This window comes from Ambystoma mexicanum, chromosome 6p, assembly GCF_040938575.1.
Source record: "Ambystoma mexicanum isolate Mex_15411 chromosome 6p, UKY_AmexF1_1, whole genome shotgun sequence".
In the NCBI taxonomy this organism is placed as follows: domain Eukaryota; kingdom Metazoa; phylum Chordata; class Amphibia; order Caudata; family Ambystomatidae; genus Ambystoma; species Ambystoma mexicanum.
In genome coordinates this window covers 845,831,280-846,984,712 of record NC_090935.1, presented here as the reverse complement: position 1 = coordinate 846,984,712, position 1,153,433 = coordinate 845,831,280, and positions in this window count along the sequence as shown.

Here is a 1,153,433-nt window from a genome sequence, read left to right as displayed (position 1 = left end):
GGCTGCCCCTGCACTGCTGGGGGGTGGGGGTGGTGGTAGACATGAGTGGGGGCCTGGTGGAGGCTTCCCCTGCACTGCTGGGGGGTGGTGGTAGACATGGGTGGGGGCCTGGTGGAGGCTGCCCCTGGTGGCTGGGGGGTATGGGTGGTGGGAGACATGAGTGAGGGCCTGGTGGAGGCTGCCCGTGGTGGCTGGGGGGTGGGGGTGCAGGGAGACATGAGCTGGACATGAGTGGGGGCCTGGTGGAGGGTGCCCCTAGTGGCTGGGGGTGGGGGTGCAAGGAGACATGAGTGGGGGCCTGGTGGAGGCTGCCCCTGGTGGCTGGGGGGTGGGGGTGCAGGGAGACATGAGTGGGGGCCTGGTGGATGCTGCCCCTGCACTGCTGGGGGGTGGGGGGTGGTAGACATGAGTGGGGGTATGGTGGAGGCTGCCCCTGGTGGCTGGGGGGTGGGAGTGATAGGGGACATGAGTGGGGGCCTGGTGGAGGCTGCCCCTGCATTGCTGGGGGGTGGGGGTGGTGGGAGACATGAGTGGGGGCCTGGTGGAGGCTGCCCCTGAAGGCAGGGGGGGTGGTGGTAGACATGAGTGGGGGCCTGGTGGAGGCTGCCCCTGCACTGCTGGGGGGTGGGGGTGGTGGGAGACATGAGTGAGGGCCTGGTGGAGGCTGCCCCTGCACTGCTGTGGGGTGGGGGTGATAGAGGACATGAGTGGGGGCCTGGTGGAGGCTGCCCCTGCACTGCTGGGGGGTGGGGGTGATAGGGGACATGAGTGGGGACCTGGTGGAGGATGCCCCTGCACAGCTGGGGGGTGGGGGTGGTGGTAGACATGAGTGGGGGCCTGGTGGAGGCTGCCCCTGCACTGCTGGCGGGTGGGGGTGGTGGGAGACATAAGTGGGGGCCTGGTGGAGGCTGCCCCTGCACTGCTGGGGGGTGGGGGTGGTGGTTCAAATGAGTGGGGGCCTGGTGGAGGCTGCCCCTGCACTGCTGGGGGGTGGGGGTGATAGGGGACATTAGTGGGGGCCTGGTGGAGGCTGCCCCTGCACTGCTGGGGGGTGGGGGTGGTGGTAGACATGAGTGGGGGCCTGGTGGAGGCTGCCCCTGTTGGCTGGGGGTGGGGGTGATAGGGGAAATGAGTGGGGGCCTGGTGGAGGCTGCCCCTGCACTGCTGGGGGGTGGGGATGGTGGGAGACATGGGTGGGGGCCTGGTGGAGGCTGCCCCTGCACTGATGGGGGGTGGGGGTGGTGGGAGACATGGGTGGGGGCCTGGTGGAGGCTGCCCCTGCACTGCTGGGTGGTGGGGGTGGTGGTAGACATGGGTGGGGGCCTGGTGGAGGCTGCCCCTGGTGGCTGGGGGTGGGGGTGATAGGGGACATGAATGGGGGCCTGGTGGAGGCTGCCCCTGGTGGCTGGGGTGTGAGGATGATAGGGGACATGAGTGGGGGGGCCTGGTGGAGGCTGCCCCTGCACTGCTGGGGAGTGGGGGTGGTGGTAGACATGAGTGGGGGCCTGGTGGAGGCTGCCCCTGCCCTGCTGGGGGGTGGGGGTGGTGGGAGACATGGGTGGGGCCTGGTGGAGGCTTCCCCTGGTGGCTTGGGGGTGGGGGTGGTGGGAGACATGAGTGGGGGCCTGGTGGAGGCTGCCCCTGCACTACTGGGGGGTGTTGGGGTGGGAGACATGAGTGGGGGCCTGGTGGAGGCTGCCCCTGCACTGCTGGGGGGTGTGGGTGGTGGTAGACATGAGTGGGGGGCTGTTGGAGGCTGCCCCTGCACTGCTGGGGGGTGGGGTTGGTAGTAGACATGGGTGGGGGCCTGGTGGAGGCTGCCCCTGGTGGCTGGAGGGTGGGGGTGGTGGGAGACATGAGTGGGGGCCTGGTGGAGGCTTCCCCTGGTGGCTGGGGGGTGGGGGTGCAGGGAGACATGAGTTGTCGGCATGAGCACACGGGCGAGTACCGGATTGAGTACCGCTTAGCCGCCTTGTCTGCTGCTCGTGCTCCTGTGCTCCTGTGTTTCCGTGCTGGACTTGTGTTGGACTTTGGCTCTGGACGCTTTCCTGGGGAGTTTACTTTGGCGTTCTTGGCACCAGAACTGTGTGCTTGAGCTCCTTCGGCTCCACCCCTTACCGCGGCGATTGGCTGCGTGGTGAATCTGCCTAATCTACAAATATCTTGCGCACGCGCACAGCGCGCACACACACGGGCGAGTACCGGATTGAGTACTGCTTAGCCGCGTTGTCTGCTGCTCGTGCTCCTGTGCTCCTGTGTTCCCGTGCTGGACTTGTGTTGGACTTTGGCGCTGGACGCTTTCCTGGGGAGGTGATGCAAGGACTTTGTCATTTGAAAAAACTTTATTGACACTGTTGCAAACACAGTAAAAGTGATACAGTGTTGTTTGTTTGTTTTCTAGTTTACTTTGGCGTTCTTGGCGCCAGAACTGTGTGCTTGAGCTCCTTCGGCTCCACCCCTTACCGCGGCGATTGGCTGCGTGGTGAATCTGCCTAATCTACAAATATCTTGCACACGTGCACAGCGTGCGCACACACGGGCGAGTACCGGATTGAGTACCGCTTAGCCGCTTTGCCGTATTGACGGTGGAGGTGGCTTAATCTATATCTTCTTTCACGTGTAAGTGTTTACTAAGTCCTCCATAGAGTATTACGTATACAAACACCTTGAGTGCTCTATTGTGCTGTAACTTAGCTATTTAACGCCCTTTTGTTGAAATTGAAATTGAAATGCTTAAACGTGGCCGCTTTTATTCTCTGAAAACCGATATGCCATCTATGACAAATGTTTGTAATAGTGTTGATGGTAATCATAATAATTTGCAACAAAAAAAGACTTCTTTTAAGTCTATTGTTCTGACTCCATGCCCATTGACACCAAGGGGCCCCAGTTTAACAGTATTGCAACCATTGTGCTTGTCAAAGCCTAAACAAGGAGGGCAGTCGATAGAAAAATCTCATCAGCTATTTATCTTACCTAAGCCAAGCAACCACCCTGTTTTACCTACACAGCGTCCTTCCTACAGAATTGTTGCTGGCCTAAGGGTGCCTTGTGAACTCTCTGACAACACAATGCTAAATTCGCCTTGTCAGATGTCTCCAGTAGTCGATGCCCAAAGCACTCATTCATCTATTTCCACTGATTACACTCCCGAAGCAAATGACGATCAAGAGGTGTCCCTTCATGCGCGTCAGTGCGAATCTCCTATAACGATTTGCAACTCCCAAAACTCACAAGCAAAATCTGAATCCCCAATATCAGTTAATTCCTTGTCTGCAATCTCATATGTCCACCCAACACCACGCCGCCCCAGGGTTGATCCACCAGGCGACTTTGTTGAAAGTCAGTCATTGCTGTTACAAACCACACTGACGGCAATTAACACCACCTTAATGGCTTTGTTTAAACTCTTCGAAGTATTGGATGGAAAAATAACAAAACAAGAATCCAAGTTGGATGACTTATTGTTATGGACACAGAATATGAAACTGGTATCCCAGCCTGAATCTCATCTAACGGTCGGCATGCTGAGCGGTACATCAATTGGCAATCGGCTAGTGCCGGACTCTGTCTCTTCAATACCCCCTCTAGATTTAGTCTCAGCCCTTTCAGCCGCCCCTTTACATTCGATGGTGCCCATCATTTCTCATATTATTACATCTAGTCCGACAAAATCATCTGTCGCCCCAGCCACTGAGAACAAATCATGGGTGAGTGTACAAGACTCAATTATATCGGATTCAATGTCTGATAATGCCCTGCCCATTGTGAATAACATTGCTTTAACATCTGAGAGTAACTCTGTTATGACTAACTTACAGGCCGATTCATGGAATAAATGTGCGCCGAAAATCCCGGCGCAGAGGGGCCAATACGTGCGCTGCGCCTAAAATTAGCGCAAAGCGCAGGGAAACCAGCGCACGTCGATTCATGGAAGTCCCTGCGCAAGAAAAGCAGAGGACGTGCGCGGAAAAAGCGCGCGGCGCAGGCCGGCGCACAGGTCAACCAACGTCGTGCGCCACGGCCACTGCGCCATCACTCCGAGCGCAGCGCACAGCTCTAAAGTAGGCGGGACACAGGGCGGGACACTCGGAATGGGGAATAAAATGGGGCACAACACTCGGAATGGGGAAGAATGTGGGCGGCACGGGGAAAGTTCAGGAGGCAAGTGCGCGGAACGCCCACACGCTCGCATACAACACGTATTCATGGAATAGAATAGGGCAAAAAAGCGCATGCTCAAAGCAGCGCACAGGCACAAACAGGCACAAACACGACCGCCACAAGAAAGCAGGCGGTAGCGTCTCTGCGCCTGCAAGAAATGTGCGCTAAAAGGTGCGCCAACAAATAGCACCTATATACAGACATGATCAATGTCCAATACTGTGGCCCTCCAGGACAAATGACGTACAAAGGGGTACCCACAAACACAGACACGCGCAGAGAGAAAAAATAAACGTGTGCGTGCATACCGGGGTGCGCGGTAAGTTGCACACGCGATATGGCCGGGTACGTGGATTTCAGGGGTGCGCGGGAAGTTCCACACGCGATATGGCCGGCTACGTGGATTACAGGGGTGCGCGGCAAGTTGCACACGCGAAATGGCCGGCTACGTGGATTCCAGGGGTGCGCGGGAAGTTGCACACGCGATATGGCCGGGTACGTGGATTCCAGGGGTGCGCGGGAAGTTCCACACGCGAAATGGCCGGCTACGTGGATTCCAGGGGTGCGCGGGAAGTTGCACACGCGATATGGCCGGGTACGTGGATTTCAGGGGTGCGCGGGAAGTTCCACACGCGAAATGGCCGGCTACGTGGATTCCAGGGGTGCGCGGGAAGTTCCACACGCGATATGGCCGGGTACGTGGATTTCAGGGGTGCGCGGGAAGTTCCACATGCGAAATGGCCGGCTACGTGGATTCCAGGGGTGCGCGGGAAGTTCCACACGCGATATGGCCGGCTACGTGGATTCCAGGGGTGCGCGGGAAGTTCCACACGCGATATGGCCGGGTACGTGGATTTCAGGGGTGCGCGGGAAGTTCCACACGCGAAATGGCCGGCTACGTGGATTCCAGGGGTGCGCGGGAAGTTCCACACGCGATATGGCCGGGTACGTGGATTTCAGGGGTGCGCGGGAAGTTCCACACGCGATATGGCCGGCTACGTGGATTTCAGGGGTGCGCGGGAAGTTCCACACGCGATATGGCAGGGTACGTGGATTGCAGGGGTGCGCGGGAAGTTCCACACGCGAAATGGCCGGCTACGTGGATTTCAGGGGTGCGCGGGAAGTTCCACACGCGATATGGCCGGGTACGTGGATTTCAGGGGTGCGCGGGAAGTTCCACACGCGAAATGGCCGGCTACGTGGATTTCAGGGATGCGCGGGAAGTTCCACACGCGATATGGCCGGGTACGTGGATTGCAGGGGTGCGCGGGAAGTTCCACACGCGACATGGCCGGCTACGTGGATTTCAGGGGTGCGCGGGAAGTTCCACACGCGATATGGCCGGGTACGTGGATTGCAGGGGTGCGCGGGAAGTTGCACACGCGATATGGCCGGGTACGTGGATTTCAGGAGTGCGCGGGAAGTTCCACACGCGAATTGGCTGTGTGCTCCCAGGCATTACCTGTACACCCTCCACGGCCCCTGCAGGCAGCACACACCACAGGGAACTACCCTGCACACCTGCTCATGTCTCCCACCACCCCCACCCCCCATCCACCAGGGACACCCTCCACCAGGCCCCCACCCATGTCCAACCCATGTCTCCCACCACCCCCACCCCCCATCCACCAGGGACACCCTCCACCAGGCCCCCACCCATGTCTCCCACCACCCCCACCCCCAGCACTGTGGGGAACCTGCCAGCAGGCCCCCACCCATGTCCAACCCATGTCTCCCACCACCCCCAACCCCCCATCCACCAGGGACACCCTCCACCAGGCCCCCACCCATGTCCAACCCATGTCTCCCACCACCCCCACCCCCCATCCACCAGGGGCACCCTCCACCAGGCCCCCACCCATGTCTCCCACCACCCCCACCCCCAGCACTGTGGGGAACCTGCCAGCAGGCCCCCACCCATGTCCAACCCATGTCTCCCACCACCCCCAACCCCCCATCCACCAGGGACACCCTCCACCAGGCCCCCACCCATGTCCAACCCATGTCTCCCACCACCCCCACCCCCCATCCACCAGGGGCACCCTCCACCAGGCCCCCACCCATGTCTCCCACCACCCCCACCCCCAGCACTGTGGGGAACCTGCCAGCAGGCCCCCACCCATGTCCAACCCATGTCTCCCACCACCCCCAACCCCCCATCCACCAGGGACACCCTCCACCAGGCCCCCACCCATGTCCAACCCATGTCTCCCACCACCCCCAACCCCCCATCCACCAGGGACACCCTCCACCAGGCCCCCACCCATGTCTCCCACCACCCCCACCCCCAGCACTGTGGGGAACCTGCCAGCAGGCCCCCACCCATGTGCAACCCATGTCTCCCACCACCCCCAACCCCCCATCCACCAGGGACACCCTCCACCAGGCCCCCACCCATGTCCAACCCATGTCTCCCACCACCCCCACCCCCCATCCACCAGGGGCACCCTTCACCAGGCCCCCACCCATGTCTCCCACCACCCCCACCCCCAGCACTGTGGGGAACCTGCCAGCAGGCCCCCACCCATGTCCAACCCATGTCTCCCACCACCCCCACCCCCCATCCACCAGGGGCACCCTCCACCAGGCCCCCACCCATGTCTCCCACCACCCCCACCCCCAGCACTGTGGGGAACCTGCCAGCAGGCCCCCACCCATGTCCAACCCATGTCTCCCACCACCCCCACCCCCCATCCACCAGGGGCACCCTCCACCAGGCCCCCACCCATGTCTCCCACCACCCCCACCCCCAGCACTGTGGGGAACCTGCCAGCAGGCCCCCACCCATGTCCAACCCATGTCTCCCACCACCCCCACCCCCCATCCACCAGGGGCACCCTCCACCAGGCCCCCACCCATGTCTCCCACCACCCCCACCCACAGCACTGAGGGGAACCTGCCAGCAGGCCCCCACCCATGTCCAACCCATGTCTCCCACCACCCCCAACCCCCCATCCACCAGGGACACCCTCCAACAGGCCCCCACCCATGTCTCCCACCACCCCCACCCCCAGCACTGTGGGGAACCTGCCAGCAGGCCCCCACCCATGTCCAACCCATGTCTCCCACCACCCCCACCCCCCATCCACCAGGGGCACCCTCCACCAGGCCCCCACCCATGTCTCCCACCACCCCCACCCCCAGCACTGTGGGGAACCTGCCAGCAGGCCCCCACCCATGTCCAACCCATGTCTCCCACCACCCCCACCCCCCATCCACCAGGGGCACCCTCCACCAGGCCCCCACCCATGTCTCCCACCACCCCCACCCCCAGCACTGTGGGGAACCTGCCAGCAGGCCCCCACCCATGTCCAACCCATGTCTCCCACCACCCCCAACCCCCCATCCACCAGGGACACCCTCCACCAGGCCCCCACCCATGTCTCCCACCACCCCCACCCCCAGCACTGTGGGGAACCTGCCAGCAGGCCCCCACCCATGTCCAACCCATGTCTCCCACCACCCCCAACCCCCCATCCACCAGGGACACCCTCCACCAGGCCCCCACCCATGTCCAACCCATGTCTCCCACCACCCCCACCCCCCATCCACCAGGGGCACCCTCCACCAGGCCCCCACCCATGTCTCCCACCACCCCCACCCCCAGCACTGTGGGGAACCTGCCAGCAGGCCCCCACCCATGTCCAACCCATGTCTCCCACCACCCCCACCCCCCATCCACCAGGGGCACCCTCCACCAGGCCCCCACCCATGTCTCCCACCACCCCCACCCCCAGCACTGTGGGGAACCTGCCAGCAGGCCCCCACCCATGTCCAACCCATGTCTCCCACCACCCCCAACCCCCCATCCACCAGGGACACCCTCCACCAGGCCCCCACCCATGTCTCCCACCACCCCCACCCCCAGCACTGTGAGGAACCTGCCAGCAGGCCCCCACCCATGTCCAACCCATGTCTCCCACCACCCCCAACCCCCCATCCACCAGGGACACCCTCCACCAGGCCCCCACCCATGTCTCCCACCACCCCCACCCCCAGCACTGTGGGGAACCTGCCAGCAGGCCCCCACCCATGTCCAACCCATGTCTCCCACCACCCCCAACCCCCCATCCACCAGGGACACCCTCCACCAGGCCCCCACCCATGTCCAACCCATGTCTCCCACTACCCCCACCCCCCATCCACCAGGGGCACCCTCCACCAGGCCCCCACCCATGTCTCCCACCACCCCCACCCCCAGCACTGTGCGGAACCTGCCAGCAGGCCCCCACCCATGTCCAACCCATGTCTCCCACCACCCCCACCCCCCATCCACCAGGGGCACCCTCCACCAGGCCCCCACCCATGTCTCCCACCACCCCCACCCCCAGCACTGTGGGGAACCTGCCAGCAGGCCCCCACCCATGTCCCCCTGGCCCCAGGTCCTGACGATACACAATAATGGCAGTAATGGCCAGCATACCCAGCACAAACACCCAGGCAAGGATTGCATGCACCCACATAGTGAATGCAATCACATGACACAACCCCAAAGGCAAGTATGCAAAAGAACACATGTCCGTCACACACACATACACAATGGGTGCAAGTGAATGTCAAAACCCATATCATGACATGTAAGAAACCAAAGAAAAAATGACACAAGTGTAAGATAATAAAAAAATGTATTAAAAAAAAAATAATAAGTAAACTAATACAACTATCTGGCAAAGTAAATAAAAGGTCCATGTCCGAGAACAAAAATGATAAATCAAAAAACAAAGGATAGAAAAATCAATAGATTTTGTCCAAAGCAAACACATGTAGCATGAAATCAAAGAAAAACCATTACGACATGGTGTAAACAATATGAAATTCAAAAAATGTATCTCCCAAAAAATAACAATATATACAGGAATGTTCAAGGGTCCATGAGCCCAACACCACTAATGAAACCTAATACTAACTAATTAAAAAAATATGTACAAAAAAGTGGCCATTGTCCAAGCGGTCCAAATTAATAAAAAGAAATAAAGGAAACCTAGCACTAACTAACTAAAAAACTATATACAAAGGCAGCGGGCTAGTCCTGCGGCTCACTTGGTGATGCTGGCCAGGGCATCCTCGAACTCCATGTCAATGTCCTGGAGGCGGGACTCAGTCCTGGCCCCGAGGTCTTGCAGGGACAACCCCATGTGCTCACCAAATTCCCTGCGAGCCTCCTCGAGGCACTCAGCCCGCCTCAATGCCTGACGCATGGAGATCTCCGCCCTGGCCATGGCGAGCCGCTCCTCTTCCGCCCGCTGCCGCTCCGCACCTATCCGCTGGCCAAACTCCTCCCACACGGAACACACCGCCATGCCAGGGTTGCCCTGCCCTCCGGCCGATGCCTGCCCCTCTGATCTTGATGGCCCTGAGCCATGATGCCTCCCACGTCGAGCCCGCTGCTGCCTCCGACGCCACTGCCTCTGCCAGCACGACGGCATCCAGGCTGATGGTAACCACCGACGCCGTCGTGCACGTGCCCTGCCCGATGATGCCGGCACATCTTCCATCTGCTGGGGTCCACTTGCTGTGTTGTCCACCCCTGCTGGACCTCCGACTCCCAACTGCGGCAGGGATGGGATCCCCACCGAGCTGGCTGCATTGGTCGGGGCAGGTCCACAGGGGGCCATGGTGGCATCTGGGCCGGAAGACGGCAAGGAGAACGACCGGTGGATAGCCTGCACAGAGGAGGAGAGGGCCGTCAGATTGGCCAACACATGCAGGAACCCCCCGAACATGGCCGATCCCAATTGGGCCACGTCGGCACGGTGCACTTCGTGATGACGTGCGTGCTCCTACCGGGAAGCACGCACGGCATCACGAATCACAGCCGTGCGCATCGCGACCCCAATCAGGACCTGCTCCACGCGGCCAGGGGTTCCCACGGCCGCAGGTGGAGGGGAGTCAGTTGACATGGACATCCCCTCTACCTGCGGACGGGCCTGGGACGGGGCATCCCTGCTGGTGCATGGTGGTGCACTCACAGGGTCAGGGACAGCGACATGCACAGGCACCTCCACGGTGACCTGTGCTGCCTCCTGCCCCTGGCCCTGGACTGCACCACTTGCACCAGCAGGGATGCTCCCACCAGGCCCCATGTGTGCACCAGTGTCGGCCTCCTCCTCCTCTGTGCAAACCACCAACCTGGATGGCTCCTCACCGTCTCCCGCTGTAGCAGGCCCCTGTGGGGGCTCACCCACCCCTTCCGCTGCAGCCGTGGGGGCATCCCCGCCGCCTTGCTCCACAGCGCCGTCTCCGCCCTCTTCTTCACTAGCCGCTGCGTAGAGGGAGACAAAGGACACAAGCATCAGGCTACTGTACAATGGTCCCCTAGACAGGAAGCAATAGCAGATGAGCACCCCTGTCAAAGTACACTTCCATCATGTCCCTCCACAACACATGGGTCAGTCCAGGCAAAACACACACAGTAACAGGCATGGTGCATGCCATGCACATTTCCATGCATGACCAATTGACGCTTGAAACATTCAATGATATGTAACTCACATGCATCATAGCTCATGCATATCACATGCACACACTTCACCTCAGTAACATCCATCTGGCCCCAATCACACCGAACACAGGCGAAACAAGGGTAAGTTGGGTGCGTCACTGAATCTGTGCATTGTCACACACATGTGTCATGCATCCATGGCATGCACAAGTCACAGACATGCAGGTCAGGCACACAGACATGGCTACCATATATGTACCTGGCATCAGCACCCATCCTTCACCCCAATCCATGTCCAGGTACAGAGACTGGCATGCTCTCATGTCCCAAATCTGCATAGTGCTCCCCATGCCGCATTTCAACACATGCAACAACCATGTGGGTCACACATCACTGGTCGCACATGCATTACCATGATGTCCCAGCACACATACATGCATACATGGCCCATGGCACACATACAGGCAAGTATCATAGAACCAGCACACCGCAACATGCCCTGTCTCACACAGTAATGCTTGGACACTTACCGCTCAACTCCAGACGGGTCTCCCTCTCAAGGATCTGGGCGTGGAGGGCTGGGCGTACGCGTTCCAGGACCCTCTTCTGGATGGAACTCATGTGGCCCCGGCCCCCCTCCACGAGGCGCCGGGCCTTCACAAGGGTCCTGGACCTCAAGTCCTCCCAGCGCTTCTTGATCTTCAAGACGTTGCGGGTTGCCACCCCCTCCGCGTTGATGGCAACCACACAGTCGGCCCAGATCCTCTCCCGTCCTTCCTTGCTGGCGCGGGACGATCCAAAGAGGGCATCATACTGCCCCAGGACATGCTCCACCAGGACACCAACTTCGGTGGCAGTGAAGCTGGTGCCCCTCTGCCCCTCTGGCCTGGGGTTGCCACTGGTGCCAGATGTGGAAGTGCCCGACATGGCAACCCCAGAGGCAGGTGTGGGTGGGCAACTGGGTCCTGGGGCTGGGCTGTGGAGCGATGTAATCCCAGTTGGGAGTCTTCAGTTCCAGCAGGGGTGGACACAGCAACTGGACCCCTGCAGATGGCTGATGTGCAGGCACCAAATGGCAGGGCACGGTGGCAGCAGGCAGGCAGGCAGGCAGGCAGCAGCAGATAGCACGTGGGAGGCTGCTCAGGGCACTGGGGGGGCAGTAACTCGGCCTTCGGGGCAGGAGCGTGGTGTTCCGTGTGTTTTCGGGTGGCCAGCTTGATACGGAGTGATTTGGCACGTGAAATTCCTGCACGTCAGCGTGAAATCCGAGGAAAGGCCCTTAGCGCGTAAGTGCGTCAGCACGCATACGCGATTCTATTGGACCAGAGTCCCTCATCGCGTAAGCGCGTCTGACGTGATCCGCACGGGCGTTCCCCACTCAGCACGTGAAGACGGAGCACACGTGGAAATACTGCACGTCAGAGTGTCATCGCGTGTAATTGGCCAAAAGTGCGCGTACACGCCATTGGCCTAAGTACGTGTATTTCAGGGGTGCGCGGCCACTTACACACGCAAGTACGTCAGCGCACCTGTATGCCTGCTGCGTGGGAATTTCCACACGCGATTGGAGTGGGAACTCGATTCCAGGGGTGCGAGGCTCACACGCTCGCCTACAACACGCGCAAGGCATTAATTTGCGCACTTTTCAATAAACAAGCCAGATGCCAGGATGAACATACCGTTCCTAGCAGCAGTGGCAGTGGGCTACCAAAGGAGGAGGAGGAGGAGAGTCAGGGCCAGAATATTCACACCCAGAACCAGCCTATTCGGGATGCCTGATGACCAGGTGTATGGGAGGTACAGGTTTCCAGCACACATCAGACTGGACCTGGTCAGTGAGTGGGAGGATGACCTCACATCACCCACCCTGTGCTCCCAAGCACTCAGCCCCCTGCAGAAGGTCCTGAATGTACTGCACTTCTTGGCCACTGGATCCTTTCAGCGGACAAGTGCCATAGTGGGTGGTGTGTCACAGGCCACGCAGTCACGCTGCCTACACCAGGTCTTGAACATCATCACTGCACGGCCATCAGTCCGCAGGCACATATATCTCCCCAGGACTCATGCAGAAAGGCGGACGTGCATCCAGGAATTCTATGGTGTGGCTCAATTCCCCAAAGTGCTTGGTGCAATTGACTGCACACATGTGGCTCTACGTCCACCCAGGGCAACAGAGCACATCTATAGAAACCGCAAGCACTGGCATTCCATCAACGTGCAAGTTGTATGCAATGCCAAGGGAATAATCACATCAGTATATGCCAACTATCCAGGGTCCACCCACGACAGCTTCATCTACAGAATGTCTACCCTATGCCGGGACCTAGAGGCTGGCCAGCATGGAGATACATGGCTGCTTGGTGAGCATGAATGCCACTGCACATGCATGCATGTCAGATACTGGGTCATGACACAACACCACTAATGATACCCATCACCACCTCCGCAGGGGACAGTGCCTACCCTATCAGCCCCCACATGATGACCCCAATCCGGAACCCCACCACGCCACCCCAGGTAAGGTACAACACAGCCCACATTGCAACACGGGGCATAGTGGAGCGCACATTCGGAGTGCTCAAGTCACGCTTTCGCTCCCTTGACCGTTCTGGCGGGCAGCTGTTATATGCTCCCCGAATAGTGTGCAGGATCATAGTGGCAGCATGTGTCCTGCACAACGTTGCAACACGCCGGGGCCTGCCCGTGGACATGGTGGTGCCCCCACATCCACAACCACATGCACGGCCGCTGCGCATGGGAGGGGAAAGGGCACGGGGGGAGGCAGCCCGTACGCAACTGGTGGCCAACTTCTTCACCTAGGAATCACAGTGCTGGCTAGTGCACACTGCTCTGGCACATACCATCTGACAATCAATGATGACACTACCTGACAATGTCTGAAAATTACTTGACAATAAACTGTCAGATACACATCAGCCTGAGATTGTTAACATGGAAGTGTCAATATGTGTGCACCCCTAGCTACACATACACCAGCAATGCATCACAACGCAAAGACACAACTCCATCAATCAAATATGCATTGCCACAAGCAATTCACTACATGACAACATTGCCATGTCACCCATTCCCTTCACAGTCCCGCCACTGAGGACACCATGTCATGGTATGTGACAGCAAACAAACTGGCCATCACAACATGACACCAGTGTCACAAATAGCAGTGCCCCAAATGGAACATAGCCGCACTTGAGCAGCTAACCGCCCTGGAGCCACTACTACACACCTGTGTAAGAGTAATTTCAATCAAATTACACACCAACCCACCCTGAAGCCCACCCAAACAAGACACAATGCATGTAATCAATGGTAGTCTCATTACCTGATTCTGCTGGTATGTCCTCACCGTCCAGATGTACAGTGATGGCGCCATGCAAAAGTGTCAGTGCACATCTACCGACATGTAGTCTGACTCCAGAGAGTATGCCCTTGTGAAGATCTGTGTGAAATACCTGCAAAACATGAGCAACATATGTAAGTAGAGGCACATATCAAACCATCATGCATAGTTAGGTGCAACAACAATGAACACTATGAATGTCTACACAGTATTGACTATGGACTGGCCAACAGCTCATGGGAGTCCAATGTCACCGTGTAATTTGCTGTCACTTGGGCACACCCTTTGCAAGCCCATGGAAACGGAAGCAGGAGGGGTGTGGATGTCTGCTACCCAAGCATCGAAACCAAACTCAGGACAAGCCTGCATGTGCCCAGCCACAATACAGTGTATGCCCAGGTACCCACACAAGGCAACACTCTTGCAAAATAAAAATAAAATTGAGAAAAAATGGCCATGAAAGGGCCGGCGGGGGGGGGGGGGCACCTATGAGGTCCGAGGACAGGATGCACGCCACAATCCACCTGTGTGGATCATGGGAAACTAAAACACCCCATAGGCTCGTGGCCCACACGGCTACTCTGTTGTGGGAGATGAGTCGCTATGGCTCTGGCCAGACCCTGCAGCTGACTCTGGAGGTGGGGGAGCTGCCTCAGAAGATGGTGTGACAATGGGAGGCAGCCCACGCAAAGCACGAGTTTGCTCCTCCATGGCTGCAAGCAGGCGGGTCTGGTAGTTCTGGTTCTGGGTTATAATCATGCGGAGGTCCCCATGCAGTAACTCCCGGGATGACCTGACCTCCGCACGAGTTGCCTGCATCTCGGCCGAGAGCGTCCGTGTCAGACGCTCCAGCTGCTCCTCTGTCCTTCTATGGGATGAAGCCTCAAGCTCTAACAGGGTCGACCTGAGGTGACGGAGTTCTTCCCTCAGGCCTTCCCTGTGGCGCTGGGACTCCATGGAAAGTGATTCCCGCAGAGTCGCCAGTGCCGCCCGCCTGTCCATGTTGGACGCCAACATATCCTCCCTGTGTGCCTGGCAGATGGACTCTGTAGCCTGCTCCAGTCGCTCCATCAGCCTTTCTGGGGGGACAATGGAAGTGGCCACCCTATCCATGGCCTGTGCAATCATCTCGGATGATGCTGCCTGTTGGGTGGCCATACCGTAGATGGATTGCTCCCAAACGGTATTGCCAGGTGGCATACGGCCACCACGTTGACGGGCACCACACCTGCCTGGGGCAAGGCGGACTGCGCCTTGCTGTGCCGGCAAGGCCTCAGGCTGCAGGACTGCATTCCCTCTCTGATCTGCAGCCCCAGGAACAGGATCAGAGATTGGGTGGTGTGGCCCTGCATCCGTAACCACCGGAGGCTGATCTGCCGACACTGACATCCCCATTGAGGGCAATGGCCCGGCTGCAGGTGGGTCGGACAGAGGAGATTCTCTCCCAAGAACACTCACCTGCAACTGCACATAGGTGTCATCCTCCGAGTCTACACCTGAATACTGCTCGGGGGAGGAACCCCCAGAGACACCCCTCGACAGCACGACCTGCAGCACTTGTGGGTTTTCACCCACAAACACACCACGTCCCTCACTTGTGGTAGGTCGGCCCGGGTTGCCCTCCTGGGACGGCTCAACCACCACATCCCCAGCATCAACAAGTGCTTCGTCCCCTGCAAAGACATGAAAGAGAAAAATGGAAACAGGCATTAGCACCATGGCATGCAACAAGGGCTGATGAACAACAGAGGCAGTAGTTCTACGACACATGTCCCACATGACTGGGAGACCTCCTATGCATTCACCATCACTGGGTCTGTAGGGGAGGCTCAGGGCATACAATGTACAGATTGGAGAGCAACGCCTGCTCACCATGCTGCCTAGCACTGCCATCACACATTGGCCGGTGATTGCCATGTCAAAGGCACATGCCATCACACACATGGCATGTGACATAGCCACCAAGTGAAGAGGGAGAGGAGGGCTACTTTTTTGGATTTCAACCACTCTGGTCCTGACATTGCATCGTCACATCAATAAGTAAACATGTTGTACATGGATCTGCTAGTCCAAATTGGCCACGATGCACAGTGCCTTGTCTACATCAACAAAATGCAGTAAACAATGTGATTCCACCTCCCCATCACCTGTAAAGGATTCATATTGCATTCGTGAAGCACCGGTCCAGAAATGTATGAAGGTACAGCGGAGCACTGAGGGGTGGTGGGGCAGAAGGGGATGCCAGTCAACAATCCTACTGGTGCTGGTCTCATTCATGTCACGCAAGTGCAGGGGTGGGTGGCACAATGAAGTGCAAGGGGAAGTGGCGGCTGGAAGTGCTGTACAAGGTAAGTAGGACTTGACGTCAAGGGCAGATGGTGTTAGGCGCAGACAAGTGCTGGGGGGGTGGCCTATAGGGGTACAGAGACAATCATGCAGTGCTGTGGGCTGGGAGGGGACAGGGGAGGTACACACTGCATCTGGCTCGGCAAGGTCCTTGCAGATTTCTATGTGTCCTGCAGAGTTGTCACATGCCGCAGATATGTGCCCTTGGATTGGGGATCTCATCTTGGTGAAAAGGGTGAGGCGCTATTGCCTTTGGAGCATGTGGCAGGCCAGTTTGCCAGAGGATGGCCATGATGCAGGACATTCCCTCTCTGCCACCCGGCACCTGTGGTTTGGGTTCACAAGATCCGAGTCATGCCAGGACTCTGCATTGGCATGGGGCTTCAGACAGGTGGTCATGACCGTGGCAAAGACATCCAGTGTACCTGACATGGAGTGGAGCATGGAGTGGGCCCTGTCAGGATGGGAGTGAGCCTAAGGGGGAGCTGGATGGGGGGGAGATTTTGGCAGCATGAGCCTCGACTGACACACACTTCATGGGTCGGAATACCAAGAAGGTGTGTGACAGTGGTGAGGGTGGCTTTGCCTGTGGGGTGGTGAGGGTGAGCTGGGAGGAGAGGAGAATGTGATCACTCCAGGAGAGAGGAGTGCAGAGATGGACGGAGAGGGGAAAGTCAGATGAGATCAGAGCATCAAGAGTGTGCCCTGCAGAATGAGTAGGGACAGACGGGAGTCTAGAGGGTGAGAGGGAGTTGCTGAGGTCACAGAAAGGTCACGTGGGGGCGTCAACAAGCATGCAGGTGGATGCGTACAGCACCAAGGATGAGGATTTCTGTGTCTGGGGACATGAGTGAGGAGGAGAGGTGAGGACACTCAGAAAGGAAGTAGTACATTTGACCAGTTTTCCCAGACACAGTACGCACTGTTTGAGAATGTCAAGGTGTGGTGGAGAGAGACCTCACACAAGCCATTCCAGAGTGGAGTAGGTCTAAGTAGGAGTGACAGTGGCAGGAATACCCTCAGGGAAGCCAAGGGCACACCCCCCCTGCACAGTAGTGGCGGGCCAAGGAGAGGGTCAAGGATGCAGACAGAGCTGGCCGTCAGACATGTTTCCATGAGACCAAGGATGTCAAGGTGCATAACCTCATGTAAGTGACAGATATCGGAGGAATGCCTGATGCAGCCGCAGTGAAAGGAGTGTAATTGTGGAGGAGGTTGACAGCCTTGTAGGACTTACGGGGAGTGCTAGAGATCAGAGGTGCAGCATGTGTAGGAGTTGGAGTGGGAGGCGGAGAAGGTTCATGGGAGGGTGCAGGGAGGCAGTGCAGGATTGATGAGGAGAGAGGAGGGGGGACAGCAGGAGAGGTAAGGAAGTTGATGAGATGTGGGTAGCATTTCTCAAGGAGATTGAGGTTGGCCTAAGGGCCTTGGACTGAGACGCTCCCATTACCATGCACATCAATAGTGGCCTCTGAGGATTGGAAGGAGGCCAGGAGTACACCCCAACGGGTCCCACCATTGATGGTGGAAGAGGAGCAAGGAGAGAGGACAGGGACCATGTGAAGGGTCTATGGGACAGGCAAAGGCATGTATGAGCAGATGTCAGTGAGAGTTAGCTTTGAGTAGGCTCAGATGCACTGGTCAGCAATAGGGTGGGTCGCATTGGAGGGCAGGGTGCCGTCATTTGACTTTTGGCAAGCAGGTGTCGTGAGTAGGGCACGATGGTCTGAACTGTAGAAGTCATGGAAGATAGACCATGAAGAGCAGCATGGAGTGTGAGGGAATGGGGCTCGAAACCAGACGGTACCAAAGCCCACAGGTAGGAGGTGGATGTCAAGGCAACATCCACAGTATGACAGCATGTTGGTTGGCATTTATATACAGAGGACGCATTAGCATGTGGTATCATTGCATGTCAGGCATGTGAAGATGAAACTTGAATGGCTGGGGGTAAGTATAGGAATGGTATGTAAGACATCAGATGAATAGACAGGGGAGTATGAGCAACAATGTAGTGACAAAATGACAATTCAAGGGCAACTTCCATGGTGTCGGGCCATATGTGCACTGTTGCCAGTAGGGATAGTGCTGTGGGCAGATGGTGTTGCACTGAACATACTGGATGAGGCACATGGGTGCCACTATCAACTCTGCCACACACCCCCTTGACAGGCACCCAACATGAATGCTTCACACACACACCATGCACATGGATAATACACACATGCATGTGCACTCACCGGATGATGCCTCGTAATCAGGGAGATCTCCCACACCTTGGAGTTGTCCCTCGGTGACGTAGGATCCAGCTACGGACTCGTGTGGTGTGAGTTCTATTTCCTGTGCTGGGGACTCACCTCCAGTCACCAAGGTTGCGGCATGACTTGAGGCCAGCTTATCCTTTGCCCTGCGCTTAAGGTCATTCCAGCGCTTCTGGCAATCACTAGCTGTGCGCCTCACTACTCCAAGGGCACTTATTCTGTCAGCAATGGTCTGCCAGTGTGCCTGGCGTCTGGCATGTGTGGTCTTGGACCCTGCAACGATGACCATTTCCCTATCATGATCTGACACATACTGAACAAGTGCATTCAGTTCGGCGTCTGTGAAGCTTGGCTTCCTTGATGGGCCGGACTGTGCAGCCGTGCCTGGGGCATCAGCCTGTGCCGGACGTGCACTCTTCCTCTTGCGCTTGGAAGGGGGTGGGGATCCAGAGTGTCCTACGCCGCTGTGGACACTAGGGGCAGGAGCCGTGGTGGACTCAGTACTGGGTGTGTGGGATTGCCCACTCAGCATGGGAGTAGGTGCAGGCATTGGGGGTAGTGGGATGGGGTCAGGCCTGATCTGAGGTGCATGAACTAGGACCGACACAGTCTTGGCAGGGTGTATGAGAGGTGGGGTGGATGGAGCCACACCCTGGCTACGGGGGCCAGCAGATGACCTATCTGGCATAGATGCGCGTGCCCTGATGACACCAATGTGCACCGGTGCACGTGCAGTGGACCTGCTGACCTGGATGTCAGCGATGGGATCACCCTCGGACAGGTCTGGTGCCACAATGGCCTGGTCCGACAAGGGCTGATCAGGGTTGGTATCAGCCACATGACTCTCAACTGGGGGGGGGGGGGCATGGGTGTCCCTGACTGGTCCTCCAGACTGGGGGGGACAGGGGCACCCTGCAAGTCACAACCACGTCCCCTAGTGGATCCTCCACGGCCACCACGTGTGGCTCGGCCACCTTTGCCACCCTTACGGCTTGCACGCCTCCCAACCATGGCACTGATGGTATTGTGCGTATGGGAGTCGGTGTGCACAATTGTCCTGGGCAATTGGGTGTCAAAGGGGTTGGGTACCAGATGGTATTCGTACCCTAGTGCAGTGGCAAGGCTATATGACACCCCTGGGGAAAGATGACGGGTCACGCAACGCACAGGCACCCCAAAAAAGTTAAGGAACGTGCACAATACCCCTCCTAGACCACGTGTGCTGATGGAAAACCCTGCACTACGCTGTGGCATCCAGTAACACAATGAACGTATGCGTGTCACACGCAGCCTAGAATGACCTCTGAAGGGGTAGGCTACACACGGGGCAAGCACAGAAGTTAGATACGTGCGTGACTCACCGTCTGCCAGGTAAAAGAGCGTGAAAAATGAGCGCGTTTGGTTGGCAACACCCCCGCCAAAAGAAGATGTGTACGCTGTCTGAGGAGACAGGACAACAGTAGAAGGGGACACTGTTTGAGGGAACAGGCCCAGGTAAACCAGTAGAAGAGGAAAAAGAAAAAAAGCTGTCAGAGGTAACAGGGAGTACGAACTGGAAACGCCGTGAAGTAAATCGCGTGTGAAACGACAAGAAGTACAGAATTCACCCACTCGCTCTCCACGAAAAGCACGTACAAGGAAATGGTGTTCAACACTACCTTATATACAGGCCCACACGTACAGCGTCACTTACGGCGTGTACGTGCTTGGCCCATGTTCACCAATCACACGCTTTGTCACTTCTGCGTGTGGATCCTTTTTCACCAATCACACGCTTTGACACTCCTGCGTGTAGCTCACTTTTCACCAATCACACGCTTTGTCACTCCTGCGTGTGGATCCTTTTTCACCAATCACACGCTTTGACACTCCTGCGTGTAGCTCACTTTTCACCAATCACACGCTTTGTCACTCCTGCGTGTAGATCCATTTTCACCAATCACACGCTTTGACACTGCACGTGCAGGTAACTATAGACGCACATATGCTGGTGACGGGTTTTCGCGCGATTCGCTGAGTGTGGGGTTTTCACGTGCAAAATCACTCGCTATCAGGCTGTCCACGCGTTCAAACATGAAAGACCACGCTCCTGGCCAGGAGGCCGAATTAAAGTCCCCCAGAGCCCTGAGCACGCTCCCACCTGCCATCTGCTGCTGCCTGACTGCCTGCTGGCCACGTGCCCCACAGTGCTGGTGGGTGGGGGTGGTGGGAGACATGGGTGGGGGCCTGGTGGAGGGTGCCCCTGGTGGATGGGGGTGGGGGTGGTGGGAGACATGGGTGGGGGCCTGATGGCAGGTGCCCCTGCACTGCTGGGGGGTGGGGGTGGTGGGAGACATGGGTGGGGGCCTGGTAGAGGGTGCCCCTGGTGGATGGGGGTGCAGGGGGACATGATCAGGTGTGCAGGGTAGTCCACTGTTTTGTGGGCTGCCTGCAGGGGCCGTGGAGGGTGTACAGGATACACCTGTGAGGGCCCACCCAGCCTATTCGCATGTGATAATTCCCACGCACCCCTGTGATACACGTACCCTGGCCAATCGCGTGTTGAACTTCCCGCTACCCCTGTAATACACGCACCCTGGCTGTTCGCGTGTGATAATTCCCGCGTACCCCTGTGATACACGTTCCCTGGCCTATCGCGTGTTCTACTTCACGCGTACCCCTGTAATACACGTTCCCTGGCCAATCGCGTGTTGAACTTCCCGCTACCCCTGTAATACACGCACCCTGGCTGTTCGCATGTGATAATTCCCGCGTACCCCTGTAATACACGTTCCCTGGCCTATCGCGTGTTCTACTTCACGCGTACCCCTGTAATACACGCACCCTGGCTGTTCGCGTGTGATGATTCCCGCGTACCCCTGTAATTCACGTTCCCTGCCTAGTCGCGTGTAGTACTTCCCGCGTACTCCTGATTTGAAGATTGCCCGCTTTGCTTTCCTTGTTTGCCTGCCCTGTGAAGTGGTCCAGGGTTAGCGCAGCCCTTAGCGATGATTTAGCGATTTTGATGGCTTTTCCTTGCGCGAGGGCGTTCTTGGGGGCGTTACTGGCGCTGCTGCAGGCTCGCTGCGATTCTCTGCGCCACGGCTGGTTTGGGAGCTTGAAATCCATGAATACGCTGTGCGCGGAAATCTGTTTTAGCGCACGTGCCTGGCGCAGACTATCGCAGGCGCACGCTGTGCGCCAGCCGCGTGCGCTACTTGTGCGCTGGATTCTATGAATTACCCTGTTAGTGTCTATTGGGAATAATATTCCTTTAACATCTGAAAGTACCGCTGCTGTATCACCTAAACCTAGGCAGATTGTCAAGGCACCTACCAAAAAAAAAAAAAAACAAAAACAAGAAAATGTCCGTGGCTCGAATGCCAAAAGCGTCCATACACGCCTTTTTTAAAAAGATCACTGCGCCTTGTCCCATGCCTTATGATCCCGTAACCATACGCCCAGTCACCTCAGCTAGTGTCACAATTAACTCTGTTGCGCAGGTTTTGCCTGCACCCCCTGTGGTACATGACCCGTTGGATGCCTTGGTTGAAGTACTTGAAACTGCCCATACCAATAACAACTATGATCCGTCTTCGCCAAGGACATTGGTCATACCCTCGGATAAACATTCATTAACACCCAAAAATCATGAAAATGATTTACAAAAGGTTGATTTTCTGAGGGAAATGCGTAGGGCGCTGGATTCTTACTCAGACGAACGTGGTTTGGCACATAAGTATTCACTAACGAAATTAGCTTCTGACACTCATGCAAAAACGGTTTCGTGGTCATCCCCGGTTGTTCAACCAATAACTCCATTGAATCCAACAAACAATGGGGTCTCGAATGTATCTAATCGAGCTCCTTGTTTGACCCCAGGAAATCCACAATACAATTTGGAAAGAAGTAACAACTCGTCCAATAATCAGGAACCGAGAAATAGTAATCGTAAACTGACCCGTCACTCGACTTCGCCTGCCTCAGCTTGTCACACGTTAATTTTGAAATGCCGCGAAGGTCCCTATCCTAAATTCAACTTAAACAGACAAAGGGCCTCATTACGACCCTTGCGGAAATGGAAAAATGATGGCGGAAATGCAATACCGCCATCGAACACCGCTCGTTGCGATCATGACCCGTCACCGTAAAGTACGATGCCATTAGCGACACCGCAGTGAACGGCAACGCTAACTGCACCAAGTACGCGCACGCGCGCCTTGCAAAACCGGAATCACCGCCATGGCGCAACGGTACGCGAATTCTGACCCTAGCGGACATGTACTGAACGCCATCAAGCACGTCGTAAAGTACCATTCCGCCATGGCGAGAAATACGGCAACGTGAACCAACCGTAAATGGCCCACTGAGTGCCTGTACTCCACTCCCTGGCCTCATTGCACAACTCCTGGCAGGCGCAATGTACTCACACTATGCAACCAGTGAAATCCACAATTCACCCATGCATGCCAACGTAGAAAAGCATGCAGGGGCTCAAAGCGCCCCGTGAGTGGGCATCCATGTACGGCATGTCACCATAGCCGTACTGACGCAGCACAGGCATGTGAAGGTACAATACATCAAAATGAAAATCAAGAACACATGACACAAAACAACAGTAGTCCCCCATCGCTTGCCACCATCGCAAGGCAACATCCAAAACAGCATCCTGAGGGGGATTGCACCAGCCCTGTACTCATGCCAGTAAACAAACCAACCATCAGCAGAAGCATGTACCACACAAGTTGGCAGAGTGACTGAGCAGCCAGGCTCATCCCAAGAGGGGCCGATGGGAGCTGCAGGGCACAGATGGCATCAATACAGAAGCTATTCCAATGGACATGACCCCAGTCCCCCTCCAACAAACGCACGCAAACACAGTCACCTGTGACCAGCCACATTCTGAACAACCCATCATTCCACCAATCGACCTGGCTGACAGGCACCAGTCGGCCAAAAGCCAATCCCCCGCCCCTGAACAGCACATCATGTAAACAGACACAATGGCAGCCCCTATCCGTGACCATACTGTGCTACGTAGGCAAACGCGGCCAGTACTGTACCACACAACTCAACTCAGAAGGCGGAACACAATGCAGATCATCTCGCAATACATACCGCCACAAAGCGAAAATCGCCACATCACCTGCAAAGAACAACGCAACACGACAAATATCGGAATACAATTTAAATGCACATCCAAATGACAAAGGCCCCACAGCAATTTGCAAAATAACACCAAAACAACCATCATCACCGAGGGCTGCATCTGCAATAATTGACCGGCTTCCACTTGTGTGACGCCCTGTACCATCATGGCACACAGGGCCTACATCAACGTTCCAAAAGGCAATATGGAAGCGGCAAGAACCGCAGGTCCGTCCCATGAGGCAGGCACTAGTCGAGCTGAAAGGCCGAAATGTTGCACCTAGCCACCAGTACAGCGTAAGGGCATGTGGCCCATTGGCGATCGTCCCATAAGATCGAAATGGTGCTCCACTGATTCACCCGAAGCTGCAGGAGTCGAGAGTAAAAACCATCTGGAGGAGTGGCGTAGAGATGGCATCTGCAATAGGGCAGGAGATACCTGTCACCCAAAAGAAACACAAATTAACCGATTGCATTACGGGACTCATGATGCATTACAATCTTCATTCAACACACCAAATCCACACCCATATGCATGCTAGCCCACTCCAAAGGAATATACACACCCCTAAATCAGTATCGAATCATAACGAAACCAATCGAGCTAAATACACCATTGGCAACGTCGGTTACTGTGCATGCGTCCGTCAAGATGGAACCCATGACATGGGATTAGTAACGTGCCTAGACACAAGTGTATGAAGGCGCGTCGAGACAGGGAGGATCCGACAAGGGCAGATAGACGTATGTCCCACTATGGCAGCCTTGCATCACATAACGCAGGGGAAGGGGAGTGAATCAAAAAACCCATGTACATGGCAGACCCTAAACGGAATCATCAGTCCATGCATCCATTCATCATTCCCTCATCCCGCAATGAAAACGCATGAATATTCACTCACATAATATGTGAAACTTCCATCGCGTCTGTGCGTAATGCAGTCCGCAAAAACCACTGTGCCCCTGGCCGGATCTGTAGTGTTGTGAAGCAAGATGGATTTGGGAACGTCCTGCCTTATCGTCCACTACGCTATTGCGCATCCCACTCAATTCATATCATTCATTGCCTGCTCGTTATGGGCCATGTCCCAAGGACATTCTACAATAGAACGTTACATTCCCAGCCAGACCTGTGGGCGTATCCTCGCCGCTACTTCAAAGCCCAAAATGCTGGCCTTCGAATTCCTCACTTGCAACATTACGTCGAAAAGGCTTCTGTGAACGCTTGCATTCACAATTACATCAATGTAGTGCGGCTGTGTGTCATGATGCTAACTGGCTGCAATCACAAATGGGACGCCACGCCCGTCGGTGAAGTACGTTACTGTGCTGCATGAGGGTCGGCCATCGATCGAGCCCTACATACCACTGACTCTTCACAGGTATGTAAGCGGCTGCAATCATAGCATGTGTAACAATGGGAGCATACCATGAAGATCAGTCAAAGTACATCACACTGCCATCGGGATTAGATACATGATTCCAATCCCAAGATGCCATGCGGCCAAATGCAGCCTTACGTGCGGGACGTGCTCGGCCAGAAGGGATAGCATCTGCCACAGAATCATTCAATCAGCACAGGTGGAGGCCATACAGGCCGACAGCACATATATAGCAGACCCAAACCCCTCCCACAACCACTCCCACTCCAAAATGCTACCGGCAGGACTAGCGATGTTGGGCCTGGGGGACCAGATAGCACTGCAAGTGCTACAACTACAAGAAGACGACGAACAACAACAGGTACAACAACCGGGCGCACAGGGGAGACGGAGGAGAAGGAGGAGGAGGAGGGCAAGGCAGGGTCAGCAAGGCCCACAAGCACTGCCACTACCACCACGCAGGCGGCCCGCAATCCCACGCCTCCGAGCCGATCCGTTCAACCTCACTGCTGAGCAGATCCACACCCTCTACCGTTTGGACCGGGACACCATAATCGCCATTGTGGACATGACACATGCTGACCTCGTGAGCATGATAGATAGCCCAACCGCCATCCCACCCCTACTGAAGGTGGTGTCTGCACTCCACTTCCTGGCCACAGGCACCTACCAGCACACAGTGGGACAGTTGCATGGCATTTCACAGCCACTGTTCTCACGGACACTCTTCCAAGTGCACGATGCCCTCCTGAAGCACGCCGACGACCACATCACACTACCACGCACGTACCAGGAGATTACCAACGCAAAAGTGGGATTCCATGCACTTGGCGGCATCCCGGGTTGCATTGGTGCCATCGACTGCACCCATGTTGAATTGGTTGTCCCACATGCCATGGAGGTCCAGTACCGCAACCGGAAACAATTTCATTCAATCAATGTGCAAATGGTGTGTGACTCCAACAAGATATTTACGCATTGTTGTGCCAGATTTCCAGGATCTACCCATGATTCTATGGTCCTGAGGAACACAAGAATACCACGCTACATGGAGCGACACGCAGGGCACAGATCCTGGCTACTCGGTGAGTCTCATTCCATGCATGACATCGTGGCCCATTTGATGCGTCAATGACCTTGCAGGGGGGGGGGGGCTACTTAGCACTATCATTCCACTGACACCCTTTATTCGTCTCATACAGGTGATGCCGGGTATCCACTGAAGAGATGGCTCCTTACACCAATCCGGAACCCACAGAACGAGCATGAGGAGGACTACAACCATGCCCACTCACGTACCCGTGTGGTCATTGAACAGGCATTCGGCCTACTGAAGGCTCGTTTCCGCAGCCTCAGCAGGTCTGGCGGGGCACTCATGTACAGCCATGAGAAGGTTTCTAAGATGGTCATGGCATGTGTCATGCTGCACAACATGTGCATACGTAGGAATGTGCCCATGCCCCCTGACGCTGTACTGCATGCACCTGAAGATGATGATGATGATGAGGGTGGGGATGTGGAGGCACCTCAAGGAGTCCATGAGGCACAGGATGCACGTGCAATCCGACAGAGCATCATAGATGCATGCTTCTAGCAACCACGCATGGTGCCTATTACACGGAAAGGGGACCTGTGGCACTGTGTGTGTGTAGTACAGGCACATTGTGGACTGTACGCCTATGAAGGCCTCGTACGCAAATATCAATGTCCACACATGTCATTGGATGATTATGAGATGCTGTATTGTTAATGTGATTTGATTTATACACCCTATGGACCCGCCACCCAGTGAAGCCCAACACACCCCCTCCACCCTACTACCTCCCCCCCCAACACCAGTGTCCAAATATGCATGCTGTCCGTGGTTGGACGCTATTGCAAGCCCCCTCTACGGGTATCAGGGGCACCCCTGCCCGTGGAGCGCAGGTTCCTGCCAGATCTGCGTTGGGGGCTGCCCTGGACGGAACTTGCCACGGATGATGTCTCTGCCTGCTCGCGTCCATGCATGTCTCTGAGGGTTTGTGAGAGCTCCGAGAGCACACGGCGCACAGCAGCAAGTTCAGCACAAACGTCTTTGGACGTCGCATGCAGTTCCCCCCTCAGGCTCTCGGTGCTTTTCTCCATTTGTGCTCTCAGGCTCTCGGTGCTTTTCTCCATTTGTGCTCTCAGGCTCTCGGTGCTTCTCTCCATTTCTCCCCTGAGGCTCTCACTACTTTTCTCTATTTGTGCCCTGAGTGTCTCGGTGGATGTTTCCATGGCTGCCCTGGAACCCCCGCATTCATTTGCATGGTCCTTGAGTAGCGTGGACACTTCCTGCTGTTGCTCGATCAGCAGGTCGAGGGACTGTTGCCTCTGCTGGGCCATGGACATTTGCGGTGGTGTGACAGGGGGGCTGCTCAACACATGTTGCCTTGGCACAGGACTTGTGGGGGTTGGCCAGTCGTCGTCTTCAGGGTGCCCCTGCGTGGTTTCGTCATGGTGTAGGGGATGGAACATGCAGGGGGATTGGGAGAGGTCATGGATGGTACCTACGTCGCCAGCACTGTTTTCCGTGTCGGAGCATGCTGGCATGACAGCTGTGTCACCTATGGTGCTGCTACCACCAGAGGCAGTGCCATCAGATACGTTCTTTGGGGGGACCTGTGGTGCTGGGGTTGTGGACTTGCTGGCTGCTGGGGTGCCTGTTGCAGTCCCCTCCAGTGTGCTGCCACTTGATTCCTGCTGCTGCCGTGTCTTGATCCTTGCACCTGAGGTGGAGGCTCTTGGGACGTTGGTCCTGGCCCTCTTTGCAGGCGTGCTGGTAGGGGTGTCCTGCAGCTCGTCGTTGGTATCGGACCCTGTGGTGGAGTAAAGAGGGGCGAGCGTTAGTTATGGGTCTGTCGGATTTGGAATGGCAACGTATCAAATGCATTGGGGTGGTACATGAGGCTGATTTGGGACTGGGCCTTGGAGGTGGTCTCATTTTCGTGTGGATTGAGGATGCATTCATTTGGCTGCCTGCAGTTAGGGGGTGCATGCTGCACATGTAGGGGTTGTTTATGGCTTCTTGATTGATTTGTTTGTTCATTCTGACTTTTAGAGGGCGCTGTCAGGGCAAAGTATGTATTGCACTATGGGGTCACATGGTACTGCACATGTTCGTGGTTTGTGGATTTCGCATTGTTTCTCTTGGCCAACCTACCTGATTCTCCGGATGTCGGCACTCCTTTCTCCATCCCTCCGACTCCCTCTATGCTCTCCATTCCTATGGTGGAGGCGCAGATTTCCTCCCAGGGGGTCAACTTGATGGGCGACTCTGAACCCCCCCCGGTAGCTGTGGCGATGTTCCTGTTCGCAGAAAGTATGCTGCGTACGCGGATCCGCAGGTCGTCCCACCGCTTGCGACATTGCTGTGGCGTGCGGGGTGTTGTCCCCACCGCACTTACGCGCTGTGCCACCAGGGCCCATATGGCCTTCTTGTTGGCAAGGGCCGTCCTGGTCATTTGACTGGAGAAGACGACGGCGGCATTTTCCTGGAGGGTCTCGGTGAGCACGGTCAGTTCCTCTCGGGAGAAGTGTACCTGCCGCTTGCGGTCACACGCTTTCTTGGCTACCTTTCCCATATTTATTTTTTTAACTGGGGTTGCTAACGGGTTGGGATGTGTGTCAGGGTCGGATTTTTAATGGTTGTGTTGGGATTCGGATTTTATAGTTGTGCGGCGTGCTGTTTCCCGTTCCGGCCACATGCTTTTACTTCCGTTTCCGTATATTTACGGTGGCCGTAATTTGCGGTGCCCGCTCGTTACGGTGACCGCTCATTACGGTGACCGCTAAGATGGGTGGCGGTATTGCACCTGGTGCAGCGTACGGCGGCGGTAAGGGCCGTTTTGGGGTCATTTCCGCCATCGCAGCCTTTCGGATTCCGCCATGGCGTAATGCTCGTGCCCGATGGGTCGTGATTAGCCGCACTTTGCTCCTTCGTGCAATGGCGGAAACGCTATTTACGCTGTTGCGGTCCGGTCAGTCACTTTCCGCCAGGGTCGTAATGAGGCCCAAAGTGTCTTGAATATTTTTGGCGATGTATACGAACTAGAGGATCTAACATCTCTTGATATCGCCCAAGTTGAATATCTCACTGATGATTCAACAGCGATTGTGAGATTATGGATTCCTTCAGGTCTAGTCCTAAATACAATATGGCTGGCAAAAATGTCCCTATTTAATATGGGATTTTTGCTAGCTCAAGACCCAGATCGCATTACAAAATGTAACGATGCTCCCTGTGCTCAGCGATTCAAAACTTATTTGAGTTCTTGTGATGACATGCAGGTGGCGAGATATTAACCATTAATTACTTCACAGCCTTATGCCATTAAGATAGCTTCCTGGAACACTCGTGGTCATGCCCATTTACTAACTTCCTTAAAAACATTAGCAGGTTATGCGATAATTGCTCTCCAAGAGATTTGGTATTTGGAACCACCTACTTGGGACAATTTTGATGTCATTCTTTTACCTGCAAAGATGGGATCTCGTGGTCGGCCTTTGTCAGGTTTATTGGTGGCTGTAAATAAAAAATTGGGATTTCAAATCGAAGCCTGGAGCCATGTGAACATTTATATGCAATTGGTGAAAATTAACTGTAAAAATCACACAATAGCCCTCATTAATATCTACCGTAATCCGGCAGGGATATCTGAATCAATTTTTTTTGCGGGGTTAACAGGGTTTATAGACCTCATATCAGCTACTGCTGGCATTACGGAAACCTTTATTATGGGCGACTTAAACATGGATTGTTTATCCTCTCCTCTTAAAATCAAGACGAAGGCCGTTACCAGCTGGTCAAGGATTATGTCTGATTGTAATATGCGAATGGTGAATGGCTCGGTAGCTAATGATATTCCACCGAATCCTACATGGCAGAGAGACACCAGCCATAGCATCATTGACTATATGTATGTTGCATATGCCATGTTTTCCGAGATTCTCTCGTTTGAGATAATCCAGCAGTTGTCAAGTGATCATCACTTGCTCTCGTTACAATATGCCTGGCTATCTAATAGCACATCTAGACAATGGTTGAACCAACCTTTAATGGTTAATAACACCAAGACCCGTTTAAAATGGTCTTATGGAAACTTAATGAAGTTCACCCATGCAATACATAAATCAGATAACTCGTACAATTTGATCGAATGCATTGATTTTCTTGAACCTTTTTGGAACACTATTGTTCCAAATGCTTACGTTAAAAATCATAGCCACACATTTGACCTTGTAATTAAAATCCGCAAGGCGGAATACCGTAAGGAAAAGAGATCAATTCTCAGGTCAAATACGATAAACACCAATTCTGCTTTAAAAACAGCTAAATGCAAATACCAGAATTGGATTCGTGGACGCCGAGCCCGTATCTACCAACAAGATGGCGAAGCCATGTTTTCTGCAATCTGGTCTAAAAACTCTGCAGAGATATGGCGCCACCTTAATCAGAAATCAAATCAAACCCAAGCGTATGTACAAACAGGAACTGTTAAAGAGGATGTCTGGATATCTCATTTTACAGATTTATATAGAGCCCCAGGCTTCGATCCAAAGGATTATCAGCTTCGATCCTCCACATCCTGGACCATCCATTGCTCTCCCACCCTACTCGAAGAGCTGATTCAGAAGCTAAGTTCATCTCGTGCTGCTGGCCCCGATGGCCTCCACAACGCCATCTTGAAAGAAAATTCAAGACTTTGGGCCCTAAATCTTAATGCAATCTTCTCCCAAGTAATGATCCATCGTAGATTGCCAACTTCTTGGTTATGCTCAGTAGTAGTCCCCATCTATAAGAAGGGTGACCGCGCTGACCCTCGAAATTATCGCCCAATCGCTTTGTTAGATGCCCCAGGCAAACTCGTTGCAAAGCTAGTATTGGCAGAATTTAATCAATGGACTGAAAGTAGTGGTAAGCGTGATTGGCATCAAACAGGGTTTGTAGCAGGGATGGGGACCGGTATTAATCTATTAACCCTCCATGCAATTAAAGCCCTTAGCCAATCACAAAAACAATCAGTTTACTTTGCGTTCATTGACCTACATACCGCTTTTGATTCTGTTTCCCGCCCCTTACTAGTGACAAAACTCGTAAGAGATAGTTGTCCACCAGACCTTCTTGATATTTTCCATGCGTTTCATGGTGCAACGTCAATTCGGGTTAGACTTACCCTGGAGGGCCTGCTGTCAGCTCCAATCAAGACAGCTAGAGGCCTAAAACAAGGATGCTTATTAGCCGTCGCAATCTTCAATTACTTTATCCATGATTTAAGCACTATCTTTTTGCAGACATTTTCTGATGCCCCCATCTTAAAAGGTCAAAAAATAACAAATCTGAACTATGCTGATGACATAGTTCTCATTTCGAAAACTCCGAAGGGCCTCCAGAATCTGATTGATACTTTCAGCAAGTATTTACATGAGAACCAACTAATAGTTAATACCAAAAAAACACAGATTGTAGTTTACCATGCAAATCGTCTTCATAGATATAAGTTAAAGTGGTCAATAAATAATATACCACTAGAGATTGTCCCAACTTATACCTATCTAGGTGTTGACTTTGATGGTTCCATAAAATCTTGTAGTCAGGTCGAGCGCCTAGAGGCAAAGTTGTTTTCGGCCATTTCCCAAACCAAAATAATATTACATAAATTTGGTAAATTTACCATTAAACCGGCTATAACTTTTTGGACCATGAAAGCGATACCTTCTATCTTATACGGCGCGGAAATGCTATTGAACTGTAAAAATTTAAATTTAATTTTTGACACACTTGAAGGCAAATTTTGGTGGGCAGTGCTTGCTTTGCCTAACTGTGTTCCTGGTTCTTGGCTGCGCTATGAACTTGGTCTTATTTCAATGCAGGCAGTTTATACATGGCGCTGCTGTATGCTCTTGCGTAAATGTGTCATGGCATCTCCCAAAACAAACACCCTTTGGATAATTGCTGATTATATGTTATCATCAGACAAGTCCTTTCTAAAACAATGGACAGATTTTTGTTTGGAATCCCTAGCGAGTGCAAACATATCAATTGATTTATTGACTTCTAATCCAGAGAAGTCAAGAAATCTGTTATTCCAACTCGACTGGCTTAAGACCCTCAAAAAATGCCAAAAGTACCGTCAACCATGTAGGTTTCGGTTCTGGCCTAAACCAGTTAAAAGTCCAGAGGCTTATCTTCTGAAATCTCCATCGGCATCATTTAGAGCAGGTCTTTTAAGGGCTTGGTTTGATTTATGGCCGACTTATCTAGTTCAAGCAAGACGTAATTTGAGACCGCGAGCACTTACAATATGTAGATTCTGTAAGGATGCAACTACAACCGAGTCTCTTGAACACTTGGTCTGTCACTGTGTCCAACTTGTAACCCTTAGAGCACGGTACTTTTCAAAGGTGATTAGTACCTTAGTAACTATCGACCACGATATGCGTTGGTCGTTTTTATTGTGTTTTAACAATTATTCTGTTCAGATAGCTTTATTTAATTTCCTATCTGCGGTAAATTGGGATATTGATAAATGAGAAGAAGTTGTAATCTCAAGCAGCGTACACTTGACGCATTGGCAATTAACTGCTATTGAATTTCTGGATAAAATCTAGTTTTATGAATTGTCTAGCTGTGGTTGGACTATAGTCTAAAGCTTACGGTTAATCTGGTTGTGGACTGTTATCTGTTTACTGCTTTATTGCTATTGTTATAGCTATAACTTGTTTTATATATTGTGCTTCGGTCTTTTGGCTTTTTTGAGTTTGTACATCGCCTATGAATGTAAAAATGAATTGTTGTATATTTTTTAAACTGTTTAATTTTGTATATTGAAAAGTTGTTTATAACAGCTAAATCAATTAAAAAAAAAAAAGACATGAGTTGGACGTGAGTGGGGGCCTTGTGGAGGGTGCCCCTGGTGGCTGGGGGGTGGGGGTGCAGGGAGACATGAGTGGGGGCCTGGTGGAGGTTGCCCCTGCACTGCTGGGGGTGGGGGTGGTGGTAGACATGGGTGGGGGCCTGGTGGAGGCTGCCCCTGGTGGCTGGGGGGTGGGGGTGGTGGGAGACATGAGTGGGGGCCTGGTGGAGGCTGCCCCTGCACTGCTGGGGGGTGGGGTTGGTAATAGACATGGGTGGAGGCCTAGTGGAGGCTGCCCCTGGTGGCCGGGGGTGGGGGTGATAGGGGACATGAATGGGGGCCTGGTGGAGGCTGCCCCTGGTGGCTGGGGTGTGAGGGTGATAGGGGACATGAGTGGGGGGCCTGGTGGAGGCTGCCCCTGCACTGCTGGGGGGTGGGGGTGATAGGGTACATGAGTGGGGGCCTGGTGGAGGATGCCCCTGCACTGCTGGGGGGTGGGGGTGATAGGGGACTTGAGTGGGGGCCTGGTGGAGGCTGCCCCTGCACTGCTGGAGAGTGGGGGTGGTGGTAGACATGAGTGGGGGCCTGGTGGAGGCTGCCCCTGCACTGCTGGGGGGTGGGGGTGGTGGGAGACATGGGTGGGGGCCTGGTGGAGGCTGCCCCTGGTGGCTTGGGGGTGGGGGTGGTGGGAGACATGGGTGGGGGCCTGGTGGAGGCTGCACCTGCACTGCTGGGGGGTGGGGGGTGGGAGACATGAGTGGGGGCATGGTGGAGGCTGCCCCTGCACTGCTGGGGGGTGGGGGTGATAGGGGACATGAGTGGGGGCCTGGTGGAGGCTGCCCCTGCACTGCTGGGGGTGGGGGTGGTGGTAGACATGGGTGGGGGCCTGGTGGAGGCTGCCCCTGGTGGCTGGGGGGTGGGGGTGGTGGGAGACATGAGTGGGGGCCTGGTGGAGGCTGCCCCTGCACTGCTGGGGGGTGGGGTTGGTAATAGACATGGGTGGAGGCCTAGTGGAGGCTGCCCTTGGTGGCCGGGGGTGGGGGTGATAGGGGACATGAATGGGGGCCTGGTGGAGGCTGCCCCTGGTGGCTGGGGTGTGAGGGTGATAGGGGACATGAGTGGGGGGCCCGGTGGAGGCTGCCCCTGCACTGCTGGGGGGTGGGGGTGATAGGGTACATGAGTGGGGGCCTGGTGGAGGATGCCCCTGCACTGCTGGGGGGTGGGGGTGATAGGGGACTTGAGTGGGGGCCTGGTGGAGGCTGCCCCTGCACTGCTGGAGAGTGGGGGTGGTGGTAGACATGAGTGGGGGCCTGGTGGAGGCTGCCCCTGCACTGCTGGGGGGTGGGGGTGGTGGGAGACATGGGTGGGGGCCTGGTGGAGGCTGCCCCTGGTGGCTTGGGGGTGGGGGTGGTGGGAGACATGGGTGGGGGCCTGGTGGAGGCTGCACCTGCACTGCTGGGGGGTGGGGGGTGGGAGACATGAGTGGGGGCATGGTGGAGGCTGCCCCTGCACTGCTGGGGGTGTGGGTGGTGGTAGACATGAGTGGGGGGCTGGTGGAGGCTGCCCCTGCACTGCTGGGGGGTGGGGGTGGTAGTAGACATGGGTGGGGGCCTGGTGGAGGCTGCCCCAGGTGGCTGGGGGGTGGGGGTGGTGGGAGACATGAGTGGGGGCCTGTTGGAGGCTGCCCCTGGTGGCTGGGGGGTGGGGGTGCAGGGAGACATGAGTTGGACATGAGCGGGGGCCTGGTGGAGGGTGCCCCTGGTGGCTGGGTGTGGGGGTGCAGGGAGACATGAGTGGGGGCCTGGTGGAGGCTGCCCCTGCACTGCTGGGGGTGGGGTGGTGGTAGACATGGGTGGGGGCCTGGTGGAGGCTGCCCCTGGTGGCTGGGGTGTGGGGGTGGTGGGAGACATGAGTGGGGGCCTGGTGGAGGCTGCCCCTGCACTGCTGGGGGGTGGGGGTGGTAATAGACATGGGTGGAGGCCTAGTGGATGCTGCCCCTGGTGGCTGGGGGGTGGGGGTGGTGGGAGACATGACTGGGGGCCTGGTGGAGACTTCCCCTGCACTGCTGGGGGGTGGGGGTGGTGGGAGACATGAGTGGGGGCCTGGTGGAGGCTGCCCCTGCACTGCTGGGGGGTGGGGGTGATAGGGGACATGAGTGGGGGCCTGGTGGAGGCTGCCCCTGCACTGCTGGGGGGTGGGGGTGGTGGTAGACATGAGTGGGGGCCTGGTGGAGGCTGCCCCTGGTGGCTGGGGGGTGGGGGTGATAGGGGACCTGAGTGGGGGCCTGGTGGAGGATGCCCCTGCACTGCTGGGGCATGAGGGTGGTGGTAGACATGAGTGGGGGCCTGGTGGACGCTGCCCCTGGTGGCTGGGGGTGGGGGTGGTGGGAGACATGCGTGGGGGCCTGGTGGAGGCTGCCCCTGCACTGCTGGGGGGTGGGGGTGGTGGTAGACATGGGTGGGGACCTGGTGGAGGCTGCCCCTGGTGGCTGGGGGCTGGGGGTGATGGGAGACATGGGTGGGGGCCTGGTGGAGGATACCTCTGGTGGCTGGGGGTGCAGAGGGACATGCGTTGGTGGGCAGTAGTGCAAGGTGACATGTGGGTTGGCTGGGGAGCATGGCCATGGTGGATGGGGTGCCTGCAGGACATGTGCAGGGTAGGCCACTGTGGTGTGGGCCACCTGCAGGGGCCGTGGAGGGTGTAGAGCGAACACCTGGGAGGACCCACACGTGCAATTCTTGTGTGGTGCTCCCCGCGCACCCCTGGAATAAACGTACCCTGATGGAATCGCGTGTGATACTTCCCGCGCACCCCTGAGATACACGTACCCTGCTGCTTTTGCGTGTGATACTTCCCGCGCACCCCTGAAATACACGTACCCTGCTGTTTTTGCGTGTGATACTTCCCGCGCACCCCTTGAATAAACGTACCCTGATGGAATCGCGTGTGATAATTCCCGCGCACCCCTGAAATACACGTACCCTGCTGCTTTTGCATGTGATACTTCCCGCGCACCCCTGAAATACACGTACCCTGCTGCTTTTGCGTGTGTTACTTCCCACGCACCCCTGATACACACGTACACAGGACAATCGCGTGTGGAACTTCCCGCAAATCACTGAAATACACGTTCCCCGCTTGGCGTTTGCTGTTTGCCAGCCCTGTGAACTGGTCCAGGGTTAGCGCAGCCCTTTGCGATTATTTGGGGATTTTGAAGGCTTTTCCTTGCGCAAGGGCGTTCTTGGGGGCGTAACTGGCACTGCTGCAGGGTCGCTGCGCCACGCTGCGCCACGGCTGGTTTTGGATGCGAAACTCCATGAATACGCTGTGCGCAGAAATCGATTTTAGCGCACGCGACTGGCACAGACATTCGCACGGGCACGCTGTGCGCCACCCGCGTGTGCCACTTTTGTGCGAATTTCTATGAATTACCCTGACAGTCTTTAAAGAAGGCATAAGCTGCGTAGCACTATCACGCTTACATACACTTGACAGTCTATTTCTAATCAACTTTGATGCAAGTAAAGTAAACGCTGATATTCCTTGCATTTTAGGATACAATAGACTTCGCTCACTATACACCCCCCATCTAAACACATATTCTGTACCACAAAAAGTAAAATGTTTAAAAGAGAACTAAATCAAACAGAAATGCAACAGGATGTCACTGCAAATCCTCCAAAGAGAGTAAAAGAAACTAAAACTTCATCAAGTACCACAAACATAGAAGAACCCATTAGGGAAAGTAAACCAGGCACCTCATCAAAGAAGGAAGACAAACTAAAAAAAAAAACAATCAGATACAGAAGTACCTGGTCCATTTAAACTCTCAAATATAGTTGGAGTAAGTTGCTACGCAAATGTAGCAATGAATAGTCTATTTCTATTGCCACCAATTGTTGACAACATTTACTTACACAGTACAGACCAATTGTGTTTGCAAATGTTAGTACTTCACAGAAATGCAACAAACAATCCTGATAACACATATAGGGCCTCATTACGACCCTGGCGGTAAGGGGTTAACGCCAGCGTTAGCTGCGCCGACCCCTTACCGCCAATTACGAGGTCCCCTAGCGCCATGGTGCTTTTAACACCTGCTTTTAGCAGGTGTTAAAATCCATGGCGCTAAGGGACCATGGAGTTAATTACGCCACCGTAATTTACGGTGGCGTAATTAACGCCTTCCCCACTCCCATTATGCCCTATGGGGCAAAAATGGGAATGGGGAAGGGTAAATGGGGATTGGGGACTTACCGCCCCGCCTAGGTCGGAATGGGGCGGTAAGTCTGCCAACCACCATGGCGTAAACGTAGTTTACGCCATGGTGGTAAAGTCACGGCCCAGGCGGTAACTTACCGCCTGGGTCGTAATGAGGCCCATAGTGTTTATGGAATAAGACAACAATTGGACTACTGTGCTGGAATGGTTAAATTCACTGTAAACTCACAGGAAGATCCACAAGAATTTCTAATGTACTTACTACAAGTACTGGAAAATAAAAACATACCTATAAATGAAATCTTCCAGATTTCATACATGTGGAAACATACATGCACTCTCTGCAACATTGTGACACAAGAATATATCCCCAATGAACGCTTCATTACATGGCCACAGTAGTGGCCATGTATTTATGGTTAAGTTGCTGTTTCCATAGGAAGAGCACTTTTTGGGTGGCTTATAACTTCGCTCTCCCTGGACGGATCCTCACCAAACTTTGCAGAAAAAGTATTTGGGTCACTCTGAATTTCTTTGCAAAGATTGGTGAGGATTCGTCCAGGGGGGGCAAAGTTATAGGGGGGTCCCAAAACTTTTTTTTTCCCATAGACTGAATGGGAAAAACATTTTGCTTGCGCCTACAGCCCAAACCACTGGACGGATTTCCACCAAATTTGGACCAGGAGCAGCGGCTTAGTCCCGAAAGCGTGCTTTTGCAAATTTGGTGAAAATCCGTCCAGTAGTTTTTAAAAAAATGACCAAAAAGTAGGTAAAAAAAAAATTAGTGATATCTGTGTTCGGTTCGCGGACACACTTCCCTGTTCGCTCCGTGGACAGTGTCCTGATTGGCCAATCGTCTTGCGTGATGTTCACGGACATGCAACAAGTTTGCTGATTGGACGGCGTGGAGCGTGGAGCGTGAAGCGCGTCAGATTTTTCGGTAGCGCCCGCCATCTTGGATTCGCGGACCTCTGCGGACAGAGTGGTGAAACTTTGTTCAAAATGTGTATTTTGTAGAGTGTGTTGGTGTGTAGGAGTGTTTGGGGAGGGTGGGAGTGTATGAGATAGGATGAAAGTTGTGTTTTTTATGTGTTAGACATTCTTTTTGTGTTCGATTTGTTTGCGGACATCACGGGTGTTCTTAAATGTTCTAAATAAACTGACTGGGGGGTGTTCTAAGGACTCAATATGTGTCCATTTTGTTCGCAAGCAAAGTGAAACTGTTCTAAGAACTCTCGCGGTGTCCGGGGAATGTTCGTAGGGGGTGTCCTGAGGACGCTGTCCGTATTGTTCTCTGTCAAGTTGAATGTGTTCTAAGAACACCCACGGTGTCCTGAAATGTTCTCAAATAAACCAAATGGGGGTGTTCTGAAGACATTTTTGAGAACACTCCCGGTGTCCTGAAATGTTCGTAGGGGGTGTCCTGAGGACGCTGTCCGTATTGTTCTCTGTCAAGTTGAATGTGTCCTAAGAACACCCGCGGTGTCCTGAAATGTTCGCAAATAAACAAAATGGGGGTGTTCTGAAGACGCTTCTAAGAACACTCGTGGTGTCCGGGGAGTGTTCGTAGGGGGTGTCCTGAGGACGTTGTCCGTATTGTTCTCTGTCAAGTTGAATGTGTTCTGTGAACACCCGCGGTGTCCTGAAATGTTCGCAAATAAACAAAATGGGGGTGTTCTGAAGATGCTTCTAAGATCACTCGTGGTGTCCGGGGAGTGTTCGTAGGGGGTGTCCTGAGGACGCTGTCCGTATTGTTCTCTGTCAAGTTGAATGTGTCCTAAGAACACTCGCGGTGTCCTGAAATGTTCGCAAATAAACAAGATGGTGGTGTTCTGAAGACGCTTCTAAGAACACTCGCGGTGTCCGGAGAGTGTTCGTTGGGGGTGTCCTGAGGACGCTTTCCGTATTGTTCTCTGTCAAGTTGAATGTGTCCTAAGAACACTCGCGGTGTCCTGAAATGTTTGCAAATAAACAAGATGGTGGTGTTCTGAAGAAGCTTCTAAGAACACTCCCGGTGTCCTGGAATGTTCGTAGGGGGTGTCCTGAGGACGCTGTCCGTATTGTTCTCTGTCAAGTTGAATGTGTCCTAAGAACACTCGCGGTGTCCTGAAATGTTCGCAAATAAACAAGATTGTGGTGTTCTGAAGACGCTTCTAAGAACACTCACGGTGTCCTGGAATGTTCGTAAGGGGTGTCCTGAGGACGCTGTCCGTATTGTTCTCTGTCAAGTTGAATGTGTTCTAAGAACACTCGCGGTGTCCTGAAATGTTTGCAAATAAACAAAATGGGGGTGTTCTGAAGACGCTTCTAAGAACACTCGTGGTGTCCGGGGTGTGTTCGTAGGGGGTGTCCTGAGGACGCTGTCCGTATTGTTCTCTGTCAAGTTGAAGGTGTCCTAAGAACACTTGGGGTGTCCTGAAATGTTCGCAAATAAACAAGATGGTGGTGTTCTGAAGACGCTTCTAAGAACACTCGCGGTGTCCGGGGAGTGTTCATAGGGGGTGTCCTGAGGACGCTGTCCGTATTGTTCTCTGTCAAGTTGAATGTTTCCTAAGAACACTCGCGGTGTCCTGAAATGTTCGCAAATAAACAAGATGGTGGTGTTCTGAAGAAGCTTCTAAGAACACTCCCGGTGGCCTGGAATGTTCGTAGGGGGTGTCCTGAGGACGCTGTCCGTATTGTTCTCTGTCAAGTTGAATGTGTCCTAAGAACACTCGCGGTGTCCTGAAATGTTCGCAAATAAACAAGATGGTGGTTTTCTGAAGACGCTTCTAAGAACACTCGCGGTGTCCGGGGAGTATTCGTAGGGGGTGTCCTGAGGACGCTGTCCGTATTGTTCTCTGTCAAGTTGAATGTGTTCTAAGAACACCCGCGGTGTCCTGAAATGTTCGCAAATAAACAAAATGGGGGTATTCTGAAGACGTTTTTGAGAACACTCCCGGTGTCCTGGAATGTTCGTAGGGAGTGTCCTTAAGAATCTGTCCGTATTGTTCGTTGTTAAGTTGAAATTGTTCTAAGAACTATCGCGTTGTTCTGAAATGTTCGTAGGGGGTGTCCTGAAAACGGTGTCCGTATTGTTCTCTGGCAAGTTCAAAGTGTTCTAAGAACACTCACATTGTTCACAGACATTCAAAGTTTCCCATAGATCATAGTTGAAATGTTTGACTCTATGGATGTGATATGCTGCGGTGGTTGTTGCCAGGGCATAGAGTCTTGGGTGCATGGCCATTTGGCCATGCACCCAAGACTCTATGCCCTGGCAACAACCACCGCAGCATATCACATTCATATTTGCTTATAACTTTGGGTGAAAAACAAATGTATAAGGAACAAAGGTATTAGATACTATGGATGTGATATGCTGCTATGGTTGTCCTTATTATTGTATACTTACTGTTTGGTCTAGTAATGGGAGTCCATGTTTTTCTTCTTCATTTCTGTGATTAAAGAAAATAGCATGTTAGTTTTAGTATTTTGTAATGACTTATTACATTGTATAAGCAATATACTTTTATTTTTTTTCGACCCTCATATTTAGAAGAGTACAAATCAGAGTACTGTGCAATGCTCAGTTTCTGTATTTGTTGCTAAAATCATTGGGTCTGTGGGAGAAAAAAAAATCCATGTTGGATTTAAAAAAAAAACCTTTTTCTGTTATGCTACAGTTTATTTGTTTGTTTGTTTTCAGTGTTCACTTGTTGTTTCTGGCTAATGCTTTATACTTTGCTTTGTTGTATTTTTTTTTGCAGCAGTAACAGATTCTTGATTTGTTTTGATATTATACCATTTTGGAGCAGTTAGATACCAATTGGCGTATTTTAACTGTCTATTTTTTTGATATATTTTAGTGGTTTTGATTTATCTATTTGGATATTGTTAAATTTTGGGACAGTTAGATACCAATTGGCGTATTCTAACTGTGTATTTTTTGGTCTAATTTAGTGGTATTCATTTATCTGATTAGTTGTTGTAGAATCTTTGATCTGTTAGATAGCTTTTGGAGTATTCTAACAGTTTATATTATTTTAACACAAATTTATAATTTTGGGACAGTTAGATACCAATTGCCGTATTCTAACTGTGTATTTTCTGGTCTAATTTAGTGGTATTCATTTATCTGATTAGTTGTTGTAGAATCTTTGAGCAGTTAGATAGCTTTTGGAGTATTCTAACAGTTTATATTTTTTAACACACATTTACTTAAAGGTTTAAATACAGTTTATTGATCAAATTTTGGTTTTAAGAACATCAAATAAGCGTTTGTAAGATGTGCTGGTAATCTCTGCTTTAGAGTAATGGTACTATCATTACATTCAAACCATCCACATTTCTTTTTATATATGCCGTGTAGTGCCCTGAATTGGTTGTGGCTCCTGCGTGGTAGATTATACCTTGTTGTGAAGGTTTTCTTACCAAGTGATATTTGACTATGTGTGAATCCAGTCAGCTTGCAGTTGTTTTTGGTATCATCTGCATTGTAACGTAGAAGCATTAGTATTACGTATTTACTATGTGTTTGTATTACTAACGTGGAGCGATTATCTGAATTGCAGGTAGAGCATAATCTACCATGGTTTGCATTTTGTACAAGTTGCTGAAATGGAATGGATTCACAATTTGGTATTGATATATATATATGAAGCGTTCATTGGGAATTTCTTCTTGTGTCACATTGTTGCACAGAGTGCATGTATGTTTCCACATGTATGAAATCTGGAAGATTTCCTTTATAGGTATGTTTTTGTTTTCCAGTACTTGTAGTAAGTACATTAAAAATTCTTGTGGATCTTCCTGTGAGTTTATAGTGAATTTCACCATTCCAGCACAGTAGTCCGATTCTTGTCTTATTCCATAAACACTATATGTGTTGTCAGGATTGTTTTTTGCGTTTCTATGAAGTACTAACATTTGCATACACAATGGGTCTCTAAAGTGTAAGTAAATGTTGTCAACAAATGGTGGTAATTGAAATAGAATATTCATTGCTACATTTGCATAGCAACTTACACCAACTATATTTGAGAATTTAAATGGTCCAAGTAGTTCTGTATCTAACTGCTTTTTTTGGAGTTTGTCTTCCTTCTTTAAAGAAGTACCTGGTTTACTTTCTCTAATTGATTCTTTTTTGTTTGTGATACTTGATGAAGTATTAGTTTCTTTTACTCTCTTTGGAGGATTTGCAGTGACGTCCTGTTGCATTTTTGTTGGATTTAGTTTTCTTTTACAACGTTTTAGTTTTTGTGGAACAGAATATGTGTTTAGATGGGGAGTGTATAGTGAGCAAAGTCTATTATATTCTAAAATGCAAGGAATATCAGCGTTTACTTTACTTGCATCAAAGTTGATTAGAAATAGACCGTCAAGTGTACGTAAGCGTGTTAGTGCTACGTAGCTCATGCCTTCTTTAAAGACTGTGTTACCAATATCTATCATTGCTTTGCCTAGGGTAAGACCTTGTGATTTATGAATCGTGACTGCCTATGCAAGAGTTAGAGAAAATTGTTCTCTGCGTACATACATATCTTTGAAGAGAAGGAATCTAGCTGTTGACCGTCTTATCCGTTTTACTTCTGAAAGTTTGTCAAAGAGTATATTGACAAACTGAATTTTGTTGTCACGTGGGTATGTTTGAAAGCCAACAACTGTACCCAGTTCTCCATTAACTAGTCCTTGGTCCACGTCAAGGTTACGCTTAAGCATTACTCTGCAATTTAAGGATAATTTTAACATCTTTTCTAAGCCTGCTGTGTTTGAGATTGATTTTTCTAAATTATTTAGTCTTGTTGTGGCTTGGTCACACATGGGTAGTGTGATACCATGTACATCTAGTTTGTCTGTGGCGCTAATTTCCATTATTGGTTGCATTTCTTTACTTAACATTATTTCATTGAATTTGAGACAGCTTGCAAGAGTTGGAATTAAGGCCATACAATTGACATTTTTGTGGGCTAATTGCTCGATAACATCTGTAGCACATGCATTATCGCCATAAAGTGCATTAAAGTGCCGGGTTTTCAATGTTGCTTCTGCTTCTTTAGAAAGTATACCAACTCTCAAACTTTTTAAAATGTTGGCATAAGTTAGATCTGCAGATTGGCGCATGTTTTCTGTTAATTCTCTGTATTGGAAATGTTGCCAAAGGTTGACATTTCCAATGCTGCCAACAGTTTTACGGCAGAGTTTGTGCCCTAATGTTTTAAAAATAGGTTCACCTTTTACTGGTGTTAATTGAAGCAGATCTTCAAAAACAATAATGTATTTTCCTGCAAAGAGCTCTTCATAGTCTGATTTGAGTACTTCTTGTAATCTGAGGTGAATCAAAGCTAACATCAGGTTGGAGACCATGCTCACTTCATCTATTAGTAGCATTTTGATTTGTTTCAATACTCTGCGTAATTCCATTGCAGCTTCTGCAGAAAGTTTGTAATAGTCTAATTTGTTCTGGTGTTCTACTGGTAATAGTAGTAATCGGTGTAATGTAACACCACCTATGTTGTAGGCAGGTAAACCTGTGGGGGCAGTGACAACAGCTGGCAGTTTGTTGTTTGTCAATTGTTGAAGGAACTTACTAATGATTTCGATTAGGAATGTTTTGCCAGAACCAGCTTCACCACTGACGTACAGTAGTATAGGTTTATAATTATGGCAGGAACATTCTTTATTTTCATGTTTTACACCATGTGCAATTTGTTTTGTTACTTCTTGAAAAATGCTACTTTGCTCATTGTTTAGTTTTGATTGTAGTACAGTTAAGTCTTCCTTATCTTCATACTGACACATGGTGTTTTCTACTTCTATCATAGCTAATTCTGCCTCATTTGTTATTAATGGTTCTCCCAGTGGTTCTTGGCTTCCTGATACAGAAGGTTGACTACTGTCAGGAGTATCCTTATCTAGTTGGGCTTGGAGTTCGTCTTCATGTTGCTGTTCATTGTGCAACATTGTTTTGTACTGTGTAAAGTTTACATCAGTTATAGTGCTTTCATTTGCTTTGAAAGCATCCTCATATGAGTCATAGTTATCTAGTAATTGTTCTTCTTTTCTCCATGGTTTGAAGAGTTGTAGCAGGGACATGTAATATACTTCTTTATGTTGAGGAGTCTTCAATGACAATTTGATATGATTAATTACATTTGGTTTAGTGAGTTTAACTAAGCCGCCTTCACAGTCTGTCACTCTATATTTACCTTTTTTTTCATCAGGTTTCATATTATTTTTGTATGTGTAGTTTTGGGCTATTTGGTATAGACACATGTTTTCCAAAGTATTACTTCTGTTTGGGTAGTATGTGTCCAATAAATTGTTTTTTAAAATGTCTTGGCTGTTGGGATCATGTTTGGCTATTGTTTCTATATCTTCATATGATTTTAGAACTCTTTTTCTAGATTTAGCTGGACCAAGACTTAGCCATACTATATTTTCAGATTTACCATACAATGAAGTACCAGTTAAACAATCAGCTGCTTCATAAGATCCACATTCTCTATGGGTGAGCATTTTTATGCCCAAGCTGTATAATTTCTGAGATACTGTTTTATCTGATGACAGGTAATTCCAGAGGTCTTGGAGCTCTGTCTTTTTTGCTTTAGTTAAGTATGCTGTGACATATCGTGCAACTTCAGTAGAATTGTCTGCAATGTATTGCACATCTATGTTTTCATTCAATAAGTGGGCAATGATTGCATTATAATCATTGATATATTTTTCTTCTTCATTTCTTTTTATGTAATATGTATTTTTAGGTGACTTACCTTTACAACTATGTCTAACTGAAGACATGAGGTTGTTTACTTGACCTGTATTTGTAACTGGTCTAGGGAAACCAAATCAGCATTTGTTGTAGTATTTGCCTTTGTTTTTGTATTTGCGACAACAATATTTTCCACATTTGTGTCTTTGAAATTGTAAAATTTGTGCATGAAGATCACTATTTGTGGCTTCTGATGGAATTTCACAAGTGACATATTTTTCAATAAACTGTAAAACAGTGGCATCACTGTCTTGACCAAATTCAGGAGCATCTTTAATCCATAAAAGCATGTGGATATGTGGTGCTCCTCTGGCTTGGTATTCTTTTCTCCAAAAGAAGTGTTGCACTTCTCCAAGGGGAGGAACAGTTTTATTACAAATAAAATGTAACATAGCAATGAAGCGATGGTGAAAATATCTTGAAACATTAACAGGATCCAAAGAACAAAGTTCTCCATGTGTTAGAATATCTATGTTTGTTTTGTTTTTATTTGATATGCGTAGGAAATCATGTAAATCTTCCCATGCATATTCTGCACAACTTAATGTAACAAACCAATTTGGTGGGCCAAGGTTTCTGATCATACAACGTACATGACGTCGAAACCAGTACTCTTTAGTACCACGCATATTTGCTAATAGATTTGTAATATTTGATTGTAAAACCTCATCCTTTTGTTGCACTTTCTCTAATAATTGTGTAGCTGTCATATTTTGAAAGTGTGATGCTGATTTTAATATGTGTGCAACTCCGTAACATAAAGTTGCTAGTTCACTTTCAAAGAGTAGGTGGAATATGTATTCCACATTTTGTCTAAATCTGGGATCTTCAGAATACATCCGTAATGAGCTTTATTCTGAAGCTGATATTTGAATAGGTCTATCATCATACCTTCCTCCTTTGCCAGTAGGAAAGAGTAGAGGAAAAGCACGTGCTTCTATACTTTTTTCCCATATACTGATTGGCGATCCTTTTGTTTGACGCATTTGGTAAGTTTCCAGTACATCTTGTACGGTATCATTACAGTGCAAAGGATGAATTGTATAATGGTCTAAAGTATTTGATATTGTAGCAGGAATTAGTAGCTCAAATTGACTAGCTTCTTGTGTTTCTTGAATTATTTCAGTTGTATCTGTCAAGTTTTCTTCAATATTAATTTCTTTGTAATATTCATTATTCTCTTTAAGATATTGGAAGGCTTGTCTAACTTTACATAAATCTACCAGCTGTTGCCATATTTTTTTGTCTTTTGTAGGTACTCCATTTACTAATATAAGTAACGATTGCTGCATTGGACGTTGCACTCCTAGAGTATGCACATTTTCTTTTAGATTTAATGGTAAATAAACTACTTTTCCACGAATGCCTTTTACCAATTCAGAGGGAGGTAATTTTGCTGTTTTGGTTGAAGGCGTATTACTGCTTGAAATGGGTGTACTGTTTGAATTATGATGCTCTCATATAAATTAAGTTGTTGTAGAGGTTTTGGTACTGGGTATAATTCCAAATTATTTGTGATAGAACGTGAAGGAGTTTGGTTGTTGTCAAGTTTTGTAGTGCAATAACTGCAAAGTATTAAGGGCTCAGTTATTTCATATTTGTTTTCTGCTACAAGGTAGAGAGCTAATTCAAACCATTTAGAATCTTCATTGTCTTCTATTTTGTAGGATAGGTCCACAGTTTTTGTGTTACTTTTATAAAAAATTCTATGGCAACATACACATACATGGTTTGGTACTTCAGCTGATGTACTTTTAAATTTTAGTATTTCTTTTTTGTATGTGTTTAGCAAAAGGTTGCCATGTGTAGAATTGTTGCTTAATTGGTTTAAAGCTATTTCATTCTGTAAATGGCTTTCACTTCCAAAATATTTTTTCTGGATATAGTGAATTTCTTCAAGTAGGTCTTTTGCTGTACCATGTAGAAGGATGTTATTTAACTTTGCTAGTGCTAAAGCAGGACTTTTAGCATAGTACAGTTTATAGACTAGATTTCTTATAGTTGAATGATGTGTTGATATCCTTTTGATATCATGGAAAGTGGTTTTACAAGTAGGTCCTGTAATGCAGGCCAATGAATGTCCTTGTAGTCCTGTGTACTTGCGTACTGGACAGGTATCTATATTTTGCAGTAATTTAATTTTGATTTTGTCTTTGCTTTTTACATATTTATTGAGGAATTGGCGTAAAGATTTGAAACATTGTTTGGGAATGTTACACATTGACGTGCATGGCCATTTGTACACTAGACATTCTGATTCAGTTGAATGGAGGGGTAATTCTAAGTTTTCAGGGCATATTTTTGTAAGGAGTGCTTCTTGTTCCATTATGGTATTATTCACTTTTTCATAATCTCGACCACTGCTATTTATGGCAATTGTATTTGTTTGCTTTTGTTTGTACGCTTCTTCATTAAAATATGGTTCTGTGCTTGTAGTGTGATTCCATTCACCTCCGCTGATACTTAAGAAGTTCTTTCTGTTGATATTTCGCTTATTGAGAAGTTTTTTTGTAATTTAGTTATTAGTTTTGTTAGTGGTTTCATTTTGTTTAACAGTAAAATAAATACATTTCTTTTGAGAAGAATTGCACTGTCCATCAATGCTTCTAAGATTAATTTCCTACGGTAGGTTTTAATCTTTGAACCTGATTTCTCTCTTGTTTTTATAAGATTTTGAAGGACTTTGTGATGGTATATTTTGGCTAAAATAATTTTCTTGGTATGCTTACTTTGCACTATATTAAAATTTGAAGAAGTAGTTTTATCTGTACTGATAGCTGATTTTCTGTTAATTGTTTTTTGGTTTGTTTTACATTTTGATAGAGGAAGCGAAGTTGTTGTACTTGAAACTTCTTGTGTTTCACTAAATGATTGTATTAGCTGTTTTGTTTCAACTTTTTTTTACAAATTCTGCTAGAGATGGATGCTTATGTTGGACACCTTTATTTTCATTTGCTCTACTTTTGTGTTGCTTTCTACGGACTTGACTTTTGGTAGGCATTCTTTAGGGTCTGTTGAAAAAAATAAAGAAGATATGGGTTGGGGTGTTCTGGAATGTATGTGTGCTGTGTGCATGAGCGTTTGAGTAAGATGATAAATTTGTATGTAATGGTGTGTCATTGTGCATTGGGAACTAAAACTAGTAGGGATAGGTATTCTTGAATTTATGTGTTACTAAACTGGGGTTCAGATGACAAAAAAAAGTAAGCTAGTGGTGTGGAAAAGTACAAATAGTAAATCTAATGTATACAATTAAAACAGTTGTTTGTTCTATAATATGAAAATTCTAGTGGTTCAGTTGGGTAATTTATGTGTCCAAATATAGAAATTTGTGGGCCATTCTGGCTGTAAATCGCTGTTTAAGACATGGACATTTTTGGACAAAATGGTACAAAATCTCTATTTTTAGAAACCAAAATAGCTCGTATTAATGTTATAGTATATTTGATTAATAATACAAATATTATGGTGATATTTTACTTACTTTTTTTAAAAATTAACAGGTAACTTCTTAGTTTTTCTTTCTTCTTCGAATTCGGCTGCTTCTTTCAGGAAACTGGTCTTCACTGCAATTGTAAAAGCTTCAAATTAGTAACTTTGTTTGTATATAGCACTGTTTTTAATTTAGATATTGATTTTTTTTAATTGAAATCCTCAGTGCCTTCTTTAAAACCATTAAACTAATGTATTTACATAAGATACATTGCATCAGTTCAGTACATATGATATGTTCTTAATGAACAAATTGTATTGAATGACTAACTGCAGCAAAAAAAAATATCTTTACTATGTCTTGTGAAATTTATAATATATTAGTGAATACCACTATTTCTGTAAGTAAACTGTTCTAGGTATTAGCGCCTCAATGTCATGTCTAATTTAAAGTAATTAAGTAAATAAATAACAAAAAATATGAAATTGTATAAGTATTTTTATAAAGGTTTAAACATAGATTGCGTTTGCATGCAATTTTGTTTGAATATATGTAGTCTATATATTTTATTTAAAAAATGTTAGTTTAACATGATTTGAGTGTGTGTGTATAAAGAAAGTAAATAGTATAAAGGTTTATAAGTGATAGTTGATTTTAGGAAATTGAAAAAAGTACAGTAAATTCATTTTACAGATTTTACAAGGTAAAAGTCTGTTTCAAAATGTGTTCATCTACTATACAGAAAATATGCACACCTGAAGTTTGTGTTCATTCATATGGATATGCATGGAGCTGCAAGTAGAAATCTTGAAGACTTGTACAGTATTTCTGGTAGATGCTGCTTGCCAATGATATGACACTTGTACTCGGAGACATTCAGAGTACATTTGCAGTGCTGATCTATGTTGATGCAGTTAGATGTAGAGGTCTTGAATGTGATTGGTGCATGGTCATGTGATTTTTGAAGTACATCCAATGAGGGAATGGCAGAGAGAGTGTAGTGGAAATGGTAGAAGGGCTGTTCATGTTACGATATGTCCGGGGACATGGCGGTAGTTCGCGGACATCAGGAGTTACATCCGGGGATTTTTGGGTTCAGAAGTCATGCAAATGAGAATAAGCACTGAAAGGGATTGGCCAGGAAAGTTTGGTGGGCATGTTGTGCCAGGAGAGATTTTCTCAGATACTCTTTTTGCTGAGAGAACAAAAGATAGCTATGGCTGTGTGTTTCAGAAAACAGATTGTTTGGATTTTAGGAGATTCATGGACACATTGGTTGAAGGTGCATGCAGAAAGCTGTGGAGTAGCTGTAGATCTTGGATTCCCACATGTGGAAGTACACTGGCATGGAGTACATGGAATGAAGTGGTTGGACTTGCTACCTCACTGTGCTACTTTGGAGACAGAACAACATCCAGACATAATTGTAATTCATTGTGGAGGGAACAGTTTAGGACATGTGACTGGAATTTGTTTGCAATTTGCTATGAAAGAAGGACTTAGGAAGGTTATGGACATGTTTCCTAATTCTCAAGTGATATTTTCACGGATTGCGCAGAGACAAATGTGGCTTCGTTCTTCTTCATTTGGTCCACAAATGGAAAAAGCAAGGCACAATGTTAATAAGGCTGTTTGTGCCTTTCTAAGAGATTTTGGCATGTCTTCTTTTCACAATGAAAATATTATATTTTGTAGTACATACATTTTTCGCTGAGATGGAGTCCATTTACATATGCTGGCAATCAGATTTTTCTTAGAAATGTACACAATGCATTGCGACCTTTTTTGGAATTACAACAACGATTTTGAAGTAGATTTTAAGTATTTACAATTTTTGACTTACAAACACCACCCAAAGGCTCTTTTCAGAGCCACCACTTCTTTCCAGAGAAAATTACAATGTTTGTGATGGAGTAGCAACCCAATTTTTTAAATGTTCGTGAACTGTCCGCGGAATTGTAAAAAATACAAAGAGCCCTGCTTCGTTTATTTTCACTTCTATTTTTTAACTGGGAAAGGCGGCTCTGAAAAGAGCCTTATTTTTTTTTGATTTTTGTAATTTTGTATTTTTTTTGGTTTTTCAGACACGACACACTAGGAGAGGAGGGTAAAGGGGGGGACACCAACCACAGGGATAAGAAAGGGCGAGCTGAGAGAGGAAGATGTAGAGTGGGTTTTATTTGGGTAGTGAGCAGGTCTTCTCGTGCTCTGAGATAATAGTCTCAAAAGCACTCCGAAGTCGCTCCCCCCTGCAGAGTACTGTGTCACAGTACATACATACAACTGTGACCCTCGAAAGGTAAGGGTCATCAGCATTCTGTATGGCCTGTGAGGCAGCTTGATGAAGACGCTGTCCCACAGAGGTGGTCCTTGTGGTGACAGGATCAGAAACAGAGGATGAAGTAGAGGAAATCAACCTGCTACGTTCTTCGCAAGGTACAACCCTGCGAATAGCCCCCGAGTGAAATGACCTCAGGTGTCGCTTCATAGTAGTGGTCCCAAAGCTGCACTTACGATGCTTCCCACGACTGAGTATCATTTTGCACTCATTGCAGGTAACACGGTTCGCACGAGCCTTAGGAACATTACCATGCATGGTAAATAACCGCCACACCCAAGACTCATGCCTAGTGTGGGTAGTAGGGTTTTCCTCTACCTCATTCTCATCATCCTCTTCTTCCTCCTCCGCATCCTCACTCCTGTTCCCCTCTTCAGGCCCTTGGGGAGGTGGTGGTGGTGGAGGGGGTGGGCGTGGTGCTGAAGCAGGTGCAGCGCCAAGTGGCAGTTCAGCAGCCAAGGATGACATCTCAATGATGGTGTAGTCTGCAGGTGGCAGCAAAAATCACTGTGTTCTGAAGAATAGCCAGAAACACAATGGGAATAAGCTCTTGGGCGTGGTCTTTTATAGGGGTGCTTGTGCGCGGTTCGCGGACATGCGCACTGTCCGCGGACAGATCGAACACAAAAAAAGGATCGGAAAGTTTCAAAAGGTATATAGAAACTCAAGATTGCTCTGTGGGACTTGTGCCATGGTGAGATTTTATTGAAAAATATTATGGATTAACTGAAAATGTACTTTTAAATTGTTCGGGGACACGAACAGTGTCCGCATTTCAGGACACACGATGAGCGTGGGCGCGGTCGTATCATCCGTTCCTGAACTAGTCCGCGAAGGAAGCGCCTGTCCGCAGGACACCACGTGCACGGAGATTGGTTAGCGTATGCGCATTGATGTCCTACGGACACTGTTCGGGTTCTGAAGTAATTAAAAGTGCGTCACACGTGAAACGAACATTTCAGGACATCGCCTGTGTTCTTAGAACAGTTTAAACTTGGTAGCGAACAATAAGGACAGATATAGTGTTCTTCAGGACGCGTGTAATTTCGTTTATGTACGAACATTTCAGGACACCAATTGTGTTCTTAGAACAGTTTCAATTGGGTAGCGAACACTACAAACAGGTATAGTGTTCTTCAGGACACCTCCATTTTCGTTTACGTACGAACATTTCAGGACACCAATAGCGTTCTTAGAACAGTTTGAACTTGCTAGCGAACAGTACCGGACAGGTATAGTGTTCTTTAGGACACTTTAATTTTTGTTTGTTTAGAAACAATTCAGGACACCGCGTGTGTTCTTAGTATAGTTTCATGTTGCTAGCGAACACTACGAACAGTTGTACTGTGGTTCAGGGCACATCATTTTCCTTTATTTACGAACATTTCAGGACACCAATTGTGTTCTTAGGACAGTTTTAAGTTGATAGCGAACATTACGGACAGATATAGTGTTCTTTAGAACATTTTAATTTTTGTTTCTTTATGAACATTTCAGGACACCATGTGTGTTCTTAGAAGAGTTTCAACTTGCTAGCGAACAGTACGAACAGGTGTGGTGTTCTTCAGGACACCTCCATTTTGTTTATGTACGAACATTTCAGAACACTCGCACTGTCCGCGTACACTTTTATTGTTTTTAAAAATATAAAAATTAAACTTTATTTAACATATATTAATAATTTATGACAGAGAAGGTGAGTCAGAAACAGAAACAAAAACAGGAGAATTTGGGGTTTCAACATGATTGGTATTAGATGAAGAAGGGATGGAAGTCTCATCAAAACGTTTTGGATTATGGAGAGGGTTTGGGGATAATTGACTGGGATATGGTGAGGAGGGACAAGTACATGTGGGGCAATGGTACGAGGTTTTTGGTTTGAAATGATTTTCTTCAAAAGTTTTAAATTATTAAAATTAACCAACAATACATCCATTTTTTCTTCTATATTGTGAAGACTGTTATCCATAACAGGGTTTTCTGAAGTTTTTTCTATTTTGGTATGCTCTGTACAAAAAAATAATATATATGTTAAATGTATATAAAAAAAAATAAATAAATGGTTTATATTATAAAGTGTTTGCCATTAGTTTCACTATCTTGTGACATTTCTTCATGTGGGAAATTGTCCTCTAGTCATTCCAGAGTATTAGACATTTCTGTGAGAAAAAAAAAAAAGATAATATATTTTTTAATCTAATACAGAAAGTTTATAAATATATGAGTAAAATGAAGTACACTTACTAGTTCTGGTAAGATAAGTCTTATGTATTCAGTGGGTCTGGTCTTGTTCTCAGTTCTGTTGTGTCTGTGAGGTAATTATGTTGGAAGCCAATTTATCTTCTTGTGGTATATTCCATTTCAGAACATATTGTATTTAAATGAATGGTTAGTGTGTTACATATATGGGTTACATTTCTTATGTATTACTATATATAATGTGTTTGTGTGCTGCTTTTTGAATTTGTTAAATGTTCCTATATTATGATATAACAATCAAACATACCCCCACACCCCACCCCCACAGTTTTTATGTAGTGGTACTGTTCTCTGAACATGTCCGCGAACATTAAATAAGTTCGTGGACATCAAGTTCATAAGAAGAGATCTAGTCAGTCCCATATGACATGTATATAAAGTCAAAGGCATTATTGTTAAGTTGTGCTACTAAAAAACTATGAAATTCAGTGAAAAAACTTTGTTAAAGGGACGTCATGGTTGAATTGCGCTATTAAAAACCTATGAAATTCAGTGAAAAAAACTTTGTTAAAGGGACGTTATGGTTAAGTTGCGCTACTAAAAACCTATGAAATTCAGTGAAAAAACTTTGTTAAAGGGACGTTATGGTTCCAAGTAAAACCGAAAAACCCTTGAAATTCGCCAGTTACGGTAAGCTGAGCAACCATAACTCGCGCCACCACCGTGCACTGCTAAGACTAACATCCAGGACATCAAAGATGACATCACAAATGTCATTGATGACATCACATGTGTATGTACTTCTCATGAAATATGTGTAGAAGGGATTCTTATTATGTTGCGAAAAAAGTGTCAACAATCATTGCAAGAAATATACCCTAATAAGTGCATTGAACGATGCATTGATATAAATAGCATCCTATTACGGGGTTCTATCTAGTATACTAAGCTACTCATACAGAAACATAACATTGTGTGCAGCGTACAAGATGAAGGTATGATATTCGTAATGTTAATATGTTGAATAATGAAATGCTAATTGTTTTCTTAATAGATTTTTGTGTACTGTGAAATATGTAATAAGTAGCTAATAAAACCCATGTATTACATAATTGCATTACTATAGACAAAACACAAAGACACAAGAACACATACCAATATGGGTATATACATGGAAAGTGAAGTTAGCAAAAAAGCACAAGTAGTAGCAGAAACAATTCATAACTTAACTGATTAGTTTCATGCAAATAAATGATTGCTCTGTTTCAAAGCTGCTATTTACCCTATGTATATGTATCACTTGATGTGATTGGACCCTAAGGAAAGTAGTGTGAGTACAATGTATACAAATATGACCATATACAGGGAAGGTACAGCTATAAAAAAAAAAACAACAGAACTATCAGAAAGTGCTCATAAGTCTAGTGATTATCTTTATGCACAAAAAGGATTGCTGTCTTTCAAGCTTGTGTTTTCCCATATGTATATGTTTCATATGATGTGACTGTACTCTAAGGGAATTACTGTAAGAACCTACTAGAAGGATATGTCTACAAATAAAATAAAATTCTTAGTTTCTGACTGTTACTGAAGAAAACCATGTGGCCTAGATATGTCAGCAAAAGAAAAAATAGTGAGCCAGACATGTGATGTCATCAGTGATGTCATCAATGACATTTGTGATGTCATCTTTGATGTCCTGGGTGTTAGTCTTAGCAGTGCACGGTGGTGGCGCGAGTTATGGTTGCTTAGCTTACCATAACTGGCTAATTTCAAGGGTTTTTCGGTTTTACTTGGAACCATAACGTCCCTTTAACAAAGTTTTTTCACTGACTATATATATATATCAATACCTAATTGTGAATCCATTCCATTTCAGCAACTTGTACAAAATGCAAACCATGGTAGATTATGTACTACCTGCAATTCAGATAATCGCTCCACGTTAGTAATACAAACACATAGTAAATACGTAATACTAATGCTTCTACGTTACAAGGAAGATGGTACCAAAAACAACTGCAAGCTGACTGGATTCACACATGGTCAAATATCACTTGGTAAGAAAACCTTCACAACAATAGGTATAATCTACCACGCAGGAGCCACAACCAATTCAGGGCACTACACTGCATATATAAAAAATTATTGTGGATGGTTTGAATGTAATGATAGTACCATTACTCTAAAGCAGAGATTACCAGAAAATCTTACAGATGCTTATTTAATGTTCTTAAAACCAAAATTTGATAACTAAACTGTACTTAAACCTTAAGTAAACATATAGGGGCCGATTCATGGAACAAACGTGCACCGAAAATCTTCGCGCAAGCATGCGCAAGCGGAAAAAAACAGGCGCATGCGCACGCGTGCGATTCATGGAAGTCCCTGCACGTGTTCACCGCGGGATGTGCGCCAAACCCGTGCATGGCGCACAAGTCACTGCAACATCGCGAAAGGCATGCGCGACGCGCACAGTGAAAGCGCACAACCTCAGCGCACACACCAGAAAGTGGGCGGGACATGGGGCGTAAAGCGCGGAATGGGGAACAACATGCGAAAATAAGGGCGTAACTGGGGATGTACTGCAGGGAAGCAGACGGAACGCCCACATGCACTCGAACCACACGTATTCATGGAATCGAATAGGGCAAAGACACGCACAGCCAAAGACACGCACAAGCTGAAACACGGCCGCCACACGAAGGCAGGTGGTAGAGTCCCAGCGCATCAAAAAAGTGGCGCGCGGGAAGTCAAATACGCGATTGAGCGGGGTACGTGGATTTCAGGGGTGCGCGAGAAATTCTACACGCGATTGGCCTGGTTACGTGTATTACAGGGGTGCGCGAGAAAATCTACACGCGATTGGGCTGGGTACGTGGATTTCAGGGGTGCGCGAGAAATTCTACACGCGATTGGTCTGGGTACGTGGATTTCAGGGGTGCGCGAGAAAATCTACACGCGATTGGGCTGGGTACGTGGATTTCAGGGGTGCGCGAGAAAATCTACACGCGATTGGCCTGGGTACGTGGATTTCAGGGGTGCGCGAGAAAATCTACACACGATTGGCCTGGGTACGTGTATTACAGGGGTGCGCGAGAAAATCTGCACGCGATTGGCCTGGGTACGTGTATTCCGGGGGTGCGCGAGAAATTCTACACACGATTGGCCTGGGTACGTGTATTACAGGGGTGCGCGAGAAATCCTACACGCGATTGGGCCTGTGCGAGTGGGGCAGCGTATTACATGGGTGCGCGGGAAGTTGAAGAGGTGAATTGCCAGTGTGGGTCCTTCCAAGTCTCCCCTCTACGCCCTCCACGACCTCTGCAGGCAGCCCACACCACAGGGGACTACCCTGCACCCCTGGTCATGTCCCGCAGGCAGCCCATCCACCATGGGCATGCCCCCCAGCCAAGGCACATGTCCCCTTGCACCCCCACCCCCCAGCACCGTGGGGCACCTGCCAGCAGGCCCCCAACCATGTCCCACTCATGTCCCCTTGCACCCCCACCCCCCAGCACTGTGGGGCACCTGCCAGCAGGCCCCCAACCATGTCCCCTTGCACCCCCACCCCCCAGCAGGCCCCCACTCATGTCCCCCTGCACCCCCACCCCCCAGCACTGTGGGGCACCTGCCAGCAGACCCCCAACCATGTCCCCTTGCACCCCCACCCCCCAGCAGTCCCCCACTCATGTCCCCCTGCACCCCCACCCCCCAGCACTGTGGGGCACCTGCCAGCAGGCCCCCAACCATGTCCCACTCATGTCCCCTTGCACCCCCACCCCCCAGCAGGCCCCCACTCATGTCCCCTTGCACCCCCACCCCCCAGCACTGTGGGGCACCTGCCAGCAGGCCCCCAACCATGTCCCCTTGCACCCCCACCCCCCAGCAGGCCCCCACTCATGTCCCCCTGCACCCCCACCCCCCAGCACTGTGGGGCACCTGCCAGCAGGCCCCCAACCATGTCCCACTCATGTCCCCTTGCACCCCCACCCCCCAGCAGGCCCCCACTCATGTCCCCCTGCACCCCCACCCCCCAGCACTGTGGGGCACCTGCCAGCAGGCCCCCAAACATGTCCCACTCATGTCCCCTTGCACCCCCACCCCCCAGCATGCCCCCACTCATGTCCCCCTGCACCCCCACCCCCCAGCACTGTGGGGCACCTGCCAGCAGGCCCCCAACCATGTCCCCTTGAACCCCCACCCCCCCAGCAGGCCCCCACTCATGTCCCCTTGAACCCCCACCGCCCAGCACTGTGGGGCACCTGCCAGCAGGCCCCCAACCATGTCCCACTCATGTCCCCTTGCACCCCCACCCCCCAGCAGGCCCCCACTCATGTCCCCCTGCACCCCCACCCCCCAGCACTGTGGGGCACCTGCCAGCAGGCCCCCAACCATGTCCCCTTGCACCCCCACCCCCCAGCAGGCCCCCACTCATGTCTCCCACCACCCCCACCCCTCCAGTCACCAGGGGCAACCTCCACAAGGCCCCCACCCATGTCTCCCACCACCCCCACCCCCCAGCAGGCCCCAACTCATGTCCCCCTGCACCCCCACCCCCCAGCAGTCCCCCACTCATGTCCCCTTGCACCCCCACCCCCCAGCACTGTGGGGCACCTGCCAGCAGGCCCCAACCATGTCCCCTTGCACCCCCACCCCCCAGCAGGCCCCCACTCATGTCCCCCTCACCCCCACCCCCCAGCACTGTGGGGCACCTGCCAGCAGGCCCCCAACCATGTCCCCTTGCACCCCCACCCCCCAGTAGGCGCCCACTCATGTCCCCCTGCACCCCCACCCCCCAGCACTGTGGGGCACCTGCCAGCAGGCCCCCAACCATGTCCCACTCATGTCCCCTTGCACCCCCACCCCCCAGCAGGCCCCCACTCATGTCCCCTTGCACCCCCACCCCCCTGCAGGCCCCCACTCATGTCCCCCTGCCCCCAGGTCCTGACGAAACGCAATCATGGCAGTAATGGGCAGCATACCCAGCACAAACACCCAGCCAAGGATTGCATCCACCCACATAGTAGATGCAATTACATGATACAACCCCAATGGCAAGTATGTAAATGAACACATGTCCGTCACACACACATACACAATGGGTGCAAGTGAATGTCAAAACCCATATCACGACATGCATGAAACCAATGAGAAAATACCACAAATGTAAGTAATAAATATATGTATTAAAGATGAAAATGAAGTAAAGAAATAAAACACACAACAATGGGGATGACAAAACAAATGGTCCATGTCCGAGAACTAATAGAAAAAATCAAAAAACAAAGGAATCCAAAAACTAATGTAGTCCAAAGAAAAATAATGGGGGGAAAAAATAAGGAAAAAACATTGCCTCCTGGTGAACACAAATATAAATCCAAGAAATGTTTTCCAAACATCAAACTATGTACAAGAATATCCCAGGGTCCATGAGCCCAACACCATAAATGAAACCTACTACTACTAACTAATAAAAAAATTATATACAGAAAAGTGGCCATTGTCCGAGCGGTCCAAAAAAAACTTAAAAAATAAAGGAAACCTAACACTAACTAACTAAAGAACTATATACAATGGCAGCGGGCAAGTCCTGCGGCTCACTCTGTGATGTTGCCGGCCAGGGCATCATCGAACTCCATGTCGATGTCCCGGAGGCGGGACTCTGTCCTGGCCCCGAGGTCTCGCAGGGACAACCCCGTGTCCACCTCAAACTCCCTGCGAGCTTCCTCGAGGCACTCAGCCCGCCTCAACGCCCGACGCATGGAGAACTCCGCCCTGACCATGGTGAGCCGCTCCTCTTCCGCCCGCTGCCGCTCCGCACCTATCCGCTGGACCAACTGCTCCCACACGGAAGACACTGCCATCCCAGGGTTCTCCTGCCCTCCGGCCGATGCCTGCCCCTCTGATCTTGATGGCCCCGAGCCATGATGCCTCCGACGCCACTGCCTCTGCCAGCACGACGGCATCCAGGCTGATGGAATCCACCGATGCCGTCGTGCACGTGCCCTGCCAGATGATGCCGGCACATCCTCCATCTGCAGCGGAACAGTTGCTGGTGTGTCCACCCCTGCTGGACCTTCGACTCCCGATTGTGGCAGGGATGGGGTCCCCACCGAGCTGGCTGCGTTGGTCGGGGCAGGTCCACAGGGGGCCCTGGTGGCATCTGGGCCGGAAGACGGCATGGAGCACGACTGGCGCATAGCCTCCACAGAGGAGGAGAGGGTCGCCAGAAGGCCACACACATGTAGGAAACCCCCGACCATGGCGGCTCCCAAATGGTTCACGTACGCACGGTGCTCTTCGTGATGATGTTCATGCTCCTCCCAGGAAGCATGCACCTCATCACGAATGCCAGCCGTGCACAACGCGACACCAATCAGGACCCTCTCCACACGGCCAGGGGTCCCCTCGTCCGCAGGTAGAGGAGTGTCAGATGACATGGACATCTCCCCTACCTGCGGACGGGCCTGGGATGGGACATCCCTGCTGGTGCATGGTGGTGCAGTCACAGTGTCAGGGACTGTGACATGCACAGGCACCTCCACGGCGACCTGTGCTGCCTCCTGCCCCTGGCCCTGGACTGCACCACTTGCACCAGCGGGGATGCCCCCACCAGGCCCAATGTGTGGCTCAGTAGCGACCCTCTCCTCCTCTGTGGAGGCTATGCGCCAGTCGTGCTCCATGCCGTCTTCTGGCCCAGATGCCACCAGGGCCCCCTGTGGACCTGCCCCATCCAACGCAGCCAGCTCGGTGGGGACCCCATCCCTGCCACAGTCGGGAGTCGAAGGTCCAGCAGGGGTGGACACACCAGCAACTGTCCCCCTGCAGATGGAGGATGTGCCGGCATCATCTGGCAGGGCATGTGCACGACGGCATCGGTGGATTCCATCAGCCTGGATGCCGTTGTGCTGGCAGAGGCAGTGGCGTCAGAGGCAGCAGCAGGCTCGACGTGGGAGGCATCATGGCTCGGGGCCATCAAGATCAGAGGGGCAGGCATCGGCCGGAGGGCAGGAGAACCCTGGGATGGCAGTGTCTTCCGTGTGGGAGCAGTTGGTCCAGCGGATAGGTGCGGAGCAGCAGCGGGCGGAAGAGGAGCGGCCCACCATGGTCAGGACGGAGTTCTCCATGCGTCGGGCGTTGAGGCGGGCTGAGTGCCTCGAGGAAGCTCGCAGGGAGTTTGAGGTGGACACGGGGTTGTCCCTGTGAGACCTCGGGGCCAGGACAGAGTCCCGCCTCCGGGACATCGACATGGAGTTCGATGATGCCCTGGCCGGCAACATCACAGAGTGAGCCGCAGGACTTGCCCGCTGCCATTGTATATAGTTCTTTAGTTAGTTAGTGTTAGGTTTCCTTTATTCTTTAAGTTTTTTTGGAACGCTCGGACAATGGCCACTTTTCTGTATATATTTTTTTTATTAGTTAGTAGTAGTAGGTTTCATTTATGGTGTTGGGCTCATGGACCCTGGGATATTCTTGTACATAGTTTGATGTTTGGAAAAAAACATTTGTTGGATTTATATTTGTGTTCACCATGAGGCAATGGTTTTTCCTTATTTTTTCCCCCCATTATTTTTCTTTGGACTACATTAGTTTTTGGATTCCTTTGTTTTTTGATTTTTTCTATTAGTTTTCGGACATGGACCATTTGTTTTGTCATCCCCATTGTTGTGTGTTTTATTTCTTTACTTCATTTTCATCTTGAATACATATATTTATTACTTACATTTGTGCTATTTTCTCATTGGTTTCATGCATGTCATGATATGGGTTTTGACATTCACTTGCACCCATTGTGTATGTGTGTGTGACGGACATGTGTTCATTTACATACTTGCCATTGGGGTTGTATCATGTAATTGCATCTACTTTGTGGGTGGATGCAATCCATGGCTGGGTGTTTGTGCTGGGTATGCTGCCCATTACTGCCATGATTGCGTTTCGTCAGGACCTGGGGGCAGGGGGACATGAGTGGGGGCCTGCAGGGGGGTGGGGGTGTAAGGGGACATGAGTGGGGGCCTGCTGGGGGGTGGGGGTCCAAGGGGACATGAGTGGGACATGGTCGGGGGCCTGCTGGCAGGTGCCCCACAGTGCTGGGGGGTGGGGGTGCAGGGGGACATGAGTGGGGGCCTGCTGGGGGGTGGGGGTGCAAGGGGACATGAGTGGGACATGGTTGGGGGCCTGCTGGCAGGTGCCCCACAGTGCTGGGGGGTGGGGGTGCAAGGGGACATGAGTGGGGGCCTGCTGGGGGGTGGGGGTGCAAGGGGACATGAGTGGGACATGGTTGGGGGCCTGCTGGCAGGTGCCCCACAGTGCTGGGGGTTGGGGGTCGAGGGGGACATGAGTGGGGGCCTGCTGGGGGGTGGGGGTGCAAGGGGACATGGTTGGGGGCCTGCTGGCAGGTGCCCCACAGTGCTGGGGGGTGGGGGTGCAGGGGGACATGAGTGGGGGCCTGCTGGGGGATGGGGGTGCAAGGGGACATGGTTGGGGGCCTGCTGGCAGGTGCCCCACAGTGCTGGGGGGTGGGGGTGCAGGGGGACATGAGTGGGGGCCTGCTGGGGGGTGGGGGTGCAAGGGGACATGGTTGGGGGCCTACTGGCAGGTGACCCACAGTGCTGGGGGTGGGGGTGAAAGGGGACATGAGTGGGGGCCTGCTGGGGGGTGGGGGTGCAATGGGACATGAGTGGGACATGGTTGGGGGCCTGCTGGCAGGTGCCCCACAGTGCCGGGGGGTGGGGGTGCAAGGGGACATGAGTGGGACATGGTTGGGGGCCTGCTGGCAGGTGCCCCACAGTGCTGGGGAGTGGGGGTGCAGGGGGACATGAGTGGGGGCCTGCTGGGGGGTGGGGGTGCAAGGGGACATGGTTGGGGGCCTGCTGGCAGGTGCCCCACAGTGCTGGGGGGTGGGGGTGCAAGGGGACATGAGTGGGGGCCTGCTGGGGGGTGGGGGTGCAAGGGGACATGAGTGGGACATGGTTGGAGGCCTGCTGGCAGGTGCCCCACAGTGCTGGGGGGTGGGGGTGCAGGGGGACATGAGTGGGGGCCTGCTGGGGGGTGGGGGTGCAAGGGGACATGGTTGGGGGCCTGCTGGCAGGTGCCCCACAGTGCTGGGGGGTGGGGGTGCAGGGGGACATGAGTGGGGGCCTGCTGGGGGGTGGGGGTGCAAGGGGACATGAGTGGGACATGGTTGGGGGCCTGCTGGCAGGTGCCCCACAGTGCTGGGGGGTGGGGGCGCAGGGGGGCATGAGTGGGGGCCTGCTGGGGGGTGGGGGTGCAAGGGGACATGGTTGGGGGCCTGCTAGCAGGTGCCCCACAGTGCTGGGGGGTGGGGGTGCAGGGGGACATGAGTGGGGGCCTGCTGGGGGGTGGGGGTGCAAGGGGACATGAGTGGGACATGGTTGGGGGCCTGCTGGCAGGTGCCCCACAGTGCTGGGGGGTGGGGGTGCAAGGGGACATGAGTGGGGGCCTGCTGGTGGGTGGGGGTGCAAGGGGACATGAGTGGGACATGGTTGGGGGCCTGCTGGCAGGTGCCCCACAGTGTTGGGGGGTGGGGGTGAAAGGGAACATGAGTGGGGGCCTGCTGGGGGGTGGGGGTGCAAGGGGACATGAGTGGGACATGGTTGGGGGCCTGCTGGCAGGTGCCCCACAGTGCTGGGGGGTGGGGGTGCAAGGGGACATGAGTGGGGGCCTGCTGGGGGGTGGGGGTGCAAGGGGACATGAGTGAGACATGTTTGGGGGCCTGCTGGCAGGTGCCCCACAATGCTGGGGGGTGGGGGTGCAAGGGGACATGAGTGGGGGCCTGCTGGGGGGTGGGGGTGCAAGGGGACATGAGTGGGACATGGTTGGGGGCCTGCTGGCAGGTGCCCCACAGTGCTGGGGGGTGGGGGTGCAGGGGGACATGAGTGGGGGCCTGCTGGGGGGTGCGGGTGCAAGGGGACATGGTTGGGGGCCTGCTGGCAGGTGCCCCACAGTGCTGGGGGGTGGGGGTGCAGGGGGACATGAGTGGGGGCCTGCTGGGGAGTGGGGGTGCAAGGAGACATGGTTGGGGGCCTGCTGGCAGGTGCCCCACAGTGCTGGGGGGTGGGGGTGCAAGGGGACATGAGTGGGACATGGTTGGGGGCCTGCTGGCAGGTGCCCCACGGTGCTGGGGTGTGGGGGTGCAAGGGGACATCTGGCTTGGCTGGGGGGCATGCCCATGGTGGATTCGCTGCCTGCGGGACATGACCAGGGGTGCAGGGTAGTCCCATGTGGTGTGGGCTGCCTGCAGAGGTCGTGGAGGGGGTAGAGGGGAGACCTGGGAGGACCCACACTGGCAATTCACCTCTTCAACTTCCCGCACACCCACGTAATACACTGCCCCACTCGCACAGGCCCAATCACGTGTAGGATTTCTCGCGTACCCCTGTAATACACGTACCCAGGCCAATCGCGTGTAGAAATTCTCGCGCACCCCCGGAATACACGTACCCAGGCCAATCGCGTGTAGATTTTCTCGCGCACCCCTGTAATACACGTACCCAGGCCAATCGCGTGTAGATTTTCTCGCGCACCCCTGAAATCCACGTACCCAGGTCAATCGCTTGTAGATTTTCTCACGCACCCCTGAAATCCACGTACCCAGGCCAATCGCATGTAGAATTTCTTGCGCACCCCTGTAATACACGTACCCAGGCCTATCGCGTGTGGGAACACCCGCACACCCCTGAAATACACGCTCCCCGCTCTGCGTTTGCTGCTGCCCTTTGCGCTGGATTGGGGATTTTGATGGCTTTTCCCTGCGCGAGGGGCGTTCTTCTGCGCCACGGCTGGTTGTGGATGTTGGAATCCATGAATACGCTGTGCGCCTGAATGTGTTTCGGCGCACGCGGCTGGCGCAGACTACCGCACGCGCACACTGTGTGCCAGCCGCATGCGCCACTTGTGCGCCGAATTCTATGAATTGGCCCCCTAGTAAAAAAATATAAACTGTTAGAATATTCCAAAAGCTATCTAACTGCCCAAAGATTCTACAACAACTAATCAGATAAATGAATACCACTAAATTAGAGCAAAAAATAGACAGTTAGAATATGCCAATTGGTATCTAACTGTCCAAATATTTAACAATATCCAAACAGATAAATCAATACCACTAAAATATATAAAACAAATAGACAGTTAGAATACGCCTACTGGTATCTAATTGCTCCAAAATTTTACAATATCCAAACAAATAAATAATATGTCACTGCTCCAAAAAACTGCAACAAGCCAATGTATAAAGCATTATCCAGAAACAACAAGTGAACACTAAAAACAAACAAACAAAGCATAACAGAAACATATTTTTTTTTTAATCCAACATGGATTTTTTTTTCTCCCACAGACCCAATGATTTTAGCAAAAAAACACAGAAACTGAGCAAATTGCACAGTACTCTGGTTTATAATCTACTAAATATGAGGGTCCAAAAAAATAAATAAGTTGATTATACAATGTAATAAGTAATTTGTAATACAGTACACAATACTAATACTAACATGCTATTTTCTTTTATCACAGAAATGAACAAGAAATACATGTACTCCAGTTACTAAACCAAACAGTAAGTATATTATAATAAGTACAACCATCGCAGCATATCACACCCATAGTGGCTTATAACTTTGTTCCTTATAAATTTGTTTTTGACTCAAAGTTATAAGCAACTATGAGTGTGATATGTTGTGGTGGTTGTGGCCAGGGCATAGAGTCTTGGGTGCATGGCTAGATGGCCATGCACCCAAGACTCTATGCCCTGGCCACAACCACCGCAGCATATCACACCCATAGAGTCAAACATTTCAACTATGGCCTATGGAAACTTTTAATGTCCGCAGACATTATGAGTGTTCTTAGAACACTTTAAACTTGCCAGCGAACAATACGGACAGCGTCCTCAGAAAACCCCCATTGTGTTTATTTGCGAACATTTCAGGACACCGCGAGTGTTCTTAGAAAACATTCAACTTGCAAGAGAACAATACGGACAGCGTCCTCAGGACACCTCCATTTTTTTATTTGCGAACATTCCAGGACACCACGAGTGTTATTAGAACACATTCAACTTGCCAGAGAACAATACGGACAGCGTCTTCAGGACAGCCTCTACGAACATTTCAGGACACCGCAATTATTCTTAGAACACTTTAAACTTGACAACGAACAATATAGATAGCGTCCTCAGGACACCCCCATTTTGTTTATTTACGAACATTTCAGGACACCACGAGTGTTCTTAGAACACATTCAACTTGCCAGAGAACAATTTGGACAGCGTCCTCAGGACACAGCCATTTTGTTTATTTACGAACATTTCAGAACACCGCAAGTGTTCTTAGAACACATTCAACTTGCCAGCGAACAATACGGACAGCGTCTTCAGAAAACCCCCTATGAACATTTCAGGACACCGCAAGTGTTCTTAGAACACTTTCAACTTGACAGCGAACAATACGGACAGCGTCCTCAGAACACCCCCATTTTGTTTATTTGCGAACATTTCAGGACACCGCCAGTGTTCTTAGAACACATTCAACTTACCAGAGAACAATATGGAGAGCGTCCTCAGGACACCCCTATTTTGTTTATTTACGAACATTTCAGAACACAGCGAGTGTTCTTAGAACCCATTCAACTTCCCATCGAACAATACAGACAGCGTCCTCAGGAAACCCCCATTTTGTTTATTTACAAACATTTCAGGACACCACGAGTGTTCTTAGAACACATTCAAATTATCATCGAACAATACAGACAGCGTCCTCAGGACACCCCCATTTTGTTTATTTACAAACATTTCAGGACACCACGAGTGTTCTTAGAACACATTCAACTTCCCATCACACAATACATACAGCGTCCTCAGGACACCCCCATTTTGTTTATTTACGAACATTTCAGGACACCACGAGTGTTCTTCGAACACATTCAACTTGCCAGAGAACAATGCGGACAGCGTCTTCATGACACCGCCTACGAACATTTCAGGACACCGCGAGTGTTCTTAGAACACTTTAAACTTGACAACGAACAATATGGACAGGGTCCTCAGGACACCCTCATTTTGTTTATTTACAAACATTTCAGGACACCGCAAGCGTTCTTAGAACAGTTTCAGCTTGCTTGCGAACAAAACGGACACATATTGCGTCCTCAGAACACCCCCCATTTAGTTTATTTAGAACATTTCAGAACAGCCGTGTTGTCAGCAGAAAAATCGAACACAACAAGAGCCTCTACCACATAAAAAACACAACATTTAACCTATCTCATACTCTACCACCCTCCCCAAACACTCTTACACATCAACACACTCTACTAAATACATATTTTAAACCAAGTTTCACCGCGCTGTCCGCGGACGTCGGCGAATCCAAGATGGTGGGCGCCACCGAAAATCTGACATGCTTCACGCTCCAGGCCATCCAATCAGCGAACACGTCGCATGTCTGCGGACATCACGCAAGCCGATTGGCTAATAAGGACACTGTCCACGGAGCGAACAGGGAAGTGTGTCCGCGGACCGAACACAGATATCACTCATTTTTTATGACCTATCTTTTGTTCATTTTTTAAAAAACTACTGGACGGATTTTCACCAAATCTGCAAAAGCACGCTTTTGGGACCAAGCCGCTACTCCTGGTCCAAATTTGGTGAGAATCCGTCCAGCGGTTTGGACTGAAGGTGCAAGCACATTTTTTTTCCCCATTCAGTCTATGCGAAAAAAAAGTTTTGGGACCCCCTATAACTCTGCCCCCCTGGACGAATCCTCACCAACTTTCCAAAAAAATTCAGAGTGGGCCGTATACTTTTTTTGCAAAGTTTGGTGTGGATTCGTCCAGGGGGAGCGAAGGTATAAGCCACCCAAAAAGTGCTCTGCCTATGAAAACAGCAACTTAACCATAACTACACAACCACTACCGTGGCTGTGTAATATGCTTATGGACAAGCGAAAGATCAATGTTTCTACTACGCATTATAGCAGTGCTGGACATTAGCAAGAAGGCCTCCTTTCTAGTCTGTCACAGTTAGAAAGGAAATTGGATTAGAAATTGTATCTCAGCAGACATAGTTGGATACGCCAAGAAGCCAAGGTCTTATCAAACTGGAGTGAACTGACATTGGATACAAAATTGCGTGAAAGAACAGAACTCCAGTTCAGAAGGTATAAAGATAACAAGGAAGACATCAGAGGTCTATTAAAAAATAGTATTAAATGCACTAAAGGCTTGATTTCATGGTCTATAGTCACATGGAAGCATGAAGTTGGACGAACAAGATGGTCACACCTACGCACAAGGGCAGAGCGCATGCTTTCACTCCCTGAATTTCTCAGAGCTAAGCACACTTCCAAGGCCAAGCTTCAAAGCCTAATTGATAGGAGACCACTGAGTTGATGATGGATTGATATGCTAATTACATTTGCACCACTGTCATGTTAGCCTGGCAAACCGAGACTTGACATGTGTCAAGTCTAGTAGCAACTTCATAATCAGGGTTGGACTGGCCCATAGGGACGTCTGGTAATTTACCAGTAGACCTCTGCACATTGGGTCTCTTTTGTGTAATATTTCTACATTTTCTCATGGGAAAATGGGTTGGGCTTGTTGTAAAATTGTGATATGGGGCTACTTTGAAAATGATATTACTGGGCCACATTGCTTTCCAGTTAACCCTTGTCCATGATGCATGGGCATACGAAATACCTGCCTCTCACAATCCATGTGGGTGTGTGATCCAGATAAAAAACTTGCATGCGATTGATGTGTGAAGTATGTGGTGCATTGCTGGTGAGGTGCAGTTGTCGGTCACCTTATGTGGCCAGACTGTCAGGAAAGCGGAGAAGAGGTGGACAGAGCATAAGTCCAAAATTAGGACATGTAATGAAACATTGCCACTCTATAGGCATTTATGGGAACAACATCATACTTTGGCTCAAATGGTATGTGCAGTATTGGAAGTAGTGCACTCCTTGCCAAGAGCTGGTGACCTACATAAGAGATTTTCTCAGAGAGAACTGTTCTGTATATACCAGCTAGATCATTTGGAACCAATGATTGAGGAGTTTTACCTTGGCCCGCTTCTATAATTTCCAAAAAGAATTGATGTCTTTGGTGACTTCTGAACAAAATGTTGCTCTATGGCAAATAAGACTTTATTTTTAACTTTCTCAGTATTTGGTACAGAGTGAGTGATGTTAATGCCATATAGGCATTTTTTTTAGTAGACTAATTATGGCTTTCGGTGTCATTATTGATTTCAGACTTTTTAGCTGTTTTTTTCTTTTCTTGAGTATCTTAATTTCTCTCTCTTGTAGTAATGATGTCAACTGGCTCACTAGTAATCATGTCACAAGTTAAATGTTGAGGTAATTTGTCACACAGGTCTTATTAAATAAAATGGTGTTGATTCTTTTTCTTTTCACAAGGAGAACAAAATACATGTGTAACTTATTGAGCAGAAATTTTTGAATTATACCACCAGATGAATATATGTGTACTACACTTTTATAGATGCTGACATCTGTCAGTTCCATAATTGGAGTTTTATTTTCTTTTTTAAAGTTTGATCAATTATGCTATGCGATGAGAGTTCAACTCGCAATTAGAATACTATTGTAGTACCCAGGCTGTGCTATTGAACATTCATTATGTAATTTGCCTAATGGAGAACATTCTTAGCTGCATATATACAGCGATACTTAAAATGGAACTTGTAATGGGGTGCGCAATGATGTTATCACACTCCACACTACCTGTTTACATACACCGGCCATCTTGAATTGACATGTCTACAATGGCACCTTAGTGTGCATGTGGCACATCTCCATGCGGCATGGTGTAGATTGTAAGTATTTGGCTCTTAGTGAAATGTTTTAGTAGGATGATGACTAAGCTATACTATTGACCTTCAAGACGTTTATGTGACAATTGGTTTCCTCTTTTATTCTTGTAGAACACTTGTATAAACTATTTGAATTGGCCCAGTTTTGGAATCCCAAGGTATGGGCACATTTATCTTGATTACAGAACTCGGTAAGAGTACTGCAGTGACCTAGAATGTTGGCGATTTAGTTCACTGATTAAACAATGATGGTTATTAGGCAGAAACCTGTGCAGTTCCCTCTGGGACCACTTCAAAAAGTTTAAGACTACAGGAGTTAGCAGTAAAACCCAATTGGTAGCAGTCTACACCACCCAGATTTACCTGGTAGCTGTGGCTGAGCAGTCAGACTTCTCTCAAGACGAGTTAGGCAGTATTTAGAGTATACAAGATAGGGCAATTTACACAGTAGAACAAGCAGACACGGATCATAGCTTGGGTGTAAAGATATATAATTATTTATTTAAAGACACATCTATGAAAAACACACTGGCACTAATATGGCAAACATGTTCAATCACAGTTACTATAAGTATATATCAATCCCTTAACAATATTTCGACAAGTCTAGGTTCAAAGACACCACTTATTTGCAGACAGAGGTGAGTGCTTAACCTAGATGGCACTCAAGTATTCGTTAGAAAGGGAGAGAAAAAGGCAGGGTATGAAACCAAATCAGTACCAACACTTTTACGAAGCAAATGCAAGGCAAGCAAGGCAGGGTCTACTGTAGATCACAAAGTTCAGTGGCCAGGCCCACTCGGAGAGAGGCAAGGCGGTATGTCCCAAAAATACCACAGTGGAAATGCACTTCAAGTCTTTGTAGCAAAATGTCACAGAAAGGTTGGACCAGTTTTAGAACAAAAGTTAAGATGGTCTGGAGGCGACACAGTGGAAAGGTAAGGATTTAAGACAACTCACGCTAACCGGTTCAATGGAAGCCAGGCAGACACAGTACCTTGAAAGTGAAGAGACAGCTCCGGCGGGGGCAGTTGTTCCTGGTGGTGGATGCAAGGCGGGGCTTTGCCAGAAGAAGATATGATCTCGTGGTAGAGAAAAGTTGAAGATCGTTGCACCACCAGGGAAGAGACCAGCCTCGGAGTGCTCAGTCACAAGGCACCACCTTTTGGTCGCGGTGCAGTGGTTAGTGGTTATCCGGTTGCCGGGGTGCTCAGCACGGGCAATTTGACCACTAGACGTCCTGGAAGCGAAGATAAAGCAAGTGACTGGTTGTTCCCACCAGTCAACGGGAAGAAGACTCTCCAGCAGGGAGATCTCCTCTGTCGTTGGGAAGTGGTGAGTCGGTTCAGCAGGGCTCCACTGGTGGTGTCGTCGTTGCAGGTCGGCTCAGTTTTACCCTCATCGGATTCTTAGGTCCTGTGGCGACTTCTAAAGTTCCAGTCCCCAAAGCCCTGCTTTTATGCAGAAAACCCCCATTCATTCAGCGTAGCTGTCAATCAAACATGCAAAGTGGTGAGCAGGGTGGCTCACCACTTGGGCCAATCACACCAGAGTGCGACTTGAGTTGGCAAGGCAACTCAGTCCAGGGTGCCTAAACCCCCTCCCACACTCCCTGTGGTACCCAGACAGAATGGCACCAGTCTGGAGGGCTTATGTGCAGAAGCCTGTGTAAGAGGATTCAATTCAACACTACAGCTAAGTCAACGCCTAGTCTATAATACTGAATGAAAACCCTTATTGATATATCTTTATGTCCAGTTCATGCGTTCTGGATGACTACCCCTATATAACACCCCTCTCTCAGAATCCCCCTGACCCCACTGAGCCAAGAAGTAGTTCTGTTTTGCAAGTTAAAAGGTTTATTTGAGAAGTAAAGCAATATATATCTATATCACGCTTTATAATAAATTAATAATTGGATATCACACTTAATCTGGTATGATAAAGATTAACAACGGAGAATCTGGCACTAGCACACTTCTTGATAATCACTAAGGAGTTGACATGAAATGGATAAGATAGCAACAATACTTTTATGGTTTCAAATGGATGCAATGTGGAATGAAATGCAGTACAGAAAATAACTTGATAGGATCTCAGCAAAAACAATGTAATCACTTTCTTGTACAATTCACCCCCCTTTTATGCAATGCAAGGAAATGGAAGGAAGGCACACAGTTCTCAGAAATGCAATTAAATGTGATTCAGTTCACCCAGCAACTTAGACTACAGAAGTTGAAAACACAGGCCCAAATGCTTTTAAATGTGCTGGAAATGAATAAAAAATATGCTAAAATGCTTTTAATTCCCTCTAGAGGTTCAGCGTGAGTGGTATCTAGTTAATATTAGTCCAGGCTCACACTAGCAATGATGCAGGGATGGTTTTTATGAGGCAAACGAATTTCTTTCAGACGAAAGCAAAAGCAGCTATCTTTTTGCAAGTGGAGAAATTTGCAAATCGCGGTAAAATAGCAATAGCAATATTGTTTTCGGGTCCTAGGAAAGCCTAGGATCTCAGCTTCCAGATGAAAGTTACTGCAAGTCTCTAGCACAAACGGTCACGGAGATATGAGCGATTAAATAAAGGTCGTTTTTCAGATTTGAAATTTTAAAGTTCAAAAAGACAAGTGCAGCTTGCAACTAGAAAATGACATGTGACAGCTTTGCAAATGACAGGTGACAGTTAGGAGACAGTTCTACTTAGATTAAACTAGATTGAATTATAATATTTTAACTAGGAGATTGGTTCTGCACAGTTTTCTAGGTACTCACACTATATTCTTGAGTGAAATGGGCCTCGCCATGGATCTGGTCAGGTTTTAGACGGGACTCTGGTCTCTGCACTTCACAGTGATCTGGGTCTGCTCTCTCTCTGGATTCTGAAGATTGAGGGATTTAAAGTCTGGATCTTTCTGCACAGCTTTCTCTGGAGATTGATGGAGGTAAAGTATGGATTTTCCCGGCAGAGCTTCCAGCTGCAAATGGATTTGAAAATCCCTATCTGTCCTGTCTCTCTGCTTTTATGTGTTTTGAAAATGGGTGTGTGTGAGCAGCATCACTAGCCAGCCCCTCTCCACTTGTCATTGGCCACTTCATCCGCTTCCACTTGATTGGGGGAATGAAATGAAGTGTCATCATGATGAGGTCTGTTTATGATACAGAGAACCCACCCCTGTCAACTTTACACACAATCTATATTTTCTCAAAAAAACATATTTGCACAGGTACACATTTGTTTAAAATTACATGCACCCTTCACATATCACAGGAGGTATACCCTGTCCAAATCTGCTCTTCCTGGGGGCTTGCATTCAAAAATGGCACATATTTCACTTTTTAACTGGTTTCGCAATTTTGGACATTAACCCAAATTTACACACATGTGCGCAAGGAGTATGGACATTAGTTGATGAAGTGTCAGATTTTTCACATGCACACATTTTGAGTAATATCCTCTTTTCCGCTAAAACCCTCCTGAACATGCCACCGGTTCTAAAAACCTCTTAAAATGTGGGCAGAAAAATCACAAGAATTATGGTGTCATTTATACAATTTTCACATGTCCGCTCTATGAGTTATTCATCTTTTTAGGGTTATGTTCTGGCCCCAAAGGGGTGTGGTTTTCCTCCAGCACAAGGTTGAATTTCTGGTTTTTCCAGTTCTGCCAAGCCAGCTTGCTCTCACAGGCAGTGCCCCTCCCCTATGCTTCCAGGAGAAATCTCCATTTACGACTCCCGCCATAAAACATTTGCCTGAGTCAAGACAGGGCTTTGTTCAATTTCCTGCAGAGCCCAGGTAATTCAATCAGGGAAGTGTCATATCCCTTTTGGTGTGAGCAGCAAAAGGGCAGCTAGGCCTGGGAACACAGCTGTGACTCAAGTTTCACTCCTGATGGGGGTAGTTGCCAGGCAAATTGGAATCTCTTTAAGCCAGTTTTTAGCTACATGTCATTTCTGTTCCCCAGTTTCTGCATTCCAATAAAACTAAACATTTTCACATATGCAGCTAGAAGGCTGATTCTAAGTTTAAAACTATGACATTTAAACAATTGCAACCTATGTGACACTCAAAAGTAGGTCACTCAGTCAATTTAAACATTTAGATTTTTTAGTGTCTTTCAGTCCAAATTTACTTAAACTGCTGAAATCCACAGCTCAGCCAGTCTTGTTATAAACCTTCAAGTCACTTCAGAATATAAATTTACATTGGATCGACCTCTCAGTAAGTCTTTCTTTGGCATGTTTTGGGTTCATTTATTCAGTTTTCTACAAAAAAGTAAAATCTGGTGGTTTTAAAACGCTGGCTTTTGGATAGTGGTGAGTACTGGTACTGCACCCCTTTTTGGGATTTAAGAAAATGAATTCTCCACAGTTATGGGTTTGCTTTTGGCAATCAGCATTGCCATTCCCAATGGTTTCAGACTACTGTGTGGGTAGTCCAATGGTGGATTTAGGCAGTGTCCTTCTGTGCCCATAACATCGGCAAAAATGAGTGGCAGCCTATTCTTCATGCATTTCCCTGTGCATTTTCTGGGAAGCTCTGGCCATCATGATGTTTTCCATGTCAGTACTGCACAGTTTTGAGGTAGGGCTCGGATGCATGGGTAAATACATCCCACACCTGCCAAATGTGGAACAAAGGGCTCAACCTTTGGTTTGGAGTTACAGAGGCGAACACATACGCCATTTAAAAACCGAATTCTGGCAGAAAATACCAACCGGTGAATTCATTTTAATGTAATAAACCGGCGGTATGACCGAGGCTACATAGAAAAGGTATTAGCCTCGAACAATGGGAAAATCCCATAGGGATATATTCGCGGTCGAATATAAAAAGTAGTATCCACTACCACCAGCCAAAACTCGACGAGGGGGGACGGGACAGTGCCCCCTCAAACAACAGACCCAGGGGTAATTGAATTACGTCCACAATAGGATGGTTTGTACTGGTTCTGTTAGTAAATTTAGGTCTAGTAAAGCCATTGGTGACTTTACATGCCCTGGGAGACAGTAGTCAGTCCCAGGGTATGGAGTCTATGGTGGGGGTCACCTAGGACACCCCAGTGTTACGGCACGGAGGGTGCTGTGTAACACAGATAGCAAAACACATGAGACCCTATGGAGTAAAAGACCCATAGCCCATAGAACACATTAACATTCAAAGAAATACCACAAATCATGTCCAAGAGTGGGAGAAAAAGAGTCTCACTCTTGGCAGGATGAAAAAAACAAACTCCAGAAATCCAGCAAAGCTGCTGGGGGACTCACTAGGTTAGGAAATTCAGCCTAAACAGAGACTTCTCCCTAACACTGGTCACATGTGACAATTGGTCTGCATTTTATGTTGTAGGGTTCACTCAAAGCCCAGTTGTATTGGTCTGATTCCTTGTTCATCAAGTTATGGGGAACTTAATTTTGATCATACATTTGAAGTTCTATACTAGAGAATCTGCATTTATGGTTATTATTAGTATTTTGGTTTGCAGAACATCTTTAATCTCTCTCTTACCAGTTTTGGCTGATATTGGTAAATATAACAGAGTACCTTCTCTTGGTGGGATGCCATGTGACAACTGTCAACACTTGTAATGGACATCGGATACACAAATTATATTCTCAAACATGACATGAGGTAAATGATTAAAGTTCCCAAACTCAATTGTTAATTGGAAATCATTAATAATAGAAGCAATACTGATAGTTCTTATTCTTATTAACTCAGCAGATTGATTACTGTTTGCATCTGAAATGCGTTGAGCTTGTTTTTTCTGCAATTAAATCATTGATTTTAGAAGAAGAATCAAAGGATCTGTTTTTGTAAGCATAACCGCAAATGTTCAAATGATATATTTCCATAAAACACTGTCAGGGTAATTCATGGAATTAATGTGTGCTGAAAAGGGGAGCGCAAGCGTGAAAATCGCAGCGCACGCGTGCTAAAGCTGCGCACACCGCCGTTTGTCGATTCATGAAATGGGCTGCGCGTGGCTTACCTGTGATGTGCGCTGAATCCGCATGTGGCGCACACTTCATTGTGACATTCCGAAGGCTGCGCGCGAGACGGCCAGTGAAGGCGCACACAGGGCAGCGCACACACCTAAAAAGGGGCGGAAAAAACGGAATGGGGAACAACACGTGAAAATGTGGGCGTTACGGGGAAGTACCGCTGCTAAATCCTCGCAACGCCCACACGCGCGCTAACAACACATATTCATGGAATTGAACAGGGTAAACCCGCGTGCCACAGAAGACACGCTAATCTGGAAACACATATGCCAGCAGGAAGCAGGCGTAAGCGGCCCCGCGCAGCCTAAACGTGCATGCAAACAACAAAGTATCTCATACGCTATGATGAATACACCGTTCCTCGCAGCAGTGGTCGTGGGACACCGCAGGAGGAGGAGGATAGCATGGCCCCGCATTTTTTTACCCAGGACCAGCCTTTTTGGGATGCCTGATGACCAGGTGTATGGGAGGTACCGGTTTCCACCCCAAATCATCCTAGAACTGGTTGCTGAGTGGGATGATGACCTCACATCACCCACTCTGTGCTCCCAAGCACTGAGTCCCTTGGAAAAGGTGCTCAATGTACTGCATTTCTTGGCTACTGGGTCATTTCAGCGGACAAGTGCCATAGTTGGGGCCCTCTCACAGGCCACACAGTCACCCTGCCTACACCAAGTGTTGGCGATCATGGCTGCACGCCCCTCAGTCTGCAGGCACATATACATGCCCAGAACACCTGCATAAAGGCAGGCCATGGTCCAGGACTTTTACGGGGTGGCACACTTCCCCAAAGTGCTAGGTGCATTGATTGCACCCATGTGTCTCTACGTCCTCCCAAGGCCGCTGAGCACAACTATCGTACCCTCAAGCACTGGCATCCCATCAACGTGCAGGTTGTATGTGATGCCAAGGGAATCATCACCTCAATATATGCCAACTATCCGGGGTCCAGCCATGATAGTTTTATATTCAGAATGTCACCCCTAAACTGAGACCTGGAAGCTGGGAGGCATGGCGACACATGGCTCATTGGTGAGTACAAATGCCTCTGCACATGCATGCATGTCAGACACTGAGAAATGGGAAAACCCAACTAATTACAACCATTATCACCTCCCCAGTGGACAGTGCCTACCCTCTGAGCACCTACATGATGACGCCAATACGGAACCCCACACCACCCCAGGTAAGATACAACACAGCCCATATTGCAACCCGGGGCATAGTGGAGCGCACATTCGGAGTGCTCAAGTCACGTTTTCGCTCCCTTGACCGCTCTGGTGGGCAGCTGCTATATGCGCCCCCAGTAGTGTGCAGGATCATAGTGGCAGCATGTGTCCTGCACAACGTTGCAACCCGACGGGGGATGCCGGTGGACATGGTGGTACCCCCACATCCCCAACCACATGCATGGCCGCTGCGCATGGGAGGGGAAAGGGCATGTGGTGAGGCAGCCCGTACCCAGCTTGTGGCAAATTTCTTCACCTAAAATCTCACCCCTGCGGAGTGCACACAGGCCTGGCACATACCAGCTGACAATTGATGATGATGACAAAAGGGACAGTCAACTGTCACAACCATACCACCCTGAGATTGTTTTCCTGGAAGTGCTACATTGTGTGCATCCCTAGCTACTTAAACAGACCCAAAGCTGTGTCAGCAAAAGCCACACATTCATGCAGCATGAAGGACGACCCCCTTGTAAAATATTACACCCAAATAGTGACATATCACCCAACCTCTCCCTAACCCCATCTCAGCTACCCAACACACCATGGCATGGCATGCAATGTGAAAGCAACCAAATGAATGCACAACACATGACACAAGTGTCACAAAGTGTACTGTCCCAAATGGAAACAGGCCAGGGGCAATTCCCTCTCACCAATGAAAATGAAACAGCACACATGAACAAATACTTACCAGCAAGACAAAACATTAATACAGGACCCAACAGTGGCAACGAATGACAGTAAAAAATGAAAGTAGTGCAAGTGTCACAACCCGACAAAGGCAGCACATCGACCCTTTCAATCTCCAGTGTGTTGCTGGTAGGTAAATGTGGCAGTATACTGCATACAACATGAACTGCATCTACAATGGAGACAGGCTAGTTAAGACATGAAGAAGCTACATGCAAATATGTATAATGTCATATATGGAATACAATATACAAATTAACAATGCAGTGGAGAAATCATCACGAATCCCCACTAGGTGTGTATGCACAGTTTGGACTATAGACTGCCCACACAACTTATGGAAGCCCAATGCCTCTGTGTAAGTTACTGTCACTTGGTCACAACCTTGCAAGCCCATGGAAAGGGGAAGGAGGAGTGGCATATGTGTCAGGAGCCCAAGTTTCAAAATCAAACACAGGACAAGCCTGCATGTGCCCAGCTGGAACACACAGTGGATGCATACGGGAGCCACACAATGCAACACACTGTAATATGAATGTACAATCTGAAATAAAACAGCTATCAACAAAAAAGTAAATGTAAATTAAACAAATGAAATGAAAAATTAAAATAAATGAATTATGAAAAGAAAATGAAAAGAATAAACTGAAAAAATCAAAAGAAAAAATGAACATTTAAAAATCAAATTCTAATTTAAAAGGAAAAATCAGAATCAAATATGAAAACAAAATCAAAAATTAAAACGATTTAAAAAAATAAAAAGAAACATTAAAAATAAAAATCAAAAATGGCCATGTGTCGACCAGGGAGGGGCACCCAGGAGGGAGGAGGGTACAGGGTGTACCTATATGCCCACATGCGTGGATGTTGAGAAAAAAAATAAAACGCACTGCTACCCTGTAGTGGGAGAACTGCCGTCGCTGTCATCACCGCAAGCATGCAGGTCTGAAAGGTTTGGTTCTTCAGGATGATGGTCCGGAGATCCCCATGCAGCACCTCATGGGTAGCACAGACTTCTGCCTGCAAGGCCTCACGTGATGCCCGGATCTCCTCACGGGTTGCCTGGAGCTCAGCTGAGATTGTGCATGTTAGCTGCTCCAGCTGCTGTTCTGACCTTGACCTCTGGGACACCTCAAGTGCACCCAGAGTATCTCTGAGGGACCTGTGTTCTAACCTCAGGACATTCCTATGGGCCTGTGACTCTGCAGATATGGCTGCAGATGAGTCTCCAGTTCAGCCCTTCGGTCCCTGTTGGACGCCAACATGTCCTCCCTGTGTGAGCGGCACGTGGACTCCATTGCCTGTTGCTGGAGTTCCACCTGCCTTAAAAGGGGATAATGGAAGTGGCCACCCTATCCATGACCTGAGCCATCATCTCACATGATGCCCCCTGTTGTGCTGCAATAGTATACATGGAGTTCTCCCACACAGTATTGCCTGGGGGTGCATGGCCACTGTGTTAGTGGGCTCCACACCTGTTTGGACCAAGGTGATGTGCACCTTGCTGTGCTGGCACTGCCTGAGGCTGCAGGACTGCATTCCTCCTTTGATATGCTGGCCCAGGAACAGGAGCAAATATAGTGGAGTGTGACCCTGCATCCGTAACCGCCACAGGCAGACATTCCAACACTGAATGCCCCATTGAGGGGCTTACCCCCAGTGCAGGTGGGTTGGACAGAACAGCATCCCTGCCAGAAACACTCACCTGCAACGGGACATTTGTCTCAATGTCTGATTCAGTACCTGATCCATAGAGGTCATGGGAGGTATACCCAGAGACACCCGTGGACAGGATGGTCTGTAGAACTAATGGATTTTCCTGCACCACCACCCCAAATCCTCCGCTGGTGCCTGGTTGGTGCTCTGAGTACTCCTGTCCCCATGCTATCTCCTCATCCTCAACAGCATCTAGTGCCTCATCTCCTACACATAAATAAAACTAAAGTAATGAAGACAGGCATGAACAGCATAGCTGACACACATAGGCATCACAATCTACACATCAAATAAATTAATGAGACTAACTATGGCATGCATGCACTGGCAATGAAGTGGAAGGGATCCCTAAAACCAGATACTTCTTCTACTACTTCTTCTAATTATCGACAACGTGGGCGGACCCACGCAGACGCTTTCCCATCCAAAAAAAAAACAGATACTGAGGACGCCAAAATTGACAAGCAACACATGCGCTGCATGGTGCATAGCAGCTGCATCACACATTAACCTCCGAGTGGCATGGACAATCCACAAACATGACACATGCCAGCACACAGATGGCACATAGCATATCCATGGCAGAATTGACAAGGACACCCAGATGGTAGTAAATCAGTACAGTCCCCCATCCATGTGAGACACACATCATGAAATAGAACATGCAAAAGAGTGTGACAAAACACACATGTGTCACACGCTGCAACTACACCAGTGTTTACTAATACAGTGAATTTAGGCACATGGATACATCAATGGTAGGTCACTTGGACATGACACAAGTCAATTGTCATGTTGAACAATCAAACAGGGCTCTAACGTCATAGTGTGCAGTGCATGTGTAGGTGCACAAATGTCAATCAGCATGATTGATTAAATAATGTCCATAAAAAGTCAACAAACGCATTGTGGAGTGAAATCTATGTCTGAAGTATGGTGAATTGGTGCCAGAATGGCACAAAAATGTGTGTTTATCATGCAAATGATTCCATCAATCAGGCAGAATGAAAAGAAAAACAGTATTAACAATGTTGTGGCATGATGCCAGTTGAAGGGCAAGTGCAGTCATCAGGTGCAAAGTGTTTTCTGTGGTCAGTAGGGATACTGTGAAACCCAAACCCAAGTGCAGGGGATGGTTTGGAGGCACCACGTGGGTGACCTATAGCAGTCATGACTACACAGCCTGACCTGGCACTCAATCAGAGCACATCACCCAAGCAACATAAACATGGTTTGCACACACACGCATAGCCACTCACCGGACATTTCCTCAAGGTCTTATAGGTCTCCCACACCTTGGATGTGATCCTCTGCGATGAACCCTCCAGTGATTGCCTCATGTTCTGTTAGTTCATTCTCCTCTGTTGGAGACCCACTGCTAGTCACCAGACTAGAAGCATAATTGAAAGCCAGCTTGTTTTGTGTTCGACATTTGACGTCTTCTACTGCTTTGAGCAATGATCAGCTGTGCGCTTCACAAATCCAAGGGAATTAATCTGGTCCGTGATGCACTGCCAGTGGGCCCTACGTTGAGCAGTCGTAGTCTTGCACCCTGCAGTCACCAGCATCTCGCGGCCATGGGCTGACACATAGCTCTTTAGTGTGTCTAGTTCCACATCATTGAAACTCTGCTTCCTTGACGTGCCGGAGGGGCGAGCCGTGTCTGGGGTCCAAGCCTGTTCTGCAAGAGCACGCTTCTTCCTCTTGAGAGGTGGTGCGGAGCCTGAGTGGCTTACGCCGGTCTGGTCGGTAGGGGCTGAAGTGCAGGTGGACTGGGCACTGGAAGCAGGCAATGGCACGATGACCAAAGGTCGCACTGCAGGCATTGGCTGCTGGGTGCTGTTGCCAGGACCAAGCAGCACAACTGCCTTGGTGTGATGGTCTGGGACCAACACTCTCCCAGCTGGATGACTCAGAGCCAGTGTGGATTGAGCTGCAGCTGCCCCTTCAGCCTCCTCACCCTGGCTACTTGGGGCAGCAGATGACATTGCTGCCCCAGATCCACGTGGCCTGGTGACAGCAACTTTCGCCACACATGGCTTTGACTTCGTGACACGGAAGTCGGCCTGTGAGTCATCCCATGCCAGTGCCATGACCAATCTGGGCTGGGTTAACAGGGCCTGAGCTGGGATGGTGTCAGCTGCATCTCCCCGACCCATTGGGGGGGCATAGGTGTCCCTGATTGGTCCTCCACACACTGGCCTCTTGGGCCACCCTGCTCTTCCTGGCCACATCCCCTACCGCGGACACCTCTTGGAGGTCTGCCAACTTTGCCTCCCTTAGCACTAGGTCGCCTCCTAACCATGGCACTGATGTTGTTGTGCGAATGGGAGGAGCAGTAAACAATTGTCCTGGCCAATTGGGGTGAATGGGGAAGGGTACTAGATGGAATACATACCCCTGTGCTCTAGGAAGGCTGCCTGGGACCCCTGGGGGAAGATGACGAGTCACGCAACGCTCAGGCACCACGATAAAAAGAAATACATGCACGCGACCCCTCGGTAGCCCACGTGCGTGGAATTAAGGACCCACAGTACGCTGTGGCACCCAGAAACACCAAAAAAATGTATGCTTGTTAAATGCAGGCTACAATGACCTCTGAATGGGTACGCAACACACAGGGGCAATCACAGTGGAAAAATATGTGTGCAACTCACCATCTGCCTGGAAAAATACTGTGAAAAAGACACACGTGGACACTTTGGCAACACCCCCACCAAAAGAAGAATTGAACGTTGCCTCAGTAAATAAGGAGTACGCACTGCAACCGTTGTGAAGTAATCGCATGTGAACCAAAAAGAATTACAAAAATCACCCACTCGCTCTCCATAAAAAGCACGTACAAGAAAATGGTGTCCTAAGTGGACCTTTAAACTCTGCCCACAGAAACGCCCATGCGGGCCATGTTACTTACACGCTTACGCGCTAAGGGCCTTTCCTCGAATTACACGCAGTGACACCCAGACGTGCTGTTTTTGCACATGCTGATTAGCTATGCACCCGTGCCGAGGGAAATTCCTGCGCACATCACATCACTTATGCGCTTACGCGCTAAAGGCCTTTCCTCCAATTGCTGACATGCTGTTTTTTCACATGCCAAATGACTCCATATCAAGCTGGCCACGCGACAACACACGGAAGACCATGCTCCGGCCCAAAAGGCCATTTTCCTGCCCCCCAGAGCCCTGAGCTGACTCCCACCAGCCATCTGCTGCTGCCTGCCTGCCAGCTGCCCACGTGCCCTGCTATTTGGTGCCTGCATGCCAGCCATCTGCAGGGGTTCAGTTGCTGTGACTACCCCTGCTGGAACAGAAGACTCCCGACTGCAGTTCCATCGTTCCACAGCACCAGGACCCAGTTGCCCACCCACACCTGCCTCGGAGGTTGCCATGTCGGGGCAAACATCATCGGAGACCACTGGCAACCCCCAGCCAGAGAGGCAGAGGGCTGCCAGCTTCACAGCAGGAGAGGTTGGCATCCTGGTGGAGCAAGTCCTGGTGCATTATGATGCCCTCTTTGGAAGAACATGTGCCGACATGGATGGACGGGAGAGGATCTGGAAGGACATCATGGTTGCCATCAATAGGGAGGGGGTGGCAACTCGCGACCTACCACAATTCTGTAAGCGCTGGGAGGAATTCAGGTCCAGGACCCTCAAGAAGGCCTGTTGCCTCTTGGAAGCAGCGGATGCAGTGAGGCGCCGGGTCCACCGAACCACCAACGACATGAGGGTCCTGGAACGCATTAACCCAGCACTTCACCGCCAGGTCCTCGAGAGTGAGTTCTGTCCGCATTCGAGCAGTTAGTGTTCATTCATACTTATTGGAAGCAGTGCATGTTGAGGTGTGCCAGGAGTGTGCAGCTTGGACATATGTCTGAAAAGGCTCATGTATGGATGTGTATGCGCAGGGACATGACCGTGCTGCATGTGAGTCCAGTCATGTGTGATGCACATCAATGGTGTATGTGTTCCAAAGCATGATGCACAACAGCATGTGGAGATGCACACATGTTAGCATTTCTTTGTAAGTACTATGGCATGGTTGGGGTGTGACACATGGATGCTGAGTCCATCTTCATGTACGTGCACGGCATGCATGTGCGTGTGTGTGTTTGACATGTGTGCCACTGTGAAACGCCATGGATGCATGTGACACAGACATGTAGGAATCTGATTGGCAGATGTGACATAGTTGCCGATGATTGCCCTTTGACAGGTGGCAGAGATGTACAGATGCATGTCTGTCTGGTGGCGTGTGTGCATGTGTTTGGCACTCCCCATGTTGCTTGTGACGTCATGCCAAGCTTCGGATATTCATGCTGTTGTGTGTGTATGGATGCTGCTGCCTGCTGCACGATTCCTGTTAATTTGTGCATTTGTGTGGGTTCAAATGATATGAGTGTTGGGGAGTGTGATGCCAACTGTGAAGTTTGCCACTGCCACTCATGTGCAACTGTCATGTGTGTATCCAACCATTTTACAGTGCCCTGATGCCTGTGTTCTGTCTCTCCCTGTCTGCAGCGTCGACTGATGAAGAGGGCGGAGATGGTGCTGTGGAGCACAGCGGCAGGGATCCCACCGCCAGCCGGAGAAGCAAGGACCAGCTCACCTCCCACGTAGTCATATTTTCCGGGAGTGAGAAGTGTGGGGCCGCGTCCACGGCCGCAGCTGTCGAGGGGAGGTCCAAGAGGCGGAGTTTGGAGGTGGACTCCTCAGCAGCAGTAGGGGCAGCTGAGCCCCCACAGGGGCCTATGGAGGAAGCTGGCACAGAGTCATCCATGTTGGTGGGGGTTTGGTTGAGGAGGAGGCCATGGAAGGGCCACACATGAGGCCTGGAGGGGAGATTCCACTAGTGCTAGTGGTTCAGTCCAGGAGCAGGGACAGGAGGCATCACAGGCTGCCGCTGAGGTGCATGTGTGTAATCCTGTCCACGTTCCTGTGACTGCATCATCCGACACCAGCAGGGATGCCTCCGTCCAGACCCATTTTCAGGGAGGGGATGCTCATACAACAACTGGCCTTCTTCTCTTTGCGGATGTTGCAATCCATGACCGGATTGAGCCTATCCTAGCTGGGGTGGCGTTGCGCCAATGTCTGATTTGGGATGACGTGCAGGGTTCTCGTCTGGACAATGCACGTCATTTCGAATCCATCTTTGGGCACGTCGACCTACTAGGACAGGTCGTCGGCACTGGGCTCATCCATGTGCTGGATGGAACTTCTTGCGACCCCCTCTTCAACTGAGCCCACTATAGGCCAGTCGTCCTCTGTGCCATCTTCCTGCCCAATTATCACCTGAGCCAGCGGCCAGGCTGGTGGAGGACACATCCCTGCCACAGTAGGGAGTTGGAGGTCCAGCAGGGGTGGCCACCCCACCAACTGGACCCCAGCAAGAGGAGGATGTGCAGGCATCAACAGGCAGGGCACATGCACGGCAGCAGCAGGCTCAGCATGGGAGCGATCATGGGTCAGGGTCATCAACATCACAGGGGCAGGTATCGGCAGTCCGGCAGGAGGACCCAGGATTGGGAGTGTCTGCCATGTGGCAGCGGTTGGGCCAGCAGATAGATGCGGAGCGGCGGCGGGCAGAGGAGGCACGGCTCACAATTGTCAGGGCGGGGAACTCCACGCGCCGGGCATTGAGGCGGGCTTAGAGGCCTTGAGGCAACTCGCAAGGAGTTGGGGAGGTGATGGCTGCATCCCTGTGAGACCTCAAGGCATGGGAAGAGGCCCACCTCCGGAACATCGACATGGAGTTCGATGATGCCCTGGCTCGGAACATCAAAAGTGAGCCGTCGGACTAGCCCGCCGCCTTTTTATATAGTTATTTAGGCTTAGGTTTCATTTGGTTTTTATTTTCATTTGGAGTTCACAGACTTTGGTCTACTTTTTGTATATAGTTGTATATGTTATAGGTTTTTTGGTAGGTTTCCTTTTGTTTTGGGATCATGGACCCTTCTGACTTTCAGTGTAAATAGTACCAGACTTGTACATACTTTCGTTGTTTCATCATTCCATGGAGCATTGGTGTTTTGTGCTTTTGTTTTTTCATTGACTTTATATGGACTTTGGCGATGGACCACTTTTCAGTTTTCATGTCGTCGATTTTTGTTTTTCATTGGATTTTACTTTATTTTTGGCATTACTTTCATTAGTTCATCATTTGAATGTGTGATTTTCATTATGTCATATTTTATGTTGTTTAATACATTTCATATATCTTCATTATTGGTGTTGTGTGCTCCCATCGGTTTTGTGCATGTCTCTATGAGCCTTGCCTCAGTCTTGTGTTGCCACTGTGTTTCTCTGTTGTGCATTTATTCATGGCCATGCTTGTTCTTTTAAGACTCTCATGGCATGGGTAATTTGGGAGTGGTCGCAGTGTATGCAAAACAAGGAGGGCATCTAGGAACCTCTCTACAAGCACAAACACAGTCCAATGACCTGTTCTTGGGTGAGTAACCCCTGGGAGAGACTCTACCAAGTCTTTAGCTCACTGTCCCTTTCACAGAGAAGACATTTCCCTGCATATCAGTCTTTGTCCTGCCCAGGGGCAGTCCATGAGTCCGGGCCTGCTGGCAGGTTGCCATCACTGGGGGTGGGGTGGGGGACATGAGTCGGGGCCTGCTGGCAGGTTGCTGTCAATGGGAGTGGGGTGGGGGACATGTGTCGGGGCCTGCTGGCAGGTGCCCGTCACTGGGGGTGGGGTGGGGGGACATGTGTCGGGGCTCCCAAGTGAATGGCGCCATTTGAGCTGCCTGCAGGTGATGGTCTGGGGAGATGGGCTGCCTGCGGGGCATGCCCAGAGGTGATGGGCTGCCTGTGGGTCATGGTCTGGGGTGATGGGCTTCCTGTGGGTCATGGTGATGGTGGATGGGCTGCCTGCCAGGCATGGGGTGGGTGGATAAGCTGCCTGCGGGTCATGGTCATGGTGGATGGGCTGCCTGCAGCTCATGGACTGGGGTCATGGGCAGCCTGCGGGGCATGCCCAGGGGTGTAGGGTGGTCCCCTGTGGTGTGGGCTGCCTGCAGGGCATGGGGAGGGGGGAGGGACACACCCAGGAGGGCCAACAACACCAAATCGCTTGTATTACTCCCCACGCACCCCCTGAATACACGTACCCTGCTCGAGCCAAGCAATTCATGTGTGAAACTCCACACGCACACCTGAAATAGGTGTACCCCGCATGCGCCAGGCCTATCGCGTGTAAAAGTCCCCACGCACCCCTGGAATACACGTACCCCACTCGCGCCAGGCCAATCATGTGTAAAAGTCCCCGCACTCCCCGAAATACATATACCCCGCTCATGCCATGCCCATTGTGTGTAAAAGTCCCTGCGCACCCCTGCAATACACGTACCCCGCTCGCGCCAGGTCTATTGCATGTAAAACGCCACACGCACCCCTGAATACGCGCAGGCAGCCCATCCACCCTCTCCATGCCCCACATGCGGCCCATCTACCATGACCATGACCTGCAAGCAGCCCATCCACCCTCCCCATGCCCCGCAGGCAGCCCATCCACCATGACCCGCAGGCAGTCCATCCACCCTCCCCATGCCTGGCAGGCAGCCCATCCACCATGACCATAACCCGCAAGCAGCCCATAACCCCAGACCATGAGCCGCAGGCAGCCCATCCACCTTGACCATGACCGCAGGCACCCATCCACCCTCCCCATGCCCCGCAGGCAGCCCATCCACCATGACCAATGCCCGCAGGCAGCCCATCAACCCAGACCATTAGCGGCAGGCAACCCATCACCCCAGACCATGCCGACCTGAAGTCAGCCCATCACCCCAGACCATGACCCACAGGCAGCCCATCACCCCAGACCATGACCCACAGGCAGCCAACACCACAGTGGGGACATTTTCCACACAATCTGCCTGGCACAGGCAGAGTATGCATATTCAAGGGGGTGCACAAGTTCATTTCCACACGTTTTGGCAGCCTCGAGCAGGGTACACATATGGAAGGGGGTGCACGGGGACGTTTTCACGCATTTTGAGTGCCGCAAGCAGGATACCCGTATTCAAGGGGGTGAACTAGTACATTTTCACGCGTTATGGCTGCAGTGAGTGGGGTATGCGTAATTTCTAACAAGATTACAGTGTAGCAGCCCTGTAAGCTGGTGCAGGGTTAGCACGTCCCTTTGCGCCATATTGGGGATTTCAATAGCTTTTCCTTGCGCAAGGGGTGTTTTTGGGGGCGTAACTGGCGCTGTGGGATGTTCGCTGCTCCACGGCTCCAAATGGCTTGGAAAATCCATGAATACGTGGTGCGCCAGAATGCTGTTTAGCGCACACGGCTGGCGCACGCTGGCACATGCTCCCTCTCTGCGCTGCTCGCGTGCGCTGCTTCTGCGCTTAACTCTGTGAATTACCCCCTGTGAATATATTTACTGAATTAATGAATTGGGCTATTTATGCCAGATATTGAGTGCATGGGATGCAGGTACCCTATCACTTGGATCCAGTCTTTTTTTGTATTGAGTTCCCGTCTATGTGTCAGGACTGCTGGTTTCTGCTTCGTGGCTGAAGTGATAATATAATTGTACTATTAAGGTACACTTAACATCTTGAGAGGTTTCTTTAAACTCGGAATGCAGTGGTGAATTTTCCCTTTGTGGCCTAAATGTCTTTCTCATGTGTAATGTTTCTGCTTTGTTGCCATTGTTATGATCAAGGACTGTTGGTGGTGAGGGGTGTGTAACCTTGCATCATTTATTTATACTTGTGTATCCTGTGAGAGAATACATTGCTTTCTGGGAGATTTGGTATGAATCTTCATGATGGGGCAAGGGACATGTTGAGGTATCAGAGACATGCATGGAGAGGGGGTGGGTGGGCAGCTGTTAATTTTTCCCATTGCAGGAAAGTGTAAATGGCAGTGATGAGTGGTGGTGAGCAGGACCAGCTGCAATGGTGCAGAGGGACCTACCTTCAAGATGGCAGTCAGATGAGACATTTTGTCTGCACTTGATGAATGCGACTCAGGGAAACACATGTGATGGAGCCATCGCGACAAGGGCTCACTTTACAATATCATGTATTTTGGACATGTGACGTCAACAATTCCCTTCCAACTTGACAAGAGTGTGGATATGGTTTGTGCATTTTTTTTATTCTATCAATGAGGTTAAAGTGTGCATTTAATGTTATGGGGCAGACACAGAGCTGTTAGGCAAAGGGGGCAGTGAGGTACCAGTGGACGCTACAGCATCTTGTGATGCGGTATAGGACTTAGTCTGCTGTGGTTTTTTGTGCGGTGGGTTGTGTGTAGTACGAGAGGGTGAGGTAATAAGAACAGGCTTTTCTGTAGTATTAGTTTGTCTACTGAGTGGGCTTTTTCTCATATGGTTATGGTTGGTTATTGAGCTAACCAGTGGTTCAAATATTTTGGGCAAACTAGAGCAGAGCCTGATGTTTCTAGAAGAAATATTACAAGGAATACTCGGATTGGGTGTAATCCGGGCGAGGGTCAAATTACTTGACAGTTGTCTATAGGCCAGGTTATTGGTTTGAGATGATATGGGCAAATTGCGCAAGGTCGAAGTCATGTTAATTGTCAATTTACAGTCTGTTGCTGGTAAGGTAGATAATTTCATCAGGCTAGCCAATGGGCCTAAAGCTAGAAGAGTTCCTAGTGAGGCTAGATTTAGCACAGTAGTGTACAAAGTGTCTCAGGGATATGGGTAACGTGATGTTGCACTACAGCTACATATAGAGATTAGAATAGGCTAGTGGAGGTAGATTTCGAGCGCATGAAATGTCATAGGTAAGTTAGGATCAATTCAGAGACACTGATAATGTGCATGCATGCAAGTGGTAGGCTGAATCCAGTCAATGTAGAACTCTATAGATGCACATGGAATAAAGTGGGCAAATTCAGGTTGATGAGACACTGGAGATCCGCATGGAAGTAATAGGCTGATTTAGATCAGTATAAGACATTAGAAATGCATATGAAGTGCTTTAGGCTCATTCAAATCAGTATAGAACACCAGAAATACACGTAGAATGCAGTAGGTTCAATCCAGTCAATATTAAGCATTAAGCATTAATTACGTGGTGCAAAGTGGGTGCTGGCAAAACAACGTAAAACACTGGGGGAACACGTGGAATACAGTGGGCAAATTCGGGTCAGTAAGACACTAGACATCCTCATGGAGTACAGTAGGCTGATTCAAGTCAATATAAAAACACTAGAGATACGCAAGAAGTAAGGTGGGCTAGTTTAAGTCAGTACGGGCACTAGGAGTACACTTGGAATGCAATCAGCTAATTCAGGACAGTATAAAACAATAGAAATGCAAATGAAGTACTATAGACCAGTTTAGATCAGTGTGGAATGCTAGAAATCCGTTTGGAATGTAGTAGGCTGAATCAAGACAATATAGCATTAGAAATGCGCATGAAGTACAGTCGACTCATGCAAATCAATGTGAAGTACTCGGGGAACCCATGGAATGCCGTGGACTACCTAGGGTAGAATTGCAGGCATAAAGGACGGGTCAGATAGCATAGCTAGGTATGTGGGATAGCTTTCCACAGTTTGATAATCGTGCAAAACACTGCACCGCGGTGGGAGGCATGTGGCGATGGGCACTCAATTAGGGTAAAGTTGGCAATGCTCATGCAGGCATATTTATCTGCTAGGCATTTTTGTGATGGCAGTCGACGTGTCCGGCATGCGGCGTTGAGGTTGGATAGAGATAATAGTATCCGAAGTAAAGCATTTTATCTTATATGGTTATACTGCACTCCAGACTTGCACCCCCTTCCCTGGGTATTAAGTGTTCCTGAATCCTCATAGGCTTTAAAGGATCAGAGCCTTCCTACCTTGCTATATGTTTCCCTTTTAATACTTGGGTTGCTACAAAGTGACTGTTTGTGGATGGTGTTTTCTAAAAGACCAATGAATAAATATATGCATGCATTTATACAAATATACAATGACCAATTGTACACCACTTCCTGCGAACATTGGAGGAAATAAAAACTGGAAAAAGGGTTCCGGGACGTTTCTTTGTAGATATGTTGTCCCTATAGCTGTACTGCAGAACACCCATGGAAGGTATACTTTGAAAATGTGCCTGCCCGCTTCTGCAAGAGCAGTACAGGCAGGTTTTGAAGGTAGGGGAAGAGAGGATTCCATCAGGCTAGCATGAAACAAAGAGCAGGATGCCACATGCACCAGCATCATTTACCTTACAAATAAGAGCTATCAAATGAAGCGAAGAAGTGTGTGACCACAATGCTTCCACAAGACAGCACATTTTACAAGAAGTGAAGATTGCATTGAGCATTCTGCCAACATTAGCATGTATGTGATGTTGTGTCCTTTAACACCATTTTAAACATTTACAAAACAAAGTTTAAAAGTGAGTGTAACAATTGTGAAAATCACCCTGAATAATTTTTATAAAAAATGTGAATGTTGCTTGCAAATTTCTCTGCAATGCCATTTACAATGGATTCCTACGCAATACACCTCCATTTAGAAGGTGCTAAATGGAGACAAATTAGAGAGGCATCACCCTTCTTTAATTTTGCACAATATTAAAATGTGTGTGATTTTTGGGAATTCTAAAAATAAATAAATATTATATTTTCACCAACCGGCCTGGTTCATGGTCCATTGTGACCCGGTAGGTATTTGTCAAAGGGGGTGTGAGACAGGTTGGGTATCAGCTCAATTTGAATTAATTGAAGTCAAAGAAAAAGCATTCCTATTGAGCACCACATCACAGGATAAGACCAAGTGTCCTGGTCCGGTGTGTGATGCCCGATTGGTTTGCTTATCAGGTGTAACTTGTTAACTCCTTGCTTTACTGCTCTGGTAAATTTTCGGAATACAGAGTTTTGGCCACAGAAGATTCTAGATTTTTACATCAGACTTTGGGCCCAAATATATATGAGTGGTGGGTTGAGAGGAATAACTAATGTAGGGGTGATAAGGGGTGGAGATGCAGGGGGTCTCCCTCGAATATGTTTGAGGCAAAATCAGTCAATAAAAAAAAATGTGATTACAACTTGTCAATCAGATCACATTGAACCTAATTCCAAAGTGCTTAAAAAGGGGATCAGGTTGCCATCACTGGGGGTGGGGTGGGGGACATGAGTCGGGGCCTGCTGGCAGGTTGCTGTCAATGGGAGTGGGGTGGGGGACATGTGTCGGGGCCTGCTGGCAGGTGCCCGTCACTGGGGGTGGGGTGGGGGGACATGTGTCGGGGCTCCCAAGTGAATGGCGCCATTTGAGCTGCCTGCAGGTGATGGTCTGGGGAGATGGGCTGCCTGCGGGGCATGCCCAGAGGTGATGGGCTGCCTGTGGGTCATGGTCTGGGGTGATGGGCTTCCTGTGGGTCATGGTGATGGTGGATGGGCTGCCTGCCAGGCATGGGGTGGGTGGATAAGCTGCCTGCGGGTCATGGTCATGGTGGATGGGCTGCCTGCAGCTCATGGACTGGGGTCATGGGCAGCCTGCGGGGCATGCCCAGGGGTGTAGGGTGGTCCCCTGTGGTGTGGGCTGCCTGCAGGGCATGGGGAGGGGGGAGGGACACACCCAGGAGGGCCAACAACACCAAATCGCTTGTATTACTCCCCACGCACCCCCTGAATACACGTACCCTGCTCGAGCCAAGCAATTCATGTGTGAAACTCCACACGCACACCTGAAATAGGTGTACCCCGCATGCGCCAGGCCTATCGCGTGTAAAAGTCCCCACGCACCCCTGGAATACACGTACCCCACTCGCGCCAGGCCAATCATGTGTAAAAGTCCCCGCACTCCCCGAAATACATATACCCCGCTCATGCCATGCCCATTGTGTGTAAAAGTCCCTGCGCACCCCTGCAATACACGTACCCCGCTCGCGCCAGGTCTATTGCATGTAAAACGCCACACGCACCCCTGAATACGCGCAGGCAGCCCATCCACCCTCTCCATGCCCCACATGCGGCCCATCTACCATGACCATGACCTGCAAGCAGCCCATCCACCCTCCCCATGCCCCGCAGGCAGCCCATCCACCATGACCCGCAGGCAGTCCATCCACCCTCCCCATGCCTGGCAGGCAGCCCATCCACCATGACCATAACCCGCAAGCAGCCCATAACCCCAGACCATGAGCCGCAGGCAGCCCATCCACCTTGACCATGACCGCAGGCACCCATCCACCCTCCCCATGCCCCGCAGGCAGCCCATCCACCATGACCAATGCCCGCAGGCAGCCCATCAACCCAGACCATTAGCGGCAGGCAACCCATCACCCCAGACCATGCCGACCTGAAGTCAGCCCATCACCCCAGACCATGACCCACAGGCAGCCCATCACCCCAGACCATGACCCACAGGCAGCCAACACCACAGTGGGGACATTTTCCACACAATCTGCCTGGCACAGGCAGAGTATGCATATTCAAGGGGGTGCACAAGTTCATTTCCACACGTTTTGGCAGCCTCGAGCAGGGTACACATATGGAAGGGGGTGCACGGGGACGTTTTCACGCATTTTGAGTGCCGCAAGCAGGATACCCGTATTCAAGGGGGTGAACTAGTACATTTTCACGCGTTATGGCTGCAGTGAGTGGGGTATGCGTAATTTCTAACAAGATTACAGTGTAGCAGCCCTGTAAGCTGGTGCAGGGTTAGCACGTCCCTTTGCGCCATATTGGGGATTTCAATAGCTTTTCCTTGCGCAAGGGGTGTTTTTGGGGGCGTAACTGGCGCTGTGGGATGTTCGCTGCTCCACGGCTCCAAATGGCTTGGAAAATCCATGAATACGTGGTGCGCCAGAATGCTGTTTAGCGCACACGGCTGGCGCACGCTGGCACATGCTCCCTCTCTGCGCTGCTCGCGTGCGCTGCTTCTGCGCTTAACTCTGTGAATTACCCCCTGTGAATATATTTACTGAATTAATGAATTGGGCTATTTATGCCAGATATTGAGTGCATGGGATGCAGGTACCCTATCACTTGGATCCAGTCTTTTTTTGTATTGAGTTCCCGTCTATGTGTCAGGACTGCTGGTTTCTGCTTCGTGGCTGAAGTGATAATATAATTGTACTATTAAGGTACACTTAACATCTTGAGAGGTTTCTTTAAACTCGGAATGCAGTGGTGAATTTTCCCTTTGTGGCCTAAATGTCTTTCTCATGTGTAATGTTTCTGCTTTGTTGCCATTGTTATGATCAAGGACTGTTGGTGGTGAGGGGTGTGTAACCTTGCATCATTTATTTATACTTGTGTATCCTGTGAGAGAATACATTGCTTTCTGGGAGATTTGGTATGAATCTTCATGATGGGGCAAGGGACATGTTGAGGTATCAGAGACATGCATGGAGAGGGGGTGGGTGGGCAGCTGTTAATTTTTCCCATTGCAGGAAAGTGTAAATGGCAGTGATGAGTGGTGGTGAGCAGGACCAGCTGCAATGGTGCAGAGGGACCTACCTTCAAGATGGCAGTCAGATGAGACATTTTGTCTGCACTTGATGAATGCGACTCAGGGAAACACATGTGATGGAGCCATCGCGACAAGGGCTCACTTTACAATATCATGTATTTTGGACATGTGACGTCAACAATTCCCTTCCAACTTGACAAGAGTGTGGATATGGTTTGTGCATTTTTTTTATTCTATCAATGAGGTTAAAGTGTGCATTTAATGTTATGGGGCAGACACAGAGCTGTTAGGCAAAGGGGGCAGTGAGGTACCAGTGGACGCTACAGCATCTTGTGATGCGGTATAGGACTTAGTCTGCTGTGGTTTTTTGTGCGGTGGGTTGTGTGTAGTACGAGAGGGTGAGGTAATAAGAACAGGCTTTTCTGTAGTATTAGTTTGTCTACTGAGTGGGCTTTTTCTCATATGGTTATGGTTGGTTATTGAGCTAACCAGTGGTTCAAATATTTTGGGCAAACTAGAGCAGAGCCTGATGTTTCTAGAAGAAATATTACAAGGAATACTCGGATTGGGTGTAATCCGGGCGAGGGTCAAATTACTTGACAGTTGTCTATAGGCCAGGTTATTGGTTTGAGATGATATGGGCAAATTGCGCAAGGTCGAAGTCATGTTAATTGTCAATTTACAGTCTGTTGCTGGTAAGGTAGATAATTTCATCAGGCTAGCCAATGGGCCTAAAGCTAGAAGAGTTCCTAGTGAGGCTAGATTTAGCACAGTAGTGTACAAAGTGTCTCAGGGATATGGGTAACGTGATGTTGCACTACAGCTACATATAGAGATTAGAATAGGCTAGTGGAGGTAGATTTCGAGCGCATGAAATGTCATAGGTAAGTTAGGATCAATTCAGAGACACTGATAATGTGCATGCATGCAAGTGGTAGGCTGAATCCAGTCAATGTAGAACTCTATAGATGCACATGGAATAAAGTGGGCAAATTCAGGTTGATGAGACACTGGAGATCCGCATGGAAGTAATAGGCTGATTTAGATCAGTATAAGACATTAGAAATGCATATGAAGTGCTTTAGGCTCATTCAAATCAGTATAGAACACCAGAAATACACGTAGAATGCAGTAGGTTCAATCCAGTCAATATTAAGCATTAAGCATTAATTACGTGGTGCAAAGTGGGTGCTGGCAAAACAACGTAAAACACTGGGGGAACACGTGGAATACAGTGGGCAAATTCGGGTCAGTAAGACACTAGACATCCTCATGGAGTACAGTAGGCTGATTCAAGTCAATATAAAAACACTAGAGATACGCAAGAAGTAAGGTGGGCTAGTTTAAGTCAGTAAGGGCACAAGGAGTACACTTGGAATGCAATCAGCTAATTCAGGACAGTATAAAACAATAGAAATGCAAATGAAGTACTATAGACCAGTTTAGATCAGTGTGGAATGCTAGAAATCCGTTTGGAATGTAGTAGGCTGAATCAAGACAATATAGCATTAGAAATGCGCATGAAGTACAGTCGACTCATGCAAATCAATGTGAAGTACTCGGGGAACCCATGGAATGCCGTGGACTACCTAGGGTAGAATTGCAGGCATAAAGGACGGGTCAGATAGCATAGCTAGGTATGTGGGATAGCTTTCCACAGTTTGATAATCGTGCAAAACACTGCACCGCGGTGCAAGGCGTGTGGCGATGGGCACTCAATTAGGGTAAAGTTGGCAATGCTCATGCAGGCATATTTATCTGCTAGGCATTTTTGTGATGGCAGTCGACGTGTCCGGCATGCGGCGTTGAGGTTGGATAGAGATAATAGTATCCGAAGTAAAGCATTTTATCTTATATGGTTATACTGCACTCCAGACTTGCACCCCCTTCCCTGGGTATTAAGTGTTCCTGAATCCTCATAGGCTTTAAAGGATCAGAGCCTTCCTACCTTGCTATATGTTTCCCTTTTAATACTTGGGTTGCTACAAAGTGACTGTTTGTGGATGGTGTTTTCTAAAAGACCAATGAATAAATATATGCATGCATTTATACAAATATACAATGACCAATTGTACACCACTTCCTGCGAACATTGGAGGAAATAAAAACTGGAAAAAGGGTTCCGGGACGTTTCTTTGTAGATATGTTGTCCCTATAGCTGTACTGCAGAACACCCATGGAAGGTATACTTTGAAAATGTGCCTGCCCGCTTCTGCAAGAGCAGTACAGGCAGGTTTTGAAGGTAGGGGAAGAGAGGATTCCATCAGGCTAGCATGAAACAAAGAGCAGGATGCCACATGCACCAGCATCATTTACCTTACAAATAAGAGCTATCAAATGAAGCGAAGAAGTGTGTGACCACAATGCTTCCACAAGACAGCACATTTTACAAGAAGTGAAGATTGCATGGGCATTCTGCCAACATTAGCATGTATGTGATGTTGTGTCCTTTAACACCATTTTAAACATTTACAAAACAAAGTTTAAAAGTGAGTGTAACAATTGTGAAAATCACCCTGAATAATTTTTATAAAAAATGTGAATGTTGCTTGCAAATTTCTCTGCAATGCCATTTACAATGGATTCCTACGCAATACACCTCCATTTAGAAGGTGCTAAATGGAGACAAATTAGAGAGGCATCCATTGTGTTTTACCTGCATGAAAATTGCATGCAGGGGTAAAATGAATGGCACTTTGCAGACAGTGGGGTGGAGCACTGCAGAACAAGTTTATTTCGTTTCCTACGCCTGATCCCCTTTTTAAGCACTTTGGAATTAGGTTCAATGTGATCTGATTGACAAGTTGTAATCACATTTTTTTTTATTGACTGATTTTGCCTCAAACATATTCGAGGGAGACCCCCTGCATCTCCACCCCTTATCACCCCTACATTAGTTATTCCTCTCAACCCACCACTCATATATATTTGGGCCCAAAGTCTGATGTAAAAATCTAGAATCTTCTGTGGCCAAAACTCTGTATTCCGAAAATTTACCAGAGCAGTAAAGCAAGGAGTTAACAAGTTACACCTGATAAGCAAACCAATCGGGCATCACACACCGGACCAGGACACTTGGTCTTATCCTGTGATGTGGTGCTCAATAGGAATGCTTTTTCTTTGACTTCAATTAATTCAAATTGAGCTGATACCCAACCTGTCTCACACCCCCTTTGACAAATACCTACCGGGTCACAATGGACCATGAACCAGGCCGGTTGGTGAAAATATAATATTTATTTATTTTTAGAATTCCCAAAAATCACACACATTTTAATATTGTGCAAAATTAAAGAAGGGTGAGGCGCGCACTCCCGGTCCTGGTCAGTTTAAACCTGTTGCACAAATTAAAAATAGCTGGGTCACATCCCAAAATGGATAAGTATTCACAGGGTTAGATCCCTTCTGTTGCAAAACAGGTACTCAGTGTTCACAGGGTTGAATCCCATCAGCTTTCTTATCTCCAATAATCATCAGGGTGGCTGTGTTTTCTATAGCAGGTGTAACTAATTAGACACCTGAATAGAAAAAAACGTTTCACTACAGCTACCACAATCCTTAGAGTGTAATTAGTTACACCTGCTGTAGAAAACACAGCCTCCCTGATGATTATTTGAGATAAGAAAGTGCTTGAAGGAGAACAACTACAGGCCACAGAACTGCAGCTGATGGGATTCAACCCTGTGAACATGGAGTACCTGTTTTGCAGCAGAAGGGATCTAACCCTGTGAATATTTGTCCATTTTGGGATGTGACCCAGCTATTTATTTAATTTTTGCAACAGGTTTAAACTGACCAGGACCGGGATTGCGCGCCTCACCCTTGTTTTATTTTGCACATAATGCTATGGGAGTCCCGGTCTCCAGAGGCAGCGCCACGGGTTGACTGTGCCCCACTTTGGAGAATCATAAAGATGGTTCTCTTCCCTTCCCCAAATTTGGGAAGGACTTGTGCTATTGGAGGGGTGTCGGTTGCTGCTCACCTGAACAGAAAAAAACTTTTCACTACAGCTACCACAATCCTTAGAGTCTAATTAGTTACACCTGCTATAGAAAATTCAGCCTCCCTGATGATTATTTGAGATAAGAAATCGCTTGGAGGAGAACAAATACAGACCACAGAACTGCAGCTGATGGGATTCAACCCTGTGAACACGGAGTACCTGTTTTGCAGCAGAAGGGATCTAACCCTGTGAATACTTGTCCATTTTGGGATGTGACCCAGCTATTTATTTAATTTTTGCAACAGGTTTAAACTGACAAGGACCGGGAGTGCGCGCCTCACCCTTCTTTAATTTTGCATATTTTAATATTGGGCAGCAATCACTATTGGGGTGATAATTACAATAGAAATGGAAGCAATGCACTTGGTTAACCTTCTAGTAGAACATATCCAAAGCAGAATTGAATGGGATCACTTTTTTTAATTAGGATAGATACCACCCAAGTTAAGGTTTCCCCCTGCAATGTTCCCTCAACCCACAAATAATCAAATTCCGAGACAGGATGGACAGAAACAGTAGATAGTCAGGGATAAGAAGCAGCAAACAGAATCAAACTCTGACCCTCCCTCACAAAATAAGAGGAAATACCATTTGCAATGGCATCAAATGACACTCGGAAATTGACAAAAAAAAACTTATTGTGAGGTTAAATCTCTGAGGCAAATATGATTTCTCACAAAGGCAGTAATGCATAAACACTAGCAATCACAAGGCAATGGACCAACAAAAGGCACACAATTCTAAAGCAATTGGAAAGTTAGAACATGTTGCAGCCACATTCACACCTTGGAAAGTTGCATTTTCTCAATTCCTTTTTAAAATGACATACCCAAATGTTATGAAAAACGGGTGAAATAATCTGATTTCGAATGCGTTGGGTGACAGATGTATATCATAGGGACAATATGGAAGTGACAGACTGCCTCTAGTTATACAACTGGATGAGATATGCAAGATAGAAAAAGATTAGATTTAGGTAAAATGAAGCCATGAAAGATGAAAGAAAATCAGCTGCGAAAAGTACAAGTTTGACTTAACAAGACTATATTGATAAAGAGGGACACAGTAAGATCCAAGTTTCATTCACGACTACACCCTGTCAACCCAGTGTTCAGCTTTATGTGGAAATTACCTTAATTATTCCAAATATGACTGAAGGCTTATGATCTATGCAGGACAAAAAGGAATGGAAAGTGGCGCTAACGCTTGGAGGTAGATGACAAGATGCACAGGGACTTCTAACAGTTTTAACAAGTTAGCAGGGAATGGATAGGATTGCTTAGAAAGTGGAATAAAGATAAAAGGGTCAAGATGGGGAGACTATGTATTTTTCTGGGATGGGGATTATACTCACAGTCCACTTTTGCGTCTGGGATTTCAGACAGTCAACAGATTCTGGTCACAAAAGATTCTGGTCACCGGATAGCGGACTCTCCTGGCAAAATACAGATGGGCAAGGTCTGGTAACTGGATACTAAAGGTCAGCGGGCATGCAGGTAGTGGCAAGAAGCCAGTCTTCTTTCAGGATGCTTCCCAAAAGGGGTATCACAGCTTTTCCTCTTTTAATGGGATTTTTGTGGGATTTTCTGAATATAGGCCTTTGCTGGAGTAGAGTTAGCTAGGCTTTGGCCTGGCAGTGAAATCTGGAATCAGCTATGCTTTGGCTTTGCAGTGGGCTCTGGAGTCTGGCAGGATGAATGTAAGATCAGGAACGCAACACGGGATATTCAAGAGACAGCCAGGAGTCCTGTCAGGGACACTTATTTATAATGCATAGTGACATCATAGACTATATGGTAGGGCAGGCTTAGCTGAGCACGCCTCAACAACTGGATAGGACAATCATTGTCGGTTAGCTCCTCCAGGAGGTAACTCAGTTCACGAGGTTGCATTTTATGAGATGAAAAGACTTCCCACAGACCTTTTTGCCCAAAATCAACCTGAACATGATTTACACATCTGCACAGTTGTGGCATTTTAACCAATTACATAGGAAGATTACATATTTTGTGTTGGACATAGCCGCCCAATCGTCCAGTTTGTGAGACATTGTTTCGCCCTTTTAATTCTTTTTTGGCATTTTGAGTATGAAATAGTCAGCCTAAAATTCTATAACTTTATACATGGGTGTGGATTATCACAAGTGATGTACGTATTAATGGCATCATGGCTACTTTCCTTATAATACCCAATTATCTGCCATTTCTGTTCCCCATGTGTAAGTGAAGTCTATGATGTCTTAAATGAAAGTCTATAAAATCACATTTAAACTTTAAATTTTCAAATTGTTGCAAAGTCCTGTGGCAAAGATAAAAGTCTTACAAGTTTTATTCATAAAATAGTCTTTGGAAACAAATGTTCAGTATTGTTCCCCATATATGGGCCCAGCTTCCAAGCTACCCACCTAAGTTCAAGGTTGTCATGAAGTTTTTCTTTGAAGCTTCTTGTAGAAGTCACAGGGAGGTGTGATTTTTCATTTCGCATGTTCGTGTTCCAGATCTCCATTGTAAGAGGCTGGAGCACAGACCAAAGTCTGTGAAGGTAGCAATTGTCACTTGTGTGTCTAGGATCTACTGTGAGGGTCCTTTTGTTGCTAGCATCCTCCCAGCAGAAACCTGTTTTGGGCTGATGTTCCCCCCCCATGTAGCCACTGCCATATAATTCCTTATTCATTTATTTATTTCTGAATTAAAAAAAAACAAGCCTGTTGAATAAAACATCCCTCATATATCTTTCACAGCAAAAAACTTTTCATAGGCTTATCCCACATACACTTTTAAAACATTTTTTTTTCAAATTTGTTTTTTCTATCTGGATTCCCACATTGTTCTGTATCCATAATGAGTTCCTTTTAAACAAAAGTCTGTGCGGGGCAAAGGTCTCCTGAAATTGTACAGAAAGCTAGAATTTCTTTTCAAGCAGTGATTTTTGACATTTTGTAGCAAAGGTTTAAGCGTTTTTCTGTGCAGCTGAAGTAACATTTTGTTGATTTGTCAGATTTGGCTGGCACAGCCTGCCATTCAGGAACAATGCTCTTTTCTGATGGAGCACAATGTGAATATTGCTGGGCATGGCAGGGTCTTTTTTGATAAAGGTAGTGTGATGAAGAACAGGGAAAAATAACATTAGAGCGGCATCATTTTAAAGGTGAAATATTCCCTTGTTCAATAGGAACTTTGGGCTTGCAGCAAAACAGCACTGCTTTTTCACTCTATTTCTTTACGACAAACAGGAACACATCCTAGTAGCCTTTCTCGGGGTGCTTCCAGTTCCATCTTGCCCAATGGTGCTATGTCTAAACAGTGCAGCCCTGCTTTTGTCACTGCAAAACGCAGTTTTGGTGTGAGGCAGTGGCGCTCAAAGGAGCCAGCGCAGCCATTTTGCTGTTTCTGCTGAAAGGCAGATTTGTTGATGTGGGGGGAAGTACTACTGAGTGGATAAATATATTGCACACACCTTGATCTAAAACGTTGGTTTACCACACCACCCAATGTAAAATGACCCCCAGTGTTTTCATTTTAACCACTACAACGTGCTTGCCTTGGGAACAGGGCAATGCTTTCTGTGACATGGGTGCATTTATCTGATTGTGGCAACTCACACCATCATGCCCCAGAGGTTGATAAAATGTTTACCACAAGTGGGTAATAATAATGACACTGATTATTAGATTGCTTTGAAGATTCAGGAATCTGTCATTAAGCGCTATACAAATTTGTACATTTATATTACATTGCTTCAACATTGCAGATGTTCACTTGGTGACGGAATGACACTAACAACCAACTCACAGACTTACACCAAAATGACAGCTGCTAACCCATGAATTGGGCTCAACCTCTGCAAGTTACCCTGGGACATGCTACCTAATACTACTACTCCGACAAATCTAGGTATTGCTGCAAGCAAATTGGGGTTGTAGATATCTGGATTTTGATCCGAGTTAAATGGGTATGTCCCGTTTCCATTCATGGTGAATATTGAAGCAGCGCAAGTGTTTACAGGTGAGCACTTGTGAGTCTTCCACGAAAAATATAATTTAGCCAGACGTGTACATTTAAGCCTGAACACACTTGAATAAAAGAAAACTCTGGCTTTGTTAATTTGATCGCTTTTCAGGTCGTTTTCTCTTGCCAGTGCCTGTCATCGATACACTTTTATTTTGTGAGTAGGAGTGAAACATGACTTTAGCATTGTAATGCCTCATCATTTAACTATTCACCCCACTGCCACAATGTTTTCCTTGAATAATTAAGACGGTTGTATACAATCCTTCATAATCAGCTGTGAGTCGACCAATTGCAACAGGTTAAACATTTTCTCTGGGCAGAGAGTCTACTTGGTCCTGGAAAAAGCTGTATTGTATGCATTTATTTATGTATAGATCTTCTTAATTGTGTAGCTCTTTTATAAAGTGTTTCTCCACTCCCAGAGATATCTGAGGACTCTACATAGCATATGAGCTTGGAAGCAGTCCAGGGCCCTGAATGACTTCATCGTTTTCCAGTGGGAAAACCCTATTGAAAAACTATTTGTAAATGAAGCCCTATGTTTGCAAAGCATTACTACAGCACACAGCGGAGATAAGCACAAGTGCGATGGAGAGTTGAGAAGGATGAAATAAGGATAACAATACAGCAGTACATGTGATACTCTCTGATATTGTGGTACTTTAGGCAGAACACAGATGAGGTTGAAAAACAAGAGGAACATTTTTATATTGTTTTGGAAAGGCGCTATAGATAGTTGAGATTTCTAAATTGATATGTAAAGATCTCTATATAGCCAGAGATTTCCTGACGTGGACCTTTTAAGCTTTTTCCTTGTCTAGTTTCAAGAAATTGGGTGCTCATACTGCTGGGATTGCTCACGCCTCCCGATATTGCTACAATCTTAGAAAGGGACTTTCTCTAAGTGAAGAACTTTTAATATTAACCAGAAAATGTTTCTACTGATTTATTTAGGCATCTACTGGTATCTGGAATTATGTCAGTGTTCTCTTGTGATCCCCTGGCAAGTCTCACAGGCGTGTCAAAGAAAGCATTGATGGGGCTGGGTGGGAAATGAACGAGGACTCTGAGAGACTGATGCGCACAGACTTCCTGAACTCAAGCCAGTCAATGGGCCTCTTTATGTGATTGGTGGTAGTCATGGCGCTATTTGCACCATGACTGCCACCAATAACGGGTCCGGCACCGGTGTAGCTCAATGGGGACTTACCGGTCTGGTCCGACCCTTGTGGGACCGCTAAGTCCCCATTGAACATACCATTCCCCATTCCCATTTGAGCCCCCATAGGCTCAATGGGAATGGGGAGGGTGCTAATAACGGGCTTGCGATGTGCAATCCCGTTATTAGCGCCCGGGTCACTTAGCGGGACCCTTAAGGGAAGTGGGGTCTGACCACACGTTCCTTATGGTCCCCGCCAAGGGACCTCGGAATAGGGCGGTAGGGAATTACCGGCACCGGTATCCTTACCGGTGCCCAGTATCCGTTACCACCCTACTCGTAATGAGGCCCAATGTCTAAAGATTCTAATGCAGAGTGGAGGTCCTGGGGCAGCGAAAGCGGTATGATTTCCTTTCATGGTATGAAGATAGAAGTGTATTCTTTTATAATTTGACTGGTATGTGATAACACTGAAAGGTAAATGACATGGAGGTCACCTAATTATTTTGCTTGTGAACAAGCTATCTTATGAGAGTCCATTTAGTCAGGCTGGTTTCATTTTTGTGCTTGTTTGGGGTTCGGTATCAGGAGGTTTGTTGACAGCACAAGCTGAATATTTTGCAGTCTGAGTTGAATTTTTAAGATACATGAAATGAATGGTGAAGAATAGTTCAACTAATCTACACACTGGTAACTGTCATCGCAAAAACTATTCAACAGGACAATTTGCTTTGTCATTCATAGATTAAGTAATACTAGGGGAGCCTGCCGACATTGGAACAGCAGACGTGGCTATGCTGTGTCCCAAAGTTGCTTCACCAATCCTAAACAATTTCTGTTTATTAGTCTAAAATTATTTCGGTCTAGTGCTCTGTAAACACCTTCCTCCAAGAACCAGTCTGAGGAAAGTAGCTAAGAGACTAGAAGGATCACCAGGCAGCCTTCTACTTTCTGTAGTTTATGATGAATTGGCATGTGCCTTGATAGTCAACATTTTGCGTGATAGGCAAAAGGAAATAGTACTATGTGTATATGTAAATGTGACATACATGTATTATGCACCTTTAGGTCACACTTACACACACGTAAAATATTAGGCTAAGGCCATGAAAGGCACTAGCACAGATTGTCAGCAATGGTCAAAGAAATACAATGCATTTTTGGTAATAACCAAGTTGTAGGAGCTTTCCTGGCTTTGACAGATATCTAGAAGTGCATTTCTAACACTCATTGGACACGTAGGCCACAAAGGAATGAGGGTGATATGATCAAACTGCGCATTACCTTACACATTTTATTCATGCCTAACCGAATGTATATAGCATGATTCCATAACTTGTTTTAATCCATCATCACACTCTTGACTTAATGCAATGGAGCGCGCACACATTTGCAATTGTTTTGAGAACTAGCAAAAATTACCCCTACTCTGCACTTGATAACACTCTCATCAATTGCTGAAAATCAATGATCCTGTAAGTCGCTGTTCCGAGTTGCTTATCGCTTGATCTGCTTTGCACTCTGAAGAAAACTGCATTGAGAATGGGCGTGTGTGGCTGGCTGACCTACCCGAGAGCAGACGTGGAGGGGAGGTGAGAGTTGGTGTGCTGAAGCATACTGCAACCTTCTGTGTGCTTTCCCCACCTGGTCTCCACCCTGGCGCGGTGCAGTGTGTTGCGATGCAAATATCTCAGAAATGATGCCTTGAAACATGGCTTCAAAGGTCCAACATGACCTTATGTTGTGATCGCTGCATCAAGGCGCTTACAATGAGCTCTGTCTGGTCCTTTTACAACCACATTGATGTTTCATCAATTTCCTGCAACTGTCTCATGTGTGAAGGGGCTGAAATCCAAGGAAAGAGGTGGGTTGTCCAAATGTCATGTCGCCAGTAATAACCGGGGGTCCTAACACGTAACTATGCAACACTTGGTGTAGATGTAGTGGTAAGGTGTGGAATTGTATAAGGAAAACACGAGCAGATTAAATCCCTTTTCTAAACAGCTTCTCAAAAGTTACATATTTCACAAAATGTCTGATGTATAAAAGAACACCCTAACATACAGTGACACACATTGTGGCACAGTGCCATGGCTGAAATAGTGCATGTGTTATGCTTTTGCTTTCTTGCAAAGCAGCATGTAGGTTCCGGATGTCAGAGAAGTAATCAGGGTCCACTGTGCAAATTTCTCCAGGGGCAGGCAAGCAACAGAATTGATTGTCCTGATATACAAATTCAACGTATTAAAAACAAGCTTCAGGCACAGAATAATAACCTTGTCTACGTGTGCTCTGGAATATGCCTTCTTTATTTGTTTTTAGGCAGCATTCGATTGAGCATCTGTGGATTGCTTTTAGACAGCTTTGGAGTCTGTCATTAAACATTGCATCTAGTCAGGCACAGCTGGGTTCACATCACATATCGGATCATGTGGTGATTTCACGTCCATGCCTCACTAGGGTGCTTACGTTCCTGGAAGAACAGGGGGAAAATGTAACCGCGAAGCCAAGAAAAGGACGTGGTTGATTGCGTTTCTGACTTTATGAACACCCTTTTCATTCTAACGAGCAACGATTTTAATTTGGACTAATACGTAGTTCTTTAGACCCCGCTAGTGCAGTCAAAAACTATTGCCAGTTGTGTGACAGGAAAACAATGCATTTTCCCTCCATACTTCACCAATTTCTTATTTTAATTAGTAATGTCATTTCTATGCGGATGATTCTCAAAAATATGTTTCTGTTTCCCTAGGTTTACTGGCTCACTCCACTCCTCCCTTACATCCTGTTTCTTAGCCACCCAGAAGTTGATGCTTGCTCATGATTTGCACCTTAACTCATAAAAAAATGAAATTCTGTCTGCCTCTGCTCCATCTTCTGTGTCTCTCTCATCATTGGTCTTTAGCCTTCTTCTCACATTCCACTTTCAGCATCTGACCTTTTGCTGGCATGTTCTCTTCATATCTCACATACGGCATAGTCCACCCATTTTTTTTTCATTACATCTCCAAAATCAAATAGTTTCTTACTTTCCAAAATATTACCACTACTGTCATTTTTCGCAATGCACCATATTGTTTATCTCTGCGGCCATCTATATCTTCATCTTTGGAGTCTCTCTGCTTCTATTCCATTATTGTTTTATTTTTATTGTTAAATGATTTGTGTTTAAATGTGTTCATACTCTGGCTTCTGTTAGCTTTTCTTCTTTGATGTCTCTATATTCTCCTTCATGCCATTGTCACTGTACATCTCCGTTTCTACTTACTGTTCCTTATTGCCTCCATCCTCATTTCTGTTCCAATTCTTTCATTTTATTGGCTCCAAAACATGGACACTCTCTACCTTTAAAAGTGTGTGCCGCAAATTTTCTGACGATTGCTCATTCTTTACCTAAAGAACACTTCGTCTTTCTTTTACCCTGCACCATTGCAATCCTCATTGTCTCCAAGTGCTCGAATGGATCTGAAAGAGAAAAAAGGGGGGAGGTGGATCCAAAGGGGTGAGAGGGAAAATATAATGAGTAGTGCTCAACTGTTGTTGCTGGTAGAGTCATTAGGAACTGGTGTTATTGTGGTTGAGTTCTCTAGGTTGTATTTACCCTGATGTCTATGTTTCCTGAAGGGAGACTTAAGATGGCAGTGGAACTGTGCATAGTGTATGGGTTTTCGCAGTCGGTTGGAGAGGTGTAGAAAGTTGTGATTGGGCAAGGTCTTTTTTCTAGCTGTGTTAAGTGTCCGTGAATTTATGAGTGTGTGTGTTGATTGAGATGTTTGGGACGTGAGCTTGTTAGTAGCTTGGATTCTTTGAACAGATTTGCTGGGCTCGGTTTCATGGTGTGTTTTACTTTTTCTTGTACATTTGTTTCTGGTCTCATCTTTGTTGCATTCTCTAGTTTAGTTTAGTTTAGTTTCTTTATTTGTAGCACACAACCAAACCCTCAGGTAACTGGGTGGCAAACACTTGAGCGATTGTTACAGACAATTTACAACAACAACAAAAACAAAAATAAGTGCAGGTCGACCATGGTTACATGGGGGTCAAAAGTTAAGAGATTCAGTTACAATACCAGGCTGCAAGTGGTACAGCCAGACATACAAAGATATTAAGCAGGCATGGTATTTTGAGGGCAAAATAGCCAATCATTAACATTTCTTACCGAAGAGCCAGCTCTTTACTTTGGCTCTAAAGGTCCAGAACGACGGTTCCATTCTGAAGCTGAGGGGTAAGGCATTCCACTGTTTGGCGGCTAACACAGGGACGCTCACTCCACCAGCTCTTTTTAGGTGGAATCTGGGGATGGTAAGGCAGTGTGAATACAAGGCTATAGTCGGTCTAGCTGTTTGGTGTTTGTTGAATTTTGTTGAGTTTGTTGCAGTGGTGACATGGGAGGACACATTGAAATATGCTAACCTGCGAAAGCTAGCTTTGCTTGTTAATGTTCTCTTGTTGGTTTCATAGGTGTTTTGTGTTTTTCCTTAATGGTTGTTTTCATCCCTCTCTTAATATTGATGTGTCACTCATTGATAAAGTGTCAGGTTGTGTTTTGTTGTTCCTTAGAGGGTGCTTGGATCATTGTGTTCATTTTGATGTGTAATATGTTCAGACAGAAGGTAACATGTCATGCAATGGTGGCAGTGTTGTGGCAGTCTGCTGAAGTTTATTCACTGTCCTAGGATTGCCAATAGGTCTCTATCCGGTGTATTAAATATCCTGGTGTTTAACTGTTTCTGAACAGTCAGGTGGTCTTCAGTTTTCTGGGTTACCTTTGGAATAGAGTTGGACAGTTATTGTATGAGGACGGAGAAGGCAATACCTCTCCAGCTTTGTCATAGAGCCTTGATTCTATAACATGTCTCTGCTTACAATGCATGAAATGTTGTTAGTAAAGTAATATGAGGGAGGGTGTTGTAAGCCTGAAGATATATATATATATATATATTGTCATGCTTACAAAATTCTGCCTCATGTGACTTCATTAAAAACAATCCATGCATTGTTGTATTTCCACCTTCCTCATACCATTACTCAAATCACATTTTTGCATTATCCCCACATCCCTCTCCCTCATACCACTACAGCAGAGGTCTATAACATCTTCCTCTACAAATGTTTTACTCCATAGCTCTCATTATCTATACATTCTTCATCCATATCCTACTGCACAATTATGATCTATATTAGTACTCCAAAACCCCTCTTTCTCACCTCAGGACCCAAAATAACCAGATTGTAAAGTAGAAAATATATGTAATACATTAAGTATAATAGTTTGTTATAAGTAATATAACTGTATTATTTTTTATAAAATACCAAAGAATTCACCATTAGTAGTTTGTTCTTGTTCATTTATAACTTCTTTGGGGAATTAGAATTCTGACCATTGAAGAGCGCTGGATGTTTTTATTTCAAAATACAATATTTATACAGGGTATGTAGTGTTCTTCAATATTTGGTACAATCTATGATATTGTGTGATAATTTTGAAACACAAATTTCATTTTTTTTAAATGTTATAATGGATGGAAAACACGATTGTAGTGAGTGTTTGCATTGTTGATCTACAAATATTTTTTCTACTAAAACTAAAAAGGAATATGTGACCCACTGTGATTTTGGCTAATGTTGATGCCACCAGTCCCCATGCACATCTGCAGACTATCGATACTCTTCACAGACATAATAGATAATATGTGGCAGGAATGAATGATTTTTAATTGCAAAGTTTGTAAAGAAAAAGTATGAAGTTGATGGTAAATTAAGTTGCTCTAGTAAAAACCTATGCAATTCAGTGAAAAACCTTTTTAATGGAATGGTATGGTTAAGTTGCACTAATAAAAACAGATGAAATTCAGTGTAAAAACCTTGTTAAAGGGTCACTGTGTTAAGGTCCCTAATGCACCCCATCATGAAAATATATCACCCCAAATTTGCCTATTGTTTTTTCCCAAAGTGATTCTCCCTCCATATCTTTAAGCATATAAATGTACATATCATGTACATATGTCTCAAATGTAATTACTTTTTTAATGACAATTTAAAATCCATGCACTATATGGATGTTCATGTCCACAACACCACATTATAGTGAGGTCACATGGATGTCTGACGTTCGTGAACTGGCCACCACATCTGCAGTGCCATTGACATCATAAAATGGTGTGGTCTCAATAGAGTGCCTGAGTGATGTCACAACCTACGATTACATTTGTGATCAACCTACCTGTTTGTAACTAGTGGACACAGTTTTAATTAGTTCGCAAATGCCAATGTTTGGCCGTTTTGGTCGCAGCGCAAGGGTGTGCTATAGTTCGTGAACATTGTGACATGATTATGGACAGCTGAGAATGACATCACATAACCAAGCCCATGCGGCATGATGATGTGTCTGCGGTTGAGGTCTGTGCTTCGTGGACATCTTGCAATTCAATTTTCGTCAACACTACCAACTCTCAAGTTGGAATTCTGCCTTTCCACAACTACTACAGGCATTCTTAGCTGTTCTCTAAACGTTTTAATTCTTTTAACAGCTTTTTTTGGACTCCGAAGTCCGGGGACAGGAGGAAAGACCACAGATGGTTCCTCCAAAGGGACCCACCGATTTCTTTTAAGTAGTCTCAATCTGGAAGAACTACAGAGAGGAGTAACTTTTGGAGCAAGAGAACAATTATAGAATTGGTATCTGTCATGGCCATCCCTCCTCCTCATGGGCCACGACGACCACCGCCACCTGAAGAACCTGGGCAAGGGAACAGGAGTACTGCAGCAGATGAGCTGCAGAAGTATCAGGAGGATGCCGATGGAGTTGAGGTGGTACTCACTACGTCAGGTGGTCAGGAGAGTTTGAGCTGTGGAGGTTTTCACCATCGTTAGTGGAGTGCTGAAGGCTCAGGCTGCACTCAGGCACATCCAGAAGGGGCAGTACTTCTTCGGCACCACCTCCATGAGACGCCACAGCAGGACTTTCTGCCCGACTGCCCTTAGGAAGACAGTTCCCTTCACAGGGCATAGAGGTACCTCCACTACTGCTGCCTCATCTTCCCCTCCTGCCACCAATCATTCCACCTCAGTGGGGCAGGCGTACAAGAGGTAGTCAACCCATACCTTTTATGGACAACTGTCTTGTGTGCGTACTGTGACACACTCATTTGTAGGGGGGAGCAATTCCACAGTGCCTGTCAAGGCTGGTGTCAAGGCACACAAAAAGAATTGCCCACTACCTTTGTTTTTCTAACTAGTGTGTTACCTCTTCCCTTGTCCCTTACAGTGGTTGGTGCCCCTCCCCTCCACCACCCTCCATCTTTCTCTGCAAAAACAAAAAATACAAAAATGCAGAAAAACAGAAAGAAAAAAAAGGTTCTATGGGGCACCACCTTTCTAATTATGCACAAAGTAGTTGAAGTCCATAAGAATCTCCATCATTTTCACTGGCATTAAAATGTATGCCAGTGCAAATACTGGAGCATTTGTGTAGCACAGAAGATACAAAAAAAGTCACAGAAATAAGGTTCTGTTCCACCCATCTTCTCTGCCTTAGAAACAATGAAAAATAGAGAGTGATATGATTGGAAGGCGTTTAAGCCATACTCAAAGCTTTTACACCTCACATTGACATTACACCACCAAAGACCATACCTTCCTGTGCTTTCTCTATTTTTCTCTTTTCACCATTGAAGTCCGTGGACGGACAACATCTCTACAGACTGGATGATTAAAAAAATGGGTTTAAACTTCACTTACCTGCTTCCTTTCATACTATAAAGTAAGCTCTTAAAGGAGCTTGTTTTGTTCCTGTAAGACTCTCATCTTAATATGTATATGTACAATGTGGACTAATCAATTTTTCATTGTATAATCTTCTTCTTTCTGTTTCATTTCTTTAACAAAAACTGTTTCACTGCATTCCGAATATTAGAAAGAAAAAGGTAATTTCCAGCGCTTGTTAGATGTATTGCATCTTTTCTGCAAATGTTCACTCCATCATGCCAAGTGTTATCATTTTCAAAAGATGCCATTCCTTCATCTCGCAAGTAAGCACATACAGCTTTATTGACATTACAACTTGCTTTTTTTTTTATTTGTGAAGAAAACAACTTTGATCTTTTCCACACTTGTATTTGACTAATTTGTGAATAAAGAAACATTGTTTGGGGAAAAAGTTCCAATATGCTTGTGAAAGTATATTTCATGGCAAAATGCAATGTTATACCATTTACATACCCTAAACTATTACATCCACAATGTACTACAATAATTTCTGGATGTTTCAAATGAACCATATCTTCAAACATGGGTAATAGTTCAGTCCATTTCAGTACACAAACTCCATGCCACACCACCTCCAATTCTTTCTAAGCCAAGATTATGTGAGATGCCAAGATGCTCTCATATATCTGCAACCAAATAATCCACACATCTCCTATATTCCAAACAAACTTATTTTGAGCTCCGTGGTTTCAACAATTAAAACAAGAAATAAAGCACTTACTACCCTGTCCTATGTTACAGCTAAACTCTTTCTCCATCGAAGTGTGCTCCAAGTGGCTGTTGGGCTGTCCGGAATTGCTGTTGGATTTGCTACCGTCAAGCGAAGTTCCAGCTAGGGTGACAGTGCTTTTTCTCCAAACGCCGTGCGCAAGAGGAAGTTTTCGGATGGCGAAACGCTGTATTGGACATTGCAACAAGTAATGAACTTTTGATATTCCTCACTGAAAAGTTTTTCCTTTTTTAGTTTGGAAATTGTTGCCGCGGCTTTGCCCCGGCATCTATAACAGGACTCTTATGTGCGTGCCTTTGTTACGTTCTAAAGGATAACTGTTCCTTCATTCTATTTTTTTCTGTTTTGCAGTCACTCTCGGATTAGCTCCGCCCCCTGCTCTCGCCGCACCGCCCCCTGCAACTCCCAACTTCCTATTTAGCCCTCACGCACTCACATCGCGCGTGCGCATCGAAGTGGGCTCCAAGTGGCTGTTGGGCTGTTAGGCGGAGAGGCGGTGAAAACGGGCCATGTGAGGTATTTTCACTCCTCTAATTCATTGACCTAAGTGGTACGTAGGGTTAAATGGTTTCTGCGCAGTGGGCGCCCTTTAAAATCGTCTCCCTCTAAAACCCCGAAAAAAAGTCAAAAAATAAAAAAATGTTACTGGTTAAAGACTCTGTGAGGAGTGACACTTCTGGGCCAAGTGGAAGCACTGGTCTAGCGGCGCACTGGGGCCTTATAACCGATCAGGACCTAATAAAACATGAGGTGGCGTTCTCCTATGCGGGTGCCCAGGCACTCGCTTCTGCAACAAATGGGTCTCCCCCCTCTGGCGCTAAATCGCCCCCAAGTAAGCCCTTACCTAAACCACCTCGCAAAAGCTTCCTTAGCATGTGTATGGATATTGTAGCTCCTCCTCCGGAGCACTCTATTGAGGACATCCCCTCCTCACCCTCTGATAACTCTATATTAGCCCCGGTTGTATTCGCTGCCCTTGAAAAACGGGTGCGTTTATCGGTTGGTCCTTCTAAGCCAGTTACTTTCCCGAGTTGCAAAAGAGCTGATGTGCATATTCACTGCAAAGACACAACACTTATGGAAGACTTAAACATCTCGTCCAACACCTCCTTCCAATGAAGCCCAGCCTACCAATTTTTAGCTCCTGGCCATCTTATCCCACCCGACCTCCATGTGGCACCACAAAATCTGTAATAGACCCCCTGGACTCGCCTCCTAAAAAAAGTCTCGAATCATCCATTGGGTTTCGATATCTTGGAACCCAGAGGGGACATGCAATCTCTTGAAGCATCCTACCCAGTACTAACAAGAATACTCAATTTACTACATCGTGGCCATGAGTACAGGCATTATGAATGAAGAGATTGCAAAACAGCATTGAAAGAAATTCTACTAAAAATGAATAAATTGGAGGGTTTTATATTTGTGGACAGTCTTAGACGGGTACCAGAGGGGCAGCAACCATCAAAAATGGAAGCACCCTCGTACAGCTCCATGACTACCCAAACAGATTTTCTAGTTGCCCCTTTGAATGAACCTAAAATTACGAATGTTCCCACTGTTACCTATGCATTCCCTCAATCATATGCACAAACTCTGCTTGCCCCAAGACCTGATACCACCTGCCATAGCCTCACGCATGCTCTATGTAAGGAAGTTGCCTTACATGCCGAGAAGTTGGAACAGGTGTTATTTTTTCTACAACCAGGCCGGGGGGAAGAGAAAGTGGGGATCTCTTCAACCTGCACGGAGGGGGGTCAGGCATTTTATCCTAACAGCCCCTCAGCACTAACTACACTACTTGAAAACAATGGCCAAATTTACCCTGCTCCGGATAGTATGCCATCTGCTGCTGATGAGAATGACCATGAGTCTGCTAAGAAGCCTGCATTCTCGCAGGACTCAAAGGGAGTAGGTGAGAAGCAAAAGCAGCAGGAGTCACCTCCAGTACATTCCGGGGTGGACTCTGAAGTGATGGGGGAAATGGCCAAACAGTCCACTACAATCATAGGATGGGAAATAATATCGTTCAAGAACGGCATAAAGCGACTTAATCGCTCAGCATTGATGCAAGCTTTTAATCGCATTCCCTGCCTCCGCACTCTGCACACAAATGATATTGAATGGATTACCTTGCCGCCAATTCAGAACCATCGTATGGTGTGCAAGGTGCAATCGGCCATTATCACCAATCTCCTCCTGCAATATACGGAAGAGTTGCGTTTTATTGGCTTGATGCTGTATCCCATCGACTCAATCGATGATGCCATCTCATTTAACGAAACGCCTTTGGCACCTCCTCCGGTGCAATTGCCAAATTTAGCCCCTGGTGGTTCACAGAGTGGGGTAAACTCAGAGGTCATTGCACAACTAGGTGGCTTATCCAATACCAGTAAGCACTGGTCATGGTTAGCCGCTTTGCACAACGCTCTAAATCCAGCTATGAATAATACTCCCCTCTAATCAGCCATATTCCTTATCTATCTTGTCTTGGAATTCTTGCGGTTTTAGCAATTTTAAGTCTTGGTTTAGCAACCCACATATAGGAATGGAATGTGACATTATGTTATGCCAAGAAACTATGTGTGACCATGAACTTTTGTTGCCCGGATACACTGTCCTTCAAACAAAAGCGCAACGAGGTACAAGTGGCAGGCCCTACGGGGGTCTTGCAATATGTTTAAACACCAATCTAAATGCACTTGTACTAGATGTTTATAATGCAATTGCAATGATGACTGCACTTATTATGCTCAAAGGTTCACAGCTAACTCCTCTCCTTTTGGTATGCCTATATCATAATCCTGCAATACTCAATCTAACAGTTGCTTTCCAAGAGCTGGACACTTTGTTTAACGAAGTTTTTTCAGTACATCCTACATGTGATATTGTACTAGGAGGGGATTTCAATGCGTTTTGTATGAAAACTAATTCTAACCTTGTTAAATGTGGGGGTTCTCAGCAAGCAGGACACAGAGGTCGCTTGTGGCAAGAGTATTTGGAATCCTGGGAACTTGACATCCTCCCTTTTGGCACTAGTGATGGTTGTTATACTTGGAGGAGAGGGAACAGCTCGACTTGTATTGACTACTTCGCCATATCGCGAGGTTTGCAGTCATCCCCCAATAATATCAAAATATATGATTCTGATTATAGTGACCATTACATGATTCATCTGAACCTTCAGTTAGACGTTGTACATCTATTTAAGGACCATCAACAAGGGTTCCTAGAAGGGGATCAACCTGGCCTGTCAATTCGATGGGCCACTAACCTTTGTGATAGAGTAAATGATATGATCTCTGCACGCCTCTATATCACAGCTCTTATCAGCATCGAAATTGTCCAAATCTAAAGCTTGCCGTTCTATCTAGCATAATAACTGAGGTAATAAAATCCTTGTGGTCATACACTCCGCACCCTCACGTACAATCTACCCCTCAAAATTCCAATTTTATTTTTGAAGCTAAAAGATCAAAGAATGCGGCTCTTTGTGTAATTCTTAAAAAATCACTTATGTGGGGGGACTTCCTGATAGAAAAAAAGGGTTTTGAACACCTATCAAAACAAATGCAGAGATCATAAGAATTTCATTCAAAATCAGGAAAATCAGAAAATGTTTAGCACACTTTGCCATAGGGATAGACGATCCACTTGGGCTTTGCTCGGGGCGGGAACTTTGGCACTCCCCACTAACCAGTCTTCGTCGATCTCTGCACAGCCCTGGAAGATTTATTTAGAAAAATAATTCGCCCTACCAGTAGCATTAGTGAAAATCGAGTATAAATGGACCTGTTTAGCCACTGCTTCTTTTTCACTATGGGAAATGTCAAGTATTGAAACCACGATAACTTCCTTAAAATATTCAAAAGCAGCAAGCCCGGATGGGATTCCTCCTTGTGTTCTTAAACGGCATCCAGTTATGTGGGCTAAGATCTTTAAGAATCTTTTTGATAACATTCTAGTAACCGCCGACACCCCCCCTTCATGGCTAAATTCCATCATTGTCCCAATATATAAAAAAGGAGTAAGGTCTGAGCCTAGCAATTTTCGACCAATAGCGCTAATTGATACTGCTGCTAAAGTGTTTGCTAGCTTGCTCTTGGGGGAATTACATGCGGTCATTGGACAGCTTAAGATTTTGTCCAAGTATCAAATTGGATTCCACGCAAGGATGGGTACTCCCCTTAATGCAACAATTATGGCACATCTGCTAGCCAAACACAAAAAAAGGGGCTCCGGCCCACTCTATATGGCATCAATAGACCTTACCTCCGCCTTTGACTGTGTCATACGAGCACTCCTGTGGAAAAAAATGGCTGCTATGAATGTCCCTGAGTACATCATACAACTAATATCTAAGCTCCATACAAATAACACTTATTTGGTAAGCGTGAACAATGAAGGCGCAACCACGCATCCAATAAAGATTGAGCTTGGTGTAAAACAAGGATGCAACCTAGCAGCCACACTTTTCAATCTTTATCTATGCGGCATTAACGACATCTGGAACAATCAGATTTCTTATCCGTCAAGGCTTGGCCACTTAAAAATACAATGGCGAGCCTTTGCTGATGATATAGTAATCTTTGATCGTACGGCCAAAGGTCTGCAAATTAAATTAGAACTATTTGCATCTTACTGCCTTACCCATAATTTAAAATGCAATGTGGAAAAATCTAATATAGTAGTATTTAGGAATTTTAAGGGGGAAAACATCACCCGGAATTGGAGAATTGAAAACATCCCCATAACCATAGTGCCTGCAATTCGTTATCTTGGCTACACTATATCTGACTCCCACTCCTTGGCAATTTGGAAAGAGGTATTACAAAAGAAAGCGGCTCCCCTTTCCACTCAAATGCGGATAGTTTATGTAAAGTTTTGCAAATTCTCATTGCGGCCACTACTGCAATTTTACATCTTGAAAGTGGAATCTGTCATCCTTTTTGCTCTGGATATGTGCCTGGCGAACATCAATAGCTATCTTGACCAATTACAAGGTTGTATTTGGAAGGGGGCTTTGCGGTTGGCCAAATCCACTCCAAATATTGTAATAAGGCAAGAACTTGGTCTCACTGCACTATCCGCCCGCCGTAACTGGCATCTGTTGGCTAACTTTTCTAGAATGCTATACCCACCGGACAATTGTCTGTATGAAGACTTGGGTCAATTAATGGTCACGTCTGAATGATCTTCCATCACGAATTACCACTCACAAATGGTCCACCTACTGGACGAAATTGCACTTGTACCAGCAGATTTAGAATTTAGGCCAAATTACGTGAAATATCGTATTATGGAGAATGACTGGTGTAAAACAATAACTGGAATGGCGGAACTTAAGGGATACAAGGAAGCAGCTCGTTTTTGTTCTCCAAGACGTCCCCACAAACCGTAATTCAATTTCCATGTAATAAAGCCAGGGAAACTTATTTTCATTCAAAACGAACCTATCCCTTACTCTAGAAAGGATTGGTAGTTGCAGCCCTCAGTGGAAAGTAGATGCGGAGCTGGGATGCAGATTCTGCAATGATGGATAAAGAAACTCTGAAACACCTAGTTATATTCTGTCCCCATTTTGAGACAACACGTGCATTAACAATTGCAACAGAGTGTGTAATATCCGAGGCAACCAGGGAATGGCTTTGGTTAGCCTGTATGTGGGGGACTCGAACGAGCTTCATATTATCCTTGTGGAGACTCTTAATAATTATAAAAAACGAACTTGAGATAGGTTCAGGGGTAGGTTAGCTGCTGATGCAACCAATACTTTACTTATATATCTTTTGTTTCAGTAAATCTCACTGGTCTGCTGATAGAATTCTGGATGTTAGGATGTTGTAAGTACTGTCTCCCTCCGTTACACGCCTAAATAGAACTTAGGTTCTCACTATGATATCTGGCATCTCTATTTGAATTGGGAAATTACACTCTAATCCAGAAATGAAGTTTCAACACTAGTGTTTATTACCACTTGGACCTGCTTAAATACATGTAAATAGGAAGATGTTAAAAATTCATCCACAGGATGTATACCAAATGAATGAACTTGGCTGTTAACCACATTTACAAAAACTATATATACTAGGCAAAGAGAACAGTCTAGCAGGAAGGAAATTGTCCATCTGGTAATTGTCTATTTGAAAATTTTAACTGATAACATGAAGAATTTATGTTTTATAAAAGTTGTAAAAGTTTGGTGATCGAATTAATAAACAACGGTTTGAATAAAAAAAATAAAAAAACTCCTCCTCAAAGAGAAAGGCCTGATTGGCTGAACCTCCTGACATCCAGGGACATTGTGGGTGTCAGGGACCTCGGCAGTTCTCTTTCCATGCAGTACATGAAGAAAACAGCTGGATGGCATGTGCAATCCATCCGTGAATAGTTGCAGACATCCGTGGATGTCAAGGCATAGGGCAGCCCTTCTTCACTTTTTACCTTTATCTCTGTAACACTCCCTGATTGGCTACATTCAAAAAGACACACACCCATTCACCAATCACATCACACAACTCTACATCTAATGCTGTCACCTTAGTGCAACAATTCAGATGACTCCTTCAACTCTGAAAGTGCATTTGTGTTGTGATTCAGAACCTCATACATCAAAAACTACAGAGCAAACATTTACAGATTTCTAAATCCAGATTCAACAGGATCTACATTCCACAATCTACATCTAAGAAGACACATTACAGGTATTCTTTCATTTACAAATGTAACTTTGTATACCCCCTTTTTTATGATATAACCTGAACAACAACTGATGTCCTTTGCTGCATGCTTCAAAATATACTTTACTGCAGCACTTCTAAAAGTAACTAATTAGTGCTTTAAAAACTATTTTCCATGCATAGTGAATCACATATGCTTCTACTTATAACAATCCACATTCCAATATGTAGCTCCTGATCCCGAACTGTGTTTTCTCTCTTCATTGTACAACATGTACTTCTGTATGTTATTAACTATGCAATTCATTAATGAAAAGTACCTCCATTAATAAACTTCAGTACATCAAATATTGGCGCCTTCCTTAAAAAGAAATACCTGCCTTATGTGAAAAATGTGCCAGATCTTTATATTGCATAGCCTTGCCTCTAACTTCAGTTCAACTGCAAGGGGTTTGCAATGATACAAAATATCCTTCACTGTAACACCCACCCCAATAGCTCATTACTACTTTTAAAAAATACTTCTCCTTTCATAGTGAATGCCATATCCCACTTCTTATACCAAAGAGAAATTCCATAACTAAAACTACCTTAATTACCAACCTAAAGTACAACAAATATTGCTGCCTTCTGTCATTAAGCATTAGCAATTGCAACAGTCTGGCCATTTGTTTACGCATTAAAAAGGTACCTGTCAAACACTGCTATAGTGGTATTAACTGGCACTTGATGGTAGCAGGTGTGACATGTTGAAAGTATGTGGTAATCTGATAGCAGTGCCCAGCAAATAGCAAATATGTATACATAGGCCAACGCCAATGCCTTTATAAATGCTAGTTTTGAACAACACTTCAGTGAATGAGACACATAGTTCATATAAATGGACTACTGTCTAAAGGCAGACCTGGTTTACAGCATCAATTAACTCATAAACTGTCCAGAACCTGCTCTAAAAAACACTAGCAGTCACTTGACAGGAAACACTGATGGTAATGCTTGAATAAAGCAATCAGAAATAGTTCCTAGAAGGAAGTGTTTTGGGAAGTGAGGGGAAGGATCTGTGTGCCAATTGCTATAATGATTAGCATGGTCATACACAGACAAAAGGTGGGCAAATAACCAAACATCACATAACAGCTCAGTATTCCTCCTCAAATACCATATGTCCCTATGTATAGTTTCCGCTTATTGGTGGTGAAAGGACAGCAGCCCAAAAACCACCTATAAAACCACCCATAAAAGTAATCCAAAAGGTCACATTATCACTGCACAAAAGGAAACAAACTGACACAAAGCTTGTCTTATCTCAAGGAATGACATCTTTTATACCAGATCACATTTCATTCCCACAACATTCACCTTCAGCAGCTGGAGCTGATTAGCACTTATCTGTGTACCATGGATTACTCTGACCTTGGTGTCTCTCCTGTGGAAAGAAAAAGCGGATTTGTTTTTGTAGCTGAACTAACAGAACCACAATCTGCATTCTATTCTATTCATTGTGTGCTAGGTCTTAACATCCAAAATGGTGACACTCGTCCCATGTTAACACACTGACCTTGCCTCTACCATAATACCTTGCTGACTCAATTTTCAATCTAATTCAGGCTTTCCCACACATCACATTACACTATGTTACTACAAATACAAAACCTAATCACCGGACCAATATGCTGCCCTAGCTGTGACTTCTGCAATCATAACAACAATGCATTTTTTTTTGCTCTTTCTGTTTTGCTATACATGAGTATCAAACATGTGCAAACCTAACTAAAACAATGTGTGTGCATCTGCAGCACCACTTTAAGTCTGCTCCCATGATGGTTCAATCTAACAGGTTTTTCTCAACCAGAATTATTTGGACAGAATGTGATGCTGTACGTGTATTCCAACATTTCCCCTTTAGTTAATACCCCATTAACTAACCCTGCTTCCTCCTTTTTCCTATATTCATCATCCTTAGCTGCACATGCTTTGCAAAAATAACCCTGCCCCTTTTTGCATACACTTCTGGGGTACTATTCATGAAACAGCACCACCATCTCCTGCTAAATCGACCCATCACTCAATATCATTCCCTGGGTCCAGTGGGGCCGTGGTCAAAGTTCACAGGGGTTCTAATCCCCACTCTATTTTGACCATCCTTGGCCACACAACCGCAACACATCTATCAGTCTGGGTGCACTTGTGTTTTGTGAGAGGAGGAGCTCTCCCCACCATTATCAATACCATCATCATAACACTCTTCCGCAACGTCTTTGTACAGCACCTCAGGATCATTTGACATGAACAAAAAAGCACGAGCAGAAAAAAAACAATGGGATCCAGCATTTCTACTTCTATTTCTAAGCATGATGCGGACCAAGAAAACATGGAATCGAACCAATCATCTGTGTTCACTCCAGCTTCCTTTTCCATAGTTATACTCAGATTGTGAAGGGACCCTATCGCATGAGATAAAGATCCATTGTCTGCATCATTTGGCCAAATATACGTGCAGCAGGACAGTCCATTTCTCTTGCATACACCCCCTTCCATAGCCGAGAGCAGATCCAGAACATATCTGTACTGTGGTCATGACCTGGATTGCCCTTAACTCACTCTTTGTTTAGTTAAGGATCTGATCTGTCTGGTTCGCCATCTGAAGCATCTCTCATCTGGTTATCTGGAGCCACTTAGAGTTAGGCAAATTGAAGCAAAACAAACCTCAGTTTTGGTAAATATGCAGTAATTGATCCAGAGTTGCCTTAAGTTTCTCAGAGGAGTCTTTTGATAAATAGTTTGATCTCTTCCAATGATAATTTCTTGATGAGCAGTGGGCATGCCCGTCGGATGGGGGCTTAGTTGACTATGAGGCCAGCACATTTATTATTGACAGATCGGTAACTACTAAAAATAGAGAGTGTATGGTGAAGAGCGAGCACGCACCCCTTTATTATGGTGGGAGGTGTAAATATGCATATCGTACACACATCCAGTGCACATCGATCAACGCTGTGGTACCTTCAGTAAGGACAGGGATGAACATTGTTTTATTGCACCAGCTGTTTGTTCCTATGGGTATAGTGCCATTTCCTCAAAAGCAAAAGGAATACTCTGCTGGCCTCCGTATTTTGCCTGGTGTTTTGCTTAACTCGATCCATCTCAATTTTGGCATGTAGTTAACCCATGTTCTGCCGCAGTTCTGATTCATGCGTTCCACCATGTCTTCAGGAATCCCCAGTTAACCTCCTGCTGCACAGCTCTTCACTACCGCCACCCATATATTTTTGGAAAACAAGGATAGCTCCATCTTCAACGATGGTCATACCATGCACCAGGCTTGTTCTTTCTTCTTAGCCCATTCTTCATCCTCTCTGTCCATGATTACTGCTTCAACAGTGTGCCTTTAGAAAAGGATTTGTACTCTGAACAGGGCTAAGTGTACTAAACACTGGGCTATAAGAGGCATCATTTCTTGGGGTTGAACAGCTTGGTTGCACCCGTTGTATAAGGAATGAAAGAGCATACATAGATGCTCTTGTTTGACCTCTCCCTCCCAACTTTGCACATGTGATTACACCACGTGTTTTCTGATCCAGGGTGGTGCACATCATCCATGGTGTCAAAGGTGACCCCTTTATATTTGTTTACTCTATCTCTTCTTCAGTTTGCCTTCTAATTCATGTTATCCCCAAATCTGTATAATTTTCTAATATATCTAGAAACCACCCTTTCTATGTCCCCAATCACAAAATAAACTATACAACCCACAAAAAAACAACATATACAGCATAACATATATATTGCATAATGTCTGTATTGTTAAGCCTGCAGATGGAGAGAGAAAAAAGGCATCTTCTCAAACAAATACCAATTCTCTGTCATGGTAAAGGGATTAATATGCTCAAATAGCAAAGAAATGTGCTGCAAAATATACTTTAATCTTAGTCAGCAAGTGGGTCAATCTGGTGAAAAAGTGTAGCAATACCAGGTGCCTTCTGAATGTCAGATAGGTGAACCCAATACTGCAACTCCATCAACCGAACAGCAAAGGGGGTAGTACAGTAAAGGGGCCGTGATGTTTCTGTTCAAATCAGCAGCACCCACAATTCCGAACATAAATTCTATCCTCTGGAAACAACTGTTGTGGTGGTGGCGGGTTCATATGTCAGTGATGCGGCAGCAGTATCTTCTTTTTTTGGAGCAATCTGGTGCGACAAAACCTGCATACAATTTGTTAACTCATGCAAATACCCCTGGAACCTCACCCCCAAAACTCTGGCTGTCCTCTGAGCATCTGATGTGTTGCTTGTAGGTGTAAGAGGTGTTCGCTATCTCATGCGGGGACAAGTGGTGGTCTTTACTGGGCTGTAATCTCAAGATTAACAAATCAGAGCAAGGCATTGCACTCATTTCCAACCTAAAGTTACATATATCTTAGAAAGTTTTTTCTCCAAAAGTCTGATCATCTTTTCTACATTCCGGTTGACCTGAAAATGAAAAAATTATAACATTGTGTGCTTTATCCCCAATAGGAACACTATTTCGTTAAATAGATAATTAAAAAATGAATTCCGTTATCAGATTTTAGGACCTCACACACTCCCCAATTTGGAAATAACTTGCATTTTAAAAATGCTGTGGCTGGGGGCGCTGTTGCGCGTACACAAGATGGCTACCTAAGGTGAGAGCTCCTCTCCGGCTAGAATCCTTTTGAAGTAAAAAATCATGTTCGGTAGCCACCCGGGAGATCTACTCGATGTGCATCAGACCATACCATAAGGGTGTATCTCTTGTCCAAACCCCAGGGAAAAACGTCAAAAACTGGACTAGAAATTTGCTTGGCTAGATCCAGCGAGGGCAGCGAAAATGACAGGCTGTAGGGGAGATCCATGTGGCAACCACTCGAGCCTGCTGATTCGGAAATGCTTGTGGGCCTCGAAGTGGGCGGAGACTGTGCTGCCACCGGATAGAGGCGCGCAGTCTTTACCGCTGGATTTCCTGCAGCAGCAGTGTGCCTTGGCGATACCCAAAGCGGTATCCTTATGAAAGGAGTATCCCCCTGTGGAACCCTGAGGCAGAGACATTGATTGCTGTAGCCATGAACCGGGTTACGGCTGCGGCGCAGACAATGCCCTCGGACGGCCCACCAAATTGCGGGGTGTGCGCCCTGGACCTGGGGGCAGAATGGGGCGTGGTGCTCCTCCTGCGCAGGCATCTCCTACATGAGTGGTGTCCGGCCCCCGCCGGTAGAGGACCGATTGGCTGGGACCTGCTGGACTTGTTCTCCTCTGTGGAGCATTGGTCGGGAGCCGGCCTGGTGGAAAAAGACTAGCTCCAGCTCCCAGGGGCTGTGGATCGGGACCCTCAGGCTAGGCATCCGGCAACCTATCGGAGGCTGAAGACCCTGACTTTGGACTGCAGTGCTGATCTGGGGGGACGTTACCCGCACCCGATCTGGGCCGGCAACAGATGTCTGTGGGGAGCGTACTGTTTGCCATACGTAGCAGTCCCTCTGCAAATGCGAGTGCCTGGCCAACAGTGAGTGAAGAGGCGCCACTTGAGGTTGCGGTTCATCTGGGTGTCTCCATTATGGGTTGCGTGCCCTGCGTCCGCAGCACTGCACATGAAGTTAACTTCGCCACGACCCTACACCATACTATGAAAAAAATCACGGCGCCGGATGAGGCTGTAATAACTATTCTCTGCGCTGTTTCTTGCGGGACCATGATCCCTGGGGGCATTCCGGGAAGTAAAGGTGTGCGACAGCATCATACGGCAGAGCCTTCTCGGTGTGCCGTACCACAGGCCAAGCCCCTGGGCTTCAATGAAAAGCCCGAAGATATACAGAAGAAGCATCTGATCCTTGCTGAGGATACGTGAGAGGGCACAGGACATTTGAGGCTATTAAAGACTGTCCAAACAAGTGGTTGTACGCCTGCTGACAGAGTAATGACACAGAAGTTGGTTATCCTGTGGAGTGTGCCACATATAGGCGAGTCCACCCTGGTCCGAGCTGCAGAACCCTCACTGAGTATCCGGTAAGCAGAATGCTGCAGGGGCCTGGGGCAACTGAGACACCCCTCTGACACTAAGCACTGGCATTACATCAGGCAGCCTGCCCACACAGCCATAATAGAGCGGAGAACTGGGAGATCTTTCATTTGCATGTAATCATAGTAAATAAGCATAACGCTGTGGACCCAAAGCATGCTGTGAGACCAACTAAGTCAGGGTAATAATGGCGATACAAACTCATTGTTGAGATACGTGAGAGAGCACAACCCATCCTAACAGTCTATTGAAGCGCAGACAGAGGGTTCATCACTTTTCTACAAAATAAAGACGCCTGCGTATGACTCAGTGAATAAGCCCATTGCTAATGTGAAAATCCCACGCAAGATATCCTGAATCACCTGTCGATAACCACTATCTAGTCTGGTTCTCATCTGGGATTGCATAAGATCACTCGACCCCCATTGTACATCTCTCCTATGTGCCCTCCCTGCTGTGAACCAGAACTGCTAAGTAGCTAAGCTCTATCCAAGTGCTTTACCAAATTACTGCTGCAGGTACCAGGGTCACTACGGAAGTCAGTTAAGTTGTGGGCTGCCACAGAAACATAACAGACACATACAACAACTTGCGCTTTTGATGCGAGTACTTGAGTGCAGACCACGTGTGTAGCAAATTAATGCCTAATCTTTGATTACTTGGCGATACCCAGGGGAGCCGCTCCAAGACGAAAAAGACTAGACCTATTGACTCCTTTACAAGCAGCCAAGCTCTGGGCACAATGCCTCCACCACTTGCTGAACCCCCGACAATCACATCCGAGAATGCCAGATATGAACAGCTCCTAACCATGGTACAAAGTGGATTTGTGTCAGTTAATGTGAAATGAGATGATATTGTTGCCACCATTGGTTCATCAAAAGCCAGCTTGTAGAAAGAATGTGCACATGTAACGGAGGCTGAATCAAGGAGAAGTAACAATGAAGACTCCATGGGCCAATTGAGAGATTACCCTGTTGAAAAGCGAGATGGGCAAACTACGAGGAAAGTGCGATGATTTGGAATCCCGATCCCGCAGGAAATATATTTGCATTGTGGGAATGATGGAATCCTTCTGCAAGGGCCCTATGGAGACACATGTAGAATCGTTACTGAAATCCTTGTTTGGAGATCATGCCTTCTCTGAACATTTCCTAGTTGAGAGGGCCCACCGCACACTAGCACTGACGCCTAAACCCAGGGCCCCATCCTGAACTATAATCGGCAGGTTATTAAACTACAGAGACAGGGACAGAGATCTCCGCTTTGCGAGAGAAAAGGGCCCCCACCGACATGAAAGCAACAATATTAACATCTACCCAGGGGAAATCATACGACCAGGTCAAATAACAACTCCGCTTACGACAGGTCCCGTATGCACTAATCTTCCCAGTGAAACTGCACATACAACATGAAGGTTGTGCTCACTTTTTTGAACACCCTAGGGAACCGATGGACTACATAGAAGCCTCAATTCCGCTACCGTCACAAGAACTGAGAAATGATCAAAACAGGCCCCCATACTCCTCAGGAGATAGAAGAGATCCGGCTGAATGATCATGTTTACTCCAATATCTTTTTGTCATAATTGTATCAGAGAAAGAAAGAGGTGTCCAGGGTGGCACTAACAACCACTTGTTTTGCACACCGGTTGAGTGATGGTCTACCGTGGCAGTTGTGAGCCGCGATATCAGCACCCCTGGAAGGATCCAGAAGTTGTTCAATGGGGTTCATCATCAGGTTGGGGTTGATGGTGCGGGTGGGGGTAGGGGGAACTGCATGGGAAGTTCTGATCTCTGCATTAGGCGGAGTAATGTTAGGGCAGGAGGTTTCACCCACAGCACCATGCCAGGACATGTTTGGAATGACCCCTGGACCGTTGGGACTGCTATGGTTTAAAAATCAGAGAGTTACACTGCTACAAGATCTGTCCAATCAGCGGAACTGTGCCTTAGCACTCGAGGTGACACCTCTATGGAATGGCACATACAACACATGGTCATAAGGGGATAACTATTACATTGCTCTCTTGGAATGTACGGGGGCTTAAGAACCCGATTAAGGCCAGGAAGTTTGCGGCATATGTTGCGAGACATAATCCCCAAGTACTACTGCTTCAAGAAACACACGCACTTAAAAGGATGGTTTCCAGTTTTCTCCCACGATGGGACCCCCTCAGATATGGGACGGAATATTCAGCTAAATCCAGAGGTGTCCTTACTCTTGTATACCCCTCTGTGGGCTTTTTTTACCTGGACAGTATGATAGATGCCCAGGGCATATATGTACTCATGTGGGGGGAGATAACTGGTCCGGCCGTGGTCATAGTGAATATATATGGGCCCAATATAGATGACCCCGAATTCTACTGCATGATACTGAGTATATTGGACACAAAGGATGACGCTCTGATATTGTAGGGTGGGGATTTCAATACAATCCTAGATACATCGCTCGACCGATCCTCTACAACCCCCCGGGGTCCCACAAAAGCTGCATCCACCCTATGACATATTATGTCTCAGGTATTCATTACAGACGCCTGGCGTGCACTTCATCCACTGGGGAAACAATATACATATTACTCATCAGTGCATGAGTCGGAATCGTGCATAGATTATTGGCTTGTGAGTTCATCCCTGGCGGATTCGGTTGTTGAATGCAACTTATATCCACGTACCCTCTCAGACCTTTCTCCGATATCCCTCACCCTGGCCTTGCAAGAAGGCGCCCCACTGACTAGGCGCTGGAGGATGCCCTCGGCCATACTCAAAGATCTTCACACATACTCCACATTGTGGGAGACATTTAAGGTATGGGTATGATGCATCATTACAGGTAAGTCCACTGCTCTACTAGCTGCTGTCAGAAGGGAATTGGGAGTAGCTGAAACTGAACAGGCAGGGGCGGAGGCAGAATACAGTGCCACGCATAATAAAGAGGTTCTCTCCAAAATCCATGATGCGTTAGGTGAATTTAACAAACTAGCCTATAGGGAAATCCTGTACATAGCCACCCCCCGCCAGGGCCCGCAGGTATGGTGAGAGCAATAAAGCAGGGAAATCTCTAGCTAACATGCTTAAAGCAGAACGCCACTGAAATCCAATTGTCAGTATACATACTCCTGTGGATGACATGGTCAATCAATCAATTTACAAAACTTTATACTTTAACTGAGACACTAAGTCCATGGGATAATTGACTATCTGCAGGGTATTGAGCTCCCAACTCTTCTCCTCAAAACCATGCTTGCACTGGACTCATCCATAACACTAGCCAAAGTCATAGCTGCCATAAAGGCATTAACATTGGGTAAGGCCGCCGGTTCAGATGGCCTGGGGGCAGAGCTATATAAAGAATATCACGACAAACTGGTCCCTAGATTATTAAAAGTATGGGAGGAGTCAATGACACAGGGCTCACTCCCGCCATCCCTGGAAGAGGATGTAATCACTGTGCTGCTTAAGCCGCAACGCCCTCCACAAGACCTGTCCTCTAATAGATCCCTCTCCCTTATTAACACTGATGCCAAGATTTTTGCTAAAATACTCGCAACCAGACTCCTACCACATGTGCCCTCACTGGTTCACCAGACCAGGTGGGCTTCATTCCCACACGGTCCATGGCCTTAAACCTAAGACATCTCTTTGGTGTGATGGCCCAGATTAAACCCAAAGCTGACACAGTGATTTCAACCCTATACACCTAGACGCCTTTTGATTCTGTTTAATGGTCCTACTTATTTTCAGTGCTTAAACATTTTGGATTAGGTCAATACTTCCTCAACTGTGTCCGGCTCTTGTACACAACCCCGAAACCCAGGTCCTCACCAACTATACCATCTCATCCCTCTTTCCATTAGGTAGGGGCACCAGGCAGGGATGTTCGTTTTCCCCCATATTGTTTGCCCTCATGATCGAACCCATGGCAGAATTCATCTGGCAATGCCATACACATGGAGGTATCAGAATGACTGGACCCCTTCACTTAAACTCCCTATACGCTCATGACACCTTGCTGTATGTTCGGGACCCCTAAGCTAACCTGGAGCCAATTATGGCAGATATTCATACATTCGCTGAATATTCTGGGTACAGAATTAACATCTCCAAGTCTGAACTGTTTCCTTTAACCCCAGCTACCCAAGATCTATCCGACATGGTCGGATTCAAATGGTCCCCTGACCGGGTCCGCTATCTAGGCGTGGTGGTGTCCAGGGACAAACACACGTTATACATGGATAATCATGAGGCACTTTTACAATCATTTACTGTTAAGCTGCAGCTATGGACCAGACTTCCCATCTCCTTATATGGCCGAGTGGCTCTTCTTGAGATGATACTCCTCCCCAAATGACTTTATTGTTTTGGCAACATACCCCTGTGGCCCGGCAATCTTTTTTTTGGAAACTTCAAACATTAGTCACCACGTTCATATGGGGCGGGAAGACAGCCAGGATGAAATGGACCAAATTAATCGAGCCATTCTCGACCGGAGGCATTTCTGCCCCAGACTTTGAGCTATACTACTTAGTAGCCCAAGAACAGTTTGCCAAGCACTGGTTTGACCCAAATGACAAGGCAGCACATATCCCCATAGATAGATGTCCACTCGGTTATATTCAGCTTGAAACACAAGGACTGTAACGCTCACCTGATTCTCGCAGAGGCGCCGGTCTTGACTGGGCGAATACCGTATCTTCAAAGGTGATGTGTAACACACGGTTGGCTCTTTGGGCTGGACCTCTGTGCACTGTATGTCTGACTCGAAGAGTAAGATGTCTGCAGATAGAAAATATGGGATTAATGAACTGGGGTTATTGGGTGTCTCCCTCTTCTTCCCTTTCTCTTCTCCTGTAGAACCCCAAAGGTTAACGCTCTCACCTTAGGTAAGTGAATGCTGAGCTCTCCATCTGCCTCGGGGCAGGGTGCCGTAACCAGTTTCTTCACTGGATAAGGGTGCAGGCCTCTTGACCTCAGAGGACTGCTGTCCGTCGTTTATTGCACGAACGGTAAGTTCCGAGTATTTCAAATGTCTTTAAAAGTCTTTTGTAATGATGTCTCTTGTTTTGCAGGGTTCCGGCGATGGCGGATGACGGGCTGAAGTGAGTTGAGGATGGAACCCGTGTGAGGAATAGAAGCGCCTGGAAGCACGTAAGTAAGCGCTTGTTGCCTGCTTCACGATGCACACTAACTGTCCTTTTATCTTGCAGGTACAAGTTCGGAGCTGCTGAAGGGTGCCGGAATACCCACTGGGTTCGGCGTGGGAAGGAGTAATGGCACGTGAGTAATAAAGTTACCCAATGTCTTTAAACGCACCTTCTTTTGTCTTTCAGATGCGGGATGCAGCGCCGAAGGCCTCCGGAGCGTGCAAAGAGTTGGTAAGCTTTTGTCTTTCAGATGCCGGAATGCAGTGCGAAGACCTCCGGAGCACGCGAAGAGTAGGTAAGCCTTTGTCTTTCAGATGCCGGAAAGCAGCACGAGGCGTTGGTGACAGCCGATGGACCAGGTAAGAGAAGCGCTGTCACTGAAGACCGTAGTGCTAACCTGTTCTTTCTTGTCTTTATAGGTGTTGCTGAAGACTGGATTCAGGATGGTAAGCCTTTTTCCCTTAGGCCCAGGATCAGATGCAGAAGACACAATGAGCGTTCTGCTGCAGAGGATGCAGAATAACGCAAAGCAAGATTCATCCATCGGGTGTGGTTTAAATAGCCTCCTGTAGTGCTTAGGTGTCTCCTTCCACAGCCTCGCCTAGGTAAGAAAAGAGTTCCTGCTTTCCAGAAGAGTTCCAGTGTTCTGAACCTAGGGAGTGGCTCCTGCCCCACCCAACAGGAAAAGTAGTCCCAAACAGAAGAGGATTAGAGGCGCAACTGGCAGGTAAGTAAGCAGCATGGTCTGCTGCAGGTAAGTCCACCCAAGCATTATGAGCCCGGCGCTTCCAGCGCTGGGACTGGGCATATTTATGAGCCTGGTGCCACTGGCGCCAGGACAGGGTCCAAAAGGTCCCAATTGGGACTGGTTGGCACTCGGAACCTGGGTTATGGGTCTGCTTCCAAGGGAGTTGGGTAAGTCCTGACCTTTTGGAAGCAGAGATCATGACAAGGACTCCTGCAAGTTTGACCCAGTGAGTGCTACCGTACATGCATGGTTCAAAATATATAAATAGATCGGACTTGTGAACCCCTTATGACCAGGAAATCCCCTTATGGAATGTCCCCAATATTGCCCCCACATTTGATAAATCACTTCAGAAGCTTTGGAATCTGGCTAAACACTTTAAAATGCGTGATATGTTCCCAGAGGGCAGGTATATCGAACTGAAGGACTTTGTGGACGCAATGGGGAGTGGGCAGCATAAGCGATTCCACTTTCAACATTTGAATTGCCACATTTGCAGCTAAATGGTCAACATTCCCTGCAGAACCCCCTATACACGAATGTACAAGGGCTATAACAGCGACAGACAGGCAGAAGAAAGGGTTATCTATTCTGTACACTCTAATTCAAACACACTTACCTTCCCTCAACACCATGAAGGAAACCTGGAACCATGACTTGGGGTACACAATCAGCGACGAAAAATGGCCCAGATGCTGTCAGCTCACTAGGTCAGTTTCCCTGAATTCAGGTTTGAGATTAATCCAATTTAAAATACTTAATCCGTTACACTATTCCCCTCTTAAACTGGCTAAATTTGTGGAGAACTGCACAGGGAGATGTCTGAAATGCGATGCTGTTAACGCAAATGCATATCATATGTACTGGTCTTGCCCCCTGGTGGCAAAATTCTGGGATGAGGTAGCAGAAATCCTGGAGGAGATCACTTCTATCTCTGATTCCCCTTCACCACTAAAATATCTGTTTGGTGATATAGGTAAAACGGCAGAAACTACCAGACAACTATTTCATGTAGCATATATAGTTGCTAAATGCTGCATATTAAAGTGCTGGAATTCAATTAATACACCCCGTAAGGAATATTTCCTTAGAGAACTTACTATGGTAAATGAGCGCAAAGAGCAATTTGTGTTAACTGTGTCTGCAACATGCAGCCCTAAAGATATTTGGGCCCCCTTTAGAAACTACTTCTGTAATATGTTGTCGGATAACAACTTTACTCCCCCGTCTGCTCCATGAAAAGTAAACATTGTTTGTTGTGCTATGAATATCAGCTTGTTGTAAGGATGGAATTATGCTGCTGATTTTGTGATGCTTTGTTCTGATGTAACTCTCTTTAAAATAAACTTTTTTTAAAAAAATGCTGTAATTTTGCATCCGGGTGTGCTCTTGACCAGCCTCGGCCAAATGGGAGAAAAGACACCACAACAATTAGGTAATGATATTACTACACCTGTTTATCATATCCATGTAGCCTATGTGATGCTCGCGGAATGGACCAGTGGGACGGGACAATGTGCCACAAAGTGTCTTGAGCTTCTGGCCTGTTTTGTACATATCACATGTTGTGCAATTTGCCGCAAATGTGTTGATAAATTCCTATAAATTGGGACAAACCAGTCCTCCTGAATGTCAGCAGCAATATGATGTTTAGAAACATGCACCGAGTAGTTCACTGCTCAAAAACAACCATTAGCAACTCCTGTGATATTACCACCTTACCTGTCACATTTCGCCTCCAAATCAAATTGGTCCGTGACTGTGAGTAACCCAGTGTAATCTAAAATGTAATTACAGTGTAATCAGTCTCCGGAGGATAGCTCAGGTTTAATCCCCGGGTCGACGCTTCGAAAAACTCTGGGTATTAAGCGCGTTATAAATAACATACAATATATCATATCATATATAAAGGTCCTTCTCATTGTGAGGTTCTTAGCCCTGTCATTCAATTATTTATGTAATCTGCATTACATTGTATCGGATTGTTAATTGTAACTGTTGGGTTGCCACCTCACGGTATATATTGACATATGGATCCCTGTTATACGCTGCATCTTTGGCATCCTTATCTGCTGCATTGATGCCAAGAGAAACAGGGTCTGTATTCTGGGTGTCGGTGGTGTATTGAACAACTGCTCCTAACGTTGGGCGGGACAAAGCATACATCAATTTCTCTAATAAGGCCGCTTGTGGTACAGGTGAGCTATCAGACCTCTGTAATCTCCTCCTTTTCCATCTTGACAACCCTGAATGTACAGTCGAGGCGATGCGGAATCCGAGTAATTGGTCAATTGATAATTCAATTAATGCAATCAGTTCTGCTGCCTGAGCCGAATAGTGTCTGGTTTAACTTTTTGTACTAGTACTTCATATTTTCCAGCTATAAAGTGCACCACTGCTGCACGTTTGTGTCTCTGGCCCATCTCCTGATCAATCATCAATGACCCACCAATGAAGAGAACTTTCCCCTCCACAAGTGCATCCTCTCTAGCTTTTAATAAATCATCTACAGGGCCTTCATAAGTGACACAATCATACATTTCCTCTCCTTCCACAACAAGTATAGCAATACACGTAGATGGGTTTACTGTGGGATATCTCACAAAGCTTTTAATAAATCATCTTCAGGGCCTTCATAAGTGACACAATCATACACTTCCTCTCCTTCCACAACAAGTATAGCAATACACGTAGATGGGTTTACTGTGGGATATCTCACAATGTGAATGGATGGGCTTGAGAGAATTACTTTGTATGCTGAGGTCCTTTGTGTAGTTTAAGTAGATTTCGATCTTTCAAGAATTGCAAACACTGCTTGCTCTACTTATAATGTGACTGAACACCCCATAGAGATTGTCGCAGATCTTTTGATGGGAAAAGATTGCAGCGGCCAGTGCCAGCTCACAAGGGCATTGACCCTGCATCACTGACTCTAATATGCCACTGTCATATGATAAGGATTTGTGTCCCAGTGATGCATACTGAGCCAATACTGCAGTCAATTGTGCATTGCAATGTGAGAATAGATACATTTATTTTGCATGATCAAGGGTTGCTAATGATGGTGCGTTGCTTATGGCATCTTCGAGCTCCTGGAAACATGTTATCATTCCTGTTGTCCATGTGAGTGACATGTCCCTTTTTGTGCCTCCTTGAGTCCCTGCAGTAGGGCTTTTGTGTAAGTATAATAGTCAAACATCCATCCTATACAATGGATACACATTCCAAGAACTGTTGCATTTCGTTCATGGTCACAGGCTATGCTGTGTTCTGTACTGCAGCTGCCCGTTCTGGTGTTGCTGGTTTCCCTGCAGAGGATACAATCTGTCCCAAGTAGACTCCCTCTTTTTGACAGTACTGCATTTTGTCCTTGTCCACTTTGTATCCTTTGTCTGCAAACAATTGCAACAGTTTAATCAAATCTTACCTACACACTTCTTCTGTTGCCCTGCACATAAAGAGGTAATTTACATACTGGATGATCGTACTCGGTACATGTAGGCTGCCCAAATCCATGTGTAATACTCTGTTAAAAATACTGGGAAATTCACAATACCACTGAGGGAGTCTAGTATGTTTGAACCTTTGTGGTGAGATATTGTGAATCTGGATGGAATATAATAGAAAAGATCAATATGTTTTAAATCAATGACAGTAAAGTGTGTGGCCTTAGTTGGTATACTGCAAAGGATCGTGACGGGGTTCGGTAAAACAGCGATTCAGCCACAAAAATGTTATTTAAGATACATACATCCTGTATCATCCTCCAATTTACTCTTTTGCTTTTATTGACTGGATATATGGCATGTTACACTGGGATCCTGAGGGTACTGTAATTCTTTGCTGCAATAACACAACAATTGTCTCATGTATTCTCTATCTGCCTCTCTATATAATTGACATTCTCACACTCTCGGTAACATTGCTTCTTGTTTCAACTTGATATGGCCTGCCCTATGCTCTTCAAGAATCGTGCAGCATGGGGGGTTGCCTGTCCATAAAGTGCTTGGGATTGGTAACAAATCTTTCTGTAATTATGCAGGCATGCATTTAGCAAAATAAGTATAGGACAAGGGACATTCCTATGCAGAATCATTATTTGACATGTGATACAAACCTGCAGGATCATTTCACCATCATTGTCAACATCCTGAAACAACTGCCCATCTGATGCCCTGCTCTTGTTGCATTGCATGCCAAAACAAAACTTCTGATGTCACCCTCCATGACTTGTTTCATCTACCTGGCTCCCAGCTCAACAACACATACACTCCATACATTAACACATCTGGGTGCAATGGTATTGCTCTAGTGGCACCTTAACTATATAATGTTCATGTTATCATGCCAAAGCTCTTTGTGGGCTGTCCTATTCAGGGAGGGTGTTTGATCCTGGGCAGAGGACAGGGTTACCTGCCCACCATACTCACCCCCTGGTGGTGTGTCCCTCTGCCGTGTGGTAAGGTATTTTCCTCCTGTACCTGTGGTGCTGACTGTTGTGCTTGTTTTTATGTGTACATGGGTGTGCTATTTAGTAAAAGTGGGTGTCCCTGCTGCTGTTGCATCTGTTGTGATAATGGTGTATGACTGGTACGGGGGCTGGTGTCCCTGCTGGGGCACCTGTGTGAGTGCTGTGCCATATGGGGCACTCAGAGGCATCATCCCATACTGCTGTGGATATGTGACCAGAGCCATCAGCCGACTGAGATATACACGGGTTTATACCCAGCTGCTTGCCTATTCCTACACTCTCGCGCAAAATGGCCCATTTTTACACGTGAACAACACAGCCAAGGTCCACCAAATCTCAGCCCCATCTCGCCAAATACTCCTCCTCTACCTCTTCAAAAAACATCTTAAGTCCCCTCTTCCTCTTGAATGATGTTCCTGACACCCTCCTAAGTACCTGTTGTTGTATGGATAATATTCATATCCTCCCACCCTTTCCGGCACCCCCCTCATGTCCACCAGTGGCATTTATTGTTCTACCGGCCCCACAGGTGGACCCATGATCACTGCTCCTTCTATACTCAACTTTGATCATTCTGTCTGGACTCATTTCGCTTCAGCTTTCTGTGTGTTATCCAATACTTCCTTTCTCTTCTCCTGTTGTTGATTGCAATGATGCACAAAAGTTGCCTGAATCTCTGAACATCCCTTAGCCTCAATCCCTACTACCTTATCCAAATCTTTCTGCACCTCCTATGGGAGTCCTTGCTTCAGTATGTGATAAAATATTTCTATAGACTTATCCCATGATACCCCTATATCAGCATTCCACATACCCTGAATCTGTAATGTGTATTGTGCTGGGTCCTCATGATCCTTCATAACATGTGCCATAATTTAATTTATATAAGGTCTATCAAAATATACATTTCTTAAGGTGAACAGTACTCTAGTCTGATAATTATTAAAATGTGCCCCATCATGATGGCAATAACCCACACACCTCCTCACACAACACACTAATGACCAGTTCACATCACAAAACAAAGATGATGATAGGTGATTTAGGATGATGAAAATCACCTTAAATCACCTTAAGGCCCCTTATACCAAGTGGGGGTGGAGGGCTCTTCTCTGTGCCCTTGAACTCGCTGGACCATGCCCCACTATGTATAACAGTCCCCAATTATCACATGTGCCAAATACATTTCTTTTAACATTTACAGAAAAAAGATTACCATAGAAACCTATACAAGACTCTGCCATTTCTACAAAGTATATTAATGTGCCATGTAAGTCACACCAATTGTAATAACACACCTATACTGTGTATTATCCTAAACTGTCCTTTCATACTATATTCTATTCCATTACACACTTCCTCCTTGCATTCAAACAATCACTCTCTTTTCCATTACAGAACAACATTCCTCCTTAGCACCACTGCCTTATTAAATAACAACACCACTTTGCAACCCATAACACTACAAATAATTTATCACACAATCCCCAGCACATATACATACCTCTTCCACAAACCATTTCCCAATTGGAATATATCATTTACCCAACACTACACAGGGGGTCATTACGATCTTGGCGGTAAGGGGTTAATGGTGCCGCTAACCCCTTACCGCCGCATTACGAGGCCCTTTAGCGACTCCCGCTAAGGGCGGCTGGTTTTACCAGGCGCCCTTAGTGGGAGCCGCTAAAAGACCAGCATGCTAACAACGGGCCCGTTATTAACGGGTCCCTTGTTAGCATGGTCCCCATTCCCATTGAGCCCTATGGGGGCTCGAATGGGAATGGGGATGGGTTCCCTGAATGAGGATATACCGGGTCCTCCAAGGTTGGAATGGCCCAGTACTCCCCATTTAGGGAACCCAGACCTGGTATGCGGTAATGGGGTAGCCATGGCGCTAATAGTGCCATGGCTACCTCCAACCTCGTAATGACCCCCACAGTATTAGAACCTTTCTCTCTCATGTACCTTCACTAACAACTATCTATTCGTTGCAATATTTCCTCTTCCTCATAACATTACTGAAATTACATTATTTTTTATTATCTTCATATCACTCTAGCTCATACCGCTACACCAGACATCTATAAACTATTCCTCTACAAGTATTTTGTTCAATACCTCTCATTCTCTGCACATTACTTTCCACATCCTACTATGCAATTATAATCTATATTATTACTCCAACAGCCACTCCCTCATCCCATTACCCAGCATTAACCTATATCTTCATGTTGAAAACACTCTACCTCATGTGACCTCACTAAGAACAATGCATTAATTCCCATAGTTCCCCCTTACTCATACCAATACTCACATCACAATATGTACTCTTATCCCCATCCCTCGTTCTCATATCACAACCCATGTCTACAAAATCTTACTCAACAAATGCTTTAGTCCATTCCTCCCATCATTTACACAGTCCTCTTCCACATCATACTCCATGTCATACTACCCAACTATATTCTATATTTGTACTCAAACACCACTCTTCCTCATCTGAGTACCTAACATGTACCTATGTGTTTATATTTATAACTCTCTCTCTCATATCACTTAACTAACACCAATGCATTCCTTGCTCCATTTCCCCTTCCTCAAAATGCATTATTCTGTATCATCCTCACACCCTTCTTCCTCATACCACTATACCAGATGTCTACAACCTCTTCTTGTACAAAGGTTGTTCTAAATACTTCCTTTTATCTACACATTCCTCTTACACATTGAAGTAACCAACTATAATCTAGATTATTGCTCCAACACCCATCTTCCTCGTCTCAATACCCAACATTTGCCTATATGTTTATACTTGCGACGCTCTCCCTCATATGATTTAAGTAACACCAACACATTCCTTGCTCCATTTTCCAACTTCATCATACCATTACTGAAATCCTGTTATTTAGCATGATCCTCACATCTCTCTTCCTTATACCACTACACACGAGGTCTACAACCTTTACAAGTATTTCACTCCATAGCTTGCACTATCTATGCATTCCTCTTCCACATCCTACTACATAACTCTACTCTTCCTCATCACAGTAACCAATACTAAAGCACATTATTATCCATGCACCACTCTTCCTCATCCCTGTACAATAACACCACAGAACCCTCGTATACAATTAAAATACACACTTTATCTGTTCTAACATTTAGAAAACAATGCCTACTAAAACTCAGCTCTGTAGAAAACAAAGAAGAAATCAAGTAGATAAAAAGAGTAATTGTGCTCTTGTAAAGTATGAGAGTCACCACTAACAAAACTAATCTCCGGCTTGAAAAAAGAAAAAAAAAACAATATATAGTAAAAAAGTTACAACTGAAAATGAACCTCAAACTGTATCAAGCAATGTCGATGTAGCCACAGTAAAACATTAAAAGAAAACAATTTAACAACGTGTCTGGGAAATTGTTTTAAAAGTACGTTATTTCCCCTACTCTTTCCTACAGGAAAAGGAGGAAGACATGATGAAAGACCCATACAAATCAGTGCATCACAATATCATTCTATACAAATGTATTATGAAGATCTACAATACCGGCAAAATGTTGAATACAATGTCAATTTCTTGTTTGAAAGCAAACCAGAAACTCTATGTTATGTAGTTGCAAACACACATAAAAAAGCACCTATTTTCTAAACAGGTAAGCTACTAAACTCCTACAAAAGAAACAGATGAAGTGTGGCAGTCAAGTTTTACACATTTCTTGGCAAATATGCGTTGTATAATGGAATATTGGTCCTGATGTCATTCTGATTTACTTTGTATGTTAAGGAACCTAGGTCCCCTGACATGGTTTGTGTCTGTAAGGGGTACAGAATATGCATGGGAGGACTTGCATGACCTTCGACCCACTGCAAAACAAAATAAAGAAGGAATAGACATAAACGGTTCAGGAGAACGCTTTTCTCTCGATCCTGTCAATGTCTCAAGATCATTTCACCATTGTTTCCTGATCATGTTACACTTCATCTGTGATAAAAACTTTCCCTCACTCAGAGAAGTATAACAATTCTTTTGGAGGAAAGAATATCAATCCAGAGGAGCGCCACCCATCCACATGCTTTTGTGGATTAAAAATGCTCCCAAATTTGGCCACAACAGTGATGATACTGTTTTCAAATTTACTGAAAACTACATTATCTGTGACATACCTTCAAAAGTCACACATAATTACCTATGGAACCCAATGTTATGTTTCCAAAGGCTTAAGTATGGCAGATACAGCCATCATTGATACAAAACACAGGGAATTACTTCACCAAATGTTTCTTTGGATTCCCTAGAGCGGTTTGTGCCAAAGGTCATGCAAATAGTATCCTGTCTTTAGTTATGCACAGTGTAAAAGACAAATCTCCAAAAGGTACACACAACATTAGAGGTGATGAAGCATTCAAGTACATCAATTATTACAATCCTATCATTTCCCTCTTGTGGAATGGTAACATAGACGTTCAATACATTGCAGACAATTTAACTGCCATTGCAATGTATGTCACAGCCTATCTCACCAAAGCTGAGTTAAAAGGCCTTTGGGATGACATATCATCTGACAAAACCCTTTCACAAAAATTGTACATCTTTGGTATCTAAATGATGTCACATAGAGAATGTGTGTCCTACAACGCTGCAGCTCTTTTAACAGAGACATCCTTATATGGGAAATCCGAGAACATTCTCTGGGTCAATCTTGGTCCAGATTCATCGTGAAAAAGAGTACTTAAATCCTATCAAGAAATCAAATCTAGAGTCACAGACGATCCTAACAGCCAAGACATTTAAAACAAATATCTGATTGACACATACTATCCAAGCAGAAGTGCTGCTTTGGAAAACATCTGCCTCTATGATGTATCCAAAAACTATACCTGCAAAAATAATGTTATTCCAAATGAGACAACATGCAAATACTCAGTATTAAATTGTGAAGAAAGCCTAGTAAGGCTTTCAAAATCCAGTCTAATTTACCATGGAAAGTTATCATTTACAGCTACACAACTTAGAAAACTGTATTAAATGGTCTTACTGCAAGTATTCAAACCTTGGAGAAAAGAGGAAGAATTGTTAGGTGACCATGACAAATTTGAAACTGCATTCAAGCCAAATTAAAACAAAATAATTAATGACAATTTTGAACAGTGGAAAAAAATGTTGGACAATTAACACCAACAACACGAAGAAATAGAAACAACACTAGATCAAGACTCTTCTGAAGGAAGTCAACCATCATTAACAGGAAGCCAAAAACCACTTGGATAACCACTCATTCAAAATTAAGCAGACATTGCAATGAATGAGATACAATGCACCATGTATCAGTCCAAACGATCTATGGATGATTTGTCAGTGCTCAAATCACAGTAAATTGATGAACATAGAAGTCACTGAAAACTCGAACCTGGACTAAAACATGCAAATAATACCCATAGTTGTAAACATTGCAAACCTCTTCTCTTATATGTAAGTGGTGAAGCTTGTTCTGGGAAAGCCCTTTTAATTAAAACAATCAGAAAATGTGTAGAAGACAAAACGAATAACATTTCAATTTTTTCAACAGCCCCCAGAGGTCTAGCTGCTTACAGCATATGAGGTGTAACTTTACACCAATTAGTCCTCCTCCCAGTAGAAAACCAAACAAATTAGTATATTACAAATTGTCAGCAGAAGCTGTTAACGAAGTAAGCAGAATTCTATGACAAACAAATGTCCTCCAAGTAGATGAAGTAAGCATGTTTTCCAACCTAATGCTTGCATTAATTCATCGAAAGAATGCAGAAAGTCATAAAATCGTGATACGAAAACTCTTTGGAGGAAAACATGTTATTGTTTTTGGAGACCTCCTACTGTTAATATAAATTGTCAGCAGAAGCTGTTAACAAAGTAAGCAGAATTCTATGACAAATAAATGTCCTCCAAGTAGATGAAGTAAGCATGTTTTACAACCTAATGCTTGCATTAATTTGTTGAAGAATGCAGCAAGTCCTAAAACGTTGATACGAAAAACTCTTTGGAGGAAAACATGTTAATGTTTTTGGTGACCTCCGACTGTTAACACCAGTCAAAGGGCATCCCATATTCAAAACATTAGGCTATGAAGCATGACATAAAACACTCAGCAGCATAGGAAAAGTCAATCTGTGGTGTAATTTTCATTATATGGAACTTGCACACAACATGTGTCAGTCTGAAGATCTAACATATGCTCAGATCTTAACAAATATTGAACTGGTGTGCTTACCAATGACATAAGATTATCGTTGAACAGTAGACTAATGCATGAGCTGTGTGAACAAAAACACATCTCCACCAGGTGTAATGGATCAATTAAATTAAACAAAAGCAAAAATGAAAGTGCTTAATGCAAACACTTGCAGACTATAAACAATTCAATGAAACAATGCTAAGAAATCAGATGCAAAAGATAATCCAATTCAGCAGCACAACCAAACTAGAAGTGCATGGCATTACACTTTGTATGTGTCAACAAGCAACAGCACTACTAAGTAACCTAGACAAATGTATCTCAAACACATCTCTAGATTGGAATAACTATTAGTTCTGTGACTAAACCAAAACACAACCTTTACATCAAACAAGGTTTAGTCAATGGAGCAATTGCTACAGTGGTTAGCTTCCAAACATAAGCAAATGAAAACATTATCCAATGGTTCAACATCAGTTTTGACAAAGTTAGAGAAGCGAAAATAACTCCCCTGTACAACAGCACGTTTTCCTCTTTTCAAAGATATGTGCGTACGCATAGAACAATTCTCTGTGTCTCTTGTATATGATATTACCATTCAGAAGTTGTAAAGTCTCTCGATCATGCACTTGTTGACATTGGCATCAAAGTCTTCAAAGAAGGTATGAATTACGTTGCACTTTCATGTCTTTGTACACTCTCTGATCTAGTCTTAATTAACTTTGATGCTAACAAAGCCAACACTGACATTCCCTGCATCCTAGGATACACCAGACTGCATGCACTGTACACTCCACATATGGATATTCACCCTGTACCTAAAAAACAAACTTTAAACTAGTACAAACAGAAACTATAGCAGATCTCCCCACAATCCCAGCAACAAAAAAAACAACAAAAAACAAACTAAACATTTTCTGGCCCTTTTAAATTCTGCAACACAACTGGAGTAAATTGCTATGCAAAAATAGCAATCAATTTACTATGCAAATTGCCACCAATTGTGGACAATGTGTACTTAAACGGCTCAGGGCAGCTGTGTTTACACATGCTCATCCTACACAAAAATGCCCCTAAAAACCTACCACTATCTATAGTGTCTCGTGAATAAGACAGGAATTGGACTACTGTGCAGGAACTGTTAAATGAACCATAAACACACAGGAAGATCCTCATGTATTTTTAATGTACTTACTAAAAGTGCTAGAGACAAAACACATTCATATAAATTAAGTCTAACACATTTCATACACGTGGAAACATATATGCAGTCTCTGTAACCATTTTTTCACAAGAGCACATCCTAATGAACAATTTGTGTATGTATATATACCAGAATGCAATTCGATTCCATTTCAACAACTTCTCCAAAATGCATATCATTGCATATTATGCCAATTTTTCAATTCAGGCAACCTATCCAACACACAAATAGATACAAATACCCAATATGTAATATTAATGCTTTTAAGATACAATGCAGAAGGCACTAAAAATAACTTTAAACTCACTAACTTTACAAACACTCAAGTATCTCTTGATAAGAAGACCTTCACAACAGTAGGCATAATGTGCCACACTGGTGCCACAATCACTTCAGACCACTGTGTTGCAGGCCATGAAAAGGGTCAACCTCACTATCAAGGAGACCAAGTGCCAGATAGCCATGGGGAAGGTCAATTACCTTGGTCATGTGGTAGGAAGGGGTCAAATCCAACCTCTCCCAAGCAATGTACAAGCTGTACAGGAATGGGAGATCCCACATACTCAAACCTAGCTGAGAGCTTCTTTGGGCCTCACAGGGCACTACAGGAACTACATGTCAGACTATGGCACCATAGCTGCCCCTCTGACATTTCTGACATCCCCATGCAGCGAAAGAAGGTTAATTTGAGTGAAGACTGTCAAAGGGAATTTGATGGCTTGAAGGAAGGTCTCTGTAAGGCACCTGTGTTGTGTGACCCTGAATACAGTCGACCCTTTATTGTACAAACTGATGCCAGTGGCACAGGAATTGGTGCTGTCTTGTCCCAGTTGGACGACAAAGGGAGAGAACATCCCATAATCTTCTTTAGTAGGCAACTGAAAGGTAGAGAACTTAGGTGGGCCAATGTTGAAAAGGAATGCTTTAGCATAGTTTGGAGACTTAGGCGTTTATACCATGGCTTACTGTGTCAGCCTTTAAGATGCAAACTAACCATACGCCTTTAAAGTGGCTTATGCAGATGAAGGGTGTTCTTGTCCTATCACTTCCCTGTAATTGTTTTCTATATGTTTTCTGCACAGGAGGCCAGTTTGAACCCAATTGCAGTGCAGCTCTTCATTTGTCTATTCTTGGTGAACAAAGACCCATGGGATACCCGTATTACACCAATGGGTAGGGGTGCACCTTACTACCTTTAGTGTTTGTTTTTGAACACCTGTGTGTGGCCCACGAAGCATGGGCATGGGCTGATGGCAGCTACATGCTGATTCAGAAGTGGTTTTGAGTCTCCCCCATTTTGGAATACCCAGGCCCTGCCATAAGAATCGATGGATTCTGAAACAAAGGCAAAATGCCCCCCCTGGCGTTCTGCCTTTCCCTTCTTATTTCTCAAAGTCCCGAGAAACCCTGGCTCTGTTGCCTTCCCCTGATTGGATGTTGGGTGGAAGGACCATATATGGCTCTGGGGCTCCCCCTACTACATTGGGACTGCTTGTTTTGGTACATGAACGGGGAAGGACCTGAATGAATGGAGAGGAGTCGAATCACATTCTGTGATGTGGGTGTCTGGTTTTGCTTGTGTCGCAATGCTTGTGGTCTGACTAAGCAAGCCCTAACTGATACAGGAACTAATGTGGTGTGAGATCTGAAAGGTTGGTAGTGGCCTCCAATACAAATTCACTATTTTGGGGGTCTGGATTTGGGTGAATGGCCTGAATGCATGTGAACCTGATTGGATGCTGACTGATGAATACACTGCTGTGTGATTGGCTGAATGAGGCTAGCTCTGCCTGGGTGAATGGGGGACATTAGTATATAGCAAGGGACCCCTCACTTACCTCTGTGTCTGAAGCTGACATCAGAAGCCAGAAGAAGAAACCTGGGGTATTCCTGAAGCTTGTATCCTGAATCCAGCTGGAGGAAGAAGACTGCAGCTGCAACTCTTCAACAAATCCAAAAGCTGCTTTGCTGAATCAAAGACTGAATGAGAGAGGAGCTCAACAGGTGACCTCTTCCTGTAGCTATGAGGGAACTTTGTGCAACTTCTGCTCTTCACCTGAAGTGTCCTAGAACCCAGTCCTGAGTGCCTGCGGTCCTGAGGATATAACATTGTGGGTCCTGAAGAGGAGTTTCTGGACAGTGTGAGCCAAAGAAGTCCACCAGCATCATCCAGGGTCCGGAGGCTGTTTGTGACCGCTGGGAGGCCAGGTTTCTGTGTATCAACCAGAAGAGGGGGTACCCTGGCATGGTGCTGCCTGATGGATGGATCTTGTAAAGTTACAACCAACCAAAGGAATATTCAAAAGACACTGCAACCTCTACATCTATCACCTTTCTACGGCCGAGGAACTCCAGTGTCGCCTGCCGTAGAGAAGTGCTGACTGGTGGTTTTCATGCCATTTCGAACTGAAGATCGAGTCCCGAGGATCCAAACTTGGTGGTGGCCAAAAGAGAAGTTCAGTGCTGGAGTCCAAGTCACCAGAAACCATCCTATTATCTGTGCTGCTGGTGTTGGACCAAAGAACGAACAGCAGCCAACCGTGAAATAACAAATCCCAATACCTAATTTTGTCACTGCACCCATCACCACAGAAGGTCATTGATGAAAACCAATGGACTCATCCTCACTTCCCAAGTCTTGTTGCGGTCCACAGTGAGTTTCCTCTTCGTTGGACATCCACAGCCGGCGTAGAAACCCGATGAAAGAGGCCACTGTGACAGACATTAACTGCTGCCTTTCTGACACTTATTGGTTCCCTTCTCCTGCTTGACACTGATGTCCCAGTGACTCTTTCCTACAGAAGGGGTCCATCTTTGTGGGGCATCATTGAGTAAAACCAAGAAACACCACCACTTCGCCTCCCATGGTACCCACGCTACTGTGACGACGAACAGTGTCTTCCAACCTCAGGGTTCACCCAAGGGGGTTCCAGGTTCATTGTGGATACTGTTCTCCTGTACCTTCCCAGGTTGTTTGGGGTGGTGGGATCTGTAGAAAATAAAAACAGACAATTACTTAACATATATAAACTGTGCATTGTTTTAAAAGCAAAGTGAAACTTATATTTTTCTTCGCCCAGGTGGTGGGATCCTCACACAGTATTGCATTTTCTATTCTCAACCTTGCCTGCATTTCTACTGTAATGTCTAAGAGGTTAAACTGTGCCTAATAATGTAATACATTTTAATAACTGTCAGCATTTGGTACATTGTAACTGAATCTAAGGGTATCACTTAGTACTGTATAGATTGAGTACACTATTTGATTACCTTTCTGTGTGCAAAATGAGTCTTATTCTTATTATTTGTATGTATCCACATACCTTTTATATTAGTTAATAAAACAACTAGGGTATCACCTAACATAATGTGAGGACATTCCTTTGTGGGGGTTTGGGTAGTCACTGTACCATAGTACAGGATACCCCCGCCAGTCTTTCCAGTCAGGTCCAATTCCAGGCATCTTCTTTATTCATTCTATTTAACCTTGACATTGTGACCAATAGAAATTCTGCTTCAATTAAGGACCAGCCCCACCAAGATTCCTGTGGACAGATGCACCTCAAACTCAATGACTCAGCCCGACAGAAAGATTCTACATCCCTGGTAGTGTTGCCTTGATCTATCCGACTGTACCTTGCAGTGGTGCCCGATTCTATGAGTTTTCTTTATTCATGCAGGTTGATGGTGAAATTGTGCTTCCTCGTAGTTCAGCCTCAGCCCATTTATCTCTAACTACTAGTGAAGCTAGAACATCGTACTGCACTCTCAAACTGGTGCTTCTGCTTCAGATTCTTTTTGATCTTCCTACCAGTAGAGCCACGCGTGCATGTTTCACTATGCCTTTCATTTCTTCTGTACTGTTTCTCTTCTTTTTCTTTCCTCTTGCTCAATCACCTACTGGAGGGTAGGATGGTGCTCGGGAATGTGCATCAACACAGCATTTTCCTTTTCCATTTCGTCCATCTTCCCTGATGTACACATCTGACATAATACAGGCAGTGTGTGTCTGCATGCCTCATCCTTCTACTCTCTTTTGGTCTCTTTTACCATGCTCAAGTACCACAACACTCTAGACTCAACCAATAAGTCACACTGCTAGGGGTGGTAAAGACACGGTCGGTCTGATCGTTGATGATGCCACTGGGTCAGGCTCTGCTGGACCCGATGCTATGCATCGAGAAGGCATTTGTGCATGTTGAGAGTCAGGGAAAACTTGCGCCACTTTCTGCATGATTGTGTGACTGGCAGTGAGGTCGAGTGTCATATGACACTTCATTGTCACTGTCATTACATTATACTTGAGGGTGCTGAACTTCCATGATATGTGATCATCATACATATCCATGCACCAGCTGTGGCAGTGCTTACTCATAGACTAGGTTGCCAAGCCTCTCCTCCTTTCTACATTTGAAGTAGAGGTTGCAGCTTACACTGGCTGCCTGCCCACTGTCAGTCACACCCTCTGGCAAACGGAAGTGCCACCACACTCAAGAGCAGCCTTGAGTTCTCTGATTGGCTAGTTAAAATTCTTCTCCCAATTGGAACGCAGTACTGGAACACCACCTGAGGACCCACGGCAAAGTCCAATAGGAAAACTTGCAGTGGGGTGAACCCGCCCAGAGAAACTTGACTTCCCAGCAAGACACTTTTTGTGAAGTTTTAGTATGCTTGGTCCTGATGCACTCTACCTACATTAGAGTCAGACATACACCGGGCTCATGCCTGTCCCATATGTTCAACAGCTTCCCCATCGCTAATCAACATCAGTAGTGGGTCATAGATGAAAGATGTCTACTCTGTGATTCAAAGAGTGCACTTGGTGAAGCATATATGATTATTACAGAAAAAAAAACATTTTAGAGCATGACAGTCCCATTCTCAATAACCACATAGAATTCTGTAATGTATTTTAAAGAAAAATAATGGGACGCATGTCCGTTCAATTAAGAAATACTTGCGTGACACCAGCACAGGTCATCCGAATGGTGGAACAATATGTGGCAAAAAGGGTGATAAGATGAACACAAATAGTGATGTTTGCTTTTGTTTTAGTTCAGAGCTAGTCATGTCAGGCACTGACAAAGAGCACTGCCAGAAACATGTGACAGATATTATAATACATTAGGCATGCATTGGAGATTCAACAAGTGAGAATTTAAGCAAACAAAGGACAAGTTCCAAAAGTTTGGAGTGTTTCAGGAGTAGTACTGTTTGTAACATAGACAAGTGCTACAACATTGGTGGGTCTCTTCTCTGTGATGTATGCCTGCCTAATTCAAAGCCAGCACACAGTGCTCTGCTTTGCACTGGCTTTCCTCGTTTCTAAAAACAAACAAAGAAAACATTGCCTGACTCCTGCCCTGCCACCCAGACTCTGGAAAGCTTCAGTAGTACAATTAAGAGATGGGAGAGCTCGCAGAGGATCCCTAGGGCCTGAGGTGGGTGGCTAATGGGGAACTTCAAACTGTTCTGGAATGGTGGATGCATTGCTACCATCACCAGCCAGCTCCATCTAACAGCCTCTAAGCTGATCTGCATTTTCCACAGTTGGCTATAGACTAGTGGCGGGAGTGGTGAGGGATGGACTGAGGAGAATGCATGACTACCAACAGCTCCATTGGAAGATATCGGTAGCCTCGTTCCGCCACAGTCATAATGGGCGCACCACCCTGGATTAAAGCTACCTTCTAATCAGTAAAACTCTTCTTGCTGTTGAATTTTATTTAGTTCAAGACATTTTGCTTGCCACTATTGGCTGCCGCCAGTGGGTGTATTATAGTTTGCGTATTGCAACAAGCTAAAAGTTACTTAAAATGTGAAATGCAGCTAGCTGCTTCCTCAAATCAAAGGTCATCGGATTTCTGAAATTCCTAACCTCTAATCCTGAAAATGCAAGCTAGTTGTCCACTCAAATTCACCCCCTCTTGCTAAATAGAGCGCGATTGTATTTCGAGTTGGAAAAGGAAAGGCGTGCAGGGTTTGTCTCCTTTCCAGTTCCTAGCAGTCCATCTGCATGTGTGCACCTGAAGCTCTGGTTATCCACCTCTCTTTCTAGCTGAAGAATGACGGCGCTTTCATCTTCCTTTCCATGTGCGTTTGCATTGTGATATTCAAAGTGGCAGGGGCTTCATGCACACGTTGCAATTATGAAAGACACTTATTGGGAACATGACAAGAGCGCGGGCTTGCTACAGCCGCTTCCAATCGCATTTCTAACGTGAGCCACATCTGCGCATGGCAGGCACAATCACTTAGCTTTGGAATATTCTGGCATTGATCAGAGCAAATGAAGTTTGACAACCAGGCTCAGAATGGTATTTAAAATGTTTCTGTGTACACATAAATGTGATTGCCAAAACACGAAAATGACTAGGGCATACTTGCTACTAAAATACAGATTTAATATTGGGTAACATGCAAGAGGAAACATTGATCAAATTCAGGGATGGAACACGCATCGCTGATTGCAACATTGCACTCAAACACGCCATGGAAAGGATCTAGACAGATGACTCGCCATGCAAAGGTTCTTGGGAAAAATTGCCAAATTATTTGCCAGATTTCACGTGCAGATGTAACAGGACGTTGCCTTTGACTTGGTTAACACAGCTTGTTTGCGTTTGTGCAAGTGGAATGTGTGCTGTACAGTTGCAAACTAAGCTGCAGGCAAATTCAAATGGTGTCTACGAGTTTCTGGCGGTGAGGGTGGCCAGTGCATACATGAGGTTATCCACAAAGAGAATGCTCTCCTGACCCTGAACTCCTCATGTTCGGTTTAAGAAGGTGCAACACAAGTGCTGGACCAATCAGACAGTCAGGACTCTTGCACAGTGGTGTAATCAGGACGTCATGGCAGGGTGGGCCTGCTCCCAATAAAAGTGGACCCAAGTCAGAGGTCCCACGAGAAAAAGGGAATTGTATCAATGTTGTTGGAGTATTGTTCACTTGCAAGTTCCCAGGGACCACGCCAAAGTGTGAGCTTGTATGAGCTGTGTATAATTATAGAGCCAGAGGAATTGATATTAGAGGTTACTAAATGCCACTATGACAATGGGCCTCATTTCGAGTTGGGCGCAAAGGGATACCGGGCACCGGTAAGGACACTGGTGCCGGTAATCCCTTTGCGCCCTATTCCGAGTTCCCTTAGTGGGTCCCTTCCTTAACGCCTGGTTTTACCAGGAGTTAAGGACGGGACCCGTTAAGGGACTTTAGAGCTAATAACGGTACCGCAAAGCGCCTTCCCCCTTCCCATTGAGCCCTACGGGGGCTCAAATGGGAATGGGGAATGGCTTTTTCAATGGGGACTTAACGGTCCTGCAAAGGTCGGAATAGACCGGTAAGTCCCCATTGAACCAGGGAGGACTCGGTACCTGTATTGGAGGTAGTCATGGCACTAATAGCGCCATGATTACCTCCATACTCAGAATGAGGGCCAATGTCTCTGCTTTAAATTAAAGGGTGTATGTACCTGGACCCTTTGGATAAATCTACTTGATTGTCAGTAGTAGGATGTTAACAAACACGAAATAGGGTGCCTATGGGTTAAATGCAGGGTTTGTCTGAGCAATGGTATTATAACACAATCAAGGAGCAATACCCCAAAATTAAATTGGCAATAGCAACCATGATCATGCTATTCCAAACACGGCCCTTGTGAGAGAACCAATATGGAACTCAACAAGGGGTGCCCCAACTTGCAGCTTGCATCACAACAGAGGACAGAAGGCTAGAGTGAAGTTCTGACTGCCTATATACCCTCTAATGCTAGAATGTGCTGGTGTGCCGCTTCTATAAAAGCGGACAGAATAAGGAATGGAAATTGACCAACATCCTAACATGCAGCTGACAATGGGAATGTTTATGAAGCTGATACATCCTCCTGCTGAAAAAGGGCATCAATCACACGGTGTAAGAAGCACGATGTGTGACGTCACAAGCAGTATACAAAAACACACATTAGGTCAGTCTGCTCATGGTGACGATTCCATTTTTAATAATCTGCAGACCCAAGCTAATGTGTACTCGTGTGTTTAAAGGATAATCTTAAATTATCAATTCAGTAAGAAAGATTAGCAATGACCAAAGGTTTTTTCTGAACATTCAACTTGTTCATGCAAGAATGAAATTACTGTCATACAGATGTTAAAGAAGACTAATAAGAGCAAGCTCACACTCAAGGCAACCCCTCAAAAAAGAAATGCTCAGGCGTTGTTGAAGCAAGAACCTGTGGTTACTGTCGGTTCTTAGTCTACTGGTTTCAGTGGCATTTAAACTAATGTGCCCACTTTCTACAGGACAGCCTTCATATCAATATATATGCGTAGAGAATGGTGAGGACGGATCTCGTAGTGTTCTGACCCTCCTTGCTGTTACTGCCATCAAACATGTGAACTGGTAGGTGACCCTTTAATGAATAAAACAATGAGAGGGTCACTCCTGTGTTGCAAGCCTAAGTTAATTAAAAAGTTGAAACCGTGCTTAGTATAGCATGTTTCATATTACACACTGTCTGAATAATATATCATACTTTCACACTCAGCTCGACATACCGAGTACCAATTTCCTGATTTGTAGATGTAAACTTATTCATCTTAAAGACAAACCAAGATTTTGGGTCCAAAGACCTGTCAGGATCAGTGTTCTATCTGACTATGACGCATGTTGATTGGCCCCACTCATGGTGTTATATTGCACCATTTTTATTATCCACAAGGCATGCATATGTGCTATTCAAATGTACACCACAAGATGTTTAAAAATGTACAGAGATTATCCCATGTACTGTGGGAAAGAAGACCTTGGAGGCGCTTCAGCATAACAGTTTGATCCTGGACAAATTTGCAAGATTGATCAAAATTGGATGGTGATTGACTCGCCTACCTATCTCTGTAGGAGACACGTGTGTTCCCAGGTACAGGTAGAGACTGAAAGTTCTTGTAGACTTCATGATGTGTCGTTAATTCGTCTGCTGAAATGCTGATCACAGCAGGCAAAAGCCAGCAAGACACCACTGATCTGAGGGATATAACACTCGTTAGATTGGGGATATCCTTAACACGCCAATAGTGAACAAGTATTATAAAATACAAGGATTTGCCTACCTGGACTAAGTGAGCCGTATCGCATAGAAACGTTTGTTAACCAGCTGTCGAAATTGGACTACTGCAACGCACTATATATAGGGGCCAATAAACATACGTTGCAAAAGATTCAAACACTACAGAACAATGCTCTTAGAGCTGCCTTAGGAATTCCAAGTAGGGAGCATATTTCAGAGGCTAGAAGACAATCCAACTGGCTCTCCACAGCGGACAAAATCAAACTCAAGACAGCTTCTCTAACTTTCAAAAGTATCAACCATCTAGCTCCCAAATACCTAGCTGCTAGGTATTTGGGAGCTAGATGGTTGAGTTGTCAAGGAAAGTGCAGATGTGTACATAGTGAATTTGAGGATATCAATAGTTTAGTGCAATTTTTCTGGCATAGGTGATGAGTAGATGGAAGACCAACTAGTATTGCACATGGCAGATTTAAGTATAAAAGAGAAACTGTGCAAAGTACTCCATGTTGTTGGAGGTGTTAGAAATAGAAAAAAAGTATAGAATTGAGTAGGAAATGCTCACAGTATATGGAAATGAAGGAAACAGTAAATGAGAAAGTTAAAGAAGTCCATGCCGGACACCAATTCGAAGAGGAGAGAACAATGGTTGCAACAGAACCAAAGAAGAGGGAGTACCACAGTGCACAAGGGAGCACATGGGGGGATTCAGAGGCTCTTGTTTTAGGTGTGAAATAATAGGGCACATGATCTTGAATGTCCGATAAAGAAGGGAGTGTGCCACAAATGTAAAAAGAAGGGACACGTTGCAAACAAATGTGTCGTATAAGTGAACCAGTGAGAAGGGAAAATGGATCATTAAAGCTGTGCGTAAACGTGGTGAACTCGGAAGATAGAATAGACTTTTCAAGAGTAATCGTACATATTAAAGCAATCAACATACATGGAGTAGCAGAAGAAGAACAAGTCGAGCAATGACCCTAAACGCTTTTATCTCAGAATGTGTATGAATCAAGTCTAAGACGGAGTGTAGAAGATTTAAAGGAGAATCACATTGATGCCTCTGCATATGGGAGCGTTGCTGATCCCCATACTAGGCTATGCATGGTATAACATAGGAGTGGGCAATCAAAATATAAAGGGAAACCTTTATATTGCACAGAAGGGTAATTATTTGCTAGGGTGGAGGCACCAGGGCTGTATAAAAATGTAACTCAAAGATGGGCAGGAGAAAAAGGTGCAGTTTGTAGGGAGAGAATATGGAAAGCAAATAGTTGACACATTGCCAGAGGTTTTGAAAGACAACATAGGTTTCAGTCACAAAATCAAACTCAAATGGGGAGCTGCCCCAGTAATACACACAGTGAGACATGTTCCTTTGAGTGTGAGAGGGGAGTTGGATCAGGAGTTAAAAATGTTGTGTGGTGAGGGCACTATCAAACCCATTGAGGCAAGTGAGCGATTATCGCCTAATGTAGTGACTGAAATGTCGGATTGGCAGGATCTGCATATATGTTGACTTACGCAGTGTTAATACGGAGATATGGGTGATATGGGTGGACCAGTATCTGCTTCCAAATATTAGTAATATATTGACCACTATGGGCAAGGTAAAGTGGTTTTCAACCATTCATTATCGTCTGCATGCCACCAAGTGGATTTACATACTGATTTGAAGACATGTAACATGATATATAACACTGTTGGGTGCATATCAATTTAGGCACATGCCGTTTGAGTTGGCATACTCAAGTGTGGTTTTTCACAGGATGATGGAACACTTATTTAAGGAAAGCAGAGGCATGCACTGTTTCCAGGATGACCTCCTGTTGTGTGCATGGGAGGAGGAGGAACACGATAGGTTGTTAATGCAAGTGCTAGAAACTTTACAGGAGGCAGGCCTAACAGAAAAGAAGGAAAAATGCAAGTTCAGGGTAGATGATATTAGGTAATTAGGTACCTGGGGCATGTAGTAACTGGTGAAGGGTCTAGTGGCGAAAGTGATAGATATATGGGAAGTGAACATTCAGGAGTTGTTAGGAGTGGTTGTACTGGAGGAAGAGTGAAAGAAAGTGATGGAGGAGGGTGATGAATTAAATTTTGTATTAGAGTGCACGCAGTGAGGGTGGCCTTGGAAACCGATGTGTGATGTGGCATACAATTTGGTTAAAGATGAGCCGGCACTGTATGAGTCGGGTCTAGCAAGGAGAGAGAAATATATTCTGCCTTTTGCAGTAAAACAGAACATTGTGATGAATGTCATATTGGACATTTGTGCCGAAGTTTGACGAAGAGAAGATTGAGAAAGAAGTACTCATAACCAGGAATGGATGACATGGAAGAGAGGGCAGTGAAGAACTGTCATACATGTGCAGATACCAACAAGACTAAGAGGGTGGATCACGTACAGGTCAAGCAAGTGGGGTACCTCTGGAGGGCTGGGAAAAGGTGGGAATTGACATATTAGGGCCCAAAAGAAAATGTGTTTCATGAGTGCTGGTATCTGATGTTAATAGTAGACTACACATCGAGGTGGTTCGAAATCATGTTTGCTGACTCAGTGACTAGTAGAGTCGTGATAGGCATGCTGTTAGAAGTGTGTGCTAGGGAGGGGTTTCCAAAGTATATCGCAAGCGGCAATGAAGTGCAGATTGTTTACACAGAAATGAAGGGATTTTTGGGTACACATGGGATAAGGGTACACATAAGGACCTCACTGTATCACTGAGAGGGAAACAGGTTGGTGGAGAGGATACACTGATTGATCAAAGACAATTTACAGCTAGCGTTGGCCACAGGTTTATCGTGGGAGTGAGTGTTGGGTGAAATGAAAACTGCATACAGGGATACGCCTCATCTGGCTATTGGATACATGCCTTTTGTTATGATGTTGAGGAGAGATATGGAATGGGATGTAGGTCCCCATGGATCGGAGGGGGAAGAGAGATTAGTTTGGATGAGGATGTAGTCATTGAGAGGGTATGCTGCAAGCAGTTATCAAATGAGATACAAAAGAAGATTTAGTGAGAATCAGAAACCTCTCAGAGCTCCCTTCCTTCTCTTGTCAAACCTGAACAAGTCGGGTATTTTAAAGGGCGCAACATCTCTTCCAATGCCAGACTCCTTCTAAATGCTATCCACCTATCTAATAAAAATAAAAAAGATAAACAGGGTGCAGAGGTTATAGCACTAGATGCAGAAAAAGCCTTTGACCGAGTCAGCTGGGACTTCATGTTTCAATCCCTCCGCTGGCACGGTTGCAGTGACAAGTTCATTTCTCTAGTCAGTTTACTTTACTCCTCCCCAAAATCTTCAATATGTATTAATGGTCTTACCTCCCCATTTTTTTCCCTCAGCAGAGGTACTAGACAAGGTTGCCCCCTCTCACCTATTCTATACATCCTCTCCTTGGAACCGTTACTAGAATTAATCAGATCCAATAAAAATATTCCAGGTATAGCAAGTGGCACATCCCACATTAAAATAGCTGCTTATGCTGATGGCATCCTTATTCTCATCAAAAACCCCAAAACACACCTCCCATATTTACTCGAAGTACTATTCCAATTTAGCTCGGTTTCAGGGTACAAACTTAACAAAGATAAGTCAGAAATTATGCCCCTCAATCCCTACTGCTTTAAACATGACATAGGCCCCTTTGGGTTTAAATGGTGCAGTTCCTCTATTAAATACCTAGGCCTTAGATTTGCTCCTACCATCCAAGACACCATTAAACAGAACACACAATCATTACTAGATAGGCTTAAGGAATTAACATCCAGATGGTCCCCCTTATATCTGTCTTATTGGGGCCGAATAGATACGATCAAGATGATGTTATCACCAATAATTTTATATTATCTACAACTCTTATGTGTTCTGATATCTCCTTCCTTTTATAAATCAATTTACTCTATCCTACTAAATTTCCTATGGGGGGAGGAATAGCCTTAATCAAATTGAAGGCACCATATGACAAAGGAGGGGTCAGGTTTCCTGATTTCAAAGCATACCACACTGCCTTTCTTTTGAAGCAAGCTAGATATTGGTTTGCCTGCCCCATAACATCAGACATTGCCACATGGTGTACCATAGAGAAGCAGTTAATGTATTCTGTAGAAATCACCGACCTCATTTATATATTTAAGCACTCCTCGCTGGCTATATCAGAACCCATTAGAGCCACAATATCAGCCCTCCGACTTTTTTTATTCACACAGACAGACTCCCCAAAAAAATGCCTTTCTCCTTATCTATGGCATAACAATAAGATACTGATTAAGAATAAAACCCTAAACAGAAAATCCTGGAAGAAAAAGGGTATTAGATTTATACAACAAATCATAAATAAATCATCTATCCTTTCCTTTCAGCAGCTTAAAAATCAATTCTCAATCCCCAACACAGATTACAACTTCTATAATGAATTAGTTAATTCTTGCTTTGACGCTCTCCACAGCTCCTCCACTGATATTCTGACTCCTGATGCCTCAAGATTGCTACATCTTATAATGCCCACTGACACAAAGGCTTCAACATTCTACAACATTCTCATATCATCCCTGAAGTTGTGCTCGATACGCCACAAATGGGAAGATGACTTTGGATACATTTTAAACAATCACACATGGTCTAAGCTCTTCTCTAGAATCAAATATATCTCAACATCAGCAAATAACTCCCAACATTTTTTCTTCTTTATACACAGAGCTTTCATCACACCAGCCAAACTATTTCTATCCAATATCAATAGCAATAATAATTGTTGGACATGTGGAGTCACCCCTGCATCGTATGAGCACATGTTCTTCTCATGTCCCTATACCCTCAAGTTTTGGCAACAAGTATGGAAATACCTTAACTCTATTTTTTTCACTGACATACCACTTTTGTTTATGAATATTGTTTTAGGCCTGGCTATTACCACCCACTTGCCTTCTGGTGCATCCAAGCTTTATGATCTTTTTTATTTGTTTGGCTAAGAAGTGTATAACTGCCAATTGGAAAGATTCTCGTTCCTTGTGTATAAGAAGCTGGTGGAACAATACATGTCTCACGCAAAAGATGGAAATGTGCATGGCAAACAATCTTAATTCTATACCCAAGTTTAATGCTAAGTGGTCGTTTTTCATTTGCTATCTGAATCACTTTAATGTAACCACGCACGGAATGTGACATCCTCAAATATCTCATACTCCTTTGATGCTCCCAAGATCTTTACATGTGAATATTGATCCGGTCACTTAACTGAATATTTACTGTAATATATGCCAATGTGCCTCTCTTCATCAATACCTATGTCCCCTCTTTTTCCCCCCTCCCCTCACATTTCGTGTTTGTCAAATGTCAGTCTTGTGTTTGTCTTCCCCCCACTTAAGACATCATAATGCAGAAATCGTTCTACACTAAGTTATGCACAACACTGTGCTATAATTGTTTTGCGTATGTTTTCAATTATATTGACAATTTGTTCCTCAAATGCTCAACTCCTAATTATACACAGTGTACTCAATTAACTGCTCTTTCGGAACACTTTCTTTTTACCATTGTTTAATCTATACTAATGTAAATGTTTCACTGCATTATGTTTATGAAGTTATGACTTTATGATTGTATACTACATACCTTAATAAAAAAAAATATTAAAATAAAAAAAAGAAACCTCTCAGAGTGAGTAAAGGAGAATCTGTGTACTCTGAACCAGGAGAAGTAGTGCAGAGTGGTATGCACGATATAGTGTAGGATGATGGATGAAGGTGGAACAAATGACGGTGGCCAGATGCAGGTTGAATACGGGAGATGAGAGAGACAGAAATGATGTTGAGGAGAATGTGGTTTGCTGGGAAGAAAGAAATGTGAGAGTGAGTGGCGAGAGGAGTGATGGGTGCAGTAGACATGAAGATGGCTGGGCAGACGAGAGTGTGAGTGGAAACATTGTTGGGAGAAACCAGCACAGTACACAGATCAGAACGTTTCACAGGAGATGGGAAGATTATGACATGGCATGAGAGATGCCGATCACAAGATGATAGGACAAAGTGATGTGACCCAGAGTATGTCTTGAAATATACCAAGCAAAAACACAGTTGGGAATTTGCTTAGAGTTACTGAATTACACAGGTTGTATTCGCTATTAGAGTAATTGCATTATACAAGTCATGTTTAATGATTAGTGTCTTATTATACACGTTATGTTAAGATGTTACCGACATTCAGGTTACATGTTATATTAAAAGTTATCGTATTGCAAATGATATTTTACGAGTGAGCAGAATGTAAAGGGCATATGGCGTGATATGGAAAGTGGTGGGCAGCAGGTTCCATATTACTTGGAAGAGATTCTGTAAGGGAGTAACGATTGGAAAGAGGGGCTGAGAAGTTATGTCAGTACAGGACTCGTACTGTTGTACTTATAATAATAAATGAGCACCGACCCTCATCCATGGTGTGTTCATGTAGGCACAACACTACTCTTTGGGAAATTAAGATGAGTTATGAAAAAGGCCACCTCCGTCAACACATTCCCAACTCATTCGCGTGTCAATGGTAAACCAAGGCTATTGTTTACTGTGCAGCGATAACGAACCTGCCAAAAAAAATAATAGAGTCGGTTTAATATTTATTTTGCAGGCCAGGCCCCATCACGAGATCCCAGTGCTGGAGGAGGGGGATGTTGAGGTCCACCACCTGTCCAACTCACACTCAGAAGAGACCGCTTGCTTCGGTGTTGGAGTGGCTAGGGATTGTCCGGTCTAAAATTAAATATGCAGATACATTAATTCAGGTCCTAAACTCATAAAGCTCCTGGTAAGCTAGCTGGCTGACGGTGGGCTTGCTTGTAAATCATCCATGCATGCAGAGCTTCTCAGAATCACTTGAAATATCCTGTTACTTTGGAATCATGGAAATATATGGTGGCTGGCATCAGCTGCACTGCTCACCTGCTTGTATGCACAGACATATGCATGACTGTGTGGGGTGTGTATGAGTGTGCACACATGCTTACACCTGTGTTTGGTCATTTTCTTTTACATGCTGTTTTCAGGTCTCTCTTTTCTAACTTAGTATATTTTTCTGACCAAGGTTTTTTGGGTAGTGAAAATGACAAATCAACATTGCTAATTTGGGCATTGTGTGCGCTTGTTTTTTTGATGATCCTTTCGGTTGTATGACTTTTACAGACCACAATACCTATAGAGAAAGTGGCACAACAGTGTGGGAGTTCGTGGAGAGAAAAGGTTTCTTGTGCATAAAACCCAATCATTTGCACACAAATCTCCACATGTACATTTAAATAATGTTATGTTATGCTAGGTTAGGTTAAATTATGATATGCAATGTTATGTATGCGAGTTGTAACACGCACCACTTTTCATTACACACTCTCCAGGTGCTCATGTGGATCTGAAATCGAAAAAGTAGGTGGTTAGGGGAGTAGAGGGAAAAGACGAGGTGGTATGTTTAACATTTGTTGCATGTAGGCACCCCTGAGGTGTTTTGTTTTCCGATTGGAGACTGGGGCAATCTGGGGAGGATCTGTGTGTGTTTTTCCAGTGGATGTCTATGCCATTAGCCATTTGTGTTGGCATGTCAGTGAGCATGTCTTTGATGAGTCTGGGTAAACTTGAGGTTGTTAGCTGGTTATGTTTTTTGTACATTGTTTGCGAATGGAGTTACTTTGACATGCCTGCATTTGCACTGGTCTTTGTACTGGGGAACTGTTACAGAGGGTTCAGGGTGGTACATTTCTGGTTTTGGGTCAAGTTTCAAAGAATATCAAAAACGTAGTTCTAATGAGCTGGCAAGATGATAGGCATTCATGGACTATTTGATTTTCGTTACATAATAGGGTGTTTCTCTTTTCCGCATTTCGGAGGGGGGAGGGTTCTTCTTGGGATGGTGTCATGTTGTGTTGTGATAATGCATTATGACTTTGTGCTCTGATCTTTGATTCACTCTTTGGCGTGTCTCGTCTTTATCCTAGAATTTGTAGGTGTTGTTATTCTGAGATTTACAGTGGTTGCCTTGACTTGCTTCTTGTTGTTTGCTCATTTCATGTGTGTTTCATGGATCCTCTGGTTGAGGTGATAATGCTGCAAGAGCGGTGCCCGTTTGTTTGCTGGTACTATATGATTGGGTTGCTGTGATTTTCTTTTCTGCTGTGTTTGTTCTTTGTTGATTATTATTTTTATGTTTTATTTTGGTGCACCTTTTGTTGAGCTGGTGAGTTTTCGTTGATTGGTGGCTTTTGAGGAGACCTATGTGCGGAGGAGTTTACAGAGCCAGTAGTGAACCAGAGCCCCCAACTCAGGTACTCATTCAACTAAGGGGCATAGCTATGTAGGGGGATGGTCACAGCAATAGCTGTTCCCACAATTTGGCCCAGAGGATGGGTATTGTGTTGGCCCAGGTGTCCGAGTTTCAGCAAAATCCCAAACTTCTGTAAAATCCTAGGTCTCATCCAGGTACCAGGTTAGTCATAACGTGACAGAGCTGGCCGCCAGAAAAGATCCTACTAGAGGAAATGAGGATGGCCATTGCAGAGCAAATGCAGAGGAATGAGAGGCAGAAACAGAAGGACTCTGTACAGCTATGCAAACTTCACCTGGAGGAACAGAGGGTGAATGAAAAACAAACCTTTATTAGGAAATTGATTCTTTCCAGAGGTGGCTACAAAGCAAAGCTCAGGTGCCACATCCCCAAGGTGTTTGTCCATCTAAATGCGGTGGGGAACATGCAGGTTTGATTGGTTTGAGGCACTGGAACTTGCTTTCTGCCTCCAGGAGATGAAAACTGAATTTTGGGGAGCAGCCTTTATGAACTGCCTATGGACGGCTGGTACTGATGTCATTATTCAGTTGGCTCCTGAAGAGAGGCCCATTTACAAGGAAATGAAAGCCTCCATTTTCAGGAAGTTCTGCAAAACCTTGGAACAATAGCTTATGAGATTTAGATAGCTCTTAAAGAATATGGAATCCAACTTTTTGGCCATTTACACATGACTCCTTGAAGTATGAATGATGGATCACAGATAACACAATTGCCACATTTGAAGGGATGTATAATTTGGCCGCATGTAAAAATGTCCTGAAATATTGTGTAATGGAATTGCACTAGCAACTAGTGGACACGAATATCACAGACCCTAAGGAACTTGAAAAGGTTGCAGGAAGGTATGTGAGTCCCTAAAAAAGCACAGGTGAACACAAATAACAGATGAAAAGGAATTCAATAAATGTAAATCAAAGGAGGGTAAAGAACACAGTTGTTCACCCTCCTGCCAAGAAATTTGCCCAAAAGCACATTTGAAAATCCCCTTCACATGGCTCATATGCTGCCACAGTAAAGAGGGGTAATGGTTACTCTAACAAAGGGACAGCCACACCCACAACACCCAAAGGTTGCTTCTGTGTGTAAACATTGAACATAGGAAAGGAGATCCAGCCTGCAAGGGTTGATCCATGCAGGCCATACATAGTGCTGGTCTCATTTAAGAGACCATAATCAGTGTGAGAATCTTAGATGATTAATTCCCAGTAGGCCAGAAAGTCTCTGAATGTTCCCTTAGGATTCTTAGCGGGAAAGGTACAGGGTCCCCTTGCAAGGACACTGTACTCACAAATGCTCAAATCTTTTAAGAGTACATCATCATTAATTGTAACAAAGCTCCTGCACTGCATGATATAGCTGCAAATACTACCTCTATCTGGCAAAGGTGGGTGCAGGAAGACCATATATTTCATGGTTGCAGAGAGACTGCCCTTCTGTGATTGGCCTTAGCAGGGAGAGAAACAGGTGCAGTGCATGTACAGGCTGAATGGTCTACTGCACAGTGAACCCAGGAATTCTGAGGCATGGGCCAAACAGGGCTTCATTGTGCCCCAATGCCACAGGAGGTTCCGAATGGACTTGGGTCACAACATTTCTTTGACAGCTCACTTAGGAGAGACCAAAGTATCTGACAGGTTGTCTCAATATTTTTGCTGGCCATTGAGGGGAATTTTAAAAAAAAAGTTATTCTGGTCCTGCCACACTTTCCAAGCATCCAGTTAATATGACTACCAGTAGTTGGGTGGACATTTGAAAGCATTGGCATGAAGATTGTGTATCCATTATATTGCCAAAACACCTCAAGGAACTGGAACATTTGGGTTGTGGTAGATCATGCCACCCGGTACCCTAACCAGTAACTGTGAGAAGCAGCAGTACCTGTGGTGGTGAAGTTTTTGATAGGAGTTTTCCATCATGTGGGGTTCCGTAAAGAAGTCATGTCTGCTGGGACTCCTCCAATTTCATATCTGCATATAAGAAGGCAATGTTGGACATATGTGGTGTAGCCTCCTTTCTCAAAGGGTTCCAATCACAAACCAGTGGGCGTGTTGAAAGATTCAGAAAGACTTTCAATAGCATGATAGGTGGCTTAGAAGAGCCCTGAGGTGAACAAGGAATATTCCCCTCCATGCTTTTTGTCTGCTTACCAGGAGCTTCCTCAATACAGGGTGGGGTTCAGTGCTGTTGATCTACTGCTTGACCATCCATTTAGGTAAAGAAAAGGGAAGAGATTAATCTGTGGTGTTCAGAGAGGTTGACGGTGTGGTGTATTTGACTGCACAAAGTCAAATTGTTGCAGGGACCATTCAACCCACTACAATTTCCAGATAGCAAGTGGAAGCCCAGGTTGGTTTCCTTTGTGCCTTCCTTAATGCACTCATTTGAAGTGTTTTGGCATCCACAAGGCCAGTAATTTCCCCCTGGCAGGAAAAACATGTGCATTCGAAACATCTTGCCATGCAGTGTTAATGAATTGCCGATGTCCTGCAGCACATTCATATGGTACTTTGATTGATCCTCCCTTGATGGTGCTCTGTCTCCACCCCCCTGAGTCAATTAATGATAGCCTGGTGTTCTGCATCACTAGAGATGTGGAATCTGGCAGACTGGCCCATTCCAGATGGCATATGGACTGGCATGGGATGTGTGGACTGCAGTGCATAAGTGTGTGGTGATTGTCATCAGATGGGTAGTGATCATCTGAGGTCCACACACCTGTATATCTTTGTACTCCATTAGTGTCATCCATGCCTGCATGCAAAGGTGTTGTTTGTAGTGTGGCTGTTTATCACATACAGGGGTTGTTCATTTTGGCGAGTGGTGAGCCACAACACATTCGGAATCTCTTTCATGCCCACACCTCCTCTTACTAGTTTATGGTAAGACTAGTCAACATGCACTGGCTGGAGAGGTTGTGCTAGCTGTCCTTGTGGGGCAGGTAACAGTGGATCGAATTGCTGTCCTGACTGGGCAGGTTGTGTCTGCTGAGCAGATGGCACTGCCTTCGAAGGGGGCTGCACTGCCTTCGAAGGGGGCTTACCCTTCCCTTTCTTTCCTTTGTGCTTGGCATTAGAAAATATGTTCCAGGGTGCCGTTGACAGTTGTTTGAGTGTCAGACAGTCCCTCTTCATCACTGGGCATGTGACCTGTGGATAAACCTGTGCAAGTTGTATGCATTGTTTATTCTACATACTACTTCACCGCGGGCACTAGGTCATTTGCAAAGCATGACTCTGTACTTTGGTCCTATGTGTATGGTGACGGTATGTGGTGTGCACATCATATACTTCTTTGTAAGGGCATCATTTGTTGATTGCTGGCTGGTGAAGTGTGTGAGTGCCTGGTTTGAGTTTGGTGCTGGTGGATCCTGGACCAGGGTTTGTTGGATAAGGTGATGGGTGTATACTATTATATTTGCCTACACAGAACTGTCAAGTTTCCCCTGGCCATGAGTTAGAAGGCCATCCAACCATGCTCTTTTATTTTGATTTGAGCATTCATTAGCATTTTTGTTCCCAATTGAAATGTTGGGCATTTGAGGCCAAGGAAACACAGTATTGGTGATCCTCAAAGCAATGGCAAGGGGAAACCGAAGGACTCTGTATACAGGTTTCCTGAAACATGATCATAAGGCTGACTACATGCTCTTCGCATTGACAGAGTGACCCTTCTCTTCACAATGCATTTAGATTCACCCTGCAATATAGTAGGCCTTAAATCCCAAGTATTGTACAAGAAATAATCTTGAACTCGCCACCTGCAACATATAGCGCTGCCCCAACATCTATGTCTCCAATACCAGTAATGCCCCTTATGTCCACCACAGTGACAGCCTTTGCCTCCCAAGGGTGCATTAATGGATCAGGAACTGAGCCTTCTCAGGGCCGGTCTTTGCTTCATGCGACGCAGGCTGCTGCCTGATGTGCCATCCTCCAGGGGGCACCACAGACAGCAATTGTGAATGGGAGTGTGAACGAGGTGTGAATGGGAGGCTACGGTCAAAACAAACTCGCAGGAGTTACATCTGTAAAAATGTGAATCCTGCAAGTTAATTTTGACAATTCGAAAATACATGGCCTGATGCAAAGACTGGCATTGCCCACACACACACACACACACACACACACTCAGGCAAACGTGCGCTACACACACTTTGAAACTCAGGTGCCTATGCTGAACCTTCAGACACCCAGGGATGTCAGGTGCCTATGCTGAACCTTCAGACACCCAGGGATGCCTGTGGCATAGGAGTAAAACACAGTGGGGAAACTCGGGATGGAGCACCAGACCACAAGTGTGTCTGGGGAGCCGGACTGCTTCCCCCTCAGGTTGAACATGTCTAGTCACTCATCTTGTGGCACTTAACTCAGATCTCTGTTCCTTCCTGAATGTGTCCTATTATGCATATATGACAGGAATTGAAAACCCCAAGAACCAGAATTTAAACTGATAGGACTTAAGAAAATAACCACTTGCTGAATGCCTCACTACTGTGGGCACCATGGGGTGTTCTCAGAAATAAGGGACAGTCCTCTTAAAAATATAGGGCACACACATGCTTTAGTTTACCCAGAAACCCACACGTGGTAACACATCTATTACAGGAGCATTTAAAAAAGCACATGACTGGGCATAGCAGAGTGTGAAGGGCAGTCACTAAACTTGCTGGAAGCATGAGTTTTTGATGAACACTTGCATAGCTGTCAAGTGGTACCTTATCATGCCCGATAACAAAAACCTGTTCTTGCTTTTGACTTTGCATGCTGGAATTTGTAGGCCCATACTTAGCAGGGTGAAAAATTAAACTACAAATCCAATCATGCAACAAGAAAAGCCAGGAATGGCTCTTAGTGGCTCACATGGCAGCTATGCACTTGGACATCAAGTAGTGGCAGGGAGTTTGGAAATGGAAGCAGGGGTCTAAAGTGCACTGACTGAACAGCAGGATAGGAAGATGATCATTAACTGCAGCACGAGGCATATCGGACTGAAACTCATGTTTGGGCGACCAGTTAGTGATGCAGTGCTTGGAAGCATGTGTGTATATATGCATTAAAATAACTTGCTCTATAGCACAGAAATCCTCCTTTGTCGTGTTTGAAAATGCCGGCATAGTTGGTGGTATAGAACCTCTTTGCGGAAGTCTGCTAAGTAGGCTTGCAGTTGGTACCCACTTAACAGAGAAAATGACATAGTAAGGGACTGTGGGCATTGCCCCACCAAACACCTGCGATGATGCTTGTATCAGAGTGTTGCCAAGCAATACGATTTACCCATACCATTTACCTTTGTCCATCTTACTAACCTTACGTTTCATTGGTGCAGGAGCCATATTTTTATAATGAACGGTAGCATTGAAGTCATACTAGCATACCTCTTTTATAACCAATGTTCAAGAGAATGACTAGCACATTTATGTTGGTAAATAATGCATTGCATTGGTGGGAAAATTCGCAAGGGAAGATTATGCAGGTGTATTTAGTTTATTATTTCTAACCCCCACTGAGAATCACGCCCCCAAAATACTGTAGTGAGAGGATCTGTGCTGATCTACACCCAATTTTTGTTGCCGTAATTTTCTTTTTGGGCAGGAGGGGCGCCAACGATGCTTCCTGCTTGGGGTGCAATCTGGTGTAAGACCAGCCCTGCCAGTAGCCATGCACTCCTGCATGTATGTTGATATGATGGAGTTTACCCACCTCTTCAGCTCAAAGCACCTCTTTTGACCTCCCGTACCAGGCAGCAGGTGACCCACAAACCCAGGCACCTACATGACAATTTCTTGGTCAGTAAACCTTGCTTCACTCAATTATCCATCACCTCCCTTCCCTCAATTGGGATCTCTAGTTTCCTGAGACCTGGTCATTTTACTCTGTGTGACATTTTCAACAGATTGTAATCCTTTGATGGCTCTCTAGCCATATGAAATCTGCCGGATGTCTGTTACTTCCGCTTCCACTATAATTATTTCCACATGTGGTCCATCAGTTCTAGTAACGTTGGTTGCAGTGTATTTTTCTGCATCCCGTAATCACTGTTGCAGCATGCATGGCAGTAAACAAGTAACAGTGCAGGGTCATCTGAAATTACTATATGTGATAACAGGACTGTCAGTTACCTGTGTTTTACTACCAAACGTATAAAGTTTAAGTCAGTCAAGAGTGGCGGTCCACTCATGCTACTCCTATGACATTCGTACACTTTATAGAACCACCTTGAATTATACACCATTCCACCGCATAAAAGTATATCAACATGCAGGAAACAGAGCTCTGCTTAGGTTTCCTCCATCACTGATATTCACAATCACAGAGATTGCTTCACCCTAACAACCCATTCATGGAGGTCCATGAAGTTACATTACACGATCACATTAAGATGAGCCAAGCTCATTACCGACAATTCCAGCCAAGCCCAGATCCAGCAATTCCATGACCAGATGAAACGTGATGAATTTGTGCCCGACTATCCACTCTAAATAGGTCAATTCACTCATCAGCAGGAACACAAGAATGCATTATTGCAGCATTGACTCGAACAGTTCGTTCTAAAAGGAAAATACATGTTAATTCCTTCTATTTTCTAAATCATGGATTCGATGTTTTGGGGGCAGTATGCTGATTGGGGATTCTAGCAACTAGTTGGTGCCAGTGGGAGGGATTTAAGATAGGGATTTTATTGAACTGCAAGGTCTCCATCCAAGCCTGTGAATGGGGCATGGCTAATCATTCCCATTACCATGATGGACACCATTGAAGCCCCCTCTGCCGCAGAGAGCACACACTTTCCAAACGGACCAATATTGACGCAATACAGGTTTATATTACCCGGGTATTGAATACTTTAGATGATCCTCATCAAATTGAGCCTAGGTGACACACATTTCAAGTTACAACTTTCATCACAGAGGTGATTTCAATAATTGCAGGTAAAGTACAAATAATGTAAAGTTATACTACATTAGATAATGTATACTGTGAGATGTTTTGTCTCATAGAGGCATGTAGGCAATGATGCAGACAAAAAAAAAACACTCCAAAATGTCCTGAGAGACAGTATGAAGTTTATCGAACAAACAGATCGGTCTTCAATGCCTTTGGTAATTTAAGATGATCTTCATTTCGGCTTATGGAAAATGACTAGCACTCCACATAAATGGTGCTAGTTGAGAAAGTGATCACCCACTCAACTTTGACAAGAAGAGATAGTGTTGCATGAAGAAAGACCTGGATGTATAGATGCACATACACACGTATTTCTTTCTATGGGGAGGAGCAGGAAATGTAAACATGAAAGTGAGGCGTAATGCATTTAAGCCTCCCTTTTCCTCTCTGCCCCACTTTCCTGCAGTGCCAAAAAGGAAGAGGTGCATCGAGCCGAGTTATGATATCCGCCATGCATTCCTTCTCCGTCTTGCCAGTGCATGGCATTTTCATGCAGGTGTAAAACATAAGACTTCCAGTGGTATCCGCCTTGGTTTTGCTCTCGCTAAAGTCCCTCCGGGTTCCATAGCAATCCATTAGTAAACACTGTTAGCAAAGAGCAACTTGTAGGCAGCGTTTACCTTTTCTCTAGACAGGCATGATAATGAAAGAGTAAAAGTGAGTTACCCTAGCTTACCCTCTCCTTTTACCTTCGGCCTTGTGAATGATGAAAAGTGCATTCCAGGGACCCAACAGCATGCAAGGGAAACGTTGGTGGACCCGTGCAATGAATTATCATCTGTTATACAATGAGGCTGACAGATTTGCCACGCAGCAATAAAACCATACCTTCATTTTCTTTTAGTTTTCTTTTTTTAACTGGATGCCAGTGAAGGTGATGAAGCCTAGGTTATGTTTTCCCTACTGGGTTATTTAAGTAGACTTCGAGAGATCTGGCTTCCAGCCAATTGATTTAGGAATTCTGTTTCTCATTTCATGCTTTGGTTATAAAGCATTTTTCTGAGAAAAGGCAACTCACAAATATTCTAAAATAAATTAATGGGCAGAATGTTTCCCAGGCTAAATGTGTGAGAGGCATGTTCAGCTTTGTAATGACAGATGGATTTGGGAGGTCCTGATCCAAAATTCTCTACCTTACATTTTCCATCCTAGACCGTCGTCGGCTGCTTTTTCACAATCTTTTTAAATTAAGAACTTTTTCAATACATATATTTTTGAAAAATGTGAATGCAACATTAAAAGATATGCATGCTCTTCGAATTAAACATTATGTTCTGTCTCAGCGGCAGACTTCTGTAGGTTGAGGCCTATCCTGTTTGCCCAATTTAGAGCAATTGCAGTGAACCTGTTCTTTTGAATTATTAGCACAGCTAATTCACCACACCTTCCTTCTCCACTGAACAGTTTTCTCATTTCCCTTCTTTCCCTGGTGGGTGCTTGAGAATCCAGTATTTAATAAGATTCAGTTATTTTTAATAATGAGCATATTAAAAACAGCATGACACAGGAAATCAATTTATAGTCCCAGTGCAAAAAGAGATCCAGAATACGAGATGGGGACAAATGCAAGATGAAATGTGCAAAAGCCCTCTCTTTTTATTAATGTGGTTCATCATTCGGAAATAATTATGGTATAAAGTAACCTTGTAAATCACACTACAAGGTGCTCCACTACAACATGGCGCCAAGAAGACAGATATTTGTAGCCAATCAGAGCATTGCTAACAAGTTCAAATGTCATATACTATTAGCGTATGGTGGTCAGCAAGGAGAACTATTAAGAGAAGGGAGTTGCATTGTTACCTTGTGATTTGATTATAAATTGACCATACAAATATTGGTATATTCCGCACTTGAACAATAAGTCAGTAATAAGTCAGTGCATGATGAAGACCACAAATTAGACGTCATTGCTTGTTCAAGGACAGTGTGGTACCTTGCCTGTATAGTACTGAGGTACATTACTGACCTATTTGTAAGTTGTCTGTAGATAGATAAAATGAGGCACCTTTTGGGGTTGTGCTCTTGATTGAATAAGGAGTGTTTGTTTTGACTGACAAAGATTGCGCGCAGAAAACAGTAAAGAGGTTGTAGAGTGAGGTGGCCTACTTGGCTGTTTTTTTTTTTCAAACGTACCTGATTGTGGTAAATGTATACCAATGTCTTGATTACAAATATCATCTCAATTACCTGTAGTAATCTTCCTGATCATAGCCTTACCTTGCTTACTGTTTGTATGGATCTTTTCTAGTCAACTCCCAAGTGTTTTTCTGCACATGGCCTGCATGTTCCTATGGCCTTGCTCGGCTTGTGGCAAGTTGATCACCACTTTCATTTTAAAGCAAGTCTGGAAAGTCAGATGGCAATAGATTCTCCACATTGGCCACAGTGGGTGCCATCTTTCATAATATATGTCTCACCAGTTAGTCTGCACAGCATTGTATGGTTTCTGCCAGTCTGTCCACTTTTCATCTCCTTCCTAACGAGTCTGTTCTTCCCGGAAGACAAGCAATGAAAGAATTAGTCCTAGCTTTACACTTTTCTGATTAAACTGCCTCCAGAAAAGTTAAAAAGAGCACAGGCCAGGCTAATAGTAATTCCTGTGTGATTTCTGAATCTTTTTTATAATTTCACTGACAATAACACATATGTCACTGTGGCGATCCAAAAAGTAAATGGTGAAGTTTCATAGAAATTGAACCTCTTGATGTTGCTGATGTTGAGTGATTTTACAAAGCTCTACTCAATGTAGGAAAAATGTTTTAGGTCTTTTGAGTGACTGCACTACAATTATATGATGTGAGTATGGCCTAAATTTCCCACAGTCAGCTTAGTAATAACCTCTGAGATATCTCACCAAGAGATTATGTCCTTTGAAAAGATCAATCAGCCTCATCATTAGTTTGACATTATTACCATGTCTAGTATCACCACATTGTATTTTAATTTCTGCAATGAGTGGTAATGATAAGTCACTGCCTCATTATGCATATGTGTTACTGCCCATGCCAAAGTCCCACAGGACTTCGTTGAGTGGTGGCATTATCACATGCAGTAATACTTCTACCACCATTAACACCACTGTGATCAAATTCATCAATGAATATACAAATACAGTGTCTACCGCCAAAAAAGCATGTACAATGTATTCCATTCTAAAATCCATTACAATATGTCCATTCATATAACATCAGATAAGAACTTTTTATGCCCTGTTCATAATGAATTCTTTCGAACCAGTTTCAGCAGAACTCCTGACTACTTTTCGTCTTAAGCTCGGTAAACATAGCATCACCTCTTTTCACTAGAAAGACAATTATGTTTCACTGCTTTTCCTTTTTTTTTTCTTTTCATTCCAGACATTGATTACTAGTGCTTAGTGCATGGATGCATGTGTTTTTGGTTGTGCAATGTAAGACATTTCATTAAATCTGTTATGAATATTTTTGCCAATTGTTATTTTTCTGTGAAATGTTTTATGATGAGCTGTGCATTTATGTTGTTTTTAGGGGTTTTGCTTTATTTATTGAATGCTGAACTAGTGTGGATATGTTGTTGACCAATGCAAGAACTTAAATGATGCATTGAAAAGGTCCCTTGATTTATTTAGCAGGGAACGTTTTGCCAAGGACAGAACATCCTGTGACGTAAAGGTACAGGCAGCAGCTGGTTGGTTGCTTGTCCAATGTGCAGCAGGCAAGATGATACAGAAGTTCAACAGCATCACCTGTGTAAGTGCATGCCCACTCATGCAGAATGCATTCAATGAAAATAAGATGGCAACAATGAATCGAAAATTGAAAGTCCTAAACAAAAAAGTTTCACACATCACAATGGGAAGGCTGACATTCAGAAAGCAAGTGTGATAAACATGAGTCAGGCAATGTATAAAATCATTCACCAAGTGTTATCTCACATACTTAGCATAAGTAAGTCTCACATCATGTGAAGATGCATAATTGTTTCACGTTTCATCCTCGGGTCCATGAAATAGGTGTGCAAAGCCGAAAAATATGTGCATCCATATATCTTGCATTAAAAACCCGAGCCTCTTCCTGAAAACGTGTCCAACATCAAACGATGCAGATAAAACATGCACAGTAATCTCGGCTAAACAAGGAGAGAGGACATAAGGATGCCATAAAACACCACCACAAAAAAATAGAACATCTCTGCGTGTTTGGTAAAAATATTGATATGTATTTATTTATTTATTGGTCACTCATTAGGTGCATATACAATTAGCAAAACTGTTTTAAAGTGCCCACAGGGCAAACAGGGAGGGGACAGGGGAAGGGAGACAATGAATTACAGCAAGGATAAATAATTGCATTAATAGTACATGCAAATAATGAGAATAAAGGGAAGGGGAGAGAAACCTACTATGCCTTGTGAGTGTTCAGAACATGCAAGTACAGAGGGATGATAGCCTCCATATATGACTATGCTCTCCATTCAGAGGAAATATCTGCACTGTTTTTAAACAAACAGATTTGGTGTAGGTGTAACATGCTCCGGTTCACTGGTGCCAAATGTACCTTGGATAACTCTCCACACAAGGAGACCAATGCAGTTGTCAAGGTATGGTGGAGGCCCTGGTGACATATGTGGTCACCAGTATCGCGGCTTTGAGAAGTGAATGCCGGCATCTGCGTGCTGATATATGTACATTATGGATTTGAAAATTGGCTTTGTTTATAGGAATATTTCTCTTTAAATGCTGCTGAGAGGAGGCCACCTTTTTGGTGAAAATCTGGAAGCCATGGTGAAAAAGTAATTTGAGGATAGAAAATATTCCACATCTCTGTAATGGGCTTTGTGTACTTCTAATAAGACATGAGCCTCATTACGAGTTTAGAGGTAGCCTTGCCGGCTACCCCCAAACTCGCATCCGGCTCTGGCACCAGCAAAAGGGGAATCCTTGGGCCATTCTGACCTCGGCGGACCGGGTAATTCCCCTTGCGCGGGTGCCGGAGGCGGTACGTCCCCATTCCCATTTGAGCTCCCATAGGGCTCAATGGGAATGGGGAGGATGGTAGCAGTGGTACCGTTTATAACGGTGCCGTTGCCACCGTCATGTTGCTCTCGGGTGTCAGTATGGTCACATGGTCATTAGCAATGCACATTTCAAGATCGAAACAAAAGAAATGTTTACATCATTGATATTTCTCGTAGCATTTCTAACAAAGCTCGGCCTGCAGGATATATATATAATCAAAACACAATGCCCAAGAACCATTGGCGGTGTTGTTGGTTCTGCAGTGTTGAAACCGGCAGTATTTTATTTCTCTGAAAGGTACTGGATGTACATGAGCCATTGACCTAGCTGAGAAGCATCCATGTTAGAAATGGCATGGGGAACGGCAGTCATGTTTAGGAAGGCAGTGCAGAAAGAGCTGATAGGGCAGTGCATGCATTCGACAAGTCTCTGTCGAAGAACTGGTATGCCAAGCCCCAGGCACAGCATCATCATTAAGACAGGCATTTACTGCCCGAGAACCAAAACAGAGAATCATGTGTGCTCTATTTGATGAATCAGAACATGTCACTCTTGTTAAAGCATCTGCTAGAAGCGGTGGTCCACATCACACGAATAGGCTGAGCAGAAATGTATTGTTCCTGAATGCTGCTGTAAAGCCATGCCACCCAAGGTAATAGGATGCACCTTACGAAGTTCACTTTTACATTGTTAATGTATCCAACCGAATTCCATCATGGTAACTGTACATACCGGCTTCATTGTGTATACAACTTTAAACAGCCAGTGGTTTCCCTGAATGGGGGGCCACAGCTTTGGAATGGGGATACTTTTTTGGTCTTCGGACTCATTTATCAGCAGCTGTTTAAAGCTTATCTATATATTTGCTTCCTGGTTTTTCTATGTGGATTAATTCGTAAAAGGCTGAAGGATCATACAGCAGGATAATCATGATCGTTTCAACATGCTTCCCTTTGGCTAAATATCTGCTATAAGGGTGTTCCGGAATATGCCAATAATAATACAAGGATAACTACAAGACCACAAACATGTGCATTCATCCCTTTTTAGATGACTGGACGATTTTACCATCTCCTTCGCAGCAGCTCAGTCAGCAAAACACTATGATTGTCAAAGAAGTTTGCCCTCCCAATGAACATTAAAAAAATAAATCATAGCTGATACCGCATTAGCAACTGGAATTAATTTTAAAATTGCTCAAAACAGACCTAGGGGGAGTTTTTCTACTTGATGCCAGTGCATTGACACTCAGGGGAAGACTTACTTCCTGGTCTTTCAACCGGTATTCCGTACGGAAAGTCTAAGGCCATGCATACTATTGCTTGCAGGCAGACAAAGAATTTGGTGGCAGACGGTCCCTGTTAGGACCTAGGAGGAGGATTCTGAAGGATGTGTCCAGAAGCCAGTTCTACTAAAGATCTTCCGGCAAAACCCACTGTGAAGTCTGTGCTAAGTGCTCCCATGCTGTTGCTGGCGGGCCGAGGAGTAATACAATGGCAACTGGTCCCTGCTGGGACGCAGGAAGGGGAGTCAGTAGGTCGTACCCGGAAGACAGCACTATGAAAGATTTTCTGATGAAGCCCACTCTAATGGCATCCATAATGTTGCTGGCTGTTGGTTGCTGGGTAAGGGGCATCAAGAGGTAAGAGTCTGTTTCCCTCTTTGGAATATACTAGACTTTTAAAGATCTTTTTAAAGCTACACCTTTTTATGCCCATGAATAGCCTCTTGATTGTTGCCGACCCAATTGTGGACCAGCACAAGATCACTACTTGGATCTATAGAAGGCTGCATTGATTTGTATTTCGTTTGAACACTGACCATAAATGTATTACCTTTTTCATTGCAGACATTTTTCTGCTGCTTGTCAAAAACTGCTCTTCAGTATGTAAGGAAGGCCCGCCCAGCATTGTCTAACTTAATAGGCAGCCAGACCAGACGAAATGTACCAATGCATCCCAGCCGAATGTTAGCCCTGCTTCCAGGCCAATTCTTACCTCTGCATCCAGGCCAATCGTTAGCTCAGCATCCTTGCCAATTGTTAGCTCTGAAGACAGACCAAATGTAAGCAATGCATCCTTGCCAATAGTTTGCAATGCATCCCTGCCAAATGTTAGCACTGCAGCCAGACCAATTGTAAGCAATGCATTTTAGCCAATTGTTAACAATGCATCCTTGCCAATTATTAGCTCTGCAGCCAGACCAAATTTAAACAATGCACCCCTTCAAAATGCTTGCCCTGCACCCAGGCTAAATGTAATAAATGCATCCAGGCCAAATGTTAGCTCTACATCCCTGCCACCTGTCATTTGTCAGCAATGCATCCCAGCCAAATGCCAGCTCTGCATCCTCGCCAAAGGCCAGCCCTGTACCACTGCCAGAAGCCTACATCTCAAGTCACATCCTCCCCAGCAGGATCAACACTCCCTTCTCCCCACAAAGTCCACCCTCGACCCTCATCCACGTTCTCAGTCTAGCTCTAATCAATGCTAGCTCGCTGACCGAACATGCCTTAGATAACCATGACCTCCTAACCAGGAATGACCTAGACGCCCTGGCCATTACTGAAACCTGGTTGCATGCCGCATCAGGACCTCCGGTATCCCTCACCCTCCCGCCAGGCTATACCATCTACAGAAGAGAGAGACCTAATTCAAGAGGAGGTGGAGTGGCCCTTATTGCAAAAGACCACCTTACCATCAGACAAGTTCCCTCTGCGCTAAAAAACTGCAACATCCTCTCTCTCAAATCGACCACCTCTGCCTCCAAAATGATCGCCATCCACCACATCTATCACCCACCAGATCCCTCTCTCTCTTTCGAGGAAGACTCTTACTAAACAATAATCTCAAACCCATGTCCCAAATACTCGTTCTGGGGGACCTCAAAATGGGCCTTATTAAACCCACAGAATCCCCAGCCATTTCACTAACCTCCACCCTCACCGATCTTGGCTTTGACCAACACATCTGTGATCCCTCTCACAACAAAGGCCAAGTGCTAGACTGGCGGACTAACCTCAACTGTCATACTTCCATCAAATCTAATACACCATGCCCATGGTCAGACCATAATGTGATCACATTTTCACTCCCAACTAACCCATGACCCAAACCCTCCTTCAGTTTAACACCCTCCACTCTTGCCCAAAGCTCTCAAAAACTCAACAAAGATAAACCTCCCCCCTTCCTCAATGCCCTCAATCCAATCCTTCTGGAGACCTCTAACCCAGAGATCCTATTACAGCATTATTCCTCCACGCTCACTCATGCCACCAACACCATTGCCCGTCTTGTTGCCAAAAAAGCCAAACCAGCTAGCCACACTAATACCTGGTACACACCAGAGCTCTCATCCCTCAGAGCTGAAAAGAGACTCGCCAAATCTGGCTGGGATAAAAATCCACCTAAACCCACCAAGCAAGCCTTCTATACGCTTTCCAACAAATATTAAAAAAGCTATTCTACATGCCAAGGCCTCCTCTTTCAATACAAGAATCACCAATACCAACTCTTACTCAAAGGAAATTTTCGCCATTCTCAAAGAACTCGAAACACCTGCCCAACAGGTCTCTGCGATGCTCAAGGATGCTACCTGGTGTAACCCCTTCCAGAATGCCCTTCTGTCCAAAATCGACATACTGGAAGAGAAAATGATGGCTAAAAAATCCTGTGTTATGCAACAGCCCTTGCCCAGCTTTTCAGCCATTGCAAACAGCTCTGACATCACATTGTTCAGTTTTAACAAGGTCACTAGCCCTCAAAATGCAAAGGTGACATCTGCCCAGCACCATTGATCAAAGATTGCTCCACTGAACTAGCCCGATTAAAAACGGCCTTTATTAACACATGCTTCAAACCGTGTGTAGTACCCACTTCCCCCAAGGAGGCCTGGGTCCTTCTATTATTGAAGAAACCCACGCTCGACCCCACAATAGTAACCAACTAGCAGCCTATCACCAGCATTCCGTTCCTTCTTAAATTTCTCGATAGAGCATCCTACCTTCAAATAAAAAACGCCACCTAGAAACCAACCAAATCCTAGGCATCTGACAATCAGGCTTCCGCCCCGGCCACAGTACTGAGTCTGCTATCCTGGACCTTAAAATTCAGCTGGATACTATTAGAAACAAACGTAAAATAGCCATGCTCCTCCTCCTCAACTTGTCCGCGGCCTTCAATCTAGTCAACCACAGCATTCTAGGTCACCACCTCAGCTCCTATGTTGCCTTCTCCCAGGAAGCTGCCACCTGGATAGCCTGCTTAATTGAAGGGAGATAATGCCTGTGCATCATTCTCCCCCATCAGGTGTGGAGTTCCTCAAGGCTCATGCGTCCCTCCCACACTTTATGACATCTTTACTAAGCTGCTCTTTGACTACCTTGAGTTGCTCGGCATAGCTTATACAAACTATGCCGACGACACACAGATTCTCCTCCCGCTCTCAGGATCCTACCTCAAAGATTACACCACCCTCAGCTCCATTTACGCCACTATCCAATCGTGGATGGCGATCCATGGTCTCTGCCTTAACAATGAGAAAACCGAACTTCTCATAGTTGGTCTGACAGTAGCATTAAAAACACTTGATCACTTATATTCCAACTTGAACATTGATAGAGCTGTGATCCCTTTCTCCTCCTCAGCAAAACTCCTGATGTCTATCTGGAAGCCAATCTCTCCCTATCTCGCCAAATAAGTGCCATCGCCTCAGCAGCAGCCTACTCAACAAAACCTCCCTATGCTGCCAGGCCCTTCTTCTCTAGGGACAACTGCATCACAATTGCCCGGCCAGTGGTGGGCACCAGGCTTAACTACTGCAAGTCCTACACGCAGGCACTTCAACGCAGAATATAAAAAAAACTCCACATCATCCAGAATAATGCCCTATGCGTGGCCCTCAACATCCCCAGATCAGAGCACATCTCAGCCGCCCACTGGCTACCCATTAACAAAATAATCCTTTTCAAGACCCTCTGGATCACCCATAAATGCATCTCCAAAACAGCCCCACCCTATCTGGTTGACAAAATCGCCAAAGTTGTATCTAGCAGGCCCACAAGAGCCCCTGTACTCTCATAGACTGATCCCACCCAAGTACAACCGAGTCAAAGATGAAGGGCCCAGCTTCCCAGTTCTTGTAGCCAAGCACTGGAACTCTCTACCACTGGCCCTAAGAATTGAGGAATTCTATTGAGTCTTCTGAAAACCCCTCAAAACCTGGTTGTTCACCTAAACGAGATGTACTACATAATTGCCACGTTTGTATACATGTTTTTCTGTAACTGCAATGCGCAATTGTAACCATGCTCACACCCTATCCTGGGTTCATGTATTGGGTAAAGCACCCAGATGCTTACTAGTTTGCGTGCGCTATACAAATGGAAAAATAAATGAATAAATAAATAAATAATACATGTTTCAGTTGGAGATTGCATGTTTGTTGACCTGTTTAGCCAATCAGCTAGAAGAGATGGGGGAGTGGCAGTATGGCGGCCCCTTTTGTTGTTAGGTGTTCCCTACATCAGCTGATAGATTAAGATGAATATTTATTGTGCAACCGTTCATGCCCATTTCCTCGAAGGCCTATTTTTTCGAGGTCTTTTTTTCATGGCTCATTTGTTCTCTTTTTATTTTTACACATTTAACCACAAATATAGTTAGGGGTTAGGTTTAGGTATTTATTAAGGTGGGGGATGTGGTGAGGGTTTGAAGGGGTTCTCCTAACGCATTTTGTTTGCAGCCAAACATGAAAAAAATAAGAATAATCGAGGAAACATTGTAGATATTATTGCAATGACTGATTAAGCCCCTAGTAGGCTTTAAATTGCTGGAGAGGGGGATAAGAAAAGTAGGTTCAAACATGCCAACAGCTCTATAGTTAAACATTTGAGAACATGTTGTGGATCAGACTTGGATGAGGTTTAGGGTGGGTTGTACCCCTTTACAATATTCACGCATATGGATGGCATGGCCATTCGTTTGATCTTACTTAATTCTGTTTGACTGGTTCTGTATATTGATTGATGTATACACTTGTGGAAAATTGACTGAAATACTTTTTTGTTTTTGTTTATAGTAACACCCATTTGATAGTAAGATGTCTAAAAGGAAAGCCAATGCAATGCTATCTCCCCATTATTCTGCAAAACTATCAGCTGTATTTACTAAACCAATTGTTGAGGCATAAGTGTTAATGCAATTGAGATTATAGTATACTCGTTTGATCATAAAGTGAAGGACATGTCTGGGAAGAAAGGGCTTCGTGTTTCAAACTGTGTGCTCATGGACAGTGTGGATTCAGATTGATGAGGTTTATGATAGAATGGTGAATAGATGAGAATATGTTACAAGCAGCTCTTCGGCATCCCTGAGAAGAAGGGAAAATGACACAAGTAAACTCTTGCATGGAACAAAAACAAGTAACAACGTAGGTGATAGAAGCAAACTGCAAGTAGAGACACCATCATTCCCCACTCCCACAGGTTTGGGTGATATTAGAACACCTTATGAAATACTCAGGCGTTCAAACCAGGAAGCTGGTAGAAGTTTTAGTATTCCTGTAAATTTGCACAAAGTAACAATCCGAGAAAATGTTAGGGGAAACGGTCACATATAAAGGTCCCATGCTGGTTGGGAGCAGCTCCCATTTGGGGAAAGAGAGGAAAAGGATAGAAGATGGAGATAGTAATAGAATGGTAAGAAATCTGGTTAGAACTGCTAGCAATGCTGGTAGATATATTGAGAGGAATGTTATTCACATTGGAAAAGGTGCCCAAGCTGATTAAAGGATCCAGAGATTGAACAAGTATATCCATTGGATAAGGCACAAACGAGGATGTTGTTGTGTGATAATATAAACAATTGTGAGTTGTTTCCGGCATCAAGCACCTAATGACCATACTGAGGATTCCACCTGCATGGAAATTAAGAATTTATTCCTTCCAGCTGGCTTGCGGATTACTGAACACAGACCATGTCCACGCTGTGGTATTAATATTGAACCAAGGTCCACTCTTTTGTTGAATTCAGGAGCAACAGAGAAGGTTACTGTTACCCCGAAAATGAAAGAGCCAATGAAGTGTAAACATTTAAAGGAAGAAAATAACATTTATTAATAAAGTATTGGTCAAGATTTGCCCATAGAAGCTAATGAAAAAGATTATGGCATGAAGGATGTTGGTTGACACATGCTTCAAACCGTGTGTAGTTGGTTGACAGTCTATATAACTCAAAAATATTTGGAGCACAGTTCTACAAATTGTTGATGCCCCTGAAATTTATTCAGAATTCCTTATTATGTCATAGAACATATGCCATTATCTGCCCACCAGAAACCTGGACAATTAGGTGGAATATTCACATGGTTATGTGTCTATCACATTCTCGCTTCTAAATGGATGGGGGGGGTGGCTAAGCACCGTTTCAGGATGACTTCCTGATGAGCGAGGGCCCGCTCTAAAATGTGCTTTCATCTCGCTTTTGTGTTATGGCGTGTGGAAAATACATTTAAATTATACTGCATATCTGCCTCTGTATCCCTGGTGGTCCGTAGGGCACTCTCTAATCAGTGTCATGCTTGTAGAGGTAAGACGCATGTGAGGAAGGGCTGGGCCGGCAAAGCCGGGAAGTCCCGTGACGCACTCTCTGATGGACTCGCTAATACAACGGGTCACATATTTCATACACAACACGGACCCGGCACCGTTTATTTACCCTGAAAGACTGTTCCTTCACTGAAATTTAAAGCCGCCAGAACATTTAAATGCTAATTTTTGAAAAATGTATCAAGAACATGTTTCTATTAACACTAAATATCTTTCTCATGTAATTTAAAGACACAGCTAATTTTTCATGCCAACTTCTTGAAAGTCAAGATGTCTCCCTCCTATTTCTCATCATAGCTACATTTATTAAGGACTGCCTCCTCATGTGATAGCATAAAACATTAATACAAAATAAATCATAAATGCTATAATTAAGTAAGCAGCTGCTTGCTTTCAAGGCGTTACAGTCAAGTACCTAGCCCTCTGATGGTTAACTTTAATATAACAATTTGAGACTCTTTGATCTTTTCCTGTTACTTGGTTACTAAGATTACTTTAATAATCATTTGCACCCTTAACGTCTGGCGTAGAAGTATAGTATGCTGTAGCTCCATTATAAGAGAGTAACACAAGCCTGAGAGGTTGTTATAAGATAAAGAAGTGCCTATGCTTAAAAGTCTGCAATCTACCATTTATCTTTTGGTTGCTACTTTCTATATAATAACTGAAAGCTTCAAGAATTTAAGAATACTGCGTACCATTATATCAAATCACTCGGGAAACACATACTGCAATCTCAGGAATAAAGGAATCTACCCTCGTGTAAGCAATACACCCACAAGTAATGCTTTCTTCTCGATTCACGGACAAGTTGCTTTTTGCTCCAACGAATAGTGAAGCACTATACCAGCCATTTTCATCATGACGTCTAAGAAAAATCAAGTCAAAGAGACATCCATCTCCACTCAAAACAAGAGAACAAAGAGTGAATCGCCAACGCCTAAAGAAGATGCATCGGATTCTACCATGCAAGCCATACTCACGGAAATCAAAGCCTTGAAGCTTTTTATGGAGGCAACGAATACAAAACTACAACAAATAGATGATAGGTGATCTGCCTTTGAGGCAAGAATCTCGGAAGTTGACCAAAGGGTAAGCAACTCCAAAGACATTACAGAAAGAGTCCAAGAACTCGAGAGCGCTGTTAAATCTCTACAGAAGCGCACCAAAACCCTTGAAAATCGTAGAGGAATAACTTGCGAATTGTTGGCCTTCAGGAAGGTGCTGAGGGAGAGGACCCAATCTCTTTCGTCAATACTCTTCTAGTGAAGCTTTTGAAAATTCCATCATCAATTAAGATGAATATCCAAAGGGCTCATCGAATTGGGCCCTCTAGCTCTATTTATTCCTCTAGAGGCTCCAATAGCACCCCATCCAGAACACTGATTTTTGCCTTATTAGACTATACTCATGTGATCATAATAATGGAGAAAGTTAAACTATTGAAAGATCTTACATGGAATGGTAGAACATTTGTCATTGCTCAGGATATATCAAATGCTACTGCAGCCTGAAAGAAGGAACTCCTTGCTTTTAGACCTGCTCTTAAACAACTTAATGCAAGATACTGCATTATACATCCAGCTATCCTTACAGTGACCCTCAATGGGCACAAATCTTCATTTCAAGACCCTCTTGCCTTAAGGAACTTTATCCAAAATCAGAGGAAAGAAGATATGTGCACGTCCTGACCACCTGCCTAAAGTTTTGACACTCAAGTTGCTATATTTATCACTGATCTTTGCCATTAATCTTACTTTTTGGAGTGGGGTGCTAGGTTAGCCGTCTTCCCAGAGGCTCAGGATATCCTGTCCTCACTCTCCTCCTATTGCCTCCCTCCCTCTATTCCCTGCTCTTCCTCTGGCCCTTCTGCAGCCACCGCCCTCCCACCTTCTCTGCCTTTCCCCTTTCCTCTGCAGGCGAGGTTTCTAGACAAGTCCAATCTATGAAAGTCTCGTCGAAACAGGTTCACCCCTGTTCCTCCAAAACTATCAAGGACCACATTGACTCCCTGGCTCCTGCCCCGGCTGATTTCTGCAATCACTCCTTCACCACTGGAGTCTTCCCATCCCCCCTGAAGCACTCCCTTGTGCACCCTCTTCTTAAGAAACCCTCTGCCGACCCCTCCTGCCCAGCTAACTGTCACCCAATCTCCATCACTCCCTTTCTGGGCAAGCTCCTGGAGAAACTAGCCATCTCCCAGCTTAATCTCCACACTGAATATGTTGGTTGTCTTCATGACCATCAGTCTGGCTTCAGAGCTGCCAGTAGCGCGGAAACTGCTCTCCCTGAACATCCGTGAAGACCTGCTCTCCAACCTTGACTCTAACACCCCATGCATGCTCATCTTCTTCTGCCTTTGACACTGTCAACCAAGCCATCCTGCTCAACCGTCTCCATGATAACCTGGGTATCACTGGTCAGGCTCTGGCGTGGCTGACTTCTTGCCTCTCCGAACGACGCTCCCAGGTCCAACTTGGCACCTTCCTCTCCGTTATCTTTTTCTCTACCTGTGGTGTCCCACAGGGATCTAACCTCTCTCCCTGGCTGTTCAACCAACAACTGGCACTACTTGCCCACCGCATCGCCACTCTCTGCCCCAATTTTCAGTGCTATGCGGATGATACCCAGCTCATTTTCAGAATACCCTCGGCCTCCTCCTCTCCTTCCCTCATCTCTGACTGTCTGTCTGCTATCCAGGAGTGGTGTGCCGCCAATGACCTCTGCCTTAATGCCAGTACTCATCGACACACCCACTCCCTCCTTCTCTGCAGTTCTCTGGCCGGCATCTCTTGACCCTCTCCCTGCTCCCACCTGCAAGGCTAAAAACCTTGGGGTCATCTTCGACTCCACACTCTCCTTCTCTCGTCATATCTCTGATGTCTCTAAGAAGTCACACTACCAGCTGCACCTCCTCAGAGGTATTCTTCCTTTCCTCTCCTTCCCTCAGAAGCTCACTGTCTCCAGACCCCTGGTTCCCTCTAGGCTGGACTATTGTAACAGCCTCTATCTAAACCTGCCTGCCTCTACTCTCCGCCCTCTACAACTTATCCAGAACAGGACTGCGAGACGTGTCCTTGGCCTCAAGCCCAGGGATCGTATCTCTCCAGAACTGAAATCTCTGCACTGGCTCCCAGTGGCTGCGAGGATTACGTTCAAAACCCTCTGCATTGTCCACAAGGCATTCTGGGGCCTGGGGCCGCAATACCTTCAACTCTCTCTTCCTAAGTATCTTCCTTCTCAAGCTCTTCGCTCACCCATCTCCAACTCTCTCAGGGTCAGTCGCTTCTCCAAGCAACGTGTTGGTGGTAGATCTCTCTTTTCGGCAGGGGCCTCCCTCTGGAACAGGCTTCATGCCTTCCTAAAACTTGAAGAGAACCATCTCTGGTTCCAGAGGCACCTCAAAAGCTTCCTCTTTGCTTCTGCTTTCTCTCCTCCTGTCCCCTGCTGAATTCCTGGCTGAAACTGCACTGGTTACCTGGCCACCCTTTCAGATCTTGTGCCCAGGCCCTGGCAGTTGCACACCTGCACTACTTCCCTGGCAACCCCTGCTCCTGGGGACTGTTTTCTGTATCCCTACAGTCCCCCTACTAGCACTTATGTCCTCACTTACCTTGCACTTGCCACCAGCTGGACGTTTTTATTTATCTTATTTATTCTACTATCCAATGTACTGCACTTTCCACTCTGCCTTCCCCCACACACTTTTCCCTTTCCCCCTTCCCATGCACTTGTGTGATCTGAATGACACCTCACCACCTTCTGCGAAACGCTGAAAACTACCCTCTTCAAATAAGGCCAGACACATCAGCACGAATACTTTTCATGTATGTTGTAATATATGACCAAATGCAATATCTGTAACAACAGTATGATGTCTTGTAGTATTCATAATGTGTCAACAATCGCTACCATGCCTGCACCGTGTAAGTAAACTATTGCAAGTAACAGCGCCTCAATGCCCCTGGGCTGCTTGCGTGCTATATAAATATAAATAAATAAATAAATAAATAAATAGATAGTTAGATCGCTGTCTGTCTTCCCTTTGTTCCCCATCCCTTGCCTCGTCGCGCCTTGAAACACCTCTATATAGGCGCGTTATAAATGCCACATCATATCATATATTCCTCCTCCATTTTTCTCTTTTTGCTCAGCATGAATTGGAGTGGCCGCTTCCTGTTTGCCACAACCGTTGTTCAAGTTTTCCTTTTCTCAAGTTTGATATTTTTCATGCTGATTTTGTTAGTCTCCCTTTTCCCCATTCTTCGCCTGTCACTGCTGAGTGCTTATATAATATTCACCTTTCCTCAAATGACAATCTATATATTTTGGCTTATTACAATTCTTAATTTGTCTTGTACACGATGCATTGCGTTTAGATACACAAGTCTTGTTTAATATTATTACAGTCCTTTGAATACAATGTAACAACGTGGAATGTTAAAGGTTGGTCAACCGTGTCCGGTAAAGAGGAAGAATCTTCTCTCTCACCTTAACAGAACCAGACCCTCCATTGCATGCATTCAAGAGTCTCACCTTGCCAAACACAAGCGTCATTGGGTTGGTCAAGTCTTCTCAAGTGCAGCCAATGGGAAGAAAAATGGTGTCATAATTTTAATTAATAAGAGGTTTAATTGTCAAACACTAGCAAATGAATCAGATATTGTGGGCAGACGGGTAATGAACAAATTCCTTGTGGAATCCACTGAATTTACCGTTCTTAAATGTCTATGGACCTACCTCTTCAAATCCTTCCTTTTGGTCACATCTCAAAAAACATGCCTTCCTCTGCAACCCTAATAATTTGATCGTATGTGGGGATTGCAACGAGATTGTAAATCCATATTTGGATAGAAAATCCAATGTTTGTTACAAATCCACAAAATCCCATACACCATTTACCAACTTTACATCTGAACTAGGCCTTATAGATTTATGGTATATCACTCACCCTACTCCACATTCACTTTCTTTTCTAATCCTCGCAAAACCCTATCTAGATTAGATTACAAATTCATCTCCAAATCCCTTACAAACTGTCTTATAGATGCCAAGATTGATTACATAGCGATATCGGCTCATGCTCCTGTTCATCTACAATTATCCTCACCACAAAAGTCATGAACTGCTAGTAGATGGAGATTTAACTCAGCTCTGTTTAAAGATGAAACCTTTAGATCCTTTATTTTACAAGAACATAATTATTACTTCTCAGAAAATTCAAGTCAAGAAACCTCAGTCTCTAACAACTGCGATTGTTATAAAGCGGTCCTTCGGGGCACATTATTTCTTTTATGGCCAAAAAAAAGAAAGAGCTTATATTACTGTCAGAAAATATTCTGAAAGAGTGTAACACTTTCTTGGACTCCACGGGAGCGTAATACCCTTCAGCTTGTAGACCTGATACCTGGAAGCTTTTAGGATTCTTTTTCTGTTAGGACAGACAGATAACAACAATAGATATGCTGTAAAAGCTATTAACTGTGATAACTATTGGAAGAGCAGTGTATAAACACCTACAAAGTACGCCGTCCCTTCTAACTCTAGTGCTAAATTCCCTTCTCACCTGTGTTTTGTAATTGTGGAGCTCTCCATCCTACTTTCAACAGGGGCGTGTTGAGATGGTGAAAGAATTGCTAAACTTGGTATACTGAAAAACTCATTTCTTTGAAGGAATGAGTCTTTAGGTAGGTAGGCAGATGAAGACACTATAGTCCTTAAGAGTTTTAAATGATTCCTATGTTGGAGAGATCTCTCATGCCAATTTCTTTTTGTCTTTTCCCCTTTTTGCAGGTTCTACAGATTAGGAGCGCTAACTTCAAATGATATGTGCTTTCAAAGATGAGTTTTTTTATGAAGAAGAAACTATGAATGCGGGATGGCTGCGACGTTACTCAGGATGAGAAAACGTAAAAACATAAGTTTGCCAATTCAGAGTCACTGCAACCTTCAACAGTGGAGCACGGTAACAACTGTGAGGTGATAACTTGAGGAGAAACTTCAGGTACGTAAGCACATTAAAAATGTCTTCTCTTTTAGTCTGTAAAGTTAGTTTTTATCATTAAATACCTTTTGTCTTTTCTGCAGGATTTTGGAACACTGAGAGAAGACCTTTGGAAGATGCTGCGAGTGAAAACATATGATGGAAAATGCTGCGGCTGTGAGTAAACTCCTGACTGGAGATGCTGTGGCTGTAAGTAAAACTTCTGCCATGTAAGTCTTATCTGTGATCTGTGATGCTCTGATATTTCTCTTATCTTTGGTTTCTTTTAGGTTCTGTGAGGAAACACACCGGTAGCATTACACCGCTGTAAGCGGAGCAGACACGAAGCATGCGTTCCAGCAGAGGTGGGGCTTAAGTAGCCCCCAATAACAAATGAATACTCCTGTGCTGCTACTTGTCAATGGATCCTTCGGGCACCCATTTTAGGAGTATAGAATTACAATTGAGACCCATGGAAGTCTATGGGATTGGATGCTGTGAATGGTGTAAATGCCATATGTGCCAGGCTAACACCCACCTTTGACGTGCTGATTGCTGTAATGTGTTCTGTCTAGCCTGAGTGTCTGAGTGAATACTAGGTTTTCTGACTGGCATCATGACCGTTCTCCCCTCCCACCACCCCTCCCAAGGATGGACCCTTCGGCCCTTGCTTGGTTGGGTAATTCTGATGAAACTTCTGAAGCAATTTGGGAGCATGAACATTTGAAATAGGTTCCCAAGTTCTGTCTTGTGGACCAAACCCTTTCCAATCCACTTAATTAGAACAATTTCCTTTTGACAATCTTGGAATCTAGGATTTCTTTCACTACGAATTCAGGTTCCCCATCTACATTCATGGGTTTGGGTGATTTTTGTAGGCTGTTCTCAGGATTCATTGGTTTCAATAGGGGAATATGAAATACGGGATGAATTTGCATGTGTGATGGTAGATTTAACCTTACTGCTACAGGATTGATGATAGCTTCCACAGAAAATGGGCCCAGAAACCTAGGCTGAAATGTACGTGTGCCCTTAAGAGCGATGTGTTTAGAAGCTAACCACACCTTGGGCCTCATTACACGGATGGCGGAGAACCATGGCGCTATTAGCGCCATGGTTCATGCCGGTAAAATACCGGCACCGCCTTGGCGGAAAGGGGAATTACCGCCCCATTCCAAGGTTGGCGGGGCGGTAATTCCCCCTTCCACCATTGCCCTTCCCCATTCCCATTTTTGCCCCAATGGGAATGGGGAAGGCGCTAATTACGGTACCGCAGCTCCCTGGGTCCCTTTGCGGGTTGGTTTTTAACGCCTGCAAAAAGCAGGCGTTAAATCCCCCAACCCGCAAAGGGACCTCGTAGTAAGGCAGTAAGGATTTACCGGTACCAGTATTTAACCGGTACTGGTAAATCCTTACCGCCATCCGTGTAATGAGGCCCCTTGTCTCCCACCTTATAATCTGGAGGTTTTCTTCAAAGTGGTCACGCTAAGTAGAATCTGTGATTTTAGGTCTTCCTCTGAAAATCCAGTGACTCTTAGCATCTTTTCTTCTGGAATTATGCTCACTGGATCTGGTATACTTTGGACTTCCTTCTTTTCTCTGATACATGACAAGGCATCTGCTTTACTATTACATACTCCTGGTCGGTAAGTTATGACAAAATCATATTCCACAAAAAACAATGCCAACGGAGTTGTCGGGATGACTGGGCCTTTGCATTGCGTAAATATTGCAGGTTTATGTGGTCATTGAGACCGTGACGATATGTTGGCCACCCAGTAAATGGTGTCTACATTCTTGAAAGCGTTCTTTATTGCTAATAATTCTTTATCCGTAATTTAGCTCTGCTGTTGAAAAGTTCTTTGACCAGAAGGCCACTGGATGCAATTGGCCGGTTTCCAAATCTTTTTGAGATAATACAGCTCCCATTGCAGCACTGGATGCATCAGTTTCTACCACAAATGGTAACTCAGGTTGTGGGTGTCTCAAAATGGGAGAAGTGGTAAAGTGGTTCTTTAAGGTCTGGAAAGCCTCTTCTGCTTCCAGGGTCCAAGAGAATGGTTGCCGCTAGAGTAGTTTTTTTCCTGGAACCCAGGAATGGGCAATTACCAGTGTATTACAAAGCCGGCGGACTGTGGTAATTGCCCATTCCGGGCACCAGAAAAAATTCTTCCCCATTCCCACTTGAGCCCCATAGGTCTAAATGGGAATGGGGAAGCCGGATGCACCGGCAACATCCGTGAATGGTGCCGGTGCATCCGACGTGTTGTTCTCACGGGTGCCTGCGTGCCCGCCATGTCAGATCTGGCGGGCAGAAAGGCACCTGCAAGCACAACTCGTGGTATGCCGGTCCGGGAACTACAGTACGGGAAAGCTTACCGGCAGACTCGGAATGAGGCCCAATGTCTTGTGCTTTCGTAATAACAAAGTTATTGGATGGACTAGTTGGGAAAATACTAACACAAAGCATCTATAAAAATTGGCAAATCCCAGAAAACTTTGGACTCCTTTCACCAATGTAGGAGAAGGCCAATTTAAAACTGCCTCAACTGCTCTGTTGTCCATTTGAATTCCCAATAGTGACAGGATGGATCCCAAAAATTCCACTGAGGTCACTTGAAATGAGCATTTCTCCAACTTGACAAATAACTTGTGTTGCCGTAGCTTCGTAAGCACTGCCCTCACATAAGTTATGTGCTCCTGGGCCGAGCCTGAATAGATTAGAATGTCATTGAGATACACTACGGCACAAACATCTAGTAGTTCACGTAGAACATCATTCATAAAGTTCTGAAAAGCTCCTGGAATGTTGCATAAGCCGAAAGGCATAACTTGATACTCGCATAAACCATATTTTGTGCAGAAGGCACTTTTCCATGCATCCCCTTCTTTGATTCTCACTAAATTGGAAGCTCCTCAAAGGTCCAGTTTGGTAAAAACTTTTGCATCTTTGACTTGGTCAATTAAAACTGGTATGAGTGGAAGGGGGTATCTGTTCTTAACTGTGATCTGGTTTACAGCACGATAATCTATGCAAGTACGAAGATCCCCTTCCTTCTTGGGCACGAAGAACAGAGGAGAGGCCATAGGGGTCTTAGATGGCCAAATAAAACCATTGGCTAGGTAGTTATCCAAATATGTTTTCAAATGTATATTCTCTTGTTCGATTAAGACATAGATTCTACTACATGGGGTTTTAGAAGCAGGGATTAAATCAATTTGACAGTCATATGGCCAACATGGAGGTAATATGTTGGCCTGTTCCTCTTCAAAAACTTCTTTAAAATCTTGATTTTCAGGTGGTAGAATTCCTATTAATCCTAAAGTGGGATTTTCTCTTGAGATCGCTTGAAATTCTTTTACAAAGTTTCTGCCTTGAACATTGCAGGAGTGTTTGCATTCCTCAGTAATTACTAAGGTTCTGGCACGCCAGTCAACCTGTGGATTATGTTTCTCTAACCATGGAATACCTAAGATTATTTTAAACTGTGTAGCACTTAATAGGTCAAACAAGATCTTTTCTCAATGTCCATCCTGGCAAAGCAAGGTACAGACTTCAGTACACTTTGTCACTGGTCCGGATATTAGCTGAGTACCATCTACTGCAGTGACATTCTCTACCACAGACTTTGGATGCATACCAAAACCCATCTTGCCTGCTAGTTTGTAATCCAGGTAGTTTCCAATCGCGCCACTGTCCACATACGCTTCAAGAGCATAAACCTTGGAAGGTTGAAGGTCACTACTTAGGATAGCTGGAACAACGAAATCAGAGATCTGAATTTCATTCTTCTGGCTCGACAAGTCTATCTCTACACTTGTCAGGCATTGGTGTTTTCTGAAAAGTGTATCTTTTGTTAAATTCCTGTCAGCATTGTCAACGGCTCCCACTGGTTTCCATGGAGGTTTCACTGGTCTATTACGAAGATGATAACCAGATGAACCACAAAAGAGGCACAAATTATGCTGTCTTCTTTTACTCTTTCTTCTTTTGAAATTGGACCTCGAACACCTCCCAACTGCATTGATTCTGAATGACATTAAGTCACTTGACAAATTTCACTGTCTTTTGAACGGACATAGAAGGACCTATTTTCTGATCTGGCATGATCAGTTTGTCATTCCTGCAACCAGTGATTCAATTGTATACTAAGGTCCATGAATTCAGCACAACCTGTAGGAGGGTTCACTACCTGGGCCAATATGTATTTGAGTTCTATTTGTAATCCTCGATAAAAGAGTGTTATTCTCTTCTCCTCAGGCCAATTAGTCTCTGCTAGTAATCAATTAAAAGAAGCTATGTAAGTCAACAATTCTTGATTACTTTGGCGTAAAGAGAGCAGCTCATTATCCAGGGTCATTATCCAAGCCAAAGCCGGAGGTCTAAATTTCCCCTACATTGCAGCCAAGACCTGGAACGCTCTTCCTGCAGACATTAGAACGGAAAACTCACTCCCGATGTTTCGCAGGAAACTGAAAACCTCTTTCCTCACAAACTAATAGGAAACTCTCAGGATTCTATGTAAATATACTGCATTGTAAATTGGGACAAACGTCCATGGTTAATATAAATACTGTACTTGTATGTAAATATTGTATCCTATTTAACTAAGATATTGTCTGTAACAAGCGCCATGATGCCCCAGGGCTGATTTGCGCTCTACAAATCTGAATACAATAAAATAAATAAAAAAATACAAGGCCTGTCCCTGTGTATGATGGGCAAAGAGTTTCTCTAATTCCTGCCGAAAACCAGAGAAGTTTCTTAATAAGGGGTCATCTCGATTGACTAAGGGAATAGACCAGTAGCATGTCCACCGGAATATGATAACATAAATACCACCTTAGCCTGATCTGAAGGAAAGACCCCAGGTCGACGCAGGAAATGTAAATTACATTGATTCATTGAAACTGCATTATGCTTCGGACCTCCTATAAACCTTTATGGGACTGCTAATGGAATGTTACCCGGTAAAACCACCTGCAAAGGAGGACTGGGAGATGAAACCTGACCCTGTGGGAGACCACCAGGAAGTGGTGCTTGACCTGCTTGAGACTGTAGTAACTGGTGACCTAATTTATCAGTGTGTTCCCTATTAACCACAACTCTCTCCTAAGAGAATTGGTTTCTGACCTTCCTGCATGGACCTCTGCCCTTAACTTCCCCAAAATTTGGGACAAATTGTCTATTTCTGTCTTTTCCATTATGCTCAGTTGGAGTATTTTAAGTATTGGCTTTGCGTTCTGTAACACTTACATGCACTCCTTGGGAGCGTAATACCCTTCATTCTGTAGACCTGATACCTGGAAGCCTTTAAGATTGTTTTTCTGTTAGGACAGACAGATAACAACAATAGATATGCTGTAAAAACTATTAACTGTGATAACTATTGGATGAGGTGTGTATAAACACCTACAAATGACCCCCTCTCTTCTAACTCCTGCTTTCAAAAGGGGCGCGTTGAGGTGGTGAAACAATTGCTAAACTTGGTACACTGAAGAACTCAATAATTCTTTGAAGGAATGATTCTTTAGGTAGGCAAGCAGATGAAGATATTAAAGTCCTTAAGGGTTTTAAATGATTCCTACGTTGGAGAGATCTCTCATGCTAAATTCTTTTGTCTTTCCCCTTTTTGCAGGTTCTAGGTATTAGGAGCGCTGACTGCAAATGATGCACGCTTTAAAAGATGAGTTTTCTTTATGAAGAAGAAACTATGAATGCAGGATGGCTGCAACTTTTCTCAGGATGAGAAAACATAAAAACGTAAGTTCGCCAATTCAGAGTAACTGCAACCGTCAACAGTGGAGCGCAGTAAAAACTGTGAGGTGATAACTTGAGGAAACTTCAGGTACATAAGCACATTAAAAACGTCTTCTCTTTTAGTCTGTAAAGTTTGTTTTTATCATTAAATACTGTTTGTGTTTTCTGCAGGATTTCAGAACGCTGAGGGAAGACCTTCGGAAGATGCTGCGGCTGCGAGTGAAAGCTTCTGATGGAAAATGCTTCGGCTGTGAGTAAACTCCTGACTGGAGATGCTGCAGCTGTGAGTAAAACTTCTGACTGAGGAGATGCTGTGAACGAACAAATATTATTCAACTATAATGACAGTGGCGGAGGAAAACATCTGTTAGGTAAGTTTTATAAGTGATCTGTGATGCTCTTTAATTGTCACAAGAACTGATATTTCTCTTATATTTGGTTTCTTTTAGGTTCTGTGAGGAAAAACGCTGGTAGCTTACACTGCTGTCAGTGGAGCAGATACGAAGTGCACCTTCCAGCGGAGATGGGGCTTAAGTAGCCCCCAATGACAAATGAATACTCCTGTGCTGATGCTTGTCAATGGTTCTCCGGGAGGCCATTTTAGGAGTATAGAATTACTATTGAAACCCATGGAATGGAAATCTGTGGGATTGGATGCTGTGAATGGTGTAAATGCCATATGTGCCAGGCTAACACCCACCTTTGACCCGCTGATTGCTGCAATGTGTGCTGCCTAGCCTGAGTGTCTGAGTGAAGACTAGGTTTTCTGACTGGGATCATGACAAAGAGCTTAAAGCTATTGAATCTCAATTTCCATGCACTAACTCAGTCTCAATATTAAATTGTAACACTAGACACAGATTTCAATATAATAAAATAGTTACCCAATACTCATGTGATAATCTTCTCAAATGCAAAGCAAAGATCTTCCAACTCTCTATTAGATAAGGCAAATCCTTAGCATCCTACCTATACCGTAAAAAAGATAAAACTAGAATTGCAGTTGTGAAGGATAGCATAGGCAGAAGAACGTTTTCAGATAAAGACATTTTAAAAGATTTCTCAGATTTCTATAAAAATTATATTCTTTGGAAATATCCCCCAATAATGAGCTCATACAAAACTTTCTTGAAGCCTCTCCTCATTCTTCATATCCATCAGTTAATCTCCAATCCTGAACGCCCCTATCTCCATTAGTGAAATCCATAAAACTATTAAAAGCCTTAAGAAGGTTGAAGACCCTGGGCCAGGTGGATTCTCTAGTCATTTTTATGCACATTTCAGTAATATCTTGGCACCCAACCTCAATGAGCTGTTCTCACATTTTATTCTAAATTGTGAGCTGCAAGGAGCGTTTTTAGAGCCAATGTTTATAGTATTCCCCAAGCCCGGAAAAGATCCTGAACTCCCCCAAAGCTACAAACCCACCCCCCTCATTAACACAGATTGCAAAATATTTGTGAAAATATTAGCCAATAGACTTTTATTAGTAATGCACAGACTAGTAAAACAAGATCAAGTTGGCTATATTAAAGGCAGACTTTCTTCCTCCAAGATAAGGTCCCTCCAGGTCCCGCCAAGCAAGTGGTGGACTATGGGCCTCATCACGAGTCTGGCGGTAACCCTTAAATGCGGCGGTAGCGCTATTACTGCCGCATTTAAGGGTCCGCCAGATCATGGCTTTGGTGGATTTCCCTCCAGCTCTGAGCTGGGGGAAATCCGCTGCAAAATTGCCGATTTTCAGGGCGATTACCGCCGGTGGGAAATCCGCCGGCGGTAATAGCGCAAATTTTCCCCATTGGGCCCAATGGGAATGAGGAATTCCCAAATGAGCCCAATGGGGAATGGGCAATAACCCTTCCGCCAAACCCGTGATCGGGCGCTAATAGCGAAGGGGGGTTTGGCGATAGGGCTATTAGCACCAGCACTAATTTCACCGGCGTTACCGGCCAACTCGTGATGAGGCCCTATGTGTTAGGCCTCAGACGGAAGATGACTAAGAATAAGTACTGACATGACCTTAAAGCCTCGCAAGTGGATTAGACTCCGGGACAGGAAATACTTGTGATGGAGCCTAGCAAGCCTAGAGCTTTGGCAGACAAGTGGACTGGACCCTTTAGGATCATCTCCAAGATGGGCGAAGTCAATTATCTGGTTGACATGGGAGCCCCTGGGGTAGTCCCTCAGGTATTCCATGTTAACAGGCACAAGCCTTTCCACCGGTGAGCAGAAGTCTATTGTCTCTTGCTAGCTACAAAGCAAGAAGAGGATGAGAGTGAGCCCCTTCCTGATTTGCTGTATAGCAACCCTCAGGGTGGCTCCGTGGAGGGAGTACATCTCTCTCCGAATCTGGTGACAGAGCAGCAGAGGGCCTGCATGGCTTTGCTCCTGCCGTATGCCTCTCTGTTTTCACTGACTCCAGGCCTTACACCGTGGTGTAGGCACAAAATTGACACTGGGGACAGTGTTCCTGTCAAAAGCAGGTGCTACCGTATGTCAGATACAGTTAAGAACCACATCAAGGCTCAGGTCGCCAAGATGTTGGATCTGGGTGTTATTAAACCCTCAACCAGTCCCTGGTCCAGTCCCATGGTCCTTGTCCCCAAGGCAAGTTCCCAGGCAGGTACCAAGGATTGGAGGTTCGGTGTGGACTACCGAGGAGTCAATGCCATCACCAAAACTGACGCGCACCCATTGCCCCGGGCTGATGAGCTCATGGACACCATAGGTGCTGCCAAATTTGTGAGCACCTTTGATCTTACCTCAGGCTGTTGGCAAATAGCTCTGACGGACCATGCCAAGGATAAGACGGTGTTCTCAACACCAGAGGGACTCTACCAGTTTAGGGTCATGCCTTTTGGGTTAAATAATGCCCCTGCTACCTTCCAGAGATTGGTAAATCATGCGCTCAGGGGGCTGGAGGCCTTTTGTGTGGCCTACTTAGATGACATTGCCGTCTACAGTTCTGGCAAGAGCATTTGACACATCTGGATAAGGTGTTGCAGGCCTTGAAATGGGCTAACCTCACTATCAATGCCACCAAGTGCCAGATAGCTCAGGGGAAAGTCACATATCTTGGTCATGAGGTAGGAGGGGGTCAAATCCAACCTCTCCCCAATAAAGTACCAGATGTACAGGACCGGGAGACTCCCTCTACTCGAACCCATTTTGGGCCTCACTGGGTATTATCGCAATTTCATGGCAGACTATGGAACCATAGCTGCACCCCTGACAGCTCTGATTTCACCCAAACAGCCTAGGAAGGTTATTAGACTGAAGCCTGTCAGACAGCCTTTGATGGCTTGAAAGAAAGTCTGTGCAGGGCACCTGTGTTGTGTGCACCAGAATACAGCAAGCCCTTTTTTGTTCAAACTGATGCCTGCGACACTGCAATTGGAGCTGTCTTGTCCTAGTTAGATGACAAAGGAAGGGGACATCCTATCATATTCATCAGTAGACAACTCAAAGGTAGAGAACTTAGGTGGGCTACTGTTGAAAAGGAATGTTTTAGCATAGTTTGGAGCCTTAGGGTTTTTAGGCCCTACCTTACAGGATCTACCTTCAAGGTCGAAACAGATCATAAGCCCCTGAAGTGGCTTATGCAGATGAAGGGTGAGAACCCGAAACTGCTCAGGTGGCCCATTAGCCTTCAAGGGCTAGACTTCACCATAGAACATAGACCAGGGAAGAGTCAAGAATATACAGATGGCCTTTCCAGAAGGTATGTTGACCGTTAGGACAAAGGGATTAGAGAGAGCTGAGTTTTGGTGGGCTGGCATGGATAAGGATATTGAGGAGCAAGTGTCAGGATGTTCGGAATGTGTTGAAGGTAATAAGGCTCTCAAGGTACAGAAGGTGCCCATGGTAGTGAGGAGCAGTCCCAAGGTGCCCTGGGATGAGGTTGCCGTGGATCTTCTGGGCCTGTTTAACATTGTAGGAGGAAAGGATAGTTATTTGCTGGTGGTGATTGATCTATTATCAAAATGGCCTGAGGTTTGTGTCCTTAGTGGTGGCATTATCAGATTTCTGGAGCAATTGTTTTGGAGGGAAGGATTTCCAAAAAGGTGTTTATCTGATAATGGCTTGCAGTTAATCTCTGTTAATCTCTAAGGAATTTATGGATTTCTTGTGTAAGTATGGTGTGCAGCAGGTCACCTGATTCAAAAAAGAGGGATATCAGGTATAAGAGAGGAGGGAGTAAACCTGATACAAATACCTTACCTATACACAACAAACTCCCTGTCTCATATGGTTTGGTGAGGGAACTCGCTAGACTTTAGGGTATATGTTATTTCTGGTCACTAAACATCAGAAACAGTTGTATAAACGTGCATGGAAAATTCAACCATAGTGCACTTCAACTGGTAACAATCACTAACATCTTTAATGTACAATTATAAAAGACAATTTAATAAAACATCAAAAATCATTATAAAATATCCCAAAGTGACACGTGCATTCACAAATATGGTGTGGTAGGCACCTCATGGGTGTCTAGCTGTGCAAAATGCAAAGTTAATACAATAATAAAACACCTATTTACAACACACACAAAAATGGACACAATTTAATACACCACTAGCTTCTGGTAGTTCAGAATCCTAGTTGCCAAGTTTGTCAACCACACAAATAAGAAAAGGAAAAGAAAACAAAGTATAGAGTTCTAGATTATGAAGCGACTCTATGGTTGGTGCATCTATTATCTGATGCCTTGTTAGCAACAAGTGCAGTTATTAATTCCACTCAGGACACTTAATGTTAGTGTTGAGATAAACCCTACATGTTTTGTTCCTATACATATTGATGTTGGTTCAGGAACTTCTTCAGGGGCATAACATTTCCAAAGTATCGACCCAAATGGTCACACAATTCAGTGGTTCCAGATACACCCAACTAAGGGTTTGGGGGTATAAGGTGTTTAGATAGCAAGTGACATTGCTCGTGTGTATCCCCAGTGGAACAGTTGCAGTGTAACTAGTTCCAGAAGCTCTTCTCCGATTTTTAGAATTCGAGCGTCTAGTCCAAACCATATCTAAGTCTCTGTGAAGTGTCCTTGGTGGCTGATAAGGGTCACTACATTACAGTCACCTCTATCCTTTGATTAAATGTAGCGTCATGTTCAATGATTGAGAAACATGATAGATGAAACGTGGTTCACCATTGGAGTACGGTCATCGGGAAACGCCAAGGAGTTGCAGTTGGTAGTGTGACTTCTTAGAGACGTCAGCGATGTGAAGAGAGAAGGAGAGAGTGGAGTCAAAGATGACCCCATGGTTTTTAGCCTCGCAGATAGGAGCAGGAAGAGGGCCAAGAGAGGCTGGCCAGAGAGTGACAGAAAAGGAGGGAGCGGGTGGGCCGATGCGGAGAATCTCTGTCTTACTGGCATTAAGGCAGAGATTATTGGCACCACACCACTCCTGGATAGCAGACAGGCGGTCGGAGATGAGAGACGAGGTGGCAGAAGGAAGCCTAAAAATTAGCTAAGTGTCATCCGCAGTGGCCCCAAGTGGTCCTTTCATGGTTTAGAGAAAGAGCAAGGTTTGAGTGCTTTCCGGAACGACATGTGGTCTTGGATGTGTGGCATGTGCGCAGGCAATGAGTTTCAAATGGTTGGTATCAGGGTTGAGTAAGCAAACCCTCCAATCCTGGTTAAGTTGGAGGCAGGAACCACTAGCAGTAGTTAGATGAGGCATTGGCTTGAATGTTAGTCCCAACACGCTTCTGCTGGTACATAAATGGAGAAATCGATAAAGTCATGTCCATTTCCAAAAATGTACAAACACATGACACTGAGAAGTGTCCATTGCTCTTATTTGCAGATGATGACGTGTTTTTGTCTCTGAACCCGCTGAGGGTTAAAACAAAAATTCTCATTTTTTTAAAATTTCTGCAGCAACATGGATCTTTTAATCATGGATACATGAATCACATGTCTGTAGGGATTCCTCTTCCAATGGGAAGAAACAGCTTAAACGTTTTTTTTTTTATTTTTTATTTTTTAACAATTAAAGATACTGCAAAAGAGCAGGTTAAATCATATTATTATTTAGGAATTAGATGTATGGACTATCAGAAATTGAATTACCAACTTGCAAACTTGGTGCTTTCCAGATATATCACGGCATCATTTAGATTTGCTGACCCCTACCTCTTGTTCTGAAATGAAAGGTTGTTTTACCTCACACAATGAAGAACTGCGCCACACAAAAGGTTGTGTTATACACATTTCAATTGTTTTCTGATGGTATATTCCCATTGTTCAAAAACATATGAATGATAGATTTGCCCTATTGGATAACACGTGTTTCGACACCACTAGTGTCTTTGTCAAATCAGGGCCAATTTTAAACTAGAAAAGTCAGAATCACAGCAAGGTCAAGGTATCACCCATGCATATTGGATAGTCCATTAGTCATTAATGGACCCAATAAAAATTCAGAATCACAACGAAAGTTTGCAAAAATAAATGAAATAAAATAGAATAAAGTAAATGACAGAGAAAACAGGAGGGGGTTATGATGGGAGGAAGAAGGGTTTTGCAGAAACACAGAAAGAAGAAATCAGCATAGGATCAGTTAGGAAATGTTTAAACACAATCTGAGAAAATATAGATTCCTAATAATAAAAAAAAAAAAACAAAGTACATGTCGTTATGGCTATCTCTCATGCGTTAGTTCACATAATGTAATATAAGGTGAATAAAGTGTCATATCCCATGGTGACATTGTTTATTCCCTGATCATTGACTATTATTACTACAGCATATTGTCCAAAGTGTGGGTATAATGATAGTCAAACACAGTACAGGGTAATGTAGAAATAGTGTGTATTTGTCTTACATAACGATGATTGCGTCTGGGTTCAGATTCAGAAAAGTTTTGTATATACATATGGGATAAATCCCTCCTTGAACAAAAGTGTGTTTGTTTGTCAAATATATCAGAAAATTACCACATGATCTTATCCTATGCCAGCCGAATCTGGTAAGCTGGTTTTATAACATATTGGGCCTTATTACGAGAATGGAGGTAATGAAAAAAGGAAGGTGGAATGGTAATAACAGCATCGTTAACGGGTCCGGGGCATTACGACCCGACAACCCGCCAATACCGGCACCGCCCGTACCGTCCCCCCTCATACCGGCATGGGCGCATACACGCGCCCCTTCGGGGAGTAAATACTGGCATGCCGGCATGCCGGTACTAGGAGGACATCACAACCCACGCGGGTATGAAAATACCAGCATCCCGAAGGCGGTAATCAGGGCCTGCACGATGGCAGCCTTACAGGCATTGCGGACCACACATAAACAGCAATCAAGCCAACTGCCACTGGTGCACACAATCACCACAGGTGGACTCAATGGAGTCTGGCCCAGTATAAAAGGAGTACACCCACACACCACAACCCTTCCTACACCAAAATTATACCACTTGCTGTTGCAATCATGGCGCTGGAGGACATACCTATACTGCTACAACTACAGCAACAACAGCAACTACAACTACAGCAGCAGCAACAGGCAGCACAGAGGAGACCCAGGAGGAGAAGGAGGGCGAGACAGGCCCAGCAATTACCAACAGTGCAGCCAGTAGTACCTCGTAGGAAGCCACCAATCCCTTGCATCAGACCCAGTCCATTCAATCTAACCCTTGACCAGATCCATACCCTGTACAGGTTGGACACCATAGTGGACATGACAGGCAACAACATTGCTAGCCTCATAGAAATACGTACTGCCATCCCCCCGCTACTAAAAGTGGTGTCTGTGCTCCACGTCCTGGCCATAGGCATCTACTAGCACACAGTGGGGCAGCTGCATGGCATTTTGCAGCCACTATTTTCATGCATGCTGAACCAAGTGCTGGATGCCCTCCTGAAGCACGCTAGCACCCACATATCCCTACTACGGACTGCCCAGGACCACGCTACCCTGTCACATGGAGCGACATGCTGGACCACGTGCCTGGCTGTTTGGTGAGTTGGCTAACTGGACCATGACAGTGCTTTGGGGTAGTGATGTGTTGGGATGCATACTCCACCTGGGTGGGAAAGGAGGGGATGCATACTCCACCTGGGTGGGAAAGGGGAGATGCATACGCCACCTGGGTGGGAAAGGGGGGATGCATACTCCACCTGGGTGGGAAAGGGGGGGATGCATACATACTCCACCTGGGTGGGAAGGGGGGGTGCATACTCCACCTGGGTGGGAATTGACGGCGAGTGGAGAATGCACGCAGAGCTAAAAACTCCTGACCTGAACCTCCCAACCCCAACATGACACATCACTGGCACACATTTGACCAATTACGCATATCAATGACAACATGTAAGATGCACAACCTGGCACCATGAGTATGTCAAGCAATGCATGACTGAACAGGATTACAACAGTGACAATGTGGCGAGTGTGACCATGCACAGTGTAGTATACACAGCAGAAATGGGAGGCAAAACAAAGTCCGACAACCACAGTACATCCGCATCAGCAACAATATTCGTGCATACCTACAGGGACATGTGCAGGTCGACAGCAAATAGCTGCGGCCATGACTGTGTATCCTGAAGGTGGCAGCTCAGAGTGACTCACCTAGACCTATCTGTATTCGCTTGCAGGTGATGGAGGATATCCCTTGAAGCGGTGGCTACTTACCTCTGTGCGGAACCCGCGAAACAGCCATGAGGAGGAGTACAATCGCGTACATACCCGTACCCGTGTAGTGAATGAGCAGACCTTTGGCCTGTTGAAGGCGCGGTTCTGCGGCCTAAGCAGGTCTGGTGGAGCACACCTCTATGCGCCTGAGAAGGTGGCAAAGATCACCATGGCCTGTGTCATGCTGCACAACATGTGCGTCCAGAGAAATGTACGACTGCCACCTGACATTGACATGCATGCTCCGGGTGAGGATAATGAGGATGAAGATGGAGGGTAAGCAGCACCCCTACCAGTACGTGATGCACAGGATGGCCGTGCAGTACGCCAATCACTGATTGATGAATACTTCTGACCAACAGGGACGTTGATAGATATGTGTCAGTGACACATTGTACACTGTGTCCATGTGGACATTCACACAGGGAATGTGTGGAGTTGGGCACTGTACATGTCATTAATTAAATGGATACATACAAAATGAACAATGTCCAGCCATTGAATGTATTTTTAACACAACAGGTGTATTGATAATAAGTGGAGAAAGGGCAACCCCCCAACCCCCAGTGAACTCCCTAAACCCCCCAGTTAACTCCCAAAACCCCCCAGTGAACTCCCAAAACCCCCCAGTAAACTCCCCCTAAAACACCCGTTCAACAGCAACACCATCCGAGCCACTTCCATAGTTCCCCTACACTATTTCTTGGACTTCTTGCTGTCCGGGCGCAGCATTTCATAGTGCCTCACACTACTTCTTGTTAGACACACAGGGCTGGAGGGTGCAGAGGAAGTGGGGGCAGAGGAAGCGGGTGTGGTGGATGGGGTTGAAGCTGTGGGGATTTCCACGGCTGGTGCAGGTTGTGCCTGCTGCATGTGCAGCAGGATGGAAGTGAGGACTTGCGTGATGGCCCCAAGACTATCTCTCTTCAACGATGCTGAGGCATTGACGGTGGCAGTGTTTGCCGCTATGGCGGCTGTGGTTGCTGCTATGGCCTGGGCTATCCCATGCCTATGTCCTCCCCATCGGCCACATATTGTCTGAGCAGGTCCAACATGGATTCATGTCTGGCCTCCACCCTCGCGAGCCGTGCTTCGTTGTTGTTGGTGGGAGGAGCAGTGGTCGAGGGTGCTGTGACCGGGCCTGCAATGGCAGTGCTATCCTCGTGGAGGCTGCTAAGGTCAGAGTTATGCAGCAGGGGATTCGCACTGCTGCAGGTGGGTGAGGGCTGAATGTGGGGTGGGGGTGGTCACGGTGCTTGGGGAGCGTGTACATGGCACATGGATCAGTACATCCCGGTTCACATCCTCCTCCACTGGGGTAGCTGTGTTGCTCAGTGGGTCAACAGCCTCGCCTTCCACTGATGTAGGCAGCTCAGTGTCCACAGTGTCAGGCGCCCTAGGTATTGGTGTGGGCTGCGAGGCTGCCCCGGAGCTGGTTTTGTCAGTAGCCGATGACTTTGGCCAGGACGTGGATGCCCTTTTGGTTGGATCCTCACTGGCATCTTCTCCATCAGTGCCTGGGGGTAGAAGAGATGCAGGGCATCCATGATGGTGTTACATGCTAGATGCATAATATGGTGCTGTGGGGTATTACATTTATCATGCATTCATATCTTACAGGTGTGTCACACAGGGTAGTATGAAGGGGCATTTTGGCGTTTGATGCATGGCAGGTCGCATGCCATTGTGTTGGGGTTTGTGTGATGTATTACATGGGCACGGTCCATGTGTGTTGACTGTGTGTTGGTAATGGGATTGGTACTCAGCATGCATTTCAGTGTGGCTGGGTTTGGCCCTTCATCTGCACAAGGATATGTTCATGTGTGTGTTGGGACATGCATTGCCTTGCCTAGGCTCTCTTCCACATCACTTGTGCTACGTGATGGTTTCCCTACAGGGATCTGCAGGGTCACTCACCTCCATCTGCAGATGTTGCGGCACCCGTCTCCATCTCCCCAAATCCCCCAGCTTGTCAGTTTGCCAGGTGAGTGGGGACTCCCACCTGTGGCCATGGCCTCCCTCCTGTTGCTGGCCAAGATATTACGAACCCTGAGGCGGAGGTCATCCCACCTCTTTTTGCAGTCCTTCACTGTCCATGGGGTGGTGCCGACTGCCGTCACCTTGCGGGCTACCTCCTCACAGATTTCTTTTTTGTGCTGCTGCACCTCCCTCTTCAGGTTCTGCAGGTTGATTTCATCTGCATGTGCTGCAAGCGTGTTTGCCTGCATATTAAGTTCTGTGTCTGAGGAACGCTTTTTGCGCAGGCGGGAGGTTGTTTTATGGGTAGCCTTTGACATGGTGAAGGGATTGCCACTGGTCTCTCCTGAATGCAACTGGTGGTTTGGGAGGATGGCAATGGATTGTGTTTTTAAAGATGGCCACCACAGCATTTCCCATTCCGACGCAATGCTGTTACTTCCGGGTCCAGTATTACGAGCCCGAATTAGCATGCTCTTATTACCGGGTCGGTATTAAGGGGTTCCTCCTAGACGGAGACGGTATCGGCGGTTCCCCTGATGGCGCTATCGGGGGGTTGGAAGGCCTTTAGCGGCATGCCAGTATGGCCATTACCAGCATGGGGGTTCACGCATGCTCACACACTCGTAATCACCCGCTATTAGAGGGGTCATACGGGCACGGACCTGCTAGCACCTCCATGCCGGTAATGACCCTGTTTTTACCGCGCTCCTCATAATGAGGCCCATTGTCTAATTAAGGCGATATCATATCTTAGTAATTGGAATAAAGAGTCCGAGGATGATATAGTGACACATGTTGTTTCATGCTTCAAACTTAAATATAGTTTTGGTTTATGTCGTTTTGCAGCACGGATGTCAATTCAGATGCCTTTACAGGGGATACTCAATCCTTATAGTCCATATATCGCTAAGGGCTCACCTGAAAATATTGTGCTCTGTCTCCTCACGTCAGCTCCAAAACTATTTTGCGAGTCCGTGTTGGCAGGGCGTTGCTATAGTAACATAACATCCTTTTGCTCTTTCTATTACCCTGTATCGTGTTATACATGCATGAGCACCATGTTTTGGACTCCTAGATAGCATGTACTATTAGAATACAACTAATATGCTCAATATGAATTTAAAGATGTTCCAATTACCATTATCTGCTGGAGCACCCCCAAAAGGGTTGATGGTTGTTCCCAATACATAGAATTATCGATAAATATGTGGAGCAAAGTATTAAAAAAAATGTTGTTAAATATATTTTTATATTTTTATATTATTTGAATGGACGAGTCAGCTACTCACTACATCATTCTGGCATGTGTCTCTATTATATCCAGTGTAAAACGGATGAGTCTGAATGTATCAATATTGCATTGGTGAATGTTATAGACACATGTAGGTTGAAGTGTGCACCCTCTGGGGATAAAGGAGGATCATATGATGTATAAGTTTAGAAAAGATTCCACTACTATATATAACGTGTTATGTACATATGTATATTGTTAAAATCAAGCGACATGGAAATATCCAATGGTAAATCAAAAACCTTTTGTGGTACCAAGTGATTGGAGAAACTTGAATGGCACGTTAGACGTTATAAAGTTTCATTAAATTTCATAAAGTTTCATTAAATATTCATATGCGCCGAGCACTAGACATTCAGCAGATTACATTTGGTTCAAAGTTACATAGAGTACAAACATATATACAAAGTGTCTTAAGTAGAACACAATAGACATAGAAATGGACTACAGTACGTCCATGTTTGACCAGTATTAAAGTCACAGGCATATACATAGTGGTAGTCCCATTAGAGGAAGTGTATCATTTATTTATCTTTATTTAACCCAAAGTCAATTGTGTGGAATTTGCAAAATTAGTATCTTTTTTGTGTTGCATTTCAGCATATACATTGCTTATGTAATGCTATTTGTGTCTATATGGTTGCAAGCTATATTGTTGGAGCATAAATGCACATTTGAACTAGTGTTCATGTTTCTTCATTGTGAGTGCATATTTGCCTCATGTCTATTGCATGCGTGTCGCAGTTAACAATGAGTTTGCTTGTTCTCACCATCTTTGCCTAGATCAGGTCCATTTATTTCTGTATCTGTCTGGGATAAGGCTGACATGGTTGGCTTAGTGCATATCATTTCTCACACATGTGATATTGGGAATGGGGAGAAGCCATAGCTATGAATGACATATTCATCTGCCTGTCAGCATTCCCCCCTCTGGATGAGTCCTTGACCTCCCCCAATAGTATATTTTGTAAGTCCATTGCTTGGTCACCCCATTTCTTGCACATCTTATATGCTCATCCACACTCCAGGTCATATATCAGCAGTCCCAATCTGGCCTGCAGAATACCCAGCTTCCCACATAGTTGCGTGGGTCTGGTGGATACAATATTTTGGAGGTGTAATAGGGCTTTCTCTTTCTTGAATATGGATTTGTAGTCTGGGTATACTTATGGGCCGGAGCATTTATGTCTATTACAATTTCCATTCCATCTGCTCCTTTGGCAGCCTTTTTACACTCATTTAGTGCATTTCCTGGGACATAGAAGGCCAGTAGCATGAATACTACTATAGCAATTTGTATCTTAAATGCATTGGCCAACCAGGAGGTTATCCAGGAGAACAAAGAATACCATTGGTCATTTTCAGGTTCATCTGACTCCTCCACCAGCTTTGTTAAGGTGGCTATGGCCTCTGTGAGGGTCCCATTTTCCCCATTGTGGGCAGTTATTTACATGCAGCAAGAAGGTCCAATTTATGTCCACATGCCACCCTCCATGGACATAATTAAATCAAGGATATAACTGTTTTGGAGGGTCATAAGCCTAATGGCTTCCAATTCCTCCTTTATGGCATTAAAGCCTTTCACGGTTAAATTAATTGTTGTAACAACTCCCACCTTGTTATGTGCGCCATTTTGCATTTGTGGATGCTTGCAAACTGGGAGTAAATGTCAAAGTAAAGAACACTTCCGTTCTGCTGCACAATGTATGCTCATCTGGTCTGACATCATAAGCGTCTATTGATTTTACCGATAAATATTTTTCCCCTTTACTGCGTTCCAGGGCAAGGGACCTTTTCCTCCTCAAATGAGCATTCATCTGGGGAAAATCAACAAATTGTAAATCACTCTGGGGCACGGCCAGAGCTGGTGTACTCAATTATACTATGGAACATAAACCTCCCCAATCCGGGTGTCGTTGCATGTATGCTTTGGCACCACAAACCAAATTGTGGTCCATCAGCACTGCTGTTTATGTTTTCATGCCTGGTACATCAAAAATGTGTTTTCACCTGGTGCTCTTTCCAACATTTACTGTACCATTTTTTCAGAAACATATGGTGGTGTTTTTCAGGGGTATTATTTGACTGGCCCCCTCTCGTTATTAACGCATTATTAACTTTATGATTTTGGGCCAAAGGTCAAGAGTAATTTGCATTCTGCACTACTTCTTCCCACTGCCCCGAGACTTCTTATGCTTTACATACCACTAGTCTTTCAGTCCAACCCTCAGGCATGAGCACAGTTCCCATTTATTTGCAATTGGGCTCTTTCCCAACATCCGGGCATTTCCTTCCTAATTGTGTACGGGAGCATCTTATTTTCTTCTATTATTCATTATTTATTTATTATTCAGATGATGTATATCTTAACACTTTGTGCCATTTTTTAGCCTTTAGCAATAATATTCATCTATTGTATGCATTTGTTTTCCCATGCAGACTGGCGCTGCAATTGCCCCCTAGTTATACACAGTGCGAGAGGGGTTAGACAATGGGCTTTGTGTGTGGGCACTTCTGTGGCTATAACAACTAGGGGCACGCTCATGGCATAGGGGATAAGAGAGTATGCATAACTCACATCAGAAGTCTCTCTTCCCCACTCAGGTCATGTGCTGATAACATAATTTATAATTGACTTAGACAGAATTGGTTACATATATGAGTTCATGTCCCAAACACTTTATATAAGCCTTTTGATTTGCTTAGTAACCAAAAGAAATTCTGGTGTGGTCATTTAATTTGTCATGGTGATAGGAGTCACATTGCTGTGTATGGTTTGGATTTATTATACAGGACTCTTTTAATGCAAAAATAATGACAAAATAAAGACTGAAAAATGTTACACATTTTGCTAAAAAAATTCCCAATATATATACTTTTTTGTAAATAATCGTGTGCATTATTTTGTCGCTGAGCATGGAGCAAATACCTAACAAAAGTCCCATTTTCTTCCTTTAAAACGTCTCTTTATGAGTCTACAAAATGTCAATGTTTAATGGAAAAATTGGATTAATATAATGATACAAATTAAAATTGTTCACTACATTCCTTCTATTGTTATTTAGTAACAAACAAACACTGTCCTTCCCCTTCTTGTGGCTGTTGGTTGGCTCGAGTGACAGACCTCACCTCATCTCTTCTTCACCTTCGGATTCAGGGAGTTGCGGCAGAGTGCAACCAGGCATGTCTTCCTTGCACCTTCGCTGCCATTGGAGTCACCTCCTGTACCAAAAAAGGAAAACCCGGCTTGTGCTAATGCCTCACGAAATCTTTGACAAGTACTTGATCCCCCGACCTACAACAATGGGGGATTTAGAGCAGTTGCACGATCAATTGGCTTGTTGTCTTCCTAAGTCTTCTTTCACCTCCCTGACATGCACAGAGCTGTTGAGACATAAAAGCAATACTAGCCATCATTGCAGCCAGACAATCATGTGTTTTATTTCCAAGTCCATTCGACACATTATGGGGATCAGTTTGCACTCAATTGAGAGGTGCAAGAGGTACATGCATGCAGCGTCTCATCACCATTTCATGAGGAGTCAGATGATTTTCTGAGTTAGGGCTGATTGCATAATGCAAATAGGGCTATGCGTAGGTAACGGAGTCATCCTTTTATCAGGCTCACTTGAAGCTTGGCAATTCGTTCTTTGGGAGGCCATTGAGGTGATCACAAATACCATTTACTTGCAGGTGGTAAGCAGAAGAAAATGTGTGCTTAATACCCAACAGGATTGTTATGTGCTGAAAGACTTCATTTACAAAATGGGGTCCAGTGTCGGACAGGAGCACTTCACACACTTGTGAAGAGCTCACATACAAGGAACTTCCCTGCACATGTATCATCAGTATGTGTGCATGGACATGCCTCGATCCATCAAGAGAAAGAGCACACAACTACTGCATATATCTGAAGCCATTACAAACTTGGAGCATATCTACATAGTCAACATCTAAATGCTGGAAAGGTCCATTAGGTTGGGGTATTGCCACCCTCTCACTATTTGCAGTATATGCTGTGCTCTATACTGTTGGCAGGTCAGGCGGTTCAAAATAAAGATGGCAAAATGCTCTGCCAAATTGGGCACAAAGCATTTTTCTGAGTTTAAGGCTGCAAGACACTCTCATTGTGTGTGCGATAGGTAGTGCAGTCGATCTAATGCTACTTCAAGTAGTCCCAGGGGCATAACTGGTTTCCCGGTGATGTCCTGCTGCCACATTGCATCTGTGGGGGACAATGAGTACCCCTTCTCTTCTACAACTCTCGCTTGTCTCGTGGGGCTCATCCCTGCAACTCAATAATTTGGATTATGGGCAGTACATTAAAGCCTTCTTTCATTACCATGGTTTGTGTTGGTGTGTGTTTATTTGGTGCAGTATTGAATTCAGATATTTCAGGAAAATATGCTGCTCTCTTCACTTCTAAGTCAGCAGCCTCATTGTCACAGCAAACCAAATGTGTTCCTTTAATGTGGCCTACCCATTTCACCACAGTGATGGCAGATGTGAGCTGTAGTGCAGTTATGAGCCTGTCCAATAGTGGTTCATGTTGCACTGATGTGCCGTCTGCGTGTATGAAGCCAACGTGACAGTCCTGCGTGTGCTGTAGAAATCACATAGGTAGAGTCAGAATACACTGTTACCGCCTCTTCTTCATGAGTTTCAAGTGCTAAAATGAGTGCTACTAATTCTGCTGTTTGCGCTGAAAAATTCAAAGGCAATCTTGCACTTGCCACTGTCTCAAAGTTGCCCTTAAGTTTTAATTTTACCACTCTGGTCCCTGTGTGCCTTTTACCTGTGGTTTGATCTATTGATGAACCATCAATGAAGAGGATATCCCTCACTTCTAGGGCATTTTATTTAAACTGCAGTAATTCATCATGGTACTAAGTATACTTTGTGCAACTGTGTACACAGTCTCCCTCTTCTACTGGCTCTGTTATGAATCTTGCTGGATTTACTCCTCTGCACCTGACAATCTTGATCGCTGGATTTGATATCATTAACTCATAACCAGAGGCTCACTGTGTGGTTAATGTATTTTTATGCTTTTCAAAGATGGCAAACAAGGCATGCTCAACATATGATATTACTGCACAGCTCATTGTATTGCTGACAGACTTCTCAATTGATTGTTCACCGGGATAATTACCTATTATTACTGGATCTAAGATCCCACTTTAAAATGCCAGTGGTAAGTGTCCAGGGTAGATTTCTGTGTGAGCACTGCTGTCATTCTCTGAATGGGAGAATAAGAACGAATCTGCACTATAATCAGGGATCCCTAACACTGGTGCTGTGCTTATTGCTATTTTTAACTCATCAAAGCCCTCTATCATTTCATCTGTCCAGGCTATGTCACTGTTATTCTTTAAGGCTTCTTTGAGTCCTTTTAAGAGGGGTATGATATATCTACTGTAGTTGAAGAACCATGCCCTGTAGTAATTGCAAAGGCTGAAATATTGTTGCATCTCCCTCACTGTTTTTGGTCTGGGAGTTTTCATGATCACTTCTGCACTCTCCTCGGTCTTTCTTCTTGAGATATTAACTGGCTTATGTACAGCACTTCTCACTGACAATATTGTAATTTCTCCTTTTCCACTTTGTACACCTTCTCTGCCAATACTTTCATCAACTGTATTGAGTGTTTGCTGCACTGTTGCTCTGTATCACTGCACACCAAAATTTGTTCAACATATTTTATCTGTATGCTGTCAAGGTGTACATTTTCTAGGTCCATCTGGAGCACTTGAATAAAGATTGATGGGGGACTCACAGTATGTCTGGGGAACGCTAGTATGTTTCTACTTAGTCCTGCAATAGGAAAACATAGTTAAGTCTTGAGACTACTCATGAAGGGGATCATAAAGAAGGCATTCTTTAAAACAATCACAGTGAAATGTTGTGCCCTGGACGGGATATCACACAATATAGTGTCAGGGTTTGAGACCAATGGGAACTCTGCATCAAAAATATTGTTTAGGGGGTGTATATTCTGAATACACCTCCATGGTCCCCCATCAACTCTTTCACTGGGAACACTGCTTTGTTACATGGGGACTCTGATGGCACTAGTGTTCCTTGTTGCACTAGAGTGGAAATGGTATCATGAACACATTCATCTTCTTTTCTCGACACTGGGTACTGTCACCCATGTCAAAATAGCTCCTGTTTTCAATTTAATTTTGACTGCTTCTATTCCATTTAATAGGCCAATATTATATGGACTACTGGTCCAGAACAAGCTTGGTGCAATCTTCCTGGAGAAAAGACAGTGGGCCTCATCACGACCCAGGCGGTAAGGGGTTAACGGCAGCGTTAACAGCGCCGACCCTTACCGCCTGAGTACGAGGTCCCTTAGCGCCATGGCGCTTTTAACACCTGCTTTTAGCAGGTGTTAAAATCCATGGCGCTAAGGGACCATGGAGTTAATTACGCCACCATATTTTACGGTGGTGTAATTAACGCCTTCCCCACTCCCATTATACCCTATGGGGCAAAAATGGGAATGGGGAAGGGTAAATGGGGATTGGGGACTTACCGCCCCGCCAAGGTCGGAATGGGGCGGTAAGTCCGCCAACCACCATGGCGTAAACGTAGTTTATGCCATGGTGGTAAAGTCACGGCCCAGGCGGTAACTTACCGCCTGGGTCGTAATGAGGCCCAGTATATTTTTGTACCAATGACATTCTCTGTGGTTCTTCTCTGTTCTCAATTATTAGCTGGTAGGCAAGGGTTATGTTAAACACTACCTCATCATCTGAGTCATCATCTGTAAACAAGTCTTCATCTGTCAAATCAGTCAATCTGTGTCCCTCATCAAGAGCTATCACAGTTCTCAAATCTATTCCCTCATCATCAATACCATGATGAATTACCCTGTCCTCTCTCACTATTGCTGCTTCTAGCTCTAGTGTGATCTTCCTCATCCATAGGTACTTCTGGTTTGAACAAAAAGTCTGTGGGTAGTCCCATCATTCTGTCTCTTATTCTTGGGAGCCATGCTAACAGTATGTGTGTTCCGTAACAAAAGACTTCCGGGTCTAATGGCACACCATTTCGCGTTTTCTGGCCATAAAATGCTGATATCAATTTGTTTGCATTTCTATTATGAAACCCTTGAGTTGAACTAAATATCCCTTGGTCAGTGAAGGATATCATCATGTTCACTTTGCTCATCAAATCTTGCACAAGTATGTGGACTTCTGTCTTACAGGAGTACAATAATGGCATGGAAAGATCATGTTCTCCTATGGTGATAGGTAAGTTGTCAGTAAAAAGAACTATACTTGTTGCCCCATAAAATCCCTGTGCATTCATGGCAATGCCTTGCGTTGTGTACTTCCCCTTCCTAGCACAGGACCTGGTCACCCCCATATTAACAAGGAAGAAAAATGTTTTGTCACATAAGGTTACCCCGCCCCTCAGTTCCTCTTGTGGATCTGGTGTAACTGATAGGATGGAACACATCAAGTATTTCGGTGGGATGTCCTATTGTGGATATAAGTTCTTCCCTGTGCCAGTGAACGGATTCCCTTCCACCATGGTCACACTCTCTATTATTGGTGTAGGTGTCTGGCGCACTGCGTTTGCATTCCATTAAGTCATTGTAGACTGTTGTACAGGTGCTTGTAGTTGCATCAGTATTTGCTGTGTATGCATGGGGGCATGTTGTGTTTGTATTCGTGCTTGTTGCATTTGCATTGACCTTTCCTGTTGTTCAAGTTGCATTTGTGGTGCTTGCATTGGATACTACTTGTGATATTCGACATAATATTCAGGTGGTTCTGCTCTATATGTTGGAGGATATGCTGTCCCCCTCTTGGGTTTTGCCAATTCTGCTGCATCCCTCCTCTGCTTCTGCACGTGCAGTAAATGTGCCATGTTTTCCTGCACATCCTGCACTTTTGGTGCTGTCTTCCCCCATTGAATGCCCCCACCCCTTGTGGGACCTGAAATCCAAACCATCTTCCTCTGGGTGCGCTTCCTCTTCCTCATGGAAAATAATTAAATTATCCCCTCCCTGAAAAGTTTCCTCCAGCCATTGGCTGCACTTCCCGTGCTTCTTGTGTAATCACCCCCTCACCACTGATGAATACTGCTCCTTCTACTGAAAACTTTGATAGTTTTTTCTGTACTAATTGTGCTTCCTCCAACTTTTTCTCCTCAAGCTATTTCCTGGCTTTATCAACTGACAATGGTGAACTATGGTCAACTGTATCTCTGAGCATGGCTTTGCTTCCATTCCCACTATATTTTGTAATTATCTCTGCACTGACTCAGGCAGCCCCTGACACAATATGTGACAAAACAATCATATGTTTTTATTCCTCATGGTTCAAGCCGCCATTTTTTCTTGAAACTCCTGAATATAAGCAACCGGGTCACACATTTTGCATGTCATATTTGCGCTCATTTCTGACGAATCAGTATATTGTACCCTAAGTGCTCTCCATACATTGACCTTTCCTGTTGTTCAAGTTACATTTGTGCAATTGTGGTGCTCCATCATGGATGGTGTTTTGGGCCATCACTCCAAAATAACCTGCTAGCTTCTAAATACCGCCTGCCCTCTATCCTATTATGGAAGCAAGCACGCTTTTTAAGTCACCCACTGCTAACGTCATTCCCGCTGTTATCCTTTCTAGTTCATAAATCCATTTGCCTGCTGCTGATGTCAATGTTGGTAGCTTACAAATGAACGTATTCTTGTCCATCTGTGGCCATGGAATATATTGCGGCCATCCTTAGCACTTTCCTAGTAATGACAATTGTGTAATTTCTATAATCTGTTCACCTGCAGCAAGTCCCCATGTCTTGGGTATCACATCTATCAAATCATTTTTCATTTGTCCCAGCAAAACTCACAACCTATTCACATAAGCTGTTCTGTCTTCTAGGCTCCATGACCTTACTTTCAGAAGCCCAGCACTTCTAACCGGTTCTAATATTCTCTTTAGTCTTTCCTAACCTAACCACATTTCCCCATCCCCTGTTCTTAAACCTAGAGAAGGTGCTCAAGCATTTTCTACCTCCTTCTCTTCTCCATCCTCCTTTCTTTCCTCATAAAACATAATCTCACGACTTTCATCACTTCTATCATTTTATCTATCCTCAAAGTCTAGTGTCTTCACAGGGTTTGTTCCATTTAATCCACTCATCACGTCTTCAAATGCACTCCCGTCCCATCTCTGTGGGAGATCCTCCTCTACTTTTGTTTACTCTGTGGACACCACTGCTCCTACACAAATTACCAATACTCCTACGCATGACTTCTCCCTCCTCATCATCTGCCCAGGAAGACCTTTTGGGTATTTTATCCAATTCCTTATGAAGTCTTTCTAAATTCCTTTCTCTTTTATCTTTGCTCCTGCTCTTTGTCTGTCACTTTCTCTTGGAGCATAGACCCCTTAGCAATCTCATCAACTTATTTTACTTGCCTTTCATGGCTCTTTTCCATCTTTCATTCTATCTCTTGGCCCCTATCTTCCTCCATTTTCCTGTCACTTTCTCTCTCTCTATCTCTCTCTGCATGTCCAGTTGTCTCTCCTTTTCATTTTCCTTTCCCTACTTTCTCTTTGTTCTCACGCCCTTTCATGTTCTTCTTCATGTCCCTTCTCTGTTCTTCTTTTCATTTTCTCTCCTTCTCTGTCTACCTCTCACTTCTTTTCCTTCTCCTTCTCCTTCTCCTCTTCATACTTTCTTTCCCACTCTCTTTCTTTCTTCTTCTACTCTTTTCTCTTTTGATCCTCTTGTTGTCCTTCTACACACTCGTTCAGGGCAATCGCCATCTCTTCCCTTTTGCCCTGTCTGTCTCTCTGTCTCCGGACGTCCCCTTCAACCTCTGTCAATTTTGTCTGCAGTTTGAAACGTTTGCTGTATTCATCATGCATGGGGCCTGAATGGTGGTTTTTTTTTACTACATTTAAAACGTCCTAGCTGCTGTAAATGGGGGGGTGCATATGTGGCGTTAGTGTATCCGGTTGCTGCTTTTAATTCCTGCACTGGGTATAGTCCCTGTATTTTGGAAGATGGATCAATGACATGGGGAGGAGAAGGAAGAGCCAGGGGCAATGTGCCCTCCCCTTCTTCTGCCTCATCCCTGTGCATCCTCCTCAGTTCTGGAATAGTTAATAGATTTTGTAACTTTTTCCCTTTGTGCGCAGCATGCAAATGTGTTGTCATGTGTTGCAGCACCGATCTCAAAAGAGTGCCCTCATGCAGCCAAGGCAGAAACATTCTGCCTGCAGTGTCCCTAACCTACAACATTTGGTACTTCAGTATTGTGTCCTTTTACCAAGGTAATGATTTACACAAATTCATAAGGGGAGTGTCTCCAAAAATGGCACATCACACTTTAGACTGCCGATACTTATCAGATTTCTGTTCTAGTTCTGATCACACCCTAGCAACCCTCCTTCACACTCTCCCTCCAACAATATGTCCCTTTCTTTTCACCACTTTTACATCACCTCTCAACACCTTCTTCATTGGAACAACTACTTGTGCCAGAACCACCTATGCTGCCCACACTCCGGCCACACCCTTTTGGTCCAAACCACATCCTACACAATATGCACCACTATACACAATCCTTCACTTTTGACAAAACTGAACCACTTTACACCCTACCGAGAGAGGGGCCACAGCTATGAATGACGTATTTAGGGATATTGAGAGAATGATAAATACATAATTCATAGCTATGACACCTCCCCAGCGTAAATACCACATGGGTGAGAAATGCTAGACACGAAGGCGACCATATCAGCCTTATCCCAGACAGATACAGGAAGAAATTGTCTGATCGAGCCAAATATGGCAAGAACAAGCAAACACATTGTTAACTGATACACGCACATTCAATAGACATGAAGCAAATATACACTCACCATGAAGAAACATGCATTTATACACAAAGACTATGGGCCTCATTATAACTCGCCCGGTATGGAAACAAAGGTGGCGGTAAACCCGCCGCCACCGTTGTTTCCATGCCCGGCAATCACAATTCCTGCAGGCGGAGGCGTCAAACCCGCAAGGTCTGACCTGGCAGAGTTAACACCGCCCGCCTGCAGGGGGACGAGGAAACACCGGCACCATCAACAGATGGTGCCGGTGTTTGCATGATCCCCACTGAGTCCTATGGGACTCAATGGGAATGGGGATTAACACCATTCCGCCTCCGGAATTCCCGGGACACCGGGGTTGTAATGCCCCGGTAATTCCGGGAGTCACGGAGGCGGAATGGTAATACAAGTCCGGCGGTAACCAGGCGGTTTTACCGCCTCGGTTACCGCCGAACTCGTAATGAGGCCCTATCGCTTACAACCATTTAGACACAATGAACATAACATAAGCAATGTATATGCTGAAATGTAACACACATAATATACATTTATATAGCTTGCTAACATAGAAATGCTACAGTAAAAGACAGCCATCTTTATTGAAATGTAAGTTGCAGCATGCATTAAAAGTCATGAGACTCAGAACTACTGAATTCACTGAAATACAGATTTAGGCAGGGTGCAGGCAGTAGCTACGAGGCCCCTCGCCAAGGTTAGAGAGACATTGGTGAGTATGCTAACGGTTCAGGAAGGAACACAAGATGATAATTCACAAGGGTAGACCTAGTTCTCTTAGATTAATTAAAGAACAAGAAGCCTTTGAGTGCCAAGTGCCGACTAATTATAAGTTAAAACATCATACGGAATGGATCGACCAAGTCCCTACAGGTTGGAAATGTAATAACACTTGTGGTCATACTAGTTAAAATCTCAATAAATGCAGGGTGAACTAATTCAGAACATGGCCCTCTCACATGTGACCCATAATTCAAGTACATTGTCTATTCATTAAGGCCAGACACAAATAAACACCTGCCTCAATTTCCCACATTTTCTCAGAATCAAGGAGTCCAGTGAGGGCAAACTACAAAGAAAATATTCTGGCTCATGGCCTAAGGACACGGGATAGTGGGCCTCATTACAATACCGGCGGTAGCCATGCCGGTGTACCCAGCATGGCTGCAGCTGGTATCATTTTTTTTCTGGCACCCGTGAATGGACAATTACTGGGTCATTACGGCCCCGCTGGACCCAGTAATTGCCCATTTGCGGGCGCCAGAAAAAAATGCTCCCCATTCCCATTTGAGCCCCATAGGGCTCAATGGGAATGGAGAGGTCAGATGCACCAGCACCATTCACAACATGCTCTGCTCGTGGTTGCCAGTACACCCTCCAGGTCACACCTTGCCGGTCCGGTAACATTGGCAACGGTGAGCTTACTGGTACCATTGTTACCAGACTGGCAAACTAATAATGAGGCCCAGAGTCTTATTAAACTGGAAGAACTCAGGACACTCCCCCATTCCCATTTTTGGCTTATATGCTGATGACCTGCAATTGCCAAGGTTGGTAAGTCCGGTGCCAACACACGGAGATTCGTAATGCTGTGCCGCCCAGTACATGTTGCATTGACCAATCAACTACTTTACATATGACGTATTCTATATCATCAATTTAGAGGTGGTCTCAGGTGGAGCCACCAAATAAGAATATAGCCAATGAAAAGACTAACCCATACACCTTCCATAAGTATACAACTGTCTTATCCAATCCCTGTACCTCATAGGTTTTTGTAATCAAGAATGTGGTGTGAAGTCAATGATGACATATTTTCTGTTTCTAAATCATTGTTGTGCCTGAGAAGACACACTATTTTGTTTATATGTTGTCCCTGCTTTATGTGGATTGTTAATAAAGCAGGGTTTTGCCATTCACCATGACTATTTCTGTTATTGAGTCTCGGATTTTCTGGCCTACCATGTCTGCTTAGACTGGGGTTCCCCGACCATTATTACGCATCTTTGACAGATTTAACCTCACTTCTGAAATGAAAAAGAAGCAGAAGTTAATTTAATGTTAATATGTCCACTAAATATTAAATATAGGAACTTGTCCCTTAAACACAGATTTCATGAGTGTGATATGCAGCGTATAACTGAGGCAATGACTATATATGGATTGGCAGGTAATGAAGCAATGGTATGTGCAATATCCAAACATATGCATATCACTAGGCTCTTTTGGAAGACCATTTTATCTTGACAATTGGTTGCTAAAATGTTTTCTTTTGGATAATTTTGAGATCGAAATTCAGGGAGTACAGAATTCCTATGTCTCTAGACATTTGAATGTCTCTCCTACATTTCTTTTGAGAGAGGGGACTGTAGAAAAAGGATTAGCTCATAGTCTACAAATAGAAGAGATGATGATCACATATTAGTGTGGGATGGACAAAGGAGAAATCTATCTTACAATGTATGACAGATTGAAGGAAATTATCTCATTCACAACAAACAGTCACATTTATCAAATTGTACAGCTGATGACAGTCAGGAAAGCATTATGAAATATTTAGCTTTATTTACGGACAATACAGTGTTGGAAGGAGCATACAGCACTGTCGCAAAATCATACTGCAGATTAGAGCCATTCTCCACTGTTTCACATATCTATATCTTTCGAAAGAGTTTTTGTGTGTCCATGATCAACCTTTTTGCTTACAGTCCAACGCCCAGATTCAGTGGTATCATGCGAGGTTCTAGGATTGGATAGTCTGGGCAGTGGATACACTGTCGTCGAATTGGTGAAAGGAACCTCTCTCCATGATTCCCCAAATCCCACTAATACAGAGAGCTTCGAGGAATTGCAGGAAGGAATGAGTGATGTATATACTGATAACTCGTTACTGGTCTTGTCACCCTGATTTCCCTGTCCTTATCAATTGGTCAATAAGAACCCTCTCATTCTGTTGGGGAGTCTCTCTCCAATGTCCTGTCCAAAATTGCCATTCATGGCGCTCCACCATCTGAGATTAGTGGTGTGGAAATTGAGAAGCAGGCCCTAAGAAAGTTCAGACTTACTGAGCAAGTTCGAGACTCTGGCCTCATTATGACTCCGGCGGTAGCCGTGCCGGTAAATCGGTGCTGCCGGAGTCATTTTTTCCAGCGCCCGGGAATGGGCAATTACCGGGGCATTACAGCCCCGGCAGAACCGGTAATTGCCCATTCCCGGGCACTGTAAAATATTACTCCCCATTCCCATTGGAGTCAATGGGAATGGGGAGGTTGGATGCACCAGCACCATTTGTGAATGGTGCCGGTGCATCCAACATAGTCTGCTCGTGGGTGCCGGTCCACCCGCCATGTCAGACCTGGTGGGCGAAAAGGCATCCGCTCACAGACCTCGTAGTTTGCCAGTCCAGTAACAACGGTAACGGCAAGCTTACCGGTACCGTTGTTACTGAACTGGCAAACTTATAATGAGGCCCTCTGTCAGGCAACCTTCTCACCTTTCCACTAGACAGTTTTACAACCATTAATAGGTGTCAGTTGTGTCGGTTTATAAGTATTCACTCTCTATCATCTCCGAACAGTCATTATCAATTTCCTCATCGAAGGATTCAATAAGTGTCTAGCGATCTACACATTAAAAGACACATGGGATGCATTTTGAGCCTTTAGTAAGTGCCCAGTGGGAAGCCTTCGTATAAATATATGTTTCCCATGCTGCTAAAATCCTTTATTTAATTGAACTCATTATACAATGTTGATTGCTAACCGGGGCTATTCCCTTATTCAGTCATCAATGACCTGTACCTTGCTTCAATTAGACTCTTGATAAGGCTGAGATTGAACGGCACTTTGGGATAGACGCCAATTTGTGTTGGTGACTTTTTATGGTTTGTGCATACATTTTTTTTTAAACGTTTTCAATGCACGCCTGGCTAGTCAACTGATAACACTTATCGTGTTTGCTTTACCCTTGACACCAGGTAAAACATTCCATGCCACATTAAGAAACTATATGCAGACTGGCACTGCTAGAGAAGCAGTCTGCACAAGTGAAGTAATTGCAGACATGACTAATGTAGACCTGTCGACCCAAGTAATAACCAATTGTATGTGCTTATCATTGATGCCAAGTAAAACATGCCATGTCACATTAAGAAACTATATGCAGACTGGCATATAGTGTCATATAGCGGCAGTCTTATATATGATATGATATGATATGATATGGTATTTGTAACGCGCCTATACACAAGTGTTTCAAGGCGCGACGAGGCAGGGAGGGAGGGAAACAAGGGGAAAACAGACAAACGATCCTACTAGGCCAGGTGTCATTCAGATCGCGCAAGTGCAGAGGTAAGGGGAAAGGAGGAAGTGCAGGGGGGAGGAGGTGGGGGGGGGAAGTGCAGTACAAGGTAAGTAGCGTAGAAAATAATAATAAATAATAAATAGAAAGGGCCAGCTGGTGGCAAGTGCGAGGTAAGTGCAGAGCAAGTGCTGGGAAAGGGGCTGTAGGGATACAGTGACAGTCCCACAGTGCAGGGGGAGCCGGGGAGGCAGTGCAAGTGGAGAGTGGCTGGGCCCTGGACCGAGGTTGCTGAGAGTGGCCCAGATGCAGGTTTAGTGCTGAATTCAGTGGGGAGTTAAGCAGGATTAGCAGGGGAGAGGGAGAGAGAAGGCAGAAGCGAAGAGGAAGGTTTTGAGGTGCTTCCGGAACCGGAGATGGTTCTCCTCAAGTTTCAGGGAGGCAGGAAGGCTGTTCCAGAGGGAGGCCCCAGCTGCGGAGAGAGATCTACCCCCAGCTCGTTGCTTCGAGAAGCGGCTGACCATGAGGGAGTTGGAGACGGATGAGCGAAGGGCTCGTGAAGGAAGATATTTAGGAAGAGAGAGTTGGAGGTATTTAGGTCCCAGGCCCCAGAAGGCCTTGTGGACAATGCAGAGGGTTTTGAACTTAATCCTCGCAGCCACTGGGAGCCAGTGAAGAGATTTCAGTCCTGGAGAGATACGGTCCCTGGGCTTGAGGCCAAGGACAAGTCTCGCAGTTCTGTTCTGGATAAGTTGCAGAGGGCGGAGAGTGGAGGCAGGCAGATTAAGATAGAGGCTGTTACAGTAGTCCAGCCTTGAGAGAACCAGGGCTCGAGAGACAGTGAGCTTCTGGGGGAAGGAGAGGAAGGGAAGAATACCTCTGAGGAGGTGCAGCTGGTAGTGTGACTTCTTAGAGACGTCAGATATATGAGGAGAGAAGGAGAGTGTGGAGTCGAAGATGACCCCGAGGTTTTTAGCCTTGCAGGTAGGGGCAGGAAGGGGGCCAAGGGAGGCCGGCCAGAGAGCTGCAGGGAAGGAGGGAGTGGGTGTGCCGATGAGTAGAATCTCAGTCTTACTGGCGTTGAGGCAGAGGTCATTGGCGGCGCACCATTCATGGATAGCAGACAGACAGTCGGAGATGAGGGAAGGAGAGGAGGAGGCTGAGGGTAGCCTGAAAATGAGCTGGGTATCGTCTGCATAGCACTGGAAGTGGGGGCAGAGAGCGGCGATGCGGTGGGCAAGGAGTGCCAGATACTGGTTGAAAAGCCAGGGAGAGAGGTTGGATCCCTGGGGGACACCACAGGTGGAGAAAAAGATGTCAGAGAGGAAGGAGCCCATTTGGACCTGGGAGGGTCGATCGGAGAGGAAAGAAGTCAGCCAGGCCAGAGCCTGACCAGTGATACCCAAGTTATCACGGAGACAGTTGAGCAGGATGGCATGGTTGACAGTGTCAAAGGCAGAGGAGAGATCGAGCAGAATGAGAACACAGGGAGTGTTGGTATCGAGGTTCAGGAGCAGGTCCTCACGGATGTTCAGGAGAGCAGTTTCCGTGCTTCTGGCAGCTCTGAAGCCAGATTGATGGTCATGAAGATTACCAACAGAGTCAGCATGGAGGTTAAGCTGGGAGATGGCCAGTTTCTCCAGGAGCTTACCCAGGAAGGGAGTAATGGAGATTGGGCGATAATTGGCCGGGCAGGAGGGGTCGGCAGAGGGTTTCTTGAGGAGGGGGTGCACAAGGGAGTGCTTGAGGGGGGATGGGAAGACTCCAGAGGCGAATGAGTGGTTGCAGAAGTCAGCCAGGACAGGAGCCAGGGAGTCGATGTGGTCCTTGATGGTTTTGGAGGAACAGGGGTGAACCTGTTTAGACGAGGCTTTCATAGATCGGACTTGTCTGGAGACCTCATCAGCAGAAAAAGGTGGGAAAGCAGAGAAGGAGGGTGGAGGGGTGGCTGCAAGAGAGCAAGAGGAAGAGCTGGGAAGAGAGGGAGGGAGGAGAGAGGAGGAGAGCGAGGACAGGATGTCCTGAGTTTTTGAGATGAAGTGCGAGGCCAGTGCAGTGCAGAGGGCCTGGGAGGGGACAGGAGAGGTAGAGACTGCAGCAGGGTTGGCCAGCTCTTATTGTGGCATGGCATGTTTTACTTGACATCAAGGGTAAAACAAACATGATATGTTTTATTATGTGACTAGCCTGGACGGACTATGGTGTCAGTGTGCATTTACCTTCTTACTATGGCATGGCATTTACTTTTTGCTTGCCATCAAGGGTAATGCAAACATGATGAGTGTTATTATGTGGATAGTCTGGCGTATTTAGGTGGCTCCCGTCTGGCCATTTATTCTTTGTCTTTCACTGCATGTATGTGCTTGGCATCAACAGTAAAAGCAAACATATGTGTAATGATGTTGTACATATACCTATATTCGTATAGCCAGTCTGGATAAACATTCTTTTTGTAGCATGGCTTTTTTCTATTGACTGGGAGTCCTTATATGGCAATAATGGCATATATTGGTATAGCCTGCATGGACATATATGGGCACAGCCAGCTTATAAATGTTTTATATACTGGCATATATTGTTGGAGAAGACAACATCAAAATGTGTTGGAAAACGGTCTGGTGCACTGATGGTTACTTGCATTGACTGCTTTTCTTTTTCATGTGCTATTATATAAAACCAGTTGCACACTGTGTGTGTTTTATCCAATTATTCCCAGAAAGTATTGGACAATGTAACATTTAAGGACATTATTTTAAAAGGTTTTGTGGGGGAGATCCCCACAAACCACTCTTGTTTGGTTCTGGCTCCCTTGGCACATTTGTTCGTTCCTACATAGTAGGCATATACATTTACTCCCCTGCAGTTCAAAAAATCATCAGCCACCACTGTAATAAGGGATCTGTAAGCTATGCAGGGTGTGACATATTTTGGTGATTTTGGAGGAGGTTAAATCATTGGCAAAGAGGAAGGAGGAAATTGAGCTAAATGTAGGCAAGCAAGCGATGCCTGTAGGGGGTCATGGACACTTTGAGAGAATGTGAGCCGATGGAGGGTGTTAGATAAAAATAGTAGGAAGATCTGCTCGAGTCAAGAGCAGGGGTGAAGTAAATCATTCATGTATGTAGTTGAAAAAACAGAATGTGAGCTTTTCTCCAGCATCAAATGTGGATATGCATGTTAGACTTAAGCTGTTGGATGTGAGGCTGAGGTGTTCAGGCATTGCAGCAGTGATAATCAAAACGGGTGTTAAATTTAGTAATGGTGAGTTTGATAGAAAGAGAAAAGGGGAGAGGGAGAGCTTGACAATAGATCCTGATTTGGCTATGATACAGGTTTATGAAGTCAGGTTTGCATGTTCCTTTAGTGATATCTGGGTGAGCTAAGAGGGAGAGTGAAAGGAGAACAGTTATGAAGAAGTAGATAGTGGCCAGAAGGAGAAGTGTTGATATAGCAGATGGCTGAAGCACGGATTATTGGAAGATTGGAAGTTGAGGTTTAGCAAATTGAAATGGTTTTGGGTCCGAAGAATGAAGAATAATTAAGTTGACCAGAAAGTGGTTAGAGAGATTGAATCCAGCTGTAATTGATGTCTTTTGTCAAGTTGGACAGGTTGAAGTCACACCTGTTGATGGCCGCTATGTTAGCTGGGAAAGATTGTTTTCTTAGGTCAAGGTCTGTAAAGAGAATTCTGACATTGCCAGGTAAGCACCGGATGAATAGGATAGTGGGATAGTCGGAGCAATAATTTGGACAAAGACATATTGAAAGGAGGAGGTTGCAAAATCAAAAATGGAAAGGGATGATGATGAGGATGATGATGTGTCCTTATTTATCATCAGACAAATGCCACCACTGTTTTTTTATGTTGAGTGGAGTAGGAACATTTGTCAACGTCAGTATGGAAGGCAGGCAATGTGACAGAAGAGGGAGGAATGATTAATATTTTGGTGACACCCATCACAGAGCTTTTAGGATGATTACCAAAAGTGGTCTCTGAGGAAGGAGGTTGTATTGTAGAGCAGTTGGACATTCCAGATAACCAGAATTAGTTCATTTGTAGACCCTGAGATGGAATGGTAATGGAGGAAGGCAAGTGGGGTAGATGAGGTGCCAGTGAATAGGGCTGTTGTAAGAGGAATTAACAGAGTGGCGTTCAAGAGGTGTATGATGGGTAGGGATGGGGAGAGACGGTGCTGTGAAGAGGAATGGTGTGACAGTTAAGGGAAGTATGCAGAGGCCACATAAGAGAGGCAGATGGAGGATTGACAGGACAATTAAGATGGGTAGATGTACAGTGACCAGATTGGCAGTAAGGGGTTATGAAGCAGAGAAGCAGACTTGAGGGTGCAAAGGGGGTGGTGATTTTTGTGCCAGATAGAAGAAGGTACAGCAGGAGCAGGGTTTGCTACCCCAATTGTTTTCAGGGCCAAACAGGGACATACAGGGGACACGTATATTATCAATTCCCTATCCAGTGGACACCTATTGACTGAGGGTCAGAGTATGATTGATGACAGGTGACCACTGTGGCCAATAAGTGATCTTTTCTGCCCCAAAGATGCTATCCAATTGGAATGGGTCAGTCCTGTTGTATTAGGGTGGGCACTCAAGTTCAGGCAAGAGTGTTGTTTTACAGTTGCAGGGCTTTCTGTAATTCTGGTAGGAAATGACACGCAACTGCCAAGGTTGGTGAATAGGTGTTCTGGTTCCACAATAATGTCTGTAAGGGAGGAAAACATTGATGTTTAATGCCCTCTCAACTCCAAACATAGTCTTCATTTTTCAAATGCCGGGTATGCAAGACTTCTGGGAGAGAATGGGAATCTGCTCTGGGCACTGAAGAGTACCCATTCTGTGTCTTCTCTGTCTTCTCTCTGCTGTGGACAATCAGGGAGATACATGTCCCAGGTATGGCAGCTGAGGTGGAAAGGGCTATTGCCTGTTGCTCCTCCTAATGTTGGAATATTTAACTTATTGGTCATCACCCATTCAGGGAAACTTGTAAACCAACTGGTAATCAAAATGTCCACAGTTATTAACTTATTTCTTTTTTTAAGTAGAGCAACCGTATAGCACTGATTTATCAACTTAACCTGGTCCCAGCTATAGACCAATAAACACTACAAGATTCTGCGGGATCTCATCACATTTTGGACTACCTCGAACTGGACATGTCCCTGGTCCTAGATCTAAGTCAATAGTGGTATCAATGATCAGTCTCATCAGAAGTACAAAAGATTGTGGTGTTGGTGATGCACTTATTTTGTTATATATAGGCCAACTTCAACACTGTTGACCATTCCACTCTTCTGAAAAGACTGTTTTCAATTGAGCTTAGTGATGATGTAACAAACTGAATGTAATATTTCCTCTCTGATTGCAAACACTTTGTGTGACTCTTCCACCTTTCTGTCATTTTACAGTGTTATGTACTGCAGCATCTCTCTTTGTACACTCTCCTATTTACTATCTAAGTACACCCTCAGGCCCTTTTATTAAGGAGACATGATATGCTGTTCTTTCCATACACTGATGACACTCAAGTCCCCCTCCATCTTAATGAAGACTTATCTACACCACCACCGGTTGTACAGGTGCATGACACAAGTCTGCAGTTGGATAGAGAATGTTTTCTCAAAATCAACCATCACCAAAAAGTAATCTTGCTCTTTTGCTCTAATGTAGGCCTTTGGAATGATACTCTCTGGACTGCTTCTTTTTCCTCAAAATCCTTCCTTGGTGTTTAGACGTCTTGGGGTTTTAGTTGTTGACCACCATATTCTGTGAACCCAAATTAGAGCAGATACTCAGGCCATTTTCTTCCATCTTCACCTCTTGAGGCAGATCTTTTCTGTCAGATAGCACAGCAAGCTGAGTACTTGCCCCCAATATCTGTACATAGCCTGCTGTAACAGGTTCGAATCCTGGCAAGGTCTGCTCAGCCTTTTAAGCTTCTGAGGTTCATACATTGAGTACCACTGTGTGGGATCTGTAATTTCAGTGCTCTGAGACCCATGGGTGTGTAGCACTACATAAGATAGATATTATTATTGTTATTATTATTATTATTATTATTATTATTATTATTATTTCACTTACCCCCATCGCATTGCACTGACCGATTCATTCATTTATTTCAGGCTGTACTATTGCAAAGCAATATATTTGGGGTGCCTTAAAGCTGAAAACAGGCATCTCAGGTTGGTTCAAAAAGCTGCAGCCAGGTTGGTGATGGATCATACGAGAAAACCATGTATTTCTCCTGTTATGAGAAGTCTACACTGGCCTCCAAGAGACAACATAATACTCCATAAGTTGATCTGTATTGCACTTAAGGCTTGTAGTTGCTGTGGCTCTCAGTTCATAATAGATGAGAATCATCCCTGTTATACCCAGAAAACTTCACACCATGATGGCAGAAATATGCTACCAGAACCCCCATACAGAAAATAAAATCACACAGAAGAACATTTGCTGTCCAGGTGCATGCCACTGGAATCCACACCCTGCCCAACTGTGCTGTCATATTCATTTGAACTTCAAGAAACACCTAAAAACGTACCTGTTCACCTCAAAACTCAATTTTCTGCAACTTGACCACTGTCTTTCCGATGACACCTTAACGGCATGATGCCCATTCTGAGGTATGCATGTGTAATTTACATACGTTTTATACATACTTATGAATTCATAGACGAAACAAATGCATGGACATGACTAAGCAGTCTATCTACACGTGTATTGCTTACCCGAAATAAACAGACCATAAAATCAGAAATTGCAGCATTTATTCAAAACTGACACCCCAGCAACATTATCAGGTGAGAGTTAGTTTCTCTGAATAGTGTTTTTGTACAATATGTTGACTCACTTTAATGACAGACAAGTACATGAAATCTAGTGCTTCATGACCTAGACAAAAGAAGATGTCAAAACAACATTGGTAAATCATGGTAGTCTTATATTTGGATAACGTCAATGTAAATAACACATGCAAATTCATATCTTTTTGTGAACGAAATCTATTGTGATGACTGCACCATAATTTGGTGGTTGTAGGAATACGATCCATTTAAAGTTGGATTGTATAATACATTTGGTTAACGAAGAAAAATTGGAAAATGGCTTTTAAATGACATTTACGTCTAAGCAAAGCTAAACAAAAGATTCAATCCACTGGTTCTTAGGACCCAAATTGCTCCAAAGAAGGCACTCCCAACTTTCTAAACACTTGGAAAAGGGGGTCATTTGAAAATGTATTATGAGACTAAGATCTTCGCAGGGCAAAGATGAACTCATTTTTAAACTTTGAGGTCTGCTTCATGAGCAGATTGAGCCCGGCATATTCAAAACTCGTGGAAGAGAACATATACATTATTTTAGCGTCAGAGGTACCCCAGCTCTAAAGGATATAACATTTCAATAGATGAAAGGGGCAAAGGTTAACTTACATTTTCCAATACTACGGTAGAGAATTGAACAGGAGTTCAGCATCAGCTGGCGAATATTTTAAGACCCTCGGGATACTGATCTCCGCTCTCTCCTAGATGTAAAACCGAAAAAGCTTGGACAAATTAGAACTTGCAATCCAAACCCCCTTCTGAACACTGTTTCTAGGTAATGGGTTAGTCTTTACACAGACCCTTATCCAGATTCCAAGAGGAATCCACTTTCCCCTCCTGAAATGCCAGAACTTCTTGGCAACAAATTGGCATATGTATTTCTGTTTAATAGTCTCAGTTGTTTGCATGCATGAATGTATGGTGTGAACACCCTTTCCTTTAGGGGTCCACTTTAAATAAACGGCTGACCCCTCACACATCAAAGACAGGCTCAATCAGTTTAATAATAACGAGCAAGGTCTGTGGTTGGCTATATTTCTGACAAATAACAACACATTTCACCTCACAAAGCAAATAGTCTGGATTTGAGAGTTGGTCATTCAGTGGTCCTGTCCAACTTCGATTCTCCTCCTGCTTGTAACATCCTAGCTTGCTATTTGTATGTGAATATCGATCTCCATGTGTGTATTATACATTGTGCTAAATAAAACAATTGTATTTGTGAAGCTAACTTGTTAATAGGACACTATCTCTGGAATGTATAGTGCACTGACGTCTTACTTCATTGAAACACGTTTCAGATATTTTTAAATGTTCATTGCCTTATATGCACGTGTAATTCTGTGGACGTGTACTCCGTGGTAATTATGAGGATATAATTATTGATTTTCTAGGACCATAATGACAATGTTATAATCATGTTTTTGTGCAAAATATAACTGTAAAATCTGTCGTTTTCTATGCAATTTAAAGCAGACATGCAATCACTTATTTTAAAAATCTGTGTTTGGCATGTGGGTCCAGTGAGGTCATAGGTCCTCCATCACAATTATTCCTATACATTCATTCATATTTGAATTTTGATTTTTTTTTTAATTTTGAGATATTTATGAACACGCACACAACAAACTAAATTGTATCCTGGTGCAGATGGAACGAAACAGTAAAACAGCGGGCCAAGAGGACCAACTGGATCATATTGAATACAACACAAACTAAAGAGTAATCCAAGATCTTAAGTTTATTTAAAAAGAGAGGCTGTGAGACCTGCTCTAAAACTCATCAAGGAGTTAGCTTGTCTTAGGTGTAACGGGAGACTATTCCACAATCTGGGTCCGGTCAATGAGAAGCACCGGTCTCCTCTAGAGCTGCACTTCATCCTAGGAATTGCAAGGAGGAGTTGATCCTCCGACCTAAGGGTGCGGGTGGGTTGGTACCGTTTTAATTTGTTTATCAGATATACTGGTGCTATCTCATGCAGGCATCTATAGACCAGGCAACCAGTCTTAAATTTAATCCGATCTTCCACCGTCAACCAATGTAGTGATCGGCGGAGACCAGTTATGTGAGTGTTTTTGGCTACGTCAAAAAACAATCTCACTCCAGCATTTTGTGCTTTCTGAAGATGATGGATTTGATTATTCAGTGCTCCAACCAGAAGTCTGTTGCAATAGTCAAGATTTGAATTGACCAACGCCCCCACCACCGCCGCCCGATCTGCTCTAGGCACATAGGGTAGAGCTTGGCATGAAAGGTGAACATTATAGAATACGGACTGGACCTTGGCTGAGACCTGGGCAATACATCCCAGGTCACTCTGCCAAATATAGCCCAAATTATTTACCTTGGTGGAATAATTGAGGCTGGCTCCTAGAAACTGAGGAGGAGGGGCACATTTTCCTCCATCAAGAAGATGTTTTGGTCCAAACAAAATCACCTCCATTTTCTTTGGGTTCAATTGCAGCCAGTTTTCTGCCATCCATGTACCTATCTCCTCTAGACATCTGGTAACCAGGGCAAGAGCATCCTCTACATCATCGAGCCTGATGTGCAGCTGAGTATCATCAGCGCAGGAGTGAAACCTGAGATGGTATTTTTCCAGGATATCCATCAAGCACGAAGCTAGATATTGAACAAAAGCGGGGAGAGAAAGAAACTGAGCTTGAAAGAAGAACAAAGAAAACTGCAGTAACTTGCAAGGCAGAAATAAATGAATATGAAGGGATTTAAGGCAATGTTCATCACCACTTGTGTATAGGTGTGTTATAAATGCCATATCATATCACCACAGCTTGATCCAAACGCCAACAGGAAGCACATAATAGCGGTTCATAACAATAATAATTGATCAGATCACCAATGAAACCAGCAAATACTTAGCAGTAGTGGCAGGTTCATTTCTCAAGTGTAAACGCGTACATTCTTTTCCACAGAGCTGTGGGCAGGGTCGGACTGGGACAAGAAATAGGCCCGGACACCCCAAAAAAAGTGGCCCACCCCCTCCACAAAAAAGTGGCCCATCCTTCGCCTAAAAAAAAGTGGCCCTCAAACCATCATCCGTGAATCGCGTCAATTCACGACTTTACAGAAAATGGTACTCATGGCGAGTTCATGTGTCTGTTACATTACAACACATTACCACTGTAACACATTTTCATGCTGCCTGCCTCTTGTCCCAGTTCTGCCCCACTCATGACGCTCTTGCTGAAAACTGCTATCCCTGCTCGAATTCCACCCCATGGCTGCCATTGTACTGCCCATATGAAATTCTATCGCAGGGAGAATGTGATGAATTATTAAATTTGAGTGTAATAACATGTTGGCATACAACGACTTGGATTCACCTAGTAGTGGTGAACATTGATGTGTGCAGGGTGGTTGGGATCGACCTAAAATAAGCAGTGGCAAAGCCAAGAGTTTTGGCATGGAATAGGCATTTGGCAGGCATTGCCATAATGGTACTACCTGGGCATTTGATGTCAGTGCCTGGCAAATGCCTCACCAATACACAAGCCAGCACTGTTGGCGTTGGCATTGCTTGTTTTTAGCAGGACTTCAGAGCAAGGAACAATTGCAAGGACAAACATTTTACTTATACATCAAGTAGCTAAAGGCACACCTGGTTAAGATATTTTATTTTACAACAGTGGCGCTTTTACAGCAGAAATTGAGTCATTAACTCTCAGCAGACTACTTAGATAACACTAGCCGGCCAACGTTTGATGTTACTGCATAAAAGAGCTAGCTTAGATCCCACGATTGAGTTTTTTTTTGCAGACAGGGATGGGTCGTTGGTGGGAATGTACATTAGCATGGTTTCTGCAATTAATTGGTGAGTACAGGCCATTATGTGCTGTACCAGAAAATGCAGATCATACAACGCTTTACGCATGCAGCTTTCCCACCCCCACCCCAGGCACTAATGGGGCACTATTACTCTCCTGGAATGCAACACCCTTGCCACTGAAAGAGAAACTCAGACAGCAGCAGTCGGGGTGGATAGTACAAAAAAGAGAATTAACAATTCACCTTTGGTTTTGCATCTTCTCTGCTGGCAGGGATCTAAAGCAATGCGCTGGAAATTTGGTGGCTTAAATGTCTAACATCAGCGACAGCCCTGCAGTAATGAAACAAGTGCTTGGCGTCAAGACACATTCATAATGGTGTATTTGTTTGTCACAGTGCTATGAAGCAAAACCAGTTGGAGCTGCGTGCTATGCAAATGCCAACTAACATATCAATGGTACACAGAAGTAGAGCAACAACTCACCAGGTCCCTATTAATAAAGGTAGTTAGCATTTGCTGTGCATTATTAAACCAGCAAGCGTACATTTCTTTGCTGCAAACATTTGCATTGCAAGCAACTGTGTAATGTTCTTGTAATATGTGCATCGAAGTGCAGAATAAAGAATACTAAATACACAGTCCTGCAATGTGAAGCATGATAACTGTTGGGCATGCAAATGCATGTCAAATGATGCTTCTATAACACACGGATCACATGGATAGAATTAGCGAATCTCTTAAATGGTGTGAACATGGTTTCTGTCACATGGCGCACATGACAGTGTCTATTGAGGACAGGCTATTTCCATACACATCAATTGGGCCTAGTTTACTGTGCCTTCTCCTAACCACCATCACTCACAGAGAAGAGCAGTGGCAACGTTCCTTTTTCTACTCTGTGTGGGGCAGCGAGAGACATTCCAATAAGCAGGCACTTGGGCAGGACAAACTTTGGAGGGGTGGCCCACTTTCTTAAATACTACAGCAAAAAAAAGGTGTTCTTCCTGCAGCTGGCCAAGGGTAGATGCGCTCAAAACCAGGTGGCATGTTGCATCCTCACATATAGTGCTCAAGGCAAGACATACCATTGTTAGGCAGGATAGCAATAAGGGATCAATAGAACATTGCAGTTTCGGGCTACCATGGTGGCCCAGCAGGTTGAGCGACTAGTGCTGAGAGGTTATATGTTGGGAAATTGGTTAATTTTATGACTTTTGTTATTAAAACAAGGGGTATATTTTAAAAAAATGCGTTGTCACAGTCCAGGGGATGGTTTGGGGAGGCACCGGCCGCTTGCTTATATTCTGGGTGGCGGTGAGGGCCGGGGGGTTCTCATCAGCATAACAGAGGCACCTTTTTTATGGGATGAAGCAGTGAGTTGACAAGCAGCATATGAAACATCCGAGAGTATGAAGTTGACACCATCGGAGTGGATCACCCTGATGTGCCTTGCCTTGCACTGCACAATCACATAGCCTATAGGGTGGCTTAAAGGCAATGTGACTGCTACTGGCAACTTGGCAAGGGGCATGAGCTTGCAAGATCGGGGCACGCACGGCACAGAGGGCTTATGGTGGTATGTGCTGACTCGGTAGCGCAGGTTGGGCGCCTCACTCGCACTGCCCGAGCAAAGGGCAGTGCTGCTCTGCACCACACACCAACCCTACAGTTAAAAGCATGGGTCCCGTCCAATTACTTTTGCTCCATATATGCATAGCACACTTCCTTCATGGCCTGAAAATATATACAAATGCAGGTTCTAACAATGAAATGCTCTACGTTAATAACTGCCACTGGATGCTGACGAGGGGGACTCTCGGGTCAGAGTAGATGTCTGGATGGCTCACGTTCTGCAACATTAAGGTGGCCACTTGCCTTTTCTTAACTCCCAGCCCATCCATCGGTACTTTCCTACCAGGAGGTGTGAGGACAGACTCAGATGGTGGGAGCTGTACATTCTTATGTGATGAGCAGCAGAGATCCCTGGACCCTGGGCCGGTCAAGAATAATCGGGGCATCTCTGGGGGAGGGATGGAAGGAGGCGGGAGGCTAGCGCAACGTGTTTAAGAGGGTGTGATGATGATAATGTGTGCAGTGCAGCATTGCACATTTATTTTATGATAAACTCAAGGAAATGTTGGTAGATCAGGCCGCCTGCCTATTCACGCGGGATCTAATAAGGAAAGACATATTAACAGGAACGGCAGGATTGTGTGGCATGGCAGCCTGACTAATTGAATAATTTTCCTTGGACGTTCACTTAATTGTGCAGTAAAGGAGCTTAAATGTCCCCAACCCATGGAAAGAAACTGTGAGGGTCAGGTGCAGAGCAGATCGCATGCAGAGGACAGATGTGGGTTACAATTACAAACAAAGGGCTTGCTCCTGGCTGGCAATGCATTGCTTCAGGGGGCAGACGCACATGGGGTCAGAGATCACGGGGGCACGATTATCTTACCCAGTAGTGCCAGTCCAGACTGCCTCATGGGGTCTCTCTCCTTCTCCACTGCTGTTGCTGGCTCCCTGTGTGCCTGGGGGGCGGGCCGACCTGAGCAGAGGCTGTACTGCACCTCGGACTCAGAGGTGGAGGAGCAAGTGCTGAGCCGGGCGGCAGTCGGGCGGGCCGGTAGAGACTGTGCCTGGCTGTGGCTGCCAGACATACTGCGGTCTGTGTAGTGCCCTGTGTGCCCACTACCAGTGGTGCTGCCTTGTCCTACTGCTGCACACTGCCCAAGGGCCAAGGCCTGCTGCTGCTGTGCTGGACGGCGGGTGTCACAGTCGTGACTCGTGTCGTGTGGGTGGCTGCCGCTGGCTAAAATCATGCCAGGGCCAGGAAGAGGCCCAACTTTATCCTCTTGCTCTGTCTGAGAGAGAGAGTCACGTGGTAGTCCACTTGGCGTTGCGTTGGCGGCACAGAGTCTACTCAGCCGTCAGCCGCATCCCTAGCCCCCAGGCACAAGTTGCTTTTAGCCAGTAGGTGGTAAATATTTTGCACTTGGAGCGGGGCAGCCAAGCGGCCCGAGGCGAGTACGGCAGCCCCGGTGTCAAGTGGCTGCAGCCTGAGGCTGCCTGCCACGCCTTAGTCACGGCCGCCGGCATCCCGGCCCTCTTGCCATTGATGCATTCATATGCATGCATTCATAATATGAATGATGCATGCTAATCAAATCATCAAAGCAAGGTAACAACGTGTGAGTGTTGTTACCATGCTTTGATGATGAATAATTATGCTGCACACAGCTCAGCAGACAGCAGCCTCAGCCCCGCCGCAGCCCGCCCGCTCGCCTCCTGCAGAGTGTGTGCCAGTTGCTTTCTGCAAATTGTAATGGCCTGGGAGATATGTCTGTGATTTTACTTCAGGGTCCGGGGCGGGACCGGATAGACGCCATGGCCCACGGCAGTACTAGTGACGGCCGCACACTGCATCTTTCACACATGAGCAAGCGACAAGTCAACATCAACAATGTAATTAAAAAAAAAAAAATGGTCCAGCTTAGGCCTCGCCACGCGGCCCACAAGAGATATGAGTTGAGTTTTGACGTGATTTATTATTATTTTATTTTTTTGTAAAAATGTTTACTGGGAAAAAAAACGGCCCTGGGGTGGCCTCATGAAAACCGACCCCCCAGGGCCTCAAAGGTCATCGGCCAGTGGCCGATGGGCCGATGCCACCAGTCCAACCCTGGCTGTGGGGTACATTTAACGCCCATGACAGAAATCCCCTTCAAAGCCAAAAACTGCATTGGAATAACGGCATCAAAAACTGCAGTGCTTACTTTCCCTGGCACATGTGTGGCAAGCATTGAACACGGCCACCCAAGTAAGGGCTCTGCAATTGTTTTATTTTAAATGAAATCATCAGAAAATTGCCTACATTCAGAACGGCATCACATTTTCTGTTCTGTACTCTGAAGACTAAAGCTGTGCCAGACATCCAAAACGGCTTCGCAAATTGTTCTTTATTTCATGAAAACATCACAAAGTTGTGCCCTTTATGGAAACACACCCTTGCATGCTTTATTTCTGCTGATTACCAAGAAGTGAGGCAATATATTTCAGGAATAGCTGCTGCAATGATAAACTACTTGAGGAGCAAAGAATTCTGTTTTCCACTTAACACAGCTTTTGTTTTCTTTTACTGTGAACCATTGTGCTCAATATTGCACTAAATGAAAGACATAACATGGAGTTTCTTTTTCTCATGTCAATATCATAGAAAGCCTGGGCAGTATCCTTTTGAGTCCATAAATCAACTGTATCAGCCCAGTGACTGAAACTATAGTGGCATATGCCATCAACAAACTTAAATCATCAAATTGTAAAGGGGACAGTTTCCCAGCCCACCTAGTAAAACTCTGTGCTCCCCTACTCACTCCTGTGATCACCAATTTTGTAAATGCCTCATTTAAATCTAATACAATTCCAGCAAGCATAAAAGAAGTGTGGTAAATCCCACTATTAAAGAAACCCTCTTTGGACCCTACAGTCCCCACTAACTACCAACCAATAACCACGGTACTTATTTTACTCAAGATTATTGATAACATATTTTATAATCAAATCCAAACACACCTCGAACAAAACCACCTCCTAGGAGCCAGGCAATCAGGGTTTAAGCCAAACCATAGCACTGAAACAGCCCTCCTGAATCTAAAACTCCAGATAGACACCATCAGGGAGGCAGGTAAACTCAGCATACTATTGTTGTTAGATTTCTCTGGAGCATTTGACCTAGTGACCACAACAAACTTTGTGCCACACTAGCCAAGGACTTTTGCTATTCTAAGGATGCCAACCTTTGGATGAAATCCTTCGTAGCTGAACGAACCTCTAGAGTAAGCATTGGTAAAGAGTCAGCCAACCCTATACCAGTACCCTTAGGGTCTTGCCTCTCTCCCACACGATACAATGTCTATACAAACTTCTCTTCTCCGCATTGGACGCTATGGGTGTCATCTACACAAACTTCACCGACGACACGCAAATCCTTATACCTCTCTCAGGGGATTACGCCTAGGATACCACAACCATCATTAGAATGTACGCTATAATGAAAAGAACTGGGTGGCTTTGAATAGCCTGTGCCTCAACAATGAGAAGACAGAGATTCTCATTGTGGGATTCCAAGCCGAAATCAGGGCTCTCCACCCAGACTACTCTGCTAACTTAATCAACATTGATGGCACACTGATTCCTGTATCGAATCAGGTCAAAACTTTCGGTGTATATCTTGATGCCAACCTGACTATGACTAGACATGTAGGCTCTCTTTCGTCATCCACATCCTACACTTCCAAACTAATTGCCCTGAGCTGCCAGTTCCTCACACCCACCAATTGTATCACTCTAGCCAGAACCTTACTATTTTCCAAACTGGACTATTTTAATATACTCCTATTAGGAACCTCCAATGCCAACCTAGCAAAATTACAATTAATGCAAAATAAAACATTCCGAGCAGCCCTAGGTATTTAAATATCTGACCATATCTACAACATCAGAAGGAAGACACATTGGCTACCCAGCAAGGCCAGAATCATTTTCAAAGTGCTGTGCACCACACATAAATGCCTCTCCAACAAAACACCCATTTACTTGAATAATGCATTAAGTAAAAATAAAACTCAAATAAATCACTCAGGTATAACAATAAGTTGCTCCTTGCTGTACCCAGGTTCAAAGGTTCCAGAGCAGGTGGCAGCAGCTTCCTAGTCATGGCCCCAAAACATTGGAATGAGTTCCCAATCAATATAAAACATGAAGATTCCTTCCAGTGTTTTAAAAAAGCACCAAAAACCTGGCTATTCAACCAATGTTAGTCTAACTAGATATGACTTTATTTCCGCCCAGCAGACCCAGCTCATTGCCTCCTTAGGGAAATCCTTTCCATCAGAATTGTATATTTGCCTAGAGCGATCTGTCTTATAGTAAACTGCATATAGTGAAAGAAACCATGTAACTGTTTTTAACCTATGTAGCCCTGTAGCAGTGTCTCACTGGAAATTATTTTGAACAATGACTGTAATGTGTCAATCCATGTATGCTTGTACCAGTGGCTTATTCCAAATTATCGTAACAATGCTTGAATTTTGCTTGAATTTTTCTTCTAACATGTCTGTATCAATGCTGTGATACCCTAGGGTTTGGGCGTTTAACAAATAAATAAAATAAAAATAAAATAAAATCAATTTTATGCAAAACCCCCCAGAAGATTAAGCGAAATTAAAACATGGTCTACAGAAACTGCATTTGTAAACTTGAAATGCAAGGAAATGAACACACTTTTGAATTTGCTATTCTAAAAACCAGGAAAATGCAGTTTAAAAGTGAAATGACAAATGACAGCTTGTGCTCACACAGATATGTGAATGTGATTGAATATGTGGGTGGGGGTTTTGCTACATAATGTATAATATATTTATCTTCCAACACATGGTTTCCTTCAGAAAAAAAAAATGAACTCAGAAACCAGCAGAACTGGTTTTTGGCCCAGGCACTGACTTTAAAGATGCCCTGCCTCCCATAGAAAAAGTTACATCCATAAGTAAACAGGACCACAAGGACACCTAAGAAGGCCCAAGAGTGTATACATTCACTGCCCCGCTAGACTTTCCAGCATCCCTGCAGAAAGGAACAAAGAACTCAGTAGGGTTGGTGCATGAATGAGAGGTGTGATTTCCTCCAGCACCCACCCTGAAGGGGGAACTGTAAGAACTTCAAAGAGCATCATAAAAACCTTTTGTTGCAAGCCAAACCTGGCAGAGACAGCTATCTGTGGGGGTTTGCAGGACAGCCCACACGGTAACAAATGTACCCATTGACTTTAAAGAACTTTGCTACATTAAGACATTTTTTCCAGCACCCTCAATAATTAGTAACATCATATTATGCCAGTATTTCATGGGATTTTGAAACAAACATAAAGAGACCAAGTGCATGTTTCTGGCTCTTGGTGAACTGAAATGGCCATGAGAAACACATTTTGAGGTGAATTATAAATGGGATAAAACTGAAACTAAGTGGGAAGATCTGAAATATTATTGGGAACATGTGTAGCCATTGGCAGATTTTTAAATATTATGCTTTTCATGAAAATGGCACAATTGTGACAAAGGGTGATGTAACATCGTGCAGAGTTGTCGATCGGACTGTCCAATTGCCTGTGACTTATGGAATCTGTATATCTGCTTCTCATGGCGGTGGTTGGTAGAAATTTGAAGTTTTGCTCCATAACTCATTTTAGGTCAAAAGTAGCTTTGTGAGACAAAGAAAGGTCCTAAATGCACACACATAAATTATGTAATTTCCCCCTGAACCAATCAGCCCAGGGGGAGGTGCGAGGACCAATAGGCTTGCCTATCCTAGGATAGGAGTAATTCCAGAGTACTTTCCCCCAGATTGTGAACTTCTATGATGTCACTTTGGCTATACAAGGGGGAGACAGGGGAAAGGGAACAATCCACTGAGAATCCAGTGAAACTCACTTTCAAGATCTAGGAAAGCAGATACCTCCATCCAGATCCAGGCACACCCAAAAATCCAGGGAGAAAGGAGGGGAGGCAGCTGATCCCATTCAAGAGAGCCCTGTGACCAGACCTTGCCTAGCTGTCCAGCATCCCATCGAGCTGTCCATAGTGACCATACCTTGCCTAGCTGTCCAGTATCCCATCCAGGAGAGTCCAGTGACCAGATATCTTAGCCGAGCTGTCCAGAGACCTTGCTGGCTTTCTAGAATTTCAAACTCAAGCTTACATTGTATGTATCACATCACCCAGTCATTAAACTGCATATCCCGCTCTTTTGACCCTTGAACCCCATTGAAATCCCATTCAAAATCCCATATTGCCATTATAATCTATTCACCTTTGCATAGACAAATCTGTATTATCCTGTGTATGTTAGTGCATTTCTGTGATAAGTATTTCCATTGTTTGTATAAATTCTAAGCATTGTTTGCAATTAAATAAATTAATTCCGCTATAAAGATATTCACGGTGAGCTGGTTGCCATTCGAAATCAACCACCTCTCATCAAGTGCCTTTCTTTAATAATCATAGCCATTAAAATATAGTCTCCACAGAAATAGTCTTTGTTTAACAAAAAACAAATTTGCCCATATATTGTGCTTCCTACCAATTCCGATTTGCCTTCATCCAATAGAAAAACACAAATTATAATACCCATTAAGAGTAATCCCTTTCTCAAGGATCTTACCTGTATATGCCTCTGTTTCCCTCCATGAAACTGATTTCTGATTTTGACAGCTAAACCCTTCATTTGGCTGCTGTCAGCACCAATCCTGTGTGAAACTAAATTCTGATTTTGCGTGCATTTGTTTTCTTTTTTGGATTTGTTTTCATTCCTGAATTGATTTTCTTACTTGTGTTCACGTTGCCTTGGTGTCCTGCTAGTAGTATGCACGCTTCCTTATCTCTCAAATGTAGCAACAAGAATTTCTGTCATAGCTAACCCACCGCGGTTGTGAGCAGCCGTGCGAGTAACAAGTAATCTGATTATGCTGTTTTGCTCCTAAAACAGGTTTTCATTTTCTTCTTTGGCCTCCCATCTTGGGATCGTGGGATGAGTTTCTCAACCCAATTTTTCCCTCTTTATCCTGACTCCTTGCCACTGCTTGCCATCCATAAAAATTTAAGTTAGCAGAGGTTTGGGGGTGAGTGTTGCAGGGGGAGTGCTTAACCTTTGCACCATCTGTTGCTTGTAGAAACAATTTCTTTCCTGTTTGCTCTTAAAAGTTTCTGTATATCGTGAAAAGAATTTGAATTAACTCTATTTTGAGAATTCTCGGATTTACATTGTTACCCATTGGTGATTGCTTCCCAATTATTTGATTTTGCTTGATTTTCATTGAATTATAAAACTGTATAAATATATTGTTACACACCGGCCTGGTTCCTAGCCCATTGTGACATGGGCTGTTTGTTGAGGTGGGTGCGAGACAGGTTAGGGGCCTACTCAAATAAGAACCCAGGGTTGAAATAAAAATCAAAAGTGTTTTTATTTATTGTGGGCCACATTCATTGTCAGTGGAAGAAGTCCCTGGCTGGAGTGTGCCGTGTTATAAAAATGTTACACATTGGGGGCTTGTGCCGTGATTGAGATTAGAGTTTCCACCTGTGACAGTCTAACACAGCAGGCTAACTCATTGAAGGTAGTGATACTTTTAGTGGCTAGAAAACTGTGTTACACTGTAAAGGCATGGCCCCAAAACCTTTAACCTCGGTATCAGACCTGTGTCTAAAAATAAAGCAAATTAAAGTTAACAATAAACTAGGGAAGAACACGATAGAGATTTTTGTTCTTGCATAAATAACTAAACAAAAGAAGAACACTCGTCAAAAGGAGCACCGTGGAAATTAACCTAGCCAGACAGCACTTTCTGTTCAAACTATTCATTAGAGGGGAATGGGCAGAGCAGGGGCAGGAGGCCTGGCTAGCTAGGATGATGCAACAGGTCACCTCCATAAGCATAGATGTGTGGTAGGACAGTGGCCTGTTACATCAAGCCTTGACTGAGTTTTATATGACTCAGAATGTAAAAGAGGAGCAGATGAAGATGGTCCAACTCGCTGCATACATGTACTTACACATGATAGTTATGGAAGAAAAATACAGAGAAAGTATAACTTTTTTGCAAAACCAGTCTGAGCTCTTAAGTCAAACCCAGAGTGAATTAAGGCAGGTAGAAGAAAAAGTGCGAGAAAGCCAAAATTCTGAGGTGGAATTTGGAAACCTCATCAAGCAGCTCAAGGAGGAGTTGGCTGTACAACAACAACATAATTCAGAGCAAGAGGCCCAATTAGCTACATTAAAAGAGGAGTGCCAAGAAAAGGTTGACTTTCTGGAAGAGAGTCAACTAAAATGGAACCAACAAGAGGTATACAATAGAACGTGTCTAGGAGATATGATTTCTTTGCAAAATAAGATTAAGCAGTTAAAAGATGAGAATAATAAGTTAATCATTAAAGAACTCCATTGCCAAACACAATTTGACCAAGAACGCCAGAAGTGCTATAAAACAACAGAGGAATAACTTGACTGAACAGATGGGCACCCTAAATACGGAAAAAGATGCCCTATGCAAACAAGTGTGCAAATTAAAAGCAGACCTGGAGAGAAGTGAGTTAGGCCTTCAGGAACTAACTAACCTAAAAGCAAAGTATGACAATGTAATGGGGCATGTGAGAAAAGTAGAAGGTGATCTAGAACAGACCAACCAGGCCAAAGATGTGCAGAGACAGGAGATGCATCTCCTGCAACAAAAATGGTCTAAGTGTTCCCAGACAATACAAGAAGCACAAAAAGAAAATGAAGCTCTTTGTGATGAGAACAGGGGGCTCCAGAGCCAGGTAGCTGCAGAAGGGAAGGTAATAGAGGTCAGTCAAGCCCTGATAGAAGAGTACAAGGCTCAGGCCTTTGCATACTATCAAGAGGTAGGGGCTGAGAACGAGAAACTTGGGAAGTTAGCAAAAGAGTGTGCTAGATTAAATCAAAACTTGAGGAGCCCCAAACAGTCAGAGAGTGGCAGGGCAACCCCTAATCACAGTGTGATGCCCTCTGAACCAAGGGCCTCAAGTCAATTTAGCAGCCTGTATGTGCAAGGCCCTACTCACTTCATGTCCACAGGTTCACATGAACCAGAAACCATAAGGCAGCCAGACCCAAATAGGCATAGCATGACTGAGCCGGCAGGTCAGCGTCCATCCGAGATTGATGGATGGGCATCCCTGTTCAGGTTCAAAAATATTATGGCTCATGGATCTGACCAGGAAAGCTCCAATGACTAGAACATCAGGGAGCTAGACTTGCAAAAACATCAGCTACAAAGGTACTGCATAGTTTGATTTGCAGAGAAAAATGAGTCTCAGTTGAGGCCCCAAAAGAGTATTCTGAAAACATCCATCCAATCAGGGACGTGGGGGTAGTTCTCCACCAACCTCGGAAGCAGGGATGAGTCAGATAACTACTCCCCTGTGCGAAAGAGGGAGTCAAAGGGAAGTGACCCAGAGAGCCCTACGTACAACAGGGGAGAAGAGACTATACCCCATCATTCTGGGAGAGACCCCAAACTTGAAGAATTAGGGAGCACCTAGAGGATAGGAATGGGACCTCAAATAGCAGCAATTCTGTGTCTGAGGGCAAATGGAGTGAGGTGCAGTGGAAAAAGAAGGCTGCCAAGCAAAAGTGAACTCTGGTGAAAGACCCTATTAAACAGATTAAAGCTATTAGAAGTTTAATAACCTTGTACCATAAGAATGCCAAATATTCAGTCTGGCAGCATCTGGAGCTATATGCCAGATGATTACCTCTTTTGACATTTAAAATGACCAGAACTCCATAGAATTTGCCAAATGGACGATCTCCCCAGATTACTCCAGCTTCTTTGCTGGGCTGGAGGAGCAAAACAATTCAAGGTGGTCCACCTACAAGGTGGCCATCTTGAAGCACTTCTCCACGCACAGAAACCCCCAGGAGGCCCGCAAGGCAGCCTACAATCTGCAGTGTGGAGAGGATCAGGCCCTGAGAGAATTTGTTCTGGAATTAAAACGCCCATTTGCCCAAACATCTAGGCGAGTGCGCACAAATAGTAGGGAATTTATGAATACCTATTTTCATGCACTCCCAAAATTACATCATGATGCAGTTGGTCAGGGACTTCCATGATGAAAGGACCGTAGATGGGTAATAGAGCAAGCTATCTTGATCTACGCCATCCAAAAGCATGTAGAAAATCAGAATCCCACTAAAAAAAAACAAACAGACCAACACACTGCTGCTGCCAATGTGGCAGAAGTGAAGGTTGCTCCCATTTTGAACCTAGAAATGGGAGGGCCTAAAAATACTCCTTCCCAGAACCAACCAAACCAGAGAAGGCCATCTGACCAATCACAAACCGGTGTTAGTCAGGTAGTGTACCCCACAAATGTGCCCCCTAACTCTGCCAATTACATCAGCCGCGATACAAGGGCAACGGACCCATCTTTGGGTACATGTGGATTCCTCTGGCCCAGGGCAGGGGTCCAATCAGGTGAGTATGGCCCCAGGTAACCTCCCTCCAAATTTCCCCCAGCATGGCAGTAATCCAAATTCTAGTTTAAGTTTCTTCCCTAGGCACCCTCAAAACCCCAACATGCGGGACAACCCTCCTTACTCTCCCTGCTCTCAGGAGTCCTGTTAGGAAGAATTTTAAGTTTAGTGCTAAATTCCTCCATCCTTAGAGACCTCCAGCTCTGATGTGTCTTTTTGGTTATGGAGTCTAACCAACTCCATAAGCATCATCTTTTACAATTGTGTGCAGTGGCACAGGGAAGTCTTTTAGATTTCCAAAGGTTTAGATACCTTCTCTGGGATAAACTACTGTTTCCCAGAGCAGTAAAGTGAGATTGACTTTACTTAGCATTGCACTTGCTAGACCCAGCACAGCCTATTTTACAATAGAGTGCTGAAGGGGCTACTTAGTATCCCCTGTGCCTAAATGCTCATGTAACATTTTTTATGTTACCCTTTCCTCAATTGACTGGTTGGTGGCAGTGGTTTCATTTTGAACTACCTTGGTTTGCATTTATTGTGACCATTCGCGGCTCCGGTAAAGTAACCGTGGGTGCCATATTTTTCAAAATGTCCGTCCGGTCTTTGTTTTTCACCATGTCTTTGTGCAAAGGTCCTTCTAGAGATTTTCTCTGCGCAGCAAACCAGGTTTGGTATCTTTGTTGGTGGAGTGAAACCCGCTTCTGGCTCCAGAGTGTCTGGGGGTAGGTAGGAAGTAAGGGAGGTGCCCGAAACTCCCTGTGTTTAGTCTCCTCGGAGACTCGAAAGCACTCTGTGGCGATTGGCTGGCTGACTGTCTGGCACGGACAGCCAACCTGCTGGGTGAGTGACAGCTAGGCTGGAATGAATGGAAGAGAACTGAATAAAAGGCAAGTCTCTTGGCTTGGAAGGCAGAGTCGACCACTGGACAAAGGAACTGAAGAAGAGCTTGAAGAGGACGCCTGATGCAACTCCTGGACCATCGGTTTGCCTGGAGAAGCCCTGCTGCAATGACTACTTGCTAAGTTCCCATTGACAGAGAAGTCCCTGCAAGGACGACTTCTCCCTTTGAGTTGGTGGGACCAATCAACTCCAAAGTAAGCCACTTGGACACCGATCTCGGAGCTGGTTGAATTTCCTCAGAGTTGCTGCAGGAAACGAATAGCCAGGGAGCGGGACACCAGATTGTGTGTGTTACTTTTAAGCTGAACTAAAGCTTTTGGAAGATCCTTTGGACTCCTACAAAGCAGGACTGACCAAGCCTGAGCCCCCTCAGCAGAGTGCAGGACCCCAGAAGTGAGGACAGTTCACTTTGATAGCCAGGAACCGCGCTTATTGCTATTTGCTGTACTGCAAGGAGCTGAAACGCAAAACAACCACTGAAAGTAAAGTTTGCTGGTTGCCAGCTTTGACAGTGCCAGTACAGTGCAGGAGTCCCCCGATGTCCTCCCTCTTGTTCCCACGACTGAGGCCCAGGAACAGTGAGCTCTGCAGAGCTGCACAGGACCAGAAGTCATCAGCTGCAACTTTTCTTCTTTACCAAGGTACTCTAAAACAACTCTAAGAGAACTTAACGCTTACTGTGGAAGTGCTTGTAACTTCTGCAACTCACAAGTCTAATCAGCTTGTGGCCCTATATTTGATTCTTCTTTTTACCAAAGACCTTAGAACTTGTGCAAAGACTTTTCCATTTACTTACCTGAAGTGTGAATCCTATACAAAGACTTTGGCCTATTGACCTTGGCTTAGCCTATTGAATTGAATGACTCTTCTAAGTGCTATATGAAAATATTTGACCTGCTTATGAAAATTTGTAACTTCTAATTGTTCTAATAATCTTTCCCTTTTACCAACGTTTAAAGAGTATTCTGAATGCCAACAGTAAGGTTAATGTCCCCAGCACCCTTGTTACAGAAGTCACCTATGGGTGTTGGTTGTGTCGGTCGGCCATCCCAAAGGGCCTTGCCTGATTCAGAAACTAAAAGTGTACAGTACTGAAGTATTTTTGTGTGTTACTATCCTATTGCTCCCTTCTGAAGAAGGCTTTATAACTGACTGATAAATAAATTATTAATTGTTTATGCAAAAAACCTTGAGCGTAAGAGTTTATTTGAAAACCTGTAATTTTGAATCTTTGTGTAACTCCACTACAGCTCACATTTTCCTTCTTGAGATAACCCTGGCTGCTCAACATGCTACCAAAACCAAACTGTGTAGTACAAACTTATACCAAAGATTGGGTTGCCTATACCTGTGGTCATAGTTGTTTGTAGTGTTCCCAGAGGGTACTGCATTCAAAATGTGCGTAACAAGTCCTGACCACAAATCAGGGAGAGGGGAGGCCAAGGATGGTGGGCTAACAGGGAAACCGTCAATACCAAGGTTACTCCGGGTGAAGAGACAGTTACCCTACCCAAGAACAACATAGATTTGACACAAGACCCCCATACCAGCCAGAGCGGGTGTCACAACTGGAACGCCACGTCCAGAACCTAACTCAAGATCTGAGTCTCATGTTGAGGGCTCAGCAGAACCCTCAGAAACATGGCTGCTCAGAACAGCTCGAATCCAGGGTCTGTCACTCCAGAACAATGACGGGGGGAGAACCCCATAACCAACCGGTTTCAGAGGAGGAGGCACAGGCAGAAGGGGTATGCAAAGCCTTAGAAATGTCTTCCTTCCTTAACCGTGAAAAGCCCCTAGACACCCCGGAACCAGTGCTTAAAACTCATACCCCTGAAATACTGCAACCCACTGTACAGAGGGTGGGTAGGAGAAACAAATAGACAAAGAAGATCCAGTTTCTGGAGGAAGTCAGTGTCCTCCAGTTTGAAGGGGAAGAATCCTTGCAGGATCCTTGCAGGATTCTGGGAAGAAAGTCTACTCCTTCCAGGATGGGGGGTTCCTGCTAAAGAAAAATGGGTCCCAAAATACAATAACTCAGACTGGGTAGGTATGGGGACTGACTCAGAATCACCCATGCCAGAACCCCAGAAATGTCATCCTGAAAACTTAGCAATGACTGAGGGATCCTCCCCATAAACCGATTTGAGTGATGGTCTCCAGGAAGAAGGGGACAGCACAGAATCATGGGAAAAAGGGGATTCCAAAATCCTGCCTATTTCAGAATGCCAAGTTATATTTTCAGATTCCCCATCTCGGACACAGAAAACTGTCCAAGATTCCCACATGTCGGAGTCCAAAATAAAGAAATGAACAGCCCAGCTTGCCCACAATGCCCATTTACCTTTCCTGGGGAGAAAGAAGGTAGGTTTTATGACCCCATCCGGGTGCAAGGGCAATGTGTAATTTTAGCACTGGTGGACACCACATACCAAGCCACTCTTTTGTCCAAAAGGGCCTTTGAGCAGCTTAATTCAGGAAGGGGGAGAGACACCATATCCCCCTAGCTCCTCTTCCTGGACAACTCCAGAACTTCGATGGGAATAAAATTCCTGTCGACGGGACTGCAGATCTGGAGATTTAAAATTGGGAGACACAAGGTGAAACACCCGGTTATAGTCATGACTCCATAGCGGACCCCCTTCGGAGGTTGTCTCCCCTGATAGACTGTTTGAACAAGGTCCTCTGGACTCAGGCTAACCAGCCAATAAAATGGAAACAGAGCACCAACTATGTCAGTCTAAATGGCACATGGTTAATCAGCGATCTGACCAGGTTGAGTTCAATTTTCAGAACAATCAAGTACCTGACATTACTGTATTGACTGTAGGACAACAAACTGGTGATGGGAACTCCTCTCCATTCCTGAAAATCAACCTTCCTTCTAGTTTCAAGTAGCGTTCCGCATTAGAAGGGAATACCTTGACATTTTATACCGATCCACAATTTGAAAATCCAAGTCCCATGATAAAAAGTGATGAAAAACCAGCTCAAAGCTTGGCTGATATTCAGAAGAAGGGTGTACAGCTGTTCCTCCCCATTCAGTTAAATGAGGGGAGGGAGCCTGTTCTCGCCAGTGTATGCCCGAATAATGGGAAAAGCTTCATCAGCGAAGCGTTGTTCAGGAAACTCTCAAAGATCCGACCATACCCACATTTAAATTGTTTGATAAGTGGGAAATGGGCCTGGCTAAAAATGTCCATAGGTGATAAAAGCATAGAGCATAATTGTTGGGTCGTGCAAGATGTCCCCTCTGCATTCTACTTAGGTAGTGACATTCTCAATCGGTTTGCAATTAATTTGGAGCTCATAAATTAAAAACCCTTGTCCCGACTTGGGGTAACCCTATGGGATGTGATGATTCTAAAAAGGCATTTCGGTCAGCTCAATTGCTACCGTATGCAGTTGAAATTCAAATTGGAGAGGTCACCATCCAAGGACAAGCCTGACAATTCACACTTTACATAAAAATTAAGAGAGGACAGAAACTCCAAAACCCAGACGCATATGTACACCTAAATCATCAATTCCAACAGCAGGGGTTGGGGTTGAACCCAACTCCATTAGTTGATTTAGAACACAACACCATTCCAATATTGGTGGACATCAGTGACCCTAGGAGTATCACTCTGGGCGCACACACATTTATTGGAATGATGATTGATGACCAGCATTTTTCCATGGATTTAGGGAATTAAATCATAGGACCAATCCCTAGTGACTGCTAGGACTGTGATGATGACATACCGCCAGAAAAGATCTTTACTCGGCAAGGGGGGAATTTCTTGGTGTACTCTTCCTGCCCCTGCCCCGGGGGGGAAGAAGTGACCTGTGACATCAGGAAGGATGAGGTGATATTCCATGTCCACAATGACTGCCTCTCCAACCTGAAACCTTCTGTCCAGGTCAACATCCTCACCAGATATCTCTCCACGCAGCTGGAGGAGACTGCTTGATCGCAAAACACAAGGTCTTCCCACACTACATACAGATGGTTGAAGAATGGGTCAACCTCGCTGAAGCCTGTGAAACCGAGGAACAAAAGAAAAAGTTGAAGCAGGTGTTTTTAGATTTTCAAGATATCTTTGCTGTGGACTCGTACGACTGTGGTCGCACCGAGATACATTCTACGTCAATTGCCATGGACCCTGGAATGTCTCCTGTATTCTTGAAGCAGTGCAGATTGCCTCTCGCGTCTATGGAGTCCCTTACAGAAATCATTAAGAACCTAGAGTCCTGTGGGATAATTCGTCCATTCCACAGTACCTTTAATAATCCGGTACTGGGGATTCTAAAACCAAATGGCCAATGGAAACTATGCGCAGACTTTAAGGAGCTGAACAAACGGGTCCGCATGTCCCGATGTCCTCTTCCCTACATCGATCAGGGATTGGCTCAGATCCAGGGGTCAAAGGTGTACATCCCCATTGACCTAATAAATGGATATTGGACAGTACCCGTAAGTAGGGAAGACCAGTAAGTGCTGGCCTTCAACGGGGGACAGCTGTACACACGGACCCAGACTCCCTTTAGATATATCAACTCAGGCAATTAATTTAACATCTTTCTGCATAAGGCCATGACCGATTTGGGTGAAAAGGGTAACCTGGCCTATGTGGTTAATGTCCTAATTAAAAGCTCAACTGTGGAGGAACACATAGTGGAAATCTGCTATGTTCTGACACTGTTGAAGGTTGCCAGAGCAAAACTGTCCTTCCAGAAGGCACACTGGTGTAGAACCTGTGTCAATTTCTTGGGACATTAAATCACCCCTGTTAGGCGGAAACCTGTGCAGTTCCCTCTGGGACCACTGCAAAAGATTTAGGACTACAGGTGTTTGGCAGTAAACCCACTTGGTAGCAGTCTGTACCACACAGATTCACTTGGTAGCTGTGGCTGAGCAGTCAGACTTCCCTCAAGAAGAGTTAGGCAGTATGTGGAGTATACAAAATAGGGCAATTTACACAGTAGAACAAGCAAACACGGAACAAGGCTTCGGTGTAAAGATATATAGTTATTTATTTATAAACACACATCTATGAAAACACACTGCCACTAATACGGTAAACACTTCAAGCACAATTACTATAAGAAAAATCAATCCCTCTAACAATAGTTCGACAAGTCTAGGTTCAAACGCACCACTTATTTGCAGACAGAGGTGAATGCTTTAACCTAGATGGCACTCTAGTATTCGTTAGGACGGGAGAGAAAAGGCAGGGTATGAAATCAACTCGGTACCAACACTTTTACGAACAAATGCAAGGCAAGTAAGGCAGGGTCTACTGCAAATCGCAAAGTTCAGAGGCCAGGCCCACTCGGAGAGAGGCAAGGCGATGTGTCCAAAAAAAACTTCGAGTCTTTGTCGCAAATTGTTATAGAAAGATTGGACCAATTCAGAACAGAAAGATAAGAAAGCTTGGAGGTGACCCAATGGAGAGGCGAGGATTCAGACACCTCACACTAACCGACACAAGGGAAGCCAAGCGGACACGGTCCATAATAGGATGGTGTGTACTAGTTCTGTTAGTAAATTTAGGTCTAGTAAAGCCAATGGTGACTTTACATGCCCGGAGAGACAGTAGTCAGTCCCCGGGTATGGAGTCTATGATGGAGGTCCGCTAGGACACCCCAGTGCTACGGCACGGAGGGTGCGGTGTAACACACATAGAAAAACATATGAGACCCTATGGGGTAAAATACCCCATAGCCCATAGAACACATTGACATCCAAAGGAATTACACACATTCATGTCCAAGAGTGGGAGAAAAAGAGTCTCACTCTTGGCAGGATGGAAAAAAAACAAACTCCAGAAATCCAGCCAAGCTGCTGGGGGACTCACTAGGTTAGGAAATTCCGCCTAAACAGAGAATTCTCCCTAACAAACCCTGAGGGTCGCTGTCCCCAGGCAAAGAAAGTGGAAGCACTACTAAAACTAAAAGACCCCACAACTAAGGAGCCTTCTCGGACTGACTAATTACAGTAGGAAGTTTAGTGAAGATTGCTTAGAGGTTATGAGACCCCTGATCCATTTGTTAAAGGGGGGGTCTGGTGGGAGTGGGATCCAGAACAAGCAAAGCGCCTTGTCTAGCTTACCCCGTCAAAAACAAGGAGTTGTTCTTGGATACGGGGTTCTTGAATAAATGCTTAACAGCAGACAAGGTCGATAAAGTAATCTCCTATGCAAGTAAGACTTTATCCTCTATGGAGGAAAATTCATCGATTGTGAGAAGGCACCCCTGGCAACGGTGTAGGCAATGAAAAATTACCACCTGTTCATCCAGGGGGAGCACATCATCATCGAGACTCCTACCAGACTTTGCAATACCTCCAAAGAGACAGAATCCGGGCAGGAAATGTGAGTAATTCCAGAATGAATTCCTGTATTCTGTCCATGCAAAGCTTTCCTGTGGAGGTCATATATGGCCAAAATAAGAAGAGTCTCCTTGCACAAGGTTTGGCTGACTTGCATGATTGTGCCTGAGAAAACTGTCTCAAGGACGAAAGTCTCAAAACCCAAGACAACATGGAAGCATACCTGAATTCCCCACACAAAGTCTATGAAGAAGATACGTGCAAGGGGATGCCCACAGTTTATGTGCACAGGTGCTGCTACCATGTTGACAACAATGGGGAAAAGGAACTGGTGGACGGCGTTGGAAATTCCTGGTTGAATGATGCCGCAGAGCCCTCCGCTGGGTACAAGATTGGTCCCTGCAGTAGTCAGGTGGCGGAGTTGATGGCAGCTCACCAGGCCATCCTCATTGCCATGCAACACTGACTCCACAGACTGGTCATAATCACTGATTCAGATTATGTCCCGAATGAGTTTGTGGAGCACCTGATTAATTGGAAAACCATGGGCATGCTGTTTGTAAACAATAAACCAGTCAAGCATGGCAAACTAATAGAAAACATTGATGATCTGGTCACCTCTAATGGGATGACCATCTATTGGAAAAAGATTATGGGTCATTCCAGAATAGAGGCACCAGACAAATCTAGAAATTACCTGGCTGATCAGTTGGCCAAAACTGGAGCCATCCAGGGGATCTCCTTGATATCGAGTCCCTGTTGGGGGATATCAAGTTCACTGCCATCACCAGGTCCCAAACAATTGCCCACAGTGAACTTTCACCTGCCCAGTGCAGTAAGGAGAACCCAGATGCTGATTTGATCATGGCACAAACAGGGGATCCGATTAATGGGAAATTTTACCAACACATTGAGGACCCTGTGAACTTTCCTCTGACGGAAACCGATTACATTGGGAAAGAGGATCTCCGGGTGTTGATTAAGTTTCTCAAAATGTTCAGAATCAAAGACGGTTGGTTGGTAAGGAGATCCATCTCTGAATGTGACCAGTGGGTGGTACCGACCTCATTCCAAAGCCTGATGCTAAGTCACGTCCATGGTGCGGCCATAGCCGGGTTTCATACTACTTTAGAAATCTCGCAGTAGGTCACATACTGGCCACACATGGGGTAGGACCTGGAACAATATTTGAAGGGGTGTCTTGTGTGTGCACAATTTCAGCCAATTTCACTCACACACCGAGTTCCCCTCCAGAACAGAGGGATGACAGTGCCTTGGTCAGATTTACAAGTAGATTTCATCGGGCCCATGATTCGCTCCTCTAGGGGGAAGAAGTACATGTTAACAGTAACATACTTGTTTACCAAATGGGTGGAATGTCTCCCGGCCCCAAATTGCAAGGCAGAAACAGCAGCTGCCCTGATGATCAACCACATCTTCAGTGTTTCGGCTTTCCCCAAAGGATTGAGTCAGACCAAGGAAGACACTTCACCAGCCAAGTGATGACAAAGATGTGGGAGATACTTAGGGTGAAGAGAAAACTCCATATTGCACACCGTCGATCTTTTAGTGGGGGATTTGAGAGGTACAATAAAACCATTGTGAACATTCATAAGAAGTTTGTGGCAGACTCTGGGCCTAGTTGGGACACCTGATTACCGCTTGTCCTGATGGCCATCAGATCTACACCATCTTCTTCTCCATTTGAGCTCATTACTGGATGAAAAATGGTGCTACCCTAGCATCTGCTCTATAGAACACAAGAGCAGACACTGATTAACGCCTCGAAAACAAATGGATATGTTGAGAATCTGAAAAAACACCTTCAGCATGCTTTTGCTTACGCTCTGCGGAATATGGAGAATTCGGCACAGGGGATGAAAACCCACTACGACTTAAAGACAACTAAAAAAGAATATCAAGAAGGTGACAGCGTCTACTTGTACAATTTTCAGAGGAACCAGACCAAGGAGAGGAAATTCCTCCCCTCCTGGCGCTGCCTCTTACTTAAATTCTAAAAAAGATACATTTTTAATTTCCCACATTAAAGACTCATCACTGTTAATCACCATCCCAACAACATATTTAATTGCTTCAGAGACTTCTATACCAAACTATACACTCCCAAGAATTCTATTCCCCATAACAACATCACATCCTTTTTTGATAATATTAGCAGATCCTCTTACCCCCAATTGTATTTATCTCATTTAGAAAATGTAATTACTCTTCCAGAATTTTTCAAAGCAATTAAAGGATTAGGTAAAGGCAAAGCTCCTGGTCCTGATGGCCTTTCCACGGAATTCTTTGATAGCTTATCTCGATCCCTCATTCCCAAGCTTTAAAATCTATTTCCTTACTTTATTTCCCAAAAAGCCTCCTCTGGTTCCTTCTCAGAAGCCTTACTTATTCTCTTCCCCAAAACCTATAAGGATCTGTCTTTACCAGGAAATTATCAGCCTATCTCTCTTATTAATGTTGAAAGCAACATTTTTGCAAAAATCTTAGGCAACAGAATTGAATCTTCTCTTCCTTCTCTTGTCAAACCTGATCAAGTTGGCTATGTTAAAGGATGCAAGATATCTTCCAATGCCAGACTACTCCTGAATGCTATCCACCTATATAAAAAAAATAACAAAGATAAGCAGGGCTCAGCAGTCATAGCACTAGATGCAGAAAAAGCCTTTGATAGAGTCAATTGGGACTTCATGTTTCAGTCCCTCCGCTGGCACGGTTGTAGCGACAAGTTCATCTCTCTAGTCTGGTTACTTTACTCTTCCCCAAAATCTTCAATCTGTATTAACGGTCTTACATCCCCATTTTTTTCCCTGAGCAGAGGCAGCAGACAGGGTTGCCCCTTTTCACCTATTTTATACATCCTCTCCTTAGAGCCGTTATTAGAACTAATCAGATCTAACAAAAAATATTCCAGGTATAGCAAGCGGTTCATCCTATATTAAAACAGCTGCATATGCTGATGACATCCTTATTCTCATTAAAAACCCTAAAATACACCTCACACATTTACTCAGCGTACTATCTCAATTCACCTCGGTATCAGGTTACCAACTTAATAAAGATAAATCAGAAATCATGCCCCTCAATCCCTTCTGCTTTAAACATGACATTGACCCCTTTGGTTTTAAATGGTGCAGTTCCTCTATTAAATATCTAGGCCTAAGATTTGCTCCTACTATCCAGGACATCATTAAGCTTAATACACAATGTTTATTAGATAGACTAAAGAAATTAACATCCAGATGGTCCCCCTTATATCTTTATTGGTGGGGATGACTAGATACGATCAAGATGATGCTATCACCAATAATTTTATACTATCTGCAACTCCTATGTGTTCCGATATCTCCCTCCATTTACAAATCTATTCACTCTATATTTCTAAATTTCCTTTGCGGGGAGGGCAAAAGCAAAAGAATAGCTCTAACTCAATTGAAGGTGCCCTCTGCTAAAGGAGGTGTTATGTTTCCTGATTTCAAAGCATACCATACTGACTTTCTCTTGAAACAAGCTAGAAGTTGGTTTGCCTGTCCCATAATGTCAGATATTCCCACATGGTGTACCATAGGGTAGCAGTTAATGTTTCTCTAGAAATCACTGACCTCATTTAGGTATTTAAGCATTCCTCATCAACCATATCAGACCCTATTAGAGCCACAGTATCAGCCCTCCAATTCTTTTTATTCCCACACACAAACTCTCCAAAGTAATGCATTTCACCTTTCTTATGGCATAACAGCAAGATAATGATAAATAATAGAACCCTAAACAGAAAATCCTGGATGAAAAAGGGTATTAGATTTATACAACAAATCATAAATAAGTCTTCATCCTTTCTTTTCAACAGCTCACAAATCAATTATCAATTCCCAATACAGAATACAATTTCTACAATAAATTAGTTAATTCTTGCTTTGATGCACTCCGTAGCTCCTCCAATGATATTCTAACCCCTGATGCCTCTAGAGTGATACACCTTACAATGCCTTCAGACACTAAGGTTTCAAAATTCTACGACATTCTTATATCATCCCTAAAGATATGCACAATACGCCACAAATGGGAAGACCACTTTGGCCACATTTTAAATGATCATATATGGTCTTTGCTTTTCTCTAGAATTAAGCATATCTCTGCCTCAGCAAATATCTCCCAACATTTTTTCTTCTTTATACACATTACACCAGCTAAACTATTTTTATCTAATATGAATAACAATGATAATTGTTGGACATGCAGAGACACCTCTGCATCACATGAGCATATGTTCTTTTTGTGTCCCTATACTTTCAGGTTTTGGCAACAAGTGTGGAAATACTTTAATTCTATTTTTTTCACAAATATCCCACTGTCCTTCATGAACATTGTTTTGGGAAGCTTTGCAATAACAACCCACGTACCATCTGGAGCTTCCAAACTCTATGATCTCTTTATCTGTTTGGCTATGAAGAGTATAACTGCCAATTGGAAAGACTCTCGTTTCTTGTGCATAAGAAGTTGGTGGAATAACATTTGTCTTACGCAAAGGATGGAACTATGTATGGCAAATAATCTTAACTCTATACGTAAGTTAAATGCTAAATGGTCATTTTTCATTCGCCTTTTGGATCAATTTAATGTAACCACACATGGAATGTGACTTCTTTTAATATCTCACACTCCTTTGATGCTCACGGGACTTTTATGTATACATTTCAATCCTTATACCTTATTGAATATTTTTTTTTATTATATGCTAAAGTGCCTCACTTCTATATTTACCTCCCCTGATTCCCCCTCCCCTTATATTTCGTGTTTGTCCTTTATTAGTCTTGTTTGTCCTCCCCCTACTTAATACACTGTAATGCAGAAATCGTTCTACACTAAGTTGTGTACAACACATGGCTATATTCCTTTCATTTATTTTTTAAGTATAATGGTAATTTGTTCTACAAATGCTTAAACTCAAATTGCATATAGTGCACTCTATTACTCGCTCTTCTGAATCACTTTTATCTTACTATCGTTTATCTTTAGTTCATGTAATGGTTTACTGCATTATATTTTGGATGCAATGAATTTACTATTGTATACTATATACTTTAATAAACATTATTAAAATGAAAAAAAAAAGATTTGGTGGATATATCTGCTCACAATACATGTGGTATAATTGCCACTATATCCAATTACCAGAACTGTCCCTGTAGTGTTTGTTGCCCTCTATCTTTGATACTGGGTAGATCTATTTTGAGTTTGTAACCTTCTTCTAATGTTTTCTAAAAGCGGGAGGTTCTCTGTGAAGTATGGCTCATGGATGTGTAGTCTTCATTACCCTTTGATCTCTTTTCTCTTTCCACTCCTAGGATTTGAGGGTTACCTGCGCTCTGAGAATGAGACCCCACCACCAAAATAAATAAATGCATAAATATTAGTCTGGCAACCAGAATGAAGAGGAGACACACTTCACATTAAGTGTCGGAGGCAGGACGCAAGGAATCATGTTAGTGAATATTTGTGAATTGTTAAAAGAGACCTGTCCAATAAAGATCCCAATGCTATGTGAAGGAGAACATGGGTATTTGAGCATGCATGACCAGGAGAGGTCCAGGGCATGTTCTCATACTTGGGGCAGAAGACTCACAAGAGTAACATGGAGGTCAGAAGTCAGCACCCTTTCTGGTGCAGGCGAAGTGACATTGTGCCATCCCTATAGTGTGCTGCCCTGAGCGAGCCACGTCATTAACTTAGTCATTGCAGACCTAAAGTTCAAAACTGATGACACTTAAAGCAGGTCTATAGATATGAGCTTGCCCCTTCTTCCCTTAGGACAGAGGCATTACCACAAGAGAGGTATACGTTATCCAACCAGCTGTAATTTCCTCCACATCTACTGATATGATATGATATGATATGATATGATATGGCATTTATAATGCGCCTATATACAAGTGTTTCAAGGCGCGACAATTCAAGAGAGGGGGCACAGCGAGAAGACAGACAACAATCTTATTAGGCCAGGTGACATTGAGATTGCGGAAGTGCAGGGGGAGGAGGTAAAGGGAAAGTGCAGGGGCAAGGGGAGGGGCAGTGCAGTACATAGGATCAACAGTAGTAAATAAATAAAATAGATAAAAATAATAGGTAAAAAGTACAGCCAGCTAGTGGCAGTGCAGGGGTAAGTGCAGACATAAAGTGTCAAGAGCTGGTGGGGACTGGAGGGATACAGAAACAGCCCCCAAGTGCAGGGGTTGCCCAGGAGGCAGTGCAGGTGTGCAGCTGGCGGGGGGAGGAGACCTGGGCCCGAGATCAGAGGGTAGTAGGTGACCGGTGCAATTTCAGTCAGGGGTTCAGCAGGGGAGAGGAGGAGAGAACGCAGAAGCAAAGAAGAAGGTCTTGATGTGCTTCCAGAGATGGTTCTCCTCAAGTTTCAGGGAGGCAGGGAAGCTGTTCCAGAAGGAGGCCCCAGCCAAAGAAAGAGTTCTACCACCAATTTGTTACTTGGAGAAGCACCTGACGCTGAGGGAGTTGGAGGCGGATAAGCAAAGAGCTCGAGAATGAAGATATTTAGCAAGATAGAGTTGAAGGTATTGAGGCCCCAGGCACACCAAGCCAATCAGGAGGGGCAATTGGATGTGAATTTCAAATACATCTCCAAAGAGTAGCTGATGTCAGAATAAACCTGTTAGCGGCTCTTTTCCTGATAGACCCACTACACAAGACATCTACAGTCATTATAAACCATTTACACAAACTAGCCTACCCACCCTGTATTGGCTACATTCTACACAAAAGGGAACAATCCATGTGACAAAACCAAATCCTTTCAAGGGGAAATACTGGAGACAGAAAAGGCCTCAGAGTGCAATGCCCTAACTTTTAGCACAGCTCCTCTCAGAGGCCATTACCATGTTTTCATTGATTACTGTAGTGTAGCTTAGTGTAGAATGGGATCCCCAACACGCTTATCAACAGAAAGATGGAAAAGCAGGCAACCAGAATGTGTTTGAACCTTTTAAAGCAAGCCAATGCTCAAACCATTTGCAACGGAAATCCAGAATGACATTTAATAGACTATGGGCCTCATTACACGGAAGGCGGTAAGCCATGGCGCTATTAGCGCCATGGCTGCCGCTGGTACCTTACCGGGTCCGCCTTGGTGGATGGCGGAATTAGCGCCATATTCCAAGGTGTGTGGGGGGCTAATTCCGCCATCCACCATTGCCCCTTCACCATTGCCAGTCAGCCCCATAGGGCTCCATGTTAATGGTGAAGGTGCTAATTACGGTACCGCAAATTGCGGTACTGTAATTAGCACCAAGGTCCCTTTGCGGGTCCCGTACTTAACGCCTGTAAAAACCAGGCGTTAAGGGAGGACCCGCAAAGGGACCTCGTAGTAAGGCGGTAAGGGTTTACCGGTACCGGTGCCCTTACCGGTACCGGTAAACCCTTACCGCCTTCCGTGTAATGAAGCCCTATGTGCTATGATCTAATTTTACTGGCAAAACGGGATGTTTGATTCCCTAGGTGTGCAGTTATGGTTTGGAGGCTGGGATGTGACATTCCATATCAGGTCTTTACATTGTCTCTTACATTTCCTAATTTGACCCAATCATTTAGGCCTGAGGGTGTGGTTATGTTGATATGGTGGTAATCTCTCAAGTCTAGATGCTGTTCTCTGGGCTCCGTAATTTTTTGGAAGGGGCATGTGTTCGTAACTTCTGATACACTTTCACTATTTAAGCGGTAGTACATTTTGCCAGGCTATGATTTCCTCATTTGGGTCTTTATCTTTTTGAAGAGGCTATTTTATGTTTTAATATTTCTGTAATTTTGGCTTTATTTGCATCACGTAGACTCTTATGGCGGCACTATAACAAATTACGGTATTCATTTCTTCATTGTTTGTCATTTTACATTGCATGCCTTTATATTATTGCTTCGGTTACTCATTCCTTTCATGGTAAGGGACGCTTTGTACTTTAAGCTGTATACATAATCACCCCTTCACTCAATGTATATCATTTTCATTGCTCTTTTATTAATAACTGTAAATCCTTGTATCATTACTCTGTTTATTTTCCATGCTTGCCGGAATATGATTTCATAGGAGCTTGCAAACAGGAACTAAGTTAAATCCTCTCTTTTATGTACATATATTTGTGTTTTTAAATGCAACTTTGTTAACCCATGTTCTTTCTTCACCACCATATCTTTGCATGTGCTTACTTATCTCTTGGTCTCCTCTATATGTTATTGATTTTCTAATGTTTAAGGCACACTAGGAATCCTTATCTCGTAGTTATTCATAACAGTCTTCTATTTTACCATGATATATAATTATAAATACTACTTATTTATATTCTAGACTGTCACTTTGTGACATATGTGTGAATTGTCTATTGGCTGGCCATAGTGCCAATATTTTTACCATGAGTGCCGGATGTTTGGTTCCTTTTAATACGTTTTCGATTGGGAGGGCATTCTTTTTTAGGAGAGCTATATGGGGTTTTCTTTTCGGAATTAGTCTTCCTCTTGCATATATGCATGCATGCATGGATGCATGCATGCATGCAGGCCTCACATTGACATCTGCTGCTTGTAAAATAAACTCATCTCTTATTGCACTAGAGTTGACCCATTCAGTGTTTTCTAAAGAAGATTGGGGTTTTGACCAGTTAGTGGACCCAAATATTGCCCTGAAATTCAAGAAAAGATTCCAGCTTATTATTTTTAATAACACTGACGCCATTTTCTATGGATTGAGCAGCTAAACCATAACCAATTCTTAACACAAGAGTTAACATAGGATCTAGAGAATTGATGCAGTGATTGCTATTGCAGTATGCTATTTTATGTTGCTGGGATTTATACCGTGCGCTGCTGCAATTGTCATGGTCTCCAGCTGCTCTGAGGATTGGAAAGACAGGTGTGTGATTTAGGTAAGTGGGAAATGGGGAAAATACAAGACCACTGTGCTGTTACATTGACATGTGTCAAGTGAAAGTACCATGACCGTTCCATGCAGGTCTGTTTCTCTGTGTTCTACTTCTAGCGCACGGGTATGCAACCTTCAGCACCCCAGATACTTTGGACTCCATATCCTATGATTTATTTCTTTATTTATTTTTTACATTTATAGCACTGCACACATGCCTTCAGCATCTAGGCATTAGTAGTAAATCATAAAAAGGCATTGACGTTACCAAACGAGAGGGGAATAAATTGAATAGAAGTGGATTGAATTGAGTCATTTCTAATGCGCGCCTGACAAACTCAGTTGTATCTGGGCGCAGCTGGATCCGTGAGGGGACCAACTAAGGGATCAACCATCTCATACCAGAATCCTACCAACTTTCACACCCACTGATGCCCCGACTAACCAGATATGTTGGCAAGTTTCCAAAGCTTAACCGAATAAGTGTGTTTTCAGAGCTTTCCGGAAAGCGTTAGTGTTTTTAATGCTCAAATTTTGAATGGGAGTTTGTTCCATAACTTCTGCCCATAAACCCCAAATCTTTGATAGCCCCTGAAAACATATTTAGAAGGAGGGACCAGCAACTGCAGCTTATCACAGGAACGTAGCTGACGTGATGGTATATACAATTATTTTTTTTCTACAGGATAGCTTGGACCGGAATGATTAATACATTTAAATACCATACAAAGAATTTTAAAGTCAATCCTCTCCTTCACTGCAAGCCAATGCAGGCGCCGACGCAGTCCTGAAATTGGAGAGGATTTAGCAACCTCACACATAAACCTAACAGCCGCAATTTGTGCTATCTGCCATCTCTGGACTTGAGTAGCTGGGATACCTGACAACAGAGCATTGCAATAGTGAAGGCTGTGGCTTCTTCCGCAGCATATTCTACTAAACTCCTCAAACTCTCTAGAAAATTCTTCACCCCAAACAACTGCCCCATTCTAGTCAGAGTAACCATCGGCAGCAAACTTGACTACTGTAATGCCATCCTTGCAGGGACCTGCTAAAAAAAACTACAACTAACACAGAACAATGCCCTTAAAGCAGTGTGGGTCTCAAATGGGCGCATATAACAAATGAAATACATACATAAGTAAATAAAATAGTTCAGACGTGAGTTTATAAGGGTTCCAACCACTGATGCGTGATCCTTTAATGGTATAAAAGGAAGAACCTGTCTTAACAGGCGCAAGGTGCCAAAGACTGACTGAACTTTCGCACTCACCTGCGCTTTACTCCCCTGATCTTCCTCGCATTTACAACCCAAGTTTTTTATTTTAGGTGCTAGAGCCAAATGAGAGCCCAAAAAGCAAGGGGATGGCGGGTGCCTATCATTCTGAAGCCAATGTTTTGGGACAAATAGAGCCACTTCGGTTTTCCAGGCATTCAGCAGGAGCCGATCACGCTTGAACTTCCTTTAAGCAGCCTATAGCTATCTCAAAAGTCTCCTTGATCTTACCAACCTTTAGGAACACCTGAGTATCATCTGCATATGAGTGAAATTTCACTTTGGGTTTTTTCAAGATGGAAATAAATGTAATAAGTAATGAAACAAAAGTTAATTCATAATATTAAAGTGTACATGGAGCTGCAGACTAAATCTGGAGGATGATGGTGGTGTTACAGCAAAGGAACAGCTCGATTATGCTGTTATCATGAGGGTAACTCAAACATGTAATCATATTGGTTTCCTCCAATTCTCATCCATAAACTGTCTCTGTCCATGGACAATGAGATAAAACAAATGTATCTCAATGTAACTGATAACATAAATATGATGCAGTGTGGTACATCTTCCACATATTCAGGATTGGCATTTCATGACTTCTGATAGTTCTGCCATTTGCTGTTGTGTATTGCATTTTACATGTCCAGTCAGGAAATCATGATATTCCTCATATCCGCACTCAATGCTGAACATTTCTGAATGTTAGTGTTTGTAGGCATGTTTAGAGCTTTTATAGTAGTGACTGTGTATGAATGGCTTACTTAAGTGATCATGCTGATTTTTGTGGCAGAAACAGTGAGCATAGGTATGATAAGGTGAGCACGGATAGGCAGAAGTGATCTAGAGTAGTGTGGAGTAGAGTAGGCTAAACAAGCATTCGGACGACTCCTCATGTCCGGCCAACTACCACCCTATCTCACTACACCCTTCCTTGGAAACTCTTGGAGAAGTTGGTCTTCCCCCAACTGTCCCATCAAACTGAGCTTGCTGGTTGTTTACATGACCATCAATCAGGATTCCAAGCATCCAGAGGCACGGAAACTCTTCTCATGAACACCTGTGAAGAACTGTTTGCAAACCTTGACTCTAACTCATCTGCTGTTCTCATTCTCCTTGATCTCTCCTCCGCCTTTGACATGGTCAACCATTCTATTCTCACAAAGCGGGTCCATGATACGTTCTGTATCTCAGACCAGGCACTGGCTTAGTTGACGTCCTTCCACACTGATCTCCCTTCTGAGGTGCTCCTGTGCTGCTTCTCCTCCACCACCACTCTCTATACATGTGGTGTTCCCCAGGGCTCCATCCCTGCCTTTTCAGCATCTACCTTGCACCTCTTGCACATTTGATCTCTGCCTTCTCTCCTCATTTCCAGTGTTATGCAGCTGACACACAACCCTGCTTCTAGCTCCCTTCTTCCTCCTCTTCTTCCTTCTCTATCATCCCTGACTGACTGTCTGCCATTCAGTCTTGGTATGCCTACAATGATCTCTGACTTAATGCCAGTAAGACTGAGATTCTTCCAATCGGGGCACCTGTTCCCTGTTTCCATCCTGCACTTTGGCCACCTTCTGTGGGCTCATCTCCCTCTCCTTTCACAGAAGCCAGAGATCTTGGTGTCATCTGTGCCTACTCTCTCACCTTCATCCCTCACATCTTGAACCCTGCCAAGAAGGCCCAATTCCAACTTGACCTCCTTAGAGGCATTCTCCCTTTCCTCACCTTCCCCTAAAAGCACAATGGGCCTCACTATAAGGTTGGCGGAATGGGTTTACCGGCACCGGTAAAGGTGCCGGTGCCGGTAAAACCGTTCTGCCCTATTACGAGGTCTCCTCGCGGGACCCGCAATGGGTGCCTGGAAAAACCCTGCGAGGGGACCAGGGAGCTAACAACGGGCCCGTCATTAACGGGCCCGTTGTTAGCTCCATCCCCATTCCCATTGAGCCCTATGGGGGCTCGAATGGGAATGGGATGGACCGGGTCTGGGTTCCTCGGACGGGGAATTACTGGGTCTGCCAAGGTTGCGATGGCCCGGTAATTCCTCATTCGAGGAACCCGGGCCCGGATTGCGGTATGGAGGCAATCATGCCGCTAAAAGCGGCATGGTTACCTTCAACCTTCTAATGAGGCCCAATGTCTCTAGAGCTCTGGTCCTCTCCAGGCTGGATTACTGTAACAGCCTCTTCCTCAACCTTCCTCTTTCCTCACTCCACCCTCTCCATCTAATCCAGAATAGGGCTATGAGACTTATCCTTGGCCTCAAGACCAGGGACTATTTCTCTCCAGACCTAAAATCTCTCCACTCACTCCCGATTGCTGCAATCAAATTCAAGACACTTTGAATCATCCAGAAGGCTGTCTGGGGGCTGGGACCACACTATCTGCAGCTTTCTCTTACAGCTTTCTCTTGCAAAATACTCTCCTTCCCGATCCCTTTGATCTTCTCGCTCCATCTCTCTTTTGGTCAAACGTTTCTCCAAGCAGATAGCTGGGGGCAGATCGCTCTCCTCAGCTGGCTCCCTCCTATGGAACAGTCCATATTTTCTCTCATTCCAAACTCAAGACCTTGCTCTTACCCTCCTCCTTCCCTCTCCCCCTTCCATGCCAACCACCCTCCCCTGTTGCTGAAACCGGTGGTCTGATCCCTCAAGAATCCAATTGGATCCTGGCCCCTCAGCCCTATCAACACCTGCATCCCCATCTGCACTGCCCTCTGGGCTGACACCCACCAGTCGGGTGGTTTGCCTTCGCCTTACACTTAACATGGGCGGTAGACCTGACCCTCTTCGCCGGAAATGTTTCCATCCATTCCAATGGGCACCTCTGGCACTTCCCTCCACCCTTCCCACCAAGGGGACCTTAATAGCACTTACCCTTACCCCACACCCTTTTTCTTTCTCTTCAATGCACGTGAACGCTCTGACTATTGTTTGTTTCTTTTATTCAGTGTACATTTTCAAAGTATATTTGCTCCCTTGTTTTCTTCCCTTTTGCCTTGTGGATGCTTTGATACACTTGGACTTCATTACAGGTCCGCAGTAACCGTGATGGTGCTACCGGCTGGTTGACGCCGGACCTGTGATAATTTACTGACGCCTGACTTCCTGGTGCCACCGGGCTTGTACAAGTCTCGTGGCCGGGAAGTCAGGCACCGGAACATTTGTTAATCCCCATTCCCATTGAGTCCTATGGACTCTATGGGAGTGGGGACATGGGAGCACCGGCAACATTAGTAATGGTGCCAGTGCTTCCGGGACAAGTCTGCCTACCATGGCCACTGTGCCCGGCAGGGTCAGACCTGTTGGGCACAGCGGCTCCGGCAGGCAGACTTGTAGTTTGGCGGTCTGCAAACAAGTGAGCTTACCGGCACCCGTGTTTCCGGGCCGGCAGCCTTGTAATGAGGCCCACTGTCTTGCTGTATAAGCACCTTTTAAATATCCAATAAACAAATTGGGTAGGCCCAAAACCCGAACGGGCAAAAACAATGCATTGAACAATAAAGAGTGCACAAATTGCAAGAAAAACAAGTTTTATTACATGCAACTTTGGCTGGGAAAAAAAGCAAGCTTCATTCAACACGCCTTCATTAAATGGTGCTATAGAAAGGAGAAACCCGCAAGCATAACATTGAAACAGTTACAGGACACATGTACAATTCCTAACACCCCATTGGCTAATATTCTTGGTCCCCTAATGAAAACCACACATTAGTTGGCCCTATTGGGCCAATTGTACCCTTGTGAGCAAACAAGTACAACCCCTCTAACGGATACCTAATGTCTTAGTCAGCTATCATTTTCAATCCCCATTGTCTGGTAGCTTTGGGTTCATTTGTTGCATTCGGACCCTTTCCCCATTGGTCAACACCCCCTTCAGTATCTCATTGTGTGCTTCGCCCCTCGGAATTGACCAATCCCCTGTGAGGTGTAGACAGTGTGACAACAGAAACAGATACCTCATGCATTTCCATGGGACCAGAACGTTTGGCACATGTTGATGGCTCTCACCCTTGAGGCTGGCCAATGGGCAGGTCCTGCTGCGATTCCCATTTGGAATCATGTTGCATCTCTGGGACTCATCCCTCCCTTCCTCCTATGAGAATATGTGGCCTTATAAAGCAAATTCTAATGGGACACCATTCTATGAAAAATAATTTCTCTAATTTAGGAGCTTCATTTACCCTGCTAACTGCAATTCCAATTGAGTGACCATTCTTCACTGGGGGCAGTACACACACAACCTGATCACGTCCCTCTGGCCACAGCTCATTAATACCCTGTTCCCACAAACCTTCGCCACTTAAGTGCTAAGCCAATATTTGGACCACAAATGGTTATAATGTCCAGGAGGCTGGCACTGTCTGTGCACTGGCTGGGGGGAGCAGGAATGAAATCTAACTCATTAAAGAAAACCAAAGTCAAAAATGCAGCCTAAAGCTACAACTTCTAATGTGGCCTAATTCAAACTTTCAAAACACTAGCTAATATAACCAAGGGTCTGCTAATAAACCCTACATGTATTGTTCTTAATAGTTGCACTGTATGATTGATTACTAGTAACTAAACAAAGCGTTCTCCAATAGAAAAGAGTGCCTGACACAACCTTTGTCTAACTGCAAATCACATAATATTCACTAGCAAATGCCCCTCATACCACACGGACCTATGCCCTAAACTGCATTCGACAGTGTATCTGGTATAAATATAGTTTACGTGAGGCACGAATGCCACGCATGATGGCAAGAATGCTGGTGCTAAAATGGCTATATTTATATTCTATACGAACTTCCTTAGTTTGTACTTTCTCTCACGTTTGTGATGTTGGACTTGCATCCCAACAGTATGTGTGTGCTTATGGTGAGTATGGTGGCTGAACTATGTTTTAATTATGCTTTTATTATTATAGGCACATGGTTTATTACAAACCTTTGCCAGGCACAAGATGAACAGTCTATCTATAGTTATGGTTCAGGTTAAAGTGAGAGATGTATAAGTCATTTCTCAAAGAGTTCCGTTTTGCAAGAATAATGTCCCATGTTTAATTTTGAAATACATCCTATAGTAGTTTTCCTAGGGCGAAGATTAGGTTTACATTTTCTGTTTCGCACAACTTGTGCCACCATGTATCAACATCTCTTATACAGGTGTTGTATATGAATTCATCCAAATATTTGGTTCTTGTCGGAGATAGCTGTTGGCATACAAGTACAAGGTGCTTTAATGTTTCACTTTCTCCATGACATAGACGACACAAGTGATCATTCATGTCAGTCTGTCTACACTGTGATAATATTTCTTTTGTTTTTGAAGAGATTTAACCTAAAGCGCATGAATGTTGCTCGATACATGGGACACAGAAACTTGATGTGGTAGGTCAGCATTTTGTTCATAGCTTTTACTTCTGAAAGGATATCAGATTGCAGCTTAATTTTGACTCTTACATCTTCAGTTCTTATCCAGTCATAACTCCAGAAGTTTGTTTTTTGCCACTTTTGTGTTGGTGATGAGCAGTTCTTCAATAATGTTTGCTTCAGCAAGCAATGTATTACGGCATTTGGTCCATGATTGTATGACAGGATTGCTATGGCTGGGTTGTTCGCTCTTTAAGATGTTATGTTGGGTGGTGGCCAATTGGGGAGAGGTTTTCGGTAAAGCGATAAGGCATTCGATTCGACGATTGCAGCTAGTGATTGTAGGCCCAATTCATGTCTAATGAGCTGTACTAGTATGCTTTGAGGTAGGTTTCAGATTTGTTTCCAAAAGTGCCCTTCGATGCAAGGGCAGATTTCACGTGGCAGGCGTAGTGTGGTATCTGTGCCATAGGTGACTGCCAGGCAGACTTTCTTTTTGTAAAACTTGAGTACAGGTTTCATAGAGAATTTGCCAGATTTCCGTATAATTTTGCCTTGTGTTGTAAAGACTCTTGTTTTTGATTTTACCACCACATGTTGAGGATTGTCGTTTTTACTTGAATTAATCATCACACCTAAGTATTTAGCTGCTGGTGCTTGGAGTAAAGGTTGTTTTTCCAAGTACCATCAGAATGTTTCCTTCTATGGTCTTCCTTGTATGGGTTCCAATACAAATATCATAGTTTGCTCAGTATTGATTTTGAGGTTATTTGTGATTGCATAAGTATTTAAGAGATCTGAATTCCTCTGTAGACCAATTTTGGTTTGGTCTAATAGGATTAAGTCATCCGCATATAAGAGTCTTCCAATTCTATGTCCGTTGCCCTTTGGCGGAAATTAGGAATTTTCTACAATTGTTAGATCCATGTCAGATACAAATAACTTAAAACAGTTCTGCTGCCAGGGGACAACCTTGTTTTAGACCTTTGGTTGTTTGAATACCATTGGTTAGTAGGCTGTTCTGATTTAGTCTGATGCTGACCGTGGTGTTATTGGTTCTAATATGTTTTTAGGGCATTCCCAGAGGTGGAGTTGTTCCCATAGTGACGATTGATTGACACTGTCAAAGGTGTGTGCAAAGTCTACTAGAGCAATGTATGTTTTGTTCTCATTTTTCATGGCTCTGATTTTTAGAATATTTAGAAGAAGTAGATTCAATGCACACCCTCCAGCTTGTACAAATCTGCATTAGCAGTTGTTGCAGTGATTTGATGATCTGCTCCAATCCTTTAGCCGGTGTAACAGGAGTGCTGCATAGATTTCCCCTAGCACATCTAAGAGTGCTATAGGGCGGTAGGTTTTGAGGTCATCTCTCAAGTTTTTTGGTAGTGGCTATTGTATCAAATAGGGTCTTGCAGAAGTTTGCCCATTCTTTGGGGGCTTTCTTGAGTATAAAGTTGCTAAGCCCATCTGGGCCAGGGGTGCTCAAATGCATGATTATTGCCAGAATTTCGTTGGTGCTCGTTTTGAGATTCCAATCAGATGTTGTTGATTGTTCTACCTCTCATTTTTCCAAGTCATTATGACCTGGTTTCACTGGACCGACTTGTTGACATAAGGCAGGTGGTAATTCCATACTGTTATTATACAAGGTGGAAAAGTATGTTCTCCATATTTCCTAGTATTGGATTGCTGATTAGTGCTCCTTATTCTGTGTTGGATTTGTTCACTAGAGACCAGAAGGACTTTGTGTTCTTATTCACTAATATTTCCATCATTATCTCTCTGCATCAAGTTGCATTTCCATACTTTTGTGTGCTATCTTCCAGTTTTTGTATTTTTGTTTTAATTTTGTTGTTTCAGCTTACATGCTTACAATTATTGCCACTACTCATTCTCTTGTACCCTATATCAACCAGGTTTGATCTTCTTACCATTTCTATATATGCATTCTTGTTCAAATCTTTCCTTTGTTTACCTGGTCTTGCGGAGCCTCTAGCGCTCTTGCAGGGGATACAAACCCCCCCCCCCCCCCCCAGCTTGTCAAGCTTGGCCTCTATCAATCTACTCCCACTTTGCTATATCAGCTTAAGTTGCACTGGCTCCCTGTCAAATAGAGGGTCCTGCATGACACCCTTTGTGTAGGGTACCAGAGCGTCTTCAACGTCTCCACTCATTCTTTTAGATTCCTATCCCTGTCCTCCTCACCATTCCTAGGCACCCATTTCCTTGGAAGGGCCCCAAGGAATCTGTGGTTCTTGCACCCAACCTTTGCAAATCACTATTCTCGCTGGTCTAGCCATACGCTTTCAGTCTCCTTTCACCAAGATGGTGCATGGCAGTTTTCACTGTACTTTCCCTTGTAGTGGTCCCTTTGTCTTCTCTTGGGCTGGCGGCAAGACGCCACATCTGGTAACCACATCCTTTATAAAAATGAATGGAAATAAAAAATAGAAATAGAAATTACGCAAAAATGGACATAGGAATATTTATCTTAAGGTGCTAGGTGTTACACAGCATACACATGCTCATGCTTTTGTAACCTCAGTAGATATGGCATCATAAAGTTCCTTGCAGCTGTTGGAAAGTGAGTTTAGGGCTGACATTCGAAACATCCTGTTTTTGTTCACAATATGTATGATTTAATTTTTCATTGTATAGAACATTTTGTAGGTTATAGATAGTTCACCATATTGTCGTAGCAGAGTACTGCGTATAGCACAAAACAACATCAGAGTTTCCTGGGCGATTTTATTGACAAACACTGATGTGTATGTTTCCTTCGGGAGGTTGGGTAGCAATTGAGTAATGTATGTCTTGAATCCTCCGTCACAGAACAAGATTAGCAATAGGAGGAAAAATAAAACATATTTCTGTTTCTGCATACAGGTTTGGAATAAGCAACTCGTATTATCTGCTAACCTTGCTTAAATTGTCAAAGAGTGGCCTTCAAATGTAGGCTCCAGGCAAAAAACCGACTGTGCGTTCTTGAAGCAAAACAATATGGGAGCAGATCAATTCTATACAGCCTCGGTTTACAGAATCAATACCTGTTCAAACCAGAGGCTCGGCAGTGTTATATAAAAAAAAAGCTGTTCAGTTACACGTATGCATTCGAGGCCACCCATCATGATCATTATTGTTGAATTGTGTTATCATACACACAGGAGATCTTTTCAGCCCGCCATCTTCTTGTTTTGGGGAACTAGTCAATGAGTGAAGGCAATCTAGATGCCTTTGGGTTATGTGCGCTTTATAAATGACAAAATAAATGCATTAAATAAATAAATATTCTATGTGGGTTATAAAGTCCCAGTTCATTGCAAGGGATTAATGTAAATTATACATGTGTGCCACGTATAATGCTGTGGGCATATCATTTCGAAATGTATAGTGTGCATCTTAATTTACAGATCTAAATTCAGGAATCACTATCTAACATCCACATGCAAGCAATATGTTCAATTTGTATCGACCGATTATTGAAAATGGATGCTCTTTGATTGATTTGACAGAAAACACACTATTAACTCTAACCATTACTATTTTATATTGAATAGCAGGACGCCCTCGTGGGGATGTTTCTTGGGTACTACGGCCAATATGTGAAAGCATGGATAAACTATTTGAGCAAAACTCAAATCTCACGAAGTCAACAAGTTCGACCAGGTCCAACCTCTCAAATAAATTCCAGGTTCGAGTAAATGAGGCTCAAACTCACATCACTATTAGAAGACACCTTGTGATTCACTTCACTTAGTGAGGCCTCTGGATTTATATAAACTAGGAGAGAATGCGGATAGGACTTAGAGGAAGTGAGAGTAGAAGTGAAATTCTTGGAAGTCTCCAAATAGGGAAATTATGGAATAAAACACCAAAGAGGCATACAAAAACAAACACATTGACACAGACAGTTTTACTCCCTAACATAGGCATGTTTCCCTAAAGAAAGCAAGTAAAGATACTCCCGACAGAAAATGAGAACACATGAAAACATAGGAACTATAGAACACATAAGAGTTTTATCCAGGCAGATCCATGGATATCTTCCGATCACTGGTTCCAGTAGAGCAGTGCTACGGAACTGGTTCCAGTAGAGCAGTGCTACGGAACCCCGCTCTTCTATTATAGCCTGACATGAAGAGGAGCTCTCATGTACAACTGCACATTTTAATCTGAATCATTTACTAGCTGCAAAGAAACATAGATTATAAAAAAAGAAACCCATTTTAGAGTTGGAATACATGTTTCCTCGCCTAAAGGTACCCCCACTAATGGGTATAACTTTTAAATTCCTAATACTGACTTTACACATAACTCAACAAGAAAGGGAGTAAAACACTGCCCTGTCAGAATTTTATCCGCAGACCTGCATTGGCCCATGCTTTTTAAAGCCAGAAAAGTAGACACGACGCATAACAAATCAAGAATGTTTGGTGAACAGTAAAGGAGAAATCACTCATACTAATGTTTGATAGTGTAGATTCTGAGAGTCAAAGAAAATCATGGCTATTGAGTCCTTACTTTTTTTTCAGTATTGTGAAGAGCAAACCAAACCACACACATTAACAATGTATTTGTTTTGGGTGCAGAAGTGAAAACTTTGCACGCGTTGAGGCCACAACATGTCCTTGCCATGACACATTAGCTGCACATGTTTTTAAGACATGCACCAGTGGCACCGACTTCTTTACCACTCTAATAATGCAGTGCAGCATCGAACAATGTCTGGATTTAGAAGGGCTTCTGGATGGGGTTTGGGAGGAACAGGTATGCAGGAAGGGGGTGGGTTGTCAGAAGAGTAACACAGGGTGTCATTCTGACCATGGCAGTAGGGGTTTAAAGGCACCGGTAAGGATGCCGTTGCTGTTAACCCTCTACCGCCACATTCTGAGGTCCCTTAGCAGGTCCCACCAGGAACAGCTGGTCTAACCAGCCACCCTTAGCAGGGCCCTTTAAGGGACCATGGAGCTAATAACGGGCCCGCACATAGCGGGCCCGTTATTAGCTCCTTCCCCATTCCCATTGAGCCCTATAGGGGCTCAATGGGAATGGGGAATGGTTTACGAAATGGGGACTTACCAGGTCCGCATAGGTCAGAATGTCCCGGTAAGTCCCCATTCCATCTACCCGGACCCGGGGTTGGAGGCAGCCATGTAGCTAATAGTTCCATGGCTACCTCCAAACTCGAAATGACCCCCACAGAGTCCCAAATGGGAGGGTGCGGGATGCGGGAAGGAAGAAGTGTACACAGGCAGAGAGGTGGAGGTTGAAGGTGACGAGATAGGGTTTTAAGGGTAGCACCCTCATTCAAGAGTAGACAATGGATGAGTGTTGGGAGGTGAAGGAGGGAACACCCCTTCAAAGCATGCCAAATGTGACGCAGGAAAGACCTGCATGGTCAATACCTGTGTGGTTAAGACATGGAAGCATTGACGCGTGATGTTGTTGGTCATAGAAGGCAAATCCCTTCATTGTTTAATATATTTCCAACAGCTAGAAAACACTAATCCCATACAAGTTTTCTTATTAACAAATCTCAAATCTCACCTTATATATCATACAAGTATTTTGCAATAGAGTAGCATTGCTGATAATGTTGGGGGGGCATGACATCTTAATGAACGGGGCCCCTACTAAATGAGTGGGACAAAATAGTGTGCCACAAATGTTTTGGGTGGGAGCAAACACCCTTGCAGAAGAAGTGGAAGTTAAGTCAGAAGAACCTGTCTTGAGCCGCCGCTGTCTTATTATAGAGGGATCTGGTGCTCCAGAGGGCGATGTTGATAAGAATTGAGGGTTTGACAGTAGGGGGGTAGATAAGGTCAGGATGAAGGGGGACAGTTGAAGGGGGAAGGGTGAACCGGGAGAGGAGTAGGTCCTGGGGGTAACATGAGGATGAGAGGGAGAGAAAGGAGAAGGGAGGGAATAAGGGAGGGGAGAAGAAGGTGATTGAGGGGAGGAGGGTCTGACAGCACGCATAACAGAAGGTGAGGAGTGAGTGATGATTTTTGAGACGATGGGAGGGTGAGAAGATACAGGGTGGGAAGAGGACAATGAGAGGGAGAGGTCAAAGGGTCAGGGGTACCTCTCTATCTAGGGGAGAGGAGACAGGATCAGGAGGTGCTTCGCTGAGGAAGGGAACTAGCATACTGGGGGTCAGGAGAGGGAAGGGGTAAGGGAGGAGGACAGGGCAGGTGGCCCCTGCAGAAGAGCATCTTGATTCAGGTGGAAAGGGCTCTGGTGGGAATAGGAATCAAGGACAGGATGAGGGAGCTAGTGAGAGTAGACAGGCATAGGGCGAGACAAGGCAGGCAGCCACATAGGACTCAGGTGGGGATAGGAATCAAGGATAGGAAGAGGGGGCTAGTGAGAATATGTGGGAATAGAAAACATATCGTGCCTCCTATTTTGGAAAATATATTTAATATTTAATATTGGCCTACGCCAAGCTGCTTGAAAGTCGCTTGCGAGAAAATCTGCGTTGCTAGGTCTTGACCTTTAATCCATGTAGGTCGCCATTTTAGGTCAAACCGCCATTTTAGGATTTGTGTGGAAAAGTCACCCTGTGAGCTAAAATGGTGGACAATGTCATTGCAAAATACAACATGGCCGTCTTGACCCCTGTATATCGCTAATGTGTAATCTGCCTGCAGGCTACCTGTTGAGGTCATGAACTGAGACCTCATTGTACGTTGACCTATGTGTAAAAAGATCACTTGCGCAATGAAACCAATCCACGAGTATATATTATGATAATGTATTTACATGTTGAACAAAGAACTTCTGTTTTACTACATTGTATTAATGTTTAAGAAGACCTGCAATGCGAAACTTTAGAATACACAGTTAATGCATACGCTTATTGTTACATGAAATAAAAACAAACCAGTTAGATGTGGTTATTTGGGATTCGGCAACGAGCCCTAGAATTGGTGATGTATAAAGTAGAATATTAACCCGAAGTGGGGCTGGACATAGTGCCCACAAAATATATAAAAGGCAAATGCATTTTAATGTACAGCGTCTCTCACTGAACACACTGAACCACGCTGGAGTTTGTTGTGTTGTACTGAGGGCCGATAGCTATCTGACTTTGCACTGTTTTAGTAATTGAATTCAGTAGAGAATAAAGTACTTTGTATGTTCTTTTGTAACCCATGTTCGGTGTATAGACAGGCCTGGGGCAAGACAAGCAGGTAGCCACAGCAGTAGTATGCCAGTTGCTGAAGGGGGAGGGCTGCTATGAGGAACAAGCAGGTGAACTACATAGCAGATGTCAAAGATGGGAGACAGGAAGGGCAGGTAAGAGATGGTGTGAAGACCGCCTCAGCTGCAAAGCATCCAGAGGCAGTTGGAATATGTCTCCATCAGTGAGGACAAGGCTGGGGCAGATGTCTAGGAGGCAGGAAACTGGAGGGTAAAGCGGATGAAGCAGGTTAATGACGGGTCAGGGCAGGCAATCACGGCCGGTAAAGGTCCAGTTGTTGAAAGATGAGGGTAATCCAGGAGGAGAGGGAGAAGAGAAGTCAGGTAGTGGTGGGTCCGTGCCGGCCAGAAGAGCAGTCAAGACTGTGGGCCAGCAGTACAGTAGCCGGGGCAGTGGGGCCGCAGTGAGAGAGGTCCAGGTGAGGAAGAACGAGGCCGATCCAAAGGACAGCCCAGCAGAAGGAGAGACCAGAAAGGGGTAACCGAGCTGACCAGTAGAGCTGCCAAGACTGTGGGCCAGCGGTGCAGTGTCCAGGACAGTGGGGCAGCAGTAAGAGAGGTCCGGGAGGGGAAGAATGGAACCAGCCAAAGGAGAGATCAGGATACCCGAGAGGTCCACTGCGTAGGAGGCAGTCGGTAGGATTCAGCAGTAGCCTGTACAGACACGGGTGCAGCGACCTCAGCCCAGCATGCACAGTGTCAATGGTGGAGCAGGAGGACCCAGCGGCTAGGCAAACCAACAGCAGCTCGAGGCCGCACTCTTCACAGGGCCAGCAATGGAGGAGGCCCTGGCCAGGAGGGGCAGCAGCAGTAGAGGGCCACAGCTGGAGGACCGTAGCAGTCAGGAGGGAGAAGGATGTGGGCGCAGTACTTCTCAATGTCAACAGCATCACCGGGGGGTGACAGCGAGTACAGCGCCCGGGCAGTGTGATGAGGTCCAGGCAATAGGCAATGCAGGGGCAGCTAAAGGCAACATGCCTCCGGCGGTATCGCAGGGCCGGCAGTGGAAGAGGCCGAGCAGGAGGGGCAGCAGTGGTAGAGGGCTGCAGCTGGAGATCCGTAGCAGGCAGGAGGTAGAAGGATGTGGGCACAGTGCTTCACAAAGCTGACAGCAGGGGTGCAGCCAGTAAAGTGCCCGGGCAGTATGATGAGGTCCCAACTGTCAGGTAATGCAGGGGCAGCTCAGGCCACATGCCTCCGGCGGGGTGGCGGTGTCGGCAGTGGAAGAGGCCCAGGGCAGCAGCGGAAAAAGGTAGCAGCAGGAGGTCCGTCGCGAACATGGACGCAGTGCCTGACAAAGCCAGCAGCAGCGGAGGTGGAGCCAGTAGCGTGTCTGGGCTGAATGAAGAGGTGGCAGTCAGCGTGAGTGGAGCAGGAGGCCACCATGGAAGGATGAAGCAAGACCGCTGGTGACCGCAGCGCCTCCGGCAGGGATGCTGGGCCAGTGAGGCAGAGGCACTGGATAGGATAGACAAGCACCAGCCAGTGGAGTATCCTGACAGGAGTAGGAGACTCGCCGCAAGCACCGGATGGGGGCTCCAGCTGTCAGAGGATTGAAGGCAGTCGAGAAGCAGGACAGCCGGTGAGAAGGAATCCAGAAGAGCCAGTGGTGGAGCCGATGTAGAGGCCAAAGACAAGAGGGGCCCAGCCGACGTCAGTGAAGACAGGAGGCCCACGTAGGAGGGGCCGCCAGGTAGGTGCAGGGTAGTCCAAATACCGTGGAGAGAGTCCTGAAGATGTGGTAGCAGTACCTACCCGCTCGCTCGTAGGTTGAGAGCGAGGAAGGTAACAGAGAGTTTGAAGCAGTCAATTGAGTTCCGGCGCTCCCACTTGTAGAAAGAGCAGGAAGAGGCCTGCAATTGATGATGCAGAGGAGGTTCAGGTGCTGAGATAAGGAAGAAGGAGAGTACGGTTCAGGAAATAACTTGAGTCATAGGTGCACAGGAGTAAGAGAGGCAGGAAAGGTGAAGAAGGGCTATTAAAATTGCAGTACATATAGATTTGAAAGGATTGACTCAGCCTGAGGTGAGGAGACAACGGATCAGGCAGCCGAGCTTCTGCGTCCCCTGTAGTTATCATAGACACCCAAAACACTTTTGAGGCTCCATGAAAAATCCAATGCCAAAAAAACAACCTGTTTCTCAACATGAAAACATTCATCACATTTCCCCATATTTGGCATGTGTGCATGGCGGAGGACCAGACTTTCTTAATCTTTTGAACACATTTGGCTAACTTTAATGGACAAGTTAAAACGTTACACAGTGTCATGTCTAACTTTAACTATGCTGTGTTGTTGCTATAGCAAAAGCAAAGTACACACGTGCATTTGGTATAGCCAAACCTACTGTGCAGTTATCAAATGGAAGCAAAAACCACACCTCATACGCACTGAGTTCAATCACTCATCATTCAGTCCCTTTAATAGAGCAAAACCCAAATGGCTGGCTGGATTTTAATCCATCATAACCACAACCACTGGCACAACAGCTCTAGCAACCCTCCCATTGGCGCCGGGCCGAGGCTGGTATGCATTTTACGTGGAAAACGGAAGTCACACTCTAGTCTGCAGTCCTGAGCCAATCTGACTCAACAACAGTGATGGGAGGAAATGAAAACTGCTAAGTGCAATCAATGGCAGAGTGTTATTGTTATGTCGTCAGCCCTCGGCCTGTGCGCGGGGGCTGGCAGAATGTTAGCAGGCCGCGCGGCCTGGTGCGCAGCTCCAGCGGGAGCGAAATGAAGATACACCCACACAGGTTGCTGGTCGGCCCCGGAACTGCCTCCCGAACGCGGGGGCGGGGCTTTTATTTAGGACGCCCTGTTTATTATAAAACAAACAAAAACATCACACTAACTGCCAAACAACGGCAAAGTCCAACATAAGCTTCCAGTCCTCAACATTCAGCCACCCTGCCATGGGGTTCATGGCACCCGTTACCACACATAGTCACTTAGCTTGGCTGGCGGTCTCGTCGTTGTTCTCAGCCGGTATCGCCCTTCGCGGGGGCCACTCCCCCTTGCTTCATGCTTCGTTTTCGCTGTTCAGGTCCTCGAGGCCGGGTGCATCCACCGGCTCCCAGGTTCCATCCCCCGCTCCTTTCTCCTCAGGGATGGCCTCCGGCTCTTCTTCGCTGGGAGGAGTGTCCTCGCCTTCCCGATGGCCCTCCTTATCGGTCCATAGGGTACGGGGTATGGCCTTGAACCATGACGCATTTCTAGTCACTTGGCGGCGTCCTCGTGTCACAGTTACCATGGTTCCATGCCGGTTGCTGACGGTCCATGGAAGTTCTTCGTACCTGGTGTCAAGTTTTGACTTGGAGGGGTTTCGTAGCATGATGACCTGGTCACCCACTTGATGATGGGACGGCCTCGCTCTCCGCTTGCCGCTCATGTGTGCGTTAGCATCCCTTCTCCTTCTTTCTGTGCGTTCCTCGTTGACCGCGTCCGGGGTTCTGCTAGGTTGATGCGGGATCGAAGATCTAATGACGGTGCCGAACATGAGGTCCGCTGGCGGTATGCCGGTTGAGCTGTGGGGCGTGACCCGGTAGTTCCGGAGGAACCGGAAGAGGTCAACCTTCCAGGGGCTGGCGTTAGCCTTGGACACCCTGAGCACCTTGTTGATAGTTCTCATAAACCGTTCTACGTCCCCATTTGCCTGGGGGTGTCTTGGAGTGATGTGATGATATTTAACATTGAGTTCCTGTAGATACTTTTTGAAATCCTCTCCCGTAAACGGTGGCCCATTGTCGCTTTTGATTGAGATGGGTAGCCCGTGAGTTGCGAACATTTTCTCTAGGGCCGGAATGACCACTTCAGCTGCTGTAGATTCAACTACCTCAACTTCCGGGTATCGGGAGTGATCATCGACGGCCACCAACAGGTGGAGGCCCTCCCTTAGCTTGCAAAAGTCAATGCTGATGGCCTCCCAGCGAGAGCGGCCCCGTTCAGCTGATATGATGGGTTCCGGGTCTGGCGGGGCCCCCGTTATCTGACAGGATAGGCACGTGCTAACGAGTGTCTCGACCCGCTCCTCGATCTGGGGAAACCATACCCGGTGCCGAATGCGGGCTTTCGTCCTTACCAGTCCTTGGTGTCCTTCATGCGCTAGGGCCACTATCCTGTCTTGTAGTTTGAGAGGGATTACGATGCGGTTTCCTCGTAGTATTAGTCCACCTTCCGTGATTGACAAGTCTTGTCGTACTGTGAATATGCCGGACAAAAACCCTTTTGCGTCCGCTGTTCTGTTGTGCGTGTGTCTCATGAATGTCTTCCAGTCACCGGAAAGGATGGCATCTTTCACTAAGTCACAACACGGGTCCTTGTGCGTTTCCGCCTCGATTTCCTCGATGCTCACCGCCTTGGGCCTCATTGCGCGCACCACTTGGCATATGTGTTCCTCCGTCTCTGCAGCTACTTGGATCTCTTGTTGAGTGGCCTCTCGCGGATGCCTGGAGAGAAAGTCCGCCGGGTTTCCGCTGCCCGGTTGGTAGATGAGATCAAAGTCATATTGCTGGAGGTGCAATAACCACTTGGTGATCCGTGCCGGAGGGTGTGCTGATGTTCCCATGAAAATGGGTAGTAGGGGCTTGTGGTCCGTGATCGTCGTGAAATGTTCAATTCATACACATGTGAGCATAGGGCAAATAAGTCTGCACGCATCAGCACTTGCACCCCAGCCACCACCCTCCCTGCCGGCGCCACCTTGCCCGGCACCCTAACATCACTCTCATACCCACTGGTACCTGCATGATAATGATATGATTCCATTTCCGTGACCTGTTTTGCAAATGGACAAGTCCCACCGGATCATGATCATCCTCCCAGGCTCTGGCTTGCAGTTGCAGGATTGACAGAGGTGTCGGGTGGTGGATAATTGTGGAGGAAGCATTAAGGAATTGTAACTGCCCTATTACAAAGACTGCTGCGGGACTCGCTAAGGAAAGCCTGGTCAGACCATGTGCGCTCACTGCGCTGTGCCCGATGACCCAACCTGAATTTGTGTGGGACTGAGTGGTGCATGCACAACGCGGCTGGCGCATTGAAATTAATGGCTGCATTGCATGAATTGAAATTATGTGGCCTGCACGGCAGACTGTGGCCCAGCGGGAGTCAAGGGGGGGCGCACCGGGCACCAGGGTGAAACCAGAAGTGGGGGGGCAACCACCCCTTTGCAAGCCCCTGGCTCTCCCACTGTTTGATGTATATGGGTAAGAAGGAGAGCAGCTAAATCACTCATATCACAACAAAAGCAGTATCATACATAACACATATTGGTCCATGATTTCTGGTAGAGGAGAAATCAAATCCACCATAATGCCGTGAGATTTTGGAAGCAACGTTGTATTTTGCATTTGCCTTTAGTTGGGGGGCTTTAAGTTTTGAATATTCACCCATGAGTAAATGGTGCTTCGGAAGAAAAGAAGGCAAACTGGTACTGAGGCTCGAACAGATCGTTTTTTTTTAAAAGCAATGTTGTCAATTTCCTACTACGCATAAAGTGGTAATGTCCATTTCCTAGCTGATCACACAAACATTCCATTGTATTGCTTTTATCAGCAGGGCAAGTTTCCTGCGGGGGAAGACTTGTGATTTTTATTACTGAGGCCACATGCAATTTTCTAGTTATTCCATTGTTCAAAATGGCTATGTTCCGAACAGCAGGATATGGATATGGGCAGGTTCGATGGAGTCTGGTCAGAATGTATGGTTCCACACGCTATGCATGAAAATAATAGTAATACCTTCTGTTTTACACCTATTGATTTTGAGTACATTTTCAAAAATACACATTCTTATGATGTGACACACACTTGCACTGTCGGCCGTGAGGTTGCTGCTTCCATCCACATCAGAACATTTTGTTTGTCATTAGTTCCTAAATATCAGGCCTTAGTAAAATTAAATTTGCTAGTGGGTGAATATAGAGATTATAAATATAAATTGATCAGGCAAAGAGAAACGTACATATTTTCTTGAACATCTTGATCTTCTCTTATCCCACTTTCTCTTGCTCCGCCTTCCTTCTTCTTGGTGATTTGAATCTCGCCACCAACTCACCATTCCCCTTGCTGCTTTGACTCACTGACTCTTACCATTTGCTCTTCCTTTCTTCTCCCCCTTCTCATCAGTCTGGTTCTTGCCTAGACTTAATTTTCTCTGATCACCTACTGCCTTTACTCGTTGTAATATTTCTTCTTTCGATCCTACATCTATCCTCTCCTCTTTGCTCTCTTCTCTTCTATCAATCTCACTCTTCTCTTCCTTTTCTCCTGATTCAGCCTCTAGTACTCTACTTTCTTCTGTGCCATCCGTTCTTGGCTCAACGTTTCCTTTGCAACCATTGTCTCTGTCTCGTAAAACGTAAAACCTCACAGCTCTGGCTTTCTCCAGGTTTTACCTCCCTAGAGCGGCTATTGAAAGATTCTCATTCCCCTCTTCATCTGTCTACTCTCTCTATGTTCCACTCTTCTTTTGACTCTGCATTACTTATTGCTAAAGAATATTTATTTCAGAACTCGCTCTTTCTTTATCTCCTTTATCTCACCACCCTCATTGCCTCTATCAGCTTCCTCACAATATTCGTTCTCCTAAAGCACAAAATCCTTCTGCTTTCTCGCCTCTCCCTTATTCTGATTGCTAACTATTTTACATCTAAAGTAGCAAATCTCAGCTAAGCTTTCACCCCTCTTGGTACTCCTTCCCCTTCTCACTCTCCTGCTCCATCGCTACACTCCTTTTCATCCTTTTCATCATGGTCTCCCCTAGCAGACTCTGACACATCTTCCCTCTTAACGCATGCTCACCATACTGCCTCTCCCATCTTCTCTTATCCCTCAAGTATATCCTCATCTTCTTCCTTACCTTACCTCCCATATTAAATCCTCTTTTGTAAATGTTTGCTTTCCTGCTGCCTTTAAACACATGCATATTCTTCCTTTCTTGGAAAAACCTTCTCTTGACTCATCTATCAATGATCATTTCCAACCTATTTCTCTTCTACCTTTCCTTTCTAAAATTCTTGAACGGGCTGCCTATACCCAGCTAACCTGTTTCCTGAACCTCCATTCTTTTCTCCTTCCTCTGCAGTCTGGTGTTTGTCCTTCTCACTCTATGGAGACTGCTCTTTTACATGTCTCAAATTCTCTCCTTACAGCTCGCCACTTCAAATTTTCTTCTATCCTTATACTGCTCGACCTGTCTGTGGCGTTTGACACTGTGGATCATTCTCTTCTTATTTCTTCTCTTTCCACCTTGGGTATCTCAGGGTCTGATTGCAAATGGTTCCATTCCTACCTTTTGCCAAGGACCTATTCCAAAACCTGGGCTGGTCATTCTTCTCCCTCACTCCCTCTTCTTTATGGTGTCCCTCAAGGCTCGGTACTCAGGCCTCTTCTTTTCCCCTGTTCACTGCTCCCCCTTCTTCCCTTAGCTCTTCCGTTCATCTCTCTTTTCATTTCTATGCTGATGACACCCAGATATTTTTCTCCTTTTCCTCCTTCAATTCTACTCTTCACTTTACTGTTTCAAACTGTCTTTATGCTGTTCAGAACTGGATGTCCTCTAATTTCCTACATCTTAATCCCTCAAAAAGTTTCTATTCTTTCCTGCCTCTACTATTCACCCACCCCATTGCCCCCTCTCTCCTTTTCACTATCCTTTCTTCTCTTTTCACCATCTGCGTGCAACCTGGGCATTATCTTTGATCCTTCTCTCTCCTTTTCTCTTCAAATTTCTTCTATTGCCCGCTCTTGTCACTATGCACTTTTCAACATTATTTGTTCTGGCCCCTATCTTTCTTTTCATAATATGAAACGTCTTCTTTTCTCTCTTGTCCTTTCCGCATTGAGCATTGTTCACCTTTATTGCTTAGTCTTCCTGCTTCCAACCTTCTTCCTCTTTGTTTCATTCACATGTCCTCTATTTGTCTCCTTTTCTCTTTACCCCCAGGTCTTCCATTGCACCCTTCTTATTTCATGACTGTCTTTTGAATCCCGTCTTCTGTACCACTTTCTCTTTGTTGTTTTCAAATGCACTCATGGTCTGGACCCCCAATATCTTTACACCTTACTCTCGTTCTATGTCCTCTCCGGCCCCTTACGATCGCAGATTGTATTTCTTCTAACTGTTCCTAAACCTCCCTGTGCTTCATCTCATTTCCGTTCTTTCACTCTCCTGGCTCCACAACACTGCAGTGCTCTTCCTTTTTCACTTCGTACCACCTAATCTCTTTGTACCTTTCAAACAGACTTCAAAACCTATATTGTACCTTCTCTTCTCTCTTCTGAGGTAACTTGTACATATGCTCATTTATTATTATGATGAATTGTACTGTTTTTACATATTTTCTATTGTTCAGCACCTTTGGCGAAAGGCGCTCTATGAATTCAATAAAAAAATGAAAATGAAATAAAACCAAATCACTCACATTGGAATATTATTGATAAGTGTAATGATGGCAAAATCATAACACATATAATGCATGATTTTCTGTTCTGTAGGATAGGCAAACAAGGGCATTTCTTAGATTGCCAAATGATGTTTGGGGTGTTGGAGTGCAGAACCCAAATTATACAAATTGACCCATGCTTTATTTTTTCTGATGGGAAGAAGGTTGCTTGTAAATTCTGTTAGTGGTTCTGGATGGAACTCGATGAAGAATATGGATGTCATCTTGAATTTGTTGTCTGTGGTTGTTTGGGGTGGTGTGGAGGATGGTGGATGTAACACCAAGGTGATCAATATGCTCAGCTGAGAGACAGGAGTTTGTTGTATTAGAACATTTATGAGGCAGAGATGATGAAGTCAAGGATGTTATCTTTCTCGTGAGAGGGGCCAGATATGTGCTGGTGAGCTTGGTGAGTAGTGCCTCCTTCATCATCGTGGTGGCAGTGTTGCCTGGCTGTTTGCATTTGAAGAGAAAGATGTTGGCATGTGTGAGTTGCATGGTGGTGATGAGGTGAGTGGGTGGCATTATGATGATGTTTAAGGTGACAGTATCTACGGGAGAGCCAGGGAAGTGGAAGTACAGTGCTTCAAAGGAGCTAATGGTGACCACTCTCAATCTTGGGAAGGGCCAATATGACATCTGGATGATGGTGAGCCCCTCGCTGGTCTTGTGTGGCCTCTTTCAGAATTGAATGATGTAGACATTGGGGATGAGAATGTCCAAGATGTGGGTAGAGGTAGCTGTAAACCAGGTTTTGAAGATGGAGAGTGGATAGATTTGTGTGTTGTTAATTGCATGTGAGATTGTTCAGCAGACATTGATGAGCATCAGCTGTACGGGATGCAATGTAGGTTGGTTTGATGTTAATGTGGACAAGGGTGCTGTGCTGTAGTGTAAATGGTTACCAGCAGTGGTGTGATATGTTTGCATTTTCTGGTGGGATAATAGGTGGACATCCTACCTGATGGGTGGATGTAAGCATCCTGCATACTACCTCTAACAAGGTCCTTACAAAACCAAACATAACCAAAGAGAAATTGACCTTATCTTCACATACCTTTTGCTCATGCCTGAATTAAGGGGGTAAGTGTCTTGGCTCTGTTCAAGTATTGTATGACCAAAAGTGAATTAGTCTTGTTTTCATGTTTCTTTTGCTATTGGTGTCAGGCAAGAGAATTCCAGGAACTTAGGTTTAATGGGATTAAAAAGAGAATGGGGGTGGTGGATGGAAAATATGCTATTTCATCTTGATCCACATGCATCAGTTGACCAAATGCAGAAGCAAAGATACATTGATTGCAAAATAAGACTGGGAAGAACTGCATGGGGCAGGTAAAAGGAGCAGGACAAGATAAGAATTGATTGGTTGGTGGTGTGTCAAAATCACGTGACCTGGAGCTTCCTACACCAGAGGGCCAGTTGCAAAAGAGTAAATGGATGAAAGGAGAGTTTATAAGTAGATGCGTTGGTCAAAGATGGAAACATAGCAGGAAAGAACAAGTGGTTATTGGCTGGTGTTAGGTCATTATGGACATGAACATGATCAATTAGCACCAGCTCACCAATAGCTAAAAAAGACTGGAGGATAAGAGGGGAAGAAGGGCGAAGGGCAGGCAAACATAGTGTGAAATGACAAGCAGTGTTTTGATGGTATGCAGAGCAGTTAGCATATGATGTTGATCCACTTAATTGATGCACACATTCATATGGAGCAGGAGAGGAAAAACCAAATCACACATATTAAGCAATGCTTTATTTGGGAGCACGAGAGAATACATATATGACACACAATGACATTGGTCCCTGAATATTTGGGGGGAAGGGAAACCAAAGAAGAGGCATCACACACTGTGATCTAAGATTTGTTTTTGCACAGGCGAGGAAACACAAAATGTATGTATGTATGTATGTATGTATTGCTTTGTTTATTGGATTTTTATGAATCACAAACCACGACCGTAGTATCTTCAGAACACTTCTAAAGTAAAGGGAATGAGAAATGTGAAGGCCGGTCCTCCAGAGGCTTTGGAAACATTCAGATCAGTTAAGTGAAAGGAAGTGAGGCCTGGGAGAAGAGGAAAACAGTGCAAGGATAATAAGTTCAGAATAAGTGCAAACCAGCCGTGTGCTCTTTAAGTGCATGGCTATATGTGCAAACAAAACAGGAACAGTATAAGTGCATATGGAGAAATCCCTTAAACGCAGGCAGTTCAACAGTTCAATTCAAACTCGGGTCCTTAGAGAATGGCTCATTGATTTCTGGTGAGGTTCGGAGTAGATCAAATAAAACAATAGATCATGGAAAAAATATTGCAAGACACTTTTCCATCCTTTGTTTAATTACATGAACAGTTAATAGAACTACTCGTTTATCAATAAATGAAGGTTACTTATTATTCCTCAAAGTCAGCAATGTGTTGCATAGCCAGATCCTAGCGCATCAGCCTAATTAAGGTCATCCCAAATTCATCGTCATACCATTTCACATCCCACCCCAAGGCCAAAACATCCCATGCTACATATTGAAAACCACTCGTATTGTACATCTTACCCTCAACATGTACAGTGCTTTGCTGCTTCCTAGGTTTGTATTTTATAAATACCCAAATCAAAGAAAAATGCAAATACATTTTAGCAAATACATAGCTCAGTATAATCTCCTATACAAACAGGAGCATGCATTACCTATACCATAGCATATATTGAAAAAAAAACGTTTCCCTGATACACATGAACATATTGCAGGGTGACCTCATAGCACCCAATCATATCTTATTAACAAGGAAAACACATCAATAAAGTCCTTTTTGCTATATAAAGTACTAAAACATTCAGTGGAAATGCAACTGCAATAAATCAGGACCAAACCCATAACTATGTATGGTTTCATTACAATTTTGGTGGTATTTTCTTCAGAAATACCACTATCATAGTAAAAATAAACAAGAAGACTAAGGAGTCTTATCAAGAATGGCCAATTCGGCAATCCATTTAATACAGATTGCAAGCAGATAAAACGACAGTATCTTGACAAGCCGACCACCCAGGCCACTTATATTACAATTCACTAAAAAAAAAACTTTGTTAAGGGGACGTTATGGTTAAGTTGCGCTGCTAAAAACCTGTCAAATCTACATGATTGTATTCACGTACAAAAATTATTGCTGTGTTTCAAGCCTGCTTCTTCCCCTATATGTACATCATAACATGTGATTAAATTCTAAGGAAAGTTTTGTAAGAACATGTGAGAATAGCAATATCTATAAATATAATACCTTTTGAAAGTTAACTTTCTGCCTGTCAGTAAATAAACCCACCTGGCCTAGATATGGCAGTGAACAAAAACGAAGGGGCAACACATGTAATGTCATCAGTGATGTCATCAATGACATTTGTGATGTCATCTTTGATGTCCTGGGTGTTAGTGTTAGCAGTGCACAGTGATGTGGGCAGTTATGGTTGCTTAGCCTACCACAACTGGTGAATTTCAGGTTATTTTTTTCGGTTTTACTCGGAATCATAATGTCACGTTTGTAAAGTTTTTTTGTGTGAATTTGACAGGTTTTTAGTAGCGCAACTTAACCATAATGTCCCCTTAACAAAGTTTTTTTAGTGTATTGTACAGGTTTTTAGTAGGGCAACTTAACCATAACATCGCGTTAACAAAGGTTTTTTTAGTGAATGTACACTTTCATGATTTGAATTTGGGAGATATGTACTATAATTCCCTTACTTTATATACATGTAACATAGAACATACAGAACCCCCTTGCTAATGATATTTGAAAGGCATGGACGGAGCGGACCGCCTGTCTGCGGACGGGCGCGGATGAGATCAACACTACCCAAACCGTCATGGGGTATCTGAAATTGTTCTATTGTGCCATTTGTAAAATGCACAAGTTTAAAAAGGAGCACATAAATACATTATGAGTAGTAATAAGTAACCATTCAAGCCTACACGGCTCACACATTACCCATTCATTTAATTACCATGTAGAATAAAATTGATTATACCATAACAAAAAAAGATATGCCTCCAACGTAATTACCTCACAGAAAATGTGCAGCCAGGAGTGACAGTAGATGCACACAGCACAACAAAGACAAATTACAAGAAAATAGTAAGTGAACTTCATTTTACTTATGTATGTGTGTAATTTTTTGTATACGGTGCAGAAAAAATAATGTATTTCTTTTGTTTTGACACAGAAATGTGCAGTACTTTGGAGTGGCTGGAGGAGAATTTTCCGCATGAGAAAATGTCGGAAGATAGCGATAATAATGGTACACCTTCTCTGCATAAGCAAATTAATACTCAGTATTTTATGGGCATTTAACATATATATATATTTATTTTTAACAGACCAGTTAAAAAAAGAAAAAAAGTCCACCAAAGGACACAGAGCAAGACAGTCTGAAACGGATAGAAGAGAAAATGAACATACTAAATGAGAATTTTAACAGATTAAGGCAATTTGTGGAGAAATATGTGAGAGGAAAAATAAGATATCACTGCCCCACCTGTACCTGTCCCCCTTCTCCATTTCCTAGTGAACCATCCCAAACCCTCAAGAAGAACATAAACGTTTTGATGAAACATCCATCCCATCATCCCCTCACAACCAACCCGTGTTAAACCCCAATTCCCCTATATTCGTTTCAGTATCTGCTTCCGCCTCTATTTCTCTTGATTGATGTATGTGTGTGTATTGAACATTTGTTTTTATGTTAGTTGTAGTGGAATGATTTGGATAAAAACATTTTTTTTTAAAAGAGTTAAAATGTCCGTGGACAGCACGCCTGTTCAAGCTGGCCGTAATCAATATAATATGTATGTTCTAAGGGCAATACCCCTGCCCGTACCATTCGGAACCAAGATGGAACTAATCTTAAAAACGCACCAGGTGTCCACATTGTCCGTAAATGAACAAAATGGGGGCCTCCTAAGGACATTATACCTCTCCGTACTGGTCATAACCAAGATAAAACATGGTCTTAGAATAAACCAGGTGTTCAGGATGTTTGTAAATGAACAAAATGGGAGTGTCCTAAGGACACTATACCTGTCCGTACCGTCTGCAGCCAAGATGTAACTGTCTGTAGAACAGGTGCGGTGGCCGGCATGTCCGTAGTCAAACAAAATGGAGGTGTCCTAAGGACTCTGTACCTGTCCGTACAGTCAGCAGAACATCTACGCACATGCACATCACACCCATAAGTACTGCAAACATTGCGCCTGTCTGTAACTGTCCGTCTCACTTATGTTGCACTTTTAATTAGTTTAAGGACCCGAATACTGTCCGTAGAACACCCACGTGCATGCACACGTCCGTTACGCTGCATGTGGTGTCCAGCGGCCACCCATTTCCTTTGCGGATGTGTTCACGGCGTCATCATGTGACTGCACCCAGCTGAGCGTGGGGCCTAATTTGCGCAGTTTGTGTACTTCTGCAACATTTCCAAAGAATTTATATAGACATGGGAAATACATTTTACAGTATAAAATCACCATTTCACATGTCCCATACAATGGCCCTACCTTTCAAAGTATTGTTTAGAATATTTGCAATGCTTTTGAGTGATCAATATGGTCATGAGGCGCACCCCTCCACCCCTATAAAAAGCCACACCCCCGTGGTCATCTTCATTGTACTTCTGGCTATAGCAGATGGAGGTGTTCTGCCTTTACTGCTGTAGCGAAGATTAGCCGACCAATCCTAATAGCATCCATGGCTGCTATTGCTTCGTTAGCCTCAGCACCACCCCCAAACCCTCCACTGCCACCACCTCCTCAAGGGCTTGCAGAGGGAAATAGGCGTGAGGATGTAGAGAGGGAGGAAGAAGAGGAAGAAGAGAATGAGGTGGAGGAACTCTGCACTACAAGCACTCGCCGGGAGTCATGGGTGCGGCAGTTGTTTTCCGTTTGTGGTAATGTACCAAAAGCATGTGCAAACCAGGTCAGGTGTAACCAGTGCAATTTGGTGCTGAGTCGCGGGAGACCTGGTGCGTACAGCTTTGGTACGACAACCATGAAACGACACCTAACTTTGTTCCAAAGTGTGGACATTCGCAAGGTGGTACCATGTGAAGAACGTAGTAGGTTGAGTTCCTCCACAGCATCCTCTGCATCCGATCCTCTCACCACAAGAGACACTCCTGCAGCTGCCTCACAGGCCATTCGCGATGCTGTTGACCCTTACCTTGCGAGGGTCACAATATTGTGTATGTACTGCGATGCAGTACTCTGCAGGGGGAGACTCGTTGAAGTGCTTTTGAGACTACGGTCACAGAGCACCAGAAGAACTGCTCCCTACCTAAGTAAAGTCCACCCTGCACCTTTCTCTCTCCACCTGCTCTTTCTTATCCCCATGGTTGGTCTCCCTTCCTTACCCTCCCTCACCCTCCTCTCCTAGTGTGTCGTGTGTTAAAAAATAACATGGAAAACAAAAATTACAAAAAAGGCTCTTTTCAGAGCCGCCTTTCTCAGTTTAACAATGGAACTATCAAGTGGCCGGTGTAGGACCCCGTACATTTTTCAAAAAGTCAGCGGACGGTCGTACGATGCACAAAAATGGAGGGTGCAAGCGGAGCACAACAAATGCACTTTTCGTTGGGTGTAGGTGGTGATTTGTGTGTTTCAAAAACTGTGGATTCGAAAAAACAGATTGCCAAATAGGTTACTATGAATCCAAAAAAGGTTGCAATGCATTTTGAACGTTTCAAAGAAAAATCTGATTGCCAGCATATGTGAGATGGACTCCATCTCTGCAAAAAACAAAAGTGCTGCGAAACCAAATGTTTTCATTGTGGAATGAGGACATGCCAACATCTCTTAGAAAGGCACAAACAGCCTTATTGACATTGTGCCTCGCCTTCTCTATTTGTAGACTAAATGCAGAAGAACGCAGCCACATTTGTCTTTGTGCAATACGGGAAAAAACTACTTGGCAATTTGGAAACATGTCCATGACCTTTGTAAGTCCTTCCTTCATTGCAAATTGCAAAGAAATTCCAGAGACATGTTGTAAACTGTTTCCTCCACAATGAATGATAATTATATCAGGATGACACTCTGTCTGTAAAGTAGCATAGGGAGGTACCAAGTCCAGCCACTTCATTCCACGCACTCCATGCCAGCGCACTTCCACATGAGAAAATCCAAGATCTGTAGATAAACCACAACTTTCTGCATGCTCCTTCAACCAATGTAGCCATGAGTCTCCCAAAATCCAGATAATCTGTTTTCGAGCACACAGAGCTATAGCTGTCTGGTCTCCTGTCAGGAAAAAGACGCTCTGACAAAATCTCTCCGTTCAGAACACATCCACTGAACTTTACTGACCAATGCCTAGCTTCCCACATTGTCATTTGCAGACATCTCTGTGACGTTGGAACCAGTATTCTTTCATACCACACATGTTTGCAAACAGATTTGTAATGCTTAATTGTAAAACCTCATCTTTTTCTTGCACTTTTTGTACGAATTGCGTAGCTGACATATTTTGAAAGTGGGTTCCTGATTTCATTATGTGTGCAACTCCGTAACATAGAGTTGCTAGTTCACTTTCAAAGAGTAGGTGGAATATGTATTCCACATGTTGTCTAAATCTGGGATCTTCAGAATACATTCGTAATGAGCGGTATTCTGATGTTATTATCTGAGTGGGTCTATCATTGTACCTTCCTCCTTTGCAAGTAGGAAATAGCAGAGGAAAAGCACGTGCTTCTATACTTTTTTCCCATATGCTCATTTGTGATCCTTTGGTTTGTCGCATTTGGTACGTTTCGAGTGCATCATCTTTGATGTCATTAGAGTGTAATGGATGAATTGTAAAATGGTCTAAAATATTGGATACTGCAGCAGGATCCAGAAGTTCAAATTGACCAGTTTCTGGTGAGTCTTGAATTATTTCAGTTGTTTCCCTTAAGTTTTCTTCAATATTAATTTTTTTGTAGTGTTCGTTATTGTCTTTTAGATATTGCAAGGCTTGTCTAACTTTATGTAAATCCACAAGTTGTTGCCAAATTTATTTTGTCTTTTTTTGGTACACCATTACTAAGACAATTAAAGATTGCTCTATTGGATGTTGCACTCCTAGATGTGCACATTTTCTGTCAGATCTAATGGTAAATAAACTACTTTGCCACAAATGCCTTTCACCAATTCAGAGGGAGGTAATTTTGCTGTTTTTGGTTGAAGGCGTATTATTGCTTGAAATGGGTGTATTGTTTGAATGATGATGCTCTCATATAAATTGAGTTGTTGCAGGGGTTTTGGTAATGGGAAGAATTCCAAGTTATTTGTGAGAGCATGTGAAGGAGTTTGGTTGTTGTCAAGTTTTGTAGAGCAGTAACTGCAAAGTATTAAGGGGTCACTTATTTCGTATTTGTTTTCTGCTAGAAGGTAGAGAGCTAATTCAAACCGTTTGGAATCTACATTGTCTTCTATTGTGTATGTTATGTCTATAGCTTTTGTGTTACTTTTGTAAAAAGTTCTGCGGCAACACACACACACATGGTTTGGTACTTCAGCAGATGTACTTTTAAATTTTAGTATTTCTTTTTTGTACGTGTGCAGTAGAAGGTGGCCATGTGCAGAATTGTTGCTAGTCTGTTCTAAAGCTATTGTATTTTGTAAGTGGCTTTCACTTCCAAAATATTTTTTCTGGATATAGTCGATTTCTTCAAGTAGGTCTTTTGCTGTACCATGTAGAAGAATGTTATTTAAATTGGCTAGTTCTAAAGCAGGACTTTTAGCATAGTAAAGTTTATAGACTAGATTTCTTACAGTTGAATGATGTGTTGATATCAATTTGATATCATGGAAGGTGCTTTTGCAAATAGTTCCTGAAATGCAGGCTAATGAATGTCCTTGCAGTCCTGTGTATTTGCGCACTGGACAGATGTCCATATTTTGCAGCACTTTCATTTTGATTGTGTCTTTATCTTTCACATACTGATTGAGGAAGTGGCGTAAAGATTTGAAAGATTTGTTGGGAATGTTACACATTGACGTGCATGGCCATTTGTATACTGGACGTTCTAGCTCAGTCGAATGGAGAGGTAATTCTGAGTTTTCTGGGGATATTTTTGTAAGCAGTGTTTCTTGTTCCATGATGGTATTATTAATTTTTTCATAACCTTGGCCACTGCTATGGATGGCAATTGTGTTTGTTTGGTTTTGTTTGTATGCTTCTTCATTAAAATATGGTCTGTAGTCGTGGTGTGACTCCATTCACCTCCACAGATATTTAAGAAGTTATTTTTGTTGGCATTGCGTTTATTGAGAAGTTTTTTTGTAGTTTAGTACTTAGTTTTGTTAGTGGTTTCATCCTGTTTAAAACTAAAATAAAGAATTTCCTTTTGAGAAAGATTGCACTGTCTACGAGAGCTTTTAGGATTAATTTTCTACGATAGGTTTTAAGGGTTGTGCATGATTTCGCTCCTGTTTTCATAAGATTCTGAAGGACTCTGTCGCAGAACATTTTTGCTAAAATACTTTTTTTGGTATGGTTACTTGCTAGTATATGAAGATTTATAGGAGCAGGTTTAGCAGTAGTGGTAGCCGAATTCTTGTTAAGCATTTTCTGTTTCGTTTTACATTTTGACAGAGGAAGCAAAGTATCTGTACTAGAAGCTTCTTTTGTTTCGCTAAATGACTGACTGCATTAGCTGTTTTGTTAGAAAGTTTTGTACAAACTCTGGTTGAAATTGATGATTATTTTGGACACTTTTATTTTCATTTGCTCTATTTCTGCGTTGCTTTCTACGGACTTGGTTTTTGGTAGGCATTCTTTGGGTCTGTTAAAAAAAAAGGTATGGGTTGGTCTGTTTTGCAATGTATGTGTGCTGCGTGCATGCGTGTATGAGTTTGATGGGAAAGATGTATGTGGTGGTGTGGGAATGTGCATTGTGCAGTTACAATGAGTTGGGAAGGCTATTCTTCTGTTTGTATGTTACTATACTGCGGTTCAGATGAGAGTAGAAAGCTAGCTAGTGGTAAGGAGAAGCATTAATAGTAAATGTAATGGTATAAAATTAAAACAGTTCTTTGTTTTGTAGTACTAACATTCTAAGGGTTGAGTATGTTATTTGTGTTCCAAAAAAAATGGGGATTTGTGTGCCATTCGGCCTGCTAATCTCTGTTTAATAAATGGGGATTTGTGGGAAGAATGGTTCAGAAATCGATGTTTTTTTTGGTGCGCATATTACATGAATGAACCACACAGTGTCTTTGAGGAACAGTAGGAATATAAAGGTAGTATTATACTTACTTTTTTTGTGGAAGGAGCAGGTTTCTTTGGATATGTTGTTTGTAGTTTATATGCTGCTGATTTTCAGGAGAGTGGTCTTCACTGCAATTGTAAAAGGAAGAATTTAGTAATTTTGTGTGTTTATAGCACTGATGTTAATGTACACGTTGATTTTTATGTTTTTGTGGTAGTATTCTTGTTTGATATCTGAACACAGTGTATGCATGCATTTCATTTGACTATACGCAGCCTTTATATGTTATTTACAGTATGTTAGCTCAACATGGTTTGCAAATGAGTAGAATTTTAAGTTCATGAAATTCACTTGTTTTTTTACAGCTGTGTTGTAGATAGCAGAGAGGTTTAGAAGTGATAGTTCCTTATAGTAGATGGGAAAAATTTGAATAATTTCATATTATAACTAGACATGCGAACAATCGGGAGCACCTAAGAGGGAGATTTCACCACAGCAATCGGGAACATTTATTTTCTCATAGGATTGCATTTGGATTAGCATTAATTTAGGTGGGAGACAGTAAAAAATTGTGACATTTGTCAATGAAAAATCGAAAGTCTCACACGTAAATCGGGAGGGTTGGCATGTATGTATAGGTTATGCGGGAGACAGTAAAAAATAGTCCAATTTTTCAATGAAAAATCGGGAGTCTCATGCTTAAATCGGGAGCGTTGGCATGTAGGTATTAGCTATGCAGATTTAGTGGCATTACTAATTACGGGGTTTTCCAGCAAATCCAGCATGGAAAGGGGACCGTAGGGGTCAGCCAATCAGATGTTGTCGTTGTTGATTTGTGTAGAAAGAGAGTGTGTGTGTAGTGAAGATTGCGGAGGTGGAGAAAGTCAGGGTGTTGGTGCTCAGAGATATGTTTGTCCATTGTTTACAGCAGTATGCTCAATGCAGGAATGTGGCAAACAATTTCGATGTTAGAGGAGTGGAGGTGGTGTGGAGCACTATGACTGACAGCAATGTAGAGGCAATTCTCCAAGTTTGTAGAGATATGCGTAGGATGAACAGTCCCCATCTGGTAGTTTTGCACTATGGTGCTTTCCATTTGGGCTACGTGAGTTCCCCTACTTTGTTTGGAGATTTGGAACAGTTGGTTCAAGCAGTAATCAACATCCTTCCAAATGCGAAAGTAATTTTTTCTGGATTACTACCTAGAGCAATATGGGACAATAGTTCTGTTTTTTGTCCTCAACAAAACATTGCTAGGTGTGAAATCAATCGAGGCATGTGTGCTTTCATGCTATGAGCTGGTATGTTTTTCTGTAACAACGAGAATATTATTTCGAGTAATGCTGCTTATTTTGAAGCGGGTGGTATTTCTATATATTTTTTAGGAAATGCCATGTTCTTTTGGAATGTAAGGGTTGCTTTGGAACATGTTATGTGAAGATTTAAGTTGTAAAATAAGAAGAAAGAAACCCCCAAAAAATACAAAATAACAGGTGTCTGTCAGGCATCTGCAAAAAAAACAAAAAAAAACGGTTCTTTTCAGAGACCACCTTAAAGGGGAAATTGGGAACACTATTTAAATGTACATTCACCATGCTCAGATCTTCTACATGTCCACGGATATGGCGGTAGTCTGCGGACAGCGCGTATTACATAACAGGGATTCTGGGGTGGAGAGGCATGCAAATGAGAATGAGCGGAGCTAAGGATTGGTCAGTAAAGTTTAGTGGGTGTGTTGTGTAAGGAGATATTTAGTGAGGACGTCCTTTTCCTGAGAGAAGAACAGATAGCTATGGCTGTGTGTTTTCGAAAACATATTATCTGGATTTTGGGAGACTCATGGATACATTGGTTGGAGGTGCATGCAGAACGTTGTGGTGTATCTGCAGACCTTGGATTCCCTCATGTGGAAGTGTACTGGCAATGAGTGCGTGGAATGAAGTGGCTAGACTTGGTACCTCTCTGTGCTACTTTACAGACAGAGCGTCATCCTGACATAATTATAATTCATTGTGGAGGGAACAGTTTAGGACATGTGTCTGGAATTTCTTTGAAATTTGCAATGAAAGAAGGACTTGAGAAGGTCATGGACATGTTTCTAAATTCCCTAATAATTTTTTCTTGTATTGCGCGAAGAGAAATGTGGCTGCGTTCTTCTTCATTTGGTCCACAAATGGAGGAAGCGAGACGCAATGTCAATAAGGCTGTTTGTGCCTTTCTAGGAGATCTTGGCATGTCCTCTTTTCACAATATTATATTTCGTAGCACATTCATTTTTCGCAGAGATGGAGTCCATCTTACATATGCTGGCAATCAGATTTTTCTTAGAAATGTACACAATGCATTGTGACCTTTTTTGGAATTATAGTCAAATATTTTGCATTAGATGTTGACGAATCCAAGTTTTTCAAACACACAAAACACCACTAAAAGGCTCTTTTCAGAGCCACCACTTACTCCCAGAGAAAAGTGCATTGGTTTTGCAGGGCAGCACCCCAAAATCTTATCTGTCCTAGGACTGTCCGCTGACTTTTAAAAAAATGCGCAGGGGCCTGCACTGTATTTGATAGTTCTATTTTTAAACTGAGAACTCTGAAAAGAGCCTTTTTTTGGGGGGGATTTTTGTTGTTTTATACATTTTTTTACACACGACACACTAGGAGAGGAGGGGAAAGGAGGGTAAGGCAGGGACACCAACCACGGGGACAAGAAAGGGCAGGTGGAGAGAGGAAGATGTAGGGTGGGCCTTATTTAGGTAGGTAGCAGGTCTTCTGGTGGTCCGTGACTGTAGTCTCGAAAGCACTTCGAAGACTCTCCCCCTGCAGAGTACTGAGTCACAGTACATACACAATATTGTGACCCTCAAAAGGTAAGGGTCAACAGCATCACGAATGGTCTGTGAAGCAGCTGGAGGGATGCACTCTCCCACAGGAGTGTCTCTTGTGGTGAGAGGAGCGGAAACGGAGGATGCTGTGGAGGAACTCAACCTACTACGTTCATCACAAGGTAAAACCTTGCGAATGTCCGCACCGTGGAACAAAGTTAGGTGTCGCTTCATGGATGTCGTACCAAAGCTGTACAAACCACATCTCCCACGACTCAGCACCAATTTGCACTTGTTACAGGTGACCCTGTTTGCACATGCTTTTGGTACAGTAAACAACCACCACAACCAAGACTCCCGGCGAGTGCTGGTAGTAGGGCGTTCCTCCATCTCATTCTTTCATCCTCTTCATCCTCGTTCTCTACATCCTCAGGCGTGTTCCCCTCTGCAGACCCTTGGGGAGGTGGTGGTGGAAGGTTTGGGGGTGGTGCTGAGGCTGCTGTAGCAACAGCAGCCTTGGATGCCATTAGGGTTGATGAGGTAATCTCAGCTAGAGCACTAAAGGTAGCAAAAGTCAATCTGCAATAGCCAGAAGTACAATGAAGATCAGACCTTTTATATGGGTGGAGGGGTGCGCCTCGAGAACTTATCAAACCCTCAAAAGTGTTCAAAAAGTTACAAAAAATATGTGGAAAGCCAGGGCCATTGTCTGGGACATTTGAAATGCTGATTTTTTACTGTAAAATAATTTGGATTGTCTAAATAAGTTGTTTTAAAATGTTGGCCACCCGGACAGAGTGTGCAAATTAGGACACACGCTCAGCATGGGTGCAGTCACATGATGACGTCGGGAACACGTTCGCGAAGGGACTGGCTGTCCGCAGGACAGCAAATGCACAGGAGCGGTCGTGCGCATGCGCGCGGGTGTTCTACGGACAGTGTTCGGGTTCTGAAACTAATTAAAAATGCGACACAAGTGAGACAGACAGTTACAGACATGCGCAATCTTTGCAGGATTTACGGGTATGGTGCGCATGTGCGTATATGTTCTGCAGACTGCACAACCAGGTATAGTGTCCTAAGGACACCTCCATTTTGTTTGACTATGGACATCCCGGACACCGCGTCTGTTCTACGGATGTCAGGTTTCCTTCCCCTATTCAGGCTATTTTCCCTTATTCAAGTTTCTTTCCCTTTATTTCTCTTTTATTATTCTTTTTTAGATTAGCCTTGTGTGGATGGGAAGTTGTCTATTGTAGTTGGTTTGGCCTTAACTTCATGATTCAGAATCCTGGTTCTGACCCAAGGCAAAATGGAGTTTCACAGTGACAGCTCTGATTGGTCAGAAGACACTGCAGAACAACAATGAACATTCTAAACTGTCACTCTTTGCCTTTCATCATCTAAGCCCCAGCTGAGAGGATATGTGCAGTGGCTGCTCCTGCTTAAGACTTGGGCCTGGTGGATTTTTTCCTTCAGGCGCTAGCAGTTGAGCGGCTACTTTCTTGGGGGTTTCAGGAGAAGTTCTCAGCTGTCAGGAATGCGATTTGAAGACAGGAAACTCTGAAGATCTTTAGGAAATCGTTCTGGAGATAAGTGACTTTGTTTAGAGATTGTTAGACTGCCGCTCTGTTTATCTTAAAGACATTTAAGTGAGAACTCGTAAAATGTTATTTTGAACTGTTTGAGGGCGCTTGAAATTTAGCGCAAGGTTAACGGGTGAACCCGATTTGTTAAACACGTACTACGTGTAATCAGAAACTAACCGTTGAACCTTTGTGCGTGTGGGTTTCAGCGCCTGTGATTTCTGGCGAGAGAATTCAACTGTGCGTGTGAGTTCCAGCGCGTGTGCTTTCTAGCGCGAGAATCTGTTCGCCGCGTGAGAACTCTATTGCGCATTTGTTTTCAAGCGCGTGTGCTTCTGCGCGAGAACTCAATTGTCCGTGTGATTACCAGCGCGTGTGCTTTTTAACGCAAGAATCCGACCGCGTGTGAACTCTGTTGCATGTTTGATTCCAAGCGCATGTGCTTCTGCACGAGAACTCAATTGCGCGTGTGATTACCTGCGCGTGTGCTTTTTAACGCGAGAATCCGACCGCGTGTGAACTCTGTTGCACGTTTGATTTCAAACGCGTGTGCTTTCTTACGCGAGATTCAGTCCGCGTGTGAACTCTTTGGCGCGAGGGTTATAAGGCGCGTGTGAATAGGCGCGGGAGTTCAACAGTGCGTGGGAATAATAGCGCGTGTGCTTTCTGCACGAGAATCCGTTTGCGCATGAATTCTGCTTCGCGTGTGTTTACTAGCGCGTGTGTTTTCTGCGCGTGGACTTTTCTTTCAGTGCGCATGTTCTTCAGCGCGGGAAGTTTTCAACATGCAAATCTTCAGCATTGAGATCATCGGCGCGTGTGCTTTTGCACGTGTTTCTTCAAGAATTCTCAAACTCTAATAAATTGTAAAAAGGTTTTGGAAACTAAAGAAAAGTTTGAAAGAAAAAGAGAAAATATTAAAGACAATTTAACTGGACAGTAGTTAACTTTGGAAAAAGGCAAAGAGCAAAACTTTCCAGGTTTGCCCAAAATAAGAAGTTGTTGTGAATTTCAAGAGACTCAAGTAAGAGAGATTTTCAGCTTCTTTACAAGCTTCTCTAAGAAATTTAAAGAGAAGAACCAGGTATGATTTGTACTTATTAGTTAAGGATTTAAAGTCTTTCCAACTATAAAGGTTAAGTAAGTAATAAAAAGGATGTGTATCTGCTTTTCTTGTATCCTCTGCAGGTTCAGCCTTGGTTAGCCTTGACGCAGTCAGCCTGGTGTTGTTATGTTATCCACTTCCCCCTTTCCCTTTGGGGTGTGGTTTACAGAGCTGAATTAATATCTAGTTCTGGGAATTACATCTCAGGGGGATTGTTGGGGGTTCAGCAGCTTCCGCGGACACAGGACCTCTGAGCCTGACAACGGACAGTTTCATCTTGGTTGCAAACGGTACGGACAGGTATAGTGTTCTTAGGACACTCCCCATTTTGTTCATTTACGGACATCCCGGACACCTAGTGTGTTCTAAGAACAGTTTCATCTTGGTTGCGAACGGTGCAGAGAGGTGTAGTGTCCTTAGGACATCCACATTTTGTTAATTACGGACAGGCCAGACAGGTGCGCTGCCGGCGGACATTTTAACTGCTTTAAAAAAAAAAAAATAAGACACAAAGAATTTCATTACAAGAAACATAACATTTTTTTTATTATATACATATACACAAATTATGAAAGAGAGGGGGAAGCAGAAACTGATACAAAAATAGGGGAATTAGGGGTTTGGAGAGGATGGATGGGAGGGGATGAAGGGATGGAAGTCTCATCAAAACGTTTATCTTGTTGTTCACGGTTTGGGGATAGTTCACTGGGACATGGAGAGGGGACACAGGTACAGGTGGGACAATGATACTTAATTTTTTCTTTGATGTGGTCCTCTACTAGTTGTTTCAAACTATTGAAATTTTCCTTCAGCTTGTCTACTTTCTGTTCAATGCGTTCGAGAGTCTTTTCCGTTGTGTCTTTTGGAGTAACATTTTCAATGTTTGTATGGTCTGTAAAAAATAAATATATATATATATATATATATATATGTTAAGTACACACTAGGTAATGATTATTAATTTCCTTGTATAGACAAGTGTCTACCGTTGTTATCACTGTTTTCAGAGCTTTCCTCATGGGGAAAATTGTCTTCCAGCCACTCCAAAGTACTGCACATTTCTGTTTGAAAAACAAAAATATATTAATTATACTGTACCTCATACAAGAAGTAGAGCAATATATACAAAAAATGAAGTTTACTTACTAGTTTCTGCTAAGTTGTATTTGTTGTGTTGTGTAGGTATACTGTTGCTGCTAGCTCTGGAGTTTCTGTGAGGTAATTATGTTGGAGGTATATCTTTTTTGTTATGGTATAATCCATATTATTACATATCACACTTCAATGGCTGATGTTAAATATGTAGATTCCACTGCTTATTTATTAATATATATAATGTGTATATGTGCTGCTTTTTGAACTTGCGTAGTGTTTATATGGTATGATAGAACAATTTCAGAAACCCCCTCCGTGTTTGGGTAGTGTTGATGTCGTCCGTGACCGTCGGCGGACATCAAAATCATTAGTGGGGTTTTCGGTATGTTCTTAGTTAATTGTATAGAAAGTAAGGGAACCCTAGTACACATCTATCAAATTTACACTATGAAAATGTATATTCAGTAAAAAAACACTGTTAAAGGGACGTTATGGTTAAGTTGTGCTACTAAAAACCTATGAAATTCAGTAAAAAAAAATGTGTTAAAGGGACGTTATTGTTCCAAGTAAAACCGAAAACCCCCTGAAATTCCCCAGTTATGGTAAGCTAAGCAACCATAACTCGCGCCACCACTGTGCACTGCTAAGACTGCCACCCAGGACATCAAAGATGACATCACAAATGTCATTGATGACATCACATGTCTGGCTACCACTCAAAATCATTAGAAAAACATCATTTTAGGTCACACAGTATTATTTTCGCAAGACCCACTTTTAGTCAACTAGGCCTATTAGAAATGGCTTTATTCGCCACCGAAAAAAAAACTTTTCATGTAAATACAAGTTTTCCTACAGACGAGACCATCATTTTTTTTTAAGATTGTTATTACCTAATGGATGCTTGGCAGCAACATTCCATGATGCTATTTGACAGTTATCTCTTAGATTACTGTTAAGGGCATTTTAATGATACATTACTCAAAACATCATATAATCAATACCTGTATGCACTATGTTCTAGCTGCTATTTGTTATGATGCTACTATTTATGTACTCCCCTACTTCAGATTAATTGTTCAAAGAGTATTTGCTGGAGCTGTAAATGTTCATGTAGCAGGATATCAAATTCTAAATTCATGCACGGCTATGATCTTTACAGTACTTATCCTTTCTTTAAGAAAAGGGATACACTATACATTAACACTGAAACATATGATTATCTGTACATATTAGGAAAATAACACTCACCATTTCAGAGGGAAATGTCACTTTCAATCTCATCACATCTATATTGTCTTTCTCTTTATTAAAAACCACCAACTAACTATAGCTTGATTTTATTAACCTTAGTTGCACAAAAAGTTTAATACATTTAAAAGTTCTGCTTGATTGAACTCATCATTTAATGAATGGACCAATCTGAAGTCACTTTTACATTATCAACACTAATATTTGGAGAATTTGTATTCTTTGTTGCCTATTAAATTACACCTTTAATCATTTATATACGAAATTAAAGCTCCCCGATGTTAGGGAGATTTCCCTTGGGCACTGCCTTCATAACCTTTTTTTATGTGTTTATTAATTTTCAGAGGCTTAAAAGATAGCAAATCTGTTTCATGTGAGGACATTGAGTTTGCTCACAATGAGTTCTCATTCAGTGAACGTAATTTCGCCACTGGGGTGGCGTCAGACAGAAAATATACAAAATGCAAGATTTTTCGTTTTGAGAATAGATGGAGTGAGCATATGATCGGGCATATTAATAATCTGGAGGAAATTCCCTGCTCTAAAATGGCTGTCGCATTTTCCATCAGTAATAAGGGATGCATTTATGGCGTCCTCATACAAGCAATGCAATGTAGGTGCATGCGTTTATGCTTTAAATGAAAGCGCACATGATGCAGTCAAGTTAGATCATTTGGTGAATGCACAGAATGCTGCCGGCAATGCGTTTTGAACCGCTAGGAAGGTGAGGTTAAAAAGTTCATTTTTGGAACCTTTTGAACCTTAGTATGGAGCAAGCCTGTTGTTATGATGTAAGTGTAAGTTAAAACAAGTTCATAAAAATGTATTACCAGATCCTAGTTAAACATTGAGCTGCACTATGAGCTCATTAAGTTCTAAGAATGTTATTCTAAAAATGTGGATGAGAGACAGTAGAGACTGCAGGGAGAGAGCCATGTTGGCACTCGGCTCTCATAGGCCGCTGTCGCTGTAATGAAATAAATTACTGTTTCTTCATCACTGTTGCCTGGAGCCCTTATTTCCTCACCTGTCTTACCTCTCAGTTTCAGGAACACAATGTGTGCCTTACTGTGAACAATACGGCATCTTGCACACGTAATTCAGAAAAGAAGAAAAAAAATAATACATAAAATTGGTCCAATATTTTTTACATCAGGTTTTTACACCAGTATTTATAGTGGATGACATTGAGTGTGGCTCCTTGTGTATTCCACCTTAGGAGGAATGTGGTCCGGTTGCTGCATTAACCGGCAGACCAAAATCAGATGGTCTAGAGTTTTCATGATAAAAGACATACATCGGACTCTCATTAGTACATGCCCACAGGTGAGACGTTTGGTTGTCCAGTAATGGGGTGGTATTTCTGAAATTTCAAAAATGTAGTCTCTGGGAAGATTTTCTTTTAAATATGTAGACTCGTATCCAGCAATTTTTGTATCTTTAGACATCAATAGTCCTTATTGTATATATTATTAATATAGTAGAAATGGTTTTGCACAACAATAATTGTGTGACACTGTTTTTATTTATACTTACAGTGCCCAGAAAGGGAAGATTTCCTTCTTTGCAAGTCTAGAAGTGGATGTGGGTGAAGGACCTCATTCAAGAAATTATGGTTGCTCCTAAGGCTTAAAATACAATATGAAAAAAGGCCCTTGAGCAAGTGGAACACAAATTAAGTTTAGTCAGCACTCTAACATGGCTACTCTGCAAAAAAGACCTCCTTTTAGGCTTTAGTTCTCAGAAACATTTCTCTATATGTATTTTTTTCACAGATATCAGTTTGAATCAAAAGTCTCATTTCCAAAATGTGCATGAATTTGTTTCAATACTAAAGTTTGCATGCGTCCTGATGAACGCCCTTTTAATTGTTTAAGGAAACATCATGGATGAGTGCATTCTGTCTTGATGGGGCCGAAACACCTAAAGTCAACACATGAATATTGATGTCATATGTTTGATGTCATTGTTTTCCTTTCATCCTGAAGGGGACTTCAATTCCCAGTAGGTTATGTATACTCCAACATTTGTAAAATAAACATGTTGTAGGAGAGGTATGTTCATGTAAAATCAGACATTTTGAAGACCGTACATGTGATCATTTTGTGACAATTGTTTGATTGCTGTTTGGACTTAGATTCCAAAAGCCAGATACTTGTATACAATACCCGCACGTAGTTTGTTTGAATGCCAATCTATTTGAGTTAGCACATTTATGCATGATGCATTTTATGGTGGTTTAAAATCATTTCATTTTTACATTTTATTGCATTTTTGCACAAAGAATATTTATCCATATATGTGGTGTTTTGTATATGTACTGTTACATTTGAATGTGTATTAATAATAATAAAATATTTAACAATTTTGTAATATATGTGGATGTCTGTTGACAGATTTGTAGAGCTAAGCAATCTTTGTGTTCGTTAAAACAGAGTAAGCCACTTGATGTATTATCCAGCATGAAGTAATCACATGGACTAAGGTTGCCGTTTGAGCTTTACAAGGGTAGTTCAACATACTCGGTACTGTTTGGTATTTCTTCTCTTTGACCTTACATAATACGTCTGATTCAGCTAACCCCCATGTCCTTATATCCATCACACATTGTGGGAGAAGAGGGCCCCTGGGACATCTCCAGGATATCGCTATCCTTCATTTCACTGACACCAGTAGAACGTGTGCAATCTTACTCCTATGTTTCTCCCTCTTGCTACTCCGTAGCCTACCCATTACACATAATGGCGGGCCACAGTCATAGGAGCCATGAAGTAAAGTGTTGATGCTGTCTACTACTTCCCTCCAATAACATTGGATAGCTGGGCATTACTAGACACTGTGCCAAAATCCAAACCTTTCATGATTAAGGATGCGGATCAGGTAGTTCCGGAGCAATAATGTGCAATCTGGTTGGGTCATGTAGAGCCTATGAGAAAATTGAACTGAATCATCTTAAATCTAGCATTCCTGGACACCTTGTTAATGTGTTGCTAATCTTAATCCATGCCCGATCTGAAACTATGTGACCTGGGTCAGTTACTCATGTTCCCTTGATAGAAAGGACAGGGGTTGGCTTCTCGTGTAATAGCACTTTGTAAATCTGTGATAGTGATCCCCTACCATCGGCTATTCTGAAAAAACGGGGTGGACTCTGGCTCATCCGGTATAACTTCTCATAGTGCACTAATTTGTCTAGCATAATTAAAACAGATTCCTTGCAGCACATTATATTCCACCGCCCATTGATTAAAAGAGTAAGGTGAACTGCCGGAACAAAAATCTCCTAGTGCTCTAAACTCTCCAGAATGCAAAGTGTAAGCACCCATGTCTCTGAATATCCAGAGCAAGACTAACTGTCTTTGGTAATCATATTATAAATGTGTCCCCTATGATCCCCATTGTATCAGATAGTAGCTCAATCCCCTGTCTGTATTTTGGAAGGCCACCTAATAGTATGCAGATTTCACCTTCAGGAGATTTGTTCCAGTGTAATGCACATTGTGGCTGGTCGGCAAATAGAGTTCATAATATGGAAGGGACAGGCCACCTTCTTGGTAAAGTCTCTGCAACGTTGATAGTGCCACTCTCCTTCTGCCTGCGCCCAATAGCAATTCTGTGATCTTGGTATACAACATCCCCCAAAAAAGTTAGTTGTTAGTAGGAATATTGGTGAAGAAATACAATAACCTGGGAAGAATCACCATATTACAAAACACTATTCTACCCATAGGAGAGAGTGGCAGCAGTGTTTTCCAGAAGACTATCATATCCCTATCCCTCTTAGGGCCCTTCCCGTGTTATATACAAACATGTCCTCGATCACGTGGAAAAGCAGGACTATTCTTGGTCCCACCGTATACCCCAATCTGAAAATGTGTCCCTGAGTCCATGCCTCACAGCAGCTTGGGGAAAGATTATGGATTCATCCCTAATAATCCGGAATCCAGAAAATATTACCAAATGATCAAGCACCTCCAGAATGATCAGAATATTATATTGGGGTTGCATGCATACAATAAAGCCTCATCAGCATACCAGGAGATAGGGTGTATGCACCCATCGATCCCTATACCAGCATCAGACATGCAGTTACTGAGATACCCTGCTAGTGTTTTCAATGCAAGGGCGAATAGAATCGGAAATACCAGGCAGCCCTGTCTAGTGCCTGTTTACAGGGTTCATCTTGTGAAAATTTGCCACCCCATTTTGACCATTACCATCGGTCTATGGCATAATAATTGTAACCATTGCAGTATAACCGGTCCCAGACTAAAATTCTATTGTACCTTAAATCATCATGGCGATTCAAGTGAATCAAAGGCCTTGACTGCATCTAGAGACACAATCATCATATTCTCTTTTTGAATGTTTAACTTTATCCATAACATAATGTAGTTGCCTTAAGTTCATAGATGCGTTTCTCCCACCAACACAACCACACTGATCTGGGTGCACCAGACTAGGGGCTATATAGCAAGCTTTCATGGCTTTAGGTTTTTCTTCCTGACGTAGGTGCTGCTAGTAAGTTCCTGAAGCTCATCCGGCTCCCATACTGGTAGCCATGACAGGGTTGCCCAGGCCTAACTCTGGAGAGACAGTGCGGCAGTTAATAGGTACAGTAAACACTTTTCATTTATGCTTAAAGAGATAATGTGCGTACACTATACAGTCATAAAAATAGAATCTTTATATTGGAAAAGGCTAGGAGAAGAATTACTACATGTGCTGGTAAGTAAAATGTCACAAAGGTTTTCTTGAGATCCAGTGGTGTATTATTTATAGTAGCCCTTTTGTGTGATGAATCAGAAATTTGGGGATGAAGACATGCACGAAGAAAAGACTTGCCAGCAGTGCTGGAGGATCAGGAGAGAATTGCCCTGATAATAAAATACATTTCTACAGTTGGCGGTTTCCAGCAGTGGCTGCAGTGCCTTTTGTTAAGAAGTGTTCTCAAGAGATCTGGACAAACGCCTCATGCCCCCACACAGAAAGAAAGGATATTGAATAAATGTTAAGGGCATACAAGCGAGGAAGCAACCGTGGAGGAAGGACCAGGGAGGCATGTTTGGCAGTACAGTTGTAGAAGAAATTGTCAGCACCGGCCCAATGAACTTCACAGTTAGCGGCTATGGGATCAAGGTGTTTGCCTGATATCCTGGGATGCCCTAGGATGGAGATTCTCTAGTCAGCTAGTCAGCTAGACACAGAGAGTATTCAGAATCCTAGTAGGAAAGTGGCACCCACATCTGGGTCTGGTATTGCAGGCACAGTCATGAGATTTAAGTTAACACAGTCTTCGAGCAGGACCTATGATCCTGCCATACTTACCCGATCAGGGGACAGGAGCATGACAGAGGTTTAGTTCATGTCTTCTGGAGAACCAGAGCTTCACTGTTGAATTCTTTGGAGCATCAAAGAACTACGGTCATTCCTTAAGCATCAGGTGTTTCAAGAATGCAGGTGCAGAGTTCCAGCAGTAGGCTATATGGGTGGGCAAGGGGGTCACCGTCCAAAGTCAGTGAGTGAGCACAGCATTCAATCACACTTCAAGAATCATGCAAACATATGGGTGGTCAGCCTAATAGAAGGATATCTCTCTAAGCACACAAATAAGTTCTGGAAAGGTCTGTCACACAACACTATGTATGTACAGTGTCCCAGACAGGTATCTTCATATTCCAGTCAGAGCCTGTTTCAGGCTAACTGCAGCCTCCAGTCCCGGGATATAGGCATACTATGGCCCAAGAATGCCACTTCCTTGTATAAACACAAATATGGACAAGGGGTAGTCATGTGATCCGTCACCTCTTTGATTGTAAACAAAGACAATCCCCATTTGCCTGAATGGGGGAGAGTGTCAGAAATGTAACAGACATGTCAAATGGATTTCACTCAGAGCAACTACTCTACAAAGGTGAAAAATCCACCACCAGCCTAGCACCATGTCTAAAAGAGAGAGAGAGAGTACACTCTATGTGACACTATGGGGACACGTCTGAGTCTTCTGCCTAAAGAGTCTTAAGGACTCTTAAGGAAGAACACATAAAAAACATACCAGTCAGGCTTGGAATGAAGACTCACTGAAAGGATACATTTAATTAAAAAACTTGGGACTTCATCAAAAAAGATGCAAATATCAAAGACACACCCCAACTTGATCAATATTGACCATTGCAATAGATATATTTTCTCTACCCTGCAATCAACTATCATAGATATTCTCATGTGAGGTTTAATTAATCTAATTGTCTGTTTCATTTCTTACAATATGATTTGGGATAGTAATTCCATTTGACCGCTCCTCTTAATAGTGCTGAGATGTTTTGGCAGTCCTGCTCTTCTGAACACCCCACACACCCATGTTCTTTCTATTCTTATTGAAGGACTGCATTTGGACCTCTGATTCTCTGGGGGGTTTTTTCAATGTGTAATCTTAACTGCCATATTTCACACAGTAATATGTTTGTACACTTCAATAAAAAAATTAAATAAAATTTGAAAAATGTTCCAGAATTTAGTCATCTATATCACATTTCAGTATATCATCTAATGAATTATTGCAGTGGGTGGTTTATTTAATTTATTGTAAATAATAGTATACAAATCCACATCCTTTTAAATAAACCTATTTCTCCCAATTCTCCATTTATCCTAATCATTTTACCTCTATCCTGTGGTGCTATACTCGTCAAATCCTGTTTTCTTAAGGCAAAAGTAATTTGCACTGTTTCCTGTGAATGGCTTCCAATAGAAAGCCCTCTATCAAGCTTTCTTGATACGCTTTCTGTCTGTCGAACAGGGTGAGCCCATTCAGTATACTTATAATTCCTTTACTCAACTCAGTAAATTACTAACAATAATTGTTATTTTTATAATGCACTTAATACTGAAGAGGTTTCTAAGTGTGGCCCCTGGATTTTAACTTTTGTTCCTCTGCATCGTCTTGCTTCCAAGACAAGTGTGTTGCCACTGAGCTATACTACCAATACTTAGAGTCCACCAGAAAACATATCTAAAGAAATCTGATGGTCAGAGCTCACCAATACATTTTCAAATAGCTACAACATCTGGATTCAGTTCTTGGTGAGTTGACAGAGTATGACCTGGTGTCGAAAGTTGTGTGAGTGGATCAAGCTCAGTTTGGGCAAGTGTGATCATGTCGGCCCAACCAGCAAGCGTGCGCTGAATAATGGGGCAAATATGGTCACTCTGTGCAGTAGATCGGAGTTCCTAAGTACACAGGTTGGGGCGGTCCCAGGATTGCTTCGCAGTTGGCTCAGGCTGAGTCGGGGTTTAGCCACAAGAATGGTTTGATGAGTGATGCTCCAGTGGTTTGAATTAGTGGGTGAGGGCCATCAAAGTGGTGATCTTCGGTGTGCCGATGTGCAGATCAATGAGGCAGCGGTTCAAGGGCTAGATGTGTCAAGCTGTGGCTGTAACCCCCGGTCAGAGTCGGCATGTGACTCGCCAGTGATCCCATTCAGGTCCTGGCATCAAGCAGTCACTTTGGGCCTAGAAGTAGATGAGCTTAGCTGTGGCACAATGCAGCGGTGATCTGGCTTGAAGTGCGAGCAATAGTTTGGTTTGGTCAAGGGCCCAAAAAGCAGCATCAGTGCCATCCCTTTCGTTCAAGGTGCAGTGAACATGGAGCAACAGTTTCAGTGCGGTAGAACAGGGTGCTTTGGCTGGTCTGGTCCTCCATGTGCATGTGAGCACTACACAAGTGGCCTCAAGGACAGGATGGTTCCATTCAGGGTCTGCTCTCCCAGCTCATGGAGATTCCGGTAGAGAGTAGTAGGTCCTCAACCACTACAAAGGTCACTCCCGATGTGCACTGGGACTGGGTAGCGAATCGATCTTCCTTCTGCCTTGGATGGCTTCTTCTTCACCTCAGGCCGAGGGCTTTGGAAAGTACACCTTTCCCAAAGGAAATCCAGAGAGTTATTTCACAGTGAATCTGAGAGTCTTGAGAGAATCTGAGAGGATCTGAGAGAATATGATGAAGGGCTGTGAGACCCCTTCTTTTAAAGTCAAATGTCCTCAGGTGATTGGGTTAAGGCTAGCCTGCCTTAGAGGTCCAATCCCGGCACTTGGTTGGAGTGGTCTTTGCCCTTCTGATGTCATACCCAAAGTGCTTTTTTTACAGACGAAGTGGCGGGTACCTGAAAGAAAAATGGAGACAGAGAGAAACAAAATGGTGCAAGTCTCCTTCCAGTGACCAGAGCACTCCGGCCTACCCTAATCCCACCCCATCCCTTCCCACTAAGAACAAAGGCCTATTGAGATACAGCACCTGGTGTGATGGTACTCCTTTTAAATGGGTGTGCTATTTTGATGCCTGGGACCAAGGAATCTGCCTCCTGTGCAGCGGTCTCTGGTGGAGGGTGTTACCTGCCTTCACAAAGAGATCAAAGAAGAGGCCCTATCCTCCAATTTGACAGACTCCTTGCGGCTGACTAGAATGCACATCACCTTCCACAGAAGGGCTGACTCACAGGAGCTGACACGTTTGATATCAATTGGGATGGGGTAGCCATGATGATAATTAGAGCCATGCACTATGCCTTAATGCAGACATAGTTTTATTTTAGAGTTTATCCTGGCACCAGCATAGGTTACTTATGAGCACTGTAGTTTTGGTACAGAGGGGCATATTTAAAATGCTGCCCTTGTGCTGCAAAGACTTGGCTGTTGCTGCAGCTGTAACGTGAGTTTCTTGTGGCCTTTGAAACTGTTCTACGCCACAAGAAGAGCAGAAGCTGCGGATCAGGCTACTGATGCAGCAGACAACAAGTACTATATGCTTTTGGCATGGAGTTGATGAAAAGTGCAATCTTGTTATCCGATTACCATTTTGGAGAGGAAATTACCTGCACCATTTTCTGTACTGATACAAATTAAAAACGCCAGGGCTTTGCACCTGTGCCAGATGGCAAATCCTCACAAGGCACAATTGACATATTAATTAACAAAACCTCCCTATAAATAAGGGACATACCGCATCCTCACATGTGTAATATTCCTCATGACAATACTACAATGGGACTACCAGAGAATATATGAAAAGGAACACTGGATAGAAATGTGTTTGGACATGATGGAACAAATGGCAGTAGTATGATAGTACACAAATAGCACACTTTGCTGTGTAAACTATACAATTCAGTCTCACAGGTGTCCAAATTCACTGATTTTGACCAGGGGTAGCTCTTTAGAAACTTGTAAAAGTGGCTATGCTTCTTTTATGTCAGCAACGGTTAAATATTGAACGTTCTTTTGTGAATTTCTTTGCTTTGAAAACCTAATGGATACTGGTCACTATCGGTATCTACATTTTACATCGAAATCCGATTCATCTAAGTCATTTCCATCTAATTTTATTCTTCGAAAATACTTTCTATTGAAATGCATTTTCATTGAATAAAATTCAATGGATCCGATGGATTTTAAGGTTAGGGCTAAGGTTAGGGCAAGGGTTAGAAATAGGGTTAAAGGATAGTTCCGGGACTTTTTTTTTATTGTCCCTACGGTTCGGCCATGTGTTTTTAAGCATAAATCGGTAGATCGTAGAAAACTTTCCTATGGACCTTACCTGACTTTTCGTCCATTAACGCACTCGAAATCAGCCGCCATTTTGTGATAATCCTATCATTTCCCCTCATCGACCTGGCTCACCTGCGTTTGCAGCACTAAATCAAATCCCCCGCCCCTGAGCCTGACATCAGCAGACTCGTACCGCCCATTTCCCAACGCCAAAGCACGTTTCGTGTCAACAATCGCTGCGCCTCAGCTAATGAAGTGTCGCCATGGAAATGGCAGGACGCCTCTTTCCTCAATAAGTATAAACACACCGTTTCACAACACACAGCAGCAGATTTTCGATTCCATTCCTCTCTCTGTGTTACTTTGAGTATTCTGTGACTCGTTTCTGTGCTCTGGTCAGCTACCTTCGCCGCTTCTAGGCCTTGTGAACACCTGTACCATCTCTGTAAATTATTTTACTTTCTTTACCACACAATGGCTACAATAATGCCGTATATGTACGAGCCCGAGTACACCGAGGAGGAACTACTGGAAAGGCAAGCACGCGAAAACGATGGGGATTCGGACGGCAGTTGGGAGGACCAGTCAACGGATGAAGAGCCTGGACCATGTCGCATGGACGGCGTCTCCACCTGGTGCACGTGCAATCGGTGCGAGCTAATGCCAACTGAGGAGGAGAACTGCTGCTGCCGTGAAAATTCCGGGTGCTTGGCCTACATTTCGGAAGGCGAGCCAAGTCCGCAATGCATCACCGAGCTGCCAGAGTTCAGGGAAACCTGCCTCTCACGGACCGTGTTGAGGATGATGATGGTGCTTATGCACAAACTTCGCGGCACTGTTCGTCCACGTAATCCCAGTAACGAGTAAGTATACTCTGGTTGTGATGTCAGTGATGCCACTACTATTTCATGGTCGTCTCCCACATATAAAATTACATCTACATATCATTCGAACGCATGTAAATTGGTTCCATTGCATCTTTCTTTTTCACAGGTGGTACAGGCTGGTGGCCTATCGTTGCTTCACTTGGTGGCTTCATGGGAGGCTCGGACACCGCGTTCGGAGAGTAATACCTGCCTGTGCGGTACTTGCCATTAGACAACATTTCCCCAGCGACAGTGGACAATACCGCGGATTTTCCCTGGATGTGCTGCAACCGGAACTTTACAATGTGTAATGTTTATTATTTATGTTCAATTGAAATTAAGATCTAAAATAAAACCCAACATATATTTTAACAATGGTTGTTTTGATTTTTTAAATTAATCTAGTGTGTCTCCATTGAATAGTCTTCCTGTGCCTTGTCTTGTCACACCACATGTCTCCGGCCAGCATCCTCCCTCACGCTGGCCGCCCACCTTCAATCCACATAACCGTTGAACCCATATGCAGCAGACATACATATGTTATTTTGCGGGTTGGCATCAAGCCTCCCGGCCTTGCCTCCTCCCCCAAAAATACTTACCACACCACTTTGTTCAAGCGTTGGCAATAAAAGGCCGTTGGATTTTATTGATACAAAACATGGTTATAGGTAAATAATCAATATGGTTGATCATAATAAATCATCCTTTTGGGCACTGGGTACAGGCTGACTAACTGCCTAGGCATCCAGGGTCTCCAGGGTGAACTGCACCCATATATTCTCCTGGGAGGGTGAGGTAGTTATAAACTCACCCCCCTGCCTTCCATGTACTAGATCCTGCAGCTTGCCTCTTACATGCAGTTAGATGGCCTCTCCTTGGTGAGGCCCTGCGGCAAACGAGTCTTGTCTGCACGACCACCGCCCCAATCCACCCCCCGCCCTATCAAAGGCAGTTCGCACCGGGGTACTTGCACTGGCAAGTGGAGCTGTCAGGGAGCGATAAAGGCCAAGAGGTGCCAAAGACCATGTACACTTCAAAGTGGTCTATAGAGCATGGGTTGTTGTTCCCATGTCTACCTCCAGACCCCGTGTCTCCTGCCAAGCATCCCCCCTCATGCTGGACGCCCCCCTGCAATCCACATAAGTGTGTCTCCATTCACGAGTCTTCCTGTGTCTTGTCTGCACGACCACCGCCCCAATCCACCCCCCGCCCCATCAAAGGCAGTTCGCACTGGGGTACTTGCGCTGGCAAGTGGAGCTGTCAGGGAGCGATAAAGGCCAAGAGGTGCCAAAGACCATGTACACTTCAAAGTGGTCTATAGAGCATGGGTTGTTGTTCCCATGTCTACCTCCAGACCCCGTGTCTCCTGCCAAGCATCCCCCCTCACGCTGGACGCCCCCCTGCAAACCGCATAATGCCACGACATATACATGTCATTCATTCACAAACACACCCCTGTTTCGAATTCTTTATAACCCACTTCATATTTCGAATGAGAACTTCTTTGCGCTTTGCTAGCCAACCCTTGAAGGTGCTGGTTATCTGCTCTTCGTCTCTGTGAACTTCCGTGACCACTTCGAGCAAACTCATCAGTTTGCAACCTGTGAACTACTCCCTATTCTACGACAAGAAACTACTCTGATCCCTGCATCTAACTGTTTGTTCGTCAAGGTAAGGCCATGTACCATAATCATTTTGCGTCCAATTTATTAATTTATATCTATTTGCTAGTAGTCATCAAATTGCATCCATGTTTTCTTTTCGTTCAAGACAGTACATGCAAGGAACTAGTCACATGTTCTGAGTTTAGTCAAATTATTTTTCTATTTTTTTTAAAGTTATTCAAATACTTATCCGCATGTGAATAACGTGTATAGTTCCAAGAACCAAAACGAACCTTGCATTGGACCTTTTATGTGTCATTTAATTTTTTAACACATTGGTATTCATTGAGAATTGTTGATCTTTACTTTTCAGAACTTTCCACAATGCCTGCCTGTTCCATTGGCGGTTGCCTTTCGAAGACCCATAATAAATCTGAAGGTACTATAATGCATGTTTTCCCTAAGACAATAGATCAGATAAGAGAATGGGTCCGATATTGCGGATATCCACCGTCTGAGCTTGAAAGTAGAGTCCTAGAAGTCTTTGCGGACAAGAGGGGTGATCGATACCGCATCTGCAGCAGGCACTTTAGCTCAGACATGTACTCCACATCATTGCTAATAAAGAATAAAACACCGCGAGCGAGGCGAAAATTGCTCTCAACCGCTATTCCCACTCTATTCGTCCACATCCCTCCACTGGTGAGTCAAGTTTACGGATTTAGCTCTCGGCCTTGCGGTAGTGTGTAGCATTAGCTAACAATAATTTCCCCATTTATGTATCCACTCAATATGAAGGCGGAAGATTCTCCATCCGTGTCGTTATTGCAGTCATCAGCCACTTCAAGCGCCTATCGGGTAATCTTACTTAGCTATTCTGCCACTGACTTGTTTTAGGCATGTAAATCAATAGTTTTAATTTATCGTGTGATTATTTTACCTAATGGTACACCCTAGTACTCGTCCTCTAGTCTTTGTTTTCAGTTATAATTATTGTTATCCAAAATAATGCAAGTACTGTCTTTCAGGGAGATGCCGAGGAGTCCAACGCATTGACGACAACCGTTGATGTCACTCAGATGCTCGAGGTACGTTTCCGGACAGTTCCATCGATGGAGATCATCAGATCTTGCATTCTTGTAGCGTGATTGTTACACACAATTTTCTTTCGTTTTTAGCCATTGATATGTCCTTCTGTCGTCGCCCTCCTATGTGTCTTCTTTTTTCAATATTGTGTTCATTACTAATGAAAGTCCTTTGGTTCAGGGAGTCGATGGAGCATTAGTCCAAGAAGAAGGGGGAGCATGCAGTTACGGGTCGGCGCAACAGCTTGCAGAAGTGTGCACCGCAGTTACAGCGTCCCTTGATGTTCTTATGCATTTCGAGGTATGGATACTGACAGTTCGATCAAGCGAGATCATATGACGTGAATACATCTGCTATACTTACTTCTTTATTAACGCAAGTACTATGTTTCAGGGAGATGACGGAGCTTCTTCTACAAGAACATCACCCCTAGTAGTGGATTCAGATCTCTGGGTGGTGACACTTCCTACGATCGAGCAAATCGAATATTATTTAGATATCCATTATTTATTTTAGACAACTGATCATTTGTGCAGGTCTATTTAGATGAGCCGTTGACGCTTGCACAAAGTTTATGTTCTTTTTAACAAAATAGAAAAACATACTAATGCAATTACTGTGTTTCAGGGAGTTGCTGAAGCGTCATCTTCAATAATATCATCAATGGAAGTCTATGCGGAGCCCGAGGTATGGATCTTGACAGTTCCATCTAACTAGATCAACAATGCGTGAATAATTGTCGTTTGAATGTTCTACACAATGCGTTCATTCGTGTTTTGCTATTGAGATGTACGTGGGCATTGGTCCCAAAGTACATTTTGTGTTTTCAATATTATTACACATACTAATGAAAGTTCTATGTTTCAGGGAGTCGATGGATCGTCAGTGCGTGATGGATGTGCTTATCATGAAAATATAGTCGTTGCAGCGCAAGAGGAAGTGGAGACATGCACACACGAGTCGGAGCAACAGCGTCCAGATGTTGAAGTTCGAGGCAAGAAAGTTTCAAAGAAAAGAAAGCAAAAGAAGGTTAGTGTCCTGGTCACTATATTATGTTGTTTTTCACTGTTAATAGTTCAATACTGTAAGTTGTGTTTAAACTGAACATCCCTTTTCCAATCTGTCCTCTAGTTGCGAGTGGGTGTACGAACTAGATCTACACAGACAGTGAAGCGAACAAGAGATGTTGCTTGTCAAACCTTTTGGCAGGGACTTGAGACTGGAGATGCATCGTGCCAATGGGAAGAATATGAAGTGATTGACAACGGAGCTATACCACCACCAGCCATTGATAGTGAATGTCCTCCTGGTAGTTCGGATGCAGTCGGAGATCAATTCACAGAATCCACACCCGCAAAAACTAAGACCGCGAGAAAGTTGAAGAAATTGTTTTATTCTCCCATCGCCGGAGAAGGAACAGATGTTGCAATGGAAGAGAATGTAATGGACAACAATGAAACACCATCAATATCACTGAACATAGCGGAAGACGATATCAGAGATTGTACCTTTAATGTGAGTGACATGTCCTCAACGTTACAGGCCGAACCAGCTGGGATGCAGAGTGACAGTATAAGGAAAGAGGCCAAATTCATTGTATTCGATAGTTGTTTGATTGATATTATTATTATGCTGAAATGTGGGCATTCGGTTTGTGGGGAAGTATGTGGGGAGCCATTGATTAATGTGACTCGTGCAATTCGAGGCACTAACCTTAAAATACATGCCACCTGTACACAATATCATCCGTTCTCATGGTCTGCACAACCCATGCTGGGGCAACTGCCAGCAGGAAATCTACTTTGTGCAGCGGCCGCACTTTTTAGTGGTTCAAGTTTTAAAAAGTTAGAGTATTTCTTTCAGTTTGTGGGAATCCATTTCATTGCGAAAACTCAGTTCTACAAATACCAAACCGATTATCTATTTCCAGCCATTAGCGAAGCTTGGAGAATGGAAAAAATGTCTATTGAAAGTACATTCGCGGGCAAACGGTTCAGGCTAGCCGGTGATGGACAGTGCGACAGCCCAGGATTTTCAGCCAAGTACTGCACCTACCACTTTCAGGACATGGAAAGTAAGAAAATTGTGAGTTCGGTGGTCGTGCAGGTGTCACAAAGTACATCCTCAGTGGCCATGGAGAAAGTTGGCTTTGTAGCATCATTGCAAGAACTACAATCGCGGGGAATGGTGATCGACCTGATAGCCACGGACAGACACGTTTCAATTGCCAAGACAATGAGAGAAGAGTACAAAAATATAAATCACCAATTTGACGTATGGCATCTTGCAAAAACAATCAATAAAAAAATGTCGGCTGCAGGTAAAAAAAAAGATATGCAAGGTATTTCACAGTGGTCCAAGTCAATCAGCAACCATCTTTGGTGGAGCTCAAAAACATGTGAAGGGTCGTTGGAAATTCTACTGGAAAAATGGCGGTCAGTAATGCTACACTGTAGCAACGTTCACCGCTGGACCACAAACCAACATTTCCACAATTGTGAACATGGCCATTTGTCCACAGAGGAGGCACGGAAGAAGAAGTGGTTGATTCCTTCATCACCCACTCACAAAGCCATTGAAAAGATTGTATTTGATAAAACTATAACAAGAGATTTGAGGGGACTCACGGAATTCTGCCACACAGGAGATTTGGAGGTGTTCCACAGTATGTGCCTAAAGTACAGGCCAAAACGATTGCATTTTGGCATGGAGGGCATGATAAATCGGACTCTTCTAGCGGTGTTGGCACATAACCATAATGTTGGCCGTCAACAAAGTAGGACAACTGGAACTTTAGGGACGCTTCGCTACAATAAGGCCTTCACTAAAAGAAGTAAACAATGGGTGATCAAACCAGTGTTTGAGGATATGCAATATGAGTTTATTGAGAGACTTATTGTTGATGTCCTAGATAGGCACATACATGGAGTTGTGAACGAACCTGTGCAGGGGACAACTGCATTGCCACCCAACATTGCCTCTTTTCCATGTCCACCTAAAGCAGAGCTCATTGAGAAATACACATCACGGTTTAAATGATTGTAATTTGATTGTCTGTTCTCTCGAGTCTCCTCATGTCGCAGGCCCATTGAATATGTGTAGCTATGTATTGTGTAAATAAAAGTGATTGCTCAGTGTACATGCAATGTGTCTATCCAACCTTGTTCATTTGCGCATTAAATTAAACCAAACAGTAATATAAATCATTTTTCAAAACATATAGAATGTCTCCATATTTATGGTTCTCTGGGGCTGCAAAGCACGCAGACAAAATGCAAAGATGGAGTGTAAATTTCAAGTCCTGTGAGATGGCCTTACACTGAATGTAGCTAACTAGGAATGTGTGCTCGTTCAAAGTGAAGGTCAGCTGCTTTGATTTTTTGCTTGGGTGCCGGAATGGCCCACGACTCAGTATAAGGTTCTATTGTTATTTGACCTTGACAGGCCGGGACCATCCCGAAAGACTTCTTTTTGGGGGTGTGGTGCAATAATGTAAGAAACGATAATGAATAAAATTTCAGAAACGATAGCCATTTAATGTTCGTTCATTAGAAGAAATAACGTCGGCATAGAAGGAGTGGTATTTCGGGGCTGTCCTACGCACAGACACAATGGAAAATGCAAATATAATGTAAGTAACTCTTTAGATGAGTTTATACCGCAATTTAATTATTATACTTTAGCTTTAAAGACGAGTTAAGTTGTACTTGTTCGTTCTATGTGGCATATTGTTTTGTACCGCGCACTATCTTGAGGAGAACCATCTCCTTTTACGGAAGCACCTCAAAACCTTCCTCTTTGCTTCTGCTTTCTCTCTTCCTCTCCCCTGCTACAACTGGTCCACTGTCTGCGACCTCGGTCCTGGGCCCTTCCACTCTCCACCTGCACTGCCTCCCTGTCAACCCCTGCACTGGGGGACTGTCTCAGTATCCTACAGCCCCCCCTTCCCAGCACTTGTTCTGCACTTACCTTGCACTCGCCACCAGCTGGCCCTATGTATTTATTATTTTATGCTACTTACCTTGTACTCCACTTCCCCCCTCCCCTTCCCCTTGCACTTTTACCTTCCCGCTACCAATGCACTTGCGCGATCTGAATGACACCTGGCTCGCCACGCCTTGAAACACTTGTGTATAGGCGCGTTGCAAATGCCATATTATATCATATCAGTGACGAAGTGGGTTCCACTGGCGCTCAGGCGGCTCTGAAAAAGGCGGAGGAGAGGGGGTGGGTTACTGGAAATGACGTATAATACCCAGTTGCACTGTCCTAGCTATGAAATAATTTCCCGACCTAATATATAAAATGAATAATTTTAATAAAGATCTGATGGTAAGACTAATTTCATTTTTTATGTTTTTAAAACAGGTACATCCTTCATTATTGTCCGTGTCACGAGTACCAGACACCGGCGGATGGCTTTTACAACCGCCAGTTGCTTCTCCGCGTGAACGACGTTACCACCCTGACCATTTTGTGGGACGATCGCCAAGTACAAGTATGCCCTTACGCGGTACTAATGGCTAGATGCAACATACATACCATTGTGGTGGCCTAGTGCCTCGTTGTTGGAACAGCCATGCGATTATCAGTGCGACCGAAGAGCTTATTTTATCGTAAACCAACACCCTGTGTACTGCACACGAACATCGCTTGCCTCAAGACGAACTATTTTGGATCGAGAGCAAAGAAAAATGCAAATCGCTGAATATTCTCTAAACATTTGATGTCCAATAAATGTACTTTACCAAATGTACCGTGTTGCTGTTTGATTTAAAAGTACAGTTTCATATTCCGAATTGTGGCGCGTTGTGTTGTGAGCTGATCTGTGTTGGTTTCCGGGTTCTGTGTGGAGTCGCGTAGAAGACGCCTGGGCGCGTTTGCCTACGCAGCACAGTAACGTCACGGAGAGAGGCGGGGAATATGAATGTTTTGATAAAGTCTGTTTCAGGGGCGGCAGATTTGATTTAGTGCCGCAAACGCAGGTGAGCCAGGTCGATGGGGGGAAATGATAGGATTATCACAAAATGGCGGCTGATTTCGAGTGCGTTAATGGATGAAAAGTCGGGAAGGTCCATAGGAAAGTTTTCTACGATCTACCGATTTATGCTTAAAAACACATGGCCGAACCGTAGGGACAATAAAAAAAAAGTCCCGGAACTATCCTTTAAGGTTAGGGAAAGGGTTTATAATTTGGGTTAGGGCAAGGGTTAGAATTAGGGTTATGGTTAGGGCAAGGGTTAGAATTAGGGTTAGGGTTAGGGCAAAGGTTAGAATTAGGGTTAGGGCAAGTGTTAGAATTATGGTTAGGGTTGGATTAGGGTTAGGGCTAGGGTTAGGGTTGAGTTAGTGTTAGGGTTAAGGGGGGTGGGTGTTGCGGGGCCTGTGGGGGAACCCCCCGCCCAATATACAATAAACATTAAAACGTTACAAGGAGCTGGCCAGTGCCAAATTTTCAGTACTGGACAGCTCCATGTAACGTTTTAACTTGGGAAATAAATGCATCTAAAATGCTATCATTTACATTTACAAGCATATATCCATTGGAACTTCTCCATCCCTATATTCGATGGACAAACTTAGATGGAAATGTACTTTTACATGTAATATATAGCATTTCAATGAATTTCTATTCAATGGATTTGCATTGATGCATTTGTCTTTCAATGCATTTCTTTCGATGCAAAGACCATAAACCGTCATCATCTACAACTCTAAGGACACTATCTTGAAATCTGTGTTGTTGAAAGGAATGGGAAGAACCAGAACAGCCCCTTGTCTTGTGACAGAGAAAATTAACACGTTTAAATAAATATATGTTTTGATGTACGAATTTATAGAGCACACTTAAGACATTGGGCCTCATTCCGAGTATGGCGGTAAGGGATAGCGGCCACCGGTAACGAGACCGGTGGCGGTATTCCCTTACCGCCATACTCCGAGTTCCCTCTGCGCCCTCGCCCTTAACGCCTGCTTTGAGCAGGTGTTAAAGTCGAGGGCGCAAAGGGGCCTCCAAGCCAATAACGGTGACCGTAATGAACGGTCACCGTTATTTGCATCTTCCCCATTCCCATTGAGCCCTATGGGGGCTCATTTGGGAATGGGGAAGAGCCTTGGTGAATGGGGAATTACCGCCCCGCCAACCTTGGAATGGGGCGGTAATTCCGCCATCCACCAAGGCGCTGCCGGTCCGGGTACGGCATCAACCAAGGCGTTAATAGCGCCATTGGTTAGCGCCGTACTCGGAATGAGGCCCATTGTTTTATTTTTCCTACCTGCAAATGGGTTTAGTTGTGTTAGTATCATCAGAGGAAACAGTGCAAGATTGCTTTGCTGTTGTGTTGATGCATGCAGGAAGGAACTTGGCTCTGGTGTAAGCGTGTTTTTTTTTTCATGAGTAATGCAATGGGCTATGACCTTGGTGTACCCTAAGGTGGATACGCATGTTTTGTATATTGTTGATAACTGTTTTGATAGGTTTGAGCATTGTGTTTTGCTAGAGGGTCTGTGTTTGATTTTTTTGAATTTGTGTGTGGGGGTGTGTGTGTGTGTGTGTGTGTGTGTGTGTGTTACTACTGCACTATGTGATGTTCAGGTTGTTGCCTATGGTGAATTGGTGAATAGTGTTATGTGGTGTGGCGAGAATTTATGTCAGTTTTGATGGGAGTCTGCAAGGTTAGAAGCGTGCAATCAGGGTGGCAGGGAGAAGACAGCACACTACACTTTACCAAGGAGCAAATAGTTAGGAGCAAACACCACAATGCAAACATATGTGTTCTAATTTGCAACAATTAATGCTTGGAGTCTCAAAACCAGGCTTAACCATGTCAGCCTGCTAGCCTTTTGATAGATAGAGGCCTGTCCTTCCTTGAAGCCACCCTGACCTCAGTAGATTAGTACATTGTCTGGCTGGGTGTCCAGGAAGGCAGATAACCACGCAGGAAAAAGGGCACGCTGGAAAAAATTCCTCTGTGAAGGTGGTGAGTGAAGCATAATAAGAAGGATCAGGGCAAGAAGGTTCCTGCCAAGATGAAGAAGAGTCCAGAGCCCTCAATAAGGAAGATGCAGCAGTGTGAGTGGCAAGAAGGGAGGATAACAACAGGCCCGGAACAAGGAAGGGAAGATGTTCTGGGGAAGGATAGGACACAGGGAGGCAAAGACTAATTCACAAAGATCAGGGGAGTACTCATGAGCTAGTAGGACAACTGAGATATGGAGCATTGAGATGCCATTTTGAGTCATCCACATATCTAACTGCATTGCGTGCCAATGCCATGCAACATGTGATTATGCGTCAGCCATCTTTGGATGGGACACATTTGCTTCCACACAACTCTTAGCTTCCAAGCACCCACAGGTACCATATAAAAGCATGCCCTCTTTATGGCAGGGCGGGGGATAGTTCTCCTCAGGTATAGTGCAAATGTTTGGACCAATTTGGGTGTATGAAAATGGACTGCAAGTTCCCAGGACCTATCGGACGCACCAGGCCCTTGCCAATATACTCAGTGTTGTAATCTACTGTTGCAGACTCTAGGGCTCAGATGCTGTAGACTTCAAATTCGGTTGCCCATCTCTCATGATGGGTGGATGAGGAGTTTTTTGTTGTACAGGAAATCGGAAGAAAATATCTGCAGTAGGGCAACATGAAAAACATGGTGGATCCTTTGCCAGGACCGTGGCATCTTGAGTGTATAGATAACTTCATTGATCTGTTTGAGTATGTGAAAGGGTCCAAACTACTTTGGTGCCTGTCTCGTGGGTGCTTGTTGTTTAGGTAGGCATTTGGCAGCTAGCCAGACCATGCCACCAATTGTATAACTCGGTCCTTGTGTCTGATGATGATCCGCTGCTGCTTAGTACGTAGACAGAGTATTTAAACATTCCAGAGCAGTTTGGTGTTCTTCTTGGATTGTGGATAAATTCTGATCTACGGAAGAAACATTGTCCTGGTAGGAACAAGTAGCAGGGAACATCTTAGAGCAAGTAGCAGGGAACATCTGAGAGTGATAACGTAGGTGCAATAGAATGTGCTGATGTTGATGACTGTATGTTTGCATTGTTGTATGCAAATTCAGCCAATCGGAGAAGTGTGTCCATATTGTCTTGTCTGGTCAAGGTGAAGCATTTTAGGTACCGTTTGAGGGTTTGATTCAATCATTCTGTGGAAACATTAGTTTGGGGTTAATATCCAGATGAAAATAGGTGGAATATGCCCAGCAATCTGCACAAGGTACACCAAAACCTTGAGGTATATTGGGAACCACGATAAGAAATTAGCCCATCGGGGAGGCCGTGCAAGGAGTAGACATCATTAAGGAATGACTGTGCCCTTATCTCTGATCTAGGTATTCACGTAAAGGCAGTGAAATGTACTACCTTAGTAAATGTGTCCTCATTCACCTTTATGATGGTATGTACCTCAGATGGTGGAAGTACTAATTTGAAATTGTGGGATAATTTACACCGCAGTGCTGTTGTTAACTCAGGTTGACATAATTTTGATATTGGTAGTCACCACAGCAGCTTGCTTTGGGCACACACTGGGCATGAAGCTGCATATTGTTGCACATCCGAATGCTAAATCGGTCATCAATAATGTCGCTGAACCAAGTCAAGGATGCCCTGCACTCCCTTGTGACCAGCACTCAGGGCATCATGACACAGTTGCAGCACCATTTGGTGTAGATATATGGAAGGAATGGAGAGTCTGTCCTTGCGGTACCAGTATCTTTGATGCTAATTTAATGAATATGGATAAGAAGCCATGTTTTTTGAGCAAGAACTGGGTGATTACATGGATTAATTCCTACCTTCCACGATCTTACTCAGGTTAAATATGTCGCTGGTCTCCGTACTGTCCTTACGGGATAAGGCATCAGCCAAAAAGTCATTTCGGGCAAAAATATATGCCCAACACGCTTGTCTGCTAACATAGCATTCAAATTCATGAAGTACCTGAAGACGGCAGTGACTGAACACATTTCAAAATGGTGGAGGCTTCCCAACAGAAACTGCCTCCACTCTTTGTAGATACTAAAAGCTCCTTTTCAATAATGGAAACATGTAGCTCCACGTTGGTAGGTTTCTGGGAGTAGAAGGCCACGGAATGTTCAAGGGTGTCTTCCTGCACTTGTTTCAGGACCGTCCCTACTACAGCATTAGAAGCATTAGCCTCAACTATAAATGGCTTCTTGGGATTGGTCTGATGAAGGACAGGTGCAGTGGTAAACAGGTGCTTTAATTCTGAAAAGGCTTTAGCCGCTACAGGGTTCCAACAAAACATTTTCTCCTGTTTGAGTTGGTCGGTCAAGGTTAGAATATTTCCAGAGAACTGCAATATGAACTTTCTGTAGACGTTTCCTAACGCAATAAAGCATTGTAAATCCTTCACTGATTTCAGGTTCCGCCATCGGAGGATGGCATCGACCTTTTGATGGTAACTACGGTATAGCACTGATAAAAAGTCAGATTTGCATTTCTCTGGTTTACCCAACAAGTGGTTGATTTGTAGTCTCCTGAGTTCTTCCTTGACATGTCAAACGTGCAATGATGGATCCTTGGAAAACACCGAACTATCGTTCAAACACACAATGTTATTATGACTTAACATGTCTGAAAAAAGATGGTCCATAGACCGCTGAAACTCCTAAAGGCATCGCCATATATTCATAATGCCTGTACAATGTCCTAAAGAAGTCTTGAACTCATCCCCCGAATTCTGATTAAATGACAGCCTCCTCTAACGTCAAGTTTAGTGAAAACATTGGCACCTTGTACTGATGTGAGGATGTCTTGGATTAAGGGTCTTAGATTAAGTCTAAGTGGTACGTGTCATTAATAGTTACTTTATTGAGATCACTAAGGTCTAGGCATGGTCACAGTTCCGAGGTGTCTTTCTTGGGTACAAAAAATAACAAAGCACCTTAAGGGGACTTGGATTCAGCGATGAGACCATCTCGCAAGTTATCATCTAAATACTCCCTCAGGGCTTGTTTCTCGTTTTCAGACAATGGGGGTCATTCCGAGGTTGGAGGTAAGAGATTACCAGCGCCTGTAAGAGCACCGATGGCGGTAATCCCTTACCTCCGTATTCCGAGTTCCCTTTTAGCAGGAGTAAATTATGGGACCCGCAAAGTGACCTTGGAGTAAATTACGGCACCGTAATTTACGGTGCCGTAATTACCTCCTTCCCCATTCCCATTGATCCCTATGGGGGCAGAAATGGGGATGGGGAAGGGCTATGGTGAATGGGGAATTAACGGTCCATCCAACCTTGGAATGGACCGGAAATTACTCCATTCACCATGCCGGTATTCCATGGAGTAAATAGCTCCATGGTTGCCAACCATGGAGCTATGTACTCCATGGTGTAGTCCTAACTCGGAATGAGGGCCAATGTGTACATACATTCACATGGTACAGTTGATGTAGGCAGCTTATCAATGTTGCAGTCTCTGCTCTATGGGTAGGCAGTATCCCTACTGACGTATCGTTAAAGATGTACAAGAACTATATTTAGAGGGCAAATTATTTATTTTACATATCGCTAAAGATGTCCAAGAACTCTTGAAGTTGTGGTGGGACATTATGTTACATATCCTTGGCACAGCACATGTGCACACTTACGCACGCACACACACACACAAGCATAAATACCCATTTTACCAAATATAATATGCACCACTCAAAGAAAGCATGTTTCTTGCATTTCAAACCATGTTCCACAATTTTCAACAGCTGTGGATTATTTTTGCTGCTTATTTTGGCCATAAAATCAAAGTCACATCAATAGCTTTACAACTATATCATCCATAATTGTACACTCTCCATGCTGCCAAGCTTAACATCCAATGGCTATCAAGGAATAATTGATAGCATGGGGAGCTAATCCAGAACAGTTTTTTCCATGTATTCGTGTTTTTTTACAAATAAATACAGATTGGTTATTGATTAATTTCTGTCTGTATTTATCTGCAAACATCAGGAAAACTGGGGCCCTCCATTCAGAATATATCAGTTAAAAAACAGCCTTTGGAAAAGCTACCCAGCAGATTAGCCTGTGTGCTATACCACTCAGTGAGGTAATGCCACTGGAGTATCTGTTGGAATATGTACTGTACATCTTAAGAAATGATCATGGCATATGTGGCAATACAGAAGCAGGACACTTGCCTTCAAAACTGCAGCCACATCGTGGACATAAGACACACATTGTTGTGATGAAGATAATCAAGCTCTTGGCATCTTTTTTGACCCACAGTTTAAAATTATGGTAGTAACTTCTAAACAGCATGAGAATGAGGAATAGGCAGATGGTGTCATTTGCAAAAGGATGTGCAGTCCATGTGTAAGGGGACACTAAAGAAACATGTAAAAGCCTAGATGGCACAAGATCAGAGAGCAAACAGAACCCAAGATCCCACAGTGGGACTTCACTGGTGCAAAGTGATTATCAACACTGGAGACTCATTCGTCTCTGTACAGTGGCAAAAAGTAAGAGGCTGTAACTCCAACACTTCACCTGGTCTCCTGAGTAGGGGTGAGCAAAATGTTTACCGGCAAAGTAAATATTGTGGAATTCAGACTGGATTTCGCTTCCACCTGATCTGTGAAAGCAGCATTAATTTTCCATTGCCACCGAAATTCTGCCCGGTTTTGCATGTTAGGTACTTGTTGCATGATGAGAAACTTCGCTTGGGTCCGTGATAGTTTTGTGCAGTGGCACAAGAAACTTTGAGTGGTTTTTTACCCATCTGTGCTAGGTGAACTTCGTGCATGTCTTTTTTCGAATCTGTACTAGTTTCATGCAGTGGCATGAGAAACTTCAGGTGGGTCTTTTTCTATCCATGGCAGTTTTGTGCAGCGGCACGAGAAACTTTGCACACTTTTCCACGATCCATGCTAGTTTTGTGAAGCAGCACAAGAAACTTTGTGCTGCCTTTTTTTGTTCGATTAGTTCGATTAGTGGTAGGTTCACAAAGCAGCATGAGAAACTGCAAATATTTTCCAAACCATCCTAGTCTTGCGCAGTGGCACACAAAAGCAGCATTTTTGCTAGATTTGTGGTAGGTTCACACAGCGGCACAAGAAACTTTGTACCGCTCTTTTCAATTTGCGCTAGCTTTGTGCAGTGGCATGAGAAACTTCACGCATATTTGTGGTAGGTTTTCACAGTGGCACGAGAAACTTTGTATCGCTCTTTTCAATTCATGCTAGGTTCATACAGCGGCACAAGAAAATGTGGAATGCTATTTTCGATGCATAATTGGTTTGCGAAGGCACGAGAAACGTCATTCTGCTTTTTTTCTGATTCACTCTAGGTTCACGCAACAGCACAATAAACTTTGTCCTGCTCTTTAGATTTGTGCTAGGTTCACAACGAACTTTGCACAGCGTTATGCTCAATTCGTGCTACATCTGCACAGAAGCATGAGAAACTTTGTGCGGCTTGTTTCTGGTCACGAGACGGCATGTGAAACTTTGCACCACTCTTTTTGATACGCAAATGGTGGATTTCGGTGAAACAGATCTAAATCTTTCAGATTTTTATTTTACGGCTGATGTAAAAGAATTTCTCAATTTCGCCCAGCCCTACTCCTTAGAATTAGGTGGGCCCACGGTAGACTAGATAGTAGATGCCTTTTTTCTTAACACATGCCAATTGGGTAGTTATGATGATCCACTGAAATTCTGGTATAATAAGCAGTCAGTGTGGTCTTCTGTGCTTTTTCACTTATCTGTGAAAACACTAAGCTGCCACCTGCTAATTTGAAGTATAATCTGATATTTAGCACCGCTGGAGCTCTTCCTCAATGACACACATGTGAAAGAGCTTACTTTCATGAAATACAAACATAAAAAATCTTATCCCTGAAGACGAAAGCAGGAAGAAACTCCAGGGCTGTTACTTGGAATACCACACAATACATTCTTTAGAAAATGAAAATGTGCAAGAAAGCCATCTATAATTACGTACACTGGGTGGCATGGGAAAGACCATGATGATTTTTACTCCAACACATGTTTGAGTGTATTGTAAAAGTAAACAATTACTTATTCCTTCATCCTCACAATGTGTATGCATTGCTTTGTTATAAACCACTATATTTATGTGGAACGGAAATTAAAATCAGATATTATGTCTGTGAAAATGCTGGAGGCTTTTTCACCTGCCTTTAACTCTTTACTTTTCCAATAAGTGGTGGAAAAAATCACCCCCTCCCCTTGTTCTGTTGCTCCTGGTTCCCCTTCAATCCCCCTCCCTCCCACTGTGCATTTATTGGATACCTGGCCCTTTAAATTGGCCACCCGAGGGAGCCCCTGCCATGGCAGCCCCAGCGGCCAAGGACCAGGGGCCAACACAAGCTCCAGTGGTGTCTGCCTGTGTAGCACATAGCCTGCAGCAATCGACCTGCTGCGCCTTATCAGGTAAGTCGATTCAGGGTGTGTAATACTGTGCTAAAAAGAAACAGCCTTTTTTTCACCCTTCTAGGAAAGTCACATCTGTGTGTATCGCATTGCGGCAACTGTGGCATTGCTTCTGGGTCTCTCTAGGCCCCCACCTAGACCATATCCCCACATGGCGTGCCGTTTATTGTTGTGAGTGACGTGTTCCCCTCCTGTGTTCTTCCTTTGGTGTCACCTGGCCCACCTCCTCTTCCTCCCCCGGCACATTCTGAATTGCGTTGCACAGAGCTGTGTGTCTCTCTCTTCTTCTCTTACGTCCTTCTCCACCACCTACTTCCTCCGTACCCCCTATGGTGCTCTCCACTGCTATTCTATCTCCTATCCTCCCCCTCTAACTAAGTCTGATAGGAAGAAGCTCAAAAGGGTCATCCTGGTCTACAACCCAGGCCTCCCAATCGCTGATACCTAAACTAGTGCTTCCTCCAGAAAGAACCTCACTGACATCCTCTTTGCCATTCCCTCTCCATGCCTATGGACACCCCACATGGTCTCTGTTATCTCTCCTTTTTCCTCCTCTCCCATTAATGGTGGCACTGGGTGGGAGGTCCTCCTGGCCCCCTTTCACTCCTCCAAGACCACCATCAATGTCTATCTAAATGGCACTGTCTTGGCCCAGGCCCCTCAGCCTAATCTCCTCCTTTTTGATAGATGCTTCCCGTATCTTATCAACTTACTTCCTTCTCCTGAAACTCCTACCTACACCCCTCTTGCTCCTCTGCCACCTTCTTCTTCCGTCACCTCTCTGGTGCCCTCCTCAGCTTCTCTAGCTGCTCTGCCTCCCCCTTCCTCTGTGACCTCTCTGGCACCTTCTTGTTCCTCTCTCACTACTCTGTCATCTACCTCTTTCTCCTCTGCCCACCCTCAGGCACCTTTAACACCTCTGCAGGGCATACCTCATGCCTGTACCCCTCCACAGAAGTCTTTCCAAAGTGGCAATCTGCTCCACGTCGCTACTCTTAACTCTCGCTCTGCTGTCAAAAACTCCTCTGACATCTGCCGACACCTCAAAGAACCTGATCTGAATGTCCTCTGTCTTACCGAGACATGGTTCACTCCGGCTCTGTCACAAGTTTTCACACTCTCCACCCTGATGGCTACAAGATCCTCTCTGAACCCTGAACCAACCATCCACGAGGTGGAGTAGCCCTGATCTTCCCAGAGTGGATCCCTCCTTCTGTCATTTCTACGCAGGACCACTCCTCCTTTGAATGCCTGGCCTGCAGAATCTCTATCTCTCCTGGCCCCTCTCTTACTTTGGCCATCATCTACAGGCCAACAGGCCAGGTCACCCTCTTCCTCTCCGAATGGGCCAACCTCTCCTCCTCCCTCCTTGCCTCTACCTCTCAACTTCTCCCCTCGGAGAGCGCAACATCCAATTAGATGTTTCTAGCCCCTCCTCTGGGCACTTTCGCAATCTCTGTGACTCTCTCTCTCTATTCTTCCTCTGCCCGACACACCCTGCCGGGAACACCCTGGATGTTCTTATCTCATCAGACATCCCCCTCATCAACCCTCTCACCACTCTTCTCTCTTGGACTGACCATTTTCTTCTCTCCTCTCACCTGTCACTCTCTGTTCCCCAGGGAAATCTGACCCCAGCACTGCCTCCCACTTTCTTGGTCATCCGGCCCATGAAGCGTGTGTCAGTGAGGCTTTTGCTGCTACTTTCTCTCCTCCTCCTTCTCACGAGGCTGACTAACACTGTGACAAAGCCCTCCCCAACCTGCATCTCTCAATCTCTAACACTCTTGATGTCCTTACCCCTTTCAAGAGGATCCGTCTGAAGCCCACATAAAAGTGCAACTCTTCGTATGATAATGATGATAATGATTTGTTATTTATATAGCGCCTTAAGCCAAAGGCTTTACTGAGAACATATTTACATACATTTATCATCCCAACTGAAGTTGGTACTCATTTATCGACCTCCTAAAGATGAAAGGCTGAGTTGGCCTCGCCGGGATTCAAACCTGCGATCTGAAGATGACATATAGATCGCTGCAGCGAGTGCTCAACCCGCTGAGTTATCTTACTTACTATAGTTATGATTTCAATGTCACCACCATTAAATGCAAGTGCAGGGTGGCTGAGAGGAAGTAGAGGGCATCAGGCTCATTAACCACCAAACTGGCCTGCCACCTGCTCCAAAGGCAAAACAGACTATCTTTCCTATCCAAGAACAGAGCTTACATCCAACCCTGCATCTCTGCTGCCTCTAACAACTCGGCTGAACTTTTCTAAAAGGAGCTGGCCAATCTTGCTGCAGCCTCCACCTCTCCTCTTCCCTGCCAGGCCCTTTGTATGGCACTGGCTTCTCACTTCACCACTCCCTTCTATTTCTCTCCTTCTACCACTCCCAGCTCCTCTCTGGCTGTATTTCCTCCTCCTTTCTCCTACTTCCATGTGTTCACTCACAATGATGTTTCTAGACAAGTCTGATCTATGAAAGTCTCGTCAAAGCAGGTGCTCCCCTGATCCTCCAGAACCATCAGGGACCACACCAACACCCTAGTTCTAGCCTTAGCCGATTTCTGCAATCGCTTTTTTGACACTGGAACCTTCCATTCCCCCTAAAGCACTCCCTTGTGCACCCCCTCCTCAAGAAGCCCCCCTGGAAAAGCTGGCTATCTCCCAGCGTTCTCACCACACTGAATGTGTTGGTTGTCTCCATGACCACCAGTCTGGCTTTAAAGCAGCCAGAGCATGGAAACTGCTCTCCAGAACACTCTGTGACGACTTGCTCTCTAATCTCGATGCTAACCTTCCTTCTGTCCTCATTTCCTTATTCTCTGCTTTTGATGCAGTCAACCACGCCATACTACTCGAATCATCTCTGTGAAAACCTGGGCATCAAGGGTCAGGCCCTATCCTGGTTCACCTCCTTTCTTTCCAATCAACCCTCCTAGATCCAACTTGGGTCATTTATCTCTACCACCTCTCTCTCAACATGTGGTGTTCCCCAGGGTTCTACATCTGGCCCACCTCATCTCGACCTCTGTTCTAACTTTCAGTGTTATGCGCAGGACACTCAGCTCTCCTTAAGGCTCTCCTCAGCCTCATCAGCTTGCTTGCTCATAACTGACTGTTTATCAGCGATTCAGGAATGGTGAGCCTTCAACAATCTTGCCTTTAATGCCAGTAACACTGAGGTCCTTCTCATTGGGACCCCTGGTCCAGCTTTCCTTCTTTCACTCTGGCCACCCACCCTGTGCCTTCTACCCGCACTTTCCTGTGAGGCGAAGAACCTTGGGGTCAAGTTCAACTCCACCCTCTCCTTCTGTCCTCACATCTCTGATATCTCTAAGAAGTCACACTACCAGCTGCACCTCTTCAGAGGTATTCTTCCTTTTCTTACGTTCCCCCAAAAGGTCACTGTCTCCAGAGCCCTGGTTCTCTCTAGGTTGGACACCTGTAACATTCTCTTTCTAAATCTGCCAGCCTCTACTCTTTGCCCTTTGCAACTAATTCAGAACAGGACTGTGAGACTTCTCCTTGGTCTCGTGCTCAGGGATCATATCTCTCCAGCCCTGAACTCTCTCCACTGGCTCCCGGTGGCTGCAAGGATCAAGTTAAAGACCCTACACATCATCCACAAGGCTTTCTGTGAACAGGGACTACACTACATGCAACTCTCCCTTCCTAAGCATCTTCCTTCTTGAGCCCTCGGCTCATCCACCTCCAACTCTCTGAGGGTCAGATGCTTCTCCAGGCAGAGAATGGGGGGTATATCTCTGTCCTCGGCTGGGGCCTCCCTCTGGAACAGCCTCCCTGCCTCTCTGAAACTTGAGCAGGACCACCTAAGGTTCCGGAAGCAACTCAACACCTTCCCCTTCGCCTCAGCTTGATTTGATATGATATGATATGATATGATATGACATGACATGACATGACATTTATAACGCGCCTATACACAAGTGTTTCGAGGTGCGATGAGGCAAGGGAGGGGGAAAAAGTGGGAAGACAGACAGCGATTTTACTAGGCCAGGTGTCATTCGGATCGCGCAAGTGCATGGGCAGGGGGAAAGGGAAAAGTGCGAGGGGGAAGGGAAGTGGGAAAGTGCAGTACATGGGATAGTAGAATAATAAGATAAATAAATGGCCAGATGGTGGCAAGTGCAGGTAAGAGCAAGCATAAGTGCTGGTAAGGAGACTATAGGGATACAGCACAACAGTCCCCTGGTGCAGGGGTTGCCAGGGAGGCAGTGCAGGTGTGTAATTGGTGGGGCCTGGGCCTGAGATCAGTAAGGGTGGCCAGGTAGCCAGTGCAGTTTCAGCCAGGAAGTCAGCAGGGGAGAGGGGGAGAGAAGGCAGAAGTAAAGAGGAGGGTTTTGAGGTGCTTCCGGAACCGGAGATGGTTCTCCTAAAGTTTCAGGGAGGCAAGAAGGATGTTCCAGAGGGAGGCCCCTGCCGAAGAGAGAGATCTCCCACCAACTCGTTGCTTGGAGAAGCGACTGACCCTGAGGGAGTTGGAGGAGGACGAGCGAAGAGCTTGAGAAGGAAGATATTTGGCAAGAGAGGGTTGAAGGTATTGTGGCCCCAAGCCCCAGAAGGCCTTCTGGACAATGCAGAGGGTTTTGAACTTAATCCTCACAGCCACTGGGAGCCAGTGCAGAGATTTCAGTCCTGGAGGGATACGATCCCTGGGCTTGAGGCCAAGGACAAGTCTAGCAGTCCTGTTCTGGATAACTTGAAGAGGGCGGAGAGTAGAGGCAGGCAGATTTAGATAGAGGCTCTTACAATAGTCCAGCTTAGAGAGAACCAGGGCTCTGGAGACAGAGAGCTTCTGTGGGAAGGAGAGGAAAGGAAGAATACCTCTGAGGAAGTGTATCTGGTAATGTGACTTCTTAGAGACGTCAGAGATGTGAGGAGAGAAGGAGAGTGTGGAGTCGAAGATGACCCTGAGGTTTTTGGCCTTGCAGGTAGGAGCAGGAAGAGGGCCAAGAGAGGCCAGCTAGAGAGCTGTAGGGAAGGAGGGAGTGGGTGTGCCAATAAGTAAAATCTTGGTCTTACTGGCATTAAGGCAGAGGTCATTGGTGGCACACCACTCCTGGATAGCAGACAGACAGTCAGAGATGAGGGAAGATGAGGAGGAGGCCGAGGGTAGCCTGAAAATGAGCTGGGTATCATCTGCATAGCACTGAAAATTGGGGCAGAGAGCAGCGATGCAGTGGGCAAGGAGTTCCAGGTATTGGTTGAACAGCCAGGGAGAGAAGTTAGATCCCTGGGGGACACCGCAGGTAGAGAGAAAGATATCAGAGAGTAAGGACCCAAGTTGGACATGGGAGGGTCGGTCGGAGAGGAAAGAGGTCAGCCATGCGAGAGCCTGACCAGTGATACCCAGGTTGTCACAGAGACGGTTGAGCAGGATGGCATGGTTGACAGTATCAAAGGCAGAAGAGAGATCAAGCAAGATGAGGACACACGGGGTGTTGGAGTCAAGGTTGGAGAGCAGGTCTTCACGGATGTTTAGGAGAGCAGTTTCCATGCTTCTGGCAGCTCTGAGGCCAGACTGATGGTCATGAAGACAACAAACAGATTCAGTGTGGAGATTGAGTTGGGAGATGACCAGTTTCTCCAGGAGCATGCACAGGAAGGGATTGATGGAGATTGGGCTTTCTCTCGCTCTCTCCCTTGCTGATGCTCCTGTCTGCTACGCTAACTGGTTAACGGCCACCCACTGAACTTCACGGGCACCAGGCTCCTGCACGACCAGTAGCCCCTTGCAATTCCTCCAAGCCTCCGACCCACTTAGGGACTGTATCTGAAACCCTGCCTCCCTGCCCTTACTTGAGTCACAACCCTGGCAGCACCTACTGTGTTTTGCACTGCACTCTTCTCCTCCCCCCTGGAACTTCTCCTCTTCCCTCCCCCTCGCACTTGCAAAATCTGAATGACACAAGGCCTAGTAAGATTGTTTGTTTTGTACTACCTCTGTCTACCCTTCCTTGTCGCACCTAGAGACACTTGTGTACTGGAATGTTATAAATGACTTACTGTATCATATCATATCAGAACATTGCAAGGGAGGAGAGTTTTGCACAAAAGTGTAAATGGACGTGGTGCCCTCTGTGCAATTTCGATTTTAATTAAAATGCCCCTTATATATTTGTGCCCTCTATGCTTTCAGTTTTACTTCTGATCTGTCAATCGATTTCTTTAATTTGGGTGTGTTTCTGCTCATCCAGCCGACATGCTTTTGCACAGAACTCATGTTACAATTTGGAAAATAAGAGACATACCCTTGGATATCGTCATTCAATAATGTTGCCCTGAATGTCATAGTGTTGGCTATTACTTAGACACCATACATACTCAGTTAAGAACAGAGATGAAATGCCCAATTCATGGAATGGGGCACAGAAATGGCTCAAGGTCGACATGCCGGGAAGGCACCTGCGCGAAGCGTGTTCCAGAAAAAATATTGCTCGTCACAAGTATTCATTGAATTAAAGATGCATTACTAGCTGTTGCACAAGTTAAAACAAGCTGCGTGAGGAACACCCACAACACGCCCCAAGAGCACCAAAAAGCTAGCAAAAGGACAAACAAGCCTACGCACCACCCCTTTGCCACCATCCAGTACCACTGTGAGAAGGTGTGACTCACCTCGCAAGCCCAGCGAAAAAGCATGTCTCACCTCGCAAGCCCAGTCTGCACCCCAGCCAAATAATGCGTCTCACCTCGCAAGCCCAGGCTCCATGCCAGCAAAATCACATGCCTCACCTTGCAAGCCCAGGCCACACCACAGCAAAAACGCATGCCCTCCCTCACAAAGCCAGGCTGCACTACACACAATTAGGACCAGGATAAGTGGCAGCACAAATTCACCTTTGGTACAAGCCTGTACTACACAGTAAAGTGGTAGCAATGGCTGAGCAGCCAGACTTATCTCAGGAGCAAGTGAGCAGTATCAAATAGTTACACAAAGGACAGCAGTTACTATGATTCAAACAAACACTGACTCAAGGTTTCCAAGTAAAAGAATATACATTCATCTACTCTTCCATTGTATAACATTTCACTAAAGTAAAGCAGTTTATAAATCACACTCTTAATACACCACACCACTCTCAATAGTTTCCAGACAAGTTAAGCTCACAAAATTAAGTCGGAGCAAAATGGCACTCTGTTCATTTAAAAGGGAGGGAAAGACACAGTTAGGTAGAAATGGAACAGTACTAACAGGTAAGTAAGCAAGGCAATCTAGAAAGAGGAACTGCAGTGATAGAATCAAGTTAAATAGGTTTAGGGCCAAAGTCAATAGGACAAAAGTCTTTTGCTCAAGATCACACAGCTCAGGGTAGTTTGTGGCTAAGTCTTTTCCAAGAGTTCAGAACGCAGTTGGTCAGCAGAAAAGTTAGCTTAAAGAGTAGAGAAGGACAAGCCCTCAGATTTCACACCTTTCCACCGTGGCTGGACGAAACGAACAACCGGTTGTTGAACAGTACCTTAAATGGAGAAGAAGCTGTAGCTGCGGCAGACGTTCCTGGTAGTTCCAGACTGGAGGGTGCTTCACTACCAAGGGAAGAAACCAGCAGCAGAGCAAAGCAATGAATAAAAGATGCGCCCCTTAAAACCCAAGCAGGGTCCGACCATCCTTGCTATCCGGCCCACTGTAGCTCTGTACAGCGAATTCGACCAGAAGAGGGGGTCCTGGCTTGGAGTTTGGGTGAACCGGTTGGTCCAACCAGCTCAAGGGAAGAAGATCCTTGGAAGATCCTCTCTGTCGTTGGCATCTGAAGCTTTGGACCTGCAGCAGGGCTTCACCGGGCGGTTCAGTTGTGGTAGGGGTCCTCTTCTGTCAGCTCCTCTTTGGTTCTCTCGTTCCAGTGGCAACTCTGATCTTCCAGACCCAGAGACCTGCTTTTATGCAGTTTTACCCCATTCACACCGCCTGGCTGCCAATCACACAGCAGGGTCGCTGTCCTGGTGGGGACAGTCACCCAGCAAATCAAACAGGAGTGCGACCTGGGTTACCCAGGGAACCCATAGCAGGGGTCCTAAAACCCCACCCTCACATCCTGCTTACCCAGACTTTCAGGCGCCTAAAGGAGGGCTTCTGTGCAGAAGCCCGCAAAAAGACAGTGAACAAAGGAACCAAACCTGGTTTGGCGCATAGAGACGAACACGAGAAAGACTTTTCCAAAAAGAAATGGCGACTAAACCCAGCCGGAACAATATTAAAAACAATATGGTCAAGCGGGTTTAAGTTCGAGGCTACCAAGATAGCCTAAAACAATACCATGGTTATTTAAGATAACCGTGGTAGGAAAAATAGGGTAGTTACCGCTGCCACCAGCCAAGTCTTAATGGAAAGAGAGCAAAACAATGCTCTAAGAGAGACAGACAAAAAGGGATAAGTAGTAACCTTTTCCAGTATTCCATGTAAGATGGTTTGCGCTGGGTCTTTGGATTTAAAATACACTAGTAAAGTTAATGGCAACTTTACCTTTTCTGGGGGACAGTAGTCAGCCCCAGAAAATGGAGTCTGAGTTGGGAAGTCTAAAAGACAACCCTGTGTCACTGCACTTAGGTTGCTGTGTAACACACAGTAAAAAGATGATGCCTGTGGAGTAAGTGAGGCTCCACAGTCCATGAACACAAAAATGTTAAACACACACAGAAAAACACATGTTAGAGTGGGAAAAAGGGCTCCCACTCTTACCAGGTGGAAAAAAATAAATCCTAGAATTCCAGCAAAGCTGCTGAGGGACTCACTGGGTAAGGCAAATTAGCCATATATGCAAATTCTCCCTTGCAACTTGCAATGGAGATATGCACTGGCTGAAAATATAACTATCAAAGAGGCTGACACAAAAAATTAACTGCATGAAGTGTTGAGTGTAACACACAGAATGATGCATTGGACATAAATATGTACAAAAATAAATGGGGAATACAGCTCAAAGTAGTCCAGGGGAAATATGAAATAAAACAAATATCCTATGCCTAAACAACTATATATAATAAAATCGGTGAAGGAAAGTCTTCAAAGTCTTCAATAACTACGTACAAAGGCAGTGGGCTAGTCCTTCTCTCCAATCTCACTAAGCCTTTCCACCAGGGCTGAGTCCAGCGGCAGGTCCCCACCCCTCAGGTGGGCCTCCGTTGTCTGTAGGGCTTGCAGGTTCTCCAGCATCTGTGTCTCTATCACCTGGATGTCCCTGCAAGTGGCCTCCAGGATGGCAGCCCAACTTCTAGGCCAACGCAGTGCAATCTCACCCCTAGTCATCACTACTCTTGCTTCCCGAGCCTGGTTCCTCTCTGCCCTGATCTTCTCTTCATATCCTTGGAACACAGAAGACATCCTATGCCTCAGGTCCACGTGTGCCTTCTGCCTCACACTTTGCACCTGCCTCCTTTGGGTGGTCAGCCATGAAATAAATAGCCTTCTCCTTATTGCCACCTGCTGCCACAGTGCCAGGTGTCTGCGATGTGGGTACATCCTCCGAACTGATGACGATACCCAGGGGCTTACAGCACCTGCACTGCTCATGGGTGCCTGCTGTCCCTCCATTGCTGGTGTCCCTGTCAGTGCGTGGGTAGGCACAGTGATGACTTCAGCTGATCTGCCTTGTACTCCCAACTGGGACAGGCATGTGGTCTCCACCAGATTGGGCATTGTGGTTGGGACTGGTGCACAGGGGACTCGGGTGGTATCTGGGCCGGAAGGTACCCCGGAGGATGACTGGCGCACAGAGGAGGAAGATGAGGAGGTGGTCGTAGCAGTGAACATCCCATGGAGGACACCATGGAACAGGCATGTTGCAAGCCAGCTGACGAGGCGGTATAGCTCACTGTAATGATGTGCAAACAGACTACGGGTTGCCTGCACATCATCACAAATGACACTTGTCTGCCTGGTCAACCCGGCCACCAGGGGTAGCACATAATCCCAGATGGCAACACCAGATGGTAAGGGGGTGTCGGTCTGGGTGGACACGTCAGCCGACACCGGGTGGTGGGTCCAGGTGTAGGCATCCTGGCAGGCGCATACTGTTGCATACGATGGCCCAGGGACTACATTTTGCAAAGGCACCTCCACGGTGGCCTGTTCAGCCTAATGCCCCTGGGACAGGACCAGAGTAAGCACGCCCACCTCAACAGCCCCACCTGACCCCATGGGCTGGGCTTCAACAGCCACTTCCTCCCCCTCCTCTGCCGTCAACCTGGATGACTCTGGGGCAACTTCTATGATGGATGGCCCCTGTGTGGCATCACCTGTCCCCACTGCTGCTGAGGAGTACCCTCCCACCTACACCTTCTTGGACTCACCCTCAGCAGCCTTGCCCAATGTCACCTGCACTGCCACAGCCACATCGCTCCCCTAAAATGAGCTGTCACGGAGGTGTGGCTGGGGCCTGGACCTCTGTCTGGTGGAGGCATCCTTGCAGCCATGCACAACAGCACTGCTTCTGCACTCTTTATTAGATGCAATTGAGGAATAGGGGGACAAAGATAAGTGTACTGCACCAAATCGGGCGTGGCATCACCAACATTCACATGAACATGACTTTCAAGGGAACAGCCACCAACCTCCACACACACACACTTGGACATGCAATCCACATCCATGCAGACACCTGCCTGGCTATCACTCCACCCAATCACATCAATCTACTTGCCACTGTCACAACTAATCAATTGCATATGCTACACATGCATGCATCATTTGCACATGCACATTTGAACATGCCACAGGAACAAGCACACACATCACCTGAGATGACACCAAGCAGTGCGATGACCAATCACATCAGAGACCTGTGAACTGCAATGCCTCTACGTGACTAAGCCAGACATGCAAATGCATGTTCTGCATCCAGGTGTGAGTGATGCCTAGTCACACATTCCCATTTTTAGCACATACTCATGCACATGAGGCGGGCAACACTACATCAACTGTCACATGTGTCACCTTGGCACATCTCAGATACAAGTAACATTGGATGTGCATGGTCTGCCAGCACAACACACAATGCAAGTGATAGCACATTTAACATACATATAGGTCTGACTGCACACATGGAGAGCAATGTCTAGGGCATGCACGCAGACATCAATCTCAGAAACATACTTGCTGCAAGCCAAAGGTGGTCACTGCCAACATGCTGGTACATGCACAGGGCACATGCACTCTAGAGCATTGCACCACATGGCTACTCACCAGTTGACTCCAGGTCTGCAGCGTTGGGTAGAACTTCTCCAGGACCCACATGTTGTTAGCAGACATCCAGCACCTGCGCGCATGGTGCACCTCTGCAGTGGCACTGGCCTGGACGTAGTACAGGGCCTTGCCATGGGTTCTGGATTTCAGGTCCTCCCAGCGTTTGTGCATGGTCTTGAAGGTGTGGGGCGCCACCCCCTCTGCCTTGATGACATCAGATATCCTGTCCCAGATCTGCTGATGCCCTTCCTTGCTGCATTGCATCACAGGGTAGAAGAGGGCATCATAATGCTCCAGGACATTCTCCACCAGGATGCCAACTTCCCTGCCAGTGAAGTTGACAGCACTCTGACTCGCTGCTATGGGGCTGCCGCTCTGGTCAGAGGATGATGGTGCTAACATGGCAACCCCTGAGGCAGGTGTGGGTGGGCAAGGTGGTCCTGGAGCTGGGCTGTGGAGCGGTGGTTGTGGAATCGCATGCGGGAGTCCATTTAAGCAGCTGAGGATGTCACAGGGCCAAAGACAGGAGCATAAGCAATGGATGGACAGCATGCCCTCCAAACGCAGCACAGGTGGGCAGCAGCCACACACACTGTACAGGCAGCAGTAGATGCTAAGTCGTAGGCAGCATAGGGCAGTAGGAGGCAGGTAAAATGGCACAGAGGCAGGAGCGTGGGTCTTCCGTGTATCCTCGCAATGAAAGGCAGCCGGAAACGGAGTGAAGGGACTTTGCGCCAAAAAAATTGGAAAAGCGTGGACGTGTGAAATCAGAGGAAAGGTCCTCAGCGCATAACTACGTGACACACTCTGCAAACAGGCGTTCAATACGCCATATTCAGAGATACATTATTACATGTAGAAGTAACTCCGAATGTGCATTCGAAGGGGAGGAGGCAGACGAGTGGAGTACTGCGTATTTTGGTGTGCACGCAATTTTGGTGGGGGATTTGCCTCTGCGCATAGGCGCATCTACTTTTGATTTTTGCAAGGATAACGGTGAGTCGCATATGCATTTTTGTGTTGATGGGTGCCACTGCATATTGCATACCGCTTTTTTTCTTTTTTCAGAAGCTATCCTGGTCTCGTGTATGCATTTATTTGAATTTTGTAGTGACTGTGTGTTACGGACCGTATATTTCACACCTGTGGTACATTTGAGCCTTGCTGGACCACCAAACTATGTCTTCTATCATGTAGACTGCCCACTCACTCATATTGCCCAGGACAATCTCTTGGTGTGCCTTCGATTTTTCCATTACACCTGGAACATGAGTGGAAAGGCACCAACACAGAAAGGGGGTAGACGTGTTCGAGGTCAGGGACATGATGCAGAAGCAGCTGTCCCAGCCCCAAGCTTTCGGGACATGCTACAGAAGCAGCTGCCCAAACCCCAAGGATTCCAGGACGTGCTGTGAAAACAGCTGCCCCAGCCCGAAAGGGTAAGGGACATGCTGTGGATGCAGCTGCTCCAGCCCGAAAGGGTAAGAGACATGCTGGGAGGCAGCTGCACAAGCCCTAGGGAGTATTGCCATGCCCAAGGCCACTTGTGGTCCGGCATCTGGACCCCAGAGTGGCCCCAGCCACACATGGGTGGCAAGAAAACCTCATGGAAAGAAGGCAAAGCCTGGACAGCAGGTACAGGCTCAATCCCATGACATGGCACAGGACACTGGCATGTTGAGGAAGAAGAACTTTCATGATGAAGAACACAAGATCCTCATGGACTACATGACCATTCACCACTGTGACATGTGCCAGCAACCGGGGAGCACACATACACCTTGTGGCAGCATGTCACAGTTGAGATCAATGCCTTAAGGTTTGAGAAGGGCACTGCTGCACAGGAAGTGAAGCACTTGAATGATCTCACCCGTCGCACCATGTACAAGCTGGGTGCCAAGGTAGCCTCTGCTCTGGCAACTGGAGGGGGGGTCACCAGAGCATGAAGAAGCTATGAGCCAATTCATTCTACTGGAGCAGTGGAAGGCATGGGAGGCCTGGAAAATTATGAGGACAAGTCTGGTGAGTGACCAACATTATGCATCCTGAGTGTGTGAAGTGAAGAGCACCAAGATGTATAATTGTGGTGCACATCTGGCTGCATTTGAATGACTACCCCGGGTGAAGCATGTCATGTGGTGTTCTGACTCCTATCTAGTGTACACAAGAGTGGATACAAACCATGTGTTGTACATCAGTTGAACATGTCCGTATGACAGTACTCACCCCCCACTAGCATACCCCCCAACAACCACAACATGATACCACAATGTGCACTCTTGTTAGCTGCATTCTTGATGTCAGTGACTCCGCCCTGATAGACATGTTCTTGTGTCCGAAATACGAGTTACACTTCATGCCCTGCAGGGTATAGAATCTCTTTTCACACATGTACGTAGGTGCTTCCATGCTACATAGAACATCCAAGATGACAACCAACATGCCTTATGGCATGCCCTGAGTGAGTGTGCATATGTCTAGACTGTGCACATCCCTGCTGCCCCTGAGGCAAATCGTTGTGAGGCCTACTCCATTTTACCCTCACATACTCAGCCCACACTCCATGGGTCCATGCCCCTCTCCCTTTTGTGTGCCATTGTACCTTATTCCTATTTACATCTCCATTGACTTACACTCTCCACTTCACAGACCTTGCGTAGGTGTACTCTTACAGACATACATGAACTGGGACTGTTTCCTTTTTCCCCAGACTTACGGCATGTTCCCATTGTGTAGAGTCCCTGTACCAGGGCAACAGTGTTGTGGCATGTGATAGATGCAGACGTGGATGTGGATAGATGTGTCTGCCTGTTGCCATGTGATGTAATAGCTTGTCAAAGAGTCACATGTTCATGCCCATTTCACTGGTATTAATCAACAGTTTGTGGTGCCATGTGTCATAATGTGCTTCTTAACAACCCTGTTGGTTGGCAATGTGTACACTGGCAGAATGGGCCTGAGCAAGGAAGTGTGTTGCCAGTCTGCATATGCAATGCTCAGATAGCTTGTTGTCCATAGTGTCTGGATGCTGTATTTCTTATGGTGACATGCCCTGCATTTTGTTGCTGGACAGCAATGTGATACACATATTTTCTGTAGAATGTTGCACATGACTCCACATGTCTTCTTCTGTCCAGGTGCAGGTGAGGAGGCACAAGATGTAGAGGAGGAGGAAGAAGATGAAGGACAGTCTGTGGCGCTTCAGCCTACCAGTGGAGGACATGACATTGCCGGCCGTGAGAACCGACTGGTGCTACAGAACATCCTGAGCCGTGCTGCAGACACTTCTGGCTCTTTGGACTCAAGTAGCTCTGATGCTGAACTAGATGTGCAGTCCTCAGTGCTGGTGGAGATGAGTGCAGCAATGGGTGGAGCAGTTGGGGCCCGTGAGTCTGCAGGGGGTCAGGTGCCTTCACAAGGCCAGTCAGTGGTGGCACGCCCTTCTGTGGTGGTTACGACAGAAAGGCCATGTATTGGTTTCTGGTCCTGTGACAGATGTCCAAGGAGGTGTTGCAGTCCTGCAGCCAGGGACAGGGGCATTACAGCAAGGGCCATGCTCCCTTGATCAGGCAGATGTGGGCCCCGCACACGTGGGGGACGTGTGCATGCTGGTAAAACTGAGTAGGAACAGCAGATGTTGCGTTCCGCACACCAACAGGGAGCTGCCTTTGAGAGTTTGGCTGAGGGCATGGATAGGGTGGCCACTTCCATGATCCCCCCAGCAATAGAGGTGGAGCAACAGCTGCAGGTCCAGCGGTCTAAGTGCCGCTCCCACATGCTGTCAATGGAGACCAACATCAAGGGCCGACGGGCAGATCTGCAGTGTCTGCAGGCATCCCTGCTTGCAGAGGGTCGGGCACACAGGGAAGCCCTGAGGCATGTGTTGTGACTCACAGATCTGCAATCCATGAGGAAGAGGCAGCCAGCAGAAAACTGTTCCGCCACTGAGGCAAATAATATCGTAGGAACTCTGTGCTACCCAAGATGTTGTGCATAGTGACCTCCAAGCCCTCAGTCTGCTGGTTAGTTCATCAGTGTCACGCATGGCAACTGCCACTGAGGACCAGGCCAGGCGACTGCATGGTGAGCCTCCAGCACCAATTACATCTTCTGATTCAATGCAGGATGGTGGTGCCAGCAGCAACATGCCTCCTGGTAGCCATGCAACCTGTGAGCCCATGGAGGGTATTTATTTTTTGTTGATTTTTTGATACTTTTGTTGACCCCAGACCCAATATGTTGGCATGTTATGTTTGAATTGCCCTTTCCATGTTTTATTATTATTATTTTTTTTTTTACCTTGAGTTGTGCAGTTGAAGTTTGCAGTGGTGGACATGCAGGCATGCAAAGTGAGGTCAACTTGCATGTTTGCATCGTGGTGTGCAGGATGGCATGTGCAGATAACTATGGGTTCAGTGTATCCTTGAACATGTGTGCTGTGTGAATGCTACATCACGATGCCTGTTGTAATGTCTTCTCCCATGTTGTTTCAGTAACCCGTGTGTGGCAGTAACTGCTGTCCCTGGGGAGACATCCTGCACCCTTTGACATCCATGCTCCCCGTGCCGTCCACCAGGCACGGCCCTCCTGTCACTAATTTGTAGACACAGTTCTTGGAGAAGGTGATGCAGGATACACACCATGCCAGCGCAGCCAGCGGGTATGTATGAGCACTGTCTTGCATGTTGAGCATGCATCATTGGTCCCCATGTTTGCTGCTTGTGTAACTTTACTTATATGTGCTTTGCACGCTACCATGCAGGATGGTTATTTAAATCGTATACATGTCACTGTGTTACCTCCCTCCGTCAACACTCCTATGACCGCACCTACTCTGGTGTACTATATGTCATTGGCCCTCTCCAATCCAGCCAGTTTACTCCTTGATGTCTATTTAACTTGGCCTTCCCTCTCACTCTCACTGTATCCCTCTCTCTGTTGTGGTATGCTGCACTCATAGGCAGATCTCAATCTATGTCCTGACACCCTCTTCTACCCTGTGGTGCATCTGCAGTGGGTGTTCTCTACATATTTCTTTGGATCCATCCATGTGTTGTCATGGATATGCATGTTCCTCCCGTTGTCACTATGCATGTCATTTCATTCAAGGGATGGGTCTCTGGATGGGTTGCATCGTATGAAAGGCAGGTGGGTATCCTGTGCAGGTAAATAAAGGGCATTTGCAGATGTTTGTGTGGTGTTTGGCTTGGAGTCTTGCACTGTGTGTGATCACTTTGGATTGACTTGTCTTGTGGGGCACCAGTACTACTTTATGGGTGCAAGGTTCACACGGTGTTGTTCTAGTGATGGGTCTGGGCATGGTGTAGTTTCTATGGATTGGTGGCAACACTGGTTTCATATTCAAATTGTGGGAGGTCCAACTGTGCGGGCCATTCTTGGGTGGTTGGGAGTGGGTGGCAGGGCCAGCTGTTAGTGCCCTGTGACAGGGGTTGATGGTTGTGCTGGTGTGCATCTCATTGCACTTTGACCATGTGTACTGTGTGACACTTCACATCCCTTGCAATGTTTGGGGGATAAAGGTTTGACCTCACATTTGGCCTCTCTTGCTTAGGGTTCGCCAATTATGGTGTGCAGCACCAGTTACAAGCCACAACCATGGATCCATCGATGCTCATTTTTGGGATGTTGGGATACAACAACTGGACCCTGTGGGGAAGCAGACATAAACAAAGTAAATAATATGAAAGAGATGAACCCTTTCTATTCAACTACCCATATTGCTTAAAGAGAAAGTAAAACGCCCAAAGGCATAAACATTACCAAGTCAATTCGCTGTGCAGAGTGGAGATAGCCAGGTGCGTAATGAGCCAGGAACCCCAGCGCAGAGCGTCTGGATGGGTGGAAACAGGTAATATATTGTTGAAAAGTGGGTATGGGTTGTTGAATAGAAAGGGTTCATCTCTTTCATATTATTTACTTTGTTTATGTCTGCTTCCCCACAGGGTCCAGTTGTTGTATGGTATTTCGCCCTGAGGAAGGCAACTTTAACTATGTCATGGAACTATTGGCCAGACAGATGGCACTTTTGCCGAAACGTGGTCTAATGATGTCAATTTAAATTTACTGTTTTTGTCACTAACATTTGACACGCACACGTAGGCAGACCTGTCAACAAATCGTAGTACATAGAACAATTTTACTCCTGCCAACTCTTTTGAGAACAACTTGTGCAGTGGCCCGATATAAGCCATAAATAAGAATATTGGCTGGGATCTAGGCCACCATACAGTAGGCAGTTTCTTGTCCAGTTTCTTTTAGAATTCTCTTTTGTCTACTTTGTTCAAAAGTTTGAAGAAAAACCTACATTTAAGTTTTTGTGTTTGGTGTCTCTTGACTATTAACCTTCCAACCATGGAACAAATGCATTTATATGTTTGTTATATTGCTTTATGTTTAGTTGTTTCTGTATTATTTACACAACTATTTCTTTGTTAAATAAATATTTTTTATGGTTTTTCAATCATCAGACTACCCTGTTTGCTTTCAGAGTCTGCTACAGCCTAAAAATGTGAGTGATACCCTTGTAGTACACCCTGACAAATAACTTGTTACTCAAACTAATTATTAATTAAACCCATAGCAGTGCGGACCCTCTTGTTTTAGTCTAGTTAGTTATATGATTTCAATACATGGTTGGCATGGTGGTAGTGGTGTCCTCCCTCTGCAATGTGTTTCTTTTGGAAACACAAAAAGAAAGGTCTTTCTACTTTTATGGGAAGCACACAAATGTGCGCTTCCAGGGGCACTTTTGTTCTCAAGGGTGGTTTTGTGGGCACAGTGGATTGGCCCATTGTCATCATTGAACGGCACCTGGGATTTTAGGTGCAAAAAGATTGCACAAGCTGAGTATGTGCAGCCTATCCACGTGCCCTGTGCCCAGCCTTACGCAAGCAGTCTGCCTGTGGGTGTGGATGGGGTGCCACCACCATGTCCACCGGAATGCCACACCGTGTTGCAACATTGTGCATGACACATGCTGCCACAATGATCTGGCACACTACTGGTGGTGCATATTGCAACACCCAAAAAACAGGAGCAAGAAGGGATACCATGAATATCTAAGTACTATGATCTGGCCTGGATAGAACGCACATATTTATATCAACTTCAAAGGTCATAGTACTGGTGTTTTTATGTGGTGAGTTCAGGAATAGTCTACCTATCTAAAAAGTCACCATATCATCGTGACTCAACACTTGTAAACAATAGTGTCTTTCACTAGCCATGTGATGAGGTGAAAAACATTCAATTCAACCCAATAGACACTTTCTCATTATTTCAACATTTTTATTAACAGGTAGGAAAAACATTATAAAAGACTGTTCTCATTATTATAAAAAACAATCACAAATATCAGTAACAATACAATCATCAGCCAATCCAATGAGTTAATAGTTCGACTGGTCAGATATATCATTCCCATCTAAAACCACAACAAACCACACGCCAACCATACTTCATTCATACTCAAACAATTCATCAATTCATTCACTTATAACATTTAATTCATCAATCTAAAACAATCATGCTAAAATACGACAATACAACTTTGGTCAATTACCAATATGAACAATACGTTTGTCACAGCTGAGCCACCGTTAAATCTATGGTCTATTATAGCAAAAAGGGCTCTAGCTCTTCTTTTACAAAGCTATTTACAACTAACAATACACTCCCTGACCCAACATGTTTCTTTCTGTACAAATCTTGTTCAACAGAAATTCCTCAAGGGCACAAAGGTCTGGCGTTGTCAAATGGAAAGTCGATGGAAAAAGGAATGCGTAGACTACACCAAAAGATCACCAGAATATAAACATAAAAACACCACCAATCGAGCTCAATGCTTTAATGTATAGATCGATCATTACTCCCACCGCACCAACAATGTGAACCGGGAGTAGAAAGGGTTATTAATACCCCTAAACTTCCTTCACCACTACAGGGATCATGTGAAACGAAACATAGAACCATGACTGGAACACCATATAAATTGGTGTATATCACAGAACACCACCGTCACCAACACCACTTGACACATCAGGACCTCCAGCACTATTAACACCATCCCTCAAAACTGTAATATGACCAACCACAACCCGGTGGTATTTCATAAAAAAAGGGGAGGGTTGTGAACAAGATCAAAATCCAGTGGACACTCACAGTATATCTCTGGTAAAAGTCTTCACTGGTTGTACTCGTTTTCGCCAATCACGAAGGTACACAATTACCGAAAAAAAGAAGAAAAAGAAGAAGTGCCTAAAACTCATAGGAGCAGGCACGACTGTGTAGAGCACATGTGTTCAAGAGGGCGGATCCTCAATCACCTGAAATCACACAAAAAATGGAAGAAGTGGACATGGCAGTCAGGGCAAACCTACAAAATTCACCCACCATGTCATCAACATTAGCGCTTGATGTGTCTAAAATAGCCACTGTGTACCTAATGTACTTAGGATATCATAACGCTGAGTCAATGTGGCAAGAGTAACAAATCACACACAGGCCGGGCTTACCTTCATCTAAATGGTCTAATCCGTCGGCATGAATGCGTCTGGGTGGACTGTCTTACATAGAGTCTCTTCATAAAATGAGAAACACACATAATCCGAATCAGTGTCGTCCGGTTCAAGTCCGAACAGTTCACGATTCTGTGACGATACAAAAACAGACAGACCAAGGAGCCAAATTAACACTCTGTAGCATGAGCTCTATATAATATGGGAAACTACTGATGCTGCTACCATTGAGGTAATGTTGTAATCAACAAGCATCATGAAGAGCGAGCCAATTACCCTGACATTAAATATATGGGAAACATCAAGAATTCTGTCTGACACGACCCATAAATACAGACGGGAGACGAGAGGCACAGTTTACCTGTATTACGAGGATCGTTCTTCGATCTTCGCCATGATGTTCGTGTGAGCTGATGCGACAACCATCCCTGCTCCACGCATCCCGGTAATGTACGCGTTTGTATAATCACGTGACATATATGTAACGTAAAATACAACGTGCTCTAATCTTAAAGGTGCATCCTCATTGGGTGTTCAAAGTCAAGTCGGTAACCTTGACTCAGATACTCTGAGTATTCATTCAAATAAATTACCACCATCATATGCGTGGATCAACCCGTCACAAAACGGCGCTGTCATGCTAAATATTGTGATCAGTTTACCCACGGTTATACACAGGTACGTCACAGTGACCATCAATATAGGGAATCCCATCAGCCATTAAGAACTGGTAGCATGTACTCTGCACTTGCTCAGCAAGATTATCATACTTGCAAAGATGTATACTGTGCTCGACAAAAAATCTTATGCCTGGATTCGATTGACAGAACTATGAAAAAGCATTTTTCTGAAAAAAATTATTCAAGAAAAATATATTACATGGCTTGTAACGAAATCTAGACTGTTTACAAGTTCCAATCTATTGCTTCATTTAAACCAACCAGGTGACTCCTACTCATATAGCAACACACCTCCAGAGTGGTCAAGGGAGCGGAAACGTGACTTGAGTACTCCGAATGTGAGCTCCACTATGCCCCAAGTTGCAATATGGGCAGTTTTGTACCTTACCTCGGCAGGTGTGTAGGGGTTGCGTATCAGCGTCATGTATGTGCTGCGCGGATAGGCAGTGTGTCCTGTAGAGATGAGAATGGTTGTCATTGTCATTTATTGACAGTGTCTATTGGTCTGTGTGCAACATGCACATTCATGCTCACCAATGAGCCATGTGTTGTCATGCTTCCCAGCTTCCAGTGCTGGTGTAGAAGGGACATCCTGAATATGTAATTATCATGTGTGCGACCAGGATAGTTAGCATACACTGCAGTAATGTTGGACGTAGAGCAACATGGCAATGGCACCTCGCACTATTGGGGGGTTTGCCACTCCATAAAAATCCTTGACCAATGATTGCCTTTCTACCAGTTTTCTGGGCATATTAATATGCCAATGGACAAACGGTTGTGCAGTTATGATTGCCAACATCTGGTGTAAACAGCGAGACTGCGTGGCCTGGTAGATGCCAGCTACTATGGCGGTGATCTGCTGGAATGAGTTATTTGCAAAGAAATGCAGAGCAGTGAGCCCCTTTTGCAAGGGGCTAAATGCTTGGGAGCACATGGTGGGTGATGTGTGCTCATCTTCTCACTCTGTCACCAAGTCGAGGATGACATTGGGGGGTCCTATACCTGCCATATACCTGGTCATCAGGCATCCCAAAAAGTCTGGTCCTTGGGTGGAAGATCCAAGCCCTGGCCATCCTCCTACTCCTGCAGTGTCCATGAATGACTGCTGCAATAAATGGTGCATTCATCGTGGCTGTATCCATCTGTTTGTTAGTTGACGTTTACGCCTGCTATCGCATGGCATAGGTGTTGTTTTTCTGCATTTGCGCATGCTTTTTCCATGCCAGCATTCCCTGTTCAATTCCATCAATACATTTGATTTGCGCGCGTATGGCTGGTACAATTGTTTGATGGTGGAAAATCCCTCGTAACACCCACATTTTCACTTGTTCTTCCTCTTTCCACGTGTTCCCCTTTTTAGTTGGCTGCACAGGCCCGGCGGCCCTTCTCATGGAGCCTCGCGCAAAGCGTTTGTCGGGTCGCAGTGACATGGTGAACCAGCGCAGATTCCTCACAAGTCCTGGGTAAGCCATGTGCATTGTGTTCCATGAATCGATGAACAGGAACATGCACACAAGTCCCGTTTTTTCTGAGCAGATTATTCAATGAATTGGGCTCCAAATGTCTGACGCCGGGCCAACAGGGGGTACATAGACACATAGGGGCTCTTGTTCCAAGTCCCCAGAGAGAAATACAAGATGTTGAAGACAGACATAAAGATGTTCCACTATCTGAACACTTTTTTGCACTCAAAGGTATTTTTGTGGTTTTGGAAGACAGTGTGGGGGAGGCAATTGGATAATTACTGTTATGCCTACCCTTTCCCTTCTGCTTCCAAAACCCACTCAGTTTTATGGAATCTGACAACTTTTTAGACTAGCATAAACCAGGAAGATTCCAGAGGAATCCATTGTAAATACAATTTGAAAAGGTGTGAAAGTGATTTTGCCCAATTGACTTCATCTTTTTGCATTTTGTGATGTAAATTATTAAAATTGCACGGTGGGGGCCTGTTTGCACATAAGTGTACTCAAACATTGAACATGATTTTCATAGCCATTCTCCTGGCTGAAAACAGTGACTCTAAATGCTCAAATAAAGGATCGATTCCATCTTGACAAAGACAAACTTGCTGCTCACACAGATAGCAATCATTGGCTAGACAGAGAAGAGGAACTCCGATCATCAATGTTAGGGATGGATTCCCAATCAGGTGATAATAAAGAATGAGTGCCACTGCGACAAAGATGCGACTCAGAGAGGATAACAGTTTTCATGTATGAAGACTATGTGAAATGTGAAATCATAGCCATAGTGGGCAACTTTGTATGATTGACAGGCATCCTAGATATATTGCCCAAAAACAAAAGGTTGGGAACCCCTACTTCATGGGCATCTGGGGTCAAAGTCAATGTATGCAAAACAGGCATAATGCCCTATGGGAATGAAACATCAATATATATGTTTCAAAACTAACATGATGAGTAATAGAGACTGTGTCCTTTAAAAAATCATTTTAATCTATTACAATTTCATATAACATCTCTAATCATACAATAGCTCTAAACATAGAATGGGTAAGACAACAATTCATTTTCTCAGCAATACCAATTTTTGAAAAAGTGTTTTATGCAGAATGCATTTTTGTGCAAACATCTCTAAAATAAAGTGAGACAACAATTCTTTTTCTCAGCAATATCGAATTTTAGGAAAAAATGTATGCAAATTGCATTTATAATTGCCTAAATTCTAAATCATACTGCAAGTCCGCCATTGTGCAGTTTTGAAACATATATATTGAGGTTTCATTCCCATAGGGCACCATACCTGTTTTGCATCCTAGATATATTGAACATCAAGCCCAGCAGGTGTTTGAATTGGCATGATATAAATAAATAGATTAGACAGCTCATAGGAGATCAGAAAGAGGTTTTTTAATCTTTACCGAAGTAATTGGTGGTTGCATTAGTACAGGTTACAGCTCATTTGGTCGAAAATAAATGGTTGACAGGACAAATGGTTGACGCAATTTGGTCGAAAGACAAATGGTCGATTTTTTTTTTGTATTTTCACTTTTTTTTTTTTTTTGGGGGGTCCCCCCAACCCCCTTTTTTGCTAAAAAACCCTTTTTTCCTAAACGAAAACCTGAAAAATATATATATAAATAAAAATAAAAATTCGACCATTTGACTTTCGACCAAATTCTGTCGACCATTTGTCTGTCGACCAAATGACTGGACACCATTAGTACATCATGGAGCACAGAAAAAGTGGGACGTAGATCAAAAATGTGTTGTGCTAATAACCCACTAGTATAATTAGGCATTTTGTGTGTGTGGGTGTACTTGTTCAGTGTGTGCATTCAGGATTCGCCAGTGAACTGCCTTCTAACCAGGTGTTTCCTAAAGACTGTTGAGTCCTTTCAAGGAAATGCAACAATTGCATGGGAGGGACCTGTTACATTTGCACTTATGTGGAAACAGGTCTCCCCCTGCAATTTTAGTCACACATCGCAAGTGCAACCGCACGCCTTTGTTTCTGCACTTTGTCGAGCAAATTACACAAATGCCACATGCCATTTACTAATGGCAAGCAGAGTTCACAATGGACTCTAATGGAACCAACCTGCATTTAGCTGGCTAAACAGCAGACACATTCCATTGGTAGCCAAAGCATTCGGGCAGCCTGATAATATCATACTGGCGACATGTTTGAACATTTGTAGGGAACATCTGTAATTCCCCACCCGGCCCCCGCTCCATCCTACATATATTTGAAAATGTGGAGACGAGTAAAAGGCATGCGAACAATGTTTACACATGCTTTTTACTCAACTCCTCTAAGTGCATGACCCCAAAGGTATAAAGGCGATTGTGCCTGTTTTTCCACTTTGCTTTTGGACTCTGCATGGCTCTCATACATATCCATATTGTGCACGGTTTGATAGCAAGACGACCTCCTTTATCACACAGGCGCAAAAAAAACAATTCAACACAGTGAATATTGCATGAACTGATATGCTTGCTTCAAAATATTCACGCTCTGTACTGAAATTGCTAAACAGATTGATTAGATGTCAAATACAAGCACCTCAAGAAAAATGAAAAGAGGTGGCAAATACTGTAATGCGTCACTAGATCTACTCACTGCATAGCACGTCCCTGCTGGAAGGTTCATTCAATGTTAGCAGCAATGCGTAATGGCTACACATGAGCCACTCTTTCCAGTGCCTCGGTGTTTTATTTCTTTTCAATGCTATCATTTCTTCTCTCTACCACAATAGATTTTGATGGCAGGCGGTTTACATATTAGATCAATAGGTGCTCTCAGCATGTATGAGTTTCATATGGAATGAATAATTCATTTTGTGGTATATATTCGTCTTGAGGGCGTGTGTGGTGTGGTGCAGGGCTGTAACGTCAATACATCCTTATGTTTAATATTATATCCCCAATTGATTTTATATAAACTGCATCGTTGTAAGCTATTTCCCTTAGACAGTTCCAGAATGGCCTGCCTTCAGTGCATACAAACATTACTAAAACTTTGCACAATATATGTCATGATATAAATCTGAAGGAAACAGAACCACCATTCCTAGTGTATGGATAACGAAAGTGTTCACTATTTACGGGTGAATGCAATACGCGTTTCAGGTCATATTTGCTGTGAACCGAAATCAAATTCATAATAGTTATTATTAAACATATTTATCATATATGTGTCGTAGAAGAACTTTCAATGCGAAGCATATCAAATAAAAATGAAATATGGTGAGTGGCAAGCAAATACACAAGGCACCTTGTCAGAGTGGAGACAACAATTGAAGAAAATAGACGCAATCAAAACAAGCCTGTTTGGATTGGTACCAACGTCAGCATATGGATGTTTGGAATAAGGGTCTCCAGGAGAAGGTCTCAATAATGTACACCCTTCTTACGAGTACATTTATGGGGGCATCAGTTCGGCGGTTGTTCCTATGTGAGTGAGAGAATGAGTGAGAGTGATCATTTATGAATGGCACTTTGCGTTCTGAACAGTCTCTTGGCACTGTAATTCCTTTCAAAACAATGAGAACTATGAGTCCAATTCTTAAAGTAAATATAAACAGAAGAGACAAATGTATCACGCCCAAGCAAAACAGTGAGCTAATTGCCCATGGCCAGTATGATTCACAACAGGGAATGGGCAAGCACAACTCAAGTTCATACAGAAATTCTTTTAAGCATGTGTTTGGGTCTCTTGCTTGTTCTCGCTCTCCCTCTCTCACTCTCACTCTCTCTCTTTCTCGCCTTCACTCACTCTCTCTGTCTGTGTGCGCATTTGATAATTAAAAATAGTTTAATGTGTGAACAAGGCAGGCAATGTCATTGAGAAAAATAGAATCAAGTTCAGGTGATACTGGTGATGAACCAGGCGCAAACGTGTTACTTATTTTTTCCCTCATTCTAATTGAAGCCTGTTCCAATTTTGCAAAATCCAGAAATTGAACAGAGGCAATTTGGAAGGTGTTGCTTTTTGTTTTTGTGTTGGTTGTTTCTCTCAGTAAACCCTGCAAACATGTCTTGTAAGATCCACATAAGTATTGTGTGGCAAACTACTGTTCTTGAATTCTTATAAAATGTTATGGTGCTTTTGCTGCTACAGCTGTACTTTTGCTTTGAAAACGAACGTGCGTTCGCATTGATAATTCTCCACCTGCACAGCACTGCGAGTCAGGAGACTCTTGCTGTTCTACGTCCGTTCCCTGGAGGGGGCGGAGACTGCTGCCGGTCACGTGGTCATCACGTGACTCTGAATCACCTCAAAGGCCAGACACAGTCTGCCGAGCTGTGTGCTTTTGCTGCTACAGCTGTACTTTTGCTTTGAAAACGAACGTGCATTCGCATTGATAATTCTCCACCTGCACAGCACTGCGAGTCAGGAGACTCTTGCTGTTCTACGTCCGTTCCCTGGAGGGGGCGGAGACTGCTGCCGGTCACGTGGTCATCACGTGACTCTGAATCACCTCAAAGGCCAGACACAGTCTGCCGAGCTGTGTGCTTTTGCTGCTACAGCTGTACTTTTGCTTTGAAAACGAACGTGCGTTCGCATTGATACTTCTCCACCTGCACAGCACTGCGAGTCAGGAGACTCTTGCTGTTCTACGTCCGTTCCCTGGAGGGGGCGGAGACTGCTGCCGGTCACGTGGTCATCACGTGACTCTGAATCACCTCAAAGGCCAGACACAGTCACCCTCGCGGCGTTAAGCCCGGTAGGAGACAAGGCCACTGGCTGTGCTGTTGTGCGGCTGTTTGGCGCGTAGGCGCGTCAACCACTGAGTCGCACTATTGAGTGTGGAGCTAAGGGTAAGACCGCCCGCATAATCAAGTTTCCTCCCTCTGCACAGTTTATGGGAGACTGTGGGAGATTACATTCTCCTTTGATCCCTTACGCAGAAGTAATAATTTTTCATACAGATTACTAACTTGTCTTGCACACAATTGAGTGCTGAGTGATTTGGTCTCGCCAAAGATACTAGCCCTTCTGACTACTTATTTTTATCTTCTCTCCTGTAATTTTACTGAGCCAAATGCCGCCTAAAACACGCGGGGCAAAAGCGCCCTATAATTTACGGAAGGGCAGGACAAATCATCCCTGCATGCCCAATAACAATCTAAGAGGTGGGGACAGTTTGAAATCGCCAGCCAACGCCGGAGGCACCATTCCGGAGTTATTTAAAAAGATCTTACCTACATGCACTGACGAACAAACTGAGGAGACACTTCCGGCTACACATAACGCAAGCCGACCACTAGATGTTACATCTCTAGACGACATTGACAACAATTCGCTATTGGACTTATGCCTATCTATACAGAAATCTATGGCTCCTCCACCTAATTCAGGAGAGCCGGGGATTAATGAGATGGGGACTAGTAAGAAAGTCGCAAGTATAACAGTGGAAGCCCAAGTGTTACAACCTGCTAATTCTACTCAGAGAACTTTATGCTCTGGTCGACTGTCTGAATCACCAAACTTATTGATTGACTTAGAAGAGTCAGGGCAAACTAAGGACGATCAACTTAGTGAGCTTTCACAGCTAAACTCTGCAGCCATTGCAGAGATGCAGGCGTCCTTAACCTCTCTCCAATTTGCCCTAAAAATTCTCCTCAAATTATGCGGAAGAATACATGTGAATACAATCCTACAGCTGAATCTTCCCGCTCCGGACCTAGAGTATGAAGTATGCCCTGAAGAGGTGAAGGAGCCGCTGATTCCACCTAGTCCAATTAACGTTGAGGAGAACGAACATCTGACAAATGAGGGAAACACTCATCTGACTAAGAAACAGCGTAGAATGGCGAAAAGAGCTGCCCTAAGAAATGTTCCGGTAGAGGTGGCCTCTCCACTCCCAAACACAGCAATCCCACAACAGAAATCCAAAAAGGCAAGAAAAAGGGCACTAAAAAGAAAGAAAAACCGAAATAAAGGTCCGGGCACACTCACTAGCTGGATATTGGTGGAAAAATCTAAAGAAATTTCAGCTGTGAGTAATGCTAGCCAAGACTCCATCCTTACAGAAAACCATTCTATTGATAATCAGTTTTCCACCCCTCAAAGGAACAGCCCGAATAGAACACTTGAAAGCATGGATGCTGAAAGTGATACACCGGTTCCAGCAAGGAAAGAGAATAGAGAAGAAAACAAGATTTGCATTGTGAAGAATCTGAACCAGCAATGCCATGGTAAATGGCTCTCACGTACAGGCATGCTAGAGAAACTTCATCTAATACCTCAATTAAGAGTTATCAGATCTGAGGATTTCTCATTTGTAGAGCCTCTATGTACCACTAACCCTAATGTGACAGCACTACATTGTACGGTCCTGGCCTCGGCTCAGCTGATTCGTAAACATAGAGTCAATTTAGCGCAAGTAGGCTTGGGGGTAGATGTGAATCCTGATGATGTAGACCCTCTGATTAAAGAAGCTCCCAAGCCTACTAACAATGACAATAATACTAAACTACCTCCTCTTACTGGGAACCGAGTGCAAATGAGCGACATTCAGAATACTCTGAAATGGCTTGCAGAGGCCTTGCCCTCGGTTATAAATAAACCCTGAACTTGCTCATTGCTATCCTGGAACACCAGGGGCTTCAAACATATTATTGTAACTAATGGCTCGCTACCTTTTATTATGAACTACTCCTTTTTCCTATTACAGGAAACCTGGCTAACTGCACCAATCATAATAGATGGGTATAAGTTGTACCATACTTTTGCTAAAAAAGGCCAAATGGGAAGACCTTTTGGGGGACTGATGATAGGTGTAAGTAAAACTATAATATCTAATGAAATCAATACTGATCTTGAGGATAACATTAATGCGGTGGAGGTGGTTATACCGATCAAAAATAATCAGATGAAACTCTTGCTGGTCAATGTTTATAATCCACACGATGCGTCAAAGAGTGATCTAATACAAGATAGACTACATGATTTGCTTACTGAGTGGACGAACAAATGCCAAAATAACCTCTTGATCATTGCTGGGGATTTTAATTGTTCTATTAAAGGGGATGGTGGTACAACTAACAATAAGCACTTACATCCGTATCCCCTTATGTCTCAGGATTGTAATGATGAAGAAGGGGAGAAGTGGTTATGTTTTATGAAGAGCTGGGGCTTGGAATGTCTAAACGGTCGAACTATGAGTGACCGTCCGGGACATTATACTTGGAAAGCAGGTGCCGCTCGTCGCACTCTAGATTATTGTTTTACTAGCCCGGAGGTGGCATCCCTGTTAATGACATGGAAATAATAGACAATGATTGGAGTGATCACAGCGGCCTGAGTTTAAGCCTGAAATGTGATTCTCTATTTCCTTTAACAATAGCGACAGGAAGCCTGTTGATTAATCATGCTGGTTCACGATTAGTATGGTCTGAGAAAAACATATCCAAAGCATGTCATGATTGCGGTGAATGGGACGCTGATTATCACACCATGTTTGTTAATCTATCAATAGAACATCTTGAAGGTTGGATTTATAATTTTACGGGTAAATATGCTACAAAAAAATCTTTACTTGTTATCAGAGAGCAGGGCTCGAGCAAGGGCTATGATAAGACAATTCGAGATGCTAAACGTACTTTGAGAAGGGAGATACGTAGAATCAGAGCCCATTCCCATTTAATTATGGATACATATACTAAGATCAGAGAGATAAAAAATAGGTATAGGGCATGGTTAAAATACTGGAACAGATCGAAGAAATTGGCAAACTGGCAAAAAACCGTGAAGACTATTTGCTCGAGAAATTCCCGAAATATCTGGGCACTTCTAGGAGAAGCTAGAGGGAGCAAGGTAACCCCCCAAATAAACCCGATTGATGCTGAGGAATGGGTTAATTTCCTGGAAACGCGTAATGGCATTCCAGCAGTTAACCCCGAAATTTTTTCAACCATCTCTCAAGTTCCTAAGCCGTTCCCTATCCACCTAGAAGACCTGATAGGTAAGATTGCTAAACTTAAATCCTCCAGAGCCCCGGGGCCTAACGGTCTCTCCAATCTACTTATGAAGAGTAACCCAGTTTTCTGGGCTAACTTTCTGAAAATCCTCTTTGAAAAAGTTTTAAAAGCAGGAATAATACCTGAGACCTGGCAGAGAGCAATCTTAGTGCCAATTTTCAAAAAAGGCAATAGATCTGATCCGGGCAATTACCGCTTGCTATCTATGCTAGACTGTTCTGGCAAATTATTTGCCTCCTTACTGTTACAGAAATTACAATCTTGGTCTGAAACGGAAGGGATTCTGGATCGCTTTCAAAGCGGATTCAGACCTGGATATTCTACTACTTACAATCTTTTCATCATGAATAGTCTTAGAGATAAAGCCCTACTTCCTAATAATCCGCCTCTGTATGCCTTATATATAGACTTTAAGGCAGCATTCGACACGGTTAATAGAGAGAAGCTATGGAGGAAGCTTAAGAGACTGGCATGCCCTGAAGACTTGCTCTATTATTTGCAACTTCTACATTTTAACACCACAGTTCAGTTGAGGCTTGATGGAAGTGGATCCTCAACTAGGGTGATAAAGCAAACAAGAGGGGTGAAACAAGGCTGCGTCACTGCACCCATGTTATATAATCTGTTCGTTTCCGATATTCCAGAGTATATTAGAGAGGTGAGTAACTGCCCTCCCAAGGTTGGCTCTGAACACTGCTTAATCCTGGCGTATGCGGATGATGTGGTTATTTTTGACCACACATTTAGCGGCATTCTACGCTTGGCAGAGCGACTTTGGAAGTATGCTGAGGAGAACGAACTCACAATTAATCACATGAAAACAGAGTTGATCCTCTATAGCCATGGCAAAGTGAGCCGCCCTAGAATGGTTGTAAGAGGACATGAAATTCAATATACCCATAGTTACAAGTACTTGGGAGTGGAATTCGACTCTAAGGGAAATTCCCAATCATGTGTACAATCCCGCAAAATAAAAGCAGCGCAACTTACCTCTATGATACATCAGTTCTCCCGTAAGAAGAGTGGATATTCCATGTGGGCAGCTCGCCAACTTTACGTCCAATGCCTGATACCCATGGTAATCTATGGACTGGAAGCCCTGGTTGGCCTCAATTTAGATTGGCTACAGATATTGGAAGGCCGCTTTTGGCGAAAGCTGCTGGGACTGCCACCGGGAATACCAATGGCGATACTAAGATTGGAGCTGGGTTTACCCTCTTTAAAAGCTCTGGTCTTGAAGAAAAGAGCCGAGTTCTATATTAAGCTGCGTACTAATCCGACTAATCCCCTTCTGATAACCGTGAAAGAAGACATTGTTAAGAATAAGCAGGCTCGTTTTGTTAGAGAAATGAATGCTCTATTTGAGACGATTGAATGGACCCCTAACTGGGAGGACAATTATATAAACCTAAAGTCCCAAATGGCTGAACGACTCAAAATTTGGGACTGGCAAGATAATTTTAGACATCTTGCGAGCCTCCATAGCTACGGGTTCATAACTCATGTTTTATACACCTTCAGAAGGGCACAAGGATATCTCAACCTTTGCCCCTCGGATAATCTAAGACGCTTTTTGTTACTCCTACGCATCAACCATTTACCTGTTCTAGCGGTGTTGGGCCCTGAAAGGGCCATCTCTAAAACAGAGCGTTTTTGCAGGATATGCAAGAATAAAGATTCATTAGAAACTGCAAGACATGCTCTTACACTATGTCCCAGTTTGGGTTCAACCTACATAAAACATTATAGCAGATATGTACATAATCTTGACCATATTAAGTCCAAAGATTTTTGGCTAACATGCATTAACACTTTGAATCCTAGCCTACATTTGGCCTTATATAGAGTTTGGTATACAGTTAAGGGAATACTTGAAATCTGAAGACTAGCCAATTTCTCTCAACATCAATAAACAGCAAACGAGTGATTATATGAAATAATACGAAATTGCATGAAAGTTATCTCTAGGATAAGGCCTATGAAATTTGTAACAAAATTGAATATGAATTTAAGTGTTTTCCACTTTTAAATATTGAACAGTTTTTTAAATTATAAGAAGAAAATATTATTCTGTTGATTTATGTGTAAAGTTTTTTTGTTTTAAAAACTGTATCACATTAAAAATAAAATAAATAAATGTTATAGGTCCGGTGTAAGGATTCATGTAACATCTTATAAGTGTTAAGCGACTTCAATTCAGCACTCCAACTAAGTCAATGCCAAGTCTGGGATGCCCAAGGGAAGCCCCTATTTATATATTTTTATGACAAGTTCATAGATCTGGATGATAAACCCTTGTATAACGCCCCTCTCTTTGAATCCCCCTGACCTCACTGAGCCAATAAGTAGGTTTGTTTGCAAATTAAAAGATTTATTTGAAAATTAAATAATATATATATATATATATATATATATATATATATATATATATATATATATATATATATATATATATATATATCACACTTTTATAATAAATTAATATTTGATCGCACATTTATGAATATGACAGTGATCAACAACGGATAATATTACAATAGCACACTTTTGTAATCACTTAGGAGTTGGTATGGAAAGGATAAGGTAGCTGAGAATGCTTTTATCGTTTCAAGGAAAAACAATGATGGAAAGAATGCAGCACAGAAATAAACTGGTATGGTTTCAACAAGAGAGAATATAATCACTTTTCCCCTTGTGGCAATTCACTCCCCCCCTATGCAGTATAAAGGGATGGAAGGAGAGCACACAATTTTCAGGAATACCATCAAATGCAATACCAATTCAGTTCCCCCCTAGCAAGTTTAGAGCACAGGGATGATTTTAAAACACAGGCAAAAATACTTTAAATGTGATTTGCAAAGAAGTGAAAATATGCTAAAAATGATTTTAATTCCGTATAGGAGATTCTGGGTAGGTGATAGATACTTTGAATTAGTTCAGGTCTACACTAGCAATGATTCATGAGGGATTATCAGGTTGAAAACGAGATTCAGCAACGCAAGCAAAATACAGCTATTTTTGATGAGTGCGTCAAGCACGATTACGGAAAAACTATAAGGAGTAGAAAGTCGGTTTAGGGCTTGTTGGAAAGCTGAGGATCTTAGCTTTAAGATGAAAGTTAAATCTCAGATTTTCAGAAATTAAATAATGATTCCGAATGGCAAATGACACTTTCGCAGCTTTAAAATCACAGAATGGACACACGATTTCTATGATGCAGTTCTAGGTAGGTTGAATTGTATGGGATAAGCTTATAATAAACTCATAGATGACTTTGCACAGTTCTGGCTCGTTACTCACACTATAATTTTGAAATATGCCGTCAAGATCTGGTCAGGTTGGCTGCGGTTCTCTCGCCATGGGACGGTCTCTGGCACTGGTTCTGCTCACAGCGATCTGGTCTGGTCTCGGTTCTGGATCTCTGGTTCTGGTCTCAACACTGCACAGTGGTCTGGTTTGGTCTGGTCTCAGTTCTGGATACAGCTCTGCTTTCTGGGTGTTTCTGGCACAGTGTTCTAGGCCAGAATCAAACAGCTCGCCCAGCTGTTGAATAGTTTGGTTAGGTTGCTGGATTCTGAGACCTCTGAAGGCTGCAAGTTCTGAAGTCTGGATTCTAAGTTCTGGTTCTGTAGTCTTCTGGATATTGTCTGGTCCGGCAAAATGCTTTGCAAGAAATCAGTTTGAAGTGGAAAGAGAATGTCCCTACCTGGATTTCAGTGGGTCTTTTTATGTCTTTTGAAAACGGGTGTGTGCGTGGGCATAACTAAGCCTGCCCCTCACAACTTATCATTGGCCAAGTTCTCCTCTCTCCCTTGATTGAGGGAAGGAAATGGAGAATCATCGTGATGAGGGATGTTTATGGGTCAGAGTATCCTCCCCTTGTCACTTTGCACACAAATCTATTTTTGATCCAAGTGGATATTTATCTATGTACAATTTTTCTAATATTATATGTCCAGTTAAAATATTTTCTGTAGCACCAAACCATCCGATCGCTGTCTTTGTAAAATGTCGTGCCCACTTCTGACAGAATTCTGCCCTTTTCATCCAGAACACAACCTCTAAACTTTTCCAGAATTTATACAAACGTGTGCAAGGAGTATGGGCATCAGATGATAAAGCGTCAGATTTTTAACATACAGACATTCGGAGTAACACCCTATTTTCCGCTACTACTCCCCAGAACATACCACAGAGTCCTATCACCTCTTAAAATGTGCACAGAAAAATCACAGGAATGATGATATTATTTACATAATTTTGACACTTCCGTACTATGAATTATCCATCTTTTTAAAATTATGCTCTGGCCCAGATGGGTGTGGTTTAGGTTCCAAAGCACATGGGGGAATTTCTGTCTGTCCCTGCCTCCAGCTCTGCTGGCTCACAGAGGCACTGCTCCTCCCAGTTTCTTCCAAGAGGAAGCCATTTACGACCCCCCTGATTTCGCATTTGCCTGAGCAAAGGAAAGTTCATTGTTCTGTTTTCTTGCTCCCAGGCACCCCTCCCCTAATTCAATCAGAGAGGTGTAATCTCCTTTTGGTGGTGCAGCAGAAGGCAGCCAGGCCTGTGAATGCAGTTGCTGGGCAAGTTTCAACTCCTGTCGGGGGTAGTTGCCGGGCAGAATTCAATCTCTTCAAGCCAGGCTTCAGCTAAATGTCACTTTTGTTCCCATTTTTCTTCATTCAAATCAAACTTACAATTTTGACACATGCAGCTTGAACGCTGATTCTAAGTTCAAAACTATGACATTTAAACAGTTGCAACCTATGTGACACTCAAAAGTAGGTCACTCATTTATTTTAAACCTTTCGATTTTAGTGGTTTTAAATCCAATTTCACTTAAGCTGCTGACATCCACAGCTCAGCCAGTTTTGTTATAAACATTGCTTTAGGCTCTTCATCTTTCCAGATTTTGTATGCACACAAGACTACATTCTGCCAAATGTCTGCTGGTGTTCAGTGAGATTTTTGAATATCTTGCAATGTTTAAAATAGGCATTTTTAGCTTGCATTTCAGAGAAACAAATGTGATTTCAAAGTGCTTTTTTGAGCTTACAGGCACTGCTGTTTTTCCTTTGGCACCACGTTTCACTCATGGTGCTTCTGGTCCATCACACTCGCACTGGTGAGTGGCAGGTCAGGCGACCATTTTGGTGTGCGCAAAACTGCGCGGTTTTCCTGGATTCTGGCGCAAATGTGGGCTTTCTGGCCATCTTGGATTTTCTAAGCTCACAGCACCAAATGTTGTAGCCTAATAATTCAAACGTGGGTCAAGACACCTGACATAAGATTCTGATAAGATCCATATAAGAAAATAAAAACAAACTTATTGAAAGTGAATTCCAACACTTCGCCCACAGCAATTGTGTTCTTTCGTAGTAGAGGGACGCAGTCAATGTATTGCACCTGGCAGTTTGTGATGACAAACCTCACTGTTTGTGAATTAAGCATGGACTATGTGCTGAAATGGTTAAGTCAATATAAAATAATTTTCTTAAGCATATTACTAACTCCATGTACACTTTATCAACTGAAGGATTGATCAATCAGTGACAAAGAGCATTTTGTGACAAATCAGTTTTCTCCTTTTGTTTACTGAAATGGCCTTTACATGTTTTACTGATTTGGATATTTGGAAGGACTGCAAGACTTATACTTGGCCTCAAGCCGAGGGACAGTATCTCTCCAGCCATAAAAATCTCTCCACTGCCTCCCGGTGGATGCAAGGATCAAATTCAAGGCCCTCTGCATCATCCACAAGGCCTTCTGTCCTTCCGTCCTCTAGCTCAAACTCTCTGCAGACCAGATGTTTCTCCAAGCAGAGAGTGGGGGTAGATATCTGTCTTTGGTAGGAGCCTCCCTCTGGAACAGCCTCACTGCCCTTCTCCGACTTGAGCCAGATCTCTTTAAGTTCTGGAATATACTTAAGACCTTCCTTTTCTCCTACTCCTTCCCTCTACCCCTCCCCAACTAGTTTTCTCCAGCCACTTCGACTGGATGCCTTTATCCCTTATGAGTCTCTGGGGTCAGGGCCGCCTTTGTCGAGTCTTATTTCTCTCACCCCTTCCTACCAGCACACACCATCAGGCAACCTTTCCTGACTAGCCTTCCTAGGCTGGTCCAGCCCCTCACCATTACCGCTGCACCTTCTCCCGCTGGCACTTGCCTTGGGATCCCCTTAGCACTTGCCCAGCCCCTTGGGCCCCCTTCCTCTAGCACATCTGCCTACATCACCCTCTCCCTGCCCCATCCCTTGCCCTCACCTGCCCCCTGCCCCCTGCAGTTCTTGATAATGCACTTGCATGATCCAAATGTCACAAAACCTAGTAGGACCATTCTTGTTGTTTCTCCTCTGTCCCCACACCCCCCTTTTGTCTTGTGACAAGTGCAACCACTTTCTACTGTATAGGCGCCATACAAATGCTCAATAAATAAATAAATAAATATTACACTCCAGTACAGTTTCAAATGTTATCTGTGATTTATTAGCAGCTTTTTATGCAAGATATGACTTTGACAAAATCACTTCTTCTCTGCGGGTGTACTAGGGAGAGTAGTGGCTAAACCGCCTACTCAACCACCTGTAAGAAGATTCAATTCAACACTACAGCTAAGTCAATGCCTAGTCTGGGATACTGAATGGAAACCCTTATTGATATATCTTTATGTCCAGTTCATGAGTTCTGGATGACTACCCCTATATAACACCCCTCTCTTAGAATCCCCCTGACCCCACTGAGCCAAGAAGTAGTTCTGTTTTGCAAGTTTAAAAGGTTTATTTGAGAGATAAGACAAAATATAGATACCACGCTTTTATAATAAATTAATAATCGATATCGCCCTTATAAATATAATGTTAATCAACAATGGGTAATCTGACACTAGCACACTTCTTTATAATCAATGAGGAGTTAGTATAGGATGGATCAAGTAGCAAAAATACTTTTATGATTTCAAGGGAAAAGCAATGAGGAATAAAAGTCAGTACAGAAATACTTGAGATGATTTTAGCAAAAGATAATATAATCACTTTTTCTCTGGCAATTCACCCCCCTCCCCTATGCAATGTAAGACATGGAAGTAGATGGAAAGAGGAGCACACAGTTCTCAGGAATGCAATCAAATACAATACTACGAAATTCAGTTTCCCCCCAGCAAGCTTAGAGAAAACCGGTATGAGTTTTAAAACACAGGCCCAAGTGCTTTCAATGTGGTGGCAATGAAGTGAGAAATATGCTTTTAATTCAGGGAGGTTCAGGGTGAGTGAGAGATACTTGGGATGAGTTCAGGCTCACTTTAGCAATGATTCAGAGATGGTGATTAAGAGGCAAACAAATTTTTAGCAAGGAAAGAAATGACTGCTGATGGTTACACGTGGCTGAATTTTTCACCAAATCGCAAATCGCGGTAAAATTCGCGAGTGCGTGAATCGTGATTGCGGAAAAAGTATAAGGAGTAGGAAGTCTACTAGGCTTTTTGGAAAGGTTACATTCTAAGCTTTCAGAGGAAAGTTCAACCAAGTTCGTAGCCCAAACGGTTCCAGAGATATTAACGATTTGGTAAAGGTCATTTTTCGGATTTAAAGTAAACTCAAAATGACAGGTGAAAGCTTTGCAGCTGCAGAATTGACAAATGACAGTGGTGCAGCTTTACAAATGACAGGTGACAGTTAGGAGGCAGTTCTACTTAGGTTAAATAGATTGAATTATATTACTTTAAACTAAGAGATTTGGTTTTGCACCGTCCTAGCTGTACTCACAATATATTTGGAAGGACTGGGTCTCGTCACGGATCTGATCAATCAGGCTAGCGGTACTTCACAGCGATTTGGTCTCTGGGTCTGCGGTTCTGCACGGTCTGGTCTGGTCGGGTCTGGCACTGGTCTGGTCTGTCCGGATACAGCGGTCTCTGCACGGCTCCTGGATCTCTGCACTGGTCCTGGCAAAAGTTCTTGGCAAGAGATTCAAGCAGCTCACCCGGCTGTGAGTAGCTTGCAGTGATTTGAGGCCTGCTGCAGAGAACTCAGCTTGTGGTTTTAGGCCTCTGATTTAGGTTCTAAAGTATAAGTTCTAGGTTCTGGAGTATGTAGCCGGAGTCAGTCTGGAACTGGTATCTTCTGGATGTTGTGTGGTCCGGCAAAACGCTCCGCAGCAACTGGATTTGAATGTCTCTACCTGTCACAGCAGTCTCTTTTTATGTGTTTTGAAAATGGGTGTGTGCCTGGGCCTAGCTAAGCCTGCCCCTCTCTACTTGTCATTGGCCCAATTCTCCCCTCTCCCATGATTGGGGGAAGGAAATGTGAGTCAGAGTGATGCTGTACCTTTTATGGGTCAGAGGATCCTCCCCTGGTCAGTTTGCCCACAAATCTATATTTGATTCAAATACATCCTTCCCAGATATACAATTTGTTGAAATTACATGTGCACATTATATATTCCTTATGGTCCATGCTTGTCCGCCTCTGATCTTCCTGGGGCTTGCATTCAAAAATGACAACATTTTGCGCTTTTTAACTGGTTTTGCAATATCGGACATTTACCCAAATTTACACACATGTGCGCAAGGAGTATGGACATTAATTGATGAAGTGTCAGATTTTTAACATGCAGACATTTGGAGTGAGACGCATCTCAAAATGTTCACAGAAAAATCACAAAAATAATGATATTACTTATATAATTCTGACAAGTCCGCACTTTGCGTTATCTATCTTTTTAAAATTATGCTCTTGCCCAGATGGGTGTGGTTTAGGTTCCAAAGCACATGGGGGAAGCTTCTGCCTGTCCCGCCTCCAGCTCGGGTGGCTCCCAGAGGCACTTCTCCTCCACACTTCCCAAGAGGAAGCCACTTTTACGACGCCCCCAATATAACATTTGCCTGAGTCCAGGACAGGCCTTTGTTCACCTCCCTGTAGTCCCCAGCTGCTCCACCCCTAATCTAATCAGAGAGGTGACAACTCCTTTTGGCAAAGGGAAGAGTGGCTGAGCAGGTTTTAACTCCTGTGGGGGTAGATGTCAGGCAGAATTCAGTTTCATTAAGCCAGGTTTCAGCTAAAATGTCACTTTTTGTTCCCCAGTTTAAGTCAATACAATTTTTACATATGCAGCTAGAATGCTGTTTCTAAGTTCAAAACTATGACATTTTAACAGTTACAAACTATGTGACACTCAAATCAGTTAATTTAAACATTTCGATTTTGGTGGTTTTAATCCAGTTTCAGTTAGGCTGCTGGCATGCATAGCTCAGCCAGTTTTGTTATGAACATTGTTTTGGGCTCTTCATATTCCCAGATTTTGTATGCACACATACTTCATTCTGCCAGATGTCCGCTGGTGTTCAATGAGATTTTTGGATGTGTTGCAATGTTTAAAAATAGGCATTTTGAGCTGGCATTCAGAGAAACCAAAGGTAATTTTAAAGTGTTTTTGAGCTAACAGGCGCTGCTGTTTTACCTTTGGCACCCATTCCACTCATGGCACCCTGGCCCATCATGCTCACACTGGTGGGTGGCGAGTTAGGCAGCCATTTTGGTGTACGCGCAAACTGCGTGGTTCTCCTGGATTCTGGCGCACATGTGGGCTTTTTGGCCATCTTGGATTTTCTAAGCCCACAGCACCAAATGTGGCAGCATGATAGCTCAAACGTGGGTCAGGACACTCAACACACCACACTTCCACAAACCAATTGTGATCCTAATCATAAAGGAAAACACGCACAGCTAAGATATTTACCACCTTCAACATTTGAGATAATATGGGCCGAAGGAAGGCTATACTCTCAACAGGGGTGTGAATGTAATCTAGTAGCAACCCAACAGCTATAGTACACAGTTCCCAAATAATAGAATGTTCATTTGAGGATCTGTACAAATTTAAATACTTTACTAAACAAATCAATTGTACAAGTACAAACACAAGAAAAAGCCACCCCTGAAATGAAGACACAGACATGCAGAACAAGACTGTAGATGTGCTCTGGATACTTTGTTCAGTGCAGAGAAGGCAAGACATGCAATAATGAATAGGGTGTTGAATAGAAAGGTGCAACAAAGGCAGTTTGCTAGTCTCTAGGGTCCCAAAAGATAACCCGGAGCATAGGGTGTCTGAAAAGTGCCTTATTTTGTTCTTTTGTGGTTCAATGGGGTTGGGATTCAAGTTGTGCTTTAGTGTGGATCAAACCAGATTCTGGTGCAGCGAGTCGTCCTCGGTCCAAGCGTCTAGCTGGAGTCTAGTTTGATTAAAGCAGGAGCTGACTGCAGTACAAGTGCAGCTATTGCCATATTCAGATGGCTCAAGACGTTTCGAGACATTGGTTCAGGTCGGCTTGTGGCGCAATGCTCCAGCAGTTCAAGTCAAAATCCGTTGGTTGGAAGTGTTGACCTTGATGATCCGATGCATGATTCAAAGAGGTAGTGTTTAAATTTGTCTGCAGTGGTGAGCTGGTTGTTCAATCCAAATAGGTGATGGACCGTGCTGAATATGATGCGGCAGTAAGCCATTTGATGGATGCAAAACAGCAGTGTTTTGAAGTTCGATGAAGTGCCAAAGACAGCACTGGTGGCCCCTGTGGTTTGAGTGTGCTAACACAGTTTGAACGCAGTTCAACCTGTTCAATGAGCTGAACAGGGATCCAGGCAGTTCTGGACCTCCAGATGCTGTGAGACCCACTGGAGGGGCAGGGACAGGTTCTGCTCTTCCAGCACATGCAGGATTGGAAGCGGACTGACAAGCCCTTGTCCACCCAAAATGTGCCCTTGAAGTGTATACGGAGCAGAGCTTGCCTCTGACATAGATCACTTCTTCACCTCAATGGTTGACGGCTTAGAAAGATTAAACTAGCACAAAGTGTTCTCTATGTCTTTGATGAATCCAACGTGACTCAAAGAAGGAGGGGGATACCCTAAATTTAATTGCCAATGGTCCACATGGAGATTGGTGGAAAGCAAGCCTGCTTTTTCAAAGTCCAATCCCCATCCTTGAGACAAGTGGACCTTGCCTTCTGAGGGCATACCCAGAGTTCCTTCTTCTGCAGAAAGTGGAGGGGACAGAAAGGAGAGAAAAGCACACATGAAGTAATATGTAGGACTTTCCCAACTGACCACTTTACCCTCGCTGTCCTACCCTGCCTCCTCCTTAGCCTGCAACTACAAAGGTTCTCTGCTGCACACCCCTGCATCAAGTGGAAATGGTTTTGTCATCTGCCTAGCTATTTGAAGCCAATCTCTCCTTTGTCTCCCACTGAAAAATACCAGACTTGCCGGGAGGACATTATCTTCCCTCCCCGAAAAGCAAGGGATGCAGGTATACTGTTGTAGTGTCTTATTCACTGGAATGCAGACAGGCCTGAGATTGAAATCCACACAGCCTCCCAAAGCTTTCTGAGCTCACATGGTTGACACCAGCATGCTATTAATCAGATGTGGCAATAATAATTAGGCGAACCTTCAGTCACCATACCCCAAGTCAGGAATGGCTTATTTATTACAGAATAAACTACCAGGAGGAGAGTTTCTCAATATGATGTGTTTTTTATTTTAAATAGAGGTGGACAATTAAAATGCACTCCTTGGACTGGAGTGACTTTGCTGTCACACCAGCTATCAGACTAGGCACCTATGCCTTTTGAAGCACTTCTGTGCCACTAGAGAGTAGGCGTTTCAGATTTGGAGACTGATGTAGCAGGGCACATGTGCCACATGCATTTGGCATGCATTTTTTTGAAAGGAGGGTTAGCAGACCACCTTTTCTGAGATCCAATGTTCTGCATATTTGTATTAATAATACAAATACAACAAGCCATACACCCTTGCCAGACTCAATCCTTCACATGACCCCCTGACAACAAGGCTGAGACTCACCCTTCTAAGGGTCTGCCTCATTATCTAGGCAAAAATACCTACTAAAGCTATCTGCACTGGAGTGCCCCAGGCTAGTGTTTGATATCCATGTCCATACCCTATAGGAATAAACCCCAATTTAATAACTTGGAATTCTACCCCTACATGGTCATAAGCCACTTAAGAGGTCTGAAGCAAGACCCATATATATATGTATATAGTAGCATACATATACTACCACAAATGCCTCATTTTTGATTCACTATGTCCCAGTTGCACTCTCCCTTGGAAGCTGACTGACAGGTTCTACCTCCTTGGAGCTCAACTGCACCGATTCCAAATTCACGAGCGTACATCTGAATGATGAATTTCTGCCCATAATCCAGAATATCCAGAACTGAGGCCTTATACAGGCCATCCTGCAAGCTCTGGATGGATGTCTGACAGGCAGGATTGAAGGTGACCTTTTTGGAAACTGACATTTATGCCATACCCCTTGATAAAAGGCCTATGGTAACCTGTGAGTTTCATGAAGCCTCATAGTTGCATCCGAATAGTGGAGCTATCTCAATACATCACTGCCTGGACTTTCGCTGCTTCTTATAGCCAATCACTTGGTTTCCTTTGTAAGTGACAGTACCCTGTAAGGGGATATGTCTCCTCAGTATCATCATTAGTGACCAGAGCCAACACTAAGCTATCCCGGCTACACCTCTAGCAAAAGGCTACAAGAGACACCTGTGGGAACTCCAAACACCACAGACAAAATCAGAGAGGTCAACAACTGATTGGCCGGGCAATCAGGTGAAGCCAGCAAGAATGGCTTAAATTCCTGTCAGTGACATACATTCCTGTGTGTGACATCACTTCCTGTCCATTACATCACTTTCTGCAGCCATATTAATTCAGCCCAACCTCCAGGTAAAGGCCAAAAGAGACTGCTCTGGGAGCACCAAACAAATAGAAATCCCCTTATCCCAGCAACACCTGGGACAAAATCAGAGAGACCAACCACTGACTGACTAGATGATCAGGTGATGAGAGCATGTGACATCACTTCCTGTGTGTGGCATCACTTCCTATCCGTGGTATCACTTCCTGTCCATAACATAACTTCCTGTGGCCATCTTAAATCAGTCCAACTTCCAGCTAAAGCCCACAAGAGATTCCGCTGGGAAAGCCAAACAAGAAGATGTCACCTTATTCCAGCAATGCAATAGCGTGTGATGTCCAGTTCATGGCTTCACTTTCTGTAGGGGACATCACTTCCTGTTAGTGAAATCACTTCCTGAAGCCATCTTAAATCGACTCAACCTCAAGCTAAAGGTCACAAGAGACTCCTCTGGGAACACCAAACATGAAGAAATTACCTCATCGCAGAAACCAAGGACAACATCAAAGAGACCAAACATTGATTGACTAGGCAATTAAGGGACACGATCATGTGATGCCAGTTGTGGTTTGTGGCTTCACTTCATGTCTCCTGCTGCATCTTATTTAGGCTCTACCTCCAGCTAAAAGCCACAAGAGACACCTTTGGGAACACCAAACAAGAATAAATGTCCTTATCCCAACAACACCAAGGACAAAATGAGAAAGAACCACGATTGATAGACTAAGCAATCTGTTGATGAGAGTGTGTGATACTTTATTTAAACTCCCTTGGAGTGTCCAGCCCGTTGTATCCCAGTTGAGGGCAGAAAAGTAAAGGATAAAGACCAGCCACTGACCAGCTTATTTGCCTCTTCACCTATGAGCCTATGCTGTTGCCTTCCTACCAGCTGTGCATGTGAGTGCCTCTATGTTGCTCTTACTGTGCTGTCTCTCCACAATGCAGTGATATGATATGTTATGATATGGCATTTGTAATGTGCCTATACACAAGTGTTTCAAGGTGCAACGAGGCAAGGACGGGGGAACTAGACCAAGTGACATTGAGATCATGCAAGTGCAGGGGAGGGGAAAGTGCAAGTGGAAAGAGGAGGATGGCAGTGCTGTACATGGTATTAAGAAAATAACAAAATGTGCAGCCTGCAGCTGGCAGGTGCAAGGGTAAGTACAGACAGCAGATGTTCAAAAGTGCAGGTAGGGGGACTGTATGGTTACAGAGACAGACCCAAGTGCAAGGGTTTCTGGGAGGCTGTGCAGGTGTGCAATGGGGTGGGCGGGGACCTGGGCCCGAATCAGAGGGGAGCCAGGTGACCAGTGCAGCATCAGACAGAAAATCAGAAGGGGAGAGGAAGAGAGAAGCCATAAGAAAAGAGTAAGGTCTTGAAGTGCTTCCGGAACCAGCAATGGTTCTCCACAAGTTTCAGTGAGTCAGGGAATCTGTTCCAGAGGGAGGCCTCAGCTGAAGAAAGAGATATATCACCAACTCCTTGCTTGGAAAAGTGACTGATCCTGAGGGAGTTGGAGTTGGAGGAGCAAAGAGCTCGAGTAGAAAGGTAATTGGGAAGAGAGAGTTGAAGGTATTGAGGACCCAGGCCCCAGAAGACCTTGTGGACAATGCAGAGGGTCTTGAACCTAATCCTTGCAGCTACTGGGAGACAATGCAGAGATTTCAGTGCTGGAGAGATACGTTCCCTGGGCTTGAGGCCAAGGACAAGTCTCACAGTCCTGTTCTGGATGAGTTCCAGAGGATGGAGAGTAGAAGCAGGCAGATTTAGAAAGAGGCTGTTGCAGTATTCCAACCTAGAGAGAACCAGAGTTCTAGAGACAGTGAACCTCTGGGTGAAAGAGAGGAAAGGAAGAATACCTCTGACAAGGTGCAGTTGGTAGTTTGACTTCTTAGAGACGTCAGAGATGTGAGGAGAAAAGGACAGTGTGGAGTCGAAGATGACCGTGAGGTTCTTAACTTCACAGGTGGGAGTAGGAAGAGGGCTAAAGGAGTCAGGCCAGAGAGTGACTGGAACGGAAGGTGCAGGTGTACCAATCAGGAGGATCTCTGTCTTACTGGCATTAAGACAGAGGTTGTTGGTGGCACACCACTCTTGGATTGCAGACAGACAGTCAGAGATGAGAGAAGGAGAAGAGGTGGCAGAGGGGAGCCTGAAAAGCAGCTGACTGACATCTACATAGCACTGAAAGTTGGAGCATAGAGCGGCAATGCGGTGGGCGAGAGGTGCCAGGGTTTGGTTGAACAGCCAGGAAGAGAGGTTAGACCCCTGGGGAAAACCACAGATAGAGGGTGAGAGGAAGGACCCAAGTTTCTTACCTATAATGCATTTGCTCATACTGCTCCCGCTGCTCCTCCTACTCACCTCTCCCTACACATTCTCCAATCATGCTACAACTTTCTCCTTTCCTATCCCTATCATAAACTCTTGTTTCGAAACACCCACTACTCCATCTCTTGCACGTCCTACTTCCAATAAAAAAAATCTGATGACCAAACAGCACCTCCCCAAAGACCTCTCTTCCTGTGAGAGTCAATTTCTCTACACTTCCTTACTGCATCAACTGAACATTGCACTCTGAAATATTCAGCCTATATACAACAGAACTTCCTTTATCACTGACTACTTTCATGCCTGCTGCCCTACCCTAGATCTCCTTGCTATCACTGACACCTGGATTTCTACATGTGTCACAGACCTCCTGGTGGCCTTACACCATTCCAAACTATCCTTTATTCACTCGCCTGACTGGCAGAGATTGATGTGTCGGTCACCTACTCTCTACCTGCCTCATCTCCTAATGCTACTTCCTCCCCTTCATCTTTTGAATTTACCATCTTTACTATTGCTCTCCCTCACTCGGTTCACATCATCTCCATCTATCACCCGTCTGATCCTTCTTGACCATTCTTTGATAAACTTTGGGAACTCCTTGATTCTCTTTCCACTAAACATCACTTCATTTTCTCTGGGACATTAATCTTCCCTCTTCAACCATTTCCCAGAAATCTGAACTTCAGTTTTTTCTTAGTGAACATGCTCTCGACTCTATCCATAAACTATCAACCCTCACTGGGGGTTACTCTTTGGATCTCTTACTCATCTTCTCCTATCTCTCAATCACTAATACTGCTGTCACACCATCCCTATCTGATCACTCCATTGTTACCAATATTTATTCTCTGCCCTCTGTCCTTTCCTCACCACTTGCTTCACCTATTACTAAAAGGAAATTTAAACCTCCTGCCATTCCTTCCTTTCTCTCTGACCTAGAGTTCTCACTCTCCTACTAAACACCTGGTGACTTTTCCACTAACAATGCCTTCTCCAACTTCCAAACTCTACTATATGACTCATTCATCTTTCACTTCTCAATGCTAACATTCACCCCTAAATCTCAGTGTCCTCAACCATCGCTCACTCGAATCATACACTTTATCCACAGAGACATGCAACGGCGATCACGAGAAACAGTTCACACCAATTTGTTCAAATGCCTACCTCCTCACCATTGAGTTATCCTCCTTACCTACCTTGCATCTGCCTTCGAGATAGCATTTTGTTCCTCTCCTCTAACCTGCCTCTGTACCTCAAATGATCTGCTTCCAGTATAAAACTTCATCCATCATGGTCACATCTCTAACAGAGTTGGTCATACCGCCTAATTGCACAAAAACATTTCTAATGTTGATTGTCTTTAATCTAAGTCGACCAATGTATTGTCCCTGTGAAAGTTCCATTTACTCTGCACCACAACCTGGTCGAATGTTGCTTGAACTCACCCCATTATAAAAGCTCATTGCTTCCTGTCAAATCTGATAGTTATTGTACATCCTTGTGCGATCAAAAGAACTTTGCTATTCCCTGTTTATAAATAAATAAATACGTTTAAAACCAATGAAGTAATTAGGCTTCAACTGGTTGACATGAACAACCAGATTTGTCTGCATCAGGGCCTTGATATCAAATAGGCAGTTAACCTCCCTGATTTTCTCAAACATCAAATAAAGCCCAATTTACTTGTAAAGAAGGGCGCTGGACTCGACTGGCTCGATCATCCATACCATGTGGCTGAGACTGTACTCAGTCATGGCCTTCTTATCATGCAAGTGCTTCATGAGCTCCTGACTCACCTTCATGTTTTGGGTAATCTATTCCCTGTACTTGGTCATCTTGAATCTGAGTCCAAGTACATAGCCCATTTAGACATGGGAAAGAGTTTGGGGATTGCCCTTCTCACCCTTCCCGCACCATACTTAGGGAGCCTCAAACAAGGTGGCAAATGAGGAATTTAAAAGAAGATGAACCCTACATTCCTTTCTGGCACCTCCCAGTAGTTAGCTAGAAGGCACCACAGGACAGTATCCCATTTTGTCCTTAGGGCTCTTCTAAGACATCTATAATGCCTTTTAGGTTCTTGGTAAACTGCTCACAAAGCCGTTTGCTTGTGGATGAAAGCCCTTTCTCAGATCAGAAGTATGCAGTGCCATTGAAATTTGCATTGAGCGCAGTAAAGTTTCCGTATGACGTGCATAGGCAGTGGTGGGTTCACTGGAGTGGCACAGTTTACCAACTGAACTATTACTGCATCCTCAAGTGACTGAAGCTCCTCTCACTTGCATAACCCAACTACTGTATTCTTCTGAAGAAAACAATATTAAAGCTAAGAGGGTGCTATTTCGAGGCAAAACAAATGTTTCTCCATACAAAAATAAGCGATGCAGGCAATCACTCAAGAGAAATATTTTCAATTATCTCTAAATTCCATAAGCCAAGTTGTAGTGATCTTTCCATTCCCTCATCACTGTTACAAGCTAATGCCTTTAATAACTTTTTTCTGGAGAAAATTGCTGCAATTAAGAATAATATTGCAGCCCTAGATCCAATTCCTTTTTCATCAGAGCAATTAAATTCTGCGGATGATATGAAGGAACAAGATCAAGTTATTGCTCCACGAAATCAGTTTAATTTTCACCATGCTACAGTTGAGGAGGGCTATGCGCTGATGAAGAATCTGAAACCAACCAATGATTGCATATTTCCCTTGCCAGTGGTAGTAGCCAGACGCATGGTGGCGGAAATTCCACCTTTTGTTACTTTATTTGTTAATAAATCATTTGATCAAGGAGTAGTACCTTCAATGCTTAAATACAACACACTGACACCTCTTTTGAAAAAATCGAGTTTGGATCCCCTGGTTCTCCAAAATGATTGCCCCCATTGCGGGTATCCCTTGGCCGGGGAAAACACTGGAAAAGGTGGTGACTACTTAACTACAGGCTTTTGTTGAAGAAGCATCACTCCTGGATCCCTTGCAGTTGGGGTTCCGTCCTAAATTTGGTACGGAGACACCATAGCTGTTAGTATATGATGAGTTGTTGAGGATAGCTGACCAGGGCAAGCTTTCGCTTTTAGTGATGCTTGACCTGTCAGCAGCCTTCGACACGGTCAACCAAGATATCCTCCATCAAAGACTGAGAATGATTGGAAGAGTCTTAGAGCAGGCCATTCAGCGGTTTAGGGCTTTTTTGGAGGGACGTCAACAGTGTGTAAACTGGGTGCCTTCACCTCAGCCCCTAGTATGGTGGATTGTGGGGTCCCACAGGACCCCTCACTTTCACCACTTTTGTTTAACTTGTACCTTTGATTAGTTATAGAAATCCTGATATGTCATGGAATTAGCTTCCAGTCTTATGCCGACGACACTCAGATTTTCATTACAATCAATAAGGCTACAGAAACTATGGGCCTCATTAGGACTCTGGCGCTAAACCATGGTGCTATTAGCACCATGGTCCATGCTGGAGTCCGCCATGGCGGAATGGGGAATTACCACCCCATTCCGAGGTTGGTGGGGCAGTAATTCCCCATGCCGCCATGGCCCTTCCCCATTCCCATTTTTGCCCCATAGGGCTCAATGGGAATGGGGAAGGAGCTAATTACGGTATCGCAAATTGCGGTACCGTAATTAGCACCAAGGTCCCTTTGCGGGTCCCCACTTTAACGGCTGGTAACACCAGCCGTTAAGGTCGGGTCCCGCAAAGGGACCTCGTAATTAGACGCTAAGTGTTTAACGGTGCCGCAGCCTTTTACGGCGCCGTTAAACACTTAGCGCCTGGGTCATAATGAAGCCCTATTATTAAAATTGGTGAATGCCTTCAGGAAATTAGTGAATGGATGGCTTCCAATCAATTGCAACTGAATGCTTCGAAGACAGAATTCATTCTGTTTGGTCAGGAACACCTCATGACCACAATAAAAACTTAACCTCTTCCCAAGCTATTAGGAGTGGAACTTACTTTCTCCCCAAAGGTGAAAAATCTTGGTTGCATCTGGCAAGATAATTTGGGTAGCGAAAGCCAGGTTGGAGCCAAAGTGAATGCTATTTTTTATTCCCTACAGCTCCTACAGCACACACTTCCCTACATTCCACACAAAGAGTATGCACAGGTCAAGGGAGCGCTTACGAATGCTCACCAAGACTACTGCAATAGTCAACTGGTGGGCATTCCAAAAAAACAAATCAGCAGACTGCAAAGAGCGCAGAATGCAGCAGTCAGGTTGATCTATAGGCTTAAGAAATCTGCTCATGTCTCATCTTTTCACCGTCAACTTCATTGGCTATCAGTTGAAGACCGCATAAAATTCAAAATAGCCTGTTTGATCTTCAAGTTTCTGAATAAGTTTACACCAGATTACCTAATGCTTAGACGTTATCAACCATCTAAATGTCTACGCTCAAGCGACCAAGCACTGCTAACTATACGCTCATCTACATTTGTTTCTAGAGGGGACAGAAGATTCTTGGTGTATGGTCCCAGACTTTGGAATAGTCTACCTAGGGAAATGCGGAATTTAGACTCTGTGCTTAGCTTTCGAAAGGCCCTAAATAACTTTTTGTTCAAGTAAAACCTGGTCGTTGGGTCATAACTAGAGTTCCATCCTGTTTTTGAATATACTTGTGAATACGCTCTGTGCTAGCTTTCTCAAGCAAGAAATACCATCTGCGCCAATATACGGTTAGGTCCGCACTGAGCGCCCTATCGATTCCTCAAAATCAAAATCAAATCAAACAAATACCCGGGCGGCGCCCTTCTGCAAGATTGCCTCTGCAAGAGTGCTTTTCAGCTGAAGGTTGCAGCCCGTCTAACTGTGCATTATATCTCAATTCTTCAAAGGTTTACCAACTGAACTATTACTGCATCCTCAAGTGGTATGTATTGCTTTAAACTCTTTTTGACACTCCTTGACTGTTATACAAGTTAATATACTGTATTAAAACGCGTTACTTCTGTTTGCAGACTGAAGCTCCTCCCACTTGTATAACCCAACTGCAAATACCCGGGTGCGCGTGCTTCTGCGTGAGCGCTTCTGCAAGAATGCTTTGCCGAGTGCTGTTCGGCTGTTCAGCTGTCCAGGTGAAAGCCTGACTGCCCTCTCCGAAAGCCCCTAATCTTGATTTATCCCTCCAACTGATCATTCTTCTGACTTGAGATTGTTCACGAAAACATATACTCTCAAAACGAATATGCCAGTAAAAGTACAGAACTGACTGCTGGATCAGAACAGCCACCTAGAGCAGTATTGAGCTCCTCGACAGCGGGGAAAAACTTTGTCATAACAAACCATAAAACGATTTGCACGACCTTGCTTACCTCCGATGTGAGACAGCTGTGGCTTTTCGGAAATTCAAAACTAACAGACAAAATGCCTCGACTTGAAATTGTTGCCATGGAACCTTCTGCACAGGGAGAATCAGTCGACCGACCACATGGGATTGAAATTGACATAACTGAAAAAATCCAAAATGTACTAATACGAACAAAGAAATACTAAGCTGCAAAACTGAAATTGAAAATGCTGCTCCTATACTAACCGCAGAGGAAAAATACTTAACCAAATTAACAACCTTTACACTCAGCAAACATGGGTCTTGTAACATAGGAGTGACATTCCCCGAAATACCCTTGTACTCAGAGATAATTAAAAAACACATTTCGAATTTACTGAAAGCAGATGATTTGTTATCGGACATAATCCAGAAAATAACAACGCTATCCACTGGAACAATTTCCCATCACAATAAATCTGACTTAATTATCCTTGATGCAGTTGGTACAAAGAAGGAGATAATAAATACATCTCTATCACTGGTGTAATTTAATACTTCAAATACTGACGTCCAATTCATTGAAATTGTCAATGAATTGGACACATCGACCTACCCAGCCAACAAAATTCGAATCTGTCGCAATCGCCTGCATTATATTGAAACCAAAACATTTCATTTGAGATCAGCCCCATCCACTCGGAAACACCCTTTGCAAAACCTAAAGCTAGACCTTCATTTGGATTTAGACCTTCTCTAAATCCATTGAATGAAATTATACTCACGGCAATGAATACTGCTCTTTAAAGTCTCACCAAGCTATTCGAAAATCTGGACAAGAAACTGAGAGAGCAACTATCATTACTCAAATAATATGCACAAAATTGGAACCGTTATGCAGCATATCATTAAATCAAGAGTCAATCATAAAAATATAAAAAGCCAAAAAACAGCCATCCAGGAACCTATTGAGAAAGGTGACCAACTACTCAATCAAAACAGAGTGACTCCATTAAATGACTGATAGTTGAAACATGTGTTTAGAACCAGTCACAAACACCCTTTACCACCCCATATGATGGGACTAAGTCCTTGGGGATGTGGATCCTGTGCCATACTAAGGAGCCACCATTTGAAATACTTCAGTCCCCAATGTTTTGTTGGCCTCCTTCTGAGCTTCAAGTTCTATGTTGCGCAGCATCACAAACTCCCACTGCTGTGGATTTGGAAGCCTTCTGCCTCTGTTCACTAGAGCAGCAGTTTTCTCCTGCTTTTTCTGAGCCAGGGCCAACCTCCTTTCCTCTAGGAGATACTTTTTATCAGCTAGGTCATCCCTTAATGATACTCGCTCATCATGTTATGGAGGCCTGAGGCCTGCCTGAGGCTCTAAAAGATGCTTGCAACTAGCTGGACACTTGGGACCTTTTAGATATCACACTCCCCACCTTCTGGGAGGAATGTTGGGAAGTGATATTGCTGTCACTGTCACCATCTATTTCCATGTCCTGCAAAGAAATGAGCAGCTGGGCTGCTGGCCCCAGCTCACTGATGCTCCCCATGAAACCCTCCACAAGCCTATGCTCCTCAAAGGTTTGGAGGACCTTGGGCAGTTCAGCCTTCTTAACCTTATTGCCATGAGGCAGTCCCCCTCTTGACAATTCCTGCATGATGCTTAATTTTAAATTCTGCATAACACTCATGTCGAGTTCCATGATGACAACAATGCCTGTCAGTGCTCCTAACGCTAACTGCACACACTATTATTTTGAAAGAATAAGTTGAAGGCTGTGTCTGTCTCAAATCCCAACTGCTGCCGCCACATTGATAAAATTACTCCTTCTGTGCAGGAGTACATGGATAAGCAGTGGCTAAACTGCCTACTGAACCATCTCATTTCTAAAACCCAAGAGTGATCCCAATCATAAAGGTAAAACAGGTATAGCCAAGAGATATACCTCCTTCACCATTTGTGGTAATGTGCTAGGGTAGGCTACACTCTCAGAAGGGATGCAAATGTTATCCAGTAGCAACCCAAAAAGTTGACAGGGACACCTGAATTTGTTGCGAGTCATGGATCACCAGACTCTGTGGGCTACTCTCTGCCTGTCCTTTCCACAGAGGCTGGTTACATAGGTGCAAAACACTCTTAACCCTGCCCACTATTCAATATCTTTTTGTAGGGTACTAGCCAGGTGCCCAGGCTGCCAGTTTAACATGTGGCTTTCATCAGCTGCTGTTGAGTTTTGTAGCCAATTTGGTTTGGCAGTGTTTCTGGGTCTAACCTGTTCTCCAGTAGTATCTCCTCACTTCCAGTTCATTTCTTGTTGCCCCAACATTTGCCTGCCTGCAGTCCATCCGGGTTCGGTAGCTTGGGTGTTGGGCATTCCCATTTCTATTTGGTAAGACATTTTCCAGTCAATTAGTTTCTTGTACTGGATTCCATTCCCTCGATTGTGGTCTGTGTTTTCTTGGTGGCATGGCAGAAAACTGGTTTGGGGGTATCGTGCAACACATGGTGAACAGTTCCAAAATGAAAGAAAGTCAATCAAGGTCCTATGAAAATATTAATACAGTTCTAAAAATATCAATTATACATAGAACTATTCAAAACACTAGAAACCCACCCCTGCAGATGATGACGGAAAAATGCAGTGTAAAACTGTAGCAGTACTCCAGATAATTTGTGCAAGGGAGAGTAAGCAAGAAATGCAACAATGGTTCAAAAGGGACATGTTGTTGAAGGAAAAGGTGCAACAAAGGTGACTTGCTAGTCTCGACCATTCCAAGCCTGGACCAATGGGACAGGACCTCACAATGGTTTAGCTGAATGTCCAGTGCTTTGAGTTAAGGTCAGGTATTTCAAAGCAGTGCACTTGATTATCCAATGCAGAGTTCGAAGAGGCAGGGGTTTGAGTTTGTCCACGGTGAAAAGTTAGTTATTTGAGATGAACAGGCGATGGGCTCTGCTGAGTACAATGTGGTGGCTTGTCAGTTTGATGGATGCAAAACAACAGTGGTTTGAAGTTTGTGGAGTGTCAAATGCAGCACCCGCATGTCCCTCTGGTTTGAGAGAATCAAACATGGTTTGACAGGTTTGATGCAGCAGAACAGTGATCCTGACAACTGGGATCCTGGCTTTTCTAGCCCTGCAGGTTCTGTGATACACACTGCAGGGGCTCTAGGAGAGGGCACGCCCTTTAAGGTTCTGCTCGCCCAGCCTAGGGAGGTTTGGAAGAAGAGTGGCAGGGCCTGGTCATCAGCAAGGGTCACGCCCAATGTGTCCAAAAAGTGGGTAGGCAGCTGATCCTGCCTTTTCCTTGGAACACTCTTTCTAGACCTCAATGGCTGAGTGATTAGGAACAATCACACCTTTACAAAAGAGGTCCAAAGGAATCCCTTCTTCTTACCAGGAAGGTCAAAACATGAATCATAGACGGTGTAGGAGACTCCTTATTTCTATAGGCAAAGGGCCGCAGGGAATTTGTGGAAGTCCATTCCTCATCCTTGAGACAAGTCCCCCTGGCCGTCTGTGGTCATACACAAAGTGTCTTGTTCTGAAGGGAGTGGAGGGGAACAGGAGAGAAAATTCCACTGAATGTAATATGTTGCAAACCTTCTCCCAACTGACCTGTGTTCCCTGTATGCTCTCACTCTTCTCTCTTCTCACCCTGCAACTTCAAAGACTCTCTGTTATGCACCCTCTCTGTTGTTCAAGCCCCCCTTTAGTCAGTGAGCCTTTTGTCATGTACCTAGTTATTTGACGCCAGGCTTTCCTTTGTCTGCCATTGGGAGGTTGCATGCTTGGCAAGAAGGTGTTACCTTCCTTCTCAGAGAGTTAAGAGAAGCAGGAATGTGGTCCTATTGCCCTATTCAACAGAATGAAGACAACTTACATGATTGACACTGTTATGCTATGAATCAGATGTCACTTTAATAATTATGTGAACCATAAGCCAACCTACTCCAACTCATCTATGGCTTATGTTTGTAGATGAAGCTGTCACTAGGATTAGAGTTCATCATAATTACGTAGTTTAGAAAAATTGTGTATATTTTAAATGCAGCCCCTGTGCTGCCATGACTTTGATATTGGAGCAGCAGTCAGACTGGGCACCTGGGCACTTTAAACATTCTCTGTGATACTGAGTGAAGATGTTTCAGATCAGGAGATTCATGTAGCAGAACACATGTGTCACTATGCTTTTACCATGGAGAGTGATGAAAACGGGTTCTGGTTGGCAGGTCACACTTTCTGAGATATAATTAACTGCATTATTGTATTATTAATAAAAATAAATAAGCCAGGTCTTCTGCACCTTTGCCAGACGACAATCCATTAAATTGAACATGCCAGACTCATATTTTAGGGAGACTGACAGCTTTCACAATTTCACAAAGCCTTTATTGAATAGCACAAAGGGCCATTACGACACTGCTCTATGGAAAATGGACCCTGCACTCTCATCTTTGATGTTCAATGCTTAACAGTCCCATCTCAGTAGAGGTTTGGCATGGGGTTTCAGAAGTATACCAATTACACACAGTTTTGGTTAAATCTTGGCCTGATCAGAGGATACAAAGAGATGGGAGTGGGCATCCTAGTGAATATTAAGAACCGGTCAGGGCCCAACTTATTTTTCCTCTATATAGGAGGTGTTGGGTTTTGCAACTGCGAATGCAGCACTTACCTTCATTTGGCCTGAGACCCTCATCCATCTCATACACCAATGTATTTTTTCACAAGTTGGGTGTCCTTTTTGCTCCCATTAATTCGAATGTAGCACAATTTAACATCCTCAGATCATATTAGAGTTTTACATCCTATACCTTTATTTTCTTTATTAGTTGGAGATCTGGGTGAAAATGAAATAGGCAAAATTCCCCTATCCTCATTTTTCTACTTCATAACGGGGGTTGGCTGTTCCCTGACCTATTCTGCAATTTTATTTTTGTATTTATAGTCAGTGTGATATAGTTAATAAAAAAAACTGTATGCACTTTTACTAAACCAGACTAATAATAAAAACATGACACATTGCAAAATATTGCAAAAATGTAACAACAAATATAACATGTTTAAATTAATTTCTTAGTACATATGGTAACATTTTTAAATTTAAGAAAAATGAAGACGATATGCTTTAATTCTAAGGTCATAAAATTCATGGGTGGGTTCCTAATAATGGAAAACAACCATTTGTTAGAACAGACACAAGTAGGCTTCAGACCCATGAGAGGAATGGCAACTGCACTACTTTCCATCTGGGAGGATCAAAAGACCAACGCTGACTCCAACACAAACTCAACACTAATACTACTTGTTCTGTCAGCAGCCTTCGACATGGTCAATCATGACACCCTCATCAAAAGACTAGCAGAAATTGGGATTGGAAACACAGCTCTACTCTGGCAGAAATCAATCCTGATAGAAATAACAGAAACAACTTGGCTAGCACCATTCAAATCAACACCTTGAAAAAAACAACATGCGGATTCCGACAGGGCTCTTCGATGTCACCATTTCTCTTTAACATCTAAATGAGACCCACAATAAACCCCATCAAAAGACATGGCCTCACCTTCCTGAACTACACAGATGACAACCAAATTTTGATATATAAAGCTGAAAGTATGTGTGTATGCCTGTCCGGCTGTACAAATCCACACCGTTGAACCCATGTCTGTTGCATTGATTACTCTTATTTTGGGGGCAAGATCATAGTCTATGTTTGGATGCAACAATCTCATATGCAAAACATGTTGTTGATGTGTGTATATGTTTGTCCGGCTATACAAATCCACACTGTTGAACCCACTGCTATCAACGTTTGCATGGATTCCTCATTTGTCTGGGGCAAGATTGTAGTCAATGTTTGGATGCAAAAAATGTACTCTGTAGACACCCTCATTTACTGATGCTCACCCTGATTCACTACAGTAGGTACTAGAAGGAGGAAGAATTTGGAAAAGTGTCAGAAGCAACATGTTCGATATGTTGGTTATTCCATTCAAATATATTACTACTGTATACAGTTCAAATGTGTTTATTAAAGCATTTTTGAAGGGAATAAAAAAATGAATGTTATTTTTTTTATCACTCTAAATATGGCAAATGGCAAGGTTAGAGTTTACTTAAGTTCATTCACAAGACGAGCGCACAATCAATCAATCTTTCTTGGCCATTTTCTCGAATGTGCTGATACCAAGAGCTTCTGAAACACCACAACAAACAGCAACAGGATTTGCTCACTAGAGTACATGAGCAATTTTCTCCAGGGCAAATGAGATGCCAGAGCAAACTGAAGCCAGACTTGCTGACAAGAGGACAAGAGCAATATCCTTCAGGGCACATGAGACACCACTCAATGAGGACACGGACAACGCTGGGTACCCCAACTAGTCATCTATAAAATCGATGCCAGTGAAGAGGAAAAACCAGCACTATCCGACTGTCTCAAGGAACTAAATCAATGGATGAGGGCCAACATCCTTAAACGCAAACCGGACAAAACAGAAATCATGATTACATCCAAAGACGTTGCAAACAACCAGAACTTTCCATGGATGTCTGAGCTGACTTGACTTAGGATGGTCAATGTACTGAACTTAGAAGAACATGACACAACAGCCATCAAACCCACGAACAACTCTCAAATCTTTTGCTTACTTACTCTAAACACAAAACTCTATAAAACATACCTCTACTGCAATGAAACATAAGACCATCACAAACCACAATGAGCTACACACACAACACAACACCAAACAAGAAAACAGGCCGACCACCAAAACTAGACAAACACGCACACATCTAGCACAATACAACCTTAAAGTTTCACAAAACAGCACACAGTGACTGTTTCTTCTGAACTGGAGCTACCAACAGGACATCAGAGCTCATGTGTGTGCTTTTCCCTCTCTATACCACTAACAATCCTCCCCAAGCCTCCTTCCTTTTTGATCGACAAGGGCGCTAAGAGACAACATCAGTGGCAGCATTGTGTGGTACAAATCCACATAACATAATCTTTATGGCCTTGAGGGAATCCTCTTCGATCATATTCCACAGTTTAACAACTGCTACTGTTTGTGTCAAATGATTGCCCATTAGGTGTCATACCCAGAAGTAAGGGGTTTTTATAAACTCAATGCTATGCACAAACTTTCTGAAGTGCCTCAAGTATAGCTACACAAGCATGCCACAAGAAGTAAATAGATGCCTACTTGTTTCCATTGTCTCAATCCTTGAACATATGTGACAGGAGAATTTTTATCTCGGTATCCCATACTGTGGTCCTAATACAGCAAGACAAGGCAGTACATTAAATCAGAATTACATACATTTTCTTTTTTAAACATGAGAGGGGAATTTCAATAGATATCTTTGTGGTACATCACATTCACATATTACTGTGATGTGATATAATCTTGTGGGTTTTAAGTTTACCAAACAACAAAACACTGTGCATATAGTCCCAGTGGCTCAACTTTTTAATAATTTCCTTTCTTAAGGTGCCATAGCTAGAGCCCATAAAGGGTTTCAAACTTAAAGTGCTTGGCATTCTTTAAAATAACTGACAATCTTCCTAGTCATAGGACATGATTAGGGTTCCCGGTTTAAGGGGTTTATTGTGTTTTACTTCTGGGGGTGTTTTTCCAGAGTTTTAAACACATTTCAGAATCTGTGTGTATCAGTGTTTTCCCATGCACCCCCTTAAAAAATCACTAAAAACTGTTTTTTTTAGTTTAAACACAGAAACATTTTGTTATTGTTTCATTGTGTGCATAAGTAGGATAGTGTCTGTCAGGGCAAGATGTTATGAACACTTTCCGGTGAATAAAGTTGAATGTTTTAATCCAGTAATATCTATCAGTTCTACAAGTCAAAATTATAGTACAGTAGTAAATCATGCAATACTTATTCAGGAACTCTTTGCCCATTCTTTCCTTCTTATGAAGACTTTGATTTGTGAAAACGACCTTTCCACTTTTTGTAGCAGATACAGCATAGAGTGATAAAAGGATTTGCCCAGGAGCACTCATTTTGGTGGAGTTAATGATAATTTTGACTGTCAATAGAAATAAACTCCAAGCAGATAATAACTGTTTATCAAGCGCTGCTCACTACAAAATGAGAAGGGAGTCACATTAATGTACCCCCTGATTCTTGATTGGAAGGGATGAGCAGGCCAAAACTGTTTGACAAGTGAAGGAATATCAGGGTATCCTACAAGAGAATGTTGCAAAGGCAATTCAGCAGATTAGGTGAGTGTTTCTGAGATATTATATCATATGGCTCTTTTCCTATTCCAGCTGTAATATGTGCAGTAAAAGGTGTTGTTTTGTCTGGGGATGAGCATGGCTCTCACGCTTCACTATGTGTGGGTTCTTGTGTTCCCATAGCGAAAATCAAAAACTGGCACCCAGGAATACATGCACAGTAAGTGAACATATCTTAAAGTGAAATATACAAATGCAGTTCTATTGACCTTCCCTTTAGAAGAAAGTGTGCAAGACAAAAGAGCATTGGACTTTTAAAAAAAGTAATGAACACCAGAAAATAACCTGAAAGAGTAAGTTTTCCAATAACTATGCTTCACCCCATACTTTATCCCATCCCTGCTCACACTAAGGCACCACCGGCATAGTGGAAACCGTGTTTATCAGTTTAAACCTAGGAGGCACTTTTTCGTCCGGGGGTGTTTTTCCGATGTTTATCAGATTTCACTGAAAACAGGAAAACAGGAAAGCCTAGACCTAATGCAGTTTCTGATATATGTACTAATAACATATTTAGAGGAACATCTTCTACTCCAATGAGTTTAATCAAGAAGAGTAATCTTTTTAATGTAGATAATACACTTAATGAAGTTATTACTACTTTGAGTTTGATAATGTGTACACTAATGGAATGTCCCTACTAATCGATCCAGCCAGGCTGATCTATCATAGAGAGAACACCCTATCCCATATAGTAAGATGGTATGATGCTTTGTTCATATATTTGGAACAGTCCACCATAGATAAAGCCTCTTTAGCAGTAAGTAAAGTAAAGTCTTTAAGTAAAGTCTTTAATTTTGCCAGCTTTACTTTAAGAATGTAGTGCAACTAAACTCCTGATCCCTCAGGTGCTGCTGCTTATTTGCAATAATGACCCCCAGATATGTGTAACTGTATACACTTTTAAGTTCCATTCCCTGAACTGTCCAGCTTTTTGAAGGGGATGCTTGTCCTCTCTTAAAGAGCATATGTTATGTTTCCCTACAATTTAATGAAAGGTTATGGGTCTTCAAATATGTTATTAGTGCATGTACTACTCATTTTATGTCAATGCTTGTATGATCTAATAACACAATGTCATTGGCTGTCAAAATTGTGGGCATGTCCACCATGTACAGATTAAAATGTTGGGGTGAAAGATGTTGCCCCTGCTTTAGATCCAGATTGGTGACTATTGGCTTGGAGAGTTACCCAGTAATGTCCAGATATATCTGGGCAGTAGTACTATTATATAACATTTGAACCAGTGAGTAGGTTCAAAGACATTTTCCAGTTGGACAACTTGGACCATAGCAATACTCTATCCACTTTATCGAAAGCAAGGATATAGGTGACATAGAGTAGAGCATTGCTTCCAGACAAAGATATCTCAATGAGGATCCCTGTCATGAAGATCTGCTTGAAACCCAAATCCAAGTGCAACTCCTGGTTCAACTCTAACCTTGTCACCCTTAAACGCAAGTGCAGGGTGGCTGAGAGGAAATGGCAGACTTCCTGTGCACCCTCTGACAAACTGGCCTGGTGCCTGCTCCAAAGGCAAGACAGGCTCTCTGTCTGCACTAAGAATAGAGCCCAAATCCAAGCCTGCATCTCTTTGGCTTCTAAGAAAATGGCTGAACTCTTCAAAATCTGCAAGAAGCTGGTCAACCCAGCTGCAGTCTTTACTTCTCCTGTCCCCTCCAGGCCCTCTGCACAGCACTGTCTTCGCATTTCTTCTTTAAAACCCAGGACATCCTTTCTACTATCTTGTCCTCTCTTCCTTTTCCCACTTCTCTCTCTGCTACCTCCAGACCCCTGGCAACCACCCCTCCTTCCTCTTTCTCTTACTTTCCCTGGTTTTCCTCTGACAAGATTTCTAGACAAGTCTGATCTATGAAAGTCTAGTCAAAACAGGTTCTCCCTGCTCAACTGAAACCATAAAGGACCATATTGACACCCTTGCTCCTGCCCTGGACGACTGCAACCTCTTCTTTGCCACTGGAGTCTTTCCCTACCCCCTGAAGCACTCTCTTGTGCACCCTCTCCTCAAGAAACCCACAGCCGACCGCTCCTCCCCAGCTAACTATCTTCCGATCGCTGTCACTCCTTTCCTGGGCAAACTACTGTAAAAGCTAGCCATCTCACAGATTAACCTCCACACTGATTCTGTTGGTTGGCTCCATGACCATTGTTCTGGCTTCAGAGCAGCCTGAAGCACGGAAACTGCTCTCCTGAACATCTGTGAAGATCTGTGAAGATCTGCTCTCCAACCTAGACTCTAACATCCCATTTGTCCTCATCCTACTTGACCTCTCTTCTGCCTTTGACATGGTCAATCACGCCATCCTGCTCAACTGCCTCTGTGATAGCCTAGGTATCACGGATCAGGCCCTGGTCTGGCGGAACTCCTTCCACTCCAACCAGCCCTCCCAGGTCCAACTTGGGTCCTTCCTTTCCTCTGTCTCACTCTCTAGCTGTGGTGTTCCCCAGGGGTCTAACCTCTCTCGCTGGCTCTTCAACCAATAACTGGCACCCCTCGCCCACCACATTGCTGCTCTCTGCTCCAACTTTCAGTGCTATGCGGATGACACGCAGCTCGTTTTCAGGCTCCCTGCTGCCAGCTCTTCTCCTTCTCTCATCTCTGACTGTCTGCAATCCAGGAGTGGTGTGCCGCCAACAACCTCTGCCTTAATGCCAGTGAGACAGAGATCCTCCTCATCGGTACACCTGAACCTTCCTTTCCTGTCACTCTCTGGCTGGCCTCCTTTGGCCCTCTTCCTACTCCAACCTTTGAGGCTAAGTACCTCGGGGTTATCTTTGACACCATGCTTTCCTTTTCTCCATTCATCTATGATGTTGCTAAGAAGTCAAACTACCAACTGCACTTCTTTAGAGGTATTCTTCCTTTCCTCTCCTTCCTCCAGAAGCTCACCTTCTCTAGAGCACTGGTTCTCTCTAGGCTGGATTATTGCAACAGCCTCTTTCTAAATCTGCCTGCAACTACTCTCCACCCTCTTCAACTCATCCAGAACAGGACTGTGAGACTTGTCATTGGCCTCAAGCCCAGGGATCATATCTCTCAAGCCCTGAAATCTCTTCAATGGCTCCCAGTGGCTGTAAGGATTAAGTACAAGACCCTTTGCATTGCCCACAAGGTCTTCTGGGGTATGTGCTTTCAATACCTTCAACTCTCCCTTCTGAAATACCTTTCTATTGGAGCTCTTCACTCCTCTACATTCAACTCCTTCAGGGTCAGCCGCTTATCCAAGCAACAAGTTGGGGTCAGATCTCTTTCTTTGGCTGGGGCCTCCCTCTGGAACAGCCTCCCTGCCTCTCTAAAACTTGAGAAGAACCATCTTAAGTTCAGGAAGCACCTCAAGACCTTCCTCTTTGCTTCTACTTTCTCTCTTCCTCTCCCCTGCCAATCGCTGTCTTCTTTAGCACTGGACACCTGGCTACCCTCTGATTTTGGCCCCAGATCCCTGCCCACCCAGCCGCATACCCACACTGCCTCCTGGCAACCCTTGCACTTGGGTCTGTATCTGCAACCCCACAATCCCCCTCCTGCACCTATTAGACACCCGTTGTCTGTGCCTTATTCTTGCACTTGCCACCTGGTGGCTGCACTACCTGTTGCTGCTTTGATCACATGTTCAGCACTTTCCACTCCTCCCCTACACCTTGCACTTTCCCCCTTCCCTCCCCCTGCACTTGCGTGTTCTCAATGTCACTGGGCCTAGTAAGATACTAGTAAGATTGTTGTTGTTGTCCTCCCTTATTCCCCCCTTGCCTCGACACGCACTGAAACAGTTGTGTATGAGCGCGATATAAATAAAATATCATATCATTTCATATAAGTCTCTTTAAGACGAAGATATTGTGACTAGTAGAGCAATTGTTCTTAAAACTTGTCTGTTATACACAAAGGAGTTTATTATCCTCTGCCCATTTATAGAGAGACTCACGAACAATGGAGGCTAGAATAGGTGCCAGGTATCAATGTATCCCCCTTTCAATGGACTGGCACAAATATTGATCTAGCCCACAACCTGGGGAATGTACGATAATTTGCTATTGTTTCCTATAAACAATGTAAAATTGGGACACAGATAGACAGCTTAGTTTTCATCACGTCTTTGGAAAGGCCATCAGGCACCAGTGCTCTCAAAATCTTTAATTTCATTATAACCGCCTTGATGCTTTCTTCTGTTGTATCATTGTTACACTAACTCACCTTGATGCAAATTTGGCCTCATAGTCCCTAGGGATTTGCGATAAAATGTTTGGTGGAGAAAAGTTGGCCATGTTTCTTCATCTATTGGGTTCACCTTACTATGCGTTACCTGGCCACTATGCCTATTGATGATGGGCCAGAACTTCTGGTTTTCGTTATGGGCCAATGCCTGTATAACAAGCTGCCACTTTTGCATTGTGTATGGCACGTGATGCCTCTTTAGACAATTTCTATAATTGGTTTTCAAGTGCCGTATTTTACATGCTATATTTGGCAATGCCTGATTGTTGCTTTTAAATATACATTTGAATTCACGTTTCCTAATGATTTTCTTAAGCAATTAGAGAATCGTATGCATGCTTTTTTGATTCACCAAGTTTGAGGCAAGCATCCTGAGTCCCAATCATAGAGGCCTTCAGGTGTGCAGTCTGTACACGACATAGTATTATATTTAAGGAGGCCAGCTATATGTGCATTAATGGCTCGAATATTCTTGACTGTCCAGAGGATTCTCTTTTGCCATTGCTAAATTCTGTAGCACCCAATTTGTCCTCGCCGGGAGTGTTTGCCCTCTTGTTAAATAATAAGCCTATTTTCACATGGTCACTTAGTGTGGTATTATGAATTACCATAGAGTGCACATGTTCATACTTATTTAGGGTAATGAAAACATAGCCAAAGCACAAGGATTTTTCTCCAGTGGCCCATGTAGTGTTCCCTGCCACGTCTCCCACAACCCCGCCATTTACCATCATCAAATCATGGGAAGCCGTGAAGTGGAGCCACATTAGACCTTTCATTTTACCCTGTGGCGTCTTCAGGATCGTGTCTGGGACCCTCAAGTTGCCAATGCAAGTATTAACATTGCTCCGCAATGGGCGCTAAAATCCCCACCAATATCAATTGTTACAGAGCCATGCCTTTTTTTGGCAATTAATATCACTTCGTCATTACGCTTCAACATATTGCACATGCACTCGGCACCTTGAGCATCGTATATGTGTATTATTAATAGTGAGATCTGATCAATACTTAGGCAAACTGCTAGTATATTTTGGCACTTAGATGAGGGGCTATCTCGGATAAGATAATAGTTGTGAACCCCTAATATGAACCCGCCCATTGTCTAAATCCTCTTTTAGCTTCTTTAAAGAAAAGGGAAAAGCCGTCCACATACATAGATCCCATAAGCCAACTTTCCTGTATTAACACATATCATGAGCCAGGACAATCCGTCACCTGACCCGTTTGTGGCATCGGGAGTACCATGTGGCAATGCTAAAATGGTTTTTCCCTTTGTTGGAGGCGAGCCACGGATTTGGCCTGTAGAATCAGGGGTAACCAATTCCAGTCAGATTTCCCTAGCTTTACATCAGTTCTGGAACTGGGATCCATGCTTTATTTACACTGTTCTTCCACTTTTCTCGCATGTAATTTGCATGTTCACTCATGTATCGCCCCCCCATTGAATTTCGTGCTTGTGAGATATTCATACTTGGTAGGCACACAGGTTGCAAGTATATTTCATATTCCATACTTAGAAAAAGGGTGCAATTGTTAGAAAGTAATTAACCAACATGGGAAGTAGAGCAGTGTACTCTGGTAATCCTGTTGGAGTTGTCCTTTAGGAATTCAGCACAGTCTATGCCCTTCGTTGAGATATTTCCGAGTGACGGATGTTCCCCCAAGAGTGATAAAATATCAATTTGAATAAGAAACTCAGCGGTAGCTGTATTAAGTATCGCACACACATTTAAATATTTTATCACATGGTATTATAACTTGTTTTTTAATGTTAGTCTGAATTTGCTATGCTCCTGTATTCTTTTTGTTGGGGTAAATGTATGTGTGCTGTGCGGCTATCCATTAAGTCATTTGTTGAAATAATTCCAGCTGCCTTAGGCGATATATAGCACAGACCAAGTAATGAATGATTGTTGTCGAGTGCCGTCATCCCTAGGCTTTGCACAACAATCACTCTTGATAAGACTGCTGACTCTGACAATGGTGGCACCTCCAGATTAGCAAGAAAAAACAAGGTAACCTTCCCTTGCGCTGCACAGGTGTTAACTTTGTACTGCACTTGTATGTCTGTTGACCCGATAATCGGGTTGCTGCATGATCCGTTAGGTGTCTATCTGCAGAGATTATAACCTTGTATCAGCAGTAATAGGTGGAACCAAGAACATACTGTTGCGCTGTTTCAGATCCTCCATGCAGTATTTGTCATGGGAGTCAGCTGCCAGCAGATGGCTCATACTCTGTGCCCAGTGAGGGATCTTAATGGAGAGGCCGGCACTCCTCAACGGTCCATACTGAGAAACAGGCAGAACACTGGTAATTCCACCCAGGCAAAGTATTGCTGCAACCATAATCCCTCAAACCCTGTGGCGCACCGCCCCACAGAGGGATCTTAACAAAGAGGTTGCTCACTCCACAGCAGTCAATACTGCAACACAGGCACACCACTGGTAATTCCACCCAGTCAAAGTCTTGCTGCACTGTACTCCTTCATACTCAACACAGAAATGGAAATCCCTCCCCACCAATGATATTATAGGAACCGCATCCACCTCATCCAAATACAATAGAATGAAGCCTACCTGGAAGCAATTGGGTCACATCCCAGCACACCTCTGCATTGTAGATGTAGAAGAGCTGTGACTTGAGAGTGTTGGGATGCACGTACAGCTCCCAGGCTCTCATAAACAACTCAGGATAATAAAAATCTATTAGCGCTTAAGGAAGTTAAGGTGCACAGGAGGTGGGGAGAGCAAATGGGAATCATAACTGCATGCTGTTTACAAATAGCCATAGACACATAGTCATGTCCAAGTATAGGGCATGTGTGACACTATGTACAAGGAATGTAATATAATGTGTATCAATGGGGAAGTAGACATAAGGTCTGGGTGCAGGAAATACTAAAGCATTGACAGATTGGAAGTGAGGGATAGCATTTTTGTATTCTCTGTTGGAAGCATAGCAGCGGAACATAATATAGAGTTTGAATCACTCATCCCTCTTCCCAAGTCCCAGTAGTGAAGCTGAGAATAATGGCATTCACGCTGACCAGATAATGATTTAATTGTATCCACCTGTAGGTCTGCAAAACCAGGATGGAATGTGATTGGCAGTGCAAGGGTAAGGATGTGCCCATCACGAAGGAACAACCCATGGGAGTCAGGTCAAGGGTCTAAAGAGGCCAATATGCTTGGTTTAGATTTAGGGCACTAGCACCCCCCCTCAGGATAACAGCTATCCCATTTGATCTGCCAGATGGCTGGAAAACGGAGTTCCTATATCCATCAGAATTGGCATGATTAATGTGGTCCCCAAGAAAGCAATATGGCGCACCAAGGAGGGTCAACTGATAAGGGGGGAGAGAGCAGTAGAACACCCTGTGACTTGTGGTACAAGGAGCAAGAGTTGATGCCAACCAATCTAGTCCAGAGCCGGGGAGGCATGGTGGGGATGCCTGCATGTCTGGTATTAAGAGAGGTGCACTATTATTCCAAGGAGCCAATTTGACCTCAGAGGTATCCACTGAGCGCATGTTAATGACCAAGTGCACACCACGTGACTAGGACAATGGGGCGGGTAACATCCTTGGTAACTCGCCAATCCAGTAGCTTGAAACCAAGAGGATGGTGCAGGATGACCACGTGTTAGAGGGCAAGGGTAGATTACAATGTGGCGAATCGGTCAATGGATTATACGAGACTCGTAGTGTGTATATAGGTGGTAGCCAATGAGGGTGGGGGATTAACACTGTATATTGTTTGCGTCACAAGTGACAATTTCTTTCCTTAAAACCTTGTGTTTGCTGTGAACTAACAGAGAGCTCTGTGTCAGTTTGGTTCTACAGGACCTTCTGTTACCTCTTTCCTTTTTGGATACAAAATAAATCCTGTTTTCCTTGCAAAGAGGTTACTGAGCTTTGTTTTCATTGTGTGGTTGTCTGGAGATATTGGTTTACAAGAGCCAAGCGTCTCTCCATTATATGATATGATATGATATGATATGGCATTTGTAACGCACCTATACACAAGTGTTTCAACCTCATTGCCTGCATAAGTTTGATAACATTGCCCCTACCCTCCCTCAGGGCAAGCAGGCCCTATGACCCTAGCCAACCAATCAATCAATTGCTTTCTTCATAAATAACATATTTCTATAACGCACATTTCACACATTAAAAAAAATGAGTCAGTACAGAATGAAGCCTACCTGGAACCAGTTGGGGTGCATCCCAGCACACCTCTGTATTGTAAATGTAGATGTAAATGATGTGTGACTTGAGAGCCAAGAGTGCATCCAATGTAAACGGCATTGCCCGCCTAAGCTTCACACAGTCCCCTACCCTCCATCCAATGTAAACGTCATTGCCCGCCTAAGCTTCACACAGTCCCCTACCCTCCATCCAATGTAAATGTCATTGCCCGCCTAAGCTTCACACAGTCCCCTACCCTCCATCCAATGTAAACGTCATTGCCCGCCTAAGCTTCACACAGTCCCCTACCCTCCATCCAATGTAAACGTCATTGCCCGCCTAAGCTTCACACAGTCCCCTACCCTCCGTTGGTTTTATGTCACAAAGCTAAAGCGACTGATGTTATATCCCCCATAATGATTGATAAGCAGTGCTTGCCTTATCCGATCCAATCGATAACTTTTCAAATAACTATCTTCTGATTACACCCACCCTATGGGGGAGGGCGAGGGTACAAGACACGTGTCAGCAATTGGCAGGGGAGACCAATCACAAATGAAACCACCCTGTGACCCCTGCAAGTTCCACGATACCATTGTGAATGTAAATGATAGGAAATGCATGATTCAAAGGTGGTACAAAATAAACGATGATTCCGATGTACTTCAAGATCACGTAAATTACCAACAGCAGAACACCAATCTAATGGTAGACGTAAAGTCGCAATACGAGCATGCAGGGATATGTCTGGACGAAGTGTCTCAGGAAATGGCAGTCTATCAAGACCAGTGCAGAAAGGAATGTCTGTCACAAAGCCATCGATTTTGATAACTATAAAAGAGATACTTTAGTCTGATGTGTTTCATGATGACAAGCAGTGTCTCAATATTTTTATTATGGGATAGAGGCAAAGGCAGACAGACACATCATTCTGCACTTACTATATTAATATTTATGAATGCTTTTATTAAGCGGACTAGACATCTGATATATGAGATTTCTTTGACATGTGACAATTTAATATCAAAAGATGCATTTTCACTGTCAAAAACATCTTAGAAACCCATTCTGGATCCATACGTTTATGAATTACTTGCTAGTACAACAGACCTTTTCAGCCTTGTGTGCACTTACCACACAGTTTCCTGTAACAGTACGGCCCCCTCAGTGTGCGTTGCCCTTTCTGTACTACCAAAGATGTGATCCTCTCTTGGCAATCACGCATACGGATGTGGCATGCATTCATTTCCGTGAGGCCAAATATGGACACTTTGTATGTCCACTTGCTCTCGTTATGTAAACATGGAGATGCACATTGAGGCCACAAGAAGGTGCCCTTTGGCACTGCGTACCAACTGCCCCAAGTACACAGCAATTGGGCATTAATAAGCCCTGGTTTCTTTCCAAACATGAATGCTTGGTTTGTGCCACCATGCAGGCCCGTTCCAAACACGGCCCACACTCTAGCACGGCCGCCTAAACAATGCTAATGTGGTTTGTTCAAGCACGTCAACATTTGGAGGAGGCTTGATGGCTTTGACAGTGTTTGAAGTAGTCCATGATTGCACCCACCATTGTCTCCACGCTCTACCAGAATGTTTGACAGTGGTCTGTTTAATGTTATCATTGAGCATCACGTGATTCTGCACAGCACACCATTCTTCAGTAGGAGCTTGTGGCAGTACACTATTGCATTTTCTGTAAGCAGGAACTGTGTTTTGGGCCGGTACACATACACCATGAGGTTGTTTCTTGGTTTGTGATTGGTAAACATGGAGCAAATAACTGTAATATGGGAAACAACAGAAAGGAGGCCTTTTCCTGCAATGCACCCTGTCTCTGGAACACGTTACCAACACTGATAAGACTGGGCCTCAAGTCCCAACACTTCAAAGAACATCTGGTTCATAAATTATGGCTCCACACCACAATTTCACCCCATCTGGAGTTCCTTTCTCCCCTGTCCCTCCTCCACATCTTAGCAACTCTGTTACCCCTACACCCTACTGGTAACCTCTTTTTTCATCCCCCTGTAGCCTCCAACCTCGCTTTGCGCTTTATAAATCCCATATGTACAGACATACATGGAGCTCCTTAAAAATTAGCATCTGGGTGTGAGGCAGCAGCATATCAGGTGGCTGCGTAATCTAGGCCGTAAGTGGCAGTACAAGCCTGAGGACCTGATTTGCCACCTCAGACTTTCCATCATGTCCGCCATTTTTATTTGTTTTCCCCACTACCCGATTAGGAGGTTAAAATGCAGAAAACCCTCGAGGAAAGAAAGTATATAAATATTGCTGTATCTACAGGGAGAGGTAATGGCAAGGCACCCTTTATTAAATAACACTGATTCATGTTGCAAAATATTCATGAGGCCAATTGCACCTTTTCATAGCTCAGGGTTCAAGATGACAAAATAAAAGCACTGGGTTTAGCAGAATATCCACATACTTGCTGGACTCAGCAGGTCGTTTAGGACCCATTTCATTGTTTCCGCTGGAATTCATTGTGCTGGGTTGCAAGGCTCCTCAGAGTCCCGCTAATGCGAACACCCTGAAGGAGAGTTTATTTTGATGCAGAGCCCTTCTTTTTCCGCTTTGATGCTCCAAGTCTCTATGGTAGTCATTATAAGCAACAGAAATGGAAGACGTATGGATATGTTTATATTTAATAGGCCCAAGAGCAACAAAAGCCTTTGTGAGAGCAGAATTGTGCTTGTCCACTGCATTTATCACAGGTCTGCTATCAATTCTGGAAGAGAGCACACTGCGTTTTAATAGGAAAGTTGGCGAATAATCCATCTCACTCCAGCATCTGATTCTCGTGCTTTACAACTTGCAGCTTGATTGTAAACTGGGGGATTGAGGTGCAATCCAAAAAATATGATGTAATAACCGAGTAAGAAAGAACATGATAAACCATACTTTTATAGTTGCTAAGAATGGCTCCATTCAAAGTGTGCCCGAGAGAGTGAGCCTTTCAATGAACGCGTTGGAGAGAGGGGATAGATGTGTCCGCTTCAAGCAAAACATGGATGCCTTTTTTAGCAGTCTGGATCTAAGTCGTACGATTCTTCCAAACGTGTGATTCAGGATGGACCAGAACTTCTTTGGGGAGTTATGGGAAAGAAATGGTGGTCATCAGATCGGATGGTCACAGCAGCTGCACACTACTATCTCTCTGTAGATCGGCAATGCTTTCTATGTTCAAGGCTGTTGTTTCGAGCATGAAACATGGGCACCCTTAAATGATGAAGTAAAAAGAATTAGGTTTTGGAATTGCAACCTGAACACCTTCATTCCTTCATGGCCCCAATCCGCCTTTCATCATTCACCTGCTTCGGAGGTGCATGCACTGAGTACATGTAGTCTGTATGCCTGCAACACACCTGTTTCAGTTCATCTGTTGATGGTAATATGACACATGTTGAGAACATACAAATATACCAATCATATAAGTAGCTGCATTCGTAGTAAATAAGAAATCGCTCAGAAGAATATGTAGGCAATTCCCTAATGAATATATCCCCACTTGTCTTTCTATATCTGTGTATGTGATGCTAGCTGGAACATGTAAACCTGTTGAAAAAATATACACATTTTTTTTACATGCATGCCTCATTTTGTCTCTAATTGTAGCAGAATCATGATACTTTCAAGAGTTCCAAGAATACCACCATTGTTCAACATTTATCAAAACATTTCAGCATGATTTAAATGTTAAATTCTATGAATGTTTTTATTTGGTTCCTGTTTGCGAACAGGACCTAATATGATATAATTATGATTGAAAACAACTAAACCAACAATCCCCTTCTATTTAGGCAAACACTTACTCCCAATTCAAACTTCTCGATTAGATCCTTGACCTAATGACGCCATGGTGGTCGGTGCTTTTATGAACATTTGGCTAGATTATGGTCATTGCTTCTATGCTGCTGTCCAGGAATATCACATCAAGACATTAAAAATAAAATAAAAAGAGTTGTTCAACTTAAATTCTCCCTAATGTGTTGATTGGCTAGGGACAAACTGCACAGACCTAGGCTTGGATACATGTCCCAATGTTCCAACCACAAGGCTGTCATGACCATACTGCACTGATGATCCCAAATAAGGGTAAAGGCAGGTATGTAGTTGTCTTGACAGCTTTGAAAAATGTCTGTCTTGGGTTGATAAGCTATGTATGAAGTCGAACTTCCCTGTAAGACAAATACAATTTCCTGGAGAAAAAAGTCTTGTATTTAAGCTAATTTGCAAACCCGCCATAATGTTACTGGTGTTTATTATAATACATTACACAGCCTGCGCTAGCTGCCATGTAGTTATGGTTAAGTTACTCATCTCATAGGAAGACCCCTTTTTGGGCGGTTTATAACTTTGCTCCCCCTGTACGAATCGTCACCAAACTTTGCAAAAAAAAGTATATGGCCTCCTCTGAATTCTTCTGCTAAATTTGGTGAGGTTTTGGAAGATCCACAAGAATTTCTAATGTACTTACTGCAGGTACTGGAAATCAAAAACGTACCTATAAATCAAATCTTGCATATTTCATACATGTGGAAACATACATGCAGTCCCTGCAACCATGTTTCACCAGAGCACATTCCTAATGAACGATTTTTGTATGTATCTATACCAAATTGTGAATCCATTCCATTTCATCAGCTGGTGCAAAATGCACATAATGCCTCATTATGCATGTTTTACAATTCAGACAATTGTTCCACTTTGCACATAAACTCACATAGCCAATATCTGATACTAATGTTTTTAAGGTACAATGCAGATGGTACCAAAACAAACATGGGCAAGTATCTCTTGGAAAGAAAACCTACACAACAGTAGGCATAATCTACCACACTGGTGCCACAACCACTGCAGGTCACTATACTGAATACATTAAAAAAGAAGTAATTGGTTTTAATGCATTGACACATCTGTTACTCTAAAACAGAGATTACGAGCAAATCTAACAAATGCCTACTTAATAGTCCTTAAACCTAAATTGAGTCACTGACAGGTAAAACTATCAACAGTTACGATACGCCAACTGGTATCTAACTACATCTAAAGTACTGCAATTCTGCTTTTAAAATGCAAACCCGTTTCAATGTGCCAACAGGTATCTAATTTCATCAAAAATACCTTTATAAAAAATAGTATAATGATACTTTTAAAAAGCAAAATAGTTAGAATACACCAATAGGTATCTAACTACTTCAAAAATACCCTTACTTAATATTTCTTAAACCTAAATTTAGTCACTTATTTGTGTACTATCAACAGTTAGAATACTCCAACTGGTATCTGACCATATTCATAATTCTACAATGCTACGTACGCCAACTGGTATTTAACTACATCTACAGTACTGCAATTCTGCTTTTAAAATGCAAAACAGTTTCAATAGGCCAACAGGTATCTAACTACTTCAAAAATACCCTTACTTAATATTCCTTTTACCTAAATTGAGCCAGTAACCTGTAAACTATAAACAACTAGAATATGGCAACTGTTTTCTAACTACATCCAAAATACTACAATGCTACTTTTCAAAAGCAAAATAGTTAGAATATGCCAACAGGTATCCAACTACTTCAAAAACACCCTTCATTGCATCTCCACTTCAAATACACCATCACGATTCTTTTTACTCCAACACTGCTTGTTACAAAAAATACACTGATCTGTGCTCTTTAAACATTCTATTAAGAACAACACACTTCAAACATACTATCAAACATAAACTCACATAAATACAGTCGTTTTTTTTTTTTAAATTCCTGTATGGATTCTTTTTCCCAATGACCCAATGATTATGTAAACAGAAACAGCAACTGTGCAGAACACACAGTAATGTTGTTCCAAACATAGGACTTGGAATGTACTGATTATAAGGGTCTAAAAAGTACATGAATATGTCAGATTTTATGCAATGAAAAATGTTCAACTATCCTGCCTAACATAGTATACTGTGTTTTTTTCACAGAAAAAGAAGCAACAATTTCTCCTTCATTACCATGTACAACAAACTCAACCTATACCCTCAGTTGTACAGCAATCATAAGTACTACTTGCACTTCAATTGTATAATGTCACTATGTTACAAATACTGTATACTGCCCCTTTACTACCTAGAATTGCTAAACATATATTATTATAATGGTGTAACCAGTGCCTAGATTCAGTTACTAAACACATATTATTATAATGGTTGAGGCCAAGATCCCAAGAATCTGACCACTGGCCACAACCACCACAGCATAATTAAACCATACATAAGAAAGATATATAATAAATATTGGAATAACACAACTCTCCCTGAACTCCCCCAACCACCAACCTTGTTTTTCACCTATGAAAACATCCCCATATTATCTATATTCTACTCCCCTACCCTTACTAAGCCCTCTTTCAGTTACCAAATAACTGCAAATGTGTTTCTCAAGCTGTCCATCCAGGACTCTGTCCGCAAACTACTGCAGTGTCTGTGGACTGCTTTGCCACCCGTATGTTCTTTTTCCACCTATAGAAAGAGACTCATATCATCTTTGTTCCACTTCCCCACCTTTCCCAGCTGCTCTTTTCAACAGCAAATGACCCAAAATGTGTTTTACAGACTTTCCCCACACGGATCCATCCGCAGTCAGTTGCGACTGTCCACGGATCCAACATGGCAGGCGTTTCGGAAAATATTATGCACCTCATGTTTTTTATTGATGTTTTAATCGGCAGGTTCACCCAATGTGTGCAGAACTCGCGTCACCCTACGGACCAAGCACGGGGGTGGCCGCAGACCGAACAGGGAAGTGAGTCAACAGACTGAAACCAGATATCAGTATTTTTTTTAACCTACTTTTGGCCCATTTGAAAAAAAAATACTGGACAGATTTACACAAATTTCCAAAAGCCTTTGGGACCATGTTGCCACTCCTGCCACAAATATGGTGAAAATCCGTCCAGCAGTTTGGGCTGTAGACGTGAGCAACATTTTGTTCCTTTTGCATCTATGGAAAAAAACATACATTTTGGGACCCGCTTATAACTTTAGCCCGCCTTGACGAAACCTCACCAAACTTCACAGCTGATGGGTCCATATACTTTTCTTGCAAAGTTTGGTAAGGATTGGTCCAAGTTATAAGCTTCCCAACAAGTGCTCTTCCTAGCGACTTAACCAGAACTACAGGGCTGCTATCACAGACTTAGTCAGAAACTTCTAAGCGTTAGTCTGAAGATGGTCTCACATAAAGAGTCTGGATCCTACAAAGCTGCAGATCGGCCAACTAGTTTGCCTCTGTATGGATGTAGCATTAATGTACTTTGGTTAAGTCTTAGTCCAGCTACTACTCGAAATTGGGTACTCAAGCCTTTGAATGAAATTAAGCACCGAGCAAGTCCCGACAAGTCCCTCTTTGCCTCAGGACGCTGGTGGAACGTGGTTGGAACTTTGTTTGTGCTTCATGTTCACAACGTCTTAACGTGTGACCACACCCCCTCTGGATCACGTTTGCATATAAGGAGCCGTACGCGTGCACCAGCACACGCGCACCGAGCAAGTCCCGACAAGTCCCCCTTTGCCTCAGGACGCTGTTGGACCGTTGTTGGAACTTTGTTTGTGCTTCATGTTCACGACATCTTAACGGTACTTATTGGAACTTGAGACCGTCTATGGAGAATTATCTACTGTGGACTGTGCAATCTACAGTTTAAATAGTTAACTGGAACCTAATACTTCTTTCTTTTTCTTTTATAAGTATGACCACACCCCCTCTGGATCACGTTTGCATATAAGGAGCCGTCCACGCGCACCAGCGCGCGGGTACTGAGCAAGTCCGGACAAGTCCCTCTTTGCCTCTTCGCCTCAGAGTCGCGTAGGAGGCAGGGGAGGCAGAGAGGACTTTGCGGCTTGTTCGGGCATGGTTCAGGATGGCGAATTCGCTAAAAACAGGAATGCCGAAGGGTTGCTTCCTGTAAATAAGCTTGTGATAACCAGGAGTGTGGGTAGTATTACTAAATCGTGTTTGTCACATCACACGTCTATGCCGAAGGCAGGGCAGAAGGCGGTGTCAGCAAAAGCTGCAACAAGTAACAGCACGGACATCAGAACATTTTGCAAGGAGGTGGTACCCTGAACGAGCGTGCCGCTGGCGAGCAATGCGGTGAGTCCTTGTATGCATGCAATTCCTGCCGCTCTCTCGTATGAAAATCTGCCAGTGGTTAATCAAAGGAAAAACATGGAACTTAATAAGCAAACACAATGTGATGGGGACTTAGTGACAAATAATTCGAAATCATGTTGTCTATCACGTGTTGCAATGGCAAGTACGAATATTTCAATAACGGACACCAGTCTTTTTAACTCTGTGCCTTGTACAGCATAGGTAGAAGTGGCAAAGGCGCAAGTCAAGTGTATTAAACCTGATGATGTAATTATTGATTTGAACTCGTCTAACTCTGGCTTTTCTTCACAGCTTTTGTCAGATAATTTATCTAAATCACCGGTAATGTTTTCTAGTATGGAAACTGATTATTCGAGCATACATGAGTCGTATTGTGTGCCGACGCCGAGGAGAAATTGTGCTCCATCGGTGTTTGCATTTGATGAAGTACCGATCTGTTTGTCAAAGGCACAATCACCGGCCATGCTCAGTTCCTCTGTAAAACCAATACAGAATACAGATATAATGAATTCTGTACCAAATAGTTATGCATTAATGGAAATTGCGTTAAAGGCCACGCAAATTTCACTGTCCGCTTTGCTTAAACTGTATGAAACGCTGATGGATCAGCTTCAGAAACAACCCTACAAATTGATCATCTATTACTATGGCAAAGAAAGCCATGTATAAATTGCAAAAATTGCAATGTAAGTGTCTAAATATAGCATCGCAGGCATTGGTTCCAGCTACAGGAAATAGAACCAAATGTTCAACACTATGCACACATTGGTTAAGAGTAGAAGTTGACTGATGATTAATAAAGAATCTCAAAATTCTCTTATGACTAAAAGGAAGGATTTGAGGTGCAGGGGAGATAATCTCAACCTTGGCATCTGGGTTGGTACTTGAACAAAAAAGAGGGTGCATCCTGGGAACATCCACCCTCTTTTTTGTCCAGCTACAGGAAAGACAGAAATGAGCACGAGGCTCTCCGCTCCTCTGCCACCATTGGTAGCTGGATTGGCACAGGTAGCTAGGGCTTCAGCGCTCAACCCGATTCCTCAAATTGACAGCATTATTGAGGAGGTTGTTGCAAATGGTGACGCACAAAAAGTTGACAAATACGCTGAAAAGACTACAGAGAGTAAAACAAATGAGGGCAGTCCTGTACCAGTAACTGTAACGAAGTGCACACAAGTCGCATACAAAGTGTTTTCAAAATTGGCAAAAAATTGTACTAAACCAACCAATGTCCCGGCCATCAAGCTATCGAAAAATCAACCAAGGAGCAAAAATAAAAAAGGCGCAAAGATACAAACGTTTATTAAAGAATTGAATACACCAACTACTAATGTAATTGCAACTGCCCAAGCGATTTCTAAGAAATATCACATGTTTCAAGGTACCAAGGTGAATAGAACACAGGTTGGTCTACCTAAGGCAGCTCTTGCATATGCACCTCTTGATACACTTGTTGACGAATTAACATCCAAGAACTCGCAAACAAGTGCAAACAAGGGAAAACCTTTGTTGGTGATGCCATCAAAATCCCTACAGAACAATATCACAAATCTGGATCTGAATACGAGAGACTTCCAGCGTCAAGAGATAAGAAAGGCAGTGGATGAATATATGGGTAGTAAATCAGTTACGATTATAGATATCCAATCTTCCATGTCCGCGAGTACAAATGTTAAAAGCGTTAGCTTTAAGGAGCAATTGGCAGAGAGAAAGCGTCTGCTGATGGAAGTGACTCCTAAGACTGTAATGGCAAGTAATCTACAGGTGGATAGTGACAAAAGCAGTGGCAATTTGCAGCTTGGGCAGGCAGATAAGCAAACTGCACATATTACTTCTGGTACAAGCAAGAATTTATCATTGAGTTCTGTAACATCACAAAATGATTTATTGTTGCAGATTACACCTGAAATTTTACATATAATCCAAACTGCTATGGGCTCTGGGCACAGTCAAGGGAGTTCTGCAGTTACTGTAGCACCATTAGCACCATTAGCTCAACGTGTACCTGCTCCACTTCCGGTGAAATTCAACAGGAGACCGTCCGCCGATTTCTCTTTGAGGTTGGCATGTAATGTGTTAAATCCACTAATTGTATGTGCAGTTGACCAACAAATAAATAAAGCCCAGCTAGTCAAACCAGTTGTGGTAAAAAACATTTCACTCCTTAATTGGAATACAAGGGGGTTCTCCCATTTGATTAATAATGACAACAGTAATTTAGCTCAATGTAACATACTGATGCTACAAGAAACATGGTTAAGGTCAGTCCCAGTGTGGGACAATTATGATCTTTTTTTGAATCCTGCAACTAAGGCTACGCATGGGAGGCTGTCTTCGGGGTTGCTTATTGCCATCAAATCTGAAGAAGGTATATGTGTTCAGGCATGGGCAATGCCCAATGAATTTTTACATTTGATCAAATTGAAAATTAATAATGAAATTTACGGGTTGATAAATGTGTATTGGAACACGGTGGGAATATCGGCCGGTGTTTTATTAAATCTCTTGGTGAATTATGTAGTTTCATCGCATTGGATACAACTGTATTTAGAATCATAATTGCTGGAGATTTTAATTTAGATTGCACAAGTGAACAGCCCTTCAGTAACAATCCACGATTGGAAAAATGGGCTGCTTTCGTGTCCTCAAACAACCTGATCAGACTAAATGGTGCCTTCCCGACCGATATTCCCCCATCCAACGTGGTATTGTGGGGGCAGTACTTCAATGATTGATTTCATATATGTGAACTTGGATATGTTTCAAATTGTAACCAAGTTTTTCATTGTGGAAAATTCATATAGCAACCATAATCAACGTATAACCCAGTGGAACTCCACTCGCGTATCATGGAGGAAAAAGTAAATTGCTTGAGTGAAAATTTTAGGGTAAATAACAATGGTAACTGGCTATGATGGTCGGAGAAATCTTTAACATTGTTAAAAGATCAGTTGTCCCTTTGCAGTAGTAAAAGGCGTGGTGAGTTACAGCCCTGTTATTCTGATATGTTACAACATCTGCAAAGGGGCGAGTCGAGTAAAGGTTTACTAAGTTGTCAGAGGTCGCATCTTAGGCCACATAAATATAATGCGGCCACTAGAGCAAAAAAAAACAGAATATCATCGACAGTTAAGAGCAACCCGCAAAATGTCAATTGAAGAAAGACCAACTGCCTTGGTGCATATCGGGACAGCTTATAAAAACTGGCTAAAATCAACCAGAGCGCATAGACTGCAGCATGATGGTGAACATATGCTGTCTGCAGTGCAGTCATAAAATCTTGCTCTAACATGGTCCCTATTAAATATGTCAACGCATTATTCACAGGACATCATGCAAGCTAACAATGTCACGGAACAAGATTGGATTTCAAACTTTCCAGAGCGTTACGCGGCACCCCAAAATTTGGTGGCACTTATCTCTGATGATCCGGGTCCTTTCTATCAAAAGTTTGACTTAGATGACATTCTTTTCTACATAAATAAAATCAGACAGTCAGAGGCATGTGGACCTGACGGTTTATCGAATATGATACTCAAGGATCATCCTGAATTATGGTCCAAGATATTTTTTTCAAATATTCCTGTCAATTAACACAACTCAAACTCTTGCAGTCTCATGGACCCATTCGTTAATAGTCCCAATTTATAAAAAAGATGACCGCTCGTGTCCATCGAGCTATAGACCAATTGCGTTATTAGACGCGCCTGGAAAAATCTTCACCAAACTGGTGTTGAGAGATCTCAGAGAATGGACTCGCACGAACTGGCTGCATGACCCATTTCAAATGGGTTTTGGGACAGCTTTGGGTACTAGTCCTAATCTAATGGTATGGAATATGGTCAAATCAAAATAAGCAGCAAGGAATCAAGTGCTTTACATTGCATATGTAGATGTTTGTTCAGCGTTTGATTCTATTGATAGGAATATCATGTACTACAAACTCTTACAATCTAATTGCCCGCCATCCTTGCTTTCCTTGATAATGCAATTTCATAGTAACACCACAGTCCAAGTAAGGTTAACCTTAGCAGGCAAATTGACGGCTAAGGTACATACATTTTGAGGGGTCAAGCGGGGATGCATTTTGGCATCATCAATCTTTAATTTCTTCTTGCTTGATCTTGGCGGTGACTTACGGGCTGCTCAGTGTGATCCACCTAAACTGGGGAAATATAATATTTCACATTTGCTTTACGCTGACAATCTTATTCATCTTTCCCAAACGCCATAAGGGTTACAGCCGTTGCTTAACAAGTTCAATGAATATGTGCTAAGCAATAATTTGATCATAAATTTGCTCAAAACCCAAATCATGGTGTGTCTGCCTCATACTAATACTAAATACTGAATCGAAAGAGTATAAGTGGCAGCTCCAAAACAGGTGTCTTTCTAAATTGTCACAGTAAAAATATTTGGGATTAAAATTTGCAGTGTGTGTGTCCAACAAGATTAATGAACCGGATAGAGGTAATAAGCTTCAAACACTAATATGTCAAGCGAAAATCCTAAAAGGAAAATTTGGGAAGTTTTCATTGTATCATATAATGACGTTTTACCAACAAAAGGTAATTCCTACATTGTTGTTTGGAACTGATTGTCTTCCTTTGGTAAACAATTACTGGTCGAAATTAGAATCTCGGTTCTGGAAAGAACTTTTGATGTTACCTAGATCTGTGCCTATGCCGATTACTAGACGTGAGCTAGGTTTGTTGTCCCTCGAGGTTCAAGTCAAGTGGAAAATGGCGGCACTACTGAGAAAAAGTATTCTTGGTTTACACACCAATAATCTCTTGGGAATAATGGCTGAACATCTCCTAGAGTGCAACCAATTATTCACTAAAGAGTGGTGTGAGCTCATATTGCATGCACTAACTGATGCATTTATAACTCTCGATCTCTTGTTGAGAAACCCAGATCACGCAAAGATCAAATTATTCTAACATGATTGGATAGAAAATCAAAACTTGTGCTTTGGATATAAAGACTTTAAGTCAAATCCATTTATACACAAGAAGTTTCGAAGTATGGCAGACTATCTATCCAAATGTCCAAATCCCCAATTGCGGAATCTTTACCTTAGATTTCGAATGAACCTGTGGCCGACTTGTGACATCTTGGTTAGAAGGAGAGTTATTGCAAAGGAATTATCTTATTGTCGCTTTTGTGAAAACAATCCTCAAAAGAGAACTTGGAGCACTGTCTAACGGTGTGTCCAAAACTATCAAATTTAAGGAGCATAGATTTAAAAAAAGAATGGGTAGTTGTATATAGTAGCATGGAACCAGAGATGGTTTGGCATCACTTATTAAATAATAACAAGCAAACAATTCGCGTCACGATTATTCATTTTTTGTTGGTTATTTTTCCCGATATGCTTGCTTGTTATTAATGTATGCTTTGCTGGAGTAACGTCGTGATGTTGAATTGATTAAGTTGTGTTGCTAAAAAAAAATTGTTACATTGTTTTTTTAATAATGATGTTTAAATAATTTGAAAGGATGATTTTATTATCCAATACAAATAAATAAAAAAAAAATACCCAATAGTACAGAGATTCTGAAAAACAACTTGATTGATATCTATTATCCTAATTGATCTGTAGAGTTGGAGGATCTTTATTTATATGAAGTTGCAGAACACTACTCATAATGAAATAATAAAGCAAACAATGACAGAGGACGGTTTAAAGTACACGGGTGTACTGGCTGTGTAGTGAGACATGAGAAGCTAAATCTCATCAACCACATGAAACTGTTTTGCCAAACTGCAGAGAAAAAATTATTATTTATTTTTTGCCTTTTACAGTTGTTCTTCCCATGGCGTGCAGAGAGTCATTTGGTTGGAAGTTTCAAACATTTTGAAGAATATTTTACTTGCAAAAACCAAAAAAGCTTAATTAGATATCCAAAATGTGAGCAGTACTTGGAGTTACTATAAAAATAACTACATCAAGGAGAACATTTGGCAGCTGAATTGGCAAACAAGACTTCTGAGGGCAGTCAAGATTCTGCACCAGGGAGTCAAAATGTGCTAGCTGAGCCAATTATTCAAACTGATGTAGAAGAAGTAGAAAGCACAATGCAACAAACTAAAGTTGCAGATGAAAATGATGATACCCTATAAAAAAAGAACCCATTCTCCGAATAGGTTCTGTAAACAGACATGGCAACACTCTCATCATTTGTTGAAAATCAATGATTCTGTAGGTTGCTCTTCCGATTCACTTATCGCTTGATGTGCTTTGGAGTCTGAAGTAAGCTGCATTGAGAATGGGCGTGAGTGGCTAGCTTACATACCCCCATTCAGACATTGCGGAAGGCAAGAGTGTGTGTGGTGCTGCATACTTGGAACTTATGTGCTCTCTCCCGGTCTGTTGCCTCGAGACTGATCCTTCTATGACCACATTGATGTTTTGCTGATTGCAGGCAACCATCGCATGTGTGAAGGTGCTGAACTCCGGGGAAAGGGTTGTGGTGTACAAATTGTAGCCAGTAACATCCAGAGGGCCTTAACAGGTAACTTTGTATAATGTGGTGCAGATTGGCGAAACAGTGTGGAATTGTATCATGAACAATGCTTTGCGAAGCCACAAACCCTCAAACAAATTGGGCTGGAATCTGGCACACGGGGTGTGGTGTCCAAATGTCATGTAGCGTAGCCAATATTGTCCAGAGGTTCCTATCAGGTAACTATCAGGTAACTATGCCATATTTGGTACAGATTGCTGAAACAGTGTGGAGTTTGTGGCCTACTCATTCATTTTCCCATAGAGAAAAAGTGAAACATTTGCAAAAATCACCAGATGGTTATCGTGGCTATAAACGTGTCTATAACCATGGCTATGTTAGTGCAGTTATAATGTTAATTATGTGAAAATTAAGTGTGTAAGAGAAAATATTGAGTGAACATGAAGTGCAGGGGCATTATGAGGATGGGAGGAGAGTGTGTTTGGGTGTAGAGAGGGTAGCTGGGTGCATTAGCAGCCATTTCCAGTGTTGAAACTATGAAAAGTGCACATGTGTGGTACTAGTGCCAATTACTGTATTACATGTATTATGTAAGGTTTATTAATCCATTTATTCAGTCTGTGTACTCTTTTTTTCTAGTTTTAATTAATTGAAGGGAGGTTCTGACAAGAACCTTTGGGGGCAGAAGGAGGAGGGGGCAACTTGGATGGGAAGAGAATTCTGGTTGAATCATGTAACAAGGGGTAAAAAAAGGGAACATATATTTTTGAGGGGTTTTCTTGCTTTTTAAAGAGGGGAATTGCCACTTACAAAAAAATGCAAGCAGTGGCAGTTTTCTGGTGGTTTGCAAATGCAACTGCCCACATGTCTATGGTGTCACCTCCTGTGAGGCACAAAATCATGAACTCACTCCGGTTTGCCACTGGCCGGATGACAACAGGTTGGGTCGCAGGTGGTATGGCCACTGTTGCCCTGCTGGTGGAAGGCACTGCAGCTGTACCCCAGATGCTGCTGGAGATGATGTGGTCAGAGCAGATGGTGCTGCAGGTGATGAGGTGGATGCCGCACTGTGGACCCATTTTGCTGCTTCGGGTCCATGGGCCTTGGCCTTCTGCTTATAGTGGGCCTGCTGGTAGGGCATGTCCACCTCATACCAGTGGACTGTCACCAGATGCTGGATGAGGGTCGAGGTGCACAGACTCTAAAATGGCACATTAGATTGCCCCTGTCACAGGATCTTTTGGCAGAAGGTACAGTGGACCATCTCCATCTTCTTTAAGCTGTGGTGCTCCGGCACAAAGAAATATCTCTAGCTGTCTGATCTGATGCCATCATTATGCGGTGTGCCTTCTTGTTGGGGGGTTGAGGTGGTTGTAACCCAGACAACCTCATCGTCTTGTGGAGGGACAATGACCTCTTGTTTGTCATTGTCACTGCTGTCATTGAGTCCTGACATTTTGGTAAACACAGGACAGGGAGGAAAATGTATATGGTAAAACAAAGACAAGAAAAAACACAATGCCACCTAAAAGAAAAGTTGTTTTTTTTTTTAAAGAAAAAAAAAGCTAAAATGCACACTACACAATAGTCACATATAACAAGACAAGGGAGACAGGTTAAGGAGGAAGGGAAGGTAAAAAGGGTGTATGGGAGTGAGGGGTCCCCAGGCCCCCACGCGCCATACACTCATCAGTACAAGGCTTGGACCACGTGCCTCCGGTAGTGGGATCGCCCCTTGCCCTTATGTAAAGTTAACCACGGTTGACTGCTACATAGATGGGACTACTGAGCAGGACACGGGGCATCCATCTTTTGTGCCCCCTTTCGACTCCATCTTGGGTAAACAGGCCTCACTGCAATAGTACAGCAATGCTCAGCTCCCCTTCCACCGCATCAGCCAAGGACAGAGACACACACACACAAGGCGCGCAGGCAGCTGGCTGGCCCCCACCCTTGCACACCCCCTGCGAAGGAAAGCTCTGCGCTCCCATTCTCACGCTGAAGCCGGAGAAAGTTGCAACAACCAATATGATACAGTTTTCTTCCTCTGAGATCACTGCTAGCATGAGAACCAGCATGTGAACCAGGATGAACTAAGCACTTTCTGCTTGTTCGTCCCCATAAACGTGCAAGCCACCTACCCCCATTTAGAGCAATTTATTGCCATCCTGACCCTGCGCTCCCTGTAAGGTATTTCTTTCAAGTGCCAGACCCTCGCCTGTGCTGCGAAACCCACCCACCACACCCACTACTAATCTTAAGCATCTTACCACAATATATGTTTTTACATATACTAATGGTCTAAAGCTTAGGAGATATGTGAAAGTCAGCTTGATTCTTTTTACATGCACAATAAAGGTCAAGGCCTCCAATTAAAACCACGAATGACCCAATTGTACTGACAATAATTACTATGTGTAACTTGTGTAGAAATATGAAAAGTAGCATAAAATGTTTAGATAATTTGTTATTTAGTGTTTTTCGAATGCAACAAATTAGCTTAGGTAGTGACCACAGTAACCGGACCCTGACCTGCATGGAGCACAAGACATTTGACGTCCATCATCTCGTCAGCCACTCAGCCAACCAGAAGGAAGAGATGCCACACACATCTACAGCACCACACCGCCTGGCCAATCGGATCCATTTAGTATTTTTTGTTAGAGTTATTTTAATTGATATATATATACGAGTATGATGTAAATGTTTGGTAGGGATTTTTGGGTTATTTCCGAGCTGGAGAAATAAACCATCCTTTGAACTCTTGCAGCCGGGTCTCGGTGCCTTCTTCCCCGAAAGGGGTTGGGTTGGTTATTTTATTTTCTCTCACACGTAGTAAGCCGGGGAAAGGCACCTACATTTTTGGTGACCCCCGCAATGTGATTTAGAGAGGTGCCTCGAGGCCTGCACCGCCCGGCAGCGAGATCCAGGACGCCCCCAGCAAGACCATCGCCTCCGCGGTTGACCAGACTGTGCACACCAAGAAGAAAGGGTCAAGGTTTCCCAGTTGACGAATACCCGATCGGAAAGGCTGCTCGCCAAGGCAGGCCACGGCTTGGTTGGGGGACGGACCTGAGCAAGGTCCGGCCGTGAGCGGTGACCCTCGGAGTCCCTGACTGAACACGTGGAGTCCCGGTTGCAAAGACCCCAAAGGAAGGTAAGGGGAAATACGGCAAGAAGGGAATTAGCAAACAAAGGGAAGGTAGTTAAGAATAGGGTCTGTGTGAGTGACGGTGAGGCTTTTCTGATCTATCCTTTATATGGCCATTAGGTGTTGTTAGAAGTGAGAAGAAGAGAAGTGGTATCCTAGCCCGTACGGGTTAGAAGGCGGCGCCGCGTAGCATTTGTCCCGACCAAGTGCAGAATAGAGATAAAGAGAAAATAGTAGGGGTCTCGTATATTGAGTAGACTCAGAGTAGTTTTAGAATATTCTTTTTCCGTGGAGGTAAGAAATCTTGAGACATAATAAAGGTGAAAGGGGTGGGGAGTGAATGCGAAATAGTAGGTAGAATAGGGAAGAAGAAAAACCAGGGAGAGTAACGGGAATAGGGAAAGAACAAACGCGCGCAGGCAGTGCATGTGTATGTTGCATGATTATATGTTTGTCGGTCTGCTTTGTGTATATGTCTTGTTGAACACGCCAAAGTATTTCAGTACAAGTAACTTGTGATTAATGAATAATAGGCAAAGAAATAAATTGTGAGAGGTGACCAGGTAACACCTCTCAAGAAGAACAGCTAATGTGACATACCATAATTGCGAGCATTGATAAAGAACGTATTTTAACATATTGTAACTGACATACCAAATGAGAGGTGGGAAGGGACTCAAGGGTACCAGAACGAAAAGAAGCATTGCCATGGGGGAGTAACGCCACTGGCACATATTTGCCAGCACCTTCCACTATATAGTGACAGGATACAGAAGTATCACGATCAGTGGATCACTGAGATAAAAGAAGATGGGGTTATACCAATTTGGCCAGAAGGAGGGTCATTCGACAAAAGAGTGTTGGACCTAGTATCAACACATTTGCTAGCACGATACAAAGGGAAACAGTTACAGAACCGGAGAGAAGTATTAGATTTATGGCAAATGTTCGAGGAAGTTACCCCAACGGCAGAGGTAGGTAAAAGCCGAATGATAGAAAAGCAGAAAATACCCGAAGAAGTAAGCGGGACACCAAAAGGGGAGTGCTCAATAACTACAACCGAGAACAAAGTAACAAACATCTATCCCTTAATGACCAGGCCAGCAGTAGGGTTTAGTGAGCCCCTGTATATACCACCCACTCCCACTGCTCAGTGCGGGGCAACAGCCCCTGTACCTCCACCATATGACAAAGGAGGCATGTACGGCCCCACGAGTGCACCTCCTGTGGACATAGCACGTTTAACAGGCGATTTAAATCGCCAGATAGCACACGCACAAATGGAAATAACACGGTTAAGAGCTCTATGTGACAAAGGGAAAATGCTGCCAGGGGGAGGGGAGGTACCCCCGCTGTCACTGGCAGATCTCACCCCCCCGATAGGGGCAGTAAGCAATGCAACCCCAGCAGTCTCAGTATCAGGGCAATCCATAGCATCACAAGGGACGTCATCACAGCAAAGACAAGAACAAGAGTGGCAGTCAGGACAGTTCCTGTTCTTGTCTTTGCTGTGACAGCTGAATAACAAGCCAGTGAGAATTATACGCCCAGATACACCGGAAAGTCAACAAAGTGGAGATCAGGGTGAAAGACAAGGAAGTGAACCCAAGGAAAACTGGGAGGATAATAACGAGCTAGAGTCAGAAATAGAAGAAGTATGGGAGGATTTAGATGAATACGAAGAGGCAGCTGCCGCAGAGGGTTCCCCACTGCCAAACTGCCATTACCCAGACACACTATCACCACCATTATGGCAAGGTAGATTAAGACAACGAACAGGGAGGACAGGGAACATACTGATAAGTAAAACGAAAAAAGGGAGAACGAGCAAAACAGGAAAGAAACAGAAACTACAAATGGCACTGATACATAAAGGAGCAGGTAGGCCAAACTATATTCCGTGGGCCCAAATGGACAAAAACAACCTGTTAAAACTCCTCCCCCCGCTGACGGGAGGAGCAGGTAAGTGGATACGTGTATTGGAGAAGAACACGGCAGGCGTGCCATTAGCTATAGGTGATGTGAAAAGCTTATTAGTATCAGCAATCGGGCACCAAGCAGACACAATCTGGGAAAGGGCAGGGTTCCCGGGAGTAACAATGAGCTGTGATCGCCACGATGGATCACCATTCAACAATGTTCGAGCACAAGTGTGGGATGCATTGCGGCGTGCATTGCCAGACGTTCCGGATTTACATGCAGTGATGCAGTGCACGATGGAGGAGAGCGAGGATCCTGCGCAATTCATTTTGCGAGTGCAAGACTTATGGAGAAGTGAAACTGGTACGGCATGGAATCAATCAACAGCCTTATTTTATTTTATCATTAAAAAGGGGTTGCCGAAAGAGGTGCAGAAGGCCTTGGACAAAATAGCTGGGATCGAAGCCAAAGGGTGGCCTGAAATTCAGAGCATAATTGTACACCATTGGATGAGGATCAAAGAGAAAGAAAAGGAGGTCTCACAAAAGAGGCTGGCCGACGAAGCAAAATTAGTGCAGACAAAATTAGTGAAGATCGCCGCCATTACTGCCAGTGTAACCGCAGACAGAGGAAACGAAGGAGAGGAAAACGCGGGAGGAATACCCATTGGGATAGCAGCGCAGTGGGTTCGAGAGGACCAAGGACAGTGGAACGGAGAGGAACAGCCATGCCAAGGATCACAGTGGCAGAACAGGCCGTCCCAAGGAAGAGGTGGGTACCGTGGGCAGAGGGGAGGATATGGAGGAATGGGAAACAGAGGGTATGGTGGGCAAGGACCAAGAGGAGGACAACAGGGGTCATGTTGGAATTGTGGAAGGTGGGGACATTATTCACGAGATTGTAGAATGCGACCATCAGGTTATTTTCAGGGGCAGCAGCAGCCCATGAACAATGAACAGGGGTGGGGCTGCCCACACCCAGGTAGTCCTTGTGGAGCTCCAATGGGGATGGGGGGGACAACAAGATCAGTACTGCTATGACCCCCAAATGCAACAAAGACAGCCAGCCCCACAACAGCAGCAGCAGCCACAACAGCAAAACGCACTACAGCCCATGGCAAGACAAAACTCAGTAGGGAACATAAACAATAACCCTTTTGCAGCGGCCGCAAATGGTGCCCCTGCACCATTCCGTGGCGTCACGGTCGTAGGTGACAACGTTTTTTCAGTGCCAGGCCAACAAAGATACCAAGACTAGGACAGCCCACAGGGAGTACTTGCGTGTACAGTCCTATCCACCACACAAAGTGCAAATGAGGAATTACTAGTGGCGGCAGAGATAGGAAACAAGCAGTTTATCTTTATGGTAGACTCTGGAGGAGAAAAATCATGTCTCACAGAAGGGCGGTTTCAGCTCTCGGGAAGAAATTTGGAGATGCAGGGGTTCTCTGGGGCTATTTTAAAAGTTCCTTATACAAAAGATCTTGATGTAACAGTACAGGGAAAAACAGTGCGCGCACCCTTATTGTATTACGAAGTCGCGCCAATCAATTTGATGGGACGAGACTTTCTCAGTAAGTTAAACATGACCATAGCCTTTACTAAAAGAGGGATAGTGTGCTCGACGCCAGGGGTATGCCCCGTACGAGCACTCCTGATAATAAGCACGATTACAAAGGAAGTTGCAGTAAGAGGGTTCCCCATTGACATGGACATGTTCGTCTATGGAATACAGGTATTAGCCCGAGTAGTGCCTGAAATAACACAAAAAGAGTGGAGAATACCATCAGACTTCATATTCCGCCCAATCACACCAACAGATGCAGTGCCAGGCACAATTATATCTATAGACATTGAGGCAGTTCAAGCTTCCAACAAACGCATTGTGGTCATAGGCCTGGACGCGCAGGATGCGAGTGGAGAAGTGTGCTATGCATAGAGCCAAACATAATGCTAAAACATATAACTGATGAAGAATTGTTTACCGATTATGAGGGGGATGGAGAAATAATAATGGAAATAAGCATACCATGTGACATTATGATCCAATACAGAGAAATATACAACCCACTCATGGCTAACATAAAGGCCCCACTGACAATATTTTAGGAAGACATGGCCAGGGTAGCACCTGAAATTTGGACTACAGGGCCACACGATGTGGGATTGTTGCATGAGGTGACTCCCATAAAGATAAAACTGAAACCAAGTGCCCTCCCACCCAGAGTGAAACAATACCCAATATCGAAAGAAGCAGAGGAAGGTATTAGAGAAACAGTGAATGCACTCCTAAGCCAAGGTATCTTAGTGCCATCAACTTCCCATGCAACACAGCAATTTTTCCGATTAAATAAGCGAAAGGAGGGGCGTGGAGAATGGTCCAGGACCTCCGCCCACTCAATGACGTCATCCAAAAAGAGTTCCCATTAGTGCCTTACCCGGCACCAATATTGTGCAGTATACCAAAAAAGGCAACTTGCTTCACTGTCATTGATTTGAAAAATGCCTTTTTCTCTGTGCCACTTGCACCAGAATCGCAGTGCCTCACAGCCTTTACATTAGGAAACAGAAGATATGCACACCAGAGACTCCCACAGGGGTATTGCGAGAGCCCAAGCATTTTTAACAGAGTACTACGAGAAGACATCGGCAACATAGATGTATGGAGCACCATTATACAGTACGTAGATGATTTACTCGTCTGCAGCAAAACAGAAGAAGAGTGTAGAGAAGACTCGATAACACTGCTTAACGTATTGGCTGCCAAGGGATACAAGGTGGACAAAGGAAAGTTACAATACTGCCTTGCAGACGTTGTATATATCGGCCAGCAAATATCTAAAGATGGAAAAAGAAAACTACCAGACAGAGCAGCGGCCATTCGACACATTATCATACCAAAAACAGTGAAGGACATGCAGAAATTTCTTGGCATATGTAACTATTGCCGAGCATGGATTCTCGATTATGCAGCATACACACGGCCAATGCTACAAGCACTGAAGGAAGCACAGAAGAACAGGGCCCCAAAAAAATGGACACATGAGACAATTGCCCAATTCTTCCGATTAAAAGACCTTATTGCAGACGCCCCAGTCCGTGCAAATCCAGATTATGAAAAGGAATGTTTCCTGTTTTCACACAGCAATGGAACATTGATGACAGCAGTATTGACACAAAAGACATTGCTAGGCCACAAACCATTAGCGTACTACAGTGGAATATTAGGCCCAGTATTGCAGGGACATTTCGCTTGCGAACAGGCCCTCGCTGCAGCGGCCTTCGCCATTGAGAAAAGTGCCACGATCGTAATGGGATGTTCAGTGACACTATATGCGGAACACTCATTATTTGCTATCTTGGAAAGATCAAAATCTACTCTCACAACACAGAGAGCATCTGCTTATGAAATAATAATATCAAGTCCAAATGTACATGTGGTCAGATGCAAGACAGTGAACTCAGCCACATTCATTACAGAGCCATGCAGAACTGAAGATTTTTCAGGAACACGATTGTAGCACGTATCAGGGAGAGGGCGATGACATTCCCAAAGCAAAAGAAAATGCCCTTACAGAAGGAGAAATCTATTTCATAGACGGGTCAGCATCCATAAACTCAGAGACAGGAGAGAAACATGTGGGGATGGCAGTAGTGCGCATGGAAGAAGACACATACGAAGTGATTGTTCAAAAGCACCTCCCCTCACATTACTCTGCATAAGCAGCCAAACTGACTGCACTAATCAGCGCGTTACATACAGCCAAAGATTGTGCCGTAACAATATATTCAGACTCAGCTTACGCCACCACCACAGTTCATTCAGGGCTATCACGCTGACGAAGGAGAGGGTTTAGAAGAGCAGGCGGGTCCCCCGTAAAACATGCCACATTGCTACATGAACTAATAGAAGCTTTAGCAGAGCCATCGGTAGTGGCTGTGGTTAAATGCCAAGCCCATACCAATAACACAGACGCTGTCTCATTGGGGAACGCGGCAGCCGACACAGCAGCGAAGGAAGCCTTGTACTTCAATAAGACACCAACATCAGAGTATGTTGTAAAAACAGCCACAGCAGAACAACCAGCAGAAGCATACAGTAACACGCCCATAGCACAATTGATAGAACTCCAGAGGAGGGCCCCACCGGAAGAGCAGGAGTTGTGGGGCAAACGAGGATGTAAACAATTAGCCACAGATCTCATTTGGAGACAGGAAATGACAGGCAAGGTAGTGATGCCTGTAGAATTATTAGAAGTAGCGTTACAACAACTGCATTTCCCAGCTCATGTTGCAAAACAACACATCGCCTCAGACATTCAGGAGGATTGGTTTGTTCCCAATCTGCACGAATACTTGTCTAAATTTGTGATTGAATGTACTACATGCCAAACTTACAATTCAGGAATGACATTACGAACTCTGCGTGGCACTTTGCCATGCCCTACAGGTCCATTCAGAGAACTACATATCGACTACGCCGATATGGGAGAAAGATGTAATGGAGCGAGATACTTGATTGAGGTGGTATGCCCTTTTTCGCGGTGGGTGGAAGCGGGCCCCTGTCCCCATCCGGATGCAAAAAGTGCCGCCAAGTTCCTTGTGCGAGAAGTATTCTCGCGGTGGGGAATCTGTGACGTGATCCGTTCAGACAACGGCACGCACTTTGAAATGATCTCTTCAAAGAAGTAACCTCCCTTCTGGGGGTGAAACATAAACTATGTTCAATTTATCATCCAATGGCAAATGGAGTTGTGGAGAGGATCAACGGGCTGCTCAAAAGCAATTTCTCAAAATTATGCAGCACGTTGAAAAAAAAAAAATTGGGTATATTGTCTGCCCCTAGCACTGTTCCAACTCAGAAATCAGCCATGCAAGGATTACCATTTGAGCCCGCACGAAATCGTGACGGGGAGAAGAATGTACACGCCGCTCTCTCCTGTTAGGAGGGCTTCTGATGCACACAGGACTGCCACAGTGCTGGGGGAAGAGTTTAAGGAATACCTAGCACAGCTAACGCACGCAGTACGCAGCATAGCAAAACAAATTGCTCCACCATTTACTGAAGATGTAGCAACAGACACCTCCATGCCGGCAGCAGATAGCCCGGAGGGGCCTTTAATGCCAGGGGAACACATCTATGTTAGAAGTTTTTGTAAGAAGGTGGAATTCACCAAGATTTCATGGTCCATACACAGTGGTGTACAGCACCCCAACTGCAGTTAAAGTGAAGGGACTGAAATACTGGGTGCACCTATCGGACGTGAGAAGGGCGCACAGTGTCGCACTCCCCCAAAATGAAACAGACTGTGTGGATGGCACCGCTAACACCGTCTGAAAACTGCAACTAAGACAGGGAAAGAATAGTGAAAAAGCAAAATGTTTTTTATATATTCTGCCTTTCTCTCTCTCTCTCTCTCTCTCTCTCTCTCTCTTTTTTCTTTTTAAATCTCATATGAATCGTGTTATTTTTTCTATTTTTCTTCATTGTCTTTATGATAAATGGAAAGAAATTGTTAAATGCCTAATTGAGCAAAAAGATGAAAAAGAATGAACAATTGCAAATATATTTCTTTTCATGATGACTTAACAAATTTGTCTCGCCCTCATAGGTTCAACATGAGCCAATGCGATGAAACGGCTGAGCAGGCTGAAATGTTAGATAGAAATAGGGAGGCCACTAGGGCCAGTAGATTGAGCAATGTAGAATGCATTATAAAATATACTGCCATATTATTTGCAATAATGATGTTTTATTTTATTTGGTATAACGTTGTTTTATTTGTGGCAAATGAAATGAAAAAAGGGGGGAGCAGGGCTAATATGACAAAACCAGGGTCTAAACTAATATGGACTGGAGTAACAAGCATTTTGAAGGACACTTATAACGTTGAATCAAATAGCATAAATGCAACGCCACCCTCTGAACAATTGCATGTGAACAAAACTGCTATTCCATTGTTGATTAATACTATGGCCAAGGAGATAGAGCTTGGATGGAATGTCAATGACGATTACTATTGGTTGACTAACTCCAGAAATACAAGCATGCACACACACACAGCACCAGAAACCACTACTGAATACACACATCACCATGAACAACATTGATGATGCATGTTCCAGAATATTCCCGCTGCAATATCAACAAGTTGGTACCCAATTAAAAAACAAAAGAAGGAGGAGAAAAAGGGGGTCGGGAAAAAACAGATATGATATTTATCACAACCTGGGGTTAGATGAAATAGAGAACCCCCGACACCCTGACCAATCAAATAAATGGTATTCAGACATGAGCACCGCAGCAAAGCAAGCAAGTAATGAAAGTTGCTACGTGTGCTCACTTATTCCTCATGCAACTGGAACCCCAAAAATGTTAGTTCCACAGAAAGTACCCTTGTCTGAGGCCCAATGTTTGATTCATCTGATGTTGTGTAGAATAAAAAAGACATTTCAGGCACACACAGTCGCCATGGAAAAATTGGAAAACGAACAAACATGCACCAGCAGACGACAAGGAGTAATCTGCCTCCAAGAGCCATTCTTCATCATAAAAGGGACAAGGTATGCAGATGACAAGTGGCATGATGAAACGATTAAATGCAAAGCTGAGGGGCTTCGAGGGCTGCCAGACGAAACATACGAGTGGGCAAAAGAAACGTGCATCCCCATCTGGTCACAGCATATCACCAAGCCGACATGGGTCACACCCCTGGAGAGACCCATAAAGATTCAAAGGGAAATACCGCACAAACTTTGCTTCCATGGAGAAGGGAAGGTGAATATGGGAACCGCACAGCAGTGCAATAAGACTTTAATAATACCAGATATGAAAAAAGGCACTGCTGCATTAATGGACATATACTGGATCTGTGGCAAACGAGCTTACCTGCATCTCCCAGCATCCTGGAGGGGCACTTGTGCCCTAGCCACACTTCACTCAGCACTAATGGTGATACCAGAGAGCCACGTTCAGTTTACAGCAACGCTTTCGGCTGACAGTTCGACAGCAGGCCAATCGGCTGACAAATCGGCAGCAGGGAATTTGGCTGAAACATCGACAGCGCCCGATGAGACAATCATGGAGCCCCCAGCATACAAACTATTGTCAGAAGTAACATTGAGAACCAAGTTGTCACGCAGCAAAAGATCCAATTATATTTTGTCCAAATCGTCAGAACTCCTTGCTGAAATCCCACAGCAGTACAAGCTTTTCTCATCTGCAGGGACATTTTTTGCATCATTTCTAGCACCATGCGTTCAAGCAAGGACAAACGGGAAATGGCTGCAGATAACACGCTGGGTGCTCATTCAGCTGGCTAACGACACTGAAGAAGGATTCAACATCATAAAAATAGAGCTCCGTGCACTGAACCTGATGACGATGCAAAACAGATATGTCTTAGATCTTATCACGGCGATGGACGGCGGTGTTTGCAAAAAAATTGGGGGGCGTGTTGCACGTTCATACCAACTTCAGAAGCTGATAACGGGACACTGTCACACATGATAACAGCAGTGCATAATTTAGGAGAAAGAATGAGAACAGAAGGTGGAGCAGACAACAACACGTGGTTCGACAATCTGTTCAGCTGGATACCATCATGGGTGAACATAGCAGCGAAGATACTCATTCCCATTATTGTCTTTCTTCTCCTAATATTCTGTGTGTGCCAAGTGGGACTAAGATGCTGTGAAAATAATATGCCTAATTCAGCAATGATGATGGTAACAGTGGGCCGACAGACAACGGTGGCTACCATGATAGATGCCCAAGTACAAACTGGAGAATACACCACACTGCAGTATAGAATGACTGCCATCTATAGGCATTATGGGGACGTGGTTGATAATCTACATCACACTACCATTAAAGAACCAATGGACTTGCTGTGGTATAACGAGGTTTGGATAGATTTAGATGGGGATGGTGGGATATACCTAATGGTCACCCCAGAAGAATACGCAAGAAGAGGTAACAGCTTAAGAAGTGTGTGCAAAGCATGGATGCCAATAAAAGGTACACCCGCTTGGGATGAGGCGGTGGCTGAAGCTGAGCGCTACCGAAGGGAGAACGGAAAGAACTAGATAAGTAGTTTGTTACTTTAGATGTAACGAAAGGGAGGGAATGTATGGGAGTGAGGGGTACCCCGTTCCCCTCGCGCCGTACACTCCTCAGTACAAGGCTTGGACCACGTGCCTCCGGTAGTGGGATTGCCCATTGCCCTTATGTAAAGTTAACCGCGGTTGACTGCTATATAGATGGGGCTACTGAGCAGGACACGGGGCATCCATATTTTGTGCCCCCTTTCGACTCCATCTTGGGTAAACAGGCCTCACTGCGATAGTACAGCAATGCTCAGCTCCCCTTCCACTGCAGCAGCCAAGGACAGAGACACACACACACACAAGGCGCGGAGGCAGCTGGCTGGCCCCCACCCTTGCACTCTCCCTGCAAAGGAAAGCTCTGCGCTCCCATTCTCACGCTGAAGCCGGAGAAAGTTGCAACAACCAACATGATACAGTTTTCTTCCTCTGAGATCACTGCTAGCATGAGAACCAGCATGTGAACCAGGATGAACTAAGCACTTTCTGCTCGTTCGTCCCCTTAAACGTGCAAGCCATCCACCCCCATTTAGAGCAATTTATTGCCATCCTGACCTTGCGCTCCCTGTAAGGTATTTCTTTCAAGTGCCAGACCCTCACCTGTGCTGCGAAACCCACCCAACACACCCACTACTAATCGTAAGCATCTTACCACAATATTTGTTTTTACTTATACTAATAGGTCTAAAGCTTAGGAGATATGTGAAACACAGCTTGATTCTTTTTACATGCACAATAAAGGTCAAGGCCTCCAATTAAAACCACGAAGGACCCAATTGTACTGACAATAATTACTATGTGTAACTTGTGTAGAAATATGAAAAGTAGCATAAAATGTTTAGATAATTTGTTATTTAGTGTTTTTCGAATGCAACATATTAGCTTAGGTAGTGACCACAGTGACCGGACCCTGACCTGCGTGGAGCACAAGATATTTGACGTCCATCATCTCGTCAGCCACTCAGCCAACCAGAAGGAAGAGATGCCACCCACACCTACAGCACCACACCGCCTGGCCAATCGGGTCCATTTAATATTTTTTGTTAGAGTTATTTTAATTGATATATATATATATATATACGAGTATGATGTAAATGTTTGGTAGGGTTTTTTTGGGTTATTTCCTAGCTGGAGAAATAAACCATCCTTTGAACTCTTGCAGCCAGGTCTCGTTGCCTTCTTCCACGAAAGGGGTTGGGTTGGTTATTTTATTTTCTCTCACACGTAGTAAGCCGAGGAAAGGCACCTACAAGGGATGGGAATATAGTTTTTTTTGTTTACAAAAAGGGTTTGCTGGCAGGAGTGTGAAGTTTCTCTAGTCAAGACAAAAAAGCAATTAGAGAATCAAACAAGTTTCCTGTGGGTGTAGTGAAATAACCGCGGTTATGACCGAGAACCAATTAGGAGCCGTGTTGTGGAGCCACAGGAGGCATCATCATTTTCATGTGGTGGCCGTGGTTTCATAACCACGGTAACAAGACATGGAAATTAAAAAAAAGACTTAAAAATGCATGATTTCGGATGTTCTCACCATGTCAATGGCCCAGAAATTATTGATTGGGGTGTGGCCTATGTCTATTACCAAATGTCATTTTAAGTTTGTTACAAAACAACTGTGTAGCAGCAGGACTACTGTGTCTATAAGCAGAAATGTTATCCGATAGTCATGCGTATTGCAAAAGCGGTTATATAGGCGCGGTTATATGGGTGTGGTTATAGCTGTGGTTTTGGAGAAGCCAATGAGCGTTGTTTGTTTGTTTTAGACAGGCTGTAACAGGTTGGATGGAGCCAAAGTTATCTCGATAGCCAATGTCACCACACCTCTCACATTTGCGGTTAGGGTTGTGGAAAATGAAAAAAAAAACACAGAATAAAACAAGAAAATCTGTTTTTTACCAATTTACATGAGTTGTCGATGTTTGATTGCAGTGTGGCTGGGGTTGTTTGTTTGGCAAGTGTTATTGTAATGTTTGTTTGAGGTCGGCAGTGTTGCCACGGTTTTACTGTGCCTACCATACTGCAGTTATGAGTCCTTCAATAGGATGTTGGGTATTTTGGCTTGCTTTGATTTCCACGGTTATACTGCCTGCTTGGTAGCTGTGGTTATAGGGTGCTACCTAGACATGTATACAGGTAAAAGTGAAAAGTATAGACAAATGAGATTATGAGTTTGAAAATAATGTGTGATTGGTTGATTCAAAGTGTATTTTGCAGGTATTATGGTATTGGAAGGTGGTACGTTTATATTCTCTTCAGGCAGAGGTGTGTTATTAGCAGATATGGAGTTGTAGAGCGGATACATGCTATTGATGGACTTTTGTGATATTTTTGGAGGTGGAAAAATTGAGAAAATTTCAGAAACAGATTCTGACAACTCCTTTGCTGGTTTGTCAAGTGATGAGTCTGATAGTTCAGAAGATTGTGGAGGGACATCGAATGAGAATGGAATTAACAGTGATATGGAAGATATAGGTCAAGTGTATGAAATTCACTGGGTAACTTCATTGTTCTGGTTTTACAATATCACTTAAGGTGGAGTATTTGAAGAAGGATGTATGTTTTTGAGCTGTGGACACATATTGTTGACTTGGAGCTTAGGATATTTGTCTTTTTGGCAAAAGAAAATTAATAAACCATTTTAGGACAAAGCATAGAGAAATGTTGCTAGGCTTTTTTTTATTCTTTGAGTTAATGCAGTAGTGGAATTGGGGAAGGAGAGGGATTCTCACAAGAAAATAAAATTGTTGGGGTATAATTTTTATATAAAAACACAACAGCTCCTTTAAGAGCCACCAATAGAAGATACTTAATAATATTGAAAATGTAGTGTGTGTTGTTTGTTTATTTTGTACTGTTATGCAGTAATAGTTAAAACATGTTTGTTTTCTACATTTAGTTATACATTCAAGGAACAAACTTTAGTTGCAGGGACATAAATGTGAGAACTTAATGCAACAAAAAACCTAAAATTTAGCTAACACCACCTTAACTTTGTTCTCCCTGTTGCGCAACCTATGACCATCACTGATGACATCACTAATTACATGTTGTCGGAAAACACTGATAACATCACAAATTCCATCCCTGATGACAACACTAATTACATTGAATATAACAGATTAGATCAATAATGGCATTAGACATTACATGTATAATAGGTTAGCTCATAAAAACGTTCATTTTCTTATAACAATTTTGGCCATGATGAAGGCTGTTGTCACTGGCCATTACCAAACACCATAGCTAGTGGTCAGTTAGTGTTGCAAAATACTAATATGTAAGGTTAAAAGCCATGCCTAGTGGCCTCTCACTGTTTTAAAATATACAGTGGGCAACATTGAAAGCTGTAGTCAGTGACCATGGCTAAAGGTCATAGCTAGTTCTCATTAATATGTTACAATATACGGCCAAAGGTTGTAGCCACTGGCTAGTATTGTGTTGAAGACCATGGCTAGTGGCTGGTTAGTGTATGTAATATACAGTGGGCATGGCCAAAGGTCATAGATAGGGGCTAGTTAGAGTTGTATAATACACAGTGGGCACGTCCGAAATCCATCGCTTATGGCATGTTAGTATTTTAAAATATACAGTGGATATTCATAGAAGGCCCTGGGTGTGTTTTTCCTGGGATATGCGCAAAATCCGCACTTACCTTACACGTCACTGCGACTTTCCAAACGCGTGCACGACAGGAACGGGGAAGCGCACAACTTCTTGCGCACACACCTAAAAAGGGGGCGGAACACAGGGAATGGGGAACAACATGTCAAAATGTAGGCGTAACGTAGGAAGTACTGCTGGCAAACACCCACAACGCCCACATTCTAGTGAATCACACGTATTCATTGAATTGAATAGGGAAAACCCATGCACATCAAAACACAAGTACACGCACAAATACGTCTGCCACACGAAAGAAGGCGGAAGCGCCCCTGCGCAGCACAAAAGTGCGCACAAACAACACAAAAGCATATACAGCTACGATGAATGTCCCATTTCTCGCAGCAGTGATGATGGGACACCGCAGGAGGAGGAGAATAGCCAGGCCACACATTTTTTTGCCCAGGAGCAGCCCTTTTGGGATGCCTGATGACGAGGTCTTTGGCAGATATAGGTTTCCACCTCATATCATCCTAGAGCTGTCACTGAGTGGGAGGATGAACTCACATCACCCACCCTGTGCTCCCAAGCATTGAGCCCCTTGGAGAAGGTGCTCAATGTACTGAATATTTTGTTTACTTGGTCATTTCAGCAGAAAACTGTCATAGTGGGGGCATCTCACAGCCCACGCAGTCACATTGCCTACACCAGGTGTTGGAAATCATCACTGCGCGCCCCTCAGTCCGCAGGCACATATACATGCCCAGAAGACCCGCAGAAAGGCAGGCCGTGGTCCAGGACTTCTACAGGGTGGCACACTTCCCCAAAGTGCTTGGTGCCATAGATTGGACCCATGTGGCCCTACGTCCACCTAGGGCCACTGAAAACATCTACCGCAACTGCAAGCACGTGCAGGTTGTATGCGATGCCAAGGGAATCATCAACTCTGTCTATGCAAATTATCCAGGGTCCACCCATGACAGTTTCATATACAGAATGTCCACCCTGACCCGGGCCCTGGGAGCTGGGAAGCATGGCAACACATGGCGCATAGGTGAGTACAAATGCCTGTGCACATGCATGCATGTCACACACAGACAAATACACAAACTCAACTAATGACAACCATTATCACCTTACCAGGGGACAGAGCCTACCCTCTGAGCACCTACATGATGACGCCAATACGGAACCCCACCACACCACCCCAGGTAAGATACAACGCAGCCCATATTGCAACCAGGGCCATAGTGGAGCGCACATTCGGAGTGCTCAAGTCACGCTTCCGCTCCCTTGACCGCTCTGGCGGACAGCTACTATATGCACCCCCAGTAGTGTGCAGGACCATTGTGGCAGCATGTGTCCTGCACAATGTTGCAACACAGTGGGGCATACCGGTGGACATGGTGGTGCCCCCACATCCCCAACCACACGCTGCTCATGAGAGGGGAAAGAGCATGTGGCGAGGCAGCCCATACCCAGCTTGTGGCCACATTTTTCACCTAAACTCCAACCCCTGCGGAGTGCACACAGGCTTGGCACATACCAGGTGAAAATCAATGATGAGAAAAGGACAGTTAACTGTCACAACCTTACCACCATGAAAATGTGTCCATGGAAGTGCCACATTGTGTGCATCCCTAGCTACTTAAACACAACCAATCCCATGTGACCAAAAGGAACACATGCAAGGTGCATACCCCCCCACAAAATAAGCCATGAAAGTACTGGTATACCACCCAAATCCTCCCAACCCCCATGACCCCTGTCTGCCACACCATACCATGGTATGCAATGGCAAAACAAAGCCATATGCACAGCACATGACACAATAGTCATGAAGTGCCACGTGAGAAAAGTAAATAGGCACCAGAAAATTACACCTGATATGGAATCTGAAGAAATGACTGACCAAAACCTCACACCCTGAAAACGGTGGCACAATTGCATGCCACCAGTGGTGCAAGCAACAAAAGTCAGAATACCTGTTGCCATGTACATTAGACAATAGCAAATTAGCATTACAAAGACTGTGTGCTGCGTGTGTGTCCCCTGCAACACACCGCTCACCAGACAGCACAGTGAGTGTGCATTGCGTTGGGGAAACCCCTTAAGCATCATGAAAAATAAGTACAATCAACCAAATGGTACCCTGTCATGCATGTACACGATCAATGAATCAGAAGTGAACATGGATTGTTGGGGCACAGCATGCCTGAGAAGGCAATCTGGGTGCACGTGTGTGCATGGTGTCTCTGTAGTTGGCGTGGGGGGGCATTGCCTAAGTGTTTGTGTCAGTGGGGACATGCATCGAATACATGCATGTTAAATGAAGTGAGCCCCAGTATCCTGTACACAGCACATGTGAACATTGCACTCGAGGACCCCCCTGTGTGTTAAACCACACCAATCCCCTGACACCTCAAAATCAAACCCAACATAGGATCAGCCATTGACCAGCGAACATATCATGTACAGAGTACACCACATCGACAATGGCAGACAGTGAGCAATCACTGATTTATTGAAAATCCTTCTAGGGCCTACACACAAAGTGCATCAAAGTGCCTCAAGGAGGGAGGGAACAATGAAGAATAACAGTACATTCCTACAAGTCCTTCAAACAGTCCAGAATGTGAAAATGAACGATCAAATCAAAGTACACAGTACAAGTGCTTGTAACAATAAGGGAGATTCTAGGGAGGGAATGTGGGAAAACAAAACTAGCATCATCATTATTATGCCTGATGGCAATAGTTGCAGTGCAGGAGTCACATAAGGAGGGGGGTGTGGGGGAAGAGGAGGGAAGAGGTGACAAGAGTAACAAAACAAGGGACAAACTATGGAAGGTCGATGAAGAATCAAGATAGTGCTGGGGAGGGAGAGAAGAAACACAGAAGGGAAAGGGGGAACAGACGACCTGTAACCAGTGGTCGAGGGAACAATGATAAAAATAAGTGCCAAAATAAAACTCAAAAAGGTGAAGGTGGGGGGTGGATGGACGGAGGCAGAGGGGGAAGTGTCTGCAAAGAACAAGCGGCTATGTATCACCATGCCCGACGGCAATTGGGGTAGTGCTGGAAAAAGACAGACAAGGACAAGGAGGAGGAGTCAGGGTGGTGGAGAGGGAGAGGGAAGAGAGAAGGGAGGAGGGGGCCAAGGTGTAAAGTCAGGAAGGGGGAGAGGGGAGGGGGAGAGTGGGAAAGAAATAACACACAGGGGGAAGAGGGAAAGAAGAAAGTGCAGAAGGGGAGGGGTTGTGACGGTGAAGGGGGGAGACAGAGAGAGACTGGAGGGGGGCAGGTGGAGACTGGTGGGGGCAAGGGAGACAGGGGGATACTGGCAGGGGGCAGGTGGAGACAGGCAGGGGCAGGGGAGACAGGGGGAGACTGGCAGGGGGCAGGTGGAGACAGGCGGGGGCAGGGGATATAGGGGGACAATCAAGGGACCCAGAAGGGTGGTGGACAGGGGTAGACAGGGCCTCCATAGTTGGCCTTTGGTAGTGGTGGCAGGCTCCAGCCTCCTGGTTGGCTGGATTGTCACAAAGGCCAAGTGCAACCAATGGGAGGGGGGGAGCAGGTCCAGGCCACAAACATGACAGTCAAGTGAAAAGCAATGTGTCCATATTTCCAATGGCACAACAAAACGCCAGGCAGGGCTGCCAGATGGCCAAAGCAGGGGAAGCAAGGAACTGGGGGTAGTTGAAATGCGTGGTGACAAGGATAACTCAGCGTGCAGCATTCATGTGGCATATCAAAATCACTGTAGGCCAAGTGTCCCAATGCAACATTGTCAGCACAAGGACTCCTCCCACCATCAGTGTGTGCTACACAGCCAAAGGGTGCATGGTACCGCCTACAGCAGGAAGTGCATGAAAAGTCGATTCATAAAAAAAATCATAAGCAACATGATGAAATGCACAGTCAATAGAATACTCACCAAGATGAGGTGCAGACATGCATTGGAGAAGCCGTCCAGAATACCCACTAGTGGTGTACACACAAGTAGGACTGCAGGCTGGCCACAGATATGACAGAAGTGCAATGCCCCTGTGTGAGATGCTGTCACACCGAGCAATCCTTGCTAGCCCATGGAAAGGGGAAGCAGGAGTAGCATATGTGTCAGGACCCCAAGCAAAACACATACACGAGACAAGCCCGAATGGGCCTTGCTGGAACGCACAGTAGATGTCTTCAAATGCCACAAAGCACCACACTGTCATATGAATGCACTTTAGAAAAAAAAAAAAAACTTACAGGAAACAAATAAAATAAAAAAATAAATAAAATGCCCACATATGACCCAGGGGGTGGGGGTCACCCAGGAGGGGGAGGTACAGGGTACACCTCAACACCCACATGTGTAGATGTTGAGATTAAAAAAAAATCACTGGGCTCAGCGCCTGCACGGCCTGATTTATGTGGGAGATAGGTTGTCGTAGTCACCCTCTGGATGGAAATCAGAAGGTGGACACGGCACAGTTGCCTCACCACACCTATATGTGCCTTGCCCCTCAGCAGCAGCAATCATGCAGGTCTGGTAAGCCAGGTCCTGCATGGCAATGACACGTAGGTCTGCATGCATTACCTCACGTGTCACATGTGCTTCCTCCTGCAAGGACTCACATGTAAGACAGAGTTTAGCCTGCATGGCCTCACATGACATACGGAGTACCTCCCGGCTTGCATGGAGTTCAGCTGAGATGGTTCTTTCAAGCCGCTCCATCCTGTCTTCTGCCCACCTACAGTCGTCCATCATGAAAGGTCAATGTGGCCCTGATCATTTTGGCCAGTGGCGCTGGTGGACTGGACCAAGGGAGTGGGTGTTTTAATGAGAACAGAAGATCTGGCTTGGGTCTGACTCACTGCCGGGGTGGTGCTGGCTGCATCTGCCCATGCAGTTACCACCACCTGGCTGCTTGGGGCAGCAGATGTAATAACTGCCCCAGATACGTGTGCCCCGGTCACAGCTACACTAGACACACGTGACCCGCACCTCCTGACAAGATGGAAATCATCCTGGGAGTCCTCATCATGCAACGCAACATGCGCTGCCCGACCCCGAGCCCAGGTGGTGGTCCCCACAGCTGCACATGCAGCTACCACCACCGGTGGGCCCGTGACAGCAGATGAAAGTTGCTGTTGAGTCATATGGGCCACAAGTTGTGATGCAACAGCTGCATCACCAGGAGCCACAGGGGGCGGTGGCATGTCTGCACCAGCACGTGGCTGGGCATCCTGTCCCAGTGGGGCACCCCTGTCTCTTCCCCCTCTGTAGCCACCCTGGCCACCCTGGACTCCCTGTCCCCCCTGGTCTCCGTGCCCACCTGCCCGACCACGCACATCCCTGGGAGGACACCCAGCTTTTCCCCCCTTACCCATTGGTGGCCTCCCAACCATGGCACAGATGGTTAATAGCCGATGGGAGGTGCACTCAACAATTGTCCTGGGCAATTGGGTTGAAGGGGGCAGGGTAATGGATGGAATAGGTACACCTGTGCTCCTGCAAGGCTGTCTGTGACCCCTGGGGAAAGAAGATGGACCATGCAATGCTCAGCCCCCCCAAAATAAATAAATAAATACACACATAAATAAATAAATACATAAATAAATACAACATTGAAATTTAAAAAAATATAAAAAAATAGTACAATTTCAAATGAAAAATGTGCATGTGACCCTGGTAGCCCATGTGTGTGGATTTTACCTGCAGCAGTACGGTGTGGCACCCAGTGACACAAAAAGCACATACGCGTGGAACACGCGGGCTATTATGACCTCAAAAACAGTACATGATGCACAGGGGGAACCACAGTGGGAAAAATAGAGTGTGCGACTCACCGTCTGCCTTCTATGGAAAAGAAAAAGAAAAACACATGCGCATGTGCGTGTAGGCAACACCCCGCCAAAAGAAGAGGTACGAACTTCAAACTCTGAGAAGTAATCGCGTGTGAATCCAGAAGAGTAAACACACGTGTCGGTCTCCACGAACAGCATGTACAGTGGACTGCTTCCCTGATGGACCTTTAACTCGTGCTGATGGCAACTCCTGCTCGCGTAACGCCACTGGCACGCTTACACGCTAAGGCCCTTTCCTCGTATTACACGCATTCACAGGCGGACATGCTGTTTTTTGCACGTGTGGATTTACTATGCACCTGTACGAGGAAAACACCCACGTGCATCATGTCACTTATGCGCTTACACGCTAAGGCCCTTTCCTCGAATTACACGCTGACGTGCTATTTTTTCACGTGCCAATTCACTGTGCAACAAGCTGGCCATGCGACAACATGCTGGTGCCTGCCTGACTGCCTGCTTGCCTGCTGCCAACAGTGCCCTACCATTTGGTGCCAGCACATCAGCCATCTGCAGGGTTCCAGTTGCTGTGACCGCCCCTTCTGGAACGAAGACTCCTGACTGGTGTTCCATCGCTCCACATCCCAGCCCCAGGACCCAGTGCCCACCCACACCTGCCTCGAGGGTTGCCATGTCCGACGCAACACCATCCGGCACCAGTGGCAACCCCCCAGCAGAGAGTCAGAGGGCTGCCAGCTTCAGTGCAAATTAAGTTGGTATTGTCGTGGAGCAAGCGCTGGGGCATTATGATGCCCTCTTCACAACATTGCGCGCCGACAAGGAAGGACAGAAGAGGAACGGATGGACATAGTGGGTGACATCAACACGGAGGGGTGGTACCCCGTGACATTAAACATGTCCAAAAGTGCTGGGAGGACTACAAGTCCACGACCCTCAAGAAGGCCCGGCGCCTCTTGAATGCAGCAGATGCAGTGCGGCACCAGGGCCACCTTACCACCCAGCAGATGAGGGTCCTGGAGCACATTCGCCCAGTGCTTCACCACCAGATCCTTAGGATGCAGACCCGTCTGGAGTCAAGTTGTAAGTGCCCATGGATTCCCGTTTATAACAGTGCATGTTGCAGTGTGGTGGTAGTTAGCTACTTGGCTGTATGTGTGACATGGGTCATGTATGGATGTGTGTGAGCAGGGACATGATGGTGCTGCATAAGAGACCAGTCAGGTGTGACCCACATGGATGGTGTATGTGTTGCAATGCAACATGCGGAATGCACACATGTATGCATGCCTGTGTCTGTACTTGAACATGTTTGGGGTGAGAGAAATGGGTCTGCTGTCATGGACATGCATGGTGTACATGACCGTGTGTCTGAGTGGTGTGCGAGTGACGGGTAAATGCCATGGATGTATGACACATGTCCGTGACGAAGTGTTGATTCACTGATACAGCCCAGTCATCCTTGTATCCACTGTGTCTGCGGGTATACAGGGCCAGATGCATGACCCTCCGGTGATGTGTGTGCATGTGATCAGCATGTCCCATGATGCATGTGAGTTTCAGCCCACCATTGGATGTTTCTACGGTGCCTTGGACATGGATGTAAATGTTTGTTGCATGTGCCATGCCTGTTCCTGCATGTGTGTTGCCTGCACTGACCCATGTGCTGTGGAGGGACATGAAGGAAGTGACGTTTGACAGTGCCACTCATGTGCTATTGCTTTGTGTCTAGGTGACTATTGTACAGTACCCTGATGCTTGTGTTCAATGTCTCCCTTTACACAGCGGCGAGTGAAAAAGAGGGCGGAGATGGCGCTGTGGAAGAAAGCAGCAGGTATGCCTCCACCAGCGGTGACGTAAGGCCCAGTCACCCTCCCAGGAAACTCTATCATCCGGGAGCGAGGGGAATGGTGCCACCTCCGCCAATATGGCTGCAGCGGAAGGGGTGGGTGAACCCCTGCAGGGGCTGGCGATGGCAGCAGATGGTGCTGCACCATCCAGGTTGGTGGTGTGTACGGAGGAGGAGGAGGCCGCTTCAGAGCTGCACATGGGGCCTGGTGGCGGTGGTACCACTGGTGTAAGTGGTGCAGTCCATGGGCAGGAGGCAGCACAGGTCGACGCGGAGGGGCCTGTGCATGTCACTGTCCCTGACACTGTGACTGCATCACCATGCACCAGCAGGCATGCCCCGTCTCAGGCCCATCCGCAGGGAGGGGGGGAGGTCCACATCATCTGGCACTCCTCTACCTGCAGTCGTGGGGACCAGTGACAGGATTGAGTCCGTTATGATTGGTGTCGCGTTGCGCAAACTTTACATTTTTGACGATGTGTGTGCTTCCAAGGGGCACCACACACGTCATCAAGGGATGTGTGCCAACATGCCCCAGTTGGGAGTGCTCATGGTTGGGAGTTTCCTCCATGTGTCGCTCTGTCTTGTGGCCCTCTTCTCCTCTGTGCACACTATACGCCAGTCGTTTTCCATGCCGTCTTCCAGCCCAAATGCCACCAGGGCCCCCTGTGGACGCAGCTAGGCTGGTGGAGATCCCATCCCTGCCACAGTTGGAAGTCGGAGCTCCAGCACAGGTGGTCACCCCAGCAACTGGACCCCTGGCAACGGACGATGTGCAGGCACATACAAGCAGGGCATCTACACAATGGTGTGGGTATTGCCATCTACCGGTGGCAGGAAGCAGAAAGGCGGCAGCAGGCTTGGTGTAGGAGGCATGTGGCCTCTGGGCCATCTACATCATTGGGGCAGGGATTGCCCGGCGGGCAGGAGGACCCAGGATTGGGAGTGTTTTCTGTGTGGCAGTGGTTGGGCCAGCGAATAGGTGCGGAGCGTCGGCAAGGGGGAGAGGGCACGGCTCACAATGGTCAGGGCAGAGAACTCCATGCACTGGGTTTTGAGGCAGGCTGAGTGCCTCGAGGCAACTCGCAGGGAGTTGGAGGAGGCCATGGCTGCATCCCTGTGAGACCTCGAGGCCAGGGAACAGGCCTGCCTCTGGAACATCAACATGGAGTTCAATGATGCCCTGGCCCGGGACATCAATAAGTGAGCCTTCAGACTAGACCGCCGCCTTTGTATATAGTAATTTAGGTTTAGGTTTCATTTGGTTTTTATTATGATTTGGAGTCCACAGACTTTGCTCCACTTTTTGTATATAGTTGTATTTCAGAAAGGGTTTTAGGTAGGTTTTCTTTTGTTTTGGGATAATGGACACTTCAGACTTTCGTTTACAATTTTTCCGGACATGTACATACTTTCTTTTTTAGATGTTCACATGGATTCATGTTAGTTCATGCTTTTCAATTAATGATTTTTTTCTATGGACTTTGGGTATGGACCACTTATATTTTTTAATGTTTTGGATTTGTTTTTTTTTCCTTGGATTAGACTTTCATTTTCTTATTGCACTATTTATTTCTTTATTAGCATGTCTGGTTTTCATTTTGTCATTTGTTTTACTTTTTAATACATTTCATAATTCGCCATTATTGGTGTGGTCTACTATGATTTATTTTGTGCATGTCTCCCTGAGCATTTGCTCAGTCATGTGTTGCCACTGTGTGGCTCTGTAGGACATTTGTTGATGGGCATGCTGGTTCTTTTCAGACTATCATGGAATTGGTAATTTACTAGGGAGTGGGTGCAGTGGATCATTGGGTGTTTGTACTGGCGGGCCTGCGGGGCATGGGGAGGCTGGATGGGCTGCCTGCGGGGAATGGTCAGGGTGGATGGGCTGCCTGCGGGGCATGGGAAGGGTGGGTGCTCTGCCTGCGGAGCATGGGGAGAGGTGATGGGCTGCCTGCAGGGCATGGGGAGGGTGGATGGCTGCCTGTGGGCCATCAGGAGGGGTGATGAGCTGCTTGACGGGCATGGAGAGGGGTGTTGGGTGGACCCCTGTGGCATGGTCTGGCTTCAGGGGGTGCATGTGGCTTCTCACCACACTGCTGGGTGAATCTGGGGGAATGGGAGTGAGAATTACACACGATTGGGCTGGCACGAGCGGGGGTACGCATAATCCGAGGGGTGCGCAGGGAGTTTTACACGTGATTTCGTTGGCGCAAGCAGGGCACGTGTAATCCGAGGGGTCACGGGGAGATTTACACGCGATTTTGCTGGCGCGAGCGGGGTATGCGTAATCCGAGCGGTGGGCGCAGAGTTTTACATGCGATTTCGCTTGTGCAAGCGGGGTACGCATAATCTGAGGGGTGCGCGGGGGGTTTTACATGCAATTTCACTGGCGCGAGTGGGGTACGTGTAATCTGAGGGGTGCGCAGGGAGTTTTACACTAGATTAGGTTGTTGCGCGAGGGCTGAGTTGCATTTTTAGCCCATTTTCGTGGTTGGGGGCTGTATGCTGGCCTTTGCACCATGTAGGGTAATTGAGCGATGATTTTGGCGCACGGGGAGGGGTTGGGGGTGTAACTGGCGCTGCTGCAGGGTCGCTGCACCATGCTGCGCCACGGCTGGTTATGGATGTAAGTATCAATGAATACGCTGTGCGTGCAAATGGGTTTTGGCGCACGAGGCTGGCGCACACTGGCGCAAGCTCCCTCTCTGCACTGCCCGCGTTCGCTGCTTCTGCGCTAAATTCTATGAATTATCCCCATAATGTGTAGAAGGTAAAATAAAAAGCAATTGTACAACCACATTCCCCCAAAAAAAACCTGTTGTTAAAAAACTTTGTTTGCATATGTACTTAACATTTTAAAGTATTTACATTTATATGTACTGTCGATAAATGGAAAGTTATTAAAGTGTTACAGTAACTGTGATCAAAGACTACACTCAATATATCTTAAAATAAATCTTTATAAGACTACTGCCCATATATATATGTAGAATTGTTTTTTTTTTCTTCAATAATTGGTTTTATAGCCACGGCTGCCAAAATAAATGCACAGCTAGATGCAGCAACTCTGAGGGGCTCTATTCCCGGCTACCACATGCGATAATCACAGCTATAATAAAATACATAATATGTTTTAGTTTTTACACATACTGCATTGAAAATATCATTTAAAGGTCTTTGATCTATATTTACAGTATGTGTTTTTATTGTCTATTTTAATAACTGAGAAGTTGGCCTTGTAAAGTACTGATTTGCGGGGTAAGGAAAAAAAAGGTAGGAAATGGGGGAAACACTAGGATTCATACATATAACAAAAGGTTAAAAGAGAACATTTTGTTTTTCTCATTTTATATTTTGTAAATTTTGTAGAGGTTTTTTTTCTAAAGAAAGGGGTACAAAAAAATGGCCACTTGAAAATATATCTAGCGTTGGCAATTGGTTACATGTTTCAAACAAGCCTTGCCCAAAGCATCTAGGGTGCCACCTCCAACCTCCTTCGTACTTTAGCAGGTTTTGCACATCACAATAAAATTAGAAAGGTCTGGTGCAGGCAGAACATGCACAAGATGTTGAATTAACGTGGATGTCCCCAAGCTTTGCGATTGCATGTGTGAAGGTCCGTTCCACAAAACCTTACTGGAGAAATTACACAGGACCGCCTCAATCTCCTTTTTGCTGTGTTGGTCCTTTGTGCAGAAATACTGACAACTGTCAGCTATGTTTTTTTGTGCACATTGCTTCTTCTGTGTTGGTAAGGCTGATTCCACCCACACCACCTCATTGTCACTGTTGTCATGGTTATATTGAAATGCAGGACCATGGAGGAAAAATAAACACTGTATAAAAACACAAACAAGCACTATGCCGTTAAAAAAATATATATATAACAAGCTAAAATAACAAAAACTGACAAAGTACAAAGCACAAGGAAAAGGACAAAGGTATAGGAACAAGAAAGGTAAAAAGGGAATAGATACATGAAGGTACTGCTTTTAAAAGTTCCTGAAGAATCACAATGAAGTTCACCCACCAAGAGACGAAAGGCCATGACAGAAAATGATATAACCAACCAAAATGTGTTTTCCGTATGCGCTGATAGGCCCAAGCACAATGCTTTGTTTGTACCTAAATGATTGACCAATCACATCGCCTGTGGCATAGCCACATAAATGGAAGGCCCAATTACTTTGAAAGTTACGTTGATGTGGCTATTCAGCTTTGAGAACATTCTTAACAGCCAATCGCATTGGCGGCTGCATAGCTGTGTCAACAAACGAGCCAATCAAACGATGTGATGTATTGATGCGTGCACCCCATGCCATTAGATGAAACCCACACGTGCAAATGTAGCCAATAGGATGTTGACCTCCTTCAACTAGGTTACGTATATTCGTGCCTGATCCGCCAGCCATTCATATCACAATCTGCAGCCCTGCACCTACACGTGACTCCTAACTGCATCAACGAAACCTCCAATCACATGTTGCAATGTATTGACGTGGCTACACGTCCACGACCACACCATATGAGGACATCTGCACATACAGAGCTGTCCAATCAGCACATGCAGCGGTGTGTAGCTGCAAATAATCACCCCACCCACAAAAAAAGTTTATATTGAACATTGCTATCCTTGCTTGTTAGTGAAAGTTTATCCAAGTAACTGCAAGAACTTTTGGCCCTTTTACCCTTTAATCCTTCTACCCACTTTTCAACTATTCTCTTTTCCCTTGCATTGTAAATTATTCAGTTTGTCTATTTCTTGTTTTATTTTTATTTATTTTTCATTTTTTTTTTACTTTTTCATTGTCTTTTTAGTGTTGTCATTTTTATTGTTGAACATATTTCTCCCCCGTTGGACATTTCAACATGTCCAACCATGATAGTAGCAACATGGATGACGATGTCACTTGTGTCCCAAATCCGTCGCCACTGAGGAAGAAAGCAACTGGAATGAAGGCCATCGCAGACAGTTTGCAATACTTCCAGGAGAAAGATCACTGTTCAAAATTGAGGCGGAGGACTTACTATGCACATTGTGCACAAATACTCTATGATGGGCCCCTTCTAATGTTCCATCACAAAGCCTAGGAACATCAATAATGATAAACCATCTGGTGCAGGTCCACTGGGATGATGTGGATGATGCCTATCAAAAATCGCACGAGCACCACAAAATAACAATGCATGGGCCTCATGCATTACGTTCACAGACATCAGCACCACCTGCAGCACCTGCATCCATCTGCATTACCAGTGGGACATCAGAGACACTGAATGAAGCCTCAACTTCGGCACCGGTGACATCTGCACTTGCTGACATTTTACAGGCTCACAATTTCTCAGTGATGAGAGTCTTCTGTGAACAAAGCATCGCATGGGTAGCCATGGGAGGTGCCACATTTAAGGATTGGGAGAAGTTAATAGCTGAACATCAGATTAACTGCCGTCCTTCATTTTATTATCCGTATGTGTTTTCCTCCCCTGTTCCACCCCCTTTCCTACCCCCAAAATGGCCCTTTTAAGGGCCACCCTTTAAGTTACAAAAATAGAAAAAATTTAACACAGACTGCAAAAGCGTATTACAACACACAGAAGGTGAGCACATCGTTGCACCATCTTCCACCACAACCTGATTCCTCACCCTCAAGTCTGTTGGCCCCGAGCTCCTCTGTGTGATTTCTAGCTTTTGCCCGCATTGAGCCTGCACCTAGGATGGCTGCTCTTAGATGAGCGTCCTGTTGCCAAGCAACAAGACCCTACTTGTACAACGCACGTCCGCTGGCAGGCGGAAGCTGGCCCATGCTAGAAAAAGCTGGATAGTCAAGGCCCTGTTTAGCGCCTGTTTGCACGCTGGTGAACGACACGGCCCACCCACCCTGGCCAAAAAATAAGGTACATACTGACAGCCTATCCTCCATCCTGATCTATAACCAACAGTACAGACACCAACTCTAGTACCACAACTGCTTCCTGAACTCTAACGCGGGGGCAATTCCTGCACCACCATCAACAAAATACTTAACCAGCAGACACGTGCAACACATCTGCTGTGACTCCTCCTCATCGTTCTGCTCTATGTACCATCACCCAGTTCACAATGTAATACCATTTAAAATCGGTCTTACTCTATTGCACCACCGTATGGACTTTGTGTTGACACCGTATTGACTTCCGCCCAGTCAAAGTTATACAATACCTAGTCTGGCTACTCGACCTCTACACAGGTAATAGTCATGATTTTTGTCATATTCCCACTTCCTTCAACGGTCTAAACGACACAGCTCTGGTCTAACAGTGCCTCTTAGCAGTTTGCACAGAGTCTAGCCTAATGGACCCATCTAAATGCACCTATTTCACTTTAAACCCAGCCACCTGCATTATATTGTTCTGAGCTCATATCAATTGTGCTTTAAATCTAGCTGCGTCCTTCATACTGTGTACTCTGCCGTGCGAACAGCCAGGTCTGTGTTCAGGCCAATTTCGTTTTAAACCCAACCACCTGCATTATATTGTTCTGTGCTCATATCAATTGTGCTTTAAATCTAACTATGTGCTTCATACTGTGCCCTCTGCCATGCGCCCAGCCAGATCTGCGCCCATGCATACCTTGATCTAACTCCTTTACCTAGCTTCACCTACTGCTCCACGCCTAGTCAGTTAGAGCCTGTGTCCACCCATGCATCCTCACACCATAGAGCTCACGCGCCCAAACATCAGGTGCACCCACCTTTCATCCCCACTCCTCTACTGCCCCATCTCTCAGATGTATACTTACACTTCGCCCAGACCAATCTACCAAAACACTCACTCACACCCCCACCTCATATCCAGTATACAATGCAGTACGCAGACCTGGATCCTCCTCTTAGCTACCTTCTGGCTCACCAACATTGTTGCCTTTTAATTCCCACACACTGCTATCTCCACCCCAAATACTACCAGTCTCAGCCAAAAACACAGCCCCCAGCACCCACGACCAGTTTAAACCAGTCGATCTCAGCTCGTCCCTCACCAGACTTCCCAGAATGAGAGCCTGCACTGAACCTATCTCGCTCAAGAGTGCCCCTCCGCCTAACATTTCTAGAAATCTAAGACTGAGCTCTCGTACCTCCACAGCACTTTGGCGCTCCTTCCTTTCCATACACTGCATTAAGCAATTCCCTACCCACTCCTCTCCCCCTTGAGTAACCTCTCACACTCACCCACGGTATCCACCTTTCCCTGTACGAACATCACCACCCACAGCCCCACCAGTTCCACCACTACTGACCAGACTTCCAGTTCTACTCCACTGCCCATGCTTAAAAACACTCCACCAGCCCAGCGCTTAAATGTGCACTCAATAATGCTTGCTTTCTCGCAGCACACACCCTCGAGATCAATGACCTCATCATCTCCCTTGACATACTAGCCATCACAGAAACTTGGCTCCACGAAGCTTCTGGACCGGCAATCGCTCTCGCCGTCCAGCAGGGAAATACCATCCTATGCCAGGAGCATAAGTCCTCCAAAGGTGGTGGTGTAGCTCTCATCTCCAAGGAAAGCCTTACTCTGAGACTCTGCAACCCCATCTGGGAAACCAAGACAGACCTCCTTCATGCCAAGCTACCGATCTCTCCTAACAGCACCATTAATCTAATTGTCACGTACAGACCACCAGGGACCACCCCGGACTACCAAAAGAGTCTCCTACAAATTCTTAACAACAACCTTAAGAGTTATACCTAGGCATGCATGACCCTAAAGACAAAGCAGCCATAGCACTAGCTCTCCAACATAGGGTTTACACACAAAGTCACTCAGCCTACTCACTTTAAGGGGTGCTCCATTGACTAGATCTCAGACCACAACTGCTCATCTTCTATCACCACCATCTCTGCACAACCTTGGACTGACCACAACTGTATACAATTCTCTCTCCCCACCAGTCCCACCACTAAAATATTTTCATACGCCCCCCCTGCCAAATTCAAAAGCTCTAAAAAAATTAACCAAGCTCAACCTCCTACCACTCCTAGAAACTCCTGAACACAAACCCCCATTTACCAATAATCCAGCCATCCTCGCTAACATTTACTCACACAACCTCACCAGAGCCATAAATATCATAGCCCCCATCAAAGATAAAAAAGAAAACAAATCCATGCACTCCAGCTCCTGGTATGCAGAAGAACTATCTGGTCTACGCTCCAAACGCCTGGACCTTACCAACTGGCAAACAACGCCTAATGATTACACTCTTAGTGAATTCAAAAGCATCTCCCTGACATACAAAAAAGCCATCTTTAAAGCTAAATCTGAAGCTTTCAACTGGTGCATCTCCACAGCAAACTCCAAATCTAAGGAAATGTTTGCCATATTTAAAGAGCTCATCACACCTGCCTCCAGCCCAGACGAAATTATCAAAGACAAAGCCTGGTGCTCAAGTATTCAGGCCGCCCTCCGTAATAAAATCAAACTCTTGCAAGATAAAATCCAATGAACTCTTCCCAAACAGGTCATTATACCAATCTCCATTCCCCCCCACCCCTCCATCCCTCCCTTCTCTTTTAGGGACGTTACAGAATCGGAAGTCACCAACCTCATTCAACACATCAAATGCTCCACATGCAAAGGGGACATCTGCCCGCCTACCATCATCAAAGAATGTACCAATACCCTATGCCCTATCATCACTGCATTCATCAATGCATCCTTCACCACTGGAATAGTGCTACAAAACCTAAAGGAAGCATGGGTCTGTCCACTCATGAAAAACATCTGTAAATCCAACATGCCTCAACAACTACCGACCCATAACTACCACCCCCTTCCTTTTCAAAATCCTTGATAAGGCAGCCCACTCTCAAATCCATCATTATCTCAAGTCCAATGCCATCCTTGGCAAAAGACAATCAGACTTCCGAAAAAAGGTCATGGCACAGAAACTGCCCTCCTTGACCTAAAAAAAAAAATCACAGAGATAATGGGCAGGGGTAAATCAGCTCTCCACCTACTCCTAGAGCTCTCTGCAGCATTCGACCTACCTGGTAGATCACAACATCCTCACAGCCCATCTCTCAAACGCAGCCCACTTTTCCAACCACGCCACTTCATGGATAACCTCATTTCTGGAGGGCGGAACCATGAAAGTATACTCCGACCAGGCCAACGCAGACCCTACCACCATACACTGCGGAGTGCCCCAAGGAACCTGCACTGTCCCCACCCTATACAATCTATTCACAAAAACTCTCTTCAACAAACTGGATTTGCTCTGCATATACTACATGAACTATGCCGACGATTCTCAGGTACTCCTCCCCCTCTCTGGCGACTATGACTCCGACAACGCAGTCCTCCTCCAAATTTACACTACCATCCAAAACTGGATGGCAACTAATGGTCTATGCCTTAATGGGGAGAAAATTGAGCTGATCCTCATATGACCCAAAGAAACTCTGCCTAAACTAAACAAAACATATGAAAACTTCAACATTGATAACACCATCATCCCTGTCTCCTACTCTGTAAAAACTCTAGGAGTCTACATAGATTCCACTCTCTCAATGACACGCTAGGTTAACACCATCTCCTCCGCTGCAGCCCACACCACAAAACTCATTAATGCCATAAAACCCTTTCTTACCTGCCAAATCTGTCTATCTTTTGCCCGAGCCACGATCGGAGCAAAACTGGACTATTGTAGTGCTCTCCTTGCTGGCACTTAGGCTAGAAATCTCAAAAGGCTTCAAATTGTACAAAACAATGCGCTTCGAGCAGCCTCAGCATCCCCAGGAGAGACCACATCACTCAGGCAAGAAGATTTGCCTACTGGCTCCCCGTCAAAGAAAGTGTCGACTTTAAGATCCTCACCCACAAATGTCTCAGTTTCTCAGCCCCCTCGCTAGAAGAGCACACCACACCAACCAACTCTGCACCCCTCCTATCAAAAGGTCCAACGCCGGGGGCTTAGGATTCCCCTACTTAGCTTCTAAACTGAAACCTCCCTCACTGCCTTCCAGAAAACCCTGAAAACCGCACTCTTCAAGTAAACTTAGACTTGCTTGTCCCTCCTTCACACTGTCATATCCTGCAACCCCCCTTCTTCTCTTCTCCTCCTACTCTGTCTCTCACCTTACCCATTGTATGTACCTACTGTAACCATATATGTATTCCTCTGTAACCAAGTTTGCACCCACATGTAACCAGCAAGTTTCAATGTAACAGTGCCACAATGCCTACGGGCTGTTGTGCGCTTTATACATATGAATAAATAAATAAATAAATATCTATTGTAATTTATTTTATGCAGTTTGAGTGCCTAAAATCCCCCAAACTGTTTGTTTGTAACTCGGGAGAGCTTGGGAGACTTAAAAGAAAGCCACTGCAATCATAAATACAATGACATTGTATTTAAAATTGCCGGTTCTTTCCCTTTGAGTCTCCCAGGCAGACATTAAACAAAATCCACTATAATCATAAATACAAAACGGTTGTATTCATCATTGCCGTGGTTTTCTTTTTAAGTCTCTTGGGCTCCCCCAGCACGGGGGAGCCCGGGAGACTTAAAAAGAAAATCGGAAAACCACGGCAATCATAAATACAACAACATTGTATTTATAATTGCTTGGACTTTCACTTTAAGTTTCGAAAGCATAACAAATAAGCACTTACCAGCACAGCAGCACAAGGCAGGAAGGATCCTGACTGCAGTCTCTGCTCTCCAGCTGTAGTAAGCAAACGCTCCCAGTAGGAGGCTTTTGCTTCTTTACTGCCGCAAGGGCAGAGCTTAACAGAAGCATAAGAGGCTCATTCATTTAAAAAAATTGATGCCTCCTAGTGCTTGAAATTTTTAACTTTGAGCCTCATTTGCTCAAAATTTTACATATGAACGTTCTTTAAAAATATTGCGTACATATATTTCTGATTATGGCCCATCTTCTGAGACAATAACATTTTTGAGTGAACTTTAATTCACTTTTTTGGGAGTTTAAAATACAATGTAAGGCATTATGAATGGAATAAAACCATCCCACCTTTACATATTTCTAAAATATTTAATTTCTCAACAAGGATAAATGTGAGCATTCAGTTATCAACTGTTTCTGGGGTTCCACCTCTTTTTGGCACAATCTACAGAATCACCTCAATCACGGAACCCTGTTCGTGTACCAATGATTTTTTTAATTAAATATAAATGTAATCAAAACCTTAAAAAATGTATCCTAAAAACACAGGAAGGATGTTCAATTAAATAAGAGGGTAATATATTAAAAAAGCTGTAATATCATGTCTAAAATGATAAAATAAATGATCATTACAAATCCTCATGCGATTATCTATCCAATCCAAATCAAACAGCTTGCATCTAACCTTCACAGCAAAGCAATTTAAATTTTCAACACTGTTTTCACATTTCAATGGGAAGTTCTTACACATGTCATCCCAATCAGTTAAGAATGTACATGATTTTAAAACAATTTGGGTAAGCACTACACCACATAGGAAATTATTAGTTGGTACCAAGGTCTTTGCATACAACTGTAGAATTTGCCAAATAACACAAGGTCTGGTTTATAGCCAGACTAATTTGTGCCACATAATACTGAATGGTACTCCCTGTGGCAGGGACTAAGTCTGCCTCCAGATATCATCCTCAATTTTATCTCAGTCATTATTCCACTCTATAGTCTGAGCACCATAGATAAGTCTCTGGATGATATTTTGGTGGCACATTTGCAATAATGGCTTAATTGAACATCTCCCAAAACGTTTATCTAATCATCAAAACTGCATAGCTGCACTTTTAGCCTGAACAATTTTACCTTGCTTTATTCCTGACTTCTCGGAATCTCACACCCAGAGATGTAAACTCTTTAACAGTTTCAAATTGTATGCCATTTAGCAAAACATTGAAATGATAACTTCTATTACTGACTTGTCTGTTAGGTTTCAATATCATCACCTTAGTTTTTGCTAAATTCGCTGACAAGTCTAAATCCTTTAAAAATTGACCTACAGCATCAAGTCCCCATTGGATTTCAATAGCAGTTAGATCAAATATAATTATATATTTTCATATGCCATATATCGTAGATGAAACAGACCTAGTTGCGGAGGATTAGTGTTTACATTTTTTAAAACAGTTCTGATATCATGAATATAAAAATATGCACAAGGAATGGGTCTAAAACGCAGTCTTGCCTCAATCTACGACTGCCGGTATCCATTGCCTATAATTTAAATCGTGATCTGATCTGAGATGTATCAGTGTGTAATTCAATTAAAATATGAAATACATTTGCGGGACAATTTTCGCCACTCAGTTGTTGCCACAACTTGTTCCTGTTAACACAGTTGAATGCCTGTGTAAGATCTGAAAAGTCTATAAATATATAGGTTTCTGATAAGAGCTAGCTATCTTTGATAAAAATTGTAAAATTAAGCAGTTTCGGGAGATACCTATACTTTTTCTAAAACCAGCCTGGAAAACATCCACTACTTCAACCTTTCTGGCCCATATGTCCAACTCCATAAGCAGCATAGTAGAAAGAAAAAACGTTACTGCTTGCATCCAATAGGGAGATTGGACTATAGTTTTCCAGATTCATTCTGTCCCCTTTTTTAAAAATCACCGCAGTATGGGCACCCTTCCAAGATGGTGGAATGGTTTGGGTATCGGTTATATTCTTAAATAGTTTCCATAAGAACACAGACCATATTTCCAATTAGACTTAAAAGTAATCATTGATTAACCAGCTGGTCGTTGCACCTTGAAGCTTTACAATTTCTAATACTGTGCTGAATATCCCAATTCAAACTCAACACTACAAGATATGACAGGCTTACTAAAGTGAATCAACTGCACTGATCATGCCCGTTGTAGTGCATTAAAATGGTCAACCCTGACCTGTTAACTTATTGTTATAGTTTGAAAAGACACTTGGAGTCCTGTTTTTTTTTTTAATAATGTCCAGACCTACCAGCTTTCAGCATCGATTCTGAGTCATTTTGAGGCAAAATGGTCCTATGACTCCTAAACCAGTTCTTCTAAACTAATTTCAACTTACGAACCTTACCGCGATAGTCCTCACATTTACTAATTCTCAAGCTCTTTATCTTCCTACGCAATACCTTCTTTTTATCCTGTATTTCTCTATGAAAGGCATGTCCATTTATAAATGAATCATTATTCTGATCCAGATTTCCAATAAAACCATCAAGCAGTCTGTGCACCATGTCTGAGTAATGGTGAGGGTCAATTAAAACAGGATCATTTATTGCTAAAAGTGTAGTCATTTGTTGTTTAAAACGGTTTCAATTTCTTGAACGTCATACTAGAGCCTTATCTCTTTCTTGATCTTCAACTACAAGTGATCTGCTGTTGTGGCACGTGGGAAGCATAAATTCCAGCGCCAGTACATTGTGGTCACTGGTGTCGGAATTTTCCTATAGATAATATGTACAATTTGACAGAATATCACCTGACACAAACATAAAGTTTTGCTGGGCATTCGTCCACGTGAATTGAGGTGGGCAATGACCTGTGATACCACCATTCAAGAGGCCATATCCCACAAATCCAGCTCAGCACAAATCAAAGGACCACAGTCCCATAAAGACAATTTTGTATTCAAACGCGGTAGTTGAGAGTACCAGATTTCATCAAAACATTCACCATTGAAGTCTCCTAAAAGCATAAAATATGGATTGCACTCTATTACCCAAAAAGTCAAATGACCTGATAATCCTGGCAGAAGCCTCTCTATTGAATTATTACTTGGGTTAAAATAAATATTCAATAGAACATAGGTTTTACCGGTATTACAAGTCACATCGGTCCCAACCATCTTGACAATCGATATGTCGGGATTTTTAGATTCCATTTTTGTGACATAAAGACCCAGATTATTTCTCATGGCACACAGGAAGCCCCCAAACTGGCACCTCGTGGCCCTCTCTGTGTCGTGATAAGGCATGCAGTAAAACTACGAATTATCGGGAACAATTTAAGCCAGGTTTCCTGTAGGCATATAATGCCCACGGGTGTCCCAAAACATCAGCTTTTATAGTCTTTTCCAGATACCAATTGCCCCCAGTGGAGACTTTCATGCACGGATTTCATAATTAGAGACAAGCCTGACGATTCAGGTCTCACATTCACTGCTGTGCTCTCCATATGGGTAACTTTAGGACAGTCTGACCTGTCTTGAGACACACACTTTCTTAACGGAGCTTTGCACACGACACCATTAAGGGTCCAAATATCCCCTGTCTTCATACACAAATTTAACCTGCACAATATCAACTCATCGTAACGATGTCAATCTGGGTGTCGCATGATACAGGGACAGAATAAAATGTCTATTCAGAGGGGGCCAAGAATCATCCTCAAAAATACAATCCGTATACAATAAATAGAAATTTCACTCCCACAGGGAGGCACATCTAATGTTGTTGGTCCTCTGCACTCAAGGTGTCATTACTGATCATTGGAAAATGAGATGCACCTTTGAATACAATGTAGAAAAAGCATATTTTTCTGTTCATGCTTAATTATTAATGTATTGGTGATTTCTAACAAGAGCCATAGTCGTTATTAACTCAACAAATGCGGCATAATTACGGTAAACTGTGGGAGCACAATCACAGTTTGCACGTGCCAAAAGGCAGCTTGACCATGCCCTCGCAGCAGCACTGGTGTGAACACAGTGCACATGTGTATGTGCATTGGTATCATTAGCGTTTGCTCATGTGTTATCTGTGATTGTGCTTAAGCAATTTATCACAATACTGCCTCAGGCACACTACAGTTGCGGCTGCGCATAGTTGACAGTCTCTCATCAAAGGTTCTTGTGAATCATGCAGCCTTATTAGTATTTTAAATCATAAATTGCATGGAGGGGTCCACCAACGGTAACACATGCATGCTGGGTGGTCCTCTGCATGCTATTTTAAATGTCCACGAAGCGGTGTGGACAAAGAGACAGTAAAAGTGAGGAAAACTCACGTTCGCTCGTTTATTATTCCACTTTGTCCTTGAGGCCTGCAAATACTCTGCAGGCTAATTTACAATGGGCCTCATTACGACCCTGGCGGAGAACCATGGTGCAATTTGCACCATGGTCCATGGCGCTAAGCTGCCAACTCCGCCATGGTGGTTGGCGGACTTACCGCCCCATTCCGACCTTGGCGGGGCGGTAAGTCCCCAATCCCCATTTACCCTTCCCCATTCCCATTTTTGCCCCATAGGGTATAATGGGAGTGGGGAAGGCGTTAATTACGCCACCGTAAATTACGGTGGCGTAATTAACAACAAGTCCCGTAGCGCCATGGATTTTTCCACCTGCAAAAAGCAGGCGTATAAATCACCATGGCGCTGCGGGAACTCGTACTCAGGCGGAAAGGGGCGCCATGGTTTACGCCGGCGTAAACCCCTTTCCGCCAGGGTCGTAATGAGGGCCAATGAATTTCTATTGGATCCACTGGTCTTGCCCATGTGCACTACTGAAGCGGATCCCAAATCTCATGCAGGTGTACAATGAAGTGCAATCATGAGGCGGGGTCCAGGAGCAGAGCATGGCAGGGATATTGGGCCTCATTACGACCCAGGCGGTAAGTTACCGCCTGGGCCGTGACTTTACCACCATGGCGTAAACTACGTTTACGCCATGGTGGTTGGCGGACTTACCGCCCCATTCCGAGGTCGGCGGGGCGGTAAGTCCCCAATCCCCATTTACCCTTCCCCATTCCCATTTTTGCCCCATAGGGCATAATGGGAGTGGGGAAGGCGTTAATTACGCCACCGTAAATTACGGTGGCGTAATTAACTCCATGGTCCCTTAGCGCCATGGATTTTAACACCTGCTAAAAGCAGGTGTTAAAAGCGCCATGGCGCTAAGGGACCTCGTAGTTGGCGGTAAGGGGTCGGCGCAGCTAACGCTGGCGTTAACCCCTTACCGCCAGGGTCGTAATGAGGCCCATTATCTCCGCTCTGTGCCGCTCCTCCATCTCGTCAGTGCTGCAGAATGAGGCGCACTATAAGTGGAGGCATACAATCATTACACGTCACGTTTACGCCTTCATTTAACACGTTGCCCCATTTAAAATGAGTCTTTTTCTTAGACTGAGCACAGTTTGAATCTAACTCTATTGCCCCAGTGTGGACCCACGCCTGTTGCAGCGTTCGTGACGCCAGGGCTACTGTTGTCAGGAGGCTTTCTGGCATTCACTTGTTTCCAATGATCTCAACATCAAATGTAGCGATGGAGCCTACATGTATAGCAAATGGGAACATTAACGTATGTCTTGCAGATGAACCATTTAGAGTGTCAGCCGCCAGACTCAAGTGAAAGGTATATTATCCGCAGTGGGCGAAGTCTACCAAAAGAAGTAGTGGAACTATGTTTCCTGCCGGCCTGCACCCACTCCCCACAAACCCCATCATCACGTCCCCTCCCACACACAATACGCACCACCTACCATTTGCACCTGCTGTTTAAGGGAACGTTCAGTGCAGTGCACTGAAAGGGCAAGTTTCAACTTCTTCCTACACTTTTATTTGAAACCGAAACCATTCCGCAATGGTTTCTTTGTCAAATAAAAGTATAGGAGTTGTAAAAGGTCATTAAAAAAAGTAGAAGGAGCACCGCTCCCTCTCACTTCGACCACTGCATGTATTGATACTATTATGCCAGACTATCTAGTAGCCTTCTGCTAGTGCTCAACAAAACACACGCTGGCTCATTCCATTGAATCCCCGTGAATGTATCCATTTTCAGCACCGTGAGCGCAATTTCACGTGCTGGAGTGATTTGGCTTGGGTCAGCTTTCAGGATGAACATTTCGCCCATTTGTAATTGCACTCATTCTTACTGCAGTCAGCCTAATATTGCGGTATGATTACCAATGGGCACTTCAGTAATGTCTTTCGTTAAGTGGCACTAATTATGATATAACTGCTGCTTAACAACCAAGTAAGTGCATTTGCTAACTGAAAATTCATCTTTATTTTTATTCTGCTGGATTTCGTTTCATTACAATTTCATTTGATATTGGTGGTTTAATCATTTTCAGCCCAACTCTACTTAAATCCGTCTTTCACTTTTTTCGCTACGCTTTCTCTCGAATTAATTAATTTAGCATCTTAATTTTTAAAATTCGCACACTTTTTATCGATCCGCCTCCCTCGACAAATATTGTATTATTTTTTATTTATTTATTTATTTATTAAAATCAAAGGCAATGTAGAACTTAAACTGAACATTGCAGGGAGGGCAACATATTAGGGCACAAATAGCCATGTATGGGGATTCATATTTGTAATGGTGTAGAGTAACATTAAATACGTAAAGATTGTATGCATGAATTTTACTCCAAGCTTACTTTAATTTATTTGTATGCAGAGCGGGGCATGGAACAGAATATACATTTCCGCCTCCTCCTCCTCTCTGCCATAAAAATGCTACATTTTCATGTCAGCGTAAATGCTATTGTTTCCTATGAAATGTACCTTCTTTTTAAACCAGCAAAAGGCAGGTGCATTGTAAACAATGCCTGCCATGCGTAAATGGAAGGTGGCGTTTACTCTATTTCCACTGTGGGAATACTGTGCAAAGAAAAAGGCGTACAGGTTATTACACCTGCATTTACACCTTTGTTTTGCACTTCACAGAACAAATGACAAAAAATGCATGAATGGGACCTGATTGCACGGTCGTTTAAAACATTGGCGGTTACCGCCATGCATTTATGGTCAACAGTTCCAATATGATGTGCAATAGAGGTAAGGTGTATGTGGTTTAGCAAAATGACTACTGCTCTGCAGGAATACAGGGCTGAGTAGTGGTTTGTGGGGTGCATTTCAAGGACCCAAACAGAAGTTCCTTTCACATAAATTGTCAGGCATTTTAAACACTGAAACAAAAATGACCTGGCTTTTGTTTTTTTTCAAGTAAAGTTAAAGAGCCATGTGGGGGGTGTGTGGCCACGCGGCAGCGCAGATTGCTGCTGTAAGCAATGAGATCATTCTAAAAGAATTAACATATAATTTGGTCTGCATATTATCCAAATGATCTCTTTTCAATACTGTTAGCACCGGGGATTAACTTTTGAAATCTCTCCGCAACTCCAGCTGTTACAAACGTCCTTACCTTACCATCGACGGCTCTGCTATTGTGCTGCGTAGTAACTGCATCCCTGCTGCAGGGTCTGCCGGAGGGTTGTGAGTAGAAGATTTCTGACAACCGATCCCCATACGGCATGTCCTTCATAAGGTGACTGTGATGCTTCACCTCTGAGGTGGGTTCCTTATTTTGGGAGACACTTCGCTGCTGTATGTACTGAAGCATTCGCTTGGCTTTGTGTAAACAAACACACTGTTCTGAATGAATTCCTTCTTGCTTTAGCCACGGCCTACCTGTACAGCTAACAGCGTGTTCTCTCTGTGGGAACATACTCCTTTGCTTTCTCTTGCACAGACGCTCTCCTCACGCAGCCCGGCCCTTCAATCACATTACCTCCTGGCTGCAATAACGTAACACGGCCTATTCACTACTGGCTCCTGATGGCCAAATTGTTTACTACACCTTAATTTTAACTGGATTATTTTGTGCATTTAGCTTCAATACTATTTCACAGCCACTACATTTTGCCGAAGACACTGGCAGATACTACCAAAACTGTGCAAGTACCTGATAATTCACCTTTTAATTCCTGCCTGGAAAATATTCTAGAGGAACTTAGTAATATTCATTCCTACATTTCTACACTGGACTCCTGCTCTTTCAGACCACAAGAAGAGCTTAAAGGATTTTAAAATGATATAAAAAATTCTGGCAGACTTGATGAAGCTGAGGAAAGAGTTGGCATAGTGGAGGATAGGGTGGAGAACCTTGAGAACATGTAAATAAGACTTGCTCAACTAGAAGGCGAAGTAACGGAATTAGAAGACAGAAACCGGCAGGACAACCTTTGTTTCTATGGAATTCCTGAAAAAATGGAAGGGGATGCGCCCATCAACTTCCTTACCAAATGGATCCCCTATGCCCTAGGTATCAACTTTTCACCCCCCTTGGAACTGCAACGAGCTCACAGGATAAGGCCCCACTTTTCTAACAACAACACTTTGCCAAGACCTTTCATAGCTTCCTTTTAAGGCACCAACAAGCACAGTTCTAATAGCTACCAGAAAGAATTCCCCCATCCTTTTTCAAGGCAGTATAATCTATTTCTCCAAAGATTTTTCCTAGATCACCCAAGCCAAAAGGAAAAGATTCATAGAGATGAGACCTTTGATGGAATTACTTAATATTGGATATGGTCTCTTGATCCTGCTAAAATAATCATTACCATTCCGGATGGACCTACCAAAGAGTTCACAGACCCAATGACCTCTTCAACTTGCTTCAATCTCTTCAAGCTTTAGCGATGGATATTTTCTTGCTGGATACCTCACTCAACACATCCAAGCCAGACTCATTACTTCAATCTCCTACCTTCAGGAAACCTAAGAATCAGCACATCAATTTCACTCCTAAAGACAGCAGATTTGACTCTTCCATTCTCTTGACCATCCGTTTACTTCGATTCATCAAATGGATAAATCGAGCTCTCCCAACAAAACCTCTGATGCTTCGCTTTCATCTCTACAAACTTAGCCAACGCTGTTCTTTAACCACACCTCATCATGACTTTGACTGTCCTGAATTTCATCCTGTGTGTAAATAGTTGGTAACTCCATAATAACTCTGTTGGTAACTTTATTTGTTCATGTTCATTCAACTTTGGCTATATCGTCATCTCCTGCTCTTGGCTTCTCTTTGCTTGTGCTCTTTCCATCTCTGTACTTTGGTATCTCCCATTATACTCTCTCTAACACTCAAACTCATCTCTTTGTATCCTTTTCACCATTAGTCATATTTATATCATCTCTTTTATTCATCTTGCTTACTTTCTTGTACCTTTTTCTTTCTTGTTGTATTCCCTCCCTTTTGATCCTCCCCTTATATTCCTATGTTGCCATAATGCATAGTAACTATTACTCCACTGGTTATTTGCATTTCCTAAGTTTCACTTATTATATTATGTTATTGCACTATTTTCTCTGCATTTTGTTTTTTCTAATCTAGCCATTATCAATCTTCCGATTTCAAATGTCTGTTAAATTACTCACTTGGAATGTCAAAGGGCTGAATCATCCTATCAAGCCTAACAAGATACTTTCCCAACTTGCTAAGACTAAAGCTAATATTGTTTGCCTCCAAGATACTCTTCTGAGTTCAGGTAGTGAAAACCTCAAGATCAGAGTCTCTTGTATAAGTCATACACACTTTTCCAATGGTTTAGATAAAAAAGGCAGTAACTCCATTTTGATCAATAAACATCTTAATTTTACATCAGTAAATGAAGTTAATGACCCTGAAGGCTGGCGGATCATTGTTGAAACTATCATTCAAAATGTACCAGTAATTATAATTGATATTTATGGTCCCAACACCCCAACCCCCTTTTTGGTCTAATTTTAATTTTAATCTTGCACAGAAGAACACAGATAGACTCACTTTTCTGTGGGGATATGAACCAGGTTCTCGACTTTGCCCTTGACCGCAAATCTACCTAAAATGTTATCAACTCCAAATCATGTAGTAGTTTCCTTGACTTAATACAAAACTTCAATCTAGTCAACTCTTGGCGATTTTGCCACCCAGATACAAAATATTATACATTCTATTCACCCCTGCAATCTTTTTCCAGATTAGATTATATTTTTGTCAACCCTTCACTTCCACTATTATCAACTCTGAAATTGGACCTATAACCATTTCTGACCATGTCCCTGCCTCTACCATTCTGGAATGGTTACCTATTTCTTAACTCTCCCCTAGATGGAGATTTAACTCATTCCTTCTCAAAGACAAATCATTCATCGATAAAATCTACTCTTTCATCAATGATTTCTTTCATAACAATCGCCCTGAACACACTTCCATCAATAACAACAGGGACGTCATCAAAGCCACTCTTCCTGGGTTCATAACTCATTTTTCTGCCATTAAGAAATGTCAATCAGAATCCATTCATAAAACACTAATAACCTCAATCAAACATCTGGAAATATAATATACTACGCTAACCCGGAACCCAATACTATGAAGGCTCTCATGATAAAACGTATTGAATTTAACAAACTATGCACCGATAGAGCTGCTAATTCTATTCTTAGATCCAGAACCAAAGTATACAGTGGATCCAACAAATCTGGTAGAATATTAGCTTAATATCTAAATAGGAAAAATTAAAAATCGCTCATTACCCATATTATTTCTCCAGATGGTAATAGATTAACCAATCAAAAAGACATAAATGATGCCTTTCAGGAATAACAAATCAAATTATTCTTCGGATTCCTCTATTAAAATTTCTGAAATCCATTCTTTCTTTGAAAAAAACAATCCCTTAAATGAGATTGACCTATCCTCTCTTGACTCACCTATCTCCCTAACAGAAATCAAATGCCATATCTGACCTTAAACCTAATAAAGCCCCAGGTCCTCATGGATTTACGTAGATTTCTATAAAACATTTATTGACTCCATTGCACCAAAACTGTTACAACCTTATTTGTATTTTGTCGAAATTGGCCAAAGCCCTGGCTCCTTTGGTGAGGCGCTGCTCGTACTCTTTCCTAAACCAGACAAAGATCCCTCTTTAATTAAAAAACCATGGACCCATCTCTCTTATTAACTCAGACTCTAAGATATTTGCCAAAATTCTAAAAAAACAGTTAGAACAATATATTTCTAAACTCATGCACACTGATCAATCTGGTTTTATTAAAAATTGTCATGCTTCTTCTAATATCAGGCTTTTGTTCAATACGCTTTCTCATTCTCCAAATTCTGACCACCTTCTTGTTGTCCTGGCGCTGGATGCTGACAAAGCCTTCAATCGTGTTTCTTGGTCTTTTATGTTTCGTTCTTTAATTTGGCACGGCTTCTCTCCTTACTTTATTAATTTAATTAAAGTGTTATACTCTTTTCATACTACTTGAATTCTCATTAATAACTCTCTCTCACTTTTCAAATAGAAAGAGGCACCTGCCAAGGTTGTCCCCTCTCTTCCTTGTTATTTAACCTTGCACTAGAACCCCTCCTGCAAAGCATCAGAACAAACACTAACATCAAAGGTATTTTTATTAATACTATTGAAGTTAATCTATCTGCTTATGCAGATGACATCCTACTTTATCTTTCTGATCCCGCCTCCTCCCTCCAAAATTTAATAACTACCATAAACAATTTTTCTGTTGTCTCTGGCTACAAATTAAACTTTGATGAATCAGAGGTCATGCCTCTTACTAACACATTTAATCCAACTGATACCCCACTTTTCAGCATGTCTTGGAAACCCGTACATATCAAATATCTAGGACTTCGGATCGCTAAAGATATTCCTACTACTATTACTCTCGAAACTAACCACATAATCGAAATAGTTACCGAAATGATCTCAAAATGGTCTCCTCTTTTCCTATCTTGGTGGGGATGCCTTGAAACAATAACAATGATGATAAGCCTGACTATTTAAAATGTCCTATCCATGATCCCACAGCTATTCACTCTTAATTCTATAAAAAACTTGATTCCCTTCTTTTTAAATTTCTATGGAATAATAAAACACCATGCATCACCATTAACAAGCTAAGACTTCCTAAACTCTCAGGTGGAGTTACATTTCCTAACTTCCAATTATACCATAATGTCTTTGTTCTTAAGCAATTAGCTATTTTTAAACACTATGAAGTCCTTCTTTAAAATGCTCCTATATGGGTCTGTATTGAAGCCTGCATTATTTCCCCGCTTTCCCTCTCCCATTTCTTAATCACATCCTCTTGGCCTAATATGTCCTCATTTCCTTCTCTGCATTTCTTAAAATACAAATGGAATACACTTTCTACCAATTCTTTTTCTCAAACCTACACTGGCAACATCTTTTTCTGGTTCAATAAACAAAATGACACCAAATCTAACTCCACTACCATTTACAATTGCTACTTGTCAGGCATCAAATTTGTCGAGCAACTATTTCAAAACTCTGTAGAAATTCCATTTACACTGATTTGCATATAATTCAATATTCCCGAATTGGATCTTCCTTTTCATACTTCTATTCTCAAACCATTAACCAAATCCCTGCCCTCAATGATCCAAAAATCCCCTTCTCCTTTACTAACCTTTTTAATCAGCAATCCCTCTGTTAGTACCGCCAAGCTATATGCATTCCTAAATGATTCCCCATCTCCCAACCTGTTCAATTCCAGCATTAATAGGCAATGGGAGATCGATTGGAACCTTTAACCTGGCTCTGGTATATGGAAGCAAATCTGGAAAACCTGTCATTCCATGTCTGTTGCCACCAATCTCACTCAAATCTACTTTTTCATACACCACCATGCTTTACTTACACCCCTACACATTGCAAAAGTAATGAATGATTCTCCTAACGATTGTTGGTCCTGTCATGAGCCAAACGCAGATTTTCTCCATTTAATTTTTAAATGTAAATATGTTTATGATTTCTGGACTAAGATTTGGTCACGCCTACAATTGATCTTTCATTTCACAGAACTTTTATCGCTCTCTAACCTGATGATTGGCTACATTGTTAATCCAACTATTCACCAATCAGAATCTCCTTCTTAATTTAATTTGTTTATAAATATTGCATTTCATAATGTCACTTGTAACTGGAAGAATGCATCCAACCTGTCTTACAATTGCTGGTGGAATTCTATTTGTTTGATCAATCGGATTGAAAAGTTTCACGCGTCTTCTCTAGACTGTTTACACAAATTTAACAAAAGATGCAATGTGTTTATTCATGACCTCAATAATCCCTACTAATTTTAATTGATTCATAATCCTTACTGCCCCTTTCCTCACCTTTCCTATGGTCCTCTGTCTTATGTCTTTGTTTCTCTTCTCCCCTTGTTTCCCCTAATGTATACTCTGTAAAATAACTGCATCAAATTTGCCTTTTTTCAACTCACATAATTAATTGTTTAATGATACTATACTACATGAGAATATAATTGTTAAAATGTGTTTATCATATACTTGTATTACTTGTTTTAATAACCCACTTAATATAAACTATTAAACAGAAAAAAGAGCCATGTGGAAAAGGGCCTACCTGACATTACCAATGGACAAGCAGCATTTAATTTACAAAAGAAGGTTGAATCAAAGATCCCAGTCAAATGGAAAACAGGATTTTTAAACATTGAAAACAAAAACGGTCTGCATATGTGTGTGCAAATAAAAACGGTTTGAATAAAATAAAACTGAAAGAAAGGTCACTCACAGAACAATGTCATGAAAACAAAACATGATGTGTGGGTTGACGAAGAGTAATGTATATTATGTTTCAACCACAAAACTTCAGTGACATTTTGAAGAACAACTTGGTCTGCATAAAAAAAAATGCAATCTCAAGGTCGCCCCTGTTGCTGGCTGAGGGCATAATATCACCTATCACCGTGAAAACTCCCACTTTCAGCCTGGATGTCACATCTCCTATAAATGACCCTGCAATAAAAAAAAATGCTGCTAAAGGCATCAAAATTGAGTGTTCCCCCAGAATTGCTGGCTTTGAAAGCAGGGGCTTTAAGGGAAGTCATTCTTGGCTGCAGCATGACTAAAGGTTGTGACGACAGGGGCTGCAACTTCAAAGAGCAAGCTTCTCTTGGCCCAGGCTGACCCAGTGAAAACAAATGGCCTGAAAGCAGAAACTCCCATTTGTCCCATATGAATATTCTCAATTCATTTAAAAGTACTATTATCATTTAGGCCTTTTTCACAGCAACCCGAATGTGGATTGAATTCATTTTTGTAAACATTTTTAATGTCATTTCCAGGCAATTTTGATGACATAAAATGTGTCTACCTGTTACTCTGGAAACTGTAATGGGCAGTTAAACTAGGTTTCTGGCTGATTTGAACATGTTCCAAATGTGAGAGTTGGTGAGCGGGTTGGAAATGAAATTAGGGATATGCTTAATAACTTACATATTCATAACTGCTGTGCTTTCCCGGAAATGGCTGAAATGTGCCACATGGCCATGCTACATCATACAGATTTGGTGGTCGGCCCATCTAATTCTCCATGATCAGCTAAAACGGAAAATATGTTTAGTCTGGCAGTTGTTACTAAAATTATGAAGTTGTGATACATAACTAGTTTTTGTCAAAATGTTGAAAGGAGAACAAAGGGGCGTTACAAATGGCAATTGCCATATGTTGGTGCAGTCCTCTAAACCAATCCTGACTCGGAAGTGGAGTTGGGCGGAGAGAGTGGGTAACTGTCCAATCCTAGTGGCAGGGATTATTGCAGGGTACTTCCAAACGACTGTAACATTTGTAGTGTCTTTCTGATATATAAGGGGGACTGCACTAGGACAGAGCCACAAAAAACTGGGTAGACAGAAAAAGGAGAAAGACAGACAGGAGGACAGAGAGAAGAGAAATACCATCAGGAAGGCTGCTGAAACTTAACATTCTGACAGTGGTAAGGAGACACCAGAGGAGATTGCTCAGAGTGCATCTGGGTGAATCTGTCTATTTCTAGGAAGGCCTCAAAGCTGATTGGGTCCTGTGGTGGAGAACGGGAGGGCATATTTGAGAGTGGAGTGACCAGACCCCTGCCCTATCTTTCCAGAGTGTCCTGAGATGCCGCTGGCTTTCCTGAACTTTATAAAAAGGCTTGCTATGTAAGTAGAACTAAGCCCTCGAAAACCAAGAGGTGGGGGAGTCTGCTTTCCTTGAATCCTTTCCCTTTATAGTGGGCAGGGGTGGGCGAAACTGTGTAGATGCTTAGCCTATGTAACCAAAAATATCAATTTAATTAATTCCCCATTTGGCAGAACACTGCAGGTGAATTTTGTTAAAATGGGAAATTAACAAAGCTCACTTCCCGGTGTGCGCTGAAAACTATAGCCTATACATTAATTGGGTAATTCTTGTTGTCCAACTGACACCGACATCTTGGAGTCTTTGTTCTTAAATCGGTCCAACCTTTTTATCCAGCATCCCCAACACAGGCCTTTCAGTAAGGGGGGGGTCTGAAATCCAAAATTCCCCAAAGCATTCACATTTTTCTACCTGACTTCCCAACAGACAAATGCAAGGGGGCGGGAGGGTCTGAAAAATAAAGCAATACATCACCCTGTGTTTATTTTAAACCAAATTTTTGGGGTGAAATTATATTATTGATCAGTCTAATTATTTTGTGAATTGAGATTTACAGAAAGGGAAGAATTGTGTCAGTGTTCTTTTTAACTCACTATTGTGATTTATTTATGCTGAGAGAAGTTGATTATCATGTGCCACGGATACAGTGGTGCTTTTGATATTTTTGTGCTAATTTCTATTACTGTTCATTTAAATAAATACCAATATATTTCCAATACACTAGCCTGGTTCTTGGCTCATTGTTATCTCAAGGGAGAGGGATCCAAGGGGCCTGATATGTATCTGACATAGGGCTAAAAAATTATCTGTTAAACAGTTTGTTGAATAATCACTTGAGTGAGGAGGGAAGGAACTCCCTGTGTTGAGGTTGTCTTCTCAATAAACTGTTGCAGGTTTTTAAAACATCCTACCACACTACTACAGCATGTTACCTCAATAACAAAGGTGAAATGGACACAACAGTACTCCTTGATGACATTTTTAAGGAAGTTTGGGCAGAGGGCATGCAATCCTCTTGCACCGGCATGGATGCCTCCACAAATCACTGGCTCTGCAAGTACCAGAATAACAGAAGAGTCCAATAAGGCTTCTATAAAACAAAATAAGACTTTAATTATAGAGTAAAAGGACAAACTATTAAAAATACTAGAATCCGTCCATTTTAGAACATAGATAACAAACAAACCCTAGTAAATACTTTGTCATGAATTTAGTCAGAACAATTAGAAGTTATGTGTGCAACCTTAATACTCCATTCGTGGAAAGATATGTGGTAATCTATTTGGGGTTTCTTAATATTATCTCTTTAGAGCAATACATTCGTGAAAATATCCCTCTTAATGTTTGGCCTTTGATAGCAAAGATTAAGACATTTAATAATGATGAGGGAGGTTATTCTATGAGACCCTTAACACAATTCTTCAAACAAAATAATCTTTCCCACTGTATTGTATGACAGTGACATTTACCATCAGCTTTCAATGGGATAGTTGAAGAGTTTAGAAGATTAAATCTGCCAAAAACAATCACTGCATGTTCCTGTGCCTCTTACCTGTCGCTTGGGCAGCGCTACTCCAACTGGCACCTGGGGACAGTTTGCCCACTTTCCCGTTCCTCACAGAGTTTGCCATCAATGGCAGCTGCCATGATTATGGATCCTTGCATGTATGTAAGACCAGTGGCATCCTTCTGCACCGCCCGTTGTGCATGGGCTGTTGCCCATAGCAAGAATGCTATAAAGGATTGGCCTTATTTGCATACTGGAAGGTATTTAAAGCCCATCCAGTAAAGGCTAAATTGTGTTGCAATCTTTTCTGTTCGATGTGACGCTCCCAGGACTCTTTTCCTTGCTCTGCTGCCTCGTGCTAGCTGTTGCCTGTTGTTCTAGACTTCCCTGTCCCTTGCTCTGCTTCAGTCCTGTTACCTGACCCCAAGCCCTTCCTCTCCAGTTGTTCATTACGGATTTGTTCTCCCTCTTCTTTGGGGCTGGGGGGTGTCTGCCCCCTCCTACTCTTCTGGCTTCTGCCTTCTTACTGCTTTGTACCATCCATCACCATCCATCACCCTTGTTCAGTGCTAGCACTGTCCTGCCACCACATTATTCACAATTGGTGTTTCCTGGTGTTGGGAGGGTTGCTGCCTTCCCCGGCACAGTTATTATTACCTCTGTTAAGGTGGCGAGTGACCCTGCCGTGCTGTCTATTCACCTGAACTAGACAGAGGGAGCCCTGAAGGTGGACCCAATGGGCCATCTCTAGAACTGGACTACAGCTACAAGGGCGTAGCTAGAGGCCCTGAATTACAAAAACGTATGAATCTGCCACCCTGTTTTTTATGCAGCATATACGGGTAGAATTAGGTACTACCTCGTTAGTTACATGAGGAATTATTAAAAACATCCTGTTATATGTTAAAATTATAATTGTGTCACAGCATTTATGGCATGGTATGATAAAACACTTGTTATGTGCAGAAATTCACCTCTTAAGCAGTACTGTGGCGCCGAAAACAGATATGGGAGGATAGCTCAGCGGCAACATGTTCGCCTTGGAAGCAAGATGACATGAAGCAACACAGGTTCAATCCGCGGGTCCGCCCTTAGAAACCTCTGGGTGTTTAAGCGTGTTACAAATATGGAACTAAGAGAGGAAAAGGAAAATATACGAAACAAGATGCTGACAGCATGGGCAAAGAAAAACAACTACCTACTTACAGAAATAGGAAGCTCGGAAAGTGAACTAGAAGAAAATCCAAACAAAACAAAATTGAGACTAAAAATCTGGGATTGGATCCAAACCTTAGAGGGCACAGCGAAAAACAAACTCACTCAACATCTTCCACTGAACGCACAAAAAGCCAACAAGACAATTGAATACTTGAAAATATTTCCGGACAAAGGAACGAAAACAACTTTCCTAAGAATCCGTTTAAATCTCTTGAAAACCAACGAGATACTAGCAATCCGAGGAAGATCAACTAACAATAAATACATTATCAGAAAAATTCAGATGCTCCAGAATAATGCCCTCAGAGCAGTTTTGGGTATAGCGAGGAAAGGGCATATCTCCGAAGTAAGGAGACAAAATAACTAGCTATCCACTAGCGACAAAATCCGGCTTAAAACTGCCACGCTAACATCTTAACAAAGCTGCGCCCTGTTATCACATAGGGATATTCAACAGAAAGTCATCCAGTCGGCCCACTAGACTGCCCATACTAACTGTCTGACTGTACCAAGATTCAAATTGATGAAAGTTGGGGGTAGCAGTTTTCCAGTAAAGGCCGCACAGCTTTTGAACTCCCTACCACCATTCTTGAGAGCAGACCAATCCTATGCGAGCTTCAGACATAATCTTGTCAACTGGTTCAAAGACAGCGATCACTGACACACTAATGCATCTGCTGCTCTCCTTTTGCCCTTCCAATACCTGCACTGTATATAGATTTCAGAATGCCTATTTTTTATCTTGGACCCTAGCTTAAATTATGTAACATTGTATTGTGTATTCCTTCTTTACGTACTTACCATTACCTACCATTGCTTACATATGTTTGCCCACCCTTGGTATTGTGTATTCCTTCTTTATGTACTTACCATTGCCTAAATATGTTTGCCCATCCTTTGTATATTACTGTGTAACCTAAACTGAACGCTTTCTTGTATCTTTTGTGCCCTGATACCTCTGAGCCTGGTGCGCACTACAAATAAATAAACAAACAAACAAACAAACAATCAGGGCCAATTGCCCTAGATGGCTTGATTTTCCTGATTATGTCCACCAGGTGGGCTTCTCTCACATGTTGCCAGACCGTGGAGCCCGTCATAGAATTTCCTGAGCATCCCAAAAGCAATCTTTTATATCATGGGCCCATTCCTCTTCGGTGACACCACTTACTTCTGAGGTCGCTGAGCCCATTATACTTGTCCGAAGCAGATGCCAACATTTTTTGGAATCATGCGTTTCGGATCAGGATATTTATAAACTTCCATGTGGCTGAGGAGTGTTCAAATTGTTGCTTCTGTAACAAGTATTTATAATCAGTTTTGAACGTATAGACCTTGCTATTTTTGTCTGCGTGGGATAACAGCACAGATCTGTTTATCCCATGCAGCGCAGCATTACATGCTTGTTTTCTGCCTTCAATGCCGATATCAAAGGGAGCCCATTCCTTAATCACTTGTGGACCGCTAGCATAGTGTTTATTCACAGGGGGCCGTATAGTGTCCATCATGCATTTCAGGTCCCACTATTAGGCCACATGATTTCCCCACAAGATAGTCAACAGTGTTTAATTGGGTCATTCAGATTATTAATGTTCACAGTCGACGTTGACCCCATGAGTCTACTGCAAGTTAACATCAGAATCAATGGTCATTCTATCGTAAGATTAATCCTTGGCAGATTTGCAACACATTCTTAATGTTACGCGGTCGTTAATTGCCACAGTGTGTGTCTGAAGATTTGGAGAAAGGTCCATTATAATCTGATTGACAAAAATAACATTGATTTGACTGGAGGGATTTCAATTTGACCAAGTCTGTGTTATGTCAGGAGTATTAGTGACTAAAGGGCCTAAATCAAACTCTGTAAATATCTCAAGCCACTGCTTTCTCCTCTTAGATCCAACTGCAGGGTACTCACCCATGCCCAAAAGGGGCAAGGTGGGGAGCAATACGTGTGAAAATCCCTGGTTAAAATCATACCCCCTTACGGTTCTGCGAGTACCAAGGTCAAATGATATCTATTACTACTTCCATGAAGTCCTGGGTAAAACTGCCACTCGGAGCATAATAAAGGGTGGTCACCTGTGTACCTCCAGAGCCAGGAGGGAAAACTGGGAACATGGCAGGAGGAAGTTGTCATGCTCCCTTACTCCTTCAAACAGGGTTAGTGAGTATTGAACCTGCCTCCAAGACAGAGCCCCCCTGTCGTCAACCAAGTCTCCTGAAGAAGTAAGATATGTGACAACCATAGTTCCTGCTGGCCCAAGCGATTTGTCAGAAAGGAGTATCAAGATAAGATAGAGAAAAGTTCAACCCGGTTGCTCACCCACCTTTTCCCAACGACCATGTATCCCAAGAAGAATGGGGTTAAATCCATGCCACGGTATAATCGGGGCACTGGGATCGGTATGTTTTCCTTAATGTGGGGTAGGGCTAAGTTTCCCCTCAAACCTTGAGTGGGTAGATATTTCCCCAACATCCTCATTAGGGTAAAAGGTTTACACGTCAAAACCAAACTCATATAATAGATTGCCATTATTACAAATACATTCTGCAATCAAGGGGGATACACATGTAACCAAAGCCCAGTTAGCTTGACTAGAGTACACAAGACTTTTGAGTCTCACAATATCTCAGAGGAAATAATATTCATATCAAGAACTAAGTGCAACAATTCCAAGAGCCAATAAAGATTTAAGAAGGGGCTGGCCAATGATGGATCAAGCTCCACTAGTTGTATATATTGAGAGCCAGACACTTTAGATGCAGCAGGGGTGGACAGTGAGGCTATACGAGTAAGCATTTTGAGGGATTATGAAAATGACACTTCATTTCCAACCACCTGCTGTGCAGGCCATTTGCTCGAGGGGAAACGGGCAAGGGCCACAGGAGCATTGGGTCCATGAGAAAGCAAAGAGGCAGCTCCTAAGTTCTTAAATTCACCCTATCATTGCTCAAGTCAAGCTGGTTATTTGCTGGGAAGTTTTGTCGTGGCATAGAGGAGGAAGCTAATGTACAAGTATGTTGTTGCACACAAGCTTGAGTCTCAGACAGCATGCACCCCTGTTCGTGAGTGGCACAGGAATTTGAAGTAGTCACAGGGATAGCATTTCTGACATTATCATCAGATTGATGATGAAGTAGGCAAGTGGTAACTGGATTAGGGCAAGACGAAAGAACCCATTTCTCCAGCTGGCCCTGAAGAACTACTTGTCTGTTTATTCCATCCCCCAAATCATTATATGTTATGTATTAGCCACTGGCAGTGGCCTTCTTCTGACAAATTGGGATTTTCCTTAGTTTATGTTTAGTGCTTGCTATGGTATAAGTAAATTCCACCCATTTGCCCCGTCATTCAGAGTAGTCACGTTGAATGTGCTTGTCACATATGTTTTTCCAGGTGGACACAGGGCTTTCAAGCAAGGTTCTCAATACTAATCAATTGTCAGTGGAGGAGTGACATTTGGCCAGTCCCCAGTGAGTCACGCAGCAGAGCTTGCTTGCTAGATGTGAGGTCAATAATTGGGCCGCACTTGGGTTTAAGTGTTTACTGGCAGTCAGGGATGGATGCAATGATGGTGTCTATACTACCAGAGCCAAAATACGATTCGTTTCACATTGTTCACATTGTTCTTCAGCCATTTTAGTGCAAAGTGAAAATAACGCATCCAGCTGAAGGACAAGAGTGTTGGGGGAAGGCGAATAGAGATGCATTTCAATGTGCATGTCATGTTGATAAGGGCAGCTAGACATTGAAGTTTCCATCTCAATGTCAGTTTCAGAAGAGGAGAAGAACGATGGTAATACCAACTTCTCTCTAGACTTGCCGATACATTTGTCCCAATTATGTTGTTGATGCAACGGCTGCCAGGTGCAATTGAATTGCTTTGCAAACTGAGGCACAGATTGAGCAGAGATTTGTTATTATCTATCGTAGAAGAGCTGTGGTGACTGCTTTCAATGGAGGAATTGTTAGCCACATTGCATGCATTAGCCACAGTAGAGACATTTTCAAGTGAGTTTGCGCCTTTGTCTGGAAGAACAGTCCTACTCTCAAGGAAGCCATTAATTCTTTGTTGATAGAGATTCATTTTGCCTAAAGTATCTCTCTTGACTTTTTTAGTGAAAGGCGTAGCATTCGAGACAGAGTTACCCGGTGCAGGACTACAAACACGTTTGCCTACATGGGTAGTGGCACAACAAAGGCCCTATTTATCATGGTTTTGTAAAATGCTTAAACTGTCAAAGGAGAGGAAGGAACATATATTGTACAGTTAAACAACGCAAGATGCAAGAAAGGGGTGAGAGTCAAGATGTACTTATTGTAGAGTAGTTACTCATTCACCCACGTGACTGACTGTTACTTTCACTCACCTCCCAGGGACTATGCCTAAATCCCTTATCCCACTTCCTGTGGGTCTGCAAGTCTGCACTCACTCAAAGCACTCCCACGGTTACGCACGCGCTAATGCTCACACCAGCTCCTTTAGTAGAATTTCTGGGTAAGTGGCAGAGCAAGGTTCCAAGCCTCCAATCTCGAACGCTGATAGTGGTACCGCCACAGTCAAAGGAAGACCAACTGGGTAATCACCCCACAAGCGGTCTGCGTTTCTGCACTCGTTCAAAGCCATCTTCCAGAGTACAATCATGTATGCTCTTATGTTCTGATAAGCACTACCCACATTGGGTGAATCTCTTCTCACCAAATCGCTGGCAATTGGACTCAGGTGTTGGGAATAACAACATGCCTGATCCCCTCTTGTCGAAAGTCGTCTTTATTCAGTGTTGATTTTCAAAAAAGAGGGTTGAAATGGAAAGTTGGTCCATTATTGATTCTGGTGTTGGCAGTTGATGTTGAAATGCAGAGACTAGAGTATGGCTGCAGGGCAAGATACGTATGGAATAATGGGGGGCTGTGTAGGTAGGAAGGGGCAGAAAGGGTTTGTGGAGTGTGCAACAGCGGGTGATACTCCCATTGAAAAACAAATGTAAGAGATGAAGCGAGCAGCAAAGAGGGGTATGATGAAACATGGCAATGGGAGATGGGTAATATCATCTATACCATTAATTAAGCATTGATACTGCTATTGAGTCACTTACACGATCTTTTTTTTTTCACAGAAAATTCATCCATCATTCACTAGTTAGTAACACCTTGTAGCTGATTCACTATTTTCACACAGAGTTTTAAAGCGGTTGTCCATAAATTAATCAAAAACGAAACGTCAGAGAAAGAAAAAAATGAAAGTTATTTAATGAAACCCATACATTTGCTTTTTTGTTCTGCTGACATTTCTGTCAAACCTGCCCTTCACCTACGTTGGATGGGAACCGGTGTCAAAGAATCCCTTCATTTTTCTGTTTGTAACTTTCTTTTTTGTGAAGCAGGGGAACACCCCAGCAATCCCTGATGCCATTGTAATGAACAAGGGTTCAGGGGAGACCCCCGCAAACCCCGCCTCCCTTTTTCACTACAATGGTACCAAGTGGTAGAATTGTTCAAAATGTTCGGCTGTACGTAGTTTTCGTACAGCTGAAATTTGAACAGATCTATCATTCAGTTTTTTTTTTTTCTCCGCTTTTTATACAGGTTCCGTTTAAAGATAGCCTGCTTAATCAGTTGTAAAGTCTCTTTGTTTAGCAATGTTTTTTTAAAAAATTGGTGTTTGATTCTGGAATGTTATCTCAGGGACTAACAAACTAAAATCTGAACTGTCCCACCTATCCAGTACCCTTCCTGCATTAGTGTAGCATCAGAACTTGGCATGAGAAAGTCTGGCCAAAATCCTGGGCAATGTGGAACATTGATTTGAGTCGTGGTGCCACTTCTTCTGATTACAAGTAAATAGTGTGGACAACAAGGTATCCAAAATGGCACTTATGGCAGATCTGTTCCTCGATTGAGGAACAGAGAAAGTAGAATATGCTCTAGGTTTGTAAATGGTGTTGGTATTTTAAATCTTCTTCCTGAAGGCAGAGATACATCTACATCTCCATAGGGTTCAATTATGTGTTCTTCAGGGATGAACGAAAGAACAAAGCTGTCAGTCATGTCAGGGCTGTATCCAACTTGTGGTTTTCCTTCAAATGAGGTCATGCCATTATCCTCAAGAATTGACATTCTTAAACAGAACATTAAATAGAGTTCAATTATTTAGTTATTCCAAGATGTTTACTGTGGAGCAACGGAGCTCCTGTGGAGTATTCATGGAAATAAATTATAGTATTTGCTTGTATTAAACGTTGTGCACCAAACATCCATAATGAAAGCTGATAGATTCGGGTGTTTCTATCAGTCTCTGTTCTTTTTCAATATTGTGATTCTTCTATATGATGAACGGTATCAAGTTATTTTATCTAAAACATTTTTTTGAAATACCATAATGTCGAAAAACATTTTGGCAATTACTTTTTTTTTAATGTATTATTTTTTTTTTACATGGTTTTGTTTTGTTGCATAAGTAAAAAAAAGGTTAAAAAGGGGGTGTTGGGGGAAGCCCTCATTTCAAAAATACATTTTTTAAAAAAAGACATTCGAAATATTTTTTTCCAGCACAATGTTTTCGACAAAATGGCATTCGAAAAAGTCACTATAAAACATGGTGAACATGTTCCTCAATCCTCCATATCTCACTTTGAGGATGGAATGTCTTGAATGGAATGACAGGTAAAATCACTGAAGTGTCAGATTGCCCTTTTTCATGTTGAGTCTGAGCCTGTCTGAAAAGCAACAAGATTCTTTCTCATTGTTTCTCTGATCGTGAAATGGGGAAAGATTGAATCCAACTCGTTATTCTTTCAGGTGGGAAGTGTTTCAATCACACTATGGTTATGTATTATTGGCAGACCACTATAGATTTCCCTGTGTAAATGAAACAAACCTGTTGCAGCTGTTTTCTAAGATGTGTTAGTCATGTATTGTGGAAGTATTGCTTAAGGTTTGCTCATGAGTATGATATGTTAAATGTTGAGAAACAACAATTGTTGACCTACTGACTAGTTCATTGGATAAAAGGCTACTCGCTATAATTGGCGTTACCCTCAGAGCCATAAGTACTAGGTGATTTTGGGAATGCACACATTTTATACTTAGACTATATTGATTGCTTCTTTAATCACCTGCCCTGGAAATGGGATGTTAAATTTCCTTTTCATATCCAGTATTTCCCAAGTCCTGTGTCTCTTGTAACATGACTTCCATGGTCTGACTAAATGCACTGGAGTATTCCAAAGTAGGAGGAAACATGGTTAATTTGTAAAACCTGTTAGTATGGAGAAGCCTGGTTTGTTATCATTTCATAATCATTACCCATTATTATGGAATCATTGCCCATTGTTAGAGAATCATTACCCATTTAGGAATCCAGTTATCCATCATACATTCTGATCAGTACTGATTAGTAGTGACATGAAATAGTGTTTGTTTGTTTGTTTAGTATTTATTATGCGCACCGGACCCGAGAGTATAAGGGCGCAAAGGCATAAGAAAACGTACAGCTTGGTGCAAGTTACAATTTACATAGTGTTAGTAGTGAGCAGTATGACAGTATAAATTAGCAATATAGGAGTAGCACTTGAGCAAGTTCAGCAGTATATACATCCAAAACAGATTTGTGCATTCATTTATCATTTGATTCTATTAACCAGCTGATCACGTTATGCCTGAATTTGGAAAAGGATTGTTCCATTCTCAGTGGCGTAGGTAGCTCGTTCCACAGTTGGGCTGCTTTGACAGGGAAACTGGAGCCTCCAATAGTGGAGAGTTTGAATTGCGGTTGCTGGAGGCAATTAGTATTAGCTAGTCTAGTTATTCTGGAAGATGCTGTTCTAGAGAATCTGTTTGCTAGGTATTGTGGTGCTTTGTTATTTAGGGGTCGATTCATGGAGCAAACGTGCGCCGAAAATCCCAGTGCAAGCAGGCGCAAGGTAGCGCAAGCATGAGAAACGCAGCGATTCAAGGAAGACGCTGCGCGTGTTTCCCGCTGTCCGTGCGCCCAATCCTGCCATGGCGCACGCAGGCACACATGGCGTGCGCTACACGCACAGCAAAAGTGCACATAGCGCGGCGCACACACCAAAGTGGGCGGAACAGTGGGCGTAACACGCGGAATGGGGAATAACGCGTGAAAAAGAAGGCGTAACTGGGGGAACTACACGGAACGCCCACACGCACGCCAACAACCCGTATTCATGGATTTGAATACGGGATACCCGCGCACGGCAAAAGACGCACACTGGCGTCAACGCGTCCGCCACACGAAGGCAGACGGAAGCGCCCCCGCGCACAGTATAAAAGTGCGCGCTAACAACAAACACATATATACAGCTACGATGAATGCCCCATTTGTTGCAGCACTGATCGTGGGACACCGCAGGAGGAGGAGAATAGCCAGGGCATGCATTTTCGCACCACGGACAAGCCTTTTTGGGATGCCTGACGACCAGGTCTATGGCAGGTATAGGTTTCCACCCCATATCATCCTAGACCTGGTCAGGGAGTGGGAAGATGACCTTACATCCCCCACCATTTGCTCCCAAGCATTGAGCCCCTTGGAGAAGGTGCTCAATGTCCTGCATTTTTTGGCCACTGGGTCATTTCAGCGGACTACTGCCATAGTGGGGGGGTCTCAAAGGCCACGCAGTCACGCTGCCTACACCAGGTACTGGCAATCATGACAGCGCGTCCCTCAGTCCGCAGGCACAAATACATGCCCAGAACACCCGCAGAAAGGCAGGCCATTGTCCTGGATTTTTTCAGGCTGGCACACTTCCCCAAAGTGCTTGGTGCCATAGATTGCACCCATGTGGCCCTAGGTCCGCCTAGGGCCACTGAGCACATATACCGAAACCAGAAGCACTGGCATTCCATCAATGTACAGGTGGTATGCGATGCAAAGGGAATCATCACCTCTGTCTATGCAAACTACCCTGGCTCCACCCATGACAGTTTCATATACAGAATGTCCGCCCTGAGCCGGGCCCTGGAAGCTGGGCAGCATGGCGACACCTGGCTCCTAGGTGAGTACAAATGTCCTTGCATATGCATGCATGTCACACACACACACACAAATACACAAACCCCAATAATCACAACCATTTACACCTCCCCAGGGGACAGTGCCTACCCTCTGAGCAACCACATGATGACGCCAATCCGGAACCCCACCACACCACCCCAGGTAAGATACAACACTGCCCATATTGCAACCAGGGCCATAGTGGAGCGCCCATTCGGAGTGCTCAAGTCACGTTTCCGCTCCCTTGACCGCTGTGGCGGGCAGCTACTCTATGCACACCCAGTAGTGTGCAGGACCATTGTGGCAGCATGTGTCCTGCACAATGTTGCAACACGGCAGGGCGTACCGGTGGACATGGTGGTGCCCCCACATCCCCAACCACAGGCACAGGCGCTGCCCATGGGAGGGGACAGGGCATGTGGCGAGGAAGCCCGGACCCAACTTGTGGCCACATTTTTCACCTAAACTCCCACCCCTGCGGAGTGCACACAGGCCTGGCACATACCAGGTGACAATCGATGATGACAAAGAGACAGTCAACTGTCACAACCCTACCACCCTGAGATAGTTGCCATGGAAGTACCACATTGTCCGCATCCCTAGATACTTAAACACAAGCTATCCTGTGTGACCAAAAGGCACACATATGACATGACATGATATGGCCTATACACAAGTATTTCAAGGTGCGATGAGGCAGGGAGGGGGGAACAAGGGAAGACAGACAACGATACTACTGGGCCAGGTGTCATTTAGATTGTGCAAGTGCAGGGGTAGGGGGAAGGGAAAAGTGCAAGGGGAAGGGGAGGGGGGGGAGTGCAATACAGGGTAAGTAGACTAAAAAACAAATACATAGGCCAGCTGGTGGCAACTGCAAAGGTAAGTGCAGACAAGTGCTGGGAAGGGGGGGCTGTAGGGATAGAGAGACAGTCCCGCAGTGCAGGGGTTGCCAGGGAGGCAGTGCAAGTGGAGAGTGGCTGGGCCAGGGACCGAGGCCGGTGAGAGTGGCCCAGTTGCAGATCCAGGGCAGTTCCAGTGAAGAATTTTGCAAGGGAGAGGCAGAGAGAAAGCAGAAGCAAAGAGGAAGGTCTTGAGGTGCTTCCTGAACCGGAGATGGTTCTTCTCAAGTTCCAGTGAGGCAGGAAGACTGTTCCAGAGGGAGGCCCCTGTCGCGGAGAGAGATCTACCCCCAGCTAGTTGCTTTGAGAAGCGGATGACCCTGACATGCAAGGTGTGAATCACACACACCTGCAAAACAGGCCATGGCCATCACTGTTATGTCACTCAAACCCTCCCAAACCACAACATGACATGGCAAGCAATACCCATACACCAACACAGTAACAATAAGGTACACATTGCCATGTCCAAAATGTACAGTGGCATCAGACAATGATGCCTGACATGGAATCAGATGAAATGACTGACCAACAACCTCCCACCCAAAATAAGTCATTTCCAAATGCATTACAAGTGCTGTAGATGTAACATAACAATGAATGCCTGTCTACATGCACATTGTGCATTGCAAAATCAACACTGCAGCTTCTGTGTGCTGTGTCCAACTCCTGCAACACACTGCTCAGTGCACAGCACAGTGAACGGCCATTGTGTGTGATGCACACCCTGAGCATCACATCTAAGCGACAGACCACATCAAAAAGCAAATTAGGCATGTACAGGATCCATAATTGGTCACAGAACATGTGCTGCAGGGACACAGTGGGCACCAGAAGGCAAACAGTGTACACGTGGATATGCAAGGGTGGTTGTACATGTAGTGCTTCAGAGTGCAAGTGTGTGGGTCAGTAAGGACATGCACTCAACATATGCATGTGCAATCAAGTGACCATCAGTGTCCTCTACACATCACACGTGAACATTCACCATGTGTACACCCCAGCATGTCAAACCACAACTATCCCCTCACACCTGAAAGGTAAACACAGCACATGAACAGGCATTGATCAGCAGAACACAACATGTACATAGGATACCACCATTACAATGTCAGGGTTCCCATCACACTGCGGGGCAAGGCAACTATCAACAACAACCCCCCCCCCTCCCTCACAAATGACCATGACCCACTGAACAACTGCACCTGGATCATGGAGCCTTCAACCCTCAATTCCACCTGGCCACAGGATCACCTTTCCCCTTCGTCACCATCTCCCACCTTGTGTGTTAAAAGGTGCCTGCACCCTCAGAGTCCACACTCATTTGCAAAATCACAAAATCCAAGCCAGAAAAACGAACCAGAAAACCCTCCAGTAGATGACTTGATGTAGCAGTACCTCACAAAGGCCAAGTACTACCACAATGATGTAACAACCAAGGTAGCACAGTAAAACAATGTCACAACAGGATGTGAACCATGTGTGGTACATAACATAGAATGATGCACCATGAATGGATGTGTACTGTCACAGGTCCCGTGTACAGGCGCGGGAGTGTCACGAAACAACCACCACCACCGTGTCCCGGGTGCCTGCAAGGTCAAACTCACACAGGCCTCTGAGACCCTGGTGGGGAAGGAGGGTCAGGGATATGCAGTCTGGACAGGTGTTGGCACACTGGATAACTGGAATGAGTGGCAGGAGAGGGGAGGAGGAATGACACATGAAAGTAGTGAATGCACGAAAATGTACTACCTGCATGAACACATACACAATCCAAACAAACTTGGACATCATTGTCATGGCCTTCTGTAGTCCAGGCTTAGGAGTGGCACCAACCAACCACCCCCTCTAGGGTTTTGGCGCCTGCAAGTTTGGGGCTTACACAGGCATCCACAACCCCAGCGGGGAAAGAGGGTTAGGGAACGTTGCTTGGATAGGTACGGGAAGCAGGAACACTGGGTAGAGGGTACAGGGTTCAAAATTGGATAGGATTCCGGGTGATTAGGGGAAAAAAAACATACCAAATTGAATTACACATTCATCCATGCATTAGTGCACCCCCCAGCAAGCCTATGAAGAGCAGTTTGAAAGAAAAACAACAAGACACTTAGCTCTGGTTTTGAGTGCTGGCCTCCTGCCTGCGCACTCTCAGGTCCGGTTACAGGAGCACTGCAATGCTGCAAAGACAGCCACAGTCAACAACCTGTACGTGCCCATTACACAAAAACACACCACCAAACATGCCCCATAGCAACAAACTACTCTACAAACAGACAATCTGGTGTTTCGTACCCATATATAACATTACCCCTGTGATGGGTCATACACAGTCAATGCAGTAAGTTAGCCGCCGGTGGGTGCGTGGCAAATGGAACACCAATGTGTCACAATTCACACAACATGCAATGTTCCCTGGGTAAGCAGACAGAACCATATAGCAAGGCATGACCTCAGAGCAAGTTGTGTACCACCATGACCGAAACAAAGTTGGCAGTGCATTTATCAAAATGTACATGGAAATGAAATGCACTGCACCCGAGTATGTCCCTTGCTGTATGTCCCTGTGAGCTGCCCCTTTCCATGTCTCGGAAGGCTACATGGTTGATACAAGTGCTTCAATGGACCTTGGTGTACCGGAGGGTATGTGCCACTGCCCCTGCAGGTGTCCCAAACAACCTTACAATCAACAGCCATCAGTCCACCAACACATCTGAGCTGCATTGTGTGCTTCAACACCAATATTCGTCCAAGCTCACTCTCAGTGCTGTGACTAAGCCTGCATGTGCAACTCGCCTGGTGCAAGCTTTGCTGTGTTGTGGCCCCCCTGTGCTGCTCACCTTGCCTGGAGTTCCTTGGAACACGTCAGCAGTTCTAGGATGTAGGTCTGCAATCCCTGTGCCTCTGCTTGTGCACACATGTGCATGTGGGCACCAACAAACGTGTCCAGAATTCCGACGTCCAATGGGCCATGTCTGCTGGCAAAGGTGCTCTGGAGGCTCACCCCCCTGCAGAAAGAGCATGAAACACATGATTAATGCTTTAAAGTCATCTGTGTGTGTCTCTTCAGGCATCTCATTACTTGACCATGTCAGAGAGTTACATCAGAAATCACACCATCAGTCCGTCTTTCACATCCAAAGTGTGGAACACAATATCTACGGCATGAATTGCAACAAGCACGTGTACAGTAAAGATAAGAAACATACTACACAATGCATAGCAATGAATGTACACATTAATCATGAAACACCCCATCTAGCAAAAGCTGAACAGTGGACAATAACACCGAAATCATCCCCACTAGGGGTGTCAACACAAGTCACACAGCACCAGACATGCCACAGATATGACAGTCCAAAGCCCTTGTGTAATAGGTTGTCACACCGAACCATCCTTGCGAGCCCATGGATAAGGGAGGCAGGAGTGGCATATGTGAGTCAAGGACCCCAAGCAGCAAACACATACACAAGACAAGCCTGAAGGGCCCAGCTGGAACAGACAGTGGATGCCTTCAAAAGCCAGAAAGCACCGCACCATCACATGAAAGCACAATAGACAAGCAATTTTAAACTATATTAACTAATTACACTAAATATGGAAAACCTACATTACCTAATTAAACTAACTATCAAACAGAAACTTAACTAACTAAACTAAAAGAAAAATCAAAAAAGGCCATATACGACCCGGGGGGGAGAGGAGGCACCCAGGAGGGGGAGGTACAGGGTGCTGCTCAACATCCACATGCGATGATGCTGAGCCAAAAAAAAAACCTCCATGGGCTCAACGCCTGCACAGCCCGACCTATGTGGGAGATAGATGGTCGTCCGAGTCTGGCTCATCCTGGAAAGGAGGACGTGGCACAGTAGCCTGGCCACGCCTAGCCGCAGCTTGCCCCTCGTCGGCAGCAAGTCTGCCAGATGGGTGAGCCTGGTTCTGTGTGGCGATGTGACGTAGGTCTGTATGCAGAACCTCACGTGATACACGTGCTTCCTCTTGCAAGCTAGCACGTGTAACACGGAGTTCCTCCTGCAAGGCCTGGCTGGACAACCGCTGCACCTCCCGGCAAGCCGGTAGCTCTGCCGAGATGGTACGCTCAAGCTGTGCAAACCTCTCCTCTGCCCGCTGCCTCTGGGACATCATAAGGACACCCAGAGTGGATTTGAGAGAAGCATACTCCTCCCTCAGGGCATCCATGTGCGCCTCTGCGTGAGCAGCAATTGCTTGACGCAGAGAGGACATTTCAGCCTGGCGTGCCCTGTCTGAGGCCGACATGCCCAGCTTGAGCGAGCGGGCCGTGGACCATGCCGCCTGCTGCTGGAGAAGCACCTGCCTAGCAGGGGGAAGCACAGATCGGGCCACATGCTCCATGCTCACAGCGATGTTCTCCATTGCTGCCCCCTGCCGTTCTGAATTGGCAGTCATGTCTTGCTCCCACTCAGTATACTGCTGTTGCGCATGGCGACCGCGTTGCCGGGCTTGACCCCTGCGGGACCCAAGGACCGGGGGTCCTCGCTGTGTTGGCACAGCCCGCGGCTGCACAACTAGATGCCCCCTTCGACGTGATGTCCCAGGCACATCAGTGACTGGTGTGGAGGGTGACCCTGCGTCCCGATCCACCACGGGCGGAGGAACCAAGACTGTCTGATCCCTCAGTGCAGGGGTCGCAGACAGAGGAGTGTCCACATCAGAATCACTCACCCCTGACACATGGACTTGATGCTCATCCAACTCAACATGGACGTCAGAGTCGTCATCAAGGCTGGACTCATAGGCAGCCAGAGACAAGATGGACTGTAGCACTTGGGGGTTTTCGTAGCCTACCACCCCAAGACCCCCACTTGTGCCGGGTTGATGTAGTGGTAACAACCCTGTGTCTGGCATGACAACACCATCCTCCGCCTCCATTGCGTCATCACCTGAAAAATAGAGAGAAAAAAGGTCACTACACATGTCAGAAGCACACAACACACACACACACACCGACAGCAAACGCATCAGGCAGACATGTGACACACAACCTATAACCTGGCATGCATGCTGGCTCAACTTTGAATTGCTTCTGTGATCAGACTTGTTGAAAGGTGGCAGTTTCCATGGAAGTGGGTCTATGCAGTGCAGAAAATGTGTACGCCACTCACTACCTACATGTGCAAGGACTCCATGGTGTGTGCCAGGAAATCTGAAGGCAGTGCAAGGTCAAATTCAGGCATCACGTGCATTGTGCATTCAATGTGTACCATATCTAGAAGCCAAGCACCCCTCCACCCCAGTACCAAAGCAGGGATGCCTAGCATGGTATCAAAAGGCTGACCATACACCTGTGTATTGACAGGCAGTGTTGACTGGCATCAACAGATTAATGTGATTCAAGTGACAACACTGCAAATGATGATGGGACAGTAAGCAGGACACATGATGAAAACTCTGGATGCCGCCCATGTGTGAAGAAGACACAACAGTTGGACAGAGTCATTGGCCATTGAACAGGCTGAGGCCTGTGAGCCACACAGATTGTCAGACCCTAAATATGTGTGCAACGCAGTACTGAGCCACAGTTGACATGGGAAGGCTGATGAGATGCCATGCAATGTATGTAACCAAGGACTTGTATTACAGTGATCATCCAGTCAAAGACACATAGGGGCATGCATGCAATGCACATGGAGCATGAATGGGCACTCATGTCCCTGCAGGACATCTGAACTATGCACAGTACAAGTGAGATACCATGCATCAAGTACTAAGGCTGTACCACACGGCATATTTCTTGCAGATTCTACGCTGGAAGTTAGCATCTACACAGGACGCATGAACAAGAAAGTACACATTGGCAAGATTGAAGCAGACCAGTGCAAAGGTGGAACTGGGGTGCAGAGTGGCGGAGGAGGGGCAAGGGAGCATGCCTACATGGAGTCCCCGCATGCAGGCAGAGGAGACATGCATCACAGAAGCATTGCATTACTTACATATCAGGTGGCAGTACGACCCTCTGAGACTCTCCAGAATGTTCGAACAAACAAGTCCTCGGTGCTGGAGGGAATGCAGGGGCACTGTAGATTATTGGCATATGTGGTGTTCCTGCCCGAAAACGCAGACTTTCTGGAGTGAGATACTGGCATGGATTAAGAGCATAGAGGAAATTACCAGTCCCCCCCCAGGTTTCTTAAAGCCTACAGGCTGAGTTCTTCCACTGATACACCACAATGTCCCATGAAGGGGGGCGGTGGCAGGGGGGGTTTGCAACCGTAATTACTGTTAAAGTTCTCAGTGTAACCAGAAATTACCTCAAGCTAAATATGATGCATGTACTAAATTCAAAGAGGTCCGATCTGATTTTGAAAATGTTTAATAACGATAATTATGAAGAAACATTTTTTTATTTGTCCTCAGGATAATTTGTGTTCCTCTTTTCCATCAGAGGCTATATTTTCAATGTGTGGTATGAATAGGATCAGGAGATGTTCTTAGTGAACACCGAGGCTCGGGTTTTCTTGTCTTCTTGGTTCTAATTGTACGTCTCCAAGGATGTGGTAATATGAAATAATATTCCCTTGTGCAGCACTCAGTTTAGCAAGATAGCTTGCACAGTCAAGTCCATCATTGGCTCTTCCTTCTACCTTGGAATTTACCTCTATCCTTTTTCTTTCAGATTGTAGTCCTTTCACTTCCACGTGCAGTATTTTCAATCACATGTATTAATTTTCAATTTATTTTCAGGCTTCTTTTTGAAACAATGATTTACTCTTATTTTCAATCCAGGAATAAATTCAGCAAACTTGTTCCTGCATAATTTGAGTCATTTATGATGACTACTTCTTTCAAATTGTGATATGCAGCATCTTTAATGGCCTCAAGATTTGCAATGACCTCCGCTACCCGACTACAACAAGAACCATTCCTGTACCCTTGAAATGGGACTGTAAATTAATTTACTTAACATTTCCCATTTCAGGCACATGCTCCTGACTTTGGAATCTTCCATAAGATAGGAACATCCATGTACACAGATATTGGGTAACAACTGACACCTCTTTTTATCACATACTTTCTGTGGAGAATTTTAGATGGGTTTGTTTTTTATTCAAACTCTTCTGCCTCCATACCTTTTTCCTTCAGACACTCTCCAGTTTCAGCCAATTCGTGGGCAATGGGACTGTTCTTGTTTTGTGCAGACTGGATTTCAGCTGGTAATACTTGCATGGATAATAACCAGGGAGTTACCCAAATATTTAATACATTTCTTCATCATATGGCTCTGATGATTTGCACCATTCCACATGCAGTTTAGATTTTGCTCTTTCATTTCCTGATCCTGATCACTATCTTCCATCATCTCCCTGTGCCTTTGTAATGGGTGTATGCAGTGTGTGAACATATGTTAAATGGCTTCACTGTGGAGGTGGGCAGAGCCGTTATTTTGGCTCACAGAGAGCCTCATCCGAATGAAGTACCAATTCTGTCCTAGAATTATGCATGTATGTATGTATGTATGTATGTATGTATGTATGTATGTATGAGTTTAGCATTTCACAACAGTTCTAAGTCTGTAAAAAAGAGACTGTGGACACCCAGGGCCAGATTACAGAAACATTGCAACAGTGCAAGTGCAAAGTTGCACGGTATTACCACTAGGGCAAAATTTGCCCTATTTCTAAAAATACTGGGTCACAGTAGAAAACCATTGCACCGTGAGAAGTGCAGTTTGAAATATTAAAAGCATCAGGGCAAAAAATGCCATAGAGCAAAAAAGATATATTTTTGATGCATTTTTGTATCAGGGCATTCAGGGCAAAGTTTGCCATGGTGCTAATACCATTCTATTAGCACTAGGGCAACGTTTGCCCTGGTAAAACAAATGCATTGAAAATGCATCTTTTAAAAGGGCCATTTTTTCCCTGGTACTTAAAGTATGCCAAACTGCACTTGTCACTGTGCAATGGTTTTCTAATGTGTTACAGTGTTTTTATAAATAGGGCAACCTTTGCAAAATTGGGGTCTTATAGCACTTTTTTAAAATCAATGATGCCAAACTATGAAAAAGATCATGGGAGACCTATATTCCATGGATGTTGCACATCGGTGGGACCGTGAGAAGTTCAAGGCAACACAGATGTTCTTTTGTAGAGCAGGCTAGCCTCTGGTTTCTTTACACACTCATAACACCAGCTACTCTCCCAGACCCCTCCCTAGATTAGACCTATTGGGCCTAATTATAAATGTGCTGGTCTGGGAACTACTGTACCAGTAAGGATGCTGGTACCGTAGTTACCGGACCGGCAAACTACGAGTTGTACTCGCGGGTGCCTTTCTGCCCACCAGGTCAGACCTGGTGGGCAGAAAGGCACCCGTGAGCACAGCATGTCAGATGCACTGACACCGTTATAAACGGTGCCGGTGCATCCAACCTCACCAATCCCATTCAGCCCTATGGGGCCGAATGGGAATGGGAAACATCTTTTTTCTGGCGCCTGCAAATGGGCAATTTCCGGGTCTGGCAGGGCCATAATGACCCGGTAATTTCCCATTCGTGGGCGCCGGAAATTTTTGGAAGTTTGGCGGCAGCCTACCAGTTTTACTGACAAGGTTACTGCCAAACTTCTATTGAGACCCATTGGGGGTCATTGCAAGTGAGGCGTAAGGGGTAAATGGCACCGGTAAAGGTGCCACAGCCATCAACCCCTTAACGCCCCATTACGAGTCTGCTCGCTGCAACCCGCTAAGGATGCCTGGTTGTAATTGGTGTAAGTAGTTTGTGAGGATATGGCTATGCGGTTGCATAGATGTAGTAACTAAGTGTGTCTCTATTTTCCCTCAGCATACTCCATTCCTGGCAGAGAGTGCGTGTGGCCAGATTCAGGTGCTTTTTCCATTAAATATAACCACACTTTTTACATTTGTAGCTGGATATCAGTGCACAGACTGGATTTATTTTGGTGATATGGTGCTTTAGGTGATGGTCTTGGTGGAGTTCTGGATGGATCCATGCTGATTAGATACATGACCAACGCATGACCTTTAGCAGAGTTCCTTCTTATGTTCCTTGCACACCTTGTGGTTTATCTCATTGTTGATCCCTAACTCTCCTTTCTTCTAAACATTGCTACTCAATACCCTATTCAATATGCTCTCTACATACAGATATGTCCTCTCTTCCTCTCAAAGATTAATATGTTAATTTCAATCACGTACAATGAATGTGTTGCTAATTTACACTGTTTTGGTGAAAGCACTAAGTAAAGAATATAGACAAATACAACATACACATTTCATTCATTGAAATTAAGTGATTTCTGATCGACAATGGAAAGTCTGTTCCACAAATGGGCTGTGTACATGTGGGGATGAGCTTCAATTACTACTACAGCCTCTGCATCTATGGTGGTGTCATTCTACTCCTCCTTCTCAGTATCACTGCTTCACAACAGCAATGTTTGTTCCTACCTGGATTCTGATAGATTATCACCTTTGACTAGATCCTCATAATCAATGTCATCAACATTACAGTGTGGCCTAGTAAAGGGAGTGGCGAGATATAACCTGGGATATCAATTTTCCTCAGACAGTTGAAGTATCCTCTCTGTTGTACTTCCCATATCTACGTTAGATAATACCTGCACACCTGCACCACAAGGCCCAGTGATGCTGAGGGGAAGTAAATGCGCAACATTTTCTGTCAGTCTCGGTGGAGGTTTATTGTCAAGGTGTAATTCCTGTGCATTTCTTTTTGCTAGCACTTGTATCCCTGGATGACTTGTGGCAAGGAAATGGAACATGCACTGGATGATTTCCTCAATTTAGCATGTGCAATTCTAGCCTCTCCTGTGTGCACAGCAAGCTCTGCTTTAGGAGATAAATTACTTCTACCACTCACTTGTTTAGTTGTGGACATGGTGTTCCAAATTCGTTCAACTTTGTGTCACCCGTTAACATGAATATCTGCTGCTCCCTCCCAGGTGAAATAGATAAGCATCGCCCTCCTACAAGCTGACCTTAGAGATTCCCTGCTCCTCTTCCTCTGCATCCCAGATGTGTATGGATGAAATGTGTCTTCCCAACAAGCATCAAATGACAGACAGTAAATGGTGTGTCCAGTGCCACTTGAAAACAACACACACATAGCAATTCCAACAATGTTACATACATGGTCCAATGCCCATGTGAACAGTTCTACATTGGGATGACCATAAGAAAGGTTTCTACTTGCATTTGCAAACACCACTCCAGGATCCACAATGCCACTTCCACTCCATTTGTGCAACATTACTTACATCATAGCAACAGTGATGGTATTCAAAAATGCCTGGTCATTGATCATATTATTCCAGACTTGAATAACTACATATCATATATTTATCTTTTTAGGCAAGAGCAATGTTGGAGATCTTGAGGCTCAAGACCAATAAATCAGGTTTTAATGAGTAGGTTCTTTGGCAGGATCTTTGTGATTACAGCTGCTATAAAACCTTTTTGTCCTTGTTTAAATGTGGGTTCTCCCAGACTTGCTTTGTCTCAGTTTCATTCTCACGGTATAGCACACAAATCTGCCAGTTATTTGGCACAGGAGGTATTTACAATATCTGGTGATGATAAACCGCACCACCAGTGTGTGGGCCCCAGAAATGCCTTGTATAAATTAAGGAATTACATGTCAATGCAGTCCTAGTTGTATGGCCCACAGAGTCTTAAGTTCCAGAGACCTGTCAATCGTTTGGTTTATTGCATTATATTTTGCATTTTTATATGTCAATGTTCCCTGGTGATGGTAGTACCCTACCCACATATTTTTGTATGTTTTGTGATGGTTTGTTCAGTTAAAATATGGTGTCGCAAAAGGGGCTCTTTGTAGACTTTGTTTCAATTATTTCATTCTAATGCACTCTTAGTACAACATTGTGATGTGATTATATGTATTATTTTGCATTTTTCATGGTTGAGTCAATCAACCACAAATATAATTTCTGGTAAATGTTGCTTTGCGTTTGTCTCTTGATTTAGTTTTAATAAACAACAAGGACCTTTGTATTATTTAGTTGTTGGTATCGTATTCAACATTTTATCTTTGCAAATAAATGAGGCTTCATGCTGCATTTTCAATATACTGACAGGGGGCTTGAATATAAATCGCTGTTTCTTTTTTTTGTGCATATAGTTTAAAAAACATTAACACAACCCAATAGACAAAAATACATTGACAAAACATATATATCCACATATTATCAACATTTCCAAAAGGTTCATTATATAAAATAGCCTATGGATGCCACAATTCATCATGATAAAAATTATATAAAGACAATATGATATAAAAATATGACAGTATTAAGTACAATGGGATTAAAACAGAACAACCCATCATTTAACACCACACCTGACACTATTCATAAGACCTAAAAACAATACATTATGTGCAATATACATTCTCACCCAAAATAGAGTTGATAGCTATTAAACAGCTCAAAAATCAGAACAGTTTGACTCCCATTTAATAATCTGCCCCAAACATTTTCACTGAGGATGGTTTCATCAGAATGGATGAATAACCTAAATTACTTCCTTTGTACTTCATATGTTGCTCTACAATCAGTAAAAAGGTGTTTAAGATTTTCCTAAATCTAAATGACTTTACACAATTTACAGACCCTCAATGTTGGAATAATATTTCTGATTGGGATGCATCTTTCAAAGGGACCCAGCAGGTTGAATCTAAATATCATGAAAATATTTCTGAAAATTGTACGCGGAAAGATATTCACATATGAAGGAAGGGAGTCACAAGGTCAATGAATGTTATTGTAATCATAGGGCAATTTATATTTTGTCCTGATCTTTACAACAGGTGTACAGTTTTATCTCCTTTTTGAGAGAGTACGGATTGGCTAGCAACTGGTCTCTATGCTTATCAAGTCACATGGCATCACACTATTATATAAAAGCATTTAAAAGAGCAGAATTGGCTAATTTTACTAAATGATTAAAATTGATAATCAACAAAAAAGGCAGGGCATCTAAGAAAATTATCAGTGGTTTTGATTTGTGCCACTCAATAAAATTTGACACGACTGAATACATAATTCATACCTGATAAAGACACAGGGTAGAGATAAGGGGAGGCCCAGTCATTTTTTCCATAATTTTCCTTCAACGGTGCAGATTTTATTTCAAGGGAGGACAATTACAACCCATACCATATTTTACCCATCTACATTTTTCTTCCACATTAATGCATAGAATGGTGCTCATTTTATCTCAGTTCTGTAGGTGATACTGGGCCATACATTCCCAGCCGATATGAGGTTTCCAAGATCAATATTATGCTTGTCTATTTTCCATTTAATTTCCTCCACCTTCCAGGAAATTTTGGGTTTGCTCTTATTATTGGTGGCTAAAGGAATGGTTTGGTCAAAATTTTTTATTCCCCCTATGGGTCGGCCATGTATTTTTAAGCCTAAGTCGCTTGATTTTAGAAAAATTTCCTATGGACCTTACCCGAGGTTTCGTCCATTAAACGCATGTGAAAACAGGCACCAGGGAGCTGCCATTTTGTGATAATCCTATCATTTCCCCATTGCCCTGGCTGACCTGCTTTTGCGGCACTAAATCATATCCCCCACCCCTGAGCCTGACATTATCAAAACATTCATATTCCCCGCCTCCCTGAATCATGTCACCCCTCCCTACCTAACAGAGAAATTAACCATTAGGGCCTCAGCACTAGATCGACTAATACCCACTGCCTGCTAGTCTGAGGTACATACTTAGAAGTCAGGGGGAAGTAGCTTCCCAGTTAAGGTGGCCCAGCTATGGAACTCTCTCCCTCTCTTCCTTAAGACTACCTAGTCCTTCCCAGACTTCAAGAAAAAAGCTACTATATGGCTTACTGAGAGGGACTAACATCCTACACGGGACTATACCTTCATAAGGGTACGCCACGCTTCACTATTTCTCACTGCACCTATGATGAAACAGTTATGGCTTCTTTGCCTGTATCAGACTATTCCTTATCAATACTGTCTCCACTACCCTACATTAGTCTCGCCCTATCTGTGATTATTCTTGTATTTTTCTTTATAATGTAACTAATTGTACTACTCTGTAATTCAACATGACTCTGTAATGCGTGAATATTACTGTAATGTATGAATATTACTATCTGTAACTCTTGTAACCATGCTGCAATGTGCCCAGTTACCTCCGGGTTCAGTGCGCTATATAAATAAAATAAACAAATAAACAAACACACTAGTCAGAATATATTTCCCCGGAAGATCCCTTTCCAGTACTTTTATTTGCAGATGACATCATTCTGCTAGAAAAAACACAAATTGGTCTAGCAAGAGCTTTCACCTGCTTTTACTCCTATTTATTAAATCTGCTAAAATCTTCGGTCTTAAAGGAATGGTTCGGTCAAAAAATGTTATTGCCCCTACGGGTCGGCCATGTGTTTTTAAGCCTAAATCGCTCGATTTTAGAAAAACTTCCTATGGACCTTACCCAAGTTTTCGTCCATTAAACGCACGTGAAAACAGGCACCAGGGAGCTGCCATTTTGTGATAATCCTATCATTTCCTCCATCGCCCTGGCTGACCTGCTTTTGCGGCACTAAATCATATCCCCCGCCCCTGAGCCTGACATTATCAAAACATTCATATTCCCCGCCTCTATCTGTGACGTTACTGTGCTGCGTAGGTAAACGCGCCCAGTCGTCTTCTACGCGACTTCACACAGAACCCGGAAACCAACACAGATCAGCTCACAACACAGCGTGCCACAATTCGGAATATGAAACTGTACTTTAAAATCAAACAGCAACACAGTAAATTTGGTAAAGTACATTTATTTGACATTAAATGTTTATAGAATATTCAGCAATTGATATATGAACTCCGAAAGTCATTTATTTTCTTTTATCTCTATCCGCAAATCCTTAAAATGTTATTGTGAGTCACGCGCTGTTCCTTTATGGTAAATAGGATGTTGGTTTTCGTTCAAAGAGGCACTTTTGTCGCACGTTGAACCGCAAGGCTGTTCCATCAAGTAGGCACTAGGCCAGCATAAAGGTTGATATGTTGCTTCTAGCCGCTAGTACCGCGTAAGGGCATATGGGCCCTTGGCGATCGTCCCATAAAATCATCAGAATGGTGCAGTTGTTTACATTAAGCTACAGCTGGCGGCTGAAGAAACCGTCTGCCGGTGTCTGAAACTGGTGGCAGGGGCAAAACGGGAGTATGTACCTATTTTGAAAACATAAAATGCATAATTAGTCTCGCCAGCCGATCTTTATTAATATTATTCATTTTATTTATTACGGCCAAGCTGAAACTATTTGCTTTCAAGTATAGTGCAATGGAGTAAGTTTGGCTCTAAAATCAATGCGAAAACTAACTAAATAAATCGAGGTTGGTACACAATGAGAAACAACTTTTTGTCTACATGCGTGTGGAATGTGGACCTGCATGCCCATGTGCCCGCTACAAGGACGATCCCACAAACTTTTCAAAGCTCTTCATTCATTCATTTATTCATGCATCCATTCATTAATTCTTCATTCCGGTATAAAAGTGTCTAAAGAGTTACTTACATTATATTTGCAATTTCCATTGTGTCTCTGCGTAACGCAGTCCGTAAATCCCACTGTGCTCTTGACAATGATTTTTCGTATACTTAACTAACATGAAACTCGGTCTAGTTTAAGAATTTTCTGCCTTATCGTCTCAAACGTTATTGCACCCCCCAACCCCGCCTTCAAATGAAGTTCTTTCAGCATGGTCCCTGTCTCTCAGGGTCAAAAAACAATAGAGCCTTATACTGCCAGTGCGAGTTGTGGGCCTCTTCAGGGCGCGAGCTGAAAATCAAAGCCGCTGACCTTCACTAGAAATTAGCATACATTCTTTCTTTGCAACATCCCGTAGTAAAGGCATCTGTGAGAACTTGAAGTTTCAAATCCATCTATGTAGTGCGCCTCAATGTGCAAATGCGAACTGGCTTCTCTCTCATCTGCAACGGCTCGCTTGGCGCGTTCTAAGGCCCCAATTTTGTCCTCGTTGTTTGCGAGCTTTGAAGCCCCAAAGAACCATAACTATTGATCCTTTTAATTTTTTGGGGATGGTCAGGTGAAAGTATAAAGTACCCGAGCAGTTGATTTGAAAGTGAGATTTATTGTTTGTTTGTTTTATTATTTGCAATACACAAGCCTCCTCTAGGTTAACAGTGCCCAGCATTCATAAGAGATTGCGAAAATGAGTTACATCAACAAAAATATATACATACACAAATACACAACATCGGTTACTTCAACATTGATGGAAGAACACAACAATGTCGACAGCTTTTTTGGTGGCAATTTTTTGGCGGGTGTAGATTGTGTGAATTGATCTGCGACTACTTCAGAGCTATCTTCAATACTTCCAGTATCATGTTGTTGCGGCGGTGCGGTCGTACTGTAGCAATGGTCCAATAAAACTTTGCTGGATTCTCCGGACACATTCATTTCATGTTCCGGCCATTGGACATGAGCATCCCGAGTCTCAACATCCCGAGTCTCAACACGCCGCGTCTGAATTAATAGTTCCTCCATAGTGTAAATGGTCTGGCAAGCAACATCTCTCATTCGCTTCACTGTCTGTGTATGTATAGTTCGTAGACCCACGGGTAACTAGAGAACAGATTGGACAAGGGATGTTCAGTTTAAACACAAGATAAAGTATAGTACAATTGACTGGAAAAAAAACATAAAATAGTCCCCAGCACAAAAAAATTTCTAAAGTTATGGACAACTTTTTTTACTCGACCTTCAACATCTGCACGCTGTTGCTCTGATACGAATCCGCATGTCTCCCCTTCCTCTTGCGCTGCAACGACTATATTTTCTGTATCCGCATAGACAGCACGGAATGAGGCTCCATCCACTCCCTGAAACATAGTATTTAGCGTAAAACGCACATGAGGACGAACACACATGTACATCTCAATAGCCAAACACGATTTAAACATTGTGTGGAACAATGAAAAGACAATTATTCGAGCTCTGATGACCTAGTTCGATGGAGATGTCAGTATACATACCTCTGGCTCTACATGGACTGCTACGAATGATTGTATTGAAGAGGAGGCATCAGCAACTCCCTGAAACACAGTACTTGCGTTAGTATGGTTTTCAATATCGTAAACATAACACACACTTGGGGTCGACGGCACAGGTTCATATAAAGAGATAACCTCAAATGTTGCATTATCTAAAAGAATCAAGGAATATTTAAAAATGATCAGATTTAATCGACTTATTTCTCCAATGTCTTCTTTACATCAGCATCATCTAAATGTGATCTTGTGATTGTAGTGGAAGCTCCATCATCTCCCTGAAACACAGTACTTGCGTTAATAGGGAAGAAAGTATAGCAAATGGAATCACGTTATATGATCACGCTCGATGGAGCTGTCAGTATCCATACCTCATGCTGCTGAAGAATATCTAGGGCTGTTGTCAATGTGGTGCGCACTTCCGAAAGCCGTTGCGCCGATTCGTATCCGCATGATCCCGCTTCCACCGGAATTACTTGAATGTCAGGCTCTGCATCAAGTGCATGGGTTGACGATTCAACAACAGCCTGAAACATAGTATTTGCATTAGTAAGGATTACAATATTGAAAACACAACACAAGCTTGGGGTCGACCGCACAGGTACATATCAACGGCTAACCACAAATGAAACATGGTGTAGAACAATCAAACGACAAGTGTTCCAGTCCTGATGATCACGGTCAGTTGAGCTGTCAGTATCCATACCTCGGGCTGCTGAAGAACATCTAGGGCTGTTGTCAATGTGGTGGACGCTTCAGCATCTCCCTGAAAGACAGTCCTTGCATTAGTATGGATAACACTAATTATAACTGAAAACAAACACCAGGGGACGACAATTTAGGTGTATATCAATTGGAAAGCACTTACCAAACAATTGGTAAAATAATCACACGATACATACAAACAATTACTTGACATGCATAAAACAAGTCTGTAGCGGAATAGCCAAGTATGATTACCTGATACGCGCTTGATAACTGCGAGCACGTGACGGAAGTAGAATGTTCTTGCTTCAGATTCAAGGGATAGTCAAGAAGTTGTAAAGGTAAATTATTGTTTGATAATGAAATGCCAATATTTTAAATTGCCATGTAAGGAGACAGAATACTTGAGTAATGCGCAATATAGCACAGTTCCCTGTGCCCATATATAGATTTCGTTTGTGGGTTATGAAATCTTAAAATAATATATTGATACATTTCATTATTCAAAAAGCTATACACTCATATCAATGTCGAAAGTATTACAAATTGGAAACAACACCTAAAATATCCATTCGGCTACCTACCCACTACTGCAAGGCCTAAAGCTAAAAACGGACACTTGACTCACCAGTGGCGGATTGTGGATGAATAGAGTGGGAATAGCGTTTGCGAGCAATTTTCGTGTCGATCGCCGTTTGTTCTTCTTTGTTACCCAAGATGTGGTGTACATGTTCGAGGGAAAGTGCCGGCTGCAGATGCGGTATCGATCACCCCTCTTGTCCTCAAAGACTTGTTGGACTCTACTTTCCAGCTCATCCAGTGGATAACCGCAATGTCTGACCCATTCTCTTATTCGATCAACAGTTTTCAGGAATACATGCATTGTAGTGCCTTCAGATTTAGCATGGGTCTTCCAAGGGCAACCGCTAAGTAAATATCAAGATTATTATAAAACCTTGATGAATAAAAATGTCATAAAAAAGTAAATGAACCATACCATGCTCAATGCAAGGTTTGTTTTGGTCGCCGGAACTATACCAGTTCATCGTGTGCGGCTTAGTATTTGCATAAGTTACAGAAATTTCTGTTTTGTCTTGCACGAAAAGGAACCATGCTTACATTATAGACTGGACCCCCGAAGGATGCAATTCGATGACAATTGACACAGATGAAAATAAATAGATCTGTTGATAGCATAACAATTGAAACTCAAGTCAATAGCAATGAGACCAATGACCATAGCTCTATTGGGTACTGTAATAGCAAATAGATTGAAATGTAAAAATGACCGAAATATGACTAGGATACATGGCCTTACCTTGACCAACAAACAGCTGGATTCAGCAAGCCGAGCAGTATATTTCAGGAGTACTGGTAGATGGCCACAGGTAGCACACTGACGAGTTTGCTCTAAGCGGTCACAGATAGCACGGCGACGAGCAGATTAGCATAGATCTCAGTGCTTCTCAGGTAGAAGGTTCAGTAGTTGACTTGCAAAGCACAAAGATGTTCTCATGAGACATATCAAGTGGTTTATAAAGTATTAGAAACAGGGGTGTGTTTGTGAATGAATGACGTGTGTATGTCATGGTATTATGTTTATTGCAGGGGGGTGGCCTGCCTCAGGGGAGGCCTGCCTGGAGACACAGGGTCTGAGGAGGCCATGTGAGCGATGGCCCCTGGGCGTGGGATACCTTTTGAAGTGTACATGCTGTTTGGCACCTTGGCTGTTTGCGCCTGTCAAAGTCCCCCATGCCAGCGCTCATCCCCGGGTGCGAACCGCCTTTGATAGAGGGGGTGGGATGGATGGGCCTGGGGCATGCAGATAAGGCACGGGAAGACTGCTGAATGGAGACACACTTATGTGGATTACGGGGGGGTGGCCTGCCTCAGGGGAGGCCTGCCTGGAGACTCGGGGTCTGAGGAGGCCATGTGAGCGATGGCCCCTGGGCGTGGGATACCTTTTGAAGTGTACATGCTATTTGGCACCTTGGCCGTTTGCGCCTGTCACAGCCCCCCATGCCAGCGCTCATCCCCGGGTGCGAACCGTCTTTGATAGAGGGGGTGGGATGGATGGGCATGGGGCGTGCAGATAAGGCACAGGAAGACTGCTTAATGGAGACACACTTATGTGGATTGCAGGGGGGCGGTCTGCCTCAGGGGAGGCCTGCCTGGAGACTCGGGGTCTGGGGAGGCCATGTGAGAGATGGCCCCTGGGCGTGGGATATCTTTTGAAGTGTACATGCTTTTTGGCACCTAGGCCGTTTGCGCCTGTCACAGCCCCCCATGCCAGGGCTCATCCCCGGGTGCGAACCGCCTTTGATAGAGGGGGTGGGATGGATGGGCCTGGGGCGTGCAGATAAGGCACAGGAAGACTGCTGAATGGAGACACACTTATGTGGATTGCAGGGGGGCGGCCTGCCTCAGGGGAGGCCTGCCTGGAGACACGTGGTCTGAGGAGGCCATGTGAGAGATGGCCCCTGGGCGTGGGATACCTTTTGAAGTGTACATGCTGTTTGGCAATTGGCCGTTTGCGCCTGTCACAGCCCCCCATGCCAGCGCTCATCCCCGGGTGCGAACCGCCTTTGATAGAGGGCGTGGGATGGATGGGCATGGGGCGTGCAGATAAGGCACAGGAAGACTGCTGAATGGAGACACACTTATGTGGATTGCAGGGGGGCGGCCTGCCTCAGGGGAGGCCTGCCTGGAGACTCGGGGTCTGAGGAGGCCATGTGAGCGATGGCCCCTGGGCGTGGGAAACCTTTTGAAGTGTACATGCTGTTTGGCACCTTGGCCGTTTGCGCCTGTCACAGCCCCCCATGCCAGTGCTCATCCCCAGATGCGAACTGCCTTTGATAGAGGGGGTGGGATGGATGGGCATGGGGCGTGCAGATAAGGCACAGGAAGACTGCTGAATGGAGACACACTTATGTGGATTGCAGGGGGGCGGCCTGCCTCAGGGGAGGCCTGCCTGGAGACACAGGGTCTGAGGAGGCCATGTGAGCGATGGCCCCTGGGCGTGGGATACCTTTTGAAGTGTACATGCTGTTTGGCACCTTGGCCGTTTGCGCTCGTCCCTTGCCCTTATGTGATGTTAAAGGACACGGGGCATCCATTTTTGTACCCCCTTTCCACTCCATTTTGGTGACCAGGCCTCACTGCGATAGTACAGCGCGCATAGCACATGGCCCACAGCCTTATTTCCACTCTGACTGGAAAACTCCAGAGGTATTTGCAACAGCTAATAAATGTAACACATCACTCACGGTCCTGCATGTGAACCGGCTTGAACCATGCACATGGCTCATTCATCTCCACAAACGTGTCCTTGCCCACGCACCCTCGCCAGGGGAAAGTAACTGCCATTCTGACCCTGTGTCCCTGCAAGGTATTCTCTTCATGTGCCAGACCACTGACCACGCCATGATGGCCACCTAGCAGATCCCCAACTAACATTAGACCCATACTGCAGTATATCGTTGCCTATCAATAACAAATGCCACATATCGGAGATTCTTGTGAGCACAGACCCACACTTCAAATACTGTATTATAGTGGTCAAGACCCTAGACCTAAGGCCTGTATAATCCAATGTTCATTGATAGTATTGATATATGTGTGACTTTTATAGAGACATAACCGACTGAAAGACTTTGAACAAGTGTTATTTAGTGCATGCATTATTGATAATATATTTGGTTTGCTTAGATAGTGACCACCCCGCTTCACAGCAACCTGAACTTCACCCATTCCGAGCGCAGGTGTTTGACGTCCATCCTTGCATGGAGACACACTTCATTGATTTAAAAAATTGAAACAACCATTGTTAAAATATATGTGGTGTTTTATTTTGTAGCTTATTTTGATGACACAAAAAAGTTTACACATTGTACAGTTCAGGTTGCAGCGCAGCGAAAGAAAATCCCCTGTACTGACCGCTGTCACTCTGGAATGTTTCTCTTATGGCACGAACGGCACAGGCGGGTATCACTCTTCGAACGCGGTGTCCAAGCCTCCCGTGAAGCCACCATGTAAAGGAACGATAGGCCACCAGCCTGTACCTCCTGTGAAAAGGAATGAAACACACTGTTTTTAAATGACCAAGATAATTTTAATAAACGTTTGTTGTGAATGACAATTCTTGTAACTAATGGCATTCTGCTCAGACAAATGCTATCTAGACACTGCACACTATTGAACGACTTTCATGCGTTACAATGATATGTATATGTAATTTTGGATGTAGTAGAAAACCATGAAATAGTAGTGGCATCACAAGCAGAGTATACTTACTTGTTACTCGGATTACGAGGACAAACAGTTGCGCGAAGTTGGTGCATAAGCACCATCATTATCCTCAACACGGACTGTGTGAGGCAGGCTGCCCTGAAGTCTGGCAGCTCGGTGATGCATTGCGGTCGTGGCTCGCCTTCCGAAATGTAGGCCACGCATCCCGAGTTTTCACAGCAGCAGCAGTTCTCCTCCTCGGTCGGCATTAGCTCGCACCGATTGCATGTGCATTAGGTGGAAACACCGTCCATGCGACTAGGTACAGTGTCTTCATCCGTTGATTCGTCCTGCCAACTGCTGTCCGAAGCCCCATCGTTTTCGCGTGTTTCCCTTTCCAGTAGTTCCTCCTCGGTATACTCGGGCTCATACATGTAGGGCATTATTGTATCCATTGTGTGTTGCACAAACTAAAATAATTGATAGCGGTGGTACTGGTATCTGTCCACACGGGCTACAAGCAATGAAGGTAGCTGACCAGAGCACAGAAATGCGTCACAGAATACTCAAAGTAACACAGAGAGAGGAATGGAATCGAAAATCTGCTGCTGTGTGTTGTGAAACGGTCTGTTTATACTTATTGAGGAAAGATGCGTCCTGCCATTTCCATGGCGACACGTCATTAGCTGAAGCGCAGCGAATGTTGACACGAGATGTGCTTTGGCATTGTGAAAGGGGCAGTACACGTCTGCTGATGACAGGCTCAGGGGCGGGGGATATGATTTAGTGCCGCAAAAGCAGGTCAGCCAGGGCGATGGAGGAAATGGTAGGATTATCACAAAATGGCAGCTCCCTGGTGCCTGTTTTCACGTGCATTTAATGGACGAAAACTCGGGTAAGGTCCATAGGAAATTTTTCTAAAATCGAACGACTTAGGCTTAAAAACACATGGCCGACCCGTAGGGGCAATAAAAAGTTTTGACCGAACCATTCCTTTAAGACCGAAGATTTTAGCAGATTTTCTAAATAGGAGTAAAAGCAGGTGAAAGCTCTTGCTAGACCAATTTGTGTTTTTTCTAGCAGAATGATGTCATCTGCAAATAAAAGTACTGGAAAGGGATCTTCCGGAGAAATATATTCTGACTAGTGTGTTTGTTTATTTGTTTATTTTATTTATATAGCGCACCGAACCCGGAGGTAACTGGGCGCATTGCAGCATGGTTACAAGAGTTACAGATAGTAATATTCATACATTACATATTACAGAGTCATGTTGAATTACAGAGTAGTACAATTAGTTACAGTATAAAGAAAAATACAAGAATAATCACAGATAGGGCGAGACTAATGTAGGGTAGTGGAGACAGTATTGATAAGGAATAGTCTGATGCAGGCAAAGAAGCCATAACTGTTTCATCATAGGTGCAGAGAGAAATAGTGAAGCGTGGAACCCTTATGAAGGTATAGTCCCGTGTAGGATGTTAGTCCCTCTCAGTAAGCCATATAGTAGCTTTTCTCTTGAAGTCTGGGAGGGACTGGGTAGTCTTAAGGAAGAGAGGGAGAGAGTTCCATAGCTGGGCCACCTTAACTGGGAAGCTACTCCCCCCTGACTTCTTAAGTATGTAGCTCAGACTAGCAGGCAGGAGGTATTAGTCGATCTAGTGCTGAGGCCCTAATGGTTAATTTCTCTGTTAGGTAGGGAGGGGCGACATGATTCAGGGATTTATGTGTAAGCGACATAGTTTTAAGCTGTTTTTTATCCCTAATAGATAGCCATTTGTGCTGTCTTCTTATTTCCGAGATGTGATCTCTCTTTAGGATGCTCAAGGTGGATCTAAGTGCATTATTTTGCAGGGTTTGTAGTTTATTTGTAACGTATTTACTAGCACCTAAGTAAAGTCCATTACAGTAATCCAACTTTGACTGCATAAGGGCTCTAGCCAGGATCAGGCCATTCTCATTGGAGAGCAGAGGTCTGCAGGCCCAAATCAACTTACCAGTGTACGCTGTGGCTGAAGCTGTGGCGTTTACTTGTTTGTGTAAGTTTAGTGTCCAATCTAGGTAAAAACCTATGGTTTTTACCTCTTTAGCCACTAGTATGTTGTTCCCGTCAATGTTGAAAGAGCCATAATCTGGGTGGAGTTTATTCAGGTTGTCTGAGGAGCCATAGATCATGAGCTCTGTTTTGTCGTCATTCAGGCAGAGGCCATGTGTGGCCATCCATGCCTGAATGATTAAGTAGATTTTGTTCACAAGCATTACAACAGTATCATAGTGCCCCGTTAAGGGGAGGAGGATCTGGGTGTCATCTGCATAGTTAGTGTAGGTGACACCCAGATGATCCAGATCGTTGAAAAGGGGCTTTGTGAATATATTGTACATAGTCGGTGACACACAGGAGCCTTGGGGGACTCCACATAGGATGGGAATCGATGGAGTAACTTTGCTGAAAATGTTGGGCGGGGGACATGACATCTGAAGAAAAGATGCCCCAGCCAAATGAATGGGGACAAAATAGTGTGCCATGAAAGTTGGGGGGGGGCAAACACCCCTTTCTCCCCCTAAAATTACGCCCATGATGGGAATAGGGTCTACTGCTGCTGAAGGGGAGACAACTCTCATAGTCCCATTATTTAGAAAGGATTCTATCCAGATAATAGCATTCTGGGAGAAGTGAGCTGCTGTTGCGAGGTGATCACAAAGTACTTTGTGATCAACCAAGTCAAACACTGCTGATAGGTCCAACAGAAGTAACAGTGCCATTTTCCCATTATCTTTGAGTTCGTCAGTCTGGGTTTTTTAATCAATCAGCGCTGTTTCGGAACTGCGTTGAGGTCTAAAGCCAGATTGCTGAGTCCCTAGTAGATGGTTGGTCTATAGGTATACCAGGATCTGCAGGTAGGCGACCCTGTCCAAGATCTTTGGTAAGAATGGAACCATAGTAATCGGTCTATAGTATTATGGGAATGGTGTGGTCTAGAGATTGTTTTTTTAAGGAGGGGAAGAACCCACGACTCCTGAAGAACCCACGACTCCTTTAATTTGCTAGGCACAATACCTGAGGTAAATGAGGCATTGATTAGTTTGGAGATGAAGGGCACCAGTTTCTCTCAGCGTCTTTAATTATTTGGGCAGGACAGCTATCTCCTTGGCACCTTGAGGACTTAAGGGATGCAAAAAAATGCTGAACCTCTCGGATGGAGACTTTAGAAAATGTGAAACATTGTGAGGGTTTGGCATTCTGCTTCTAGGAGCAAGGTGGTGTAAATGATTTTTTTAGGTTTAGGCATGTGTTGGAAATTTCACTTTGAAGAGTGGCTATTTTATTGGTAAGAGCATTTTGGGTGTCTGTACACCAACATTTATCCTTTGTACAGTGATCTGTTGCGGTGGTGGGTGTCTCTGTTTGTCCGACGATAATGAAAAGCTCTTTCGTGTTGGCGGTAGCTTGGATAATTCTATTATTGTAAGTTTCTTGTTTAGTTTGAAGTATCTCTTCTTTGTATTTAGCTGAGATATTCATCCGGTTAGTTTTTTTTTCTACAGAGGGGAGGTGCTTCCATAATGTTTCTAACTTTCTTTTCTCGGCTCGTAAGGTTTTTAGCTGCAGTGTGAACCATGAGTTTAAGTGAGCTTTTGGTTTACCTTTGCACAGTTTGAGTGGGGCAATGATGTCCAAGGCTTTAGACATAGTGGAGTTGTAGACATTGACTAGCACGTCTGGATCAGTGGCATCCTCTAAGGGGTTTAGGATGGGGATCACATGTGGCAGGATGGCCTCGACAGTGATGTTCCTTTTGTTCCTTGTGAGGCATGGGGGCTCTATTATGTTTGGTTTAGGTTTAGGAGTGTTAGCTGAAAGGGTAAAGGACAAAAGGTGGTGATCCGTCCAGGATTGGGATACAATTGATGTAATGATAGTATCACAGTTAAGATCAGCTACCCAATCTAGAGTACTCCCTTTATCATGGGTAGGCTGGGTGACCATGCTCCATAAGGGTGTTCACTACTGCTAGTGCATGATGATCTTTCGGGTCATTAAATCCTAAGTTGAAATCTCCTAGAAGTAGTTAAAACATCAATGAAATTCACATTAAATAAACTTGGCTGCATAACCCACCCTTGTTGTAAACCAGTGAAGGTCAATACAGTAGTCTCCACAGAGCCCCCATTTTTTTTATTTGATTTTAACTGAGATCCCAGAATGCAGCAAAATTAACATTTTTGAGAGAGCACTAGGAATAACCCAATTTGAGAGCTTGTTCCAAAATCTCATGCGATCGGCACAGTCAAAGACACAAGAAAAGTCTAGTGTAGCAATATATATCGAAGACTGATTTTGAGCTTGTGCTTGAGTGCCAGTAATGTGACTAGCAGCCCATAACGTGTCAATTGTGTCTAGTCATTAAGATCATCTAGGAGAAGTGATGCAAAAATATTTGAGGAAGTGGGAAGTGTCCAACAGCGTTATATGGTAATAATTGGTCGTATTTGAGCAGCGCAGATTTTAAATACTGGTCCCAGATAACAAACACTCCACGATTTAGACATTATACCTTGCAATGCTATGTTAGAGACAAGTTTAAACAATATTGCAAACATAAGGGTAGAATTATCTTTCATCACCAAGTTAGGTAAGCCGACAGGACACATAGAATTTGATGATTTAACCTTTTTTATTTTGTTCTCGATAGCGAGTTCTGTACATCAACCTGACCATCGGACCACAGTATTAAAGTGAGATTCTTGGAGCATGGAACTCTTAGAAACAGGCTTTGTTCCAAGAACACAACCTATTTATTCTAATAGCCGCATTGTTTATACAGCGCCAGAACACATACAGATTAAACATACTTGCCGTTACTAACATGTCCTGACTATTTTTGATGCCTACATTTATTGTATAAGAATTAATTCAGTTCCTGTAAGCTTGTTTACACTTGTTTACACTTTTGACCTTCAGCAACCTCTACTTTATCTCAATGGTATTATTGGTAAGCTTGCCGGTACAATTGTTACTGGACCGGTAAACTACTGGGTCTGCTCGTGGGTGACCTGCCGGGCGGAACGGCACCTGCAAGCAGACCCACACGGTGGCGCCAGCACCATTAACAGTGCTGGCGCTACCGGCCTCCTCATTCCCATTCAGCCCTAAGGGGCTGATATTGGAATGGGGATTAAAAAATACCGGCACCCGGCAATGGACAATTACCGGATCCATCCAGGCCAGAATGCCCTGGTAATTGCCCATTGCCGGTAAAAAAATTACTCCAGCGGCAGCCGTGCCTCAGTCCTAATGGGGCCCTATGTATTCAATTCTAAGGAGCAACTTTTTATCATGGGTGATTTATTCATATATGTGTAAACAAGCAAATGTTATGAGATTTCTATGATATGATATTATATGATATATGGCATTAATAACACACCTGCACACAAGTGTTTCTAGGCGCGACAAGACAGGGTGGGAAGAGGGAGGACAAAACAACGATCTTACCTAGCCTTTGCCATTCAGATCGTGCAAGTGCAGGGAAGTAGAAGGGGAGAAGTGCCAAGAAGGGGGGAGTGCATGGAACTCAAAAAGTGCAGCCAGCATGTGGCTAAGTGCAGGTAACTAAAAAAAGTGCAGCCAACAGGTGGCTCATAAGTGCAGAGAGAAACGACTGTAGGATTGCAGATACAGATTACAGGTGCTGGGGGAGCCGGGAGGCAGTGCAAAGTGCAACTGGACATGCACGAGTCTGGACCCGAGTGCAGAGGGTAGCCAGGTGACCAGTGCATGGAGCAGTTGGGACCTCTGCAAGGGAGAGGATGAGAGAAAGCGGAAGTGAAGAGGAAGGTCTTGAGTTGCTGGTGGAACCAGTGGTCGTTCTGTTCAAGTTTGAGAGAAGCAGGGAGGCTGTTCTAGATAGACGCCCCAGCCGAAGATAGAGATCTGACCCTCAGAGAGTTGGAAGTGGATCAGTGGAGAGCTCGAGAAGGGAGATGTTAAGGAAGAGAGAGTTGGAGGTAGTGCAGTCCCAGGCCCCAGAAAGCCTTGTGAATGATGCAGAGAGTCTTGAACTTGATCATTGCCGCCACCTGGAACGAATGAAGAGATTTCAGAGGTGGAGAGATATGAACGCTGAGCTTGAGGCCAAGAACAAGTCTTGAAGTCTTGTTTTGGATAAATTGTAGAAGTCGGAGTGTAGAGGCAGGATGATTTAGAAAGATGTTGTTGGAGTATTCCAGACTAGAGGAACAGAGCTCTGGAGACAGTGAGCTTCTGCGGGAAAGTGAAGAAAGGAATAATACCTCTGAGAAGGTGCAGCTGATAGTTTTGCTTCTCAAAGACGTCATAGATGTGAGGAGAGAGAAGAGGGCGGAGTCGAAGATGACTCCAAGGTTCTTAACCTCACAAGTAGGAGCAGGGAGAGGGTCCCAGTGGGTGGCCAGAGAGCGAGAGAGAGCAAAGGAGGGATCTGGAGTTCCAATGAGGAGGCAGAGATCATAGGCGGCACACAATTCCTGAATTGCGGACAGACAATCTGGAATGAGAGAAGGAGAAAAGGTGGCTGTGGGCGGCCTGAAAGAAAGCTGAATGTCATCTGCATAACACTGAAAGTTGGACCCTTGGGAACACCACAAGCAGAGAGAGAGATTGAAGAGAGGAAAGACCGCACTCAGAGCTGAGGTCATTCAGTGAGAAAGGAGTTCAGCCAGGCCAGGGCCTGATCATTGATGCCCAGGTTATCCTGGATGCAAGTGAGCAGGCTGGCCTGATTGACCGTATCAAAGGCAAAAGAGAGATTATGGAGAATCAGGACAGAAGGAAGGTTAGAATCAAGGTGAGAGCACGTCTTCACCAGTGTTCAGGAAAGCAGTTTCCGTGCTTCTGGCAGCTATGAAGCCAGACTGGTGGTCGTGCAGACAACTAACAGATTCAGTGTGCAGACTAAGATGGGAGATGGCCAGCTTTTCCAAGAGTTTTCCCAGGATTGGAATGATGGAGATCGGGCGATAGGTAGCCAGCGACAGAGGATTGACAGAGGGCTTCTTTAGGAGGAGGTGCACAAGGGAGTGCTTAAGGTGGAGGGGAAGGTTTCAATGGCAAAGGAGTGATTGCAGAAATCAGCCATGGCTGGAGCAAGGGTGTCGATGTGGACCTTGATGGTTCTGGATGAACATGGGAGAGCATGTTTTCTCAAGACTTTCATAGATTGGACTTGTCTATAAACATTGTCTGGGGTGAAAAAGGGAAAGGAAGAGAATGGAGGAGTAGAGACAGCCACAAGCCGGCCAGGATTGGAGGAGGAGGAGGAGGAAGAAGAAGAGAGGGTGGACATGATGTCCTGAGATTTAGTGATGAAATGAGACGCCAAGGCCATACGGAGGCCCTGCGAGGGAACAGGAGAGGTAGAGACTGCAGCAGGATTGGTCAGCTCCTTGCAGAATTCGAAGTTTTTGACAAAGGTGTTAGATGCCACAGAGATGCGGGCTTGGATGTGGGCTCTCTTCTTGGCAAAGACAGAGAGTATGTATTGCCTTTGGAGCAGGTCTGAGGCCAGTTTGTCAGAGGGTGCAGCTGGTGCTCTCCACTTCCTCTCAGCCACCCTGCACTCACTTTTGAGGGTGACGAGGTCAGAGTAGTATCAAGAGTTGCACTTGGATTTGGGATCAAGGGGATCCTCATGACAGGGGCAAGTACTTCGAGAGTGTTAGAGATAGAAATAAAGGTTAGATAGGGCTGTGTCAGAGGGTGAGTCAGCCAAATGTGCAAAAGGAGGAGAGAAAGTTGTGGCGTAAGTCTCAGCTGACACACAATTCATGGGTTGGAAGACCAATAATGTAGATGTCAGTGCTGGAGTTGGTCTGGCCTGAGGGATAGAGAGAGTGAGGTGGGAGGAAAGGAGAAATTGATCACTCCAGGATAGGGGAGTGGTGAGAGTATTGGAAAAGGGGTGGTCTTAAGAGTTCAGAACATCCAGGGTGTGCCCTGCAGAGTGAGTCAAGCCAGAGGGAAAAAACAGCGAGAGAGAGAGAGAGAGAGTGTTGCAGAGCTTGCAAAAGAGTCCTGACGAAGGGCAGGCAGCATCCAGTGGGATGTTATGGTCTCTGAGGAGGGGAGGTTGAGAGGTAGATGCGGGGAGAAAGGAGGAGAGGTCCGCTCACTCAGAGAAGAAGGGGGCAACGTGGGCAGGTGGCCTGTAGATGGTGGCCACAGTGAGTGAAAGGCAGGCGAGATAGAGAGCCTGCAGACCAGGCATTCAAAGGAGAAGTAGTCCTGCATAGGAATGATACAAGGAGGGATCTACTCTGGGAAGATGAAGACTACACCCCCGACAGGACGGTTGGTTCTGGGTTCTGAGAGGATGTTGTATTCAGGAGCATGTTAAAGTTTCTGACAGAGCTGGCCATGAACCAAGTGTCAATCAGACAGAGTACATCCACATTGAGTTCTTCCAGGAGATGTTTAATGTCAGAGGAGTGTTGACAGCTGAGCGAGAGCTGAGAGTAGCAATATGGAGCAGGTCACCCCCTTTGAAGGCCTTCCATGGGGGTGTACAGGTCAAGACATGCCCTGCAGAAGTGTTGCAGGTATCTGAGGATGGGCAGAAGAGGAAGGAGGATAAGGCAAGGTAGCCCCAGGGTGGGCAGAGGGGGAAGAGGGAGAAGGTGAGGTAGCCAAGGAGGAGGACGTTGGTGCCAGAGGGGTGGTGGAGGAAGTAGGCAACAGGTTGGCCAGAGAAGCAGGAGCGGCAGCCCTAGTGGTGGCAGAGGATGGAGGTGGCAGAGGAGCCAGAGAGGGGACAGAAGGGACAGCAGGAGAAGAAAGGAAGTTGATAATGCACAGGAAGTGTCTATCAAAAAGGAGGAGGTTGGCCTGAGTGCCTTGCACCATCAGTGCTGTTTCGGTAGATATTAATGATTGTCTTGGATGAGTGGAAGAGGGGCAAGAGGGCCTTCCCCCCGGTGCCACCATTAATGGGCAAAGAGGAAAAAGGAGAGAGAATAGAGATCAAATGGGGGTCCATAGGCCTGGAGAGGGAACGACAAAGAGAATTTGGTAAGGGTCTCTCTGGAGGAAGCGCTGGTGTATGTATCAGTGATAATGAGGCCTGGGTTGCAGATCAGGATGTCCCTGTTGATCTACTTCCTTCAACACTTAGTGAGAGGGATAGGATAGTCGATAGAAAAGCAGTTAGAGAAGATAGGTTAGACAGAGAGCACCATAGAGGGTGCAGAGAGGAACAGGGGTGTCGAAGAGAGGAGGAGTGGTGGGATCCCAATTAGGGAGGGGGTAGCACTGGGAAGCAGGCAGTTGGGGGAAAAAATAAGGGGACAAAGAAGGAGAGGGGCACATGGTGAACAGAACAATGGGCAGAAATCAGATGCAATGCAATGACAAAAGTCAATGACCAAAGGAACCTAGAAGTAAAGAATGAAAACAGCAGGGAGGCAGGCAGTGCAATGTAAGCAAACAACCATGGAGAAACAAAAATGACAAGAACACAACAGTCATCAAGGGAACCTAGAAGTAATGAAGGAACATAGCATGAATGCAGGCAATGCAGTGTAAGCCAACAACTGTGGAGAACAAAACATCATGAACAGTACACAAAAGATCAGGGGAGGAGAGAGAAAGGGCCCAATGGGAATGTAGCAAGCGCAGCAGCTGAGGGAAGGGTGGTGCATCCAGCCGAGAAGAGAGAGATCACAGTGACCTAAAATGTGCGGGGGTGCATGCAACCTAAATAAGAGGGGGTGAACACAGCCTAGCACTGCGAATTAGCTCATGCAGCCTAAGATGCGAAGGGGCACACATGAGGGACTGAATGCAACCTAAAGTAAGAGGGGGCACATGCGGACTAGAGTTGTGAGGGAGGGCACGAAGCCTAAGATTCGAGGGAGCGCACACAGCCTATGTTGCAAGGGAGCGCAAGTAAGCAGGGGGTTCACAGGTGTGAGGACAGGTAGCAGGGAAACACAAGGTGTGTGCAATAGTGAGAAGGGGCACCAGGGCAGGGGAGGCTGCTTGGAGTGTAGCAAGCTAGCTCTCCCTGCACCTTCTTACCTGGAGGCAGCAGACTTGAGAGTGAGGTTGTCCGCACTCACTTTCTACGCCGCTACCCCATTGTGCCAAACACCTGCGTCGCTCAACACTGCAACCTTGTCCTGCGAGGGCTTTGTCAAAGAGGGTCTGTACCTCAGTTCTTATAGGCAGAGAAGCGTGGATGTAGTGAAGTGAGCTACGTATCGTTAGCCAACGTCTCCTAAGCAATTGCATCGCTCAACATCGAGGCCTTGTCCTGCGAGGGCTTTGCCGCAGAGGGTCTGTACCTCGGTTCTTATAGGCACAGAAGTGTGGACGCGGAAAGGTGTGCTACATATAGTTGGGCAGAATCTCCTGCGCACCTGCATCACTAAACACTGCAACCTCGTCCTACAAGTGCTTTGCCGCAGAGGGTCCGTACCTCGGTTCTTATAGGCACGGAAGCATATACATTGTGAAGCGGGCTACGTATCATCGGGCAGCGTCTCCTGTGCACATGCATCATTCAACACTGCAGCCTTGTCCTGCAAGCGCTTTGCCGCTGAGTGTCCGTACCTCGGTTCTTATAAGCATCGAAGCATGGACGTAGCAAAGCATTCTATGTATAGTCGGGCAGCTTCTCCTGTGCACATGCATCACTCAACACTGCGGCATTGTCCTGTGAAGGCTTTACCACAGAGGGTCTGTACCTTCTTTCATGTAGGCATGGAAGTGTGGATGTAGCAAAGTGTGCTACGTATTGTAGGGCAGCATTTCCTGTGCACATGCATCACCCAAAGTTGTGCCTTGTCCTGTGAGGGCTTTGCTGCAGACGGTCCGTACCTCGGTTCTTATAGTCACAGCAGCATGGACGTAGTGAAGCGTGCTATGTATAGTCAGGCAGCGTCTCTTGTGAACCTTCGTCGCTCAACACTGCGGCCTTGTCCTTTGAGGTCTTTGCCATAGAGGGTCAGTTTCCTTGTTTGATGTAGGCATGGAATTGTGGACGTAGCAAAGTGTGCTATGTATTGTATGACAGTATTTCCTGCACACCTGCATTTCCCTACGCTGTGCCTTGTCCTGCAAGGGCTTTGCCACATAGGGTCTGTACCTCAGTTCTTATAGGTACGGCAGCATGGACGTAGTGAAGCAGGCTACGTATAGTCAGGCAGCGTCTCCTTTGAACCTGCGTCACTCAACACTGTGGCCTTGTCCTGCAAGGGCTTTGCTGCAGATGGTCTGTACCTCAGTTCTTATAGGCACAGCAGCATGGACGTAGTGAAGTATGCTACGTATAGTCAGGCAGCGTCTCCTGTGAACCTGTGTCACTCAAAACTACAGACTTGTCCTGCGAGGCTTTGCTGCAGAAGGGCCATACCTTGGTTCTTATAGGCATGGAAGCATGGATGTAGCGAAGCGTGCTATGTATAGTCGGGCAGCGTCACCTGCACAACTGCATCACTAAACACTGTGGGCTTGTCCTAAAAGGGCTTTGCCGCAGAGTGTCTGTACCTCGGTTCTTATAGGCACGGAAGCGTGGACATAGCGAAGCGTGCTATGTACAGTCGTGCAACGTCTCCTGCGCACCTGCATCACTCAACACCGTGGCCTTGTCCTACAATGGCTTTGCCACATAGGGTCCGAACCTCAGTTCTTATAGCCACAGAATTGTGGATGTAGTGAAGCGTGCTACGTATAGTCGGTCAGCATCTCCTGCGCATCGGCGTCGTTCAACACTGCAGCCTTGTCCTGCAAGAATCTATGACTTCGATTCTTGGTCACACAATCCCCTATTAGTAAGTTGTTGGAGTAGGCAATAGTCAATATTTAAGATTGCAACCTCAACTCCCATTATATGAATGGTAGCAAGAATAGCAGTATTAAGTTGTTTATAATACATTTTAACCAGAACATTTTATTTTTGTTTTGCGAATTAATAATGCCATGAGGGACAGAGGGATTGGCAAAAGGAGCAAATAAAAAATAATACAACTCGATGAATAAGCAAGCATGCTCGCTAACTTGGGTCTGGTTAATAACCAGCAATTGTATGTTGTGTAGCAGTGGCTCGGATACATAGATGTAGTCAATTGGAGGACTGACTCCCTTATACTAAGTAGGCCTACCAGGGATATAACCCTGTGTTCTACCATTCACTCAGACATAATCATACTCCAATACTGTGATCTCAACTCATCAGCCCATGGACTAATAGAGTTTTAAACCATTTGATTTTCGTCTAGATAATCCCTGATTTGACAATTTAGATTTAGATTCCCATTACAATTATTGGTGCTTCACCATAATTAAAGTGCCAGTTATGTAGGATAACTTCTAATGCTGAAAAAGGAGGTATTGTACCACTCTCTTTGGGTTCCAATAAATGTTAATTAGGACCCTTTGGGCCATGGGAGATGTATCATTCTTCCATGATAACTTGATAACCAATACACTTTCAAGAGTGGGCTCCCATTGTAGTATTGAAGGTAAAAAGGTGGTTTTGACACCAATCATTAAACCTCCTTAAGGATGACCCAGGGGACCTTTATACACCTTTTCCAGAAAGACTGCCAACCCATCGAGCATGAGAACATTCATTAGGCATACCTCCTGAAGGGCAAAGACATTGAACATTGTTACATCACATGTTTTAGAATCAGGATTCAAAAATCTGGAATAGCCTCTGGTATTCCAGGAGACTACATTATATACAGTCAGGGTAAAGAATTGGTTAACACCCCTAGGTTCTTTGCATTGACTGGAGAGGCTGATAACCATTACAAATCACCATTTGATAATGGTGGCACCAGACTAGGGCATAGGACACCATTCCTGAACTGCCATTACATATGTTACACTTAATATCCCCATATTGCGAGGAGAGAGGAGTCTGGGGTGTCACCAATAATTTAGAAAGAGAATACACCCATTCTTGCCAGTGTTTCACCCTCCACATTAATCAAGGTTAACATTAATAAGAATTCAGTGCCACTAAATCCAGTCTCTTTTCCTCCAAGAACTCCACCAAATAAATATCCAAAAACTTGATTGAACTTTGTGCTGAGATAGATGTTAGTAAGGAGAGAATAGTACATCTGTTCAATTTAGTAGAAACAGCATCGCAGTTTCATGAGTCACTATCCCAAATAACAGACTCTCTTTTTCCACCCATTGACATGCAGGGATCATAGCATTAAGAACTGACATTTTCCATCATTTTTTCGAAAGCTGTTCACAGGCATCCAACGAACACTGCACCAGGCCCACCAGCCTCTCTAAGCCAATGATTCATTGCCAGACTCCCTCAAATCCAGACTCATCTGCCCTGAGAATGCCCTTCCCCAAAACCCTCCCAGAGACTTGTCTGTCTGAAGACACACCCCAACCTTCCCTCATAAATGTGATTTGACACACACTTACTACACTAGGCTCTACAAGTTCTAGACCTAACCAGTTATGCTTAATTTCTCATTTGGCCTTCTAGATATGGGGATGATTGTGCAGTCAATGATTTTTCAAACGGACAGCTTGACATACCGAGCTTCACTGGACTGCACCTATCACAACTGACATTATCTCACCCCCTACTGCCTTCCTCACACAACTCTAACAGAGTGTTTTTTTTTTCATTCGCTTCTCTTCAGTTCCATTGACTACTGCCCCACTTCACACAGAAGACTACCATGTTTGGGGGAGTTAAACATCTAATTCATGCCTCTCGGAGTAAAACTACAAATCAGGCACACAGCCAGGCACAGATTAGAAAAAAAGGATTTCCAGGAAGGTTTATACAAGCTGTGAATCTGTAAAGTTTTTCAAAGTATTAATTCCATCCCTGCCCAAGGAAGTGGTGACAACATGAAAGCTCATAAATAAGCAAATACATGACTTTGTTAGCCTAATGAAGGTGTCGACTCTGCATAGGTAAGGTTATGACAAAGTCTCTATGGTGTTTCACAAAATGACGTTTCTTAAAAGCTGTCAAACGCTTGCATGAAAAAATCTGAAAATATTCCAGAGTAATAATTCCAGGCAACCTTCTGTGCATGCATAATTTCTGATATCTCCATTAAAATATTCATAGTTGAAAAACAACGTTTACTTCAATTGTGTTTTGAACAGCTTTTAACATGGGGTTATCCCATTGGAAAAGAAATAGGCCCAAATATCTAAAAATTGGCAGGTTCGATTTTCCTAATACTTTTCAGGTGCTTAGATTTTAGCTGCAATTGGTGCACTGAATTTTTTTGGGGGAAACACGACTTGTCCAATTTTAAGATATTAAGGATTTAAAATGTATCTATATATGAGGCATGCACACTGACAACCATGTTTTCCAGCAAAAAAATGCAAAATTAGTAAAAAATACATGCCAACAGTCGGCTCAGCAACCACAGGTCCATAAGCAGAGGAACCACATCCGTCATACGTACCAGCCCCCTTTGTGCTGTCCGTGTTCCAACATATAGTGAAGCAAGGAATACATAATTCCACAATAACCATGCCACCCATATACACAGCAGCTATAACCACACCCAGCATATGCACTCTCCCCCATTGCGTTGTACACATTCAAACACACAGTAAATCAAGGAAATACATAATACATCAACAACAATGCCACCAATATGCAGAGTAGCTATAAGCACACCCAGCATACACACTTACCCCCACTGCATTGTACACATTCCAACATAGAGTGAAGCAAGGAAATACCTAATCCAGTAACAATATGCAGCCAACATTATCATGACCACACACAACATGCACATTCACCACACTGCATACATATCACAAACATACACTCATGCAAGGAAATACAAAATCCAAGCATCAATTTGCAGCCAACATTGCAATAATCAAACACAACATACACATTTACCCCGACTGTGTACACATTACAAACATACACTTAAGGAAGCAAATACATAATTCGAGCAACAATATGCAGCCAGCATTGTTATACCCACACACAGGATACATACTCAATCCCACTGCGTAGACTTTACACCCATACACTCAAGCAAGGAAATACATATTTCAAGCAACAATATGCAGCCAACATGTATGACCACATACAGCATACACACTCACACGCACTTTGTACACATTACAAACATACAATAAAGTGAGGAAATACATAATTGAAGCAATCATATTCTGCCAATATTAAATGTGGATGTACAAGACATGCTGTCACATGCACCTAGTGTACATGCACCTACAACACATACACCTATGACATACATCTTTAACACATGCTCCTACGACACCTGCTCATACCACACACACTATTTACACATGCACTCTTACCACACACTCACTGTAAGCAAAATGCCTACCTGCAATGCATCTGTGAAAAAGAATCTGCTAACAGAAATCCACTTCCTAAGCAGTCACAACATACACCCAGTAAACTGCATGTGCCAGTGGCTCCCAATCGGGTAGACCCTTCAGGCAAAAAACTCCCTTGGCGGGAGAAAAAAACGTGTTGGAGTGCGCTGGTGAAAGGATTGGTTATCGTATATCTGGAAAACCAATTGAATAAGGCAATGGTTGCTGTAGTGAGGTTCAACATAGAAGAACAAGATAGCTAGGAACCAGGGCACTAGGAGTGCAGAGCAAGAGTGAGGAATAAATGGAAAGAGGGAAACGAATACAGGAACAACGGAGGAGCCAGCATACCTTACTAACCAACTTACACCCCACACCTCTTCAAGACCACTCAGAGCAGCACAAACTAACACTATGACCATACTGAGATTCAAACTTCATAACTCGGGTGGAGCTAGCTTCCCTGTACAAGCTTCCAAATTATGGAACACTATCCCCGCACCCTTGCAAGCAGAATCCTCATTGAACCTGTTCAAACACAACACAAAGTGCTGGCTTCACAATCTGGACTCTACGACAGCCTAACCTCCTGAACCCAGCACGTTAGACTGCTGCCGGCACACTCTGCAATTTAATGTATAGTTGTACGCACTAGAAATACTATGTTTGTACCTATCTGGAACTGTAACATAACCATTGTTGACTGCTTTAAATTGTAACTATAACCAGATCTAATTTACGCGCCCATATGCCCCCGGGCCTGGCTGCGCTTTATAAATAAAATAAATACAAATACAAATACAAATGCATCAACCAATCAGAGATGCAACATGTCTTACCCCGGCTGGCATGTGTTCTTAAGTATTGAAACTGCTAGAGCATTCACAGAGGACGTACATTGAATATTACTCTTACAAGCAGGATACCATCTTGGATAGGAACTAGACCGCCACAGTTGGTTCCTACAATCTCATGTAAAGAGTTGCAGTAAAATCTTCGGATACATGCACCAGTGCTGTCAGCAGAGAGGGTAAGGGATAACATCATGCCCCCTGCCAGATCGCACCACGACCGGTTTCCAAGGATACCTGGCATGGAAGAAGCAGGGCATGGATATTACAAAGAGGTGCCGACGATCTCTCACTGGGAGAGTACCCTTTCCAATCAATAAGGTACTGCAGGGCACCCCTGTAGTATCAAAGGTCACAGATCCTATTGACTTCATACTCATCTGGTTGCAGAAGAACAGATGTCAGAACATTAGGTGTTGGTACAGAAGTCAGAGATCGTATTTTGAAAGGTCTGAAAAGGGACATATGGAAAACTAGGTCTATTCTGTGCCAGGCGGCCGGCAATTCCAACTTGTAAGCCACTGCATTGATATGCCAGTTGATTTTGAATGGTCTGAACCAGGGAGCAAGTTTACCAGTTGCTGTGACGAGAACCAGTTTTAATCTCTAGGGTTGTATGCAGGAGCTTCTGCCCTTTCCTGATCTTCATACATTGTTATCCTTTGTTGAGCAGTATGTCGATTTTGGCACTCAAGGTCTTGTAGTAACTGGAGAAACTGATAAAGACACGGTAGGGATCCATTTGGGGTGAAATCCAAAGGTACAATAAAAGTGTGACATACCAAGTGAAGATTTAAAAGAATTACATTAGGAACACTTTGCAGTAGACAGAAGAGAAAACCAACTGTCATGATTTCCAGTAACAAAGCAAAGGAGGTATTGCTCCAGAATCTGGTTTACTCTTTCCCTTTGTCTGTTGGTTTCTGGATAAAAACCCAGATGATAAGGCGTTCTTTATTCCTTAGGCTTTATATAAGGCTGCCCACTAACATGAGGTGTACTAAGGTCCTCAGTCGGATATCACAATATATGGCAGTCCATGCAGACAACACATTTCTTTCAAGAAGACAGCACTAATTTCTATGGTTGTGGGAAATTTAAGCAAGGATGAAAAGTGTGCCATCTTGCTGAATGTATCCATTGTGACCATGATAGTTATACCATTCTGTGAATGAGGTAGATCCACAATAAATACCTGCTGCCAGGGCCTTGTGGGTATAGATGGCTGACATAATTTCCCAGGAGGTGCCTGTCGAGTATTTTTTAACTGAGCACACACTACACAGGTCGAGACTAAAAGGTGGACGTCAGACGTAAGTGTTGGTCACCAAAACTGAAATAACAGTAAATCCTGTGTAGTTTGTATACCTCGATGACCTGCCTCAAAAGAATCATGACAGAGCGGATAGCTTCCTGTCTTAGAACTCCGGGTGGAAGGTAACATTGATGTGTCTTTCCTATGCTGAGGCAACATTTGCATATTAACTGGTGAGATAGCAGCCTGTACTTGATCTAAAAAGGTATCCACCGTAAGAACAAAGGTGGCGTTAGGAACCATCATCTCTGAAGTCTTCTGCAAATCCCCTGATGTCACTCGTAGCAAAGACAATGCATCAGCAACTACTTACTTTGATTCTGGGATATAGGTCATTACTAATCAGAGAAAAAATAGGACTGCATTAAAAATTCTGAAGCAACTGTAGGTTGCGATGGTCTGTGCGGATTTAAATGGCATGAATAGTGCCCAGGAGCAAATGTCACCATTCTCTGCAAGCACGCTTGATAGCTGGTAATTTCTTCTCCAGGACAGCATAATTCTGTTCCACTTCCGTCAAGGTTTTGGAGAAGTATGCCACTGGATGCTCTTCTCGGTTGCTCAAACATTGTTTCCAAATGGCTATGATTGCCTTATCAGAGACATCAGTTTTAACAACGAATGGAAGAGTGTGTGATCTGGTTACACCAAAAAAGGGGGTCAGGTAAAAGCCCTTTCGAGGCGCTGAAAAGCTGCTTCACTATCCCGACCCCAATGAAAAAGGATATTTTTCTTTAACAAAGAAGAGGCAATGCCAAAAAGGAATAGTTCAGAAAGAACTTTGTATAGAAGTTGGCTATCCCCAACAATCTTTGAAGCTGCTTCACATTTCTGGATGTAGTCAAGGAAAAAATGGGCTTGATCTTCTGTAGGTCCATCACAATATATTCTGAAGAAAGCACATACCCCATGTAGGGCTCCGAAGAAACACTGAACAGGAATTTCTCTGATTTGATCTTCAAATGGTTCTGCTGTAATCTGTGAAGGACTTCTTGAACTTTCTGTGTATGATGCTAATGATCATGGAAAAAATGAGAATATTGACGAGATATACAACTAGCGAATGCATAAGTAGATCTGAAAACAAATGATCCATGTAATGTTGAAAGATGGAAGGAAAATTGGCTAAACCGGAGTGCATTACACAGTACTTAACGTGCCCAAACGGCATATGGAAAGCGATTTTCCACTCATCACTAGATTTCACACGAATCAAAAGATATGCACCTCTTAAATCAAGTTTTGTGAAGAATTGTGTACCTTGAACAGCTTCCAAAATATCCTGAATCATGGGTAATGGAAAGGTATCTTTTTAGAGACTTGATTTAGGCTTTTGTAATCTACACATCCTCTAAATTCAGTGGTATCTTTTTTCTTGGTATGAAACACAAATAGCTTGATTCATGGAATTATTCACATGAAAAACACAGATTTGCACGACTTTCTGCCCGAAAATCCCCATACTTCAAACAGGGATTTCCAGGCAGAAAGACAAGCAAATCCACGTTTTTCACGCAAATAATTCCATGAATCAGGCTGAAAAATTCCCCAGCTGGAGACACCAATTCTCGACTGAGCCCGTTCTTCTGATTTTTGTCTAAATACATTTTGAGAGTTTGTGCTGGAAATAATAGAAAAATCCTTCTGAAAGGAAGGCATGCATCTGGTAACAGTTCAATGGAACAATCCTCTGCATGATGTGGGGGAACAGATGTCACCTCGTCTTCCAGAAACACCTCAGCAAAATCACCATTTTGCAGAGGAATAATACTGGCTATCATGGTATTGTGATGAAATCCAAGGGTATTGTTACTGCTCCCATGGGGGAGACCCTTCCCATGAGGCCAGGGAGGTGTGACTGCTACCTGATAGTCCCCCGGGGGTGTTACTCAGCAGGTGGATCTAATGGGGAGGGAATCCCTCCATGGAACCTGTGACAACTATCTTGGAAGAACTTAGTATGCACCTCCTCCTTCTTAGTCCCCTCACTTCTCTCACCCCACTTCCCTTTCTATAATTCCCCACAAATCCATCTATTGCTGTAAGATAGGAAACCCCAACCACTTTGAACATACTGTGATGAGGAAAAGTAAGAACTACCCAGTTGGAGTCCCTTTTACTACTGACACAAAGACGATTGGGCAAAGAGAATAAAGCCCACCTCGGAACATACATGGTATAGCCAATCAAACCCATCCCCAGTCATAAAAAGGGAACACAGACTGTCCACAGGGGCAGAGCCGTGCAAATCACAGAAGGTGTTCAGAGCTGTCCTTGCTAGAGAATCGAGGTCTTGGTGCAACTGGAAGACAGACCATGCGATTGAGGGAGAAGGCGTTAATCGAGAGATACCAGACCTGGAAGTCCGGACAGGAGATGCCGAGAAAGCAGGAAGATGAGCAGAAGCCCATAGCAAGCAGAGACAGTCCCACAAAGACACGTAAGGCAGATGGTAATGCCACAAAAGGTCCCTGGGTTACCATAATGTGTGGTAGGGATCACAAAATGTAAACAAGGTAGTAAAGGAAAGAAGGAACCCCTCCTCCCTCATCATAGCCCCTGATGAGAAATACAACGCAGAGATATGAGAAACATTGTCTGGCAGGTTAGTGAACCAGGCCTGGAAAAAAGGGACAGAAAACCTGAGACAGGGGTCAGGGACCCATATGAAACTGGGGAAGTGGCACGAGAAGAGTACAGTAGGGTCAGGGACACATTGCAGTACAAGGAAGCTCACAAACAAGGTGCTGCGACTCAAAACAAGTCTGGGAAGCCCAGAGAAGGTAAAAAGGGGTCAGGTACCCAGAGAAACAAAATAAATGATGCAGAGCAAATCTGAATGGCCCCAAAATGTTCTGGAAGGGTCTGGGACCCAAGAAAAAGTGAGCATGATGAAGTAATGTTACAGCAGCAAGTGCCCATTGTTAAACATTGTTAAACATACTCACACAAACCGCAATCAAGTCTGGCAGGGGAGTAAACAAGAATTGATAATATATTGTGTGGACTTTTCTTTTGATGATTGTTTTCTTGTGAGTGTCCTATTACTAGACCACTATGTGTATTTAAGAGAGGCCCAAATATAAAAGATCGGGTTACTAGAAATGATATTTCATTACAATCACCCCAGATGATCCTTATCGAGTCCTGGGGCATGTCAAAACCAACGGGGCACACACCATGTGGCCGTTGCAGTTGCTGTTCTAGCACCAAACAGACAAAGGAGGTAGACTTGGGCCAAAAAAAACCTTTGCAACAACGACAGTGTACCAACTGTAATTCACAGATGGTTGTATATGTGATCTGGTGCCCTTGTCAAAACATGTATATCAGAATGACAAAAAGGAAAATAAAACCAAGAATTACAGAACATAAAAGCTGCATCAGAAACAAGAACATAACAGCTCCCCTTGTGGGCCATTTATTGGCCATGGACCATACACCAGAATCCCTGACATGGAGTGTCCTGTCACAAATGGATGAAAAAGGAGACATGGCAACAAACAAGAAAAGATTATTCGATAAAGAACAAAGATTAATCTACCTTTGTAACTCTGTTGAGACAGGACTCAATGAACATATTGATTGGAATAGACTATGAAGATAAGTCAAGGGAGTCCCCCAAAAAGATATTGTTAGGGCATCGAAACTGTAGAACATCAGATAACGGGAACTATTGCATATCTAGGTTAAATCCTAGTTTAGTAGTCCGTTTTCCTTGGTCACTACCTACATGAGTTGCAGCTTAAGTGTTCAAGCCTTAACACAATAGAAGTGATTATGGTCACTTATAAAGATGGAGTGCATAGAAAGTTTTAAAGGAACCAGCGAGTCCCAGTGAAACAAGACGTGGCAAGGATATAAAAATATCTTTTCTAGAGGTGGAAGATCACCATCTAACTAATACCACAATAAAGGGAAGATATATCTAAAAAAACTTTTCTTTTAAAAATTTGTTTTTAGAGATATATCCCCATTCCTGTGGAACAAGGGGACAGACAATTAACACACTGTTGCCAAAGGGCAATGGATGTGGGGTTTTCAGCCCCATTCATATCTCCGTTTTGGGAGGACAGTTAGGTTTTGACCCGATCCAATATGGCTCCTACTGACAAACATACTTTAGAGCTGTACACCGTTGTCAGTTTCCATGCCCCCTCCGGACGTTGCCGCATAAACACGCTGACGTGACACTACAGTAAGCAGCCACGTGACTTCGATACGGACGTGCAACTGGGAAGGCATCGAGATGAGTTCGGAAACACGGCAAATAAAACCATACAGTAAGTGCATAAATAAACACGCACAAGCGTTACCGTACGCTCCGATAGTCAGATACACGAAGACTTGCTGAGGATACTAAGGGCAATCCAATATTGTAATAGTGGCTTCCCCATTCCTTTTGTTTTTACTAGACACAGCGGAGCACTACTAGAAAAACAGTACGGCGACAGAGAAGTAATTCTGACCGGCCCCACATGGTCACGGCAGCATGAGCACCCTACGTGCTGACCAACCACGTTATTAAAAAGATCCCAGCAAAAGGTTAGACTTTATGTACATGAAGCTCAACCTGTTATTAAAGTTTGCATGACCTGTGTTTCCCATTTAGGGAAACTATGTAGCTCAGGGATATTCTAGTAATTTAATCAGATTCGCCTGCCCTTCACTTAAAATGTTTTGTTATGCGAAAACAAGTGCCTTAGAGAGCCTATGCGAATGTGAGACATCACAACTTTAGAAATTTAATGCACCCCCTACATTTTCATTGTGTAAAAAGTATAAAATAGAAGGCTTGCCGGTTTAGTTACTGATGCCTACAGCTTCAGATGAGCTCAAGAAAAGAGGTGTTTTATTCTTGAAAAAATGTACCCCGCCACACTATAGCCTGTATTTAATGAGGTTTTCCTGTTGCCTCACTTTTTTAGAAAACAGACCTTCCACTACAGGAAGACTTTGCCGTTACCCCTGCTACTATTTAAAAGTCAGCAGTGAGGTAACCCTTTACTTAGCCAATATTTTAGAAAGCCGACAAACTACTCTATTAAGGGGGTAATTCATAGAAATCAGTGCACAAGTGGCGCACGCGGCTGGAGAACAGTGTGCGCGTGCGGCAGTCTGCGCCCGCTGTGTGCGTCAAAATCCATTTCTGCGCACACCGTATTCATGGATTCATCCACAATGAGACGTGGCGCAGAGTGGCGCAGCGAACCAGCAAGAGCGCCAGTTACGCCCCCAACCCTGCCTCGTGTACCATGAACAGCAAACAAATCCCGTAGATGGTGCACAGGCCAGTGGACCAGCATACAGCCCCCAACCACGAAAACGTCTGTAAAACTCCCTGTGCACCCCTCCGAATACACAAACCCCACTCGCAGCGGGGTGAGCATGGAGAATCACATGCGACAGGCCTTGTGCGAGCGGGGTACGTGTATTTCGGTGTGCACGTGGAGAATCAGACATGATAGGCCGTGTGTGAGTGGGGTACGTGTTTTTCGGGGGTGTGCGTGGAGACTCACATGCGACCGGCCTTGTGCAATAGGGTACATGTATTTCGGGGATGAGCATGGAGAATCACACGTGATTAGCCCTGTGCGCGCCGGGTATGTGTATTTCGGGGGTGCGCATGGAGAATCACACGCGACAAGCCTTGTGCGAGTTTGGTACGTGTATTTCGGGGTGCGCGTGGAGACTCACACGTGACAGGCCTTGTGCGAGTGGGGTACGTGTATTTTGGGTGTGCGTGTGGAGAATCACACACGATAGGCCCTGTGTGAGCAGGGTACGTGTATTTTGGGGGTGCACATGGAGAATCACACGCGACAGGCCTTGTGCGAGCGGGTACGTGTATTTCAGGGGTGCGCGTGCAGAAACGAACGGTGGTGTGGAAAGTTGCCCAGAGCAATTGCCAGTGGTTTAGATTCATTCGAAACCTTCCACCCATCACTTTTGTGGTCAGTTTGTTTCTCCTTGTGAGAGAGGGTATGCCCAGACGTGGGTCCCTTGCTCGCTGCGCCACAGGTAACCAGGCTGCACCTCACTGAGGAGGTCCAACAAGGCCGAAACATGTCTGGGGTTGCTTGGTTTTCTGTGCAGAATGGACCTGGCCTAGCAGTTTGGGCTGGGCTGCTACCTTCGGTGGCGGCAGCTGCTGACTGATTTGCACATGGCTGGTCCCCTTTCGCAATGGCGCAGACGGGCTAAAAAACGGTGGTGTGGAAGATTGCCCAGAGCAATTGCCAGTGGTTTAGATTCATTCGAAACCTTCCACCCATCACTTTTGTGGTCAGTTTGTTTCTCCTTGTGAGAGAGGGTATGCCCAGACGTGGGTCCCTTGCTCGCTGCGCCACAGGGAACCAGGCTGCACCTCACTGAGGAGGTCCAACAAGGCCGAAACATGTCTGGGGTTGCTTGGTTTTCTGTGCAGAGGGGACCTGGCCTAGCAGTTTGGGCTGGGCTGCTACCTTCGGTGGCGGCAGCTGCTGACTGATTTGCACATGGCTGGTCCCCTTTTGCAATGGCGCAGACGGGCTAAAAAACTGTGGTGTGGAAGGTTGCCCAGAGCAATTGCCAGTGGTTTAGATTCATTCGAAACCTTCCACCCATCACTTTTGTGGTCAGTCACTTTTTTAGAAAACAGACCTTCCTCTACAGGAAGACTTTGCCGTTATCCCTGCTACTATTTAAAAGTCGGCAGTGAGGTAACCCTTTACTTAGCCAATATTTTAGAAGGCCGACAAACTACTATATTAAGAGGGTAATTCATAGAAATCAGTGCACAAGTGGAGCACGCGGCTGGAGAACAGTGTGCGCGTGCGGCAGTCTGCGCCCACTGTGTGCGTCAAAATCCATATCAGCGCACACCGTATTCATGGATTCATCCACAATGAGACGTGGTGCAGAGTGGCGCAGCGAACCTGCAGCAGCGCCAGTTACGCACCCAACCCTGCCCCGTGTACCATGAACAACAAACAAATCCCGTAGATGGTGCACAGGCCAGTGGACCAGCATACAGCCCCCCAACCACGAAAACATCTGTAAAACTCCCTGTGCACCCCTCTGAATACACAAACCCCGCTCGCAGCGGGGTGAGCGTGGAGAATCATTTGCGACAGGCCTTGTGCGAGCGGTGTACGTGTATTTCGGTGTGCACATGGAGAATCACACATGATAGGCCCTGTGTAAGCGGGGTACGTGTTTTTTGGGGGTGCGTGTGGAGAATCACATGCGACAGGCCTTGTGCAAGTGGGTACATTTATTTCGGGGGTGCGCATGGAGAATCACACGTGATAAACCCTGTGCGAGCAGGGTATGTGTATTTCGGGGGTGCGCATGGAGAATCACACGCGACAGGCCTTGTGCGAGTGGGGTACGTGTATTTTGGGGTGCGCGTGGAGAATCACACGCGACAGGCCTTGTGCGAGCAGGTACGTGTATTTCAGGGGTGGGCGTGTGGAGAATCACATGCGATAGGCCCTGTGAAGCAGGGTACGTGTATTCTGAGGGGTGCGCAGGGAGTTCCAAATGTAATTTTGCAGTGTGTGTCCTCCCAGGTGTGCCCTGTACCCCCTCCTCAGCCCCTGCAGCCAGCCCACACCACAGGGGACTACCCTGCACCCCTGGTCATGTCCCGTAGGCAGCCCATCCACCCTGGCCATGCCCCCCAGCCAGCCCACATGTCACCATGCACCAGTGAGCACTGAGTCATGTCCCCCTGCACCCCTACCCATCCTGCATTGACGGTCACCTGCCAGCAGGCCCGGACTCATGTCCCCCTGCACCCCCACCCCCTCAGCATTGATGGGCACCTGCCAGCAGGCCCGGACTCATGTCCCAATGCACCCCCACCAAACCAGCATTGACGGGCAATTTCCAGCAGGCCCCGACTCATGTCCCCCTGCACCCCCACCGCCCCAGCATTGATGGGCACCTACCAGCAGGCCCCGACTCATGTCCCCCTGAACCCCCACCCACCCTGCATTGACCGGCACCTGCCATCAGGCCCCGACACATGTCCCCCTGCAAACCTACCAACCCTGCATTGATGGGCACCTGCCAGCAGGCCCCGACACATGTCCCCATGCACCCCCAGCCCCTCAGCATTGATGGGCACCTGCCAGCAGGCCCGGACTCATGTCCCCCTGCACCCCCACCCCCCCAGCATTGACGGGTTCCTGCCAGCAGGCCCTGACTCATGTCCCCCTGCACCCCACCCACCCAGCATTGACGGGCAATTTCCAGCAGGCCCCGACTCATGTCCCCCTGCACCCCCACCGCCCCAGCATTGATGGGCACCTGCCAGCAGGCCCCGACTCATGTCCCCCTGCACCCCCACCCACCCTGCATTGACGGGCACCTGCCATCAGGCCCCGACACATGTCCCCCTGCACCCCTACCAACCCTGCATTGATGGGTACCTGCCAGCAGGCCCCGACACATGTCCCCATGCACCCCCACCCACCCAGTGTAACTCTCACCTGATTCTCGCAGAGGCGCCGGTCTTGACTGGGCGACTACCGTATCTTCAAAGGTGATGTGCAGCACCCGGTTGGCTCTTTGGGCTGGACCTCTGTGCCCTGTATGCCTGACGTGCAGAGTGAGATGTCTTAGGTAAGTGAATGCCGAGCTCTCCATCTGCCTCGGGGCAGGGTGCTGTAACCAGTTTCTTCACTGGATAGGTAGCGCAGGCCTCTTGACTTCAGAGGACTGCTGTCCGTCGTTTACTGCACGAACGGTAAGTTTTGAGTAACTCAAATGTCTTTAAAGTCTTTAATAATGATGTCTCTTGTTTTGCAGGGTTCGGCGATGGCGGATGACGGGCTGAAGTGAGTTGAAGATGGAGCCCGTGTGATGAATAGAAGCGCCTGGAAGCACGTAAGTAAGCGCTTGTTGCCAGCTTCACGAAGCGCTCTAACTGTCTTTTTATTTTGCAGGTACAAGTTCGGAGCGGCTGCAGGGTGCCGGGATACCCACTGGGTTAGATGTGGAAAGGAGTAATGGCACGTGAGTATTAAAGTTCCCCAATGTCTTTAAACGCACCTTGTTTTGTCTTCCAGATGCGAGATGCAGCGCCGACGGCCTCCGGAGCGTGCGGAGAGTTGGTAACCTTTTGTCTTTCAGATGCCGGAATGCAGTGTGAAGACCTCCGGAGTGCACGAAGAGTAGGTAAGCCTTTGCCTTTCAGATGCCGGAATGCTAACCTGTTCTTTCTTGTCTTTATAGGTGTTGCTGAAGACTGGATTCAGGATGGTAAGCCTTTTTTCTTAGGCCCAGGACCGGATGCAGAAGACACGATGAGCGTTCTGCTGCAGAGGGTGCAGAATAACGCAAAGCAAGATTCATCCACCGGGTGTGGTTTAAATAGCCTCCTGTAGTGCTTAGGTGTCTCCTTCCACAGCCACGCCTAAGTAAGAAAAGAGTTCCTGGTAAAAAAAAGAGTTCCTGCCTTCCAGAAGAGTTCCAGTGTTCTGAATCTAGGGAGTGGCTCCAGCCCCACCCAACAGGAAAAGTAGTTCCAAACAGAAGAGGATCAGAGGCTCAACTGGCAGGCAAGTAAGCAGCATGGTCTGCTGCAGGTAAGTCCACCCAAGCATTATGAGCCCGGCGCTTCCAGCGCTGGGACTGGGCATATTTATGAGCCTGGTGCCACTGGCGCCAGGACTGGGTCCAAAAGGTCCCAATTGGGACTGGTTGGCACTCGGAACCTGGGTTATGGATCTGCTTCCAAGGGAGTTGGGAAAAACCTGACCTTTTGGAAGCAGAGATCATGACAGTACCCCCCCTCAAGGCCCCTCCCAAACCGGGCTTCTCCGGGGGTTTTGGCTTGTCAGGAAATGTTCGGTGAAATCTTTTGATTAGGCGAGGAGTGTGGACATATTCAACAGGTTCCCAGGATCTCTCTTGGGGGCCGTAGCCTTTCCAGTCAATTAGGTAGAATAGTTTAGATTTGGAGATCTTGGAGTCCAGAATGCTTTTGACTTCAAACTCGAGTTCTCCATCAACTAGGATAGGTTTTGGAGATTTGGTTAGTCGGGTTTGAGGTTGCACGGGTTTTAATAGAGAGACGTGGAAGACCGGATGTATCTTCATGTGCGGGGGCAAGTCCAACTTGACCGCTACTGGGTTTACTATGGTAGTGATGGAATAGGGACCAAGGTATCTTGGGTTGAATGTGCGTGGCCCTTTTAGAGATAGATATTTGGTGGATAACCAGACTTGATCCCCTACTTGATAGTGAGGGGCTTCCTTCCGATGTTGATCTGCTCCTTTCTTGTATTGTTCTTTAGCCCTTTGAAGGTGAGAAACAGCTTCCTTAAAGGCTTGGGTGATTGTAGAATGCAGGTAGTCTACTGCTGGTGTTTCAAGATCTTGGAGGGGATCCAACTCCGAGGTTCGAGGGTGACTGCCGTACAAAAGAAAAAACGGGGTTTTCCCAGTTCCCGAATGGACAGAGTTATTGTAGGCACACTCGGCTATCCAAAGGATATCTTTCCAAGTTTTTTCAGTTTGTTGCAGCATGCAGCGTAAATACTGTTCCAGAGTTTGATTGGTCCTCTCGGTTTGTCCGTCGGTCTGAGGGTGGTGACTGGTCGATAGTCTCACATCAATTTGAGCCGACCGACAGCAACTTCGCCAAAAATGAGAAATAAATTGACTACCTCAATCCGAAATTAGAACCGAAGGAAAACCGTGCAGTCGGACGATGTTTTCGAGAAATTCTCGGGCCAGAATTGCTGCTGTTGGCAAGCCTTTGAGCGGAATGAAATGCGCCATCTTGGAGAATAAGTCCACGATTACTAGAATCGTATTGTATCCGGAGCATGGAGGTAGATCGGTGATGAAGTCCATAGAAAGCGTATGCCAAGGGCGAGGTGGGATGTCAATAGGGCGTAAGAGGCCTGCTGGTCTTTCCTTTTGACTCTTGTTTTGGGCGCATACTCCACAGGACATTATAAAGTCTCTGATATCTTTTTTCCAAGACGGCCACCAGAAGTAGCGCTTGATCTTTTCTGAGGTCTTGGCTATACCGGGATGACCTTCCATTAAGGAGTTGTGATAACAAGAGATTACTTTTTTCTGTAAATCTGTGCTGGGTAGGTATAATCGTTCTTGGAAATACAATAAGTTGTCCTTTACTGCAAAGTCCTTTCCCTGCAGATGCCAATTCTGTATGTCTGCTGGAGTTACAAGTTGCCTGGCTTTATCCTTAACTTCCTCTATGGATTCTGTGGTGATTACACCCAGAATTCTCTGTTCGGGAATGATTGGTACAGGTTTAGGGTTGATCAAGTGTTCTTCCACTCCCATCCGAGAAAGGGCATCGGCTTTACCGTTCTTGGTACCAGGTCGATAGGTAATTATGAAGTCAAACTTGGCAAAGAATAATGCCCAACGGAGTTGTCTAGAGGATTGGGCTTTTGCGGTTTTCAAATATTGCAGGTTTCGGTGATCCGTAATCACAGTAACGGTGTGTCGGGCCCCCAGCAGATAATGCCGCCAAGCCTTAAAGGCAGACTTGATAGCCAGAAGTTCCTTGTCAGTAATCGTGTAATTGACTTCAGGAGGCGAGAATTTGCGGGACCAAAATGCCACGGGATGCAACTGATTGGTTACCGGGTCCTTTTGTGATAGAACTGCCCCCATGGCAAGGCTTGAAGCATCAGTTTCCACGATATAGGGGAGTTCGGGGCGAGGGTGTTTTAAGATTGGTGCAGAGATAAATTTAGTCTTCAAATCCTGGAAAGCTTGTTCCGCCTCGGTAGACCATTCAAAACGTTTGTTTTTCTTTAACAAGGCAGTGATGGGCTGGACTATTCGAGAGAACTCGGGGATAAACCTGCGGTAAAAGTTAGCGAAGCCTAACATGCTTTGCACACCTTTTACGGAGGACGGTGATGGCCATTTGAGAACTGCATCGACCTTCTTTGAATCCATACGCACTCCGCCAGGTGATAATATGAATCCCAAGAATTCAACTTCAGTCACGTTGAAAACACATTTTTCCAATTTAGCGAAAAGTTTGTGTTGACGCAATCTTTCGAGGACCATTTTCACGTGTTTCCGATGTTCAGATTCCGATGAAGAATAAACGAGAATGTCGTCGATGTAAACAGCAACACACACATCTATGAGCTCTCTGAGGACATCGTTCATAAAATATTGAAAGGCGGCCGGGGCATTGCAGAGTCCGAAGGGCATGACCTGATATTCAAATAGCCCATACTTGGTGCGGAAGGCCGTCTTCCATTCATCGCCCTCTTTTACTCGTACCAAGTGGTAAGCTCCTCTAAGATCCAGCTTTGTATATATGCATGCTTTTCTGACTTGGTCCAGGAGTTCAGGGATCAAAGGTAACGGATATCTATTCTTAACGGTGATCTGGTTCAGGGAGCGATAATCGATACAAGTTCTAAGGTCTCCTTCCTTTTTTGGAACGAAGAACAAAGCTGAAGAGGCAGGGGACTTGGAGGGACGAATAAACCCATTTGCCAGGTATTGATCCAGGTATTGTCGAAGGTGAAGGTTCTCAGGCTCGGTGAGGGCATACATTCTACTAGAAGGAGGAGTAGATCCAGGTATCAGGTCTATCTGGCAGTCATAAGACCTATGAGGAGGTAGAGAGTTAGCCTGCTCCTTCCGGAAAACATCTTGGTATTCTAGGTATTCGGGATGTAACTGGGGAGTCTCTGAAGAAATTGCTGCCAGTGCAACACCAGGTGGAGGGTGACACGTAGAGACACATTTTGGAAACTGGACCGTTCTTGCTCGCCAATCGATCAGAGGATTGTGTTTCTCTAACCAAGGTATTCCTAGAATAATCTGGAACTGAGGGGCCTTGATCACATCGAACACGATCTTCTCATGGTGTCCATCTTGACTTACTAGCGTCACCTCTTGAGTGGTATGCGTTACTGGCCCGGAGGCTATCTCCGTACCATCCACCGTAGTAATGACGTCCTTTACAGCCTTGGGACAAAGAGTTAGATTCATCCTCAAAACCATTTCATGATCCACATAATTGCCGATGGCACCGCTGTCGACGTAAGCTTCAATTGCATGTAATCGACCCGGATCATCAGGGCTAATGAGGACCATAGGTATCACGAAATGCGAGGTCACGGAACTGGTTTTCACGCTCGGCAAGAGGACCTCTATTCTTGTCGGGCGAGGTCGTTTCCCTGCTCAGAGTTTGTAACTGTGGTAACTGCAGCTCCTACTGCCTTCTTGGCAGGTTTCACCGGACAGTCTCGAAGAAAGTGCCCTGAGTTTCCGCAATATAGGCATAATTGCAACTGTTTTCTCCTTTCCCGCTCCCTTTGTGTTAGAGGACCTTTCAGACCCCCTATTTGCATGGGTTCCCCGGAGTCTACTCCTTTGGAAGGAGTGGGCGGTTTGGAAAATACTCGAGCATCAAACTTGGAACGATCGGCCTTCCTGTTCTGCAGTCTGTGATCTATTTGAACGACCAACTCTATATAATCCGAACAGTCTTGTGGGGGATTCACTACTTGGGCTAAAACGTCTTTGAGCTCTCCACGTAGACCTCTATAAAACAGCGTAATCCTTTTGTCCTCAGGCCATTGAGTTTCCACTATTAGTCTATTGAAAGATGCAATATAAGCCAAAAGGTCTTGATTACCCTGTCGCAACGAAAGAAGCTCATTGTCCAAGGCCTGCCCCTGTGCATGTCTTGCGAACAGTTTTTCCATACTAAGCTGAAAGGCTTGAAAATCATGGAGAACCGGATCATCTTGATTAACTAGAGGGATCGACCAGTCTGCCGCATTGCCACTAAGGTACGAAAGTACAAAAGCTACTTTAGCTTGATCAGTTGGAAAGGCTGCTGGCCGGCATAAGAAGTGCAACCGGCACTGATTGATAAATACCGCAAACCTCTTTGGGTCACCAGAAAATCGTTCGGACGGAGCCAGAGGTACATTCCCAGGTAGGTTGATCTGCACTGGATTCATAGAGGATGTTGAAGGAAGATTTGCCCCTGATGCGGGTAGCGGGGTCTGTCCGGCTTGTGACTGTAGCAATTGACTAGCAAGATCATCTGTTCTCTCCTTGGAAATAATTAGTTCCCTTCTTAGAGCGTTCGTTTCCTGACGAGCTGCATGCACTTCTGCCCTTAGTTCCCCAAGTAACCGGGCTAGGTGGTCAGTATCCGAGGTTTCCATAGCGCCTGGGCGAGAGTTTTGCGGTAGGCTTTGCGTTCTGTAACGCTCACCTGATTCTCGCAGAGGCGCCGGTCTTGACTGGGCGACTACCGTATCTTCAAAGGTGATGTGCAGCACCCGGTTGGCTCTTTGGGCTGGACCTCTGTGCCCTGTATGCCTGACGTGCAGAGTGAGATGTCTTAGGTAAGTGAATGCCGAGCTCTCCATCTGCCTCGGGGCAGGGTGCTGTAACCAGTTTCTTCACTGGATAGGTAGCGCAGGCCTCTTGACTTCAGAGGACTGCTGTCCGTCGTTTACTGCACGAACGGTAAGTTTTGAGTAACTCAAATGTCTTTAAAGTCTTTAATAATGATGTCTCTTGTTTTGCAGGGTTCGGCGATGGCGGATGACGGGCTGAAGTGAGTTGAAGATGGAGCCCGTGTGATGAATAGAAGCGCCTGGAAGCACGTAAGTAAGCGCTTGTTGCCAGCTTCATGAAGCGCTCTAACTGTCTTTTTATTTTGCAGGTACAAGTTCGGAGCGGCTGCAGGGTGCCGGGATACCCACTGGGTTAGATGTGGAAAGGAGTAATGGCACGTGAGTATTAAAGTTCCCCAATGTCTTTAAACGCACCTTGTTTTGTCTTCCAGATGCGAGATGCAGCGCCGACGGCCTCCGGAGCGTGCAAAGAGTTGGTAAGCTTTTGTCTTTCAGATGCCGGAATGCAGTGTGAAGACCTCCGGAGTGCACGAAGAGTAGGTAAGCCTTTGCCTTTCAGATGCCGGAATGCTAACCTGTTCTTTCTTGTCTTTATAGGTGTTGCTGAAGACTGGATTCAGGATGGTAAGCCTTTTTCCTTAGGCCCAGGACCGGATGCAGAAGACACGATGAGCGTTCTGCTGCAGAGGGTGCAGAATAACGCAAAGCAAGATTCATCCACCGGGTGTGGTTTAAATAGCCTCCTGTAGTGCTTAGGTGTCTCCTTCCACAGCCACGCCTAAGTAAGAAAAGAGTTCCTGGTAAAAAAAAGAGTTCCTGCCTTCCAGAAGAGTTCCAGTGTTCTGAATCTAGGGAGTGGCTCCAGCCCCACCCAACAGGAAAAGTAGTTCCAAACAGAAGAGGATCAGAGGCTCAACTGGCAGGCAAGTAAGCAGCATGGTCTGCTGCAGGTAAATCCACCCAAGCATTATGAGCCCGGCGCTTCCAGCGCTGGGACTGGGCATATTTATGAGCCTGGTGCCACTGGCGCCAGGACTGGGTCCAAAAGGTCCCAATTGGGATTGGTTGGCACTCGGAACCTGGGTTATGGATCTGCTTCCAAGGGAGTTGGGAAAACCCTGACCTTTTGGAAGCAGAGATCATGACACCCAGCATTGACGGGCACCTGCCAGCAGGCCCGGACTCATGTCCCCTGCTCCCCCACACACCCAGCATCGACGGGCACCTGCCAGCAGGCCCGGACTCATGTCCCCCTGCACCCTCACCCCCCAGCATTGACCGGCACCTGCCAGCAGGCCCGGACTCATGTCCCCCTGTACCCCCACCCCCCCAGCATTGATGGGCACCTGCCAGCATGCCCCGACTCATGTCCCCCTGCACCTCCACCCCCCCAGCATTGACGGGCACCTGCCAGCAGGCCCCGTCACATGTCCCCCTGCACCTCCATCCACCCAGCATTGATGGGCACCAGCCAGCAGGCCCTGACTCATGTCCCCCTGCACCCCCACCCTCCCAGCATTGACGGGCACCTGCCAGCAGGCCCGGACTCATGTCCCCCTGCACACCCACCCCCCCAGCATTGACGGGCACCTGCCAGATGGCCCCGACTCATGTACCTATTCACCCCCACCCCCCCAGCATTGACGGGCACCTGCCAGCAAGCCCCGACTCATGTCCCCCTGCACCCTCACCCACCCTGCATTGACGGGTACCTGCCAGCAGGCCCTGACACATATCCCCCTGCAGCCCCACCCACCCTGCATTGACGGGCACCTGCCATCAGGCCCCGACACATGTCCCCACCCAACATGTCATAATGATGCACATTCATGGGCCTCATGTCCACCAAAATCCCACTGCACGCCACCCCAGTCCTGAGACACAATCATGTTTCCCATCCACTCCACACTGAAAGGCCTATTTCTTGTCACAGTCCAAAAGTCAACTATGCACATCAACACATGTCCGTCACACACACACACTGTGTGCCAGTGATTGTGTAAACCCACATTGTGACATGCAGTAAACCAATGAGCGAATACCACTCATGGAAGTAACAAATCATAATGTATTGTGCACAAAATGAAGCAAATGGAATCAAAGTATGAAAATAATTTTAAACAATAAAAAAATGCATGTCCCAAAAAAAAAATAATAATGAAGTCACAATCCAAAGTTATCCAAAATAAAGTCAGTGAAAACTCCTTGTCCACCAAAGCAAATCCAAAGGAAACCTGCATTTTAAAATCCATGAATCCATGGTGAAATAAAATAATATTTTTGCAGAAATCCACAGTCCAACTATGTACAGAGATTGAAACCAGGGTCCATGAGCCCAACACATGAAATGAAACCTATACAAAAAAGTGACCTAATTAAGAACTATATACAAAAACGTGGGGCATTGTCCAAGCATCCCAAAAGAAAATAAAAGAGAAAGGAAACCTAACACTAACTAACAAGATACAATGGCGGCAGGCAAGTCCTACAGCTCAAGCTGTGATGTTGTGGGCCAGGGGATCATCGAACTCCATGTCAATCTCCTGGAGGCGGGCCTCTGCCCTGGCCCCGAGGTCTTGCAGGGATGCATCCATGGCCTGTTCATACTCCCTGTGAGTTGCCTCGAGGCATTCAGCCCGCCTCAACGCCCGACGCATGGAGAACTCTGCCCTGACCATGGTGAGCCACACCTCTTCCGCCCACCACCGCTCTGCATCTATACGCTGGTCCAACCGCAGCCACACGGAAGACACACCCATTCCAGGGTCCTCCTGCCCTCTGGCCGATGACTGCCCCTCTGATGTTGATGGTCCCGAGCCATCATCGCTCCGACCTAGAGCCTGATGCTGCTGCTGTCCATGTGCCCTGTCCGATGATGCCTGCACATCCTCTATCTGCTGGTCTCCAGTTGTTGGGGTGTCCACCCCTGCTGGACCGCAGACTCCTGACTGTGGCAGGGATGGGATATCCACCAAGCTGGCTGTGTTGGTCAGGCCAGGCCCACAGGGGGCCCTGGTGGAATCTGGCAAGGAAGACGGCAGGGAGAACGACTTGCGCATAGTCTCCACAGAGGAGGAGAGGTCCGCCAGAGTGCGCGACACATGTAGGAACCACCGACCATGGACCCTCCCAACTGTGCCTCGTTGCCACACAGCTCTTCATGATGGTGTGCGTGGTCCCCCCAGGAAGCACACACGTCATCACGAATGACCCGCATGCGCAACGCGACACCAATCAGGACAGAGCCCATACGGTCATGGGACTCCTTGTCCGCAGGTAGTGGAGAGCCAGGTGACGTGGGCCTCCCCTCCTACCTGTGGACAAGCCTGGGATGGGGCATCCCTGCTGGTGCATGGTGGTGCAGTCACAGGGTCAGGGACAGCGACATGCACAAGTCCCTCCACGGCGACCTGTGCTGCCCCCTGACCCTGGCCCTGGACTGCACCACTTGCACCAGTCATACTACCCCTACCAGGCCCCATGTGCGGCTCAGTAGCGGGCTCCTCCTCCTCTGTGGAGATAACCAACCTGGATGTCTCCGCACCGTCTTCCGCCATTGCAAGCCACTGTGGGGGCTCACCCGACCCTTCCGCTACAGCCGTAGTGGCAGACATGGCACCAGTCCCCTCGATACCTGGGAGGGTGGCTCGGCCTTGCGTCACCGCCCGGTGGAGGCATCCCCGCCCCTTAGCTCCACAGCACCATCTCTGCCCTCTTCTTCACTCGACGCTGTGTAGAGGGAGACATAGAACACAAGCATCAGGGTAAGGTACAATAGTCCCATAGACAGGAAGCAATAACATATGAGTGGCACTGTAAAACGTCACTTCCATCCTGTCCCTCCACAACACATGGGTCAATGCAGGCAACACACATGCAGAAACAGGCACGGCACATGCAATCAACATCAGCAAGCATCCATGTACAAAGGCCTCTATTGACATAAATGTTGCCTTAAAACTCACATGCATCATGGCTCATACTAATCCCATGCAGACACATCACCGGAGGGTCATGCATCATGGCTTGTACAACACAGACACAGTGGATACAAGGGTGACCAGACTGCATGAGTGAATCTACACATTGTCACGGACATGTGTCATACATCCATGGTGTTTCAAAGTCACACACACGCTTCTCAGACACACAGACATGTACACCATACATGTACATGAGAGCAGCACCCAACTATCACCCTCCATCCATATCCAAGAACAGGGACAGGCATGCATTCATGTGTGCATTCCGCATGCTGCTCCCTATGTTGCCTTGGAACACATTCACCATCCATGTGGTTCACACATTACTGGTTTCACATGAATTACCATGATGTCCCTGCACACACACATCCATACTTGGCCTATGTTACACATACAGGCAAGTAGATGACTACCAGCACACTGCAGCATGCCCTGTTTCACACAGCAATGCATGGCCACTTACCGCTCAACTCCAGACGAGTTTTCCTCCGAAGGATCTGGGCGTGGAACGCTGGGCTTATGTGTTCCAGGACCCTCATCTGGATGTTGGTCAGGCTGACCCGGCACCCCTCTGCCTCCTCTGCCTTCATGAGGTGCCGGGCTTTGTTGAGGGTCCTGGACCTGAAGTCCTACCAGAGCTTCCGGACGTGCCTGATGTCACGGGTTGCCACACCCTCCACGTTGGTGGCAACCACTACGTCCTCCCAGACCCTCTCCCATCCTTCCTTGTCAGCGTGCGATAGTGTGAAGAGGGCATCATAATGCCCCAGAACATGCTCCACCAGTACACCAACTTCCTTCTCACTGAAGCTGGTGGCCCTCTGCCTCTCTGGCTTGGGGTTGCCAGTGGTCTCAGATGGTGTTTGCCCCAACATGGCGACCCCCGAGGCAGGTGTGGGTGAGCAACTGGGTCCTGGTGCTGGGCTGTGGAGCGATGGTATCCCATTCGGGAGTTTTCTGTTCCAGCAGGGGTGGACACAGCAAATGGACCCCTGCAGATGGCTGACGTGCAGGCACCAAATAGCAGGGCACGTGGGCAGCAGCAGATGGCAGGTGGGAGCGTGCTCGGGGCTCTTGGGGAAAGGGAAATGGCCTTTTGGGCAGGAGCGTGGTCTTCCGTGTGTTGTCGTGTGGCCAGCTTGATACGGAGTGATTTGGCATGTGAAAAAAGTGCACGTCAGCGTGTAATTCGAGGAAAGGCCCTTAGCGCGTAAGGGCGTCTGTGATGTAATGCGCAGGGGCGTTTCCCTCAACACGGGTCATACTGGATTAGCATGTTAAAAAAGCACACGTCCGTGTGTGAATGCGCGTAATTCGAGGAAAGGGCCTAAGCGCGTAAGTGATGTGACACAAGCAGGCATTTCCCTCAGCACGGGTTAAAGGTGAGCGGGGCCAGTAGTTCACTGTACGTGCCTTTCGTGGAGACTGACGTGTATGTTGCTACTTTGTGTTGTTTTGCGCGCCATTACAACTTCACAGCGGATCTAGGACATATCTCTTCTTTTGGTGGGGGTATTGGCTATGGGTGTTTTTCATCATCACGCTAGTCTGACGGTGAGTCACGCACGCTATTTTTCCCACTGCGGGTGCCCATGTGTATTGCTTACCCATTTTCGAGGTCATAGTAGCCTGCGTGTCCCCAGCGTACACGTCTTTCGTGTTCCTGGGTGCGACCGCATACTGCGGGAGGTTAATTCCACGCACGTAGGCTGCAGGGGTTGCGTGCATGGTTTTACAGCAGTTTTGGGGTGCCTGAGCGTTGCGTGACCCATCACTTCATCACCGGGGTCACATACAGCCTTGCAGGTGCAGGGGTGCTGTTAACATCTTGCATCCCACCCCCTTCACACCAATTGCCCAGGACAATTTGTGTGTACACCTCCCACTGGCACTTCTCCATCTGTGCCGGCACTACTCCATCTGTGCCATGGTTGGGAGGCCACCAAAGGTGAGGGGCACCTCAGCTGTGTGTCCTCCTCATGGCGGGCGTGGTAAGGGATGTTGCCGGGGTGACCAGGGAGTAGGGGGACTCCAGGGTGGCCGCAGAGGGGGAAGAGGCAGGGGTGTGTTGGTGCAGTCATCCCACCACCCCCTGTGGTTCCGGGAGATGCAGCTTCTGCATCTGGCACTGGTGCCCATGTGACCCGGCAGTCCATTTCATCAAGGGTAGTGGTAGCCGCAGGTGCAGCTGTGGACACCACCACCCAGGCTAAGGGTCTGCCAGCGCAGGCTGCGTTGGCACTTGAAGAGTCCATGGAAGATTTCCAACAGGGCAGGAAGAAAATGTAGGTGCACGCAGGGCTGCCCTGACTGAGACACGTGTCCCTGGGGCAGTAATGTCATCTGCTGTCCCGACCAGCCGGGTGTTGGCAAGTGCAGGGGCAGATGCAGCCAACAACACCCCGGTTGTGAGTCTACTAACCAGGACAGTTGCGGTCAATGACCCTGCCACAGCGGATGTTGCTGCGCAGGGTCCATTCGAGGGCACCCAGCTGCCACTGACGCAAGTCAGGCCTTTGGTCATCCTTCCACCTGCCACTCCCTTGGCTCAATCCACCGGTGCCACTGGCCATAGTGATCAGGGCGGCATTTGCCAGCCAGGGTCTTCCCCAACATCCAAGAGGAGGTAGGTTGCACCTGCAGCACAGGCTGCAACCCCACACACAGCCACAACCTCCTGCACGTCAAGGAAGAAGCCTTTCTGTGCACAGGAACTGGACTACCTCGTGGACTACGTGCGGGACCACAACCATGACATGCTAGTGGGGCCTAATTGTCAAACTACGGCTGCCCATCATGATACCCACTGGAAGCTAGTTGCAGAACATGTGAGTGTATTCGGCCATGAGGTGCGCACGGCGCAAGAGTGCAAAAAGTATTGGAATGACCTCAAACGCAGCACTAAGGCAAAGCGTGCCTCTAATTACAACATGACTCTGGTGACTGGCAGTGGGCCGGCACCTGAGGAGGAAGACATCACTCCGCACGAGTCACTCGTTGCAGAGTTCATACCACTTGAATTGGTCGAAGGAGTGAGAGAGATGCCGGATTTTGATGCCCAGTCCAGTGAGTGTTGCTGCGTGTTTGTCGAGGCCATGTGTGTTTTACTTGTGTGATGTGTTGTGCATGACTGCCACTATATGTTATGTCTACATGGCTCAGATGTGCAAGTAATGCACTGATGCATGGCTGCTCTGCAGGATGGTGGACATGTGGAGCAGATGGGGACTGTCCTCATCACCACACTTGCAGCCTACTCACATGCTGGTCACCTGGATGCCCCTCTGGTCCATGTTCCAGCTCACTGGGCCTTCTGCATGTAGCCTGGGGTGTCCTTCCTCTCAGCACTGGGGCCATGTCATTGCATGACTGATGTGCATGTGTCCTCTGCCTGCATGCGGGTACTCCACGTACGCATGCTCCCTTGCCCCTCCACCCCCCCCTGCACCTCAATATCACCTTTGCACTGGTCTGCATCATTTTGCCGTAATGCAATGACCTGTTCATGCGTCCTATGTACATGCTAACTTCCACCAGCCAACCTGCCAGACATGTGCAGTGGGGTACATCCTTTCTACTTGATGCAGGGTGTCTCACTTGGACTGTGCAGATGTTAGATGCTCCGCAGGAACATGGGTGCCCATTCATGTGCATTCCATGCATGCCCCTATGTGTCCTTGACTGGATGATCATTGTAGTACGTGTCCAGGGTGACATACATTGCATGGCATTTCATCAGCCTTCCCATGGCCACTGTGACTCAGTCCTGCGTCCCACACATGTTTAGGGTGTGACAGTCTGTGTGGGTCACAGGCCTCAGCCTGTTTCAGGCCCACTGACTCTGTCCAACTGTTGTAGTGTCTTCTGCACACGTGCGTTTACTCCTGAGGGTTCATCATGTGTCCTGCTTACTGTCCCATCATCATCTGCTGTGTTGTCACTTGACTCAGATGATGCAATTGATGCTAGTTAATACTGTCTGCCAATGCACAGGTCTCTGGTCATCCTTTTGATACCATGCAAGGCATCCCTGCATTTCCACTTAGGGTGAGGGGTGGTTTGCTTGTAGCCATGCAACCCATTGCATGCACATTTCACGTGATGCCTGAACTTGACCTTAGACTGCCTTCACGTTTTCTGATACACACCATGAAGTACTTGTACATGTAGATAGTGAGTAAGTTACAAATGTCCAGCACTGCATCGAGCCACTTCTGAGCGGTATAACACCCTTCTACATGCCTAATCACAGAAGCAATGTCAAGTCCACCCGGCATGCATGGCAGCTTCTCTTTTGTGTGTGACATGTTTGCTTCATGTGTTGGCTGTCTGTGTGATGTCCATGTGTGTGTTGTCTGCTTCTAACATGTGTAGTGATCTGTTTTTCCCTCTAATTTTCAGATGCTGACACAAATGAGCCAGCGGATGGTGTTGTCATGCCAGGCACATGGTTGTTATCACTACAGCAACCCAGCACAAGTGGGGGTCGTGGGGTGGTAGGCCACCAGAATCCACATGTGCTACAGACCATCTTGTCTTTGGCTGGCAATGAGTCCAGCCCAGATGACCACTCTGACATCCATGTCGATTTGGATGTGCATCAGGTCCATATGTCAGGGGTGAGTGATTCTGATGTGGACACTCCTCTGTCCGCGACACCTGCAATGAGGGGTCAGACAGTGGTGCGACCTCCACCTGTGGTGGATCGGGACGCAGGGTCACCCTCCACACCAGTCACTGATGGGCCTGGGCCATCACGTCGTTGGGGGCATGTAGTCGTGCAGCCGTGGGCGGTGCCAACCCAATGAGGATGGCCAGTCCTTGGGTCCCGCAGGTGTCAAGCCCAGCAACGCGGTTGCCGCGCGCCACCGAGGTATACTCAGTGGGAGCAAGACATGACTGCCAATTCAGAACGCCAGGGGGCAGCAATGGAAAACATCGCTGTGAGCATGGAGCGTGTGGCCCAATCCATGCTCCCCCCTGCTAGGCAGGTGCTTCTCCAGCAGTGGGCGGCACAGTCCACGGCCCGCTCGCTCAGGCTGGTCATGGCGGCCTCAGACAGGGCATGCCAGGCTGAAATGTTGTCTTTGCATCAAGCAATTGCTGCTCACACAGAGGCACACATGGAGGCCCTGAGGGCTGAGTGTGAGTCCCTCAGATCCACTCTGGGTGTCCTCTTCATGTCCCAGATGGCGCAGTCAGAGGAGAGGTTTGCGCAGCTTGAGCGTACCATCTTGGCTGAGCTACATACTTGCCGGTAGGTGCATCAGTGGTCCAGCCAGGCCTTGCAGGAAGAACTCCATGTTACACGTGTTACCTTGCAAGAGGAAGCACGCGTATCATGGGAGGTTCTGCATGCAGACCTATGGGTCATCGTCGCACAAAACCAGGCTCACCCATCCGGCAGACTTGCTGCCGACGAGTGGCAAGCTGTGGCTAGGTGTGGTCAGGCTCCTGTGCCACGTCCTCCTTTTCAGGAAAAGCCAGACTCGGACGACGAGGTATCTCCCGCACAGGTCGGGCTGTGCAGGCGTTGTGCCCGTGGAGGTTTTCTTTTTCCTCAACATCATCACATGTGGGTGTTGAGCAGCATCCTGTACCTCCCCCCTCCTGGGTGCCCCCCCAGGTCGTATGTGGCCATTTTTGATTTTTCTTTTTAGTTTAGTTAGTTAACTTTCGATTTGATAGTTAGTTTAATTAGGCAATGTAGGTTTTTTATAGTTAGTGTAATTAGTTAATACAGTTTCAAATTGCTTGTCTATTGTGCTTTCATGTGACGTGTGGTGCTTTGTGGCTTTTGAAAGCATCCACTGTCTGTTCCAGCTGGTCCCTTCAAGCTTGTCTCGTGTATGTGTTTGCAGCTTGGGGTCCAGACTCATTTAAGCCACTCCTGCTTCCCTTATCCATGGGCTTGCAAGGATGGTTTGGTGTTACAGCCTATTTCACAAGGGCTTTGGACTTTCATATCTGTGGCGTGTCTGCTGCTGTACTACTTGTGTTAACACCGCTAGAGGGGATTATAGGGGTCTTATCGACCGCATTTCTTCTTTTGAGAGATGTGTGGTTTCATGATGTGTACATTCATTGATATACATTGTGTAGTATGTTTCTTATCTTTACTGTACATGTGCTTGATGCAATTCATGCTGTAGACAGTGGCTACCATACTTTTCCTGTCAAAGTCACACTGATGGTGTGAATTCTGATGTATGCCTCTGACATGGTCCAGTCATGACCTGTCTGAAGAGACACACAAAGGGGAATTTCCAGCATTAATCATGTGTTTTGTGCCTTTCTGCAGGGGAATGAGCCTCCAGACCACCTTTGCCAGCAGACATGGGCCATTGGACGTCTGGCAGCTGGACACGTTCGGTGGTGCAGACATGCGCATGTGTGCGCAAGCGGAGCCACAGGGATTGCACTCATACATCCAATAGAAACAGACGTGTTTCCAGGAACTCCAGGCAAGGTGAGCAGCACAAGGGGGCCACACCGCAGCCAACCTTCCACCAGGCCAGTTGCACATGCATGCTAAGTAGCGCCACTGACGGTCAGCTTGGACAGGTATTGGTGTTGAAGCGCACAGTACAGCTAAGATGCGTTGGTGGACTAATGGCTTGTTGATGACAAAGTTGTCAGGGGCACATGCAGGGGCAGTTGCACATATCCTCCAGTCCACCATGGTCCATTGAGGCACATGTATTAGCCCTGTAGCGTTCCGAGTCAGGGAAAGTAGCAGCGCACAGGGACATACAGCGAGGGGCAGACTCGTGTGCAGTGCTTGTCATTTGCATGTTGAAATTGACACATGCACTACCTACTTTATTTGGGGGATGCTGGAACACAACTTGTACTGAAGTCGTACCTTGCTAAATGCGTCTAGCTGCTTACCCAGGGAATATTGCATGTTGTGTGAATCTTGACACATTGGTCTTCCATTTACCACGCACCCATGTGCGCCGGACTTACTGCATTGACTGTGTATGAACCGTCACGGGGGGAATCTTATGTATGGGTACAAAGCACCACACAAGATTGTTTGTTTGTAGAGGAGTTTGTTACTTTGGGGCATGTATGGTGGTGTGTGTGTGTGTGTTATGGGCACACAGAGATTAGTAACTCTGACTCTCTTTGCAGCATTGAACTGCTCCTGTTACCGGACCTGAGAGTGCGCAGGCAGGAGGCCAGCACTCACCCCAGAGATAAGTTTCTCTTTGACTTCCATTTGAGTCATTTGGTACAATGTGCACGATGAACACGTTTTGTCTGATTGTGTATGTGTTAATGTGAATAGTAGATTTTTGTACATTCCCTACTTTCCCTTGACAATCCTACTCCCCTCTCCAACCCCTCTTTCCGGTTATCCAGAATACCAATGCCTGTCCTAACAACATATCCCTGACCCTCCTTCCCCACCAGGGTCTCAGAGGCCTGTGTAAGTTTGACCTTGCAGGCACCCAGACCACGGTGGGGGTGGTTGGTTCGTGCCACTCCTACGCCTGTACACTGGAGCTGTGACACTACTCATCAGTTTGTGGTGCATCATTGTATATTATGTACCAAACATGGTACACATCCTGTTGTGGCCTTGTTTCACTGTGCTACCTTGGTTGCTCCATCATTGTGCTAGTACTTGTGCTGTGTTATTTACTGCAACTTCAAGTCATCTACTGGAGACTCTTCTGATGTATTTTGCTGCCTCCAGGCTTTTTGCTTGCCTTGTGTGTTTGGCTGCTTTGAGTCCTTTTTGATTTGGTATTTTTGCCAGTCAAGGTGGGCTCGGAGGGTGCTGAACACTTTTTACACGCAAGGTGGAAAATGGAGACAAAGGGGAAGGGTGATCCTGTGGCCAGGTAGACTTCAAGGAAGAAGGCTACACACCCCAGGCGCAGTTGTTCAGTGGGCCATGGTGATATGTGAGGGAGGGGAGGGTATTTTGTTGTTGGACAGTTGGCTTGGCCTACAGTGTGATGGGCACCCTGACATTGTATTTGTTGTGTCCTATGTACATGATGTTTCTGCTGATCAATGCCTGTTCATGTGTTGTGTTTACCTTTCAGGTGTGAGGGGATTGGAGTGGTTTGACATGCTGGGGTGTAGACATGGGCAATGTTCACTGTGATGTGTAGAGGACACTGATGGTCACTTGATATCACATGCATGTATTGAGTGCATGTCCCTACTAACACACACACTCGCACTATGATCCACAACATGTACAACCACCCTTCCATGTCCACATGTGCACTCAGTTTGCCTTCTGGGCCCACTGTGTCACTGCAGCACATGATCTATGAACATGTGTGGATCCTGTACATGCGTCATTTGTTTTTGTTATTTTAGTTGGTCGTTTTCATGTGATGCTCAGGGTGTGCATCACACACAATGTCTGGTCACTATGCTGTGTGCTGAGCAGTGTGTTGCAGGAAATGGACACAGCACACTGATTCTGCAGTGGTGATTTTGCCATGCACAATGTGCATGTAAACAGGCATTCATTGTTATGTTCATGCTACAACTGTTGGTTTGCATTTGGATATGACTTGTTTTGTGTAGGAGGTTGTTGGTCAGTCATTTCATCTGATTCCATGACAAGCATTAATGTCTGACGCCACTTTCCATTTTTCACATGTCAATTTGTGCATTATTGGTACTGTGTTGGGGTTTTGATATTGCTTGCCATGTCATGGTGTGGCAGGCAAGGGTGATGTGGTTTTGGGGGGTTTGGGTGACATACCAGTGATCGTTATGGCCTGTTTTGCAGGTGTGTGTGATACACAACTTGCATATGTTCCTTTTGGTCACACAGGATTGGTTAGGTTTAAGTAGCTACGGATGCACACAATGTGGCACTTCCATGGCAACATTCTCAGGGTCGTAAGGTTGTGACAGTTGACTGTCTCTTTGTCATCATCGATTGTCACCTAGTATGTGCCAGGCCTGTGTGCACTCCGCAGGGGTGGGAGTTTAGGTGAAATATGTATCTCCTCCCATGGGCAGTGCCTGTGCCTGTGGTTGGGGATGTGGGGCCACCACCATGTCCACCGGTACGCCCTGCCGTGTTGCAACATTGTGCAGGACACATGCTGCCACAATGATCCTGCACACTACTTGGGGTGCATATAGTAGCTTCCCGCCAGAGCGGTCAAGGGAGCGGAAGCGTGACTTTAGCACTCCGAATGTGCGCTCCACTATGCCCCTGGTTGCGATATGGCCAGCGTTGTATCTTACCGGTGTACCATGGGTGGTGTGGTGGGGTTCCGGATTGGCGTCATCATGTGGTTGCTCAGAGGGTAGGCACTGTCCCCTGGAGAGGTGATAATGGTTGCGATTATTGGGTTTTGTGTATTTGTCTGTGTGTGACATGCATGCATGTGCACGGGCATTTGTACTCACCTAGGAGCCATGTGTCACCATGCTGCCCAGCTTCCAGGACCCAGCTCAGCGCGGACATTCTGTACATGAAACTGTCATGGGTGGAGCCTGGGTAGTTTGCATAGACAGAGGCGATGATTCCCTTTGCATTGCATACCACCTGCACATAAATGGAATGCCAGTGCTTGCAGTTTCGGTAGATGTGCTCAGAGGCCCTAGGTGAACGTGGGTGCAATCTATGGCACCAAGCATTTTGGGGAAATGTGCCACCCTGTAAAAGTCCTGGACAACAGCCTACCTTTCTGCGGGTGTTCTGGGCATGTAAATGTGTCTGCGGACTGAGGCGCGTGCAGTCATGATTGCCAAGACCTGGTGTAGGCAGCATGACTGCGTGGCCTGTGAGACCCCCCCCCCACGATGGCAGTTGTCCGCTGAAATGACCCAGTGGCCAAAAAATGCAGGACATTGCTTGCGCACCTTCTCCAAGGGGCTCAATGCTTGTGAGCAGAGGGTGGGGGATGTAAGGTCATCTTCCCACTCCCTGATCAGGTCTAGGATGATACGAGGTGGAAACCTATACCTGCCGTAGACCTGGTCATCAGGCATCCCAAAAAGGCTAGTCCGAGGGGAAAAAATGTGGGCACTGGCTATTCTCCTCCTCCTGCGGTTTCCCACGATCAGTGCTGCGACAAATGGGGCATTCATCGTAGCGGTATAAATGTGTTTGTTGTTTGCGCACACTTTTATACTGTGCGTGGGGACACTTGCGCCTGCCTTCCTGTGGTGGACGTGTTGACGTCTGTGTGAGTCTTTTTGCATGCGCTTGTTTCCCCTATTCATATCCATGAATACGAGTTGTTCGCGTGCGTGTGGGCGTTCTGTGTATTTCCCTGCAGTACTTCCCCAGTTACGCCTTCTTTTTCACGCGTTGTTCCCTATTCCGTGCATTACGCCCCGTGTCCCACCCCCTTTTTGGTGTGTGCGCGGACGTTGTGCGCTTTCTCTGTGCGTGTTTGGCGTACTACCAGTGGAAAACACGCACAGCCCCTTCCTTGAATCGCACACGTGCACGTGCACTTGCTTTCTCACGCTTGCGCCACCTTGCGCCAGCTTGCGCTGTGATTTTCGGCGCACGTTTGTTCCATGTTCGGCCCCTAAGAGTTTGTTCTATAGATATACAACTGATTTGTTCTGTTGTGTCTCTCTCCCTTTTTGTTTAGGTTGGTACTTCACACTAAAAGAAGCCACCCTAAAAGAGCTACCTTCCCGTTTGAACCAAGTTGCACAACATCCATACGGAATATCCTCAGTAATTGACATGCCAATTGTTGCTTGTAAAATACTCCCCCTGATGAATTTCCGTCATCAACCTTTACAAGGAGAATGGGAATGAAACATGTCGTGTTAATGTACCTGTGAGAATGGTGTCATAGTACCAATAAGGCACTAATAGCTGATTTTCACTTAGAATTATGGAAACAATTCCGGTATTTAAATAAGAGATTCTAGATTAGACATCAAATTTGTGGTTTTACCAAAGATGCTAATGATATTTTATATGTCATGTGTTTTAGTATGCAATTGGATGTTTTATTTTGTAAGTGTTGATAGCAACCACACAGAAAAACACACCTAGTTTTCAGTAATTGTTCTTTTGTTAATTAATGGTGTAGGTTTTGAATTCACAAGTATATATAAGTTTCCTCTTTAAATGTGTTGTTTATTTTTCTTCTTTAGAAAAAGATCGGACACCCCCATCCGGGAAGCCCCTACGGGCTACCGATGGGCAGGAACAGGAGAGACAACCAGCTTCATCCAAGAAACATGAGTAAGCGCCCAACGCACACACAGAACACTTTGCCACACCCTCAGTGTCATGACAATATTACCCCCGTGCTCAATAATGCTTGCGCCACAACGGCCAATGGTGCGCCAACCACACAGTGTAGAGGGACAGCAATGGAGCGGGAAATTTTTTCGATGTAGATGAACTCCCATGGCATTCAGCATAGGACAGCCCACAGAGAGCACTTGCGTGTCCAGTACTGTTATCGATCCGTAACAGAGCAGAGGAAACAATGGTGGAGGTGGCGATAGGAAATAAACAATTCATATTCATGGTGGATTCGGGAATGGAAAAATCATGCCTCAAGGAGGGCAGGTTCCCGCTTTCTAATCGGACCTTGGAAACGCAGGGGTTCTCTGGGGCGGTGGCCTAGGTTCCATACACTGAAGAGCTAGACAAAACAGTGGGGGGAAAAATGGTATGTGCACGCCTGCTGTATTACGAAGAGTCACCCATTAATTTACTGGGGAGGGATCGCCTCAGCAAACTCAACATGACCATTTCTTTCACTGAAAAAGGAATCGTGTGTTCCATGCCAGGAATATGTGCGGTTCGCGCAATGCTGGTGATACATACACAAGCGGATTTCCCGCAAACGCGCGGCATACCCGTGAACCCCGACATGTTTATTCAGGGGCTGGGAATCCTTGCGAGAGTAGTGCTAGAGTTGAAGAGTAAAAAATGGAGAGTGCCCTCAGAATTTGTTTTTCGCCCAATCTCTGACCCAGAAATAGTGCCAGGATCATTAGACATAATGTAGTACAAATATCCTCTTAAAAGATAACAGTGATGGCAGTGGACATGCAGTGGAGAACAGTGCTGTGCATCAATGCCAATACGGCCCTGTGAGAGCTAACAGATAAGGAACTTTTCCACGATTCAGAAGATGACTGGGAAGTAGTGATGTGATGATCCAAAGAAGGGAAGTACCACTACCCCTCGTAGCAGTAATTAAAGCCCTGCATGCATACTTTGAAAAGGATATATCTCAAGTGCCATAGCAGCTGTGGACCACAGGCCCACATGATGTAGGAATGCTACACAAAGTGACCCTGGTGAAGATTAAGCTTAAACAAGGGGCCATTCCACCCCGAGTAAAGCAATATCCCCTGTCGAGGGAAGCAGACGAAGGGATAAAAGAAACAATTTTGGCACTGATGGTGCAGGGAATCATAGAGCCATCTAACTCGCCCTGTAATACTTGCTTCTACCCAATAAAAAAAGCTAAGGGAGGGGCATGGAGGATGATCCAAGGCCTATGCCCCCTCAATGACATAGTACAAAAAGAGTTCCCTTTTGTCCCGAATCCTGCCTCAATCTTATGCAGTGTCCCGACAGAAGCCACTTACTTCACAGTAGTGGACCTAAAAAATGCCTTCTTTTAAATTCCACTTGATCAAGGGTCATGGTACCTGACAGCATTCACATTAGGGGGAAAATATACGAGCACTATAGATTGCCACAGGGATACTGTGACAGCCCTACTATCTTTAACAGAATATTGCAAGAGGATCTCGTGAACATACACACGACTAGCCGCATAATTCAGTACGTGGATGACTTGTTAGTCTGCGGACGAAATGAAAATGAGTGCAGAGAGGATTCCATCACCCTGCTCACGCATCTTGCACAAAAGGGGTATAAGGTGGACAAGCAAAAACTGCAATATTGCTTGACCGAGGTAATATATCTGGGTCAGTTAATATCCAAGGACGGTAAAAGAATCATACCTGACAGAGCAGCGGCCATAAAAGCAGTAAAGGAGCCCAACACAGTAAAAGAGATGCAAAAGTTTCTCGGTATGTGTAACTACTGCCGCACATGGATACTGGACTATGCAGCATACACAAAGCCCCTTTTACAGGCGCGTAAGGATGCGCAGCGAGATAACACAACCTGGCACTGGACACAGGAAATGCATATTGCTTTCAACAGTCTTAGGGAACTGATATCCATGGCCCAGGTTCTTGCAACCCCTAATTATGAGCAGGAGTTCTATTTATTCTCACATTGTATTGGCACACTCATGACGGCCGTACTGACACAAAAAACATCTTTGGGCCACAAACCCCTGGCGTTATACAGCGGAACCCTAGATGCAGTGATGCAGGGGCACTTTGCATGCAAACAGACTCTCACAGCCGTTGCGTTCGCAATAGAAAAAAGTTCTACCATTGTGATAGGATGTTCTGTCACATTGTATGTAGAACACTCTGTTTGCCATCCTCTAAAGATCCAAAAGTACATTAACGACTCAAAGGGCCACAGCATACGAGTAGATTATCTCCAGTGAAAACATTCATATAGTGTGGTGTAAGAGTGTAAACCCGGCCACATTCATCACAGAAGCTTGCACAGAGGAGGATATGCAACAGCACAACTGCACACGTACACAGGAGATGATGATGACAAACCCAAAGCACGCAAAATTGCAGAAGGGGAAGTATACATTGTGGATGGGTCCACCTCTATAGACTGCGAAACGGGAGAAAAACATGTAGGAGCAGCAGTAGTGAGAATAGAAGGCAGAGAGTTTGAGATAATTGTGCAAAAAAGACTACCACCGCATTTTTCTGCCCAAGCAGCAGAACTGGTAGCACACACAGAAGTGCTGCACACCACGAGAGGGTGCATCATAACAATTTATACAGATTTCGCCTATATGGCCAGAACAGTACATGGAGGTTTAGCAAGATGGGGGATGAGAGGGTTCAGAAGGGCAGATGGGTCCCCAGTCCAACACACCACACTGCTTGCGGAATTGATTGATGCATTAAAAGAACCTGCACTAGTATCAGTCGTGAAGTGTCAGGCCCATACGCGAGGTGATGATGTCATCTCACTGGGAAATGCAGAAGCGGATGCAGCCGCAAAAGATGCCTCCTATTTGCCAAAACCCCCAAAAGGTGAGTATGTGTTACAGAAGGCAGTGGAAAACACACAACCAGATAGGTTTAAGACATTACTGGTTTCTCAGATCATTGAGCTTCCAAAAGATGCCTCAAGCAAAGGAAAGGAAATGTGGGTAAAGAGAGGGTGTAGTCAGTCAGCCACAGACTTGCTATGGAGATAGAATAATACACCTGAGGTAGTGATGCCAGCAAAACGGTTAGAAGTTGCATTTAAACAGTTGCACTTCCCTGCCCACAATGCAAAGCAGCATATCATAGCAGACATACAAGAAAATTTGTTTGCCCCCAGAGTACAGGAACAGGTAAGTAAGTTAATAATAGAATGTGTCACCTGTCGAACGTACAACTCTGGCATGACATTACAAACCCTTAGAGGAACATTACCAAAACCCGAAGGACTCTTCAGAGAACTACAAATAGACTATGCAGATATGGGAGAACACTGTAACGGGGCTCGATATTTGATTGTGATCGTATTCCCCTTCTCCCGGTGGGTGGAGGACGGCCCCTGCACTCATCCGGACACATGATGCACCGCCAAGTTCTTAGTGAGAGAGGTGTTTCCCCGCTGGGGAATCTGTGATGTCAAACGTTCCGACAACGAAACACATTTTGTGAATGACATGTTCAAACACATCACTGGGATGTCAGGAATAACACTCAAGTACTGCATGATTTATCATCTGCAATCGAATGGGATTGTGGAAAAAATGAATGGACTACTCAAGAGCAGGTTGTCAAAACTGTGCCACACCCTCAAGAAAAACTGGGTGTATTGTTTGCCCCAGGCACTCTTTAAGATGAGAAACCAACCTAGCAGGGACCACCGCCTGTCACCCCATGAGATTGTGACAGGAAGGAGGATGCATACGGCCCACTCTCCCCTGTACAGGTAATCAGACGCACACCATATGGACTGAACACGTAACTAGACTCACTGGTTTACTGCCATCGAGAAGCCCTTCAAGCTGCAAAGGAACATTAGTTATGAACTATGTTTTCATGGAGAGGGGGAAATGGATATGGGAAGAACACAAACTGCAGCAAAACGCTCATCATTCCTGACATGAAGAAAGGAACGGCTGCAATGATGGACACGTACTGGGTTTGCGGAAATATGGCATACCTGCATCTCCGGCAATCGTGGAGGGGAACATGCTCCCTGGCAACACTGCACTCCGTTCTGATGGTGATCCCAACAAGCCATATTTGCAGCGAGAGCGCGTACAAAGCAGCCTCAGAAGAACCATCACTAACATCGCTTGAAGCAATTCCCCTGTGCACCATAGAAGAGGAAGGTGTGCAAAACCCCCTCCAAAGGAGAAAACCAATCCTCAAACTACATCTCGGCCAAATCCTCAGAGCTCCTGGCTCAAATACCAGACATGTTCCGATTGTTCAGCTCTGTAGAAACATTCTTCACATTCCTTGTTCCCAGTATCCAGGTGAGAGCAAATGCCAAATGTTTACAAATAACAAGGTGGGACCTCATCCAGTTGGCCAACGACACTGAAGAAGGGTTCAGTGCCATCAAGGTCAAACTCAGAGCCCTGCGGTTAATGACAATGCAAAACAGATATGTTCTGGATCTGTTAAGAGCAATCGATGGAGGTGTTTGCCAAAGAATCGGGAGAGCACGTTGCACATTTGTACCTTCTGCGGATGCCGAGATTGGTTCCCTCTCCCACGTAATAGCAGCAGTACACGACCTCGGAGAACAGATGAGGGACAAAGGAGGGGCATAACCCAGCACTTGGTTTGACAACCTTTTGTCATGGGTACCGTCCTGGCTAGGAATGACAGTAAAACTTCTCGAACCACTCATCGTCTTTTAACTTCTTATTTTTAGTGTGTGTCAATTGGGACTCCGATGTTGTGCAAATGCGGTGCCAAATGGAGCGATGATGATGGTGACAATTGGTCGTGCAACCGGTGTGGCGCAAATCAAACACGGGGCAGAGGTACAAACAGGGGAGAATTCAGGACCCAAATATAGGTTGACCGCTATATATAATACAGGGCATATAGTGGACAGTTTATATCACACAACCATAAAGGAACCCAAAGAATTAGAATGGTACAATGAAGTATGGGTGGATCTGGAGGCTCACAGGGGATGTATCTATATGAGCTGTACCCCGGATGAATATGCTAGAAGGGGACACAGCCTCAGAGTGGTATGTAGAGCATGGATGCCAATAAAGGGGGCATCTGCATGGGACGAAGTAGTGGCGGAAGAGGAGGAACATAAGAGATTGGGACGGTTACATTATTCGTTACTTAAGTAACGAAAGGGGGAATGAGTGGAAGGAGGAATATATTAGACCCCCCATTCCTGCACTTCCTCGGTAGACCCAGTCACGGCTGCTTTGGGTCCAGACCCCGGCCCCAGGGCACTCCCACAGGAATGCCATTGGAACAGCCCCCCGTGACGTCCCTCATAATAATGTAGTAATATACAACTAGATGTGGACAGGACTCCATTTTGTAAAACACCAACTCCATTTTGTAGTGCTACAACAATTGTGTAATTCCAATGCAAGCCTGCAGCTCTCCCAGCTAGGCGTGCACCGCGAGCGAGTGCCTCCCCCCACATCCTCCCCCGTTCACCAACTCTGCAGCTGTTTAGTTCCCATGAGAAGACTGTCTGTGAGAATGCAAAAAAAAACACACTGTATGTTCTGCCTTCCGTCTTTCTTCACTGGCTCAGATACAGCCCTGGGCAGAGGCCAGGACAGAAGTCATTCATCTCCATAAACCCACCTGACACCGGCCCAAAGAACCTGGCCATAAAAACATGATTCCCCTGGATAGAGTCAACAATTAAGGAAAACCTTTTGAGGTCGTCTTTGATCCATTACGATTGTAACACAAACAGAGCCAGTACACCTCCTGTAAACATAATTATGTAAATTCAACATGGGCCAACGTGTATATGAGTAACCGACATAATATGTGTGTATACCCAGAAATGTTTGTGTTAAACCTTAATAACAAATGTATAACACATACTAATACAGGACATCAGAATGCTCATGGAAACAGTGTATGACAATGCAATGCATAATCAATATGGCCTTACACACACCATCACAGAGCTACCTCATGTACGGTAACCTACAAGCTTAAGTGTAAATATATGCATGTGTATAGTGTGCGAGAATAATGTAGAAAGAAGTTTTACTAGTAAACCATAATATGTGTAAGAGGTGCGCCTGTAGGCCGTAAGTAGCAAACCGTTCTCTTCTCTCGCAAATGCAGAAGATAAATGTTGAACTAAATATGTGTTTTTAAACTTTGATGTTCTTTTTGTAATGATAAGTACGGGTGACACAGTTTGCTTGAACCTGATATGATTTAAATGTAACCCAGGAAGCCACATGTAGAAAGCCTAAATGTACAATCGTGTCTTGAATAGCCACATTACATAATGCAATGGAAAACCAATTCGCAAGACAGCCTCGACATTCCCATGCCATCAGGGTATCAAAAAGAGGTCAGCAAACGAGTTAATGGTGTTTGGACTCTTGATCGCTGAACCCACAACGAAAATGTAGATCCATGATGATATGTGCCTTTTTGTGACCCAGCCCTTTTCAGTCATATATTCAGCATCTCCCTTATTGCTATCAGGTGGACACCCTAAACCCCTCAATGACCTCAAGGACTCTTCCCTTTAGTCAGTATATCATGAATTGTCTAAACAAATCATGAACAGTGCTTAACAAACGAAGTCGGATCTATGACCAGTAATAAATAATGTAACCTTGAACCATGTTTTGTAAGTATTAAGATACAGGCCTCTGAGGTCACCGGATGAACAAATCATGGAAGCGAATGAATGAGAATGTGTGGCCACAAGGGAAAATGTTACATGACTCCAACGATACAAGGAATTTGAATCTCGACACATCGTGCCAGCCTGACAAGCCCAGCTGACCGATTGACCCGGGACACCATGTCATCTCACCATGTGCGCCTGCACCACCCAAGTCCGCTGAACCCTATGGCACCTATAGGTGGCCACTCTTAGTGTCCAATCCCGATTTACTCTGTGCCCTTTAGGCTTTAGGCCTCCCCTCTCCTGGATGACGAAAAAGCTGTATAAAAATGAGTTGTAACATGTTTTCTGCAGAGTGCTCTCGGCGTGAGCAGAGTAGATTCTGCTTGCCCTATTTTAGATAAAACACGTTCTTTACCACTAGCACTTGGTCTTGGTCTCATTCCCTCTTGCGAGGTGTCCTTATTGACTACATTGGGAGGTTTAATTGTATTTTGGGGGTCGCTCACTTTTAGTAGTAATGTGTGTATAGTAATTATAGGTAATGTAATGGGAGTGCAAAGTTTTTGCAAATTGGAGGATGATGTCATTGAACTGTATATGATACCTATGGTTATAGCCCAATTGAGGATAGTGCTCATAGAGTATGTATTTGAATATAATTGCTCTGTTTACTTAGTTTGGTAGCGTTATGAAGCTGGAATCTTTGGTTTATTTTCTGTGGAAAAAGAACAATATAATTTGTTAAGCACGATAGTTTAAAAGCTGTAGTTGTATACAATTTTACATATACATATTTCTAGACCCTCATGAACAGTACATTCTAAGTATTATGTTTGGTACAACAGTCTATGGCACACTACTGTTGTTTGACATTAAATAATCATTGGGAAAAAATCAGTACTGGATTAAAAAAATACAATTAAAGTTACTTGAGTGTAAGGGTGATAGTATGTTTGCTTGAAGTATGTTGTGATTAAGGGAATGCTTGAAGTACACAGATACCTGTTGGCGTATTCTAACTACAGTAGAGGTTAGAAGATGTTTTGTCATATAAGAATTGAGATGGCGTATTTGAAGTGTTTTGGAATTAAGGGTATTTAGTAGTTAGATACCTGTCGGCATATTCTAACTAGATTTCAAAAGTATTATTGTAGTATTATAGTTGTAGTTAGATACCTGCTGGTCATAGTCTGTTAATTGTGCTATAGTTAAGTGACTAAATTTGGATTGAAGGAAAATTAAGTAGGCATGTGTTAAATTTGCTGGTAACCTATGTTTTGTAGTAACAGATGTATTGTCACATTTAAACCAACCACTTTTTGTTTTACATATGCAGTGTAGTGCTCTGAAGTGGCTGTGTAACCACTGTGATATACTGTATCGACTGTTGTGATGGTTTTCCTTCCAAGAGATACGTGTGCGAAGACTGTAAGTGTACAGGTATTTTTGGAACCATTTGCATTGTACCTTAGAAACATTAGTATGACATATTGGCTATGTGAGCATATTTGTATGGTGGAACGATCGTCTGAATCATATTTCATGAATTGCATTCTGCAGAAGCTGGTGAAATGCAATGGATTTAGAATTTGGTATGGACACACATACACATCGTTCATTAGGGATGTTCTCTTTTGAAACATGGTTGCAGAGCGTGCATGTATGTTTCCACCTGTTTGAAATTTTTTAAGATTTCATATATAGGGATGTTCATTTTTCTCCAGTACTTGTTGTAAGTACATTAGGAATTCTTGTGGATCTTCTTGTGTGATTATGGTACATTTTACCATTTCCGTGCAGTTTTCCAATTGTTGCTTTATACCTGAGATACTGTAAGGGTTGTCAGGATTGTTTGTGGCATTTCTATGATGGACGATCATTTGAAAACATAACTGGTCCGAGTTGTTTAAGTAAATGTGAACAATTGGTGACAATTGTAAGAGAAGGTTCATTGTTACATTAGCATAACAATTTACTTAATTTGGGCAACTGAATTTAAATGGACTGAGAGTTCTGTTTGTGGATTGCAAAACACAGGTACTGTCCATACGTTGTATGACAAGGTACTTTATAAATGAAAACAAAGCTGTACATTTTACAAGATAGTGCACATAAAATAAACACAATAAATGCAAAAATTGCCTTCATTCCAGTAATTTATGTCTGTATTTGTTACAAAGGCGGTGCAGGTTTGTGGCATATCCCGTGTTTACATGGTGGATTGATGGAAGACTGGGATTTTGCATCTGAAGAGTAATACTTGCTTGTGTGGTTAGAGCCATTATTGATGAATCCCTATGTGACAGCAGACGATACCGTGGATTGATGCAGCCAGAATCTCAACCGTAGCAATATAATTCATTGTGCCATTGATATCCACCTTACCAAACTAAATACAAATATTAAAAATAATTCATGCTAAACAGTTGTGAGACAGTTTAAGTGCACTGCACATTTAAACATATAAGGGCATCATTAACATATAAGGGCATCATTAGATATTGTTGTGCAATTATACGTGCATTGGCCTATGGTGCTCATCTCATGCTCATATACCCGACTCTAGTATCAATGGCAGTTAGCAGCTGTGATCATGGCCTCGCAAGGTGACTGGGTGGATGGGGTCACTCAAGGTGCGGTACACCATGTGCACCTCAAAGAATTTTACGCACTGTAACTACTGTCCAAATGGCCATCGCAGTCCTGGTGATCCAGTCTGCCCTTTCGAAGACCCTGTTCCTGCAATGAACATATGTATGTGTTGCTTAATCATTGCCCTGGGACGATTACGCTTACCCATCCTCATCCTCCCCCTCTCAATTTTACCTAGAAGCTCAACATCTGGTTTAATCTACCCACTTTGTCTCTTGGCCCCCTCCATCTAATTCAAAATAAGGCTGCAAGACTTATCATTTGCCTCACGACTAGGGGCCGCATATCTCACTGTGGCTCTTCAACCTTTACTTGGCACCTCTAGCACACCTAATCTCTACAATCTTTTCTAACTTTCAGTTCTCCTTCAAGTTTTGTACTGCATCCTCTCCTCTATCTCGCTTATTCCTGACTGTGCATCTGCAATTCAGGAATGATGTGCCTCCAAAAATGTCTGCCTTAATGCCAGTAAGACTAAAATCATTTTTATTGGACCCTTGCTACTACTTTCCCTCTTTTACTCCGGCTGTTTTCCTTGGGTCCTGTACCTGCGACTTCCGGTGAGGAAAAAACTTCAGTGTCATCTTTGACTCCACTCTCTCCTTCTGTCCTTACATTACAGATGTCTTTAAGAAGTCCCACTACCAGCTGCAACTACTGAAAGGTATTGTTGCTTTTATCACTTTCCCCCAAGAGGCTCACTGTCCAAGAGACCTAATTCTCTTTAGGTTTGACTATTGTGACAACCTCTTTCTAAATCTTCCTGCCTCTACTCTTCGACCTCTGCAACTTATCCAGAACAGGACTGCAAGACTTGTCCTCGGACTTAAGCCAAGGGATCATATATCTCCAGTCCTGAAATCCCAAAACTGGCTCCAATTGGTAGCTGCAAGGATCAAGTTCAAGACCCTCTGCATTGTTCACAAGTCTTTTTGGGGCTAGAGACCACACTACATGCACCGTTATCTTCCTAAGCATTTTTCTTCTCGAGTCCTTTGCTAATCCACCTCTAACTCTCTGAGGGTTAGATGCTTCTCAAGGTAGAGTGACAGGGGTAGCTTTCTCTCCCCGGTTAGCAACTCCCTCTCGAACAGCTTCCCTGCCTATCTCAAACTTGAACAGGAACACCTCAGGTTCTGAAAGCAATTGAAGATGTTCCTTTATGCTTCTGCTTTCTCCCTCTCTCTCTCTCTCTCTCTCTCCCCTGCTGATATTCTCATTTTGCTGCACTAACTGGTTACCTGGCCACCCTCCAAACCTTATGGGAACCAGGTTCCCTCATGACGAGTAGCCCATGCACTGCCTCCGGGCCCAGCATGTACTATGGACTGTATCTGCATCCCCATGGTGACATGCCTATTTCCACTTACCTAGAGATGGCCACCCCGGTGTCAATTACTGGAGGGTGCTTATTGCACTGTCCTCTTCATTCCCCTGGCACTTCTCCCCTTGTTTCCCCTTGTACTTACACATTAAGAATTACACAAGGACTACAAAGATTATTAGTTCTGTTTCCCTTTGTTTTTCCCTTCCTTGTCTCATCGTGCCTAGAAACACCTGTGTGATCATTGTCGTTGTATTCCCTGTCCCCCCACTTTTTTGGCCTTGTGGTGACGTGCATTGTTTAGGTATAGGTGCTTTACAAATAACCAAGAAATAAATGAATAAAATAAATGAAGTCTGGACACTCTGGAAAGTAGGTACCAAGTGGCTGCATATTGCAATAGACCACAAGTTTATTTGCCACAGTGTTGGCCAACATTGAAATAACGGACAAAGGAATTTGTATTGCCAATGTGCATTATGAACATACGCTTGTGGCCTTTGCACATTTACATCTTACTGTGGAGTACAACGAGGGGCGCATGCTTGAGTGCAGAAATGGATATGATTGCAGGAATAAATGTACATAAAATTTAGTAAGCCTTTACTCCACTGTTCGTGCCTCTACACTTTTATACATGATCACTGTACTTCTCTTTCTGTCACTATTATCCCTTCAGGTTCGAGCAATTATGCTGGACCAACTCTGATGCCTTTGTGGTTGCTTTAAGGATGAAATTTAAGACCCTTGCATTATCCACAAGACTGTCTGGGGCGTGGGAACACACTACCTGCAGCTCTTTCTGACAAACTACTGTTCTTCACAATACCTTCCATCCTGTCGCTCCAACTGTCTACTGGGGAAACACTTCACATAGCAGAGAGCAGAATGCAGATCGCTATTGATGTATAGGTTAATCTACACCTGTGTGGACCGCGCATGAGGTTATGTATGAAAGAAAACCTAAATGTATTGGGAACAGGCGCATTGATACTGGTAAAATGAAAGCAAATATTGTGATATGTGGTTTACTGGAAATATTTTGTTATTTTTCAGCACACAGATTGCCAGTAATATTGTTCGTTTTTGTGGCATGTGTTTCCAAAAACTAAACTGACTCAGGCATGCTATGAATGCTAGATGAAGGGTCTCAATGTTATGTGTCCTTGAATACGCTGCACTCTGAATTTGATGGACTAAATGTTTGAAAATCCACAAAGAAATGATAAGATTTACTATATTGAAATCTTTCTTCGAAAAGTAACATGTCTATTTCAGAATACTATGTTTTGAAGCAGTCGTCCATCCACTACATCGGAAGAATGGATTCGCAAAACACAATGTAAGCAAGATTTTAAATAATATTTATTGAAGTGTGGATTGAAAGTGTGCTGTGTGCCATATGATGAACGTTCTGATGGATGAATGTATAATATGACACAAAGAAAAGACATTGCACGTGTTAATTGTAACTTAAATTTAAAGCCAAAATAAGAATGGAATGGGTATATTTAACTATAAAGTGGTTACTGAAATATGTTTTTGCATTCTCGATTTGACATAGTTATATAATCCTGATGTGCGCGTGTCATGGGTACATTCTACCAGCTGACAACTTCTTCAACAATATTTGGAAAATAATTATCAACAACAGCTCTGTGATAACGTTCATCTGGCATGATCGCCAGACCACAGTCTGTCCTTTTGCAGTTGAAGAAGAAGGAGCAGCATGGGAGCATATAGGTTCTAGAAACATGCAGATGTGAAAGTGTTGCATTTATTTCAATATCAAAGCACTCATTTCTCCTCTGTAATGAGCACCATGTGCGTAGATTACTCATCAGTCATGGAAGATCAGTTTTGGTGAAGAACGCAAAGACTTGCACTAATCGATCGATGATCGAATTTGGCATTAGAAGATCATTGTTGACAGTAGAATGATGCAAATTTAGGTAGCTATGAACTGTGTTCGAAAAAGGTAACCAAGTTTTCGTGGACTTAATTGAATGTTTTCATCCTTGTGAAAAAAATGAAATGTGCTTATTACCGTGCCGACTATTGCTATTTTCATCATAATAAAATGTTTCTATCATTTTTGTAAAAAGAAACAAATGTTTTGAGTTTTGTTGTGGATGTGTGTTTAAGTGCCTCGGTCTGCGTTAGGTAACCTTAGGATAATAGTGATGACAGGCTACATTTGACTAGGCCGTCCACTAACGTCATTGAAAAAGATGGAGCTTATACTGATCGTATAGTAATGTTAGCGTTAGGGGCGGGCAAACCTAATCAGTGCTGCGAGGGTCTCTGTTACGGCAATAGAATCTTAATGAGTCAATCTACTTTATTGAGAAATGTAAAGTAGATGGAGTCTTTAAGAATATTTTTTTAGTTCTATTGTTTAAATGTGAAAGGTGGTTTCTAAAGAAACCTTTTTTTGTTGTTTTTTGATTATTTAATTTTTGCAGGAGAGGTCAGAAAGTATGGTGGGGCGGGAAATAAGGGAAGAGGCACCAACCATATAGATAGATGGGCAGACGGACAGGGGAAGGTGTTGCATGTGTGTTACATCTAAGTTAGGGCGCAGTGTTACTAATGCTCTTTGATTACTGCTTCAAAAGCACTCCGAAATTGCTCCCCCCTGCAGTCTTGTGTGTTGCAGCATATACAGAGTACTCTTGTCTTTGAAAGATATGGATCAACAGCCTCTTTTATCGCTTGCAAGATAGCTAGTGAGATTTTGTGTCCCATTGAAGTAGGCTGTGTAGTTACAGTATTGGTTGAAGAAGATGAGGTGGAGGAAGACAGCCCACTACTTCATAAGAAAGTAATAACATTTCTTAGAGCATTACTGTGGTTGGGTTGTGTGTAGCAGTTCATGGAGCTTGTCCTGTAGGAGTACTGTCCAGGTTGTCCGTGACTGAGTACAACGCTAAGTCCAGTGCATTTCACTTTGGTAGCTTTAGCCTTTGGCACAACTGCCGCACCCATAATTCTCTCCAGGTGTTAGAGGTAGGTACTTCCTCTACCTCATCTTCTTGGAGTACTTCATTGTCTTTTGTACTCTTCTTTTTTCATTGTGTAGGTCCCGCAGCTGGTGGTGGTGTTGCCTCTTGGGGAGGAGGAATGGCAATAGCTGATTCCATTTGTAAGATAAATAGCAGTGGTGATAATATTCTCCTTAGTATGTGCTCTGTGCTAGATTGTTAATAGATAATGGGTAAGAATAAGTGTAGCAGCTGTGCAAGGGTACATTTTGATCTTCAAAGTTCCTAGATCAGCAGAAAATGCAGTTCCGAATATGCAGTTCCGAAAATGCAGTTGTGAAAAACGGACCCGATTGCGAAGTCCAGACACGTTCGCAGACACTGCATTGAGCTGCGTGCACGCGCATGGTCTTGTGATGCTGTCCGAAAAGTCTGCGATGAAGTCAGGCATTTGCGAACATCGACGAATACAAAACCAGTGATAAAAGTTGCAAAAAAATAAATAAAAGTGTTCAAAATGATGCTAGAAGGTGGGGAGTTTTAAGGAGAAACTTTGTAAATTGGACAAAAATCATGCTAAATTGGTGTGCGCATGATATTAGTGAGTTGTAGGAAATTAGCATGCACTGTCACAAAAGCCATGAAATTCACTGAAAACTCTGTTAGTCTTAGCAGTGCACGGTGGTGGTGCAAGTTATAGTTGTTTAGCTTACCATTATGGGTGAATTTCGAAGGATTTTCGATTTTACTTGTAACCATAACGTCCCTTTAAAAACATTTTTCATTGAATTTCACAGGTTTTTATTAGTACAACTTAACCATAATGTCCCTTTAACAAAGTTTTTTTCAGTAACTATATATATATACATGTACTTAGAAAAAAAACTTTGTGAAAGGGAAGTTATGGTTACAAGTAAATCCAAAAAAAAGAAATTGACTGATTATGGTAAGCTAAGCAAAAATAGCTTGCACCACCACTGCTAAGACTAACATCACAGATGACATCAAATATCAAAACACCAAAAAAAAGGTTTGTTTAGAAACCACCTTTTACAGTTAACAAATAGAACTAAAAATATAATCTTATATACTCATCTACATTTTTCAACAAAGTAGTTAGACTCATTAAGATTCTCCAACATTTCTATTAGCATTTTGTACAATGCAAATGGAAATAATGGACAATTGTATACTAGACAAACAATAAAAGGACAAAAACATGTTTTTGTCCCACATTCTGTTCTTTAGCATACAATAAGGACCATAACCCATGGACCTTCATGACTATCCATAGTCTTCCAGTCCCCTTTGCAGGACAAGCATAATTAAACGACCTGGATGGCACATACACATCATTGCACAGACAAGCCTTTCTACCCTTTTTACTTGTATGTTTGTGACACTCTCTCATTGCCTACTTTCAAACAGTCACACATCCATCCACCAATCACTTCCAAAAACTCTATTTATAACTCTATCAACATATTAAACTTCCACAAACCAACTGCCACTTCACAATGTTCCACAAATCTCGTCCATCTGCATCTCCCTTACATACACAAAAAACAATTGTACACAGTGCTGCTATTAATGCCAATGTGCATTCTACAGTAACAGAAGTGCATGAATGCAAGGGGAGTATGAATGAGCAAGTGCTGATGGGAGGCCAGGACGGAAATGCCAAGGTGGAGGGCCACTGGCTATCTGCTGGGGCGGAGGAATCCTAAGCATGGTGTTCACAGCAACCAGGCAATAGACCTGCAAAGGCAGTGCTGAACGGGGGGACATATTGCTGTTGACTACAATTAGGGACTAGAAGACTAGAAACTGTGAGGTTTATGAGGGACCAGGCCACTAGTCTCAGTGTCAGTGCTGTGAGTTAGCAGAGAAAGGATACAGGGAAAGAGGCATAGAAAAGCAGATTTTTCAAAGGTTTTCAAAACTTAAGGAATTCCGGCTTAAGTCTGAGAGGGGCGGGGCAGCTGTTGCAAAGAGAGGCACCAGCCAAAGAGAGAGTCCTGCCTCCCGCTGTCTGTTTGGCGAAGCATTTGGCAAGCAGGGTATTGCAGTTAGAGGATCAGAGGGCTCTAGCAGAGGAGAAAGTTTTGCCGATGAAAGAGAGGATCTCGATTTTCATCCTTCCAGCCATCAGGAGCCAATGTGGAGACATTAGAGCTGCAGAGATACAATCCTTGGGCTTGAGGGCAAGGATATGTCTTTCATCCCTATTCTGGATTAGCTGAAGGGGGCGTAGAGAACAAAAGGGGAGATTCATAAAAAAGAATGTTGCTGTACTCTGGCCTAGTCAGGACTGGGGCGTTAGAGATGTTGAGCTTTTTGGGGAAGGAGAGGAAACGTAGAATTACCTGTACGGAGGTGAACCTGAAAGTGAGCCTTCTTGACAAGGTCCAACATTTAAGGAGAGAGAGGAGTCAAAGGTGACCCCAAAGTTTTTGCCCTCAGAGGATGGTGACAGTAGAGGGCCCAAGGAGGGCGGCCAGAGGTTAGGAGGGAAACAGAGCACAGGTGTCCCAATAAGAAGGCTCTCCATTTTACTGTCATTGAGGCAGCGATTATTAGCCGCACACAAAGCCTGGATGGTGGCTATACAATCAGGGATGAAAGACGGGGAGGAGAACGTAGTAGAGGGAAGCGTTGTGTCATCAGCATTACAATGGAAATGAGGAGAGAAGAAGGAAATCAGGTGAGCCAGAGTGACGAGATACATATTCTCGATCCACTGCAAAACAATTCAACCCAGGATGACGCTGCAGGTAGAGAGTGAGTTGGTGGAGGAAAAACGGCCAAATTGCAGCTGGGAAGGACGGTTAGTGAGAGTAACAAGTGTAGGGGAGGATAGGTCAATAGGACCCCCCTCCCCACTACATCTCCTACCCTGGTAAAGACTCATGACTCGTCGGCAGCCCACCGGCCCCCGGGCCCAGGCGGCAAGGCGGCTGCAGACCGACACGTGAGGCTGTACCACCACGTTATGTGGCAGAGTACAGACACCATCTTGTACTAAGTCAACTCCATTTTGTTAGAAACATTTAGAAATAACCCAGGCAGAGCCAACGTGCACACTGAAAGCTGCAGCTTGACCCCCACTCGACTGCACTCACAGAGGCCCACACTTCCCCCACCCCCCGCCGCATGGCAGATCCGCTGAGGACTCATTCTCACGAGCCACCAGACACGAACAAACATCAAAATAAAACACTGTAGCTGTTTACCTTCCGCAGTACATCATTGCCGCAGCCATGAACTGGAACATTAGGAAGTAACTGAAACCAGCCCAAAACCCACATGCCCTGACCCCGTACCAAGCCCCCCACATTAGACTGTGTGGCGCCCTACACCCCTGTCTACCCCAAGAACTCTTGTAATGTGTTGAAATAATGTATGTAATATATGTCGTGTTGACTAACATGCGCTGCTAACGTGAAGAAGAATGGGTAAAGAGTAATATGCAACTGATATTGTTTATAATGTGAAGATATACAAAGACTGGCCAACTGATGACAATATGCAATAACATGTGTTGCCCTATTTACACATACACCTGCCTAACACTACCTCATGTTCGTATGTCAACTATAGGTGTGAATTGTTGTGCTAAAAGGTACGGCTCCCAGTTAGTATCCCTTCAAATGCAAATACATACAAGTCATCTTAGAGACCCCACGTGTTGTTATTCGCCCCTCACCCAAGGGACCGTACACCGCCTTGTGCAGGATGCCGCGCACAGAGCTGCAAGGCCATCTCCCCCTCCTCCCTCCCAGGCCCTCCAGAGATAGCTGGTGTTCAAACAACACAGCCTCGCTTCCCCTCCCAACCCTGCTGGACCCATTTCAAGCATCCGCCTCCCCCATGTCAGAGGCCGCCACAGCCTGACTCCATGACTTACGAGCTACCTGGTCCTAAATCCCACCGTCTCTCAGGCACCAGTTACATGCTCCCCATGGGCCAGTGTTATCTCTGCCGACCCCAAGTTAATGGCCCTCAAAAGGGGGGTGCCCACCCTTGCACTAACAGATCGTAATACCATCCCTCACCGAATCCAACAAGACACGATGCTCGAGTAACCCCTCCCATGCCCCTGACCATGCACATGGGACTAGCCTGTTTGTACCTAAGGTATCTTTATAACTGATGTATTGGGACACTTCCTATTGCATATCAATGTTCCTGCCTGCCTATTGACCTAAGGTCAGTGCTACAAGAGTTATAAGCCAACGGAAGCGTGACGTGTAACGAATGGGTGTGAATGTGTGGCCACAAGGGCAAATGTCAGTTTAGTTACCAATCATCACTACAAGGCATGTCCGGCCCAGCACTCCACCCCGATGAGCCAAGCTGACCTCCCAACCCCACGTGGCGCTGCACCGACGTCCACCAATCCTGAAGGAGCAACTATCTACAGTGTATACCCCCTAGACATCACCACCCAATCCCCACGTTTATGTTCCCCCTATAGCTTTTGTCACCCATGAAGTGTTCTGTAAATAAGCAGGCCTGTCTTTGCTATTGTCAGACAGAGCGCTCTCAGAGTTTGCAGAGTCCTTTGCATGCCCTATATTGATTTTATAAAGCCCTTTTGATCTCACCCGCACTTGGTCTTTGTCTCATTCCCCTCCTGGGGTGTGTCCTTTATTGCCTCTCACTAAGGGGGGTGCGTTCTTGGGGACACTTACATTCACAAGTCAGCCAGTCCAGTGCCCAGTCTGTGATGCCAAAGGCATCATGTAGCCAATTAATGGGGATATAATGGTTGACTGTGTCAAAGGCGGCTCAAGGAGCACTATCCTCAATGTACTGAATCATAAATACCACATATACTTCAATGATATTATTCCACCATATTAAACATACAGCATACTCCCCCTTTATTACCTATAATTACTATACACATATAACTATAGTGTGTGTTGCCAGTGGCCACAGCCACCACAATATAATTAAAACATATAACAAGCACATGCAATACACCTTCAAATAACAAGACTCACCCAGAACCCCATGACATCCAAATGATGTCCCCAGATAGCAAAATTGACCATAGACTTGGCAGCACCTTAAAACCCGTTTTTCACCAATAGAAACAGCTCCATATCAACTTTATTTAACTCCCCCACCCTTTCCAGGCCCTCTTTTAGCCACCAAATAAACCCAAAAGTGTTGGCCAGACTTTTTGCTTACTGCACTGTCCGCGGTCCATGGCAACTGTCTGTGGATCCAGCATGGTGACCGTATCAAAATATCAGATGCAGCTCACCTTTTTTAACATTCAATATGATGCCTGCAGAGCTCACACCACTCTCTTTAAGGACCCTCCCTATAATTTTGCTACCCCTTGAGGAAACTACACCAAAATTCACGAAATCATTCTGAGGCGACAATATACCTTTCTTGCAGGATATGTCCAGGGGAGCAAAGTTATAAATCACCCAAAAAAAGTGCTCTTTCTTTGAGTTGAGCAACTTAACCATAACTACAGGTCCAATACCACAGGTCCTGTAATATTACGGCCTAGGTAGCGACGTGATGTCCACGAACATCAGCCGCACCCACTGATTGATCAATAAAAAACATGAGGTGTGTCAGGTTTTTGGAAACGCCCATCATGTTGGGTCCATGGATGGCCGCAACTGAACACAGACGGAGCTGTGGGGAAAATGTCTGGAAAACTCATTTTGGGTCATTTGGTGGTGGAAAGAGGGGCTGGGAAGGATGTGGGAGTGGTAAAAAATGTGATAAGGTATGTTTTTGTAGGTTGAAGAAGGCAGGGCAGTCGCTGTAGATGTCAGTGGACACTGCATTAGTTTGCGCACAGCACAGTGAACAGGCAGCTTGGCAATGACATTTGGGGTTATTTGATGGCTGGAGGAGGGCATAGAAATGGTAGGGAAGTGGAATGAAGGCAACGTGGAGCTGTTTCTATAGTTGAAAAAAGGGTTTGGAAATTCTGCCATCAATTTCGGTGTCCACAGATATTATTTCTATTGCGTGGGGGTGAGTTTTATTAGCTGACCGTATATGACAGGTACTTGCTATACAGTTAATTGTGTTGTGGTCAGTGGCCAGATTCTGGGCACAATCACCTCAGTAGTAATGCAGTGGGAGTACCAAGTGTTTGTAGTATGGAGTAATGATGGAATTGAACTGTATACTTTACTTAGGATTGTAGTGCAATTGAGGATAGTTCTCACAGAATATGTAGTTGATTAAGATCACTGTGGCTACTTAGTAGCGTCATGAAGCTGCAATCTGTGGTTTCTTTTCTGTGGAGAAAAAACAGTACAATTGGTTAAGCATGATAATTCAAAAGCTGTAGTGTTATACAGTTTTCAATATACATTTTAGACCCTCCCAAACAGTACATTCTAAGTACTATGTTTGGCACAACATTAGTGTATAACACACTGCTGTTGTTTTGCCATTATATAATCATTAGGTTATTGGGAAAATAAATCTGTACCACATACAGCACACCTGATTAGAGTTACTTGAGTGTAAAGGTTATAGATAGTATGTTTGTTTGAAGTATGTTGTAATTAAGGGAATGTTTAAAGTACATAAATGTTGGTGTATTATAACTACATAGAGGTCAGAAGAAGTTTTGTTATATAAGGATTGCGATGGTGTATTTGAAGTGTTTAGCAATGAAGGGTGTTTTTTAAGTAGTTAGATACCTGTTGGCATATTCTAACTAGATTGACTTTCAAAAGTGTTCTTGTAGTATTATGGACATAGTTAGATACCTCCTGGATCATTATAACTGTTAATTGTGACATAGTTTAGTGACTAAATTTGAGGTGAAGCATTATTAAGTAGGCATTTGTTAAATTTGCTGGTAAAATATGTTTTGGGGTAACGGAGGTATCGTTACATTGAAACCAACAGCCTTTTTTCACATACGCATTGTAGGGCCCTGAAGTAGTTGTTGCACCAGCATGGTATATTATACCTACTGTTGTGAGGGTTTCTTTCCCAGAGATACTTGGCCGTGTGTGAAGCCTGTAAGCTTACAATTATTTTTGGTACCATTTGCATTGTACCTTAGAAGCATTAATATGACATATTGGCTGTGTGAGTTTATTTGGTGGAGCGATTGTTTTAATTGCAAAAGGGCTTAATATGACATGATTTGCATTCTTCAGAAGCTTGTGACATGGAATAGATACACAATTTGGTATGGATACATATAGGAATTGTTGATTAGTGATGTGGTCTTGTGAAACATGGTTGCTGAGAGTACATGTATGTTCCACATGTATGAAATTTGGAAGATTTCATTTATAGGGATGTTTGTGGTTTCCAGTACTTGAAGTATGTACATTAGGAATTATTGTAGATGTTCTTGCGTGTTGTCTAATTGTTGCCTTATACCTGAGACACTATACGTTTTGTGAGGATTATTTATGGCATTTCTGTGAAGCATGAGCATTTGCAAACACAACTGTTCTGAGCCGTTAAAGTAAATGTTGTGAACAATTGGTGACAATTGAAAGAGAAGATTCATTGTCACATTAGCATAACATTTTACTCCAGTTGGGTTTATGAAATTAAATGTACCAGAGAGTTATGTCTGTGGATCGATAGATGAGCCTGTAGATCTATCTGGAGAAGAGACATTTGTATCTCTTTCTTTTCTGATGGATGTGAAGTTGACTTTGTACTAGACAGTTTTGTGTATGGATTCTTTGATGGGGGCGTTGGTAATTGGTTTTTTTAGTGGTATTGTTAGGAAATCCGCTATAACTTCTGTTTCTATTATTGTCTTTTAAAAGCTTTCCTTTTTTGAGGTACAGTGTACATATCTAAATAGGGGTGTATAGTGCCCATAGCCTTTTGTATTCTAGGATGCAAGGAATATCCACATTGACTTTGTTAGCACCAAAGTTAACTAGGAATAAATCAATAAGTGTACGCAGATATGAATGTGATACATAACTCATACCTTCTTTAATGACTGTGCTGCCAATGTCAATCAATGCATGGTCTAGGGTTAGACTTGTGATTTGTGAATAGTGACAGCATATGCAAGTAACAGAGAAAATTGCTCTCTGCATACGTACATGTCTTTGAAACGAAGGAAATGTCCTATTGTTCGGACGAAGGAAATGTCCTATTGTTCAGACGAAGGAAATGTCCTATTGTTCGGACATTTCATTTAACTTCTGCAAGTTTGTCAAAGTAGATACTGACAAACTGAATGTTGTTTTCATGCAGATATATTTGGAAGCCAACAACTGTACCAATTGCTCCATTGACTAAGCCCTGTTCTATGTCAAGGTTATGTTTTAGAATTACTCTGCAGTTCGGACACAAAGTTAATATTTTCTACAATCCGGATGTGTTGGAGATACATTTTTCTAAGGTATTTAGTCGTGTTGTTGCTTGTTGACACATAGGGAGTGTCATGCCATGCACTTCTAGTTTGTCTTTGGAGCTGATGTGCAGTATAGGTTGCATTTCTTGTTTCAACAAAGTCTTGTTGAATTGACTACAGCTTGCAAGGGTTGGCATTAAGGACATACATTTTATAATTGTTTCAGTTAATTGTTCCATGACATCAGAAACAGATGTGTTTCACCAAATAGAACATGGATTAGTCTACTATATGAGACCGATTTTTCATCTTTAATAAGCAGCCCAGTTCTAATGCTTTTAAAAATGTTAGCATATGTGAGGTCTGCAGACTGGTGCATGTTTTGAGTTAGTTCTCTATAGTGACAATGTTGCAAGAGATGAACATTTCCAATGCTGCCGAGAGTATTACAGCATTCTTTGTGTCCTAATGTTTTGAAAATAGGTTGCCCTTTCACTGGGGATAACTGTAGGAGGTCCTCATAGTTGATTTTTAGGACTTCTTGCATTCTGAGATAAATTAAAGCCAACATGAGGTTGGACAGAATGATTACTTCATCTATCAGGACCACTTTCATGATGAATTCTGCTGACAATTTGTAGTATTCTATTATGTTTGGTGTTCTACAGAGAGGAGTAGTAGTCGGTGTAAAATGCAACCACCTATGTTGTAAGCAGATAAACCTGTGGGGACTGTTACTACAGCCGAAACGTTGTTCATTACATTTTGGAGAAAATTGCTGATTATTTTAATTAATATATTTTGCCAGAACCAGCTTCACCACTTATATACAGGAGCAGAGGTGTATCATGTTACAGGTTTTAGTTTCATGTTTAAAACCATGCTCAATTTCTTGAGTGACTTCTAGATAAATGGTGAGTTGTTCATCATTTAGCTGAGATCCCAGAATTGACAAGTCTTCCTCAGATTGTTTATATTGATACATGGCATTTTCTACCACAGTCATGGCTATTTCTGCTTCATTTAAGATGATTGGTTCTCCAAGTGGGTCTTGGCTTCCTGTAAGGGAGGTTTGACTGCTCTCGGGAGTGTCTTTGTCTCGCTGAGCTTCAATTTCTTCCTCTTGATGGTGTTAATTGTCCAACATTTGTTTTTATTGTTTGAAATTGTCATTTGTTATACTGCTTTCATTTGCTTCAAATGCAGCTTCAATTGAGTCATAGTCATCTAATAATTCTTTTTCTTTTCTCCAAGGTTTAAAAAGTTGGTCTAGGGCCGTATAATACAGTTCTCTATGTTGTGGAGATTTAAATGATAACTTTAGATGATTAATTAGACTGGGTTTGGTTAGTTTCACTAAGCTTCCTTCACAAGTAGTTGAAACGGAATATTTGCCAGTTGTCTCATTTGGTGTGACATTGTTTTTGTAAGTGTAGTTTAGGGCAAAGTCGTACACACACATTTTTTCCAAAGCAGTACTTTGGTTTGGGTAATATGTGTCAAGATATTGTTTTTTCATATGTCCTGCCTGTTGGGATCATTTGTGGAAATGTATTCTATCTCTTGGTAGGATTTTATTACTCTTTTTCGGCACGAAGCTGGTCCAAGTTTCAGCCAGACAATGTGCTAAGATTTGCCTTATAAGGATGTACCTGTAAACAGTCTGCAGCTTCATAGCACCTGCATTCTTCATGGGAGTTATTTTTATACTGAAGCTGTACAATTTCTGTGATAGTTTTTTGTCAGATGATATGTCATCCGAGAGGTCTTTTAGCTCTGTTTTCTCAGCTTTCGCGAGATATGCTGTGACTTATTTTGCAACTGCAGTGCAATTGTCTGCAATGTATTGTATGTCTATGTTTGCATTCCAAAAGAAGGTAATGATTGCATTGTAATCATTGATGTACCTGGATAATTCGTACATTTTAATGTTGTATATATTTTTATGAGATTTGCCTTTTATGCTGTGTCTAACAGACGGCATCAAGCTATTTACTTGTCCTTTTTTGCACACTGGTCTAGGGAAGCCAAAGCGACATTTGACCTAGTATGTATTTTCATGGGATTTGCATTTTATGATGTGTCTAACAGACGGCATCAAGTTCTTTACTTGTCCTTTTTTGCACACTGGTCTACAAAGCCAAAGCGACATTTGATCTAGTATTTCCCTTTGTTTTTATATCTATGTCAGCAGTATTTGCCACATTTATGTTTTTGGAAGTGTAACACTTGTGTATGTAGGTCAATATCTGTGGCTTCTGAAGAGATGTTGCAGGTAATGTATTTTTCAATAAACTGTAAAACAGTGGTGTCAGAATCATGGCCACATTTTGGAGCATGTAGATGCGTGGTGTTCCAGTGGATTGATATTATTTTCTCCAAAATAAGTGTTGCACTTCTCCAAGCGTAGGGGTAGTTTTAGTGCAGATAAAATGCAGCATGACTATGAAGTGATGGTGAAAGTAAATTGATACATTTACAGGGTCTCCTGGTGGCTTTATATCTATTCTAACTTTATTTTGGTTTACAGTTCGTAAGGCATTTTGCAAGTCATCCCATGAGTACTATGCACAAATGAAAGTAGCCCATGTGCCTGGGCCTAGGTACCTTAGCATGCAACGTACATCGGGGTGACGTCTGAACCAGTATTCTTTCGTACCACACATGTTTGCCAAGAGATTTGTGATTCTTGACTGCAAAACTTCATTTTTGTTTTTAATTTTTTAAAGCAGCTGGGTAGCGCATATTTTTTTAAAAGTTAGAGCCTGTTTTTAGTTTATATGCAACTCAAGAACATAGATTTGATACTTCGCTTTCAAGAGGAGTTGGAAAATGTATTCACCATTTTGCCTGAATCTGGGGTCTTATATAAAGAATACATTAGTAAAGAGCGATACTCTGATGCACTAATTTGTGTGGAACTTTCATCATATCATCCTCCTTTTCCTGAAATGAAGTGTAGAGGAAAAAGAACATGCTTCTACACTTATTTTCGCATATGCTCATTGGGGATCCTTTGGCTTGATTCATTTGATATGTTTCTAATACATCATCAATTGTGTCTTTGAAGTGCAGTTGGTGAATGGTATACTGGTCTAAAATGTTGGCTGTAACATGATCTAGACGCTAACATTGGCCAGTTTCTGGCAACTCTTGAATAATGTGGGTAGTTTCTCTTAAGTTTTCCTCTATTTTTATATCTTTGTAGTACTCATTGTTTTCTTTTAGATATTGTAGGGATTTTCCAACTTTGTTTAAGTCACTAGTTGTTGCCAAATTTGTTTGTCTTTTGTTGGCTCACTATTAACTAGTAAGATCAAAGATTGATCTATTGGCCGTTCTAGTCTTAGAGTTTGAACATTTTCTTTTAGATCCACTGGTAAATATACTACTTTGCCTCACATGCCCTTTAGTATCTCGGATGGAGGTTATTTGGCTGATGTTTGTTGAAGGCGTATTATAGCTTGAAATGGGTGCACTGTTTGTATTATGTTTTCTTACAAGTTAAGCTGTTGGAAAGTGATAGCACATGATGACATTTGGTTATTGTCAAGCTTTGTGTTGCAGTAGGTGCACACTATTGAGGGATTAGTTATTTTGTATTGACCTTCTGCTGTTATATATAGAGCTAATTGGAACCATTGGGATTCTTCCTTGTCTTCTATTTTGTAGGCTAGATCTACTATTTTTGTGCTTTTTTATAAAATGTTCTGTGGCAACAGACACATATTTGGTCTGGTATTTCAGCAGGTGTGTTTTGAAACTTAGCTATTTCTTTTTTTGTATGTCCCTATTAGGAGGTTGGTGCTTTATGAGGTTTTCAGTAATGATTTCGGAAGTTACAGAATTTTCTAAGTCACCTTCTGTTCCGCAAAAATTTACAATGGACAAGCTCTATTTCTTCTTTGGCTGTTCCATGTAGGAAAATGTTATTTACATTTTCTAGTTGCAGAGCAGGACATTTTTGCGTAGTACAGTCGATGCACAAGATTCTGGATAGTAGAATGGTGCGTCGCTAACATTTAGATGTGGAAAATGCTTTTGTAAGCAGTTAATGAAATGCAGGCTCTAACGAATCTCCTTGTAGACCAGTGTGGCTTTGCACTGGACAGGAGTTTATGGTTTGTAAAGTTTTCATTTTACTTTTGTCTTTTAGTTTCATATTGTAATTGAGGAATTGTCGTGAAGATTTGAAGGATTATTTGTGTAAATCACACATTGAGCTGCCTGTCAATTTGTACACTGGACGGGTTTGTTTGGGTAAAAGGAGCATTTGGTTCAAAGTTTGTTGGTGACTTTTTTTCTTTATGGGTTTTGTTTGCCATATGGTTTGTTCCACCATTTCATACACCTCAACCATTTTTGTCTTGGCAATTGTTTTTTATTGTTCTTGTTTATAAGCTTCTTCATTGAAGTAGGGTTCTGTGCCGCTTGTGTCAATCAGTTCACCATCATAGAAGTTTGAAAATTTCTCTATATTGAGACCATGTTTAATAGTACTTAATTGATTAATTTAGTTAGTGGTTTAATTCTGTTGAAAATCAATATAAACAATTTTCTCTTTTGTAGAAAAGTGCTGTCAATTGGAGCTTGCATGATTCGGCTCCTACAGTAATTTTTAAGGGTAGTTCTTGACTTTTCAGATGTTTCCATAAGAGTGTGCAGAACTCTAGATTGGAACATTTTCTGTAACATCATTTTTTGGGATTGCTTTACTGTGACAAAGTTAACACTGGAAGATTTCGGATTTGGTTTGTTAGTAGGTATGCTTTTATTTGTGCACAATGTTTTACTTTTTGTTTTTGCAAGAGGGGCCTTACCTTTTTTAGTCATGGTTGGTTTTGTTTTTTTGAGTGAGGTTACTAGCGCTTTCATTTTAATGTTTTCTATCAATTGTTTTAGAGTTGAATGACTATGTGGTGCACTTTTTGTCTTATCTGCTCTTCTTTTTCTTTCTTTTTTATGGAGTTGCTCTTTAGTAGGTATTTTGTTGTGTCTGTTGAGAAAAGAGAAAGGATGTATTGGAAAGTTGTGCAATGTATATGCATGTAGGTGCATGTGTGTGTGATTGTAGAGATGAATAAAGTGCTGTTTGATTGTGAGGTGGTATATTAGGTGTGGTTGGGAAGGTTGTGAGAATACGAGTGTACAAAGGTGTGATGGTGTTGGGTTAGTGAGGAAGACAGTGGTGGTATGATGGAATCTGTACAGTGATTGTGCTGTTTGGAGAAAGAGAGAGGTTTTTGCAATGGTGGTGTGTAGATGGGAATAGTAGGAGTGTGAATGGTAGAATATAATGGGTAGAGTGAAAGAAATGTTGGTTTGAAAAGAGTAGTCTGTGGTAATATATATAGTAGAACTGTGCTGCTATAATTACATACATATACCTAGTACATTAATGTACTTTCTTTGTTGGATACAAAGGGTATTTGGTTTTCGGTTGTTGATTGCATTAAAATGTTTCCTTTCCTGTAATTGCAAAAGAGAGTTAGAGGAGAAATGTGGTAATGGGGAAGCACTGCTAGGAAGAAAGGATCATATTTACAATGGAAGGAGGTGTGGTGGGAAAAAGTGGTGGTAGGTTACGAATGGTTCCATGAAATTTAAGAAATGTGTATGTGCATTTGCAGAAGCTCTGTAACATTTTGTAAAAGAGAGTAAATGTCCATGGAAAAGAGTTGTAGTACAATTTTAAATGGCAGTTGGTGTGTATAAATTAATGTGTTAGGAGTATATGCGTACTTGCCAACATGATGCATTCTAATCTGTAGGTGTTTACGTAGTGATAGAGTTTTTCTTTGCATTATGAGACTTTTAGTTCCGCTTTTACCATTGTGAAAGTTGGAGTATAAGTCACAGAATGTATAGAAAAAAGTAGGACTGCATTAGCAATTGAAGATTGGAATGGGTTATGTTTGGAAGTATACATGTACTGTTAATGTATCAAATTGGCGAGTGCCAATTACAAATGGTACACACATCTATTTTTTCTGCTTTTAGTTTCTTTTATGAAAAAGTGACACAGTGCTGCTGAAAATGCAGATAAGCATTTTTTATGTTTTTTTATAAAGGGTTAAAAAAACTCTTTTGAAAAGCACAGCATTTCATATATTTATTTGATATACATGTCACAGTTTCAAATTGTGAACTTTAGTCATCTTATTTTTCTTTGTATTCTGGGTCTTGTAGTTTTAGTTTTGTAATGGGCGAAGTCAATTGAAAGTGACAGAATGCAAATGAAAAAAGACACACTTAACAAGCACCTATACTTTGGAATGGACAATGTTGGGGTGTATGCATGTGCTGCCAACATATTAAACTGTGAGACACTAGGTGCCACTTCAATATGGTGTACAAATCTATTCTAGTTATGGAACAGTGATCCAGGGCCTAGAGTACTGGGTGCATGGCCTGGCCACAACCACTGCAGCATAACACACCCATGCTACTGAACATTTTGACTGCGGTATGTGGGCTGCTTAGGGGATATGTTTTCAAACATGTGTGTACTGATTGGCAGTCATGTAATAGTGTTTATAGGATAGTGAGATGATGTGTGTTTGTTTGTTGGATTGTGTTCAGCATGTTGGTATTGAAGACTCTAGACATTTACAGGCCGATTCATGGAATAATTAGCGCGGCGCAAGTGGGCAAAAACGTGCGAATCGCAGTGGAATAGCGAAAATCGCAGTGCAAGTGCGAAAATCGCACGAAAAGCAGCGCACGTCGATTCATGGAAGTCCGTGCGTGAGAAAACCAGCGGATGTGCGATAAAAAAGTGCGCGGCGCACGTTGGCGCACAGGCCATCTAACAGCGTGCGCCAGGTCACAGCGAAAATCGCACAGGCCACAGCGAAATTCGCACATAGCGCGGCGTACGCAACAAAAGTAGACGGAACACGGGCGTAACACTCGGAATGGGGAACAACTTGCCAAAACGTGGGCGTCACGGGGGAAGTACAGGGCACAAGTGCGTGGAACGCCCACACGCTCGCCTACAACACGTATTCATGGAATAGAATAGGGCAAAAAAGCGCACGCTCAAACCAGCGCACAGGCACAAACACGACCGCCACAAGAAAGCAGGCGGTAGCGTCTCTGCGGCTGTAAGAAATGTGCGCCAAAAGGTGCGCCAACAAATAGCACCTATATACTGCCATGTTGAATGTCCTATACTGTGGCCCTCCAGGACAAATGACGTGCAAAGGGGTACCCACAAACACGGACACCCGCTGACAAAAAATACGTGTGCGTGTATACCGGGGTGCGCGGGAAGTCTCACACGCGATTTGGCCGGGTACGTGGATTTCAGGGGTGCGCAGGAAGTTCCACACGCGATTTCAGCAGGGTACGTGTATTTCAGGGGTGCGCGGGAAGTTCCACACGCGATTGGCCCAGTGCGAGCAGGGTACGTGTATTTCAGGGGTGCGCGGGAATTTCCACACGCGATTTCAGCAGGGTACGTGTATTTCAGGGGTGCGCGGGAAGTTCCATACGCGATTTCAGCAGGGTGCGTGTATTTCCGGGGTGTGCGGGAAGTCCCACACCCGATTTCATCAGGGTACGTGAATTTCAGGGGTGCGCGGGAAGTTCCACACGCGATTGGCCCAGTGCGAGCAGGGTACGTGTATTTCAGGGGTGCGCAGGAATTTCCACACGCAATTTCAGCAGGGTACGTGTATTTCAGGGGTGCGCGGGAAGTTCCACACGCGATTTCATCAGGGTACGTGTATTTCAGGGGTGCGCGGGAAGTTCCACACGCGATTGGCCCAGTGCGAGCAGGGTACGTGTATTTCAGGGGTGTGCGGGAATTTCCACACGTGATTTCAGCAGGGTACGTGTATTTCAGGGGTGCGCGGGAAGTTCCACACGCGATTTCATCAGGGTACGTGTATTTCAGGGGTGCGCGGGAAGTTCCACACGCAATTTCATCAGGGTACGTGTATTTCAGGGGTGCGCGGGAAGTTCCACACGCGATTGGGCCAGTGCGAGCAGGGTACGTGTATTTCAGGGGTGCGCGGGAATTTCCACACGCGATTTCAGCAGGGTACGTGTATTTCAGGGGTGCACGGGAAGTTCCACACGCGATTTCATCAGGGTACGTGTATTTCAGGGGTGCGCGGGAAGTTCCACACGCGATTTCATCAGGGTACGTGTATTTCAGGGGTTCTGGGGAGTACCACACGTGAATTGGCCGTGTGGGCCCTCCCAGGTGTACGCTCCACAACCTCCACGGACCCTGCAGGCAGCCCACACCACGGGGGTCTACCCTGCACCCATGCTCATGTCCCGCAGGCAGCCCATCCACCATGGGCATGCCCCCCAGCCAACCCACACGTCACCTTGCACTACTGATCAACAATGCATGTCTACCACCACCCCCACCCCCCTGCCACCATGGGTAGCCTCCACCAGGCCCCCACTCATGTCTCCCACCACCCCCACCCCCCAGCATCCAGGGTCACCCTGCACCAGGCCCCCACTCATGTCTCCCACCACCCCCACCCCCCAGCATCCAGGGTCACATTCCACCAGGCCCCCACTCATGTCTCCCACCACCCCCACCCCCCAGCCACCAGGGGCACCCTCCACCAGGCCCCCACCCATGTCTCCCACCACCCCCACCCCCCAGCAGTGCAGGGGCGGCCTCCACCAGGCCCCCACTCATGTCCCCTATCACCCCCACCCCCCCGCCACCAGGGGCACCCTCCACCAGGCCCCCACCCATGTCTCCCACCACCCCCACCCCCTAGCCACCATGGGCACCCTCCACCAGGCCCCCACCCATGTCTCCCACCACCCCCACCCCCCAGCAGTGCAGGGGCAGCCTCCACCAGGCCCACACTCATGTCCCCTATCACCCCCACCCCCCGCCACCAGGGGCAGCCTCCACCAGGCCCCCACCCATGTCTCCCACCACCCCCAGCCACCAGGGGCACCCTCCACCAGGCCCCCACCCATGTCTCCCACCACCCCCACCCCCCAGCCACCAGGGGCACCCTCCACCAGGCCCCCACCCATGTCTCCCACCACCCCCACCCCCCAGCCACCAGGGGCACCCTCCACCAGGCCCCCACTCATGTCTCCCACCACCCCCACGCCCCAGCCACCAGGGGCAGCCTCCACCAGGCCCCCACTCATGTCTCCCACCACCCCCACCCCCCAGCAGTGCAGGGGCAGCCTCCACCAGGCCCCCACTCATGTCTACCACCACCCCCACCCCCCAGCAGTGCAGGGGCACCCTCCACCAGGCCCCCACTCATGTCTCCCACCATCCCCACCCCCCAGCCACCAGGGGCACCCTCCACCAGGCCCCCACCCATGTCTCCCACCACCCCCAGCCCCCAGCAGTGCAGGGGCAGCCTCCACCAGGCCCCCACTCATGTCCCCTATCACCCCACCCCCCCCGCCATCAGGGGCACCCTCCACCAGGCCCCCACCCATGTCTCCCACCACCCCCCAGCCACCATGGGCACCCTCCACCAGGCCCCCACCCATGTCTCCCACCACCACCCCCACTCCCCAGCAGTGCAGGGGCAGCCTCCACCAGGCCCACACTCATGTCCCCTATCAGCCCCACCCCGCTGCCACCATGGGCAGCCTCCACCAGGCCCCCACCCATGTCTCCCACCACCCCCAGCCACCAGGGGCACCCTCCACCAGGCCCCCACCCATGTCTCCCACCACCCCCACCCCCCAGCCACCAGGGGCACCCTCCACCAGGCCCCCACCCATGTCTCCCACCACCCCCACCCCCCAGCCACCAGGGGCACCCTCCACCAGGCCCCCACTCATGTCTCCCACCACCCCCACCCCCAGCAGTGCAGGGGCAGCCTCCACCAGGCCCCCACTCATGTCTACCACCACCCCCACCCCCCAGCAGTGCAGGGGCACCCTCCACCAGGCCCCCACTCATGTCTCCCACCACCCCCATCCCCCAGCCACCAGGGGCACCCTCCACCAGGCCCCCACCCATGTCTGAGGAGGATAGTCAGGGCCAGAATATTCACACCAAGAACCAGCCTTTTCGGGATGCCTGATTACCAGGTGCATGGGAGGTACAGGTTTCCACCACACATCATACTGGACCTGGTGAGTGAGTGGGAGGATGACCTCACATCACCCACCCTGTGCTCCCAAGCACTCAGCCCCCTGGAGAAGGTCCTCAATGTACTGCACTTCTTAGCCACTGGATCATTTCAGCGGACAAGTGCCATTGTGGGTGGTGTATCACAGGCCACCCAGTCACGCTGCCCACACCAGGTCTTGAACATCATCACTGCACCCCCATCAGTCCGCAGGCACATATACCTGCCCAGAACCCCTGCAGAAAGGCATGCTGCCGCCCTGGATTTCTACGCTGTGGCACGATTCCCCAAAGTGCAAGGTGCCATCGACTGCACCCATGTGGCTCTACGTCCCCCCAGGGCATCTGAGCACATCTATAGGAACCGCAAGCACTGGCATTCCATCAACGTGCAGGTAGTATGTAATGCCAAGGGAATCATCACCTCAGTATATGCCAACTATCCCGGGTCCACACACGACAGCTTCATTTACCGAATGTCCACCCTAAGCCGGGACCTAGAAGCTGGGCGGCATGGCGATACATGGCTGCTTGGTGAGTATGAATGCCACTGCACATGCATGCATGTCAGATACTGAGCAAGGTCACAACCCCACCAATGATACCAATCACCACCTCCACAGGGGACAGTGCCTACCCTCTCAGCCCCCACATGATGACACCAATTCGGAACCCCACCACGCCACCCCAGGTAAGATATAACGCAGGCCACATTACAACCCGGGGCATAGTGGAGCGCACATTCGGAGTGCTGAAGTCACGCTTTTGCTCCCTTGACCGTTCTGGCGGGCAGCTGTTGTACGCTCCCCCAGTAGTGTGCAGGATCATAGTGGCAGCATGTGTCCTGCACAACGTTGCAACACGCCGGGGCCTGGCCGTGGACATGGTGGTGCCCCCCCATCCCCAACCACATGCACAGCCGCTGCACATGGGAGGGGAAAGGGCACGGGGGGAGACAGCCCGTACACAGCCAGTGGCTAATTACTTCACATAGAAATCACACCCCTGTGGAGTGCACACTGCCCTGCCACATTCCATCTGACAATCAATGATGACTCAACCTGACACTGACCCTGAATGTCTGGAGAAAGAACCGTGAAAACCATATCAGCCTGAGATTGTTCACCTGGAAGTGTCACAATGTGTGCATCCCTACCCACACAGACACCACCAATGCAGTTTTGTGAAGTTGCACATTCAAGCAGCTAAAATGAATGCCCACTTGCAAAATGCAACAAGAGGACAGTGCCATGTCAGCCAACCCAACCCCAGCACCGCCACACCACACACCGTGCCATGTCATGCTATTTGCAGGTAAACAAAGTAATCCACACAACATGACACTAGTGTCACAATGTACAGTGTCCCTATTAGATACTTGCAACACCTGAAATGCTCACAGTAATGCCGGACCAACAACAAACTTGAGCACGTACTACCATTAACATTACATCACTAATGTTAAATATTAGTAGTCTCACCACCTGGAAATGCCTGCACTCCCACCACTACCAACTGTGCAGAGTTGGCGCCATGTAGAGTTGTAGGTGCACTGCTGCCAACATGGGCCACATCTCCAGACTAGAGGTCCTTGTGTAGACATGAGGAAGGGACCTGCAAATTGGGAGGTAGACACAGAAGATGAGTTACACATCAATGCAACATGCAGTGTACAACACAACAGCAATATGCACTAGGAATGTATACACAGTATTGACTACAGACTGCCCACACAGCTCATGGGAGTCCAACGTCACTGTGTAATTCACTGTCACTTGGGCACACCCTTTGCAAGCCCATGGCAACGGGAAGCAGGAGGGGTGTGTGTGACTCAAACCCAAGCATCTGAACCAAATACATTACAAGCCTGCATGTGCCCAGCCACAATGCAGCGTATGCCCACAGGAACCACGGAAGCCAACAAATTGTCCCAAAAAAATAGGGAATAAAATAAATAAAAATAAAAATAAAAATAAAAAAAAATAAAAAATGGCCATTGAAGGGCCCGGGGGGGTTGGGGAGGCCACCCAGGAGGTTCGAGGACAGGATGCACACCAGAACCCACCTGCGTGGATCCTGAGAAAAAAAACACCTCCATGGGCTCATGGCCCACACGGCTACCCTATTGTGGGAGTATCACTGCTGTCGCTATTATCACCCTGTGCAGCTGCATCCGGAGGTGGTTGCACTATGGGAGGCAGCCCACGCAAGGCCCTAGACTGCTCCTCCATGGCTGCAAGCATGCGGGTGTGGTAGGTCTGGTTCTGGAGGATGAATGTGCGGAGGTCCCCATGCAACAACTCACGGGATGCCCGGACCTCCGCCCTCGTTGCCTGCATCTCAGCTGAGAGCGTACGGGTGAGACGCTCCAGCTGCTGTTCTGTCCTTTGGTGTGTTGAAGCCTCAAGCTCAACAAGAGTCGTCCTGAGGTGAAGGAGCTCCTGCCTCAGGGCTTCCCTGTGGCCCTGGGACTCAATGGAGATGGCCTCCTGCAGAGTCGCCAGTGCCGCCCGCCTGTCCCTGTTGGACCCCAACATGTCCTCCCTGTGTGACTGGCAGATGGAGTCGGTTGCCTGCTCTAGTCGCTCCATCAGCCTTTCAGGGGGGACAATGGAAGTGGCCACCCTATCCATGGCCTGAGCCATCATCTCGGATGATGCTGCCTGTTGGGTTGCCATACCGTAAGTGGATTGCTCCCATGCGGTATTGCCAGGTGGCGTACGGCCACCACGTCGGCGGGCACCACACCTGTCTGGGGCAAGGCGAACTGCGCCTTGCTGTGCCGGCACTGCCTGAGGCTGCAGGACTGCATTCCCCCTCTGATCTGCTGGCCCAGGAACAGGATCAGATGTCGCGGAGTGTGACCCTGCATCCGTAACCACCAAAGGCGTAGCTGCCAACACTGACATCCCCATTGAGGGTTCTGACCCTGGTGCAGGTGGGTGAGACAGAACAGAATGCCTCCCTGGAACACTCACCTGCGACGGCACGTAGGTCTCATCCGAATCAACACCTGAGTACAGCTCGGGGGAGGTGCAGCCAGAGACAACCCTTGAGAGCAGGACCTGCAGCACTTGTGGGTTCTCACCCACCACCACACCACGTCCCTCACTGGTGGTTGGTCGGCCCTCGGACCCCTCCTGGGTCTGCACCATCTCCACAACCCCAGCAGTATCAGGTGCGTCTTCGCCTGCAAAGACATGAAAACAAAGAAATGGAAACAGTCATTAGCACCATGGCACACAATGAGGGCTGAGAAGCAAGAGAACCAGTAGTTGTTTGACACATGTCCCACATGACTAAAACCCTCCCATGCATGCACCCTCACTGCGTATGAAGGGCAGGCAAATGGCACACACTGATGACACCAAGATGGAAGATGAACACATTTTTTGCATGCTGCCTGGCAGTGGCATCACACATTGGCCTGTGATTGGCAGGTGAAACACACATGCCATCACACAGATGGCATGTACCATTGCTATTGAGTGAAGATGGAGAGGAGGGCAGCACCTATTCATTCAGTCCAGTTCCCACATGTAATAGCTTTTCTAATTCAAACAGGTCAGATTCTTCACCTGGAGCTGCCAGTCCGAAATGGTGCAATTGCACAGGGACATGTTTGTACAAATGATATCCAGGTAACAAAGTCACTCCACTTTACCATAGCCATGTCAGACATGTGACTAGAGGACTGCGACATGCCTAGTAATAGTGGTGGAATACAAACAATCTGACTAAATGAACAGTGAAAAATCAAGCAACAATGTTGTGGCAAGGTGACACTTCAAGGGCAACTGGCGTGCAGTTGGGCTAGATGTCTACTGTTGGCAGAAGGGATACTGCTATGGTCAAATGCAGCTGCGCAGGATGTATTGCATGAAGCACATGGCTGACCCATACGACTCAGGCGCACACACTCTCACCTGTCACACAAACAGAAGCCCTCACACACACCATGCACATGGATGACACACACATGCATGTGCACTCACCGGACAATGCCTCGTAATCAGCCAGATCTCCCACGCCTTGGATCTGTTCCTCCGTGACGTAGGTCCCAGCGACTGACTCATGTGGAGTGAGTTCCATGTCTACTACTGGAGACCCACCTCCAGTCACTAGAGTTGCTGCATGACTTGAGGCCAGCTTACTCTTTGCCCTGCGCTTTAGGTCATTCCAGCGCTTATAGCAATCATTGGCTGTGTGCCTCACGATTCCAAGGGCACTTACGATGTCCGCAATGGTCTGCCAGTGTGCCTGGCGTTGTGCAGGTGTGGTCTTGGATCCTGCAACAATGACCATCTCGTTGTCATGTGCGGACACATACTCGACAAGTGCATTCAGTTCGTCATCCGTGAAGCTGGGCTTCCTGGATGGGCCGGACTGTGTAGCCGTGTCTGGGGCATCAGCCTGTGCCGGACGAGCACTCTTCCTCTTCCGCTTGGAAGGTGGTGGTGAACCTGAGTGTCCTGCGCCACTCTGGACACTAGGGGCAGGAGCCCTGGTGGACTCTGTATAAGGAGTGTGGGATTGCACACTCAGCATGGGAGTTGGTGCAGGCATTGGCTCTAGTGTGATGGTGTCAGGGGGAATGTCAGCAGCATGGACTAGGACCGACACTGTCCGGGCTGGGTGTGTGAGGGCTGGGGTGGATGGAGCCGCAGCTGCCCCTGCAGCCTCTCCGCCCTGCCTACTTGGTGCAGCAGATGACCTTGCTGCCCCAGATGCACGTTGCATGGTGACATCAACGTGCACCAGCGCACGTGTCATAGGCCTGCTGACCTGGAAGTCAGCCATGGAGTCAGCCAGGTCTGGTGCCACAATGGGCTGGTCCAACAAGGGCTGAGCATGGATGGTGTCAGCCACATCAGCCTCAACAGGAGGGGGGGGGGATTATGGGTGCCCTTGACTGGTCCTCCACACATGGGGGGACAGGCTCACCCTGCAAGTAACGACCACGTCCCCTACCGGATCCACCACGGCCACCACTTGTGGCTCTTCCACCTTTGCCACCCTTACGGAATCCTCGCCTCCCAGCCATGGCACTGATGTTAATGTGCGTATGGGAGTGGCTGTAAAATATTGTCCTGGGCAATTGGGGGTCAAAGGGGTTAGGTACCAGATGGTAATTGTACCCTAGTGCTCTTGCAAGGCTGATTGTAACCCCTGGGGAAAGATGACGGGTCACGCTACGCACAGGAGCCCCAAAAAAGGGAGATGACGTGCACGCAACCCCTCCTAGACCACGTGTGCAGAAAGAAAAACCTGCACTACGCTGTGGCACCCAGTAACACAAGAATGAACGTATGCGTGTCACACGCAGCCTAGAATGACCTCTGAAGGGGTAGGCTACACACGGGGCAAGCACAGATGTTAGATACGTGCGTGACTCACCGTCTGCCAGGTAAAAGAGCGTGAAAAAGGAGCGCGTTTGGTTGGCAACACCCCCGCCAAAAGAAGATTTGTACGCTGTCTGAGGAGACAGGACAACAGTAGAAGGGAACACTGTTTGAGGGAACAGGCCCAGGTAAACCAGTAAAAGAGAAAAAAGAGAAAAAGCTGTCAGAGGCAACAGGGAATACGAACTTGAAACACTGTGAAGTAAATCGCGTGTGAAACGACAAGAAGTACAGAATTCACCCACTCGCTCTCCACGAAAAGCACGTACAAGGAAATGGTGTTCTACACGTACCTTTTATAAAGGCCCACACGTACAGCGTCACTTACGCGGCGTGTATGCGCTAGGGCCATTTCCACCAATTACACGCTTTGTCACTTCTGCGTGTAGGGCCATTTCCACCAATCACACGCATTTACACTCTGACGTGCAGTCTTTCCACGTGTGCTCTGTCATCACGTGCTGTGTGGGAAACACCCGTGCGGGTCACGTCACAGACGCGCTTACGCGCTGAGGGCCTTTGGTCCAATAGAATCGCGTATGCGTGCTGACGCGCTTACGCGCTAAGGGCCTTTCCTCGGTTTTCACGCTGACGTGCAGGATTTTCACGTGCCAAATCACTCCGTACCAAGCTGGCCACGCGTAAGCACACGGAATACCACGCTCCTGCCCGGAAGGCCGAACTACTGCCCCCCAGAGCCCCGAGCACGCTCCCACCTGCCATCTGCTGCTGCCTGACTGCCTGCTGCCCCTGCACTGCTGGGGGGTGGGGGTGGTGGTAGACATGAGTGGGGGGCTGGTGGAGGCTGCCCCTGCACTGCTGGGGGGTGGGGGTGGTGGGAGACATGGGTGGGGGCCTGGTGGAGGGTGCCCATGGTGGCTGGGGGGTGGGGGTGGTGGGAGACATGGGTGGGGGCCTGGTGGAGGGTGCCCATGGTGGCTGGGGGGTGGGGCTGGTGGGAGACATGAGTGGGGGCCTGGTGGAGGGTGCCCCTGGTGGCTGGGGGGTGGGGGTGGTGGGAGACATGGGTGGGGGCCTGGTGGAGGGTGCCCATGGTGGCTGGGGGGTGGGGGTGGTGGGAGACATGAGTGGGGGCCTGGTGGAGGGTGCCCCTGGTGGCTGGGGGGTGGGGGTGGTGTGATACATGGGTGGGGGCCTGGTGGAGGCTGCCCCTGGTGGCGGGGGGGGTGATAGGGGACATGAGTGGGGGCCTGGTGGAGGGTGCCCCTGGTGACTGGGGGGTGGGGGTGGTGGGAGACATGGGTGGGGGCCTGGTGGAGGGTGCCCCTGGTGGCTGGGGGGGTGGGGGTGGTGGGAGACATGAGTGGGGGCCTGGTGGGGGCTGCCCCTGCACTGCTGGGCGGTGGGGGTGGTGGGAGACATGAGTGGGGGCCTGGTGGAGGGTGCCCCTGGATGGTGGGGGGTGGGGGTGGTGGGAGACATGGGTGGGGGCCTGGTGGAGGGTGCCCCTGGTGGCTGGGGGGTGGGGGTGGTGGGATACATGGGTGGGGGCCTGGTGGAGGCTGCCCCTGGTGGCGGGGGGGTGGGGGTGATAGGGGACATGAGTGGGGGCCTGGTGGAGGCTGCCCCTGCACTGCTGGGTGGTGGGGGTGGTGGGAGACATGGGTGGGGGCCTGGTGGAGGGTGCCCATGGTGGCTGGGGGGTGGGAGTGGTGGGAGACATGGGTGGGGGCCTGGTGGAGGGTGCCCATGGTGGCTGGGGGGTGGGGGTGGTGGGAGACATGGGTGGGGGCCTGGTGGAGGGTGCCCCTGGTGGCTGGGGGGTGGGGGTGGTGGTAGACATGAGTGGGGGCCTGGTGGAGGCTGCCCCTGCACTGCTGGGGGGTGGGGGTGGTGGGAGACATGGGTGGGGGCCTGGTGGAGGCTGCCCCTGCACTGCTGGGGGGTGGGGGTGCAGGGGGACATGAGCAGGTGTGCAGGGTAGTCCCCTGTTTTGTGGGCTGCCTGCAGGGGCCGTCGAGGGTGTTCAGGGAACACCTGTGAGGACCCACCCAGCCTAATCGCGTGTGGAACTTCCCGCGCACCCCTGAAATACACGCGCCCAGGCTATTCGCGTGTGGAACTTCCTGCGCACCCCTGAAATACACGCGCCCAGGCTATTCGCGTGTGGAACTTCCCGCGCACCCCTGAAATACACGCGCCCAGGCTATTCGCGTGTGGAACTTCCCGCGCACCCCTGAAATACACGCGCCCAGGCTATTCGCGTGTGGAACTTCCCGCGCACCCCTGAAATACACGTAGCACGCTGGGAGACATGAGTGGGAGCCTGGTGGAGGGTGCCCCTGGTGGCTGGGGGGGTGGGGGTGGTGGGAGACATGAGTGGGGGCCTGGTGGGGGCTGCCCCTGCACTGCTGGGGGGTGGGGGTGGTGGGAGACATGAGTGGGGGCCTGGTGGAGGGTGCCCCTGGATGGTGGGGGTTGGGGGTGGTGGGAGACATGGGTGGGGGCCTGGTGGAGGGTGCCCCTGGTGGCTGGGGGGTGGGGGTGGTGGGATACATGGGTGGGGGCCTGGTGGAGGGTGCCCCTGGTGGCTGGGGGGGTGGGGGTGGTGGGAGACATGAGTGGGGGCCTGGTGGGGGCTGCCCCTGCACTGCTGGGGGGTGGGGGTGGTGGGAGACATGAGTGGGGGCCTGGTGGAGGGTGCCCCTGGATGGTGGGGGTTGGGGGTGGTGGGAGACATGGGTGGGGGCCTGGTGGAGGGTGCCCCTGGTGGCTGGGGGGTGGGGGTGGTGGGATACATGGATGGGGGCCTGGTGGAGGCTGCCCCTGGTGGCGGGGGGGTGGGGGTGATAGGGGACATGTCTGGGGGCCTGGTGGAGGGTGCCCCTGGTGACTGGGGGGTGGGGGTGGTGGGAGACATGGGTGGGGGCCTGGTGGAGGGTGCCCCTAGTGGCTTGGGGGGTGGGGGTGGTGGGAGACATGAGTGGGTAGCCTGGTGGGGCTGCCCCTGCACTGCTGGGGGGTGGGGGTGGTGGGAGACATGAGTGGGGGCCTGGTGGAGGGTGCCCCTGGATGGTGGGGGTGGGGGTGGTGGGAGACATGGGTGGGGGCCTGGTGGAGGGTGCCCCTGGTGGCTGGGGGGTGGTGGGATACATGGGTGGGGGCCTGGTAGAGGCTGCCCCTAGTGGCGGGGGGGTGGGGGTGATAGGGGACATGAGTGGGGGCCTGGTGGAGGCTGCCCCTGCACTGCTGGGGGGTGGGGGTGGTGGGAGACATGGTGGGGGACTGGTGGAGGGTGCCCATGGTGGCTGGGGGGTAGGGGTGGTGGGAGACATGGGTGGGGGCCTGGTGGAGTGTGCCCATGGTGGCTGGGGGGTGGGGGTGGTGGGAGACATGGGTGGGGGCCTTGTGGAGGGTGCCCCTGGTGGCTGGGGGGTGGGGGTGGTGGTAGACATGAGTGGGGGCCTGGTGGAGGCTGCCCCTGCACTGCTGGGGGGTGGGGGTGGTGGGAGACATGAGTGGGGGCCTGGTGGAGGGTGCCCCTGCACTGCTGGGGGGTGGGGTGGTGGGAGACATGAGTGGGGGCCTGGTGGAGAGTGCCCCTGGATGCTGGGGGGTGGGGGTGGTGGGAGACATGAGTGGGGGCCTGGTGGAGGGTGCCCCTGCACTGCTGGGGGGTGGGGGTGGTGGGAGACATGGGTGGGGGCCTGGTGGAGGCTGCCCCTGCACTGCTGGGGGGTGGGGGTGCAGGGGGACATGAGCAGGTGTGCAGGGTAGTCCCCTGTTTTGTGGGCTGCCTGCAGGGGCCGTCGAGGGTGTTCAGGGAACACCTGTGAGGACCCACCCAGCCTAATCGCGTGTGGAACTTCCCGCGCACCCCTGAAATACACGCGCCCAGGCTATTCGCGTGTGGAACTTCCCGCGCACCCCTGAAATACACGCGCCCAGGCTATTCGCGTGTGGAACTTCCCGCGCACCCCTGAAATACACGCGCCCAGGCTATTCGCGTGTGGAACTTCCCGCGCACCCCTGAAATACACACACCCAGGCTATTCGCGTGTGGAACTTCCCGCGCACCCCTGAAATACACGCGCCCAGGCTATTCGCGTGTGGAACTTCCCGCGCACCCCTGAAATACACGTAGCACGCTGGGAGACATGAGTGGGGGCCTGGTGGAGGGTGCCCCTGGTGACTGGGGGGTGGGGGTGGTGGGAGACATGGGTGGGGGCCTGGAGGAGGGTGCCCCTGGTGGCTGGGGGGGTGGGGGTGGTGGGAGACATGAGTGGGGGCCTGGTGGGGGCTGCCCCTGCACTGCTGGGGGGTGGGGGTGGTGGGAGACATGAGTGGGGGCCTGGTGGAGGGTGCCCCTGGATGGTGGGGGGTGGGGGTGGTGGGAGACATGGGTGGGGGCCTGGTGGAGGGTGCCCCGGGTGGCTGGGGGGTGGGGGTGGTGGGATACATGGGTGGGGGCCTGGTGGAGGCTGCCCCTGGTGGCGGGGGCGTGGGGGTGATAGGGGACATGAGTGAGGGCCTGGTGGAGGGTGCCCCTGGTGACTGGGGGGTGGGGGTGGTGGGAGACATGGGTGGGGGCCTGGTGGAGGGTGCCTCTGGTGGCTGGGGGGGTGGGGGTGGTGGGAGACATGAGTGGGGGCCTGGTGGGGGCTTCCCCTGCACTGCTGGGGGGTGGGGGTGGTGGGAGACATGAGTCGGGGCCTGGTGGAGGGTGCCCCTGGATGGTGGGGGGTGGGGGTGGTGGGAGACATGGGTGGGGGCCTGGTGGAGGGTGCCCCTGGTGGCTGGGGGGTGGGGTGGTGGGATACATGGGTGGGGGCCTGGTGGAGGCTGCCCCTGGTGGCGGGGGGTGGGGGTGATAGGGGACATGAGTGGGGGCCTGGTGGAGGCTGCCCCTGCACTGCTGGGGGGTGGGGGTGGTGGGAGACATGGGTGGGGGCCTGGTGGAGGGTGCCCATGGTGGCTGGGGGGTGGGGGTGGTGGGAGACATGGGTGGGGGCCTGGTGGAGGGTGCCCATGGTGGCTGGGGGGTGGGGGTGGTGGGTGACATGGGTGGGGGCCTGGTGGAGGGTGCCCTTGGTGGCTGGGGGGTGGGGGTGGTGGTAGACATGAGTGGGGGCCTGGTGGAGGCTGCCCCTGCACTGCTGGGGGGTGGGGGTGGTGGGAGACATGAGTGGGGGCCTGGTGGAGGGTGCCCCTGCACTGCTTGGGGGTGGGGGTGGTGGGAGACATGAGTGGGGGCCTGGTGGAGAGTGCCCCTGGATGCTGGGAGGTGGGGGTGGTGGGAGACATGAGTGGGGGCCTGGTGGAGGGTGCCCCTGCACTGCTGGGGGGTGGGGGTGGTGGGAGACATGGGTGGGGGCCTGGTGGAGGCTGCCCCTGCACTGCTGGGGGGTGGGGGTGCAGGGGGACATGAGCAGGTGTGCAGGGTAGTCCCCTGTTTTGTGGGCTGCCTGCAGGGGCCGTCGAGGGTGTTCAGGGAACACCTGTGAGGACCCACCCAGCCTAATCGCGTGTGGAACTTCCCGCGCACCCCAGAAATACACGCGCCCAGGCTATTCGCGTGTGGAACTTCCCGCGCACCCCTGAAATACACGCGCCCAGGCTATTCGCGTGTGGAACTTCCCGCGCACCCCTGAAATACACGCACCCAGGCTATTCACGTGTGGAACTTCCCGCGCACCCCTGAAATACACGCGCCCAGGCTATTCGCGTGTGGAACTTCCCGCGCACCCCTGAAATACACGTAGCACGCTGGGAGACATGAGTGGGGGCCTGGTGGAGGGTGCCCCTGGTGACTGGGGGGTGGGGGTGGTGGGAGACATGGGTGGGGGCCTGGAGGAGGGTGCCCCTGGTGGCTGGGGGGGTGGGGGTGGTGGGAGACATGAGTGGGGGCCTGGTGGGGGCTGCCCCTGCACTGCTGGGGGGTGGGGGTGGTGGGAGACATGAGTGGGGGCCTGGTGGAGGGTGCCCCTGGATGGTGGGGGGTGGGGGTGGTGGGAGACATGGGTGGGGGCCTGGTGGAGGGTGCCCCGGGTGGCTGGGGGGTGGGGGTGGTGGGATACATGGGTGGGGGCCTGGTGGAGGCTGCCCCTGGTGGCGGGGGCGTGGGGGTGATAGGGGACATGAGTGAGGGCCTGGTGGAGGGTGCCCCTGGTGACTGGGGGGTGGGGGTGGTGGGAGACATGGGTGGGGGCCTGGTGGAGGGTGCCTCTGGTGGCTGGGGGGGTGGGGGTGGTGGGAGACATGAGTGGGGGCCTGGTGGGGGCTTCCCCTGCACTGCTGGGGGGTGGGGGTGGTGGGAGACATGAGTCGGGGCCTGGTGGAGGGTGCCCCTGGATGGTGGGGGGTGGGGGTGGTGGGAGACATGGGTGGGGGCCTGGTGGAGGGTGCCCCTGGTGGCTGGGGGGTGGGGTGGTGGGATACATGGGTGGGGGCCTGGTGGAGGCTGCCCCTGGTGGCGGGGGGTGGGGGTGATAGGGGACATGAGTGGGGGCCTGGTGGAGGCTGCCCCTGCACTGCTGGGGGGTGGGGGTGGTGGGAGACATGGGTGGGGGCCTGGTGGAGGGTGCCCATGGTGGCTGGGGGGTGGGGGTGGTGGGAGACATGGGTGGGGGCCTGGTGGAGGGTGCCCATGGTGGCTGGGGGGTGGGGGTGGTGGGTGACATGGGTGGGGGCCTGGTGGAGGGTGCCCTTGGTGGCTGGGGGGTGGGGGTGGTGGTAGACATGAGTGGGGGCCTGGTGGAGGCTGCCCCTGCACTGCTGGGGGGTGGGGGTGGTGGGAGACATGAGTGGGGGCCTGGTGGAGGGTGCCCCTGCACTGCTTGGGGGTGGGGGTGGTGGGAGACATGAGTGGGGGCCTGGTGGAGAGTGCCCCTGGATGCTGGGAGGTGGGGGTGGTGGGAGACATGAGTGGGGGCCTGGTGGAGGGTGCCCCTGCACTGCTGGGGGGTGGGGGTGGTGGGAGACATGGGTGGGGGCCTGGTGGAGGCTGCCCCTGCACTGCTGGGGGGTGGGGGTGCAGGGGGACATGAGCAGGTGTGCAGGGTAGTCCCCTGTTTTGTGGGCTGCCTGCAGGGGCCGTCGAGGGTGTTCAGGGAACACCTGTGAGGACCCACCCAGCCTAATCGCGTGTGGAACTTCCCGCGCACCCCAGAAATACACGCGCCCAGGCTATTCGCGTGTGGAACTTCCCGCGCACCCCTGAAATACACGCGCCCAGGCTATTCGCGTGTGGAACTTCCCGCGCACCCCTGAAATACACGCACCCAGGCTATTCGCGTGTGGAACTTCCCGCGCACCCCTGAAATACACGCACCCAGGCTATTCGCGTGTGGAACTTCCCGCGCACCCCTGAAATACACGCGCCCAGGCTATTTGCGTGTGGAACTTCCCGCGCACCCCTGAAATACACGTAGCACGCTGGGAGACATGAGTGGGGGCCTGGTGGAGGGTGCCCCTGGTGACTGGGGGGTGGGGGTGGTGGGAGACATGGGTGGGGGCCTGGTGGAGGGTGCCCCTGGTGGCTGAGGGGGTGGGGGTGGTGGGAGACATGAGTGGGGGCCTGGTGGGGGCTGCCCCTGCACTGCTGGGGGGTGGGGGTGGTGGGAGACATGAGTGGGGGCCTGGTGGAGGGTGCCCCTGGATGGTGGGGGGTGGGGGTGGTGGGAGACATGGGTGGGGGCCTGGTGGAGGGTGCCCCTGGTGGCTGGGGGGTGGGGGTGGTGGGATACATGGGTGGGGGCCTGGTGGAGGCTGCCCCTGGTGGCTGGGGGGGTGGGGGTGGTGGGAGACATGAGTGGGGGCCTGGTGGGGGCTGCCCCTGCACTGCTGGGGGTGGTGGGAGACATGAGTGGGGGCCTGGTGGAGGGTGCCCCTGGATGGTGGGGGGTGGGGGTGGTGGGAGACATGGGTGGGGGCCTGGTGGAGGGTGCCCCTGGTGGCTGGGGGGTGGGGGTGGTGGGATACATGGGTGGGGGCCTGGTGGAGGCTGCCCCTGGTGGCAGGGGGTGGGGGTGATAGGGGACATGAGTGGGGGCCTGGTGGAGGCTGCCCCTGCACTGCTGGGGGGTGGGGGTGGTGGGAGACATGGGTGGGGGCCTGGTGGAGGGTGCCCAAGGTGGCTGGGGGGTGGGGGTGGTGGGAGACATGGGTGGGGGCCTGGTGGAGGGTGCCCATGGTGGCTGGTGGGTGGGGGTGGTGGGAGACATGGGTGGGGGCCTGGTGGAGGGTGCTCCTGGTGGCTGGGGGGTGGGGGTGGTGGTAGACATGAGTGGGGGCCTGGTGGAGGCTGCCCCTGCGCTGCTGGGGGGTGGGGGTGGTGGGAGACATGAGTGGGGGCCTGGTGGAGGGTGCCCTTGCACTGCTGGGGGGTGGGGGTGGTGGGAGACATGAGTGGGGGCCTGGTGGAGAGTGCCCCTGAATGCTGGGGGGTGGGGGTGGTGGGAGACATGAGTGGGGGCCTGGTGGAGGGTGCCCCTGCACTGCTGGGGGGTGGGGGTGGTGAGAGACATGGGTGGGGGCCTGGTGGAGGCTGCCCCTGCACTGCTGGGGGGTGGGGGTGCAGGGGGACATGAGCAGGTGTGCAGGGTAGTCCCCTGTTTTGTGGGCTGCCTGCAGGGGCCGTCGAGGGTGTTCAGGGAACACCTGTGAGGACCCACCCAGCCTAATCGCGTGTGGAACTTCCCGCGCACCCCTGAAATACATGCGCCCAGGCTATTCGCGTGTGGAACTTCCCGCGCACCCCTGAAATACACGCGCCCAGGCTATTCGCGTGTGGAACTTCCCGCGCACCCCTGAAATACACGTACCCTGCTGAAATCGCGTGTAAAAGTTCCCGCGCACCCCTGTAATACACGTACCCTGGCTAATCGCGTGTATAACTTCACGCGTACCCCTGATATGCACGTTACCCGCTTTGCGTTCCTTGTTTGGCAGCCCTGTAAACTGGTCCAGGGTTAGCGCAGCCCTTTGCAATGATTTAGCGATTTTGATGGCTTTTCCTTGCGCGAGGGCGTTCTTGGGGGCGTTACTGGCGCTGCTGCAGGGTCGCTGCGATACTCTGTGCCACGGCTGGTTTGGGAGCCTAAAATCCATGAATACGCTGTGCGCGGAAATCGGTTTTAGCGCACGTGCCTGGCGCAGACAATCGCACGCGGACACTCTGCGCCAGCCGCTTGCGACACTTTTCTGCGAAATTCTATGAATTACCCTGTTAGGGTTGTATGTATTGGTGAGGTGTTAGTTTGCATGGCTGTGTTATGTTGCATTGTTTGTGAGTCTAATTATTATATACTTACTGTTTCCTTTGTTGAGGCTGTATGTAGAGTTTTGGCCAGGCCATGCAGTCAAGATTGTAGGGTTTGGAAACAAGCACTGCATCATAAGATACCCATGGAAGCAAACATTTTAGATTGTGGTCTATGGTCAGGTGTTTTGTGAATGGGTGTGCTATGCTGTGGTGTTTTTGAGTCCAATCATTATATACTTACTGTTTGACTTTTTCTGGTTGTATGCAGTGTTTTCATGACATAGGTAATTGGAGCAGACATTCTTTTTCAATCTCTTTGATAAAAGAAAAGATCATATCTGAGTGTAGGTAGTTCAAAATGAGTTATTGTATTGTATAGTAGACATTTCGGTATTGTGTCGACCCTCATAATTACTACTTTAGAAGTAGTTCAAAATAGAGTACTGTGCAATTTGCTCAGTTCCTGTGTTTGTTTATTAAATCATTGGGTCTGTGGGAAAAAATCCATGCTGGATTAAAAAAAAAACCTTCCTATGTGTTGGTACAATATATTTCTTTCATTGTTTTCAGTAGGAGGAATTGATTAGGTGTATGGTTTTTGATTTGGAAGTGGTGGTAGTATTGTTGCAATTAGATAGCAGTTTGTGTATTCTATTTGTTCATATCTTTTTCCATTTTAGTGGTATTCATCTATATGTTGGCTTGTTGCAGATTTTTGGGGCAGTTAGATACCTGTTGGCGTATTCTAACTGTATATTTCTTGTTTGATTTTAGTGGTATTCATTTATCGGTTTGCTTGTTACAGAATCTTTGGTCAGTTAAATACATGCTGGCGTATTCTAACTGTTCATAGTTTTGAAGTTTAAGTTTTTTTTATGTTCATACACAGATTAGTTATTAAATTTTGGTTTTAAAAATATGAAGCAAGCGTTTAGAAGATTTGCTGGTAATCTTTGTTTTAGAGTAATGGTAGTATCATTACATTCAAACCATCCACAATTCTTTTTTATATATGCAGTGTTTTGACCTGCATTGGCTGTGGCTCCTGCGTGGTAGATTATGCCTATTGGCGTGAAGGTTTTCTTAACAAGTGATACTTGCCCATGTGTGAATCCAGTCAGCTTGCAGTAGTTTTTGGTACCGTCTGCATTGTAAGTAAAAGCATTACTATTACATATTTACTATGTGCTACGAATAATGTGGAGTTCATCCCGTTCCAGTGACTGCAAAGGGGGATAACGGCCCGGCAGGCAAGTTATAAATGCATTGTGCAGTGAGAGAAGTGCATAAATAGAAGGAGACAGTACTGATGGGCATGTGCTCATGAGATCCCAGAAGGGAAATGCCAAGGTATGCCAAGGTGGGATGCCACTGGGTAACTAATGGAGCAGAGGAGTCCCAAGGGTGGGATGTATCTTAACCATAACATCCCATTAACAACTTTTTTTTCTGTCAATTTAATACATTTGTATAAGTGAACATGTTTTATGGTGTTACATAACTCTATATAAGTTATTAATAAATGCGCTTGTAACATATATGAAAACAACTATAAAGCTCCTTTAAGAAAAATATGTTTTGCAACATATACATATATTTTTTTTTCTATCAGCAGTGCGTGCTGGGGATGGAAATCATTGTTCAATTGCCTACAGCATAAGGCTCCACCATACCCCAAGCCGAACCAAACCACCCCTATTATTCACTGCACCTATCCTGCATTCTAGTTCAGTATCCACTATACCATAATAATGTGACCAATGTCCAGTGCTCACTACTTGCAGACATGGCCAGTCTCCAAATCCATGGGGCATAGGCTTTGGCAGTGCTGCATTCCCCAATAAGCAAATTAGAGTACACATTTGTGTTTGCTGAGGGCCAGACCCACTACCAAGACTCCAAATGTATAACACAATTTTTTCTACTTACATTCGTACACTTTGGACAAATAAAACACAAGACATATTTCCCAAAACACGCCTGCATGTCCTTGCTAATGCTTGTAGTGCAAGTTTGTAATAATCTAGCCCACAACTTCAGGCTGTAACCGCAAGCAGAATATGTTTTCTCATTCAAACCTTCTTCTTTGGCCATGCTGCATGCCCCAATAAGCAAATTACAGTATACATTCCTCCTTGCTGACAGTCATGCCCATTGCCCAGACACCAAAGTTATATCACTGTGTTGTGTACTTACTATTCATATTTTTTTTTTAAAGAAATGCACAGGACATCTTTGCAAAACCATGCTTTCCAGTTCTTGCTGACCCTCTTGGTGCATATTTTCTGCAATTCCATTGAGCACTTCAACCTGTACCCACAAGCACATTTTATTTTCCCTTTCAAACCTATCCCAATTTTGAAAAACTTTGCCACATAGCTGGTCCCTGGTGGACATGGCCACTTTAACTCCACTGGTCGTCCCTTGTGGTTATGGCCAGTAGCAGATTGTCCGGGTCATGACCTTATGTCATGACCTGGACAATTTGGCCACTGCCTTTGGCCACAGGCTACACCTCAGTAACCAAAGGTATATCACTATTTTTTTTAAATTTTCATTATTACACTTCTCAAAAAAAAACACAGACACATTTGCAAAACCATGCTTTCAGTTCCTTGCCAACACTCCTTAAACAAGTTTGCTGTAAATCCACCTATTCCTTCTTTTTTCAAAAGTGTCAAAATGTACGTACATACAATAGCCATATAACAATAGCCATATAATTTAGCCCCCACAAAGTTATAGGCCATCTAAAAATATTGTGACCCCCCTCTAAGTTTTCCCCCTCTTGACAATATCCCACCAAACTTTGCAGAACATTCATATCTAGACCTAAAATCGTTTTGCAAATTTTTGTGCAGATTCATCAAATGGCACCATATTTATAAGCCTTTACAATATTTTGGGACCCCCCTTCTGACAAAACAGCACCATGCTTTGCAAAACTATTCAGAATCAGGCCTAGAATTACATTCCAAAATTCCATGCAGTTTCATTGGGTGGCACCAGAGTTAAAACCCATCCAAGAACTGCTTTTCACCAACCCTGTAATGCATAAATAAGCATAGATGCCCCAGAACATCTGCAATGTTTGCAGACATCACTTGACTGTCCCGGACTGTTCCTGGACATCATGGAAGAAAAATGCCTGTTTTTTGTGGTTGTGTTAAGGGCCCCTGCCAAAATGACATACTCAGTTTTACCCCTCCCTAACCATTCTGTGAACAGAACATTGAGTTCCAAGTGAAGACCAGAGAGTTGGATGTTAGTTTATTTCCAATATACATTCACAAATAACACATTTGCATTTAAACATGAGTTAGTACAGTCACAGTTTAGGTCAATTGCAATTGAGAGGCCACCTTTAGGTCGGCCCTTATGGCCTCTATTTGCTAACTTGCAGTAGGTGTGGAACCCTTCCAGCTCAAAGGTATTCAAGGCGATGGTTTCTTGAAGTAGGATCACACTAGCCATCTTCAAGTCCATTCCATTTTGTCAATTTAGTTTCTGGAAGCCACACATATTCCTAGACAATACTTTCAGGGGGCCTCCCTCAAAGACTTGTCTGCTTGGATTTTGTTTTCTTAAACATCTCAATTGCGTCTTCAAGCCAAGACTAATCCTCCAGGTCAGTTCTTGTCTCTACTGCACTCCCTATATTGTTTGATGCAGTGTTTCCCAGTTCTTGTACTGATGGTGTGGGGTTCAGGAAGGCCTCAGCATCCTATTGTGTTTGTAATTCTCCCAGGTGGTAGCCAAGGGTTTTGAGGGATTCTTGTTTGTTCCACACAATTTGTGTGATCGAGTTTGAGGTATGTTAACATACTGACCTCTATCCACCTTTTTTCGGGAAGGCTACCCTTTGGATGTCATCCGATCGCAAGGCTCGAAGCTCTGGAATAACCTGGAATCCTTTGATCATTTGACCCCTGTTTATATGGAGTCAGCTGCATATTTGAGGTTCAATTTGCTAGCTCATTATTGTTCCCTGAAAGTGCTCACGTTCTGGTTGTTGCAAGATGGGACCCAGCTTCTGCTGCTGCGATTTACATTGAGTGGCAACCACCACCGGATCTAAATTAGAAGGTTGACATTGGGTGGTAACCACCACCGGGTCCAAATCAGGCTGAATCAGCGAGGTAGTAGCCAGACTTGTCAGCAAAATTGAAAGTCTAGACTCATTTTCTCTGTTATTGGATGTAGAAGCGGACTGTGAGGGTAGGGAAGATGTATTAGGTACATCAGGGTTCTCCAAATATACAGTTATTTTGGAATGCTTTTTCTTGTTTGTTGTTTTAGAGGTGACTACCTTAGTTCCTGAATTTGTTGCCAGCAAGTTTTGGGCTAGCTCATTTTGGTCTGTTCCCTCTCCTGATAGGGCATTATAGAAGTGTTTAGAATTATCTTGTTTATTGCCATTGAGGGTAGGAAGGTTGTTAGCATTTTTCTTCTTTTGGAGTTTCCCTTTTCTTTTTGTCTGCTCACTCGTTTTCATCCCTCTCGACCGCTTTCCTCCTCTAATGAGTCACTAATAGTGTGTACTTCTGCTTCCTCAACCAGGCTAGGTACATCAAGCAGTGTTTCATTTTCATTGAGACAGTGTTCAACTAGTTATGTAGGGCTTTCTGGGGATTCACTGATTGATCTTCCTGTGTTTTATGACTTCACCTGCCCATCCCTCGTTTCCACCCAAGCTGTCTCGTGTTGGATTTCACCCCTGCTTGGGACCACTTCCTTTAATCCTGCAGTAGTCATAACTTTGAGACCCCCTGCTTTGCATTGATAGGTGATTTCTACTCTGGTGGCCAGCAGTTGTCTCAGTCCCTGGTCCAAAGAATTAAACTTTAGGGCATTTTCTTGCACCACCTCCTTAACATTATCATATAGCCTAAGCAGGGATTCCAGTACTAGATAGAGTGCTGCAATTGAAGCTGGACCTAGTGTTTCCATTTGTGGCTTAATGTTCTTGGGATGGATGGAAGTAGTTGTTGTTTAATGGTTGCTTCTAGGATTGCCTCGTCCTCCATGTGTTCTGATGATCAACTGTTTAGCAGGCTCAGATCATGTTCCTGCCCACTGCCAGATCTTCCATATTCTGGGTGGTAGTGCAGAGTTCCTTTATTGCAGGTTTGGTGAGAACGTTCTATGATACCATCCATGTCATTGCAAAGTCTATCAAGTGATTGATCGAACAGACTCAAACTTTTATTATAGTGAGTTTCTGCATATTGCTGTTCCGTAATTCAGTAGTTAGCACTTGTGAGAAGGCACCTGTTCCAACCACCACACCATTATTAATAGGCAGTGGATGTGAGTTGGCGAAGGTTACATGTTTTTTTCCAAGACAGGCACAACTTCTGTTTCTCTCCTTTCTCTGGCCCAGAACCTCCCCTTTTGAAGTGTGACTTCTCCCTAGCACTTCTGAGTACAAGCTAGGAGTGATAGCTTTTATAGGGTTTGTGTCACACTGTGTCGTTCCCTTGCCTATCTTGTCTACCTCAGGTGCTGTAGAAATGTCACTTTGACATTCATTGATGTTGACTTCCATTCCAATTGGAGCAGCGTGTAGGTATCCCAGGGGAGTTGTTCCTGTTTAGAGCTGCATTCCCTCCCTCAACCATTCAGACTCTTCATGCGCTCGGAGCACTTCCCGTCCCTTTTCAGTTATTATTAGTTTTCCATTCCACAAATTTGACATTTACATTGCCACTCCTGGTGTGCAGAGCAGTCCAGGTGGGTATGCTGCAAGTACCTAGCACCAAAGGGTTTTACGTTGGGTGTAGGCTCTCTTTCAACACCGTGATCTGGGCGCAAAGGGCAGAAAAATCAACCCTGCTGTCACCCAGACACTGTGGTCTGGGCTCCAAAGGAAGAAGGATCAGCCCGTATTTGCCCAGTCATGGTCTGATGGGCTATCAGTAACTGGTACATACTTTCATAGACAATTGTTTGTCGAGTCTCACTGCTTAGGTCTGGAGGTGTAGAGAAGACTCTTACCCTCTGTAGAATTGTCCAGAGCAAGCTCCTCTTCTTCCGCTCACCGAAGATCGCCAAAGACCAGCGACTCTTCCAACGACTCTCCAATGACTCCGCCAATGCTCCACATTCTGTGAGAGTATTTATGGTAATGCTCCTCCTCCACAGGTGAAACTATAGAAAGACTGCTCTCTGCCACAACATACTGCTAAAGACCAGCAACTCTTCCAAAAACAACTTTTTACTGGAGTTTTGCTGCAGTTACCACCACGGTAGAGTCATAAACATTAAAATATACACTTTTGCTGCTTCAGAACAGGCAGTAATAGTAGTGAAATTTCTTTCTGGGGATCTACATGTACTACTGGTTCAAATATATCCATGGAGCTTTATGGGCGGGTGAAAGCAAGCGGACAGGCTCTTGTGTAGCTGTTTCCTTTTTTTGTTGGGAGTATTTTTGGCTATTTCAGGGAGTAAGAGAGGCCAAAACACACCTTATCTGTTGGACTGAGACATATTATTCACCATTCCACTCACTACTCTAATCACTGACTAAGTTCTCTGAGACTTCATCAAAATGTAATACATTCCCATAAGCCTCCCCTATCATTCTTACTTACTTAAACAACATATACTGTAAAGCTTCACACCATTGCCCTGTTACATAGAGTGAGTCTGTGACCGTGAACTATACACTGGGGACACATATTCGGGAACAGGCACATTGTAAACATGACATTTTTTCTGCCCTTCTCAAATTACATTACGCACACTTTCATTGGTACTGAGAAATTCCAATATTTCCCTTACACCGACCACTAGCTCTACCCTAGGCTTCAATCAGTGTTAACTCCCAGCAGTCTCACATTTGTGGTATGAACAGACGTCATTTCAATCCTAGCCTCGCAGAGTCTATTCTCAAATAACAGATTCAGACCCACAAAAAGGTGAAAAGGCACCAACGTGCTTTACCATTCGTCTCCCCTGTACAGGCAGGCAGAAAACAATTTTATGTCTTGTCATCTTGTGTTATATTATATGCCAGCACATAGAAGATGGCCCATCTATCTCAAAATGAGTGTGTGATCTCCACCCCTATGACAGTGATGGAAGAGAACAGGTTGTTTTTTTAGTCATTATAGTTTAACATGAGGGTAGGAATTTCAGGCTGCCTCTCAACATATTGATCACTATACAATCAATACATTTTTGGTTTGTTCCATGTCAGAGTCTTTCATGTAAGCTCCAACACTGTATAGTTCGAGGTCATAATGTGTTGCGTTCTAATATAAACATCACCAGAATGAGTAACAGTTCAGCCCACAACACAAGAATGAACACAATACTGTTTCTTAATATGCCACAACCGTACGTCATTGAAATATTATGAATGCAGAGTGTCATTTAAAAATCACTTAATTAATTTGTTCTTCTCTCCCGGTTCTCGATTTATTTTAGAGCCATGGCAGCGTCACAGAATTGCCTCACTGTGTCTGATCTATTGTGCTGAAGAATGGTAAGTGTTAGAGCCTTGATTACCTCGCAAATAAATCTGGCTAACTGATGCATTAATTAAAATGCATAGTTTTGAGGCTATTCTGGACTATTTATATGTGATTTAATTCATATCAGCAGCTAATTTGTGTTTAATGCAAACTAATGAGTTTTATGTAAATGAAGCATGTGGCAGTCTATTTGAAAAACAAATTATCTCTAGTTTCATTTCAGTTATTTTAATTAAATTTAAAGTTTTACGTGTGTGGCAGAGAGGGAGAACCAGTGTGTGTTTGTGTGTGTGTGTGTGCGTTTTATCTAAAATGTTAATTGTTATATGCAATTCATGTCTTCAAAATTAGAAACAAGTGATATTATCAAGAGAAATGTAGATGTACTCTTAAGGGTTTAAAATGTTAAAAGATACACCGTCTACTGTGTTTTCAATAGTTTGCTTCCTGGTAAATTTCATAATTCAATAGTGTCCGGCGGGAAATAAACAAATAATACACATTACAGACTACCATAGCACAGAGAAGTGAGAAACCACACACTATTCTTGATCACTACACTCTTGAGACCCTTCAGTGTTGAAATGGACAGAGAGCCACCTGATCAAGTATTATACGCATTCGTTAGAAAAATCATACATAGACAATGTTTGACCAATAGCCCACTCTCTGAAAGTAACCAGGCAGTCTTGTGCTTTAGAGAAAGACATGCAACGTGCAACGTTGTTGATTTCTGTTTGCCTTCGAGTGTATATACACATATACTTCTGTGTTGCAAATTCTAAAGACACAGCAGCAGCTGAAATGTAAATTATGGATATTTCACATAGCCTAATGTTCACTTCAAATGGGCACATGCTGGAATTGTGATGCAACAACCCATTGCACTCTTCTTTTAATCCCAACCCAAATAACTCCTGCCTACCAGAACGTATCACCCCAGCAAAAGCCACCTACTAACAAAAGACCACAACCAAAGGCAAACATGAAAGAAAAGCTCTCTTTGAGGCAAATAGTACATCAACCCGCTCCCAATTCTCCAATCCCACATTGCATAGAGAAATAACAACTGGGACTGCCCAGAAGAGTTCAATGAATCTCAAGTAGTCACAAAGGTACAGAGAAATTTGGCATCAAAGTCAACAATACAAGTCAATCATCAAGTGAGTCCAAAAGTAAAAAAGAGTCAAAGGTTAGTAGTGCAGGTGACTAAACGAGGAAAGGCAGCTGAAAAGGCCACTTTTAATGTGACAGGAACATCGAAAGATACCAATAATATGTCAAAAGCCAATTTTAACCCGAAACTAACTATATCACAGAGACAGAAAAATGTTCAACACGCAGCACAACAAAACCTGGCCGAGATAAAGGCTGCATCCTGGAAACTACGAATAGAAAATGTTTTCAAAGACGATAACGAAGTCAACTTGAACCGAAGAAACGTAATGCGTTTACTGCACGTGGTGCCAGCTCTGTGGACCGTGACTACACATGACATACGCATAGTCGAATACATAACAGAAGAACAAGTTGACAGAGTTCTCTTACACATACACTCTCAGGCAGTCTGAAAATCTATAATGGCAGCAAACAAGGAACTTCTTTTTCTCAGCTTTGAAATTTCAGAGGAGGACCATAAAGTAAATGCAAATCAAAACAGAAAAAATGAGACTCCATCACCACTGTTAACAAATGAACAGCGAAGAGACGAGCTAAGGAATCACCTGAAGTCTATGCCAACAGCTCCAACTTATAAACACGATGCATCTGACAACACTCAAATTAATTTGTAAAATTTAAAAGCAGGAGTCTGGAAGCATTAGCTAGAACCTAATGGAAGAGAAGCCCTATCAACCCTGATATCATGGAATATGAGAGGCTTCCAACACCTATTTAATGAATTTCCACTGGTCTTGAATGACAATTTTGCCATCTGTCTGCAAGAAACGTGGCTGTGATTCCCTCCGGTGAAAGATGGATATCTAATACTCTTAAAACCAGCTCAGAGAAACTACCAAGGACGTCCATTCTCAGGCTTATTAGCACTCCTAAAAAATGGGACAAGATGGGAAGTCATTAAAACCAAAAACCCAAACAGTTTTGTACAAAGCACTTTGATTCGACGTTCTATAGGAGAAACGCAGAGATTCTAGCAATTGCTGCTAATTAATGCTTACTGGAAATCAACAGACAAAATTTCAGCGGAAAGATTCATAACTTCAGTAATGTCCCAAATTGACACCTGTCAAAAAATAATATGTTGACCTATCAATCATTGTTTGTGAGACATGCATTTAGCATGGTTCAACACAAAGAATGATCATAAACTGTTAAACATCAACAAAATCAAAAAATAAATCCGAGAAGAACAAGATGGGACGTCAAAATAGAAGCCCGAGATTGTGTGATGGTTAACGGGTAGGTAAAGGGAGATATGCCCCCAAAACTGACCTGGCACAACTTAGGAATCATGAAGACTTTAGATTACATTTGGACTTCGAGAACTATATGGCACAAAATTGAAAAATTGTTGATAATTCCAACTGTGAACAGTGATCATGATGCCTTAGTAATGTCTTGGCAAGCATATCGGAAAACTGAGCCACACAATCAAAGCCAAGAGATGGAGTTAAATTGTGGTAGGAATAGACGTAGGATAAACACCACACAGATCAACCAACTAACCGCAACCTTTCAATCGGTGAGAAAATCACCTGCGGAATCGATAAATTATGTACCACTTCTACTTTATCAAAAAACGGGGTCCTCACTGATGAAACATGTCACAGAAACACACAATCACGAATGGAGTATGACTGTGAACAAAGAAAGAAAACAACTGCACAGAGACATTTGGGAATTCAAAAATAAATTGGGTGAATTAGCCGCGGGTGACATTAAAAAAACGGAAAGAAAAATATCTGAACTGGTTAAAAGCATATGCATACCTGCATGACCAAGAACGTGGGGAGCTGATGCTGTCTTTAATAAGAACAAACAACTCAAGAGACATCTAGCGAATCCTGAATAAAGGTTACAGAAATCAAAATGAACTAATGGCCAACGGTGTCTAAGAGGGTGCTTGGATTAAACATTTTACAGAGGTGTTCTTTGAGACACCAGACATAAACGCACCCTCAACTTGGGAAGATGCAAAGGTCTGGGATACACGTGTGAGTGAAGAAGACATAATTAATGCCACATCTTAGCTAAAAACCTTGCGAGTTGCTGGCCCAGATCGCATCACCAACGTGATGCTTAAGGAAAATAAACAGGAATGGCCAAAATTTATGGTCATACTTTTTAAAAGAATTGCGGACCTAAAATGTATAACATCGTCTTGGGTGTCGGTGATAATTGTACCAATTTTTAAGAAGGGCAATCGGGACGACCCTTCCAACTATCGCCCGATTACCCTCCTAGATACTATTGGTAAAATATTTGAATCCTTCCTGCAAAAAAAAAATTAACATGCAGGAGTAACTGACCGCCGCCAGACAGGCTTCACTAAGGGAGTGGCAACCGAGAATAACCTAACAATTTTAAATCTGCTAAAACTTGAAGTGTTGAAAAAAAGGTCAAATCTTTTCTTGGCATTTTTAGACATGCAACAGGCATTTGATACAATAAACTGTGAGATGCTATGGAGGAAACTACAAAAATGGGACTGTTCTGACCATATATTACATCTGATGAAAGCGCTCCACCTGAACACTTCGATCAAGAGTCCGGATAAATGCAAAAGAGGAATTATCTGAGGCTATTGTTACCAACAAATGAGTAAAACAGGGATGTCCGCTTGCCGTACCCTTGTTCAAATTGTTTATTGCTGACGTTCCAAATGCCTTAGCAAACGTGAAATGTTTTCCACCCAAAGTAAATGCACACCACATTAGTTGTGTAATATACGCGGAGGATATAGTTCGATTCGACTCCACCGAAATAGGCCTTCAATGACTCCTCAATGCTATATGCAAGGAAACGATTTAAGAATAAATGTGAAAAAAACAGAAATCATGAGGATTAGCACATCAAAGGCCTCGAAAAACAAGAAATTCAAATGGAAAATTATAAATGAACAAATTGAGGAAATTAAGGAAATTCGCTATCTAGGAGTGTTGATTAACACGTCAATACGAGAATAGAGCTGGGTCCAAGATTTTACCCAGAGAATGAGAACATTTGCCTTACAAGGTGTAAGAATTCACACCCAGTACGGAAAATTCACCCTAAATCCGGCACAAAACTTCTACCTACACAAAGTAATTCCAGCCATTACATTTGGAGCAGAAGCCGGTTGGAGCATAGATCATAAAATATGGCCCCATTTAGAAGGGATTTACTGGAGACGAGTTTTGAATTTACCAAAAACAATGTCTATGACAATCATTCATCATGAATTAGCAATAGATGCTCTACATGGAACAGTGCTGTAGAAATCAATCGCATTATTAAGGAAGGTGACTATAATAAAGCCAGAACTGGCTTACACAATACTAGCGCCAGCAAGTATACAGGTGCCTGAAGGAATGATAACGCTCTGGACCAAGAGAATGAATGATCTCCTTCCAGCTGCTGACATAAAGTTGGACATACCTTTGTCCCAGCCACACATTGCCAAAAAGAAATTGAAACAATGGTTCTGGATTCAAAATCTGGAGAAGTATAATACCTTACCTACAGCACTTTAACTAGGACCAACCATGAACTCACTGGAAAAAATGCCAAGATACTTACAATAATTTCCATCCAGACACCATCGTGATGGTTTTCTGTGACTGGGGTTAAATGCGTACAATACAAGAGAAATCTTGTTCATGAAACAAGATCGAGATACCAAAGATAATGTATGCACATACTGTCAAGTCAAGATAGAATCAACAAAACATCTGATAATGGAATGCCCAGAACTAAAAGACCAGAGGACATTGTATATTGGGAAATTTGCACCAGTCAATGACAACATGGATGATTGGTGGTTTCAAATGCTAAATGGCACGTTGGTGCACTTTACATGTGCAATCATAAACTACCTTGACTAAATAACGGGATGAGCCGAAAGGAGCTTGCTAATGATACAATGATGTAACGTGATAGGAGAAGAAGTACTTTGTCTTAAACACGTGGCTCGGAATGGCAATGGAATGAAAGAAATTGAAAGACTGTCAGGACAAGAAGAAAGAAAGAAAGTTTTTGGTTGTTTTCTTTTTTTCTTTTTAGAGTTTTGAGCAAAAAGTTGTGTAAAAGTGGTGAAGAAAATTGTTATAAAAGTTTGTAATAAGCTATATGTTACAATAAAAAAAGAGAAATATACCATCATCAACCTGTTAATTGAAAACGTCTTCAAGATCCATGAAAATATTAGTGCCAACTGCATTACACACAACTGTCTGATTGCTCCCACCACACGTAACAATGCTCTGGAACACCTTTAAAACTCTATCCATGTAGGACCTGACTAACATCCCAGTACACTCAAAGCTACTCCCTACTCCGATGACATCTTGCTAGCCTCCACTCTCAAGAAACTCCTCACAGACAGAGTTAATGTTTTCATGGCTATCATCATTGCATCCGTCTCCCAAGCAACATTTTACACCACTGTCAAAAAATACCCACAATCCTAACAGTGATCCAACAACCTCCTTTAGACGGACAAAATCTTGCTTCAGACCCATATGGAGCACAGAGGCTGCCAACATCTAAATGGTAGTCAATGCTCTTTACATTCTTGTTGATGGACATTCCTGCCTCCTGGTACTCCTCAATCTTTCTTCAGCATTCGACACATTCGATCATCAAGCAATGAGTGACACACAATACAACAGTAGGTAGAAGATGGGTTGGGCACTAGGTGCTGAATCTACATGTGCAGCACTGGGATAATTCTTGCATGCTATATAAAATTAACTGTTATAGCCTTGATAAGTGCCTAGAGGGGTGGAAACACGTGTCAACTGACCATTTACATTACTAATTAAATAATACAAACCCTACTGGAAACCAGAATCTGTATTATTTTGAGCGCAAGGTATCAGGGTTCAACTATCCACTAGCCGATACCATAAAACAGCAGGGGATTTGTGAGACCATCCTCAGTGTTTAACATCATACCAAGAAGACCAACATCAGTTCATTCAGATGGATAACTTCAATTCCCCCCTACCTGTCACCATGGAGTCCCACAAGGAGCTTTCCTCTCACCCTTGATCTTCAAACTCTACGTGGAGCCCTTGGAATCCGTCCTTATTAGCCACAATATCCAATCCATATTAACCAAAGAAAGATGACACTCAACTCTTCCTCACAATTTCCTCTAAGAGACCTCTGCATCTTCTAGTGATATTGACCAAGAAACATAGACATCTGCAGGTACTATGGGCCAGAATGGGAGCCTACAACAAATGTTTTTTTCACAGAGGCAACCAGAGAAGGCACAACAGGAGGTGATTCCAACCCACATATGAAAGAATGTGAACCAGTCAATAGTACTGGAACCAGTGATATCTGAGACAATCCCCATTTTTTATCTGTCCTTGTATGTGTTGAATGATATAGAGAAGAGTCTCCTGGAGAAGGGACTATCTTTTGTACAAGTAACAAGGGTAACAAGTAACAAGGGCTGATCCCTTCAACACTGAGATCAAGCTGAAGAGATTCCTTCGGAACATATGATTGAAATATTTGTTGATGTATATATTCTGAAACAACAACAGATAGACATAGTATTGTTGGATAATGATTTTCCAACTGAGAATGAGTCTGGTTTGAAACCAAAATCAAGTTTTTTCCCACCAAATCTCACTTTACAGGCAGAAGTGACTGCCTTTGAAAATATTAGCATTAAACAGGTGTTGGACATCATTAAAAAGAATAACCACCATAGAGATAATCTATGTTCTGCAAAAAGATTACCTTTACGTATCTTGAGTGGTAATTAGCAGATCACCATTAGGTCAGCGGACAAGGGTGAGGGTATAGTACTAGTGAACACATTGACTATGAGTCAGAGTGTTTACAACTTCTATCAGTTGGTATATAACAAAATGGCAGCCAATCCCACCTAGCGACCACAGGAAGAGATCTGCAGTCTCACAGAGCATGCCAAATGAGAAGGATGTATCTTTAGTGAAGAGGGGTAAGCAAATGTGATGAGCAAAAGGGTTTCCTCAATTTTTCATGGGGGCTGTGGTATGTGAGGAAAGATACAGCAGAGAAAAAACATACATATACCACTAGCTACCCACCTCTAGCACACCAAAGGAAGGCTACTTGTCAGAAATTAACCTCACAGTAGGAATTTCATAAGATTATATCTCCCATCAGAGACAGAATGATGTATTTAGCATATTTTAATCATTATATCAGACACAACATAATAAAATGACATAAAAAACCTATTTCCAGGGTTCGTCCTTTGTAGAAACAAAAATGAGCGAGAAAAGCAAACACCAAGACATTTGCAGTATACAATTTGCGTGATGTTAGTAATGGTGTGTTTTGATCGAATTTCAATTATACAACACCATGGTATAATAGCACCAACACTTAAATATGTTTCTGGGGAGAAGGACAGCACTGTTGCAGTTTAAAGCTCATCAGTCAAGTCCCAAGCCCCGTCTTCAGGACGTGATATGTTAAAGAAACAAGTTACACTGGCAACATGGCACCTATGTGTCAGTGTAAAGACCTAAAAAGATAAATGAAACATGTTTTACTAAAATTGATAAAAACTGTGATGATGGTGTGTATATGCATAACAAACAAATAGCCAAGTTGCTAACCTTAAAATGATTTCTTGTGGTGTGATGGGCAAAACAATTGCGTGAATCTATCTAGTTGAGGCGGCAAACCAGTCTGTCTTAAGAATTCAGGCTGTAAATCAATGCGTGAATTATTTAGGTTTTTGTTGAAACAAGTAACATATTGAGCCAACAATAGTCACATCTGGGTGTATGAATAAATCATATTTATCATTTAATGTAAAGGGAAGGATTTTAGTTTCAAGTCCTGCAAAAAATATCAATAGTGAACCGAGTTTCTATGATATTCTGGACACTACATGTCCCATAATGCATCATGGAATCTACAAACAAACCCACAGACAAGAATACGCTTTTGCTTTTCAGCAGTTTCCACCTGTCCAGTTTACGGGATAATTTGCCCTATGGACAATTCCTTAGAATCCGACGGAATTGTAGTGAAATGGCTGACTTTAAAATCAATAGCCAGTTTTTGAGTGAAAAACTAAAACAGAGACAATATCCCAGGAAAATAATCAGGAGATCTATGAAGAGAGCACATAACGCAAATCGCGAAGTTATCCTTCAGAAACACAAAAAACCACAAGATGATAGAATTACATGCGTCTCATCTTTTTCGCCCCTGAGTAATGACCTAAGAAGGGTGATACTAAAAAACTGGAAAATCATTCACACCGATGATTTTCAACCCAATTGTCCAAGATTTGCCTTCAAACGGATGCCAAATCTACGGGACAAACTAGTACACACCTACCCCATTAACAACACTGAGACACCCACTCAATCGACACTATGGGGACTACCACCAGTCAGTGGACATTATGCATGCGGACATTGTTCAGTTTGCCATTTGACCAAGAATTTAAAACAGATTGACCTGTATGACAGGCTGTGGAAATACCGATCTTTCTCGAATTGCTTGACCAAATGGGTGATCTATGGGATAAAATTCCCTTGTGGGTTAATCTACATAGGTAAAACTATTAGGTCAGTCAAATTACGAATCGTAGAACATCGCTCAGCCATTCGTAATGGTACTCCTGATAAACCATTGGTAGCCCATTATCTAGAAGCAAAACATACATGTGAAGACATGTTTTGGTTCGTCATTGAAACATCAAAAGCTCACCCACGGGGAGGGAACAGGGATCTGTTCCTTAAAAAAATGGAGCAAAAATGGATTTACAATCTTAATACAGTCCAGTCCGGCCTTAATATTGCCGTAGAGTGGAATTTGTTTATCCACTAATGGCTCAGATAACCATTGGGGGGTTTATGAAATATGATTTCTTTGCCATATCTGTCTACCATGTCTGTTGGAGGGTGGCGCTTTGCTGAAAAACTGTCATATAATACACAACTATCATGTGCATAAATACGTTCTAGAGATAAAATGCACTCGATATATAATAAATACCTGCATACTAAGAACTAGCAATCAGATCATGTTTTATCCTAGTGTTAAGTATATATTTTGTTAGGACATCTATATACTTAAGAATGGCCGATCCTTATCCTACATCGAGGAAAGTCCTTCTTCTATTACATACACTGAAGGACTGGACTTGGTAGTCCTCTGTTGATGTCAATGAATGACATTTTGCTTATACTGGTATTACACCACTGAAACCACGGTGTAAAGCGATCCTGTGAAGGCGAGCGTGCACACGATAGGTAAGCCTGGTTTATACTTTATGCCACACTTGGCTGCTGCCTAAAAATGAGCAGAGAGTCTAATTGTACTCTCTGGTGTCTTTGCCTCCCGCACATAGCTATTTGCTGACACGCGGCATACGCGAGCGGTTTAAAATAACTAACCCAAGATATATAAATACAAAACAGATCTTGGGATCATGATGACCAAGTAAGTGTTGCTCATTGCCATGTATATGCTTGAAAGAAATGAAAAGCATGTGAAACCATGTAAAATTGAAAGGCTCTTTGCATTGTTTGTAGATTCCATGATGCATTATGGGACATGTAGTGTCCAGAATATCATAGAAACTCGGTTCACTATTGATATTTTTTGCAGGACTTGAAACTAAAATCCTTGCCTTATACATTAAATGATAAATATCATTTATTCATACACCCAGATATGACTATTGTTGGCTCAAAATGTTACTTGTTTCAACAAAAACCTAAATAATTCACGTATTGATTTACAGCCTGAATTCTTAAGACGGACTGGTTTGCCGCCTCAACTAAATAGATTCACGCAATTGTTTTGCCCATCACACCACAAGAAATCATTTTAAGGTTAGTAACTTGGCTCCTTGTTTGTTATGCATATACACACCATCATCACAGTTTTTATCAATTTGAGTAAAACATGTTTCATTTATCTTTTTAGGTCTTTACACTGACACATAGGTGCCATGTTGCCAGTGTAACTTGTTTCTTTAACCTATCGCGTCCTGAAGACGGGGCTTGGGACTTGACTGATGAGCTTTAAACTGCAACAGTGTTGTCCTTCTCCCCAGAAACATATTTAAGTGTTGACGCTATTATACCATGTTGTTGTATAATTGAAATTCGATCAAAACACACCATTACTAACATCACGCAAATTGTATACTGCAAATGTCTTGGTGTTTGCTTTTCTCGCTCATTTTTGTTTCTACAAATGACGAACGCTGGAAATAGGTTTTCTATGTCATTTTATTATGTTGTGTTTGATATAATGATTAAAATATGCTAAATACATCATTCTGTCTCTGATGGGAGATATAATCTTATGAAATTCCTACTGTGAGGTTAATTTCTGACAAGTAGCCTTCCTTTGGTGTGCTAGAGGTGGGTAGTTAGTGGTATATGTACGTTTTTTCTCTGCTGTATCTTTAGTGAAGAGAAACCATTTTTGAACAAAGTACATCCTAAAATACAAGCTTTTTACATACTCCCAAAGGTGTATACAAATCCCACTAATCCCCCAGGGAGACCAATCGTGTCTGCCATTAATTCCCTGCTGAAGCCCCTATCAGTATATGTTGACCTGTTTTTAAAACCATTTATCACAAAAATGCCATTTTATGTGAAAGACAAAAGTAGCATGATTTACATTTTTAACAATGTGGTGCTTAAGTTCTCTTGGTATCGCTGGACATACAGGCACTGTATACCTCTTTACTACAGGAGAAGTGTTTACAAGTTATGGGTGGGTTCCTAGATCAATAGGCATTTCCACATGGTGTACCCTTTAAACTTATTCTAGAATGACAATGTCCGAAATTCTTTTCCTGTCCAAACAACAGGTGTTTAAACAAACTAAAGGAGCAAGTATGGGGCAACATTTGCTCCAGATGTGGCCAATTTGTACATGGCATACCATGAGGAATGGCATATATAATCAGAGACCAATCCATACAAATAGTACATTTCTATATGGCAACGCTATATAGACTGGTAGTTATTGTATAGACGGGAAATGAACTACTACTGGAGTCTGTACAGAAAAATCACAGATCGAAACAATCTGTTACACTTTTCCATTTGGTGGGATTAAAAATGAACCAACCGTATAGTCAAACTCTGCGAATAAGAAGGAATTGTGCCAGTATGGCCAAATGTGTTACACATGGGAACAGACTCTTACAAAGGGGCTATCTGAGAAAAATAGTAAGACACATTAGGGAAAGAGCTGCCAATATGGACACTGAGGTGTGCCGTATTCCAAAAGAAAACAAATAGAAAGGCTCGTCTGTGTTACCACATTAAGCCCGGTAAGTGACATGTGGTGTGTAATATTATTGAATGCCCATGTAAATTGTTATTTGTATGATTAACTATACGGCCAGCAAACAATGAATATCTGTGTACAGATCATGTATATGAAACTCTGTGTAAGGCACACAATGACAGGGACTTGAAGTGGTTTGTACTGCAGAAAATGGTCCAACATCCAAGAGGGGATGATGTGGATAAGCAACTGGTTAGGCAACTGGTGAAACTGGAACAGAGATGGATTTAGTGGTTACGTATGGTAAAAGTATGGTAAAATACAGGGGACATATGGAGGTTGATCCCTAACATCATTTACTGTCAGGTACCCTTGACAATTGTAGTCGTTCACATTTCTCGGTTAGGCACTGTAGGCAGTGTGTGTCAACCCCTGTGAATGTTATGAACCACGGCCGTTATTACAATAATAAACAGAAAATTGTAACTCGTCTTTATATGTAGAAACAGGCCACTGTGAAAATAGTATCATTTCGACCCACGTACGTATAGCGTCTACGAGTTATATGTATTTATTCACAACTTCAGGAAACTGTTGTGTAATAGAAACAACCATACCTTTTCAACTTGTGTTATTTTTATCTGAAGTTAGGGATTATGGAGTATGACCGCCATTGATAAACACAAGAATGTGGTGCCTAGGATTATTTCTGAAAGCGCAATGCGGACCATCTAAAATGGCCACCGTGCAAAAAAAAATATACTGAGTCTGTCCTTTTCACGCCGGTAATCAATGTTCAACATGGTGGCCACTGAGTGAAGTGGTGCGGCATACAGGATTCACCTTGAGTCTAAGACCAGTAAGATATGCATACCCATGGAGTGGGGAAATAAAATAATTCTAATACAGGAGGATCCCACAGACCAAAAGGGGGGGGGCACATCGTAGTGGTAATTAAGCCACATGTCGGGTGGGCACCCATCTTCAATCCTGATCTAGACTTCAGTAGGTACTTTAAATCGATTCAAGTTTGATTCTCATTTTATTTTTATTCCTATATATGTCTCCCAATTGACCACATCGCAATTACACCTTCAGTCCTACAAATCAGAAGAGATTAATCCCTTTTACTGTCCATATCTTTGAATATTTCTTCAGTTTTTCAAACACAATTCTGTGTTTATTCGTCTATACATCTTTTCTAATGTGTCGCAGATGCCATATTTCACTCCTGTGGTGTCCCGCCCGACCACTATGATGAGGCTGTTCAGTAGGAGTATCATATGCAAGTGAAGTAGGGCTCCTTGAGAAGTGGTGTGAGGAACGAATAGAAAAAGAAGGTGAGTATTAAATTGATCCTGAATAGTTAGTAAGGTTAAATGTAACATTGAAGATGGGTGTTTCCATTTTTTGTTATAAGAAAAGTGTATACTAGGAGTACGTTCTGAACAACAGTGAAGCAGAGGTCCATGAGAAGTGTTGTGAGGTAAAACACGTTTTTGCAGCATTCAATGTGTTTGAATACATCTCTCATAAAAGATATGTAAAATATATCCGGATAGATCATTTTTAGCTTATGTGTATGTTTGTATTGTAGATATAACAGAACACAGGTACCCAAGGCTGACAGATGTACAAAGATATTTGTCGTAATGAAGGGTGAGGATATGAGAGCGTTGGTGATGTGCTCATAATGCCAAAACAACACCACAAGGTGTCCATATGTTTTTCTAGATAGTATCATTTTTATACATTATAGAATCTAGCCAAATTGGAAATAAAGTGTATTTGGATTATGCCTGATGAGAAGGGGATGACCATTTCAGATTTGCAATTGTGATGCATGAGGGTCAACAGATACATGTGTTGTCTATCTCATTCTCATTCCTATGTCCTATTTTGGGGAGGAAGGATAGCTCAGGGGCAACGTGTTTGTCTTGGAAGCAAGACAATGCCGTGCAATACAGGTTTGAATCCCGACCATGCACTAAGAAGAGAGTTCAGTTGGTATTAAGCATGTTATAAATGAACAATTATAATTATGTCCACAAAATTGTGTGGGGACATATGATGTCTTCACACTGTCCGTGGCTTTCATATGTATATGTGTTGTCATCGCTGAATAAGAGGTGATGTTTTGAATATTTGTGATTTAACACATGAATTCATTCAATTAAATAATTGTGGCAGTGAGATCCATACTTTAGGTGATCTAACCAGAAAATTGCCATGAGCACTTATTTTATTATATTCCAAAAAAGATATCCACCAGCTCAAAGTCTTCCTCAATCAAGCAGTTGCTCCTCGAAGATGGCAGCCACTGTGAACCCCACCACTGAGTCTGCAGTGCCTCTTGCAGCCCGTGACTTTCCTTCAGTCAGGCCAGGTCTATGGCCCCAGAGACGAACAGCTGATTGGATGGATTGTGCTTTTAATATCTCTGCTGCCTTGCCGGCAGGCTGTGCTGGCATCCCCTATCCAAGGCCCATACTTAAGGTTCTAAGCCTGTCTGGTGCCTGATTATTTCAGCAACATCAGGAGTGAGGCATCAACTTCCTCATGCAGCTCACCATACAACAGGAGGAGGCCAATGCAGAGGAGACACACATACTTCTCCGGAGCACTTGCTCCTCGAAGATGGCCGCCACTGTGAACCCCACCACCAAGTCTGCAGTGCCACCTGCAGCCTGCGACTTTCCTTCAGAGAGGCCACCTCTATGGCCCCACAGATGGACAGCTGATTGGAGGATTGTGCTTTTAATATCTCTACTGCCTTGCTGGCAGGCTGTGCCGGTGTCTCCTAGCCAAGGACTGTATTTAAGGCTCGAAGCCTGTCTGGTGCCTATCCGGGGCATGCTAGGTCCCTGGCGCATTTCCTACAAGTCAACATCCAGTGCCTTTCTATCCTGCATCCCACAACACTCCTGGAATCCAACAAAGTTCTGCTTTGCCACCACGCAGCACTACAAGCAAGGTAAGATGTAGCGATAACCTCCCCTCCTCAGTACCTGTCTTGACTTCCCTGAACCATTGGGACCCCATTACCGATCTCTCTCCTGATACTCACCCTATCCCCACCAACAATTCTAACTAGCTGACCATTTCATGGATGTAACCTCCTACAAAATGTGGTTCTCCCATTCTGCGACCACTCGCACTGAACCATGTTATAACATGCCTGACCTCCTTCAATGTTTTATACTATCTGCTCCTGCACTTATTACCTTGGCAATGTTCCTCCATGCGTTCCCTCCCCACCCTCCTCCTCCCCTTCCCCGCTCAGCTTCTGCACACTTTCAAATACGTTGCTCTTGGCTACCTGTAACTGCATGTTTGATGTAGCCCCTTGCAACATGAGATGCAGGTTTCCAAATTGTCCACCCTGAACAATTGTGCTCTTTACCTACCTGTAACTAGATGTTTGATGCAGCCCCTTGAAACATGAGGTGCGGTTTTCCAAATTGTGCCCCCTGAACAATTGCACTCTTTACCTACCTGAAACTGCATGTTTGATGAAACCCCTTGCAAGTTGAGGTGCGCCCTCCGAATTGTGCCCCTTAACAATTCCGCTTTTTACCTACCTGCAACTGCATTTTTGATGTAGCCCCTTGAAACATTAGGTGCGGCTTTCCATATTGTGCACCCTGAACAATTTAGCATTTTACCAGCTTTAACTTTTGGTCCATGCCCAATCACTATGAGAGGTGGCCTGACCAGCCATTATACACATATCAAGCATAGCCTATAACAGTTCAGTTTTTCTTTCACTTCACAAATGTACTTGCACTTCCTGTAATTAGCACCCAGATGCCTCAGGGTTCGGTGCGCTGTAATGAATGCTCAAATACAATACATTAATAAATCTGATACAGTCCTGAATGTTCATCACATACCTCAAACCTAAACCCACCAAAACAGAATTCCTTCTCCTCTCCAATAACACTGAATGCACCCAGATCCAGACCTGACTATACACCATTAATCTAGAGGGCTTCCACAGCCAACACCATTTGCCAAATACATGGCATTCCAAATGGACATCCATCTTTCCTTTAAAGCACAAATAGCAAAAACAAACCAGACATCTTGGTATCAATTATCCAGTCGAAACAGTAATTTTTGATCCACGGTACATCCCCATGTTCTTTTGCACCTAGCTGGTGGAAACATTCTGCTTACTGGCCTACTGAGCTTCATGCTGGCATGACTTTGAAGCATCCGCTAAGCCACTGCATAAAACATAAACAGCTTCCACAAATTTGATCAATTTATGCTGAGACTGGTTGCCCATGATTACAAGCACATATTGTCACGGCTATTCGCTTTACCCACAGTGCGATGCCTGACTTCAACATGGCGGGTTGCACTGACATGCCTGATTCCAACATGGCGGGCCTCGCGGACCGCTACAGTGTGTGTAGCAGTCTAGTCGTTGCGCCCCATCATGCTTTGCGATGTTTCTGGGATGGAACGCCGACGGCTTATCAACCTGCACATCCCGGACAAGGACGCGTTGCTACTCTCCTAGGAGCTGGCGAACGCTACGTGAGTTCGTGTTAGGGAATCTCTTACTCCCTCTTTTCAGACTTGCCTTTGTTCATTTCTAATAATTATGACTGCGCTCCTTTGATCCTTACAGAACCTTGTTGTTGATGTGTGTTTGTTGTTTAGGACGTCTCGGTGCCTTTCAGTCTTGTGGGTTCTCTGAGCTTTTCTAAGCTACTCGCCTTTGAAGAAGGTGTTTCCTGCCACCGTATCCTACCGGCTTGGTTCCCTTGTGGTAGGCACTTGTTTAGTTTGGAGCATTGAGAGGGGTTTTGGTCTCTTTACCTGTGGATTCTTAGTTTAGTTTTTTATTTATAACGCAGATCCACCACCCTTTGACCTCATTCCTTCGGGACATCTGTTACCCCTAGATATTGAGAGGGTTTCTGGTCATTCTCGGTAAGATTGCCTTCAAGTCTTCTCCTTGACTAAAGGTGGCTCCTAGTTTCCTTTTCATTTGTTTGTTTACCATTCTTGTGCTTTGCTCTGCTTTGTCTAGCGTGCCCAGTCTCTTAGTCCATCCCTGGTCTTCTACTATTCTCGTTGCAAGGCCGTGTTACCAACTGATCATTTGGTAAGATTCCTGCTTCAGGGGTTATCTATCTGATTTCTAGGGAGCTTTAAGACTAATCACTCTGTCTCTCTATCTTTCATCAGCCGGCCTGGCATTACTGCTCTGACCCCGATCTTCTAAAGACACGACCAGTCATCTCCAAAACTGCTGGGATAGCGTAACCTACGTCCACGGGACTTCTCAAGGAGTCTACGTTCCCTAGCAGCTCCACAGGGTTTTATTCCCCAAGAGGGTTTCCCTGGGAACCTTCCTCTGCCCTGGCCTTTGTGCCGGCTCACTGGGAGTTTCTCGGGGGGAATTCTAATTGTCATCGGAAGATCGAAATAGACATCAATCTCCACCTGGATATTCGTTGTCTTCTAATCCTCATCAATCCTTGTTCCATTTCCCAGGTGAGAGACCTTTTTGTTTCTATGTAATCCTCACACGGGGTCGTTCTGAATGAGATACAGTGAAGTTTTGTTTAAAGTCATAACAGTTAGCAACGCCAGAAAGAAGAAGAGTCGCTGTTTTCACTTTCAGTTGCCCCTGGTGGGGAATACATTTTGACTATAGGGCTAGGATGGATCCACAGCAGCAACAGTTTCAACAATTGATTGCTGCTGTGCAATCCCTGACTAATGAAGTTCAGCAATTGAAACAAGACAATACCTCCTTGAGACAGCAGCAGCAGCATGCGTCTCAACAGATTGCACAACAAGCTAATATATCTCGCATTCCCCATTGTTCCGAGGTTCCTCCCGGACCTCTTCCGGGTGGGCAATTTGATGGTAACCCGCATAGGGTGAAGGAGTTCCTTGAGGCATGTGCTGTGCAATTCGCATTTAAAGAACATTTTTTTCATACGGACCGGGATCGGGTTGGCTACATGGTATCTCAGATGGTAGGACCCGCATTGGCCTGGGTTACTCCTTTACTTACAAATAATAACCCGTTATTGGACTCCTACACAGCCTTCTGCAATAGCATTCGTTCTATGTTTGGGCGACAGGAGATTAAGGTTGCTTCACAAGAACATCTCTTGGATCTCAAGCAGGGAAATTTAGACATACTGGCATATATCACCAAATTTAAACAAATGGCCAGTGAGACCACATGGTCGGATGATGCGCAGGTCACAATATTTAGGAGGGGTTTATCAGAAGATCTCAAGGATGAGGTCTCCAGAGTTCCACGTCCCACCTCTCTCACAGAGTTCATCGCCCTAGTGATGCAGATCGATTACCGTATGAAGGAGAGGATGGCTGAAAGGAGGAAGGGTAGGATCACAAGACCTTCCTTTGTCCCTTCAACCTCTAAAACCCCGCCAACAGATGAACCTATGCAACTGGGTTCTGCATCTCGTGGACCTTTGAGTCCCGAGGAGAGAAATCGCAGACGAAGCCTGGGACTGTGTATGTACTGTGGCGCCAACTCCCACTCTGTTCAAGAATGTCCTATTGCTCCAGTTCGGCGGTCGGGAAACGCCCACGCCCGGTCGTAAGAGGAACCACGATCCGGGAACCTAAGTCTGATCATGGTTCCTCACATACTTCACATTCTTTCTATTGCACCAACCTTTCAACCACCAATATGTTGGTATTAAAGGTTTCCTTCACGATAGGAAGTCTCATCTTACAAGATGTTCCGGCCCTAATTGATAGTGGGGCTGCGGGAAATTTCGTGGACGACCACTGGGCTGCTTCTTTAAAGATTCCACGTTCCCCTAAAAAGGAACCGATTCCTGTTGAAAGTGTGGATGGAAGCCCTCTGATCTCGGGTCCCATCAAAGATCAGACCGCAGCAATCCAAATGTCCATTTCTACCCATCAGGAGATTCTAACCCTAGCTATAATACGAGCAGCCCATCATCTGGTAATCTTAGGATTACCTTGGCTCAGGAAACATAATCCGTTTATCAACTGGACCGCTGGGTCCTTCTTTCTTGGTTCAGAGTTCTGTCTGACAAACTGCATAGGAAATCACCAAAGGGTCGCCATAGAATCTTCTCCTTCCTCAAGTAATACTAAAGAGGTACATTCTCTCAATCAGATCGCGGGCCTCCCTGAAGTTTACGAGAGTTTTCAGGACGTATTTCTGTCCTCAGAGTTTAACCAGTTGCCTCCCCACAGGAGAGACGACTGTGCTATAGATTTGATACCTGATCAACCGCTTCCCTTTGGACGTATGTATATTCTGTCTAACATGGAAAAAGAGGTGCTGCGTGAATATCTTCGCTCCAATTTGATGAATGGACTGATAACAGAATCTACATCCCCAGCTGCTGCCTCTTTGTTCTTTGTAGCCAAGAAGAATTCTAAGGAATTACGTCCCTGTATAGACTTCCGCGGTTTGAACAAGATCACTGTGCCCGACAAATACCCCATGCCACTTATCCCTGACATTCTTGAAGCAGTAAAAGGGGCTACTATATATACAAAGTTGGACTTAAAAGGAGCATACCACCTGATACGGATAAGGCCCGGGGACGAATGGAAGACGGCTTTTAGAACACCGTTTGGGCATTATCAGTACAGGGTCATGCCTTTTGGGCTATCCAACGCCCCTGCTATATTCCAACGCTTTATGGACCATCTTTTTTCTGACCTTCTCTTAGACAGTATGGTGGTGTACTTAGATGACATTTTGATTTTTTCCTCCTCCATACAAGACCACATACCACACGTTCAAGAGGTGCTTCGACGTCTACAACAAAATCATTTGTTCTGCAACCCCGAGAAGTGTTTATTTCATCAATCCAAAGTTACTTACTTGGGATACGTTTTATCCGCCAAGGGGATAGCAATGGAACCAGAAAAGGTCTTGGCTGTACGAGACTGGCCTACACCCACGTCTGTTAAAGAAATCCAACGCTTTATAGGGTTCGCGAATTTCTATCGGAGATTCATACCTGAATTCTCAAAACTTACGCAGCCACTCACCAATCTTCTTAAGAAAGGAGTCATGTTTGTCTGGTCGGCAGCTACTCAACAAGCCTTTGATAGACTTAAGAAGTTATTTACATCAGCACTGATTCTTCTAACGCCTAATCAGAACCGAAGATTCATCGTGGAGACTGATGCCTCCCAACATGCTTTAGGCGCCGTCCTACTACAACCGGACGACCTTGATCAGGAGAGACCTGTTGCCTTTCTTTCCAAAACTCTTTTGCCTTCTGAGATCAACTACACGGTCCTGGAGAAGGAACTTCTCACCATCAAGCGTGCCTTTGAGGAATGGCGGCATTTACTTTTAGGAGCCAAATTCTCGGTCGAAGTAAGGACAGACCATCATAATCTCCGAATTCTTCAATATGCTCAAACTTGTAACAGCCGTCAGGCAAGATGGGCTCACTTTTTCTCTCCCTTCAGGATTACGTTTTCATTTATTCCTGGAAGGGAGAATTTAAGAGCAGATGCCCTGTCTCGCAAGGACCATCCTATTGACAATCCTTTTAGATCAGAACCTATATTTCCACCATTAACCATGGGATTGGTGGCAGCTCCAGATTTTCTGTCTCGCCTTAGAGCTCAGTCTGATTCCATTGCTAAGAAGTCACTTTCATTATCTAACCGATCAGTTCTGGTAGAGGAGGATGGATGTTATTTCATGGGACAAAGGGCATACATTCCGACTCGTCCTCTTCAAAAGGAGGTTTTGGACATGTGCCATAAATCCAAGATAGCAGGACATCGAGGCTTCACCTCCACATTGGATCTTGTTGTACGTTTCTTTTGGTGGCCTGCTGTTCGAAGGGACACCAAGGAATATGTGAGTTCATGTCCCACATGCTTACAAAATAAGATACCTAGACAAGCACCATTGGGAGAACTGGTCAGAATGCCCTTGCCTTCCCGTCCATGGCAAATAATATCCACGGACTTCATCGTAGATCTGCCCCAATCTCAGGGCTATTCTACTATTATGGTCACAATTGACACCTTGACAAAACTGGCACATTTTGTTCCTTTGGTTGGGATACCCTCTGCATCTCAAATGGCACGTATTTTCATCAGACATGTTTTTACCCTTCATGGCTTACCTGAAACAATCATTTCGGACAGAGGTCCACAGTACACGTCCCAATATTGGAAACTAGTTTGTCGAATTCTGGGGGTATCCAGGGCTCTTAGTTCTGGCTACCACCCCCAATCAAATGGTCAAACAGAAAGGCTAAATCAAACATTAGAAGGATACCTCAGAAGCTACATCTCTGCGGCTCAGGACGATTGGAAGGACCTCCTTCCCCTAGCGGAGTTTGCGTATAATAACTCTTACCATTCGGCCATTCATACATCTCCTTTTCAGTGCACTTTTGGGTTCAGTCCAACATCTTTTCCCACTATGAAGAGGTCTGACACTAAATTCCCAGACCTAAAAAAACTAACGGAACAAATCCGCCAAGGACACCGCTCTGCGGTTATCGCTCTACGACATTCCCAGGACAGGAGAAAACACTTCGCTGATCGTCATCGCACACCAGCACCTGTCATCAAACCCGGAGATTGGGTATCACTTTCTTCAAAGTTTCTACCTAGACATCTTGTTCCGTCTAAACTCTCTCCTCGATATTTTGGCCCCTTCCGAGTAATCGCCGCCATAGGATCCGCGGCTTTCAAACTCCGTTTGCCTAATTCCTGGTCAAGAATACACCCAGTTTTTCATGTGTCACAATTGAAGCCTGATAATCGCAGTACATTCCATCCCACGGTTACAGACTGTCCTGCGCCCATAATTTCCAATTCAGGGCCTGAATTTGAAGTCGAAGAAATTTGCGACTCCCGGTACCACCGGGGTCGTCTTCAGTACTTAATAGATTGGAAAGGGTACTCGCCTGCTGATCGTACCTGGGAACCAGTATCTGCCATCCACGCTCCTCGGCTGATTAAAAGATTTCATACGAGACATCCAGGCAAACCGGGAGGTGCCAACCCTAAGGGGGGGCATACTGTCACGGCTATTCGCTTTACCCACAGTGCGATGCCTGACTTCAACATGGCGGGTTGCACTGACATGCCTGATTCCAACATGGCGGGCCTCGCGGACCGCTACAGTGTGTGTAGCAGTCTAGTCGTTGCGCCCCATCATGCTTTGCGATGTTTCCGGGATGGAACGCCGACGGCTTATCAACCTGCACATCCCGGACAAGGACGCGTTGCTACTCTCCTAGGAGCTGGCGAACGCTACGTGAGTTCGTGTTAGGGAATCTCTTACTCCCTCTTTTCAGACTTGCCTTTGTTCATTTCTAATAATTATGACTGCGCTCCTTTGATCCTTACAGAACCTTGTTGTTGATGTGTGTTTGTTGTTTAGGACGTCTCGGTGCCTTTCAGTCTTGTGGGTTCTCTGAGCTTTTCTAAGCTACGCGCCTTTGAAGAAGGTGTTTCCTGCCACCGTATCCTACCGGCTTGGTTCCCTTGTGGTAGGCACTTGTTTAGTTTGGAGCATTGAGAGGGGTTTTGGTCTCTTTACCTGTGGATTCTTAGTTTAGTTTTTTATTTATAACGCAGATCCACCACCCTTTGACCTCATTCCTTCGGGACATCTGTTACCCCTAGATATTGAGAGGGTTTCTGGTCATTCTCTGTAAGATTGCCTTCAAGTCTTCTCCTTGACTAAAGGTGGCTCCTAGTTTCCTTTTCATTTGTTTGTTTACCATTCTTGTGCTTTACTCTGCTTTGTCTAGCGTGCCCAGTCTCTTAGTCCATCCCTGGTCTTCTACTATTCTCGTTGCAAGGCCGTGTTACCAACTGATCATTTGGTAAGATTCCTGCTTCAGGGGTTATCTATCTGATTTCTAGGCAGCTTTAAGACTAATCACTCTGTCTCTCTATCTTTCATCAGCCGGCCTGGCATTACTGCTCTGGCCCCGATCTTCTAAAGACACGACCAGTCATCTCCAAAACTGCCGGGATAGCGTAACCTACGTCCACGGGACTTCTCAAGGAGTCTACGTTCCCTAGCAGCTCCACAGGGTTTTATTCCCCAAGAGGGTTTCCCTGGGAACCTTCCTCTGCCCTGGCCTTTGTGCCGGCTCACTGGGAGTTTCTCGGGGGGAATTCTAATTGTCATCGGAAGATCGAAATAGACATCAATCTCCACCTGGATATTCGTTGTCTTCTAATCCTCATCAATCCTTGTTCCATTTCCCAGGTGAGAGACCTTTTTGTTTCTATGTAATCCTCACACGGGGTCGTTCTGAATGAGATACAGTGAAGTTTTGTTTAAAGTCATAACACATATTGTCTTCAAGATCAGTTGTATCATTTACAAACCAGCATACTCTCTATCACCTGGCTGATGAGGTTACCATCTCTGCGTGCCAATGATTCACAAGAAAGAACGACCTAGTCAGTTTAGAACATCAAATATACCAAAAAGTAAAGAAAAAGGAAAAGTCTTTCCCAATCTTCATTTCCAGGCTGTTGACCCTGATTCCCGCCAACATTCGTCTCTCACGCACCCTCATGCAATTGAAAAATGAGCTCAAGACATTCCTCTTCTGGGGGCTCATTCAGTGGGCTAACATAAAATGTGGGGGTCACCCTGTGAGTCCAGCTGAGGCCCCATACTCCACCTCAAGCTAGGACACAACACCAGGGGCCACACCACACTCTATGCAAGCCTGGACCACCATGCATGCGCAATGCACAAGAGGATCAGGCTGCTGCAGGAACATGTCACACACTGCACTAGGTGAAATATACAGGTATGGGCTTGAATCAGACTTCAATAGTGTAGAAATAAGGGTGCTGTTTATGGGTCGTGTGTCCTGACACCCAAACGTACTAGCCAACTCTGTGCATGACCAGAACTTTTTTCCTACACTAATAATACTATCAGCAAACATGTTCATGCTGGCTCTCTTAGCATATGCCATTATTCCCATGTACGAACATTCTATTGTTGGCTTTGCCCTTAATGCCAGTAAAAATCTCCTACCACAGGAAGAAAATATGTTATTGCCACCTGACAAATTCATGCACATCCCACGCACCACCATGCAAGAACACTCTTCATGTTGACTTTCCCAGCAATGCCAGTAAAACTTGCAATGCTGCAGTAGGGAACCATTTCCTTGTTTGGCTGTACAAATGCCTCCACCCACCGTGTATGAAAACTCATAATGTTGGCTTTCCCTTCAATACCAGTAAAACATGCAATGCCACATTACGAAAATATTTACTTGCTAAGTGCACAGGTTCCCTACCCTCCCTAGTTAAGGACACACATCATAATGGCTTGCCCCTAATTTGGCTAAAAAATGGCATGCCACAGAATGAACATTTCGAGTCTGCCCTCCCCATTGTGCTATAAAAATACCACATGCAACGCTCCTCCAAGTAATAACATTCATCATGTTGTGTATGCCCAAACACAGAAAGAAAACCTTTAAGAACATGTCCATGCTCCAATGTTCCTGGCATGCGGGCCAGCCTTACATGCAACATTCATAACCATTCACCCACCAACCACTCATACAGTGGCAGCTGGTGATTTTTTAATTGGAGGGTCATAAACATTTCACACAAATATGCCAGAGTGACTGAGCATAGTGAGGGAACCCGAAACAACCAAAGAGTGTTCAAGTAGTTGGGTTCTGGTGCATTATACAGCACAATTTCTTTGAAATTTTTGTAAAAAGCCAAATAATTTGTCATTGGTTTTGTAGGGTAAAACCAATGCAAAAATCCAATAGATGCAACACACCAACCGCGAACAGGAACTTTTTCCCAATGCATTTTCCTGATGCCTTTTCCAACACTATTTGCCAATATAACATATTTTTATGATGGCTGGGCCCCACAGGCTGCACAATATATGCCAATATTACAAAAAAAGAAAGTATACAGATTGGCTCTTTCAATATGTGGCAGGACAGACACCTGTAGGCTTTGCCATTAATAATGCCATGCCACAGCAAGAACACATGACCAAACCTGCTGCACTAAAATGCCACATAATAAAAGATATCATGTTTGCTTAACTATATATGCCCAGAACAAAATGCCAAGCCTCAGTAAGAAATAGATGGACTGACTGCACGAAATGCCAGTCTACCCATGTATCAACACCCCATGTTTGCTTAACAATAGATGGTGAGTACACCATGTCATGTTATGTTAAAGAAAGAAATGAATAGACTTGCAGCAACCAAAACACTGCTGTAGCTATCTTATAATAACACACATCATGTTTGCTTTATTGTAAATGCCCATTAAAAAGTCATGCCAGAGTATAAAGTGGCTGGACTGGCTATGTCAAAATGGCAATCTAGCAACATAACATGTTTGCTTTATCATGGATGGATGCCCATAAAAATGTTGTAGTAGCTCACCCTTTTCCCCCCAGCCCCGTCTTTCAAAATCAGCTTCTCAGTGCTGGCCCATCACAAACACATGTGCACACCCTTTACCATGTCATTCACCTGCTCATTCACAGATGCACCCAACCATCCACGCATTATATACATACTCACTCATTACATAATACATAACACACACTTGCATGCATTCACACACGCATACAAAACATGTAGCATGCATGCAGATGCACAAACACACAGACATATAAACACATTTACCAAATATGTGTTCTTACCTGATGCAGACCCAAATACGTCTTCCCCGAGAATGGCCTCTGCCCCACTGTGGATGCCGGCTCCTGCGCTCCAGCCTCCAACAGGTTGACAGGACTCAAGAAGCAGGGAGAACTTACTGGTTGCTGTCATGCTCAATTTGGCCAAAGCCCCGGACACCACACGTGGACATTTTCTTTTTTAAGTCAAAGTGCATTGTGCTCCGACGTCACAAATAAATCATTTAATTTCTTGCTGAAGTCGGAACACATTCACTCTGAGTTCACAAAGAAATTGAATGACTTATTTCTGAAGTTGGAGCGCATGCACTCTGACTTCACAAAGAAATTACATAATTTATTTCTAAAATCTGTCAGCTCATTTCCTGACTTTACAAAGAAATGTAATTATTTCTTCTGAAGTCAAAGGAGTTGCACTCCGACTTCAGAAAGAAATTAAATCATGTCTTTCTGAGGCTTGCTCTAGCACATGCACTGTGACATCTGTGATGAAACAAGGGAATGTGTCCCTTCTCCTCAAGTGGGAGCAACCCCTTTTGGACTAGGAAGATGAGCCTGCTACATGATATATTCCCTAAGGTATACGGCAAGCAGTATCTCAATGGGTGGGGTACCGCTCCTTATCGGACAAGGCACCCCAAAGCAGCACTGCTTCCGTGCCTCCCTATTGTACTACATTCCAATGTTTTGTCGAGTATATGACAGCTGAACCGTGTATGGCCCTTTAAAGGGTATTGCCTTGGTTTCTGATCCTATGTGGGTATACCCCTACCTGAATCCCAGGACCAATGGGGTCTTCTCCCATTTCCCATGAAGGAACTGAAAGGATTTGGAGCACACACACCAGACGAGAGAGGCAATCAATCACTGGAATTGAGAAGTCTGCAAAAGAGTGCATAGGAGTGACACGTTCCCTCACAACCACATGGAGGCAGGACCTTATTGGAGGGGCAGAGAGCACGCAGAACTCTGCTCAGCCAGAGAGACGTCAGAGAACATGAAGAGGTCTGACCAAGGGAGGAAGGAACTGCCACCAGAGAGGTTTTCCGGCAACTGCCAAATCTATTACCGAAGTACTGTCCCAGATAGACATAAGGAACTGAATGTGGAGACTTGACAGCAAGGGAAGCATGAGTCGATGTTCTGCAGCGATTGAAGCCGCCATCTCTCTTAACTTGTAATACTGAAGATCTAAAGGGTATGCGGCTATAGAGGGAAGTGGGAGGTGGATGGAAACAGCCTGCTGATAGTGAGAATAGCAAACAAGGAACTGAATGTGAGCATAACCCAGGAGGGGTGGACATTAAAAATGCCGGGAGAACAGAGCAAGAATTCCCCCACCCATTATTCACTACCTGAAGGAGATGATACCACCCCATTGGCAGACCTCACCGTTGCCCAAAGGGAATGGCCATCATTTGGCAGAGTCCTTTGAAAGGGTTGTGCAGGAATAAAAATGGGTCAATCAAAATGAACCCTTCTTCTTTGAGGAAAAAAATTGCCTATTGTACGAAGGGTGTTTATTTATTTATTTATTTGTTTATTTATTTATTTATTTATTTATTTATTTGTACATTTATAAAGCACACGTAGCCCATAAGCATCTAGGCACTGGAATTTAAGAGATTGGTTATAGGTTTGTATACCTTTTCAATACATTTGCAGTTCTGATAATACATATTGGTTACAGATGTGTGTACTTCAACAAAACAATTACAGTTAAGATAGGACATTAATTCACTCCATACGCAAAGACAGATATACTCATCAGGTGCGATGTACATGGTATTGATGGTCCCACTGCAATCCTGTCAGTCATAGCCTATGATACTGAAGGTCCTGGTGTCTATTGTTGGGGATATAAGCTGAAGAGTCAGGTTTTTAGATTTTTTTCAAAATGGACGGAGGGATGTGTTGTTTCTCAGTTGTGTAGGTAGGGTGTTCCACAGTTTGGCTGCTAGCACAGGGAAGCTAGAATCGCCTGCTTTCTGTCTTCTGTATTTTGGTATGACAATAAGATTAGCGTATGCAGCCTGTGTGGGTCTGTTAGTTTGGGTGTTGGTAATCTGGTTTCTTAGGTAAGCTGGTGCGTTGTTTGACAGTGAGGATTTTGAAATTGATCCTGTCTTGGACTCAGAGCCAGTGGATGTTTCATCTAGTCAACAATATATGTTCATTCTTATGTATATACAAAGCAGCTCTGAGTTTGTTGATGTTTCTGGTGCTGGATCCAGCAAAGAGAGAGTTACAATATTCTTTCCTGGAAAGGATCAATGCTTTAGCTAAGGTGATACTATTCTCCGTTGGAAGGAAAGGTCCGCTGGCTCTTATTAATTTTGATGTGTAAGCTGCAGACGGCATGATGGCATTGACCTGTTTATTTAAGGTAAGGGAGGAGTCAATGTAGACCTCAAGTGTTTTTGTTTTTTGGCAACATTAATAGCGTTGCCATCTATGTTGAACGATTTGTATCGTTGTGAGGGATTGCTTAACATATATTTATTTCTGATTAGAATTAGCTTGGTCTTGTCACTGCTGAGGCATAATTCATTCTACGCAATTCAGGCCTGGATTGCAAGATACATTTTGTTGAGATTATTTGCATCCATGTCGTAGCAGCCTGTTATTGGTATGAGTATTTGAGAATCATCCACATTGTTTGTATATGTGACACCCATTTTGTCTAATTTATCAAATAAGTGTTACGAAGCAGATGGTACCAGGAAGACACAATTGGTGATTCTTCAAAGCCACAGGAAGGTAGTAATAGAGCTAGAAAGTTCACATTTAACTTCATTAGGGGATAACCAAAACCCAGGACTAGGTCCTCAATAACCTCTGCTGGGATATGCACTGATGTTAGGATTTATGTATCAAGTCATTAGATATGTCGTTAGATATGTCAGCAGACCTCTCACACCCTGGTACTAAGAGACACCCTTCAATCCTTGCCCACCAACTAGGTTCCTTTTTCTTATTGTAAGCTGCTTAGAGCCATCTAAATTGTGGAATGAAGACATCCTGGTTATCGTAGATTATTCAACCCATTACCCTGAGGCCTTCACGTTGAGTAATATAACCAGCCAGCAGATACAGAAACATATAATCCCTTTCCTTTCCCAGGTAGACTTCCCAAAGGAAATCCTTACCAACCAGGGTAACACATTTATGCATCACTACGCGCAGGAGGTGAAGGAGGATCTTAATATATAACCTTCAAGAACCTCTGTGTATCAAACCCTGAACAATGGTCTGGATGAATGTTTTGACCAGACATTGAATAATATACTCCAAAAGCTGGTAGAGACTGATACACACAATTGAGATCTTATAGTACCCTGGCTCCTTTTTCCAGTATGAGAGCCTCCCCAGTCATCTTCGTGATACTTCCCTTTTGAACTCCTTTACAGACAAGAGCCTTGGGGCATCCTAGATATGTTGCAGAAGATCTGGGGGGAAAGGGAAGAAGCAATCTTGTCCATATCTCGATCCGCTCATATATTAAAAACACATCTGAAAGCATTTCAAGATATCACAAATCAGTATCTCTCACAAGACCAAAGATGCCAGAAAGATGTGTATGATCAAAAGAATGTAGCAAGGTTTTTCTTGGTAGGTGGCCAAATGCTCCTCTTACCCACTTCCAAAAACAAGATGTTGTCCAAATGGTATGGCCCACGTAAGGTATTGGAATAAAGGTCTCCTTAATTATCTCATTTCCCAACCCGAAAGACGACAGAATATGCAAATTGACCACACCATTCTCCTAAAAGCATGGAAGGCAGATTAAGTGGAACATACAACAGTCTCAATAAATGCCTTCTTAGTTGAGGAAGAAGCTCCTTTTTGTTTGATCCCGCAGGAACCTAACCTCTAGCCAAAAACAAAATCTTCAAGAGTGATTAAACCAGTTCCCAGAGGTTTTCTCTGAAGTCATATTCAAACTTCATTCCATTAACTTTGCACCCCTCGTGGACAGACAGCGAATGAAAAAGTATAATGGATACATACAAAATGTCATTGAGGAAGAAATCAATGATATGCTACAAATTGAATTTATTGAGCCATCTGACAGCTCCTGACAGCTCCTGGTTCTCCCCAATGGTACGTGTGGCCAAATCAGATGGAGGTTTCGTATTGACTTTAGTAGGTTAAATCCCATGCCTAGGATTGATGAATTGATTGAGATACTGTGTAACGCCAAACATATATTAATCTTAGCTTTCACCTAGGTAACCCTTCTGACAAAGACAAAATTGCCTTTTCCACTCATCTGTGGCTGTTCCAATTTGTATTTTCTTTTGGCCTTCATGGCACCCTGGCCATCTTTTAAAGTTTAATAAGCAAAGTATTAAGACCATAGTCTACCTTTGGCTGTGTTTACTTGTTTTATATTGTTAAAAAAATCAATAATTGGAAAGAACATCTAAACCAGGGTCTTAAGAAAGGTGTGACTCTAGGCCAATCCAAATAAATGCCACTTAGCCCAGAGTGTCTTTAAATACCCAGGATACTTTGTGGGCAGTGTTCTGATGTGACCACGGACAGACAAGGTTAAGGAAGTAGCACTGACACCTCCCCCTAAGTGCAAACAAGAACTCAGAGCCTTGTTTAGGGTGAGCAGGCTACTATAGAAGATTAATGCCTAATTGTTCTACTTTTGAGTCCACCATCACTGACAAACCAAATAACTCTTTCTGAAATAAAATGGTAATGACCCATCAGCACCAGAAAAGTGTTGACGGCAGAAACACATACTGTGTGATGAACCAGTCTTAAAAATGCTGTACGTCAACCGGTGGTTCACTTTACAGACAGATGCCTCCAAGTTGTTCTGGAAGTTGTACTCTCACAGATGCATGACAGTCCTATATACTAGTAAGAAGTTGTTTGCCAGAGAACATATGAATGCCTCTGTAGAGCTTTGGCAATTAAATAGGGTGTCACCAGTTTACAGTACTTCCTGACAGGTCACAGGTTCAGATTGATCACTGGCCACTCTCCCCTAATCTTGATGTCTTTAAGAAAGGACTCCAATGCTAGAGTCATGAGATGGTTATTGGACATGCAACTTTTCTGCTTTACCGTAGAACATATAAAGGGAAGGTAGCAGGACAATTTTGACTATTTTAGCTGGTTTAAAGAGTATGTGACGGATACAGGGAGTGTGTCCCTTCTGTCCAAGGGGAAGCAACTCCCTTTGGGGTTAAGGTGGTGAGCTTGCTATTCAATCTACTCTCTATGGTACAGTGCAAGCGGGATCTCACTGGAGGGATCCCTTTAGGGGACAAGACATCCCTGAGTAGCGATGCTTCCATGCCTCTCTATTGCACTAACCCCGAAATGTGTGTAGGGTATATGACAGCTACACTGTGCCATGACATGCTGGGGCCTTTAAAGTCGATTGACTGGGGTCTGACCATATCTATTTCTTTTTTAATCTGAGGGATCCCACTACCCCCTATCTTGGAAGCCTGTAGGCTGGAGGCCTCCATATCAAGGATGGGGGAGCTCTATGACTTCAAAAAGAAATGGTTTCTTTTTGAAGTCACTCTGCCTCATAAATAAGTAATAGGGCTCCCCTCAACACCATGACGCGTACGTTTGTGAGTGTATGGTGAAAAAAGGCACTCTTTAGAGTATAGGTGGCTGCCTGTGTGAGTGTTGGCGAAAGGATGCATGCTTAAATGTATTGGTGGCTGCCTGTATAAATGTACGTTAAAAGGGTGCACTTTTAAATGTATAGGTGGCTGCCTGTGTGAGTGTTGACGAAAGGGTGCACACTTAAATGTATTGGTGGCTGCCTGTCTGAGTGTATGTTGAAAGGGTGCACACTTAAATGTATGGGTGACTGCCTGGGTGTGCCTGTATGGTGAAAGGGTGCCCACTTAAGTGTATGTTGGCTGCCTGCGTGTGGCTGTATGTTGAAAGAGTACACACCTAAATGTATGGATGGCTGGGTGTGCATGTGTTTGTATGGTGAATGATGTGTGTGCTTGTGTTCAGGAGTGCAGCGAAACCCACATTTTTGGGTGGGGACAGTGCTAACCATTCAAATGTTGGGAGAGTTGCTAACTTCACAGGCGGTGGGGGAGGGACAATTTATTTATGTGGGGCATCTAACTTCTTTATGCAATAAGACTTTTCTAGTGCAGCTGGCCTCTGCCCAGCAATTAAAGCTATGCTGCATTGATGAGGTGGTCTTTCAACTTTGAAGTGAGTAGCACTTGCTAATTTTGCAGGATGCGTTCAAACACTTCACTGAGCGCAGCAGGAGAGGAGCCAGAAGTCCTGTTGCACAGAGTGATTTAAAAGTGCATGGCACTCAATTCTTTTTTGTTTTTGTGTTTGTCGCTCCCATACAGATTCATGCAGATCCACAGCGACAAAATGACCCTCCTGCCCCATGACTCTAGGAGTACGGGGCCAACTGCCCTCTAATCCCCCATGTACTCTGAGCCAATGTGGATAACTATTGTGTTACTGAAGACATATTCAATATTATTCAGAATAATGATAGTTTAAACATATTTCCATTTCTCGTCACGTAATCCATAAAACAAGTAAAAATAAAATTGCCTACAATTTAAAAAGATGGCTTTATTTGTCTACATCTTAGTTAATAAATCGCCACCGATTATCAGAGCAGTGCTTTTGCAGGAGCATCAACCATCACTATTACGGCCCGCTTGAGCACATCTGAAGTACATCATGCAACTGTATGCCAACCATGTCTAGCGTCAAGTGGCATATTGTCTAGAAGATACTCCCACTGCAGTTAAGCTTTGCTATTAAACCAAGCTGCACATTCCTGACATTTTCTGCCACATTTACCAATTACCAGTCACAGTTAAGAAACATGCACCCCAGCTACAACAACCATGACCTCTCCAATTCATCGGGCCTCATTACGACCCTGGCGGTAAGGGGTTTACGCCAGCGTTAGCTGCGCCGACCCCTTACCGCCAATTACGAGGTCCCTTAGCGCCATGGAGGTTTTAACACCCGCTTTTAGCGGGTGTTAAAATCCATGGCGCTAAGGGACCATGGAGTTAATTACGCCACCGTAATTTACGGTGGCGTAATTAACGCCTTCCCCACTCCCATTATGCCCTATGGGGCAAAAATGGGAATGGGGAAGGGTAAATGGGGATTGGGGACTTACCGCCCCGCCAAGGTCGGAATGGGGCGGTAAGTCCGCCAACCACCATGGCGTAAACGTAGTTTACGCCATGGTGGTAAAGTGACGGCCCAGGCGGTAACTTACCGCCTGGGTCGTAATGAGGCCCATCATGTGTTTCCCCCTACAAATTGTCCACCATCCCTCTGTCCTAGAACCTTTCGCTTCCCATCAACCCCTCTTCCTTCATATTCACTGACCCTGGTCTGGCGACTCCCTGGTAGAGTCACAATATGCCACCACTCAGATAAGGTTGGGCCAGTAAGACCACTACAGAGGTGATGGGTACAGTATAAAGGTTCAATAACATACTATAACATGCTGTGTATACAAATGCACTAATGCCTTGCACCATTCAAATCTGTATGTTGTGCCAGCTCCCTGATCAGTGTCATGCGATGAGATGCAGTCCGCCCTAAATATGTATTACATTTTTCAAAACACTCAATTACCCAAAGGCAGCAGGACAGTGCACATCATTGATAAGAATGGAAACTACAGTTTCTAACATTAAAATAGCTGCAAAATGCAGTGAGAAGTAAATCAAAACCCCAAAAATATAACAAAAAATATAACAGTGAAATGTATCAAGATATTATCAAATGGGAAAAGCAAGTTTAAATAAATGCAATTTAACTGGTTCCTAATTTCCAATTGGGAAAGCAACAAGTTTAAGAAGGTGAGAATGGATCTTCAAAGGCAAATAAGTACAGGCAATTAAGTCTTGCTTTGAGAACCTAGCTTGCTTAAATCTTCTGATATCTAAGTTTTCAAGATCTTTACTGAGGGTGTCTGTCGAAACTTCAGCTAGATAGAGCTTCTCTGCCTTGATACACATGCCTCAGAAAAAGGGTCTTTGAAGACACAAAGCCCAGTTTTACTTGAATACATAAATCCAATAGGAAGCCAGTGGAGATGAAATAAAATAGTGGAGTTGTGATCAAATTTCTGAGCACTGACCACCAATTGTCCATTCATATACAAAACTGGTTTTAAGGAAATCAAGGAGATAGTAAATATACTACATTAAAGAGAATGTCCACCATACAATCTAGAGAAAGTTTGTGTCTGAACTACTGAGCGAAAATCAGATGTTGAAATATGTTTTTATTTCTTAGAAAAAGCTGAAAAAAAGAACTGAGTTACTTTCGAGTTATGAGGGTGGAAATTGAGGGATGGTTCCAAAACCTAAAAGGATGTACTGAGGAAACAAGGGTTGGGGTAATGCCAAAAGATGATAACATCGATTACCAAGACTAAACATTTGACAGAGGAAAGGAGGAGTGAATTCAGCCACTCAGGCAGTCTCTAAAGACAGGACCACTGCATGTCATTATTGGGTGTCACCCATATGCAGGAAGTTGGCAATGCACATCTCCTCAATCAAATCGCTGAGAGGCTCCGAAAAGATGCTGAATAAAATAGGTGACAATATGGATTCTACATAACTGGGCTAAGGTTCTCATCCTGGCTACTTTGCATGGGGGTATACTGCCAATTAATTCACAACAAATCAATAATTGTTTCACCTAACTTTGCTCTAACACTTTCTCTAACACTTTCTCAAATTGGATTAGAAGCAGCCTGTTTGGAATTGAATTTCTTTCTGCTGAGAGAAAAGCACACGAAGAGCGAGAATACCTTGGGGTTGGCCCAGGTACAGGCTTTGACAGCGGACTGGGAGCTTGTGTACAGCATCAGGGTGGTGTTTTAGAAGGCCCCTATGCTTTATCTTCTTTTTTTATTAAGAATGTTTCCTTTTCATTTCACCAATAGCATAGCAAGGTAATTAATGAATGCGCAGATCAGCATAATGTTCTTGCCAGGCAAAAGACAGACCACCAGTCCTCCATGTTTCCATATAAGGAGGCACATTTTCCCAAAAAGGCATTTCTTTGAATTTTTACAGCCAAACATCCAATACCCAGATGTTTTAAGGATTCTGCAGTGGTGTCACAAAACCGACAGCGGTTGTTTAAGGTGTTTACATCATGTTTTAAAACTAGCATATCCTTAGTTGGGAGCAAATTTAGACACAATCGCAAGAACTCGTCCTGATGATATCTGGACAGAAATTTGTCCAGATATTTTGGAATTTGATTTACTCCACGAGCTTCACCACCTAATTCTAGACTGGATACAAGTTTAGATCTTTTATTAATAGTGTTGATCCAGTCGCAGTTCATGAGCTTTTTTTTGACAGCACACAGGTTTTTCTGAAGTGTCTCGATGTTTGTTACAGTGTCTGCCAGATAAGCATGAAACAGATCCGTCCACCCTTTCAACAGGCCTTGGTAGGGCTTTTCCAGAGTCGAATTCAGTATTTGATAAGGAATCGCCAATGACTTCATTGTCATTTACTCATCATTGACAATGACTTCCAGAGCACTGTGGAGTATAGGGACTGTCGCCCAAGTTCATAGCGAATGGCCGATGACGATACACTGTTTGGTAAACGCAGGGCCCTGCGCCAAAATTGCCCTTCCAACACATTCCACGTCACACTATTGATGTTAAACCCTGCTTCACTGCCAAAGGTTATCGCAGCGACTAATAATTCTGGGCCGAGAAGCTGATTTTGGACTTTGGGGCAGGGGGTGGGAGGGAGAGGGTTTGTGCGAGAAATCATAATGGTCATCCATGTCCAGGCTAAGCAGGCATGATATGTGGTATTAGTGGCTAGAAAGGCATGTTGGTGCAGCCAGTCAAATCATTCCTTAGTTTGCTTGAATCTGTTTAACTGGGCATCTCTGATAAAGCAGTTCTGCTAAGTGTAATTACCTGGCTAGACTGGCATTTCAGTGCTGCCAGTCTAGCCATACTGCAGCATTGTATATTTTTCTGGCATCAGTGATAAAATAACCATCATATGTGTTATTGCTTAGACTGGCGTTTTGGTTGAACCAGTCTAGGCATGTCTAAATGTGGCCTGGCATGCTTTACTGTAATATGTCATTACGTGTCTAGACTGGTCTACATTGTGCAGCCATTTGGACATGTTTTCATTGTGGCATGGCATTTTAATAGCAAAGCAATATATTAATTAAAGCATTCATGTTACTGTATACTGTTGGTGGTTTGCATGTATTGGATTTTTGGATTGGTGTTACCCTACAAAACAATTGCTTATTAACCCAGATGCCATGGTGCACATGATCTGCATCCCCGACCTTGTACAAAATGTATTGGAATCACCTCTGCTCCTTCCATCCCAAATCACAAGACAACCAAATGTCTTTCACCGGAGAGCATCTACTATTAAGCATTTAATTAGTCCAATCTTTCTTAGCCCGATTCCGATTGTAAGAAAAAACCTGTTTTCAAAATACAATTAAAGGAACACAGAAATGTTGGAATTGTAAATTATGTCCACTCATGCAAAAAAGAAAAAGTGAAAATCACCTCACAAATGGGAAAAAAAAGGGATAATTAACTGTAACTCAACTTATGTTGTGTATGGAATCGAATGCACCTGTGGAAAACTTTATATTGGAAGCACCATTAGAAAACTTAAGGTGAACATTTTTTAACACTGAGGAGCCAGTAGGAATAAAGATTTAAGAACCCCCATATCAGTTCATATAATCACAGAACACCCCAACTTCAACTAAAAGGGAATGCAAATGGATCTGTATCATGGACACCTGCGCATCAAGTTTGAACAGCAATTCAGAAATGAACAATTGGTTGTAGACACCCAAACTTTAATGTATTCTTCTAATTTTGTGATGGATGTATCACATGCCTTACTCTATAACAAATTGATTATTCTGAAAACATTCTTATGTTGAATATCTTGTTTGCAAATAGTTAAACAGCAATGTGTGTCTCATATAATTGATGTGACTTCTAGATGTATAGTAAAAGCCTGACTCTGTGATCTGCCCTTTCTCTCAATATTTGAGCCTCTAAAAACCTGTTCTTTCTTTCTCTCTCTATTCACAATCTTTATAAAGAAATTATATATCTTTTAGAGCCCCCATGAATATAGCTCCATATTTGGACACAAGCTTCTCTGACCGAATACAGCTCATTATTAAATGTCCTTAAACGAAAATTGAATCGAAAATGTAATAAATTCTTTGAAAACTATCGATAAATCGAAACGTTTCTGAACATGATACCAGGATCCTATCTATAATATAAATTAATATAAAAAACAATAAAACGAAAAATAAAAATGTTCTTAAATACCAATTTCTAGCCTTTATTGTACTCAAAACAAACAAGCCACACGAGATAGCATTTTTTTTGCGCCCTCAAAATGGCCGCAATCACGTATGCACGTGATGACATCATGATGCAGAAAAAGATGCGCGTGATGTCATGACATCATCATGTAGCTGTCACGCTCACCTGATTCCCATGGAGGCGCAGGTCTGGCTTTGAGTGCTGATGCTTCTTCAATGGTGAAGCGCAGGACTCTGAAGATGGACAGGTAGGGCCCCTCTACTCTGGCTTCTCTGGCTCGTAGGAATATTCCCCTGTGCGTGAAAAGGGAGTATTACCTACTGACTGAATAATGCTCAAGCCTCCCACTCCCTCCCAACCCTCCACGATACCCTTCCACGATTCCCCGTGAAATCTCACCTTAGGGTCTGGAAGGATGAGTTCTCCATCCTGCTTCTGATGCAGGGGCGCGTTGAAACCCAGTTACTTCACTGGATTGAGGTTTGATGGAAGTTCAAATAAGCTTGACTATTCAGGTAAGGAGCTGTAAGAGTTCTGTTGCAAGTTCAAAAGTTCAAGCTTAATAATAATGTTCATTGTCTTATTGCAGAAAGCGCTAACGCTTATGTCTTTTTCCCCTTAGGGGCGGGGTTCGGAATGCCGGATATATGGCGCCGACCCGAAGTGAAACGTGCAGTTCCAATAAATGACAGGTAAGTTCTGGATGAGCGTTCGGGTAATGTCTTTGCATTCGCTCATTCAATGTCTTTGTCTTTTTTCCCCATAGGGGCCGGGGTCCGGAATGCCAGGAAGCGGCAGGACCCGAAATGAAATGGGAATGACCCAACAGGTAAGTCTTAGAAGGAAACTGAGCTTTTCCTATTCCCTTCCTTCTCTCACCTTGTGTTCTTGTGTTTTTCTCTCTAGGCTCTGGGAAGTGGCTGCGGATCCGGATGATCGCTGCTGAAGATGGAGGTGCCCAGGAAAGGTGAGTAAAATGCAGCGCTGCAGCGATCGAAGCGAAATGCTTTTAAAAAAGATGTCTTCCCTTTCAGGATCGTCGGTGTGATGTCTCCGTGATACAGCTTTAGCAGGTAAGATCTTCTTTCTCCAACCAATTCTCTCTTATCTCCCTTTGCAGGTGACCCAGGACGCTGACAGGCGTGGCTGAAGTCCAGATGCAGGAGCTGACACGGTGAGCGTCCAGCTGCGAGGAGCAGAACAATGCGAAGCGTGAGTTGCTGATCGGGCGTGGTTTAAATAGCTTTGGAAGAAGTTCCAGGTATGTATCCTTCCACCGATCAGGTGGAAAGTAGTCCCACAGGTAAAGTAGGTCCATTCAGGCCTCAAGAGGGCCTGGATGTAGCAGCATGGTCTGCATCAGGTAAGTGCACTTTAAAACACTTGAACACATGTCTAGCCTAAGGTGCCAGGACAGGGGTCCAACATGAGCCTGGCGCCTAAGGCGCCAGGACTGTGTCCAAAGGGCCCCAGCTTGGGCCCGCTGGCACTTCCCTGGGGGGAATGATGCCTGCCTCTGGGGTTGCTGGGTCGGACCTGGCTCCTTGGAGGTAGGCATCATGACAGTACCCCCCCTCAAGGCCCCTCCCAAGGTTGTTCCCTCCGGGGGTTTTGGCTTGTTGGGAAATCTCCGGTGGAACCTTTGTATTAATCGAGGTGCGTGAACATGGTTACTAGGCTCCCACGATCTCTCCTGAGGTCCATATCCCTTCCAGTCAACAAGATAGAAGAGTTTTGACTTTAACACCTTGGAGTCTAAAATGTCTTTAACTTCGAATTCTAATTCCCCTTCAATTTGAACTGGGTCTGGAGGCTTGGACAGTCGGGTCCCTGGTTGTACTGGCTTCAAAAGTGATGCATGAAAAACTGGATGAATACGCATGTTGGACGGTAAATCCAGTTTAAAGGCCACGGGATTGATTATAGCCTTGATGGTATAAGGTCCTATGAATCTGGGATTGAAGGTTCGCGGGCCCTTGAGGGGTAAATGTTTCGTTGCTAGCCATACCTGGTCTCCTACTTGGTAAGGAGGAGTTTTACTTCGCTGCAAATCAGCGTTTTCTTTATACTTTTTCTTGGCTTGCTGTAAATGAGTTGCAGCTTCTTTGAAGGCTCGGGTTATTGTGGAATGCAAATGATTTACTGCGGGCATTTCCAGGGTCACCGGTGGATCTAGGTCAGAGGTCCGAGGATGGTGACCATACAAAGTATAAAAAGGAGTTTGTCCGGTTCCAGAATGCACTGAATTGTTGTATGCATATTCTGCGATCCAAAGGATGTCTTTCAATTTAACTCGGATTGGTGTAACATGCACCGAAGATATTGCTCGAGAGTCTGATTGGTTCTCTCGGTTTGTCCGTCGGTCTGGGGGTGGTGGCTGGTGGATAACCGCACATCTATTTGTGCTAGTTGGCAACACTTCTTCCAAAAATGGGAGATAAATTGACTTCCACGATCCGAGACTAATATGGAAGGGAAACCATGTATGCAAACTATATTCTCCAGAAATTCCTTGGCCAAGGTGGAAGCTGAAGGCAAACCTTTTAAAGGGATAAAGTGGGCCATTTTGGAGAATAGATCCACAATTACAAGAATAGTGATGTAACCAGCACAAGGAGGCAGGTCAGTTATAAAGTCCATTGACAAGGTGTGCCATGGTGCCGGTGGAATATCCAAGGGTTGAAGTAGGCCGGCTGGCCTTTTCTTCTGACCCTTGTTTTGGGCGCAAATTCCGCAAGACAATACAAAAGACTTTATGTCTTTTCTCCAAGAAGGCCACCAGAAGTGGCGTTTGATTTTTTCCTCCGTTTTAGCGATACCAGGGTGTCCTTCCATTAATGATTCATGATGATGGGCAATAACAAGTTCTTTCAATTCTTTACTTGGCAGAAACAACCGCTCCTGGAAGTAGGGTAAATCATCCTTAACGGTGAAATGAGGACCCTTTTGACTCCATTCCAGTAAGGCTGAAGAGTCTAGAAGTTGTTTTACTTGCGTTTGGATGTCCTCAATAGTTTGCAATGAAGTTAGGCCTAAGATTCTTTGTTCAGGTATGATTGGCACAGGTTCTAAACTCGAATTGGGTTCTTCCATGCCAATCCGGGATAAGGCGTCCGCTTTACCATTCTTGCAGCCAGGGCGATAGTTAATTACAAAATCAAATTCCGCAAAGAATAGAGCCCATCGGAGTTGTCGTGAAGATTGAGCTTTGGCCGTCTTTAAATACTGTAAATTTCTGTGGTCCGTAATTACGGTGATGGTGTGTCTTGTCCCGAGAAGGTAGTGACGCCAAGCCTTGAAAGCTGATTTAATAGCCAGTAACTCTTTGTCGGTAATTGCGTAGTTGATTTCAGGAGGAGAACATTTCCTGGACCAAAAGGCCACAGGGTGTAGTTGGTTAGTTTCTGGGTCTCTTTGCGACAGGACAGCTCCCATGGCCGAACTGGATGCGTCGGTTTCCACAATGTAAGGGAGATCTGGGTGTGGGTGCTTCAATACTGGTGCTGAGGTGAATTTGGTTTTCAGGCCCTGAAAGGCTTGTTCGGCCTCAAGAGTCCATTCAAAGCGTTTGTTTTTCTTTAGGAGAGCTGTGATGGGTTGGATTGTTCGGGAAAATTCTGGGATGAATCTTCGATAGAAATTGGCGAAGCCGAGCATGCTCTGAACCACCTTCACCGAGCTAGGAGATGGCCATTTGAGGATGGCGTCCACCTTACGCGAGTCCATTCGGACTCCTTGTGGTGTCAGGATGAATCCGAGAAACTCAACTTCTGTGGTATGAAAAACGCATTTTTCGAGCTTTGCAAATAGTCTGTGCTGGCGCAATTTCCCAAGAACTGCCCTAACATGTTTTCTGTGATCGGATTCTGAAGAAGAGTACACCAGGATGTCGTCAATATAAACAATGACACAGACATCGATAAGTTCCCGAAGAACATCATTCATAAAGTACTGAAAGGCGGCAGGTGCATTGCACAAACCGAAGGGCATCACCTGATATTCGAAGAGCCCAAATTTGGTGCGGAATGCAGTCTTCCATTTGTCGCCTTCTTTTATACGCACCAGGTGATAAGCTCCTCGAAGATCTAACTTGGTGTACACACAAGCGTCTTTCACCTGGTCGATAAGCTCAGGGATCAGGGGCAGAGGATAACGATTCTTAATCGTTATTTGATTTAGGGCGCGATAGTCTATACATGTTCTAAGGTCGCCCTCTTTTTTCGGCACAAAGAACAGAGCTGAGGAGACAGGAGGCTTGGATGGGCGAATAAAACCATTGGCTAGGTACTGATCTAAATACTGACGCAAATGCAGGTTCTCAGGTTCCGTAAGAGCATAAATCCTACTACAAGGTAGTTGAGCATTGGGTACCAGATCGATTTGGCAATCATAAGACCGATGGGGAGGTAACGTGTTAGCCTGTTCCTTCTGAAAAACGTCTTGGAATTCTTGGTATTCTGACGGTAGCTGTACAGGGGTGGAAGTTGCTGAGGCTAGACCCATAACTGGATTTCTTGGATAACAAGTTGGTTCACAATCAGGAAAACTTATCTTCTTTGCTCGCCAGTCAATTCTGGGATTATGTGTTTCTAACCAAGGAATTCCAAGAATTACTTGAAATTGTGGGGCCTTGATCACATCAAACACGATTGCTTCCCAATGTCCATCCTGACCCACCAGTGTCATTTCAACAGTGGAATGCGTTACAGGCCCTGAGGCTATTTCGGTTCCATCTACTGTAGTAATGACATCTTGGGTTACTTTTGGGCGGAGAGGGAGCTTAATCCTGGAAGCCAATTCACGGTCTATGTAATTTCCAATATCTCCACTGTCGATGTATGCTTTTATAGCATGCAACTGCTGAGGCTGTTTTGGGTCCACGAGCACCATTGGCATGACAAAATGCGAGGTCAAAGAATTTGTTTTCAAGCTCGGCAAGCGGGCCCCTACGCTTGCCGGGCTAGGTCGTTTCCCGAATCAGGTGTCAAAAAATCGTTATCAGTGGCTCCAACCACCTTCTTAGGTGGTTTAACCGGACAATTTCGAAGAAAGTGACCGGAAGTCCCGCAATACAGACAAAGTTGCATGTGCCGCCTTCTCTCTCGTTCCTTCTTCGTTAATGGTCCTTTAACACCGCCGATTTGCATAGGTTCGGATACGTCGATACTCTTGAAGTTGGCGTGGGTTTTGATCGGTACTCGGGTTTCGTACTTGAACCGATCTGCTTTTCTATTTTGAAGTTTGTGATCAAGTTGAACCACCAAGTCTATGTAGTCTGCGCAGACCTGGGGTGGATCTACTATCTGAGCTAGAACATCCTTAAGCTCTCCGCGCAGGCCTCGATGAAACAATGTGATCCTTTTGTTTTCTGGCCATCCAGTTTCCACAACCAGTCTATTAAAGGTGGCAACGTAGGACAGGAGATCCTGATTACCTTGTCGTAAGGATAGCAGTTTGTTATCAAGGGCCTGTCCTTGAGAGTGTCGAGCAAACAATCTTTCCATGCTGGCCTGGAAACCCTGAAAATTCTGGAGAATGGGATCATCGTGATTTACCAATGGAATAGACCAATCGGCAGCACTGCCACTGAGGTAAAATAGTATAAAGGATACCTTGGTCTGGTCATTAGGGAAGGCCCCGGGTCTGCATAGAAAGTGTAAACGACATTGGTTCATAAAGACGGCATATTTCTTGGGATCCCCCGCAAAACGTTCAGGCGGGGCCAAAGGCATGTGTCCAGGTAGATTGATTTGTACCGGGTTATTCAAACCCATTGATGTGGAAGTACCTCCGGAATAATGTAAAGGAGTGTGCCCTGCCTGGGCCTGCAATAACCTTTTGGCCAGGTCATCTGTTCTTTCCTTGGATAGGATCAGTTCTCTTTTGAGAGCGTTAGTCTCCTGGCGGGCTGAGTGCACTTCTGCCCGTAATTCCCCCAAAAGCTGGGCCAGCTGATCTGTCTCGGAAGTCTCCATAGCGCCCGGGTGGGAAATTGTGGGTAGGCTTCGCGTTCTGTCACGCTCACCTGATTCCCACGGAGGCGCAGGTCTGGCTTCGAGTGCTGATGCTTCTTCAATGGTGAAGCGCAGGACTCTGAAGATGGACAGGTAGGGCCCCTCTACTCTGGCTTCTCTGGCTCGTAGGAATATTCCCCTGTGCGTGAAAAGGGAGTATTACCTACTGACTGAATAATGCTCAAGCCTCCCACTCCTTTCCAACCCTTCACGATACCCTTCCACGATTCCCCGTGAAGTCTCACCTTAGGGTCTGGAAGGATGAGTTCTCCATCCTGCTTCTGATGCAGGGGCGCGTTGAAACCCAGTTACTTCACTGGATTGAGGTTTGATGGAAGTTCAAATAAGCTTGACTATTCAGGTAAGGAGCTGTAAGAGTTCTGTTGCAAGTTCAAAAGTTCAAGCTTAATAATAATGTTCATTGTCTTATTGCAGAAAGCGCTAACTCTTATGTCTTTTTCCCCTTAGGGGCCGGGGTTTGGAATGCCGGAGATATGGCGCCGACCCGAAGTGAAACGTGCAGTTCCAATAAATGACAGGTAAGTTCTGGATGAGCGTTCGGGTAATGTCTTTGCATTCGCTCATTCAATGTCTTTGTCTTTTTTCCCCATAGGGGCCGGGGTCCGGAATGCCAGGAAGCGTCAGGACCCGAAATGAAATGGGAATGACCCAACAGGTAAGTCTTAGAAGGAAACTGAGCTTTTCCTATTCCCTTCCTTCTCTCACCTTGTGTTCTTGTCTTTTTCTCTCTAGGCTCTGGGAAGTGGCTGCGGATCCGGATGATCGCTGCTGAAGATGGAGGTGCCCAGGAAAGGTGAGTAAAATGCAGTGCTGCAGCGATCGAAGCGAAATGCTTTTAAAAAAGATGTCTTCCCTTTCAAGATCGTCGGTGTGATGTCTCCGTGATACAGCTTTAGCAGGTAAGGTCTTCTTTCTCCCCAATTCTCTCTGATCTCCCTTTGCAGGTGACCCAGGATGCTGACAGGCGTGGCTGAAGTCCAGATGCAAGAGCTGACACGGTGAGCGTCCAGCTGCGAGGAGCAGAACAACGCGAAGCGTGAGTTGCTGATCGGGTGGGGTTTAAATAGCTTTGGAAGAAGTTCCAGGTATGTATCCTTCCACCGATCAGGTATGTATCCTTCCCCGACCACACCCAGGTGGAAAGTAGTCCCACAGGTAAAGTAGTTCCATTCAGGCCTCAAGAGGGCCTGGATGTAGCAGCATGGTCTGCATCAGGTAAGTGCACATTAAAACACTTGAACACATGTCTAGCTTTATGAGTCTGGCGCCTAAGGCGCCAGGACAGGGGTCCAACATGAGCCTGGCGCCTAAGGCACCAGGACTGTGTCCAAAGGGCCCCAGCTTTGGCCCGCTGGCACTTCCCTGGGGGGAATGATGCCTGCCTCTGGGGTTGCTGGGTCGGACCTGGCTCCTTGGAGGTAGGCATCATGACAGTAGCGTCAATCACCCGCCATAAAAAGCCTGCATTCCCAATAGAATATCGCAAACAAGCCATATCGTACTCTTTGGCTTACCATAGCAGGGAATGATTCTACCATGAGAAGGTAAGCTTTGATAATAATTATTTTTGAAAGAAGCCTCTTGTAGTGCTATGCAGTAGAGGAAGTATGTAAATAGAACGTTCCTCTCTTTTTCCTCCCCCGTCCCCTCTTAATGTTTTCACCAGATAAATTAACATCCAACTAGGATGCAGTTCAAAGATTATAATAAGATACTTTGAAGAATAAGTTTCTTAAACCTGAAAAGGAAAAAATACATATAATTTGAAGAAATATATTTTTGACAACTACATAACTGAATTGGAACAAGGCACACTAAGGGTGAGGCAATTTCTGACATAAATTAAAAAAATATTTATCTTGCTATACTTGGTCATTTAAGGAAGAATATTAGTTCCTTACATTGAACTATATAACTAAAACTAACACCACTATCTCTAAATAAGAAACCATTCTTATGGTTTTTGCATGTTTCCCTTTTTTTCTTTTTCTCTCAGAAACTCATTTTCTCCTGATGAACCATTGAGATTGACAATGGGGAACACGTGTTGAGAAGAAATGCAATATTCTTTTGAACTAAAGCTCTGAGAGTATATATTGGTGATTAACAGGTGTGATGACAACACCTGGAGAAGTATTATAAACATTGGACATATATATATATATTTTGCATGAAATTAAAAGCTCTGAAAGAATATATAGGTCATGAACAGGTGTGATGACAACACCTGAAAAAGATTTATGAATACATGAGATATATTTTTTTGTGAATAAAAAAAATGTTTTGCTAAAAAAAAATGTTTTTGCAAATTAAGAAGGAAATCTTTTCGTGTTCTGACTCACCTATGTACTATATACAATAGATGTTGGCACACTCTTGTTAATGTTTCCCAATTTCTTTAAATTTTGAATTTTGTTTTGTGAGGCATCCACACAATTTGGGGAACACGCATGCTGACAACCACATTCGCTTTAAATGAACACTGAACCGACAAATTAATTTCATCTTTAACTACCCTCACGATCAAAATTATATAAATTGTCGGGAGACTTTGAATTAAAGGCTGCAAACTATCTTTCCAAATCACAAGACGTTGCCGACACAACTCCCCCCTTATCTCCTCCCAGCCCCAGGTTCCCAGGGATGATGTGACCAGGGGACCGCTCTTGAGTCTGAATTTTGAGGAATTGTTTGCTCAAGATGTGTGTCTAGGTGCAATTCATTTGGAGTGTCTGCCCCCCGGGTAATGGCAGTAGTGATCTAAATCTTCACCTGGCTCATTGGCATTGCAGAGCCTTGTGCCCTATTTGCATGAATGTGTCCTTCAAAGAGCACATCCTTTCCTACTCTTCTGCCAACTAACATTCCGTTCCCACCACATTCAGGCCCTAAAGCTGGATAGAATTAGTGCTTATGTGTGCAAAATGGGTGCTTCTGACCTCGACTGCAGCTAAACACCAAGACCTGTGTTCTCTTCTGCTCCTCGTGTGCTAGGCCTTAACATGAAGATGGTGACACTCCTGCTGAGTTAACACACAACCTCGCTTCCACTGCACTACCTTTCTGACTCCATCTTCTACTTATTTTAATCCTCCTGCACGTCACACTATTCCACATCTCTACAGTACATCAACTAAAACACTGGGCCTATAATGCTGCCCTATCTAAGACCTCTGCAACTACAACATTATACATTTGCTGCTGTTTCTGTGTTGCTATATGTGAGTATCTAATATGTATCAAACCTAACTAAAACAATGTATGTGCTGTACATGGCACAACCTTCACTCTGCTCCCACAATGTTGTACTCTAATATGCTTTCCTGAACTTTAACCTTTTTGGCTGGCTGGGATGCTGTACATACACCCCAACATTATGCATGGCCTCATACTTCACCTAGTGCCACCGCATCAGTACAGCAATATTGTGCAGTTTAACAGCTATCACATGCCCACATTCTGATGTTATATTCCCAGGACGTGCAGGTAGGGCTATCAAATGCCAAACTATTGTCATCATATGTTCACATACTCTATATAAACCCGAGGAACTGATATATTTCAAGGTCCTTACTTGGTATTGTGGCCATATTCTCATTCACCATCATGATATGCCAGTTGCTGCCATTATCTGCTAAGCTACTGTCTTCATAAACAAAAATACAACAATATTTGCTCATGTGCATTCCAGATACTGAGACTTTCTAGCCCAGGTGGGTAAATGACAGGAACAACACAAAAAACACATATCCATATTAAGACACACACAGTCACATTCACCCACACATGGCATCACACACACTGTTTCTTGTACTATGCAACATGATCTACTGCACCCACTAGCAAGGTCTTTCTAGTGGTGAGTGACTGGGTTGTGATGTCATGTCCAATGTCATGTATGTAATCCTGCTGTGTGTCTTCTGAGAGAGCTTCCATGAGCGCCAGTTGCTGAGAGAGTGTGCGAACATCAGCCTGTGTGGTGGGAACGGGTATCTCTCTGGAGCAGCCCTGGCTTGTACCTGAGAACAGGAGCTAATAAAGACTGACAACTAACATTGTAACTGGAGTGGCGTCTCTGCTTGACTCCTGCCTCCATCTCTTAAAGTATGCCAGGTACAGCCCGAAAGGACGACATAACTTATGTCAACAAGCGGTCTGAACCCTTACCACTGTGGGGGGAGTGGTGGATGACCAGAGTACTGCACCCCCGAAGAGAAGACCCACCACCCAGGACATTATTGGCAGCCATTTTGTTGATCCCAGCAACTGAATACAAGACCAAGCCAACGGCCACTGTGCATCTGCTTTTAAGGCATTGACTACCTTTTCCATTGGTAACTGGAGAAGGGGGGGAGAGGGTCCGGGTCGGGAATGCTACATCTCTAATGCCCAGTACAGCAGCAGAATTGGGGACAGCAGTGGTTCATGCAGCAGAGACCGTAAGGGGGCAGTGAGTTTTAGATTGCCTCCAGTGCCCAAGTGGGCAACGAGTGTGACTTGTCTCGTGAGAAGTAGCTGTCAGAGAAATGCTGAGATAATACAGAACAGGTGCTCTGGCAAGGTGGGCGAGCTTTTACCTGCGTTTGTGTCTGCAAAGTTAATGGATACGCAGCTCCGTTCACAACAGCTCCCGACTTTAGAATGATGACGTTGGGTGATCAATGAATCGAGCATTCCAACAAAAGAACCTGGAGCGTGAAGACGTGCACACGCATTCCGTGCAGAGGATGGAAGGAATGCTGGAGAAATAAAAAAAAAAAAGAAACTCTGAAGAACTTCTGTTTCATGGAGCCGCGTCAGTGGTAGAGGATCCGTGTGGGCAATGGGCAGAGTGAGACGTCAGCTCTAAGCAGTATGAACGGCGTGTTAATGGTAACATTATCTATTTGTATCACTATCTATGGGATGGGATGCTGTCAGTCCTGCTATAAGGAGAATAATTGTACTGTGCGTGTTTTGCCTGTTTTCCGTTGTGGGGAAATATTTGTACTTTCCACCCATCAAATGAACGTGTTATTCACATCCAGTGAAGTGGAGGAGTGATGCGTTGTGAACACGTGTTTTAAAAGTGTTTTTAGTGCTTGGCATTAATGTGCCCTGTGATTAAATACTGACACTGAAATGTCAACTGTGTTTCCCATGTTACCCTCATTTATAAGGGAAAACTGGATGGGCAGTGATTGTGCAGTGTTATTTGAGCATGTATCTTCTCAGCAAAGTGAAAACACGGAAATGTGTGTGATTTATAACTCTGTGTGTGTGGTGTGACATTGGGAAGAGTTTTTGCCATAGTTTTCCACTGTGCGCATTTTGGGAAGTTTTAATGTGTGCATTGCAGAGGTGACCGTTTTTGGCTGTGCATGTTATTAGAGTGCCTTGGAGGGGCAATTTGTGCATGCAGTATGAGTTTTGACCTGTGGGTTCCTTCATCTGATATGTGCTTGTATGCCATTAAACCTCCAAGGAGACGTCTTGATGTGAAATGTGATAAGTTTATCTTTCAAAAGAATCAACGGTTCATGCATTGGAGATGGTGATCTAACCATGTGATGCCTGTGTGAGCAGTGCGGAGTGGGCATTTTGCTTTTGTGTAAGTAGGCTCTACCGTAAGCGGGGCTGATGTGTGCATATTTGTGAGTGGTGACCTGCGATCCTTCCATCTGCATGTGTTTTTTCCTCTGTGAGCTCAGGGTTCACGAACAATTAATTGGTATATTATTATGTATAGGATGTAGGGATGTTTTTAGGGTGATACATTTTGTGTCATCCTTTTCAAGAGGGAGAGGTGTTGTGTGGAGTTATGAGGTAAATGTTGTTGTTGATTAGGTAGTTATTAGCAATGAGTTATTTCACTCATAAAGACATGTGTGTGCATTGTTACTAGTGTTCGCCACTTATTCACTCTCTTCTTTTTATTAGTGTTGAAGGATCACACCCAAAAATGCACACATACCTGAGACCAAATAATGGACACACCCCGCTAGGGAATGAGACCAGGAGAATAACTGCAAGTAAAACAAATTTATATAAGATAAATGCAAGTAGAGAACTCTGTTGCCCAGGAGTGCTCTGCCAAACAATACCCAAGCAGCAAATTAAAAGGACACATATCATCAGCTATGATGTTTCAAATAGGCTACAAATCTTGCCAATTGATTGGGGTGAAGGCCTATCCCATACTCGATCACATAGGGGAGGTCGAATGCTAATTGGACGTTGCTGCCCTTCGCTCCGGGCACTGGTGGATCTGCTGGGCTCATCGCCGCGGTGTGAAGGTCAGGTGAGAAGAGCGCTACATTTTTATCTACATAAGCTAAGACAACAGGAACTGATGGCATGAGACAAATGGCATGCATACAATTGTAGCATGAATGGTGGGGTATTTTAAGAACCCATTAACAGATATATCAGCATTCAAACCCCTCTACCCCGTGGTTCATAAAACACAGTGACCCAGACCCGAGTACCTGCCCTGTGGGTTTTGATCTACCTGATGCCTCATAATACGGGTAGACATGTGTTCAGTCTAAGAAGGATATATTGGTGCCCAGGATCAGGGCTATGGTGAGTGTCCCCACCTGGTCACTGTGAGAGGTCAGGTGTGTATCTGTATCAAAGACCAGAGCGGCCTGGGCCCGGTGGACTGTGGCCTGGTGGGGTGGGGTCGGGGGTGCACAGGCAGGTTTGTGGAGATGGATGTGCATATGGGCTGGGGCCTGCTCCAGTCTCTCACAGTGCAGTGAGCTCATCTGTCCTAGGATGATACTAAATGTTGCAACAATAAATGGCTGTACTTCTGTGAGAACAGAGCTTGTGCACAGCTGGCAGGAGGCCGAGGTGGCCTGGGCTGTCTTTGCAAGGTGCTGGGCAGGGGAGAGACAGTATTTAGAGATCATTTTTGGGCCTAGTAAAAGATGTCATCAGGCGTGTTACAAAATGAACTCTGTAGGCATCGATACAGACTTGGTTATTTATTAGTTTACGACTGTTAGTGACTGCGAATAATAGACAGAGAGAAGCGGGTGTCTCCCCCCTTTAGCCTACACAGGGTCTCTTCAGTACAGCAATGGTTAGGGGGTGGAAAAGACCATGCCCCACCAACAGTGTCTACTATACTTTTCCCCTTGTTGTCCTTAAGGGGGAAGGTGTGTAGTGGTGAGTGACTGCCTTGTGATGGCATGGCCTTTGTTATGTATGTAGTGCTGTAGTGCATCTTCTGAGAGAGGTTCTATGAGTGTCAGTTGCAGAGAGATTGTGAGAACATCAGCCTGGGTTGTGGGCACCGGTATCTCTCTGGAGTAACCCTGGCTTGTACCTGAGAACAGGAGCTAACAAGTACTCATAACTAACATCACTACTGAAGTGACGACTCTGCTTGACTCTGCCTCCATCTCTTAAAGAATACCCATGTACACCCTCAAAGACAACATAACAGTCTCGACTATATAAATCTCTGAAACGACAGAACAATAATTGAACATTTACTTAGTTATTGCTTGCAATTTCATGTTCAATATTGTGGTGGCGGCGGGGGGGGAACACAACTATCCTCTAACTGCTCTTTATAGAGAAAGTCATGCAGGTGCCATGAACGTGCTGATTCAGAGTGGTCCAGGTGGGCATACCTAGCAGCTGCGGGAATAATGGGAGTAGCAGGGGGCACCCGATACACAGTACAGGATATCATTGACAGCTGTAAGAAAAGGCATTAGTGCACACATGCAGCTCTAGAGGCCAGGGGACGAGATTCGTGTGGGAGTGCTCAAGGGGGAACATGAGGGGCTCTGGGTATGTGGGATAGGGGTGCAAGATAAATATGGTGGCATAACACAAGGGCTGTTGCGCCACAAGTGTTAGGTGAAAACTGCAGGTAAGTAGATTGCATGGGTTTAACACCGAAAGGTCCTACATGGCAAGACACATAATACATTGCGTGAATGCTCAAAGGCAGTGGGGTGCTGGAGGAATGATGCAAGCTGGCCGTTCCCAGGAGACTGCAGAACAGACCTCCTGATATATACAAGGTCGGCAAGCCAGGCTCACGGCAGTCGCTGAGACCAGTGAGAATTACATTTAAAAAAATATTTTCAGGGAGTCACACTCACAGCACAATAAGTGGTTTCAAGTAGCCCTTTGGCAGGTGGGCCTGGGAAGAAGCATGTGGGATGAAGGGACGATACTTGAAGAGCCACTCAGAAGGTGTGTTTTGGTGTTCCCGAAAGATAAGTATATTGTGTCCTCGATGATGTCCATGAGGCTGCTCATGGTCGGATGCCATGTGAATGTCTCCCTTCCCACCATCTTAGAATGTCTCGTGTTTTACCTATGTATGCTGACCAATGGCAGACAAATACAGTTCCGGAGTTCTGCATGATTACGTATTGCACATTAAAATTAACTCATGAGGTGGAGCAGGAAGGAATGAGGTGATGAACAAGGGGGAAGTCAAGACTGCTCCAGTCATCTTCAACTAACTAACATAGGGAACTGATATGGTCCTGCCAATCAGCTTAGTAGAAGGTTCAATACCTTGACACACTAATGGCAACTGTTTCTCACTATGCAAATAATGTTCTAACTTTATGAAAGATGTGACTGCAGTGGGTGGATTTGTCAGCTCTCATCAATCAGTTATGTTCCACTGTGCTGTTGGATTTGTCCTTGCTCTGCTGAAATAAACAGTGCTACTTCTTGCCTGGTGTATGCTCCTTTTCGGATTACTTCTGGGACGTTGCAATGTGCTCATGGAGGTCCCTAATAAAGAGGTCTGTCATTATGCCATGCACTATAGCCACCAGGGCATGGTAGCACCTATGGATTCGATTTCCTCCTGACCCAATTCCTGGCATCTCACAGAATGTGAGTAGTGAAACTTTGAGTACATGTGATTTGAATATAGGACAGTAAATAGGTCAATGTAAACTTGTCGTTTAACGTGCCATAACTAATGGATGAAGAATAATGCTTGTTCGATATGGCAGCAAAGCCGCGTGTACTTAAACCTGCATGGTTGTGTAGCATGAAACTGAAAACTAAAAGTCGAGAATCACCCAAATCTTCAGAGGAACAGACATATTAATAGCATGTACAAGTTTCTCATCAAGATGCATGTTATGAACACGTATATCACTTCCACTATGCCAGAGTGCCCTCCTGATCACAGTACTGGAGGAAACGTCGTGTGAAACCATCCACATTCTCCCTCATGCATGCTGCACCACCTGCCCATGCAGAAGAGGATGTTCATAGGTTTGGTCCTTGCCATTTATTTCAGCTGCTCTACATAACACGCGATTGTCCTTAATGCGCTGTCCATTATGCATGTTGTCTAATTAGGAGGTTTGCATACACACATCGATCACGATTATGCTTAGTGTATCAACATAACCTAGCCCAGTTAATCAATCGCGCAGCGCCTACAGTGCATCCTCCTATCATTTCTAACAGAATCGGTTCACCGCCAACTCCATATCCTCATCAATTCCAACAGTAGCGAAGATCCAAAAACAGATCATTCGCACCAGCGCTGTGTTGGCAATATGGGTCTAGGAATTTGCAAACAATTCTGCGAACCCACGCCGGGGCTGTCTGCGTGTCACAGATGCCATTATCTCCTGCATCGTGCTCAGTGCTTTCTCACACAGCTGACATTGACGCTTAGCTATTAGGTTGCGAGATTAGGCTGTACTATTAGCGATGGCATAATTTCCTGGCTGACATTTACCCATGAGTGAATTCCATAGCATTACGTTGAATATAAATGGCGGTAATCACAGTGTTTGACGACTGCGCATTATCGCCCGAGACTTACTTTATCTACTCTCTATCAGATCAGACTGAGAAAATTGATCATAAGCCCGAGATTTGCAAACATGTTTTCATATTCAAGCACCGCCACATCCCTTCGAGCTGGTTCAGCACTATATGTTTGCTTGTCATTTTAGATGTTCTGCTTCTAATCACTTCCCTACCTGGAAAAAAACAGACAGTCTATCACTGGGGAAGCATGTGTCAGTCTTTTGCTGTGTCTGAAATCAGAGCCTGGGACGGAGTGATTGTGTGATTGTTCGCGTTTCTCTGCTGTTGGCTGAGTAATAGCCAGTTCATCTGTTTTAAATACAAAGCACTCGTCGACGGAAGTTTTATGGGAGCCAGGAGGGTTTGCTGTTCCTTTTCTCTGCTTGGAACATAGAGGAACCGTTTAGAATGGCATGTTCCTTTCCCTTGACAATTTGCAAATAGGACGTTTAGCTTTTCAATCGGACCTTGCTGTGTAGTGAGCATTTATCAATTGTAGAACTGTAGCAGTTAGAGTTTATTAAAAGGGACCACATGCAGGGATGTTGGGAATAGTTGCAAGGTGAATACAAATGTACACATTGGCGCTGAAGTTCATAGATTCTGTGCTAAGCAGGTTTATTGGCGCGGACATTGCTCATTACTGTAATGTAATGCAAAAAAACACTGGAGTTCAAATGCCGCTGGAAAATAATAAAGTAACCTTTACTTTTTGGCTTCATTTCTGCCATTTTTTTACCACAAGAATCTTTGCAAACAATGATAGAAAATGTCTTCAGGTATTTCCAACAATTAAAAAAAACACGTGTTTGTTGAACATACCTAACGAATGAACAGATGGAGGAGGATTCACAGTATAGGTCCATTTCAAAGAAACTTTGTACAGATGCGAGTGCAAGTAGCAGAACGGCAAAAAAACGACACAACTGCAAAATACATTCAATGCATATTTGAAATCCATACTAGTGCTATGACCACAGTAAACATTGCCCTCGAGAAAAAATGCATTGAAAGGATACAGATGATATTTTGCATTTGGGCATATTTTCTTTTTTGCATCAGTGCAATCTTTCTGCAATACCACTGTAAGAGTGCAGGAAGCAAGATGCAATGCACACTGTGCACAGAATAACATTGTGCGACTTGGCTGCAACCATTCAGGTTGCAAGATTTTCAAGGGATTCCGTGACCCGGAGAAGAGTTAGTCTGCGAGAGCAAGTTCTGCAATACCTGGACCTTCTTGCACATAGATGTATAAAGCATGTGTCTAACACTAAGCATCGCGTCACCCCCCCACTGCGCAGTGGCAGAGGGCAGGGGACCCTGATCTTTGTGATCTTACACACACACACAAACACACACACACACACACACTTGCATGAGGTGTGCTGAAATATTCACGTTCTGTGAGAGAGCACTAGCGGGTAATTATCACAATGACAACCAAAAGAGGCAGAGTTTACCTCGGAAAAGGATGTTGCCATGCATCTCCCAATCTTGGCAACATTGAACAAAGAAAAAGGCTGCTACCCAGTCAAATCTACACCCATATATGTGAACGAAAACACAATGGGCATCTCTTCACATGCTCTGGATGCACACAATTCTGAGAAGAGTGACCATGACTCAACAGAATACACAAGAGACAAGTGTTGGTCTCTTGCCCCAGCCACACTCTGCCTGTCTGTTCCTCCTTAAAGTGATACCAACAGCCACCAGGTCACCATTACTTAATGAATCAGAGACTGCAGTTAGATTTAAGATTTTACTTTCAAATCAAAATGGCATTTGGCCAGAATATAAACACCAACATAAATCGTCAGAATGATGCAATTCACAACTGTCAGCAATCTTGGAATACATAATGTTGCAATTCACAACTGTCAGCAATCTTGGAATACATAATGTTGCAATTCACAACTGTCAGCAATCTTGGAATACATAATGTTGCAATTCACAACTGTCAGCAATCTTGGAATACATATATCTATCTATCTATGAAAACATTGCAAAGTAGAAACTCCACTGGAAATTCAAAGGTGACCCTATGACCTTCACGTCATCAACATCAAAACAAAATGCTGCTGATTGCGATGCCCAGAACCCACACAGCAATACATTGTTAAGTAGTTGCCAGGAGAAGCATCTGCCACCTGGCCTTGTCAGTCTAGGGGTAGTAGCCACATTTGTAACAGGGTAACTGGGAGCGTAGAATGACTGTTGGCCTATGACAACATTAAATGGATAAGCAGGAAAAGGATTATAATGGTAAACAGAGGCCTCCGCGATTGTACTGGTTGTATTTGTACAAAAAGCAAGAGAATGCCAAGAATACATGTCTAGAGGGTCAGAGGGCTTTGAGAAATTAGTTAGTGTTCGATCAAAGTTTCTTTTTGTTAGCCTCGTAATAGTGTCCATACATAAACCATGGATGTAAGATTTACCATTAGAGGTCTGTGACTAAGTGGATGCTAAACTAAAAATGTATTGTATGCCATATTTGGCGGTGGTTGTTTTGCAGAGAGCAACCAAAGAATGGCAAGGGCTTGTATTTGCAAGGTCTTGAAAATTGTATATTCAAGGAGTTGGTGTCACAGTGAAAGGCAGCTAATGGTATTGTGGGGATTAGATTTCCTTTTATACGTCCAACCCATGTATATTTTGGATAATGACTTGTAAGGGAACATGAGGGAAATATGGGAGTGTATTAAGTGTTCTGGAAATGTATATATACTGTATCTGTTCTGTGGCTGGAGTGAGACTACAAGGAGTTGTCTTTCAATGTCCATTCAATTCTTGAGATGTGTGCTATTTTAGAGTGCAGAATTCGAGGTCAGCCCTGACACTTAATGAATCAGAGACTGCAGTTAAATTACAGATCTGAATTTCAAATCAAAATGTGCATTTGGCCAGAACACAAATGCCAGCATAAATACATAGAATGTTGCCATACACAACTGCCAGAAAACTTGTTATCTCTGAATACATCAATATTCACGAAAACCTTCCAAGGTAGAAACTCCACTGAAATTCAAAGGTGAACCTACATCTTCAGGGCATCAACATTAAAATGCTGCTGGCGGTGATGCCCAGAAACCCACAGAGCAATAATACCAACCCCCCAGCTAGCCACAATAACCTCAAGAGGACCTCTGAATGGCCATACATTACCAGGCCTAGAATAATCACAGACATCAGCCACAGATGTAAACCAAATGTGTCCCTCCAATAGTCAAGATGTCCACCATCTGCTCCCAAGGGAGAAAGAATATGCCACCTTCGAACATGCAAGTAATCTTAAGATGTACTAACCTACTTATAAAGCCCAAGCATAGATAATCCCTGTTTAAAAAGTGTGGCCTGCCCCTTTTGGAATAGTACTTCCTGCTTTCAAACTACTCTAACTTTCTCCATGAAGCAAGGATTTACACTCCAACATAGAGAAATTATTTCCAAAGAGTAATCCTGTCAGGAAATAACCTGCTTCACCAACAGATAACTGAATATGCTGTGCTATCAGGTTCAGACTTACATGGACACAATCATTAAAACTTAATAACGGTCAATATTATCATTGTGTCCATCTTCCTCGTTACAATCCTTACATCTCTAAAACCATAGTGTGTGTGTATATATATATATATATATTTCTTTTTAATATGGGAACCATTGTAATGGTCCTAGAAGGTGGATCTTCTTCACCATCCTTTACTGGTTGTATCTGTCTCTGCAGACACGGTGCAAGAAACATGATCCAATTCCCAGGTTGTGACGCCTTTCCAAGCGAATTGAAGGGCCTCTTTGAACAGTAGGGTTTTTACATTCTCTTTGGGCACCACATATATGGGCAGCACGGAAAGAAAAACAGGCAGGTATTTTGTGAATGTCAGTGGAGACCCTGCAGGGCCGGTTTGTTTCCTGATGGATGTGCTGACAGTCCCCCAACCTATGGGCCCCAATCTCGTATGGCATACTCATTACCTGTCTGTGGTTGAGAGAAACTGGCATGTTCCATTTAGATAGTGTTGGTGCACTAGCTAGCCTCTCAACACCTCTCTGCTGTTAAGGAGTTCAATCAGGCACACACCTGGGTCTCGCCTAGCATGTAGTGCACAAATGAAATACTTATTATTGTTGTCTATAAGTTCAATATTCTGAATGATATACCAATCATATCACACCCATCTCAAAATACCCACCAGGTCACACTGGACCAGGAATCAGGCTAATTTGTAAAGTTAAAGATGTATTTAATTATTTAAATTCAAATCACACACAAGTTTTAATATATATATATATATATATATATATATATATATATATATATATATATATATATATATATATATAGAGAGAGAGAGAGAGAGAGAGAGAGAGAGAGAGAGAGAGAGAGAGAGAGAGAAGCAATCACCAAGTAGTGACAATAGAATTCAAAATAAGTAAAGCAATTGAATTCACTTATAATAATGCAGAATATAAAACAGAGGAAAAATAATAGTTTTGGTTTGTGAACAGATCGCGTTTAGGTTAATATTTCTCCCTGCATAGTTCTTAAGGTACAAATGAGCAATCCTACACAGAGGTCAGTAATCAGCAGGTATTCAGGAATGAAAGACAATGTCTAGAGTTTGAATGTAATCTTCCCTCCCCAAACAAGAGAAAAAAACATTTTTGGAAATTGACACTTTTAAAATGACAGGTGAAAATGGCTTTGTGAAACAATACAAAAAGGGCAAACATGCTTAAATTGATAGAAATTCCTATGGGAGCAACACTAAACAGGTCCTAACACACATGAGCGACATGATTAACAACAGTAAGCACTTTAGATCAGAATGGGATTGAATAAACACGTTGGAGGGGAAAAGACAAGTGCAGAAGTTTTGAGAAATGTATATTTGTGGCAAAATTTCACTATGTGGTTTTTTGATAATAACAGGTCAAATACACTGTTCTGGTTGTGGGTGTAGCCAAGGGTCTTAGGTATTATTGGGTGTTGAAATTAGGTTTCTATCTATAAAATTGAAGAACTTATGGAAGTTTTAGTGAGAGGGGTTTTTGAAAAAATAGGCGCAAAAATGAAAACAGAAATTCGAGAGAATGCCAAGCATGAATCTCCACAGTTACTCACGGCTGCTCGTAACTCTTCACTTGTGATTTTCTAGTTTCTGTTCTGTATGGGAATTACTTTACTTAACCCAAATCACTAATGAGTTAAGGTTTAATAACAAAGATGAGAGAAAAATCAGCGCAAGAATGGTTCTATTAGGGTTCTGAAGTTAAAGATGGGATGGGTTGAGATTGGAATAAGACAAGGCAAATATGCTATGGGTCACTATTATTCCTATTGATACTTACAGTCCATTGTGATTAAGATTGGACCGTCAGGGTTATGGCCATCGGATTGGGTCTACTGGCAGCAGGCACTCCTGTAGGGATCAGTCAGCTGGGCGATTCTGGTCGATTTGGACGGCACCTCAACTGGATTTGGAATGGATTGGTCCTTCTGGTCACCGGACACGGCAGATTAGCAGGATGCGAGTTTCAGCAGGCAAGCCTTAATGGTAGCAAGCCAGACTGGATCAGAATTAAATTCTCTTAAATTTGGGATGGTTGAATTTGGGCCTCAGTAACACAAGTTCAGCAAATGCTAAAGCCTGGTTTCTGCAAAGAAGTCTGTAGTCAGCTGCAAGATCAAGAGTTCTGGACAAGATGAAGAAGTCAGGAACAAAGAGCTGCACGAAAATCTGGATGTGTTAAGGAAGCAGTGTGTCTAGGTGTGGGGAAGTTCCTATATGTATCCTACCAAGTGACATCACAAAGTTTATGGTGTGGGCAGAATTTCAAAACACACCCCCACGGCTGTGAGTGGCCAAATGCACTTGCCTTGTTCTGGTTGGCAGTCAGAAAAGAGCTGTCATCTGTATGATGGGATTTAGAAACTTCCACATTGATTTTGACCAAAACTTAACATTTGCACTAATGTACATTTCTAAAATTGCGTCCCCTAATAAAATCCGACACTACATTGCATATTTGATGGGTTATTTTCACATTCAATACCCATCTCTGTGAGAGCTGTATTTGTCATTCTATAGAATTTTATCAATTTTAATCATAACAGTTTGGACTAATAATTTCTAATTCACTACATATCTGGGCGATTATCACTGGAGCATGAATATACAATCTTAGGCTTGCAGCATTAATAGTTTTGCTACAATTAAGATCTTCCCTGTAACTTTGGTTCCTTAGGTGGTACAGGGTTCATTAATGTCTTCAAAGCAATGGCCTAAAATTAGATTGACATCTACTGATTTTTAGATTTATCCTCCTTCAGGTTGCACAGTTAAAGAGTTTCAAACTTAATCACAAATAAAGATTTAAACACCAAAAGTAGTGGGCAGTTTTTTCTTTTCCTTCTCTTTCAAAGGCAACAGCTGTCACATTCCTTTGATCAGGGAGGTGTGTCCTCTTCCATAAGAGGGAAGCGCCCCTCTAGAGATCAGTAGGCAGCTGCCATTGTTCTTGGCTCAGCCAGCGGCTAAGGTCTGCTGTGCTCTTTGTTGTCAATATGCAGGAACCTCAAGCATCCATTAAGGCTTCCTGTAGTAAGGGAGTGTCAACTGAAGTGTCATTTTTCCCAGGCTGGGCACTGTCAGGCCAGAATTAAGTATTTACTGAACTCCAAACTGGGTTACTTTAACATTCACTTTAAGGTCTTTCCTTTAAACCATACAAAATAAGCACAGTTTATAAGGGATTTGGATGTTTAAAATAATTAAGCCCTTCACAAACATGCTTTAAATATGTGAATTGTGCAATTTCTTCCGGAAAAAGAAACACATTTAAACTAAGTTTTTACATCTTATTTTCTTATTCAGCACACACAATCAACTCGGCATTATTCTGTCTTTGAGTGCTGGAAATTGTCTGCAATCTGGAAGTAAGTATTCAGCTTATGCTTGGAGCCTTCTCTGCACAGCTGAAATTGATATGTTGCCATTTTTACCCACATTTTTCCTGTGTAACTGAAAACAAATTGTTGCTGGATTGGTGTTTCATAAAATACCTTCCTTAGCTGCTGTCAGTCAGTGAGGCCCGTTTTTCTCTGACTGCACTGGATGATCTGTGGTTTCAGCACGCTTTTCATTTCAACAGTTCACTTGGAAAATTACTGAATTTAGCACCAAAACAGCACTTTGAAGGTTGCAATTGATTGGGAAAGCTGCATTTTAAAGGCATTTTTGGTGGTTTTTACCCCACTTCTTTGGCTTTGTTTCATGTGACAGGTAACAGCACCCACTGACATCCAGTGAGTACTGTTTTTACACCAACTTTGACTGTGTGTAGCAGGGGTGTGCAGCCTTTTGTGATTTATGAACCATGCACAGTTTTGCAGATTTGGCGCATACAGGGATTAGCACATCCATTTTTGGCAGTTTCTTTCCCCCATTGGCAAAGGGGTGCAGTGGGGCGCATTGGCATGGGTAAAAATATCCCACACTGCAAAGGAGATATGTGCTGCCATGGCGGCAAAACAGTAGTCCGCCTCTTGGGACTCACCTCTCATAAAATTCTCTGCCATATTGAAAATAATGGTCAGACTCTTGAGAAGAAGAATTAGTCTCGTATTTTCCAAGTTGATCTCAGGCTTCTTGGGCCTATTGTTTATTAGGATCTGTATTTCCAGCAATAAGGCTATGTTATAGAAAATGATTGTATTATTTGCATTTGTCATGTGGATGCATCAGAGTAACCTCCAGGTTTTGAGTCTCATAAACGGGTGGTAAATGTGTATGGTGGGTCATAAACGTTTGACAGAGTAATGCACTCATTTATTTCCCCTCTTTGACTAACCTGCTGCATGCAAGGTTAGACTAGGTCCAGTGGAAGGTGCAACCTTGTCTGGCTACAATCTGCAGAGTGTATTGTATGGACAATATTTGATGAGCCACCATAGATCAGAGTCTTTCCTGTGCGCATTTCTGATCTGGAATACATTTTTCACAATTTGTAATGTAGGTTTTATTTTCTGAGATAAAGGGTGTCCTCAAAACTCTAACTGCAGTATCAGACATGGAGTTGCATGGAGGAGCAACAATGTATCCTACAAAATGTTATTTTTCCAAGTAAGTCTAAATAGTTTAGGTGAAGCCATAGCCCCCATTTCTGTCCAATTTGTTGGCACATTCAAGTCACTCTTGACTCTCTCTATCCAATATTGTGAAGGGTGTTGGAGCGAGTGCGAGTACTTGTGGCAGTACAATCATTTTTCTGAATCCTTCTTTAGGGGAGAAAGTATATCAGTGTTTGGTGTCATGTCTTGCCCATCCTTCCTTTTAGTGCAGCAGAATATGAAGCAATGTATTCAGCTCTGTTTTCTTTCTGTCATCTGTATACATTTCCTTATTTTCTCCACAGAAGGTAGTGCAAGTAGGAATGTTGCTTTCTCTCTTCCTTTGAGGAATTCGCTAGTTATGCAGAGATAACGTATTTCATCCAACAAGGCAAACATGCGCCTTTTGTAGTAGAGAACGTGTTGAATAGTTTTGTACCAATCTAGCACAATCAGCAGTTTTGAAAACCTTTCACCTTAAGGTCACAGGTTTAAGACAATTAAACAAAACTGGAAAATATAAGGTCTCAGCTTGTGAATGAAGCCTTGTCAAACTTACCAAACCCAGCCTAATTATTCATATAAAATTATCATTTAAAATTCTCAATAAAGAGAACTTTATTACAAGGCCCTACTGCAACTTTTAAACCATGGAGAAAATAAGAATATGTATTAGGTTACCATGACTCATTTGAAGCTACATTCAATACAAATGAAAGCAGTATAACAAATGTCAATTTTAAGCAATACAAAAGCATGTTGAACAATGAACACCAACAAGAGGAAGAATTTCAAGCACAACTAGACACACTCCTGAGGGCAGTCAACCTTCTCTTACAGGAAGCCAAGAAATACTTGGCGTGCCACTTATTCTAAATGAAGCGGAAATGGCCATGACTGAAGTAGAAAATATCATGTATCAATATGAACATACAGAATAAAAATTGACAGTGCTGAAATCACAGCTAAAAATGAGCAACCTAGCATTTACCTAGAAGTGACTGAAGAAATTGAATATGGTTTCAAGCATGAAAGTAAAACTTGTAGCTATCAAAATGATAAACCTCTGCTCCTCTATGTAAGTGTTGAAGCTGGTTCTGGAAAAACATTCTTAACCCCTTAAGTGCCAAGGTTGAGATATCTCGTCCTTGATATTACCTCTGTAGTGCCAAGGACAAGATAGCTCGTCCTTTTTGGCACATTGATTTGAGCGATCCCTGCAAAACTGTAATCCAACCCTGGGCTATGTGAGGGGGAGGTCCCTCTCACTGTAAGAGGGCTGGATTACCTTTAATTTCATGTTGCTGTGCGTAATGCACACTGGCATCGAAGTGAAAATAATTTTCACCGCGGCAGCCATTTCTGGATGCCGCAGTAAAAATGAAAGGTGAGATTGCAGGTTTCTCCCCCTCGATCTCCGGCTGTATTTCAAGCCGGAGTTCGAGGGAGATGTTGTTGGAAAGGGGAGGCTCTCCCCTTTCCAACAATGCCTTTTGTGAAAGCATTGCTGGGCGCGGATCGGGCGCAGAGCGCTCAGGCTCGTTCTGTACCCAGCAATGCCCACTAGACACCAGGGATCTGTCTGAGGGGTGGTGGGAGGTGGGGGCTGCTTACAGTAAGCATTCCCCTCCCCATGGCCCAAAGCATGGGGACACATATTTGCAGAACCCTGGGGGCCGCTGGCTGATCATCTGCCCCCAAGGAGGGGGGCAAATTGAACAAAAATAAATAAAAAAATGCAATAGGGATGGGGGTGGGGGTGGGGGCCACAAGGCACCCGGGACTTTTTTACTCATGAAAGGGTGGTGGCTCTCCCCCTCCCACACCAAGTGGAAAGGGGGGCCACCCCTTGTAGCCTTCCCTGGGGGCAGATTTCTGCACCCAGACAAGAGTAAATGAGGTGGCCCCCCATCCAATTGGAGGGGCTGGGGGAGGGCCACCAGGAATAAGTATGCAGGCCCCCAAAGGATGGGGCCTGCATGGCTGATCATATGCCCCCAGGGAAGGGGGCAAAATGAAAAGAAAAAAACAACAAAAAAAACAAAAGGGAGATTTGGGTGGCAGTGGGGGGGGCACTAGCCACCAGTGATTTATTTTACGGAAAGAGGGGTGGCCCTCTCCCCCTCACCCCAATGGGAAATGGGGGCACCACTTTTAGCCCTCCCTGGGGGCAGATATCTGCTCCTAGGAAGGGGCATCTGACCCCAGGGAGGGCTGCATGAGATGCCCCCTAGTATCGGCCCCCGTGGATGTCTGAATGAGATTCCCCCCTGCATTTAGTATGGGGGAGAGTGTCATCCCATTACATTAGAAAATACCTGCCCCTCCGCCCCCCCTAAAGTGCAGCCTGTCATTTTCAATTTTTTTCTTTGTTTACCAAACTTGCCTTGATGCAGAGGAGCACAATCTGGCCCCAGGGTGCCCAAACCTTACTGCCCCACCCACTGGGGGCCTGTCCCACAATTTTTGGTGGCCCTCTCCCCCCCACCCCAAATGGAGGAGGGTTGTACCTTACGCAGCCGTTTGTAGGAGGGCCATTTGGGGTGAGTGGGGAGAGGGCCACCAGAAATTGTGGGACAGGCCCCCCAGTGTGTGGGGCAGTAAGGTTTGGGCACCCTGGTGCCATATTGGCAGACTATTGGGCCCATCTGCGCCAAGGGAAGTTGGGTTAACAAAGGAAATAAGTGAAAATGGTAGACCGCATTTAGGGGGGGCTGTGGCGCACCCCACACTGACGGGGAATTTTCTAATGGGAAGGGGAGGTGGCCCCCTCCACCCACCCTCAATGGAGTGGGGGCCATGTCATGCAAACCTCCCTGGGGGCAGATATTTGCTCCTAGGTAGGGACACCTGAGCCCTTGGAGGAGTGCAGGACAGCCCCCCCCTTATCTGCCCCCAGGGAGGGCTAGATGAGATGTGCCGCCCCTCCAATTGGGGTGGGGGTGGAGCGGTGCACCCCTTTCACATTACAAAGTTCCCCAGCGCTGGAGGGTGCCCCTCAGCCCCCCCCCTAAAGTGCAGCCTGCCATTTTCAATGTTGTTCTTTGTTTACCAAACTTGCCTTGGCGCAGAGGGGCACATTGGTGTGTCAATCTGGCCCCCGGGTGCCCAAACCTTACCGCCCCACCCACTGGGATGGCCACATTTTCTGGTGGCCCTCTCCCCCCACCCCAAATGGAGGGGGTGTGTGTCACACACAGCCGTTTGTAGGAGGCCCAGTGAGGCCTGCATGAGTAGCCCCCGCCACTCATTTGGAGTGAGGGGGGAGAGGGCAACCAAAAATTGTGGGTCAGGCCCCACAGTGGGTGGGGCAGTAAGGTTTGGGCACCCTGGTGCCAGATTGCCACACCATTGGGCCCATCTGCGCCAAGGGGAGTTGGGTTACCGAAGGAAAAAAAATGATAGACCGCATTTTAGGGGGGTGGGGCTGTGGGGCACCCCAAACCGATGGGGAATTTTCTAATGGAAGGGGTGGTAACCCCCTTTCCTCCACCCAGAATGGAGTGGGGACCATGTCATTCAGCCCTCCCTGGGGGCAGATATCTGCTCCTAGGAAGGGACTCCTGAGCCCAGGGAGGAGTGCAGGACAGCCCCCCCTTATCTGCCCCCAGGGAGGGCTACATGAGATGTGCACCCCCATTACATTTAAAGAAATCCGGCAGTTTAGGGTGCCCCTCAGCCCCCATAAAGTGCAGTCTGCCATTTTCAATGTCTTTCTTTGTTTACCAAACTTCCCATGGCGCAGATGGGCATATTAGTGCAACAATCTGCCCCCAGGGTGCCCAAACCCTACTTCCCCATCGATTGGGGGGCCTGTCTGACATTTTGGGGTGGGCTTCTCCCCAACCCCAAATGGAGTGTGGGGGGGACCTCATGCAGCCCTTCCTGGGGGCAGATATCTGCACGTAGGAAGGGGCAAATGGGGTTTCACTGGACAGGTGAGGTTCAGTAGAGCACCAGGGATGGCTTGCAATTGGGGGGCATGCATGGAAAGTATTGATTTGTTTTTGCTGGTGTAACCGTAAGTAACATATGTTTTTGTTTTGTTTACAGCTTTTTCTACGTGAGCAGCTGCAACATTATGTGAGCACTGTTTTTTATTATTCTATGGTTAGGGCCCACTGTCAGTGGGGTGGGTGAGACTGGGGCTGGATGGTTGGTGGTGTGGGTGGGAATGGGCCATCTGGCAGATATTTTGTTGGGCTGTGACACAATTTCAGGGGCAGGCCACAAATAGCCCCCCATGCCAGCACAACATTGGTGTTTCTCTGGGAGCGGTTGCCTCCCATGTGGGTTGTCCATCTGCAAGTGCAGGCTGCAGCCCTGGCTGTGCTACGTTACAGGTGTCACATCCGGGCAGGAATGGGGATCCTGCCTGGGATCCCTGGAGCTGCCGCTGTGCTTAGGGGACGGTACACCCACATGGTGCATGGATGTCCAAGGCTGAGGACATCACCTCCAACCGTCCTGGAGTTGCGGCTGGGGTGCATTACAGCTTTTCTCTTCAGGGAGGTATTGGCACACTGCCGGACTCCCTGGTAGGGAGAAAATGTAACGCAGGCCAGCCAGAGCTCCAGCAAAGTCAGCGGTAATATCCCTGGCCTTGGGCACCCTTCTCTCATGTGGGTCTTTGGCGGGGCTTGTGGGTAATACATTCTGGGGAGATTTATGCAAGTCATACATCTTTGGATTCCCACGGGTGTCTTCTTTTCAGAAATGCATTGGGTTCCCTGTTTTCCTTGCTGGCTTTGACACCCTAGGACGAAATCTGTAGGTTGCCCACATGAACAAAATGTGCTGTGCCGAAAGGCTGGGGTTACCAGTGGGTTACAATTGTCTAATCCCAGAGTTGTGCTTTTCCGCTAAATGAAGCGATTGATTCAAATTGGAGTTTTCAAAATAGATCAAATTTAATGTGTAACACAAAAAGTTTTTTGGTATCCAACAAAAATAGACAAGTGAGAACAGTATAGTTAAATTCACTATCTGACAAAATCAAGAAAAATAAATGCATAGGTTGCACAAGCATGTGAAGATAAAACGATGAGTGGTTTGTTTTTCCGTACTTGGGGTTTGGCTACATGTAGCCGGTTGTGCTTGTTGTTCTAGGTTTTTGTCTTCAGGTTTGCTATCGCTGACAGTGTCTATGTCTCATGTGGATGGAGTTGTTGGTGGTTTGCTAGGTGTTTTTGATTTACTACACTAAAAGTGGCCTTTTTGCCATTTTGATCATGGCAATTGGACCATCGATTGGGACTAAGTAAAGCAGTAACATATCCTAAAGGGAAGACCATTCTACAATGGGAGTTACTTTTAACTATAGCCAAAACGACCATCTCTTGGCCACCACAACAGCATGCAGCTGTTAGAACATTTCTTTCACTCTTTTACTTGTAATGCTATGCAATGCACAAATCTCTAATCAACGTGCTCATCCACTAGCAATTGCCAAAAAGACCATCTCCTAGCCACCACAACAGCAGGTAGCTGTTAGAACAATTTCATCACTTTCCTAATTTGAAATGCTATGCAATGCACAAATCTCTAATTAACTTGCTCATGCACTAGCAATTGTAGCTAATCAGAGCAAAGTCCTTTCGTATACATTATTAACTCTGTTGACCATAACGAGTTGACCAACTAAGCAATTGAAACATTTATTTTATCAACTTCTCACATATGAGATAAGCAATAAGACCAACAAGGCACTTAAAAATTTCCCTTAATTGTAGGATCTTTCTAATTGAAATATTGCGAACAAAGGGAGACAATGCACTCAAATTACCATGTCATGTCATCATTTAAGACAATAAGGGTAGATACCCACGTACTTACACTTTACTTATTGGACCATTTTATCTGTCACCAAGAGTGTGCAAGTAGATTATTTATTGCAACTTTATTTTCCAGTTTAGTTAAATGCAAATCTTACCATCTCACAAACATGGCTAAAGTGGGATCACCAATAATTGAAAAATATCAGCATCATTAATCCAATTGGAGTAAAGAGACCAATCCACCTCCTGAAGAACCACCCAACACCTTGAGTGGGGAAACACATGTCAAGGTTCAGAACTCAGATCTCACAAACAGAGGACTTACATCAATACGGAGATTTGGCACTAACATACCCTAACTAATTGAACCACAAAGACTCCAAGCAACCCCCCTGGGGGAGGGTTTAGAATTCAGATCTCACAAACAGAGGACCTTCACCAATAAGGAGACTTGGCCTCAACATATCCTAACTAATTGAACTACAAGGATTCCAAGCAACCACCCCTTGGGGACTTTAAATCACTAAACTTGAGGTTCGGAAACTCAGATCCCATAACAAAGGATACAAATCATCAAGGAGACTAGGTATTAACATACAAGGACTCAAAGCAAATCCCCCCTTAGGGACTCAGACTAAAAATTCCAGGGAAATGAACAACGAATTGACTGTCTATTAAGCTTTATCTTCACATGCTTGTGCAACCTATTCATTTATTTTTCTTGATTTTGTCAGACGATGAATTTAACTATACTGACTCAGTTGTCTATTTTTGTTGTATACCAAAAAACGTTTTGTGCTACACAAACTCCAATTTGAATCAATTGCTTCATTTAGTGGAAAAGCGCAACTCTGGGATTAAACAATTTTGATTTTTCATAGACCAGGTCAGCCTCTGAGGAGTCCCTAAGTTTCAGCATTTCTCTTGGCAAGAATCAATCAGTTTTTTCTGTTTAAAAATATATCAACTAAAGTGGCCGCCATCACTGTAAAAAAGGCTGAACAATTTGTATTGGTTACTAGTAGGTTACCCTTTTCCTTTGGTGCCCCGGTAGGTGCACCCACACATGTGAGGTACCGTTTTCATCGGGACACGTGTGGGAACGCGGGAAGGTATGACATCTGTTGTTGGCGACGTGTTTCAGTGAGAGGACAGAGGGAAATGTCTCTGAAATTGGCTGGAAATGAAGACAATTCTCAGACATTTCACTCTGGCCACTCACCGAAACACACAACCAACAACACATGGCCTACCTTCCAACGTCCCCACATGTGGCACGATGAAAACGGTACCTCACCTGTGTGGGTGCACCTACCGGGGCACAAAAGGAAAAGGGTAACCCACTGGTAACCCCAATCCTTTTTACATATTTTGTTCATGTGGACAACCTACAGATTTGGGCCTATGGTGTCAAAGCCAGCAAGGAAAACAGGAAACCCCATGCATTTCCGAAAAGAGGACACCGGTGGGAATCAACAGAGGTCTGACTTGCTCAAATCGGCCCAGAATCTACTACCCAGAACCTCCAGCAAAGTCCAAATTTGGGGGTAAAAAACACAATTTTCAGACATTTCACTCTGCTCACTCACCGAAACACACCACCAACAACACATGGCCTACCTTCCCGCTTCCCCACGTGTCCCCATAAAAACGGTTCTACACATGGGTGGGTGCACCTACCTGGGGCGCAAAAGGAAAAGAGTAACACCCTGGTAACCCCAAGCCTTTCGGCACAGCACATTTTGTTCATGTGGGCAACCTACAGATTTGTGCCTAGGGTGTTGAAGCCAGCAAGGAAAACAGGGAATCCCATGCATTTATGAAAAGAGGACACCCATGGGAATCCACAGAGGTCTGACTTGCACCAATCGGGAGAATCTACTACCCAGAACCCCCGGCAAAGTCCAAATTTCGGGGTAAAAAACTCAATTTTCAGACATTTCGCCCACCGAAACACGCCGCCAATGCCATATGGCCTAACTTCCCGCATTCCCAGAGGTGTCCCGTTAAAAAAGGTACCTCACATTTGTGGGTGCACCTACCGGGGCGCAAAAGGAAAAAGGCTACACCACTTGTAACCCACAAAGGGTTTGGGGAGACAATCTACAGATTTGGACCAAGGGTATCGAAGCCAGCAAGGAAAAGAGGGAACCCCATGCATTTCCCAAAAGAGGACATGCGTGGAAATCCACAGAGGTCTGACTTGCGCAAATTGCCCTAGAAATTATTACCCAGAACACCTGGAAAAGCCAAAATTTGGGAGAAAAAAAACACAATTTCCGCACATTTTACTCTGATCACCCACCCAAACACGCTGCCAACAACACATGGCCTACTGTCCTGCGTTCCCACAGATGTCCTGATGAAAACGGTACCTCACATGCGTGGGTGCACCTACCGGGGCGCAATGGGCAAAGCCAAAAACACAGGTAACCCAAACTCTTTTCACACAGCAGGATTGCAGGATTTTGACTCATGTGCACACGATACAGATTTGGGCATAGGGTGTCCAAGCCACCAAGGAAAACTGGGAACACCATGCATTTCTGAAAAGAGGACAACCGTGGGAATACACAGAGGTCTGACTTGCACGAAGCGGCTCAGAATTTATTACCCACAATCCCCACCAAAATGTGATATTTGGTTGGGGAAAAAAACACAATGTTCACTTTGTCAGGGTTTCTGGGTAATAAATACTGGGCCTATTTGCGCAAGTCAGACCTCTGCGGATTCTCACGATTGTCCTCTTTTCGGAAATGCATGGGGTTACCTGTTTTCCTTGGTGTCTTGGACATCCTAGGTCCATATCTCTATGGTGTACCCGTCTGAAAAAATCATGAAATTCAGCTGTCGGAAAAGATTTGGGGTTATGGGTCTTTTGGCTTTCCCCTTGGCACCCAGGTAGGTGCACCCACACATGTGAGGTACCGCAGTAAAGGTACACCATGTGTTGTTCGCAGCGTGTTTCAGTGGGTGAGCCAAGTGAAATGTGGGGAAATTGTTTTTTTTGTTGCCACATTTCGGACTTTGCCAGGGTTTCTGGGTAATAAATTCTGGGATGATTTGCTCAAGTCAGACCTCTGCGAATTCCCACGAATTTCCTATTTTCAGAAATGCATGGGGTTCCCTGTTTTCCTTGGTGACTTGAACACCCAAGGCCCATATCTGTATGGTGTGCCTGCCTGAAAAAATCATGAAATTCAGCTGTCGGAAAAGACTTGGGGTTAGGGTTTTTTTAGGCTTTCCCCTTGGTGCCCAGGTAGGTGCACCCACACATGTGAGGTACCGTTTTCATCGGGACACGTGTGAGAACACGGGAAGGTAGGCAATGTGTTTTTGGTTGTGTGTTTCGTGGGTGAGCCGAGTGAAATGTGGGGAAATTGCTTTTTTTGCCACATTTCGGACTTTGCCAGGGTTTCTGGGTAATGCATTCTGGGCCGATTTGCTCAAGTCATACCTGTGTGGATTCCCATGGATGTCCTCTTATCGGAAGTGCATGGTGTTCCCTGTTTTCCTTGGTGGCTTGGACACCGTAGGACCCTATCTGTATGGTGTGCCTGTCTGAAAAAATCATGAAATTCAACTGTCGGAAAAGACTTGGAGTTAGGGTTTTTTTAGGCTTTCCCCTTGGTGCCCAGGTAGGTGCACCCACACATGTGAGGTACCATTTTCATCGGGAAACGTGTGGGAAGCCGAGAAGGTAGGCCATGTGTTGTTGGTGGCATGTTTCTGTGGGTGAGCTGAGTGAAATGTGGGGAAATAGGGTATTTTTTGCCACATTTCGGACATTGCTGGGGTTTCTGGGTTATACATTCTGGGCTGATTCAGACCTCTGCGGATTCCCACAGATGTCCTCTTTTTGGAAATGCATTGGGTTCCCTGTTTTCCTTGGTGGCTTGGACACTCCAGGCCCATATCTGTATGGTGTGCCCATCTGAAAAAATCATGAAATCAAGCTGTCAGAAAAGACTTGGGGTTAGGGGTGTTTTAGGTCTTCCCCTTGGCACCCAGGTAGGTGCACCCACACATGTGAGGTACCGTTTTCATCAAGACTTATGTGTGAACGTGGAAAGATAGGCCATGTGTTGTTGGTGGCGTGTTTTGGTGGGTGAGCCAAGTGAAATTTGCGGACATTTTTTTTTTTTTGCCACATTTTAGAATTTGCCAGGGATTCTGGGTAATACATTCTGGCCCGATTTGCTCAAGTCAGACCTCTGCGGATTCTCACGGATGTCCCCTTTTCAGAAATGCATATGGTTCCCTGTTTTCCTTGGTGGTTTGGACACCCTAGACACATATCTGTATGGTGTGCCTGTCTGAAATTCAGCTGTCGGAAAAGCCTTGGTGTTAGGGGTGTTTTAGTCTTTCCCCTTGGCGCTCAGGTAGGTGCACCCACACATGTGAGGTACCATTTTCATCGGGACACATGTGGAAATGCGGGAAGGTATGACATTTGTTGTGTTTGTGTGGTTTTCATAATGTTTTTACCCATTTTCTGGTGCCCTTTGTCAGACAACCCTTTCATTTCCCAAATGTGCCCTACATTTAGTCGCTGCTTTAGGCACCATACACTTTTGTAACCTGCACAAGTTACCTACCCTTGAAAAGGTCTACATGTGCTCTTTCAAAAAATGTATGCTTGCCATTCCTCACCACATTGGTTTTCCTGATTTACACATGCTAAGGATGTCTGTTCAGGCCGTAAGCATAAAACTCCTGTGTAGCATGGCTCAGTGTTTGGCTTGTGGTATTGCTTGTTTTGTGAAACACTACAAAAAATGTGTGATTTCCTAACTGCAAGAGTTGGGGGAATGTAGCAGAGCATTGTTTTTCTCAAAATTCATAGAAGCCATTGCCGTACCAAGCCAACCATGTCTTGTATCCTAGAGTACAACAAACTATGTGCACTCTACCCTCCCCGTCTACATATGTACCCTGTTCCTAAAAAAGGTACAGTTTTAAAAAGAAAATTAATGCAAACAGAACTTATAAGAGATCTCCTAACAGTACCATCAAAGAAACAATAAAACAACTGCTACTCCATCAAGCAGTACACCACAAACTATCCAGTTCAAACACACCTCCATCAGCAAATATAAAGAGAATAATTTCCTCTAGAAAAACAAGCGGTGGTCCAGCAAATGACACAGAGACAGAACTCTCTGATCCATTTAAATTGTACAACACAACCGGTGTAAATTGCTTCGCAAACGTAGCAATCAATCTTCTGTTCAAATTGCCACTAATTGTTAAAAACATTTACTTGAATGGCTCAGACCAGTTGTGTTTGCAAATGCTGGTCCTTCATAGAAATGCCGCAAATAATCCTGACAACACTTATAGTGTCTCAGGAAGAAGGCACACAGTAGGTTGCAGGCATTTCTAATTGTACTTACTGCAAGTACTGGAAAGCCAAAACATACCTATAAATGAATGACATCTTCCAGATTTCATACACGTGGAAACATACATGCACTCTCTGCAACCATGTTTCACAAGAGCACATCCCTAATGAACGATTTGTGTATATATCTATACCAAATTGTGAATCCATTCCATTTAATCAGCTACATGTTCTGCAATTCAGACAATCGTTCCACCTTGCACATATACTCACATAGCCAATATCTGATACTAATGCTTTTAAGGTACAACACAAATGGTACCAAAAACAACAGCAAGCTTACTTGCTTCAAACACAGGCAAGTATCTCTTGGCAAGAGAACCATCACAACAGTAGACATGTTCTACCACACTAGTGCCAAAACCACTGCAGGTCACTATTCTGCATTCATTAAAAAAAGATGTTGCTTTGAATGCAACAACACTTCTGTTACTGTGAAACAGAGATTACCAGCAAATCTAACAAATGACTACTTAATATTACTTAAACCTACATTTTGTCACTGACCTGTGAAACGATCAATAGTTAATGCACTTTATGCATTCACTTAAGTGCTGCACACTTCAAGCAAACATACTGTGAAAGTTAAACTCACATACTTGTGGTATGTTTTGTTTAATGCTGTATAGATTTTTTTTCCCTGTGACTCAATGATTATTTTTGTATTCATTTATTAATTTATTAGTTTATTTATTGTGGTATAGTTTCAAATAATTAAAACTTTCCACACAGAAAAACAAAAGAAAAGGAAGGTATTTAAGAGAATAGACCAGCACAAAGAAATTAATGCGGTCACATGCTTAAAACTGCAATAGTCAATGTAGTTACTAGAACTATAAGGACGTTTATTTAAGCGTCAAAAGGTCAGTATCTCTGAAATCTTCCTCCAAAACAGAGTGAAGTCAATAATACATGGTTAGCGTGTTCACTCAAGTATGAGTCCCATCCTTCATTAACGGAGTATTGACTTGGCATATTCATCGCCATCTTAGTCGAAGCTCTTAGTGACCTCATGGCCTCGCACTCAAAAAGAAGGTGTTTCACTGTCTCTATGGTTGCCCCCCCACATAGCCGACATTCAATGATTTGCTTTGAAGCATCTTCCCAAGCTCCCACAATTTCCATGATTTTCAGAGTGTTACATTTTTGTTTAACATAGTCCCTAACCAGGGAGTTGTCAATGAATTGCTGTGCATATGGTGGCTGTAGAAGTCGATGCTGTACATACTTGAAAAATTCCAGGGCCTGATTTTTCTTGGCAAGGTTAGCCAAGGAGTGCTCATGGGTACTCTCCCTTAATGATGCCTTAAAATTAAACTTAAATGTGCCTAGCATCATCGTGGGTGCGGAAGCGCCATGCTTTGCCCACTGATTCAAGAGAGTGTTCATGCTTGCAAGATGACTATGTTGCATGGTCGAAGCACATGTTGTCATTACTGTGTAGAGTAAGTGCATGTTGGTCTTATCGTGTTCTGAAACAGGGCTGTATAATGGCCTCGATTTTGTTTAATTTTTTCATTCTGGATATCGGAGAATCTTTTCTGTCCACTATACCTGATGCCCCAAACTAGGGAATCAGCATATAGCCTGGTTGCTGTATGCTGATGACCTAGTTCTCATATCTCAGACCCCCAAGGGATTACAAAACCTATTGAACTGCTTCTCAAAGTACATCGAAACAAATAAACTGTGAACTTAGATAAGAAACAAATTTTAGTATGTAAAGAAAAACATAAAGAAGCAAGCCCCCAATTATAAATGGAATCTGCAAAATGTAGAGTTAATGATTTTGTTGGAATATAAATACTTGGAAATGACTATACAAAATTGAATGTCTAACTCTTCCTATTTGAGAAACTTGGACAATAAGTTGACAGCCCTGATTTCACAGGCAAAAATTTTAGTTTTCAAATATGGGACATTTTCTTACAAACACATAGGGCCTCATTACAAGTAGGGTGCAAAGGGATATCGGGCACCGGTAATGACACCGGTGCTGGTAATCCCTTTAACCCCTACTACGAGTTCCCTTTGTGGGTCTTTCCTTAATGCCTGCTTTTAGCAGGCGTTAAGGACGGGACCCGCAAAGGGACTCCGGGGTCAATAATGGTACTGTAATTTACGCTACCGTTATTGCCGCCTTCCCCCTTCCCATTGAGCCCTATGGTGCCTCAAATGGGAATGGGGAATGGCCCCGGTGAATGGGGAATTTCCGGTCCCTCCGACCTTGGAATGGACCGGTAATTACTCCATTCACCAGGCCGCAGTTTGGACATGTTTGGAGGCAGCCATGCCGCAAATAGCGGCGTCGTTACCTCCAAACTCGGAATGAGGCTCATAATGTTATGTTATGAACAAAAGTGTTTCCAGTATTGATATATAGCGTTGAATCCCTGCTATGTAATCAGCAACAAACCTGGAACACCCTAGAAGCACGTTTTTGGAAAAAGCTTTTAAGATTGCCAAATTGCACCCCAATGACAATTTTGCACTTTGAAATGGGTTTACTGTCCCTATCTGTCCATGTTATAGGGAGAATGTGTAGTTTGTTTAGAAAGTGTTTGCTAGGACTAGAATCAAATAACCTCCTAAGTGTTGTAGCCCATTATCTGATTGTTTCAATCCATCCATTTCCTTCTAAAATGGCGTGCCAGTGTTTTAAATGCTATGTCAGAAGCGGATATTCCTTTATCTCTTTTGGTAGAAAACCCTATGCGAGCCAAGGCTAAATTGTATCAATGTGACTGGATAAATAATTGGGAAAAATGTCTATTATATAAAGACTTTGACACATTTAAATTTGGATTAGAAAGATTGCACCAAATGTCGGGCTATTTATTGAAATGTCCATCGCCTCATATTAGGAACAAATATGTACGTTGTGGATTAAATTTGTGGCATACAAGAGACATTTTGGCTCGGAGAAACATAATACCAAAGGAAATGAACTTCTGTCGCTTCGGTAATAATATTTTGGAAAAAGAAACACTGCAACACCTAGTGGTAAAATGTCCAGAATTGAGTTATCAACTAAAATTATATTTCGATAAGTTATATTGCTAATACACACCAACTGGAAGTGACGACATATGGCAGCTCATCTTCTCTAGCACAAAGTTTGCTGTTAGGAAATCTATAGTACATTTTCTTGATCTACTAATTCCAGATGTGACCACTGATGGAAGGAAATTGTTTTGAAGAAGCCTGCAAAGCTAAAAATGATATAAGTGAAGAAAAATGATATAATTCTATCAGTGAGGATGGAATTCATAGATCCATAGAAATACAATGCAAAGAATACTCTGTTGTTCTCTACGTATCCTTGTACTAAGAAGTGTTTTAAATTGGATATTTTAAGAAGTATGTGATGTGTAAAGATGAAATTTTAAATGTTTGTCAAGCACAGGATGATGCTGAATACAGGTTTGAAGGATATGCTCTGTGTACCTAAATGGCTAGATGAAAGGATGAAAGGATGTCATGGGGCATGTCCAAGGAAGGTCAGGGCTTCACAAGCTGATGAAAATATGATGGTAGTTTGCTCGGATGAAATGTCTAAATGTACTTGGATTGAAGGAGTTTGAGGGAGAAATATCCAACCAGACAAAACAGCATGCCAAGTCCAGGGAATCCAGGTGCAGACCAAATAGCCATAGGTTCCCAAGAAAATTCAGGTGTAAGTCAGGATGTCCAAAGTCATAAGGTATCAGCAGATAATTCACATTTACATTCATGTATGAGCCAGGCGGTCACCGACCATAACGTTCAAGAAAAAAGCTCACAGATGATTCCAGACATAGGTCATCCGATCCATGTTCATAAGATTCAGGCAACAAGGTCATAGCCCAATCCAGTTGGAGCACTCCAGGATGAGAGACAACTTGTTGAGGAGCTAAATCACAATATCTCTCAGGTCCTTACATGTTCATGTTTTGTACGTGTTTGCGCAATGGAGAATGGGCATGCTGGGAGCTGAATTCCAGAAAAAGGCGACTGGTAGTCAAAGGCATGATAATGGCCATTGAGATATCTGGCATTATTCCCAGGTTCTGTACCTGGTAAACTACAAATGACGAGAAAGGTGAAATTCAATTTCCTTTAAAGATGATCCCTGGGGTTCGGGGAACTCAATTATGTTTTTTTGGCAGTGAAGGCCAGGCTCTCCCAGTTCCTCAGCATGGTCACATAGGATCTTTTTTTGGTTGACCTTTTTAAGTTCCTTTCTCCCTTACAGAGTTCCTTTTCTCCATTTAACCTCTAGGTTTGTACATTGCCTGCTTACAACTTTGTTAGTGTTTTCCTTCAGTTGGTGTAGATTTAAAATGATGGTGCTGTAAATGGAGTTGTAAAAGCAAGTTGAAATGCTTTCACGCATACAATTCTCACTCCTGCCCATTTTAAAGTACACAAAAAGTGGAGAAAGGGCATGGAGTGGAGTTCACATCCCTGCAGTGTTTCTTCCTTTGTCTTGTCTGTGCACGTTGCCTTATACCTAAATGAGATTTTTACATAGGCATACATTAAATGGATTCCTATAAAATCCATCTTAAATTAACACCTCCTAAAGAGAAGGCAGATGCCATAGGAATCTATTAATAAGTCTCATCTTAATACCAAGAAGGACTGTAAAACGTAAGACAAATGGAGATTTCACCTGGTTTTATTCTTCAGTTTTATGCTACGCATTGTACATTAGATGAACAATAAATGAGGTGTGTACCCAGCATAAAAGGGCTTTGTGCTAACCTAACTAACAAGATCATGTCACCTATGAAAAATGGTTCAATTGTTATATCGGGTTATGTATACTGTAGCATGGGTGGTGGACTGGCACGTATACCCTAATCGCCAATAAGATACAGCATGCATGATGGATTGTCTCCCTATGCACATGTATTGTGAATAGAATGGTCAACGTAATTACAATGAATCACATTTTATGATGTGTTTTTAAACCACTATTGTTGCACTGTGGACTGGTGATGCATATTATTTTAGGGCTACATGTATTATACTAATAGAGAATTCTCTGGGCCTATTAATATCTTCCATTAGTTCCCTGGCAGGGGAGTGGCTGGGGCCTCTCAGCCAATGGGGAGGCTCGGAGCAGGGGCATTACCACACAGTAATCCCGCTGCTCTGAGCATCCTCACGGCTAACGGCCACCATCTCCCCAGTCAGGGCACACGTTAAATGGCTCCTTATGCCCCCTACACACCTTTGCCATAGATTTCACTTCCTCTCCCTCCTGCCCCTCTTAACTTCTCCTTTTTGGTCCTGCGCTGGGAAAGGTGGTGTTCCCGACGTGTCCATTTCCGATCTGCGTCACGTCGCCATGGAAAGGGATGTGGGACTACATAGTCCCTTCTCTCTGTTACATGGTGGTCATCTTTTTTCTTTTCCTTTCATTTGTAAAACCGGCTGGTTGCTGTATAAAAAGCAAAAGATTCCTTTGGAATTAGACTGCTTTCCTTTCTTCACCTGCTAAAAGAAGCGTGATTTCAAAGGAATCTGTTCGCTGTGCTATCTTCCATGTTTTTTTTTTTTTAAAATTGAGATTCAACCAAAAGAAAAAAGTTTTTTTTCCAAGAATATTTCATACATGTCAGAAAACAAAAGAAAAGAGAAAAAATAGAATAAGAAAACGAAATAGAAAGAGACATGTTAAATCAGCGTAATATCTACACAATCTGTACTTCAAAATATACCATAGTAATACTAAAACGCTCCGACTAAAACACTATCTACACATCAAAATGAACTACACTAATAATAAAACGTCCTGTTTCTAAAACTAAAAAGGGCAGGAAAAGCAGAAGGAGAATACAAGTCTTCAGCAATAGTTCAGCGGAATAAACCCAGACTGTTGCAGTACTTTTATCACATTAATTCTTAAGGAGGTTTCATATCCGGCTATCATTCTATCCCAAAACATATCGGTTGATAGCCACTCTGCTGAGATTGTAAAGGGACCCAAATACTTATCTCTAAAGTCCCTCATACCCTCACAAAACCTTAACAACTGTTCAATTGATTGGGTTTTTAGATCTTTACAGTCTGAACAAAAGTTCCTTATTTCCTCTTGCAACCCCCATCTAGTCAACACTGAACCAATATGCATCTGATTTAGCCGCAGTCTAAGGATGTTCTGTCTCACTTTCTTATCGGGGAACTTTACCAAGTATCTTGGGGGATGCCCCAGGTTTTTATCACACTTTGAAAGTGTTGCCGCTACTGTAGATGACCTCATTTGATCAGTTGTTTGAATCCAGTCCATTGTCGTCAAAGCCTTCTTTGACTTAATTGGATTTATTGATAGTGTGTCTTCATCACTACCACAGGTTTCAATAGTCTCCAATATCAGCCTCCTCAGGTCTTGCAACACCGATGAGTGGCCCATATATAAATGCTCCGGGAGATCCTCGTACAGTGAATCCTTCAGAGGACTGACAATCAACCTAGATAGGGATAGTAGCTTCCAGTCTAGCTGAGACTTCAATGATCTGAGACCCAAATCGAATCTTAGCTTTACCATTGGAGTCCCCTGTGGCAGGCCTAAGGCCTCCTTCCATATTTTCCCCTTGATCATCTGCCAATCGAATAACCAAGCAATGGGTCTAGCTTCTATCCCATACAGGAGGATAGGTACGACCTTAGCCCAATAGAATCTCACTGCTTGAAGCAGTGAGAACTCGCTGAACTGACTATCTTCTATGCATAAATGCGAGGAAGCATTTACAATTGTTGCCCTGCAAAGTGCAAGAAGAAGGAGAAAAGGCAGGTTTGCCAAGTGTTAGTCTGTTTTTTTAACTTCGTAGTGCAATTGATGAAAACTGCCCTGGGGCCTTTTTTGCATATACGTGCACACATAACGGTTCTTCCTATCTCTGCAGCTGATGTTATATTCATAATATTCCCTGCATAATATCCATGCTGGAGATCATGTGTGCTGAAAAGCTAAATGTGAGATCAGCAGAGAGGACCACTAAGGTATTGTGTGGTAGCGAGTTCAAAGGTTGCAAACTGTTTATATAGTCGTATATAACGGTTTATAAGGATTTTTATGATGATCTTGTGTTTGAAAATGGAAATTGGAGAAATATGTTACCAGGGAGTCTGACTTTTACCATCCTGCAAACTTTACTTCGGGGCTCCAAGCACTCTTTGCTTTGAGATGTGGGTGCCTGCAGTGCACATTTCACACCCATATTTCTAAAGGATTAGTTTGCCTGTGAATTTGTTTCTCATTATCTGACCCTGTCCTCCCTCCTCGCATGTCCTGACTTAAGGAGAAAGAAGGTTTAAGCTTCAGGCATATTTTTCACTGTCTGAATTATTCTAGAGCAGCAAGAAAAGAATTGTTATTCCAGATAAGGTATGGAAGATAATAATAGCAAGCTGACTGAGAAGCGGCCTGCTGTGTGTTTGAAGGTCCGTGTGCTTTCTCTTGACCCACAGACATGTTTAAACACTGCCCACCAACTCAGCTGCTCACGGGGTGCTGCACTAGAGGGGGGTAGTAAAAACATGCAATCATTTTCCTCGTACTTCAAAAACACAGTTTGCTGTGAAAACACATTTCGGGTTTCACTCATCCTGTACCTTTGCAAGTGAATGGATAATGTTGACAGCATTGATAAATATACTGTTTGCTTTGACAATGATCCCAGCATTCGGATGTTGTATTTATGTACTTGTTTTGTTGGGTGCAAACGTAGCTGGTGACCAGTTGAGTGCTGTTCAATGTGAGCATTACCCGGGGAAAGACCACCAACACATTATGAACTTTGTTAATTAACTAGGAATCTAGCACTGTTTCTAGGAATGATCTGTCTATGTTAATAAGTTTTGCAGCATATTTTTTAATAAGAATTTGTAAGAAAAGATCTCAATCATAACATTTCAAAATCGCGTTAGTAGTTTTGTGATGTATTCCCAATTGTGTGCTTCCATGTCAACATGCAATCATGCTTACTAATACAGATCGGAAGGGGCGATGGGGAAACTTCACCCTATAATATGAGCGTGCACGCATCCCATATTTAGCAACCAAAACTATGGTGGCCATCTTGGAAAATAATGTGTACTCAATTCATGCGCATTTCATATGGTAACTGACTTAAATGCCATAACTCCTGGAAAGTATACATTTCAAAAGGTGCATTTATGTGTGTGTTCAGAATCCCTTACTCCTAAAATCCCTGTCCCACATCCCGCCCATTGAACACTGTTCCTCCTGCCTGTCAGACGGAATTCTTGGCCACACAATCTGTCTCTTTTCCCTCACCCTCCCTACCGTTCTCTATTCTGTAGTAGGCGGTTTCAGCACACATGCCAACTGGCACCACAAACCCCATCCCCCTCCCTATCTCAACCCCAGTGCTTCTGTCAGGTCCTCAACACTGTTCAGCTCATATCTGCACCCCATAGAGGGCTGCATATCCATCCACCGAAGCCCCAGCACACCCATCGCCATCACTCTACACCCCTACCCCACACCCATGCTTTACCTCTTCCTACTCGCTGGCTCAATCCTCTTTCTGCCTCCGTGCAGCATAAACTGGTCATAGAATGCAGATCATACTCTCAATGACTCTGTATTCACCATGAAGCGTCGGCAGTCAGTCATTCCGCCGACTGGTGTTCAGCCAGGATGGATTCGGTGAATCCATTCTCAGGGGATGTGGCTGGTCATTAGAGTCCTGCATGTCTATTCTGTTAGTGACCCGAATTGTTTTCGTTCATAATGGGCTCTCCAAATCCAGGGCCAGCCACTCTGTATATGATAGAGCCTGAGCAGCTGCGATAACCGTGCATTGAGCAATATGCTACAGCTGTGCCACATGGGTATAATGGGCTCGTATAACTGGTGTGCGAATTTGAGCATACGTTGCAATGGTGCAAGTAGTTTGTGTTATGGCACCAAAACCTAAGTAGGCGAATACCTTGGCTTTTGATGGCAACACCTGAAATATAGTAATTCCAACATTCGTCTCAATCTGGGGAGATTTCAAAGCAGGTACATTTAGGTGTTTTTGGTTTGTTTTTTTGGGCAGGTGAGTGTTCATTGAACTCTTTGGGGAGGTATGTGGATTGTCATGACTCGTGAGGGTGTCTTCAAAGTATCTCAAACATGATCATGCTCTTTGGGCATATAATAGCAATGTCTGACAAAAACCTAAACATAATCCAAAAACTTCTTGTTTTGTCACTGCTTGCTTCACAGCCTGTACTCTTTGCACAATAATTAAAAGGCCCATAAAGCACGGAAAGACATATTTGTTAATGAGCATTGGCTTTAGTAAGGTGTCATTATCCTGACATGTATATTTCCTTTAATTGAGCAAACATTCATAGTGATTAAGGGTGTTCTCAACGTGAAGTCGCATTCGGTGCCAAACGAATAATGCTGCTGAACGGCTTAGTTAACAGAGGGTTCATTGTGCTGAGGCTAATATACAATAATGGGATATTTCTGTTATGGCAAAGCATTGGCTATTGCGTTAATACTGTGCACATAATCCACATGTAAGACATGCAATGTATTGTTTAGGAGTAGAACAAGCCTTAAGAAAGAGTACTGTAGGAAACAGGTTTACATTATTAGCTGTATTCTGGAAATTACGAGCCTTCTGAAAAAATGTAAGCGTGGCTCTCCATTATTAATCAACGTCTGTTTCTGCATTCTCCCCCAGTACTGTGACATATTGTGCTCAATGACCCTGCAACGTGCAGCAGCCGGAATGTGCTATGCGAGCTTAAAATCTGCTGATACCGGTGTAAGTAAGGTCACAGCGTCAGGGCCTAGAGGTATGAGGATAAAATGGTATGATGGGGGTGGCGACGTTTTGACTGATGAGCTCACATAGCATGTGCGTTTAGTTCTAATACACTGGTAGTAGTGGGAGATTGCAGATGGGTGGCAATTACCGGGCGTGGTTATTACTGGCTTCTGCATTACCCCTGTTATCGTTTTAGCTGTCGTGCGCAACCATGACTTAACTTGCCGCAAACTTGAAATTGCTTGATCTTCCTGAGCTTGGCATAAATGTCTCTCAGATGTACCTTTCTTAAATTTAAATAGAAAGCATGTTCATGCTGACAAACATGTACTTCGCTGGAAAACCTCAAAAAACACTTTTTCAAGCAGTCCCTAGAAAATATCAATTAAAGAGGGTAGCAATGGCAGCAAGCAATGTCATTCAGAATATACCTGTCTGTGACGTGTGGGGGCGGGTTGTGATTGTACAGCACACTAGGGGAGTAGGGGTTCTAATTCACAGGGCAGATATGGGCCTGGAACAGTGTCAACGTTTCACCCTGAAGTGGATACTTATGTATGGATATTTAAGTTTTATAGATCTATTTCAAGGGCAATATTGGGAGTTATGGGCCCTGAAGACCAAGTTGAAGGCCCGAACACAGCAAGCGTCTTTAACAAGGTTCATTGGAGCATAACTCCAGGTACAGCCAGAGGGCATGGTCTATAAAACTATTATCAATTGATAAAGAAGGGCGCCTGGATAATGCCTTGCTCTACCCAGGTAAGTAAACATTTATCAAACACAATTGAGCAAGGTCTTACAAACCCTAAGGGAGAGAACACTAAATCCTGACGTTTGAGATGACTGCTACTATGGTTCTTATTTAATGCATACGCAGCAAGTGTTATATACACACAAGGTAAACATAGGATATTCAACAAAATACATGAAACATACATGGTGTAGTACATGGATAACAGTACCCAAGCAGAAGTATTTGGGTTTAAAATTTTGAGCAATTACATTCTCTATGTTCCCTGCTAGGGGATGACATGAGGCAGACAGTGTAATCACACTATAGAGTGGACATGTGTGTAAAAGAGTATGGTTGTGACAAAATATTCAACACAAGAAAAACAGGTCAACACAACTGTGTTTCCGCCTTGGAGCTATCCTTGGGTAGCTGTCGTTAGGTCAGCCTTCATCAGGACAGATCAGTGAGTGTACATGAAAGATCCTATGTAATCTGTCAGGAAAGATAGACAGAACAGGAGGTCAGGAGTGCGTCGGGTTGGAGTTAGATTAAAAAGAATTAAATAAGCAGTGAATGCGTTAGTACAATGTCTCTCGTAAGAAATATAACAATTACGGATCTTACTGTAGTCTGAAAGCACGTTGGCAAGTTATCTGAGATACCACGTCATCAGATAGAAGCAGGAAACAAATTCCCCAAAAGGTCAGATATGTGGATAATGACCAAAGAGTGAGTGTGTGAGATACTGTGATGTTCAGTATTCAATTCTCTGTGGTTTCAGAAACAAGAGCGAGCTCCAGCCGGTGGCCTGTGTATCGGATGAATCAGAGTAATTAGGCATTGGGTAGTAGTTCAGCAGGAGGTGGATTGTGTGTATCAATCCAGACGAGACTGTGGACAAAGGCAGGGACAAGGATTAGTTAATTGGCCATTATCCTACATGCACAGGTAAGTACAGTAAACATAGAAACGTGGATCAAGAGCTAGTTAATAAAAATTATCAGACCCAAGGCTTGTCCAGCATGGAAGAGGCTAGCTGGGGCTAGTGAGAATGATCAGTTCATGCGTGCCCATATTGATACAAAGAGAACCATCTGATACTCGGATGGATGGTTTCAGTGGTCAGAGATGGTGTGTTTAGAGAGAGTGACCAAATACCCCCTAGTGGATGTCTAATTTTACTGAGTCATGTAGAAGTCTGGCATTATTGTGAAACAACAACGTTAGGAATCCGGAGTACATGAGGGTTAGTAATATAAATACTATGTGGATATGGTATATGTGGGAGGCATGCTTGGCGCAGTGCCGCCAAACGTGTCAATCTATTCGGATTGCGTGCCTGCCGATCATGCAGAAGCAAGTCTAAGGCGACATGAACTAAAAATGACCTTGTGCAGTTTACAAAAGTACGAATCTGCCATAGTGAGAGAGACCTGGATCTGCCTCTTGTCCTTAGTGTGGCTGAGCGGCATACGGTTGCTATGAGAACAACAGTTTTTATGGTGGTGGGCATTTTGAGCTATCTATGAGACAGCTAGTAACTGCATCAAACTTTAAATATGCTAATTAATGGTCCCATCTGCTTTAAGACCATTAAAAATAATTTGGAAAACTATTCGCGCTATGACGATAAAGGTAGTGTAAAAATAAAGGATTGTTACACTGTTTGCCATGTAAACCAGGTGCATGCCACAATACCATGGCAGAAAAATTCAAGTAGAAAACCATGGCTGGCAAAAAATCAATGTAGGGCATGTGTTGTCCAATTGTATGATCTAAGTGGGACAATAACATGTGTTAGTACAATTTGTAGGAGCTAGTGGCTGGATCATACATTGTGTTGTTACATCAATGTTATACATAAAAATCTCATACAAAGTACTCCCTACCCAACTACGGCTAGGAACATACGCCTTAGAGCTAGGTTAGCCAAAATTTATGAGCCCCCTGCTAGCTCTCTCCCTACCAGCATAGGAATAAGGACTCCTAAAGCTCTGCCTAGCCGAACGCCTACAAGTATGAACCTAGCTCACAAAGTGGGCCCTATGTCAATAAACAGCACAGCCAAGTACAGTAAACCCAAACCTGCACAAGCTCCTCGACTGACAACAACAATCGATATGAGCTCTCAGATCAAAGGAGCTCTAATAAACTCCAAATCCCTAGTAGCTCATGCCACCGAAATTGCCGACCTGATCCAGAGAGATGACCTTGATTTCCTCGTCATCACAGAGACATGGCTTCACCCCGCTGCAGGTCCCATGCTTATGCTAGCATTCCCTGACGCCTACTCTATTCTGAGACAAGACAGACTAAAATCTAGAGGAGGTGGCATCGCCATTATTTACAAATGTAACCTCTCTATGATAATAGCCACCCCGATTGACGTCCACTCTTGTGAACTACTATCAGTTAAAGTACAATTTACCAATGCCCAAACCTTTAATATCCACCCGACATATCGCCCCACGGGCCCTCCCGGGACATTTGAGGATGATATTAAAACTATCCTGTCTAGCAATCTCAAAAGCTCAACGCAAGTACTTCTATTTGGAGACTTTAATACGGGCTTTAATGACCCATCAGACCAGCTTGCCCTAACTACAGCTAACATCCTCTCAGAACTTGGATTCACCCAAAAAAGTAAAACGTCCACCCACAACCAAGGCAGAATACTTGACTGGGAAGCAGACCATAAGTGTCAGGCCAATATCCTCTCCACCTCACCACTAGCTTGGACTGACCACCACCTTGTGTCATTCATGCTTTCTACTAACAGACCCCCACCTCCTCCCACCTCTAGGGCTCCACCCACACTAACTAGAAACAAAAAGAATATTACTGTGGACAGGCTTATCCCGGCCCTACTTCCCACCCTGAACCTGCTCCCAGACAACAGCGATCCCAAGAGCCTGGTCGAAGAATACAACAAAATTAGACCAGATCGCCCCCCTTAAACTTAGACCAAGCAAGCCGAAAACTCACTTGAATAAATGGTTTACACCCTTTCTAAAAAACCTAAGGCAACAAAAAAGAAACTGTGAGGCTGCCTGGACAAAACTTCCATCAAAAGCCAACAAACTTAAACTCACCAAACTGTCTTCCCTCTATAAAAAAGAAATATGCCTAGCTAAACGAATATCCTTCGACACGCGCATATCCCAAGCCAAGTCCAACATGAAGGAACTATTCACCATCCTGAAAGAAATAGAGACACCTATAGCATTACCTGACACATGTACTAAAGATAAAAAATGGTGTTCAGATATCCAAAAGGCCTTAGCCAACAAAATATCCATCCTACAAAACAAAATTTCCTGTAATAGAGCTTCTCTAAATGACCCTCCTCCATCCAAAATAAATGGGAATACCAGTGCTTATGAATCCAACCGATTCAACTTCAACAAAGTTTCTATTCCTGAAGTGGAAAGAATTATTCTGTCCCTTAAACCCTCCAACTGCCAGGGCGATCTCTGCCCTGCGCAGCTCATTAAGGATTTGGCCTGAGACCTTTCACCTTTCATAACAAAACGTATCAACGTGTCCTTCTCTACTGGTATCATCCCTACCAACCTCAAACAATCCTGGGTACTCCCACTCTTAAATAACCCACCCTTGCCCCATCTACACCTACCAATTATAGGCCAATTACTACAGTGCCCTTCCTTCTAAAGATTCTGGACAGGGTAGCGTATATACAAATCCAAAAGCACCTGGAATTACACCACCTACTAGGAGCCAGACAATCAGGCTTCCGTCCTCTTGCTGGAACGGAGACAGTCCTCATCGATCTCAAGACCCAAGTTGATGAGCTTAGAGATAATGGCAAATCAGCCCTACTCCTCCTCCTAGACCTCTCGGCTGCGTTCGACCTGGTTGACCACACTATCCTATGCAACCACCTTAACACAGCAGCACATTTCTCAGAGAATGCTGTTACTTGGATTAGATCCTTCTTAAATGGTAGAACAATGAAGGTCTTCTCGCCCCTAGCAGTGGCCGACCCCATACCCATCACCTGTGGTGTGCCTCAGGGATCCTGCGTCTCACCCACACTCTACAACATTTTTACTAATCCCCTTTTCGATTATCTGGATCATCTCGGTATCATCTAGACTAACTATGCAGATGATACCCAGATCCTCCTCCCGCGTTCAGGGGATTATGAAAAGGATTTGGCCTTGGTGAATAGAGTGTACATCATCATCCAGGCATGGATGGCCACACATGGTCTATGCCTTAATGATGATAAAACCAAACTAATCATCCTGGGCGACCCCTCTAACCTAAAAAAACTAGGATCTGACTTCTCCACATTCATAATTGATGGCAATAGCATCAAAGTAGAACACGAGGTAAAAACTCTAGGCTTTTATCTGTACTCAAACCTTTCATTTGCCAAACAGTTCAATTCTTTAGCATCCTCCACGGCCTACACATGCAAACTAATTGGCACCGGAAAGCCATTTCTCTCTGACAGTAGCTGCACCATCCTGGCCAGAGCCCTCATCCTGTCTTGCCTGAACTACTGCAATGCCCTCTATCTAGGATCGACTAAAGCTACTATCAGAAGAATCCAAACATTACAAAACAATGCCCTTAGAGCAGCATTAGGTATTTCTAGAAGAGATCACATCTCCGAGAGCAGCCAACAGAACAACTGGCTCCCAACCAATGACAAAATCCTTCTAAAAACCTTGTCGCTCACCCACAAATCTCTCAACAATGCTTCCCCCATCTACCTGGCTGAGAGATTCCATAAACAGACTTACCTGAGACCAACTAGATCAGCCAATAGAGATCGCCTTGCCAAACCTAGCTTCAAACGCTCCACTATCGGAGGCAACAGCTTCCCGGTGAAAGCAGCTAAATTGTGGAACTCCATGCCTCCCACATTGAGAATAGACCAATCTTACCAAAACCTCAGATTCAACATAATTATGTGGCTGCAATCTAATGACCAGTAAATGATAACTCCTGCTCAGCAATCAGCTAAGACTCACTGCTGTGGTATCTTATGCCTGTATGGAGTGTACCCGTCCTTGCTTCTCTCGACTTGCTACCTTGTGGTAACTACAACTGCCCAGTGCCTGTATACTTGTACTTATCTATGCCCACCCAGTTATATCTATCAACACCTAAACCTGTATATATTGTTTCTGTAAGATGGCTGTGTCATTTGTATATACCCCTCTTATATCCTACACCTGTAATAGGCACCATCTGTATATACCCTCTTGTAATTAATGACTTATATGTAAAATGGTATACCTTTTCTGTTGTAACTAAGCCTTGCATATACGTTTAACCGCTGTGCCCTGTTACCCCTGGGTATGATGCATATTATAAATAATAAAACAAACAAACAACAAACATAATCACAGTAATCACGTTTTGAAGAGACAGTGTTGTATATGGTTGCAGCTGAGGTTATACATTGGAGAGAGACAAAGTTGTTTCAGTCACAAGTGGTTACAGCGAGATTACACATTGGAGAGATGATGATGTTATAATCAAGTAATATTTACAGAGATTGGTGCTGTATACATGACATTAATCATCTATAGTCTTCATCTACAGGGTGATTTCAGTGAACCAAATTGGCCTTAATGGACGCCTTAGATTGTTAATTGGTATGTATACCAATTTGCTGGGTAGTTACTCTATATCCAACTGAACGAGATACAAATCATAGCTCTGTGCACTGCAGAGTCAACACAAATCATGGCTGGTGCTATTGATCAGGGAAGCAACCACAAAAAAATGTGTATAGTATGTAGATTTTTATTGGCTCGATGTTGAGAGCATCACCTATACATGTTAAATGGAATAATAGAAATGAGATGGATGTAGTCAGAGCTGATGTGGTACACAAAGTTGGTCACTTGAAGTGTTTCCACTCGAGAGCGATTTTCAATCCTTTAGTCACAGTATTGAGCCTATGAACCCATTTTTCTTCAAGTTGTGTAAGGGTTCTATCCGTATTTCTTCTCCTTCTGGTGTTGGACAGTTTTTGTAGGACAAGCAACTTTAGATCCATGTGTGTGTGGTTTTTCATAATGTAATGATCCACAAGGGGTTTCTCAGGTGTTTTGTTCTTGATACATGAACGATGTTCACAAAATCTGGTCTGGATTGCTCTTCTCATTTTTCCAAAATAAAGTAAGCCACATGTGCATTTGATGATATAGATGACTTGTTTTGTGTTACAGTTATTGTGATCCTTCAAAATCCATGTGATAATTTTGTATTTAGACACTTTCTTGGTTTCTGTGAATGGACAAACCAGGCAATGCCTCAGTGTTCTTTATAAGGTGCCAGTGTTTGCTTAGTGGACTGTAGGTGGTCACGCATCTGTCTAGGTCTTTCTCGGTCTTTTTGGTGAGATAAATAGTGCGGTCCTTGTTGGCCGCACGTTTCTTTGCATTTTTGACAGCTTTCTTCGGGTAACCTCTATCGAGTAGTCTATTTTGTAGATCAGCAGCGTATTTTTGGTAGGAGTTCGAGTCAGTACAATTTCTCCTGGCCCGTAGAAATTGACAGTGTCACATGTCCACTCTATAGTGCGATTACACTGTCCGTGCCTCATGTCATCCCCTAGCAGAGAACATAGAGAATGTAATTGCTTAAAATTTTAAACCCAAATACTATTGCTTGGGTACTGTTTACCTTTTGTGTATATAACACTTGCTGCTTATGCATTAAATAAGAACCATAGTGCCAGTCATCTCAATCAAATGTGTGTCGATTGACTGATAGGATTTAGTGTTATCTCCCTTAGGGTTTTATGACCTTGCTCAATTGTGTTTTATAAACATTTACTTACCTGGGTAGAGCAAGGCATTAACCAGGGGCCCTTCTTTATCAATTGGTAATAGTGCAGCCCGTGGCTGCGGGCATCAATAGCCGATCCGATAGCACAGCAAGTAGAGCGCTCGCTTTGACATCTGTGCAGCAGGTTCAAATCCCAACAGGGCCAAACTCAGCCTTTCATCTTTCTGAGGTTGATAAATAAGCACCACACACCATGGGTAATAATAAGCAGCGATCAGATACCCGAAGGTTCATAGCGCTATATAAATGCAAAATTATTAATATTATTATTATCTATTCCCGCCCTTGGGTGCGACACCAATACTGACATATGGGTATACTCCATTCAACCACCAGCATTGGAGAAAGTCAACATAGTCTCATATACAGAGGACTATTTTAAGAAACTCTTAGGGACTACTTCTACCCTCTGTAATGATGATGGCATCCTGACCCAAGGATTGGCTAAAGATGAACTAGATAACATCAACCAGAAAAAGAAGAAACTTATAAGGACTGAAATGCACGGGAATTTCATGCTGGAGTACCTCAAGGCAGGGATAATCCCTGATGGACTCCAGGTGAAGAATATCCCTCGTGTTTTCACTGACAACCCCAAATTGTACGAAAAATGGCAGCGGGGTAGGAAATAAATGTAGTGGAGACTGCCTAATTTTGGTCATAGATACGGCGGATGAGGAATGTAAAAAGCAGGGAGCTGAGCTATTGAACTTGACCAGAATTACCTTACCATACAGGACGCCAGAGCCAAATTGGATAAACTACAGACCGAGATTGATAAATTCAAGTGTATCACAATAGAGGAAAAAGCTTGAAAGTTCAAAAAGGATTTACAAAATTATACCAAGGAAAAGACATACTTTTATCTCCGTAACAATTACTATACAAACCTCCAACAAAGCAACTATAACAGAAGAAACCGAGGAGTCACATTTTCAGGGACCTCCTCCAGTAGCAGAAGTGATCCGGCAGCTCGAGACATTAACAGTACCAACAGCAACCTTTTTTTCAAAGCGGAGGACAGCAAGGCCGCCCAAGGAGAAGACCAATGCCTCAGGGGCAACAGATGCAGACCCGACAGTGGTACTACAACCAAGGACAGAGAGCAGGATTTCAATCTTGAACCTATCTAAACACATAATGACCCCAGCCAAACAGAATCTCTTGGAAAAAGTGTTGTCTTTTGTACCGGCAGTAAAAGTAAAAGCCTCTGAAACAGAATTAGAATTGAATCTGTTCTTCCGGAACATCCGACTCAAATACTTTTTTTTAAGTCTACCTCCCAGAACATTCACACCAGTCTGACACCAACAAATCAAGGACCAACAAAACAAATGAGAACATTACAGGTATAAAAATTAAATCAACTTTTATACCACGCCCCCACACTATCCCGTGAGAATTTGAAACATTTGAGAAACTTGTGGCCAAGACCATTACCATGGGTATGAGAAACAAAAACTACTACCCGGATAACCTGCCACCCGAAGAAAGGATGGCTCTTTTTCACTAAAGAACAACCAAACAATTACCATCAAATCAGCCGACAAAGGCGGGGGGATAGTGATCCTGGAAACAGAGGATTATAACAAAGAATGTCTACGTCTGCTGAGTGACACAGACTCATACTTACCTTTACATCAGGATCCCACCAAAGACCTACAAGAACAAATTAGAAGCCTGACGCGTCATGCAGGTGAACAGTCTTGGATTTGTGAAGAAGAATACACCTTCCTCAACAAGACACACCCTTGCACTACGGCTTTTTAAATCCTGCCAAAAGTGCATAAAAATGCTGAAAAATCTCCTGGACAACCCATAGTGTCAGCGTGCGATTCTATCTTTGAACCACTGTCCCTCTACACAGATTTCTTTTTGAAACCTTTTGTGAACCAGATCGCTTCGTTTCTCAAAGACAGCACGGACACCATCCACATTCTGAATAGTGTTACCATGAAACAAGAGTACATTTTGGTGACAATGGACATTGAGGCTCTATACACCTCTGTACCCCAATTTGAGGGTTTAGAAGCCCTAAAGATTTTCCTTGACAGAAGAGTGGACACCATCTCCACCCCAACCAATTTCATACTCAAATGTGTCAGACCGGCCATGTCGGAAAACTTTTTCTTGTTTTGCAATCAACTTTACAAACAAATAAAAGGGGTCAGCATGAGGACCAGCTTTGCCCTCGAAATAGCCAATCTTTATATGGCACAATATGAAACGGATTACATCACAGCTCAACTCAACCCATACAGAGATAATATTGTCATATGGAAACAATATATAGACGACATTTTTCTAATTTGGCATGGTAACCAACAAGACCTGGCTGCATTCCAACAATGGTTGAACCAATGTAACCAGCATATACGCTTTACAATGCAGTGGGACTGTCATTGTATCGACTTCCTTGACTTACACTTCTTCAGATCAAGTGATCTACTGAAAACAGAACTGTACCGTAAGCCTACTGATCGCAACACACTCTTTGGAAGCTTCCACCCAGAAGGCCTTAAAAACAACCTGCCCTACGGTCAATTTCTATGGGTCAGGAGAAACTCTACTGATTCAAACGCCTACTAAAAACACGCTGTTGATCTACAAACTCGACTACTCGATAGAGTTTACCCAAGAAAGCTGTCAAAAATACAAAAAAATGTGCAGCCAACATGGACCTCACCAAGAAGACCAAGAAAGCCCTAGACAGGCAAAGTTTTTTAGAACAGATATGCAGACACAAGAAGGGAAATATAAGATTTATACATTTAAAACAAGTCAGATTTGCAACACCACCAACAAGATCTATACCAATACCAGGTGCCACACAAGGGGCAGAAGAGGGAGTGGAATCTCCGACGAGGATCAGGGTCATCCTGGAATTTTGACCAGGTCGAGCAGCAAGAAACATCAGGCGACACAGCGAAATGTGATTTAGTTATCAATTTGTCAGACAAATGCCTCTCTCATGGTGAAATTGCAGTGCTGAATAAAGGTTTTTCGTTTGCACCGAGTGTCAGGACAGACTTTGTGAACTTTCAGATAGACATTTTTAAATTTCTAAGGAAATTGAAATTAAAGACATTTTTCGCAACTCAGGTACACATATTTCAGCCTAAAACCGCCCTCAATCCACTGAGTTCCTATACTATTTCTGACATTTGTAATATTACTACCTTGACCAGTTTAGCCCATGAAACTACTGTAGATTCTGAATCCATCTGCCAATCACTGGGTGTCAATACCAGACACCTTGATTTAAAAGAACTGAAGCCAAAATCAAAATGTACACCTTGTTTGGGAACAGATAATGTAATTGAAACCTTCCATCGGCAATTTTAAAGGATATACACAAGCATATGGATAACAGAATCTATAATAGAAGGAGATGCAGATCAAATCTGAGTAAAGATGAAACGGAAGCTCTGGAGGCCTTATTGAATAATAAGTCTATAACTATCAAAGAAGCGGACAAGGGGGGTAACATTGTGGTGATGAATACTAAGGATTATATTAGCATGGCTATATCTCATCTAAATACACCACAATGTTACACCCCTTTGAAATCTAACCAAACAAAGAGAATTATAACTGAACATTTGGAACTAATACAGGTATGGTATGATAGAGGTTTTCTAACAGAGGATGAACAAGTTTTCTTGACTAATACAGAACCCACTATGCTGACCCTATATTTTCTACCTAAGGTACACAAGACTTATGAAATTTACCAACAGTTAGACCGATCATGAGTGGTATAGGGTGAGTCACAGAGGGCATGTCGCAGTAACTGGATGAAGCATTGAAACCTCATGTCCTTAAAATGAAATCTTCCATTAGAGATAGTGTACATGTTTTGCAATTTTTTAAAACTCTAAAATGGGAATCAGACTACCTTTTGGCTACTTTAGATGTTTCAGCGCTTTATACTAGTATAGAACATGAGCTAGCAGTTCAAACAATAGACTACACCTTTGAAACTCATGTGCTTCTTATATGCAACACATACATATGCTTAAGAGTTTTCTGAAATTCACCTTAGATAATAATGTATTCATCTTTAATGATCGATACTATGCACAGGCCAAAAGGGTAGCCATGGATGCTAAATTTGCGCCATCCCTGGCTAACCTGTTTATGGCCCAATATGAAGAAACACATATCTATGACCAAGAAATTTTCAAAAAAAATCTAATCACATGGAGAAGATTTATTGGCAATGTCCTAATTGTATGGAAAGGGTCTCTTTCATCTTTTGAAAGTTTTGTGCTAATGCAAACAACAACAAATTTGGTATCAGTTTTACTGGTTCAGCGAGTTCACACAGTATAGACTTTTTAGATTTACACATTTTTATTAAGAATGGGCAGATTGAAACTTAAACATACCGTAAGCCAACAGAGGTAAACTCTGTACTTTATGCACAAAGCAGTCATCAAAGATCTACAATAGACAACATCCCAGCTGGAGAATTTTATCGAGCCAGGAGAAATTGTAGTTTGGATTTGGATTATTTTAAGGAGTCCGATTTGCTTATGGATAGATTCAAAAAGAGAGGGTACAATTTGAGATGCATAAAGAAAGCGGCTGATAAGTACAAAGAGTGCAGTCAAGCGGAACTTTTATGTGACCGTGCGAAAGAGAAATCAGGGACAGATCATATTTCTATAATCACGCAGTTTTCACAAGATTCCTCTTTACTCTACAAAATGGTGTCCAAACATTGGGACATCCTAAGACTAGATAAGGATCTACTTCCTTTTTTGACTGAGAAACCCAAGTTCACTTTCACGAGAGAAATTACTATCAAACAAAAATGGAGTCCTTCTTTCTTGAATGTTAAGGAAGATAATACTAAAGAAAATTGGTTAAAAGGAAAAAAGGGATTTTTTAAATGTGGTAACTGTAACCAGTGCAAATATGCTCATGCAAACTGCGTTTCTTTTTCTGATGCTAGTGGAATGACAATTGAGATTAATGAGTTCATTTACTGTAAAACGTGTTATGTTGTTTATGCTATTATTTGTAAATGTGGCAAACTTTACATTGGTGGCACCATTCGGCAATTGAGAATCCGAATAAGGGAACATTTGGCTAGTCTTAGGAATACTGATCCAAAGTCACCATTGGCCATACACTGGCAGCTACAACACCAGCTTGACAATCAGGAAGACTTAAGATTTATTGGACTAATGCGAATCAAGATGGGGAAACGGGGTGGTAACCTTAGGCTCAAACTTAGGCAACAAGAATGCAAGCTAATTTGTTACCTAAAAAGCACCATAGTTGGACTTTACCAAGACTATGAAATGCATGTATTTCTATGAAATATTCATTAGGACCAACAATACTCTCTGTCAGTATTTGACATGCTCACCGCTTGTGAAGTCATTATAGCCTTACCTGAATGATGCAACATATGGCAACTAAATGTCTAGTTCATTTAGTAAAAGATTATATATGGGGGCGCATCAGCCAAACCATTTTCAGAGAAAGACATACTAATGCACCAAAGAAATAGATTTGTTTTGGGCTTCCATTTATGAGTAATACACTAATTCACATATGTTTAATATAGGACACAATTGAAGAATAAGATCCTGACTAAATATTTACAACAAAGGTGTAACACTGGAGTAAAATCCTGTAGCACTGCATGGATTTAGTCAAAATGTCAACATTATAATTGTGCAGGCAGATATAGGCTAACCCATAACAATTTGGGAATTGAAGTGATGGGCTGCAAGCTATACCGCTTATGACAATTGGGTATATTTTTTAACTATAGCTCATCTAAGGCAGATATAGGCTAACACATAACAATTTGGGAATTGAAGTAATGGGCTGTAATATATACCGCGTATGATAATTGGGTATTTTTAAATATTTATATTTTTTTAAATATTAAAATAATTAAAAAAATTATAAAAAATTGTTTCCAACTAACATGCGTGTGACGTCATTGCGTGTGTGTACGCGTAACGTTATCGCGACCACGAACGTATGACGTCATCGCGTGTGCGTGCGTGTGACATCACTGCGATGTTGCCCGCTTTTTCGCTCGCATTTAGCATTTAAAAAAGGAGGCAGTAATGCATGGGACCCCCCCACCCCCTTTTGTGAAGCTAGATGAACATAGATTGGGATCAAGCCCAGTAAATGGTATGTATAAGCCAATGCCAATTTTGAGAGGGAAAGGGTCTGTTTATTGTGTCTCAATTTAACTGTTGTGGGGAAAGTGATAGATTGTGGTAGTGTCAACAAGTGGTTTAAAGAAGGTGATGGTTTGTTGATACTAGGATCAAGATGAACTCATTACATATATATTTTTTGACTGATAAAGGAAAAAGATAGTTTGAGGGAGGTGATGTTTTTGATATAATGGTACATATTGGAGCCTATTACTGAGATTACCAGAACAAGTGAATAAAGTAAAAGAGATGGGACTCATAGATACTTGTACTAAATTGAGCCCATTGTGTTTTTTGTAGGTGATTTTTGAATTTTGGAGACTAGAACTCACAATTATAAGACTACGGGAATTTCCAATGCTCATTTGACTCAATAGACTCATCCGTACAGGTGGGTGAGCATTTCCAATCATTTATGAATATAGTTTATGGCATTTCAGTTCTACATACTAAAGTATAATAATTCAAGGTTTTCTCTATATAGGATTTTCAACATAAGCTCAAGTGTGATCATTTGACATTGAGATCTCAAATTTAGGAGATATAGGGAGTGTACATGGGGTAAGCACCGATTATAGTAACCCTGTTTAACAAAGCACTAATAAGATTTAAGACAGACTTATACCTTTATTTTGGCAACTCACATTTTGGTCATGTTGGAATGGCTTCACAAGGTGTTTTGGTACAAGTTTCTTATTTTGGAGTAACTAACCATGCATGAAGTTTATATATTGCAGTCTAATTGTTTTTATGCTGACTTAGTTTAATTTAATTTGATAATGAATACATTAGTGGATCTAATTGTGGAATACAGATAATAACTGTCTATTTTTGTTGATCAAACAGAGATATTTTGATTGAGACACTAATTTGTGGTCTTAAATTTATGTTTTTTTCTTTAAACACCAATTGAAATTCTTGATTATGCCGTGAATTTTCCATCATCCTGACCTGACATGTGACACAATATGGTATGGTTTTTGAAAAATGTATATATTGAATGAATGTGTAATTTTGTACAGCCTTGAGAACGACCGGTGGTCGAAACACTTGTCGGCTGTGTTTTTCTCTAGAAGAATTAAAAACATTCATATTGAAGGAACACTTGGAGTGACTTTATGAATAATGATGTTGGACTTGTAAAAATGTAAAACTTAGATCAAGTGTATGGTGTGAGCGCAAGATATCCTCCCGAACTACAATCTTTTTTGTATGCATGACCTCCTACAGTCCACTAAGTAATCTTGTGAGAAACGCTATCAAGAAACACTGGCACCTCATAAAGAACACTGGGTCCTTGAACAAAACACTACTACTTGCATTCAAGAAGAACCTCAATTTGAAGGAATCCCTCATACACACTTTCATTGAACCCATGAATCCTCAAACAACCCTGTGGAACCTTCCATCTGTGCAAGGTCACCACCGATGCAGACATTGCCTAGTTTGTCAATTCACAAAACCCAAGAAAGTGTTTAAATACAAAAACATTGCATGGATTTTGAAGGATCACACTAACTGTAACACAAAACAAGTCATCTATATCAATGAATGCCCATGTGGCTTACTTTATGCTGGAAAAACGATGAGACCAATCAAGACCAGAATTTGTGAACAACGTTCATGTATCAAGAACAAAACACCTGAGAAACCCCTTGTGGATCACTACATTTGGAAAAACCACACAAACCTGAATCTAAAGTGGTTCATCCTACAAAAACTGTCCACCACCAGAAGGGGAGGAGATATGGCTAGAACCCTTACACAACTTGAACAAAAAAAGAATTCATAGGTTCAACACTGTGACTGAAGGATTGAATGTCACTCTCGAGTGGAAACACTTCATGTGACCAACTATGTGTACCACATCAGCTCTAACTACACTCATTTCTATCATCCATTTAACATGAACCGGTCATGCTCTCAACATCGAGCCAATAACAATCGACCTACTATACACATTTTTGTGTTGTTGCTTCCCTGATCAATAGCACCAGACATAGGTTTTGTTGACTCTGCAGTGCACAGAAATATGATTTGTATCTTGTTCTGTTAAATATAGAGTAACTACCTAGCAAATTGGTATATATATACCAATTAACAATCTAAGTTTTCCACTAGGGCCAATTTGGTTAACTGAAATCACCCTGTAGATGAAGACTATAGATGATTAATATCATGAATACAGCACCAATCTCTGTAAAAATTATGTGATTATAACATCATCATCTCTCCAATGTGTAATCTCGGCTGTAAACACTTGTGACTGAAACAATATTGTCTCTCTCCAATGTATAACCTTCGCTGCAACTATATACAACACTGTATCTTCAAAACGTGATTACTGTGATTATGTATAACGTTGATGTAACAACACAATGTATGATCCAGCCACTAGCTCCTACAAATTGTACTAGCACATGTTATTGTCCCATTTAGATCATACAACTGGACAACACATGTCCTACATTGATTTTTCGCCATTGTTTTCAACTGAATTTTTCCGCCATGGCATTGTGCATGCTCCTGGTTGCCATGTCAACCGGTGTAACAATCCTTTACTTTTTACACTACATTTATCGTCATAGCGCGATCCGTCTTCCAAATTATTTTTAATGGTCTTAAAGCAGATAGGACCATTAATTAGCACATTTAAAGTTTGATGCAGTTACGAGCTGCCACGTAGACAGCTCAAAATGGCCACCAGCATAAATAATGTTGTTCCCATAGCAACCGTACGCCGCTCAGCCACACTAAGGATGAGAGGATGATCCAGGTCTCTATCATACTGGCGGAGTCGTACTTTTGTAAACCGCACAGGTAATTTTTAGTTCATGTCGCCTTATACCTGCTTCTGCATGATCTGCGGACACGCAATCCGAATAGATTGACACGTTTGGTGGCACCACTCCAAGCATTCCTCCCACATATACCAGATCTGCACAGTATTAATATTACTAACCCTTGTTTACTCCAGATTTCTAATGTTGTTGTTTCACAGTAATACGCGACTCAGTCAAATGAGACAACCACTGGGGGGATGTTGGTCACTCTTTTTAAACCTACCATCTCTGACCACTGAAACCATCCATCAGAGAAGCAGATGGTTCTTCTTTGTATCAATAGGGGCACGCATGGACTGATCATTCTCACTAGTCCCAGCTAGCCTCCTCCACACTGGACTAGCCTTGGCTCTGATAATTTGTATCTACTAGTACTTGATCCACGATTCTATGTTTACTGTACTTACCTGTGCATGTAGGATAATGACCAATTAACTAATCATTGTCCCTGCCCTTGTCAACATTCATGTCTGGATTGATACACACAATCCACCTCCTGGTGAATTACTACCCAAGGCCTAGTTACTCTGATTCATCTGATACAAAGGCCAACAGCTGGTTAGAAGCTTCCAGCTCCCTCTTGTTTCTGAAACAACAGAGTATTGAATACTGATCCTCACAGTATCTCATACACTCAATCTTTGGTCATTATCCACATATCTGACCTTTTGGTGAATTTGTTTCCTGCTGCTATCTGATGACGTGGTATCTCAGATAACTTGCCAACGTGCTTTCTTACTACGGTAATATCCATAATCGTTATATCTCTCACAAGAGACATTGTACTAAGGCATTCACTGCTAATTTAATTCATTCTAATATAACTCCAACCCGACACACTCCTGACCTTCTGTTCTGTCTATCATTCCCAATAGATTAGATAGGATCTTTCACGTACACTAACTGGTCTGTCCTGATGAAGGCTGACCTAACGACAGCTACCCAAGGATAGCTCCAAGGCCGAAACACAGTTGTGTTGACCTGTTTTTCTTGTGTTGAATATTTTGTCAACACCATACTCTTGTACACACATGTCCACTATATAGTGCGATTGTAAAGACTGGAGGTCTGTACTTCTGCTCTCTATAGGTCAGAGGAGAGGCACAGAGGACCCCAGCCAAGATTCTGTATTATAGGTATCGTGGTCGAGCAATCAAGGTCTAGCTTTTCAGGAGGTGATGCAGGCTGGTTCCTAAGTACAGTGTAGTCCCCAAGACCCCACAAAGGAATGTCCACACACTGTATTAGTTAAAACACAGTCTTTATATAATTAATATTCAAGGTTATGTACACTATCACGATAACTCACTTTGTGCTCAGTGAATCTACAATGGCAAATATATACAGTTCTAAAGTCGTAGCACAATTATTATCAGATCTCATTAAAGTGCATCAACTATACTCTGGTTAAATGTCACACAGATCACTTAATAAAGGCAACCAACAATTAGACATAGGGGGGAAAGCAGTTGGTTAGAACAATTGGCAGAATACTGGCCCTTACCACTAGACACAGTTCTGTGTGGAGATCCCCCACCTGGGAAACCTGTAAAGTAAAGATATATCACAAGCCTAGTTCATATATTGTTCTATAAGTCTTATTTCCTTCTATAATGTTTTTACCACCCCAATGTACCTGGAATAGCAGAGTTCGACGTTGGTTCATCGACAGATCCTTCTTGAGCGGCTCTCTTTTAAGCAGGAGCCACGGATCGTCGAGATCCCTCGAAGAAAGTGAACTCGGTGTTGAGGCGGCAGCTTCGGTCCCAGCGGTGCTCGTCGTCGACGACGAGAAGGCGTCCTGCAAGGAAGAGGGGTGCGGGGCACCTCGATATGATAGTTTGATACTTTATTTATATAGCACCTATACACAATGTGTTTCAAAGCGCTTCAATGCAAGGGAGGGAACAAGGGAAAATACAATGACATTCTTACAGGCCATGAACAGTAAGGATGTGAAATTAACTATCGTACTCAGCCTGATGACATTTCAGATAGTGCAAGAGCTAAGACATAGATAAGGAAGGGAGGGGAGAGTGGGAAGGAAATGGAAACAGACAGGCAACTACCATACTAGGCCTGGTAGCATTTCTGGTAGAGCCGGAGAAAAACAAGAGGGGAGGGAGAGGGGTGCAGAAAGGTAGGGGAGGAACAAAAAAAGTGACTATCGTACTAGGCCTGACGACATTTCAGATAGTGCTGGAGAGGGGGTGGGGAGGAAAAACCAGTAAGGGGAGGTACAAGGAGACAAACGAGGTTGCTATCATACTAGGTCCAGGGACAATTCTGATAGAGTAAGTGCATAGAAGAAATTAAGGGGAGGAGATAGGAAAATGGAGAAGGGAAAGGAGGAGAGAACAGAGAGTTAGCAGTCAAGATTGGAGAAGCAAGAGGGGAGAGTGAATACAATTGCAGAAGTCAGTAGTAACACATAATGTTGCAAGCCAGGATACAAGATCAAGATGGGAAAAGCATGATTCAGGGCCACCATGAGTACAAGATGCAAAGGACGCCCAGCATGAGAGTTGAGAAAGGGTGAGGCACTGTGAATGAATGAAGTCCATAAAAGTCAAATCCAGCTTTGGCCACAAGACGGTGATGGTGAAACCAGAATGTATCAGGACAGACTCCTGCAGAAGTAGGCTTGAGGAGGGTGAGGGGGGGCAGGGTAGAAGAATCAAGCAAAACAGGCAACACAATGATGATAGTTCAGGACCGCAAAGAGTTTATGAAGAACTGTGGCCCAGCAAGGGCATTGAGTCATCCGGCGTCTCTACGGTCGTTGGGTGGCGGGAAACCCACCGGCAGATGCTTCTCGGTGCGTCGACGGCCTGACCTTCTCCGGCGGGATAAGGCAGGCAGCGGTGCGGACGAGCGCATCCGTGAATCAAAAGTCTTAGGCGAAGGAGCATGCGGCTCCGGTCATCGGTGACTTGGCATCAAGCGGTCCCCTCTTCTGGGCAACGCGTCTTTGGCAGGCCTCCAGCAGTTACAGCAAACTTGCGAACCCTAGTTGACGACGGTGTATGGAATGTCCGGTGCTGATCTTCGTTCTCCTAAGTGATCCCAGTCTCCGGTCGGCAGCCTTTCGAGGGTCTGACTTCCAGGGCGGTTCAGCGATAGTTAGCCGTGCTCGATGGTCCCTCGGAGAGCGGGAAGAGGGCGCCTAACCAGGTCCTCTCTTGGATCAGTTTCGACGGCTTTCAGATTTCGCCAAAGGGAGACAGCAGTCAACCTTCTTCTTCAGGCTCGGCTTTGAGGTTAAGCATCAGTTTCAACTTCAGCTTCTGAACGATTTCTAGCAGTGAGAGGCCCCCTGATATACTAGTTGATCTCTCATTAATTCTGCTGGGTCACACGTAGGCAACCAATCACTCAGAAGGGCATTCAGCCGTCAGTCAGCCAATCAGGCATACAGTGCGTTCAGCCCATTCTCCTCCTTCTCAGACACTCACAACAAGGAATGTGTATTGGGACAAGTACCCAGCCATTCAACACTACACACTGCATTCATACCAGTTTCGAGAAGGGCTGTCTCAGTCATTGTGTCAAACACCAGAAAGCAGACATCCACAACAAGAAGTGCATATTGGTCACACACTCCATTCACCCAGGTCCCACCCACATGGTGTACCCACAACATACAGTCACTGGGAAGGTTCCAGCCAGTCTGGCCTGGACTTCACAACAACACCATATATGAAACCTCCACCCAACAGCCAGTCAGGGGGAAGGGACAGAGTCAGGGCTTCCCAGGACTTTGGGAAAACAAGGTAACAGGCAATAGATAGCAAGAGGCCACAGGGGCCATCTTGTTTCCTATCAGGAATCAACTGATTCCAATGACAGGGCCTGGGTATCCCAAAATGGAGGATACTCAGAGCACCTGTCAAATTCAGCATGGAGCTGCCACCAGCCCATACCCTGCTCTGTGGGCCACACACAGGTGCCCAAAAACAAACACTAGGGGCACAGGGTTGTACCCCCACCCATGGGTGCCATGAGGGTATCACATGGGTCTGTACACCAAACCAAAAACAGGAAGGGTTGCACGGCCAGGAGTCCCACGTGGACTCCTGGGCAGAAACAATACAGAGCACAAATGAAAAAGGACTACAGGACAAGTGTAAAAAAAAAACAATCTGCCAAGAGTGGTTGCTGGAAACTGCCTAGTTGCCAACAAGCATACACATTGAGATGAGGAGCACAGGGCTGGGCTTAGATTCCTGCCAGGCCACGTCTGCTGTGTGTGGCCCAGTAGGGTGAGAGAGTGGCAGTCAGATGGTGATGTGGAAAAACAGAGCTGCGACTGCCAGGTGCAGCCTGGCAAGAATTTGGCAAAGGTGCATAGCCATTACGTCTAGAAATACTTGTGTCGCGCCTAGAAACACTTGTGTACAGGCGCGTTATAAATGCCACATAATATCATATCATATCTGGCACCCACCTTAAGAAGGTAGGGAGGAGTGGGGAAGGGGAGCAGGGGATCCAGGAAGTGGATTCACTGTGCCTGAGCCACATCTGAAATGTGTAGCTTGGGTGAGACTTAATACTGTGTGTGGGTGGCTGAACTCTCAGTGCGGTGCTGAGGGAGCACTGTGCTGTGTGGGGATTAATCAAAGCCCCCAAAAAAAAATAAACTGAAGGGCCACGGGAAGCATGGCCTACCAGCTTTCATCAACAAAAATAAGAAAAACCTTCACACAGAAAATGGGCCTATTAAGGCAGACTGGGAGGGTTTCTGCACCTAACACGATGATACACTATATGAAACGGCTTACTTGTCATTACAAAAGTAAAAACAGTCTTTTAATTTACAGCGGCAGAAGAAATCCAAAGGCCCCTTTCACATGAAAAACAGGATTTTTAAACACTAACACCAAAATGACTTTGCATGGGCATTTGCAGTTTTAAGCAAGAAAAGAGAAAAATATTCCCCTTCCAACGCAAAGAGGTCAGAGAAAAGACTTAGGGCCTCATTACGAGTTTGGAGGTAAGTAACTGTCCTTACCGGCATGGAGCAAATAACGTGTCTGTGTAGTAAAGAGCCTGCTAATAGAGGGCTATTACGAGTTTGCGTGCACAAGCTTTGCACCATGCCGGTAACGACATTACCGGCATGCCGCTAAAGTCCAAAAAAAGGCCCTTAGCGGCATCATGGAAAGCGCAGACAGCACTACCGGCATCAATGGATGCAGCATTAGCGGACACCGCTATCAGCGGTGACCGCTAATAGCGGTGACTGCTATTAGCGGTGCCTGTAAATAAGCGGAACCGGAAGTAGCGTCATCGCACAGGAACAGGAAAGAGCACAGACGCCATCTTGAAAAACACAATCCATTGTCAACCTCACCACACAGGACCTGCATCATCACAACAGCAGCCCCAACTTCATATACCACTACATCACCATGGTCAAGGCCCTGAAGAAAGGTGCTGCGCGCCTGCACAAGGTGCGTTTTTTGGAGGATGAGCTAAACATGCTCGCGGACACCCTTGCAGAAAATGGGGATGTTGTGTTTGTGGCAGATAGGAGTCAACCTGCCAATATGAGGAAGAAGGAGATCTGGGGGGAGGTGGCACGTAAAGTCAGTGCGGTCGGTACCACCCCCGTCACTGTGAAAGATATGCGTAAGTGCTGGGACGGCCTACGCGTCAGGACTATTCTGGCAGCTAACAGGAGCCAGGGCATGGCAACAGGTAGCGGAGCAAGCTCAACAATCAAGTTGACTCGCTGGGAGCAAACATGTGCCAGGACCACTGGGATGGAGTCAATTGAGGGAGTGGGAGAAAAGGAGCGGGGAGCGCCGTCATTGGCAGATGGAGGTGAGTGTCCACACAAACCACTGTAATGCAAAGCATGATGATGTCCCACAAATGTGACAGTGAAATGAGCCAATGCATGGGCCATCACACACACATGTACACAACCCTGCCTATAGGCTGTCCCCAGCACCACCACATCCACATGCATCCAGCACCTCAAAGCCATACCTGACACACACCCCACAAGCATGTACACATCATGTGTCACACTGCACGCATTACACAACTGGAAGGCACGTCACACAGCATACACCACCTCATACATGTGTGACCCAGACGTATGCCTGCATGACCCACCCATATGGCAAGCAGCCTGTATGTCACAACTCCAAAACCAAATCCCCTCAAATGTGTAGAACTGCATCAATACCAATATAGTCATGATGCATGTAGAACCATCACTGATGCTGTCCCTCTCTCTGCCCCCACAGGCTCACAATCTGATAGCGAGGGCCAGGACTCCGCGGCGCTGGCCACGACACCCAGTAAGAAGGCCAGGGGCACAGTAGCAGGCAACAGGCCTTCTACATCAAGAGGTACAGCCAAACCTGTATTGCCACAGAAGGCCAAAGCATCACAGAATGCCCCTGCATCGGGGTGGCAAAAGGCCACTGACATTGAGAAAGTGCCCACACCAGCTGCTACCACCGCACAGGAGCCAGTGGCAGTTGGGTCACTGTCCGCTGCCAACAGTTCTGTTGGTGAATCAGCTCCACAGCACCCCTGACAGACGATGAGGTACACAGCCAAACATCCGGACCACATGGCACACCCATGCCGCAGCTGTCACCCCACATAGAACAGCCAACGCCAGCAGCCATGAGCAGTCTGGAGGGGAGTCAACGCCAGGGAGCTTGAGCGCCACAGAGAGCACACATGATGTGGGACCCTTGCCCTATGCTGCATCCACCTCCATTGGTGTCAGGGACAGAGAGCTGAGAATGGCACTCACTGAACAGGACCAGGAGGAGCTCAGAGTACAGGTCGGACAGCACAATACTGAAGGTGCCATGGCAAGGCACGAGTGCCGTGAACACACTGCGGCCATTAAAGTTGCGACTCGCATCTGCGATGAGTTGGCTGCTGTGAGGCAGGTCCTCAGCCGCATTGCATATGCCATGGAAGCCCAGCGTCCCGCAGAGGGACTTTAGCAAGCGAGCATGTGCACCTCTGCCAGCTCCACGCGACCAGCCCCCTGCGCAGGTCCGTGCAGACCTTGCACGGGTCAGCCGAGGTTGGTAGAGGACATGGAAAGTAGGGGCAGCCTGGCAATGGCAACTGTTGCAGACTCATGATGCATTGAAATGCACACCATGTGTGGGGTAGTTCTGGGGGGGGAGGGGAGAGGGTGGGTGGGGTAGTATTGGAGGGAGGGGGAGGAGGAGAGGATGTGTGGGGTAGTTCTGGGGAGGGAGGAGAGGGTGTGTGGGGTAGTTCTGGGAGAGGTGGATGGGGAGAGGGTGTGTGGGGTAGTTTTGGGGGAGGGGAGGGGGAGAGGGTGTGTGGGGTCGTTTTGGGGGAAGAGGAGGGGGAAGAGGGTGTGTGGAGTAGTTTTAGGGGGAGAGGGTGTGTGTGGTGGAGGGTTAGAGCACTTTGTATATACTTCATGTTTAATACACCCATTGTGTCTGAAAACATCATGACTGGACATTGGTTATTGTGTATGTGTGCTTTATTGGTTAACAGTGCACATTGTCCATGTCCACCCCCCCACACCCAGTGCCCTGAGTCCCACCTCCATGGCATGTGGGACCACCAACTCCACGTGGGTGCAGTAGAGGACACCAATACAATGCCTGCCAGTGCATGGAAGCCAACATTTGTATCAAATATCTCCTGGGGAGTCTGTGGTAGGGATATGTAGTCACTTGTGTGCTTCAGGAGGGCATCCTGCACTTGGTTCAGCATGCAAGAAAATAAGGGTTGTGATATGCCATGCATGTGCCCCACTGTGTGCTGGTAGGTGCCTGTGGCAACGAAGTGGAGCACTGACACTACCTTCAGTAGAGGGGGGATGGCGGTGCGTATTTCTATGAGGTTGACAATGTCGTTGTGTATCATGTCCACTATGGTGGTGATTGTGTCCCAGTCCAGACAGTACAGGGTGTGGATCTGCTCAGGGGTTAGGTTGAATGGACTGGCTCTGATGCAAGGGATTGGGGGCTGCCTGCATGGTACCACTGGCTGCACTGGTGGGACATGCTGGGCCTGTCTCACCCTCCTTCTCCTCCTGCATCTCCTCTGTGGTGCCTGCTGTTGTTGTTGTTGGTGTAGCAATGCAAGCATGTCCTCCATCCCCTGTATTGCTACTACTAGTGGAATCATTTTGGTGTGGGAAGGGGTGTGGTGTGTGGTTGTGCTCCTTTTGAGGTGGGCCAGACTCCATTGCCTCCACCTGTGCTGATTGTGTGCACCCGTGGCAGTTGGGAACACTGCACATAGCAGTTTATGGGTGCTTCACGGTGCCAGTTTTGCCGGCATGCTGGTATCCCCTATTAGCACCTTCATGATGCCGGTATTTGCATGTCCGTCTGACTTGTTATGTCCTCCTGTTAGCGGCATCCCGGTATTGCCGGCCTTAAGGCCTGCGTGCCTGCGCCCTTGCTGCTATTAGAGGCACCATTATTAGCGGTGCCTCTAATACCGGGTTCTTAGGTCGGAATAGCCCAGAGCGGTCCATTACCTCCAACCTCGTAATGACCCCCTTAGTGTGCATTGGTAATATGTCACGTATATTATGCTTCAAATGCAAAATACTGGCAAACATTTGAAAAGAAAAACCCACTTGGTTTCCACGAAAAAGTTCCTGTAGGCCTGAGGCAGACCCTTTTGCTTGCTGCGTAGCAAATACCACTGAAGGTCTGTCTTGCATCCCAACTGTTTACAGCTGAATATTTTTATTTTTATTGTTATTTATTGTGTAACAGCCAACTTTATGACTTTTCCCAAATATCATAATACAATTATACACATTTCTAAAACATTAATACAACAATGGTGGTGTTATGATGATCTTAATAATAATAGAACTCTCAAAAATAAACTTAATTTCAATATAATAAATCCTAACACAGTTAAGATTTGTGCAACTTCAATCGTTAGGGCTCTTTCATGTCCCACTATCAAACGTTCCCAAAATGAGTCTGCTACAAACATATGAATATACTCACAAAAGTCCCCAATCGCATTTTGTAGAGATCCCTTGTGCCTCTAATAGATGTCAAAATGTGTTGTAAAGATTGTACAGTGCAATCACCACAGAGATTGCACTCTGCGAATCCAATGGAAACCTCTCAAGCAGACTGGACCTCAGCCGTTTTCACAAGTTTCAATCACCATTAAGAATTCCATCCTAAGTTTAGAATCCAGAAATCATGTCAGATAATTAGGTACAAAGTGTTTAGGTTTATCGAAAAAAGAGAGATTTAAATACCTTGCAACCTCTCGTTTGTGTAATAGTCATAATGCAGCCTGCTCGCAACAGAGCCAACGTAATGCCCACTGGATTCTCGATTAGCTCAGCTACAGTACGGTCACAACCCTCCAAGACACCATCACATCAATTTTTAGCTAAACTAAAAAATGTGTTAGATCCTCTATTCAGTTCCTGGAAGATGTCTATGTAATCCTCGGTGGAGGTTTGTGTACATCTGAATGTTGTCAGGTTTGTCCAATGTAGACTCATTTTTAAGGAATCTAGCCCCAGTTTATATGTGAGACTACCCATAGGATAACTCACGGATAAGTGGAGAACCTGTTTCTATATTTTACTCTCAAAGCAAGCCCAATTTATCAGATTGGAGTTTGGAATAGTATCAAATCCATAAAGTAAAGATGGAATGGCCTTTGGTTTGTAATAATTCAACAATGGGCTTACTGAACATTTTCAAAATGTTGCAAATTTATTTTTTTTCATCAGTGCTGTCAGTGGGATAACTTTGAGCTCTAAATTTGCTTCTCAAGTGCATTTAGACTGGGCTGATTTAGCTTTGATACCCAAGTATGTCAGTTCATTCACCAATGGCACTACCTAATACTGCATCAACCACTTATAATTACTTTTGCGTGTGCCATGATTCTTAAATATTATAATTTGTGATTTTACTGGGTTGATCAGTAGATCATTTACCTCAGTATACGTCCCAAAGGCATCCAATAATCGATGCAGTCCTTTGGGAGTGTGGTCCAACAGGATAATATCGTCTGAAGAGGCTGATCTTCGGGCTTGCAAGTGAATGACATGCTAGGGCATCAGAAAGGTCGCCTAAATAAAGTTTAAAGAGATAGGGTCCAGGATACACCACTGCCTCACACCTTTATCCATTGCTATCTCAAACAGAGCTCCCTGAGTGTTCAGTCTGACAAGCATAGAGGAGCCCTCATATAGGCTGATCAAAATCGCTAAGACACATTCTGGAATTCTCCAAGAGTGAAGTTTAGCCCAGAGACTTTCTCTGGACAAATCCAGCCAAGCTCTGTACAGATGGCGACCCTGTTTTATTATAAGTCATACTAGGGATCACTGACATTACAAGACAATTAAGGGAGTTTGAAAACCTCTTATGAAAACCAGTTTGAAATTGCCTTCATATTTTTTCGCTCTTTAGCCAGTCCTCCAAATTTCTTAGTACAACTGAATCAAATATCTTTCTGTCCACATCTAGAAGAGCGATCAGGCAGTAATTTGATCAATGTGTGCGACCACCCTTCTTGTGTATAGCAATGATAATTGCTCTCTTTGTGAGATTGACACTGTGTACAATTTAGATTGTTCAGTAATTTCCCAAAATTACAAGAGTTTTTAGTCACTAAGACGTTTATCATCAACGCACCATCCTTTTGGGCTTGCAAGTATCTATGCGCCCTTGAGCAATTTCTATAGCCGTTTCTGAGAGCGTTCAATTCTATTAGCACACATACTTGGAGATTTCCGGAATATTTTTGGTCTCCTATGGCCTTTCTTAGTTCTTTTTTCTTAAGTCATGATTCCTCATCAAACACGTGTGCATGCTTTTTAAACTCCCCAGGTTAATGGAACTGAGTTGGTCTGTTTCCCATAAAGAATTTATGAAAATGTCTGGGTTACAAAATCTGTTTATCACCTTCTCAGGACTATGCATCAAAACCTCGAGCAACACATTGTTAACAGTCCTGCCAGTTTGTTTGAATTTTTTAACTAGGTTTTTGCCGTTATTTACAGGCAATTTTGAATTATAAAGTAAGCTGTTATGATCTTTCCATTTTCAAAACAGTGGAAAATCTTCAATGTTCACTCGAGCCACCACTTAAAATTGCAAAATACCCACAATGCTCAAACAAATTGTCTGATCGAATTAGATAATCTAGAGTGGAGTGGCTGTTACCACAATGCCAAGTCAGGGCAGATGGCATATCACTCCTTATGTTCCCATTTACCATTTCCAAATTCCAACATTCCTGAACGGGATCCACTTTTGACCATTCTCTGATGGTACTTTAAGTACATTGAAAGTACTTGCAATGTACTTAAGGAAATGTAAAGTGCAAGGAAATGCATTGAGAATTGAAATCACCCAGAATCAAAATACCCACTCCGCCGTACTGGCCATTTATCCTAGACAGCAGGGCGCATAGCGATTCCAAGAAACAATTAGGTTTGAACTCGCAGAGTTCCAGTACATGTTGATAATTACTATTTTGAGTTGTGGCCCGGATGCCTTTGTAATAAGCCTCGCTGCAAGAAGAATTTCGGCCTCATTACAACCGACCCGGTATGGAAACAACAGTGGTGGTAAATCCGCCGCCACCGTTGTTTCCATACCGGGTGATCACAACTCCTGCAGGCGGAGGCATCAAAACCGCCAGGTCTGACTTGGCGGGTTTAACACTGCCCGCCTGCAGGCGGACGAGAAAACACCGGCACCATCACGAGATGGTGCCGGTGTTTCCATGATCCCCGTTCCCATTGAGTCCTATCGGACTCAATGGGAATGGGGATTAACACCATTCCGCCTCCGGAATTCCCGGGTCACCAGGGTTGTAATGCCCCGGTATTTCCGGGAATTACGGAGGCAGAATGGTAATACGAGTCCGGCGGTAACCAGGCAATTTTACCGCCTCAGTTACCACCGGACTCGTAATGAGGCCCCTTGTCTCCTAGTGGGGATTAGATCTAATGACAATCTTAAGAATTAAGAATATAATCGCTCCCAGTTAAGAATATAATCACCTTTAAAACACTATCATTAACCCACAAGTGCCTGGTAAACAAAACCCCCTAATACTAAAATTGTAAGTTCACAAAGAACCAATCGAACAGACCTACTAGAGACTCCCAGATTAACCAACTCATTGTACCCAGATACAAATTGGAAAAAACTGGTGGAAAGAGCTTCCCAGTCCTAGCATCCAAACTTTGGACCCTAGCTGTATGTATCTTGTTAAATGAAAAGGAAACCACTTGTACGGCAATTCAAACCTGTAAACCTGTGCCCAGATACCTGTGGGTTGGAAGCTACATGAAATAAATAAATGAATAAATGAATAAATAAATAAATAAATAAATAAATAAATATGGAGACCCTAGCTGATATCATGAAGCCCCCTGCAGGTCGACCCATCTCTCCTCTTATGGCCAATTGCTCTATGGTCATTGAATTCTCTTTCCCCGGAAGAGTATGGCTTGGCTTCTTTTCTACTCCTGATGACAAGAAGGTTGTAGATATTTAAACAGGTGTGTCCAACGTTTTCACTTCTTACCAGCTTGAAAATGTTCCTGATCTACAATAGGACAGGTAAAACTGTCTGAACCCAAATATGTCAGTTTCTTAACAAATGACAACAGAGCTTCTGCACAAACTCTAATTTTGAGGCCTAGCTCAACGATATAGGTAAAGTTCTGCTGAGGAAAGCGGAAATACTCAATGTCATTTGAGGAGAAAAGATATAGGTCTCCTAAATTGCTACAGCCATAATATTGGAATTGCAAAAGGTAGCAGGGAGGAGATAGAAACCGATCTTTTCACTATGCATTCAATAGCTTACTCCCTTAGTAACACCTGCCCAACTTTCTTCAGTGGCTGCTGACCTGCTAGACCAGATACCACAAGCGTTTTCAAGGGAAGATTCTCTCCTTCCAATAGTTCTACATTTTTACAAGGGGCTTGAGCACAGATTTCATAGTTTGCCACTGAGGTTTTGCGTTAGCAATTTTTCTACTTTGATTGAAAATGCGTTCCCATCTTGGTGGGGCATCTTGGCCCCCAATTGTTTTCTAACGACCAGGTATTCAATAGATCTACATCATGGCACTCAGAGCTGATACATCCCGAAGCCCACTTCCAGGTCTCGTTTGTTGATTTAATTTCTAAGTTCTGATATTGTTTACGTCTATAAAATATAGGTTCCTGTGATTTGCCCGTTGGCTGAAGAATTGTTTGTGAGCCCGTTGAAGTCTTCACCGGGTGACCTGTAGTTGTGGTATTGCTTTGTGCAGGATCTTTAAATATAGACAAAGAAGATTGTTGGGCTTGATCTCTTCGCAAAACCTTCTTTTTGTTCTGTTTTTTTTTTGTTGGAAGGAACATATTCAATGTTTTGGAGTACGTAGAGAGTGTGCAAAAGATGCTTTTACAGAGTTTTATCTTTTACAAACCTTTGCACAGGAATTCCTTCCTTATATCTAAAAGCCATTTTAAAATGTAAAACCCATCCAGGAAGCAAAGTACAAAAAGATTCAGAATTAAAGGTATAGGTACCAATCCAGCCAAAGGTCAGAAACAAGTAATGGAAAAGGGAACAGAAGTCCCCAAGGGTCCACAGAGAAAAAGTTTACAAGCCCGTTGTCTGTGGCAACCGGGTTAAGTGTCAATACCACCGCACTCTGCTTCCCTTAAAGTTCCTCACATTCAGGGTTATGACCACGTTGGTGACTCCTAGGCCTCCCTCTCTTTGTCCTTGTCAGGCAGTTTACGCAGAAATATTAACTCTAAAAAAAGTATCAATGCTCTTGACAGGCTCTCATAACCTCCATAGAGACACTCCCACCAAACTTCAGCGTCTTTGCCATAGGTATTGCCCATGCGTTCGTACAGGAAGATGGTTCTCTGTTTATAATTCTGGGCAAAACAGGATCAGGTGTTTAAGTGATTCGGCTTGGACCCCACAAAGGTGGCATCTGTCATCCTTTATGATTCGTATTTATGAAGGGTCACCGTAGTGTGGAAGAAGTTTAGCTGAAATCTTAAAAGTATATCTCTATGTATGGCTTTGGGAATTTTCCTCAAGTATGCAGGAGTGATGTTCAGTTCCACTCAGTTTATTTGACAGGGAATGTATCTTAGACTTAAATCTTAGTCCTTCTGTTTCCTTCCAAACAGCCGCCCATAGTACCCTATCAACCGACAAGGGGTTTCCACACAAGGTCTCCACTGACAGGCCTAGTCTAGCAAGTGTCTCCAGACATTTGTCTCTCCATTGATCTAGAGGCAAATCTTACATTCCCATTTCTTTTATCCTTATAATTTCACATTGGGGGGGCACTCCTGCAGATATAGTTTACGAAAAAGGGACAAAGATTTCCAAATAGTTCTTACTTGTAGAGACAGGGGGCCAAGTTCATGCCTTATCACAGCCATGGGAATTGAGAGGGTAAGCCTTAAGATCTTTTTCCAGTATTTACTTTCCAGGGATTCCCAAAATGTCCAGTCAAGTCCCAGGCCGGCCTCTGTCGCATATGTTAGGTGATGGTTCCACCTTTTGATTATAGAATCTGATCACTGGAAGTAGTGAACATTTCCTGTATCGTTTCCCCGAATAGCATATTTTGGGCTGATAGCTTATTTACTTTTGTTATCAGGATTTTTCTCCAAGGTTTCTCGTGCCCATTTGTGCTAATCGGGATTCCTAGGTACTTAATTGGACTGTTTACACTGATTTTGGTATTGTCCAGAAACCAGTTTCTGATCTTTTTCATTATATTAGACATAATCATAATTTCTGTATTTTGTGTGTTTATCTTCATTCCATTCTGGTTAACATAGGTCTGCAGGGCATCAAGTTTTTGCTGGAGCCCAATTGGCGTCTTGTCTAGAAGGACCAGGTCATCCGCATACAATAACAAGCCTGCGGAAGACCCGTTTATCTTCGGAGGGCAAGATCTGGGATGATCCAAAAGATCCTTCATGTCTGTGATATAGATGTTATAAAGAATTGCCGCCAAAGGGCAACCTTGCTTTAGGCCTCGATAGGTTTGTATTTCTCTAGTCACGTTACCCGCCTGATCTATTCTAATTTGCAGTGAGGTCCCCGTGTGAAGGTCCTTGGTGGCTGCAATTAGGTCCCTAGGGCATCCCATTGTTGACAACTTCCCCATAGAATATCTTGAATGATGCTGTCAAAAGCGCCTTCCATATCATTGCAGGCTATATAGCAGTTGTTTTTTCTCTTTAAAGTCTCCATCTTTAACAAGTTGATTAGGAATAGATTCAGGCCGCATCCTACATTTTTCACAAAGCCTGTTCGTCTTGGGTCGAAGGCTTTTGAGTTTGACAGCCAGTCCTGTAGCCTTGCCAGTAAGACCCCGGCAAAAATCTCACCAAGATGTCGAGGAGGGCTATTGGTCTATAATGCTTAGGGAAGCCCCTATCGCCTTTCTTATATATAGGGATGACCACAGCTCATCTCCAAGAAGTCAGGACTCTTCCATGCAAGGCTATCTGGTTAAGAAGTGCCACACAGAAGTACGCCCAGGCTTCCGGGGCTTCCTTAAGTATGATGTTTGTTAACCCATCAGGGCCGGGCACCCTGGAGTTACTTGCTTTTAAAATCAGGCCCAGGATTTCCTCTCTTTCGAAGGCAATTTGTTAGTGGTCTTTCCGAGTTTGCTTTCCCTCCTGCTGTCGCACTTTTGTTCCAGCAAAAAGGGTTTCAAAGTGTTCAACCCATTTACTTTATTGAATGGGGTAAAGCTGGAGCATACCATTATCTCTGTCTTTCCCATTCAGCAATTGCCAGAGATTTCTACAGTTATTTGTGTCAATGGCCCGCATTATGCGTTCAGCATCATTTTGGTATAGAATCGCTCAGAGAGATTTTGCCCAGTTCCTGTAACGTTGTTACTTTTTTTCAGCTCTTTCCTCCTTTTTAAGAGTGGGAGTCTCCTTAAAGAGCTAAGATGACAGTTCAAAAGGTGTTTTTCCTAAGTCATTACTGGGTCCGGAACATGTTTCCGTGGAATCTCCCTCAACCGTGCCATTTACCATATGAATGTCTCTATGGAGGGTTTCCTCCAAAAAATGTGGGACCTCGTGGTTTTACTTACATCTTTTTTTCCTCCACCTACCAGATGTTCTAGCGCTTGATTGAAGGCAGTCAATAATGAGATTTCCGCAAATAATGATCCAGGTTCCCTCCATCCTTACGTGGATCCAATCAATCCATTTCATGACACAGTCCATGAAAAGACTATCCCACTTTGCTTTTGGGTGCCAGTATAGATTAAAAACTGCCAGATTTGCTTGGCTTGCCTTTGGATAATCTGTCAACTTCATTATGATTATTTGCATAAGGGAATTTGGATGGATTACTTTAAAGACCTTATAAGGGTCAGAAGGCCTGAACTGAGTCTTCCCCTAAGCACTTTTGTTGTTGTATTCAAGTAGCTGGTATAACCATCAAGGTAGGGGGTCTCCCTTAGCCATGATTCCTGGAGGTAGATTATATCTAGGTTCAACAAACCTGGTTCAAGGGCCTGAAGCAGGAGGGCAAAACCTCTAGTATTTCATGAGCCTATTTGCAGGATTCCAACTACGTTCCTTTCAGCCCTCTAGTCTGCAGGTTTGGAGCTCAAAGCTCTCAACAGCCGGGCACAGAATTGGCCTCCCTCCTCAGAGTACTCACTATCACTTCCAGCTGATTATGCATGGAGCAATCATTTTATGGTAAAGTTCTACCGATCGGGCCCATTATTCCTGCTTTCGGGGAATAGGAATGTTGTCCACCAAATATTTGTTTCAATTCTTCCAGCGTATCTTCTTCCCCTTAAATTGAAGTTGATTTGAATGACGATCCATCACCTTATGTGCTACACATAGTTTTGTGGGCTGTACCATTTGTTTGCCCATCTCATCCAGATTCTCTACTATGTCCGCCAGTCTCATGAATTCCTTCATCGGGGACTCAGAAAGCAGAATGTCATCAAAAAATGTATCACTAAACTCCTCCAACCGAGAACTATTTACCACATTTGCTTGAGCACTGGAGAGATGGTTATAGTTCTTTTGGGTATTTTCCCCTTTAGGAGATGTTCCACGTGGGTAAAGGATTTGGCCATTGTTTGCTGCAATTTCTCGAATTTCAATTCCTGATTTAGGGTTTCACACTTTAATTCTTGTATTTCATTTCTTAATGGGATATTGATGGCCAACCTTAAACCCACAACTTCCAATTCACAATTTTCTACTTCTTTTGTCAATTCTAGTAGAATTCCAGAGTGAAATTGCACTTCTGATCTCAGGAACTCAAATTCATTAACTAGTGAAGTCAAAATAAAGTTAAGAGCTGGCCAGGTTACCTCCGATGGGTTAATCCCTTTCAATAGTCACAGCTCAGTTTGTAGGTTTGTCCCCTTGCAGCAGTGATTTTGTTGTCTGAATTTCCAAATCAGTCCTGGCACTATCAGTTGAAAAAATAGTGTTTGCTGCTGGTCGAAATACCATTACCAAGGCACGAGACCTCACCATCAATCTCCAGTTGTCTAGTAACTGGGGGAATGGTTTCACTGAAGATTTCCAAGTTATCCAAATCCCTGGTGCTCCAGCATTTGTATATAAAGCACGCTTTTTACTTCCTCTTCATATTTTTAGATGTAATTGTGTACTCCGCTCCCCTGGCCCAGATTGCTTGCAAAGGATATAGAGTTGGGTGGCAAGCCCATTTAGAAGCCCTTTTTCGCCTTGTAGTGGCATGTAAATTTCCCGAAATAGAGTTTGTAGTCACTTGGTATGCTCTATTTGGTTTTTCCAGTGACTGAAATTAGGCCTCACTCAGCCCCCACTCTCCATTGTCTAATTTTCGGGTATAAACATCATCCATTAAAGCTCTGCTGCATACATTATATATATTAGGAAGCCAGCAAGTCATTTTTTGTGCTGGAATTACTACAGGCAAGTTGTGTTCTGCAACAGCTTTAGTGCATGTGATTCCACCCAAAATGCCACCTCCCTCCTTACCTCTATGCCCCAAGTCCGAACAGACAAACAGCCCACACTTGGCAAGTCAATTTGCTCCAAGCGCGCGCCAGGCAGATTATATTGTTAGGTCAGGAAAAGGAGGCAGATCTTCTCTCGCTCGAAAAACACCAACTGAAACGCCATAGCAAAGCTCCACAGTAAACACCCGAACAGCCAACACTTGGCCAGTCACTTTGCTCCATCTGCAATAAAATGTGTCCCAAAGAGTGTCGAAAACCAAGTTTCCTTAGACCTGCTGTCTCTGAAGGAAGTTCTCAACAGGCAAATGTTTTAGCCAGTGCATGACAGAAATGTGGGAAGGGGGATCTCTGTGTTGCAAAGGCCCCAGGTTTTTTGATCGGCAGCTACCAACTTCAAGCAACAAAGAGGATCACAGGCTGACCAAGAGTGGCAAATGGCACGGAGGAAGGGAATCTCATATTTGCACATATGAAGATTCCTCTTAGCTTAAATGGACTGTCACAATTTTTTTTTTCTCAGAAGCTACAAATCACACTGTATACATGTATGTTTTATTTTTAGATCATTTCAAGGCAATTTTGATGATACAAAATTCCTCCACATGCGACTTAGGGAATTGCAATGACCAGCTAAAAGGTCTTCCTGGCTGCTCTGAACATACTCTGAATGTGAGAGTTGGCAAACAGGTGGAGAGAAAAATTAGAGATGTGGGTAATACATTACACGTTCCTAACTATTCTGCTATTTGCAAAAATGGTGAAAAATTACCAAATAGCCGTACAACATGGTGAGGATCAGGCTGTCGTTTTATTAAATTGTACATGATTAGCAGATTCAGAAAATATACACATTATTGCTGTTTCTAGTAAATCAGAAAGTTGTTGACACATAACTAGATTTTTGCCAAAAAGTTGGCATGGGAACAAAAGGGGATTTCAGATGGAAGTTGCCATATGTCTGCTCCAGACTCCTAAACCAATCCAGAGAGATAAGGGTAACTGTCCGATCCTGTTTGAGAGAACTCTTGCAGGGAACTGCAAAAAAGTTAAATTTTGATGGTGTCTTCACTGGCATATAAAGTGTATGCACTATGGGAGAAGGAGAGAGCTGCTAAAAATTACCATCAGGGAGAGTTTCTGAAATGTACCATCTGACAGCCTTGAGGAAACACCAAAAAGGAGACCTTTGCTGAGAATTAATCTGGGTGGATCTGTCCATTGCTGGAATGGCCTAAAAGCAGACTGGGTCCTATGGTGGAGAGCTGGGGACCATCCTTGAGAAAGGAGTGAACAGACCCCTGCCCTGTCATTCCAGAGGGTCCTGAAATGCAGCTGGCGTTCCTGAACTTTAAACAGATGTGTTCAATGGAAGTAGACTTGAACCCTTTGCAAACAAAAGGTGGGGGAATCTGCTGGCCTTAAATCCTGTCCCTTTATAGTGGGCAGCAAGGGGGTGGGGGGCTGTGTAGATCCTTATCCTGTTAAACTTAAAACATTTTAATATAATTAATTCCCCTTGGTGGAGAGCCACAGGGTGATTTTTGTTAAAATTTGAAATTAACAAAGCTCATTACCAGTGTGCGCTGAAAACCATAGACTGTAATGTAATTGGGTAATCCAATTTTTCCTGTTAACCGCAACTTCTTTCAGGAAGAGGGGTGTTTTTGTCCCTAAACTAAAAGTGCAAGAAATCCTTAAACTGACAGTTTCCCCAACACAGGCCTTTAAGTGGAGGGGGTTCTGAAATCTAAAATTCTCAAATCCTCTCAATGTTTACCATCCAGCTTCCCTGACACAGGACTTTAAAAGGAGGGGGGTCTAAAATCCTAAATTCTAAAATCATCCCAATTTTTACCTTCCAGTTTCCCCAACACAGGCCTTTAAGTGGAGGGGGTTCTGAAATCCAAAATTCTCAAAACATCATAATTTTTCTTTTTTTTTTTTTTACTTTTCTTTATTGGCATGGTGAGAGAACATCAAGTTTTACGTGAGCTACAATAATCCTCTTTTTAGGGGCTGAGTGGGTGAGGACAATGAAACACAAATTAAAGATAATCCCACAAATCAGCTTCCTTCCCTTACCGCTCAGAGTGAGCCGACCTACCGCGAGTAGCAGTTGTTCATCGCGAGCGGGGCGACCGATTGCAGATACATCGCGAGCGGTACGACAGGTTACAGACATATCTATGAGACCACGCCTTGAGCGGTTAGACGAACGGTGATGAAAGATGAAGTTTCCCCCTATATAAATAAAGGAAACTCCAAGGCAGTAGAGATTACCTCATTGATTAAGGCTGTAAACTAGTAGGGAGACTGCTCTTGCCTTTACCCGTGATATAGAGGACACAACCGGGAAGCAACACTGCCCAAAAGGTGTAAATGCGAGTCAGCTCGATCGGGGCAAAAAGATTGAAGACCCAGTGAGAGAAAGATTGCAAATTGTGGCATACTATTAAGTGTGTGAAAACCAGAACATGAACTAAGGCCGAGTGCCCTGAAGACAGTACCAACAGGATATGCAATAGGGATTATTTGCCTCGCCTATTCTTAAAGATCCAATTCTAAGTTGGTTCTAGAAACACATTCTTGTGAAAGTGTTGGCACAGTCCTTTTTGCCCGGAGAAATTGGGAAGGGCATAAATAAGAGTGGTGGTTCTAAGAGGAGAATACACCATAGAAAGGCATAGAAAAGGTTTTCTAAGCATATATTTCTATGCTTTCAGTAGAAATGAAGAAATATGTACACACAAAGATATGTGGTTGAGTATGTGTTTGGAACAAACTGATGTGTAGTTTTAACATTGTATATTTGAATTGATAACATGTTGTGATAAATGTTAAAATATGTGTATTTTTTCGATAACCACATGGTGAAGTGCCCTTTGTTTGGGTAAAAGAATGCAAAGAATTAAGTATACATACATCTAGGTCGGCTCACTCTGAGCGGTAAGGGAAGGAAGCTGAATGGTGAGAGAACAGACAATCAACACAGTGCACAAGATATACACAGTTGTAGCTACATGGATGGTTATGTGGTGCATGGGGAATACAAATGAAGGTAGACTTTCAGTTGTTACAGTTCAGTGTGTCCCAGCCATGGTCTAGTTCACTTCATCTGGGGGGTAGAGGGGGTGACAGTAGTACTAAGTCCTCCTTGCTGTTCAGATAGCTGCAAAATTCAGTCCATACATTCTTGGGGCGAGAGGGCAGCGGGGGGGTATTGATGTAATCCTCCTCACACGTTTGAGTCCAGGTGAGGGCCTTCAGCCACATCTCAAATGAAGGGGGGAGCGGCGCTTCCAGCATTGTAATATGCATTTTCTGGCCACCATGGTGGCGACATTAAAAAACCTGGACACTTTTCTTAATTCGGGCTTGTCCCACATGCCAAACAGTACAGCTAATGGTTCAGGAGGGATGTGGGATGCTGTTATTTCAGAGAGAGCATCTATTATGGCTTTCCAGTACAGGCCTAGTGCGTTGCAAGCCCAAAACATATGTATGTGATCCGCATCTGTAGACTTACATCTGGGGCAAGTGTGAGCCTGGCTGTGTGCGAATCTGTCCAACCTGTGCGGCGTGTAATACAATCGATTCAGGAGCTTGTATTGTATACACCTATATCTGGCATTTAAGGAGGTGGTGCGGGTGTGTATGCACATTTTCCTCCACATTGCTTCAGTGATGGGCAGGCCCAGCTCACCGCTCCACATGTCGCGTGCTGTCTGTGTCACATCCTTAGGGTTGGCCATCAGCATTTTGTACAGGGAGGATATTATCCCTCTGGCCCCAGCCGAGTTGGTTATATAGTGGATCTCAGGCGAGTCTGGGGGTTTGTCGGGGTATGAGGGCCACCAGGCACGGACTACTGCTCTCAACCTGAACTATTGTAATAGTTCCAGCGCAAAGACGGAGTGACCGGGACGCCATGTCTGCGGGGTGATAAACTTCCCTTAAGGGTATAAATCAGTCAGGGCTTGGTATCCCAAGTCATACCAGTGTTTCATTAGGAGTTTGTAATGTGTGGGGCTGAGGCCTGGGAACTGCCAGATGGGCAGCCATTTGTAGTACGGGTGGTGGCCAGGTTGTGTATGGAGTATTCGTTTCCAAGCCATGGTTGTTGTCGCTACGGGTTCAGCTGGGGCATCAGTATGAAATGTATGATGGAGTATGAGAGAGAGGGTGTTAATTCCCTCACTTTCTAGTTTTTTGAGTTTCACCTGTGGGGGAGGATCGGTGAATGTGTTTCAGTGTGTGGTGTGTTGGGCTTGCGCAGCGGTCCAGTATTTAGCGAAGTCAGGGGCAGTGAAGTCCCCATTCTCGTATGGAAGAGTCATATGCTGCCACTTCTTACGAACCGCGCCAGAGTGCCACATAAAATGGGCTCATGTAGTGTATAGGTTCTTGAAGTATCGCCTCCCTGGCCAGCCCGGCATGTTAACAAAAATGTAGAGCAGCTTAGGGACAATTATCATTTTGATTAGGGGCAGTCTGCCCGATAAGGAGAGTGGGAGGTTGTGCCATTTCGACATTTGGGCCTCTGCAAGCTGCGCCGCAGCCACGTAGTTGTCAGCTAATAGTGAAGATTTAGTAAGGGATACCTGAACCCCGAGATATCTGATGCCCTTTGGTGACCAGCAGAGGGGGAATTCACATGCTGGTTGAGAAGTGGTCGGCGTGAGCGGGAAGATTTCAGATTTGGTATAGTTTATGGTAAAGCCCGAAAATGTGCCGATTTTTGTAATGTCGCGTATAATCGGGTCCAAGTGGACAGCCGGGTCTCTGATATAGAGGAGTACATCATCTGCGTACAGTGAGATGATCTCCGAGGTGTCACGCAGACGTATACCTTTACGTATGTGTTTGTCTCTTACGTTGTCCGCCATGGCTTCCATAGCAAGTGCGAAAAGTATCGGGGAGAACGGGCAGCCTTGGCGGGTGCTTCTATTGAGGGCGAAGGGGGCGGAGACCCTGGAATTGACAAGGACTCTGGATATGGGGTTTGTGTAGAGCAATTTGATATATGATATCATGCATGGACCGATTCTCATTTTGTGAAGTACAGCCCACATATATTGCCACGACACCATGTCGAATGCCTTCTGGGCATCGAGGGTGACCGCTATGGCGCTTGCGTTGGGGTCAATTCTGGACATGACATTAAATAACTGGCGTATATTGAGGGCTGTGGATCTGACGGGTACAAAACCACTCTGGTCAGGGTGAACTAAGTGGGTCATAATGGGGAGGAATCTATTTGCAATAATCTTAGCGAATATTTTCATGTCAGTGTTGATTAGAGACAGGGGTCTGTAGGAGCTGCATTCGTCCAACGGTTTGCCCGGCTTGGGAAGCACAGTTATGAGCGCTTTGCGCATGGATTGGGGTAGGGTGTTCAACCTAAGTGATTCATTCCAGACCTCTAGGAGTCTGGGTGCCAGGACGGCTACGTGCTCCTGATAAAACTCCGAAGTGAGACCGTCTGGGCCTGGTGCCTTGCCCTTCGTACAGTTCGAGATGGCTGTGGTTATCTCATCGAGGGTGAATGGAGCATCAAGCTGGTCGCTGGTCGCGCGGGAGAGGAGGGTCATGGGGATTTGGTTTAGTAGAATGTCTGTGTCTTGTGGGCTGTGTTCATGCTGGGGGCCATATAGGGTTGTGTAGAACGCGGTGAATGTCTCGAGGATGCCTTGGTCGGACCAGCACAGGGTGCCCCCTGCGTCTTTGACGCAGTCAATTTGAGTCCTGCCACCCTCTGCATGGACTAGTCTGGATAGTGTCCTCCCCGGTCTGTCCCCCTCACCGTATTTCCTGGCTGCTACGGGATGGGCATGGTATTGTATCTCCCTCTGGGCATGGGTCTCAAATGTTTCCAGTTCTGCTCTAATCTGTGCCAGCATGGTCGGGGAAGGGGCAGAGGTGTACTCCCTCTCAAGTTCTTTCAACTTCGCTTCTGATCTCTGCAAGCTATTTTTAATGACTTTGAGGACCCCGGCTTCTCTAGAGACGCACATCCCCCTAATGAAGACCTTGAATGCCTCCCAGCGTACCCCGTCAGATGTATCTTGTCTGTTGTTGCAGTCAAAGAAGGTGTTAATGTAAGCCAAAATTTCAGCTCTGAAAACTATATCTTGGAGGGCCTCTGATTTGAATCTCCAGGAGGAGCGGGGAGGCTGGTCCTGTCCTAGAGTAATACGCAGTGTTACTGGTGAGTGATCCTAAAGTGTGTGCAGTAATACCTGAGTCTCTGTGGCCTTGCCCACTATGCTGCCTGATTTGAGAAACAGGTCTATCCTGGATAGACTATCATGTACCGATGACTAAAAGGTGTACTCTCGCGCCTGCTGGTTGAGAACTCTCCACACGTCTTTAAGGCCCAGTGTGTTCATGTGTGCATGTAATCTATGGGCCGCACGTGATGTGGCTCTATGGGCAGTCCCGGATCTGTCCAGCTCATTGTCCAGAATTAAGTTCATGCCCCCCCCATATGATTGAAACACCAATATACTTCAGGAGCATGGTGGTGATTGCGTCAAAGAAATCTGGAGCGTTGAAATTAGGGGCATATGTGTTCACTAGGAGGCATTCCATATTGGCGAGTGAGCAGTGAAGGATTACGTATCTGCCCTCGGGGTCAATGTGACTGGTGAGCAATGAGAAATGGACTGATTTGTGTATTAGAGTAAGTACCCCCCTGGACTGGGTTGAATACGTCGTATAGTATCTATTGATGCCCCAGGTCGGGGCGAGGTATGTTGTTAGGCGCCCCAGGGTATGAGTTTCTTGAAGGAATAGTATCTTAATGCCATGCCTCTGGGCATAGGCATGTATCCTGCAGGCTTTGGTGAAGTTACTCAGTCCACGAATATTCCATGTCATGATATTAAGTGACATAGTGTCGCATTATGTGACATCCCTGCAGTAGTATTCATTACCATTCCATAGCTTGCGTTCACCTGCTGTATGCAGTCATGTATCTCTCTGTATCTCTCTGCCATGCCATTTTCCTTTAATCCAACCCCAACAGTGCCACCCCCCACCCTCACTGCTCAACCCCAATATGCAGTGCAGTCCCCCACCCCCAAACATAGGTGCCAACAATTGAACCAACACCCACCGGGAGGTGAAGGTCGGAGGGCCGGATCCAACGTGGATATGCCCTCATCCCAGCCCAACGGGGGCCAAACATTAGCAACAACCAAATAAAATTAAACATTGCAACTGCAGCGGGGAGCGCTGATGCCGTGCGGCTGGCATTTTAAGCATGATGTAGGGCAGCAGTGCTGTCCTGGATATGTTACTGCGGTAGATGGATTTTGCAATCGGCCCCGAGAGCCAGAGAGCACTCTCAAGCTGGGCAAATCCGCAGGAGAGGGTAGGACACATGGCTAGCTCCTGGCATCGAGAGGGGAGAATGGCCAGTGTATACCATCCAGGAGCCAGCCTGCAACCCAAATGCATGTGATAGGGAGCCATGTTTGCTGAGTGGGAAAAGTCAGGTTGCCATCAACGCATCATAAAACAAGGTTCAGTGGGTATGATAAGTCTCTATGAGCCATGCTGCTCCTGATTAGCTGTCGTTGGCGCGGTCGTCTCTCGGACCGTGAGGCGGTATTTGCCTCTATAAATTTCACTGCTTCGTCTGGGACAGTGAAGAAATACAGTTTGCCATTGTGGGGGATTTTGAGTCGCGTCGGGAACAGGATGGCATACGGGATGTTGCGCTCCCTGAGCAGTTTCTTAACGCCAAGGAATTGACACCTCTCCTGCTGTACCGCCAATGAGAAGTCTGGGAAGACTCTAATAGTGTGAGCCTCAAATCGTAGGTCTCCCTTCTCACGCGACAGGCGAAGAATGAGGTCTCTGTCGCGGTAATTGAGGATTTTAGCGATGATGGGCCTGGGGCTGTCGCCTGGCTTAGGACATGGTGATAAGGCCCGGTGAGCTCGCTCCACTGTAAAATATGGTGAGAGGTCCGGATTATCCAGCAGGTCTTTGAGTAGTTTTTCCACTGCGTCTTCCATCCGCCCCTTGAGGAAATTCTCGGGAACTCTGATAATGCGCAGGTTGTTTCTGCGGGAGCGAGACTCCAAGTCATCACATTTCGCCTTAACACTCTTTATATCCCGCGACAGGGAGGCCACAGTGTCTTGGAGCGTGAGTATTTCATCCTCATTGACAGAGATTCTATTTTCGGCCTCAGTGATCCTAGATCCCGTCTGGTCTACCCGTGTTTTTAGTGAGGCAACATTTGCGTTAATGTCGTCTAGTTTTTCGTGAAAGGAGGTGACATTTTTGGCCATAAATTCCATCAGCGTGGTGAGATCCGGTGCTACAACCCCATGGTGAGTGTCCAGGTCAGATTCCTCCTGTGAAGATGACGTGTTGCCCGGCTCAGCCCGCGGTACCGCTTTAGTGAACTTGTCCATAGTAACCCCTTGGGCAGCTCCCTTGGATCTACTAGGCATTGCAGCAAAAAGAAGCCTGGGTATGGTGCGGGCACACTGGTGGAGAGGATGGTGATGTGGAGGGTATTAGCCTCGGCGGGGCCGGAGACCTCCTGCCAGTGACTCCGCGGCAGCAGGGTGCGCAGGCCGTAGCAGAGGCAGTTAGTTGCGGCGAGGCTGCAGTATGAAGTGTCGGCTGTGGATTGTGGAATACCACTAATGAAGCGACAGGGCAGTGATGGCTACGGCTCATTGTCACTTCACGTGCTTAGATTTCTTGCATCTGGTCCGCCATGTCGGGCAACACCAGGGGGGGAACACCATGCACACCTCCCTCCGCTCCTCACCTGGGCCGCTGCGTGGGCAGTGCGAGCTTCAGAGTCCTCAGAGTCCTCACAGCTGGGCGACAGCCAGTCCGTAGCCACAAGTATATTGTCGATCACCGCAAAGGGCACGGCCTCCATGTACAGGGGGGGCGGGCCGCATTCCAGCGCAGGCCCCAGCCGTGGCCCAGCCACGCCGCCGCTCGCTCCGCACGGGGCCCCCGCAGCAAACGCTGTCGGGTCTATGCAGCACACTCAGGGCCCCCCGCCTCCACCTCGCCTATGCCACTGAGGTAGTGGACCCAGGGCCACCTCTACAGTTGTTATGGTGTCAGCCTCTTGGGAGGGAGCCAGGCGGGGGAAGCAGGAAGTCATGCGAGCGTCGGGCCCGGGTGCACACACGGTCAGCAGCCGCCAAGGATGTCACATCTGGGTCCCTGAAGGTCGTATCGGGCCCAAACTTGCACAACACACGCCCCGCAGTGTAGGCAGTAGCTCAGCCAAGCAGTGATGTTAGATAGCGAAGGAGACCGCAGATGTAGCCGGATCGATGCCTGGCCCGCACAGAGCTGAAAAGCTAGGCAGCCATCTTACACGGTAGCGTCCATGTAGTTATGGTTAAGTTGGTGTTTCCATAGGAACAGCACTTTTTGGGTGGTTTATAACTTCGCTCCCTCTGGACGAATCCTCACCAAACTTTGCATAAAAAGTATATGGCCCAGTCAATTTTTTTGCAAAGTTTGGACAGGTTTGGTCCAGGGGGGGCAAAGTTATAGGGGGGTCCCAAAACTTTTGTTTTTTCCTATAGACATAATGGGAAAAAAAACTTTGCGCACGGCTACAGCCCGAACCGGTGGACGGATTTACACCAAATTTGGGGCAGGAGTGGCGGCTTGGTCCCGAAAGCATGCTTTTGCAAATTTGGTGTAAATCTGTCCAGTAGTCTTTTTTTAAATTACCAAAATGTAAGGCAAAAAAATTAGTGATATCTGTGTTCGCTTCGTGGACGGACTTCTCTATTCGCTCCGCCGACAGCGCCCCGATTGGCCCATGGGCTTGCGTCATGTCCGCGGACATGCGATGTGTTCGCTGATTGGACGGCGTGGGGCGTGGAGCACGTCAGATTTTCTGTGGTGCCCGCCATCTTGTATTTGCCGTCGACCGCGTACAATGCGGTGAAATTTGGATATTTAGTGGAGTGTGTTGGTGTGTAAGAGTGTTTGGGGAGGGTGGGGGAGTATGAGATAGGTTCAATGTTTTGTTTTTGTATGTGCTATACGCTTTTGTTGTGTTTGATTTGTCCGCGGAGAACACGGCTGTTCTGACATTTTGTAAATAAACTAAATGGTGGCGTGTTCAGAGGACGGAGTATGTGTCCTTTTTGTTCGCAAGGAAGGTAAAATTGAACTAAAAACACTTGCGGTGTATTTAAATGTTCGTAAATACACAAACTGGGGGTGTCCTGAGGACGCAGTCCGTATTGTAATCTGTCAAGTTGAATGTGTTCTAAGAACACTCGCGGTGTCCCGAAATGGTTGCAATTACACAAAATGAGGGTGTTCTGAGAACTTTGTATGTATTGTTTGTTGTCAGGTTGACAGTGTTCTACGAACCCTCCTTTTGTCCGCTGATAGTACAATTTCCTATGGGCCTCACCCCACTTTTTGTCCACTAAAGAAACGATAAATCAGGCTGGTGTGCGCCGACATTATGTGATAATCCTGTAACTGGCGCTATTGACCTGGCTGACTTGCTTTTGCGACACTAAATCATATCTCCCGCCCCTAAGCCTGACATTATGAAAGCATTCATATTCCCCGCCTCTCTCCGTGACGTTACAGGGTACGTCATCAAACGCGCACAATCGTCTCCAGTCCTACGCGACTTTACACAGAACCTGGAAGACAACACACATTATGTCACAACACAGCATGCCACAATTCGGAATATGAAACTGTGATTTAAAAGCAAACAGCAAGATTGTAAATTTTGTAAAGTACATTTATTTGACATCAAATGTTTAGAGAATATTCAGCGATTTGCATTTGTCTTTGTTGTCGATCTGCAAATGTTCATGTTGAGCCACGCGATGTTCCTTTGCGGTACAGAGGGTGTTAGATCAGCTTAGAACACAGTGCGCCACAATTCGGAATATGAAACTGTGGTTTAAAAGTAAACGGCAGGATTGTACATTTGGTAAAGTACATTTATTTCACATGAAATGTTTAGTGAATATTCAGCATTTGCAATTGTCTCTGCTGTCGATCAGCAAAAGTTTAATTTGAGCCACACGCTGTTCCTTTGCGGTAGATAGGCTGTTGGTTTATGATAAAAGCAGTAAATGGTTGCACTGATAATCGGAAGGTTGCTCCAACAACGAGGCATTAGACCACCATAATGGTTGGTATGTTGCTTCTAGCCGCTAGTACTGCGTAAGGGCATATTGGTCCCTGGCGATTGTCCCATAAAATGGTGAGGGTCATGAAATTGCTTACATGGAGCTGCACCTGGCAGTTGAAAAATCCATCCGCTGGAGTCTTAAAATCATGACATTGGCAAAATGGGGCAACATACCTGTTTTAAAAAACATAAATTAGTCTCACCAGCCAATCTTTATTAAAAATATTCATTTTATTTATTAGGGCGTGAAACTATTTGCTAGCGAAGATAGTGCAACGGAGTATATTAATAATAAAATGTTCGCATTTATATAGCGCTAAGAATCAAAGCGTGCGCTCTGCGCGCTGTGCCACTGGACCGGCTACAGTGAAGTGGCACAGCGGGTAGAGCACTTGACCGGCTACAGACCGGTTAAATTATTTCTATTAACCCACCCTGTGTCGTCTGCCTTTTTCAGAGCCCTCTAAACGACAGGGGATCAATTCGGCGGTGATAGTGCGCGGTAGAAAATAATATGCCACATTGAACGAACAAGTACAACTTGACCAGGCTTTAATGCCATGCTATTGTTATCATATTCCGGTATAAAATAATCTAAAGGGTTACTTACATTATAATTGCATTTTCCATTGTCCAAGTGTAGTGCAGTCCCAAAATACGACTCCGCGTGTGCCAACGATCTTTCTCAAAGTGATATAATATACAAAAGTAGTTTCGTTTCAGAAATGTCATCTTTATCGTGTCTTACGTTTTTGCTACACTTCTTCAAAAGAAGTCTTTCAGCACAATCTCTGTCTGTCAAGGAAAAAAAAAAATAGAACCTTATACTGGGAGTCGTGGGCCTCTCCGGGCCGCGCGAAAAAAATGGAAGCAGCTGACCTTCACTGTGAACGGGCATAAATGCTTACTTTGTAACATTCTGTGTAAAGCCATCTGTGAGAACTTGCTGTTTACACTACATCTTTGTATATTGTTTGCGTGCTAATAAAAAAAGTTTGTTTAAGGGACGTTATGGTTCCAAGTAAAGCCGAAAAACCCCTGAAATTCGCCAGTTATGGTAAACTAAGCAACCATAACTCACGCCACCAGCGTGCACTGCTAAGACTAACACCCAGGACATCAAAGATGACATCGCAAATGTCATTGATGACATCACTGATGACATCACATGTGCATTTACTTTTCATGAAATTTGTGTACTAGGGATTTTTATTATAATGTTGGAAAAAAGTGTCAAGGATCATTGCAATAAATATCATACCGTAATTAGTGCTTTGAACGATGCATTGATATAAATAGCATTGTATTATGGGGTTCTATCTAGTATACTGAGCTACTAATGGAGAAACATAGCATTGTGTGCTATATGACATTTGTGATGTCATCTTTGATGTCCTGGGTGTTAGTGTTAGCAGTGCACGGTGGCGCGAGTTATGGTTGCTTATCTCAACATAACTGCCGAATTTCAGGGGTTTTTCGGTTTTACTTTGAACCATAACGTCCCTTTAACAATGTTTTTTTACTGAATTTCATAGGTTTTTAGTAGCGCAACTTAACCATAACGTCCCTTTAACAAAGTTTTTTCACTGAATTTCATAGGTTTTTAGTAGCGCAACTTAACCATAACGTCCCTTTAACAACGTTTTTTTTACTGAATTTCATAGTTTTTTAGTAGCACAACTTAACCATAACGTCCCTTTAACAACGTTTTTTCACTGAATTTCATAGGTTTTTAGTAGCAAAGCTTAACAATAGTAACTTTGACTTTATGTTCATGTAATATGGAACATACTGAACCACTTCTACTAAATGTGATGTCCGCAAACTTTTTTTATGTCCGCGGACATGTTCGGACAACAGTACCACTACCTAAAAAGTCTGGGGGGGTATGTTTAATTGTTATATTACAACATGATAACATTTAAAAAATGCACAAAGTAGTACACATACATATTATATGTAGTAATACATAAGACATGTAACCCATATATGTACCACACTAACCATTCATTTAAATACAATATGTTCTAAAATGGAATATACCAAGAGAAGATAAATTGGCTTCCAACATAAGCCCTGTCCGCGAACTGCGTACAATCACCCCTATAAAAGACCATGCCCTAGAGCTTATTCTCATTGTGTTTCTGGCTACTCTTCAGAGCACAGCTATTTCTCATGCAACTTGCTGATTATAGCATCGAGATGGCATCCTTGGCTGCAGAACTGCCACCTGGTGCTGCACCTGCTTCAGCACCAGCCCCACTCCCTCCACCACCACTACCTTCCCAAGGGCCTGAAGAGGGGAACAGGAGTGAGGATGCAGAGGAGGAAGAAGAGGATGACGAGAATGAGGTAGAGGAAATCCCTACTACCCGCACTAGACGTGAGTTTTGGGTGTGGCGGTTATTTTCCATTTATGGGAATGGTCCTAAGGCTCGTGCGAACCGTGTTATCTGCGATACTCAGTCGCGGGAAGCACGGTTCATACAGCTTTGGGACCACGACCATGAAGCGACACCTGAGGTCATTTCACTCTGGGGCTATTCGCAAGGTTGTACCTTGCGAAGAACGAAGTAGGTTGATTTCCTCTACTTCATCCTCCGTTACTGATCCTGTCACCACAAGGACCACCTCTGTGGGACAGCGTCTTCCTCAAGCTGCCTCACAGGCCATACAGAATTCTGATGACTGCAGGGGGGAGCGACTTCGGAGTGCTTTTGAGACTATCGTCTCAGAGCATGAGAAGACCTGCTCACTACCCAAATAAAACCCACTCTACATCTTCCTCTCTCAGCTCGCCCTTTCTTATGCCTGTGGTTGGTGTCCCCCCTTTACCCTCCGTTCCCCTCCTCTCCTAGTGTGTCGTGTCTAAAAAACAAAAAAAAAATACAAAAAGAGCCGCCTTTCACAGTTAAAAAATAGAAGTGAAAATAAATGAAGCAGGGCCCTTTGTATTTTTGATAAGTCCGCGGACAGTTCGCAGACATCAAAAAAATTGGGTTGGTACCCTATCATAACCATTGCAATTTTCTCTGGTAGGAAGTGGTGGCTCTTAAAAGAGCCTTTGGGAGGTGTTGTATGTCAAAAATTATAAATACTTAACACCTACTTCAAAATAGATGCTGTAATCTAAAAAAGGTCGTAATGCATTTTGTATATTTGTCAAAAAAATCTGATTGCCAGCATAAGTAAGATGGACTCCATCTCTGCGAATAATGTATGTACTACGAAACATAATATTTTCATTATGAGAATAGGACATGCCAAAGTCTCTTAGAAAGGCAAAAACAGCCTTATTAACATTGCCACATCTGTCTCTGTGCAATCCGTAAAATATTACTTGAGAATTAGGAAACATGTCCATGACTTTCCCAAGTCCTTCCTTCATAGAAAATTGCAAAGAAATTTCAGACCATGTCCTAAACTATTCCCTCCACAATGAATTACAATTATGTCTGGATGTTGCTCTGTCTCCGAAGTAGCACAAAGAGGTAGCAAGTCCACCCACTTCATTCCACGTACTCCATGCCAGTGTACTTCCACATGTGGAAATCCAAGATCTACAGCTACTCCACAGCTTTCTGCATGCACCTTCAACCAATGTACCCATGAATCTCCCAAAATCCAAACAATCTGTTTTCTGAAACACACAGCCATAGCTATCTGTTGTTCTCTCAACAAAAAGAGTATCTGAGAAACTCTCTCCTGGCACAACAAAAAAAGGATAGGATGCTCAACAGCTCGATTCCTTCCCTTCAAAGACATGTATGTACGCAGAGAACAATTTTCTCTAACTCTTGCATACGCAGTCACAATTCATAAATCACAAGGTCTTACCCTAGACAAAGCAATGATAGATATTGGTAACACAGTCTTTAAAGAAGGCATGAGCTATGTAGCACTATCACGCTTATGTACACTTGACGGACTAATTCAAATCAAGTTTGATGCAAGTAAAGAAATCGCTGATATTCGTTCCATTTTAGAATACAATAGACTTCGCTCACTATACACCCCCCATCTAAACACATATTCTGTTCCACAAAAAGTAAAACATTATTAAATAAAAGTAAATCAAACAAAAATGCAACAGGATGTCAATGCAAATCCTCTAAAGAGAATAAAAGAAACTAATACTTCATCAAATACTACAAGTAAAAAAGAATCAATTAGGGAAAATAAACCAGGTACTTCTTCAAAGAAGGAAGTCAAACTCCAAAAAAAGCAGTCAGATACAGAACTACCTGGTCCATTTAAACTCTCAAATATAGTTTGTGTAAGTTGCTACACAAATGTAGCAATTAATATTCTATTTCAATTACCACCAATTATTGACAACATTTACTTACACAGTACAGACCAATTGTGTTTGCAAATGTTAGTACTTCACAGAAATGCAGCAAACAATCCTGATAACACATAAAGTGTTTATGGAATAAGACAAGAATTGGACTACTGTGCTGGAATGGTTAAATTCACTATAAACTCACAGGAAGATCCACAAGAATTTCTAATGTACTTACTACAAGTACTAGAAAACAAAAACATACCTATAAATGACATCTTCCAGATTTCATACATGTGGAAACATACATGCACTCTCTGCAACAATGTGCCACAAGAAGAAATCCCCAATAAACACTTTGTATATATCAATACCTAATTGTGAATCCATTCCATTCAGCAACTTGTACACAATGCAAACCATGGTAGATTATGTTCTACCTGCAATTCAGATAATCGCTCCACATTAGTAATACAAACGCAACAAATACGTAGTACTAATGTTTCTATATTACAATGCAGATGGTACCAAAAACAACTGCAAGTTGACTGGATTCACACATTGTCAAATATCACTTGGCAAGAAAACCTTCACAACAATAGGTACAATCTACCACGCAGGAGCCACAACCAATGCAGGTCACTACACTGCATATATAAAAAAGAAATGTGGATGGTTTGAATGTAATGATAGTACCAATACTCTCAAGCAGAGATTACCAGCAAATCTTACAAACGCTTATTTAATGTTCTTAAAACCAAAATTTGATAAATAAATTGTTCTTAAACCTTAACTAAACTTGTAGTAAAAAAATATAAACTGTTAGAATATTCCAAAATCTATTTAACTGCCCAAAGATTCTACAACAACTAATCAGATAAATGCATACCACTAAATTAGAGCAATAAATAGACAGTTGCAATACGCCTACTGGTTTCTAACTGCTCCAAAATTTTATAATATCCAAACAAATAAATCAATGCTACTGCTCCAAAGAAATGCAACAACCCAGTGTATAAACCATTGGCCAGAAGCAACAAGTGAAACTGAAAACAAACAAACAAATAAACTGTAGCATAACAAAAAAAGGTTTTTTTTTAATACAACATGGATTTTTTGTTCTCCCACAGACCCAATGATTTTAGCAACGAACACAGAAACTGAGCAAATTGCACAGTACTCTGGTTTGTAATCTACTAAATATGAGGGTCCAAAAGAAATGTTGATTATTCAATGTAATAAGTCATTACAAAATACTAATACTAACTTGCTATTTTCTTTTATCACAGAAATCAACAAGTAATACTTGTACTCCAGTTACTAAACCAAACAGTAAGTATATTATACACTCTATGCCATAGCCACAACCATTGCAGCATATCACACCCATAATATCTTATAACTTTGTTCCTTATAAATGTGTTTTTGACCCAAATTTATAAGCAACTATAACTGTGATATGCTGCGGTGGTTGTGGCCAGGGCATAGAGTGTTGGGTGCATGACCAAATGGTCATGCACCCAACACTCTATGCCCTGTCCACAACAACCGCCGCAGCATATCTCACCGATACACTCAATCATTTCAACTATGGCCTATGGAAACTTTTAATGTCCGCGGACATTACCAGTGTTCTTAGAACACTTTCAATTTTCCAGCGAACAATACAAACAGCGTCTTCAGGACACCCCCTACGAACATTTCAGAACACCGCAAGAGTTCTTAGAACACTTTAAATTTGACAACTAACAATACAGACAGCGTCCTCAGAACACCCCAATTTCGTATATTTGCGAACATTTCAGGACACCGCAAGAGTTCTTAGAACACTTTCAGCTTGCCATAGAATAATACGAACATTTCAGGACACTGCGTGAGTTCTTAGGACATACCCCCATTTTGTTTATTTGCGAATATAGCTGGACACCGTGAGAATTGTTAGAACACATTCAGCTTGCCACAGAACAATACGGACAGCGTCTTCAGGACACCCCCTACGAACATTTCAGGACACCGCAAGAGTTCTTAGAACACTTTCAACTTGACAACGAACAATACGGACAGCGTCCTCAGAATACCCCCATTTTGTTTATTTGCGAAGGGTTCTTAGAACACTTTCAACTTGCCAGAGAACAATACGGACAGCATCTTCAGGACACCCCCTACGAACATTTCAGGACACCGCAAGAGTTCTTAGAACACTTTCAACTTGACAACGAACAATACGGACCGCGTCCTCAGAACACCCCCATTTTATTTATTTGCAAACATTTCAGGACACCGCGAGAGTTCTTAGAACACATTCAGCTTACCACAGAACAGTACGGACAGCGTCTTCAGGACACCCCCTACGAACATTTGAGGACACTGCGTGAGTTCTTAGAACACACCCCCATTTTGTTTATCTGCGAACATTTCAGGACACCGCAAGAGTTTTTAGAACACATTCAGTTTGCCACAGAACAATACGGACAGCGTCTTTAGGACACCCCCTACAAACATTTCAGGACACCGCAAGAGTTCTTAGAACACTTTCAACTTGACAACGAACAATACGGACAGCGTCCTCAGAACACCCCCATTTTGTTTATTTGCGAACATTTCAGGACACCGCGAGAGTTCTTAGAACACTTTCAACTTGCCAGAGAACAATACGGACAGCGTCTTCAGGGCACCCCCTATGAACATTTCAGGACACCGCAAAAGTTCTTAGAACACTTTCAATTTGACAACGAACAATACGGACAGCGTCCTCAGAACACCCCCATTTTGTTTATTTGCGAACATTTCAGACACCGCGAGAGTTCTTAGAACACATTCAGCTTGCCACAGAACAATATGGACAGCGTCTTCAGGACACCCCCTATGAATATTTCAGGACACAGCGTGAGTTCTTAGAACACACCCCCATTTTGTTTATCTGCGAACATTTCGGGACACCGCGAGAGTTCTTAGAACAAATTCAGCTTGCCACAGAACAATACAGACAGCGTCTTCAGGACACCCCCTACGAACATTTGAGGACACCGCGAGAGTTCTTAGAACACTTTCAACTTGACAACGAACAATAGGGACAGCGTCCTCAGACCACCCCCATTTTGTTTATTTGCGAACATTTCAGGACACCGCGAGAGTACGGACAGTGTCCTCAGAACACCCCCATTTTGCTTATTTACAAACATTTCAGGACACCGCGAGAGTTCTTAGAACACTTTCAACTTGACAACGAACAATACGGACAGCGTCCTCAGAACACCCCCATTTTGTTTATTTGCGAAAATTTCAGGACACCGCAAGAATTCTTAGAACACTTTCAACTTGCCAGAGAACAATACGGACAGCGTCTTCAGGGCACCCCCTACGAACATTTCAGGACACTGCAAGAGTTCTTAGAACACTTTCAACTTGACAACGAACAATACGGACAGCGTCCTCAGAACACCCCCATTTTGTTTATTTGCGAACATTTCAGACACCGCGAGCGTTCTTAGAACACATTCAGCTTGCCACAGAACAATATGGACAGCGTCTTCAGGACAGCCCCTACGAATATTTCAGGACACCGCGTGAGTTCTTAGAACACACCCACATTTTGTTCATTTGCAAACATTTCAGGACACCGCGAGAGTTCTTAGAACACATTCAGCTTGCCACAGAACAATACAGACAGCGTCTTCAAGACACCCCTACGAACATTTGAGGACACCGCGTGAGTTCTTAGAACACACCCCCATTTTGTTTATCTGCAAACATTTCAGGACACCGCGAGAGTTCTTAGAACACATTCAGCTTGCCACAGAACAAGACGGACAGCGTCTTGAGGGCACCCCCTACGAACATTTCAGGACACCGCGAGAGTTCTTAGAACACTTTCAACTTGAGAACAAACAATACGGACAGCATCCTCCGAACACCCCCATTTTGTTTATTTGCGAACATTTCAGGACACCACGAGAGTACTAATAGTGTCCTCAGAACAACCCCATTTTGCTTATTTACAAACATTTCAGGACACCACAAGAGTTCTTAGAACACATTCATCTTGCCACAGAACAATACGGACAGCGTCTTCAGGACACCCCCTATGAACATTTCAGGACACCGCGTGAGTTCTTAGAACACACCCCCATTTTGTTTATTTGCGAACATTTCAGGACACCGCAAGAGTTCTTAGAACACATTCAGCTTGCCACAAAACAATACGGACAGCGTCTTCAGGACACCCCCTACGAATATTTCAGGACACCGCGTGAGTTCTTAGAACACACCCACATTTTGTTCATTTGCAAACATTTCAGGACACCGCGAGAGTTCTTAGAACACATTCAGCTTGCCACAGAACAATACAGACAGCGTCTTCAGGACACCCCTACGAACATTTGAGGACACCGCGTGAGTTCTTAGAACACACCCCCATTTTGTTTATCTGCAAACATTTCAGGACACCGCGAGAGTTCTTAGAACACATTCAGCTTGCCACAGAACAAGACGGACAGCGTCTTGAGGACACCCCCTACGAACATTTCAGGACACCGCGAGAGTTCTTAGAACACTTTCAACTTGAGAACAAACAATACGGACAGCATCCTCCGAACACCCCCATTTTGTTTATTTGCGAACATTTCAGGACACCACGAGAGTACTAATAGTGTCCTCAGAACAACCCCATTTTGCTTATTTACAAACATTTCAGGACACCACAAGAGTTCTTAGAACACATTCATCTTGCCACAGAACAATACGGACAGCGTCTTCAGGACACCCCCTATGAACATTTCAGGACACCGCGTGAGTTCTTAGAACACACCCCCATTTTGTTTATTTGCGAACATTTCAGGACACCGCAAGAGTTCTTAGAACACATTCAGCTTGCCACAAAACAATATGGACAGCGTCTTCAGGACGCCCCCTACGAACATTTGAGGACACCACGTGAGTTCTTAGAACACACCCCCATTTTGTTTATCTGCGAACATTTTTGGACACCACAAGAGTTCTTAGAACACATTCAGCTTGCCACAGAACAATACGGACAGTGTCTGCAGGACACCCCCTACGAACATTTCAGGACACCGCGAGAGTTCTTAGAACACTTTCAACTTGACAACGAACAATACGGACAGCGTCTTCAGAACACCCCCATTTTGTTTATTTGTGAACATTTCAGGACACTGCGAGGGTTCTTAGAACACTTTCAACTTGCCAGAGAACAATACGGACAGCGTCTTCAGGACACCCCCTACGAACATTTCAGGACACTGCGAGAGTTCTTAGAACACTTTCAACTTGACAACGAACAATACGGTCAGCGTCCTCAGAACACCCCCATTTTGTTTATTTGCGAACATTTCAGGACACCGCAAGTGTTCTTGGAACAGTTTCAGCTTACTTGCGAACAAAACGGACACATTTTGAGTCCTCAGAACACACCCATTCAGTTTATTTAGAACATTTCAGAACACCCGCGATGTCCCCAGACAAATCGAACACAAAAAGAACGTCCACCACATAAAAAAGCAACACATTTAACCTATCTCAAACCCTCCCATCCTCCCCAAACACTCCCACACAACAACACACTCTACTAAATACAGATTTCGAACAAACTTTCACTGCGCTGTCCGCTGACATCCATGAATCCAAGATGGCGGGCGCTACCGAAAATCTGACGCGCTTCACGCTTAACACCGTCCAATCAGCGAACACACCATATGTCCGCGGACATGACGTAAGCCACTCGGCCAATCAGGACACTATCCGCGGAGCGAACAGGGAAGTGTGTCCGCGGACCGAACACAGATATCACTAATTTTGTTTTACCTACTTTTTGGTCATTTTTTAAAAAACTATTGGATGGATTATCACCAAATTTGCAAAAGCACGCTTTCGGGACCAAGCCGCTGCTCCTGGTCCAAATTTGGTGAAAATCCGTCCAGCGGTTTGAGCTGTAGGCGCGAGCAAAACATTTTTCCCATTCAGTCTAAGGGGGAAAAAAAAGTTTTGGGACCCCCCCTATAACTTTTCCCCCCCAGAAAAATTCAGAGTGGGCCATATACTTTTTTTGCAAAGTTTGGTGAGGATTTGTCCAGGGGGAGCGAAGTTATAAGTCGCCCAAAAAGTGCCCTTCCTATAGAAACACCAACTTAACCATAACTACATGGCTACTACCGTGGCCATGTTATATATATATCCTTAATCCCGAATCACTGGTATTGTGTGGCCTCTGCCAGGATACCCAAGGGTCGCAGTGCACTTCACAAGTATGCAAGAACATAACATAAGAACATAGCGCATGAAAGGGATTTATATTAGTATAATCTGGGCCCATTTCAACAGTACTTGAATGTGTAGCAGGACAATTTACTTGCCGGCTACCTTGAACTTATTTCAAGAAAAGCAGTCTTTAAAAAAAAAGAATGATCACAGATGTCGCTCAAATAGATTGAAAGCAGTATAAGGACACTCTGTGGGCGGTCCAGTAATCCATAAAGGAAACAATGTAGTTTTTGTTGTGTGGCTGTGGAGGGTAACATGATGTATATGTGTGCAGGGTGATGTGTGGCAGTGAGTGTATGATTGGGCCATGTTCTGGGATGTGACTCTGTGCAGGGTAATGTGTGGATGGATGTAAAGCGAAATGTGATGCATAGATATTGAGGCTGGTGTGATGTATAGTATGAATGTTGAATGGTGAGTATGGGGGTAAAATGGGGTTTGAGTTGTGTGACTGTGGAAGTTTTATGTGTATTCATTCATTTTTAGGTTTTGAATATGGGGGTGTCATTTTGAACAGAAATGATGTACAAAGTAAGCACTTAAGGAGACTGATGCAGTCCCTGGTTAGGCTGCCTTTACAATAGATTGAGGGCCTTTGATGGTTGACGGTTGACGATGGGTAGGTTCATAGGACATGAACCTGAGACAACCACTACAGAACACATATACATAGCATAAACAATCAAGTCTTAGTGTGACGCTGTACAGTAATACATACAGAGACAGAACATGCGTGTGGTGTATAGATGGGAGGAGACAGCTGGGGGCAGTTAGTGGAGAGAAGTGAGGGTGGGAAAAGCTCCTTCATTGGCCATTAAGTGGAGCTTGAGTAGGATCTTAAACCGTTTCATAGAAGGGCTTTTGTCAGGGACATGACATTTCAATGCAGGAAGGACATAGGGAGAAACCGTAGAAGTAAGGGGAAACAGAGGAAAGACAGAGGACAGACATGTTAATGTGTAAAGATGGTCATAGTGAATAAGAGCAGGAATACAAAAAGATGGAGTCTGCAAGGTATAGTGTTGTAGATGAGGACTACGAATATAAATAGATATTGATGTTGCATGGAGATCCATACAATACGTTATCAGTCTGTAGAGGTAGGATTTATAGAGTGGGTGTAGTTATGTTGAGTCCTTTATTTAGGTGGGAGAAAGAGACTAATGTGTCGATTCCAAAAGTAGCCAAGCTTTCTGAGCACAAATGTAAAGATACATGTTTCGGCTAAATGATGAGCGAGATGGTAGTGGAGTTTCTGATGTTGAGAAGGTTAAGTAGCAAAGCTGTGGCTGTAGTTGGTATCAACCGTGTGAGTCCAAGATTGGTGTCAAGTGAACACCAAGTTTGCAAGCCTTGACTGAAGGAGTGGATGATTTCCAGAAGGGATGTGTGACTGTGTAAGATGATGTAATAATCATCTTTGCAGGACAATGTGATGGTTGCTGTGGATGGTGATGAAGGGCTTGGCTTTGGTGGGTGATGTGACATGTGACTTTTAAAAGGGGTCCAATGCGTGACTGTGCAGGGTTGTGTAATGTATGGCTACAATGTGCGTGTTTGTGTAGGATGATGTTTTGATGTGGAAGGTGGTTTGTGGATGACACGCCTGATGTGTGGAAATGTAACGTATCCTGTGGGTGTGGAAGTGAAACTGTGGGGGGTGCAACCAGATATGTACAGTGCACGTCATTCAAAAAGGTTACAGTGAGAATCTGGCCAAACAAGTAAAACGTTTTCTTGATCCAAGTATTCATTTTGGAAATGTTACAGCTCATATCTACTTGTTAGGGACTTCTGCCTATATTCCTTGAAACATACCCTAAACATGATTAGACTTATCATAATTGGGACATATTCTGAGAATGATGGGAGCATAGAATGATAAAATCACACACGTAAATGCATTTTATCACAACTCTCTCCCACTTTTAAGTGCTGAAAAAATGAAGTAAATGTTGCCTACTGTAATAATGCTCAATGTATTGACGACAAAAGGATGAACAGCTTATCAATGACTACCATGAATCAAACCTGTGTACTGCAAGTCTAATGGAGATATTTAAGTGATTTCTCAGCACGATGCTCTATCTTCAGCAGCTAAATAAAACAGTTACTTTCACCCATTAGCTGCACACATTAGCAAACCTAATACCATTCCATGCCTTTATTACTGTAAATGTCTTGCATTCTGTCCTCCATTATAAACACACATTGGAAACACTGTAATATAACTAAACCTTTGTTGAAGATTGACTTTCCTTTAAAAGAGACTGTTGTGGGTGATGTGATACGTCAGTGAGGGGAGAGATGTGACGTGTAGGTGTGGAGGTTGTTTAGTTGTGGTGGGTCATGTTATGGTTGGCTCTGTAAGGTGAACTACTGCATGGCTGTGGGTGGTTTTTAATGGATGTGCATTTGATGTTTGGCTGTGGGGTGATGTGTAGTTGTGGGGGTAAATATATGGCCTTAGAGAGTGCTGTTTGTTGGTAATGAAAGATAGCTCTGGATCTGTGCAGGTGGGATATGAGGTATCTATGATGTGATATGATATGACAGTATATTTGTATAGCACCTATACAAAATGAGCCTGATTCATGGAAGTGTTTTAAAATTGCGCAATCCCATAGGAAAATACTCCATGAATCAGGCCCATTGTGTTTCAACGCGCTTAAGCTGTGAAGGGAGATGTTTTGCTATGCAGTGTGATAAGATGTATAAAAAGGAAGGGTGATGTGATCTGTGGCTTTGAAAGGTGGTTAATTGATGTGGATGTGTGATGTTGTGGGTATTGGGATTTGTGAGTGCACAACATGATGTGTTTTTTATTTTTTTTACTGTGCTTCAGTTTAAAATTAACCTTTCACACAAGACAATTCAAATAATTTGAAATAAACGCATTTACTACTAACACGTTTACAAGCAGCATACCTGTACATAGCTAATTAGTTCTTAGTACCCAGCATTCACTCTACAATTCAAATCAGCCTAAAAGATCCACATACATGTCCACAGATTTAGTACACGTTTGTTTAGATTTGCCAAATGAATAAATAGAATGTAACCATAAAATGCATCACGTTACCTCCAAGATCTGATTTACTAAAGCTAAAGCAGCACAATGAGGTTTGCGGAGCATTTAAAACCCAATGCCAACATTGATCTGTCATTAACGTTAATTCATGATCAACACATCTTCTGATCCAGTGCAAACACTGTGGCACCACTGTCTGACATCAAATTATTAAATGTTTCAGTGTTTCAACCACTTGGTGGCAAAAACGGCATGATCTATCGTATCAGACATTGGTATCCTAATCCTTGCACCACTACCCTCATTTGTTAAACATTGGTTTAACTTAAATCTTAGGAAATCTGCTTTAAATTTACATGAAGGATGATTTTGGTCAATAGCAAAGAACATCATTAAACACTTTAACTTCTATCTAACATGATGAAATAAACGATAATTCATAATATGTTCCCTGTTTTTAATCCAATCAAGTGCATAGATTTTCCTTTTCACTTTATCTGGTCACATAACCCATTCATCAACAGTTGATTGTTCTTTAAGCAATTTACTGTTGCAACCAGTAAACCACTGATTAAGTGCTTGGCAAGTGTTATTCCCTGTGTTCTTTTCAATTCAAGAAAACACTATCAACTGGCAGTACCAGTATCCTGCTGTAGAGCTGTCATATTCTCTAATCTAAACAAGCCTGTACTAATTGCAAACCTTATTCTTGGGACATCTTGGGACAAAGCTAATATCCTGCGCCATATCAGCGCCTCAGCCATGTCCCAATCCAGAACTGGTGTCAGGTTTTAAGCACCATAAAAGGTTAAGGCATTATTTTCATATGATAATACCATAAAAGCAGAGCGATAGAAACATGCCGTAATGTTTATCAAGGAGTAGCAGTTGAGTAGCAGCAACCTTGGGCACTTATAGCATTGATCTAAACACTTGTTGTCTCTTCACCCTTCCACTACCTCAATCCTTTGCTGGTCCAAATACCAAATGATTGATCAACACATACCATTACAATTTGTTTTAGTTTTCATGATCATCCTTTTAGTCATGATCCCATTGACCTTCCGGTAAATTTCTCTCAGATGACTTTTTAGACCGCTCAAAGAGCTTTGGAGTCTAAAGGGTGTCATATCACATTAGATTAAATCATCAGCCTATGACACATGGTGAATTTGTTTCAAAGCCAAGTTTGGAGGAAATGCCTTAATATTTATTTTATTTATTAGATATTTGTAAGGCGCCCATACAACAAATGGTGTTTGAGGGAGCCACAAGACACACATGAGGGTGAACAAGGGAGAAAGATAACAATACTGGTCCTACTAGGCTTTGTGACATTCAGATCATGCAGGTGCAGTAACTAGAAGTGGGAGGGAGAGGGGGGGCGAACTGTAAAGTTCTAGGGTGGGGGAATGCAAGTGCAGGGTAAGGAGGAGAAAGTGCAAGTGAAAGAGGGGGTAAGAAGGACACAGGGTCTAGGCCAGTGCTAAGGGGAGTCCAGGAGGGTAAGCGCTAGGGATTGATTGGGGTGCAGGGTGTGAGGGTCCACATGTTAAGTGTGAGGAAGGGGTAGATTGGGTGGGGGACCTGGAGGAACTCAGAGGGAACCAGGCAGCCAGGCACTGCAGCAGATGGGGGTGTTGGCAGGGGTGGGAAAAGGGAAGGAAGAAGAGAAAAGGAGGGTCTTTAGAGCTTCCGGGAATTTAAGGAGATCCAGCTCAAGCCTGAGAGGGGCAGGGACACCATTCCAGAGGGAGGCTCCTGCAGAGGAGAGAGATCTACCCCCACTCTCTGCTTAGCTAAGCGTCTGATCTGCAGAGAATTGGAGCTCGAAGGCCAAAGGGCTCTATCAGGGAGGTATTTAGGAAGAGAGAGTTGGATATAGCAGGATCCCAGGATCCAGAAAGCTTTGTAGATGATGCAGAGGGTCTTAAACTTGATCCTAGCAGCAACTGGGAGCCAGTGGAGAGATTTTATGGCTGGAGAGATGCAGTCCCGGGGCTTCAGGCCATGAATAAACCTCATAGTCCTATTCTGCATTAGATAAATGGGCCAAAGGAGGATAAAGCAAGATTAAGGAAGACGCTGTGGCAGTAGTCCAGCCTTGAGATGACCAGAGCTCTGAAGACATTGAATTTCTGGTGGAATGTGAGGAAAGGGAGAATACCTCTGAGGTGGTGCAACGGATAAAGAGCCTTCTTGTCAAGGTCTGCGATGTGAGGAGAGAAGGAGAGAGAGGAGTCAAAGATGACACAAAATATTTTTTCCTCACAAGAGGGTGATGGGAGGGGACCCATAGAGGGTGTCCAGAGGGTAGGAGGTAAAGAGGGAGCTGGGGTCCGAATGAGAAGGATCTCAGTGTTACTGACATTAAGGCAGAGCTCATTGGCAGCACACCATCTTGATCTATAAAGCTGAAAATATTTATGTGTGTATGTTTGCCCGGCTATACACATCCACACTGTTGAACCACGTCTACCAAATTTTGCATGGAATCTTCTTTTGTCTGGGGCAAGATCGTAGTTTATGTTTGAATGCAAAAACCTTACATACAAAAAAGATTTTGGGAAATGGCAAGGTTACAATTTACTTAAGTTCATTCACATGAAGAAAGCACAATCAATCAATCTTTCTTGGACATTTTCTTGGACATTTTCTCAAATGTGCTGAAGCCATTGAGTGACGGAAACATGCCGCACAAAAAATGAGCATCACTTGGAAAAGCTCCATCTGATGCAAAGCAAAAATCAGTATCATGAGCTTCTGACACACAGCAAACAGCAGCATGACTTGCCGACCAGAGGACAATAGCAACTTTCTCCAGGGCAAATGAGATGCCAGAGTAAACTGAAGCAATACTTTCTGACATGAGGACAAGAGCAACATCCTCCAGGGTACATGAGATACCAGAGCAAACTCAAGCAAGACTTGCTGACAATAGGACAAGAGCAAAATCCTGCAGGGTACATGAGATACCACTCGATAGCCAGGTACCAAAGCTAGTGCTTGAATAGCTGTCAGACAGTCAGGGATGAGAAAGGAGGAAGAGGAGGCGGTAGAGGGAAGCTTGGAGGAGAGCTGCATGTCATATTATAGAGAGACTCACCAATGTCACTAATATAAACATTAAACAAGAACGGCATGAGCACACATCTATGGCACAATCTGCGATGAGTTTTAATCCATATAGAACAGTTCCCTGCTTTGTCTATCCTAATTTTTTATCAAGGTGTCAGTGTGAAGTGCCCTGAAAATATTCAGCAAAGTACTAGGGCAGTGTAGTTTTGCCCATAACATTTGACGATTCACACAGTCAAATGTTTGAGACAAATTTAAACATGCCAAATAAAGTGGCCTTTTATTAAGTTTTACTTGAGATGCTAGCAAAGAAAAAAAACTATTTAAGGGGTGCCTACTCCCTTTTTAAAAACAGCCTGGAAACAGCCCAGAAGCCCAGCAGAAACCACCCATAAATGGAGCTCTTTTAAAATAATTACTGAAAAAACTTTACTGGCTGCATCCATAATTACCAGGGCTCAGTCTATCTCCTTTTTTAAATACCAATATAATGATAGCACATTTCCAGTAACAGCGAATTACTTGTGTGCCTATTATATTTCAAAATAGACCCAAGAGCATTTCCACCAACAGGTTAGTATTGGTTTTAAAAGTGGCATTTGACAACCCATCAGGTAAGGGAGCCCTGGGAGGTTTACACTTGTTAAAATATCAACAATATCTGACACATTGAGCTTTAATCACCACATGGCATTTTCAGCTATTTGCAATGGACCAGATTACTGAAATGCCGCACTTGTCGAAGTGGATCGTTTCACTGTATTAGCACTAGGGAAATGTTTGCCCGATTTTTAAAAGCAATGGGACATATTAGAAAACCATTGCACCATGACAAGCGCAGTTTGGCATGTTAGAACGGTTCCATGTGTTAAAACCGTGGCAAAAATTGCTGTCTACGCAAAGAATTGCAGCAAAAAGGCTGTGGTTTTGCCACTGCAATCCATGTAATGGAAGCAGGGGACACCCCTGCAACCCCCAGACCCATTACACCATTTAAGGGGAACAGGGGACACCCCCGCAACCCCTGCTCCCCTTAAATGGTATAGTGGGGTCAACACCCTGTATTAAAGATTGAAAAGAATGCAAAGGAATCATTTTTTTATTATTTCTGTCAAACAAAGAAAACAAATAAAACATATATAATCCTTTCATTTGAAACACAGATGACACATGCTCTGATAATCACAGCATGCGCCTTTTAAAAATATATGTGAACAACCAGATTGTTCCTGCTGAGTGTGGTAAAATGTTGGGAGAGGCGCTAACTTCATGGGTGCGGGGGAGGGGCAAATGCATTTGTGTGGGGGCATCTAACTTCTTTACACATTCTAATGAAACTGGCCTAGTGCAGCTTCAATGTTACAAGCATTTAACACTCCCGTTCAAAAGACTGTTGTGAGAATGAACAATCGCCTGTCCCCTCTTTACCCTTTGAATCACTCCCCTGGTATGCAAGTACTAAAACTCATATCACGATTTCAATTGCCTATAAAATTAAGCATTTCAATGCAGGTACTAATAGTGTAATGCTTTACATTAGTAATTGCAAGGCCTATGTTAACAGCGAACCCTAGGTGCCGTTTAATATCTGTGACCTGTTCTGTTTGGCAACGGCTCTGTAGGTCAGCCAGGTCGAGTCAACGTAGGCCACACTTTTGGGGGAGGAAGACTGAAGCCCATTCAGCTCAATGGTGTTGTGCCACTGCTTGTATTTAATGCCTTGCTTGATTACTTATTGGTAATCGTCATTACTCCCAGCCCTATTATTCCTTGTCGCAGTACTTGTGTATGAGGCATCTTGCCTCGTACACAAGTACTGGAATGAGGTAGAGGGACGTGGAGGTAATTATGGGCTGAAGAGCTAATTTTGGGTGTTGGGGTAGGGGGTCGGAGGGAGCAGGGACGTGTGGGCAGGCTAAGCAGGCATGTTATGAGGTATTAGTGGCTAGAGAGGTATTTTGGTGCAGCCTGTCTAGTCATTTGTTTGTTTGGCAGGACTTTTTATTAACTGGGCATCTCTGATAAAGCAGTTCTGCTAAGTGTAATTACCTGGCTAGACTGGCATTTCAGTGCTGACACTCAAGCCCTTTCTTAATATGGCATTGTATATTATTCTGGGAATCTGTGACAAAATAACAATGATAAATGTTACTGCTTCAACTGGCATTTTGGTACAACCTGTCTAGATATGTCTAAATGTAGCCTAGCATGGTTTACTGTAATATGTTATTATGTGTGTCGACTGATCTACATTGTACTGCCAGTGGAAATGTTTTCATTGTGGCTAAGCATTTTTTATAGCAAAGCATTACATTAATTAACACATTCATGTTCATGTGTACTGTTGGTGACTTGCATGTATTGGATTGTTGGATTGGTGTTATCTGACAAAACAACTGCAAACACGTTTTTTGGCAATTTTTCTCAGAAAGTGTGCTGTTTAATGCATTAAAACACATGTATATCTTTCTCCAAGTGGAGTGTGCGGCATACCCCTGCAGCAGCACGTTTGTGTGTATTGCGCGAGCGTGGTTATCTAGGCCGACCCGAACTGGAGGAGGGCCCCCACTAGCATGGCTCGCAGGAGGACCCCCACATTTTGTGTGGCTTATAATTTTGCCCCCCCCACCGGTAAGTGACTTCAATCTGGCAATCCCACTAAATCAATGCCTAGTCTGGAATGCCCAATGGAAGCCCTTATTCATATATTTGTATGTCAAGTTCTTAAATCTAGATGATGAACCCTTATATAACGTCCCTCTCTTTGAATCCCCCTGATCTCACTGAGCCAAGGAGTAGGTTGTTTTGCAAATTAAAAGGTTTATTGGAAAAATTAAACTATATATATATATATATATATATATATATATATATATATATATATATATATATATATATATATATATATCACACTTTTATGAATAAATGAATACTTCATAGCCCACTTATGAATATGACAGTGATTAACAGTGGATAATATTACAGTAGCACAATTCTTTAATTACTTAGGAGTTAGTATAGAAAGGATAAGGTAGCAGAGAATACTTTGTATGGTTTCAAGGAAAAGCAATGATGGAAAGAATGCAGGCGCAGAAATAAAACTCGATATGGTTTCAACAAGAGATAGTATGATCACCTTTTCCCTTGTGACAACTCACTCCCTCCCTTATGCAATAGAAAGAGATGGAAATGAGGGCACACAGGTTTTCAGGAATACAATCAGAAGCAGTTCAGTTCCCGTTCCCCCCAGCAAGCTTAGAGAAACAGGGATGATTTTAAAACACAGGCCAAATACTTTTAAATGTGATTGCAATGGAGCGAAAAATATGCTAAAAATGATTTTAATTCACTATAGGATATTCAGGGTAGGTGACAGCTACTTTGAATTAGTTCAGGTCAGCACTAGCAATGATTCATGAATGATTTATCATTGTGAAAACGAATTTCAGCAGTGGAAAGCAAGAAGCAGCTATTTTTACAAGTGGTGAAATTGAGCCAACTTGCAATTCGCTGCACTTATTCCGAGTGCGTGAACTGCGATTACGGAAAAACTATAAGGAGTTGAGAGGTCGTTTTAGGTTTGTTGGAAAGCTGAGGATCGTAGCTTTAAAATGACAGTTACATCGCTTCTAGGACATACGGTTCAAAAGATACAGACATTTTTGTTGAGGTAGATTTTCAGAAATGAAGTCAAGATTTCAGAATGACAGATGATACTTTTGCAGCTTTGAAATCACAGAATGGACACATGCTTTCTATGCAGTTCTGAAGAGGATGAAATGGTTTGAATAAGATTACTTTAACTAAGAGATGGGTTCTGGACAGTTCTAGATACTCACTCCTAGTTTTGTAAGGGAATGGACCTCGTCACAGATCTGGTCAGGTTTAGGCTGCGGTTCTCTTGCCACGGGACGGTCTCTGGCACTGGTTCTGCCCACAGCGTGGCCTCTGGTCTGCTATCGGCACTGCACAGCGGTCTGGTCTGGGTCTGGATACAGCTCTGCTTTCTGGGTCTGGATACAGCTCTGCTTTCTGGGTCTGGATATGGTTCTAGCCCAGGGTCTAGCCAGAATCAAACAGCTTGCCCGGCTGTTAAATATTTAGGTTAGGTTGCTGGATTCTGAGGCCTGCTGAGAAGAGTTCAGCGTTTTGGTTAGGCCCCTGCTCAAGGTTCTAGACCTGGGTTCTAGAGTCTGGTCTCTGGATCTATCTGAGTTTGAAGTCGTCTGTCAAAGTGCTGCGCAAGAAATCGATTGAAGAGTGTAAAATGAATGTCCCTATCTGGGTCTCAGTGGTTCTTTTTATGTCTTTTGAAAGTTGGTGGGAAGGCTGACATTCTATGCCCAAACCACTGAGGATCCTGATAGGTTAAAGGATTTTCTGTCCTCTGACTGGAGAACAGAGTTGTGAGTCAGAATGAGTCAAAGTGATGCTATGTTTATGGCTTGGCTGAAAGAACACTCCCCTTTGCATTTACTTAGAAAAAAATGTTTCATAACCAAACATGCTTCCCAGATACACAAGTTGTTGAAATTACATGTACACTTCACAAATTAATTAAGACAGGTCTCTGTTCAACACTGCTCTTTCTAAGAGCTTGGGTTCAGAAATGACAACTTATTCTCGATTTTCGTGGGTTTCACAATATTGGGTTCGCCCCAAACCTTGCACAGAGGTACACACCCTCTCTGCGCATATGCCAGTAAGTTCTTAGGTTTCTAGCATAAACACAGCAGTGACAATATTAATAATAATGGGATTTGGCCTCAGATCATCCCACAGCGTCCTATTTAGTCTCAAATTGTGGGAACATTTTTCATATTAAGAATCTCCAAATTGTACATTTTTGTCCGCTTGGTGTAATTAGTTAATAGTATTCTTATAAAACATACATTTGCTCTCAATTCAGTACACCCATTGGTTTGTCCCCGCCCCTAGAAACTTGGCTTGACTCAGAGGTCAAATGTCTTGCCTTCCCCCAAAGCAGTGTTGACAGTCCACACCCAAAATCAGCATACCCTATTCAGCTGAAGGAATCCTTTGTCCTGTTTTTCCTGCTAGCAGGGCATCTGTCCAGGGTGCCACTCTCCATCTGATTAACAGAACCATGTGATTTCCTGCCTTGTTGCTGAGAACACTAGGTGTTAAGACTTCCAGGGGACAGCCAGCCTTTGAAGTCTCAGCTAACTCCGGTTACAGTTTAGCTTCAGAAATACAGGTCTCCTGACAGAATTTAGATTGCTAGCACTGGTCAGTGTCAAGCACCGGTATTGCACCCATTTTTGACAACTGCCTTACCAGTAAGCAATCCTCAAAATATACTTTGTTCAAATATAGATGCACTTCTGTGGACCTCAGATTCATGTAGATTCTTGCAGGAGAATGATGTTGACCCCCCCCAACAAGGAGGTGGGCTCTTTTTAGTGGTTTTGGTAATTTTAGCAATTTTTGACATAAAAAAATGAATTCCCCACAGCTCTGGGTTGCTTTTAGCAATCAGTATTGCTATTCCCAAATGGTTTCAGGCTACTGTGTGTGTAGCCCAATGGTGGTTTTAGGCAGTGACCTCCTGTGCTCACTAATATAGGCAAAAGTGGGTAGCAGCCTATTCTTTCGATTTTTACTGTGCATTTTTATTCTGGTTTTGAGCGAGTAGCATGCTTTCCAGTGGCCATTCTGATGGTTCCGCTGCCAGTAATGCACAATGATGTTGCAGGACTTAGATGTGTGGGTTAAAACATCCCACAAGCCCCCCTTCTTGCGATAGCGTTGATTTTCCATCAATGGAACTTGCAAGACTGGGATGTTCACCTCATCTTCTTCTGATTCCGCAGATGGCAAAGTTCAGTGTATTTTCCTCCATCAGGGGTGGATCGATCGGTTCTCCTCGCCGGTCCTGATGGGAGTATTGGGCGGTACTCCGGGCCCCTCGGATCTTTGCTCCCGGTCTCTCCGGTCTCCGGGTCGTCCTCCTTGGTCAGTCTCCCTGGTTTATCTCTCTCTCTTTTCACCTAGGTTGACAAAGAAAAAGCATCAGAAACATATTCGAAGACATTTCCCCACCACTAGTAATGTAGTGGGGTGAACATATACATTTTTTTATCAGGAGACATTTGCATTCTTATTATGGTATTTCATACACTATATGTGGGATATTTTAGGGTTGGAAATGTATTAATCTGGAGCGGCCCCCTCTGGGATTGCAGAGGACCCCTCCAGTTGCTGCAGAGTGTGCCTGGGATGGCAACACTTTAGCTGATTAATATGGACCCACTTGTCTTCCCCTTCCACCAAACTGCCTTTGGGGATGCGGATTTTGTAGGCGACTGGTGAGATCTTGTCTACAATTTCAAAAGGTCCCTTCCAGGTAGGCAGAAATCTCCGCTGTTTGGCCTGGTTCCTTTGAAAACTGTACAGATAAATGCGGTCTCCTACATTGTATTCCTTTCTGGTGGTCTTCAGGTCATAGTGGGTCTTCATGCTATCGGCTGATCTTTCTAGATTTCGCTGAGCATAGGCAAAAGCATGTTGAAGGTGTTTCCTTAAATTCTCAACATACTCATGAGTTGTGGAGGCATTGATCAATGTCTGCTCTTGGGTCCTGTATAACAGATGCTGGGGAAGCAACATCCTGCGTCCAGTCATCAACTCAAATGGTGACATTTTAGTTGCAGATGAAGGGGTAGATCTGATGGCCATTAGGACAAGAGGTAATCGGAAATTCCAACTTGGCCCAGAATCTGCCACAAACCTTTTTAAGATGCTCACAGTGGTTTTGTTGTAACGTTCTACTGCAAAAGAAGAGGCTGGCCGGTAAGCAATGTGTAGCTTCCTTTTAACCCCCAGTATCTCCTACATCTTTGTCATTACTTTGCTGGTGAAATGGCTACCTCTGTCTGGCTCAATCCTTTGGGGTAGTCCAAAACGCGAAAAGATGTGGTTGATCATCAGGGCAGCTGCTGTTTCTACCTTGCAGTTTGGGGCCAGGAGACATTCCACCCATTTAGTAAATAAGCATGTCACAGTCAACATGTACTTATTTCCACTAGAGGAGCGAATCACGGGCCCTATGCAGTCGACTTGCAAATCTGACCATGGCAGTGTCATCCCCCTCTTTTAGAGAGGCGCACGGTGTGTGAGGGATGTTGGCTGAAATTGTGCACACACAAGACACCCCTTCAAGTATTGGTCGAGGTCCTGCTCCATGTGTGACCAGTATGCAACCTCTCTTAAGATCTCAAGTGTTGTCTGAAACCCCTATGACCGGCGGTGGCTGCATCATGGGCGTGACTTACCATCAGGCTTCGGAATGAGGTAGGAACTACCAACTGATCATGGCCAGCTTGGGATTTCCTTACCAACAAACCGTCTTGGATTCAGAACATTTTTGGACATTTCATCAACACTCTAAGGTCCTCTTTCCCAATGTAATCGGTATCCATCAGGGGAAAATTCTCAGGGTCCTCAATGTGTTGGTAAAACTTACCAATTATTGGATCCCCCTTCTGAGCCGTAATCAAATCAGCATCTGGGGTCTCCTTACTCCATTGTGCAGTTGAAATATCATTGTGAGCATTTGTCTGGGACCTAGTGATCGCAGTGACCTGGGTTTCCCCCAACAGGGACGCAATTTCTATTAGATCCCCTTGGATGGCCCCGGTTTTGGCCAGCTGATCAGCTAAGTCATTTCCAGTTTGTCTGGTCCCTCTACTTTGGAATGACCTGTTGGAATTGAAATAATATTATGTCTCCTATCGCAGTATTTGAATGTGTATTGGCCTACGCCAAGTTGTCTAAAAATATCATGTAAATAGACTCCGCGGCAAGGTCTTGACCTTAACGAAGAAATTGTGTAAGTCACCATCTTGGATTTAGCCGCCATTTTAGGTTCTCTTGTAATGTGGAAGTCACCCTGAACATCAAAATGGAGGCCGAATGACATTCTGAGTGAGATTCTGGCTGTTGTGACCTCCGCACACATGAATAAGTAATATGCCTGCAGGCCACTTGTCGGGGTCGCGAACTAAGACTTTGTCCTATCCCTGACCTATGTGTAAATGAACAACTGTATCAGCGGAACTGATCAAAATGCATGCATTACGGGATTGACCTGGCAAGGAACCCTAGGCCTGGTCCCAAGAATGGTTAACCCGTGAGGGGGTTGGCCAGGGCTGGATAAAGAATATACAAGCCCAAGTATTCCAATGTATGGTCTCTCTACTAATGCATCAAACCTTCGTTGAAGTTCGTTCCGTTACTCTGAGAGCCGAATAGCTATCCGTTTGTCAATTGACTTTTTGGTAACTGTTGTAGCTTTTAAATAAAGCACTTGTATATCCTTTGTAACCTGTGTTGGTGTGTGCTCCTTTGGGCTTCCCAGCATCATATCAATTTTTATGTTTTCACAGTTGGCGCCCGAATAGGGACCCTCAAGATTGATGCCGGATCATTGAAGGTTCACGCAGACTATTGAACCGGGATCGGACGGTGTGATTCTGCGGGCCCGACCGAACGAGATGCGATACCTCGGCAGCGCTGCACGATCCGATCCTTGGACGATAGTCGTGTGGTCTGACACGGTATCTTGACAAGGGTCCATTTTTGAGGCGGGCAGATTTGTCGAAACTACCAAACACAAGGTAAAATTCGTTAGGTAAGTTCTTTGATAAACCGTACGGTCCTCCTTAGGTTTGGTCAGGTGCAGTCGTGACCCTGCTCTTAATTTAACCCTGACAATTTGAATTTGGCGTATTGTATCTGCAGACACAATTATTGACCAGGTAACACCAATTTTTTTGTGAAATGCCTGGGAAATTGTATAGCTGCTTTAGGGCTCTGTTCCGCAGCGATCGACAATCTTTGGAATTTAGCCGCCCGGCACCACAGGAGGGGTCGCCGGCATGTACTATGTACTGTAAGTATGGCATTGGTAGTATAGTATTTAATGATATTTGGCACAGACAGAACAGACATGCCTCCGAATTTCAGTGGCCAATCAACGGCAGTTTTGAGATCCCCGTATTGAATACCTAGAATCAGTCTTGCTAAAAAAGAAGGCTAGACCTGCAGCCTTTGATGTTTTACAGAATTGGAAAAAGGAAGCGTTACAGCAGCTTAAAAGTAGGGACAAACATGCACGCCGTCATAAAACAAACGCTGAAAAAGTGTTGTTGTATGATAAAGAAAAACATTCAGAATCAGTTAAAAATATGGATAGGGCTTTTTCACTTGGAATCCAGAAAATTTACCCCTCTAAAGATTTTCATGTTTCCGAAGAATTTATTGAGAAATTGTTAAACGAACGCAGGCCTGGTGCCTCTGCGCCACCTCCGTATGTTCCTATTTTGGGTGCTCTGCCCATTCCTGCTGTTGTTCCTGTTGTTATTCCTGTTCCCCCTGTACAACCTATCGTTCCTAGTCGTCTAGTTATTGTTCCTCCACCTATCGCACCGCCCCTTCCTTCTGCACTGATAGTTGCACCTTTATTAAATTTACCTGCACCTCCGCTCTCGAGTGGCCCCGTATTGACTGAAGTTGATCCAGGTGCAGGATCAAAAATCGTCACTCGTAATACTGTTTCTGCAGATAAGAAACAGGAATTGTTTGCATGGGCTAAACACAGTATGGAGAAAGGTGATCAAGTTAATGTTTTTCCCACATTATCTAATTTGAATAGTTTTCCCGAGAAAAATGTTTTTATCAAAGGTTTGGGGACTCATTTATGTGTGATGTGGGGTAGATTACAAAATTCGGATCTTCCACAAGGAGTGAGAGATCTGAATGCTTTGGCACTTTCGAGGGACACAGAGCAGAAAGTATATGGGCATTTTGAAAAATTGTTTGAGTATAGGAAAGACTTTGAAAAGTCACGAGATGAGGATGACGAAGACGATAGTATGTATGTACAGAAACGGTTCCTTCCGTGTCGTAAATCGGCACCTGAGGAAGTACGAATTTGTACCAAAGATGCGATCCGATGGATCCCGGATTCATCGATTCCACCAGATGAAGTATATGACACATATAGTCAGTATACAGTAGAAATGCAAAGAAAGGTAATTCAGGTAATGGTACAGTACCTGCAAGAAGAATGTGTAAGAAGGAAGGTTAGTTGCCCCATAGAATTGTTGGGGATTTGTAAAAGGGCTTTCTCGCCCGACACTCCTTTGGCTGCCTTAGCGCTCGACCTGGCTCTGTTGCTTAGTAAGCGGCCGGAGGTACCTATATCTCAGTTGCCTATGAGAGAGGTTCCTACGACCTTTGTCCCAAAAGTTGAGATCCCCGCCGACGCTGGGACTGGTGTCCCTGCTGTGGATATCCCTGCACATTATGTATCACAATTCGTTCACGTCCTGTTTTTACGACAGGAAGTGAACACTATTAGACAATCAGTTCCCGATATCAGGAAAAACCCGACAGGGTTTTACAAAGAAATAGAGTCCGTCTTGCAGTCCTCTGTGTTCACCTTGAGTGATATTGACTTGCTATTTCCTGTACTCCTACCCGTAGATGTATGGAAACAGGTTCGGACAGTAGACGATGTGCCAGGGTTGGGAGATACGTGGGCTAATATGATTAGGATTGATGGGGAAAGACCAGCAGGTGAGAAACCCCCACAGGTAATACTTACTTTGCCTGATAGAATTGTCGCGAAATTAAAAACTATAATTCCAGAGAAAAGAATCATTTGGGACAAGCTTACGGCCTGTGTTCAAGGAAAAACTGAAGGCGCCACTGTATTCTTTAACCGATTCAAGCAGGTATTTTCTGACTTCAGTGGACAGGATTTGGGTAGAGAGTCTGGGAAAAGGTTGTTTGTGGACAAATTTGTACGAGGATTGTTGCCTGACATCCAGTCACAGATTATGTCCTCTGAGAGCGCTGGCAGGCAAAATCTCAATCTGAGGTTTTGCACATGGCTCAGTATTATGAGAACCGTGTTAATAATGAGAAGGACAAAATTGAAAAGAGGAAAGGAGATTTGAAAACCAAAGTATTATTACAACAAATTGTTAGAAACCCCAGAGGAGGCACGACACAGACCAGAGGTCAGTATGTCCCAAAAGGAAATGCTCCTTTGGGTCCTGTGAATATTAATCAATGTGCTTATTGCCGCCAGGAAGGTCATTGGCGAGCACAGTGCCCCGTCCTTCGACAAAGGTCAAACAGTGTGTTTGGGAATATGGGTAGACGACCTAGGGGCCGCCCTGGAGCAGGGGGCCCTGATAGAGGTCAGTTTTTACAAGATCCTCAGCAACCTTTTTCACGGGAAAATCAGACCTTGAGTGTGGACTCGAGGAACATATTTGATCACCCTTCTGCTGCCTACCTTTCTGAAGAGCTTCCTTCTGACGAGGCTCTATTTCATTAGGATTGCCCGAAGCAGGGTTTGGAACCTTCACCTATTCCCGTTAATCAGAAAGGCCCCTACGTTGAATTATTAGTAGGGAATAGGAAACACCAGTTTTTGATAGACACTGGAGCACAAAAGTGCTCCATTGATCATTCCCGGGTTCCAAACATTCCACTGTCAGGGCAAACAAATGTTTCCGTAGGGTTTTCTGGTATACCAATTGTCTGTCCGGTTTCTTCACCGGTATCTGTTTCTTTGGGTCCCTTTACGGACCATTGCCCTTTTCTTCTCACTTCAAACTGTGGAGAGAATTTGCTGGGGTTGAATTTGTTAAAGAAATTGAACGCAGTAATTCATTGTTCTTCTGATGGAGTACGGCTGACGGTTTCACCACAGCAACTTCCTAATTCTCAGTTCCTGATTAGACCTTTACCTCCTGAGTTTAGCATTGTCCCGGAATGTTTATGGGCGATTGACGATAATGATGTCGGGGTATAACAGATTGAGCCCGTTAAAATAGTTTTGAAGCATGGAGTGAAACTACCACGCATTCCACAGTATAAAATATCAGTTGAGGGCGAGCGTGCTTTGAAATGAGGACCATTATCCGACCAAATGACCCTTGGGAGTAATTTTTTAAACGATTTCACTCAGCTACACAACCTCAAAGTGCTGGGTTGATGGAAAGACACAATGGTATCTTAAAGAATAAGCTTGCGAAAACATGTGCCGATACCAAACTGAAATGGCCAGATGCCTTACCTATTGTATTATTGGCTATGCGTACCACACCTCAAACTAAGACTGGGCTTTCTCCATTTGAGGTAGTGATGGGGAGACCTGCTAACATTTGGGGTCTCCCAAAACCTAAAGCCCTGAGAGAGGTGGAAAATGTATTGCTTGTAGACTACTGTAACCAGTTAACTAAAAACCTGTATTTCATTTATCACCAGGTGCACTCAACTTTACCTGTACGGTTCACGGGCCCAGGACATGATATACAGCCTGGAAGTTGGGTCCTAGTGAAGGCCTACGAAAGGTCTTCCTGTCTCGCGCCTCGCTGGCGGGGACCCTACCAGGTGTTGCTGGTCACCCGGACAGCAGTGCGGGTGGCTGGAAAGAAGCACTGGATCCACGCGACGCATGTCAAGAAACTTCCTCACCCGACGCCACACGTTACAGAAGAAGCAGAACCCCTCGCTGATGCTACAGTCTCTGATCCTGGAGTAGCAAACAGCGCTGTGAGTGCGTCAGAGAATTTCTCTGAGCCCGAGGAGCTTGGGGAACAGTCCATTTCGTCTCCGCACTCTCTTGAAAAATCACTTCCGGAAAATACTGTTTCAAGCTCTGCGACTTCCGTCGCCTCCGACACGTCGCTTCCCTCAGACCAGACAATCTTGGGTACCACCAGGTACAACCTTCGACGAAGAAAATAGAACTACGGCATGGGTTTTTTTCGTGCATCTGGAAAAGGGAAGTGATTGGAAGTTTTCTTTTGTATAAGAAAGTTTCTGTTGAACAAAAAGGGATTCTGCTGGCTAGGGTTGGGAAGGACTAAGAAATCGCGCGACCGTAGCATCGCCAGCAACGAACATTGGGGTCGTCGATTGAGGAACTACAATGCCTGCCACCTCCACTGCTGCTCCCCACACTGGACTTGTGAATAAGGGGGTGACCAACTTGGACAATGAACAATGCGCCTGGGCCCCGAAAACGTACTGCTGTGTTTTGATAATGATAATTGTTATTTTTGCAACTACTGCTGTAGGACTTTGGTACTTTGAAGAAATCTATCCTCTAAAACCTTTACTACCGACCGAGATTGTACCAACTGCTTTGACTCCCTCTGTACACCTTCACACTCTGTCCCCCAGAGACTCCCAACATAGACAAAAGTATCATAATAACACTCTAATGATAGTAATGAATGCAACTCATGCCATTTTTAATAAAAGTAACTGTTGGATTTATACTCATTTACCGAAACATGGGAACAAGGGACTGGGATGGTATATTCATCCTTTACCTTTAACTACTGCTTGCTAAGCCTTTCTTAGAGCACTATTCTTTGGCCGTTGGAATGATAGCATCTCAGGGAACTTTGATGGAACTAATTTGAATGATTTTGAGATGCGTGAATTAACTCCCCTGTGATGCTCGCTTTTTGCAAATAGAAGTAAACCCAATGTCGCTTCTATTAGGCTGTCTGATAAATTATCTCTTCCTTTTCAAACTCTAATTTCCTTTAAAATGGCTCTGAGAGGCAATACGGATGTGGAATGCTAGGGGGATGTTGTGCCCAAGCAGTGAGCACAATAGGTCGTACAATATATGCCCCAGATACAGCATCTAAAGAGTTCGTGTTACAAGAGGTTTTGATGAACGACCTAATGGCTATAGATATTACAGACAATGATTCGGGATGTATGGATGACAACGCATGGAGTTATTTGCAAAAGAATTAGAAATGATATTAGCACTTGGCATAGGCCAAAAGGAGGGTCTGTTGGAATTGAAATAATATTATGTCTCCTATCGCAGTATTTGAATGTGTATTGGCCTACGCCAAGTTGTCTAAAAATATCATGTAAATAGACTCCGCGGCAAGGTCTTGACCTTAACGAAGAAATTGTGTAAGTCGCCATCTTGGATTTAGCCGCCATTTTAGGTTCTCTTGTAATGTGGAAGTCACCCTGAACAACAAAATGGAGGCCGAATGACATTCTGAGTGAGATTCTGGCCGTTGTGACCTCCGCACACATGAATAAGTAATATGCCTGCAGGCCACTTGTCGGGGTCGCGAACTAAGACTTTGTCCTATCCCTGACCTATGTGTAAAAGAACAACTGTATCAGCGGAACTGATCAAAATGCATACATTATGGAATTGACCTGGCAAGGAACCCTAGGCCTGGTCCCAAGAATGGTTAACCCGCGAGGGGGTTGGCCAGGGCTGGATAAAGAATATAAAAGCCCAAGTATTCCAATGTACGGTCTCTCTACTAATGCATCGAACCTTTGTTGAAGTTCGTTACGTTACTCTGAGAGTCGAATAGCTATCCGTTTGTCAATTTACTTTTTGGTAACTGTTGTAGCTTTTAAATAAAGCACGTGTATATCTTTTGTAACCTGTGTTGGTGTGTTTCCTTTGGGCTTCCCAGCCTCATATCAATTTTTATGTTTTCACAGACCCTTGATCTTTTTCCAGTACATGGTCATCCCATTCGAGGTGACCAGATCATCAATATTTTGGATTAACTTCCCATGTTTCAAAGGTTTGTTGTAAGCACATAACATGCCTCTGGTTTTCCAATTAACCAGGTGCTCCACGAACCTGTTCCGTACATAATCCGAATCTGTGATTATGACCAGTTTGTGGAGTTGATGTTGGAGAGCAGTGAGGATGGCTTGATGCACAGCCATCAACTCTGCCACCTGACTACTTCGGGAACCAATCTTGTACCCAGTGGAGGGTTCTGGGGACTCATTCACCCATGCATTCCCTACGCCGGCCACACGTTCTTTTTCCCCGTTGCTGTTAACATGGTAAAAGCATAAATCCACATAGACAGTGGGCATTCCCTCACACTTGTCTTCATCAAAGACTTTGTGTGGGGAATTAAGGTATGCCTCCATGTTGTCCTTGATTTTTAGACTTTCGTCCTCGAGAGAGTTTTCTCTGGCACAATCATGCAAGTCAGCCAGACCTTGCGCGAGAGGACTCTTCTTGTTTTGGCCATATCTGACCTCCACAGGAAAGCCTTGCATTGACAGAATCCAGGAAGTAATTCAGGAATTACTCACATTCCCAGCCCTGATTCTGTCACTTTGGAGGTATTGCAGAGGCTGGTGTGGAGTCTACACTATGATGTGTTCCCCCTGGATAAACGGGCTTTAATTCATCAATGCCCACACCTTTGCCAGGAGTGCCTTCTCACAATCGTTGAATTTTTCCTCCACAGAGGATAAAGTTTTTCTCTCATAGGAGATAATTTTATTGACCTTGTCATGCTTTTGATATAATACTGCAGTCAAGCATGTATTAGAGAACCCTGTCTCCAAGAAAAACTCCTTGTTTCTGACAGGGTAAGCTAGGTAAGGTGCTTGTGAGAGGCTTCTTTTGAGCTGACTTACTGCCTCGGATTGTTCTGGACCCCATTCCCACTTGACCCCCCTTCAAGAGATGAATCAGGGGTCTGGTGATCTCTGCGTAGCCCTCAATGAACGTTCTGCTGTAATTAGTCAGTCCAAGGAGGCTCCTTAGTTCCCATAGAGTTGTGGGGTCTTTCAGTTTCTGAAGTGCTTCCACTTTCTTCACCTGTGGACAGGGACCCTGAGGAGTAATCTCATGCCCCAAGAAATTAACACGGGTTCTACACCACTGTGCTTTCGGAAAGGAAAGTTTTGCTCCGGCGGCCCTCAACTGTGTCAGAACATAACGGATCTCCGGTATGTGTTCCTCCACAGATGAACTTTTGATGAGGACATCATCTACATAAGCCAGGTTAACCCTTGCACCCAGGTCGGGCATGGTCTTGTGTAGGAAGATGTTGAATTAATTGCTGGAGTTGAGGTATCCGAAGGGAGTCCGGGTTCATGTGTACTGCTGGCCCCCAAAGGTAAAAGCCAGTTTGTATTGGTCCTCTCTACTGACAGGCACAGTCCAGTATCCATTGGTCAGGTCTATTGCAGTGAATACCTGTGACCCTTGGATCTGAGCCAGCCCTTGGTCAATGTAGGGAAGATGCCATCGGGAAGTATGGACCCGTTTGTTGAGCTCCCTAAGGTCGGCGCAGAGTCTCCACTGGCCGTTTGGCTTCAATATTCCCAGCACCGGATTATTGAAGATGCTGTGTACTGGACGGATTATCCCCCGGGACTCGAGGTTCTTAGTGATTTCAGTAAGGGACTCCATGGATGCGAGAGGCAAGTGATATTGCTTCACAAACACTGGAGTCATGCCAGGGTCTGCGGGAATTGTTGTTGTGTGGATGTCTGTTTGACCACAGTCATATGAGTCTACCGCAAAGTGATCTTGGAAATCCAAGAAAACCTGTTTCAACTTTTGCTTTTGCTCCAGAGTCACACAGGCATCAGCTAGGTTGACTCTCTCTTCAACCATCTGCCTGAAGCCTGGAAAAATTTCTGGTTTTGCTATCTCAGCGGTCTCCTCCAGCTGGGTGGAGAAGTCCCTGGTTAGATTGCTGATTTGGACTGGAGGCTTCAGGTGGGAAAGGCAGCCCTCATGGATCTGGAAAATCACCTCATCCCCTCTGAAGTCACAAGTCACATCTTCCTTACCATAAGGGCAGGAAGTGTCCACCAGGAAGTTCCCCCCATGCCGGGTAAAGATCCTGTCCGGTGTTGTATTGTCATCACTGTCACTGTCAAAACAGTCCTTAGGGATTGATCCTAACAGTTCATTTCCTAAATCAATGGAAAAATGTCGGTCATCAACCGCCATTCCAATAATGGTGCCTGTGGCTAGAGTAATACTCTTTAAGCCGCTGTTATCCACCTCTATCGGAATGGTGTCATGTTCTATGTTGACTAATGGTGTTGCGTTTAACCCCAACCCTTGTTGTTGGAGAGAAGCATTTAAATGAATATAAGCATCAGGGTTTTTCAATTTTTGTCCTCTTTTAACTTTCACTTCCAGAGAGAATTGTCGGGTCCTTTCGGGGATGGTGACTTCCTCTTACACTGAATTTCAACTGCATAAGGTAGCAATTGAGCTGACCTAAATGCTTTCTCTGGATCATCAAAGCCCATGGGATTATCCGGTAATCGGGACCAAGCTTTGAAGTTTATTAGGTCCAAACTAATGGCAAAGCAATTGAGAATGTCACTGCCTAAGTAAAAGGCGGCAGTGACGTCTCGCACGACCCAACAATTATGTACTATGCTCTTGCTGCCAACGGAGATTTTGAGCATACACCTGCTTGGCAGGAGATGTTTGGAATTGGGTGTTTCCAGATCCATTTCCCATTTGTCTATCAGTTTGAATGTGGGAATGGCAGGATCTTTTCGGAGATGGCGGAACATGGCTTCGCTGACGAAGCTCTTACCGTTGTTCACACACACTCGGGCGAGAACAGAGTCCTTCCCTTCATTTAACTCAACAGGGATGAACAACTGCTCTCCAATTTGCTGAATATCAGCCAGGCTCTGAGCTGATTTCACTTCTTTCTGGACTATTGGAGTGGGAATGTCTGATTGTGGATTGGTAAAGAATTTCAGAGTGTTTCCTTCCAGTGTGGAATACCACCTTAAACTGGAAGGAAGGTTGATTTTGAGAAATAGAGAGGACACCCCATCACCAGTCTGTTGTCCTGCCGCTATTACTGTCACGTCTGGAATTTGGTTGTTCTGGAAGAGAAACTCTACTTGGTCAGATTTTTGTTCAACCATGTGGCACGTGCCGTTTAAACTAACATAGTTGACACTCTGTTTTAATTTTATTGGTCGGCTAGTCTGGGTCCAGAGGACCTTGTTTATGGAATCTATTAGGGGTGACAACCTTCTCAGGAGATCATTCCCTAGTAAAGATCCCTAGATCATTCCCTCTGGAGTCACTACTATGACCGGGTGTTTCACCTTGTGTCGCCCAATTTTAATGTCCAAATCTGCAGTCTCCTCGCCAGGAATTTCCTTCCCATCAAAGTTCTGAAGTTGTCCAGGAAGAGAGGTGAGAGGAATTTGATAATTCTCCCCCCTTCCTGAATTTAGTTTATCAAAGGCTCTTTTGAACAGAAGGGTAACTTGGGATCCATTGTCCTCTGGTGCCAAAATTGTACCCTGCCCCTGTACTTGTATCTTCCCTCCTTCTCCTCAAGGGGACACAGATATTGCACATTTTTGGACAACTGGTGGGCCAATTTTCTGGTTTTGGACATGCAAAGAGAAGAGATTTGGGCAGAATTGTGTGGGGAGTCTTGGGAATCTGAAAGAAAAAATTGGCAACTAGAAATGGGAGATGTTTTGGGTTCCCGGGTTCCGGTTCTGGGCTGCCCCCCCCCCCTTTTTGGAGGCAGACACCAGAATGGGTTTGAACCAGGGGATTTTTATGCTGTTGGTTCTGGGATGAGATGATGGGCAGCGCTAGCTCAGTACCCACATCTACCCAGTCTGTCTGTGAATCCCTTGGGACCTATTTATCTTTGGGAGGAGTTCCCCCATCTCTGAAGGAGACAATGCTTTTCCCAGGATCCTCTGAGGATCCCTCTCCCTCAAATTGGAAGATCTGTACCTCCTCCACAAAGTGGATCTGTTTGGGTCCTTTGTTTCTCCTACCTCCTCTCTGCTCCTTGGGTGGCAGACTTTCAGGAGTAGGAGATTTTGTTTCCGGTTCCTGGGCTTCCAGGGGCTGTTTACAAGTGGGGAAGGAAGTTTCCTCCAAGGCTTTACACCCCCCTTCCCCTTGTGCCTCCTCTCTGGGAACCGGTGAGTTATCGGGGTGCTGCCCCCGTCATTGTTCTGGAGCACCAGGTCCCGAGTTTGGGGCATTCTGCACTGGCATGCCCATCTGAGGGTTCTGCTGCGCCCTCAGCATGCAACCCAGATCCTGTGCCATATTTTGGACCTGGCGCTCTAACTATGAAACCCGCTCAGGTTCTGTTTTCCCCCCCTGGGCTGATCCCGGGAAGGGTAGCTATCCCTTCTCTGGTAGTACCCTGGGTTGGGAAGATTTAGGTACCCCTCCACCCTTGTCCTCCCCTCTCCCTGATTAGGTGGTCTGGGCTCAGGGAAGTGGGGAAAGAAGGACGGATGATTTTGGGGTTGGAAATTGGGTGGATACCTGGGGAAAAAGTTCTGCCCAGGACATGGTGAATTTCTGCCCTCCTGTGGGAAGTTAGGAGGGAAGTTCCCTGGTTTAGGTGCTTGGCTGGACCCCCCCTTGGGCTGGATGAGTCCACACATAACCCAGGATGGGTCGGTTTCCATTGTAGCAGGTACTTACATAATCAGGGGAGTGAGGGATCCCATTTGTTAGACTACTTCCTTGACTTCCTGTCTTTGACTGGCCCGAGGGCCTTCTTGGCTTGGAATTATTCTGTGCAGGCAAGTTTTTAGCCCCCACATCTCCAAATCTAAAGCGGGGGCAACCTTTACCTCTGCCACCTTGGCAGCAGCAGGGGTGCTGGTCGGTTTGGGGCTTTTCTCCGCATTACTTTTATTTTCTATGGGCTTCTGCACCTCAAAGATTCGGGTGGCCTGTTCAATGACCCAGTCTAGCAACCTTTTCTCATGAAAATCTCTCTCTAGCTGGGTCATGATGTATTTGCGCAAGGCATGGAAAATAGTGTTAACAAATTCTTTGCTGTCCGTGCGCACCCTTTTGGTAGTCTGTGCAAAGGCACGCTTCAATTCCTGCACAAATTCTTGTGGGGCCTGATCCTCCCCACATTGCAAATTGTAGGCTGCCTTTCGAGCCTCTTGGGGATTTCTGTGAACAGAAAAGTGCTTTGAGATGGCCGCCCTGTAGGTGGACCACCTTGCATGATTTTGGTACTCCAGCCCCGCAAAGAAACTGGAGTATTCTGGGGAGAATGTCCATTTGGCGTACTGCATGCAGCTACTGCTGTCTTTCAAATAGAAAGTCTCCATCATTTGCTCAAAGAGCTCCAAGTGTTCCCACACAGAATACTTGGCGTTCTTGTGATAAGGCGTGATGACACTCCTTATTGCCTTAATTTTTTTTAAGGGGTCCTTAAGCAAGGCCCTTTTTTGCCTTATTGGCCTTCTTGGTTCGGGTAACCCTGGTCCATTCATCCTCTGACTCAGAAGCACTGCTCCCAGAGGTGCCCGTCTGATCTTCCAGGTTTTCCCGAATTCTGCTAGCCTGGGAATGGCCGGCAGAATGTGGGGACCTAGTCTCTTGTGTCCTGGGACGCGTGGAGGAGTCTTCAGATTCCTCCTTGCTGCCCGGATTTGATGGGTACACCCCCCACTAACCTAACTGGGCAGAGGTTTTCAAAATGCCCTTAGAGGGCCTACTCTCCCGGGGTTCCCCACTAAATTGGGCTGTACTTGGGTGCCCATACCCAGATGCCTGCCCATCCATTCCTGGGAGGCACTGGTTCATGAGTCCCATACTCCTAACTGGATAGTAATCTGCCATTCCTGTGGCCCTGGGCTCATGTGCGCCAGGGGACATGGGGGTGGCAGAGTCCAGGGACTGGGAAAGATGGAGGCCTCTGGTACTAGGGCTCCTGAGGTTATGCGCATGTGTTTCCCTTTCCCAGCAAACCTCATCTCTATCAGCCCCTGCTCCCTGTTGCCCTGCAAGAGCCTGTGCTTTCAGTTCCTCAATCAAGGCCTTACTAGACTCGTTCAGTCTCTCCTGCATGGCTACCTGTTGCTGGAGCCTATCATTGTGCTGGCAGAGGGCTTCATTCTCTCTCTGTGCTTCCTGGTTAGTCTTGGAGTGCTGGGCCAGTCTATGCTGCAGGAGGGTTACCCCCTGAGTACCGTCCCTACTGGTCTGCTCCTTTCTTGCCAGAGCATCTTCCACCCTCTTGGTGTGCTCTAACAAGTTCTGATGCTCTTTTTTGAGGTCACCCAGTCCCTGGAGGGCCAGGTGATTTTCTTCCATTTTCTTTTTTAAATGGCAGACTTCCTGGCCTAAGGTATCCCTTTCCTGAGTAAGAGCCTGCATCTGTGCCGCCAGGTCGTCCCTCTGCCTTTGAAAGGCACCAGCACTCTGGCGCTCCTCATCAAACTCTGCCTGTTCCTGCTTTGCAGGGTGACTACCTGCTCTGCGCATGCCCTGCTGAAGTCCAGTTGTTGCTCCAGCTTTTTCTGGCTCTGCAGTAGGGAGTCCAAACCTTCTTGGTACTCCTTCTGCAAGGCCAGAAATCTGGTATCCTGGTCTGCCTTTTACTGTTGCAGGATACCCATATCCTCTTTTATTTTAATGAGATACTGTCTACTATCATTTTCGGACTCCTGGCTCCTGGGCAGCCTCTGCTCAGAAGAGTCCAGGTCATATTGGGCCTTCTCTAGTGCCATCAGTTGCCTATTTGCCAGATCTTGGCCTTCAGCACATTTGTCCTGTATGGCTCCCATATATACATATAAATATGCCGCTCTCCTGGCAATCTTGTTGTACTCATATTTGGCTTTAGGGGCCATATATAGTTCACTCAGGGCCACATGTACAGGACCCTGATCTCTCCATATATCTGACCCATAGATGCAATCGAAAAAATTGAAATTGTTTGCACACTCCTACAGCCCAAACCACTAGACAGATTTTCATCAAATTTGGGGCAAGAGTGGCAGCTTGGTCCCAAAAGTGTGCTTTTGTAAATTTGGTGTAAATGCATCCAGAACTTTATTTTAAAATGACCCAAAAGTAGGTAAAACAAAATAGTGGTATCTGGGTTCGGTCCATGAACTCGCTTCCCTGTTCGGTCCATGGGCATCAGACCTACCCACTGATTGGACGGTGAAAAGTTTGAAGTGTGTCAGAATTTTGGAAATGCCCACCATGTTGGATTTGCGGACAGCAGCCGGGGTCCACGGGCATCACGGTAATAACATATTAAAAAACACAACATTGCACTTGTCAAACTTATCAAACAATCTCTGCGGAGGTGAGGGGTGATGAGGATGGGATGGCATATGGCCCTAAGAAGCCAAAAAACAGCTGTTTTTCATCCACGAAGTCTGCGAATAGTCCAGATGTTCAAGTACAGTCATGTGATGTTCTCGAACACTTCAGATGTTCGGGGACATCTATGCCTATTTCTGAATTAAAGTATTGGTGAAAAGCAGTTTTTGGATGGCTTATAACTTTGGCACGACTTAATGAAACTGCATGGAATTTTGGAATTATATTCTAGACCTCATTTTGAATGGTTTTGGAAAGCATAGAGCTGTTTTGTCAAGAGGGAACTAAATCAGAGTGGGGGTCCCAAAATATTGTAAAGGCTTATAAATGTGTTACCATTTGACAAATCTGCACAAAGGTTTGCAAAAGGATTTTAAATCTAGATTTACATATTTCTGCAAGGTTTGGTGGGATTCTGTCAAGAGGAGGAAAATTAGAGGGGGTCCCAAAATATTGTAAAGGCATATAAATGTGATGCCATTTGACAAATCTACACAAAGGTTTGCAAACAGATTGTAGATCTAGATTTACATGTTTTTCCAAAGTTTAGTTGGATTTTGTCAAGAGGGGTCTAAATCAAAGGGGAGGTCTCAACTTTTTTAGATGGCTTATAACTTTGTTGCCATTTGACAAATAGGGACAGAAGTTAGACTCAACCTTGAATGTTTGTGTAAAGTCTGAATGGATTTTGTCAAGTGGAAGCTAAATTATATGACTATTGTATGTACATAATGTTGACACTTTTGAAAAAATAAAGCATTGGTGTATTTCCAGCAAATTCATTTAAGGAGCATTGGCAAGGATCTTAAAACATGGTTTTGCAAATGTGCCTGTATTTTATTTTTTGACAAGTGTCATAATGTAGGTGCAAAACATATTGATATGCCTTTGGTGACTGAGGTATAGCATATGGCCATGGGCAGTGGCCAGATTGTCTGGGTCATGGCATAAGGTCATCACCCGGACAATGTGACGACTGGCCATGACCACGACGGACAACACATGGGGTATAGTGGCCATGTCCACCTGGTACCGGCTATGTGGTAAAGTTATTCGAAAGTGGGATAGGTTTGAAAGGGAAACAAGATGTGCTTGTGGTAATATGGTCATATGGTGCTCTCTTCGCCTTCTGAAAGCTGCCATGGAAAGGAAGGAAAGGCTCTGTATGGAGCCCCGCCTTCCCTTTTTATGTTGGCCATATTGGTAAAGGATTTTCCATCCTACAGTGGGACCCCACAGGCATCACGGTGTAGGAAGAAAAATCCTTTCTTTTAGCACAATGGTTTCCCACCTTGGGAACCCGGGGCGCTAATGGCTTTTATCCCCCATTGCAGGGGCTGGAATAGGGGATAATGATCCGGAGCCCTTGTTATCCACCCTCGCTTTGCTTGGGCTGATAACCTGAGCTGCCGGCCTGTTATCCCCCGTTCCACTGCCTGGAATGGGGAATGAACGCCACATTATTCCCATTAGCATAACACAAAATGCTAATGGAAATGTTGGGAAATTATATTGAGTCTATGTACTTTACTGAGAAATGTAGTCTATAGAGATGTAGTCTATAAGATAAATTTTTTTGTTTTATTTTTTAACTGTGAAAGGTGGTTCCTAAAGGAACCTTTCTTTTGGTTGTTGTTTTATGTATAGGCTGTTTGGTTACAGTATTGGTTGAGGAAGATGAGTTGCAGGAGCACAGCCTACTATTTGCTAAGAACGGAACAACCTTTCTGAGAGCATTGCAGTTGTTGGATTTGGTGTGGCGGCGCATGGAGGTTGTCCCGTAGGAGTACTGTCCAGATTGTCTGCGCAACTGAGTATAAATTTGTACTCAGTGCATTTCACTTTGGTAGCTTTAGCCTTTGGTGCATTCCCAACAGTGGTAAAGAACTGCCACACCCATGATTCTCTCTGGGTGCCAGAGGTAGGGACTTCCTCTACCTCATCTTCCTGGTCCTCTTCATTGTCTTTGGAAGTACTGCACTTTTTTTGTTGTGCAAGTTCTCCAGCTGCTGGTGGTGGAGGCTCTTACGAGGAGGGATGGCAATAGCTAATGCCATTTTTAAGATAAATAGCAGTTTTGCTAATATTCTTCCTAGTATGTGCTTTCTATTAGATCGTTAATGGATAATGAGTAAGAGTAGGTTTAGGAGCTGTGCAAGGGTGCATTTTAAGCTTGAAAGTTCCTAGATCAGAAGAAAATACAGTTCCGAACTGTCCTTGAAGAACAGACCCGATCGGGAAGTGCAGACGCATTCGCAGAGATGTCATCATGCCGCACGCGAGCGCATGGTCACGTGGCACTGTCCGGAAGGTCTGTGATGATGAGGTTTGCAGACATCGACAGATGCAAAAACCGTGGAAAAAGTTACAAAAAGTGAGTAGAAGTCTTAAAAATGATACTAGAAGGTGGGACATGGCAGATGTTTAATGTGAAACTTTGTAAATTGGACAGAAATGTAGCAACATTTTTGGTAAGTATGATATTAGTAAGTTGTAGGAAAATAGCATGCAGTGGTAAAACATGAAATTCACAGAAAAATGTTGTTAAAGGGACGTTAACTTTAAGTTCTAGTAATAAAAACCTATTAAATTCTCCACAAAACTTTGTTAAAGGAACGTTATGGTTAAGGTGCACTAATAAAAACGGTATCAGGTAATATTATCCCCACCAATAATATCACCAAATATATGGTCGTCAGGAACGCCCATAGGCGATATTATTAGTGGGGATAACTTTTGGGGTAAATGGGAGCAGGGGTTGTGGTGGTGTTCCCCGCTCCCTTTAAAATAATATGGAGGTTCCACAGGTTTAATGGGTTAATATTGCCACAAAAATATGGCAGCATTCTTGTATGACGATATTTTTGCAGTGATATGAACACATGAAACCATACAAACCTATGAAATTCACTGAAAAAAACATTGTTAAAGGGACGTTATGGTTGAATTGCACTAATAAGAACCTATGAAATTCAATGAAAACACTTTGTTAAAGAGATGTTATGGTTACAATTAAAACCGAAAAACCTCATAAATTCGCCAGTTATGGTAAGCTAAGCACCATATCTCACGCCACCACTGTGCACTGGGACTAAGACTAACACCCAGGACACCAAAGCTATCTGTAGCCTTGGCTATAGCCGCAAAAAGCCACCATCTGAAAGCAAACTGTGCCACAGAAACAGTGTCGGTTTTGGGGGGCAAGGGAGAGGGAGGTGAGGAGGCCATCTGGGGGCTAGGGCAGCTGGCACAGATGAAGGGGGCATTTGCTGAGGGCCTGAGTGGTATGAAAGCATTTTTTCAGCCGTTTTGTCGATATTCGCGTCTATATCCGAGGTTATGAAGGACTACAGATATCGGCGGGTAGGAGTAGTTCCATACCGGCCACAGCTTTATATTTTGGGGTTTCAGATTTGTTTCTTTTTTAAAGTTATTTGTACAGGTATAGTGACGTCGGGGGTGAACACTCACTGGCCATGGCCGAAGGCAATGGTCGGAAATCTAGTTGGTATTTGGGAGTCTTTTTTATTTTGGCTGTGTGTTTTTAGACTTTTGTATATGTGAGACTTTGGAGAAAAAGAGAAGAAAATAGTTTGACAAAATTATTATAAAAAGGAGGAATCATACTCTAGTTGTATATGTGCATACAATGTAGTTTAGGTTGTGTATTCTCACTCATGGTATTATATTGTGTGGCTGTGAAATGTTTACCTACCCAGTTTACTGTGATGTATTATTATCTCTTTAGTTACTTTGCATAAGTACATGAGTCGAGTTGTACTGTGTTGATCTTTTAAGTTTGTAACCACGTTTATAATAAAAGTCAATGTGCTGTAACCTCGTTAAAAATAAAAATCTTGTTTTTGTTTATTTTATTGTATTTGTGTATTTATATGTCATAAGTAGACCTTAAAATAACTATTTTGGGGTACACTGAGTGTAGTATTTTAGCACATCTGGACTACTATTTTGATGTTTTGAAGGAACACCACATTTCCTTCATCAGTTAGGTGTACTCCGTCATGTCTATAGAGATCGGCCATGTAGAACTGTATGTTGTTGCTCGAAATCCTTAATTGGTTGTAGTCTCTCATGAATGCTGAAACTGCTTTAGTAACATTTCTCCTGGATTTCTCAATTTTACCATTAAGTATGGTGGTCCATCTCCATGTTTGCCTCTGAGTCAGATTGGAAAAGATGAAGATTGTGTCAGTAAATAGCATTTGTTTTCTCATGTCTTGTTTCATCATTAAACTAAGGGACACACCTTGTACATTCCGCAAACCCTAGCCTCTATAATGAATTAATGTGACGTCTGGCTGCCTATACTTCTCAGACTAAACTATTTTGGAAAAACTTTGAACCAGCCCATTCCCCACAATTCAATCCATTTTTATTGTAAAATCTCTCAAACCTAGCTCCATGTTAATATTTAGTTTCTCACAAAAGGCATGCAACCAAAACAGCCAACTGTCTCCAATAAGCCACACAGTTTTCAAACCAGCCGTGATATCTGCAGTCTTTCTCTGTTTCCAGGAAAATGATTCCTAGTTTGAATGTTCGAATAATTGGTATGAGCGGGGTGTTTCTGATGTGTGTGTTTTGAAGTTTTTGATTGGTAGATGGTACTGTTGTGCTTATCTGTGGCAATGCAGCAGCCACTTTTTGCGTGGTGTTGTTAGCCGCGGGAAAATGTGACACAGTTTTGCAGCCACAGCTATATTATGGCAAATGTCACGTTGTGCATTTGTAACCACGTCTATTAAAAATCACATGTGTGGGCGCTTTGATACTATTCAGTGTTTTATTAGTTGTGGCTGGGACCACAGGTATATTTAAAGCCACATCTATAAAAATACATTTTCTGTGCAATAATCATATTTTTATGATATGTTATGATATGGCATTCATAACGCGCCTATACACAAGTGTCTCAATGTGCGGTGAGGCAAGGGAGGGGGAACAGAGGGATTACATAGACAGTGATCTTACTAGGCCAGGTGACATTGAGATTGCGCAAGTGCAGGGGACGGGTGAAAGGGAAAGTGCAGGGTAAAGGGGACAGGGGGCAGAGCAGTACATAGGATAAACAGTAATAAATAAATAAATAAATAAATAAAACAATACGCAAAAAGTGCGGCCAGCTACTGACAAGTGCAGGGGTAAGTGCAGATATCAAGTGTCAAGAGCTGGTGGGGACTGTAGGGATACAGAAACAGCCCCCAAGTCCAGGGGTTGCCCGGGAGGCAGTGCAGGTGTGCATCTGATGGGGGAGGAGACCTGGGCCCGAGATCAGAGGGTATCCAGGTGACCAGTGCAGTTTCAGTCAGGAGTTCAGCAGGGTGGAAGAGGAGAGAAAGCAGAAGCAGGTGCTTCGGAAACTGGAGATGTTTCTCCTCAAGTGTCAGGGAGGCAGGAAGGCTGTTCCAGAGGGAGGCCCCAGCCAAAGAAAGAGATTTACCACCAACTAGTTACTTGGAGAAGCGAATCACCCTGAGGGAGTTGGGGGCAGATGAGCAAAGAGCCCGAGAAGGAAGATATTTAAGAAGAGAGAGTTGAAGGTATTGAGGCTCCAGGCCCCAGAAGGCCTTATGGACAATGCAGAGGGTTTGAACTTAATCCTCACATCCACTGGGAGCCAATGCAGGGATTTCAGTCCTGGAGAGATACAGTCCCTGGGCTTGAGGCCAAGGACAAGTCTTGCAGTCCTGTTCTGGATGAGTTGCAGAGGGCGGGCAGTAGAAGCAGGCAGATTTATAAAGAGGCTGTTGCAGTAGTCCAGCCTAGAGAGAACCAGAGCTCTGGAGACAGTGAGCTTTGGGGGAAAAAAGAGAAAAGGAAGAATACCTCTTAGTAGGTGCAGCTGGTAGTGTGATTTCTTCAAGATGTCAGAGATGTGAGGAGAGAAGGAGAGTGTGGAGTTGAAGATGACTGCAGGGTTTTTAGCCTCACAGGTGGGAAGAGGAAGAGGGCCAAGAGAGGATGTCCAGAGAGCGATAGGAAATGCGGGAGCAGGTGTGCTGATAAGGGGAATCTCAGTCTTACTGGCATTAAGGCAGAGATTATTGGCTGCACACCACGCCTGGATAGCGGACAGGCAGTCAGAGATGAGAGAAGGTGAAGAGATGGCGGAAGGAAGCCTGACAATGAGCTGAGTGTCATCCACATAGCACTGAAAGTTGGGGCAGAGAGCAGCAATGCAGTGGCAAGATGTGCCAGTTATTGGTTGAACAGCCAGGCAAAGAGGTTAGACCCCTGGGGAACACCACAGGTATAGATAGAGATAGGGGAGAGAAAGGACCCAAGTTGGACCTGGGAGGGTCGATCAGAGAGGAAAGAGGTCAGCCACGCCAGGGCCTAATCAGTGATACCCAGGTTATCATGGAAACGGGTGAGAAGGATGGCATGGTTGACAGTGTCAAAGGCAGAAGAGAGATAAAGTAATGTGGATGATACAGTACAGAATTTTATTTGTAAGAAAAAAGGGGATGGTGAGGCCACCTGATTTGGTAACATGTTAACACTACAGCTACCAGAATCCCTAGAGACTAAAAGAGCTGCTAATTGGTCTCACCTGAATATAAGCCCAGCCTCCACGATGATTGTTTGTGACAACTAAGCGCTAGTAGGAGAAGAAAAACAGAGCAACTGAACAGCAGATGGGATCCAACCCTGTTAATGCTTGTTCGATGTTTGGGATTCAACCCTGTTAATACTTGATCATTTGTTTTTGGGATCTAACCCAGTTATGTATTGCATCAGTTACATTTTATGCTACTAACCAGTTACTAATTTATTTATTTGAAGTTTTGAAGGTTGGCTTAGTTTGGTTTTTAGTTTGTAGGAAATGTACGTGTAGCCACAGCAGCAGGTAAACTTTGTAGCTGAGTTGAATATCCATGGCTACTGGTGTTTCTGGGTAGGATTTTGTTTGTATTTTTGTTTATCTAATTGGCTGGTGTTAATGTTGTAAATGTGTACTTCTTTGTAAGAGGTAGCAGTGAATATGTGTCAGCCATTTTATTTGTTTTCTTCGGATGTAGTCCTCTTTTTCTGGTTTTGATTTTGGAAAGTATGAAACTCCCCAATGTGTCTACTCACACTGTGCAGTTCATGTTACCTTTGATAAATGTTGATTGGCATTAATCAATTGTTTGTCATTGTTTTGTTGAAAGTTTTATTTGATAATATGCTGATTATGGGGCTTTTTGTGTTGTTATTTACTGTATTTGCTAACAAGGAAATGGTCCTGTATATGTAGAAAATGGGTGGCAATAAGTGTTGGAAGTTGTTTACTAGGAAAGAAAATTAATTTCAGTGAGGTGCATTTTATAGAATCATTAAGTATACTTCCATCCTCAAAATAAAAGAATGCTCACTGAGCAGTAGAAATGTGATTGTAGCTACAATGCTTTTAAAATCACGTATGGTGTTTGCTTAAGTGCTTCTTGCAGTGATCTGAAAATGTTTATTTGCTAGTGTTTGGTCATTTGAAAATGTGGGTACTTTAAAACGATCTGGTGTACTGAAGAGTGTTACTATGTGGTTACCTATAACAGAAAATGCTTTGTCTTCATTTATTTATTGTTTAGTGAAACATAGTGCATAAATTCATGAAAATATGTGTGATTGGATTTATTTTTAAATATATATTCATAAGGAATATAGGAATGGTATTAGTTCTGCAAACTGCTATTATGTAAAATAGAAATGGGATGGATATTTTGGTGAAAATTGCCCTAATAAATGCAGATGCAGTATGCGCTCAGCAATCCGATTTTAGTACATAAATTAGAGGCTGTAAAATGTTGGGATGTTTTATTAGAAGTTTCCATGTGCAACAGTATAAAATAGGAAACACACTGATGAAAATGTACCTCATGCAACACATGTCCTACATTCCCACAGGTGTCCCAACTAAAACGGTACCTCACATGTGTGGGTGCACCTACCTTGGCGCAAAGGAAAAAGGCTAAACCACTGGTACATCAAACACCCGGGGGAAGAATATCTGCAAGCCAGTCGAGGATACAACCTTTCGCATTTGTAGGATTCTGGATCTGGTGCGAGAAGCCGAGTACTGACATGGTGTTGGCACGGGATAGAGCATTTTTGTCTAATGGGTCATTAAGACCTAAGTTAAAGTCACCCAGCATAACGGTTTTCGTGATTTTGGTTTGGCATTGGATGATAGAATTTGTGTTACATCATTCTCAAAGGTAAGTACAGGCACTGAAGGTCTGTAGATGAGGTTGATATTGAATGTGGCAGTGGAGGACAGTGACATTTTTACTTAGAGTAGTTCTCCTGATGTGATGGGAATGATAGGTGTTTCTCTCATGTTGAAAGTGTGTTTTGCAATGGTGGCTACACCTCCACCTTTGGCTAAGAGTCTGTCCATCCTGCAGATAGAGTAATTAACTGGCATGGCATGGGCAAGTGGTGGGCATGCTGCCACGTGGAGACATGATTCTGTGATGGCTAGAAGGTCAAGATTATGTTTTGAAATGATTTCTGCAATGTCTAGTGCATGAACTGGTAGGGATCTGGCGTTGATGAGGGCACCTACAGTATTGTGGTCTAGTGAGCTAGCGTTGGTCAGGTGGTGATTTGATAGGTGTGTACTGGTGCGGGCAGTTCTGAGTGTTAAGTGTGAGTTCCTTCTTACTATAGTAGGGGCATTGGTGGTAGTGATGTCTCTCTTGACCTTGGTTCTGGTTGCTAAGTTGCTGTTTCTGAGTGTCAGTGGACAAGGGCGACTGTGGCATGGGGTGGTTGCCAAGGATACAGATCTGCATTTGTCAAAATGAGTGATCATGTTATTATTAGTTTGGAGTGACTTGTGGTGGTGGTTGAGAGCCCCCCGGGGAAGAAGCGAGTAGGCAAGATGGAGCGAGAGTCTTGGAAATGTGGAGGCATGGATATAGATCGGGTTGATCTATAGCTGGTCAACGTCACTGGGTGACTGCGTGAATTTAGTGCTTAGCTAGGGAGGTGGACATATTGGCCAGTTTAGTTCACATGCTTCTAGTGGGATAGGGGCGCTAGCGTACCCTTGCAGTGGAGTTGCTAGGTCTGTCTTTAGCTAAGATCATCTGGTTATAAAAACTGTGTTTCTTGCAGAGATCGAAGCAGGCATCCCGGTACTTGCAATCAGCCAAGCATAGTTAGTGAATAGGTAAAAGGTCACTAAAGTGCTATAAATCATAGCTAATGTGTGACACAAAGTGATCATTTCCACTCATTTAACAGCGACTGGGGGCAACGAGCATCCTTCATGTGCAGCAGTGATTGGCACAATGTAAACCTATGCGCTTTTCAAATACTGTCTATAGGCACACGGGTGGCGATTACACAATTACGGTCACATTTAGACATAAAGGCAGTGTGAGGCAAAGCACTTCACAGAATACTGGCTAATGGCACACGGATGGCGATTTGGCAACTGCTGTCGTATTTAAACATAGGAGGCAGTGTAAAGCAGTGCACATTACAGATTACTGGCTAAAGAAATACGGATGGCGATTTGACAATTGCAATCGTACTTGAGCATGGGAGGCAGTGTTAAGCAATGTACATTACAGATTACAGGCAGAAGGCACACAGATGGCAATTTGGCACCTGCAGTCGCATTTAAATATAGGAGGCAGTGTACAGCAATGCACATTGCAGCTTACTGGCTAAAGGCACAAGGATGGCGATTTTGGCAACTGTGGTCGCATTTAAACAGGTGGCAGTGTAAATCAGTTCACATTACAGATTCCGGGTTTAAGGCAATCAGGCAGTGATTTGGCAACTGGGGTCACATTTAGAAATAAAAGGCAATGTTAAGCAATGCACATTACTGATTATTGGCACAGGGCACACTGGTGGTGCTTTAACACCTGAAGGCTTGTGTTACATGCACAGGGGCAAGAAGGTGAGCATATTAATATGAGAATCTAAGCATTGGACTAATTTTATTCCGGGAAGCCAATAAGTCACAGAAGAAGTGTCACTGCTCAGATTTAGTTATATGGTCTCATGTTTGTTTTGCAGCGTGGCGATGGTGAAGGAATTAGAGTTTTAGCACACTATTTAAGAATGCGGCAATGATTGAAGGATATGCACTCAGGGTTAGTGAGGCGTTGTTAGTAGTAACATCAGAAGAACTATGAGGAGGAGAGGTGCATGAGCAGTTTGGTGCAGAGGTAGACTGAATTTTAACATTTACCGTTTAAAAAAGGCATATCTCCCATTCCTCACGGCTCCGACAGGTTCGGGACAGGGGCCTAGAGTGTGGGCCGTCAGCGGGGGCCGGCGTTTGCCTGCCGGCTCCCGGATTAGCTCATTTGATTAGTAAGCCAACCATTCAGTGCAGCTTGGTGCTGCAGATAGGAAGTAGATCCGAAGCGTGGGACGCGGCAGCCATTCCTATGGTATATTCATTATTCAGGAGAGTGGCCAACTCGGTCTGCAGATACTGAGGTGTACAGAGGTGTAAGACTATGATTTCTTTGCTGAGGCAAAAATAATACAGAATCCAGTTGCAGCACTGATGTAGCTTCAGCACATATGTTAATATGCATACCGTGAATTCTGATGGTATTTGACGTTATGGACAATCCACAGGTTTGGTCCTGGGGTGTCACAGCCACCATGAAAAACGTGGAACCCAATACATTTCTGAAAATAAGACACCATGGGAAATCCATTTAGGTCTGACTTTCACGCCTCACCCTAGAATGTATTACCCACAAGGCCTGCAAACTCCAAACAGTGGCAAAAAAAACACAATTTTCAGACATTTGCCAACAGGAAACCACTGAAACCCACCGGGAACAACACATTTCCTAAATTCCCACGGTCTCACAGGTGTCCCTACGAAAACGGTACCTCACATGTGTCAGTGCACTGATTTGGGCACACAAAAGGTAGCCATCCATATGCCAAGTGCTCTGGAAATACGTTAATCACTGCTGCCCTGTTTCTTGTCAAACCCTTTTGCAGACACCTTTACTCACTCTCCTCATACATACAGTGCATGGTGCAATAGGACATAATTGGTTGGATTTGGCACAAGTAAAAGGGAACTTTTGAGCAGTAAAGCTGTGTCACGGTACCAACCCCTTTACTGGCCAATCATATCCCTTTTGTGTCTGCATTTACTAGCCATCCATTTCAGCAGTCGCACCACTATCAAATCACCAGCTCCACATCCACCACATCTATACACTCATAGCAAGTGGACATCCGCTAACAGGGCAACCACTTTTCCATATGATGTCTTTCACACCAACTTGATGTACTCACATATGAACTGTCCCTGTATTCAACAGTCATGTTGCACCAACCGTATCTGCACACTCATAGAACGTGAAGATCTGTTCGCACAGCAATCTCATTTCCAGGTCATGTATTTCACACAAAATTCATGTACTTGCATATGAAGTATGCCTGCATTCAACAGTCATGTTGCACCAACCATGTCTGCACACTTATAGCAAGTGGGGATCTGCTCACATGGCAAACTCGTTTCCAGGCAATGTCCGACACACCAATGTCAAGTACTCACATGCAAGTGTGTCAGCATTCAACAGTAATTTTTCACCAGCCAACTCTGCAAACATACAACACTAATTGCCCATCCACTAACATGCAAACCATTTGTCCAATGATGGAAAGGTGCAGTCACAGCAATCATATCTGCATGGACAGCTCAGCCTCCCCTCACTCACACATCAATCACATCTCGATCATTCGAAAAGAAGACACTCCAGTTATAGAAAACATGAACTTTACTAAAAAAAAGATCATTACAGGGTTGTATGATTTATGCAAGACATCGCTGCCTCATAGATGGTGTCAAGTTCCCATTTTTTTTTCACTTATTCCTCAAGGGGAAGGAGCCAAACTGCCTTTCTTTTATTTTTAAAGACACTACTTGAGTGGAGGGAACCAGAATGTTGTTCCCTGATTATCCAAAGCATGCCTCAAGTGAAGGGAGCTGGACTGGCGTACCTTTCCAAGGCTCGACTCAAGTGGAGGGAGCTGGACAAACATTGCTTGCCAAGGCACGCCTCAAGTGGAAGTAACCAGAATGGCATTCCATTCTCTGGCACCCCTTCAGTGGAGGGAGCTGGAGTTGTGTTTCTTTGTTAAGTTAGCCTCAAGTGGAAAGAGCCGGAATGACATTCCTTACCACGGCTGGCCTCAAGTGGAGGCAGCTGGACTACCATTGCTTGTCAAGGCACTCCTCAATTGGAATAAACCAGAATGGCATTGCTTTCTAAGGCATGCCGCAAGTGGAAGGAGTCAGAACGGTGTTCCTATCTAAGGCACACTGCAAGTGGAGGGAGCAGGACTATCATTGCTTGATATATGATATGATAGGATATGATATGATATGGCATTTATAACACTTCTGTACACAAGTGTGTTTAGGCATGACAAGGCAAGGATGGTGAAACAGAGGGATGACAAACCAACAATCTTACTAAGCCTTGTGTCATTCAGATCGCGCAAGTGTGGGTCTGTGGAAGGGGAGAAGTGCTGAGGGGTCAGGGGAGGGAGAAGTGCAGGTAACTGAAAAGTGCAACCAGCGGGGTGCTCAGTGCAGGTAAATGAGAAGTGCAGCCAATGGGTGTCTTATACGTGCAGAGAGAAGGGACTGTAGGGTTGCAGATACAGACCACAAGTGCTGTGGGAGCCAAGAGGCAGTTTGAGGTACAATTGGACATGCAGGAGCCTGGGCCCAAGTTCATAGGGTGACCAGGTGACCAGTGCGTGGAGCAATCAGGACATCAGCAGGGGAGAGGAATAGAGAAAGCAGAAACAAAGGTCTTGAGTTGCTTCCGGAAACAGAGGTGGTTCTGCTCAAGTTTGAGAGAGGCAGTGAGGCTGTTTCAGTGGGAGGCCCCAGCTGAAAATAGATATCTGTCCTAACTCACTGCTTGGAAAAAATGACTGACCCTCAGAGAGTTGGAGGTGGATGAGCAGCGAGCTCGAGAAGGGCGATGTTTATGAAGAGCAGGTTGGAGGTAGTGTGGTCCCAGGCCCTACAAAGCCTTGTGGAGGATGCATATGGCATTGAACTTGATCCTTGCTGCCACTGGGAGCCAATGAAGAGATTTCAGAGCTGGAGAGATATGATCCCTGGGCTTGAGACCAAGGATAAGTCTTGCAGTCCTGTTCTGGATAAGCTGATTAGGACAGAGAGTAGAGGCAGCAAGATTTAGAAAGAGGCTGTTGCAGCTCTCCAGTATAGAGAGGGCCAGAGTTCTAGTGACAGTGATGTTCTGGGGGAAAGTTAGGAAAGGAAGAATACATCTGAAGGGGTGCAGCTGATAGTTTGACTTCTTGGAGACCTCAAAGATGTCAGTAGCGAAGGAAAAGGTGGAGTCGAAGATGACCCTGACGGTCTTAGCCTCACAGGTAGGAGCAGTAAGAGGGCCCAGAGTGGGTGGCCAGAGAGAGAGAGAGAGAGGGGAAAGTAGGGAGCTTGTGTTCCGATGAGGAGGATCTCAGTCTTACTGGCATTAAGGCAGAGATCATTGGCGGCACACCTTTCCTGAATGGTGGCCAGGCACTCTGGAATGAGAGAAGGAGAAGAGGTGGTCGAGGGGAGCCTGAAAGGGAGCTGGGTGTCACCCACAAAACACTGAAAGTTGTAGCAGAAAGTAGCAATGCAGTGGGCAAGAGGTGCCAGGTATTGGTTGAAAAGCCAGGGAGAAAGGTTAGACTCCTAGGGAACAGCACACATAGAGAGAGAGATAGCAGAAAGGAAAGACCCCAGTTGGACCTGAGAGGGTAGATCAGTGAGAAAGGAGGTCAGGCATGCCAGGGCCTGATCAGTGATACACAGGTTATCACGGAGGCAATTGAGCAGAATGGCACAGTTGACTGTATCAAAAGCATAAGAAAGGTCTAGGAGACTGAAGACAGAAGGACGGTTAGCATCAGGTTTGGAGAGCAGGTCTTCAAAGGTGTTCAGGAGAGCAGTTTCCATGCTTCTAGCACCTCTGAAGCCAGGTTGGTGGTTGTGGAGACAACCAACAGATTCAATGTGCAGATTAAGCTGGGAGATGACCTGCATTTCCAAGAGTTTGCCCAGGAAAGGAGTGATAAACATTGGGCGATAGTTAGTCACAGAGGAAGGATCGGCAGAGGGCCTTTTTAGGACGGGGTGCACAAAGGCGTGCTTAAGGGGCAGGGGAAGGTTCCAGTGGCAAAGGAGTGATTGCAGAAATCGCCCAAGGCTGGAGCAAGGGTGTTGATTTGGTCCTTGATGGTTCTGGATGAACAGGGGAGAACCTGCTTTGTCAAAACTTTCATGGATCAGGCTTGTCTTGAAACATCATCTGGGGAGGTCAAGGACAAGCAAGAGAAGGGAGGAGGAGAGAAGGCCACAGGTGGGCCAGGAGTGGAGGAGGCAGAGGAGGAAGAGAGGGTGGACAGGGTGTCCTGAGTTTTAGTAGTGAAATGAGAACCCAAGGCCATACAAAGGGCTTGGGAGGTAAGAGGAGAGGTAGAGACTGCAGCAGGATTGCCCAGCTCCTTGAAGATTTTTAACAGTTTTGAAGAGTTGTTAGATGCCACAGAGATGTGAGCTTGGATGTGGGCTCTCTTCTTGGTGAGGACAGAGAGTCTGTTTTGCCTTTGGAGCCGGCATCAGTCTAGTTTGTCAGAGGGTGCACCTGATGCCCTCCACTTCCTCTCAGCCACCCTGCACTTGCATTTGAGAGTGACGAGGTTGGAGTCATACCAAGAGTTGCACTTGGATTTGGGCTTCAAGCAGATCCTCATGACAGGGGCAAGTACATCAAGAGTGTTAGAGATAAAAAGATGAAGGTTAGATAGCGTTGTGTCAGGATGTGAGTCAGCCAAAGGTGCAGAGTGAGGAGAGAAATTAGCAGCAAAAGCTTACACTGACACACTCTTCATGGGCCAGATGAACGAGAAGGTAGGTGGCAGTGCTAAAGTTGGCTTGGCCTGAGGGGTAGAGAGAGAGAGGTGGGAGGAAAGGAGAAAGTGATCACTCCAGGAGAGAGGATTGGTGAGAGGGTTGGAGAGGGGGAGGTCTGAGGAGATTAGAACATCCAGGGTGTGCCCTGCAGAGTGAGTCGTGCCAAAGGGAAGAAGAGAGAAAGAGAGAGAGTCGCAGAGGTTGCAAAAGAGCCCTTAAGAAGGGAAGGTAGCATCCAGGTAGATTTTAAGGTCTCCGAGGAGGAGAAGTTGAGAGGTAGAGGTGAGGAGGGAGGAGGAGAGGTCCGCCCACTCAGAGAGGAAGGAGGGGGCCTTGCCTGCCAGCCTGTGGATAGTGGCCATAGTGAGAGAAAGGCCAGGAGAGACGGAGAGCCTGCAGACAGGCATTCAAAGGAAGGCTAGTCCTGCATAGGAATGATACAAGCAGGGGTACACTCTGGGAAGATCAAGTCGACACCCCCACCGGGACAGTTGGTTATGGGTTCGGAGAGGATATTGTAGCTATCAGGGAGGAGGGTGTCAAAGCTTGTGAAAGAGTTGGCTGTGAACCAAGTCTCAGTCAGACTGAGTACATCCACATCGAGTTCTTCCAGGAGACTGCAGATGTCAGAGGAGTGTTTGACAGATAAGCCACAGTTGAGAGTAGCCATGTGGAGCAGGTTGTCCCCTTTGAAGGACTTCATTGAATGGGTACAGGTCAGAGGTAAGCCCTACTCAAGTGTTATAGGTGCCCAAGGATGGGCAGAGGAGGACGGAGGAGAAGACAAGGTAGCCAAGGAAGAGGAGGTGGGTGCCAGAGGGGTGGCGGAGGAATGAGGCAACATGGTGGCAACAGGCAAGTATGTCTCAAGTGGAAAAAACCAGAATGGCATTCCATTCTTAGGCATGGTTGCAGTGGAGGGAGCTGGAGTGACATTTCTTTGTAAGGCACACATCAAGTGGAAGGATTTGGAACGGCATTCCTTTCCAAGGCACATCTCAAGTGGAGGGATATGAGTAGCATTGCTTGCCAATGCTCGCCAGTGGGAAGTGAGCGGGAATGGTGTTTCCTTCTTGTCGAAGGGTTGCTTCCATTGGAGGGAGCTGGAGTAATGCTCCTATCTAAGGCATGCACGAATTGAGAGGCTATACGTCCCTTTGTAGAAATGATGGGCATTTCAGGACATCACTCAATCTCCCAATACAGTTTCTTTGTATGATACAAATGAAAACACAGATGTAGGCAGAGGGCTGGTATAAAAGGCCATTGGGGACAGTAAATCTAATATCCCTTCTTCTTCCTTGTTTTGTACACACCTTACATTTTCTGTATGGCTGTGTCTTCATGGGTGTGGCAGGAACATAATCAGCAAAGTATCGTCCTTCCAATCTGAGTACATCCTCTACTTCTGGAAAGTAGGGAGTTGCTACATGGACAAAGGTCAGGGAATTTATAAATGCTGAATGTTCAAAAAAGTCTTCTGGAGCAGCTACACCATATACAACATATGCAGTATATGTAGCTACATGCATAACGCGTACTGTCAACTTCTTGTACCATATGTGAGACTTCTGTGTTGCATTTTATGGCTCAAGTATTTGGTCAGTTTTATCTACTCCTCCCATGTACCTGTTGTAGTCCAGAATACGCTTGGGCTTCGCACTTGCTGAGCCTGCCCCCGCACAGTGACAACTGAAGTACTTGCATCATGAATAGTACTTAGCATGTGCATATCCCTTCTGATGCAGAATTTTACTGCCAACAGTTCATCACACTGCAATGCCATTCATGCTCCCTTGTACACCTTCTTACCAAAAAGTTGTCTGGGGAAGCCTTTGCAGTTACCGCGGATTGTACCGCATGCTAATGTGCCCACATTGTACAATTCTTTGAACAGTGGTATTCCTGTGCAGAAATTGTCCACATACAAATGATGACCCTTGTCGAACAATGGTGTAGCGAGATCCCACACCATGTTCCAACTTGGCCCTAAATGGGCTGGGAAGCCCAGAGGTTTTGAGTCTCTTCCAGTGTAGACTCTGATGTTGTAGGCACACCCAGAAGTACGTTCACACATGGACACATTGATCCCATATCGTGCTCTTTTGCTTGGAATAAACTGCTTGAACACTAGCTGACCTTTGAACAATATCAAAGACTTATCAATGGATATTTTCTGGCTTCTAACATACACCTCCAAAACTGGATGTGCAAAGTGCTTGCGTAATGGCTGAATTTTGAACAGTCTATCACAATTTGGGTAAGTTCTTGGTAATGGTGCAGAGTTGTCATTGAAATGCAGCATATGTTTCAATGCTAGGAAACAATCTCTTCTCATTATTGCTGGAAAGAAAGGGCTTACTAATAAAGCACCAGTACATCAAGATGGACAACTTCTGCACTATTCCCATGAGCAGAATGAAACGCCCAGATTTTCTCATCTAAAGCACCCTTAGTTGGAACCCAAGAGTGCTCTCTGGAATGGGCTCTCAAAATGCCACACCGTGCCCTCAACAACTGTTCAGCATACAGATTAGTTTGCTCAACCATATCTGAAATAACCCCATCATCCACAAAAAGTTTGAAAAAGTAAATGGCTGAAAACCATTTGTATTCTCTATGCACTCCAACACTCCAGTGAAAGGTGGCACAACAGGCTAAGCCATTGCTGGAAGAACCCAGTGTGACTCATCAGCCATGTCATGAACTGGCACATTCTTTGCACGTCCTGCATGTTCCATTAACCTTGCAGGTAATATTTGTGTGGGAAGTGTCAGACGAGGTGCATGTACCCGTTCATTCTATTCCTCATCAGACGATGAGCTGGAACTAGCCTCAACTGAATATTCACTTCCCAAATCTACTGCTTGCTCCCCCTCATAAGCAGATTCTGTTTCAGAATCTGCATCTGGTTCTGTGCCTTGCTCTGTCTCAGACTGACTATCTATCTATCTATCTATCTATCTATCTATCTATCTATCTTTCTTTCTTTCTTTCTTTCTTTCTTTCTTTCTTTCTTTCTTTCTTTCTTTCTTTCTTTCTTTCTTTCTTTCTTTCTGTCATACGCCCACAGGCCTCAAGGCTCTCACAAGACAAAAACAAAAGAGAAAAATAAAAAGGGATGCAGAGAGATAAGAACAACAGAAAAGGTGGTTTAGCCTGAGTCCATAGAGAAGAGATAGGTTTTTAAATATTTCTTGAACTGAGCAGTCGACACACATACCTTGAGATTAGATGGCAATGAATTCCAAAGACTCAGTGCCCAGACATTGAAGCTTGAGCCACCAAAATGTTTTAAGAGAACTCGAGGTTGATGAAGTAAAATCTTTTTAATGGAGTGTAAACCTGCCTAAAAGGAACCTTTGAGACTTGTGATGTGTGATAAGCAGGGGCTTTACCTACCAAACATTTAAACACCAGAATGGTGCCTTCAACTTGAATTCTTTGAATATCCGAGAGCCATTGCAGTTTTCTGCGAGTCTCGGACACTTGACACCGACGACCAATTCCACAGACAGCAGGTATTGCTCCATTTTGAATCACTTGTAGGCTTTTCAGTATCACTTGAGAGGTTCTGACAAGTGACATATTACAATAATCCAATGTTATATTCATGGTAGCTACTGCAATCATGGTCCTATTAGATTCTCATAAATATGGACAAACCTGCCATAACAAGTGACCAAAATAGGATAGGGAAGACTTAAGGTCATAAACATGTTTTTTAAAAGATAGATGGGGGTCAAAGAAACCCCCCAATGTTTTGACAGAGTCAGAAACCTTAATGTCATTGCCTGCTATGGAAATACTGTTATAGGATACATGAAGTTGATTTAGCTTTTGTGGGATGCCTAAGATAATCAACTCAATTTTTTGGTTGTTTATGGCAAGCGAGTTAGTTAATGGCCATCCAAGACTGTATTGCCTTGAACAATTAATTCACCCTGTCTAAGTATTTACTGTAGATGCCCTATGGTTCTTTCACAATCTGGGTATCACCTGCATAGTTTGCAAACCGTACCCCGATAGAGGATAGTAACTCGCACAATGGGCTAATATAAGCATTAAACAAAAGTGGTGACAGGCAGGAGCCCTCAGGTACTCCACACAGAAGAGAGGACATTTGTGCGATTGCCCTATCCTTGGTTACAAATGCAGTTCTAGGGACAAGAAATGATCTGAAGCAACATGCTGCAGAGATGGTACAACCGCCAACCTGGACTAGTTTATCTGCCAAATGAGCATGGTTGACCAAATTAAAGGTGGCTGACAGGTCCAGGAGTAGTAGCAACACCAGACCATCTTTGTCAATTTTACCTGCTATTTTGGATTTAATATCCAGTAATGCAGTCTTGGTCCCGTGATTCACACAGAGCCCAGATTGTCCTGGAGCAAGGATGTTGTTTAGTTCGAAAGAGTTTTGGTATTCAATGTATGCCACTTTATCAATTATTTTCAACGCAAAATGAACATTTCTGATGGGCCTGAAGTTTGCAGGATCATGTGGATCTAGATTCTCTTTTTTTTATAAGGGCCTAATTCATTCCTCCTTGATATAATCTGGTACGGAGGCTTCGGAGAGAGAGAAAACAGTTAATGAATATGGTTATCCAAGGAACAAGAGAGCTCAAAAACTCTTGAAACAGAGGGGTGGTAAAGCTGTCTCCTTTACACAATCTTGGTTTCATTGTGAGCACTATATCGATAACATCTTCTTCAGAAACATTGTAAAAGACAAAAGGAGAAAATACAGAGCTAGTTGCATTTCGAATAGAAGAAATCACATTTCCTGACATATTGAGGGATATAAGTTGATTCGCTATACATTGTTGATGCAGTTGAATTTTCTGAGCAAAACTGTCATTGATCAACTGACACCAACTGTTATCAGCCACCAGATGAGATTCCACTGGACTTGATTTCCTGTTAAACTAGGAACAGTTCCCTGGGTTTAGATGTTGCTGCCTCAATCCTGGCATTAAATTTGATTTCCTTGGCCTTGGGCATAATGTTCTTAAATGCCTTCACAGTAGCTCTATCGGCCAAAAGTAATGCATCAGTTGGATGTGTGCACCAATTGCGTTCAACTTTACATTTTGTTGTCCATGGCAGACTGCATCAGTAAGTTGAAAGCGTCCTCACCAGACATCTTATGTGAGGCCATGACAACTGTGCCAGTCTAAATGTTTACTGCCCACTGAACAGAGAAAGACTGAAACACCAAGCAATGCTTCTTTTCAAAGAAAGGAAACAAGTACAGTAATTGGTCTTGAAGAAAATAGACCAAAACCACACAATTACACCAAATTGTCCTAAATCTGCTCACAACATGTAGCAGCTCTCCAAATGCAAAGGAATACTTATTTGCTAGTATTCATGTGCAATAAAAATGTATCACACACTGCTTACTTACAAGTGGTTGGACTGCAAAAACACATCTACATCTACAATAAAGAAAACAAAAAATATAAGTAAGATGTCATCTTTACCTATACATTAGAAAATACAAGTGTGGGGAAGATGATGGAACCCACACTAACAAATCAAATATGCCCATCGTGCAGGGAACCTTCCACTCCCCCAAGGGGTGCTGGTGGGTGGCAAATGCAGGTGATAAACAACATTACAAAGTATCTCTAATTGGGTGAGGTGAAAAGCCACTAGATGCAGAAAGTTAAGGATGGGAAAATATATGGCAGGCCCATTCAAAAACATTGCTGCAACCCTTTCCACAAACCCTGCTGAACATTGGCATATGGTAGGGGTGGATGGGGAAGGCCCCAAGCACCAACCGACTACAACGGCCAGCAAGTGAAAATAAGCTACAAAAAGTAGTTACGCTTTGGAAAGAAATAGGCAGCATTAACATATTAAATATATTAACATTCCACCAAACACACAGTACAATGTGGGTGCAAACAAGACAGAGTCCCACTGTGTATGGACGTGTTCATTGCAGACATAATGAAATTTGTCCAGATGTTATGTTGGGGGAGAGGAACATGCCAATAATTGATGGACTTCGGAACTGTTGACCCACATGGGAGACAGGGGTCCAAGGACGGAGGCATCACCTCCGACCATCCTGGAGTTTTGGCTGGCCTGCGTTACAGCTTTTCCCTCCGGGAAAGGACTTGGACCCTGCTGGGGCTCCCTGTAACGAGGGCTGTGCTTGGGGATGTTCAACCATCATGGGAGACAGCCACCCAAGGCCAGTGACATCACCCCTGACCATACTGGAGCTCTGGCTGTCCTATGTTACAGCTTCTCCCTCCAGGAAAGGATGGGGACCCTGCCAGGGCTCACTGGGACTGCTGCTGTGCTATGGGATGGTAGACCCACAGGGGAAATAAATGCCCAATGCTGGAGACATCACCACTAACTGTAGAGGGAGTTATAGGCTGTGTTCCAGCTTTTCCCCACGAGGGAGCACCAGCAATGTGCCAATCCCTCCCCGGAGGAAAATCCCAGTCCCAGGGAGTCCTGGCCGTGCCCCTGTCCTTTCTGGTAGAGAGAAGCTGTAATGCAGGCCAACCATAGCTCCAGGTTACTTGGGAATGATGTCCCTGGCCTTGGGCACTCGTCCCCCATGTCGGTCGACCATCTCTAACTGCAGAGCAAGTCCCAGGGAGCCCTAGCAGGGTCCTCATAACTCCCCATAGAGAAAATCTATAATGCCATCCAGCCAGAGCTCCAGGCTGGGCTTGGAAATGGTCGAGCCACATGGGTGACGGGTGCCCTGCCAGGGCTCCCTGAGACTGCTGCTGCACTTGGGGATGGACAACCCACACGGGGGATAGTCACCAAATGCCAGGGACATCACCCCCGACTATCCTGGAGCTCTGGCTTGCATGTGTTTAAGCTTCTAAGGACAGGGATGCTGCCGGGGCTCACTGGAACTACCTCTGGGCTTCGGGATTGTCAACCCATATTGGAGACAGTCACCCAAGGACATCACCCGACCATCATGGAGCGCTGACTGAACTGAGTTACAGAATTTCCCTCTGGGAAGGGATGGGGACCCTGCAGGTGCTTCCTGGGACTGCCACTGCACATGGGGATGGTCGACCCACATGGGAGACAGCCGCCCAAAGCCAGGTACATCACACAACTATCCTGGTGCAATGGATGGCCTGCGTTACAGGTTTTCTCTCTGGGAAAGGATGGGGACCCTGCCGGGGCTCCCTAGGACTGATGCTATAAATGGGGATGGTCGGCTCACATGGGAGACAGCCACCCAAGGGAAGGGACATCACCCCCTACCATCCTGGAGCTCTGGCTGAGCTGTGTAAGAGGTTTCCCCTACGCTGGGCTACTGGACAGTCAACCCACAATGGTGAATGTCGCCCAAGGCCAAGGCCATCTCCCCGACCCATCCTGAAGTGCTGGCTGGGCTGCATTACAGAATTTCCCTCCAGGAGTGGATGGTGATGGTACTCCCATATGGGAGACGGATGCCCATGGCCGGGGACATCAGTCCCAGGATGCCCAAGGCCTTGAGTGGCTGTCCTCCATGTAGGTCAAGCATCCTAAGCACAGCGGCAGTGTCCCAGGGAGCCCTGGCAGGGTCCCCGTCCTTTCTCGGAGCGAGAACCTGTAACGCAGGCCAGCCAGAGCTCCAGGATAGTCAGTGGTAATGTCCCTGGAATACATGTAGTCCCTTCTCTCTTTCCATGACAACCACTCACAGAACAAACACCTAGGTATGTAATGGTGACCGGTGCCTTGTCTAGATGCTAAGGACCCGGTGAGGGCCAATCAGATTGTTTTTAACAATCCGATTATCCCTTGTCAGGTACTAATTGCACTTTAAACTGTCTCATTGAATTACATTAGAAAAATCAACACCTTCAAGATATAGTGGAAACGCAAAACTGTTATATGATCCGATTACCTATTACAAACAGGCGCAAGGATGTGTAGCTGCATCACAGAAGCCTTCAACGTGATTACGCCTTTCCTCGATGTGGCTACGGCTACATGCAGGTGCGTCTTCTCGTTAATTTAGGCGATTGGTCAATCATTTAGGCGCAAACACGTCATTGCGTTTGGGCATATTGCGAGTGTACAGAAAACACATTCTGGTTCACTATATCACGTAACTGCGGTTATACCCCTGTCCCAAGCACCTCGTTTCTGTTTTCTGACATTGCTTTTTATCTCTTGGTGGGTAAACTTCTTTGTAAGCCTTGAGGAACTTTGAAAAGCAGCACCTATCCATTGTTTGTTACCTTTCCTCTTCCTATACCTAATTTATGTATCACATTAATGAGTACTAATCATGGCCTTCAGTCATGGACACGAGACACAGTCTTCACCCATGTGCACTGTCTATCTTAAAACACTAACAGACCACCTACCATACACTTTGGCCTTCAACAGTGGCTACCGCTTTCAGTTGTGTCCACTGTATATTATATACACTGTTCAGACACTAGTCATGGACTTTAGCACAAAACTAGCCAGTGGCAACAATTTTCGGTTGTGCCCACTATATATTCTAACATATAAATGGGCCACACTAGCCATGTCCTTTGACCACGAGCAGTTTGTACATCTTTTGGCCATGTCCACTATATATTTTAAAATAATAAAATGCAATAAGCAATGGCCTTCGGCCGTGCCCACTGTGTATTACACAACACTAACCAGCCACTAGCTATGGCCTTCGGCCGTGCCCACAATATATTATATACACTAACCAACCACTAGCCATGGTCTTCAACATAATACTAGCCAGTAGCCATGGCAGTGCAGACTATATATTCTAACATATTAATTGGCACTAGCTATGGTCTTTAGCCATGGCCACTGACTACAGCTTCCAACGTTGCCCACTGTATATTTTAAATCAGTGATGTGCTACTAGGCATCACATCAACCATTCACATTGGTATTTTTTGGAACACTATCCGAGCACGATCTATGGCCTTTGGTACTGGCCAGTGACCCCCAGCTTTTGTCATGGCTAGGTCCATGGCCTAAATTGTTAATAAGGTAATACAAGTTTTCATGAGCTAACTTGTAAATTATGTTATGTCTGATTCCATTATTGTTTTAATCAGTTATATATGATGTAGTGTTGTCACGAGTGATGGCATCAGTGATGTGACTTGTATATTCTTGAGTGTTCTAATACAACATGCAATTAGTGATGTCATCAGTGATATCATCTGTGATGTCATCATCACAGATCACACCAACCCCATCCATTTTTCTTACAGAGCCATGTGAGCCCCTGGAGACCATGCAAGTAGCAGCGGTGTGTGGTATAAACCATCATAACATAACTTAACATAACATATAGGATATCAACATCAACCTTATTTATTATTTAGTTATGTATAGGTCACTTATTAGGCATTTATACAATTAACACAACTGTTTCAAGCGCCCTATGGGGAAACAGGGTGGGGACAGGGGAAGGCAGACAATGAATTACAGCAAGTATAAATAATTGCATTAATTGTGCAACAAATAATGAGAATAAAGGGAAGGGGAGACAAACCTACTATGCCTTGTGAGTGTTCAGGATGTGCAAGTGCAGAGGGGATATGGGGGAGTGATAAGGTGCTTTGATGCTCATGGAGAAGTGCTCAAGGTAAGTGCTAAGAGGAGAAGAACGTAAGTGCAATCACCCATGGGTAGGTTGAGCCCAAGTAAGTGCAGTAGAAGACAGTGTCCGGGATCAGAGATGTGGGGGATCAAAGCCACGAGGACACATAAGGGCCCTGCACATCAGTCACGCTGCTGTAAGATTAGCAGAGAAGAGAAGAGGAGAAGGAAGAGGTAAAGAGAAAGGTCTTGAGGCTTTTTTAGAACTTAAGGAGGTCTTGCTCAAGACGCAGATGGAAAGAGATGCTGTTCCACAGGACGGAACCATCCGACCTAAGGTATTCCCTACCGGCTCTCTGTTCAACAAAGCACTTAACACACAGGGAGTTGGTGCCAGAGTAACAGAGGAGTCTCGAAGGAGAGTATTTGACCAGGAAGCATTGAAGATAGAGTGATCCTTGTATATGATACAGAGGGATTTGAATATATCCGTGCTGAGACTGGGAGCCAGTGAAGGCTTTGTAGGTCAGGAGAGATGCGGTCCCTGGTCTTGAGGCCAAGCGTAAGTCTTGCTGCCCTATTCTAGGTTAGCTGGAGGGGTTGCAGGGTGGAGGAAGGAAGATTAAGGAGGAGGCTATTGCAGAAGTCTAGCTTGGAGAGAACCAGACCATGGGTAACATTGAGTCTCTGGGGGAAGGATGAGGAAGGGTAGAGTCCCTTTGAGATGGAAGAGCTGAATGTGGGACTTCTTGACAATGGGCCTCATTTCGAGTACGGCGCTAACCAATGGCGCTATTAACGCCTTGGTTGACGCCGTACCCGGACCGGCAGCGCCTTGGTGGTTGGCGGAATTACCGCCCCATTCCAAGGTTGGCAGGGCGGTAATTCCCCATTCACCAAGGCTCTTCCCCATTCCCAAATGAGCCCCCATAGGGCTCAATGGGAATGGGGAAGATGCAAATAACGGTGACCGTTCATTACGGTCACCGTTATTGGCTTGGAGGCCCCTTTGCACCCTCGACTTTAACACCTGCTCAAAGCAGGCGTTAAGGGCGAGGGCGCAAAGGGAATTCGGAGTATGGCGGTAAGGGATCACCGCCACCGGTCTCGTTACCGGTGGCCGCTATCCCTTACCGCCATACTCAGAATGAGGCCCAATGTCCTGAATATGAGGGATGAAGGAAAGGGAGGAATATACTGTTTCTTGGCTGTGAGGAACTGTTTGGCACAACCTGCTTGTAAAGGGAATCTGATTCCACCTGGGTGAGTGGGAAAAGCAGCCACTACTGCCTGGCCATGTCACTTCCACCAAATGTTTCACCAGCAGGGAGAGGGGTCATGTACTAATCACATATCTTTTCAGATACCCTCCACAGGGTTCTGTGATCCCAGAGACTCCTGACACCTCAGTGTTGTAAAGCCCTGGAGGCAAATCGATGAAATGCCACCTGAGGTAAAAACATCTTCTCTGGTACCATGATACCCATTTCAATATTCAGGGTAGCTCGACAGGTGGTGACCCGCACTTTTGCGTTTCGCACGTCATCTTGCAAATACATGTTGCACAGTGCCACAAACCCTAAAGTGGTGGTCTCCGCGTGGCATTTTTAAGTAAGTAAAGGTACAACTGGATGGACACTAACGTCCACTGTATAATATTGGCCTTTGCTGTTAGATGCCGAGCTGAGCATGTCGGCAGTATTAGCAAAGCATCAAATGGATTTTTGCATATTAAATATATTGTAAGATTCAATTTTAATGCCATAGACACCATTATTTTGGGGTAGCGTACACCGCCTAGACTGGGCTGGACCTACTAATGGTGCTGTTAATGTCGCCTGCATGTTCTTCACTCTCTCGGAGAGTGTGGGAGTGCTGAAATAAAATAACCCGTAGTCATTTTTGCCCATCTCAGCCGTTTCAATGTGTTAAGCTCATATTTTTGTAATGATCTCTTTTACAAAAGCACAGCTATATTTTATTACAATACGAACGTGAATAAAACATATTTGTTCTGATAAATACAATGTGATTAAACCTGGAGAAAACTCCAGTGCTTTGCACCTTGTGAATGTACTAATCAGTCGCATTGCCTTGAATTACAAACACATGCTTTTTTTTCCAGAGTACATTGCAGAGCAAGCAATAAAACGCATCGCAGTTACATGTGGTGGCTTCGGATGGATTTCTTTGCGTCTGGGTTGTGGGTACATTTATTCTGCCAATGCTCTTCCATAAAGTATATCACTCAGAAAAAGCACAGCACATTAATAGTAGAAAGAACATTCCGTAGATCTGGTCAACTCTGCGTTTATAGCATCATGGAGAGGTTTACAATAAAATGTTTGCCTAAGTGAGTGAGATGCCTGAGGTTTGGGGTTAATGACAGTGGAAACAAGCATACAAAGTAGGAGAGGTGGGCCTAGTTATTGAGGAGGTTTGTTCCAGTGGAAATATTATTTTTGGAGAAAGGGTCGCAAAGTTTCAATGTGGCTAAAAGTAAATCAACATAAATAAAATGAAGGCTCCAGAGCTGATTCATAGTATGTGAGCTGTTCACTGCTCTGTGGTCAGTGTGAAGGAGAATTGTTATGTGATATGGAAAGTTCAACTGGGACACATAAAGCCTTTTCTTGGCCACATCAATTTACTCACGAAATGCAACAGACTCGAATAGGAAAGAGTGAGTGCTGCATGACTGTAATGGGAAGAAAATAAACCCTCTGATGGCAGCATACATACACATATCAGTACCAAGGAACACAAAGTAAAATGTACAACCTACTGTACATCATATATACACACTCCTTTCCCCGTAATTGTACATTATAAGGATATTAAAAGTCAGCCAGTGTGGAAGGCATGGTGGGCGACTGTGCACATACCCATGCATTGTAGTAGGAATGTGCATGTGAGCCCATTGAAACATGGACAGCAGCCATGTGTGCTGGGAAAGGCCAAGTGTCAAAGTGAACCGCCAGCACAATTGCATGTACATGTCACATTGCCAGCCTAACAGGCAAAGAGGCTATGCATATTGGGTATACACCCTCAACAGACACTTCCTCCATCTTGCATTAGCCATATGCATTGGCCTCCAATTGGGGCTGCCCATTAGACAACATGCGTGTATGATGACCTTGGACTTGTAGCATTAGTGACCTGCAAGCCCAAGCACAAGTATTTATGATGACTTGCAGTATGTCATTGTCCACCCAACAGGTTCACAGTGGACTCCGGAGGAGAATGCGGCCCATCTACATCCCATGGGAGGGCCACCAGTGAGCCCACAACCTCCACCCCTCCAGCTCCCAACAATGGGAAAACCAGGAGAAAGAGCAGGAGGGAGGTACCATGCCAGCTGCAAAAACAATACTCTGCCACAGCCTACACCAGTGAGCCCAGTGGCACACCCTGCTTCAATGCACATGCCTGCACTACACACACAGCTGCATGTGCTGCACCCCCAAAAGATCTAATCACCACAGCCAGCCCCTGTGGTTGTGGTTCTGTCAGAGGAGCGAGTTGCTGCCACCGACACACATTAAATGGGTGCCCACACCCAGCCATCTGCCCCATGACTGCCCCTCAACACCTGAGCAAAATGACCAGGCACATGTGCAGCGTAACCTGTAATCTGAGGGTGACACTGATGCCAGTGAACCAAACAATGGAGGTCACAGGGGATTCAGGTCCTCCTGCGTCAGCCCCAGCCCTACCCATAACCCACAGCCCATTGCACAACATTCCATCAATGCTACATGTAGGAGGCTGGATTTGAGGGAGCAGCAGCAGATCACCCAGGTGACAATTGCACATGCACAAGTGCAGAATCTGCAAGCAATCCGTGACTCTGGTGCAGGGCGCCTTATGGAGGATTGCAAGGTCCTTGGATGGCAATCATCGGTGGCAACTGATGCCATGATGATTGTGGGGAAGAGGGTGAGAAAGCTGATGGAAGGCATATCAGCATTTGCTGAGTCGGTGCAAGCCAGAATGTTCCTGACCCTCTGACCGGTCAACCTCAGTGACGCCTACGGAGGGATCATCAACTGGCAGCCAACAGCACTGCTCCTTGAGAAATGTGGCTCGCCCACTTCTGGAAGGGCCTGTCAAGGGCAAGAGGACAAGGAAATGATTGGTACCTCATTACACTTTTTCACTGGACACAGGGGTGGTTGGTGGCTATGGGTGTTGGGATGGGGAGGCGGGTAGGGATGGGGGTTGGGGATGGGGAGGTAGATGGGTATGGGAGTTGAGGGTGGTGGACATGGATGGCTTTGGATGTCGGGGATGGATGTATTTGATACTGCATTATTAATACTAGTTCAATTGAAGCAAGTCAAGAACAAAAATCATTTTTGTGTTAATTTTATGTATTCAAGACATGGCTATGTACAAGGGTGAGCAGCAGGGGATTCTTGATGTGTTCAGAAATAATTAATTGGTTTTTGTTGCACCAGACGACCATCCCTTCCCTCCTCCCTCTCTCAAAGCCCTTCCAGTCCTGTGTAGTCACTGAAAATGGCCCATCAGTAGGCCAAAGGTCCGCTCTATGCACAAGATGGTCCTGACATGTGCCTCAATGTAGGATTGCACACAGCTGTCATTAGCCATGGCATCTGGGAGTATCCAGAGTCACCATCAAGTGAAAAGGACACAGGCGTCAGTCCCAGTGCATTGTGGATGCATTACATTTTAAATGAATTGTCATGCAACATGGATGACAATCCCAGTAATTGGATGCTCAGCATTTCACTATGGGAGAACACATGCATTGTTGTGTTACACCAGGCACACATCTCACAACGAGCAGTCATCACTTTCATTACCTGTAATTGGCATGGCAGAGTGCATGTTGCCATTGCTGGGCTTGTACTTTGCTATCATCCATGTGCCCTGATGGGTGATTTGTTGTTCTTGTGCATGTTTTGCAGTGCCTGCATTCCTTCCACTATGTCTTCATATACATGTTTGCCAGATTACATTGCATTACTTTCTGCCAGTGTTGCATTGTGTTTATACAGTGCTGAGTTGTGACATTTGATGTGTAGGTATTTGTCCGCTTGTATTGTGGTTCCTGCAGTGTGTGTATTTCTTGCTTGTTGGGGCAATATGCATCATCGACATATTACTGCAATGTCCCACATGTCCTAGTACTGTGGGTTGGTGGCTGTCATATGTGGGATGGGAGTACAGGTCCTGCATGTACAGAGCTTTGATAGGGCATGTATTGATCAGTTCTGGTATTGCCCCCCCTTTTCACATTGCATTTCACTAGTACTGCAAGATCAATTTGTGTGATGGTACTCACCCAGTATCCATGTCCTTTAGCTTCTGTGGCTCTCCATGTATGCAGACATTGTGCTGTTGTGCAGTGCCATAGCATCATTTGTGGAACTAGAAAAGTGGGTGCAACTGTGTGTGATCATGAGGTCAGCATCGCAGGTGAACTGGACATTCATGGAGTGATGCTGCTTCCTGCAGTGGTATACCTCTTTGGATGGCTGGGGTTGACCAATGTCACATGGGTACAATCCAGAGTTGCAGTTAAATTGGGCAGGTGTGCTGCTGCATAGAACAATCTCTTTGAGGCATTCATCTGTGCTAGGATGGTGAGCAGATGTCGCAGGAGCAATGGCAAAGGTGTTCTTCCTGCATGTGCCCAAGCACAAATGAACATGTGGTATGGGTCATGTCATACAGCATGCCCACAGTGTGCTGGTAGAGACCATTTGCAAGAAAATGAATGACTGACATAAGCTTCAGTAGCGGGGTAAAGGCAGTTCTTATGTTAATCCTGTTCTGTATGTCATCAGGGAGACTAGCTATGTTATGTTATGTCATGTTACTTTGCATTTATATAGCGCCTTATGTACCATTGGTATGACCTCAAGGCGCTGGTAGGTTGAACGCCCTCGGGAACCGAAGTTCAAGTCATTAGAGAGAGCGAGAGTCATAAGGTGCATGTGAGCACCGGATATATGTGCAGTAGGGGTGTCATTCGTGTGATAGCTGCTTCTTAGCGGTAGGTGTGGTGGTTGAGAGATCAGGAGTATGTGTTCGTTCTGGCAGGTTGTTATCCAGACCGATTCTGGCTGCATTAGGCCTGAGGAGAACGCTTGGCTGGAGGGTGAGTAAGTAGCCAGCTGTATGTAGTTAGAATGATGTGGAGTATGAGGCAAGTGATGGTATGAGAACAGCTATACCGAATGGTGTCATAGTATTGCTGTGTTCTAGTTGAGTGGTGGTGAAAGGAGAGACTAAGCGTGGGAATGTGATATGGTGGTTTAGCATAGGTGCTTGTGATCGAGCATACTCAAATAGTTCCATGTACTCCAACCGTTCCATGCTCTCTGTCTGTTCTATGTATTCCGATCGTTCCATTCACTCCTAACTGTTCCATTCATTCTACACTGTTCCATTCACTCTACACCGTTCCATTCACTCTACACCATTCCATTCACTCCGTTTTGTGCACTGCGACCATTTTATGCACTCCAACTGTTTTATGCACTCCAACCGTTTTAAGCACTCCAACCGTTTTATGCACTCCAACCGTTCTATGCACTCCAACCGTTCTATGCACTCCAACTGTTCTATGCACTACAAGCATTCTATGCACTACAAGCATTCTATGCACTCCAACCATTCGATTCAACCACTTCACCCGTTCCATCCACATACTTCACCCATTCCACCCGCATGCTTCACCCGCTTCATCCACATACTTCGCTCCTTCCATCAATCCATTTCCTCATTCCATCCACATATTTCACCCATCCTTCCATATATTTCATCGGTTCCATCCACCCACTTCCCCCATTCCAGCTGCATACTTGACCCATTCCATCCACAAACTTGACCCGTTCCATCCACCAGCTTCACCCGTTCCATCATCACACTTTCTCCGTTCCATCTACAAATTTCATCCGTTACTTCCACATACTTCATCCGTTCTGTCCATCCACATACTTCACCCGTACCATCCACATGCTTCACCCGTTCCTTCCATATACTTCAGCCATTCTATACACCCACTTCTCCAGTTTCATCTACCCACTTTCTCCGTTCCATCTACCTACTTCTCTTGTTCCTTCCACATACTTCACCTTTTCCATTCACCCAACTTCATCCTATTTCATCCACCCACTTCTCCCGATCCATCCACATACTTCATCCTTTCCATCCACATACTTCATCCTTTCCATCCACATACTTCATCCTTTCCACCCGGTTCATCCGTTACACCCGCATACTTCATACATTTCAACCCCATGCATTGTCTGTTCCAACCCCATACTTCATTTGATCCATCCACTTCACCTGTTCCTTCCCCATACTTCACCCGTTCCTTCCACATACTTCACTCGTTCCTCCGAGCCACTTCACCCGTTCCCTCCACCCACTTCACCCGTTCCCTCCACCCACTTAACCCTTCCCTGCACCCACTTCACTTATTCGCTCCACCCACAACACCCGTCCGCTCCACACTCTACACACGCGCTCCACACTCTATATCCGCCCCATTCTACATCCGCCCACCACTCTTCATCTGCTCGATACTCTTCATCCGCTCCATCCACTTCATCCGTTCCATCCGCTCCACATACTTCATCCATTCCGTCCGCTCCATATATTTTATCCGTTCCGTACGTTCTGCACACTTCATCTTATTCATCCGCACCACCCACTTCATCCATTTCATCTGCTCCACACACTTCATACGCACCATCCGCTCCACACATTTCATACGCTCCATCCGCTCCACACATTTCATACGCTCCATCGGCTCCACACTTATTCACCCGGTCTATCCGTGCCACACTCTTCATCCGCTCCATGCTCTTCTTCCACTCCATATTCTTCATTTACTCCATACTCTTCATCCGATCCGCACTCTTCATCCGTTCCTTCGGCTCCACACATTTCATCCATTCCATTCGCTGCACATACATCATCCATTCCATCCGCTCCATGCATTTCATCCGTTCCATCCGCTCCACATACTTCTTCCTTTGCACAGAATTCATCAGTCTCACACACTTCATCCGTTCCATCCATTCCACCCACATCATCCGCTCCACACACTTCATCACCTCACACACTTAATGCGTTCTATCCGCCCCACACACTTCATTGTTCCATCCATTCCACACACTTCATCCGCTCCACACACTTCATCAGCTCACACACTTCATCCGTTCTATCCGCTCCACACATTTCATCCGTTCCATCCGCTCACCCCACGCACACGATCTGCAAAGGTCTCCCTGTTCATCTGGTAGAGCGTAGTCAACTGGATATCAGCGAATGTCCATTCCTTGTTTTCTTCATCCAAGTAATTTATTTAAAAAAAAAATAAAACACTGCTCAACACGTTTAGGGACACAAACATCCCTTTTTTCAGGAGCAAACAGCCTTAAAGAATTCAAACAAAAAGTAAACATTAATGTAATGATTCTAATACAATATTGAAAAGAACTGTTATTGATTCAAACAGGCAGATGTACCTCATGATTCCAAATAGTAGAAGCCAAAAAGGAAACCTCACAGCATAATAGCTCTATATGATGAGCTGATGCATTAGATCTAAACCATCCACATTGTTCCAATATGATCATCTAAATATAAGATGACGCTATCCAGTATACTTAACTATAGGTAGTGTCTGTAGGAGTGTTTAGCGTGTTTTGGGAGCACAGAGTACAGCACCACTGCACAGGATCTATGTATAGCATGTTTTTTTTTTTTAAGTGCAGCGCCACTGCATGGGTTTGGTGCATTGCTATGATGCAGTTGTTTCAAGCTATGTGTTGCCAGTGTAACATGGACATATAAGTGAGGGCAGGTTATTCAGTCAAAAACGATTTTTACATATAAAATGCAAATACATTTTTCACAGTTAAAAGCACACATCTGTACCTTCAAAATGCACACCATTTCTCACCTGAAATGCCTATGTTGCAAGAGACACATTTGGTAATTAACAAACTAATCTCACTAACAAGACTAATAATTATAACTCATTAATAAAAGAATGTGTCTTCACTGCAAAAAGAGGCAGACTCTGAAAATCAGTTTTAAACAAACATTCAAGTTTTTTTTTTTTTTTTTTTCTTTGCCTTTCTGTGCTCTGTCCACAGTAACTGCAGGAAGCAAAGACTTTGAATAAGCAGGAAATCAGCTTGTTACAGTTGCAACTGTACAAGAAGAACCATTGTTAAAAGTAGGAGGATAGAACATGATTGATTCTGATTGGAGCACGTCACATCAAGCATCATGTTAGAGGCTGTGACTAGTGCTTTGCTGCAGAATCTGGGGAAAGAAAGGCAGAGACATCTTGACACAGCTCGAAGAAGGACGGGGTTGACAGCTGGGGATGCCTGATTCCTAAAGCAGATTCAACTTGGTTGCAGAGACTGGCTTTTCCAGTCAACAAGTCCCAGTTCGAGTGACAGTAGATGCTCGTCCTTGCTGAGTGAACCCCTCCAGAAGGCGAACAGCCAAAGAAGTTACATGCTGAATAAGCCTGGTAATTATCTCGCTGAGGTGTGGGGGCTGAGTGTGTACGAGAATATTCAGTCAGTGTAGGAAAGGAGATTCCTGTGCTTTACTCACGTGTTTAATGTTGCAAATTGAGTTCTTGTCTCCGCCACGCTCTTTTCAGTGTATCACAGATAATGCTGTTACTGTGCTATTTCATTTATTTCTGTAAAGAGTGAGATCGTGTTTAAATGCAACTTTTATAATACACAAAAATATCTGAAAGCAGACGGGTGGTGTGTTTTATATTTACCAATACAGTGCTGATGATGTGGGGAGATGTTTAGACCGTGCAATTGTTATTTTCAAGGTAGCTAAACATAAGATTTGGCTGCAGCTGTAATTCAGTATGAGCAATTATAACTAACTGTGTGTGTTGTAGTCTGCCGGAGGTCAATGAGTCGGCAGAAAGGAAGGCCCGGGACATAGTTCACTACCGTATATAAGATAGTGAAAAATACCACATGATAGCTCGCTGCCAGAGATAAGACAGAGAGAAATTGCCCATGGTGGCACACTAAAAATGAAAATGTGATGTTCCTGAAATGCAAGCCTGAGGTCTCTCTAGTGATTACACGAAAAATCTAAACAAAAATAAGGGGTTCTGGATATTGGGGCCACAAATAAAACAAAGGAATTATGCTCACCAAAATACCACCAATCACGCATACCAACTACGCCTACCAACCACGCATGTCTGTGTTCTGAAATAATGCATGTCCACTGTATTATTGTTGTACATGGCCCAATCTGAATACAAGGAGTGATTGTTGCTAAATTATTTTTCGGCAGTAAGAAAATACCGTCAGGCCCCAAATCTCCACAAAAATACCCAACATGTCCAAACTAACACTAAGTTATGAGTAATCCAAAATAGGTATAGAGTAAATCATGCCTTTAAAGTCCAATTTGCATTGTAGGATGAGCAATACCGTTCAAACTCAGCCAATCTCACATTCTTAGCAAAATATCAATCTAGATTAGAGAAAAAAAAAACTACTCACTAAATTGCAAAAAAGGTGAAAGTATCAACTGTTTGTGGGAATAAAAAGTTCTGGTATCTCCAAAAGAGAAATAAATCAATCCTCAGGGTACTGTACTTCAATTGATATAAACCAGAGGTAAATTGGAAAAATGTACTGTTGTGGTTACCATTAAAGTGGATTCTAAGAAAGACAAAGTCACGTGTGACTAGACACGCCCTAGGAGATGTGGCCTAAAATGGCTGACATATTCATGAGAAATGTTATCAATGTAGTAATGTAATGATGTTGTGTTGACATAACTGGAAAACACCATTTTGGTAGTACGCTTACCATTGTCCTAATTGTCACGCTGTAACTTTATCATAATTTATGCTGCCTATTAATTCTATAATATGTGGAGAGGGAATAGGTTTGCATAAGGTGCTGAATCATAAAGTAAATCACGGCACAAATACATACAATTTTGTATAACATTCCTTAATAGCCTCTGTAAGGAAGCAAGTGACCACAGTTCAAGGGTGTTTATTGACTTTCAATTGGGTTTGAAAAGCGCATATCTAATCCGAACTCTAAATATGGGAGCAAGCTATGACCATCAAATTATAATAATGCAGCCCTAGTGGTGTCGGGTCAAAATAAAAAGGTCCTATACTAATAAACCTATTGCTAATCCTTACCTCTAAATACAAATAGTGTGGGAAACAATGTTATGCAAAAGAAAAGTGTTCAAGAAAATATATGTCAGGATATTCAAGCCATTCGTTTCCCTTCCCCCAAGTTTTCAGCACAAGACACAGCGGCACACTCGAGCTCAGCACAGTCTCTGGCTTCTCTAGCAAAAGGGTGCAGTTCAAAACTTAAGCATCATGGCCTTCTGTGCCAAACTCTCTTTGCCATTCAAAGTCTCTTTCAGAGGCCCTGATGAAACTAGCAAGCAAAAAAGTTCCTTTCCTTTTCGGTATTTCACATATGCACAATTTTCTTAGGTGATTTACTATTCACCATGGATCCCCCTCGCCAGGCTCAGATCCACTTTAACACAATGTTCTCTAGATTCTCATGCATCCAATTTCTCAAATGATTCACTATTCACCCCAGATCCCCCTCCGCTGAGCTCAGAATCACTTTGACACAAAATATTTAATCAGTCTCCCTATGCCAGGCTCAGACCAAATTATGAATGGTAACACAAATATTTACTGTATCAACCTCGAAGACCCTCGATTGTGCATAGGATTTTGCATGACCCGTAGCGGGACCACTTCGATTCACAATCTTTTGCCACTCTTTCACTTTTGTCAACTCTAAACTGGATACCTTACAGAGACCTTCGATTGAGCACATACGCAGTGCAGGACCATTCTGTCAAAGGTATTGTAATCTTTGTTTCAAAGTTCACTCACTCATCTGTAGTTCAACTTTACTTGAGTTGGTTATCACACACGTTTCATACAATGTTCGTTTCTGTGCTCACGATACAATGTTGCCGCTTCAACACAACCAGTCTTCTATCGGTCTCCCAACCTCACCGGCTGTGTTGATTCCACTGACTTTGCTTTGTTGTTGGAGCCAAGGACAGTACCACAGCAGCTGGTGATTCTCTCCACCTTGATTATCGACACAGGAGGGCCCCGGGTACCTCCGACACACAATGCAAGATTCCTCAGCCTGGTTTCCTGGTCTTACGCTTTCTAATCCTGAGCCTTTGTGAAAGTAATGGCTCCTTGTCAAAAAGGTCAAGGAAACCTCCCTCCTTCCGATCCCCTTCTGTTTCACCATATTTCTCCTCTTGTTAAACTGCCATCTTGTAACTGTTTCCTCATGTTTTTCGCCTCGCTCAAAGCATGCTCTTCTTCGCCTTTTATCCATATGGGGAAGTGTAATGGAAGTCAGGTGTGTGTGATCGTCAGTAATTGCCTGACCTTGCCTAACCATTGCATTGGGACACGTCAGGTATATGGCTCGGGTGTTAGAACATTTTCTCTCATAGCGTGCTGTCTGTGAGAAAGGGTTTGTGTTGTAAAAGGGGGTGTTGAGTTCCTAAATATCCTACCTGGTAGAATGGGGTCGAGGTGTTACAGGGAAGGAGATACTGCGTCTCCCCATCCGGTGTCCCACTCCCACTCCCTGAAGACTCCTCACCCAGGTGATCCTCTGGCACTGGCTACCCTCAGGAACTGGATCCAAAAGTAATGGCTGTGTCCTGGCCACTTGGATGACAGATACCTAGGTACTATTGGGTGAGACACCTTCTGGTTTCTCACAACTGCATCTATCTGCTTGGTATAGCATTACGTGAGATCTTAACAATGATAACCAAAGTCAAATCTATATCTACGAAAAACAATATATATCTACAATTAAAACATGTGTATATATCACAATGAACAGAGAACATCATTTATACTGCTTCTAGAATCTGTAATGCCCATAAAGGAAATGGGTTTAAAGAAGGTGCAAAATCATAAGGTAAATCACCTTACAATGAATGTGATTCTGTAAAATTCCTTACGACACACACCTATTATCTTGGGGCAACCTTATGTAATATCTTGGCAATGAACACCAAAGTTGAATCTATGTCCATAAGTAACCATCTATCCCTACAGGTAAAACATATGAATAATGCCTATAACTATTCATGGCCATAATGGAACATTGCATACAAGAATATTGAATGTACATAAAGCACAATGTTAATCAAAATAAAATATGATTTGTAAAACTAAAGCATGAGACATATAGTGATGATCATGAATCACACCGTATACAAAGAGTCCATATGTTGTGGTTCAAGATAGATGGAAATAGATAATTACTTGGTGCTAAACTCAATCACAGAAACTGAAAATGTATAGAGACCCGAACATTCTCAACTGAGGGTAAATCATGTATAGCAATAAAACAATCTAGATATTAAAATAAGGGTAGAGACATCATAGATAACACTTACTATAGTATTGAAAGATTCTCACCTATTACCAAACTGTACATGATAGTCAACAATTAGAGTGTTGGTAGCAAAATAACAGAGACTATAATGCCCCTGTCAGCTATGCTTAAAACGGCATGTGGTATAGGCAGCAGACCCAGTTTTGTTGCTAATCGCACAGTGCGATGCAAACACTTTCATATTTGGTAAAATGCAGGCTGCAAGATTTGCTTTTTCAATATTAAAGTATAGTATATCACAGTTTTTTCAATAGCTCGGACTGAGTGCCAATGGCCTTAAGTCTGGCACACCAGAGGCCTCTTGCTTAAACAAAGACCATTCTCTTCTATATAGCTAGGATGAGAGCCAATGTTCCAAGGAATTATTAACAAGTGATGCTAATGCAATGCAAGTGTCACAACCACAAAATACCATCCTGCTGTAGTAAGCAGCGATGCTGTCTCCCGAACACTTTTGTTGGAAAGATTCTTAGTGCTGAATGATGAATACCATCCTTGGATAATACTTACACAAGAAAGGCACTGTCAGCTGACACATTTACTGGATGAATTCCTAGTGTTGGATGGTGTTTCATCCTTGTTTATTGCTCACACAAAAAAGATGTGTTTCACTGATATTTTAGTTTAGAAAGATATTCAGTGCTGGATGAACTTTGGGTATTGTGGGTGAGGAACAGGGAACACCCAAACAGTATATATAGTACAAGCTTCAGGCCCTGCACATAGCTGCTTGATGTGGCGGATCTAGCAGGAAGACCAGGAGACAGATGCAGATGCCTGAAAGGAGAGAGCAGAGGGTTTTCCAGATGGGAGGGGCCAACTCCCTTTTTTTCTTTCACTGGATTTTAAAGCCACCAAGTTGGATTCTGGCTATTCTGAAGCATTTAGAGTCACTACAGGACTCAGTCTATTGACCTTTCAGCAGAACTTGACTTCTGTTTGAGCTCCTTGTGTAACAACCTAGTTTACTCCCCAAGGCAGATCAGTTCACCACCTAAGAGCAGACACCTTATTCTGGATTGGCTACATGCTGGCACCATTAATCCCAATGGTTATGTAATTCTTTTTTGAAGCATTTTATACTATTTCTGAAATGTTTTTGATGAAAAGACCATGGTGCATTAATAGGTGGCTTTGTAATCTTTTGGGAATTTTTTCCTTTTTCATTTTTCAGTGTGGATATTTCCAGGCATCCAATCCTGTCCAGCCTTCATCTCTCTATCCTCTAAAGTTAGTGAGTATGAGTGGTGTTTGCTATTCCCTGCATTGATATCACATTGAGAAAGGTATTGATGTAAGACTGAGGCAGATGCTTCTATGAAATTGTCTATCATGATTTGGTGAGTTAGCTGCTAGATTGCCCAGCATGATTTGTGTGGTTGCCTATCACGATCTAGTGAGGCAGGCAGTTCGTTTTTAAGGTGACTATTGTTTATTGGAGAAGGCTTGTCAGGCTTATCCCTGATTTGAGGAGGCAATGACAATGATTTTCAGCTCCTTCATTAATGACGTTTTGCATTTTAAGTGACTTTTGTACATTGATGGTAATGACGGCAATGTTACTTTATTACACGTTTCTTATAATGAAAAATTATTTTTTCCATTAGAGTGTAAGGAGCATTCATTGAGTGTTCATTACTGAGTGGTAAGTATGAGAACTTGAACTTAAAGAGTGGAGTATCTATCTAAAAGCATTGTGTATTGATGTGTCAAATATGGTACATATCTTTTGATACACATATGAAGAGTTACTGGATGGTGTGAGCATTGGACTATCAATACAAATGTATGTGACACTGGTAAACCCCTCCTGTGATGATGAATGCGTAGCAGTCACCCATTGCAGGGGGTTCATCGCCTGCTCTCATTACAGATGTGCAGCGACAGGTATACGCCTTTCCCTACCCCTACTCCTACCATAGTCCCTGCTGGGGGTATTGAACACTCCTCAGGGGGTGGAGGGAGGGTTCTAGTGGTAGGGGTGATAAAAATCACATCACTTGCATTGACAGAAAAAGAATGTATTTGTCAGCTAGTCAGTAATGGATCCCAGTATGGTGCTCCGATTTATTGGAGTAGAGCTTTCCAACAGGGCTTGAATCTCCTTTGGCCCATCTAGTGTTCTTTCCATGAGGTTTTGGGCCAGTTGTAGTGCTCTGTGTGATACTTCTACGAAAGACTCTGCGGTGTTAGTGATGTGTATCTTCATATTCAGGAGATATGCCAGTCTTAGTGATACTTGTGGGAACTTCAGAGGTGATTGCTTCACTTCAGGCCAGTTCAATAGCACCAGCTCAGTCCGCACTGGTGGATGAAGACTGATGTTGCAACAGTTTGCCACCTTTGAAACTGTGATCAAACTGGCTTTTCCCACAGGCACACCACAGCATGAAGCATTAAACTCCATGATGTAGGATCCATTAGGTGGTAGTAGAGCTTTGAGAATTAAGGTTTCCATTTGAATTGCACTCAGCATGCACTTTGTTGAGTTTGAATTCTGCTCACATTCATGTTCAGGGAATACAGTACAGTCCCCATGATGCACAAAGGCATGGGTATAGGGCACCTCATGGATAGTTTGTATCTATTGCTTCTCTACTTGATGCATGGTGCCCCACGACTGCAGTTCTTCACACAACAGAGGTGTTTTTGCTGGCATGGGAATGTTCACGAACCCATGCAGTGTCCATGACATTAAGTCTCTGTCCGATACCCATATTCTGTAGAATGTTTCCTTGAATACACTCTCCTCCCTGACGCTAAAAGATCCTTTCCGCACCCAGGTCCAACCTCTTCGTAGGGTGTGTAGCTCTGATCTTCCCTGAGTGGATTCCTGCCTCTGTCATTCCTATGCAGGCCTACTCCTCTTTTGAATGTCTCGTCTGCAGGCTCTCTCTCTCTCTCCTAGCCATTCCCTTACTGTGGCTACTATCTATCGGTCACCTGGTCACATCTCCTCCTTCTTCTCTGAGTGGGTGGACCTCTTCTCTTCAGTCCTGGTCTCGAACACTCAACTGCTCCTTCTTGGAGACTTCAACATCCACCTGGATGCCTCCTGTTCTTCCTCTGGACTCTTTTGCGACCTTTGCGACTCTCTCTCACTCTCTATTCTTCCTTCTGGCCCGACTCACTCTGCAGGGCACACTCTGTTCTGACCTCCTCAGACCTTCCCCTTTCTGTCTCTGTCACCACTCCTCTCTCCTGGGGTGATCACTTTCTCCTTTCCTTTCAGCTCACCCTCTCCACCCCTCAGGCCAAGCCACCTCCAAAACTGCCACCCACCTTCTCAGTCATTTGACCCATGAAGCGAGTGTCAGTGGAGGCTTTCCCTGCCACTTTCTCACCACCCCTCCCCATTTGGCTGACTGTCTCCCTGACACAACCCTTTCCATGCTCCACTCTGCTATATCTGATACTCTTGATTTTCTTGCTCCTGTCATGAGGATCTGCCTGAAGCCCAAAGCCAAGTGCAACTCCTGGTACAAATCAGACCACGTCACCTTTAAACACAAGTGCAGGGTGGCTGAGAGGAAATGGCATGCTTCATGTACATCCTCTGACAAAATGGCCTGCCACCTGCTCCAAAGGCAATACTGGCTCTCTGTCCACACCAAGAAGAGAGCTCACATCCAAGCCTGCATCTCCACAGCATCTAACAACTCGGCCAAACTTTTGAAAATCTGCAAGGAGCTGGCCAATCCTTCTGCTGTCTCTACCTCGCCTGTCCCCTCCCAGGCCCTCTACACGGCCCTGGCTTCTCACTTCATCTCTAAAACTCAGGACATCCTGTCCTCTCTCTCTCTTCCTCTCCCCTTCACCCTTTACTCTCTGCTCTTCCTCTGGCCCTTCTGCGGCCACCTCTCCTCCCTCCTTCTCTACCTTTCCCCTGTTCTCTTCAAACAAGGTTTTTAGACAAGTCCGATCTATGAAAGTCTTGTCAAAACAGGTTCACCCCTGTTCCTCCAAACCCACCAAGGACCACATTGACTCCCTGGCTCCTGCCCTGGCCGACTTCTGCAACCACTCCTTTGCCACTGGGGTCTTCCCTTCCCCCATGAAGCACTCCCTTGTACACTCTATTCTTAAAAAACCCTCTGCCGACCTGTCCTGCACGGGTAACTATCACCCAATTTCCATTACTCCTTTCCTGGGCAAACTCTTGGAAAAGCTGGCCATCTCCCAGCTCAATCTTCACACTAAATCTGTTGGTTGTCTCCATGATCATCAGTCTGGCTTCAGAGCTGCCAGAAGCACTGAAAGTTCTGTCCTGAACATCCGTGAATAACTGCACTCCAACCGTGATTCCAACACCCCCTGCGTCTTCATCTTACTTGATCTCTCCTCTGCCTTTGACACAGTCAAGCATGCCATCCTGCTCAACCGTCTCTGTGATAGCCTGGGAATCACCGGTCAGGCTCTGCCGTGGCTGACTTCTTTCCTTTCTGACCGACCCTCCCAGGTTCAACTTGGGTCCTTCCTCTCCTCTATCTCTATCTCTACATTTGGTGTCCCAAGGGGTCTAACCTCTCTCTCTGGCTGTTCAACCAGTACCTGGTACTTCTTGCCCACCGTATTGCAGCGCTCTGCCACAACTTCCAGTGCTATGCGGATGACGCTCAGCTAATTTTGAGGCTACCCTCAGCCACCTCTTCTACCTCTCTCATCTCTGACTGTCTGTCTGCTATCCAGGAGTGGTGATGATCTCTGCCCTAATGCCAGTAGGACTGAGATTCTCCTCATTGGCACACCCGCTCCCTCCTTTCCTGTCACTCTCAGGCTGACCTCTCTTGGCCCTCTTCCGGCTCCCACCTGTGAGGCAAAAAACCTAAGAGTCATCTTTGACTCTACACTCACCTTCTCTTCCCACATCTTTGACATCTCTAAGAAGTCACACCTCCAGCTGCACCTCCTCATAGGTATTCTTCCTTTCCTCTCCTTCCCCAGAAGCTCACTGTCTCCAGAGCTCTTGTTCTCTCTAGGCTGGAATATTGCAGCAGCCTCTTTCTAAATCTGCCTGCTTCTGCTCTCCGCCCTCTGCAACTCACCCAGAACAGGACTACAAGACTTGTCCTTGGCCTCAAGCCCAGGGATCTTATCTCTCCAGGTCTGAAATCTCTGCACTGGCTCCCAGTGGCTGTGAGGATTAAGTTCAAAACCCTCTGCATTGTCCCCAATGCCTTCTGGGGCCTAGGGCCTCAATACCTTGAACTCTCTCTTCCTAAACATCTTCCTTCTCGGGCTCTTCGCTCATCCACCTCCAACTCCCTCAGGGTCAGTCGATTCTCCAAGCAACAAGTTGGTGGTAGAACTCTTTCATCGGCTGGGGCCTCCCTCTGGAACAGCCTCCCTGCCTCTTTTCGAATTGAGGAGAATCAGCTCCGTTTCCGGAAGCACCTCAAAACCTTTCTCTTTGCTTCTGCTTTTTCTCCTCCCTTCCCACACTGACCCCCTGGCTGAAGTTGAAACTGCACTGGTTACCTGGACACCCTCAGATCACAGGCCCAGGTCCCTCCCCCACCAGTCACACACACCTGCACTGCCTTCCTGGCAATCCCCAGACTTTTTTCAGTATCCCTACAGTCCCACTACCAGCACTTGACATCTGATGTCTGTACTTACTCTTGCACTTGCAACCTGCTGCCCATGTATGTACTTATTGTTATTTATTCTATTATCCCATGTAATGCACTGTCCCCTCCCCACTTGCACGATCTGACTGACACCTGGCCTACTAGGATTGTTGTCTGTCTCTCCCTCTGTTCCTCCTCCCTTGCCTAGTCGCGCCTTTAAACAGTTCATCTTGAGGATCTAACAATGCCCTTTGAGGAAACGATTCTATCTTGAATCTCAGCAGGTCCCTATCGGAGTCTGTGATGTATATCATAGGGGTCATTAGTCTAGATTAATCTATCACCATTAGTGTATGCACCTGGAGGTGATATTAGGCCCACTGTAGGATTTACACTGCTGTGTCCAGAATTGCCCTACATCTAGTGGGTATTTGCTTATTTGTTTAGAGACTCGTCCCACATCAGCCTGCCCCTCCCTCTTATGTATTGGGTGTAGTGTATGTGCTGTATCTAAGTTTAAAATGTTCAGCCGTCGCTGATCATTAGGATCTCCATTGGTATTAAAAAACATCCTGCATTCACTGAGACAGAAGAGGTGAGAAGGCTTATCCACAACAAAGTGTAAAACAGGATCACTGTTCCAACAATGCGTTTTCAGGTTTTCATGGACGTTGGACACTCAAATATCTTCATCTCGCGATGGACCGTGTTCTTGGCTTTGTTTCTAGACATGTTTCTAGCTCTTCATGGGGCAAGAATAAATAGACACATGTTCATGGATGTCTGGAGCTATTGTTAACTTTGCATGCTTGACTATTCTTGCCTGCTTGTCAGTTTGCCCAAGAAAGAGAGTCTCCTCCCTCAGCAAAAGAGGCATAACCATCTGGAGCTGGTTTAAGTTGGTCGACTGACACATGTTGAGCACCCTTTCCTAGGAGTTAGGGCTGATAGGACTGCTGTTCCTGAGCCAGTCAGTTTCAGTACCTTCACAGGAGGCTTTGTAGCACGGTCCAAGTGCTTATTTGTCATGAATTGTCTCTAGGACATAGTCCCCAGATTTCAAGGCAGTCTGTGACTCCTTTGTCTTGATGCTGTGCTCCTTCATCACCATTGATGGAGTCTTTTAGGAGAATTATGAGTAGCAGCTGGTCTGGCCTGCTGAAAGAACTACAAGAATTGTGCAAATCAGGCAGATACATTGGAGCGCCAAACAGCAATTTATGAAGTGTTTTACCCTCAGATTGAGAAAGGCGAGGTAGATTATTCATGCTATGCTGCACTATAGGTACGTGAATCCCCCAGCTATCACCCGGCAGGGTAGCTCAGTGGAAAAAATGTGACCCTTTTGTTTTAGGTCCTATTGCCTCGACCCTATGGCATTCGATCCTTTTGGATTCGAACCTTTGACTGGACACCGTCCCATATGTTTTGCCAAATCTGTTTTTACAATATTGTCTTGCCTTTAGAATGTCTCCCACCATTGAAGGTCAAAGTGATAATCTCTTACTACATAGTCTGTATCAGACACAATTATAGTGGGCTTATGTGGATCAATTTGTTTTAGTGCAAGGAGGAGGCCTTGTAACTAATAAACCTCAGCTGATGTATCCATTAAATGGTTTGTTTGTGAATACATTGTTATGGTTAAATCACCCTTTTACAACAGCACAGGGAATGGAATACTTAGAGCGTGTCCCAATTGCTTGAACAGCATTTCTATCACAGTATAGTACTTTTGCAGACATCCAAAGTTGGATGTATGGTATGCTGCTTATGTTTCTGGTTGTAGAGACCATTCCAGATCCTACAGTTGTAGCTATTCTGGTTTATTGTGATGCCTTAGACTGGTGCTGTCTGTGTTGCTACTGCATTGTCATTTGTATAGCAACCAGAATCTTTACTTCTGGAGCAGATTTTAACCCAGGAATTGTATAGACATCTGAATAGTATGCTATGGGTTTGTCCCTCCATAGTTACATACTATGGGCCTCATCACGAGTTTGGCGGTAACCCTTAAATCCGGTGGTCGCGCTATTACTGCCGGATTTAAGGGTCCGCCAAATCAGGGCTTCGGCGGATTTCTCCCCAGCTCGGAGATGGGGGGGAAATCCGCCGAAAATGTGCGGTGGTAAGAGCGCGAAAATTCCCCATTGAGTACAATGGGGAATGGGGCATTCCCGAATGAGCTCAGTGGGGAATGGGGGAATGGGGAATTCCATTACCGCCAAACCCGTCAACCGGCGCTAATAGCGCCGGGGGTTTGGCGAATGTAAAAGCTTTTGGACAAGAAAATAGTGTCACTTCTAAGTCCTTGTTTGTGTTCCAGTCCTGAAAAGGACTTCTTTGAGTCATCTGTTGGTAGACATGGTGCAGGCTACCTGCATTTTCTCAGTTGCAGTCTGTTGCACAGAAATTGGGGTTCAACAAATCATATAGTGGTTTCACTAATGCTGCATAGTCTGCTGCATATGTTTGTCCAAAGTTTAAAATGCCAATTATGGCCTGCAATTGCTTAAGAGCACGTGGGCTCTGCAAATGTGCACATTTATCTGGGAATTGTGGAGAAAGTCCCCTTCCCTCTTCAGATAATGGAAACCCTAGAAGTATGATTTCTCTATGGGCTGTCTTAGACCCCATGCAATTGGAAATGTAGCCTTTAGCTGCTAGTGTCCTAATGATTTAGTCCACATTATCTAAGTGTTCATCCAAGTCATTATCTGTAAAGCATATGCCATATCGATATGTCCAGCAAGTCTGCTTGCCTTTTAAGAGGGATTGGAACTAGAGAATAGCCCAGGAATGGTTGTGTAGCCCTGTGGGAGTCTAGAGAAGCATATTTGTTTTCCCCTAAACGTTTTGGCTGTGCATGTATAGCTTTCTGATTCCAAAGGTTGTACAAAATCCATTCACCAGTTCTAATACATTCTTATATATTTGTATCTCTGTATGTTACCCAGAAGGCCTGAACTATGCATGCTCTGTACAGCTGCTCTGCATGTATTAGTATTTAATATTCTAAAATATATAACCAACTAATATGAACCATCTGGTTTGGATAGTGAAAATAATGATGTATTGTATCAGAACTCCTTTGTACTCTAGCACCTTGAAGCATCTCTTGTGCTGATGGTACTACCAATCAAATATCTCAGACCAAATAACAGTATAAATGTAGGGTCAACTGGAAAACATCAGACGGATACTTCCACACTCACATACAAACTTGATTACACAGAGATTTTACACCCCAATATGTGCCATCTTTGATGTTATCCCACAAGGCAAACCATTAAACCTATTAGCGGGAGGGATTGGATTAGGGGAACATATATACTTATAGAAGGTATACAGGTTAGCACTTCATTGGCTGTCTCTTATCTGTAAGACAACCCTCAAACTACCTCTACATATGTATAATACCGATTATAGAAAACAAACTGGCAGCAGATTGGTATATGCAACATTGCAGCAGGTTGCCCCATAGACCCACTGATTGGTTGGCTTTCGCACCCAATCTTGGACTTTTGACTCGGCTATCAGCATATAAGTTAAATGAAACCCAGGTGCTGGGATTGTGTTAGATTACTCCCCACTTTCCCAATTGGTCCATCATCTTTCATCAGTTCATTCACTTGCCAACGTTTTTCATCTGTAGTTGACCTTGTAGCCTATTCTCTGTTCTAGGACATGAAAGCACATCTTCATTTGAGGCTTAATGAATAGCCCTTGTTTTCGACTTCTGAGTTACATGTGAAGAGACAACAGATTTGTCCATTTCAGCCTCTTATTTACTATTTTATTTAATTATACTGGGTGTCATTGATTCTATTGTCCTCTAGAGACTTGCTCACTCTACCTTGCATAGACTTTATGCACTTTTAACTGTCCAAAAATTGGCACTTGCAGTTGTTTTCGTCTTCCTGAATGTTAGAGAAATATGTCTGTGTACATGCCTCATCCGTCTCCTACCCTTTATGCTTTTGCTGCTATTACTTAAAAATAGCCTCCTTGATCCCAAACCAACGTCAACTACTCTTGTTCCTGCACACAAAGCTGTTCTTCCAGCATCTCCTGACTCTCCAACCCTGATCTCTGAGGTAGTTGAATTGAATATTTACACAAGCTAGCATCCATTTTCCAATAATGGCCGTCCTTGCCACGGTATGCATTCCTATATAGCAAGCTTCTATGCATCTTGTCTACCTTGCATTACTGCGTATTTACACATATTGGTCAGCAAGTTACTTTATCTTCTTTTGCATTCATGATTACTTTATCGTTTCATACTTGGTTCTCTTGTTACTTTAGTTACATCGTCAATCTTCAGTATTTTCACATCATTTCATCATATATTCAAATATATTCTATATGACATCACTTTGCCCAAATCAGATTTAACTCAGCGCGCCATGATTTCGAATGGTGCGTTCTGATATCCTTCCATACGGCATCCTTCCACACTTTCAGTGTGATGCTACATTCGATACGGTTATCTGAGTGCATATCATCTTTAATACACTCAATTAAGTATGGGCATAATACATGGAGTCCCACATATAGCTCTTATCTTTCTGTTCCCGTATGATGCAGTGAGGGGGCACGAGCTAGGGATAATGCATCCACCAGCTCCTCTACACCTTGGACTAATAGCTGATTAACAATTATTTTCAAATGTGGTATAGCCTGTGCTTTGTAGCAGCTACCTACCTACATCACCTTCTCTGCTACCCAAAGGGACCTTTTCTAAGTTCACACATTTTAACTGGGCAACTGTGTGTCTCACCTAAGTTCTTTGTGAGTATATTAGATTTATGTTCTTTCCATCAGTGTTTGGCACAAATAACTTAAAATCCCTGCAACAATACATTTTTTAGAGGCGAGACACCCATCTCTCCTACAACTGTATGAAGATAGAATACAGTCAATAAGGATTAATTATTGTTATAGAGAGGACTTAAGGTCAGTTTACCAACTTTACCAACACATCCCATTACCAATATAATTGTGAGTGTCAACCTCCCCCCCACCAACTAATACTAATACTGTCTTTGGATGTTACTTTTCAGGCATCCATCTGGACATGTATGTTTAAGAATAGACTCTCAAAAGCCCTGAAGAAGGATTACTTATCCGAAACGTGTTGGCCATCATGACATCTGTATAGGAGCCTGATATAGTATCCAGTATTTTGTATTTAATAGCTGTGTGGAAGGAATACCACAACTATGGAATGGAATACATAGTAGCAATGAAGAACACTTGTTGTATATGTTGTATATGTTTAAGGACACTTGTACCAATGTATTTGAATTAAATCGTTTTTTCCTTTTGACATTGCCTTCCTAATTCTAATTTGAAAACTAAATGATTGAAGTTGTATTTAATTGTTCATTTTCATTTAGCACTGTGGTAATCAAATGTGAGGGGCCACTTGAAGGTCCCTATTAGAGTAAACTTCTATTAACACAGGCAAAAATAACCTATAATTGATTTTACTTTGAAACACTATTTAATAACAAAATTCGGTACTGTGTCTTGGTCAAACCCGAGTAGTTCGGTAGATTCAACACAGGCGTTGAACTAAAAGTTAGGACTTTAGTATTCCCACAAGAGTGCATAGTGGGGCCACTTGTCAGCATATGTCAAGTCACGTTTTGGTCTATCTTTGATTGGATATTGTCTCTGAGACTTTGGTGTTGCAAACACTGGCATTTTATGTGGAGGACAATCTATGTCATGTCAAACATGATACTTGTATAACTGTGCTGCACCTTAAACAGCCTATCAGGCTGCATAGGAACTCAGTGTAGTTTCTTCAACGTCCTCTACAGCTAAAAGCTGGTTTAATTCCTTCATCCCCCTAGGGATTTTCCTAACATATAGCCTGGGCCAATCATGTTCTGCTTAAAGGCTGTCTTGTGTTACATGCAAATCAGACCAGAATAGTGACTCTATTTCCTTTGGATGTTCCTGTTAGGAAAGATTTCGTTATTGTAGGGAACTTTCCTTCCATGTGGCAACCCCTAAACTTTTTGCTATTGTTTTCAACCTGTTTTCTTGACTTTGCCAGAGAAGTGCAGCCTTCTGCCGTACTCCTCTGGGCTTTCGCTCCTTTCTTACGGGGAAACTGACATGCCCTTAAGACAGTCAGTACCGGGGAACGCTGTTTCCCGTAGTTTCTTTTATCGTGTCGCCATTTTAGTGCAACACGACACAAGAGGGCACTGTAAGCTAAGTTACAGCTCTCTTGGGTCTCTAGCCTTCTACAGACCCTAGACACTCTTGTAGGATGGTTTTTGGATCGGTGCAAGTCATTCAGGGACTGGGCTGGTGGCAGCGATCATTTGGTTTATTTTGAGCTCCTTTTGCCGTTCTGAGCACCTTTTTGCCGCGAACACAAAAGGGTGGCCCGGCTACCCAAAATGGCCGGACCACGAGGCTCCTTTGTCTCGTCCACTGTCCGTCTTGCTCCCTTTACCTTCCCCCGGGTCAGGCGACCCGGGGCCTTCCTTATTTGGGCATGTAGTTTCCCGCGAAACACGGTTGCTTTCGCGGGCTTCTACATGTCGTTTGAGTGCCCCCAGGATGTGGGCTGGGCTGTCTGGTCCCAATACACATCCTGGGTGCCAGAGAGTCTAGGGTGGTGTGAATGCCTGGGACCACTGTGGTCCGTGATTGGTCCACGTATGGTATGTGTGTTGATGAGCGGATCTCCCATTGGCTCCCCTCCGTTTTGGCGCGAAGGGAACCGTGGATAAGAGGGAGCTGGAAACACCACTACCATGTCGATCTCCTGAGTTCTTACGAACCCAGGGATACAGGAGCCAAGTATCCTGCGAACACGAGGCTGGACCAAGGAATCACTGGTGACCCCCTGAAGAACTTCTGCTCCTCATTGCTGTCGTCCGGTGAAGCCCTTTCCACCTAAGATCGAACAAGAAGGCCTGTACTGGCGCTTCGACCTATTGGAATAGCAGGACCAGCTATTCCCGGCACCTTCATCAACTCCTGCCGTAAGCCTTCGGAAGTGTCTCTGGGCCATCCAGTTGACTGACCAGCTTACTAAGGAGTCCTGCTCTGTAATCGCCGACAGGTTGGGTGGTATTCTGAGTCCGGGGCACGCTCACACGCTTCGTTTGCTTAGCAACCCTAAGCTAGAGGTGAACGGTGCTCGTTTGGCTTGAATACACCCGGCCGTTCCGTTGCCCTGCCGTGGCGACAAAACTGTGCAGGATTCTTCGATCGGGACGTCTTTTTACTCTGCACGACGACGAGACGTTCCCTGCTCTTCAGAACCTGCCAGAAGCTGCATCTATCGAGGAGAAGCTCGGGCCTGCTTGCTTCGGGGACCGGTGAGTAGATTAGCTAGGATCTGGTCGCCCTCCTGCAGTGCCCCTTGCTTTTCCCCGCTGTAAATACAGCTCCCCTTGTCCGTACTCGCGCCCTACTTCTGCCTCACAGTGGAGGCTGCGCTAGAGTCGCGGACCGTGTTCTCCTTCATTAGGGCACCCTACAGAGCTGTCCAACGTCCTCCGAAGAGCTTCACCTTCTGCCCATTGGCACCGGCGTGTGCAGGTACTTTTGAGCGCTAGGCTCCACTCTTCGTAGGGATTGGACTACCATCTAGTTAGGGGCCTCAGAAGGCGGACATATCACACGCATTGGTTCGCACTGCCTGTTTTCCTTCCCCTGCAGGGGGATAACATATTTCGTGCTGCTAATGCTGTGAAACTGTGTATTCTGTATATATATTGGGTGGATAGTGTATGTGTTGGTTTAATATCGTTGTATATTGCTGCTTTTACTGTGGTTATTAGTTTCAAGGCCTTATAATAAATGTGTATCTATTTTTGATATAAACAACTGTTTGGAGTAGTTTGTAAGCGCTCTTGCTTTGTGTGCTCATTGCGGGCTTTCAGTCACCCTCACCCCTCTTGAGACCTAGTCTTGACCGCCGCGATCGCTACCTTGATTGGTCTGGCTTGTCCAGAGGTTACCCTGTTCCAAGTAATTAGGTTGGCCTTCTGAACTTCTGCGCCACCAGGACAGAGTTCAGAAATCCGTCTTAACAAATTGGTGTACAGCGGTGGGATACGACTGAGGGTATCCAGTGTTGCGCACGAGCTAAGGCGTTTTCAGGTTATTCCAACCAGGACACGCAGTAAAGTATTGAATATAACGTTAAAAAGGCCATAGTCCTATCAACAGTATGGAAACGAATACTTTATTAACCTTAAATGCTTCGAAATCTGAAACATTGAAGAAGATGTGTGCGGAGAGAGGGGTTTCCTCTCAAGGCACTAAATTGGAAATGATCCAGAGAATCGTGGCGTGGCAAGAAGCGCAGCTTGACGCTATAACTTCCGAGGACAGTGCAGAAGGTGGTGGGGCTGCTCTCACTGGCAGAACCGACGGTTCTGCCGCTGCACTGATCCATCACGACCACGAGGACAGGGAGGATGTAATGTCTAACGTTTCCTCTGCCAGTGTTGATGGGGAGGCTATGCTTGAATCCAAGAAGCAAGAGCTGCGGTTTAGGCAGCAGGAGCTTGAATTCAGCATAGCCAAACTGAAAATCGACCAGGCAGAAAAACAAAAAGACAGGGATCACCAGTTGGAACTGGCCAAGCTTCAGTTCGCAAATGGGTCCAAGGGTCCTGGACATGGTTCTGGGGCTTCCTCTCATCCACGGTTTCCAAAAGATCTGCTCAGTGTGTATGAGGAACGAAATGACATTATGGACTGGTTAAATGCGTTTGAGTATGCATGCGAGGTTCAAGAGGTTGATAATGCGGATAAGATTGCATGGTTACTCAGCAGACTGCCCCATTCTGGTTGCAGTGCCATTATGGAAATGTCGAAGGCTGAGCGCGCTGATTTTGCAATGTTGAAGCAGACTCTCATTTTAAAGTTTGGGAAGACTCCGACCCAATATTTGAAAAGGTTTAGAGAGTATAAGAAAAAGGAAGGTGGTACTTGGGTGTCGTATGTAGCTGAGTCCCTGAAAAACTTAACTGGCTGGGTTGAAGGTTATAAGGTTTCTACCTTCGAAGGCATGATCAATCTGGTCATGCTGGAACACATTTTTGCTTCTTCGTCCCCGGAGCTTAAGCAGCATTTGGCCGATTCGAAGGAGATAGATCCTAAGAAGCTGGCCATTGCAGCAGATTTATGGGTGTCACATCGAGTGTCCCATAAGGACAAAACTCATCCTGGTAAGCAGGAGGAAGGGAAAAAGTCCAAAGATATGGAGGGTGGGGAATCTGCTAAATCTTCTTCCCATAAGGGCCACAAAAAGAAAAATAAGGGTAAGCCATACGAGAACTCACAGGGTAGCGGAGGTTCGCCTCCGAAACAGAACTCTGGTTACAATAAGCCTCCCTACGTAAACAGACCCAATGGGGCTTGTTTTTCTTGTGGAGCAACTGACCATGTGAAGGGGGATCCCCGTTGTAAGGTTAGACCTTTGGGGGTCCACTCCGCTAATCTGGCCTTCTCCTCCTACGAGGAAGAAGAGATTACAGGAGCATCCTTCTCCTCAGACTCATTTCCCAGCGGAATAGAGGCTGAGGTAGTTTTAGTGTCCCTGGGTTCCTGGGAGCCTAAAGTCGCAGAGGCGTATGCTAGGATTCCGGATAATACCAAGCACTACTTTAAAGACAGTGTGCTGATCAATGGAGTGGATACTCCAGCTCTTAGGGATAGTGGGTGCAGTCGAACTGTAGTGGATTCTACCTTGGTAGACTCAGAGGAAGTTGCCAGAGCTCCTCTGATGCCCACTAAGTTGGCTGACGGCCCCCTCCGTATGTTTCCCGTGATCCCTGTTAATCTAACTTTAAATGGTACAGCAGTTAGGATTCCAGTGAGCATTCAGAGAAACGTCCCGGGAAAGGTCTTGTTGGGCAATGATCTCAGAGCTCTAGGGCTCGTAGGAGACACTGCCGAAAGACCCTACACACGGTCTCAAGCACGGGCAGCATTGGCCAAGTTCAATACGCCGCCCCAGCCGAAGGGGAAACCCAAGGCGAAAGGAGTCAACAAGTCCCGACGGGGGAAAGAGAATATTCCCCCGAGCTCGCCTACCACTGCGGTGGAGGGAGTTGGTCAATCGCCCGAGCCTGACGAGGAGGTGGCGATGCCTGAAGTGTTCGACCCCAATGACCATCCTGAACTAAAAGACTTGTTAGTTGAAGGAGGTCCTGATAGGGACGACTTCAGTAAGGGCCAACGTGAGTGCCCATCTCTGGAAGGCCTAAGGAGACAGGCCTGCTCCCAGCTTGAGGGTGAACCTCCTGGGTTGCAAAGGATTTACCAGGAAGGTGGACTCCTGTATAGTGAGCCCACAGAGTCTACAGAAGGAGACCATAGGAGGTTGGTGGTTTCCCTTGCTGTTAGGCCCTTCCTCCTGCAGTTGGCGCATGTCGTTCACCTTGCTGGTCACCTTGGTATGAAGAGGACCAAGCAAAGGTTATCTATGCACTTCTACTGGCCCAAGATGGGGGAGCAAGTAGAAAGTCACTGCAGGAGTTGTGCCGTCTGCCAGTTGCCTGGTAAGGTTGGCGCGACAATCCAAGCTCCGTTGGTACCGCTCCCAATTGTGGGGGTACCATTTGAAAGGGTAGGGATCAACATGGTTGGTCCCCTTGACCCGCAAACATCCTCAGGCAATAGGTTTATCCTGGTGCTGGTCGACCATGCAACCAGGTATCCTGGGGCCGTCCCATTGACAACTGTAACTGCCAAGCCAGTTGCAGAAGCTTTACTCGGCATGTTTACTAGGGTTGGCTTCCCTAAAGAAGTTGTGTCGGATCATGGCAGCAACTTTATGTCGAAGTATAGGCAGGCTATGTGGAAAGAATGTGGGGTCACCTACAGGTTCTCTTCTGCATACCGCCCCCAGACCGATGGTCTGGGGGGGCGTTTCAACAGGACGTTAACGAGCATGATTGGGGCTCTGGAGGAGCCTCAGAGAAGAGAATGGGATCTTCTTGTTTCATGCTTACTGTTTGCCTACCGAGAGGTACCACAGGAGGGTGTTGGCTTCAGCCCCTTCGAACTTCTGTTCGGTCATCCCGTACGGGGACCCTTAGCCATCGTCAAAGAGGGATGGGAGATGCCCACTCCCCCTGTTACTACCAATGTAGTTGATTATGTGCTAGGGCTCAGAAAACGGATGGTACTTCTGGTGGGCTTGGCTAGTGATAAATTGAAGGCAGGGCAAGCGCTGGTGAAACATTGGTACGACCAGAAAGCTTCCCTCATCAACTTTACACTTGGTCAGCAAGTCCTGATCATGAATCTCAAAAGGCCTCGAGCTTTACAGGACAAATGGTCAGGCCCTTGCCCAGTGGTGGAGCCCCTGGGTGAGGTTAACTATTCAGTGGACCTTGGAAGGCCTGGACAGGCTCCAAAAGTGTTTCACGTGAATAGGCTGAAGGCTTTCGTCCCAAGCGTCGAAATCGCAGCACTGCTACTGGCTTCAGACGTTGTGGGAGAGGAGTCGGAACCTCTCCCCGACCTGTTCCCAAGCAGTCCTTCAGATAGCTCTTTTGAGGGTGTCCGAGTGGCCCCTCACCAAAATGGACAAGGCTCAGTGGTTTACCTTGGACATGAAGTAGGTGGAGGGAGGAGACAGCCTCTACTCAGTCAGGTACAAGCAGTACAAGACTGGCCTACCCCCACTACGCAAACCCAAGTGAGAGCCTTTTTAGGACTCACGGGGTATTACCGCAATTTTGTGGCAGACTATGGCACCATAGCTGCTCCTCTGACTGCCCTCACAACTCCGAAGAAACCCAAGAAAGTAACTTGGACCGACGAGTGTGAGAAGGCCTTCAATGGCTTAAAAGACTCCTTGTGCCAGGCCCCTGTGCTCAGGGCCCCTGATTATCAAAGACCTTTTATCGTGCAGACGGATGCCTCTGACACTGGGATAGGAGCTGTACTATCGCAAGTAGATGAGAAGGGTAAGGAACACCCTATCGGTTTTATTAGTCGCCAGCTTAAGGACAGAGAGCTCAGATGGTCCACGGTAGAGAAAGAATGTTTCTCTGTTGTGTGGGCCCTAAGGAAGCTGCGGCCCTACCTCTATGGGACCCACTTCACTGTGCAGACTGACCATAAGCCGTTAAAGTGGCTAATGAACATGAAGGGGGAGAATCCAAAGTTGCTTAGGTGGTCCATAAGTCTACAAGGCTTCGACTTCACTATTGAGCATAGGCCAGGTGTCCAACATAGCAATGCTGATGGGTTGTCCAGAATGTTTTACCGACCTGAACAAGAGACTCATCCAGGGGTGGATTAGTTCCCCCTGTCCATAGTCTGGGAGGGGCGAGTGTTAGGAAAGATTTCGTTATTGTAGGGAACTTTCCTTCCATGTGGCAACCCCTAAACTTTTTGCTATTGTTTTCAACCTGTTTTCTTGACTTTGCCAGAGAAGTGCAGCCTTCTGCCGTACTCCTCTGGGCTTTCGCTCCTTTCTTACGGGGAAACTGACATGCCCTTAAGACAGTCAGTACCGGGGAACGCTGTTTCCCGTAGTTTCTTTTATCGTGTCGCCATTTTAGTGCAACACGACACAAGAGGGCACTGTAAGCTAAGTTACAGCTCTCTTGGGTCTCTAGCCTTCTACAGACCCTAGACACTCTTGTAGAATGGTTTTTGGATCGGTGCAAGTCATTCAGGGACTGGGCTGGTGGCAGCGATCATTTGGTTTATTTTGAGCTCCTTTTGCCGTTCTGAGCACCTTTTTGCCGCGAACACAAAAGGGTGGCCCGGCTACCCAAAATGGCCGGACCACGAGGCTCCTTTGTCTCGTCCACTGTCCGTCTTGCTCCCTTTACCTTCCCCCGGGTCAGGCGACCCGGGGCCTTCCTTATTTGGGCATGTAGTTTCCCGCGAAACACGGTTGCTTTCGCGGGCTTCTACATGTCGTTTGAGTGCCCCCAGGATGTGGGCTGGGCTGTCTGGTCCCAATACACATCCTGGGTGCCAGAGAGTCTAGGGTGGTGTGAATGCCTGGGACCACTGTGGTCCGTGATTGGTCCACGTATGGTATGTGTGTTGATGAGCGGATCTCCCATTGGCTCCCCTCCGTTTTGGCGCGAAGGGAACCGTGGATAAGAGGGAGCTGGAAACACCACTACCATGTCGATCTCCTGAGTTCTTACGAACCCAGGGATACAGGAGCCAAGTATCCTGCGAACACGAGGCTGGACCAAGGAATCACTGGTGACCCCCTGAAGAACTTCTGCTCCTCATTGCTGTCGTCCGGTGAAGCCCTTTCCACCTAAGATCGAACAAGAAGGCCTGTACTGGCGCTTCGACCTATTGGAATAGCAGGACCAGCTATTCCCGGCACCTTCATCAACTCCTGCCGTAAGCCTTCGGAAGTGTCTCTGGGCCATCCAGTTGACTGACCAGCTTACTAAGGAGTCCTGCTCTGTAATCGCCGACAGGTTGGGTGGTATTCTGAGTCCGGGGCACGCTCACACGCTTCGTTTGCTTAGCAACCCTAAGCTAGAGGTGAACGGTGCTCGTTTGGCTTGAATACACCCGGCCGTTCCGTTGCCCTGCCGTGGCGACAAAACTGTGCAGGATTCTTCGATCGGGACGTCTTTTTACTCTGCACGACGACGAGACGTTCCCTGCTCTTCAGAACCTGCCAGAAGCTGCATCTATCGAGGAGAAGCTCGGGCCTGCTTGCTTCGGGGACCGGTGAGTAGATTAGCTAGGATCTGGTCGCCCTCCTGCAGTGCCCCTTGCTTTTCCCCGCTGTAAATACAGCTCCCCTTGTCCGTACTCGCGCCCTACTTCTGCCTCACAGTGGAGGCTGCGCTAGAGTCGCGGACCGTGTTCTCCTTCATTAGGGCACCCTACAGAGCTGTCCAACGTCCTCCGAAGAGCTTCACCTTCTGCCCATTGGCACCGGCGTGTGCAGGTACTTTTGAGCGCTAGGCTCCACTCTTCGTAGGGATTGGACTACCATCTAGTTAGGGGCCTCAGAAGGCGGACATATCACACGCATTGGTTCGCACTGCCTGTTTTCCTTCCCCTGCAGGGGGATAACATATTTCGTGCTGCTAATGCTGTGAAACTGTGTATTCTGTATATATATTGGGTGGATAGTGTATGTGTTGGTTTAATATCGTTGTATATTGCTGCTTTTACTGTGGTTATTAGTTTCAAGGCCTTATAATAAATGTGTATCTATTTTTGATATAAACAACTGTTTGGAGTAGTTTGTAAGCGCTCTTGCTTTGTGTGCTCATTGCAGGCTTTCAGTCACCCTCACCCCTCTTGAGACCTAGTCTTGACCGCCGCGATCGCTACCTTGATTGGTCTGGCTTGTCCAGAGGTTACCCTGTTCCAAGTAATTAGGTTGGCCTTCTGAACTTCTGCGCCACCAGGACAGAGTTCAGAAATCCGTCTTAACAGTTCCCCTTCAAAGTGAATTGTAACTATATACACATTATTGTCCTCAACCACTTCTCCTGGGGGAGTAATTTCCTCTACTTTTGGATTAGTAGGAATAAGCTGTAAAAGCTTTGTGTGGAACTATTTGAATATGGATACTTGTGTGTCAGAGTCCCGTTGTACCACTAACCAGTCCCTTGTAGCTTTAGTTTCTGATACTGTCTTATGAGTCTGGTTTAGAGTTTCTACCATTGTTGCCATGGATCTACATGATAAAATCGGGGTGAAATACTGCGGGTGAAAAAAAACAAAGCTGAAATGGGCGCATTACAAAAATTTCGAAATGCCCTTATACTCTCTACCTATCACCCCTTTACCCCTTAAAACTATCCCAAAATACCCGCACTTATATGCCTTCACATCCCTGCATCGGGCTTCTCCATGCAACATCAGTTACATCTCCCAAGTATGGGTGGGAACTGACACCACAGGGTACCTTTCTTTTTTTTCTTTGTCTCCCACCACCCCCAAACCCATAATGTCAAACAAAGGGTGTGGGGGACACCCCTGCACCCCCTGCTTCTCTTGTTTGACATTATGGGATTTCAGAATTTTGGTCCAGGCCAAATTCGAATAAATGGACTATTTAAAAATATTATTTTGAAGATTTTAAGGCACTTCAGTTGTCTTTGTCCACTCTAAAAGCTGCAGTTTGCTTCCTTTCTCCTCTTCCCTGGCATGCTTCTATTCTCCCAGGGTGTCACACCCTCTTTCCTAAGTTCCTTTGAAGGAGAAGAAGGATAGTCTTCATCTCTGTATCTTTGTGATTGCCTAAGCTATGCCCTATCCCTTAACTGATGGGTACACTTCTTTACCACCTCTGCCCTTAGAAGGTCTTCTATCCCAACCAGCTACCTGCCTGGGACATGTGCTATCTCTTTCTACAGATAGTGTACTGCTATGAAAGGTCTCCCTTTCTTCTTGGGCATGGTGCATACTGGAAGTCCTTGCTCTTCCCTTTCTGCCTCTAGCTGAGAAGGTGTTTCTGCCTGGTTCCTGTCTGGTACAAGTGGTAGTCTTTTAGAATGCTTATTCTCACCTGATTCCTTCCTTCGCCCTTCTGTTGAGGTCTACCCAGGTGATTCCTACCTATGGACTTGTAAGTAGATGTAACAATGTGACGAAACTAGAGGTTCCTTTCTTTGTCACTGGGCAATGCTGCTAGGCATCTGACAACGTCTAGTTTTACTGACTCGCCTTTTATCAGGGACGTAAGTACTCATTCTATCATGGAATAATTGCCCACAGCTATTGCCAGTCCTGAATTCATTACTGCTTCTGCTACCTGGGAGCTCAATATATCTCCCAGAATGGAAGTAAGTGCTGTATTTGAAGGAATCCCATTAAATGAAGGTACAGCCAACTATACACTGAAACCCAACTATCACAGTGTTCAATTAGTAGATCACAACCTGTTGGCTTTATAATTGCTAAGGCCCTCTGCCTCTGCTGAGGAGTGTCCTGCGGGTGGGCTTCCTCTAGCGGATTCAGATTACGGGTATACTATCTAGGGATGTCCTCTTGCCTTGTGGGGCAAGTGCCAAATAAGGCTCTGAGGGTCTAGAATGGAAGTGTTTCTTCCTCCCCTACTAGTATTGGTCTGGTTGCTGCTAGAGCAGCTCCCAAGACTCTATATCCTACAGCTTAAGTGTGGTCAGTCTCAAAATGTCTCACCAAAATGTGTCTGTGCTCCTTTGTATATGGGATCATTTGCCTCCCTATTTGGGTGGAACCTAAGGATGAGTTCTAAGGCTAACCCTTCCATACCAAAAGGACCATATCTAGCTCTTGTTGTGGGGGTTGTCAAACCCCTTTGAAACCAGTTCTGGTGGTCTACCTGTCATAAGGCTACTTCAGGATACCCATAGTGTGTTTACTGTATTTGATCATTTAGACCCCTCCTAATGTTTAGGGTATCAAACACACCTCCTGCTTTGGTACTAGGGACCTTCATTTATGTGAACAGTTTCCCCTGGCAATCCTCCAGGCACTTCCACTGCCTCTGCCTCTGTGAAGTTGGTGTTGCCGTCTCAAACACCTCTTTCATGTGACTACCCGGTTACTGCACGGTGGCAGTTTACAGTTATAAAGACATCAACATGTGGGTTAGCTATTTTACTTAGCTATATAGCTTATTAGAAAAACACTTGAAGAGCCACCTTGCCCTTTACTAGAGTGTTTTAAGCTTTGTTTTACACCCCTATATTCATTAGAGTGTGTTAATGCCTCTTAGCTAGATAGCTGTCACAAGGACTTTAATTGAAAAGCTACCCTGCTCTTTACTAGAGTGCTTTATGATTTGTTTTACACCCTGCTTTTCACTATAGTGTATACTATTATTTGTATCCCCAAGTCTCTAGCAATCCCTCTGTTCCCTCTTCAGTAGCCATATTTGGAGAACATTATTAGGGTGTAGGAAAGGTGAGCAGTGTTCTGCTCCGGATGCCAAAGTGATTGGGATTTCTGTCACCCCTACATCCAGAACCTTCCCTCCCCCCAGGTTTGCATAAATCCCACCCCCTTATCCCAGCAGGGGCTGTCGTGGGTGTAGGGCTAGGGAAAGGCACATACCTGTCGCTGTGCATCTGTAATGAGAGCAGGTGATCAACCCCCTGCAGTGGTTGGCTGCTACTCATTCATCAGCGCAGGAAGTGTTTAACAGTTTCACAAATATCTTTGTTGATAGTTCACAGCTCACACCATCCAGTAACCCTTCATATTTGTCTTCAAAGACATGTACCATATTAAACACATCAATACACAATGCATTTACATAGATGCCCTTCTCTTTAAGTTCATGTTAAAATATTATCACTCAGTAATGAACACTCAATGAATGTTTCTTACACTCTCATGTAAAACAATACATTATTTGATTGTGAGAAATTTGTAATAAAGAAAGATTGCCATCATTATCATCACTAATCGTAATATACTTACATTTCAAAAAGTAATTAATGAAAAAGCTGACAATCATTGTCATTGCTTCTACCTCAAATGAATGCTAAGACTGATCAACCTTGTCCAAGAAATCATAGTCACCTTAAAAACTCACTCTCTGCCTCACCAAGTAGTCATAGGCAAACTCACAAAACATGCTGGGCAATCTAGGACCTTCCTCACCAAATCATGATTGACAATCTCTTAAAAGCATCTGCCTCAATCAATACCTCAGTACCTTTCTCAATGTGATATCAATGAAGGGTAAAGCAAACACTGATCATACTCACTAACAGTAGAGGATGGAGAGATGAGGGCTGGATAGGATTGGATGGCTGGGAATATACACAATTCAAGGAAAAAAGGAAAAATGAAAAAAACAATCCAAAAAGATTAAAAAGCCACCTTTAATGTATTGTGATATTTTCATCAAAAATAGGATAAAATGCTTAAAAAAAAATAAATGTCCATTGGGATTAATGGTGCCAGCATGTAGCCAATCCAGAATAAGGTGCCTGCTCTTAGGTGGTGAGTTGATCTTTCTTGGGGGAGAAAACTAGGGTGCTCCCCAAGCAGCTCAAACAGAAGTCAGGTTCTGCTCAAAGGACAATAGAGAAAGTCCTTTAGGGACTTAAAACGCTTCATAATAGCCAGAATACAGCTTGATGGCTTTTAAAATGCAGTAAAAGAAAAAAAGGAAGTTGGCCCCTTTGATCTGGAAAGCTTCTCTGTCCTATCTCTTCTTCCAGCCATCTTTGAATGCCTCCTGGTCTTCCTGCTAGTTTGGCCCCCGAACAGCTTGTGTGCAGGGCCTGAAGCTTCTTCTATATATACTGGGCCTCATTACGACCCCGGCGCTAAACCATGGTGCTATTAGCACCATGGTCCATGCCGGGGTCCGCCATGGTGAATGGCGCAATTACCGCCCCATTCCAAGGTTGGTGGGGCGGTAATTCCCCATTCACCATGGCCCCTTCCCCATTCCCATTTTTGGCCCATAGGGCTCAATGGGAATGGGGAAGGCGCTAATTACGACACCGTAAATTACGGTGCTGTAATTAGCTCCTAGGTCCCTTTGCGGGTTGTTTTTTAACGCCTGCAAAAAGCACGCGTTAAAGTGCAACCCGCAAAGGGACCTCGTAATCAGGCGTTAAGGGTTTAACGGCGCCCACACCTTTTACGGCGCCGTTAACCCCTTAACGCCTGGGTTGTAATGAGGCCCACTGTTTGGGATGTTCCCTGTTCCAGGACCACAAACCCCAAAGTTCGTCCAGCACTGACAATCTCTCTAAAATATCAGCGAAACACACTTATTTTGTGTAAGCAATTAGCAAGAACAAAATGTCATCCAACAATAGAAATCTGTCCAATAAAAGTGGAGGCAGACAGCACCTTTGCGTGTGTAAATAATTGCCATGGACAGATTTGGCCATTCAGCACTAGAAATCTTTCCAAGAAAAGTGTTTGGCAGACAGAAAATGCCATTTTGGTAGTGAGCTTATAAGTGTCCAAATTGGCACAATGTACATTTAGCATAACTTAAGCTGTTTATGAATTCTTTAATATGCGGAGAGGGAATAGGTTTGCATATGGTGCTGAATCATAAAGTAAATCACCTCACACTTACATACATTCCTTAATAGCCCACACTTCTTCCTCTGCTTCTCTATGATTCCTGCTTGACCCCAGCTCAGCCCCAATGCAACCTCTACTTGGCTCTTCAGGTCAGTCACACTTGGTTGGTGGAAGAGTAGGAGTAAGAGTACAACTCAATAAGATCTGTGTAGCAGGTGAAAGTCGGAAGTGCTGCCTGTGGTGGCACCAGCCATCACTGTCTTGACCACTCACTGTGCACAATTTAACTGGCATACCACATTTCTAGCTGGATGTCAGATGTTCAGTCCCCCCCACAGATTTACATATAGCATAACTGAATTCCAGGGAAATGACAGCCCCCTCAAAAAAGCAAAGTAGTCACCCTCTGGCCTAATAGCACCGCTCTAGGCCAGCCAAGTGCAAGGAACAATTCCATATCAGAAAGAGCAACACATAGCTCATATTAGTGGCAACATCTCTTGCCATAGAAGATGGCTGCAGAGATCATACTAGTTGCTATTACTTGGCTGCCATCTTGGCCATCACTAGAAACAGTCGTCATTGTTAACTTCACTTTCAGGACTAGCTTGATTTCTGAGCCTGAGCTAACACAATCACATTTTGCCATCTGGATCTTACTGCATCATTAAAATCTCAAGTGCATATCCTGCTGAACATTTCTGAAAATGGAAAATACAAGTCTTGGTAATGATCAAAAACAACGTAGAGGCAATGTTGGAAAAGCAGTAGCAGTTTAATGAGTACTTAGATCTTGAATAAATCGCCCAAAATGGATGTATTGCTCATTTTGCAATAGATTGCAGTCCAACAATAAGTGCTTTATGGATTCATTGGTTTCATGACAATATCTCCATTCCAAACTACTGAGACCCATTTCCTTCCACATAAACCTATTTTCACAGTTGGTAATATGTTAAATCTAAAACGCAGAATTGATGTCTCAAATCACAATGAAGAGTATTTGAGAAGGTACTCAGCAGAGTTGCCTACCTTTCGATAACTCTCTGACACATTTTTTGATCTTTTATGCTGGGCAAGTTTATCACATGTAATAGACCAGTCATAATTCCACAAACGCGTTTAGGTACACACTAGGTTATCAGTCCACTCTTCCAAGGAAGAACGCATCTTTTCTAATTGTGCCTGACATGATTGTACAAAGGACTGCTCATCATCATCTACTGAAGCCACTTCAAATGCATCTTTCAACTTTGGACATGTTTAAATCAAAGGTACCATAAAAAGAAAACGGTGGAGAATGAGCAAATGTTTTGCAAATCTCAACTTGTTTCCCTACTACCTTAGTGCTCATAGACACCAGGCCTAATTCATGTTCAATAACAGTCATAGGCACTGACTGTGATAGACCCATTAGTCCAAACTGTAGTCATTAAGTTTGTGATATATCTCTAAACCATAATAGATAGCTGGCACTACCTTTGCCTCATAGTCCTTAATGACCGGGTGTAATGAGAACTTAACCATCCATATCGGCTATGCACATGTTTCATCTGGCACACCAATGGTTTTACTTTTCCAATAATACACCCAATCATACATTGTTTGCTCTGTGTAGCAAACATATGGAAACCTTAGTCTCTAATGTTTGATAATTCCTCAATTTTATGTCCATCCATCCACCAATCCAACTTAGACCTCCTCCTGCCTGACTTAAACACCATCACATTGGTCTTAGTGGTATTAATCATGAATGCATAAGCCCAGATAAGTTTAGAAGACGTGATATTCCAACCTTTGTGCAAGCAATTAACAAAGTGTCATCAGTGTATAGAATCCCCAGTGGAGTCTGTTCCCAAACACCACTGAAGGCACAAAAGCAGAACTGGCCAGAGCTTCACCCAAATCAGATAGAAATTAAATAAGACAGGGGCAAGGACACAGCTTTGCCCAGTCCATTATCCATTTGAATTGCACAGGACACGTTGCCTCTGTGACTGAACCTAACACTCAAAGAGGTTTTCGTGTGAAGGTGGACCAAAATATTAAGCAAATGTTTTGGTATTCCCCATTTCCTTAGCTTATTCCATAGTAGGTTTCGATCCACTTTATCAAAGGAGATCGAAAGTTTGATGCTTAATGCATACATTTCAGTCTGTCACTTCTGCCAGTCTAACTGCTGTAATTGGGCAACTAACAGGGCTGCTGTAGTTGTTCCAACACCCTTTCTGAATCTAATTTGATTTGGTTTCAAGCCTACAGCTTGTTCTGCCCATGTTCTTAACTCTCTCAGTCCCAACGATGAAAAGATTTTGGAAACTGCATCTAGCAGAGAAATAGGCCAGTAGTTTAATTAATTAAGTCTAATTCTCTTTTTATATATAGGTACAATTGTTGTCATGGATTATGGGGGTAACAAAACCTTACTTTTAAGAATACCCTTAAAAACCGGATACAGAGTTACTACCCACTTGGTAGGATCCATTTTAAATATTAAATTACATAGCACAGGGCCCGTGATTCAAAATCCCACGCGACCTCGGGGTACTAACTGGAAAGATTAGAATGGGTGGAATATAGCAGCACTAAATTGGAGATTCTCTGGGGTGGGGTTCTCTTGGGAGCAAGAATGAAAGTTATTTTTAGAATGTACTAACTGCCAGAAGTTCATATACGATTTTAAAAGTATGGATTTCAACATGAATTCAGCTTGCTCCTGATAAACACAGGCTCCTTATGTTTTTATTTGTTTTTATATTGTTGCATCTCACACTTAGCTATTTGGCCTTTTACCACTCTTTTTCTAATTTTTATTTATTGATGTTATACTTTATTACAAACGTTTTCATTATATCTTGTATCAGATTGGTCCTTTAAATCATTAAATATATAAATTACATTTCAAGTCTCTTTTACTGATGTGTGCAGCACTTCTGTCATAATCTCTTTCTGACTCGTGGTGATCATGGCCTTCCAACATTGAATAATTCTGAAGATAAGTACTTTATCTTCTCCACATAGGATGTGTGCCCATCGCTGGTTAGCATCAATTTGCAGTCTTGTTTGTGGAAGCATGTCTCTGAACAGATGTCTTTTCCCTTTGAGGGCTGTGCAGACCATGATGATATGGTGGATAGTCTGTTTGATCCTGTTGTAGGCAGAATCTAAAAAGATCATTTTCTCTGGTATCTGTTTTGTTCTGACTAACATTTCACGGGTTGGAAGTAATTTGAGCCTTAATCGTAGAAAGATGTCCCTCATTGATCGTTCCGGAAATGTTTGTAAATATTGAGGTAGTTGATTGAATGCCCGTGCATCAGTTTCCGAATGTAGAGCGAGTTGATATTGAGCTTTTGTATGTAGAGTGGGAATCCAATCGTTTCGTTGGAGTCTTTTTTTTGCTTCCCACAGGCGGTTAAAGAGCATGTCTTCGGTTATCTCCTTGTTCTACATTATTTGTGCACATGCTTTTGTCCACATGTTTAGGATGTTTGTTTCGACGATATCTATTTCTTACGTAATATGGTGATGGCTGGCACATCATCTTCTACCAGCGTCTTCCTTGAGCCACTCATTACTTACACCCCTCTTTAAGTTTCCAATATTCCTCCTCATTTCCTGTTTGATAGCCTGTATTTCATGGAACGTAATCACTCAATCTTCTGCTCTTATTAAAGTTGGGGAATCTTTCCTGTGTTATTGAACGTTCTACAATATCATATCGGCGTAACTGATTTTTTGCATGACTCTGGAGTTCCTCACTCTTTACTTGGAAGGCCTCCATAAACCTACTTACTATGTGATCATTCCACTCCAATCGATTAGCTACAGGCACCTTGCACAATATCGGGTGCCCATGCAAACAACAATTCCCCATAAGACATAGTGGTCATTTGGCGTACCATCACATACTTTAAATTGACTAAAACAATGGAACAGCTCAGCCAACATAAAAATAAATTAAATCCTCTAACTGTGTGTGGCACGTTTCCATATTGATGATCCATCTGCATCCCACTCACATCCCAGTTAAATAGCACCATATTCCAATGTTATAGAATTTAACCCATACATGACTCATTTTACACATTTTGTCATGCGATTTTTCACCTTGCTAATATCCCTGTTTTCCAGACAGTCCAAATTAAAAATCACCTGCTTTGCACATGTATTTCCCTCCATGATTGATGTGCCAGTCACACAGTACCTTCTCAAAAGTATCCAGAAGCTCCAACTAAGTTATCTCTAAATAATTGCAGTACATATTCACCACCATCCAACCTGGCTTCAGTTGTGAAAAATGTTTCTTGGAACAGAAACAAGTCTGCACTTTCATGCATTACAATAGCATGTTCTGCCTGGATATGGAGGGTAAAGCCATGCGTGTTCCATGACATACTGTTAAAAATCTCCTTGTTGCCACCTTGGGGTTGTTTGGTGTCTATGACTCTCTTACACATGACCAGTCTTTAACCAAAGAGGGGCTCAATCCACACTGTTCATGTTGACCCTTTTGGGTAAATTATTTTTATTAAGTGCAGAGAATAGTCATAGTATTAACAGGGTTTGATTTCCCAGGATTATTTTAAAAACGATTCTCAAGTGCACTTATGTCAAAGCCCTTTTGCCTTAGGTGGTTCTGTACAAGCTGTGATGGCATATCCATTGCTGCTATATCGAACCTATCATCTTGTATCAATTCAACCCATGAAATGTCCTTGGTTGTGATGATTCTCAATGCAGGGATATCATGAAACAAGGATAAAATAGTGCTTCGATTCATGATAATGTCATCCTCATGTGGAAACACAGGTTCTATAATAAAGCTGTCACGAGTAATGCCAGCAGTGTTGTTTGGCTCCTTTCTTTTTTCAACATCACTCAATGTCATATCTTGCAACATAGAATCACCACATTGTATTATTACTCCTCTGACCTCCTTTGAGGCCAGTGCTGTGTTACCCAACAATTCCTTTGAAGTGGCACATAAAAGTAATGGAGTGTTATCCTTGGCTTTGCCATTGCCCCAATATGGCCCTCAATCTCACCTTTGTCACACCTATATATAGGGCCTCATTACACGTTGTGCGGTAAAAAACGGCATTTACCGGCATGGCGCTATTAGCGTTTCCGCCCTCGCAAGAGGGCGCTAAATGCATACCATTACGAGTACGCGGACATGAGCATAGCGCCATGCCGGTAATGACCCTACCGCCATGCCGTAAAAGTCCCCAAAAAGTCCCTTACCGGCTTCGACCAAAGTGCTAATAGCAACTCCGCCCTCACGCTACATGCAATTTGCAGTCACCGCTATTAGCGATCACCGCTATTAGCGGTCACCGTTAAAAAGCGGAACCGGAAATAGCGTCATCGCACAGGAACGGGAAAGAGCACGGCGGCCATCTTTAAAAACACAATCCATTGCCACCCTCTGCATCCAGGACTTCTTTCCAGGAAACTCGAACACAAATCCATCCCCGATAGCCCGAAGATGCCCAAGGCCGTGAAAAAAGCTGCTGATCGCCAGCGAAAAGAAAAATTCAGTAATGAGGAGCTAATCATGCTCACTGAGACACTTGCGGCAAATGCCAATGTAGTCTTCAGCAATGACATGCGGCGGGAGACCCTCCTCAAAAAAAAGGCCATCTGAGCAGAGGTTTCCCACAAAGTCAGTGCATTGGGCACCACCACCTGCACAGTGAAGGACTGCCGTAAGAGGTGGGACGACCTCCGGGTCCGTGTCAGAAACATACTGTCAGTGAATCGCAAGCTGGCAATGGGCACAGGAGGTGGCGCCGATTCCCCTCTGAAACTCCGGGAGTGGGAGGAGATCTGCGCCTCCAAAATTGGTGTGGAATCGGTAGAGGGTGTTTGAGACACGGAGCATGGTGTGGCCACTTCATCCGATGGAGGTGAGTGTATACATCAAACAATGCACAGTGAAGGGTGAGGGGTCCCCCAAATATGTGTCCATATTCAGGCCATGGATCCAGCCACAAACATACATGCATGCGTCACCACATATACGTGCAACACAGACCCATTCATGCATGACCCACCCGACATCCCCATTACCGGAATCCAAAATAAAGAGTCCCCAATGCATAGAGAGGCATGACGTAAACATTCGGCATAAGGCACGTTGAACCATAAACGATGATATTCCCTATTTTTGACCCCTACAGGACGACAGACAGACACTGAAGACCCACACACTGTGACACCTGCTCCCCCAGCAACGAAAAAGCCCAGGAGAGATGAGACAGGGGACACCACCACCACCTCAAGGGGAACCGGGAGGAGTGTTCAGCAGCAGAGGGCCAAAGGCAGCAAGAGCACCATTTCGACGCAGCCTGAGGCCACGGCTGCTGCTATTGTTGCACCCACGGCAGTGTGTCCCATTACATGTGAAATCAGCACGGAGGGCATGCACTCTGCTGCCACCAGTTCAACTGGTGAGGCAGCAGCCACCGCACCGCTTTTGGAAGTGGAGGAGGCAGTTGACGTTCTGGATCGACGCCAGACCCTCAGCCCAACAGGGTCCATTGAGCCCAGCCCTAGGCTATCATCAGGATCAGGTAGCCATGAAGGATCAGCCACCCACACCGTGGAAGGGGCATGGAGCCCTCAGGTGTCCTCACCTGATGCCAGAGGCATGGACCAGGGCGCAGCAGCCACCCCAACAGCTCGTAGCATGCAACATGACCTTGCATCCATCAGCCAGATGCAGGTAGAAATCACTGCGCTGGTTGGGCAGCATGTGGCCGGGGCAGCCCGTCTGAGGGATGACCTCAATATGTATGCAAGCCAGACATGGGAGGGCATGGCGGCCTGCACGAACAGGATTTGCGAGGAAATGGCCCAACTCAGGCAGGCCATGACACGTATTGCGGACGCCATTGAGCGCCAATACCCACCACCAACACAGGATCAACTGGGTACCTCCTCCTCTGCGAGTTCCCGGCAAACAAGCCCCCTGCGCCGCTCTCTGAGCAACTTGAGGCGTACGACATTCCAACCACCCAATGGCGGAGGAGGCACTTAGGATTAGGGCCAACAAGGACTAGGTGGCACATGTGGAGCAGGACACGTACACACTATAAGGCTCACATGGGGGTGTTGTGGGGGGAGGGGGGAAAGGGTGTTTTTGGGAGTGTTGTGGGGGTAGGGGAGAAAGGGTGTTTTTGGGAATTTTGTGAAGGGAGGGGGGAAAGGGTGTTTTGGGGAGTGTTGTGGGGGAGGGGGGAAAGGTCGTTTGCACAGTTGGGGCCATGCACTTTTTGTTCACATTCTGATCACAATGAAACTGTTGAGAAGTTGAAACACAGGCTTGGTCTTCATCATTGTGTATGTGTACTTTATTGGGGAGAGGGTCCTTTGTGGGCCTCACCACATGCATTAGGGCAACAAAACCCATCTACATCCATAAGAGTTCTCCCTTGTATCTCATGAAATTTGATACATCACATGCAGCCGCACATCGTGTCCCTCCTGGCCATCGCCTCTTGCACGTCCTGGCGGACCATTTCACCCATCCTCATCCCCATCAACATCATCCTCCTCTGGTGGTTGCATGTCAATGTCAGGTGGCATAGGCACATTCTGTCTGATGAACATTTTGTGCTGCATTACACATGCCATGGTTATCTTCGGCACTTTGTCATGGCTGTACAGGAGAGCCTCACCCGGCCCTCTTAGGCACCAGAGCTGTGTCTTTGAAAGGCCAAATGCCTGCTCTATCACGACGCAGGTATGGGTATTTGCAATATTGTAGTCCTCTTCCTGCTGGTTCTGTGGGTTCTGTACAGGGGTTAGGAGCCACCTCCTCAGGGGATAGGCAGCGTCTCCTGTATGGGGTGAAGAATGGGTACCTGTTACCGGTCACCTCTGGTGCGGCCTGTAATTGTCACACAAATCGTCTTTGCATTGTGATTGAAAATCACAACTACCAACATACATGAAGACGAACTGCGTGACTGCAATGTGCAAAGCTGAGCTCGACCATGCAAGTGGACATGCCCGAATCATGCCTCCGACAGTAATAGAAATGTCCTGGGTGAGGCCAGGTCTCAGGTGTCCTTGGGTCCAGGCAAATATAGTACCAAACTGCCAGTGTACTGCCATTCCGACATCCATGTTGCCATGCTGTGAAGCATCACTTCACTGGTGCTATAGGTGTGTGGTTCGATGCTATGGCTAGTGGTGATCCCTTTGCATGCATTCAAGGGCACATTGCTGTATTGATGTTGTGCTGCCCTAATTCTGTATGACTGTCTTGACGGCATGTTGCTGATTTTTGTATTATGTGGTGTGGCATGATGTGCAATGTGGGTGTGGATGGATGTGTAATCTTTTGAAACATGTTTTTTTTTTAATGTTGTGCAGCTTCAAATTGCATGTGGTGTCTTCTCAAGTACATTGTGGCCTTCCCTGATGGGCATTGGCATAGATCTGTATGTCCATTTGTCCTACACACGACAGTCAACACCCAGTTGGAGTATGTATCTCTCCCCCCCAATCACACCACCATGTGCATGCCCTGCTACTCACCAATTTGCCACGATCATTGTCCAGCTTGTCGCTCCATATTGCCTGGTATGGTTGAGTTCTGCAGGACCATTGAATCATGGGTTGATCCGGGATATCTGGCACAACAATGTGTGATTATCTTGTTTGCGTCACATGCTATTTTGAAAATGATGGAGTGGAATTGTTTTCTGTTTCGGTAGACTACTTCATTGTGATGTGGGACTATCAATTACACATGGGTACAGTTGATGTTCCCGATGCTACTTGGGATGCCTGCCAGTGAATTGAAGGCAACTTTGGTGTTTGGGATTTCCTGGGCAGTCCGTGGCAGGAATATGTGTTCATGTGCAAGCTTCAGGAGGGCATCGAGTACCTGGTTCAGCGTGTTTGAGAATACTGATTGTGAGATGCCATGCATCTGCCCCACAGTATGCTGCTAGGAGCCTGTGGCCAGGAAGTGGAGCACAGTCACAACCTTCACTAGAGGGGGGATTGCAGTTCTGATGTCTATGAGGCTCACAATGTTGTCATGTATCTTATCCACGATGCTGGTGATGGCATCCCTGTCCAGACGGTACAGGGTATGTATCTGCTCAGGTGTTGGGTTAAATGGACTAGCTTGGATCCTGGGGATTGTTGGCTGCCTCTGTTGTATTTCTGGGTGCCCTGGTGGTGCTTGCTGCACCTGTCTTGCCCTCCTCCTACTCCTCCTCCTCCTCTTCCTGTGTCTCCTCTGTGCTGCCTGTTGTTGTTGGTGCTGCACTGCAGTCATGTCCTCCAGCCCATGTAATGCTGCTAGTGTTGGAACCATCTTGGTGTGGGAAGGGGTGTGGGAAGGGGTGTGGTGTGCTCTTTTGTGCTGCCAGTCTCCATTGCCTCCACCTGTGCTGATTGTGTCCACCTGTGGCAGGTGGGAACACTGCTCAGGTCTCTTTAAAGGTGGTTCGCGATGCCGGTATTAGCGCCATGCCGGTAAGGGGTTTTTGGGTCTTTACCATGCTGCTATTGCCATTTCCGACCTGGGGGTCGCACGCCCACGGACTTGCCGCTATTAGTGGCACCGTACTTACCGGTTCCGCTAATAGCGGCAAGTCCGGGTCGTAATTGGCTAGGGAATTTAGCGGTACCGGTAATCCCTTACCGGTACCATAATTCCCTTACCGCACAACATGTAATGAGGCCCATAGAGTTTAGTTTTGTTTAGTTTATTTATATAGCACAACTGACCCTCAGGTAACTGGGCTGTCATGATGCCCGCTCCCGGGGAGCCGGTTCAAGCCCTGCGTCTCCGAAAGCGGACATCCAGTCCCCAAGGAAGGACCCAGCAACCCCATATAGGGGCCCTTTGGACAGTGTCCTGGCGCCTATGGCGCCAGGCTCATAAAAGACATCAGTCCTGGCGCCATAGGCGCCAGGCTCATTATGGGAGTGCTTGGGTGCACTTACCTGATGCAGACCATGCTGCAGGATCCCGGCCTCCTTGAGGCCTGAAAGGAACTACTTTACCTGTGGGACTAATTTACCATCCCGGCGTGGTCGGGGAAGGATACATACCTGATTGGAGGAAGGATACATACCTGGAACTTCTTCCAAGGCTATTTAAACCCCACCCGAACAGCCACATGTGCTTCGCGTTGTTCTGCATCTAGCAGCTGGATGCTCACCGTGTCTGCTCCTGCATCCTGACTTCTGCCACGCCTGCCAGCGTCCTGGATCACCTGCAAAGGAAGAGAAGAAGAGAACAAAATAAGGAAAAGTCCTTACCTGCTAAATCCGCATCCCGGAGACATCTCGCCGACAATCCTGAAAAGGAAGACTTTATTTAAAAGCTCATTGCGTCGATCGCTGCAGTGCCGCATTCCACTCACCTTTACAGGGCGCCTCCATGTTCAGCAGCGATCATCCGGATTCGCAGTCAAGCCCCAGCGCCTAGGGAGAAAAAGACAAGAACAAAAGGTGAGAGAGAGAAGGGAATAAGGAAAGCTAAATCTCCATGTTAAGACTTACCTGTTGATTCATTCCCTTCGGGTCCGCGCCGCATCCTGGCATTTCCGGACCCCGGCCCCTAAGGGGAAAAAGAGACATCAGCGTTAATGAGCGAATGAAAAGACATTACCAAAAAACGCTCATTAAAGACTTAACTGATTTCTACAAGGATTTCACCTCTCATCTCGGGTCGGTGCCTGTTCCCCGGCATTCCGTACCCCGGCCCCTATGGGGAAAAAGACACTAGCATTAGTACATTAATGCATGGACACAAGGGGAACCTCTTATCAAAAAAACTTACCTGGAAGCCAAGCAAGTTTGGTTCTCACCAATCCAAAAATCCAGTGAAGTAACTGGATACCAACACGCCCCTGCATCAGAAGCAGGATGGAGAGCTCGTCCTTCCAGACCCTAAGGTGAGACGCTACGGGGAATCACAGAAAGGTTTCGAGGAGGGTGAGAGGGGAAAGTGGGAGGCCGATTGCATTACCCCGCAGACAGTTAATCCCCTATTTTCGCCTACAGAAGGATACTTCTGCGAGCCAGACAAGCCAGATTTGGGGGCCCGGTCCAGTCCGTCTTCCGAACCCTGCGCATCACCTTAGAAGAGGTCACAGCAGCGCGAACCAGGCCAGCGCCTCCGTGGGAGTCAGGTGAGCATTACAGAACGTGAAGCCTTCCTACAAATTCCCACCCAGGCGCTATGGAAAGTTCTGAGACTGATCAGTTGGCCCAATTACTGGGGGAATTAGGGGCCGAAGAACATGCCACTCGTCAAGAGACTAATGCCCTCAGGAGGGAATTAATAATATCAAAGGAAAGAACTGATGATCTGGCCAGACAGCGTTTGCAAGGTCAAGCTGGGCAAACTCCTCTACACGGTTCCGGAGGGAACCCCGCTCCTGTGGTTTCCAGTAACCCTGTGCAGATTAATTTACCTGGAAACATGCCGCTGGCCCCACCCGAACGCTTTGCTGGGGACCCCAAAGGATTCGCCGTATTCATGAATCAGTGTCGTTTGCACTTCCTATGCAGACCTGGGGCCTTCCCTAATGATCAGACCAAGGTAGCCTGTGTATTGTCATATCTCAGCGGCTGCGCTGCCCATTGGTCAGTTCCACTGGTTACTCAAGATGACCCGATTCTCCGTGATTTTCAAGGGTTTCAAGCAAGCATGGAAAGGTTATTTGCTCGACACTCTCAGGGGCAGGCTCTGGATTACGAACTTCTATCCCTGCGACAGGGCAATCAGGACCTCCTATCCTATATTGCAACCTTTAATAGACTAATTGTGGAAACGGGATGGCCAGAGGATAAAAGAGTCACGTTGTTTTATCGAGGCCTACGCGGAGAACTTAAAGATGTCTTGGCCCAAGTTGTAAATCCGCCCCAAGAATGCACCGAGTATATAGACTTAGTGGTCCAATTGGATCACAGACTTCAAAACAGAAAAGCAGATCGGTCCAGGTTTGAGACCCGGGTGTTGGTCAAGACCCATGCTAACCCCAAGGGAGTTGATGTTTCTGAGCCTATGCAAATTGGAGGAATTAAAGGACCCTTAACTCAAAAGGAACGTGAAAGGAGGCGGCAGTTAAAATTATGTCTTTATTGTGGGAATTCTGGACACTTTCTATGAGATTCCCCGGCAAAACCACCCCGAAAGGAGGTAGGAGCCGCTGATAAAAACCATGAAGACTCTGTTTCGGGAAACGACTCCGCCCGACAAGCGTAGGGGTCCGCTTGCCGAGCTTGAAAACTAACTCTCAGACCTCGCATTTCATTGTGCCAATGGCTCTCGTAGATCCAGAACAGCCTAAGCGGTTGCATGCAATAAAGGCATACATCGATAGTGGGGCTATTGGAAACTATGTGGATCATGAATTGGTCTCTAGGATTAACCTCCCTCTCCATCCTAAAACCAGCAAAGATGTCATCACCACAGTCGATGGAACTGAAATTGCCTCTGGACCGCTAACACATTCCACTACTGAGGTGACTCTTATTGGTCCCGACGGCCATCGGGAGGGTGTTGTGTTTGATGTAATCAAGGCTCCACAGTTTCAGGTTATTCTTGGAATCCCTTGGTTAGAGACACATAATCCTCGAATTGATTGGCGAGCTAAGAGAATAACCTTCCCGGATTGTACACAAACCTGCTACCTAGAAAACCTGAAGATTAATCTAGCATCTGTAACCTCTGCCTCCATGCAACTACCTCCGGAATACCAAGACTTTCAGGACGTCTTCCAAAAGGAACAGGCCAACAGGTTACCTCCTCACAGATCGTACGATTGCCAAATCGATCTGGTGCCCGGTGCACAACCCCCTTGTAGCAGGATTTATGCCCTTACTGAACCTGAGAACCTGCATTTGAGACAATATTTGGATCAATACCTAGCTAATGGTTTTATTCGCCCGTCAAAGTCCCCGGCATCCATGGCTTTGTTCTTCGTGCCCAAAAAAGAAGGCGACCTTAGAACTTGTATCGATTACCGCGCATTGAACCAGAAAAAGATTAAAAACCATTATCCTCTGCCTCTGATCCCTGAACTCCTTGACCAGGTGAAGGACGCTTGCATATTCACCAAGTTAGATCTCCGGGGGGCTTATAATCTGGTACGAGTTAAAGAAGGCGACGAATGGAAAACTGCCTTCCGTACTAAATACGGATTATTCGAGTACCAGGTGATGCCTTTCGGATTGTGTAACGCGCCGGCTGCCTTCCAATACTTCATGAATGATGTCCTTCGGGAACTCATCGATGTTTGTGTATCGTATATATCGATGACATTCTGGTGTACTCCTCTTCGGAATCTGATCACAGAAAACACGTCAGGGCAGTACTTGAAAAACTGCGCCAACACAAACTATTTGCTAAATTGGAGAAATGTGTTTTCCATACCACAGAAGTCGAGTTTCTAGGTTTCATCCTGACACCCAAAGGAGTCTGAATGTAGTCAAGAAAAGTGTATGCCATCCTCAAATGGCCATCACCTAGCTCTGTAAAAGGGGTTCAAAGCATGCTCGGCTTTGCCAATTTCCATCGCAGGTTAATCCCGGAATTTTCACGCGTGGTACAACCCATTACTGCACTCTTGAGGAAAAATAAACGTTTTGAATGGTCTGAAGAAGCGGAGCAGGCCTTTCAGGATTTAAAAGCTAAGTTTACCTCCGCATCTATATTGAAACACCCGCGTCCAGATCTCCCTTATGTCGTTGAGACTGACGCATCCAGCCTAGCCATGGGGGCTGTCCTGTCCCAAAGAGATCCCGAAACCAACCAACTGCATCCCGTAGCATTTTGGTCCAGAAAATTCTCGGCACCCAAGGTTAATTATGCAATCACTGACAAAGAACTGTTAGCCATTAAGTCCGCTTTTAAAGCCTGGCGGCATTATCTGCTTGGTGCTCGACATACCATCACAGTGATCACTGATCACCGGAATTTACAGTATTTGAAAACCGCCAAGGCTCAGTCATCACGGCAGCTCCGATTGGGCTTTGTTTTTCGCTAAATTTGATTTCGTGATTACCTATCGACCTGGCTGCAAGAATGGCAAAGCAGACGCCTTCTCCCGAATTGGAATGGGAGAATCTGATACAAACTCAGAACCAGTACCAATAATTCCCGAACAGAGGATTCTAGGCATGACTTCGTTACAGACACTTGAAGACATTCAAGCCAGAGTGAAACAACTCCTGGACCCTACAACCTTACAGGATTGGATAGAAAAGGGATCAGACTTTACCATAGATAATGGTTTACCTTATTTCCAAGGACGCTTATTCCTGCCACATAAGGAATTACACGAACTAGTTATTTCCGGTTATCATGATACATTAATAGAGGGACACCCCGGTATTGCCAAGACAGAGGAAAAGGTGAAACGACAATTTTGGTGGACCTCTTGGCGAAAAGATGTAAAATCTTTTGTGATGTCCTGTGGTGTTTGCGCCCAAAATAAAAGTCAAAAGAAAAGACCAGCCAGTCTCCTTCAACCTCTAGACATACCGCCAGCACCCTGGCACACCCTATCAATGGATTTTATTACAGACCTGCCTCCTTGTTCGGGGTACAATACTATTCTGGTAATTGTGGATTTGTTTTCCAAAATGGCCCACTTTATTCCTTTGAAAGGTTTACCTTCAGCTTCTGTCCTAGCCAAAGAATTCCTCGAAAATATTGTTCGGCTACATGGATTCCCATCTATACTAATCTCTGACCGGGGAAGCCAATGCATTTCCCACTTCTGGCGCAAATGTTGTCAAATGGCGCAGATCGACGTAAGATTATCGACCAGTCACCACCCTCAGACCGATGGTCAGACCAAGAGGACAAATCAGACCCTTGAGCAGTACTTACGGTGTATGTTACAGCAATCTGAAAGCAACTGGAAAGACATTCTTTGGATAGCCGAATACGCATATAATAATTCGGTACACTCTGAAATAGGCCACAGTCCTTTTTATACTTTGTTTGGGCGTCAGCCTCGAACCTCAAACCTTGACTCACCTCAGAACCTCGGAATGCCTGCAGTAGAACATCTGCATTCTACAATTACCCAAGCCTTCAAAGAGGCAACTACGCATTTACAACAAGCCAAGAGAAAATACAAGGAGAATGCTGATCTACATCGGAGTGAAGCACCTCCGTATCAGATTGGGGATCAAGTGTGGTTAGCTACCAGACATTTATCACTCAAAGGGCCTCGAACTTTTAACCCAAAATATCTGGGACCTTATTCTATTATGGCAATAATTAACCCAGTGGCTGTTAAACTTGATTTACCAGCTAGTATGCAAATGCACCCTGTTTTTCATGTGTCACTTCTGAAACCAGTGGTACCCGGAACCTGACTACTCAAACCTCCAGAACCTATTCTAATAGATGGGGAGCCCGAATTCGAAGTGAAGAACATTTTACCAACCAACCAACCATGTGCATGCACCTCGATTAGTCAGAAAATTCCACCGACTCTTCCCAGACAAACCAAAACCCCCAGAGGGAACAACCTTGGGAGGGGTCTTGGGGGGGAGTGCTGTCATGATGCCCGCTCCCGGGGAGCCGGTTCAAGCCCTGCGTCCCCGAAAGCGGACATCCAGTCCCCAAGGAAGGACCCAGCAACCCCATATAGGCGCCCTTTGGACAGTGTCCTGGCGCCTATGGCGCCAGGCTCATAAAAGACTCATAAAAGACATCAGTCCTGGCGCCTATGGCGCCAGGCTCATTATGGGAGTGCTCATTATGGGAGTGCTTGGGTGCACTTACCTGATGCAGACCATGCTGCAGGATCCCGGCCTCCTTGAGGTCTGAAAGGAACTACTTTACCTGTGGGACTAATTTACCATCCGGGCGTGGTCGGGGAAGGATACATACCTGATTGGAGGAAGGATACATACCTGGAACTTCTTCCAAGGCTATTTAAACCCCACCCGAACAGCCACACGTGCTTCGCGTTGTTCTGCATCTAGCAGCTGGACGCTCACCGTGTCTGCTCCTGCATCCTGACTTCTGCCACGCCTGCCAGCGTCCTGGATCACCTGCAAAGGAAGAGAAGAAGAGAACAAAAGAAGGAAAAGTCCTTACCTGCTAAATCCGCATCCCGGAGACATCTCGCCGACAATCCTGAAAAGGAAGACTTTATTTAAAAGCTCATTGCGTCGATCGCTGCAGCGCCGCATTCCACTCACCTTTACAGGGCGCCTCCATGTTCAGCAGCGATCATCCGGATTTGCAGTCACGCCCCAGCGCCTAGGGAGAAAAAGACAAGAACAAAAGGTAAGAGAGAGAAGGGAATAAGGAAAGCTAAATCTCCATGCTAAGACTTACCTGTTGATTCATTCCCTCTTCATTTCGGGTCCGCGCCGCATCCTGGCATTTCCGGACCTCAGCCCCTAAGGGGAAAAAGAGACATCAGCGTTAATGAGCGAATGAAAAGACATTACCAAAAAACGCTCATTAAAGACTTACCTGATTTCTACAAGGATTTCACCTCTCATCTCGGGTCGGTGCCTGTTCCCCGGCATTCCGTACCCCGGCCCCTATGGGGAAAAAGACACTAGCATTAGTACATTAATGCATGGACACAAGGGGAACCTCTTATCAAAAAAACTTACCTGGAAGCCAAGCAAGTTTGGTTCTCACCAATTCGAAAATCCATTGAAGTAACTGGATACCAACGCGCCCCTGCATCAGAAGCAGGATGGAGAGCTTGTCCTTCCAGACCCTAAGGTGAGACGCTACGGGGAATCACAGAAAGGTTTCGAGGAGGGTGAGAGGGGAAAGTGGGAGGCCGATTGCATTACCCCGCAGACTGTTAATCCCCTATTTTTGCCTACAGAAGGATACTTCTGCGAACCAGACAAGCCAGATTTGGGGGCCCGGTCCAGTCCGTCTTCCGAACCGTGCACATCACCTTAGAAGAGGTCACAGCAGCGCGAACCAGGCCAGCGCCTCCGTGGGAGTCAGGTGAGCGTTACACGGGCTCCTTGCATTGCATAAAGTTTCATAGTTACAGTGGTTGCCGTAAAAGGTTACAAAAATAATTATTTACATTACAGCGGTCCATCATACAACAATTGTACAGGCAAGGGTAGTGTAATAAGAAACGTGGATAGCATTAATCATGTATACATCATTTGTACAGGTGTATCTAGTTATGGGTTAGCAGAAGGTGGCAGCATATCATAAGGAGGGAGACAGTTATAGTGTTTCCTGGGTGATAAGCCAGTTTCTTTTTATTTGTCCTGAATCAGGAGAAAGATGTGTCAGCTCTTAAGGCTATGGGTAAAGTGATCCACAGTTTGGATGCTAAAACTGGGAAGCTACTGCCTGCTGATTTCTGTAGATTCATTCTTGGGACTCTGAGGCGGTGTATCTGTGAGGATCTGGTAGGTCGATCTCATTGGTTTTTAGTACATTTACATATTAGTTAACTCGGGGTTGGAGAGGCATTTATGAGTAAGAGTTAGTGTTTAGAATGAGATTCTACTCTTGATTGATAGACAATGGACTTTGTGTCTGACGGCTGACATGAGGTGGTATCTTGGAATGTTGAGGACGGATCTGAGTGCATTATTATGCAAAGTTTGAAGTTTATTTAGGTTTTGTTTGTTGGTGCCAAGCTATAATGCATTGCAATAATCCAATTTGGGAAGATTAAGGTCACTGGCTACTGTGGAGCAACTAGCTGTTGAAAGGAAGGGTCTGGAAGCGTTAATACATTTGCAAGTGTAGGTTGTGCCAGAAGCTGCAGAATTAACTTCTCTAGTCAAGGTTAAAAATGAGTCAAGGTAGAACCCAAGTGTTTTGACACCCTTAGACACCAATATGTTGTTACCATCTATGATACCATCTATGATGAAAGATTTGAATTTGTTGTCTAACTTATTCAGTTTGGGTTGGGAGCCATCTTCTCATCTTTAAGGCAGAGGCCATGTGTGGCCATCCATGCCTGTATGATGAGGTACAATTAAATTAGAAGTTTCGTATCAAGGTCGTAGTCACTGGTAGTGGGGATGAGGACTTGGGTGTCATCTGCATAGTTAGTGTAGGTGACACCCTAGTAGTCAAGGTCATCGAACATAGGTTTGGTGAAAATATTATACAGCGTAAGTGAAACACAGAACCCTTGCGGTACTCCGCAGGTTGCTGGTACTGGATCAGCCAAGGTTGGTGGTGTGAAAACCCTCATCATTCTGTTGTCAAAGAAAGATTGTATCGAAGCAGTTGCTTTATCCGAGAAGTGAGCTGAAGTAGTAAGGTGGTTGCACAAGACTTTGTGATTGACTGTTTTGCACTAATGGTTTTACGGAGCAAGCAGCGTCCCCCCCTGCATTATTCCCGTTATGCCTCCCTGGCTTATCAAGTGTTATATTGGCCCCTTTCTGCTTTGACAACTTCTGGAAGATAGAGGGCAATCCTTTACTATTCCTGCCCAACATCCTGACCTTCCTCCTCCATCTCTTTGGGAGGAGGCAAATAGCAGATAAACCTGAGGGAAGAACTTTAATTAATCTTGCACCCCTTCGCATTCTTTGATTTCTTCTTTTGTTGAAAAGCATTTCTTTTTCCCTTTATTTTGCAGCCCTTCATTTTTAATAGGGTCACAGGTTCAGGTGGTACATTGATTAGCTCGTCTGGATTCTCGATCTTGCACGGTAACGCTGTAAACTAGCATAACTCCTCCATTACTAAACATGAGAGGGGGTATCATTTTCACTTACCCCTTCCTGTTCCTCCACTATCGCTGAAGCAGTTGAACTTTGATAGTGGGGGGAGGAGACAGCTCTTCCACTCTCCTGTGAACATTATCCGTCCCTTCCTTGATATGTCAGCAAGACAGTTTGCATATGCAATTCCATCATTACACTTGCTGCCATTTTTTGACATTTCGGTGCTGGACTGCCCCAGGGCAGGACAAAGACTGATATGTTTGGGATATTGCTTCTCTGTGAAAAGATAGTCGCTCGTAACCAGGACTAATGTCTGGCAGAGGGACTCCCAGGACCCCCATTTTTTTTATTATTGCCTGAAATCGCCCACTCTCTGTGTGCTCAGATCCTTGTCAATTTTAACATCCGTTAGAATGAGTGCATGTGCTCCATGGGCACGCATTTCCTCTTTCAACATTTCAAATACCTTTTCGAGTGAGTTAAGCACAACGATAAGAGTTTCCAGGATGGCTACGACCAGCCTCCTTCCTAGGAGTTTGATTCAATGTCCATTCCCTTGTTTGTAATGAATGGAGGGATTCCTTACATTCTTCCAATAATTCTGGCTCCTCAGAAGCAACAATAGCTGAGGTTGCCAATAGGGTACTCATGTTTAAGTCGTTAACATGCTCATTTTGAGGCAGTAGCCCCTTTTTTCGCATTTCGGAAGACAAAACAGGGTTACCCTGCTTTGCGCCGCCAATTTCTTCATGGTCATAATGGAACATTGGTGAAGATGCTATCTGCAAATCACCCAAACTTGCACTGCGTCTTTTATAAAAGAAGTATCTTAGTTCCCTTATTGTTGATCTAGATGATACGGCGAAGTCACGTAGCTGGACCTTTCCAGCCTGCCTTTCTTCGTGGCTGCCCACCAAACTAGTGGTGTAAACTAAAGAAGACACCTCTCCCACAGAGGATGCCATTTTTTGGGCTGTTTCCATGTTTGTCTCTATAATGTCAGTTTCTAAAGCACTGGAGTCGTCTCTCAAATTCTCACTTCTCATAAAATGCATGGAATGTGATTCGCATAGAGCTTTCTCCATGCAAAATGTCCATCGGCTACTATTTTTGCGGTTCAGCAACAGATTACAGGATTTTGGAATTCTGAGTTAGCAATCACCTCCTTTTATTATGTGCCCTGCCACAAAACCTTACGAATTCACAAAATAATGGTGGCACTGTGGGAAATGAATAAAGTCAGGTGAAGGCAAAAGTATAGGCTTTTATTAAATATATGTAGAGCTGAAGGAGAGTGGCAGCCAAGGCCAACAAAGCCAGGGCCTCAATGATCAACTGTCAACTCCTGAAAATTCCGTGGCTCGCACAGGTCACGAGGAAAAGGAGAACTGCGCGAGCCAAGGATGTAACACATCTTCCTCTTTTACATTAACAACAACAAGTTGGAACAAAACATTAGTACATTGCATAATCTTTAAGGAAGTACACGCACATTTTCCACATTATGTTCACTCAAGAATTCCCCCATTACTCTCGATTTGAATTGTACACCGTATTCTGACACAATTTTCTATGGTGTGCCTTCATTAGAGAATAGTTATTCTAAACGAGTCATCACATTCATGGTATTCACCTACCTCTTGGGTTGAACAAAAGGCCACTTTGAACAGGTATGTCATTTCACCAAAAATGCCAGGGGTAGCAGAAGTGACATCACATGACCTTTGACCTCTGATGACATCACAGGAAGTGATGTCATTCGACCCCCACCTCGAAGTGAAATCACTGGAAGTGATGGAACACAACCTTTCACCCCTTGACAAAACAGGAAGGGACATCACATATTGTTCTTAAGTACATTAAGAAAAATATGGTTGCAATATCACTATAATGTTATGTACATTTCATACAAGAATGGCTCACCATATGTATTGTTGATATCAGTGTGTATAGGACCATATTAGCAAATTACTGTGAATGCAACCAGACTTCCAGGACAAACGTTAATGATATGCTATTATATAGCACTTACACTTAAGCGCTTTATAGAGATCAAATATACATACAATATCACCCAACCTGTGTTGGTACTCATTTATCCACCTCAGAAGGGTGAAAGGCTGAGTTGAGGTATTTAAGAACAGGCTAAATCAGTGATTCACTACCTGAAGTGTGCCTGGAAACAAACCTTTATGAGTCTAGCAATTATTGGAAAGAATTCCAGAAAGACAAATTATGTGTTATTCCCATTCTTTGTTATTTTGCGTCACTGCTCAAAGTGATACACTTGTGGATCCCCGATTTTTTTTTAAGAGGCCTGAACAATAAAGTCAGACACTCCAAAAATAAAGACCCACATGACACTGGCCACAGTCTAGGACCTTGCATTAAAAAAAGTAAAAAACATAAAAGAAAAGTAACACAAATTAGTGGTAGCAAGGGAGACCACAGAGGTAGCAAAGGAGACCTCAGGGGTTGCAACTGCGACCCCTGTTGAACCCTAATTATGTCTTTGAATAGCAATCCATCACACACACCAAATATTTGCAATCTTTTGGCAGCACTTGGAAAGGACCTGCTATATCTATTGCTATTTTTTCCATGGCCCTGCAGGCAAATCCAGGGGGTTCTTGTCACTATTTTGACACTGTATGCATAATATCAAAACCTTTTCTATCTCTAAATCCATACTCGGCCAGCAAAGATCTGCTCTAACTCTTCTCTTAGTAGCTGATATACCCAAATGACCCTCAGGTGCAACTCTGAGTATTCTTGCCCTCAATTACCTAGGAGGAATCAACACCTCACCTCTCACAACACATTCTCCTGGAACATAAATGTCATCAGCAATATTCCTCATTGAGCTCAAATCACCTGACAATACTCCTTGGCTTGCCTTAACACCTCATCCTTCCTTCCTTCCTTCTTTCAGCCATTCATTTCATGAGATTGGCTTTTCACCAAGCTACCCCAATTCAGCACCAACCTACTCGTCATCATCTGTCCAAGCCACTTCACTTTCATCTTCAATAATATCTTCAATTACATTGCTCTCGACAGACAATCAGCCTGCACATTATCCCTACCAGGCATGTATTCTGTTTTGAATGTATAACCTTAAAGTTTGAACACTAATCTCTGCAATCTAGCCGATGGGTACGTGACTCCTCCTGGTGCCAACACATGTAACCATGGCTTATGATCTGTTTTAACTGTAAATTCAGTCCCCCACAAAAACATCCTTAAATGCTCCACTGCCCAGGTACAGGCCAGGGCCTTCTTTTCAATAACTGAAAACTTCAGTTCGCCCTCAATTAACTATATGCATGTGCTACCACCCAAAACTGTCCATTATCCTTTTGCGTTATAGTAGCATCCAAGCCATAACTGCTCACATCCACACCACACAGGCCTCTTTTCCCACTCTCACTACTTGTGGGGCATTAATAACATCAGGTGAAGGTAAAAGTATAGGCTTTTATTAAATATATGCCGAGTGGAGGGAGAGAGGCAGCTGAGGCAAACAGAGCTGGAGCCTCAATGACAAACCACCAAATCCTGTACGCCCCGTGGCCTGCTCAGGTCATGAGGAAAGGGAGAACTGCTGAGCCAAAGATGTAACAGGCACCTTTCCAATTAGTCTGCTTCCAGCCGCCAACTATCACTCAAAGCTTCAGGAGTCAAATGAAGTGTCCCTTCCACAAACAGCCTGACGTCTGTTACCAGTTCGTACTTGCTGCTTTTTATTTCACTTCATGGGAATAAAGAGGGTAAATGCAAAAAATCCTTCACTTAATTTTCCCCAGCTGGTAAGCCACACACCAAACTGCAAAACTGCACACTTGAAAATACACTTGTCAGGGTGCACTCACGCGCTGTAAGGCGCTTTTATGCAGGTCAGGCAAAGGTAGTTGCCACCCGCTTCAACTCTGACAAGGAAAAGCAGCAGCACTTTCTCCCGCGAACCACAGCTGATATATTATGAGTCATCAAAATCAGCATTTCTTACGCATATATTATGCCTTTTTGAAATTGGATGTTTTGCACGCCATCTAGTATACGCAGGGCAAGAATATGGAATTTGAATGTAAGATTATGCTGCAACCGTAATGGGGAACCATATTCGCAAGATAAGGGTTATTTCATTTTTAACGTCTTTGTGAAGAATGTCTCATCAGTCAGTAAGGATATTTTGGCTATTCTTTTCACCTTATTTTTTCTTGTTGTTATGCCTCGGTTCATTAACCATCGTTTCTTTACAATGCCCGTATGGGTAAATTATGAGTAGTCTTTAGAGTGTTGAGGTGAACGCTATGTTACCATGGTGCTGCCATGAAGGTTCTGATTCAGCACCAGACAAGGTGGCACATCTACCAATTGTGTGAATAAGATGGGTGGGCCAGGACATCCCAAAGGGGAGAAACAAGGGGTCTCTGGAAGTTGTAGCCAACCCCAGGGACATAACATAGAGGGGATCAAAGGGGGTACACTGCATATAACACGATATGAACACACGGGAACTTGGCACATAGGCAACACCACAGGTAACACACACTCCATGGGGGCACCACAGGTGGACCTCACCACATAGGCCAGCTCTGATCACATGGTCTGTACCGCGTGGCTGAGGGAGGGCAAAGCTGAATTCAGGCTGCTCGTCACCAGCAGACCGCAGTTGCTGGGAGCAACACCAGGCGATACAATCAGGGTGATAAGCCATTCCCATGGCTATTGGTGGTAGCTGGGTAAATCAACCTAATCCAGAGATACAATCATATAGCACCAAGGTGGTTTCAAATCGCCCCTTGGCCAGTGGGTATGGGAACATGGCTATGGAATGGAGGGGCACTTCAAGAAGACACAATAAGATGGCACGTTTTGGCATCCCTGGAAAGTAACCAGCTCAGAGAGTGTCCACAAAATGTTTTGCAAAGGTCAACATCTGCTAGGTGCAATGTGAATGTCTCCCTTCCCACAAGTTTGCGGTGTCTCGTGTTCCTTCCGTTCTGGTGCTGGCCAATGGCAGACAAATAAAGATCTGGAGGTCAGCACAATTATGCCATTACTATTTGCACATTGTTTGCTGGGTGGAGCAGAAAGCAATGTGGCAACACACTGGGAGGAGACAAGCCGGGAGGGCAGGTCCATTTGCTCCAATCATGTCTAACTAACTAACGAATGCTATAGGGGTATGATCTAGTCTAACCAGTCAGTTTCTTGAGAACTGAGAAGACATGAAGTTTGAAATGCAACTATTTCTAACTGTATACACAATGTATTAGCAATATAAAAGTGTTGTCTGCTGTGAGTCAGTCTGTCATCTCTCATCAATCCGTTCTGTTCCACATTGCTGTTTGATTTGTGCTTACCCAGCTCTAAAGAACAGGATTCCTTCTTGCGTGTTGTGCTCTCCTTTTTGGTCTACTACTGGTATCTTATCTATTGTGAGCTGTAGTGGACCCATGATACATTTTTAGAGGCCTCAGCAAGATCCTCAGTTCTCTCGGTCAACTGAGGGTATTCTGGCCCCCCTCCCTGGGAGTGAGGGTCCGCCGGCCGCAGACCTGTTCTACATGCAAAACTATGGAGACCCTGCAGATGGCAATTTCACAAAGTTATGCCTGGTCCCGAGCACCGCCCGCGCTCAGAGGGAGGGATGAGAACCCACCCGGGAGGCTCAGTGCTCAGAGGACTCGAGGAACTCTAGGAGACGTGAGTGTAACTGTGCAATAAAGTACTTTCTCGTGGTTGCATGCCCACATAGGATGGAGGGACTGTATTTTTTGGATGCATAGTCAAGGTGGGTGGATGATCGTAGTCGTAGATTTTAGTGCATGCTACTCCATAGGGGCTGGATGTGTGTGTGTCGGCACCACTGCATTAGAGCAGGAGAGGTGTGTAGTGAGAGGTGGACCTCGGTAGATGTACGTTGCGCATAGCACCAGCAATTGTATAGTTGCATTATTTAGGGGAGACGGGTGTCATTATATTGTGTGGTTGGTGAAGAAATAATTTGAAGTAACAGAGAGGGACACAGTGTGGTAGTAATTGTTGTTCGTATTGTTTTTATGGTGTTGGCCAAGGTGGAAGGGTCATCACTGACAGGTACCTGGTGTATAATAGTGTGCTTGGCATTGTAATAGTGGGAGTGAGCAGGAGTGGAGGTGACTCAGCGCCTTCCTTTACTAACATAGGGGAAGGTGAAACAATGGAGATGGAGGTTGACTTACTAATCCGGTGTGAGTGGACAGGCCTGAGGATAAGGCCGGTGTGTCTCAATAAGAGTGCATGGGTGGGCCTGTGGAGAGGGCCAGCACAAAAGAGAGAAATAAAGGGTGGTGAGTGAGTGAGGGTGAGTGTGGGTGTTGTAGAGAAAGAGGTATAGAAATTGCAAGACAAGTAGAAGTGGGATGGGGTGATTAGGGTAATTAGATTATAGAGGAGGAGCTAAAAGACGGGAGGTAATGGCCTATCAAGATAGCCCCCTCGACCATATGTATAATAAGTTGCCCCAATATCACTATAAAATAGTGAAGTATAACTTTCAATGGGTTCAGGAGACTGCTGGTCAGTGTTTCGATACGTGGCACGGGGAGGGAACGTTTGATAGTAAAATAATAGAAAAGATGTTTTCATCTTTATTAACAAAGTACAAAGACTCAAAGCTAATGAGCAGGCAGAATATATTGGGGCTTTGTAAATTATATAAGGAAAAAAGAAGGGGCGCCAATGAAGAAGTTGGGAAAAGGGACCGAGGATGGATCAAGCTCTCCACCCCTGACCTATGGTGTCTAACCTACATTATAGCCTGCAGCGGGATATACAAATCGGCTGCTGGAAAGCACAAGGAGGAAAGAGGGATGACAGGAAGAATAAAGACACAATACGGGATGAGGCACACAAAAAGGGGGAAATACCTAGCGGACATCGAGAACAACACTCGAAAACAGGTAGATGCATTATGTAAGGTGTGAGGGTACAAGGGGTATGGAAAGGAATGGCTGTCAGGAGGATCAAATTCAGCATGGACGAGGAGAAGGAAGAACAGGGAGAGCAAGAGGAAGAAGGAGGAGACAAGGGTAGTATAGCGTCAGATGAGGAAGAAATAGGGGACGGGGAAGAGGTTAGTGATGGAGAGGGTGACAAATGGACCCCCGACAAAGAGAGGAGAAGGGGAGGAAAACAAAGGAGAGGACAGGAACGCAAGGAGCCCGGGAGGGACTGATACACCTGCCTTCATAGTTGGAAGGAGAAGGTGAAAATACGACTGGCCCACCTAACAAAAGGGGGAGGGAGCACAGGGCCCAGGGTGAAGCAGATGCCGCTGTGACAGAAGGGGTAGGGGCCACACATTTTGTACCGTGGCAGACAATAAATAGAGACAACCTAATATGCAGCTTGCACTCCCTTGATGCAAGGGCCAGAGAATGGATACAGGCACTTAAGAAAAGTTTATTTGTGACCAAAATAGGGGAGCAATGCGATAAAATATGGGAGCAGGTGGGGTACAAGGCAGTGAAACTCCAAGCTAATAGACACGATTGGGCTCCATTCAACAACTGGCGAGCACATGCATGAAAGGTCTTAAGAAGCATGTACCCAGATAATTACAATTTAGGGACGGTAATGGCATGTAAGTCGAAGCCTGATGAGGACCCCACAGAATATTTAAACAGGTCCAGGATCTCTGAATGCAGGAAACACCAAGGTGCTGGGACAAGTGCATACCTTTATTTTACTACATACTGGTCAAGTGATTGCTGATGGGCATCCAGGCATTGCTAGAAAGAATTGTAGGAATAGAAGCAAAGGGATGGCCGGAGATACTTACAACAATATTACACAACTGTTTGTTTGTTTGGTTGTTTATTTATTTCTTATGTGCACCAGACCCGAGGGTATCAGGGCACAGCATTAAAAGCAGATGCAAAGCTTGGGTTACAAGCATAAATGTACAAAAATAAAGGCAAGGAAAATGATAGCGCAGTACAACACAGGCAAAAGAAATATGTACAGTTGAGGCATTTAGCATATGTATATACAGAAGGCGTGGATCTAAACAGGTAATATTGCAACGGACAAGCCTACAGATACGTGGATTTGAGCAGGTTGATATACTTGTGTCTAAAAGTCAGATTAGGTTGATCTTCTCTAAGAGGGAGAGGCAGAGAGTTCCATAGTTTAGCTGGTTTCACAGGAAATCTGCTGCCGCCAGCTCTAGACAGTCTGTATATAGGGATTGTAAGACAGTTGGCGTTGCCGAGTCTCATCAGTCTAGTAGATGATCTTCTCTGGAATCTGTCTGAGATGTAACTAGGGGCAGCATTGTTTAAAGCTTTATGGGTGAGGGATGCGGTTTTTAGAAGGATTTTGTCTTGGGTGGAGAGCCAGTTATCGTGGCGTCTAGTCACTGAGATATGTGATCTTCTGGGTACTCCCAGTGCAGTTCTTAAGGCATTATTCTGAAGGATTTGTATTCTTTGAACAATGTGTTAGCGCCAATGTAAAGATCATTGCAATAATCTAGCCTGGAGAGTATTAAGGCTCTGGCCAGGATCATGCAGTTGTCGTTGGACAAGAATGTTTTACCAGCCCTGATGAGCTTGCAAGTGTAGGCAGTGGGGGAGGCCATTGCCTTCACTTGCTTGTCAAAGGAGAGAGCATGGTCGAGGTAGAAGCCCAGAGTCTTCACCTCCTTGGCCACCTTGATAAGGTTCCCATCGATGTTGAATGATGAGTAGTCTTGGCCTAATTTCTTGAGATTGGTAGGGGTGCCCAGGATGATGAGCTCGGTCTTTTCATCATTCAGGCATAGACCATGGATGGCCATCCATGCCTGGATGATGATATACACTCTATTCACCAACGCCAAATCCATGTCGTAGACCCCGGAAAGTGGGAGGAGAATCTGAGTATCATCTGCGTAGTTGGTGTAGGTGATACCCAGATGGTCCAGATCATCAAACAGGGGGATGGTGAATATATTGTATAATGTGGGAGAGACACAGGAGCACTGATGTTTCCTGTAAAAGGAAACAAGTGAGCCAGAGACAGGTGGCAGAAAATTCTGCGAAGGCAGAAAACAACTGGTGCGAAAGAAATTGGCACAGTATACAATGTAAGGGGCAATGCACATACCTGACGCTGCCACCATGGCACCCGCCCAACAAGGAGGGTTTCCCTTAGGGAATGCATTGCAGCAGGGGGGTTACGTGCAGCCGAAGTATGTGCCACAGTGGGGAGCTCGACAGCAGGGGAATTGCATGCAGATGGGCACTATCCGATGGGGAGAGGTTACCCACAACAAGGGAGAGGAGAAGGATACCGAGGAGCAGGATACAGGGCTTTTGGCCCATGCTTCATATGTGAGAACATGGGGCATTTTGTGTTCACATTCCCTTTGTCACACCATAGCAGTAGTGGCAGTAGATGCTGCCCAACTGAGTCCAACTAAAGCAGAGGAAGCCACCCCTGACACAGGGGGCACAGCCTGCCCAAGGGGGTCTGATGGATGGTGGAATGGCACCTCCAAGAATGATGCAAATGACAGCATCATCTGCGTGAAGTACAGTGATGTTAGGACAAAACGTGGTACCTCACTACATGTGGCTTAGCGTTGTCGGAGGAAATCCTTTCCCTTTCCCAGAGAGAAACATGTAACAATATGGGGGCCCACAGAGAGACTGAGTGTGTCCTGTCCTAGCAGTAGAGGAACCCGGGGTAGCAGTGTAAATGGGACAATGGGAGTTCTCCTTCATCAGAGATACAGGAGCAACCAAATCTTGCGTAAGGGATGGGGGACTCCCTCTATCAAACAAAGTGATGAACACACAGGGCTTCTCTGGGGCTGTAGTGATGCTTCCAGTAATGAAAGACCTACCACTGACAATAGGGACGCAGCACATTGTAGCAGCTCTGTTTTATTCCTAAGACACCCCCATCAACCTATTAGGGAGAGACTTGCTGAGCAAACTGAATGCCACAATTTCATTCATGGAAAAGGGTATGGTTATGGTGTGCTCAACACCAGGCATCTATTACACAGGAGGGGCTGTGCTCCTCCTAGCAGCACATGCACAGAGCACACTACGAGGACAACCCATATACTTTAGCATGTTTCTGTATGGGGTCGAGATATTGCTGGGATGGGTCCCAGGGATAAGAGGGAAGGTGTTCCAATTGGCGTCAGAATTCCTTTTCCGACCACAGTACCAGAAGGAAGACACAAAAGGCACCACGGTTGTGCTACAGCTTCAGGAGGTAGTGATATGTAAAGACATGGTGATTCAGTGCGTGGTAGATGATGACAACACAGAGTGGTGTACAGTGTTATGCATGGAACCAACACTGACAGTAACTGGAGTAACGGATGAACATCTGTTCTCCGATGGGGAGGAGGGGTGAGAGATGGTATTCCAGCTACAACCACCCTGCCCATTAAAAGTTGGCAAAAAGCTGATGCTGATACTCACACAACTGGTGAAAAGGGGGAGCAGACACACAGTTGAGGATATCAAAAGGGTTCCAGAGAGACTATGGACAAAAGGGCCCCATGATGTAGGAATATTAAAGGGAGTAGGGGCAGTAACGGTAAAGTTAAAAGAAGGGGCACGGCCGCGCCAAGCAAAACAATAGCCATTGTCCAGAGAAGCAGATGATGGGATATACACCACCATACATGCACTGGGACAGCATGGCAAAATACATGCATCCACATTACCATGCAACACGGCTATTTACCCGTTAAAGAAATCAAAGGGTGGGTCATGGAGATTTATACAAGATTTACATACAGTTAACTATGTAGCTCAAACAGAGGTTCCCCTGATACCGAACCCTGCTAAAATATTGTGTAATATTCCACCAAAGTCGAAGTACTTTACGGTCATCGACCTAAAGAATGCCTTTTCTCTATCCCACTACACCCAGACTCGAAATATTTGACAGCATTTACGTACCGGGGAACCCAATTTGAAAACATTAGGCTGCCCCAAGGGTACTGCAAATCACCCAGCATTTATAATTAGAGTGATACAAATAGACCTAAGCAACTTACAAATGTTGAGCACAGTGACACAATATGTCAACGATTTGGTGGTGTACAGTGAGACGTAGGAAAGGTCTAGGGCTGATTCAGTGCATCTCTTGACACTGCTAGCAGACAAAGGATATAAGGTGGATAAGGAAAACCTGAAATACTGCATGGAGGAGGTTTTGTACTTGGGGAAAATAATTTCCATTGAAGGACACAAGAGAATACTGGAAAGGGTAGAGGCAATTCACCTGACTGCACATCCATGCACAGTAACGGAGATGCATCCGTTCCTGAGTTGAGTAATGACTGCAAGACGTGGGTTTTCGATTACTCTACAGTTACAAAACCCTTGCTGCAGGCCCTTCAGGAAGTGCAGATGGAGAAAAGGGAAATAAAGTGAACTTCAGAAATAAATGAGAACATCATGGAGCTAAAAGAATCTTTGGTCCATGTGCCAGTGTTGGCCACCCCTAACTGCAAAGAGAAGTTTTACTTGGTTTCCCACTCAGATGGCTCTCTGATGACGGCGGTCCTCACACAAGTATTATAGTGGTGCTCTAGACCCAGTAATTCAGGGCATTTCCCTTGTGAATAACCACTCAGTGCTGCAGAGTTTGCAATTGAGAAGGCAGCAACAATTACCATGGGTTACCCAGTAGTACTGTACGTGGAGCATTCATTGTTTGCCGTTTTGGAAAAATCAAAAAGTACACTAACACAGAGAGTGTCAGCGTACGAAATAATGTTGACAAACCCAGCAAAAGAGGTAGTAAAGTGTTGTGTGGTAAACCTGGCAACATTCATAGTAGAACCTGCAGAGGAAGGATAAGACATGCATGACTATGCGGCACATATAGACAGAATGGAAGGGAACATATGGGTCAAGGAAGAAGAAATAGAGGGGCAGATATGGTCTTCATTGATGGGTCTTCAAATAAAGACCACAATACGAGAGGGAGACATACTGGGGCTGCGATACTGTTCTACAAGGTCGTCCAGTATATAATTGAATAATAGCAGAGGTTACCATTGCATTATTCCACACAGGCTGCAGAGCTAGTGGCCATAATAAGAGCATTAAACATAATGGGGGTCATTATGAGGTTTGAGGTAAGGGATTACCGGCACCGGTAAGGGTGCCGATGCCGGTAATCCCTTACCTCCATATTCCGAGTTCCCTTTGCGGGTCCTTCCTTACCTCCTGCTTTTAGCAGGAGTTAAGTACGGGACCCGCAAAGGTACCTTAGAGGTAATTACGGTGCTGTAATTACCTCCTTCCCAATACCCATGGAGCCCTATGGGGCAGAAATGGGAATGGGGAAGGGCAAAAGGTGAATGATGAATTACCGGTCCCTCCAACCCTGGAATGGACCGGTAATTACTCCATTCACCATGCCGGATTTGGGACGTTTTCGGAGGCAACCATGGAGCTAATTACTCAATGGTTAGCTCCAAACCCGGAATGAGGCCCAATGTAAGGGCATGCAGCTAATATATTTTCAGATTCAGCTTTCGTGACATCCACAATACATTCAATATTAGCACAATGGAAGAGAAGGGGTTTTAGGAGAAGTAACGGGTCCCCAGTACAACATGCCAAGTTGCCCGAGTGACTGATTGAAGCATTCAAGCTAGATGGCCACATATAAATGTGCCACCCACATAGGTGAGAAGGACCTGATATCTTTAGGGAACCAAATAGCTGAGAGAACAGCAAAAGAAGCACCCTATTTACCTGAAGGGGCAACAAGACTATATCCAGGTGCAAAAGAAAGAATGCAAATAATCAACGCAGAGTGGAGAAAGGGTCAGGAGCAAATAAAGGGGGAAAGCTTTAACACAATAGCAATTGTACAGCAATTGTACAGATGATAGGGCTGAAAGGAAAAGATTTGTGGATACAAAGAGGTTGTTGCCTATCACCCACTTATTTGATATGGAGACAGAATGGCACAAGGAAACCAGTCAAGCCAAAAACATTGTTAAGTGTAGTACTAGAGCAGCTGTACTATCCTGCCTATGGGCCTTATTACACGTTGTGCGGTAAGGGAATAACGGTACCGGTAAGGGATTACCGGTACCGCTGAATTCCCTAGCCAATTACGACCCGGGTTTGCCGCTATTAGCGGAACCGGTAAGTACGGTGCCACTAATAGCGGCAAGTCCGTGGGCACACGACCCCCAGGTCGGAAATAGCGACATGGCTCTAATAGCACGCCATTACAAGCCATGTGGACATGGCAATAGCGGCATGGTGAAGACCCAAAAAACCCTTACCGGCATGGCGCTAATACCAGCATTGAGAACCAACCGTTAAGAGACCTGAGCAGTGTTCTCACCTGCCACAGGTGGACACAATCAGCACAGGTGGAGCAATGGAGACTGGCAGCACAAAAGAGCACACCACACCCCTTCCCACACCCCTTCCCACACCAAGATGGTTCCAATACTAGCAGCATTACATGGGCTGGAGGGCATGATTGCAGTGCAGCACCAACAACAAGAGGCAGCACAGAGGAAACGCAGGAGGAGGAAGAGGAGGAGTAGGAGGAGCACCCAGAAATACCACAGAGGCAGCCAACAATCCCCAGGATCCAAGCCAGTCCATTTAACCTAACACCTGAGCAGATACATACCCTGTACCGTCTGGACCGGGATACCATCACCAGCATCGTGGATAAGATACATGACGACATTGTGAGCCTCATAGACATCAGAACTGCAATCCCCCCTGTACTGAAGGTGGTGACTGTGCTCCACTTCCTGGCCACAGGCTCCTAGCAGCATACTGTGGGGCAGATGCATGGCATCTCACAACCAGTATTCTCACGCACGCTGAATCAGGTACTCAATGCCCTCCTGAAGCTTGCACATGAACACATATTCCTGCCACGGACTGCCCAGGAGATCGCAAACACCAAAGTTGCCTTCTATTCACTGGCAGGCATCCCAAGTAGCATCGGGGCCATCGACTGTACCCATGTGGAATTGGTGGTCCCACATCACAATGAAGTAGTCTACCGAAACAGAAATCACACATTGTTGTGCCAGATATCCCAGATCAACCCATGATTCAATGGTCCTGTAGAACTCAACCATACCACGCAACATGGAGCGACAAGCCGGACAACGATCGTTGCAACTTGGTGAGTAGCAGGGCATGCACATGGCGGTGTGATTGGGGGGGGAGAGATACATACTCCAACTGGGTATTGACTGTCGTGTGTAGGACAAATGGACATACAGATGTACGCCAATGTCCATCAGGGAAGGCCACAATGTACTTGAGAAGACACCACATGCAATTTGAAGCTGCACAACATTGAAAACAATCCATGTTTCAAAAGATTACACATCCATCCACACCCACATTGCACATCATGCCACACCACATAATATACAAATCAGCAACATGCTGTCAAGACTGTCATACAGAATTAGGGCAGCACAACATCAATACAGCAATGTGCCCTTGAATGCATGCAAAGGGATCACCCCTAGCCATGTCATCGAACCACACACCTATAGCACCACTGAAGTAATGCTTCACAGCATGGCAACATGGATGTCGGAATGGCAGTACACTGGCAGTGTGGTACTATATTTGCCTGGGCCCAGGGACACCTGAGACCTGGCCTCACCCTGGACATTTCTATTACTGTCGGAGGCATGATTCGGGCATGTCCACTTGCATGGTCGAGCTCAGCTTTGCACATTGCAGTCACGCAGATCGTCTGCATGCATGCTGGTAGTTGTGATTTTCAATCACAATGCAAAGACGATTTGTGTGACATGTACAGGCCGCACCAGAGGTAACCGGTAACAGGTACCCATTCTTCACCCCATACAGGCGACGCCGGCTATCCCCTGAAGAGGTGGCTCCTAACGCCTGTACGGAACCCACAGAACCAGCAGGAAGAGGACTACAATATTGCACATACCTGTACCCGCGTTGTGATAAAGCAGGCACTTGGCCTTTCGAAGACACAGCTCTGGTGCCTAAGCGGGCCGGGGGAGGCTCTCCTGTACGGCCATGACAAAGTGCCGAAGATAACAATGGCATGTGTAATGCAGCACAAAATGTGCATCAGACGGAATGTGCCTATGCCACCTGACATTGACATGCAACCACCAGATGAGGATGATGTTGATGGGGATGAGGACGGGTGAAATGGTCCGCCAGGACATGCATGAGGCGATGGCCATGAGGGACACGGTGTGCGTCAGTATCTGATGTATCAAATTTTATGAGATCAAGGGAGAACTATTATGGATGGAGATGGGTATTGTTGCCCTGATGCATGTGGTGAGGCCCAGAGTAAGAAGAGTAAGGTTTAGAGGTACATCGTATAGCTCAAGCCAAGAAAGTGCAGGAGAAGGAACTAGCACAGGAAGAAGGGGACGAAATTCCGAATTTAATTCAGGCAGACGAGGATATAGAGGATCACGGGGCGGTGCAAGAAGGAATGGCAACAGAGGAAACCCTAATATACAACAACATTTTTTAGGACGGGACCAGCAGGAATGGGAGCCAGACCAAAGAGTCACCCGCAGTATGAAAGCACTGTGGTAAACCTTTCCGAATACAACCTTAGCCAAATTGAGACTCAAACATTGGAAAAAGGACTTGGTTTTGTGACCACTAATAAACATGACCGGTTTAAGTTTAGGGAAGAGCTAACAGAATTCATGAGGAAAATACACCTCAAACAATACTTTGAAGATAAAGAGGACTACACCGAACCAGATAGTGGGTTGCATAATAAATCAAACTTTTGCCCCCCAATACACTCTCGGACTGCAGAAGCTCGAGTTTTTGAAAATAGAGTATTACAAGAACTTGCTATACTAGAGAAAGACACAGATAAAGAAAAGATCTTCCAAAATCTAAGTCGAAAAGAGAAAACCACCCTAAAGGGACTACTATTCAATGATTCCATAATAATACGAAAAGCTGACAAGGGAGGAGCCGTCGTTATCCTGAATAGAAAAGATTACATCGAGGAATGTATGAGACAACTGGAAGATGGCCAGAGTTATCAGAGATTAGATGAGAATCCCACACAAAAATTGGAAACAATGATCCATCTGAAAGTGACAAAAGCAGAGGAAAGGAGATGGATCACAAAGAAAGAAGCAGAATTTCTACGAGCAGACAAACCAAGGACACCACAATTTAGTCCCTAGCTACAGCACGAGCGTGCGTCTTGAAGGCAACACGCGGCAAATTATTTAGTAATATCTGCTCTGCTCCAGCGTTGCCCAGGGCGGCCCTTCCTGCCAGGATCTGCCCCATTAATGCACTCTAAGTGCATCCAGCCACCAATCGAAGCCCCGAGGTTCACACCATTTAAAGATGGCTGTCCGCCGCATCTATAGCCCTCCATCCGGCCCCGCTACCCTGCAAACATCGTGATTGGCCCCTCTCCTCTATTGGGAGCCAACCACAAGCCAGCAGGTTCCGAACCGGCCCACCTCGAAGGCACTGTGCACTGTGCCTATCTCTAGCCTGTATACACCACCGAGCATAGGGCTAGATCCCCTGCCCATCTCCTTTGGGGTAAACATACCGCCCCTTACTGCAACCTTTTTTCAACTGTTCCAGCCAGCAACCTGAACTGTTTCAAGCCTTCACTGAACCCTATTCTCGCAGTACGGTATAACACAGACTACTGCTCACATTGTGTAGTGCCTTATGGTCGCTTAGAGACCACTATGACCACTTGTGTAGTGTCTTATGGTCGCTTAGAGACTACTGTGACATTGTGTAGTGTCTTATGGTCGCTTAGAGACTACTGTGACATTGTGTAGTGCCTTATGGTCGCTTAGAGACCACTGTAACATTGTGTAGTGCCTTATGGTCATTTAGAGACCACTGTAACATTGTGTAGTGCCTTATGTAGTGCCTTATGGTCGCGTAGAGACCACTGTGAACTGTTTCAAGCCTTCACTGAACCCTGTTCTCGCAGTACGGTATAACACAGACTATTGCTCACATTGTGTAGTGCCTTATGGTCGCGTAGAGACCACTGTGACCACTTGTGTTGTGCCTTATGGTCGCTTAGAGACTACTGTAAAATAGTGCAGTCCCTTATGGTCGCTTAGAGACCACTGTGACAACATTGTGTAGTGCCTTATGGTCGCTTAGAGACTACTGTGACATTGTGTAGTGCCTTATGGTCGCTTAGAGACCACTGCAACATTGTGCAGTGCCTTATGGTCGCTTAGAGACCACTGTAACATTGTGGAGTGCCTTATGGTCGCTTAGAGACCACTGTAACATTGTGTAGTGCCCTATGGTCGCGTAGAGACCACTGTGACCACTTGTGTTGTGCCTTATGGTCGCTTAGAGACTACTGTAACATTGTGTAGTCCCTTATGGTCGCTTAGAGACCACTGTGACAACATTGTGTAGTGCCTTATGGTCGCTTAGAGACTACTGTAACATTGTGTAGTCCCTTATGGTCGCTTAGAGACCACTGTGACAACATTGTGTAGTGCCTTATGGTCGCTTAGAGACCACTGTGACAACATTGTGTAGTGCCTTATGGTCGCTTAAAGACTACTGTGACTTTGTGTAAGTGCCTTATGGTCGCTTAGAGACTACTGTGACATTGTGTAATGCCTTATGGTCGCCTAGAGTACACTGCGTATTAGTACTGGGTATCAGCACTGTGCACTAGCATTTCTCCGATTCTCTGCGCTAGTACCCTCACTGCAGCACCATTGTGTACTAACATTGCGCACTAGCTTCTCTCTGACGATTTTGTGCGTCAGTTCCCTCTAAACTCAGAAATGATAACCTGGACCTTCCTCATTATGTTCCCATTCTGCCTGGTCCCCCATGACACCCCTTGTACAGGGTCACACTTTCGCTTACACTCCAACGGCCTCAGCAGACTAGCCTGCCCCAGACATTATCCCATACCCTGCCCCACCCCCTTCCTACCCAACATCAACCCCTTCCAGCCTACCTCCTCCATTGACTCTCATCGCATAGCAGACACCCCCAGCCCCCAAGAAGCATCACAAACTACTCCCATCGGCCAACCCACTATCACGAACCTCACTACCAGCAGATCCTATCCCTGCTCAGGATTATCGAGATTCACCCGACTCAGATCCAGAACACACACACCCGCATCCTTCCCCAATCTAGGCAACAAACAAAACATAACCTTAACCAAATCTGCCCCTCACTGCACACGCCCTACACTTCCGACAGACCAGATATCACACGGCCTGATCGCACCCTCCCCCCGCACCCACATCAAAAAATCATGCATCACCACCGAAACCATTAAAGGTGCACTCATCAATGCGAGATCTGTAGTCGCCCATGCCTTAGACATTGCCGACATTATTACCGTCAATGATCTCGACTTCATAGCTATTACAGAGACCTGGCTCCACCCAGCATCTGGCCCTTCTCTATCACTTGCTATACCCAATGACTATACCATCTACCGTGCAGACAGACAAACAGCTAAAGGTGGTGGAGTAGCCGTTATTGCAAAAAGCTCCATCAACATTAGACACATACAAAACCAATCACTGACATCAGCGGAATTACTCACCCTCAAACTATCCACAACGCACACAAGCACTATCACCATCCACCTCATCTACAGACCACCAGGCCCCATACTATCCTTCAATGACGACATAGCCCTTCTACTCTCTAACAATATCAAACCTAACTCTCGACTACTTATCCTAGGAGACTTTAATCTAGGTCTCAATGATGAGAAAGATGACAAAGCTCACACTATCGCCAACACTATTTCAGAATTAGGACTCACCCACCATATCGCACAACCCACACATAACAAAGGCCGCATCCTTGACTGGATAGCTGACCTCAATTGCAACACTACCATCCTCTCCAACACTCCATGCGCCTGGACCGATCACCACCTTATTACCTTCACCATCAACAAAGGCACTCAAACACCAGGGCCCGCCTCCAATGCCCCACCCACACTCACAAGAAACAACAAAAATATCACACTAGAGAAACTCCTCCCGCTACTCCGACCCATCATCGACTTCTCACCCACCATGACCATGACCTACTGAATTAGTAGATTTATACAACACAACTATCCTTAAGGCCATAAATACCATAGCACCACTCAAGCTTCGGAAAGCCAAACCACGAGCACACCTCAATTCCTGGTTCACCCCCAAACTAAAAACACTCCGCAAAGCCAAAAGACAAGCTGAATTAGCATGGAAACAGTCACCATCCACTATTAATAAGACATCCTACGCACTAGCATCGAACATCTATAAATCAGCCATCATCCAGTCTAAAAAAAACATGTACAATGAAAGAATCAGCAACGCCAAATCTAATACCAAAGAGCTCTTCAATATCATGAGAGAGCTCGAATCACCCTCCCCCATTCCAGACACTTGCAACAAAGACATCCACTGGTGCACAAACATCCAGGAAGCACTCCTAGGCAAAATTGCCACGCTACAAGCCAAAATCCTGACAAAGAAAGAAAGCCTCACCCTCTCCGATAACATCACCCCCTCTACATACACCCACACCACCCCCCAAAATGATGACAATAACCTCTTTGAGTTTTCCACCATAACCATTAAAGAGGTTGAAGAAATAATCTACTCTTTTAAACCGTCCAAATGCCAAGGCGACACTTGCCCAGCCCCTATCATTAAAGATGCTGCCAAACAACTTGCTCCCTTCATCACCTCCCTCATCAACGCATCCTTCACCTCCAACATAGTGCCCAACAACCTCAAGGACTCCTGGGTTCTTCCGTTACTTAAGAAGCCCACCCTTGACCCTAATGTCCTCACCAACTACAGACCCATAACGACTGTACCCTTCCTACTAAAAATCCTCGACAGAGCTGCCTATCTCCAGATACAGAACCACCTCGAGAAAAATAACTTACTAGGACTCAGACAATCAGGATTCCGCCCCAAACACGGCACTGAGACCGCCCTGATTGACCTTAAGACACAGATGGACAACATTAAAGACAATGGTAAACTAGCCCTCCTTCTCCTCCTTGACTTATCGGCCGCCTTCGACCTGGTCAACCACGACATCCTCTGCAAACATCTATCCTCAGCAGCCAAATTTTCAGATAACGCCAACGCATGGATCCATTCTTTCCTTAACAACAGATCCATGAGAGTCTTCGCACCCACAGCCTCTGCCATCCCATCCCCAGTCACTTGCGGTGTCCCCCAGGGCTCCTGCGTCTCCCCCACTCTATACAATGTATTCACGAAACCCCTCTTTGACATACTGGACCGCTTGGGTGTCATCTACACCAACTACGCAGATGACACCCAAATACTGATCCCTTTAACAGGCGACTACTCCACTGACCTCACTGCTCTCAACAACATTTATTCCATTATCCAAGAATGGATGGCCAAGCATGGCCTATGCCTTAATGACGACAAGACCGAGCTTCTTCTCCTAGGTTCCCAACCCAGACTTAATAAACTCGACAAACTCTATCAAGCATTCACTATAGACGGCAATAACATCACCGTCTCTAACAGCGTCAAAACCCTAGGAATCTACCTCGACTCCTCCCTCACACTGACAAGACAGATCAATTCCATCTCATCAGCCACTGCTTACACTTGTAAACTTATCAACGCCAGCAGACCTTACCTCTCACCATCCAACTGCATCACCTTAGCCAGAGCGCTAGTCCTTTCCAAAGTTGACTACTGCAATGCGCTATACTTGGGAACCAGTCAGAAAAACATCAACAAACTACAAGTCATACAAAACAACGCCTTGCGAGCAGCCCTGAACATACCCAAACAAGAACACATCTCGGACGCCAGACGCACCTGCCATTGGCTATCCATACCACAAAGAATTGAATACAAAACCATCTCACTCACACACAAATGCCTAGATAACCAAGCACCCAGATACCTATCCGACAACCTCAAGCACCACACCCCAGCGCGCCCTACCAGATCAGCTCAAACACACTGCTTAAATATCCCAAGATTTAAGCTCCAAAAAGCAGGTGGCTCCAGCTTCCCCGTGCTTGCCTCCAAACTTTGGAACTCACTTCCACTCGAGCTGAGATCAGAACCGTCCTTTCACAGATTTAGACACAACACCAAAACTTGGCTTCTATCCAAAGAAACTGCCTAGCCCTACCGCACTAGCATGCACCAAGACTGTAAATTTGTAAATATGTAATCGATTTGTACATTTCTGCTGCATTATTCTTGTTGTATTCATTATTCTTGTTGTATTCATCGCAAGCGCCCGGATGCCCTAGGGCCAGGCGGCGCTATACAAATAATAAACTAAACTAAACTAAACTTATATTCTCCCGAAAATTCATAAAAGTCTAACTAGGCCTCCAGGGAGACCAATTGTGTCTGGCTGTGACTCGGTATTAGAACCTCTATCAAGATTTGCGGACCATTTCATGCAACCAATGGTCAGAGAGATGTCTTCCTTTATAAAAGATACCACACAAATTATAAAGGAAGTAGAAGGGAGACCATTTAACCAAGTTGAAGAAATTCTGATATGCCTTGATGTAGTATCTTTGTATACGAATATCCCACAAAGGGCCTCACTTGAGGTCTTGGAAGAAAGACTCCTGATGGAAAATAATAACACTGAAACCCCAGCCTCTTTCATACTTTGGTGTGCTGAAGTAGCACTAACGGAAAAATATTTCCATTTTAATGGATGCTACTATAAACAAATACAGGGAACGGCTATGGGGGCTACACTAGCCCCGAGCATCGCAAACCTCTATATGGAGGCTTTCGAAAAAAGAGTGATCTATGGTGACAACAACCCTTTCAGAAATAATATCCAGGTCTGGAAGAGGTACATAGATGATGTGCTTTTAATTTGGAAGGGCGATGAGAGTGAAGCAATTTCTTTCTTCAAATGGTTGAATGAACAAAATCAACACTTAAAGTTCACTGAGAACTACAGCAGAGAGGAAGTGAATTTCCTGGACGTAACAATAAAGGTTGATACCAACAAAGGAGAACTCTTTGTTAAACCGTACAGAAAGCCAACTGATCGGAATGCATTATTACATTATACTAGTTTTCACCCGAACCACACACGGGATAACCTGCCCTTCGGGCAGTTTTTGCGGTTGAAAAAAAACAGCACGAACAGAGAAGACTATAGAGAAGGGGCCAATAAATTGAGAATGAATTTATATGAAAGAGGCTACCCTAAAAAACGGATAAACCGGGCGATGAAGAGGGCTGACAATAATCACCGGGAAGCCTTACTTGAGCAACAACCGGTATTGAAAAGAAAAGATAATGACAAATTGGTTTTTGTGAACACGTATAGTAATCTGTCAAATCGGATCAGGAAAATCATATACCGAAACTGGACAATTATGGAGAAAGGAAAAAGCCCACTGGAAAAACCGCTAATAGCTTTCCGAAGAAGTAAGACTGTGAAGGACCAAATAATGCGCAATGACATAACAAAGCAACATAAATTTCAACCAACACTGGCAGAGAGTTGGGGAATTAGAATACTAGAGGGACATGTACCGTGCGGCAGTTGTACGTGCTGCTCTCAAACTAAGAAATCAACTCAAATAGATCTTGGACTGAGAAATGAGTGGAGACAGAAAACACTAACAAACTGCAATTCCAAATTTGTGGTATATGTGATATGGTGTCCCTGCAAAAAAATCTATATCGGGAAGACTGAAAGAAAAAGAAAAACCAGGATAACGGAACATAAGAGCTGCATAAGGAACAGAATTAATTCCGCACCTATGGTAGGACATTTCGTTGAAATGATCCATAAGGCAGAAGAATTAAAGTGGTCGGTGGTTTACAAGGTGAAAGAGAGTAATGATATGAACATCGACAGGAAGAAATTATTAACAAAAGAAAAATAACTATTTTTTTTAACAAAATGCTGTGAGACGGATCTCAATGAAAAAATCGAGTGATACAAAATGAAGTTATGCTACCACTTGAACTGGATAGAAATTCGCATCAAAATCGTATAGTGTTGTCCAAAAAGCGATTGATGAGGAAATACAATTGAAATTAACGTGTTCAGCTTTGTAGCTGAATACAACATTTACATGTTGAAAAAAGCATAGAGAAACATATGTGAAACACAACTTTGATGGGTCAGGAAATTAGATTCTTATCTATGGTGCAGGAAAGGCAGTACCAAAGAAGAAAGAAATAAACACGGAGTAACGAAGGCAAGAAAAAAGGACCTGTAATTCCGGAACGATGACGTGACGGAATATCATTGGATAGATGGAACCACGCCTATCTACAACAATGTAGAAAAGAACATGGAAATGGACACAAGCCGGAAGGAGGAACCGACTGTGACGCGGGCAAAAACATCCGGGTATGTGAACAGAGACGACGGAAGTCAGAAGAAGCGAGAGAACGCCGGCAGAAACCCGCGAGGCAGATGGATCAAGCCCTCTAGCTAGAAGGTAAGCAAAACATCCGAGACAGCGAATGCAAGACTGTAGGAGGGAGATATAATAGAGTGGAATGTCCCCATTTCTAAAGATATGCCCCGTGAGTTAGCTACAAGAGATATTGGCGCTTAGTACACCAAGAAGCCGTTTAAAGATCACGCAGGCGAAATGTCTCAATTTTTAAAGATACACCTTTTGTTTTTGCTTCAATAGATATCGGCACTTAGAACACTAAGAAGCCGTGTATAGATCACGTGGGAACCCGGGACGACCGAGGTCGTAACTATTGAGTAAGTATGACATACCCAATAGTTAATGAATAGAAATAAGCTCTAATAAGCAAATATGAAATAACACGTGATATTTTCTATATATATATTTTTTTTTACCCTGACTCTATTAGAGCAAAAAGAGGCATTCATCTCATACAAAGATCACTGAAGGGTCGGGATAAGCTGGAAACAGCAAACATGGCGGACTCTAACATGGGAAGTCCTAATTAAGGTACATACCCTAGAACTAAGTGTAGCATCAGATTATGCTTATTATACATAGGATATGTAGTACCAGCTTAATCAGGAGTAACTGCAAGTGACATTTCTGTATTGATAGATGTTGCAAAAGGTGAACCCAAAAAGGCAGTACACAAGTGTTGAGAATTAAGAAGCACCTAGAGATAGATACCTGGATGGATGAAAATAAACAACCTGCAGGTAAAAACCAGAAGGTAAATAGTGTACCACAACAGTAGGGTGAGAGCGTTGGGAAACTAAATAAATTATCAAATGCCCCTTTTTTAAGAACAGGGGAAATACGGTAAAAAATAGAGAGGGTAGGTCACCAGAAAAACGGTAAACCACCTTATGAAAAGACGTCGTGTCGTGATAATGTCCTTTACCAAGTAGTGCATGTCTAGTACTGAAGAATTGGAAGAATATATTCTCTCATGGTAAATTGTATACCCCGAATGTAGGAATAAGACTGCATAGAAGTTGGGTTAATAATTAAATCCATTCTTCATACACTTGCTTCTCACAGATACCTTCTTGTGGAACTCTGGCCCAGAAATGAAACAGATGTGAACCGAACACATGAGCCTTGACCAAGAAGTGTAAAGAATACAAGAAGACCGAATGGTCACTACATAACAGGCTGTTGCTATACAAAAATTAACCCCTGAAGAATTTCCTGGAATTATGAGAACTGATAAAGGAAAGAAACATGTTGGGTAGTGTGGATTGTAGAATGAAAGGATGTATGAATGACATAAGTGTGAATGAGTAGAGCACAATTTTTATGGGGAAGTTAGAGTACCCAGTGAAGAAAGGAGAAGATATAAAAAGTAAATGAAAAACTGAAAAATGTGTCTTCTACTGATGAACTATTTAATAACAGAGATAGGTATTAGAAAATAGAATGTTATGTAGAAGTTGTCTGTGGTCAATGATACCAAAAATAGTGGCAAATGTGTAATAATTGAACTTAGACAAAAGTGCAAGATGCTGTCCTTGTTGAGATAATTGTGAATGTATTTTTTAGTGGTGTTTTTATTGAGAGTAAATAAATTGATATTTTTGATAAAAAAAACTGTTTGGAATAAGTATGTTGTAATCTAATGAGTTAAACAGCATGCAGGACTGAGTTAGAAGAAGGTACTGGAGAAGCAAGGGACCCTTTAAGCATTAGTGTGGTATGTTTAGTGGTTTTGACGCTTTGAAGGTTGTCTTAAAGAGGTCCAGATAAATATTTCCTCTAGTCTCTTAAAGTTTTTTCAAGAGGCCCACAAAGGACCCTATCCCCAATAAAGTACACATACACAATGATGAAGACCAAGCCTGTGTTTCAACTTCTCAACAGTGTATTGTGATCAGAATGTGAACAAAAAGTGCATGGCCCCAACTGTGCAAACGACCTTTCCCCCCTCCCCCCACAACACTCCAAAAAACACCCTTTCCCCCCTCCCCCGAAACACTCCCAAAAACACCCTTTCCCCCTCCCTCCACAACACTCCCAAAAACACCCTTTCCCCCCTTTCCCTTCTCCCCCCGCAACACCCCCATGTGAGCCTTATAGTGTGTATGTGTCCTGCTCCACATGTGCCACCTAGTCCTTGCTGGCCCAAATCCTCAGTGCCTCCTCCGCCATTGGGTGGTTGGAATGTCGTGCGCCTCAAGTTGCGCAGAGAGCGGCGCAGGGGGCTTGTTTGACGGGAACTCACAGAGGGGGAGGTACCCGGTTGATCCTGTGTTGGGGGTGGGTATTGGCGCTCAATGGCGTCCGCAATACATGTCATGGCCTGCCTGAGTTGGGCCATTTCCTCGCAAATCCTGTTCGTGCAGGCCTCCATGCCCTCCCATGTCTGGCTTGCATACGTACTGAGGTCATCCCTCAGACGGGCTGCCTCGGCCACATGCTGCCCAACCAGCGCAGTGATTTCTACCTGCCTCTGGCTGATGGTTGCAAGGTCATGTTCCGTGCTACGAGCTGTTGGGGTGGCTGCTGCGCCCTGGTCCATGCCTCTGGCGTCAGGGGAGGACACCTGAGGGCTCAATGCCCCTTCCACGGTGTGGGTGGCTGATCCTCCATGGCTACCTGATCCTGATGATGGCCTTGGGCTTGGCTCAATGGACCATGTTGGGCTGAGGGTCTGGCTTCGATCCAGAATGTCAATTGCCTCCTCCTCGTCCGTAAGCGGTGCAGTGGCTGCTGCCTCACCAGTTGAACTGGTGGCAGCAGAGTGCGTGCCCTCCGTGGTGGTTTCACATGCAATGGGACACACTGCCATGGGTGCAACAATAGCAGCAGCTGTGGCCTCAGGCTGCGTAGAACTGGTGCTCTTGCTGCCTTTGGCCCTCTGCTGCTGAACACTCCTCCCGGTTCCCCTTGAGGTGGTGGCGGTGTCCCCTGTCTCATCTCTCCTGGGCTTTTTCGTTGCTGGGGGAGCAGGTGTCGCAGTGCATGGGTCTTCAGTGTCTGTCTGTGATCCTGTAGGGGTCAAAAATAGGGAATATCATCGTTTATGGTTCAACGTGCCTTTTGCAGAATGTTTACGTCATGCCGCTCTATGCATTGGGGTATCTTTATTTTGGATTCCGGTAATGGGGATGTCGGGTGGGTCATGCATGAATGGGTCTGTGTTGCACGTGTATGTGGTGATGCATGCATGTATGTTTGTGGCTGGATCCATGGCCTGAATATGGACACATATTTGGGGGGCCCCTCACTCTTCACTGTGCATTGTTTGATGTATACACTCACCTCCATCGGATGAAGTGGCCACACCATGCTCCATGTCTCCAACAACCTCTACCGATTCCACACCAATTGTGGAGACGCAGGTCTCCTCCCACTCCCGGAGTTTCAGAGGGGAATCGGCGCCACCTCCTGTGCCCATTGCCAGCTTGCGGTTCACTGACAGTATGTTTCTGACACGGACCCGGATGTCATCCCACCTCTTACGGCAGTCCTTGACTGTGCGGGTGGTGGTGCCCAAGGCACTGACTTTGTGGGCAACCTCTGCCCAGATGGCCTTTTTCTTGAGCAGGGTCTCCCGTCGCATGTCATTGCTGAAGACTACATTGGCATTTGCCGCAAATGTCTCAGTGAGCATAATCAGCTCCTCATTGCTGAATTTTTCTTTTCGCTGGCGATCAGCAGCTTTTTTGACAGCCTTGGGCATCTTCGGGCTATCTGGGATGAATTTGTGTTCGAGTTTCCTGGAAAGGGGTCCTGGATGCAGAGGATGGCAATGGATTGTGTTTTTAAAGATGGCCGCCGTGCTCTTTCCTGTTCCTGTGCGATGACGCTATTTCCGGTTCCGCATTTTAACGATGACCGCTAATAGCAGTGACCGCAATTTGCATGTGGCGTGAGGGCAGAGGTGCTATCAGCACTTTAGTCGAAGCCGGTAAGGGAGTTTTTGGGGACTTTTACGGCATGGCGGTAGGGTCATTACCAGCATGGCGCTATGCTCGTGTCCGCGTACTCGTAATGGTACGCAAATAGAGGCCTCTTGCGAGGGTGGAAACGCTAATAGCGCCATGCCGGTAAATGGCGTTTTTTACCATAATGAGGCCCATATGTGTCCAAAGGACATATAGTGGCAGAAATAAATGAAGGGTGGCACATTCCAAATTTACATGAGTGAGTTGCAGCGTTTGCGGGGAATTGTGTGATGTGTCAGCAGTTTTTGTCTAGCCATACTTTAAAGACGGTAAAAGGAACATTGCTGTGACCGGAAGAGCACTTCCGGCACTTGCATATCGATTATATTGACATGCAAGACAAATGTACTTCTCATAGATACATGCTTGTGTTTGTTTGTCCATTTTCCCATTGGATTGAGGCAGGCCCTGTGCTAAAAACTGCGCAAAGTAGGCCACAAAGTTGCTAGTGCTGGTGGTGTTTTTGAGGTGGGAGTATGCAAAGAGATAAGGGGGGTCATTACGAGGTTGGAGGTAGCCATGGCGCTATTAGCACCATGACTACCCCCTACCACATACCGGGTCCAGGTTCACTGAATGGGGAATTAGCGGGCCATTCCAACCTTGGAGGATGCAGTATTTCCCCATTCAAGAAACCTATCCCCATTCCCGTTCGAGCCCCCATAGACCTCAATGGGAATGGGGACCATGCTAACAACGGGCCTGTTACTAACGGGCCCATTGTTAGCATGCTGGTCCTTTAGCGGCTCCGACTAAAGGCACCTGGTAAAACCAGCCGCCCTTAGCGGGACCCCCTAAAGGACCTTGTGATGTGGCAGTAAGGAGTTAATGGCACCGGAACCATTACCGGCGCCGTTAAGCCCTTATCACAAAGGTCGTAATGCAAGGTCTGATAATGGGCAACATTTTGCCAATGACACACCTCCTTGGAATAAAACACAGGCTATGCAGAGTGTACCGGACGCAAGTGAACAGGATTGCTCAGAGATTAAATGGCTTGCTTAAAGAATGCTTAGCAAAGCTAACCACAAAATTGTGCAAAAAGCTTGCTATATTGCCTCCCATTAACACTTTTTGCCCTTTGCAACTCACCTAGCGCGGATCATCATTTGACTCTGCACGAAACTGTAACTGGCTGGAGGATACATGCGCATGTTCCTCCTGCACATAACATTTTAAATGCTAATACCACAGCACAGGTTTTGGGAGAAGAGCTGCAAACATACCTAACTCAAATGACAAATGCCCTCAAATACATTTCCCACCAGATTCAATGTTCAACAAGTTGTTCAATCAACGTTGAAGAACAGACAAGTGCACACAGAGAGGAAGAATTCCTACAAGCACAGCTCCTCTATTCGGGGGATAAAATACTTCTCGGTAAAATTGAACAGAGATGGCAAGACCCAAAGTTCACTGGCCCCTATGAGGTTGTGTACACAACACCCGCCACTGTGAAAATAAAAGAAAGCTGGGCATGGACTCACGTTTCCGATGTCTGGAAGGTAAACAGCAGCACCACGGGAGGGGAATAGAGAAACATTACTTGATGGGAAGTATTAAACAGTCATCATTGACATTTTTTACAGCAATACGACTTCATAGAAAGCCCACTGTTGAAGAAGGAGGTGATCAGGATACACTTGGAGAGAATGGAAGAAAGTTTAACACAATGTGAAAACTATAGGTATAGGATTGTTGTGTCTCTTTCTTGTTTCTCTTCTCTTCTTCTGGTTTCTATCATAAAAAGAAAGTAGGGGTGTGTCCATCAAGAATGGAAAGGGAGCACATACTAAGAGAAGTATATTTAGCACTGAGGAGTTATATGACTCCATTGCAGAGGGGAGAGACACGCCATCTGGAAACATATGGTACGATTAAATGAAAAGGGTGGGGCAAGAGAGCACTAATGGCAGTTGCTATGTGTGCTCACTAATCCTGCACATTACAGCAACACCAAATCAGTTCTTGTCACAAGAAGTAGCAGCAAAGAATGGGGGATGTATGATACACTTGTCGTTATGTAGAACTCTGGCCCTGTTTCAGGGCTATACAGTAGACGTGCAATGGATAGACAAAGGGGAGGAGGAATATGCAAATAATTATATACAGTTTGAAAGAATGGCCAGGGAAGAGGCAACAAGCATGTAATATTGGAATATAATATAGAAGGGGCACAAAAGGGGGAGCAATTGGCCTCTACCCAAAGCAGAATATATTGCAAAAACTTGACAGGGCATGATATTCGGTGGTGCAACATCACAACCCTGATGCAAATAGGGGTTCAGTGTTTCACAAAAGGAAATTAGAACAGGGGATGGTTCAGTGCTGTGCAGAAGGGCTGGTTGGATATGAGAAAGAGGTGGTAAAGAAAATAAACAACAAATGTATGGGAATATGGAATGGCAATATACATGCTTTGACAGGGGTAGACGAGAGATACTGTCCAGTGTGCATACAACCACACACAACATTCCTTGGCGATTGCACTGGGGATGAGCACTGGCTGTGACAGGACGGTGAGCATCTTGGTGTTGCAGAGAGGGCCGGCATCATTGATGGACTACTGGTGGGCATGTGGATCCAAAGCTTATTCCCTGCTGCCTCCAGACTGTGCATGGGTGTGCCACTTGCGGCCCTCCACAACCCTGCATTGGTCATGCCCTGGGCAGACCTGCTACCTTTCAACAAACTTCCTACATCATGGCAGAGGAATAAGGTAAAAGAGCAGAAGGAGTTGAGAGACAAACAAAGGCAAGTGGCAAGAAAGAAAAGGAGCAGTCATTTGATGCGCCAGCTTTGTTATGCTATGCTTGTTATGCTATGCTAAGTTATGCTATGCTATGTTTTGCTATGCTATGGTATTTTACATTAGGCTCTTGCATACATTTTAGCCTCAGATCCTACATTTTGCCTTTCCCTCTGCCTCACTCGGCACTCCACTTCGTGGACATGTCCAAACCCCTCCTGGTGCAGATTAGACTGAGACCCGGTAACAAGGTGTAGAGAAGGTGCTGGATTTGCTAGGCTCCACCCTGCCTCAAACTGAATGCACATAACCTGTCAGGCTGATCAATAGTTCCAGTATTGCCTAACATCAGAATTGTTCCGCTTTTTAGGACAAAAAGCTCATTTTAGGGTGAGTTATATTTTTGAGGGTCAAAATACCTCACACAGTTGAGGGTATCTCAGTTATTACACATATATCGTGAATATCAAAAATCTAGTCTGAAAACTGAATAGGAAAAAAGTTATGCATAAAGGTAGAAATTATAAACTCATCATTTGGTAGTGGCACAGAGTATTCTGGCCCAGATTCAAGTATTTTCTAAATGGATGCCAGAAAACAAGATGATGGAAAAACCCATAGTCATGCAATGATAATTAAATAATTCTCTAACAGCAGTTCATGAATCGTTCACTGCAGCTGGGGCATATATTTAGAATTTCTAAAATGGGTCGGCGGAGGCCAGTTAGCGGTCTGGGAAAGTGGCAATTAGAGCAGACAGCTGTTTGGTTTGCAACAAATGAGATGAACAAGCACAGTATAGCCTGCCAAAAAGACTCCGGTGATCTGATAAAGACTGCTCCTTTCAAGACATCAAAGGATTTATAATGAAGGTCAGAAGGATCTCACACAAATTTAATTAGCCTATATGCCAATCAAGTGAGGCATGCCAAGTTATGTAATGCAGACCTGGTGAGTGGCAGTTATATCAGCCAATCACAGGTAAATAAGGGGTTTGCTTGTGGATGTAAAAGCCAATCAAAATGTATTGCATAATGACATGTAAGGTTTCATCAGCCAGAAAAAAGTATAAAAAGGAGCTGATTCAATGCTGCCTCTTCTGATATCTCAATAAAGATGATTTTTGAAACTAGCCTGGGTGCCCGCTCTGCCTCTTTGCCTTGTGTCCAGTCTCTGCTGCCAGATCCACAAATGTAACAAAAAAGTGTACCAATAGATAAAGGAGATGACAGAGTGCTGTTGCTATTATGATTCACTGCGAATGATTTTAATTCATCATGTATCAATACATCTCAAAATTAATATCTAAAACAAAAGCTCATAGCCTTTATCCCATTGTTCAAATTCTTTCACACTCATTCGTACATACACACTTTCTAATGTTTACACAAAAAGATGGTGTCTCAATGTCATCATATCATAAAACACAATACAGATATAGGGCCTCATTACAAAGCTATTAGTACCATGGCTACCCCCTTACCGCATTCCGGGTCTGGGTTGGCGAAATAGGGAGTTACTGGGTCATTCCAACCTTGGAGGACCCGGTAAGTCCCCATTCTGAGAACCATTCCCCATTCCCATTCGAGCCCCCATAGGGCTCAATGGGAATGGGGATGGAGCTAATAACGGGCCCACTAATAGCGGGCCTGTTAATAGCGAGCCCATTATTAGCTCCCTGGTCCCTTAGCGGCTCCCGCTAATGGTACCTGCTAAAACCAGGTGCCCATAGCGCGACCCGCTAAGGGACCTCGGAATAGGGCAGTAAGGGTTTAACCCTTACCGCCCACCTCATAATGAGGCAAATAGACTTAAACCCCTTCTAATTAACAGGTGTGTCCTTCTGTATCTATTACAGGAGATCTAACAGTCGACATGTGTTTTGGTTGATATTGAGTAAGGCATCACAGGGGGGTGGGTTTGAGCGTACACACGAGATTCATCCTAGTACTTCCATATTAGAAAAGTGATGCTGCAGTCTAAGAAATGTTATGTTTATAAAGGGGAAAAGTGTGCAGTGGAGTTTAACTGCACCTCAAAGTGGTATTTGAAATCCTTTTTCGTCCTGCTGACCCAGTGCTGCTGGCAGGAGAATCCCCTACACTGGCTACCTTGCATTCCTGATGGTTGCTAGGGGTGTTGTCAAGCCATAAATCAAGCACATGCAGTAGATCAGGCTTTCATGTCCCTGAACCACATTCTTTCTTCATCAGCATACATGTTTGTAATTAAGGCCCTCATTCCAAGGTTTGTGGTAGTTCTGGCGCTATTAGCGCCATGACTTCACCAATAACGGGACCGTGCCCGGTCCCGTTCAATGGGGACTTACCGGTCCAGTCCGACCTTGGCGGGACCGGTAAGTCTCCATTGAAAAAGCCATTCCCCATTCCCATTTGAGACCCCATAGGGCTCAATGGGAAGGGGGAAGGCGCTAATAATGGTACTGCAAATTGTGGTACCGTTATTAGCTCGGAGGTCCCCTATAAACCAGGTAAAACCAGGCGTTAAGGAAGTGACCCGCTAAGGGACCTCAGAATAGGGCGCAAAGGGATTACCGGCACCAATGTCCTTAACGGTGCCCGGTATCCCTTTGCGCCCACCTCGTAATGAGGCCCAAAGTTTTCCTCCTTTATGGAAGAGCACTTTCTCACATTTGCACGCGCCTCAGAATCGACTCCTAAGCAGTTTCCATTACTGTGGTCTTTACCTTTCTAAAAAAGAGTATTGCCTCATACAATATTTAAGAAATAGTAAACCACAACCAAGAAGTGACAGAATTGACCAAGCGATCTCAGGAAGCAGCGTTTTACTCTATGGCGCTGAGCATTCATTATTTATTTTTGTAAAGTCTATTCGGAAATCGTGCTCTCTGAAAGTGCATCACATTTAATGCACATACGGCTAACACGTCTGCCATTTCTTTTATAAACGTTCATTTGGATTTCTCATGGACGGGGACCTGAATGTGTAAACATTTCTGTGCCGTTGTTTGCCACTGTCCACGTGGGCATGCTGCCTCTTTTTTGAATCACATACTAGCATTCCTCATGCAACTGCTGATGTGAGCACATTCTGAAACTACTTTGACAACCTAATCTCAGCACTGCCACTCAACAATTCCAGAGGGCATACAACACTGACTCAACAATGTCATGCTCCATTCCCCAGATTAGGTTACCCAACCCCACGCAAAGCAAACAGCAGCAAGGAAAGCGAGCCATTGACACAGTCAATTATCATGGCATCCAGCATTAGGAAGTTATCAAAGAAAAACGTTTTTATTAAAAATCCACAACCAGGTCTTCCAGGAGATCAGCGAAGTGCCTGTTAGGAGATGTCATTATTGGCTACATGCTATCCATCCTCACAAATTCAGGAAGGCTTAATCAGTCATGTTCTGGGTTCTGGATCTTCCAGTAGTTCAGCAAAATACACCTTGGGGTGTGCAGTTTCTGCTGCATACTAACCAGCATAGCAGTTAAGCACAAAGTATGACGTTAAATGTAGGTTCTGTAGTCATGGTCACCAGCAACAGAGAAGTTGAAAAGCATCGATTTTCTTTTCAAGTATGTCAGTACCTCAGAATAGTGCACTGTGGGAGATGTCGTTTCTGCTGCTCGTTATACTGGAACAAAAGATTAGGTAGGATACAAGTACATATTCTAATTTAAAATCTTTTAGCTATTTATCACAGTGCATTGCGGAATATTCTGTGTGTTTATCTATTCATGCTAAGTCACACTGATTACGGCATTTTTTGAGAAATGAAGTCAGTTCTCTAATCCTGAACTGACAGACCCTGATACCCTGTCCTAATCCCAGCCCCCAGCCATAGCCATCGGTCCTGAATATACATACCGCCCCCAGCCCCAAATTGAAGGGTTTACCAGGGCAGGCAACGCCCACTAGCCCGAACCTAGCCAGGCCTCAGCAGCAATACAAGATCCTGACTTCAACCAACGTCTTTGTGAAACGTCTTTGTGAACCCTACAGCCTAACCTTCAGTAACACATCAAAAGTCACAATTTCATAATCTCTTCCTTTCTGCTGCTCCTTGTAGGAAGCTCCTACGGATCACTGATTCACAAAGCCACCACATATATGTGAAGTCATTCATATTTTCCTTCCGTGATGCATTCATATGCTACATTTTATTTGGGGCGATGTGAGATGTGATCGCTGCTGGACTCTGTTTCTGGGCATCTACTTGAGCACCACAACTGTAAATGTTGGCCTATCAGCACAGCAAGCCAATTGCTCTCCCCTGATATCTGTGTGTAGCCTGCTGTGGCAGGCTCGAATCTTGGCAGCGTTAACTCAGCCTTTTATCCTTCTCAGGTCGATACAATGAGTACCACTCTGTGGGATATTAATGTCTTCTGTCATTTGAGTGCTCTGAGACCTATGGGTATAAGAAATGCATTAGTATTATTATGTATACCTATCTCTTCACTAACCAGTAAATAACCATACATGTTTCCAATGGTTTACATAGATTTGGGTTTTTACTTCATGAAATGTTGATACATTTTGTTCCAATTTTATCAAACTAAGCACAGATGCAAAGATGCATCTAGTATTTTGAGTACTTTCTAAAGCTTCATTCTCACTAAGGATACGCCGCAGCTCAAACACCCAACAGCGCTTTGGCTGGCAAGACATGGGTCAGACACTCTTTATCTTTACTCAAGAGAGCTTTGGCCTTTGGATTGCAAGGCTCCTCAATTATAATTAGTGCAGCTGAAGCTCTTCTACAGATCTCATTCTGAGATGAAAGGTTGCATAGCTGCGCCTGGCTCTAGTGAACTCGGCTGTGAATTCTAAGGAAAAAAGACAGCAGAGTAATAATTGTCTGATTTAACTTTGGAAGGCTGAAGCACTTTCAGCTCAGCAATTTGTTTCCATAATGGTTTAAATGTAACCATCCTGTGTAGACATGTACAATATGGTTCTTGCAATGCGGTTCTAGCAATTGACCTCCACAATGCACTTTTACCCCCCAAGTCTTCCCACAATGCCCTTGATTCTTGGGGGTGGAAAGAGGGCAGGGTGAAAGAAGAGTTTTTGTAATAGCTTTAAAGAAAAATGTGATTTTATTTCTCCAGTGGCAGATCAGATTCTTGTGACATGACACTACAAGAAAAAACATAAATTGCAACCCCCACCCTACACGACCCTTATTGTAGCCCACTTTGGGCTGGATGATGGTCCCATGAGAATGTAGTTAACTTTCTGTCCGTATGTATTCACTTTTTGCAAAGATATAAATCCCATCTCAGGAAATGCAGCCAGAACTCAATCTTCGAAATAATAAAGTCAGATGGCACTAAATGCACAAAAATGGGGGTCCATGTGTATTGAGATCAATCCATTTACAATGTTAGAGATTTATTTAGCACCTTTAATTGCGGCGGGGCGTTCCGCCAACTAAATTGATGGCCCATGTTTGACAGATTCAAAGATCAATAGCTGCGATGCATACGCTGGATTAAAAGTCAACTTCTTTGCATTGTATTTGGTTCTGTTCTGTGGAATAAGAGTTGGCGCCCAACCTGAGCAACATGAATGTATCACCAGCTCTGCCAGCTGCCAAGGTCCTGTCCTCTTTAAACCACTGGGGCAAACTCCAGGGGATGCACAGTGCGGTTAGGCAGTGCCCCACTGAGCCCAGTTATGGGAATGCTCTATTCACAAACATGCATGTACAAACAAGCAGAACGTTTGAGAGAAGTTTGACAAAACGTAATTTAAATGAGAGGCTTAAGTTCATGATTTTGCAGCTTAACAAGCTGCAAAGATTCCCCTTTTTCTAGTTTGTAGTCTGTGGAATGTGTGGGTGATGAGTGCTGGAACAAGGTGGACGCTCACCAGCGCAACACACTGCCCCCAGGCGGATGTTCTTCCCCCGGGCGGATGTTGGATGTGAGAAGCGGGTTGCTAGCCCTGGTCAGGCACGGGTGCCTAGAGGGATGTGGTGAGGTCTAGTGGGCGGGTTAGAGTGGGTCACGAAAAGGGAAAGGTGGATGTGGGGGGATACCCCCAAAGTAGAGCAAACACATGGATAAAAACGCAAATAGCGGGGGGCGTGGCTAAGCGCCGTGGAAGATGGCCGCCTGACTGCGCTACTCCGCCTCATAAATACTCTAACAAAGCATTAGGTATACATTTATAGAAATAAACTTACCTTTCCTTCAGCGTTACATCCCGCGACGTGGCTGGATACTGAACCGGGTGATTTTCGCCGCTCCGTACAGCAGTAAGAGCCGCTCTGCCAGCCGCACCGCACACCAAACGAAGACTCCGTGACAGCGTGGGAGGTACTCCGCCCCACATGACGAGAAGCTCGGCGTCGCGCTTCACGTGACGCGCAGGACTGGGCCTAACATCACGGGTGCCTAAGAAGACGATGCCACCTGGTGGGCAAAAAAAAAAAAAAAAAAATGTTTTAAAGAAACTTTAAAGCTAACCAAGGATTGCTGAGGACAGACGGACATTAAAAAGGAGGAACTAATTAAAAAGAAATAAAAAGGTGAGGAGAGGAGGAGAAAGGGAATGTAAAAAAGGGGAGAAGGAAATAAGTGGAGGTGTACAGTCTGTAAACTATCACAACAGTAATCTCTATATTCTGCCAAAATCACCTCAAAAACCCTGAACTGTAAGCGCCAAGGTCTTCATTATCGTACCCCAACCCCCAATCTCCTCACCCTCATAACTATACAGGCAGACTAGACTCCTCTTCATACTAGTCTTTGCACTAAAGAATTGCTTTTGGACTCCTTTATTTTACCATCTATACTGGCAAGCCTTTTTCAAAAGTGTAAAGTTCTGTAGTATACGCCTTATTGTTCTTCTGTGTTTCCATTTTGGTCTCTTTATATAAGAGTAACATAGTACAAACAATATGGAGGTAATAATTGTATACTATAGGCCGTCATAGATCATACTTATAAAGAGGACTTGCTCAACGCCATCAAATCAACAAACCCATCTATCCTTTTATAATAAGAAAGTAACACAAAGGATTGCAAACTATCCACTGAGCTGACATATTCAAACTCATCTACAATTCTTCGCAGCAGTCAATGCTCTAATTAGAAGGTTCACTTTACTATTTCCAATTATGGCAGCAAATAAAGCTAACCAAAAAAATGCATCCTCTGCTAAGGACACCACCTCCCCCACAACAAATCTGAAAAGACCCAAAAGTGAATCACCAACCCAACTAGGAATTTCTGATCCTGCCATTGAAGCCATCCTAGCGGAAATTAGGGCACTTAAATCTTTCATTGAAAATACCAACACTAAGTTGCAGCAACTAGACGAAAGATGGATGGGTGTTAATAACAGAGTGGACGAAGTAGAGAAAAGAGTTGGTGTTCTCGAAGATATATCCCCTAAAGTAGCACAGTTAGAAAAATCTATTAAAGACCTCCAAAGGCATAACGAAGACTTGGAAAATCGCAGTAGGCGCAATAATGTACGCATTTCAGGTTTAACTGAAGGAGCTGAGGGATCCGACCCTATTATCTTCCTACAAAAATTCCTACCAGCTATTCTACATCTGCCCGTGGACACAAAACTCAACATACAACGTGCTCACTGAATAGGTCAACCCTCATTTTCCTCCACATCTCGTCAGCTGCCTAGAACACTGATACTCTACCTATTGGAATATTCACAATTACAACTCATTGTTTCAACAGCAAGGGAACGTAAATCTCTCATCTGGCATGGTAGCAAGATATATATTTCGCAGGATGTGGCCAGAAGCACAGCTCAGAGAAGAAAAGTTTTTCTATCCTTCCGCCCAGCTCTAAAACAACTAAATATCCGATATGGCCTATACCATCCATGCTCCTTTAAGATAACACATGAAGGTCGCACAGCTATATTTGATGATCCAGCTGATTTGAGATCTTTCATACAATCCCTAAAATGTGATGGCATGGACACCTCCAATCTGCCGAGTACCTCAACATCAACTACTACCTGAGGTCTTGTTTTCAATTCTTTATAAATGTGTTTGATTATACTGTATGTTTATACTAGCAATTACCTAATGCAGTTATAACCCAATTACTCTAACAATATGGGGTGGGTACCGTTCAGGTGTCCCTCTACTACTGTTGGTCGCTCTTTTCCTTTTTGGCGACCCAGTTGGCGTTACCTATCCCCGATATCTCTTTTCTCCTGAATCCTTATCCTATGTCCTGTTTGATCTCTATATCCATTTGTATTTCATTGCCTGAATTATCCCAAAATGTGATCAGACCCCTTTCTCCCCTTCCTGACTTTGTATCACTGCCTGGGTTTATATGTTTTTAACAACATTACTAAAGATCTGGTTCTACTATCGTATTACAGCCATAGGTTGCTTGTTTATCATTATATATCTGATTAAATGACCTTCAAGTGTATAACCTGGAATATCAAAGGATGTAAAAATCCTATTAAAAGATGCAAAGTAATATCTCATTTAAACAAATTTAAACCAACGGTAGCATGCCTACAAGAAACTCACCTATCTAACAAAGAATCTATGAAACTCAAATCTCTTTGGGTTAAAGAGGTTATTTCCAGTCCGGCAATTTCCAAGAAAAATGGAGTGGCTATACTAATTAGTAAAAAACAACCCTACAAAATCCTTGATCAAGATGCAGATACAAATGGTAGATGGGTCTGGGTAAAACTTTTAATTGAATCTACACAAGTACTATTCTTAACATCTATGGTCCCACTCTACCAGATCCCCCCTTCTGGACTGCAATCAAACAAATGATACTCAAAAATAACTTCATCAATCTAATAATGTGCGGAGATGTCAATCAGGTCCTTGATCCTTTTTTAGACCGAAAATCCAGCTGCATGTTCATTCCAAATAAATCTCATAAATCTTTCACTAAATGCCTAGCGGAAACAGGATTAATTGACACCTGGAGACTATCCCACCCCACACAACTAGACTATACCTTCCATTCACCCCCACATAACACACTATCACGATTGGATTATATTTTTGCAACTAAAACCCTATCTGGATCCATTATTGACTCTAAAATCGCTAATATTATCATTTCAGATCACGCACCGGTTACCACTTCCTTCAGCCTTGCTGAGACGAACAAAACCGCTACTAGATGGAAACTCAATAACTTCCTTCTAAATGATCCACAGTTTAATCAATCAGTTCAAGCCTTCATTCAACAATACTTTGCCAACAATCTTGATGATGATACCTCGGTAGTCAATAATTGGGATGCATTCAAAGCCGCCATGAGAGGTCACATAATGGCCCTCTCCGGTAGGAACAAAAAACTTAGGAAAAAACATCTAGATGACCTTTACTCGAAACTCACCCTTGCAGAACAAATCTATTATGCAGACACTAACTCAACAAACTTACGACAAGTAATAAAACTACGTTTTGAAATTAACAAAGAAATAACAGATCTTGCAGCAGGGACCATACTCAAATATAAAACAAAGATATACCAAACCTCAAACAAAGCAGGCAAAATGCTTGCTTCTTATTTAAAAACTAAAAAAGAAAGAGTTCAAATATCACATATCAAAGACACTCAAGGTATATCTCATCACCGTCCTGACACAATACTTGAATGCTTCAAAAAATGTTATGCTGATTTATACACTCCAGAAAGTTCCATTCCAAAAAATGAAATTGATTCCTTTTTGAAAAACATCAGTCGTACCTCATACCCTAGATCAGACCTTTCTTACCTTGATAGTGATATTTCCTCCTCAGAGATCACTAAAGCCATCCACAGCCTGGGCAAAGGCAAGGCTCCCGGCCCAGATGGATTATCAACTGAATTCTACATCCATTTATCCCAAATATTAACACCTAAACTCAAAACACTTTTTTCATACTTTATATCGCAAAAATCCACCTCGGGATCATTTTCAGAAGCTCTACTTATCATTTTCCCTAAACCTGACAAAGACCCTTCCCTCCCCAGTAACTATCGACCCATTTCTCTTATCAACATAGAAAGCAAAATATTTGCTAAAATACTTGCTAATAGAATTGAATCTTCCCTCCAAAACTTGATTAAAGCAGATCAAACAGGTTATGTAAAAGGACGAAATATATCCTCAAATGCTAGACTCCTACTGAATGCCATTAGCCTAGTAGCCAAGGACAAAAAAAACGGACAAGGATATGCTGCCATCGCTTTGGACGCAGAAAAAGCTTTCGACCGTGTAGATTGGAATTTCATGTTCCAATCCCTATGCTGGCACGGATTTGGTGAAAAATTTATCTCACTGGTAAAACTTCTATATTCAGCCCCCAAATCCGCTATATATTTAAATGGACAAACCTCTTCATTCTTCACCTTACTCAGAGGCACAAGGCAAGGTTGCCCCTTCTCACCATTATTATATATTCTCTCACTCGAACCGTTGCTGGAATCAATAAGGTTAAACAAAAATATCCCAGGGATTCAAGTAGGCAACTCAACAACCAAAATTGCTGCTTACGCCGACGATATTCTTATTCTAATCAAAAACCCTAAATTCCATATACCTAACCTCTTAGACACTCTATCTCAATTTGGTCATGTATCAGGATATAAACTTAACAGACAAAAATCAGAAATTATGCCATTAAATCCCTATTGCCTTAAACATGACATTGAATCTTTTGGCCTCAAATGGTGTAGTGGATCCATCAAATATTTAGGACTTCGTTTTGCCCCTACAATTCAAACTCAATACTAAAACACTATTGGACACCCTGAAAGACCTTACATCCAAATGGTCCCCTCTGTACCTCTCCTGGTGGGGGCGGTTGGATACTATCAAAATGATGCTGTCCCCTATTGTACTTTACTATCTTCAGCTTCTTTCCGTTCCATTACCCCTTTCCTTTTTCAAATCTATATATTCCATACTACTAAATTTTCTTTGGGGAATAGGAAAAAGCAGAAGAATAGCGCTAACTAAACTCAAAGCACCTTATGAAAGGGGTGGTGTTATATTCCCTGACTTTAAGCTATACCACTCTGCATTTCTCATAAAACAATCTCGCCAATGGTTCACAGACCCCGAATCTGCAGATATCCCTATATGGTGTACAATAGAGAAACATATAGTTCACCCACTGGATATTACTGACCATATATACATTTTGAAGTACTCTTCTAAGAACACTTCGGAACCTATTAAAGCATCTGTTTCAGCTCTACAATCCTTTCTCTTCCCCCATACCAAAAACCCCAATAAATATCTATCCCCTTTACTATGGCATAATAAGAATATTGTCATCAATAAAAAGATCCTCAATCGTAAAGCATGGATTGGAAAGGGAATTAGATTCATCCAACACATTATAGACGGTCCTTCAATTCTCTCCTTCCAACACCTCTCTACCTTATTCACCATACCCAACACTGACTTTCAGTTTTACAATAAGTTAATCAACTCCTGCCTTGATGCACTAGATCATTTCTCCTATGAGATTCTTTCTCCAGACGCCTTAAGACTACTACTGCTAACCATGACAGGTGAGGTCAAAGCCTCAAAAATATATAATATGCTAACCTCAACATTTAATATTTGTCCTATTCGTCACAAATGGGAACTTGATTTAGGATATAAGTTTGAGGACCATATATGGCTCCGCCTGTTTTCTAAAATCAAACATGTATCAGTCTCAGCTAACATTACACAACACTACTATTTCTTTATACATAGAGCTTTCATTACTCCGGCTAAATTAGCAAAGACTAACCCGAACCATGATGCTAAATGTTGGTCGTGTGGCCTGTCTCCTGCCACTTATATGCATATGTTCTTTGAATGTTCATATATTGTCAAATTTTGGTTCGATATTTGGAAATGTATTCAGCGCATCTTCTCTATAAATGTTCCGTTTTCCCCTTTAAGCATATTCTTAGGAAGCGTAGCCATTACAACACATATTCCACCGGACTCTACTAGATTATATGACCTACTCATATGTATTGCATTAAAATGTATTACAGCAAACTGGAAAGACTTTCAATCACTCTCTACCAGAGCATGGTGGAATGCTTTATGTCAAACTCACAAATTGGAAATGTGCATGGCTAAAAATCTTAATACAATCACTAAATACAACGCTAAATGGCACTATTTCACATGTTATCTCAACTGTTTCAATGCAACCGCTCATGGCTCCTGAAGAAACACTCCCATGCTTACTTTACTAATTGAATGATTATATTTATAAAAAAAAGGCTTGTTTTTAATTATCACTGTAATAGAAGAATCAGTTATATGCAATAATCTGTTATACCCATCTTCCCCCCCTTCAACCTCGCTCCCTTCTGTATCTGGTATGTTAGCTGTCTGTTTCCCTGTTTTGTCTCCCCATCTCTCCACTCATATTTCCATATCAGTTACTCATTGCAGAGATGTATTATATTAATCCAGGTTTAATCAGCACTATCTACAATTTCTAATCCTTACTTGTACAATTTAATGCATCAAATTTTCTATATCTTCAATATGGTTATATCCTCTTTGGTTTAAAATTGTTATCTCTGTTCATTCTTGATGTTTACCAGATCTACTCAAAGTCTGTAATGTGCTAACACATGTAACAATATCTGTATCTTGAATAATAAAAAAAAAAAATTATTAAAATAAAAAAAAAAGAAGTTAAAAAAAAAACAAAAAAACGCAAATAGCAGCATTGCAAGAGACAGTCTTCAATGGGAGCCCTTCTGAAATGTCTCCCGTTGAAATCTGGCAAACAGATACAGATCATCTTTTTCTCAATTACAACATATTTCTTTTTACAGCACAACTGCTCTAGATGATTAAAATGGCCACCAATTGCAATTGCAGCCGAAAATCATTGCGAACAGAGGCATGCATGATACAGATTCCAATTGGTGGATCTAATATAGTTTTGTATAAAACAAAGCTGCGTAGTTCTTTTGTAGAAGTTTACTCTCTTCCATTGAGCACACATGACTTTGGCCTCTTTGTGGAAGACTCTTACTGCTTGCTACTGTTGGCACAACCTGGCTACTCCTGCTTCTAGACTCTCTGTGGGACTTTGTAGCCCGGGAATTTTTAATATCTTTTTCCTGAGGTGCCTACGAGCAGCATGTTTTCTCATGATGCATTCGCCCAGGATGCTGAAGTGAGACAGCATGTCCTCTAAAGGTTAAAGAGGCCAATTAATCCAAAATGTGCAGAACATGAAGAAGGTGCCAGTAGAGCAGCACACCACAAAAATGCCTGCCACGACTGGGAATATAGTTTACACCATAATCCATAACAGGTGGAAAGCTTGGCAAACCAGCTTCTGCATGCAACTAAACCAGAGACACAAAGAAGCCTGAAGCAGCAACAGCGCAAGTTGTCAGTATGTGTACTCACATAAAAGAGCATGTGATGGGTGAAATCAGTTTTTCATCTAACTGTTTCTGGGCCTTTATAATCTCTTTTTAACTTGTTCTAGAGTTGTTTCAACTTGTACATTTCTAGCACGTGTTTACTTTTGGCGGTTTAATGTATCCTTTATACATATTCCATATCTGAGTATGGGTTACAGTGGTTGGTAATCCATATAATTTCTGAAGCCACATCTGATCTGTATCAAACATATGTCAACACTGTATGCACAGGCCAGCCATGAGCAGTTTGTGTGCATTCTTCCTAGATTGGCTGTCACTGCTTCACCCAGCAAGACAATAGCAAGTGGGAGCTGCCTCTCTTTTGATCCTTTGTGAGGTCAGATAACACCTCTCTCTGTCAAGGTCCACAGCATCTGAGGCACTGGAGTGGCACGAACCAACTAGCGTGTAATGCACAACTGAAATCCTTATTTATTTATTTTATTTATGTGTGTCTAAAAGTTCTTTTATTCTGAACGATGTACCACTTATATCACACCCCTCTCTTGGAACCTCCCCCCCAACCCCCTGGTCACACTGAACCAGGAATTAACAGGCTGGTTTGCAAAGTTAAAATATTTTTTTATGTTTTCACAATTTTAATCACACTAGGTTTGATGGGTATACAATGATCACCAATGGGGTGATGTAACACTAAGCAATCTCTTTAATCAATCTCTTTAATCATAAGAAGTAATAGTAAGCAAAAACAATGCAGCACAGAAATAATACTTTTGTGGGTGTGTGTTCAATCAAATAGCAATGTGGTTACTACTTCCCCCTGCATACCCCTCAACTCCCAATATACAATGTAAAGAGATAGGAGGAGAGAGAGCAGGTATTCAGGAATGCAGAATTCAAACAAAATGTCACTCCCAATTTCCCCCAGCAACACAAGAGAGGAACAGAGTTGATTGGCAAGCTGTCAAAAATGGTTTTAAAGTTATCTGAGAATGGTTTGGGTAAAACACTAAATCTGGTTTAAATTACTGACATTTTTCAAATTCTTAATGAGAGCCACTTTGTATAGTTGTAGACAAACACTAATAAGCAATGTGCAAACTTAAAATTGAGGTCTGTTGCAATCAAAAAATGTTTTACACGTGTAATGTTTTGACAAAACGAAAATTTGCGGAAAACTTTCCACACGCGGTAATCACGATCACAAGAGAACCATATGGATTTGGAATGCGGTATTTAGTTCTCTGGAAAGCTGTGGATGTTAGCTACAAGTTTCTAGCATAACATTTGGGGAAGTTATGGACATTTTAGTGGAGGTCATTTTTCTGAGATAGGCGCAAGAATGAGGAATAAAAAAGGGGGGTGTGCTTTCAAAAGAGAAACAGGATTTCTTTAAACTAGGGGATGACTATGAAGAAGCAAATAACACACGGAAGCACAGCCACTAGACCAGGGCGCCACTGGATCCGGGCGACTGGCTGCGAGGAGCTTGCCTTCTTCAGATGAAATATATGAGCGCAAAGATATTTAACAATACTAGTACCAAAGGAAGATAGTAGGTATAAAATATAGGGTTCAGGCAATTCAAAATGATTTCTAACAATGCAGATTCTGAAGACAATATAGGGTGGATATGGATAGGTATATACTATGGATAGTACATATGCTAGTGACACAGTCCTATTCTATGGATACTCACTATATATGTTTGAACAGAACCGTCAGGAATTCTGGTCCGTCAAGGTCAGTGATTCTGCTCAGAAATTCTGATGGGCACACCGGACTGGACAGCGAGGTGCTCTGGTCTGCACGGTACAGCATGACTGGACTGGGTCTGCTATGGCTCTCTGGTCACAGCACAGCTCGGCACAACTGGATTGGGTCTTTTGGTTCTGGTAATAATTTTTTTAGCAGGAAAGCAGTTACAGTACAGCCCGGCTGTTTCTTTTGTTCCCCTTAGATCTTGTGGGATTCTTTTTGGTTTTTGAAATTCAAGGCCTAGTTGAAAATGGTTCAACTAATGGAATGGGCCTTTCTGCTTGCCAAGTTTCTGGAATCTGGAGGAAGGAATATGGATGGATCTGCTTCAGGGTGCTTCGCCAGGATCAGGATAGTGGGTGAATCTGTCTATCTTTCTATGTCCTCAGCGTTCTCTATTTATGCATATGGTAAAGGGGTGTGTGTGCTGAATTATCCTAAGCGCACCCCCTAGGCAGGCTATAGGTTAGAATCTCTTCTCCCCCTTGATTGGAGAAGAAAACAGGGTGTCACCATGATGATGTGGGTTTATGAATCAGAGAATCCTCCCCCTGTCCCTTTGAACACAAAATCTACCTTTAGCACAATACGTATTTACAAATGTGCAACCTTTCTAACAATAACATACAGAGATCACATATTTTGTGGAGCAGATCCTCTTCCAAGCCCCATCGCTGTAGGATCTTGGGTCTGCTTTTGACAGAATTCCACCCTTTTTGTCTGGAACACATGGTCCAATTTCAGAGCAAATTCCCACAAATGTGCGCATTGTATATGGCCATAAGCGTGTGAAGTTTTATGCTCTTGACACAATCACATTTGGTATAAGACCATAATTTCCACTGTTACTTCCCAGAACATAGCACAGAGTTCTGATGCCTCTTAAAATGTGCAGCCAAAAACTAGGTTCACAAGTCCAAGGTTTACATATTTTTCACAATTTTACACAGTGAATTATCAGTTCCTTTAAAAATGTGCTCCTTGTCCTTGCGAATCAACAAATGGTTGTCTGTCCCCACCTCCTTCTCCTTCTGGCAGCTCAGAAGCAATCTCCACCCCCTTCCTTCTGGGAGAGGCCGTCTATGACTCTTCACATTCTGCATATCCTTTCAGCCAGAGGAAGTCCATTGTCCTTATCCCCTGCAGCCCACGTTCTCCTCCCCTGACCTAATCATCACAGAAGTGTGATTTCCTGGTGGAGTGGAGCAGGAGGGAAATGCCTGGCCTTTGTGAGGGAAAGCTGTGGAACTGGTTTGAGCCTTAATTTAAATGTAATTCTGCTACATTTTTTTTACTTGGTTTAAAACAAACGTGCAATCTTCAAAACAAGCAGCTAGAACACTTATTCCAGCTTCCAAACCATGGGATTTGAATAGTTACAACCTAGGTTACTCTTAATAACAGGTCACTTAGTTTCCAGACATTTGATTTCAGTTGCACAAGTTTAAATCTTCTGATGCAAGCTATTGAAGGCTGTCCACAGGCGGCCGCTGGTAATGCGCCCGGATTTTGACAGATTTCACAGGCAGGCACATTTCTGCTGTGAATGTTGTGGTGACAGATTCTGCTTTTCATGACATTGTATGTTCTTAAAGGATTTCTTGAACTCCGTGACTTGTAAGACCCAGCAAGAATATTGGATGCTTGATGGTGTTTTGTGCCGGCATTCTGCTGTTTCAGCAACCAAGAAAAAGGATACAAGAGCAAATTCTGGATTTCCTTCAGCAAGCACTGCTTTTCATGCAGTCTCCATTTTTTCTTGTTGGGCAGCCCAGTGACATGTCTCAGCAGTGAGGTCTCTGTTCCACCACTGACAACATGCATGGTAGACTTGGCAGCCATCTTTTTGTGTTGCAAAGCGCAATCTCCATAGGTTTTGGCGCGTCCAGGGGTTTTGCAGCCATTTTGATAATTCTTGCACCATCAGCACGCAGTGATGCCGCAGGGCAGAGCATACGTGGGTTAATACATCCCACACAGCCCTACTGTGGTTTTCGAACATGCAAGTTGAGGCTTAGACAGGGGTCTGCAAACACTGCAGAGAAGGAGGGTTAAGGAGAGGTTAGGAAAGGGGAATTTTGGGAAACAGAACTCGGGGGGGCTTAAGCGTACCCTTAGTTCTCATTCTCTTTCACAAACATACACTGCTCCACCCACCCCCTCTAGCAACATCTTTGTAAAAAACACAAATAACATAAAACAGTACCACTACTGTGGTTTAGTAAGAAAAGCATGCAGCACTTAGCCTAAGTATGTAGTTATGTAGTCCCTAAGCATGATGGCATAGATCTTACCTAGGACATCTAGTAGAGCAATTGGACGATAGTTTTTCGGGTTTGCTCTGTCGCCTTTTTTAAAGATAGGTACAACTATCGCGGTCTTCCAGGATTTTGGCATCTGGCCACTTAAATGTACTCGATTAAACAACGTTACACAGATCTCTGCCCATAGCTCTGGGTGTCGTTTAATAGTAAAATTTGTCAGGCCGTCAGGACCAGGTGCACGTGAATTATTTGCTTTTTTAATGATGGTCACTATTTCATCTTTTGGGTATGGGCCCACGGTTTAGATGTTGGTTTAACTGGGCCGTCAGTTGAAACAGATGCTTTGAATAAACATTCGAAGTGAATTGTCCAATCTGATTCAGACACCATACAGGCTTGTATGGCTTTTTGTGGGGCATGCTTATTGTTCATAAGCCTCCAAAAGTCTCTAGTGTTCTTATTTTTTAGGACCATCAACATCTGTTCTGTGTCATTTTGGGACATAACATGCTTGTGAGCTTTTAGCCAGTTTTTGTATCTTTGCTTAACCGCCTTTACGTCAAGTGAGTATGTTGAGCCATTTGTACGGTTCAGCCTTCTGATGTCTTGACGCATATGACGCTTTTGTATCAGCAATTCCCGGTCAAAGCTGTGTTGGCGTACAAAGGCCATATTCTTAAAACCCGTTTGCTTGGGCTTATAATGTGTCAAAAGGTGGTCATAGTCAACGTTTGGGCAGGTCTTGCAGTAGAGATTTACCAGATGTTCCACATCATGTGTTTCGAGTCTCAATCTTACTCTATTGGAATCCACCTGGATTTTATGAGGCCATAGCTCTAGTTTCTGTTTTGGCACAGTTATAAATTCTGTTATTAGCATGTTATGGTCGCTTTCAGTCTTTTTAATAATTTTCAGCAATGTTATCCGTGGGTGTAGGGCTTCTGACACAAATATATAGTCAATTGTTGACCTTTGCCCATCACGATGCCACGTAGAGGCTGGCAGCATATCATCACAAGTGTTCCCATTTAAAAGTTGTACGTTTCTTAGGGTCATTTCTTCCGACCAAGACTTGGCCAAAGAAGTTTTTTCAGGGCCAGATGGTTTAAATAGGTCGATGTTTAATCACCACAGATGAGAACATTCAGCCAGCCGTTCGTTTCCAACAGTTCATCAACTATTTCCATGATCTGATCGATGAATACCTGTTTTCCAGCATTCGTGTGGTGCCAGTACAGGTTTACAACACATAACAACACATGCCTATCGCCTCTGCTTTTCAATCTTTATATTCGTCCCCTTCTTGACCTCTTAAACAAATTAGGAGTGCAATACACGAACTACGCGCCTATAGCAGCGATACAGTAACCATCAATAAAATATACAAAGCCATACAAGATTGGATGGCCTGAAATTCACTTGCCCTGAACGACAAAAAAACTGAACTCCTCATCGTGGCATCTAAAAACACCCGGGCGAAACTCGACTCCAACTATGCTAGTTTCCACATTGCTGACAATACCATTCTCGTCCAGAAGAAAGTCAAGACCCTAGGCGTCGTTCTTGACGAAGAACTTTCTATGAAGTCCCATGTCTCCAGCATTAAATCTAGCTGCGGTCTTATAAATAAAAGAATAGGCTATATTCGACCATTCATCTCGGAAGAAAACTGTGCCCTTCTGTCCACTGCACTGATCAATTCTAGATTGGATTATTGCAACAACCTCCTAGCGGGCACCACAGCCTCCAATATCCAATCATTACAAGTGGCTCAGAACAATGATGGTTCGTAATATCTTCAATCAATCCCGTCGTATACACATTTCCATCTTTAGGAAAAAACTTCATTGGCTTCCCGTTAAACATCGGATAACGCACAAGATATTGACCACGACCCACAAATGCCTCAGCCTCTGTAGCCCCACTTATTTGTCAGCCCGCATTAGCATTAAATCTAACGCGAGGAACCTTCGTTCATCCTCTGCTACTATTCTCAAGCATCCAAAATACAGGACAGCCAAATTTGGAGGTACCACTCTTGACGCTCAAGGTCCCCTTCTATGGAACAAACTCCCAGCCCAGATGCGGCAGATTCAGGACTACACTGCATTCAAACGTGCTGTAAAATCCCACTACTTCAATCTGGAATAACTCTTTGACACCTCTTTCTTCTTTGCCATGTGTGTTTGTTTGTTTGTTCAGTTTTATGTGCGCCCTGAGGCCTACGGGCATGTTGGCGCATTACAAGAATTAAAATAAATAAATAAATAAATAAATAAATAAATAAATAAATAAATAAACTGATCTGTGAGCGTCACTTCGTGTTTTAGTTTTGACATTAAGGTTACTTGGATGAACGGGGAGTAGTTAGTCGAACTCGCAATCCTCCAGCCCGAGGATTTCCTAACCATGGTGGCCATGCCCGACATCGAGCGCCCTTTTAAAGATTTTAAAGCAGGATTTAAGGCCACCTCAAAGTCGTCCACGACTGGGGTTTCTCGTAGCCAGGTTTCCTGGAGACATGTGATATCGATTGTTGCAAGCCAATTTGATTTGAACAGATGTGAAAATCCGGGAGTGTTCCAAGAAGCCAATCCACACAAAGATTTGGGTGCCTCGATCCGGCATTATTGGGGATTTTTGCTGCATAGGGCTGCAGACAACCATTGCCACTCATGCTTACCGCCACTTGGGCTGAAGGATTTATTACTAGGAACACTCAATCCATCTTGTTTGACGTTACATAGTATAGTGATTCGTATATTATCTTTTTGTTGCTCCATCTCAGAAACCTCCAGTATCTGGTCATGGCAAGGGTTTCCCAGTTGTTTCTGTTTGTTTCCAACCAAGGATGCCTTCTGATTTGATGAACAAGGGGGTATTTGAGCGTCGATGGCACTCTGATCCATGGGTTTCAGCGTACTCACGCAAGAGTCCTTACTTAGGACTTTCTGGCTGTATGGGACCTCTACTCCACTAGGTATTTTATGAGATGTTTCAGAGTATTTAAAGACTTCAAAGCCTAGGGAAAACAGGGTGATATTAGCGTCCAGAATTGTTGAAGCAACAATAGGCGACGAGACATAAAGCACCACCTTATCGTTCCTTTTTTCATTGAAAAACCCCACGATCTTCAGGTCGTTTCAGTTTATGGCCCGTAGGGCTGGCACGAGGTGTAAAAGCCTGAGTATGTTGCCTCGATTCAATATTAAATTATCAGAGGAATCTAGTCTTTCAATGACAAGTTTGTAAATAGGGCACATCGAACTCGAGCCTCTCGACGTTCTGGGCTGAGACGTTCGAACGTCATTCAGGGAAGCCTTTGAATTGCGTATTTGACGATCACCATGGTCAATCATATCAATGACTGAGATTTTTACAGCATCGTTATGCAGCATTGCTGCCGCCAGGTTAATGGGGACATAAGGATTTGTCTGAATATTTCCAGGGGCCAACGACCCCTGCTCCGTAGTGACACGCATCCTTTTTTCGTGTAGAGTCATAAACACCAGACTATCCAAAGATTTCAGATGCCCCTGATGGGCTTCCTTTTCATTGATTATTTGACAGGTTCTTCTTACAGAGGACAATACATTTTGAGTCGTTTGCGTGCCAGTCACGGAACAAGAGCTTAAATTGGTGATACTTGGAACAGTTTGGACAGCAAGAGGTTCACTTCCAGGGCCATATGCCGAAGCGTCGATGTTAATTTGGTTGACTTTCTCTACATCTGTCAAGGTATGGACGATCCCTACCTCTTGATTTTCGTAGGAAGAAACAGCCTCCACGTCCTGAATATCGTGTGTCACTTCGTCGTACGTTGATAAGTTCAACAGCTCACTTGAGAGTTCATGATTCAAACCTGACGCAGCCACCGCGTCAGGTGTTACAAAAGTTTCTGTGTCTGAAGGTTTTTTTTGCGGTTTCCCACTGATTGAAGAGGCTGCCTTTAGACACTTGTTGATGTTACTTGCCACATTCTGGACCACGTTTATATTGCGTAGACATTTCCGTGCACCATGTAGTGCCTTGTTTCTAAGTCCTTTGTGATTTTTAGGTTTCTTCGCCTGTTTTGCAGGTGGATTAGCTAGGGGTTTAGAAGTCAACACCTTCGGTTGTGGCACCCTGTTGAAGACCAAATAATTGGGTACTGAAGCCACTGCAGATATTGCAGAGGGGATAATATTGGAAGCGTCAGCGCCCAAATTTCCCTGAGAGGAAGATGCCACCTGGGAGTCACATAATGCTTGGTTCAAATTCCCCCTCGCCTGTTCAAATGCAGTGTGGAATGAAATGTCAGGAGTGGTATTATCGAAAATTGTCGTCATTATAGGCATGGTTTCTGAGTCTTGCATGGGCAGATTCCCCGTTATTGATGTCAAGCTTGGGGGAATTACCGCACTTATCGTTGGCGGTGTCGCCAGCTTTTTCAGTATAGGATCAGTCGAGGCCGATGGGCCTGGGTGCACGTCTTCATGGATTACAATCACGTCTAGGTGCTCCTGAGTATTTTGATTTGGATCCCCTGTGCCGCGTTCATTTGAAGACTTGTTACATCGGGTTGATAACTTGCTCACAGTTGGTGAAGTGTTTTGATGCTTTTGCAGGTTTGAGGTCATTCCATCGTATTTAAACAAAGCTAGCGCCTCTCTCGCTACTTCTGCCAAGAGTTTTTTGTCAATTGCATCGTTTTTCCTTTGCTCATTTAACAGAGTACATGATCCGTCTAATCTTTTCATTCCTTCTTGTTGGTCGTTGTAAGATTGATCACAGACTTGTTCAATCCGAATTAATTTCGAGTGCATTAGAGCCACAACAGTTGTCAGGTCCTTAGTGGCTTCATATAATTTCATATAAGGGGCCATAGACATCGTCATAGATGAGATTATTAAGGTTTGTAGCTCAGCGTGAGGCATAGTGGGTCTGTCTTCGGCACTAAACACTGGTGGTTGAAGTCCATTAGCCGTTACCGACTTTTCTCTAGTGTGGCGTATTTTCAGAAATGGACGTTCCATCAATGAGGAGTCTTGTGAGTCTTCCGAAAGATATTTGTTGGTAGCAGATCGCTGTGAGGTATGGGTAATAGACGTAAGGGACATGTTAGAGTGTTGTTGTTGCGTGGTCAACCTTTTCTGAGAGGTCAACACATGATCGAGTCCCTCGTGTTGTTCACGATTACTTGGAGTGTGATTATTAGTTTTGAAATGTTTGTAACACACCTTAGACCATATGTCTTCATTTGAGCCGCTTAGTTGTGATATTTGCCTTTTTGAGGTGTGTTTGTCAGGTTTCAACGTAGGAGAAGTAGGACCTTTGTTAGTGTTTGCAAGACACTCTTTATTCATTGCTACTAAGTTTTCCAGAACCTTAGTCACGACGCTCATGGAGTTTCTCCTGTTTTCAGAGAACTGTGCACTTGGGTCAACTTGTGGCAGACACCCAGATCTGTCAGAGTGAGGATCCAGTGGGCGTGGGACACAATATTGACCCAAGCTCATCGCTGACTGCATAGGGTGAGCAATCTCATCGGCTGAAAAAGTCGGACAGAAGACCGTGCAGGACAGATGAACGGGAGAACTGGCACTTATAGGAGTAAGCTGGACGGGGCTACTACCGGGCTGCAGTATGCCAGGAGTCGCTGCAAACAACAAAGGAGCGCCGTCTCTCCATCCTTCTGCCTTGCTCACGCACGTAGCAACGAGCACAACACTAGACCAGTCGGGTGCACGTGTGCCCGCAGACGCCGCCCCCAGGTTAGCTTCCGTGGGAGAACCGACGGCACGCCTACCAACACCGCCAGCTCCGAGGCCTTGCACCCCCGCCAAGGCAGCCAACCCACTGCCACCACCCGCCTCATCCAGAAGCGGATCAGCATACAGCCCAGCGTCAGGTGAGCCAACCGATTTTTCTAAGTTCACACACGCGTCCTGAGCAACTATGCACACATTGCCTTCACAGCTGCTGGTGTCCGTGGATAACAATCCCGCCTGTGGAGATACTAAGGGGACATCGTCCCTGATCATGTCCTCGTCCAACGAGCTCACATATGGTAAGGGGTGAGCCGCTCCACAAAGTTTAGAATCAAACGACACCGACACCACGTCTGAATGAAGTGTGCGTTTTTCAGACATGCGATTAAATACCCGGCGTCAGGTATTTCCTGGCAAACATAAATCTGCTCAGCCACAACAGAGTCAGGGTTTGAGGAACATGAAAAGAATCGGCTTACTTTACTTGCAGGTGCTCGAGGAGTGATTTCATTCAGAGCCTTCGCCTTGCGTCGTATTTGCGCCCTTGTTCTTAGGGCAGATGGAATGGAGTCCGACATGATCGATGTGTCATGCTCCCCAACTCACCAAACAGCGAGATATCTCAGCCCTTCTCTCCTCAGCGCTTAACCACTCAAATATTGCATTGGGCCAACATGGTCACAGCTTCGAACCGCCGAATCTCAACTTGAACCGCTGGACCAACATGGTCACAGGTTCGAACTGCTGAACCATTGCATCACACATCAACTTGAATTTCTTTGCGCCTTGAAACACTTGTGTATAGGCACGCTATAAATAAAATATCATATAATTTCATATCATAAACACACTGGGCCTCATTACACGGAAGGCGGTGAGCCATGGCGCTACTAGCGCCATGGCTCATGCCGGTAAAATACCGGCACCGCCTTGGCGGAAAGGGGATTTACCGCCCCATTCCAAGGTTGGAGGGGCGGTAAATCCCCTTTCCGCCATTGCCCTTCCCCATTCCCATTTCTGCCCCATAGGGCTCTATGGAAATGGGGAAGGCGCTAATTACGCCACCGCAATTTTGCGGTGCCGTAATTAGCTCCGAGGTCCCTTAGCGGGTTGGATTTTAACGCCTGCAAGAAGCAGGCGTTAAATCCTCCAACCCGCAAAGGGACCTCGTAGTACGGCGGTAAGGGTTAACGGTCACCGTTGCCATTAACGGTGACCGTTAACCCTTACCGCCGTCCGTGTAATGAGGCCCACTGTCTTGAACCAACTCAACCTTTGAACCATTTCAGATAAGCCATATGAATTGCATCGCAAGACCGCTGCACCCCACTGTGCATCAACTCCGAACCGGCTCGATGACAGCTTGCCTCTTGGACCAGTACGGCTGCAACCAAACTTGTTCAACACACAGCTGCAACATGTTGTAGCCTGGTTTAACACCATCAAACCACCTAAACGTGGAATCAGGTACTCTGATGTGACCATTTCCACCTGGTCCAGCTTTTGTGGCCTAGAGACTGGCCTTATGCACCTTATTCCTGTAAGACAAATCCCTTATGAACTCCTTGTTGCACTTCTTCCCTGCTAAGTATCAGATTACTTGCATCACTGTTTTCTGCATTTTATTGTTTTCCTTTACTGGAGTGGGTTTTTACACAATGTGTAATTAAAGCAAATATTTGTATAGAACATTGGACATTCATTTATTTTGTAATTGTACAATTTCTATTTGGATTGCTACTCATTCACACCTCTACTGAGACTAAAGATTTCCCTCAGCCCATTTTATCACAAAGCGCAAAGGAGATATGGGCCTCATTCCAAGTTTTCCTGTCCAGTAAAAATAAGTGGCGTTAGGATCATTGGTCAGCTAGGAGCGAGCTAATGAGCAAGTGACCGATGATCCGGCAACCACCAATCACGGCAAGAACAACAAAAACGTTCTATGAAAGAAATAGGAATTGAACGCTTATAGTCTCGCTGTTCATCCCCTCCCCAAACCAACAAACTGCTGGATACAGTGGACGGATGGGCTCGCCTGATCTGTTAAATACAGATGCATGTCGGAATTGGAATTGCATTTATAAATCACCTGTCCTGAAGAAGATGGCATAAAGTATACCCGCCATCGAAACCGATCGACCATTTGGTCATGAGGTGCCTCATGACCATGGCCATCACAATATCCCAGACAATAACGGGGGATACAACAAAAAAGTTTAAGTTAACTCACGTGTAGTGAGCCTTTTAGGTGTTCCGAACATATGGGACTTTTAAGACAATAACCAAGTATGAGCACAACCAATCTTGTTTGGTATATTTGACCCCTACGGGTGAATAAAATAACAAAAAGTCGCCAAGGATCAAAAACCTCCATCCAATTAGGTATCTAGACAGGATCTAATATCCAGTCCTGCCTACAAAATAAACGAGGGGTTGTTCTCTATTTTTTTTAAGTACAGGAGATTTGACATATCCAATCTAATTAGTAGTGATGAGGGACAGTTTCTTCTCCCACTATCCCTATTAGATAGGTGACGCACCATCCATAACCTAGTATTCCATTACCTAGGACAAGGCACTCCTGTTAGGGTCTTCAGGGTGTTCTTCTACTAGAGGTAGCCAGGACATTGTTTCTATCTGTTCTTTTGACGTATGCTACCGTAAAGTCTATACTAATCTGTTCTCTCAAGGAACCGTTTATGTTGTGTTAAAAAGACTGTTACTCTAACGGTTGGGGAAGGTAATTTGTTCCATTTAAGGTAAAAACCTTACCCTGTTTTTGTATGATATGCCATGGATCAGTCCACTTGCCATGCTCGTTACTCTGCTCTCTGCTGGTGGATGCATGCAAAAGGGGGAAACATGCACATGTACATGCACTTGTACTTACTAGCATCTCTTTCGTCCCTGCTCCTGCCTCAGCACCTCCAATACCCTTGATCCCCTCCATGTGCAGGATGCTGTTAAGGCACTCCTCCCATGATATGAGTCATAGGGGTTACACGGTGCCACCACGAGTGGTTATGCACTTCCTACTGTGCTTGGCTATGGCTGTGTGTACTTTGGCCTTGAGGTCATCCCACCTCTTCTGGCAGTCCTTTCTCGTGCATTGGACGGTCCTGACAGCTGTCACATTGGCCACCACCTCACCCCATATGGCAGCTTGTCTTGCACTGCTTGGCTCCAAACAGCTTTTCTGTATAATGCAGCACAGTGTCCACCAGGGTAGTGAGTTCAGCATCAGTAAACTTGGGCTTGCTTTGGCGGGAGACTGTGCCTGGCGTGCTCTGCTCTTTGGACATCTTTTTCAGGTTCTTATGGGCCTGGATGGTCATGGAAAACAGTGGATTCACGTGGGTTGCGGTTTTAAGGAAGGCCGTCGCTCTCCTTCCGGTTTCTGTGGCATTTCTGTTTCCAGTGCCGGTATTAATGCCAATCCGTTGTTAATGCTATTTTTGATGGTGGATCAGTCATTTCTGCCAGTAATTGTCTGGTATTGACAGCAGTTTTTCAACTTCATCCGCTAATACCCGCAATCCGGTATTGACGCTACCATCATGGATTTGTGCGCGCGCCCATGTACTCATTGTACGTTGGGTATTCTGTTGCAAGCCCAGTGGGAAACGCTAATGCAGGATTGCAGGAAGTAGCAGATTCTTAAGGCAATACTTGGAATGAGGCAAATATATCTCTTAGCTGTGACTGTTTTACCTTTATGATTGGGATCACTGTTGCTTTGTAGACGTGTAGGGGCTAAGTAGGCATTTCGCCAGTACCCATCCTTGTACTCCAGCGGAGCAGAAGTCCTTCCGTCACAGGCACCCACTGGGGAAAATTTGTAAAACAAACAGAGCCTCTACAATATCAAGCACATGAACTGCGAGCCCACAGTATCAAATGCCTTTCGGGCATCCATACTTCCCATTGCTGTCCTGCCATTGTCTGCCTTTGCATTGTCTAATAAGACACATAGGGCCTCATTACGAGTCGGCTGTGCCGGAATCCGGTAATTCCGTGATGACGGTGACTCCACTTCCGTGACCGCAAGGTTGCGGAAATAAGGGCCAATTACGGCACTTGGGTCGCGCGCAACACACCGAGGCGGAAACGGAGTCAACGCCGTCATGTAAACACCCACGCACATGGACTTTACACCACAGAAACCGGTGCTAAACCCGTGTCTGCCCCCGCCAACACGGAAACACTAGAAGCGGAAACACCAACACCGGAAGCGGAAACAGCATGACCGTGGGAAAAAAACGGAAACAGAGAGGCAGCCATTATACAAAGCACAATCCACTGCCATCCTCAGACACCACAGGTCAGATTACTTCCCTGAGACTGACAACTCATCGAATGACATCCAGGATACCAGCAAGCAGACAGCGAAAGCCACGCTTTAGTGAGGCTGAGCTCACAGTTCTGGTGGACCACATTATTGAGCATGTGGAAATGCTCTTTAGTGCAGACCAGCGGTACGCTACTCAGCAATGGCGCAAGGAATTGTGGGCGGAGGCAGCACGCAAGTGCACAGCGGTCGGTGTGACCACACGCTCTGTGAAGGACTGCCATAAGAGGTGGGATGGCCTCAGGCTCCGGGTGCGCAACCTCATGACTGCACACCGTCAACACAGCACTGGCAATGGTGGAGGCCCTGCATCCCCTCCCAAGTTGCAACCGTGGGAGGAGCGCTGCAGCAGTGTCATGCACCTCAAAGGCATCCACGGCATAGGAGAGGCAGAGACAGGAGTGAGCCCACCTGCACATGCTGGTAAGTGCACAAAGTACAAAGCCATAAGTGTGAATGGGAGTGACCCAATGGACCCACTCACAATGCCCCCCCACAACAGGGCAGGAGTGACCCAATGGACCCACTGACTGGCCAGATGACAAGTAACACATCCCCAAAGCATGCACCCTGGAAATGCACACAGTGCGTGCCTGACTGAAAGCAGACACACACACACCTGAGTGCATCAATAGTCACAAGTGTGTACATGCAAGTGGTCATGGATTATCATGTCGGATGCATGTGATGGACACATCTAGTAACATCACACAACTAACAGCATGCCCTCTGTATCCCCACAGTCGAGAGAAGTAACAGCGACGGCCAAGAGGCAACGCAGTGGCCACCTGCGCGTACTGAACTCAGCACTTCTGCCCAGGAGGATGATGCCAGCTGCTCCAGCACACAAGGATCGGCTGCATCAGGCACACCGGCTACATCAGGCACACCGGCTACATCAGGCACACCGGCTACATCAGGCACACCAGCATACGCCACCATCCCCATGCAGGCACCCACCCTAGCCCCGGATGATGATTCACAGCCCATCTGTACAGCTGAGGAAGCTGCATCAAGTGATGGAAGTGGCCCTGCCTCTTGCAGGCCGAAGCAGTGCAACAGGGTGAGGGGGACAACCTGGATGAGGTGTCACCCATCCATGGCCTACAGTTCAGCCCCCAAGAACTGCACAGCCCCATGCGCTCCCCAACTCCCTCCATGGCTGAGCTCACTACACACTTGCAGCACTTTGAGCAACAACAGGCCACCTTGACGCAGCTGGTGGAAAGTCAGCTGGAGGAGGCCAGGCTGCAGCGTGAGGAGGCCGTGCATCAGCGGGAGGAGGCCAGGATGCAGCATGAGAGCAATGCTACGTCGGTGCTGCGGATCTCCAGGTCGATTGGATGATTTGCGGCCACCATTGTCACCCTGGCACGCCATGTCAGGGAAGGAAACAGTGTGCAATCCAGCATTGCTCAGTCAATGTTGGTAGCCCAGCAGGCATTTCAAGGGAGCTTGCCCCCAGTCACACCGACAGTGACCTCAGCCAGCACCACCCCATCCAGCTCTGCCACTGCCAGGACACGGAGGCGTTCTAGTCGGGTGACTGGAGCCGCCAGCAAGGACACAGGACCGCATAAGCGCACCCGCAAATAGTGGCATGTGGGGATGCCAGTCAACATGACATTTGGGGAAACCATGGGTGTAGGGGGGTGTGTACGTTTGGGTGGTGGGTGGGCACGGGTGTACAGCTTACCTACCCAATGCACTTTCTTACCTGGTTTATCGAAAATACAACACCTTTGAAAAGTACCATAATGAGTGGACATCTGTCATTTCATATGCAGTACAATTAAATGGTATTTCTGGTCCTAAATTTTTATTGTCCCTACGGGTCAGCCATGTGTTTTTAAACATTAATCGGTCGATCGAAGTAAAATTTGCTATAGACCAGACCCGACCTTTCGTCCACTAAACAAACGATAAATCTCACTTTTACATAAATAGACAATTATCTCCATGTTTATGGTTTTCTAGGGCTGCAAAGCACGCGGACAATATACAAAGATGGAGTGTAGAATTCAAGTTCTCAGGGATGGCTTTACACAGAATGTTGCAAAGTAAGAATGGAGGCACGTTCACAGTGAAGGTCAGCTGCTTCGATTTATTGCTCGCGGGCCGGAGTGGCCCACGACTCGCAGTATAAGGTTCTATTGTTTTTTGACCTTGACAGACAGGCACCGTGCCTAAAGACTTCTTTTGAAGGAGGGGTGCAATAACGTAAGAGATGATGAGGATGAAATTTCAGAAACGAGACCGATTTTCATGTTTGTTCACTATAAGAAAGATCATTGGCACAGACGGAGTGGGATTTAGGGGCTGCATTACGCCTAGACAATGGAAAATGCAAATCTAATGTAAGTAACCCTTTAGATGATTTTATCCCGGAATATATTAACAATAGCGTAGCGTTAATGGCCGGTTAAGTTGGACTTGTTCGTTCAATGTGGCATTTTATACCGCGCACTATCAATGCCGAAGTGGTCCCCTGGCGCTCAGGCGGCTCTGAAAAAGGGGGAGGAAAGGGGGTGGGTTAGTGGGAATAATGTAACATACTCTGTTGCACTATCCTCGCTAGCAAATAGTTTCAGCCCCAATAAATGAAATGAATAATTTTAATGAAGATCGGCTGGAGAGACTAATTCATGTTTTTAATACAGGTACATCCTTCCCTACTGCCAATGCCATCATTTCCAGACCCCGGACGAAGGGGTCTTCAGCTGCCAGGTGCAGCTGCATGTCAACAACTTCACCACCCTGACCATTTTATGGGACGATCAGCAAGGACCAATATGCCCTTATGCGGTACTAGTGGCTAGAAGCAACATACCAACCGTTACGGTGGGGTAGTGCCTCGTTGTTGGAACAGCCTTGCGATTATCAGTGCGACCATAGTGCTTCTTTTATCGTAAACCAACACCCGGTGTACCGCAAAGGAACAGCGCGTGACTCAAGATGAACTTTTGCGGATCGAGAGCAAAGACAAATGCAAATCGCTGAATAGTCTCTAAACATTTGACGACAAATAAATGTACTTTACCAATTGTACAATCTTGCTTCTAAACCAAAGTTTCATATTCTGAATTGTTGCGCGCTGTGTTGTGAGATGATCTGTGTTGTTTTACGGGTTCTGTGTAAAGTCGCGTAGAAGTCGACTGGGTGCGTTTGGCTACGCAGCCCAGTAACGTCACGGAGAGAGGCGGGGAATATGAATGCTTTGTTGATGTCAGGCTCAGGGGCGGGGGATATGATTTAGTGCCGCAAAAGCAGGTCAGCCAGGGCGATGGGGCAAGTGATAGGATTATCACATAATGTCAGCGCACAGCAGCCTGATTTATTGTTTGTTTAGTGGACGAAAAGTCAGGTAAGGTCCATAGGAAATTTTTCTACGATCGAAAGATCCATGCCTGAAAACACATGGCCGACCCGTAGGGACAATTACAATTTGGTCACGGAAATACCCTTTATTCATTTAGTGGCATCACCATATCCCTGAAATGCTGTGGATGTGCTGCCTCTCAAAAGTAAATGCGAATCAGTGCATCCCGTGCTTGTCCATCTAGTGGACCCCCAGGAGGTGGTTGTGCCATCCCATCCCCATCTCCGTCTCCGTCACCATCCCCATCTTCATCATTTCCGTCTGGGGGCATTGGAATGTTCCTGCGCTGGCACAGATTGTCACTCCACAGTGATGATATAGTAGATGCAGGACGTCTCATGTACAGCCATCATGTGCATTTTGAGTGCTGTGTTGCATATTATGGGGGGGGTGGGAGGTTTGCTGAGGCTCCTGGTGTGTGTGCCAGCGGGAGTTCAGGCTGTGTGTGTCAGGTGGCAGGGTGTGTACGGCTACACTGTGGCTACCTGTCATGTGTTGCTTTGTGAAGTTTTGGTTCTGCTGTCTATTCAGTGGATAGGCGGGGGGTGATGCATGTGCAGTCGCAGCAGCCCACTCACATAGCTCATTGCCTGGTCACACACATACACCCCACTTACACAGGTCCGGAGCATTGGCAGCTGTACTCACCCAATAGCCATGTGCTTTGTCCAGCCCAGCATTCCATGTACTGTGGCAATGTTGAATTCCGCATTACCATTGAGTCATGGGTTGAGCCTGGGAAACGTGCGCAGCAATGTGTAATCACTAGCATCGCATCACATACCATCTGTACATTCAGTGAGTGGTACTGTTCCCTTTTGCGGGAACACTATTTCAATTGCACGTGGTACTGTCAGCTCAATGTGGGTGCAGTCGAGTGCACCTATGTAATTTGGCATGCCTGCTATGGCATGGAAGGCCAACTTGGTGGCAATCACCTGGGCGAGGGTACGGGGTAGGGCAATCTGTTCAGACACATGTCGCAACAGGGCATCCAGTACCTGAACCAGGATTATTGAGAAACAGGGTTGTGATAGGCCATGCAGCTCACCAACTGTGTGTTGATAGGTACCGGTGCCAAGAAAGTGCAGTACAGACACGACCTTCAGGAGGGGGGATGGCGGTGGGGGTGTCTATGTGGCTGCTGCTGCGTCCTCTATCAGGCCAGTGATGTACAGGATTGTTGGACGATCCAGCCGGAATAATGTGTGGCTCTGTCCAGGGGTGAGGTTCCAGTGTGAGGCCCTGATGCGTGGTATTGCAGGCTGCCTGCGGGGTGCTGCTGGCTGGACAATGGGGTTTGCCATGGGTACAGGGTTAGCTGGTTGCCGCCTGTGCCTCCCACGCCTCCGCCTCCTCCTCCTCCTTTGCAACATTACTGCCATCATGTGCAGTGCTGCCTGTTGTTTGAGTAGGCCCAGTCTCAATGCTACTGGAGCTGCTGCCTGCATGGTTCTGTTTTGAGTTGGGCTGGGTGTGGCCCTTTTGTACACACCCAGTGGCCTGCTGGGTCCAGCTGGGCTGATTTGGTGCACCTGTAGCCTGATTCAGGACACCAGGCACAGTTTAACGTCATGTTCGCTGTGGCGGCGGTACTGCCACCGTGATCATGGTTTTACCACCATGTTGTTGTCAGTGTTTCCATATCCGCGCTAGTTGTGATGCTCGCGGTGTTTCGTATTGCTGGCAACGGAGGAGTTTCCGTGCAGGCAGAGTTTACGGGAGCTTTAACTCTGTGGTGGCGGTTGGAGGTGGTGCTGATTAGGCGGACCTGGAAACGGTGCCGGTATGGTTATACCAGCTGCGTTAATTCCGGACCGGAGCACTTAAATGAGGCCCATAACCTTCAAAGGTTACTAGAAGTATTCCTTTACAGGATAAACCCTGCCTGGTCATAATGCACTATCCGTAACATTACTCTGTCTAGACTATTTACCAGCATTTGATGCAATAGTTTACTGTCCATATACAACATGGAGTGTGGAGTGAATGAGTTGCAATCCATCTTACTTTTACTTGGCTCCAACAAGCATACTAACATGATCTCCATGAGCATGAACAGAAGAGAACTAGCTGTCAGGGCCTCATTATGCACCACCAACACTTTAGAAGCTAATATCAATTTAAGTATTTTGTGAAACTGGAGTGGCAATCCATCTCTGCCTGTTGATAACCCTGCTCCTAAATTCTCTATAACCCAACAAACATCATGCAATCATAATGGGTTCATCCAATGCTAGCCAGTCCTCCTCCAAAAGCACAGAGAGATCCACCTCATCTAGCCAAACCAGCACTTGCTCCTCACTCATTCGAATATCACACCTATAAAGCGTACATTTGTACTGTTGTAATACTTTACCACAACAGGTCCACACATTTGTTCTCCACCCAATGTTTAAGCTCAAAGGTGTATTGCATTTGTTTCTGCTTATTAAATAACCAAGACATTATTTCACCTACACATATGCCAAAGTCGGCCTGCCTCAAAGGCCTGCTTCTAAGGCCTTCAGAAATCTGCCGTTCTCTGACGATATCTGCCTCCAAATGCGGGAGGTCCAGCCCTTCACCTCCCTGCAAGAACCACTGCCCTTATAGTGAAAGGTAAGCGTGTATCTGCCACTTCGTTCATAAATAGTGCAACCATTGACAGTTCAATCTCTGCTAAGAATGAGGCTATGCACACTTCTGGTGTTGTTAGTGTCCCCCTACCTGCACCATCCCTTTCCTCTAGCCTGTATACCCTAAAATGTATTTAGCTCAGACCGATATTCAACCGCGCCCTGAAGCGCTACTCTGCCTGTACATTTCTGGTGGCCCTACTCCACGGGCCTTTCTAGTCGCTAGTAGCGTCTCTGCAGCCCCACCCCCTTCTTCAATCCCACAGGCCTAAATACTGCCTCTGACAAGCCCCCACTGAGACCGTGCTGCGAAGTGCTGTAGCTTGCATCAATGGCTGGTATCATCATTTCCCGGGCCCTCGAAACTGTAAGGAGTGTCTTTATGCCCCAACACCCTGGCCCAAGCATGCATACCCAAACAGGGACACAGACAAGCCCATACATACTCGTCTGGTGGCCCTGCTCCCCAGGTCTTACATGCACCAGTAGCGCCTCTACTGCCCACACCACCTGTCCATAGCACACATACCCAAATAGGGACACAGTCAAGCCTGTACTGCACTCGTGCCCTAAAGTGCTACATTACCTATCCACGTCTGCTGGCCATGCTCAGGGGGTCTTAAAACACCGGTAGCATCCGGACATCCCTCACAATCCACTCACCCTTGACCTGTTATCTGTCAACTTAGATAATGCAGGCAAGGCGTGCCCGCATCTTGTCCTTTGCCTTCCTTTGCCCAGAGCCAACCTTGGCTTTCTTGCCCCTAAGACACAATTGCTGAAACAGAATTCCCAGAACAGGTCAGACCACTACTCAACAAGGCCTCTAGATCTATCCTGCTAGGATATCTTAACCTGGGCTTACATGACCCATCAGACCTTAATTCAGCCTCTATGGTGAACTCACTCATTGCCCTAGGCTTCACCCACTGCGTCAATGCCCCCACTCATGTGAGAAGACACACACTATACGGGATATCTGACCTCAATTGAAAGGTTGGCATTAGTTCTATTTCCTCCTGCCCTTGATCCCACCACCACATTGTGACTGTCATTCCACCTCCCCTGACCATCGTGCTCTCCCACTCTCCCCTCCCACCTATTTGGGCCTGCAGCTCCTGCAGGTTTATGAAAGACAACATTGCTGCCTTGCTAGAAGCGCTCCAAACTGAACACCTCTGCCACCTTTCTCAGGACCTTAGTGCTCTAACGGAACTCTACCCAAAGACGTTAACAACTGCCAGAGACACAGTGGCTCCACTCACACTGCGCAAGCCTAAGCCTGCTGGCCTCATGAACACATGGTTCACCAATTACCTACTAGAAATGAGAGGCACAAAATGCCAGGTTGAATCGAATTGGAATAAAACACCCATCAGATCACAACAAACAGAACTTTTGCTCATTATCCAAGCAATACAAACCAGCTATTATCCTAGCTACATCTACCTCCTAAAACCTTAGAATTGCCACTACTAAGTCATATACCAAATAATGATTTGTGGTACTTAGAGAGCTTGAACCCCTAGCTACCCCGCCACCAACCTTCACTAAAGACGAAATATGGTGTATGAACATCAAAAAAGCCATGCAAGACAAAATGAACTCCCTACAGATGAAAATCCTTGCCAAACTAGTTCTTCTTAATAATCTATCCCCACAGCCCCCACTAAAACCCTGTCTACTCTTGCATCCCTGGACCAGCCAGCATTTCACTTCCAGGATGTTTCTGAAACTGTGGTTGAAGCCATTCTCAAGAGCCTGAAACCCACCAGGTGTAAAGGGGATAACTGCCCCGCCACCATAGGACTGCACTGAATACCTTAAGCCCTTCCTGTGATGCTGGAAATGCATCGGAGGGACGGGGCCTCTGTATCCTTGTCCTTTACTGCTTTTTATTGTGTGTTCTGTCGTGTTTTCCGTGCAGTTCATGTGGGACTCCTGGCGGTGCAACTCTCTCTTTTGGTTTTGGTGAACAGACCAATGGGATACCCTTATGGCACCCCTGGGTGGGGGTACAACCCTGTGCCCCTAGTGTATGTTTTTGGGCACCTGTGTGTGGCCCACAGAGCAGGGCATGGGCTGGTGGCAGCTCCCTGCTAAATTGACTGGTGCCCTGAGCGTCCTCCATTTTGGGATGCCCAGCCCGTGTCATTGGAATCGGTAGATTTCTGATGGAGACAAGATGGCCCCCGTGGCCTCATGCCTTGCATCGCCTGTTACCTTAATCTTCTCAAAGTCCCGGGAAGCCCTGACTCTGTCCCTTCCCCCTGACTGGCTGTTGGGTGGAAGTTCCATATATGGTAATGTGGGGAAGTGCCAACCAGACTGGCTGGAGCCTTCCCAACAACCGTATCTTGTGGGTACGCCTGTGGGTGGGACCTGGGTGAATGGAGTTTGTGACAAATATGCACTTCTTGTTGTGAATGTCTAGTTTCTGGTGTTTGACACAATGACTGAGACAGCCCTGCCCGAAACTGGTATGAATGCATTGTGAAGTGTTGAATGGCTGGGTACTTGTCCCAATACACATAACTTGTTGTGAGTGTATGGAGAGAAGTGAATGGCCTGAATGCACTATGCACCTGATTGGCTGCCTGCCTGCATGAATGCCCTTCACAGTGATTGGATGCTTAAGTGTGACACAGCAGAATGAATGGGAGATCAACAGTGTATCTGGGGACCTCTCAGTGTTCAGAAGTGTTCAGAAGCTGAAGTCCAAACTACGAAGAGTAACTGAAGTGAAATTGAAGCATGACCTTGAAGCCCTGCTGGAAGAGAAGAATTGCTGTTGCCCTTCTCCATCAATCTGAAAGCTGCTATGTTTCCAATGACTGACCCAGAGAGGACCTGGTAGGGCGCCCTCTTCCCGAGCTACGAGGGACCATCATGCACCAGCTGTCCTTTGCCAAAGCTCCCTCATAGACCGACCTACGACAGGCTGCCGATTGGAGACGGGGACTGCTGCAGAATCCCAAAGAGAAGCGCCCGGACTGTTGTCCGCCACTGTTGACGACCGCCATCGCCGACCGGAGCCGTGGTGCTCCCGTTGCCTAAGAACTTTCGATTCACGGATGAGCGCATCCGCACCGCCACCCGCCTTATCCCGCTGGAGAAGGCCAAGCTGTCGACGTGCTGAGGAGCATCCATCGGTGGGTTTCCCATCACCCAAAGACCACAGAGATGCTCAAACTCTTTGCGGTCCTGAACTATTAACACCGAGGTGCCCTAAACGCCTTTTCCTTGCAGGACGTTTACGCTTCCCCATCGACGAGCACCGCTAGGAAAGAAGCTGTCACTTCACAGTTACAGTTCACCCTGTACTCCATCAGACGTTCGACAACCCATGACTCCAAGGGAGGGCACTCAAGAAGGGCCGTCAATTCCCCGATGAGGAACCCTACAACGCTAGGTACTTTGGGGTTGCAGAACTATTGGAAAGTCTCTTGTGAACAATATATGGACTGGGCTTGTGATATCTTTATTCTACAAGTTGCCCAGGTGGGGGGATCTCCACAAAGAACTATGTCTAGGTAGCAATGCCAGAGTACTCCGGAGACCCCCGGCTGGCCCATAGAGCCCAGATTTCCTCCAGAAGTACTTGAAGACGAGATAGCTGCACCCTAGAGATGGATGGGGATGCAGATTTATTACTCCAACACCAATCAATATGGACAACTCAATTGTTTGGCAAAGGGTGTCAATTTAATCACAAGTACAAAAAACAGGGAGTCATGGAAATCAGCAGTGATGCGATCGTCCTTCTTGCTTCAACTCCGATGAACTTCATAAAAATCATAGCATTTATACTGAAAACTCGTCATAATTGATGTCTAACACTCAAAAGTTAATATGCAATTCTATTGGTTAGGAAAAGGTAACTTGAATATAGGTACTATATCTCTATATGGTAATGGAGTGAGGGGATTGGGTAAACACTGTCAGGTGGGTGTCTAAGCCCTTCCTTCAAAAATTACTACTATAGATGTCACTAAAAGTACGATGCCCTATTGGTTCTACTAACTATAGGACACTAGATTATTTGGTCCATTGTGATTGGGTTGGCACCAACCCCATGCATACATTTCCACTTTGCTTAGCAGCATGCAGAATGGTCAGCCAGGTGCAGGGTGCTCCCTAGTTACCCGGCCTTCCTCCAATTAAGGTTACAATCAATCATCACTTCAGCAACTATGTGTCAATTATTTTACTGTGGTTGGCCTCGAAACTGCATCTTCTGTGTGGAAAAGTTCTGATATCTCTTCCTGGGCAGATGCCAAGCGTAGGTGTGAGCCCGTGATTCTCCTCGCTCGGTTGGTCACGTGCTTCCAACACAGTGCATTTGGCTAGTTTCTATCAATTTGTGCATTTGATTCTTATTCAGCTTGCCACCTGCCTACGCCTCCTTATCTTGACATTTCAGAGACATGATATTCTGTGCTTAAGTTTCAATTATATGTAGCTACTGTTCATTCCTACTATTGGTATGACCTTGGCTCTCCTGGCACGAGTTGCATCTGCCGAGTTTCAATTCAGCCGTCTCTTCTCGTTTTACTAGAATATGAATTTCTGCTCATTCGGCCTTTAGTAAACTGGGTTGATTCTGCTTCGTTTGCAAAGTGGAATAACACTTATAATACTGTGCTTCACTTTTGAGGTAGGTTATGTATAATGGCGCTTGCCGCACTATCTTTCTACTTAGAATTGCAAGCCGCCTTGTTTTCTTAGCTTTCTTGCGGTTCCAAGCATATGTACAGGTGTTAGCTGGTTGAATATCTTCATCCTGTTTACAGCTTACGCCTCTTTGTATTTCAACATCATATTCCCCTTTTAGGTTCATGATATCCTTATTTTATTTTGCATTTTTAAAGCGCTCACACAGCCCGTGGGCATCGAGGCCCTGTTACAGGAATCGTTTTTTTTTTAGTTGCGTACTTTTTTTTTTTTATCTTACACGCTTAAATACCCAGAGGTTTTTAAGCGCGGACCCGGGGATCGAACCTGTGTTCCTTCGTGTCGTCTTGCTTCCAAGGCGAGCATGTTGCCGCTGAGCTATCCTCCCGGGACATGGCATTTCGTCTCTGGGTGTCATTCCCGGGTTGTCATTTCTTCTACTTCAGTCTGGGTCCTCGTGAGGTCACCATTCGTCTTCCATTAAGACCTTTTTGTTTTCTACCGGGACCATATTTAGGCAATCTTCATTTCATCTCATTTGCTGGTAAGGTTTCCTTAATGGATACCTTACTGTCCATGGTTTTCTTGGTATCAGTACTTCAATAGGTGTTGCTCTTCTGATACTGCAGCTCTCTGCTGATTTATCTGCTCATCATTCATCATATATTTGGGTGTGAACGTTCCTGGTACTTCAAAATGGGCGACTGGAGAGCAGGCTTTATCTGGACCCTCCTCTACACTCCCCCCTATGGGCGATTCATCGACCACGTTCACCTCCATCTTTGGATTCAACTTACTCGATTCTTTTGTATTTATCTTTACTCCATCGCCTAGGTTCATTCTTTCTTCCTCTTCCCACATAATTTCTGTGCTTCCTGGGAACGAGAAACTTTGTCCTTCTGGTCCGTGAATGCTGGTCTACACAAAGGGCCTCATTACGACCCTGGCGGAGTGGGTTTACGCCAGCGTTATTCGCGGCGGACCCGTCCGCCCTACTACGAGTTCCCGTAGCGCCATGGAGCGTTTTCCGCCTGGTTTTTCCGGGCGGAGAAATCCATGGCGCTACGGGACCTTGATGTTAATTACGCCACCGTATTTTACGGTGGCGTAATTAACGCCTTCCCCACTCCCATTATGCCCTATGGGGCAAAAATGGGAATGGGGAAGGGTAAAATGGGGAATGGGGATTTACCGCCCCGCCAAGGTCGGCATGGGGCGGAAAATCCGCCAACCCCCATGGCGCTATCGGCAGCTTTCCGCCGTGCTCCGCGGTGCATTTAGCACCGCGATTTCCGCCAGGGTCGTAATGAGGGCCAAAGTCTCTTATTTCTTCATCAGTCAGGTCTTTTGGCTTCCATCCTGGCTTGACATCAATCATGACCTTCATCCCTATGGCTTTCTTTGCAGTCTTCTGGCATTGCGAGATTATTATCTTGATAACACAAAATCCAACCAATATCATCACTAACAGGGCTCCCAAGAACTTGAATGCATCTGCCATCCATTGCGGGACCCATGAAAATAGCGATCCAAACCAGCTGTCATCATCAACTTCATCAGTTTCATAGATCATTTGGTTCTGCAGGTTTGTGAGCATACCCATGTCTTTGGTTAAGGTTCCATATTCCTCATTGTGAGATGGCATAAATGTGCAACATGGTTCTCTGATTTTTGCACAAACTCCTCCATCCGTAGCTGCGATCATGTCAAGGACATATCTGTTCTGAAGAGTCATCAGTTGGATGGCTCTTAGCTCTTCCTTGATCGCATTGAATCCTTTTATGGTCGTGTTGATCATCTGTAGTATCTCCCATCTGGTTATCTGCAACCATTTAGTATTTACTCAAACTTGGATTCTTGGCATAAAAATCGTGAACACTGATGAGGTGAGGCTGAACAGCCTGTGTTCATATGGGATTGCATGAAAAGCTTCTTCCGATTTAGCAGACAAGTAATTTTCTCTCTTCATCCGAGTTATCAGCTCCACAGATCTCTTCTTCCTCAGGTGAGCATCTGCTTTCGGGAAACTTTCAATATTCAAGTCACTTTTCGGGATCACCAGTGCTGGAGCATGGATATTCACTATTTTGCATATACCTCCACAGTCTCTTGGCAGTCTGATGTATGCCTTGGATCCGCACTCCCAATAATGATCCAAAATGACTGCAGTTCCATGCAACATTCCTGGAGCGTCAAAAACTCATCCACAGTTCTTATTCTCTCCCATCTTTCTAGTGCCATTATTCCTGAAGCAGAATTTTGGGATTTCTAGTGGTACAATCTGCAAGGGTCCTCCTCTGTCTTCGACCCATGTCAATAGTTTTGAAAGTTTCGGCCACAATGGCTTGCAGCCATTCTGCATGATGTCAACACTTTCTTTGTAGGGTCCAGTGATCACCCAGGCTCTGCAAATCACCACTCCTTTTTACCACCCATCTGGTGAAAGCACTGTTCCCCAAATCTGCATTTGGGCTCTAATCTTCCACTTTGGAACTTCCTCTGGAGTTTTTCCTTGGGAATTTAGTCTCAGGTTCACTTCCCATCTTATTCCTGCTCCTTTAACTTCAGGCTTCTCGTACCTGATCACATGATTCCTAGTATGAGCTCTGTTTCTTGTCTTAATGTCTTGAACATAATCATCTTCGTTGGAATAGGCTGTTTCAGTTGCCCATATTAATGAGGCATCACTACCCATGAACTTGCCTCTGGTCTTGCACATTGTTACGTGTGACAGACAGTGTGTTGTCTGGACATCGATTTCTACAGCTACGAAGATCTTGGATTTCCCCATGCTGTAAGGTAGGAGTGCACAAACAAAGCATTCCCTTCTGAATGTCATCTTCCAACTTCTTTCATATGCTGGTATCAAATGTTGTTTCCCAAATATGCTTTGCTTTCCAGGTAGTCGTTTAGTTCATTGTCATCTCCATGCATGTGTCTCTTGATTCTTAGTGTTCTACTGTAGTTTGCTATAACTACATCCCTAAATGCATCTGTATGGCTCTTTCTTGCTGGAGGATTCTCAGGTATCCTGGTCCATGGTGCAGGCCTCCTCATCTGCGCCATTTGAGTGGATAAGAGTCTGGCAGCTCTTTCCCTCTCTTCAAATTTCCTTTTCTGTTGTGCTAGAAGTATTCATATCCATTCTGGCATTGGTCTAATATATGGTTGTACTGTGGAACTGGTGCTAGTCCCCTGTGTTGGAACATATATGTTTGGCAATACAGTCTCTGCGGTTTTATTCTTCAGCTCCTCTGGTATTTTTCTTGCTTTGGCTATGAACGGCCATACTGCGTCTACTATTAGTTTTGCTTGTGAGATCTTCTTTGAGTTTGTCTTTGTCTCTCTCAGTGTTGTCTCAGGGGTGTTTATCATTATCATTTCTGTTGGTTTTGCCTCCAATTCTTCTTGTCCTTTCACAATGAATTTTGTGGAGTTTATTATGGCAAGCAATCTCTTCTTTTCTACTGTTGTGGCTTGTGGTTCTGCAGTCATTGACACTAGGCCTGCTTTGTGTGCATTCAGTGTTTGCATGCGTGTGGTTGTCAGTAACCTTTTGGGTGCTTTAGGGTTTCATGCCTGCATCATTAGGTGGGTGCACTGGAATTGGAATGTTTTGTGCACCAATACAAAATGCAGTTCTGATTGTTAATGACAGTAAAACAGTGATGAATATGATACAGAAATACATTATGCCTCTGTATGTCAGGCGGCAACATTTACTTCCATGGAAGCGTGGTCGTCTCTCCTCCTGTGGGAGGACCAGATTGCTGCTCTGAATCCCCATCTCGATCATTCACCAGATGTCAATGTTTTATTGTTTTCCTTTACACAATATTGTCTTTCGGACTCTGTGGTTAAGGGTCTCAGGTATTCCACAAGTGTCCTCCCTCTTGCGGGTGATGGATTGTCTCTTATTTCAGGATACAGTTTCTTTGCTAGACTATGGGAAAAATCAAATCAACTAACACCTCAGTAACTCTTTTACAGTGCATGTTCAAAGTAAGTAAGTTCCCAGCCACTCCTCGGATTTGCTTCGGTCCTCAGGACATATTGTACGCTGGTCAATATGAAGAAATGGGGACAAGATAACAACAAATGCAATGAGTGAAGTCCTTGACACTGCTTCCTTGGTCTGTCCCTCGGCGGAAGGCTTTTAGAATCTCCTCAGATAGTTCTGTTAATGGTTCGAGAGCTCTATCTGTAACACAATTCCAAGCAAGAGCATGCCCATCTGTGCAACATTAGCTGGATCTCTGATGAATGTGAGGAAGTCAACATTGATCGGTCTCCCCACTAGCTCTGGAAAGTCAGTGGCCCTCATTACGACCCTGGCGGAAATCGTGGTGCTAAATGCACCATGGAGCACGGCGGAAAGCTGCCGATAGCGCCATGGGGGTTGGCGGATTTACCGCCCCATTCCGACCTTGGCGGGGCGGTAAATCCCCATTCCCCATTTTACCCTTCCCCATTCCCATTTTTGCCCCATAGGGTATAATGGGAGTGGGGAAGGCGTTAATTACGCCACCGTAAAATACGGTGGCGTAATTAACAACAAGGTCCCGTAGCGCCATGGATTTCTCCGCCCGGAAAAACCAGGCGGAAAACGCTCCATGGCGCTACGGGAACTCGTAGTAGGGCGGACGGGTCCGCCGCGAATACCGCTGGCAGTAAACCCACTCCGCCAGGGTCGTAATGAGGCCCAGTGACTTAAATGAAAAAGGACATTGTGAGCTAACCTGCTGTCTTCTAGTGACAGGGACATCCGTCCTGTCTTGCTGGGTTTTTCAGGATTTATGCTTTCTCTTTAATGTAAACAATGTCTGCACTGTCTGGTCGCGTGGAGTGCGACTAGGATCACTATTTTATTTAAAAGCTGGCTTAAATGTTCTGTATTTGCTGGGTCTCGAAGAAACGTGAGTGTGTCTGTTGTTCTTCCGACAAGAGTTGGACAATCTTCAATTATGCGAAATAACAATGTGTTAATAAGCTCATTTATTTCTGTCTGTGTTTGGGACATTTGGTTCCTTCTCACTATACTCAGGAAGTAGGAGAAATTGTTTGGCAATGACAGTAAGTAGTGTTCTTACTATCTTTTTGTCTTCAGGATCTTGAAGAAAGTCAGTGACATTGGTGAGTCTCCCTACCAATGACGGGTATGATTTTAGCACTAGATCAAAATAGGTGATCACATCCTTGGCGATGTCGCTACTGCGGGACACCATAAGTGATTCCGAATAGGGTCTCGGTGTGGAATGAGTCGGGATACTGTATTGCTACCAATGTAAGTGTCCTCGGTCAAAATTTGGCATATTCTTTTCTCATCAAGGCTTAAGTGTGCCTCAGTCTAAAGTTCAAAGTCAACAGTCTGTGTTGTGGCTTATGCATGCAATTTTCATCTTGTGCAACTAGGATGCACAGAGTGTCAGTTGTTTTATGTCCTTATCCCCCTTGTTTGCTTAGAGGAAGTGTCCAATTTAAGCCACAATTTGCAAAAAGTTATTTGTCTTTGTTTGGCTGGCAATGCGTTCTGCTTCCTCGTCATGAATCTCATCTGCCCATGCTGTGGTTCTTCCCTGTCGCTCGTTGATTCCTCTCATTGGGGTGCAGGCAGGGGGCCATCTCCAATGTAGGGTTTGATATCGCTGAGAAAAATCCAAGCTCTCCTGCCTTGTAGTTTTACTGCAGATGGGGTACAGTCCTCTGCTGTGAAGGGACCTTTAAACCTTGGCTCTTATTCCTTGTATGATTCGTCACAAGGACGTTGTCTCCAGGGAAGACGGATGGTACTCAAAGTCCTTGAGCTGTGTCTGTAGTAGAATCTCCTTCTGTGTTCCGTGCTGCCCTGCACCCTTTTCGTCATTGCTGCAGCTGGTCTGAAATTACAGTAAGGCAAGATGTCATGCAGTTCAGATAGTTTTGCATTTCAGACCCTAAAATTCCTCCTGTTGGCTGGGCATCACATCTAGCTCTATCTTGGGGTGTCAAAGGAGTTCTCATTCTTGGCTATCCTCTCCTTTAACAAGCTTTTGAGCTCTCACAGATCCCGTTGCCTTGCAGATGATACGCCAACGAGAACTTGTGCTTTATACCAAGCAGCAAGCTAATCTGTTAGAAAATTGTATTAACAAAGTGAGGGCCATTATCTGATCTCATGACCTCGCACAACCCACGGGGGGGCACCTCTCTCACAATCCACCTAGAGAATGGACACACCACATCAAATAAGTATCTGTACCCGTTACATACTTGAATCATGTTGACGTAATCGACATGCAAGTGCTGAAAAGGCCCATTTGGCCTTGGGATGACTCCTCTCATTACTTTTAATGTGTGCCCAGCCATGAATTGCCGGCCGATTAAACAGTTCACTATAAAGAATGCAACATGCTCAGCTAATTTTCGTTATGAACCAGTCTTCAGCGAGCGTTGCTGCTAAATTCTATTTTGTCATATGTGCTGGATAATGTAACTGTTCCAGCACTATTTTTAATAGGGATACAGGTATTACTGGTTTACCAGTGCTGTCTTGTCGCCACAAGCTGTCAGAGGGATTTAAAGAACACCCTCGACATCTCCAAATATTCTTCTCTTCCTGTGGTGCCTCCTCTTGGAGTTCCATTAGCTGTGTTTGCCCCAAATTACTGTAACTTTCAGTGCAGTTCGTGTAACCATCATTTGCTCGTTAGCATGGAAAACTTCCACTTCCATGATCATTTCACTTTTGGATGCCATACGCTTGGCTTCTGTGTCTGATGCTTGATTTCCGTGTGAGATAAAATCTGTCCCCTTAGTGTGGGCGGTGAATTTCATGACTGCTATGCCCACTGGGAGCTGTAGTGCCTTGATCAGCCTGTCCAATAAGGCTGCATGCTGCACTGGCGTGCCGTCCGCTCGGAGGTAGCCCCTCCTTTTCCAGCATGCTAAGCCTGCGTGCACTGATGACGTCACATAGGCGGAGTCACTGTACACCGTTGTTTCCTGGTCTGCGTGATTCTCAATGGCGAGTATCAACGCCAATAATTCTGCAGCCTGTGCTGAATAGTGAGATGGTATTCGTGGACTAATAAGCAATCAAAATTCTCCATTTGCTGTGTGCTTCACCACAGCAGCGCCAGTATATTTTTGTCTGTCACTTTGAACGATCCTCGAAGACCCATCAATGAAGACAATCTCTCGTTCTGCCAAGGCATTTTCTTTCACCCTGGGGATTTCAGCATAGAATTCTTCATAGTTCACCGAGTCATGTACTGGCTTTCCTTCAGTGACTGGCTCAGCTATGAACATAGCTGGGTTCACTATCTTGCATCGGACTACCTTAATGAATGGATTTGATATGATCACTTCATAAGCCGAAGTTCTCTGAGATGTCAATGTGCCCTTTGGTTTCTCTAGAATGGCAAATAGTGAGTAATCGACGTACAATGTCATGGAGCATCCCATCACAGTGGTTTTAGTCTTCTCTATGGCAAACGCTGGGGCAGCTACACTTTGTTCTCAAGGAAAATGACCTCTCATTACTGGGTCCAAATTCCCATTATAGTATGCCAGGGGCTTGTACCCCAACGTGGTTCTCTGTGTGAATACTGCCATCATAACGCGGCCATTCGTATGTGAGAACAGGTAAAATTCCTCTGAATAATTGGGGATCCCTAGAACTGGTGCTGTACAAATAGCTCTTTTGAGTTCAGCAAACCCTTTTTCCATGGTCTCAGACCATTCAGTCTTTTCTTTCATCACTTGGGCCTTCTTTAGGGCCTGAAGTAAAGGCTAAGTGTAATAGCTATAGTTGGAGACCCATGCCCTAACGTAGTTGCATAGGCCTAGAAACCTCTGCATCTGTTTTATCGTGTGTGGCTTAGCCGTGTTCTGTATGGCTTTGCCCTTTCTGGGGTCACTCCCTTTCCTTCAAGTGAGATCAGCTGGCCTATTTACAGCACTTCTTGTTGACAATATTGTAACTTTTTCTTGTCAATATTGTAACCTTTCTCAGCCAGTATAGTCAACAGCTGAACAGAATCGTACCTGCATTGCTCTTCAGTGGTGCGGCAAATTAAGATGTCATCCACGTATTGCAGGATGACACTTTTTAGTGCAATATTGCTCAAGTCCATCTGCAGGACTCTGTTAAAAATAGATGGAGACTCACAATACCCCTGGGGCAGTCTCATGCTTTTCAGACGCATCTGTCTGAATGTAAATGACGTCAGATCTTGTGAGTCACGGAGCAACAGGATTGAGAAAAATGCATTTTTCAAGTCAATCACTGTGAAATATTTTGCCTCAATGGTTATATTACATAGAATTGTAGAAGGGTTAGGGACTAGTGGGAACTCGGCCTCAACAATAGCATTTATAGGCCTTAGATCTTGAATTAGCCTCCACGACCCTCCCTTTGATTTTGTGATCGGATAAACCGCGGTATTGCATGACAACTCTGACGTTATATTATGTTATGTTATGTTATTATGCATTTATATAGCACCTTATGTACCATTGGTATGATCTCAAGGCACTGGTAGGTTGAAAACCCTCAGGAACCAAAGTTCAAGTCAGTAGAGAGAGATAGAGAGCCAATAAGGTGTGTGTGAGCACCGGATAGTTGTGCAGCAGATGTTGCATTCCTGTGATAGCTGCTTCTTAGCGGTATGTGTGGTGGTTGGGATATCAAGAGTATGTGTTCGTTCTGGCAGGTTGTTATCCAGACCAATTCTGGCTGCATTAGGCCTGAGGAGAACGCCTAGGCTGGAGGGTGAGTAACCAGCTTTGTTTAATTAGGATGATGGGGAGTATGAGGCAAGTGATGGTATGAGAACAGCTATACCGAATGGTGTCATAGTATCGCTGTGTTTTAGTTGAGTGGTAGTGTGAAGAAGAGGTTAAGCGTGGAGATGTGATATGGTGGTTTACCTTAGGTTTCCTGTTCTGTCCGTATACTTCATCCGTTCCGTCCACATACTTGACCAGTTCCATCCACATACCTCACCCGGTTCCATTCACATACCTCACCCGGTTCCATTCACATACCTCACCCGGTTCCATCAACACACTTCACCCGGTTCCAAAAACAAACTTCACCCGGTTCCATCAACATACTTCACCCGGTTCCATCAACATACTTCTCCCGGTTTCATCAACATACTTCACCCGTTCCATCCATCCACTTCACTTGTTCCATCCACATACTTGACCCGTTCCATCCATATACTTGGCCCGTTCCATCCACATATTTGACCCGTTCCATCCACATACTTGACCCGTTTCATCCACATACTTGACCTGTTCCATCCACAATACTTGACCTGTTCCATCCACATACTTGACCCGTTCCATCCACATACTTGACCCGTTCCATCCACATACTTGACCCGTTCCATCCACATAGTTGGCCCGTTCCATCCACATACTTGACCCATTCCATCCCCATACTTGACCCGTTCCATCCCATACTTGACCTCTTCTATCCACATACTTGACCCATTCCATCCACATACCTGACCCGTTCCATCCACATACTTGACCCCTACCTTCCACATACTTGACCTGTCCCATCCATATACTTGACCCATTCTATCCACATACTTGACCCGATCAATCATTCAATTTTTTAGTTCTTTGCACATGTTTCAATCCATGTCTTGCCACCCGGTTCATCTGTTCCATCCAGTTCATCCGTTCCACCCAGTTCATCCGTTCCAACCAGTTCATCCGTTCCACTCACTTCATCCGTTCATCCATTCCACCAACTTCTTCCGTTCATCCGTTCCACCCAGTTCATCCGTTCCACCCAGTTCATCCATTCCACCCAATTATCAGTTCAACTCACATACTTCACCCGTTCCACAATCTACGCACCCGCTCCACACTCTAGGCCCGCTCCACGCTCTACACCCACTTCACACTCTTCACCCACTCCACAGCCACTCCACACTCTACACCCGCCCCAGCCTTACATTTTTAGCTCTACATCTTACATCCACTCCACACCCTACATCCATTCAAAACCCAATATCAGCTCAAACACCCCCACATCCTACATGTGCTCAACAGCCTAATTCAGTTCAACACCCTACTTCCGCTCCACGCTATCATCCACTCCACACCCTACATCCACTCAATGCTCTCATCTGATCCACCCTCTACACCCGCTCCACACTCTTTGCCCGCTCCACACCCGCTCCAAACTCTACACCCAATCAAGCTCTACATTGTTGCTCCACATCTTACATCCACTCCACACCCTACATCCAATCAACACCCAATATCTGCTCACAACACCCCCACATCCTTCATCCGCTGTACACCCCACATTCGTTCAACACCCAACATCCGCTTCATGCTATCATCCACTCCATACTCTACATCAGGTCCTTGCTCTGATCTGTTCCACGCTCTTATCCGCTCCATGCTCTCATCCGCTCTACGCTCTGGGCTATTTGAATTGCTGTTGTCCACTTTATTCCTCTCGTCCACTAAGATCTTCTAGTCCATTACATTTGTTTCATCCATTTTATTAATTTCAACCACTTTACTGCTCTCATACATCTTTTTATCCATTTCACTGCTTTGATCTTTTTTACTCGTTCTATTTTGTTTGTACTTTTTAGGTTACCGTAGAGGTTATTAGCTTTGGATTTCATGCTCGGATCATGATGATGGATTATTATTTATGATCTAGTATTTTGGGCTAATGTCATTGAGTTGCAGTCAACCAGTTTGAGTTGGGGTCGATTTTAGGGGAAGAGCCATGTTTTCAGTAGTTTGCGGAAAGACATGAGGTCCTCGCTGAATCGGACGTGGGGTGGGAGTGCGTTCCACAGGGTGGGAGCCAAGGCGGAAAATGATGATCCACCTAACCTGACTGAGTTTATTTTTGGTATGACTAGGAGGCAGGCTGAGCTTGATCTTAGGTTACGTGACGGGTGATAGGGTTTTAGTTTGTCTTGGAGATATTGAGGTCTGGTTTTCTGCAGTGTTTGGTGAGAGATGCACTAGGTTTTGAAGGTCACCCTTTGGGCAACTGGAAGCCAGTGCAGAGTTTTGAGGGCTGGGGAGATGTGGTCTCTTGGGCCAAGCGCCAGTAGCAGTTTGGCTGCAGCGTTTTGTGCTCTTTGTAGTTTATTCAGTTGGTATGCGTGCACTCCGAGGTAGAGAGGATTAGCATAGTCCAGTCTTAATATAACAATTGATTGGACCGCGGAGAGTCTGTTGGGAAAGGAGAGGTAGGGAAAAATGCACCTGAGAGTTTTAAGGTGGTAGTGGCAAGACTTTGAGACGTTGTTGACTTGGCGCAAGAGGGTTAGGTCAGAGTCTAAGGTTTTTTACTGAATTAGAGGGTGTCTATGAGTTGCCCATGGAAGATGGCCACGGCAGTGGGTGTGGAAAAAGTTTGGTGTTGCCACATGCCATGATTTTGGTTTTGTAGGGATTTAGCAAGAGGTGGTTTGTGGTCATCCAGAGATCTATGTCGAGGAGGCAGGAGGCAAAGTCAGGTCGGCAGTTTGGTTTTGAGTTCAGGAGTTTTATAATTAGTTGAGTGTCGTTGGCGTAGTTGTAGCACAGGATGTTGTGCAAACGAATTATTCGTGGGAGGGTTGCCATGTAGAGGTTAAAAGGGAGGGCTGATAGACATGCTCCTTGTCAACCGGACGTGCTTGGGAGGAATAGGTGGAAAGTATGGTTATTTGGTTCCTATTTTTGATGAAGGATGCTATCCACTTGAGAGAGGTTCCACGAATTCCTAGGGAATGGAGGCGCTCAAGGAGGATGTTAGGCAGAAACCTGTGCAGTTCCCTCTGGGACCCCTGCAAAAGATTTAAGACTACAGGTGTTTGGCAGTAAACAGATTCACTTGGTAGCTGTGGCTGAGCAGTCAGACTTCCCTCAAGAAGAGTTAGGCAGTTTACAGAGTATTCACAATAGGTCAAGAGAACACAATAGAACAAGTAAACACTGACCAGGGCTTGGTGTAAAAGAGATATAATTATTTATTTAAAACCACAATTAGAAAAACACACAGGCACTAATAGTAAGCAATTCAAAAACACGGTCACTAAAAGTTGTACACTCCCTTAAAAGAATATTAGACAAGTCTTAAGTAAAGCCCCACTTATTTTCAGACAGCGGGGAGCGCTTAACGTAGATGGCACTCTAATAATTTGTTTTAAAAAGGGAGAGAAAAGCAGAGAATAAATTGAAACAGATCCCAACACTTTTTCATGAACACAACAAGAGAGGAAGGCAAAGTAACACCGTGAATTCAGAGTCAGTATGCCGGATCCGCTTTAAGAGGATCAAAACGAAATGTGACCCAGGTCACACGGTTGCAGCGCACAAAAGTCTTGTAACGGTTCAAAAAGGAGTTGGACCAAAGAAAGGGACCAGTCAGAGGGTCAAGGCGGCCAGCCCAGTCCAGAAGGTTAAGGGGTTATTATTACCTTGTAGCAATCTTTAGAAAGGGAGGCCTGGCGGACACGGTACCTTAAAGTGGTGAGAACACTCCAGCGGGGGCAGTTGTTCCTGGCAGCGGATGCAAGTCGGTGCTTCGTCCGGGGGAAGAGAGGATCTCGTCGGGGAGGAAGACAGGAGTCCGTTGCACTGCCAGGGAAGAAACCAGCCGCGGAGTTTCTCAGGTACAAGGAGCGGTCCGTTGGTTCGCGGTTCAGTGGTAAGTGGCTATCCGGTTGCCGGGGTGCTTGGCACGGGCAGTTCGACCACAAACCGGTCTGGGGTGCGAAGAAAAGAAGGTAAACTGGTTGTGCCCACCAGTCAGCGGAAGAAGCCTCTCCAGCCGGGAGATCTTCTCTGTCGTCGGGAAGTGGTGAGTCGGTTCTGCAGGGCTCCACCGGTGGTGTCGTCTTGGTAGGTCGGCTCAGCTTCTCCCTCGTCGGATTCTCAGGTCCTGTCGCGACTTCTGAAGTTTCAGCCCCCAAAGCCCTGCTTTTATACAGCATACCCCCATTCACTCAGCCTAGCTGTCAATCAAACATGCTAAGTGGTGAGCCGGCCGGCTCACCACTTGGGCCAATCACACAAGAGTGCGACTTAAGTTACCAAGGTAATATTAAATAAATAAACCAGCAGTATGTTTGAGGCTATGAGAATTAAATAATTAAAGTTGGTAGCCTCGAACAATGGGAAAATCCCATAGGGATATATTCGCGGTCGAATATAAAAAGTAGTATCCACTGCCACCAGCCAAAACTCACTCAGGGGGGAGACGTGCCACCTCGACTAACAGACCGTGGGGCAATCGAATTGCCCCGACCAGTACGTCCACAATATGATGGTTTGTACTGGTTTCTGTTAATAATTTGGGACTAGTAAAGCCAATGGTGACTTTACATGCCCTGGGAAACAGTAGTCAGTCCCAGAGTATGGAGTCTATGGTGGGGTGTCACTATGACACCCCTGTGTTACTGCACGGAGGGTGCTGTGTAACACACATAGTAAAAACACAAGAGAACCTATGGAGTAAAGGACCCCATAGCCCATAAAACACATTAACAGTCAAAGTAACACCAAACATCATGTCCAAGAGTGGGAAAAAAAGAGTCTCACTCTTGGCAGGAGAAAAAAAACAAACTCCAGAAATCCAGCAAAGCTGCTGGGGGACTCACTAGGTTAGGAAATTCAACCTAAAGAGAGAATTCTCCCTAACACTCCCCCCCCCCAGACTAAGGGACAGGAGGATTTAATCCACTCCTGGATGAATCTCATACCTCTAGTCGATGACATATATCCTAGAGAGACCATCAGCATTTTGGTGGTGATACCCTGACCTGTGCTCAATGTTGAAATCAAACCCTTGCAGGCAGATTGACCATCTCAATAGTTTTGGATTTTCCCCTTTCATTTGCATTAACCATCTCAAGGGTTGGTGGTCAGTCTGAATGACAAAAGTAGAACCATACAAGTATGGCCTAAACTTCTTCAGAGCCCACACAATAGCAAAACACTCTCGTTCAATGGTTGCCCACCTTGTTTCAGGATCCTTCAGTTTTCTACTGATGAAGCAAATGGGGTGCTCCCTACCTTTCCCATCCAGTTGACTGAGGACTGCACCTATTCCTACATTTGAAGCATCTGTTTGCACAATGAAAGTTTGGTGGTAGTCAGGACTCTGAGTACTGGGGCTTGGCAAAGAGCCTTTTTCAGGGTTTCAAAGGCCTGATTGCATTCCTCATTCCACCTAACTTTTTTAGGGAATTTAGGATAGGAGATGAAATTCAGTGGAGAAGCTATGGACCCATAGTTCTCAATGAAATTCCTGTAATACCCAGTGAGACCTAAGAAGGCTCTCACCTGGGTCCGAGTAGTAGGTGTTGTCCAATTTTGCACAGCTTCAATCTTACTGGGCAAAGGCCTTATTTCTCCACCTCCTACCTCATGTCCAAGGTAGACCACTTTATTCTGTCCAATCTGGCATTTACTTGCCTTTATGGTCAGATTGGCCTTTCCAAGAGCCTGCAAAACATATCTCAGGTGGTCCACATGTTCTTCCCAGGAATTGCTGAACACTGCTATGTCATCCAAGTATGCCAGGCAGAAGTCCTCCATCCCATTCAGAACCTGGTTTTACCATCCTTTGAAATGTAGCAGGTGCATTTTCAATCCAAAAGGCATAACCTTAAACTGGTATAAGCCAACTGGGGTAGAAAATGCAGTTTTCTCCTTGGCATGGTCTGTCAGGGCTATTTGCCAATAGCCTGACGTCAAGTCAAATGTGCTGAGGAACTTGGCTGCACCAAGTATATCCACCAACTCATCTGTCCTTGGCAAAGGGTGGGCATCAGTCTTAGTGATTGCATTAAGAGCTCTGTAATCCACACAGAATCTAAGTTCTTTAGATCCTGCCTTTGGTACTAACACAAGTGGGCTAGACCATGGACTAGTAGAGGGCTCTATTACCCCGAGATCAAACATCTTGTTGACCTCACCTTTGATGTGGGTTCTTACATTTTCTGACATTCGATATCCTCTGCTTTTGACTGGCAGACAGTCACCAGTGAGTATGTCATGCTGTCCCCAAGGGGTAAAGCCTGGTGAAAGTGAGAACAGGGAGGCACACTGATTTAACATAGACTTGCACTCTTCCTGTGGCTCAGGTGTCAGATTTGAAGAGAGATTTACTCCTTCAATCTTTTCATCTAAAGGTAAGCCTCTGAGGAGATCAGGAAGAGCTTCACTCTCTTTTTCTTCCTCTGATGATGCTAGAAGCAAAGCTCCTACATCAGGTCTGGAGACATACGTTTTTAGTCTGTTGGTGTGAAAGACTGTTGGAGCCTCCTTGGAGTTGTCCAAGTCCACCAGATAGTTGACCTCTCCAAGTTTACCCACAACATTGAAGGGTCCCATCCATTTGTCTTGCAAGGCCCTCTGCCTTGTTGGAATCATAACGAGAACTAGCTGGTCCTGAGTAAACTACACCATGTTAGCCTTTTGGTCATGCCAGTGCTTGACCAATGCTTGTCCAGCTTTCAAGTTATCACTTGCTTCTGCCATCATTTGTGACATTCTCCTTCGGAGACCTATCACGTAGTCAGTCACTCTGACTGGCTTGGGGGAAGGAGCACTCTCCAACCCCTCCTTGATCAGGGCCAATGAACCTCTGACCGGATGACCATAAAGAAGTTCGAAGGGAGAATAACCTACTCCCTCCTGAGGGACTTCTCTATAAGCAAAGAGAAGGCATGGCAGTAGAAGGTCCCACTTTCTTTTAAGGGGGTCCTCTAAAGCACCTATCATGCTCTTCATGGTTCTGTTGAACCTTTCAACCAGTCCATTTGTCTGAGGGTGGTATGCTGTTGAGAACTTGTAAGTAACTCCACAGGTTTTCCACGTGGCTTTCATGTAGCGGGACATAAAATTTGACCCCCTAACAGAAATTACTTCCTTAGGAAACCCAACCCTGGTAAAAATACCAAGGAGGGCCTTAGCCACAGCCGGAGCTGTAACAGTCCTCATAGGAATTGCCTCAGGGTACCTAGTAGCATGGTCTACTACAATAAGTGTAAACATGTTGCCTGAGGAAGTTGGAGGATCAATGGACCTACAATGTCAATCCCTACTCTCTCAAATGGGACTCCCACAACTGGGAGAGGCACTAAAGGTGCCACGTTCTTGGAGCCAACCTTACCAGAAGTCTGGCAGGTATGGCAGCTCCTGCAGTATTTATCTACTTCAGCCCCCATCTTTGGCCAATAGAAGTAGAGTGAGAGCCTTTCCTTAGTCTTCTTGAAACTCAAGTGACCAGCCAAAGGAATCTCATGGGCTAACTGCAAGAACTGTGGTCTGTTCTCTTGGGGTACTACCAGTCGTTTGTTGTCCCCAGGGGCAGACTCGGTTGGTTCACTGTAGAAGAGGCCATCTTCCCAGTGTAACCTATATTTCCCAGGCTCTTGCCCTTCAGCCTGAGCATCTGCCTGGTGGCGAAGACCTTCCAGAGTTGGACATTCTCTCTGTCCCTTACTGAAGTCTGCCCTGTTGGGTCCACCTTCTGCCAGTAAAGACTGCAGCTCAGGATGGTCAACAGGATCCAGATCTACAATGAGTTCCTGGCCTTCCACTAGCTCTTCTCCAGAGTCTAGTTCAACCACACAGGGTTGTACCTCCCTCTCAGCCTCAGCTGGAGGGGGAGTTACTGGTGTAACTTTGGGCAACCTAGGGGAAGTCCTGGTTGGCTGCACTGGAGTGCTGACTGCTGGTTTCTTGTTAGAAGTCTTAGGTTTCCCCTTTGCTTCTTGTGGCTTAGAGACAGCAGCTGACATTTCTAGTGGAGCAGGAGTGATCTCTTTCTTCATCATCTCCTTGGGAGTACCTCTCATGGGTCTCTCCCTTGCAGGTCTGGTGAGCTCCTGTAACCTTTTACTAGGAGGTCTGGGGGTATGTGACACTACTCCAAGAGTTTCCAAGTCATTACCCAGCAGAACCCTTCCTGGCACCTCACTCTGTATGCTGACAGGTATCTTCACAGTCATGTCATTACACTGGATGAGAACTGGTAATTGGGGAAGCATCTGCACAGGCCCTCCAGCTAACTTGGTGAGGCGTTTGGGTGCCTTAGCAACATCCTCAGCCTGAAAAAACGATTTGTCCACCACAGTTATGCTGGCCCCAGTGTCCCTACTGGCAGGAGTCTCCTGACCATTCACCTGGACACTGTCCTTATAATACTCTTTAGTATTATCTGGGATAGAATTATAGACATCTAAGTTCTGTTGTTCCCACAAACCCAGAGACACTAAAGAAACACTGGCTGAGACTCCAATGGGTTCATCAGCCAGTAATAGAAAGTTTCCACTTGCCATTTGTACTTCCTCCTCTGGAGCGAAAGCTAAGGAGACAAGCTGGACCCCTGAAGGTTTACCCTTACGTCTGGGATATCCTTTCACATGGTCAGTAGAGCCACAAACAAAGCATTTACCAAATGCTTTCTGGAATGGTGGCTTGTTCTGACCTCCTTCTGATTTGGCACCAGGAGGTACACTAGCCTGATTTGGTTTCCCTGGTGGCTTACCCTTTTGGTTCTGTTTGGGGCCCTCTTTGGAATTGGAATTATTAGAATTCTCTTTGGAGTCCTTCTTTGGCTGTTTTCCCTCATCCTTTTTCTGAGTAGCCCCAGAATCCTTGTGAGTGGCCCTGTTGGCAACCCACAAGTCAGCAGCCTTAGCTAACTTCCTGGAATCTAATTCCTTTGAATCAGCCAAGTGCTGTCTGAGCTCAGGAGAGCAGGCATCATAAATTGACTCCAACATTACAAGATTCTTCATTCCTTCATAAGTGTTAACTCTGTAACCCTTAATCCATCCCTCTAAGTTTTTCAAACGTTCACTCACCCAGGTAGCCCAAGGGGTACCATCATGCTTTTTGAGGGTCCTAAACCTCTTAAGGTACTGGGAAGGGGTCTTCCCAAATCTAGCTATCAAAGCTAGTTTCACACATTCATAATCCTTCTTATCCACCTCCCCCAACTCCATTACCACATCAGTTGCAACAGGGGGAAGCCTAGAGAACAACCAGGGAAGTAACTCATTCCCTGTGATGTCCTGGAGCCCATGATTATACTCAAACATTTTTGACCAATCCAACATATCCAACTTAGGTTCATACATACCCACTAATTCCTTAGGCATCCGGGGTCTTTTGGGACTGGAACTCCTAGAAGGACCAGAGGAGAGAAGCATTTTCCACAGACAACTTTTTCATTTCTAGTTCATGATTAAGCTCTATTTCTCTGAGTCTTAACTCAGCTTGCTTCTGCTCAGCCTGGGCATTCATTCTTCTGAACTCTAGCTCTTGGTTTCTTTCAGATTGAGCAATAAAACGTTTCTACTCTAATTCAAGCTTCATTTTTTCAAGTTCAAAATAAGCAGGGTTACATGTAGGACCTGGTATAGGCCCAGTAGGTACAGTAGGTAAGGCAGACAGAGGCTCAGAGTGGCTAACTTCATTAGGTTCACTTTCCTCTTCTGACTCATTATCAATGCTTTGATTCAGATCAATACCGTCACTGTTTTCTACATTTGCTGGGGGGGGGTAGATTCCTCAGTACCACCCAGACTTTGGTTTTCTAACAATCTTTCTATAAGTTCCATTTTCTTGCCCTTCTCAGAGAGATTCTTATGTCTACACAATACTTTTAAGCACTCAGCAATTTTGGCAGACAATGATTCTAGGGTATAACTCTCCATAGCAGACATAGTTAGAAAATCAGCTTCTTAGTGCTAAGCTCTGTGGTTAGTTGTCCTAAAGTGTTCAACAAGCACTCTAAAGTGTATACTCAATACAAATCCCACCGCTGTACACCAGTGTTAGGCAGAAACCTGTGCAGTTCCCTCTGGGACCACTGCAAAAAAATTAAGACTACAGGTGTTTGGCAGTAAACCCACTTGGTAGCAGTCAGTACCTGTCATGATGCCTACCCCCCGAGCACCAGGCCAGGCCCAGCACCCCCGGAAGCGGGCATCATGCCCTCGGGTAAAAGCCCAGCGGCCCCTTATAGGGGCTCTTTGGACTCAGTCCTGGCGCCTTTGGCGCCAGGCTCATGTTGGACATCAGTCCTGGCGCCATAGGCGCCAGGCTCATAAAGGGAGGTGTTTTGTGCACTTACCTGATGCAGACCATGCTGCACGCTTCAGGCCTCCCTGAGACCTGAAAGGGACTATTTTTTCATAGGGACTATTTTTTCACTCGGGCGTGGCCAGGGAAGGATACATACCTAGTTGGGGAAGGATACATACCTGGGACTTCTTTGGAGGCTATTTAAGCCATGCCCAGACAGCAGCTCATGCTTCGCGTTGTTCTGCTTCCTGCAGCTTAACGCTCACCGTGTCTGCTCCTGCTCCTGGACTCCAGCCACGCCCGCCTCGAACTGGAAGACCTGCAAGGAAGGAAGAGAAGAGAAAGGTGAAAACCAAGGACTATTTCAAACTTCTTACCTGCATCCGGAATCTTCTCGCCAGCATCCCTGAAGAAAGACTTCCATTTAAAAGCATTGCGTTGCTCGCTGCAGCGCCACGCTTCACTCACCTGTCCTCGAGACATCTCCCGGCTCCATCGCGGCTGTCAGCATCGGACGCCACATCTCTGTACCTAGGGGAGAGAGGAAGAAACAAAAGGTGAGCAGAAGGAACACAGAAGGAAAGCCTGATTAACAGCCATAATACTTACCGGCTTTTCTTCCACATTTCGGGTCGGCGCCGCCCGGTTGGCAGGTACCGTACCCCGGCCCCTATGGGGAAAGGACAAGAGACATTTCTGGGGAATGATAAGGACATTTAGAGGGATCGCCCTCATCACTACTCACCTCGGCAGTTTAACCCCTCGACGCATCGCCTTCATTCTGCACCTGAAATAAAGGACAGATCACAGGTTAGAAAGACAACATAAAGGGGGCCTCACTTGAACTTTGAACTTTCATACTTACGGCGCATCGCTCAGGAAAGTCAAGTGGATTTTGCTAGCGCCATTCTGAAAACCAGTGAAGTAACTGGACGAACGCGCGCCCCTGCACCAGAAGCAGGATGGAGAGTTCATCCTTCCAAACCATAAGGTGAGCTTAAACCGGGGTTTGGAGGAAATTAGAGGGGAACGAAGGGGGAAAGGGGGGAGCTAGCACACTATTCTGCAGACTGTTAATCCCCTTTCTCATCTGCAGAAGGATATTCCTACGGGCCAGGCAAGCACGATTTGGAGGTCCTGTCCAATCGGTGTTCCGGGTCCTGCGCATCACGCTAGAAGAGGCCAGAGCAATCCAGACTAGACCAGCGCCCCGTGGGAACCAGGTGAGCGTTACAGAACGCGAAGCCTTCCTACAAATTCCCAACCAGGCGCTATGGAAACTTCCGAAACTGACCAGTTGGCCCAATTACTGGGGGCATTACGGGCCGAAGTACACGCCGCTCGTCAAGAGACTAGTGCCATCAGGAGGGAAGTGATTGTAATAAAGGATAGAGCTGATGACCTGGCTAGACAGCTTTTGCAAGGTCAAGCTGGACAAACTCCTTTAACCTGTTCCGGGGGGAACCCCGCTCCTGTGGTTTCCAGTAACCCGGTGCAGGTTAATCTACCTGGAAACATGCCGCTGGCCCCACCTGAACGCTTTGCTGGGGACCCCAAACGATTTGCCGTATTCATGAATCAGTGTCGTTTGCACTTCCTATGCAGACCTGGGGCCTTCCCCAATGATCAGACCAAGGTAGCCTTTGTGTTGTCATATCTCAGCGGCTGTGCTGCCGATTGGTCAGTCCCACTGCTAACTCAAGATGACCCGATTCTTCGTGATATTCAAGGATTTCAAACAAGCATGGAAAGGTTATTTGCTCGACACTCCCAGGGACAGGCTCTGGATGACGAACTTCTATCTCTGCGACAGGGCAATCAAGACCTTCTATCCTACATTGCAACCTTCAATAGACTAATTGTGGAAACTGGTTGGCCAGAGGATAAAAGAATCACGTTATTCTATCGAGGTCTACGCGGAGAACTTAAAGATGTCCTGGCACAAGTTGTAAATCCGCCCCAAGAATGCACTGAATATATAGACTTAGTGGTCCAATTGGATCACAGGCTGCAAAACAGAAAAGCAGATCGGTCCAAGTTTGAAACCCGGGTGTTGGCCAAGACCCACGCTAACCCCAAGGGGGCTGATGGCTCGGAGCCTATGCAAATCGGAGGGGTTAAAGGACCCCTAACTCAAAAAGAAAGACGACAGATGCAATTATGCCTTTATTGTGGGTCCTCTGGACACTTTCTACGAGATTGCCTGGTTAAGCCGCCCAAGAAGGTGGTAGGAGCCGCTGATAAAATCCATGGAAACTCTGTATCGGGAAACGACCACGCCCGGCAAGCGTAGGGGTCCGCTTGCCGAGCTTGAAAACTAACTCTCAGACCTCGCATTTCATTGTGCCAATGGTCCTCGTAGATCCGGAACAGCCTAAACGGTTGCATGCTATAAAGGCATACATCGATAGCGGGGCTATAGGAAACTATGTGGATCGAGAATTGGTCTCTAGGATAAACCTCCCTCTGCGTCCTAAAACCAACAAAGATGTCATCACCACAGTAGATGGAACCGAAATTGCCTCTGGACCGGTAACACATTCCACAGCTGAGGTGACACTTGTAGGTCCGGATGGACATCGGGAGGCAGTTGTGTTTGATGTAATCAAGGCTCCACAGTTTCAGCTTATTCTCGGAATCCCTTGGTTAGAGACACATAATCCTCGAATTGATTGGCGAGCGAAGAGAATAACCTTCCCGGATTGTGCACAAACCTGCTACCCAGAAAATCCAAAGATTAATCTAGCATCAGTAACCTCTGTCCCCGTGCAACAACCTCCAGAGTACCAAGACTTTCAGGACGTCTTCCAAAAGGAACAGGCCAACACGTTACCTCCCCACAGATCGTACGATTGCCAAATCGATCTGGTGCCCGGTGCACAACCCCCTTGTAGCAGGATTTACGCCCTTAATGAACCAGAGAATCTGCATTTGAGACAATATTTAGATCAATACCTCGCCAATGGTTTCATTCGCCCGTCAAAGTCCCCGGCATCCTCAGCTTTGTTCTTCGTGCCTAAAAAAGAAGGCGACCTTAGAACTTGTATCGATTACCGCGCATTGAACCAGATAACTGTTAAAAATCGTTACCCTCTGCCTCTGATCCCTGAACTCCTTGACCAGGTGAAGGACGCTTGCGTATACACCAAGTTAGATCTCCGGGGGGGTTTTTCATCTGGTACGAGTAAAAGAAGGCGACGAATGGAAAACGGCCTTCCGTACAAAATATAGACTATTCGAATACCAGGTGATGCCTTTCGGGTTGTGCAACGCGCCTGCAGCCTTCCAATTCTTCATGAACGATGTCCTTCAGGAACTCATCGATGTCTGTGTTGTCGTGTATATCGATGACATTCTTGTGTACTCCTCTTCGGAATCTGATCACAGAAAGCATGTCAGGGCCGTCCTAGAGAAACTGCGCCAGCACAAACTGTTTGCCAAGCTGGAAAAATGTGTTTTCCATACCACGAGGTTGAGTTTCTCGGATTCATCCTGACACCTAAAAGGGTCCGAATGGATTCACAGAAAGTGGATGCCATCCTCAAATGGCAATCACCTAGTTCAGTGAAAGGTGTCCAAAGCATGCTTGGTTTTGCCAACTTTTATCGCAGGTTTATCCCGGAGTTTTCACGTGTGGTGCAACACATCACTGCACTCTTGCGAAAAAATAAACGTTTTGAATGGACCGAGGAAGCCGAACAGGCCTTTCAGGAGTTGAAAGCTAAGTTCACGTCCGCACCTATTTTGATGCACCCGCGTCCCGTTCTCCCATATATAGTCGAAACCGACGCGTCCAGCTTAGCCATGGGAGCTGTCCTGTCTCAGAGAGACCCTGAAACCAACCAACTGCACCCCATAGCATTTTGGTCCAGAAAGTTCTCACCGCCGGAGATAAATTATGCGATCACCGATAAGGAACTATTAGCCATTAAGTCCGCCTTTAAGGCTTGGCAGCATTTTCTCCTCGGTGCCCGGCATACCATCACCGTGATCACTGATCACCGAAATTTACAATATTTAAAAACTGCCAAGGCTCAATCGTCTCGACAGCTCCGATGGGCTTTGTTCTTTGCTGAGTTCCATTTTGTAATCACCTACCGCCCCGGCTATTAGAATGGTAAGGCGGACGCTCTATCCCGAAATGGAATGGAAGAAATAGACACAAACTCAGAACCTGTGCCGATAATTCCCGAACAAAGAATTTTGGGGATAACCACTTTACAAACCCTTGAAGACATTCAAGCACGAGTGAAACAATTCCTGGACTCTTCAGCCTTGCAGGATTGGATCAAAAGGGGGTCTAACTTTTCAGTCAAGATGGCTTACCTTACTTCCAAGGACGCTTATTTTTGCCAGAAAAGGAATTGCAAGAACTGGTTATTTCCCGTCATCATGATGCCCTGATGGAAGGACATCCTGGCATTGCCAAAACAGAGGAAAAGGTTAAACAGCAATTCTGGTGGCCTTCCTGGCGAAAGGATATTAAATCTTTCGTGATGTCCTGTGGAGTTTGTGCCCAAAATAAAGGTCAAAAGACAAGACCCGCCAGTCTTCTTCAGCCCTTAGACATTCCACCAGCACCTTGGCACACCCTGTCACTAGATTTTATCACGGACCTGTCCTCTTGTAATGGTTACAATACTATTCTGGTCGTGGTGGATTTATTTTCCAAAATGGCCCACTTTATTCCATTGAAAGGATTACCTTCAGTCTTTGTTCTTGCCAAGGAATTCCTCGAAAATATCATCCGTTTGCATGGATTCCCGTCCATACTAGTCTCCGATTGGGGAAGCCAGTTTATTTCTCATTTTTGGAAAAAGTGTTGTCAACTGGCACAAATCGATGTAAGACTCTCGACCAGCCACCACCCACAGACCGATGGTCAGACGGAGAGAACGAACCAGACCCTTGAACAATATCTACGATGTATGTTGCACCAATCGGAGGGTAATTGGAAGGACATTTTATGGGTGGCTGAATATGCATACAATAACTCGATACACTCTGGAACTGGTCAGAGCCCCTTTTATACCCTATATGGACATCACCCTCGTACTTCAGACTTGGACTCACCTCTGAGCCTTGAAATGCCCGCAGTGGACCATTTGCATTCTACGATTACTCAAGCCTTCAAGGATGCAACTGCACATTTGCAACATGCGAAAGGGAAATACAAAAAGAATGCGGATCTGCATCGAAGAGAGGCGCCTCCCTACCAAATAGGGGATCAAGTATGGTTGGCTACCAAACACCTATCACTCAAGGGGCCTCGAACTTTTAATCAAAGGTATTTAGGCCCTTACTCGATCAAAGCTATAATCAACCCAGTGGCAGTCAAGCTCGATCTACCAGCTAACATGCGGATTCACCCCGTTTTTCATGTGTCACTTTTGAAACCAGTGCACCCAGGAACCAGATTAACAAAGCCACCAGAACCGATTCAGATAGATGGGGAGCCTGAATTCGAGGTGAAGAACATTTTGGATTCTAAGATCTCAAAATCAAAACTTTTCTATCTAATTGATTGGAAAGGGTACGGGCCTCAGGAAAGGTCTTGGGAACCCAGTGATCACTTACATGCACATCGGCTGGTAAAAAGGATCCATTGGAATTCCCCAAACAAAACGAAACCTCCAGAAGGAACGACCTTGGGAGTGGCCTTGGGGGGGAGTGCTGTCATGATGCCTACCCCCGGAGCACCAGGCCAGGCCCAGCACCCCCGGAAGCAGGCATCATGCCCTCGGGTAAAAGCCCAGCGGCCCCTTATAGGGGCTCTTTGGACTCAGTCCTGGCGCCTTTGGCACCAGGCTCATGTTGGACATCAGTCCTGGTGCCATAGGCGCCAGGCTCATAAAGGGAGGTGTTTTGTGCACTTACCTGATGCAGACCATGCTGCACGCTTCAGGCCTCCCTGAGACCTGAAAGGGACTATTTTTTCATAGGGACTATTTTTCACTTGGGCGTGGCCAGGGAAAGATACATGCCTAGTTGGGGAAGGATACATACCTGGGACTTCTTTGGAGGCTATTTAAGCCACGCCCAGACAGCAGCTCATGCTTTGCATTGTTCTGCTTCCTGCAGCTTAATGCTCACCGTGTCTGCTCCTGCTCCTGGACTCCAGCCACGCCCGCCTCGAACCTGGAAGACCTGCAAGGAAGGAAGAGAAGACAAAGGTGAAAACCAAGGACTATTTCAAACTTCTTACCTGCATCCGGAATCTTCTTGCCAGCATCCCTGAAGAAAGACTTCCATTTAAAAGCATTGCGTTGCTCGCTGCAGCGCCACGCTTCACTCACCTGTCCTCGAGACATCTCCCGGCTCCATCGCGGCTGTCAGCATTGGACGCCACATCTCTGTACCTAGGGGAGAGAGGAAGAAACAAAAGATGAGCAGAAGGAACACAGAAGGAAAGCCTGATTAACAGCCATAATACTTACCGGCTTTTCTTCCACATTTCGGGTCGGCACCGCCCCGTTGGCAGGTACCGTACCTCGGCCCCTGTGGGGAAAGGACAAGAGACATTTCTGGGGAATGATAAGGACATTTAGAGGGATCGCCCTCATCACTACTCACCTCCGCAGTATAACCCCTCGACGCATCGCCTTCATTCTGCACCTGAAATAAAGGACAGGTTAGAAAGACAACATAAAAGGGGCCTCACTTGAACTTTGAACTTTCATACTTACGGCGCATCGCTCAGGAAAGTCAAGTGGATTTTGCCAGCGCCATTCTGAAAACCAGTGAAGTAACTGGACGAACGCGCGCCCCTGCACCAGAAGCAGGATGGAGAGTTCATCCTTCCAAACCATAAGGTGAGCTTAAACCGGGGTTTGGAAGACGTTAGAGGGGAACAAAGGGGGGAAGGGGGGAGCTAGCACACTATTCTGCAGACTGTTAATCCCCTTTCTCATCTGCAGAAGGATATTCCTATGGGCCAGGTAAGCACGATTTGGAGGTCCTGTCCAATCGGTGTTCCGGGTCCTGCGCATCACGCTAGAAGAGGCCACAGCAATCCAGACTAGACCAGCGCCCCCGTGGGAACCAGGTGAGCGTTACAGTACCACACAGATTCACTTGGTAGCTGTGGCTGAGCAGTCAGACTTCCCTCAAGAAGAGTTAGGCAGTATACAGAGTATTCACAATAGGTCAAGAGAACACAATAGAACAAATAAACACTGACCAGGGCTTGGTGTAAAAGAGATATAATTATTTATTTAAAACCACATATAGAAAAACACACAGGCACTAATAGTAAGCAATTCAAAAACACGGTCACTAAAACATATACACTCCCTTAAAAGAATATTAGACAAGTTTTAAGTAAAGCCCCACTTATTTTCAGACAGCGGTGAGCGCTTAACGTAGATGGCACTCTAATATTTCGTTTTAAAAAGGGAGAGAAAAGCAGAGAATAAATTGAAACAGATCCCAGCACTTTTTCACGAACACAACAAGAGAGGAAGGCAAAGTAACAACATGAATTCATAGTCAGTAGGCCGGATCCGCTTTAAGAGGATCAAAACGAAATGTGTCCCAGGTCACACGGTTGCAGTACACAAAAGTCTTGTAACGGTTCAAAAAGGAGTTGGACCAAAGAAAGGGACCAGTTAGAGGGTCAAGGCGGCCAGCCCAGTCCAGAACGTTAAAGGGTTATTATTACCTTGTAGCAATCTTTAGAAAGGGAGGCCTGGCAGACACGGTACCTTAAAGTGGTGAAAACACTCCAGCGGGGGCAGTTGTTCCTGGCAGCAGATGCAAGTCGGTGCTTCGTCCGGGGGAAGAGAGGATCTCGTTGGGGAGGAAGACAGGAGTCTGTTGCACTGCCAGGGAAGAAAGCAGCCGCAGAGTTTCTCAGGTACAAGGAGCGGTCCGTTGGTTCGCGGTTCAGTGGTAAGTGGCTATCCGGCTGCCGGGGTGCTTGGCACGGGCAGTTCGAGCACAAACCGGTCTGGGGTGCGAAGAAAAGAAGGTAAACTGGCTGTGCCCACCAGTCAGGGGAAGAAGCCTCTCCAGCCGGGAGATCTTCTCTGTCGTCGGGAAGTGGTGAGTACCCCCATTCACTCAGCCTAGCTCTCAATCAAACATGCTAAGTGGTGAGCCGGCAGGCTCACCACTTGGGCCAATCACACAAGAGTGTGACTTGAGTTACCAAGGTAACTCAGTCCAGGGTTCCTAAACCCCCTCCCACACCCCCTGTGGTACCCAGACAGAGTGGCACCACTTTTGGAGACTTCTGTGGAGAAACCTGCCAAAAAGTGGAACAAAGGGCTCGACTTGGGTTGGAGTCACAGAAGAGAACACAAACGCCATTTTAGAGTCGAGTCCTGGCAAAAAATACCAACCGGCGAATTAATATTAAATAAATAAACCGGCAGTATGTTCGAGGCTATGAGAATTAAATAATTAAAGTTGGTAGCCTCGAACAATGGGAAAATCCCATAGGGATATATTTGCGGTCGAATATAAAAAGTAGTATCCACTGCCACCAGCCAAAACTCGATCAGGGGGGACGGAGACGTGCCCCCTCGACTAACAGACCCCGGGGCAATCGAATTGCCCCGACCAGTACGTCCACAATATGATGGTTTGTACCGGTTTCTGTTAATAATTTGGGACTAGTAAAGCCAATGGTGACTTTACATGCCCTGGGAAACAGTAGTCAGTCCCAGGGTATGGAGTCTATGGTGGGGTGTCACTATGACACCCCTATGTTACTGCACAGAGGGTGCTGTGCAACACACATAGTAAAAACACGAGACCCTATGGAGTAAAGGACCCCATAGCCCATAAAACACATTAACAGTCAAAGGAACACCATAAATCATGTCCAAGAGTGGGAAAAAAAGAGTCACTCTTGGCAGGAGAAAAAAAACAAACTCCCGAAATCCAGCAAAGCTGCTGGGGTACTCACTAGGTTAGGAAATTCAGCCTAAATAGAGAATTCTCCCTAACACAGGATTGAGTGGTTGATTGTGTCAAAGGCAGCGGGTAGGTCAAGAAGGATTAATGCAGCGCATCCTGCAGAATCTGCCGTGTTTTTAAGGTCGTCCCAGATTGAGGTTAGGGTGGTTTTGGTTCTGTGTCGGGCTCTGAAACCTGATTGAGTGGGGTCTAGGAGATTGTTGGTTTCGACATAGGTATTTAGTTGAGAGTAGGCAGTTTGGTCAATGAGTTTGGTAAGGAATCTGGTGTTTGAGATGGGGCGGTAGTTTTTGGGCTGGAGAGGGTCGAGGCAAGCTTTTTTTATAAGAGGTTTGACATGAACCATTTTGAATGCGTCCGGAAAAATTCCTGAGCAAAGGAAGTCGTTTATGATGGTTCTTGCATGTTCTCCTGCGCATGTAGATGCGAAGATCTCTTTGAGGGTAGTGGCTGGGCAAGGGTCCAGTGGAGAGCTGGATGGTTTACGGGCAGATAGAATTTTGAAAAATTGGTCGGTTGATATTGGACTGAAGGAGTCGAACGTTGGTTGGGTGATGGTGGTCGCAGGTGGTGGGTTGGCTGGTGTGGAGGGTGGATTGCCAGGTGGGTGTAAGAGAGCTAGTTTGTTGGTTAGAGTAGTTGTTCTTTTGAGAGCTGTGGTGTAAAAGTGGAGTTGCACAGTGATTGTGAGGGGGTCAGGAGGGTGGTGATGCATGATGGTTTGGTGAATTCAGTGATGACTTTGTGAAGTTCTATGCTGGGGTTTTTACAGTTTAGGATTCGGGAGTTGTAATGGGCTTTTTTTGCTTTACGGATTTCAGCTTTGTACTGCCGAAGGTGTAGAGCCAAGGTCGATCTGTTCTGGGGGGTATTGTCTTTCCGCCATTTGCGTTCTAGGGATTTATGTAGTTGTTTAGTGGTCTTCAGTTCAGGTGTGAACCATCTTGGGAAAAGGCCACGGCGGGCTGATGCTTTGCAGGAGGAAGTGAGCCGCATTAGTGTGGGGTTGAGCCATGGGTCGAAGGCATCAGAGGTTAGTTGTTCATTGAGTCGGTGGGTAGGGGGTGGAGACTGCAGGAGTGCGTCGGCTAGGTCAGGAAGGATTATTAGTTTCTTCCAGCATTTGCGTAGGTTCAGAGGTTCAGGTTCGGGTAGGGGGGCGGGTTGGGTGAGCAAATGGCGAAAGAAACAATGAAGTGATCTGACCAGATGATAGGGGTGGGGGGTTTTAGATGTATCAGGTTGTAGGAGCTGAAGATGGCATCAAGTGTGTGTCCTTTATAGTGAGTTAGGCCGTTTATGTGGGGTTGGAGGTTAATCGCGTGTAGGCCGTCAACCAGAAAGTGTGTCACAGGGTTGGTGGGAATGTCAAGCCATATGTTGAAATCTCCAAGAAGTGTGAGGTTGGGATGGTTTAGTTGGAGGTTGGCAATAGAGTTGCAGAGGTTGTTTGAGAATTGTCTATCGTAGCCAGGGGGTCTGTAGATTATTAGGAAGGTGTGGGAGAATGAAGGGGGGAGAGAGAGTTTTACGAGGAGTGATTCGCAGGAAGGAATGGATGGCTGGTTGTCGATGATTGAGGCGTAGAAGTGAGATTTGAAGGCAATTGCTATTCCTCCCTTCCTAGTCTAGAGGGACAATTTAGTGGGATGAGCGAGTAGTCAGGGGGGAAGGCTTTGTTGGCTATCGGGGCAAAGTCGTCAGAGAACCAGGTTTCTGTGATAAAGACTAGATCCAGTTTGTCAGAGGCGAGGAGGTCAAAGATGCTGTGTCTGTTTTTTGCTACAGATCGGGCGTTAAAAAGGATGCAGTTTACTTTGGTACAGGAGGGAGATGAGGGAGTTGCAGAGGATGGGGTGGAAAATGGAGAGCTGGATGGGGGGGTGCAAAGTGGTCGATGGGAAGAGTAGGCGGGCGGTTGAGTTGGTGGGTTTGCGGGGGAGGGGTCGGACTGGTGTGACGGGTTGACTGGATTTGGGTCGGAGGATATGAGGTTGGGGTTTGAGGGGTTAGGAGTTTCGGTTGTGGTCGGTGAGAATTCGAGGGAGAGGGGTTTCAGGTAGGGTGAGGTAGGCGGGGAGGGTGGTGATGATTCAGAATGGGAGGATGAGGAGGTGGGTCTAGACAGGAGTGGCGATGAGTACTGAGCGATTGATGGAGACCAAGGATGTTTCCTCTTCAGTATTTTTGTTGTGGTTGGAGTGTGGGAGTGTGCAGGGGGGTCGGAGGGGAGAGGGATGTGGCTACTGTTCTTGCCAGTGTGAAGCGTGCGGTTTTTAGGGAGGGGAAGGAGTGAGCTCGGGGGCGGATGATGGTGGGAGTTGATGAGGGGAGTGGGGGTGGATGATAGCCGGGGTGTGAATGCTTGGGAGGTTAGGCTGGCCGTTGGTCTGCGGGGTGGGGGAAGCAGGTATGATGATAGTAGGCGGGTGGGAGGAAGGGATGGGGCTGGAGTGGTCTTAGGGTGCTTCACTCGCCATTGTGCACCTCTGGCTTGGTGTTTGGATAGATGATGTGTAGGGGATGTGATTGAGGGCAGCATGGGATGGTGATGGGGGGTATGGAAGGTACGGGGGGCGGGAAGGGAGGCGGGCATGAGGGGGTCATTTTTGGTGCACTTGGTGGGATGGGAGGACTCATAAATTTGAGGAGTGCTATAGTTGGCATTGGATGGTTTCGTTCACACCTTCCCACTACAATTATACCACAGGATGTTAGCAGCACATACTCTCTATGATTAGCTGTACTACTGCTGTCCCACAGTGATAATTTGCACTTTCTAAATTTAGCTGTACCACCAGGAGAGATTATTCGCAGTTTCTAAATTTTACTAAATCACAGGGTGATATCATTCAGATAATGTATGTTTGACTATACCACAGAGTGATATTATTCACATTTCTAAGTTCTTCTATACCATAGGGTGAGGTTAGGCACAGTTTTAGAGTCAGCTATGCTATTGGGTGAGATTATTCACAGCTTCTAAATTCGACTGTACCACATGGTCGGATTATTGATAGTTTCTCAATTCACCTATACTACCGGGTGAAGACTGTTCGTAGTTTTTAACTTCAACTATATCACAGGGTTAATTCAACTATGCCACAGGGTGAGATTATTGTCAGATTTTAAATTCAACTATATCACAGGGTTATATTAATCATAGATTCTAGGTACAGTTATACCACAGGGTAAGATTATTCACTGCTTCTACGTACCACTATGTCACAGTTTCTATTTAGATTTTCAGAATGCAACCTGACCACAGATATGCTACTAGTCTGACTTACTAAATGTAATTACACTGCGGATATGCTCTTAGGCAGATTTTCTAAGCGGAGCTAAACCTTGGATATGGTATTAAGCAGATTTTCTGAGTGTAACTAAATCACTGCTATGCTATAAGTAGACTGTTACAATGCACTAATGCAATTAGACCACGAATATGCTAATGGTCATACTTATTGCATGCAGATAAACCTTTGATGTGTTTTAGGAAGATTTTTTGAAAGCGACTAGACCATAGATATGCTATTAGTCACACTTTCTAAGTGTAGCCTATACAACAGATATGTTCTTAGGTGGACTTTCAAATGCAATTATACCAATAATTTACTATTAGGCAGACTTACTAAATGTAGACTACACCACAGATATGCTATTAGGCAGACATTCTGAATGCAATTGTACCACAGATGTGCTATTTAGACAGGCTTTCTAAATGCCATTATACCACAGATATACTATTAGGGACACGTTCTAAATGCAACCACACCGTAGATGTGCTATTAGGTGGATTTTCTAAATGCAATTATACCACAGGTATGCTATTAGGTGGGCTTTCTAAATGCAATTATACCACGGAATGCTATTAGGGACACTTTCTACGTGAAGACTACATCGCAGACATGCTATTAGGCAGACTTTCAAAATGCAAACTACACCACAGATATGCTATTAGGCGGACATTCTGAATGCACAGTTCTGCTATTAGGGACACTTTCTAAGTGAAGACTACACAATATGATGATGACAGATATGCTATTAGGGACACTTTCTAAATGCAATTATACCACAGGATGCTATTAGGGACACATTCTAAATGCAATTATACCACAGGTATGCTATTAGGCAGGCTTTCTAAATGTAACTATACCACAGATATGCTATTAGGGGCACTTTCGAAATGCAATTGTAACACAGGTATGCTATTAGGCGGACTTTCTAAATGCAATTATACCACAGAATGCTATTAGGGACACTTTCTACGTGAAGACTACACCATATGATGATGACAGATATGCTATTAGGGACACTTTCTAAATGCAATTCTAGCACAGGTATGCTATTAGGCAGACCTTCTAAATGCAATTATAGCAATTATAGCACAGGTATGCTATTAGGCGGACTTTCTATGTACAATTGTAACACAGAATGCTATTAGGGACACTTTCTACGTGAATACTACACCACAGACATGCTATTAGGCAGAGTTTCCAAATGCAGACTACACCACAGATATGCTATCAGGCAGACATTCTGAATGCAATTATACCACAGATATGCTATTAGGCGGGCTTTCTAAATGTAATTATACCACAGAATGCTATTAGGGACACTTTCTAAATGCAATTATACTACATGATGCTATTATGGACACATTCTAAATGCAATTATACCACAGGTATGCTATTAGGGACACTTTCTACGTGAAGACTACACCACTGATATGCTATTAGGTGGACTTTCTAAATGCAATTATACCACAGGTATGCTATTAAGCAGACTTTCTAAATACAATTATACCACAGATATGCTATTAGGGACACTTTCTAAATGCAATTGTAACAAAGGTATGCTATTAGGCAGACTTTCTAAATGCAATTATACCACAGGTATGCTATTAGGGACACTTTCTAAATGCAATTATACCACAGAATGCTATTAGGGACACTTTCTACGTGAAGACTAGACCATATGATGATGACAGATATGCTATTATGGACACTTTCTAAATGCAATTATTGCACAGGTATGCTAATAGGTAGACCTTCTAAGTGCAATTGTAACACAAAATGCTATTAGGGACACTTATTACGTGAAGACTACACCACAGACATGCTATTAGGCAGAGTTTCTAAATGCAGACTACACCACAGATATGCTATCAGGCAGACATTCTGAATGCAATTATACCACAGATATGCTATTAGGGACACTTTCTAAATGCAATTATACCAGATATTCTATTAGGTGGACTTTCTAATTGCAATTATAGCACAGGCATGCTATTAGGCAGACTTTCTAAATGCAATTATACCAGATATTCTATTAGGTGGACTTTCTAATTGCAATTATACCACAGGTATGCTATTAGGCAGACTTTCTAAGTTTAATTGTAACACAGAATGCTATTAGGGACACTTTCTATGTGAAGACTATACCACAGACATGCTATTAGGCAGAGTTTCTAAAGGCAGACTACACCACAGATATGCTATCAGGCGGACATTATGAATGCTATTATACCACAGATATGCTATTAGGGACACTTTCTAAATGCAATTAGACCAGATATGCTATGAGGTGGACTTTCTAATTCCAATTATAGCACAGGTATGCTATTAGGCGGACTTTGTAAATGCAATTATACCACAGGTATGCTATTAGGTGGACTTTCTAAATGTAGACTGCACCACAGATGGGCAAAGTAGTTTCTAGGGGTGGAGTGGTAGGGTAGTATGGTGTGAAGTAATTGCTTCAGTCCCCGCCCTTGCCACACTTACTTATTGTTGGCTTCTTGCTTCTCCTGCGGATACCTGCTGATACGTTCTGGAGCCGTCACATTGGAGCCGTCCTTTGCCTTGGGGTGCTAAGCCGAGGGGCTGCCGGGCAGAGGGCTGCCCTAGGAAGGTCAGTAATGGCCTGGGTAAGATTGTCCTGGGACCAATCAGCTGAGAGGGAGCGGGTCGGGAGGCGGGAGGGCTTGGAACCAGGAAGCAGGTGTGGGGAGGGAAAGAGGAGCACGGCAAGGGGAACAAGGGCCTGGGGGGTGGTGAGGAGGTGAAAATAGGCACAGGCAGCACACACAGCAATGGGGCACACAAAGACTTACTCAACAATCACGGATGGCAAGTGGGCTTCCTCCGTAGGTACGGGTCGATAGACCCATGCACACACGATTAAAAGGACCAATCAGGGGAGAGGGGGTGGGACGGGAGGCAGGAGGGCTTGGAACCAGGAAGGTGGTGTGGGGATGGAAAGAGGAGCGCGGCAAGGGGAACAAGGGCCTGGGGGGTGGTGAGGAAGCAAAAATAGGCACAGGCAGCACACACAGCAATGGGGCACACAGAAACTTACTCAACAATCACGGATGGCAAGTGGGCCTCCTCCGTAGGTATGGGTTGATAGACCCAGGCACACATGATTAAAGGGACCAATCAGGGGAGAGGGGGCGGGTCGGGAGGCGGGAGGGCTTGGAACCAGGAAGCGGGTGCGGGGAGGGAAAGAGGAGCGCGGCAAGGGGAACAAGGGCCTGGGGGGTGGTGAGGAAGCGAAAATAGGCACAGGCAGCACACACAGCAATGGGGCACACAGAGACTTACTCAACAATCACGGATGGCAAGTGGGCCTCCTCCGTAAGTACTGGTCGATAGACCCAGGCACACATGATTAAAGGGACCAATCAGAGGAGAGGGGGCGGGTCAGGAGGCGGTAGGGCTTGGAATCAGGAAGCAGGTGCGAGGAAGGAAAGAGGAGCGTGGCAAGGGGAACAAGGGCCTGGGGGTGGTGAGGAAACGAAAACAGGCACAGGCAACACACACAGCAATGGGACACACAGAGACTTACTCAACAATCACGGATGGCAAGTGGGATATCTCCGTAAGTACGGGTCGATAGACCCAGGCACACATGATTAAAGGGACCAATCAGGGGAGAGGGGGCGGGTCGGGTGGCGGGAGGGCTTGGAACCAGGAAGCGGGTGCAGGGAGGGAAAGAGGAGTGCAGCAAGGGGAACAAGGGCCTGGGGGAGGTGAGGAAGCGAAAATAGGCACAGGCAGCACACAGAGCAATGGGGCACACAGAGACATACTCAACAATCACAGATGGCAAGTGATGCCCTGCTCCATCATAGCCGAAATTGTCTTAAAAATACCTTCATCTGCCTCTCTGGACATGGGATATTGTTGTGCTCTTGGGAGAATTGCTCCTGGTTTCAGTTTTATTTTTACTTCTCCCACCCCTTTAAATAGGCCTACGTCATAGGGGCCTTTGGTCCACACTGAGACAGGCACCTGGGCCATGTCATCATCAAAATATTCAGGACGGTTTCCTGCCAACATCATTCTCTGAGGTACCTCTCTTTTGATCATTTTTACCCAAAAGGTGAAACTCACTTCCACCATTGTCCCTCCCATATCTGCTTGTTCTTCAAACAGATTGTCATCGGTGATGTCAGTCAATTGATAGCCTTCTTCAATGGTAATCACTGTGTACCATTGTCGGCCCTCGTCATCATAACCGTCAATCAAGGCCACCCTGCCTCATACTGCAGCTGTGTGTATCATCAACAGAAATAATTGTCGCTTTTCCTCGTGCATCGGTATTCTTGGCCTGAATAGGAATTCATCAGGGATTCTCATGATTTTGTCTGCAAAGTTTGGTAATCCTGCCATAAGCACACGCATACCATATGCAAATATTTCTGGCTCTAATGGTATAGCCCTCATGGCTGTGTCCTGAGTATGCTCTGATCATTTCGCATACATTTGAATAGTGCATTCCTGAAATTGAACACATTATGCCCTCCTCCATGAACAAGATTGTCATGTTTAACTTTGTCATTAAATCTCGACCCAAAATGTTTACTGGGATCTGACATGAATATACTAAAGGCACATTCATTTCACATTCTCCTATGGAGAGTGGAGGTGTATTTGTGAAGGTAGCACGACTTGTAGCTCCTGTAAAACTCTGAGTATTTATTGCCTTGCTGGATAAGGAAAACTTGCCTTCACGTATGCACGAACGTATTGCACCTGTGCCAACTAGGAAGGAATATTCTTTAACCCCTATAACAACATCCACCCTAGGTTCTGTGTGAGGGTCTGGTGTCGCTGTCCTAGTCCATATACAAATTAGGCCCACTGTGTGCTGTTGGTTTTCCCCCATTCCCATTGTTACTTCCCATTCCAGGGTTCATGGTCTGCCCTAGTTGCAACAGTGCCTGATGGGATTGGCCTTATGGAAAATTCCCCATGCTGTGCGGTTGCATGGCTTGTTGTGCTCCTGGCGCTTGTTGTTGCACCGTGTGATTCTGTGCACCACCCTGCTGTAAAACTGCAGGTGGATTCGCCATGCCTACTCCTGTCTCTTGGCCGTTCTGCATCATACCTTGGTTTCTGCATGTGCGAGCTAAGTGCCCTGTCATTCCACACAACCAACATACTGGCGGTGGTTGGATCATTTGCCCGTTTGACATAACTTTATTACCATTTTGCATATTTTGAAAACCTCCTTGATTATTTTGGAAACCTCCCTGATTACTCTGCCATCCTCTTCCCCTAAATCCTCTTCCTCTGGGGTAAAAACCTGTATTGCCCTGATTATTCTGCTGTGGATTAGTCACCTGCTGCATGCTCGGTTCAGCTGTGCTAGTTATCATGGCTCCCTCAAGAGCATATTTTGACAATTTCTTCTGCACCAATTTCGCTTCCTCACCCTTACGTGCAGCTTCCTTTTTGTGATTCTCTTCTTGCAGGATTCTGCAATAGTGTGCGATGGTCAGCTGTATCTCAGCCCAAGGCTTGGCCTCAATTCCCAAGCCCTTACAATATATGCTACAACACAGGTATAGATTTTGTCCAAGATTCATGAGTCTCGAGTACCCATGTGTCTTGAAAATTCTGTATATAAATTAACAGATACTCAGATTCCTTCATTATTCGTGTCATTAAAGCTTCAATATTGGAAATATCAGGGTATACCACTCATAGCGCTTACCATACTGTGGCTCTACAATTGTTAAATGGAGCTCGGCCATGCGCAGTATTAATTGTGGTTACACCAGGGTAGCCTGCTCGTGCCCACACATCGTCTGCTCTCTCACCAAGTATAGTGATTAGGAGACTTTTGATATGCCCTATAGCTAACGTGTTCCCTCCTGTCATTTTTTCTAACTCATGTATCCACTTTCCGGCTCCTGATGTCAGCTTTGGAAGCTTGTTTTTCAAATGTTCTCGATCGATGTGTGGCCATGCAATATATTGTGGTCTTACTCCCCCTTTCTCGAGTAACGGAAATTGGGACGCATAGCCCTCTCTCTCTTCTCTCATTGTTCTCCTGTCTATTGCTGGGGTAATATTCCCAGATTGACGCCTACCTGGTAGGGACGTAAGTCTGCCCACGTAGGGCAGTGAAGACACCCCCCTCTTCATGTCGGTCACACTGTGTGGCTGATTCTGATGCTCTTGGTGCAGACTCACTAGTCTCTGACCATTGCATTCCTTTCTCTCTTGGGAGTCATCCTCATTTTCCCCGCGCTCCTCTTTTTCTGAGTCGGACATTGTCTGTCCCCAATTCCTGCAACTTCTTGTATCTTCTTGGTTCCTACTTATTTCTAATCTATCCAGGGATAGTTCCCTATTCCCACTACTTCGGGTGACATCCTCAGTGTCGTAGAGCTGAGTGCTCTCCAGGCACTCGTCTTCCCCCTCCCCTTAGGGTGTTTGTTCTAACTCCATTTCATCATATATTCTATCGATCGTTTCTCCGATGCTTCTGGTGTCGAAGTCGTCTTCCATAATTGGCCTAGACGCGCTTGGTACTGAATCGTACGCAGGAAAGAATTCTTCAATGTCTTCCCAATCTACTACTGGATCTGTTTTTTTAACCTCTCTCCCCAGATATTCAAGATCGCGTGCTCTCTGTCTTCGATTACGTTCTACATCATCATCAAATTCCTTGCGGTTCCTCGAATCTTCTCTAACTCTATCTTCTTCCTTTTTCTTTTCATTTCTATGTTCATCTGCCCTTTGAATTTCCTCATCTCTTTGTCTCTTTATTCTTTTCTCACATATCCTTTGCTCTTCCTCTAACCTCTGCTGCTTCTGTCTGTCTTGATCATTGGCTACTCTTGGGTTGCGATCGAGCTGTCTTTCTTGATCTTCGCGATATAGCTCTTCTCGCCTTTGTGTTTCTTTCTTTATTCTTTCGTCTCTTAACTCCTTCGCGTTTCCCTTTCTCTGTACCTCATCTAACCTCTCCTTTTGTTTCGCATCCTCAATGCCTTTTCATCAAGTTTCAATAAAATTTGTCCTCCCATCCATTCGTTTTTTGCGACTGCTATCTCATCAATTCCATCTTCGCTTCCTTTCCATCTCTTTCCTTCTCTCTCTTTGTCGAGAGATGCACTTGTCTGTGCCTGATCCCTTCTTTCATCATTGTGTCTCCTCTTGTCCCGTGGGACTGTGGAGGTAATATCCTTAACCTTAACTTTCCCTTGATTTTCGTCACTACTTTGCATAGGGGACTCAAATGCCGGGTTGCTGTACCCCGTGACTGCTTTAAGCTCTCTCAGCGGGTATAATCCCTCGTCTTTACTTTCTTCACCCTTTGTTTCGGATGGGGTGGGTGGCGCGGTAGGCCTCTCTCTCCCCTCTGTGCATACATTAAGTATCCAATCTGTTGGCGGCTCCTCTTCCTTTCCCTGTTCATACATTTTCCAAAGTTCTAGAACAGAAAGGCGTTTGTCTAACTTTTTGACCGTGTATGTGGCATGCAAATATGTCGTCATGTGTTGCAAGACAGCTTTGTATAAGGACCCACCCTGTGGCCATGGCATAAGCATCTTGTTGGCGGTTCCTTTAACCCACTCTGTACTGTATTTCTTCAGTTTGGGTGCGTCTTTCGGCAACTGTTTGCACAAGTGTGTCAATGGAGTTATATCCTCCATGCTCAAATTTTTTCCCTTTCCTATTATATAACACTTGTCAACACTTTCGCGTGGCTTAAACAGTTCCAACAATATGAGCGAGCACCAAACACTGCAAGCTCCAATCCTGAATTTTCACAAAATGTTATACATTCTATTTTACTCAAAAAACATCAATTCATATTTGATATTATCTTTGCTATTCAATCGCATAAAATTTAAATCAGTTTTGTCCAAGAAAAGTTTGTAAAAAACATGTAAGACAGATGCTTAACAGACTAGACGAACACCAGCTGGTCACAGATATCTCTGCCTCTAATCATTACCCCTTCATGGAGTCGAAACGTACCCCTTTCACAACGTCTTTAACCGTCGTGGTAGTCTAATCATTCCCCCTTTAGCTGGGACTCTGGGTACACATTTCTTCTAGCCACTTGTATTAAAAGTGTAGGAATAAGCCGAATCCTCTCACTTCTTGGGTGTCTTCGCTGGTATCCTCTCTCTTCTCGGGTGTCCTCCCCGGTAACCTTTGTTTACTTACTTATTCTCGAGTCATTATCCCCTTATATATATCCATTCTTCTCTACTTGTGACTATATTTTGTTTTTTCCCGTCTCCCTCTGTTACCTTTTCCCTTTACTTGGTCTAAGACATGCACATTTGCCAAAACATTCAATCTTTTTCATTCACTGTTCGCATGGTTCCTCTCTGGACCCTCGGAATCCCCTCCTGTGTTACTTCCTTCTTTGGCTTTTCACCCGCGCAGCTGCCCGGAGGAATGGGTAGGGATGTGTGGGGAACACGGGTCCCTTCAGGCCATGGTCTGCAGTTTTTCTTACACTAGCACTGTCTACGGGGAGCTTCACGGTCTACTCAGCTGAATGGCAAAGGACTTGTGATATTCCCGAAGACCTAGAGTTACATTATGTCGACGGTTAATGGGTGTCTTATTCTAATTAATAATCGATAAACCATCAATCTCTGCTAACAAGTGTACTCCAGAGACCCCCGGCTGGCCCATAGAGCCGAGGTTTGCTCCGAAAGTACTTTAAGTCGAGATAGCTGCACCCTTGAGATGGATCGGGGTGCAGATGCATTACTCCAACACCAATCAATAACGACAACTCAATGGTTTGGCAAAGGGAGTCAGTTTAATGACAAGTACAAAAAACAGGGAGTCATGGAAATCAGCAGTGATGGGATCGTCCTTCTCGCTTCAACTCTGACGAAAATCACAAAAATCATAGCATTTATACTGAAAACTCGTCATAATTGACGTATAACACTCAAAAGTTAATATGCAATTCTATTGGTTAGGAAAAGGTAACGTTAATATAGGTACTATATCTGTATATGGTAACGGAGTGAGGGGATTGGGTAAACACTGTCAGGTGGACGTTTAAGCCCTTCCTTCAAAAATGACTATTGTAGACATCACTAAAAGTACGACGTCCCATTGGTTCTACTAACTATAGGACCCTAGATTATTTGGTCCATGTTATTGGGTTGGCAACAACCCCATGCATACATTTCCACTTTGCTTAGAAGCATGCAGAATGGTCAGCCAGGTGCAGGGTGCCCCCTAGTTACCCGGCCTTCCTCCAATTAAGGTTACAATCAACCATCACTTCAGCAACTATGTGTCAATTATTTTACTGTGGTTGGCCTCGAAACTGCATCTTCTGTCTGGGCAGATGCCAAGCATAGGTGTGAGCCCGTGCTTCTCCTCGCTCGGCTGGTCACGTGCTTCCCACACCGTGAATTTGTCTAGTTTCTCTCAATTTGTGCATTTGATTCTTATTCAGCTTGCCACCTGCCTACGCCTCCTTATCTTGTCCTTTAAGAGAGGATATTCTGTGCGCAAGTTTCAATTATATGTAGCAACTGTTTGTTCCTTCTATTGGTATGACCTTGGCTCTCCTGGCACGAGTTGCATATGCCGAGTTTCTTTTCAGCCGTCTCTTCTCGTTTTACTAGAATATGAATTTCTGCTCATTCAGCCTTTAGTAACCTGGTTTGATTCTGCTTCGTTTGCATAGTGGAATAACACTTATAATACTGTGCTTCGTTTTGAGGTAGGTTATGTATAATGGCGCTTGCTGCACTATCTTTCTACTTAGCATTGCAAGCCGCCTTGTTTTCTTAGCTTTCTTGCAGTTCCAAGCATATGTAGAGGTGTTAGCTGGTTGAATATCTTCATCCTGTTTACAGCTTAAGCTTCTTTGTATTTCAACATCATTCTCCCCTTTTAGGTTCATGATATCCTTATTCATGGCGTTTCGCCTCTGGGTGTCATTCTCGGTTGTCATTTCTTCTACTTGTACGTCAGTCTGGGTCCATGTGACGTCGCCTTTCGTCTTCCATTAAGACCTTTTTGGTTTCTTCCGGGACTGTACTTAGGCAATCTTCATTTCATCTCATTTGCTGGTAAGGTTTCCTTAATGGATACATTACTGTCCATGGTTTTCTTGGTATCGGTACTTCAATAGGTGTTGCTCTTCTGATAGATACTGGGCAGAGCCCTACTGCGGCTCTCTGCTCATGTATCTGCTCATCATACGTCATTTATTTGGTTGTGAACATTCCTGGTACTTCAAAATGGGCGACTGGAGTGCAGGCTTTATTTGGGACCTCCTCTACACTAGTATTTTGCCAATTGTTCTAACCAACTGCTTTCCTCTTATATCTATTGTTGGTTTCCTTTACAAACTGATTTGTGTGACATTTACCCATGAAGTTGATGCACTTTAAAGAGATCTAATAGTAATTGTGGTGCCACGTAGAACTGTATATTTGCCATTATAGATAACCAAGTACAAAGTGAGTTATCGTGATATTGTACATAACCTTGAACATTAATTATATAAAGACTGTGTGTTAACTAATACAGTGTGCGGACATTCCTTTGTGGGTGCTTGGGGACTACACTGTACTTAAGAACCAGCCTGCATCGCCTCCAAAAAAAGCTAGGCCTTCATTGCTCAACCACGTACCAATAATAAAGAATCTTGGCTGGGGTCCTCTGTGTGTCTCCTCTACCATATAGAGAGCAGAAGTACAGACACTCCCCTCCGGTCTTTACACTTCATCCCTAACTTTATCAATGCATCCTTATCTTCAGGTTATGTCCCTGCTAGCCTGAAGGAAACCTGGGTCCTCCCCCTAATTACGAACAACTACCGCCCAATCACAGTTGTCCCCTTCCTCCTAAAAACCAGTGTTACCTGAAAAACCACTATATCCTGGTTATCACCAGTCAGGTTTCGGACCAGGCCATGGAACCGAATCAGCATTGCTAGACCTAAAAAATCAGCTAAATGCAATCATGGACAATGGAAAGCCAGTCCTTCTTCATCTCCTGGACCTCTCAGCCTCCTTTGATCTGGTCAACCACAAAATCTTGTGCCACCGCCTGACATCCACTGCCTACTTCTCTCCTATAGCCATGACTTGGGTAGCCTCCTTCATTCCTTCCTTCCTACCTTCCTTGCCAACAGAACATGTAGAGTGTTTGCCGATTCTTCGTGTGTCTCCCCTTCACCCATCTCATCCTGAGTGCCCCAAGGCTCTTGTGTCTCCCCCACCCACTAAAATATATTCACCGAACCCTTATTTGACCTCCTGGAAACCGTTGGCACTTCATACACTAATGATGCAGATGACACCCAAATCCTACTACTTCTCACTGGCAAGTACACTGATGACTCTCTCACCTTAAACATTATCTACATGATTATCCAAGCCTGGATGGCAACCAATGGGTTCTGTCTGAATCAAGAGAAGACAGAGACTTTGTTAGTGAGGCTGCAACTCCACCTGCAACATTGATGGCCTCCAGATCCCATGTTCCTCCTCGGTGAAGATCCTGGGAGTCTATCTTGATACCACTCTCTACTTTACTCGCCAGGTTAACGCCATTGCCTCCTGCATGGCCTACACCACCAAACTAACCAATGTCTCCAGACCATTCCTTTCCTTTAAAAAATGCCTTTTCATTGCCAGAGCTCTCATTGGTTCGAAGCTGGATTACTCCAATGCTATCTTTGCTAGTACATCCACACACAACATCCGCAAGTTACAATTGATCCAAAACGATGGCATTCGAGCGGCCCTAAACATTCCAAAGCAAGAACACATCTCACAGGCCAGAAGAGATACCCACTTGTTGCCTATCCAAGAAAGAATCATCTTCAAGACTTTATCCATCACACACATATGTCTATTTTATTATGCACTGGTTTACCTTGCCCAAAGGTTCAAGAAAGCCTTGTCCTCCTAGCCAGAGACAGGTATATGCTGCACCAGCTCATCCAACCAGTGTTCCACCGAGCTAAAGGTGGCAGTAGCAGCTGCCCCATGGTAGCAGCTAGACAACGCTCTTCCACCCAGCCTAAGAGCCGAACAGTATTGCTGGGCCTTCAGAAAAGCCCTAAAAACCTGGCTGTTAAACTAAGAGCATAGGGAGTCTAACTGGTTATAACATAGCCTCTATGCCCAAGGGTTTTTGTGCACTTTATAAATGTAAAAATAAATAAATACATAGCCCTTCTTTTTTTTTTCTTCAAGTTGTGATTTATTGATGACTCAAAATGGTTAACATACATCAAGTTACTATGAAACATCAACTTATTTTGTCATGCCATGTGAAAGTTTTACTGTTTCTGCATAAATAGAAATAAAATAAAAGGGAAAACACTCACATAATCACCCCAACCACCCCCCAGATTACTTATTCCCCACCCGCACCCCCTCACACACTAATAGTCTCTTTGGGTGAGAATAGCATATTGTTCACCAGGGTCCCCTTCTGCGGGGTCCTTACCAAGCATCCATCCTTTGATTCTTTTTGGAGTTCACTCTCCAAGTTCTATAGTTGGCCACTCCTGCCTCCCTCCATTGTCCATGGTTGGCACAGTCATAATCTCCTTAGAGCCTTTCTTCCCCACCTCCTCTTCTACCATGCATCCCACTACATTACTTCCATTTTGCAGCCCCTTTACGGTGCTTCTTTCCTACTGTACTTCCGTGGCTTATTAATGATCACTCAATTACTGTCTCTCCGTGTCATACTTTCCCTGGAAGGACGCCCATTCCATTTCCCTTGATGGGGATTGACCATGTATCTGTCAAGTGAGTTGCTCCATTCTGTATATATCCAGCTCTTTAGCAGCCCATTGCTTTTCATTAGGGAGCATTGCTTTTTTCCAATCCCCCCGCTATCCCTGCCCTCGCCACTAGCCGCAGAAAATGCGGCATGTGTGGGAGCTTGGTCCAGTCTCTGTCAGTTACCTCTATCCTGAATAACACCAATAGGGGGTCTAGTCATCTTTTTATCCCATCTAATTCCCTTATCTAGCCTAGAACCTCTTTCCAATGTCCCTCCACCCTGTCACACGTGCACCACATGTGGCAGTAGTCTGCTTTCTGTCTGCATCCCCTCCAGCACTTAGGGTCTGTCCCCAGACAAATTTGTGACAATTTCACTGGGTCCCATTGCCACCTGTACAACACTTTCAGCCCATGGAGCTTATATTGGCAAGCTATTGAAGTACGGTGGCCGTTCTCACACAGCTCTCGCCAGTGGGTGTCTTCCATCTCTATTCCCATGTCTCTCTCCCACTTCCTCCTGTATTTCTATGTGTCTGCCCCCGTGCTTCCATACTTGGTATAGTGCGGAAATGAGCCCCCTAGTCCCTCTTCCTGTGTCCAGCACTTTCTCTGTGTGCGTGCGTACCCTTTGTAGACTCTCTTTCCAGTCCTCGGACCTCAGCACCCCTTTGAGCTGCAGATACTTGAAGACCGAAATCATCTCCTCTCCTACTTTTTCCTCCAACTCACTTAGCTTTATGAATCCATCCTTTTTCACAACCTGTCCCACCCTCTCCACTCCCATCTCAATCCAGTCCTGGAATGTTTCATGCCTGGGAATTCGATCACTTATGGGTGAGGGCCCTGTTGTCACATCCACTGTTTCCTTTTTGACCTTCCAAAGGGACCAGAGCAGGCCCAGAATCCTATGCCTCCATACCCTGGTTGGCGTGGCTTCCCATGGTGCCCACACCCATTCTCCAAGTGTTACAGGTCGGAACAGGTGGTTTTCTATATCTACCCATTGCTTTTGCGTGTCGCGCCTCAGGTGGGGGATCAAGGCTCTGAACAGGGCTGCTCTATAGTATGTGCACATTTCTGGGAGACTCATCCCTCCTTTCTCTTTAGTTTTCACCAGGAGGCTATAAGCCACCTGTGTTCTGCCCCCCCCAAAGGAATCTCATCATTCGCCTTTTCAGTTCTCAAAAGTGCACGTCCGTCAGATCTATGCCTGGTAGGGTATAGCACCCTGGGGATAAGGACCATTTTAAGTGCGTTCAGGTGTCCCAAACATGAGGTAGTTAGTTTTGCCCAACCGTCCAGGACTTTAAAGAGACTATGCAGTACGGTGGTGGGGGGAGTTTACCTCATACAAGTTGCCCAGCTCTCTGGGGATCCGCACTCCGAGGTATCTGAGGTTACTTTCCTCTATCTGTATCCCCATCTGACCCCATTCACTCCTCCTACTGTCTGTAATTTCTCCCAAGGGGAGGAGTGTGGCTTTTCGCACGTTTATTTTAAAGCCCGACAACCTCCCATATTCCTCCACAATCTGGAGGACCCTTGGCACAGATTTCACCAGGGACGTCATTTGAGGGTCGCCAGAGGTCGCAAGTGCGACATCTGAGGTCTCCCTTGCGACCTCTGTGGTCTCCCTTGCGACCTCTAAAAAAAGAAAAAAAAGTTTTTTTTTTTTTTGCAATGCAAGCTCCTGGGCTGTGGCCAGCACCATGTGGCTCTTTAATTCCAGAGTGGCTAGCTTTCTTGTTCAGGTCCCTTAAAAAAAGAAGAAAAATAAGAACATGAGGGCCACAAGTCTAACACTTTCAGCACTGAACCTATGTAAGGAAGAATAGGAATGCCAAAAAATGTGTCTTTCTGGAATTCTATACAATAATTGCTAGACTCATTAAAGGTTTATTTCAGGCACGCTTCAGGGGGTGAGTCACTGATTTAGTCAGTTCTCAAATGCCTCAACTCAGCCTTTCATCCTTCTGAGGTCGATAAATGGGTACCAACACAGGTTGGGTGATATTGGGTGTATATTTCTTCTATGTAAAGTGCTTAAGCGTAAGTGCTATATAATAACACATCATTTGGTCATGGATGTCTGCTTGCAATCACAGTAATTTGGTAATATGGGCCTATACACACTGATCTTAATGATACATATGGCGATCCATTCAGGTATGAAATGTACATCACATTATAGTGATATCGTAACCATATTTTTCATAGTGTATAATGCTATGTGATGCCACTTCCTGTTTTGTCAACGGGTGAAAGGTTGTGTTCCATCGCTTCCCATGATATCATTTTGGGGTGGGGTCTGATGACATCACTTCCTGTGATGTCATCAGGGGGTCAAGGGTCGTGTGATGTCACTTCCGCTATCCCTGGAATTTTGGTGAAATGACGTCCCTGGATTTCACCCACCTGTATTCCCTTCAGTTGCATATTGTTACGGATCTCTTCCCTCAGAGACTCCATTACTAGCGCAAAGAGGAGTGGAGAGAGGGGGCAGCCTGCCTTGTGCCCCTTGCTAGCCCGAATTCCCAGGATCTCACCCCGTTCACCACAACTTTCGCCTTAGGACCTGTGTAAATGGCCTGGATAGCTCTGCACATTCTCTCCCCCACTTCCACTTTCTTCAATACTGCGAACAAGAATCCCCACTCCACCCGGTCGAATGCTTTTTCCGCATCCAGGCCTAGGAGGGCATGGTCCCCCTGTTTCCCTTCTAAGTGTCAAAACAAAACATAAGGGACTGTTTATGGGATTGCCAACTGTGCTTTGCCCAAAATCGTAGTCACACCGAAAAAACACACAGCTCGTCGAGTGGTGATAGATTGCAAAAGGGCCAGTTACTCTGACTGGGTTTTCCAACTCGTCTCTAATGCACTGTGATGTGCTAAAAGGCACATGCTAGACCACCTCAGTCTACGCATGTGTCTGCTGCCTTGCAGATGAAAGACATTGTTTTCTTTAATGGGTTTTCTCTGTGTTCTACAGCCGACCGGTTTCTGTGGTGCTATGTGGGTCGGCCACATTCCTCAGGGCTAGAATCAGGGCACCGCTGTGTGCGCCTTCTTTATTCAAAAAAAGCAGCGTTGTCTGACAGAAACCGGTCGGCTGTAGTACGACTTGACCTAGTGCAAATTGCCATTCGCACAGGTTCAGGTTGTTCCTAAAAAGGATCCCCACAGTAATAAACCAGGGATCCATTCCAGAGAGAAACCTCTTGAGAGGAACCTATCGAAGAACATTATCTTCCTTGTTTTTAGTAAAACCTGCACCTGCCAACACAGAGAAAACCCATTAAAAAAACAATATCTTTCATTTGCAAGGCAGCAAACACATGCATAGACTGAGGTGGTCTAGCATGTGCCTTTAGCACATCACAGTGCATTACAGACGAGTTGGAAAACCCAGTCAGAGTAACTGGCCATTTTGCAATCTATCCCCACTCGACAAGCTGTGTGTTTTTTCGGTCTCCCTTCTAAGGGTTCCATGAGGTCAAGAGTCTTCCTGACCGCGTCTGGCCCGTGTCTCCCTGCTATGAATCCCATCTGGTCTGGTTGTATTATCCGCTGCTTCTTTTCCTTGAAACGTGTCACCAGTATACATGTAAATATCTTCTCGTCAACGTTCAGTAGTGAGATGGGTCTATATGACGTACACTGGTAGTGTACGGGTCCCTCCCATCTTTAGGGATTACTGATATTAGGGCATTGCTAAAAGTGGCTGGGGCTCTCCCTGTGTCCTGAATATGATTATATAGGCGAAGCATTTGCGGCACCAGGATGCTCGAGAACTTTTTGTAAAAGCCCATCGTATATCCATCTTCCCCCGGAGCTTTACCGTTGGGGAGACGAGATATTGCTTCCTGCACCTCTTCTATCATTATGTGACTCTGCAGATGCTCCCTTTCTGGGGCAGTAAGCTTTTCCATTACTATTCTATCCAGATATCCCTCCACTCCACTGTGCCCCCCCCCTGTGCTTCTGAGCGGTATAGTGATTCGTAGTACTGGGCAAAGCCCTCTGTTATTTCTCAGGGCTCCACAGGGACAACCCCCCCCTCTCCACCTTCTGCGCCCGCAGCCTTGCCGCCAGTAACGCATCCGCTTTGTCCACTTTCTCATAGTACTTCTGCTTGAGGTACCTCAATTTCTACATGGTTGCTCCAAACCCCAGGGCTTTCAGTTCGGCCCTTTTGGAGTGAATCTGCTCTCTGATTCCCTCTACATCACCTTCCATCGCATGCATCCTCTTCTCCCCCTTTACTTTTTCTCTCCTCAGTCTCTCTTCTATGAGTTCCTCTCTCTTTTACGCCTCGTCCCTTCTCTGATAAGCAGCCCCCACCATGCCACCTTCCCCGCATCCCATTGCACCCCCCTATTCCCTTCCCCATTGTCGTTAAGCTCAAAATATTCAATAATCACCTCTTCCAGTTCTTTGGCAAAGAGAGGATCTTTCCAAAGGGTCTCATTGCAGCACCAGCTACTATCTGTTCTGTGGAGGCCCGTGACATCTAGGGATATGAGTACCATAGCTTATTAATGATCACTGGCCTAATCTCACTGTGGTTCATCCTCGCCCCTTGTTGTTTGTTGATGAGGTGGTAATCTATCCTTGTGTATGTATGGTGGGGGGAGTAGAAGGTGTAGCCTTCATGCCCTGGGTGTTGTTCTCTCCAGACATCAAGGAGGCAGCGAGCCATTAGAATAGATCCCAGATGACAGGGTTTAGCCTCCATATCCCCTCGGGTAGCAGCTCCTGTGGTCTTCCTATCTCTGATCTTGTCTGCCCATGAATTAAAGTCTCCCCTATTATATAAACATCTGTCTCTTGCTCTTGTATCACGGTAAGTGCATCTGAAATGAAATGTACCTGCCCCTCGTTAGGAGCATATAATGCCGCCAGGAGTATTCTTGACCCATCCATGGTGCCCTTAAGTATCAACAACCTTCCCTCCAGTAGGCGAGTGGCTACACAATCCTACAGCCTGCATTGTTTATGGATAACTATGCCGACCCCTCCCTTTTTGGCATTTCCTGATGCCCAGTGAACCTGGCCTATACCTGCTCCCTTTAACCCTCGTTCCTCTCTATGAATTAAGTGTGTCTTCTGAAGAAAGAGTACATCAAGGTGGGCCTTACGGAATTCCCTTGCAACCAGAGATCTTTTGTTCGGGGAGTTAAGCCCTTTTCACATTCAACGTGCACACCAGCAGATTTCTCATGGCCTCCCCTCCTCTCTGCACTGTTTTCCTGGTCATCCCAGCAAGTGACTCCTTACTCCTAGGATCATCCTTCAATCGGAGGTAATGTTTCTGTCCTGCTATGTCTCTGTCCGATGAGCTGTGGCAATTGTATAAACCCCTTGTGAACTTTGCGCAACTAATAACATTTGTTGGTCCAATGGGTCCACTAGCAGTGGTTGAACCTTGTGCGTCTGTAACTTGATATTGTCTTGGAGATACCCCTCTCTCAGCCATCCTATTTTGTCCAACTATCTGAACTTTTCATAACTCTACTCATCCTAGTCCTTCTCAACCTACCAGCCGTTCCTAGCTGAACTGATAGACTTTCCTCATTTGACGTGTCGCATCCAGCCAGACACAAGCTTCTTTCGACTAAGAGAAAAACTATGACTTGTCATTTGCCATCCCCTTCAGCTTTGCTGGTTGTGATAATTTAATCTCCGGATTGTGTAATCACATTTTTACTGCCTCAAATTACTGTCTCTCGTCAGCACTTTCTCCATTTACACAGCTAAAAGGAAGAATTTAGAGTTGACGTATGGTGTACTACCAATTTGCTTTGTTGCCTGGAGCACTGCATCTCTGTCTGTATATTTAAGAAACCTAGGAAGTTCTGGTCTAGGTGGTGGTCTGGGCAGAGTTCTAATTTAGAGAATGCTATTTGCCCTTTCAACAGAGACAAAATGGTACAGGTTTGAGGGAGCCCATAATTCACTTTTCTATAAAACAATTTCTTGTCGGTCCATTCACTCCCTCAAACAGACCCACCACTCAGATATTATTTTGGAACCATCCCATGCCATCTTCTGAAAGCCTCGGCAGCCCCTTCTCTAGTCTCAAGCCCCTTCATTCTGGCCTTGAGGTCACAAACGGTGGTCTTCATGTCCCCCATTTTTGATTTCACAGTGGTGATCCTGTGTGCCACCAAGTTCAGATCAGTCCACAACAATATGACATGCAGGACGACAGCTTCAATCTTGCTTGCCAGAGTGACGTGTATTTATTTATTTATTTTGACATTCGTAGAGCGTGCCGAAACCAAGGACATCTGGGCACTGATTTGCAAGAATGGTTTCATGGTTTCAGTAATAGGTAGAGCATTAGTTACAGATAATGGTTACTATGCTTGTAGTGGTACCTAGTAAGTATGGGCTGTTGGTGTTGCATAGCTGGTTACTGTGGTTACACGTTGCTGGTATATATAAAAAAAAAGAAATAAAAAGAAAAGGTTGCATTGGTTGTAATCATACTTAGTAAGTGCAAGCAGTTGACTGAATTGCTGTACAGGTTTTGAGGGCTTTGCAGAATGACCAGTAGGTGTCAGTGGTTCCTAAAACTAGGGGTGGGGGGGGGCATTCCAGAGTTTGCTGCTATCACTGGTGCCTGTATCTAGGGATGTCAAGTTGGAGCGAGTAGGCAGCCCGGTGGGTCTGGTGGATTTGACTTTGGTGAATTTTCTGGACAGATAGGGGCAGTGTTAGAGATACATTCATGGGTTAGTGCTAGCATTTTGAAGATGATGCACTCTTGGACTGGAAGCCAGTGGATGTTGCGTCTGACTGTAGACATATGTTCTTTTTTGGTGATGTTTAGTGCTGATCTTACTGCATTGTTCTGGGTGACCGGAAGTTTTTTATATTGCGTGCATTGGTGCCTGCAAATAGGGAATTACAGAAGTTGATCCTGGATAGCATGAGGGCTCTGGCAAATGTGATGCAACTGTCGGTGGATAGGAATGGTCTGCATGCATTCATCAGTTTTGCAATGTAAGCTGCTGCTCAGGCGATGGCGTTCACTTGTCTGGTTAATGATAGCGTGGAGTCAAGGTATACTCCCAGAGTCTTTACCTTTTTAGCAACTGTGTTGTTGTTCCCATCAATAGCAAATGCTTTGTACAAGTCATTGAGTGTATTTAACCGATGTTGTGAACCGATAAGAAGTTCTGTTTTCTCATTGTTTAGGAAGAGTCCATGTTGTAGAGTTTAATTAGTGCATTGGAGTCGGTGTCATAGTTGCCGGAGATGGGGAGGAGGATTTGGGTGTTGTCCTTGTAGTTAGTGTAGGTGACACCCAGGTCATCAAGGAGGTCAAAGAGGTGTTTTGTGAAGATGCTGTATAGGGTAGGTGAGACAAAGGAGCCTTGAGGCACTCTACAAGTGATTGCGGCAGGTGGGGCTATAGCTGAGGTATAGAACACTCATTGTGCAGATGGATAGGAAGGACTCTATCCAGGCTGTGGCTTTGTCTGAGAAATGGGCGGTTGAAGGAGAGGTGTTGGCCTGGGATTTGGTGAATGACCAAGTCGAAGGCTGCAGGGAGGTCGAGAAGGAGGAGGATGGTGGTGTTGCCTTTGTCTTTGATTTTGTCCATTTGGACATTTAGGTCTAGAAGGGCCGGTTCCATTCCATAACCAGGGTGGAAGCTAGATTGACGGAGGCCAAGGAGGTTGTGGGTTTCCAGATAGTTTTGGATTTGCAGATAAGCTGCTCTGTCAAGAATTTTGAGGAGGAAGGGTACCGCCGTGATGTCGCGGTAGTTGGTGGGAATGTTGGCATCTAATGTGGGCCTCTTGAGGAGGGGGAGAACCCAGGCTTCTTTTAGATTCTCTGGGACATTGCTAGTTGAAAAGGAGCTGTTGATTAACACTGTGAGGAAAGGGGAAAGTTCTTCAGTGCGGTCCTTTATTAAGGTAGCCGGCAAGCGTCTCCTTGGCATTTGGATGGTTTCAATCCTTTGATAATTTCAGTATTTTCAGCCGGGGTGATAGGGGAGAATTAGACCTTTGGAATGGAATGAGGGGTGGGACTTTTGATCGTGTACCACTTCCGGGACACTAAATATAGAGACATGCCTCTCTTCTACCTCCATCGCTTTTCTTCCTGATAACCCCCAGTTTCCTCAGCGACCTTTGACCAGTGGCGTGACTTTTCCCTATTCAACTGCTGTATACTGTTACATCTTAGTTTGGCGTCTTCTGGCCTCCTCAACTCCTCTGCTCTTGTTCATATTAAGGAAGTCCACTGAGTCCCTAGTGAACCTACAATTGGACTCTGCTCCACCCCGAACACCATAACTCTCCTGCTGTGTCCCTGTGTGCCTCAGTTGGACCTTCATTCCACCCCTGATGTGAAATCTTCTGTACCCACAAGTTACCCCTATTTCCTTACCACTTCAGCCTGGACCAGCACAGGCCAGGCAAACCTGCACCTCCTGAACCATAGTAGAGCCCCCAAGCACAGAACATTACTTCCTCCTACCTTCAGGTGCCCCCCTTGGCATGATGTCAGCACCAGTCAAGCACCAAACCCAGACCCAGCAACCCAATCCAAAGTCTAATTATTCTGAAAGAGGATTCCAGCTGCTTTTGAACTTTCAGGTTGCTGGGATTCTTGATGCCGGGGATCCAGGAAAAGGGAAGTCCCTTGTGTTCTGTTCTCTGAGTACAGGGAGTTTGGCTGGTGCCTCCAGGAGTTTCTTCATCTCCTGTGAGGATCCTGATACCAATGTAGCTGGCAAAGTGGCGGGTCTTTGTCCACAGTAGTTTGCCCCGATTGTGCCATAGGGATGGTTTGGGAGAAGAGATTCCATGTGCCTTGGATGTCTTCTGTCTTTGCTTCTAGGACAGAGAACTCTGGAATGGATTGCTCTCTGAACATAGGTACAAAGGTGTATTATTTTTCTTCCTAATATCCAAATATGAAAACAGGAAAGGAGTGGGATTGATGTCCTTATAAAGACCAAATGTTACAGGGGACTGGTCCAAAGCAATCCTTCTGTATTGAGTCCAATCCATGTCAGTGTAACACATGACAGGGTAGACACTTGAATGATATCAAATTGTTGTAGCTGTAATAATGTTGAGCTCCTATCAGTGACCCTACCACTACATGACATGGCTTATATTATGATATTGCCCTGCCACCAGATGGATTAAGGTGGACAATTATTTAATTTAGATTATATGTGCAGAAGCTAAAATGCTACCTCCGGCTGCTGGAGATTTGTGTCCAGAAGGAGTCAGGAATGCATATGTGACATTTGAATCTGCCCTGTGCCACTAAAAAACAGGAGGTACAGATCTCAGGTGATGGCTGCAGCAAAGGCACATGGACAAACTATGCTTTTATGAAAGGAGGTGCTGGTTAACAGACCTCTCTCTCAGAAACCATCACTACTTTATTTTGTTAAAAATAACAAAAGCTAGATCTTTCACTTCCTTTCAGATATCAATACGTTGCAGGTACCATGCAGGGATTTGGCATTTTAACAATATGGAGACTTAAATTAAAAGAATTCAGTTACAATCTAAGCTAACTGAACTAAGAGGCCCCATTTTCCAAATAAAATAATTCTCATGGGTGTTATTTTCACAGACGTCATCATTTTCGTTTTATTCTTCCCCATTATTTTCCTATTTTGAAACAACATCTAACCTCCTGTGTAGTGCAATTGGTGTGACATGATATAGGACAATTTAATTTATATATGCAAGCTAATTATTTTTTTATTTATTTATGTTTTTTATTTTTTTATTTGTGTGTGTTCCAAAGTGGAACTTTACAAAAGAAGTTGTGTAGGCCGTTTACTTCTTAAAAGTGACCAATTAATGTGGGACATGCCTATTTTTGTAGGGGCATGTTTTCCAATATGAACGCACACTACTATATCTGCTCCATAAAGAAACAGAGCCAAATGAAAACCTTCTTTTAACCATAATTTGAAATATGTGACATATTTTAGTCTAAAAGATCGCCCATATTCTGTCTTACTCTCACCGTGTTGTCCATGTGGAACAAAATGTGTACATTTCAACAATCCAGGGTCCAGTCTCCAAGCTTGTAGCCGGTTGCATATTCTCTAAGAATACAATCAATGATCTAAGAATGTGGCATACAGAGCTCGGCTTTCCCTTGTAAAGGCCTGCTTAGGTAAATTATCCACCATGCCAATATCAAGTCTAATACTGGTTTGATATTTAAAAAGAGTATTACTATTCTGAGCCCTTTTTGGAAGATTGTTTTTTTTCCAGTAGAGAGTGGGGTGACGTAGTAGGGTGGAAGGGTGGAAATGAGATTGTAGAGGTAGTGGGGAGAGTGAGAGTAGTGGTGGTAGTGTGATGAAGTGAAAATGGTAGTGGTGCGGAAAGGGTAGACTAGAGGGGGTATGGAGATGAGAGAGTAATAGTCGTGTGGAGACGGGTGAATGGTAATGGAGTGGAAAGGGGAGAGTAGTAATGTCGAAACGAGGGAGGCTTAGTAGAGTGGACTCTAATGTCTCCCTATATCTCCAATCTACCTTCACCCTTCAATGTTATCTCCTCTTACTTCCTACTACCACTCTTCCGTCTCCACTAAAGTAGATATTGTGAAAGATATCCTTCCCTGTTTTGCGGAATGTCAAATCATATTTAAAACCACAGGAAAATATTAGCATGCAGAAGTCAATGGAAGAACTATGACTAAAATCTGGAACAACTAGACCGATAGCCATCAATAAGGCAGTCTATATGTGTTAGGTTTTATCTGCTTGCTCATTCCTACCAGCAAGAATAGAATAAGTTCCCAAAAAATACGCACTCCTTAATGTACTGTACACACAGCACTTTAATACACCAACCCCATATACTTCTCACGCTTTAATGGATGTATTATCAAATGCACTTTAATGAGCAGAGAAACATCTATGTATTGAATTTGTCAATTTTCTTTTTATTGTGATTTGCTACAATACTGTCACTAATGTTGTTTTTGTGATCTGCATTGTGTGGCAATCTGTGAAATGTTTAAGAAAGTACGAATCACCTCTAGTGTTGTTTTGAATGCCACCACCAATGTCAGATTGATAGGTGTGTTGTTTTTGAATAGAATGACTGTATGAAAAAATAGAGCTCAAGTGCAGTATTTGTTTTTTTACAAACTGCATGCTTCCAGAAATAGGTTATCTCGCCTGCACAATATAGGGAGAGGTAGCGTCAAACACACGTGTGTTTCTTTTAACTTGGCTGCCATCAAATTGCTACGGCTGCTTTACTTATCAAATCTTTGACTATTCGTATCGCTTTGTACTGGTATCATTAGTTTACCCTGTAGATGCCCATTTTGGAAATTAGCAGCTTTTGCGACACAATAGTGTACTTGACAATTGGCTGTGGTTCAGTAATAAAGACCTCATGAAACAAAATAGTGTCATGCAACTTTATAAAGTTTAGCCCCATTCTTCAGTAAGACATCTATTTCACTGAAGGATGTGAGAGAAATATGAGTTGCGAAGTACATGGTAGCCAGGTCCAGTTCTGCTCAATGATCTGTACTCATGAAGTCTCCCACAAATCTGTAACCTGGATGCTATATTCTGCAACTAACTTTTGGAGGCCTCTTATCTGCCTTGACTAATGAGGAGGGAACCCAGATTCTTATCTAGATACATGTGATGCCCACATTTCACTGAAGGGGAGGATTTAACATAAATACTATAGCCAATCACCAATACAATCAGCCAAGTTCTCCCAATATTCTTCAGGTCATTCCTAATAATCTTAGTTGTACTGTTAACCATTTTAGTTTTTTCAAAATTGGAGAGTTCCAGCAGACCAATATCTTCAGAGGGCAAAACTCTTCAGTGTGGTAGTTTCTGAAACACTTTCAAAACACACCCATGTTGTTAATGCCTGTTCATTGGCATCTGCATGTACAGAGTCAATAATTAGCTATTGGGAAAACAACAGATCTACACGGTTCTCCCTTTGACTCCACTCACTATCAACATTTGAAATTGCCAGCGCCAGAGATAACAACTCAGACCCATATCACTTCTGAGATGTATTTCTGCTGATTATACTTGTAATTCTCAACAGTGTTTATATTAGAGGTCCTATTTAATCTCACAATCTTACACACGTTATATTTTGTTTTATTTATTATTTATTTGTGTATACAGTTTTATCGCAAACAATTTGCTACGACTATCAAACACATACAAATACATATAAATATATAGATAAAATACGATGTTGCAAAACACTAAAAAATGTTAATCGTATCTACAGGAGTATGGCGTGTTATATATCAAGGTTCTTAAAAACAACTCACAACCTAGTTAACTATGGAGTAATATACATCTTACCCGTGCACTTACATTATGGCGCACCTCTGGTTTACGTCACCTTCCAGGCCTTTGTGATTAATCTTAAAATACGCTAGTTGATCACAACATGACAGAAGAAAGGACTCCACCATTGTAAATGATGTATTCCCTTCAGTAACATATAGTAATTCATGAATACACCGAAGTGTAGCTAAAGATAAAGCAAACTAGTCCCTGCTTAATATTCTGCACCAAAAGTGCCTTAGTGCATAGATGTGCAAAACCTGCAACAAAAACTCTTCGGATAGTTATTCCTATAGTGGGAAGTTTTAATAGTGGGCAAAAGGGTTAGTCTAAATCTGAGGAAGTTGGACCTCCACTGAGGACATGGGGACTTCTTAATAGATTCCTCTGCAGTATTAAAACGTTTCTCCTGCAAAGTCAGAAATCTAAAAAGGGCATAGTTATTAAAAGTCTTTCTTGTTGTACACAAATCATGGTCCCACCCAGCTTTTGTTTACGTTCAGAGGCTGAAGCATAAGAATCTCTTTTTTACGCTCTATCCGATGCAAACTATTTTTGACATTCATTCACCCATTTGGTAAGATATGGACAGCTTTTCTTGTTCATATTGATATTTTACATTTATGAAAAATGATTTGTTTGGGGGTAATTAGGATTTTCCTATAAAACACTAAGGCTCCCCATTTCATCATGACTACCAGAGAAAGGAGGCCTAATTCATACCTGATTATTGGCGCCAGGGCACAATCTGGCAAACCAAGTACTCTTCTCCATAGCCACCTCTCAATTTATATTAAAAAGTACCTCAATGCTGAAGTTACTTTAACCATAAAATGTGTGGTTACAGGTAGGAGTGGGAACGGCCAGATCTGTTCAACTTTTTCAATTGGGCAACTTTTTCAATTGGGCATGTCATTTTGAGTTTCTCAAGATATGTGCATGTCTGTGCACTGTTATAAATAGTGTATCTCAGGTAGATGAATTGGTCAATGTGCTCCAATGTTTCCCTTTTCAATTTCCAATTGAATTTCGTTTTTTCTCTTTTATGTGTGCAGGTCATGATTTTAGATTTATGTGTGTTGGTTTTAAGGTCATGTGCCTGCATATGAATGGATAAACCATGCAAACTGTGCTGCAGTCCATTTGGGGTCTGGTCCAAAATGACCAGGTCATCTATTTAAGCCAGATATTGGATGAGAGATGTTCAAGGGCAGTCACTGGCATCTTCATGGAGTCCCCCAGACCTGTTAGCTAATGGTTGAAGAGTGCTGTGGCCTGGACACTTCCCTGTCGCAGGCTCCACTTAGTACCCACAGCCATGGACATGTGACCATTCCCATCTAGCCTGACTTTGACCACCTTTGTATCCGAGTGTATAGCAGTCAGGATTGCTAAGCGATTGTCAGGAGCTCCCCAATCCTTCATCTTATTCCATGAAATAGCTCTACTCACTGTATCAAAGGGCGAGGAAAGGTCTATAAAAGCGATGTAAAGGTTCCCTTTCTCTACCTTTCTGATTTAAAAAATCAGCGAGAGGAGGAAACGAATCCTGATGGATTGATATTCATTCTATTAGAATGTTCAGCCCATTTACTAAGTTCCCCCAGCATGATGGCAAAAACGATCTTACTTCCTATATCCAAGAGGGCGGTAGGGCAATCGTTTTTTAGGTAGCACCCTATCGCCTTTCTTGAAAATGGGAATGAGGTAGGATGTCTTAAAAGATTCAGGTATGGTTTTCGTGTTGAGGATGTTCTGAAACAGAGTCAAAGAAATAGCTGCCCACAGATCTTTGTACCCCATGAGAACAAAATTAGAAAGCCCCTCTGTGCTAGGCACTCTTGAGGGCTTCACCTTTCTGATGAGGTATTCTAAATCCACCTTTAGATCCCATTTATTGCAACTCAAAGATAGTCGCTACTGCTCCTCTCCCGTCGGGGCATCGCATAGGTTGTAAAGACGTTTTCCCAGATGTGCTCAGGTATCGGACTAAGTTGCTTGCTTTCCTGATATGTCCTGTCCTTATTCATGAGTGACCAACACGCATATGTGTCTTTCGTGGTTAGTATTTTTAACGTGGTTTCTCCTTCAGATTGTAGCAGCTTTATTTTATAACTCTTGAGCCAGTTTGTATAGGCCTGTTTTAGTGCCTTCACTGTCTGCCAGTTCTCTGAGTCAAAACCTTTTTTTTTTTTAAGGAATGGCAGTTGGCATCTTAGCTCTCTTTTGCCTACATTCTGTTATTTTTGCATGACATGCTCACATATGTTTGGGTAGAGTTGGCTTGAGTTGGCAGCCAAACCTGGGCACTTTAGGAATGCTACCGTGGATGCTCCCATCACATGATCTGAATTCAAGGAGGTGTTTGTGTGGTGTCTGTGTGTGGTTCATGTTGATCTCACTGCATAGAGGATTTCACTGCTGTGCCGATTCACCTATGTGTGGCAATGGCATGCAAGACACATCTAAATATCTTCCTTCTCGAGCTCTTCGTTCATCTGCCTCCAACTCCTTCAGGGTCAGTCGCTTCTCCAAGCAACGAGCTGGCGGTAGATCGCTCTCTTCGGGTGGGGCCAACCTCTGGAACATCCTCCCTGCCTCACTGAAACTTGACGAGAACCATCTCTGGTTTCCGGAGGCACCTCAAAACCTTTCTCTTCACTTCTTCTTTTTCTCCTCTCCCCTGCTGAAACTGCACTGGTTACCTGGCCACCTGCTGATCTCGGGCCCAGGTCCTCTCCACCACCAGTCGCACTCCTGCACTGCCTTCCTGGCAACCCTCACTGTACCCCTTCAGTCCCTCTACCAGCACTTGACACTGGATGTCTGCACTTAACCTAGCAGTTGCCACCATCTCTCCATACTTACTATGTTATTAGTCTATTATCCTGCATACTGCACTCTCCCTTCCCCCTCTCACTTGCACTTTCCCCTTCCCCTTCCCATGCACTTGCGTGATCTGAATGACACCTGGCCTTGTAGGATCGCTGTTTGTCTTCCCTCTGTTCCCCCTCCCTTGCCTCGTCGTGCCTTGAAACACTTGTGTATAGGCACGTTATAAATGCCATATTATATCATATCATATCATATCTCATGGGACACATTCACAGTGTCATGCATGCGTATAGTTGATTGTAAATGCAAATCATGACACACATTATATAACAGCAAGGAGTGGATGATATCACAGTCATCCTGTCATGCATGCTGGACGTGGTCCTACCTCCTACGCTCGTAGAACAGCTTGGACCGTTCTATTCCAAATGGCGGTTGTTCGATATGTTGCCGGGAAAACGACGTTTGCACTTTTCACGTCGCTAACTTCACGTGTTTTCTGCTTCGTCACGTGAACTACGGCATTACGTATTTAAGCAGCGTGGAAACTTCACTCGCTGCTTCTGATCGAATCATTTGGCGTTGTGTAGCGGAACCTCCCGTCTGCATCCTTGCAGGTTACTACAGCTACTTTTTGGGCCTTCTATAGCGTGTTTTCCGTCACACGCTGATTCCTGGAGCTGTTTGGTTGCGTGTAAATCCACACTCGCACGCTATTTATTTATTTATTTATTTATTTATTTATTTGTAACGCGCCGAAGCTCGCAAGCATCAGGGCGCGACAAGGACACAAGGACGAAGAAGAACGGGACAACACATAGAGAGCATAGAGAGGGAGGAAGCAGAACGATGGCAACTAGAAGCGGTGTGGAGGTTGTCTAAATTATATGAAGAGAAAGGTCTTCAATTGTTTCCTAAAGCGTTGGAGGTTGTTTTCCAATCTGAGGCTGCAAGGCAGTTTGTTCCAGTGGAAAGTCGCCAGGTTCGGAAAAGCTCGGCCGAGACCAGTGGCTTTACCTGGAGGGCTGGGATTGATCAATCCTTGTTTTGCAGATCTCAAGCTACGGCTCGGCTCATACCAGCTGAATTTATTCTTAAGGTATGCAGGTGCCGTGCCATATAGGCATCGGTGGGTTAGGATCAGTGATTTAAACTTGATCCGTTCCTTTACAGCCAACCAATGAAGATCTTTTCTGTCCTTGGTGATGTGTTCACGTTTGGATTTATTAGTGATGGACCTAACAGCATTATTCTGGATAATCTGACATTGTTTCAGGCAGTTGTTGCTGGCGCCGAGCATTAACGCGTTCCCATAATCTAAGCGGGATAGTATGGTGGCTCTCCCTATCGTGGTGCTGTTCTTGGTATTAAGAAAAGGTCTTATCTGACATAGAAGCCTTTGGTAGTATTGACAGTTTCGCTTTAAATAAGCGGTTTGGGCTTCTGCGCCTAAGGAGGATTGTAAGTAAATACCTAGTGTTTTAACCTTATTAGATACCTTAATGGTAGAATCTTTTATAGTGAATGTGGAGTAATCCGAACCAAGATTGTTTAAGGCTTTAGCGCTTCCGAAGGTCATGAGTTCCGTTTTGGAGCTATTAAGACACATCCAGTGTGCAATCATCCAGTTTTCGATGATGTCGTAAATAGCCGATAGCTTCTCGTTATCTGCGTGATGGTCTCCGCTCAGCTCTAGAATGAGCTGTGTATCGTCAGCGAAGTTGGTGAAAAAAATTCCGAGCTGAGATAAAAGAGTACAAAGGCAGCGGATATATAAGTTGAAGAGCAAGGGTGAGAAACTGGCTCCCTGGGGGACGCCGCAATCTACAGGTTTGGGTGAGGTGGAATGACCTGCCCAATTGATTTTTGAGTTCCTGTCATCTAAAAATGAAGACACCCAATCTATTGCATCATGGGAGCAGTTACCAGCTGCGCCTAGGGCCTCTCGGAGCTTTCCGTGATCTAACAAATCGAATGCCGCCGAGAGGTCCAAGAGGATTAACAGCCCTGTTTTACCTCTGTCCAGGATGCTCAACATTTCTGTCTGTAAGTCCAGCAATGCTGACTCAGTGCTGTGGGCACTTCTAAAGCCCGATTGTTGGGGGTGTAACAAGCTGTGATGATCTACATAATCTTGTAGTTGCCTGGTCGCTATTTTGTCAAGGACCTTCAGAAGAAAGTTGCAATTAGTAATGGGTCTAAGGTTGGCAGGGTCTTGTTGATCTAATCCTGGTTTCTTGACTAGGGGGGTGACTGTGACTGTTTTGATTTCTGTCGGTACCTTCCGGTCCCTGAAGGAAGCATTTGTCATACGGCAGAGAAAAGGGGAGAAGATTTCAGTATTATCAAGAATCAGTTTGGGAGGTATGATGTTTTCGGCGCAGGTAGTGCAATTTATGGAAGAGAGGGTGTCGTTCATGTCTTCAATAGAAACTGGCAAGAATGTGAATTTAGGAATGTCTAGAGCCGGATGTGTCATCTTAGGTTGCACGGGTGGCGGATCTGATATTTTGCGATTTATAATGGAATCTCTAGCCTTTTTGATTTTATTTGAGAAAGCCAGTTGGACTGCTTTGCAGTCAGACAGGGTTGGTTGAAAGGGTGAAGAGAGAGTGGGTGGTTTTTCGAAGGATTTAAGGATTTGGAACAGTTTTCCGGTGGCGTTGGAGGCGCTGGTAACTTGAGTGTTATAGTATTCTTTTTTTACTTCAGCAAGTTTGGCTCTGTATAAGAAGTCACACTTTTTCCAGTTTTCTTTATTTTCCTCTGAAGGGGTTTTGTTCCATATTCTTTCTAGTTTCCTTTTAGCTATCTTCAAGCGCTGCTGGACTGGACTGCGTGAATCCTGCTCGTGTGTAAATCCACACGCGCACGCTATCTTCAAGCGCTGCTGGTCTGGACTGCGTGAATCCTGCTCGCGTGTAAATCCACACGCGCACGCTATCTTCAAGCGCTGCTGGTCTGGACTGCGTGAATCCTGCTCGCGTGTAAATCCACACGCGCACGCTATCTTCAAGCGCTGCTGGACTGGACTGCGTGAATCCTGCTCGCGTGTAAATCCACACGCGCACGCTATCTTCAAGCGCTGCTGGTCTGGACTGCGTGAATCCTGCTCGCGTGTAAATCCACACGCGCACGCTATCTTCAAGCGCTGCTGGTCTGGACTGCGTGAATCCTAATCGCGTGTAAATCCACACGCACACGTTCTTTTCTTCGCGGCTGTGCAGAACCACGTGAACTTTGTTTATACCTCAAAAGGAGCGCTATTTCCAACTCCTGTACCTGTGATATTAACAGGGGGATTGGTTCATTTCTATACTTTACTCTACGTGGGAAGGAAGCTTTCAAGGATAATTGGAAGGTGACAGTGAACAGTACTTTGGACGCTATCCTGTGGTGCATCAACCCGGTATCTAGCGTGAGCCTCGTTCCGTTCGGGATAAGTCTCCCTTACTAATCTTCCCTTCCTTGTCGTTTGTTCTACCTTGGATTCCTCAAGAGACTCTGCTGGATTCGTCTGCCCTAGACTCAAGGTCAGTGTGTGCATTCATGGCATTTTCTATTCCATCATACCCAGGTTGGGGCAGTTATTCATGATACTTTATTTTGTTCTAGGCTGACTTCCTATACCTTACCCACGCCCTTTCCAGTGATCCATCGCTCTGCCTGTTTTACCGGTCAGAGAGTTGTATCATTTGGAAGGTCTTAACTTGACTTCACAACTATCAAAACGTGTGAACAGGGATCCGGAAGACCCTACCACCTGTATCCTTTTGAGTACCGTATCCTTTTCGGTTAATACTTTGGTGCTTTCTGACAGAATCAGAAGCCATGGAGGGTACGGATCCTTTAGCTGTTTTGACTCAGTTGATCAGCGATTTGAGAAATGAAATGGTTACGGCACAGGACATGTTACGGCACCGTATGGACGTTATGCAAGACGCCATGCACGGTAGCCCTCAGGGAGCACAGGTTCCAATGGCCACTGCATCTGGATCGGGGACTATGACACCCCCACAGGAAACTATTAATGTGGTTATGCCCACTCAGTTTCCCTTGGCCCCTCCGGAACGGTTCACTGGTGATCCCAAAACCTATAGAACCTTCGTTAATCAGTGCCGACTCCATTTTCTTTGCCATCCTACATCTTTTCCTGACCTAACCACAAAAGCAGCATTCGTGCTTTCCCATTTAGGGGGCACAGCTGCTGCTTGGGCTAACCCTTTGTTGGAAACAAATAGCCCTTTGTTGTACGACTGTGACGATCTCTTGGCTGCTATGAGTAAAGTCTTTGACATGATTTATGCTACTCAAGCTATGGATCTGGAGTTACTTAATCTGCAACAAGGCAATCAGCCTCTTTTGCCTTACATTGCCCGGTTCAATCAACTAACAGCCGAAACTCAATGGCCTGACGGCAAGAAAACGGCTGTTTTCTACAAGGGTCTTTCAGAAGAACTGAAAGATGCCTTATCTACAGTTCCGGTGGTTCCTACGGGTTTCACAGAGTTGCTCGATTTGGTTTTACAAATCGATGCCCGAAGGAATGCTCGGAAAGGAGAGAAAAAGCCTTTCATGCAAGCCTCGGGGCGTTCAGAGACACCGGCAGTTCTCTCTAACGACCCCGAACCCATGCAGATTGGCGTCGTGAGAGGCCGGTTGTCCAATACAGAACGAGAGAACCGAAGAAAGAACCATTTATGTATGTATTGCGGTTCATCTGAGCATTTATTGGCGACATGTCCTAAAACCCATCAAGCGTTCGGGAAACACCAAAACTCGACAATAGCAGGAGTCCCTATGTCGAGTGTTTCATCGGACTCCAGTACCATTCCTAAACACGCACCCGTAATTGTTGAGGTGACGTTACGTTGTGGTGAACGAGAATTGGTTTCCAAGGCCATGGTTGATTCCGGAGCCACCAACAATTACATAGACATCACGTATGCCAAGAATTGTTCCATACCCCTTGTAAACAAGAACAAACCTGAAACGGTTAATACCGTGGACGGATCTGTTTTGACTTCTGGTATGGTAACCCAGGAGACGGTATCTGTTCAGATGACATTATCGAATAATCATTCGGAAGAAATCATCTTCGATGTCATAGCTGCTCCGCAGTACGAGATCATACTTGGTCTTGCATGGTTAACCCTTCATAATCCCGCCGTTGACTGGGTTTCGGGATTGCTCCAGTATCCTTCGATTCATTGCAATGAACATTTCTTTACCAGTCAGGAGGTGTCAAACAAGCAACACATATTAGCCTCTATGGTGGGAGCTTCGACTATCAGCGTGGTTCATCAAAGCGACACTACGATACCATGCTGATGTCTTTGACAAGGGCCAGGCAGAACAATTGCCTCCCCATCGACAGTACGACTGTCCTATTGAATTGATTCCTGGTGCCAAAATCCCTACAGGTCGTTTATATTCACTAACCCCAAAAGAAGACGTTGTGTTGAAAGAATACATTGACAAAGCTTTAGCGATGGGTTTCATACGGCCATCACAATCACCTGCTGCATATCCTCTATTCTTTGTTCCGAAGAAAGAGGGAGATCTAAGGCCTTGTATTGATTACAGGGCACTTAACGACATCACCATAAAAAAAACAATATCCTTTACCACTGATAAACGTTCTATTGGATCAATTAGGTACTTCCAGTTACTTCACCAAATTGGACTTGCGAGGAGCATACAATTTAGTTCGCATTCGTGAAGGCGACAAATGGAAGACCGCTTTCAAGACACGGTATGGTCTTTACGAGTATTTGGTGATGCCTTTTGGTCTGTGCAACGCTCCCGCCACTTTTCAATTCTTCATGAATGATATATTCAGGGACATAATGGACCAGTTTGTGGTGATTTATCTGGATGACATTCTGATCTATTCGTCTTCTTTTTCGGAACACGTCAAACACGTTTCTAAAGTCCTACAAAGACTCAGGGAGAACCTTCTTTATGTGAAAGCCGAGAAATGCGTCTTTCATTCACAGGAAGTGGAATTCCTGGGCTATGACATTACCAATCTAGGGGCTCGAATGAGCCGTTCCAAGGTGAAGGCCATATTGAATTGGCCGGTTCCGCACAATGTCAAGTCATTACAGTCTTTCTTAGGCTTTGCGAATTTTTATCGCAGATTTATTCATTCCTTCTCCAAAACAGTAGCTCCTTTGACGGCCTTAACTAGTTCTAAAGTTCCTTTCTGTTGGAACCCAAATGCTCAAGCATCATTCAAAAAGTTGAAAGAAGCATTTACCACTGCACCCGTGCTTCAACATCCAGATCCAGATCGCCAGTTTATCGTTGAAGCGGATGCATCCAGTGTCGCTACTGGAGCGGTACTCTCACAAGTTTGCAAAGAAACCAAGGAGGAGCACCCAGTGGCTTTCTTCTCTCGCAAACTTACCCCATATGAACGAAACTACACCGTCACTGAGCGGGAACTGCTGGCTATCAAGGATGCCTTCCGAGAATGGCGTCATCATCTTCTTGGGGCCAAGCATCAGGTGTTAGTGTACTCTGACCATAGGAATCTTCAAGCATTCAAATCCATGAAATGCCTTACGGCCCGACAGGCCAGATGGCATGTCTTTTTTGCCCAATACGATTTCCAGGTCACATATCGTCCTGCCCGAGAACACGTTAAGTCAGACGCGTTGTCCCGTATGGGTGAAGAGGCGAAGGAAGAAGCACAAGTACAGAATCAGTTGTTGGCAGATCATGTAATATGTAGTTGTTCTGTTCAACCATCCTTAAAAACCGAAGTACAAGAGTGGGTAAAAAATCATCCACAAGTTATCCAGGATATGAATCTGGACGTACATAACGGTTTACCATTCACACAAGGAGTGCTCTACCTACCGACGTCTTCAACGCGGAATAAAGCCCTCAAGTGGAATCATGATTCCTTGATCGCAGCCCATCCTGGACGGAATAAAACACTAGAACTACTCAAAAGATGGTGCTGGTGGCCGTCCATGTCAAAAGATGTCATAGATCACGTATCAACTTGTTCTGTATGCATCCAATGTAAAAGCACTCCTGGTAAACCAGTGGGCTTACTTCAGTCCCTACCTGTCCCTAACAAACCATGGGACATGATATCTATGGACTTTGTGGTAGAACTCCCACCAAACCAGGAATACGATACCATATGGGTTGTAGTGGATTATTTCACTAAATTGGCTCTTTATATTCCCTGTATTGGTTTACCAACCGCTGCTGTTCTGGCTGACCTATTCATCCGACATGTATTTCGTTTCTTTGGTCTACCGTCAGTAATCATTACGGACAGGGGCTCACAGTTTGCGTCACGCTTTTGGAGAGCACTAACCTCTGCATTACTGATTGATGATAGAATGTCCAGTGCTTATCACCCTCAAACTGATGGACAGACCGAAAGAGTCAACTGCACTATGGAACAATATCTGCGGTGTCTGTGTCTGCAGTACCAATCGGATTGGCTCACGGTCCTGCCGGCAGCTGAATTCGCCTATAACACTCCTATCATAGTGCCATAGGCACTTCACCGTTCTATGCGCTTTATGGACAGCACCCCCGATCAATACCTTTGGATTCCAGCTTGTCTTTGGATACTCCTGCCGCAGGCCGTACCTTTCGTGATCTGAAGATATTACAGAGGAAAGTGAGGCAGCAATTAGAGCAGGCTAAAAGACGCGACAAGTTCTATGCCGATGCTCATAGAATACCCGCACCCGTCTACAAGGCTGGTATGAAAGTATGGCTGTCCACTAAGAACTTGAGAATTCCAGGCAAAAAGAAATTGTTGCCTAAATACATTGGTCCGTATGTAGTGCTCCAAGTAATCAATCCGGCTGCTGTCCGTCTGGCTTTGCCACAACGATGGCGAGTGCATCCCGTATTCCACGTGTCACTCATTAAGCCATGTTCTGAAGCTACTAGATTGCCTGTCCGGCCTGTTGCTATTTCTGTGCGGGGTTCGGATGAATACGAAGTACAGGACATACTGGATATGAGACTACGTTCTGGTAGGCCGTTTTATCTGGTGGACTGGAAGAGCTATGGTCCCGAAGATAGGTCCTGGGAACCTCTTTCTAATATTCATGCTCCTGCTTTATTGAAGCGTTTTCACACGAGAAGGGGAGAGGTTGCCCCTTTGGGGGATGGCACTGTCATGCATGCTGGACGTGGTCCTACCTCCTAAGCTCGTAGAACAGCTAGACCGTTCTATTCCAAATGGCGGTTGTTCGATGCGTTGCCGGGAAAACGACGTTTGCACTTTTCACGTCGCTAACTTCACGTGTTTTCTGCTTCGTCACGTGAACTACGGCATTACGTATTTAAGCAGCGTGGAAACTTCACTCGCTGCTTCTGATCGAATCATTAGGCGTTGTGTAGCTGAACCTCCGGTCTGCATCCTTGCAGGTTACTACAGCTACTTTTTGGGCCTTCTATAGCTTGTTTTCCGTCACACGCTGATTCCTGGAGCTGTTTAGTTGCGTGTAAATCCACACGCGCACGCTATCTTCAAGCGCTGCTGGTCTGGACTGCGTGAATCCTGCTCGCGTGTAAATCCACACGCGCACGCTATCTTCAAGCGCTGCTGGTCTGGACTGCGTGAATCCTGCTCGCGTGTAAATCCACACGCGCACGCTATCTTCAAGCGCTGCTGGTCTGGACTGCGTGAATCCTGCTCGCGTGTAAATCCACACGCGCACGCTATCTTCAAGCGCTGCTGGTCTGGACTGCGTGAATCCTAATCGCGTGTAAATCCACACGCACACGTTCTTTTCTTCGCGGCTGTGCAGAACCCGTGAACTTTGTTTATACCTCAAAAGGAGCGCTATTTCCAACTCCTGTACCTGTGATATTAACAGGGGGATTGGTTCTTTTCTATACTTTACTCTACGTGGGAAGGAAGCTTTCAAGGATAATTGTAAGGTGACAGTGAACAGTACTTTGGACGCTATCCTGTGGTGCATCAACCCGGTATCTAGCGTGAGCCTCGTTCCGTTCGGGATAAGTCTCCCTTACTAATCTTCCCTTCCTTGTCGTTTGTTCTACCTTGGATTCCTCAAGAGACTCTGCTGGATTCGTCTGCCCCAGACTCAAGGTCAGTGTGTGCATTCATGACATTTTCTATTCCATCATACCCAGGTTGGGGCAGTTATTCATGATACTTTATTTTGTTCTAGGCTGACTTCCTATACCTTACCCACGCCCTTTCCAGTGATCCATCGCTCTGCCTGTTTTACCGGTCAGAGAGTTGTATCATTTGGAAGGTCTTAACTTGACTTCACAACTATCATAACGCGTGAACAGGGATCCGGAAGACCCTACCACCTGTATCCTTTTGAGTACCGTATCCTTTTCGGTTAATACTTTGGTGCTTTCTGACACATCCATTCCCTGAACCTGGCCCTGGTTGGGGGTGTACATGATGAGCGACAATGTCGGTGCAAAGACACATGAGGCCGTCTTTCAGACAGGAGTAGATATGGATGGCCAATAGATGTTTCAGTGTAGTACATTCCACATTTTGAGTGGCAATGTAGCAGTGGCCATGCAAGCGTGCACTGATCATTTTCATATCGCACTGTCCTCACACATGGTTGAGGTGCATGTGATTTTTACTAACTATGTATCTGGCTGAGGGCAATGTGGCGATGGGGGTTAGGGAGATCATAGCCCCAATTTCTGGTCAGCAGATGTGCAGTAGGACTGCAGACTCTTCTGACTCTTTAGATTAAGCTGCTGAATCAGATGTGGAGGACTCACTGAGGTATGTGGGGGGTTCCCAGTGGGTAGTTTGGATGGGGCCGCTGAGTCCAAGCAGTTGAGCCAGGAGACACTGTTCCGGTAGGTGGGAAGCCATGTGTCAATGGTGGTTACAGCTGCAAGATCGCCTTTGCCCATGTTGGAATCAGCAGCAGGGGGTGGTGTCCAATGGAGGGTTACAGTCTTGCAGCCAATATAATGGGTACTACTGCAACGGGTCTGGACCCCTGCATACAGCCTTCTTTGACCCCGTAAATGTGGTGGACATGTGCATGTCGGACAGTCGGAGTGGGAGCAGCAGATGATAAATGCAACCACCGACATGACAAGGTTCTGCAGGGGATGGCCAGCAGCCTCCATAGCCTGAATGAGAACAACATCCTCTCAGCAACTGAACAGGATGAACAGCATCTGGCCTCTCTGGCCCAACAGCAGCAGTTAATTGGACACCTTGATGAGGACACTGTATGCAATGATGCAGGTCACAAGGCTCTCCCACAGACTGGGCATGGAGGCCTACATCAAAAGCCAGCAGGCTGATATGGCGTCTCGGTGGGAATCCCTGCAAAGAGACGCCATCGCTCAGAAAAGAAGCCAGCAGTTGAAGTTGTTGGCATCTAGAACATCTCATCACTGTAACAGGGAGACCTTGAGGGACTCTTTGCATGATGAGCTGTTGGTCACAAGGTCCCTCCACCGCCAACAGATCAACACCTTGAAGGAGATGCTTTCCCTGCAGTTGGATGCATCACCAGTGTGTGCGCATAATGACTCTGCGGCCGCTCGTGATGAAAATCGAGACCTTGTGACTACTGGGGCCCTCCTGGATGCATCTGTATCACGATTGGCCATAGTCAGTTAAGACCAGGCTTTTGTACTGCATGGACAGAGTGCACCACCACCTGAGTATCCCACATAGGATGGTAGTCTCAGCTAACCCATACCACCTCTCCAATCTGTGCCCGGATGTCCATGAGCCCATGGAGGGGGGTATGAATTTTGTTTTTGTTTAGTTTTTGTTCATTTATGTGGCCCCCGACACCCTCCAGGGTGTACATATTTTGTTTTCCTCCATCGAAGAACGACTTTCATCATTTTCTACTGTCTCCGTCCAGGGTAGACTTCATTTATTTTTAACCCCGTCCGAGTTTTTTCCTGTTTTTTTGGTTACCTCAAGTAATGGTCAATTGCCATCTCAAGGCCTAATTGAGTTGGGGGACTGGACATGTGGACATGTGCAGTGGAGTCAACTGCCATGGTGTTGTGGACTGCTACAGCCTCTCACCTACAAGTCTAGATTACAATCTACATTGGTTCTCATATGTGCAGTCTGCATGAATGACCCCTTTAGCTGGTTTTTCCAACATCCTATGTTGTTACAGGTAGCTTGCCTCATCCAGTATCCACACTTACTGAGAGGTCCACCCAGTACCCCTTTTCCAAACTAGTCCCTATAGCCTCTGCTGGACACTGGCCCTTCATGCCACAATGCAGAGGCACAGTGTTAGGTGGAGGTGGTGGGGGAATCACAGCAGCCCACCTCTACCAGCAGGTAAGGTTGTGCACTGTCAATCTTGTTTATGCCTGGTGGTGTTTGTACCCTAACAGTGGCATGCAGTGTCACATGTAGGGTTTGCATGGATGATGTGATTTGGTAATGTTTGCTATGTTATGTTAAAGGATATTTATACCAAGCACTATCACCACCGGACTGGTCCCCCGGCGCTCTGGCACATCTAAAAAGCAAGAGGGTAGCGCAAGTTAGTAGGATTGAGCAGAAAAAGCACAAGAGTGCTGTAATATGCTGTTGGCAGCTTCAGTTCGGTCTACAGCGTTCGCTGGGCGTAGGTGTGATATTTCGGTTGGTAGTTGTCATGTGCTTTTGTGCAAGGCTATGTTTGGTTTATTTTGTTGTTGCGTATTAGTGATGGGCATGCTATTTGTTGTGTAATATAGGTGTGGTTATGTTTTGTTTAAAGTTTGAGAGGTGTAAGCAGAGGGATGAGTTTTTTAGTGGCTTGGTTAGTAGTGACAATGATTCTTACCCCTTTTACTTTGGCTACATGTGGTACGCGTCCCTGCAAGTGTTGCATATTGTGATGTGCTACGGGTTCTCCCTCCTATTTTCTGTGCACCGTTGGGTTGTGACCTCTTCCCTATTCCCTTGAGCTACCTGGGACCCGTTTTTTTTTTTCTGTTGGGTCACCATACTTTCCCATTCAGCTCCGATGCCTTCTGTCTGTGGTTCAACCTAGGACACACCTGTCTTTCGCAGTAGCCTCTGGTAGGGGCCTTCCTGGCTGATGGTCACTGTGAAAAAGATGTGAGTTGCCAACATGTCTGTGTGTGCATGTCTCCTTTACCAGTCATGCATGTGCTGTGGGTTTCTATTTGCACATCCACAAAGAGCAGCAGACTCCATGGCCTTTTGGCAGCCTTTGACACTATAAAAAAAGCATCCTCATGGGCAGAATCCACTCTCTAGGCATCCTGACTCTAGATCAAGAGGATATTATATGATAAATCATGTATAACACGCATGTTCAGAAGTGGTAATAGGCAACAAGACAAGGGAGGGAAGACAGAGGAAGGACAAGTCAAATGATTTTACTAGGCCTTGTGTCATTCAGATTGTGCAAGTGTGAGAACAAGAAGTGCAAGCGGAAAGGGAGGGGGGAAGTACAAGGGAGAGGCGAAGGGAAACAGGGCAGCAGTGCTCTGAATAAATGCAGTCAGGGCATTGCAGCTCTGGGTAGTGCAAGCAGAACAAGGAACTGTAGGGTTACTGTTACAGCCTCTAAGTGTGTGCTAGGCCCGGAGGAAGCGCAAGCATGACGGATCAAGAAAGAGCCTGGTACCCAGTAAGACTTTGAGGGTAGCCAAGCAACCAGACGGTACAGCAGACAGGTACATCAGCAGGGGAGAGACTGAGAGAAAGCAGAGGAGAAGAGGAAACTTTTGAGCTGCTTCCGGAAGTTCAGGTAGTCCAGCTCAAATTTGAGAGGGACAGGGAGACAATTCCAGAGGGAGGCATCTGCAGAGGAGAGATATCCACGCCCCTCTTTGCCTGGAGAAGCGTCTAACCCTTAGAGAGTTGGAGGTAGCTGAGCGAAGGGTTCGAAATGGAAGGTATTTTGGAAGAAAGCTTTGGATGTAGTGCAGGCCCTGGTCCTAGAAAGCCTTGGGGACCATGCAAAGGGTATTGAACTTGATCCTTCCAGCCACTGGAAGCCAGTGGAGAGATTTTGGGGCTAGAGAGATACAATCCCTGGGCTTGAGGCCAAGGATAAGTCTTGCAGCGCTGTTCTTAATTTTCTGCAAAGGGCGGAGAGTAGAGGAAGGCAGATTGAGAAAGAGACTATTGCAGTAGTCCAGCCCAGAGAGAACCAGGGCTCTGGAGACAGTGAGCTTCTGACAGAGAGTGAGAAAGGGAAGAGTCCCTTTGAGGAGGTACATTTGGAAGTGGGACTTCTTGGAGACGTCCGAGATTTGAGGAGAGAAAGAGAGAGTGAAGTCGAAGATGACACCAAGGTTTTTTGATTTGCAATGTTTCTCCTCTTACCTAGCTGATCCCTCACAAACCTACATCCTACTACCCTTCTCCTCTGTCTTCGACATGGTCCCAAAGGGAGACTCCATATCCCCCTCAAATTCAACCTGTACCTGAGCCCCCTCCCCACCATTACCCGTCCACATGACATGACCTGACCTGCTACAACTTCACAGATGACACCCAGATCATCTTCAAGATCCCCAAGATCCCTGCTTCTCCCCATCTTGACCTCACCTTGTGCCTCACATGTTTACAACCACTACCTGATGGCTAACCACCTCTTCCTTAATCCTGGTAAAACTGGAATTCTGATTTGCAGTTATACAGCATTCTTCCACCAACCCACCGCCTTTCTGTGCTTCCTATACCCCATGACCGTTGCATCTAGTACAGTAAAGAACCTGAGAATGATCATGGATTCTGACAGCACTCTCTCACCACATCAATACAGCATATATATCATACCACCTACACGTCCACATCCTTAGATGAATCTTCCCTTACATCTCCTACCCTCACAGAGTCCTGGCAATGTTGGCTATCTTTCTCTCCTGCCTGGACTGCTCCTTTTCCCTTTATGTGGGTACCCCTGCCTATCAGCTCAGAAAGTTACAACAGATCCAGAACAATGGGAGCACATAACTCCTGCCCTCTAGGTGCTCCACTGGCATCACACCGGCTGTGCACCACCTTCAGGTCCATGTCCATCACCAATTGTGCCCTCCGCAGGACCGGCCCTGACTTCCTCCAACACTGGCTCACAGTTTAGCAACCAAACAGACAACTTATGTCAGGCTCTGCACTCGTCCTTGTGATCCCTTCCTTCAATTCCACTAGAATAGGAAGAACCACTTTCACCGTCCAGGCTCCCACACTCTGGATCTCCCACCTAGCATCTTCCAAATAGTGGACCACATTTCCTTCCAGAAGGCACTCAAAATCTGGCTCTTCCGTTCCCCAAGCCGGACAAAGGCCACACCTCATGCAATGTCCCAGCACAGCTTACCCTGCTGGCCCTTGGCTGTGTTATACTACATGTTATGCCTTTGCTGGTTTTCAGAGAGTGCTGTTTTCTTCTGCTAGCAGGGTGCCTGGTCAAAAAGAGTACCTCAAATGACTTGCACATTGATGACAGGACGGCCTACCCGTAGGCCTCCCTGCACTCCACTGGACCGATTTCACACACTTGTAACCTCTAGATTTGGACTGCTTGGCACATGCGGACCCCTCACAGCCTTTACCTGTGTTTCTCATACATGTCACTTGTTGTTTTACTGTTGGTTTTCTGTATCTTGTCTCATCTTCAATATATTTCATGACTTTTCATTTCCCAATTGTTGTTCAAATCTTGCTCTGTATGTGGCTGCACTGTATGCAATTGTATATTTCGGGTGTATGCCTGGGAAATGTCCTCCCCTCCCCACAGCATCTGTTGTCCCCGGCAAGTGTTTGCACCACACCCTATGATTCCCACCTTCTTCCTGGGAATGGTTAATCATGGGGTGGACTCTGAATGAGGGGAAAGCGACAGCTGGGCAGTGAGGAACTGTCCGTAAACTATTGTGTCCAAAGGTGGGGAGGGATAAGTGGCTACATTTGAGGTGCCATGGCCTTATATTTGCAGGGAGTGTCGAACTGGGTCTCTTTCTGGGTTGCCTGCTGTGGGTTTGTCAACAGTGTGGGTTGGGGCCTGGGAAGCCGGGTAGGCCACATTAGCAGGTACCCATTTTTCCCTGTCTGCCCTTCACCATCTCCAACTTTTGTCCTCCTTCTGCCTGACCTGCTCTTTTTTTCCATCAGTGCCTCTCTGCCCCTGCTTCTTTCTTTTCCTCTCCTTCTGTCTCCCCCTTCTCTCAGCCCCCTATTTTCTCCCCTCATCTCCCCACCACCTAATCTCGTCTTTTCTCCCCACTCTCTTCCTCTCTATGCTCACCAGCGGCCCATTCTTTCCTCTCTCCTCTCTCTCTGTACAGTCCCTCTTCAGAGGGTGCATAGGGTATGGTGTCAATGGAAGCAGGCATTTGTTCACTATGTTGGACGCTTACATGTGTTTTGCTCTAAGGTGAGCATGTGCAGCAGCAATGCGGCAGAGGGGGGCATGATGGAGATGGGAGACAGGTGATTCCTTTGAGCACGTTGTTTCATGGCATTAAGGGGAGCAGAGGGTATAGTGTCATTGGGTCAGGAGATGTGTTGCCTGCTCTGACGTGCTTTCCCTTCTCTCTGAGGCATTCTGCATGGGGAGACAGTTGCTGCTCTGCAAGTTGACAGGGCTGTGGAATGGCTGCACACCACAGACAGTCTGTGTTTGTTTTGGCACCTCCAGAGAAGTACATGGCTACGTGGCTGAGCACAACTGAATCAGGCGCTGAAGGGCAAAAGCTGCCAACACAACTTGTCCTATTATCTGTCTGTATCACTCTGTATATGGAGATATGTTTTATGAGCTGTATTACTGGAGGAGAATGGAGTAGTCACTGCACCTGTATATTAGGGTGAGACATGCCTCGGGTGGGCAGTGCAGTCCTCCCAGGCATTGGTTTGTGCCTGCATAATATGCTGTGCTTTTCTAATTCTGGTCTCAAGCTTGTTATTGGGTGTCTGAGTGCACAGTTATTGGTGGGGAGCAGGACAAATTGGTAACAGGATGCATTGATTGTGTTGGGTGATTTTGTGTGAGCGACAAGGATACTGTTGTTTCCACTTGGTATGACTTTGTTGGTGGTGTGTGCACTTGATTTGATGTACGTGGGCACACACAGTTTGCCTCTCCTGGACACCCATTTTCATGGTGTTGCTATGAGCAAGCTGGATTAGCCCTGTTTCATCACTGAGGGGTATCAGGGATGTGGCTTCACTGTGTGTGTTTCAGAGGGGCTGCAATTGATGTAAAGTATGTTAGTGTAACCTAATTACATGTCTCCTAGCCCTGTGCCTTTTGTCCTGCTAGAGGGATGGGTGGTGCCTGTAAATGAGGGTGATGTCCCTTCTGTAGCTCCACTGTTATGCCACAACATCTGTCAACATTGTGGAGGACACAACATGCCATGATGATCTGTCATTCTACTGGTGGGGCATATAGCAATACGCCACCTGAGTGGTCAAGGGAGCAGACACATTACTAAACACCCCAAATGTGAGATCCACTATGCCCTTAGTGGCTATATGTGCTGTGTTATACTGTGGATGTATTGACCCACTTTGCTGTGCTATGCAGCATCACTTATGGTGAAAGAAACTGCAACAATGGCGACAAAACCCTTGTGTGCACCAAAAACCTACAAAAACCGCATTCTGCAACACAACAAAAAGATGGATGCACAACCTGCCACCCATGGTGCATGTGTGGTGGGATAGAGCACACACTACAGAAAATGTGCCAGTGGACTCCATGACCAGCAAACAGAGTGCAGAGGGAGAAGCAGCACTTTGAGCAGCACTTTGCAATTGAAACTCAAAAATGTGCCTACAAATGACATGGGCTTTGATGTTAAAAAAATCCAAAATGCCTATAACACAATACTTTTCAACATTCAAAATGCTAAAATTCATGTAATCTTATTAATCTTATGAAGCATTGCGAACATACAAGTCCTAATGTGAAGAGCAAAACATTTGTTCAGAAAAACCAGATTGTCTGTAAACGAACAGCCCCTGTCAAAATCTGTGTGCAGTACCTTGGGCTACCTGTGGATGACAGCTGTCAGATGAGCTCCTGATGAAACTTTAAAGTATTAAACTAAAAGTCTGCCGGCTTAGCAAACATAAAAAGGATTTTTGCTAAAAGGAATACAGATCTTAGTTGTGTTTTTGATCCCACAGATGGAAAGGTAACAAAGTAATGTATTTATGTGATTTAATGCAATAGGTTTGGTTTGCTGGATTTTAATTAAGAATAAATTAGCCTAGCTGAGCTGCAATCCTCTCAGCAGAAACTCACTGGGAGATCCTAATTGCGGGTTAGCCCACACTTTTGTCTACAGAAAGAGAAGGAACAATGGCAGAGCTTCAGGCCATGAAATGGAGGTGTGAAAGAGGCAGTAACTGCTCCTTGAAGGGACAAACAAGGAGGGGCCTGTTCCTGGACTGCAGGGAGACACAAATGGGCAGACCATTTGCTGCTAAGCATGAACAAAGAACAATTTTGAAAGACTCATAACTTTGATTAAAAGTGGTGAAAAATATACCAAGGATATATCCGTTAGTCTAATATTTGGCTGCCCGTTTTAAGAAGCGGCAGAACCGTGTATCATGTTCTGGACAGGAATGGCAATATATGTGGTTTTATGTGAAATGTATTAATACTAGAATTGTGAAAATGTACACACATCCCCATGTTGAACACGCACAATTTTCATAATTTGCTGAAAATTTGGAAAATGTGTTCATGACAAAAAAGACAACATTCTGTAGAAAGGTGAAACAAGATCCCACTGCTGCGGGATTTTGATGAGCAGATACTACATAAAATATGGCATCTTTGTGTGTTATTTGTGTAAAAGTGACCAATGTAGAAATATGTATTTAGGGAAAATCTGATTTTGAGACCAGTAGCTAAAGGGAGGTTTCTTAGAACTGTAAAGCAAACGATAAAATGAGACATCATCTGGCCTTAATCCAATAATTCAGTTGCAAGGAGGAGATGAGGTTTTCATCCAATCCCAGCTCACAGGGGCTGGCTTAGTTAAACCGCCCTATACACCCATTTTGTGATGTCATTTTAAAGGATACATAGAGACAGCTGACAACACATAGGGACTGACTGATTCACTCACGTTCCTGATTCCAGCAAACTACTCTGATCCAGCATTCTACACCCAGATTTAACATCCTTCCAGATCCAGAGGCCAAGACTCTTGCAAAGCAGTAGAGTACAATTGATTTCAGCAAGGCCTAAATCCTCAAACGTATTCTTGCAAACCAGCAAAGCGCTGTGGTGTGAGAAGGCCCTTTGAACTAGTATCCTGAAATTCTCTGGCTTGCTACCACAAGGCTTGCCTGAGGAACTCGCTATCTAGCTGATTTAAATACCCACAAACAAGGAGGGCAGATCCTGTGCAAATCCGGTGACCAGCATAGCTGATCTAGTACTGTGCCTGATGTGCTGTTCGTCCTAGACCAGATCCAATCCATGAACAGAACTGACGGTCCAAATTCATAATTTATTTTATAAGTATTAATAGGAAGAAAAGTGACCCTAATATATCTGCATTGTCTGATCCCTATTTCAAACCCATCTCATCTTTAATTCAGAACCATAGTATTGCTAGAATTATCTTTGCGCTGACTCTTTTTCTCATCTGTGTTCCTAAACCCTGACTTCTTATTGATTGATTAAGAAAAGTAATTACCAAACCAAACGTAAAATAGAGTATCACACATGAACGGTTATGAGTGGTCGTGAATGACCTTCCTGTGTGGCATTCTCCTTTTTGTAGTCTTTAATATAGCATAAGAAAACATCCATTTTCCATTCTCGCGCCTATTTTACAAAAACATATTTTACTAAATCCTCTATAATTCCCTCCGTTTTATGATAGAAGCAAAATTTCAACTCATGTTTGTAACTAACATCCTTAGCTATCCATAAAACCCAAAACGGCAGTGCAAAACAGTGCAATTCATCCATTATAGCGAATATCGCACAAGAAAAAGTTTGCCGCAAATTGAAATTCTGAAAGGTCTTTGCACGTGTGAATTTGCTTTAAACTGCTTCCAACTTGGACTTTGAGATTTCAAATGTTTTCTTTTGACTAAACCATTGTTTGCAATTGTGTGCAACTTTTCAAAGCAGCTCCCATAGGAATTTATAATAATTTAAGTATTTTTTACCACATTTGGTGTTTTTGCTTAGTCAATTCCAAAGACAATTTCAAAGCCATGCTGACAGCTGAAAAGTCAATTCCATTTTTCTCTTGTGTTTGAAGGGGGAAGGTGGGAGTGATATTCTGCTTGATTTGTGCTATTCCCGAATACCTGCTCTCTCCTCACATCTATTCATTGCCTATTGGGGGTTGAGGGGTGTTGTAGGGGGAACCCCTAACCATAGTGCCATCTATACCAAACCAACACAAAATTATTATTTTCTGTGCTGCATTTGTTTTATGCTTATTTCCTTGATTCCTAGTGTGTTGAGGATACTATTCAGTGTTCTGTCACCCCATTGGTGATTGTTGTTTACCTATTAAAATATATTGTGATTAAATTCTAAAAACATAAATAAACATTTACCTTTGAAAACTAGCTGATTCCTGGTTCAGTGTGACCAGGGGGGTCTCAGGGGAAGGGTGTGATATGAGTGGTATTTTGTTCAGAATATTGAACCTATAGATAAAATAAATAAGGGTGGTTTAATGTGTGCACTACACGCTGGGCGTGCTTGGGTGTGTGCCAGATTGAAATCACTTACAATACTTTCCTCAGCTGGGTTGGCTGGATTCCTGTAGGGTGTGAGCAGGAATTGTGAGAGGTAGGCACTGTCCCCTGTACAGGGGGAAATGATTCTTGTTAACATTGGTTGTCATGGCTTGTTTTTGTGTGTGTGATGTTACTGCTTCCATGTGCGTGATTGTTGTTACTCACCGATGAGCCAGGTGTTCTCATATGTTCTGGATGCCAGGGCCAGGTACAGGGGATAACAGAAATAGATGAAGCTGTCATGTTTGCTCCCTGGGTAATTGGTATTCAAATGCATGATGACTCCCTTGACATCACAGATTACCTGTGCGTTGATGGAATGCCAATGCTTTCAGTTGCGGTAGATGTGCTTGCTCTCTCTGGGGGCTGTTTCGCTATATGAGTACCGTCGATGGCTCCAAGTACCTCTGGAAAGTGTGCAATGGTATGGAACTCCTGGCACAGGCTCTGCCTTGCCTCTAGTGTGCATGGCATGTATATGTGCCTATGCATATGTGCAAACATGCAACACATTACCTGGTGTAGCCACTGGGATTGCCTGGGCTGTGATACACCCCCAAAAATGTCAGAGGTGTGCCACAATTAACCTGTTGCCAGGAAATGTAGGGCTATTAGCACCTTCTCCATGGGTGTGAGCGCATGCAAGCAGATGGTGGGTGATGCAAGGTCATTCTCCCATTCCCAAACCAGCTCTAGAATGACATGGGGAGGGAATCTGTTCCTTGCATACACCTCCTGGTCTGACATCCCAAATAGAGTTGTGCGTGGATGGGAATTCCTGGCCCTCATCTTCCTCCTCCGCCTTCTTTGATAAACAATCAGTGCCACTGCAGCAGAGTCCGACATTGTGGAAGTCCTGTTTTGAAATGGTTTGGGGCTGTAATATCATATGTGCCCTTGACATTTTGGAACATATGTTTTTAAAACATTTTTTAATTATCCCTCAGAGCTCCCCAAGTGTGTACGTGCATCTTGAGCATGGTATTCTCCCTGTTGGAGAGATAGTTGCCATGAAACCAGTTTATTACTGGATTAGACGATCATTTCCAGAATGCCTCAGCCCTATAAAAGCAGTGTGACAATAGCCAAACAGCTGGGCAAATGGAAGGTCAGTTTAACATCAGTATGAAAAGCATGGACGTCATTTAAGGGTCACTAGGGGTCGCAACTGCAACCCATGAGGTCTCCCTTGCTACTCCTGTGGTCTCCATTGCTACCCCTTTTAATATCTTTTTTTCTTCTTGTTTTTACATTGAGACTCATGGGCCAGCAGCATGTGGCTTTTTGTTTCTGGAGTGGCTGGTTTTCTGATGGCTATAGCTGGTAAGATAGCTCAGTGGGTTGAGCGCTGGCTGCTGTAATGTGTGTGCGATCTGCAGGTTGCAGGTTCGACTCCCATCAAGGTCAACTCAGCCTTTCCTCCTACTGAGGTTGATAAATGAGTACCAACACAGGTTGGGTGATATTGTATACATATTTGTTCTATATAAAGTGCTTAAGCGTAAGTGCTATATAATAACACATCATTATCATTTGGCCTTGGACATCTGCTTGCATTCACAGTGATTTGGTAATATGGGCCTATACTCACTGATATTAATGATACATATGTTGATCCATTCTTGTATGCAATGTATATCACTTTGCAGTGATATCCTAACCATATTTTTCGTAGTGTACTCACAAACAATGCTATGTGATGCCACTTCATGTTTTATCATGGGGTGAATGGTCGTGTTCCATCGCTTCCCGTGTTGCCACTTCAGGGTGGGGACAAATGACATCACTTCCTGTGATGTCACCAGAGGTCAAGGATGGTGTGATGTCACTTCCGCTACCCCTGGCATTTTGGTGTAATGATGTCCCTAATGAAAAGTGAAATGCCCAGCAGTAATGAGCTAAGGAGCTATGCAGGTTTATTAATTCATTATGAGTTTGGCGGTAAATCTGCAGTAAATCTATCAATTCCTCACTAAAATCATTTGCGTTACCACCATTTGGTCCTGTGGGATCACCACAGGATTGCCAGTGTCAGCACTCTGGTGTAAGTACACATTGCCGGAGTCCAAACGACTTCATAGCGACTTTTGACGGATTTAAAATGAGCAGTCATTCCACACGCGAAATCCGCAGGTTTTTGCCAGTAAGGTGGATGAGCGGCCGCCTCATTTTTGCTGGATTTAAATCATCCAGGTATGGCGGTGCAGTCATGTGATTGTAAAACAGACGTAACAGAATAACTGCTACTTTACGTCCCCTTTTTACAGCACCGTCACTTCAAAACAGGTATGACATAAGCCACCTTGTGTGGGGAGAAAGATTTTTGTCGATTTAAATGTGCAGTCACATCTCAATTAGCATAGAAAAGGGACTGCATGTTTCTTGTAAACAGACCTCCATGGGGAGAGCTGTTCACATCTCTTCCTAACGCGATCTCCTGGACAGGCTATCAAAATGCAAGGAACTAAACCAAGCTGCGAGAACCAGAAGTGGCAGCAAGTCTCATATGGCGGAAACTCATCCTCGATTCCCGCTCAGCCTCGCGCATTTCGTCATCCCCTGCTGATTGCCAGATGCCGGCGACCATATCTCCATGTATTCGCATTAAGCAAAATTGTTGTTGTTATGCTTTTATTTTGTATTTATGTTAATGCAGTAAAATTGCTGTCGTGCCGCGTAGGATGCATTGCGTTCAGATGGATGTGTAACATCTGTGGACATTTTTAAGTCATACTGTGACTGTCAGGCGCCAATCCCATCTCGAGATTTGATGACCAAGTACACACACTGTCTGCGGTTACACACTTACACAAATGTATTCGCAGATTAAACATTCTGCTTCTATTAAAGGAGCATGTGATGCACTCTGCGAAGGCTTAATTGGAATTGATGTGGGAAATATCAATGCAATATTCCATGGTTAGTTGTGCAGATAGGTTCAGACATCTTTACTCGCTCACTGCTCTGAATAGCTTTAGCAAGTTAAATCTTAAAAGCCGCTCAGATGGGATATCAACATTATACTTTAATCATTATTAAAACTGAAGTCTACAGTGGGAGAGAAAAGCAATGCTGGGCTAATCACATTCTTATTCCATTCTCAAAGGGAGACTTCATTTGCGATCTTCCCAAAAAAAAAAAAATAGGATGGCACAGCTGTCAAGGATCTGTGGCTCCCACAATGCACCTCTTTCCCTCTTCATTAATCTGTCACTAATTCATTGTGTGATGGCTAAGTCATAATCACATCTTACATTGCTGTCCATTACTGTGGAACAAATGACACCATTTTTCTTTGTGGGAAGGCAGCACTATTATGTCTGTTGTTGATATCAAACTTGCAGGCTCGCATTTTTCCCCTGCCCAGTAAAGGCTATTGCTTGAAAATGCAAATAAAGGGAATGCGCGGCTGCCGGGTGTGGGGTTTTATGATGCTAATCCGAGTGACCACATACAGGCTTTGCATGTCGTGTATAACAAATGCATCGTTTTAATCAGGCAAAGTAATGCAGGATTTGCAGCCTGGTACCTGGAGACGTTTGAGGAAGGAGTACGAGGATGTGATAGGGAAAGCCATTGAGCATAATCTAGACAAAGAATAACTGGGCATATGGTATGCAGGGATCTCTAAAGTCTCCTGCAGAAAAAATGGAACATCACTGCTGTACACCTACAGACCACACAGAGCTAAGAGACACGCCGTGCATTCGTGAGGCCCTCGAGCTAAGTATTCAGCATGTTTCGTGCATAGTGTGTAATGAAGTGTACGCTGTACAGTCAGCATAATATGAAACAATGGCAGTGTATGAAATTACCAATCTATAATGTGCCCAATTGGAACCAGTCTCCAGATAACATTTCAACATTCGCAGAACATACCAGTGACAATTGATTTGTTAAGTTATGTTTTTCTACTACACTAAATCTCCTCGGTAGTATTCTCAGAGAATCTAGGCATGCCAGCAGGGTGGAGTATTAAACCATAGCAAGGTGCTTACAGACCTTAAACTGTGAGGAATAGCTTAAGGGCAGGGAGTGGAGGAGGATAACAAGGGGACAAACAGGGAAGGGCATGGGCAGGTTAAACATAGAGGGGCAAAGTGTGAGCACCAATAAGACGAGAACGTCAAAACTGTATGCAGAAAGTCAAGGGTCCTTTCAAAGGTGACTGCAGATAAAGCAACATTTACTAGAAGGAATGTGACATTATAACATGTTACAAACTGTACTGAATTGCTGTGTGAAGGATTTGATGGATTTGAGACGATGGGAAAGGTGTTGCCTTTTATTGCCTGTTAGTGCATTCCATATCTCCCACAAATCAAACTCCAGCATAGTCATTCTGGGACTGCAGAGGCTATGGGCCAAGAGTAACCAAGTCAAGATAGACTGTGTGAAAGACGAATGCGGATTGCAACAAGCAGGGTAGGTGCAGGGAGAGGTGGGGCAAATGTGTCCTTTGTGAGAAGTGACAACGTGTTACCCTTTTGTGTGAAAGGTTCTAAGGATGGGAGCATGTCTTTGGATCAGTAGTGGTCAGGGTTGTAAGCCTTGCACTGTGCCAAGGTGTTTTTCTAACCATGTTGGAACTAGGCACAAGTGTACAGGAGAGCAAAGCTCGGAGTAACTATTGTCACATTTAATTGATTAGCGGTTTTGAACTGTGGCAGATGATGGTTAAAGTGGTTTGGGAGCCAGGACTCTTCTTGGATTGAGGATGTAACCTCTTCTGGGAATTTGGATGAATAATCTAACCGTGTGTACAGTTCTCGATTTGGGATTGTAAGTGATTTCAATCCGGCGCACACTGAAGTCAATGCCTAGCATGTAATGTACAACTGAAATCCTTATTTATTTTTGTCTAAAAGTTCTTTATTCTGAACGATGTACCACTCATATCACGCCCTTCACCTGGAACCCCCCCGGTCACACTGAACTAGGAATCAGGCTGGTTTGCAAAGTTAAAATATGTATTTATGTATTTACAATTTAATCACACTATGTTTTAATGGGTACACAATAATCACCAATGGGGTGATGTAACACTGAATAATCTATTTAATACACAAGTCGGAAGCAATCAAAAGCTGTTTTACACGTGTTAGATTTTCCCTAAAACAAAATTTGTGGCAAACTTTTCACTGCGCGAGAACCGTATGGATTGGGATGCGGTTTTAGATGCAATTTAAAGCTGTGGACGTTAGCTACAAGCAGAAGTTGAAATTTTGTTTCTAGCACAAAAACGGAGGAAGTTATGGACATTTTAGTGGAGGTTGTTTTTTCGAGATAGGCGAAGAATGGAAAACAGGAATCCACTTTTAAAATGACAATTGGGGTTCTTCACTAAAGGATGACTATGAACAAAACAAGTCCACACAGGAACACAGCCACTTGATCAGAATCACTGCCTCCAGAGGAAATCGCCTTTTCCAGATGAGAAAAGATCAGCGCAAAAATAGTTTTAGCAATAATCTTACAGGAGGAAGATAGAATGGTTTGGAGAGAGTTCAGATAATTCAACAGTACTCCTAACAATACAGGTTCTGAATACAAGATAGGATGGGTTTAATATAGGGATTGACTATGGACAGTACATATGCTAGTGACACAGTTCTATCTATAGATACTCACTAGATATGTTTTTAAACGGAACCGTCAGGATTCTGGTCCGTCAAGATTCTGGTCAGGGAACTGGATCTGGTTCTAGGACGGACAGCTGGGCACATCGGATTGGATCTGCAATCAGCAAGGCGCTCTGGTCACAGCACGGTACAGGACTGGACTGGATCTGCAATGCACTCTGGTCACAGCACGGCACAGAATTGGATTGGTTCTGATGATAATTCATTTAGCAGGCAAGCAGTAAAGCACATCCCAGCTGTATTTTGATGCTTCCCCTTAGGTTTGTGGGGTTCTGGATCTGGAATTGGAGGCCTAGTGGAAAATAGTTCAGCTATGCAATGGGTTTCTGCTTTGCCAAGTTTGTGGAGTCTGGAGCAAGGAAGATGTAGAGTTCAGCAGCAGGGTGCTCCACCAGTATCGGGATAGTGAGTGAATCTGTTTGTCTTTTTGAGTGGTGAGCTATCTCTATTTATGTTATGATAAAAGTGGTGTGTGGGCTGGTTTATCCTAAGCTCACCCCTTTGACAGGTGATAGGGTCAGAGTCTCCTCTCTCCCTTGATAGGAGGAGAGAAACAGTGTGTCATCTTTATGGTAGGATTTTATGATGCAGAGAATCCACCCCTAGCCCCTTGAACACAAAATCTACTTTTGGCACCATATATGTTTTCACATGTGCAACCTCTATAAGAATCACATATACAGATTACATATTTTCCATGGCAGCTATCCCTCAAAACCCCGTAGCTGTGGGATCTTGTCTCGGCTTTTCACAGAATTTTGGCGTTTTCATCAGGAACACAATGTCCAATTTATAAAAACATTTCTACAAGTGTGCGCAATTAACATGGACATAAGTGTATAAAGTTTCAGACTACTAGCAAAAATATATTTTGTGTAAAATCACATCTTCTGCCATTTCTTTCCAGAACATGTCACACGATTTTGCCACCTCTTGAAACGTGCAGCCAAAATTTAGATTCACCAGTCTGTTACTTTTATATTTTATACAATTTTCACAGGCAAATTATAAGTCTTTTAAGAAAATGTTCTTTGTGAAGGTTCAGCCACAGATGGTTGTTCGGGTGCGCCTCTTTCTGTCTCCCTGCAGATCATTTTTTTTTTACTTCCACAGACAGGCCACTTTCGCTGTGGAAATCCCTTTCTGCTTTCAGCTTTATAGGACCTTGCACGTTCACAATGATTTCTTAGACTAAGTGAATTGTAGAACCCAGCAAGATTTTTGGATGTTTGAGGGTGTTTTGTACCGGCATTCTGCAGTTTCAGCTACAAAGACAAAGGGATTTAAAGCAAGATTTTGGGGTTTCATTTAGCAATACACTGCTTTTTCCTTCTGTACTCCATTTTTACTTGTTCTGGAGCCTAGTGACATATTCCAGGAGTGAGATCTCTGTTCCACCACTGACAACACATGTGGCAGATTGGGCAACCATCTTTTTGTGCATTGCAAAGTGATATTTTCATGGGTTTTGGCACGCACAAGGGTTTTGCGGCCATTTTGATATTTCTAGCACCATCATAACACGGTGCTGAAGCATAGCAGAGCAGAAGTGGGTTAAAACATCCCACAGAGCCACCCTCACGACTTGAGTTTGACCGCCGGTCAAGGGTAAGTCGGGAGATTTGGGTGTTCTTTCTTTCTTTGGTCAAGGTGGAGAAAGTCGTCTGCTTCTCCCATCAATGCTGGATCGACATGCTCTCCCCGCCGGTTCTGGATGGGAGTATGGAGCGATACTCCAGGCTCCTTGGGTATCTCCTCCCGGTCCCCGAGTGGTCCTCCTTGGTAATTAGCAATTCTTGGTTCCAATGTTATGAGACAGAACAGAGCGTGGTTATGGAAATGTCCCCACTATTACTCCTGTAGTGGGGCAGATGCATACATTGAAATACAATTTACAATTTTCCCTGCCTGTATTTACTAATGGTTTTAACAGTTGGATTCTTGTAGGTATCCGGAATGTACCCCTCTGGGTTTCCGGATGGCTCCTCTATTTGCCGCATAGTATGCCTGGGATGGCAACTCTTCAGCTGGTTTATGTGGACCCACTTGTCTTCCCCTTCTGCCAAACTGCCCTGCAGATTTTGTAGGCGACTGGTGAGATTCTGTCTACAATATCAAAAGGACCCTGGCAAGTAGGGAGAAATTTGCGCTGTTTGGCTTGGTTCCTTTGGAAATTGTACAAGTAGACCCGGTCTCCTACTTGGTATTCTTTCTTAGTTGTCTTAAGGTCATAGTGGGTCTTCATACTGTCTGCAGATCGTTCTAGATTCCGCTGAGCATAGGCAAAAGCATGTTTAAGGTTTTTTCTCAGATTTGTAAGGAGGCATTTATCAAGGTCTGCTCTTGGGTCCTGTAGAGCAGATGCTGGGGAAGCATCATCCTTCGTCCAGTCATCAGCTGAAATGGAGACATTTTGTTGCAGAAGAAGGAGTAGATCTGATGGCCATCAGGACAAGAGGTAATCGAAAGTCCCAACTTGACCCAGAATCTGCCACAAACTTTTTTAATATGCTCACAATAGTCTTGTTGTATCTCTCAACTCCACCAATAGAGGCTTACTGGTAGGCAATGTGTAGTTTCCTTTTGACCCCAACTATCTCCCACATCTTTGTCATCACTTCGCTGGTGAAGTGGCTACCTCGGTCTGACTCAATCCTTTGGGGTAGTCCAAAACACGAGAAGATGTGATTGATCATCAGGGCAGCTGCTGTTTCTGCCTTGCGATTTGGGGCCGGGAGACATTCCACCCATTTAGTGAACAAGTATGTTACGGTCAACATGTACTTGTTCCCCCTCGAGGAGCGAATCACCGCCCGATAAAATTGACTTGTAAATCTGACCAAGGCAGTGTCATCCTCCTCTTTTGGAGGGGAGCACAGTGTGTGAATGATGCTGGCTGAAATTGTGTGCACACAAGACACCCCTTCAAGTATTGGTGGAGGTCCTGCCCCATGTGGGGCCAGTATGCAACCTCTCGCAAGATTTCTAACATTGTATGAAACCCCCGATGACCAGCTGTGGCCGCATCATGGGCGTGACTTAGCATCAGGCTTCGGAATGAGGTAGGGACCACCCACTGATCATGGACAGCAATGGATCTCCTCACCAACAAACTGTCTTGGATTCAGAACATTTTTGGACATTTCTTCAACACTCTGAGGTCCTTTTTCGCTATGTAATCGGTATCCATCAGGGGAAAGTTCTCAGGGTCCTCAATATGTTGATAAAACTTACCAATTATTGGATCCCCTTATTGAGCCGTAATCAAATCAGCATCTGAGGTCTCCTTACTCCATTGTGCAGTTGAGAGTTCATTGTGAGTATTTGTCTGGGACCTAGTGATAGCAGTGACCTGGATTTCCCCCAGTAGGGACTCAATCTCAAGTAGATCCCCTTGGGTGGCTCCAGTTTTGGCCAGCTGATCAGTTAGGTTATTTCCAGTTGTGTCTGGTCCCTCTACTTTAGCATGACCCTTGATCTTTTTCCAGTAGATGGTCATCCCATTCGAGGTGACCAGATCATCAATATTCTATATTCATTTCCCATGTTTTAAAGATTTATTATTAGCACATAGCATGCCTCTGGTTTTCCAGTGAACCAGGTGTTCCACGAACCCGTTCCATAAATAATCTGAGAAAGGGATTATGACCAGTCTGTGGAGTTTGTGTTGGACAGCAGTGAGGATGGCTTGATGCACAGCCATCAACTCTGCCACTTGACTACTTTGGGGACCAATTTTGTACCCAACGGAGGGCTCGGGGGCATCATTCACTCATGCATTCCCTACGCCAGCCACAAGTTCCTTTTCCCCGTTGTTGTCAACATGGTAGGAGCACCCTTCCACATAGACAGTGGGAATTCCCTCACACTGGTCGTCTTCATAGACCTTGTGTGGGGAATTAAGGTATGCCTCCATGTTGTCCTTGATTTTAAGACTTTCGTCCTCGAGACAGTTTTCTTTGGCACAATCATGCAAGTCAGCCAGTCCTTGCGCGAGGGGACTCTTCTTGTTTTGGCCATATCTGACCTCCACAGGAAAGCCTTGCATTGACAGAATCCATGAAGTAATTTCGGGATTACTCACATTTCCGGCCCAGATTCTGTCACTTTGAAGATATTGCAAAGGTTGGTGGGCGATAATTCTTCAATGCCCACACCGTTGCCAGGAGTGTCTTCTCACAATCATTGAATTTTTCCTCCACAGAGTATAAAGTCTCACTCGCATAGGGGATTATTCATTGACCTTGTCATGCTTTTGATATAATACTGCAGTCAAGCATGTATTTGAGAACCCTGTCTTCAAGCAGAACTCCTTGTTTCTGACAGGGTTAGCTAGGCAAGGCGCTTGTGAGAGGCTTATTTTGAGTTGTCTTACTGCCACGGCTTGTTCTGGACCCCACTCCCACTTGACCCCCCCTTCAAAAGATGGATTAGAGGTCTTGTGATCTCTGCGTAGTCCTCAATGAACTTTCTGCTGTAATTAGTAAGTCCAATGAGGCTCCTTAGTTCACGTAGAGTTGTGGGGTCTTTTATTTTCTGGAGGGCTTCTACTTTCTTTTCCTGGGGACAGAGACCCTGAGGAGTTATCTCATGGCCAAAGAAATTGACACAGTTCTGCACCATTGTGCCTTTTAGAAAGAGAGTTTTGCTCCGGCAGCCATCAACCTTGTCAGGACATAACGGATCTCCGCTATGTGTTCCTTCACAGTTGAGCTTTTGACTAGAACATCTACATAGGCCAGGTTACCCCTTTCACCCAGGTCGGGCATGGCCTTATGTAGAAAGATGTTAAATTCATTGCCGGAGTTGATGTATCCAAAGGGAATCGGGGTCCAAGTGTACTGCTGCCCTCCGAAGGTAAAGGCCAGCTTGTATTGGTCCTCCCTACTGATAGGTACAGTCCAGTACCCATTGGTCAGGTCAATGGCAGTGAATACTTTTGACCCCTGGATCTGGGCCAGCCCTTGGTCTATATAGGGAAGAGGCCACCGGGAAGTATGGACCCATTTGTTGAGCTCCCTTAGGTCAGCACAGAGTCTCCACTGGCCGTTTGGTTTCAAAATCCCCAGCACCGGATTATTGAAGGTGCTGTGGACTGGACAAATTATCCCACGGGACTCAAGGTTCTTAATTATTTCAGTAAGGGACTCCATGGATGCGAGGGGCAAGCGATATTGCTTCACAAACACTGGAGTCATGCCAGAGTCCGTGGGAATTGTTGTGGTGTGGATGTTGGTGCAACCACAGTCATATGAGTCCACCGCAAAGAGATCTTGAAAATCTAAGAAAACTTGTTTACATTTTTGCTTTCACTCCAGAGTTTCACAGGCATCAGCTAGGTTGACTTTCTCTTCAACCATCTGCCTGAAGCCTGGAAAGACTTCCGGTTTGGCTATCTCAGCGGGCTCCTCCAGCTGGGTGGACAAGTCCATGGTCAGAGTGCTAATTTGGACTAATGGCTTCAGTTGGGGAAGGCAGTCCTTGTGGTCTTGAAAGATCTCCTTATCCCTCCTGAAGTCACAGGTCACATCTTCCTTACCATAAGGTCACGAAGAGTACACCAGGAAATTCCCCCCATGCCAGGAGAAGATCCTGTCTGGTGTTGTGTCATCGTCGCTATCACTGTCAAAGCAGTCCTTGGGGATTGGTCCTAACAGTTTGTTACCTAAATCTATGGAAAAATGTCAGTCATCAACCGCCATTCCAATAATGGTGCCTGCGCCCAGAGTGATACTCTTTATGTTGCTGTAATCCATCTCTTCTGGAATGGTCTCGTGTTCGATGTTGACTAGTGGTGTTGGGTTTACCCCCAACCCTTGCTTTTGGAAATGAGCATTTAGATGAACATAGGTGCCAGGATTTTTCAGTTTCTGTCCTCTTTTAATATTTACTTCCAGTGAGAATTGTCGGGTCCATTGTGGGATGGTGACTTCCTCTCCAATCTGAATTTCAACTGCAATATGGCAGCAGTTGAGCTTTCTCTGGGTCATCAACATCCATGGGATTACCCGCTAATCGGGACCAAACTTTGTAGTTTATTAGGTCCAAACTAATGGCAAAGCGATTGAGAATGCCACTGCCTAAATAAAATGCAGCAGAGACATCTCGCACGACCCAACAATTATGGACTATGCTCTTGTTGCCTATGGAAATTTTGAGCATACACCTGCTAGGCAGGAGATGTTTAGAATTAAGTGTTTCCAGGTCCATTTCCCATTTGTCTAACAGTTTAAAGGTGGGAATGGCTAGATCTGTTAGGAGTTTGCAGAACATGGCCTTGCTGATGAAGCTCTTACCGTTGTTCACATATACTCGGGCGAGAACAGAGTCCTTCCCCTCATTTAACTGAACAGGGATGAACTGCTCTCCAATGTTCTGAATATCAGCCCGGCTTTGAGCAGATTTCTCATCCTTTTGGACTATAGGAATGGAATTCTCAACCTACAACGCCGAAGAATAGTGGATTAAGATGCAAGAAGGGGAAGACGAAAAATTGACTATAGCTGTAACATTCTTTTTAGAGGACTTGGAAAAGAAATTCAAAGAACTTGAAGAATAAGTTGTAGTTGAGAAAGGAGATATGGAGAACTGTAATAACATTTTTTTCAAAAAATAGGAATGGGATTTCCTGATTGTGAATTTGTATGAATTTTAGAGTGTTTCCTTTCAGTGTGGAATGCCACCTTAGACTGGAAGGAAGGTTGATTTTCAGAAATAGAGAGGACTGGCCATCACCAGTTTGTTGTCCTACTGCAATTACTGTCACGTCTGGGATTTGATTATTCTAGAAGTGAAACTCAATTTGGTCAGGTTTTTGTTCAATCATGTGGCATGTGACATTTAAACTAACATGGTTGACACTCTGTTTCAATTTTATTGGTTGGTTAGTCTGGGTCAGAGGACCTTGTTTACACAATCTATGAGGGGAGACAATCTACACAGGATGTCATTCCCTAGTAAACAAGGTGTACCCTCTGGAGTCACAACTATGACTGTTTTTTAATTTTAATTTTAATATCTAAATCCGCAGTCCCCTCAACAGGAATTTCCTTCCCATCGAAGTTCTGAAGTTGCCCAGGAAGAGGGGTGAGAGGAATTTGGTATTTCTCCCCCCTTCAAAGGCCCTTTTTGACAGAAGGGTAGCTTGGGATCCAGTGTCCACCAGTGCCAAGATTGTACATTGCCCCTGTACTTGGACTGGGGCATACAATCTTCCCTCATTTTCCTCAAGGGGGAAAAGATAATGTACATTTTTGGCCAACTGGTGGGTTAATTTCTTTGCTTTGGATACTGACAGAGATGTGATTTGGGCAGGATTCTGTTTGGGATCTTGGGAACCTGTAAGAAAAAGGTGACAGCTAGATATGGTGGAAGTTTTGGGTTTCCCTGGTTCTGATTCTGGGTCCCCACCCCCTTTTTGGAGGCAGACACCAGGATGGGTTTGAACCAGGGGATTTTCAGGCTTTGTAATTCTGGGGTTTGATGGTGGGCGGTTTTAACTTGGTCCCCACATCTACCCAGTCTGGATTTGGATCCTTTGGGACCCATTTTTCTTAGGGAGGAATTCCCCCATCCCTGAACGAGAAGATCATTTCCCCAGAATCCTCTGAGGACCCCTCTCCTACAAACTGGAAGATTTGCACCTCCTCCACAAAATGGGCCTTTTTAGGCTCTTTATTTCTCCTACCCACCTTCTGTTCCTTGGGTTGCAGACTTTTGCGGGCAGGTGATGTTGGTTCCGGTTCCTGGATTTCCAGGGGTATTCCACAAGTGGGGAAGGGAGCTTCCCCCAAGGCTTTAGACCCCCCTTCCCCTTGTGCCTCCTCCCCGGAACCGGTGGGTTGTCAGGGTTCTTCCCCTGTCATTGTTCTGGAGCACCAGACCCTGCATTTGAGGAACTCTGAGCTGCCATGCTCATCTGAGGGTTCTGTTGAGCCCTCAACTTGCAACACAGATTCTGTGCCATGTTCTGGACCTGGTGCTCTAGTTGGGACACCCGCTCTGGCTGGTACGGGGTCCTCAGGTCTACCCTGGGTTGATAGCGGGAAGGGTAACTACCCCTTCCCGCATAATACCCCTGGTTAGGAAAGTTTGGGTACCCCTCCAACCTTTGCCTCCCCTCTCCCGGTTTGGGCTGTCTGGGCTCAGGAAAGTGAGGAAAGAAAGAAGGGTTGTTTTGGGGGTTGAAGTTTAGCGGGTACCGGGGAATGAAATTTGGTCTGGCATTTGGGGAATTACTGCCCTCCTGGGGAAAGTGAGGAGGGAAGTTTCCTGGGTTTGCTGCTGTCTGGTTGGATTCCCCCCCCTTGAGCTGGAGGAGTTCAGACATATCCCAGGATGGGTCTATTTCCCTTGTAGCGTGGGCTGATGTAGTCAGGGGAGTTAGGCGTCCCATTTGTGGGGTTACCTCCCTGGCTCCCCATTTGGGATTGGCCTGAGGGCCTTCTGCGTTTGGGGTTGGTTGGATTCTGTGAGGGGAGGTTTTTAGGCCGCCCCATCTCCAGATCTAAAATGGGGGCAACCTTCACCTCCGCCCCCTTAGCAGCAGCAGGGGTGTTGGTTGGTTTTGGGCTTTTGGTAATATTTTTACTTTCCAACGGCTTCTGTACTTCATAAATGTGCATTGCTTGTTCAATGACCAGTCTAGTGATCTTTTCTCATGAAAGTCCCTCACTAGCTGGGTCATAATGTATTTCGGGAGAGCATGAAAGAAGGTGTTCACTAATTCCTTACTGTCAGTGCGCACCCTTCTAGAGGTCTGTGCAAAGGCGTGTTTCAATTCCTGAACAAATTCTTGTGTGGCCTGGTCTTCCCCACATTGTAAGTTGTAGGCTGCCTTGCGAGCCTCTTGAGGGTTCCTATGAATGGAAAATGTTTCAGGATGGCCGCCCTATAGGTGGACCATCTGGAATGGTTCTGATCCTCCAACCCTGCAAAGAAGCGGGAGTACTCAGGAGAAAACATCCACTTTAAATACTGAATGCACCTTTGGCTGTCCTTCAGATGGAAAGTCTCCATCATCTGTTCAAATAATTCAATGTGCTCCCAAACCGAATATTTGGCTTAGGATTTTTGTGGTAAGGTGTGATGACGCTCCTAATAACTTTTATTTGTTTCAGGGGATCCTTAAGTAAAGCCCTCTTAACTTTGTTAGCCTTTTTAGTTCTTGTCACCCTGGTCCACTCATCCTCTGACACAGAGGCACTGCTAGCAGAGGTGGCCGTCTGGTCTTCTAGACTCTCCCGATTCTGCGAGCTTGGGAATGGCTGGCAGAATGTGGGGGCCTAGTCTCATGGGACTTGTGGTGTTCAGAAGAGTCTTCTGACTCTTCCTTGCTCCCAGGATTGGTTGAGTAGCCCCCACCCCCACTGTCCTAGCTGGGAAGAGGTTTCTAGATTGCTCATAGTGGGCCTAGTCTCATGGAATTCACCACCACATTTTACCACCTGATCTCTTGGTAGGTTATATTTCTGAGGATCCATTTCTCTGATTCTCCCCTCACTGGAGTCTCCCTGATCAGAGAAGATGGCCCTAGCACTTGGGAACCTGTACAGAGATGCCCGCCCATCCGATTCTGGGAGGTGCTGACCTATTAGCCCCATATTTCCCATTGGGTTGAAGTCTACCATCCTCGTGGCCCTTGGTTCATGTGAGCCAGTGGACATGGGGGTGGCAGAGTCCATGAATTGAAGGGATTAAAGTCTCTGGTGCCAGTGTTCCTGAGGTTATGCTCAGGGGTTTCCCTCTCCCATCTGACTTCATCTCTCTCAGCCCCTACTCCCTGGTGGCATGCAAGAATCTGACCCTTTTATTCTTCTATTAAGGCCTTACTGGTGTCTATTAGTTGTTCCTGCATGGTTATCTGTCTATGGAGCCTGTCATTTTTTTCACAGAGAGCCTCATTGTCTCTCTGTGCTTCTTGTCTGCATTGGGAGTATTGGGCCAACCTTTGCTGCAGGAGACTCACCTCCTGAGTCTGATCCTGATTAGCCTGATTATTCTTTACCAGAGCATTTTCCACCCCCCTGGTATGCTCTAACAGCTTTTCATAGTCCATTTTGAGTTCACCCAGTCCCTAAAGGGCCAAGTGATTTTCTTCCACCTTGGTTTTTAAATGGCTGACTTCCCAGCCTAAGGCGCCCCTTTCCTGAATTAGAGTACCCCTCTGTGCAGCCAGGTTGTCCCTTTGTTTTCTAATGGCATTTCATTTCTGGTGCTCCTCATCAAAATCTGTTTGAGTGTGGAGATCCTTCCCTATTAATTTATTATTTTCCTCCTTCATTTCATCAATCTGATTTTCTAGGGCAACTATCTGCCCTGCACAGGCTCTATTATAATTTACTTGCTGTTCCAGCTTGTGTTGGCTCTGTTGTAGCGAATTCAACCTTTCTTGACACTCTTTTTGCAGTGTCAGTAATTTGGTATCCTGCTCTACCTTTTCCTGCTGCAGGAGATCCAGATCTTCCTTTAATTTTATCAGGTACTGCCTTGTACTGTTCTCTGATTCTTGGCTCTTTTGTAGCCTTTGCTCTGCAGAGTCTAAATCAGTTTGGGTTTTCTCTAGGGATTGTACTTTCCTCTTTGCCAGATCTAGGATTTCGGCATATTTTTCCTGTATTACTCCAATGTGGAGGTATAGGTAAGTAATTTGGCAATTTTACATTGCTCTTCTTTTACTTTTGAGGCCATATACAATTCACTAAGTGCCTGGTGTAATGGACCCTGGTCCTGCCATGTATCTAATTCTATGGCAGTGATTTGTTGTTTGATTTCCTGCAGCCAGACATTCTCATCCTGATCTACCCATTCACTAATGATGAACTATTTGTGCATTAGGTTTTCTTTTGCCATATTGATTTCCACTGGGGTCGCCATCCCGGAAATATTAATTTCCTTCTGACTTTTCTCAGGGTTATTTTACTTTTGCAAAACAGGCCCAACTCCTTTCAGTATTTCTATTGAAGGGTGTTTTTACAGTGTAGCACATTGTGGTAGCGCAACGAGGTTTATGTACCCAGTCAGTTAGCACGCTGTGTTAGACTGTCACAAGTGGTAGGTCTAATTCAGGATCTCGTGATGAGCACCCAAGCTGTAAGTGATTTCAATCCGGCACACACCCAAGTCAACGCCTAGCATGTAATGCACAACTGAAATCCTTATTTATTTTTGTCTAAATGTTCTTTATTCTGAACGATGTACCACTCATATCACGCCCCTCTCCTGGAACCCCTCCAGTCACACTGAACCAGGAATCAGGCTGGTTTGCAAAGTTAAAATATTTATTTATGTATTTACAATTTAATCACACTATGTTTTAATGGGTACACAATAATCACCAATGGGGTGATGTAACACTGAATAATCTCTTTAATACAAAAGGACACAAGGAGTAATAATGAGCAAAACAATTCAGCACAGAAATAATACTTTTGTGTGTGTTCAGATCAGATAGCACTATGGTTAGAGGTTCCCCCTGCACACCCCTCAACCCCCAATAGGCAATGTAAAGAGATAGGAGGAGGGAACAGGTATTCAGGAATGGCAGAATTCAAACAGTATATTAATCCCACTTTCCCCCTTTCAAACACAAGAGAAAACAGAATGGACTGTCAAGATGTCTGAATGGCTTTTCAAATTATCTTGATAATGGACTGGGTAAAAACACCAAATATGGTAAAAATTGCTGAAATGGTATAAATTCTTATGGGAGCCACTTTGGATAGTTGCACACAAACACAAGCAGTGATTTAATATCAAGAAACAATTTTAAATCTTAAAAATCAAGTCGGAAGCAATCAAAAGCTGTTTTACACATGGCAGAATTTCCCTAAAATGAAATTCACAGCAAACTTTTCACTGAACGATAATCGCGATAACGGGAGAACTATATGGATTTGGGATGCGGTTTTAGATGCGATTTAAAGCTGTGGATATTAGCTACAAGCAGAAGTTGAAATGTTTCTAGCACAAAAACTGAGGAATTTATGGACGTTTTAGTGGAGGTCGTTTTTTCGAGATAGGTGCAAGAATGGAAAACAGGAATGCACTTTTAAAATGACAATTGGTGTTCTTACACTAAAGGATAACTATGAACAAAACGAATCGACACAGGAACACAGCCACTTGATCAGAATCACTGCCTGCAGAGTAACTCGCCTGTTTGAGATATAAAACGATCAGCGCAAAGATAGTTTTAGCAATACTATTACAGGAGGAAGATAGAATGGTTTGGAGAGAGTTCAGACAATTCAACAGTACCCCTAACAATTCTGAATACAAGATAGGATGGGTTTAAGATAGGGATTGACTATGGACAGTACATATGCTAGTGACACAGTCTATCTATATATACTCACTAGATATGTTTTTAAACAGAACCCTCAGTGTTCTGGTCCGTCAAGATTCTGGTCAGGGAACTGGATCTGGTTTAAGGATGAACAGCTGGACACATCCAATTGGATCTGCAATCAGCAAGGTGCTCTGGTCACAACACGGCACAGGACTGGACTGGATCTGCAATGCACTCTGGTCACAGCACGTCACAGAACTGGATTGGATTTGCCCTTCTTGGTTCTGATGATAATTCTTTTAACAGGCAAGCACTAGAGCACAGCCCGGCTGTAATTTGATGCTTCCCCTTAGGTTTGTGGGGTTCTGGATCTGGAATTGGAGGCCTAGCTGAAAATGGTTCAGCTAAGCAATGGGTTTTGGCTTTGCCAAGTTTCTGGAGTCTGGAGCAAGGAAGATATAGAGTTCAGCAGCAGGGTGCTCCGCCAGTATTAGGATAGTGAGTGACTCTGTCTGTCTTTTTGAGTGGTGAGCTGTCTCTATTCATGCTATGATAAAATGGGTGTGTGGGCTGGTTTATCCTAAGCTCACCCCTTTGACAGGTGATTGGGTCAGAGTCTCCTCTCTGCCTTGGTAGGAGGAGAGAAACAGTGTGCCATCTTTATGGTGGGATTTTATGATGCAGAGAATCCACCCCGAGCCCCTTGAACACAAAATCTACTTTTGGCACCATACATATTTCCACATGTGCAACCTCTATAAGAATCACATATACAGATTACATATTTTCCATGGCAGCTATCCCTCAAAACCCTGTTTCCGTGGGATCTTGTCTCGGCTTTTCAAAGAATTCTGCCCTTTTCAAAAGGAACACAATGTCCAATATATAAGCAACTGTCTACAAATGTGCGCAATTAACATCGGCATAAGTGTATAAAGTTTCAGACTTCTAGCGAAAATACATTTTGTGTAAAATCACATTTTCTGCCATTTCTTTCCAGAACATGTCACACGATCTTGCCACCTCTTGAAACGTGCAGCCAAAATTTAGATTCACCAATCTGTTACTTTTATATTTTGCACAATTTTCACTGGCAAATTATAAGTCTTTTAAGAAAATGTTCTTTGTGAAGGTTCAGCCACAGATGGTTGTTCGGGTCCACCTCTTTCTGTCTCCCTGCAGTCCAGAAGAAGTATCCTCCCTGTTTGCTCTTGGCAGAGGCCATTTACAACTGTCCTCACACCCCACATTTCCTTAGCAGCAGCTGTTCATTGTTCCCTTTTGCCTCTGTAGACCAAGTTCTTTCCAAACCCTATAATTACCGCTTAGGTGTGATTTCCTGGTTGGGGGAAAGGCCATCCTTCTGTGGAGAAACCTGATATTCCAGTTTGGTAGCTTTTAGCCAGGCTTTATTCAATAGTTAATTCTGTTGCATTTTTCCTTAGCCTAAAACAAACCTGTGATTTCAAAATAGCAGCTAGAATACTTATTCAAGATTTTAAACCATGGCATCAAAACTATTACAACATAGGTTACTCTCAGTAACAGGCCTCTTAGATTTCAAACATTTTATTTCAGTTTATCCATGTTTAAAGTTTAATCAGGCAGGCTCCTGACAGCTGACATTCCAGCATCCCTCTGCTGCACAGAGATTTTTTTTTTGTTGACATCCACAGACAGGCCACTTTTGCTGTGGAAATCCCTTTGTGCTTTGAGATTTTCAGGACCTTGCAAGTTCACAATGATTTCTTAGACTAAGTGAATTGTAGCACCCAGCAAGAATTTTGGATGTTTGAGGGTGTTTTGTACCGGCATTCTGTAGTTTCAGCAACAAAGACAAAGGGATTTAAATCAAGATTTTGGGGTTTCATTTAGCAAAACACTGCTTTTTCCTTCTGTACTCCATTTTCACTTGTTGTGGAGCCCAGTGACATATTCCAGGAGTGAGATCTATGTTGCACCACTGCCAACATGCATGGCAGTTTGGGCAACCATCTTTTTGTGAGTTGCAAAGCGCACATTTCAGGGGTTTTGGCACGCACAGGGGTTTTACGGCCATTTTGATATTTCTGGCACCCTCATAACACAGTGTTGCAGCATAGCAGAGCAGAAGTGAGTTAAAACATTGTGCAGGATGCAGTTACATTGTCCTGTTAAAAGAGGGCAGCATGGGGACCTTAATTCTAACAGGGACATGGAGCCTTCTTACCAGTTTAATTTGCTGGCCTGCTTCGGGCATTTTCACATTTTCTTTTCTTCTATTTACTGATGCTCCCGTGTATAATATTATTTATTTAGTTACATTTTTTATGGAGTGTGACTTATTGCCCTGTGGCTACTTAAAAGCATGAGATAGCCTTATTTATTTATGTATTTATTTATTTATTTATTTATTTATTTATTTATTTAACACTTGTAGAGCACAAACGAATGCCCAGAGGTGTCTAGGCGCTAGGGGAGGAAGTAAAGCAAGAAACACCAGATACAGTAAGAGGTAAGACAGCTAGCCCAATCATATGTATTATCAGATCCCAACAAAAAGAAAAGTAACCTTGTAATGAGCAATGAGCAATGTGACACGTATGTAAATTGGACATGAAATAATATAACAGAACATAATGCAACATAACCTGCCAGTAGGACACTAACTGGAATTATCTTCCAAAAAATAAAAGTAGAGGTAGAATAAATAAATACATACATACAACCAAAAAAACAATACTCCCTCAGAACATATAACATGGAATCTGGTTACAAGCAAGCGTGTATTAAAAAAAACGAAAAACACAAGTGTGGTGTTGAGTTAGGTATGAATGAAGGGAGGAAGGAAGTAGAAGTACAAACGTGTGTGGTGGGAAACACCTTTCATTTTCATGTTAAGATTTCCCGCAAAGATGTATTTGGGAACAAAACAAAAAAGGGCACATTTGCAAATATATTTGGCACCAATGATGTGATTTGCTAATGCATCTCGTCATTTGCACACAGAAAGGATGCAACCTACTGTGAAAGTGCATTTGAATGTGAACATCATACATGCACACATTCAAACACTCTCTTATATCCCCTTTGCACATCTTCACTCTCTTATATCCCCTTTGCACATCTTCACAAATAAGGAGGAATTTCTGCACATTTGAAAGCACATCCTGTATTCCCATTGGCTTACTCCATTTTATCATTCTTGTCTCTGTATCAGTTTGATGTGGCACTACACTCGATTCCCTTCTCAGTTCCCTGACTAGCCTCTCGATCTGAACGTCATGGTCTGGCCACCAATATTCACTTCTCTTGCATTGTTTTGTCATAGTTATCCTTTGGTGGCCTTCATGTGCAAGATTCTTTTTTATGTTCTCTTAATGTTCTTGGTGGAATTATTCTATCGCTCCTTTTTAATATAATGCCATCAACATACAGTTTGTCTCCAACTTGCCATAGTGCATCATGTCCCTGTTCATTCTGCGTTGTTCTTAGCTGACCTTTCATTATTTCCTCCATGACACCCTTCACGTCAGTGTCTTCCTCCATTGCCTCCTCTCATTATGCTTCTGGTATGGCTTGACGCTCTCTGTTTATCCTTGAACCTCATTATCTGTCAACATCACTAAGCAATCCGCAGCACTTGCCTGGAATGTTCTTGTATCTCATTTAATGGCTTATGGTCCCTGTGTACTTCAAATGGAATACCCATATAAATGAATTTCATCATCATCCACCGTATAGCTAACATTTCTTTCTCTACTGTGGTGTAATCTCTTTCTGCACCCTTCAACAGTCTTGATGCAAATGCAACGGTATAGCTCTTTCCTTTTTCTCTTTGTATTAGTGATGCCCCTAAGCCTATGTCACTTGCATCTGTAGTCGCAATTGTCCTCCTCCTACCCTTGTAATAACTCCAAGCAGATACATTCTTCAGAGCCTGATTTATTCTTCTGAATATCATGTTGCACGTTTCTGACCAATTGAATGCTGTGGCCCTTTTCAGTACCACCCTCAAAGCTAATATTTGATCTGCAAAACTGGTCACAAATGTAAAATATTCTGCCATACCGAGGAAAGTCATCAACTTCTCCTTGGAACTAGGTTGAGGTGTTTCCTCAATTGTGTTTATCATTTCCTTTTTTGATTGCATCCCTTTTTCTGACACTATGTGGCCTAGATACTCAAACTGTTTCCTGTTCAATTTGCACTTTTCTTTACTCAAAGACCATCCCCCGTTATTTATTTTTGTATTTATTTATTTTTAAATGGTATGTTTGAATTACCAAACGTTTCATTTATGTGAGCTGGTTTTAGAGGTTACTGGTCGCTTAACATTGTGACCCTTTTTGGTTTCTTGTTTCTTATATTGGTGTCACAATATCTATCCAGAATTGAATGATTGTGAAAATGAATGGTTGTCATGGTCATTCAGTATTTGAGACAATCTGTCCTTGGTATGCATCTGTTTAGCTGCAATTCCAAAACAGTGTCTGAAGAGCCCTCTTTTCTCGGTCAAGGCTGTGCATACCATCACTATATGGAATAGTGTTTCAGATGTATTTTCTTGCTTACAGAACCAACACATTTTATTAGTTATTTTGGTCTGTTTGGTTAGTAGAAGATAGTTTTTGTGGGGAGAATATTAAGGCATAATTGTAAATACAGATCCCGGATCTTTTTGTCAGGAAAACATACTAAGTACTCTGGAAGTTCATTAAGTGTTCTTATTTCAATGTATATTTCAGGGTGATTTATGCCCCCACCTTCATGTTCTGCGACCTGATCATTATGCGCTAATGGACTTGTAATTGTGTCACATTTGACAAGAGAGAAAGAGGTACCAACCCCCACCTCTGCAACAACTAATTTTTGATTGGAACTCTCCTTTATACAAATGCGCCAATTTAAGTCATGGGTTTGATCCAGAAATATAGTTTATTTTCACTTGTACTTCTGAAATATTCTTATTGTGGTTTGTATGTAACATGCCCTTTATGGTAACAAGTGTTTCGGCAAACTACTGTGCCTTTCTCAAACCAGGGCTAATTGTTACACAAATATTTTAAACACAAATTACTGTCACATGTTCTGAACATAAAACCAAAGAAAAACATAAATGTTAATGCTGTCCTGCTAAGTGAATTACCTGGCTAGACTTCCATTTGGGTGCTGCCAGTCTAGCCGTTTCTTACTGCAGCATTGTATATTTTTCTGGGCATCTGTGATCAAATGATATGATACAAGTCATTTATAACGCACCTGCACACAAGTGTTTCTAGGCATGACAAGACAAGGGATGGAAGATAGAGGGAGGACAAGACAAACAATCTTACTAGGCCTTGTGTCATTCAGATCGTGGAAGTGCGATAACGAGAAGCGTGAGGGGAAAGGGACGGGGGAAGTGCAAGGGAGAGGGGTGGGGAAAAACAGGGCAGCAAGGCTGAGTAAGTGCTGTCAGGGCAGCACAGCTCTGGGTAGTGCAAGGAGAACAAGGGACTGTAGGGTTACAGTTACAGCCCCTAAGTGCATGGTAGGACCAGAGGCAGTGCAAGGGTGACTGATCAAGAAAGAGTCTCGACTCAGTGAGACTCTGAGGGTAGCCAAGCAACCAGTCGGTAAAGCAAACAGGTAGGTAAGGTAGGCCAGCAGGGAGGGAGAGAGAGAAAGCAGAGGAGAAGAGAAAAGTTTTGAGCTGCTTCCAGAACTTCAGGTGGTCCGCTAAAGCTTGAGAGGGGAAAAGAGGCTATTACAGAGGCAGGCACCTGCAGTGGAGAGAGATCTACCCCCCACTCTCTTCCTGGAGAAGCGTCTAACCCTTAGAGAGTTGTAGGTAGCTGAGCGAAGGGCTTGAGAAGGAAGATATTTTGGAAGAAAGCGTTGGATGTAGTGCGGGCCCTGGGCCCAGAAAGCATTGTGGACAATGCAAAGGGTCTTGAACTTGATACTTGCAGCAACTGGGAGCTAGTGGAAAGATTTCAGGGCTGGAGAGATACGATCCCTGTGCTTGAGGCCAAGGATCAGTCTTGCAGTCCTGTTCTGGATTAGTTGCTGGGGCTGGATATTAGAGGAAGGCAGATTGAGAAAGAGGCTGTTGCAGTAGTCTAGCCTAGAGAGAACCAGGGCTCTGCAGACAGTGAGCTTCTGGGGGAAAGTGAGAAAGGGAAGAGTCCCTTTGAGGAGGAGCAGCTGGTAGTGGGACTTCTTGGCGACGTCCGACATGTGAGGAGAGAAAGAGAGAGTGGAGTCAAAGATGACACCAGTGTTGTTTGCCTCACAGGAAGGCGAAGGAAGAGGGCACAATGCGGGAAGACAGAGTTAGAGAGGGAAAGCAGGGGCAAGAGTCCAAATGAGAAGGATCTCCATATTACTGACATTAAGGCAGAGATCATTAAGCCTGAAGGAAAGCGGAGTGGTATCCGCATAACACTGAAAGTTAGAGGAGAATGTAGAGATCAGGTAGGACAAAGGGGGCACATAGAGGTTGAAAAACCAGAGTGAGAGGATAGAGCAGGGAGAAAGGGATCAAATTGGACCTGGAGGGGCAGTCCAAGAGGAAGGAGGTCAGCCACTCAAGGGTCTGATCCGTGATGCCCATGTTCTCATGGAGTCGATTGATCAGGATTGATCAGGATGGCATGGTTGACCGTGTCGAAAGCACAGGAAAGATCAAGGAGGATGAGGACAGAAGGAATGCTGGAATCAATGTTAGAGATGCTGGAATCAATGCTGGAATCACAGGTGTTCACGACAGCAGTTTCCATGTCTCTGACAGCTCTGAAGCCAGACTGATGGTCATGGAGACAACCAACAGATTCCGTGTGGAGAGTAAGCTGGGAGATTGTCAGCTTTTCCAACAGTTTGCCCAGGAAAGGGGTGATGGAGATTGGAAGATAGTTTGCCGGGCAGGCAGGATCAGCAGAAAGCTTCTTGAGGAGTGGGTGCATAAGGGAGTGCATAATGGGAGAGGGAAAAGAGTGATTACAGAAATCCGTCAAGGCTGGAGCGAGGGTGTCAATATGGTTCTTGATGGTTCTGGGGGAGCAGGAGAGCACCTGTTTGGATAACACTTTCATAGATCGGACTTGTCTAGAAACCTTGTCAGGTGTTGTCAGGTTGTCAGAGAGAAAGAGGAGAAAGGAGGAAGAGAGGTAGAGAGGGCCAAAGGGGGGCCGAGAGAGGAAGAGGGAGAGGAAGAGGAGATCGAGGACAGGATGTCCTGAGTTTTAGCGTAGAAGTGAGATAACAGAGCCATACAGAGGGCCTGGCAGGGAACAACAGGATTGACTAGTTCTTTTCAGATTTTAAAGAGTTTGGCCATGTTGGTAGAGGCCACAGAGACACAGGCTTGAATGTGTGTTCTATTCTTGATGTGTGTTATTGCTTCGACTGCCATTTCTAGATATGTCTAAATGTGGTCTGGCAAGCCTTACTATATTGTTATTACATTTCTACACTGGTCTACATTGTGCAGCCAGTTGGACATGTTTTCATTGTGGCATGGAATTTTTAATAGCAAAGAATTAATGTTCCTGTGCACTGTTGGTGACTTGCATCGATTGGATTGGTGTTACCCTACAAAACACTCTGGCTTTTTAGCCAATTTTTCTCAGACAGTGTGCTGTATGTTATATTACAATACATATTTATATCTTTCTCCTAGTGCAGTGTGCGGCATATCCGTTCAGCAGCACGTTTGAATGTATTGTGCAAGTGTGATAATCTAGGCTGGCCGAGAGTATGGTGCGACCCTTGATTTGTTGTTTAGTTGGGGGGGCCCTCAGCATGGCTTGCAGGGGGGATCCCACATCTTGTGTTACACCACTGATAGGATAGCTCATGTGCAATGCGCTTGTCATGGAAGTAAGACAACTTAGAGCAACACATGCATCAAGGATGCTGGATCGCACAGCCTTGGCCCACATCTGCACATTAATTGAGCAGTGACATTCTGTAATTTCTGCATGTGCCCTCCCTATGCGCAGGCATGGCCCAAGCGGCAGCGGGCAAGCCTAAACACCCTTGCTGGCACAATATCGCACTGCATGCCGTCACAGGGCCTAGCTGCAGTGCCTACATTTTACTTTTGGAACTTGGTCGAGGTCGGAGTAGGAGTTTCAGGTAGGTGGAGGAGGCAGAGGCCAGTCGGCCCTAGTCCCGGGTGGTCAGATGGGAGTTTGATGTTTTGCTTACCTTTTTTAAGTGGCTGGCACTCCTATGAGTATTGAGGAAATGCTTCTCTTGCGATGTCGCAGATAATCCAAATTCGAATGAGAACACATAAGAAAAAAATACGGTTTTCCACTGCTCCCACGTGGCTTGGGTGGAGTTAAAAAGAGTATTTTGTTCTTATGTGTTCTCATTCGAATTTGGATTATCTGCGACATCACAAGAGAAGCATTTTGCTTATCAGCGTTGCTAAGTTCACTTGATTGAAAGCACACTCAAAGTGACAGGCAAACTAATAATGGGTAGTTTCAGGCCATTGGCTCTGGATCCCTGGGGCTCAATGTCTGATAACTGTGATTTGAGTAGTTGAATACAAGAGAGGCTTACCAGTTTCTGTCCGGTACTCCCGCAAGGAACTGCAGAGAAAACTGCACTCTGTCTCCGGCGGTCCGCACAGTGTCATAAAATATATGCTGGTTGCTGGAAAAGGCCTGGGCACATGGAAACCATTAAGTACTTGTCAGCGGCACCGTGACTAATGTCCACACAGCTTTACTGACATTGATTAATCCCCCGCTAACTGATTGAACCATTGAGGCCTCCATCTTGTTGCATGGGGTTTGCAGAAATCTCATACTGCATCCGACTGTATTTAGGTAGTGACTCCTGGCCCATGCTGATTATGTCAGCGGAGGTTGATTTACCCAGTGCTGGCATCTTGGGAGCACAGTCACTGGCCACAGCCCGAGCGGAGGAGCTGGCACCGTTTGCGTCACTGAGAGTAGGGCGTATGCACTGTCTGCAACACTGGGGGTGAGGGCACCTCCTTCAACTCTGGGAGGGGAGCTGCAAGAACCCCCTGCAACACAGCAATGGATTGGCCTCAGACTTTCTCCCTTACTCGCGTTCTCTCTGGTAATCGCATGATCACCCTGTTCAGTCTCCTCAGTTCCCTCAGTCCACACTTTTACTTTGAGCCTCATTCACATTTTATTCCCTGCCTCTCCTTTAATCTCTTTTTTGGCTCAAAGATATTTCCCCAAACTCTTCATACACTTAGCAACTGCAGCTTGTCTCTCCCTGCCCCACCCTACTCATCCCCACATGTACCCATGTTTATGACCTCTTCCTGTCCCCTTACCAGCACCTCTTCACTGCTCCTCCTTTTTTCTACCCCTACTATCCCGGTGTTGTCTGGACTCTTGTTCACCCTGTCATGCCACCCCTCTTGCACCTTGCCTCTGACACTTTCTCCCATTATTCATGTAGGTGGAGGGGGAGCATGCATATCCATGGGTGGGGCAAGGGTCCTGGTGTCACACTAGAAGCAGATGCAATGCACAATCAATGTCAGAGAAGAGGCATAAGACCCTAAGAAACGAGGGGTGAAGAGGGGCATCCCTTCTATTATAGGAACACACTTCCCAAGCCCACTCCTGCCCTCCCCTGGTCCCTAGGCCCATGCTCTCCAGTGCTCCTGCATTGTGGGGCATCTGGGCTGTCACAGCCTATCTTCAAAGAGGCCGCCAAGAGAATGGGCAGGAAGGAGGCATGAGGGGGAGAGATGTGCGAGTACAAGGATGAGCTATGCAATGGCGAATATGAGGATGAGGAGGCAGAACGAGAGAGGGGCAGCGACGAAGAGAAGGATGAACAGGGGCAGGAAGATATGCGAAGTAACAAGCAGCAATAGAGGGGTGGGGTAGAGTAGAGTGGATAGACACTGAGGATGCGAAGGATGGAAGGCGAGGCACAGGGAAAACAGAGAAAGAAGAAGGAATAGGCAGGACGTGAGGGTTAGAGCTGAGTGAAATGAATATGAAGGAAGAGAAGGATGGGAGCAGATGGGCAATCAAAAGCAGAAGGAACAGTCAGGAAGACATGGACAGAGGAGAAGGGACAAGTAGGAAGCGACAGATGGTGCAGGAAAGGCATGAAGAAGGGGGCAGGGAGAGGTAGAACAGAGTAAACAAGCAGCGAGAGAAGGATGACGGAGGCAGGAAGAAAGCAGAAGAGAGAGGCAGAGAACAGGGAGAGAAGCAGACTAGTGTACTAGTGGGTCAGACATACAATATGCCAAGGATGCACAAAATATGCGTAAGCCCACATCCTTCGCATGCACACACACTCGCATAGGGCAAGATGGTTAGTATGGGCCGTGTTTCAGTGCTTCCTGTCGTACAACCTACTGCCCGGTTCTAACCAAACAAGTGTGGAAGACTCCCCGGCCAGAGGATGTCATGGCTGGGACTGTTTAGCTCATGCAGTTTGGGTAAATGTCCATAGTGTCTGTATGGAAACATAATCTAACCTGTGCATTGTTTGTGCCGGAGACTTGGGAGGCTATATAATGTAGATCCTGGGTGGGTTAGGCTACTCTCACACCAATTGGACATCGGGCCCCCCCAATAAAACCTCTGGCCCACCTAGATGATACATTCTGGAACCAAGCCTGCACAGGCCCCTGTGTGCTCTACTTCTTTTGCCATGTCTGAAGCATCTTCTAAAGATGTCATTTTCTTTTGCCCGTAACTTGTCTCTCAACTTATTATTTTGATATTTTGACACTCTAACATGAATTGGTCCATCAATCTATCAGCCTTTGTCATCCAAAAGTGCATGTCCTTTTTTTATAGTTTATATTGTTATATTTATTTATTCATCAGGTTTCCAAGGAGCTCTGCATCGTCCATCCTTCTTCCTCACTAACCGCTATCCTCTCATTACGGTCTCCTTCTCCCTTGTTAAACGGAACTCAACAATGTTCTACTAAGAATACGACAATGAGCAAACAAGCAAAAAAGCAAAGAAATTGGACCTCATTGCAACATTGCTGGTCTGGAAAAAAGTTGTTTCCGAACCAGCAAATTAGAAGCTTGCCTGCCGGGCCCGCTGCGCACAACAGGTCTGACCCTACCTGGCACAGCGCCCATGGTAGGCTGACTCTTCACAGAAGCACCGGCACCATTAGCAACGGTGCCAGCAGTTCCATCTGACTCTATGGAAATGGGGAGTTATGAAATCTGGTGCCTGACTTCCCGCACTACCTGGACTTGTAATATCCGGGTGGCACTGGGAAGTCAGGCGCCGTTTGTTGCGAGTCTGGCAGCAACCCGCGAGTGGTACCGGCATGGTACTGCCGGACTCCTAATGAGACCCATTCTCTTGAAATAGCCCCCTAATTTTCTTCCCCCTTTGCACCTTATTTTCATTTGTTACCTCTTTATTTTTACCTTTTCTTTGCTTTCCATAACCTCCATATGCATATGTGATTGGAAGGGTTGAGAAAATAAGGTGCTCTTTTGTTTTCAAATTTGTGGCAGAATGTATTACACCAGTCAAAACTCAAATTAATTTGGTCCACATCTGACTCACAGACGCATGCACATTGCCACGAGCAAGATACATGGGGACTTGGCAGTGGGTAGGCTGAGACAATCCTTCACAAACCCATTAAAACCTGTGGGAATGCTAATTCATTTGCACCAACTCTGACCACCAGACTAAGGATTTTTCATGCATCAAGGGGAAGCACATTTAAGTTCATTCATACAAAATATTTCCGAAACATTTCTACTTTACCAGTTTCCAGAGAAAGAAAGGGGGAGAACTCATTTCTCTGTATGTATGATGGAGGGAAATAGAAGAGAGAGATTTCATGTGTGAGAGAGATTGGATGCCCATATGGGTCACATGACACACAACCCCAGGCAGCTGGCGAAGGGCAGAGGCTAAGGGTGCTTCCATTTTGCCTCTTTGCCTGGCGCCCCAGCCTGCTTTGCAACACTCTTGACCTGGGCCCATTGGATCATTCACATTAAGGAGGGGCAGCACAATGAATACTAATTTACTGATGCAACAATTTGCCTTTGTGTTATTTGACATGGTGATATGTTACCACTTTGATAGCTTGCCACTCTGAAATGTTGCCACTCTGATATTATGCCACTGTGATATTTTGCCACTCTGACGTTATGTCACTGTGATCTTTTGCTAGTATGATATGTTGTCACTGTGATACTTGCCCAATCTCAGATAGTTTGTCAATCTGATAGTATGCCACTAGTAGAGATTGCCACTCCGAAAGTTTGCTATTCTCAGATAGTTTACCACTGTGATAGTCTGCCACTCTGATATTCTGAAACTCTAATTATATAAATATATGTGATATTTTGCTATGGTGATATTTTATCAAGGTGATACTTTGCCAATTTCAGAGACTTTGGCCCTCATTCCGAGTTTGGAGGTAGGGAAAAATGATGCCGGTAAAGGATTACTGGCACCGTTTACCGCTAAGGGCTATTCTGACCAACCAGCCCACTATTAACAACATCGTAAATTACGATGTTGTAAATAGCGGGCTGGGCGCACTTGTGCAACACACCATGCCGGCATTAGCAGCATGCCGTAGCCCGGAGAAGATCACTAGTGGGGCGGACATGCAAATAACGGCCCCATGAAGGCGGATAAAGTGCATACCTGCATGGTGTAAATACCGGCATCGCCGCCCAGGCGTAAAGAACCCTGAGCAGTGTTTCCAAGTACCACAGGTGCACACAATCAGCACTTTGGTCCTGCGGAACCCCACGCTACCACGCTTCATGGAGTGACATGCTGGACGACGTCCCTCCCTTCTTGGTGAGTTGCCTGACTGGGCCGTGGCAGTGCATCGGGTTGTGAGGTGGGTGGCTGCATACTCCACCTGGGTGGGAATGGGAGGGAATGCATACACCACCTGGGTGGGAATGTTGATGTCAGTGCACAATGTGCACATCACCGAACACTGTGCCCCAAAGCATCTGAAACGGTACATGACACCCAAATCCCATAGTGATGAAGAAAGGCCGACACCTATCAGTACATGACTAACAGGTAACCAGCCCACATCCCACAACACATGCACCACTCATCGGTGTCCCTTACAAACTGTAAGGCCATCCTGCACTATGCAGAGCATATGCACTATGTTGCTGTCTCCAGCATATCACCACACAGGACAATCATCCCTGGGAGTGCATTGAACTGAGCCAACCAGGGATACCACAGTGTGTCACTGGTTCGGCACACCCATAGGAGTGCTGCATGTCACCATGGAAATGATCAGTGCAGTATGCCCAATATTGTACTGACTACAGCCAATGCTCCCTACTACCAAATCTCACAGAACACTAGGAGTGCTGCATGTCACCATGGAAATGATCAGTGCAGAATGGCCAATATTGTACTGACTACAGCCAACGCTCCCTACTACCCAATCTCACAGAACACAACACATCACTGATTTTACTCCAACACTGCTGTATGCATATATGATGCATGTGCAACAATATGTCAGTGCACACCATTAATCATCTTGAAAATGCAACCCACGCCATTAGTCCATTGCACAGGACACATAGCGGGACCCGAAATGGAGTCAATGCATCCAGGGACATGTGCATGTGGCCACAAATTACCTGCAGCCATGTTAGACTAGTACAGTTGTCCAACATGAATGTTCAAACATTTACCTTCATTCCCCTCTCATGCAGGTGATGGTGGCTATCCCTTGAAGCCGTGGCTCATGACTCCTGTCCGAAACCCACAGAACAGGCACGAGGAGGACTATAATCATTCCCATTCCCGTACACGTGTGGTAATTGAGCAGACCTTTGGCCTGTTGAAGGCACAATTTCGCTGCCTCAGCCGGTCGGGTGGGGCACTCCTCTACAGCCATGAGAAGGTGGCCAAGATCACCATGGCACGTGTAATGCTGCACAATATGTGCTTCCGCCAGAACGTGCCCCTGCCCCCTGACCCCTGACATGGAACTGCTACCACCTGATGTTGATGTAGGGGAGGAGGACGATGTGGCAGGACATCATCACGGTGCCGATGCACAGGAGGGACGTGCTGTGCAGCAGTCAGTGATTGCACAATATTTCTGACACACATGTCAGCAGAGGGTGACAATGTTAGGACATAGGGTCCTGGTTGTGGGGAGACATGTACAATATGCACTGTGCATGATTAAATGACACATGCACAATGATGAATGTCCACTCTGGGTATTTTTTGATAACATAACTGGTGTATTGAAAATAAATATATGAACGTGATTAACAAACCCACCACCACCCTCACCTGCCTCCTCCTCCCCCCACAACTCCCCCACACACCCTTGCCCCTCTTTCCTTCCCCCCACAACTCCCCCACACACCCTCAACCCCTCCCCCCACAACTCCCCCACACACCCTCACCCCCCTCCCCCTCCTACCAGAACAACCCCACACTAGTCTCATAGGGTCCACAGAGCCCACATGAGACTGCCAGTACAGTCATTCATCGCTCCCGGAGCCAGGGGGAGGCATGTCCCGTCGGCACTGCGCACGGAGCGGCCGACGGAGCGGGCTGGTCTGAGTGGAGTTGCTTGTGGACGGTGTGTCCTCATGCTGAGGATGTTGGCCGGGAAGAGCAGCCTCCAATGGATCGGCTATGCGGCCGAGCACTTCGCAGAGGCGGTTTGTGTTTTCAGTGATGGACTGACCCAGTGCCTGCAAATCCGCACGCCACTCCTCCCTGGCCTGCTGATTGTCCTGCAGGAATTCTGATATTAGGGCAGAGAGCGGGTCAGCCTGCTGTGCCCCTGCGGCTGCACCAGTGGCCCTGCTGGGAATCGGGCTGCCATGTCCTGCCGGATAATCCTCCACAGGACTGTATATGGGACTGAAATGTCCCTGTGGCTGTTCTTGCCCTGACTGCTCCGGTGTGCTGGCATCACCAGTGTCACTCATGGATACCTGGGGGCTGGAGAATTGTGCTGGGGTGTGTACTACTTCCACATGGTCATCCTCAATGGTTCCCCAGATCTCATTGGGGCTGTCTTCAACAGCGAGGGGGGCCGTGGCTGCCACCTCCCCAGCCACACTGGACTCCTCCGAACGTGGCTTTGCACTGGTGTCTGCAGGCAGTGGAGTGAGGAGTGGGGGTGTGGGTGGTGTGCCCTCCACGTGCCTTGCTGTTGCTGGTAGAATATGTCCCAGTGGTGGCCTCATTGCTGGGACACGGCATCCCCTGGCTTGGCCCCTGGATGGGGAGGGACAGTGGCTGTCCTGCTCCTCACTGTCATGCTCGCTGCCTGTGGGGGTGAAAGAGAGGGACGGCATGAGTGATGTTTGGATAGCCAGCATACATACATTGGTACGATAGCACATCCACACAATTGTGCGTAATAGGCATTTGTGTAGGGAACGGCACGTCATTCCATACATGGGTGGTACATGCAGGCATATGTCGGTGTCACGCATGTTGGCCAGGTACTGTGCTGTCTGACATGCACACTATTTAGATAATGGACACTGTGTGCCTCATGGAATTTGCTACTTTGTGTGGGATGTGTCATGTATGTTACGGCCTTGCACCAGGCAACGGCTTGTGTCTCACTTGCTTCGGCATACTTTACAGGGGGTGTGTGTGTGGCCGACCATGGCGTCACTCCTTGGACAGAAATTTGCCATTGACTTTCATCACTTTAGGATTAGCAACTTTTGCTTTGGATACTCACCTCCATCAGCTGATGACGTACCGCCACACTCCATCTCGCCGACCCCTTCTATGGATTCTTCCCCAATCATGGCTGCACATGTTTCCTCCCACGGTGTGAGCTTTATTGGAGAACCTGGTCCTACTCCAGTTTCCAAGGCCTGGGCACGGTTTGCTGAAAGAATATTCTGCACTCTCAGCCGCAGGTCATTCCACCTTTTGTGGCAATCCTTGACTGTGCGGGGGGTGTTGCCCACTGCGCTGACCTTCGGGCATACTTGTTCCCAGATTTGCTTTTTTTGCAACACGGCCTCCCTCCTCATGTCGCTGCTGAGGACAGTCCCAGCATGCTCGTGTAGGGTGTCTATGAGCAACTGGAGTTCATCTGGGCTGAAGCGCTCCTTTCGGAGGCGGGCAGATCCCTTCTTGGGTGCTTTTGGCATTCCTGGATGGTTTGATTAACTTTCCAGATGATCACCAGTGTCCCAGGGGTCCTGTGTGGTGAGGATGGCAATGGATTGTGTTTTTAAAGATGGCCGCCGTGCTCCTTCACCTCGCCTTTCTCTTCTTCGGCTAGAAACTTAATCCTAAGGTTGTCCCTGCGCGCCCTGTTCTTGGGGCCATCACATTTAGATTTCAAGAACTCAATGCCATCTTGCGTGAGCAGCCATCACACCCTGGACCTCTCAGATCTTGGCTTCCAGTGCAGTTATGGAGCACTCATTGTGGTCGACCATATCATCTAGAGACCCTATATCCTTCCGTAACTCAGTGGCAGATGCAAGCATTTCCTTGCAGAGGTTCACACTCTGAGTGGAAGGAGTCCTTAATGTCTCTTTTAAGAGTGTCAAGAGAGGATATTATACATTCTGGCATGAGTTGAATCTCTGCACTTGAGGGTTGCACCCCCCTCCACTGCCTCCATTTCCTTCCATTGACACAGGTCAAGAAATCCTGGATGCTTGTGCTTTTGTTTTTCCTCATTGGTTCAGGCATGCTGTGAGTTTCAGCTATCAGAGTTGAGGGGTGGACAGTCAGCAAAGGAGCATTTGCTTCTTACCCTACAGATGCTCAACGCTCTACCAGCCAAGTTCACAGGCCTTCCTTGTGTAGTCTGACTGCTGCCTTCCCCCAATCCCCTCATGGACGGGAACATTTAACTGTGTGGGGCACCTGAGTCCCACCTCTTCTGGAGCTTATCAAGGGGTCTTCTTGGTTCCTAATTCAGCCACACTGGTGCTCTCTTAGGGTTTCTTAGCATGTCTTTGCAGTGCTCAGCTCCTGGCCTGGGCTTACAGGCTTGCATCAGTGTTGGCTCGTGTCTCATAGTGTGGGCCAGTGTCCTCTTCCAAGCCTCTGTCAAACTGCTGATTCAGCCATGAAATCAGCCTGGTACTGAGCAACCCACCTCAGCTGGTTCACAGCACAGAGCAAAAATTCCACTGAAGCACCTTATAGCTGTGTGCTTCGCCAAGCGTGGGTGCCAGGAGGGTGAACCGATATCTTCCACTGTGCCATCAGATTCCCTCCTCTGAAGTGGGAGCCTGTTCAACATTGTGGATCACGGCAGACTGACTCCTCCCCCTGGGCACTGGGCGTCCTTTCAGCCTCTGACATCCGTTCAGCTCCAGTGCCTGTTCTCCTTTCAGTACCGCAATCTGATGGTCGGCGCCCTCTTCTGCTGGTTTTCCAGGCCCCCACCAACATCCATGTGATTTACCAAACCAGCCCAGGATCACTTCTTGCTGCGGGGGTTGCTCCCCGTGGCTGCCATCTAGAGGGGCCGAGTGCCTTCATCTGGATAGTTGATCCGGCACCGGAGCTGCTGTTATAGTGGCTCGACCGTCTCGAGTTACACTCTCAGTCTACGCTGCCTGCTCTGCAGCCATTGGTGCCCACAATGGGTGCCAGATTCTGCTCATGACTGCAGGCTGGCATGGTGAATGGAGTGGCTCACAGAAAAACAACTGGCCACTATGCCATCTTGGACACTCCCTTGATGCCTTCTTTTTGATATTTTGCCACTGTGATAGTCTGACTCGCTGTTTCCATTGTGATATTTTTCCCCTGTGTTATATTGCCAATGTGATAGGATAGTTTGCTACTCTGATAGTCTGCCACTTTGACAGTTTGTCACTAGGATAGTTTGCTAGTCTGGTAGTTTGCCACTCTCATATTATGCCACTCCTATATTGTGTCACTGTGATATGCTACCACAGGGATATTTTTCCCAAGTAACATGATCCCACTATGAAAGCCGGCCACCTTGATTATTTGCCACTTTGATACCTTCAATCCGGGAGTGCCAGGGTTATAATGAGGCCCTTAGTCGTGTACCCCATAATGGTTGCAGTGCCTGGATAGGAAAAGTCCAGTCTCACAACAATGTGGCAGGGTTATTGGTGTCCAATCCTCTAGTGCCTATGTCTAATCAATACATTTTTACCAATTTTAACCTATGATTAATAATACATTTTATTGAGGCATCAGCTAGGACACGAGTGACACATGACAATTTGAACATATACATATGCATGACCTGTGAGTGTCGTTGCGCGATTGAGGAGGGTGTTGTACAATGCACCTATCTAGGTGCTACGTGATATTTCATTCATGTGGTGAATGATCCATTATGCGAGAATACTCTCCAATCAGTTGTTATTCTGGTTTGTCAGTCATTCAGTATCTCTAGTGCATTTTGGATTGCCAATATGGTGTTCCAAATATATAGGGATGTAATTATCTACATGTTCTAATAGACACAAAAATACAGTCTAGATAGTCACAATATGAGTCCAGAAGTTGTGATGCATAGAGCGATTGTAACATTGTAGCCTAATTACAATTGAAACATTCAAATGTACCCTCCTAAGTGGGTGGATATACAAATGTACATGCAGCAATATGGAGATCTTAATGTACATTGATGGGTTACATTGTACAAATGTGTTGGCCTCAAATCATCCCTACATTCCTCATTTGATAAACCGATGAAATAATTGCACATAAAGTGTCATAGATCATAGTAGCTTGACTTAACATTTCGATGACTGTGGTTCAAATCGTGACAGTGTGTTGGCGGGTGTATTATTCATATGAATAAATTCAGTGAACACTCCTCATTGAGGCCTCTTGGATATAAGGTATCCAAGAGGTGGTTCCAGTATTTCTCTATCTGTGAGAGCAGAGGCTAATAGTTGCCTCTCCTCTGTGGCTGTTTAACCACTTCTACTATCTGAAACTTTGATTGGGCAATAGTGTGCTGCTGTGCAAAATGTCTTGCTACTGGCGAGTTGACATTTTTACACCTTATACTAGATCTGTGCTCCGTCCATCTATCCTTGATGGTTCTCGTTGTCTGCCCTATGCATAGTTTCCCACATGGGCATTTGATGGAGTAGATCATCCCTGAGGTCAGGCAGGTGGAGAAGTCTCTCAATTTGATCTTTTACCTTTTTTGAGGATGAGAAATGGTGTCCCCTTTCAAGACATTGTTGCAGTGGGTGCAGCTGAGGCAGGGAAATGTGACGTTCCTCCTTGTTTTAAGAAAGAGTTGTTTTTAATTTGGTGGTTTCTCTGCTCTCACCAGTTTATCCCTCAGTTTCTGCCCTCTTTTGAAGGCCATCATGAGGTCTTTTGGGAATAGGTTAAGTAATGTTGGGTCGTTGTGGAGAATACCCCAGTGGTTCCTGATGGTTTTGATAATTTGAAAGCTATGTCTGCAGATTTTTGAAATGAATAGGAGAGGCGTTTCCTTGCATTTAGGGATCAATAGTTGGTCCTTTGTGACTTCACTGGATCTCAATCTAGCTTCATTGAGGACGTCTTCAGGGTATCCCCTTGACTTGAGTCTTCTGACCAATGTTGAGCATTCTATGTCAAGACCAGCTGGATCAGAAATTATCCTTTTGAGTCTCAACATCTGACAGTATGGCAGACTTTTAAGCATCGCCCTTGGGTGAAAGGTAGTGAAAGGTAGTGTAATGGATGAGATTGTTGGCGTCAGTTGGTTTATGGTAAATGGTTGTAGCGATACTCTTATTCCTGATCTCAAGACTAACATCTAAGAAGTGGTGTGCAGGTGATCCTATCTCCATAGTGAATTTAATCCTGTGGTGTATTGTATTAAGGTAAATTAGGATTGTTAATTCCTCCTTAGGTCCACACCATACACCGAAGATGCCGTCTATGAACCTCTTCCAGATGAGTGTTTTGAGTGACCTTGATGGATGATCAATTACAAATGTTGTTCGAATGTATACATGAAGGCATTCACATATACAGTGGCCATTGCTGACCCCATATACGTACCCGAAGCCTGTATGTAGTATTTGCATTGGAAACGTAAATAGTTGTAGCAGAATGAGAGGTTATGTAACTCGAGGACATATTGTGCATTACCTCTCAATTCGGATGAGTTAAGCAGGACCCATTCGATTGCCTCTAGTCCTTCTTCATGTGGGATAGACATGTAAAGATGGCATACATCCAGAGTAAATAAAATGCATTCTGAACTTAAGGCTGAAATCTCTTTAAGGAAGTTGAGGAAATCGGTTGTGTCTTTCAGGTACATTGGTATTTTTTGAATCAGTGGTTGCAGTAATGTATCCACATAGATTGCAAGTGGAACAAACAAACTCTTTGTCCCCTCCACTTTTGGTCTTAATGGAGAATTAGTGCTGTCCGTAGGCATCTTCGGTAGGCTGTAGAAAACAGGTGTTATCAGCTGTTTGTTGAGCAAGAATTGATGTGTCTTGTCACAGATCCATTCATTGTCCAGGGCTTTATCAACAGTTTTCTCAATTAGGGTCTTGATGTCATTAAGGGGGTCCCTGTCCAGATTGATATAGGTGGATTAAACATTAAGGAGTTCCAGGCATCTATTGGTGCAGTAAGTGGTATACATCACGATCATAGCTCATCCCTTGTCGGCCGGTTTGATAGTCAATTCCTCGTCCTTGGCCAAAGTTTCAATATGTTCAAATTGACAGTTTCTAATGTTGAGAGGGGTGTTTTTCTAATAGTTGATCCTGTTGAGGTCAGATAATACACTTCTCTCAAATAGGTTGAAGATGGAGTTTTGTATCTGGGGATAAAATTGATTTTTGGGTCGCAATTCTAGCCTCTCGTCCATTGGTTCTGTGGATTTCAAATTACACTGGGGCTCTAAAAATATTTTTAATCTAACTTTTCTGAGGAGTCTGTGTAAACAGACTTTCTCTTCAAAAGAGAAATGTGTTGCAGGTGGGCACAAATGAGAGACCCCGGTTGAGGATGTCCCATTGTCCTCTTATGAGATTCTTGCTCCAGATATTGGTGACCAGATTCTCAATTATTTGTTCTTTCATTTTTGATTTTTTTTCCTTCTCCTTGTTCTTCTTTTTGCTTTTCTCTTAGACCTAAAAAAATGCCTATGCCTCCCAGTCCAGCTGTTGTTTGTGGTTCAGTTCTTTCTCTTATCCCACCGTCTGGTGTCCAGCCTTGGTTGTGAGGAATGTTTGTCGGTTATTGTGGTCTATTTGGATGGGTTCCCCTATGCTGCTGTTACTACTGGTGCTCCCTGTGTTGGGTGAGCCAGAGTGTTGAGATCTGCTTCTGTTAAGATTTCTGTGGTGATTGAATTTGTGCCAAGTATATACAATGTTGTTGAGGTAGTCAAAGGTGTCCCGTTTGAACTTCCTCAACTTCCTCTGATCTATGTCTGTTTTGTAGTTAGCAAGTTTGGAGATTTACTTCTTCAAGTAGCTGTGCCAGTTCCTGCTCGGATTTGAATTCAGATAATTGGGTCTTTAATGTGGTAATGTCTGTATCAATGGAGGTGAGGGATTTTGATAGTTCCTCGATCGTAAGGAGGATGAGATCCAACAAACACTTGTTAAGGATCTGACCCCACTTCACAATAAATGCTTTACTTTCACTACAGAGGGTGGGTCTCAGATATACTCTCAAGCCCCTCAGAATCCTATGCGAATTGTAATATTCCACTGGTGTGGTAGCGTGAAGTTTTTGAGAAATCTCACATCTAATTAGTTTTTCTAATTTGAAGATCAATTTATCAGGACTTACCTGGCATTGTAGGGCCTTATCTGTATCCTTTATTAGTGATTTGGCTCTTCTACATTAAATGCTAATGTTGCTGCATGCTTATCAGTAAGCTCATTAATTCTGGAGAATAACATAATTCTGGAGAATGACATATTCTTGAAGCTTCAATGCAGAGGGTGCTACCAATTATTTGTGCCACACTGGACCACCAGTGAAAACAAAATATGTATACCAGGTTTATGGGTACACACCAATATTAAAAATACACTATTCAACTTAGATACTTCACTCTTTCAGGAAAGGTTAAAGGTGCAGGGGAGGAACTGGTGTCCTGGCACAGAACCACCGCTGAAAACTGAAAAAGGAAGAAGAGGCCCCTGCACACTATAGAAAACTGTCAATGACAGTTAAAGAATTAATTTGAAAAATGTTCACAAATGGAGATTCAATCAATTAATCCCCCAAAAATATATGTTCAAACCAATATTTGTAGTAAAAATTCACAATTTTAATACTGAACAACTTAGGAAAAGCAATACGTATACCGGTATCTTTGGCTGTTGTGATTTGAGGGCTAGGACTCTTGTTCATGAGCCTTGTCAGACTGTGGAAAAATATCATATAAAAAGACACTTTCAGTGAATTACCAAGTATGTCACTTGGATATACATATATTAATAACTGATAAAATCTTCATTCTAATATCATAGGAAATAAAAGGGAATTCAGAACAGTAGCAAGTCAAAACACTTCAATCACTTCATATGTATATGTAGCTAACTGGATGTGTCCCTCCTTATACAAAGGTAGAACTACTACGGTATCATGAATGTCAAAATGTTAATATGATCAATGGGGTGGAGCTTCAAACACTTAATTTGTCATTAAATAAATCTAAGTAAGAGGGAAGAGCTAAGGTGTTTAAAGGGTACCTTTCCTAGAAGTCGACACTCTATTCTCAACATTGCACTGGGGTTACTGATTCTTCATACATCTTCAATAAAGTTAACTGCAAACTCATACATCTATGGTGAAAAGAAATCAGCTAGTCATAATGGCATGAGGGAACCTGTCAAATTGAATGGTTCTGTCTCTATTGAACAGATCCTAGTACAAAAGGTTGATAGTGTTGCTACTATGTAGCAGTGTTAGTCCCTGTGAGAATGCGAGATAAATAGGAAATAGAAAAACTCACCGCCAGGCGGTGTTGCTGTTCACTGGTGAAACTGGTAATGGCCGATGGCACTAATAATACAACTCGTTCTTGTTGTGCTTCTTGTAGTACATTGTGCTGTTTTTTCAGAGCACAAGCAACTGTAAGGGGTAATGACAATAAGTCAAATATCTGGTTGTATCAAAAATTCACATCCGATACCTAGCGTATTCAACTGTATAGTATGAGTGGCACTCACACCACGTGGACTTGCTTCTACAGAATCATAACCCCTCTGGATTACTGTCAACTCCACGGCAACCAATTCACAGGGCGCTCATGCATAGAGCAGTGAGTCGGCCGGGGAAATGTTCATACTGCATTATAACTTAAAATGAAGCATAATGAAACAACTAGACAGAGATGCACAGAGTATCCTTGTGTGCACATGCTAGACACCTAAGTGTTTGATGAAACATACCGATCCTGGTCATAGACCGCTGTTCAGCATTGAAGTCGCAGAAAAGTAAGCGTCGGTTATCACAGTGATGGCAGCCGATGCTGTCTAGTTGGAGTGCGCCATGTTACAAAAGTATAAAGACTCCGCAGAATCAGTACTAAGAAGGACTCAGTGAAATATATCTAGCTCAACCAAGTAAGCAAGGAAACGCCTCTCCTATTCATCTCAAAGTTCTCCAGACCAAGCTTTCAAATTAGCAAAACCATCAGAAAACAATGTGGTATTTTCAACAAGGACCCAACATTACTTAAACTGTTCCCAAGTTCCCCCATGATAGCCTTCAAAAGTGGGCGGACCCTGAGGGATAAGCTGGTGAGAGCAGAGAAACTGCCAAAAGAAAAACGGCTATTTCTGAAGACAAGGAAGAAGGGCACAATTCCGTGCCTCAGCTGCACCCACTGCAACAATGTGGGACACAATTTCTCACCCTCAAACGGGTAAAAAGAGCAAATTGAGAGACTTCTCTACCTGCCTGACCTCAGGGATCATCTACTCCATCAAATGCCCATGTGGGAAACAATGCATAGGGCAGACAAAGAGATGCGTCTAGGATAGACGGACAGAGCACTAATCTAGTATAAGGTGTAAGAATGTCAAATCACCAGTAGCAAGACATTTTGTAGAGCAGCACCACACTATTGCCCAATTGAAATTTCAGGTAGTAGAAGTAGTTAAACGGCCACAGAGGAGAGGCAACTATTAGTCCCTGCTCTCATAGATTGAGAAATACTGGATTCACCTCTTGGATAATTTATATCCAAGAGGACTCAATAAGGAAAGTTCACTGAATTACTTCATATGAATAATACATCCAGCAACACACTGTAACGATTTGAACCACAGTCATCGAAATGTTAAGACAAGATACTGTGATCTATGGCACTTTATTTACAATTATTCAAATGAGGAATGTAGGGTTGATTTGAGGCCAAAAAAAAATGTGAACATTGTAACCCATGAATGTACATTAAGATATCCATATTGTTGCGTGTACATTTGTAAATCCACCCACTTATGAGGGTGCATTTGAATGCCTAAATTGTAACCAGGCAACAATGTTACAATCTCTCTATTCACCACAACTTCTGGACTCATATTGTGACTATCTAGACTGTATTTTTTAGTCTATTAGAACATGTAGATAATTACATTCCTATACATTAGGGAGTATTTGGAACACCTTATCGGCAATCCAAAATGCACTAGAGATACTGAATAACTGACGAACTAGAATGAAAACTAATAAGAGAGTATTCTCGCATAATGGATCATTCATCACATAAGTGAAATATCACATAGCACCTAGATAGGTGCATCGTACAACGCCCTTCTCGATCCTGCAACAACACTCACAGGTCATGTTTAGGTATATGTTTAAGTTGTCTATGTGCCACTCGTGTCCCAGCTGATGCCTGAATAAACTGTTATATTAATCATAGGTTGAAATTGGTAAAAATTCATTGATTAGACATACGCACTAGAAGATTAGACACCAGTAACCCTGACACATTGTTGTGAGACTATGGACATTTTCTGGCTGACACTGTAACCATTATGGGGTACAAGGCTAAGAGTCTCATTAAGCTAAGGGCCTTGTTAGCTCCATGGCTGCATCCATACCGTGCCCATGTCCGGTCTTGTTCAATGGGGACTTAAGGGTGTAGTCCGACCCTGGTGGGACCTTTAAGTCCCCATTGAACAAACTATTCCCCATTCCCATTTGTGCCCCCATAGGGCTCAATGGGAATCGGGAGGGCGCTAATAACGGGCTCGCGACTTGCAAGCCCCACCAAGGGACCTTGGAATAGGGTGGTAAGGGATTACTGGCACCAGTCGCCTTACCGGTTCCCGGTATCCCTTACCTCCCAGGTTGTTATGACCCCCTAAATCTAGATGGGACATTCTTGATAAATGAATATGATGTTGTGAGACTTTGGAGCCAATTGGATGTTGACCCTGTTATGTCAAGGACATGTTGATATAACACGCTGTACAGGGTCCACAGGAGGTTACTTATTTCTACACTTATTTCTTCAGCATTACCATTAGAAGAGTGTTTCATAATACTGGAGTTGTTTATTTTATTTAGGACCCGTTGTGAATAAGCACTAACCTCTGATAGGCCAATTAATTTTTTACCCCACTCCAAGATGGAGGTCGGGCTAGATATACTCCATTGATTCTACTGAGTCTTTATACTTTTTCAACATGGCACACACCATCTAGTCAGCAAGACAGCCATCACTGTGGTAACTGATGCTTGCTTTTCTGTGACTTCAATGCTGAACAGCAGTCTACGACCACGATCGTTATGTCTCATCACCACATTTAGGTATCTAGTATGTGCACACAGGGACAATCTGTGCATCCCTGACTAGTTCTTTCATTACGCATCATTTTACCTTTCACTGCAATATGAACATTTCCCTGGCCAACACACTGCTCTACGCAGTGAACACCCTGCAAATTGGTTTCTGTGGAGTTGACAATAATCCAGAGGGGTTATGATTCTGTAGAAGCAACCCCACGTGGGGGAGTGCCACTCATACTATACAGTTGAATACGCTAGATATTGGATGTGAATTTTTGATACAACCAGATATTTGACTGGTTGTCATTACCCCTTACAGTGGCTTGTGCTGTGAAAAAACAGCACAATGTACTACAAGAAGCACAACACGAACGAGTTAGATTATTACTGCCATCGGCCATTACCAATTTTGTCAGTGAACAGCAACACTTTGTGGCAGTGAGATTTTTTATTTCCTACTCATCTAGCATTCTGACAGGGACTAACACTGCTACATAGTAGCAACACTATCAACCTGTTGTACTAGGGGGCCTGATTCACAGGAGTGTTTTATAATGGTGCAATGCCATCGGAAAATGCTCTGTGAATCGGGCCCAGGATCTGTTCAATACAGACAGACCCATTGAATTTGACGTTTCCCTCATGCCATAATGACTTGGTGATTTCTTTTCACCATAGGTGTGTGATTTCGCGGTGAACTTTGTTGAAGATTCATGAAGAATGCTCCACCCCATTGATCATATTACCTTTTCAACATTCATGATACTGTAGTAGTTCTTCTTTTGTATAAGGTGGTACACATACCGTTGGCTACCTATACATATGAAGTGATCAAAGACTTTTGACTCCTTACTGTTCCAAATTCCCTTTTGTTCCCTATGATATTAGACTGAAGATTTTATCAGTCATTAATATTTGTATATCCAAGTGACATACTGGGTAATTCACTGTTTGTTTTGTTTTTTTGTTTGTTTTAATATGTGTAGGGTGCACCAGACCCGAGGGTATCAGGGCGCAAAAAGCATCAAGAGATTGTTCAGCTTGGGTTACATTGCTGTGCAGGTGCAGATAGTTTGATCAGATGAGACTTAAAGGCAGTTGAGTTACATAATCACATAGTAAAAAAACAGTGCATACTGCACAATGTGCAAAGTGTGTATGGTCAGGTACTTTGCAAGTGAGGCAATATATACAATAAATAATACATGGTGTGTACACTGTGTACAGTCCAGGCTGAAGAGAGGCAAAGGGAAGTTTGTATGGTGTGTGTAGCGTGTGATCAGAGGTTGTTTTCCTTGATCCAGAGGATAAGATTGGATCTAAGCGGAGGTAGGGTTGGTCTTCCCTAAGTGGCAGTGGGTGGGAGTTCCAATATTGGGCAGCTTTAACTGGGAATCTATTTTCACCTGTGTTTGTGCGTCTAAATATAGGAACCGTTAGAGGTTGGCGTTGGCGGTTCTCGTAGGGCGGTTGGAGGACTGCCTTGTGAATCTAGCGATGAGGTATTGCGAGGCGTCATTGTGGAAACATTTGTGTATCAGCGAGGCTGTTTTTAGAAGGATTTTGTTTTTAGTGGAGAGCTAGTTGTTATGTCTTCTGATATCAGAAATGTGAGCGTTCTTGGGGATACTTAGGGTGGCTCTCAGGGCATTATTTTATAGAATCTGAATTTTGTTATTAATATATGTATTACTCCATTAATATAGGGCATTGCAATAGTCCAGTTTAGACAAAATAAGGGCTCTCGCAAGGGTAATGCAATTGTTAGAGGATAGGAAGGGCTTTGCTGCTCTGATTAGCTTACAAGTGGTAGATGAGGCCATAGCGTTAACTTGTTTTTTGAAGGTTAAGGAGGAGTCGAGGTAGAAACCAAGGGTTTTGACTTCCTTGGCTACTGTGATGTTGTTGTCTATTCTAAATTTGGAGTATTTATGGTCAAGTTTGTTACGGATGGCTGGGGTGCCAAAAATGAGGAGTTCCGTTTTGTCATCATTCAGGCCTAGACCATGAGAAGCCACCCATGCCTAGATGATGAGGTGCACTCTGTTCACAAAGGCCAAATCCGTGGTGTAATCTCTCGTCAACGGGATGAGGATCTGGGTATCCTGGGCGTAGTTGGTGTAGGTGATACTCAGACCATCTAGATAGTCAAAAATGGGCTTTGTGAACATGTTGTACAGAGTAGGGGACACACAGAAGCCCTGTAGCACTCCGCAGGTGATGGGGATATGGTCAGCTGCTGCTACTGGTGAAAAGACACGCATAGTCCTGTTGTCAAGGAAGGATTAGATCCAACCTATTGCTTCTTGTGAGAAGTGGGCAGCAGAGTTCAAGTGGTTGCACAGGATTTTGTGATCTACTAGGTCAAACGCCGCCGAGAGGCCAGTTTGAGGATAACTTTTTCAACCTCTAAGATGGATACTTTATTAAAGTTGAAGTGGGGTAGGGAGTTGTTGCGAGGGTGGCGGAGTAAGAGGAGGAAGTGGCTGAGAGTGATTGCTGGGCTGGGAAGCGAGGTCAAAAGTTCTTTTTTATTGACAATTTTGACTTGGAGAGTTGCTACCTTATTAGCAAGGGCATTCTGGATGCTGGTGCACCATGTTTTGTCCTTCATACAAGTGTCAGAGACTTTGATAGGAGTTTCCATTTCTTTGAGTATTGTGAACAATTCTTAAGAACTTTTTTTCACTTGTGAGATACGTGTGTTAAACAAGGATTGTTTGGCAAGAACAATTTCTTTTTTGTAGAGAGGGGCAAATTTACTAAGGTTCTTTTTATTGGTGGCAGTTGGATCTTGTCTGCATTTTTGTTCACATTTGCGTTTTTCTAGTCTGATTGATTTCAGATGGGGAGAGAACCCAGTGTTTACATGTTGTTTAGGTTTACTTTTTCTTAGTTTAAGCGGTGCTATGGTATCTAAGGAGGACGTCATTCTTTTGTTATACTCCTCGACTAGGGTGAAGGGATCAGCATGGATAGGAAGCAAATTCAAGGTAGGGAGGATCAGGGGGTACGTTTTTCTGCTGTAATATTTCTTTTATTTCTAGTAGGGATGGCCAAAGCAATATTATTATCAGGGCTAGGTAGTGGCATGGACTCTAGAATGAAGGTTGTCAAGTGGTGATCGGACCAGTGTTGTGGTGTTATGGAGGTGATGGATGCCAGGCAGTAGTACTCTGCTATCCACTCTAGCGTCCTTCCTTTAATGTGCATTGGAACGGTCACTTTTTGTGTGAACCCAAGTTCCACAAGGGAATCATTAATTTATGAGGCATTGCGGTCTAGAAGGTCATTAGGTCCTAGGTTAAGATCACCTAGAAGGAGACATTGTGAGGAGTTTTTTAGGTTGTTAGATAAAATAGTAGTTAAGTCTTCTTCGAAGGATCCTAGGAGGCCGGGCGGTCTGTAAATAAGGTGGATGGACAAGGTTTGAGTTTTATCTACGGAACATTTGACTGTCAGTAATTCACAAGAATCGAGGTTTTGAGTCATAGTGAGTCTCAGGGCTAGACTAGTTTTAGCAATTATGGCGAGGCCTCCGCCTCAGGATTTGGTTCGATCTACTCTAAGGAGTGTATAATCCTCGGGAATGGCAAGCATGATCACTGGGCCTGCTGCTGAATGGAGCCAAGATTCAGTGATGGCGAGGAAATCCATTTTTTATAGCTGGAGTAAATCGTCAATTTCTGTGACATGGGCTACCATGGAGCGGGCATTTGTTAGGGCACCTTTGATGCTAGTCTGAGAAGTTTCCAAAGGCAGAGCCTGGGTGTTATGAGGGTGCTTGGGAGGAATGTTAGTATTCTGCGTGGGGCGTTTGTTGGTCCGGGATGTGGGTTAGTTCGAAGTAACTTTGTAGAGGGGGTTATTAGTATTGGAATTTGCGCCTAGGTTTCTGGTCGGATTGCATAAAATTTTGGCTGTAGGTTTGAATATTTTAGCGAGTCTAGCATGGAGTTTAAGGATTCTTTGAAGTAGGCTGCATGGTCTGTAAGCTACATTGGGCTGGCTGGGATGATTGTTGTGAGTAGGCGCGATAGAAGGGGTCTTCATAGTTGCGGGAGAGGTGGGTGTCATGGTGGAGTTCAGAGTGCAGATTAGGTTGAGGATAGTCCTTAGCAAGACAGTGTAGACAGTTGGCAGATACATGATATGCACTGTCTAGGTACCTAGCAGTAGGATCTGTAGATAGTGATTATGTGAGGGCACCTAGTGGGATGTGGGTAGGCAGGGGATAGGTTAAATTGGCAATAGGCACCAGGCAAATTAGTAGGCAGTTTCGAGGGCTGCAATAGGCTATTTCAAATCAATATGTAGCATTGGGCAGGCTTGATCAAAGCGACAGGCTTGGTCAAGATAGGAAATGATAGTATATTACAGATCAAATGGTGAACACATATAGAACATTTTTGACAGCTGCATTAGGCTTTTTGAATCAGTATGTACCATTAGGCAGGTTTGAGCACAGTGACAGGCTAGGTCAAGATAGGCAACAATAGTCTATTACAGATCAAATGGTGAACACATATGGAGCATTTTCGACAGCTGCATTAGGCTATTTCAAATCAATATGTAGCATTGGGCAGGTTTGAGCACAGCAACTAGTCAGGACAAGATAGGCAACAATAGTCTATTACAGGTCATAATGGTGGTACATTATAAGGCAAGCTATGTGGGGCTGTTACTGCAATCTAGGTAATAGCTACTAGTAATGAAAGAATGAAAGTTGGGCAGTAGTATCTGGGTCCAGAGGATAGGTGGATGAAAATGTAGGTTTTCTATCGTTAGATTGGGGAAGCAGCAGGAGAAAATAGGCAGCATAGGAAACATGCAGAGAGAAAGCAGTTGCAGTAATGCTACAAAGTATGGGTGTTACAATTGTACAGTTGCAATGTTGCTGTATATCAGTGCATTTCTAGGCGGACATACTGTGTAATCATTAGAAGTGGTAGGTAGTGGTTTGCATGAACATAATGCAGAGTTAGGCAGTTCCTTTGAAATGATTATACAGGGGCGATCGATGGATTGTGCTTCAGTATGCCACGGAGAATGAGGGGCGATGTGAAACGGTATGGCTGGTGAGAGTACTTACAGCGAGTTAAGGTGTTGGTACAGCAGGCTGCTCTATGGGCAACGGCCCGCTGCGGTCGGGCACAGATAGGGAGATCGCCCTTATGGTGCTGTGGCGTGGCTTGGCTCCTTAGCTCCGGACAGGTCTAGACAGGTGGAGGCCTTATACTTGTAGGCCTTAGATAAGTGGGCCCAACTAACGCCTTCCGGTGACCTCTGGCAGCCTAGAAGATGGCCTGAGGCTGTTGCTTAGCATCCTCAGTAAACAAAATGTGGATGTGTTGCGGTGGCCATTTTGGGTGCAGTAGTAGGGTAAACCGGAGCAGCGGCTCCACAAGGACAATGGTGGCTGGCCAGGAGGGGCTCACCTCAGGTAAAGGGGTGATCACCAAATATGCAGCTGATGGAGTGCACGATAACACTCCAGTCTTGGAGCAGCTGCTCCTGCATCGGTGGATGCCCGACAGGGTGGCGTTGGCTGCTCCTGCAGCTCGGGCCTCGCGGGCTCCAGCCCTGGATGAGCATGATGTGGAATGGGGGTCCAGACTGTTGGCGGCCTTATGCTCATAGGTCTTTGACGAATGGGCCCGGCTAACGCCTTCTGGCGACCTCAAGCGGCCTATAAGTGGGCCTGAGGCTGTTGTTTAGCAACCTCAGTAAATAAAATGAGGAAGTGTTGCGGCAGCCATTTTGGGTGCCGTAGTAGGGTAAACCGGAGCAGCGGCTCCACAAGGAAAATGGTGGCTGGCCAGGAGGGGCTCACCTCAGGTAGAGGGGTGATCACCAAATATGCAGCTGAATCGCATAGCTGATGGAGTGCCCAATAACACTCCAGTCTTGGGGCAGCTGCTCCTGCAGTGGTGGGTGCTCGGCAGGGTGGCGTTGGCTGCTCCTGCAGCTCCGGTGTCGCGGGCTCCAGCCCTGGATGAGCGTGATGTGGAATGGTCTCTTATGATATTTTTCCACAGTCCGACAAGGCTCATGCACAAGAGGTCTATCCCTCGAAACACATCAGCCAAAGATACAGGGCATACCGATTGCTTTGCCAAAATGTGTTCAGTGTTAAAATTGTGAATTTTTACTACAAATATTGATTTTAACATACATTTTTGGGGGACTTACTGAATGAATCTACATCTGTTAACATTTTCAAATTGATTCTTTAACTGTCATTGACAGTTTTCTATAGGTTGTAGGGGACAGGAGGATTCTACCTGTGCATCCTCTTCTTCTTTTTTCAGTATTCAGTGGTGGTTCTGTGCCAGAACCCCAGTTCCTCCCCTGCACATTTAACGTTTCCTAAAAGAGTGAAGTATCTAATTAGAATAGTGTATTTTGAATATTGGTGTGCACCCATAACCCTGGTATACTTATTTTCTTTTCACTGCCGGTCCGGTGTGGCACAAATAATTGGTAGCACCCTCTCCATTGAAGCTTCAAGAATATGTCAATCTTCAGAATTAATGAGGTTATTGATAAGCATGCAACAACATTAGCATTTAATGCAGAAGAGGCAAAGCACATTACAAAAGGGGAAAGACCATATGCAAATCAGGCTTCGTCCCACCCCCAAAGGGGTAGTCCAGCCCAAACTGCTAGGTCACACCAGCTTGTAGTCTCGTGCAGAAGGGATGGTCTGGAGGGTTGCCCCGTGCAATGCCAGTGGTCAAGATTCAGTCTAAACCTTCCAGCCATCACCTCTTTGTTTTTGCTTTGTCACCCCGAGTGGGACGGGTATTCCCAGATGTGGGTCATGTGCCTGCTGGGCCCAGAGACCAAAGCTACTCCTCACTGATGAGCCCCAACAAGGGTGAAACATGTTTGTGGATGCTTGTGGTCTCGTGCAGAAGGGATGTGACCTAGCAGTTCGGGCTGGACTTCCCCTTTTGGGGTGGGGCCAATCCTGATTTGCATATGGTCTTTCCCCTTCTGTAATGGCTTGGCAGGCGAAGAACGATGGTCTGGAGGGTTGCCCCAAACAATGCCAGTGGTCAAGATTCAGTCTAAACCTTCCAGCCATCAGCTCTTTGTTTTTGCTTTGTCACCCCGAGTGGGACGGGTATGCCCAGAAGTGGGTCCCGTGCCTGCTGGGTCTAGAGACCAAAGCTACTTCTCACTGATGAGCCCCAACAAGGGTGAAACATGTTTGGGGATGCTTGTGGTCTCGTGCAGAAGGGATATGACCTAGCATTTCGGGCTGGACTTCCCCTTTTGGGGTGGGGCCAAGCCTGATTTGCATATGGTCTTTCCCCTTCTGTAATGGCTTGGCAGGCGAAGAACGATGGTCTGGAGGGTTGTCCCGAGCAATGCCAGTGGTCAAGATTCAGTCTAAACCTTCCAGCCATCACCTCTTTGTTTTTGCTTTGTCACCCCGAGTGGGACGGGTATGCCCAGACGTGGGTCCCGTGCCTGCTGGTCCTAGAGACCAAAGCTACTCCTCACTGATGAGCCCCAACAAGGGTGAAACATGTTTGGGGATGCTTCTGGTCTCGTGCAGAAGGGATGTGACCTAGCAGTTCGGGCTGGACTTCCCCTTTTGGGGTGGGGCCAAGCCTGATTTGCATATGGTCTTTCCCCTTCTGTAATGGCTTGGCAGGTGAAGAACGATGGTCTGGAGGGTTGCCCCGAGCAATGCCAGTGGTCAACATTCAGTCTAAACCTTCCAGCCATCACCTCTTTGTTTTTGCTTTGTCATCCCGAGTGGGACGGGTATGCCCAGACGTGGGTCCCGTGCCTGCTGGGCCTAGAGACCAAAGCTACTCCTCACTGATGAGCCCCAACAAGGGTGAAACATGTTTGGGGATGCTTGTGGTCTCGTGCAGAAGGGATGTGACCTAGCGGTTCAGGCTGGACTTCCCCTTTTGGGGTGGGGCCAAGCCTGATTTGCATATGGTCTTTCCCCTTCTGTAATGGCTTGGCAGGTGAAGAACGATGGTCTGGAGGGTTGCCCCGTGCAATGCCAGTGGTCAGGATTCAGTCTAAACCTTCCAGCCATCAACTCTTTTGTTTTGCTATTGTCACCCCGAGTGGGAAGGGTATGCCCAGACGTGGGTCCCTTGCCTGCTGGGCCTAGAGACCCAAGCTATTCCTCACTGATAATGCCCAACAAGGCTGAAACATGTCTGGGGATGCTTGTGGTTTCGTGCAAAAGGGATGTGACCTAGCAGTTCGGGCTGGACTACCCCTTTGGGGGTGGGACCAAGCCTGATTTGCATATGGTCTTTCCCCTTTTGTAATGGCTTGGCAGGCGAAGAACGATGGTCTGGAGGGTTGCCCAGAGCAATGCCAGAAGTCAAGATTTATTCTAAACCTTCCAGCCATCAACTCTTTTATTTTGCTATTGTCACCCCGAGTGGGAAGGGTATGCCCAGACGTGGGTCCCTTGCCTGCTGGGCCTAGAGACCCAAGCTACTCCTCACTGATGACGCCCAACAAGGCTGAAACATGTCTGGGGATGCTTGTGGTCTCGTGCAAAAGGGATGTGACCTAGCAGTTCAGCCTGGACTACCCCTTTGGGGATGGGACCAAACCTGATTTGCATATGGTCTTTCCCCTTCTGTAATGGCTTGGCAGGCGAAGAACGATGGTCTGGAGGGTTGCCCAGAGCAATGCCAGAGGTCAAGATTTATTCTAAACCTTCCAGCCATCAACTCTTTTGTTTTGCTATTGTCACCCCGAGTGGGAAGGGTATGCCCAGACATGGGTCCCGAGCAATGCCAGTGGTCAAGATTCAGTCTATACCTTCCAGCCATCACCTCTTTGTTTTTGATGAATTTACGAGACCCCACCAAAGATAGATTCTTTGTTGACAACCACACCCTGTCTCCTACTTGATACTTAGGCCCCCTCCTGCCGTTGCTTGTCACACCTGTATCTTATATGCCTTCTTGGCTTGCTCCAAATTGCATGCTTTCTGTCTGATCCTAAGAAGCAACTGTTTACGCTCTTGTAACACAGGAATGTGTTACATTTCCGGTAAATGTTCCGGTATCATGTTCTGTTCGTAGCCATATAAACATTTGTTGGGTGCCATGCATAAAGAGGCATGTTTGGTGTTATTATACATACATTCGGCCATCCATAATGCTTGCACCCAAGATTCCATACCATCTCCTAGATAACACCTTAAATATTGCTCAAGTGTCTGATTCACCCTTTCCATCTGGCCATCTGTTTGCAGATGATAACTTGTGGATAAAGCACAGTTGATTCCCGAAATCTTACAGAAAGCACGCCAGAATCTTGAAGTAAATTGAGGTCCTCTATCTGATACAATACTCTTTGGAAGACCATGCAACCTCATCACATGTTGAAGAAATAACTCTGCTAATTTGCCTGCCCCTGGTATCCACACACATGGAATGAAAATGGGCTTTCTTAGACAGATAATCCACCACCACCCAGATGGTATCGAACAGATGGTCGGGCGGAAGATCTGTAATGAAATCCATGGAAATATGCATCCATGATTTCTCAGGAGTAGGTAAAGGTTGTAACAAACCCCACTTTTTTACATGACCCGCCTTGTTGCATACACAGTTTTCACAATTGGACAAATATATCCCCACATCCATTCTTAATTCAGGCCACCAAAAGTACTTTTCAAACATTGTTTGCATCTTCCCTTTGCCTAGTGGAGAGTTATTGCACCAATACAATGCTTTATCCTGAAACTCTTTAGTAGGTAAATACAATCGTCCATTATGATAAGGCAGCCCCTCCCGCACTGTTCTTGCTGGATGACTGTCTCGCCATTTTCACATTTGTGGTGGTCGCAGACCCTTTATTATCTGATCCACTAATTTCTTAGTAATAGTACCAATCATCTTTTCTGCAGGAATTATTGCCTTCACTTCACCTGCTATATTGTCTAGATTCTGTTGTCTGGTTAATGCATCTGCTTTTCCATTCTTGCTCCCAGGCCTGAATGTGATCACAAAGTCAAATTCAATAAAGTACTGAGACCAGCGGAGTTGCCAGAAACTAAGGGTTTGAGCAGTCTTAAAATATTGCAGATTTTTGTGATCAGTTACCACCACCTGATGTCTGGCTCCCAGTAGATAATATCTCCATTTCATAAATGCAGCTCGAATGGCCAACAATTATTTATCAGCAATAGAATGATTCTGCTCACAACTAGATAATTTCCTGGAGTAGAATGCTATTGGATGCCATGCTCCTTCCTCATCCTTCTGCAATAATATGGCCCCTATCGCTACATTGCTAGTGCCTGTCTCTACTTGGAATGCTCTTGCCGTGTCTGGATGTTTCAACACTGGGGCGGTAGTAAATGCACCCTTTAATTCCTGAAAGGTTCTCTCTGCTTCTTTACTCCACGTGAATCTCACTGCTTTTCTGAGTAACTGGGTGATAGGTGTTACTATTTTTGAGAAATTGCTAATGAAACACCTTTAGAAGTTAACAAATCCTGAAAAGGATTGTATATCCATTATGCACTGAGGAGAAGTCCACTCTGTTACTGCCTGCACCTTTTTTGGGTCCGTTATAATGCCTGCAGGAGTCAGTATAAATCCTAAAAGTTCAACCTGAGCAGCGTGGAAAGCAAACTTCTCCAATTTCACATACATATGGTACTCCTGTGACTGTAGTAGCACCGCTCCTACATATTTTACTTGTTGCTACTGAGATGCTGAATACATCAAAATGTTGTCTATATAGACAATCACAAAATCATCAATGAATTCTCTCAAAACCGCTTGCATAAAAAAACTGCTGGCAAATTACATAATCCAAAAGGCATGACCAGATACTCAAATAAACCAAACTTAGTCCAAAAAGCAGATTTCCACTCATCCCCCTCTTGTACTCTTATAAGATGGTATGTTCCCCTCAGGTCCAACTTAGTATAGATCTGTGCTGATTTCACCTGATCTAACAAAACTGAAATTAACGGCAATGGGAATCTATTTTTTACTGTTACCTTGTTAATGCCCGATAATTAATACATGTCCATAAGGCCCCTTTGTGCTTAGGAACAAAAAATAAAGGTGAAGATACAGAAGATGTGGAATGCCTAATTAAACCTTTTTCCAGCATGTCATCCAAATACTCCCTCAAATATTCATTTTCTTTTTCCATGAGTGCGTAGATTCGACTGCAGGGCAACTTGGCCCAAGCCTCCAATTGAATTATGCAATCATAGGGTCGGTGTGGAGGTAACCTTTCCGCCCCACCCTTATCAAATACTTTACCAAAATCCATGTACTGTGGCAGAATCCCTGATCCTATTGCTCCCACCACCTGACCTACATGCCCCTGGTCCAGCAAAGAAACTGTGGGGCCCAGTTCTGGCACCATGTGTGACTGACACCTCTGCTCATCAAACCAAACTGTCTGTTTTTCCCAATCAATCCTTGGATTATGCTCTACCAACCAAGGGCTACCCAAAATCAAACCAAATTGAAGTGCTGCTATCAAATCAAAGGTAATCTCCACACTATGACTTGAGTCACATATCATGTGCAATCCCAACTGGTCTGCCATGATAATATCAATGAAATTGCCCGTGGCCCCTGAATCCACCATGGCTAGTACCACCTACTTTCTCATAGCAAAACATGGCGTCACCAAAATGTACAAATGCAAGGTCTTATTCCCCAACGTATTTGCCACCCATTTCGGGAACCTTGCTTCTTTTGGACTGGTCACCTCAGTTCCCTCTAAAGCCGGCCCATGTCTTTTCCCGCTTCCTTCTTACTCCTCTCTCCCTCTACAGTCTTTTGAGGAGTGTTAGGACATGTGTGAATAAAATGACCCGAGTGCCCGCAATATAGACACAAGTTGTTGCTCTTACATTTCTCTTTTTCTGCCGCAGACAATGGCCCTCTTACACTCCCAATCTGCATTGGTTCAACCTCACCAACCCTGCCACCTGACTCCTGTTTAATCTTACAAATGGTACTGGGTCCAGTCTCTTCTTGTCTCCTTTCCTCTCACTCATTCAATGATCTAATCTTAAGCCTAGATCTATCATGGCCGTACAGTTACCTGGTTGCGGCTCTGCCTGGGTGATGGCATCTTTCAGCTCCTCCTGTAGCCCCTGATAAAAGCGCACTGTTTGTTTTGCCACTATCTGATCTGTCTCAATAACCAACCTATTGAACTATGTCACATAGGCTACCCTGTTGTAATCCTAATAATTCTTTATCTTGTGCCAGTGACACTTTTCGCCTATCAAACAGTATGCCAAACTCGGCCAGAAAACCATCCCAATTGTATAACAAGGGGTCATCTTTTTGAACCAGTGGCATAGCACAGGCTGCCGCATCTCCTGTCAAATAGGAGATAACAAATGCTGTTCTCGCCTGAATCGTCTCAAACGCTGTAGGTTCACATAGAAAATGGAGTCGACATTGAGTGAGAAACATCATATATTTCCGGGGATCCCCCAAGAACTGTTCGGGAGCTGCCAACGGTACACTACTGGGAGGTTGAACAATTACGGTGGGAATTAGACTGGTAGAAGCTCCCATAGCTGTTTTTGCACTAGTCCCCTCTAACGGAGTACCTTGAGCTACTAGATTCTGAATTTGTGCTTTTAACGTGGTAGATTCTTGTCGGGCATGAGCCAATTCTACCTGAATCTCTTGAAGAGCCTTTAGCACATTGGCTAAAGACGGGGGAGTCAGATCCATTTGACTTGGGTGGTTGTGAGTATCCCGATATGCGGGCAGCATATGGCTTATTATGTAACAATCACACCTTGTAGGGGAAGAGAGTTCGACACTCTCTCCCGAACCACAGAAGCCGAATGAATCGACCCTTCCCACCGTGGTTGGCACAGGTACCTGATAGAGATATATACAGGACAGCACGTGGCAGCCAATGGGGGGAAAGGGATTAGGGAGAGGTTGTGGATAGGATGGGGAAGTAGGAACACCGTTAAAAGAGGTAAAGAAACACCTAGTTTGGATAGGAATGGGGGAAGCACAGGGTAAAACATAAGCTGAATGCGCAAGAGATTATACAATCCTGTCACACTAATCCTTGCTTGCTTGCTTGCTTCCTCGCACACATGCATGTCCCATAAACCTACCCCCCCTGATTCTACCTAGTTAGGTACATCTTAATACATGCACCACCTAACATGAACACATAGAGAGCAATAAGCTTACAAGCCCAATGAGACAAACAAATGGGACACTATCCCTGCATGAAAAGACAGACACATGGCCCTTTGGGCAAGCAGCACTCTGTAGACAGCCCTGATTTATAGCACTACTACTATGGTCCCAAAACATGACACGTGTTTCCTAGGTGCATATTTTCTGAGCTCAGGATTGCTTAACTTTCCCCATGCCATGTTCATGCACGTTTTCAACAAAGGATTGGAATTTCACCAAGGTTCAAAACGTTTTCATCTTAACACGTGTAACTCCATACAAAGCCCTGCTTCATAAATGGAGTGGAAATTGCTTCCCAAACACTTTCACTGGAAATCTTCTTAAACAATAAATCACAGTGTCATGCCCGTTCCCAGTTAGTACATAGCTTTAGTCCGGTAGCCCCTTGGGACTACCCGGACGAAGAAGGCACAGCACAAATGAAAACAGCCCGGCAGCGTTTCTCCCTCCAACCTGCGTGCCCCTCCGGTCTGAAGTTCATCATGCTGTCATGTTGGGACCTCGCCCGTGAAACCTCCTACGACCTCCTCGAACACAAAATAAGCTGCACCTGTCTTGCACCATTGCCGGCTGATAAGCCCTTCCAGATTGATTTCAGCTGGCATAGCGTGTGGAATGAAAGGACTACCATGTGCTCAGAGGCTGATGGGAATTGAAGTCTCTGCCCCTTGTAGCTTCCATACCATGTTACCGCACAAACTGTAGCACCCCACGCCTACCCCAACCTTTATTGCTGACAGGACGGGAGGATTCTACCTGTGGACCCTCTACTTCCTTTTTCTATTTGCCACTTCTTGCCACTAGCTACAGTTGGGGTTCAAAACACTTCCTGGCTCATTCATTGCAAGATGTCCGACACTCAGCCCGACGTGTGCTTCTGATCTATAATGGGACCCCAAAACAGATCTCTGAATGTATCTGCTAGCCACATGAATGCCTTTACTGATCTACATCATCTCATATGCGTACTTACTTATTGGGGAATCATTTCATCAACCCTCTTCCACATGTCTAGGCTGGGGGTATAGTACCACTGAGCACCTCTGTTTCTGCAGCCACAACTGCTGACCAATTTAAGAGCAGGTTGCAAGACAGATTACCCATGAATATTGATAAGAAACAACTACAAAAGGGCCACAAACACCAACAGAGAAATGTGATCGATGCCGCAGCCAAAGACCACAATGGATAGACTTATTTATTTATTACCTTCACCCCTTTATAGCATTCCACATATGTGTTGCTTGAGTAATCTCTTGGAATTATTAGGAGAGAGGGAGAGATTACATTATGTGTTTGTAACTGACAATGTTATCTTTTGTGGGCAGTCCAAATATTGAGGTGAAAAGTCTCAGAACTCTTTTGAGGTAGGAGAAGATTACATGAAGTGTTTGTATCTGAGTAGGTCATTTTTTTGGCCAGCCAACATTCTTATTAATTGAGTATAACAGATCTAGATTACTTGGAATGCAAGAGATTACATACGGTAACTGCAACTGGGCACTTTGTAAGAGTACCTGGCACAAGAGAATCATAGTGATTACCTTGCATGACCTAAAACGAGATGCCTTTGCTTGTCATATTGAAGGGTATTGGAAAACATAATTGTTTGTACAGCAGTGGCAAGCAGGAGGCTATATTCAATGGGCCTCATTACGACATTGGTGGTAACCATGCTCATAATCTTGTGCCTAAGATTGAATCTATGGCCGGTTAGGAGCGTACTGACTGAGAGAAAATTAATAAGTGAGAACATGAATTTCTGTCCTTTCTGTACAATGAGGACGAAGCAGAGCATGTGCAATACTCACAGTGTCAATATTCTCAATTGTCTATTAGAAAAGACATTATGTTTGTTTATTAACCCCACTGATGAAGATGAAATCCTCTTTCCATTCAGGAAAAGTCTTAAAAATCTAGATGCTTTTTGTCAGAGCCATGAAACCAATGTTGTGTGTGCTAATGATATATTCACATCAGCTTCAGGCAGGACAATTGCCATTTGATTCATATTTTCGTCATCCTCTGCCTCATACTGAATATATTTGACAAAATATGACTGTTTCATTGGAGCAGTAATGAAGAATACCCATTTCTTTGCCATACCACAAAATAAACTGTAAACACTTAGGCGTAACAAGCAACACCATGACCAGAAATCATTTCATGCCATACACATTTTAGGATGAAGCTGACTACATATATTGGTGTCCAGGAAAGAATGTGGTGAGCCAAGTTACCAAGATAAGAAGAAATTTGCAGAGCATTTAGAGCAATATTCACAGGATGCCATAATCTAATTGGTTAGTCAACTGAATTCTAGAGGTATTTACAGATGAATTGAGCACTGCTTTGCATGATAAGCATAATAGTACAACTTAGGCCTGCAGGTTTGTCCATCAATGGACATTGTCAACAATCATTTTGATATATCATAAAGTCAGAACACTCATTGGAATTATATGTATCTCAACAGATTGATTTTATGATTCTCATTAAGGTATGAGTCTGTAGACTGCATTCTACAGTGAATTAGAAATATATCTTAGGAATGTCTCCCTGTTCAAAAAATGATTATTGAAGGATACTGATTTATTAAAATCAGGCAGGTCTACATTATATATGAGAACTCCTCATGCATTGGTTTACGCTTGATGACCAGAAGGCTTTGAAAACATAGAAAGGAATTTGTGCATGCCTTGCTCTAAAGCTGGAAGCTGGGAGAAAGCATATTAATAAAAGTCAGTTCACTGTATTCAGGGTACCGATTGCATATGCTAACTCTTGCGACTTCGGTGGACAACTGGCTCTTTAAAGAGTACATGGAAAAGGTTGTCACTTTATCCCTTATTATTCAACATTCCTCTTGAACTCTTACTGGTTACAATAAGGACAAATGAAAGGATAAGTATTGCAGAGTGGCATAGGAGAGATTGAAAACGGTGTGTCTATCTATGCATATGGTGTACTCTAAGCAGTCAATGTGCACTGCTTGTAAATGTTCATTTTAGCTTTTGAAAGAGAATGATGTCTTAGAGTAAACTGCTGGAAATTATTGGACACTCCCATCATCACTTAAACATTCAGAAAGTATTAGGACCTTTGAAAATGAGTTAAATAGACAATGACTTAGATATCTTGTAATTATAGTTCCACAGGATTTTAAATAGATCTAACATAAAAATTGGCACTTTGTTTAGTTCAAATGAAGAAAGAGGCCGTCACAGATGAAATTACCTACAAAGTGGCAAGATTAACATAATTAACCTCTCAGACTCCGTCCATATCCTAAATAATGTCCTACTCCTCACATGTCCTATGCATGGTCCCTCCTCTAGGGGTACAGCAAGAAAGCACACCTTTCTACACAATGGCTCCATATTCAAAGACTTGTGAGCAACTGTACTTCTGAAAGGAAGAAATATGGACACACGTTCCCTTTGTGACCAATGAGGTTCTTGCTTCACCCATCAAATATTTACAGTTGTTCCAAATCAAAATTGAGCACTGTTTATTTGGTCCTCACTGGCAATTGTGGCTAGTCTGAAAGTGTGTTGGCCATAAGATTACATTATAGGAACAGAGTAAACTTGAAAATATTCTCCTTGTCAAAAACACAACAGGTTTTGATTTGATCAGCCCAACTTCAAAAGCACACAACTGGCAATATTGTCCCGGAAGGATAGCTCAGTGCCAGTGTGCTCGCCTTGGAAGCAAAATGCCACAAAGCAACACAGGCTCGATCCCTGGGTCTGTGCTTAAAAATTCTCTGGGTATTTAAGCGCGTTATAAATATGCAACTAAGACAACAACAAAAAATATAATAATTCTGTAACAGCGCCTCGATTCCCCCGGGCTCTGTGAGCACTTTAAAAATGCAAATAAATAAATAAAATTGTTCAATCTTTTTTAAAGAAAGGAGCATTGTCACGGATGTCCTAACTTCTAAAGGTATTGAAGATGACCTCATGGCCCTTGAAGGTAAACAAGAATGACTTGAAAGAGAGCGTAGATCAACATATTGATGACACAAGATTGAGGTCTACTTATTAAGGGGCCGATTCATGGAACAAACGTGCGCTGAAAATCTTCGCGCAAGCAGGCGCAAGCAGGCGCAAGCGGAAAAAAACAGGCGCACGCACACGTGTGCGATTCATGGAAGTCCCTGCGCGTGTACTCCTCGGGATGTGCGCCAAACCCATGTATGGCGCACAAGTCACTGCAACATCCCGAAAGGCGTGCGTGACGCGCACAGTGAAAGCGCACAACCTCGGCGCATACACCAGAAAGTGGGCGGGACACGGGGCGTAACGCGCGGAATGGGGAACAACGCGCGAAAATAAGGGCGTAACTAGGGATGTACTGCAGGGAAGCAGATGGAACGCCCACACGTATTCATGGAATCGAATAGGGCAAAGCCACGCACAGCCAAAGACACGCACAAGCTGAAACACGTCCGCCACACGAAGGCAGGCGGTAGAGTCCCAGCGCATCACAAAAGTGGCAACATACAGCAATTGGGCCTGTGCGAGCGGGGTACGTGTATTTCGGGGGCGCGCGGGAAGTGACACACGCGATTGTGCGGGGTACGTGTATTTCGGGGGCACGCATGAAGTTACACACGCGATTGAGCGGGGTACGTGTATTTCGGGGGTGCGCGGGAAGTCACACACGCGATTGAGCGGGGTACGTGTATTTCAGGGGTGCGTGGGAAGTCACACACGCGATTGAGCGGGGTACGTGTATTTCGGGGGCGCGCGGGAAGTTACACACGTGATTGAGCAGGGTACGTGTATTTTGGGGGCGCACGGGAAGTTACACACGCGATTGAGCGGGGTACGTGTATTTCAGGGGCGCGCGGGAAGTTACACACACGATTGAGCGGGGTACGTGTATTTCGGGTGCGCGCGGGAAGTTACACACGCGATTGAGCAGGGTACGTGTATTTCGGGGGCGCGCGGGAAGTTACACACGCGATTGAGCGGGGTACGTGAATTTCGGGGGTGCGCGGGAAGTTACACACGCGATTGAGCGGGGTACGTGTATTCCAGGGGTGCGCGGGAAGTTCCACACGCGATCTCATCAGGGTACGTGTATTACAGGGGTGCGCATGAATTGCACGTGTGGGTCCTCCCAGGTGTTCCCTCTACACCCTCCACGGCCCCTGCAGGTGGCTCACACCACAGGGGCCTACCCAGCACATGTCCTGCAGGCACCCCATCCACCATGGCCATGCCCACCAGCCAACCCACATGTCAACTTGCACTACTGCCCACCAACGCATGTCTCCCTGCACCCCCAGCACTGTGGGGCACCTGCCAGCAGGCCCCCACCCATGTCCAACTCATGTTCCCCACCACCCCCACCCCCCAGCACCGTGGGGCACCTGCCAGCAGGCCCCCACCCATGTCCAACTCATGTCCCACACCACCCCCACCCCCCAGCACTGTGGGGCACCTGCCAGCAGGCCCCCAGCCATGTCCAACTCATGTCCCACACCACCTCCACCCCCCAGCACTGTGGGTACCTGCCAGCAGGCCCCCACCCATGTCCAACTCATGTCCCACACCACCCCCACCCCCCAGCACTGTGGGGCACCTGCCAGCAGGCCCCCAGCCATGTCCAACCCATGTCCCACACCACCCCCACCCCCCAGCACTGTGGGGCACCTGCCAGCAGGCCCCCACCCATGTCCAACTCATGTTCCCCACCACCCCCACCCCCCAGCACTGTGGGGCACCTGCCAGCAGGCCCCCACCCATGTGCAACTCATGTTCCCCACCACCCCCTCCCCCCAGTACTGAGGGGCACCTGCCAGCAGGCCCCCACCCATGTCCAACTCATGTCCCACACCACCCCCACCCCCCAGCACTGTGGGGCACCTGCCAGCAGGCCCCCACCCAGGTCCAACTCATGTCCCACACCACCCCCACCCCCAGAACTGTGGGGCACCTGCCAGCAGGCCCCCAGCCATGTCCAACTCATGTCCCACACCACCCCCACCCCCCAGCACTGTGGGGCACCTGCCAGCAGGCCCCCACCCATGTCCAACTCATATTCCCCACCACCCCCAGCCCCCAGCACTGTGGGGCACCTGCCATCAGGCCCGCCCCCATCATGTGCAACTCATGTTGCCCACCACCCCCACCCCCCAGCACTGTGGGGCACCCACCACCAGGCCCCCACCCATGTCTCCCAGCACCCCCACCCCCCAGCCACCATGGGCAGCCTCCACCAGGCCCCACCCATGTCTCCCACCACCCCCACCCCCCCCAGTCACCAGGGGCAGCCTCCACCAGGCCCCCACCCATGTCTCCCACCACCCCCACCCCCCCCCAGTCACCAGGGGCAGCCTCCACCAGGCCCCCACCCATGTCTCCCACCACCCCCACCCCCCAGCAGTACAGGGGCAGCCTCCACCAGGCCTGCACCCATGTCTCACACCACCCCCACCCCCCAGCCACCAGGGGCAGCCTCCACCAGGCACCCACCCATGTCTCCCAGCACCCCCACCCCCCAGTCACCAGGGGCAGCCTCCACCAGGCCCCCAACCATGTCTCCCACCACCCCCACCCCCCAGCAGTGCACTGGCACCCACCACCAGGCCCCCACACATGTCTCCCACCACCCCCACCCCCCAGCAGTGCAGGGGCAGCCTCCACCAGGCCCCCACCCATTGTCATGATCTCCGCTTCCAAAAGGTCAGGGTTTTCCCAACTCCGTAGGAAGCAGATCAATAACCCAGGTTCCGAGTGCCAACCAGTCCCAATTGGGACCTTTTGGACCCAGTCCTGGCGCCAGTGGCACCAGGCTCATAAATATGCCAAGTCCCAGCGCTGGAAGCGCCGGGCTCATAATGCTTGGGTGGACTTACCTGCAGCAGACCATGCTGCTTACTTGCCTGCCAGTTGAGCCTCTGATCCTCTTCTGTTTGGAACTACTTTTCCTGTTGGGTGGGGCTGGAGCCACTCCCTAGATTTAGAACACTGGAACTCTTCTGGAAGGCAGGAACTCTTTTCTTACCAGGAACTCTTTTCTTACTTAGGCGTGGCTGTGGAAGGAGACACCTAAGCACTACAGGAGGCTATTTAAACCACACCCGGTGGATGAATCTTGCTTTGCGTTATTCTGCACCCTCTGCAGCAGGACGCTCATCATGTCTTCTGCATCCAGTCCAGGGCCTAAGGAAAAAGGCTTACCATCCTGAATCCAGTCTTCAGCAACACCTATAAAGACAAGAAAGAACAGGTTAGCATTCCGGCATCTGAAAGGCAAAGGCTTACCATGCTGAATCCAGTCTTCAGCAACACCTATAAAGACAAGAAAGAACAGGTTAGCATTCCGGCATCGGAAAGGCAAAGGCTTACCTACTCTTCGTGCGCTCCGGAGGTCTTCATACTGCATTCCGGCATCTGAAAGACAAAAGCTTACCAACTCTTCGCACGCTCCGGAGGCCTTCGGCGCTGCATCCGCATCTGAAAGACAAAACAAGGTGCGTTTAAAGACATTGGGGAACTTGAATACTCACGTGCCATTACTCCTTTCCACATCTAATCCAGTGGGTATTCCGGCACCCTGCAGCCGCTCCGAACTCGTACCTGCAAAATAAAAAGACAGTTAGAGCGCATTGTGAAGCAGGCAACAAGCGCTTACTCACGTGCTTCAAGGCGCTTCTATTCATCACACGAGCTCCATCTTCAACTCACTTCAGCCCGTCATCCGCCATCGCCGGAACCCTGCAAAACAAGAGACATCATTACTAAAGACTTTAAAAAGACATTTGAATGACTCGAAACTTACCGTTCGTGCAGTAAACGACGGACAGCAGTCCTCTGAAGTCAAGAGGCCTGCGCTACCTATCCAGTGAAGAAATTGGCTACAGCACCCTGCCCCGAAGCAGATGGAGAGCTCGGCATTCACTTACCTAAGACATCTTACTCTACACGTCAGGCATACAGTGCACAGAGGTCCAGCCCAAAGAGCCAACCGGGTGCTACACATCACCTTTGAAGATACGGTAGTCGCCCAGTCAAGACCGGCGCCTCTGCGAGAATCAGGTGAGCGTTACAGAACGCAAAGCCTACCGCAAAACTCTCGCCCAGGCGCTATGGAAACCTCGGATACTGACCCCCTAGCCCGGTTACTTGGGGAACTAAGGGCAGAAGTGCATGCAACTCGTCAGGAAACGAATGCTCTAAGAAGGGAACTAATTATTTCCAAGGAGAGAACAGACAATCTTGCTAGACAAGTGCTACAGTCACAAGCCGGACAGACCCCGTTACCCGCATCAGGGGCAAATCTTCCTTCAACATCCTCTATGAATCCAGTGCAGATCAACCTACCTGGGAATGTACCTCTGGCTCCGCCCGAGCGATTTTCTGGTGACCCAAAGAGGTTTGCAGTATTTATCAATCAGTGCCGGTTGCACTTCTTATGCCGGCCAGCAGCCTTTCCAACTGATCAAGCTAAAGTAGCTTTTGTACTTTCGTACCTTAGTGGCAATGCGGCAGACTGGTCGATCCCTCTAGTTCATCAAAATGATCCGGTTCTCCATGATTTTCAAGCCTTTCAGCTTAGTATGGAAAAACTGTTCGCAAGACATTCACAGGGACAGGCCTTGGACAATGAGCTTCTTTCGTTGCGACAGGGTAATCAAGACCTTTTGGCTTATATTGCATCTTTCAATAGACTAATAGTGGAAACTCAATGGCCTGAGGACAAAAGGATTACGCTGTTTTATAGAGGTCTACGTGGAGAGCTCAAAGACGTTTTAGCCCAAGTAGTGAATCCCCCACAAGACTGTTCGGATTACATAGACTTGGTCGTTCAAATAGATCACAGGCTGCAGAACAGGAAGGCCGATCGTTCCAAGTTTGATGCTCGAGTATTTTCCAAACCGCCAACTCCTTCCAAAGGAGTAGACTCCGGGGAATCCATGCAAATAGGGGGTCTGAAAGGTCCTCTAACACAACGGGAGCGGGAAAGGAGGAAACAGTTGCAATTATGCCTATATTGCGGAATCTCAGGGCACTTTCTTCGAGACTGTCCGGTGAAACCTGCCAAGAAGGCAGTAGGAGCTGCAGTTACCAAAGTTACAAACTCTGAGCAGGGAAACGACCTCGCCCGACAAGAATAGAGGTCCTCTTGCCGAGCGTAAAAACCAGTTCCGTGACCTCGCATTTCGTGATACCTATGGTCCTCATTAGCCCTGATAATCCCGATAGATTACATGCAATTGAAGCTTACGTCGACAGCGGTGCCATCGGCAATTATGTGGATCATGAAATGGTTTTGAGGATGAATCTAACTCTTTGTCCCAAGGCTGTAAAGGACGTCATTACTACGTTGGATGGTACGGAGATAGCCTCCGGGCCAGTAACGCATACCACTCAAGAAGTGACGCTAGTAAGTCAAGATGGACACCATGAGAAGATCGTGTTCGATGTGATCAAGGCCCCTCAGTTTCAGATTATTCTAGGAATACCTTGGTTAGAGAAACACAATCCTCTGATCGATTGGCGAGCAAGAACGGTCCAGTTTCCAGAATGTGTCTCGACTTGTCACCCTCCACCTGGTGTTGCACTGGCCGCAATTTCTTCAGAGACTCCCCAGTTACCTCCCGAATACCTAGAATACCAAGATGTTTTCCGGAAGGATCAGGCTAACTCTCTACCTCCTCATAGGTCGTATGACTGCCAGATAGACCTGATACCTGGATCTACTCCTCCTTGTAGTAGAATTTATGCCCTCACCGAGCCTGAGAACCTTCACCTTCGACAATACCTGGATCAATACCTGGCAAATGGGTTTATTCGTCCTTCCAAGTCCCCTGCTTCTTCAGCTTTGTTCTTCGTTCCAAAAAAGGAAGGAGACCTTAGAACTTGTATCGATTATCGCTCCCTGAACCAGATCACCGTTAAGAATAGATATCCGTTACCTTTGATCCCTGAACTCCTGGACCAAGTCAGAAAAGCATGTTAGGCTTCGCTAACTTTTACCGCAGGTTTATCCCCGAGTTCTCTCGAATAGTCCAGCCCATCACTGCCTTGTTAAAGAAAAACAAACGTTTTGAATGGTCTACCGAGGCGGAACAAGCTTTCCAGGATTTGAAGACTAAATTTATCTCTGCACCAATCTTAAAACACCCTCGCCCCGAACTCCCCTACATCGTGGAAACTGATGCTTCAAGCCTTGCCATGGGGGCAGTTCTATCACAAAAGGACCCGGTAACCAATCAGTTGCATCCCGTGGCATTTTGGTCCCGCAAATTCTCGCCTCCTGAAGTCAATTACACGATTACTGACAAGGAACTTCTGGCTATCAAGTCTGCCTTTAAGGCTTGGAGGCATTATCTGCTGGGGGCCCGACACACCGTTACTGTGATTACGGATCACCGAAACCTGCAATATTTGAAAACCGCAAAAGCCCAATCCTCTAGACAACTCCGTTGGGCATTATTCTTTGCTGAGTTTGACTTCATAATTACCTATCGACCAGGTACAAAGAACGGTAAAGCCGATGCCCTTTCTCGGATGGGAGTGGAAGAACACTTGATCAACCCTAAACCTGTACCAATCATTCCCGAACAAAGAATTCTGGGTGTAATCGCCACAGAATCCATAGAGAAAGTCAAGGATAAAGTCAGGCAACTTGTAACTCCAGCAGATATACAGAATTGGCATCTGCAGGGAAAGGACTTTGCAGTAAAGGACAACTTATTGTATTTCCAAGAACGATTATACCTACCCAGCACAGATTTACAGAAAAAAGTAATCTCTTGTTATCACGACTCTTTAATGGAAGGTCATCCCGGTATAGCCAAGACCTCAGAAAAGATCAAGCGCTACTTCTGGTGGCCGTCTTGGAAAAAAGATATGAGAGACTTTATAATGTCCTGTGGAGTATGCGCCCAAAACAAGAGTCAAAAGGAAAGACCAGCAGGCCTCTTACGCCCTATTGACATCCCACCTCGCCCTTGGCATACGCTTTCTATGGACTTCATCACCGATCTACCTCCATGCTCCGGATACAATACGATTCTAGTAATCGTGGACTTATTCTCCAAGATGGCGCATTTCATTCCGCTCAAAGGCTTGCCAACAGCAGCAACTCTGGCCCGAGAATTTCTCGAAAACATCGTCCGACTGCACGGTTTTCCTTCGGTTCTAATTTCGGATCGAGGTAGTCAATTTATTTCTCATTTTTGGCGAAGTTGCTGTCGGTCGGCTCAAATTGATGTGAGACTATCGACCAGTCACCACCCTCAGACCGACGGACAAACCGAGAGGACCAATCAAACTCTGGAACAGTATTTACGCTGCATGCTGCAACAAACTGAAAAAACTTGGAAAGATATCCTTTGGATAGCCGAGTATGCCTACAATAACTCTGTCCACTCGGGAACTGGGAAAACCCCGTTTTTTCTTTTGTACGGCAGTCACCCTTGAACCTCGGAGTTGGATCCCCTCCAAGATCTTGAAACACCAGCAGTAGACTACCTGCATTCTACAATCACCCAAGCCTTTAAGGAAGCTGTTTCTCACCTTCAAAGGGCTAAAGAACAATACAAGAAAGGAGCAGATCAACATCGGAAGGAAGCCCCTCACTATCAAGTAGGGGATCAAGTCTGGTTATCCACCAAATATCTATCTCTAAAAGGGCCAGGCACATTCAACCCAAGATACCTTGGTCCCTATTCCATCACTACCATAGTAAACCCAGTAGCGGTCAAGTTGGACTTGCCCCCGCACATGAAGATACATCCGGTCTTCCACGTCTCTCTATTAAAACCCGTGCAACCTCAAACCCGACTAACCAAATCTCCAAAACCTATCCTAGTGGATGGAGAACTCGAGTTTGAAGTCAAAAGCATTCTGGACTCCAAGATCTCCAAATCTAAACTATTCTACCTAATTGACTGGAAAGGCTACGGCCCCCAAGAGAGATCCTGGGAACCTGCTGAATATGTCCACGCTCCTCGCCTAATCAAAAGATTTCACCGAACATTTCCTGACAAGCCAAAACCCCCGGAGAAGCCCGGTTTGGGAGGGGCCTTGAGGGGGGGTACTGTCATGATCTCCGCTTCCAAAAGGTCAGGGTTTTCCCAACTCCGTAGGAAGCAGATCCATAACCCAGGTTCCGAGTGCCAACCAGTCCCAATTGGGACCTTTTGGACCCAGTCCTGGCGCCAGTGGCACCAGGCTCATAAATATGCCAAGTCCCAGCGCTGGAAGCGCCGGGCTCATAATGCTTGGGTGGACTTACCTGCAGCAGACCATGCTGCTTACTTGCCTGCCAGTTGAGCCTCTGATCCTCTTCTGTTTGGAACTACTTTTCCTGTTGGGTGGGGCTGGAGCCACTCCCTAGATTTAGAACACTGGAACTCTTCTGGAAGGCAGGAACTCTTTTCTTACCAGGAACTCTTTTCTTACTTAGGCGTGGCTGTGGAAGGAGACACCTAAGCACTACAGGAGGCTATTTAAACCACACCCGGTGGATGAATCTTGCTTTGCGTTATTCTGCACCCTCTGCAGCAGGACGCTCATCGTGTCTTCTGCATCCAGTCCAGGGCCTAAGGAAAAAGGCTTACCATCCTGAATCCAGTCTTCAGCAACACCTATAAAGACAAGAAAGAACAGGTTAGCATTCCGGCATCTGAAAGGCAAAGGCTTACCATGCTGAATCCAGTCTTCAGCAACACCTATAAAGACAAGAAAGAACAGGTTAGCATTCCGGCATCGGAAAGGCAAAGGCTTACCTACTCTTCGTGCGCTCCGGAGGTCTTCATACTGCATTCCGGCATCTGAAAGACAAAAGCTTACCAACTCTTCGCACGCTCCGGAGGCCTTCGGCGCTGCATCCGCATCTGAAAGACAAAACACGGTGCGTTTAAAGACATTGGGGAACTTTAATACTCACGTGCCATTACTCCTTTCCACATCTAATCCAGTGGGTATTCCGGCACCCTGCAGCCGCTCCGAACTCGTACCTGCAAAATAAAAAGACAGTTAGAGCGCATCGTGAAGCAGGCAACAAGCGCTTACTCACGTGCTTCAAGGCGCTTCTATTCATCACACGAGCTCCATCTTCAACTCACTTCAGCCCGTCATCCGCCATCGCCGGAACCCTGCAAAACAAGAGACATCATTACTAAAGACTTTAGAAAGACATTTGAATGACTCGAAACTTACCGTTCGTGCAGTAAACGACGGACAGCAGTCCTCTGAAGTCAAGAGGTCTGCGCTATCTATCCAGTGAAGAAATTGGCTACAGCACCCTGCCCCGAGGCAGATGGAGAGCTCGGCATTCACTTACCTAAGACATCTTACTCTACACGTCAGGCATACAGTGCACAGAGGTCCAGCCCAAAGAGCCAACCGGGTGCTACACATCACCTTTGAAGATACGGTAGTCGCCCAGTCAAGACCGGCGCCTCTGCGAGAATCAGGTGAGCGTTACAGAACACAAAGCCTACCGCAAAACTCTCGCCCAGGCGCTATGGAAACCTCGGATACTGACCCCCTAGCCCGGTTACTTGGGGAACTAAGGGCAGAAGTGCATCCAACTCGTCAGGAAACGAATGCTCTAAGAAGGGAACTAATTATTTCCAAGGAGAGAACAGACAATCTTGCTAGACAAGTGCTACAGTCACAAGCCGGACAGACCCCGTTACCCGCATCAGGGGCAAATCTTCCTTCAACATCCTCTATGAATCCAGTGCAGATCAACCTACCTGGGAATGTACCTCTGGCTCCGCCCGAGCGATTTTCTGGTGACCCAAAGAGGTTTGCAGTATTTATCAATCAGTGCCGGTTGCACTTCTTATGCCGGCCAGCAGCCTTTCCAACTGATCAAGCTAAAGTAGCTTTTGTACTTTCGTACCTTAGTGGCAATGCGGCAGACTGGTCGATCCCTCTAGTTCATCAAAATGATCCGGTTCTCCATGATTTTCAAGCCTTTCAGCTTAGTATGGAAAAACTGTTCGCAAGACATTCACAGGGACAGGCCTTGGACAATGAGCTTCTTTCGTTGCGACAGGGTAATCAAGACCTTTTGGCTTATATTGCATCTTTCAATAGACTAATAGTGGAAACTCAATGGCCTGAGGACAAAAGGATTACGCTGTTTTATAGAGGTCTACGTGGAGAGCTCAAAGACGTTTTAGCCCAAGTAGTGAATCCCCCACAAGACTGTTCGGATTACATAGACTTGGTCGTTCAAATAGATCACAGGCTGCAGAACAGGAAGGCCGATCGTTCCAAGTTTGATGCTCGAGTATTTTCCAAACCGCCAACTCCTTCCAAAGGAGTAGACTCCGGGGAATCCATGCAAATAGGGGGTCTGAAAGGTCCTCTAACACAACGGGAGCGGGAAAGGAGGAAACAGTTGCAATTATGCCTATATTGCGGAATCTCAGGGCACTTTCTTCGAGACTGTCCGGTGAAACCTGCCAAGAAGGCAGTAGGAGCTGCAGTTACCAAAGTTACAAACTCTGAGCAGGGAAACGACCTCGCCCGACAAGAATAGAGGTCCTCTTGCCGAGCGTAAAAACCAGTTCCGTGACCTCGCATTTCGTGATACCTATGGTCCTCATTAGCCCTGATAATCCCGATCGATTACATGCAATTGAAGCTTACGTCGACAGCGGTGCCATCGGCAATTATGTGGATCATGAAATGGTTTTGAGGATGAATCTAACTCTTTGTCCCAAGGCTGTAAAGGACGTCATTACTACGGTGGATGGTACGGAGATAGCCTCCGGGCCAGTAACGCATACCACTCAAGAAGTGACGCTAGTAAGTCAAGATGGACACCATGAGAAGATCGTGTTCGATGTGATCAAGGCCCCTCAGTTTCAGATTATTCTAGGAATACCTTGGTTAGAGAAACACAATCCTCTGATCGATTGGCGAGCAAGAACGGTCCAGTTTCCAGAATGTGTCTCTACTTGTCACCCTCCACCTGGTGTTGCACTGGCCGCAATTTCTTCAGAGACTCCCCAGTTACCTCCCGAATACCTAGAATACCAAGATGTTTTCCGGAAGGATCAGGCTAACTCTCTACCTCCTCATAGGTCGTATGACTGCCAGATAGACCTGATACCTGGATCTACTCCTCCTTGTAGTAGAATTTATGCCCTCACCGAGCCTGAGAACCTTCACCTTCGACAATACCTGGATCAATACCTGGCAAATGGGTTTATTCGTCCTTCCAAGTCCCCTGCTTCTTCAGCTTTGTTCTTCGTTCCAAAAAAGGAAGGATACCTTAGAACTTGTATCGATTATCGCTCCCTGAACCAGATCACCGTTAAGAATAGATATCCGTTACCTTTGATCCCTGAACTCCTGGACCAAGTCAGAAAAGCATGTTAGGCTTCGCTAACTTTTACCGCAGGTTTATCCCCGAGTTCTCTGGAATAGTCCAGCCCATCACTGCCTTGTTAAAGAAAAACAAACGTTTTGAATGGTCTACCGAGGCGGAACAAGCTTTCCAGGATTTGAAGACTAAATTTATCTCTGCACCAATCTTAAAACACCCTCGCCCCGAACTCCCCTACATCGTGGAAACTGATGCTTCAAGCCTTGCCATGGGGGCAGTTCTATCACAAAAGGACCCGGTAACCAATCAGTTGCATCCCGTGGCATTTTGGTCCCGCAAATTCTCGCCTCCTGAAGTCAATTACACGATTACTGACAAGGAACTTCTGGCTATCAAGTCTGCCTTTAAGGCTTGGCGGCATTATCTGCTGGGGGCCCGACACACCGTTACTGTGATTACGGATCACCGAAACCTGCAATATTTGAAAACCGCAAAAGCCCAATCCTCTAGACAACTCCGTTGGGCATTATTCTTTGCTGAGTTTGACTTCATAATTACCTATCGACCAGGTACAAAGAACGGTAAAGCCGATGCCCTTTCTCGGATGGGAGTGGAAGAACACTTGATCAACCCTAAACCTGTACCAATCATTCCCGAACAAAGAATTCTGGGTGTAATCGCCACAGAATCCATAGAGAAAGTTAAGGATAAAGTCAGGCAACTTGTAACTCCAGCAGATATACAGAATTGGCATCTGCAGGGAAAGGACTTTGCAGTAAAGGACAACTTATTGTATTTCCAAGAACGATTATACCTACCCAGCACAGATTTACAGAAAAAAGTAATCTCTTGTTATCACGACTCTTTAATGGAAGGTCATCCCGGTATAGCCAAGACCTCAGAAAAGATCAAGCGCTACTTCTGGTGGCCGTCTTGGAAAAAAGATATGAGAGACTTTATAATGTCCTGTGGAGTATGCGCCCAAAACAAGAGTCAAAAGGAAAGACCAGCAGGCCTCTTACGCCCTATTGACATCCCACCTCGCCCTTGGCATACGCTTTCTATGGACTTCATCACCGATCTACCTCCATGCTCCGGATACAATACGATTCTAGTAATCGTGGACTTATTCTCCAAGATGGCGCATTTCATTCCGCTCAAAAGCTTGCCAACAGCAGCAACTCTGGCCCGAGAATTTCTCAAAAACATCGTCCGACTGCACGGTTTTCCTTCGGTTCTAATTTCGGATCGAGGTAGTCAATTTATTTCTCATTTTTGGCGAAGTTGCTGTCGGTCGGCTCAAATTGATGTGAGACTATCGACCAGTCACCACCCTCAGACCGACGGACAAACCGAGAGGACCAATCAAACTCTGGAACAGTATTTACGCTGCATGCTGCAACAAACTGAAAAAACTTGGAAAGATATCCTTTGGATAGCCGAGTATGCCTACAATAACTCTGTCCACTCGGGAACTGGGAAAACCCCGTTTTTTCTTTTGTACGGCAGTCACCCTTGAACCTCGGAGTTGGATCCCCTCCAAGATCTTGAAACACCAGCAGTAGACTACCTGCATTCTACAATCACCCAAGCCTTTAAGGAAGCTGTTTCTCACCTTCAAAGGGCTAAAGAACAATACAAGAAAGGAGCAGATCAACATCGGAAGGAAGCCCCTCACTATCAAGTAGGGGATCAAGTCTGGTTATCCACCAAATATCTATCTCTAAAAGGGCCACGCACATTCAACCCAAGATACCTTGGTCCCTATTCCATCACTACCATAGTAAACCCAGTAGCGGTCAAGTTGGACTTGCCCCCGCACATGAAGATACATCCGGTCTTCCACGTCTCTCTATTAAAACCCGTGCAACCTCAAACCCGACTAACCAAATCTCCAAAACCTATCCTAGTGGATGGAGAACTCGAGTTTGAAGTCAAAAGCATTCTGGACTCCAAGATCTCCAAATCTAAACTATTCTACCTAATTGACTGGAAAGGCTACGGCCCCCAAGAGAGATCCTGGGAACCTGCTGAATATGTCCACGCTCCTCGCCTAATCAAAAGATTTCACCGAACATTTCCTGACAAGCCAAAACCCCCGGAGAAGCCCGGTTTGGGAGGGGCCTTGAGGGGGGGTACTGTCATGATCTCCGCTTCCAAAAGGTCAGGGTTTTCCCAACTCCGTAGGAAGCAGATCCATAACCCAGGTTCCGAGTGCCAACCAGTCCCAATTGGGACCTTTTGGACCCAGTCCTGGCGCCAGTGGCACCAGGCTCATAAATATGCCAAGTCCCAGCGCTGGAAGCGCCGGGCTCATAATGCTTGGGTGGACTTACCTGCAGCAGACCATGCTGCTTACTTGCCTGCCAGTTGAGCCTCTGATCCTCTTCTGTTTGGAACTACTTTTCCTGTTGGGTGGGGCTGGAGCCACTCCCTAGATTTAGAACACTGGAACTCTTCTGGAAGGCAGGAACTCTTTTCTTACCGGGAACTCTTTTCTTACTTAGGCGTGGCTGTGGAAGGAGACACCTAAGCACTACAGGAGGCTATTTAAACCACACCCGGTGGATGAATCTTGCTTTGCGTTATTCTGCACCCTCTGCAGCAGGACGCTCATCGTGTCTTCTGCATCCAGTCCAGGGCCTAAGGAAAAAGGCTTACCATCCTGAATCCAGTCTTCAGCAACACCTATAAAGACAAGAAAGAACAGGTTAGCATTCCGGCATCTGAAAGGCAAAGGCTTACCATGCTGAATCCAGTCTTCAGCAACACCTATAAAGACAAGAAAGAACAGGTTAGCATTCCGGCATCGGAAAGGCAAAGGCTTACCTACTCTTCGTGCGCTCCGGAGGTCTTCATACTGCATTCCGGCATCTGAAAGACAAAAGCTTACCAACTCTTCGCACGCTCCGGAGGCCTTCGGCGCTGCATCCGCATCTGAAAGACAAAACAAGGTGCGTTTAAAGACATTGGGGAACTTTAATACTCACGTGCCATTACTCCTTTCCACATCTAATCCAGTGGGTATTCCGGCACCCTGCAGCCGCTCTGAACTCGTACCTGCAAAATAAAAAGACAGTTAGAGCGCATCGTGAAGCAGGCAACAAGCGCTTACTCACGTGCTTCCAGGCGCTTCTATTCATCACACGAGCTCCATCTTCAACTCACTTCAGCCCGTCATCCGCCATCGCCGGAACCCTGCAAAACAAGAGACATCATTACTAAAGACTTTAAAAAGACATTTGAATGACTCGAAACTTACCGTTCGTGCAGTAAACGACGGACAGCAGTCCTCTGAAGTCAAGAGGCCTTCGCTACCTATCCAGTGAAGAAATTGGCTACAGCACCCTGCCCCGAGGCAGATGGAGAGCTCGGCATTCACTTACCTAAGACATCTTACTCTACACGTCAGGCATACAGTGCACAGAGGTCCAGCCCAAAGAGCCAACTGGGTGCTACACATCACCTTTGAAGATACGGTAGTCGCCCAGTCAAGACCGGCGCCTCTGCGAGAATCAGGTGAGCGTTACACCCATGTCTCCCACCACCCCCACCCCCCAGCACTGTGGGGCACCTGCCAGCAGGCCCCCACCCATGTCCAACTCATGTTCCCCAGCCAACATGTCATCACAATCTAGATCCCTGGTCCCTATGGTCAGCCTCCAAATGCAAAACACCCACGCAAGTATTGCATCCACCCACTCATAATTTGCAATTACATCACAGAACACCAATTGCAAGTTCCGAAACAAACACATTTCCCTCACATACACCCAATGGGTGTCAGTGAATCTCAAAACACATATCATGAAATGCATGAAACCAATGAGATACCACACATTGAAGTTCACCAAATAAAATATGTATTAAAGGAAACTTATATAGAATAAAAAATGAACAGAAACGTGAATGTACAAAAATGAAAAGAAGCATGTCCGTTAAAAAAAGCAAAACCAAAAATAAAATTCCAAAGTAATGTTGTACAAAGTCAATGTCCACAAAACAAAATACAATGGGAAATAAAAAAGAAAGCCATTGCTCCATGGTTAAAAAGTGAAAAAAAAAATACAAGCCAACTGTGAACTATGTACATGGGAACAAGCCAGGGTCCATTATCCCAACAAAATAAAGGAAACCTATCTAACTACACTAACTAATAAAATAAACTATATACAAAAATGTGGCCAATGTCCGAAAGGTCCAAATAAAATACAAACAAAAATGAAACCTAACACTACCTACATAACTATGTACAAGGGCAGCGGGCTAGTTTCACGGCTCACTTGTGGATGTCCCGGGCCAGGGCATCATCGAACTCCTCCTCAATGTCCCGGAGGCAGTCCTCCTCCATGGCCCCGAGGGTCCGCAGGGCCGTCGACGTCTCCACCTCCAAACCCCTGCGGATTGCCTCGAGGCACTCGGCCCGCCTCAGTGCCCTCCGCATGGAGTTCTCCGCCCTGACCATTGTGAGCCGTGCCTCTTCCGCCCGCTGCCGCTCCGCATCTATGGCGTGGCCCAACCACTGCCACACGGAAGACACTCTCTGTCCTGGGTCCTCCTGCCCTCCGGCCGATGCCTGCCCCTCCAATGTTGAAGGCCCCGAGCCTTCATGGCTCCCACCACGTTGCTGCTGCTGCTGTGCCTCTGCCCGTGCACTGCCTCCTGCTGCCTGCACATCCTCCGCCGGCTGGGGTGCAGTCGTTGATGTGGCCACCCCTGCTGGACGTCCGACTCCCGACTGTGGCAGGGATGCCTCCTCCACCAGCCTGGCCGCACCGTCAGAGGCAGCTCCACAGGGCACCCAGGTGACTGATGGGTGGGAAGATGGCACAGAGGACGACTGGCGCGTAGGCGGTCCAGTTAAGGAGGGGGTCGCAGCAAGCCCCATCAGACGGAGGAATCCGGCCTGGGTGACCTGTCCCAGCAGGCTGACGTGGTCAACGAGCCATTCGAGATGACGTGCAGTCTCTTCATGAAAATACTGCAGGTCACCTCGCATGGCCCGTTGACGCAACACCACACCAGCCAGGACAGGCTCAACCCGGACCTGGATAGCAACGTCCGCAGGCAGAGGAAGGCCAGTTGACGTGAGCTCATCCCCTGCCTGAAAACGGGTCTGGACGTAGGCATCCCTGCTGGTGCAAGATGATGCAGGGACAGGATCAGGGACAGGATTGCACACAGGCACCTCCGCGGCAGCCTGTGCTGCCTCCTGTCCCTGGTCCTGCACTGCACCACTAGCACCAGTGGGATCCCCACCTCCAGACCCCGTCTCTGGTGCTTGCACGGCCTCCTCCTCCACCAAACCCCCCACCAACCTGGATGACTCCGTGCCATCTTCCTCTGTTTGGCCCTGTGGGGTCCCAGCTGCCCCTTCTGCTGCCGAGGAGTCTAACTCCAACCTCTGCCTCGTGGACCACCCCCCGGCAGCTGCGGCCTGGGATGCGGCACCGGACTCCTCACTCCCCGACGAGATGACAACATGGGAGGGGAGCCGGACCTTGCGTCTCCGGCTGGCGGTGGGATCCCCGCCGCTGTGCTCCACAGCTCCTTCTCCGCCCTCTTCATCAGTTGACGCTGCAGACAAGGAGAAACAAAACACAGGCATCAGGGCACTGTACAATGGACACATACACACATGACAGTTGTACATGAGTGGCATTGGCAAACCTCAGACATGTCATCACAATCCCCAACACACATGTCATTACAACTCGCACACATGAGCCATACCACAGCCATATCGCAACTGCCACCACCATCCATACACATACAACAGCATGAGCAACCAAAGGTGAGCCAGACATCACATGCAACACAGGAAGTGCACCACACATGTACACACACCACCACACTTGCATGCATGTGTACACCTCTGCCAAGTGTCGCAGTGTTCAGACGGGCATCCATGTCACATCTGCCAATCAGGCTTCCACATACCGCTGTCACATGCATCCATGTTGCATCACTGTTGCACCCATGTCAAATACACACACATGCACATGTACACAGTGCTGATACATGCAGCCAAAAACAACATACATGCGTGACATCACGGACATGTCTACTTACATACACATTCATCCAAACATGTGTGCCCACACAACTGCATTTGGCATGCAAGCCTACACACACAAGCACCATCCATGTCTCACACATTACAGCCCTCGCATGTGTCAGCCCCACGGCCCTGTACACCCCCACCCATACTCGACCCCATACAAACAGATGTGCAACCTGCACACTACTGAATAATCACCACACGCACTGCTCACAATCAGGATGCATGTACACTCACCGCTCGACTCCAGACGGGTCTGCTTCTCAAGGAACTGGACGTGGAGTGCTGGGGATATGCGTTCCAGGACCCTCATCTGTTCTTCCGACAAGTGGCCCCGGCGCCCCTTGGCATCCGCTGCCTTCAAGAGGCGCCGGGCCTTGTTCAGGGTCCTGGACCTGAAGTCCTCCCAGCGCTTCTTGACATGTTGTAAGTCGCGGACTGCCACCCCCTCCGCGTTGATGGCAGTCACGATGTCAGTCCAGATCCGAGTCCGTCCTTCCTTGTCGGCGCGGGAACTTCCGAAGAGGGCATCATACTGCCCCAGGACTTGCTCCACCAGGACACCAACTTTGGTGGCACTGAAGCTGGTGCCCCTCTGCCTCTCTGGCCGGGGGCTGTCAGTGGTCCCAGATGGTGTTTGCCCCGACATGACAACCCCAGAGGCAGGAGTGGGTGGGCAACTGGGTCCTGGGTCTGAGCTGTGGAGCGATGGAATCCCAGTCGGGAGTCTTCGGTTCCAGCAGGGGTGGTCACAGCAACAGCACCCCTGGCTGATGTGCAGGCAGCCAATGGCAGGGCACGTGGGCAGCAGGCAGTCAGGCAGCAGCAGATGGCAGGTGGGAGCGTGCTCGGGGCTCTGGGGGGCAGTAGTTTGGCCTGACCCGTCACCACATCACCGGGGTCACATACAGCCTTGCAGGTGCAGGGGGGCTGTTAACATCTTGCTTCCCACCCCCTTCACCCCAATTGCCCAGGTCAATTGTGGTGTACACCTCCCATTGGCACCACTCCATCTGTGCCAGCACTACTACATCTGTGCCATGGTTGGGAGGCCACCAAAGGTGAGGGGCGCCTCAGCTGGGTTTACTCCTCGTGGCGGGCGTGGTCGGGGACGTGGCCGTGGTGACCAGGGAGTAGGGGGACTCCAGGGTGTCCAGGGCAGCCACAGAGGGGGAAGAGGCAGGGGTGCGCCACTTGAGCACAATGTTGTGCCATGTGTCGGTGCAGCCATGCCACCACCCCCTGTGGTTCTGGGGGATGCAGCTCCTGCATCTGGCACTGGCACCCATATGACCCGGCAGTCCGTTCTATCGACTGCCACGGGCCCAAGGGTAGTGGTAGCTGCAGGTGCAGCTGTGGACACCACCACCCAGGCTCAGGGTCTGCCAGCGCAGGCTGCGTTGGCACTTGAAGAGCCCTTGGTAGATCTCCAACAGGCCAGGGGGGAAACCATAGGGGCAGGCCGGGCTGCTCAGACCAAGACACGTGTCCCTGGGGCAGTCATGTCATCTGCTGCCCCGAACAGCCGGGTGTTGGCAAGTGCAGGGGCAGATGCACCCAACAGCACCCCGGTTGTGAGTCTGCCAACCAGGACCGTTGCGGTCAATGACCCTGCCACAGCTGATGTTTGTGCGCAGGGTCCATTAGTGGGCACCCAGCTGCCACTGACACAAGTCAGGCCTTTGGTCATCCCTCCACCTGCCACTCCCTTGGCTCAATCCACCGAACCCACTGGCCATACTGGTCAGGGCAGCATTAGCCAGCCAGGGTCTGCACCACAGTCCAAGAGGAGGAAGGTTGCACCTGCAGCACAGGCTGGGACCCCACACGCAGCCACGACCTCCTGCACGTCGAGGAAGAAGCCTTTCTGTAAGCAGGAACTGGACTTCCTCGTGGACTACGTGCGGGGCCACAGCCGTGACATGCTAGTGGGTGCCAATAGTCAGACTACGGCTGCCCAACGTGACACCCACTGGAAGCATGTTGCGGAACATGTCAGTTCATTCGGCCATGAGGTGCGCACGGCGCAGGAGTGCAAAAAGCGTTGGAATGACATCAAGCGCAGCACTAAGGCCAAGTGTGCCTCAAATTACAACTTGACTCTGGTGACTGGCAGTGGGCCTGCACCAGAGGAGGAAGAACTCACTACGCATGAGGCTCTCGTTGCGCAGTTCATACCACCTGAATTGTTCGAAGGAGTGGGAGAGAAGCTGGACTTTGATGCCCAGTCCACTGAGTGTTGATGCATGTTTGTTGAGGACGTGTGTGTTTCACTTGTGGGATGTGTTGTGCATGATTGCTGCTACATGTGACGTGTACATGGTTCTGATGTGTAAGTAATGCAATGCTACCTTCATGCATGTCTCCTCTGCCTGCATGCGGGACTCCATGTAGGCATGCTCCCTTGCCCCTCCTCCGCCACTCTGCACCCCAGTTCCACCTTTGCACTGGTCTGCTTCAATCTTGCCAATGTGTACTTTCTTGTTCATGTGTCCTGTGTAGATGCTAACTTCCAGCGTAGAATCTGCCAGACATATGCCGTGTGGTACAGCCTTAGTACTCGATGCAGGGTATCTCACTTGTACTGTGCATGGGTCAGATGTCCCGCAGGGACATGAGTGCCCATTCATGCTCCATGTGCATTGCATGCATGCCCCTATGTGTCCTTGACTGGATGATCACTGTAATATAAGTCCTTGGTTACATACATTGCCTGCCATCTCATCAGCCTTCCCATGTCAACTGTGGCTCAGTCCTGCGTTGCACACATGTTTAGGCTCTGACAATCTGTGTGGCTCACAGGCCTCAGCCTGTTCAATGGCCAATGACTCTATCTAACTCTTGTTGTGTCTTCTTCACACGTGGGCGGCCTCCGGAGTTTCCATCATGTGTCCTGCCCACTGTCCCAGCATCATTTGCAGTGTTGTAATTTGAATCACATTAAGCTGTTGATGCCAGTCAACACTGCCTGTCAATACACAGGTGTATGGTCAGCCTTTTTATACCATGCTAGGCATCCCTGCTTTGGTACTGGGGTGGAAGGGTGCTTGGCTTCTAGACATGGTACACATTGAATGCACAATGCACGTGATGTCTGAATTTGACATTGCACTGCCTTCACATTTCCTGGCACACACCATGTAGTGCTTGTACATGTAGGTAGTGAGTGGCGTACACATTTTCTGCACTGCATAGACCCACTTCCATGGAAACTGCCACCTTTCAACAGGTCTGATCACAGAAGCTATTCAAAGTATACCCAGCATGCATGCCAGGTCATATGTTGTGTGTCACATGTCTGCCGGATGCCTTTGCTGTCGGTGTGTGTGTGTGTGTCGTGTGCTTCTGACATGTGTATTGACCTTTTTCTCTCTATTTTTCAGGTGATGACGCAATGGAGGCGGAGGATGGTGTTGTCATGCCAGTCACAGGGTTGGTAACACCACATCAACCCAGCACTAGTGGGGGTCGTGGGGTGGTAGGCCACGAAAACCCCCAAGTGCTGCAGTCCATCTTGTCTCTGGCTGCCTATGAGTCCAGCCTTGATGACGACTCTGACGTCCATGTTGAGTTGGATGAGCATCAAGTCCATGTGTCAGGGTTGAGTGATTCTGATGTGCACACTCCTCTGTCTGCGACACCTGCACTGAGTGATCAGACAGTCTTGGTTCCTCCGCCCGTGGTGGATCGGGACGCAGGGTCACCCTCCACACCAGTCACTGATGTGCCTGGGACATCACGTCGACGGGGGCATGTAGTCGTGCAGCCGCAGGCGGTGCCAAAACAGCGAGGACCCCCGGTCCTTGGGTCCCGCAGGGGTCAAGCCCGGCAACGCGGTCGCCGCACGCAACCGCTGTATACTGAGTGGGAGCAAGACATGACTGCCAATTCCGAACGGCAGGGGGCAGCAATGGAGAACATCGCTGAGAGCATGGAGCGTGTGGCCCGATTTGTGCTCCCCACTGCTAGGCAGGTGCTTCTCCAGCAGCAGGCGGCACGGTCCACGGCCCGCTCGCTCAGGCTGGGCATGGCGGCCTCAGACAGGGCACGCCAGGCTGAAATGTCGTCTCTGCGTCAAGCAATTGCTGCTCACGCAGAGGCGCACATGGATGCCCTGAGGGAGGAGTATGCTTCCCTCAGATCCACTCTGGGTGTCCTTATGATGTCCCAGAGGCAGCAGGCAGAGGAGAGGTTTGCACAGCTTGAGCGTACCATCTCGGCTGAGCTACAGGCTGCCGGGAGGTGCAGCGGTTGTCCAGCCAGGTCTTGCAGGAGGAACTCCGTGTTACACGTGCTACCTTGCAAGAGGAAGCACGTGTATCACGTGAGGTTCTGCATGCAGACCTACGTCACATCGCCACACAGAACCTGGCTCACCCGTCCGGCAGACTTGCTGCCAACGAGGGGCAAGCTGCGGCTAGGTGTGGCCAGGCTACTCTGCCACGTCCTCCTTTCCAGGATGAGTCAGACTCGGACGACCATCTATCTCCCACATAGGTCGTGCTGTGCAGGCGTTGAGCCCATGGAGGATTTATTTTTGGCTCAGCATCATCGCATGTTGATGTTGAGCATCACCCTGTACCTCCCCCCTCCTGGGTGCCTCCCCTCCCCCCCGGGTCGTATGTGGCCATTTTTGATTTTTCTTTTAGTTCAGTTAGTTAAGTTTCTGTTTGAATAGGTAATGTAGGTTTTCCATAGTTAGTGTAATTGGTTAATAGTTGATTTAGTTTAAAATTGCTAGTCTATTGTGCTTTCATGTGACGGTGTGGTGCTTTGTGGCTTTTGAAGGCATCCACTGTCTGTTCTAGCTGGGCCCTTCATGGTTGTCTTGTGTATGTGTTTGCTGCTTGGGGTCCTTGACTCACATATGCCACTCCTGCCTCCCTTATCCATGGGCTTGCATGGATGGTTCGGTGTTACAGCATTTTACACAAGGGCTTTGGACTGTCATTTCTGTGGCATGTCTGGTGCTGTGTGACTTGTGTTGACACCCCTAGTGGGGATGATTTAGGTGTCATTGTCCACTGTTCAGCTTTTGCTAGATGGGGTGTGTCATAATTAATGTGGACATTGATTGCTATGCATTGTGTAGTATGTTTCATATCTTTCCTGTACATGTGCTTGTTGCAATTCATGCTGTAGATAGTGTTCCACACTTTGGAGGTGAAAGACGGACTGATGGTGTGATTTGTGATGTGACTCTCTGACATGGTCAAGTAATGAGATGCCTGATGAGACACACACAGATGACTTTGAAGCATTAATCATGTGTTTCATGCCCTTTCTGCAGGGGGATGAGCCTCCAGAGCACCTTTGCCAGCAGACATGGCCCATTGGACGACGGAATTCTGGACCCGTTTGTTGGTGCCCACTTGCACATGTGTGCACAAGCAGAGGCACAGTGATTGCAGACCCACATCCTAGAACTGCTGACATGTTCCAAGGAACTCCAGGCAAGGTGAGCATCACAGGGGGGCCACGACACAGCAAAGCTTGCACCAGGCGAGTTGCACATGCAAGCTTAGTCACAGCACTGAGGGTGAGCTTAGACGAATATTGGTGTAGAAGCACACAATGCAGCTCAGATGTGTTTGTGGACTGATGGCTGTTGATAGTAGGGTTGTCTGGGACACATGCAGGGGCAGTGGCACATACCCTCCGGTACACCAAGGTCCATTGAGGCACTTGTATCAACCATGTAGCCTTCCGAAACATGGAAAGGGGCAGCACACAGGGACATACAGCAAGGGACATACTCGGGTGCAGTGCATGTCTTTTCCACGTACTTCATGATAAATGCACTGCCAACTTTGTTCCGGTCATGGTGGTACGCAACTTGCTCTGTAGTCATGGCTTGCTATATGGGTCTGTCTGCTTACCCAGGGAACATTGCATGTTGTGTGAATTGTGACACATTGGTCTTCCATTTGCCACGCACCCACCAGCGGCTGCCTTACTGCATTGACTGTGTATGACCCGTCACAGGGGTGATGTTATATATGGGTATGAAGCATCAACCACAGATTGTCTGTTTGTAGAGTAGTTTGTTGCTATGGGGCATGTTTGGTGTTGTGTTTTTGTGTAATTGGCACGTACAGGTTGTTGACTGTGGCTCTCTTTGCAGCATTGCAGTGCTCCTGTAACCGGACCTGAGAGTGCGCAGGCAGGAGGCCAGCACTCAAAACCAGAGCTAAGTCTCTTGTTGTTTTTCTTACAAACTGCTGTGCATAGGCTTGCTGGGGAGTGTACTGATGCATGGATGTCTGTGTGGTTCAATTTGGTATGTTTTTTTCTCCCTAATCACCCGTGATCCTATGCAATTTTGAAACCTGTACCCTCTACCCGGTGTTCCTGCTTCCTGTGCCTATCCAAGCAACGTTCCCTGACCCTCTTTCCCCACTGGGGTTGCGGATGCCTGTGTAAGCCCCGAACTTGCAGGCGCCAAAACCCTAGAGGGGGTGGTTGGTTCGTACCACTCCTGAGCCTGGACTACAGAAGGCCATGACAATGCTGTCCAAGTTTGTTTGGATTGTGTATGTGTTCATGCAGGTTGTACATTTTCGTGCATTCCCTAGTTTCATGTATCATTCCTCCTCCCCTCTCCTGCCACTTATTCCAGTCATCCAGTGTATCAACACCTGTCCCGACTGCATATCCCTGAACCTCATTCCCCACCAGGGTCTCAGGGGCCTGTGTGAGTTTGACCTTGCAGGCGCCCGAGACATGGTGGGGGTGGTTGTTTCGTGACACTCCCGCGCCTGTACAGGGGACCTGTGACAGTACACATCCATTCATGGTGCATCATCCTATGTCACGTAACAATCACACCTTGTAGGGGAAGAGAGTTCGACACTCTCTCCCGAACCACAGAAGCCGAATGAATCGACCCTTCCCACCGTGGTTGGCAAAGGTACCTGATAGAGATATATACAGGACACCACGTGGCAGCCAATGGGGGGAAGAGGGATTAGGGAGAGGTTGTGGATAGGATGGGGAAGTAGGAACACCGTTAAAAGAGGTAAAGAAACTCTTGGATAGGAATGGGGGAAGCACAGGGTAAAACATAAGCTCAATGCGCAAGAGATTATACAATCCTGTCACACTAATCCTTGCTTGCTTCCTCGCACACATGCATGTCCCATAAACCTACCCCCCCTGCTTCTACCTAGATAGGTAAATCTTAATACATGCACCACCTAACATGAACACATAGAGAGCAATAAGCTTACAAGCCCAATGAGACAAACAAATGGGACACTATCCCTGCATGAAAAGACAGACACATGGCCCTTTGGGCAAGCAGCAGAAGCACATGAAAATACACACAATTTAGCACTCTGTAGACAGCCCTGATTTATAGCACTACTACTGTGGTCCCAAAACATGACACGTGTTTCATATTTTCTGAGCTCAGGATTGCTTAACTTTCCCCATGCCATGTTCATGATTGGAATTTCACCAAGGTTCAAAACGTTTTCATTTTAACACGTGTAACTCCATACAAAGCCCTGCTTCATAAATGGAGTGGAAATTGCTTCCCAAACACTTTCACTGGAAATCTTCTTAAACAATAAATCACAGTGTCATGCCCGTTCCCAGTTAGTACATAGCTTTAGTCCGGTAGCCCCTTGGGACTACCCGGACGAAGAAGGCACAGCACAAATGAAAACAGCCCGGCAGCGTTTCTCCCTCCAACCTGCGTGCCCCTCCGGTCTGCAGTTCATCATGCTGTCATGTTGGGACCTCGCCCGTGAAACCTCCTACGACCTCCTCGAACACAAAATAAGCCGCACCTGTCTTGCACCATTGCCGGCTGATAAGCCCTTCCAGATTGATTTCAGCTGGCATAGCGTGTGGAATGAAAGGACTACCATGTGCTCAGAGGCTGCTGGGAATTGAAGTCTCTGCCCCTTGTAGCTTCCATACCATGTTACCGCACAAACTGTAGCACCCCACGCCTACCCCAACCTTTATTGCTGACAGGACGGGAGGATTCTACCTGTGGACCCTCTACTTCCTTTTTCTATTTGCCACTTCTTGCCACTAGCTACAGTTGGGGTTCAAAACACTTCCTGGCTCATTCATTGCAAGATGTCCGACACTCAGCCCGACGTGTGCTTCTGATCTATAATGGGACCCCAAAACAGATCTCTGAATGTATCTGCTAGCCACATGAATGCCTTTACTGATCTACATCATCTCATATGCGTACTTACTTATTGGGGAATCATTTCATCAACCCTCTTCCACATGTCTAGGCTGGGGGTATAGTACCACTGAGCACCTCTGTTTCTGCAGCCACAACTGCTGACCAATTTAAGAGCAGGTTGCAAGACAGATTACCCATGAATATTGATAAGAAACAACTACAAAAGGGCCACAAACACCAACAGAGAAATGTGATCGATGCCGCAGCCAAAGACCACAATGGATAGACTTATTTATTTATTACCTTCACCCCTTTATAGCATTCCACATATGTGTTGCTTGAGTAATCTCTTGGAATTATTAGGAGAGAGGGAGAGATTACATTATGTGTTTGTAACTGACAATGTTATCTTTTGTGGGCAGTCCAAATATTGAGGTGAAAAGTCTCAGAACTCTTTTGAGGTAGGAGAAGATTACATGAAGTGTTTGTATCTGAGTAGGTCATTTTTTTGGCCAGCCAACATTCTTATTAATTGAGTATAACAGATCTAGATTACTTGGAATGCAAGAGATTACATACGGTAACTGCAACTGGGCACTTTGTAAGAGTACCTGGCACAAGAGAATCATAGTGATTACCTTGCATGACCTAAAACGAGATGAATTTGCTTGTCATATTGAAGGGTATTGGAAAACATAATTGTTTGTACAGCAGTGGCAAGCAGGAGGCTATATTCAATGGGCCTCATTACGACATTGGTGGTAACCATGCTCATAATCTTGTGCCTAAGATTGAATCTATGGCCGGTTAGGAGCGTACTGACTGAGAGAAAATTAATAAGTGAGAACATGAATTTCTGTCCTTTCTGTACAATGAGGACGAAGCAGAGCATGTGCAATACTCACACTGTCAATATTCTCAATTGTCTATTAGAAAAGACATTATGTTTGTTTATTAACCCCACTGATGAAGATGAAATCCTCTTTCCATTCAGGAAAAGTCTTAAAAATCTAGATGCTTTTTGTCAGAGCCATGAAACCAATGTTGTGTGTGCTAATGATATATTCACATCAGCTTCAGGCAGGACAATTGCCATTTGATTCATATTTTCGTCATCCTCTGCCTCATACTGAATATATTTGACAAAATATGACTGTTTCATTGGAGCAGTAATGAAGAATACCCATTTCTTTGCCATACCACAAAATAAACTGTAAACACTTAGGCGTAACAAGCAACACCATGACCAGAAATCATTTCATGCCATACACATTTTAGGATGAAGCTGACTACATATATTGGTGTCCAGGAAAGAATGTGGTGAGCCAAGTTACCAAGTTAAGAAGAAATTTGCAGAGCATTTAGAGCAATATTCACAGGATGCCATAATCTAATTGGTTAGTCAACTGAATTCTAGAGGTATTTACAGATGAATTGAGCACTGCTTTGCATGATAAGCATAATAATACAACTTAGGCCTGCAGGTTTGTCCATCAATGGACATTGTCAACAATCATTTTGATATATCATAAAGTCAGAACACTCATTGGAATTATATGTATCTCAACAGATTGATTTTATGATTCTCATTAAGGTATGAGTCTGTAGACTGCATTCTACAGTGAATTAGAAATATATCTTAGGAATGTCTCCCTGTTCAAAAAATGATTATTGAAGGATACTGATTTATTAAAATCAGGCAGGTCTACATTATATATGAGAACTCCTCATGCATTGGTTTACGCTTGATGACCAGAAGGCTTTGAAAACATAGAAAGGAATTTGTGCATGCCTTGCTCTAAAGCTGGAAGCTGGGAGAAAGCATATTAATAAAAGTCAGTTCACTGTATTCAGGGTACCGATTGCATATGCTAACTCTTGCGACTTCGGTAGACAACTGGCTCTTTAAAGAGTACATGGAAAAGGTTGTCACTTTATCCCTTATTATTCAACATTCCTCTTGAACTCTTACTGGTTACAATAAGGACAAATGAAAGGATAAGTATTGCAGAGTGGCATAGGAGAGATTGAAAACGGTGTGTCTATCTATGCATATGGTGTACTCTAAGCATTCAATGTGCACTGCTTGTAAATGTTCATTTTAGCTTTTGAAAGAGAATGATGTCTTAGAGTAAACTGCTGGAAATTATTGGACACTCCCATCATCACTTAAACATTCAGAAAGTATTAGGACCTTTGAAAATGAGTTAAATAGACAATGACTTAGATATCTTGTAATTATAGTTCCACAGGATTTTGAATAGATCTAACATAAAAATTGGCACTTTGTTTAGTTCAAATGAAGAAAGAGGCCGTCACAGATGAAATTACCTACAAAGTGGCAAGATTAACATAATTAACCTCTCAGACTCCGTCCATATCCTAAATAATGTCCTACTCCTCACATGTCCTATGCATGGTCCCTCCTCTAGGGGTACAGCAAGAAAGCACACCTTTCTACACAATGGCTCCATATTCAAAGACTTGTGAGCAACTGTACTTCTGAAAGGAAGAAATATGGACACACGTTCCCTTTGTGACCAATGAGGTTCTTGCTTCACCCATCAAATATTTACAGTTGTTCCAAATCAAAATTGAGCACTGTTTATTTGGTCCTCACTGGCAATTGTGGCTAGTCTGAAAGTGTGTTGGCCATAAGATTACATTATAGGAACAGAGTAAACTTGAAAATATTCTCCTTGTCAAAAACACAACAGGTTTTGATTTGATCAGCCCAACTTCAAAAGCACACAACTGGCAATATTGTCCCGGAAGGATAGCTCAGTGCCAGTGTGCTCGCCTTGGAAGCAAAATGCCACAAAGCAACACAGGCTCGATCCCTGGGTCTGTGCTTAAAAATTCTCTGGGTATTTAAGCGCGTTATAAATATGCAACTAAGACAACAACAAAAAATATAATAATTCTGTAACAGCGCCTCGATTCCCCCGGGCTCTGTGAGCACTTTAAAAATGCAAATAAATAAATAAAATTGTTCAATCTTTTTTAAAGAAAGGAGCATTGTCACGGATGTCCTAACTTCTAAAGGTATTGAAGATGACCTCATGGCCCTTGAAGGTAAACTAGAATGACTTGAAAGAGAGCGTAGATCAACATATTGATGACACAAGATTGAGGTCTACTTATTAAAAGTATAAGAGTAAACATAAAACATAAGTTTGTCTGATCAGGCATAATCTATTAAACACTGAAAAATAATGTTGAGCTTAAGGTTATCCTCTTCTCAACTTCAAATACATGACAGAATGGCAAAACAGCTCACCATTTTGTCTCCAAGTCAGCAGTGGAAAAAACTGTCATAGGAAAGGAAAGATGTCCTAGGTCTGCACCTTTGGAATAGTTGATCGCTAGGGGGTTTGATAATAGGAAGTGCATTGATAAATTACTCAACATTTGTTCTTCCCTCGCTTCTGAAAACGGAAATTATAGAAATGTAAGTGTTGCAAGTTATGAAAATAATTGGGTAAAAAAGAGTCAATATTCAGCTTTCATGCACTCTGGAGGGTTCCTCAGGAAATGTATGGTTGATTTACTATACCTAGTCACCTCACCATATACAGTTCGAGGCATTGTGACTGCATTAGAATATTTTAATAAACCCTTTATTTATTTTTATATTTGTTTAAAGAAACTGAACGAAATCCCTAGAATATTACCTCACAGGAAAGTGTTTTAGATATTCAACTTTTTATGTATCTGACTGCAACAGTACTCATTTTATTGAACAAATAATACAAATATGTGCACAAATTATATTATCAAAGAGAGTAGTGTTGGCTTGTTCAGCATACCAAAACAATCATGTTAACCTCCACTACTGATATTTGATTGTCATCATTTTTCTGCATCCCTAACTTTACAAGGATTGTCATCATTTCCATTTAATAGCATATTACAGGGCCTGCCGTAGTGGCCCTGTAGTTATGGTTAAGTTGCTCAGCTCATCGAAGGAGCAGTTTTTGTGCAGCTTATATCTTTGTCCCTCTTGGAAGAATCCTCACCAAAATTATAGTATATGGCCCCCTCTGAATGATTATGCTAAGTTTGGTGTGGTTTAATCACGAGGGGGGCAAAGTTATGTCCCAACGTTTTTGGAAACCCGCATAGACGCAATGGAAAACATATTTTGCTCTCACCTATAGCCCAAACCACTGGATAGATTTTTACCTAAATGTTCACAGACATCATACATGCTCGCTGCTTGGTCCATTGAAAATGTGAGGTGCGTAAAACCCTTTGAAACGGACGCCGTGTGGGTTTCGCGAACAGCACCCTTAGTCCACAGACATCGCAGTTAAAACATATTAAAAAACACAACATTGCACTATGAAAATATCCGTGGCGATGTGAGAGGTGATGAGGATGGGATAGGATATGGCCACAACTCAGGCGTTTTTCTTCTGCAAGTCTGTGAACATCTCAGATGTTCGGGGACATCCATGCATATTTCTGGCTTAAAGGGTTAGTGAAAAACATTTTGTGGGTGGCTTATAACTTTGGTGCCAGTCAATGATAGTACATGAAATGTTGCAATATGTTTTTCAGGCCTGACCCTCAATGGTTCTGTAAAGTTTAGTGCTGTTTCACCAAGAGGGCGCTGAATTAGCAGGGACAAAAGTTTGCAAAAAGATTTTATACCCAGATCTGATTTGTTTTGCAAAGTTTGGTGAGATTTTGTCAAGATGGGGTAAAATTAAAGGGGCGTCTCAACCTTTTTAGATGGCTTATAGCATTGTTGCTGTTTGACGAATCTGCACAAAGGTTTTCAGAAAGTGTTAGACCCAACCGTGAATATTTGTGCAGCATCTGAATGGATGTTGTCAAGTGGGGGCTAGTTATATGATTATTTTTTGTACGTACATTTTTACACTTTTTAAAAAATAAAACATTGACAGATTGGCAGCAAACTTATGCAAGGAGCATTGGCAAGAACCAGGAAGCATGGATTTGCAAATGTATCTGTTTTCTTTTTTGAAAAGTGTCTACCTTTGGTGACTGAAGTATAGCCTGTGGCCATGAGCAGTGGCTAGATTATCTGGGTCCTGGCCAAAGGATTTGACCCAGACAATATGGCTACTAGCCATGCCCATGAGCGCCCTGCAATGGGATTAAAGTAGGCATGGGCAACAGGGACCAGCAATGTGGTAAAGTTTTTCAAAATCTAGGTAGGTTTGAATGGGGAAAGAAAGTCTAAGTGCTGGACAGGATTGCAGCAAACATTCGCCAAGGAGCATCAGCAACAACCTCAAAGCATGGTTTTGCAAATCTGTTCTGTGTTTTATTTTTTCTAAAGTGTCAAAATGTAAGTACAAAAAAAGGTGGTACAGAGTGATTATAACAAAATAGAAATGACGAAAAACGTTAATAATGAAAAAACAAAAAATGTAATTCTGGGATAAAAGTGTATATAGAGTGTGGGGTAAGGAATACAAAAGGTTGGGGGTTGGGGTGGGTTAATAAAGCTAGGGAAACCAGGGGTTATGGGGGGATCCCCCAAATTAACAAAGAGAAAACAATTAGACATTTTCTGGTTATTTTTAATTCACTAAAAATGTTTAGTTATTAATGTACTCGTTATAAACACATGGAACCAGCATTGTGATATAAATTTGGTGCCTGGGCAAAGGGTTTGACCCAGAGCAAGGACAAATGTGTACTCTTATTTGCTTATTGGGGTGTGTGACGTGGCCGAAGCCCTTGTTTTGAATGGGAAATAATATTCTGTGTGCGACTACAGCCTGAAGTGCTGGACTGAATTACAACAAACCTGTGAAAGGAACATCAGCAAGGACCTGAAAGCATGATTTTGCAAATGTGTCTTGTGTTTTATTTTTCCAAAGGGTCAAACTGTAAGTACAAAAGACAGTGATATAACTTTGGTGCGTGGACAGTGAGCCTTGCCCTCGGCACGGACACATGCCTACTCTGATTTGCTAATTGTGGAATGCAGCATTGCTGAAGCCCATGCCCCATGGATTGTGGAGACTGGCAATGGCTGCAAGCCATGAGCATTGGTCATTAGTCACATTATGATGGTATAGTGGACCCTGAACTAGGATGCAGGGTAAGTGCAGTGGATAATGGGGACGGTTTGGTGGGGCTGGGGACATGGTTGAGCCTCATGCCCTAGGCAATTCAACCATGACTTGAATCCCCAGCATGTTCTGCTGATAACGATACACATCAGTATGCTCGGCAAAAAATATATTTGTTAAAGGAGGTTTACAGTTCTTTCATGTATATTAAAATGATAAATTATTAATAACATATAAACAGTGATGTATCATCATGAAACATTTTCACTCATACAATCCTATGAAATTCACAGAAAAACCATTGTTTAAAGGACGTTATGGTTAAGTTGCACTAATAAAAACCTATGACATTCAGTGAGAAAGCATTTTTACAGGAATGTTATTGTTACAATTAAAACTGAAAACCTACAGAAATTCACCAGATATGGTAAGTTAGGCAACCATAACTTGTACCATCATGGTGCACTGCTAAGACTAACACCCACAACATCAAATATGAAATCACAAATGTCATTGATGACATAATTTATGACATCACATATCTGGCCCACTTGTTTTTGTTCACTGACATATCTAGGCCAGGTGTATGATGACATCACATATCTGGCCCACTTGTTTTTGTTCACTGACATATCTAGGCCAGGTATTTTTGTTTACTGACTGTCAGGATGCTCAAATTCAAAATGTGCTATGTATGTAGACGTTAAACTTGTTGTATGTTCTTCAAATACTTTGCTTAGAGTTTGGTCTCAGCTCATGGATCATATAAACAGGGCAATAAGCAGGCCTCAAACAGACAATTTATTTGTGCACATGATGATGAACTTTAAGGTAATTGACATTTTCTTGTGATGTTTCTTTCTTCATTACTTTAGTTTCCCTGTTTGTACCTCCAATTTGTATGGATTATGGGTCTTCAAATGCATTGTTTGTACTACCACAATTGTGTAATAAGTCTGCAATTGTTAGCAATTTATTACATGTTTAACATTACTCAAAACTCTGATAAGGTAGAATTCATTATTTTACTGTCCAAAATTACCAGATTAAAAATATTGTATTTCTATGGTGCATGCTGCAGCCATTGCCTATTTGTAGGTATGATTAGGTTCCTGTATTAAGAACAACACTCCAATATAATGTTTTGTTCAGATGAGTACATTCTTTGATACATTAAGTAGTTCATGCTAAGTCTCCAAATCACCTGTGACATCTTGTCACAAACATAAACACATCCCCTCTATAGAATTTTCATCATAATTAACATCATATGTGATGTCATCAGTGATGTCATCAATACCATTTGTGAGATCATTGTTGATGTCCTGGGTGCTAGTCTTAGCAGTGCACAGTGGCGGCACAAGTTACGGTTGCTTAGCTTACCATAACTGGTGAAGTTCATTTTTTTTTTCTGGTTTAACTCTTAACCATACCGTCCCTTTAGAAAAGTTCTTTCACTGAATTTCATAGGTTTTTACCAGTGCACCCTTAATTTGCTACCAGTTCCTTATATTATACTCACCCGCAATGTAGCAGCTTCAGAGTCTGCGGGCAGTGCGAATGTCCGAGGACAGCAGGTAGCATTCACAAAGCCGAGCAGCTCAGAGGAGAACAAAAGGTGTTCTAACCTTCAACCAACAAACACATATGCATAAAACATTATTACTTATATTTACTTCACCAAAAATGACGAAAAGCATTGACGTGCCTACCGACGTGTTTTTTTTATAGAGGAGGTTATAGAAAATCCCCTTCATGACCGTTTGCTGTTAACCGCGGCGATTTGAAAAAAACAATGAATAAAAAATGTATTTCCATGCCCCCAAACTCCAAACAAGTGTCCATGCCAGCCCCCTCCACTCCTCATGGTCCTCCTCCACTACCCTAGTCTTTCCCAATCACCCAAAACACTCACTACATCTATGATGCTACTCCACCCAAAATGTCAGATAGCAGCGACTACCATGCCCCCACAAATACACGACCTGCCATTTGTCAGAATATATCCGCGGCTGCACAGGGTGACACATTTACCCAGGGGTAGCAACGCCATGCACTGAGTGGGTGCTGGATAGCTGCAAGTAAATACCCCAGCTTTTGTTGTTGATGGGCGTGATCCTCAATACACCAATCACTCCCCTTTTGTATAGCCACAGATATCAGATATATTTTTTTTTTTAATCTAAGCATGAAATATAAATGACAAAAGAGACAGTAGTGATACAACGGTACTTAAAAGGTGTCAATACAATAAATGATTGCTCATGGAGTTATTTAAAGTGGATGATGATAAAGTATACATAGTAGTCAGGATATACAAGATTGGGGTTAGGTAAGGTAGATAAAGTTAAAAAAAATGGATTAAAGATGGGTTGGACACAAACAATGAGAGTATAGTGCATAGATAGTTCTACAATCAGAAGGACAAAAATACATAAAGTGATAGGTTCCATACTTTCCAAAATCAAAATCCTAAAAAGGTCTATATTTACTAAACAAAATACAAACATGTCTGAAACATTTTGAGTGTAAACTATCACAGACAAACTTAGAATTATAACAGTATCATCAACCAATTACAAACACCAAAACAAACACACCATAATACCCTATTCAGAAAAATGTATAGACATTTTTTAATGACTACTTATCACATGTAAATACACAGATACAATAAAAGAATACCACAAAACATGTTTTCAATATAACCCTGGTTAGAGTTGACTTTTTGTACAACCGTGGTTACAAATTGTTAGTTAAAGGGGGTGGCAGGGGACACTTTGGGATTTATAATACAATAGAAGTTAAAAGATCAATACAGTCAAACACTACTCATGTGGTTATGTAAGGTAGATGAAAATAAAGACAGCAGCAGAGAATAATACATGAGAGTAAACTAGGTGTGGATATATTTAATAGGTACAAATCCACAAGATATAATAGCATGGGTGAGAATACACAGGCTAAAATATGTTTTATTAATTTGATTCATAACACACGTAATACTTGAGTTTGGTTTATAAGCGCGGATCCAGAATTCAAACCGCTATTGCTCTGCATGGTTTTGCTTCCAAGACCAGCACGTTGCTACTTTTCTTTTCCTGTTATCCTCGGCTATAACCGTGTTTATCTCTCGCAACAAGAGAAAATCAAGATGGCGGCTGTTTCATTTCTAAAAACTCCCAGTTTTGGGTACATCCCAAAGATATAGCTATCTATTTTTGAGAATGGGGCAACCTGTATTCCATCAAATATTTAAATACCTACTGCACAGAATAACCCCAAAGCCTGCACGGATCGCGAGTCATCGTGTCATGCCCAAGTTGATTGGACCTGGTCCAAATCCGACCAGCAGTTTGGGCTGTGGCTTTCGGAAGAATTGTCCTTGTTTGTGTATGGGAAAATGAATGGGAAATAGGCCGCACTTTTGGAAGAAAAAAAAATGTTATTGTCTTCTTAATAAATGCTCTATTTATCAACAAATCTTTACAAAAAGTGGCAGTCGGGTGGGGGGTTCAAGTCCATAATAACTTCTGAAATTTCAGTCAAATCTGTTACTCAAATCAAAAGTTATAAGTGATAGGACTTTGAGGGATTCTTATGGGAGTTTATAGGGTGGCTACCACCGCCCTATAATGTATTACAACGTAATTTATTACTCTGATAATCTGGCTTCTGGCGATGATAACAAAAGACTGGCAATGGGGTAAAAGTGGGCATGGCCATCAGGCACTGACATTGTGGCGAAGTTTTTCAAAATCGGGATAGGTTTGAATGGGAAAATAAATTCTGCCCAAGGCTACAATCATGTCTGTGGCTACAGCCCGAAGTGCTGCCCAAGATTGCATCAACAGATCGCTGTGACTATCGCTGCATTGGCTCTGAGACAATGTTAATCAGCAGATCCTGAACACGCACGCCGGACCAGGTGCCCACATGGTCACCAGGCCACCCCTTGAAATCATTACCTATATTGGGACAATGTATTGGGATTGGATGCCAGACTCATTTCCACAATCTCGCAGCAATGACTGGGCCAAAATCCACATGCCTTGAGAAAGACTCTAGAGAGTTTAATTACATGTAATTTGACTTCTAACAATAATTACAGCACCAAGAATGATTTTGACGACTTCTTCATTACGACAACAGTTACTTATTGAATAACCCAGTGCTGATATGAACAGGACTCATTCTCCTATTCGAAACCTAACACTTGAAGAAGGAAGGGCACCTTCACAAAAGAACTCCGTCACTAACAGCAGGGTAATCTGTCTAAAGTACTAGGTGAAGCGCAATGATCTACCTATTCTACCACCCTGCAATTATTTGATAATAATGAACTCTGATTTGATTTGGGGAGCATGCCACATGGCCGAACCCTAGGTTTGAATGGGAAGAAATATTCTGCTTGCAGCTACAACCTGAAGTGCTGTACTGAATGACACACAGAACAGGTTATCATGCCATTCTCTTTTTGCAGAGGGGTCCTGATAATCTTGTTATACGTAATGGGAACTTGGGGTTGGTTACCCTAGGTAACCTAGGGTTACCCAGACGTGGACCCCTTGCTCACTGTGCTCAGGCCGAAAAATGTGGCTGGGGCTGCTGTTGGTACTCTTGTTCAAAGGAGGATTGCCATAGCATTTCGGTGCTGGACTGCTCAAGTGGGCGGGACAAAGATTGATATGCAAATAGATATTCCTACTTTGTGAAAAGTACAGTGAGCTAAAATATGTGGCTGCGGACTGAGTGGGTAAATTCCCACACAACAGGTTATCATGCCGTGTTGTTTCTTGCAGAGGGGCGCCCTGACCTCTTTCTGAATGACAACAAACCAGCGAGAGGAGCATCAGCAAGGAACTGAAAGCATGGTTTTGCAAACCTGTTTTGTGTTTTATTTTTCCAATGTTTTCAAATGTAAGCAGAAAAATAGTGATATAAGTTTTGTGCTTGGACAATGGGCCGGAGACCTCAGCAAGGCAGAATGCCTACTCTGAGTTACTTATTGGGGCATGCAGCATGGCCAAAGATCTGAGTTGAAATTGGAAATTCTGCTTGCGGCTGCCATCTGGAGTGCTGGACGGGATTGCAAACAACTTGCACTAGGAGCATCAGCAAGGACCTGAAAGGATGCTTTTGCAAATGTGTCCTGTGTTTAATTTTTTTGAAAGTTTGCAAAAGCAAGTAAAAAAATAGTGATATACATGGCACAAAAAATACTGATATATGTTTGGTGCATGGACAATGGCCCTGGCGCACGGCAAGGATGAATGCCTGCTCTGATTTACCTATTGAGGCACGTGGCATGACCAAAGCTGTGTGTTTAAATGGGAGAAACAATCTGCTTGCGGTTGCAGCCCGGAGTGCTGGATGGGATTGCAGAAATGTTGTCCGAGCAGCGTCAGCAAGGACCTGAAAGGATGCTTTTGGAAATCTGCCCTGTGTTTAACTTTTTTAAAAATGTCAAAACCTAAGTACAAAAAATAGTGATATAACTGGTCTACTGTGGGCAGAGGGCCTGGCATTTGGCAAAGACAAATGTCTACTCTGGTTTGCCTATTGGGGTATGCACTGCTGATAACGACTCACATAAGTATGCGCTGCAAAAAATAGGTTTGTTAAAGGGGGTTTACAGTTGTTTCATATGTTTAAAGAGGAATGATTAATAACTCATATACAGTGATGTAACATTATGAAACATTTTCAATTGTCAAAAAAACGTTGTTAAAGGGACATTACAGTTAAGATGTCCCCAACCTTGGGACTCCTCTGCTGCAGAGGTTAGCTAGTGCCTCTCACCTTGCCATCCCTTGGCACTTCCCTTCTGGGCTCCAACGAGCACTTGGCCATCCATACACCCCTTTCATTTATGCACTTTTGTCACTGCACAATACATATGTGCATTCATAGAAGGACTATGTACATTATTTTGGTATATGTATGGGAAATGTAGTTGCATAAGATTTGGAGAATATTGTTAAGTGGTAGTTAGTGGGTGGAAGTTTAATATGTTGATAGGCTATAAGTAGATGTGTGGATATATGTGTGAATGGTTTAAAGCAGGCAATGCAGGAGTGTTACAAACATAACAGTGAAACAAGTGGAAGGGCTCTTGTGTGATATTGTGCATGTGCAATCCGGGTTTTCTAATAAGGCATTGGCTAGACAGGGGAATGCAGAGACTGTGGATAGTTATAAACGGCAATGGCTTATGGTGTCCATTATTTCCATTAGCATAGTTGCTAATGGGAATGTTGGAGAATCTTATTGAATCTAACTACTTTACTGAAAAATGTAAAGCAGATGGAGTCTATAAGCTTATTTTCTTAGTTCTATTTTTTAACTGTTAAAGATGGTTCCTAAAGGAACCTTTAAGTTTTTAACAAAAATAAACATATTTTTTGCAGGAGATGCCAGAGAGTAATGGGGGGAGGGAAATGAGGGAAGGGGCACCAACCACACATATGTAGTGGCAGGTGGACAGGGGAAGATGTTGCACATGTGTTAAATCTGTGGTCGAGGGCAGTGTTTCTCATTCTCCTTGGTCACAGCTTCAAAAGCACTTCGAAATTGCTCCCCCCTAAAAAGTGGTCTGTTTCAGTATATACAGAGTACTGTTGATTGATTATTTATTATGCACTTATACACACGTGTTTCAAAGCACAACCATGATAATTTAAACAATATATATATATCACACTTTATAATAAATTGATAATTGAATATCACACTTAATCTGAGCAGTAATCAATAATGGATAGTCTGGCACTAGCACACTTGTGAATAGGAACAGAAGAATAAGGTGGTAGAGAATGCTTTATATAAATTCAGATGGATGCAATGTTGAATGAAAATGCAATACAGAAAACACTCAATATGATTTCAACAAAACAATGTAATCACTTTTCTCTGGCAATCCACTCCCCCCCTTATGCAATGTAAGTAAATGAAGGGGAGAGCACACAGTTCTTAGAAATGCAATCAAATGGAATTCATTTCACCCCAGCAAGCTTAGAGAAAAACAGGTCAGAGTTTTAACACAGGCCCAAAATGCTTTGAATGTGGTTTGCAAGGAAGTGAAAAATATGCTAAAATGCTTTTAATTCCCTTTAGGAGGTTCAAGGTGAGTGAAATATACTTGGGATGAGTTCTTAAGAGGCAAACAAATTTTTAGCAATGAAAGCAAGGAAGCTGTTGTTTTCACACGTGGCTGGATTTTTAACCAAATTGCAAATCGCAGTAAAATTTGCGAGTGCGAGAATCGTGATTACGGCAAATGTATAAGGAGTAGGAAGTCGTTGAAAAGCTGAGATTCTAAGCTTTCAGAGGAAAGTTAAACCAAGTTCCTAGCCCAAACGGTTCCAGAGATACGGACGATTAAATAAAGGTAGTTTTTCGGATTTGAAATTTTAAAAGTTCAAAGCGACAGGTTACAGCTTGCAGCTAGAAAATGACAGGTGAAAGCTTTGCAAATCACAAGTGACAACTAGGAGGCAGTTCTACTTAGATTAAAATAGTTTGGATTAGATTATTTTAACTAAGAGATTGGTTCTGCACAGTTCTGCTAGGTACTCACAATATATTTTAAAATAGGCCTCGCCACGGATCGGGTCAGGTTTTGGACTGGACTCCGGTTCAGCTCTCTGGTTCTGCGAACAGCGGTCTGGGTCAGCTCTGCTCTGCTGGTCTAGCCTCTCTGGATTCTGGATACTGCTCTGCTTTCTAAGTACTGCTACAGGTTCTGGAGATTGATGGATTTGAAGTCTGGATCTCTGGATGTTGTATGGTCCGGCAGCATGCTCCGCAGCAAATGGAATTGAATGTCCCTATCTGTCCTGACTGTCTGCTTTTATGTGTTTTGAAAGTGGGTGGAGAGGCTAGCTTTCTAGGCCCTACCCCTCTCCACTTGTCATTGGCCACTTCCTCCTCTTGCCCTTGATTGGGGGAATGAAATGAAGTGTCATCATGATGAGGTCTGTTTATGATACAGAGAACCCACCCCTGTCAACTTTACCCATAATCTATATAAGATCCAAATACATACTTCCCTGATAGACTGTTTTTTGGCATTGCATACACACATCATGCATTTACTGATGGTAGCCCCTGTTCCAATTCTGTTGTTTCTAGGAGCTTGGGTTCAAAAATGGCAACATATTTCACTTTTTGGTCGGGTTACCAATATTGGATTTGTCCCCGCATTTACACAAATGTTCGCAAAGCATGTGGGCATTAGGTGGTGGAGTGTCAGATTTTTAACATAAATACATTTAGAGTAATATCCTCTTTTCCGCTAAAACCCCCCTGAACATACCACCGGGTCCTACCACGTCTTCAAATGTGCACAGAAAAATCACAAGAATAATGATATCACTTATAAAATGTTCACAAGTCCGCTCTATGAATGATCCATCTTTTTAGATTTATGTTCTGGCCCCAAAGGGGTGTGGTTTCCCCCCAGCACAAGGTTGAATTTCTGTTTTTTCCAGTTCTGCCAAGCCAGCTTGCTCTCACAGGCAGTGCTCCTCCCCTTTCCTTCCAGGAGGATGCCACTTTTACGACCCCCATAATAAAACATTTGCCTGAGTCAGGACAGGGCTTTGTTCAATTTCCTGCAGAGCCCAGGTAATTCAATCAGAGAAGTGTCATATCCCTTTTGGTGGGAACAGCAAAAGGCAGCTAGGCCTGGGAACACAGCTGTTGTGCAAGTCTCAACTCCTGTCAGGGGTAGCTGGTGGGCAGAATTCAGTTTCATTAAGCCAGGTTTCAGATAAAATGTCACTTTTTGTTCCCCAGTTTAAGTCAAGACAATTTTTACATATGCAGCTAGAATGCTGATTCTAAGTTCAAAACTATGACATTTCAACAGTGACAAACTATGTGACACTCAAAAGTAGGTCACTCAGTTAATTTAAACATTTTCGATTTTTGGTAGTTTTAAATCCAGTTTCAGTTAGGCTGCTGCAGACCTGCAGAGCTCAGCCAGTCTTGTTATGAACATTCAAGTCACTTCAGAATATAACTTTACATTGTATCCACCTCTCAGTAAGTCTTTCTTTGGCCTGCATTGGGTTCATTTATTCAGTTTTACACAAAGGTCTGGTGGTTTTAAAACGCTGGCTTTCTAATAGTGGTGAGTACTGGTATTGCAACCATTTTTGGGATTTAAGAAAATGAATTCCCCACAGTTCTAGGTTGCTTTTGGCAATCAGCATTGCCATTCCCAATGGTTTCAGGCTACTGTGTGGGTAGTCCAATGGTGGTTTTAGGCAGTGCCCTTCTGTGCCCATAACATCGGCAAAAATGGGTGGCAGCCTATTCTTCATGCATTTCCCTGGGCATTTTCTGGGAGGCTCTGGCCATCATGATGTTTTCAGTGCCAGTACTGCACAGTTTTTGAGGTAGGGCTCGGATGCATGGGTAAAAACATCCCACAGGAGCCAGGGCCGATCAAAGGGCCTGGGTAGGTGCAATAGTGGAGAAGGCTGCAGTAGGATTGGTTAGTTCTTTGTACACTTTCAAAAGTTCGGCCATGTTATTGAATGCCACGGAGATGCAGGCTTGAATAAAGACTTCTTTTGGAGCGGATGCAGAGTCTATACTGCCTATAACGGATCATGCAGGCCAGTTTGTCAGACGGTGCGCCCAAGGAATCCCATTTCCCTTTGACCCCCCTGCACTTGCATTTAAGGGCATCCAGTTTGGAGTCATACAAAGACTTGCACTTTTTGCTAGGCTTCAGTCGTACCCTCATGACAGGGGCAAGAATATGAAGAGTGCTGGAAACAGAGAGGTTAAAGTTGGACAGGGCTGTGCCAGGGTGCCACAGGAGTAGAAGGAGCAGAGTAGGTAGAGGCAAAGGCATCTACTGATACTCTTTTAATTGGTCAGATGACCTTGTTGATGGGAGCTAGTGCCGGGCTTACCGATGCAAGAAGAGTAGAGAGCTTCCGGTGAGAAGAGAGGACAGAGTGATCAGTCCAGTAGAGAGACATAGTGAGAGGGATAGATAGACATGCGTCAGTTGAGATGAGGGCATACAAGGTGTGGTCGGTGCTGTGCATTCGCCCGAGGGTAAGATGGAAAGAGACAGAGAGTGGTAAAGATTGTGGAAAGGTCCTGAGGAATCAGTTGAGTCAAGATGGATGTTCAGATCACCCAGTAGGAGGAGTTCAGAAGAGGAGAAAAGGAGAGAGGAGGACAGGTCAGCCCATTCTGAAAGGAAGAGGAAGGGCTGCATGGGTGGCCGAGGAAGGTAGTCAGCAGGAGTGAAGAGCTAGGAGAGAGGGAGAGCCTGCAGACCAGGCACTCAAAGGATGAGTAGGCCTGAGTGGGAATGACAGACACAGGAATCCACACAAGGAAGATCATTGTTACTCTCCCACCTGGTCTGTTTGGTCTAGGCAGAGGGAGTATCTTGTAGCTGTCTGGGAGAAGTGTGGGCAGAAGATGAGTTCAGATCATGCTCTTTGCTTTGAGGGCTACATGTACTGTTTCCAGGTTGACGGAGGTTGCTGTACAAGCTCACAGGTTGGATATTTTTTGTTTTCATTTAAATGTTGTCGGCTAAACTCAAAAGCAGGGTAGAACGACTGTGAGGGACAAGAGGGAAATAAAGGTGGTATAGTAGCAGCCACAGAGACAAGCCGGTTGAATGGGGGAGAGTGGGGGGAGAGTGGGAGAGGAGGGAGAGAGGTAGTAGCCCCTAACCACCAGCTCAATACCCCCACAATAGGTCTGAAAAGTGTGGCTATCACAGAGTGTACTCACCTGGATCCTGCAGCCTGTCTCCACCATACAATAGACAAGAAGCACAACTTCACCAGCGTATCATTCCCTGTCCTGGTGCCGAAGCACTGAACACCAAACACTCTGACTGCCAAGCACACAGCGTGCTTTGCGTTGGTTCTGGTTTTTGGAGTTTGCAGCATATGTAAAGGGCCAGTAGCAGCTTCAGCATAGCTATTTATCAGCAGACTCTCCACCAGATCTCCACCAAACACTCTCTGCCCGCACTCCGCGCACCCCGCTTCACAGCTGGTTCCAGTTTTTGAAGTCTTCAGCAGAATTACTGGGCCATTAGCAGATTCCTTATAGCAATGTACAATTTCCAAAGCAGCAGCCTCTCCACTAGATCCCACCAGACACTCTCTGACCACACTCCGTGCATGTTATGCTTCACAATTTAGAACAAGAAAAATAACATGGCAATCAAGAAAGTAACCAAACCAGGGCAACTGAAAAGAAGAAAATATATTATCCACACATTTTGAAAAAAGAAATCAAATCATAAAAAGTTGTGTCATGGAATTATGTCATAGGTAATATAGAGCAGGCTATGGGGCAATTGTATTGTTAGACACTGTATATTCAGAAAGCCATTTCATGCCAGACTCTTAGAATGGCTAAAGGCAAATTATCCTGTTACGGATATTCAGTTTAGCATTCATCTAGGGTTAAGAACAAGATGACAAGATTTGAATTTATATATGTGTATTAGCAAATAAACAATCAGGACAGGATGTCTTTCTATGTTGCTTTTTCGGATCTATTCAGTGCCTCTGACTGTTTCGATAAAGACATTTTATGGGAAGTATTTCAGAGCAAAGGGTATGTCAGTGTCACTTTTTACACTTTTAAAAGTCTACACCGTGTCTCAAAGGCATTAGTGAGATTAAGGTCTGAGGGTGAGTTGACCCCTTCTTTCCCTGTCAGTAGAGAAGTTAGGCAAGGGTACAAACGTGCACCCCTGCTTTTCAACATCAATATTAATCACCTTAAAGAAGTGCATTTTCAGACGAAGATGTCCCTCAAATATTGAGCCACTGAGTAATGCTACTGTTATGTGGATGACACAGTCCTTACTGCACAAGAACCCAGGGCTAATCAATTACTAGTATACAGTTATATAGAATTTATGGGGTGTTTGAGTTTGAAAGCTATTTTTTCTAAATAGAAACTGATGCCCTTTGGGTTGAGCGTGTCTGCCCCCGATTCACTGTATTTTAATGGTGCTAAATTGGATTGGGTTGAAGCACATCATTATCGGGGCATTCACTTTGCACGCTTTCTTGGTTTGTCTGAACATGTTGAGACATGAAGTAATGCTACAAACCAGGCAAATGTAACTGTATTTCAAGTTATTTCTTTCAGTCACTAAAAGGTTACCAGACTGGTACAATGATGCTGCTATATTCATTCAAACTTTTTATCTGTTTCAGCTATTTGGGGCCATGGGAATCTCTAGGTTTCTTGGGAGGTTGACACGGTTTCCTCGTTCTACACACGTGTTTGAAAAAAGACATGTAATTTGGAACCCCTTATATTGAAGGCACTTTTTGAAAAAGAATAGTTCTTAGATGGATTGCCTTTTGTACTAAGCCCAGTGCTTCCATAACACAAGTGATGTTATACGACTTGCAGTGGTGTAACACAAGATCTGGGGGCCCCCCTGCGAGCCATGCTGAGGGGGCCCCCCAACTTGGCAAAAAATCACAGGTCGTGCCACACTCTGGGCCGGCCTAGATTACTACGCTTGCACAATACACACACACGCTGCTGAAGGGGTATGCCGCACACTGCACTAGGAGAAAGATATAAATCTGTGTTTTAATGCAATATACGCAATATACAGCACACTTTCTGAGAAGAATTGGCTAAAAAGCCGCAGTGTTTGCTATTGTTTTGTAGGGTAACACCAATCCAATACATGCAAATCACCAACAGTGCACAGGAACATTAATGCTTTGCTATTAAAAATGCATGCCACAATGAAAACATGTCCAACTGGCTGCACAATGTAGACCAGTGTAGACACGTAATAACATTACAGTAAAGCATGCCAGGCCACATTTATACATACCTAGACTGGTTGCATCAAAATGCCAGTCGAAGCAATAACACTCATCAAGAAGAGAGCAAACATTCAAGCCTGTGTCTCTGTGTGCTCTAACAACACGGACAAACTCTTTAAAACCTCCAAGGAACTGGCCAATCCTGTTGTGGTCTCTACCTCTCCTGTTCCCTCAACAGGCCCTCCGTACGGCTTTAGCCTCTCGCTTCTCCGCTAAAACTCAGGACATCCTGTCCACTATCTCCTCTTCCTCTCCCTCTTCCTCTCTCCACACTGACACTGTTGGTTATCTCCATGACCAATAGTCTGGCTTAAGAGCTGCACGGAAACTGCTCTCCTGAACACCTGTGAAGATCTGATCTCTAACCTTTATTTCAGCATTCCTTCTGTCCTCATCCTCCTTGAACTTTTCTCTGCTTTCGACACGGTCAACAATGCCATCCTGTTCAATTGACTCTGTGAGGACCTGGGCATCATGGATCAGGCCCTGGAGTGGCTGACCTCCTTCCTCGTGGAAGGCGCCCCTCCCAGGTCCAATTTGGTCCCTTTCCCTCAACCACCTTTCTCTACCTGTGGCGTTCCCTAAGGCTCTATCCTCTCACCCTGGTTTTTCCACCTCTTCTTGGCCCCTTTGGCCCATTTGATCTCTACCTTTTCCTCTAACTTTCAGTGTCATGTGGATGACACTTAGCTTTCCTTCAGGCTCCCCTCAACCTCCTCTCCTCTCTCGCTCATTCCTGGTGTCATTTTCAACTCCACTCTCTCTTTCTCTCCTCACATCTCAACGTCACCAAGAAGTCCCACTACCAGCTGCACCTCATCAAAGGGACTCTTCCTTTCTCACTTTCCCCCAGAGGCTCACTCTCTCCAGAGCCCTGGTTCTCTCTGGGCTGGACTACTGCAACAGCCACTTTCTCAATCTGCCTTCCTCTACTGTCCGCCCTCTGCAACTAATCCAGAACAGGAATGCAAGACTTATCCTTGTCCTCAAGCACAAGGACCGTATCTCTCCAGCCATGAAATGTCACCACTGGCTCCCGATTGCTGCAAGGGTCAAGTTCAAGACCCTTTGCATTTTCCACAAGGCTTTCTGGGGCTGGGATCCGCACTACATCCAACACTCTCCTCCATAATACCTTCCTTCTCGAGCCCTAAGGGTTAGATGCTTCTCCAGGCAGAGAGTGGGGGGTAGGTCTCTCTCCTCTGCAGGTGCCTCCCTCTGGAATGTCCTGCCTGCCCCTCCCAAACTTGAGCCGCACCACCTGAAGTTTCGGAAGTAGCTCAAAACGTTCCTCTTCTCCTCTGCTCTCTCTCTCTCCCTCCCCTGCTGACCTACCTGTCTGCTGTACCAACTGGTTGCTCGGCTACCCTCAGTCTCACTGAGTCCTGGCTCTTTCTTGATCAGTCACCCTTGCACAGCCTCTGGGCCTAATGCGCAGTTAGGGGCTGTAACTGTAACCCTATAGCCCCTTGTTCTCCTTGCACTACCCAGAGCCGCACTGCCCTGGCTGCACTTACTCAGAGCATTGCTGCCCTGTTGTCCCCTCCCCTCTCCATTGCACTTCCCGCCTCCCTTTCCCCTTGCACTTCTCGTTCTCACACTTGCACGATTTGAATGACTCAAGGCCTAGTAAGATCATTTGTCTTGTCCGCTCTCTGTTTTCCTTCCCTTGCCTTGACGTGCCCAAAACACTTGTGTACAGGCGCGTTATGTATGACTTATCATATGATATCATTTCATAATTTTATCACAGATGCCCAGAAAAATATACAATGCCTCAGAAGAAACGGCTAGACTGGAAGAACCCAACAACCAGTCTAGCCAGGTGATTACACTTAGCAGGACTGCTTTATCAGAAATGCCCAGTTAAAAAAGTCATACCAAACTAGACTGGCTGCACCAAAATGCCACTCTAGCCACTAATACCACATATCATGCCTGCTTAGCAAAGACATGGACGACCATTATGATTTATTGCACAATCCCGACCCCATACATCTCCTCTCCCTCCCATTCCCTACCCCAACCTCCAAAATCAGCTCATTGGCCCAGAACTACCTCAATGTCCCTCTTCCTTGTCCCAGTGCTTACCTATGAGGCTCCTTGCCTCATAGGTAAGCACTGGGGTGAGGAAGAGTGGGACTAGGAGTAATGAAGATTACAGGTAGCTAAGTCGGGCATTACCTTCATGTACCTCTATCTCATCCCAGTACTTGTGTATGAGACATGCTGCCTCATACACAAGTACTGCCTCATACACATGTACTGGGATGAGGAAGAATAGGGCTAGGAGTAATGCAGATTACCAATAGGTAATCAAGGCATTAAACATAAGTAGTGGTGCAACACCATTGAACTAACTGGGCTTCAGCACAGCCCCCACCCCTGAAATTGTGGGCTATTTTGACTTGACCAGGCTGAGCTACAGAGCAGTTTCCGGACAGAAAAGGACACAGATGTTGAATGTCACCTGGGTTTTGCTGTTAACAAGGGCCCGGCCCAGCAATTACTAACGTACAGCATTTCACTGTTAGTACTTGCATTCAAATGCCAAATTTTTTAGGCAATTGAAATTGTGATGTGAGTTTACTACTTGCATACCAGGGGAGTGTTTGGAAGGGTAGAGAGGGAACAGGAGACCAGTCATTCTCACAGCAGTCCATAAGTGGGTGCTTTCAGACTTAAAGGAGAAAGTTAAATGCTTGTAAAATTGAGGCTTCACTAGAATAGTCTCATTAAAATGTGTAAAAAAGTTGGATGCCCCCACACAGATAAGTTTGCTCCTCCACCTCCCCATGTGAATTTAGCACCTCTCCCAACATTTCAAGGGTTAGCCCCCTGAAATGTAGGTTTTGTTGCACCCCTGAACACAAGCACACACACCCAGCCATCCATACATTTAAGTGTGCACCCTTTCACCATACAGGCACCAACAGGCAGACACCTGTACATTTAAGTGTACATCCTTTCACCGTACACGCACACCCAGACATCCATACATTTTTGTGTGCACCCTTTCACCATACACTCACACAGGCAGACACCTATACATTTAAGCGTGCACCCTTTCACCATACAGGCACACCAAGGCAGCCACCCATACATTTAAGTGTGCATCCTTTCACCGTACACGCACACTTGCATACCCAGCCACCCATACATTTGTGCGCACTCTTTCACCATACACTCACACACGCACACGTCATGGGGTTGAGGGGAGCCATAACACTTAAAAAATAAATTGTTTCTTTTTGAAGTCACTCTGACTTCATAAAGAAATTATTTCTGTTAAGGACCGTACCATAACGGAAATAATTTATTTATGAAGGCAGAGTGACTTCAAAAATAAACTATTTATTTTTGAAGTCATAGGGCTGCCCCCACCCCATGACATGGAGACCTCCAGCCTAGGGTCTTAATCTCATGGGGTTGGCATAGCCCCGGGACTTCAAAAAGGTGGTTTCTTTTTGTATTCACTCTGCCTTCATAAAGAAATTATTTCTGTTACAGAAATTATTTCTTTATAAATGTAGAGTGAATTCAAAAAGAAATGTTAAAAAAAAAACATTTTTTTCTCCATTAATTTTTTGTCCAAGTCAGGCCCCCTCCCAGGACATGTGGTCGCGGGGTCCCCGGCACCGCGGAGCTGCGGGGGCCCCTGTTATGCCAGTTACGACTTGAAGTAAAGTGATGTGGGTCATCGCATCCCTTGGCTTGAATGCTTAGAAAAATTCCTTGGAGGCTGGAGGATGTACCAATTGTTTTCAGAGCCCAGACTCAATTGACAGTGGATCTACAACAATAGTTTAAAGATCTCTACCAAAATGTATGAGGTGGAAATTTGACCAATGAACTTATACAACTATTTAATAGATGTAATCTCCTGCTTAAGTCTCATGAAACTGGTGAATGATATTTGGGCTGGGGCATAATACGTGTTCACGAAACCTGGTTAGTAGGTGGGCTTCTAAAAGGAAGTAAAATGTATATACATTTTAATACTTTTTTTTTAATAACATCTATATGTGTTGAATTATTGTATATTAGTGTTATGATGAAAACTAATTTCTGAAATAGAATTTGATTGATTGGCTGACTGATGTGTTCTGTTATTTGTAATCATATTTCTTGCTATAACTTGATCTCTTAATTTATAATTTTTAAACCACAAAGTACTATCACTTGTGCTTTCTAATAACCAGTTGTAGGTATGACTGTGTCAACAAATTTTAAGTGTTTTTATTTAGCTTTGACAACCTTTACTCAATGAATAACCAGCATACAGACCCATCCAAATGTGTTATAAAACATTGTAATTCAGCATAAAAAAAAAAACTTGTCAGTAGTTCTTCACTGACAAGCTGTGCAAACAGAACCTTCTTTCGCTATGCGTTTTTAATAGCATCCTCTAATAATGAGGTGTATCATCATATCCATGTCTTTACATATATTCACCGGTATGAGCACTGGATCACCTGGTTCTAAACCCCCATCTGGGTGTTCGCTTCCTCCTGCCTCCCCTGAATCTCACCTGGACTGCAAACTGTTGCCTCCTTCCATTTGACATGGGTATTTCCTGTACATCTCACTTATAGCCTGCTTTCTGTTGTCTACCTGTGCCTATCCCGTTCTGTCCTCCTCAAGAGCGCCTAAACATCTCTGCCCACATTTTTCTTTGTGCTGCACTTGTGCCCAAAAGTGATATTATTTCTAAGTGTGCTTTTAAATGGCTGCATCCTCCATTTTGTGCTGTTTTAGTGCTCTTGAGCTAAAATCAAATTTAGGTGTGATTTTAGACTGCTGTATTCTCCATGTGTGCTGTTCTAGTGCGCTTCAGCTAAAATCAAATTTAGGTGTGCTTTTAAATTGATGCATCCTCCATTTTGCGCTGTTTTAGTGCTCTTTGGCTAAACTCAAATCTAGGTGTGCTTTTAAATAGCTGCATCCTCCATTTTGTGCTGTTTTGGTGCTCTTTGGCTAATATGAAATCTAGGTGTGCTTTTTAATTCAGCCACTGTTTCGGCTACTAGACCACCTAGTGAGTGACCTTGCAGATTCTCCTTCTTGCCCTTTACTCTCCCCCCTAATACTTATCTATGGCTCTCTACATCTCTCCAATCTATTCTAACTGCTATTCTATCACCAATCCTACCACTCTCACAAAGTCTGGAAGAAAAATATTTTTAAAAGATCTCCTTTCTTCTATCCCTGGTTTATATATCGGAGACAGCTATGCCAGTGCTACTTCCAGACAGATTGTCACTTATATCCTCTTTTCTGTCCCCTCTTCAGACCTGTGGACTCCTCATCTGATCTCCACTCCCACCCCTTTCTCTTCCTCACACAATAATGATGACACTAGATGGGAAGTACCCTTGGATGGCTTCTCATCCTCCAGGTACATCAATAATGTCTATCACAATGGCACTATTATGGCTCAGGGTCCTCAACCCGATCTCCTCCTCTTTGACCAGTGCCTGCCGTATCTCATCAACTTCCTTTCCACACCTGCTACAACCACTTCCTCTCTCTCTGCACCTCTTTTGCCAGCTCCAATGGGTGTACCACCCCCCTGGTTCTCCACCTCATAAAACATTCAAAGGTGATGAGTTTGATGAGTGGTTCCACTTAGCCACGTGTAATGCTTGCTCTGCTAACAAACATTCCTCTGACATCTGCCTCTTCCTTGAAGACTTTGATTTTGCCATCCTCGCTCTCACCGAGACGTGGATCAATGCCAGCTCAGTCATTGCTTTGACTCCCTTCTCCGTGATGGCTACAAGATCATCTCTAAGCCTCGCCCTAACTGCGATGGTGGAGTTACCTTGATATTCCCTGAGTGGGTCCCTTCTTCCCTCATAAGCACCCAGCCCCACTCCTCCTTCGAATGTCTGTTCTGTAAACTTAGCATCTTTCCTACAACCTCTCTGACCATTGCACTATGTACAGGCCACCTGGTCCTATCTCCCTGTTCCTCGCAGAATGGGCCGATTTCTCCTCCTCTCTCCTGGCATCTACCTCTAAACTCCTCCTCCTGGGTGACTTCAACATCCACCGTGACTCCTTAATCATGGCTTCCACTTTATTCCGTAACCTCTGCACCTCTCTCTCCCTCTTTATTCTCCCCTCTGGTCCTATGCACTCAGCTGGACGCACTCTTGATGTCTTCATGTATACTGATATTTTGCTCTCCGCTCCTCTCCACCCTGCTCTCCTGATCAGATCACTGCCTCCTCTCCTCCCACCTGAGTACTCTCGGCCCTCTGACCGCACCTCCCCCAGCTGTGTCAGCCTTGTTTTGGACATCCGTCCAATGAAATGAGTGTCAATTGCTGCCTTGGCTTCCTCCTTCATCCCCCCTCCTCCAACTGCTGAATTTACACCTGACTCTGCTCTTAACAACCTTCATCTCACCATCACTAACACCCTCGACATTAATGCCAATGTCATGAGAATCTGCCTGAAACCTGCCACCAAGCATAACACATGGTACAATTCTGATCTTGCAGCCCTGAAACGCAAGTGCAGAGCTGCTGAATGGAAGTAGAGGCCTCAAGCTCATCCTCTGACAATGTGGACTGTCGTCTTCTTCAAAGGCAATATGGTCTCTCCATTTGGAGTGCCCACATCCAGACTCACATCTCTTGAGCATCCAACAACACGGCTGAATTCTTTAAAATCTGCAAGGAACTAGCTAATCCTTCTGCAGTCTCCACCTCACCTCTTCTCTGTCAGGCCCTCTGCACTGCACTGGTCACCCACTTCACAGCAAAAACCATGGACATCCTGAGTACTCTTTCTTCCACCCTTTCCTCCTCCCCTCCTTCCATCTATCCCCAGCACCCCTAGCCTCTCATGGTTACTCATCCACTCTCTCTTCCTTCTCTTCCTTCTCTTCTATTCCATCAGATGAGGTCTCTAGAGTTGTCTGCTCTATGGAGGTCTCCTCCAAACAGGTATCTCCCTGTTCTTGAAGAACTATTAAGGACAACATCAGATTCCTTGCCCCTGCACTTGCTGATTTTTGTAATCATTCTCTTGCTACGGGGTCTTTCCCCACTTCCCTCAAGAACTCCCTTGTGCACGCCCACCTGAAAAAGCCTTCTGCCGACCCCTTGTGTCTAGCTAGCTACTTCCCCATCTCTACAACTCCCTTCACTGGGAAACTTCTGCAGGAATTGTCCTTCCTCCAACTAACCCTGCATACTGAGCTTGTTGGTTGCCTACATGACCATCAGTCTGGATTATGAGCATCCAGAGGCACAGAACTGCTCTCTTGAACTCTCATGAAGAGCTGCTTGTATCTCTTGACTCTAACTCACCTGCTATTCTCATTCTACTCGATCTTTCCTCTGCTTTTAATACGGTCAACCACTCCATCCTCATAAAGTGTCTCCATGATTCCCTGGGTATCTTACAGCGAGCACTAGACTGGCTGACCCTCTTTACTGACTTTACTTCCCAGGTTATCCTGGGTTCTTTCTCCTCTTTCACCTTTATCTCCATGTGTGGGATTCCCCAGGGCTCTACCCTTTTGTCCTGACTCTTTAACAACTATCTCACCCCACTTGCTCAGCTTACCTCCACTTTCTCCCCGTACTTCCAGTGTTATTCAAGTGACACCTGAAGAGGGAAAATCGAGACCAAACCCATGCCCCCTCACCCCAGGCGCATATACAGAAGAACAGCAGGACGAACAAGGAGCACACTTATCATTTGAACCAGGCCCCAGCGCACCCATGGGTGACAAATATGCTGAAACACACCCACTTCACCAACAGTGCAACTTCCATGCTACATTAGAATCAATGCTGCAATATCAGAATCTACAAACACAAAAATCCCTGTTTAAAGGCTTGCAAATGCCTATATGAATTAACATAGTCTAATTGCACAGTGTAAAGACATGTTTCAGGAAAATTACAGCCAAGTTCATTTCTATCACTGAACACTGGCTGCGGGAGCCTTCAGCAATGTTCCTCGCAAAACCTCCGACCTGCCAAGACCGCACATTCAAGATAAGATTGCTTTCTGCAGACAGACATTTTTTAATTATCCACAAATGCTAATAAATCACGGCAACCCAGTGTGCTTTTTTTTCTTTCTGGGAAAGAAAGACACTTTCTCAAGGACTCGCACAACATTTGAAACATAAATTGTAACAAGAATGGCGCAGCCCAGCGGCCAGAGCCCAGGTGCGAACTGCTTGTTCAGCTAAAAAGTTATGGGAACAAGGTCATATTGCAACAAGTTAGAATTAGGTAAGGGGGGCTGGAACAGCTAAATCAACCCACTGACGCAAAAAGGCTAATATCCAATTGTCAGTCTCTCTATGAGGGCTACATAGGTAACCTACCACTTAGCAGCCAATACCAGGAGGAGATAGGTTTCTGGGAGCTGCTCCAATTCTGTGAGGTCAGCCTACAGTGTGATTACAAAGCTGGCTTGCAAGCCAGCCCCGGGGGAGACGGCGCCTGAACTCTCGATGTGCACGATGCTCTGCGTGTTTTTTTTTTTTTTTTGCTGCCCAGAAATAAACGCAGTTTGGAACATGCTGCTGCCTGCTTGGGACTCTGTTGCATTTCTGGGGGCCATATGGGAGGTGTTGGGGTCTCCCATAGATGGTGAGGGTATGGCTGATGGCCCCCACTACCCTGGTGGGGGTCCAGCTTCTCCCCAACAAGTTGGTGCCCTCTGTGAGGCTCATTGCTCATTGTAACATGGGTGAATGAGCACTGCCTGCGCAAACCCTGCGTTGAACTGAACTCTCTGCCGCCGACTCAAGGAAGCTGTGGGACCCTCGCCTGCACCTGAAGACCACCGGAAAACGCGTAACCGGCTAAAGGCTTCGGGGGCCACTTGGAAATACCCCGCTTGAGGGCAGGTGAGAGCCCTGCAGGAGAAGGGGTCTGGTGAAGCGCCTTGAGGGGGTGTCCAGCAGCGGAGCAACTGCCAGTGCAGCATAGGAAAATGTAAGTCAACTAGCAACATGGGCTTTGAGGGAGGGAAATGTTTAAAGTATTATGATGCATTGTTGATCAGTATATTGCAGAAATGTTAAGTTCTTTTGTTTGGGTAGAAACTGAGGGAGGGATTGTAAATTGGGTGGTGGGTGATTGTACATTGTCGCAGAATTCAGCGCATTGGTGGTGATCGGCACGTGAATTGTAGTTGGGACTGGGGCGGTGGCAGTGGTCCCTTCTTGTGTTTTTGAGCCTATTGGGTGGGGTAGTGACTCCCTACATATAGAACAGGAGTGCCGCGCTGATTGGTCTGGATGGTGATTTCATGTACGGGGTCTGGATTTGCTATGAATTGACGTTATAGATCAATGAGTAAATGAGGTTCCCTGCTAATTGAGCGTTTTAGTTCAGTGAGTGGATGATAGTTGGCTGGTTAAGGTCCCCTGGTGAGGAGCGTATCACACGTGAGGCGACGCAGCGTGTGCAGTCCAATTATAAGAGTTTTATTGTGGTTTACCTTGTTCCAGTTGAGACAGGAAGACAGCTGTGGGGATTGTGGGGTTTTATTTTGGGATTTTTGTGGGGTTGGGAGAAATGAGTTATTGTTCTGTGTATGCACATTTGTCTGTTCTTTTGCACTGTGTTTTTAGTTTGGTGATGTCACCTTCAGATTGATGCATAGGACACAGAGTTTTGATGGTGAGGAGATAGTGGTGTGGTTTTGGATTTGGAGAATAGGTGACCCAGAGGCGGTGTGTGGAAGACACATGCGCAAGATTGTAGGGGTGTGCCGGAGAAGGCAATGGTTTGTTGAAGATGGGCTGCACGTGGAGTGCACTGGCTAAGGTGCGGAGCCAAGAACGCTCACAGAAGTTGAAAAATGTTCAACTATCTTCTAACTTTTGCTCCCTGAACAGCGGACTATCGAAATTTTCGAATTGAATAGAGGTAAAAATGTATCACACAATACAGAAATGACTCCCCTTCACCTGTTGTGTAGCACACAGGTTCCATGCCGAAATAAGTCAGTAAAACATAGTGTGCAAAGATTCAAAAGTACTGAAGGTAAATTAAAAAAGACCATGGCTGCTCATAGGCGGCCTCTCCAGAAGCGTGCAGCAATCGCTAAGGACACACATACACAGCAGTTACACGGGAATAGCTTTAAAAGCACATGCTACAGTTGAACTGTGTGCACGAAGGAAAGGGAAGATGCGAGGGGTCAGCTGATGCTGAACCAGCGCGAGCAGAGGGAAGAGGGGACTCACCCTTCTGAACCTCTGGGAGTGTAATATTTGATGACACAGGGGCAGAGAAAGGCAGATGAGGACAAGTAGGCACAAAATAAATTATTAAAGTATGCAATGGGAGGGGCAGTTAAAAACAGCCTCAACACACACGCACAAGAATCACAATAGCAGTGTCAACAATCACCACAATATGCACCGCCCATGTGGGGAGGATACATGGGGCAGGATGGGATCATTTCAGCAGACACCACAAGCACCAACGCAGGTACTGTCACCACTACATGTACAGACACAACAAATGACAGCACCACTACCCCAGGACTGACTAGAATCACAACACAGGGGCACTGCACAGCAGCCAGCACCCATACAGAACACTGACACAATAGCAATGGTACCAGTTACATGACTGGGTGGGGTCTTCCTGATGGGGAAAAAACCTTTCAAAGGACATAGATTGACATTATACCGCTAATAGGACAGCCCAAGAGAAACTTGATTTGACTCACTCTGCCACACACACTCATGCTCCACCTCCCCGACAGAGTGGGCGAGATGCGCGCCGACACACACACTCACGCACACTCAATAATGCAGAGGACAATTGCATAGGGGTGGTGATAGGTATCAAAACATTTTCTTTTCTGGGTGACAGTGGGGTGACTAGGACATGCATTAGGGAAGAGACATTTGTGACATTATGAGCGATGTGGATATGACCACCTTATTAACAGAGAAATCCATAACTTGTTAAACACCAGACATACACATGTTGAAAGTAAGGAAGATTGTTTAAGCATAATGGGGGTGCACGTTACAGAGGGGGGTGCATAATGATAGCGCATCACAAGAGAGTACATTTAGCTACATTTTGAGCACACATCTTTCAGTGAGGAGACTGGGCTCATGAATACACGATTAACACAGAACAATTAAATGAAACACACGGTGGAAGAAGGTGCACTTGAGGGGGGAGGCCTACATTTCATTGACAGTTCACCACAGGAGGAGAGAAATAAGGGTAAGAGGTGGATGATCCATGTTCCCAACAGAATTAATTTGGCGACAAAATGACAGTGCAAGTGGTAATGCCACTAGCGCTTTTGAAAATAGCACCGGCACAAATGCATTAGCCAACACACATAGGGAAAGAGGTCATTGCTGCACGAACTGGAGAATAATGGTTGTATTAAAATTTGAGAGCAGATATTGGGGGGAGAAATATATTGTTTAAATGTAACAGTAATTAAAGTAGTGGAGTAATAAAATACTAGACTAAATGAGTAATTAACAGAGTAGGTAGGGTTTAAAAAGTGGACATGGGGTGGGATAGAGAGAATGGGAGTAAATTGTGAGGGTGGGTTTGAAAGAAAAGAGGAAATAAATAAATAAATAAATATATAAATAAATAAATAAATAAATACAAAGAGGGGGGAGAGACAGGTAGCGAATAATTGGTAGCGGATTTCATTAGTACCAGCTTAAAGTGTCTGCAATTCACTGCGAGGCACGCCCTGAGAAGTGAGAGAGGAGCCATAGAAAAAAAAAAAAAAAGGATTTTAAAACCCCTCGATTATCTTAACTAAGTAACATGGTGCACTTAATTTAGAAACACAGCCACCCTATATGACAAATTTACCACCCTGATGTTTCCCTATTTAGCTTGTCAGTGCCTGATGCCCCACGGGACAAAGGCACGCACTATAAATAGCTTACAACAAAAGCACAGTAAATATAAAGATCCAAAGGCCCATTTGTACACTAGCACCCAAATTGCATATATATGATCCAAGTGTGTAATGAGTATCTTCACATAAATTAAGTGCCTACCCATTTTCTGGGTACATTCCGAATTGTGTAATAATTTACAGTCAGACCGCCATTGAACGCCACCAGGTGGTGACAGGATGGTGCATAGGTGTACCATTGGCTCCTCCCACTAGGACACTGAATAGTGTGAGAGTAGTGAAGAGAGGTTAGGTCAAGAAATTAAAGAATATGTAAATTCTCAGGTCTCAAGCGCTTCCATTTCATTTCTCGCCAGATATACAGGACCCAGGGCAGGCCTGAAGACAACGGACAACCAACACCCAATGGCTATGGACTACAGTGGGACATTTTCCCCTCCTGACAGACTTTGTTAGATGTGTGAGGCGTCAAGCCCTACAAAGCGGTGGCCACCCTGGCAACGAGGGAGCAACGATCAACAGGGCCAACGCAAGAGATTTTCATGAACTGCAAAATAGCACAAACACTCCCGAGTTAGGGAAACATGGCCATCCTATGGTCCAACGCACACTAGCAACTAGAATAGGGACTGACACACGCATTTCCAAAGTTTAATTGAGTTTCATATTACATTTTGTGCACCTACAGCTGTAACACTGTTTTGTTCCTTCTCTTTTCCCCGCACATGCAGGTTGTTGCGTATGTATGCTGTTAGAAATGTGTAGGAAATTTCCTTAATATTATCTTCCATTAGAAACTGTGAGGCCTACTGATTAAAACATCGTGTAGCATTCCCCACTCAATTGCCCACCCTATCAAGAACCTCAGACCCCTTCGAGCATGTTTCCCTGAAGTATATTTCCTTGCTTCCATTGAATAAACAGCCCAAGATTTTCCCTACCCATATTGAGAAATTTTGAAAACACGAAATGTCCAGGGGGAGGTTTGATTTTTGCCCTTAGTGATTGTTTAGTTTGCGGAGCTTGAGGTTACTAACAAGTACTAACTATTAACGCCTTTCTTGCGATTTTCAGGCGGGCAACTTTATCATCTCATCAGCTGCAAGGACCCAGCAGCGTAAGTGGTTATGGGCAAGCAAATAAGGACTTTTTCCTTCACGATGGGACTATTAATGATGAACGAAATAATGGGGGTGGTAATTTGAAAATTATTTGTAATAGTGAGCATTACCGCTGTATCCCCTGCTAACATTCCCTAACCTAAGCAGGAAGAGTTACGGCGTCAGTGGGTGAGGAAAAGCTGCTGCTAAAGTAAGGAGAGTTAAGGGCAGACACAAAGGGAGTAAAACATACACATAACACACATAGCAGAAGTGACCAACAACATGCACACATGTACACAATTGGTAGGGACACCACTGGAGAGAGCTGTCCTGACTGTTCTTTAACATATGCCGGAAAAGAATTGATTGCAACAGAAATTACTACAGCAGAGCACGACGCCCATGTATGACAAGGTGCGAAGAAGATTGCAAGGGAAGACAGCAACATTGAGATTGAAAAAAGAAAAAAAAAAAAGGGGGGGTAATCCCCTATGGAAGATGATGTATCTGGAAAGTGACCAGAGAGAGAAGAAACAACGAGAAAATGCACCAGTGAGCAAGCTGCAAGAAAAAAAAAAAGAAAAAAGAAATAAATAAATAATAAAAGAAGAAAGAAAAACAAAAAGAGAAGAAAAAATAAAATAAAAGAGACAAAAATATGATAAGTGCCTAACAGAGTGAGAGAAAAGAGCAAAGATGGTCACTTGGGTGGAGAATGAAGAAGGACGTATACTGTTAAGGTACCAGCGTTATGTTACCAGCACAACAGTGACAAGAAGTGGACAATCATTATGGATGCGAGAAGGTTGAGAGAAGTTGCGAGATGAAAGCAGGAACATCACTGCTTATGGACTACTATTGAGCACATGCATCTAAAGATCAAGAGAAACTACCACTGAATTGGGGAGGAGAGTGTTCATTGGTGCGCATCAGCATGCCCTTGTTGGTGATGACCAAGGAAGATGTGAAGAGTGACACATTCACCAAGATGGAAAACAACGGAAGAAGAGAAACAGACAGAGAAGTAAAAAGAGGGGGGAATTACTTCTCGAGCGAGACAGAAGAATAATTGGGTGAAGTACCAGCATACTAAAGAATGATGAGCAAAACTGCATCTGAAAAGAGAAAGCAAAGAACTAGCTAGTGCTTGCATGGTAATGGAGGACATCATGACTGCCTGGTTAATTGAAGGTGATAACGGAAGGACTAGTACCGAGCACAGCATCATTGTGCAAGTTAGAGATACATTGCAAGAGAACAACAGAAGAAGTTATCGGAATGCAAATAAGAGACATGGTGAAAGGAAGAGCCGGACTAAGATAGCGGTGTGCAACATGGTTCCAGCAGTAATAAAGGTGGCCACTCCCTGTGGTCAGAGGAAGTACGAAGGGAAGTGAGTGTGGTGGAACACAGAAGTAGAACACTCCTATATGTACTGTTCATCAACAACAATGCAAAAATGATGGACACTTCAAGGAATTGACAAAGATATGCAGACCGGAAGGAGGTGAATGTTGCTTGGTGGTGTGGTCGACAAAGTCGACCCGAGGGGGGACTGAAGAGGGAAAATCGAGACCAAACCCATGCCCCCTCACCCCAGGCGCATATACAGAAGAACAGCAGGAAGAACAAGGAGCGCACTTATCATTTGAACCAGGCCCTAGCGCACCCATGGGTGACAAATATGCTGAAACACACCCACTTCACCAACAGTGCAACTTCCATGCTACATTAGAATCAATGCTGCAATATCAGAATCTACAAACACAAAAATCCCTGTTTAAAGGCTTGCAAATGCCTATATGAATTAACATGGTCTAATTGCACAGTGTAAAGCCATGTTTCAGGAAAATTACAGCCAAGTTCATTTCTCTCACTGAACACTGGCTGCGGGAGCCTTCAGCAATGTTCCTCGCAAAACCTCCGACCTGCCAAGGCCGCACATTCAAGATAAGATTGCTTTCTGCAGACAGACATTTTTTAATTATCCACAAATGCGAATAAATCACGGCAACCCAGTGTGCTTTTTTTTCTTTCTGGGAAAGAAAGACACTTTCTCAAGGACTCGCACAACATTTGAAACATAAATTGTAACAAGAATGGCGCAGCCCAGCGCCCAGAGCCCAGGTGCGAACTGCTTGTTCAGCTAAAAAGTTATGGGAACAAGGTCATATTGCAACAAGTTAGAATTAGGGAAGGGGGGCTGGCACAGCTAAATCAACCCACTGACGCAAAAAGGCTAATATCCAATTGTCAGTCTCTCTATAAGGGCTACATAGGTAACCTACAACTTAGCAGCCAATAGCAGGAGGAGTTTCTGGGAGCTGATCCAATTCTGTGAGGTCAGCCTACAGTGTGATTACAAAGCTGGCTTGCAAGCCAGCCCCGGGGGAGACGGCGCCTGAACTCTCGATGTGCACGATGCTCTGCGTGGTTTTTTTTTGGTTTTTTTGCTGCCCAGAAATAAACGCAGTTTGGAACATGCTGCTGCCTGCTTGGGACTCTGTTGCATTTCTGGGGGCCATATGGGAGGTGTTGGGGTCTCCCATAGATGGTGAGGGTATGGCTGCTGGCCCCCATTGCCCTGGTGGGGGTCCAGCCTCTCCCCAACACACCCAACCCTTTTACAAACTTCCCTCTGAGCCTTCTCCTACTGCCTGTACCCTTCCTGACTGCTGTCTGCTATCTAGTCTTGGTGTGCCTCTATTGATCTCTGTCTCAATTCCAGCCAGACGTAGATCCTTCCTATGGGGACTCCTGTTACCTCGTTCCTCCCTTCACTCTGGCCACCCTCAATAGGCTCCCCCCCCTCCTTCCTCTGAAACCAGAAACTTTGGAGTCATCTTTTACTCCTCTCTCTTTCCTTCCTCACATCCTACACCTTGCCAAGAAGGCCCATTTCTAACTCCACCTCCTCAGAGGTAGCATACCTTTTCTCAATTTTCCCTGAAGCTCAATGTTTCTAGAACTCTGGTACTCTCAAGGCTGGACTATTGCAAAAGCCTCTTCCTTAATCTACCATCTTACTCTCTCAGCCCCCTTCATATAATTCAGAATAGGGATGCAAGACGTATCCTTGTCCTCAAGCCCATGGACTGTATCCCTCCAGCCCTGAAATCTCTCCACTGGCTCCTGGTCATGGCAAAGATCAAATTCAAATCCCTCTCCATCATCCCATCCATAAGGCTGTCTAGAGCCTGGGACCACACTATCTACAAATTGCTCTCACCAAATACTCTCCCTTTAGATCTCTCAGATCCTCTGGCTCTAACTCTCTGCTTGTCAAGTGTTTCTCTAAGCAGCTAGCGGGTGGGCAATCTGTCCTCAAGCCCAAGGAATGTATCCCTCCAGCCCTGAAATCTCTCCACTGGCTCCTGGTCATGGCAAAGATCAAATTCAAATCCCTCTCCTAGCGGGTGGCCGATCTCTTTCCTTGGCTGGCTCCCTCCTCTGGAACAGCCTCCCCCTTCCTGTCCATCTTGAGCAAGATCTCCTCAAATTATGCAATCTCAAGACTTTCCTCTTCTACACCTTCCTCCTCTTCCTCCCCTGATAAAACCCACAGTCACTGAGATTGGTGGCCTGGTCCCTTATCTATCTGTCTAGGTCCTAGCCTTCTGTCCAGTCACCTTCAGGCTCTGCCCTTCCCCTCCACTTGCCTTTGGGCACCCACTGGCCTATGTTGTCACACATGCCTGCACTTATTGTACTAGCAGGTAACCACTCTCCTATCAAATGGTCACTGCTTTGCACTTCCCTGTTGCCATGCAACTGGCTCTCTGGCACTTCCCCCTTTGTGTGACCTCCAGCACTTACCCCCATCCCCTGTCCATTCTCTATCTCTCTGCACTTGCATGTTCCAAATGCTTACAAAGCATAGTAGGACCACATCTGCATTTTGCTCAAAATTGTTAATTTAGCCCACTGTTGTGTTTTTCTTACAATTGCACAATAAATAAACATTATCATTCCGGTTTCTTTCCCTAGCTTTAATTTCAAAATATATATTCAGCTATTCCTTCATTCTATGCTTCAACTCATCATTCAAGTTTCCTATAGTATGTTGCAAGATTCTATTTAGTAATGTAACTGGATTACTGTATATATTATTAAGGGCGCGTGGCCTAGAGCCAATAATGCTTTGAATAATGTAAGGACATTAATTGCCGAGCTGGCCTTCGTATCACAAGGGAAGCTGTGCTCTTCATGCTATCCTTTCTGACACACCAACCTTGTGCTTGCAGCAAAGGTATCCACTTGTATTGTTTCCGCGTGAGACGTAGGAGAGATGCACAAGATGACAGTTTGATGGGGCATGTTGATATTTGCCTTCCTGTAAAGCGAAGGTGAACTCTACCTTATGGGACCAATTCACGAAAGGAATCGCTGATGCAGGCTTTCTGCAGTTTTCATGCATAACTTTTATGAGGAAGCCAAGTGCCATTCTTTAAAACATGGGCATGCAAATCCGTTTACAGCGGCCTGCATTGCTGGGAGAGCCGTACTGAAGGGCATACGATATCATGGCTATGGGGATTGGAAGTGGGCACAACTTTAGTTTCACACTTTTTCCTATATTGTGAGGCTGGTACGTTGCCCACATTTTACTTGACACGTCACCTGTCAGCATTTTATTGATCTCAAAGGGCAGAACGAAGCGCTTGCCCTCCGCTCAAGAAGAACGTCTAACTACAGATGCATTCAAAATGTCTTTGTTTTCACCTCTTCTTTTGGAGACAGCCAACGTGTTTTAATAGATGCCCTAAATCTGTCCGACTTCCAAGCAGCATTCTAAAAGCAGCATTTTTGGAAATCCATTTCTGTTTATAATGTCAATAAAATGTCTTATTTCAAGAAATATGTAAACCAGTACAAGGCTAAAAGTTACAAGGAAAACTTTTTTTTGTGTTCCTCCATCCAAGATAGCAGGGGACATAACATCCATCATCTCATGTGAATCACGTGAGGGGAACTATGGTCATTGCACGGTCACCACTCGTGAACCATAATCAGTCCATAAAGGGGCGTGAGCACAGCAAGGGTCGCAAAACAATGGCTTTACGTCAAGCCATTTATAATTACCATGGCCAGGTTACCGCCAACTTAATTACCAAAATAAAAGCAGAACGAAGGAAGTGTCTGTGCCCTCCATTCTTGATATGAAAAAAAACATTTAACCTGTCTTTTGAGGCCACTCACGTATATGTGCTTTGTCGCCTTGGCACGACTTGTTGGGTGTGCTGTGACTCCAAAACAAGACATTTAAATCCTCATACATTGTAATACTACTAATATCCGATGGTTAAATATATCTCCTTAACTGGATATACTGCGAAGGGCGTTGGGGGGGGGTGATGGGTGAGGGGGAATAGGGAGGATGGCGATGAGGGGGAATTGCTTCAGTGTTGTTGTTTACTTGTTGATTGGAAAGCAAAGTTTAAAAAAAAAAAGATAATTGATCTGGAAACAGTTGCACTCTGCCAACTTCCTGAGTCAGTTTGATTATTGATGTGTGAGTAATATTCTGCATCAGTATTGCTGCCTCGTCTTAAAGGGCTGGGTCGGACACCCCAGTTCAGCTCACTCTTGGTTTGTAGCAGTTTGAGGGGATAGTAGGTGCTTTAGCCACTACTCACCCTTTTACTCCTGCAGGGCAGCAGTCATTTCGTGACATGCTAGCTTCGAATTCCTGTGACGTGTAGTTGTAGAAACCGTCATCATTTTCATCATACTGTCCACTGTGTATTAAGCGTTGTCCCCAGTATTTACAATTGTTCATGACCAATGCACTTTGCAGCCTCCAGTCTAGGAGTAGTACATTGGGAGAAGTAGCAAAGTATGGGGAAACGACTAGGAGGTGCATAACCCGGTGGAACCACATCGACGCGCAGCCCCACAGAACATAAGGGACCTCTACAGCAAGGAGTGCCGGTTGTGTCCCAGAGGGCGTCCTAATAGCTAACTTTCCATGCTCCTTCCTAGATTCTGCTAAGTCTAAAATCCAAGTAGTTATAACATGCATTTCATTCTTCCACATATAAAATCCCGGCCAATATGTCTTGCTTCTAGCAAAACAAAATGAAGCTTGAAATGAGGCGGCTTATAGAATAGAGTACCTCCCTGATCCATTTGCAATTTCAGCAAAACGATGCAATAGTGCAAAGCGTGGCAGAGCAGAAAACAAAGATACATATCCAAACATCTAGTTAATTTATGTAAAAGCAGCACAATACCTTTATATACAAAAGCATGCACAATAGAAGTACAAGCGACTCTGAACTAACCCTGAAAGAAAAATGCTTTATAAATATAAGCAAACCAAACTATGCAGTTCACATTTTTATATATATTTATATGCCAGCGAAAGAAGTGTGTTCAGTATAAAAAACAAACAAGGTGCAAGCTGGCTTTTGGCAAAAATAATGGATAGCGCTCCCATTTGTAAGATTTCTAGATGTTTTAATTGCCTCGAACCTCCATGAAAAATGTGTCTCTCATGGCAGACTATGCCCCGTGGAACATCATCCCACACTCCTTCACCGATGATATGCAGAACTATGACAGAGTATTTCCCATTTCGCACTGTTTTCCAGCTGCCAATCCCCCTGCCACCGGCGTCTTTTGATTAACACAGAGCTAGTGGGCTCCGATGTTTGGCAGAGTGAAGATTTTGAGCATTTGCCTATGTCTTTGGTAAGTTAAGACCTGCTGTCAGAGATAATGGGACGGACTGCATTAATACTCTGACGTTATACACTATTCATTGGCTACAAGGCGTTGCTGTCGCTGCTTCACCGCCATTGGTTCATTATTCATCCCTCTTACTGCGCAGAGCCAGGAAGGCGCATACCCTCTGTGAAGTACTCGACACACCATTCTATAAACTGCTGCTATCACCGGGAAAATACGGCATTACATATTTAGAAACCTGTTCTACACACTGTGCTTTTTCTGCCAGCACAGCTGTATTGGGATCTATTTTAGGAAATTCTCTTGTCTGCCCAATTCTTACATTAACTCATCTCTGTAAGTTTACGTTCCACTTTTCGACAGTCCTCCAAGCATCAGTGGAACGGGCAGTTACTGCACTTCTTCCAAGTATATTTCTCAACACTGCAATGTGGCATGGTTTTGAATTAAGAACCATTCATATCGTTGTTTTCAGTAGACACTGTTTTGGTCTCCCTCACCGATCTCCAAAGTTCCCATAGAGATATGTCATCTCAGTTCCTCCCAAAGGCATGCCTGTACATCATCCAAAGGTTTCAAATGTTCATGAACGCTAGCAATGTGGCAAACAAAATCATTTTGCAGACAGCCAGAGACTGCTGTTGGACCAGTTAGAAATGTGCATGGATCCATTGGTATGTACATGGAAGAATCAGACTTGTTCATTAAGTGGAGTACAGCACAGCTTCAGGCAGGACAGAAGTTGCTGCGTTGCAGATCTGCTTGTTACCAGCAGCAATGAAGACAACCTGGCTAGGCTTGTTCAGCTGAGGCTGGGATTGAGAGGGATAAGGTAATAGGCAGTGGGCATTGGGAACTGACTAGTGAGTCCTTGAACTGGTATTGACCTGATGCTCTGAGAGTACTTCACCTGATAGATCGACCTCAGACACGGATTGGACTATAATATCTGAGTGGGGCCATCATGAGATAACTGAGATAGTTGAAGAGCTGAACAGAGTCAACCAAAAGATGGCTTATACATTCAAAAGGAATATAAGTAACAGGGTCAAGAATAGATGAAAAGGGAAGACAGGTAGTTCTCCTTCTATATGTTTTGAATTTGTGGTTTCTTATTCAAACCATGATGTAAGTCATTCTACTGACCTATACAAAATCATGCCCAAACACTCCTTCACTTTAATCTAAGAGAGAGACAGAGCTATAAGTTATTGTAAATCATTTCAATGAAGCCACTACTTTTACCCCAGATATCACACTGAGATACATTGGATCAGTTGAGCTGAAGTAAAGGATGAAACAAACTTTGGCAACACCAATAGCTTTGCCTTTTAAAAAGACATTGGGCCTTAGTCTAAGTCCGGCGGTAGCTTTTCCGGTAAAACTGGCAGGCTGCCGTTGGACTTGCAAAAAATGTAATTCCCCATTCCCATTGGGTCCCACAAGACTCAATGGGAATGGGGAACACAGAAACACCGGCACTGTTAATAACAGCGCCAGCGCTTCTGTGCAGATCTGCTTACGGTGGTCACTGTGCCGGCAGGGTCCAACCTGCCGGGCACCGCAACTCCGGGAAACAAACCTGTAGTGTGCCAGTCCGGTAACAACAGTGCCAGTAGGCTTACCGGCACTGTTGTTACCGGACCGGCCCATTTAGAATGAGCCCAAAACCATGTATTAGTCCAGTTTCAAAATCATACAAAAATGCCGATTTTGATACCTTTGATTGGACTAACTGGAAATATTATGCAGAGATGGGACAATCGTTTACCTTTCGAAATCCCAAAGATTACTGCCTCCTATGGTTCTCTGGAAGACAAGTGGTCTGCAAGTAGATCTAGATCACTTGACCTAAGCCCCACTCTCCTGCTTAGCCCTACCCTTTCCTTTTCTTTCTTAACTCTTAGATCAAGGGAACTCTCACCCGGGCATCTGAAGCGAAGGTCAGACAAGTGAAGCTCAATGCCTGTTTGCACCATTTCAGACTAGAAAGAAAGACCCAGGACCAGAACCCATCCTTGAATATGTGCTTAATCCCTCTCTATCTACAGTCCCAGTCCCACCATCACCACTCATCACCAACCATGCTGCTCACCAGTAGCATTATGGACACCAACATCGCAGCTAGCTCACCTGCATCACCATAGACCCCATCCGCATTCCAACACTGCGCCAAATAGCCGGTAAGATAGATTATCCACGACCAACTCCTCCTTCATCATTTGGTTACCACCATGTCTATCAGACACACTAACAACATCTTCAACAGCGATGTCAAGATCCCTTACCAAGCAACAACGATATCAATGAAGGAACACATCCACTGCCTACATGACACTCTGGACCTCATGCAGCACACTAAAATGTTCAACTCAACGAAATGAACATTACTGCCCTCCACTAAAGCTCTCTAATCCCGCTCAACAGTTCTGACCATCTGACAATCACCTTCGATATTAGTCACACCACCCCTGTCAAGCACACCCATCAGAAACCCAACAACAAGCCACCAGATCATTCAAGAACCTCCCAGTGGAGTCTCTGAATAAAGACCATGGGAGCCTCCACCTCACATGGGCCGATCTTTCACAGACTGACCAGGCTTGTGACCCGTTTTACAAACTCAACACCACCCTCAGAACAACAACTGCCATGTCCCAGCAAAACACCACACCCTTAACCCTAAACATTCCACAACCAAGTAAAATCAAGAACTCAACTTCACCAAAAGAACCATCTGAAAACAAGACTTGTCAAAAATCCTGCAGTGCTTCCAAACTTGCCCTGCTGATGGAACTCTTTACTACATGCAGATGACTGATCACCACTTCTAAGACCAACTACTACTGAAACACCATAGCCAAGTCTAACAATGAAAGCAGAGCCATCTTCACATCCATAAAGCATTGCATAAACCCACCTATACCGCACTCCATTGAAAAATACAACATAATGAACTCTTTTTATCAACAACATCAGCACGATCTGCCAAGACAAAGACACCAAGATCAACTATACATCGCAATCTCGCAAAACTTCAATTACCTGGACAACTTTCAAGGAACTTATTATGGAAGACCTCATTGCCACCCTAGCATCCCTTCACATGCTTCCAAGTGAAGCACTCCTTTATTACCTGGAAATCATCAACAGCTTTGTAACTCAAGGCACATTCCCCTTGACCCCAGGGTCAGACACATCCTCCCACTTGTCAAGAAACCTACACTGGACCATGACGACCTCAGCAACTACTGCCCCATCACCATTCTTCCATTCATAAGGTCCTTGAGAAATAGTAGCCATGCAACTCCTCCTACCAATCTGGCTTTAGTCCCAGATGCAGCAGAAATATGGCTACCACCAGGGTGATTGAACATGACCTTACAATCCTTAATGATGACAACCCTTGTCTCCTGGTTCTCTTTAACCTCTCAGCAGCATTCAGCACAGTGGACCACCAGACATTCACTGACATTCTACACCCCTGCATGGGGACCAGCGAGATGGTCCGCAGCTTGTTCAAATGCTACCTTGCTAACTGCCACCAATTCATACAAATGGATTGCCCCAGGTCTCCAACGCAACCCATCAACTGTAGAGTCCTGCAAGGATCCATCCTGTCCATCAGGATCTTCAATCTTTTCATGGAACTGATGCAAACACTCCTGACTCCACACAATATCTGTATCCACCAATATGCAGATGACAGACAGCTCTACCTAAACATATCCTCATCAGAGACATCTACAGGCTCAATGATTGCCTCACATTGATTAATTCTTGTATGCCCAGTGCTTAGGTGAGGTTAAATTCCTCCAAGACCGTATTCCTACTGCAGACCAACAGCACTGAACACCCTGTCACCCAGACCTGACTCCCTGCTATGAACATTACAGGCTTCAAACCCAAGTTGGCTACATTTGCCAGGTCTGTTGGGTTTGACATCAACAGACACCTCTCCTCAAACAGCATATAGCAAGTAAGACGCAAACGGCATGGAACCCACTTTCTCCCCTTTGGAAAATAAATGCATTCATCCCAGAAAACAACTCTGGATCTGTTGTCCAAGTCTTGGTCCTTAGCAGGATACTCATCATCTCTGGAATTCCTAGGATCCATCAAAAGTAAGGACGTGGGCATACCTGAACTCTGCTGGTGCAGGAAGAAATGAACCAGAAGACATGCCGTCTCTGTCTATCTTCCTAGACTCTGGAAACTCCACTCTGTGAACATCAGGATTGCCCATTTTTCTTCCACATTTCAGAAAGTAACTCAATACCCTTCTCTTCAAGGAATGGCTTCTACCTAATGCCTAGTTCCACACATTCTCTTCTCCCCACCTAACCTGAGATTGGTCATCTGCCCCAACGCATGCCCTACCCTCGTTGCTTGTTGATCCCTCCCAGTTGATAGCCCCCTGGTCCCTTGTATCTCTGCTTCCCTCACTGTGCTCTACACCCTATGATTTGAAATGCACTCCGTTGCTTCCAGAAGCTAGGTCCTCGCTCAATAAATACTGTAATAATAATAATAGAAATAATAATAATAATAATAATAATAATAATAATAATAATAATAATAATAATAATACAAGTTGACAGTGAAATTGATGGTGCATTGCGAAAACTCAGAGCAGACACAAAGTTGTACAATACAGGTACAGAGGACATTTAGAACAAACACTTTGGTTTAGCACCTGCCATCCAGCAATAACAAAACTGAAAATCATTTTTAAGAGCCTCAATCAACATTTAGCAAGGATGAGGAACTAAGAGACATTTTCAAAGAAGCTCCCCTGATTGCATTCATGCTTCCGAGAAAACCAAGCAGGGTCTTTGACAAGGAGTACATTCACACTAGACCACAAACAAAGATGAGTTGGAACACACCCATACTAGGAGGTGCAAACTGTGCCAACCAGATCTCACATAACAACCCAACAGAACATAACCATAAAGATACAAGGGACAGCTGCAATTCATCCAACATTATATAGCTCATTCAATGCAAGAAATGCCAAGAAGGAAAGTATGTAGATGGGTCCTTCTAGGAACGATGTGGACGTATGCATCTACATAGATACACCACATTGAGCCACAAAATAAAAACACCAGTCGGTCAACACTTCATACAGGAAAGGCACATATTTCAGGATCTATTGGTAATGGTTTTATAAGCTGACATCTCCGATATCACATAGAGAAATTCTTGGGAGCTTAAGTGCTTGAAGAGGTTTAACCTCTCAACATAGAAATAGGTTTTATGACACACTATGGCAAACTTTGGGCCTAGGACTAGGAAGGCAATCTCTTAACACAAACAGAAGACAACCCTCTAGTACAACTAACCAACAACAGCTGTAGGTAACAACTGTTCAGAAACCCTAATAGGTGAGGTCACAGGATATTGGAAACAGATATCTAGGGTATGTACACACAGTAGGTTGAAACCCCTTATCAAGCATGAGGCACAATGGCATAACAGCAGACATCACACCATCACAAATATGTCATTTCTTTTGATTTGTCACATTGTATGCAGGTCATGAACCCATTGTTTTCCTTCTTAAAGCATACTAAAGTAGCTTTGGGAATGGCACCAGTTTAACCTTGAGAACATATTTTGTATTGCAACATTTTATACTAGCCTGTAAACAGTTGAATTGACATCGCAACATGGTCCTGACACTATATAGGAGGCAGCAAGTGCATGTTTACACTCTGAGGAAAATGCAAAACAATCCCTGCTTTCCAATTTTGTGTAGTTATATTTGTGCCTACATCGCCTGGCTCTTCTGCAACCAAATGTACATACATATGCCGTGGAAGGATATTTGGCCCTTTACTTTTAAACAATTTGCCTGCCTGCAAATAATAAACCAGTAGGTCTGAACTCTTCTTCCTCAATCCCTGACATCCTCAATACCCGACTGAAAATATTCATACTACCGATTCATGACCTTTCACCTCATCGCATGCCCCCTGCTTCTCATCATCTCAGCACTTTTTCAAATGTGCTCTTATTAATGCCACATCAACCATTTCTAATGTCACAGCTATTTTTGACTTTATCCAGGACTCTATGTTAGAATTACTACGAATCGCAGAAACATGGTTTACAGAAGACAGCCACATTCTGTTCTATAACTTAGTACCAAAGGGTTTACAGAGAAGGTTGTGGTGGTGTCGGAATAGCCATTATATTTTAATCCTTTCTCTCTCTGCTTAATTTCAAGCTCCTTAAACTTGATAAATCATCTCAATTCTGCCTTTTTCAATCACATTATCTGCTTCTGTTCCCAATAAAGTAATGTTTTGGTACATTCCCTCCTGGGCCTACCAGCAGTTTGTTGTCCAGTGTAGGGAATATTCTCGCTTGCCCAACTTTTTCTAACCATGATCCTCTGGCTCGTGGGGATTTCAATATTCAGCTTGACTGCCCCAGTACCCCCGACTCTTGCAAACTTCTGGGCATAGCCAGCTGTCACTCCTTATACCTGTGTGTCATCTCAAGCTCACACACTGGAGGACACATTGTGATGTAATTTTTGCCCATAACCTAGCCGTGTCCATCAATTCCACACTTCCTGAACATTTTATTAGACATTTTATGCTAAAATGTGTACCAGATCCACTATTCTACCTAATGCAACCCAATTAAAAAAAAGCTGTCCTGAACATTAGCTCAATAGATGTCGCTGCTCCTCTTACTTGCTGCTCTCCTGAATGGCATACAAACTCTTTTTGTGGTGAATGTCTAACCTTCTTTCGGACCATTATTGCCAAAATCCCCCTTTCTTCCAAACCTCCCAGAAAAGCTTCCACTCCATGGTACTCTCAGGTTCTCAAGCTACTTACACAGTATAGTTAAAAAAAAAACTGTAGGGAAAAACAAGAAATATGGACCACCTACAAGATATCTATGCTGGACTTCTTGCATATGAAAAAGCCATCTTGATGGCCAAAAGTGATTTCCTACATACCCGCATTCATTTTGCCATTAACAGGTATGCCAATCTCCTTTCTATTGTCTGGATATTCATTCGGTCTCCCAGCATTAGCCAGCAAATGTGACCCACAATCGAGCCAGCCTACTTAATAAAATAAATATGATTCACAACAATTTACTGAATGAGACTGCATTACATGGATTTAGTGTTGTACCCTTCGATCCCCTGACTCTCCCCGGCCCTTTTCATTTTAAGAAGTCACATAGGATGATATGTGTCCACTACTCTCCATGCTCAAACATATATGTTCCCAAAATGTAATTCCAAGCGTTAGTGGCTCAGGGCAAGGCAACGGTTCTTGCTAATTTTCACTTAAGGAAGGGGTTTTACCCTGTCTCCATGGTCTCAGAGGAGATCTTATTGCACCCCTTCTGGAAAAGCTCAACTTGATCCTACTGTCCTCACTACTGCCCTATAAAGGGCCTGCCCTCTGTTAAGGATTTCAATCAGGCACACACCCAGGTCTCGCCTAGCATGTAGTGCGCAATGAAATACTTATTTTATTTTTGTCTATAAGTTCAATATTCTGAATGGTATACCACTCATATCACACCCATCTCAAAATACCCCCCAGATCACAGTGGATCAGGAATCAGGCTTGTTTGTAAAGGTATTTATTTATTTAATATTCAAATCACACATACATTTAAAAAAAATATATATATGGGGCAGCAATCACCTAACGGTGACAATACAATTCAGAAACTAAGCAAAGCAATTGAATTCACTTATACTAATACAGAAGTTAAAACACAGGGAAAAGAACAGTTTTGGGTTGTGAGCTGATAGCGTTTAGGTTAATATTTCCCCCCTGCAAAGTTCTTTAAGGTACAAATCAGCAATCCTACACAGATGTAAGTAATCAGCAGGTATTCAGGAATTAAGCACGATGTCTAGAATTAGAATGCAATCTTCCCTCCCCAAAAAAGAGAGAAAACCGTTTCTGGAATAGGACACCTTTAAAATGACAGTTGGAAATGGCTTTGTGGAATAATGCAAAAGGGTGCAAAAATGCTTAAATGGAGGACAAATCTTAGGAAAGTAACTCTAAACAAGTCCTTACACACATGAGCTACAATATAAACAACAGTACACGCTTTAGATCAGTATGGGATTTGAAGAACACTTTGGATTGAAAAAAGACACGCGTAAACTTTGGAAAACTGCAAATTCGTGGCAAAATTTCACTATGCGATTTTGGATAAAAACGGGTCAAATACACTGTTCCAGTTGTGGATGTAGCTAGGGGTCTTAGGTATCAGTGAGAGTTGCAATTTTGTTTCTATCTATAACATTGAAGAAGTTATTGAAGTTTTAGTGAGAGGCATTTTTGCAAAATAGGCGCCAAATTGGAAACAGAAATCCGGTTTTAAAAATGACAGATTGGTCTCATTGCACTATATTAATGACTATGAAAAAGAGAATGCCACACATAGATCTTCACAGTTACGTGGCTAGCGTAACACTTCATGTGGTGGATACTCGATTCCTTATTGGGATCTACTTTAGTTACTCAAAATCACTAATGACTTATGGTATGGTAAAACAAATGAAGAAAATCAGCGCAAGAATGGTTTTGACAATACTAGGGTTCTGAATTTAAAGATGGGATGGGTTGATATATGATAGGACAATGCAAATATACTAAGGGTCACTGTTCTTCCTATTAAGACTTACAGTCACTTGTGATTAAAATGGACCGTCAAGGTTCTGGTCATGGATCGGGTCAGGTCTACCGGCAGCAGGGCAATTCTGGTGGGATTGGATCAGCGGCTCAGTTCTGGTCAAATCTGGACTAAACCTCAGACTGGATTTGGATGGGACCTTGTGGTCACTGGACACGGGTGATTAGCAGGATGCAAGTTTCAGCAGGCAAGCCTTTATGGTAGCAAGCCAAATTGGATCAGTATTAAATACCTTCAAGTTTGGGATGTTTGAAATTGGGTCTAGCTAGAAAGAGTTCAGCAATGCTAAAGTCTGGATTCTGCAATGAAATCTGAAGCTTCAAAGAAGTCAGGAGTCAGCTACAAGATGAAGAGTTCTGGAACAAGGTGCTGCGCGGAAATCTGGATGTGTTCTGGAAGCAGGTTGACCTATGTGTTGTGTAGTTCCTATATTTATACTACCAAATTACATCACCAAGTTTATGGCGTGGGCACCCCCACGGCTGTGAGTGGCCACATGCACTTGCCTTGTTTTGGTTGGCAGTCAGAACAGAGCTGTCATCTTAACAATGGGAATTAGGAACTCCCACATTGATTTTGACCACAATTTAGCTTCCCCATAAATACAGACACATTAATTACATTTTTTTAATGGTTTATCCAGGTGTCCAATTCCCATTTCTGTGAGAGCTGTCTTTCTCATTCTATGGAATTTCATCAATTTTAATCATAACAGTTTGGATTAATAATTTCTAATTCGGTACATCTCTGGGCGCTTATCAGTGGATCAAGTACATACAATCCTAAACTTGCAACATTAATAGTTCTGCCACAATGAGAGTTTTTTGTAACTTTGGTGCCTTAAGTGATACAGGTTTCATCAATGTCTTCAAAGCAAAAGCCTAAAATTAGGTTAACATCTACCAATTTTCAGATGTGTCCTTCTTTAGGTTACACAGTTAAAGAGTTTCAAACTTAACCACAAATACAGATTTCAACACCAAGAAGTTCAGAGTTTTTGTTTTCTTTCTCCTTTCAACAAACAGCTTTCAGATCCCTTTGATCAGGGTGGGGTGTAGAGGGAAGCCTCCTGTCCCTCCCCAGCAGAGCCTGTCCTTTGTTCTTGGCTCAGCCACAAGCCGAATGTCTAATGAATACTCACTGTGCTCCTTGTTGTCAATATGCGGGAACCATTAAGCAGCCATTAGCCTTCCTGTAGCAAGGGAGTGTCAAACTGAGATGTCAAACCTTCCCAGGCTTGTCACTGCCCAATCAGAATTAAGCAGTTACTTAACTCTAATACTGGGTTGCTTTTAAAATTCACAATAGAGTCTTTTCTTTGACACATATAAAAATAAGCATGGTTTATAAGGGATTTGGACATTTAAACGAATTAAGCCCTTCACAAACATGCTTTAAATAGGCACATTTTGCAATCTCTTCAGGAAAAAGAAACACTTTTAAACTGGGTTTGACAGCTAATTTTCTTATGCAGCTGTCAGTCAGTGTGGCCTGGATTCCTCTGACTGCCTGGAGAATCTATGATTTCAGCATACTTTTCCTTTCAATAATTCACTGGGAAAATGACTGAATTTAGTGCCAAAACAGCAGTTTGAAGGTTGCCATTGATTAGAAAGCTGTATTTAAGGTCATTTTCGGATTTTAGCCCACTTCTGGGGCCTTGTTTCATGTGACAGGTAACAACACCCACTGGCATTCTCTCGTAGGGAGTTCTTGCTTTGATATCAACTTTGCCTGTGTGTGGCAGGGTGTGCAGCTTGTTAGTGGTTTATGAACCATGCACAGTTTTGCAGATTTGGCGCACACAGGGTTTAGTGCATCCATTTTTGGCAGTTTACTTTCCCCATTGGCAGAGGGGTGTAATAGGGCACATTGGCATTTGGTTGAAGTATCCCACATACCCCCCCCCCGACTTCAGCTTGATGTCCAGTCTTGGGGGAGTCGGGCACGTGGGATTATTATTTTTTTTCGGTCCATGTGAAGAGATCTGTTTTCTTCTCCCATCAGTGATGGATGCGACACGCTCTCCTCGCTGGTTCTGGTTGGAAGTGTGGAGTGACACTCTGGGCCTCTTGGGTTTATTTCCTCCCGGTTCCCAAGGATTTCCTCCTTGGTGATTAGTTGGATTTAATTCCAGTACTAGAAAACAGAACATAGCACGTTTATGGAAATTTCTCCACTTCTGTTCCCCGAGGGGTGTAGTGGGTCAGATGCATGCATTTAATAACAATTGACAATATTCCCTGCCTATATTCAATGATAGTCTTAACCCTTTCCTTGCACGTAATTAATGAACCTTTAATAAATGTTTTAGCTGTCCGGATTTTCCCCCTTTGGTTTTCCGGTAGGCCCCTCTATTTGCTGCTAAGTATGCCTGGGATGGCAACTCTTTAGCTGGTTTATATGGACCCACTTGTCTTCCCCCTCTGTCAAATCTCCCTTGGGGATGCGAATTCTGTAGGGGAGGCCTAGGATGGTGACCTCTCCTCCGTTTCTGAAATTCCATTTCCTAGCGTAGCACTAGTGCTGACCGGAAGGCTTTTCTTAGGACCGCCAGGACCCTGAGAGTTACTCTCCAGTTGGGACCGGGCTTGGCAATAACTGGGGCCAAATAAATTTCAAGTTGGTTGAGGAGGTGACTGCTTATATAAAAGGTGGAAGGAACACCTCCCACGACCCAACAATTATGTACTATGCTTTTCTTATCTCTAGAAATGTTCATCATGCAACTGCTAAACAGAGGATGTTTGGAGCGGGGCATTTCCAGGTCCCATACACATTGCTGCACCGACTCTACGGCGGGTAAGGTCTGGTCTTTTGGGAATTTCTTGAATAATACTTTGCTGATGAAACTTTCTTCGCAATTCAAGTGAACTCGGGCGAGGACACACTCCTTCCCTTCATTTAACTGAATCAGGAGGAAGACCTATTCACCCTTCTTCAGAATGCCAGCTAGGTTTTGTGTTGGTTTGATATCAATTTTGGCGCTGGAATTGGGATTTTCTGATTGTGAATTCGTATAGAACTTTAGAGTATCCCCTTCCAGTGTGGAATGCCACTTGAGACTGGAAGGAAGGTTGATTTGCAGAAATAAAGAGTTCCCATCACCAGTTTGTTGTCCCACAGCTATGATGGTGATGTCAGGTATGTAGAACTTAATTTGGTCTGGTTTTTGTTCAACCTTGTGGCACGTGCCCTTTGACCTAACATTATTGACACTTTGTTTCAATTTAATTGGCCTGTGAGTCTGGGTCCAGAGTACCTTATTCACACAATCTATTAGGGGAGGCAGCCTACGGAGGATGTCATTCCCTAATAGACAGGGGGTTCCCTCTGGCACCACAACTATGACCGGGTGTTTCACCTTGTGTCGCCCAATTTTAATTTCTAAATCCGCAGTCCCCTCGACAGGAATTTCATTCCCATTGAAGTTCTGAAGTTGTCCAGGAAGAGGGGTGAGAAGGATCTGGTATCTCTCCCCCCTTCGTGAATTCAGCTGATAAAAGGCCCCCTTTGACTGAATGGTGAATGGTGGCTTGGGATCGAGTGTCCACTAGTGCCAAAAATGTACATTGCCTTTGTATTTGGACCGGGGCATAAAATCTTCCCTCCTTTTCCTCAAGGGTGCAAAGATAATGGGCATTTTGGACCAGTTGATGGGTGTATTTATTGGCTCTTGATTCTGACACAGGGGTAGTATGGGCAGGATTTGGTGTGAGAGCTTGGGGATCTGTAAGAAAAATGTGGCAGTTAGATATTGGGGAAGTTTTGGACTCCCCTGGTTCTGATTCTGGGCCAGCCCCCCCTTTTTGGAGGCAGTCACCAAAATTGGTTTGGGCAAGGAGATTTTCTGGCTTGTCATTCTGGGGTTCAATGATGGGCGGTCCTAACTCAGTCCCCACATTTACCCAGTCTTGATTGGGAGGATCGCTCGGGACCCATTTTTCTTTGGGGGGAGTTTCCCATCCCTGAAGGAGAAGATCCTTCTCCCAGAGTCCTCTGAGGATCCCCCTCCTTCAAATTCGAAGACGCTAACCTCCTCCACAAAATGGGTCTTTTTAGGCCCTTTATTTCTCCTACCCATCTTCTGTTCCTTAGGTTGCAGACTTTCGGGGGCAGGAGATTCTGGTTCCGGATCTTGTGTTTCCAGGAGCTTTTCACAAGTGGGGAAGGAAGCTTCCTCTAAGGTTTTACACCCCCATTGCCCCTGTGCCTGCTCCCTTGGAACCGATGGGTTGTCAGGGTTCTCTCCCCATCATTGCTCTGGAGTACCAGACCCTTGGTTGGTGGAGTTCTGAGCCGGCATGCTCATCTGAGGGTTCTGCTGAGCCCTCAACATGTGACTCAGATCCTGTGACAAGGTCTGAACCTGGCACTCCAGTTGGGACACCCGCTCTGGCTGGTACGGGGGTCTCTGGTCCACCCTAGGTGGATCACAGGAAGGGTAACTGTCCCTTCTCCCATAATACCCTTGGTTGGGATAGTTCTGGTAACCCTCCACCCTTGGCCTCCCCCTCTCCTAGATTGGGCTGTCTGAGCTCAGGAAAGTGGGGAAAGAAAGGAGGGTTGTTTTGGGGGTTGAAGTTTGGCGGGTACTGGGGAAACTCAACCCGGCATTTGGGGGGGTCACTGCCCTCCTGGGGTAAATTATGAGGGAAGTTTCCTGTGTTGGATGCTACCTTGTTGGATCCCCCTTGGGCTGGGGGAGTCCACACATACCCCAGGATGGGTCTGTTGCCCTTGGAATGATGCTAATATAATCAGGGGAGTTAGGGGTCCCATTGGTGGGGTTACCTCCCCAACTACCTGTTTGGGATAGGTCTGTTGGCCTGCTGGTTCTTTGGTTAGAAGATGGATTCTGTACAGGAATATTTTTAGGCCCCCCATCTCCAGATCTAAAATGGGGGCAACCTTCACCTCTGCCACCTTAGCAGCAGCAGGGTTGTTGGCTGGTTTAGGATTTTTATTTGTACTTGTATTTTCTACTGGTTTCTGCACTTCAAAAATATGAGACGCCTGTTCAATGACCCAGTCTAGTGATCTCTTCTCGTGAAAGTCCCCCACCAGCTGGGTCATGATGTATTTAGGGAGTGAATGAAAGACGATATTAAGGAAATCCCTATTGTCTGTGCGTACCCTCCTGGTGGTTTGCGCAAAGGCACGTTTTAATTCTTGCACAAATTCTTGTGGGGCCTGGTCTTCCCCAGACTGCAGGTTGAAGGCCGGCCTGCAGGCCTGTTGGGGGTTCCTACGTACGGAAAAATGTTTTAAGATGGCCACCCTGTAGGTGGACCATCTAGAGTGATTTTAATCCTCCAGCCCGCAAGAAGCTGGAGTATTCAGGGGAAAATGTCCAATTGACATATTGGACACAATTCTGGCTATCTTTCAGGTGGAAATTATCCATCATTTGCTCGTATAACTGAAGGTGCTCCCAGACTGAATACCTGTCATTTTTGTGATAGGCCTTGATCAGTTTCAGGGGGATCTTTTAGTAGAGCCCTCTTAATTTTGTTGGCCTTTTTAGTTTTAGTCACCCATGTCCACTCATCCTCTGACTCAGAAGCACTGCTACAGGAGGTGGCTATCTGATCCTCTAGGGTCTGCCTGATTCTGCGAGCTTGAGAATGGATTGCAGAATGTGGGGGCCTAGTTACATGATGCCTGTGGTGCTCAGAAAAGTCTTCTGACTCTCCATTGCTCGCAGGATTGGCTGAGTACCCCCCACCCCCCACTACCCTAGCTGGGAAGAGGTCTTTAAGGTACTCTTTGTGGGCCTAGTTTCATGGAGTTCTCCACCAAATTTGACAGACTGATCCTTTGGTAGACGGTATTTTTGAGGATCCAATTTCCTGATTCTCCCCTCACTGGATTCTTCCTGGTCAGAGAGGCTAGCCTTAACATTTGGGAATCTGTACAGAGATACCCACCCATCCATTTATGGGAGGCGCTGATCTGTCAGTCCCATGTTTCCCATTCTGCTGAAGTCTACCATCCCCGTGGCCCTTGATTCATATGAGCCAGTGGACATGAAGGCGGCAGAGTTCATGGTACTGAAGGGGTTAGAGTACCTGATGTTATGTTCAGGGGTTTCTCTGTCCCTTCCTACCTCTTCTCTTTCAGCCCCTATTCCCTGGTGACATGCCAACATCTGACTCTTTTGCTCCTCTATTAAGTCCTTACTGGTCTCAATGATTTGCTCTTGCATGGCTATCTGTTGGTGGAGCCTATCATTCTTTTCACAGAGAGCCTCATTGTCTCTCTGTGCGTCCTGCCTGGATTGGAAATACTGGACCAATGTTTGCTGTAGGAGACTCACCGCCTGAGTTTTCTCATTATTGGTCTGAGTCTTCTTTTCCAGAGCATTCTCCGCCCGCCTGGTGTGCTCTAGTAGCTGTTCATATTCAGTTTTAACTTTACTAAGCTCCTGGAGGGCCAGCTTTCTTTCCTCTAACTTAGCTTTTAATTGGCTGACTTCCTGGCCTAAATCATCCCTCTCCTGACTTAGAGTGCCCCTGTGTTCAGCCAGGTCATCTCTCTGTTTTTTAAATGCACTAGATTTCTGGCACTCCTCATCAAATTCTGCTTGAGATTCTAAAACTTTAAGATTTCATTTATTGTTTTCCTCTTTTAATTTGTATATGCGGTCTTGTAGGATAACTAGCTGTTCTGCGCAGACTCTGTTAAAAGTTAATTGATGCTCCAGTTTCTGTTGACTCTGTTGTAAAGAGTCAACCCTTTCCTGACGCTAATCTTGCAGTGTCTGTAATTTGGTATCTTGCTCTGTCATCTCCTGCTGTAAGACAGCCATATATTCCTTTAGTTTGGTAATATAACACCTAGCCTCTGTTTCTGATTCTTGTCTCTTCTGGAGCCTTTGCTCTGCAGAGTCCAGATTAGTTTGGATTTTCTGCAGTGTATACCCTTACTTATTTGCCAGAACTATGTTTTCTGCAAGCTTTTCCTGTATGATTCCTATGTAGCGATATAGATAGGCCGCTATTTTGGGGATTTTACACTGCTCCTCTTTTATTTTTGGGGCCATGTACAGTTCGCTAAGCGTTAGGTGTAATGGGCCCTTGTCCTGCCATTTATCTAGGTCTATGGCAGTGCCCTGTTCTTTTATTCCCTGCAGCCAGATCTGCTCATTCTGTTCAGGCCACTCACCCCTGACAGTTTGTGCAGCGGGTGTTCCCTAGCAATATCAATCTCTACTGAGGTCGCCATTTTAGAAATATGAATTTCCTTATGGCTTATTTCAGGGTTAATTTATTTTTTCAAACAGGCCCGATTTTTGGAGTATTTATTTTGAAAGGTGCTTGTACAGTGTAGCACAGTACCCCAACCCAGCAAGGTGTCTGTACCCTGCAGGCTAGTATGCCATGTTAGACTGTCACGGGTGGTATTTCAAATTCAGAATCCCGGCACAAGCCCCCAAGCTGTTAAGGATTTCAATCAGGCACACACCCAGGTCTTGCCTAGCATGTAGTGCGGAATGAAATACTTATTTTATGTGTGTCTATAAGTTCAATATTCTGAATGATATACCACTCATGTCACACCCTTCTCAAAATAACCACCAGGTCACAGTGGATCAGGAATCAGGCTAGTTTGTAAAGGTAATTATTTATTTGTTTATTTAATATTCAAATCACATACATTTATATATATATTCAGTGAAAAAACTTTGTTAAAGGGACGTTATGGTTAAGTTGCGCTGCTAAAAACCTTTCAAATTCAGTGAAAAAACTTTGTTAAAGGGACGTTATGGTTCCAAGTAAAACCAAAAAACCCTTGAAATTCGCCAGTTATGGTAAGCTAAGCAACCATAACTCGCGCCACCACCGTGCACTGCTAAGACTAACACCCAGGACATCAAAGATGACATCACAAATTATCATTTTAAACCAAAAACCTCATACCATTTCCCCACATGTACTTGTCCCTCCTCACCATATCCCAGTCAATTATCCCCAAACCCTCTCCATAACCCAAAACGTTTTGATGAGACTTCCATCCCTTCTTCACCTAATAACAATCATGTTGAAACCTCTAATTCTCCTGTTATTGTTTCTGTTTCTGCCTCACCTTCTCTGTCATAAATTATTAATATATGTTAAATAAAGTTTAATTTTTATATTGTGTTGTAAATAGTTTTGATTTTTTTTTTAAAACAATGTAGGTGTCCGCGGACAGTGCAGGTGTTCTGAAATGTTTGTAAATAAACGAAAATGGAGGTGTCCTGAAGAACACTATACCTGTTCGCTTGCAAGTTGAAACTGTTCTAAGAACACACTTGGTGTCCTCAAATGTTCGTAAATAAATGAAAATGGAGGTGTCCTGAAGAACACTACACCTGTTCGTAGTGTTCGCTAGCAAGATGAAACTATTCTAAGAACACACGCGGTGTCCTGAAATGTTCGTAAAAAAAAAAAAATAAAGTGTCCTAAAGAACACTATGGGCCTCATTACGACCCAGGCGGTAAGTATTCAACATTACCGGCATGGCGTAATTAACGTTTACGCCCTGGTCCGATGCCGTAAAGTCCGGCACATCCCGACCCATCGCTTGAGCATTACGCCATGCCGGTAATGTAAACTACGCCATGCCGTAAAAGTCCCCAAAACGGCCCCTACCGGCATCGTACGCCGCGCAAGGTGCACTACCGCCATCCAGCACAGCGGCGACCATAATTAGCGGTCACTGTAATTAGCGGTCACCGTAATTAGCGGTCACCGTAAATAAGCGGAACCGGAAGTAGCGTCATCGCACAGGAACGGGAAAGAGCACGGCGGCCATCTTTAAAAACACAATCCATTGCCATCCTCCCCAACCAGTCTACATCCGACCCTGAGACCTGTCAAAACCCATTACCCACCCATTTTCCCACTACAAAATGCCAAAAGTTGTCAAAAAAGCCTGCGATCGGCAGCGGCAGGACCGCTTCACTCGGGAGGAACTCACTATGCTGGCGGAGACCCTCCAGGAGAATGCAGCGGTGGTCTTCTCCACACAAATGACCAGGCCGGCAATTGACAAGAAGGCCATATGGGCCCTGGTGGCACAGCGGGTCAGTGCGGTGGGAACCGTACCTCGCAACGCACAGCAGTGTCGAAAGAGGTGGGACGACCTGAGGCTCCGCGTCAGGAGCATCCCCTCCGCAAACCGCAACCTGGGCCTGGCAACCGGGGGAGGATCGGATTCCCCAATTAAACTCCAGCCATGGGAGGAAATCTGTGCCTCCACAATCGGCATGGAGAGCATAGAAGGGGTAGGAGGGATGGAGAGAGGAGCACCGACATCAGGCGATGCAGGTAGGTGCCTCAAATCAAGCCATGCAATAGTCACTGAAGTCCATTCATGTGTAGCACAATGTTGCCCTACAGTGTCAATGCAACACATCAGCAGGAGACTGCCCACAGCCACATCCAACCTCCACCCTGTACACATGTAGTATGCACACCCTAACTGCAGGCACCCACATACCTCCATGCTAAAGCCACACAAAAAGGAGACAACCTGCATGCCCCTGCCTCAAATGTGCTGCATCTAGTAACCAAAATGATGTCAGTCATTGCGATTCCAATGTCCTCAGACCCATCAATAACACTCTCCCTCCTTTGCTCCACAACAGGCTCAAATTCCAACCCCAAGGATGAGGACACCCCTGCCACAACACCAGCCAAGAGGGCCAAGACCACTGTGCCAACACCCTCCACCTCAGCTGTAGTGATCAAGACACTGCAGCAGCCGAAATCCGTTGCCAGTACACAGGACGGGCCACTGACAGGCACCCCAGCAAGCAGCATGGCAGCAGCAGCAGCACCACACATCCCCACAATGTTCGCCACAGAAGACACAGGTTCTGCAGGAAGCAGTACCATAGGCGAAACTGCTGCCATTGCAGCATGCTCTGAAAGTGAAACAGAGGAGCCCGATGTCGGATCCCCACTGACCACCATCATTCCCCCTGTCTGTCCCAGAGCAGCCCCCATGAGGATCCCACACAGGGGCATTCAGAAGATGAAGACTGGCCATCCACCCCATGCCCTGTCGAAAATCAGCAGGAGGGGAGCAGCCCCTTCTTAACACCATCTGCAATAGGCATGGGCCAGCAGAGCCAACATTCCCTGGAGGAGATAATCACGCGCCAGCAACAACTCTCCTCGCTTATGAATGAGCATGCTGCAGAATGTGGGGGGGCAAGGGCAGCTATGGAACAATGTACAGAGACCCTGAGGGCTGAAATGGAGCGGAGCACTGAGACCCTGAGGGCTGAAATGGAGCGGAGCACTGAGACCCTGAGGGCTGAAATGGAGCGGTGCACAGAGACCCTGAGGGCTGAAATGCAGTCCTCCTCAAAGGACATGTGTGCGGAACTTGCCACCGTGCAGCGCGTGCTCTCAGAGCTAGCCAACTCCATTCGGGACATGTGTGCACATGAGCAGGCAGGGACCTCCTCCGCTGCCAGTTCCCTCCAAAGCAGCCCCATCCGCCGATCGGGGAGGAACCTGCGCAGCACAGGCAGGGGTGCCCCGGGGGCCGGGAGAGGGGGCTTGCAATAGCAGCTGCCCACCGTTATCATGCAACATTAGCCACTTAGTCACAGGGTCTGTTTTGGGGAGTCCAGGGGGAGGGGGGAGGGGGGAGTGGGTGTGTTGAGGTGTTCAGGGGGGAGGGGGGTGGGGGAGTGGGTGTGTTGGGGTGTTCAGGGGGAAGGGGGGAGTGGGTGTGTTGGGGTGTTCAGGGGGAAGGGGGGAGTGGGTGTGTTGGGGTGTTCAGGGGGGAGGGGGGAGGGGGAGTGGGTGTGTCACAACAATTCACATTTAAAATACACATTTTCCTTTTGCACAAATCAAATGTGTGGACATTGTTCATTGCGTATGTGTGCTTTATTGGTGTACAGTCCACAGTGGGCATGTCCCCGACCCACACAGTGCCCCAAGTGCCGTCTCCATGTCATACACACCAGCCGTGTGTGCTAGAAGCATTGGTTGATGATATCTTGACGCATTTCACGCCCCTCCTGTGCATCACCTCCTCCATGAGGTGCGGCCCCATCTGCACCCTCCTCATCCTCATCGTCAGGTGGTTGCAGTTCTGCGTCAGGGGCAGGGGCACATTTCGTCTGACACACATATTGAGCAGCATGACACATGCCATGACGATCTTTGCCACCTTCTCATGGCGGTACAGGAGTGCCCCACCAGACCTGCTGAGGCAGCGAAACCGTGCCTTCAATAGGCCGAATGCCTGCTCAATGACCACACAGGTACGTGTATGTGCACGGTTGTAGTCCTCCTCATGCTGGTTCTGTGGGTTCCAGACTGGTGTAAGGAGCCACCTCTTCAGGGGATAGCCTGCATCACCTGTATGTGGGCGAGAATGTATGTGTCAGTCATGACGTCTAATTCGAAACATGATGTGCCACCATGGCTTGCATCCAACTGTTACTTTGGAACACTTCTAAATGCACTAATTGATTCACACGATGCGACCGGTATATGCTCATGGCTCTCATGGCCTGTTTTGCATGCCATCAACCAATGTATGCAGGGGGGTCAAGTGCCTTGTGAGTGCCCATCCACAGTGTTCGTTCATGCCGTTTGTTTTGGTGGCCTGGCACGTGTCCTGTGATGTCAATGCTCACATCATTGCAACATTGCTGTCGGCCTCATCATGATCCCAGTGAGCAATACTGATGTTTATAGGGACATTTTGGGGGCCCTGCTGTCTGTGTGATGGTGTGTTGATGTTTCTGTCCGTCATGTGCCTCCTTCGTGCGCAGTTATGGGGGACAGGCCTTTCGGTTGGTGGTTTTTGGTGAGGTGCATTTCATTGTAGTCAATGTGGTCTGAATTGGTACAATGCACTTGCAGATGGTTGTGTCATGGTTGGGACACAACCTCATTCACATGGTATGGCTGCATACATCAGGCATTGGGTTTACTGGTGTTGGGTGAAGTTTGTTTTGCTTTAGGGTATGAGCTGGCTCCTTTGTCTCTGCTACTCATAGCCAGGTGGAGAATGCATCATTCCCCCCACCTTTCAGCCAGGTGGAGAATGCATCCTTCCCCCCCTTTCAGCCAGGTGGAGTATGCATCATCCCCCCCTCCTTTCAGCCAGGTGGAGTATGCATCACCCCCCCCCTTCAGCCAGGTAGAGTATGCATCATTCCCCCACCTTTCAGCCAGGTGGAGTATGCATCATTCCCCCCCTTTCAGCCAGGTGGAGTATGCATTGGTACATCGTTCACCTACCCACTTCACATTTCCATGGTCATGACATTAGACTCACCGAGTAGCCAGGATCTTGGCCCTGCATGCCGCTCCATGTAGCGTGGTATTACAGAGTTCTTCAGGACCATTGAATCATGGGTTGCTCTGGGGAATCGGGCACAACAATGTGTGATGATCCTGTTGGAGTCACAGACCATTTGCACGTTGATTGAGTGAAATAGTTTACGGTTGCGGTACGGTACCTCCATGGCATGTGGAACCACCAATTCCACATGGGTGCAGTCGATGGCACCAATGCAACCAGGTATGCCGGCTAGTGCATGGAAACCCACTTTGGTGTTTGCAATCTCCTGGGCAGTCTGTGGTAATGAGATGTGGTTGTCTGTGTGCTTGAGGAGGGCATCGAGCACTTGGATCAGTGTATGTGAAAATAATGGTTGTGAAATTCCATGCAAGTGCCCCACTGTGTGCTGGTAGGTGCCTGTGGCCAGGAAGTGGAGTACAGACACTACCTTCAGTAGGGGCGGGATGGCGGTTGGTGTTTCTAGCATGCTGACAATGTCGTTGTGTGTCATGTCTACGATGGCGGTGATGGTGTCCCGGTCCAAACGGTACAGGGTGTGGATCTGCTCAGCAGTGAGGTTGAATGGACTGGCTCGGATGCGTGGGATTGGGGGCTGCCTGCGTGGTGGCACTGGCTGTGCTGGTGGGGCTTGATGGCCCTGCCTTGCCCTCCTTCTCCTCCCGTGTCTCCTCTGTGCTGCCTGTTGTTGTTGTTGTTGTTGTTGTTGTTGCTGTTGTTGTTGTAGCACTTGCATTGCTATCAGGTCCTCCAGCCCCAACATTACTAGTCCTATTGGTATCATTGTGGAGTGTGACTGGGTGTGGGAAGGGGTGGGGGGTGCTCTTTTTGTACTTCCTAAGTCTGTATTGCCTCCACCTGTGCTGATTCTGTGTGCCTGTGGCAGCTGGGTTCACTTTACATGGCCATTTACGGTTGGTTCGCGATGGCGTAATTAGCACCATGGCGGTAAGGTACTTAACAGGCTTTGTGATAGCATTAGGTGCATGTCCGCTTGGGTTGTGATCTGCTTAGCTTTGCGCCATGCCGGTATTTACGGCGTGGCAGGTCGCGTGCGCGCGACCTTGGTGCAGTTAGCGGGAGCGTTAACTACGATGCCGCTAATGGCATCGTAGTTAACGGTCACGGGTAATGATCGGACCTAGCGGAAAACGATGACGGTAATCATTTACCGGCATCGTTTTTCACTTACCGCCAGGGTCGTAATGAGGCCCAATATCTGTCTGTAGTGTTCGCTATCAAGTTTAAACTGTTCTAAGAACACAATTGGTGTCCTGAAATGTTCATACGCAAACGAAAATGGAGGTGTCCTGAAGAACACTATACCTGTTCGTAGTGTTCGCTAGCAAGTTCAAACTGTTCTAAGAACACACGCGGTGTCATGAATTGTTCGTAATTAAACGAAAATGGAGGTGTCTTAAAGAACACTATACCTGTCCGTACTGTTAGCTAGCAAGTTGAAACTGTTCTAAGAACACAATTGGTGCCCTGAAATGTTCGTACATAAACGAAATTGGACGTGTCCTGAAGAACACTATATCTGTCCTTACTGTTCGCTAGCAAGTTTAAACTGTTCTAAGAACATACGCAGTGTCCTGAAATGTTCGTTTCATGTGTGACACATTTTTAATGACTTTAGGACCTGAACAGTGTCCGTAGAACATCAACGCGCATGCGATAACCAATCTCCGTGCATTTGGTGTACTGCGGACATGCGCTTCTTTCGCGGACTTGTTCGCGAACGGATCATATGACCGCGCCCACGCTGATCGCGTGTTCTGAATGCGGACACTGTTCATGTCCCCGAACAATTTAAAAGTACATTTTCAATTAATCCATAATATTTGTCAATAAAATCTCACCATGGCACAAGTCCCACATAGTAATCCTGAGATTCTACATACCTTTTGAAACTTTTTGAACTTTTTTTTGTGTTCAATCTGTCCGCGGAGAGCGTGCATGTCCGCGGACCGCGCACAAGCACCCCTATGAAAGACCACGCCCTAGAGCTTATTCTCATTGTGTTTCTGGCTATTCTTCAGAACACAGCGATTTTTGCTGCCACCTGAAGATTACACCATCATCGAGATGACATCCATGGCTGAACTACTGCCACCTGGTGCTGCACCTGCTTCAGCACCACCCCCACCCCCTTCACCACCACCACCTCCCCAAGGGCCTGAAGAGGGGAACAGGAGTGAGGATGCAGAGGAGGAAGAAGAGGATGATGAGAATGAGGTAGAGGAAATCCCTACTACCCACATTAGGCGTGAGTCTTGGGTGTGGCGGTTATTTACCATTCATGGGAATGGTCCTAAGGCTTGTGCGAACCGTGTTACCTGCAATGTGTGCAAAATGATACTCAGTCGTGGGAAGCACGGTAAGTACAGCTTTGGGACCACTACTATGAAGCGACACCTGAGGTCATTTCACTCTGGGGCTATTCGCAGGGTTGTACCTTGTGAAGAACGTAGCAGGTTGATTTCCTCTACTTCATCCTCTGTTTCTGATCCTGTCACCACAAGGACCACCTCTGTGGGACAGCGTCTTCCTCAAGCTGCCTCACAGCCCATATAGAATGCTGATGACCCTTACCTTTCGAGGGTCACAGTTGTATGTATGTACTGTGACACAGTACTCTGCAGGGGGGAGCGACTTCGTAGTGCTTTTGAGACTATCGTCTCAGAGCACGAGAAGATCTGCTCACTACCCAAATAAAACCCAATCTACATCTTCCTCTCTCAGCTCGCCCTTTCTTATCCCTATGGTTGGTGTCCCCCCCTTTACCTTCCTTTCCCCTCCTCTCCTAGTGTGTTGTGTATAAAAAATAAAAAAAAATACAAAATAACAAAAATCAAAAAAAGAAATAAGGCTCTTTTCAGAGCCGCCTTTAACAGTTAAAAAATAGAAGTGAAAATAAATGAAGCAGGGCCCTTTGTATTTTTAAGAAGTCTGCAGACAGTTTGCGAACATTTAAAAAATTGGGTTGCTAACCTATCACAAACATTGCAATTTTCTCTGCGAGGAAGTGGTGGCTCTGAAAAGAGCCTTTGGGAGGTGTTTGTAAGTCAAAAATGATAAATGCTTAACACCTACTTCAAAATGGATGTTGTAATTCCCAAAAAGGTTGCAATGCATTTTGTACATTTCTCAGAAAAATCTGATTGCCACCATAAGTAAGATGGACTCCATCTCTGCGAAAAATGTTTGTACCACGAAACAGAATATTTTCATTGTGAAAAGAAGACATGCCAAAATCTTTTAGAAAGGCACAAACAGCTTTATTAACATTGCGCCTTGTTTTTTCCATTTGTGGACCAAATGAAGAAGAACGAAGCCACATTTGTCTCTGCGCAATCCGTGAAAATATCACTTGAGAATTAGGAAACATGCCCATAACCTTCCCAAGTCCTTCTTTCATAGCAAATTGCACAAAAATTCCAGTCACCTGTCCTAAACTGTTCCCTCCATAATGAATTACAATTATGTCTGGATGTTGCTCTGTCTCCAAAGTAGCATGCCAGTGTACTTCCACATGAGGGAATCTAAGATCTACAGTTACTCCACAGCTTTCTGCATGCACCTTCAACCAATATATCCGTGAATCTCCCAAAATCCATACAATCTTTTTCCTAAAACACACAGACATAGCTATCTGGTGTTCTCTCAGCAAAAACAGTATATGAGAAACTCTATTCTGGCACAACACACCTACTAAACTTTCCTGACCAATCCCTTTCAGTACTCATTCTCATTTGAATGACTTCTGAACCCAAAAATCCCCGGATGTAACTCCCGATGTCCGCGAACTACCGCCATGTCTGCGGACATTTCATAACATGAACAGCCCTTCTACCATTTCTACTTCACTCTCTCTGCCATTCCCTCATTGGATGTAGCTAAGAAGTCCATGACCATGCACCAATCACATTCAAGACCTCTACATCTAACTGCATCATCATAGATCAGCACTGCAAATGTACTGTGAATCTCTCTGAGTACAAGTGTCATATCATTGCCAAGCACCATCTACCAGAAATACTGTACTGTAAGATTTCTACTTGCAGCTCCATGCATATCCATATGCATGAACACAAACTTCAGGTATGCATATTTTTCTGTACAGTAGATGAACACATTTTCAAACAGACTGTTAGCTTGTGTGATCTGTTAAATGAATTTACTGTATTTTTTTCAATTTCCTAAAATTAACTATCACTTATAAACATTTATACTATTTACTTTCTTTATACACACACACTCAAATCATGTTAAACTAACATTTTTTAAATGAAATGTATAGACTACATATATTCAAACAAACTTGCATGCAAGCACAATCTAGGTTTAAATCTTTAAAAAACAATACTTATACAATTTCATATTTTTTTGTTTTTATTTATTTATTTACTTAATTACTTTAATTTAGACATGACATTGAGGCGCTATTACCTAGAACAGCTTAGTTACAGAAATAGTGGTATTCACTGGTATATTATAAATTTCACAAGACATAGTAAAGATATTTTTTTTGCTACAGTTAGCCATTCAATACAATTTGTTCATTATGAACATATCATATGTACTGAACTGATGCAATGTATCTTATGTAAATAAATTAGTTTCATGGTTTTGAAGAAGGCGCTGAGGATTTCAATTAAAAAAATCAATATCTAAATTAAAAACAGCGCTATATACAAACAAAATTACTAATTTGAATGTTTTACAATTGCAGTGAAGACCAGTCTCCTGAAAAGAAGCAGCCGAATTTGAAGAACAAAGAAGAACTAAGAATTTACCTGTTAATTTAAGAAAAAAAGTAAGTAGAATATCACCATAATATTTGTATTATTACTCAAACATACTGTAAAGTTAATACAAGCTATTTCTGTGCCTAAAATAGAGATTGTGTACCATTTTGTCCAAAAATCTCCATGTCTCAAACAGCGATTTACAGCCAGGATGGCCCACAAATTCCTATTTTTGGACACACAAATTACCCAACTGAACCGCTACAATGTTCATATTATAGAACAAACAACTGTTTTAATTGAATACATTAGATTTACTATTTGTACTTTTCCACACCACTAGCTTACATTTTTTTTGTCATCTGAACCCCAGTTTAGTAACACATAAATTCAAGGATACCTATCCCTACTAGTTGTAGTTCCCAATGCACAATCACACACCATTACATACATCTTTATCATCTTACTCAAACACTCATGCACACAGCACACATACATTGCAGAACACCCCAACCCATACTTTCTTTATTTTTTTCAACAGACCCTAAAGAATGCCTACCAAAAGTCAAGTCCGTAGAAAGCAACGCAGAAGTAGAGCAAATGAAAATAAAAGTGCCCAACATAAGCATCCATCTCTAGCAGAATTTGTAAAAAAAAGTTGAAACAAAACAGCTAACACAGTCATTTAGTACAAAAACTTTGACACCTCTATCAAAATGTAAAACAAACCAAAAAACAATTAACAGAAAATCAGCTATCACTACAGATAAAACTACTTCTTTAAATTTTAATATAGTGCAAAGTAAGCATACCAAGAAAAGTATTTTAGCCAAAATGTACCGTCACAAAGTCCTTCTAAATCTTATAAAAACGGAGAGAAATCAAGTTCAATGCTTAAAACCTATCGTAGGAAATTAATCTTAGAAGCGTTGATGGACAGTGCAATTCTTCTCAAAAGAAAGCTATTTATTTTACTGTAAACAAAATGAAACCACTAACAAAACTAATAACAAAATTACAAAAAAGACTTCTCAATAAGCGAAATGTCAACAGAAAGAACTTCTTAAGTATCTGCGGATGTGAATGGAATCACACTATGAGCACAGAACCATATTTTAATGAAGAAGCGTACAAACAAAAGCAAAGAAATACAATTGCTATACATAGCAGTGGTCGAGGTTATGAAAAAGTGAATAATACCATAATGGAACAAGAAGTACTCCTTAAAAAAATATGCCCTGAAAACTTAGAATTACCCCTCCATTCAACTGAATCAGAACGTCTAGTGTACAAATGACCATGCACGTCAATGTGTAACATTCCCAAACAATGTTTCAAATCTTTACGCCAATTCCTCAATAAATATGTAAAAAGCAAAGACAAAATCAAAATCAAATTACTGCAAAATATGGATACCTGTCCAGTGCACAAGTACACAGGACTACACGGACATTCATTGGCCTGCATTACAGGACCTACTTGTAAAACCACTTTCCATGATATCAAAAGGATATCAACACATCATTCAACTATAAGAAATCTAGTCTATAAATTGTACTATGCTGAAAGTTCTGCTTTAGCACTAGCAAATTTAAATAACATCCTTCTACATGGTACAGCAAAAGACCTACTTGAAGAAATTGACTATATCCAGAAAAAATATTTTGGAAGTGAAAGCCATTTACATAATGAAATAGCTTTAAACCAATTAAGCAACGATTCTACACATGGCAACCTTTTGCTAAACACATACAAAAAAGAAATACTAAAATTTAAAAGTACATCAGCTGAAGTACCAAACCATGTATGTGTATGTTGCTGTGGAACATTTTATAAAAGTAACACACAAACTGTAGACCTATCATACAAAATAGAAGACAATGAAGATTCTAAATGGTTTGAATTAGCTCTCTACCTTGTAGCAGAAAACAAATACGAAATAACTGACCCCTTAATACTTTGCAGTTACTGCACTACAAAACTTGACAACAACCAAACTCCTTCACATGCTATCACAAATAATTTGGAATTATACCCAGTACCAAAACCCCTACAACAACTTAATTTATATGTGAGCATCATATTTCAAACAGTACACCCATTTCAAGCAATAACATGCCTTCAACCAAAAACAGCAAAATTACCTTCCTCCGAATTGGTAAAAAGACATTAATGGAAAAGTAGTTTATTTACCATTAGATCTAAAAGAAAATGTGCATACTCTAGGAGTGCAACGTCCAATGCAGCAATCTTTAATTATCTTAGCAAATGGAGTTCCTACAAAAGACAACAACATATGGCAACAGCTGGTAGTTTTACATAAAGTTAGACAAGCCTTCCAATATTTTAAAGAGAATAATGAATATTATAAAGAAATTAATATTGAAGAAAAACTTGAAAGATGCAACTGAAATAATTCAAGAAACACAAGAATCTGGTCAATTTGAGCTACTATATCCTGCTACAATATCAAATACTTTAGACCATTATACAATTCATCCTTTGCACTCTAATGACACCATAGAAGATGCACTGGAAACGTACCAAATGCGTCAAACAAAAGAATCGCCTATCAGCATATGGGAAAAAAGTATAGAAGCACGTGCTTTTCCTCTACTCTTTCCTACTGGCAAAGGAGGAAGGTATGATGATAGACCTATTCAAATATCAGCTTCAGAATACCGCTCATTACGGATGTATTCTGAAGATCCCAGATTTAGACAAAATGTGGAATACATATTCCACCTACTCTTTGAAAGTGAACTAGCAACTTTATGTTACGGAGTTGCAAACATATTAAAATCAGGATCACACTTTCAAAATATGACAGCTACACAATTATTAGAAAAAGTGCAACAAAAGGATGAGGTTTTACAATCAAATATTACAAATATATTTGCAAATATGCGTGGTACTAAAGAGTACTGATTTTGACGTCATGGAGATGTACGTTGTATGATCAGAAACCTTGGCCCACCCACTTGGTTTGTTACATTAAGTTGTGCAGAATATGCATGGGAAGATTTACATGATTTCCTACGCATATCAAATAAAAACAAAACAAACATAGATATACTAACACCTGGAGAACTTTGTTCTTTGGATCCTGTTAATGTTTCAAGATATTTTCACCATCGCTTCATTGCTACGCTACATTTTATTTGTAATAAAACTGTTCCTCCCCTTGGAGAAGTGCAAAACTTCTTTTGGAATAAAAGAATACCAAGCCAGAGGAGCACCACATATCCACATGCTTTTATGGATTAAAGATGCTCCTAAATTTGGTCAAGACAATGATGCCACTGTTTTACAGTTCATTCAAAAATATGTCACTTTTGAAATTCCATCAGAAGCCACAAAGAGTGATCTTCATGTACAAATTTTACAATTTCAAAGACACAAATATGGAAAATATTGTTGTCGCAAATACAAAAACAAAGGGAAATACTACACCAAATGCCGATTTGGTTTCCCTAGACCAGTTACAAATACAGGTCAAGTGAACAACCTCATGTCTTCAGTTAGACATAGTGTTAAAGGTAAGTCACCTAAAAATACATATTACATAAAAAGAAAAGAAAAAGAAAAATATATCAATGATTATAATGCAATCATTACCCACTTATGGAATGCAAACATAGATGTGCAGTACATTACAGACAATTCTACTGCAGTTGCACGATATGTCACAGCATACTTAAGTAAAGCAGAAAAGACAGAGCTCCAAGACCTCTGGATTGACCTGTCATCAGATAAAACAGTGTCTCAGAAATTATACAGCTTGGGCATTAAAATGCTCACCCATAGAGAATGTGGATCATATGAAGCAGCTGATCGTTTAACTGGTACTGCATTGTATGGTAAATCTGAAAATATAGTATGGCTAAGTCTTGCTCCAGCTAAATCTAGAAAAAGAGTTCTAAAATCATATGAAGATATAGAAACAATAGCCAAACGTGATCCCAACAGCCAAGACATTTTAAAAAACAATTTATTGGACACATACTACCCAAACAGAAGTAATACTTTGGAAAACATGTGTCTATACCACATAGCCCAAAACTACACATACAAAAATAATATGAAACCTGATGAAAAAAAGGTAAATATAGAGTGACAAACTGTGAAGGCAGCTTAGTTAAACTTACTAAACCAAATTTAATTAATCATATCAAATTGTCATTAAAGACTCCTCAACATAAAGAAGTATATTACATGTCCCTGCTACAACTCTTCAAACCACGGAGATAAGAAGAACAAATAGTAGATAACTATGACTCATATGAGGATGCTTTCAAAGCGAATGAAAGCACTATAACTGATGTAAACTTTACACAGTACAAAACAATGTTGCACCATGAACAGCAACACAAAGAAGAACTCCAAGCCCAACTAGATAAGGACACTCCTGACAGTAGTCAACCTTCTGTAACAGGAAGCCAAGAACCACTGGGAGAACCACTAATAATAAATGAGGCAGAATTAGCTATGATAGAAGTAGAAAACACCATGTGTCAGTATGAAGATAAAGAAGAATTAACTATAATACAATCAAAACTAAACAATGAGCAACGTAGCATTTTTTCAAGAAGTAACAAAACAAATTGCACATGGTGTAAAACATGAAAATAAAGAATGTTCCTGCAATACTTATAAACCTATACTACTGTACGTCAGTGGTGAAGCTGGTTCTTGCAAAACATTCCTAATCAAAATCATTAGTAAGTTCCTTCAACAATTGACAAACAACAAACAGTCAGCTGTTGTCACTGCCCCCACAGATTTAGCTGCCTACAACATAGGTGGTGTTACATTACACCAATTACCACTATTACCAGTAGAACACCAGAACAAATTAGACTATTACAAACTTTCTGCAGAAGCTGCAATGGAACTACGCAGAGTATTGAAACAAATTAAAATGCTACTAAAAGATGAAGTGAGCATAGTCTCCAACCTGATGTTAGCTTTGATTCACCTCAGATTACAAGAAGTACTCAAAACAGACTATGAAGAGCTCTTTGCAGGAAAAGACATTATTGTTTTTGGAGAGCTGCTTCAATTAACACCAGTAAAAGGTGAGCCTATTTTTAAAACATTAAGACACAAACTCTGCCGTAAAACTGTTGGCAGCATTGGAAATGTCAACCTTTGGCAACATTTCCAATACAGAGAATTAACAGAAAACATGCAGCAATCTGCAGATCTCACTTATGCCAACATTTTAAAAAGTATCAGAGTTGGTATATTTTCTAAAGAAGCTGAAGCAATATTGAAAACCCGGCACAATAATGCACTTTATGGCGATAATGCATGTGCTACAGATGTTATGGAAAAAATGTCAATTGTATGGCCTTAATGCCAACTCTTGCAAGCTGTTTCAAATTCAATGAAATCATGCTAAGTAAAGAAATGCAACCAATCATGGAAATTAGCGCCACAGACAAACTAGATGTACATGTTATGACACTACCCATGTGTGACCAAGCCACAACAAGACTACATAGTTTAGAAAAATCAATCTCAAACACAGCAGGCTTAGCAAAGATAATACAATTATCCTTAAATTGCAGAGTAATGCTTAAACGTAACCTTGACCTGGACCAAGGACTAGTTAATGGAGCACTGGGTACAGTTGTTGGCTTTCAAACATACCCACGTGACAACAAAATTCAGTTTGTCAATATAGTCTTTGACAAACTTTCAGAAGTAAAAAGGATAGGACGCTCAACAGCTAGATTCCTTCTCTTCCAAGATATGTATGTACGCAGAGAACAATTTTCTCTAACTCTTGGATACGCAGTCACGATTCATAAATCACAAGGTTTTACCCTAGACAAAGCAATGATAGATATTGGTAACACCGTCTTTAAAGAATGCATGAGCTTCTATCACGCTTACGTACACTTGACAGTCTATTTCTATTCAACTTTGATACAAGTAAAATAAACGCTGATATTCCTTGCATTTTAGAATACAATAGACTTTTCTCACTATACACCCCCCACCTAAACACATATTCTGTTCCACAAAAAGTAAAACATTATAAAAGAAAAATAAATCAAACAGAAATGCAACAGGATGTCACTGCAAATCCTCCAAAGAGAGTACAAGAAACTAATACTTCATCAAGTACCACAAGCAAAATAGAATCAATTAGGGAAAGTAAACCAAGGACTTCTTTAAAGAAGGAAGACAAACTCCAAAAAAAGCAGTTAGATACAGAACTACCTGGACCATTTAAATTCTCAAATATATTTGGTGTAAGTTGCTACGCAAATGTAGCAATGAATTTTCTATTTCAATTACCACCAATTGTTGAAAACATTTACTTACACAGTACAGACCCATTGTGTTTGCAAATGTTAGTACTTCACAGAAATGCAGCAAACAATCCTGACAACACGTATAGTGTTTATGGAATAACACAACAATTGGACTACTGTGCTGGAATGGTGAAATTCACTATAAACTCACAGGAAGATCCACAAGAATGTCTAATGTACTTACTACAAGTACTGGAAAACAAAAACATACCTATAAATGAAATCTTCCAGATTTCATACATGTGGAAACATACATGTACTCTCTGCAACAATGTGACACAAGAAGAAATCCCCAATGAACTCTTCATATATATATCAATACCAAATTGTGAATCCATTCCATTTCAGCGACTTCTACAAAATGCAAACCATGGTAGATTATGCTCAACCTGCAATTGAGATAATCGCTCCACGTTAGTAATACAAACACATAGTAAATACATAATACTAATGCTTCTACGTTACAATGCAGATGGTACCAAAAACAACTGCAAGCTGACTGGATTCACACATGGTCAAATATCACTTCGTAAGAAAACCTTCACAACAATAGGTATAATCTACCACGCAGGAGCCACAACCAATTCAGGGCACTACACTGCATATATAAAAAAGAATTGTGGATGGTTTGAATGTAATGATAGTACCATTACTCTAAAGCAGAGATTACCAGCAAATCTTACAAACGCTTATTTGATGTTCTTAAAACCAATATTTGATAACTAAACTGTATTTAAACCCTATGTAAACTTGTGTTAAAAAAATATAAACTGTTAGAATACTCCAAAAGCTATCTAACTGCTCAAAGAATCTATAACAACTAATCAGATAAATGAATACCAAAAATTAGACCAAAAAATACACAGTTAGAATACGCCAATTGGTATCTAACTGTCTCAAAATTTAACAATATCCAAATAGATAAATCAATACCACTAAAATATATAAAAAAAATAGACAGTTAGAATATGCCAATTGGTATCTAACTGCTCCAAAATTTTATAATATCCAAACAAATAAATAATATGTTACTGCTCCAAAAAAATGCCAAAGTATAAAGCAGTAGCCAGAAATAACAGGTGAACACTGAAAACAAACAAACAAATAAACTGTAGCATAACAGAAAAAGGTTTTTTTTTTTTAATCCAACATGGATTTTTTTTTCTCCCACAGACCCAATGATTTTAGCAACAAACACAGAAACTGAGCAAATTGCACAGTACTCTGATTTGTAATCTACTAAATATGAGGGTCCAAAAAAAAAAGTATGTTGATTATACAATGTAATAAGTCATTACAAAATACTAATACTAACATGCTATTTTCTTTTATCACACAAATTAACAAGAAATACATGTACTCCGGTTACTAGACCAAACAGTAAGTACATAATAATAAGGAGGACCATCGCAGCATATCACATCCATAGTATCTAATACATTTTGCACCGTGCACCGTGGTGGCGCGAGTTATGGTTGCTTAGCTCACCATAACTGGCGAATTTCAGGGGTTTTTCGGTTTTACTTGGAACCATAACGTCCCTTTAACAATGTTTTTTCACTGAATTTCATAGGTTTTTAGTAGCGCAACTTAACCATAACGTCCCTTTAACAACTTTTTTTTACTGAATTTCATAGGTTTTAGTAGCACAGCTGATCAATAATATTACTGCCTTTATGTACACGTAACATAGAACATATTGAACCCCTGCTACTGAATTTGATGTCCGCGATTTTTTCTATGTCCGCGGACAGGCGCGGACAACAGCAGCATTACCCAAAAAGTCTGGAGGTATCTTAAATTGTTATATCATAACATATGAACACTGCACACGTTCACAAACCAGCACACATACACATTATATGTAGTCATAAATAAGAAGTGTAACCCATATATGTAACACATCAACCATTCATTTAAATACAATATGTTCTAAAATGGAATATACCAAAAGAAGACAGATAGGCTTCCAACATGATTACCTCACAGAAACTGAACAACTAGGAACAACAGCAGAGCTACAAACCAGTAAGAGCACACCTTATCAGAAGCTAGTAAGTGTACTTCATTTTACTCATATATTTCAAAAATGTCTGTAATAGATACAAAAAAAGTGTTATATTTTTTTTTTCTCACAGAAATGTCTAGTACTCTGGAGTGGCTAGAGGAGAATTTCCCACGTGAGGAAATGTCTGAAGATAGTGAACCTAATGGTAGACACTTTTCTATATAAACCAATTAATAAATATTATTGTATATACATTTAACATACACATTTCTTTTTGTACAGACCATACAAACATTGAAAATAGTACACAAAAAGAAATGTTGGCTAAGACTCTCCAGCGCATGGAAGAAAAAATTGACATATTAATGGCAAATTTCAATAATTTGAAAAACTTGTGGAGGATCACTTGAAAGAAAAAACTAGATAGCATTTCCCCACATGTACCTGTCCCCCCTCACCATATCCCAGTCAATTATCCCCAAACCCTCTCCATGAACAAAAACGTTTTGATGAGACTTTCATCCCTTCTTCACCTCATATGAATCCTCTTGAAACCCCCAATTCTCCTGTGTTTATCTCAGTTTCTGCTTCACCTTCTCTGTCATAAATTTAACATCCATATATGATAAAGTAAAATCATTATATTGTGTCCTAATTAATTTTTTAAAGCAGTTGAGGTGTCCGGACAGTGCGGGTGTCCGGAATGTTCGTAAGCAAACGAAAATGGGGGCATCCTAAGGACACTATACCTGTCTGTATTGTTTGCAGGCAAGTTGTAACTGTTCCAAGAACAAACCTGGTGTCCGGGATGTCCGTAATTAATCAAAATGGAGGTGTCCTAAGGACACTATGCCTGTCCGCATTGTTTGCAGGCAAGTTTAAACTGTTCTAAAAACAAAAGAGATGTCCGGGATGTCTGCAATTAACCAAAATGGAGATATTCTAAGAACATTATGCCAGTCCATAATGTTCGCCAGCAAGTCCAATCTGTTCTAAGAAAACATTTGCTGTCTGGGATGTCTGCAATCAAACTAAAATGGCGCTGTCCTAAGGACACTATACCTGTCCGTACGGTTCGTAAGCAAGTTGAAACTGTTATGAGAACACAGCTGGTGTTCGCGATATCTGTAATTAATTAAAATGGAGGTGTTCTAAGTACACTATACCTGTCCGTACTGTTCGCTGGCAAGTAGAAACTGTTCTAAGAACACACGAGATGTCTGGGATATCCGCAATTAATCAAAAGGGAGGTGTCCTAAGGGCACTACACCTGTCTGTACTGTTCGCAGGCAAGTTGAAACGGTTCTGAGAACACACTCGATGTCCGGGATGTCCAATTAACCAAAATGTAAATGTATTCCTGTCCGTACTGCCTAAAGAACATCTATGCACATGCGCACCACAACCGTAAGTTCTACGAACATTGCACCTGTCCATTACTGTTTGCGTCGCTTGTGTCACACTTTTAATTAATTTCAGGACCCGAACATTGTCCATAGATCACCTGCGCGCCTGCGCACAACTGTTCCCATGCAGCTGATGTCCTGCGAATACCTCTTCCATTCGCGGACATGTTCGCGGCACCATCATGTGACCGCACCCACGATGAGCATGTGTCCTGAATTGCGGACACTGTCCGGGACCCCAAACATTTTAAAAGTACCTTTTTCGGGCAATCCACAGTATTTTATACTAGAAATGCACCATAGCACATATCCCAGACAATAACCCTGACTTTCCACATATTTTTTAGAACTTTTTTTAGCCCTTTTGGGGTGTTTGTTCTGTCCGCGGACAGCGCGGCTGTCAGCGAACCGTGCACCGGCACCCCTGTAAAAGGCCACACCTCATTGTGTTTCTGGCTACCTTACAGAACACAGTGCATTTTGCTGCTAATTTTTGAAGATTTTCTTCTGAATCCTGATGGCATCCATGGCTCCTCTACTGCCACCTGGTGCTACATCTGCCTCAGCACCACCCCCAGCCCCTCCACCACCTCCACCTCCCCAAGGGCCTGAAGAGGGGAACAGGAGTGAGGATGCAGAGGAGGATGAAGAGGATGAAAAGGATGAGGTAGTTGAAGTCCCTACTACCAGCACTTGCCGTGAGTCTTGGGTGTGGCGGTTATTTACCATTCATGGTAACATACCCAGGGCGCGTGCAAAACAATTCACCTCCAATGAGTGCAAAATGGTACTGAGTCATGGGAGGCCTGGTTAGTACAACTTTGGTATGACTACTATGAAGTGTCACCTAAAGTCATTCCACGGTAGGGCCGCTCATAAGGATGTACCTTGCAACGAGCGTAGTAGGTTGAGTTCCTCTACTTCATCCTCTGTTTATGCTCCTCTTACCACAAGAGGCACTCCTGTGGGAGAGCGCATCCCTCCAGCTGCCTCACAGGCCATTCACAATGCTGATGACCCTTACCTTTCGAGGGTCACAGTTTTGTGTATGTACTGCGACGCAGTACTCTGCAGGGGAGAGAGTCTTCAGAGTGCTTTTGAGACTCTGGTCTTAGAGCACAAGAAGACTTGCTCCCTACCTAAATAAGGCCCACCCTACATCTTCCTCTCTCCACCCACCCTTTCTTATCCCTGTGGTTTTTGTCCCCCCTTACCCTCCTTTCCCCTCCTCTCCTAGTGTGTCATGTGTAAAAAAATAAAACAAAATACAAAACAACAAAAAATAAAAAAAGGCTCTTTTAAGAGCTGCCTTTCACAGTCAAAAAACAGAAGTGGGAAATAAACTGAGCAGGCTACTGTTTTTATTTTTAGAAGTTCGCAAATATCAAAAATAATTGGAGTATTGCCCTATCAAAATTATTGCAATTTTATTTGGGAGGAAGTGGTGGCCCTTTGTGGTATTTTTTGTATTTAAAAAACTTTAAAATATCAACACCTACTGCAAAAAAGCTGGCTGTAATTTCACAAAAGGACACAATGCATCTTGTACATTTCTCAGAAAAATCTGAATACCAGCATTAGTAAGATGGACTCCATCTCTACCAAAAATGTTTGTGCTAAGAAACATAATATTTTCATTGTGAAAAGAGGACATGCCAACATCTCTTAGAAAGGCACAAACAGCATTAATGACATTACGCCTCGCTTTCTCCATTTGTGGACCAAATGAAGAAGAACGCAGCCACATTTGTCTTTGCGCAATACGAGAAAAAATCACTTGAGAATTGGGAAACATATCCATCACCTTCCCAAGTCCTTCTCTCATCGCAGATTGCAAAGAAAGTCCTGACACATGTCCCAAACTGTTCCCTCCACAATGAATTATAATTATGTCTGGATGATGCTCTGTCTGCAAACTAGCACAGAGAGGTAGAAAATCTAGCCACTTCATTCCGCGTACTCCATGCCAGTGCACTTCGATATGAGGGAATCCAAGATCTGCAGCTACACCACAGCGTTGTGCATGTACCTCCAACCAATGTATCCATGAGTCTCCCAAAATCCAGACAATCTGTTTTCTGAAACAACAGCCATAGCTAACTGTTCTTCTCTCAGGAAAAAGACTTCTGCCAAACTGTCTTCTTACACAATACACCCACCAAACTTTACTGACCAATCAATTCCTCTGCTCATTCTCATTTCCATGCCTCTCCACCCCAAAATCCCCGTATGTAATTCGCGGTGTCCGCGGACTTCCGTTATGTCCGCGGACATATCGTAACCTAGACAGTCCTTCTACCATTTCCACTTCACTCTCTGTGCCATTCCCTCATTGGATACAGGTAAACAGTCACACAGCCATCCACCAATCACATTGAAGACCTCTACATCTAACTGCATCATCAGAGTTCAGCACTTAAAATGTACTGTAGATTACTCTGAGTACAAGTTTCATATAATTGGAAAGCACCTACTACAAAAACTATTGCACAAGTCTCCAAGATTTCTACTTGCAGCTGTATGCATATCCACATGCATGAATACAAACAACAGGTATGCATTTTTTCTGCCCAGTACAAATACAAATCTTATGAAGGCATATAAACAGAGTAACTGTCACTTAGGGGCCGATTCATGGAACAAACGTGCGCCGAAAATCTTCGCGCAAGCAGGCGCAAGCAGGCGCAAGCAGGCGAAAGCGGAAAAAAACAGGCGCACGCGCACGCGTGCGATTCATGGAAGTCCCTGCGCGTGTTTACCTCGGGATGTGCGCCAAACCCGTGCATGGCGCACACGTCACTGCAACATCCCAAAAGACGTGCGCGACGCGCACAGTGAAAGCGCACAACCTCGGCGCATACACCAGAAAGTGGGCGGAACAAGGGGCGTAACGTGCGGAATGGGGAACAACTCGCGAAAACAAGGGCGTAACTGGGGATGTACTGCAGGGAAGCAGACGGAACACCCACACGCACCCGAACCACACGTATTCATGGATTCGAATAGGGCAAAGCCACACACAGCGAAAGACACGCACAAGCCGATACACGTCCGCCACACGAAGGCAGGCGGTAGCGTCCCTGCGCATTACAAAAGTGGCAACATACAGCAATTGTGCGAGCGGGGCACGTGTATTTCGGGGTTGCGCGGGAAGTTACACACGCGATTGAGCGGGGTACGTGTATTCCGGGGGTTCGCGGGAAGTCACACACGCGATCTGGCCTGGGGGAGCGGGCTACGTGTATTACAGGGGTTCGCGTGAAGTTTTTCACGCGATCGGGCCTGGGGGAGCGGGCTACGTGTATTACAGGGGTTCGCGTGAAGTTTTCCACGCGATCGGGCCTGGGGGAGCGGGCTACGTGTATTACAGGGGTTCGCGTGAAGTTTTTCACGCGATCGGGCCTGGGGGAGCGGGCTACGTGTATTACAGGGGTTCGCGTGAAGTTTTTCACGCGATCGGGCCTGGGGGAGCGGGCTACGTGTATTACAGGGGTTCGCGTGAAGTTTTTCACGCGATCGGGCCTGGGGGAGCGGGCTATGTGTATTACAGGGGTTCGCGTGAAGTTTTTCACGCGATCGGGCCTGGGGGAGCGAGCTACGTGTATTTCAGGGGTTCGCGGGGTACCACTCACCGTCTGCCTTGCGTGTAGAAGAACGCGTAGCCAACACCCGCTGTGAAGTAATAGCGTGTGAACCCCAACAGATGGAAAACACACGCACCGCACGAAAAGCACGTACAGAACATAAAGGCACGTGGGATCACCAAGCCCTGCCAGGGCAACACCCGTGCGCAAAACGTCACAGACGCGCTTACGCTGTAAGGGTCTTTGGTCCAATGAAATCGCGTACACGTGCTGACGCGCTTACGCGCTAAGGGCCTTTCCTCGATTTTCACGCTGACGTGCAGGATTTTCACGTGCCAAATCACTCCGTATCAAGCTGGCCACGCGAAAACACACGGAAGACCACGCTCCTGCCCAGAAGGCCGAATTACTGCCCCCCAGTGCCCCGAGCAGCCTCCCACATGCCATCTGCTGCTGCCTGCCTGCCTGCCTGCTGCCACTGTGCCCTGCCATTTGGTGCCTGCACATCAGCCATCTGCAGGTGTCCAGTTGCTGTGTCCACCCCTGCTGGAACAGAAGACTCCCGACTCGGATAACATCGCTCCACAGCCCAGCCCCAGGACCCAGTTGCCCACCCACTCCTGCCCCTGGGGTTGCCATGTCGGGCACATCAACATCTGGCACCAGTGGCAACCCCCGGCCAGAGGGGCAGAGGGGCACCAGCTTCACTGCCACCGAAGTTGGTGTCCTGGTGGAGCAAGTCCTGGGGCAGTATGATGCCCTCTTCGGATCGTCCCGCGCCAACAAGGAAGGACGGGAGAGGATCTGGGCCGACTGTGTGGTTGCCATCAACGCGGAGGGGGTGGCAACCCACACCATCCAGAAGGTCAAGAAGCGCTGGGAAGACTTGAGGTCCAGGACCCTCATGAAGGCCCGGCGCCTCCTGGAGGGGGGCCGGGGCCGCATGAGTTCCATCCAGTTGAGGGTCCTGGAACGCACACACCCAGCGCTCCACGCCCAGGTCCTTGAGATGGAGACCCGTCTGGAGTTGAGCGGTAAGTGGCCAAGCATTGCTGTGTGAGACAGGGCATTTTGCAGTGTGCTGGTTGTCTGATACTTGCCTGCATGTGTGACATAGGCCATGTACGCATGTATGTGTGCAGGGACATCATGGGAATGCATGTGCGACCTGTAATGTGTGAACCGCATGGTTGTTGCATGTGTTTGAATGCGACATGGGGAGCCCTGTGCAGATTGCACACATGAGAGCATGGCAGTCTCTGTTCCTGGACATGGGTGGGGGCGAGGGATGGGTGCTGATGCCAGATACATATGTGGTATCCATGTCTGTGTGCCTGACCTGCGTGTCTGTGACTTGTGAGTGCCATGGATGCATGACACATGTCTGTGACAATGTACAGATTCACTGATGCAGCCTAGTCATCCTTGTATGCACTGTGATTGGGGTGTACGGGGCCAGATGGATGTGACTGAGGTGAAGTGTGTGCATGTGATAGGCATGACCCATGATGCATGTGAGTCCCATTACATTGTATGATTCGAGAGTCCATTGGACATGCATTGAAATGTCCATGGCACGCACCATGACTGTCACTGTGTGTGTTTTGCCTGGACTGACACATGTGTTGTGGTGTGACATGATGGAAGTGTACTTTGACAGTGGCACTCATCTGCTATTGCTTCCTGTCTAGGGGACCATTGTACAGTACCCTGATGCTTGTGTTCTATGTCTCTCTCTACGCAGCGGCTAGTGAAGGAGAGGGCGGAGACGGCGCTGTGGAGCAAGGTGGCGGGGATGCCCCCACGGCTGCAGCGGAAGGGGTGGGTGAGCCCCCACAGGGGCCTGCTACGGCCGTAGACGGCGAGGAGCCATCCAGGTTGGTGGTTTCCACAGAGGAGGAGGAGGCCGCCACTGAGGCGCACATGGGGCCTGGTGGGGGCATCCCTGCTGGTGCAAGTGGTGCAGTCCAGGGGCAGGGGCAGGAGGCAGCACAGGTCACCGTGGAGGGGCCTGTGAATGTCGCTGTCCCTGAACCTGTGGGTGCACCACCTTGCACCAGCAGGGATGCCCCGTCCCAGGCCCGTCCGCAGGTAGAGGGGATGTCCATGTCATCTGACTCCCCTCCACCTGCGGACGAGGGGACCCCTGGCCGTGTGGAGAAGGTCCTGATTGGGGTCGCGATGCGCACCGCTGTGATTCGTGATGCCGTGCGTGCTTCCCAGGAGGAGCACGCACGTCATCACGAAGAGCACCGTGCCGACGTGGCCCAATTGGGATCAGCCATGTTCGGGGGTTTCCTGCATGTGTCGGCCAATCTGGCGGCCCTCTCCTCCTCTGTGGAGACTATACGCCAGTCGTTCTCCTTGCCATCTTCCGGCCCAGATGCCACCAGGGCCCCCTGTGGACCTGCCCTGACCAATGCAGCCAGCTCGGTGGGGATCCCATCCCTGCCACAGTCGGGAGTCAGAGGTCCAGCAGGGGTGGACAACACAGCAACTGGACCCCAGCAGATGGAGGATGGGACGGCATCATCGGGGAGGGCATGTGCACGATGGCGTTGGTGGTTTCCATCATCCTGGATGCCGTCGTGCTGGCAGAGGCAGTGGCGTCGGAGGCAGCAGCAGGCTCGACGTGGGAGGCATCATGGCTCGGGGCCATCAAGATCAAAGGGGCAGGCATCGGCCGGAGGGCAGGAGAACCCTGGGATGGTAGTGTCTTCCGTGTGGGAGCAGTTGGTCCAGCGGATAGGTGCGGAGCGGCAGTGGGCGGAAGAGGAGCGGCTCACCATGGTCAGGGCGGAGTTCTCCATGCGTCGGGCGTTGAGGCGGGCTGAGTGCCTCGAGGAAGCTCGCAGGGAGTTTGAGGTGAACATGGGGTTATCCCTGCGAGACCTCGGGGCCAGGACAGAGTCCCGCTTCCAGGACATCGACATGGAGTTTGATGATGCCCTGGCCGGCAACATCACAGAGTGAGCCGCAGGACTTGCCCGCTGCCATTGTATATAGTTCTTTAGTTAGTTAGTGTTAGGTTTCCTTTATTTTTTGAGATTTTTTTGGACCGCTCGGACAATGGCCACTTTTCTGTATATAGTTTTTTTATTAGGTAGTAGTAGGTTTCATTTATAGTGTTGGGCTCATGGACCCTGGAATATTCTTGTGTATAGTTGGATTTTTTAAAATACATTTTTTTGATTTATATTTGTGTTCACCATGAGGCAATGGTTTTTCCTTATTTTTTTTCACCATGATTTTGCTTTGGACAACATTAGTTTTTGGATTCCTTTGTTTTTTGGATTTTTACATTACTTATCGGACATGGACAATTTATTTTGTTATCCCCATTGTTGTATGTTTGATTAGTTTACTTCATTTTCTTCGAGAATACATGTTTTTATAACTTTCTTTTGTGGTATTTTCTCATTGGTTTCATGCATGTCATGATATGGGTTTTGACATTCACTTGCACCCATTGTGTATGTGTGTGTGACGGACATGTGTTCATTTACATACTTGCCATTGGGGTTGTATCATGTAATTGCATTTGCTATGTGGGTGGATACAATCCTTGGCTGGGTGTTTGTGCTGGGTATGCTGCCCATTACTGCCATGATTGTGTATCGTCAGGACCTGGGGGCAGGGGGACATGGTTGGGGGCCTGCTGGCAGGTGCCCCACAGTGCTGGGGGGTGGGGGTGCAAGGGGACATGAGTGAGACATGAGTGGGGGCCTGCTGGCAGGTGCCCCACAGTGCTGGGGGGTGGGGGTGGTGGGAGACATGAGTTGGACATGGGTGGGGGCCTGCTGGCAGGTGCCCCACAGTGCTGGGGGGTGGGGGTGGTGGGTGACATGAGTTGGACATGAGTGGGGGCCTGCTGGCAGGTGCCCCACAGTGCTGGGGGGTGGGGGTGGTGGGGAACATGAGTTGGACATGGGTGGGGGCCTGCTGGCAGGTGCCCCACAGTGCTGGGGGGTGGGGGTGGTGTGAGACATGAGTTGGACATGGGTGGGGTCCTGCTGGCAGGTGCCCCACAGTGCTGGGGGGTGGGGGTGGTGGGGAACATGAGTTGGACATGGGTGGGGGCCTGCTGGCAGGTGCCCCACAGTGCTGGGGGGTGGGGGTGGTGGGGAACATGAGTTGGGCATGGGTGGGGGCCTGCTGGCAGGTGCCCCACAGTGCTGGGGGGTGGGGGTGGTGGGAGACATGAGTTGGACATGGGTGGGGGCCTGCTGGCAGGTGCCCCACAGTGCTGGGGGGTGGGGGTGGTGGGGAACATGAGTTGGACATGGGTGGGGGCCTGCTGGCAGGTGCCCCACAGTGCTGGGGGGTGGGGGTGGTGGGAGACATGAGTTGGACATGGGTGGGGGCCTGCTGGCAGGTGCCCCACAGTGCTGGGGGGCGGGGGTGGTGGGTGACATGTGTTGGACATGGGTGGGGGCCTGCTGGCAGGTGCCCCACAGTGCTGGGGGGTGGGGGTGGTGGGAGACATGGGTGGGGGCCTGGTGGAGGCTGCCCCTGGTGACTGGGGGGGTGGGGTTGGTGGGGGACATGAGTTGGACATGGGTGGGGGCCTGCTGGCAGGTGCCCCACAGTGCTGGGGGGTGGGGGTGCAAGGGGACATGAGTTGGTGTTCATTAGTTCAAGGAGACATGTGCCTTTGCTGGGGGGCATGCCCATGTTGGGTGGGCTGCCTGCGGGACATGACCAGGGATGCAGGGTAGTCCCCTGTGGTGTGGGCTGCCTGCAGGGGCCGTGGAGGGTGTACAGGGAACACCTGGGAGGACCCACACTGTCAAATCACATGTAGGACTCCCCGGCACCCCTGAAATACACGTACCCTGCTGATATCGCGTGTGGAACTTCACGCGCACCCCTGAAATACACGTACCCTGCTGAAATCGCGTGTGGAACTTCACGCGCACCCCTGAAATACACGTACCCTGCTGAAATTGCGTGTGGAACTTCACGCGCACCCTGAAATACGCGTACCCTGATGGAATTGCGTGTGGAACTTCCCGCGCACCCCGAAATACACGTACCCTGATGGAATCGCGTGTGGAACCTCACGCGCACCCCGAAATACACGTACCCTGATGGAATCGCGTGTGGAACTTCCCGCGCACCCCGAAATACACGTACCCTGATGGAATCGCGTGTGGAACTTCACGCGCACCCCGAAATACACGTACCCTGATGGAATCGCGTGTGGAACTTCCCGCGCACCCCTGAAAAACACGTACCCTGCTGAAATCGCGTGTAAAACTTTCCGCACACCCCTGAAATACACGCGCCCAGGCAAATCGCATGTGGAACTTCCCGCGCCCAGGCCAATCGCGTGTGGAACTTCCCGTGCCCATGCCAATCACGTGTGGAACTTCCCGCGCACCCCTGAAATACACGCGCCCAGGCCAATCGCGTGTGGAACTTCCCGCGCCCAGGCTATTCGCGTGTGGAACTTCCCGCGCACCCCTGAAATACACATGCCCAGGCCAATCGCGTGTGGAACTTCCCGCGCACCCCTGAAATACACGCGCCCAGGCTATTCGCGTGTGGAACTTCCCGCGCACCCCTGAAATACACGCGCCCAGGCCAATCGCGTGTGGAACTTCCAGCGCACCCCTGAAATACACGCGCCCAGGCCAATCGCGTGTGGAACTTCCCGCGCACCCCTGAAATACACGTACCCTGCTGATATCGCGTGTGGAACTTCACGCGCACCCTGAAATACACGTACCCTGCTGATTTCGCGTGTGGAACTTCACGCGCACCCCGAAATACACGTACCCTGATGGAATCG